General features: G+C 42.6%; 21 protein-coding genes and 2 pseudogenes across 58 annotated transcripts; 12 read left to right on the top strand and 11 right to left on the bottom strand.

The window, feature by feature from the left end:
- Nucleotides 1-1441: 1441 nt before the first annotated feature.
- On the bottom strand, nucleotides 1442-23926 carry GTF3C2 (general transcription factor IIIC subunit 2). 6 transcript variants are annotated; one of them, XM_069494383.1, is made up of 19 exons: nucleotides 23852-23926; nucleotides 14121-14391; nucleotides 13636-13957; nucleotides 12736-13024; nucleotides 9410-9504; nucleotides 8969-9046; nucleotides 8726-8824; nucleotides 8242-8469; nucleotides 7960-8071; nucleotides 7637-7745; nucleotides 6516-6541; nucleotides 6200-6329; nucleotides 4403-4547; nucleotides 4143-4304; nucleotides 3859-3946; nucleotides 3473-3601; nucleotides 3025-3177; nucleotides 2764-2871; nucleotides 1442-2477 (listed from the first exon to the last, which is right to left on the bottom strand). In XM_069494383.1, the coding sequence occupies exons 2-19, from the start codon at nucleotides 14365-14367 to the stop codon at nucleotides 2259-2261; spliced, it is 2739 nt and encodes a 912-aa protein (XP_069350484.1). In that variant the 5' UTR covers nucleotides 14368-14391; nucleotides 23852-23926; the 3' UTR covers nucleotides 1442-2258. The 6 variants fall into 6 exon arrangements, with proteins under 6 accessions (XP_069350484.1, XP_069350485.1, XP_069350490.1 ...); XM_069494384.1 differs by having other exon boundaries at nucleotides 7960-8059; XM_069494387.1 differs by having other exon boundaries at nucleotides 1489-2360.
- A 6145-nt stretch (nucleotides 23927-30071) lies between these two features.
- On the bottom strand, nucleotides 30072-35020 carry EIF2B4 (eukaryotic translation initiation factor 2B subunit delta). 11 transcript variants are annotated; one of them, XM_069494847.1, is made up of 13 exons: nucleotides 34873-35020; nucleotides 34448-34491; nucleotides 33989-34124; nucleotides 33580-33786; nucleotides 33217-33299; nucleotides 32935-33026; nucleotides 32585-32699; nucleotides 32305-32381; nucleotides 32026-32128; nucleotides 31636-31763; nucleotides 31018-31195; nucleotides 30425-30605; nucleotides 30072-30322 (listed from the first exon to the last, which is right to left on the bottom strand). In XM_069494847.1, the coding sequence occupies exons 1-13, from the start codon at nucleotides 34901-34903 to the stop codon at nucleotides 30123-30125; spliced, it is 1575 nt and encodes a 524-aa protein (XP_069350948.1). In that variant the 5' UTR covers nucleotides 34904-35020; the 3' UTR covers nucleotides 30072-30122. The 11 variants fall into 11 exon arrangements, with proteins under 11 accessions (XP_069350948.1, XP_069350949.1, XP_069350955.1 ...); XM_069494848.1 differs by having other exon boundaries at nucleotides 33580-33783; nucleotides 34873-35019; XM_069494854.1 differs by having other exon boundaries at nucleotides 32585-32673; nucleotides 34873-34927.
- A 176-nt stretch (nucleotides 35021-35196) lies between these two features.
- Nucleotides 35197-40425, top strand: SNX17 (sorting nexin 17). Of its 4 annotated transcripts, none has more exons than XM_069494858.1 (15): nucleotides 35197-35393; nucleotides 35854-35892; nucleotides 36909-37026; nucleotides 37539-37603; nucleotides 37856-37966; nucleotides 38080-38170; nucleotides 38305-38392; nucleotides 38638-38707; nucleotides 39001-39093; nucleotides 39188-39391; nucleotides 39529-39654; nucleotides 39805-39882; nucleotides 40021-40095; nucleotides 40185-40226; nucleotides 40312-40425. In XM_069494858.1, exons 1-15 carry the CDS (start codon nucleotides 35331-35333, stop codon nucleotides 40423-40425), a joined length of 1377 nt encoding a protein of 458 aa, XP_069350959.1. In that variant the 5' UTR covers nucleotides 35197-35330. The 4 variants fall into 4 exon arrangements, with proteins under 4 accessions (XP_069350959.1, XP_069350958.1, XP_069350961.1 ...); XM_069494857.1 differs by having other exon boundaries at nucleotides 35854-35928; XM_069494860.1 differs by having other exon boundaries at nucleotides 35854-36058.
- An 811-nt stretch (nucleotides 40426-41236) lies between these two features.
- Nucleotides 41237-44427, bottom strand: ZNF513 (zinc finger protein 513). 2 transcript variants are annotated; one of them, XM_069494855.1, is made up of 4 exons: nucleotides 44165-44427; nucleotides 43786-43941; nucleotides 42168-42755; nucleotides 41237-42078 (listed from the first exon to the last, which is right to left on the bottom strand). In XM_069494855.1, the coding sequence occupies exons 1-4, from the start codon at nucleotides 44217-44219 to the stop codon at nucleotides 41252-41254; spliced, it is 1626 nt and encodes a 541-aa protein (XP_069350956.1). In that variant the 5' UTR covers nucleotides 44220-44427; the 3' UTR covers nucleotides 41237-41251. The 2 variants fall into 2 exon arrangements, with proteins under 2 accessions (XP_069350956.1, XP_069350957.1); XM_069494856.1 differs by lacking the exon at nucleotides 44165-44427 and adding an exon at nucleotides 44039-44080.
- A 513-nt stretch (nucleotides 44428-44940) lies between these two features.
- PPM1G (protein phosphatase, Mg2+/Mn2+ dependent 1G) lies at nucleotides 44941-67128 on the bottom strand. Its single transcript, XM_069493898.1, has 10 exons — nucleotides 66822-67128; nucleotides 50095-50164; nucleotides 49540-49625; nucleotides 49095-49227; nucleotides 48008-48423; nucleotides 47279-47419; nucleotides 46717-46951; nucleotides 46199-46328; nucleotides 45858-45960; nucleotides 44941-45537 (listed from the first exon to the last, which is right to left on the bottom strand). The coding sequence occupies exons 1-10, from the start codon at nucleotides 66939-66941 to the stop codon at nucleotides 45334-45336; spliced, it is 1638 nt and encodes a 545-aa protein (XP_069349999.1). The 5' UTR covers nucleotides 66942-67128; the 3' UTR covers nucleotides 44941-45333.
- A 16357-nt stretch (nucleotides 67129-83485) lies between these two features.
- NRBP1 (nuclear receptor binding protein 1) lies at nucleotides 83486-94176 on the top strand. Of its 3 annotated transcripts, XM_069494948.1 has the most exons (19): nucleotides 83486-83586; nucleotides 86345-86574; nucleotides 86762-86884; nucleotides 87077-87178; nucleotides 87555-87644; nucleotides 87798-87838; nucleotides 88209-88303; nucleotides 88764-88787; nucleotides 89782-89865; nucleotides 90245-90303; nucleotides 90464-90562; nucleotides 92023-92155; nucleotides 92334-92439; nucleotides 92576-92626; nucleotides 92725-92860; nucleotides 93065-93118; nucleotides 93206-93269; nucleotides 93487-93542; nucleotides 93626-94176. In XM_069494948.1, the coding sequence occupies exons 2-19, from the start codon at nucleotides 86365-86367 to the stop codon at nucleotides 93728-93730; spliced, it is 1632 nt and encodes a 543-aa protein (XP_069351049.1). In that variant the 5' UTR covers nucleotides 83486-83586; nucleotides 86345-86364; the 3' UTR covers nucleotides 93731-94176. The 3 variants fall into 3 exon arrangements, with proteins under 3 accessions (XP_069351049.1, XP_069351051.1, XP_069351050.1); XM_069494950.1 differs by lacking the exon at nucleotides 88764-88787; XM_069494949.1 differs by lacking the exon at nucleotides 88764-88787 and having other exon boundaries at nucleotides 83499-83586; nucleotides 86336-86574; nucleotides 93626-94165.
- A 167-nt stretch (nucleotides 94177-94343) lies between these two features.
- KRTCAP3 (keratinocyte associated protein 3) lies at nucleotides 94344-98041 on the top strand. Of its 3 annotated transcripts, XM_069494952.1 has the most exons (7): nucleotides 94344-94374; nucleotides 94502-94686; nucleotides 94764-94823; nucleotides 94997-95203; nucleotides 95311-95445; nucleotides 95546-95658; nucleotides 97856-98041. In XM_069494952.1, exons 1-6 carry the CDS (start codon nucleotides 94347-94349, stop codon nucleotides 95651-95653), a joined length of 723 nt encoding a protein of 240 aa, XP_069351053.1. In that variant the 5' UTR covers nucleotides 94344-94346; the 3' UTR covers nucleotides 95654-95658; nucleotides 97856-98041. The 3 variants fall into 3 exon arrangements, with proteins under 3 accessions (XP_069351053.1, XP_069351052.1, XP_069351054.1); XM_069494951.1 differs by lacking the exon at nucleotides 97856-98041 and having other exon boundaries at nucleotides 95546-95822; XM_069494953.1 differs by lacking the exons at nucleotides 94344-94374; nucleotides 97856-98041 and having other exon boundaries at nucleotides 95546-95822.
- On the bottom strand, nucleotides 95969-128671 carry IFT172 (intraflagellar transport 172). Of its 2 annotated transcripts, none has more exons than XM_069494945.1 (48): nucleotides 128535-128671; nucleotides 125899-126042; nucleotides 125554-125666; nucleotides 125107-125146; nucleotides 124755-124820; nucleotides 124469-124548; nucleotides 124164-124251; nucleotides 123138-123352; nucleotides 122071-122194; nucleotides 121560-121655; nucleotides 120015-120176; nucleotides 119599-119652; nucleotides 119269-119372; nucleotides 119008-119093; nucleotides 115159-115271; nucleotides 114157-114324; nucleotides 112649-112785; nucleotides 112347-112454; nucleotides 110768-110852; nucleotides 110380-110472; nucleotides 109749-109826; nucleotides 109257-109505; nucleotides 108999-109077; nucleotides 108684-108804; nucleotides 108327-108471; nucleotides 107710-107799; nucleotides 107095-107192; nucleotides 106808-106943; nucleotides 106606-106722; nucleotides 106100-106242; nucleotides 105203-105296; nucleotides 104993-105057; nucleotides 104621-104801; nucleotides 104269-104378; nucleotides 104027-104156; nucleotides 100578-100676; nucleotides 100272-100381; nucleotides 100083-100146; nucleotides 99876-99962; nucleotides 99460-99576; nucleotides 98761-98871; nucleotides 98447-98566; nucleotides 97815-97910; nucleotides 97550-97609; nucleotides 97366-97464; nucleotides 96932-97085; nucleotides 96671-96762; nucleotides 95969-96109 (listed from the first exon to the last, which is right to left on the bottom strand). In XM_069494945.1, the coding sequence occupies exons 1-48, from the start codon at nucleotides 128571-128573 to the stop codon at nucleotides 96020-96022; spliced, it is 5250 nt and encodes a 1749-aa protein (XP_069351046.1). In that variant the 5' UTR covers nucleotides 128574-128671; the 3' UTR covers nucleotides 95969-96019. The 2 variants fall into 2 exon arrangements, with proteins under 2 accessions (XP_069351046.1, XP_069351047.1); XM_069494946.1 differs by having other exon boundaries at nucleotides 114157-114258.
- A 1847-nt stretch (nucleotides 128672-130518) lies between these two features.
- Nucleotides 130519-133604, bottom strand: FNDC4 (fibronectin type III domain containing 4). Of its 2 annotated transcripts, XM_069494192.1 has the most exons (7): nucleotides 133258-133604; nucleotides 132931-133075; nucleotides 132736-132851; nucleotides 132291-132495; nucleotides 131741-131830; nucleotides 131296-131420; nucleotides 130519-131103 (listed from the first exon to the last, which is right to left on the bottom strand). In XM_069494192.1, the coding sequence occupies exons 2-7, from the start codon at nucleotides 133049-133051 to the stop codon at nucleotides 131068-131070; spliced, it is 693 nt and encodes a 230-aa protein (XP_069350293.1). In that variant the 5' UTR covers nucleotides 133052-133075; nucleotides 133258-133604; the 3' UTR covers nucleotides 130519-131067. The 2 variants fall into 2 exon arrangements, with proteins under 2 accessions (XP_069350293.1, XP_069350292.1); XM_069494191.1 differs by having other exon boundaries at nucleotides 130519-131420; nucleotides 133258-133601.
- Nucleotides 133605-135222: 1618 nt separating this feature from the next.
- On the top strand, nucleotides 135223-152762 carry GCKR (glucokinase regulator). Its single transcript, XM_069494990.1, has 19 exons — nucleotides 135223-135371; nucleotides 135675-135830; nucleotides 135995-136063; nucleotides 136702-136770; nucleotides 137168-137241; nucleotides 137586-137652; nucleotides 137832-137885; nucleotides 138816-138910; nucleotides 141212-141317; nucleotides 142495-142613; nucleotides 143264-143362; nucleotides 143569-143666; nucleotides 144006-144082; nucleotides 144443-144539; nucleotides 144722-144819; nucleotides 144914-144997; nucleotides 148764-148913; nucleotides 151776-151910; nucleotides 152382-152762. Exons 1-19 carry the CDS (start codon nucleotides 135312-135314, stop codon nucleotides 152550-152552), a joined length of 1878 nt encoding a protein of 625 aa, XP_069351091.1. The 5' UTR covers nucleotides 135223-135311; the 3' UTR covers nucleotides 152553-152762.
- A 9216-nt stretch (nucleotides 152763-161978) lies between these two features.
- SPATA31H1 (SPATA31 subfamily H member 1) lies at nucleotides 161979-186878 on the top strand. Its single transcript, XM_069493884.1, has 6 exons — nucleotides 161979-162122; nucleotides 169705-169784; nucleotides 170631-170726; nucleotides 171077-179254; nucleotides 179414-180345; nucleotides 180814-186878. The coding sequence occupies exons 1-6, from the start codon at nucleotides 161979-161981 to the stop codon at nucleotides 186876-186878; spliced, it is 15495 nt and encodes a 5164-aa protein (XP_069349985.1).
- A 539-nt stretch (nucleotides 186879-187417) lies between these two features.
- ZNF512 (zinc finger protein 512) lies at nucleotides 187418-218253 on the top strand. Of its 7 annotated transcripts, XM_069495245.1 has the most exons (15): nucleotides 187418-187516; nucleotides 187793-187900; nucleotides 188025-188083; nucleotides 198083-198270; nucleotides 199291-199386; nucleotides 199690-199773; nucleotides 200394-200518; nucleotides 201058-201144; nucleotides 201566-201664; nucleotides 202229-202396; nucleotides 205682-205876; nucleotides 210841-210942; nucleotides 212311-212373; nucleotides 213522-213620; nucleotides 216163-218253. In XM_069495245.1, the coding sequence occupies exons 4-15, from the start codon at nucleotides 198225-198227 to the stop codon at nucleotides 216466-216468; spliced, it is 1470 nt and encodes a 489-aa protein (XP_069351346.1). In that variant the 5' UTR covers nucleotides 187418-187516; nucleotides 187793-187900; nucleotides 188025-188083; nucleotides 198083-198224; the 3' UTR covers nucleotides 216469-218253. The 7 variants fall into 7 exon arrangements, with proteins under 7 accessions (XP_069351346.1, XP_069351343.1, XP_069351350.1 ...); XM_069495242.1 differs by lacking the exon at nucleotides 187793-187900; XM_069495243.1 differs by lacking the exon at nucleotides 187793-187900 and having other exon boundaries at nucleotides 187456-187516; nucleotides 198086-198270; nucleotides 216163-218095.
- Nucleotides 218254-222315: 4062 nt separating this feature from the next.
- CCDC121 (coiled-coil domain containing 121) lies at nucleotides 222316-224203 on the bottom strand. Of its 2 annotated transcripts, none has more exons than XM_069494777.1 (2): nucleotides 223746-224203; nucleotides 222316-223267 (listed from the first exon to the last, which is right to left on the bottom strand). In XM_069494777.1, the coding sequence occupies exons 1-2, from the start codon at nucleotides 224156-224158 to the stop codon at nucleotides 222316-222318; spliced, it is 1365 nt and encodes a 454-aa protein (XP_069350878.1). In that variant the 5' UTR covers nucleotides 224159-224203. The 2 variants fall into 2 exon arrangements, with proteins under 2 accessions (XP_069350878.1, XP_069350879.1); XM_069494778.1 differs by having other exon boundaries at nucleotides 223740-223962.
- Nucleotides 224204-224364: 161 nt separating this feature from the next.
- On the top strand, nucleotides 224365-244628 carry GPN1 (GPN-loop GTPase 1). Of its 2 annotated transcripts, XM_069495250.1 has the most exons (14): nucleotides 224365-224490; nucleotides 225213-225306; nucleotides 226402-226441; nucleotides 227635-227701; nucleotides 228430-228467; nucleotides 230650-230728; nucleotides 230943-231037; nucleotides 232926-232971; nucleotides 234367-234513; nucleotides 235522-235604; nucleotides 236995-237034; nucleotides 237898-237988; nucleotides 241829-241936; nucleotides 243197-244628. In XM_069495250.1, exons 1-14 carry the CDS (start codon nucleotides 224380-224382, stop codon nucleotides 243280-243282), a joined length of 1125 nt encoding a protein of 374 aa, XP_069351351.1. In that variant the 5' UTR covers nucleotides 224365-224379; the 3' UTR covers nucleotides 243283-244628. The 2 variants fall into 2 exon arrangements, with proteins under 2 accessions (XP_069351351.1, XP_069351352.1); XM_069495251.1 differs by lacking the exons at nucleotides 224365-224490; nucleotides 226402-226441; nucleotides 227635-227701 and having other exon boundaries at nucleotides 225226-225306.
- Nucleotides 244629-245798: 1170 nt separating this feature from the next.
- Nucleotides 245799-255222, bottom strand: SUPT7L (SPT7 like, STAGA complex subunit gamma). 2 transcript variants are annotated; one of them, XM_069494249.1, is made up of 6 exons: nucleotides 254986-255222; nucleotides 254117-254220; nucleotides 252841-253454; nucleotides 249110-249434; nucleotides 247782-248019; nucleotides 245799-246524 (listed from the first exon to the last, which is right to left on the bottom strand). In XM_069494249.1, exons 3-6 carry the CDS (start codon nucleotides 253251-253253, stop codon nucleotides 246262-246264), a joined length of 1239 nt encoding a protein of 412 aa, XP_069350350.1. In that variant the 5' UTR covers nucleotides 253254-253454; nucleotides 254117-254220; nucleotides 254986-255222; the 3' UTR covers nucleotides 245799-246261. The 2 variants fall into 2 exon arrangements, with proteins under 2 accessions (XP_069350350.1, XP_069350351.1); XM_069494250.1 differs by having other exon boundaries at nucleotides 252841-253245.
- A 303-nt stretch (nucleotides 255223-255525) lies between these two features.
- On the top strand, nucleotides 255526-278607 carry SLC4A1AP (solute carrier family 4 member 1 adaptor protein). Its single transcript, XM_069493837.1, has 14 exons — nucleotides 255526-256206; nucleotides 256430-256622; nucleotides 258486-258608; nucleotides 259432-259492; nucleotides 259832-259971; nucleotides 260997-261157; nucleotides 262136-262205; nucleotides 262582-262768; nucleotides 267679-267790; nucleotides 270272-270509; nucleotides 272740-272826; nucleotides 273518-273585; nucleotides 275511-275580; nucleotides 277298-278607. The coding sequence occupies exons 1-14, from the start codon at nucleotides 255544-255546 to the stop codon at nucleotides 277345-277347; spliced, it is 2223 nt and encodes a 740-aa protein (XP_069349938.1). The 5' UTR covers nucleotides 255526-255543; the 3' UTR covers nucleotides 277348-278607.
- A 60232-nt stretch (nucleotides 278608-338839) lies between these two features.
- Nucleotides 338840-346469, top strand: MRPL33 (mitochondrial ribosomal protein L33). Its single transcript, XM_069494804.1, is given in 4 exon segments — nucleotides 338840-338861; nucleotides 339746-339764; nucleotides 346180-346261; nucleotides 346263-346469. Coding segments are annotated over 4 exon segments (213 nt in total). The 3' UTR covers nucleotides 346353-346469.
- Nucleotides 346470-348069: 1600 nt separating this feature from the next.
- On the bottom strand, nucleotides 348070-432640 carry RBKS (ribokinase). Its single transcript, XM_069494510.1, has 8 exons — nucleotides 432511-432640; nucleotides 411587-411719; nucleotides 397351-397414; nucleotides 396360-396422; nucleotides 393506-393670; nucleotides 386361-386452; nucleotides 382803-382991; nucleotides 348070-348459 (listed from the first exon to the last, which is right to left on the bottom strand). The coding sequence occupies exons 1-8, from the start codon at nucleotides 432597-432599 to the stop codon at nucleotides 348286-348288; spliced, it is 969 nt and encodes a 322-aa protein (XP_069350611.1). The 5' UTR covers nucleotides 432600-432640; the 3' UTR covers nucleotides 348070-348285.
- A 341-nt stretch (nucleotides 432641-432981) lies between these two features.
- Nucleotides 432982-828129, top strand: BABAM2 (BRISC and BRCA1 A complex member 2). 3 transcript variants are annotated; one of them, XM_069494163.1, is made up of 13 exons: nucleotides 432982-433096; nucleotides 436424-436575; nucleotides 475165-475241; nucleotides 516860-516954; nucleotides 552125-552319; nucleotides 571132-571206; nucleotides 646598-646707; nucleotides 743108-743207; nucleotides 746255-746325; nucleotides 748902-748984; nucleotides 793764-793917; nucleotides 804529-804599; nucleotides 827673-828129. In XM_069494163.1, the coding sequence occupies exons 2-13, from the start codon at nucleotides 436448-436450 to the stop codon at nucleotides 827750-827752; spliced, it is 1239 nt and encodes a 412-aa protein (XP_069350264.1). In that variant the 5' UTR covers nucleotides 432982-433096; nucleotides 436424-436447; the 3' UTR covers nucleotides 827753-828129. The 3 variants fall into 3 exon arrangements, with proteins under 3 accessions (XP_069350264.1, XP_069350266.1, XP_069350265.1); XM_069494165.1 differs by lacking the exon at nucleotides 804529-804599 and having other exon boundaries at nucleotides 827701-828129; XM_069494164.1 differs by lacking the exon at nucleotides 804529-804599.
- LOC138400074 (MYG1 exonuclease-like) lies at nucleotides 437114-437927 on the bottom strand (annotated as a pseudogene).
- A 51571-nt stretch (nucleotides 828130-879700) lies between the features above and the next one.
- On the top strand, nucleotides 879701-902316 carry FOSL2 (FOS like 2, AP-1 transcription factor subunit). Its single transcript, XM_069494135.1, has 4 exons — nucleotides 879701-880600; nucleotides 890417-890668; nucleotides 894718-894825; nucleotides 897119-902316. The coding sequence occupies exons 1-4, from the start codon at nucleotides 880499-880501 to the stop codon at nucleotides 897635-897637; spliced, it is 981 nt and encodes a 326-aa protein (XP_069350236.1). The 5' UTR covers nucleotides 879701-880498; the 3' UTR covers nucleotides 897638-902316.
- A 55586-nt stretch (nucleotides 902317-957902) lies between these two features.
- PLB1 (phospholipase B1) lies at nucleotides 957903-1082795 on the top strand. 2 transcript variants are annotated; one of them, XM_069495155.1, is made up of 59 exons: nucleotides 957903-957933; nucleotides 961528-961690; nucleotides 979178-979239; nucleotides 980467-980533; nucleotides 982255-982313; nucleotides 987712-987752; nucleotides 988281-988324; nucleotides 991256-991346; nucleotides 991668-991719; nucleotides 993842-993928; nucleotides 998973-999035; nucleotides 999675-999754; nucleotides 1000654-1000729; nucleotides 1001235-1001339; nucleotides 1002468-1002524; nucleotides 1007605-1007676; nucleotides 1008606-1008680; nucleotides 1011252-1011315; nucleotides 1018798-1018856; nucleotides 1020662-1020735; nucleotides 1022256-1022299; nucleotides 1026105-1026213; nucleotides 1027346-1027397; nucleotides 1028763-1028843; nucleotides 1030490-1030555; nucleotides 1030760-1030860; nucleotides 1033368-1033449; nucleotides 1036042-1036146; nucleotides 1036270-1036365; nucleotides 1036585-1036656; nucleotides 1037732-1037770; nucleotides 1038292-1038352; nucleotides 1039251-1039309; nucleotides 1040259-1040332; nucleotides 1044771-1044814; nucleotides 1045394-1045502; nucleotides 1046863-1046914; nucleotides 1047291-1047371; nucleotides 1047943-1048008; nucleotides 1048863-1048963; nucleotides 1049978-1050059; nucleotides 1050754-1050858; nucleotides 1051970-1052065; nucleotides 1052613-1052684; nucleotides 1058577-1058642; nucleotides 1062613-1062673; nucleotides 1063210-1063268; nucleotides 1064896-1064963; nucleotides 1065233-1065276; nucleotides 1065513-1065612; nucleotides 1069046-1069097; nucleotides 1070005-1070085; nucleotides 1071828-1071893; nucleotides 1072370-1072461; nucleotides 1073612-1073690; nucleotides 1074441-1074545; nucleotides 1075078-1075173; nucleotides 1081239-1081313; nucleotides 1082349-1082795. In XM_069495155.1, the coding sequence occupies exons 1-59, from the start codon at nucleotides 957913-957915 to the stop codon at nucleotides 1082526-1082528; spliced, it is 4485 nt and encodes a 1494-aa protein (XP_069351256.1). In that variant the 5' UTR covers nucleotides 957903-957912; the 3' UTR covers nucleotides 1082529-1082795. The 2 variants fall into 2 exon arrangements, with proteins under 2 accessions (XP_069351256.1, XP_069351257.1); XM_069495156.1 differs by lacking the exons at nucleotides 1081239-1081313; nucleotides 1082349-1082795 and adding an exon at nucleotides 1077357-1077489.
- LOC138400323 (U2 spliceosomal RNA) lies at nucleotides 1044015-1044169 on the bottom strand (annotated as a pseudogene).
- Nucleotides 1082796-1083379: the final 584 nt, after the last annotated feature.

The following is a 1083379-nucleotide window of genomic DNA, read 5'->3' as shown; positions in this document are numbered from 1 at the left end:
TGGCTGTAATCCCAGCACTTTGGAAGGCCGAGGCAGAATGATCACTTGAGGTCAGGAGTTCAAGACCAGCCTGGGCTATTGCTGGTAGTGAGACCTCATCTCTACAAAAAATAAAAAAATTAGCTGGGCATGGTGGTGCATGCCTGTAGTCCCACCTACTCAGGAGTCTGAGGCAGGAGGATTGCTTGAGCCCAGGAGTTAGAGGTTGCAGTGAGCAATGATTGTGCTACTGTATTCCAGCCTGGGTGAGAAGAGTGAAACCCTGTCTCAAAAAATAAAAAATAAAAAATAAAAAAATAAAAAAAAATAGCCACCTCATAGGATTAAGTAACAGATGCAAGGTGCCTGAAATGGATCAAGTGTTTAATATTTGTTTATCCTCTTTTCCCTTCCACACCCTTGGGAACATAGGAGGAAGAATGCTCTTCACTGGTAGAAAACTAGGAAGCTCTTTGGTAAAGGTGGAATTTGAGCTGGGATCTCAAAGGGATGAATGAAACTTAGGTGAAGATGGTGGAAAAGGACATTACTGGAGAAGTGAATAGTGTGAGCAAAGGGACAAGGGTAGAGAAGTACAAGAACCAGTGGATAGTACAAAGTGGATACACTCTGAGGGAGGGTTGGAAGGGGAGTGGTCTAGGGAGAAAAAGGTTTCTGGTAGAAAAAAAGAGCCAGGTCAAGACTAAGGCTGAGACTAAGGCACCAATCTACAGCCTCAACAGTGTGGGTCCCCAGATCTTATCTTTTCTACCACCGAAAGTAGGAAAGGGAGTGCTATGTAGAATGAGCAAAGCTTCTCTGCAACAGAAGGCACTTATCAGTCAGCTCAAAAAACAAAACTGGCTCAATGTGAGCTGGATCAGAATAGGGCAGCACAACACTCGGCTCCTTTGCATGGATGTGGGTTGCAGACCCTCTGCTGATGGACCTGGGTTTCCTCCAGGTCTGTTTCCTTGTCTCTACAGGATAGGGACTGAACTTCTTGATTCTGTTCTTCTTAAAGATTTTCTGACATATTATAAAGTCCCTGCCCTAGAGAGGTAGAAAGCTATTCCTAGATATTTAGCCAGTCCAGAGAACCAAAGGGTTTTGTTCCAGGTATCTCCACTCCCTCCAATAGGAGCTGGCTGCCTATTTTCCTCTATTTCCTGAGGTCCTCTAATTATTTCCCTCCAAACCCCAGCCTGTGCTCCTACATGTTCCAAGGTGGTTTGCTTTTCTCTCACTGCTGGGGTCTGTCCTTGCTTAGGAGGCAGCATCGTCGTCACTGAGTCTGTAGCATCCCACAAGAGGACTCTAACAAGATGAGATAAAACAATACATTACTGCACTTGGGTTCTAAACACCTCCTATATTTAAATAAAGTAGCTAAACATGTTTAATAAGTCAACAATGTGACAGTATCATGAAGGATCAAAAATTATGATGTGTAAAAGAATAGTTGAAGTAACTGAAGATATTTAATCTAGTGAAGAAAGATTTGGGAAACACATGATAGCTAGTGTTAAATACTTAAAAGGGCAATCACAGGGAATAATGACTAGATTTCCTAACATCCATGAGTAAAATTTATAGAGGTATACTCTTTGACTTGATATAAAGGAAGATTTTTAAAAACATGACTGTTTAGGCATGTTCAAGTAGGGTCATATGACCAGTGACTGGGAATATTTCATAAGCAGGAGCAGGTAAGATCTGAGCCACTGTTCTATTGGCAGGGTGTCTGTGGTGTTCCTCAGTTAAAGAAGTACTATAAGCAACTTCAGTCCAATAAATTACTATCACCCCTCTTGGGCTTATGTGTTGGTTATGCTAATGAAGAAGTTTGGGAAGTTTACATCCTGAAATAGTCAGACAGGAGCTTTCCTGAAGATACCCTTTTCAATTCTCCAAACATCCACTCACAAGTGGTCTCAAAAACACCCAGTACCTTTACTTAGCTTTACCCGCTCAACAATATGCTCAATATGAGCAGTTTGACTCCCAAGCCTAGGTCAGGCCTAAGTGTTTCTTGTGAGCCACAGTCTTAGGCTGAGGAGCCTTGAGAGTTTGTGGAGGGAGAGCCCCCTTGCCCGCAGGGGTCTGTGATCACAGAAGTCTGTGGAAGGAGAGGGATCTAAGGAGTCCTGGGGAGGCAGGCCTAAAGGTCCAGGACTGGCAGCATCACTGTCCAGGAAAGCCCCAGTTCCTATGGCTCTGTGCATGGGAGCCTTTTGTTCTTGGCAGACTTCATTCCAGGGGTCCTGTGTGGACCAAGACTAGGGATTGGGCAGAAGGCGATGGCTGGTTGGAGGGAAGCCAGGCCGTCTAGTCGGGGAGGATGGCTGGAACATAGCACTGAAGTGGGCTCGGCTTTCAAGCTGCATACGGTGGCCCAGTGGGGAGGTGAGTCCACGGACAAAATGGATTCGAACCAGCCCCGACTGCCCCCCAGATACCAGCCATCCATATGAGTCCAGGTTTGGGCTGAAACGTACCTGTGAAGAGGAAACGAGAGAGATGCTCACGGTGGTGCCTTAAGGTGATTCCTAGCTATAAAAGCAAAAAGATGGGTCACAATCTGAAAGGATAGGACCACGATGGGGTGAGATAGGTAAGAATGAGAAGCCAATAAGTTATGTCTATCATGCTCAGCAGTTACCAAAGCTGTTTTCCCTACTTAGCTATTTATGTTACTTTTTCATCTCCCATTTCCATTTCATTGATTGCAGACCCAGAATTAGGGGAAAATGAGAGTGGAGGGTGGAGAAGATGAGAGACTACCTTATGAATAGCCTCGAGCTGCAGCCTGTCCAGGCAAAGTTGAGAATGCCCCTCTCCCTCCTGCATGCGCAGCATTGGTTCTCTATGGAGCAGATCTTGGAATGTACCCTGAGGAGGGGAAGTAGAATAGTAAAATAGTAGTAGAATGTGAGCATCTCCTTAGTTTTGCGTCTTTATGCTGGAACTCAGGATTCCTACTATACAAGAACTAGTTTTCTACCTTTTCTAGTGTCACACCCAATTCTGCTGGCTTCAACTTACCAAATCTGTGTCTTGAAAGAGCAAGTAGTGATGATTGACAGTTTCAGCGTAAGTTCGAGCCTTGGGAGGGTTGGGGGCCCCAGATGAAGCAGAAGAGTGGTCTTGACCTTCAGGACTGTCCTGATAGGGCATTAGATCTGCTTTATAGATGGGCTAGAAAGGAGACCATGAATTTAGGTTCTATAGTACTAAAGATAGAATAAAAGCAAAGAGAAGAAACTGGTTTTGGGCAGGAAAGACCTGAAGATGGAAGAAAGTAATATGTTTAAATATATTAAATGTATACTCAGATACAATAGGGTAGGGAAGATTATATACAACTCAGTGCCAAGACTTTCAGGGACAGTATCAGGGCTGGGAGACCTAGTACTAATTTGTACTCTACCAGAAGTTGGGAGAGCATGTGGATTAGGATCCAACAGCTGCCGTTAGATGTTCATATACGTACAAATCTTCGCTCTATAGGTCGCTTGACATTTATTGGGTTCAGTGCCATATCGGGCAATATAGCAGCAATGAGCTCCCCGGATATATCTCCTGCGGCTATTGTCCCAAGCCAGTCGGATCCTGAAAGACTCTAATCAGAAGAGACAAATTTCATTCATTCATTTGTTCATGCAGTCATTTAGTTCTATAAACTGGTAACAACTGCACAGTCTAAGAGACACACACAAACAAAAATGACTTTATCATAACCCATGTCCCTGATGATATAATTACCACACACACATCCTTTCCTTCTACCCAAAATTACTGCCTTTTCCTGACCACCACTAGTGAGTAAATGAACCATTTTCCTGTGTAATGAAGACTGCAGAAGAGAGAGGGGCTCACCCAGACAGTGCCTTTTCGGGGAGCAGTGAAGTAGGCCTTGAAACCAAGGTAACCAGCATCAATATAATGAATCCCACAGAGTCCATAACTGTTAAAGAAAGAGAAATAAAACCTTCCTTTTTCTGAGATTAGATTCATTTCTTCTCCCCAATTCCTTCCAGAATTCAAACCACCTCAGTGAACCAACTCTCAACCCTCCTCTCCCCACAACAATCTGGCATGCTTTGCACCCCAACCCTTAGGGCAAAGTCCCCAGAGCTCCTCCTATCTCCATCCTGCCGTACGAGGCGTAACAGTTGTCCTGAGCCACGGTGACACCATTGTAGGGGAGCAGCCAGGCCAGCTCTGTACTCAAGAAGCGCTTGATAGAATTTATTGGTTCATAAGGTCGTCGAAGGTCCCAGAATTTGATTTTCCGGTCACTCCCGGCAGAGACAAGGAAATGACTGTGAAAAGAAGGGAGAAGATCAAATCTGAACAAATCTGAAAGAATTAGCCTGTTCCAGTCTTCACCTTCCCACTCCACAGATCTCCTATTCTATACCTGTTAGCTTTGCACCATTGAAGGGTACGCACAGCCTGGTCATGGGCTAGGAAACACTGGAAGGGGTAGAGCTTTAAGGAGCCGTCAGAGAGCCGTATCCGCTGTAGAGGTGAGTTTGTGGGAAGGTTCCAGAAAACCACCATGCCTGCAGTAAGGACAGAATGTGTAGGGATTAAAGGCAGGTTCTTTCTTCCTGGCTCTTACTTCTTTCTCTGGGCTTCTAGGACCTTTGTCTTCTCTCAGAGCCAAACGACTATGAAAGAAAGTGGGCACCATGATTAGCTACCCAGTACTCCCTCTATGGTTTAAAGACAACCTGATACTTCAGCCCCAATTCTCATTGACAAAAAAGTAATAGCTTAGTCTGGAATCTGCAGTTGAAAGATGACAGACTGAATGCACTGCACCTAGTAGCCTCTACTCCCTACTAAATAAAAGTAAAGGCATTTTTAAAAAGTATAAATCTTCCAGAATAAGGGCTGGCAAACTATAGCCCATGGACCAAATACAGGCTGTCACCTCTTTGGTAAATACAGTTTTATTGGAACACAGACACACCCATTCTATGTCTATGGCTATTTTCACATTATAATGGCAGAGTTAAGTAGTTCCAACAATGACCAAACAGCCCACATAGCCTATAATTACTATCTAGATCATTGCAGAAGAAGTTTGCTAATTCTGCTCTAAGACAAACAGAATAGGCAAAAAGCCAAAAGCAATAAAATGCAGAGAAACAGAAAACAAATGGACAAATAGAAACCAACTCAGGTGACCCAAAACAGGCTGGCCCCTGATAAGGCCGGGCAGAGAAGGTATTCAAAAGTATAACTTTGATAAAAATAAAAGATAAAGAATAAAAAGTTTAAAAATAATACCTGGGAAAAATATTTGTAGCTAAAACTCCTTTTATACATAAACTCAGGGAATACAGCATCTGTGAACCTTTCTTGAAAAAAACTAATAGTGAATTATAGCTATGTAATATATTAATAAATAATTCAGCAATGAAGGGGGAAACTGAGATAAGTAGATGGGTAGAGACACTCAATCATTAAATAACTTTAGGAATTAGGATAGCAGAACAGCATCAAGTATCATCTACCCTGACAATGTAAGAATAATATTACCAAAAGAAAAACAAAAGATGGAGAGAGGGATGATCTAGGGAGAAATGTAAGAGTGCTAATTTACTTATCTTCCTAGCAGAAACTCTGAAAATCTGCTTATGATGTCTAAAAATGAAACTGTCATTTAAAAAAAATAACCTAATAACTCCAACTATAATGTTATTTATAATCTTTTTTTCTTTTTAATTCTAAAAGTATCTTTGAGGAACTAATATCTCTTGTGGTGAAGGAACATTTATTAGGAGCTCACCTAATGTTTCAGTTTGACTTTAGTGTTCTTTTCTTCTATAAGATTAAGGTATAATTAAATTTAATACCTTTTAATTTAGAATAGTTTATATAGTATGATCCCATTTTTATAAAATTCTCTCTTTTCTCTAATCTTCTTATCTTTATATATGCATAGAGAACAGCATGAAGTGATGTTCATCTGCTCAATTTTCTTTTTTTTAATCCACCCAAGATAGTACTTCAACTCAATTTTTTTCTGAATATAAAAATTCTAATGACTTCTTTCTTTCTTCTTTGTATTTTTTTACATTGCTTGAATATTTCTAACTATTATATAACGTCCAGCACCAAACCACAAAAGAAACAACAACCAAAAAACAAGGATACATAGAAAGTTTAAAGAGCAATAGCTCCTTGCATTTTACTTTGTTTTTACCATTATAGTATCCAGCAGCCAGGTGGTGGTGAGGGCTGGTAGGCATCCAGGCCAGGCTCAGGCACTGACCACACTCAGAGGGGTCTGAAGCCTGCATAGACCCCACCTGCAAGGTCGCCACACATTGTACCTACAGGGAAAGAAGAGATGGGACTAGGGTTAGGGGTACCTACTATTTGGAATGAAGGTTCTAATCAGTGTTTAATCCAGCAGGATGGGGTATTTTTCAGAACTAGAAGGAGACTCACTGTGGAATCAGCAAGGTGAGGCTCTAAGAAGATGGAGCCTCAGCTAAGGTAGCAGGTTCCTCACTCACCTTATAGATGGCAGGCTTCACTGCATCTGTGAGGGAAGAACAGTAACTGATGCTATGGATCCTGAGGACTGAGCTCCTCACCAGGCCTTGCTCTTAAGTCAGCACCCTGCCCCTTGGATAATGACCTTCCCTTATCCTTTGTTGAGAAGCCCTCATCTTTCCACCACCAAATTTATGAACCTACCTCTCTATCTGCCCCCATCTTCTTTCCTTCCATTATACCTGATAGTATAGTTCTTCCTATCAGAAGGGCTAACCCCTTCACTCTGCAATCTTCTCATCCTCTGGTACCCCTCCTTTCTTATGCATTATCCATTTGTTCTCCCCCTGCTGGGTAATTCCTGTATTACCCTGTAAACATGCCCTATTGTCTCCTATGCAAATAAACAGACAAAAACCTTCCTTTACTCCTATCCACCCCAGCCACCACCCTCATTTATTCATTCCCTTCACAGCCAAACTTCTTGAAAGAATCATCTCTACTTACTGTCTTCCCTTCCTCCCCTCCAATTCCCTCCTCAACCCACCAAACCACCAGACCACCAAACGCGGGACTTTCCAGGGCTCAAACCTGAGTGCCCTCTTCTTTAAACACTACATACTAAAAACAAACTAATTTAACAATGGAGCTGCCTTGCCCTGCCCCATAACTCTTCTTGCTCATCTTCAGCTCTATATTCCACCCCTCCATTCACATCAAAGACACTGTGTGTTTGTGTGTATGTGTGGTGCTCAGGGCAGGAGAGGCTGAGAATAGGATGGGGATGGGAGAGACAAGAAGAGCATGGAGGGGAGATGGGTCCCATCCGTCAGCCTCAGCCCTTAGTGGCTCTTCACACAGCCAATTAACTGGCAGCAATAAGGGGAAAGGCCTGAGAGTACAGAAGGAGAGAGCAGATGATGGAGATAAAAGGTATTATGCTGAAAGAGTGCAGTTGTAAGACTGCAAGATAGAGTCCAAGAACAAATATGTGAAGACACAGGGGGCCTTGGGGAGGTAGCTGAGTGAGGCTTCTCACTAGAGAGGCTGGGCCCAGAGGAGTCTCAGGGGGGTGGAAAGGCCCTGCGCTAAGCTCTGGCCACGGCTACAGCAGCCCCATCCTCCTTGCTGTGGTACTTACCTGGGGACTGCTGAGCCAGCAGGGCCTCAGGATGGGGTAGACTGAAGAGCAGCACCTTCCCATCTGAGCAGGCAAGAGCCAAGAGACCCAGTCGGGGGAGGAGAGGAGCCTAGAGGGTGAGAGCAGACCTGTGCTGAGGCTTGCTGCCTTCAGGCACTTCTCAGAAAACCTCTGAGGTTCTAATCCCTGAAAATACAATATGAAGTTGCTGGAAAAACTTCATCTGCCACACTCCAACTGTCCTTCCCCCAACTCTGAGAACTCCTGGGGCCTCTTTGTCCTGCCTGAGTCCTAGAGCCATCTCACAGTCAACTGGGAAATACCTTCCGTGGGGTGCCTGGAAGTTCCCATGCTCCACTGGGGCAGAACTTGAGGTCCCAGATACAGCCGTGGTCACAAGCAATCCCATAGACAAAGTGGGCCCTGTTGCCAGGACTGGAGAGAGAGAGCATGTGGGGACAGTGGGTAGGATGAAGGGCCCTAGGGCTGCCAGACTATGCTCCCTTTGTCTCAACCCAGTGCAAGCCCTTCCCCCTATCCTGCCCAGCCCCCATCCTGCTGTCCAACTCAACCACCCGCCATGGCAGTGTCCAGCCCCACCTCACCAGCTTTCTTGCTGCAAGGTCCCAAGGCCCCAGAGCTGCAGCAGCCCAGGGCCGGAATGAAGCTGGCTCAGTGGGTGTGTCTCATTCATGTCAGGGCTGGAGAAAAGGGCCACGTACTGCAAGGCTCCTGCCCCCTCTGGGACTGGGCACCAGTCCAGAGCCCAGAGTGGTCCCCCAGTGAAGAAGGACACATCCCAGCGCTCTGGATGTGCTGTGATAGAGCTAAATCTAGAGAAAAGTCAAAGAAAGATGGGATGAAAAAAAAGAATTTAAGAGAATCTCCTTAGCTTCCCTGGGTCTGGCTGGCAGTGATAAGCATTATAAATTAGAGAGGGGTGACCAGCTCTAGCCAGGACTCTTATCCTTGGAACCAACCGGACCAGCATCAAGGGAAGGACAGGACTAATCTGTCATCCCTTTCAACATTCATTTTTCCTGTTTCTGGCTCCTAAAATCAGAAAAAAGGGAAAAGGACAGTCTTCACCTGTTTATTCGGTAGAGTGTGCCATCTTCAGGTAGCCCTTCACGTTGTACAGAAAATAGTGGTGACTTCTCCTCCTGGGGCAGGTAGGGAGCAGCCTCACTGGGGGAAGGCAAAGGAACAGCCTGAATTTGGAAGACGTTCACCCATCCCAGGATTCCCATTATAGATCCAGAGTCCTCTGTCACCCTTTTGTCTCCAGTGGTGTCACCCTTCCTGGGCTTCAGAGATGTTGCTTTGACTTACAGCTCAGATAACAAGTGCCACTTCCAGGCTAAAGGAATCCACTCAGCAAACTCCCAGTAGGAATGCTTCTGTTCTCGGCTGGAGAAACAGAAGAAGCATCAGTGAAGGAGGAGAGGGATTCTAGAGCAGTGTAGTCCAATAAAACTTTCTGTGAGGATGGAAATAATCTATTATCTGTGCTGTCCAATACACTAGCCACTACCTATAAGTAGCTGGTGGGTACCTGAAATGTGGCGAGTGCAGCTGAGAAACTTTTCATTTTATTCAATTTGAATTAGAGTTTTAGAGCTCTTGCCTTTGGAGCGGTGCCTTTTAGTAATGAATGTCATCACAGTCTTCTACCCATCAGTGCTCCTCTCTTGCTCACGCCCCACTTCTAGACTCTTCTTGCACTCCTCCACCACCCCTGCATCCCCAGCCCCCACAAGCCCCAAGTCTCACAGGTCCTTGGTGAGATGGAGGCACTTCCAAACAGGAGCCATGATGTGATTTGGTAAGCCATTGGGAGCCACTCCTCGGCAGTGTGGCTTCTGTTTCTGAGGATCAAATTGAAAAAAAATGTAAGGGAGAGAACTCTATGGGCTGGAGAAAGTCCTAAGAGACAGCTCTTTCCCAGGTTTTACTTTCCTAGGCACTATTTTCTCTCCAACTACTGCCTTATCGGCATCTTAAAACATTTATGTTTCAACCGTTACAATGACATCTCCACCTTCACCTCCTACTCCTCCATCAAAACTGCAAAATTGGCCGGGCGCGGTGGCTCACGCCTGTAATCCTAGCTCTCTGGGAGGCCGAGGTGGGCGGATCGTTTGAGCTCAGGAGTTCGAGACCAGCCTGAGCAAGAGCGAGACCCCATCTCTACTAAAAATAGAAAGAAATTATATGGACAGCTAAAAATATATACAGAAAAAATTAGCCGGGCATGGTGGTGCATGCCTGTAGTCCCAGCTACTCGGGAGGCTGAGACAGGAGGATCGCTTGAGCCCAGGAGTTTGAGGTTGCTGTGAGCTAGGCTGACGCCACGGCACTCACTCTAGCCTGGGCAACAGAGTGAGACTCTGTCTCAAAAAAAAAAAAACAAAAAAAAAAACAAAAAAAACTGCAAAATCTGGTAACTATTTTCTGTTCACCTTCCTCAATATCTTCATGGTATTTTTTTGTTCTGCTTTGTTTTTGTTTTTTTGTTTTGTTTGCTTGTTTTTTGAGACAGGGTCTTACTCTGTTGCTCAGGTTGGTCTCAAGCTCCCAGGCTCAAGCAATCCTCCCGCCACAGCCTCCTGAGTGGCTCGGGCTACAGTATACCACCATGCCTGGCTCTCCATGGCATTTCATTCAGAGGACTCCCATAAGCTTCTTGAAACTCCTGCCCTATGATCCCATAGGATTGTCTCCCTTACTCTTCCCACCTCTCTAATATTCCTTTGCAGGCTCTCCTCCCTCTGATAGGTCTGGACAGTGATGGAATTCCCCACTGCTATCTTCTAGCCTTTCTGTACATGCTCTCCTAGTAATCTCATCCCATGTCCCATGGCTTTGACTACTATCTATTTTTTTATTTTAAGAGATGGGGTCTCACTATGTTGCCCAGGCTGGACTCAAACTCCCAGGTTCAAACAATCCTCCCATCTCACCCTCCCTCCTGAGCAGCTGGGACTACAGGCACGTGCCACCACACCTGGCTTGACTACCATCTTCCTCTTCTTTTTTTTTTTTTTTTTTTTTTGAGACAGGGTCTCTGTCACCCAGGCCAGAGTGCAGTGGTGTCATAACAGCTTACTAAAGTCTCAAACTCCTGGGCTCAAGTGATCCTCCTGACTCAACCTCCTGAGTAGCTGGGACTACAGGTGCACACCACCATGCCGGGCTAATTTTTCTATTGTTTATAGAGATGGGGTCTCTCTATGTTGCTCAGGCTGATCTCGAATTCCTGGCCTAAAGCGATCCTCCCACCTCAGCTTCCCAAAGTTGCTAGGATTACAGGCTTGAGCCACTGTGCCCAGCCCTTGACTACCATCTTTATGCCTGATTATCAAGTTTACACCCCAGTAAATGTAAACTTGATTCAGTCTCAATTTTTCTACAAGTTCCAGACACATACAGTGTCCATAATGGAGCCCGAAGCAAAAGGAAAAGCTCAGTAATTAGTTTTTTAAAAAAGCAGTAAAGTTCTTGTCTTTATTTAAAATTTTGATATTTTGTTTATCATAGATTTGTTATTTTAATTTTTTTAAATGTTGCATCTAACTATCATTTATGTTGATTACTGAGGGTTTTGGTCCTCTCTTAAATGTTGCACTTGAAGCAAGTAAGGCACTGGTCCCACATACACAACTGGTGACCAGACATCTCCAGCAGGATGGCCCAAGGCCCACAGGCACCTCCAACTCAACATGCAGAAAGTAACGCATCATCTCCCCTGCCCACCTTCACCCCCTCTCACATCCGCCATGCTTTTCATGTTCCTAAGCTCAGTTCATGATGTCACCATCTAAGCTGGAAACTCCTATTCAACTTCTTCATTTCCTTTAATTCACAAGTCCTGTTAATTCTCCTACATATCTCTTGAATCTGCCCCCTCCCCCACTTGTCTTCCATCACTGCTTGATCAGAACCTCACTATCTCTCACCTGGATAACTGAAGCTGTCTTCTAATTGACAACTGCAGTTTCACTTACTTTCCTAACCTATCATGTTATTTTTCTATTTAAAAACCTTTTTTGTACAGAGTTTCTGTTTGGGATGAGGAAAAAGTTCTGGAAATGAATAATGGTCATGGGTTGCACAGCATTGTGAATACACTTAATGACAGTGCATTTTCAATGGTTAAAATGGTAAATTATATGTTATATATATTTTACAATTAAAAAACAAACAAAAACAACCTTTGTTGGCTCCTACCAATCTTTGTTCTTTCATCTTCTCTTTTAATTTTAATTTAATTTTTTCTTTTAGAGACAGAATCTTGCTCTGTGGCCTAGGCTGGAGTGCAGTGCCATGATCACAGCTCACTGCAGCCTGGAACTTCTGGGCTCAAGTGATCCTCCCACCTCAGCCTCCCGAGTAGCTGGGACCACAGGTACATACCACCACAGCTGGCTAATTTTTTATTTTTTGTAGAAACTGGCTCTCCCTATGTTGCCCAGAATGGTCTCAAACTCCTAGCCTCAAGCAATCATCCTGCCTCAGCCTCTCGAAGTGCTGGGATTACAGGCATGAGCCACCGTTACCAGCCTTCTTCTCTAGTTTAATCTCCCCTATGTGCAGAAGACAGTATTTGTGAGGAAAAATAGTAATAATCATCATCTCCCCTATGACCTTACTCCACGTCCTATACTCCATCCATAATCAATTTCTGGGAAAAACCATCCTCTTTGGCAAAATTCTATTCACCCTTCAAGACTCAACTCAGCTATCATTCCTCTGTGAAGCCTAAGCAGTTAATCACCCTTCTTCTACATGCCTAAAGCACTGGGTTTGCTCCTAGTGTAATACTTACTACACTGTGAACTTCGTAAGGCAGAATGCTATCTTATTCATGTTTGTGTTTCCTAACAGAGAATACTCAATAAATGAACGAATAATCTCGTTTACTATACCCCTCCCCCTCAATCTCCCTAGTATCTCAACTGTTTCTGAAATTGTCCTTTTCTTCTTTTACCTGTTTTGCCTGTCATAGTTACCAGGCCAAAGCTATCCTTCTGGGCACCTTGCTGACCCTCTAAAAATCCTACCATTTTCCCATTCACTTTGTCATTCATTTAGGTTACCCCTGAAGTGGATCCTCGTGGGATGCTTCGGGGCACTGCAGGCTCAGGGTCAGATGAGCTCTCACTTGGAGCCTCACTTTCTTCTCCATCTTCAGCCTCAACCTGAAGAACAAAGTCTTCATCCCGTGCAGCATCATCCTCCTCTGCTCCACCCTGACAGGACGTCGTTTGCTGCCGGCTCTTCTTCGGTTTGGTGGGGCTGCTCACCTTGGGGCTCTCAGGATGGGATACAGGAGCAGGCAGGGCTGTTGAGAGCTCTTCAGCCAGTTCCTGAAGATACAGAAGTGCCCTGTGGGAAAGGGCAAAGTCATAACCTTACTCACAAACATTTCACTGTGAACCCACTTTTCTAGATTTGGTTGATTCTTATCTCAATGGATCCTCCCAGTAATCCCATGATTAACCAATTAACCCTATTAATTTTCCCTTCTCCTTTGATAGATGAAGAAACAGAAATCCAGGAAAGTTAAGTGACTTGGCAGAGATGATTCAGATAACAAATGTGCAATCTGAATCCAGGTTTCCAACCCCAAGTCCCGTGTACTTTTCACTCTACCACAGTCAAAAAACATAGAGGGCAAGGGGAAAGAATGGAAGGGCACATATATCTATATTGATATATACTAGGCAGTAAAACAGCAGTGAAGACCTGGGGAAAGTTTGTGAAAAATGTGATAAGGTACAAGGCACAGAAAGAAACACTTAGATAAACAAAGTTGGCAATAGATTCCATAAAAGTTGCTGTGGTAAAAGCTAAAGGATTGCTCAAGTTCCCAACATCCAGACACCACCCCTGCTTACCTGATACCTCATCATAATCTTCTCATGTCTCCAATATCTGCCCCACCCCAACCCCTTCACCCAGCCCCCCTCCACCGAGCTGTGCCCCATAATCCTTACACTTGGGCAGCCCTTCGGCGGGGTCGTTCCCCAGGAGGGGTCTCAAAGTCCTCAGGGGGCCTCTTTGGAGGTGGAGACTCTGGCTGATCTAGGTCTTTTGACAACTTCAGCAGTAGCAGCTCTGCCTTGGACTTTCGACCTCGTTTCTTAGGCATGGGGGTAGATAGAGGGTTGGATTGATCTAAGAGACCAGGAACCAGAGGGGCTGATGGAGGATTAGGTTGTTGGGGCCTTTTGGGGCCTTTTCGTGTCCTACCACCTCTCTTCCGGCCAGGCTTTGAGGCCCTAGGCTTTGAGACCTTTGACATCTCTGAAGAAAGATCTGTAGAGAAGAATATGGGTCTGTGAGATGGGACCAGAGCTGAAACCTCTTTGGAACAGATTACACTCTACCCAGGTTTGTAAAATCCTCTGAGCTCAACCTGCTCTCTTTCAACTTAAGCTATGCATGGGGAGATAAAAATATAAAAGGACAAGGTACATACCTTGCTGTTCCAGTCTGGAGAGGCTTTCCTGATCTGGAGGGAGCCTCATCGTATCAGGAGAATCCTCAAATCCAGGCAAAGGGGTAGGTAATGACATCTCTATGGAAGCCTCCGCACTGGTCATTTCTGAAGAGGCCTTGACATCAAGCTGGTTTAGCACCTCTTGTCCGGGAGAGTCTACCACAGTCATGTTCCCCACGGGGCCGGCCTCCCCCAAGGCAACATAGCCGACCCCGTAGGTATCCATCAGCACCCCCCAAAATGGCTGCCCCTGCATACAGAGACATACAAATGAGTAGAAGAATGAGTAGAAGTACAGAATGAGTATCTATACTGGCTCAGATTTTTCTGTTTCCCCATCTTTCTTCCCCTCACTCTCACAACCAGAAACCCAAGTTCCCTGATCATTCACTCATTCAGCAATAATCACTAAGCACCTGCTACGTGTCAGGCTCTGTACTAGAAAATGGTGACGTGACAATAAGCAAGACAGACAAGGAACTTACCTTCTGGTGGCACAAACAATAAACAAGTAAACAAATAATAATAAAGCTACCATCTATTAAATAATAATAAAGCTACCATCTATTAAATACTTACTATGTGCCAAGCACTATACTAAGTGCTTTATATCATTATTTAATTTAAAGCTCATATGTTTCTTTGTAAGGATATAGCAGTGAATGCACAATTATTTAAGTCCTCTCCCTGAAGACCAGTGAAATAAAACACACATGCACAGACACACACACTCAAAAAAAGAAAGAAAGAAAAGTATCATCTATTATGAATCTAGGGAAGGGCCACAACTTCCTAAAATAAACTATAAAAAATAGCTGCCAGCCGGGCGCAATGGCTCATGCCTGTAATCCTAGCACTTTGGGAGGCTGAGCCGGGCAGATCATTTGAGCTCAGGAGTTCAAAACCAGCCTGAGCAAGAACGAGACCCAGTCTCTACTAAAAAGTAGAAAGAAATTAGCTGGACAACTAAAAATATACAGAAAAAATTAGCCAGGCATGGTGGCGCATGCCTGTAGTCCCAGCTACTTGGGCTGAGGCAGAAGGATTGCTTGAGCCCAGGAGTTTGAGATTGCTGTGAGTTAGGCTGATGCCACGGCACTCTAGCCAGGGTGACAGAGCAGGACCCTGCCTCAAAAAAAAAAAAAAAAAAAGAATAGCTGCCAGATACTGTAAAATTTAAACCAAACCAAAGGAGGAGCTAGTCAAGGAACAGGTTTATTTAAGAAGTAAAAGAGTTCTCTGGTGCCTCACCATCAGTGTTTCAACTGGACGGGGGCAGTAGGTAGGCTATGAGACAATTAGGGAACATCCTATTTCATTAAGAGACCTTCCCACATTGAAGAATGGACTAAATTGTCATGAATCTTCACTTTCATCAAATCCAGAAGATCATCTGTGCAACCATGGACCAAAGTAAACTGAGATAAAATACTGATCACCAAACCAAAAACCTAAGCAACATAGAACTCTGCAAGGGCCCAGTTTGGGGTGAGAATAACCTGCTTGTCCGTGACAAAGGGGAAGAAATGGTTCAAATCCCAGGAGGAAACACCCCATAGGTCTATATATGCCTTAAAGTTAAAGAATTCATCTGCCTCAGTGGAAAGTATGTTAATACAAATCCCATAAAAAATACACAAGTAGGCCAGGCTAAGTGGCTCATGCCCATAATCCAACACTCTGAGGACTAAGCAGAAGGATCACTTCTAGACCAGCCTGCACAACAGCGAGACCCCCATCTCTATAAAAAAATAGAAGAATTAGTCAGGTGTGGTGGCACATGCCTGTAGTCATAGCTACTCATGAGGCTGAGGCAGGAGGATCGCTTGACCCAGGAGTTTGAGGTTGCAGTGAGCTATGATGGTGCCACTGCACTCTAGCCCGGGCAATAGAGACCCTATCTCAAAAATATGTATATCATTATATATATACACAAATAAAAGTTTCCAACTCTCTCCCTTGAAGAAGCTACAGTCTAAACAGATTATAAACTGTATTATATAAATTATTACAATAGACAACCCTCTAACTCAGGTGTTGAGGATACAATATAACATTACATGCTAAAGATACATTATAACGGTATGAAGGTAAATAGAGATCAGTGAAAATCTACCTGTACTATTCTTTAAGATCCAATATGGGACCTATGCATGGATACCACAGAAAGAATAAAAAGGACACAGAGATGAAAATATTCTTTTCAAGAACTGATCCAGAAAACAGAAGCAAATTTTCAACAAAAAAATTCTATACTTTCCAGAAAAACAGAGACTATGAAATCCAAGTGCTATGGTTTGAATGTTTGTCCCCTCCAGAACTCACGCTGAAATTTATTTGCCACTGTAACAGTATTAAGGGGCCAGAGAAGATTAGGTCATGAGGGCTCCACCTTCCTGGGTGGGACTGGTGCCCTTATTAAAGGGTGAGTTTGTCCCCATCTTGCTCTCTTGCCCTTCTGCCATGGGATGATGCAGCTAGAAGGCCCTTAAGAGATGTTGGCCCCTTGATCTTAAGACTTTCCGGGGCGGGGGCAGGGGCAGAAAAAAAAAAAGACTTTCCAGCCTCCAAAACTGTGAGAAATAAATTTCTGTTCCTTACAAATTACCCAGTCTCAGGTACTCTGTTATAGCAGCACAAAATAAACTAAGACACTAAGAAACAAGAGATCAGAGGAGAGTTAAAACAATGGCAAGGTGAAAACTGAGCTGGCAGTCATAATGAAAAAGCTGAGCAAAATAGGCCGGGTGCAGAGGCTCAGGTCAGTAATCTCAGCATTTTTGGAGGCCGAGGCCGAGGCCGATTCAAGGCCAAGGCCAAGGCCAAGGAGGATCACTTGAGCTCAGGAATTCAAGACTAGCCTGGGTGACAGAGACCCTGTCTCTAAAAACAAAACAGTAATAACAAAAAAACCTGAAATTAAGGAAGACCTCAGGTTTACTGTATAAAATGAAAACAAAATCAATAAGCAATCAAGACCAAGAAATATCTGAGTGAAGATAATAAATTTCAAAAGATAATAACACCTATGAGCATCTCAGCAGAAGAAACATGGCTGTTACAAAGAAAAAAAAATCAGGCTAGCCTCAGAATTCTCAGAACACTTGATGCCAAAAGATAAGGGAATACTTAGAGAGGGTCAGAGAATTCTCTAACTGAGATGTCATTCATGTAAAAGCAACAGGATGACATTCTGAATATGCAAAGTTTCTAGGAATTATAACATCTGTGCACCCTTACTGAATGCAAAAAATCTAGTGGAAGACCTAATTTACGCAAATGAAAGGTAAATCAATATAAAGAATTTTCTAATGGAGAACTTGTGGTATGAAGAGATTGGCAGTGAGCATTTAACCCAATGAAATATCAAATTGAGTTTCATTACCTATGGTAACTATGTGGTAACTAGAGTCTATAAAACAGACTCTAATTAAAAAATTTTAAAGGCTCCGCAATGTAAAAATTCCAATATTTTTATTGTAGTAGACTAAGACATAAAGGAGTATCTTAATTTTGCTTCTAAGGTTAAATTAGAAAATATAGGTTTATTAATGCCATTTAGATATTGAATAGAACTAAAAACAGTATACTAATTCCAAAATACCTAGTAGGCCACAGGAACCAGAATGAAAATTTCTTTTAAAGACTACACAATAAAAGACTGAAAATAAATAAAACACAAGGGGTGGGGGGAATAAAGAAGAAAAAAACCAAAGATAACAGAACCAAGATTTTAAAAAATGCATCAAAACAGTAAACATATATCAGATAAACTCATCCATTAAAAGAAAAAATAAAGATTCAGTTTGATTTAAAAAGCCAAATAAAAACTATATGCTTTTTAAGAGATATCTATAACAAAGGAATTCAGAAAGCTAAAAGTAAAAAGATGAATTAAAATATACAGGGCAAGTCTGGGCATGGTGGCTCATGCCTGTAATCCTAGCACTCTGGGAGGCCAAGGCAGGAGGATCGAGAGTTTGAGACCAGCCTAAGCAAGAGTGAGACCCTGTCTCTACTAAAAATTGAAAAAATTAGCAGGACATGTTGGTACGCGCCTGTAGTCCCAGCTACCCAGGAGGCTGAGGCAGGATTGCTTGAACCCAGGAGTTTGAGGTTGCTGTGAGCTATGATGACACCACTGTACTCATGGCGGGTTGGCAGAGCAAGACCCCATCTCAAAAATAAAAAAGGGAAAAAATATATATATACAGAACAAATATAAGCAAAAAGAAAGTAGGAGTCTAGATGACCATAGCAAAGTTGAATTCAAGGGAAAAATATTAAAAAGGAGTACTTTATAACAAATAAAACTTCAAATCATATAAAAGACAAATGACAAGAACCTTTAGACATCAAATAACAGCATCAAAATATGTGAAGCAAAATCTTCATGAAATATAAGAACAACTTCTTCCAATCATTGACAAATCAAGTAGATAAGGACAGAGAATAAAATAATTATTAACCTCTATACTGGTCAAGGTTTAGCTGCATAGAATAGAATCCTCTCTAGCTAGTTCAAGCAGAAAGGAATTCATTACAGTGTTAAATGGTTCACATCAGTAGTCTTCAAAAGTATGGTCCCAGGAACAGCAACATCAGTATCACCTGCAAATTTGTTAAAATGCAAATTTCCAGCCTACCACAAACTGGGGTAGGAATCAGAAACTCTAGAGGGGGCCATCACTTTGCGTTTTAACAAGCTGTTCAGGTGATTCTGATAACACTCAAGTTGAAAACCACTTGCATACAGGATCACTGAAAAGGCTGGGGGAAAAACAGTTTAGAAGTAAGTGCTTGGCCGGGCACGGAGGCTCACGCCTGTAATCCTAGCACTCTGGGAGGCCGAGGCGGGAGGATTGCTCGAGGTCAGGAGTTCGAGACCAGCCTGAGCAAGAGCAAGACACCCCCCCCCCACCCCCGTCTCTACTAAAATATAGAAAGAAATGATTTGGACAGCTAAAAATATGTATAGAAAAAATTAGCCAGGCCTGGTGGCGCATGCCTGTAGTCCCAGCTACTCGGGAGGCTGAGGCAGTAGGATAGCTTGAGCCCAGGAGTTTGAGGTTGCTGTGAGCTGGCTGACACCACAGCACTCTAGCCCAGGCAACAGAGTGAGACTCTGTCTCCAAAAAAAAAAAAAAAAAGTGCTTGTCAGATTGGGAAGTTGGTCTTACAGCTGCTAGTTCAAGAACCATATGCCATAATGGGAAGCCACCTGCTGAATCAACAGGCCCCTGCCACAGCTGATGGCTCCAATAACAAATTGCCTCTGCAATAATCAGAAAGTGACCTAACTAAATGGAGAAGTAGCTTCTCTGGTTCCTGATCCAGAACTGTATCACTGCCACAGTCTGCACCAGCAAAATGCATGCCTCCTGGCCTGCCTCTCTCCTCTCTCAGGTTTCAATTCACTTGATATACAAAACCTAAATCATCTTTAGAATCTTGGATGCAAAAAATTACAGAAAATGAAATTTCTCATTTTCCAGGCTCTCAAGTAGAGGTTGCTCACTTACATCCCACTTCTGTCTCCTTTCGATTCTTCTCCAATGCCACTTCTAGACCAATTAGAAGAAAATAAGAGAGACTATATTTATATTTAGTCCCCCCTGCCCCTTATAAAAACCTTGCTCCTTTGAAGCTCAGAAAATTCAGCTAAACCACTGCTATTCACTCTGCTGTCACTCCCTAGACCTTATCATCACCCCAAACCTCTTAATCTCCAAAATCACTAAGACATTCCACTTTCTGATCCCCACCATTATAGCTAGACTGTTCAACTACTATCACTATTACCTATTCTTCAAGCCATTATCCCTTGATCACTCCAATTTCTCCCCATGTCAGCCACATCCTGTCTAGCCTAGATTCCTTCATTTCAATCAGATTCTTGGTGATATTCTGAACTTCCTTTCTTTTTATCTTTTTGTTCTGTAGGCCTAGCAAAGCTCAAGCTCTGGATGAGTCCAACCATCCATCTTCTCCACATGTGCACCTAAGTTGCAGCACACTGACAATCAAACTTTCTCTCTAGTCAGCCCCCAAATGCTCTCTCCTCCAATCTCTGACCCCTGGGTTCTCTGCAGATGACTTCATTTTTGATTTCTGAAATAAAAATCAAAGCCATTAGATTTATTTCAAGTAAGCTAACACTCCCTGCCTCTCAACCCCTCATCCACTTTCTAAGACCAAATTTTCTACTTGCATTCTAGCCCCATTCCCCCACCTCGTAAGGGAACTTGAATTCCCTTCCACTATCCTTTTGCTTCCCATTGGCTCCTTCCAAACAGCATTTAAATATGTTTATGAGTCTCATCTTCACAAACAACTATCCTTCAGCTCATATTCCTCCTCCAACTAATCTCCTCCTCGTCCCTCTCATAGTCAAACTTCTGAAAGAGTTGTCTGCCCTTGACATTTTAACTTCTCTGCTTTAACCTAACTAGTATATTGTCCACCAACTCATCAACTACTTAAAGAGTTGTCTGCCCTTGACATTTTAAATTCTCTTCTTCGTCCTAACTAGTATATTGTCCACCAACTCATCACTGAAGCTAAAATCATCAATAATCACTGTGTCATTAATCCAAAGGACACTTCTCAGCCTTGTTTACCGTGACCTCTCAGCAGTGTCAACACCACTTACTACTTTCTTGAAACATATTTTTCTTGAGAAGCAATACAATAGCAGTAACCTTCCAGAGTTTTACAAATGTTCCTCAATCTTTTACAGTTGCCTCACTCACACCTATCTGGCAGCTTTTTTTGTTTGCAAGGTCACCTCTTTTGTCTTTCCAAAGCATTCAACCTAGTTTGCTTTCTTTTCTTTTTTAAAATTGTTTTTACGAAACTTTTACTTGATACAAAATACTTATAAATATGTGTAGAAATACAAAGAATAGCAACAAAACACCTATGTATCTATGTTTCAATTTAGTTTTAATATAAACAACTCTTTCATACTAATATTTATTTAAAATTTAAATATATACTAAACATTTATATAAAGACAAATCAATTGACATAAAGTGTGGGACTCAATACAATGACTCTTGGCAAGAATTCAACTCCACTACTGGGAGCAGAGTGACCAGGCCTATAGGAGAAAAGCCTACAAGCTTCAAGCTATGAGGAAATGGGGAATGTCAATTAATATAGGGAGTTAGTTAAATGGAAATCAGTTAAGAGAACGTCTATGTGTCTTAAAGATTTTCTTTATCAGTACACATACATGTATCTCATTCCTCTTAACTGCTGTATGGAGTTCCATAGAATTTGTTTGTTTAGACATTCCCTACTTAATGCACAACTGAATTACAATACTATTGCAAACAGTACTGCAATAAATATTCTAGTACAAATCTCTTCATTAATAAGAAATTATTTTTTCTAGAATCATCTGGAATTACTGTACTAGACTGAAAAGTACGCACGTTTCAAAAGTTAATAGATACTATCAAATAGCTCACCAAAATTAAAATCTATTTACACTCCTACCAACTGTATATCAGTAGCCATTTTATCATACCCTTGCCAATCTTTTTGCTTATCCAACGGATGAAAGAATTCTTTCCTACTGTATTTATTTGCATTGTCCTAATAATAATTGAGGTTAGCAACTTCTTTCTACATGTTAGATATCTATGTCTTTTGTGAATTGCCTGTACATATAACTTGCCTGTATTTCTACAGGGTTGTCTTTTCCTTATTGATCTGTGAGAGTTGTGTTACTTATGCAGCAAATAGTTCCTCTATTTTTCTTTTAACTTTATGTTTCTTGCTTAACTGAAGTTTTTATGAGTTAAATTTCTCAATCTTCTCCTTTAGTACATCTTTTAGTTTTTTCATCTTAAGAAGGCATCTCCTAGCCCAGATATAAATATGGTCTCTCTTATTTTCTTCTAATAATTTTTCTAGTTTTGGATGTTACATGTGGCTCTCTAGTTCATCTGGAATTTTCATATGTAGGCGATATGGGTATTTGCTTGTTTAGTATTTATCTTCCCTGAAAGTTTCATAAGATAGGGATCTTGCCTGTCTGATTCACTATTTGATCCAGACCTGGTACATGGTAAGTGCAACAATTAACCTTTAACCTTTGTTGAATAACTGACTCCTCAAGATACAAAAATCCCTTTAAGGATTCACTTCTCATGGAAGGCAGCAGGATGTGGTGGTAAATTTCCATTTATGATTTTATAATACAAATTTTGGACACAGTAAAGGAAGGGATGTTTAGTAAATTCATACTAGAGTTTATAAAATCTTACATTTGCACCCCAACCTGTAAGGTTCCCTTGCTGCACCAGGTTGCCAGCCTGACCTCCCGAGCCAAGGAAAAATAATGAGACAACGCTGCACCTCAAGTATGCGATTACTTTAAACACACTGCTTGGTTCAATACATTGTTTCCTTAAGTGTTCCTATGATACAACTGGTGGTATACAACATGATTTTAAGGATACAAAAATGAACATTTTGAACTAATTGTGCTTTTATTTCAACTTGCATAAACAACTATAACTAGTTCATGAAACCATAAAATATGGTTTTATCCATATTACTTAGATCTACACTAATGCATTTAAACTTTAAAAATAAATCAGTTTAGGCGGCTCAGGCCTGTAATCCTAGCACTCTGAGTGGCAGAAGAGGGAGGATCGCTTGAAGTCAGGAATTCGAGGTCAGGAGTTGGAGACCAGCCTGAGCCAAGAGCCAAACCCTGTCTCTACTAAAAATAGAAAAAATTAGCCGGGTGTGGTGGGTGTGGTGGCACGCGCCTGTAATCCCAGCTATTTGTGAGGCTGAGGCAGGAGGATTGCTGGAGCCCAGGAATTTGAGGTTGCTGTGAGGTACGCTGACACCACGGCACTCTAGCCAGGGCAACAGAGCAAGACTTTGTATTAAAAAAAAAAAAGTTAATTTAAAGAAAACTACTTTGAATATAATAGTACAGCTGATGAGACATGATGGCAAAAATAGTGACAATGGTACAGGATTGACTTAATTTGCGTAACGATAAGCTTCTGGGGCCAAGAGGTTTGGCTATATCCTACATCCCTCCAACAAAGTGAGTTACCTCCCGTGGAGTTGAAGTCGCCGCCTCTGCCTTCCCCAACAGACAGCCAACTTGTTGCGGGGACAAAAGGACTAGATAGGGAAACATAACTGGCCCTTGGCTGCGCCAATGGGGTTGCAGCGCGCGGGGCACAACCCCAGAGTTAGGCTAGCCTCCCCGAGGATAGAGGTTAAGACAGAGCAGAAATTGAAGATTGACCCACTACCACTCCATGGGCCACCGCTTTCTCTTCCTCAGTCCTGAACGTGGGGGCAGCTCTCGCCACTAGCCTGTACGGGAGGGGAGCCCTAATTTTTCTAAGAATGAGGACTATTGTAGGTTTGCCGAGTCTGAGGGACGCCATGTAAGCAGCGCCGAGGCTGGGACACAGGCTGCCGCGTTACGGACACCACGTGAGGGAAAGAGGACAAGACTCGTGGCTTGCACAGACGGGGAATACACGGTGGCCACAGTGGGGAAGGTGGGGAGCATGACGGTGTTCCGTAGGAGCGCAGAGGCTGAAGGCGGGCTGCTGTGGCAGGAAGAAGACCGCAGCCGGGAGTTTGTTCCCAATATCCTAGCGCTACAGCAAAAGAAGGAGGAGTAATCGTGGGGCCCCCCGCACACCCCGCTGCGGTACACTCACCCTCGCCAAAGTCCTTCCGGAAGTCCAAGTTCGAAGATGGCGCCGCCTGTCTGGTCGCGGTTTTATGACGAAACGTTGTAGCTGCTCCTCTTTGACGCCCCCACCCCCAGTGCACAAGGTAAACACGTGAGCTTGGTCGGGATTTCGTACCGGGCTAGGTTTGCTATTAGACTCTGTATTCCATAATGCAGCGCGGCGAGAGTCCCCTAGCCCTCCGGAGCTGGCGGAGCGCTAGGACGTCTTCGGCCGCTGCAGGGCCTCATGGGAGTGGCGGTGTCTGGGAGAGATTGACGCCTGCGCGGCCCGAGGGTTCCCACACGCCCTCGACCGACCGGAGCTCAGGGATGAGGGGCCCGGCGCGCAGAATCTTGTCTTTCCTGCTAGACTGTCGGGCCTGTGGCGGGCAGAAGCAGGCTGGACCCGAGAGTCTGCGCCTGCAACCCGGGCCCCAGTCCGAGCCCAAGACAGAGACTGAGAGACAAAGAAATCCTCGCTGCCGGCCTTCCCAGAATGACTTCTTCGGCTGTTGCCACCAGCGAAGTCAAGGATAGACCCGCTTGGCCTGGGGCAGGGACGCTGGTACCCTGAGAGTGAGCCAGGGCCTTGATCCCCGACCTTAATTAGAGGCTTTGCCTCGTTCCGTCACTGGGAGGTGAGATGCGGTAGAGAAGGAACTAGTGCAACAAGTTCCTGTCCTTTCCTGAGGCATTTAAAGCCATATAAATTTTGCAGGTCTCCCCATACCCAGAGAGTGTGGGATTTATAAATATGGACAGTAAGGGGTGGAGTAAGCCACCTTTCTCTTCTCAAGTAATCTTACCCATTAAATTCTCTTGGTTGCACAAAACATTTAAGTATAGGAGGAGCTAGGAAGACCTAATAAGAAGGAGAAAAGGGACAACCTATTCCACTGTCATCCCATCCCCCTTAGTAGCCATAAGACAAGCTAAGGATGTGCTGTCTTTTAGCCACTGGAGGGATGGAGGTGGGATGGGAGTGGAATTGGATATACACCCTCCCTCTTTTAGGTCTTAGCTGTTTCTTAATGCTTGTATGATGGCCAGCTCTCTGTTTCAAACATTTACTTATATAATGAATAAATCTGTCTCTTCATTCCTCATTAGGCTATCTTTGGCTTAAACTATTGCAAAATCTTTTTAAAATAACTTTTTAACTTTATACCCTACACAGTGTTAAAAATCTTTTTTAGATGAATAATTGTATTTCTTTTTGAAATAAGACATTCACATGGCTTGAAATTCAGAAGCTACAAAGACCCAGTGCAGAGACTCATGCCTGTAATCCTAGCACTTTGGGAGGCTGAGGCAGGATGATCTATTTAGGTCAGGAGTTGGAGATCAGCCTGAGCATCACATGGCGAGTAGAAAAATTAGAGTAGAAAGAGTAGGAAAATTAGCAGGGCATGGTGGCACAGGTCTGTAGGCCCAGCTACTTGGGAGGCTGAGGCAGGAGTGCTTAAGCCCAGGAGTTTGAGGTTGCAGTGAGCTCTTATGATGGCACTGCACTCACTCTACCCTGGGCAACAGAGTAAGACCAGCTCAGAAGAGAAGGATACAAACGATACAAAGGATATAAAGTGAAGACTCCCATCTCTGTCTCTAGCCACTCAGCCACCCAAGCAAGCAATCAGTTTCTTGGTTTCAGTTTAAGACATTTTATGTACTGATACTCATATGCAAATACAATTGTCCCTTGGTACCCATGGGGATTGGTAAACTTGTGCATACCAAAATCCTCAGATGCTCAAGGCCCTTCTATAAAATGGCATAGTATTTGCATAAAACCTATGCACATCCTTGAAATCATCTCTAGGCTACTTTTAACACCTGATACAGTGTAAATGCTATGTAAATACTTGTTACACTGTATCATTTAGGGAATAATGACAAGGAAAAAAAGTCGGTATGTATTAAGTACAGATGAATGTTTTTTTCTGAGTATTTTCGATTTGTGGTTGGTTAAATCCATCGATGCAGGCCGGGCACAGTGGCTCACGCCTGTAATCCTAGCACTCTGGGAGGCCGAGGCGGGCGGATCCTTTGAGCTCAGGAGTTCTAGACCAGCCTGAGCAAGAGCGAGACCCTGTCTCTACTAAAAAAATGGAAAGAAATTGGCTGGAAAACTAAAAATATATAGAAAAAATTAGCCAGACATGGTGTTGCATGCCTGTAGTCCCAGCTACTTGGGAGGCTGAGGCAGTAGGATCACTTGAGCCCAGGAGTTTGAGGTTGCTGTGAGCTAGGCTGACGCCACGGCACTTTAGCCTGGGCAACAGAGTGAGACTGTCTCAAAAAAAAAAAAAAAAAAAAAGTAAAAATAAAATAAAATAAAATAAATCCATCCATGCAGAGGGCCACTGTACATGTATCTTTCCCCTTTTTTAATTCAAACAGTAACTACACACAGTCTTGTACCTAGCTTCTTTTAACTGAGTGTACCTTCAGAAAGATTGTACCATTTCTGTACATAAAAACCATCCTACCTCTTTGATATGACTGTTTACTATTTAATTATATGATGTGATATAATTTGATTAGTGCTTTATTGACATTGATGGGCATTTAGGTGGTTTCCAGTCTTTTGTTATTACAAACAATGCTACTATAAATAACCTTGTATCTAAGTTATCTCATGTGGGTAGGATAAATTCCTAGAAGTGGAATTGTGGACCAAAGTTTAGATACATTTGTAATTTTGACTGATAAGCAATTTTTTAACTTATCTGTTTCTGTACATCTAATCTCCAGCAGTTATCTTTCTAAAGCATAAAGCTGACCTTGTTGATCCTCTGCTTAATTTTGGTTATTGAGTGGTATACCCATATATAAAAATCCATGAGTTCATAATGATTTTTTCTTTTTAAGAAGTAGGGTCTCATTCTGCAGCTGGAGCTAGAGTGGTATGATCATAGCTCACTGTAACCCCAGACTGCTGGGTTGAAGTGACCCTCCTGCCTCAGCCTCCCAAGTAGCTGGGACTATAGGCACACACCACCACTCCTGGCTAATTTTTCTATTTTTTTGTAGAGACGGGTTCTTGCTATGTTGCCCAGGCTGATCTCGAACTCCTGGCCTCAAGTGACCCTCCTACCTTGGCCTCCCAAAGTGCTGGGATTACAAGCATAAGCCACTGTGCCCCACCATAATGATTTTTTAAAAAAGAGAAAGCCTGCTCAAAGGAAGTCAAGTCAGTAAGTAACTAAGTAGATAAATAAATAAAATAAAAATATAAAGAGAAAGCCAAAATATCAACTACTCATACACCAATGGAAGTAACTAGCTACTGATTCTTGAAAATTGGCCAATAAAGGAAAGAATTAAGCATTTATCTTGCCTTTCCAGTAAGTAGTTCAGAATAATTAATAGACGAGAGAGAGTTCTTTATAGATTATCAGCTAGTAAATGTGGAAAGAATGATAGAATTAGAAAAATACTGGCCAGGCGTGGTGACTAACGCCTGTAATCCTAGCACTCTGGGAGGCCAAGGCGGGAGGATTACTTGAGGTCAGGAGTTTGAGACCAGCCTGAGCAAGGAGACTCCAGCTCTACTAAAAATAGAAAAATTAGCTGGGCATGGTGGCGCACACCTGTAGTCTTAGCTACTTGGGAGGCTGAGGCAGGAGGATCACTTGAGCCCAGGAGTTTGAAGTTGCTATGAGTTAGGCTGACGCCACAGCACTCTAGCCCAGGCAACAGAGTGAGACTCTCTCTCTCTCAAAAAAAAAAAAAAAAAAAAAAAAAAAAATACAACCAAAGGAAAAAAATCACCATTTTGCCACTCCTAATGAAATAATTCAGGCAACAATTACCAGTGAATGAAATCACTAGATGAAAGGTATTTAGGAAGGTTTAAAATGCCTGGACCCCACTCATCACTGAAAATGAAACAACCAGTCATTGTTTGCCTCCTGATGTGAGGCAATATGCACATAGAATCACTTCTTAAGTATTCTTGCCCAAAATGTTGAATAGAAATACAGATATCAGAGGAAAGAGTTAAATGACACCATAAGAAAGCAAATAGTCAAATCTAGAATGTGGAACATTTTATATAACAACCTGGTTTCCACAAGCCAATGTCATAAGTAGGGAAACTGCTTTTTAAGAGATATAACCAAATGTGTGGATTTGTTTGGATGTTGAATCAAACAAACCAACTGTAAAAAGCCATTTTTGAAACAATTAAGAAAATTTGAATGTGGATTGAATACTAAAAGTATTATTTAATAAGCATGATATGGTAAATTTCTATTTTTAAAAATTGTATTAATATTTATTTTTTGAGATGGGGTTTTGCTGTCACCCAGGCTGGAGTGCAGTGGCATGATCATAGTTCACTGTAGCTTCAACCTCCTGGACTCAAGGGATCCTTCTGCCTCAAACTCCCCAGTGGTTGGGACTACAGGAATGAGCCATCACTCAGCCTCCATTCCATATTTTTAGAGACACATATTGACGTTTATAGGAGTAAAATGATATAATACCTGCAATTTGCTCTAAAGTAACTTTGGTAAGGAAAAGCAAAATAGAAAAAGAAAGAAAATGTGGCAAATCTTTTTTTTTTTTTTTTTGACTCTCAATCCAACTGGGAAATTTTTTTTTTTTTTACTTTAAGAGAATGGGTCTCGCTCTGTCACCCAAGCTGGAGTGCAGTGGCGATCATAGCTTACTGCAGTCTTGAACTCCTGGACTCAAGTGATCCTCCTGCCTCAGCCTCTAGTGTCACTGGGGTTACAGGCATAAGCGACTACACCTGGCACTCTAATTGGCACATTTTGGTAACTGTTGCATTGTGATGGGAATTCTTTGTAAAGTTCACTCTACTTTTGTGCTGCTTGAAAAACTGCAATAAAGGCTGGGCATGGTGGCTCATGCCTGTAATCCTAACACTTTGAGAGGCTGAGACAGGAGGATCGCTTGAGGCTTGAGGCCAGGAGTTCAAGACCAGCCTGAACAAGAGTAAGACCCCATCTCTACAAAAAATAGAAACATTATTAATAGCTGGGTGTGGTGGCTTGTACCTGTAGTGGTGGCTCTGAACTACTCAGGAGGCTGAGGCAGGAGGATCCCTTGAGCCCAGGAGTTTGAAGTTGCAGTGAGCTATGAAGACACCCCTGCACTCTAGCCCAAGTGACAGACAAAGACCCTGTCTCAAAAAAAAAACAAAACAAAACAAAAAAAAAAAAACACACAAAACCAACCAAACAAACAAAAAACTACAATAAAACACACACACACATATGCATACAAAATGGATGAAGCTAACCAGTGGTTAGACTCACAGTCTGGCCTCAACCTACCTTTGCAGCTTTATCACTCAACATTAAGCCTCAGTTCTAACCTCACTACACTACTTGACACTTTGAAATCAGCCACTCGTTTTAAGGCCTATTCTATCTTTGTGTTTGAGCTATTTCCTCTGCTGATCTGCCTTACCATTTTTTTTTTCCCAACTGGGAAACTACTTATCTTTCAAGGACTAGGTCAGATCTTACCTGTGAAGTTTTCACCAACCTTGCAAGACCCAGTGGCATCACCTTTGGTTGTTTCCAAGGCATTTGTTCATACTACTAGTAGAGTTTATCTCATACTGTAGATATTGTCTATCTTCCTACACCATTAAGTACTCCTTAAGGGCATACAGCATAAAAGTTAAGGGCACAATCTCTGGATCCAGACTGCCTGAGAGCACAACCTGATTTAGCTACTAATTAGCTGTGTTGCCTTGGGCAAGTGACTTAACCTTTCTGTGCCTTAGCCATGTTACTCTGGGCAAGTAACTAAAGTCTAAACCTTTCTGTACCTGTTTTCTCATCTATAAAATCTCATTTACTTCATAGAGTTGTATTAATCCTCCTAAATGAGTAAGAAAAGGTTCAGGACAATTTCTGACATACAATAAGTACTCAATAAATGCTAACTTATTACTAAAGTTAGGACTCTTATTTGTCATCTTATTCCTCCTCATACCTAGCTCTGTGTCTGGCATGTAGATGCTCAATAAATGACTGATGATTTGGACAGTTTTTGGTCTCCATACTGACCTTCACCTTGGCCGCAAAGCATTGGCATTGGAGCTAGTCACCCAAGAGGGTCTCTACAAAGGTCTGAGGTTAGCTGCAGGTGATAAGAGGGGTTGGGGAGTCTAGGCTCCTAACTTAAGTGGTGGAGATGCTAAAAGAGATACAAAGGCAGCAAAGTTGCTGAGGGTAGGGAGTATGTTATTTATTCACCCTGTGTTTATTCCCCCCTCACTGGTCACTGCTCTTGACTCGTAGGACAACAGGTACAGAACTGCAAGGGATCATCCCCAGCTCTGTGATCACCAGATCCACGAGCTCTGGCGGAGTCACATCATAGACCAGATTCAACAACCGTAGGGATGGGTGGTTCTGCCAGTTAGCCAGGGCTACGTGTTCTCCCCGTTCACACTGCAGATCATCAGGATCATCTGCAATGGAAGGGGTACACATTGTCATAGTTGTAGTTTGACCTCCCCACTCCCTCTCAAGTCTTCACAAGTCCCTGGAAACTTCTCTTCTGCCCTCCTTACCTAGCTCATTAGAGACAAAGGCGTCAGTCTGCACACGCTCACAGAACTTGTATGTTTCACAGCAGACCAGTACTGGCACATTATGGGCTCGAGCCACCAGGGCCAGCTGTGCTGTCCCTACCCGTGACATCACGGACCCATTGGCCAGGAGTGCATGCGCTCCCAATAGCACCTTGGAAACCTGTTTGTTTTGGAGAATGAGGAAGGGGAAAGAAAGAAATGTCATTGTATCAATGCAGAATAAGGTCCCCTACTTCTGCCCAGGACAGCAATATTAAGATAAGTAACAAATCTTAATACTGGCTCCTCTTCCTGGAAAATACTTAACTACTGACTCACCAAATCACCTATAGGAAAACTAAACTTTGAAGTTACTTTTGTCCTGTTTCCTCTTGGTGGCTGCTAGTCTAATATAATGTTCTTGCAATAGCTAGACTATGCTATAGCATACTGTAGGTGTTTTTCCTGTTAAATATAAGTAGGGCTATATGATTCTAATATTTCTAAATAATTGTAACCTTGGGAAGACGGGATATGTCTGTATTACTACACCCTTTACCTCCAACTTTGGAGTCCCTCTCCTCTGCCCTCACCTCTGGGAGCACATAGGAAGCTGCAGGAATCAGCAAGTAGGAGGCAGGGACCCCAGCACGGACCAGAGAACGTAGCGTGTGTCTTCCTTCCAGCCGTGGCCGGCTGTCCACTACTACTACCCGAAACCGCCGGCCTCCTGTCCAAGCCTCCTGAAGAATTCGTGATACCAGCGATGAACTAGAGTGAATGGAGAGGAAGATTCAGTTATAAATGTCACTAACTGATGACTAGCTCATTCCCAAAGGCAAGGGGTAATCCCTTCTTTTTTTTTGAGACAGGGCCTTGCTCTGTTGCCTAGGCTGGAGTGCAGGGATACAATTATAGCTCACTGCAGCCTCAAATTCCTGGGCTCAAGTGATCCTCCCACCTCAGCCTCCCAAGCAGCTAGGATTATAGGTGTATACCACCATGCCAGGCTAATTTTTTTTTTAATTCTTTGTAGAGATGGAGTCTCACTATGTTGCCCAGGCTGGTCTCAAGCTCCTAGCCTCAAGCAGTCTTCCTGCCTCAGCCTCCCAGGGTGCTGGGATTATAGGCATGAGCCACCACGCCCAGCCAGTCCTTCCTTCAGATCATTCCACGCCCCAATTTTGTTAGTCATAGGGTCTGGACCATACCATCCATATACCAGGATCACATCTCCGTCACTGATCTTCTTGTAAGCAAAGCGTGAAATTGCCTGAGCTGCAAGCACAATCTTCTCTTGCACATACCGATCAATGGCTATTCGAAGTTCTGACTTGGCCTAAATGGAATAAGATGCTTAGGGAACAAGAATGGACAGATTTCTCCCTCTAACTATCATGCCAGATGCTTGGATACATATATAATGATAGGCCCAAAGGGGAACGAGGGGAGCCCAGAGGTGGCACAAGTCAGAATGCACAACCACTTCCTTAACCCTTGACTAGGTCAAAATGGCTTGTGTTGGCCTTCCTGGGAGTTGTGAACATGTTTCTTAACTCTACCCACAGGTGCATGCCTTCCTCATTCCTCACACTCATCACCTCCTCTTCCCGCTTGGAGCTGCTCACACCGGTGATTTCCTTGTTAAGGAACTTGATAGCATTGTACATGCTCGCTGACAGGGGACGGCACTGAGTCAGGAAGCTATAACAACACATTTGTGCAACTCTTTACAACTTACAAAGCTTTCACATTTAAAAAAAATTCTTTAAAAAGAAAACAGACAACAGAAAAATGAAAATAGAGGTAGAAGAGCAGGAAAAAGAGTACAAGAAAAGGATTGGGTAAGGTGGGAGTAGACTTGTAGTGGTTGTCCCTACCTGATGTAAGGTTTTAGTTTATTCACTAGATCCCTTGAGAGTTCTTCATTGAGAGGTGTTGTGTAATCCTGAATCACCTATAGAGTATACAAATTGATCTGCAAAATGTCTCCTAATAAAGGTCTCTGCAAGGGAGGTGGGGGTAAGCTTCACTGAGAAAAGTGTTCTGAGGGTGGGAGTCATTTCCTCTTTCCCCCAGAAATGACCTTGGGTGAGAGAAGCCAGGGTAGTGTTAGGGAATGTGGGGTTGGGTCATAAGAGAGAACAGGATGGGGCATACCTGCTGCAAGGCACGAAGCAGGGCAATACACCGGGCATTGGAGCCACTGACCAGGCCCTGGGAGTACTGCAGGCCGAGTCGCACCATGGCTGGGTGGATCACAGAGGATGGGATGCTGATGGGATGGTGGTGTCACATATTTTGCAAGGGAGCTTGAGCACCTACTGCCCACCTGCCCCTGATAAAAATGAACTTCCTTCACTAGCACAGACTTCCCCATTCCCTCTAGAGTTTTGCCTTGAGTACATACTTCTTCCCAGAGATCCCCTCTCAAATTTCCAGTCACTTTCAATACTGAGTTACTAAAACTTCTCAGACTTAAAAATCACAACAATTTCATAGGATCCTACCTCATATACTGGGTCAAAGAGTTTTGTCTGCTGTACTGTGGTAGGTGAGAGAAGAGACTGACTTTGGATCCATAATCCTTTCGTGTAGGAACCTTAACAAAACAGGAGAATAGGACCAATGGCCTAGAGTTTAAAACTTATGGGATGAAGCTGGAAAAGAAATAAACAGTAAGACTAGTTTGATCCAAATATCCATCCTTCTCCAGGGTCTCATTTGCCCCAAGCACCTCTCCTCCCTCCAGTCCATCTCCCTAGGCTCTTCCTGGCCACCCCACTTCCTACCTCTTGTCGTTCTGGTTTTTTAACAAGTTTTCTCAAAAGTGTGGGGTCCTCGACCTGAGTGTACTCAGGAAGACGCTTCACTCCTAAAAGATAATGATCATGTTTTCAAGACACTGTAGGTCTTGAAATGGGTAATTTGCTCTTAGGGCATAAAGGGCATCAAGAAAAACAGAACGGGGTCAGAGGAAGCAGAGGAGGAGAGGATAGAAGGAGAAATAGGGATAGGATGATGGGGTTCAGGAAAGAATTTTGAGCTCTGGATCCCAAGGTGAAAATGGGAGGGGAGAGCTATTTTGCAATGGGGAAGCCTGAGCTGGCGTGAGAATTAGTAGTAACAGAGGTCTTAAAATGAAGGGAATATACCTGAGGGGGTTTCTCCAGCTGTGCTGGGGCAAGCCTGAGGAGGTGGCCCTCCTTGTTCCCCTTTTCTTGCCTGTTTCAGGGCCCGCTCGGCCTCCTGTTTGGCTCGCCGCTCAGCACGAAGTTCAGCCTTACTCCTGCCAGCCGGAATTTTCTCCCCAGGAGTGCCCAACTGATTGCCAGGTCCTGGCAGTTCTCTGGTTTGACCTACTAAAGGTATAAGTAAGAGGTGCCCAAGCCACAGGCAGGTGATATCCATGCCCCAGCCAAAGCTAGCTTCTCCATCCTCATTTATCCAAACCTCTTCATTTTTCACTTGCTCAGACCAACTTTGTCATGTCTCCCCCTCCTCTCTCCCACCACGTCCCTCTACCAGCCCCACACCCCAACCCTTTAAAAAAGACCTCCGCACCTTGACACTGGGCTGCAGATACAGCAGAGCTAGTTTCTGGTTCTGCTCCCTTTTCCTCCTTCCGTTTCTTCTTCTGCTGTTTCTTTTCTTTCCGAAGCTGCAGCTTCTCTTCTTGGGTCATCTCCCTACCTCCTACCTGAGACACAGACATAGGACACTGCTCTTCCCCCAAAATTCCAAAAGTAAATAAACACTACTGGATGCTTACAAGACTCCCACATGGTTAACTCCCTAATCCTAACTGCCACAAACTACGTGTCACAAGTTTACAACCCACAGAGATTGAAACTTCTCCTCCAGGGTCAGAATCATATATTGTTGAGGTTGAAAGAACTCTGTAAATTCTCCTGGCTTTTCTGAGAAATACGCTGAAACGAGATGGGAGCTGGGGTAGAATGAAGCTGGCACAGCTCCCTGCGTAGCGCTTGGCAGGCGGTTTGGAAAGGCACCCTCACTTACCCCAGGCCGAGGAGAAAGCTCCGCCTTCATCCCGGATCCCGAGTCTGCATCAGAAAACAAGGCACAAAGTGAGCCGGAGAGGCTCCGGGAGAGCTTAGGGGGACTCGTGCTCGGCGCAGCTGGCTGCTGGGCTGGCATGACCACGGCTCCGCCGCCAGGCGCAAGGCGAGCCAGGGATCCGCGTGGGGACGCACTGCGCGGCGGGATCAAAGGAAAAGGCAGGAGATCGAGAAAGAAGGGGTCATCCAACCTTCTCACAGGAACCAGCCGGTACGCGGCGCGGGGCTGCGCTGGAGACTGTGTAGACCAGAATCCAGCGTGGCGCCAGAACTGAACGACAGGGTCCTAAGGGGCTCAGGGCCCAGCACTAGCCGTCCGACCTCGTCGGCTCGCGTACCTGTAGCCAGGCCCGGCCCTTCACTCACCCTCGCGAACAGCCACAGCCACAGCAGCCATCACCCTCGGTCCTCGGCTCCGCCCGCTGCGGTCACCGAGCGCCCCAGTGCCTTGCTCCGCGGTCACTGGGTCTACAGCGCCACCTGGGCGGGAGGCTGAGCCGCCAGCGCACGCCGCGCACAGCCCCAAGCCGACTGCAATCTCCCCCGCGCACTGAGGCCCGCCCGGACTACGGGTAGTGATGCGGGCCAATTCCACTTTGGGCTCCCAGTCCCAACCGGCTCCTCTTGCCCCTTAGACTACAGTTCCCAGCATGCCAGGGTCACTGCGCTCCAGAGCCGACGTCGTACCGCCTACCCACCGCCAATCTCAGGCCCCCCAAAATGGCGAGTGAGGCTGCGGGGACTCACTGAGCAGAGGAAGCGAGCGTGCAGAGCCGCTGCGGCCCTCACAGCCCGGAGCCCGGCCGGGCCCTGCCGTAGGGAACATGCACTTTTCCATTCCTGAGACTGAATCCCGCAGCGGGGACAGCGGCGGCTCCGCCTACGTGGTGAGGAGCGGCCGGAGCCGGGTCCGGCAGGGGCGGGGACAACGGGCCCGAACCCTCTCATAGCGGCCTCCGAGGCCTGACCGCCACTCTTCGGGCCTGATCCTGGGCCGCCGACTCCCGACGGCCTTTCTAGGAGCTTATGTCATGCCTCAGATTCGTATTGAGGTCGCCCCAGCTCCTGTAGGTCCTTCGTTCAGTTGGGTCGCTTCCCCCGGCTAGGCCGCGGCTGCTGTGGTGGGCGTCATTGGCCTCTTGGGGAGGAAGAGTGCAACAGAAGCGCCCGAGTTTCCCCCGGACTGGCCCGTCTGCTTTGGGACCTGGACTTTGGGCAAACAGGCAAACTAACCCTCGGGAGATCTCGGCGCGTTACTCAGACGGAGTTTCCAACTTCCGGCTAGGGTTCTCAAAGAGGTAGCCCAGACCGCGATCCTAAAGTGCTTATCTGTTTTTGTGTTCTCAGGCCTATAACATTCACGTGAATGGAGTCCTGCACTGTCGGGTGCGCTACAGCCAGCTCCTGGGGCTGCACGAGCAGGTGGGACTAGCACCCCTGCCTTGACGCAGTTCCAAGCCCTTTCCTACACGTGGGCATCAGTACCTTCATTTGCCCCCTTTTCACATTCCCGTAGGCTGTATTTCCCCTTTAATCACTACCACTGGGGAGGGTTCTGCTTTATCTTATTGTCTGACATTTCCCCAAACTTCTTAAGCTTAACGTCCGTGCAATAACTGTTCCTCCCTGTACTCACATCCTTCCAGCTTCTGTTCGGTATTACTACTCTTCAGACTTTGCCCCTGCATAGAAAAACCAAACCCCCTCGGTTGCCAGAGCACATTCCTTCCGTCATCTGAGCTACAACTTGAAATTCTTTTTCCTGTTTATACAAACCATTCGCCAATTTCCTTGTCTGTTCTCTGGCTTATTTCGGTTTGTGTAGGTGTTCCAGTTATCATTATGTATTTGTGATGCAATGTTTCTTTGTCTTCCTCACCAGATTGTGAGCTCTATTTAACATAGTAGAGTCCAGGTTCTATTGAGAATTAGTTTTGCAATCCTGAGCAAGTTACCTAATTTCTTTAGGCCTCGGTTTCTACAACTGAAAAATGATTCCGTGATCTGCAAAGTCCTTTTAAGTCCTAAGACACTCTGTGAACGTACTTAGCTATTACTTAACTATTTGTGCACAATATCAATCCCTTTGCTTCCTGTCAGGGTTCAGTGAACACTCTTGCTAGGTAATCAAGGGACTTCCTGTAGTTCCTGGCCCCATAGGAACCCTCCCCACACTACGGAGGGCCTGACTTGTACATAGTAAGATAGAAAACAACTTATATCTAGGACAACTCCCTTGAGAGGCTACCTCTGCCAAAGGAATTGTTTTCCAGATGACCAGGGTAGATAGGGGAGCAGCAACTGAGGGAAGGGAAGGGCTTCGAAGAGAACATGATGAGTCTAGGTTGCCTCGTTTCATTTTCTATGTTTATGTGAAGCATTGTATCTCTTTCTCTAAATAGCTTCGGAAGGAGTATGGGGCCAATGTGCTTCCTGCATTCCCCCCAAAGAAGCTTTTCTCTCTGACACCTGCTGAGGTAGAACAGAGGAGGGAGCAGTTAGAGAAGTACATGCAAGCTGGTGAGTGGTTGGAGGAAACTTTAGGCTTTGTTGAGGATGGTGGGGAGAGATGTAAAAACAGCTGTTTGGGTAGACGGTCCTAATTAATTTCTAGATCTGGTAAGTCTCTTGTTTGTCATTTAATTAGCAAAGTAAATAGCCTATGAGGATATGTAACTCTGTATACTAGCAAAGCAATTTGGGCACTAACATCTGTGAGAAATACTAGTATAACACTATATACTCTTAAAGCAATTTACATCAGTAGGGAGAACTTAATTTGTATCTGATGTGCTTTAGATTAACATCATTGTTATTTCCCTAGTTCTGTAGACTGGACTCACCTAGATGGCAACCAAGGGTGGGGCAGGTGAAGAATTTATGCAAACAGTGAGTGAGGTGAGGCCAGCTGGGGGATGTGGCAGGCCACCATCAGCCCAGGAAATGGGGTCGGGGGGGACCTACTAAGAAGAGGATGGGGGAGCCAAGAGTGAGCCCTAAGTTCCTGTAACATCATTCTCTTGTCCCCACAGTTCGGCAAGACCCATTGCTTGGGAGCAGTGAGACCTTCAATAGTTTCCTGCGTCGGGCACAACAGGTAAGGCTTTGGTTGGGACCAGGATTTAAGGAAAGGAGCTTGCTGGAAGACCATGTCATTTTAATGATGTGGCTACAGAGGAGACATCCTGGCACCTTTTTTTATGGAATGGAACCTGCTGTACCAAGGAAATCCAGCCTGTATTTAAACAACTGAGAATAAAGACACTACAGGGACCTAGAAATAGAGAGTTGTGGATGGGCCATGTGTTACAAAGGCAGTGCCTCCCATCCCCATGTGTGCTCACAACAGGAGACACAACAGGTCCCCACAGAGGAGGTCTCCTTGGAAGTGCTGCTCAGCAACGGGCAGAAAGTTCTGGTCAACGTGCTAACTTCAGACCAGACTGAGGATGTCCTGGAGGTGAGGTGCTTGTTTGGCACTGCCCATCCTCCCCCCGCATCCCAGGGTCCTGGGTTAGGGGATGATTGGAACCAGCCAGTATGATGAGCTGTACTTCCTATCCCTACCCCCAGGCTGTGGCTGCAAAGCTGGATCTTCCAGATGACTTGATCGGATATTTTAGTCTCTTCCTAGTTCGAGAAAAAGAGGATGGAGCCTTTTCTTGTGAGTTTCTCTGGGTTTTACTACCTCATTGTGCTTGCAGTAGTGAGTTTGCCTTCCCATCTCCCTCAAAATGGAGCATTTCCTCAAGGTGCTTCTTTCTTGATTTTCCTTTTTTTTTTTTTTTTAACCCATAGTTGTACGGAAGTTGCAAGAGTTTGAGCTGCCTTATGTATCTGTTACCAGTCTTCGGAGTCAAGAGTACAAAATTGTGCTAAGGAAGAGGTCAGGGCTGGCCCTGGAGGAGGGGGAAGGTGCTGGATTACATTGGGCCACATGTGGAGACAGAATAATCTGGACAAGGGGGTATAGTGCTGGGTGTTTCTACCAGACCTCCCCAGCTTCTTCCCACTATGCCACCATTAGCCCCGGATAGTTCTAGATTGCTCCTGTTTTGCCCATTTTCCATTCTACCTCTTGGTTTACCCCAGCTTAGCCCCATTACCCCTTTCCACCCCTTGGCCTCACAGTTATTGGGACTCTGCCTATGATGACGATGTCATGGAGAACCGGGTTGGCCTGAACCTGCTTTATGCTCAGGTGAGCTTGGAGCTGCCTCAGAACCCTTCCCCTGGAAATGACTCTGATGTCCCATTCTCCCAAGAAAACTCCTTTCATGTCTCTGTTGCCAGTTCATGGGGAAGTTCCTAGAATACTATCAGGGCTCCTGGACACAACCTCTGCTCTCATTTATAAAGCTAAGATCAACGACTCACTGCAAAGAAGTCGCTCAGTGTGGGGCTAGGGGTCAGACTGGACAGAGGTAACTGTGGACACCTTCCGGGAACTGCTGACTGGGAGCCCTCATCCCTCACCCCTTGTGTCCACTATAGACGGTGTCAGATATTGAGCGTGGGTGGATCTTGGTCACCAAGGAGCAACATCGGCAACTTAAGTCTCTGCAAGAGAAGGTCTCCAAGAAGGAGGTGAGCCCTGCCTCTCTGTCTCTCCAAGGGATTGCTTTCTCTGAGCTGCCCTGTTCCCCTTCCTAACCCACCCTATATGATGACCATTTTTCAGTTCCTGCGGCTGGCCCAGACGCTGCGGCACTACGGCTACCTGCGCTTTGATGCCTGTGTGGCTGACTTCCCGGAGAAGGACTGTCCCGTGGTAGTGAGTGCAGGCAACAGTGAGCTCAGCCTCCAGCTCCGCCTGCCTGGCCAGCAACTCCGTGAAGGTTCCTTCCGGGTCACCCGCATGCGATGCTGGCGGGTTACTTCCTCTGTGAGTCAGGGAAGGAAGGGGAGGGCTTCTGGGATGGGGGATTGGCAAGCCTTGAGCTTCAGGAATGGGCGGCAGTTGATCAGGAAGGGAGGCAGTCTAGTCAGAATGAGCTCAGCCTAATTCCTCTTCTCTTCCAGGTGCCATTGCCCAGTGGAGGCACGAGCAGCCCAGGCCGGGGCCGGGGTGAGGTGCGCCTGGAACTAGCTTTTGAATACCTCATGAGCAAGGACCGGCTACAGTGGGTCACCATCACCAGCCCCCAGGTGTGAGCCCACCCTCAGGCCTCCTCTGGAGCCCCTTAGATACCCAAGTCTAGGGCTTCCAGGACTCCATGTGAGTGGGAGCGCTTGTCTTTGTGGTGTTGGGCTCAGGATTACCACTCTGGTCAGGCTGAGCACTCTTCTTGCCCTCAGGCCATCATGATGAGCATCTGCTTACAGTCCATGGTAGATGAACTGATGGTAAAGAAATCCGGCGGCAGTATCAGGAAGGTAGGCAGCGGTGTGGGCTAAGCATGGGCTAAGCACCTGAGCAGTTGTGCTCCCCCTGCCTTTTGTCCTAGGTGTGAAACTTCTCTTGAGGGAGAGGAAGTGATCCTGCCCTCACCAGCACTTTTTGTCTGTCTATAGATGCTGCGCCGGCGGGTGGGAGGCACCCTGAGACGCTCAGACAGCCAGCAAGCAGTGAAGTCCCCACCACTACTTGTAAGTATTGCCTCCTGGTCAGGACCCTGGCTCCCAACCTTGCCTCACCTCCCCCAGTGAGTCTGACACCTCTGCCTCTTCTTCCCCAGGAGTCACCTGATGCCAGCCGGGAGTCTGTGGTCAAACTCTCAGTGAGTTACAGGGTTGGCGAGGTTGGTGTTTGCAGGGGATCTCGCAGGCTCAAGCCCTCTGACCCCCACCCTGCCTTTGTTACAGAGTAAGCTGAGTGCTGTGAGCTTGCGGGGAATTGGCAGTCCCAGCACAGATGCCAGTGCCAGTGATGTCCACGGCAATTTCGCCTTTGAGGGCATTGGAGATGAGGATCTGTAATCTCCACTGCTTGGATGTCTGCCCTCTACCCCAGAGGGATTTACAGAAACTTGCCCTGTGCCTGTGTCCCCCAAGCTGGGGGGTCTTTTCCTTCCTCCTTCCTACCTTCCCCTTTGCTCCTTTTGGCCAGGGGCCTTCTAACACATCTTCCCTTCCCCCGCCCTGGGCTGGCTGCACAAAGGATTGCTCCCTCTCTTTTCAGAGCTGGCCCTCGATGCCAAATTAGCATTTAGTATTTTGCACAAAGTCCGAGGGACCATGGCTACCTGCCTTGGGGGAGGAACCACAGCTCCCCCTAGGCTGCTTCTAGCTTTTTGGGGCCATGGGCCAAGGGCCAAGGGGATGGGCAGAGGTCTGTGTATGGTCTGGCCCAGCTCCCCCATCATTAAACTCAGCCTGATTGCTGCCTACCTCTGTTTCCCTCTCACTGCCCCTGCTTCCCGATCACAGCATGGACTTCTATGCTAAGGGTAAGGCCAAACTGTGCTTGCCATTGCCAATTCAGCATAGACATGGCTTTGTTAGTGTTTCCTTTATTATAAAGCACTGAAATAAGTTAAATAAACAGGTGGGAGGCTGGGTAGTCCCCCAGCCAGTTCATCCACAGCCCCTGGGAGCAATGGAGGCAAATACAGGGCCCTTCTCACTGAGCTCATGAAGTGCATCAGTCAAGGCAAGGCCCCTTGGTCCATATGGGCCCCCTGCCATGGGGTTTGGCTGGTCTTTAGAGCGCCTAGGTTAGTCTGTGTGGAGCCCCTGGCCAGCGGGGGACAAAGGAGAAGGTGACTTCTGGTCCATCTGTATAAAACATGGGGAAGGACCTAGTTCAGGGTGAGTCTGTATGGAGAGCCCGGCTACCAGCTGCACCCAGGGCTGGTGGACCCCGAGAGCTCAAAACAGAAGGTGGGCTATGAGGTGGGGCCCAGCCCTCAGAGGCAGAGAGGCCAGGCCCTCCTGCCCCACCATGACCATGCACCTTCTGGTGGCGCTTGTAGTTGTCCCAGTGGCCCGTGGTATAGGCGCAAGTGGCACAGCGAAAGGGCTTCTCGCCTGTGTGCCGCAGCATATGGCGTTTGAGGTTCATGCTCTGGTTGCAGCTGTAGTTGCAAAGGCTACACCGAAAAGGTTTGTCACCAGAGTGGATGCGACCATGACGCTTGAGGTTGGCCAGGTTGCCACAGGCATAGGGGCAGAGGGGGCACTTGTAGGGCTTCTCTCCTGTGTGGACACGTTGGTGCCGCTTCAGGTTATCCAGATGAGCAGAAGCATAAGGACAGCGAGCGCAGCGGAAGGGCTTCTCACCGCTATGTGTCTTCATGTGCCGGGCCAGGTGGTTAGGATAGTGAGTGGCAAAGGGGCAGAGGCTACAGGCAAAGCCTTTGTCACTGGGGCCCTGGAGTCCCCCACTGGCACCCCCTCCAGCCTCTCCTCGCATGCAGCGCCCACACATGGCAGCTCCCAGCCGACTACCCTCACCCTCCTCCAGCTCTTGTCCACAGCCCCGGCAGGTCCAAGGGAACAGCAGCTCTGGCAGTGGTTCTGATCCAGTTCCACAGAGGCCCTCCCCTTCACCCCGCAGCTGCCCACAGTCTGGCAGGAAACTGGCACCACCTGGTGGCACATGAAGGCTCAAATCTGGAAGAAGCAGAGCATCTGTAGGGAAAAAGAGACCTGGGTTATGAATCCAATTATCCTAGGGCCACCCACCCATCTCCCAGGATCTTTGGTTCCTGGCCTTTTACCTTCAGGTCGCCGAGGCACTGCCCCCTCCTGCTCTGTGGGACTGGGAGGCCGGGTTGGTCGTGGAGCACAGCAGCGGAAGCCACAGGTCGGGCAGGGAGGAGTGGGGGGCCCTGTGTGGGTACGCTGATGCCGCCTCAGGTTGCCCAGGCTGCTGCAGGCAAAGGGGCAGTGGGGACAGCGGTAGGGCTTCTCGCCAGTATGGGTGCGGGTATGTCGTGTCAGGTTGACGAGCTGGGCTGAGGCGTAGGGGCAGCGGCCACAGCGGAACGGCTTCTCCCCGCTGTGTGTCTGCATGTGCCGCTTCAGGTGGCTCGAGTAGTGGGACACGAAGGTGCAGAGGCGGCATGAGTACAGTAGCCGTGGGGGCAGCGGGGGCCCCCCACCCGGCCCTCCTGCCCCACAACACGGCCCCTCACCTGTCGGCCCCCCACACAGCTGGCAGGCTGGGCCTGGCCTCTCACCCCTGGCCTCCCCTGGACCCCTGGCTGGCTCCTCAACTTCACTCTCAGCACTTAGTGCCCGGCCGCCCCCAGACTCGTCGTCACTCAGCCCATAGGGAAGCCCAGGCCTGGTCCCCAGAGAGTCTCCTGCAGAGACAGACATGAGAAAAAACATCAGCATGGGGTAGGATCAGGCTCCAATCTCCCCTTTTCACTTATGGTCTCCCCACTTGCTTGGCCCTTCTGTTCTCTTCCTTAGCTTTGATGATCCCTTTAGTTCCCTAAAATTCAACATGAACTGTCTACCTCTAAGCCTGGACTAACCTAGTGATGGCAGAATTGAGCTGTATCTACTTTTGCTGAATGGAAAAGGATCAAGGGCTCATGGTGGACCACAGACTGAAATGAATCAATAACGTAATACTTGGGATAAGAAAATAACACTACAAAAGGCAGATAGGCCTGAGACCTTTTTCTAAGCTCTATATTGGTGTAAAGCCCCTTTTAGTATGGAGCTGATTATAAAGTAAAACCTATCTCTGAGACAAAATTTGGAGGGAAGTGGAAACAATGAAAGTAACGCATGTAATACCACTTACATGTTTAAAGGACAGATTCATGTTTACGTGGATTCCCTCAATGACTTTCAAAAAAATCCTTCATAAATGGCTTAAGTGGCTAGGTACTGCAGCAAATTGGGGTAGGGTGATCCTGAGATCACAGGGAAGAGCAATGTGGAAGGATATTTAAAGACAAACTAAAACCTCTCAATACAAAGGAGCTTACATTGCAGGTGAAAAGTTTAGATTAAAGTACTGACTTGAATGATTTACTGACGGGCTGCTTCCCTAAACCTCTTAAAAGTAAACACACAAGTAAGGAATGGGCTGGGGAGGGTGTCAAGGGCATTTACATTTAACCAGTTGCTCCATGTGATTCACCCACCCTCCTTCCTATTCACACAACCTTTGATCATGCCCCAGAACTTCACCTCAACAAAGTGATGGAACTGACTGGACCATTAAACAAATGAAGTAATCTAGCACAAACGTAAACTAAACCAGCCTTAAGTTGTGACAGGAAATGATGTTTTGCTCACTGACACTAAACCCTAACCTGCCTCTTGAAGGGCCATCACCAGCGGTCACAAATCCTTAACCAAGTCCCCCAAGCCCACCTTCAGAGTCTCTCTCGAAGCCCATGAGCTGGTCACTGTTGCGGTCACCTTCCTCCTCTTCCTCTTCCTCCTCAAACTCCAGATCCTGGCCTAGTAGCAAATCACTCTCCAATACCAGGGCCCCGGGTCCTTCGTCGAGGGAATCTTCAGTATCCACTGAAGAGGGGAGGGGGGTTGTGGATTTTCCCTCAGGAGCCAGGCCTCGTGGACCACACTTCCCGTATTCGCTGACCCTTTCGGGTTCCCTTAGTACCTCGGTAGTAAGCTAGGAGCCCAGATGGCCCACCCCATCCCTCCGGAGTCCCCCTCCACCCCGACCTGAACCCACTCCATTGACCCCACCCCTGCTCCTCCCCCATCAAGGCCCCTGACCCCTGACCTTTGACCCCCTCGCATTTCACGGGCTGCGGGTGGCTTTGCTTCCTTCGGGGCATCGTGACCGGCTCCAGCCCGACGCGACTCCGGCCTGCGGCCGCCCGGCCCCGCCCCTCCCAACTCGGCCCGCCCGTCCGCCCTTCCTCTCAGGGCCCGCGGGCCACCCCCATGCAGCGGCGCGGGTCCTGGGCAGCCCCCAGCCCTGGCCCCGGCGCCCAACTCAGGCCGCTCCCGCCGCCGCCGCCGCTTCCATTCATGGAGCCCCCTACCCCCCTACGGAGACCAGCTGGTACCTCCGTACTCGCTTCCGCTTCCGCTGCCGTAGAGCCGCACGGGACGTGTAGTCCCCGGGAAGTAGCAGCGGGGAGGGCCCCTGCGGCGTGACCAGGAAGTGATTGTGACGAGAGCCGGCGGGCGAGCCAGTCAGCGGCCGTGGGGAAACCGGGGCGGCTAGCCGGGCAGCAGGAGCCGGGCCCTCAGGCCCTCCGGCGTCTGACTTCGGCCCGCCAGACCGCTCCTGACCCCTCCCTGGAGGAACTAGGAACTCATTCCCGACTCCAGGACAAGGTGAGGGGGAGCCGCGAGGTCAGGCCGGCCAGCCAGCAGCTCGCTGGGGAGAGTTACAGTGCCCGGCCCCCTCGCCTCTACACACACGGTGTGTATACACACACACACTCACACTCGTGCACACGGAGGGGCTCGCTAGATGCTACCGATGGGGCCGCATCTGGGGCCACGGCAGCAGAGAAAAAAGGACACCATGGGCACAATTAGGTTTTGGCCTTTAGTCTGAAAAAGTGTTGACTGAAAGTGTACAACAGAGAGCGGGTGCAAGCGGCTGGGGGCCATGGAGCCGCCAATAAAAAAGAATGTCCTTAAATAAAGTGTTCACAGAGTAAAAACCAGAACCGCCAGTCCTTCCCTCCAACACAACAGAGCACAGGCACAGAACCGGTGATGAGCCCAAGGAGCATGTAGGCGGTTGGGGAGGACAGCAGAGGCTCCCAGGCTGCTGTGTGGAGGGAGAGCCCTCTTTGGAATGGGCTGAGTAAAGCCACCCAGCTCCCCCTGCACACCTCATACCCACTGCTAAGGCTAAAGGAAAAAGACAAAACTCAGTCTCAGGTCCGGAGGGCTCAGAACAGTCTAGGTGGGCAGGGGTCTGGATGACTGCTAGTCCCGCTTGGCCTTCTTCTTGTCGCTGTTACCATTTTCTTCAGCCCCTTCAGTAGAGAGCACTTCCTCTAGTTTCCGCTTGCCACTCTCTGGCTGGAGCTCTGCTGTGTTTCGGGGCTTGAAGCAAATGATGATGCAGGTCATGTTGTCACACCCTGTACCATCCCCAGAAGTGTCTGGTGCCAGGCATTGATCCAGCAGCTACAAAAGGGATGGGGTAGTTCAGCCACAGGGTTTGAACACCTTCCTGGGAACCTAGAGTCCCACAAGAGGGTTGGCCTTGCTGAGACAGGGTGGTAGAAAGAGAGGAATGGGCAATAGGTATCATCACAAAACAGCCCACTTGCTAGTGCCTGAGGCATAAGGGTAAGTCAGGGAAATGATGGAAGGTGGTACTTTTAGTCAGGGTTTGGCATCCATCAGTTATTAATGGTACTCCCAGGCTCTGGCCGTAAGCCCAGGTGGAGAGAGTAAACCTTGGCTGTGCAGACCACACACCCTCTCTTCACCCTGGGACTCACCTCTTCCACAATGGATGACAATAACCGAAGCTCCCCATTTTCATCACGCTGGCTGATCTTTGATTGAATAAAGTCTACAACTTCCTGGCTGCTCATCACATTCCTGGGGTCAAAAACAATAGTCAGAATCTTCTTTAGTCTCATCAAGGCAGAGTAGAGGAGTGTAGCTAGAAGTGGTGACCCAGACCAACCTACAGAAATCTTCCTTAGCTCTGCCTTAGGCTTGGTGGTCTTGACTCACCAAGAGGTCTGCCTAGGCTCTAACCTTAGAGGAGCTCCATGCCCTATAAGAGAAGTAATGCCGCAGAAAGGGGATTTTAGGGCATTCTGCCAGTGCTCACCAGATGCCATCACAAGCAATGACCATGAATTCATGGTCGTCAGTGAGAGTCAGCACCTTGATGTCAGGAAGGGCTGAAATCATCTGTTCCTCGGGTGGCAGGTTCTTGTTTCTCTTATAAAAGTGGTCTCCTGAAGTAAAAGAATGGTTGTTTGATGAGTAGTTTGAATACTTAACCACAGACTTGTTTGAGGCAGGTCAAACTTTGCCATTCATTTCCCTTCTTTACAAAGTTCTATCATCTAGTGGAATGGAAGACTGAGTTCTAGCTTTTCTAGTTTCAGTCCTGCCATCAGGTTGCTGAACCTGAAATAAGTCTGGTCTTTTTCATCAGCTAAAAGGCACTAAAGACAATGATCCCCAGCTTCGTTATTTCACAGAGATGTTTAAGGATAGAGGTAGCAGAAATTAAAATATTTTGAAAGGTACAAAGGCTAAGAAGATTAAAGTTTGCTACTGGGTAGTCTGGAACAGAAAGTAAGACCCCAGAAGTCTTTCCCATAGTTTCTTGGCCCTTACCAATGGCTCTGGAGAGGTTGAGGCCCCCGTTGACTCGCCCATCCATGGTGACCTTGCCACCAGCATTCTTGATGCGTGCTAGCTCTACTTCATCCTCTGGTTTATGATCATAGGACATATCTAAAGCTTTACCAGCCTCAGATACCACACAGCGAGAGTCTCCTGCATTGGCTACAATCAACTGTTTTCCTCGTATCAGAGCCACCACTGCTGTTGTACCACTGTCAGAGCCAGGCTTAGGAGGAAGAAAGGAGCACAAACATCGACATGAGGGTGTAAGTTCCTCATTGATGCACACCTAACTATTCACCCATGCTTTCTCCTTTCACTGGGAACCCCAGAGCACAGACTTCATCTTTCCAGAGACAGTATACACTCCCTTCCCATGCTTTAGGTAACTGTGCCCAAAAGGCTTACCACCTAGTTCCCCTTGCAAAATAAATCCACGTGACCACAACTTTTGTACTAAAATATGAAGGGATCCCTGTCTCAAAATCAGAATCAGGGGATTCACAACTGCCTGTTGGCTTTTCTAGACTCGCTGCTCCCCTTCCCCACACACCTCCTCTTTGCCTTCCATCCCAGGCACCATCATCTCTTCTTCTTCTTCTTCATCCTCCTCTTCGGCCTCCTCAGTGTCATCCTCATCTTCCTCATTTTCTGCCTCCTCACTGCTGTAGCCATCCTCTTCTTCACTGCATTCCTGCCAGAGGGAGGATCCCAGACTGCTGAGACTGGGATGACCCCCTGCCCCCCTCCCCCCAACTCACACTCAGAACCAAGAGGCCCTGACTATACACAGGTCCTCCAAACACTGAAAGATACAACTATATGAGCAGGAAAATCTCAGGGAGGAGAAAGGGCTAGGATGAGTACGATAGACATCCTGAACTGGGCTTAGCAGTCAGTGGCAAGAAGCCCTGGCAAAAGCCAGGGCTGCCAGCCAAAAGTAGCTTCCAGGCTATGTGGTCAGAAATAAATTGTCCAGAGAAGGAAACACCCAAATATCCAAGATAGCAACAACTATCTTCTTGTTCTCTCTCTAAGAGACAAACTCTAAAACGCCAGAACTAGACCTATTTGTTATAGTATCGACAATGAGGCAAGAAGGAAAATGGCACCTGTGATGGTAGAGATCAATGAATTTTAGAAGGCTAAAGCTTAGAACACAGTGGATCTTGGGGAATGATGTCAAACCAGGAGAAAGAAAAGAGAGTTGAAAGCTATAGATGGCAACCAAACAGGCCCTTCTCTGTGACTTCAGCATCTGCCTGCCCTCACAGGCCCTTACCTCACTGTCTTCCTCTTCCTCCTCCGCCTCATCTGACTCATCCTCACTGTCCTCAAAGAACTTGGACTTAGCAACTCGAGGCAGCTTGTTGGAGGCTGAAGAGCAGGAAGGCCCAGCCTCACCAGTGGGAGTACCAGGCTCACCAGCTTGGCCTGCCTCAGTCCCACGTTCCGAGCTGGAGGAAAGGCCTGTGTGGGCCTTGGCTGTGGGGCCATTTTCCTGTGAAGGAGTTTCCCTAGATGGGTCCTCAGGTCCTGCCTCCCCATTGAGGTCCTGGGACCCTGGTTCCTCGCCTGTCCCAGCTCCAGATTTGCTGTGGGGAGGGCCCTTGTGACAGTTCTGCCCGTAGCGTGTCAGCAGCTCTTCAATAGTCATGGTAGCCTCTTCATGCAGCAGTGCAGTCTCCTCATTGTCCACTGCAGGGAAGAGGCTAAATCAGAGCCCCCATGCCAGACTCCTCAGGGGACCAGTCCCTCTTGCTACCGACAGCCCTTGCAGCCTGAGCTCAAGCTTCCCACGACCTCCCACTCCTAAGGCTCCTCTGACTTATCAAGTCTCAGAAGAATATCCCCTAGCTTCTTTCTCCACAGATATTTTTTGACTTTGTGTTTCACCCCCTTCTTAGTCAAAGGAATACTACCAGTTACTATATTTCCCCTCTCATTTCTCATTTGTTATTGTTAAGTTGGAAACCTTATTCTGGCTGAGGACCCAGGAAGCCTACAGTGCTAGTCTAGGCCAATGGTAAAGGCTTAATGAATAGCTACTGGGGCTAATGACTGCTCCAGTGTTGAAAAAAAGGCACATAAATACAAACAGGAACTAGGAAGACCCCATCACAATGACAAAAGATTATGTATATAAAAATGCTTATAACTAAGACACTGGCCACTCAACAAAGGTTAATTCTCCCCTTCCTTTTCCTATCCACATGTAGTGCAGGAGAACACCATAGGGTTCTTTAATGTGAGGACTCCTCGGATCCTTAGAAAGCCATTCTCTGTTAGAATTGATAAATAAATATATATACTAAAGAATACTTTTTTAAAATGCTGATTTCCCCTCAAACGTAGGATGCCATACTCACCATCATCTTCATCAGCTACTTTTTCTTTTTCATCTTCATCCTCAGTGTGTCGCCCTGCAATCTGTGCCAGCTCTTTAATGACTTCCTCAGTGGTCAGTTTGGCATCAATAGCTAAGAAGGCATCTTCTAAAGCCTGGAGATAAGCAAAATAGTATAAGACAAGTATCGGAAAAAGTACAGTGGATACAAAATGAAATACCTATATATTCAATCCTGGGCACAAGGATGGGATACAAATTAGAATGTGATCCATCATGCTAGGTGACACTCACAGAGAAGTAAAACCGATGAGACCTGGGAATAATAAAACAGGTCAAAAAAGGCCCAATAAGCTCATTTTAGGCACGGAATACTTTAAGAAGAAATGCGGTAAATCAGCAGCTGCTAGGGGGCACAGAAGGGAAAACCTATATAAGCGGAGAACATACAGTGTGGGGAGACAGACCTTCTGCAGCTTGCCTTCCTTGTAAGCCTTCTGATCTTTGATGATATCAGGGAGGTATTTGGCACAGTACAAGGCAACTTCCTCCCCTAGAAGAAAGGTAAGGAATGTCACCTGAAGCACTGCTTCTCACACGTAGAAAGTGATATAATATCTACATGTCATACTGGAGTGAACCCCTAGGGTTGAGGGGATAAATATCTTAGGACATTTGGGAAGTTCTAACCCAGAAAATGGATTTCATCATAACCTCTCTCAGGGTATATTAATATATCCCTTGTCTTTTCTCACCTGTATATTTAGTTCTTCAGTGAAAAAAGATAAATGCTAAGATAATAAGAGGTTTTTTTGGATTAAAACAAGGCCTGGTAAGATTATAAACCAATACAATACTCTATTGGGAAAAAGGAATGGCAGAATAGAGAAAAATAGCACCAGGCAGGGAATGCTATCTGAGGACTAGACCCTGGAAAATGAAAGAACAATGGACCTGTTCTTGCCCTGTATAGTGTGGAATTGGGGTCCTAGAATGTGACCAATGTGATCTGCTAAAGTTACCTCCATGTCCGTCGTAGACAGAAAACATGGCTGTTTCACTGTCCAGCTCAGGAATACAGTTGTGTGCATCCTAGGAAAAAAGCATAGTCAGCACGTCTCAAAGTCAAAGGATATTCCTCCCTGGGCACCTCAGGTCATAAGGATCACCTTCATACCTTAATCTCACTAACCCTTCCCTGGCTGGCCTAGAAATAAGAAAGGAAGATAGGGCTAGGCTCACGCCTGTAATCCTAGCACTCTGGGAGGCTGAGGCAGGAGGATCGCTCGAGGTCAGGAGTTCGAGACCAGCCTGAGCAAGAGCGAGACCCCGTCTCTACTAAAAATAGGAAGAAATGATCTGGACGGCTGAAGATATATAGAAAAAATTAGCCGGGCATGGTGGCACATGCCCGTAGTCCCAGCTACTCGGGAGGCTGAGGCAGAAGGATTGCTTGAGCCCAAGAGTTTGAGGTTGCTGTGGGCTAGGCTGACGCCACGGCACTCTAGCCTGGGCAACAGAGTGAGACTGTCTCAAAAAAAAAAGGAAGATAGGATGATAAAGTAAGAAAAATACAGGGGAAGGGGAGGGGGAGGGAGGCAAGGAAGGGGGAAAGGAAGGGAGGATCTGAGGTTATTACCTCTGTAATCTAGTAGCCTCAACCTAGGAGATCTCAGTCCAGATGGCAGAATATTTGGCTGTTGGAAATAGACCTGACCTGATCCCCAAAGGATTTGTGGGAACTATGGGGATAACCAGAATAAAAGATCAAAGTCATTTTCAGACCCATTCTTTGAATCTATGAACTACAAGGAAGAAAATGTTACGAAAGATATCAAAAAGAGACTTGAGGGCCTTACCAAACTGAGAAGTTTCTAGGAGAATCCTAAAATAGGAAATTGTTAAGCTGCACACATACACTAATATAAAGGGAAAAAAAGCACCATCAAAATGAATTCTTCCCCTCTTTTCTCAAAGCTTAACTCACTCAAGAAGTTACCCTCAGGCTAGGCAGAGGATATATTTACAAAAGAATATCTTCCAGGCCGGGCGCGGTGGCTCAGTGGCTCACGCCTGTAATCCTAGCACTCTGGGAGGCCGAGGTGGGCGGATCGTTTGAGCTCAGGAGTTCGAGACCAGCCTGAGCAAGAGCGAGACCCCACCTCTACTAAAAATAGAAAGAAATTATATGGACAGCTAAAAATATATATATAGAAAAAATTAGCCGGGCATGGTGGCACATGCCTGTAGTCCCAGCTACTCGGGAGGCTGAGACAGAAGGATCGCTTGAGCTCAGGAGTTTGAGGTTGCTGTGAGCTAGGCTGATGCCACGGCACTCACTCTAGCCTGGGCAACAGAGTGAGACTCTGTCTCAAAAAAAAAAAAAAAAAAATCTTCCAACAAATAATCCCATAAAACTAGGCTGTGTTTAGTGCTTGTTAACTGGAATTTACAACACCCCATATAGTCAGCCTTCCTGCTTCCTACTCCCAGGCAGAACTGAGACATAATTCAAATCTAATGGCATAGCACACCTGAAGAGAAGTTTGCAATGGCCTTGCCATAGAAACATTTCGGTTGGAAGGCTGAGCTTTAATCAAATTCTTCTAATAACAAAATTCTGCCACCCCAAACTAATGCTCCAGGGTAAGCCAATTCAGCCAAGACTGTCAGACTTAGGTAAAAATGTGCTGTGGCTTACTCTGCCCCATCCTGCAAAACAATCCAACCCTCCTTCAGGTGCTCTCTACAAACAAAAAGGATACATATTAATCAGCTATTTACTTTGGCTAGTTATCCCTGCATAAATTAATTCCAATCATAGTTCTCCTTCCTCTTTCAGGCATTAGCATTTTAAAATTTCTAATTATATTAATAGTGAAAAAATCTGAGTGCAGTGGTTCCTCTATTGTACTTGAAATAAGACTATGCCTTACTTGTACAAGTCTAAATGATAGGCTGGGCGTGGTGGCTCATGTCTATAATCCTAGCACTCTGGGAGGCTGAGGAGGAAGGATCACTTGAGGTCAGGAGTTTGAGGGCAGCTTCAGCAAGAGCGAGACCCTGTCTCTACTAAAAATAGAAATAAATTAGCTGGCCAGCTAAAAATAGAAAAAAATTAGCCGGGTGTGGTGGCACATGCCGGTAGTCCCAGCTACTCGGGAGGCTGAGGCAGGAGGATGGCTTGAGCCCAGGAGTTTGAGGTTGCTGTGAGCTAAGCTGACGCCATGGCACTCTAGCCTGGGCAACAGAGTGAGACTCTGTCTCAAGAAAAAAAAAGGTCTAAATAATAAAACTTAGTTATTTTAAGGTGGAGAAGGAAAGTATCCAAAAAGGGGCTAGTTTTGTACTTCCTTCTGACTGTCTCCAGGAGAAAGTGGCGAGAAGCTAAGAGACTGTCACAAATGGCATTTGATGGCACATAGCTAAGGTCAACATCAACAGCACTGCCTCTTAGCCTCATTCCCAGAACCTAGAGAGCACCACAGACCAAAGGTCATCTTCTCCCTTGTCCAACCACTCCACTGCCCACCACACTAGCTGCCTCCCTTCCCTCTAATCCAGGGTTTATCTTCCTGGGCCTTTGTTTCTTCTCACCACCATGTCAGCACCTTCACACGCGCACTTATGATTGTCTAGTGCCCCAGCATCCTCTACCAGTGGTTCGCAAACCTGAATGTACCTAAGAATTCATTTGTTCATTCACTTACTCATCAAATATTTGAGTACCCATTACGTGACAGGATGTATTCCGGGTGCTTGGAATATATCAGCAAACAAAATAAAGACCCATGCTGCATTAAAAAAAAAAACAAAAAAAACTTACATTCTAGTGGGAGATATACACAATAAATAGGAAATGTTATGGGAAAAGGAAAAAGTAGAATAAAGTTAAGGAGTACTGGGTTGGATTTCAGAAAAGCAGTGGTAGACTTGAATCAGCATGAGATACAGTGTAGGTACAGGCATGCTAAACTCCATAAGAACCTTTACCTCAGAGGTCACTACCTAAGTCATGCTGTGAGTGTCTAATTAGTTTCAGCAAAAACAATTGCATCACTTTAATGTTGATTTTAATCCTGTTGATTTTGTAGTTTGGTTTGCTGGCATGGAATTTGTGTCCAGTTCTATGTACACATTTAAGATTCAGTTAAAATCATTTTAGTGAGTACTGTAGTTCCACCATAAGACAGAAACAAAACCAAAAAACCATGAAAGAAGTCCAAGATATTCTGTTAAATAAAGAAAGCAAAGTGCAAAACGATGTATACAGTAAGCTGCTTTTTGTGTAAGAAAGGGAAACAGGAATAGATTTGTCTTTTCATCTACAAGGATACATTAAAAAAACCAATAAAAGTGGTTAAGGGAGGGCATAAGGGTGCAGACAATGGGAACAAGAACCAGGGGAATGTTTAACTTTTTCAAAAGAAAATTAAATGTTTTTTAAAGGACTCAATTTATTACTAACATGTGAGAAGCTGACCCAACTAATTCCACTTTTTTGGTAGGCGAGGAAGAAACAATCTTCCTGTCCACTCCTTCCAGTGGAACAAGAGGATCAAATGGTCTTTCCCTGTCCTGCAATGCCACTCTAGATCACAGCTGTACTCTCTCTTTTGTACCCACACCCTCTATTCAAACCATCTTTTTTACTTCCTCATTTGCTCCTCACAAGAGTGTGCAATTTTGAAGCAGAAAGCTCTAGTCCCAGTGAGCATATGAAAAAATATATAACCTCAGTAATCAAAAATGAACATTAAAACAGAAATATCCTTTTGTGTAAAATCACACTGATGAAAAATATTAATAATATCCAATGGCAGTAAGAGTGAAGGTAAGGTTGGTCTGAGTGCAGTGGTATTTACAACTAATTGATCACAACCAGTTACAGATTCCTTTGTTCCTTCTCCACTCCCACTGCTTCATTTGACCAGCCTTAAAAAAAAAAAAAAAGGTGAAAGTAAAAACACATTCTTATTGATTGATAGGAATATAAAGTAGTATAGCTTTCCTGGAGGGCAATTTGGTAACATGTGTCAAAATTTCTAATGTGCATGCCCTTTGATCTAATAATTCGACTTCTAAAAGCTTATTTTATGGAGGCAATTAGAGAAGGGTACAAACTTAGGTGTAAGAATTATACATAATAAAAAGCATTATTTATAATAAAAAAAATTGTAACCATCTAAATTTCCAGGATCATCCTTTCAATGGAATACATGCAGCTGTTAGAAGCAAATATGTGTTAATTTGGAAATGAGTTCACAATATATTAAGAGATAAAAAGGAAAAAGTATCTCTATGTATATGTCAGAATCTGGAAGATCACATATCAAACTTAACAATGGAGGGTGAGATTTGGGTAATAATTATTTTTACTTTTCAATACTTACTTTCATTTTTGTATAATAAGCCATATTATTCTATTCTGAATAATGACAACAACCAAACCTATAAATTGGCTTTGAGTTGCTGCTCTACCATATACTGCATGATCTCTGGCCAGCTACCTTGTGGTGTGCCTCAACGTTATCCTCCATAGTATGGAATAACAATATCTACCTCTCATCCACATCAACACAGGACTGTTTCAGTTTCCCCCCTTTACATCTTTGCTCATAACCTTTACCCTTCCCTTTCTTTCTATCCCTTTCGGAGCCAGAGCCAAGTATTTCAACACAGTCTCTTAGCAATCTAGAAAAACTCATCCAACCTTGTATAACCCCACCAACTGCTTTCTTCACCCCTGAATCAGAACCATTAAGTATTGCTAGTCATAAAATGTTATGAGATCATACTGACCGTGGTTACTACTTCCATTAAGCAATTTTCTCCTGTATCCTATATTGACTTCTAAACACACACAGCCAGCTACAAACCTTTCCCATACTATTCAAGTTCTCAATGCTACTCTCCTTTTACCCTTAGTAAGCTCATCTCTTACTTACATAAGGTCTTATTTTAAAAACTACCTTATCTTCCTTGTTCTACCTCAAAATTTCTCCGTAGCTTTATTTAATCTCTCTTTTACTTACTGCCTCAAACATAGTATTTCTCCTCTGTTCCTAGATTAACATTTCCTCTTAAATTCCTGATCTCAAATACATCTCCTGTTAAAGACTTTACAGAGAAGATCATAACCTTAACTGCAATCCAAGTAGTCATTTGGCTGGATGTGATGGCTCACATCTGTAACTCCAGCATTTTGGGAGGCCGAGGCAAGAGGATCACTTGAGGCTAAGAGTTCTAGACCAGCCTGGGCAATACACACCATCTCTACAAAAAAAAATTTTTACAAAGAAAGGAAAAAAAAATAGCCATTTTTCAGGCTTCATTCTCCCCAACCACTGTGTAGGATTAAATAGTATAAACCATGTCACCTTTCTTAAAAGTTCTCTTGAATTCTGTGAAGAACTGTAGTTCTATATCTCCTACTGCCTATTTCTACAGGATGTCCGTCCCTTCTCTACCTCAAACTTAACATATGTAGTAAACAGGAATTCACCAGTCTCCCAAAAAATCAGAGCCTCCTCTACAGGTCTTATTTGTCAATGGAATCTTAACTATCCCAGGCAACACCTAATACCAAAGTCACCCTTAACTTCCTGGCTGTCTTCAGCATCCATCACTGAGTTCTGCTGTGTTTTCCTAGGTAGCTTTTATCACGTTTCTGGATTACTTTGCTATTTAAGGCACTCAATCATCAGTTCTACCCATCTCCATAACCTAATCTCTTAACTCCCATACCATTCCCCAGTAGAAACTAATCTTTTTTTTTGATACAGGGTCTCAATTTGTTGCCCAGGCTGGAGCGCAGTGACACGAACCTCTTGTCTCAGCCTCCCGAGTAGCTGGGACTATAGGCACACACCACCACACCCAGTTAATTCTTAATTATTTTCTTAGAGACAGAAGGGGTCTTGCTATGTTGTCGGGCTGGTCTCAAACTCCCAGCCTCAAGAGATCCTCCTACCTTGGCCTCCTAAAGTGCTGGGATTATGGGCATGTACCACTGTGCATAGCCTCTATTCTTAACATTGACACCCTCCTCCCCCCAAGCAAAACAGTAAGCATGTCTGTCTCACAGTCTTTCCTTCTATCCCTCTTGCTAATACTTTTCCTTCCCTCAATTTCCTTCTCCCCATTTATCTGTTATACTCTTTCCTTAAGGTCCAGTTAAAGTCTCACTACCTCCAGGAGACTTTTTCCAACCAAACCAATACTCTAAACTCTCAGAATTTCTTGCCTCTACTATAATTTGGCACTCAACATATGCTACCTTGTATTGTTATCAAACATTCCATGGGGGACAGGGAGTTCTAGGTCCAAAACTGGATTTTAAATCATCATGACAGCAAAGACTGTCTTAAATCTCTTTATAGCTTTGGGCCTAACAGTATGTTCTGCACTATGGCAGGCCCTCCTTGTTTGCTTATGATAGTGAGTTCCCAGCTGCCTCAGAACAACTACCTTAAGGATACCTCCTCCTTCATTTCCTACCCTAAACCCAGAGATGTATCATAACACAATAACCACTGAAATAGTCTGAAGGAGATGACTCAGAATACACACAGGTCACCTGAGTCAAGGCTATTAGCCCTTGCCTTACTAAATCATGTATCATACAGCTCTTCTTACCTTCTAGACAACCAGTGCTTCTAGATTAATAAATGGTTGCTTATCCTTCCTGATGCCAATCTCCTGAGGTTATATTAATAAATACATCCACAGATCCTGTGTCCCAGGATCAACCATTTAGATTTATAATATATAAACTTATCTAAATCCTTACAAATCAAGATAAAAGATCTAAAAGTAGTTGGGAAGTGAACTGTGTTTTTGGTTTTAAAAAGTCATGTAATATTATCTGACTTTTAAAATTATATACGTGTTATTGCTTTGATAAAAAATTAGAATCAATAATGCTAATAACCAATCAGTATCCTGGGAATGGAGAAGAATCTTTTCCTTATTTTATCCACCTAAGGAATTCTTTCACTCTAGTTTGGGGAAAGAAAATTAAAGTTTGGGGTGTACAAAAAATAGTCATATTTAAGTTTAATAATAAAAATAAATTCTTCCTTTCTGGAGTAGCAATTTTTTGAAAAATGATTACTATATCATCTTCCTATATATGCTTACATCTCCAGGAAACACATTACTATGGCATTAAGCACTTTCTTAGTTCATAACTGATGGCTCAGAAACATATGAATTATCTTCCTTGACTTTCACTACCTGGCTTAGTGCCTGCATAGGCTGAATCATTTCTGATCACTCACATGCTCAAGGATCTTCTTGCGATTGGAATGATATTTTATTTTCCAGGAGTTTCACATCATTTAGGAGATTTTTTCTGTACACAGCGGCCACCCCTCTTCCAATTATCATTCATAGAAATGCAAACCACCACCTCATACCCAGTAGGATGACTACTATTAAAAATGACAGATAATAAAAACTGTTGGTGAGAATGTGGAGAAATTGGAACCCTTGTGCACTGTTGGTGGGAATACAAATGGTACAGTCACTGTGGAAAACAGTATGGTGGCTCCTCAAGAAGTTAAAGGTAGGTGGGGTGCGGTGGCTCCCGCCTATAATCCCAGCACTCTGGGAGGCCGAGGTGGGAGGATCGCTTGATGTCAGGAGTTTGAGGTTGTTGTGATCTAGGCTAACGCCATGGCACTCTAGCCTGGGCAACAGAGTGAGACTCTGTCTCAAAAAAAAAAAAATTTAAAGGTAGAATGAACATATGATGCAGCGATTCTACTTCAATTCTACTTCTGGGTATATACCCAAAAGAATTGAAAAAAGGGTCTCAAAGAGATACACCCATGTACACCCATGTTCATAGCAGCATTATTCGCAATATCTGAAACATGAAAGCAACCCAAGCGTCTATCGACAGATGAACTGGATGGCAAAATGTGGTATACATATACAATGGAGTATCATTTAGCCTTTAAAAAGGAAGGAAATTCTGACACATGCTACAACATGGATGAACCTTGAGGACGTTATCCTACACAAAATAAGGCTGTCACAAAAAGAAAAATACTGTATGATTGCATTTATATAAGGTAGACAGTGTGTGTACAGAGTTTCAGTTTTAAAAGATGAAAAGAACTATGGAGATGGATAGTAGTGATGGCAGCAAAACATTATGAATGTACTTAATATCACTGAACTGTACACTTGCAAATGGTTAAGATGGTAAATTTTATGTTATGCATATTTTACCACAATAACAATAATTTTTTAAAAACACACAAACAAGACTGAATCTAGAATGAATCCCCATAAAAGCCCATTCTATTTATTTACACTTCACCTAGAAGTACCTATTGACTTCTGCTTTCAGTATATAAATCATACCCAATCAAACTACACACTCCCAATCTCAATGGAACTTAACTTTTTAAAAAGTTGCTAATCTAGCCAGGTGTGGTGGCTCATGCCTGTAATCCTAGCTCTCTGAGAGGCCGAGGTGGGTGGATCGTTTGAGCTCAGGAGTTCGAGACCAGCCTGTGCAAGAGTGAGACCCCGTTGCTACTAAAAAAAAAATATGAAGAAATTAGCTGGACAACTAAAAATATATATATATAAAATTAGCCAGGCATAGTAGCGCATGCTACTCGGGAGCCTGAGGCAGTGGGATTGCTTGAGCCCAGGAGTTTGAGTGAGGTTGCTGTAAACTAGGCTGATGCCACAGCACTCTAGCCAGGGCAACAGAGTGAGACTCTGTCTCAAAAAAAAAAAAAAAAGTTGCCTGACAAACCTGTAGGTCTCACCGTAGTACCCTTTGCATGAAAAAGGCAATTTATAATTGGGAATTTATAAGTTTTCTGGTATACAGAATATAAAGAAAGGTAACACGTTTCAATCAATTTATTTTCTGTAGCATCTTCAACACTTTAAGATATATACCACTAATTTGTTGAATAGATTTAAGACCTCTTATACATCGATTTCAGAAGATTCTTTGAGAATATCTTAATGCAGAGTCATCTTAATATAAACAAAATTATACCCTTTTATAAGCCCTCTCATTTTAAAAAAATAAATTTTAAAGCATATCTTTAAAGTATATGTCATTTCTTTAAAGGTGACCAGAAACAAGTAAGGAAATTTAATTAAACTTTTAAACTTTTCACAAAAAATAAAATTAACATATCATACAGCAATTCCACTTTTGGGTATATAAACCAAAGAATTGAAAACATGATCTCAAAGAGATATTTGTACACCCATATTCATAGCTTCAGTCACAACAGCCAAAAGATAAAAGCAGCCCAAGTGTTTATCACAAGATGAATGGGAAAACATTAATGGGTTAATCCATTATTTAACCCAGATGAATGGGTTAAATGTGGCATACACATACACAATGGAGTATCATTCAGCCTTAAAAAGGAAGGAAATTCTAACACATGCTACAACATGGTTGAACCTTAAGGACATGCTTTGTTAAATAAGCCAGTCACAAAAGACAAATCTGTATGATTTCACTTATACAAGGTATCCAGAAAACTGGCAACATAGCAAGACCCCATTTCTACAAAAATTTTTAAAAATTAATTAAAAATAAAATAAATTGAACTGGATGCAGTAGCTCACGCCTGTAATCCTACCACTTTGGGAGGAGGTGGGAGGATCACTTGAGACCAGGTGTTTGAGACCAGCCTGGGCAACATAGCAAGATCTTGTCTCTACAAAAAATTTAAAAATTAGCCAGGTGTGGTGCTGTGCGCCTGTAGTCCCGTCCCACTACTTGGGAGGGTGAGGCAGGAGTATCATTTGAGCTCAGGAGTTTGAAATTGTAGTGAGACATGATGACACCAATGCACTCTAGCCCAGGCAACAGACTGAGACCCTGTCTCCAAAAATAATAATTTTTAAAATAATTTTTTTAAAAAATGAAGTACTGATTGATTCATGATACAACATCAATGACCCTTAAAAATATTACGCTTATGCACAACTATTATATATCAATTTAAAAATGCCCCTAAAATTAACAATAATTAAAACTGAACTCCTGCAGAAAAAAAGAGGTAATTTGGAGATGAAAGAAAATTCAAGAATTGTTAAGTCATTAATTTGAGACAGAGTACTGGGTCTTTTGCTTTCCTCTAACAACTATATAAGGAAGGTTCCAGCAGAAGCAATTGTAGCAACTGGAAGTGCCTGAAAGAAGAAAGACTAGCATCTCTTTCCTGGTTGCATCAGCAATGGATTTGGTGATCTCTATTGCCTATCTGAGCAGAGGGAGAGAACTGAAAAACAGTGCCCACTGGAGCCTGAACCATCTTGCTGGTACCCATCAAGGCAGTGCAGCAGTACGAGGTCAGGATATACAGCAAGTGGTAAAAGCCAAAGGAAGTTTAAAAACCAAAAGTGAGGGAGATCAAGTCCCTCCAGCCCAGGCGTGGCTGTTGCTGGAAACAAAGACGTGATGAGTGATAACTGGATGTGATACTAGAGTTTTAAACAGAATTCTGACTCCCTTTACCTCTGTAAGAATAACAGAAACCTGCAAGGCAAGAATCTAGAAGGAAGCAAAAGAAGGCTTTGAGTCAGCAAAATAGTTATTCTTAAATCTATTGCAAAATAAAGTATGTATGGTTTATTAAAAAAAAAATATTATGCTTATGAGTGAAGCTGAGGGTAGAAGGAGTACTGGGGGTGGGGAGTAGTTTGTCCCTTCAGGGGCTGACAGAGTTTGACATAAATTATTTTTTTTTAAATTATGCTTATTAAAAGCATCCAGATATAAAAGATAACATTTATTATTCTATTTATGTAAAATGTTCAGAATAGGTAAATTCATAAAGATAGAATGTAAATTAGTAGTTGCCAGGGATAAATGGAGGGGAGATAGGGAATTACTGGCAAAAGGAACAGAGTTTCTTTTTAGGGTGTTGAAAATGTTCTGAAATTGATTGTGATGATGGCTGTACAACTGTGCGTATATATTAAAACCACTGAATTGTACCCTTTAAATGGGCGAACTGTATGGAATGTGAATTATATTTCAATAAATTGCTTAAAAATGGACCTGTATGTACATTTTCAAATACTATGTATGATTAAAAGTTGATATACTCCATCTTTGAACTAGATCTAGAGAGAAACAGAAAACTCCACTGAAATCAGTACTCAGTCTATAGAATACCATTAATCAGTGATGCTGATGCTTTAAGTTCAGTTCTAAACATTTTTATTTCCAGATAGCATAATTGTTAAGAGCAGCTTACAAAATGGCAAGAACTGTTCAGATCCATCTAAATTTCTATGCTCAGCTGAAGCGTGGTAGCTCACACCCCGCAATCCTAGCACTCTGGCAGGCTGAAGCCAGAGGATCCCTTGAGCTCAGGAGTTAGAGATCTGCCTGAGCAAGAGCAAGACCCCATCTCTACTAAAAATAAAAAAAATTAGCGGGGCATGGTGGCGCATGCCTGTTGTCCCAGCTACTGGGGAGGCTGATGCAGAAGGATTGCTTGAGCCAAGGAGTTTGAGGTTGCTGTGAACTAGACTGATGCCACGGCACTGTAGTGCAACAGAGCGAGACTCTGCCTCAAAAAAAAATAATAATAGTGAAATAAAAAATAAATAAATAAACAATGTCTATGCTCAAATTCAAGTCCTTACCTCTCAAAATACAATTCCAAGATGATACCCAATAGAGGATCAGGGGTGGAAAAGTAGTAATAATAACTGCTAAGAGACCAGGTAATAGAAATGTACGTAAAACATTCTTGAAATCTTGAGGAATACATTCTGATATATCTTCCAGTTGCTTGAGAACATACTAAAGAATGGTAGAAAATAATTTCTCCACATTCATGGGCATACATTTGATATAATTTTATACTAGCTTTGAATTGTGAATAGGTACTGAAGGCTGAGCAAATGGAAAGAATGCCCTTTTATAAAAGTTGCTTGGCCGGGCGTGGTGGCTCACGCCTGTAATCCTAGGACTCTGGGAGGCCGAGGTGGGCGGATCGTTTGAGCTCAGGAGTTCGAGACCAGCCTGAGCAAGAGCGAGACCCCATCTCTACTAAAAATAGAAAGAAATTATATGGACAGCTAAAAATATATATAGAAAAAATTAGCCGGGCATGGTGGTGCATGCCTGTAGTCCCAGCTACTTGGGAGGCTGAGACAGGAGGATCACTTGAGCTCAGGAGTTTGAGGTTGCTGTGAGCTAGGCTGACGCCACGGCACTCACTCTAGCCTGGGCAACAGAGTGAGACTCTGTCTCAAAAAAAAAAAAAAAAAAAGTTGCTTAACCGCATCCTAGACAAAGGAATTCTCATCTGGTTCGGTAAGTAAAAGTGCTTTAAGCTACAGATATGAGATACTGATCTGAGGATTAGCCTCCAATGCCCTAAAGTGGAAGCCCACAGCATGCTTGTTATATCCCATTTTATATTTTTCCCCATTAATATATTTTGAATGAAACTGTCATGCAGGTATCTTAAGATTTCTCTACTCAATATTATCTCTATATTCAATTACAGATGATTATGAGCATTAATAAGCCAGCTTCTACATGGCAGTAAACATCTTGCCTACTCAAAATTATACTGTAGGTATTGACCCTGCTTTTTTTTTTTTTCTTTGAGAAAAGGTCTTGCTCTGTCGCCCCAGGTAGAATGCAGTGGCATCATCACAGCTCACTGAAACCTCAAACTCCTGGGCTTAAGCGATCCTCCTGCCTCAGCCTCGTGAGTAGTTAGAACTACAGGCGCACGCCATGATGCCCAGCTAATTTTTCTATTTTTAGTAGATATGCGGTCTCGTTCTTGTTCAGGCTGGTCTTGAACTCCTGATCTCAAGTAACCTTGCTGCCTTAGCATCCCAAAGTGCTAGGATTACAGGCGAGAGCCACTGCACCAGGCCTAATCTGCCTTTAATAAAGGTAGAATATAATTTATAGAATTAAAAGAACTCAACTTTTCATAAAGCAGTTTTGTCACTTTCAGGAACCTCACAACCAAAAATTAAAAGTACTTACACTCTGGGAGGCCGAGGTGGGAGAATCGCTCAAGGTCAGGAGTTCGAGACCAGCCTGAGCAGGAGCGAGACTCCATCTCTATTAAAAAATAGAAAGAAATTAACCGGACAACTAAAAATATATAGAAAAAGTTAGCCGGGCATGGTGGCATATGCCTGCAGTCCCAGCTACTCGGGAGGCTGAGGCATGAGGCAGTAGGATCGCTTGAGCCCAGGAGTTTGAGGTTGCTGTGAGCTAGGCTGATGCCAAGGCACTCTAGCCCGGGCAACAGAGCGAGACTCTGTCTCAAAAAATAAAAAAAATAAAAGTACTTAAAATCCCTTTAAGACCACGTCAACTAAGTTTGTTTTCAGATTTGACTTCTCATTAGGCACCAAAAACTCAGAGCTTTTCTTTATATATTTCCCAGGCACCCCTCCAGAATCTACTTCTTAACCCCAAGTACACACCTCAACCAGCTTGAAGATGCCTCCAAACTATGAAGAAGGAAGAAAGGAGTGGAACATCAACTGTGATATTTTGATTATCCCTCCTCAAAACACCCTGAGGTTCCACAGCAAGAGGTGCTGGAGAGAGGCAGAAAGTATAGAATGCCAGCTATTCCTAGTTGCCATCCTTGTCTCAAGAAAAGGGGTCAAACCGTCCTCTCTAAGGCTGAATTTATGCATCAATCAGGATTTCAACAACTTTTATAAGGTGTATTGGTATGATAACCTTAACACAAATGAATCATTAGGACCAAGCAAATACGGTAAACAGGCTTTATTAGTTGGTGGAATTAAACCCTAAAGATTGCTGGGCACAGAGGCTCACGCCTGAAATCCTAGAACTCTGGGAGGCTGAGGTGAGAGGATTGCTTGAGCTCAGGAGTTTGAGACCAGCCTTAGCAAGAGCGAGAGCGAGACCCTGCCTCTGCTAAAAGTAGAAAAATTAGCCAGGCATTGTGGTGCACACCTGTAGTCCCAGCTACTCAGGAGGCTGATGCAGGAGGATTGCTTGAGCCCAGGAGTTTGAGGTTGCAGTGAGGTGAGACTCTGTCTCAAGGGGGGGAAAAAAAAAAAAAAGGTCCGACACGGTAGCTCACGCCTGTAATCCTAGCGCTCTGGGAAGCTGAGGCGGGAGGATCGCTTGAGTTCAGGAGTTGGAGACCAGCCTGAGCAAGAGCAAGACCCTGTCTCTACTAAAAATAGAAAAAATTAGCTGGGTGTGGAGGCGCGTGCCTGTAGTCCCAGCTACTCCAGAGCCTGAGGCAGGAGGATTGCTCTAGCCCAAGAGGCTAGACCTCATAGTTATTTTCTTGCAATAGCAAAGAAACTATGTTACACTTTGAGGAGAGAGAAAACAAAGCCAGAAGGAAAAATATCAATGAAGCAGAACAGGATCTCAAACAGTACTTCAAGAGGATTTTATTAGGCATATTTAACTATTCAAACAAGGATAACTTCAGAAGCAGCATATTAAGATTTTAACATCCTAAGTAGTTATCCCTCAGGAGGAAGATTAGGATGTAAGGAATAGTCCAGCAAGATCTCTACACACCAAACTTCCCTGGACCAAAAAAAAAGTCATTTTCTTTTTTTTTTTTTTTTTTTTTTTTTTTTTTTTTTTGAGACAGAGTCTCACTCTGTTGCCCAGGCTAGAGTGAGTGCCGTGGCGTCAGCCTAGCTCACAGCAACCTCAAACTCCTGAGCTCAAGCGATCCTCCTGTCTCAGCCTCCCAAGTAGCTGGGACTACAGGCATGCACCACCATGCCCGGCTAATTTTTTCTATATATATTTTTAGCTGTCCATATAATTTCTTTCTATTTTTAGTAGAGATGGGGTCTCGCTCTTGCTCAGGCTGGTCTCGAACTCCTGAGCTCAAACGATCCGCCCACCTCGGCCTCCCAGAGTGCTAGGATTACAGGCGTGAGCCACCGCGCCCGGCCAAAAAAAGTCATTTTCTAATTGCCAGAGGAAAAACCAAAAATAAAGGGAGATGCCCTGCAGAGAAACAGCAAATAGCACAGAATCACCGGGCAAACCAACATGGAAAATTGAATACCCAAGCAATTCAATTAATAAAGAAAACTAGAAAGAAGAGTACTAAAGAAATGAAAAAAACCACAGAAGAAAAGGAAGTGGAAAATATGGAATGAGAAACTTGAAGTCAACACCATACTGTGAGATGGGATATTCATCTCAAATCTCACAACATTAACAGAAAATGCCATAAAAATGGAACACCCAGACTACTTAACTCACCCTAACTGCAACTTTACATAAAGACTTTCCTTTTGAAGCTATATCCAGATATTTCTAACAGACAATTACATTTACCAAATACTCAGTTATACTGTGTACCACAGTGAAATATGAATGCTGTATTTAAGTCTGACACATATGATAACAGTATCTAGTGTCTTGAATAATTTGATCCAACAGATTCTTTCCACCAAGGCAGTGTCCTAACCTTTCTGGGCCTCAATTTCCTAGCTGTAAGATGTGGGAGCCAAACCAGATTAGATGAACTATAGGATCCCCTCCATACTTAAAATCTTATACCTAATGATAGAACCATTATTAAAGTCAGGTATGGGTATAAAATTTGAGTCTGAAAACAAACCATTTAAGTTTATACTGTCATTCCAGAGCTAACCACAGGGAGGAGCGAGGGATTTGAAAGAATTCCCTAGGGAGACTTGTTACCTGAAGCCCACCTAGTTAGCCGATAAACCTCCAATCCCTAGCATAGAGCATTTCCTTGGCCCCTCTGTCTAGACCTCACATTACTCTTCACAAAGGCACGTCCAACTCATCTTTCTCCCTTTCCTTCCTCCCAGTTTTCCCTGTTCTCCTTTGTAGTTTCACATCCACTTTGCCCGATACTACTTTTCCCCCCCAGATTTTCCCTTTTTCCCCTTTTATCCAGAGTGAAATTTTCTAAAAAATTAAGTTCTTTGTAGGTTGTGATGAAAAAAATTGATGAAATGACTGAAAATCAAGGAAATTATAAACTACAACAAGCACAGGCAAATGACAATTACTGAGTTAAGTTTTAAGGAAATCCTGAGGAAAAAAATGTCAAGGAAAATAAGAAAGAAATTCTAGTGATTGATACAATTCAAGTTTTCCAAAGTTAGTAAAAGGCCCTGAAAAGAGAGTAAAACGAGTGACAACTCTTGGAGGTCAGATCCAGCCTCTGAAATTAACATGCAGAGCCCAAGGCCAGGCAACCAGGTGTTTAGAATGTGAAACAGACTATTTGCCCCGGCTTCCTTTCACTGTCAAACTCCTCGCCCAAAGAGACATCCCATATCACATATTTTACATAAAAATAAAAATACAGTTATTCACATCTATTCACCTCTTCCTCAAAAAATAAATGAATACACAGTCCCTCTTTCCGTCTTTACTCCCATACTAAACCTCATACCGTTGATGAGCCTGGAGGGCTGGGTTGGCACGAGAGGATGGCGCGAAGGCACAGGGAGAGGGCGGTCAGTGGGTGGAAGGTGCCTCTCCCCACATGGTCGAGCCCTCACCGCCACTGGCCACCAGCATACGGTCCCCAAACACCGGCACCTACCTCAAGCCCCGATCCCATGCTCGCTGTCGCCCCCCAAACTGTCACTGCGGACACAAGCTCCCGATTGGGACCCTTCCCTAGGAAGGACCCCATCCCCCGCTCTCTTTCTCCGTCAGGTTCCCGCCCTGCAGCGGCCAGCCTATAGGCCCCTTCCGCCTCACCTCCATGGAGACGCGCCAGCCTTGCATGGCGGAGAAGCCGTAGGGCAGCGGCAGGCGCGAGGCGCCGACTCCGTCCCCGGAGCACTTCACCGTGTTGGGCTGGGAAAGGTAGGCACCCATGGCGGCGGCTGGCCGGCAGCCTCAGGGGAAGGAGAGCGGGGCGCGACCCGTGCCGGCGCCGGAGCCGGAGCCCCGGGGGCGCGCGTGACAGGAGCAGGCCGGGCTGCGCGGCCGATACAAGGTGCCGGTGAAAAGCGCGAGGCCAGCCAGGAGGCGGTAACGGGACCGGAGTAGAGAGGGAGCGGAAGCGGAAACGGCGCCGCTCTAGACCCCGCCCGGCCGGCGCGGCGCGGCGCGGCGCTGCGGACAGTCATTTCCTTAGCAACTCGCCCCGCCCACGGGAACAACGGCCCGCCCAACCGCCGCTCCCGCGAGACTGGTGCGGTCACGCCCACCAACGGTTGTGTTCTTCTTTCGGCTGCCTCTCCAGGCGGCGGGTGGCCCCTAACTGTAGTCTCGCTGCGCCCCCGCTTTCGTCCCCTCTCCCTGGCCTCTTGGGGTTTTGTCTGAAGCCTCTTTTGTGAGGGACTCGGCGCACCCGGTCCGTCCTCCAGTGTTTTCAGCCCGCTCTCTCCACCGTGCCCTCAGACTCCGCAAACCCCGCCCCATTCGGTTCAATTAAAGTTAACTAGTATTTGTTATGAGCTTACAAATTACTTGACCAGGCCCTGTGGGGCCTACACTAGAAGAATGTGAGAGTGTCTTCTCTGACAAAGGAAAACGAAGACGTCGAACTGTGACATAATTCGAGTTAATACAATGTAGAAATGTTTGGTACAGACTATGCTGGGCGAGAAGAGACCAAAGGATGGGAGGACGCGAGCTGTGGCTTGGAGGATTGAAAGGAGTTACACCCTCAGGATTGCATTATGCCAGGGGAAAGGGAATAATGTTTCAAGGTTTGGAGGAGTTTAAGAAAATATAAAGTGCCTTTAGGAAGATTTCTGAGGAAGCTGACTGGCCTTAGAGAATGATTCTAAGTAGTAATATTAGATAGGTAGGATAGAGATGACCGTATGCGCAAAGATGGGTGATTTGGACTTCTCTGTCAGCCTGGTGTAGCATTTTAGGGTCTTTGGTCTAGTCTTTGTATCCCATGTACGTTGGAGGGGAAGAGTCTGGGACGTGTTAACTGGCTAGAGGGCTCTTGATCTAAGCATGAAATGAGAAGGGCTGGGACCACACTGAGGGCAGCAGGTGGCAGTGGGGATAGAGATAAAAGGGCAAATTAGACAATAACAAATCCAACAGCTTTGGTAATAGATTGGATTCAAGGGTTGGAAGGGAAGGGAGAAATTCTCCAAACTATGACAAGATTGATTCTTTTATTTATTTATTTTGTGGAGACAGAGTCTCGCTCTGTTGCCGGGGCTAGAGTGCCGTGGTGTCAGCCTAGTTCACAACAACCTCAAACTCCAGGGCTCAAGCGATCCTCCAGCCTCAGCCTCCCGAGTAGCTGGGACTACGGGCATGCGCCACCACGCCCGGCTAATTTTTTCTATATATTTTTAGCTGTCCAGATCATTTTCTATTTTTAGTAGAGACGGAGTCTCACTCTTGCTCAGGTTAATCTCGAACTCCTGACCTTGAGCGGATACTCCCTCCTCGGCCTCCCAGAGTGCTCGGATTACAGGCGCAAGCTACCATACCTAGCCAAGATTGATTCTTTTAAAACACAAAACTAATCACGGCTTCCTCTCGCATTTCAGATAGTCCAAATTCCTTAACGTAGTTTACAAGACCCTTGATGCTTGAAAAGATGGATTCTAGTATGTTCCTCCCACTTACTTTCCATTTCTCCTGCAATGCACAGCAATATGTCTTCCAAAGCCAATGCTTTCTCTTCCTGTGCTTTCACCCATGGAACATGCCTTTCCAGCCACCCACTTGACCGTCACTTTCTCCAGCAAATCCTCTCTAATATCCCCACGCTAGTTTGGGTTCCCACTTGTTTTTCTGTCTTTCTTGGTGGACTGTAAGCCTTTATGAAGGCAGAAACTCCATTGAACTTACCATTGTGTGCCCCAGCACAGTTGATGTAAGTGTTTCAATAATATTTAAATGTTTGGACAAAATGTGAAAAATTGTTTAATTAAAATAAATTTTTAATATTTGTTGCATGAATGAAAAACACCAAGGTTTTGGCCCTGAATGACACATTTTGGTGGAGCCATTAACAGAAAATTGTGTGGTTTTGCCGGGGAGAGGGTGTGCAAGTTTGGGGAGAAAAGAGTGGGTTCATTTTAAGGTGATAACTAGATACACAAACATTGAAAATATTGAATTGGAGTCAGGTCAGGAGGGTGGAAGATGATACTAATTAGGCTTGCAGGCTATCATGAACCTGGCTAACATCTCTGACCAAGGCAGTGTAGAGGGCACATGATATCACTCAGCCACTTATTTTTTAGATATGGGGTCTTGCTATGTCACCCAAGCTGGTCTCAAATTCCTGCACTTCAGCCTGCTGGGTAGCTGGGGACTACAGGCATCAGCAACTACACCTGGCTAAATGCTCTTTAGAGTATAATGTGATATCAGTTCAACTGCAAATTTAAACATCAACTCGAGATTACTGAAAAATGAAAAGTGTTAATCCAGATTGTCTGGAATATGCTGATATGCTTATATTTATATTTAAATAATATGTTTATATTATCCTTATATTTATATTATAAAAATTAACACATAAGGTTTTAAAATTTTCATAGAGGATTCAAAGTGCCCTGGAAATACAAGACCTCCAGAGGGCAACAGACCACAGATTGAGAAACACTACCTGCCTATGGAAAGTGTTAACTGAGGAGAGAATGAGAAAAGGGTGAGAAACTGGGAAATAAGTCTTCCCAAGCTTTTTCTCCCAGCACTTCTTGGGGTTCCTAATTCTGTTTTTGAACCTTTCTTCATATACTTCCTTCATATACATCTGATGACACTATTCATAAATTACCTTTGGAAACTCAGCAGTTTTGATAGTATAATTCCTTCCTTCCTAGGTAGGATTAAAGGTCAAAGATTGATCCAGGGAGAAAAGAAAAATCCCAGGGATAAGATTTAGGGCTAAGAAAGAAGCAATACAAATATTTTTAAGTTACTTAGAAGGGGTTGGGAGAAGAGTCCATTTCTAAGGTTTTGGGCTGGTCCAGATCCCCCTTTGTACACGCTAATTTTAAAGGGTGCTGTGTTGTATATTTTTTTTATTTTCTGTATATTATGATGTTTTTGACATCTTAAAAAACTCTTTCCAGTTGTGAGAGACTGTCTTTCCCAGAAATAGCCAATTCTTAGAGATAACAAAGGACTCAGCCAGGAGCATGCCTTTGATATATAAACTGACCAATCCAGAGTCATTCCTCCTCTATCTGGCCTGTACACCCCAATAGGCAATATTCTTTTGCTGTAGTCATCCCAGGCAAGAGAGACCACCCCAAAAGCTTAGAGCCTGCAGGAGTTATTCAAACTAGCCAATCCTAAACTCTTTTCCCTGCCTTGCCTTTCCCTTGGAAACCCCAGTAAAGGCATTGGCCCATACTTTCTCCTTGCTACTGTCTTCTGCCACCTGACCAAAACTTGGTACTTCCCCTGTGACTATCTGTGGCATGCAGTGACCCCCTCTCTATGACCTGTGAGTTTAATACTTTGTTTTCTTGTGCCTCTCCTATGTCTCCTCTTGTGGCTACATTTGACTGATCATCACCTAAAAGAACACAGAACAAGTGCCCAATAAATGAAACTGTTATTTATTTATTTATTTATTTTTGACACAGAGTCTCACTCTGTTACCTGGGCTAGAGTGCCGTGGCATCAGCCTAGCTCACAGCAACCTCAAACTCCTGGGCTCAAGCAATCCTCCTGCCTCAGCCTCCCGAGTAGCTGGGACTACAGGCATGTGCCACCATGCCCGGCTAATTTTTTCTGTATATTTTTAGTTGTCCATATAATTTCTTTCTATTTTTAGTAGAGATGGGGGTCTCACTCTTGCTCAGGCTGGTCTCGAACTCCTGAGCTCAAATGATCCACCTGCCTTGGCCTCCCAGAATGCTAGGATTACAGGCGTGAGCCACGAAGCCCGGCCTGAAACTGTTTTTAACTGTTTTTAAACAGACAACTTTTCTGTTAATGGCTCCACCAAATTTTGTCATCCAGGGTCAAAACCTTGGTGTTATTAATTCATTCAACAAACACTTAAATATTATATGTTGTATTTAAAGTGTTATATTTTACAGTTGTACTTTTATATTACCAGGAGGCAAGGCATCAATCTGGAAGCAGTCTGCATTTACCCAGGAAAATCACTAAAATGGGCTCTCTACACACATATAAGAGAAATACCCACCTTTATCCTAAAGAAATCATGAAATGACCATTAACCAAAATTCAGATGTTTCAGACAGATACATTGGAGTTTATCTACTTATTAGTAATATAAATTGAGTCTTTAGCAGGATTGTGCCCTGCTAAAGAGAGAGATCATCTTTTTCTTCTAAATAAGTACATAGACTGAACTGTCTCTTAAAATCCTTATTTGTTCTTAGGAGACCTATATATGTTTTTTGCCAAGTATTTGCTCACAGTAGATCACAAAACTGGAGCCACCCAAGAAGTGTGCCAACTTGATCTCCACATTTCATGTAGGAAGGCACACTGGTCTGAACCCCTGGTATCTCACAAGTGGCCTTATGTAAAACTAGGTTATCCAACTCTGGAAAGTATCGGTGACTCCTGGGATTGCACATCAGACCAAGGTGGAGGTGAGTGTTTCCTCCTAAGAAAAAGAATAGTCCCTCTGTCGGACATTCTAGAAGGGAAATAAGCAGGCCCTGGACTGAAAAAGAAGGGATCTTTTTGGCTCCCTGCCTGGCACTGGCATTAGGATTCAAAGGTGTGACACAGTCTGGAGCCTCCTCGTTGGGGAAAGGGACAGAGTGAGCCAGTTCTGTATTATCAACAATCTAAAAGAGTAGCCACTTCTAGTGGCATTTGTGGGCTACCCTTTGTTTTTAACGTCTGTGGCCTCTGCGTTTTGTTAACTGGACGGCCTGGACTGGGCTGAGCTTTGGGGAGTAACTTGAGAAGATCTGTGTCCATTGGGGTGAGACCATGTGTAAAGCCTAAAAGAGGTTGTGGCAAAACTCAGGAGTGGCAGTGGTTTAGAGCAAGGACAGCTGGCAAAGTGAGAATAATTTCCAGGGAGGATCTGTGGTGCACTAAACCATTCCTTAGGGATTTCCCAAAATCCTTGAGTAAGAGAATTCCTTTGCCTTATAGACTGATTAGAACTGAGGACACGTAGGTTGAGTCTATCAGATTGGGCCAAGAGAACCATAGTGTGTTACTTAGAAAAGTCCTGCTGATTGTTTTTCTAGGGAAAAAGTTCTTAAAACTGAGGCTCACAGTCAAAGTAACAAATGATCCTCACAAACCAGTAGCAATAGCTTGGCTCTACAATTTGCCAGGGACTAAATAACAGCAGCAGGCCAATCATGGTGGCTCACGTCTATAACCCTAGAACTCTGGGAGGCCAAGGCGAGAGAGTCACTTGAGCTCAGGAGTTAAAGATCAGCCTGAGCAAGAGTGACACCCCACCTCTACTAAAAATAGAAAACATTAGCTGGGCGTCATGGTGTGCATCTGTAGTCCCAGCTACTTGGGAAGCTGAGGCAAGAGATTCGCTTGAACCCAGGAGTTTGAGGTTGCAGAGAGCTACAATGATGCCACTGCACTCTACCCAGGGTAACAGAGCAAGACTGTGTCTCAAAAAAAAAACTCAGCAAATTTGGAATACCTAGTGAACACCCTCAGTCTTGTTATGATTATCTAAAGTTGCATTTTGAAGTTATAATTTCAACATTTTTTATTGTGGTAAAATATACATAACATTTATCACTTTAACCATTTTTAAGTATACATTAAGTACATTCACATTTGGTGTGCAGCTGTCACCACTATCCATCATCAGAACTTTTTCATCATCCCAAACTGAAACTGTGTATCCATTACACAATAACTCTTCATCTCCCATCCCCCACTGCCATGGGCAACTTCTATACTTGCAGTGTCTATGAATTTAACTACTCTAGGTACCTCATGTAAGTGGAATCATACAATGCTCATCCTTTTGCATCTGGCAAAATTCACTTAGTGTATGTCTTCAAGGTTCATCCATGTTGCAGGATATTTCAGAATTTCTTTCCTTTTTAAGGCTGTGTGTATATCCTTATACACACACATTTTGTTTATCCATTTTATATATACCACGTTTTGTTTATTCATTCGTTGATGGATAATTTGGGTTGTTTCTACCTTTTAACCATAGTGAATAATGCTTCTGTGAACACTGGCTTACAAACATCTGGAGTCTCTGCTTTCAATTCTTTTGGGTATATATCCAGAGTGGAATTGCTACATCATATGGTAATTCTATGTTTAATTTTTTGAGAAACTCTACTTATTTTTAACACAAACAATTAGTTCTCAGTTTTATAATCTACACTTACACTTACTAACATATCTTATCACTCTCTGTACTCACAGTTAATTTCTTTTATCTTACATCTTCCCTCACACTTCCTTGCCTGGTAATTTTTTTTTTTTTTTTGAGACAGAGTCTCACTCTGTTGCCCAACCTAGAGTGCCATGGTGTCAAGCTCACAGCAACCTCAAACTCCTGGGCTTAAGCGATCCTACTGCCTCAGCCTCCTGAGTAGCTGGGACTATAGGTATGCGCCACCATGCCCGGTTAATTTTTCTATATATATATTTTTAGCTGTCCATATAATTTCTTTCTATTTTTAGTAGAGACGGGGTCTCGCTCTTGCTCAGGCTGGTCTCGAACTCCTGACCTCGAGCGATCCTCTCACCTTGGCCTCCCAGAGTGCTATTGCCTGGTAATTTTTGATGGAATAACAGAAATTGTGAATTTTACATTGTTGAGTGCTAGTTTTTTTGTATTCATTTAAATATCCTTGGACTTCTTTTCTGAAATACAGCTAAGTTATCTGGAAACTTACCTTAATTTTAAATTTTGTTAGGATTGATCCAGAACAGATTTTAGTCTGGAAAAATTTAAGTCCACTACATGGGCAGTACCCCTCTGAGGAGTGTATCTGATGCTTTGTGCATTGGAGGCCTTTCCTTTCTGACTGGTGGGAACACAAATTATTCTCAGGCCTTTATGCTTTCTGGAAGATTATTCTGTTTATTCCTTTCAAATGGTTCTTTCCTCAGCCTTGGTAGTTTCCTCACCTGTATGTCTAGCTCAGTACTCAGCCAAAAATTTGAGGGGATTCTTATGCAAATCTTCATAGTTCTATCTCCGTGTAGTTCTGTCCTCTCTGATACTCTGCCCTAAAAGTTTTGGCCACCTTGGCCTCCCTGACTCCAAACTCTGTCTTCTCAACACAGCAAGATCATCAGGCTCTTTTAGGGTTTCCTGTCTCTACACAGTGACCTGAACATCCTCTGTAGACAGTAAGCTGGGGTAGTCGTAAGTTTCACTTCATTTGTTTCCCTTATCTCGGGATTTGCTGTCCTGAGCTGCCTATTATCCAATGTCTGAAACCATTGCTTCATATATTTTTTCCAGGTGTTTAAGACAGGAGAGTAAATCTGGTCCAAGTTATACCATAGTGGCCACAAGTGGAAGTTTTCTCAGTTTTATAAATTGTTATTTATAAATGTTTTTCAGTGAGATTGTATAATATGTGGTTTTTTTTAATCCCTTAGTTGTTTCTAGTATATCTAAATGTATTTTGCCTTCACTCATGGATGATAGTTTGGGTAGGGATAAAGTCCTAGGTTGGCAGAGAAGCCTTTTATCAGTGTTACTGTAATTTCATAGGCAATCTGTTTTTTTTTCCCCATCTCTGGTAGCTTTTACAATTTTCTTTTTATTGTTGAGGTGCAAATACCCTATGGTGTACTTCAGTGTGTGTTTTTTAGTACTAAAAGCTACTTTTAAAATCCAAAGACTAATGTCTTTTGCCAATCCTTAAGAATTCTTATCTATTATGTTCTCAAACATTTACTTTGCCATCATTCTCTTTATTTTCTTCTATAACTGTCCTGATAGATGTTGGGGCTCTCAATCTAGCCTCCCTCTCTCTTAGCTATATATCCTCTGTTTTTGTGTGGCATTCTGGGTGAATTAATTTATTCTCTCATTAGTTATACCCAATGTAGAGCTCTTATTGACTTTTTGTTTTTACTATTTTGTTTCTCTTAGTCCCAAAAAAATCAGGCAAGGAGTTCCTGTATTAGTTTTTGTCCAGATCTTTGCACTGTCTCCCCAAGCTCATTCCAATAATAAACTAGCATCAGAGATCATATTCTTTCTCTAGTTTTCTCATTTACTTTCGTAAGAATGTTCTCCTGGAGAGTCTCCTCTCTTCGCTCCAAGACGCAGGAAACTATGTGAAAACAAAGATTAAATTTCCTACTAAGGTGAGGCAAAGGGAAGAAAACTAACACCCATGTTGGAAATCTTCAGCTGTTACTGCTAAGAAGTCAGAGATCTTCACAAAACTTGAGAGTGGAAACCCAGAGGTTTTATGGCCCAAGTTCCTCTCTTCTGATCCTGGAGAGTGAGAGAAAAGGAGAGTTGAATCTTCCTTTGACTGTTCTTCCCTTTCTAAACTGCTTGTTGAATTCCTGTTCATCCTTGAAAATCCAGGTTGGACAGGTCAACCTTGTCCTCTGGTAAATCTTATGCATTAGTTTCCTATGGCTGCTGAAATGAATTACTACAAACTTGGTGGCTTCAAACACCACAAATTCATTCTTTTACAGTTCAGGAGGCCAGATGTTTCACTGGTCTAAAGTTAAGGTATTGGCAGTGCTAGTTGCTGTGGCGGCTGTAAGGGAGAATCCATTTCCTTGCCTTTTCTAGCTTCTGGAGGCTGCTGCATTCCTTGGCATCACTCCCACCTCTTGCTTCAAGTGGTCATATTTCCTTCTCTTCTGTAATCATATCTCCCTCTGCCTTCCTCTTACGTGGACACTTGTGATTACATTTAGAGCCCACCCTGATAATCGAGGTTAATCTCCCCCATCTCAGAATCCTTCATTTAAACATGAACAAAATCCCTTTTGCCATGTAAGGTAACATTTACGAATTCCAGGGATTAGGACATGGAAGGCCGCCAAAGGCCTTTCTTAAAGTCTGAATCAGTTTTTTGAGGAAACAGTTTTAGATTGAGGAAAATTGTCTTTGTTACTACGACAAAGGTAAATTAGGTACATGAACACAAACAAAAAAGTTTAAATAAGGGTTCTTAGCCCAGAAAGACTGTGGAATGACCTGATAATTATTTTAACCTTACGACATCCCTGTGAGATGACAGGCATTACCTTTATGCCAATAAAATATAGAGCAAAATAAGTAATACATGAATTTTATTTGAATATAATTGAGCACAATGATGGAAATCAATTGCTCTCAGGTGAATTCTTAATTTTGTTGGGCTATGTTTGTTTTCTTAATCTCCAGTGCCTCTATTTATGTATTATGTTTATCTTAGAAGTTGACTCAGTTCCTCATGATGTGACTTACAGGTATAGAGCTAAATAATGTTTCCATTTAATAATTAAAAAATGAAGCTCAGAGGCCTAAAGTGTGAGTCAGTGCCCCAAGGGATCATTCCTAGACAGTGATAAGATGTGGGCTAGGGTGATGGTTACCACTCGTCAGCCTAATGACAGGCTACCTGTATTAGAATCCCCGGGAAAGATGCTTAGATACGCAGAAACCCAAGTCTCCCCACCCCCTACCCCTGAGATTCCCATTCAATTGATCCAGGGAGGATCTTAGGAACAGGTATGTTTTATTTATTTATTTAATTTTTGTTTTAGAGATGAGGTCTTGCTCTGTTGCCCAGGCTGGCGTGCAATGTTGCTATCATAGCTCACTGCAGCCTCAAATTCCTGGGCTCAAGTGATCCTCCTACCTCAGCCTCCTGAGTAGCTAGAACTACAGGTATGTGCCACCACACCCGACTAAGTATGCGAAAACAAACAGAAAAGTTTAAATTAGGGTTCTTAGTCCATCTTTTTTTTTTTTTTTTTTGAGACAGTGTCTCACTCTTGTCACTCAGGCTGGAGTGTAGTAGCGTCATGATAACTCACCGCAACCACAAATGCCTGGGCTCAAGCACTTCTCTTGCATCAGCCTCCCAAGTAGCTGAGACTATAGATGCTTGCCACCATGCCTGGCTAATTTTTTCTATTTTTTGTAGAGACAGAGTCTCTTGCTCTTGCTCAGGCTGGTCTTGAACTCCTGAGCTCAAGTGATCCTCCAGCCTCGGCCTCCCAGAGTGCTAGGATTACAGGCATGAGCCACTGCACCTAACCTAATTTTTAAATTTTTTGTAGGGATAGGATCTCACTATGTTGCCCAGGCTGGTCTCAAACTTGCAGGTTCAAGCAATCCTCCCACCACAGCCTCTTGAGTAGCTAGGACTAGGTGTGTGCCACCGTGCCCAGCTAATCGTTTATTTTTTGTAGGGATGGGATCTCGTTATGTTGCCCAGGCTAGTCTCCAGCTTCCAGACTCAAGCGATCCTCCCACTTTAGCCTCCCAAAGTGGTGAGATTACAGATGTGAGTCACCGTGCCTGGCCAGGAATGTGTATGTTTTAGAGCACCTCAGATAATTCACAGTTATCAAGAGATCTAGGCTTCTATTAGTTTGCGGTCCTGCAGAAATGTAAATGCCAAGCTTGAGGCAAAGGATCATTTTGATTATGTCTTAAGTTTGAAAAGAGGCTCCTCTGGAAGAAAGGACCCACACCATTCCCAGGAGGAAAGATTAGATTGGAGGCATGACTTATGACATCTCACACTGAGAAAGAAAATCTTAGTGCAGAAACTCAATAGGTTTTCCAACTGCCTTGATCTATGGAAACCAAGACCTTGAAAGATTCTGGACTGTTTTACTGGGATATAATTTTCACACCATGACATTCACTAAATGTGAATTTAATGATTTTCAGTAAACTTACAGAATTGTGCAACTGGCTTGTCACAAAGCAAGCTTTAGTCCACTTGGGAGATCAGACCCTGCAAAGCTTAGAACACATGGAAATGAGTAGTCTCAAAAATAGACAAGTGGGATTGCATCAAAATAAAAAGCTTCTGCACAACAGAGAAAATTATCAACAGAGTAAAGAGACAACTTTCAGAATTGGAGAATATATTTGCAAACCATACATCTGTTAAGGAGTTAATGTTAATATCCAAAATACGTGGCCAGGCATGGTGGCTCACACCTGTAATCCCAGCACTTTGGGAGGCCGTGGGAGGATTATTTGAGGCCAGGAGTTTGAGACCAGCCTGGGCAACATGACAGAGGACCCCCCCCCTACAAAAAAAAAAAATTAGCTAGGTGTGGTAGTCTGCACCTGTAGTTCTCCCTACTGGGTAGGCTGAGGTGGGAGGATTGCTTGAGCCCAGGAGTTGGAGGTTACAGTGATCTATGATTGCACCGCTGCACTCCAGCCTGGATGACAGAGCAAGACCCTGTCTCAAAAAACAAAACAAAAAACAAAATACATAAGGAACTCACACAACTCAATAGCAAGAAACAAGTGATCCAATTTGAAAATGGGCAAAGGACCTAAACAGACATTTTTCAAGAGAAGACATGCAAAGGGATAACAAGTATATGGAAAAAAATGCTAACCATCACTAATCATCAGGGAAATGCAAATCAAAACCACAATGATATATCACTGCACACATGTTTATTTGTTTTGGTTCTTTTTTTTTTTTTTTTTTTTGAGACAGAGTCTCACTCTGTTGCCCAGGCTAGAGTGAGTGCCATGGCGTCAGCCTAGCTCACAGCAACCTCAAACTCCTGAGCTCAAGGGATCCTCCTGTCTCAGCCTCCCGAGTAGCTGGGACTACAGGCATGCACCACCATGCCCGGCTAATTTTTTCTATATATATATTTTTAGCTGTCCATATAATTTCTTTCTATTTTTAGTAGAGATGGGGTCTCGCTCTTGCTCAGGCTGGTCTCGAACTCCTGAGCTCAAACGATCCACCCACCTCGGCCTCCCAGAGTGCTAGGATTACAGGCGTGAGCCACCGTGCCCGGCCTGCACACATGTTTAAATGGCTGTTATCAAAAAAGACAAAAGATGAGTGTTGTTAAGGATGTGAAGAAGGAACCCTTGTACACTATTGGTGAGAATGTAAATTGGACTGCCATTATGGACAAACAGTATGGAGAATCCCCCCAAAATTGAAAATAGAACTACCATATGATCCAGCAATCTCACTTCTGAGTGTATATCCAAAGGAAACAAAATCTGGATCTCAAAAAAATATCTGTATTCCCATGCTCATTTTAGCAGCATTCAAAATAGCCAAGATATGGAATCAACCTTAGTGTACGTTGACAGAAGAATGGATTAACAAAATGTGAGATACATATGTATGTGTGTGTATATACATAAATGGAATATTAATCAGCTTTAAAAAAGAAGAACATTGTCATTTGTGACAACATGGATGAACCTGGAGGACATTATGCTAAGTGAAATAAACCAGGCACAGAAAGACAAATACTGCATGATTTCACTTACATGTGGAATCTAAAAAACTTGAACTCATAGAAGCAGAGAGTAGAATGGTGGTTGCTAGGGGGTAGGGGATGGGGAAAAGGGTGAAATGTTGGTCAAAGGGTGCAAAGCCTTAGTCATGCAGCATGAATAAGTTTGGAGATCAAATGTACAGTGTGGTGACTATTGTTAATAATACTGTATTGTATACTTAAAATTTCCCAAGAGTATCTTTAGTGTTCACACACACACACACACACACACACACAAAGGTAACCATGTGAGGTGATGGATATGTCAAATAGTTTGTAGTAATCATTTCACAATGTATATGTATATCTAAACATCATGTTGTATACCTAAATATATGCATTTTTCTTTTTACGTAAAGAGATTTTTGCACCAAAGCCTGACTAATGCAACTTTATTTGTCAATTATATTAATATCTCAATAAAGCTGGGAGGGAAATGGGTAGTCTCAAAGTATTGCCTTTTGTAATTCTATAATCATTTAATAAATTTCTTCTTTGTTGCTGGGCCTTGTGGTGAGGGCCTGTAGTCCTAGCTACTTGAGAAGCTGAGGCTGGAGGATTGCTTGAGCCCAGGAGCTTGAGGCTATAATGTTATGATCACACCTGTTAACAGCCACTGCATTCTACTCTGGGCAACACAGTGAGACTCTGTCTTGTAAAAAACATGTTTCTTTGTTAAATATTGTCTCTTTTTTTGGATAAAAATGTATAAATGGCACAAAGTTCAAAAAGCATAAATGAGTATATAATAAACTCCCTCCCACTCTGTCACCAAGCCATATAGCTTCCATTCCCAATTGATTCTGGAGGTGGATTTCTGACTTGCAATGAAAATCTTTAGGCAAATTAAATTTGAGGTGATAGTGGAGCATCCAATATTATCTTGGCACTTGGGGAATCGGTAAGTGCTAAAGATAAATATAAATATCATTCAGGTGACATATTAGCAGCTCATCAGTAGACATATTTTCTAAAGGATGGTAGAGAGAACAACGGATATAACTTTAGGTACATTAACAGGAAGAGGAATAGAAAGTAATGATAGAGGAGAAAAATTAGGATAAGAAATCAAGAGAGAAATGAAATAAATAAGCATTATGGAAATGAAGGGAGGAGAGAGTTTTAAGAAAGAGCTGTTCAGCAATACCAAATGCTGGAGAAGTCATGGAGAATAAAGAATGAGAAAGGGCTTTGGTGTAGAAATTTATAATGAAATCAGAGTAACGTTTCAGTAGAGATAGGATGAAATTCACATTGTAGGAGATTGGGAAGACAGTAGGATTTTCCAAATATACGAAGATCTCTTATAAGCCAGTAAGAAAATATACAAAGAACTTGCACAGGCAAGAAATTGAAGAGGAAATACAATTGGGCAATAAACATATGAAAAGATGTTTAGGCCGGGCGCGGTGGCTCACGCCTGTAATCCTAGCACTCTGGGAGGCCGAGGTGGGTGGATCGTTTGAGCTCAGGAGTTCGAGACCAGCCTGAGCAAGAGCGAGACCCCACCTCTACTAAAAATAGAAAGAAATTATATGGACAGCTAAATATATATATAGAAAAAATTAGCTGGGCATGGTGGCGCATGCCTGTAGTCCCAGCTACTCGGGAGGCTGAGGCAGGAGGATCACTTGAGCCCAGGAGTTTGAGGTTGCTGTGAGCTAGGCTGACACCACGGCACTCACGCTAGCCTGGGCAACAGAGTGAGACTCTGTCTAAAAAAAAAAAAAAAAAAGAGTTCAAGGCCAGCCTGGGCAAGAGTGAGACCCTGTCTCTACCCAAAATAGAAAAATTAGCTGGGCATGGTGGCCCACACCTGTAGTCGCAGCTACTCAGGAGGCCCAGGCAGGAGGATAGCTTGAGCCTAGGATTTCAAGGTTACAGTGAGCTATGATAGTGCCCTGCACTCCAGTCTGGGTGACGGAGCAAGACCGTTGCAAAAAAAAAAAAAAAAAAAGAAAGAAAACTGCCCAAGCAGCTGTACCATTTTGCTGTAATCCTAGCACTTTGGGAGACTGAGGTGGGAGGACTGCTTGAGCCCGGGAGGTTGAGTTGCAATGAGCTATGATGATGCCACTGCATTCTACCTGGGGCAACAGAGTAATAATCTGTTTCAAAAAAAAAGTTAGAAACTACCCCAATGTCCACTGGCAGTTATTAACTAAATGTTGGCACATTTGGAAATGGAATACTCTACTGGTTAAAAAGTTAACCAGTAAAGTAAAACAAAAAAAGTAGTGGTTAAAAAATTAAAATAGTGCTATGTGCACCGCTATGGAAAAAAGAGAAGAGAGTAAATTGAAAGGTCATGTAATATAAGCTTGTTTTTATTTTAAATTATGTACACATATATCAATATATACTTAGAAAAAGGAATATGCAGAAATATACATCGAAATCTTAATTATTTGGGGGAAGTAGGATTATAAGAGATTTCACTTTGTATAGTAATTATCAATATTCACATGATAGTTGTGAGGATCAAATGAGTTAATATTTCACAAGGCAATTAAAACAGTGCCTAACACATAGAAACTACTACACATATTATGTTATACCAAAATATTTTAAGATATTTTGATTTTTTGCAATAAGCATGTATTATTTTTATAAGCAAGAAAAAAATAAATAAATGAGGTGATGAAAATGAAGAAAAATCAGACAAGAGCTTGAGGATACCAAAGAGTCCTCTAGGCATACTTGAAAGAAGGAGCTACTTGAAAGGGAAGAGTTGATAATGCTAAGGTCCCAGACCAGGTGTTCCAATTGCTTTGGAACCCACAGGGAGAAAAAGTTAATCTGAAGGGTAGGAACATCCTTTCTTTTGAGATTAGAACAGATTCTTAACCTCAATTTCCTGAAACTGTATGCTAAATTTGGTGGGTAAATGCAATTTTTTTTTTACCCAAAAGAATGTTCATAAATTGCTTTGGGTTTCTAAAAATAGTGTTTGAGCCCTATCTTTCAAAGATAAAAGAATTGAGGAAGGATTAAAGATTAGTTTTTTTTTAAAGATTAGTTTTAAAAATAAATATTTTGAGATGTAGAGATGAGAAAATGACAGGGCTTCTACCAGATGTCCTTTCTCCAGGGAAGAAGGATTAGAGATTCCCTTTAAGGATAGTGAAATTTACTGATTATGACATTCCCAAATGCAGATGATTGATTCATCCTCCTCCCTCCATGATACAGGTCAAATGGCAGAGTGAACTTCCTTTCATCCTTCAGGTTCTGCGTTTCTTTCTCGCAGATCAATGGCTCATCCAGAATTTACCATTCTTTCTTTCCACCTCCTCGCAGCCAAACTGAATTCTTTCCAAACATCTTTTCAAGGTAGTCTTCTTTTCCAAAATTTACTGTTTCGGATTGTAGATTTGACTCTTATCAACTCAGCTTTCGGTAAATAGCTTAATGCCTCTGATTCAGTTTTTTGCATGTGTCAACTACCACTGAATAATAATTTCAATGAGTTCGTTCTTATGAGAAATCGATGAGGTAAAACCTGTGAAAACCTCTTGCAAAGTCTCAGCAAATACCGGTGCTGTGCAATCACAAAGCGTTAGCTATTAATCTTCGGTGTTAAGTCATTTTTAAAAGTTTTCAAGAATTGGTGTCCTGCGCAGTCTCGTCCCAAAATAATAACAGTGGGCGGGCGCCCCTCTCGGATTGCGGGTACGTCTTTCGCTCCTTTTGTCTTTTCGTGGGATTAGAACTGTCATGGCGCCTTCAAGAAGAGGGAGGCGGCTTCCCCTTCGTCCAGCAGAATCATCGGGGGCACCTGGACTGGGCGCTGGGGCGGACAGAGAGACAAGCTCCAGTTGGGACCGAAAAGACAGAACGCTGGGAGAGGTCTGGCCGACAGGCTCCAGGGGAGGAGAACCGTGAAGACTCTCCCTGCGAGCGCCCGGCCAGCCGGCACCGCCCACCCAGCCGCCTGTCCAATGGAAACCTGACGGCAGTGCGGCACCGCCCATCTGTTGGTCCGGACGCCGCGAGGGCGGGGCCCGCAGTTCGGTTGCGCTGCGGAGCGCAGCTGTGAGGGAGTCGCTGTGATCCGGGGCCCCGGAACCCGAGCTGGACCTGAAGCGCAGGCTGCTGGGCGCGGAGTCAGGAGGTAAGTGCTCAGGGGAGTGAGGCCCGGGGGAGGGACGGGCTCGCGAGAAGATGGAAAGATCGGCCTCCGAGGCCCGGGACAGCGGGACCTGGCGGGCGGGTGCTGAAGGCGGCCCTGCTTACTCGGCAGTCCGGGCCCGGTGGGGCCCGACCCGCCGGAACCGAGGAGCCGCTTCGGCCCCGCAGCCCCTGCCCGGCCCTCCCCGGCGTGGCGGTGGCGGCCCAGAATTCTGCGGGCGCGGGTCGAGAGGCCCTGGCGTTCGCTTGGAACTCCGGCTGCGAGAGGCGGGGCTCGGCGGGCGGGGGCGGGGGCGGCGGTCGCGGCCCGGCGGCCTGCGGAAGCGCGGTAGCTCAGCCGGGCCTGCTCGCGGGGCGGCGCGCCGACTGCGCGGGGGCGTGGCCTGCGCCCTGACGGCGCCGCGGGGCCGGCCTTTGATGAGGTGGCCGCCGCTCGCTCCCCGGGCCTCGCCAGACAGGCCGGCTGGGCTCCCGCGCAGGCCGCCGCTCCCTGCCAGACGCCGGGCAGCGCGACCTGTTGGAGTGAGAAATTCAAGGGCCTTCCTCCTCCCCTGAGTTTGCTTTAGTTCCGACTGGGCGGCCCTGCGGGTCTCACAGGCCCTCTTTGGTCCGCTCAGGGTGAGGACAGCCGAGAGGCCTGTGGCCTGCGAGCTGTTGCGGAGGAGTTGACGCGCGGAGGGGCTGCAGTCCAATAAATGACAGTCTTGGAGAAAAACTTTGCAGGACTACTCAGCATTGCTCCGAAGTGAACATACTACACTTCTCAGGGTGGCTGGAGGCGGCAAGGAGATTCCCTTTGTGGACGTAAATGGGCTTTTCTATATGTGATCTTTTAAACCTCTCAGAAACTCTGAGGCAAATCCAGTGTTGCATAGGTTTCTTCATCAGTAGGAGTGCTGGAGGATCTTGGGCCCTGCCCTCATTTTGCCTACGCGGAAAAGACTGGGGAAGCAGGGGACAAGCACATTCCAAGGGCTCTATCTCTGTGACTGACGAAAGTTTGGCTTTTCCTGTGATGCCCTACTGTGGATTAGTTGTCTGCGCCCAGGGTCCAGAAGTTTCGTTAGAGCCCATTGGCTACAGCCTTTCTGTGTTAGAATTCCACTGGTATTTCCTATTGTAGTTTAGCTGGGAGTTTTACTTAGCTGTACAGATAGATTGTAGACGCATTCCGTGAATATAGGAAGTAACTGATGTGGACTTTCTTACCATCTTCTTAAGCTACTTTTCAGGAGAAGAAAAAGGAAAATGATCTCTAACTCATTTTCTGGTAATTTACTAAAACATACAAGTAGTAGTTTTTCCTGGTTGGCTGAGTTAATCTCTAGGATAGGCAAAGACCTAGAAAATAACAGGAAAGAGTATCTTGCCAGATTTTCTCTATGGTGCCTTATTGCTCTTGGTATTTACTAGAATGTCGTGTAATAAAAATCTCCTGACTTGAGTTGAACAATGGAGATTGGGGACAGAAATGGGCAGTATTAGCATTAGAGAGTTCTAAAAAGAAATGTGTGCTTTTCAGAAGATTGGTGTTGATTGGAGGTGTCTGGCATTCTGAATTGAATTAGAGGAGCAAATTTACTTTCCAGGATATCACTTTCATACTGGAGAGTACTCCCTTCAGCCTAGCACACACAGGTTCCAATCCCTTTACAGCCTTTGTTCTGAGAGATACGGAGTGACATTCATTGGTTGTCTTGTGACTTTTTGCACGAATTAATGATACTTACCTTTTGAGAATTCTTTTTCTTCAAGTAGCCATGCCTCTGAAAACAAATGTTATACTGTGTAATACTTTTTCCTATAAAAGCTGTATCTTGAGTTATTTGTACTTGAAAGAAATACCTATGTCAGATCTAGTGGCCCAGAAAATGGAAACTTCAGAGCCTTTGAGCAATGTGAATGAAATGAAAACTGGAAGCTTAAAGTCTCAGATTTGTGGCTCCTTGAGTGTGGGCCTCTCATTTATTTTGTTCACTGTTGTATCTCAAGCACCTAGCTCAAGGCTTGGCCCTCAATAAGTGCTTAAAACATTTGTTGAATGAATGAATAAAAAAAATGTTGCTAACCAATACCCATTTGCCATACTCACATCACAGAGAAGATGAGGTCATCAGGAATGAAGTCACTAACCACTGCCAGTCACTGCACCCAAGGGTAGCCTCAACAGTGGACTAGCAGGCTCATTCTGTGTACAGGATGGATGGATAGTGAATGTCAAGGTTCTAGCTGTATAAATCAGCCAAGGGTTTCAGCTAGATAAGTTGGCTGAGGGTGCTACGGGTCTAGCCTTAGGGCTCAGTGGAACATTTTGTAGTCTGGAGTCATCTGTTCTGAATAGCACCCACAGGGCTTAATTCTTGAACACAGTGCAAATAGGGGTACTTGGGGATTCAAAGGGAAGCCTATTGGATGAGTATTTGCGATGAAGGACTGGGCATCTGATTTTGCTATTCATTTGGACCTTAATAAGTAGGGTTATATTGCCAAAAATCTTATGTTTGCTACTCCTGGGTGAGTCATCTTCAACTAAGATGGCTCTTATTCTCTAGAGTTAGGAGAGTATTAATGTTTCAGTATTTAGATAGGACTAATTCTGGTTTTGGATTTGAAGGAAACAAAAGGGGTGTTTTATTTTCTTTTGAACCCACAGATGAGTTTATTAGGATTATTAAATCTTTATAGATCTATCCTGACCCTCTCCTGCACTTGTCCCTCTGTTCTCGCACCAGCCATCGCAGGCCTGAGCGTTCATTCCAGCATGTCGGAGGGGGAGTCCCAGACAGTACTCAGCAGTGGCTCAGACCCAAAGGTAGAATCCTCATCTTCAGCTCCTGGCCTGACATCAGTGTCACCTCCTGTGACCTCCACAACCTCAGCTGCTTCCCCAGAGGAAGAAGAAGAAAGTGAAGATGAGTCAGAGATTTTGGAAGAGTCACCCTGTGGGCGCTGGCAGAAGAGGCGAGAAGAGGTAAGTTGATGGTACTGGTAGTCTTGGGAGAGTGAATTCTAAGAGGTGAAAACTGGAGGAGCCAAGTCTCACAGGGGCAGACCAAACTTCCAATAGGTTGGGGGCTAGGAGAAGATGAACATATAGAGTATTAAATGGAGGGCTCGTGAGGTAACTTTAATTCCCTTTCATTTGAATTTCTTCTCAGGTGAATCAGCGGAATGTTCCAGGTATTGACAGTGCATACCTTGCCATGGATACAGAGGAAGGTGTAGAGGTTGTGTGGAATGAGGTACAGTTCTCTGAGCGCAAGAACTACAAGCTGCAGGAGGTAGGTAATGGTGAAAGGATGCAGCCTGGGGTCATTAGAACACTAGTGTTAAAGAGGAATTGGTGTTGAGAAGCTGACTACAAGAAGAGTATATTGGGGTTAGATCATTTTGGAGGAGGGATAGGGAATGGTTTCTCAGGATTATTACGGTGATTGTGAACTCTGTTATTTCATCGTCTCTCTTGCTCGCAGGAAAAGGTCCGTGCTGTGTTTGATAATCTGATTCAGTTGGAACATCTCAACATTGTTAAGTTTCACAAATATTGGGCTGACATTAAAGAGAACAAGGCTAGGGTAAGAATTTTTTCCTGTTATTTCCTGAGCTTGCTTACAAAGAAATTAGCTACATTTATTATTCCTTTTCTACTTCAAAGATTAAAACAAGATAGTTTTGAAACAACTGGAATCAGCTGCTTTGGTGATATGAAAGTAGGGCTTCAACTACACCTATGCCTTTTGTCTGGTTGTAGATGGGGCAGAAATCAGTGAACTTTTGCTTCCTTCTTTACATAGCTTTTATTGTTCAGCAGTTTTCATTGCCTTATTTAGTCTAAGGGCGTGATGCTAAGAACAAAAGGAGAAAAACAAAAACCTTTCAATATTATCTGGGTTATAAGGTAAGGGATCATTTCTACTATAAGGCCTTTTAGTAAGTGTTTTGCCTCCCCAGGTCATTTTTATCACAGAATACATGTCATCTGGGAGTCTGAAGCAATTTCTGAAGAAGACCAAAAAGAACCACAAGACTATGAATGAAAAGGTATGGAGGGAGAGCAGACAACGTTCTAGGCTGGTTTTGGGGGTTTTATAGAAGTATGTTGATTTACGAAGCTGATCAGGAAGGGATAAGGGAAATAGTGGGTGAGTTAAGAGAGGGAATTACTGCTGACGCTCGGACCAAACTCTGTTCCAGGCGTGGAAGCGCTGGTGTACACAAATCCTCTCTGCCCTAAGGTAAGTAGTATCTGGTTAGTTTCTTTCCCGTATTTCCTGATTTAGTTCCTCCAGACAGATTTCAGGGCACTACTCTGCTGTTTTATTCTGCCTCTGCCCACTTTCTCTGAGTCATATACTGTGAAAGATTAGGCCCCCTGCAGGTGTTTTAAAGGGTTCATCGTAATGCCCTAACCATGACACTATCTCCTACCTCTTTCTCCTAGTGCTTATCCAGCTATTTAAGTCATCAGGCATAATGGAGATTCAGAGTGTGGGGATTATCTTTATGGTGACCAGCAGGAGACCTGGCCCTTGCTCCTCTTAACCCTTGGGTTCCCCCTGCCCTTAATTTCCCAGTGGCCCCTCTAACAGCCCAGTGCCCCCACAGCTACCTGCACTCCTGTGACCCCCCCATCATCCATGGGAACCTGACCTGTGACACCATCTTCATCCAGCACAACGGACTCATCAAGATTGGCTCTGGTGAGGGGAGGGAGAGGTTCTGGGCAGGGGAGCCTCGGGAATTTGGGAACCATGGGGGTAAGATGAAAGGAATGGGGGAGACACAGCAGAATTCTGAGGTGTGGGCTGGTGATAAGAGAAAGGACCTTGCTAGGGGTAATTCATAGGGAGATGCCACTCAATTAGCAGAGAGGGGGCAGGGGGGTTAATATAGAGATATTGATAGGAGGCTGGGAAAGGGCAAGAGATGGGTGTGAGGTCTGATTTGAGCCCCTGAGGCCAGACCTTGCTAGAGGAAGTTCTAGGCTGTGCCTGCTGTGAGTGCTTTCATTTGCTGTGTATTTGTGTGCAGTGTACATTTCTGTGTGCTGTGTCTGTGTGTTGTTTGTGTGTCCATTTGTCTGGGGCTTGGCTGCTCCATCGCTCACAACTTTTCTCTGTTTTCCTCCCTCCCGCTTACGGGCTGCTCTGTTCCCAACAGTCTTTCATAGGATTTTTGCTAATGGTGAGAGCTCCCTCTGCCCCACTTGGGCCTCTGTTTGTGCTCCCTCTGCTCCTTTGGCGGCTGCCCAGTGCATGCAGTCGTGGGAGCAAGTCCTATTCCCCTATCTCTCCTGCCTAATTATGCCTGCTTAGCTTCTGCCCTGCCAGCCCTCCACCTGCTTGCTCCTTCATAACCTGCTTGTTTCCTGTGGACTCTGCCTGGCTGGCCACTTACCTCCTGGATTCATATTCCCCTCATCATCAGGCTGGTTTCCCAAATCATATTGTGCTCCTAGATTCTCTGTGACTTGTAGTCATTGTTTATGATTTGAGTGAGTCCGGATTTGTCCTGACCCTGGTTCCTCATTCAGCCTTGTGGCAGGCAGTGTTAAGGAATAGGGGGTAGAACAGGGTCTAAAAAGTTTCAGTGGATTAAAAGTGAAACTGATTCAAGGGTTTTGGCTCAATTCTGAGCTATTTCTGAGTTTCACTCAGCAAAGGTGGGTAAGAAGGAGGCTTTCTCCTTGATTGTATATTAATGCTTCTTATCCTTCTTTATCCAAGTTCCTGAGGTCTCCACTTGTTGCCACTAGGGAGGGTTGTTGTGTTTTTATGTTCCATGCAGGGTGGATGGAAAAACTAAAACCAAATATTTTCATGTGATCAGGGATTAGAAGTACCTGGGATTGGGGAAGGTGAACAGGTCATAAGTGAAAGTTTTTCCTTAGATTGTGTTGTTTCTTGACCAGCCCAAAGCCCCCATGTATCTGTTAGTGTGGTGCCTTTGTTGCTACTGAGTTAGGGACCTTAGGTGAGAAGCCGTAGGGCTAAGAAAGGGGAGGTAGGTGGTGTCCATGTGTGATCTGTAGTTCAGGATGGGAAAGGGGACAGGTTTGTGCCTGTTGAGAGTTAGAAGGAGACTTCAGGAGAGAATTTGGCTTTTGGGGACTTCTCTCTGGAGTGAGACTCTGCTTTGTTGATGGTGGTCAGATTGTGGATATCTCCCCTATTCCCAGTGGCTCCTGACACTATCAACAATCATGTGAAGACTTGTCGGGAAGAGCAGAAGAATCTACACTTCTTTGCACCTGAGTATGGAGGTGAGGCTTCTGGTTTCTCTGCTCTGTCCTCATCCTCCTGGTTTAGTACCTTGTGACCTGAGGTACACTGGTAGTATAACTGAAACTTCTGGGCCCTCTCTACTAGCATACCAAATGCTAGTTTGTCTTGTCTTGTCTTTTTCCTTTCCTTTCCCCTCCCCTTCCCTCCCCTCTCCTTCTTTTCTTTTCTTTTCTTTTCTTTCTATCCTTTTTCTTTCTTTTCTTTTCTTTCTTTCTTTCTTTCTTTCCTTTCTTTCTTTTTTTCTTTTTTTGCTTCTATTTCTTTATTTTCTTTTCTTTCTTTTCTCTCTTTCTTACATTTACACCAACACCAACCCCCAATCCTCTGATTAACCAAAGCCTTCTCTGTTTTTCCTAGAAGTCACTAATGTGACAACAGCAGTGGACATCTACTCCTTTGGCATGTGTGCACTGGAGGTGAGGAGACCAGAAGGGAAGGGGGATAAAAGAGGCAAATTAGAAGATGGAAGGGAAATGGGAGGGAAGGACCAGTTAAGGTTCTGGTCTTGAGGGAGGGATTGTGGGAACACTGAGGTTCTTAGGTTTCTACTTTCCTTTTTATTCCTCCCCCCTGCAGATGGCAGTGCTGGAGATTCAGGGCAATGGAGAGTCCTCATATGTGCCACAGGAAGCCATCAGCAGTGCCATCCAGCTTCTAGAAGACCCATTACAGAGGGTAAGGATCATCAGGACCACTGCTTCCTTAACTGACTTTGAAATGTCTTCAGGTTTTTTCTTCCTTTCTGTCTACTGGGAATATGCTATCTTGTAAGAGCAAGAGAACATAAAGCAGAAAGGACAGACAAAACCTGTAAACATTTGTCAGGAAGTGCCTACTATTAGCTTAAGATGGATAATACTGGAGTTAAACAGGTTGTGTGTTGGCTGAGCACAGTGGCTCACGCTCCCAGTACTTTTGGAGGCCGAAGCAAGAGGATTGCCTGAGGCCAGGAGTTGGAGACTCGCCTGGGCAATAGTGAGACCCTGTCTCTACAAAAAAATTTAGAAATTAGCTGGGTGTGGTGGCACACACCGGTAGTCCCAGCTACTTGGGAGGGTGAGGCAGGACGATTGCTTGAGCCCGGGAGTTTGAGGTTTAGTGAACTATGATCACTCCACTGCATTCCAGCTTGGGCAATGGAATCAGACTCTGCCTAAAAGAAAAAAAAAATGTGTGATAATTTAAGTGTGTCTACATGGGAGGCAAACTAATTTGATGGTTACCTCAGGCAACTGCTATACACTCTCAGACAACCATCTTGTGTTTTTAAGCAAGTCAACCAGTTTGAATTAAATCAGCTACTTGGGATTTTATGTTTATATAGTTAGGAAGGTCCCCTGAAGTAATGAGCTAAGATTTAAAGGATATAAGGTTATGAATCAGTAGACAGACTACAGTAAGTAGAGGCTAGACAGGAAGGTCTAAACAAGAATAGTTTGTAACTCATTAGAGAATTATAACAGGAAATAGAAGAGAAAAGAAGGAAGACTAGTGGGAAGTCCTGAGGGTAGTGTGGAATTAGTTTCTAGTTTAGCATTAGGGTGGGGTATTCAAATGAAAGATTAGGTATGTGACCTTGTTGGCCTTTAAGACAAAGTAGGTAAGCAGGTGATTGTTATGGGACCTACAGGAGGTAGAAAAGGAGGCAAAATGGTTGGAGGAAGCATGGGAAATCCAGTTACTTCAGTGATTGTAATGGAAAAGGAAATTGTGATTCTAGGCTTGTGAAATAAAAAAGACTGTGATTATTATTGATCGCAATGAGTAAGTTCAGGAAGAGAGAAGCTAAATTTGGCAAAGGTTGGAGAAGGTAGGCAGTGAGTAGGCTAATGAGCAAAGAGGTAGAATAGAAGGAGAAAGAAATAGTAAGTGAACATTAAAGAAAAAAGAAAGGTGGTGGTTGGAAAGCAGAAAAATGATTAAAACCAGAGACAGTGAATGATATTTTTTATATAATACCTTAAAGTTTTCAAAGCCATTTCAGGGCTTGGAAACATTAATCAATATGTTTCCTCAACAAGTGCTGAGCCCCTAGTATGTTTAGAGCCTTGTGCTAAGTAGAATGAGAACTATAAAGATGAATACAGTGGGGGACTTGCCAGATGCCTGCTCTAGTTCTTTGTTCTCTTTTCTAGGAGTTTATTCAGAAGTGCCTGCAGTCTGAGCCTGCTCGCAGACCAACAGCCAGAGAACTTCTGTTTCACCCAGCACTATTTGAAGTGCCCTCACTCAAACTCCTTGCTGCCCACTGCATTGTGGGACACCAGCGTAAGTCCCCTTGGCCCTGCTAAGAATTTTCTTCCAATCTGGAGAGTTACAAAACTCTCACTGGCATGCTCTTTCCTCTTCTACTTCCAAAGGGATCCTTTACCCCTTTGCCTCTGTGCCTTCTATGACATTGATCTGACTATCCCTCCATAACATCCCACTCCATCATGCCCTCTAGATATGATCCCAGAGAATGCTCTAGAGGAGATCACCAAAAACATGGATACCAGTGCTGTCCTGGCTGAAATCCCTGCAGGACCAGGAAGAGAACCAGTTCAGACTTTGTGAGTAAACTGAGAGGGTCTGAAAGGGACAGATTGGTCACTACCACCCTGAGGCTCTGTAAACTCTGGGAATGGTTGAATCTGCTATTTTGCTTGTTTCCTTTCTTCCATCTTCTTTTTCTCTTTTCTCCTCCAGGTACTCTCAGTCACCAGCTCTGGAATTAGATAAATTCCTGGAAGATGTCAGGTAAGAGTGGAATGAGGAGCAGGCTTCCTTGAAGAAGCAGGGGTGGGTGTCCTAAGGCATTCATAGAGCCCATGTGACCTGTCTTCATCTCCCTCCAGGAACGGTATCTACCCTCTGACTGCCTTTGGGCTACCTCGGCCCCAGCAGCCACAGCAGGAGGAGGTCACATCACCTGTTGTGCCCCCCTCTGTCAAGACTCCAACACCTGAACCAGCTGAGGTGGAGACCCGCAAGGTGGGGCTATGGTGGTGTGGATGTCTCTGTAGCCATGGTGGAAGGGGGAGAAGACATCTCAAATAAGGCTCTGTTCTTTAGAGAAAAGAATGCATTTTCTGCTTTGTGACAACCATGTCCTGTGAGCTGGAAAGGCTTCCAGGTATTGGGTTTTTCTACTGACTGGTCTCTACTCTAGTGACCCTTTCTGACCTCTCTCCCTAGGTGGTGCTGATGCAGTGCAACATTGAGTCAGTGGAGGAGGGAGTCAAACACCATGTAAGGTTTGGGGCCAGGGCTGCATGGGGCTGGGTGGCCAGAAGGTGGGGAAGAGGAGCCTTATTTTCTGACTGTCCTATTCTCCAGCTGACGCTTCTGCTGAAGCTGGAGGACAAACTGAACCGGCACCTGAGCTGTGACCTGATGCCAAGTGAGTCTCTCCTTTCCCTTAGAGGATGGAGAGTCTGAGTCTTATCTGTGAGGGACATATTTAGGGGTGGGGAAGGTGACAAGGCAGTAACACAGTGACTCACATAGAATGACTGTTAGCCCTTAAAACTGGTGGGTGTTGCCGGACTGGTGCTATTGGAAGGGCTCTGTGTCCTTCACTCCCATACCATACTCATTCCCTCCCTTTTCTTTGTCAGATGAGAACATCCCCGAGTTGGCCGCTGAGCTGGTGCAGTTGGGCTTCATTAGCGAGGTGAGGTTGCTGCCTTCACGTGCCCTGGCTGCCTCCGCGCTGCCCCTTCTCTCAGCCCGTCTCACTGAGCTCTTCTCCCCCAGGCTGACCAGAGCCGGCTGACTTCTCTGCTAGAGGAGACCCTGAACAAGTTCAATTTTGCCAGGAACAGTACCCTCAACTCAGCCGCTGTCACCGTCTCCTCTTAGAGCTCACTTGGGCCAGGCCCCTATCTGAGCTGTGGCTGTCCCTGGACATGCTGCAGCCCTCCTGTCCCTTCCCCCCAGTCAGTATTACCCTGTGAAGCCCCTTCTCTCCTTTATTATTCAGGAGGGCTTGGGGGCTCCCTGGTTCTGAGCATCATCCTCCCCCTCCCCTTTCTCTTCCTCCCCTCTGCACTTTGTTTACTTGTTTTGCACAGACGTGGGCCTGGGCCTTCTCAGCAGCCGCCTTCTAGCTGGAGGCTAGTAGCTGATCTGCCGGCTCCCGCCCAGCCTGTGTGGAAAGGAGGCCCACGGGCACTGGGGGGGCTGAGTTCTACAATCCCGCTGGGCGGCCGGGGCGGGAGAGAAAGGTGGTGCTGCAGTGGTGGCCCTAGGGGGCCATTCGATTCGCCTCAGTTGCTGCTGTAATAAAAGTCTACTTTTTGCTAAAAGCGTCGTGTGTGTGTATGCGCGCCTTCTCCGCTAGGGGGCGCGGGGATGGGCGCCTGCGGCGGGGCGGGGTGGGAGGGAGCCAGGTGGTGCTGGGGCTGGACTGCCGCCGGCGCGGGGCGGGGCCGGGCCCAGGTGCGGCTGCCGGGCGGCGGCGGCGCAGCGGGAAGCGATGAGGTGCCGCGGACTCTGCGTATTCGGTAACTTCCGGCCCCGTAGGTCTCGTAGTCTTCCCCCTCAGGCCGTAGTCGACCACCCTCAGGCCATGCCGCCCCTCGGCCTCCCTCCCGACCGGGCTCAGGCTTGCCCCTTCCCCGTGCTTTGCAGACGCTGCGCGGGGGCCCCGGCGCTTGATGCGCGTGGGCCTCGCGCTGATCCTGGTGGGCCACGTGAACCTGCTGCTGGGGGCCGTGCTGCACGGCACCGTTTTGCGGCACGTGGCCAATCCCCGAGGCGCCGTCACACCGGAGTACATCACAGCGAATGTCATCTCCGTCGCCTCTGGGCTCCTGGTGAGCGCGGGGGCGGGGGCGGGGCTGGGGCCCAACGCGCAGAGCCCAGCGGGCCAAAGGCCTTGTGTTTTCCGCAGAGCGTTTCCTTGGGACTCGTGGCCCTCTTGGCATCCAGGAATCTTCTTCGCCCACCACTGGTGAGAAGGGACTTCTGGAGCTTGCAAGGAGGCGATCTGGAGTCAGGGAAATGGGGTCTGACTGAACTTGGTCAATGGATGGGAGGAGCCTCAAATAGAGAAACGGGGGCGTCTAGTCATTGGGAGAGTTAGCCAGGCCCAGGCTGCTCACCCGGATCTTCTGTTCCTGCCAGCACTGGGCCCTGCTGGCACTAGCTCTGGCGAACCTGCTCTTGTCCGCTGCCTGCTCTCTGGGCCTCCTCCTTGCTGTGTCGCTCACTGTGGCCAACCGTGGCCGCCGTCTTATCGCTGACTGCCATCCAGGACTGCTGGATCCTTTGATACCACTGGATCAGGGGCCTGGACACACTGACTGCCCCTTTGACCCCACAAGAATCTATGTAAGCATATTCTCTTCCTTCTTCCGGTCCACAAAGCCCTTTCACTTTCTCCTATTTGCTGCTCCTGCCCCACTCCCTCTCAGTCCCCGTCCTTCGTTGCTTTTCAGGAAACAGCCTTGGCTCTTTGGATCCCTTCTTTGCTCATGTCTGCAGGGGAGGCTGCTCTATCTGGTTACTGTTGCGTGGCTGCACTCACCCTACGTGGAGTGGGGCCCTGCAGGAAGGAAGGGCTTCAGGGGCAGGTGAGGAAGATGAACAAGAAATGGCCCATAGAGCACAGGTTGGCTGTGTTGAAAAGATGTATCATTCAGGGCCAGGGTGTCTGACTCCCTTCTTCTATAGCTAGAAGAATTGACAGAGCTTGAACCTCCTAAATGTAAAAAGCAGGAAAATGAGCAGCTACTGGATCAAAATCGAGGAATCCAGGCATCACGGAGAAGTTGGGTTTAAGCCAGGTAATGGGCCAGGAGGGTGGTGGCCCAGGTAAGAGTAGGGGCAGGGAAGTGCTCTTAGAACTGGGCCTAGGTCTGCTATGCTGTTCCCTTTCTGACCCTGGCTGGTTCTCCCCTCTGTCAAGCAGGTGCTGTTCCAAGGCTTAGTCCACAAGGGTTTGCCTCGAAGCAAGGGGCCCTGACCTCAGGATGATATAAACGATTGTAATAAAAGAACTTCTTTTTGTCTACTTGATTATGATTCCTTTGGAGGGGGGAAAGGGCACTAAGCTGGTGTGGAGGTGACTGTAATAAAAAAATACAGTGATCTCAATTACTTATAAAATTTTAATGAGAGGTCCTAACTCCTCCTCAGCTCTACCAGTTACTGAAAGGAAAAGCTGGTGCTGGGGAGGCCTCCACACCACTGACTGATGAATTTCAGCACGTCCTGGCACACTGGGCTGTGGGAAGTCTGTGAGCAAATGGAAGGAACAGAAGAGGAACTCATTAGTGCTGGGAACACATTCCTGATACAAAGAAAATCAGCTCCATGGCAGTGTCGCAGGGAGCAGGGTTCAGGGTCTGCAATGTCTTCTTGATAATCCCACCCACACTTCTAGTCTTTTTTTCTTTAATTTTTAAATTTTTTTTTTTTTTTTGAGGCAGAGTCCTGCTCTGTCACCCTGGCTAGAGTGCCGTGGCGTCAGCCTAGCTCACAGCAACCTCAAATTCCTGGGCTCAAGCAATCCTCCTGCCTCAGCCTCCCGAGTAGCTGGGACTACAGGCATGCACCACCATGCCCGGCTAATTTTTTCTATATATTTTTAGTTGTCCAGCTAATTTCTTTTTATTTTTTAGTAGAGACGGGGTCTCACCCTTGCTCAGGCTGGTTTCGAACTCCTGAATTCAAACGATCCGCCCGCCTCGGCCTCCCAGAGTGCTAGGATTACAGGCGTGAGCTACCACGCCCGGCCTAGTTTTTTTTTTCAGTGCTGCTCTCTCCACCCTCTTCCTTCAAGCTCCCCTTTCTAACCTTGATGGCCATAAGGAATTTATTCCAGTTGTCCTTGTTAGCAGCCTTCCCTGGCCGCTTAAATTCAATTTTGTTCCTCAGAATGGGGTAGCCTGTTGGGGGAAGAAAAAGATGAACTGGGGTTTGAGAGAGATTGAGGAGGGAAAAAATAAAGAGAAACCTGGGGTTAGAAAGTAGCATGGTCCCGTCTTTTGCATGGGAGTCAGAATAAAGTTTCTTGATCCTACTTCTTTCTACCCGCCACAGGATATGGGGTCATACCTGTAATGAGGCAGGGCAGGGCCCGAACTCCAGTGCTCGCTGCCACCAGGGAGGCCTCGTAGACACCACGTTCATCCCGAGGCAGAACCTGCTCCAGCCGCTGGTCCATTGAGACTGTGAGCACCCAGTCTCGAACCTCTTCTCTCTGAGTCTCCTGGGAAGGACAGAGGGAGCAGCAGTTTCACACAAGGCAGGGGAAGTGGAGGTGGCAGGGAGATTTGCTAAGCCCTCATTCTGCATACCAGCTGTCAGCCATAAATGATCCTCCTTGGATTGGGGGCTACAGTCACAGCCTTATCTTTCTACTCTGCTTCTGCTTTCACTGAAGGAATAGTGAGGGCTGAGGTCCTTCCAAAGATGGCAGCACAAAGATGTCCTCCCTCCATGCGCTCACACTGGTGAGGCCATCCTGTTTTCCAGCCCTGTGCCCTTACCGGTACATGCTGCTTGGCTGGCAGTGGCACCTCAAAGGGAATGTCTGTGTCCTGAAAATCAGAGTGATCAAGGGCATCCAGAGTCCCTTCTTCAATTGCCTGCAGTAGAGTGGGTGACCCTGAGTCAGGCACAGCTTGTGACAGGCAAAACCTCCCAACCTCTGGGTACAGCTTTCCTACTCACATCAGTCAGATCCAAAAAGCGATTGAGGAAGATGAATGCCATGTTTTCCCAGCCAACTGCCTGCAGTAGAGAAAAGTTGCAAATGGGAGTGAACAGGCTGGGCTTGGATGCGACTTCTCTGGCATACACGGAGAAAAAGCCAGCAAGATGTAGGAGGACATCAGCCCCACACCCAGCTTTCCTCTTCCTGAGCAGAGGGGATATTCTCAGTATTCCAACCTTTGATTTCCCCTCCTCAGCCGCACCGTTCTTTGTCCCAGCTTACCTTGGCAGCAATGCCTGCTTCATAGAAGGCCTTGTCTGCAGGTAGTAGTTGGGTGTGACGCAAGAGTGAAACAGAAAGCCTGGCAGCCACGGTTTCCTGTGGATTAAAGTCAAAGCATTATCATCACGGTACTATAGTGACTGAGCTGCCAGACCAATGATCCTCTAAGTAAGGCAGCTATAGAACTAGAAAACCAATAATCAATATCAAACTGCTCTGGATCTCAAGCCGTTCTGGGTCTTAGTTTTTTTTCATCTGCACAAGTGTTCAGAGCCTAGATTCTTTCTAAGGTTCTTTCCACCTCTAGAATTCTACCATCCAAGTATATGAAATAAATATCCAGTAAACAATCACATATAAGCCAAAAGTATGTGTATAAGAGGTGAATAAAGAAACCATGGGATCGGAATGTTTAAAGATAATGAGGCTGGAGCTGTATGGGCACAGAGCCCTAAGACGGTCAAAGCAGTATAAGAAGAAAACTATCTGAGATGGGTTAAAGATTTAGACAGAAGAGAAGCGGGGAGGTTCAAGAGCCCAAGCCTGAGAATCCAGAACTTGAATGCATCCCGCTTCATGCATGCAATGAGTCCCCTGGGTGCTGGGTGCTCCTCCACCCCTCCGCATCTCACCAGCTGTTTGATGCTCTGGGCTGCGGAGCGAGTGGCGTAGTAGTGAGCAATCAGCAGCATAGTCTCGAACTCCTCATGGGCTGGAGAGTTTGCCTCACTGGACTTCACCAGGTTTTCACACTAGAGAAGGGAGACAGCACAGCCTGGCTCAGGTGTGAGAGGAGTGCCATGGCCACAGGTGGTCACTGATGGCCACCTGCACAGAGGAAGGTAAAATACATCTGAAGATAAAGGTTTAGGTGTGTGAAAGAACAGACTAGGACAGAGACAGGTGGAGTAGCCCCTTCACTCTCTTATTGACCCAACTTCCTCACCAGGTTGAAGAGGACATCTCGAAGATCAGCCCAGCTGTGATAGGCCTCAGCGCTGTTGGTCCCCGGGGAGTTCACCATGTCAGTGAAGATCCTTTTGTAGATATTGAAGTTCTAGGGTAGAGGAGAGAAGGGCACCCGAGCAACAAGGGCATAACTAGAAGACAAAGTCAGAAGTGGGGCCAAAGGGAGGAGACCAGGCTATGAATGGGTGTGTGTGAGTAGGAGCTGGGGGGCGGTGATGGAGAAAGTGCTGTTTTTAGGGAAGAGAAAGAGGAGAAGACAACAATTACTTCTTATTAGCTGATGCTCTGTGAGTGTGGGCAAGCATACACATGTGAATGCAGAGTCATAATGTTAATGCGCTAATATTTCAGAGAGCTGTGATTCTCAGGTAGGGCAGCAGTGTTTATTCTCTGGCGGAAGTCGATAAAGGCCCCAGTGGTATGTGCAGGATTCACTGCTGAAAGACGGGTCCCTGTGTATTGACTAAGAGGATGGGGAGCTCCTTGGATGTTTCTTTCAAAGGGTGAATCCTCCAGAGAGGCTATACATTTCTGAAAAGGCTGAATGGGGACTCTGGGGATGATGTCCTCTAAGGATAGAATCTTTTGAGAATATAGTTCCTGAGGGGAAGGATGGTTCTAGAAGAGAAAGAAAATTTCCTTGTGGAAACATTTACCCCAAAAAGAAGACTGATACCTGTGGGTTAGCAGGGGCTCCATGTTGCACGTACAGGGCCAGGGCCTGGGCAAAGCCTCCCTCCCGGATAAGGTGAGTTGCATACAAAGCCACGTACTTGTGCAGAATCTTGTAGTTCTGTCCGAGGGTGGGGGAAGCATGGGTAAGGCTGGGATCAGCAAGACCAAGCAGTGAGGGCAGGGTGGTGACTTGAGGCCACGGATTTGTTTAGGAGGCAAAGGGCATATGCAAACCTCTGACCTCAATTTTGGAGTGTGGAAGGCTGAGCTCTCTGATGCCCATTAGGGATCTTTGAGGTTTGGGCTTTGGGCTTTGGCAGAGGTAAGACAGATGCAGCTCTGAGGTGGAGGGGGTGGTGGCGGGACTCAGGGGAAAACTTTGCAAAGAAGAGCTGGGAGTGGAAAGAAGAGCAGTACCTGCTTGGTAGCAGTTTCAATGCACTTGTCCCACTGGCCCTGCTCCACATACAGGTCCAAAGCAGCTACCACATCCACACCCACCAGCTGTGGGTCAATGGAAAAGACAAAGTTACAAGAGGACAGAGATGATATGAGGGGAGAAGAGGGAGAGAATATCCTGGGCCTCTCCCTGCATTCTGCCCCCTGCTAAGTCGCAAGTCTCACCGAGTCCACTTTGCCCTGGTTCTTGAGGAACTCTTTATAATGCTGGTCCACATAGTCTTCATACCTGTGAGGACGTAGAGATCTCTACCTTCATGGTCCCAGGATGCCACACCCTCCCCATAAGAACTTTCTCAGTCTTTACAAAATTAAGTAAAAGCATTTCCCAGTGAGAAGGGATCATGAATTTACCGGGGATCTAACTCCTTGGCCACACGCTTGGCCTTGTTCCACTCCTCATCCTCAATGAAAGCATCAATTGCTTCCTTGACAAGGTCCAGGTTCAGATAGAGCTCTGCAGCCTGCAGGATGGGAAATCAGAGTGGAGAACATCTTTCCCCTTGGCTCCTGGTCTCCCCTCTGTGAGCCCCCATTTCCCCAGAACTGCATGCCATGCCTGCCAGGAGCCCCACCTCACACACCTTCCTGGGTGTAGATGTCACAACCGCACCCACCTCTGTGGAATCTATTTCTGTTCAATCCTGGCACCCTACTTACTGCACTGTGCTTTCCAATTCCAATCAGCTGGGGTCCTACGGCCCGAACTACTTCCAAACTCCGCTGGGGAGGCAGAAACTTGATAGAGAGTTCAGCTGCCTGCAGGGTTGAACAGAAGATGGAAATGGGTAGGAGAGACAAACACTGCTAAGCGTTCTCAGCCTGATCCATTTCACACATTTTCCCCTCCAGACACCAACTTTCTTGTGCTCTCCTTTATGTTCCACCCTCCTGGGCAAGGCCTGTTTCATGGTTCATAAACCTTTAACTGACCATCAGTGGACCTATCTATTCCCCTGAGCTCACTGTAACTCTTCCAGACACCTTCTTTGCTGTCTTAGGTCACTGAATTTGGTCCTGCCACCTTTGACAAACTTGTCCCTCAAGTTCTTTGTCACAATAGAATCTTGGTAGCATAGTATAGAAAAGGAACTCCTAGGCTGGGCGTGGTGGCTGACACCTGTAATCCTAGCACTCTGGGAGACTGAGGTGGGAAGATTGCTTGAGGTCAGGAGTTGGAGACCAGCCTGAGCAAGAGCAAGACCCTATCTCTACTAAAAAATAGGAAAAAAAAAAAAAATTAGCCAGGCAACTAAAAATAGACAAAATTAGCTGGGTGTGGTGGCTCGCACCTGTAGTCCCAGCTACTTGGGAGGCTGAGGCAGGAGGATTGCTTGAGCCCAGGAGTTTGAGGTTGCTGTGAGCTAGGCTGATGCCACTGCACTCTAGTCCGGGCAACAGAGTGACACTCTGTCTCAAAAAAAAAGAAAAAAGAAAAAGAACTCCTAAAATGAAAAGTCCAGGACATTCTGCAACTATTTGTGTTGGGCTCTTATGAGCCCCGTTTCTTCATGCATACACACTGGATTTTGAAGACTTAGTATGAAAAAAAGAATGGAAAATATCTCAATAATGTATATATGTACATCTAGAAATAATATTTTAGACATACTAAATAAATAAAATAAATTACAATTATTTTAATCTGTTTCTTTTAACCATGTTAAACATGGTTACTAGAAAATTTAAATTCCATGTGTGGCTTACATTTGTAGCTTGCACTATATTTCTAGTGGACAGTGCCAGTCTAGATGGTCTTGACGGTATCTTTCAACCCTTAAAACTCAGAAATTCTGCAAACCCAAGAATTCTAGAAGATCACTCTGTTTCTACTGAGATGCTGACATCCTCACCAGATTTTTATTTCCGCACAATCCAATTTAGCTATAGTCCATGCTAATCCCCCTGGGCTTTCCCTCACCTATTCTTGCCTCCCTTTCTTTACCTGCCAAACCCTTCAAAGCTTAAAGCCTCCTCCTTCCATCCAGGAAGCCATCCTCTGACTGATCTGTAGAAGGTACAGTCACGCATGGACCCCAGTAAACACTGCTCCAGAGTTATGCACATCAGATGCTTAATAAATACTGCTGATTAAAATCTGCTAGATTGACTCACCATTCAAGGGAAAGTAAAAAGTAAAATAAAATAAAATCTGCTAGAATCTCATAACCGATCATCGGCCCCTCTTTCTACTTTCTTCCCTCTAACTTCTAGGGGCTATTCAATGATAAGACCTCAGAAACCTAAGGGAAATTTTGCAGGGGCACCATCACATCACCATTCCATTTAGAGGGCCAGTCAATGCCGTCCACCTCATGACTCCCAAGACCCTATTTCACTGTATCTAAGGTGCATCATTTAATCTATACACACATCGTGATTTCAAAGATATTAAAATGTGATTTAATATATATTAATATATATATTAATATATATTAATTTTATATGTCAATTTGATTGGCCTATTGGCCTTGGTCTCTAGATATTTGGTCAAACATTATTCTGGGTGTTTCTGTAAGTGCTTTTGGATGAGATTAACACTGAAATTGGTAGATTGAGTAAGGCAGACTGCCCTCTCTAATGTGGATGGGCCTCACCCAATCAGTTGAAGGCCTGAATAGAATAAAAAGGCTGACCCTTCCCTGAGTAAGAGAGAATTCTTCCTGCCTGACTGCCTTCAAACTAGAATATTGGCTTTTTCCTGCCTTCAGACTGGAATTGAAACATCAGATCTTCCTGGGTCTTGAGCCTGCTGGCCTTTAGACAGGAACTACACACCATCGGTTCTTCTGGGTTTCAAAGTTTGCTAACTCACCCTGCAGATCTTGGAACTTGCCTGTCTCCATAATTGCATGAGCCAATTCCTTTTAATAAATCTCTTTGTATATATACATACACATATAGATATGTGTCACTTGACGATGAGGGTATGTTCTGAGAAATGCGTTGTTAGGCAATTTTGTTATTGTGTGATCATAGAGTACACTTACACAAACCTAGATAGTATAACCTACTGCATACCTAGGCTATATGGTATAGCCTATTGCTCCTAGGCTATAAACCTGTACAGTAGGTCACTATACTAAATACTGTAGGCAACTGTAACACAAGTATTTGTGTATCTAAACCTAGAAAAGGTACAGTAAAAACAATGGTATTATAATCTTATGGGACCACTGTCATATATACAGTCACTGACAAAAACATCATTATGTGGTGTGTGACTGTATATATCCTGTTGGTTTTGTTTCTCTAATACAGTATGTCAGAATTAGTGAAACAGGCTGAGCTTGGTGGCTCATGCCTGTAATCTCAGTACTTTGGGAGGCCAAGGCAGGAGGACCAGTTGAGGCCAGGAGTTCAGGACCAGCCTGGGCAACATAGTGTGACCTTGTCTTTACAAAAATTTAAAAAATTAGTCGGGCATGTTGGTGCGCACCTGTATTCTCAGCTACTTGGGAGGTTGGGGTGGGAGGATTCCTTGAGCCTAGGCATTTGAGACTGCAGGGAGCTATGATCAAGCCACTGCACTCCAGCCTGGGTGACAAAGTAAGATCCTAGCTCTAAAAAATATATACATAAATAAATAAATAATAAAAAATTAGCAAAACATACTGGCCTGGCTTCATCTGCCGAAGGCTTCTTTTTAGGAGCTGCTGGGTGGAGGAGGAGGAGCCCATGCTTTTTTCATGGCCCCCATCTGGCCAGTTCCTGGGTTTGGAGTTGCCCTTCCAGCTCCTGTCCAAGTCCTCTCTCCTCCTTCACAGAGCCTTCCTGACCCCTCTAGCCCACAGAGATCTCACTACTTTCTGAACTCTACTTTAAATCATGTACTTTGGTCTTTACTCAGATATAATATTAATTAATTGAGCCATGTGTCAGTCCAACTTCCCCTAACCTCTGGCTGTCAGGGCTCTGTCTTAAATTCCCTTTTACAGCCTTCATGGATTCTGGCTCTAGCATCCAGCAGGCACTCAACAGATACCTGCTACCTGATTGAAAACAAAAAGACACAGGAGGAGAAGGCTGCATGTTTGAGAAGGAAAACTGGGTGTGAACGGAGGCCTGGGGAGAAGGAGGGCCAGAAAGGGTCTGGCCACCACCCTCACCTTCATCCAACACTTCTCCACTAGGCTGCTGTTTCCGGAGTCCCACACTTTGAGGTAGCAGTCGACTGCACGGCTGTACTCTCCAGACTGCTCCCATTGTCGAGCTTGTTCCACAAGTCCCTCCACACCCCTGTGGATATGACAGTGCCCATGACCAGGAACGGGGAAGCGTGGCCTATCCTGTGCATATCTCATGACACCCCCAAGCCCTGCCCATATTGCCTAGACCTCCGGCTTCATACCTGCCCCCCTTCTTGGTAGCTTCCCGCTCATACTCTTCTTGCAGAGCCTCCAGTTGGCCGGGTACATACTCCTTGCAGATCCGCAGAGCATCACTCCATAGTCCAGCCTCCTGCTCAGATTTCAAGGTCATCAAGAGAGCAGAGGCAGGCATGACAGCTTCCCACTGCCACACAGGTGCTCTGGCCCATGGATTCCTGGGTCCTTGGACTTCTCTCCTTCCTCTTTCTTGTCCTTCCCCCTCCCCAGTGCTAATCTCCCTGATCTTTCTCAGTACCAGGGGTCAAGTGTGGCTTTCTGTGGGCTCTCATACCCACTCAACCTCCCCTCATATCCCTGAATCCAGTGCCCTACCTTATAATAATTGAGGGCCAGGCCTGGTTTCTGGGCACGAAGCAGCAATCCTTCTGCTTTCTGAAAGTCCTTCTCCTCCAAGGCTTCCCGGGCCTGTCCCACAAGCACCTCAGCAACACTGTCAGGGTTGTGGGCCTCAGCCACACGCTGAGCTGCCTCCCAATCCTGGTTATGGACAAACCTGCTCCCAGACAGGGAAACAGGAGAGGCTGAGTATAGGGCTGAGGCTTCAACAGTGGGAGACAAACAGCCATGTCACTGAGGGGCGTAAGAGTTATTGGCACTAGGTTTGAAAGAAGATAAAGATGATCATGTAAGAGCCTGGGGCTGTGACTGGGAGGACAGGATTAAGGAATTTATGGGGTAACTCACATGAGGACTGCTTCCTTGGGTTTACCGGCTCTAATGAATTCAGCTTCAGCTTCTTCAAATTTACCCTGTATATAGAGAAAGGCAGCCATGCATGGTGAGAATTAGACCAGCACCATAGGCAGCCATGTGACAAGAGGCTGAACACTGGGCAGCAGTGCTAGGGGATGGAACAGGAGGGCTCTGTGGTCAGGGTCCAAATCACATCCATACCTCATCCTCCAGGTACATGGCATATCTGAGATGAATCTCAGGGGTTTTGTGCTTGAGGGCCAGCCGAGAGAGTTCAAAAGCAAATTCAAAGGAACTGAAACAGAAGGTGGAGGTAAAGTTTGTCTACTTAATACTTCCTTTTATAAAAGAAAAAGAGAAACAGAAGGCCTGAGAAAACAGGGAAAGGGCAAGGATTGAGGGGTGAAAATGGGAAAGATTTAAACGTAACAGATAGGAAGTGACAGAAAAGCACAGAGAGATGCAGAGGAAGACCGGCAGGCGTCCCCGTGATGATCGTGTCCCTGCCACCGAACATCAAGAGTTACCTGGAAAAGCCTATGCTTTCCCTGAGCAGCTGGTCACAAGGAAGGAGGATGGGTACAGCAAAGGAAAAAGGAAGGGGGAGCCTCACAGCCCTGAGCTGACAAGGCAAAGAGGGCTCCTGGTGCTCCCACCACCTCCTCTAAGCCCCAGGCACATGAACAGAAAAAGTCTCTCCAGAAAATGAGCAAGACTACCCACAGCAATCTGACTCTACTACTGGTGTTTGTAACACTTGCTTTAAAAAAGCTCATTTTGCATTTAACAGAATCACACTTCCATTACTCAGAAGTTACTGGCTTAGTGCAGTCCTAGCTTTAGAAATTGTTCACTCTCCGCCTTTCTCCTTAGAGTAGCCAAAGATTAAACACTGTTCTGAGTCCCTAGGGAACAGGGGCAGAGTTGGTAATTTATTCTTGCCATTCTATTGTGTCCTTCAAAGGATCTCTCCTTAGCTCATTTCTTTATTCTTGTCTCAGCTTTTGGAAACATTTTTTACTTATACATCAATTTTATTTCTCTATATAGGGTCTCTGGCTGGGATGGGGCCAGCAGAGAGAAGGCTTTGGGCCTTACCAGTTGTCAGCAGCGTGGTCAATAGCAGCTTCCAGGAGTCCCAGCTTGTTAAGTAGTCTAACTGCAGCCTCTCCTCCCAGGCTCTTGGCCCACAAACAGGCCACATGTTTGTGGGCATTAGCTCCTCCATGAGCCTTAGCCACCTGTAAAGCAAAGTCACTCAACAGTCCTCCAATGAAGAGTTGCTCCTTCTAATCTCTGACCTCCTAACATCAGCTTTGACGAGGATCAGGTAAATGTTCTAAATTAACAGAAAGAGGGCTAAATTTCAGTGTATCTTAACTTAGGTTGAAGTGCTTAGGGTCCAAGGATGGGCTTAAGGTGATCCAAAAACCCTTAAAATTAATAAGTGAAATTTTGTGTATACTGATGTTGACAGGTTTCTGGCAAAAGAGACTCTGGTCTTCATTACCTTTTCAAAGATGCTATGGCCAGTTTAGAATCAGTCCCTTGAAAGTGGGAAAGAGAGACAGATGTATCCCTCTAGCATGGCCTGGATTCCTTACCCGGTAGGCGTCTTCCCAAAGCCCACTGGAACAGTACATGTTCACTGTTGCCTTCCATTCCTGGGCCTCCAGGTAGTGATACTCAGCTTCCTGGAGTCGGCCTTCAGCCTCCAGCTCCTGCAGGAAGGTGGGTTGGGATGGAGAGACTGGGAGAAGGAGCCTGCTTGGGTAAGATATGGGCAGGGTCAGGAAAGGGGCTCACCTTGCCCAGATGTAGATGTGTGTCACTGAGTAGATCTGGGTGGTGCTTTCCTACCAGGCGGATCATATCATCATACAACTTGTGCTTTTTGAACATGGTGATGGCAAGGTCAGGCTCTTCCACTGTCACATATAGCCTGGGGATAGGACATATACCTGGGGCCTTCTAGACCCAGATCCCTGCTGTCACTGCCTTCTAGGCAGAGGGCGTACATCCTCAGACCCCACCCCTCCTTCCAGCCCTGAAGCCACCTCTCCTTCCACACCTCCACTGAGGCCACAGCTCACCTTTCAGCCTCGCGGTACTTGCCCTGCTTCTCCATTTCCTGGGCCTGGGTAATGTACAGCACTGACACATCTTCTGGTCGCATGCACTTCATTGCCAGCTATGCAAACACACAGGGTCAGGGTAGCCTCAGGAGACAATTCCCAAGGGAGGCAGGGCTTCAAGGGAACCTGTTTGCTCAGAAACTCTGAACTCTCCCAGCAATCACAGGATTTTAGTGCTGCCACTCTACTATTCTGTTTTGGGAATTCCAATTCCATAAGGAGTAAGGCAGGAGGGTCTATGATGCCTTGTGCCGGGGGCATGTGTTCCCATTACCATACTCCCACTGTACCCACTGGGCTCTGGAGTGCAGGAGTGAGAACACAGTTATAAATGTGACCAGAGGCTTCAGAAGCAGCAGTTCCGATTCCCCAGCTCCCAAGCCCATCTGGTCCTTCAGAATTATAGGTTTGGGAACAAGGGCCTCTCTTCATCCCTTCCTTTTCCTGAGGCTACGGATCAAAGTTGCCCAGCCTGTATTTTGGTACTGTTGTCAGCTTTCAGGGAACCGAGTGACAGGGGGAGATCAGAGACCAAGGAACAAGGCAATACCAACACAAGGCAGTGTTCTCTACCTTGTGGGCTTGCTCCCAGCGGCCAGCCTGGGTGTACATGTCTATAGCGTCTTTTGTCCGGTCTCCCTTTGTATAAAGCTCCTCAGCAATCTGCAGTGGATGAGAGGTAGATGCAAAAGGTCAGAACAACAGACCTAAAGCAGCTTGTAGGAGGAAAGAACAAACCTCAGATGGCAGAGAGCTTGGGATATTACCTCATAATAATAGAGAAGAAAAGATGAGTATGGGTGTCTCATAGTTTCTACTGCTTAAAAAGAAAGACCAGCTGCAAACAGTATGAGGACAATACAATGGAATTCAAAAGGGCCTCCCATTTCTGCAATGCAAGGCAATTCTATACTGTAACTATGTTGGAGTTACTCATGAAGAATCCCTCATGCTGGCTCAGGAAGAGAGCTAGAGACTCACTTTATATGCCAGGGGGTTGGTGGGGAAGGGTGTTGTGTGGCATGCTGGAATGAAATTGGGAAAGTAAATTGCTTTCCCATTCAGCGTGGTGATGCTGTTTGAGCCCCAGAAAGAAGGATGTGGTGAGCCGGCCTCCATTTCCTGTTTTGGGTTCTCCTTGTTATCCTATACTGCATTGCCTCATGCTGCAGAAAGGGATTCTTCTTCACCTCGTACTCCTGCAGGGACGCATAGTGTTGGGCCACACGAGGATAGTATTTGGACGCAGTGTTCCGGTCCTGTAGATCTAATATATAAATTGCCTTCTTCCACTGGCGGGCACCCAGGGCAGCCTCAATTGCCTTAATGGAGCACCTGGCAAAGTTGCGAAAAGGATATATATATATCTTCTTCTTTCTATATATATAGAAAGAGAAAGATGGATAGATGGATGGAGGCAAAGAGACCCCTTGAGCACACTCCAACCTATATTTTGAGATCTCTTCTTTTGGGCCTTGGTGTCCTTACTTGTCCCACTACCTCTCACTTCACACCCAAATCGCCTCCATACCCCCATGCCACCATACCTGGCTTCAATGTAGTGATTAATGGCTGCATCAAGCTGCTTCTGCTGTACCAGGTAGTCCCCCCATGCCTCCTCTAGTCTCACCACCTCCACTGGGAAGGCCAGTCGAGCCAGCTCTATAGCTGCCAGGGAGAGAGAAGGTGCTCAGCTCAGACTTCCAGGGATGGGACTCAGGAAAAGGGAAACGAAGCATGGGTAATAGGTGAGAAGGGGAGGAATGGAGGAGAAATGAAGCCAGATGCACCAAAAGAGGTGTTGGGGGACTGGATGGGCAAGAGTCCACAATAGTAAAGGATGGCCTGTAGGCGGCTGGTACCTTTCATGAATGCGTTGCCTTTGCAGTAGCACTCAAGGGCCCGCTGTGGATTGCGAATCTTCTCAAAGAGATCACCTGCCTGTTAACAAATACCATATTACTACAATGATACCCCTACAACACAAAGAATTAATTATCAGCCCCCAAAAGAAGGGAATGCCAGTAGTCAGGGAGGGTTATGCACTCTGCAACTCCTCTAGGTGGGAAAGGGGTCCTGAGCCCTGGAGGTAAGGACTAGGAAAAGGAAGTCAGCCGTACCCTTTCGTAGAGTTCTCCCTTGATAAGGGCTGCGGTGATGTGTTCTACCAGCTCTGTGTTGGCTAGCAGTTCCTCTCGGGTCAGCACCAGCCGAGCAGCTTTGGCAGGGAGCCCAGCTTTGAGGTAGAGGCTGATGGCTGCCAGCCCATCCCCTTGGCTCTCCTGTAGTTCACCTGCTCGCTCCTCTTGCTGTGTGTCCATCAGCCACTGGTAGTAACCCCGGCGTAGCTTCTCTAGGGCTGGGTGCCCCTGTACACATACAGAGTAGTACTAGGAGTCACATCCCTCCTTCCTGCCCTTCTGCTTCCCATGCTTCTCCAATCCCTCTGTGACAAGGGAAACCCTCCCAGGTCACCAATATCCTGACTCCTCACCATAGCAGGTCCTAGCCCCAGGCCTGTTCTGGTTCATATGGCCTCTTTGACAAAAGGAAGTTTCTGAATTTGGTGGAACCAAATCCGGAACAACTGGTGGAGAAGAAAAAATGGGTACCTTTGCCTCAGCCACAGCAATACACTCGTCCCAACGGTGTAGCTCCTGGTACATGTCCATGGCCTCCTCAATAGCATTCTAGGGGAACAGTGCAGAGGAAAGAGAGACAGCAGGAAGATGTGAGGATCAGAAAACTGTAAGCCCTCCTCAGCCTGGCTAAGAGGAAGATGCCAGCCCACGAGGACCAAAAACCTCACCCTTTATTTACTGCACCAGCAGAGGGGTGTTTATTGGGAAACTAAAAGAAGCTTAAGCTTCAGGACTCCTTATCTGCACAGACCTCTTCCAAGGTAATTGTTCTTAAAGAAGGCTCCTCAAGTTGTATAAGTTTCAGGCCCCACAAAACCTGGATCTACCCCTATACACGAGAACTGCAAAGACAGGCTCTGGACTACAGGGGAGATAGTAGACTGTTTATGAAAGAAAGAAGTAATTGAAGGCCAAAGGAGGAAGTTTGTCTAAAGAAGGACTAACACCAGAGGAGGAACTTAAGGGAAAGAGTGAAATGAACTATCTAAACCTCTCTGAAAGTCCTTCCCAAACCTCTGGAGGCCTAGCTGACCAGCACACTTTCCTCCCTTGAGTTTGTCTCCCCGTTTTTCCCCTCAGGTTCCCTCTTCCATCCTATTACCTGTTCCAAAAAGATCATTTCAGCCAGTTTGTAGTTTTTCTCCAGCATGGCTAGACGTGCTCGGACCTGATAAAAGTCTGTTCCTTCTCCACCCTGTGGGGAAAAAGGAGGTTCTGGTCATTCTGTCGGTGCTGCAGGAGCCATTCTGTCTGCGTAGGCTGAGACAGGGCGGCCAGAAGGATGTAGAAGCTAAAAGACTTAAGCGAAAAAACTTCATGGAGTTGAGAAGCTTGAGGTTTAGCAAGCAATTCTAAAATGGTCTGACTTGCGAGTAGAGGTGGGGTGGGCAGGGTACAGGAAACTAGGGATGACTGGAAAGCTGGGAATCATGAATACTAAAGGAAATCTCAGCTTGGGAGACTGAACGAATCAGGAGCATAATACTTGCATATTCCCGGGACACTTGATCTGCAATCTCATTTGTCTCATGCAGGAATCGAGCTTTTGCTACATGGCCCAATGCAGAAAAGCACCTACAGTATGTAAGCAATAACATTAATAGTAATATTATTAGAGGATCATCACTAATTCATTGGTTCAGCAAATATATATTGAGTGTCTATTATGTGCCAGGCGCTGTTCTTGTCACTAGAGACACAGCAGAATGAGGAAGAGGAGGGCTTTGCTCTTAAGAAACTTCCATTCTAGTGGAAAAAAAGTTAGTAAACAAATAAAGATAATTTGAGATACTGAAAAATAACATAGTGTGATATTATAGATAGTGACTGAGGTGACTATTTAAGATGGTAGTTGGAAAAAGCCTCTGAGGAGCTGACATTTGAGCTGAGATCTGGTACATGGGCCGGGGGCAGAGGGGGAGAGGTGGACAAAGAGGGAGAGAGAGAGAGAGAGAGAGAGAGTCAGTCTTGAGCTGAGATGTGAATACGAGACAGAGCAGTCATGGCAAGACAGGGAAAAGTCATTCCCGGCAGAGGGAATAGCTAATGTACAGGCCCCACAGCAGGAATGGGCTTGCTGTGCTCAAAGAGCCAAAGGATGCCAGTATAGCAGGAAACTAATGGGCAAGTAGGGACTGGCATGAGAAGGAAGCAGAGGTCAAATAACTGCACGGCCTCAGGCCATGGCAAGGGATTTGGGTTTTATACTAAATATAACATTAAGCTGTTGAAAGGTGCTGATCATGAAAATGACACAATCTAATTTATGTTTTAAATAAATTACCTTAGCAACTGTGCGATGAATGGATGATGGGGTACAAGAACAGTATCAGGGAGACTAACTAATAAGCTCTGCAATACTGCAGGTGGGAGATGGCAGTCTGCACTAGGGTGGAGACAGCACAGTCAAACCAAATATCAGATTCAGGATAAGTTTTGAAGACCGTCCTCAGGACTTGCTGATGGTCTACATGTGGGACGCATGGGAAAAACCACGATTCCTAGCCAAAACAGCAGCAGGTGACCCAATATCGTATGCTCTGTGCACAGATTCTCTCGTTCATTCTTCACTACCACCACCATTACCATTCTTCTTTACCATCCCATGGGTAAATACTATTATTATCCCCATTGTACATAGAGAAAACTGAGAAACCAAGGCTTGGAAAGGTTAAATAACCTCACTAAGATTACACAGGGTGGTAACTGGAACCAAGATTTGAACTCAAGGAGTGTGGAGTCCCAAGTTTGTCCTATTATTAGTAACTACACTCCTATACCAAACCTGGAATTTATGAATCAATACAGGGGTTGAAAGGTATGAATGTTAAAAAATTTGAAATGCTACATAGTTATAACAAGGGGAAGCAAAAATAATAAAAGATATACTCTTATGATCTAGGATGGGAAGGTGTTTCCAATGACAACCGTGGAAGGCCTCTATGCTATTTTTGGCAGTGGGAAGGGATGGAATGCCTTAACCTTGGGGAGGAGCAGCCCACAGGGAAGATACTCATGTGGTTGTCCCTCCTAGCTGCCTGGCACCTCAGTGCTACACGTCTACCTCACCTCTCAGCAATGTGTAGCTGCCTTGCCTCCAGCGCCAGTTTACTCAAGGTTTTCCACATTGCCTCTGTTTCTGGGGTCATTTCCAGAGTCTCCAAGAAGGCTGTTGCCCTGAAGAGGGAAGGAAGCAAAGCATAAGGAATGAGGGCAGGGAGAGGGAGACAGAGAGGAATACTGGTACTGAGGCAGGGGGAGAGGAGGTTGCCCTTTTTTCCTAATCTCCTTCCTGGATCACTAGGTCCTTATGAGATATGGCCCAGGTCCTCCTCTTCCACCACCTCACTGGTTATCAGCCAACCTCTTACCGGGAGTAGTTGCCGTCATCAATGGCTGTGCCAAATTCAATAAGGCCTTCATCCAGCGTGTAGGCAACCGTAGTCACACCTTCTGTAACCATCACCTCTGTCTTTCCTCCACCCCGCTCCAGACCTGCAACATCACCCTGTAAAAGTTCATTCCCCAACCCCACCCAAATTCCAGGTTAGTGTTTCCACTGTATCAATTGCAGAACAGACCCACCGTCATCCAATCCTAGTGCTCAACACTGAGGGAATCACAGTAGCCCTTGCTTTCCTAACATTTTAGCTTCTGTCAAGCAGATAAACACTTTATTTATAGCAATAGGCTTGGGTCAAATTGTACTCATAGCTATGACAGCACCAATGCCTGGAGGTCAACTGAGAAAGTGTGGATCCACTCTTGCTTCCAGCAGTACTACAGATTAGGCATTCTTAAGGTCCTCCAGTTAAAATACAACTTGAACCTGGTTTTATTAATTTTTCTGTATTGTTTTTCTATTTTCTATTTATTTCTGCTCTAATCTTCATTATTTACTTCCTTCTGCTTGCTTTGAGTTTAGTTTGTTCTTCCCTTTCTGGTTTCCTAAGACAGTTAGGTTATTGATTTGAAATAAAGACACTGGTACCATGATAGTGTATCTAAATGAATTCTGTCTATATAAAATAATCATGCCTAACTTTGGGGACAAAAAAAAGATCAGAACTAAAATACTGGACAATGGCAAAGAGGAGGTAATCAAAATTAAAGCTTTTTAAGGCCCTTGTAATAACGGCAGGGGAGAGGAGGATTAGATGCTCATTAACTTTAGACTTTATTAATTTAAGTACATGTTAAACTTTCAAGGGTAACCCTCTACAGAAATAGGATATATAACCTCTAAAGCAAAAAAGTGAAAAAAAATTGTGTTTAAGAAAAGGATAAAACAAATTTTAGACCTCAGTCAGTCTAAAATGAGGCAAGAAAGGGGAAAAAGAAAGAGGTATGGAAAAAGGACAATAAGAAAACATCAAGTGTTCTTTCTGTCCACATCCACACCACTCATCCTACGCTAGCACAGGGTCTGCCTCTCCTCTGCTTTCATAAGCTTCTTCCAGTTCTGGAAGATCACTGGGTGTGTGTGATGTTGTGGCAGGATAAGACAGAGGGTCTGATTTGCAATTTGAGAGAAAATGAACTCTGTATGGCTTATAACAGAGAAATGACACTCAAGGACATGGTATTAGAACCACCCCTCCTATCAGGGATCTCCCAACCTCGAGGGTACTCCACATTATGACTTGGTGAATTCCCAGGGCCACTGTAATGGACCCATGTTCCATTGGTCTAATATAATGTCAGGAATATGAACAAGGATGGTTCCAGGGGTTGGTCCATAAGTCTAAGCTTCACTTGCCAACTTCATCGCAGAGATTATGAATGGTGGGCAGAGAAAACCAGATAACCTTCAGAGTCTCCTCATGGGTCTAACCAATCAGCTTGACACCACGCCTGAAGGCCCCTACTGTTAACATACCCTAATAGAGGAGATGGTGACCCTCTCAGGTGCCTCAATGTTGTACCACACACACAGGTTGCTTCGGTTCTGAGCTACTAGCACATCACTTCCTGGAACCCACTGCACGTAGGAGCAGAAGTTGAGGATCATTGTCTTAGAGCAGCTTTCAATATCATACAGATGCAACTGAAGAAGGAAGAGGCAGGTAACACAATTAATAGGGCACGTGGGATTGTCTCCTGATTTGACCATTTCCTAATGGTGAAATGTGGTGAGCTAAACCACCAGTTAGGTACACGGTGCATTTCAAAGCTCACTGACCTGTAACCTTTGAAGTTTATGCTCAGTTGGGATGTCCTGACTCTGGTCAAATAAGATATGACCAAAAGAGCAAAGATCTACATCCTAGGTATTTAAGTTAGGTGAAGGTCAGACTTTCATACTTGGAATAACTCTGGGCAGTTACCAGCTTGGATTACAAAAGTAAGACCAGTAGACAAATTAAATGATCTAGAAACTTATGATGTGGCTTTCACCAAAATGAAAAAATCACCAGGTTGTCTCTTTAACCTTGAGGTTGAACTCTTGGGTGCTACCATATTGGGATGAGAATCAAGGAGGGACTAGTAGGACACTGTCCTCCCATCAGCTTGGATGCTGTCAGATCAGCGTGGCTAAAGAGAACTGGAGCAGCAGGACGGGGTAAAGATGATCTGGGCATGCAGGGCTAAGAACATTTCACCAGGGCATGGAATTGTGAATAGCAAGAGAGAAACCAACTCCCCAAGTCCTCTCTTGACTTTGTTGTCATCATAATACAATCTCCTCAAGGGTAATATATGATGGGTTGGGTTACTGGCAGAAAATGTTGATTCTCTGCGTGCCTTTTGCTATGCTAATGGTATGGCAAAGAAATTATATGTCATGCTCCCCCACCCCCCACCCCCAATCCCTGGTAGCAGCTTGTCTCACACCCTCCATGGGCCAGCCAATGCCTAAGGCCCTAGTAACCCTTCTCACTCGAAGTTTCCGGTCCCTGAAGAGGAGCTTGTGTCCTGTCTCATTTAGTTCCAGCCAATCCACACGGCTCTCATGGCTGATGGTGCCAATGTTGTAGCCACCAATCAGATCCACTATAGAACAAAGAAGATAGGGTTAAGAAGAGAGATTCCACATACTCATTTACATAGTCTGGAAAATCTGCTCTTACAATCGTATGCTGGGCTTTAAGAATATTGCATTAGTCTAGGGTATGTCACTGGGAAATGCGACATATAAAATTATGGCTAATACACATAATTTTGCTAGGATGCCTAAGAAACTTGGTCTCTTTTAGAATTGTAGAGGTTTTGTTTAACTCTGTAGTTAACTCAAAAGGTCCAGACCTGACTCGAATGCAGTTGCCTCAGAGCAGATCAGAACTACTTACAAAATCCTCTAGAGGGCAGCACTGAGCACATTAAGGATGCACCTGGTACCACACACCAGTGAGGGAAACTAATGAATGAAATGACCTTGATGATCACATTTGCTCTAGGGAGTTACCTGCACATTTGAGTGTAATGGTATAAGACCACTGAAGGGTGAATAGTGGGGAAGGCACACGGACAAAACAGAGGAAACCTCTGACTAAAGTCAGGCTGGTCAGTGCAGAGGATGAATATTTTAGTTTGGTCTCAATCTTACAGACAATATAAGAAACTATCACTTTCAGAGCAGACCCCACAGCGTTGGCTGAGATGCTTTTGGGGAGTTTCTTGATCAAAGCCCATTTATAACTCTTACTAATACAATATTAATAAGCAATGTGCCTGCCGTTGTTATATATGCTTAAGCTAAAGATCAAATGCCAGCTAAAGTCCACAATTGGAAAGACCAATTTTGAAATGAATTTTCTTTCAACTAAAAAGTAAAATGATAAAGCCATGTTCTAATGCCAAAATTATAAGTAGAATCATAGAATTCTAGAGGTGCAAGGACCCTACTCTACTCCTGTGAACCCTGAAAATATATAAAATTATGTTTGTGCAGTATATATTTTTCTGGGAGTGAGTCTATGATTTTCATTAGATACTCAAAGGGGTTGATAACCCAGAAAGATTAAAAGAAGAACTGTCATTTTACATACACTGAAACTGAGACATACAGAGTGAATTGGCTTGTCCAAAGTCTCACAGCTCATTATTGCCACTTGAATCTTAGGCCTTTTGGTCTACATTATTATAGATACCTACATTTCTGAGCTCAGTAACCTGATATGAAATGTAATATTCATGAAATGCAAAAACTGGCCGGGCATGGTAGCTCATGCCTGTAATCCTAGCACTCTAGGAGGCCAAGGCAGGTGGATCGTTTGACCTCAGGAGTTCGAGACCAGCCTGAGCAAGAGCGAGACCCCATCTCTACTAAAAATAGGAGAAATTATATGGACAGCTAAAAATATATATATATAAAAAATTAGCTGGGCATGGTGGCGCATGCCTGTAATCCCAGCTACATGGGAGGCTGAGTCAGGAGGATCGCTTGAGCCCAGGAGTTTGAGGTTGCTGTGAGCGAGGCTGACGCCACGGCACTCTAGCCCCGGCAACAGAGTGAGACTATGTTTCCAAAAAAAAAAAAAGGAAATGCAAAAACTATCTTATGAATAGACCCCTATGTATATGGAAACTTGATTTATGACAGAGGTGGCATTATAAATTAGTGAAAAATGGGTGAAGAACGGACTTTCTATAAATGGTTAAATATATGGAAAAAAATAAAATTAGATTACTACCCACATTATACCATAAAAATAAATTCCATGTGAAAATCAAAATTTAAAAATGTTAAAATATAGGAGGGAATAGAGAAGGATTTCTTGAATAAATAAGACCTCAAGAATCACAAACTATTTTTTTGATGATAAAATGAACTATATTGAAATTAAAATGTCTGAGCACTAAAAGACGCCCAAAAGGAGAGAAAAAACAAACCACAGGATGAGCCAAAAGATCTGCAATCTAAATAACTATTAAAGGCTATATAAGCACATGTAAAAGAACTCTTTCAAATCAATAAAGAAGAGACAACCTGATTTTAAAAATGGGTAGGGTATAGGAATTGGCAAATCACAGAAGAAGAAATACAAATGGTCAATAAATAACTGAAATTAACACAATGAGATATCATTGCACATACATCAGTTTGAACCAAATTATGAAGTCAGGAAATTTCAAGTGTTAGAGAAGACATTGAACAATGGGAACTCTAACTGCTGGTAGGAATGTAAATTGGTACAACCTCTTTGGAGAGCAATTTGGAAATTTTTAGCAAAGTTGAAGATACACCTCCTCTATGATTCAGCAATTCCATTCTAGGTGTAGAACTTAGAGAACTAAATTACTATAATAGTGAAAAATCAGCAACTTAAATTTCCATCAATAAGAGATGAAAGATTCAAGGTGAATATAACAAAATATTAGGATTTGACAGAACAGGATATGGGTAAGCAAGTAATAATGATGTCGTTGTTATTAACAGCTAACATTTATTAAGTGCTTATTATGTACCAGGCATAAGTGTATTTCATATGAGGTAGTATTTGTATCCCCATTTTGTTTATGAGAAAATTGAAATACAGAAAGGTTAAATAACTTACCTAAGATCACACAGGAAGTAGAAAAGTGGGATGGTTTGACTCCAGAGCCCCATTCTTTTTTTTTTGGAGACAGGGTCTCACTCTGTTGCCTGGGCTAGAGTGTAGGTGGCACAATCATAGCTCCTTGCAACCTAAACTCCTGGGCTCAAAAGATCCTCCTTCCTGCCTTAGCCTCCCGAGTAGCTGGGACTATAGGTTCATGCCATCTCACTTCGCTGATTTTTAAAAAATTTTTTGTAGAGATGGGGTCTTGCTATATTTCCCAGGCTAGTCTTGAACTCCTGGCCTCAAGTGATCCCCCTGCCTTGGCCTCCTAAAGTGCTGGGATTACAGGCATGAGCCACCAAGCCTGGCCCAGAGCCCCATTCTTAATAGCTACACCACATACATATGTTATTCTCTACATTCTTTAGAGACTACTACGCTACTCTCTGTATTTTTTTATGCTGAAACATTTCATGATTAAAAAATACTGATATATAAAACAAGATTTATAAGGTGAACATTTTTGAAATGCAAATAAAGTTTCTATCTTACTAGTTACTAATAATAAACTGTACAAAAAATAAGGCCTCTTTCAATTCTAAGAGTCTATGATTCTATGTAGTCTAAACAGGAAAATTCATAAATTTGCTAATGGTTCTTCTCTACTATTCACAACTTGCCAGCCCTAAGATATATGTCTAGAGAAAATGAATAATTATATGGACAGGGCTATATAATATGTACCTATGTATTTATATCTAGACATTTAGGTATAGACACACACACGTAGACTTAAACATCTCATATATCCATTTTAAGAGTGGTGTTACATGTTTATCTGGTGCGTCTCAGATTCCTGGATTTCTCACTGAACATAATCCTGTGATATGGAAGTGCAATATAAACATCTTTTTTTTTTTTTTTAAGAGACAGGTTCTCTTTCTGTCACCCAGCCTGGAGTACATGGAGTATAGTGGCACAATCATAGCTCACTGCAACCTTGAACTCCTGGGCTCAAGCCATCCTTCTGCCTCAGCCTCCTGAATAGCTGGGACTACAGATACCTGCCACCATACTCAGCTATTTTTTGTAGAGACAGGGTCTTGCTATGTTGCCCAGGCTGGTCTTAAACCCCTGGCCTCAAGCAGTCCTCCTGCCCCACCCTCCCAAAGTGCAGGGATTATAGGCATGAGCCACCATGCCCGGCAACATCTATTCGCTATTAAAATTATGAGTGTCTTACTCACCTATAGCAATAGTCTTAATATCAACAAGATAAGCCAATTTCTTATTATCTTCCATTCCTCGCTGACGCCTCTCATTAATACGGATGCTAAAACATAAAGGGTGAGATAAGGAAAAATGGGCTTAGGTAGTTGGGTTGTTTATCAAGGGCTCTGAAGTACCATATGGGATGAAGTTTTTAGATTAACCTTAGGACACAGAATTTAGAATTCAAAAAGGAATTCTTTTGTGTTTCAAGGATTTAGAGAATCTTTTGAGGTTACCTGATAAGGTGAGGGTTCATGAATTCAGTACGTACAGAACCCAAGGTATCATTACTCCCATATTCCACCAGGGTTAGCTCTCCAGCATTGAAGATCATGCATACCTGGGAAAGAGTGGGGCTGTTATATGGTGGGCAGGTTGCATGAAGAAAGAGAAAAATAGCAGAGGGAGGTGTACTGTCAGTTCTAGGTGACTCCCATGTTTCTCCTTATTCTATTCCCCTGCCTATTTCATCCTCTCCCTTTTTTTATCTGCCATCTACCCATCTCTTCCCACTTGCCATCCTTCTGACACAGAAAGATGGTGATGGTGAATGAAGCTCTACTCACATTTTCATTTTCAAAGAAATACTTCTCATTGCCACCAGATCCTTGCCAGGCTACCTATAAAGAGGGGAGAAGACATAAGACGCAACATGGATAATTATTTAAGGTAACACTGAAAGAATGACAGGATGGGAGGCAGATAATCATGGTTAGGGAGGCTTTGGTACTTTACAAAAGAGGTGCTATGTCAGAATCTGCCCTAGTCCCTAAGTGTCTAAGAGATGGCATAAAAATAGCCCAACGATGGTGATTTAGACTCCAGGATTCTGAACCTCCTGGGTCTCCTTCCCTGAAACCAGGCCCCTTGCATCAGAATGTTAGAACTTTCCATGGAGATTTTACCCCTAGGGACTACTGATCCCCAGAATTAGCAAGTCAAGACACCCCTTTGCCCCCCTCACACCATTTTTGGCTCCTACCTCACTAAGGCGATTAGTGTTCAGGTCTCCCAGCAGCAGCGTGTCTGATGTGTGGGCCACCAAGTAACGTTCCTTTCCCAGGATTTTTACCTCTTCCACCTCATAGCCATAGTGTGACTTCAGCACCACTCGGGTCCCCGATGATAGGTTCTTCACAATCACCTTGGTAAGGGGACAAGTCTGAGCCCCTTTGGTTTCCCCAGCCCAAAAGAGGGGTGAACATTTTGTGTCCTTTGGCCATCTTCATAGCGCTAAACAAAGCTAATATCTTGTTTCCTCACGTGGCCTAGGATATCATTGATAATAATGATATACATACATGGGGCTTGCTATTTATGAAATGCTTTCATACATTATCTCTTTTGATGCTCATAGTACATATAATTCTGGAAGTTCCACTGGGTAAAACCAATCACTCTGCATTCCCACAGTTCTTTGTACAAACCTGTATACCATTTATCACAGTGTTAGTTATTACTTCATTCATTCATTCATTCATTCATTTATTTATCTCTTTAGCGATGAGGTCTCACTATGTTGCCCAGTCTGGTTTCCAACTTCTGGACTCAAGCAATCCTCCCACCTTGGCCTCCCCAAGTAGCTGGGACTACAAGAGCATGCTATGGTTAACATTATTATTATTTTCTTTGCTGCTGACTTGAAGCTCATTTTTTTTCTTTTTTTAATACCTACCTCTCAGGTTATTGAAGCTCATTTTTTGGTATGTTTGTGTCCTCTCCTATAATGATCTCCTTGACCAAGGGACAATGTCTTACATAATCATTTTTGTATTCTCAATGCCTAACAATGCTGACACATAGGAGAGAATAGATAAATGCTTCTGGAGAAAATAAAAGAATTCCATAGTACCAGCTCCTCAGGAGGCTGAGGCAGGAGGATCACTTGAGCCCAGGGGTTTGAGGTTGCAGCGAGCTATGATGATGCCACTGTATTCTAGCCTGGGCAACAGAGTGAGACCCTGTCTCAACACCCTGCCCCCCTAAAAAAACCCAAAAAGCAAAAACCAAACAAACAAAAAGAATGAAGAAACCAATGAATAATAAATGGAAGCAAAAAAGGATAGAGGTAGAGAAAAGAGAAAAGTGGGCTCAAGAACTGAGAAATGTGCTTGTAACATCATACACAGTGAGCTCAGAGGCCCTAAAACAACAGAGTTCACTTTTGTAATCCTATTTACCAAATTCCTCAGTTGACAGTGTATAGGAAATAAAGTCTTAAACCGGGAAGGTCTAAGTGGCAATCTCTGTACCCCTTAAGCCTGGTACTTAAAAGTTTACTTGACTAGCCAAAAAAAAAAAAAAAAAAAAAAAACCCAACAAACAAACAAAAATGCTTTTCTTACAATACGTTGGAAGAACTGCAACAGGAAAGTTGCCAGGGAGTTGCCCTGACACACTCTGAACAGCTCTACCAGAGGCATGAAGGTTAGAATTGACACTGTGGCTGCAGCCAGAAGGCAGGGAAGTGTTACAAGGATGAGTGGGCCACGGAAGATCCCAGTGCAGTCGGCTATCAGTTGCTTACCTGGCTAGGTCCCACATATGTCAGCTCAAACTTGTTCTTGTAAATGCTCCTTCGGAGGCAGCAGTCAAACTGTTCCACGCCACCACAGAGTGTGCCCTAGAAGGGAAAGTGATGGCATGAAAGGTAACACACATGGTACACTGGCATGAGGAAGATACCTGGAGACATCCTCAAAATGTAGGCTCTAGAATCTATAGAAGAGTTGGCAGTGAAAGGGCTGGCAGTTTTTGAAAGTACCAGAAAGAGACAGGTTGCAATCACAGGACTCAAGAGTACCACACACTGATGGGCTAATAAGGGAGAAATCAGCCCTGCCATACAACTTTGTTCCTTTCAGCATCCAATAAAGTATGAATTTTTCTTTCCTGCCTTTAACGCTCGATTTTTAAGTTGGGGTCAAAAGGAAATAGGAGATTCTCTAGGGTCTGGGGAGGGTGCTTTAGGATAAGGCAGGATTGTTTTCTAGTTTGGAGAAAGTCAGCAAACCAGAAAGGGATTACTAGTAACACACCGCACAGAGTCGTGAGCCATCTCGCTTCCAGGCCAAGGCAGTGATGGTATATAAGTTGGCAATTTCCTTGGGCTTTGCCTCTTCCCAGATGCTTTTTCGAGGGCTCCAGTTGAGCACCCGAAGTCTGAAATAAAGTATATGGCTTTTAGAAAAGATAGAGGCAGAGCAAAAGAGTGAAAATAGGCTGGTAACTGAAGAAAATTAGTTTTGCTGTATCAGAGAAGAAAGGAAATAAAAGAGAACAGACAAGCTAGGTTGTCTAGCAGGAGAGGACAAAAAGGTGCAAAGGAAATAAGTTGGGAAAATCAAGGCAAAAGTAAAATGCATGAAGAGTGATGGGATCTATTAGTTTTAGCTGGAAAAAAAAGTGATGGGAGCAGAGAAAACAAAAGATCAGGACAAGTGATAAAAATGAGCTGTTAGGAGTAGAGAAATATGGCAAAAGAAAAAAGAAATGGTAGGCATCAGAGAAGAAAGGAAGAAATATGACAAGACACATAAGATTGAAAGGGATAGAAAGACAGACTGACAAAATTGGAGTTAAACATTCTCCAAAGAAGTGACAGGACCTGGACCTGGACCCTGGCTGTCTATCTGCTGTACCATCATTCATTCATTCATTTGCTAAACATTTGAGCATAAATTATGTACTAGATGCTAATCTAGGCACTGGAGATATAAAGAAGAATAATAAGTCCACTTCTCAAGGACTCTTCAATTTAGCCAGATAGATACAAACAACAAACTGTAACATAATGGGATAAACTCTAAGCCAGTGGTCTAAAACGGGCAAGGGGAACACAAAGAAAGTGGAGAGGAATTCTGCTGTGGAAGCCCAGGGAGAGGCACGGAGACAAAACATGAGCACAGGACATTCTGGAACTGCCAGACCACCAATGGATGGTGGAAGCAGGAAGAAGAAAGTGCATGAATTACAATCTGAGAATCTCTTTCAACATACATCTGATTCTGGTCCAGTCTCCCACTCTGGTTCAAAATAATTTGGCTAAAGCAGAGGGTGTTCCTAGGGAAAGTAGGCAGAAGATGCAACTGGAAAGGGGACTCACCTGTCATAACTTCCCAGCACAACAGACTGGCCCCCAGGACTTGCTGCAGCTGTGGTGAACTCCCGCTCCTGAGGATCGCGACTATAATCGAAAGTTTGTAGCACCTGGCCTTCCTTTCCATAGGCTACAATCCTCCGATCACAGCCTGCAGCCACAATGCTGGTGGTTGCCCAAGCCAAGGCATATGGCGGGCACGGGTGGTTAACCAACTTCCCCTAAGATAGAAGTCGAGGGTTCAATCACCCGCTGAGGACTTTACCCCAGAAATTCCTCCATTCCCAGCACCTGAGACACTCACTCTGACCATCCTACTATGCAGAAATCTTTCTCCCAACATTTTCCCATCCCAACACATATCCTAATCCTGAAGACTTTACAGATTATCTTTCTGCCTCATACTCACACACACAACACATACACACATTGACCTTGCGCTCTAGAAAAACCTCAAAATACTGTGTGTTGGAGACCTTTAACAGGCACCTAGTAAGGCTCCCCAAAGGGAGATGTCCTACACATTAACCAATACTGTCTAGGCCCACAGAGAGCATATGGCTCCTTTCTTTTTAGGAGGACTAAATTTAATTAATTATTATACAAATAATTCTTAATGTAAATGATGCAAACAATACAGAATTATATAGAGTAAAACATGAAAGTTTCCTTTTATCCCCCACCTTTTCCCTTTCCCCACACCAAAGTAAATTTTTTCCTATGAATTTATATACATAAATATATTATTTTACATAAATGGGAATAATTTTCACTTTTCATTCCCCTCGGAGTCTTTATTTCCCTTTGTCTCAAGGTCCCTTCCACCTGAGTCACCCCTTCCTATATTTAGTGAGCTCCAGCGTCCCAAACACAAGTCCTCTCTGGGGTTGCTTCCATCTGTCTCTCTCCCTGGGGTCTCACTCCTCTGGCCTCCTCCCCTAGTGCCTCAATATAAGGCCTAGATGTCTAGTCTCCTGCAGGAGGCCTACTAGAAGTTCCTTATCCCCATCCCACAGCCTCCCTCACTCATACCTGTGACTCTCCAGAGCCTTCATCATCAAAGAAATACCTAACGATGGTACCATCCGCATGACCAGAGAGAATTCCTTTCCCAGAGCAACTAAAAAAGGGGAAAAGGAGGAAAGGAGAGAAATACAGGAAGAGATAAGAGTATTCTACATCACCAAGAAAATCCCGTCTCTGTCAAACACAGCCCCACTGGTGGTTCTTGCTACAAGTCCTCTCCATCTTTCATACTATGGTCTCCCAGTCCAGGCTTTCCCACAGCTTTTTCCTAATATTTCCAAGCTCTTGTGATACTACTCTTCCTTACTCACTTTGTTGTCAGTGACACTACGTAAGAATCTGTCCCATAGATGGTAGATGATTTATTAGTTTTGGTGTTTGCTAAACGAACCTGAAAATGGGAGAATGGATATAAGTCTGGTTAGGCTATTTTAAATTTCACTAGGTACAAAGAAAAAAAACCCCCACAAAACTGGTCCCTATGCATCCTCCCCCAGTACACAACTTGACCCTAAAGGAGAAGATGAATCATATTCCTCTCTTCAGAACCATTATCCCCACCCTGCACCTCTCCTGTGTTTCCCGTCCCTCTTTTACCTTGCCTTCAGCCAGCCCAAAGACAATGATGTACTCTGCCGGCCACTGCAGGCAAGTAACAGCACTCTGTATAAAAGAAATGATGAAAAGGATAACCCCATCTGTGTCGGTTAGCACGTTTATAACAACCTGAACACCCCACCACCCCGATCTCCTATAGGGAAGGAGAGGAGGGGATACAACTGGGCTCTAAGGATGAAAGATGACAATGAGCAGCCAGACAGCACCATCCTTGCAGTGGGAAAGGTCAGATTTGGATGTTAGAATATACAACTCCTAGTTGCATTTATAAGCAGAAATACTGATACATGTTTGCTCATCCTAAGCTCCCAGGGACTGGTCTGAACTTTACCGTCTGGATGAACTTGTTACAGATGACTTTCTTGTCACCCCTGCCAAATAAAATGAGGGAAAGCATATTAAAAACCACTTATATAAAAACTTGCCACAAATGATGCTGAGGGAAGGGAAGAAAGTGCAGACATCTTCCCTGGCCCACCAGTGTTTCCTCCCACCCTGCAGGAGCCCTGAAAGAAGGCTTATACAAGGAAGCCTGAGCAGCTTTGGAACAAAGCAAAGATGCAACATCACTCTGGTCCTCTTATTGACCTTAGACCAATTCCTCCAGGACAGGCTTGCAAAACATGGAGGATGGGCAAAGGTAGAGAAGTAACAGCAGTCTGCCTTCCATGCACAAGCTTGGTTCCTCCTCCTCTCTATTTCCCCTCCCCAGTGAGGCATGTCCCTTGCCTTCCCACTTCCTTTATAGGCCATCCCATCTCCCAATCTCTATCCTCACCAATCTTCTCCAATCTTGTAGACATAGATGATGTTGTCAGTCTGTCCTATGGCAATTTTAGTGGAATCAGGGGAAAAAGCCATGCCCTTCACCATATAGCTCTTCCTGCCATACTAAGTTAAAAAAAAAAAAAAAAAAAAGAGAGAAGAAAAACAAGTAATGAGTGCACATGAAAGAGAAAAGGGAAGAAAAGGTACATGTGTGCTCTAATGGGCTTGAGGGATTATACTGAGAAAAGGTGGGGTACACCATTTCCTATGTTTATGGCTAGGAGGCAGGCTAAGTTTCCCAAGTTCATACGGCCCCATATCAACAAGTTAAGGAACACAGGAATACTCTCTTCACCTTCATGTCAGCTGGTTTGGTGGAGAATTTATCTCTCCGTTCTCCATGTTCATCATACAGCAGTACCACTCGGTCTACTGTGCAGACAGCAAATTTGGCATTGTTCTGGGACCAAGCCATGCAGGTCACCTTTGCAGCTCCATCCTGCAGGGGCAAAGGGGTAAAAATAAACCCAGGTGCTGGTCCAGAATGCCAAAAGCATTTCTAGGTCCGTTACTTTTAGTGTGACTTTGGTCAATTTTCTTCCTGCCACAGTCTTATCCTCAAAACAAGGAGATGCCTGTGGCCATCAGATCCTGTACTGTGAGTTGTGAGAATAATGTGCTTTTAGAGACTCATAATGCAAATGCACTAAGAGGCAATGTGCTAAATCCCTGCAATGGCCCCTTTGTTCCCTTATATCCCAGGTCTGCTACTGAAATAAATTCAATTGGTCTGATAAGTTTTGGTCTTTAGCCCTTTATTCAATTAATATTTGTTGAGCACCTTACTGAGAAAGGCACTTGGCTAGGGGCTAAAAGAGAAACAAAGAGCAAAACATAGACGCTACCTCCAGATCTAATAAGATGGTGCAAAGTAGGAAAAGAAAAGTATGTAAAAAGTGCTGTGATAGTTTGGGGAAACCTGAGATAATTTTATGCTAAAGTGATCAAAATTAAGGTTTGAAGAATAGATGCAGTTGAGTGGGAAATTACAGAGATAGAAGGAATGGCATGAGAAAGGGGAAGTTTTGGTCAAGAAACAGTAATTTAGTTTAGCTGAAACTACCTTGAAAATAGAATAGAATGAAGGAGGTAAGGCAGGAATGACAGACTGGAGCCAGCTCAGGAAGGGTCTCTGATGTGAAGCTAAGGAGTTTGGGCTTATTTGGCAGGAAAGGAAGAGAAAGTGAGAGTTCTGGAATGGGGAGTAAAATAATTAGAGTTGAGACTTAGGATAAACAATGCTATTTTTTTTCTTCTTAACTACCCACTCCACAGAAGTCTAAGTTAGAAGTTATCATCTCCTGGTGAATTATTCTTACCACATCTGTCCCTTCCTAGCTCTGGGCCTAGCTCTGGTCCTCTAAGGTTTTGCTACTAAGGGTTTCATTCCTTGAAATAAAAAAATTTTAGCTTCTGCTCTAATTAATTACTAATTAATTACTTAGGCTCTAGAGCTCTGGCTTTAAACATTGTCACTTTTCACTCCTAACCCATCCACCTCCAAAGTCAGAAGTAAAAAGTCTCTTTTCCCCCAAATCCTCAAACCAGAGCCAGAAAATGGCCACACTACCACCATTATCATTGTCCAACTCTTCATTACACTAGGTTAGAAGGGCTGAGGGCTCCTCATCACCCTTTGCTGATCATCCTGCTTCATCGCTTTGCCCCATCCTGGGCATTCAGCCCCACCTGCATCATGACATCATCTTATTTTAAGATTGAAGGAGGATTTCATTTCCAATTTTTCCATTAGGGCAAAGGAATTTTAAATTACAGATTCAGGGGTTAGATTACTGAGCAAGGAGCACAACTCTCTTTTGTTCTAATTTCCTTCTGTTCTCCAAATGCCACATCCTCTAAGCCTTCCTGACTCCTATAATCAATTATTTCTCTTTCTCAACAATATGTACCACACTGGATTGTTGTGAGGATTACATGAAGTAGGGAATAGAATAGTAACAGCTAGCCTTTAACAAGTACTTACCATAGACTAGGCATTTTGGTAAGTGGTTGGCAAGCATTATCTCATTTCACCTCATAACACTGAAGTAGATGCTATTATTATCCCGTTTTCAAATGGGGAAACTGAAGCACGAAAAGGTTAAGTTAAGCGATTTGCTCAAGTTTACACACACAGTTTGTTAGCGGCAAAACCAAGATTTAACTCCATGTGTATGTACTCAGTTATGGAACATATTATCCTTGTTAGTTTTGTATTATTCTGTCCTTTGAATTTTGAATGTCCTTCCCTCTTGTCTATCAGTTTTCACACTGCTCTTCAGTTTACAATGTTCTTTTGTGTATATTACTACATTTAACTCTTCCCCAAATTCCCTAAAATTGCCATTAGTACTCCCACTTTCCAAATGAAGAGGCTGGTGAAAGCTCAGAGAGATAGTGTGACAAGGACTAAAGCCAGAGATATCGTCATTTGTTTAAAGTATTGGTGGAGCTAGGACTTGAATTCTGGTCTCCTAACTCCAAATCCCACCCTTTCTTCACCATGTTTCAAAGCTCCTCCCCTAGAGCCCAGCCTTTCCTGAACCTGAGGAGATACATCTTCACCATCAGAACAAATGGTTCCGTCTTCAGGGCTTGCACCTAATGCGCTTATTGAATTCTGCTGTGTTCGTTGTTTACATGTGCGCCTTTCCCTCTTGAAGGCTAGGGCAATAAGTCGGGTGGTTTTCATCCCCTAGAGCCCCAGCACGGGGCCTGGCACAAAACTGATGTTAATAAAATGAAAGCTACAGTCCTTAGCGATCCTTTCGCCTACTGAACACCATATCGACTGAGCAGAGTCGGGATCATCGCTATACCCGTTGCAGTCTTCTGCACACAGTAGGAACTCAACACTGTTAAGCTTCAGTTTTCCCACTTTTCTTGGTACCTAAGGCGGGAGGGGGAGGGAAGAGGCAGGCAACTCCTCACCTGAGGGCTCAGCAGGGTCCTCAGGTGCTTCAACTGCATGACGCACACCTGTCTCTCAGATGCTATCAGACAACTCCCGTGGTTACCCGGACAACCCGCCACGCAGCCGCAGCCGCAGCTACAGCTGCCGACGCTTATGCGACCGGAGCGCAATAAGCGTCGCAAGGTCACCACGTAGCTTTGCGGCTAAGCCAACAGAACGTGCGCAAGCGCGGTGAGATGTGAGGCAGGACCTTGAGAGGGCTTGACGAACCCTCTCCTCGACCAATCCCGTCGCTGCATGCAAATCAAAGCCCAAGCCCCACCCACAAGCGTTCGTCCAACTCTGGGGTCCTGCGTAATCATAGTCGAAGTCTTTCTCGCTCTTTGATGTTGTAAGCGTTGCTGAGTGCGCTCTTGATATTCATAACCCTGGAGGAAAGCAGGGCAGTTGCTATGATAGGCCTTTTGGAGTTGACGGAATTGAACTCAAATAGCTTACATGACTTGCACGGAATCAGAAGGCTAATAATGATAGCTAACAGCGGATGCTCAGTATGTGTCTGCCAGGTACTGTGCAAAATGTTATACGTGCATTATACCATGTAATCTCAAAACCACATTTTGAAGGGGATAGCGTTACTATTTGTCTCCTTTTACATAACAGGAGGCTCAGCATTAAAGAGGTCACTTGCCCATGCTAACACAGCCAGTAAGGGATGGAACTGGGATTTAACCCAGAGTTGATAAACTTAAACACCTTTTATATTTCTTCTCACCTCCTTCATGCTACCATACCCTGTGACACTTCCATTCCAAGAAATGATGTTCCCAGAGTCTGAGACATAAGTGTTTTGGAACCAGCAGCCAGGAAAAGGTAAGGTACCCTACTTCCAAATTGGGTAATGGTGGGTTAGAGATTGCTGCTTAGATAGGAATGCTTTTACAGTTCAGGGTGGAAGGCAGACCAGAGCTTGGCTCACCGGATAGGTTAAGTTTTGTGAAATCTGGGATTGGAGCTTGGTTAAGTAGAAAAGATATTGACTTTTTGATCTTTGTTTGGATTGGGGTTCCTTTCAGGATTTTTGGTCTGATTTCTTGTCACATATCAGTGAGACTGAAATGCAGAAAAGGGGTTGTTTGTAAGCCTCTTCTGGAATGATCCAAAGTTGGGAAGCACTGTAACCCTCCAGAAATTTAGCATATGCTCTCTAGGCAGATTCTGGGTCCAGAGGCTTCCCCCACAATGGTTGCAAATGTCAACAGATATTTGTCTCATGGCCACCAACCCCAACCTTGGAAATTAGGAAAGAACAGCCCCTATTTTCACAGGAAACAAGTAGGCCCCAGAGCCCAAATTATAATTCTTTTGACAGGGGAGTTCCAACTCCTCAGTTTTATTTTCAGAATCCTCCTCTGGATATGGTGGCAGAGCATGAACATAAACTCATTTATGCTTTACAATTATTATTGAGTTTGACTAACTGAACAGAGAGCGAGACAGAGATGAAAGGGAAAGCAAAGGAGGGAAGAATAGACACAGGAACAGATAGTATAGGAGCACATGCCACTGAAGGATCCATTAGTGTAGCTGCTCTTTTGTTAATCCCCAAGTCACTGCTCAGTCCTTTTCTGACCATTCACCCAGGGTTGATGGAGGAGTCAGAAGAATAAACGATGAGGAGCTGGGCTGTCGTTGTGAGCAGTGACAATAAAAAGGCTATTGGCCCTCTCACATGACATACTTAGTTTCCACTGCAGGAAGAACTTATGTCTTCCTCCTCTCTTTTACCTGCTTCTTACCCAACAAAGCAAAAGAAACTAGGGCTCTAGTTTTCTACACCCCTTCTTCCTGGTCCCTCTCCACCTATTCCAGGCTGGAGAATCCAAGCAAACACTTTACAGTGACAGTCTGCTCCTATCAAGTTGGCGGTGGTGTGAGGGGCCTTGGAGAGTCAGGAGAGAAATGTCTTCAGCATACCATACAGTATACCATACAGTCAGCTCCAGTTTGTCCAAGAATCTTTATTGGAAAAATGTCCAAGGGGTGAGATCACCAGCAGCTGAAGGGGCTGCCAGGTGAGGGGGAGCACCTGAGGCTCCATGGAAGACATTGGAGTAGTGCAGTGCAGCATCTGCCTCTAGGCCCAGAAGATTCCTTTTATTTGGCTGTGGGAAGGGAAGTACCCACAGAAACACCCCAGAGGCAAGATGTGGGGGCAGCTAGGGATGCCGAGAGTCCTGATACAGGTGAAATGGGGCCCCCATTTGGGACCTGATGGGATAGGGTAGAGCAAGTGAATCTCCCCTGGACCTGGGGGATGGGAGGAGATATCCTATCTGATATCCACTCCCCAGGTCTAGGAGCGCAGACTCTAACAGACCTACCTTCTGGCTCTGCTCACAGTGGAAAGAGGATGGGTACCAGGCCCGAGATTGTGGGAGTGTCATTACCCTCTGCAAGTCTCAGGCAGATCACCATCTTAGGCTCTCCCTGACCCCATCCCCATCCCCAGGTTGTTAGTGCATCTCCCTTCTGGTTCTGTTTCTTCACTCAAACGTCGATGGTGTTGATGGATGGTGACTTTTTCTGTGAAAGAAAATGGCCTGAGTCTCTAACTTTAGGAAAGCAGTAGGAGCCACTTTTCCTCTCCAGCATCCTCCACCCCAGGCCTTCCATTCTCCATCTTTTCCTGCCCCTCTTTGGCCTTCTTCCTTTCTTTGGCTGTTCCTCAGGGGCAGAATCACCCCTCCCGCCCTCACTGGCCGGCCCCCACATCACCTGTCTCGTCCCCACCGGCCTTCCCTGAGGACTGTGTTCCGGCCCCTTCCCCTTCTCCTTGGGGTTGTTGTTGGAGTCGTTGTCCTTGATGATGTCATACTGACGGCAGAACAGCCCAATTACAGCTGAAACACAACAATACAATCTGAGCCTTCATCGTGACCTCCCCACTCACAGCCTTGAAGGGAGTGAGATATCCACACAGCTTCTAGAAAAATCCAAGAAGAAAATCCTTGAATTCCTGGTGCCTATGAAATCTTCCTCTCTTGGCTCCGAACAGCCTCCTCTTCCTCTTTTCAAACTTCTCCTGATCATTCCCCTTCAACTAAGCATCTCCCCTCTCCATTTCTCTCACTCCCTTTTCTCCTGACAACCTTTGCCACCTCCCACCTTCACTGAGTCCCACCACCTAAGTCCCTGGTCCCCCATCAAGCTGCTTACTCACCAGCCCACATGAGCAACACCACGACAATGATGACCACTTCCCCGGTCTGCAGTGGTCGCTCTCCATCCAGACCCTCCACTGTGATGTCACCTGAGAAGGGAGAAGCCAGACTCTGGGTTACTGGGGAACAGCTATATCTATGCAGATGTATGCACGATGGAGATGCTGGGGATTAGAGTCAGAGTAGACCCATCATAGTAGACCCTCGAGTTATACGGTAGCCCCTCTCTGGGGGGAAGCCATTGGTGGACAAGTGGTTAAAGACCAAAAAGCAGGACGGCTGCAGGTCAGGTACTCACTTGTGCAGGCTGCAGCTGATGTGAAATGAGGTTGGGTAAAAGGAAGCTTAAAAGCCCTTCCCCCATACAATTCAATATCAGCCTGTCTGTACCCAGTCTCCTGCCCACCTGCTTTTCCTTCCTTTCCTGGCAGTACAATGAATTAAATCACTCTTCTATTCATCTAAGCTAGACTGTTGCTTGGCTTAGGGAAGTAAATAAGAGGCTAAAAGCCAGGGAAGAAGCCAGATAATCTGTGCTCAGACCCTCACCTGGGCTTGAGCTGTTTGAGGGTAACCGGTCAGAACCCTTGAGAGTTCGGAAGTGCACCCGGGGCCCTGGGGGGCTCTCTCCCCGAAGGCCGATGCTCCTGACCTGCACCGTGTAGTCGCTGTCTTCAGCCAGGCCCCAGAGGGCACAGGCCCGAGTGGTGGTGTTCACCTCCCGGATCACACGCTGCCCGGGGCCATTCTGCCGCTGCAGGGAGATGATGGGAGAGGAGGACAGCCTCGCCCCAGTGCCAGACCGCAAGGCTCAACCCCGGACTTTTGAACATCCAAACACTCCAAGGGTATAGGGTGAAAAGAGCAGCTTGAGCCAGGAAACATCAGCTCCCAGATTCCCCCACCTCTGGGAGAGCAGTTTGGGGGGAGGTAGCTGAAGGAATGTCCAGAGATCCAAGGACACAGGTTGGGGGAGCAGAAGGGTGATTCATACTTGCTGGGAAATGGAGTAGCCAATGACGATGTTGCCTTCTGGGACGTCCCAGGACACAGTGGCCGAGTTGGCTCTGAGGTGAGTGACCGTCACATTCACAGGAGAGGGAGGCCGGTCTGTGGGTGCCAGGGTGTTAACAGGTTTCACCCACAGACTAGCTCCGGTTGACCCCCACCAGCATCCCTCTTTACTCACCTGCTCGCACAAAGCCCAGGTCACAGCTGACCAGCAGGAGGACCGTGGGGCTTAGATATGGGGAGAGGGGCATCAACGAAGCCATGGTCCCCACCGAGTCTGCTGGGGGGAACTGGGGCATCCGCTTGACATCCAGGCGGGGCTCCTGGAGGTGGCAGGAGTTGTTGGGGGGGGGGGGGGTCGAGGACTGCCCAGAACGTACGGCGGGCAGCAGCTCCCTCGGGCTCCCCCACGGCCCACAAAGACCCATCTTCCCCCCGCCCCGCCTTCCCCGCCCCCGCAGTACCCGGGCGCCCCCAGTGCGCGGTCTGCCCTGCCCACACCCACCTCCGCCTGTCCTCGCGGTCGGTCAGGCCTCGGGGGGCTGCTCGGTGCCCAGAGGGCGGCCCATCGCCCGGCTCTGTGGCGCTGCCCCTACCCCATCCCGGCGCGGGCTGGGCGAGGCAGGCAGCGCGGGGCCCAGCTGCGGGGCAGAGGCGGAGCGGGCGCCGACCGCGGGTCTGCGGAGCCCCCAGAGCTCGGACGGGCCGCGTAGTCTGTCTCGGAGCAGGGGGCGTTGCCGGCGCGGCCTGGCGGCTGGCCTGGGTCCCCGGTGCGGGAGGCAGTGCGGCTGCCTTCTCCGGCCCCTGCAGCGGGATGTGACCGTCCCGGCCAGCCAGCCGCCGCCTTCTGCAGAGCTGGCCCCGCTCTCTCCGCCGCAGCCCGGCCGGGACGTGCGGGCCTGCCCCGCCCCGCCGGGGTTCTAGCCACCGTCATCCCCCCTCCCCCCCTTGTGCTCCCGGGGCTCCTCCCACGACCCTCCCTATGGCGGCCTCCCGAGCCCCCATCCCTTCTCTCCCCCGTCTCAAGCAGGGGAACCCGCGAGGCGCAGGTGCGAGGGTCCTGGGCGTCTGGGAGGTCCCCTCCCTCCTCAGATGGAATTAGCCAAGTTAGGAGGAGGAATTCCACCTCTGGTGCGGGAGGGGCTAAGAGGAGAGGGGACAGAGTGATCGAGATGATAATTGTTTTAACAATCTCTTACTTGTAGATTGCGTCAGCTTTTAAGTCTTTCCCATTCATAATCTGATTTAATTCCGTTCGCTTTCTCATTCATTCTTTCATTTATTCAGCAAATATTTATTGGGTATCTCCTATGTGTCTGGCATTATGTTAAAAAGCTGGAGATACGATTGTTAAAGTGCTGGGCTTATGGGGGAATTAGGGGGAATTAAAGAGCAAAAACTTATGACCTTTTTTTTTTTTTTTTTTTGGTAAGCTCTGCCACTTACTGTATGGTTTTGGAAAAACTGATTAATCTGCACCTCAGGTTTTCCACCTGTAAAGCAGAACATAATGAAACTTCACAGGTCTGTTGTGAGTTCAAAAGAAATAATGTTGGGGAAAGATCTTTATAAATCTTACAACACTATGTGAATGAGTGATTATTATTAATTTGCATCAATTTGTTACTTTGTTCAGTCAGTAAACATGTAAGTCTTTAAATTATTTAATGCTTTGGTGAAGCATGAAATCTGGAGCGAGAACCTGGGTGTGACTCCCGATTTGGCCAGCTGTGTGATCTTAAGCAACCAATTCAATTTCTCTGAACCTCAGTTTCATCGTCTGAAAAATCATCAGTATCGACTTCTTCATGTTATTGTATCCAATGAGATACTGTATGTGAAAAGCACTTTGTTCAGTGTAAATAAACGTTGACTAACATTGTATTTAGGGCAGATTTTTTGGTTTCTAATTTTCAGTGCAGTATTTCTATTTCTGTGGCATTTTTCCCCCTGTAATATCCAGGTCAATGTGTGCACACCTGCGGTTCAGAAGCTTCTGTTGCTTTCCTTTCTGAGAGGACAGGGAAAAATAGGACCAGTGGGACAGGAGGGGACTGTGTGTGCTGAGCATGTGATCAAGTCATGAGCCAGGTCCTCTAACTTCTGCTGACCTGAGGACCCTGATCTCTGGCCTCCTGAGGCATCCTGGTCCCAGAGTACTCTTGCCCAGGGATTCTTGCTGCCCTGGGTGTCGTCTTGCACTCCCAGGCTCTAGGTCCTCCAGAGAAGAGGTCCTTGTGTCTAAAGGGCAAGAATAATGAACCTCAGGTCTTCCTCCTCTTCAGGGGCCAAAGCAGAGGCTGGCAAGTGAGAGTGCATGCGAAGTGGAACCCCACGAGCTTCCCTGGGGTTACCAGAGGCCTGGAGTCCTGGTGACCAGCAAAGGGTGGTGCAGGCAGAGGTGCAGGGGGTGGTGCTCAGAGAGGCTAGGGTTCTTGGGTTAATAATCATCACTGTGGCTCAGATAAGGCCCTGCCAGCTGGAAGCAAAGTCATTGTGACCAGAGGGGTTTGTGTGGCTAAAGAGGCAGGCAGGACAGTGTGTCCATAGTGCAGGACCATGCCGGGCACAAAGCGGTTTCAACATGTGATTGAGACCCCGGAGCCTGGCAAGTGGGAGGTGAGACCCTTTCTCCATGTTGGCTTTCTGCACTGATTCCTGGAATCATGTTTCATCTGGATTTCCCTCCACCCTGGGTTTCTGCTCACCTCTGCTTCTTTCCTATCTTCATTCCTAATCTCCTTTCCTTAATAGGCACAGAGTGCCAAGTGCAGGCTGGGTTTCTGGTGTGGGGCATGTGTGTGTGTGTGTGTGTGTGTGTGTATGTGAGTCCAAATGCTGTGACCTGCTGCCACTCCCCCCCAGCAGGCATGAATGAGGCTTTGACTTCCTGCCTCCATCCTTGTCCTGTCTTCCCTCTAGTTGTCTGGATATGAGGCAGCTGTGCCAATCACAGAGAAGTCAAACCCACTCACCCAGGACCTGGACAAAGCGGATGCTGAAAAAATTGTTCACTTACTGGGGCAATGTGATGCTGAGATCTTCCAGGAGGAGGTGCAAGGCATGCCCACATACCAGGTGACCCACATCCATCCCCTGGACACAGCAAATAAAGATGCCACCTCAACCTCTGCCCTCCCAGACCAGGGCTCCTGTTTTGGAAACCCTGTGATTCCCCCCCTCCACACCTGAATCCATTGTCCTTCTTTTCTTGGCTTCTGATTCCTGCCTGTTCCCTACAGCGACTCTACAGTGAATCAATTCTGACCACCATGGTACAAGTGGCTGGGAAAGTTCAGGAAGTACTGAAGGTACTGACCCTCCATCTGCTTCCTGCCTAAACTTTTCTGTTTCCCTCTAACTTTCGCTGATTTTGGTCTCTATTTCTCACTTTTATAGATCTCAGGTCTCCTTTCCCCTCGTCTTCCATTTTGGATCCTTATTGTCATCTTATTGTTAATAATCAATAATAGTGATAGCTACTATCTGCTTGATACTTTAAAATTGACAGTGTATTTTCACACCCATTACCCTCACAAAAACCTGTGAAGTTGGTGTTATCCTCTGTTTTTTTTTTCCAGATGAGAAAACAAAGACTTAGAAAGGATAATCACTGTAGCTTGCTCAAATACAGCTGGCTAATCATTGCTCGATAAGGCTACTTTTATTATTTGTTTAGGTGACAAAGCTGCTTTCAGTCCTTCCTGGAATAAGTAAGGATTTGAGTAAGTAAGAGAACTAAGCCAGAGATGGGAGTCAAATTGAAGTTTCTTTCTCCAATCCAGTGTTCTTTTTGCTACACCACGCTGCCTATGTTTTGTTCAATTCTGTGATGAGAAGATGCTTAAGGATTCTCTCCAATTCCCCTTCCATTACTAACAAAGAAAAGAATGTGCTTCCCCCAACCTGAGCTGGGCCCTGGTGACCTAGGCATTTTTCCTTCCTCCAGGAGCCCGATGGGGGCCTGGTAGTCCTGAGTGGAGGGGGCACCTCGGGCCGGATGGCATTCCTCATGTCAGTGAGTACCCTGTTCCCCAGTTGTCCTTCCTCTTCCTTCTGGGAGTTACCTTCAGGACCATAAAGTTCATCATAGCTAAGCTCCCAGGTGGATCCATCATTAGACCTGGGCTCCAGGCCTGGCTTTCTCTCTCCTCCAGGAGCTGGGTCTCACCATGGAGTTCCATTCCTTCTGAGCCTGTCTGAGCTCCACCAGTCTATTGCCAATGTCTCTATATCCATGTACCCCCAATTAATCATCTGCAAGTACCATCTTTAAGTACCAGCTTCCATGTGGGACCGGGTTAAGCACTGGTCTAAGAGAATCATTATATGGCCTCTGCCCTCTAGGAGCTGAAAATCCAAGATAATTGTTCCTTCACTATCATTACCTCTTCACATCCTCTCCTCTTTGACAGGTCTCCTTTAACCAGTTGATGAAAGGCCTTAAACAGAAACCTCTTTACACCTACCTCATTGCAGGGGGTGACAGGTAAGCCAAGCTGGCCTAGGAATATTTGGTTTGGTCTGAATAGTGATTTTTAGAAACCAGATTTGAATGCCTTCAGACAGAGATTATATCTAGTTTTCCTTGGTCCCCACCATTCCATATTGCCTTATGCTTGGCCCACTTCACATTACTTATGTTGTCTGACTGGCGCTTGTAGGTGTTTGGGTTCTTCAGCTCTATGGAGTGTCCCATGGTGCCCCCAAAACAGTGGGTGTTCACTCAATGACAGTTTTCTCTTTATTCCCTTCTCTTAACATAGCCTGCCCTGATAAACCATAGGCTTCTGCTTCCCAACCATGTCACTGACTTTGAGTTTGTCCTCTTAGGTCTGTGGTGGCCTCTAGGGAGGGAACAGAAGATAGTGCCCTGCATGGGATTGAAGAACTAAAGAAGGTCTGTGCTTTCCACTGATACTCAACCAGAGGCCTCTACCTGTTCTTTCTCATGGGGACATAAAAGCTCCAACCTTCAGCCAAAGCCTATCCCCTTGTCCTGGCCCTGGTATCCTCACACAATAGGTTTACACCCTGGGGTCCTCCCAGTTGACTACCTTGCCCATCCCCTTCACCTAGGTGGCTGCTGGGAAGAAGAAGGTGATCGTCATTGGCATTTCGGTGGGACTCTCTGTGAGTGGGTCAATTTTATAGGGAGGAAGTGGGTGGGGATGGAGTATCATGGAAGATAGGTCAACAAGGTGGGTGCTAGAACATAGAAAGTTTGCTCAAGAATTCTGGTTTTAGTTTCATTAATTTGGATCTAGATGTATGAATGTGGGCAGAGGGGAAGTGATTCTATCTCGGAGTAACTGTGTATCGATCTATCAGAAACCAAGATAGGTTGGTTGTTGATGTCCAGGGGTCAGCAAACTACACTGGCAGGCCAATCTAGCCAGCTGCCTATTTTTATAAATAAAATTTTATTGAAACATAGCCATTTGTGTTTACATATGGTCTGTAGCCTCTTTCATGCTATAACCATAGGGTTAAGTAGTTGGACAGAGATCATAGAGCCCACAAAGCCTAAAGTATTTATTCTCTGGCCCTTTATAGAAAAATCTGGCCTTTCACCTAATCCCTTGCTACTTAAAGTATGGTCCCTGCACCAGCAACATCAGCATCATCCGGGACTTGTTAAAAATGTAAAATCTCAGCGCCTGCCACTTCCCACCACCAAGATTTCCAGAGAGTTTGTTTGAGAAGCACTGAGCTATGTGACGCCAAGTTTCCTCTCAACTCTGCAGCTCTCTGGTTCTAAATATTCACTGAGCAGAAACTAGATCCCAGCAGTGTTAGACGTGGAAGGAGGCACACAAGGAGAACAGGATATTGACTTCAAGGAGCTTACAATTTAGTTCAATAGTTTTCAGATTTTGCAGAAGATTTCCTTGGGGTACTTGTTAAAAATGTGGGCCCTCTTTTTCAAAATTGGATCCAGGAGTGTACAAGTGAGCCTAGGAAGCTGCATTTGGAACAAGCATTCTGGAGGATTCTGATGCACGTGGGCATTGGGCACCGCTCAGAGAACCTCATCATGCCCTTCTCTCTCCCTACCACCAGGCTCCCTTTGTGGCAGGCCAGATGGACTACTGCATGGATAACACAGCTGTCTTCCTGCCAGTCCTGGTTGGTTTCAATCCAGTGAGCATGGCCAGGTGAGCCTTCAGTAATGACTGGCCAGCCCTGGGGCAGGCTGGAAGGGAACATGTCAAAGTCTATAGTACGATCACAAGGGAGAGGATAGGTGAGTATAGTCACCTAATCTCAGAATATTAAAGGAAATATGAGGTGCCCCTAAGTTTATGAGGTTTTTTTGTTTTGTTTTATTGCTTAGTTTATTTAATTATTCTTATTTCAGAAAGGATTAAAGGCAACTTATAAAGGATATATAAAATATAAGATAGCAGACATTCAAAACAGGGATTGAAGAGGCCAGGAAGATATGGCCTGGCAGATAAAATGGGGTCAGAAAAATGCATACCACAAAGATCTGTGCTTTCATTTGGGGAGAGCCCCAAGCATCTTTTCAAAGTCATGGTAGTGGGTGCCAAGTGGCCGCCTCTTTTTCCAGCACTGTTATTTTAGCGCCCATTCTCTCTCATCATTCCAGGCCCCCCTTTACCCGCTCTGGCTACTCCTACCTGTTCCCTTCCCTAAGAGCCCTTCCTCACCAAATCACCTCCCTCTTATTCTCTAAGTGGCCACCTTGTCTGATCTCAGAGAAAGTCAACATGAAACCAATAGTGCTCAGGTGTGTTTCTGTGCATAAGCTGCCTGGGGAGTGTTAAAAAAAAATAAGGAAGAAAGGAGATTCCTAGCCCCTTGTGTAAGAGGTCTGATTTTGTAGGAGGAAGGCCCTGAAATATCTATTTTTTGAAAGCATCTGTGGAGATTCTGGTGCACAGCCAGGTTTGGGGAGCTCTGCTAAAGAAACCATTGGAATGGGCCACCTGATGAAGCCGAGGGCTTCCTGTCACTGGAGGGGTCCTAGCAAAGGCTTATTGATTCTTTCAGAGCAGCTTTTTGTATTTAGTGGTGGTCTGGGGAGGGAGCTGGGTTCTTTCTGAGGTGCTTTTCCAACTCCCAGGCTTGTAGTATAATTCATGCACAGGCGTAAATGAGTCTGAAATACTCCTAACCCTGATCCTTTTCATGGAGGACTCTCCTTAGCCAAAAATGTATCTGCTGCAGTGGATGCTAATTTCAGGCCCTGTGACTAAGTGAAATGAAGAATTTCAAACAATGTAGGCGTGGAGATCTTCCAGTTGTTCCTTAAGTCAGTGGCTCCCAAACTTGGCTGATTTTCAGAGTCATCTGGGAAGCTTTTTAAAAATACAGGTTTTTGGGCTCCACTCCAGAACTACTGAATCTGAATCTCAAGGTGGACGTGGTACCCACAAATGGGTAGTTATTAAAAAAACAAAACTTCTCAGGTGATTTTGATGCCCATCCAAGTTTGGGAATCTCGGTTTTAAACCATGCAATATGGACACTGTCTCCTCTCTCTGCTTAAGCCTCCTCTGTCTTAGGTCTCTAGGAGGTTTTAGAACTGAGGACAGATGATAGGAGACACTTTATACAATGTGTATGAAACTTGTCTGCTCTAGAAGTAATACAGAAGAAAAAATACAAAAATAGTTCAAGAAGGGATGGAACCTTTGCAGGGATGGGACACGAAGGGGAAGTTAAGGGATGCCATACACAGAGGTAACTCTCTGTGGTCCTGCCACCATGGGGGATTCGCAAATGATCCCCCAGCAAAACCATCGGAGATCAATTAAAGAAGATCCTCATTCTTTTGAGATTCCGTGATTTGTGACTAAGCAGATAACATGCCTGTAGCTCTCTTGTCTCATTAACACATTGATTTCTTCCTGATTAATTCACTCAAGGAATGTTAGCCAACTGTTGGGTGCTGTACTTCAAACCTGGCAGCTTGGTTCCCTCGCTAGGGACTGTTATCCCTCCCTCAGGTAGTGAGGGCTTACTCTTTGGAAAGATTTCCAGAATATATTTTCAGGGATCAGAAGAGCTTCTCATGGATCCTAAAATGGAAAATAAGGTGGCAATTTTTACATTTGGATTTCAGGCATTTCTCCAGGGGCCTACAGAAGATGAGGTTAGTGTGGCCATGGCAGTGAGGCTTAGGCAAGGACCAAGATACAAGAAGGTTCTTGTTCGCAGGCTGTACAAGAAGGTTCTTGTTCGCAGGCTGGAACTTTAAACTTGAGTGTTGGCTTTGCTCTGGGCTTAAGTTGCTGAATGTTTGATTAACCTCTGTCCTTAGGGTTCAGGGACATACACGGCCCCTCCCTGCTCCAAAGCGTATCTCTCTATGAAGTTACTGACCTCTGACCCCATTCCCAATGTGTTCTTTGATCCTGATTCCCAGCTGAGCCCCTTCCTTTAGATCCTCACAGACAATCTCCCGATCTTTGTGTCTCTCTGGAGCCCAGAAATGACCCCATTGAAGACTGGAGTTCAACATTCCGACAAGTAGCAGAGCGGATGCAGAAAATGCAAGAGAAACAGAAAGCTTTTGTTCTCAATCCTGCAGTTGGGGTAGGGCGTCTGTCTCCTTTTTCTACACCCTCCTCCAAGCATCTGGAAATTGCCTGCTACTTCCTTGGGGCCTCTGATTTTAGGTTCTGTTACATCTTGTTTAAATTCCTCAGACATTGTGTATCAACTAAAACGTTATAAATCAAATCCTATTTTCTCAATTAATTTTTTACCTTATGATATTTCATCTTCATTCTGACCTTGTTTATCAAGTCAATAATCATTAAAATACCTCGGTGACCTACGGCAGTTTCTGTTTAAAGGAGCTCTTTTCCATCTGTGTATAGACAGCATTGAGCAGCCATTGCTAGGTCTCATTCTGTCTCTTTTATATATTTAAATTTGAAATATGGGCTTTAAAAAAAATGGGATGCAGTTTCATTCTCTGTCTTTCTAAATCCTTTCCAAAACCAGGTGGAGAGGATTGGCCTGCGGTGCTCCTCTTCCTTTTTCCTCCTTGGGCTGTGGATGCATTTCACTAGCACCATCTATGCTTACTCGGGCCTCAGCCAAGACCCTGCCTGTGCCTCTCTCTACCAGGGGCGGTACATCTGTGACATTCTCCTTTATCTGCCTTTGCTGAGATAGGAAGGTAAAATTCCATATTACACGAGAGTTCCATATTTTCACCTCCCAGATGCTCATCTCTTTCTTCTTCTTTGCAATTGTTGACTTTCAGTCTTCTTTTCTCATTGTTTCTGTCATTCTCTTCGCTGTATCTCCTTGTCTATTTGGTGTGCTGTGTTCCACATCTGTACCAGTGCAGTGGCTGCTTCATTGATCTGTCCAAAGCATATGAAATGTGGTACTTGGATTGACAAACTATTAATACCACAAACAAGGTGGTCGGTGGAGGTAGGGAGAGAAAGGTCTCAGAAAGAAAGGCACTCTCTGAAAAATCCTTGGCCCAGCTGACAAGGGATCCCAGTGACTGTGACTTATTCCCCTCAGAGTTCTGAGGGTGCCACAGGCATGAGCGGAGGAGGCCCTTTCCTTCTCTCTTTTCCTGCTCTCAATCAAGCCCAGCCCTCCTTGTCACAGCACACCACGGGCCACCACTACTATCAAATGCAGGCCCAGGGGTCACTCACCAGGGTGCATGCTCAGGGGTCACTAACCTGTGGTCTCCAAGTCTTCCTTCCTCTCCCAATTCCTCCCCCATGTCATTGCTTCTCAGCCTGAGGGTCTCAGCGGCTCCTCCCGGATGAAAGGTGGAAGTGCCACCAAGATCCTGCTGGAAACCCTGTTATTAGCAGCCCATAAGACTGTGGATCGGGGCATTGAAGCCTCTCAAAGGTAGGGAGGATCTGGACAATAGAGAGGTCAGAGTCAGGCAGGGGTGGGGTGGTGTGGATGGGGGAGTGGCAGGCCCAGATCGGGAGGCTGGGTGGTGGCAGCAAGACTGAGGCCCCACCGCTTCCCCCTGGGGAAGGGAGCTGGCAAGTGCATGCTGTTCCTCCCACCAAACAACCACAGAGTCTGGACTGTTTCCGATGGATCCTGGGTTCCTCAAATCCAGACATAATCCCTAATTCTGCCTGGGGCCTCCAAAGCTAGCCTAGCTCCCGAGGGTTCCTTTGTTTCGGAGGATGGTCCTGGTTGGTCACAAGGGCAGGGCTCCTCCTGCTATGGCCTTCTTCCCTGACCTGATTCTCTAGGCTTCCCTGCAGACTGCTCACTTTCCCCTCCTCTGCGCTCAGACCCTCTTGCCCCAGGGCTCTCTAGATGTCCCGTCCCTCCTTCTGCTCCCTTCTTTTCTTCCCACTGAAGCGCTCGCTGCCCCTCCTGGATACAGTCTGGCTCCTCTCTGAGCCTCCACCAGGGACCAGCAGAATTTAGTTTTGAGAGAATTGTGCCTCCTGCCTACCACTGGGGTCGGGTGGGTGTACACAGCCTCTCTGAGGGGGCACAGAGCCCTCCCTGGGAGCTGGTGGCTTTTCTCCCAGATGCCTCCTGGAAATCTTGCGGACATTTGAGCGGGCCCATCAGGTGACCTACAGCCAAAGCCCCAGGATTGCCACCCTGATGAAGCAAGTCAGCACCAGGTGTGTGGACATGTGTTTGGAGGGGAAACACCCCGAGAGCAGGGAGGCAGTGAGACATGTCAACATGGTGAGGGCGGTGGGATTGCATGGTGGTGAGTCATGGTTGGCTTCTTTTTTTGTTTACTCCCGTGCTCTTCTGTGTACCTCTCTGGTGTCTTTTCACTGTGATCTCTCTGCTCATGTCCTGACCCTTGGCCCACCCTTAGCCTGGAGAGGAAAGGCCGAGCGTACCTGGTGGGCTGGCAGACCCTCGGCATCATCGCCATCATGGACGGAGTCGAGTGCATCCACACTTTTGGCACCGGTGGGACCCCATGTGGACAGCCTTCCTCATTCCTCCCGATCCCAATTTGTCTGCCCTTCAGATGCTCTCCTGCTCCAAACCCAAGGGTGTTCCTCAGTGTCCATCCTGCCCTGTCTAAATAGGCATTTCTGTCAAGTGCTTCTTCCTTTGGATCCCAGCTCAATCCTCAATCCCTCAGCTCCCAGCCCCAAGCTTGGCCATGGCCTCCTATGTGGGTTACTCCTCACCCCACACCCCACCTGCCACTCTGCCCCCAGCCCATCGACATTCCCCGAAGCCTAGAACCTTCCTTTTCTATAAAGCCCATCACACCTCTCTTCTTGTCCTTAAACTTCCCAGATTTCCGAGATATCCGTGGCTTTCTCATTGGTGATCACAGTGACATGTTTAACCAGAAGGCTGAGCTCACCAACCAGGTTGGAGGAGAATAGGACTCGGGGAGGGTGTGAAGGTCATTGGTGTGCAGAGGGTAGAGGACAAGGGGAAGGTGGGAAGCATGATGGGATAGATGGTCTAGAGAGGGAATATGGGTTAGAGGTCGTGAGGCTTTGGGCAGCACAGGCAGTGTGGAAAACTCTGGATTCACCCCCCAAATCTGGCTGTAGTCCACTGATTTGCTACATCATCTTGGGCAAAACACCTTACCTTTTTGAACCTCAGCTTTTTCATCTGTGGACAAAAGGGCTGTTAGATGCCCTCCATGTCCTCTTTAGTCCTCAAGCCTATGCTCTAGTGTGTTTTCATGCGAGGGACTCTCCCATCTGCTTCTGCCCCAGGGTCCCCAGTTCTCCTTCTCCCAGGAGGACTTCTTGACTTCCATCCTGCCAACCCTCACGGAAATTGACACTGTGGTCTTCATTTTCACCCTGGATGGTGAGAGGGATGATGGGATTGGTGGAAGGAGGGGATGGAAGCAGTAGAGTGACTCAGAGGAGCTGTCATTTTTCTGGGTTTTTAGGGTACCTACTCAGAGGGAGGGACAGGGGTGAATGTCCTGATTGGAAGAATAGCTGCATAGCCATCCTTTTGACTCTGATGCCCTCCTCCTCTCCTAGACAACCTCACAGAGGTGCAGACACTGGTGGAGCAGGTGAAAGAGAAGACCACCAACATCCAGGCCCTGACACACAGCACTGTGGGGCAGTCCTTGCCGGTGAGGGTTCAGCCTTGACAAGGGGACCCTGGGAGGCAGTTTCAGCCAGGTCTTCCTGGAAATGCCTGTCCTGCTCCTCTGTCTTTCTCTTCAGACCCCTCTGAAGAAGCTCTTTCCTTCTATCATCAGCATCACGTGGCCACTGCTGTTCTTTGAATATGAAGGGAACTTCATCCAGGTATGGGGAACGAGGACGTAATATCTACAGTGAAGGGCTCAGAGGGGGAGGGATTCCAGAAATCAGAAAACCCAAGGCTGGAGGGTAGAAAGCATGAAGAATTGTTGTCCTCCACAAAGCCAGTGGGGCAAGTTCTTGGGTTACCAAGTCACTGGTCAGACTTTCCAAGGCAACGGGCTACTGGGTTTAGCTCTCTGAAGGAATATGCAAAAAGTACAGAATGGGCCACCAATCACCTGACACATGTTCATTTACCATTTGGGACAGGTCAGTTGTTGATACTGTAGTCATTATCGTTATCCAAAAGCCTTTAAGGCACATTTTTTTTTTTTGCCAGTTATACTATGCTGAATTCCCTGTAGATAATATTGTGCTGATATAGTCTCTGCTTGCTAATTAAATTATAATCCAGTGCAAGTACTGATAATAAGCATAGAAATAATAATCAGTTTGTGTGCGCTTTGCAATTTAGAGTTTGGAGTGGGTATCAGGAGCTCTGGGTGCTAGTCCAGGTCTACAGTGTGGCCCAAGAAAGAAAGCAATTTTACGTATCTGGTCTTCAGTTTTCTACCTACCCTCCAAGGGGTAGAACCAGGGCCCTGAATGGTTGCCCTGGACAAATGTGGTCTCTCATCCATTATTCAAACCACCTCCTTCAGGAAGCTTCCTGACTTGCTCATACACAGCTGGCATGCTGACTTCCCTGGACTGAGAACTTTTATGGAAAATTCTCTCCCCTGAGCAGGGGATCCACTCTCCTTCCAAAGTGTGTCTTTGTCTTCCCTTCCAAACCATGTTCATTTGTCACGTCCCTGCTTCCTGGCATGCTTTCCACATTCATGGTCTCCTTTGAGATCTCTTATCTTCTTAGATGTCTTCTCTAACCTCACACCACCTTGATCCGTCCTTTATATATAACACTCTACACACCTATAGGTTCCGTTATACAGTCATAATACCTAATATATGTATAGCCCTTTGTGCTTTTACAGAGTATCTCAAATATATTATCTCAGTACTCATAGCAGTCTCTGAAGGAATGTATGCTTGATGTCACCATTTCAGACGAGGAAGCTGAAACTAAGAGATTAAGGGATTGTGATCATGGCCACATAGCTAAGGCAGGAGTCAGGACTTGAACCCAAGTCTTGTGACTCTAAGTCCACGGTCTTATTTTGAAGAAATTCAAACCTATAGAAAAATTGCAAGAATGGTACAATGAACATCCGTATGCTTTTCCCTAGATTCACACCAGTCATTAACATTTTGTTACATTTCTTCATCTCTCTCTTTTCCCCAATTCATTTGAAAGATAATTGGAGATACCATGACACATCATACTAACTACTTTGTCATGTGTCCCCTAGGAACAAGGTCATTGGCCTATGTAAGTACAATATAATTATCCACCCAGGAAAATGATAATTAATACAATACTATTATCTAACATCCAGACCATATTCAAATTTCCCCAATTATCCCTGTGTTGTTTTTATTTCTCAGATCCAGGATCCAATCAAGGATAGTGCATTACATTTAGTTATCATGTCTCTTTGGTTTCCTTTATTCTAGATGAATTCTTCAGGCTTTTTTGTTTTGTTTTTTCTCTTTCATGACATTGATAACTTAGAATTCTGGGCCAATTGTTTTCCCAAATGTGCCTTACTTTGGATTTGCTTGTTTCTTTCTAATATTCAGGTTAAATTTTTGGCAGGAGTGCTGCATAGGGCAGGCTGTGCCCTTGTTGGTGTGTCACATAAAGAGGCACCTGCTATCAGTTTGGCCTTTACTGGTGATGCTACGTTTGATCGTTTTATTATGACTATGTCTGTTAGATTTCTCCAAATCCTTTTTCTCAGCAATCTTTCATCCACTGATTCTTAGCTGAATCAATTACTACTATGGTGGTTTTAAAATGGTGATTTTCTATTTCTATCCCCTTTATATTTATTCATTGGCATTCTTCTGTAAAGAACTTTCTCTTCTTTCTTATGTAAAGCATACCTTTCGCATCTTGCATGTTTTGCTAAACTAGATATTCTGACAATCACTTCAGTGCAGTTTACAGATCTCTTCCTCATTATTATTTACATTTGTGTGTGTGTACACATACAATAGTTTGCTCAGTCAACCTCCTATGCAGCAACACAAAAACATTGTCCCAGGCTCACCTGTACTTTCTCTGGTCCAGGCCTGGAATCAGTCATTTTTCCAAGGAGCTATGGTTCTTGTTAGTGGGTTCTGGTATTTAGAAACCTATGTGCTAAGTATGTTCACTGCTACTGGTGTGTCTTTGCCTTTAAGCCCTATCAGTAGAAAGAACAAGAGTATGTGTGTATGTATGTGTATATATGTATATATATACACACACACAACATATATGTGTATATATTTGTGTATATTTACAAACATACGTATATGTATATATTATATATTCTCACTCTCTTTCCCCTTTTACCTTAGCAATAATGTTGATTTCCAGCATCATAAATATATTAATATTTACTCAGTCCCATTCCCTTCCATCCCATTTCCATTCATACCTGTAGATAACCAATTTCATTAGTTACTGGTTTATCCTCCTGTGTTTCTTTTTGCAAAAAAAAGGTGTGTATATATACTTCGCACTTCTTTCTTATACAGAAGGCATCATATTATACTCTTTTGTGCTTTAACAAGATATTCTGAAAATCACTCCATTTTTGTTTATAGGGCTTTTTCCCATTATCTATTACTTTTCTGTTTCCACATGTACAATAGTTTACTGAGGCAATCTCCTATGCAGGGCATTGAGGTTGTTTCCAGTGTTTTGCTATTATTAATAATGAAACAATGAATGTGCATGTATTTTTATAATGTCACAAGAATATCTTTGGGGCACATTCTTAGAAGTGTTAGAGCTGGGTCAAAGGGTAAATACACATGTCATTTTGTTAGATGTTGCATAATTTCCCTCTATAGGGATTGTACCTTTTTGCTTTTCACACCAGCAGTATACAAGAATGCTGCTTCCCTATAGCTTCTCTGAGGGTGTTGTCAAACTTTTGGATTTTTGCCAATCTGATACATGAGAAAAGCCATTTCTGTGGAGATTTCATTTGTATTTCTCTTATTCGTGAAGCATCTTTCACATGCTTAAGGGTCTTTAGTAAATCTTTTCTTTTTTCCTTTGTGAAATGTGTGTTCATGTATTTGACTCCTTTATCTAATGGGCTTTTGGTCTTTTTGTTTCTTCGATTTTGAGTTCATTATAAATTAAAGACATTAGCCTTTTATTTCTGATATATATCCTAAATATTTTCTCGCTTTTTTTTCTTCTCTGGGTTTTAACCATGCAAAAAAAAGAAAAATTAGCTGTGCCGTGGTGGTACATGCCTGTAGTCCCAGCTACTCAGCAGGTGAGGCAGGAGGATCACTTGAGCCCAGGAGTTTGAGGTTGCTGTGAGCTATGATGATGCCTCTGTACTCCAGCCCAGGCAACAGAGCAAGACCCTGTCTCAAAAAAAAAAAAAAAAGAAAGAAAGAACAGAAAAGATAAAACAAAACAAACTACATATAGGGGAAGCCACCAGGTTTGCCTGGGACAATCCTGGGTCACACCTACTGTCCTAACATTTAAACCCTGGGTTGCCCAAACAAATTATGTGTGCATTTTCGTCCCTGGTTTTCAACTGTTGGTTTTCTGTCTGATAACAGGACCCTGTCTGTCCGCTCTGCTCCTCTCCCATCCTCTAATTTTCCATACCCACATGTCTGCCCTCTTTAGAAGTTCCAGCGTGAGCTAAGCACCAAGTGGGTGTTGAATACGGTGAGTACAGGGGCTCACGTTCTTCTCGGGAAGATTCTACAAAACCATATGTTGGACCTCCGCATTAGCAACTCCAAACTCTTCTGGCGGGCTCTGGCCATGCTGCAGGTAGGGACACAACGGGGTGGCGCTGGGCGGGGCCTGGCCTCAGTGCCTGGGCTGCCATAGGAGGGCATTTTGCTGAGATTTGGAGATGTTGTAGGGACACGGGCTGCTTTCTCTCCTGTGTGCCCATCTCCCCTCTGAGGGGTGTGTGTGTTCATAAATGGGTACATTTTGTGAAACTGTAACTATTAGGTAAGAATCTTTCAGTTATCAACATGTGACAGCCGGGCCCAGTGGCTCATGCCTGTAATCCCAGCATGTTGGGAGGCTGAGGCAAGAGGATCATTTGAGGCCAGGAGTTCGAGGCTGCAGTGAGCTGTGATCGTGCCACACTGCACTCCAGCCTGGGAGACAGAGTGAGACCTTGTCTCTAAAAAATAAATAAATAAAATTAAACAAACGTGACAGAAACCCAGTTCATACTAAGCTAAACAAGACAAATTACAGCTCATATAACTGAACAGTCCTAGGGTAGCTGGATCCAGATACTCTAACAGTGTGCTCCAGAACCTTCTGCCCTCAGCTCTGCTTTCCTCCGTGTTGCTCTCATTCTCAGGCAGGTTTTCTCCATTAGGTGGCAAATTGGCCACCAATGGTGCCAGCCTCACACCCTACTAACTTAGCAACCCTAGCGGCAAAAGAGCTTATCTGTCTCTGTGATTTCTTCTTCTTCTTCTTTTTTTCTCTCTTTTTACTTTAGCTAAGATTTGTCCAGAAAGGTCCCTGTGATTTTTGCAAATGCCTGGGGAGGGCTTTGATTGGCTTGGCTTGGGTCACATGTGTGTCCCTGAACCAATTACTGTTCTCTCAGGGAAGGGGCGCTCTGCCCAGCCTGGTGTGTTTGCCTTCCCTTCAAGATGATGGAGGAGGAGGGGGCGGGAGGTGAGCCTCAGTGAAACCTCGTGGCCTGAGCATGAGGGAGCAGTTGTTCCCCTAAGAAAAATCAAGGTGCTGGTACCAGGAGGAGGAGGAATGGATGCTGAGCAGATAGCACAACAGATGGTCATGGAAGTGAGATTGCCAGATTTAGCAAATAAAAATACAGGACATCCAGTTAAATTTGAATTTCAGATAAATAATAAAAAAATTCGTATATGTCCCAAATATTGCATGGGACATACTTTACTAAAAAATTATTCCATATATATCTGAAATTCAGATTTAGGCTGAGCGTGGTGGCTCATGTGCCTGTAATCCCAGCACTTTGGGAGGCGGAAGTGGGAGGATCGCTTGAGGCAAGTAGTTCGAGACCAGCATGGACAGTAAATCCAGACCCCCATCTCTAAAAAAAAAAGTTTACTGGGTATCTTGTATTTTTATTATTTGCTAAATCTGGCAACCCTATGTGAAAGGAATTAATCAATAAACACTTAATGAGCACCTACTAAGTCCCTAAAACAACCTATGGTCCTTACTGGAGTCCAGTATAAAGAAGGTGGGACCAGTTTGCACTATATCAAAACAGAAAGCTTCATGGAAGAGGTGATATTTGAGCTGGGCCTGGTGGTATGGCTTGAATAGATGAAGGAGGAAAGGCATTCCTGTTAGAAAAGCATTAGCCAGCACACAGAAGGGAGACTAGGTATGATATGTGAGGGACACAGGTCTGACCATAGTTTAGTAGTGAGTCAGTTTACAGATCAATGAAAGATTATGAGGGGACAGAAAGGGGAGAGTGTGGAAGGTTAAAGCCAGACAGGGATTTGGACTTGCCAATGTAGCTACACCTGTGCTGTCCAAAACAATGGTCACCTGCTACATGTGGCTATCGAGCACTTGAAATGTGGCTAGTGTGACTGAGGCATTGAATTTTTCATTGTATTTAAAAACTGATATTGGCTGGGCATGGTGGCTCATGCCTGCAATCCTAGCACTCTGGGAGGCTGAGGCAGGAGGACTCTTGAAGCCAGGAGTTCAAGACCAGCCTGAGCAAGAGCGAGACCCCATCTCTACTAAAAATAGAAAAATTAGCCAGGCACTGTGGCATGTTGAGATATTTTGGATTTATTGGATAAAATAAAATATATTATTAAAATTGATTTCACCTGTTTCTTTTTTTTTTTTTTTTTTTTTACTTTGTTTTTTAGAGACAAGATCGCACTCTGTCACTCAGGCTGGAATGCAGTGGCACGATCACAGCTCACTGCAGCCTTGAACTCCTGGGCTCAGGTGATCCTCCAGCCTCAGCCTCCCAAGTAGCTGGGACTACAGGCACACACCACCGAGTCTGGCTAATTTTTTATTTTTTAAAATTTTTGTAGAGATGGGGTCTTGCTACATTGCCCAGACTGGTCTCAAACTCCTGGCCCGAGTGATCCTCCCACCTTGGCTTCCCAAAGTGCTGGGATTATAGGTGTGAACCACCAGGCCCAGCCTTCACCTGTTTCTTTTTTAATGCCGCTACCAGAAAACTTGAAATTATATATGTGACTTGCATAATAATTCTACTGGACAGTGCTGAGCAGAGAGGAGGGTAGTAACAAAATGGAGACAGTGTTTGCAGATGGACAGTCTTAACAGCAGTGTGCAGAATAGATTTTGTTAGGGAGGAAACTGGAGGGAGAGAGTCCCCAGTGTAAGATTACCAACCTATGGGGTTGGTGGGACACAGCTGAAAATTTGACCAATTTGCCATTAATTTAACCCAGCCAATCAAGGTCCACCATCAACTCCTTCAACCCAATTTTTCTCTAAACCTGGGGATTATAAGTTTGGGGTTGCCTATAGGACGAATTCTCTACAGCCTCTGTAGCCAGGCTTCATGATCCCAGCCTCCCAGTCTCCTTGTTCTTTCTTCTCCCTTGACCCCGTTCTCAGTTCCCCTGGCCGTCTAGCCTGACACTGGCCTTACTGTTTCTTCCACAGAGGTTCTCTGGACAGTCCAAAGCTCGATGCATCGAGAGCCTCCTCCAGGCGATCCACTTTCCTCAGCCACTGTCAGATGATATTCGGGCTGCTCCCATTTCCTGCCATGTGCGGCTTGCACATGAGAAGGATCAGGTATCCTGCCCACTGCTGGCCATTCAACAAACACTTACTATTTTCAATGTGTCAGGAACTTTGCTTGGCATTGGGTTTACAAAGCTCAGTGACATTCTTCCCATAATGAATTCTCCATTCACGGGGAAGACATGACTGTGACAAGTGGTCACAATGGTGTGAAAAGGTACTACAGTCACACAGGAAAGGGGTCTTCTGTTCTGCCTAGGAGGGGAGTCAGGAAAAAGAGGGAGAAGGGGTCTTTGGACTGGGTTTTGAAGGATGAATAGGAGTTTTCTTAGTTGGGGTGAAGGGTTCTCTCTGCCCTTGACCTACTTCATTACTACTCTCTATTCTTGATAATGTCCTTCTATTCTTGCATCTAATGTGATGGCTCCTGATTCCCACATCAGAATGCTTTAGCGCTTCCGGGTTCTTCCTCAGATGGCTGCATTTACTCAGGCTTCAGTTCGCCCTGTCTTTTCCCCACAGGTGATCCCTGTAGCCTTGCTGAGCCTCCTATTCCGGTGCTCCATCCCTGAGGCTAAGGCACACCTGGCTGCGGCTCCTTCTATCTGTGAGGCTGTCAGGAGCGCCCTCGCCAGGCCAGGTCAGAAGCGCAGTGCGGACCCTCTCAAGACCCTGGAGCCTGCTGTGCAGTGAACCAGTTTTTCTGGGTGTGTGAAAGGGGCCCAGCCCAGCCCCAGGGGACTTGTAACAGCACCACAAGTTGTGGGAGAAAGAGGCCCAGTTTCCAGGGGCGCCAGCAGCCCAGGGTGGGGAGAATTCTTATTCTTGACCCAGTGGTTTCTACTTTCATTGGCTTATTTTCATTTCAAAAATAAAACTAAATGTCTTGTGTTGGAAAGTTAACCTTCCACAATCAGTAAATCAAACTCAGTAGATCAGAGGTGGCACAGGATGGGTGGTGTGGGTTGGTCCCGACAGCAGATTTGTTTCTTTAATTCTCCCCCCCACCGCATTTCGTTGGCCTCTGACACAAACCTTATTTCAGGATCCCTATGCTCCATCTCCAACACACAGGCACGCAGGCACATGTACACACACACAAACGAGGAGAGGCGGGAACTTTCAGAAAATTCCAGGGAACAGGGAATAAGTTGTGTCCCTAACATAGGACACCCAGAAAAAGGCAATCCCCATGAGACATGACAAGATCCTTATCACTAGACCAATGCCACATCCACACATCAGACCATGAAGCGAGAGTTGTATGCCCTCCCCATGTTTGTAAGATGAACAGAAGGCGCTCTGGGGGTGCTGAACACCCTTCGGTGGTGGAACCCAACAGACACTAGAAAGCCCAGTCTGTATATTTTAGACCTCAGCTGTCCCATCTTCACCCCAGATCCATGCCAGCTCTTTAGGGCCTGTGACATACGGCTCTGCCAGTGGAGAGCTGCTTCCCCCTTGTGCCTGAGAAACACCCAGGAACGCTCTTGTGGGGGTAAAACTCTCTGAAAATAATGTCACTGGAACCTTTAGGCAGAAGGGTGACTGCTAAGGAGCCAGATTTTGGTTTTATGAGGATAATCAACCTTTTTAGGGCAGCCGTAAGGCCCCTCTCTGCATCTATGGGTCTCAGATAGAGATCCGAGTTCTGTTTTTCTGTTCTCCGTTTTTACATTGGTGCCTTGGATCTTTAGCCAACGTCCCTTTCCCCGAACACCACTCTCACAGTGCCTTCTGAGTGTCACCTCTTTCATCCTCCACAAACACCTCTACAACTCAAGATGACTGAAGTTAGGAAAGTATCCTGCAAAGCCCCTCTGCCTCTCTTTACCCACAACTCTCTCCCATGTGCTTTCATTGGGTCGATTCATCTCTCGGCTTGGTACAATGAACAGTGTCAAGTCCAAGAAGATACCTGGCTTTCTAGGGCCTGAAAGGACAGAGCACCCCTTGATCCTGTTGATGATGCCTCCATGGCACAAGGTTAGGTTTCTCCAAGGCTGGATGCAGGAGAACTCTAGAAGCCCAGAGTCCTTTTCCTTGCCAAATACTTGGATAGTAGCAAGACGTCAAGTGAATTCAATGTAGTTGGACACAATATTCAGGTGTTGTGAACAAGGTGCAGTACTGCTCAGCCTTGGGGGACATTAGAGGCTAAACATGCTCTGGCATTGCAGAAGAGACAAAGATGACTAAGATCTGATCCCTACCCCCTAGAAATTTACAAGTACATATGAGCAATTCTAACACAAGACAGACAGAATGGAAGTAGATTGGAACAGCAGGGTAAGTACAGAGAGGTGCCAGAAACAGCTCCCTGTTTTTAGAGATTACAGGGTAGGCCAAGAATCAAGGGAAATTTTGGAAGAAAAGAGGTTGGAGTTGGGTAAAGGAGCAGCCAAAAAAATCCTGAGACTTGCACTGGTTTGTGGATCTGATATCAGAGAGTCAGGCCATTGTCAGTGGAATCTGTGCTCTAAGGAAGTTCAAAGATTTTTTTAGAACTTCACAAAGACAAATGGTAGTGTGATAACTTTTTACCATTTTTTTGGAGAAAGTAAAGATCTTAGGGCAAAAACAGCTAGAGAGTAATCCATTATCAACACAAGGTAGTAATTTTGCTGAAATGACTAAAGGGCCTAGCCCAGAAGACTAGGCTGGATTGTGGAAGGTGAAGGAAACAATTTCCTGGTATACCTATTTACTAGATCAAAAGCAAGAGGGAGGTGGGCACATTTGTAGCCCCAGCTACTTGGGAAGCTGAGGTGGGAGGATCATTTGAGCCAGGACTCAGGAGTTTGAGACCAGCCTGGGCAACATAGCCAGACCCCATCTTAAAAAAAAAAAGAGGGGATGGAGGGCATGGGGCAGAAGATATATGAACATTGCACATACTTTAAGCTTAGTAGATAAAAAATGGAACTCATGATTTCTCGTCCCAATCAGCTAACTATTCTTTTTATAATTAGGTGGTCTTGAATGTTAGACAGACTAGGGGCCAGATCTCGAATATCAGATAGGCTGTAAGGTTGAAGGAAGATGCTGATGTAGGAATCAGGTAGAAAGTGGAGGAGTCTCAACCTGGCTCCAGGGATGGGCTCTATAAACACAGCAAAATGCCTATGGTCCAAGCAAAACTCATGCACATTTTGGATAGGTGGGTCAAATCCTAGGGCTGAGAATACAAGCACTGCAGCTAGGTGGTGCAAAATGCTTCCATCCTGGGAGAGACAAGAATTGGGTCATTTTAAAGCTAGTGACTGGGGTGCTATGGAGTGGGAAAAAGAGAAGGAAGAGGAGCCCTGGAGCATCTTCTAGTGCCAGAAAGTAAGGAATTGCTCAAAAACTCCACAATGATGGGGAATATGTCAATGAGACACAGGAGCCAACGTGAAAGGGCTCCTAATGTCTAAAGTTGGAACAATTTGACCAACAAAATATATAATGTAGTATTGGACTGTAACACAAAATGCAAAACAAATACACATGAATTCATACCAATATAAATCAATGATTGAATAAACAAAGCAGGGAGGAAAGACAAATCTTCCCTATACAATAATTCTAAATAATATATGTATATATACCCCCTCCAGGAAATGGACTTTCATCACCCCACAATCCCCCATACCTCCAATGTGATTTAGGGGTTCACTTGCAAGACATGGAGTATGGAAAGAGGAAAATAGTTGACTTCACAGTGGAGAAACCACCCTAAGCAAGTAATCAAGATTAAGCATCACCAGTTGATATCATATACCCCCTGAATGATGTAATGAGAAGGGCATGTCACCTCTGTGGTATTCTTCCCCCAAACACTTAACCTCAGTCTAAGCATAAGGAAAACATCACAGAAACCCAAATTTAGGGACATCTTGCAAAATACCTGCCCAATACTCCTTAAAATTGTCAATGTCATGGAAAACACAGAAAGACTGGGAAACTGTCACAGACCAGAGGAGGCTCAGAAGGCATGACTAAATGCAATGTGGTACCCTTGGTGGGAGCCTGGAGAGAAAAAGGCAGTAGTGGGAAAACTGATGAAATCCAAATGAAGTCTGGAGTTGAGTTAATAGTAAATGTACCAATGTTAATCTCATATTTGACAAATGTACCAAAGTTATGTAAGATGTTAGGTGAAAATAAGTGAAGGGGATATGGGAACTTGCTGTAATATCTTTGCAAGTTTTCTGTAAATCTAAAATTATTCAAAAATAAAAGGTTTTATTTAAAAAATAAAATTAAAATTCCTAACGACAATAACATATATTTGGTAAGGAGTAAGGGGTAAATGGAATTAAAATATTCTAAGGGCCTTGATTTATCTATAAAGAGGATAAAGGTTTTAATTAATTAAAGACTTTGATAAGGTAAGTGTACATATCACATTTTAAAAGGTATCCACTGAAAATGGGGTTGGCAACCTTTTTCTGTAAAGGAATAGATAGTAAATATTGTAGTCTTTGCAGGCCCTGTGGTCTTGGTCATAACTACTCTGCTGTTATAGGATGAAAGCAGCCAGAGACAGTATGTAAAATGAGTGTAGCTGTGTTCCAGTAAATCTTTATTCGCAATAACAGGCAGCAGGATAGATTTGGCCTGAAGGCCATAGTTTGTCAACCCCTGCACTAAAAGAACAAAAAGAGAAAGTATAACTTCCAATTAGTAAAGGGGAAAATGGAATAATTAAAAAAATACTTAGTCATCTAATTAAAAGGCAAGAAAGGAGAGAAAAAGAAACATAAAACAGGACAAAATAGGAAGTACAAAGAAAGGGTAGATTTTGACCCGAATACTTTGTTAATTACATTAAATGTAAATGGAATACATGCCACAATTAACATCTTTTTTGTTTTAGATGCATCACTTGCAAACAGCACATATATGGATTTTGTTTATTTTGTATCCAGTATTAAAACAAAAGGATATAGAAATGTTGAAAATAGAAGAATGGAAATGATATACTGTACAAATACCAACCGATAGAAAATTGCTATGACAGTATTAATGTCAGACAAAATAACTTAGGGGAAAAGTATTACTAGAGATAAAGAAGATCTTCATAGTGATAAAATGTTTAATTTGTCAGGAATGGTTGATTTTAAATAACATCTAAGAATATATAAAGCAAAAATTCACAGACCTCAAAGGAGATATAAACAAGTCCACAATCATAGTGGGAGATTTTATATGCTTATCTTAATAAGTGATGGGAAAATCAGACAAAAGTTTAGGAGTAATATAGATTTGAACATTAAGATTAACAGAATTGACCATATTGACATATGGAGACACTAGTTCCATCACATGCAGAATACATCTTGTTTTTAAGCACACACATAATTTTTTTAATTGACCATAAACTGGGAATAAAGTCTCAAACATTTCAAGGAACTGAAATCATTTAAAGTATATATTCTGATCACAATGCCACTTTGTTAGATAACTAGACAATACCCATGTATCTCAAAATTTAAAAATTAATTTCTAAATAATTTATGGATCAAAGAAGAGATCATTATGGAAATTAGAAAATAGTTGGAAATGAATGATAAAAATTCTACATATCACAACTTTTGGAATGCAGTGAAAGAAATACTTAGGAGGAAACTTGCATCCTCAAGTGCATATATTAGGGGAAAAGGGCTGAAAATGAATGATCTAGGCTTTCATCTTCAAGAAGTTATAGCAGCAAAATAAATCCAAAGAAAGTAGAAGTATGGAAATAATAAAGACAAAGGCAGAAATTATTGAAATAGAAAACAAACATAGAAAAAGTTAGTTCCTTGAAAGCGTTTATAAAATTGACAAATCTCTAGCAAGAGAGATCAAGAAAAAGGAAAAAACCCCACAAATAACCAATACCATTAAAAGCAAAGGAGACATTACTACATTTGAATAACTTTGTCAATATATTTGAAAATGTAGATTAAATGGAAAAATTACTGAAAAACATACCTTCCAAAGCTGACTCAAAAAAACCTCCTATAGATCCTCAATAGTATTATAAACTTCAAATAAATGGAATCTGTAGTAAAAAATCCTCACTTAAATAAAACTCCAGGTTTGTATGGCTTTGCTGACGAGTTCTACCAAACATTGAAGGATCAAAGAGTTCCAATATTAGGTCATTAAATACGAAATGTCCAATTCCAAATCAAAAGTTTAGTTTATTATATCTCAGACAAGAAGTAGTACAATTAATCAAAGCATGCGCCTAAACTATTGACACAGTTTTGTCATCTTAATGGTAGCTTGTTTATGCCAGCAGTGAAGAAGCCTGGAGAGCGAGTGGCAATGAAATCGCTAAAGGCATTTTTCACACCCTGTTGAAAATTGAATATTTTTCCTTGCAAGAAGTGATCCAAAGCCTGGAAGAAGTGGTAGTCAGTTGTACAATGTCTGTTGAATACAGTGGATGACAGAGTTTCCAAGTCCAGCCTCTGTAATTTGAGTAGTGCTGTTTGTGCGACACGTGGTCAAGTGTTGTCTTGCAAGAGGATTGGCCTGTCTCTATTGATTTATTTCAGGTGTTTAACTGCAAGCGTCCCTATCATTTCATCCAATTGGTTGCAGTAGACATTTGCTGTAATCCATTGACTAGGTTTCATGAAACTGTAGTGGATAATACCAGCACTGGACCACCAAACAGATACCATTAGATTTGTTTTTATTTTTTTTTTTATTTCAGTATATTACAGAGGTACAAATGTTTAGGTTACATATATTGCCTTTGCCCCACCTGAGTCAGAGCTTCAAGTGTGTCCATTCTCAGGAGACTCGGTACCGGAAACAAACAAACAAACAAAAACCCAAAAAACAAACAAACAAACAAACAGTGTGTCCATCCCCCAGACGGTACGCACCACACCCACTAGGTATGTATATACCCATCCCCTCTTCCCCCTCCCATCTGCCCGACACCCAATGAATGTTATTACCATGTGTGCACTGAGGTATTGATCAGTTAATACCAATTTGATGGAGAGCTACAACTAGAACTACCATTTGATCCAGCAATCCCATTACTGGGCACCACCCAAAAGAATAAAAGACATTCTATAAAAAAGACATCTGCACTAGAATATTTATAGCAGCACAATTCACAATTGCAAAGATGTGGAAACAACCCAAGTGCCCATCAATACATGAGTGGATTAATAAAAATGTGTCATATGTATACCATGGAGTTCTACTCAGCCACAAAAAACAATGGTGGTCTAGTACCTCTTGTATTATCCTGGATAGAGCTGGAACCCATTCTACTAAGTGAATTATCACAGGAATGGAAAAACAAGCACCATTAGCTTTTTTTGATAAAAATTCGATTTTGGGCGTGTTTCGGTACTTCATCTTTATCCAACCATTGTGCTGAACGGTTGCGATTGTCAAAAAGAATCCATTTTTCATCCCACATAATAATACGGTGTAGAAATGGTTCACCTTTATGTTGTGACAGCAAAGAAAGGTGAGCTTTGAGACAATTTCTCTTCTGATGTTTGTTTAATTCATGCAGTACCCATCTACCCAGCTTCTTTACCTTGCCCATTTGTTTCAAATGGTCCAATATTGTTGGAATAATAACGTCAAACCTTGCTGCTAATTCACATGTAGGTTGAGATGGATTCACTTCCACTACAGCTTTCAGTTCATCATTATCCACCTTAGTCTCAGGTTGCTCATGTGGCTCATTTTCAAGATTAAAATCACGAGAACAGAACTTCTCAAACCATCAACGTACTGTGATGATATCAACACTTCGTTGATATTTCAAACTGTCTGCGCAGCATTGGTTCCATGACGGAACTCATATTTGAAAAAAACACAAATTTTTGATTTATCCATGGTTTCACAAAAATTGCTCTAAAAAAAATTGAAAGATAATCACAAGCCAAACTATGCGTTTGAAAGACTGAGGATGTACTTTCACAATAAAAATAAAACAAGAATTGTCAACATGAAATGTCACAGATACCAACTGTCAAGTTTAGCACTTAAGGAAATCGGACATTTCATGCTTAATAACCCAATACAAACTTTTTTAGAGCATTAAAAAAAGAGGAAGAATTCCCTAACTCCTGAATCTAGCATAACCTTGATACCAAAAACCTGACAAGAACAGAATAAGAGAGGAAAATTGCAGGCTTGCCTTGATCATGAAAATAGATGCAAAAGTCCTGAAAAAATATTAATAATTTGCTAACTGGTCAATTAACTTATGAAAATGTGTTCTGTATTTAGTGGTCAGAGAAATTCAAGTTAAAACCACAATGAAATACCACTACCACACACACCAAATTGGCTAAAATTAAATAGCCTGACAATACCACATGTTGACAGGAAAATAGAGCAAGAAGTGTCATTTGCTACTGGTGGAAGTATACACATAAACTTTGAAAGACAGCTTGGCACTATTTACTAAGGTTTGTTACATGTACCATATAACTTGGCAATTCCATTCCTAGGTAGACACCCTAGTGCAGCGATTCTCAAAGTGTGATCCCTACACCCTAGGTTGGATAAAGATGAAGTGCCAAAACACAGTCCAAAACCAAATATTCATCAAAAAAAGCTAATGGTGTCTGTTTGGTGGTCCAGCGCTGGCATTATCCCTGCACCAACAGCATCAGCATCACCTGGGAACTTGGAAATACGAAATTCTTGGGCTCCACCTCAAACCTACTCACTCAACCAGCAACTACCGGGTAACACCCAGCAATCTGGGTTTTAACAAACCCTCCATGTGATTCTGATGCATGCTAAAGTTTGAGAACTACTGCTATAGAGAGAGAGGAATGTATGTCCACAAAAATACATGGACAAGGATGTTTTCAACAGCATTTTAATACTAGCCAACACTGAAAACAAGCCAAATGTTCATCAATATCATAATGGATAAATTTGGTATGGAATAGTTATATAGTACAATAAAATAATAAAAATGAATGAACCACAGCTATACAAAATAGCATAGATTACTTTCTCAAACATAATGGTGTGTAAATATTTAACACACAAAGAATATATTTTTATATACAAATGGAGAAATGTTCTTGTCAAATTGTACATAAATGTTTTAAGAACCCAAAACTGTATCTTCAGGCCTAATCTTTTCTTAGGGCTCCAGGCTGGCATATAACTAGTAACTGTCACACAATATGTACAGTTTATATAACATGTCTCATTCTTTATAATCTTTATAGTGATGACAGAGTATTTCATAATATGGGTATACCATATTTCTTTCACCACTTCCTTCTTGATGGGCTTTTCTAGAACATTATTTAGGCTGCCTCTATACACTGAAAATTCTATGAGGTGTGAGACTGTGTCTGTCTTCTAAGACAGGGCCTGCTATTCAATAATTCATTGAATTGCATTTCCAGATTAACTTTCCTGTAAGAAAAAATAATGCCCTGCCCAGTTTCATTAATCTTTGTAATAGCAATAATTGATTCTTTATAAATTTTTTGTTCACTGTGAATCAACCCTAGAGAATGCAGTCAACTCTGGATGTAATGACAGAATAAATATTCTAGACATGAGAAATGAGACTATAGATTCTGGGGTAGAGTGATCCTCTAAGATCATTTAATCTCCCTCTGTGACATCTCATCTCTGTCTTGATGCACCAGCAGCTAGGAAATGTGTCAAGCCTTGGACTTCGGAAACCATATCTCTCAAATTCTCTGAGAATACCTACTTAAAATATCCTTGTGTTCCTGAATTTGCTTGACCTTGTATTCTAATTTGTGGTTTGGAACATATGACAGCGTACTTGGACCTCTAGGGAGTGAGGCTCCAGAGAAAATGCTTGTAGGGCAGAACAGGCCACTTAGGAAGCCTGCCCCTTGGAAACCTTGTCTCCATACTCCCTACTTAATGACAAGCTGTCCAGCCCAGTCCTAGCAGAGACATAAAGGAGCTCTTCCCTGAGCTTTGGCTGTCAGCGCAGAGCCCATGAGCAGCTAGGGGCAGCAGAGAAGAGACTTAAGCAGCATGCACATTGGCTGGATCCTGTCTGGTTTACCTTGGAATGCCCATTGTGATGTCATACGGAGTCACAGCCTTGAGGCAGAAAACTCTTTGGCTGAGAGAGAGGCATGGGTTTGAGGGATGGCACCAACTTGGGGGCTGGCCATCCCATCGCCATCGCATGTCAGCCTTCTACTACTATTTGGTTCCCTTGTTTGGGGGTTTTGGGTGTTGTTTTCTGGAATATGGGGCTGGAAGCAAGTGGCAGCCAAGAGAGACTCAGAGGTACGTGATGCAACCCTCCCTTGAAGCTCACTGCCCCTTGTCCCTGAGGCCACAGAAACTCCTACCCTTTGGGCCATGGGAGGAATAGGATTGGTGGAGCGGGGAGGCGGAAGGAGTGTTGAGACAGTGCCTATGGGTGTCTTCCTATAGGTCACTTTAAATGCTTTTTCCTTCAATTTATTTCAACAAACCTTGAGCAGAGTACTAGACATTGAGGAAGAATGAAACACTATCCCCACTCTCCAAGGGCTCGCAGTGAAGTTGGGGAGTTAGATATATACCTAACTTCAAGGAAAGAGAATGTGATGAGTTCATAGAAGTACAAATGTTGCTAAAGACATGGGAGGTAGGCCAGGAGCGGTGGCTCACGCCTGTAATCCTAGCACTCCAGGAGGCTGAGGCGGGTGGATCGTTTGAGCTCAGGAGTTTGAGACCAGCCTGAGCAAGAGTGAGATCCCATCTCTACTAAAATTAGAAAGAAATTAGCTGGACAATTAAAAATATATAGAAAAAATTAGCTGGGTGTGGTGACACATGCCTGTAGTCCCAGCTACTCGGGAGGCTGAGGCAGGAGGATCGCTTGAGCCTGGGAGTTTGAGGTTGCTGTGAGCTAGGCTGATGCCACGGCACTCACTCTAGCCAGGGCAACAGAGTGAGACTCTGTCTCAAAAAAAAAAAAAAAAAAAAAAAAAAAAAAAAAAAAATGACATGGGAGGTAGAGAGAGTATTTTGAACTAGGGAGATCTATCAGATGCCTTGTGTGAGAGCTCAGGTTTGAGTTGTGCTTCAGAGGAAGGGCAGGATCTTGAACGTGGATGGGTTGGATGGAAGAGAGTGGTGGAAGACTTTCTAAAAAGAGAGAATAGATTGGGAAAGAGCATGGGAAGGAGAAGAGTACTGGATGTGTCTGAGGGGAGGTGAGGACACCAATCTAGATGGAGTGTAGAAGTGCAGGGAACTCAGTGAGAGAAGATGTTGGAAAGTTGACAGAGGTCACATTGTAGAAAATTTTGAATACCAGGCTGAATGCTTTGTATAAATGTGATTCTATGCGCAATGCAAAGACAAAGATTTTAAAGCCAGGTGAAAATGTGCTTAGATTTGTGCTTTAAAGCAGTGCTTCTCAAACTTTAATGTGCACATGAATGACCTGAAGATCTTGTTAAAAAGCAGATTCTGATTTAGTAAGTCTGGGATAGGGGCTGAGATTTTGCATTTCTAACAAGCTCCTGGGTAATGCTGCTGCCGTTCAATGGAGGACCAGACTTTGAGCGAGGCTTTAAACAACTCTAGTAAATTTCTATGGTAATTCTCTGGCCTAGCTAAACTATGTTAATGGCTTGGTGGGAAGGAGGGAGGAAATAAAAGAATCAGAGCTGTAAGATGGAAAAGAGAACATGGATTCATTCCCCAAATGTTTATCACCTACCATCACCTCCATATGCACTTCTCTGTGCACTATGGATACAGCAGTAAATAGAAGAGACAAAGATCTCTGCTCTCTGGGATGTGAAAGGGGTGTACTGGGGTGAAAGTTGGGATGTGGGAGGTGATGCAGCCCTACCTTACAAAGGAAGGGGAAGGGACTGAGTCTATTTTTCCTGATGCAAAGAGTTAATTATAAATGTTACCATCATTTCCTCTGAGGACTACATTCATCTTTCTATCCCCAGTGCCTAGTAAACTGCCTGGCATAGAGTAAGTGCTCCGTATATGTCTGTGAAATGAATAAATGACTTCTCAGTTTTAACCCTGAATGACTGACAAGATCATGGTGTTTTAAACAACATAGGGAACATTAGGAAAAGCAGTGAGTGTGCCGGGAGGCAGAAAATGAATATTGCATTGGAAGTGCTTGTAAATTTTATGTGGAGATATTCATCAAGCAGTTAATTAATGGCCTAGACCTGTGATATCCAATCTGGTATCCACTAACCACATGTGGCCATTTAAATATAAACTAATTAAAATTAAATAAAATTTAAAATTCAGTTCTCTCGCACTAGCTACATTTCAAGTGCTCATCTGTGGCTAAAGGCAGGACAAATATAGAATATTTCCATCAACACAAAAAAATCTATTGGACAGTGCCAGCCTAGACTCCAGGTCTTGAAGATAGATATACTATTGATATATTGGGCCACAAAGTCTTTCCAATTTTTTTCTCAGGAGCATCTCTCAACTTCAGCAATCTAGAGCCAATGTTATTGTCTAAACTAGAACTTCATCTCTTGAACTGTTTATAGTCTCCTAACCGGTCTACAAACTTTTTCCAGCCTGGAACATAGACAGTGCCTCTACAAAACAAAAAGACAACACACACAAAACCCCCAAAGCTAATTGTGTCACTCTGCTAACAGTAACCAAACAAAATCTCCCAGTACCCTACTGACTGCAGCAGCATTTCCCCAACATTTTTGGCTCTCAAACTTTTCTCACTGTCATAATCTGTCAACCTCCATAGGAATTTAAAAAATCATTTTGTCCAGTTTTTGTAACATGTAAGTTATTTCAGATAAATAATATTTTAAAATAGTATGTTTTTTAAAATTACAAAGTTTATTTTAATATAATCTTTAAGAGAAAAGACAAATGTCTACTTTTCTTATGTAAACAAGGGATACATGATATTTAATTGACTTTATAATTGGTATGAAAATTTTCACACTTGGGTATGAGAAGTGGCAAATATATTTCTTTGTCTGCATCAAATATAATCTGGCTTACGCCACCCATAACCTAGGTTGGTAAAAGTCCAATATCAGTTTTTCCTCCCTAACCTTTGTGTTGTTTAAGAATTCCAGACTTTGTGCAGTTTATCCAGAATAGCAGAGGGTTAGGCTTTAGGGGATAGCTGTGGCTTTACTTTGCCATCTGAAGGTAAAAACTGTGGTTCAACACTTTCGTGCCAACCTTAGTCACAGAGACCTCTGCTAACTCCCTCAAACTGCTGCACCTGAACTCTCAACACTAGGAGGGCTAAATTCATCAGGCTCAGTTTCCGTGTTGTTTCCCAGTTCCAGGGAGCCAGCTTCCCTCCCCTTTCAACTCCTGAAGCACTAAACACTAAAGCTCTGGCACACTGCAGCTTTAAATCCTCCACAGATCTAGACTTATATTAGGATTGTCTTTTAGGCTCCTGCCAATTTTCTGCAGCCCTGAAAAACTAATTCCCTGCTGTGTATTAGAAGAACCAAGACCCTGAGAACAAAGCCCCAGCTACCTTGTTTGGGGAAGGGAAACGTGAATCTATTAATAGTTTCTTTCTCAGAAGGATGCAGCAATAAAAACACAGTATGGTGTAAATTACTCAGTAGGTCACTCTGCTACATAAAACAATTAATAAAATTTCTTACGGCATGTTTATGTAAGAAAAACCTTTTTTTTGTCAACAAATACATTTTTAGTGAGGTATAACTATATACAATAAAATGTACAGATCTTAAGTGCACAATATGATGAGTATTGGTGGCATGCACCTATAGTCTCAGCTACTCAGGAGGCTGAGGGAGGAGGATCGCTTGAGCCCAGGAGTTTGAGGTTGCTGTGAGCTAGGCTGATGCCATGGCACTCTAGCCTGGGCAATAGAGTAAGACTATCTCAAAAAAAAAAAAAAAAAAAAAAAAAAAAACAACTATGATGAGTTTGGTTAAATTTATAGACCCATGTCTCAGGCTGGTCTAAACTCCTGAGCTCAAGCAATCCTCCAGCCTTGGCCTCCCAGAGTGCTAGGATTACAGGTGTGAGCCACCATGCTTGGGCCATAACAAATTTTAAAGTGACATTATCTCATGTTTGTTAGTTTGGGGACCCAATGTATATTGAAATGTAGAATGAAATTTAACTACCTACTGTGGCATAAAAAAAATAGACGAAAAAATGCTTTCATGACCCAATGTCTGGAATTCTTGCACATTACATTTCAAAAATCAATTGTTTATTTTTTATAATTAAAAAAAATTATACCTTCCTTTCCTCCTTTATTCAGAAAAGAAAAAAAAAGAGAAAAGAAAAAAATAAAAATAATTTTTAAAAAGGTTATACCTATAAGACAAGATAAGGAAGGTTTCAGGATGTTAATTGCAAGTGACACATTGTTGGTGGAATCTTTATTTCTAATAGAAGAGGAATTAGTTGGCCATATGGTATGTATGTCTAATTTTAGTAGATGATGCCAGTTTTCTAAAGTGATTATACCAATTCATACTCCCATGAATAGAGGATGAGAGCTCTAGTTGCTCTGCATTCTTTTTTTTTTTTTTTTTTTGAGACAGAGTCTCACTCTGTTGCCCAGGCTAGAGTGAGTGCCATGGCGTCAGCCTAGCTCACAGCAACCTCAAACTCCTGGACTTAAGTGATCCTACTGCCTCAGCCTCCCGAGTAGCTGGGACTACAGGCATGCACCACCATGCCCAGCTAATTTTTTGTATATATATATTTTAGTTGTCCATATAATTCCTTTCTATTTTTAGTAGAGATGGGGTCTCGCTCTTGCTCAGGCTGGTCTTGAACTCCTGACCTCCAGCGATCCACCCGCCTCGGCGTCCCAGAGTGCTAGGATTACAGGCGTGAGCCACCGCGCCCGGCCTGCTCTGCATTCTTGCCAACACTTGGCATTGTCTGTCTTTGTCATTTTAGTCACTCTGGCATTGTGGTTTTAATGTACATTTCCCTGACGACTAATGATATGGTACAACTTCTCATGTTTTTTGGAAATTCTCTTTGTCAACTGCCTGTTCAAATATTTAGAGCATTTTTAAGGACTGGGCTGTCAATCTTTTACTTACTGATTTATAGGAATTCTTTAAATATTACGGACATGAGTTGTTCACCAGAGATAGGTACTTAAAATAAATTCTCTCACTTTGTGGCTTACCTTTTCACTTGCAATGGTGTTTTAATGAACAGAAGTTCTTAATTTTAATGAATTCCAGTTTATCAGTTTTTGCTTTTATGATTAGTGCTTTTTTTCCCCCCACAAGTATAAGAAATCTTTGTCCTCATGCCATAAAGATACTGTTCTATATTTCTTCAAGAAACCTTATGGTTTTCTTTTCACATTTAGATCTATGACCTACCTCAAATTACTTTTGTGTATAGTGTAAAGTAGGGGTTATAGTCCCCCATGCCCCTCATATAGATATCTAATTCCTCCAGTAGGGCAGGGATTAGGGTCAGATGAGTGAGACACTCATTTCAGGCACAAAGTTTAAGGGGCACAAAAAACTTACTAATCAAGATATTTAACTCAATATTATTAAAAATCAAAATTAATGCAAAAAATACATGATGAACAAAGTGTCAAAATTTTAAATCTGATCCTCCACTTGTACAATCTTTCCTTACCACTGCACCCTAATCCCTGTCCTTTCCTCCAGCACCATTTATTGAAAAGATCATCCTTTTCTGATTGAATTTCATTGGTGACCCTGTCATAAATCAGGTAAATGTGTATATGTGGGTCTATTTCAGAGCTCTCTGTTTTGTTACATTGGTCTATTTGTCTATCCTTGCACCAATACCTCACTGTCTTAAATAATGTAGCTTTGTAGTGTCCTGAAATTTGGTAGGGTAAGTCTTCCAACTTTGGTCTTCTTCAAAATTGTCTTAATTATTCTAGGTCATTGGCATTTTCATATCAATTTTTTAATCATCCTGTTAATTGTCACACAAAAAACATACAGGGTTTTGGTTGGGATTGTATTGGATTTATAGTTCAGATTGGAGATAATTGACATCCTAAAAATATGAATAATATTTAGTTTTCAATATAGTGGGTGAAGCTATATTAAATTTTTTTTATAGACAGTCTCACTATTGCCCAGGCTATAGTGCAGTAGCATTATCATAGTTCACTGCAGCCTCAAACTCCTGGGCTTAAGTGATCCTTCTGCTTTGGCCCCCCAAAAGTAGTAGGGTTACAGGCATGAGCCACCAAGCCTGGCCTTTTTCCCCATTTTTTTTTTTTTTTGAGACAGAGTCTCACTTTCTTGCCTGGGCTAGAGTGCTGTGGCGTCAGCCTAGCTCACAGCAACCGCAAACTCCTGGGATCAAGCGATCCTCTTGCCTCAGCCTCCCGGATAGCTGGGACTACAGGCATGTGCCACCATGTCCGGCTAATTTTTTCTATTTTTAGTTGTTTGGCTAATTTCTTCCTATTTTTAGTAGAGATGGAGTCTCGCTCTTGCTCAGGCTGATCTCGAACTCCTGAGCTCAAGCAATCCTCCCGCCTCGGCCTCCCAGAGTGCTAGGATTACAGGCGTAAGCCACTGTGCCCGGCCTTCCCCCATTTTTTTAAAGAAAATTTTCAAACAAATTGAAAGCACACAGAAGTGTATAAGGTATTGTCATGGATCCATCACCCAGCTACGACTCTCTTACCACATTATTTTGAAGCAAATCTCAGATAATATAATTTCATTTGTAAATAGTTTAGTAGATACATCTAAAAGATAAGAACTCTACTAAAAAATAGAAAGAAATTAACTAGACAACTAAAAATATATATAGAAAAAAAATTAGCCAGGCATGGTGGCGCATGCCTGTAGTCCCAGCTACTTGGGAGGCTGAGGCAGTAGGATCGCTTGAGCCTAAGAGTTTGAGGTTGCTGTGAGCTAGGCTGATGCCACAGCACTCTAGCTCGGGCAACAGAGTTAGGATTCCAGCTACCTTTTCTGCCTAGCATCTCCCACTACTTAGCAAAAGTGCACCTGACAATCATGATGTGGTGATCTCAGTGATGTTCCTACTTGCCTGGAATACTCTTTCTTCACCTAAAAATCTTCTACTGATTCTTCAAACTCCAGTGCAAAATATGCAACTTCTTGAGTAATTCTTTCCTTCTCTCCTATGAAGTTAATATATTACATATAGAGGCAGCCCTCTATATTCCCTAAAATTTATGTATCTGTTACAGCATTTACTTCATGGCACTTTATGTTTAGAGAGCTGTTTTCCCTACTAGTGTAAGTTCCTAGAATACAGGGATCATGTTTATCTTTGTAGTCCCAGCACCCTACACAATACCTAGAACTTAGTATGTACTCAATAAATGATTCATGAATAAATGAATGAGGTGATAATTAATGATGTGGTTATGGATGCCAACTGTATCAATATCTGATCCATAAGATGTATTAATATCTGATTTCTTTTTTTTTTTTTTTTTAGACAGAATCTCACTCTGTTGCCCAGGCTAGAGTGAGTGCCGTGGCGTCAGCCTAGCTCACAGCAACCTCAAACTCCTGGGCTCAAGCGATCCTCCTGTCTCAGCCTCCCGAGTAGCTGGGACTACAGGCATGCACCACCATGCCCGGCTAATTTTTTTCTGTATATATTTTTAGCTGTCCATATAATTTCTTTCTATTTTTAGTAGAGATGGGGTCTCGCTCTTGCTCAGGCTGGTCTCGAACTCCTGAGCTCAAACGATCCGCCCACCTCGGCCTCCCAGAGAGCTAGGATTACAGGCGTGAGCCACCGCGCCCGGCCAATATCTGATTTCTATAAGATGAGATGTGCCATCAATAAAGACTTTAACCTAGAACATAATCTGATTTTCTTTTTTCTTTGTGTACTTCTCTAGGCTTCGAAGCAGCATAAATTGAAAAAGATCCAGAAGGACACAGGTCAGAAAGACCCTATCCTTTACTCTTCACATCAGTTGTGGGTCTGCTCTAAGACTTTATCCTTAAGTAGCAGGTGGAGGGATGTTGAAAAAGAGGATATAAATGGAAGAAGAAAAAGTATGCCTATTCTTTCTAGCACTTCCACTTCCAAAGAGATGTACACAGCTCCATAATTCTTTCCATGGTTCCTTTCCACATCTCCTTTTGTGCAAAGGCCAAAGTATTGGGAAAGAAACTTGGTGAAATTGGAGCAGGAACAAAGGGTAACTACCAAAAGTTTGATGAGAGAAGTTTCCATATCCTTATTTCCCCACCGTAGATTCTAGATAAACTCCTTTGGAGGAAAAGATAAATATCATGACCTCTGTTTTCCCTACTCCAACTGCTTATTACCATGGATTATTCCTGCTCTTCCCAACGTATGTGTAGCTTACATCTACTGCATGATGAAGGCAGCATAGTATAGCTTTTTGAAAAAACTTGAGACCTAGCTTAAGTCTGAGCTCTACCACTAGTTAGCTTTATGATCTTGGGCAAATCTTCATCTTTGTTTCCTTATTTGCAAAATGAGGGGGTTGGACTAAATGATGCCAATAGTCATGATGCTAATGGATTCTTACCCCTACATCCAGCTCCACAGTGGGAAGATAACCTCAGGATGGGTTGCATTGGGTGAGTAAAGCCTGTCTTCAGCCAACTCTTTCTTTCTTCTGCCTATCCCACTGATAAAATTCTGTAAAAGTTAGAAGTAAACTATATGGTTGTTTTACTTCCCTCACCATGACCGTTTTCTTCTTTCTAAGTTAAATCTCTCTTCTTACTGGTTTCCTTACTGGTACTTTAATATCACTTCAATTACACTGACATACTCTCTTGCATCCAGTGTTTCAGGACTCCCTGTGGGCTGGACCCAGGAGTATATACTCTGGTCAATGGACAGGAGCCTTCAACAGATCTTCCGACACCTGGAAAGTGCAAGGTCAGGGAATATAGTTTCTGGGTGGGAGATTGAAGGTGGTAGAGCTTTTAGGAGGGAGGAAAGAAGGGGTTAAAGGAGAGAGGGAGGGAGAGAAAGTGGGAGAAGAGTTAGTTTTGTCAGTGGGGTAAGTTCTGGGTTCAACTTGTCTGAGGATCATTTCTGAGTGAAGTGAGAGCTGTTGCCTCCCTTTGTCCTGGTGGAAGAATTTTTTCCATAAGTAATTGATGTTGGGGAAAGCAACTGTTTTCCCCAACTCTCTCTCAGGCCAAAAATATTTTGTATTTGAAATGGCCACTCTCTTTCCTTTTCCTACTTCAAAGAAAATGGAACCTTTTCTCTTTATTTCTTAGATCGAGTCTTCTGGCAATGGGTTTGCCTGAATCACAGGATATAATTTCTTCCTCTACCTCCTCTGTTCTTGTGGCTCAGAAGGCTATTCTACCCTGTTGTGACTGTAAGAAGGAAAAACATTCTATTAACCATACCATCTCCTCTGGATCATCATGTAATAATTCCAGCCTGTCTCACCTTCCTGTCTTTTCTGAAGGAACAACCTGGCAATTCCGAAGCCATAGTTTACCTGTTTCCCCCAAAAAGCAACGATCTGTGTTCAGGAACCAAGGCACCTCCCTGCCTCCTTTTCAGCTGTCAGAGCCTGAAAAATCAAAACTTTTCCAGAATTTGATAGATCATTCACCCTTTCAACCTCAAAGCTCTTTTAGCAACTCTATTTTTGGACCCCTAAATATCTACAAACAAGAGAAAACAAAAGGTGAGAGAAGGAGCAAGAGGCATTTGATATCAAATCATGGGCCAAATTCTGTTTCCAAGGAAAGACCACGACTCCCAAGGTCGGCTCCAATCCAGCTCTCTCCTTTGGCTAGAGGGGAGCTAGAAGGACATATGTCTTGGAAGGTTTGTACTTTGCGGAAACAAAAGGTGCCTCTGCCTGTGAGGGAATCATGGGCAATGCTGAATTATTTAATCGAAGTACAAGGAGGAGTTCCTGAACCAGAGAAACCCCAAAGTCAGTTATCTATGCCCATTTATCAAAGCACTGAACAAAATATCAACGATAAATCCCCAGACCTTCCATCATTTCAGCTCCATGTGAACATTGGGGTGGAATCTGGATTAAATAGGACAGAAACAGAATTTTCACAGTCACTTACCTCAGATAAGCAGTTACAACCTGTGGATGGCCCCCAAATCCTTGGATCCAAGCCTTTAGTTACATCAATGGACACTCCAGCTCCCAGAAGTTTAGGAGTTAACATAATTCAAGAGAAAACCACTTTACTGAAGAAAGACCCAAAACATGTGCTAGAGCTTGGTATAGAGCCGAGGGTCATAGGTCTTCCAGAAAAAAGGATACAACAGCAAAAGACACAAACAACTAATGTGGAGTTGACTCCAACGTTACCATATCAAGTCACAGATAGTATAAAGGTAACTCCATTGGCATTACTTCAGGTCATGGATTCAATGGGGATGATCCCAGAATCACATTCAAAAGTGATAGAATCTGTGGGTTTGTTCCCACAGCCACCAAATCAAGTTGTGGAACCAGTGGATGCCATGGAAACAGGGAGGGTAATGCCAAAATCACCAAATCAAGTCATTGAATCAGTGGAGGTCACCCCAAGGCCTCAGCACCAAGTTATGGAACCAAAGAGGATGGCCTCAGGACTACTGAATCAAGTCACAGATAATGTGAAGGTAACTCCTGTAGCACTTCTTCAAGTCATAGATTCTATGGGAATGAATAACAAATCACATCCACATATAGAATCAATGAGAATGACCCCAACATCACAATATCAAGTCATGGAGTCAGTGAAGATGAACACATTGTTGGACCATGAAGCCATAAGACCAGAAAAGATGAGTCAAAGGCCACAACATGCAGTCATGCGAACTGTGGAAACTACCCCGGGACTGCAGCATAAAGTCATAGAACAGGTGAAGATTACTCCAGGGCCAAAACATCAAAACAAAAAATCATTAGAAATGATCTCAGCACCATTGCATCAAGTTATGGATATCATAAAAGTAACTCCAGTAGCACTATTACAAGCCATGGATTTCATGGGGATAATTCCACCAGCACAGCCATGTGTTATAGAACATGGGTGTTTAACCCCAGGTTCACAGTTGCAAGATATGGAATCTGTTCGTTTGGCCCTACAACCAGAGTTTCAAGATTTAAACACTGTGGATTTGACCTCAAGACCACTAATGGAAGATACAATGTCTATGGAGTTGGCCCCAAGGCCATGGTCACAAGATACCAGATCTAAGAAGATAGCCCCAGTACTGTTGCTTGAAGATGTAAAAACTCCTCAAATGGTAGCATGTAGGAGGTTAATTCCTGAGACACAGGTGCAAAGTATGAAAAAATATGGGGAGTTGATCAAACAGACACAACTTCAAGTAATAAATTCTGCAGAGATGAACTGTAAACCAGATCATCAAGCCACAGAGCCTGAAAGATTGACCCCATGGCATCAGTCCTCAGAATTTTTAGGGATGATCTCAGGGCCAGGATATCAAGGAACAGAAGCAAAGTTGACCTCTGACACTTGTCACCAAGTGGAAGAATCTATTGCGTTGAAGCAGTCATCTTTAGGAATTATTCCAGGGCCATTGAGCCAAACTTCAGAATCTATGGAGATGAGCTCAAAGTCTTTCCAAGGCACTCCTGAGACAATACACCATCTTGTAAAAGCAATGGGGGAAACTCCAGTGTCACAACATACAATAAAAGAATCTCTGGATTTTAAACAAGGATCAGAGATGCAAAGGGTGAAATCAGAGATGTTGACCCCAGTGCCACTATCATATTCAGAAACAGGATCTTTGGAGTTGACTCTAGGACCAGAGATACAACATGAGAAATCAGAGCCACTACTGCAACATTTGAAATCTATAGAGTTAACCGGTGAGGCATCCCCATTAATGGTAGGATCTAAAAAGTTAATTACAGGACCAAAACCACGTATTATGGACTTGACCCCAGGGCCACAGTTGCAAAGTGTCAAATTTTCAAAATTATCTCTAGGGCCACTTCTTCAAGGAGAAAAACCTGTAGATTTAATCTCAGGACCCCCACATTGTGGTGTGAAATCTGATGAATTAACCTCAGATTCCCCAATGCAGGAAATCAAATTGTCACATTTTACTCCAGAGCCAAAGCATCCAAGTGTCAAATCTGTACAGTTGACTCCAGAACCACAACCTCAAAGTGTGAAACTTGTGGAACTAAACCCAAGACCAGGCTTGCAAGATGTCAAAATTTCTGATTTGATCCCAGAGCCAAAGCTTCAAGATTTCAAACATGTGCAGTTGATTCCAGGAGTTCAGCTTGAAGATATAAATTCTCTAGAGTTTGTGCCAGAGTCATCTTTGCAGTTAAGTCAAGGGCCATGTGTAGAAGTTATGAAATCTGTTCTATCCACTGAAAGATCACAGTTTCACAGCAAGAAATCTATGAATTTGACCTCAGAACTACAATTTCAAGACATGAAATCTGAGGAAGTGAACCCAGGGCTATGGCAGCAAGGTGGTAACTTTTCTGAATTGACTTCAAAGCCAAAGCTTCAAGGTGTCAAATTTGGGGAGCCAACCCCAGGATCAATGTTTCATGGTGTGAAGTCTGTGGAGGTGGCTCCAGAGTTAGGGCTGCAAGATTCCAAATTAGAAAATATATTTCCAGAGCTTCAAGGTATGAATCAGGTAGGGCTTAACCTACAGCCATGGCTACAAGATATCAAAATTTTTGATTTGACACCAGGAACTCAACCTCAAGGTATGAAATCTTCAGAGTTAAATTCAGGGCCTCAGCTACAATATGTAAAATATTCTGAGTTGATCCCAAGGCCAAAGATACAAGCAGTAACATCTACGGAGATAGCCCCAGAGCCAGAGGGGAAAGGGGTTAAGCCTGAGTTATTAGTACCAGAGCCACTGTTTCAAGATGTAAAATATGTAGCAGGGAACCAGGTGCCAATGTTAGAAGTTGAAATTTCTTGTAAATTAGTCTCAGAGCCACAGATACCAGATGCAGAATCTATGGAGTTGACTCCTGGGCCACAATTGCCAAGTGTAAACCATTCTGAGTTGACCAGAAAACCACAGTTGCAAAGTGTGAAATCTGAATTGATCCAAGGATCACAGTTGCAAGATGTAAATCTGGTGGAGTGGACCCCAGGCTTAAAGCGTCAAGGTTTAAAATCTGAGATGCTGATCCAAGAGCCACAGCTAGAAGATATGAAAGCTGTGGAGTTAACTCCAGTGTCACATTTGGGAGGTATGAAGTCTATGCAGTTAACACCAAAGCTAGAATTGGGAGATGTCAAATCTCTGGGATTAATCCCAGAACCACAGGCAGAAGGTGTGAAACTTGGGGAGCTAACTCCAGACTCAAAGCCTCAAAGTTTAAAATCTGAGTTGCTGACCTCAGGATCACAGTTGGAAGATATGAAATCTGTGGCCTTAACTCTAGGATCATGTCTGGAAGGTACGAAATATGTGGCGATAACCCCAAGTCCACAGCTGGAAAGTGGGAAATCTGTGCAGAAAACCTTGGGTTCACAGATAGAAGATGTCAAATCTGTGGAATTTACCCCTGATTCCAAGCTTAAAAGTGCAAAATCTATGGAGCTGACTCCAGGTTTAAGAATTCAAGATTTAAAAACTGGGCAGTTCATACCAGGTACACGGCTGCACGATCTGAAAGCTGTGGAATTAAAACTTGGGCTAAAGATGCAAGGTGTGAAGTCTATGGCTTTTGCACCAGGTCCACTGCTTCAAGGTGTTAAATCTATGGAAGTGCTTCAAGGACCTAATCTACAAGATGTGAAACCTGGGAAAACAACTTCAGAGCCACAAATGCAAGATATGAAATTTGTGGAGATTATCCCATATTTAAAGCTTCAAAATTTAAAATCTGTAGAAGAGACTCCAGATCCACAGCTGCAATGTGTAAAATCTGTGAAGATGATCCCAAGGCTAAAGAGGTCAGTACTAAAATCTGTGAATGGACCCAGAAGACAAGAGTTTGAAGGTGCAGTATCTGTGGATTTAGCCCCAAAGCAACAGTTTCAAGGGAGGACACCTGTGGATTTATCTCCTGGGCCTGAACAGGATGGTCAGATATCTGAAAACACACTAGAGCAGCAATGTGTGAATTTATGGCAATTGAAGAGAGGGTCTGAGCCAGAAGATGTAATGTCTTTGGAGTTAATTCCAGAGTCGAAATCTGAAGATGTAAAATCTATAGACCTCAACTCTGAGCTACAGTTGAAAGGTATGAAATCATTTGAATTGACTCCAGAACCAAATATGCAAGATGTAAAAGCTAAAGAGTTTGAATGTAAATCACAGTTGCAAAGTATGGAATCTCCTAAGTTGACCCCAGGACCACAGTTGCACCAAGTGAAATCCTTGGGATCAGCCTCAAAGCCACAGTGTCAACGTACGAAAACCGTGGAGTTAAACCAAGAGTCACAGCTTGGAAGTAGGAAATCTCTTCAGTGGATACCGGGACCTGGGTTCCAAGGTGTGAAATCTGTAGGATTAAATCTTGGGTCACACTCTCGAGGCTTCAAACCTGCAGAGTTGAAACCTTCAGTGCAGTTTGGAGGTGTGAAGTCATTTGAATTGACTCTAGGGCCAAAACTTCGAGGTGCAAAATCTACGGAGTTTAACCGTGGGCCACAGTTGCAGTGTGTGAAAACATCTGAGTTGTCCCCAGGAGCACAGCTGCAAAGAGGGAAAATACTGGTGTCAACCTTAGAGCCACAGCTTCAAGGTGTGAAAACTATGGAGTTAAACCAAGAGCCACAGCTTGGAAGTACAAAATCTGTGCAGTGGATGCCAAGATCTGAGTTCCAAGGTATGAAATCTATAGGGTTAAATCTTGGGTCACAGTCTCAAAGCTTCAAACCTGCAGAATTGAAAACTTCAACACAGTTTGGAGGTGTGAAGTCATTTGAACTGACTCTAGGGCCAAAACTTCAAGGTGTAAAATCTATGGAGTTTAACCGTGGGCCACAGTTGCAGTGTGTGAAAATGCCTGAATTGTCCCCAGGACCACAGTTGCAAAGAGGGAAAATACTGGTGTCAACCTCAGAGCCACAGCTTCAAGGTGTAAAAACCGTGGAGTTAAACCAAGAGTCACAGCTTGGAAGTAGGAAATCTCTTCAGTGGATACCGGGACCTGGGTTCCAAGGTGTGAAATCTATAGGGTTAAATCTTGGGTCACACTCTCGAGGCTTCAAACCTGCAGAGTTGAAACCTTCAGTGCAGTTTGGAGGTGCGAAGTCATTTGAATTGACTCTAGGGCCAAAACTTCGAGGTGCAAAATCTACGGAGTTTAACCGTGGGCCACAGTTGCAGTGTGTGAAAACATCTGAGTTGTCCCCAGGAGCACAGCTGCAAAGAGGGAAAATACTGGTGTCAACCTTAGAGCCACAGCTTCAAGGCATGAAAACTGTGGAGTTAAACCAAGAGCCACAGCTTGGAAGTATGAAATCTGTTCAGTGGGTGCCGAAATCAGAGTGCCAAGGTATGAAATCTGTGCTAAATCTTGGTTCACAATCTCGAGGTGTGACAACTGTAGAATCGAAATCCTCTATAATACAATTAAAAGATGTGAAATCATTTGAGTTGACTCCAAGGTCAAGGCTCCAAGGTGTACAACCTTTGGCATCACTCCGGGAGCATCAGCTTCAAGGGTTCAAACCTATTGATTTGAAACCTGGGCTACAGTTGAGAAGTATGAAATCATGTGACCCAATTTCAAGGACAAAGCTCTGTGATATAAAATCTGTGGCATTCAAATCTGGGCTTCATTTACAAGGTGTAAAATCTTCTGAGATGACCCCAGGACCAGAGTCGCAAAAAGTGAAACCCTTAGAGTTATCCCCAGGAACAAAGCTTCAAAGTGTGAATTCTCTAGTATTTACACAAGAGCCACAGATTTCAGGGGTAAAATCTGGGGTATTAAGCCAAAGGCAACAATTACAAAGTGATAAAACTGTAGAGTTGAACTTCCTACTGCACTTGAAAAGTATGAAATCATCTGCGTTGGCTCCTCAGACAGAGCTTGAAGGTATGAAATCTGAGTTCAACTCTGGGCCACAGAGGCAAAATGTCAGATCTTCTAAGTTGATACCTAAGACAGAGTCCCAAGATATGAAATTTATTGCGTTAAACCCCAGCTCACAATTGAAAGAGATACCATTTACTGACTTGACCAAGAGGACCAAGATTCGAGATGTGAAATCTACAGGCTTCAAATCTTGGTCACAGTTGCTAGGTGTGAAATCTTCTGAGTCCATACCGAGGACGAATCTTCAAGAAGTGAAATTTAAACCTAGTCCAAAGTTACAAGGTGAAAAGTGTGATTTGACTCTTGGGAGGAAGTTTCCAGGTGTGAAATCTGTAGAGCAGGACTCAGGCCCACAGTTACAAGATATAAAATCTTCTGATTTGCTCATGGGTATAAAACTTCAAGATGTAAAATCCAAGAAGTTCAGTTCCGGACCATACTTTCAAGGTAAATCATCTGAGGTGATCTCAGGCACAAAGCTTCAAGGTGTGAAATTAACAGACTTCGATTCTGGACCAGAGATACAAAGTGAAAAATCTTCTGAGTTGATTCTAGGAACAAAACTTCAAGATGTAAAATCTGTAGAGTTCAACCACTGTCCAAAGTTAGAAGGTGTAACATCATCTGAGTTAAGACAAGAGACAAAGCTTCAAGATGGGGAATCTGTAGAGTTCAACTCAGGTCCACAGTTGCAAGATGTGACATATTCTAAATTGATCTTGGGAACAAAGCTTCAGGACGTAAAATCTATGGAGTTCAAGTATGGATCACACTTGCAGGATATGAAATCTTCTGAAGTGATCCCAAGGACAAAGCTTCAAAAAATGAAATCTGTGGAGTTTATACCTGGGCCAATGTGGCAAGATGCGAAATCTTTTGAATCTACTCTAGGAACAAAGGTACAGGATAGAACATCTTTGGGTTTCAACTCATCCCCACAGTTACAAGATAGGAAATTATCTATGTTGACACCAGCAATAAGCCTTCAAGATGTGAAATCTATGGAATTCAACCCTGGGGCAAAGTTGCAAGGTGTGAAATCTGAGTTGATAAAGCTACAAACAATGAACTCTACAGACATCAACCCTGACCCAGAATTGCAGGTTGCAAAACTCTCTGAGTTGGCCTTGGAATCAAAGATTCACAGTGTGGTACCTTCTGAGATCAATGCTGGAAAGCAGCAGCAAGATGAGAAATCTCATAAATTTAATCCATGGCCAGAGCTTCAAAGTGTACAATTTTTGATGTTCAGTCCTGGGCCACATTTGCAACATAGAAAATCTTCAAAATTATGCACAGGGACAAAGCTGCAAGAAGATGCAAAATCTATGGAATTCAATTCTGAGCAACAGTTGCACGATGTGAAATCTGAGTTATGCCTGGAAACAAGGTTTCAAGATACGCAATCTTTAGAGTTCTACGCTGGGCCACAGTTGCAAGAAATAAAATCTTCTCAATTGTGCACAGAGACAAAGCTTCCAGATGAGCAATCACTAGAATTCAAGCATGAGCCTAAATTGCACAGTGGGAAATCCTCTGAACTGAATCCAGGGCCACAGATTCAGTGTAAAAGTTTTACAACATTAAACAGGGGGCCACAGTTACAAGGTATAAAACCTTCTGAGTTGAATCCTGGGCCAGAGCTTCAAGATATAAATTCTAAAGTGTTCTGCCTTGGATCACATTTGCAAGGCATGAATTCTTCTGCACCCATTCCTGGGCCACAACTTCAGTGTGTAAATTCTCTCAGGTGCAACTCTGAGCGACATTCACAAGGTGTGAATTGTTCTGCATCCATTCCAGGGCCACACCTTCAGTGTGTAAATTCTACTGGGTGCAACCCTGGGCTGCATTTACAAGGTGTGGATTCTGCATCTGTTCCAGGGCCACAACTTCACTGTGTAAATTCTCTTGGGTGCCACCCTAGGCCACATTCACAAAGTGTGAATTCTTCTGCATCCATTCCAGGGCCACAAGTTCAATGTGTAAATTCTACTGGGTGCAACCCTGGGCCACATTTGCAAAGTATGAATTCTGCATCCATTCCGGGGCCACAGCTTCAGTGTGCAAATTCTACTGGGTGCAACCCTGGGCTGCATTCACAAGGTGTAAATTCTTCTGCACCCATTCCAGGGCCACAACTTCAGTGTGCAAATTCTACTGGGTACAACTCTGGGCCACATTTGCAAAGTGTAAATTCTTCTGCACCCATTCCAGGGCCGCAACTTCAGTGTGTAAATTCTATTGGATACAACCCTGGGCCACATTTGCAAGGTGTAAAATCTTTTGAATTGACTTCAGGGACAAAATTTCAAGGTATGAGATCTTCTGAGTTGCATCCAAGGCCAGAACTTCAGGATATCAAATCTGTGCAACATTCCCAAGATGTAAAATGTGAATTGACTCCAGGAACAAAGTTTCAAGGCATAATGCCAATGGAGTTCAACTCTGGCCCACAGATGCAAAGTATAAATTCTTCTGAGTTAAATTCAGAGTCAAAACCTCAATGGAAAAATTCTATAAAGTTTAATTCAGGGCCACAGATACTAGGCATGAAACCATCTGAACTGAATCCTGGGTCAGAATCTCAAGGTACAAAATCTATTCTGTTCAACCCTGGACCACACTTGCAAGGTGTGCCATCTTCTGAGTTAACCCCAAGGACACAGTTTCAAGGACTCCAATTTTGGGAGAACCACCTTGGGTCACAGCAGCAAGTTATACAACCTGTGTTTGCTTTGGGTCCTCAGTTAAATGGTGTAAAATCTGTAGCATTTTTACCAGAGCCACAATTTAAAGATGTAAAGTCTGTGGAGGTGAACAGACCGCCATTGCTTTGTGGTACAAATTCTGTGAAATTGATTTCAGGCTCTGAGCAGTGGGACTTAAAATGTGAAGCATTTACATTGGAGCCATGTTTTCAAAAAGTGAAATCTGTGGAGTTAAATCCAGAACCACCTCCTCAATATATGAATTCTGAGGGATCTGTGGTGTTTGTATCAGAGCCATGTTCTCAAGATGTGAAATCTGTGAAGTTGAACCCATGGCCACAACTTCAAAGCATGAATTCTTTAGGGCTGACATCCTGCCTTGGGTCACAATGTGTTGAATCTGTGGTCTTTCCACCCAAATCATGTTTTCAAGATATAAAGCCTGTGGCACTAACACGAGAGTCCCAACAGCAAGGCATGAATTGCCAAGAATTGACTTTTGGATGGGAAGGTGTGAAATCAACAGTGTTGGCATCAGAGCCAGCTAGGAAGTTCCTACCTGGACCAATGTTGACTAGTGTCAAATTTTCAAATTTGTCTCCAGAATCACAGCAACAAGGTGTGAAATCTTTGGGGTTTACTTCAGAGCCAAAGTTGCAAAGTATAAAACATGTGAAATTGTCTTCAGTGTCTCTGCAGCAAACTATAAAATCTGTGGAGTTAGCACCAGGGTCATTGTTTCAAAGAGTGAAATTTGGGGAGCAAAATCCAAGAACAAGTTATCAAATCATGGAATCCTCTGAAATAATCCCTAGATCAGGGCATCCATTTGTAAAATACTCTGAGATGTTCCCAAAGCCAAGACATCAAGTCCCTGAATCTGTGAATTTGATTTCAGTACCAATTTATCAAGCCACAGAATCTATAGAAATGGCACAAGGGTTGGCACATAAAGGCCCAGAAACTGTAGAGAAATCTGTGGGGTTGACCCCAAAGCTACTAGGGACAACCCCTGGCTGCATTTGTAAAGTTATGGAATCTTTAGGGTTGCCTCTGAAGCTAGATCTTCAAGTCCCAAAATTTGTTGATCTGATTCCAGTGCTAAGGGATCAAGGTTCAAAATCCTTAGAATTAACTCCAGAGAAAAGCTACCAAACCCCAGAAACCCTGGAATTTGTCTCTCAGTCATGGCCTCAAGTTAAGGATTTGGGGCAGTTATATACAAGGCCACTGCAAAAAATTGTGGAATCTGAAGGGATTACCCTGGAGCTCAAGCACCACATTACAGAAGCTCTGGAGCTGACCTCTGAGGCAAGGCTGCAAGGGAAGGAATTCCTTGGAATAACACCAAAGGCAATAAGTGAAGCTACTGTATTTGCAGAGAGATCTCCAAGGCCCTATCCTCAAGATTTAGAATCTATGGAAGTGATCTCTGAGAAAAGACTGCAAAGGGAAGAATCTGTAGTATTGATTCCACAGTCATTATATCATATCCCAGATTCTACTTCAGGGATGACACCAGGGCTAGGACATCAAGTTCCTAAATCTGTGGAGTTGACTTCTAAGATGGGGCTACAAATGGAGAAACCTATGGAATTGACCCCAAAACCACAACATCATGTGAGATCTTCAGGGATAACACTAGGGTTAAGACACCAAGTCCCAGAATCTGTAAGTTCAGCCTCTGAGCAAATGGAGGACTCTTTAGAGTTATCCCCAAAGCAAACAAGTCATGTTGTGGGACATGCAGAATCAGTAGAGCCTACCTCTAAGACATGGCAGCAAAAGGAGGTATCAATGGGGCCAATACAGTCAAAGAATCAAAGTATGAAATATTCAGAGATGGCACCAGGACCACTGGGTCAAATTATAGAATTTAGGAGGATTAGTCCAAAGCCACTAGATCAAGTCACAGAATCTGCAAGGACACAGCTTCAAGTTGCTCATTCAGTAGGGGTACCCCCAGTAGATCCCCCAAAAGTTGTTGAATCTGTGAAAATGACCCCTGGGTCACCACTTAAAGTTGTGAAGTCTGTGACGACACCAGGACCAACCCCTCAAATGGTAGAATATGTTGAACTGTCTCCACAACTGCAAGATGTGAGACCTTCAGAGTTTACCTCAAGGCTATGGTTGCAAAATGTAAAATCTAAGAAATTAATCACAGAGCCAACACACCAGATTTTGGAAACAATGGAGTTGAAAGGGTTTCAAATTGTAAAGACTATGTTAATCCCAGGGCCATCCTTTCAAATCGTAAAATCTGAGGAATTAGCACCGGGACCAATCCCTCAGGTTGTAGAACCGCTAGGAGTAGCCTTAGGATCAAGAATTGAAGTAATGGATTGTTTGGATTTACTTCCAAGGCCACATCTTCAAGAACTAGTGGAACCTGTAGAATTAACTCCCAGGCCAAACATTCAAGTTAAATTTGAAGAATTAACCTCACAGCAAACATCTTCATTTGAGGAACCTACAGTATTGACTCATAAACAAGGGCTTCAGGCTGGGAAATCTATAGCGATAAAAACAGAGCTTTCCAAAGTCATGAAATCTGAGGATTTGAATCTAGGACAAGTGTGTCAGAATAGGGAATCTGAGGAGTTAATATCAGAAGAGTTACACGCAGGGACTAACTTCTCTAGGTTCCCACACAGCTCTTCAACCCCATTCATTTCAAGCTCTGTCAAAACAACATCTGAATCAGGGGGCCTTTGGAATTCTGGCATGCCAGAAGTATCAAGAGTTTTGGATAGAAAAAACCTTGGGACAGATATTTTTCAGCCCAAAGACCCTATTATGATACAGTCTTCAATTCTTCCCTTGGGCCTTCATAATCAACCCTCTGATAAGATAGCTAATACTGTGAAAATCCCACATCCTGAGATCCCAGGAGTGGATGTCATATCTAAGGAGAAGACTAAGAGGAAGCAGATGGAGGAGCTAGAGAACTCACTCCAGAGTCATCCACCACAAAGCTGGAGATCACCACCTAGGACATCCCAGGCAGACTCAGGGACTCGAAGAGGCCTTATCAGGTCTTTCCTGGGCAGACAACAGAATGTCTGGGAGAGTCGTGCCTGGAGGCAGCGATTACCTAGAAAATATCTCTCCACTATGCTAATGCTGGGGAATGTCTTGGGGACCACTATGGAAAGGAAGCTTTGTTCTCAAACTTCTTTAACAGAAAGAACTACTGCAGATACCTGTCAATCTATTCAGCATTTATTTGGGGTTCCAGCTGAACTGATGAAATTTTCCCAGAGCCTGCTACAGAAAGGCCCATATACTATTTCTCAGTCTTCAGTGATCAAAAACTACATTCAAAGACATACTTTATGGCATGGTCATGAGAAAAGAATGGCCTTAAGGATGTGGACACGTGGCTCCACATCTTCCATAATACAGCAATACTCTGGGACTAAAGTGAGAATAAGGAAAGCAAACTCCATGCTCAGTGATGTATCTCAGAAAGTCATTCAGCACATGCCTATCTCATGTGCAGGGGGCCAGCTTCCTGCCCCAGTAAAGTCAGAGTCTTCCCTCAGGATACTTTACAGTAGGGAAGATCCTGTTCTAGTGGAAGAGTATGAGAACTCACAGAGTGATTCACAGACAAGGATTTTTGAGTCCCAATGCTCCCTCAAGCCAAGTTATCTTTCTCAGGCGAAGACTGACTTCTCAGAACAGTTCCAGTTGCTACAAGATCTGCAGCTAAAACTAGCAGCAAAACTCTTAAAGAGTCAAATGCCCCCCAATGTGCCTCCACCTCTAGCTTCAGGTCTGGTCCTAAAATACCCTATCTGCCTACAATGTGGCCGATGTTCAGGATTTAATTGCTGTCACAAATTACAGGCCACTTTTGGGCCTTATCTTCTTATCTATCCACAGCTCCACCTTGTAAGCACTCCCGAAGGCCATGGCGAGATTCGGTTGCATCTTGGCTTTAGGTTACGAACTGGGAAAAGACCCCAAATCACAAAGTATCATGGAAGAGACAGACCCATTATACCAAGGAGCCCTGTATCACTATCACAAAGGAAAGCTAAAACCTATACTCAAGCTTTCAAGAGTCCTACTTCCACAAAAGATTTTCAGTCTGGGTCTTCCCGGTCTCCTGCTCCTGTCCAAGTTCATATCAGGCGAAGGCAATATGCCAGCTCTGACTTAGTAGAAAAGACAGACATTAGAGAGCCTGGGCACTATGAATTCACTCAAGTTCACACTCTACCAGATAGTGACTCTGAAAGCAATCAGAATGAAAAATGGGCTAAAGTGAGAACCAAAAAGACCTCTGATTCAAAATATCCAATGAAGAGAATCACCAAGGGACTTAGAAAACAAAACACAAAATTCTACAAAAACAGTAGAACCACAATAGAGAGTTCCTGTCAGGAATTGCCATCTCCTTTAACAAGGAAGAGTGTTGGAGCATCTCAGACAAGTACTGCCTCTTTAAAAAGACCACCTAAGAAATCCTCGCAACCCAAGCTCATGCAACTGCTTTTTCAGGGCCTAAAGCAGGCATTCCAAACGGCACACAGAGTTATAGCTTTTGTTGGGCAGAAGCCTGAGGACAGGGGAAGGCCAGACAATTTGTCAAGCAAAAACTACCATCCAAAACAAAAAGCCACGGACTATTGCTCACCAGGAGATATCAAAAGAGACAGGATGCCAGTTGCCAAGCTAAGGCCAACAGGCTCAACCACTAAGCATGAGGACATATTGTGGGGAGGAATAGACCAATGTAGATCAGCTCAACAGCAAAAAAGAGAGAGCTCTTCCCAACCCAGACCTCTCCAACTGCCCAATCCCACAGGTTCTCAAACTAGCTCAGTTGGGCAGCCTTTGGGCATAGTTCAAAAGGATAGTAGCCACAGAGCAAAGGAAAACTTTTACACAAATGAAATCTCCAGCAAGAAGTCTAAGAACTTGTCCAAACCAGGAACCAGAGTTCAGACCCGAGGGAGAATCCTACCCAGTTCCCCTATGAAGAGAACCAGGTACAGTCATCATAAAGAAAAACTCACACACAAGGGGCAAAACCACCACAGCTTGCATTGGGAAAGAACCCCACGTAATCCCTCTGAGAGAACCCTTCACAGTCCCTCTGAGAGGAATCCTCGCAGTCCCTCTGGGAGAAACCATCTCAGCCCCTCTGAGAGAACCATTCATACTCTCTTTGAGAGGAGTCCTCGAAGTCCCTCTGAGAGAAAGCCTCGCAGCCCCTCTCAGAGAACCATTCACAGTCTCTCTGAGAGGAGTCCTCGGAGTCCCTCTGGGAGAAAGCTTCGCAGCCCCTCTCAGAGAACCATTCACAGTCTCTCTGAGAGGAGTCTTCGCAGTTCCTCTGAGAGAACCCCTCGCAGCCCCTCTGGGAGAACCCCTGGCAGTCCCGCTGTGAGAACCTCTCGCAGTCCCTCTGTGAGAACCCTTCCCAGTCTCTCTGAGAGGAGCCCTCGCAGTCCCTCTGGGAGAACCCCTCGCAGTCCCTCTGGGAGAACCCCTCGCAGTCCCTCTGGGAGAACCTCTCGCAGTCCCTCTGTGAGAACCCTTCTTAGTCTCTCTGAGAGGAGCCCTCGCAGTCCCTCTGGGAGAACCCCTCCCAGTCTCTCTGAGAGGAGGCCTCGCAGTCCCTCTGTGAGAACCTCTCGCAGTCCCTCTGTGAGAACCCTTCCCAGTCTCTCTGAGAGGAGCTCTCGCAGTCCCTCTGGGAGAACCCCTCCCAGTCTCTTTGAGAGGAGCCCTCGCAGTCCCTCTGGGAGAACCCCTCGCAGTCCCTCTGGGAGAACCCTTCCCAGTCTCTCTGAGAGGAGCCCTCGCAGTCCCTCTGGGAGGAGACATGACAGACCCTTGGAGAGGAGCTTCCACAGTCGCTCTGAGGGGAGTCATCACAGTCTCTCTGAAAAGAGACGTCACAGATCCTCTGAGAGAAGTCAAAGACCCTTGGAGGGGAGCCGACGCAGCCCCTCTGAGAGGAGCCGACACATTTATTCCGAGAGGAGGCCACTTAGTCCCACTGAGAGGAGCCATCGCAGTTCCTCTGAGAGGAGCCGACGCAGTCATTCTGAGAGGAGCCATCGCAGTCCCTCTGAGAGGAGCCGACGCAGTCACTCTGAGAGAACCCATGACAGTCCCACTAAGAGAACCCTTCACAGTCCCTCTGAAAGGAGCCGACGCAGTCCCCCTAAGGAGAGACTCAAGCACAGTTCCCCTAGGGAGAGGCCCCGGCATATTTTATCTCAAGATTTCAAGAGTTACTACTCAAACATGTCTTCTACGGACCACACAAAAAAATCCAAAAGCAGGGCAAGTTTGGAGGCCTGAAGCTAGCAGATGAGGAGAGATGGGCCCCCGTTATTGTCTCCCTCAAGTCTTCACCTAGCTGCCCTTTCCTGGATACTCCCTGACCAGCCACTGCCTCCAATTACTGTGCCCTCAGCAATGAAACGGCTTCTACATCTCTCTACCTGGGGTGGAGGGGTGGGGCAAGAGTGGGTCTGTAATTTCTCTACGATCAATAAAGGGGCAATAACTGATCTCCATGTGCATCTAGAAAGACCACTGGCCGGGTGGGTGCAGAACGGATGGTGGAGGGACACAAGGTGTGGTGCAAAGAGCTGGAACAGGAGGCAGGGGTTTCAAGGCCGGGGAAAGGCTCCAAACTCCGCCCCTTCTCTCCAGAGCCCACCCGCGGCTCCCAGGTCCCACACTGCCACGGGGGAGGCGGGGGGCGGGTCTCAGAGGAATCGGAGGGTGGCCCGTCACGTGATTCCCTCCGGCCGCAGCCCCCTCGGAAGCCGCTAGGCGGAAGTAGACGTTCAGAAGAGGGCTAGGCGGGGCCGAGCGCACATCCGGGAGAGGCAAGGAGAGCGGAAGTGGCGTTGATCTGGCCGGAGCCCTTGGGTGAAATTGTTAGGCGTGGAGAGGGAGTGATGTCTTCCAGACTCGGTGCAGTACCCGCTGTGAGTTTCTTGGTTTGACCGTTATGCTTTAGAGGTAGCGCTGTCGAGCCCGGAACACGCGGTCCCTCGCTTTTGTCCCTTGCTCAGAGTTGGTTTTATCAGAGCCCATCGTAGGCCCCACCCTTCTAGATCAGATCACCTGTCCCCTTTTTCTTTCCCCACTTTCTGCTGCCTGTTCCCCACCTCCTTGGACTTAGCTCCTCGCCAGATTGCCATTAATTTCTATTCCTTCTACATCGCCAATGCCGTTGTCTTTTCTTTTCACCTTCCCTTTAGACCCTCTATCTGGTACAGGGCTTTGGAGAATGGGGGAAGATGAAGGCTCTTGTATTGTTACCCGCTTTTGCAGTATAGGAAGATAGGACGGCACGCCTTTACTAAAAAGTATTGCCTTCTTGCGTTTGAGGTAGTGGCCCCGGCAGAGCTTCATTTCTTCTGGGCACAGGGGGAATTCGTCTTTTTGTGGTCGAGGTTCCTAGCACTCACTTGTGTGCTTGTGATTTGCTAGACTCCGGGACCCACATCCTTTAAGCAGCAGAGGAGCTCGAGGATCGTGGGAGCTAAGAAGTAAGTGAGGTTTTTCTGAAGTCCTTTTATAATTGTGTCGCCAGCGCTGTCCAGTAGGACTTCCCGTGATGATGAAAATGTTCTGTGGATACACCGAACAGTGTCCAGTGTCATGACCACTAGCCCCCTATGATTTTTGAGCACTTGAAATGTGGCTAGTGCGACTGAGGAACTGATATTTAAATTTTAGTTTTAACTAACTTTAAATAGCCACCTGTAGCTAGTGACTACTGGATCGGACAGGACAGGTCTAAATCTAGCGTGGGGAAGAAAAACCTAGCTTGCAAAAAAAAAAAAGTGCAAGTTATAATAAAAATGGAACATATGACTCAGTAGTAGTCCTGCATTTCTCTGGACATCAAATTTGTGCTGATAAATATATTGATGAACTTGTGAAGGACAATAAAAATGGCTGTAAGAAATCCTGGTATTTTCAAATTACTTGGTTGCAAGACAGGTTTATTATTCTGGGCACTGAACTTGCTAAGTTTTTCCATGGTTGATACAAAAGAGAAGATTCTTGTTGACTAGAAACTGCCATTACATGGATTCATTTATTCAGATGACATTTACTGATGACATTTACATAAATGTCTGCTATGTGCCAGCTGTGTAGTAGGTTATACAGACATGAAAAACAGAACTAGCAGTCTCAAAGAGGAGATAGGCAAGTGGATCAACACAATACAGTGTAATAAGTAAATATTTTAAAATGGGAATTTAATATAGCCTTTGGGGAAAAGGAGTGACAGTTTAAAAGGGAAGGGTTACCAGAAAAGATCACTCCTAAGCAGAGACTTGAAAATTGAGGACTAATGCAGTTAACTGGGAGGAGAAAGTGTTTTTGAGGAGAGAGAAAAGCATGCGAACATGTAAAAGAAGTTAATGGGATAGCAAGTAGTTTTATATAACTGGCATGGAGGATGGGGAATTGCAGGGAGATTGTTTAGAGAGGTTAGCAGGGGCCAGATCATGAAGGACCTTTTGTGACATGCTAAGGTGTTTGGATTTTATCCTAGAAGAGTTTTAAATGAGGGAACGACATAGCCAGGTATTGGTCTTAGGTCACTCTGGCAGCATTATGAAGGATAGATTTGGAAGGGTACTGGAAAAATGGTTCAGAGGTTATTACGGTAACCTAAGAGACGAATGAAGAATGGCCTGTGGTGGTAACAATATTTTGGGAATATACAAGTTGTGATGATGAGAGGTGAGTAAGAGGAAGGAAGATAGAGTCTCTGTCTTTGGCAACCAAGTGGCTAGTGGAGTCATTCACTGAACTAGGAATTTCTGGATGAGGAGCAACATTAGGAACAAACTTAAGTGGGTTTGGACCTAAGCTGAAGAGCTGGTCTGAACTATAGAAATAAGAATCATTGGCTATAAAGGGAATTTGGAAACAACATATTTTCTTCCACAAAATCAGAGTATTCATGAGATAATGAGGGAGAGTTTCTCAATGTGTACCTTGGTCACTTAGGGATAATTGTCTAAAAACATAAAGATTAATGGGCCCCATCTGTTAATCAGAATCATTGGGGTTAGGATGTGGGAATCCTTATTTTTAACCAGTTTCCTAGAAAATTGTGAATTTTGAGAACTGATGATGAAAAGTGAAACTAGAAAAAAGGAGAGGAGGAAACCATGGAGAACCCCAGCTTTTAAAGATTAGATAGAATTAAATAAGTCTGCAAAGGATAACGAGATGAACTAAAATAGTTTTCTAATGAAACCTAAATATTTTCACCTAGAAGAGTGAACTAGGGGCTCTTAAAAATTCTTGGTAGGTCAGAAAGGAGTTGAAAATAGGCTAAACTTTTTATCACTGTCATGAAATACTGAGACTTGCCACTCTAGTGACAACAAATTATAAAGTCACTACAATTAAGATAGTCATTGTATCATAACAAAGCTTTTTCTTTTTGTATTTATGGAAAGGGAAGTTTGAGATTAGTCTGGTTTTTAACAAATAGTCAAATGCCCTGGGTTGATAGGTAGGTGGTGTAAAATGCTTGAGGATTATTTTTATTGATTTAAGAATTTAAGAATTTTAAGAATTCATTTAAGAGTAAAAGACAGAGACCTGGAGGGGATTCCCTAACCATCTAGACTTAATCTCCAAGATGTTAATCATACTGATCATATGAACTGTTGCTTTTTTAGTATGCTTATGCTTATTGATGAGAGGGTATATGGGTAGTGTATTTCTGAATCCTACACTGTGATAGAAAAGAAAAACCTATGTGGAGAGTTTCCTAAGAGTCATCCCATGGGACTTGGCTCTTATTGGCCTGTTGATACTACCAAGTCTTTCTACCATAGTTTGGGAGATGGGTTTTGGCCCTAGAAAACTGCTAATTCCCATTAAAGTTTTTTATACCTTTATTAAAGTACAATAGACTGCACATACTTAAAGAATATACCATGAACAGCTTTGACACGTGTGCATCTGTGAAACCATCACCACAATCAAAGTAAACATTTTCATCTTTCCCAAAAGTTTTTTCATGTCCCTTTGCAATACATTTCTCCCTCCACTCTTGTCTGCAGGTACTACTGACCTGTATTCTGTCACTGTTCAGTGGTTTGCATATTTTAGGATTTTATATAAATGAAACCACATAGTGTGTTCTTATTTTTTGCATGATTTCTTTCACCCAGAATGATTTTGAGATGAAGAATAGTTTTTATTGCTGAGTAGAATTCTATTATGAATATACCATAATTTGTTTAGCCATTTACCTTGATGGACATTTGGGTTATTTTCAATTTTGGGGTGTTATAATAAGGCTGCTGTGAATATTGATATACAAGTCATATGGACAAATATTTTTCATTTCTCTTCATAAATACCTGAGATGGTATTTACCATCATAGCTTTGTTGATTCATATGGCAGGAATATGTTTAACTTTTAAAGGAACTGACTGTTTTCCAGAGTGGTTTCATTTTACATTCATACCAGCAATGTATGAGAGTAGGACTTTTTAATTTTAGGCAATTTAATGGATATGTAAGTGGTGTCTCATTATGGGTTTTTTTTTATCATTTATGAATAATGATGTTGAGCATCTGTTCAAGTGCTTATGTAGGCATTCATCTGTCTTCTTTTGTAAAGTGTCTGTTTACATCTTTTGCCCATTTAAAAAAATTAAGTTGCCTTATTATTGAGTTGTAGTATTTTTTAAAAAATATATTCTAAATAAAGTTTCTTTTTCTGATATATGTGTCTAGAATATTTCCTCCTAGTCTGTGGTTTGCTTTTCATTTTCTTAGTGGTGTTTTTTGGAGAGCAAAAGTTTTTAATTTATCATTTTCTTTTGTTTCATGCTTTTGGTATCCTATTTAAGAAAACTTTGCCTCCCCTAATTGCAAAGATTTCTGTCTTCTAGAAGTTGTATAGGTTTTACATTTAGGTCTATGACTCATTTACAGTTAACTTTTGTGAATGGGCTGGGCGAGGTGGCTCTCACCTGTAATCCTAGCACTCTGGGAGGCCAAGGCAGGCAGATTGCTTGAGCTCAGAAGATGGAGACCAGCTTGAGCAAAAGTGAGTCACCATCTCAACTAAAAATAGAAAAATTAGCCAGACATGGTGTTGTGCACCTGTAGTCCCAGCTTCTTGGGAGACTGAGGCAGGAAAGTCACTGGAACCCAGAAGTTTGAAGTTACTGAGAGCTAGGCTGATGACATGGCACTCTAGCCCAGGTGACAGAACGAGACTCTGTCTCAAAAAAAAAAAAAAAAAAAAATTGTGAATGGCATGTGGTAAGCATCAATGTTAATTTCTTTCTATTTGTATATGCATTTGTTGAAAAGACTCTCCTTTCCCTATCGAGTTGCCTTGGCACCTTTGTCAAAAGCTAGTTGAACATAGAGGACTCACCTTATTCTGTTTCATTGATTAAGTTTAAAGTATTGAAATCAGATAGGTTAAGTCCTCTAACTTTGTTGTTCTTTTTTAGGATAATCGTGGCTATTTTAGGTTCTTTTCATTTATGTATAAATTCTAGAATTGTGTTGCCAATATCTATAAAAAGCATGCTTAGTATTCATGGGTATAGTATTGCATGTATAGATCCATTTGGGGAAAATTGTTATTTTAATCCTATTGCATTTTCTGATTTATTAACATGCTATATTTGTCCATTTATTTAGGTCTTCTTGATTTCTCTCAGCATTGTATTGTAGTTTTCACTGTAAAAGTCTTGACTGTCTTTTGTTAGGTTTGTTCCTATGTATTTTATGTTACTTTGACGTTATTGTAAATGATATTATTTTTGTGTCATTTTCTAGTTGCTTCTTGCTAGTATATAAGAATACAGTTGACTTTTGTATGTTAACCTTGTATCCTGCCACTTTGCTAAGTTCATTTATTAGTTCTAGTGATTGTTTTGTATATTCCTTGGGATTTTCTTTGTAAGCAATCATATAATTTGCAAGTAGGGAGAGTTTTACTTTTTTCCTTTTGATTTTTTTTCCTTTTTTAAAACCTTATTGCCATGGCATTCAACAGTGAAACTATCTGGGCCTGGAGTTTTATTTTGGGGAAGGATTTGGTAAATTCAATTTCTTTAATAGATACAGAGCTATTTAGATATCCAGTTTATTCTTGTATCAGTTTTGGTAAGTTGTATTGTTAAAGACATTTGCTCATCTTAATTTATCAATTTATTGGCATGAAGTTATTCAAAGTATTCTTATTAATTTAATATCTGTATGATCTGTGATAATTCCTCCTTCATTTCTGATATTGGTTATTTGTGGTATCTTTTCTCTCGATCAGTCTTGCTACTGGGTTGTTGATTTTGTGATCATTTCAAAGAACCACAGTTCCTCTAGCCTGTTTTCTGGTTCATGGATTTCTCCTCTTACCTTTCCTTCTTTGGTTTACTTTGCTCTTCCTTTTAAGGTATTTTATGATAAAAATCTTAAGTCATTGATTTTAGATCTTTTCTGATATAAGCATTTTGAGCTTTAAATTTGTTTCTAAGTACTGTTTTAGTTGCGTTCTTCAAATTTTGATAGGTATATTTTTGTTGTTACTCAGTTCAAATTATTTTCAAATTTCCTTTGTGACATCATTTTTGACCCAGGAATTATGTAGAAGTAGATTATTTAATTTGTAGATATTTGGGTTTTGTCTGTGTTTTGATTTTAGATTTCTTACTATTGTTGATTTCTAGTTTGATTCTGATATGGTCAGAGAGTATACTGTGAGATTTTCATCCTTTCAATAAAAGTTTAAAGTTTATGGTCCAGTGGATGATCTTTCTTAGTAAATGCACAATGTGCACTTGAAAAGAATGTATATCTTGCAGTTGTTGGTGGTAGTATTCAATAAATGTTAACTAAAGCAAGGGGGCTCATAGTGTAGTTCAGATTGTTTATGTCTTTACTGAATTTTTGTCTAGTTGTTTTATCAATTGTTGAGAGAGGGAGGTCTTAAAATTTTCTAAGTTTGTGAAATTGTTTTCCCCTTTAATTCTGTCAGGTTTTGCTTTTGAGTCTCTATTATTGGTACATACAACGGGTAATAATGTCTTCCTGATGATTTGACACTGTTATCATTATTAAGTGTCTCTTTTTATCTCTGGCAATACTCTTTGTCTTGAAGTCTCTTGTATCTGATATTAAAATGGTCACTCCAGCCTTTTTACGTTTTCTGATTGCATCATCCATTTACTTACAGTCTGTATCTGTCTTTATGTTTAGAATGTGCCTCTTGTAGGTAGCATATAGTAGGGTATTGCTTTTTAAATTCACTTTGTCAATCTCTGACTTTTAACTGTAGCGTTTAGACCATAAATATTTAGATTAACTATTGATATGGTTGGATTTAGGTCTACCCTTTTATTATTTGTTCTCTGTTTATCCTGTTTTTTGTTTCTCCTTTTGGATTATTTGAATGCTTAGTGTTCCATTTTAATTTGTATATTTGGGTTTGGGATATATCTCTTTGTATTTTTTTTTTTTTTAGTGGTTCCTCTAGGAATTACATTATGTATACCTATCCTTTCATAGTCTACTTAGAATTAATATTTTACCACTTTGCTTAAATGTAGAACCTTGCAGCCATATTAACCTCTTGTCCTCTGACCATTATGTTATAGTTGTCATATGTATTACATTACATATGCTGAAAATTCTACCCAGATAATGTTAAAATTTTACTTTAAGTGTTTTTTTAAAATGTATTTACCTAGCTATTTACCATATCTGTTGCTCTTTTTTCATTCTTAAAAATCCAGGTTTCTCTCTGGTGCCATTTTTCTTTAGCTGGAATAGTTTCCTTTAGCATTTCTTATAGAGCAGATCTGCTGACAATAAATTCTCTTTAGTTTTTCTTCATCTGAAGAAATATTACTGAGTATATTTTCATTGAATATAGAATTCTGAAATGATGAATCTTTTCACTCAGGATTTTAAAGATACTGTTGTATTGTCTTCTAGCCTCCGTTTCTGTTGAGAAATCCATGATCATTTAAATCATTATTTCTTATAATGTAATATGTCACTTTTCTGAAGCTTTCTATATTAAAAAAAAAATCCTTGGCTTTGAATAGTTTCATTAAGATGCATCGAGGTGTGTTTTTCTTTGAGTTATCCTATTTAGTGTTTGTTGAGCTCCTTGAATCTGTAAATTTATGTCTTTCTCCAAATTTGGGAAATTCTCCTCCATTATTTTTTTCAAATGTATTTTTCTGCCTCGGTATTTTTCTCTTCTCCCTCTGGGATTATAAATACACTAAGATAGAACTTTTGATATTAACCCACAGGTTATTGGGGCTCTGTTGACTGTTTTTCAATCTTTTTTTCCTCTTTGTTCTTCAGATTGAATCATTTCTGTTGATCTACGTTCACAAACTCTTTCCTCTGTCGTCTCCATTCTATTACTGAATTCATCCAATAAGTTTTTATTTCAGATATTGTATTTTTCAGTTCTTAAGGTTTCATTTATTTTTTTTTATGGTTTCTGTTTCTCTGTAGATAATTCCTATCTTTTCCTTCATTTCATGTGTGTTTTCCTTTATAAGAAAGTATTTCCTTTATGTATTGAAAGTGTTTGATAGTTGCAACATCTGGGTCATCTTGGAGTTGATCTTCTTTTAATGATATGTTCTTTGAGAATTGCTCACATTTTCCTGGTTCTTTGTGTGGTTGCATAATTTTTGGATTTATCCTCAACATTGTGAATATTATTTGTATAGGTTTTGGGTCCTATTATAATCTTCTGGGGAATGTTGCTGTTTTTGTTTTAGCAGGTAACCTTGCTTCAGGTTTAGACTATAAGTTCCGTCTTATCTTATGGGGGCGTTTGTTAAAATCTCAGTTTTGTTCTATATGTCTTTGCTATGATGATTTGGGTTGTTCCATACATGAATAGCTCAGGGGCTAGTCTGAGACTTTTGCAGGTGTTTCAAATCTTATTTCAGTTCCTTAAGATTTCGCTACATTGGTTTGGGTCACATTAGTTCAAATCTCATTTTAGTTTTCAGAGTTTTTGTGAGGCTGGTTTGGGTATGTGCCACATATACATAGCTCAAATTAAGCTGTGACTTGTGTGAATTCATGCACTGAATTATGGGATCCCTTTCTTTGCTTATCTCCTCTCTAGGATTTCTCCATACTCTGGCCCACAGAGACCCCTTTTCCTGATTTCTTTGGCCAGAAAGAGGGAATTTCTGTTGGAATTTAAGCCACGCATGCTGCTCTGCCAGTGGGGCTCACCTTTGTTGCAAAGCCACATGTGAGAAGGAAAAACATAGCTGGGAAACTCACCCCATGTGGGGTCACTTCTCCCAGTTTTGACTTCTCTGCATAATCCACCTGCTTTTGTTTACAGAGTCCAGAGTTTTTAAGTTATAATCAGCAGGAAGGGATGGGCTATAGTGGCAATTATGCCACCACATCAGAACCAGGACTTCTCTATATTAAATTTATAATATTGGACCTCATGTGCCAAGAGCTGAAAATCATCTTTCTCTGACCATCAGACTCTCTTATGTTTACCTATCCCCATTTCCCTCCCTCTCAGAGGAAACCATATTAACATGTGTGATGTGTATCCTTAAATATATATAAATCCTTCAGCTTAAAAAGAAATGAATCAATGTCTTTTGCAGCAATTTGGATGGAACTGGAGACCATTACTACAAAGTGAAGTATCTCAAGAATGGAGAAACAATCACCACATGTACTCTCTAATAATTTGGAATTAATTGATGGGCACACATGAGCACAGAAAGAAGTAAAAGTCATTGGAAATCAAGAAGGGAGGAGGGGGGAGAAGGGGAGGGATAAAAACCCACCTAGCAGGTACACTGAATACTATTTGGGTGATGGACACACTTATAGCCCTAACTTAAGCATTATAAAAGCTATCCATATAACAAAAACATTTGTACCCCCTTAATATTTTGAAATGAAAAACTATATATATGAATCCTTTTAAAATAAGTAAAATAAGCTGCTTTACATGTGTATTTTTTTTTTTTTGAGGCAGAGTCTCGTTCTGTTTCCTGGGCTAGAGTGCCGTGGCATCAAGCTCACAGCAACCTCAAACTCCTGGGCTTAAGCAATCCTTCTGCCTCAGCCTCCCGAGTAGCTGGGACTACAGACATGTGCCACCATGCCTGGCTAATTTTTTTCCATATATATTTTTAGCTGTCCAGAAAATTTCTATTTTTAGTAGAGATGGGGTCTCGCTCTTGCTCTGGCCGGTCTCGAACTCCTGACATGAGCGATCCTCCCGCCTTGGCCTTCCAGAGTGCTAGGATTACAGGCGTGAGCCAACGCGCCCGGCCTGTATTTGTTTTTAATTTACTGAAATGACATTGTACTAGAGATCCTGTTCTGTTTTTTTTTCATTCAACAGTATGCTTTTTAGTTATGTTCATGTCTATATGTGAAATTGGTTCATTGCTTCTACAACTACATAGTATTTCATACATAGACATCTGACATTTTACTTATATATTTTCTAGGGGTGGTCACCTGTGTTACTTCTCTCTGCTGTCAACAAACAAACCTCTATATGTAATTCTTATCAGCTCTACCTCTAAAATGTTATCTTGAATCTGCCAACTCATCATCTCTGCAATAAAACCTTACTTCAAGCCAGCATCATTTTTATCCATACTATTGCAACAAGCTAACTCTTCTCTTTTTGTTTACTCTTTCTCCCATGGGCCATCATCTATACAGCAGCCAGAGTGATCTTTCTAAACTGTAAATCTAAAGTAAGCCTCATAGAGATATTAATATTTAGTTGGAAAAGGGAGGTCCTAGAAGTCCTTTGACCACACTTTGAGAATTGCTGCTCTGCTGCATCTTGAGCCACCTAGAAGAATGTCTGATCCTCAGTAATGTTTATTAACTGACATACTAACTGGTATTAGATTTTGGAATCTGGATTCAACTGTATACCAGAATTCTTTGGCCAGTTTAGTTCAGACAAGATAGCATCCTTCCTTTAGCTATAAAAGCTAAGTATCATGTTGCCTAAGTAAGATAGGGCAGCCCTGACTTCAAGGTTTAAGGAGAAGGAAGATGGATCAGATTAGAGCCTACACACTATTCTTCTCCTTTCTATTCACAGAGATACCCTTTAGTTAGTGTCCCTCTGTCAGAGAAATAGGGAGGCTTGGACATACCTGGTTACCAATCCAGGGGATCTTCTGAAGGGTCATAGAACACCCTATTACTTTGCCTACTTTTCTTAAATAAATCTAGGAAGTGATGCCTGCTTGGGCTGCAAAGTGATCATTTATATGGACTGCTTCCTCTTTCTGATTACAGTGAAGTATAATAATTGTACATGTTGTTAGATCAACCATTATAATTATTAGGAAACTACAAGCTACATTCTGTTTTTATATCAAGCTTCTTAGTTTTTTGCACAAGTAACCAACTTGGTTATCTTGTTATGATATAAAAGAATTAACAGGAATTTTGCTGCAGACTCTCCTTTGTGGTACGTGTCTTTGTGTTGTATTAGTAGCAGGACCCAGTGCTCCATAAAGGATAATAGTTTCCAGTACACTATCCCTCACGATGACTCCTTAAGTGGCTCATCATCTGCCTCATCATGTGAACCAGTGAGTGATTTTCCAGCATCCTTCCGAAAATCTACCTACTGGATGAAGATGAGAAGGATCAAGCCAGCTGCTACTTCTCGTGTTGAAGGTATCAGTATCGGCGTCTTATTTCAAAGACAGAGCACTCTCTAAAGTTATATTTTGAGGTAGTGTTATAAATGGCTATTAGAGTATTAAATGCCACATATGTGTTTCTCATTAGTGATTAAAAAACTTTCAGGTGTTAGGCTATTGCATACTGTTAGCTTCACTGTCTAATAGAGTGAAATTCTGCTGATCTTACTCCTCTAGGTTATATTCAGCCTCAGCCTTTCCTTTTCATAGGATATGAACATCTTTCCCCTGGTTCTAGTTCAATCCTCTGTTGAGGATTTAGGTGTAAGGGTTATTCAGGGTAGAATATTCTAGATGGTCATAGTGTCAAGAGTTCTTGGTAGCCCTTTATCTTGAGCAATTCTTCCGCATCAGTGTTAGCCTCAAATCCTGATTAAGCAAAACACATTGCCTGAAGGCACTATTTATGGGGAGCAATTGATGATTCAGGATGGAGAACAATACTAAAGGAAAAGGGAAGATTGGGTCAGTTAATGAGAAGTTACACCAACTTCCCTAAAAATGTCAGGAACACTTCTGTGAGGCCTCTTTCATTGATGGTCTTTCCCTTTGATGGTCTTGTGAATGATGTTTGGTTTTTTTTTTTATTTTGAGACAGAGTCTTGCTTTGTTGCCCGGGCTAGAGTGAGTGCCGTGGCGTCAGCCTCGCTCACAGCAACCTCAAATTCCTGGGCTTAAGCGATCCTCCTGGCCTCAGCCTCCCGAGTAGCTGGGACTACAGGCATGCGCTACCATGCCCGGCTAATTTTTTCTATATATATTTTTAGTTGGCCAGATAATTTCTTTCTATTTTTAGTAGAGATGGGGTCTCGCTCTTGCTCAGGCTGGTCTTGAACTCCTGAGCTCCAGCGATCCACCCGCCTCGGCCTCCCAGAGTGCTAGGATTACAGGCGTGAGCCACCGCGCCCGGCTGTGAATGATGTTTTGAAGGCAAGCCTGATATTCATTTACAGACTGTACTCAGTTTTTGTTCTGTTTTTGTATGGTATTTCAGGGTCAGGTGGAGTATCAACCAAAGGAAAAAGGAAACCCAGGCAGGAAGAAGATGAAGACTACCGAGAATTTCCTCAGAAGAAGCACAAGCTTTATGGTAAGGCAGTAACTTTGCTATTTCTTTTTTCCTTGGGTGACTGGCCTTTATTCTATGAGGGTAAATAGGAAAGAGACCGTAGTTTTGGGCCTTGAATGTCTTTTGAGCCCTTGGAAATTTTTGGGAGGGAATGGCCTCCATCTTTACTTATATTACCCTTTCATTCTGTTATGACTTAAGAGAGTCAGTTGGTTAAGGGAGCGGGGCATAGGGTGTTGAAGAGAAGGGGAGGGAAGAGATTTTGGTCTAGAGATGGGTTAGCAAAGGTGATATGCTGGGCTTCAAGTTTCTGTCTTGCGTCAGGGAGGAAGCAACGGCCTAAAACTCAGCCCAATCCCAAATCCCAGGCTCGTCGTATTCGGAAGGAACCACCAGTTTATGCAGCAGGTATGCTTTCTGTTGGAAGCTTTGTGGGATATAGTTCTCACATTGATTTTTTTGTTGTTGTTTGTGTAGGAATGATGGACTAAAGCATTTTTTCAAAGAGACAGTTATTAAGGTCCTAGGTTTTGAGGTCAGGCAGACCTTCGCGCAAGTTTTGGCTCATTACCTTTCTGACCTATCTCAATTTATTTAATGTTCTCAAGCCTCAGTTTCCTGTCTATAAATAGGGATAATAAAGTCAGTCAGAATTGTTGTGAAAATTAAATGGGATAAAAACATTTAGTTTCAGGCACATAAGAAACACTCAGCAAATTGGCTATTACATATCTCAGTATCCCATTTTTATATCCTGCTATGAAAAATGTTGCTTAGTTCTTTAAGCCACTGGGCTTTGGAGTGGTTCTAAGATGGTTTTTGTCATAAGGAAATGAGTAGGCGTTTCAGAAACTCCTCACTGTCTTAAAAACAATTACTTTCAGAAATTATACCCAGCAAGAGTCTCTTCATTATTGTCTACCAGGAAAGGGAAATACAATTTTATTATACTTTTCCCAAATTGTGGGATTATGCTTTTTGTTTCTGGAGATTACAGATTACAAAGTGTTCCTTTCTCTCCTTTGTAGGCAGTTTGGAGGAGCAGTGGTACTTAGAAATCGTGGATAAAGGCAGTGTCTCCTGCCCTACCTGCCAGGCAGTGGGGAGGAAGACCATAGAGGGTTTAAAGAAACACATGGAAAACTGCAAACAGGTTAGATATTTTATGGCATTTTGTAATTGTTAGGATTTTTTACCCAAACTTTAAACCTCTGGTACTGTGTCTGATATGCTGATTATAGTGGATAACAGGCAACATGTGTAATAGAGGAAACGTAGGCTTTGGATCTGATAGACTTGGATTTGAATCCTCTCTTGGCTACATACTAGCGTGGCATTTAGCCTTTTGTGTTTGCACCTGGGTTTCCTCATTTGTAAAATGGAGAAAAAATAATAAATACCTTGTGTAGTCCATGAGAGGATAAGAAAGAAGTAACACATGCTAAGTGCTTAGCCCATTACTTATCAAATGTTGGGATTCAGTAAATGGTAATTATTATTATTTTAAAAATGAGTTGCCTTTACCTCCTTGCCCTTGAGGACATGACACTGAGCTTGTGGGATTTTGAGAATCATTGACTATTGAGTTTGGGAAATAAAGGAAACATAGATGAGAGCACTTGAGTAGGACTTTGTGACATTCTGTTTCTTTGTTGAACAGGCTAGCACTGAGCAGTATTTTTTTCCTTTTAGGAAATGTTTACTTGTCATCATTGTGGGAAACAACTTCGTTCACTGGCAGGGATGAAGTATCATGTCATGGCAAATCATAATAGTTTGGTAAGTGCCTTCTGTCCTTTGTGATCCTATATGGTGTTTGGATGTCTTTTACTTAGATGAGTGTAGATATATCAGTGCAGATGGCTCTGGGACTTTATAAGGGTGTAAGAAGACCCTTTTGATAGAAGAATTATGCATAATGAAACCTTTGTAGTAGATCCATAGGTATTTGTGTGTTTAGGTTAGCCCCAAAGGTTCATATCGTGGGATGTAGAGGCTAAGAACTCTTATTTCCATTATATTCACTTCCTTTGCCCAGGAGAAGATGGAGAAAGCCAGGAGTCAAATAACTTGGACTTCATGGGCATCATGAAGTTTGGATTGCCATTTGCTAGTCTCATCCTTAATTCTCCTATGATTTTTTTTCCTGTATCTGTCTTTTCCATGAATCATCTGCTTGTTTCCTTCTCTTGGTTTCTAGCCCATTCTGAAAGCTGGAGATGAAATAGATGAGCCAAGTGAGAGGGAACGGCTCCGAACAGTTCTAAAGAGACTGGGAAAGCTCAGGTGCATGCGTGAGGTAAGAATCCAAGGACAGCAACTCCTCCTGCAGTCTCAGATCAATGTCTTCCTGTTCTTCTTTTCCATTTCTCCTCCTCCTCCCTTGTTGATCTCCTAGTTCTATGCCATCTTATGGCATATGGGTGGTTCCTGCCTTTCCAGGTCTCTTGAACTCATTAATAGTTCTTTATTTTTCTTTCCCATCTCCCAAAAGTTATTTTTCTCTCCTTTCCGTTTGTTGAAAGAGGGTTCTTTACCATTCTTTTCTTCAGTGTGATGAAGAGAATCCCAGTAACCTCACTGTGATGAACTTTGATATTTGCTGGATATTTGATACTGGAATAGAGTTGGGTCACAGACCAACGAGGAATCTCTGGCAAAGACTAGATGCACACTTACAGTTTATCAAATGCCATCTAAACTCATTAAAATATCATGCTTGGTTATACTAGGATGACCAGGGTCTTGTGATATCAGGGTCTGTTTGTATTTTGTGGTGGTGAGTGCTTTGTGGCTGTTTAGAAATTTAGGGATCGTGTCAAACGACATAAGATTATAGTTTGGGCCTCTCTCCTGTGTTCAGAGTTGCTCCAGTAGCTTTACCAGCATCATGGGCTATCTGTACCATGTCAGAAAATGTGGCAAAGGTGCTGCAGAGCTGGAGAAGATGACTCTGAAATGTCACCACTGTGGAAAACCATATAGATCAAAGGCTGGACTTGCGTATCACCTGAGGTCAGAACATGGGCCTGTGAGTACTGATTCCTTTCTAGACCCTGTTTGGAGATGTATTTTGTGGAGAGTGCTTACCATACATCTTCCCGTATAGTCTTGATTCCTCATTTGTATTGCCTTTTAATCTTTGAATGCTTTTGTTCTCTCTTCATTGTTCTTTCTTTTTTCCTCCCTTATTTCTACCTTTTGAACCTTATTAGGTTAGAGAAATCAAAAGTATATTCAAAGTATAGTCCAGGCAGAAGTAAACTGTATTATATTTTTAAATCTAAAAGCATTTCCCCCTTAGCTAGAAATTTTGTGAGAATCTGACCTGCTGATTCCTCTATTCCCATTATTTTGGTCTTTACTTTTTAATTTATTTTTAAGTTATTTTTTATTTTTATTGTTTATTTTTTGTAGAGACAGGGTCCAGGGTCTCTCTGTGTTGCCAGGCTGGTCTCAAACTCCTGCCTTCAAGTGATCCTCCTAGCTCAGCCTCCCAAAGTGCTGGATTACAGGTGTGAGCCACCAGGCTTGGCCAACTTTTGTATTTTTTTTAATTAAAAAATTTTTTTTTCCTTCACTTTTTTCTAATTACATTCCTAAGCTTTTCTTCCCTGTTTTTTAAGAGTTGTTTAAGATACAGTTTACATGTGGTAGTATTTACCATTTTAGTGCACAGTTATAAGAGTTTTTGACGCATACATCTATAGTCATGTAACCATCACCACAATCAAGACATAGAACAGGCCGGGCGCAGTGGCTCACGCCTGTAATCCTAGCACTCTGGGAGGCCGAGGTGGGTGGATTGTTTGAGCTCAGGAGTTCAAGACCAGCCTGAGCAAGAGCGAGACCCCGTCTCTACTAAAAATAGAAAGAAATTATATGGACAACTAAAAATATATACAGAAAAAATTAGCCGGGCATGGTGGCGCATACCTGTAGTCCCAGCTACTCGGGAGGCTGAGGCCAGGAGGATCGCTTGAGCCCAGGAGTCTGAGGTTGCTGTGAGCGAGGCTGATGCCACGGCACTCTAGCCCGGGCAACAGAGTGAGACGCTGTCTCAAAAAAATAAATAAATAAATAAATAAATAACTTGATAAAAAAAAACATAGAACAATTCTGTCACCTCCCCAGATTGCCTTGTGTCCCCTTGTAGTCAGCTTTCCCTGCCACCTGCAGCCCCTGGTAACTTCTGACCTATTTGCTGTCCATATAGTTTTCCCTTTTTCAGAATGTCATATAAATGGAATCATACAATGTGTAGCCTTTTGAATCTGTTTTCTTTCATTTAGCATAATGCATTTGAACTTTATCCATGTGTTACATGTATCTTAATTTATTCCTTTTTATTTCTGACTAGGATTCCATTGTATGGATGTTTCAAGTTTGGTGTTTATCCGTTCACCAGTTGAACATTTGGGTTGTTTTTAGTTTTGGGCAATTATGAGTAAAGCTGCTATAAACATTCACATAGGCCAGGTCTGGTGGCTCATGCCTGTAGTCCCAGCCCTTGGCTGAGGTGGGAGGATTGCTTGAGGCCAGGAGTTTGAGGTTGCAGTGAGCTATGATCATGCCACTGCACTCCAGCCTGGGTGACAGACAGTGAGATCTATCTCAAAAAAAACAACCCCCAAACAAAAAAAAACATTCACATAAAGGTTTTTGTGTAAAAATAAGTTTTTTAAGTTTTAATTTCTCTTGGGTAAATACTTAGGAATGGAATTGCTGGGTCATACAATAAATGTATGTTTAACTTTATAAGAAACTGACAAAGTGGCTGTGCCATTTTGCATTCCCACCAGCAAAGTATGAGTATTCCAGTTGCTTTGCATGTTTGTAAGTTACATTTTTTTAACCCATTCTAATAGGTATGTAGTAGTATTTTACTGTGGTTTAAATTTGTATTTCCCTAATAACAAATGATGACTAATGTTGTTGACCATCTTTGTATGTGCTTATTGGCAATTTGTCTTCTTTAGTGAAGTGTCTGTTCAAATCCTTTGTTCATTTCTTGGGGTGGTTTTTGGGGATCTTTAAATATTGAATATATTCTGAGTTTTTTATTATTCCAGATACAAATTCTTTACCGGAAATACCATTTTTTATAGTGTTTTTTGAAGAACAGAGTTTTAAATTTTGATAAAGTTCAATTTAAATATTTTTTATTTTATGGATAATGCTTTTGTTTTACTTAAGAACTATTTGGTTAACCCAATGTATAATTTGTAATTGCTACTGTAAATCACCACAGACTTAAATGGCTTAAAACAACACAAATTTATTATCTCACAGTTCTAGGTCAGAAGTCCAGATACAGCATGGCTCAGCTGATTCCACTGCTTAGAGTCTCACCAGGCTGGAATCAAAGCATCGGTAGGGCTGTTCCTTTTTGGAGGATCTGAAGGAGAATCCATTTCCAGAGTCATTCAGATTGTTCAAGAATTTAGTTGCAGGCCGGGCGCGGTGGCTCACGCCTGTAATCCTAGCACTCTGGGAGGCCGAGGCGGGAGGATCACTTGAGGTCGGGAGTTCAAGACCAGCCTGAGCAAGAGTGAGACCCCGTCTCTACTAAAAGTAGAAAAATTAGCCAGGCGTGGTAGTGTGCACCTGTAGTCCCAGCTCCTTGGGAAACTGAGGCAGGAGGATTGCTTGAGCCCAGGAGCTTGAGGTTGCAGTGAGCTATGATGATGCCACTGCATTCTAGCTAGGGCGACAGAGCGAGACTCTATCTCCAAAAAAAAAAAAAAAAAGCAGTTCCATGCAGTTGTAGAAGCTCCTTTCCTTATTTGCTGTAGGCTGGGAGTCATTCTTAGTTTTTAAAGGCCACTTGTATTCCCTGGCTCATGACCTCCTTCATCTTCAAGTCAGAGACAGCTTGAAGATGTCTCTCATGCTTTGAATCTCTCCTGTGATTAACTGATGACTGTAGCCTAGCCAGGTTGACACATCAATCACAAAAATTTCTCTCTTGGTTTCTTCTAGAAGTATTATAGTTTTATATTTTACATTTAGGGCTATGGTCCATTTTGAGTTAATTTTTATATATAGTATGAAGTATGTGTTGAGGTTCATTTCTTGGCATATGAATGTCTTGACTTTTAACCACTTTTAGTCATTACAACAGAACAGATTTTATCCTGCTAGGAAGCTGTTTTACCAGTAAAATGTGCATTAATATGGTAGGGCTTGATGCTAGTGGTCAGCAAGCTACTAAATAGCTCTTTTGATAGTTAGAGCAGGAAGGACAGCCTTTATTCACTGCCTCTGATGGATGTCACTTATCAGGCCTGTGTTTTGCTGTGTCTCATTCTTGCAGATCTCCTTCTTTCCAGAGTCAGGACAGCCAGAGTGCTTAAAGGAGATGAGCCTGGAGTCAAGGAGTGGGGGCCGAGTTCAGAGACGTTCTGCCAAGATAGCTGTATACCACCTGCAGGAGCTGGCCTCTGCTGAACTGGCCAAGGAATGGCCTAAGCGGAAGGTGCTTCAGGATCTGGTACCTGATGATCGGAAGGTAAGGTAGAAACTTGTATTAATTTTGGAACCATTACGTCTAAATAAAAAGTAAATGTACTAGAATGAATATATGATATTTTGCTTATTTATCCTTGGAGATAAAGTACATCTGATACAGCTTCAGTGTTTGAATTTAGATAGGTCCTAGAGTAACAGTCTGTTTCATAAGTTCCTTAAAGGAGCCCTCTTACCTACTTCCAGAGGAAACCTCAATTCCCAGATTAGATTTTTTGCTTAGTCTTTGTCCAGTGGGTTTCCATTTTGTTAGTTCATATGTATTATGGTAGTTCATATTTAGTTTAGATAAGTGGTTTCAATTTATTTTGTAGCAACAACTCTCTTCCCCCTTTTTTCAAAATAAAAGCTTATACAAAACATCAAAACAGATTTGCTCTGAATAATTGGGGGTAGGGAGCCTTGTCTACTTGGCCTTCTCCTTGATATTTTTATCATCCCCCTATATGGCCCCAAGCATGCTTCTGAAGGGTGCAGAACCTATTTGGAAACCACTGGATTAGAATAAATCATCCAGGGAGAATCCTTATTTAGCCAAAAGGAGACAGGGAGTATTTGACTACAGGCTGGTCTTGGAAACAGGTTGAGAGGATATATAAAAAGAAGTAAGATCAGAACTAAGGACCTATTTACTCTCCAGGGTATTGCGAAGAATAGTTTAGATTTGGCATATGGCTTTGACCCATATGAGAGGAATGCTGTCTTAAAATAAAGTCAAATCCTAGTTTTCAACACTTATTTTTTTTTTTTGGTATAAAAATCAGTCTTACTGGTGTCCAAGGAGTTGGATCATGTTTTTGTGTATAAGAGCATCTTTCTTTTTTCAGACTTATTTCTACATTTTTTTTTTCTGGTATGGGCTAAAGTACATGGCTATCTAAATGCAGTTTAATGAGGATTTGGCACAGTGATACGTATCGTGATATTTCAGTCAAGTTTCACTGTGTGTAGAATGTGGTAGAGAATTTGAAATAAATATTTGTTAACTCACTGGTAAAGATTGGTAGTCTTTTCTAGCAGATACTTTCCTAAAATCATCAGTTATATATTTTTGATAGTATATGGGTAAAAGGGATTATTATTTCTTAAGCATAAAAAGTTAATTTTTTGAAGAGATAATATATTCTTGTGGTTCACAAGTCAAAGTGATGATAAACATTGAGACATCCCATTCCCACCCTGTCCTGTTCTATCCTGTTCCCATGCTTAACCATTCTTACTAGTTTCTTGTGCATCTTCCCAGTGTTTCTTGATGTACACATAAGCAATATATATATCTATTTAAACTTTCAATTCTGAAATAATTTTAGATTAACAGAACAGTTGCGAAATTAGTACAGTTTCCCTATGGTCTTCAACCAGTTGCCCGTTTGCCAGCATCTTACATAACTATACCACAGGGTCCCATCAGGATCCGTGTTTTACTGTGTCTCCCTGGTCTCTTCCAATCTGTCATAGTTCCCCTGGCTTTGTCTTTTGTGTGCTTGATGCTTTTGAAGAGGACTGGTTGGCTGTTTTGTAAAATGTTCTCCAATATGGATATGTGTGGTGTTTTCTCAAGATTAGTTTACGGGGTTATATGTTTTTGGCAAGAATACGACCAAAGCATTGTTGGCCTTTTTCAGTGCATTGTGTCAGAGATAGTGAAAGGAAAAAAAAGGAAATGATGTTGATGCCCTTTTTTTTCTGGTCATAACTTTGATCAGTTGGTCAGGGTGTGTCTTCTAGGTATCTCCATGGTAAGATTACAATCTTCCCCTTTGTAAACGAGTGAATATTTTGTGGGGAGATTGAGACTATGCACATATCCTGTTTCTTATCATACTTCTGCCCATTTACATTAGCATCCATTGATGTTTCTTGCCTGCAAGAATTACTGCTGTGGTACTAATTTTCTGTTTCCATCATTTTTTCTACACTTATTAATCTGTCCTTGTCCTTTATTATTTATATCGGTATAGACCCATAGATATATTTTATTCTGTGGGTTATAATCCAGTGCTATTCTTATTTTGCTGCTCAAAATGGCCTAGATTTGGTCATTGAGAGCTCTTGCAAGTGGGCTCCTGTGTCTTTTTGACATGCCCCTATCATTTTTTGAGCATGTCCTTACTTTCTGGCACCATAAGATAATAGGCTCATCTTGCAACTTCCCTGCCTCAGGCCTGGAATCAACCATTTCTCTAAGCAACCCTGGCTCCTTTTATTGGAGAATATATTTAGAAGTGAAGATTTGAGTGCTAGGTGTGCTCATTGCTACTGGGGTGTCATTGCTTCTGTGCCTTCTTGGTGGATAGAGGTAGGATGTACATGTATGTATATTCATGTACGCACACATACACATTCATATTTCTTTCTATGTCTATCTGTATGTATATTAAAAGCCGTGATATCTTCTTTTCCAATCTAACACCACAAGTGTCATTCTAGCCTTCCTTTTTCATTATTTGTAACTCCTTTCTCCAATGGTGAGAAACCTGGCTCTTGTTATCCACAATGTATTTACTTATTTTCTCAATTCCAGTACCACATAAAGTAGTTTCAGAATTACTATCTCATTCCCCTCTAAAAAAATTTAAGGCTGGGCACGGTGCCTCACGCCTGTAATCCTAGCACTCTGGGAGGCTGAGGTGAGAGGATTACATGAGCTCAGGAGTTTGAGGTTGCAGTGAGCTATGATGACACCACTGCACTCTAGCCCCGGTGATAGAGCGAGACTCTGTCTCAAATAAATAAATAAATAAATAATAAAAAGATTAAAAACAAATTTACTAACTACAGAATAATATTTGTATATAGTTCTTTTCATCTTAAGCCTTATAGTATCTAGTCAAAATAATATTTTCCAAAGTTGCTTAGGTTAGTTTTTTCTTTCCTGCCCCCTTCATTGTGTCACTCATTGGTAATAGGTTCATATGTTACTTTTATTAAGTTTTGGGTTCCCCTTGCATCCTATTTAATTTAAACTATTCATTTATTTTGGAGATTTGTGAAACATTACCATGGTTCTAAATCAGACCTATATGAAAAGGTATAATTAGAGAAGAGTCACTATCCCTCATCCCAACTATTATATTCCATTCCCATTCCTCTTTTCTATTTTATTCCTATCCACCCCCAAAGATAACCAATTAGTTTCTGGTTTGTCCTATTTGTATTTTTATGGGATGGATGATCAGATACATGAATATTCTCATATATCTTCTTCTTTTTTTAATATAGGTACATTTTGCACTCTGCTTTATTTCACTTAACAGTTATCCCTTGATATACACAAGAGATTAGGTCTAGGACCTCTGTGTATACCAAAATCCATGCATATTCAAGTCCCACAGTTGGCTCTGCCAAACTTGCATTTATGAAAAGTTGGTTCTCTGTATATGTGGATTTTGCATACTGAGAATACTGTATTTTTTATTTGTGTTTGGTTGAAAAAAACCCGTAGACCTGTGCAGTTCAAACTTGTGGTGTTCAAGGGTGAACTATATATCTTGGAAATCACTCTAAATGTGTTCAGAGAGATTATCCTCATTCTTTTCCTCTTTTTTCTTTTTGGTGAGATAGGGTCTCACTCTGTCACCCAGACTGGAGTTCAGTGGTGTGATCACAGCTCACCACAACCTCCAACTCCCAGGCTCAAGCGATCCTCCTGCTTCAGCCCCTCAAGTAGCTGGGACTAGAGGAGCGTACCATCACATCCAGCAAATTTTAAAATTTTTTGTAGAGATGGGTCTTGGCATGTTGCCTGTGCTGGTCTTGAACTTGTGGGCTCAAGTGATTCTTCTACCTCAGCCTCCCAAATGCTGGCATTACAGCCATGAGCTACCATGCCTGGCCTTCATTCTTCTTTTATAGCTGCATAGTATACAGTTTATATAAATACAGTTTGTTATATAAAAATAATAGTTTATACAGATATTCCCCTATCATCATTAAAGGATTTTAGATGGAGTCATTCACACTAGCTTTAGGGAAGAGTGAATGCTTATAAGTAAAACCAGCTCCATACTCTGAGATCTTTCATAAGTTTACCAGAGGTTCTTTGGGCTGCCTTCCTTCCTTCCCCATTGTCTCTATGGACTTTGGTTTGTTTTCTATCTCAGAGAATCAGCTTCTTTTCAGACACTTCCACTGGTGAAGCAAGAAGATTGTTTACTCACCAGAAGTACAGGTATTACCCTTGGTGGACTTTGCAGAACTGTCTCTGCAGGTGTTGTCTCTTCTCTGGAAATTCCACTTTTAGTTGTAAGGAGAGAGACTTAACTCATGTCAAAGCATATGAAAGGAAGTGCTAAGAATAATTCTACTTTTGCAGTATAAGCAAAGATTATATGGTCTGTTTCCTGATCTCTCTCCCATCCCTGTTTTGGGTTGAACTTTAATATTTTTTGTTTTATTTTTTTATCCCCCCCTGTAATTTTTTTGCTTTAGAATTAAAAAAATATATCAGAAATTGGCATGTTATCATTGAAGAAAAATTGGAAATTCAGATAAGCAGTAAAAAAATATTAAAACTAATAAAAATTCTACCACCCAAATAATACTACCATTAACAGTTTGTTTATAGCCTCCTAACCTTTTAGCCATCTACATATATTTCTGTTGAATTTGCATATGAATGCATATGTGTATCTACTCTTTTTTTAGTAAATATTTTAACTCTGTAATGCTCTATAGCTTTTTTTCTTTTTTAACTGTAGATGAAGTGCTATATCTGCAAGTCTCTTGTCCTCTGTTAAAAATCAAATTTTTCTACAACTAAACAATAGACAATTATACTTACTAGTTTCAGGAGCTTTAGATGTTCTCATATCTTTACAGTTATTTTGCGTATAGAAATATACTTGTGGACTCCAGAATTATATAACCTGAAGAGTTGGTTTGAAATTTTTGAGGTATTTTGGTTGGGAGTTTGATTCCTGTAATAAAATATTTCTTGTCTTACAGTTAAAATATACTCGCCCTGGACTACCTACCTTCAGCCAGGAAGTACTACACAAATGGAAATCAGATATCAAGAAGTATCATCGCATTCAGTGTCCTAACCAGGTGGTTCTTTCTCATTCATTTATTCAGTAAATGTTTATCAAGCATCTGCTGTTGTTTCTGTTGTTTATTACTTAGAGACAAAGCATCTGAACCTTAGTGGCTTAAAACAATAATTATTTTATTTGTTCATAATTCTGTAGATCAATAATAATTTTGTTAGGGCTCAGCAGGGCAGTTCTCCTGCTGTACATGGAATCAACTGGGATCACTCATGAGGTGTATTCAGCTCGAAGCTCAGATGCAGCTGGAATGTTCCAGATGGCTTCTATGCAGCTGCATTCAGCTGGAACCTTGGCTCTCCATATGGCCTCTCCCTCTAGCCAGGGTAGTTGGCCTGCAAGCAGGGTGCATAGCACCTGACTACTCAGAGAGTATTCTAAGAACATAAAAGCAGAAATTGCAGATCTCGGCTGGGCGTGGTGGCTCACGCCTGTAATCCTAACACTCTGGGAGGCTGAGGCGGGAGGATCGCTCGAGGTCAGGAGTTCAAGACCAGCCTGAACAAGAGCAAGACCCCATCTCTACTAAAAAAAAATAGAAAGAAATTATCTGGACAACTAAAATATATATATACATTATATATATATACATATATATATATATATATACATACACACATATATATATATATAAAATCAGCCAGGCATGGTGGCGCATGCCTGTAGTCTCAGCTACTTGGGAGGCTGAGGCAGGAGGATTGCTTGAGCCCAGGAGTTTGAGGTTGCTGTGAGCTAGGCTGATGCCACGACACTCTAGCTCGGGCAACAGAGTGAGACTCTGTCTGACAAAAAAAAAAAAAAAAAAAAGAAAGAAAAAAAAGAAATTGCAGATCTCTGAAGGCCTAGCTTCAGAATTTCCATAGCATCACTTTCATGGCATTCTATCAATCAAAGGAGTCACAGGGCTAACCTGGATTCAAAGGAAGGTAAATAGATTCCACTTCTTGATGAGAAGAGTGGCAGCAAATTTACAGCCATCTTTAAACTACCACAGCTATAGTGGATGCTGTATTTTGAGGAGGAGTAAATATAAAAGAAGTGGGAGATGCATTTGTGCTAAATAAAGTAGATTAAAAAAATCTTACCATGCAATTTTCTGTGTTTCTCTTCAATGTCAGAGAAAGTACCAGGGAAGAGAATGGCTTACGATTTTGTAAACATCTTAGTCACCTTCTGTTTCCTTCTTTTACCTTTCCTTGATTTTCCTTGCTTTTGTGGCTTGCATGTGAATTATTTTTTTGTTTGGTTTGTGGCACTATTTATTGGTAATCTTCCTTCCAAATGTAGAGTTGATCAGTGTAAATGGCCAGATTACTAAGAGAAGGGAGCTCTTTGGCATAGTCTTCACATTATTTCTTCTCTTTTTCAGGGTTGTGAGGCTGTCTACAGTAGTGTTTCTGGCCTCAAAGCTCACCTGGGCTCTTGTACATTGGTTTGTAACCTTTTGAACTTAATGTCTTAATGTGTCCTCTAAACTAGTCTGACATGGAAGAGAATTCAGTATAGGTGAACAGCTGGTTGTCCTGTTTGCTGTTATATTCAGAGGCTGCTTTATTTTTTTATGTCCCAAAGATTCTTGGTCTGTTATTGGATGGGATGCCAGGATATGTCCAAGACTCAGATAAGACCAACATAGTTGTAAGTCATATCAATTAAATGAATTTGGAGAAAAATATATTAGTTCTGAGTTCCTACTAGAGATTTAGCTTCTTCCACCTGAACCTCTCCCACACTGGGCCTGTCCTGTTTCATTGGGCCTTACAGACTTTCTAGAATCAGCTTACATGTGCTTATCTGGACAAGTGAAGATCGTCTAAACCCATGTGAACTTACTGGCCTCTGGGGATGGGAGGTGGAATAGGTTGTCAGGCTAATAGCCATTCACCTCACTGAATCTTTTCCATGTTGACCCAGGTGTCCTACAACCTACCAGCCATGGGAATTGCTGCCACTTTCCAATTCCATTCAGAAGTATCTCCTCACACAAAATGAGCACCATGGAAACCTGAAGCTTCAGGAGGGGAGAGAAGTCTCAGTTCAAGGCAACAAGGGAGTTGTAGGCATCTAAACCAGATCTGTCCAGGAATGCTTAGGAGTTTGTCATCTTGATCCTAGTTTCTGAGTCCTTAAACTAGGTATTACGGATGGTACTCTTCTAATTCTGGATTTCCAAGGCGCTCTTTGCAACAGTGGATCATAGGGGGAAGAACTGCACATTGTGCCTCTAGTGAACTTTGGGAGTTTGATCATTTTGGGGGAGGAACCAAGAGAATCTGAAAGTGAAGTGAAAGGAACATGGGAAGGTAGAAAACTGTAGCATGGAATATAATAAGAGTAGGAGAATGTCAAGTTGTGTTGAAGGTGGGGTGGGTGTTTGGTACAGAATCGCATTAGGATAGACAGATCCTGGTGATAGTCCAAGCTGGTTTTCCTAAATCTATTGCTGTTTTGGCTCTTCTTCCTTCTTATCTTCACTGAAGTAGAATTCCCTCTTTTCATCCCTAACAATCCCCACACATGGCCCAGATACGTGTTCCTGAATTTACCAATAATTCTCTTTTGTTTCTCTCTTGGAAATAGGGAAACTTTGTGGCTGGAAAATACAAGTGTCTTCTATGTCAGAAAGAATTTGTGTCAGAGAGTGGTGTCAAGTATCACATCAACTCTGTCCATGCTGAGGTGAGGTCTCCCCCTTCCCATAGTATCTTTGTAATCCTGTGGGCCTGATATGTACACCACAAGAGAGGTGGCCTTTGTCCTTGTTTTTGTGGGCTAGGACTGTCAAGGAAAGTAACTATAAAGTGGTTACCAGAGACATTGGAGTCAAAATACTCTCTAAAATTAGCTGTATAATTATATTTTTCTGTGAAAGCATTTGAAATCACTGTGGCTGTAAGCATCCTTGAGCTCTTCTAATTCTCTTAAATCTAATTAAATCAGGCATTTGGGAAGAAGGTTGAGTTTACATGTTTGAAATGCTTATTTCACAGTGATCTCTATATTGCTATGCTTTCTAGTATTCTAATGTCTTCCAGGAACCTTTTTTTAACGTTCTTTAGAATACTGCATCAGACAACTATAAGGGATATTATTGAGACAATTGGGAAAATTTGAATATTGACTATATTAAATTATAATGTTGTATCCATGCTAACATTCCCAAATGTGATAATTGTATTGTAGTTATGCAGGAGAATGCCCTTGTTCTTAGGTATATACATGCTGAAGTATTTAGGGATGAAGTATAATGATGTCTGCAACTAACTTGCAAATGGTTCAGCAAGAGAAAGAAGGAAGGAAGAAAAGAAGAAAGAAAGGAAAAGAGATTAACAATGGTAAATCTAGGTGTTCATTGAACTATTGTAACTTTTCTGAAGGTTTGTAATTTTTCAAAATTAAAAAGTAAGAAAAAACTGTATATAAAAATGCTTTAAAGTTCAGAAGGTTGAGTTTTCTCTTGGGGAAAGTTTTTTCATGGTACAGGTGAACAGGGAAGTTGTTTCTTATATAATTAAATGCCATATCTGCAAAAGCTTAAGGAGTAGAATATGCATTCTCTTGGAATCTCTTACTGCATAAACTATTACTGCCTGATGAAAAAAAAATACAGGGAGCACCTTCAGCTGTTCTCTCCCCTCAAATTAATAGCTTTTAACAATGTAGGCTTTAATTAATTTCATCAAATGTTGGTCCTGTTGCTTTACTGGTTAAGCTTTGGGAATCCCTAACCAAAATCTGAGATTTCTTCTGGAAGGCAGTCATATCTTTTTTATAATAATGGTATATCTTTTTATGCTTCAGGAAGTATTTAGAAGGTAATTATCTCCTGACAAAATCTGGCCTTTATATATAGATAACTGGTTTCTCTGGTTTCTTCCTAAAAAGTTGGAACCAACAAATTTTGCTTAGTTTGGGACTAGCTCCAGGCATTTGTTCATTGATTAATGTGTATATTTATGAATTTTATGGGTGTTAAAACATGTTTACCCTGTTACTTCCTCCCTACCTCACATTTTCTTACACTACTTTTTTTTAATGGAAAATTTCAAAGACATGAAAATAGAGACAGTAGTGTAATGAACCCAGTATACTGTCGGCCAACTTCAATAATCACCATTGTATGGCCAAACTCATTTCTTTTATAACCTCATTCACTCCTCTTCGTCCTTAAAGGCTTATTTTAAAGGAAATTATTTCACCTGTAAATCTTTCGATGTATATCTCTAAGAGATAAGGACTTTTGAAAGCATATAACCACAACATCATTACACCTAAAAAAATTAACAATGATTATTGAATATTATTATATATTCAGTCATTATTTAAATTACCCTGATAGACTCATAATTTGTTTTTTAGGGTTGGTTTGTTCAAATCAGGATCAGAAAAGGTCCATATATTGTGTTTATCTGTTTTAATTTAGAGCAAGTTTATCCAATAGAAATATAATGTGAGCCATGTATGTAATTTAAAATTTACCAGTGGCCACATTTTTAAAAGTATAAAGAAAACAGGTGAAAGAATTTGATAATTTAACCCAATATATGAAACATATTAACATGTTAATAAATTATTAACGAAATATTTTATATTTTTCCATGCCAAATTTTTGAAATTTGGTATGTATTTTACACTGAAAGCATATCTCAATTTGGACTAGCCACATTTAAGTAGCTCATTTACGACATGGGACCAGTGGCTATGTTATTTGGTACCGGTCTAGAAGCTTCCCCTTCCTTTTTTTTTTAACTTGTCATTTGTTGAAGAAACCAGGTTGTCAAATACATTAACCCACATTCTGGATTTTGTTGATTGCATCCTGTGGTAGTATTCCTCTATCCTGGCTATTTCCTATAAATTCATAGATCTAGAAGATTGATCAGAGCACTTGATTAGATTCAAGATTTTTTTTTGAGGGGGGTGGGGCAAGAACACTTAATAATTGGGTTTGATGTCCCCCACCCCTTAATTTTTTAAAGTGAGGCTCAGAGAGGTTTAAAGTACCCAGAGTTATGCCTTACTAATATATGCTTCTAATAACTGCTCTGTATTGGATTTCTCCAGTTTAAAATATGGAATTCTAAGGTATGGTCCCATATCTGTTTCCTTCTTATTGTGTTCTGCCCTAATCATGCCCCCTTCTGATCATTCTTCCTACACCCCTTCTTTATGCTCATCACTATGTTTTTGACTGGATGACATTTATATTTTGCCTCTCTAGGATTGGTTTGTTGTAAACCCAACAACAACCAAAAGCTTTGAAAAGCTGATGAAGATAAAGCAGCGGCAGCAAGAAGAAGAAAAGCGGAGGCAGCAGCACAGGAGCAGAAGGTCTCTAAGAAGGCGGCAGCAGCCTGGCATTGAGCTTCCTGAGACAGAGCTGAGTCTTAGAGTAGGGAAGGATCAGAGGAGGAATAATGAGGAACTGGTAGTGTCCTCCTGTAAGGAACCAGAGCAGGAGCCAGTGCCAGCACAGTTCCAGAAAGTAAAGCCCCCAAAGACTAATCATAAACGAGGAAGGAAATAGGCAGTCAGTGTGAAAGCACTCCTAGGAGAGCGGATATGATGCTGTTGTCACGGGGACGTGTGCTGGGAGGACTGAGTCATGGGGCTGAGTGAAGATTCTTTCAGCTGTTTGTGTAAGGCTGGGACTTTCTCAGTTCCTTCCTCCCGTGTAAATTTCACTGTCTTCCCTACTTAATTCACTTTCATTCCCCTGTCCCCTTTCAGTAGGTTTTCCTGCTATTCCTCATTGGAGTCCTCTTATTTTTCCTCTTATCTTGCCCAAAGAGTTCCCTCTTAAGGCCAACTGTAGGCCCTTCTTGCCCTGTATAAGACTAAGAAAACTGTTTGGTTGTCTTTCCTTCCTGGTGTATAGAATGTTCTTGGAAGATCCATTGATTTAGTAGCCACTCTATCATCTAGCTTATAAAACCATTCCAAACTAATTTTTTAAAACCATAACTGATTTATCATTTTGAATTTGTGATATAACAAGCCTAGAAGCTAGAACTGTTGTCATTCATGTAATATGGTTCCCATGTCTCCTTGGGAAACAAACTTTATGGAGGCTGTTTGTCTTCTCAATATGGTTTTAGGATTGAAAGTAAGAAAATGGACATAAGATGAAAAAACCAGAACCTCTCTACACTGGTTATACTGAGAAATGCTTTGTTTGTACCAAGTAGCAGTGACTAGACCCACAGACATGAAAAGCAGCCTTAGGAGTAATATGTCCCATTAAAATCACTGGAAAGAAAAAGTAGAAGCAGCAATAAATACTGCCCCAGCTTTCCTGAGGCCTCATCCATTACCATGATCAGTACCCTCCTGAAGCTTACTTTTGCTCCCTTGGTTTTAAGGATTGAGAAATAATCACATTGCCCATGATGCTTTGACATGGTCTGCTAGTGCTCCTGGTAATGCCACTAAGATTGGAAACCTAGGTGCACATTCCTTCCCCCTTGGACTTTACCTCACTTGTTAGTCTGCACCCCAGTAAGTCCTCATCCACCCCTTTAGCCAACCTCTGTCTCTTTGAATTTTCTGAGAATGTTGTCCTTCTATCCTCTTTTATATATGGAGTCTATCCTCTTTATATCCTGAGACTTTGACACCAGATGTAGATATTTATCTGGAGCTGGAAAGAAAAATTCTTTTTCTGTACCTCATGCCCACCTGGTAATGTTTAATGGGCTATTTCTCTTTGAGGGTACCTTTCTCTGGAGCATTGGTTAGAGCAGCTTTGTTGTCGTGTTTCTGGATTCTCTTCTCCCTTTTGCATAAATATTGGTCTTATATATTCTTGCCTATCTTGTGGCATATGCCATACAAAAAAATTAACTCTGATAAGGACAAGTACTACCTTTTCAAATTCTGAAAGGCTATTATGACCCTTTAATTCTCTTTTCTCTGTGCTCCTCCAAATAGCTTTAAAATGCGGGCTTTTGTGAAGACCACTTTCAAACAAGGGAGCACTGAAACCTGATTTGGATACTGCCAGGATAGGTAGCAAAGGACATGGCATATCCACTCTACATTTTCATTGGCAGTGCACCCTTAAAGCCCTTTCAGTAGATGAGGGTTGTCAGGGAGGAGAAATGAAGAAGCTATGTTAATTTCTGGTGAGTAAGAACTGGGGAATGTTTGGCAATGACAAAAGAAATAAATGACTCTCAGTTAGAATGATGTTTCCAGTTGTTCTTTGACTCCAACCTGCTACATGATTCCTTGCTGACACTGGATGGGGGTAAAAAGATGGCTGGAGCTGGGAATGAGTTTGATATAAGCTCCAAATGCAGCTGTCTCAGTAGTTCTTTAGCTCCTGAAATCTGCTGGTTGAAATGATTAATCGGAGTTTAAAATGAATTGGTATAGGAAACTTGTCCAGTCTCATTCAGGGGCCTTGTAGGCACTCCTTTTCTTTTTCTTTACTGAGGCCAAGGATCAGCAGGACTCAGTATAGACTGTCTTGATCACACTGTTGATTTTTAAGTTTTTTAAAAAAAAATTCATTAGAATAACAAACTAAGTTTGACAATATCGGGTATATCTAGATTGTAGAGCAATGTGAAGTTTCATACATGGTTTGTAATGTAAGTTGGTACAATCACTTTGAAAATGAGTTGGCAATATCTATAATAGTAAAATTGAAGACATATACCTTAAGACTCAGCAGTTTCACTCCTAGGTATATACAGAGAAACTCCCTTTGCCTAGGTATACAAAGAAACATAAAGAAGAGTGATTATCACAGTACAGTTTACAACAGTTTACAATAGATAACTGGAAATGTGTATGAGAGACTAGTAGCTGTCCACCAGAATCTGCTTTCACCTTCGAAAGTTACAGGACTGTAGGGCAAATGGTTAGACTACATTTCCCGGTTGTCCTTGTTCTGTTCCCTGCCTCCCCCCGCCCACCAATCTCCATAGTGAAGAGGTAGAAGCTAACTTCTCTCCTGTGGAATGTGAGTAGAAGTGATGTGTGTCACTTCCAGGCTAGAACTTTTAAGGGAGTGAGTATACCTCCATGCTTGCTTTCTCCTTTTTCTGGCTAGATACACATGATGATGGGGCCCTAGGGACTGGGAGAACACAAAATGGAAGATAGTTGATTCCCTGAAACACCCGGTGATGGAGAGCCACTTGCCAACCAGGAACGTCTATCTGAAACTTATGTGAGCAAGCAACAAATGTCTGTTATTTAAGACATTATGCATTCTTGGGTCTCTTCGTTAGCTTACTCTGATACACAACCTAATTGTCCATCTTTAGGAGAATGGAAAAATATGTGATATAGTCATATAGAATACTGTATAAGCTATAAAATTAAACTAGGGCTTGTATCATCATCATGAATATATCTCAAAAATAATGTCTGGGAAAAGCAAGTGAGAGAATACATCAAATGTACTATTTATTTAAGGTGTAAAAACAATGCTCTCTGTGGATATATGTTTATGTATTTACCTATATTTATATAAATATCACGAATACACACACAGGATGATAAACACCAAATTTAGGATAATGCCTGTGATATTCAGAGGGATTTCAACTGAATTTGTAATTTCTTAAAGTGGATTTGTTGTAGGTTCCTACATTTTTTGTATGTCTGAAATATTTTTTAAAAAGTTACACAGAAAAGAAAAATACATTCTGCTCACCTCCTTCTTAAAAGGGAACACTAGAAATTTTACTTCTGCTTCATCTTACCCTTTGGTTGTCCCTCACTCATCCTATAGTTACTTCCCCACTTGAGCAGATGGTACTGCTGTGCATCCAGATGCTTGGGCCAAAAATGTATTAATAGTTTTTGTTGATTCTTTCTTCTCATAGCAAATCCATTAGCAAGTCTTGTCTACTACCAAATAAATTTCTAATCTATTCACTGTACTGCCACCCCAATCCGAGCCATCATCACCTCTTGCCTAGACTACAACAAAAGCTTCCTAATTGATTTACTTTTTTCTGGCTTGGCTACACTCCACATAACAGCTGTAGTGAGTTTTTAAAATTGTAAGTCATTCACCTTCTAAAAGCCCATGGCCTACAAGGCCTCTGTGCTCATACTCATGCCAACCTTACTAGCCTCATCTTCTTCACCCATGTTGTCTCACCACTCCCCGAATGCACTTTAGCCACATGCCCCTTTCTGTTCTTTGAACCTACCAAGCTTATTCCCATCTAAGGGGCTTTGCATTCTTTGTTGCCATTGCCTGGAATGGTTTCTTCCCCAGTTTTTGTACAGTAGGCTTTATCTTATCATTCAGGTGTTAACTTTCACCTCAGAGCTCTTTTCCATTTAACCTCACCTCACTTTTTGTAACAACCCTGCTTAATTTTCTTCATAGCAAAGCAGACAAAAAGTAGATTGATATCTTAGTTGGCCAACCTACTGCTCACTTAGGGGTGTGGATGATTTCAAAGTACCTTATCACATATGATTCATCCTTTAATGTCTTGAAGCCCTAACTCTGAAACGGACAGCCGTAAGCAGTGTACACCACATCCATTATCTAGGATGATAGCAAGTAAAAATAAACTGAGATCAGATGGAAGTTACCCATGCCTAAATTAGAGAAGACAGCAATGGCAGGAGGGGAATTAACAGCTGAAGAATAACAGTCCAAGATCCTTCCTACCTTCTGACTCTATCAGCCTTACGCATATATTTTCCTAGAGAAAATACATAAAGAGGGCATCTATAGAGAACAGGGCTTTAATCTGTCTTGAATACCATGTTTCCAAGTTCACTCTTTCTGTGTTTTCAGCTCATGAATTTAAGTATTTAGGTTAAAGTAACTGCATGCTATCTAAAGTCCTAATTTCTGCATTAAAACTTCAGTTTTATTATTTGCACACTACTATAAGACATACATGAGTGGTAATAAGAGAGAAGAGTGATGAAGTAGAAAATTCATTACATTGGAACAGTGATAAGATCAATGGGTAAATCATGTTTTTATTATTTTTTTATTTTTTCAGTCCAGAGAACTACTTGAATGTTTTTATTTTTAATAACAAAACTCAGTAACAAAGTAACTACATAAAAATATTTAACACAAAAATTGTTAAAGCTAGAAGGTAAAGGCATATTGAAAGAGAATCTTCTTTTAACCCAATTTTAAATGAATTCACTTTACATACAGAGTTGAAAATTCAGGAAAATTATTTTGAAGTTCTTCATCACTAATAATTTCTGAAAACGTAGTTAATTATATTTTCCCATAGAGGAGCAATTAAAATATGGGATTATATTCTTATAGTAGGATTCAGCATTCAAGTAAATCACTGATCTAAACTCAATGTCATAAATGCAAAAAAATACAACTACCCTAAAAATCAGTATAAGTTAAAATACTACCTTAGTTCTATTAAGTGGGCATAAATATATGGAACACATTAATTATAAAAGGAACTTCATGTGCTATAAAGTACACATCTAAGAAAACGTAATAAATGACCTAAAACTAAAGTACTTACTACAATAAACGGAAAGTAATTTTAGTTGCCATCTTAGAATTTAGAATGCTGCTAGGGAAATGGATGGCACAAGACTCTCAAAAAGAGTTGCCCAAATATTTTAAAATTTTCTTTTGATACATTTTCCTGAAATGAGCAGGGGCATTCAATCATCTCATTAATGCTAGAGGTGTTTCTTCAAAGAAAACATTTTCAAAAATAAGAGTTGACCTAATATTTGTCCCCTTTATCTTTGCTTACCTTTCTAATAGATTCAAAGCTAAAACTGTAGGGCTTAGGATCAGATGAAGGGTCATTCCACCTAGCACTTACTGGACTTGCTGTTTGTTACGAGTACTTTCTCACTCATGAGAAAACTATAGAAGGAGCTATCTGGTCACTGGCACAAACTTTAAAAACAGCTTATAAACATTTGCTGAGTTGATCAAAAGGAATGAGGATAAACTGATACCAGCTATTTACTGAGCAGAAAAAGCACTATTCAAAGTCATTCTGAAATGTTATCCATAAAGGTACATTCTCTATAGAGAAATCTAACCAAATAAATCACACAACTATTTTCACTTCAAGTTGGTTTTCTTGAGCTAGCTTGATGTATGGGTGTTTGGGAAATGGCTAGGTATTAGGGTCATGTATTAGGTTAACTGGAGATTTGTGGAACATCTTGTTTAATAACACAGGCTAAGTAAAGAAAAAGCTAGTTAAGGGACCCTGGTTACACGAATACCTAGTAGGACTGCTGGAAAAAAGCACCTAGTCCTTCACATGAACTCACCATGATGGATATTTTACAGTAGGAATCTGAAATCCAAAAGCCTTCCTAACCAGATTAATGCAGTACCTAAGAGTACTTACTCCAGTTCTTATTTAATCTGTTATTTTAAAAATTACTTTGGATTAATTCTTGATTTGGTGCCTAGGGGAGGGCTGGATGTGGTCTTCGGAGCATCATGTTCTTTTAGGCACCAATTATACCTTCCTTGCAGTCGTTGCCTCCCCCGGATTAAGCACTCCACATACCACTGTTCCTGCTGCAGCTGCTGCTTCCAATTTTTTAACTGGCTTTGAGTAGCCTCCAACTTCTGGGATTGCTGAGTTAGCTGCAGCAATTTCTTCTGTAACTGCTGGTTCCCTCTGATGATGCCAAGGGTAAACTCAAAAATAGACTGCTTTGCTGCCAACTCCAAGGCCTGGGCATTCCTCTTGTGCTCCCTTCTTTTTCTCTTTTCCAACTGCCTTATGTCTGGCTCACTCAGTTGTTTCTCCAGGAATGCTTTTTCTTGGAGGAACTGGACCTGTACTTTCTGTTTCTTTGCAGCTGCCTCAGCTTGCAATTTTTTCTCCTCCTCCTGTAATGTGTGTATTTCTAGTTCCTGTGTCTCTCTTAATATAGAAATGTCCCTCATTGCCTGCAATTGCTGCTTCAAATTGGATTGAATCTTTTCCTTCTGCAAGAGCTCTATTTTAAGCAGTGAAGTTTGTTGTTCATATTTGGAGGCTGATTCTCGTCGTCTTTGTTCTATCTCGCCACACTTTTGTACGTAGCTGTTCCACACCTTCTCAGGTTGCCTTCTATATTCCTCAGTTTTGTTAGTCAGGTATTCCAGGAAGAATTTGTTCTCAGCCTGGACAAGTAACTTTTCTGTGTGTAGCTGCCTGTTGTCCTTCAGCAGCGGTTCCTGTTGGATTCGAGCTTGTTTTATTTGCTTGTTCAGTTCCCTCATTTCCACCAGTGTTTTTTCTTTAAGGTTTCTCTCCGCCTTTCTTAGATTCTCTGGCTTGAAAAAATTATTTATTACACTAAGATATGATGGAGGGGACTTGAGGCCCTCAGCAAACCTGAAGAAAGAACAAATGAGACAGTCCTCTATCACTTCTTAATAAAAATTTAGGAAATAAAAAATACACAATTGTCCTTTATTCATACAAGAAAATATTTTTGAGCACCCATTATATTCCAGACACCTGGCCAATGGGGTATGGGGGATACAGCTGGTGGTAAAGATGAGGTATATAGTTTACAATTTATGAGTTCACTACAACACCGCGAGGAACTTACCTCAATTTTAAAAAGGAGAAGACAGGTTCAGAGAGTTAAGTGACTTGCTTATGACTTACACCGCTAGCAAGTGGCAGAGCCTGACTATGAAACCCAGATTTTAGGACTTACTCGAACACTGTAGCAGCTACAAAGGGCCACAGAAACAGACAGGGTGATGGAGAGTAAGAATAGTTTTCTCGACTCTTTCATCATCTTTCTTTAGTTTTTGAGGGTCTTTCAGTGAGATGGAAGGTCCCCTTCAGTACCTACTTGCACGTGGAATCCAAATGTTCATCCCCAACGTCATGGCCACTGTCTAGTTCACTGGGGGTGATTGCCAAGGAGCGAGCACTAGCGTCAAGGGCCTGCGACTCGCGGGAACGGCGTTCAAGCGTAGACAGTTCTCGTAGTTTCTCTGGCCGGCGCGTAAAGGGTCTTGGCATTGCCCAGCAACCCTGGGGGTCGCACCCTGCCCTAGTCGCGGCCCTGGGCGCCTCGGCTATTGAATGAGCCCTAGAAACCGGTTCTCCAGCGGCTCCGCTCCCGGCTCTTTGCGAGGTGAAAGTGGCAGACACATTCCTCGTTTTCTTAGTGTGTGAGCCCTGCCCTTGGGATCTCATCTCCTCCCGCCCTCCTGGAGACCAGGGTTTGCCCTTCCCAGGCACTACCGTACGGCGGTCAGAGCCCATCTCCTTGATCCCTCCAGCCTTCCCCTCGCTTGCCTAGCACCCCCACGCCCCCGCCACCGTCACTAGTCGATCCCCTAACCGGGCGGGACACTAAGGAGACGCTCGGGCGTCTCTGCCCTCCGCCCGCGGATGGTTCTATTTTCATTCGCAGCCCCGAGCGTTGCGGAAGTTTGTCTAGCCACGCGGCGTCTCCATGGTAGGTGGGCGGGCCTAGGTGAAAGATGGCGGCGCCCGCAACTGAACCTGAGCCACAGGCTTCTGGGGGCCCTCGGCCCCCAGTGTGTCTCTTGGTGTTGGGAATGGCAGGATCCGGGAAGACCACCTTTGTGCAGGTGATTTACACAGCGCGGGCGTAGTAGGGGCGCGTGAGAAGTTGTCTGTGGTGGCCAGGGAGAAACGGAGGGAGGTCTCTTTTGGGAGTTGGAGGGTACTGACGCGTGGGTTTCATGGACTTCCATCAACTCCGGTTCGGTTCTCTCCCCGGCGAAGCCTTCTAGGACTCTCGCCAGGTTAATTAAGGCTCTCTTCTGCACACCCTCAGTGCATGCTTGGTACAGCTTAAACACGTTGTTCAGGAATTGTCTTGGCAATAAAGTGCCAGCTTCTTGGAGGAAGGGGTTTTCAAGTAACTCTAGAGACGAATGCAGTGCTAGCATACAGGTTTTCGATGAAGATTTGCCTAAGAATTATTTCTTGACCGCCTACCATGCTCCAGGCACTGGGGATACAGCAAAAATGAGGTTAACTAGATTCTCGCATTTATGGAGCTAAATATTTAGTGGAGGAGATAGAAAAAGCTCACCACATACGAACATACAAAACAAGTAAACAAGTAATCAGGAGTAGGGGAGGCTCTGTTAGATGGGTGATAAAGAAAGGTAGCGTTTGAACTGAGAATTGAATGTTGGAGGAGGACATAAGGGGTGGATATTTCAGGTAGAAGGAAATCTAAGTGCTAAGTCTTTAGATGCTCGATAAAGGAATGGAAGTTCTCTTTTGTCCCCTTATTGTCCCCTCTTTGACTCCTTCCCACTTTCTCCCCTTATCTCTGCAGAGGGTCACGGGACACCTGCATAGCCAAGGCTCTCCACCTTATGTGATCAACTTGGACCCAGCTGTACATGAAGTTCCCTTTCCTGCCAATATTGGTAAGTAAACCATACCATAACTTGTGTGAAGTGCTTCAAAGAGAATGGAAAGCCTCCAGCCTGCTAGTCTTCAGTGCTTTCGTTTTGCATTTTTTTTTTTTTTTTGAAATAGTGTCTCACTCTTGTTGCCCCGGCTAAAGTACAGTGGCATCATCATAGCTCACTGCAACCTAAAACTCCTGAGCTGAAGCGATCCTCCTGCCTCAGCCTCCCAGAATGCTAGGATTATAGGCATGAGCCACCATGCCCAGCTGCATTTTTTTTCTTAACTATACTTTCATTTCCCTTGGATTTGCTTGAGTCCCTAAATAGGCATCTCTCTTATTCACATTTTCTCTCTGTTTACTCCTTCCTCTTTCCTAAATTTCTCTGTTTCTTTTCCATTCACTTTTATCTCTCCCCTCTTTCTGACCCTAGTGTGTCAGGTTATTGTTATTTGGGAAAGTGAAGTGACAGAAAGTCAGTCCTCTCACTTCTAGGCCATAAACTCTTCAGCAAACTCTGATACATAAATTTTTTTCATTTAATTTCTTTTCTCAAAGTTTAGTCAGAGTATAAGGGTTCTTGTGCAATAGTTCACTCATTGATACGTAGGAATGTTACTTCCACACCCAGGTACATGAGAAAATGTGTATATAATGCATATATGCAATGTTCTGATGAGCTGTTCCCAGTTTTCATCACTCTTTTAAGAAGAGTCTGTGACTACAAAAAAGATTAAGAATGGATGTGATCCATGCTGTGATTCTTGATAGGATCTAGGCTTCCTGATTTCGAGGCTGTCACTACCTCTTTGTCTCTTCTTAATCCCAATAAGTTTCTTGTACCCTAAACATGCTAACTAAAGGAACATCTATTAAGAAGCAAGGATCATTTGGGGAAGAGTTTGGAAAAAATTTCTCATCTTTTCACTTAAAGGATGGAATTTTAACAGTTGATGGGGGAAGTCTACAGATTGGTAGATAGGTTTAGATCAATATTACTGGACAGATTAATTCCTTTTTAAAAATCATTCTACATTGCCTTTGTCATCAGCAGGCAATTAAAGGTGTATGTATTAAATTTCAGTTAATTCTCTTTTTTGTCTCCCTTCAGATATTCGTGACACTGTGAAGTATAAAGAAGTCATGAAACAGTATCCTTTTCCACATCTACTTTGGTGTTGACTCATTCCTAGCTAGTTGTTGTCTGTATATTTTATGGCTTTGAAAGAGTGTTTTTGCCCTTTCCTTATGAAATATACAAGCAAAAACATTGATTGCTTTAAAGTAATTTTATTAGAAGGATGGAAGATGAATATGGGAGAGGTATTATAGGTGATCAGAAATACTATTTCAGCTTGTGATTTCAGTTTTATTACCATCTCCCCAGACTGCAGGCTGTTGTAATTAGAGAACAGAGAGAATGAGAGGAAAACTGACACTTGCCTGGGTCCCCCAAGGTAGTATTGCCTTGGAGGATCATCCGTTCGTTGGTCACTACTTCTTTAAACAGGGAAACTCAGAAATGCATGTGTTTAGCTGGATTAATTAATTCTTAGTACATTGCTGTGTGAAGTGTGTACTTTCCCTGTGGGTAAATCTTGGTAGGAGGACTAATTGTAATCAGCAGGTTGCTTGATTGATGAGTGAGGATCAGAGCAAGGAGTGTTATATAGGTAATCTTTTTTTTTTAAATTTTATTTTCCCACTAAGTCTTTCATAGGCATTATAGGTAATCTTAATGGCTAAAGCCACCAGGCTGTCACTGCCTGATGTATCTGTCTATTACATTTTGTTCACTTTGCTTTCTTTTTATTTATTTTTAATTTTTGAAATTTTTTTATTTTTTAAGAGACAGTATCTCACTGCTGAGTGCGGTGACACAGTCATAGCTTGCTGCAGCCTCAAACTCCCGGGCTCAAGCAGTCCTCCTGCCTCAGCCTCCCTAGTGGCTAGGACTGTAGGTGGATGCCACCGTGTCCGGTTAATTTTTCTTTTTTCATAGAAACAGTTTCTCACTATGTTTCCAGGCTGGTCTTGAATTCTTGGCCTCAAGTGATCCTCCTACTTTGGCCTCCCGAAGTGCTAGGATTATAGGCTTGAGCCACTGTGTCTGACCAACTTTGTTTCCTTATTTTGCCTGGCCATCCCTAAAATGATAAATAAGTGAACAAGACCTTGATAGTATTTCCCTGTGTTGGTTAAGGTTGCATGGTAGTCAAGATTAGGTGGCCAGTATCCATTAATAGAACACCAATGTCATAATGCTATTTGTGTGAGTGATACCCTAGGTATGGACTTTATAATCTACTCTATAAACAATTTAAGTCCTCAACTAAGTGTCTAGATATGGACTTGGGCCCAATGGTGGCATAGTGACCTCACTCAATCTTTTTGCTACCAGGTTTGATCAGGTACGTTTGTCTTTACGTATGTCAACACAGTTGTGTAAAAATCTGTGACTCTTAAATGTCTTAGCTTGATTACATTGGTAAGAAGAGCAGCAAACCTGAATATAAATATAGAAAATAAGTAGGCATTTTGGTAAACAGAAAAGTAGCCTAGGAGAAGATGATTAGTGTTTTGAGACACTATACGTTTAATAATTGTAACAGCCAATAAAACAAAAATCCAAGAGACCTGGCTTCTTTTCTTGACCCATTGCTTGCTTATGGTGCTACCCTGAGGATGGGATAGGGTGACAGGGGAGTGGGTTGGACTAGCGGGCATGGAATGGAGAGATAATGGGGCATTTTACTTGTCACAAATATTTGTTGGCCTTTAGATTTTCTGTGTCACCTGCTTCCGTAAGAGTGTTTTATAATCATTGGTTTTTTTACTCTGATATCACACTGGGAGACAGGCTATTGACATTTTTCCAAAGCACCAAGAGATATGACTCGATGGTGATGAGTCGGGTCTTCAGCTTCTCAGGTCCTTGTGCTGTGCCCCAGTATGTGGTGGCAATGCTGTGATGTGGCAGTGCTTCTTCAGTTCAGTGAGCTTATTCACTGGTGTCCTAAGACTGAGAACATAGAGGTTCAGTAGGTGACGGTGCCTATGAGGCATGCCACCCTGGAGAGAGCCCTGTGATTTTGTTTTGAAATAATATCTTGGTGTTATTGGCTTCCTTTTCTTTTAGGTGATGAAATTTATTGAGAAGGCCCAAAGCCTGTCTAAGTAAGTGATTTCATTTTAACATTTATTACCCTGTAGTTGACACATTTCTAGGCTTTTGGGATGGTCTGGGATACCATCAACCTCTGAAATGGTATAGATTAAGATGAAACCATTAGAAGTAAAAGAAAGCGGGCAAGAAGATCATTAAGATGCTGTGGAGTACAGAGATAAACTTAATATTATCTCACCCCCCCCCAGTTACTTTGGCCTCCAATTTACGTGACTTCTTAGGAGTTATTTTGAGACTTTATCCAAATTCAGTTGTCTGCCTGTCTTCTCTTGGGAAATCATGCTTGCTGGCATTAAAGCCTCTGAAGTACCTTTCTACATGACTCAGAAAATTTTTCAATTTTAAAACTATCAAAATATAAAATATTTTTATTACCTGCAATTAACTATTGTTAAATTTTTAATAGGTTTTCTTTTTTAAAAAAGAAAGATAATTTATTGTTTTATAAAAAAGGACATATGCTCATTATAAAGAATTCAAACAGGCCGGGCGTGGTGGCTCACACCTGTAATCCAAGCACTCTGGGAGGCCGAGGCAGGAGGATTGCGGCTTGAGCTCAGGAGTTTAAAACCAGCCTGAGCGAGAGTGAGACCCGTCTCTACCAAAAATAGAAAAAAATTAGCTGGGGGTGGTGGTGCACGCCTGTAGTCCCAGCTACTTGGGAGGCTGGGGCAGGAGGATCGCCTAAGCCTAGGAGTTTGAGGTTGCAGTGAGCTATGATGACACTGCACTCTAGTCCTGGCAACCTTACGAGACTCTCTCAAAAAAAAAAAAAAAAAAAAAAATTCAAACAGTACATGATATTTAAAAGATGAAGCTATCGCCCTGATTCCCACTAACAATAACTATCATTAGTCAATGACTAGCATTCCACCTGTTTCTATGCATATATACATAGAAGGATAAATGGATAAAAGTGTTTATATAAAAATGGGATTATACTAGAGGTAATTTTTAGAACAGCTTTATTGAAATATAATAACTCCCATACCATAAAGTTCATTCTTTTAAATATATAATTGTTTTAATATGTTCACACAGTTGTGCATTGATAACCAGTATCTAATTTCAGAACATTTTCATCATCCTAAAAAGAAACCCTGTACTCACTCTCAGTCACTCCTTATTTTCCTTTCCCCTCAGCCCCTAGTGGCTACTCTATTTTACATTCTCACTGGCAATGATCTCTCCACAACTTTGCCAGCACTTGTTATTGTCCTTGTTTTTGATTATAACCATTCTAGTTATAGAATGTGTGAAATGGTATCTCACTGTGGTTTTGATTTGTATTTCCTTAATGACTAATGATGTCAAGCATCTTTTCACCTACTTGTTGGCCATTAGTATATATTTGGAGAAATGTCTATTAAAATTCTTTGCCAATTTTTTTCTCTCTCTCTTTTTTCTTCTCTGCTCTTTTCACATCTTTGCCCCCCTTTTTTTGGCAACGCATCTTTGCCCATTTTTAAAAATAGCTTTATTGAGATACTTCACATACCATACAACTCATCCATTTAAAGTATATAATTTAGAGTAACTTTTAGTATATTCATAGAATTATGCAGTTTCATCACTTTAAAGAAGAAAACCCATATTCTTTTTTTTTTTTTTTTTTTTGAGACAGGCTCTTGCTTTGTCACCTGGGCTAAAGTGCAGTGGTGTCATTGTAGCTCACTGCAACCTCAAACTCCTGGGCTCAAGCAATCCTCCTGCCTCAGCCTCCCGGATATCTGGGACTACAGGCGTGTGTGCCACCATGGCCAGCTAATTTTTCTATTTTTTTGTAGAGATGGGGTCTTGCTGTGTTGCCCAGGCTGGTCTGGAACTCCTGATCCTCTCGCCTTGGCCTCCCAAAGTGCTAGAATTACAGGCCACTGTGCCCTGCCCATATCTCTCATTTTTAATGCAGTATGTTTCTATAACTATCATAGTTTCCCCTGTGATCATTTGCCACATTTCATGATCCCTTTCTTCTGCCCATTAGCATGAATATTGGGCATTGAACAAAGTCTGGGGGAATATGGTATGCAGTTTAAGGGTAATGGGAGGAAGTTAGATTTAGTAGTGTGCAGAGGTTATTCTAATCTTGGATAATCAGATGTTTAGTGTTTTATATGGTGGAATGTCTTTTAGTATTGTATAACACTTTTTTAATGATCTTTCTTGGCACAGATATGTCCTGATTGACACACCTGGACAGATTGAGGTATTCACCTGGTCAGCTTCTGGAACAATCATTACTGAGGCCCTGGTGAGTATTCTAGGACTTATTATTCAAGAGTAGCTAGAGGGCTGGACTGGATTCAGCATCTTTTTTATTGCTTCGGACTTTATATGGGAGGGAGTTGTAGAAGCTCTGCTCATCCTGTGTAAATTGGTTTTCCCTTGCTAAGGATGGTGGGAAAAGAGATTTGGGACAGGTCATGAGCCCTCTGACCAAGGCTTTGATTATTTTGTGGCTCTAGGCATCCTCATTTCCAACAGTTGTCATCTATGTAATGGATACATCTCGAAGTACCAACCCAGTGACCTTTATGTCCAACATGCTCTACGCCTGCAGGTAATTGGTTATTGGTGGGCATGGTGTTCCATCAAGGTATAAGGCCTTCTTCTCTTCTCCTCTTCTCCCTCTTGGCTTTTGAGTCGTGGTTGCTTATCCCTAGATTTGTGCTTATTCAGATTTGCTACTCAGGTGAGTGGTTGTGAGTTGAGGGAAGGTTAGAGGAGAAAAGAGGCACAAGTGCTGTTGGCATTCTCTTAGCATCTTCCGATCTTCCTCCCCTGCTTGTCGCAGAAATAGGTGGTATGTGAATATGAATTTTCTGGCAGTTGTTCCCAGTTGAATGAAACCCATGTCTAAATAGAATAGAGTCCTCTGGTCTAAATTCTGCTTTTTTGGGTTATGATGGATAGAGTGAAATTGTTACATGAAAAGATGCTATGAATAAAACATTTGTCTGTGATTCTAAAATGCACAGGTTTGCCCCAAATATGCTACCATTGGAAGAGGTAGGACATGCCTCACTCAACTATGGTAGTACATTAAGACTGAGGAGCAAGGTAGAACATTATTAAAGCTGAGGGAATTTAATTTTGAGGGTACACAGAAACCATCACCAACATTTGTATCTTCTAACATGACGAAGGATGTCCCTTCTTGTTGAACACAAGAAACCTTGAGCCAAACAGAAATCTGATGATTGACAGCATTATTTCATTATCCTGTTAATTGTTTAAAAGACAGTTATTGGCTTGATTCTAGTAATTTTATAATGTATACATACAGTTGACCCTTGAACAATGTGGGGGGTTGGGGTGCCAATCTTGCAGTCAAAAACCTGCAATATCACTTTTGACTCCCCAAAGACTTAACTACTACTGGCCTACTGTTGACAGAAACCTTAATGATAACAAAAATAGTTGATTAACACACATTTTGTATGTAATATGTATTATATACTTTAAAATAAAGTAAACTAAAGAAAAGAATATGTTATTAGGAAAATCATAAAGAAGGGAAGATACCTTTGCTATTCATGAAATGGAAGTAGATCATTGTAAAGGTCCTCATTATCTTCATGTTGAGTAGGCTGAGGAAGAGGAAGGGGTTGGTCTTGCTGTCTCAGGGATGGCAGAGGTGAAAGAAAATCTGTGTGTAGGTGGACCGTGCAGATGTCAACTGTATATCAAAACACCATGTTGTACACCTTAAATATATACAGAATTTATTTGTCAATTATACATTACTATAAAGCTGGGAAAAATGATTTTTAAAAGGTTTTCAATCTATAAAATAACGTTTAAAAAAATTTTCCCCCTAATTTTATAGAGGTGTAATTGACAAATGAAAATTGTATACATTTACATGGCATTTGTAAGGAACAAAGGAGATAATACATATAGAAATGCTCAGCACGATGCCAAAAATCTGAAATCCGAAATGGTCCAAAATCTGAAACTTATTGAACACTGACATGATGCTCAAAGGAAATGCTCATTAGATCATTTTGGATTTTTGGATTTGGGATGCTCAACCAGTAAGTATTTGCAAATGTTCCAAACTCTGAAAAAAAAAATCTGAAATCCAAAACGCTTCTGGTCCCAAGTGTTTCAGATAAGGGATACTCAACCCGTAATAGGTATTCAGTAAATGTTTATTTCCTTCTCTGAGAAAAAGACAATTATTTAGTAAAAACAAAATAAAAACCAGTATCAATATCAAAGCATTATTACTCTAAGTTAGGGTGAGTGTGTGTGTTATTTGCTCGGTGGTGGTGGTCCTTTTCTTCTTGGGAGAGGGGAATATGTGAGTGCCATGTGAAAATGGGTACCTGTCTTGTAGATTCTGAGCTCATTCTCCCTCTCTTTACTTAGTCCCAACAGACTGACACTGGGCGAGCAAGAGCTTAAGTGCTTTTACTAATAATGTCTCAATGTTTGATTTTCAGCATCTTGTACAAAACCAAGCTGCCTTTCATTGTGGTCATGAATAAAGTAAGTGGATCCTTTCTGTTGTGATTCAGCATTTTTCAGCAGAACCTTGTGGTTCTTGGAAGGTTTGGGTGAGTGAGAAGGATTATTTCAGATGCTAGAGAGCAAATTCAGGCTTTCCTCAAACAAGGTCATAGGCATTTCTAAGAAATGAATTCAATCAAATTGAACGAATATTTGTCACTGACTCTTATCCAAAATCATTTTAGGCCAGATAGAGTAGCTCCTTGATCATGGTGTATAGGTTATTCCCTAGAATCAGGACTGTGTAAATAGAAGAGGGACATCTAGTCTATTGGAAGTGACAATTTTTTAATTTTTATTTTTAGTTTTTTGTTTTTCAGCTCATTTTGGGGGTACAAAAGTTCAGGCTACATATATTGCCCATGCCTCCCCATCCCCCTGAGTCTGAGCTTCAATTGTGTCCATTCCCCAGACAGTGCACATCGCACTCATCATGTAGGTGTGCACCCATCCCCTCCCCCCTCCATCCCCCCCAGTCAGAACTTCAAGCGTGTCCATTCCCCAGGCAGTGCGCATCGCACTCATCAATAGGTATACACCCATCCCTTCCACCCAGCCCTGACCTCTGTTTGATACCCAATTGGTGTTATTCCCAAATGTGCACTCAGGGAAACCAGTTTGCTGGTGAGTACATGAGTGCTTATTTTTCCATTCTTGGGATACTTCACTTAATAGAATGGGTTCCAGCTCTCTCCAGGAGAACCAAAGAGATGCCATATCGCCATTATGACAGGTACACTCATACACTGCTGGTGGGACTGTAAACTAGTGCAACCCCTGTGGAAAGCAATGTGGAGATACCGTAAACAGATTCAAGTAGACCTACCATTCGATCCAGCAATCCCATTATTGGGCATCTACCCAGAAGAACAGAAGTCATTCTATAAAAAAGACACCTGCACCCGAATGTTTATAGCAGCACAATTCACAATTGCAAAGATGTGGAAACAACCCAGATGCCCATCAGTTCATGAATGGATTAGCAAAATGTGGTACATGTATACCATGGAAGTGACAATTAAAAAAGAACAAAACTTCCTTGCTGTTGGTTGATGTCTAGGATGCAAGAGACTGCTTGACTGCAGAGCCTGGGATATGCTGGCATCCACTGTGGTCCTGGTTATTGGTAGTGGATAGTGAAGGGTCTGCTTTGACCAAGAGAACACATCTTCTTCATTTAATTACATACACTACACAGCAGTCTTGCTTCTTTGTGACTTGTTGCAATGGAGTAGGAAATGAGGGAAGCAGAGAAAGAAAATGTATGGGTGATATGCTCTTTGCCTTCACCACTTAATTGAAAAATAAATTTTGCCATTGTTTAGTGTCTAACCTCATGTCTGGTTGCTGATAGTTGACTTCTCTCTGGTACAGACTGACATCATTGATCACAGCTTTGCAGTGGAATGGATGCAGGATTTTGAGGCTTTCCAAGATGCCTTGAATCAAGAGACTACATATGTCAGTAACCTGACCCGTTCTATGAGCCTCGTGTTAGATGAATTTTACAGCTCACTCAGGGTAAATTTTCTCTCCTGTTTACACTGACAACTTTTCCAGATAACCTCTTAACCCATAAGACTGGTTTTGAACCTAGCTTAGAAAGGAAGTTTGTTACATTCTGAAAAGTACTTTTAAAGCATTGCTTATTAAAAACTGTGGTGGCTGGGCACAGTGGCTCATGCCTGTAAGCCAAGGTAGGAGGATCACTTGAGCCAAGAAGTTTGAGACCAGCCTAGGAAACATAGCAAGATCCTTGTCTCAACAAAAAAATTAAAAAAAAATTAGCCAGGCATGTGCTTCTGTCCTGGCTACTGGGGGGAGCCTGAGGTGGGAGGAGCCCAGGAGTTCTAGGCTGCAGTGAGCTATGATTGCTCCACTGCACTCCAGCCTGGGAGACATAGTGAGACCCTTTCTCTAAATAAAAATAAAAATAAGAAAAAGCAAAAAACCCCCCAAAACCTGTGGAGTTTATAAGATGAATAAAATAGGGACCCTACCTTCAGAGAGTTTATGGTCTAGTTAGGAGAGGAGGCTATACATAGAATAGAAACATGATATCTTGTGGTAAGTACCTTAAGAAAGACTGGAAGTTGGGCCTGGTGGTTGTAAGGGGGACAGATCATAATGAGGAATTTCGGTGGGTATACTGTTAGAGGTATGCTTTGAAGGAAGGGTAAGATTTATGTAAGCCATAGCTTACAGGTTGCAGGGATTATGTTAATTGTCCAGGCAAATGCAACAAGAACAGAAAGTGATTAGTTTGGTATGTTAGGGAATAGATAATAAGTCCTGTACTTGTTTGGCCCTAATTATATCTTTAAAGTCTTTATTTTCCATAGGCTTATTTCCATGACTTTTGACTAGGTGTTCTGTTTTGTTCTGTTGTAGCTTAGCTTTTTGCCAGAGACTTCTTAAAGTTTCCAAACCTCTTTTTATGAAGATTTTATGGGATTTGAACAAAATAATGTACATCATTTAAAAATATACAATAGTTTTTTTAGAGTCATTTATGATGCTTTTTGGCAGGTAGTAGGTGTCTCTGCTGTTCTGGGTACCGGCTTAGATGAACTCTTTGTGCAAGTCACCAGTGCTGCAGAAGAATATGAAAGGTGAGGATAAAGGAAGATTCTATTGATGACATTATTAGCAACCCACAATTCTGATGAGATAGCACTTTTTCCAGGTAAAGCGTTTAGGTTTTCATCATATATTTGCCTTGCATACATGTACTGGATCTGATCACATTTAGGGGTAACAAGTCTCCGTTAACTTTAAAAAATAAAGGTGTAAATCTTCACTGTATTGAGTGATTAAGAGCAGAGGTCTCCAGACGTTTCTGTAAAGAGCCAGGTAGTAAATATTTTAAGCCTTGTGGGCCAATTCAATCTCTGTTGCAACTATTTACAACTATTTTGTCCCTTTTAGGACAAAAGCATCTACAGACCATTTGTAAATGAATGGGCACAGCTGTATTCCAGTAAAAATTGGTGTTAAGGTCACTGTGAGGATTATTTGAGAAAATATGTGTAAAGCACAGCACAATTGCTGACACATACTAATAGTAAGCACATTTTATAATAAATGATGTTATAACTATTATCATTGTTCATACTGGAATTCCATTTGGCTAAACAAAAGTGGAGTCAGAGCACCTGTACACTTTCCTTAGGCCCATGGCCTCATAGGCTGCTAATTAACATGCTTCTTTGGCTTCATATTTTGCAAGATCCTAACAACCACATTTGGGTTTTCAGACACATTATTTTGATTTTAATTCATCAGATAAGGGTGTTACCAAAGCCTCAGGATAGACCAGGCACAGTGGCTCACACCTGTAATCCTAGCACTCTGGGAGGCCAAGGTGGGAGGATCACTTGGGCTCAGGAGTTTGAGACCAGCCTGAGCAAGAGTGAGACCCCATCTCTGTACAAAATAGAAAAATTAGCTGGGTGTGGTGACACATGGCTATAATCTCAGCTAGTCAGGAGGCTGAGGCAGGAGGATCACTTGAGCCCAGGAGTTGGAGGTTGCAGTGAGCTATGATGACGCCACTAAACATTAGCCAGGGCAACAGAGTGAGGCCCTGTCTCAAAAAAATTTTTAAAAAGACTCAGGATAGACTCTTCTCTGTATCCTTTCTCTGTTGTTGCTCAGGTAAAGCACATCATTATATATTGGACTTCCTGAGCTCCACAGGCTTATCTGCTTCTCCTTATCACAGTTGTTTATCTCAAATGAATGATGAGTTCGTTAGTCTCAGTCTTTCCAGTCAGATTTTGTCTCTTTCCTGGTTTCGGGGGTGGGGACAGTCACCTTGGCTTTTAATTCCATGGGGGTAGACTCTCAGTCACTGTCGAAGACTTGTTATATCTGATGTTCAGTAAAGTAAGATGTTTTATTATATTACTGTCAGAGTCTTTTGACAATATAAATCATAGGGGTGGGGAGTGGGCAAAGGATTATTAAGCAAAAGACTTTAGAAAGTATTTCTCTTTTCAGAGAATATCGTCCTGAATATGAACGTCTGAAGAAATCGTTGGTAAGAAAGGAGGCTGTTTGTGTATTTTAGGGCTGTTGAAAAAAACAACCTTGCCAGTGCACCCGGAGTCCCAGCTGCTTGGACTGCTGAGGCAAGAGCATGGCTTGAGCCCAGTAGTTTGAGGCTACAGTGAGCTATGATGGAGCCACTACACTCTAGCCGGAGCGACTGCATAAGACCCTGTCTCTATTTAAAACAAAAACAATGAAAACCAACTTCAATCCTGATGACATATATATTTTTGTTTTGGCTATCAGTGTATCTTATTTTATTTAATTTAAAAAAATGTTTCCAGCTTTATTGCAGTATAATTGACTAATCAAATTTCAGTGTATACTTTAAATTCTTCTTAATTTAACTTTGTAAGTTTATATGTATGTTGTCTGGATGCAGAAAGTCCCCTTATATATTTTTTCTCTTTGTATTTGAATTTTTAAAAAATCAGTTTTCTTGTTACATATGCTGAGTCCTTCTTGTGCCCCTTCTCCACCCCAACTCCAAGGTCAATTTAAAGACTAGTTGTAGAATTTTAAGACTAGGTGGTTCACAACTCTTATCCTACATAATCAAATGTCCTCCTCCCACTGGGTTCTTCATTACTGAGCCTTCCTGCTATGTCTACCTGAGGGTTCTTTTGATATGTTTGTGTGTCCAATTTCTGAGTCTTCTAATTCAGGCTGAGCTTCTGCTATATAACCTGGGCCCACACTACTCGAGAGTTTCTGTCCCCATGTCAGCTGTCTCTTATCTGCCTCAGTGTTTAAGTAGCTAGTATCTGTATAATTCCTCGTGTCCCTTGAGAAGTGTGGCATGTAATTTGGGCTCCTTTTTGAATATGATGACATTTTGCTCTCTATATACAGGCTAATGCACAGAGCCAACAGCAGAAAGAACAACTGGAACGACTTCGGAAAGATATGGGCTCTGTAGCCTTGGACACAGGCAATGCCAAAGGTATCGGAGGGTCTCTGGTGTTAGGAACTAAAAAGAGGTTACACTTATTTCTACTCAGCAGGGGTATATTTATATGTGAGAGAGAGGAAGAGAAAAGGATAAATAAAATGTGGTTTTATATATAATATTTGTGTGTGTATATATACGTATATATACACACACACATATAAAAATAATTTGGAATGGCAAACAATTGAAAATTGTATACAACTGTACCACTTTGGGATCTTCCTTCAGGAAGTTTTTGCTTTACTTTGGCAAGATACTTGATGTCTGCTCTGTTATTATTTTTTTTAATACTTTTAAACTACTCCCTCCCACCCCCACTTTTTACAGTTTGACCTAACTTCAGATTTACAGAAAAGTTGCATGAATAATACAAAGAATTGCCATAACTCTTCAATCAGATTCCTAAAATGTTAACATTTTACACATTTACTTTATTTTCTTCTCTCTGTATATATGACTTTATATATTACATAAATATATTTCTTTTTCCTGAATCATTTAAGAGTAAGTTACAGAAATGATGCTCCTTTGCTTTGAATACTTGAATGTCTATTTCCTAAGACTAAGGATATTGTTTTATATAACCTCAGTGTAGTTATCAAGAATTAGAAAATTAACATTGACACAGTACTGTTACCTAATGTAGAGACCTTATTTAGATGGAGCCATTTGCCCTTTGTAGCAGCAGAAAATCCTGGACGTGCATTGCATTTAATTCTTACGTGTCTTAGTTTCGGGCTAGAATGGTTCCTTAGTCTTTGTGTTTTATGACATTGATATTTTTTAAGCATATAAGGACAGTTATTTTATAGAACAGTCTTCAATTTAGGTTTGTCTGAGTTTCTTCATGATTTGATTCAGGTGACTCATGTTTGGCAGAACTTTACAGAAGTTGTATTTTTTCAGTGCATCACATCAGGAGGCACATGTTGACTCGTCCCATTACTGGTGATGTTAACTTTGATTATTTGTGTAAAGTGATATCTGTCAGGTTTTCTCATCATAAAGAATTAACATTTTTCTTTTTCATAGTGCTAGCCTTCAGTAAATCTGATGGAATTGATATTTTTAAAAGTTATTTTTTTCCCTTCATAATAAGGATTTTTGGGGGTGGTGCCTTGAGACTATTAACTGTCCTTTTAGTTTTCAAATGTTTTACCCATTAGTTTTAATATGTATTGATATGGTAGGCATATTATCCATTTTTCTGGGATATATGTTGCAAATATTTTTCTCCCTGTTTGTCATTTGTTCTTTAGCTTTGTTCATTGTGTTATTTTGACATGCAAAAGTTTTTATTTTGTTTTGATGTAGTCATATTTATTTATCTTCTCTTTTATTGCATATGGCTTTTAAATCATTGTTAGCCTTTACCTATATCTATGTTAAAAAGGAATTCACTTATGTTTTATTGTAGTATTTGTATGGTTTTAGTTTCTAAATTTAGGTCACTGATACATTTGGAGTTTATTCCTGGGTATGGTATGAGTTATGGGCCTTTGTTATCTTTTTCATAAATAGTTGTGTCTGCACTATTTATTAAAAGGTAACCTTCACCTCAAAGATGATTTTTGTAAGGGTTTTTTTTTTTTTTTTAGACAGAGTCTTGCTGTGTTGCCCAGGCTGGCCTTGAACTCCTGGGCTCAAGCAATCCTGCCTCAGCCTCTTGAATAGCTGGGATTATAGGCACATGCCACTGTGCTCAGCTTGCCTTGGTGATTTGAGATGCTACCACTATAATATACTAAAATTCCATGTGTACTTAGCTCTATTTCTGGACTTTCCATTTTATTTCACTGGACTATATACTTTTATGCCTGTATCATGTTGTTTTAATTGTGTAATTATGTTTCAATATATGGTAGGGCTAGTCCCGCTCATACTTTTCATTTTAGTGTTTCCCTGGCTCTTCCTGCATTTTTTTCCATGTGAACTTTAGTATAAACTTACCTAGCTTATTAAAAGAGCATTTTAGTATTTTTGTTGGCATTACGTTATATTCATAATTAATTTAGGAAGAACTGATATCTCTATGATATTGAGTCTTCCTATCCAAGACCAAGGAATATCTTTATATTTGTCAGGTTTACTTGTGTCTTTAAGAAGTGTTTAGAGTGTACCTTATATAGGTTTTGCTTATTCTTTGTTAAATTTATTCTAAATATTTTATCTTTATTACTGTTGAAAGTGGGATTTTCTGAACCATTAGATTAATATCTTCTAGCTGGTTTATGGTTGTGTGTATGAAGTCTTTTGATTTCTGTATATTAGTCTTTTCATCCTGCTGCTGAATTTTTTTTATTCTTTGAGGTTTTTAAAAAAATTCCATTTATTTATTTTTAGTAGAGATGGGGTCTTGCTATGTTACCCAGGCTGATTTCTAACTCCTGGGCTCAAGTGATCCTCCCAATGTGCTGGGATTACAGGCATGAGCCACTACACCTGATGAGTTAGTTTTATCATTGACTATCCATGGGTGTTTAGGTTAGTGCCCATATTTAAATATACATAATAAAAATATACCCCTGACCACCTATGCATACACATATTGATGGATTGCCTTCAAGATGAGTTGGTGCAAATCTGTTGCAGCTCAGTGGGATCCTGCAACCAGGTTGGATTTTTTTTAATAATATGCTCCATTAATTTATTTATTATAATAAATTAGACATATTTTTATTATTTCTTATCAGCAACATAAGCATTTTTTTTTTCTGGGACATCTTAAAGGAATGACATTTCTGTCCATGAAAGCTATTGCTGTGTCTAGTAGAGGACAGCTAACTTGGAAGCTGCCTGGACTTACCAGTTAAGTGAACTTAACTTGTGCCATCTTTGTTGCATACCTCAGCAATATAAATTTCTATGTGCCATGGTCCTTTATGGTCATGAATATGTGAAATGGCAAATGTAAAACGTACTGCTGCAAAGGGTCTACTGTACTCAGATAACCTATTCAAGGCTGTGAGGGTTTCAGTAATCATTTGAGGAAAATTACAAGTATAGTTGCATAATTCTTAGTAGGGCTCGGAATGAAGCATTTACTGCAGCACATCCTGTCATTATCCTTTCTCAGGGCCACAGGCCCCTTGAGATTTGTGTGCCTTGATGTTGCTGCCTTTGACCACCCTTATCCCCACCTGAGCTCTTGCAGGCCTCATAGGCTCCTGAAGAGAGAGTGGCCGTGTCCTCCCATGGCTTTAGGGTACCTGGCATAGTTTTAGGTTTCTCACAGAGACTAACCTTCCCCGACACCAGGCTGAATCCCCTGCCAGTAATTATTTGATTAGACTTTCTTCTTATTACTGGAGCTCCACCCTTGTTAGTTTCCCTGAGTGAGGAATTTTACTTCTGTTAGTATATTTGATTTTCCATTTTTTCCCCGACTCTGGCTCCTCTACTCTACATCATTTCACCCTGTATTTTCTGCAGACCCTCTCTGAACTTATATTGCCACCATGAAGCTTCTTTAGCACTCCACACTTTGACTCACCAGCACACTAGGTCTGCTCAGATGTCTTTAGCTTTCTTAGGAAAAACCATAACCTTCCTAGCTATGAGCTAGTAACAAAGAACAATGCTGCTACTAAGACAAGCTTCAGCTTAAAAAAATATGGGACTTCTTGGGCTACTGGGCTCATGAAAACACTTTGTGAACTAAACTACTGTAGACATGGTAAGTGGTATTAGCAATGCATTTAGAAGAGGTAACATCCTGCATTTATGTTTATCATGAACACTTTGATCCTGCCAAATTATAATCATAGTTACTTATTGACTTAAAATCCCTTTTTGAGGAGGCATATGTACTGATAGGTGTTTTCATTGTAGACAGCTTATCTCCTGGGCTGGACCCTTCTGATTTGATCCTGACTCGAGGAACCTTGGATGAAGAGGATGAGGAAGCAGACAGTGATACTGATGACATTGACCACAGAGGTGAGAGGTAGCTGAGGTGGCTCGTGAGAACAGAACAGCTGCTTGTCCTCACGTTGTTTGTTTAGGAGTTTCTTACTGTTGAACATGCAGCCAGTAATAGGGGAGAGGGGAGATGGGGAAGGATACAAAAGTGTTACCTAAATTGAGAGAGTTCCTGACCTCCCTACTGATTGGCTAATATTAAGCTGATTACAGGCATTCTGTGGTCTTGTGTCTTCTCATCCTTACATCCAAACTCAGTTTGGGGAATCCAGGATTTTTGCTGTTGTTATTGTTAGTGTTTTAAGAATACATAAGGAGGTTACTTAGCAAAGACCTAAACCAGTTAGAAAGAACTGTAACAGTGAGGATAGGATGGCTCTGGAAACGTAAATTCTGCTTGGTATAGTTTTATGGACAGTGAACACAATCTAATTCTTGAAACAACCCCAGGATTTATGCTTAGGTATGACCGAGAGCAAAACTCTTTTTACTTTTTGGCAGAGTGCTAATGTATAAATTACCTCATTTAATCAGATTTATGGAGATGTAATTTACAAACAGTAAAGCTCACCCTTTTCAAGCATATAGTTTGATGAGTTTTAGCAAATATATACAGTCTTGTAACCACTATTAGAATCAAGATGTAGAACACTTCCATCACCCCTAAAAGGTTCATGTCCCTTTTTATTCAGTCCCCTTCCTGAACACCTAGTTTTTGGCAACCACTGACTGATTCTGTTCCTGTACTTTTACCTTTTCCAGAATGCTATATAAATGGAATCAGTATTTAGCCTTATACGTTTGACTTTTTTCACTCAATATAAGACTTTGTAATCTATCCACATGGTTGCATTTATCAGTAGTGTTTTTTCTTATTGTTATGTGATATTCCATTATGTGGATGCATCATAATTTATTTATTCCCCAACTGATTGACATTTAGGTTGATTTTGGCTGTTACGAATAAAGTCACTATAAATATTTGCAAATAGGTCTTTGTGTGGACATATGTTTTCATTTCTCTTGGTTAAAAATACCTAGGAGTGGGACCTCATTTTAACTACTTTGTGAGGGAGTTATTCTCCCCACTTATAAAGACATACATTTTGGACAACATGATAAATAGAGCATACTTCTGGGAGACATTTCCTTATTGGAAGGAGTACTTAGTTTCTTAGAAATAAAGTACTGTTTCTGATGGATGGGTGCCAAGAGCTCTAATCTGCTTTGCTAATGAGAGAGAGTTTTAAAAGAATTGCCCTTCTTTTTTCCTTGCAGTTACAGAGGAAAGCCAGGAAGAGCCAGCATTCCAGAATTTTATGCAAGAATCAATGGCACAGTATTGGAAGAGAAACAACAAATAGGAGACTTTAGGACACTTATTCTAAGAAGTCCAAACTTTTGGAACACCATACAAAGGAGCTACTATCCTTACCTCTGATTGGGGGCTACTTTATAAAGGACAATTTTCTTCAGAATGGCAGTTTGTCTTATTAGAGACATCTCATGACTAAGATGAAGTCAGGGATAGAAGACCCTTGGACGTGGCAGGTAGATGCTGATTCTTCTTTGGCCTTTCCCTTGTATTTATGCAGGGATGGATATCTTGACTGTTCTTGGAAGCTGATATCCCTTCAAGCCTAAGACTAAGTTTTATTATTTGAACTCGAGTACTTTTGCTGCTGATGGACGGAATAGAGAGAGAGAACTTAGTCTCCTGGTGACCTCTTCAGATCTCTTGTTGGGCTAGATCTATAGCCTCTACTTCCCAGCATCTTGCCCTCAACTCTATAGTGTGAGTTGCCTGTTTAGCACAAAGGGAAAGGGGAAACATGCACTCGTTCAGAGTGGCAGTGATGTCTCCGTGGCAACCAGTCAATGTTGGTATGAAGTCTGCCTCATACTGGATAGCTTGTTATAGGACACTGGGTTTGCTGAAGAAAGTGGGCAAAACATGATTAATGAATAAGAATCTTGTTTCATTGGTGATTTGGATAAAGAGTTTTTAATTTTAACTTTGTTGTAAGCCTGCCTATCATGATTTCAAATTAGAAAATTATATAATCACAGATAGATTCACTTTTGTTCAACAGAGAGGCTTAAAGCCAGATGTCTAAATTTGTTTCAATAAGAAAGTGATGTTTACTGAAGTTTCCCATGTACACATACCTAGTGACCAAGTACAGAGCCAGGCCCTGTTTGTACTGTACTTTGAACTTAATGCAAAGCCTCCTTGGTGATTTATTCAGAGGCCATGGATTTGGGTCTGGTGCACATTCCATACATAACAGCCATTATAAGGGTTTGCTCTGCCTCCACAATCTTTACAGTATCTTAAAACATAGTACATTTCTCTCAAGGAATTTTATCCCTGCCTAGTCTATATGCCAACTTAGTGATTCTGAGTGTTGTCTCTGGACCGGAAACATCACCATCACCTGGAAACTTGTTAAATGTACCTCTCAAAACCTACTGAATCAGAAACTCTGGGGGTAAGCCCAGCAATCCGTTTCAGTAAGCCCTTCATGTGATTTTGGGGCATACTAGTTTGAGAACCACTGCTTCAACTCAGACAGCTTATGTTGTAATTCTGTTGTAATTCAAGTGAATCTCGGGTACCAGTACTCGCATGACTTGCCCTATCAAAGTACCCTTATCTTGACCATCTGGTGCCTGTTCTCAAATTTAACATTCTAAAGCAATAAAATTACTTTACCGTGAAATATTAATTTCAATATTCTATACTTAGTGGGAACCACTGGTCTAAAAATTTGAGCCTATTCTTTAAGAGGAAACCATCTACAAAGCAAAACTCTGAACATACTTGGTATTTTTCTGTAGTGCCTTTGAACACTTTATCTTCTTTAAAGAATAACTTGTCTTCACTATGCTGTAAGCGCCATGAGGGTAAGGACTAAGTCTTAATCATCTTTGTATACCTTGCACAGGACCTAGAAAATAATAGATACTTAATAAGTGTTTGCTAAATGAATGAATTAAATACCCAGATGGCCACTTTCATTAATAAACAAGGAAAGTGAAGCTAAGACTGGAACAGGGTTTAGGTAAGTGTGCTAAGGATTTATAATTATAAATTATCTGTTAACAGTTAATAACCTCATTTTATTGCTATCATATTCATCTTTATTCTCAATGCCTGGGACACTTAAGGCACTCAATAATGTACCAATTAAAGCTGTGCCATATCTTTGGTTTCTATTAAGGGAATATTCTAAATTTTATAAGACTTGTATTCTGCATCAGAAAACCAAATTTTAGCAGTTTAACATACTGGCATCCATTACCAAGCCATGAAGTACACATCTGCTAATTACTCCTAATCACTGTAGTGCTACATCATTTACTTAATTAAATACTGATCGAAACTATCAGATGCCAAGCAAGGTGGTAATGGGATGGATGAATAACAACAGTACTGTTGTTCAGGACATGACGTAAAGTCAAAAGGAATGGACTGCTGTCCTCTGATGACCAAACAGATGCAACAAGTGAAATAAGCACAAGCCTGTCTTTGGGCAGGACCTGTTTGCTTTATTCCTAAAGGAGAAAATGGAAGAAACAATTGAAAAACTGTACATGGTGAAAAACATTTAAAAGTCTGAGTCAGCAGAAATAACAAAAGCAAAAGGGCTGAGGATACGTGGAATACGCCTAGAGAAGAAAGAAAAAATATGTGGATGAGATAGGAGAGGGCTGTCTGAATAAGCATAGAGGCTGTGGTCACCACCGACCTCTGATTTTATGAGACTGCAGAAGCAGCCAAGAGAGTTTAAAAAGGTGACTGACAGATAAGCTGGGTTGTGTTTAGCTATTTCCTGTTAGGTATTAATACTGAATTCCCAATGACTTGAACCAAAAATGAATCAAGCTAAATGAAAAAAACTGACATGTGATATCAGCATATATTTACTTATAAGTCTATTCAAACACAGTTTTGAAGTTTAGCAAACATCTCAATCTTCACATCTCTGCAAGGTTGGTCAAAGAGGTATGATTCTCAGTTGTACAAGAGAAATGGCTGTAGAGAAGCTAAGTAACGTGTCTAGTCACAGAAAAGACAGTAGTCGGGGATAGTGCTTTGGTCTCCTGATTACCATGCCAGCATCATGTTTCATCTGTGAACAGTGGCTTGGTTGTTGTGGAAAACTGTAAAAACTGGATGCAAAAGTAAAATGCAACCTTGTTTGGTTAAGTCCAGTTCCTCTGAAATTAGGAAAGCCCACTGTATTTAAGAATAAGAAATCACTGTTTATGGAAACAAATTTTAATATATCAAGGTTTTCTATAGTAGATCTAGACAAAAAATCTCCTTTTTTTTCTTTTTATATCTTCCTCATCCTCTTCTTGCAGCGCTGGTTGAAAACAGGGGAGGACCCCATGAGGCTATCAGTGGAGTGGGAACCATAGCTGCTGTCTGAGTCATCAGGGCTCTGAGGGATCCCGGCCTCACTCATCCCTGACATGGGCTCCTCGAAGACATCGCTGCCCAGCACACCATGCCCAGAGACATTGCCTTCTTCGCTCTCTTGAGGCTCCATTTTCACATGGGCCAGATTCCAAAGAGGAGAAGCATTTACCTCTGCACCTAGAAATAGAGGAAAGAACGTACACCTGGTAGTAAGCTAAGTGTAGGACAGTGTAGAGTAAATATACCACCCAGGCCTGACTAGTGTGCTTTAAACTCAGTTTTCACTGAGTTTATACTTGGCTGGAGAATATGGTGGTTATTCTTTGCTTCAAAAAGTTAACATCAAAAAATTACCAACTCTGAACATCTTCCCTTCCAATTCTTCCACCTTTCCTCTGCCTCACTCACCCCCATTTTCCTAAACCAGGGAAGTAAAACTGTGCAAGTGGAAAAGTCCCTGTCTCACAGCCCAGAAGCAGGCACAACCTGGGTCTTGTTCAGTTGTTTAGTTTGCCTGTGCTTCCTTCCTTCTTTGGGGCTGTCTTGTTTTCCTGCCTTTTGTTTGGATCTCTGGTCCTCTCTCATGAAAGTTAATGAATACTACATAATGCTGATAGCAGTTCCTTGTGTGATCTCCACTGAAAAGTCTGCAACAATTTCTCTTTGGCCCTCCCATCTCTAAGTATTCTAGTAATGCTGTTCTGCTGTTCCATGGTGAAAGGCTTCCTGCCCAACACTTAAAAGTATGGCCTAATTCCATTTAGACCACATTTTATGATTTGCTATTTGAGTTATCTGTGCATTGATGAAATGACAATTTATATTGGTAAACAACTAAGTGCTTAGACTAATTTGCAACCTAACTGACATCAATGACATCAAGTAATGAGTCAGCTGTCTGGTTCCTAAGGTAATCACAGAGTCTATCTGGAAGAAGATGCCAGCTGCCTCTAACTCGGAAGCCTTATTTCAATCTCTTTCATCTCTGATTTGTTGGAGTACTCTAGCAAGGAAGTCCAACTATTCAAATATCCTTGAGCAATTAACACTGCTCCATCTATCTGGCCAGCTGTCTTATCCAATTAAGTAAAAACATCAGGAAGGACCAATACAGAATACTAAATGAAGAGAGGGATATCTGCCCAACCAGCTGGGTCAGCTGAAATCAACCTTGGTAATCAACAGGACAACATATATTGCATCTGTATCTTAACAAGGGATTATTTTAAAGAAGGCCTGTAAAGCTGTGCTAGTCCTCTCTTAGAAAGAGAAGAATGCTGGTATCTCTAGATCAGTGAAACCATATTTGTTTTAGGACTTCCCATTCTGCCCACTTCCACTTTTGTTCTCCTACCACCAGAGTTTGATTCCAAAAAGGAGAAAGTATGGAGATCAGCAGATCTCCCAGAATCAAAGTAAGTTTATTTCTCTTACTTGAAGCCTGTGGCGAAGCTTCAACCTCCAGGTTAGATGGGAAGCGCTCACTCTGAGCCCCAAGGACTCCCATGGGCAGTGACTGGTCTCCAGAAGCAAGGTCGGCCTCCAGTTCCTCACTGACAGGGAAGGTGATGTCGCTTACAGGTTCCTCCTTGATCTTCACAGGTTTAGTGTCCTCTGTGGCCTTCTCAGGATTGACAATCCTTTCATATTCTTCAGAGAGTTGCTTACTAATCTGTTGGCAAGCAAGAGTCAATTTTCCACGGATGTATTAAAAGGTGGATAGTCAGCTTGCACTATCCCATGGGAAAGCCAACAGAATATGAGTAACAGACAAGTTTTAATACATTCACTACCTATGAAAGGGATTGGTTTAAGGTATTGAGTTTGCATTTATGAGTGATAGAGACATAATGTGTTTGGCAGAGAATGTGTGTGTCATTAATTAAAAGTTATAGAAAGGTAAAAAATCAAGTTAGATTGTGTTAAAGATAGAACTGGGACAAAAGATTACATATTTGGGTAAAATAATAATTGACATATGTACCCCAGGTGGATAATGAATGGTGTGGGAGAAATCTGGATGTTAAAAAATTCCTAACATTCTAGATTTGGGGAAACTGAAACATGAACAAATAACTTGGTTAAGGCCACAAGGGTTGAAGAGATTAGATATTTCTCCTTTAACCAAAAATGGTGTCCCACCCACAATCCTCCAGGCAATATCACCTAACTCTGTTTTGGTTTTCATAGCACTTAACACTATCTGAAATTGGTGTGTTTGTTTGTTTTTTAGAGACAGGGTCTTGCCATGTTGCCCAGGCCAGCCTTGAACTCCTGGGCTCAAGCAATCCTCCTGCCTCAGTCTCTCAAGTAGCAGGGTTTATAGGCACATGCACCACTGTACCAGCTCCTGAAATTGTTTTGATCATTATTTGTTTACTTGTTTTTGTTTCTCCCCAACAAGAATGCAAGCTCAAGGAACCTGTCATGTTAACTGCTGTATTCCACAATGCCTGACTCACAATAGGCACTTAATAAATACCTGTCGAATAAAAGCATACTAGCTGCATCTCTCAGATTCCATATACCTGTGTATAATTTCTTCCAGAGGAATTATTAATGAATGGGGCTGTTCACTGACTAAAGGAGGTCTTTTGTGTCTGGCCAGAAACACAGCTAGGGCCATGAGAAAAGGATGTTAAGTTCGTTCACCTGGTTCCAAGACTCCGTGCTTTGCACTCTAGAGCAAGTGTTGGGGATTCTGATGAACACCCCTAGATTGGATAGATACCTATTCCCACTTCTCCACAGGATCATCTCACCTGTAGCATGTAACTGTGATAGTCCTTGATGCGGTGCTGCCAGAACTTCTGGAGGGAGAGCACACTGCCAATACCCACTTCATGGAATACCTGCTCCATGACATCAGGGAAAGGAGTCTGTCCCAGCCGGGCCTCCCGATCCACAGCAAAGCGCAGCAACTTGGTGAACTTAAGGCAATACTCATGTGCCACATCAGTTAGGGTCTCCAGGACACTTTCATTAGCACACTCAAAGCCTGCGTGGGCCAGGATTGTGGCTACTGCCTGGTAGAGGAGCTGTCGACAGGAGTGCCAGCTGAGTTCAGTCACAGGTTCCCCTTTCCCACTGAAAGTGGAGACATATTAGTGTCATTAGTGCTCTTTCAAAGGGGTGACCAACTGTTCTGTCTCCCAAGGAGTTTTACAGTCCAGTCAAACCACTGGCCCTGCTTTCCAGGGAAATTCTATCCAGGTTAGATAGCTCAGTTTCATCTTGCTGCTATCAGGGCATGTCTCAGCAACTCCCAGTGTTTGCACAGGCGATACATATCTATAATAAGCAGTACAAAGGATAGCTAGTGAAAAGGTTTCCTTCTAGCAAATGCTCAGTTTTGATCACTTTTAGGATTAAGTTTAACAGTATAGCTCAGACACTGCTCAATGACGCCCTAGTTATTTCACCACAACATAGTTTCCACACATGCTGGGCGATATCTGGACTTCCAAAAATTACAGTTCCATTCAGGAGATTCTTATATACCTACAAAGGACCATTTTTAAAACTGGGAAGGCAACTCAATTTTATGAAAGCAATTTAAAACATATATAGCTTACAAAGCATTTTCATCCTATCCTATGCTATAAAATGGGTAGCGTTAATATTAATATTCCTGTTTTCCAGGAGAGGAAATTGAAGTTCAGAGGGGCTGACTTGCCAAAAGTTGTGTAGCTATTATTAGTAAGCAGTGGAACTTCTGACTCAGCATCCTATATTTTTCATAATACACCATTTTTTTGGCTCCTAAATCACTACTGCAAAAATCTTCATCTTTCCAAGAAAAAACTTTAAAAAGCTGTCTGAGCTCCTAAAATAACTTTCAACAAGCTTTTAATAATTTATTTGTCTCCTGAAATTTCCTATCTGGCTTCTGCCTCACCCAGACAAAGGAATTTATTTTATAAATAAAAATAAAACAGAGCACAGAAAATCACTTTTCCTTGGTTCATATTTGGCATGTGTCACCGTGTACTGTACAAAAGTGCCTGAGGGGCTATCTGCTCACTTAACTATCATCTGTTCAGTAGCTATTATTACAAATCATATAATAGTTTCAAAATAAGACAACCAATTGCTAAATAACTTTTCATTTAATATTTTTATCATTTCCATGGTCAGTCTCTCTGGGCCAAAGGATAAAGGCCTTAGAAATGCCTAATTAACAGAGACAGCTAAACCAATATCACTTTACTAGAGTAATATTTGGACCTCTTTCAAAGGAAAATAATTTTTTGGAACCCCCATAGCTGATGCAAATTACTTTTGTTACACAGTTAATTAAATATGTATAAAACAAAACTAGGCATAAATTTTTGATGATTACAGCTCTTGCTAACAATAGAAATTTGACTGAAAACTATAAAATTATAAATAGCATCAATTTAATATGGTGGACAATATTATTTTCTTGAAAACTAAATTTCCCTCAAAATGTGAATATGGTATGGATTGATACAGAGCAAGTTTTTTGAGTAAGGCGTATCCATACCGGCACGTGCCATACATGTGATAACATAGTTACCCTCCCCTTTTCACTGTTCCAATGATTTCAGAACCTTCAATTATATAATGCACCTTGAAATCACCTGGCCATCATCTGGCCCAACTGCAACCCTTACATATTTAGTCTATTTCTGTTCCTTTCTCATTAGTTGAGGACCAGTAGGGAGATATAAATGATGTATAATATTACTTCTGTAGTATTCTTGCCAAACATATTTTTTTATTTTTGTTATTATTTTTTTAGAGACAGGGTCTTGCTCTGTCACCCAGGCTGGAGTGCTGAGGTGCGATCATAGCTCACTGTAACCTCCAACTCCTGGGCTCAAGCAATCCTCCTGCCTCAGCCTTCTGAGTAGCTGGGACTACAGTTGCATGCCACCATGCTTGGTTAATTTTTAATTTTTTGTAAACATGAGGTCTTGCTATGTTGCCCAGGCTGGTCTCCAACTCTTGGCCTCGAGCAATCCTCCTATCTCAGGTTCCCAAAGCACTGGAGTTATAGGCATGAGTCACTGCATCCAGCCCTGAACATATTTAATCTGACTCTAATCTTGAGGAAATAATAAGCAAATTCAGTAAGTGAGACATTCTTTAATACAAGTGACCTGAACTTGTAAAGACACGAAAGAGGCAGAACAACCAGATGCAATGAATGCATGAATCTCTGTTAGATCCTAGATGGAGGAAAATATATTTATAAAAGATATTTTGGGGACAATTAGAGGAATATGAATATGGACTTATTAAGTGACATTTAGTATTCATTTACTGTGGCATGATAATGGTATTGTGATTATGTAGGCTAATTTCCTTATTCTTAGGATATACATGCTGAGGAATTTAGGGGTGAAATAGTGTGATGTCTGCCACTTACTTTAAATTATTTGGCCAAAAAAGGTGTGTGTATATATGTATTATATATATGTTTGTATATTCATGTGTATATGTGTGTATATACACACATACATATGTGATAAAGCAAATGTGACAAAATATTAATCATTGGTGAGTACAGGTGAAGGGTATTTGGAGGTTCATTATATGATTATTTAAACTTTTCTGTAGGTTTGACAAATTTCAAAATGAAAAGGAAAAAAGTTATTATTTGGCATTAAATACAATAGTAGCACTAGGTTATAAGGCAGTCAGTCATTCAGAGGATCTGGAGCAAGGCTTCTGAAACTTAAATTCACTTATGAATCCCCTAGAGGTCTTATTAAAACGCAAATTCTGATTCAGCAGGTCTGGGTGAGGCCTGAGATTCTGCATTTCTAACAAGCTTCCAGGTGATGTTGATGCTGTTGGTCTTGGATCAGATATTGAGTAGCAAAGAGCAAGAACATTTTTGTATTTCTTAAACTGTTACCAAAATGAAAATACACAATTTAAAAATTTTGGTATAGACTTGTGGATTCCTAATAATACCAGAATAAGCCCATGAATTCCAATTTGAAGACACTGAACTAAACCCATAGTATAAATTTTACATTAAAGACAAAGACAAGACTCTAAGATCTATGAGGCCATGCCCTTTTTAACATGCCAATGTATTTCCTTGCTCCTAGTAAAGTGCTTACCACATAATATGCACTCAATAAATATGGGTTGCATCAGAAAATTTAAAAATACACACTCTGGGCCAGGCGCAGTGGCTCGTAAAAGTCATCCCAGCACTTTGGGAGGCTGAGGCGGAAGGATCACTTGACACTTGAGGTCAAGAGTTCGAGACCAGCCTGTGCAACATAGTGAGACTGTCTCAACAAAAAATTAAAAAATTAAAATACAGACTCTGGATTCTGAAGATTGGGGTTCAAAACTTAGACTTCCCACTAATTACCTGTGAAACCCTGGCCAAATCAATTACTCTTATCCTCAGTTCTCTCATGTGGATATGGAAATGCTATTATAGTCTTAACAGGGTTGTTGGGAAGATTACTTGAGAAAAGTAAGATATAGCAAAGCCTTGTCTTACCGATAAAAGTCACTCTCTGGGTCACTGTGCCGGATCTGGAACAGTGCATTAGGATTCTTACAATCTAAAGGTAGGAGGTCATCAGGGAGAGGAGGTGACCCAGGGCAGGAAGGAAGAGGTTCACTCTCTTCAGTCTTTACACCTTCTGTCTGCTGCTGATTCTGGGCCTGAGCTGTGGCAATAAGGCTGCGAAGACGTCGGTTGTGTTGAATCAACTGAATGGTATGGATGGTGAGGCTGCACGGCTCTGAGGGGATGTCTAGCATGGTAGGGGGCTTGGGCTTGTTGGCTGAGGGTTGGTGCAGGGGTGGGTCATGGACTTCCACCAGACGGAACTCCCGTGGAAGCAAATCAAAGGAACTTCTGTTGGTCTGGCTTGATGATATTGGTATCTCTCCCCAGTATCTCAACATTTTGGAACAAGAAGAGGTCTCAGGTTAAATGTAGATGATATCCTAAAAGTAATGTGTTTAAATATCTGGCAACTGTAGGTTATAGGCTTCTGCAGTGAAAAATAGGAAGTCTAGCCAGTTGTTTAAGTAAAAAGCAGGCTATTCAAAACCACTTAGAAAAATATCAGTGTTGGCAAAACTGTAGGACCAAAGATGTTCTCCCTAAAGAAATTAAGAGAAATATAACTGTTAGATGATTTTCATTGTCACACAACGATTCTTACTTGACTGAACCACAAAGTAGAATTTGGGTAGACTAATAGCTGCAATAGTATCTGGGGCTCTAGTATCTGTGTTTTCCATCTCACTTCACTAACTCATTACCAAACTACCATCACACCCTATCCTGAACAATTTTCAAGGCATGACGTAAATATGAGGTGTGAGTATTTCTCAGAGTATCTTGACATATCTGTGCTGGATCAATACTAGAAAGGGGAATAGAGTTAGATAGTAGGAGGTAGTTCATATTCTCTATCTTAGGCTTAGTCCTGATAGAAAAATTTATGAACCACTAATCTAAATGGTCTTATGCTTTAAACTTCTGACATACATATAGAAGAATCAGAGATTTCTGCCACTTTCTAATCGGTATTCCCTTCCTCCCGTCTCTCTTTGTATCCAATCTATTCTCCATACTGCTGCTAGACTTACTCTTTGTTTTTGAAATTTTTAATTTTATTTCATTTTTAATTTTTTTGCCCTGCTTCCTGGAGCTTATTCTTTTTAAAACTCAAATCTAATGGCTTCACGTGGCCTTTTGGAAAAAATCAGAATTCTTTGGCTTACCATTCAACAAAATGCACAATCTGGCTTCAACTCACCTGTGCAGATTCATTGCCCTTATGTCTCTTCAAGTTCAGCAAACATTTGTTAAATGCCAGGCATTATGTGAAGAGACAAAGACCAATAATGCAAGATCCCTGTCCTGAGGTGAGGGAGAGAAACAGAAACAGAATATTTCAACATGAAAGTGTGTGGTAAGTGCCATTCTAGAGGCATATACAACTAGTTCAGTGGAAGCACAAAGGAGGAGCTTTCTGGCAGAAATGACCACCTTAGTTCTAACAATATCATACTACTCAGTTTCTTGAGAACAACATGCATTTCCACAGGTGACCCTTTAGGCTGTGATCTCTGCCAGAAATGCCCTGTCAACCCCCACATCCCTGACAGTCTGATATTCATTCTTCAGTACAGCTTAAGTCACCACCCTCCATCACTTCCCCAGTACATCCCCCTTTCTATATTCTCACAGCACTTAGCACATCTCTGTTACAGCATTTATCCTTGGATTTTAACTAGCACTTATCTTAATCAATTTTATTCTCCCATTTACTCGTTATGGTCATCATCTTGGCACACAGTATTATCTGGCATTTTATTGAATGCTTACTCTACGCCAGGCTTCACTTTTATTGTTTAATTCAATTCTCCTAACAACCCTACGAAGCAGATAGATACTATTACTATCCCCATTTTTCACATGTGAGAGCTGAAGCCCAGTGTCTTGCCCAATGTCACAAACGATGAGGGTGAAAATCAACACAAGCTCCAGGGTCTGCACTCTTAAGCACTAAACTATGCTGCCTCAATAATTTGTCTTGGAACGCATAAGCGAATGAGCTAAATAACAGAAAAATCATCCTCTTCCTAATTTCACTGAAAGGCACACGCAGGACAAGCACCGAACCTAAGGAATGTCCAAATTCCCTGGGGAGGGGTCCTCGGTCACGGTCAGCAGGCGCAGGCGCCAATCACAGGGTCCTGAGGTTGCCTGATGTCCAGGGCAGCCGGAAGATGGGGAGGTCTGGACCAGAATCGACGCAATGTGGTGCCACTATGCACTGCTGCGTCGCAGAAGCGGGCTGGGCAGCTGTCGGACCCCCAGAGGCCTGAGGCAGGGGTCGCGTTAGGCCCGGAAGGCTGTTTGGTGGTTAGTGGTCCAAGACTCCCGGAAGCGCTTCTTCTCAATCAGGCTATGCCACAGGAAGTCATTACAATCCTGTTGCAACCTCTAAAGATGTCCCTATTCTGCGCAGCAGCCCGACAGCCTTTTTCTGTTTTTCTCTTACTATGACTTTCCCGTGTTACGCACCACTTCACAGCGCTCTGGGTCGTGAAGGAGCAACTCCACCATTGCTACCCAGAGGAGTCACTGAGAGTTTGGGAGAGGGAAACGTGGAGAGGAACGCAGAGACCGAAGGGTGAGGTTTCTAGGAACAGATTTCGAGGCTGCACCGGGTTTAGGATGGCTGATAGTCCTCCTCGGTCGGAGCCAGCGACACCGCAAGAAGTCGGTGGCGACTTCAAGAAGCCAGCTTTGCTGGTGCCCCGGGCGGTGCGGGATAAAGACCCGGCTACCAATCCCTCAGACCCTGAGGAGGTGAAGAAAGAAAGGCCCACGGCGCTGCGGGACCCCGATTCTGGGGAGCCCGACGTCCCGCCACCTCTGCTGGACAGCGGGGACACCAGGAGTCCACAGGAGGAGCAGCCACGTCCCCCCACAGCATCTTCTTCCCCTGGCGGTTCGGCCCGGGCTCCCCCCTACCAAGAGCCGCCATGGGGTGGCCCAACCACGGCCCCCTACGGCCTAGAGACCCTGAAGGGCGGCACCATCCTTGGCACCCGTAGCTTGAAAGGGACGAGTTACTGCCTTTTCGGGAGGCTGTCTAGCTGCGACGTGTGTCTGGAGCACCCTTCTGTGTCTCGTTACCATGCTGTGCTGCAGCACAGGGCGTCCGGCCCAGACAGAGAATGCGAGGGCCACAGGCCGGGCTTCTACCTCTACGACCTGGGAAGCACGCATGGCACTTTTCTCAACAAAACTCGCATCCCACCCCGCACCTATTGTCGGGTCCACGTCGGGCATGTTCTTCGCTTTGGAGGCAGCACCCGGCTCTTCATCCTGCAGGTAAGTAGAAAAATCTAGACTTGGAATCTCAGGAGCTCACCGGGCTGCGCTCCTGAGCTTCTTAAGCTTTTGTTGAGGAAGGAAATTCTCCCGGTCAGCGATTACAAAAGTGGAGGGATCAGTCTGGCCCCTCATCTCCAGACCTCTGTACACATTGCTGTATTTCTGAAAGTAACTTCCAGATTTCTGAACTCTGAAAGAACTTTTTTGCTTGGTTCATAAGGGACCAGAGGAAGACCGAGAGGCAGAATCCGAGTTAACGGTGACGCAGTTGAAGGAATTGCGCAAGCAGCAACAAATGTTGGAGAAGAAGATGCTAGGAGAAGACTCAGATGAAGAGGAGGAAATGGATACCACTGAAAGAAACAGAAATACTAGTAGCCAAGATGATGAGATGGGTTGCACCTGGGGAATGGGTAAGAAATTAAAATTGCTGGCATAGCTTAATATTTTGAATTCATTACTAGTAGTGCCCTTGAATGCTTTTTTTCACACAATTTTTCATGACTTTGAGATAGGGAAAACATAATTTTCACTTTACTGATGTAAAAAAATTGAATATGGTCACTATGGAGTTCTTTTAACTTGTTCTTAATGCACTCTGTTGTTCAAAACTCGTCCTCAGCATGCAATTAACTTTTTTTTTTTTTACCATTTAATGGCAAAAATATTTATTAAATACTGGCCTTGTGCTATATGATTATCACTGGAGGGGGTGGAACTACATTCAATCAAATAAATGGGATATTAATATAAGATATTATCTTGATTTTTCATGCTTTGTAAAAATATCTTTGTAAAAATCAAGATATTATCTTGATTTTTCATGCTTTGTAAAAAATGTAGAAATTTGTAATATCTAATCAGAGAAAGCTGGTCCCTTAGCAAAAAGGATACATTGAATTTTCTATAACACCAGACATTTTGAAGGATGGATATTCAGGAGATAGGACTATAAAAAGATAGAAGATGTAGTTGGGAAGACAAGATAAATATTATGAAATTACTTGAAGTACCAAACAAAAACTAGAAACCATACATATACTAGAGTAAAGGTTCAGAGAAGGGAGCAATCACTGAGGACTTAGCCTTGTGCTATCTAATATGGTAGCCACTAGCCACATGTGGTTACTGAGCGCCTGCAGTGTGGCTAGTCCAAATTGACATGTGCTGTAAGTGCAAAATACACACTGAATTTCGAATATTTAGTCTGAAAAAAGAATGTAAAATATCTCATTTATTTTATATATATATATATTTTCTTTCTTTCTTTCTTTCTTTCTCTTTTCTTTTCTCTCTCTATCGCCCTCTCTCTTTCTTTCTTTTCTTTCTTCTTTTTTTAGACAGGGTTTTGTGCTGTCACCTGGGCTAGAGTGCAGTGGCATCATCATAGCTCACTAGAACCTTGAACTCCTGAGCTCAAGTGATCCTCCTGCCTCAGCCTCTCACGTAGCTGGGACTACAGGCGTGCACTATCATGCCTGGCTAATTTTTTGTATTTTTTTTGTAGAGTTGGAGTCTCACTGTGTTGCTCAGGCTGGTCTCCAACTCCTGGCCTCAAGCGATCCTCCTGCCTTGGCCTCCCAAAGTGCTAGGATTACAGGCGTGAGCCACCGTGCCTGGCCCAATATATTTATATTGATTACCTGTTAAAGTGGCAATAATTTTGTCTCTTATCATTTTTTAATGTGGCTAACAGAAAATTTAAGATTACATATATATGTGTTTCATTATATTTCCATTGGACAGCACTGACTTAGGTCTTTGTGAAACTTTATAAGGAGAAGAGTTTTGAGCTGGAACTTGAAGGAGAGGAAAAGCTGTCATGAAGTTGAGCATTGAGATTAGTATTCAGGATAGCAATTGATGATTTTAAAGGAGTAATGAGTAGACCATTCTACCCGGCAGATATAAAAAGTATTGGGAAATTATATTGGAAACAAAGTATTAAACCTGAGTGTGAGAGGAGAAGAATGCCAGGCTGAGCACCTCAGATTTTTTCCCACAATGTGGTAGGTAATTTTGCTTTTAAAATATAGTGATGGAGGAAAAAAAATTAAGATGCCACAACAAGTTTTGACGTTTCATACAGTTTAGAAAACCTGAAGATGCTCATACTGGTGATTTTGTGGCTGTTTCACCCCCTGCCCCCCAAATACGTATTTTTCTTTTCATTCCAGATAACTGTACCTTTATGCAGCCTGAAAGGATAGTGGGTGTCATTCACATAGTCTCTTCTCATGTCTGATTATCTTTCCTTTCTTTCCCATATCCTGTAGGAGAAGATGCTGTAGAGGAAGAGGCTGAAGAGAACCCCATTGTTTTAGAGTTTCAGCAAGAAAGGGAGGCCTTTTATATAAAGGATCCAAAAAAGGCTCTCCAAGGTTTTTTTGACCGAGAAGGTATGTAAACAGATTCTGACCCTACCAGTAAAATGTATCCTTGTTTTCTAGAGCTTCAGGTAGAGCATTATACTTAGAAATGCTATATTTTATCTGCTGTCCTCCTTGTTCAGTTCTTGCATTTGTGGTTGGTTGCTTCAGGTTTATATTAAAATCATTCCTTATTATTTTAGTGGTAGAAAAAAAGAAAATCACAAAAATCTTTTTACTCTTTCTTCTCATCTTGTAAAAAAGGAACTATTTTTTCCTGACTCATCTCATTCTTAAAAGATCCTGGGCTTTGGTGGTGGGAAAATTGAGCCAACTTCATGTAATTCGTTATTCCTAATTCATCTGATTTTTTGTAATTCCTAACATGGATTTTGACTTTATATGATTTTAAAAAAATGTTTCTACAGAGAATTGTTTCAGTAGAAATACTTTGCGAGGACATTTATGTGTATATATATGTGTATATTTTATATATGTGAATAATATATGAACTGGCTGCTTTCTATACTTAATACTTATGCTTCTAAAAACTAGGCAACTGTTATAAAATAACCACTTAAGTCTGTAACTTGTAAAAAGTGTGAAAGCTACTATACAGTGTACAAAGCTATGTTGGAGAGTTGACTGTTTTGATCTCAGTTTGCTTTTTTCTTTGCTTCAAACTCATTCTAATTTTATTATCAGATTATAATCTCCAGGAATGATATGAAATGCATTGAGATTTATTATTCAGTGTGGTTTGGGAACTTATTTAACCTTTGTTCTCATTTCTCGTATCAACTAGTAATTTTCAGATCCTATTGACATTGTTTTGTGTTTTTTTCTCCCACAGGAGAAGAATTAGAATATGAATTTGATGAACAGGGACATAGCACTTGGCTCTGCAGGGTGAGGTATGTTATTTTCTTATTAAAGCCCATTTCTGGAAAGTGCCCAATTTCAGGTTTAATTTATGGTTATAGACAACAACTCAAAGAGTAACTTAAGTCTTAATTTTAGGCTCTTCCTAAATTTGGGCTTTGATAGCTTAGTAACACTTGTGTTATTGGGGAGTCAGGTGGGATGGGTGAGAGGTGGAAGGTAAAGATTTGAAGTCCAGCCTTGGCAAGACAGAACAAGATGAACTGAGAGACTGAAAAACCATCTAAAAAACTCACAGCTATTAGCATATTAGTTGTTTTCATGAGGAATGGAGCTTAGTGCTATGTACAATTCCCACCAAACCAATGCAGATTACCTGTGGATGATTCGACTGGAAAACAACTGGTGGCTGAGGCCATTCACTCAGGAAAGAAAAAAGAGGCAATGATCCAGTGCTCACTGGAAGCTTGTCGGATCCTTGATACTTTGGGATTGCTGCGGCAGGAAGCAGGTCAGTATATAGGAGCCCTTTCTTCTTAAAAAGAAAAAAAAAGAAAAAAAAAAGGAAAATTTAACACAAAAGGTAGTAAAACCTCTTTATAGGGGAAAAGGTAAATGTACAGAATATTTTGAAATGAAAAGAAAAAGAATCCTGATCTTAATACCCTAAAGTAGCCATTGTTTATATTCTCCCAGACATTTTCTATGCATATATAAATGTGTGTTTGGAAATAGATCTTTTAACAAAAAGCAAACACTGATACACAAATATAGTCACATTACTTACACTCTTTTGTGACTCACTCTTTTAACATAAGGATGTATCATGGATATTATCCATATCAATATGTTAGATTTACCTTGTTTTTTTAAAGAAGTCTGGCTATAGCAACACTTATTAATAGGCTTATATTTTTATTTATTCTAAAATTAATTTTTATTATTGCAAAGGAACTTATGTCTGGTCTAAAACTACGAAAAGGCTTATAACAAAATATATACCCGTTCCTTGCCCTAATGCTCCTCAGTCCTCTTCTGTAGCACCTTTAAACTCAGTTATTTCTTCTGGCATTTAAAAATACCTCTATTTCTGAGAAACAAGAATATCCTGATATATTTTGAATCTTTTATTTTATTTTATTCATTTACTTTTTTTAAGAGATGGGGACTTGCAATATTGCCCAGGCTGGTCTCAAGCTCCTGGCCTCAAGCAATCCTCCCATCTTGGCCTCCCAAAGTGCTGGGCTTACAGGTGTAAGCCACTGCGCCCACCCTGTCTCTATGAATTTAACTACTTTAGGTAGCTCATATAAGTGGAATCATGTGATATGTCCTTTTATATCTGGCTTATTTCATTTAGCATAATGTTTTCAAGGTTTGGCCCTTTCTTTTTATGTATAGTTTCAAAGCTTATAGAATCCTCTTTCAATAGTTGATGGTGATTTTTTAAGGTGCTTGTCTACTTGCCTTCTTTCTTTCTTTTTTTTTTTTCTTAAACTTATTTTATTTATTATCAATTATTTTTTCCATCTCTAGTATCTCGGAAAAGGAAAGCCAAGAACTGGGAGGATGAAGACTTTTATGACAGTGATGATGACACATTTCTTGATCGAACTGGCCTGGTTGAGAAGAAGCGTCTGAACCGAATGAAGAAGGCTGGCAAGATTGATGAGAAGCCAGAGACCTTTGAATCATTGGCAAGTTTTATTTATAGAAGTGGCTGTGGTAGTTTAATTTTTAAATAAAATAGTGTATTATTTAAATATGTTTTATGATAATTACAATTTTTAAAGTAGTAGCATTGAAATGTGGCACTGAAGTATAACTTTTGTGATCTTTAAATCTAATAGTAACAAACAACTAGTCTTATCCAAGTTGTTGGGAAAAAAAATTTGGCTTGCTGCTAGAGATTTTCCTCCATGATGATATTGATCCATTAATGAACATTCTTTGGATATGATAACACCCCCAAAAAAGAAAGGAAAAACTTCCAAGTTAGGGCAATCTAAGGTGAAATTGACTTTAGGCTTCTGGCAGCTAAGAGGAGTCAAAGGAATTTTGAGGAGCATAGTGTGGTAATATATAGTCATAAGGTGGCATTAGTTAATATGTAGGTTAATTACTTACCTATTACCCAATAGGTAGGTAATAGTCTACCTATTTGACTAGAAAAAGCATAAAAAGATTAATATTGCAGAGTTTGAGAAGAGAATGAGGAAATGGACTCTCAAACATTTGGTGGGAATGTACAATACAATCTTTTTTATGGTCAGTCCTGTAACATCTTAACATTAAAAATGCATTGACCCAGCAATTTCATTTTTAGGAATTTATCTTATAGATAATTCATTTATAGTAGTCTTCAGAGCTTAAAACATTACCCATCATCGATCCTTTTGTTTAATCAATGAAAACAGAGACCTTGAGCTCTTTCTTCTGAGTAAAGTCTGAGTTATTCATTCTGTTTAATTCTGAGTTCTTTAATTCAGAAATTAATTCAATTAGAATTAGATAATCAAATGAAAAATGTTAACTCCATAAGAAGCAGATTTAAATGGACTTCTAAATTATCTTCTTAAAATTTATAGTAACAATAGTGAAAATAAGAGGAAGATCATAAGGAAACATAGTTCAAAAGAAGAAAAACTAACCCTGTTGATTTGGGTGTGTTACAGGTTGCGAAGTTAAATGATGCTGAAAGGGAACTCACTGAAATTTCTGAGAGGCTGAAAGCCTCAAGCAAAGGTAAGTCATTTATCAAATATTTATGGATATATTAATACCATATATAGTGCACTATGCTAGGTACTGGGGCTACATTGGTTAGTAAGATATGTCCTACAGAACATGAAGCCTTTCTAAGGGGCAATAAAGCATTTTAGAATGAGAGAGAGCATTATAAATAATTTGCTTTTACATCTTTATTTAATAGTTGAGGTGAATGAAGCCCATTGAGATAAAATGACTTCTCAGTGTCTTACAGCTACAACGTGTTTTCTTATTCCTAATATCAGTGATGTCTTCTGTACAGCTTTTGTTAGTGACTTTTCTATGGAACCTCTGAATTTAAAAATATTAGAGACCATCTTTTCTAAACATGTGTTATCCCTTTCTTGGACAGCTCTATCAGAATCACCATCTCAGGATTCTTTAGATGCATTCATGTCAGAAATGAAATCAGGGAGTGCATTAGATGGTGTGTCCCGGAAGAAACTTCACCTGAGAACTTTTGAACTGAGGAAAGAACAACAGAGACTTAAAGGGTTAATAAAAATTGTAAAGCCAGCAGAGATTCCAGAACTGAAAAAGTAAGTAAGTCTTAGTTATGTTTGGAATTTTAAATAAGCAGGGCAGTGTAGATAACATTTTGAATTTTCCCTTTATCTTCTTAGGTAATCATTATATAGTAGAAACATTATACAGGGAACCTTTGAAGCACAGAAAGTTGTGGTTTCACAGAGTAACTAAAAACCTGTTTGATTTGTGAAATATAGACTGCTAGAGGAATTTTAGCAAAAACTATATTGATTTCTGGTTCATTAGAAGGCTCTGAAGGGTTTTACTTAAGTCTTTTAGTGCAGAATAAACTTCTTTAAAAAGCAACAAGCACAAAAGACTAATTTCTTTAATATATAAAGATCTATGAATGGTAAGTAGACAGCCAACCACCTTAGAGAAAAATAAGCAAATGATGTCAACTTACAGGGCACAGAAAAAGAAATGCAAATATCTCTTAACTATATACAAAGATGCTCAACTTTGCTCATAAGAGAAATACAAATACTATAATGTAACACCATTATTTATTTGTGGATTTGATAAAGGTTCGTTAAGTATGATGATACACTGTGCTGATGAAGCTATGTTGAAAAGGCACTTTCTTATATTGCTCATTGAAGAGCAAATTAGTGCATTCTTTATACAGGACAAATTGGCAGTATCTATCCTACTTACAAATGCACATACCCTTTGGTCTAACTATTTTATTTCTAGGAATTTGTCCCTTACATACATAGAAAATGATGACTATATATTGCAGCATTGTTTATAATGGTAAAAGATTAGAAATCCCATAATGTTTGTCAAAAGGGATGGGTTAAATAAATTATAATATAGATGTACAATAGAATACCGTATAGCTATAAAAAATGAGGAAACTATGTAAGATATGGAAACACTATCAAGATATATTAGGTAACAAAAGCAAGGTACAAAGTATGTAACAGGTACTATCTGTATAAAAAATGATGATAGGGGAAGAATAAATAGGTAAGTAGGCCATTGCTTATGTAGGCATAAGGTCTGTTGAGGTCAGGTTCCCTAAAAATAGACTCTGAGATGGGGATTTGTCTGCAAGTGATTTATTAAGAGAGTGCTCTCAGGAGAAATCTGTATGGGCGTGAGGTAGGCCAGTGCAGGGGAAGAAGCTGGGCAAAGATGTGATTTCAGGAGAGCCTGAATGGTGCCACAGATGCCATGGAGGGAAGGGGCTTGGGCTTATACCCTCCTCAACCCTTCAGTGGCCATAACGGGTGGGGGATTGGGGTGTAGCAGTTCTGAGAAGGTTGTAGGCATGAGCTTTTAGCAGACAATGTCTGCAGTAGCTGGTTGGCCTGGTAAAGGGAATCTGGGAGGAGTACCAACAGCACCTGCTACTGGATCTCTGGAAAGATTTATAAAAACTGATAACATTGATTGCCAATGAGGAGGGGAACTGGGTGGCTGGGGGACAGCAATGGGAGGAGAGAACTTTTCCCAGTATATATCCTTTATACCGTATGAGTTTTGAACATATGAATATAATTTCTATTCAAATATACTGAATTTCTTAAAAAGAAAGTCCCGTATGAAATAGCTATACTGTTTTAGTCCTAAATTTACAATAATGTGATTACAGTTCTAGTTTTGAATGCCAGATAGCTGGAAAAAGTAAATTATATTAATAATTTTGTTCCAATAAAAAATATTTGTTAATAAAAGTAAATCTCTGCTTTGAAAAAAAAAAAAACACCTCTCAGAGCCTGGGTATGTGAAAGTTAATATCGTATACATTAAGCAAGAGGAGGAAGTGGGGATTTAGAGACCTTTCTTACTAGGAAAGCTCCAGTTCCCACAAGGAAGGTGGAGAGAGGAGAAGAGGGAGATCCCTGAGAGGAAAGGCTCTGACTTACATTTTCCTTCATAAACAAGTGGCTGGAAGTTGTGAAGTAGGGCCTAGCGTGAAGCAGGGTTTAGCTTGCCGTCTTTCTCTTTCTTTTTCTTCTGGTCATAAACCTGGGGTTAAAGAAGTGGAGCTAGATTAGAGCACACTAGATTAGCTTTGACAAGAGCTTGGCACAGCCACATTTCAAAATCAGGAATGACAATCTTGAATAGTAGGGTTTCTCATTGTTTCACATTAAATCTACACCTAGTCATTTTTTAATCTCTTTTCTCAGGAATGATAAATCTTAGATGATTTTAAAACCACAGATGAAAAGATGAGCACAGATTGTCCTTTAATGCCTGTATCTGTCGTTCCTAAGAACCAGTTGACAACAACTTAGTGTATTTAAATACTTTTTTTTTTTTTAAGTATGATTTCTTCTTTTGAAAGTGGTGAAAGCATAATCTCCTGGAAGTTAATTTTCTTGTTAACTTTGATTTTGGGGAAATTATTGGAACAGATGAATCTAAATCCATTCACAAACATCTAAAAGATTATTGAGTGATTTGTAAACAAGATTTTGGTAATAATTCTTCCTACACTTGGCTGATATTTTGAGTGTGTGTGTGTATGAGAGAGGGAGAAAGATCCAATCTTTCAACCTAACAGTATTTTAAAATTTTGTTATATGTGGTCTCATCAACAAATTTCAAAAATGTAGAGTAGGTTATTGTAGAAATAAGCAACCCTCATGAGCACAATCCAGGTGGGCATCTCAAAAAGTGACACTGGCTAGCCCAGGAGTTCAAGGTTACAGTGAGCTATGATGGCACCACTGCACTCCAGCTTGGGCAACAGAGTAAGACCCTGTCTCTAAAAAAAAAGAAAAAATTGATACTAGCTAGATGATTCACCCACTTATGAAGTTTAGAAAATTTCTTATTTTCTTTATTCCTGTGCTGTCCAGCATAGCACCCAGTAGCCTTGTGTGCTATTAAAATTGAAATTTTAAAAAATTAAGTAAAATTAAAAATTCAGATATTCATTCACACTAGCCTCATTTCAAGTGATTGACAGCTGCATGTGGCTGGCTAGTGGCTACTGTATAGAACCTTTCCATCATTGCAGAAAATTCTGTTGGACAGTGGTTGCTTTAGATTGTCAGTAAGCATTTATTAAGTCCCTCACCCCTGTGTATAAAACCTACAACTTGATGCTAGGAGCATTACATAGAAGAGTATCTAGATATTGAAAGCTACCTCCTTTTACATAGATGTAGAAGTAAAATGTTTCTGGAGCCCTTTCTCATCTGTACAGAAAATTCATCCCCAAATTACTAGCAGGTTTATTCAAAGATTTATATATAGTTTGGATATTTAATACAGTGATTCCTAGATCAGTCCACAAAAATCCATTTGACTCATGTGATATTTGAGTTACCTTATTGATAGTGAGGGGACAGGTTAGTAGTAGAATTACACTTCTTGGGTTTAGATCTCAGCTCTATCAATTACTTTTTAGGCATTTTGGGGTAAGTTATATAACTTCTTTGATCCTCACTTTCCTCATCTGTAAATTGGAGGTAATTATGGTACAAAACTTAAATGAATAAAGTGCTTAAAGTACCTAAAGTGCTGGCATATATATTACCATCATCATTTGTAACGTTGGTTTTGAAGAGAAAAGGTAAAAACTCTGGAGGCATATCTGGGGTAAACAAACTATCAGTGAGTTTTAATTCCAATTCTATAATCCTTTAATTTGATAAGTCAGCCCTTGCAGGGGTTCTGGGCCAGAAGACATAACATCAGCTTCTTCCAGAGCCTCCTCTCCTGCTGTCAGTCTGTGTGTTTGCTTGGCTTTCCTCCCTTTCCTACTTTTGTACTGGCCTGGATGCTGTGTATCTTCCCCCTCCTCTTCTTACTTGAGGATTGAACTTCCACACTTTCTGCCTGCCACACTCATCTCCCAAGCAACTCTTGATGGTGATTCCCATCTTCTGCTTTTTCATCTCTACTGGGCCAGTCTTTGCACAGGCCAGCTCAGCTATTTGATGTAACTGAAAAAACACCTCTGTTGCTGTTGGTTTTATCTTTCTATGCCAGAGCCTTCCTGAGGCCTTTGAGGAAGGGTGTGAAAGGTAATGATTTGGAAAAGGGTCTTTTGGGCCAGGCAGGCAAGATTCTTCTGGCGGCCTTAGCAAGGGAATGGATTTTATCTCTGGTAGGGAGAAAGAGGGTAGGGCTGGGCTCAAGAGGGCCGCTGAGGGGATTAGACTTAGGTAAAAAAAGGTAGAAGTGGCAAGTGGGGCTTCAAGGTGGGCCAGGGTAGCCAGTGTCTGGTATGGGTCACTATGAGTTAGAAGTGCCAGTACTGTCCTTATACTCCAGTTTGCAGGGCTGTCCCATGGTCAATGTGAAGAAAGTGTAGGGCTTTCTTCCCTAGTCTAGTATGGTTATTCTAAGCTTTCCTCTGTCTCCTCATGCCATCTTCTCATTGCCACCTTTGTCTACTCTCTGAGTGTCTTGTCAACTGAACTGCCATACCTTTTGTTTTTACTCTGTTTTCTCCTTCCCGTTTCTAATTTCAACTTTTCTCTTCCTCAGCTTTGGCCTAGTGGACTTAGCTTTTATGACTATTTTTAGCCAATGAGAATGTTGACAAGCTCACCAGTTGCACTGTCTCTCACTATGCCTTTGTCAGTATTACAAGGGTGTACTCCCTAAGGCACTCTTTAGAGGTTGGCGGGAACAGGGCTTTATACCATGGATCCATCCAAGTAAAGACATGGTCATAATTATACATTGCCCTTTGCCAGTGACCTTTGTACTGTAGTCATTTCAGAGATTTGAAGTCATATAGCATGTTGCAAATTGCTAGACTAAGAGAGCAGCCTCATCTTGCCCTTAATAGCTCTGTGTCTTTGACAGTCAGCATTACTGTTGTTCATTAAAACTCTGCTGTCCTGAATACCTCTTTCTGTTGTTGCATGCTTAGATATTCATTTTGTGATAATTTTTGTTTTGCCAAAACTAACTGGAATAAATATGTATAATTATTCTTTCTTCCTAGGACTGAAAGTCAGACTACAGATGGAGAAAACAAAGCTAAAAAACTCTCATTGCCTCTCTTTGGTGCCATGAAAGGAGGAAGCAAATTCAAATTAAAAACTGGAACAGTAGGGGTAAGTTGTGAGTCAGGGTGTTAAACTTTTAGCCCTTGAGTTATTCCTGAGTTAGTTTTTCTTTCTTTCTCTTTTTGTTTTTGAAAATGCAAATGACTCATTCCCTAGTAATGTGAGAAAAGGCTATGGGCTTGTTCTGATCACATCTTTTCCAGAACTTTGTTCTTGGATCTTTCTCTTCAGCTTAGGGTTATTAAGAATTGGTGAATTGATTCATGCCAGTCAATTTGCAAGTAAATGATTTATAAATTAGAATACCAGTTTATTAATTTCTGATGACTGTTGCATTTAGGAATGGATCTGGGGCCAAGCACAGTGGCTCATGCCTGTAATCCCAGTGCTTTGGAAGGCTGAGGTGGGAGATTGCTCAAGGCCAGGAGTTTGAGACCTGCCTGTGCAACATAGCAAGACCCTGTATCTACAAAAAGTAAAAAAAGAAAATTAGCCAGACGTGGTGGTGTGTACCTGTAGTTCCAGCTACTCAGAAGGCTAAGGCAGGAGGAACACTTGAGCCCAGGAGTTTGAGCCTACAGTGAGCTATGATTATGCCACTGCACTCCAGCCTGGGTAATGGTGAAGCCCTGTCTCTTAAAAAAAAAGAAGAAAAGAGGGTTTCCTGTGTTAGATGCTTTTTCCCTGGTGGATAGATGTAATATTTAGACTATATTGTTAATAACATAGTGTGTCAGCTGGGCGAGGTGGCTCATGCCTGTAATCTTAGCACTCTGGGAGGCTGAGGTAGGAGGATCACTTGAGGTCAGGAGTTCGAACCAGCCTGAGCAAGAGCAAGACCCTGTCTCTACTAAAAATAGAAAAAAAAAAATTAGCTGGGCAACTAAAAATAAATAAATAATAATAAATAAATAAAAATAATAAAATAAATAAAAAAATTAACCAGGTGTGGTGGCGAGCACCTGGAGTCCCAGCTACTCAGGAGGCTGAGGCAGGAGGATCACTTGAGCCCAGGAGTTTGAGGTTGTCGTGAGCTAGGCTGATGCCATGGCACTCTAGCCCCTGCAACAGAGTGAGACTCTGTCTCAAAAAACAAAAACAAAAACCTGGTGTGTGCACCTGTCTCTGCCATATTATTTTCCTTACTTCATTTAATCCTTCTAACACCTTATGACATGTAGGAATGTTTATCTCTTACTGATGAGGAAAGAGAGAGGTTAAATACCAGATCATACTAGCATTATGTAACTAAGCTGGCAATTAGATCGCGTCTTTTGTCCCTTGAGTTTTATGATCTTTCTACTATCTGTAACATCTCACTGGCATATATTTTTGCTTTGTGTATATTCCTATTCATAGATTCAGCTTTTAGAAGGTTTTCATCACGCCAAGGAGCTGAACTTTGAGTGTTAGCTTTCTAGAGCAGCCATAATAAATGGCTTAAGCAACAGAAATTTATTTTCTCACAGTTGTGGAGATTGAAAGTCCAAGATCAAGATGCCAACAGGGTTGGTTTCCTCTGAGGCCTCTCTCCTTGGCTTGCAAGTGGCTCTCCCCTGGTGCCTCTTCACATGGTTGTCTCTCTGTGTACTTGCACCCCTTGTGTCTCTTTCTCCTTTTACAAAGACACCAGCATTATTGGATTAGGACTCCACCCTAACAGCGTCATTTTAACTTAATCACCTTTACTTAATCACCTTTAAAGACTGTATATCCAAATACAGTCATGTTCTGATGTGTTCTGCAAGTTGGGACTTCAAACTTAAATTTTGGGGATGGGGCGGGGAACACAATTTCAGCCCCAAACACCTTGAATTAGGGTATACTGCCCTCTGGTGGCAGAGGCTTGAAGTCCCAGCTCTATATTCTGAATGAGTACGATTTACCCATAATGGAGGCTTTTTACTAAAAAGCCCTCCTTAGAGGATTACTGCACTAAATCATATTTTAAAAGATGATATAAACAAGATAAACTTTGGTGCCTTCTCTCTATTCTATAACTGTGACCAACTTTTTCTAATAAGTGCTTTTATTGAATGGTCTTGAGTGAATATTTGGCCTTATTCTTTAAGAAATATTTCTTCACGATCTGTTTTACTGATTGTCTTGTCTTATTTCCTTGAAATTATGCTAAATCTAAAATGAAAAAGTAGTACATATGATTTATTTCTTAGGAATGTGCATTTGATTTATTCCTTAGAAGATTTTGTAATAAGATATTTTAATATCATAAGATAACAGGACAGAATGCCTGTAGCTGCTACTCACCTGGAATAAATGTTTTAGTTCCCTACAAGCTGTTTTCAAGTGTTTGTATTTAATAATCTTTGACCTAGAAACTATAAAGATACTTGTTTAGGGTCCTAAGATGAATAAAATTTCATGTGAAAGTCCTTCCAGCAGACTTCTCTGGTACATCAACCTAGAGAGGCTAGACATTCTACACATTTAGCTTAACCTTCTTGAAGAGATTTTTCTCGTATTATCATTAGGTAGAAGTACTTGTTCATGGTTTTGTTTCCCTCATAGAAGTTACCCCCCAAGCGTCCAGAACTCCCTCCAACTCTATTGAGAATGAAGGATGAGCCTGAAGTAGAAGAAGAGGAGGAAGAGGAAGAGGAGGAAGAGAAAGAAAAGGAGGAGCATGAAAAGAAAAAAGTAGAGGATGGAAGCAGTAGGCCACAGGGAGAGATAGAGCCAGAAACAGCAGCACAGGAAACGAGGCCTCCCACGGATCTCACACATTCTAAAGAAACCCAAACCCACGGTAATACTTTCTTCTTGTATTGTTCTGTGGGCAATTGCATTGATTGTGGATAGGTTTTAAAAAGCAAGGCCAGTTCTTTTTTTTTTTAATTTTAAAATTTTTAAATAGACAATATTTTCTTTACTCAATTTTTTTAGTTTCTCTTATTTCAAGTGGAACAGGCTGTAAGCAAGGCCAGTTCTTTTGTGCATTTTGACTTTGTATATGTGATACACTGTCTCTATAGTAAGGAAATAAACTTTCTTGGTTTCCCTTTGACTGCCAATCATTATTTACCCCCTTTGAAAATTAAGGGCGGATATTTCCAGTCTGTTCCAGAATTACAGAAAATTGAAAGCTGTGGAATCTAAGGCCACAGCTGCTGTGGAACAATTCTGACCTGCTGCCACTGTATGAGGTGGACGACAGTGGAGTAGGGTGGATGATAGGGCCTGATTACGTGGCCTTAGGAGAAGTCACCCCTTACTCATTTTTCCCCATCCCTAAAGCAGAAGCTAAGCATGATTGTACCTGTTGGAGTAAAGTTCTTAAGAAGGATCATGCCTCATTTATCTTTTTGTCTATAGAACCTAGCAGAAAATCTGGATTTTATAGTATCCACTCACTTTAGCAAATATTAATATTTGATGAAAAATATTGAAAGAGGGAATTGATGGATTTTTCAAAGTATTTTTTTCTGATTATAAAAGGAATATATGTTCATTTTAGAAATTATAGATCATTCATAAAAGTCCAAAGAAGAAAAGAGAAATCTCCCACAACCCCAGCCATAGAGATCATTGTTTATCCTTTTAGTACTCTTTCATTCCTTGTCAACTGCAGGAGTTATTTTTCTGCAAATTGGTCAAACTGCTTAGGGAGGTAGAGATCTCACAGAAAATAAGGAGCATGAGGAGAAACATAAAAACTAGAAGTAAATGTGTGTGGGAATGCATGCATGTCTACTTCCAAAACAAACTAGGCTTGTCTGCATAAACATACCAGGCCTAGTATGTAACCTTTCTCTTGAATCACCTTCAGTTGTCTGAGAAACAGAAAAGTTACTGTTTCCTCATCTGTAAGAGATAAATCTTTTGTATTTATATTCTACTTTGTTTAGTTATTGGCAAAATGCCTGGCCTTCTCAAAAAGATACTTACATACTTTCTTCTGAGTCTGGTCTTTGGTCCATACATTGTGAGGGTGGATATAGCATGTCAGTAGGAAGGGGAGCAATATGTGTTATATTTTTTTGTTAAAGGGACCAAAGTAAATATGTGTATAAAAATAGCACAGATTTTAAAACTTGGTTTATGTGATTAAATAATTAGTAAATCTACAGATCCACAGCTGATGAGGGATTACCCCAGGCCTTTTTTTTTTTTTTGGAGACAGAGTCTTACTCTGTCTCCTGGGCTAGAGTACAGTGGTGTCATTATAGCTCACTTCAACCTCAAATTCCTGGGCTCAGGTGGTCCTCTTGCCTCAGCCTCCTGAGTAGCTGGGACTACAGGTGCGTGCTACTGCACCTGGCAATTTTTTTTTCTATTTTTTTGTAGAGATGGGGTCTTGCTGTGTTGCTCAGGCTGGTCTGGAACTCCTGGGCTCAAGTGATCCTCCTGCTACAGCCTCATAGGATGCTAGGATTATAGGCATGAGCCACCGTGGCTGGCCAAGGCCTTTTTTTAATCGGTGTTTTTTTATTAATTTTTTACAACATTGGGATTATATTATACATTCTATTTTATAACTTGTTTTTTCTTCTCTTAAACTATTCTTTTTAAAATGTGGTTTTTAATAAGGGACATAGTGGTCCATCACATGCATGTACCATAATTTATTTAGTTAATTTTTAATTGTTAAATATGTAGGTTATTTCTTAATTTTTGCTATTATTAATACAAACATGCTTATATATATAATAATAAATCTTTGTGCTCATCTATGATTTTTTTTTTTTTAACATTTTCCTGGAAGTAGGGTTTCTAAGCCAAATTTCTAGCCTTTTTAAGACTTTTGGTAAGTATTGCCAAAAAATTTTCCATGAAGTTGGCAAGTTTTTTAAGTGGAAAATTGGTAGTTCTCTATTATACATCTGGAGGCACATTTATTGAAAACCTTATTAAGATTAGCTGAAGCTGATGATAGTAAAACTGGATGATTATATATGTATTTAGCTTTTCCTTTTGTTTTCTTGGCTTTCCACCATGAATTAAATAATAACAATATGCTTTGGTACTGCTTTTTATAGAAAACATGACTCAACTCAGCCAGGTGGAACAGAATAAAGATTATCAAGAGATTAGCAGAACAGCTTCATCACTTGAGGAACCCTCAGGCAAGTAGTACAGGAGACTCCATTGTTGCTCTGCACACAGGCGGCTGACTGGTTTTATAGAGGAGGGGCTGGCAGCTGACGTGGAGGCAGCACAGAGAATGGCCTTACTGATGTTGGGTAGATGCTGCCGCTAGGCCCCTGGACAAAATTGGAATGTATGAGAGGTTTGTGTTTGATGCCATGCCAGTAGCCTTTCTTGTACTCCTCTTCTACCTCCTGAAGTTCCTTCTCCCTGCCCCACAAAGCACCTGCTACCTCAGTGCTTCTCTGGCTGTGCGAAGCCCTCCACAGTTTTACATCTCCCAGAGCCGAGTATGTAACTATAATGGGAGTGGTTCCAAAACTATTAAAAGACATTGGCTGAAAGTTTGGCTGAGTAAAAGAACTACTTTCTCTCATTTTACCTATGATGGTTAAACGGTGGACTAGTAAAATCAACCTTATTTCCTTCCATGATGTGGTTATATTCCAGCTTGTAGAATAGCCTTAGGATTTAAAAACTAGAGTTATTAGTGAAGGAAGAATTCTGTCTTCTTAATATAGTTTTTATAGCAGTAGAGGAATTTTTGAGAACTGGATTGTCCTGGGCATCTTTTCTTCAGTAATTATAATGCTCTCTTAGGAATAATTTTCTTCCTATTTTACTTACACTGAAAATAGCTATTGCCATTTTTTTTCTTTCTTATATTAGCATCAAAGAATGAATATGAGAAAAGCAGAGATGAATTGAAGAAAAAAAAAGCTTCTGGTCCAGGCAAAGTAAGTATTTCACTTCTCTGGGAGTAAAAATGAACCCCCTTGTCATGGGCCACATCCAGGAGAGTAAATCTTACTTTGGAGATTGACTTAACAGAGTCCCCAGTAGCCTTATCCCTGCCCCTTAGAAATCTGGGTTCTCTTCTATTTATATTTTTGAATTCTCTATTGTCTTCATTCACCCTGTTCCCTATGACCACTCACATACGAGTTACCTCTTTTATTAGTTTATGAATCTTTGTTTTGCCATACAAAGACATTGTAATAACATGCTTTTATATTCCTCCTTTTACTACACAAAAGGTAGAGTATAATATACTCTATTCTACATCTTAATTTTTTTAACTTATTATGGAAATCATCCTATATTAGTATATTGAGAACTTCCTACTATATGGCTATACTTTATGTAGCCAGTTCTCAATAGATGGACACTTGGATTGTTTCCAGTTTTTCATTACAACAGTGCTATAATGAATAATCTTGTGTATACATAATTTTATGTGGATGTGGTAAGCTCCCAGAGATAGGATTGCTGGGTTGTGTCAGGAGGTCCCTAAGACCACTGGCAGGTTAGGTAATTCACAAGAGGACTCAGCATATGGTTATACTTGCAGCTATGATTTACTACAGAGAAAGAATACCAGGCAAAATCAGCAAAGGGAAAAGGTTCCTGGAGTGAAATATGGAGGAAACCAGGCACAAGCTTCCAAGGGTCCTCTTCTAGTCAAGTCACACAGGATATACTTAATTCCCTAAGCCATGAGTTGTGACAACATATGTGAAATATTGCTAACTAGGAAAGCTCATAAGAAACTCAATGCCCAGGATTTTTATTGGAGACTTATCACCTAGGCATTCCCTGCCTATCATGTACCTAAATTCCAGATTTTCAGAAGGAAAGCAGGTATTCAGGATAAAACATATTGTTTGTACAGTTTAGGCACAGTGAGCCACTCTTGTCAGTTAGAGTAGTAGTAACCCTCCCGAAATCCAGGTTCCCAGGTGCCAGACAAGGGCCAACCTTACAAACAGGCTTTCAAAGGCTAGCAGTGAGCCTTACTCTGTTAACTCTTTTCTGCATGTTGATCAAAAGGCAAATGCCAAATTTCCCTTTCTGGGGGTTATACCATTTAGCACTCATACTTGCAGTATATTAACTACCCCTTTTAAAGAGGTTCACATCACTTTTCACTGGCTGAAAACCAGCCTGTTGCGGCTTTGTGGAAAAAAATCTAGGTTCAGAGAGAATGCTCTCACAAATAGATTACTTATGTCAAGATCAGCAATGGAAACTGTTCTTTCCTAGTTTTTGTTTGCTGACAGGCATAGGGACAGTAATTCTTGGAATTAAAATTCTTTTGAATAAAAGAAGCCATTTTTGCTAACATTTTTGGCACATACCTGTAATCCCAACTACTCAGGTGACTTAAGACAAGGAGAATCACTTGAGCCTAGGAATTTGAGGCTGTAGTGAGCTGTGACCACACCACTGTATTCCATCCTGGGTGACAGAGCAAGATCCAGCCTCAAAAAAAAAAAAAAATCAGGCACGGTGGCTCATGCCTGTAATCCTAGCACTCTGGGAGGCCAAGGCGGGCGGATTGTTTGAGCTCAGGAGTTTGAGACCAGCCTGAGCAAGAGCAAGACCCCGTCTCTACTGAAAACATACAAAGAAATTAGCTGGACAACTAAAAAATATATATATATATAAAAATTATCCAGGCATGGTGGTGCATGCCTGTAGTCCCAGCTACTCGGGAGGCTGAGGCAGTAGGATCGCTTGAGCTCAGAAGTTTGAGGTTGCTGTGAGCTAGGCTGACGCCTCAGCACTCTAGCCTGGGCAACAGAGTAAGACTCTGTCTCAAAAAAAAAAAAAAAACAAACCCATAAAAAATGTATGAAATAGTCCATTTTTTTCTTTGCAGCTTCCAGCAACACTTTCTTCCAAGTATCCTGACGATGACCCGGACTACTGTGTATGGGTCCCACCTGAAGGTAAATTATTTTTACTTTTCTTTTTCTCTAGGATTTATTTATTTATATTTTTGAATAGGTAATATATATTTAAGGTTGAAAATAAGTTAAATTACAAGAGAATGTAGTGAAAAGTCTCCCTTCTGATGGAACAGGTAGATCTAAAGAGATGTATCAAGCAATATAATTTGTTTACCCTGTTTGGCTCCTTATTCAAACAAACAACTGTTAAAAAAAAATTGGCCAGTCAGATTAATTTTGAACACTGGATATTTGATGATACTAACAAATTATTGTTAATTTTTTAAAGTTTGAATGATGTTGAGTTATGTTTTTTGGAAAAAGTCCTTAAAAGTGTTCACAGACAGCTGGGCGCGGTGGCTCATGCCCGTAATCCTAGCACTCTGGGAGGCTGAGGCGGGAGGATCACTTGAGGTCAGGAGTTTGAGATCAGCCTGAACAAGAGCAAGACCCCGTCTCTACTAAAAATAGAAAGAAATTATCTGGGCAACTAAAAATATATAGAAAAAATTAGCCAGGCATGGTGGCACATGCTTGTAGTCCCAGCTACTCGGGAGGGTGAGGCAGTAGGATTGCTTGAGCCCAGGAGTTTGAGGTTGCTGAGAGCAAGGCTGATGCCACGGCACTCTAGCCCGGGCAACAGAGTGAGACTCTGTCTCCAGAAAAAAGAAAAAAAAAAAAGTGTTCACAGATAGAATGACATCTGGGATTTACCTTAAAATAATCCAGTAGTGGAGGATGAGGGAAGATAGGGGAAGGGCAATAATAGATAAAGCAGGATTGACCACAGTGATAATTATTAAAGCTGAGTGATGAGTACATGGTGTTCATTATATTTTTCTATTTACTTTTGCATGTGTTTTAAATTTTCTTTATTAAGTTAAAAGAAAGAAAAAAAATTCTGGTTATGCCTCAGCTACTCAGTTTTTTCCCTCAAAAAACAATCAGATATTATCAGTTTCTTATGAATTTTTATACATATATATTATAAAATGCTTATATAAGTGATAAAATACATAGTATTTCACCACTTTTTTACACAAATGGAAACATATTCTACATGTTGCTATTAGCATTATGTGGAGATCCTTTCATAGCTATTCTATAGATTTCTTTTTTTTTTTTTTATGGCAGCATCATTCTTTTTTATGGTATGGCTGTACTTATTTAAACAGTTCCCTCAAGGGTATCTGCTATGTTTTTAGTCTTTTGCCATTACAAACAACTCTGCAATAAGTACCTCTAATGTATGTAATTTTATAATATGTATAATATATAAAGTATAGAGGTACATCTATAGAAAAATTTGTGAAAGTTAACCTGCAAAGGTAGGAACATTTTTAAGATATTATAAGTTGCATTCTATAGAGATTGTACTGGTTTATGTTCCTACACACGCTGGTAAGGCAGTGTATGAGATGGTTATTTCCCTATATGCTCATCACAGTTTGCTTTTTCTATGGATGCAGTTTCTAATATACTAGTAATTAACAGAAATTTAATTACTAGAAATGTTTGCTTTTTATATGCTAATAAATAGTAGGGTAGAAGTGAAAAGAGAACATATTTTGAAATTGTAAATAAAAAGTAAAATTTTTATCACAGAAGAAACCTCTTTATCTGTTTTCTTTTTGTCCTACTGATGTCTGGATATCTTGTCCCTCCTGACACTGGAAGAGTGAATGTATTTATTTCTTTTTTTAATGCTCTGATCTAGGCCAAAGTGGAGATGGCAGAACCCACCTTAATGACAAATACGGCTATTGATTGCTTCAGAATCCCAAAGGAAGACCTTGTGGACCATGCAAATTGGGGTATTTGGGATAATATATGAAATTGAATGGCCAGAAGTGAAGATGATCATTTGGAAAATCTGGTGACTGGCCTTTTCTTCTGTCCTCTTGGCTTCCTAAATCTATCTGTCCATCTGATTCTTCTGAATTTGATATTTATGTTTAAAAGTGTTTGTGTATGTATGTAAAAAGGGAACCATATATTTTGAGAATTAGTAAAGTGAGGGACATGACTCCATAAAAATGAGAAGGTGACAATGTTTCTAATGTTGATTAAAGGTCACAGCCTCTTTCACTAAGATTTAATGCTTTTCTTGGGGAATAAGGTGCTTCTGGTGGTTAGGTTGTAGGATTCACTGATATTGCCTCCTCAAATAACTGTTGAAATATGGGGTTATGCTATGGGTGTGACTCTCAGTTCCTGTCATTCTTGAAACTAAAAATAGATTCACAGGGCTTCCCACTGCCTCCAACTGCAATCCTCCTGCCAGGTGTGAGAACAGACCCTGACTAATCAGGACATAGTTAGCCATTGCACCACCTCATGCATGCAGGCACTAGTCCTGATAAACATGGAGCCGGATGAATGTCCAGGACTTGACCAATCAATCAGTTAGTCATTTCTTTTGTGGAAAGATGCAAATAAGTCATGGAATGAACAGCTGGATGTGTTCTGCCCAGTGTGGGGCTTCTCACCTCTGTGGAGAGGGGAATAAAAGTTCCTTCCTCTTTGGAAACAGGAAGAAATGCTAGAAGATGTCTTATTCTTTCCCCTCACCCTCCCCGTCATGAATGCCTCACTTCCATAGAAAGGAAAGCCTAAGAGGGGCGAAGTGGAGAGCATTTGGGTTTGGCTGAGGCAGACTAATCAGCAGGCAGGAGAAGTGCTGTGGCCCAGCTAGAGAGTGGATGAGGCGAACACGTTCCTAAAATGGATTACACATATGCACGGAGGTAGGCAGGAAGCAGTAATGAGCAACTTCAGTTATCCTGACAGATGTGGGAAGTCTGGTCTGCTAAAAGTGATAAATCCTTCATCTCTCAAAAAGGAATGTTGGTATTATGAGACTCTATAATGGTGGACTTCATTTAAACCAACAGGGAAGAACTGGTTGATGATATAAGAAGTGACAGGAATTTGGGTAGGGAGTGACCATGCTATCTTGCATTAAAACAGTGGACAAAGGTCTGAGCCAGATCAGTGGGCTTCAAAGATGAAAATCTACCAGGGGTGGGGAACCTCCAGCCTTCTATTTTAATAACATCCTTTTATTTTTATTAATGCATTTTTGTTCATCTTTCATATTTTTATTTTATTTTGAAAACAAATCTAGGATTTGTTCTGTAAAATTTGGCTTCAGTCAAAAGGCTTAAAGATCTAGAAGGCCACATGTGGCCTTAAGGCTGCAGGTTCCCCAATTGTATGTGGGACCCTAATACTTGATCAGGTAAAAGTATGCCTGCTGTGGTTGAAATGAAGGCAAAGGGCTTGGAGCTCTACACACACCCCCCTCTCTTCCTCACTGTACCCTCACAGTTCTCACAATGACCCTGAGGAATCCTGGGGGCTCCACAGAACATAGTCTGCTAATAGGAAGGCCAAACGTTCCTACCAAATGTTCTGGGGACACTAGGTATGGTCCCATGTCTAGAGATGCTGAAAGCACATAATACTCCTTATGCTGAAATAAAATCTAAATATGTAGCCTGTACAGTTAACATCAATGGTCGGTGGACTTGTTTTAAAAGATCTGCACATGAATCTTAGCTCCCTTTTATTAAATAGGAGATTGGGCACATGAGTTAAATTCCCCGAGTCTCAGTTCTGTTGTCTGTGAAGCAGGGACAGCAGTGCTTCCTGCTCTTGGAAACTCAGATTTGTTCTGAGGATCAGATGAAACAATGTAGGTGAATGTACTTTACAGGGCTTTATAGATGTTAATAGTTGTTATTACAAAAAATGAATAGATCATAACATCTGGGCCTGATTTCCCTCATCTGTGAAAAAAAGAGATGGGATTAGATCAGTGATTCTCAACTGTGGCTGCATATTAGAATCACCTAGAGAAATTTAAAAAAATTTTAATTCCAATACTTGGATCCCAGTTCAGTCCAGTGTAATCAGAATCTCTGAGGTTTCACATGCATTCCAGGTAATTCCAATGTGCACCTCATGGTGGAAAACCTCTTGAGCACTTTTTTCTTTAGTAAACTTTTTCTGTTAAAGGCCAGATATTTTAGGCTTTGCAAGCTGTCCAGTCTCTGTCAAAACTACTCAGTTCTGCTGTTGTAGCGCAAATGGTGTTGACAATATACAAACGAATGAGTGTAACTATGTTCCTATAAGTATATATAAAAACAAGTGGCAGGCCAAATTTGGCCCACAGGCTATAGTTGGCCAACCCCTTCTCTACAGTAATTCATCTTCAAGGTCTTATCTGGCTCAAGATGATCTTTATAACATCTTTAAAAAATAACATGTATCCCACTTCATGTATATATGAAAATTTTTTTTAATTTCAGGATATTATGGGAGTATAAACATTTTGATTACATGTTATGACTTTGCCACACCCAAACCATGATTTGAGATGTGCCCTTTCCTCCCTACAATGCTCACCACGTCTATCAGTTGTGAGTTTACCCATCCCCAACCCCCAAAGAATATTACTACCGTGTGAGCACCTTTTCTATTCAAAAAGCTAATTATCCTCTCCTGCAACTATATGGGTTGCAGTTTTATGGTTACCAGAAATCAAGGTAGTCCAGTCTCCTTTTCTCAGAAACAAAAGTAAGCTTCTTAGTTGTCAAAAAAATTCTGTTACTGCAGGAATACAATCTGATAACTGGTCCGCCTTCCTGGCCTTTGCAGGAGTTCTGTATATATCTGCCTGTATATTTAAAGAGCAATAGGAAGCCGTGCGGGTGTTAGTGATGATGAAATGATCAGGTTTGGGTTTTTGTTTGTTTTTGGAGATAGGGTTTGCTTTGTTACCCAGGCATGAGCTATGTGGCATCAACACATAGTTCACTGCAACCTCAACTCCCAGGCTCAAGTGATCTCCTGCCTCAGCCACCTGAGTAGCTGAGACTACAGGGATGTGCCACCATGCTTGTCTAAGTTTTCTATTTTCTGTAGAGACAGGGTCTCACTATGTTGCTCAGGCTGGTCTTGAACTCTTGACCTCAAGGAATTCTCCTGCCTTGGCCTCCCAAATTGCCAGGATTACAGGCGTGAGCCACCACGCCCAGCCTAGGTGTGGGTTTTTAAAAGAATGCTCAAGCTACAGTGTAGAGGAAGGATGGAAAAGGGCAAGAAGATGCAGGAAGACCACTTAGTAGTCTACAGCAGGAGTCTAGGTGAGAGATTATGGCTGCTTGAATTAAGTGCAGGTTGAGATGGAAAGGGGTAGATGGAGTCCAGCAATATTTTTAAAAGTAGAATGGCTAAGAATGGGTGATGGGTTTGTCTGGGGGTGAAGGGCAAGGAATCTAACAGGATTCCTAGATTGCTGCCTTGTACATCTGAATGGGTAATGGGTCATCCACTGAGGTAAGGGAAGCACTGGAAGAGGATGCAGGTAGAGGTGGAGGTAAGTTGAATTTTGGACAAGTTGAGCTTGATGTCCGTTTGAGACACCTAAGTAAAGATGTCAGGAAAGCAGTTTGGATATATAGGTCTGGATCTTGGAAGAGAGGGCTGGAAAACAGTTGCTGGGGGGCGGGGCCTCGGGTGGAGGCAGGCAGTGTTTCTTGGTACCAGTAGGTGAGGTTAAAGACCAAGTGACAGGAATTTTGCAGGCAGACCCCAGTCTTGGATAGCTGATCTCCCTATCTTTGGAACAGGGAACAAAAATTTTCCTGGTTATGGGTACTGAAATATTGGAGGAAAAAGAGTAAAATATATGTACCATAGTGAGGAACATTTTGGAGAGAAAAAGGAATATGTATTTAACATTAAAATAAGTCTTTTTGTTCACTTTAGGGATTTTCTAGGGGACTAAAACTTATCTAGAAAGACAAAACTTTCTTAACTACTTTTTATTAAAAGTTTCCATAATAATAGTAGCTACGATTTATTTAGTGCCAGGCATTCTGCTAACTGCTTTGTGTGGATTCACACTTAATCTTCAGAATAGCTCAGTGAGGTAGGTACTATAATTTCCTTATACATTTGAGGAAACTGAGGCAGTGGAGGTTAAAACTCTTGTTTAAGGCCATTCAATAGCCTATGAATTAGACTGGAGCAAAAGCAGTCTCACTTATGAGTCTATCTCTTAACTCCCCAGTATATTGCTTTAATTTTTTAATAGACTTTATTTTTTAAAACAGTTTGAGCAGTTTTAGGTTCACAGCCAAATTGAGCAGAAAGTACAACTGGTGTTAGTGGGAAATGTGTTACACCAACTTCTCCCACTATCAAAGTCCCACCAGAGAGAGTTACAGTCAAACCTACATTGACACATTGTCACCTAAACTCCAGTTTATATTAGGATTCACTCTTGCTGCTGTACATATGGGTTTTGCCAAATGTTTAATGACATGTATTCACCATTACAGTAGCATACAGAATAGTTTCACTGCCCTAAAGTTCTGTGTGCTCTGCCTCTTCGTCCTTCTTTCCCATTCAGCCCCCAGCAGACATTGATCTTTTCACTATCTCCGTAGTTTTGCTTTTTCTAAAATGTCATGTAGTTGGATACTGCCTTAATTTTTAAGAATTCCCTGCATAATTAAACAGACTTCACAGAACATTCTTTTACCTTTCATTATTAAAAATATCTTTTATTTCTAAAATTAAGGATATTTTGAGAAGAAAATATTAAAAGCAGTACAGTCATCTTAAGGATATTGACAGAAAAAGAAGGAATGAAGCATGGGCAAAAAAATTTAAATGCATAAAAATCTTAGTATCACCATAACACAACCACTGTTAGGATTCTGTTCATTTCAGCGTTGCACTGGAACTTCATTTTGGAAATGCACCAGCTAAAGTTGGATGTCCATTATCGTTATCATTAAGTACAGACTTTGTCATTGTATTGTAAAGGAAAAAACACTGGCCCCAAATTCAGAGACCTGTATCATGTGGCTCTTGCGCTTAGTAGCCTCTTAACCCTGAGCAAGTCATGAGAATAGGCTGGATGACTGGAGGGGACCTTTAGGATCACTCAGTCTAACCCCCTTGGTCTAAAGGTGAAGAAACCAAGACCCTGAGAAGTTGTGGCCCACCCAATTCCAGTCACCACTGACTGTGGAGCCTCAGTACAGTTAGTGCTAGCACACAGTTAGGCTTTCCTAACTCCTCCTCAAGGACACCTGAGAAGACCAAATAATGTATACAAAGACACTTTGATAACCATAATTTGCTACACTATTATTAACATATTGTCTATTTCCTTTGTTACTTTTTTCCTTGTCTTTATGCCTTTTCCTGAGGGTTGAGGTGACTTTCCCAGCGCCTTCTCCAGCCTCTCTCCTCCAGGTGTGGAGTCAGGGTTGCTACAAGCATCCCAGAGGCCTCCCCTAGAGTTGCAGCATATAGCTTGGCTCCTGATCAGACTATGTTTTCAAAGTTTTTTTTAGAGATAGAAGGTGTACTTTTTACATGGCATTCTTTTGGGACATATTCAAATATATATTCCCTAAGAAAAATCACTATTTTATGTAGTTGTTTTTTTTTTTTTTATGGCTAAATTTTGTTTTGTTTTCTTGGACACAGAACTCACCAGGTGGAGTAGCTTTGGGTGACTCCAGGGCTATGGTATCTAATGGCAAAACAATTAACAGCAACAAGCCAATGCAATGGACAGGCATCACCAAAACTTCCCGAAGGAAAAACGAGAGTAAAGAGATACTAAATCAAGACTCTTATCTCCTTCCCTTCCTAGAATCAAAACTCCTTGAGAACAGGGACTGTTCTTTCTAGGATTTTGCACAATGCTTGGCACATTCAATTAATGTTTGTTGAGTGCCTGGTGTAAATATTTTCGTTGGAATTGTCCCAATCCAGGATAGGAAATATGAAACCCAGCTATCTCTTTAAGTTCAAGCCCTTACCCATTACTGCTTCACTGGCACTGGATAGAGCTAGCCCTTTTGGGAAATATGACACAATTCCCAACAAACTTTGAAGCTGGTAGCCACAGCCTGAGGATCTGTTGCTTTACCATTGAAATGCTGCCACCTCCCGGATAGGGTGTGACAAGTGGCCAGCAGCTGTGGATGGCTTCCTGAAAGAATGGGAGCCAGAAGGAAGCCTGCCAGCCCTGTGACAATCAAAAGCAGGAATCAAAGGCTCCAGCGGGGACGGGTTGTTGAGTTCCCATACGGGGTTTGGTCCAACCGGACTGCTCGGAAATGACATAAAACTTTCCTTGACCTTTAAGGAGTAGGTCCCAGCATCCAACTGATATAGTCTCTTCTTGTGACAGGCCACTCTTTGATCCTGAGACTCCTCACTTGATGTGGGCATTGAAGACAGTTTTCAAGATTTCTTCTCTGGTCTCTGAGCAGACCCTGCCCTGCTTTGGTGTTAGAGGTTTGGCACACCATGGTCCAGGGTGGAACCGAGACTTCTATTCAGTAGGAGACTGGAAGTCTTCCTCCCCTCCCCAGCGGGACCTGACACTGATGAGGTGGGTTGGAGGACTCAGCATATGAGGGGGCAGATGTTCCCATCAAGAGTAGCTCTGGCTTCTTCAGTCCCCAATATTTTAATTTCTCCATGTAGAGGTTTTAGGATCTGTCCCTTTGCATTGCCCACTGCCCCTGCCACTGCATGACTCCTCACAGGGCCCCCTTCCTCTTATCTGCTGTAGCAACCCTCCTCCACACATGTCTAATATATCCCTCAGCAGAACCCCTTGCCTTGAAATCTCAGAAGGTTCTCCAGTATCCACAAGGTGAGGTCTAAGTTCCTTTGAGCCTTTAAAATCCTTATCACAGCGTTCCCGTACTTTTCAATCAAGATGACCTCATGCATGCCCTTGTCCCTCCCTTTCTGCCACCTGATGAGGAATACTTGTTACCCTATAATAACAGATTATTTGTCCCAAACATACCTTTTGCTTTTTCTTCTCCTTATCTTTTCTATCAAGCCTTGCTGTGTAGGCCTTAAGCCTCAGTTTCCTTGTCTATTAAATAGAGAAAATAATACCTGTCCCATAGTATTGTTGTGGAAATTAAATAACTGCAATATCTATAAAATCTTTGGCCATGCTCAACACATAATTGAACCCCCAAAATATAGCTATTAATATCACTGTGGTCTTCCTTATGTTTGCTAGGTAAGGTCCTACTCTCTCTTTCTCTCCTTTTTTTTTTTTTTTTTTTTGAGACAGAGTCTTGCTTTGTTGCCCAGGCTAGAGTGAGTGCTGTGGTGTCAGCCTAGCTCACAGCAACCTCAGACTCCTGGGCTCAAGCGATCCTACTGCCTCAGCCTCCTGAGTAGCTGGGACTACAGGCATGCACCACCATGCCCGGCTAATTTTTTTTGTATATATATATATTTTAGTTGGCCAGATAATTTCTTTCTATTTTTAGTAGAGACGGGGTCTCACTCTTGCTCAGGCTGGTCTCGAACTCCTGACCTCGAGCGATCCACCCGCCTCGGCCTCCCAGAGTGCTAGGATTACAGGCGTGAGCCACCGTGCCCGGCCTCTCTCTCTTTTTTAATAGACTTTTTTTAGAGCACTTTTAGGTTCACATGAAAATTGAGTGGAAGGTACAGAGATTTTCCATTGTCCCCTGCCCCCACACATGTGTGGCCTGCCCCATTATCAGCATCCCCCACCACTGACACATCACTACCACCCAAAGCCCGTAGTTTACATTAGTGCTTGCTCTTGGTGGTGTGCATCCTATGGGTTTGGACAAATGTATAATGCCATGTACCCACCATTGTAGTATTGTGCAGGTAAAGATAGTTTCACTACCCTAAAAATCCTGTGCTCCATCTATTCATCCCTTCTTTCCCCCAGGTCCTACTCATTTTTAAGACATTCGGCTTGCATCTCACTACTTTCAGGAAGCCTCCCTGACCCCTGTGGTTGTCACTAATTCCTCTTTCCCCACCAGTCCTGTAGCACTTTATTTCAACTTCTATTATAGCCCTTAATCCTGTGGCCTGATACCATTAACATATATGTGCTTGGCTTATTTATGTTTGTAAATTTTAAGAATTCTTGAGGACAGGAACTACATACCTTGTTTGTGGCCCACCCATGGCTCCTACCAGTTCACAAAATAGGTGCTCAGTTAACTGCTGGTTTCAGTGTAAAGAGGATTGGAGGACAGGTTCTAGTTCCAGCTCTTCCCACCCCTGGGTTTTCCTGTCAGAGAAGCGACACTGCACAGCTGCCTTCAATTCCAGGACCTTATTCACAAGCTGGACAGTGTAGGAACTGGCCATTTTAGCAAGGCTAACCTAGAGAGAGGCCTGAACTCTTATCCTAATTGGGGCAAAACCAGGCAAGAACTACCCCTTCCCACCAAGGAGCTCTGTATTCCAGCAGCTGGCTTTAATTTGGTGTTAAGTTCTGTGCTGGCCCTGGAAAATCCTGATCTTGAGGATTGGCTCTGGTTTCCGCAGATCCGTCTGCCTTTGTCACGCACACCCATGGGAAGTCAGTGCAACCATGGCAGGGAGTGACCACAAGGGGGCAGTAAAAACCCATTACTATACAGTCAACTTGCACTCGGGCTAAAAGAAAAGTTCTCACCGCAGAAGAAAGAGAAAGCATCGAGGGAAAAAAGCAGCATCGTGAAAGAGTTAAGAGCAGCAAGTTGGTTTAGCTCACCAACATTCGGGGCCCCAGACCCGGAAGCAGCAAGTGAGCAGGGACACCGGTAAGGCACCAATGATGCTCCCTAACTCTTTCCCCAACCTGTCACCTCCAGTGCTTAGTTTCACCTTCAGAAAGTCATTCTCCAGTTATCATGCAGATGGTCTATGGAGGAATTTGGGCATTGCCTGTCTATTACTTCCATACTATATTACATCTTTAGAGTTTACAGAGGACTTTTCACTCCCATTTTTTTTTTTTATCTGAATCTCCTGTCAATCTTAAAAGGTAAAAAGAGGAGATATTACCATTTCTGTTTAAGGAAACCAAGGCTGGAAACATGAAGTGCCTTGTTCAAAGGCACACTGTGGTGGAACCAAGACTATTTCTGAGTTTCTTTGATTCCAGAGCTTTTGTTTATTCCTTACAGTTCGGTTGTTTATGTTTGTAAGCTTAGTGAGTTTTTAAGTGTAAGGACTACATCTGATTCAACTTTATATCCCCAAATGGTAGCCCTTATCGTTAGGACTATGGCTGGGTGTGTTATATAAGATCCTGTCCCTTAGGAGTTGAATTCCATGATCTATCTCTTATCCTCCATGATTCATTCATTCTGTGAACTTGAGGCACAGCCCTAACAAAGACAGTAGTAGCTGTGACTGATCCTACTGGCTGAACATTTCAACAAGATGAAGATGCATCCTTAGTAATTCAGGGAGGTGTAAGACCGTTTTCCAAAGTGTGCACTAGTATCCCTGGTGTTGTGAGAGTTGACTTTCAGGGATGAGGATGAAAATGTTTAAGTAGCTACCATTATATGTACTAAAATATATACACATACATACACACATGTATTGTTGCTTAAAATGAGGTCACCTTTAAAGTGAGTTTAAGAAAAACATTAAGTAAATAATAGTATGGTGGTGTACAACAGGCAAAAAGCATAAAGCAGGTGTACCAATGACAAGTTCAACTGAGGTGGGAAGATGTAACAAAACCAGTGTCAAGTCTGGCTCTGTCACATTTAAGCCATGTAACCCTGATTAAGCTGCTCATCTTAAATGAGCCTGTTTCCTCATCTGTGAAGTCAGAAAAGAATTCTTGCCCTCCTTAACTCAAATTAGAATATGTGAAAGCATGTTGAAGCCTGGAACACACTGTGCAAATGTCTGGTGGTGCTAATATCCCAACTCCCTCTTTTACCAAGGTCTATCCAGAACCTCCTCTTTACCACCACAGAGAATGCCTCCCATCCAGCCTCTGTTTCCCAGGATCCCAAGGACTGAATCTGGTTCAGTTTGTTGTCTACACCTGGGCCTGCCATTCTGAGGGTGGGGAGGCGGGAGGGGCTGGAGAAACGCTGGAATCAGTCTGGGAACAAGTCCCAACACATGTCACTGTTTGCTTTGTCATCCTAATTCAATGACCTCATACAAGGAAGGGAGGGAGCAGAAGGGGCTGTTCTCTTCCAGATACCTAAGGAGGCTTCTGACATCTACTGTTTTCCTTGGCACGAGAAGAACAGGCACTGGGCTGTGATTTTTAAGGTCTGAGCTAATCTTGGAAATGAAGGAGAACAGCACCTCCCACAGCTGGCCAGACTTTGCTTCTTGAGGAGCTGCCTTAAGCAAAGGGACAGAGGGGGGCTGGAATGGGCACCAGGATCCAGGCTGCTGCCCCTGCTCCTTGGAGGGGCTCTGGGACACACGGCCCTATCCCCAAGATCTTACCAATCTTAGTGCTAAGAATGCTAAAAATGGGCATGTTACCCAGTTAGGGAGAAAAAGTTTGAGGCTAGGACAACTCCTGTATTAGTTCTTAGCCTGGTTCTCATGGGACATCCAACTGGGATTGACAGAGGCTTCGACGACCCCAGGGGCCAGAGAACATCCTCATCCTCAAACACACATTCAATGAATACTGTCTGAGCACCTACTGTGTACCAGGCCTTTTGGGGAAATGAGGCAGCTATGTGTATCAAAGGCCAGATAAGACCTTAGAGTCACCTTTTTTGACCACCAGGAGTCCTTCTGTTATCATTATCCCACTCCCTCTACCATCCTGGACTTAATTAAGGTTTAAATAAATTATTTTGTTGGCCAAAAATATTGAATTTATTAAGTATTCATTTCCAAGTTTTTGGTAATCAAATATTTATATAACTGCAAATAAGTACTTCTGATCAACACAAGATAATAACTAACATTACTACACTGAGTTAATATCCAGTCAGATGAAAGCAAAGAAATTCAGCATTTTGGCTATCCTGTTTATCCCAGTTGGGCTTTTTAAAATTTAAAAAGTAACTAGTAGACTATCTGGGGAGTCAGTTCAAGGTTTTAGAGGTGGTGACATAACAGCTGGGTTTTGAAGGATACGTAAGAGTTCACAAGCAGAGAGAAAGAATGAGGCAGGCCGAGGGGACAGAATGATCCAGGTGCTGGTCCCAATGCCTCCATCCCCAGCCTGATCAATTGGATCAGGCTGTGGCTTGAACTCAGTAGGTAGAAGCCAGGGTTTGGAATTGAACTAATGAGGGTAGAGATAAGAACCAGAAATTGTGTGGTTGAATGTTCCAGCCTTTCCATATCATAGTCCTGGAGAAATGGAGGCAGGAAATCCCACTTAAGTCCCTTTGGTTCCCAAGGGCAGGAGGAGAAAAGAACACAGCAAAGGATAAGCCAAAATTCTGCGCCCCAAAGCTGGCCTGAAACCTGTCTCCCACCCTGGCTGCCCCACCCCTTAGCTCCAAGAGCAAACCATTTATTTTCTATGATTTAAAAAAATTGGCTCATCTCATAAATGTTCCAGAGTCGGAACAAGCTGTGCCATGGCTGAAACAAACCTGCTGAACAAATAAACAAGGCAGGCTGTGGGGCTGGGGAAAGCACTAGACATGGGCCCCCAACCAGGGCCATGGGTTTCAGCAAGTCTGTCCTGAGTCTGGGCCTCTGCTTCTTCCTCTCTAACAGGAGGGTTGAGGACATAGAATTTTTGGGGTCGCTTCCAATTCTGTGATCTAAGCAAGTTGCACACAGGGGAGAAAACTCCAGAGCTCCAGTTCAGAAGCCTCCTTCCTTTCCACTACATGATGAGGCAAAGGGCTGGGAACGAGGACACCTCCTGATGGGAAAACATTCAAACCAGAGGTGAGCCATTTGCTTGTCCACTCATCATCCACTACGTGTCCAGTCCGTACTGGGTGCTGCACTGCCTCTTCCCTCAAGGAGCATACAAGGAGCTATAAGGTGGTCTAGCAGAGGAGAGAGTGCAACAGTTCCTTGCATACACCAAGCTCTTGCTTTCCCCAGGCCCTTTGTTTCTGCTGTTCCTACCACCTAGATCGCCAACCCTCACCCTCCTTGTTCTTCAGTCTCCGTTTAAGTGTCATTTCCTCAGGGAGGCTTTTCCTGACCACCCTATATATGGTAGGGTCCTCCTCCCCCATCTCTCCCCATCTCTACTGCCACATTCCATGACCCTCAGAGGATTTACAGCTGTTTTTAATTATATGTCTGTCTGTTTAGTCATCTATTTTCCATTTTTCTGACTGTAGAATATAAGCTATGTGAGAGCAAGAATTCTGTTTGGAGTTATCACTTCTGGGCCATTTGCAGCATATACTTGTAGAGTATGTGAATAATTTTTTCACAGATGCCAGGTTTTTTACATAGACTACCACTTTTACTCCTCTTAACAACCCTAAGAGAGACACATTATACTATTTACACTTTGGGGTGAGGGGACAGAAGCCTAGGGATATAAGTGTCTTGTAGTTGGGAGCTTGGGTTTGAACCCCATCTCCAAGTCAGGGCTCTTTCTACTTTACCACGCTGCAGGGCAGAAGACAGGAGGCTCTGAGCATGGCACTCCAGCTCTGACTCTTTTTTTTCTTTTTTACTTTTTATTTTGAAATAATTTTAACTTACTGAAAAGCTGCAAGACTAATACAAAGAACTCCTGCGTACTCTTCACTCAGGTTCACTAAATGTGACCTTTGCTACATTTTAATATTCTTTCTTTCTGTGTTTATGCGTGTTTATATTCATTATTTTCTTTTTCAGAACAATTTGAGAGTAAGATGCAGACATTATACCTTTTCACCCTTAAATGTAAATTTCTCAAGAATATGGACATTCTTTTATATAAATCAGGGAATTTAATATTGATATAGTACTATTATTTAATATGTAATCCATATTAAAATGTATACAATTCTAATGTCCTTAATAGAGATTTTTTTTCCCTGGTCCAGGATCCAATCCAGATCATATATTCTATTTAGTTGTCATATTTCTGTAGCTTTTAATTTAGAACAGTTCTTTGGCTTTTCTTTGTCTTTCATGACATTGATATTTTTCAAGAGTACAGGCCAGATGTTTTGTAGAACGTTCCTCAGTTTGGGTTAGTCCAATGTGTGTTCGAAGTTAGAGTCAGGTTAGGCATTTGCTGGCAGGAATCTCACAGAAGTGATGCTGTGTCCTCAGTGAATTGTATCAGGAGCCACATGACGTCCACTTGTCCCAGAACTAGTGTTGTTAACTTTGATCACTTGGTTAAGGAGGTATCTGCCAGGTTTCTCTGCTGAAAAGTTACTGTTTGTTCCCTTTGTAGTTAATAAGTAATCTGGAGGGGGTGGGAATATTTTAAGCCTGTGAATATTCTGTCCTCATCAAACTTTTGCATCCATTGATGATTCTTGACGGAATCAATTATTACTATGACTGCTGCAAAATCGAGATCTCGGCTCTGATTTTAAGGCTGTTCTCTCTATTCCAGGATGATAACGTGGAATGGAAGGGAGCAGGAGCTCTAATTCTGCAAACAGTTGGTTTTTCAAATGTCTATCAAGGTGGAAGGTGACTAGTATTGACTTTCTAACCTTACTAAGTAAAATGTTGGAGAATATCAGATGGGATTTTACACAATAGAAGATGTTAAGTCCTAGTGGAATAATGATTTCCATTTACCCAGCACTTACTAAATCCCAGCCTTTTAGCACACATTATTTTACTTAGCCTTCATACCAACTTTGTGAGAGGATACCATTGTCTCCAATTTATAGGTGAGGAAACTAAGACTCAGAAAGGCTAAGGCACATGCCTAGAGTCATACAGCGAGGGGGTGCAGCCAAAGCTCTTGATCTTTTCAGTGGGAAAGAGCTCTGGGTTGTGTCATGGCAGTCGGCCTTGATATACATTCCAGGCAGTGTGAGTTTTCAACTATTTCCCAGCGTAGCATGTTGAACCTGGCAGTCTGAGTCCTGCAAAGAGGCTGGTGAGGTGCTCAGTACAGTTATGTTATGGCACCAGCCAGGTGGTCCTTGACTTGTAGATTACACTGCTCTGTGAGTGTAATCCCAGTGTAATCCCAGCCCCACTGGGAGCCCCCTTCAGCCCAGGTGGCAGAGCCATCACCAGACTTTGACTTATCAGTTCCCCTTGCCCAGTATTGCTGCATCTCCTGTGCTTAGAAAGGCAGGAAACTGAACTCTGATATTTTAGAAAGTCTTTCAACAATAATCTTGATTAAAAGGGGATTTTCCAGTTAACCCTGGAGAATTTCAGTTAACTAAAGGCTTATTGTATTCTAAGTCTTTGAAATGTGGTAATCCACGTACAGTGTGTATTTATGGTAATTCTCATTCACCAGACAATTCAATTAAACAGGATTTCCCCACCATTTGGAATAAGCCATAGAATCACAGAATTACCAAGTTAAAAAGGCCTTGGGGATCATTTAATAGGATCCTTCATTGTACAGAGGAGGAAACTGAGGCTGAGAGAGGGCATGTAACTTACTCAAGGTTACATTGTTCATTACTGGCATAACCAGAACTAGACACTTCCAGTCTGAAGTGCTTTCTGCCATATCAAGAGTTATTACAAAACAGGAAACCTGTCCAGGGTTACCTGCAAGCTGAACTTAGCCTGCAGCCATGTTTTGTTTGGCTTGCAATAATATTTTAAAAGTTGGGAAATTTCATCTAAAATTCAAATTTGGTGCTTCTTTTGAAAAACTGGAAAATCTGGCCAAGCCCAGGGCTGATGGCCATGAAGGGAGGCTGAGTAGCAGCAACCCCTCTAGACTGGACGCCTGGAATCTAGATGCCACGTCCCACCACTCCTTGTCATCGTACACCTGGCCTGCCTCACCCATTTCATGACTTGCCTGGCCCTTATAGGTACTGGAATTTGGGCTTTCTGCTTTCTGGTAAAAGGTGCTCCTTGGTTCATAAAAAGAGGGCTGAAGTGAGCCAGATTGACAAATAGGGGAGACAATGAGGAACCAGAAGCACTTGTGTTAACAACACTGTTGCACACCAGGGGCCCCAGTTGGCCCTGGGCAAGCTCAGATCAGGGGTTGGGAAAGAGCTCTAGGAGTTTCCCATTTAGATGAAAAATGTGAAAAGTTATATAACAATAGCAGAGAGGTCACTTGGCAAGACTGGATGAATTGGCAGGGGAATGGAACAGGCAAGAAGTGCTACTGCAGTTCAAATGGCCTATATTCAAAGAAGTCTATAATTGAGGTGGGCCCTGGCTCAGAAGTTAACCCATTTTAAAGGATGGAGACACTATGGGCAGAAAAATCAGCAGAGGAGCTATTGTAGCCATCAGAGTCGCAGGGTTGGGTGGATAGAGGCGGGGAAGGGAGAAGAGTCAAAGTTGATGGAATCTTAGTTCTTGTGTGACCAGGAGAATGGTCATGTCCCAAACAGAAAAGGGAAGCCAGGGGGAAGCTGGTTTGGGGGAAGATGAGAAAATCATGTTTAGATATGTTGGGTTTGAGATGACAACAGGCCTTACATTTAAAGTTGTCCAATGAGCAGCTAAAATTGAGACTGGAAGTCAAGAGAAGTTAGAGCTGATAACCTACAGGAGATAGCTGGAACCACCAAGAGTGATGAGGTCCCTCTCCCAAAGGGTAGAAGGCTGAGAACAGGAAACAGGGCAGCATGATGAATGTTGGGTAATAGCCACCCTTAAAAAACGAGCAGAAGAGGAAGAGGCCATAACAATAGAGACGGAGCCATCAGAAGAGCAGGAAGAGAACCAGGTTGGAATATCACTGCAAGAGACACCTCATGAGGCAGGAGAAAGAACTAGGACGCTAACCAGATAGAGCCTTAAAGAAAATGGAAGATCTTATAAGGATGGGAGGAAGGCAAGTTTGTAGGTGGTAGGGAAGGAGTCAATGGAGTGGAAAAGATTGAGGACTCTTTGTAACACCTGTAGGAAAGGGGGGGATCTTGAATAAAGAAGAGCCAGACTTCAAAGGCTGACTGTCATGTTAGCTGCCCTGTCTTTGGGGATTAGCTTTTAACTTCTCATTCATTATTCTGGAGATCTCATCTCACATCACTTTCTTATTTTGGACTCAGTTTACCTATCTTTAGTAAGAAAACAACAACAGCAACAAAACTTTATGGGATGCTGCCCACTCTGAGGGGCAACAGACAAGGTGTGAGTTATTCAAATGAAGTAAGGCAAACCCCTCCTTGATGGAGAAGCACATTTGAAAGGTACCTCCCTTTGCACATCTCATTTAGTCATGTGAGGGAAGCGTTTTTAGAGTTCCCGTTGTACAAACCAAGTGGAGGCTCAGGGAGGTCAAGATAACAAAGCTAAGTGTGGAATTTGAACCCGCCTCTTGAAATCCAAATGCAGGGTCCTTTCCACTGCCAGATGCCAGCAGGACCCAGGTAATGAAGCAGAATGGAGACCTAAGGGGCATGCCACCTACCTCAGTAAGCAGTTTCCAATAGAACCTCCATCTGCCCAGTTGGAGGTGAAATCCTTACACACATAAGGACATTTTTAAAAACACACATGGGTTAAATATAATGAGGTGATCACAGAAGAGAGGAGGAGAGGAAGTAGGGAGTACTGAGTCTGGTTGGGATGAAACTGACAAGAGGAGGCAGATCTCCACTGTACCGAGGACCTTGGAGCTGGGGCTTTAGGCCTGAGGTCTTTGGTCCCCTAGGGTCCGTGGTCCAGCGACAGGAGATGCACCAACCTGAAACCACAGGCAGAACTGCAGTGCCCGTGTGGGCCTGCAGGCTTGCTGCGCCACAGGGTGCAAGGCCTTCATCAGATTCTCAAAGGGGCCCTTGTCCAAAAAAACAGTTGAAAACCACGATATGGGAGCATCTGCAGTCCCCTGCCTGGATCTGGGACACAATGGTACAACTCATACCCGGTCCCCGTCATTTTTTTCTAAATCCTTGCCTAGAATCTATTCCAGCTAGACTCTTTCACCCTGCACGGGGAGGGGAAGCCCTGCTCCTCAAAGCGTATTTTTAGGCAGGCCTGGCCCGGCGACTCCCCGAGGTGGCGGGAGCGCGGCGCGGGGCCGCGGGGGGCGGCGCAGGGAGCACAGCGCCGCTGCGGGGCGGGAGGGGCTGCGGGCGCGCGGCGGATGTCACGGCTTACCTCAGAGCCCGAATTAGAAGGCTGAAAAAATCACAGCAGGAAATAATGTGGTGCCTAAAATAGAAGCATCAACTGGGAGAGAGGCCGGGGAGTAGGTGGCATTTGAGGCTCCTGCCGCGTCCTCCCCAGCGGCTGCCTGACGCGTCGTCGGAGGCGTGTGGCAGTAACCCGGCCGGAAAAGGCCAGAAAGGCCGCGGCTGCGCTTCTGCGGCGAGAGCGGTGGGGGCCGTCAGCAGTCACACTCCAGTCTCCCCGCCGCCCCCACACTTCCTCCTCCCTCGCCCCCGTCCCCCCTGCTCTCCTCTTGCCCCCTCCCCTCGCCCACTGTGCCCCTCACCATCCCCTCACCTTCCTCCTCCCTCTCCCTCCCCCGCTGCTCCTCTCCCTTCTCCCCTCCGCCTTCACCCCCACCCCTCCCTGCCGTCTCCCACCTCCCCTAAGGCCTCCAGCCTCCCTCACAGCCCCCTACCTTGCCCACTGCCCTCCCTCCTCCCCCGGCCCTCTGCTTTCCCCCATGCCAGCCTCTCTGCTGGAGTCGGCCCCCACACCGTGAGCTGCCCGGAGGCCCTCGGTGCCTTCCTAGGCGACCCAACCAAAGGTCATTCTAGCAGCAGCAGCCCCCAAGGTCAGCCTCCCTCTACCTGTAGTAACCCTCTGTCACTGTCACCAATGACGCCCTGCCGCCCTGCCCCCCTTCCCCACCTCTGCCTGTGTCTGAGGAAAGGCCAGGAGGACCCGGATTCCTCTCCCTGGGACCCTGAGAGGAAGAAGAAGCTTTGCCTGAAAACCTGGGCTGGTCCTCCCCGTGGCCACATCCACAGGGAGAACCCTCAAAAGGGTCCCCTGACTGGTCAAGCTGGGGCGCCCGGCTACACCTGCTGGCCAAGGGCAAAGGGCCGGCACTTACCCAGCATTTATATGTGCATCTTAACTCGGCTCAGTCCTCACAACCCCATCAGCCGGGGACTTCTATTATCCCCATGTTACAGATGACAAAACTGAGACACAAAAAGGTGAACTAACTTGGCCTTGTTCACAGAGCCGGTCTGTGGAAAAGCCAGAGTCAGGCCCAGGCAGTCTGGCTGCAGCACCTGACGCTGACTGGCCCTTAAACAGGCCATTGTCTCTCAGCTTAGTGCTCTTCTACTCAGCTTTTCTTTTTAAAGAGTGAGTTTTGTCTTTGTTTTGTTTTTCTGAAAATAAGCAAAAAGCATTACAGGTGCTTGGAAATTTCAGTTTTTAAAAAATCTGATATTCTTATTTTTACTTCTTTGGGTGTTTCCCCCACCAGCTGTTGCTCTGTTGAAAACAAGCTCTCTCATTTTTGCCAATTTCAAACGCTATGTGTCCTCATTGCCATCTGGAATGGGACAGGCGTTCGTTCATGCTCGGGTGCACTGCCCACACACATGTGTGCGCCACTTGTTCCCTCATGCTTCTCTCCTTTGTGTCGCAGGGTTAATGGCTTATGATTTGCCAACAAGAACCATAAGGAGAGGTATGTGGCTGATGTGGCATCACGCGGACTTTGTTCCCTGGAGGCTGGATGTTGTTGGGATAAGAGGTAAGAAATAGTGAGTAGGGGAGTACAAGACTCCACAGACTAAAAGAAATGTCAGAAAAAAAAGTAATATAGCTAGCATTCATTGATACTTACTAAATGCAAGGCTTTGTGCTAAGTATTTTCCAGGAATTATTTCATTTAAGTGACACAATAACCCTATGACATTAGTATCACCGCCATTTGACAGAAAACTCAAGGTCACGTAAGGTTTAGAGCTGAGATTCTGATGCACTTAACCAGCATGCTAACTGCAGATGAAAATGGGGTGCTGGTTTCTGCAAGATTTTTTCCTCCCAAATGGAAATATCTTTGTCATTTTTGCAAATTATAAAAGTAATATGTGTTCACTGTGAAGAATTTAAACAACACAGAAGTATATAAAGTAAAATATAGAAGTCTTTTCCCATAAACCCCCTCTTCACGGACTTTAGTACACATAACATTTTAAGCTACCTGGTATCACACCACTGTACTCTTCAGTGGCTATGCTGGCACTTGTCAAGGCACATCCAATGGTTATTTCCATAATTCTAGCAGTGGAATTGGTGGGTCAGAAGGTATAAACATTTACATTTGGTCACATGTTTAAATTGACAAGTTATTATCTTATGACTTTGGGCATAACCTAAATGTCCTTCAATAAGGGAATGGTTAAATAAATTATGAAAAAAATAAAGAACATCTCCTTGCTGGAATATTATATAATCATTAAAAATGATGGTTATGAGGACTCTAATAATGTGGTGGAAATGCTTAGAATATAAAGTCAAATAAAAAAGTAACATAAAATTATATATATTGTATGATTAAAATTGTGTGAAAAGAAATTGTAAAGAAATAGTAACAAAATGATATCAATGGTTATATTTGTATGTTGAGATTAATGTGGGTTTTCTTTTGCATTCTCTAATGTGGTTTATTTTTGTAGTAAAAATTATATTTATTTAAAGACCGGAAAATAGATGGAAATTATCAAAATATTCTGCTTCCTTTTTCCTCTTTGGATTTGAGTTTCTACTTCTGTAAAATGAAGCGGTGAGAGTAGAATTAGATGACTCCTAAGTAATCCCATTTCTGATAGTGTATGTTTTCTTGTACAATCAGGTGGCTTGTTCTATTATTAATTCAAAGCCAAACTTTAGTCTTCACACTGAAAACAGATCAGATAGAACCTCTTCTGTGACCATCAGCTTAGGCTATTTTCACATGTGTCAAAATATCCACATTAATTTGAGGAAGGAAACAGAATGTTGTCTGAATCTGCCTAGATGCAACCATTGGGCTTGGTGTTCCCACTGAGAAGTAGAGGGTCTCAGGCTTGGAAGTGCTGGGACCAAATGTTTGGAGCAGTGACTTCTTCATTCACCCCAACTTTGATGGGCTGTGTCCTAGCCAGGCTTCCTCATTCCCCGTCTATCAGGCAGGATACTGATGGTTTGTGAGGCTCTTCCATGGCCATACCTTGCTCACTCCTCTGCCGTGACAAGCGTGGATGGAGAATGTATTACCTCTGCTGGGTGGAGAGCTCTTTGAAGGCAAGGACTGGGTTTTTATCCCAGTACCTTGACAGTGAATGAATGAATGAATGAATGAGTGACTGAGTGTGAGAGTGAAGAAAGCCTGTTACATGGGAGACCCAGTAGGATTTCACTGAACCTGTGAAATAAGTGAGGCTAGCAGTCAGGCAAAGCATGTTGTGAAGTCGTTGATCTAGAGGAGAGTGTGTGTGTGTGTGTGTGTGTGTGTGTGTGTTTAGGGAAGGGGCAAGGCTGGAAGAATGCCGCTCTGCTGGCACAGCTTTCGTCAGAGCCCTGAAAGGGGCTGAGTGGGCTCTGACTCAGCTCTATGACTCACTCACTGTATTGCTGTCTCCATCCTCTGGGCACATCCTCTAAACCATTTCAGCTCAGCCTCAAGTGGAGGAGGTGAGATTTGGTCCAGCACCTCCGGATGACTCACCTGGCTGAGCTGAAAGGAAGAGGCCAAAGCCCCACAATCCTGCACCCCCACACCAACCCCCTTTGTCCTAGGGGTTCTCATGCAGACCCAGACCTCATGAGAAGGATATGGCTGCTCCAGTAATGACACCCCCCCTCCCCCCGCTCAAGGCATTACCCACCCATCCACACTTCCCTGCTCAGTGCCATAAGTTCCCTGGTCCCTTCACGTGGTTGTCTCCTGTGCTGCCTGTGGGCATCTGAGGTCAGTTTATAGAGGCTTATAAGACTCTCCCAGATCACTTGTCATTCTTTTCTTCACTTCCCACAAAAGTTTTTCAATTTACAAAATGGTTTTACATCCCTTTTCTCATTTGATTCTCTCTGAGGCCCTAGGAAGCCTGGCAGGGCAGAGAATAACACCATTCTACGGGGATGGACATGGAAGCTGGGCCCCTCAGTGCAAGCTCTGGCTAAGCAGGGAAGTGTGACGGGTGGGTAATGCTTGGGCAGGGGATGTCGTTACTGGAGCAGCCATAACTTTCTCACGAGGTCTGGGTCTGCATGAGAATCCCTGGGAGACAGTGGAAGGGTGTGATGAGGGGGTGCAGGATTGTGGGGCTTTGGACCCTTTGGCCTCTTCACCCGGGAAGAGGTGAAGGAAGTAGTAAAGAGATTAGTGAAGGGTATCGAGGGGCCAAGGCATGCCTCAGAAGGGCAGAGCTGGTCAGGGGAACTGCAAGGCATTTGGTTGGCCAGTGGGATAGGGAAGGGGGATGGTGCTGGCCAGTTTGTAGTATGACAAGAAATAGGGCTATATGGGAGCAGAAGATAGATGAGGTGTTTTGACTTTATCCCAAGACCAAGGGGAAGCCATTGAGGGATCTTAAGCAGGGGAGCACCATAGTCAGATTTGGGTTTTATTGATTGATTGATTGAGACAGGGTCTCACTCTGTTGCCCAGGCTGTAATGCAGTGGTGTGGTCACAGCTCACTGCCACCTTGAACGCCTGGACTCAAGTGATCCTCCCTCCTTGGCCTTCTGAGTAGCTGGGACTACAAGTGCATGCCACCATCCCAGGCTAATTTTTAAATTTTATTTTTTAGAGATGGGGATCTCACTATGTTGCCTAGGCTGGTCGCAAACGCCCAGGCTGGTCTTGAACTTCTGGCCTCAAGTGATCCTTCCATCTCAGCCTCCCAAAGAGCTAGGATTATAGGTGTAAGCCAACATGCCCGGCTCAGATTTGGGTTTTAGAAACTTGTCCGTGGGTGTGGTGTGGGCAGGGAACTGGAGCAGGGCAAGTGGGGGTTGGGGGTGGAGGGGTCTCCATTGTCCAGATAAGAGCTGTTGGGATCTGCCTGTGGGCAATGGCTGATGGGGCAGGACAGGGGCAGGAAGGCTCCTGGGGTGGTATCCAGTAGGCACATGAAAATAGAGATCTGAGACTGTTTCCCCTGAATAAATTGTACATATTTATTCCACTGTAAAGGGGGCTGGAGTGCTAGTAGGGTGGAAACTTACTAGGTGCTCATGGCATGGGGGAGAAAGATTTCTCACATAGTAATTAGGATATACAGAAATAAAAGTTTATTTATTTTCCTGAGAAAGAAAGAGAGATGAGGGGGGCGGGGGGAGAGAGAGAGAAGCCACAGCACTGAAGAGAAGGTAGAGGGTAGTCCCAGACAGCTTAGGGAAAGTTGCTTCGTGCTTTTAAAGGGTAAAAAGGGCTTTTTTTTCTTTGCTGCTTCAACAGACTGATAACAGAAGTGGTGGCGAAGTTGTTGCAGATGCTTTTTGTTTTTTTTCTCTGTGAGGCTGACTTTAAGTCTTTGGAATCCGGTGCTGGTGAGAACTGAAGTAGGGAGCTCCCACCCCAACTGTCCACTTAGGGCTCTTAAACGAAGCTCTTAGAGATAATGAGTTAGGCCACAGGTATTTTAATTAAAACAAAGGGCAGCTGTACTGAGTTTTTTTCTTCAAAGGGGCAATTATGTGCTGCGAGTTTATTCTCTTACTTTCTGTTAGTTTATTTTCCTCTGTTAGATAGGTCATTAGTAAGACCACGTTTCAAGTACTAAGTGGGATACGATCCACATGTAGATGTGATGGAGCCGGGCAGCAGGTAAAATGACTCTGGGAAGAGGGAGGGTGACGAGGGATGCCAACCCTTAAGAGCTGAGCAACAAGGCCCCTCACAGGAGGAGGGCATTTGTAATGTCAAAGCACCTGCTTACACATTCCCTCCTCTGAGGTGGACAGGGCCCTGTGACTGAGACAGGTGACTCTCACCTCACAGAGGCTCATGAAATGATCTGAGGGGACCCCTGGTTCTTCCCTCTGTCGTGTTCACTCTCCTCCTTCCACCCAATGCTGGGCTGCTAGGGTCACCACCCAGGAACTGAGGACACAGCCTTGGCAGGCAGCCAGCAAGCAGCCTCTCGGGAGAGTTCCTGGAACCTCTGGTGGGGTGTGGCTGCGGGATCTGGGAAGGGGCTGGGCCCCCTGAGCCCTTTTAGCCCTGGAGGGTTGTACAGGGCATAGGGTTTCCAGATAAAATATGGAATGCCCAGTTAAATTTGAATTTCAGATAAACAACAAATAATTTTTAGTATAAATGTGTTCCAAATATTCTATGGGACATACTTATATTTCAAAACTATTTGATGCTTGTCTGAAATTCAAATCTAACTGGATGTCTGTTCTGTATTTTTATTTGCTAAATTTGGCAACTCATAGGGAGTGCCTCACTACCCTGCATACCAGGGCCTTGGGGATTTTCCTTTGTCTGAGACCACAGTAAGAACCAGCCTCTGCACCCACACCTGCCCTGGGACCTCATGTGGGGCTCAGGACTGCGTGGGAGACAAGCCCTGTCCCTGGTGGCCTTCTAGCTTCTGGCTGAGCCCAGCAGGCATCTAACCCAAGCTCCTGTGGCCTTCCACATGCCAATGGCTCCCCACCTGGATGGATGGATAGCTGCTGCCTCTGATCATGTGACTTAACAAAGGAGGGGACCAGGACTCTCCTCCTGTGGCCAGTGGTATCTGCCAGGGTGTCACATCCAGGCCCTTTAGGTAGCCCAGGAGCCTGAAGAGCTTGCACTGAGGGTTCTGGGCTGGAGGGCTGTGGAGGAAAAGGGAGACCTGAGCTCTCCTTCGGGTCTAGGCAATGAAGGTAGTGGAGTGTTTGCTGTTTGCTCATTTGTTCAGAGGCCTACTGTTAGGAAGGAGCAGTGCCATAGCTTTCCAGAGTCACTGTACCATTGTCAGGTGAGCAGGGATGGGTATTTTCAGCTCTTTCCCCACCCGGTTTATGATGAATGAACTGAGGCTGGGAGAGGTCAAGTCTTTGCCCATAGTCACATATCCTAAGCCCTGTGGGAGTCGAGGCTTCATTCCTAACTCAGAGAAAAGTGGTAAAGGATGTTGTAACTCCAAGGAGCCAGGGAGTCGGTGCTCTGGGTGAAGTTCCTCCACTTCCCCAGCAGGGGGCAGGCCTGAAGCCTTGCTTTAAGAACCAGGCTGAAAAGTCCACAGCCCTGCCCAGGCCACAGGCGGAAGACATAGGCTGGCACCTGTGCCTGGTGGGGCAAAGAGAGCTGCTTCCTCAGGATGCATCTTATCTCTACCCCGCCCCAGATGTGGAGTGGGCAGTGGAATCTTGATGAGGACCTGCAGGGGGCAGCAGGAAGGGGAACTGTGAGTGCTGGGGCTGGGGAGGGAACATGCAGTAGCCAAGAGCAAGGCTCCAAAAGCCTAGGGACCTCCCAGCTCCCTAGGGGAGCCAAGGCTTTTAGTGCTGGGCACCAGAGTGGGTCAGCTACGGCACAATCTCTGTGAACATTAAGCCAGACTTTGAAGAAGGGAGACACAGAGGTGTGTGTGGCAGAAATTGCATATGTAAAGAGTTGTGTATGTTTATTCCACAAATATTTTCTGAGCATCTACTACATGCCAGACACTATTCTAGGTACAGGGATACAGCAGTGAAGAAAACAAATATGCACATGCAGATGTCTCCTGGACAACACTCTTGTTTGTGAGTTGACTATTTTGACCCCAGCCAATGTAATTCAGCCCCTTTAACAGCTTCCAAGAAAAAGTCCTTTCCCACCAATCACAGAACAGAGGGTTAATTTTACTGAAGATGCCCCGGGTCATAACCAGAGGCTGCAGTTGCCCTCGCAAGCCTCTGGTCCTGTGAATCCCAGTGTACTGTGAATCCCAGTGTACGTGACACTTCTCTCATGTCTGCTGGAGAAAGGCTGGCTGTGCAGCCCTCTTGGGGCTCCGTGCCCTCCCTCCACCTCCTGTCCCCAAGCTCCCAGCCTGGCCAGCCTTTCTCCTGCAGTTTTCTCACAGATATCCAGTCTTGGGAGGGAAGGCTTTTGTCTCATTCCTCTCTCACTGTTTGGCCTCTTTCTCCAGAAAGGAAGGAATGGGGATGTTGTCCCTATCCCATTTCTACTTCTCAGAATTATGCCAGGGTGAAATGAGCTCACATCTGAAAGGGTTATACTCAGAACTCTCTAGCACCATGGGTAATATCAACCAGAGATGTCATTTGATAGCCTCTTGCTCTGTTTTACAAATGGGGGAGATGATGTCACTATGGGAGTGAATATTGAACTGGTCCCCTTTTATTTTGGATTGACTACAATTTAGCACCCTGTTCTCACTCTTTTGTTAATAAAATGAAACAATAAACACATACTACCATCAAGAGAACACTGACAGCCTGTGTTTATGTGTTTGTGTTGTGTCTGTCTCTAAGAAGCTGCAACTGCTATGTAGATTTTTAACAAAATGAGTTTTCACTCAGTGTTGGGGGGGATGATAATTAAAAACAAAAAGGGAGGGCAGATTCTTCCACCGTGTCTTTTCTTTCTTGCTCTCTTCCTCTTCCTTTTCCTTTCTTTTTTCTTTTTCCTTTCTTAAAAGAGAGGCATTGGCCTGTCTGAGGCCATCTCTGACAAGGCCAAGGCAGAGAAACTGGGCTCTAAGCATGTCTGTGTTCACTCTGGAAAGATCCCACCAGGGAGTCAGGTAGATGCTCTTTCCATCCCTGTTCCCAAGGGCTTTGTTCCCTGCTCTGTCCTTCCCTCCTTGAGAAGGACCTCATGGGTGAACCAAACCCCATGAATACTGTGTCTGGGGCAAGGAATGTGTGAATGAGGAGAGTAAGGAAGGTGGAGAGGAGAGGAGAGGAGAGAAGAGGAGAAATGGAACAAGGAGAAAGAACGGAGGATCCACATAGACTTTGTGAACTAAGGGCCAAGGATGATAGAAACAATGGTCATTTACTCTTCGATCATGAGTTCAGTCTTTTGGCTGAAAGTAACAGAAACCCAACTTTATTTAGCTGGGCCCCAAAGGTGAAGGGGTTGGCTCACATAAGCAGACTGTGGAGATAGCAGGGGTAAAAGACCTGGGTTCGGCCAGGTGTGGTGGCTCACGCCTGTAATCCTAGCACTCTGGGAGGCCGAGGCAGAAGGATCACTTGAGCCCAGGAGTTTGACCGCCTCCGCATGGGCAAGATGGCAAGACTCTGTCTCAAAAAAAAAAAAACAAAAAAAAAAGAGCTGGGTTCAAGGAGTTGGCCACCAGCTCTCAAGGCAGTGAGGCTCTGAGAACTCCCATCTTCATAGCCCCATGGGCAGAAAGGAGTGAACTCTTCCTCACCAGCTCCGGGGGACTCCAGCAAACTGAAACATACCATTGTTCAATCATTAGGTTTCAAAATGCTAAACTTTGTTCCTCTGGATTATTGGTGAAGGAATGGGAAAATGGAGACCCTGATGCTCTGATACACTACTGGAGGGAAAATAAATCGTCCCAACCACTTTGGCAGTGTCTGTTGTAATTTTAAATGTGATTGCTATTGATCTGATGATGCCACTTCTCAAAATCCAGACCAACACATGTACATAATGAAACATATACAAAGATGTTATTTGGAGTATTATTTGTAGTGCAAAATTAGGAATAACCTAAATGTTTATCTTTAAACTATAGTATAGTTTATACTCTGAAATGTGAAAACCCCTTAGACTGCAGTCCCCAACCCTCAGGCCGCAGACTGGTACCAGTCTGTGGCCTGTTAGGAACTGGACTGCACAGCAGGAGGTGAGCAATGGGCTAGGGAGCAAAGCTTCATCTGTATTTATAGCCACTCTCCATCGCTCGTATCACTGCATAAGCTCCACCTCCTGTCAGATCAGCAGTAACATTAGATTCTCCTAGGAGCGAACCCTACTGTAAACCGCACATGTGAGGGATCTAGGTTATGTGCTCCTTATGAGACTCTAATGCCTGATGATCTGAGGGGGAGCTGAGGTGGTGATGCTAGCACTGGGGAGCAGCTGCAAATATAGATTATCATTAGCAGAGAGGTTTGACTGCACAATAAATGTAATGTGCTTGAATCATCCTAAAACCATCCCCCCAACCCCAACCCCGGGTCCATGGAAAAATTGTCTTCCATGAAACCAGTCTCTGGTGCCAAAAATGTTGGGGACCACTGCCATAAGACACCTTGGTAACTGAAAAAAGTAATTGCAGAATGAAACATATAATATGGTATCACTCAAACATAAACAAAAAACAAAACAAAACCTCAAAAATAGTAATAGATATTTCTAAATGTATGCAAACACATAGAAAAAGGTCTGGATTCACATTAAATTACCTTGGTTACCTCTGATGAGGCTAAGATTAGGGATTGAGATTGAAGGAGACTGTCAGTTTTGAATTGTCTTCAATGATAACATACTCATGTGTGTATTTAAAATTAATTTTAAAAATTTAAATGGAAAAAACTATGGAAGCATTCTGATTGGTTCAACTTGGGTCATATGACTTCCTAGACCAATCACGGTGGCCAATGGGCCCCTATTTTTCTATGACTGACCCAACCTAGGTTACATGCTCACTCCTGTGAACACTGGATCAATACACATACTTGGCAGCTCCTTCATAATGACATGCTCGTGTGGTGAAGGAACAGTCCCCCCAAAGAACGGAGGTGCTGTTTTGGGCAGACAAAACAGTAAGTCTCCTCTACAGTGAAAGCCTTTGGGCTTCATTGTCTTCATGGTTTTAATAATGTGTCATCCAAGGCTGAAACACTTTGTTCAATGTATTTCTATTACAATATGGCGTAAGGATTCATTCTGCTCACTGCTATATCCCTAGGACCCAGGAAAGTTCTGGATATATAGTAGGAACTCAGCTTAACAGATATTGGTTAAATGGAGACAGCACTGCTAGAGTCCATGATTATTTTAATAATATTCTGCAAATGGAAAGGGCTGACAAAGGCAACTCCTCTCTCAGTGCTCTCAACAGAGGCGGAGGAGAGAAAGGAAGAGGATGTCAAATGGCCAGCTTGAGACTCCTCCCAAGGCCAGTGCTCAAGTCAGGTCAGGGAATGGCCATGACACATGCCTGGGACAGCTTGATGATGACCTGGGGTTGGGCAGGAGGAGTGTCTTTGGCCCACTTGCTCATGATTTATGATTCCTTTTGCAGTGTTGTAGCAGCGCAGATCAGCTATGGGAGATGGGGCCACAATGGAAGAGAAGGGGGTAAAAAGGGTGGGTTACCTAGGGTGGGCGACCCTTGGGTGAGTCACCTAACTCATCTGAATCATTTCCTCATCTGCAAAGTGAGGATGATATTAATAAAAAAAATCTATCCCTTACCCAGTGGTGACCATGTCTCTCTACTATCCATTATTTCATGGACATAGAAGTATCAGTCCAAACCCTGAGAGGGCTAATTTTTCTGAGGGAGCCCACCATAGAGAAAGCAGAGCAGCATCCCAGGGCCTGAGCATTGAGGGGTTCCCACGGCAGGGAAGGAAGATTTGTAAAGGGCACGGTGAAGGAAGAAGAGGGAAAATAGAATGCTCTTAGTCAGAGCCAACATTAAAATATGTTTATGTATATATATTTCTGTTTTATATTTTCGGGGTTGTGACTGTACTATAGATAAACAATTTTGTGTGTGTGTGTGTGTGTGTGTGTGTGTAGTTTTGCCTAATCGCCAAATCACAAGCATTTTCCCAGGTCATAAAAAACTTATGAAAGCATTTTAAGGACAAGAGAGAACAGTGTAGAAACTCACGGGTATTGGTCAGCAAAGGAGAAGTGTGGATGAAGAGGGGGAGCTCAAAGATACTAGAGGATGGCAGAGTGCAGCCAGGAGTCCAAGGGGGCCAGTGCTGGAAGGGAGGCTTAGGGGGGCAGTTAGCGCTGGAGGCTTCCTGCACCGGGAGGCAGACTAGCTCCCTGCTTTTCCTCCCACTCCTGTGCTAGCTCCAGTGACCCCCAGAGCCCAGGCCACATTCTTCAGGTTTGATAGATTTTCTGGTTGGAGAACCTTGAGAATTTTAATTGCAGCAACCAAACTGATTTAGTTGCTGAATCTTGGTCTGGGTTTTGCTTGGCTGAGTCTTCCATAAGGAACCAAGGGGAGCCAGAGGTGTGCGTGCCTGGTCCAAACTAGAAACCCAAGCCAGACAGTCCCATGCAGATCCCAGCATGTCGTCTCAGCCCTTCCTTTACTCCCAACTGCCTTGACCCCTCACTAGCCCTGTTATCACCAGCCCACTTCACTTCCACAGCCGACACCCTGCACCAACATCCTCCTCCACTTCTTGTGTCAGTACTCAGCATTTGATGAGTGTCAATCATTTATTTAACAAATATTTATTGAGTATCTCTTGTGTGCGAGATACTATGCCGTGCTGATGCTAAAGATATCTCCTTGTCCTTGAGAAGCTTCCACCTGCCCAGCACCCAGATCAAGGGACCACAGAGATCACCTAAACTTTTGTCTGGGTAATAGATCCCTCTGTGACCTGATAACAGCTTTGCATACCTTGCCAGAAAAATACATACATGCACAGAACTTTGCATACAAATGAGGGGCAGCATCAATCCTCTGAAGTCCATTTATTTTATTTTTATTTTTATCATTATTTTTTGAGACAGAGTCTTGCTCTGTTGCCTGCATTAGAGTATAGTGGCCCCATCATAGTTCGCTGCAACCTTCAACTCCTGGGATCAGGTGAGCCTCCTGCCTCAGCCTCCTGAGTAGCTGGGTCTACAGGCAGGTGCCATCACACCTAACTAATTTTTTCTATTTTTAGTAGAGACTGGGTCTCGCTCTTGCTCAGGTCTTGAACTCCTGAGCTCAATCAATCCTCCCGTCTCAGCCTCCCAGGTGCTAGGATTACAAGCGTGAGCCAACATACCCAGACTGAAGTCCATTTATGATGTAACAGTGTCTGTACCCCAAGTTGTAAACACTTGATTTAGTTTAAATCTCATTTTACAGATCAGGAAACTCAGACCTAGACAGGGAAATGACTTGTCCAAGGTCATGCTGTGAATTAGGGGCTTAGCTAGCCCTAGAAGCCAGGACTCTTGGCTCTCCAGATGCTGCTCCACCAGGCCTCCCCCTTCCCTTGTCGCCTGGGAGAACCTGGCTGGGGGACTGTGTGCCCTGGGCCAGTTCCCTTTTCAGCTGTCAAGCCTGGGGCTGCCAAGCCTATAGCCTCCCTTCTCTACCACCCCTCGGGCTCCTCAGGGATTGGGGCCGGTGGTGAGGAGCTCCCTGAAGAGTTGCTCTGACCCTGACCACCCCAGCTGGATGCCCCAGACATCACGGAAAATGTTCTGGAGGAAACAGGATGTGTTTCCCTGCAAAATCATTTGTTTCATAAGATAATTTGCATACTGGTGAGGACACAAATGTCATTCCCTGCCCATTTCCTCCCTAGAGAAAAGGGTTCCCATCATAGCTTTCTCCTCAAGAGAGAAGGCAGCTGTGTGGGCTCAGCCTCAGCCCTGGGGGATGCCTTCCTGACAGTGAGGAGTGGGGACCAGACGCTAGTGGAGTGGTCAGAAGGAGGCTCCTTTCCTGACCTCTCCCCACTCTCGAGGTTTGGCTGGAAGGGGCTTCTACTCAGCTCTGGCAAACAGTCCCCTCCTGTGAACTCCAGGGCCTTGGACATCCCACCTGGCTCTTTATTACACTTTCACAGGGTTAAATTACTGAAGATTCAGCTGCTAGAAGAGAGGGTTGAGGTGATGGTAGGTGAAACATAATAAATAATTAGTGCTTCCTGTGTGCCAGACACTGCTCTAAGGCATGTTACGTGTGCTGTAAATTCATTTAATCTTCATAAATCCAGACAGATTGGTTCTATTATTTTTTCCATTGTTCATATGAGAAATCAAGATTCAGAGAGGTTAAGTAACTTGCCCAAGGTCACACAGCTGGTAAGTAACACAGGCAGGGTTTGAACTCAGCCAATCTGGCTCCAAGGTCTGGGACTCTAAATACTATGTTATAAGAGGGAGATTTAGAAGGTTGGAGGTCTGTTCTAACCCTTGAAAGCTGTGCTGTGCTCTGGAAACACTGGGGTGGCATTTAAGGCCCTTTATGATCTGGTCCCAGCCACACTGCTCTTCCACCCCACCTCCTACCATGATCCACCTACTGAAACAGTCCACAAACATGCCCCAGTTGGTCTGCACGTACTTTCTTCTGACCAGACAGCACTTGTCCATTTCTCTATCTGAAATGTGTCTTTACTCACTGACAACTTCTGAAAACCTCTTTCAACATCTCTAGGCTGAGTTGGGCAGGCCTCTGTCTTGTTTTCAATGTGGATTTCATCAAATTGTCCCCTCTGATTATTGGCTAATACATCTCTCCCACTTCTAGAGTTCACTTGCTCCCAAGGGCTGAGTGTCTGTCTTGCGCATGTCAGAATCCTTACCACTAAGCCCAGCATCTGATAAGTAGTAAATACTCAGTAGACGTCTGTTATGTACAGTGAACAAAGCATGTTACAAAAGAATATGTATAGTATGCTAAATATTGTATTATGTATACTGTATTCCATATCCTGTAAATAGATCACAGCCCAGAAGGATATATCCCAAAATGTTAACAATACTGGCGGGGGGGAGGGGTGATTTTTATTTCCTTGTTTGTAAATCTGCGTTTTCTAAAATTTCCATAATGAACATGTATTACTTTTGTAATAAGAAAGGAAACAACAAATGATTTTATTTTATTTTTCCTTTGTATTTTGTTGAATTGTATCTAGGAAAAATTATTTTAAAATTGTTTTTGAATGAATAATAATAGCTAACATTTACTAGCACTTACCACATAAAAAATTAAGAGCTTGATGTGTCTCTAATCCTCATGAAAGTTCTCTTTGTTAAATACTATTGGCATCTATACCATTTTACAGATGAGGAAACTGAGGCCCAGAGAGATTAAGTAATTCACTCAAGGTGACACTCTTAGTAAACAGTGGAGTTGAGTGTGGAGCCCAGCTTGTCAGATTCCAGAGCCTGTACTGCAACCTCTCCGTAACCAACCTCTAGAAGGAAGATGGGCAGATGGGCAAATTTCTCTCTTTCTCAGAAATCAACTTTTTAATTTTGAAGTGATTTCAAACTCAGGACAAACACAAGCATAGTACAACAAATTTCTGAATATCCTTCTTCCAGGTTCAACAGTAACTCACATTTTGCCACATTTGCTTTGTCACTCATTTCCCTTTTGCTCTCTCTACATATATGCAGGTTATTTTTATTGTTTTTATAATAGTTTTATTGAGGTATAAGTCACATACCATACAATTCTCCCATTTAAAGTACAATTCAGTGGTTTTTAGTATATTCACAGATATGTGCAACCATGACCACATTGAATTTTAGAACATTCCCATCACCTCTCAAAGAAAAGAGACCCAGTATTTTTAGCTATCACTTCCCTATACCCTATTCACCTGAGCCCTAAGCAACCACTAATCTACTCTCTGTAGATTATACATTAATAGATTTGTCTATTCTGGACATTGGACATCGCATATAATCTGTAGTCTTTTGTGGCTTACTTTTTTCACTTAGCATAATGTTTTCAAGATTCATCCATATTGCAGCATGTATCGGTACTTCATTCCTTTTTATGTTTGAATAACAGTCCAGTATATGGATATCACATTTTAGTTATCCATTCATCAGTTGATGGACAGCTGGGTTGTTTCTATATTTTGGCTATTATGAATAATACTGCTGTAAACATTCACGTACAGGTTTTTGTGTGGACATATGTTTCATTTCTCTTGGGCATACACCTAGGAGTAGAATTGCTGGTTCATGCAATAACTGTATGCTTAACCATTTGAGGAATAATAATGTATAAATTATTAATATTTCAGAACCCTTTTGAGAGTAAGTTGCAGACATGTCCCTTTATCCCTAAATACTTCAGAGAAACCAAACCAAGGTAATTCTTTTTCGTTTTGACCATCAAATTCAGGAAATTTAACATCGATGCAATTATTACTATTAAATAGTTCATATTCAAATTTTGCCAATTATGTCCTTAACAGCAATTCCACCCCCCCCCCCACCCAAGATGCAATCTGGGATCAGGCACGGCATTTAGTTGTCATGTCTCTTCAGTCCCCTCCAGTCCCATACTGTTCGTCAGCCTTTCTTCATCTTTCTGTAGCTTTGTGAAACGTCTCTCCGTTCAGGTTTATCCGATGTTTGGATGAATGAGTTTCCAGGCTTGTCCACTTGGTGGGCACTGAGGTCAAGTCGTGCAGCTGCCCATGCAGAGGAAGAGACGTGGCTGGGCAGGAGCCTGGACCCCTTCCGATGCCAGGAGGGGCTGGACCCAGGGAGGGGGCAGGGCCGTGGAAAATTCCTCCCCCTGGGAGATTTCCTGGGAAATGCCAGGAGAAAGAAAGAGGTTGTGTGTAGGTTTCTTCCACGCCACTTCCCAGGATCAGCTAAGTGGCCTGCTGAGCGCGAGCGAGTCCCGGGGCTGGGCGCAGTAGGCAAGCGTTTCCCGTCTTTTCAGTGGGGACTCGCGGGACGCAGCGGCCTGGGAAAGGATGAGAGTCGTCGGGATGTCCGGGAAGGGCGGGCGGGGAGGTCGGCAGGCCCGGTGCTGGGAAGGCGCTGCCCCTTCTGGGAAGGGCTTTGCTGCAAGAGCCTACCCCCGCCCCCACGCCCTGCACCCCTGCTTCCGGCAGCCCCAGCCTGGCCCTCGGGAAGGCGCGGGCGGGGGTGGGGGTGGGAGTGGTCGCCCTGATTCTAATCAGAGGCACGAGATGGAGATGGGGAGCCGGAAGGTGGCTGGCTTCGCTGAGCCAGTTGGCTGGGCCGGGACTCCCAAAGGCTCCCCCCACAACCTCTGCCAGGGGACTTCTGGGCGCTCCCTCAAGGCTATTAAGAGGAGCCCGAGGGAATCTCACATCCTGCCCAACAGCTGCTGTTTGCTCTTTGGTTCGTTCGTTCATTCATTCATTCATTCATTTTGTAGGGGTAGGTCTCTGCTCCTCACTTTTCCCTCTCCCTCTTGGGGAAGAGGCTCAGTAGGACTTCCAGGTGGCACTCCTGTACCTAACTTGCTTCTGCTGAGAGCATCTGCCCTCAGAGTAGCAGTAGGACCTGCCCTCCCTCAGCCCCAGGGCCTGGGATTCTGGCAGCCCCTGGGGCTGAGCTGGCTCCTGGCCGCTTTCTAATGAGGGTGACAGATACTACCAGGGGAAGGGGAGGGCCTGAAGAGCCAGCCAGGAAGATGTAGAATGGGGAGAGGAGCACGGAAACTAATACTGCACAAGCGGTGTGCTGAGAGACCTGCAGCAACGTCACAGTCATCGAGTTTGCACCCTGGCAATCTGCGGACATGCTTTGTTCTGTCCTCACAGGTTTTTGAATTGAACATTGGAAAAGTTCACATAAGAATCCAGATATCCGATTTTTCTTAAAAAATAAAAAGATCTGGGAACACTGAGCTTGCGTTCCTCCTGGCAGCCATGGCTGGGTCAGGAGCCTCCCTGGACCTAGCAATGGCTGTAGTTCCACATGCCCCTCCTTGTTGTTTAAACTCTGCACGAGCTCCATTACCTGCCTCTTCCCCTAGGGCACTGTGAACTCATTCAATCCTTACCACCACCCTGTGAGGCTGGGAACCCCTTTTTATACAGGAAGAAAGCAAGGGGAGAGGTCCTCCACCTAGCTTGAGGTCACAGCCAAGAGAGGAAGGGCTGGGATTCTTTCCCAGATGATCTGCCTCTGTGGTCCACGCTCTTTGCATGGCTCTCTCCTCTGCTGTTTCTTGTCTGAGATCTGTCCCTAACAGTAGTTGGGTGGATTGCAAAAGTAAACAGCAAATGAAAAGCCATTGGCCATCAAAGTCTGGCGCCTTCTAGGCCACTGCAGAGTCCTGAGCTGGGCTAACAGCTCTTGGCTGAGGCTCTGGAGTGGCACTTTACCATAGCCTGGAGCAGGAAGGGTTGGTCAACGGCCTCACAGCAAACTCAGGCAGGCAAGAGGACCCAGCACCTCTACATGGGGGCGCTGACCTCTAGTCAGTTGGGAGGTGTTCTGCCTACCCTGCTACCTCTGCCACTGTCGTGCTTTATATGGTCTTCCTGCTCCACATGGTGGAAACTGCTGGAGAACAGCGCCAACACCTTCTTAGTCTGTAAATCACAGTACAGTACAGTTAGGCTTCCTTGAGCAAAGCTGACTTTCTGGACAGTTGTGCATTCTCCTCCTGGGAAGGCTTACTAACCCTTTTCCTGGATGGCCTCGTCCAATACTTCCTAGCAATTTCTAGAAATGAATTGAAGGACAGCACGGTAGGGGGTTGGAGGAAGCTGGGGTAACTGCTTTCTAATAGCTCAGCACTCTACAGTTTAAAAAACTTTTCACATGCATGTGTATTATTTGGTTCTCACAACTTTATAAGCTGGACAGAGGAGCAATTTGCAAACTTACCTTGAACAAATTCACTTCATCTTTGCTTTGCTTTTATTTTCTCATTGATTAAAAAAAAGAGGAGTGCTGTTCACATTGAATAGCATGAGACAGGTTCCCTTGGAATTATGCATTGGGCGGAACTCCTCATACGCATGTTGTCAGGATTGAATGACATAATTTATGTACTAGCACAAGGTCTAGGAGATAATAGGTGATTAACAAATGTTTATCAAGTGAGTGAACTCACTCAATCACGATGGATTCTGGGGAAAGCTTAGGAAGAAGGAAGTAGTACTGGCTCCCTGTGGCTGGTGGTGCCTTTCCTCCCGATTCTTCTGTGTCTCTTGCCAAGTTGCCCTTTGTCCTTAGGCCTCTGGGCTCCCAGCCGGCTGAAGGCCCAGAGTTATCTGTGGGGCCTGGAGTGCTGGGCCTGGGCTGTGTAATGACCAGCCTTCCGCTCGCTTGAAGTTTCCGTTGGGGGGCTGGAAGCCACAGCATCCAGATGGCTAATTGCTTTGTGCCTGTTTCTGCAAATCACAGTGATTCACTGTCCCTGCTGAAAACACGCTCTCTTTTCAAAGATTTAATGGTTTCCAAAATTAATTTAGCCTCATCTGTTATCCCCCTTCTGCACTGTCCTCTCTCCCCAGCACCCTCTTTCCTCCCCCCACCCCGTGGAGCTTTCTGCTCCACAAAGCTGCCTTTCACTCCACAGGGCACCATAAGGAGGGATGGGGAGCACAGACCCCTTTCCACGGTCACCTGAGCACAAGCTGAGTGTGGAGCATCAGGTGGAAGCCCAGGAGGGAAGGGCTGGAACCAGTGGCACAGTTATCCCCCACCATCCCACCTGCTCTGGCCACCCTGCCCAGGACAGCTGACCCCCCCAGGTGAAGAACTCCAAGCAGCTCCCCATTTGTATTGTTTTGCTTAGATAACTCCCAAAGCCCATCTGTTTTTTACATGTGAGGGACGTGGTCATTTTGTTTGTTTTTGACAGCTCATTATGGGTCCATGAGACCTTGAGGCCAGAGTCCTTCTGGCTCAAAGGCCAGAAGTTTAGGGAGTCTATCTCCATCTGATGCTAACTAGTTTCTTGAACATCTTTGGGCTTCTGTTTTTTCCCAGTAACATAAATAATTCCTACCTCTGCCACCTGTTCATTTATTTAATAAACATTTATTGAGCCTCTCTGTGTGCCAGGCATGTGCTAGGCACTGGGGGTCCAGTGGTAAAAAAACAAACAAACACCACAATCCTGGCCTTTCAGGAACTCAGTCTAGTGGGAGAAAGAAAAGGCCCAACGGCATCAGGCCTCTCTCTGTAACCATAGGATTTTGCTTCATCTATTTCAAGGCTGTGTTAACTATATTGTTAACTACATTGAAATTCCCAGTTATTTTATCTTCTTAGTGAATTGTTGCTCTTATCTGTATGAAATATCCTACTTTGACTCTTATAGTGCTTTTTACCTTAAATTCTATTGTATTTTGCCCATCAACAAGGGACTGGCTGACCCAGTTATGGTATGTGCTCACACTGGAGTACTATGCAGTTGTGAAAAAGAATGAAGGCCATCTCTATGTGCTGCGGTGGAGTGATTTCCAGCATATATCGTTAAGATGAAAAGGCAGGATGGAGAAAATATGTATTGTATGCTCCTGTTTACCTGAGAAAAGAGAAGTATTCATCCCTGTATGTGTGTATATTTGCTTATATAACAAAAAGCAGAAGACTAAATCATAGCATCAAAAGTAAATAAATTAATAAAATGCGGGAATGGTGGAAATGGGGAAATGTTGATCAAAGGATGCAAACTTTTAGTTATAAGATGAGTAAGTTTTGGAGATCTGATATCCAGAGGGCTTATTATAGTTAATAATACTGTATTATATACTGGAAATTTGCTAAGATAGTAGACCTTTTCAGTACTCTCACCACACATACACAAAATTATAACTACGTGAGGTGAAAGATTTGTTAATTTATTTGATTGTGGTAATCATTTCCCAATGTGTACATTTATCAAATAATCACATTGTATAACTTAAATATATGTAATTTTTATTTGTTAATTATACCTCAAATATAGTTTTGGGGGGGAAAAGAAAAGAGAAAAGGAAAAATTCTCATAAAAAATAAAATAAAGTAAAATAAATAAGTAAGTACATAAAAAGATTCCTTCTGAGAAAGGGAGAAACTGAACAGAGAGGTCAGGAATGGAAGCTAGACTTCTCTGAACAATTTTATAGATTTGACTTTAGAACTAATAAGTGTTATATACAATTATAAAACAAAATTAAAATAGAAAAAGCAATTCTTAAAAAGAAGACAAATAATAATAATTATGTATCAAGGTGGTGGCACAACTCGTGGAATTATTTCTAGAGACTCTAAAACACAGTAATTAGGCAGTATGACTGTTGAGGAACATACCCTGCAGAGCATCAACAAAACACCTTGCAATAATAAGCTCTCTTTGGTAAACATATTGTTAGTAATATTACTGATATTATTATTCTTAAACTATTATATATAGGTAGGATGAAGCAAATAAGCAATTATGTTAGCATTAGGATCCAAGATTTGCAGTATAAGGGAAGTAATAAAAATATAAAAATCAAATAAGTTAAGCAAAAATCCTAAATTTGAATAGGAAATATAAATATGAACTTATGATCAATTTAAAATAATCTATCTTCTAGGGGAGTCAACTAAAAAGGCCTAGAAATAATAATCAATCCAGTAATAATGAGCACCTCTGGACTTCAGATTGTGATTTCTAAATCCCATGCCTCACTGAAAGAACCAGGGCTCATTGGGGAAATTTCCCCATGCTTATCTTGTATATTATCCTATCTTCTGTGTTACAGGATACAAATCTGAAAAAATTGTCAAGCTGGATAGAAGGAACTTGTCAGAGACTATCAGGGTCTTATCAAAAGAACTGCAGCATCAACTTGAAGAGGCTGCCACCGGCCAAATGTGGGATAATTCAGCATCAATAAAGTGATAATTAATTGCAGCATTATTCACAATAGCCAAGATATGGAATGAACCTAAGTGTCCATCTATCCCTCCCTCCCTACTTGCAGTCTCCCTTCCAAGAGTAGTTACTTCAACTCTTTTAGCTGTTTTCTTTTTCCCCCCGATTATTTCTCCTTGTTTCTAAGTGATATGCTTATACTGATATGTCTTAATAGTGGTGGGGCACAGCTCTGCCACTGCGCCTGGTGACCTTGCATATATCCAAATAGGTCCCAAAGGCAAAGGGTTGAAGCACAGCTCATGTGAGTCTTGGCGGAATGCCTCGTGACCCTCCCAGCACACGAGAGTATGGGAGACTTGCAAGGAGCTGCTAAAAAAGCATTTTCAACCCACATCCATATCGCCCCTGGAAGGCTGTCATGAGAGAATTTCTTATGGCCTTCTGGGTTCTGAGCAGATACAGGGCTTTCTGTCCTGCTCCCTCCCCCCCTTAGGTAACCGGTTCTTTTTCTTTCTTGGTTTTAAGAATTTTAAATTTATTCTTAGTATTCTTTAGTTTCACTATAATGTTTTTATATTTCTTCATTTCTGGAAAATTTTCAACTATTATCTCTTTGAAAAAAATGGCTTTTTGTCATCGTCTCCACTGTCTCTCAGAATTCTTACCGTAGGAATCGACACTTTGCTTTTATCCCATCTCTTTTATCTTGCTGGCTACGACCTAGGAGACTTCCTCGCTTCAGTTTTTCAGATCACCAAAGCCCCACACCTCAGAACAGAGCTGAAGAATATGAAACTGCTTGGCTGCAGTCTCAAATTAGCTCCTCAGCAATGGGTATCCCACGGCTCGTGTTTCAGTCATCTGCCCTTTTTGTTTCAGTGTCGTCCTTCTTGATGTGTGAGAAAAGGATCACAGGGAGCTGGCGTTTTTGGCTTATTCTTATTTTTGGTGTCTATATAAGTAATAAACTGTCTAAAGTAAAAGTGGCTCATCTTTGTTGGTTCAATCGGTGAGGCCTTGGCCTTGCCTTGTCTTGTGTGTATGGGCTTGGCAGCAGCTATCTATTGATTTCCTGTGTGATAATTGAGGTTTTATTAATAGTTTTCTGCCCTCAATTTCCCATATAACTGTAGTATGGTTTCTTAAATTGAATGAGTAGTCGATGTTTATATTATTACTATTCTGTAAGTATGGTTCACTACTGAGCAACCGTACTGCATAATGACATTCCTTCCAACTTTGTGTTTTTCCAGTAGTTAACAGTTGCCATAGTTTTTTTGCTTAGTTTTATTTAAAAATAGCTAGTTCTAATATTTTCTAAATGCTCTATGTATATCTGTTAAATACCTAGCAATGTTTTTTCTGAAATGTTCAAATATACCAAATAATCTGTCATCACCCCCTCCCCCGCCTGCCAGAGGCTTCCCTTCTATGCCTTCTTCATCTTGCTCCAATTTGGATGGATTACTTTCTCCATCTGGGGCTCAGGTGACATCTTAGGAACTTCTGATCACCAGTGTCCTTTGCCTTGCTCCTCTGTTTTCTAGAGTTCCTTTGTTCCTTGTTCTTGGCTTAGTCTTTCATTTTGCTGAATCATATCCTTCAATATCTTCCTAAGAAAAGATGTGTGGGAGGTAAAAATTTTGAGTTCTTACATATCTGGAAATATCTTTATTCTGCACTTATCCTTTATTTGACTAAGTATAGAATTCTAGGATAAAAATAATTTTCACTCAGAACTTTGGGTGCCCAACAGTACTCTCCTCCAGCATCCTGTGCTGCTGGTGAGATGTCCAATGCCTCACAGATTCTTGCTCCTTCATACATGACATGATTTTCTCTCTAGGAGTTATTAGGTTATTCCCATCTTCCTAGAATTCTGAAATTCAAAATTATTGCCTTGGTATTTCCCCCCATTCTATTGGACATTTAGGGGGCACTTTCAATTTGGAGATTTATGTTCTTCACTTCTGGAAAATTTTCTCTCTCTCTCTCTGTCTCTCTATCTATCCAACCAACCTGTTTTCTCTGTTTTCTGAAGCTGAATACAGATGTTGGAACTCTTTGAATAATCTTCTAACACTCTTTTCTCTCCTAGTTTTCATTTCTTTATCTTTTTATTCTACTTTCTGGGAGATTTCTTTAACTTTATTTTCCTACTCTCTGGTCACATATTGTTTTTAGCTATCGTATTTTTAATGTGAGGTTTCAGAGCTCTTTATCATCCTCTGATCATTCCTTTTTCACACCATCCTATTCTTTTTCGTGGATGTGTATCTTCTTTTAGATCTCCAGAGGCTATTAGTTAAAAGTATATATAAAATTTAAAAAATATTTTCTTCTTACATCATCTCTGTTTCCTTTGAGTTCATTTTTCTCTCTTTGTTTTCATCTCTCTCTTTCATGTGGGATACTTTTTGCAAATTCCTGGTGATGCTGGCCTATCCAGTCTTATGTAACAGTGAGGCATCAAAATGATTGGCAACTCTGTGCGTGTGGGCAGGGAGTTGAGTGGCGGGCCTCACACTGGGGCTATTTCATAGGGAGACTATGAAAACTGTAGGGGACTTTTCTCTGGGAATAGTAAATTTTTTCCAGTGAACAATCCTCCAGTCTTCTACCCAGGGGACATACACCAGATAGTCCCTTTCTGGGGATGGGGTAAGGGGAGAAGCCTGGCAGAGGGCCCTACGATTAATATTAACATGTGGATTTATATGTAATCCTCTTGTTTTCAGCTAGACACTTGCCCTCTACTGTTGCTGGGATCCCTGAACTTGGGGGTGCTCTGGTTCAATTTCTCTAGAGAAAATCCTGAGGAGGAGGAGATATGGAGTTGTAATTTCTTCATATATCTCTTTCAGCTGGATCTGTAGGGTTTAGCCCATGCTTCAAACTCACTTCCTGCAGAACCTGCTGCCTCTGAGTCCTCAGCCTCTTGGGGTTCCATGCAGAGAATCTGATTGGTCCTCACCATCTGTGCCCTCTCCGGGCCCTTTTGAGTCTTTGTTTGCTCCACTCTACTAATTCAGTTGCCACTCTGGCAGCCACTTTCAATCATCCAAAAATTTGCTGAATTCTTTTTATCCACTGATGTCCTCACTACCATTTTCTGTATTCTCATGGGACTATACTTTGAAAACATTTTTCTGGGGTCTTTGGCAGGAAAGGAGATAAAGGCATATGATCAATTTGTCATCTGTAATCATTCAATTTTGATATACATGGATTGTCTATCACCCACTTTTTTTCTTTTTTTTTTTTGAGACAGAGTCTCACTTTGTTGCCCAGGCTAGAGTGAGTGCCATGGCGATAGCCTATCTCACAGCAACCTCAAACTCCTGAGCTCAAGGGATCCTCCTGTCTCAGCCTCCCGAGTAGTTGGGACTACAGGCATGCACCACCATGCCCGGCTAATTTTTTCTATATATATTTTTAGCTGTCCATATAATTTCTTTCTATTTTTAGTAGAGATGGGGTCTCGCTCTTGCTCAGGCTGGTCTCGAACTCCTGAGCTCAAACGATCCGCCCACCTCGGCCTCCCAGAGTGCTAGGATTACAGGCGTGAGCCACCTCGCCCAGCCTATCACCCACTTTTAAAAGTAGAATTTATTTATTTACTTTTTAATTTAAATTTTGATTTTTAATTGGTAAATAAATATATGTATTTAAAGGATACCAAGTGGTGTTTTGATGTATGGATACATTGTGGAATGATTATATCAAGCTAATTAACATAGCCATCACCTCACACACTTACCATTTTTTTTTTTTTTTTTTTTTGAGACAGAGTCTCACTCTGTTGCCCAGGCTAGAGTGAGTGCCGTGGCGTCAGCCTAGCTCACAGCAACCTCAAACTCCTGAGCTCAAGGGATCCTCTTGTCTCAGCCTCCCGAGTAGCTGGGACTACAGGCATGCACCACCATGCCCGGCTAATTTTTTCTATATATATTTTTAGCTGTCCATATAATTTCTTTCTATTTTTAGTAGAGATGGGGTCTCGCTCTTGCTCAGGCTGGTCTCGAACTCCTGAGCTCAAACGATCCGCCCACCTCGGCCTCCCAGAGTGCTAGGATTACAGGCGTGAGCCACCGCGCCCGGCCGCACTTACCATTTTTTTTTGTAGGGAGAACATTAAAATCTATTCTTTTTTTTATTTTTATTTTTTTTGAGACAAGGTCTTGCTCTGTCTAGAGGGCTAGAGTGCAGTGGCACCATCATAGCTTACTACAACCTCAAACTCCTGGGCTCAAGCGATCCTCCTGCCTCAGCCTCCTGAGTAGCTGGGACTACAGGTGTGTGCCACCATGCCCAGCTAATTTTTCTATTTTTTTGTGGAGATGGGGTCTCGCTCTTGCTCAGGCTAGTTTCAAACTCCTGGCCTCAAGCAATCCTCCGACCTCGGCCTCCCAAAGTGCTACGATTACAGGTGTGAGCCACCGTGCCTAGCCTAAAATCTATTCTTTGAGCAATTTTGAAATATACACCGCATTATTACTAACTATGGTCACCACGTAGTACAATAGATTTGGAAAATTTATTTCCCCTGTCTAACTGAAACTTTGTGCCCTTTTTTCAACATCTCCCCATTCCTTACCCTGTCAGCCTCCGATGACCACGATTCTACTCTCTAAAATAGGAATTTAATTGTTCCCAAAACACTTATTTCAGGTGTCCAAGAGTCCATAAAAAACGTTGTCACTCTCTCCTTACAGGCCATGATCTATTTCTGCTTCAATTTGCTAAACTAAAAAGTCAATTCTCATATCAATGTCCCCTCCAGACTTTGGGGTTATCTTGGCTGTTTTTCTCTGGCCTATCTCCAGTTGTCCTTCTGAAGGTCCACTGACAAGAAATGCATCCACCCCAGACACTCCCTGAGTAACAAAGTCCTATTCTACAAATATCTGTGCCCTAATGGCTGACCACCAGTGTAAAAGGCAGGGCTCACTTTTGGTAGAAGAGAAGAGGGTGTTCACGATCTTCCTCACTGTGGACAACGTTCTCAGAAGCTACTTTGGCTGCAGTGAGAGATAGAAGTATCCCTTAAATGGTGTGTTCCCACATCACCAGGCACCACATTGCCCAAGGGAACACTGCTATAATTAGCACTCCATCTCCTCACCAGTCACCACACTCTAGTAAACCCAGATGAGAGGGAGACTTGGTGGGAAGAGGAGAAGGCAGAAAAACAGATAAAACAAGAAGAGGAGGGAAAGAAGGATGATGGGGAAAGAGTGGTGATAATATTAATAATAAGGTTTATAATTAATGATTATAATAACTATTTACATTTGCAAAGAATTTCCACATGCATTATCTCATTCATTAAGTATAACAACTCAAAAAAGTATACTTTTAGTTTCTTTAAACCATCTATGGGTTCAGTGGGCTTTTGTAGCTTCTAGAACTTTATTATCTGTGACTTTTTGTTTGGAGAAACTTGCTCCAAGTTTCAGACAACTTTTTTTTTTTTTTTGAGACAGAGTCTCACTCTGTTGCCCTGGGTAGAGTGCAGTGGCATCATCACAGCTCGCTGCAACCTCAAATTCCTGGGCTCAAGTTATCCTCCTGCCTCAGCCTCCTGAGTAACTGGGGCTCCAGATACTCGCTACAATGTCCAGCTAATTTTTCTGGCTAATTTTTCTATTTTTAGTAGAGATGGGGTCTCACTATTGGTCAGGCTGGTCTTGAACTCCTGAATATATTTATTTATTTATTTGCTTATTTGTTTACATGCATAGAGTAAGATCTGAAAGAAGTATCCCAAAATATTGACATGAATTAATTTTGGGTGGTAGGATAATTGATGATATTTATGGTTTTTACACATTTACATATTATTTACATTTCTATAAGCTTCTTTATTAAATTTATATTAGGATAGATTTTGCTCTTATAAATTGTTTTAAAATATTTTGTAATTATGTTATAAAATAATATATGTATTATATTTATAATTTATTGTTATTATTAGTACTTTTTGAGACAGGGTCCTGCTCTGTCACCCAGGCTGCAGTGCAGTGATATGATCATAGCTCACTGCAGCCTCAAACTCCTGGGCTCAAGAGATCTCCCTACTTCAGCCTCCCGAGTAGCTGGGACTACATGGTATCCACCACTGTGCCCAGCTAATTATTCTATTTTTAGTAGAGATGGGGTCTCACTCTTGCTCAGGTTGGTCTTGAACTCCTGAGCTCAAGCAATCCTCCAACCTTGGCCTCCCAGAGTGCTAGGATTACACATGTGAGCCACTGAGCCTGGCCCATAACAACGTTTCCAAAATACAAAAGGAAGTATTTTACTTTTGCAAAGTCAAATATTTAGGAAAAAGAAATATTTCAAAGTAAAATATTTAAGAACTAAGAGGTTGTGCTGTTGTGCACATCCCATCAGATTTTAGGCCTCCTTAACGCACAGACAGTGGAAAAGTGAGATCTGCTCTCATGGATCAGCTCTTACTCCGGGTGGGCTGTGGCAGGGGGCCCAGTGGTAACTGTTGGGTGGCTTTTGGGTGCCCCCCAAATCAGTTTTACCTGATTTTGTAGTCCTCCTCAGAAAGAGCTCAGTGGGTTCATGACTGCCCTTGGTAGCCCCACCAGAGAGAAGAATAGGGCATGACCCCCACCCACCTGTCACCAGCCTTCACAGTCACTGTTCCTTCAGTTAAAACAGGAGTCACCCCAGCTGGCCCCTTCCTGGGTTCCCTCTCCCAGTGTTTGCCAGGACTCCCCACCAGTCACCAGCTCAATCTGCTGCTCCCCTGTGGAAACAAGCCCCTCCCTTAGCCTCCCAAAGCACACTTTTCCAGAACTCCCCACAAACCCTGCAGAGTTGCCATTCTCTCAAAGAAAACCACCTTTTACAAGGACTACCCAGAGTGCAGCCCATAGCCTCCATTGTCCTGCACCTTCCCAGAAGATGTTCATGTTTTATCCTTGTATAACCCATAAGCCTATTATATATAATATTTTCCTAAAAACAAATGTGATTATGCCCACAAGAGCAAGTTGCTTCCATCTCCACAGGAGACAAAGGAATTGGAATAAAACCCCCAAACCCATGTGGTTTAGAATAGCAGTTTGTAGTCTTTTCTCACCATTGCTTTTTCAAAAATAGCAAAAGCCATGTTTTGCACACCCCATTATATACCTATTTGGAAACAAAAGACTTGGTCTGAAAGAGGGTCAGGGACAGTGCTGGGAGGGGGAGATTGCAGGATAGACTCAGGAGGAGCCAGTGAGGTTGATGGCCGCAGAAATAGTTTTCCCAAGACTGGGACTGCCCGTCTTGGAGTCAGATATGGGGAGAGAGGACCAGGTGTCAGCTAGCTGTGGGATCACGGGCAAGTCATGGAGGCACCTGGAATAGATGACTTCTCAGGCCTCTTCCAGCCTCAAAACTCTACCTACTTATGTGAGGCGCAGGGTTTGCGCCCCAGGTGTAGGCTTCCACCTGCTTCTTCCTGGATTGCATCAGCGCAGCTCAGGACTCATTCCCCAACCCCCACAGGTGCCCACGCCTCCCTCCCCCTCCCATAACTTATTAGTTCTAGATAACATCCCTTTGTTTTCCCTGCAACTCCACACCCACAGGGGTGGAGGGGGGTGGGGGGAGTGGGCGGAGGGGGAATGAGGAAACCTACCGGGAAGGTGCCCGTATCTGATGAAGGTAAGAGGTACCTTCCAGGGGAGCTTTTTCCCAAGGGCCACCGCCCAGTTCAGGAGGAGTTTCTGGGCTTGGCTTCCTGGTAGGGGAAGCTCTCAGGCACTGGGGTGGCTGAGGGTATGTGGTGAAGGCTCTTGGCTCATAAATCTTCATCTTGGGAATTCATTAGGGATTTTTTCCAGGGAATCCTCCAGCGAGGTGTTGGGTATCTTCCAGTGGCTTCCCACCAGATCCTAGTTAGGCCCAAACTTCTTAGCATGGCATCCCAGGATTCTGCAGGATCTTGCACCAGCCTTCCTTGCCAATTAGAGCTAACTACCTACTATTTCCCTGAATTTATATGCATTTTCATGCCTCTGTGACAACTTTGCACATGCTGTTTCCTCTGTCTGGAGTACCACCTGCCACTTCTCTTCTTAAAGAACTCCTATTCATCCTTCAAGACCCTACTTAAAAGTCAAGTGCTTCTTCAAAGCCTCGCTTGACTCCCCAGACAGGGCTGGCCGCTCTGTGCTCCAAGGCACAGTGTTCCTTCCTGGGCTCATCACGGAGGGGACAATTACTAGGATTTGCATGTTTATCTTCCTCCTCATTGCTCCTCCAGGGCAGGGACTGTGTCATTCTCCTTTTCAAACCTGGTGTATAGCACAATGCCAGGCCCTAACAATTCCTCAGGTGATATTTGTGGAAGGATAAACACTATTTCTTCTGGATTTGTGGTATTTTTGAGTAGTGTCAAGAGAATGCTCTGTTACCATGGATGTTGCCTGTCCCACATTCCCTGGTCTGGGGAATGCCATCTCTCCACACAAGGGTCATGTATTTGTGAGTCTGTAGGTTCACACAGCATCAGTATGGCACTCCTCAGACCATTTTACATCTGATTTATTTATTTTACACATTAACACTATGGGTAGTTGTTATCATTACCATTACAAAATAAGGAGATTAAGATGCCAAGAGATTAAACATCATGTTTGAGGTAATAGCACTCAGATGAGAAAGCTGGGACTTGAACCCAGGTATTCTGGCTGCAAGATCAGTGCCTGTTTGCCTACACCAGAGATTCTCAGTAAGCAGTCTTTGAATTAGTAGATCAGCATCACCTGGAAACTTGTTAGAAATGCAAATTCTTGAGTCCCACCTCAGACCTACCAAATTGAAAACTCCAAGGTGGGGCCAGGCAATCTGTGTTTTAATCAGCCCTGCAGGTGAATCTTGGCCTACAGCACAGCTGCTCCAGTGGCTGCCCAGAGCCATGGGAGGGCGCTCCAAGGCCGATTTTTCACCCCTAGAAACCTGTCAGGCACGGTAGAAGGCGAGATGCATGGACTGAGAATTAGGAGACAGCCTTCTAGCCCCACCAGTTCTGCAATTATTGGTTGAATGATTTGAAGCACATTATTTAATGTTTAACCACACCGGGCCTCAATTTTCTCATCTGTAGAATGAGGATGTTGACTAAGTAGTCTCACCTCTAATTTCCCTTTAGATTCTGGGGTTATTTGGCTCTCCTGCTTTGGACCGTGTTGTTTGTGATAAGAATGGAATGAAGACTGAGTATGACGACTCGTTTTTGCTGGATTTTCCCCATACTTGGCAATGGATAGCCCCAAAGTCCAAGTCCTCAGACCAGCTCTCTTCCACCTTCTTCCTTAGGGGCAGAAAGTGAAAGCACCAAACATTCGAGGTGACTCATGAAACTTTATCAGGCAAAAACTAGAAAATCATTTGATGATATTGGTTGGACTCTGCTCCACTGCCTGGAGTCCCTCACTGACCCCTCTCCCACTACTGTGCCTCCTCACTGTGACTCTGCCAGACCCTCTTGCTCACGGGCTCCTCTCCCCGTTCCCTCTATGAACCTGATTGAGTACTTTCCCTGCATCTCTACATGGGGTTGCACAATTCAGATGCTCTTGTTTATTCACCATTCTTCTGAGGAAGAGTGGAGGAATGTCGGGGTGACTTACTAGGTTTGACAGCAGCTTAGTGGCCTAATGGGGAATTCCTTAGACACACAGAATCCCTGTCCTACTGGCTTCATGTGGACCTGAAGGCTCTCCCTGGAGCCCACCCCACTGAGGGTGGGACTGGGCACTGGTGGGACCCCACATTCAGCTGGAAAATGGCAGGTCTTCATTGGGCTAAAAGCAAGGAAGGATGTTTCTTGCTCTTTTGAGATGATTATAAAAACTCAAAGAAGCAGTTGCATTGTAAAAGTAGAGCCCTGAATCAGAAAGGTGGTTAGAAGAATTGTAATCACCTGGGAACTCAGCATCAGCATGAGAAACGGATGAGTTCCCAAGTCCGAGGACTAGGAGAATGCATAGAGTTTCAGCAGTCGGTCAAAAAACATGTTGCCTTCAGCAAAACTCCAAGTGCTGGGCAGCCTGAGTGTCTGTCAAATCTGTAATCACGCTTAGAGAGACTTTCAGCACAAGGTTTCCAGAATCCAGGAAAAGCCAAAATATATAGGCTATCAGGTGTCACCAGCAGCCCTTGGGTTAAAAGCCAAAGAAGGTGGTTCCCAAATAAGGGCACCAGGAAGAACAGGAGCCGATGTTGACTTATCATTTGAAGCTGCATTTTTTTCTCAGCTACAAGTGACCCAGGGAAGCTGGTCACACCTTAGATTATCAGTGGAACTACACCTTAATAAAGAATATGTGTGTAAATTTGTGTGCAGTTACAGCTTCTAATATACCCTTTGAATCAATACTCATTGTCAGTAGTTATTGATCTCAACCTAGTCCTGTGGAGTCCCACGTTAGCACCTTCTGTTGATGGCTGCTTTCTTTGCCCATTCTGAGTACCCCAGAGTGGGCCTGTAGTTGAGTTCAACCTGGAACCTGTCCGCCTGCCTGAGCAATCTTGGAACTTCCCAGGATCCTGGGGGCTTGGAGGTCTGGGGAGGACCCAGGCCTAGGTTAGGCTTCCTGTATTGCTCCAGAATGTGTCCCTCTCCACCCCCACAATCTGCTCCTGTCTCATTGCATCCTGAAATTGGCCTGCTTTTCTCCAAGACTTGGATTGCAGGATTCTTCTGCATATGTTCAAAATGTATTTCAATCGCACTCCATAGAATCTCCTAAGTATCCTACTGCCCAGCCTATATGACTCCGCAGATCACTGAGTACTCATCTCTGGTGCTGTCTTCCATCCAAAGATTGGCCAAGTCTGAACACGCCGGTTGGTCCTTTAGCTGTTCGTTGTGCAGGAGAGAGGAGATGTGGGCTGTAGTTTCAGCATGCTGATACAGTCTAGCTGTGGGCCCTTTACTTCTTTGGGCCTCAGTTTTATCATCTGTAAAATTGGAATGTTGCTTTAGATGCCCTCTGAGATCTTCCAACTCTAATACTCTGAGACCGTGGGGGCCACCCTGGCCAAAACAGAAGGCTCAGAGGTGCTGTCCATCACCCCACACCCAGGTGGAAGTAGGAGAGAGTACCTGCAGTGTCAGGACAGTGGGGAGGACTCTGAGGCAGAGGAGTACTTTTCTTTCATGGGCTTGGATTTGAGGAAAGCCTATGGGGTGGGGCCTGGCCGGAAGGAGTGTGGTAGCTTCCCTCAGACTGCCCCCTGTCTCAGTGGTTGCCTCACAGGCTGTTACTTAACCCTCCTCACCATTTCCCAGGTTTGGGAGGGGAAGGGCAGATGCAAGCTTGTTTTCTTCAAAGACAAAGCCAAGGTTAGCAGGGCTACGCCAACCCGGGGTGCGGCTGCAAGGCTATGCTCTTTGCAGTTTCAGCTTCCTCTTTTCTCCTTGACTCTTTCTCCTTATAACTTAAATGGGTTTTATTCTCTGAGCATCAGAGCCAATGGTTGACACTTATATTTATCTATTTATTTATTTATTTATTGAGACAGGATCCCACTCTGTCGCCCAGACTGTAGTGCAGTGGCACGATCATAGCTCACTGCAACCTTGAACTCCTGGGGCTTGAGCGATCCTCCTGTCTCAGCCTCCTAAGTAGCTAGGACTTGACAAAAGGAAAATTGCTAAATGTGGTAGTCAAGCTAGCTTAATAATGAGCAACTATATCTTCATAAATTGCAAAGAACTTTAAAGGCCTTACTAAATCCGTACATGAAGACTGCATATTCCCTGCAGAGGGCTCAAGAAGAAGAGTCCAAGTACAGTTAGGCCCCACATCACTCATAGTCATCACAATTTTCTGAACATTTATTATGTGCCAGGCTTTTTGCTAAGTGATTTACATGAATTATCGTATTACATCCTCACAAAAATCCTATGAGACAGAGTCTATTATTATCCCCATTTTACAGATGCAGAAACTGAGGCACAGAGGTTTAAGTAACTTGACCAAGGACATAGAGCTAGTAAGTGGTAGAGTCAAGGTACTGACCTGGTTCCCCTGACTTCAAAGCCTATAATCATAATCATCTGAAACACCCACATAAACAAATAGAGAAGTTAAGTGTGGTAGAACCCTTCAAATTACAAAAGGAGTCACCAGAATGTTCTCTAAATCCCAAATTCCCCTGTAACTTCAGTAAAACAAAAAACAGAAATAAAAAAAAATCCCATACTTTTATTTCCTGAAGTTTGTTTTATGTCTCAATTTTAAGGAACATAATTTTTGAATATGACACAGATTTTTGCTCCATGGGAAGGCTTACTCCTAAACCTTTCACTGACTCAGTTAACTCAGATATGATTAATTCTGTTAATAATTAATTAGTGATTGACTTATTTTCTTATTGACGTTGAATAACTAAGTTTCAAAAGGAGCCCTGGGCAAACTAGTTTATAATTTCAGTATGAATCTTATAATTATTATTCATTTGTTCATATATATTCAGGCAAAATCAAATTTAGTTAAATGGACAGCCTCAAAGAGCGAGATTATAGTGTTAGCGTGGTAAAGCAGGAGTTGGGGGCATTCTTCTTGCATCAGCCGTCAATTTGATTTATAGATGTTTTATCTCATTAACCTTTAAGTTGTAGAGCTAATTAGTGACTCTGGGAACTGCAAAACACACTTGAAAAAATCACGTAGCTCTTTAACTTCACTGTGCACCAAATTAAACTGGACCCAATTATTCTGAATCATAGAAGATATCTCTCGAAATAATTTTCCCCCTTCATTTCAAATGGCTCACTGGGTAGAGACTCAAACTGGAAGTGGACCCTGATTTTCTCTTCTGGCTGCCTGCCATTTTGCATCAAAACCATTTGAATGCTTCAAAAGCTCTTGCTTCACAGACAGACGCACAAATGCAGATTGTTGTGATTATCCCCATTTGGGTAAAGTTGTCCCAGGACTATGAGGAGGGTGTCACCCTAAGGATAGGACTCCCTGCCTTCCAACTACAGCTGGGGATCAGGAGAGCCGGACTGTTCAGGAGGCTGCCATCTTGAGGATGGAGCCAGTCCCTTAGGCACTAACAGAGCTGTAGGCATCCTTTTGTTTCCCTTTCTCTGTTCTTACTTCTGTGACACAAGCCCTCATAAAACTGTGATAGGGACCAAGACCCTGAAGCATAAGTAGATACAGCCAGCCTTCTATGGGAGGATTTTGAGCTGCTTGGATCCCCATTTCTTGTGGCTGAATTAAGATGATGGCTATGATAGAATGATGAGAGAAATCTAACAGGCTAAATTAATTTACCTAAGAAAGGGCATGAAGCTACTCTCTGGATTGAGGATGGGCTGGGTACAGCTGCTGAGTGGGACTTTGGGTACGACAAAATGGCCACCTCTTCAAGACACTTAGTAAGACCTACATTATTTTTCGGATACTTGGAGTTAAATTCATGTTTCATTTGAATAGGACACCACATGAAGATGAACCTTCATAAGGCAGGAATAAGGCTCAGCCTTATTCCGTTTACATTTCATATAATTTTCCAAGAGAGGAAGTTGATTTGGGTAGAAAACCCTAAGATGATGACTTACAGTGGGGTTTTCTGATTCCTTATGGTCTTAGAACAGGACTGTGAAGTGTAGGAAGTAGAAAGCAGAGGGCTGTGGGATGCAGTAGTATCAAATGGGGGCCCTTCACCTCCCCTATAGTTTGGATGAAGCTGTGGCTTCTTTTGGTGTGATTTCTCATGAAGAACAAATCCTAATGCTGCAGTCAGGGGATACCAAACTTCAATTTCTTTCCTGGGTTTAGTCTGAAAAAGGACTAGATTATTAACATACAAAAGAATTTTTGTGTGGGTTCTTGCTCCTTAAATGCCAAACTAATGTTCTAATGCCTTTTGACATGGCTCCTGGCTGAGTGACTCAGCCCTGGCCTCATGGACCCTCCACAGGCTCTCCCTCCCTCAGAGCTGCAGGTGTGTCCCCACCTCAACTGGGGGCCAGGAAACTAACCACAATCTCCTGGCTATGAGACCAGGCTCCTGCCTTGGAGGCAAAACAGAGTAAAATACAGGCAGGCAGGATCCCAAACCACAGAAGCTCAAGTTAGGTCATTTTTGTGAACATGACAACTCACTGTCTCTCTAGGTCAACAACAAGAAAAAAACCAGACCCATATGAAAATGGTTTTAAAAGACTGAGAATATGCCTGACTATGGTGACTGCCCATTGAATGCTATTCCAAAGCAACTGAGAAAGTTAGTCATTCCTTTCACAAGCCAACAGAGGTGTTGGAGGACATTTACACCCATCTATAGCAAGAAAGTCGAGTACAAGGAGTTTGAATCACTTGTCCAACAACCAGTGAGTACAATGTTGGATTCTTTTTCCCTATTCACATGTACCTGGCAACCTGGAGGAACTGCACACTGGGCAGGAACCATCTTTCAAAGCCCCTGGAGAAGTTGCAGAGACACCGGCAGGACAGTCCCTCTGTGGGACCAGGCACTCTGGGACAGTTAGAAATGAGCTTGAGGATCAGGTCAGTGGTGAAGAAAGAGTAATGGAAAATTATCATTCCTTTGAAAATAGTTATTCTTGGGAACTTTGCCATGGCTGGTGTGGCCCTTAATGTGGTCATATCATTTTACCTTAAACATGGGATCCAGCCTGAGGCAGAGGGAGATGAATCCCTGGGAATGCACGATTCCTATTCACTCGGTTCACTGTGAAAATCAAGCAAATGAAATTGCCTGATGAGAAAAAAAATGCTGCTTTAAAAAGCATTCTCTCATTTCACAGTATATTTAAAATAATCATTAGGAAAAAGGGCCTGGCATTTTGAAGAATCTGTCAGAAATCTGCAGCCCAATTTTTTCCTAGTACATGATGAAATGGATATATTTAGGCTGAAATCCTGACTTCTACTTCTACGCAGAAAGTCTGAATAATGCTACATAGAGGAAAAACAAACAGAAATGTTTTCCTTTCTAGACCAGCACCCCTGAGGCCTGCGAATAATGATCACTTCAAATACAAGTTATTGATCCATTCCTCTAAGGCTAGTTAATAACAAACACTGTTTGTTCTTTGTAGGATTTAACATTTGCCAACCTGTGTATATCACATGGAATTTGGACTGAAGCCACAAGAGCCATACTGGTTGCCTTTGACCCTGGGATATGTCTTACTGACATTTATTTTGAGTGGAGGAAAGAGTGGACTACTAGAATTGATGCTGAGTGTATTAAATTCTACCCATTATAGACATGTCTGAGGCAGCTTCATGGAATCACTCCTATAGACCAGATGAGTTATTTCTGGGCCTCAGTCTTTTCTGGCCACCCACCTCCCCACTGATTGGCTCAGTCCCTGTTCCTTATAGCAGACCCACCTGAGAAGGCCAGTGTATCTGGTTGCATTTCCACATAGGCTTTTAATCTTCACAGATAAAACAACTTGATGCACTGCTTGCTCCTCAGGGGCACGAGTTCTGTTCTGGGTAGTGACCTGACCTGGACAAGGGGCTAGAAAGACCTTTGTCCTAATAATTAGCATCAAGTCATGGTTGTTGCTGGCTCCAGAAACTGGACTCTTACCTTGTCCATTCATTTGACAAATATTTATTGAGCACCTATTATATGCCAGACATTGTACTGGGCCCACAAATATAGCAGTAACTAAAACAGATGACGATCTCTGCCCTTCTTTAATATCTACTCCATTTTAAGGAACTCAATCTTGTTCTCCCATTCCCAAGTTTCAATCTTTGTTCCCTGATCAGTAAGTCACTTCTTGCAGAACTATATTTCTCAAACTTTCATGTGCATACAAATCATCTGGGGATCTGGTTAAAATGCAGGTTCTGATTCAGTAGATGTGGGGTGAAACCTGAAATTCTGCATTTCTGACAATCTGTCAAATAATACTAATGTTGCTGCTACTGATGCTGCCTGGATTGCACTTTAGTAGTAAGGGTGTACAGCCAGCAGCAGCAGCAGTGAGCTTGTCAAAAATATAGAATTTCAGGCCTCACTTCAGACCCAGTGGCTCAGAATCTGCCCTTTAACACGATCCCCAGGTGTTTACAAACACTAATCTAGAACAGAGATTCCCAAAGCACATGCAACATCAGGAGCTCTGGGTGAGCATTATGAAGTGCCCCTGGGCTCTCCATTCTCCACCCACTGATTCATGGTATCTGGTCATGACATGAGAAGCACCCCAGGTGATTCTTATGGGTACCAGGTTTGAAAACATCAGAGAGCATTTTAGGAGGACACTTTCCTAGGTTCATGGGACTTTACAAAGATGATCATCATCTGATGATCATCATCTGTGATGGTGGGCTCATCTGAAGTTATCATCACACAAGACCCAGAAAAGAAACTAAGGGCCAGGGGCTTGCCCAGGGTCACGTGGCTAGCAAACGGTGGCGTCAGGCCTCCAGCGCACGCGCAGTTCTCCCCATGCAGCTGCCCCGCCTCCCACCCACTGCAGGAATGCCTGTTCTTGACCAAGACCCAAAGCTTTTCCTCCTTCAGCCAAGAATTTCAGCCCATTACCTCTAAGGCTCCACACCCTCACAGGTGCTTTAATTTGGCACCCACAGATGCCATCCTCTCCCTACCCACGTCACGGACCCATTAAGCAGCACATTTAATTGGCTGACTTTCCCCGAAGACTGATCCTGTCAGTCTCTCTTTGCTTACAGCTTCAAGACTTCCTCATTCTTTCAAATTGGCGGCTTTCTCCCCTCCCCTCCTTTACCACGCCAAGTGAGCTAAATGGACACACCTGGAACTTAGGGTGGACGACTGGGGTTGACTGGGGTCTTAAGCTGGAGTCCATGCATCCCTGGCCCAGTATTTTTCAATCTTGGTGTCCAGTACAACCTTCTGGGGAGTTTAGAAAATCCGATGTCCAGACTGTACCCAGATAAATTAAATCAGAAACTTGGGGTGGGGGGCAGTGGGAAGCAGGCATGGATGTTTATAAAGTTCCCCAGGTGATCCCATTGTACAGCCAAGGTTGGGGACCACTGGAAAGACAGGAAAAATTGCTTGTGGATGGGCATATGTGCATTTTTCTGGAAACACTAAGCCATCGCTTTTAGGAGAGTCTCAAAGGGGTCTACGACACCGTCCTCCTTCCCTCTGTCCCCCTCAAAAAAGGCTCAGTGACTGGTTTAAGATAATAAATAAGCACAAAGAACTTGCCAATTGTTAAGGAAATACCAAATAAATGTGTCAACTAAATAGGCATTAACATGCAGACCAGGGAAAGTGTCTATTGTTCCCAAGGAGAACTTTGGGGGTCTTTGGGTGGGATGGGAGAGTCATGACCTTTTCCCCAGTTAGCTGGAAACATGGCATGATTTCAAGATGCTACAGCTACAGAGAAATCTGGTCACATCACTTAAGTCTTGAGGCTTCCTGCCCACAGAACTAAGCCTAACTCCCAACTATAACATCCTGGTTCTTCGTTGCCCAGCCCTAGTCATCCTTTCCAGCTCACTTGCTCACTTGGTCCCACACCCTAGCCCCAGGAGGATGCTCCCTGTCCATTTTTTAAATACCTCTGCATATTTGCATCTACCCTTCCCGCAGTTCCTTCCACTCTGCATGTCTCAGGTGGACCTGGGAGGGGAGGTAGGATTGAAGAGACAGAGAAGGACTCGAGGCAGAGTCCCTGAGCATAGAAGGAGCTCGGTCCAGACTTGTTAAAAATGTGAGTGGGACAGCAACTTTGTGTTAGGAGTTCCTGCTCTGGGGAGGAGGGAGTGATATACAGAGTTTCCGAAGCCCTGGCCCTCAAGGGATTTAGACCCAGAAGGGGAGGCAGACCAGTGACCTGAGGCGTGCTGGGAAGCCTAATGGGTGCTTTGAGAGGGATCTGTGGAGGGGAGGATGGGGGGGGAGATGGGTTAAAAAGCAGGATTTTCTCCTCCCTTCAGCACCCCCACCTCCCAAAGATGGTGCCCCTTCTCTGAGGACTATACCTTTTGCATTTGGGCTGCCAGGGTGCTTTAATTGCCTTGCACTTTAATAAGGCACAGAGGGCTCATTATGTACATTCAGGTGAACAAAACCCTCCAAATCATGTATTATATCTGTAATAAACATTTTAATTAACACTTACTGACTGCCAACAATGTGTTAGGTATAAATAACAGGTGGATACAGCATGAACTAAAGAAGACTGGAAAGTCATTGCTTCCATTCTACTCCATTCAAGATTTCGAGAAACAGTTCATAAACTATCTCTTTTTAAAAACAATTTCATACATTCTCCTGGATCCTAAAACTATGGAAAATACATGGATACTTATTTTTTTGCCATTTAAATGTAAACATTAACAATGGTGCCTCCCACCTCAGATTCATTCACTCATCCATTCAACAGATATTTCATAGATGTGGCAGGCATTGTTCTAGGAACCAGGGATACAGCAGTGAGTGAATAAGACAAAGTTCCTGATCTTAAGAGGTTACATTCTGGTGAACAAAGACAGTAGGGAAATCAACAAGTACACAAGTCATGTTAAATGACAATAAGTACTATAGGAAGATGTAAAGCAGAGTAAGTCGAATAGGGAGTTGAAGGCGTATGTGGAGTTCAAGAAGTTCAAGAAGTGCTATTTTACACTGATGAGGTGACATTTGAATGACAGGATTTACCTATGGGTATGAAAGAGGCAGCAAGTTGGCTCTGAGGTTTTTGACTTGAGCAACTAGAAAAATAGAATTGCCACATACTGAGATGGGAGAAGCCTGGGGGTGGAGAGAGCAGAGCAAGTTTGGGAAATTGATTGTGGACACGCAATGTTGAATACAGTTAAATACACAAACCTGGAGTACAAAGGAGAGGTTGAGACTGGGGATAATAAATGCGGAAGTGCCACCTGTAGCCTTTTTATCTTTTTTTTTTAAAATTTATTTTATTGTCTTTATGCCTGCTAAACCTGTAGACTTTTTAAAACCAGGAGCCCAGGTGTGATCACTGAGGGAATGAATGTGGACTGAGAAGAAAGGAGGTCCAAGGCTGAGTCCCGGGTGTGCCTCCACAGAAAGGTGGGTGAGGGAAGCTAGAGAAAGAACTGTTGGTGAGGTAGGGGGAGAGCCAAGAGAGTGGATGCCTGGACACCAAGTGAAGAGAGTGTTTCAAAGAGGAGAGTGAGCAACTGTATAACATGATGCTGATGGATGCCAAGTAAACTGAGGCCTGAGAATTGACCATCAGATTTGACAGGGTAGAGGCCACTGGGAGTCCTCATAAGAGTGGTTTCTATGGAGAGGAGGAGGCAAAATCTTGAGGACAGATGGTGGGGGGGGACACCCCGACTCTCTATAACCTTGGTCCTGAATTATTTCTGAAGTCCTGTTTCCTGTCTCTGAAGCAGCCCAGGTCCTGAGTGGTCTTCTGCTCTAGGCTGTTCCTGCTGCTGCTAAAGTAGTGACTACAGGGCTCTCTCCTGCCTAGGCTGGTCCTCTGCATGGTCAGGCAGTGTGGGTAGGAAGCTGCCTATAGTGGAAAGTATGGCAGGGGCTCCAAGGCCTTGTGGGTAGGGTTTGAAACCTTTAACTAGAATCCAGAGCCATGGGGCTGGAAGGGAATGTGGCCATTCTATAGTTAAGAGCTTCTGTGACCCCCTAGAGTCCAGGGTTCTGAAGACGTCTCTCAAGAAGTATGACTTTATTTTACATTGCAAACTTCTGAGACATATTTCATTTGAACAAAGATTCCATGGTTTAAAATAAAGCTTAAAATCCACTAATCTAATCCAGTGGCCATGCATCAGATTGTGGCTTCTACATATCACCCCCCACAAAAAGGCACCAGAGCACCTTGGAGAAATAGCTGATCCCAAGTTTGGACCAGGGAAAATACAAGGTTAACCTGAGAAAGCTTATGACAGAAAGCAAGGAGGGGAATGTGACAAAAGAACGTTGGATCAGCTTGAGGGGCCCCCAGTGGCCAAATTTGGGGAAATCTGAGCATCAAGAATAATAATGACTATAGATAATTATAAAGCAATGAGTAAAAATCCATTACAGTGACACTTTAAAAAATAAAGAAAATTAAAGAAAGGGGAAAACCCTCTTGGCCATCATTGGAAATGACTCATGTCAATTTCTTACTCTGATTATTGGTAATTAAAGAGAAAAAAATTAACATTTACGCTGTCTTCTTAGGAGGAACTATAATTCAGCCTCAGTTGATGATAGAAAGCTCTTCTCTACAGAAGATATCTAGCTAATAAATGAAGAAGGAGTGACAGAAATTAGAAAATCATCATTGTGCACCCTCAAATGTAAATGGATGCCAAAACCATGAGGTGAAAATTTGTTTTGGAACAGGATAGTCTCATATACCAAAGTATCACTCCATGGAAATGCAGAGAAAAAAATATATACCTTTATGATGGAGAGATCTAGAGACCATCCAACTTAGCACTAGCAATGGGATAACTCGACATTCTGGACCTCCAGATATGGTGCAATAGGAAATTGAGAGCATCACCTATGAAGTCCTCTTGTCAAAGATGTTTTAAGTGGAATCTACTTGAGCCTTTAAATCTACCTTCCATTTGATTAAAAGATTAAAAAATCTACCTTCTGATTTACATGAAAATACAGGAGATAGAAGGACAAATAAAGCAATACCATAAGAAAATAATCAGACAAATCCAGAATATGGAGCACTCCAGATGAAACTAGGTCAGTCTTTGAAAATTTAGTGTCATGAAGAAAAATAAGTGAGGACCTTTGTTTTAGATTGGAAAGAGATTAAAGATTTATGACAACTAAAGGTAATATAGGAGCCTTGTTTGGATATTGTTTTGAAGAAACCAGATATAAAAGACAATTTGAATATGGACTAGATATTAGGAAAGTACCATTAATTTTTTAAGGAATGAACATAGTATTGTAGGCCAGGTGTGGTGGCTCACGTTTGTAATCCCTGGATTTTGGGCTGCCAAGGTGGAAGGATCGCTTGAGCCCAGGAGCTTGAGACTAGTCTGAGCAACACGGCAAGACCCCATCTCTACAAAAAATAGAAAAAATTAGCCGGCATGGTGGTGTGTGCCTGTAGTCCCAGATACACGGGAGGCTGAGGCAGGAGGATCACTTGAACCCAGGAGTTTGAGGCTGCAGTGAGCTATCATGATGCCACTGCATTCCAGTCTGGGCAACAGACCAAGACCCTGTCTCAGAAAAACTAAAAAACAAGCAAACAAACAGAAAATAGTATTGCAGTTATTGTATAATGATCTTAATTCTTGAGAAGTATATGCTAATGTATTTAGGGTTAAAGGGTCGCAATGTCTGTAATTTACTCTCACACAGCTCATTATGTATATGTATGTATATTATATAGACATACAAACACGTGTACACACACATCAATATACACGGATAGCAAAATAACATTTGCTAAATTGGGTATATGGTTTGTTTATTGCACTATCCTTTCAACTTGTTTGAAATGTTTCTTTATAGAAAATTGGGGAGAAAAATACTGTACAGACTCTGGGCCTCACCCCTGGCGTTTAGGTCTTTTAAAAGATCACAGGTGACTCTGATGCAGAGTCAGGGATGAGAGTCATTAGGTGAAAGTTTGTTGATCCAGTGCCCATTGAGCATGAAATTGAGGCCTGAAAAGTTAAAGTGACTTTCTAAGGAACAGAACAAGGACTAAAATTCACATTCCTTGACTTTCAGTCCTGTATTCTTTTCTTACAAATTCTGTAAAGGAATTTCCCAGATAAGGAAACTTACCCTCTTGAACACCTGAAGTTTTTTTTTTTTTGCCAGTAGCTGAACTGCTTAAAGAAGGGTTTGAGTGCTGGAAGGTGCTCAGTTGTTGGAGTCAGGTTATGGGAAGGTGAATATCAAGAATTATTAATATTGGGGGGGAAAAACTATTATAGGTACTAAGGGCAAGGACAGTCCTAATTTTAAAAATTGAATTGTATCAAACAGCTGAATTTTCTTTTAAATAATTTTATTACTTTTGGTGAGGATAATCCATGAGATTGAATCTTATTTCTCATGTCTGTAAGAGTTAATACACAGATGAAAATCACAGATTAGAAAAAAATTCAAAAGTCTTGATCATTAGCTGGGAAATGAGGATACCAATGAGGTCCCTGGTATTGGAGGAGCCCAGTTTCCTCTCAGAGACATGAATTAACGATGGCAAGTGGTAGGTCTCAGTGTCTAGAGGGAAAGGCACGAGTCTTTGGAGTCAGGCAAAATCTGGGTTTAAATTCTGACTCTGTCACTTCCTAGTTTTGTGATACTAGGCAAGTTATGTGAGTGCTCCAAATCCCAGTTATTCGGCTCCTTTTATCAGGCACTGTGCTAGCTGTTTGGATACAGAAGTTAACGAGATTAACAGGGTCCTGCCCTCCTAGAAACACAACAGATAATTAAGGAATGGGGGAAACTCAGGTGGGGTTCCTAACTACCAAGAGACTGACAGTCGGCCTTAACCTGGCGGAGATGGAGTTGGGTCCGCGGAGGCAACATTTTAAGGCACTGTGTTGGGGGCCTGATAGGCTGGAGCGGCTCTAGTACAACATATAGTTCCTGAGACTATAATGCCGGTGGTTACAAAAGATTACTTAGTGAAACAAGTATGGAAGGTACCTCATGCTGATCCAGAAACAGGAGACACAGAGCCTGGAGCAGAAAGTGAATGTTAGCAGTCCCTTCCCCGAGGGAAGGGAACTTCAACCTTCACTACGACTAAAGCCAAACACACTCAGCGTAAGGAAGAGAAGAGAGCTAGACGATTTGCTGGTTGCAGGCAGAGGGCGTGGCTTCGGGCAACACCCGGATGTCCTCCTCCGGAACCGGTCCGTGCCCCGGAAGTAGTTGTTTGTTGGGGTACTTTGGGGCTGCTCACGGAGGTTGTTCAGAGGCGGTCGCCATGTTCCTCACTGCGGTCTTCTGTAAGTGGTGCTAAAGGTGGCGGCAGGGGCCACGGCGCGGGCGGGGAGCCGTGACAGGCAGGCCCTGGCATGATGGCGGGGCAGGGTTTGCGAACCGGCCGGGAAGCTGTAGCTGCGGACTTCTCAGGCCTTTGGGACTACAGTGTCCGTCATGCCCCGCGGCGCACCTCACCGCTTCTGTGGGCTTCTGTGGGCCTGCGGTGTTTGGCTTCTGTTGCGGATCTCACAGACTGTTTGGTCTGGTCGGGAGTAGTGGGGCGCTTTCTTCCAGCCCGTCATAGGGTGTGTAAGCAGAATCACTGGAAGTCCGAGCGGGGAAGGAGCTCAGGATTTCTAGTCCACCCATTTCTAACTCTAAAGATGAGGAAACCGCTCCCGAGAGGGGCAGTGAATTGCCAGAGATACTACAGCTGGGCAGTGAAAGAAGCCCTCTGGCTCCTGAGTCAGTGCTCTTCATTGCATCTGGCGGACTTCCCGGTTAGATTTAGTTTCCTTTATCCACCTGAAGCGATGGTTGTTGCAGTTTGGAAAGATTAACTTGTCAAACAAGAGGTTTGTTCTAGTGCAAATATTTGCACCTTAGAAGAGGAAAAAACGGAGCATGTATTTATGAACGTGTAGAATGGTTTAAAAGGTAGCCAGTCCAAGTGAAATGAGATTGGGCAAGTTATTACATTCAGAATTGTCTTGGTCTGATTGGATCTTTTTATCTTATAAAATTCTAACGGACACCCTAATATGGAGGGAATAATTACTTGACAACTCATGGCATACTTCATGAGTTAAATATTTTTGGATATTATTGACATTTATATGAGGTTTGCATAAGAAAGATAATAAATTTATATTTTTATTTTCTCTTCCTTTCCTGTCTACAAAAAAAGTTGCCAAGAGCAAGTCAAAGTAAGTATTTTTCTTTTTTAAAATTTGTTTATGTTAGATTTCTTAGACTGTTCCCAATACATACATCCTTATATTAATAACTGTTGGCTTCGGTTTCCTAAAAGTTGGTTTGAAGATGACTTCGTTGATTATTTTGTCTCTATGAACTCTTTCAAAAAATATTTTCCCTCCTACCCAACTGAGCTACCTCAGTGAGCATCCAAATACTTTGCTTAAAGGAGCCTTTGCTGTCTTTTCTTGTCCAAGGATTTTTGAGCTTACTGTCTTGTTCCTAAACCAGCCATTGGGCTGTGCTCTATTTGGACTACCACCATATTTCTGTTTCCTCAAATTGAGGACCAGGGGCCATTTGTCTGGAGCTCACTGCAGGAATCCAGCAGAACAAGCTGTGATGTGATTAAATCATAGAGGCTGTTTTAATGAGTTTTGTAATCCTTTGCATTCATGGTATAAGCATTTCAAAAATAGCAAAGATTAAAGATTCCTTGCTATATCAGAGACTAGAAACACCAAATTGGCATTTCAAAATAAATTTTGTAGACAATAATTGAAGATTTTCAGTGTTAAAAATAGGAAAATTTTAAAGCAGCCTTTGCTTACAACCGAAAGGCATCAAAAAACCCTTTAAAACTAGAGTTTTTGGATTAAAATTAATGAAAAATATGTATGTTAGTGCTTTCTTCTCCCAATATCTTTTAGCCATTCATGTAGCTTTTCCCACAATCCAGTTATTTATGTCAGAATTTCCCACCCCCAGGTTCTGTAGGAATCCCATGCCTTTGGTTTCTGTTGGTTTCTGTAGAGGTATTCCCTGCCTCTCAGCCTCTCATGTGCTTTGTGACATTTGTCATACATGTCTTGCCTTACAGACCTCACATATAACTCACCTTCTGAACTACTGTATGCTGTTAGCTCCTAGAGGACACAGACACAGCCTTATAGTTTTGTATTTCCCGTGGTGCTTTCCACAGAGTAAGCACTTAATAGATATTTGTCGAATCTTTGTTGAATGAATAATTATTGCCTATCTTAATTGACAAATATTTTATACCTCTTGTGAGGCACTGTGTTGAACATTGAAATTAATGCAATGATGTGTAATATAGTTGCTTCAAATTTGTTTTGGAATTACATGAGGAATAAATAACATGGTCTCCATGGGGGAGACAGGACACATGAAAAAGGAACAAACAGTAAATGTATTCAAAGGTCCAGTGAGGCAAACATGGATTTTATACTTTGGATGACTGTAACTTAAATGAAATGTGAAGGGGCACAAGGTTTTGCACATTCGCAATCTGAAAGTTTCAGTTCCTTTATATTTTCCCTTCCTGATTGTACCCTTATCACTCCATGCCCTGGAAGAGAGGGCTTTTCTGAGACAGCCATCTTTACAATTTACTGACTAGCTAGCTGTGGTTACCAGTACTTTTGTATTTTCTCCCTTCTAACTTCTGCTCTTCATGAGAGGTGGGTGTCTGAGGTTAGTCCCACAGCGTGGCTTGATTGTTTGGGTTATGTCATGACCAAGCAACTCTGTGTAACAGAACAAACACTTGAGATTCAAAAGCATTAAAATTGTGTTTTATGGAAAATGTGGGTTGTCTTAGAACTGAGCCTTCTTAGGGCCAAGTGATGTCCCACAACTGATACTAACTACTCTACAAAGTTCTCAAAGTGTGCCATCCCCCCATGAATGATTTTAGTCTATTTCTTCAGCTGTAACAGCTTGCCTTTCTTTTTTTTTTTTTTTTGAGATAGGGGTTTCATTCTGTTACCCAGGCTGTAGTACAGTGGTGCTAAAGTAGCTCACTGCAATCTCAAGCACCTGGGCTCAAGCTATTCTCTTGTCTCAGCCTCGTGAGTAGCTGGGACTATAGGCATGTGCCACCATGCCCAGCTAATTTTTTTTTTTTTTTAATTTTTTGTAGAGACAGGGTCTTGCTATGTTGCCCAGGCTAACAGCTCTCTTTTTAATCTTAGAAACATTCTGGTGAGGATGGTAAGCCAAGCTGGAACACATTTTGCCTTCAATACCAAGAGAAGCCGCTTACGGGAGAAATTGACTCTTTTGCATTATGATCCAATTGGTAAGATTTAGAGGATTTACTCCCTGATCAATTCAAATGCTTTGAAGGCCCCTTGCTCCCTTTCCAGCCTGAACATCTGAACATCTCTGGCAGTTCTGTAGCCTCTTTGACACTGTAGCATTCAGCAAATATGTGTTGAATATTTATTATGATGCTGTTTACTATCCTAGTATGGCATACACTAGGACACAGGTTAAGTTCCTGTGCTCTTGGCACTTACAGTTTGGTTTGAGAGAGAGAAAAAATAACAAATTATGATAAGTGCTGTGAGAGAAACAGGATGCTGATATGTAGGATGAAGTTGGGGAAGGGGTGGGAGAGTTACTTCAGATATGATAAATTAGGGAAGGTCTCTCTAGGAGAGGATAGTTAATCAAAGACCCGAAGGTGAGAAACCAGTCAATAGGTTGTAGGGTTCTGGAAACAGAAGTGTCTTGAGATGGGGAGAGTATGGTCTCCTAGGATCATCTGTCCTGACAGTGGCAAGTCAGTGAGTGAAAGGAGTATGGTGTCTGTCTATTAGTGCAAGAGGGTAGGAAATTTGATGTGTCATTTTGTGCCATCCACCAAAATGCTATAATAAATGCTAACTTTAAATGGTTTCAGTAGTTAGAAGTATTTGTCTAAAAGAGGCAAGTGTTTCCAAGGATAGATTGTCTGCTCACCCACAAAAAAAAAGAGTTAGCACCTGATTGCTGTTGGTAGAAGCCTATCCTATTACTGGATTTTTTTTTTGTTACCTAGTCCTGAATCCAGATGTTTTTGGATTTTATGTGCAAATTTAAGCAAAAAGAAACTAGCAAACAAATTTTTTATTTTAGAGCTCTGGCTGTTCATTTAGCTTTTGTGCTGTTTGTATATTAATTTATATTAATTGCTTCTTTAATAAGATAAGGGCTGCCAGGCACAGTGGCTCACACCTGTAATCCCAGCTATTCAGGAGTTAAGGCAGGACAATTGCTTGAGCCCAGGAGTTTGAGGATGCAATGGGCTATGGTGATGCCATTACACTCTAGCCTGGGTGACAGAGTGAGACCCTGTCTTGCAAAACAAACAAACAAACAAACAAAAAAGTAAAAAAAATAAAGGTCTGTAATAACGTGAGAAGGCGTTTTTAAAAGGCTCTGAGAAGCACCGCTGTCAGCTTAAAATTTCTTGAGTTCCATTCTTTAACAAATAAAATTCTCTGCTGTTTTTATGTTGTTCAAATTTCTGGTTATTCGTTATCATAATGAAAAGGTAATTCGGGGTTTGTGCCTGATGATTAGAAGGCTGAATTTCAGGTGACTCCTCATATGGTGGAAAAATTATTATGTTTGATATTGGAATGATAAGGTATTGGATTGGTGTGTTTTTTTTTTTTCCTGTGATTTCTTTGCGTCAGCTGGTGAAAACTCAGATGAACTTTACAATAAAGTAATTGTTTTTTTTTAACTCTTTTAGAGTTTATTTTTAGAAATTTGTACAACACTAATAAATGTTGATTGTGCAACCTAGGATATTTTAAGTATGAAAATGTACTAGAAATTTCATCCTTAGTATGGGGAGGTATTGGGAACCTAATACGTCAGTTTGATTTTAAGTTTTGAGATTAGGAAAGGATACATGCATAAACAGTTCTGATCATAAATTCAGAGTGGCAGAAAAGGTTCATATATAAATTTCAGACAGAGGAATGGTCTGAGCTTTCAGAGCACAACTTTGTCATTTCTGAAGAAGGGAATGTTCTGGGATAGCAGACAGTGTGGCTTTCTGCCCACCTACTGAATGCCTTGCAGGCTTTCATGATGAATATGTTTGTCTTGGGGCCTACCCCCCATTGCCCAGGGTACCAAATAGCTTGGCGGTTCTCCCACCATATTTTATTGCAGCGAGTAAATTGTTGTTTGAGGACAGTGTTTTGTGGGTCTGCTTTATGAAGGAAATCAGGTAAGGAAACATGGAAAAACTCCCTCTTATTTGAGCATTTCATAGTACAGTTTATGGCAAGAATCAGTCTCTTATGCCTGTGTCTTTTCAAACTCCTTTTCCTCATGTAAAACTTGATGCTAATTTCCAAGGAGGAAGGATTAAAGGCTAAGGCATAAGCTTATTAAACTTTGTTAAACATATAAAGGTTTATCATAAAGAGAATGAAAACTTGTCAGTTTTAATTCCTTGGATGACTAAATAAGACAATATATACTTTAATTGAAGCAGAATAGATTTTGGTTAGATGTAGGGAAAGAACTTGACAGATTCATTCTTCTATGAATTAAACAGCAAATATTTTGACATAAAATTAATTTATGTTTTTGATTGTGGGTAGCAGTGTGTCATTTCAGCTCAGCTAACATGTACTGAGTGCTCACTGTGTGTCTGGCAACAACCCTGGGAAGGAGATGGAGTTCTTTCTCTCACAGGAAAGGAAACTGAGGGTGGAGTATTTTGAGAAATTTGCCCAGAGACACTGCTGATAGATGGTGGAGTTAAGGTTTGAACCCAACCTTTCTCGCTCCAAGTCCCAGTTCTTTCTATTACATGGAGCCAACTTAATCTTCCTAAAACTTTTTTTTTTTTTTTTTAATCAGGGCCTGTCCCTGTGGTCAGCCTAGCATTCAAGGCCATGGATACCCACTGTCATTCCTACTTCCTACCACCATTCCTCTACACGAGATGCCAAATGCTGCTCCTTCGTCAGGGGCCAAACTTTTTACCCTGTCTATGAGATCTTCTATCACCATTCCTGTCCCCTTTGATCTTTAGGTTCCTATGGGGTTTTACTGGACATTCTTATGGACACCTCATGATGTACTGATGGGTTAAATTAGGGACTCTCCTTACACTTTTGTCAACTGCACATTGCCTAGCACAGTTCTGTGGACTTAAATATTCTTTGAATTAAATGAATGAATGCAGTGAATCAAAGAATTTTCCTGAATAAGGCCTTGCTCTACAAATTTTAATCAGTTACTCCTGGTTGGGGTCATTTAAATAGACTCCTGATTGCTTATCAGTGAGACAGGTTTCCTTTTTTGTTAATACCTAGTTTTTCATTCTATGTGGAAAACCATGGGGGAAATATTTCTTGTAATTAATAACATTGATAGGAAACTATTTTGGTTCTTTACTACCATCTTGTAATGCATTGTCTGCCTTGGAATCTTAGGAGGATCAATGCTACTTATTTTTTAGATGATTTGAAGTGTGTTAAAAGTATCCCTTATGTATGATGTAGTATATATATTTTATTTTTACTAATATTGTAGGCAAAATTCTGCTGAGTGGTTAATGGTTCTTAAAGCTGCCCATCAGAATTGTTTGAGGAGTTTAAAAAAATTTACACTTCCAGCCCAACTCTAGCTCTGTTAAACCAAGATTAGGGTAGGGGTGGAGGTGAGAATTAGCTTATTTATAATAGTTTTTAAATAAGCTAATTCTTAATCATACAGAGCTTGGGAATCTGAGTATCTATATTGATTGTAGAAGAAGAAAAAACAAAGCTAACATCTCTTTATATGTCTTTGTATGGTAGGGACCAGTGAGGAGTTACGTCATAGTACTTTGAGTTCCTGGATCTTCCTTGGGGGTGTGTGTGTGTGTGTGTGTGTGTGTGTGTTTTAACAAAGAGGAATTAGGTGGGGTGGGTGTGTGTGAGAGAGAGAGGTTGGAAGTTAATGGACTGCTATAGGGTATCATAGGACCTATGAAGGCCTTATTACCCAGCATCTAGTCTCCAGTCGTTCATCCAGGCAGATAGTACTTTTGTTCTGGTTTTGTTTCAGAGAGCTGCACTCTGTAATATTTACAACAGTGAGATTTTGGTTGTAATATTCTATAACCAAACTAGTATATTTAAGTGTATTAAACCATCTCTGGAAAGTAGGGGTTTAATGTGTATTTATTTACTCTTTCAGCCAAGCTGCCTTTTCTTATGTGGTCTGCTCAGTTCTTGCCACTCTTTTTCTGGAATCCAGCTCCTACCTAGTCTGTCCTTGCTTACCTCCTATGAGTGCACATTAACTGGGTGAAGACATTGAGTGTTTTCCATTTTTGTCCTCAATTTTGTTTTTTAATGTGAATATTTCACATTGCTTGAAATTTGACCTTGTGGAGTGCTAAGGATGCCATTGATTGGCTGGTGGCCCTTACCATTTTCTCCAGTCTTCTCTGGCCTCTGGGATGGAGAAACTGAGTTTGCAAATAAGCTACATCGTCATGTCAAAGGAAAAGTATAAATAAACTAAGAGAAAGGAAAGGGCTCATGGTCTGATATGTATTTTTTAATAAAAATGGTGATGATATGTTAAAATTTTCTGCTACAATTCTTTTTTCTCCCCCTATAGTAAAACAAAGAGTGCTCTTCGTGGAACAGAAAAAAATACGCTCCCTTTAAACAATGGATTGAAAATGAATTTGATTTATAAATGAGAAGACTAAGGGCGGGGATACTGATTCAAAAATCTTGCAGTGTGTAATAAAAGAAGAGGAAATGGCACGGAATCACTGCCTCCTGTGATTTGAAGGCCATTGTGAAGGAAAACAATGCAGTGAAAGAAAGTTCTTCATATTAGGACAGATATCATTGCATCACATTTATTTATCTTTCTGGATATTTTTTTAGCCCTTAATAAAAAATTTAAAATAGCCTATGCTATTGTCTCTTAATGATGTTTTTACCCACTGTTTGAATTTTTAAAAATCAACCACATTACTAAAAAAATAATCATTGTTTCATGTACTAAAAGAAAATTTTCCATAACGACACTTATGCAAGAGTTTCCAGCCTACTCCTCTTTGTACTTCATAGAAAAAGGCAGAGTAACACTTCAGAGTGATCTTGAAGAAACTCCTGTGTAATAACAGAGATGGCAGATGTCAGCAGGAATGATAACAGGTAAGCCTCATAGCAAAAGAAACCAGTAGAACTTCTATTTCTGATTTGTGCTTATATAATTAGGGAAAATGCTATATTGGTCCATATTCTCAAACTCAGGTCACCAAAGCAGTATCTAGGATTTTCTAGGGCAGCCAAAGCAGACCCCAGGGCCCCATCCACTTCCTAGTCCTCAGATTGAGGTGGGCTCCAGGCTGAGATGCCCTCTTCTGTGGGCAGAGTGGAGGCCTAGCCATGGAAAGGCTGTTGCCAGGGATGTTGCCATCTGTGCCCACACCCCCTAGATTTTTCTTTTTTTCTTCTTTTTTTTTTTTTAAAATAAGAGGAACTATAGTGTATTTCCACGAAGGCACTGCCACAGAGGCACAGTGGTACTACATAACTAACTGGCTTGGAAATTCCATGGATAATCCCTAGTGTTCAGATAAGGACCTCCTCCTTACCCATATTCATATACTTTCTCACTCAGGCTTTTGTTTCCTACAAGTTTTCAAAATTGTCCAGTTTTGTCCTTTATATGTCACATTTCTGGTTGAAAGTAAGAAGGATCACTTACATTTTAACCAGCTCTGCGGGTTCACTTCCTACCCTATTTAAAGCATCTGGGTAGGAGAATGATAAAGAGTGGCCACAAGCATTAAGAAACCAGTGCTGTCCCAAAATATTAAATACTAGGTGTTCCTTCCCCATGGCCCAGTCTATGTCTCTGGAAGAAACATAAGAGTCAGCTTGCTGGCAATGGAATTAGATATGGATGGTTGTTCAGTCTTAGGGGCTTTTGTGGCATTATAGTCAATCAGCTATTTTATGGCATCTTGTTAAAGCTCCGTTTCAAAGCAGTAATAGGTGAGATCTTGGCTATTTTTAGGCTGAAATGGTAACCAGTGGTCTTGGGTTACAAGAAAAATATTTCACCTGATCCTAGCTAAGCCAGTGTAAAGGATCTGTGACATACATGGGTTGCCTTTTTTTTTTTTTTAATCTGGTTTAACAAATGACTTGGCTCTTCAGCCCATGGGCTGAATGTGGCCCACAGGTGGTGTTAACCTTTTTCCTTTTTAAAAAATCAGTTGCTGACACATAACATTGAAAGATTTCAATAAATATCCAAACTTCTGGCTTCATTTGCAAAACCAAAAGTTTTGACAACACTAAGCTAAAGCTGAATATCAGCTGCCCCTCAGAAAGTGCTTGAAACGTCCAATTCCTATGTCCCCTTCCCTTATTTAATATTCTCTGCTCTGGCTCTAGACACTGTTGTCTACAGTTCTGCTCTGTGGTACACATAGTGCATTATCAATTTATTGGCAATTGAGTTTGCTGGTACCTGGTAGTGGTAGTGTTTGTACAAATCTTGGTTGTGGAATCTTTAATTGGCTCTTGCAAATGCATGAAAAGCAAAGGGATCATCATCATAAATCAATGAAAGCATGAGGATGACTTTCAGTAAATGAACATAAAATTTGCAAAGAAAGGAGAAGAGGACATTTTCTAGTAAGTGTTAGGAGTGGCCACTCCCAAGTACCAGGTATATTTATTTTGGGGTTAATAGCAATCAAAATAGACTAAGTGGAAGGTCTTTTTTGTATGGATAAGATGACTGTGTTCCTGCAGCCTGGACACTGACTGCTGCGATGAAATTGGATCTCTTGAGCATTTCTTCCAAGGGCAAATTTGGGTAATAAGCCAGGTAGAAGGCCAAAGCTCCCACGAAACTGTCACCAGCACCCTATAATTAAAAACAGTGTGGAAATATGTAGTCAATCTGTTGCCCAAACTTTATATTTTAAAAATATTTAAACTTCTTATTTTAGGATAGTTTTAGATTTACAGAAAAGGTACAAGAATAGTACATAGTTTCCATATATCCCATGCCCAATTTTGTTAGTATCTTACTGTGGTACATTTATCACAACTAATGAAATTATATTGATATATTATTAACTGAACTCCATACATTATCGGATTTTACTAGTTTTTGCTTAATGTCCTTTTTCTATTCCAGTGTCCTATCTAGGATACCATATTACATTTAGTTGTCATGTTTCCTTAGACTCCTGCAGGCTATGACAGTTTTTTTAGACATACTTTGATTTTGATCACTTTGATAGTTCTGAGGAGGACTGGTAAGGTATTTTGTACCATGTACCTCAATTGGAATTTCTCTCTTTTTCTAATGGTTAGACTGTGGTTATGGTTTTTGGGAGGAAGACCACAGAAGTGAGGTGTCATTCTCATCAAGGGTACATACTATCAACTTGACTTATCACTGATGACGTCAGCCTTGATCGCCTGGCTAAAGGAGTCTTTGCCAGGTTTCTCCTCTGTAAAGTTACTTTGCTCCCTCTTTTCATATTGTACTCTTTAGAAGCAAGTCACTAAGTGTATTCTGCTCTTAAGGGATGGGGAATTATGCTCTGAAGTTATGCTCTATCTCCTTGAGGGTGGAGTATCTACATAAATTATTTGCAATTCCTCTGTATAGATTTGTCTCTTCTCCCCCATTTATTCAATCACTTACGTAAGTACGAACTCATGGATATTTATTCTTTGGGCCACAATCCAACACTATCTTATGTTGTTGCTCAAATTGTTCCAGCTTTGGCCATAGGGAGCTTTTCCAGTTGGCTCTGTGTCCCTTTGATATATCCCCACTGCTTTGTTTTGGAGAACTTTCTGGCATTACAAGATGCTCCAGGCTCATCTTGTGTATTCCCTGCCCTAGCCCTAGAATTAGCAATTTCTCATTAAAAATGCATGCAGAAAGAGGTGGCAGCCAGATGTTATTTTCAAACTAAACACAAGGACATACCGGGTTTCTTTCCATCTCTGAAGTTCCAAAGGTCCAAGTTGGTGAAGACCAATGGAAGGACCACGGAAATAGAAAGCACCGTAAGAAAATCTGTGGACCTCTGCCTTCGGACAGGGTGATACCTATTCGTGCATTTGTCTAACAAATGTGTTCAAAACAATTTAAATGTGATTATACAGTCTCACTTGAAAAATCATTCTGATATTCAACAGCTTTCAGGGTCATCTTCCAGTTTTTCCCAGTTTGCTGGTTCCTTAGACCCAAGAGCTTTCAAAACAAATCTTGAAGCTATACCTGAGCCTTTACAAAGAGCCTTGGCATGCAAGACTTTTGCAGTTGCAGTTGATGTATGTAATGGGCTACGTGCCTAGCACAGTGATGGGTGCGAGAAAAGGACTAAAATCCATTGTGGATTAAGTGCTAAATAGTGTGGCAGAGTTTATAAATGCTTTTGGATTTTGAGAAAGAGTTTGAAGAAAGCCTCCCTGAAGGAGGGAGTCCTTATAGAATGAGCCAGCTTTATGGAGAGAAGACAGGCCTCAAAGAACAAAGACACAGGAGCAGGAAGGACAGTGAGCTCATGATACAGTGAATGGCTTTGAGGAGAATGAAGTTTCCCCCTGTTTACACAGATAAAGCCATCAAGCCATCAGTATTAAATTTGCCAAGGAGTCAGAGTAATTCAGGTGTTAATTCAACACTTTCTTCTTCCCATAAATGTTTTCTGAGTGCCTAAAATGTGTCAGGTACTATGCTAGATGCTTTGCAATGTTCATCTGTCTTTCCTGGAGGATGCAGTGGAAAAAGAGACAGACCTGGCTCCTTCCCTCCCTCAGTTTACAGCATGGCAGTGTGACATTAGAAAGGTCTGAAACAGGGGAGTTAATGAGCTCGGTGGATGGTGTATTATGACAATATGGAAAATGCCACAAGATAGGAAGAGTTATGGCAAGGTCAATATAAAAAAATCAATTGTATTTCTATATACTAGCAATGAATGATAACTCAAAATGATCAAAACAATGCCATTTACAATAGCATAAAATATGAACTATTTAGGGTAAATTTAACTGAATGTGGGCAAGATTTGTATATCCTTGCTATGTGAAAGAGAGAGAAATTAAAGAAAACATAAATAAATGGTAAGAGATTCATGGATTGGAAAACTCAATATTGTTAAGATGTCAATTGTCCCCAAACTGATCTATAGATTAATGCAATTCCAATAAAAATCCCAGCTGGCAATTGTTAAAAATTAGCAAATTAAAGTCACAATGACATACCACCCTAACCCTGTCAGAATGGCCATTTTTAAAAAGTCAAAAAACAATAGATGTTGGCATGTATGCAGTGAAAGGGAATGCTTGTTCACTGTTGGTGGGAATGTAATTAGTATGACATCTATGGATAACAGTATGGAGATTCCTTGAAGAACTAAAAGTAGACCTATTCGATCCAGCAATCACACTACTGGAGATCTACCCAAAGGAAAAGAAGTCATTATATCAAAAAGACACATGCACTGGAATGTTTATCATAGCACAATTCACAATTGCAAAAATATGGAATCAACCTAAGCCCAACAACTGATAAGAAAATGTGTGTGTGTGTGTGTGTGTGTGTGTGTGTATACACACACACATACATACATATATACCATGGAATACTACTCAGGCAAAAAAAAGAAGAATGAAATAATGTCTTTCACAGCAACTTGAATGGAACTGGAAGCCATAATCCTAAGTGAAGTATCCAGGAACGGAAAAACAAATACTGCATGTGATCACTTATAAGTGGGAGCTGACCAATGGGTATACATGGTCACACAGAGTGGTATAAGGGACACTGGAGACTCAAAAGGGAGGAGAGTGGAAAGAGGGGGAATGGTCAAAGACTACCTGTCAGGTATAATGTATACTACTTGGGTGATGGGTACGCTAAAAGTCCTGACTTCATCACTATACAATTCATCCATGTAGCAAAAAACCACTTGCACTCCCTAATCCATTGAAATAAAAAATAAAATAAAATTTTAAACAAAATACCAAGTGGAAGTTTCTTATAATGTTAAACACATACTTATATAACTCAGCTGTTTTATTCCTAGGTATTATCCAAAAGAAATGAAAATACATATCCACATAAAGACTTATATGTGAATGTTTACAGCAGCATTATTTATAATCACTCAAACCTGAAAACGATCCAAATGTCCTTGAACTGATGAATGGATGAACAAACTGTGGTACATCCAAATAAGGCAATGCTACTTGGCAATAAAAAGCGTTAAAAGGAAGGAACTTATGATACAACATGGATGAATCTCGAAAGCATTATGGTAAGTGAAAGAAACCAGGCACAAAAGACAACATATACTATATGATTTCTGTGGTGGTTAATTTTATGTGTTAGTGTGACTGGGTTGAAGGATGCCCACATAACTGGTGAAACATTATTTCTGGGTATGTCTGTGAGGGTGTTTCTGGAAGAGATTGATATTTGAATCAGTAGACTGACTAAGGGAGATCTGGCCTCACCAGTGTGTGTGGACATCATTCAATCTGTTGAAGGCCTGGATAGAACAAAAAGGTTGGGGAAGGGCAAAGTCTCTCTCTCTCTGTCTCTTTCCTTGAGCTGGGATATCTATATTCTCCCCTGTCCCCTTCCCCCACCAACTGGTTCTCAGGCCTTTGGCCTTGGACTAAACTGTACCACTGGCCTTGCTGGTTCTCCAGCTTACAGACAACATACCGTGGGCCTTCTTGGCCTCCATGATGGCATGTGCTACTTCCCATAATTAATCTCCTCTTATATATATCCTGTTGGTTCTGTTTCTCTGGCGAACCCTGAATAATACAATTTAATTTATGTGATATTCTAGAAAAAGCAAAAATACAGCAGCAGAAAGCAGGCCAGGGGCTAGAGAATATTGACTGCAAAGGGGCCACATACAGAACTTTCTGGGGTGACAGAAATATTCTATATTATGATTATAGTGGTGGTTGAATGACTGTATACATTTGTCAAAGCTTATTGAATCATATACTTAAAATGGGTAAAATCTTACTGTATAAAATTATATCTCAATACAGCTGATATTTTTAAAAAGTGGGTGGGGTGGAGGATAATGTATATTGAGTTATACGGGCAGGTCAGGTTCCTTGACAGCTATTTCCTAGGCTTACTATTGATTTACTCCAAAATGCATGGTTGAGATAATTATTGAGACTGTGGGCCAGTCATGATGTCTGCAACTTACTCTCAAATGTTTCATCCAAAAGAGTATATCTATGTATTTTGAGAGATAGCAAAGAAACATATTTGCAAATATGGCAAAATGCTAATATTGGTTAAACTAGGTGAAGAACATATGGGAATACTGCAACTTTTCTGTAAGTTTTACTTTTTTTTTTGAGACAGAGACTCACTCTGGTGCCCGAGCTAGAGTGCCATGGTGTCAGCCTAGCTCATAGCAAACAAACTCCTGGGCTCAAGCAATCCTTCTGCCTCAGCCTCCCGAGTAGCTGGGACTACAGGCATGTGCCACCATGCCTGGCTAATTTTTTCTATATATTTTTAGTTGGCCAGATAATTTCTTTCTATTTTTTCAGTAGAGATGGGGTATTGCTCTTGCTCAGGCTGGTCTCGAACTCCTGAGCTCTAACGATCCGCCTGCCTCGGCCTCCCAGAGTGCTAGGATTACAGGCGTGAGCCATCACGCCCGGCCTGAGTTTTACTTTTTTAAAATAAAAAATAAAAAAATTTTATTAAAGAAGTTTTTAAAATCAACATCAGTCACTCTGTGAATTTGCAAATGTGCCAATTTCTGCCTCTGAATGATTTCTCTGTTCTTTTTAATTAAGTGGACATCTGCTACAAGTTGGGGTGAACTGAATTGAGAGAAGCTCCTCCCTACATTTTGGGAATACCCTATCTCATCGAGGCTTGGTGGCGCAAGGCTGTAGTCCTACCCAGGACTAGGCAGTGATACCCCTGAAAGTTGAGGAGACTGGGAGGAACTCACTTCCTGACTGTGGTGGTGACTGCAGAACACTGAGGCCTAGGATGTTAGTGGCAGCGCTGCTGTGATGGCATCCAGTGCCCCCATGCCAGGGCCACAGCTGGTTTCTTTTGTTTTCAACCAGGAACCTTAACTGAGGTAGTCCCCACGTGTCACACTCTTAGGAGAAGTCAGAAATTTTATCTATGTCTTTCCCTGGTGACTTCCCAGTTACACAATCCCTTAGAAGTAGCATGTGCTCCGTTAATACTTGTTGATAGACCAACTCTCATTGCCCTTGTCCCTACCTTCTCACCAGAGGATTCCATGTTTTTCTTCACAAAGGGTAGCAGTTGGGCCACTGAGTCCAAAAACACAAAGAAGCAAGGCAGCCCCTGGCTGACAGGGGCCAGGAGGTCAAAGACATGAGGGCCAGTCTGAAAGTCACATTGCATCCAACAGTGGAAAAGCTCTTTGAAATTTAAGCATGAAAGGAGTGGAAAAGCTGAACACTTTGTGTATAGGGACAATCTGAAAACTTTTCAGGGCAGAGACCAGTTCTCTGTTCCCTCTGTCTCTCCCACTGCCTCGCCCCAAACTTTGAGTTGATCTGACCTATTGGTCCTAGTTCTATCATGTCCTTCCTCTCCTGTGATCTCTTCCAAGGTGGCCAGATGGCCCTTGCTGAACTACATGTGACTTTCTTTTGTGCTAGTGAAAATGGAGGTTAGGTTGCCGCGGCCCAGAGTTACTTGATATTCTTTCTCATTGTTGAATCTATTTATACCACAAAGCTTTCAAGTGCCAATAAATTACTTGGGTGTTGATTCACATCTTCAGTATAACTATTTTTATACACTGGTATGATTTTTTTTTTTAATGGAAAGTGCTTTAAAAGTGGAAGCTGTATTGTATCACTGTGATTTTCCTGTAAGTAAAGTACTTTCCAATCAATCATTCTTGGAATAATGGAATAGTTCTCATTGATACAACATGATGGTTTTAACCTTTTACTGAAAATTATTTTTGTGCCAAAAGGGGTGATGGCATAATTCATCTTCCTTCAATAATATACCCATGTGGCTACTATTCATTGCCTTCTCACAGTGATTTCCTCTTAAGGAAGAGCAGCTCTTACAGAACGGATGTGGCATTCTGAAACCCCTGCCTTCCTGAGGGCCTTTACACTCCTGGGTTCTGAGAAGTTCTGGGCTGTGGTACTCATGGAGGCTGCTGGAGAACCAGTGAAGTGAAAAGACAGCGACAGATGCCCATGGAACACCTGAGCCTTCCAGTGGGGTAGGAGGTGGGGTCGAGGACTCAGCTGGTGGGGTGGGGATGGCACTCATGACCCCAAGGGGAGAGTCTGAGAGGCGGAGCTCCTAAGGACAGCACCCCAGAGCTGGGGTGTGGGTTGGGGTGGGCAGCTTCTGCTGCCAGGACCTGAGGCAGTGCTGCCACAGCGCGATGTTTTCTCATGTCCCTTCCAGACCATCCTCTCTGTCCAACTGCCCCCCTCCCCTTTCCTTCTCATTGCCCCTTGCTTGCCTGGGGCCCTTGACTGTGACCATGGGTCTGCTTCCTCACTAAACTCACTCAGCTCGTGTCCCAGTCTCGGGGCTCTGCTCTCCGGTGAGAGATAGGAGCACACTGATAAACCCTGTAGGAGCTGGTGGTAAACGCTTGAAAATGGCAGAAGGTGTCACCTCAGCAGAGCACAGCTACGTGTTTGTCTCAGTCCAAGTCATCTGCATTAGCTCTTGCTCCTGAGGGTCTGCTCAGAGTTGGGCTTTCTGCTGGATGCTTTGTGATAGTCTTTATTTGTCACAGAACCATGTGGAGGTAGGCACAGTTGGGGCTGGTATGGTTAGGCAAAGTGGCACTGCACAGGAGGACCTGGCTGGGGGGCCAGTGTGTGCCTTTGGGCCGTGCTGAGCGCCCAGGCTGTGCGCCTGCCCAGAGGGTGCCTTCTTCTAGTTTGCACAAAGTGTCACAGAGGTCAGCAGCAACTCTGGGTGATCCCTAACTTACGAGGAGGACATTGGGATTCAAGGAGGTTAAATAACTTGGCCAATGTACTGAAAAGGTGGTAAATGGCAGTTAAGACTTGTACCAAGGTCATCTGTATGGGAACCCAGCAGCAGAGCAGGTGGAGAAGCTGTTTTAGTGGAAAGAGACTGGGCTTTTGGCTACTGCTCAAATTTTCTCAGGGAAATGTAGTGATGAAGGACGACAGGGGGAGAGAGCAAAGAGCACGAATCTCCAGTGATGTTCCTTTGTGTGGGGTCCCACTCTCCTCTGTGTGGTTGGGCAGGAGCAAAGAGAATGGGAAGTAAAGTTGTCCTGGGCAGGTGATGGTGGAAGAATAAGGGTACAGAGGAATCAAAGGTTTCAGGAAGGAAAGAAAGAACATTTCAGATGAACAACCAGAGAGTCGAACCTAGGTAAGGCAGAGAGGTCGGGAAGGGGTCAGCAGGCCAGGAGAAAATGTAGGGAACTAAGTGAAGTGAGAACAGTGTAGGAGAAGAGGTGAGAGGGCTCTGTGGTCAGAGAGTAGGATGGAGGTTTATGACCACAGAACTTAACAATGTCCTGGAAGTCGTCATGGGAGTGGAGAGCAGTGGAGTGGAGGTGAAGAGTCACCAGAGTTGAGGGCATTTAGGACTAGGAGACTTGGTAATGGTTCATCCTCATGACACTGAAATCATCTATGTGATGGCAGCATTGAGGTGGAGAGAAAAATGGGAAGACTGAAACAGGATCCGCACCTTCACCTCTCACAAAAGTCAACTCATGGTAGATGACAGACTTAAACCTAAGGCATGAAACTATAAGAAGTCTATTTTGTTGAAGAAACTCTTAACAGACATTGGCCTAGGCAAAGAATTTATGAATAAGACCCCAAAGGCAATTACAGCAACAACAAAAATAAATAAATGGGACCTAATCAAATTAAAAAGCTTCTGCACAGCCAAGGAAACTCACGAGAGCAAACAGACAACCTACAGAATGGGAGAAAATATCTGAATGCTACACATCCGATAAAGGGCTAAAAACCAGAAACTACAAAGAACTCAAGCAAATCAGCAAGAAAAATCAAACAACCCTATCAAAAAGTGGGCAAAGGACACGGACATATGAAAAAATTCTCAACATCTCTAATCATCAGGGAAAGGCAAATCAAAACCACAATGAGATAGATATCACTTATCTCCAGGGAGAATGGCCTTTATCAAAAAGTCCCGAAACAATAAATGTTGGTGTGGATGTGGTGAGATAGGAACAGTCATACACTGCTGGTGGGACTGCAAACTAGTACAACCTCTGTGGAAAGTAATATGGAGATACCTCAGAGAGCTATAAGTAGAACTACCATTTTTTTTTTTTTTTGAGACAGAGTCTCACTTTGTTGCCCAGGCTAGAGTGAGTGCCGTGGCGTCAGCCTAGCTCACAGCAACCTCAAACTCCTGAGCTCAAGGGGATCCTCCTGTCTTAGCCTCCCGAGTAGCTGGGATTACAGGCATATGCCACCATGCCCGGCTAATTTTTTCTATATATATTTTTAGCTGTCCATATAATTTCTTTCTATTTTTAGTAGAGATGGGGTCTCGCTCTTGCTCAGGCTGGTCTCGAACTCCTGAGCTCAAACGATCTGCCCACCTCGGCCTCCCAGAGTGCTAGGATTACAGGCGTGAGCCACCGCGCCCGGCCTAGAACTACCATTTGATCCAGCAATCCCATTACTGGGCATCTACCCAAAAGAACAAAAGACATTCTGTAAAAAAGACATATCCACTAGCATGTTTATAGCAGCACAATTCACAAATTGCAAAGATGTGTAAACAACCCAAGTGCCCATCAATACATGAGTGGATTAATAAAATGTTGCATATGTATACCCTGGTGTTCTACTCAGCCACAAAAAACAATGGTGATCTAGCACCTCTTGCATTATCCTGGATAGAGCTGGAAACCATTCTACTAAGTGAAGTATCACGAGAATGGAAAAATAGGCACCACATGTACTCACCATCAAATTGGTATTAACTGATCAACACTTAAGTGTACAAATAGTAATAACATTCATTGGGTGTCGGCCAGATGGGATGGGGGAGGTGGGGTACAGTGGGTACCTAATGGGTACAGTGTGCATCGTTTGGGGGATGGACACGGTTGAAGCTCTGATTTGGGTGGGGCAAAGGCAATATACATAACCTAAACATTTGTACCCCCGTAATATGCTGAAATAAAAAAATAAAAAAACCTCCAAACCAAACAAAGTCTTAGATAAACAGCCAGTGATCAGGAAAGGAGGTTGAGGTGCTATAATTGAATTACATGGGCCTCAAAGATGCAGGAAACTTTACAGGAGGGTAGAGGAGGGATGGCTGGAAGCTGCAATGAATAGGCTTTAGGATCAGGAGGAGCTTTCACCTGTGAAGGCTGTGTGGGGCATTAAGGATGTAAAAGAGCTTGATTAGGAGGAACAGAACAGCCAGGGGGCTTAGGCAGAAGGTTTAGGAGGGAGAGAAGCACAGAGCAGGAAGGGACTTTCCTGGGTCCCTTGTACCTGACTCTTCTCTGTCATGGGTCCCTTTTGCTCCTCTCACACCCAATGGTCTTCCCTTGGGTTCTGTCCTAAGCCCATTGTCCTTCTCATTCCCCATAATTTCCTGGGTGTCTCAACTACTGATATAGTTTCAACTGCTGTAAATATAATGAGTCCTGAATCAATACCTTTAGACTCTCCTGTCTTTGGATTTGTATATCTGCTACCTGTGAGCCTGGTTGAGCCAGCAACTCCAACTCAACACAACCAAATTGAACTCGTCACTCTGCCTGAACATGGGCTTCTTCTTACCTTTGCAATTTGTGGCACTTCCACACTGAACAGCTGGGGGTCTCCTGGCTATCTCCCACCCATATAATTAATTGATCACTAGTTGCCAAGTTTAGATCCTTAATATTTCTCAAATCTGTCCTTTTGTCTCCTCCCCTTCTCCCACTGCCCACTTCACGTTCACACAACGTCTAAAGGACCACATCAACTGCCTCTGCTCTGGACCCTTCCAGGCGGCCATTCTCTACACTGCTGCAAACCTGGCCACCTCACTTCCGTGCCTAAAGCCCTTTAAATGTCTCTTTTCTTTCTTAGGATAAAATTTTAGCACCTTAACATGGCACATGGGGCTCTCTAAACCACTTTTCCAGTTTCATCTCTCACTTCCTCCTGTTCAGTTAAGGAACTTACTTCTTCCTATTCACTTATGGGTCTTCATACATAGAGACATCTGGGCTTGGACTCTTCCCTAGACTAGCTCCTATACTCATTTTCTAAGACTCAACTCAGGTATTAACTTAGTCATCACATACTTATTGCCTGGCACTATGTCCAAAGCACTGTGCTTTCTTTCCCTGATGCCACCAGTGTAGGTTAGGTACCCTGCTAGGTGCTCCCTGCACTCCCCTCGAGGGCAGGAAGATAGTCTTCATCAGCTCATATCCTGAGGCCTAGAGCAGTGCCCGGCCATGGCTGGAGTGAGTGCCGCCTGCATCAAGAACTGTCAGGAGGACGTGTACTGAGTAATCAGGCCAGGAGCACACGCTGTCCCAAGAATGCCCTGTAGGAGGGACGACAATGAAACACACTTGTGAAAGCCTTAGTTTGCCAAATTCCAGCTGACAGAGAAGTGGGTGAGTTGGAAGGAATGATGAGTATTAAGTGTAGTTGGGAAACGATCCCATGTGATGAAAACCCCCAAGGTAAGAACTTGTTAGGTGGCCACAACAGAACTCAGACAATCTTGCAAGAATGATGTCATCCCCAAGGCTTCATTGCTTAGGAATCTGTACCCAGGCTGGATGATTCATTATCCAAACTGCCGAGGGACCCTAAGAGTTAAAAGCCCTTGCATTCCTCCTCGATGTCTTAACGCATTCCATCTGGCAAGTAGATACCACTGTCTTTTCTTTTCAAAACCTCTCCCTACACAAAGCTCTTCAGAGCGTACACTGTGGATGCGAATTCCTCAGCCATGATTGTGGTTTTAGAAGCCAGGGAAAAGCAAATGGGATAAAACATGACGAAGTCATAAGTCAGTGCATTGTTTCTTCTTCTTAAAAAAGAATGTTGCAAGGGGTTCAAAAAAAGGGAGAGAGAGTAAATGTAAACCACTAGGGTTCCTGCTACCTCCTACCACCATGCTGGGGCCACCAGATTCCACCTAGAGGGTCAGCCTCACTGGCTGTACCGTGTTTAGGTCAGAATTTCTTCCGGGGAGCATGGTTCAAGGAGGGCTGCAGCAATTGCTGAGATGGCTCACCCTTGGGCTGGCCTGGGGGGCCAGTCCTGTTCTGCCTTGCTTCCAAGAATGGGGCTTCTGCCTTGTTCCTGTCTGCAGGAGCCAGAGGCACACCAGGCCTGAGAATGTAAAAGCCATTCTTTCTCCTCCAAGGGTTAATCGCTGCCAGGCAAGAGATGTGGGTGTCATGAACCCTGGGGAAGGGGCACAGAAGGAGCAAACAAACCTGATGTTAAATTCTGGCCCCACCCTTTTTGTTAGCTCTGTCTTCTAAGAATGGTACATTATTTGCCTTTTCACCAGCAGGGAAGCCCCTCTGTCATTTTTATTTCTATTCACACAACTGGATAAAGTATTTCTCTCAACTGGGACAATGTAGTAAAGAGTCTGGGGTCAGACAGATGTGGGTGTAACTCCTGATTTCACCACTTGCTAGCTGTGTGACCTCTGGCAAATTACTCAACTTTTCTGTCTGTTTATCTATCTGTACAATGGGAACCTACGTCATGGAGCTATTGCAAAGGCCGAATTAAATAATGTATGTGAGAAGGCTTGGCACGGCGCCTGGCACAGAGCAGGTGTTCAACAAGGGTGAGGCAGACAAAGGTGCAGGAGATAGTATCGCAGAGGGCCCTTACTTTGCTCGTTTTTGGAAGTGAAAGCCCACGACGTAGGTCAGAAAGGGCCAGACAAGGGTTCTAACAAGAAAAGAAGGTCACCATCCTAGGGCATGATCCACAGGATTGTAGGCCCAGGGGTTTATGCTGTGACTGGCTTTATGCACCCAGCTGAGAGTGGCCAGGAAGACGTGGATGCCAGTGTCCTGTGGCCCTCGCTTATAAAGCGGCCAGGCTCCAGAGAGTTCTACAAGTGGTTGTCAGTGTGTGCTGTGGTCTCTGAAATCCACTCCCCTGTGGGGGAATGGCAGATACTTTAGGAGACCTTGAAAGAAGTTGTGAGTGGGAGCAATGTAAAAGTATAAAGATCCCTCTAGTCAGTGCAAGACTGGGGAAGTCTGGTAAATCTCATGCTTTCATTTGGGGAGAAGGCACAGAGGGAGAACAAAGAGAGAGGCTTCTGGGCAGAGGCCCAGAGGTAGGGTGGGCAGGGCGGGAGGACAGGATAGGAGGGAGATCACCTGCTGGCAGGGACAGCCCCACACCTCCACTGCCCTGCTGCATTGATGGAGCGCTCTGTTATCCACCACAGCGAGCTGGCCACAGGACAGACGCTGCTGCCCAGGGAGAGGAGGTGGTGGCAGAGGCAGGAGGCCAGCAGGCAGGCTGAACAGATGGTGTGGGAACAACGTGGTTTTGGAGGACATTCCTCTAGCAGTGCAGTGTAGCAATCTGAGGCCAGGGCCTGTCCTGGTTAGTGATGGATATTGGGCCACCTGATACACCTTGTCCATAGGACCGACTTCACTACTCGCTCAAAGAGTGAGTAGAAGGGCCCTGCCTAGAGCCTTGGTTTATCCAGGGTGGACATTCTCAACTGGGGTGATATATCAACTATATCACCCCCAAGGGGGCAAAAATCCATTCTTGGTAGCGTTGTGAAAAAAATCTTAGATATTACAATGGTCTGTGGTTCTCCAAAGGGCCACAGTACACAAACATATACAAGTTGTATATCTATAGACGGTCCCCGACTGATGATAGTTTGACATGATTTTTCGACCTGATGATGGTGTGAAAGCCATATGCATTTAGTGTAAACTGTAAGATGATGTTTGGTAGGTTAAGTGTACTAAATGCATTTTTGACTTAGAATATTTTCTTTTTTTTTTTTTTTTTTTTTTGAGACAGAGTCTCACTCTGTTGCCCAGGCTAGAGTGAGTGCCGTGGCGTCAGCCTAGCTCACAGCAACCTCAAACTCCTGAGCTCAAGCGATCCCCTGTCTCAGCCTCCCGAGTAGCTGGGACTACAGGCATGTGCCACCATGCCCGGCTAATTTTTTCTCTATATATTTTTAGCTGTCCATATAATTTCTTTCTATTTTTAGTAGAGGTGGGGTCTCGCTCTTGCTCAGGCTGGTCTCGAACTCCTGAGCTCAAAGGATCCGCCCACCTCGGCCTCCCAGAGTGCTAGGATTACAGGCGTGAGCCACCGCGCCCGGCCTAAGAATATTTTCAATTTATGGTTGGCTTATAGGGATGTCACCCCATTGTAAGTCGAGGAGCTTCTCTGTGCATGTGTGTGTATATATGGTCTATCTGTGGTATTAAAATTTCACAAGGGGAAGAGGGAGGGTGACTAGGAAAAAAAGTCTTAAAAGTTTCTTTGGGGTGGGAGTGGGGTGATAATGCAAAAAGGTTGAGAAACACGGAAGCAGGCAGGGCCTCTCATCCTAAAGAACTGCCAGTGGCCCAGGCAGGGTCTTCTGGTGCGTCAAGCCCTAACCAGCAAACTCTACATTGCAAGGCATGCTAGGCCAGAGCTGGGAGCTCCTTGCTCTGTTCCCACTGAGCATGAAATTCCTCCATCTCCCAGCCAGCTGCTCTCCTGTTCAGCTCCATCTACGTCTCCACAGCCAACAGGGAGTCCTGGGCAAGCCCAAGCCCTAGAGTGAGGAATTTAACAAGATGAGAACCAGCATGGCCTGGCCTCTCTTCCCAAAGTGGGAAAGTGCAAAGGTTCTCTCTGATGCAGACAGGACTGAAGGGTCTGTCTGGTAAACATACCATGAGGTACGATGCTGCTCACACAAGAGCCCAGTTCCACAGCTCAAATCTGAATTTTTTGATCTTCTTTAATCAGTGCCTATTTCTATGATAAGGATGAGATCACATCCTTTCCCCAACCCCAGCCTTCCAGCCTTCCCTAACTAGATAAGTCTATGAGCATTATGACAGACAGAGAGAATCAGTTTTCTTATCACTATTGTCTATTGCTGCTGATTTTTATCCTAAATAAATCGGTAGGGAACATGACAAATTGTTATGTAGCAAATGTCCATGACTTTGCCTTCTACTGTCAGCCATCTTGATTTATGACATGTAGATTTCACTTAGGCTGAGATAGGCCACTTTTAAAATACTCTATGATTAAAAGAAAGAGCAAATATTTTCTGGCTTAATATGGTATTTCAAATGATCACTATTTCATATTAATCAAGTATGAAATGGTATGCAACAAAGTTTTGATACTACTTTTATTTCTGTCTTTTAAATAGGCACAATTTCTTTTCTTGGTTATACAATTTATTAGCTATGTGACCAAAAAAACCCAGTTTTGAGATATGATTCACATACCATACAATACCCCCATTTAAAGTATACAATTCAATGTTCTTTAGTATCATCGCAGGGTTGAGCAACCATCACCACAATCTAATTTTAGAAATTTTCATCCCTCCTAAAAGAAAAGTCAAACTCATTAACAGTCACCCCCATTCTTCCCTGCTACCCCAGGCCTAGGAACCACTAATCTACTTTGTCTCTAGAGATTTTTAAAACAGGCACACATTTTTGAGCAAAATCATTTTATATTCTAATCCTATAATTAACCAAAAGCTTATTATTCCATAGTTAACCAATAACTTAACCATAATTAACCAATCATATTCCTAATCTTGATTTTAGCTGGCACTTTGTGTGAAAAGTGGTGTGGCCTGGTGGGGACTGCTCTGTGTTACTAAAACTTCATTCCCAATAAGCACTGAGGCAACAGGTTTAACTTCCTTCCTGCCCAGAAATGTTCACTAAAGAGTCTCTAAAATTTTCAAATTAAATTATAAATGCACTGGGAGGTTGCAGTTTAAGAATTCCGATGGTGAAGTTGTTTGTAAAGGCTAATCTCTAAGGCAAAAATCCACTCACATTCTTCTTGAACACCGACACATGAACTGGTTTGGTTTGTAAATCTTGGTTTCTATAGGTTTGGTTTGCTTGAGGGCTTTTCTTTTTGGTCTCTCTGCACTGATTAATGTGTGGCAATGGACTCTTAGCTTCCTCCTTGAAGGTCCAGACTCCCTTGCACAGGGATGAAATAATGGGTTCAGGAGAGACCCTTGCACTGCTGGCATGTGCCAGGTTTGGGCACAAGAGCTTCAGTATCCACACAACACAGTCTGCCACGATGGCTCATCACAGAGCTTGCCTGGGACCCCACGGGGAACAGCATGTCTGAAAATGGATATATTTTCTAGTCTCTTGCAGCTACTAAGATGGTTTTCCTCTTTTAACACCAAATGAATTGGTGTGCTGAAATAGCAGAATCTGAGAGACATCCACTAAGGTCATTATATAGACAGAAAGATGGATCTGGCCAGGGAAATGCTAAATACAGGCCTTTCCCCACACATTTCCCTGACATAATGCTGGGACTACCAGAATCCTGCCTGCAAAGTGACATGACTTTCACTTTTTCACAGCACTTTCTGGTTTACAGAGCATGTCTGCAGATGTGATTCAATCTGAATTTCATTGCAATCCTGGTAGGTAGGTAGAGAGGGTCTTTCATTTTCCAGATGAGAAACTAAGTGTAAGAACTTGCTCAAGGTCAAATGGCTAGGTGGCAGAACTAGGACGCCTCAATTGAAGCCCAGTCTACCTTAAAGCAATCCTCTGGGGAAGCCCTACAGGTGTTCCAACTTTGTTCAAAACTATTTTGAAACTTCTCTTTCAGAACACCTTTAAGATCTGTAGCACATTTTTGAATATCCTCAATGGAAGCACAATTTTATCTAAGCCAGTGGTTCTCAAACTTGAATGAGCATGAGAATTGCCTGTAAAACGTGGATTGCTGGGCTCCACCCCTAAAGTTTCTGATCTATTAAATCTGAAGTGGGCCCAGGATTTGCATTTTGCAGTAAGTTCCCAGGTGATGTCAATACTGTTGGTTCTGGGCCACACATTGGGAACCACTATTCTAAGGAATTTATTTCTGGGAAGAGTGAATCATTTAAAATCAAGACTACTAATTAAGGTGGGGTATCAAACTAGGGAACTCCACCATTGGCCAAAAGCCACGGGCAATTGTAAAGAACAACACTAGCTCTAGCTCTGGGGGAAACTGAAATAAAGAGGTTCTGAACAATGGCAGCTTGATTGGACTAAATGTGAAGTTTCCCAAAATGTCTGCTTTACAGGGGAGAACGCTCTTCTTGGATGTGTGCTAAAGAATTCTCATGAGTATGTATAGGAACACCTCGCACATTTCATTGTGAGTTGTTCATTATCAACCTTTTATTTTCCAGTAAAAAAAAAGAAACCATGGAGATGACACCCACGTTAGAAAGAATCAGTACTGTGTTAAGGAAGAATTAATTAATAGTTATTTACAACAGCTGAAACTAGTCACACTGGCGTGGCAGAGGTCCTCTCTATGCTGCAAACATGAAGGGTGCAGAAGATGAGCGGAAAACTGACTCTTCCTACCCTGATTTTTCTGTTGTGAATGGAATGGAAAGGGTGAAAAGATATAATTTTGGATGCCAGAGATAAACATGCAGCATTTTGTTGGGGGGGCGGGGGGGGGGGGACGGAAATCCCAGCAGAAAAGAAAAAAATGAACTACATTAGGTACTTAAGCTGAGAGAAAGTCAATCCTTCATGTCACAGCAGGGAAAAAAGAGGCGGAGGACTGCCTAAATATTGGTTCTATTTTAATTTCAATTCTACATTACATTAAACTCTCCTTGTACTCCTCTTTAATTTACAGCAGATGCTGACACAAATTGGTGTGCCTTCTCTTCTTTGACATCAGTATTTCTTGTGAATTATGTATTTCTTCTGGAATGAGGTTTATAAGGCTAAAGCGCCTTCTTTCATTTAGACAGATGAGAACATGGAAGGATCAATGGGAGGTTGAGGGTAAAATCAAAGGAAGGTGGGGCTGAGATGTTCAGGGCAGCATTTCCCTGCCCAAAGAGACATCTACAAAGTGGTATTAAAAATGACACTGGTCTTTCAATTTTTATATATTGATTAAACTTCAACTACTACAGAACAAGAAAAACTTCATCCCAGAACTGCCAGATTCTTCATTTAAATACTACAAGTATTTAGTAACCACTTATAAGAGTACAGATTCATTACTTAGATTCCATCTAAGACTGAGTTAAAGAAGAAAGCAAGCCCCTGCCTGATGCAGGGTGTTTTGGTCATCTCAACCCTCACACATGATGGACTTGGTTGTGATGCTCAGGCTACCTCACAAGTTGGTGCCACAGACAGATCTGGCTCCATTACTGGTGACAAATGACTCCTGGTCCAAGTCAGCCAGTGGTTCATATTGACAGAGGCCATTTGCTGGCTCCTTCTGGGGCCTGACCACGCCTTAAGTCCATTCTCGGCTTCATCGGTTTGTAATGGGCTCTGGGCTGGCCAGCTATACCAGGACTGAAGTGGAGCATTTTGATGAAGCTGTTCTGAGATAACATTTGCATCAAAATGACCATGCAAAAAATGTAGACATGCTGTCTCATAATACCAGCTAACCTATAGAACAGACATCCTGATCCCCCCTTTTCTGAACCTTGTTCCACCCTCAGCCCAAGCCTGGGCCTCACCCCATAAGCCATGCTCAGCCATCACTGAAAACCCTTCTTCGGATAATTTAAAAAAGAAGAGAATTTCATATTTTACTTATAACTTAATGTAAACATTGTCCCTGAGTCAATATGGCCACATTAAAGCAGCTCAATTATAATGTTCTTTGGCTGAAACTGGCTGTGCCCAGCAGACATGTCATGATGTCACTTACCCACTGGCACACCCCGCATTTGGCCAGTGGTTGCCAGCCTGAAGAACATGTGAGGTACACTGTCAACCCGGAAGTGGGCCACGGGCCAGGAGACCAGGGGGGCTGCTCCAGCCTCTCTCCAGGTTCAGGGGCAGGCGCTGCTCCCAGCCACGACCCTCGCTGCTCTGCTGTCTGGTGAGCTGCACAGGAGAATGGCTTGTGGAGACTGAAAACTGGCTAAAAATCCCATTCTGGCCAAGATGTCTGTGTTGGATTAATTTATTCTATAATTTAAAGAATTCCACATTAATGAAAGAGAAGTGGAATCCTGAGTGCAAGCTAAAAATGAAATTTAAAAGGGCCCATTCTTCAGGCAATATTAATGAAAGCTTTGTATATATGTTAGTGAATAAATGGCACTTAAAACTAAAATGTCTGTTAGTGATTCACTGGGTTCTAAAGACTGGCCTTGCCTTCTGTGGTCAGCAATCTTTTTTCTTTGTGACTCCACTATTCTAGACAGAAAACAGTTAATCCAATATGATTTAGTATCTCACAAAAGATTCACTAAAACATTCTCTGCCAAATGTTCATCTTTTAACAGCTGCTTTTTTATTTCAGTGAGAGGTACTTGAAATAAAATCATTGTTCTCCATGAAAAATGCATGCTAAATAATATAAAACTACCAGATTATTAAACAGCAAAGGCATTTGATAATATTAGCACCAACCACAGGTTCCACTTCTGCTGATGCACAAAGTTTTGAGTCATTAGTCATTGCACAATATTGTATTTATATTCTTTTTTGCTCGAACTGTTAGGCCACAAAATCAGCAGGCAGTTGCTGTTATAAAAGGTTCTCTTGGTTATTTATAATGTTTCTGCTTCCTTACAGTTGCTGCCTCACTCTTGGGTCTTGAGCCAGGTCTACACTGTGACAATGAAAGAAAGAACTGAGCAACTGAACTGTACTGAAGGCTGGTGTGCATGATTCCCAACACACTGTATGCCTTAGCTGGTGCACCTGGTATTTTTGTCTACACAACCCATATTCATCATATACTGGCTGATTTGTCACTTTGCCGGGGAAGGATGCATAGTTATGTGAAGGCTGTGCTTCTGCCAGGAATAAGCTAGTGTCTAAGGCACAGGTGGTAGAGCAAGATATTTGAACTAGCATCATGTTGCAAAAGAGTTTCCTCCAACCGTCATTTACTTTAAATGAAGGATATAATTCTGCTCCAAATGCTTATCCATCGCACAGATCAGTGAGTCCCTAAAATGAGGGTGGTAGGCAGGTAGGCATGCTCAATGGAAAGGCACGTAGGAATCACCTGAGATTTTTATTTTTTGTAAATTATATAGGTGCCTTTCTGTGCTATCTGCAGAGACTCACTGATGACATGAACTCTTTCTAATCGGAGTAGGTTTTAGCCCTTAGGTGAGTCAGGAGTTAACAAAATGCTGAAAACCACTAAGACCGACAGAATGATCTGTTTGTTTTGACCATAAAATAACCATCTTACTTGGTTTTCTCCCTTTTTTTTTTTTTTTAAATGAACTACGTCCTCTGAATTCTTAGGAGCTCTCAAACCCACTTCTCAACATCCCCATTAGCACCTCCCTAGTCCAAGCTGCCATCATCCCTCCCCCAGAGATCAATACTATAGTCTCTGGACTGTTCTCCCTGTCTCCAGTCTTGTCCGCCACATTCATCTTTTTATAAAGTATGAATCAAATCTATCCCCTGCTTCAATTCTTCAATGGCTCCCCGTTGCCCTCAGAAGAAAGTGCAAATTCCCAAATGTGGCAAATGAAGCCCTTCACAACCCATTCCTGGGTGGGGAACCTGCGGCCTCAAGGCCACATGCTCCAGATCTGCAAGTGCGGTCCCTCTCATGCCAGTGTATGCCCACTGCATGGTATGCAGAACATTCAAAGTGTGCTAGACAGATGGATGTACAGTAGGGTGCTCCTCACCCCATTTTGTCATACTTTCCTACAGGGGCCTTTTCCATTTCTTAAAGAACTGTTTTCAGTTCTAAAGGCCACTTTTGTTTCATTCATCTTGGAACTACCCGGATGTGCTGAGAATAAGATGCAAGGCAGCCTGAGGATCCTGACTGTGATCACTGACTGTGAAGAAACTCTTTAGGCTTCTATTTGTAGCAATGTTGTGGCCTAGAGATCTGAAAGCCCTCCTTCTACAAGATACTTAGAACTTCGGGATACAACAAAAACCCTATTACTGTAAGTGTATCTAAAAAAATAGAAAGAGGATTTTCCCAGAGTCCAAAATCACAGAGGGAACTAAAAACCAGAGTGATAAGTGTATAAAGTAGGGCCATCCAAGAGTTTTGCTGGTCTTGATAATCTTGGGGCTTGGGTTTTAATGCCTATGTCTGGATAAAAGGTGGGATTCAAGCAAAGTGGGGTGCTAGAACTAAGTCTCCTACAGAAAGGATGGACTGGAGGCGGGGGGCGTGGGGGGGAATGAGCCACCAGCTAGGGAAGCAGCAAGGAATCCTGTCTCCAATGAGACTTTGTAACCCTGATCTTGTTCTTATGCAGTTTAGGTTTTGAAATTTATGCTAGCTGTGTGATCTGAAATTCACAAGCCAAGAGATCAAAATAAAAGTATTCCTCAGCTAGGGATACTCCTGGGGCAGCTGGCAAAAGCAAAGGTAAAAGTTCTCTGGTAAGAGACACCTTCAACCTAGATCATGTAGGACTCTCGTAGAGAAAGGATCACTGAAGATAAGCTCATGGCCCAAAATTACAAAACATGTGACAAAACAATGTACCATGAAAGAGAGTAAGCAGTTAGAAATACTAGAATTAGTCCCTCACAATTTCAGATGATAGAGTCATCTAAAAGAAAGTATAGATATATGTTTAAAATGATTAAAGATAAAACAAGGAATTTAAAAAGAAGAAAAGAATATGCCATATGAAAAATGAATGGGCAGGTGTGAGATAGAACCAAATAGAATGTTTAGAAATGAAAAATATGGTTACTAAACTAGAAAATGGGTTAAACAAATTAGACATGGCTAAGAGAATTAATGAATTGGGTAAGAGACCTGAAGAAATATTTCAGAACATAGCATAGAGAGAACAGAATATAGAAATTACAGAAGAAGAGTTTAAATTTTAAAAGACATAAAGAATAGAAATAGAAGGTCTAACATATATCTAATAGGTCTAACATATATCTAACATTTATCTAATCCCATAGAAAATAGAGGAGAGGCAATAACAAAATAGAAAAATGCTTGAGAATTTTTCAGAATTGATGAAAAACACAAATACTGAGATTCAGGAAGAATAAAGAGTCATGAGCAGTATAAATAAAAATAAATTCAAATTTGGACTCATTGTCATGAAACTGTAGAATGGCAAAGAACAAGAGGCATTCTTACAAAGCAATACTATTATTCTCTTCAAATGTGCACCTAAAAGCTAAGTTCTGCTGTAGGCTGAATCTTAAGCAAAGAAGTCACATTATGTTTGTAATATTTTGTTTCTTAAAATCAATCTGAAGCAAACACAGGAAAATGTTAAGAATTACTAAAGCTGGGTGGTGGGTCAATGGGTGTTCATATTATTTTCTATACTTTTCAGTATAATTGAAATATTTCATAATTTTAAGGAAGGAAGGAAAAAACAAATGAAGAAATAAAGAAAGAAGAGAGGCAACCTGATTCACCTTGGGACTGCTGTGGGAAGTATTAATCGTAAATGTATGGATTTGATACAAATTACAGTCACACTTGCAACTTGATCTAAACAATTAGATTCCTACATGCTAGAACTAAAAGTTAAAGAGAAGACTTTGCTTGACATTCTATGCTGGAAAAAAAAAAAAAAAAAAAAGAAAGAAAAGAAAAAAAGAAAAAAAAAAGAAGACTAAGTGGAGAAAAAGGATTTTCTAATTGGGAACAGGACCACCATGGGGAAGACACCTAGCAGATGAAACTATGATCTCTTTTCCCAATTTTGCTTTGTTTTGACCAAGGAAAGAAAAAGATTTAAAACTTTCAGTTTTAAGAGAGTTTCTCAGGAGAGATGTACTTTGCTTAACCTCTGGACTCCTTCTATCTCCAATTCGCATAGCTTTTTCAGGGGTTGTACTATACTATAGAGCACTTTTGTATTTTGTTAAAGGAATGGAAGTAGGAAGAGGAAAGCAAGAGTGGCTTGCTTTAAAGAGTTGCCCCTTTAAACCCTGTTGCACTAAAGTACATTTTGTTCACATACACATGCACACAAAACACATGGCATTCATGCCACTAATAGTTTCTTCACAAAGAGTACATGCCATCAACATAGATAACACACAAAATATACACACCACTAACCTACAACACATACACACACACACACACTTTCATACAAAGGGCAGACAGATGTTCAGAAAGCTATGAATCACACACCTCTTTTTCCTTTTCCTTGCCCACCTCCATCAGCAGCAATGGGCATTAAGGGCAGTGGGCATGACTCCAACTCTCTGGGCTCTATAATTTGGCTCCAGATGGTTTTTTCACCTCGTAATTTCAGGTCTACCCAAGAAATACTGCCACTTAAAGGTAGCCACTGAGAAGACCTACAGTACAGCACTGGCAGGTCTGCTCCCAAGAACAGCACTCTAGCACCTTAGGAAAACGGACAAGGAGCAGACCACTGGCTACTACCATGTTATCACACCAATGTTGAAGACGCTTAAGGAGTGGGGCTTAAGGAGTGGGGCTTAGGTGTAGGAAGCTAAGAGGAAATGAAGTTCTAATTGTAGATGGGTAAGAAAGCTCCCCAAACCATATACCATCCCTTCTTACTGGGCAGAGGGACTACTTCCTGTCCAGGCCCACAGAACATTCTAAATCTAGATTTAGATTTCTCTCTCTTGACTTCTGCTAAGACTGGAACAATTGTTTCTTCTCTACACTCAACCTCTACCTCCTTGCCCCTCTTCTCCACTGCCATATTCTTCCTTCAGTCTCTGGCCATATTTGAGTTCTGAAGCAGGGCCAGGGACCCAGGTCCCCTCAGGGGTATCAGGCACTAGCACAGGTACATGCACATCCAGTCCTGGCTATGGGACAGTATCTTGGGAAAACAGAAAAAACAGCCTTGCATTTGGCCCTGGTTCAGTTCCTCAAAGTGAAGATGACATTTCTGGTAAGCAGTTACAATTAGATTTTTAGAGCCCTGGGTTTTCAACTGATAACATACAGGATTAAGAAAGATAATTTAAAATATTGAATTCTGCCTGATTAGCTAATAAACGAGGTGATCTGTTGGTGTGGAAGTAATGTAATAGAGCTAAGAGGGCCCCCTGGGCGTGAGGTGTCTTGTGCTGTATCTATCAGTCGCTCCAGCAATTACCTTGTCCTCTCTCCTTTCTTTACAGTCAGTGAACTTCTGCATCTTTTTTGGCCGGCGGAGTTGGCAGAGTTTACACAGAGTTTTACTGATATCATTCCTAACGATAAGAGGGCCATTTCAGAACCTCATTTGGGTTTTTTTTTTTTTTAATTCTATGATGCCAGTTTCAGAGATGGCATTAGCTCTCTGTAACTTATTTTTTTTTGGCCTGGCCTTTGTATGACTGTAGGTAAAACAAATCTAAGGGTATGTTTAAAGTAGAAAACTGGGTAATTATTTTGTTTTCAAATCATTTACAAAGAGCATTTTTATCTAAGATTTGTTCTTTCTCTAGGCATCTTAAATGTAGAATTTAAGAATATAAGGAATCCTATAGATCCTCTAGTCCTCTGGGAAAACTGAAGCTCAGGAGGCTAAGTGACTCTTACATTCAAACTAGTTACTGTCCCAGAAGGAAGTACAATAGAACTCTTTCACTATTTACAGAGGGCCTGTTATTATTAATATATGCCAAGCATTGTATTAAGCATAGGAATTGCCCAAAGAGAACTCTGAGCTGGACCCTGAGGATAAATAGGAGTTTGCTAGCCAGGGAAGGAGGAGTGTTTTTCCTCCTCAACTAGAAAGCTAGTTTGGAAATGTCAAAAAAGAGGAATCATGCTTTCACTACTAGCCTTTAGAGTTTAGCAGTCTAGGCTCCTATTTAAAGAAGTTTAATGAAAAGATGGTTTGGTTATAGTCTCTAAGAGTGGTGCACCTCTTCCAGGTTTGATCATTCAAGGATGAGAATGAATGGACATCAGTTGTGCCAGAACCTTTGCTATCTGGAATGGGCACGATCCTGCCACAGCACTGTCTGTGTAGTCCAGCTCCCTGCCCTTACAGAAAGCAGCTGGAGTTGCATGGCAGTGGGACCTGGGTCCTCTCTAGGAATGTACAGAGCCAAGGTAATATCTGTTCCACTTAACAGTAAGTGATGTAAGCTCTTGGTACATGCTATCTCGCACCCCTAAATGATCCACAAAGTGGTAAAGTGAACAATTAGATATATAGGGATGCACTAACAAGAGCTAACACTGAGCGCTTACCTGTGCCAGGCACTGTTCTCAAGGTATACACGGATTATTTCATTTAATTAAAGCTGCAGTGTACTGTACAAAGCCAGCAAGGCCTTTTTAAGCTTCTGAAGATCTAGAGAAAAGGAGCAATTATAGAAGCCTGTATCATGACAAGTGACAAGGAAAGTCAGTGCTAGAATGTCAAATAGGAGAGAGAGTAAAGGCTAGGCAGACTGTCACCAAATGAAGAGGCAGCGTGGTGAGGTAGAAAGTACATGGGTGTTGGAGACAGACAGACGGGCAGACCAAGTGACTGACCAACCTAGAATCATCCTGGCTCTTTCAACTTACCAGCTGTGTGCCCCTGGGCAGGTCACATAACCTTTGGGAGCCACAGTTTCCTTCTTTCTCAGGCAAAAACCCACCTTGCAGGGTTGCTGTGAGCATGTGCGGTAATGTGCAGAGCCCAGCAGGCTACTGGCACAGTGTAGTGACCAGCTTTTATTATTAGCCCAAAGAATCCTCATGTTCCCAAGAATCTAATTTCAGAGGCCAAGTAATCAAGAAATTTCAGGGGTCAAAGGTGCCTCAGAGATCATCTATTCTAGACATGTCATGTTTGGATATACACATGAGCCCCAAACATAATAAATCATTTGCCCAAATCAGCACAGCCAGCTAATGGCTAAATTAAGATTAGAACTCAGGACATCACTTGCACGGGGGCTGATGATTGCAGCTGAGCCATATGTAAAACCCTTGAGGTAATTCACAAAAAAGGTGATTTAAGCTGATTCTGATAGTTTGCTTCTGATTATTTTCTCCTTACAGAACAGCCAATTTTTCCAGCATTCACTTTCGGTCACTTCTGAGGCATGTTCTCTTGCTTGCTTGTATGTAATAGTCTGCTAGGGCTGCCATATTAAAACACCACGGACTGGGTAGCTTAAACAACAGAAATTTATTTCTCACAGATCTGGAGGCTGGGAAGGCCACGATCATTGCTGGCAATGTAGGTTTCTTTCTGAAGCCTCTTCTCTTGGCTTGTAGGTGGCCACCATCTCATTGTGTGCTCATATGACTTCTTTGTGTGCATATGGAGAGCGTGCTAGCTCTCTGGTGTTTCTTCTTATAAAGAGACTAATCTTATCGGATCAGAGCTCTATCCTTATGACCTCATGTAACCCTAATTACCTCTTTATAGGCCCTATCTCCAAATACAGTCACATTGGGGGTTAGGGCTTCAACAAATGAATTTTGGCAGGGACACAATTCAGTCCATAGCCCTGTGCTACGTGTTCCTCTATCTCTCATGAGCAATTCCATTCAGGACTGTTTCAAATAGGAGGTACATGAACAATGAAGTACATGAGCTATTAAATTCCTAAACATGAGGCATTACCTATTCCTTGATCCTTTTTATAAATTCTTCAGGTAATCCATTAGCCAAAGACCGAGAAGTGTGGCAAAAGCCAAAGTTAAGGTCAAAGTTGATTGTGAGAATGAGGGTTGAAGAGTTAAATTGAGATATACAAGCAGATTCATTCAGAAGGAAAATCCGAACATGAGGAAAGTGTCTCTGAAGATCTGCTGTACATTTGAATGACAAATAGAAGCAGTGAAGCTTTGACATTTATTCTGATATTTCCAACAGGAACTGTATAAAATAACATATTTTTGAGGAAAATTCTTTCTTTAGAAAGATTAAAGAAAAAAAATACTTGTCAAAGTATGTAGTAAAATATCCAAACTTAAGGAGCCGCAAGTGCCCTGAATGTGAAGGTGATGTAGATCTATTTCTTTGGTACCAGGAGTCTATCCATTTACAATTTATCCTAAGTCAAGGGGCTACTCAGCCCAGTTACAAAGAGATTTTGGGATGCTTGAGAGGTTTTTTGTGAGACAAAGAATGAACTGTGACCAATTACTGGCTCCTTTGTTAAGATAACGCCCAGTACAGAATAGGAGAAATGATACCACCTATCTTACTAGCTAGATGTGGCTCCAAATAGCTTTTGGCCATGTCCCAAAGTCATATGTAATCCAAATTGCAAGGTAATACATGAAAAATACAGGCTGATGGAAAAACTCAATTCAGAAGAATATGGAGCAGAAAGTAGAGGTCCCCTTTATAACACCTTCCCCCTTCCTATTCTCCTTCCCATGAATAATGAGCATAACAGTTGAGCAAGTTTTTTCTAGATTTGAAAATATGCATGTACTTATAGATAGCTAGAAAGTTACTTTTAAGTAAATGGCGCTACACTATTATTATTTAACTTTCTCCTACTGATGATTATGTAGATCTGTCTTCTCAATTTTTGGTTATTGTAAACAAAGTTGAAATAAATATTCTTGTATAAATATTTGTATATGTGAGCATTTCTGTAGGATAGTCTTTTCATTTATTTATTTATTTTTTGAGACAGGGTCTTGCTTTGTCACCCAGGCTGGAGTACAGTGGCCTGATCATAGCTCACCGTAGCCTCGAACTCCTGGGCTCAAGTGATCTTCCTGCCTTGGCCTCCCAAAGTGCTGGGATTATAGGCATGAGACACTGTGCCTGGGCAGGATAGACTCTTAGAAGGAGATTTACTAGGTCAAAGGGAAAGTATATTTTAAAAATTAGTATTGTCAAATTGCCCTCTGGAAACATTGTTCAAATTTATGTTCCCACCAGAATTATTTAAAAGTATGTGTTTTTCAATCTATTTGGACTTTGATATCATCTTTAATTTTTGCCAACCTTATGGAAAATCAAGGGGATCTCACTGTTATTTTAATTTATACACATTCCTGATTTCTAATGAGGTTAAGCATTATTTCATTTCTTTATTTTTTTTGTATTTCTTCTTCAGTGAATTTCCTATTTACATTATTCTAGAGAAATATTTCATTTTCTTTTGAGTTGTAGAGGCTTCTCATAATTACGTATCCTCTAATGTTGCAAATATTCAAATTTGCTGTTAGTAGATATTTAAAAGTATATGAATATACACAGAAAAAAATCTGGAAGGATTTACACCAACAAGTTAATAGTTACTTCTAAGGGGGGAGGATCACGGATACTTGATTTCTCCTTTATACCTTTCTATGTTGTCTGCTCTCTTTCTCCTCTTGAACAGTAAGCATGTATTAATTTCATAAATAGAAAAAACCCAGTAAAGTGATTAGTGGGATAAAGGTGATGATGAGGGCTGTCAAGGCAAATCTAAAAGAGGATTTCCAAAGGTGTTTTGCATAGTGGCAGTATCAACAGAGTAAGGTCAAAACTTTAAGGAAACAAGTCAATTATTAGATAAAAAATTGATATGGACTGGGCCTGGTGGCTCACACCTGTAATCCCAGCACTTCGGGAGGTGGAGGTGAGAGGATCACTTGAGGCCAGGAGTTCGAGACTAGCCTGGGCAACACAGCAAGACTCTGCCTCAACAAAAAATTAGCCAGGCATGGTGGTGCACTCCTGTAGTCCCAGCTACTTGGGAGGCTGAGGCAGGAGCATTGCTTGATCCCAAGAGTTTGAGGTTGCAGTGAGCTATGATGATGCCACTGCACTCTAGCCTGGACAACACAGTGAGACTCTGTCTCTAAAAAAAAAAAAAAAAAAAAAAGAATAGGGAAGATGAGTCCCCATGTTCCCGGCTTTTGTTTATTCTCAGCTTACCTATGTGCCCTGAATTATGATACATTATTATAAAGCGAGTGATTCTTGACAAGACAGATTTAGCCTATGGGCTGAATTCTTGAAACAAATGTTATTGTAGATTCTAGGACTTAACTATTTACATAAAGAAAAGTAATTTATATATCAAGAATTTTACAGAATTCATAAGCCAGGGATAACTAATGTTACAATATATTATATCACACTAGCACAATAATCCTAAAATATACCATGCTTAAGTGTGTGCTTGTGACCATGGAGTGCTTATTCAGTGCAATTCTGAACACAAGCAGGCAAAGCCCCTAACCTGCAGGCTGAAAGGAACAGAGGGAGGACGTGCATGCCCTGTCATTTTGAGGCTGAGATTCGGATAACATATAGAGATGGGAAAAGAGACACATCTGTCACGTCTTCCAAACTGAGCTGAGGACATCTGCAGCTATTGCCATCATCTCACTCTAGTACGACGGGGAAAACAGATGTAAAAATAGAAGTGATATATTCAACTATTATCAGTGAGGCAAAACTGAATATAGCAGTTGGAAGAAGCACTGACGTAGAACGGGAAATGGCTTCTCCTCGAGCAGGCTGTCTGTCTCAAGTGGACAACATGCCAACTAACTCAGGATGTTTCCACCATCCATGTCATCCCTGACTTCTTAATAAAAGGTTAGGAGAAAAGCGAGAAGGTTACAAACCGACGGAGAGCAAGTAATACTCTCCTGACAGAAAGGTGAAGGAGCCCATTTGTTCAGAAGAAAATGCCTCCCTGGGAGTTCCTCGCCTCACCCTGTGAATTATCTCCTTGTTATTAGACTTATGAAGAGGCTGAACAGTTGTGTGCAGAACAGCGAAGAATTTTAATAATAAGAGTGCTGGATGAAAGGACAAAGATAGTATAAAAAAGATGAAGGAGATTCTAGGCCCAGAAAATAACTACCCTGGTTTCCTGTCAGTGTCACCTCTGCTCTACTGGGGGAACGCGGAGAGCCCGTTCAGGATATTCAGCAGAGCAATTCAGTGGAATAGTCTTTATCACAAGAATATCTGTTCTTCACTGAAGGGCCTTGATGGCTTTGTCGTTGTTTGAGATATAATTCACATATAAAATTCACTCTTCAAAGGTATCCACTGTAGTGGTTATTGGTATATCCAAAAGGTTGTTCAACCATCACCACTAACTCCAGAGCATTTTCATCACCCCCAAAAGGAACCCCATACCTGTTATCAGTCACTCCCCATCCCGCCCACCCCAGCAACCATCAGTTTACTTTCTGTCTCTATGGATTTGCCTATTCTGGATATTTCATACAAATGAAATCATAAGATTGTGGTCTTTTATGTATGGCTTATTCCACTTAGTAGGTTTTCAAGGTTCATCCATGTCATGGCATCAATCAGTACTTAATTCCTTTAAAAATTTATTATTTAATAATTTAACCATTTTAAAGTACACAATTCAGTGGCATTTGGTATACTCGCAATGTTGTGCAACCACTGCCTCTGTCTAGTTTCAAAGCATTTCCACCACGCCAAAGTAAAACCCCTTGCTCATTAAGCAGTTTCTCCCCATTCCCCTTCCCCCAGCCCCTGGCAACCACCAATCTATGTTCTGCATCTATGGATTTATCTATTCTGGATATTTCATATAAATGGAATCATATATTACATGACCTTTTGTGTCTAGCTTCTTTCACTTAGCATAATGTTTTCGAGGTTCACTCACATTGTAGCATGTATCAGTATGCCTGTTTTTTTTTTTCTTTGAGACAGAGTCTTGCTCTGTGGCCCTGGGTAGAGTGTAGTGATGTCATCATAGCTCACTACAACCTCAAAATCCTGGGTTCAAGGGATCCTCCTACCTCGGCCTCCCTAGTAGCTGGAACTACAGGTGCAAGCCACCATGCCAGGCTAATTTATTTTTTCTATTTTTGGTAGAGACACGGTCTTGCTCTTGCTGAGGCTGGTTGTGAACTCCTGACCTCAAGCAATCCTCCCACTTTAGCCTCCCAGAGTTCTAGGATTATAGGCGTGAGCTACCATGCCAGGCTGGTATTCCTTTTAATGGCCAAATAATATTCCATTGCATGGATATACCACAATTTCTTTATCCATTCATCTGCTGATGAACATTGGATTCTTTTTAATTTTTGGCTATTAGGAATGACGCTGCTATGAACATTCATGTATACATTTTTAAGTTGACAGGTGTTTTTATTTCTCTTGGGTATATAAAATTGCTGGATCATATGGTAACTTTATATTTAACTTTCTGAGGCACTTCCAGACTGTTTTCCAAAGTGGCTGCACCATCTTACATTCCTACCAGCAATATGTGAGTTCTAATTTCTATACATGCTTGATGACACTTATTATCTGTTTTTTTTTTGTTGTTTGTTTTTTTTTTTTTTTTGAGACAGAGTGTCGCTTTGTTGCCCTGGCTAGAGTGAGTGCCCTGGCATCAGCCTAGCTCACAGCAACCTCAAACTCCTGGGCTTAAGCAATCCTACTGCCTCAGCCTCCCGAGTAGCTGGGACTACAGGCATGTGCCACCATGCCCGGCTAATTTTTTCTATATACATATTTTAGTTGGCCAGATAATTTCTTTCTATTTTTTTTTTTTTTTAGTAGAGATGGGGTCTCGCTCTTGCTCATGCTGGTCTCGAACTCCTGACCTTGAGCGATCCACCCGCCTTGGCCTCCCAGAGTGCTAGGATTACAGGCGTGAGCCACCGCGCCCGGCCCTGTTTTTGATTATAGCCTATTCCTGGTGGGTGTGTTATTATTCTTTATTTTAAAATTGAAGCCAACCATAAACATAGTTTAAAAAGACAAGGCTTAAAGTGTCAATGCCTGATCCCTCTCCATTCCCATTTCCGAAATAAGGCAAATACTTTAAATTCCTCTAGTGCTTTCTTCTAATTTATCTTATATTTCGGGTAATATGTTTATACCCCCTTTAAAAAAATCAGTTTTAGATGTTATTTCTTAACTTCCAGGTATGGAAGATGAGCATTTAGTTCTCTTCTGTCCTCTGATGTGCACACAAATACACACTCACTTTGTCCTTCCGTCTTCACAATATGATTATAATCTCCATTTCTGGGTAAATCAAGAATTGGCATTTATATTGTTATGACTATGCATTTATAGCCATGTGATATACAAAGATTATATTTACTTAATCATACTTTTTCCCCCTTAGATTTGAGATGACAAAAATCTGCTTCATTTAAAAAATTTCCTCAGTTTTGTATGTAGCAATTAATAATTCATCTTTGAATTCCACAAGAAAACTAAAAATCTTTAGATACATTAAAAAACACACTGGATATTATACTATTTCTTTCTTTCTTTTCTTTTGTTTGGCATGTAATCAGAATTCAATTAGGGGTGGGGAACCTGTGGCCTTGGGGCCACATGTGGCCCTGCAGATCCCTGAGTGCAGCCCCTCAACTGAATCCAAACTTCACAGGACAAATCCTTTATTAAAAGGCTTTGTTCTGTAAAATTTGGATTCAGTAAAAGGCTGCACTGAAGGATCCAGAAGGCCACATGTGGGTCCAAGGCCGCAGGTTCCCCAACCTACTTCCTCCCCACCATACCCCTTGCTGGTTCACAGTATTAATGTAATGAGTTCATTTTACAGATCAGGTATTATAAGCGCTGTGAAGTTACCCAACTTGCCAAAGTGACAGCAAATTTTCAGGAAAAGCATGGACTACACCTCCAGTCTCTTGAGTGTCAGAGACCCTCCACTCTGTCAGGTTGCTTCCACAGAAAAACAAAGGGGATGTAGACTTTAGATCTTTTATCCGCCAAACGTATTTACTTTCCTGAAACCTAAAAATTAACTGCAAGCGCTAAGAATCCAAGTGAAAGGGCACAAAATAGTATCATCAAAATACGAAAACTTTCTTACGTACATTGCTATATTTAATATTCTCAAAGTTGTGATCAGTCAGGATCTATGAAATCCAACCCTTCCACATGAAATTACTCTGAGGATCATTACTACTAATTTCAATTTGAACATTTCCAAGGCTAGTTTCTTCCTAATTTAATTCCATGCCCAAGCAGTGCGTTTCCACGTGACTGTTCTGTGGTAGGCACCAGTTGTTTTTGTCTGACCAGTGTCCACTTGTGCATCCTCTGATAAGAGTTCTTTGATTTTTATTTGACACCAGGGCTGGGGACATGTCATGGGGCACAGTGTGGGACAGGGGACTGCCCGGGACCACCGCCTAGAGAGGACCTGCCTGAGTTCATTAGCTCACTATAAGGAGAGCAGAGCTGACACAGAGAGACTGAGATAGCAAGTCTCAATGGCACGGTTTAGCCTTTGCATTCTGCTGTATCTTCAAACTTTCCAATTATGTGCACCAAATAAATCCCCTTTCCTGTGTAAGCCTGTTTGAGCTGTGTTTCTGGTGCTTACAACCAAAAGGAGTAGTGACTAACAGACACTGAAGGTAGAGGCTGAGCCATCTCTGTGTACGCATGTACGTCTGACATCTTTGAGAACCCCTCATTTCACTTTTAGCAAGAGAAAAATAAGGACTTAGAGTAGTTTTAGTCTAATAGAGGGTTGATTTGAGAACTAACAAAGAACGTCTCAAAAATTCATGTTCCTGTCCTTCTTGATAAAATAGAAGAAAAGCCCCTAATCGTTTCAGAAATGACTAAAAATGAACAAAATAACAACACTGAGCACAATTTATCAAATACCCAATAAAGCACACTTTGAAAGGCAACCAGGATGTTAATTTCATGTTGCATAAGCATTTCTTGCACTTACGTAGTTTTCAAAGCATATTCATACTCATAACTTCATCAGATCCTCTCAGGCTTCTTTTTTGATAAATAACCCACATCTTTAAGTCATGTCTCAGCATAAAACCCAACCAAAATATATTTTATAAATAATTATTCATCAGTTTCTTATAAATAAAAACTCTAAAATTTTTATTTTTCTCAACTCTAGTTTCTTGTCCCTGAAGTTTATTTACTTTGCTAGTTAGCTCCTCTAAATTCTTTTTTTTTGTTTGTTTTTGAGACAGGGTCTCTCTCCCAGGCTGGTGTGCAGCAGTGTCATCACAGCTCACTGCAACTTCAAACTTCTGGGCTCAAGAGATCCTCCTGCCTCAGCTTCCTAAGTAGCTGGGACTACAGGCATGTACCACCACACCCGGCTAATTTTTCTGTTTTTTGGAGAGATGGGGTCTCAGTATGTTGTACAGGCTGGTCTTAAACCCCTGGTCTCTAGCAATCCTCCTGCCTTGGCCTCCCAAAGTGCTAGGATTACGGGCATGAACCACCTCACCTGACCACCTCTTCTGAGTTGTAACAATAAACAGATAATTTTTGTTTCCTGAGGTTTAGCGGAAATATGATTCTTTTTTCTAACCTGTTTCCTTTTCATTCCTACTCTGTACCATGACTTGTCTACTTAATGCACTTGTCTCTAACACAGTGCCTTACACAAAAATGTCTGTGTGGAGTCCACAGGCCTCGTTTTGAACCCCCAGCTCTGTTACTGGCAAGGTGATCCTGAGCAAGTTTCTTCTTCTGTAAAATGAGGATAATAATAGTACCTGCCTCATATAACTGTTGTAAAGATTAAATGAGATATATGCAAAAGAGACGTAGCAAGCATGCAGTAAATGTTAGCTGTTACTATTTGTTGGCTAAAAGAATAAACTCTGCTAACCAATGTTCCTTGCCATTCATTGCATATGAGAGGCTTGTAAGACATGACTACTTGTTTACTGTCTCGAATCTAAGCCCCATGAGAGCAGAGACTTTGCCTTGTTCATCACTGTATTCTAGCACCTCGCATATGACTGGCACATAACAGGTATTCAATAAATACCTACTTATTAAAAAGATGAATAAACATAAGTAATACAGGCATAATTTTACTGATATTCTGATTTCATAGATGAGGAAACTGAGGCTCAAAGAAGTTAAATTACTTGTATATACAAGTCCCACAGTGAGTTAGAGAAGGATTAAGATACAGTTTTCCCGCCTGATTGTTCTCTTCTAACATATCCCCTCCTAGGCCTTTATCTTGTTATCCAAAAATTCAGGTGCAGTATCTAATTAGCAACTAAATAGTGATTTTCAAGGGTCAAAAATGATTCTTAAATTTTAAAACCTACCGTGGTATCCACAGCCTTGACTTTCTCTGTGGGAATGTGCTTTGGGACAGGTTCTCTCTGTGACAGCATCACGCATCCTTCTGCCCCCAAGGTGATGACGACGACCTGGCAGCCCCTTTCCAGGAGCACTAACGCAGCCTCCCCAGCATCCGCAGCGCTGCCCACCGTGAGGCCGGTTAAAATCTCAGCCTGGAACACACAACAGTGGAAAGAAACAGTGGTGAAAATAAGTACCCTGGATATACTTCCAGATTATTATTTTTTTTTCTCCCTTGTTTTTCATAAGAACCAATGCAATGAGAACCTTGAAGGATACTGGCACAGCAAAATAAATAAAATGCAACAATAACAATAACAATGACAACAAAAACTAGCTATAAAAGCATTCTTGGGACAACTGGGGAAATCTGAATATGGCGTGGATATCAGATGATAGTATGGAATTACTGATAATCTTCTTAGGTGTGATAGTGGTATTGTGGTTACTCTAAGAAGATGCATCCTGAAGTATTTAGGGGTGAGGTATCATGTCTGCAATTTACTCTTAACAAACACAAAATATATTTGCTTTTACTTTTCAACAAAACCAAAAAGAAATACATACAAGGAAGGGGAGAAGCAAATAATAGCAAAAAGTTAACAGCTGATTAGGTGGAAGGTAGAGAGTGTTCGTTGTATTGCTTTTTCAGCTTTCCTGCACAGATGTTAATTTTCATAATGAAGAGTTAGGGGGAACAAAGAGAATTCTACATAAGAAAGAAAGGAAGTTTAGGGGGAGGAAGGAACGGGCCACTGCCAATGATTTTGGTATAAATTGCACCAGTAAATTTCAGCACTTACTTCTTCCAGGCCTCTCTTGGGCTATACTACCTTTTCCATATTACTAGTAGTAGCTTTCCATGTTTGCAGACTAATCATTTCCTTTGTTTTTGCCAGAGCAGACAGAAGCAGAGTAGGATAGGCATTGATATGTAGCAGAAAAAGCAATGCCCTGGCATTCAGGAGACCTCTACTACTCCCTAATTCTGTGCCTTCTGGCTCATCCCTGCCTTTCCAATGGTTTTGTAGTTACATCCACCAGGCACACAAGGGTCTCAGAGCCAGGTTATATTGGCAATATGGCGTTCCTGTTCTGCTATTATTGGAGATCTTGCCAATCCTGTCACTAAGCAGCAGTTGGCTTGGTTTACTTCTTGGTTAGAGGCAGTGTCTCCATCCTCCCACCTCCTCAGGTTGGGAGCCTCAGGCAGCAGAGGTAGCAACTTCCTCCACCTGTTGCCGTTAGCAGGGGAGCTCCAGCCCAGCTTGTATGGCTTCTCACAGTGGCATGCTCCAGTCTCCTGTGAGTGGCACACTTCTAGGGCCCATGACCCAGAGGAGGCGAATGAATTTCCTACCACCTCTGCCCACTTCTAGGGCTGGCGAACAGCATACACTGTGAGGCTGTTCCATTTCCGGTCTGTGAAGTTATTTATCTTGTTTTTGAGCTTGTGAATATATTTTCCTTGTCTCATTTTATATTTATTTGTCAAAGGTTTGTGTTTGGAACAGAGAGAGTATCATAAACATAAATTTACACTATCATGATTATAATTCATCCATAAGAACATTAAGCTTTTAATGTTTTTCTTTTTTCTTTAATGTTTTTCTGTTTTTCTTAGGTTTTTGAGACCAATCTCCTTAAAGACCAGAGTTCATCCACTTGGTCATTCATTCATTATTTAATAAACGGGTGGGAACTATGTATAGGTACAATGTAGCAGATGTTATTTTCCAAAGGTAACTGTATTAATATATATCATATTGTACATGTTGTTTTTACACTGTGACGATGACAATCTTTTATTGAGAGGTAGGGTACCAGGGTGGACCTTCCTGCTTCAACCAATAGAATGGGGCAGAAGTGATGCTCTGTGACTTCTGAAGCTAAGTCATAAAACCCAACATGGCTTCTGCCTGGTGTTCGCTCTCTTGGGATGCTGGATCTTGGAACCCAGCTACCACGTTGTGATGAAGCGCAGGTCACCGGTAGAGGCTGTGTGTAAGTGTTCTGGCCAACAGACCCATTATGCCCCAAGCCAACAGCCAGTATCAGCTGTCAAGCATGTGAGTGAAGAAGACTTCAGATGATTCTAATCCTCAGCCCTTGAGCCTTCCTACTGAGGCTCCAGGCATTGTGGAGCAGAGTCAAGCCTTGCTGTGCCCTGTCTGAATTCCTGACGCACAGAAACCACAAGTAACGGTAAATAATTATTGTTGTTGTAAGCCATTAAATTTTGGGGTAATTTATTGTGCAGCAATAGATAACTATATACACAGGGATAGCCAATGGGGATAGAATAGTAAATAAGACAGATGTCTCTCTCCTCGTGGAACTTGTAATTTAATGGAGCAGACAGAAGAAATGAATAAGTAATTTGAGCTGTGATGAGTGTTTGAGGAATAGAGTGCTCTTTAAGTATCTAGCAGGGAAATTTAATCCATTTTGGCAGTTGAGGGTAATCTAACCTCTTATTGTGAAATGGTCACTATTTCCCACAATTCCTTTTTCCTAGCATGGTGGTTGCTCAAAAATATTGCATAACTTATTGTGGTTTGTTAAAGTTAGTTTCCTTGTAGCAGTCTTCTTTCTTGTTTCCTCTATGTTCTGAGAGATGAAATTATCAAGAAAGCAGGTCAAAAAATCCTAGAAACCTTCATTCAGCACTCAAACCAAATGGAAAATGAACTATTATAGTTCATTCATTACTTTCCTCTCTGCATGTTACATTCACCAATATGTATACCTGTGCCCAGTTATGGGAGAGAGCTCTGGCCCAATGCTGTCTGGGTTATACAAAGAGAGAAATATTGACATTTTCTTCCCCAAAATACTTAAGAGTGGTACAATATCAATATGTTGATGGATATTTTGTGCAGATGTTTACATTATGATACTCAGACGGGCTGAGAGGTTGTGCCTCTAATGGAGTGGCCGCCAAGGTCTTTTCCATGGCATCAATGGAGAGCCTACATCAGTCCATCAGTGCTGTCATAGGGCCTTCACTACAGGAGGTAGCAAATGCTCCAGGGGTTGTATAGTAATTAGGGTTACCAAATAAAAAACAGGAAGCTTAAATTTGGACTTCAGATAAACAATAAATAATTTTACAGTACAAATATGTTGGTATATTATTCATGGTCTACCTGAAATTCAAATTTAGCTGGGCATCCTATGTTTTTATTTGCTAAACCTGGCAACTCTACTATTAATTAGTCCACAGAATATGGAATAATTAGAAAAGAAAAGAAAATACCAATAGTGTGAGCGCAGGGAGGGGACTAAAATAACTGAGGTTTGATAAGTACCAGATTATGGGGGTGACTCAGAGAATCCTTTTGTGGCCTAGGACTAATTTCCTTTTCTCCACACCCCAGTAAACTGAAAAATCTGTTCTCACTGGGCCTAAGAATTCACATGTCATCAGATTGATGTGGTTAGTTCTGCCTCTTTGCTTTATCCACTTGCATAAAAGTCCTTTGGTTTCTCATAGAATAACCAAAATGATTCAGCCTTACCTCACTTTCATTGCAACAGAACACATCTGAGAGGGCGTAGAACTGGGGATCCAGGTCAGCAATGGCAGGAGCTGGATTGAACAATGTTTTCACTATGAAGGAATGGGAAAGGGGCTCAGTGATTATCATTTTTAACATGGTGCATTTCCAGACATTCAGTAGGGGAAATCCCCAAGTGCAACCATTTTTGTTCTCATTGGATTAAATATTCACTTAGTTATAAGTGTAGAAAAGTCTGAAATCTCAATCTCCATGAAAGACTAATACCAATTCCTTCTTACTTCCATTTTCTCTACTTTTCACTTTACAACATTTCAGCTTCAAGGGCAAGCATCAATATTTACAACCTAGGTGGTTACTTTAAGTGCTTAGTTGCAAGGCTAGTTCATAAATCCACTTTCCAGGGACGAAAAAAAAGATGATAGAAAAGAAACAATGAAGACTTCAAAAATTTCCAGGTAGGAATAGTTAAGTAGGAAGCTCATGTAAATATGCATATTTTATACACCTTTATATGACTCCCAAATATTAATTACTCCTGCAAACATACACTTACATAAAAGCTTACATTCTTGGCTTCTGTGAGCAATCTGGGAACATAAAAAAAGTAGATTGAGAAGGGAGAAGAAATTCCATCAGAGGCTGAGTGCTAGCTCAGACTAAAAGGATACGAGAGAAGGATGGAAGGGGATAGCAGGAATAGAGAAATGAGAATGTCACAGCCATTTTTCAGAAGGAGGAAAGTGAGGCTGAGAGAAATGAGGTCATATGTCTAAGGTAATACACTGGGATGTAGTTGAGCTGGGCCCCCACCCAGGGTCCTCTGGCTTTGAGTTCAGGATTTGGTCCTCTCTAAAAGAGTGACCTCTCCAGGCCAAGACTCTGTCCATAGCAACACATGCTCCCAATCCCAATTCAGAATATTACAAAACAGCTTTTGGTGTGGAACTTTGTAAATATGTGTGTGTGTGTATGTATTTAAAATCTTTAAAAATTACATTCAGAGGAAGCTCCCTCTTTGTCAAAACACTTATTCACCAGAGCACTCGATTAGATTGGTTGGTCTTTATCTCAACCCAGGTACACTGACTTGCGTGTTAGGTAGTCCCACTTGACTGGAGATCCATACAGTAAAATTCTTTAGCTGCAGTTCTCAGAGACTTCCAGAACAGTGGTTTACAAACTTGGTTGCACATCAGGAGAGCTTGTTAAAATTCCCAGTTTCTGGGCTGTACTTCAAACCCACTGAATCAGAATCTCTGGGGGCTCAGATCAGGGAATCTGCACATTCACAAGTTTTCCAGGTGGCTCTGATGGAGCTAGCTTGGCACGGATCCATTCCACATTCTTGGGGAGATGCTAATCAGCATGTGGCTAATGGAAACTGTCCACTCTTTCAACCTGGTGAGGCCATCTAGTCTACTTCTGTTCCTTCCTTGATCTCACTTAACACTTTGGCCCAGTCTGACTGGGTCTTGTCCAGTATAGGCTAACATTATTCCCACATTTTTGTTATTTCAGAATCCAGAATGTCCACCCACAGAAATTCTATGGTATATTTTTGGCTGCTCAGATTTTTGTACAGGGTTATTGTGCAGTTTAAATTAGAAAACGGATGTAAAAACCCAGTGTAAACTGTAAAGTGTTGTACAAATGTGAAGGATTATTACTGTTATTATATTGTCCTTTACACGCAGCCCGACACCCCCGCCTGTCCACCCATCTCTTCTGCCTTCCGCTGGAGTTTGTAGCCTGGCAACAGTCTTCTCATTGGTTCTCCCACTTCTGCAAGGTCTCAGAGATGTCACTGACACATAAAGGCCCTCATTGCCCGGCACTCTAACACACCCACTTACTTTTTAGGTTTTCAGAACAATATATTGTTCCTGAGTTTCATTAAGAATTAAACTGAAACACCACTGCTCACCTAGTGTGATCCTCAAATCTGCGTTCATCAGCATTTGAGCACAGGGTAGAGCAAGCTACCAGTATGGAACACCAGAGTACAGCCATTCTGATAAAAGTTCCATTTTTTTCCTCAAAAGATTCCTGATTCTGCAATTCCTTTTCTAAACCTATGCTACAGAAATCTACAAGCATGCAAAGATGATATACAATGATTTTCATGCAGCTCTGTTTGTAACAGAAAAAACAAAAAGAAATCTACAAATCTATTAACGGGGATTGATTAAAGAAAATCACACATGTCTGATATAACACTCTGTAGCTGTTAAAAAGAATGAAGTAGATTTGTGTTTTGTTAGAGAAAGATTTCTGTAATTTATTTATAAGTGAAAAAGGCAGTTTTGTATACTCTCCCTTTTTAATAAGAACACACACAACTATATGTGTATGTACATTTATATGCTTACATAGAAGAAAAAAAGTTTGTGAAGTTACTCACTAAACTAATAAAGGATTAGTTATAAGAGGCTGATGGACTACATTTGACTATAGATTAAGTACTATACATCATGCAAAGATATTCTTAAAACATGTATAGTATCACCTCAAAAAATTGGTATACTACTAATGAAACAAGATAATATCTGGGTTTTACTTCAATATAATCAAGGTTGCAGTGGGGGCTAGGGAGCCAAGAGTTGGGCACTGAGGAAACAAGAGTGGCCAAGTGTTGATAATTGTTGAAGCTAAATGATAGCATATATGCGCTTACCATGCTATTCTCTGTCCATATATATTTGAAATTTTACACAATAAAAACAAATTTTAAAGAAACAATTACATTAAATTTTAAGTATCAATTGCTAGAATAGGAATTCTGTAATTTAATTTTACCATAAATATTGTATAAAAGTCAACTGAATCTTATTTGCCTGTACTTTACTGAGGGACAGCATTCTTACCCATAGTAAGAATAGGCTTAGAGTCTGACTAGTAACTAAATTTAGGGGAAAAGTGAAAATGCCATAAAGAAAGGACTCTTCTTGGCCAGTGCTACCACAAATAGGCATAAATAGTTTACCATGATGAAGGAAACGAAGAATTAGCAGATGTAGTTAATCAAAGAAGAATGCAAATTTGTAATAGATGAGATGGAAAAGATGATGTCATCCTAGGACCAGGCACAACTAGAGAACACACAATGTACCATGGAGTAACTTGGAGTTGCAGAGTTGACTGAGAGTACCCACAGTAATTATTATTAATTACAGTGTAAGATGGACTAAACTCCTGGTTATCTTGACTACATGTCAGTAGCTGGCACAACTGTATCAATGAGCAACTGGTGAGGCCTAGGGAGTAGTAGCTGTATAGGCTGAAATACAGGAAAATGAGGCAGAATCTCTTACTAGAATAACTAGCTCAGGGACACTGGGGAAGAAAATCACCCTAAACAAAGAAACCATGAAAAGGTTGGGATACTCAAAACACTGGCTTGGCTGTTTCTTAATCCAGAGGCTCTTTTCTGTGACTTGGGCAGCAGAAACACAAAAACCGTGAGCTACGTGCTGGGCAATGTTATTGTGAAGGTCTAGGTGGCCAGCCAATAAGTTCTGTTTGCCAAATGGAAAAGGACTAAAGTGGCATTAAAAGACACTTTGTATCATACCTAGAATTTAATCTTGGCAATTTTACAATCTCAATTATTTATAATTGACCCTGTAATGTTCTCTTTGTTTTGAAATGGATATAAAGTACCAAGCAGCTGCAGCCTCAGCTCTGCAGTGGGCCTACTTCACGGCATAGTGACCTAGCTAGGACAAGGACTATACCGATTTTGGTGTTGTAGGTGCTGTCTCTTTAAAACCAATGCTTTCCTTTTGGTAAAGACAGGAAGAGAGTTTTGAAACAGTATATTTAAAGATGGAGGAATCTTTTCCTTTTGATTTTAATAATTGATACATAATCTAGTTATATAATATGTTTAATTCAACTTTCACTACTTGTAAGCAGTAAAGATAAGGGAACTGTGATAATAAACCCACAGATGATGATGACTTTACCATCTTTCTTGAAGATGGAATAATGCTGGTCAGAACATATGCAGCTTCATGGAGCAGTGGGCAGGATGCTTAGTGCTCAACAGATCATTAAGCTTTGCCCACTCTGCTCTGTGATTAGTCCAAACTGACATTAAAGAACTGTGAGAGCTCTCAGCCCAATTCTCTTGTTTCACAAAAGAAGACACTGAGGCCCCGAGGAAGGAAATGACTAACTTGACTGAGGTCCCCCATTTGCTGATTGATTCTGAACTCAAAGCCATACTTCATGGTTCCCAAACCAGTGCTCTCCTTTTGTTGTACCACTCTTTTTTCACGGGAGAATGACGATCCATCAAATACACACACCCCCGCCCCCGTGGTACAGAATCTGTGTCTGGCTAGTGTCTACCAAATATGGACCAGTTGACTTGGCCAGAGAAGTTGCCAGACTGGAGGAATTCTGGGCAAAGGAGTGTGAGAGTGTGTGTGTGTGTGTGTGTGTGTGCGTGTGTATGTGTGTTTTGCATTGGTGGGGGACGGGGACATATCCCCATTTAGTGTTGCTGAAAACACTCTAGGGCCTCTTCTTTGTTTTTTGAGAAGCAAAAAATGCTCAAAGCTTAGGCCCCATGCTGGGCAGTGTTAAAATTAATGGTTACTTTTCCAGAGATCAGTGGGATATGGCAATTTTTTTCCTTCTCTCTCTCTCTCTCTCTTTAGAGACAGGGTCTTGCTGTGTCACTCAGGCTGGAGTGTAGTAGCTCTATCATAGATCACTGTAACCTTGAATACCTGGGCTCAAGCGATCCCCCTGCCTCAGCCTTCTGAGTAGCTGGGACTACAAGCGCATACCACCATGACTGGCTGATACAAATTTTTTAAAGTTTTTGTAGAGACAGGGTCTTGATATTTTGTCCAGGCTGGTCTTGGCACCTATCCTCAAGCAATCCTCCCACCTGGGCCTCCCAAAGTGCTGGGATTATAGGCGTGAGAGCTACTATGCCCAGCCATGGCAATTTCTTATTAAAGTGTGGTCCAAGAGACAGAAATTGGGTCTGGGAGTCTGAATTCCTGGTTCCCACAACTTACTTAAAGTGTGACGCTGGGTGAGCACTTTGCTTAACCTCTCCAAGTCTCAGTCTTCTCACCTTCAATCTGAGGGAACAATGCCTGCTATATCTTTGTCATGAGGTTTTTCTGAGGATCAGATGTGTAAGAAAGTACTTTATAAGCTGTAAATTTCACATAAATGCAAGGTATTATTATTTCTAATATTATTACGTAAGAAAGAAAGAAAGATCATGTAGAAGTAATACTTAGGCATGCTGGCTCTTAGTAAAAATATGAAATAGGACAGGTGGTCTGTGGCCTCTCATCACCTACCTACCCCCCTCTTCCCAATGCCCTAGGTCCTTCAGCTCCTCAACTGGAAGAGCTGCATGGCAGGTGATAGAGGAAGCATTTCTGGACTCCACCCAAATGACAGCCTGAGGATAGGCTGCCTGCCCATCCGGATTACTCTGGCCTCATCTGTGAAAGGCTAGATCCTCAACTGTGGTTGCTGTACCTTTCTCTCCTCCACAAGCTGGGTAGGTAACAGGTAGCTAGATTAGGACAGAGGAAACAGGGATCTCTGAGAAGCAAGGGATAGTAGGAAAAAAGAGAAGTTACACGAGACTCTGCTTTGACCTATACAAAGGAAGACAGGAGCAGGAGTGGAGTGGCACGGTGTGTGCGCATCACTTGACAGAGACGAGTGAGGTGCAGAGAACACTTAACCATAAGCATTAGACTTTACTGTGACACTCCGAGAAAATGTAACCAAATGGGTTTTGGCTTAGATTTCTTTCTGATAGCTTTGAGTGCATTAAAAATACATTACATGTCAGTGAAAATTTGCCATGGCATGTTGTTTTGCCAAGAGGAAAATTTGTTAAATCAGGACATACACTTAAAAATTTTCCACAAATCATTTCAGTGACTTATTTTCCATTTATTGGTATGTAGAACACTGCACACTTTGAGGGAAATAACTTATATAAACACACTCACACACACATACTTACTGTTCTTTTTCTTCTTTTTTTTATTTTGTATGTTGATGAGAAAGTTTTATCTGGAAAAGCCAATGTGGTTCTCCACTTTCTCCTTAATATAAATCACAGAGCTATTGCCACAATATTAAGAAGAAGCCATTGTCTTAGAGTGTGAGTTTTTGAAACAAATGGTGCTAGATCAGGATATTATCCTAATTTTAATTTAAAGAGAGAAGTGGATGGAAAAGAAGAAAATTGGGATTTACTGACATGTACTACACCATGCTTGGCATCATATTTTATTTCATCTGTTCTTGGAACAATTCTGTAGGAAGGGTATTTCTATAGGCATTTTATAGACAAGGTTCAGAAAGATCAGATAATTCTGCTAAAACCACAAAGCTAACAAGGACCAGAAATGGGATTCTAACTCAGAAGATGCTTTTCCCATTAGTCAATGATGAAAAAGAAGCAAACAGAAAGAAACGGTCCAGATTTTTAAAGTCTGTTATTTGCTGGCGTTGAGAGAGGGGGAGTAGAGGGGAGAACAGATGAATCAAGATTAGCCACAGGTTGATAACTGTTGAAGCTGGGTGATGGGTTTCATTATAGAATTCTGCCTGCTTTTGTACATTTGAAAATTTCCAAAATCAAAGGTGAAACAAAAGAGCCACTTAATGGACAATGACAACATAAAAATATTACATATAAATAATCTTTTTATACTTATTGAAAAGATGATAAAGTTTTACAAAAAGGAGAAAGAACTAATCTTCAATTCCTAGAGATGTTTATCAAAACGTAACTGGGCAGTGATTAACGATGACATGTAGCTTAACCTCTGCTTCTCAGACCTTTCACTACCTAGAGTGTACTTTGGACAATAGGCTGCTTTGGACATTCTAATCACTATTTGTGTAATTTCTACTAACTAGATTGAAGATTTATATTGAGGGATATCAGAAATGCTACTCAGGTCATTTTTACTCTATCTGTAAGGTTTTCTAACAATCTCAAGAACCATAAGGCAGTGAATCTCACAGATGGATGAAAGAATATTTTACTACAGAAAAAATATTGCTTTGCTTAACTTACAAGGCTAACTTTAATTAAGACAGTGATAAAAGCTTTTACAGAGAGAATGACAAATACGTAAAATTACCTCCATTGCTGCGGGCCATTGTCAGAGCTTCCAAAGAAGTTGCTGGAGTTATTTCTAGCTGACAGATCATTACTTTGGCTCCACTAATGACCTTGGCTGCTTCCCTCAGGTCTTCAGTATTCAAAAGTAAATTTGCTCCCGCCACTATGACGATGATATTCTGGCCTATTAAGAAATTCCACTTATTTATATTAAAACCGAACAAAGCCAAGCAATGATATTCTGCAATGTATAATCACCCTCGTAAAGTCATTATACAAAATGTGTTGTAAGTATTGATTTCTAAGCTATTCAGGTTAAATTCTGTGTCCTAAATGTATCTTTTGCAATAGCTCTATAAGATTCATATTATTCTTATCATTTTGAGCAAAATCTTAAAATATTTCCCTTATCAATATTCTTATATACAAAGAACATTAGTTGAGAAATGATATATATTTTTAAAATTTCTTTTATGGAAAACAGCCGGTATATGTATATGGTAAAGATTCTGATCCTAAATGACAGATGCCATATAGATGAGTATAAACAGGAATAAATTTGTATAACGTGCAAAAGCAATGCTCTGTAGTATGCAAGCAGTTCAGGTGTGTACCCTATGGTATTCTAAAAACCGATTCTGTCAACCAAAACATATTTTATAATATCTAACAGATGGAAAATTGTACCAGATAACGTGACAAGAGGGATATTTGGCCTATACTGTACCAGATCAAACGAAAAGAAACAGAACTAAAGAATCTGATGTATTCTCATCACTTGTCTTAGACCCACTCTCTATAATCCCACCTAAATGAGGAAGTAGTACATTTTATCTGTTAGGTGAACTCTTAAGACCTGTGCTGTTCAATAGGGTAGCCTTGAGCATAAGCTGCACGTAGCTATTGAACACTTGAAATGAGGCTAGCCTGAATTGAGATGTGCTTTAAGTGTAAAATACACGGTGGATTCAAAGACAGTAAAAAGAAGGTAAAACATCTCAGTAATTTTTAAATACATTTAAAAAATTAAAAATATTTTTAAATAAAAATTTTATTACATGTTGAAATGATAATATTTTGGATATACTGAGTTTAATAAATACATTATCAAAACTAAATTTACCTGTTCCTTTTTACTTTTTAAAATGTGGCTACTGGACAATTTAACGTTCTGCATGTGGCTTGCATTTTATTTCTGTTGGACAACACTGAGGACAGATAGAGGAATGAGTTGCAGCAGGCATTTTTGTGCTTCTGGCTGCTCACACTGGTCTTGTATAGACATGACCTAAAATTACCTCTCAACGCAGAACAAATTCTAGCTATCATCCTACCACCGATGTGTTTGTTGGCCATCAGGAAGACTTAATAAAGTAGGGATGGTTCAGCATAAACCCAGCCTCAGTCATGGAAAAATTTCAAAGTACCCATTTGCTGAAAGACAGTGTCTCTCCTTCCTTGTCTCTTTCAGCAAACTCATTTTCTCTGTGGCAGTCAACCGCTGCTTTCGTGTTGCTGACTCCCAGATCCACACTTCTGGTCTGGCCTTGGCTGCTGAGCAACAAGCCTAACACTATGGCTGTCTGCTGGATGATGCCATATTGGCTAGCTCATTCATGCCTCAAATTTAACTTGCGAAAACTAAACTCATTACTTTATCTTGCATATTCACTCCTTTGTTTAAAGGAGCTGATTTTCCCATCTCTGTTTATTTGTCTTACTTCTTCTATTACAATCTATAATCTTGAGGGCATTACCATACACTATAAACCAGGCAGTCTACCATAATAGGCACTCAATACATTAAATTATATCTTTGCATAGAAAATGCAGATTTTGTTTTATAGATAAGGAAGAAAGAGAACTTGAAGATATCCCCAGAACAACAACAAAAAAGAGTTTTAAGACAAGAAATGAGCTGCTGTTGGCCACAATAATTACTTAGGGTATAGCCTGAAGTAACGAACATAGACTTTCTGTTGTTAGAATGAAAAATTTTATTTACTGTCTTTAAGTGGAATATATCTTTTTATTATTGAAACTTTGGGATCACTAAAGTTGAGTTAAAAATACCATATCTTCTATGAAAAATGATCTTACAACACTGCATTATAAATAAAAGGCATAATTGTGACAAATCCTAATTTAACACAATATACACTGTCCAAAATGCACTAGGTCCTGTCCTAGCTGCCCCATGAAATGCTTGGTCCTTCTGAATGTTAATTTTGATTTTAAAAATATTATGTAGGTGTTTTTATACTTAAAACAGTGGGTGGAAATTATGAAAACTTAACTTGAAGGTAGTTACTATTTTTAAAGATAAATATTTCACCTACGGCAAAGCCTTGTGGCAGACTGAGTTGTATATGTAGACTTCTGAGATTTGACTGCTGTTTAAAGAGCAGACAAAATTGAACACCATTATAAGTTAAAAGTAATTAGTTGCTACCATTTGCTCAGGAAATATTCTATAAATATGATTCATCAAACTTTTCTTTGCACCTATTTACATTTATTTACCTTGTGTAACTAAAATGACAGATGAATACCTGACTGTTTTTAGAGACAAGTGTCAATTCTGAGTTCACATGAAGGGTAATGGGGACATTATTATAGGATGTAAATGTTATTTTTAGGCAACTTCATATATATCAGAGGGACAATTGTACATTTGAATGATCAATGTGGGAAATATAGATAAAGGGAAACACATTTATATTTGGATTGGAAAGAAAACTACACTTTAGGCCTTGGAATGGTGGGTATGGTAAGATGTCCATAGGATTAGGGTAAAAATGATACTTCTGGTCTAGTTCTGGAAATCAACTGTCTGTTTTATGAAATGACACTCCAATATGTGAAACACTTACCTTCATTATCGACAATTATAGAAGCAGTTCCTGTAGCAGCATTTTTAGTCTGATATGTAAATTCTAAAAGAAAAAAGAAAATTATAATTATGTACATAGAGCCTAGCATGGATAATTTATTTTTAACAATTTCATGCAACACTAATCCTTGGAAAAACTTTTTAACCTTTAACCATATGGAATGATGAAAAAAAAAGTAATTAGTGCTAATTTATACCCATCACCTATACAATGAGGAAAATAGACAGCTTTACATTTAGTTGCACCTTTTCTCTGCATTAGTAACAACCCACCAAACCACTCCTCTTCCAATTCCTTCAAATTATTCACAATTACATATATATGCATTTTCCAGACCAACACATTTATTTTCTTCACTGAAAGAAATGACAGACTTGAGATAAAAAACAAAAGGTTGAACCTATAAAATGAAATTGTTTGATTTTTTTCATTCTCATAAGCTTGGCATTTCATGAAGAATCATGGTCTGGCACGCAAACAGAAATGCTGATCAGGCAGCCTTTGGTAGCAGCAAAGGGCCCCGAACTGGAGCAGAAGACCTGCATTCTAGTCCTGGCTCAAGTTCTCACCAACTGTATGCTCTTAGGAAAAATCACAGAACATCTCTGGCCTTTGGTTTTCCCTTCTGTGAAACAATGGTATCAGCCTTAATGGTTTCTATGATCATTTCCAGCTATAACATTCAATAACTTTTCTTAAAATATCTTTTGTGAATGCAGCACCTGTTTTTCCTTGTCACTTGTCACATATCATGAAGGTTGTAACCTTCTATCATTTTATTTCCATCTGGAGGAATGTACATGAAAGAATCAACCAAAAAACATGTTAGCAAGAGTAGACAAAGTTGTGCATAAAAATTCTCTGGCCACCAGGGGAAGATCTAATAATTCTGTTCTATATTCAATTTTTCTTGTAACAAGATCATAGCAGAAAGTTATAAACATTCAGTTTAAAAAAGATGAAATTTTACCTGTAGAAATATCATTCTGTTTTAAGTTTTCTATATAGTCATTGCCAAAAGAATCTTTGCCAACCTGTACCAAAGAAATGATGAACATTAGATCTTTTACATTTAGTAAAATGCTTCTATGTAGTTTTTAGAATACTTAGCATTTTTAAAGGGCATATCTGCACAGTACTTTACAAACATTAACTAATTAATCTTCTTAATATAAGATGCTAGACTTGATTGAAACCCAAAGAATTGTTATGTATTAATGTTTCATTATATCCTACCCAAAATGTGAAGCATTTGACGACTGCCACAAGTTCTACAGCTTCACTCTCATTTTGATCTGTTCATGTGATAATTTCCACTGAGACAGAGCTGTCTACCATCTTCAATTCTCAATATTTATGAAGAATCTCAGCTGTTTGTACTTCACGATAAATGAGGGCATCTTTGTAATGACCTGCCTGATATCTAGAATCTTATCTTCTCTGCTGACCTTGGCATGGAGGGCAAAGCAGAGGGAAATTTAAAAGCCCTAGCTAACTTGGGTTATGTGGTATAGTCAAATTCTGTTATTTTTGCATCCTAGTACACATTCTGTTAATGGTACTTCAAATTTTCCTTTGGACACCCATTCCTCTTCCATTTATAGACCACATGGTTAGGTTGGCCAAGGAACCCAAGTCTGATTAAAAAGCTTGTTCCACCACCCTGGTCACAGAGATGGGTTCAGGAATAGCCGTGCGACTTAAATCAGTCCAATAACATTCAATCCTGAGAATGTCACTGAAACTACTGGGGAAGACAAGTTCTCTTCCCAGTGAGATAGATAGCTGTAAGATAATGTTAGTCTAGAGCTATTGGGGGTCACCATGTAGAAAGAGCCTGAATGAAAACACAGAAACATAAAAGAAAGCAGGAGGGTGACAGAGGCAGAAAGACAGACTTCTAATAATAGCCTAATGTACACCTAAGCTGTCTGTGGCCAGTTCCACCATTGGGCTTTTCAGTTACACGATCCAGCACATTTCTTTTGTGTGTGTGTGTGTGTGTGTGTGTGTGGCGGGGGTTCTTTTTGGTTAAGCTATTTGGAATTGGGTATCTGTTATCTCTGACTCACAAAGTCCTGAACTACCCTCAAAAAATAGTTAGCCTAGAGATATAGATCTCCATAAGCAAAAAAGCAAGTTAGTCTACTCTGACCCTGAACCATAATTTAATTAGTTGTGTTTGTGCCTGGATCCTGAGACCAAGTTCCTGCTTTGTGGTCCACTTTGGTCACTGGCTCTTTCTCTGTTTCTGTCAGAATGAGTCTGCATCCTAATCATCTGGTTAGTTCTCTAGCTCTTTCAGAACAGGGACTCTTCTCTGCCTGGCCAGCCATCTGTAGGGGCCAGGGCTTTAGGTCTGTGACTCAAAGCCAGAAGGTCATTATTGCAAGGCCTTTGATACAAACTGCTGGCATAATCACCTACATCTCCTACTGCCCATTCTGGCCTTTCTGGTACTGTGATCACTGTGTTAGGACACCCCTGGTATCTTCTGCCATACCTCTCTGATGCTAACCATTTGTCTGACTGCCACCTTGGCTGGACCTGAGATTGTAAATTGGTGGGTTGAGAGTCAAATCTGACTCCTGGATGTGCTTCATTTGCCCTACTGTTTATTTTCCTAAAAAAATACTTTATTTTTAAAAGCAGTTTGAGGTTCTCAGCATAAGTGAGTGGAAAGTACAGAGTTCCTTTATACCCACTGTCCCTCCCCACCCAGCATCCCCCCACTACCAACATCCTGCACCAGAGCAGAGCATTTGTTATCATCCATGAACCTACATTGACACATCATTATCAGTCTAACTCCATAGTTTACATTAGGGTTCACTCTTGGTGTTGTAAATTCTATGGGCTTTGACAAATGTATAATGGCATGTCTCCCCCATTATAATAGCATACAAAATAATTTCACTGCCCTAAAAACTCTCTGTGCTCTGCCTATTTACTTGCCTTTTCCAGAGTATCATACAGGTGGAATCATATAGTGTACAGCGTTTTCAGGTTGGCTTTTTTCACTTAGTAATGTGCACCTAAGGTTCCTCCCTGCGTTTCTGTACCTTGATAGCTCATTTCTTTTTAGTGCTAAATAATATTCCACTGTCTGGATGTACCACAGTTTATTTATCCATTCACCTACTGAAGGATATCTTGGTTGCTTCCAAGTTTTGGCAATTAGGAATAAAGCTGTTATGAATATCCATGTGCAGGTTTTTTTTGCCCTGCTATTTTTATGTTTAATTTTAATCAGCTCTCAATATTTAAATATTTGGAGACTTAACAAAAACAAACAGATTTCCAGGAGGTCCTGAAAATTTAGAGGTTGTGGTAACACTGGGTCCACATTCCTGCCAGGCAACGCAGCTGGAAATGAGAGGTGAGGTCCTTGAAGTGAGCACAGGCTCTCTGAAACATTATTTACAAAAATAGGCTGTAGGTAGGATTTGCCCTAAGGCCCACAGTTTGCTAATCCCTGATTTAAATGCTATATCTGGTACCTGCTTCCTCAAAGACTACTTTTCCCTTTGCTCCTCTTCTGGCTAAAATGCTGATTAGGCAGTAATCTTGAACAAAGTGTAATAATTTCTAGTACCAGAATTTCTATCTCTACAACGAAGAGTATCCAACATAAAGCATTGTGGTGGGGAGAGTTTCTCGTTGGAAGGAGCTCATCTACCAAAGGTTTCCCTCAAGGATGGCTGGCCATTTATCTGCTAGGTAAGTGCCAATATCTTAGGTTGAAGATTCATACAGAAACAAATTCTTTGTTCTCAATTTTCTTTTATATTATTTAACTCTCTCCCATGGACAGTCAAGGTGTTATCTAGTTGGGAAAGTATCATTATAAGAATATTGTAGAGATTAAGAAAAGGCCATCCCCAGACGTAGGAGGCCTGATACAAATTAGGGGATAGAAACTTCTCTTCCTTTTCTTAACAGTTTTATGCAGGCAAATCTGTTAAAAGGTGAACATCAAGGGCAGCCCTGACAAATGGAGGTGATGATATAAACATTAGGGAGTGCAGGGAGGAAGAATTGTTGCAGGGGAGGAGGAAATCTAAAACCATGTAGCTTTGCCTTCAAGAAACTAATAATATCAGGGGATAATAAGACATACAGAGACAACTATAATGCCAGGTGGAATATCATGTGCATCAAAGGCATAATTAGGAAGGGATTTCATGCTCAGGGTAATTGCATTTTTAGGCTTGCTGCAGTTGTATTTTAGAGCCTACAATAGCTACCTTCCTTCTTGCTCAGGGAATTACCTGATTTGCTACATCCCTTGGTGACAGTTATGGTTCCAGATTTATTCCAATAGGGAGTTCCTGACAAATCTGTTGGCTGGCCTTCTAAACGGTATGTGAGAGGTGGAACAAAATACCTTGCTTTTGCCTCCTTTGATAGTCTCTTGTTAAAAATAAAAATCTGGTAACTAAAAACAAAATGAAAAAGTAAGGACACTGCTGAGGATTAAGAGACGTCAACTCTTCAGCTACATCAATTCTGTATCTAAGTCATGGTGATATATTACAAAGTAAAAGAAGAATAAAAAGCCCAAGAATAGGAAGACAATGTTTTCATTTGTATTATGGAAGTCAGAAGCCCCTTCCCACTAGCTCTGTGATTTTGGGCAAGCCACTTTAACTCTCCGTAGTTCTCAGTTTCCTTGTCTGGAAAGTCATAGAAAGTTTGCTGTGAAGATAAAATAAAATAATATACATGAAAGCACATTTAAAACTGTAGGAATTAAGGCTTTGGTGCGCTCATCATCATCATCATCGTCATCGCAGCAGCAACACTGTGACTCTGGCTGCCTCTCCTTTGCAGAAAGGGCCAGGGCTACTGTTGCTTGGATTCAATCTCACAAACTACTTTCTTGCCGATCTGGTTCCAGTTCCTCCTGTTGTTCCTTATTTCTAAACAAAAGAGCACTTGATCATGAAAGCAAACATGTGGGTAAAGTATTTTTGAGATTGTATTACTGATAGTATTCTAATGAAAACCCAATTATCTCTATTAATGATTTGGTGTAACTAATAACTGAACACAATGCAATCATTTAACTGATTTCTTTTGTGAGACTAAATTACCAACTGGGAGTTTATTTGTGTATTGGTTTGGGGGAATAATCTTTATATTTTAAGTGAATCTAACTCACATATCAAATGTGGACAAAGAGCAGTGGAGATCTGAGTCCTGGTTAAAATGTCTTCTTTTTCATTCTGTGTTATAGAGCTGCACAGATAACACATGTAATATTATACTATTAATAAAAGAATGCCATCTTCCCTATTTCCCCACCCTCAAAACCTCTTACATTCACTAAAATACTTCTGGATTTACTTTTTAAAAAGTTGGGAGAAGTAAACACCTCTCAATCCCCTTTGCCTACGTCTGACTCATTTAAGCTTCTTTCCCAGTTATTGGAAATTGATAACCAGAATTTAGAGTAGAATTCAAGCAAAGGTATTTTTTTTTTATTTCCTGCCATTGAGAGCTAAGTGAAAGTACCTTGAAAAACACAGTGAACAATACAAATGGAAGATCCTTGCAATCATAAGGACTGTGATAAAGGAACCTTCATAGGTATCTTTGGAGGCTTTCCTGTTTTCCTGGTCACATTTTGGCTATCAAATTGAAAAGAAAACTAAATGTGAGCATCTTGGGACAAATGGTGCATATGAAGTCAGGAATCTTAGAATCTAATTTCAGTTTTGCCATTATCAAGCTAATTAAAATTCCTTACATTTTGCCTCAAATTGTTCCATCTGAGCCAGGATATAGGGTAGGACTGGTGTGAGTCCTCTCTGACAGGCACGAAACCAATGGTTCTCAATCTGGGCTGTATATTAGCATCTCCTGGGGAGCTTATAAAAGCCTAGAAGCACTGCTTATACCCCTGACCAACTAAATCAAACTCTCTGCAGGTGGGACTGTGGCAGGCTTCCCAGGTGATTGCAATGGCCCAGATTGAGGAGCACTGGATTGCAGGATTAAGAACCGGGAGAGTATCTGTAAAGCCTTCATGTTTGGAAGAAATGAAGGTGGTGAAGGACAGTCCTGGTTGGTGCTACGCTGGTAAGTCAATCAAACGGGAGAGGGAGAAGCATGTCCTGCAGAATCTGCTGGGGGCGAGGGGGCCCACAGGGCTCCAACACTGGAATCAAGAGATCATAAAGCCAGAAACATTTCCTTGGCTTGTGTTTGCTGAACCCATTCTCACTTCAAAGTGGCCCAGGCTTACTTTCCCTAGCTTCTGTCTTTGTAAAACTCATACTTGGCAAAAATGACTAGATTTCTCTGTTTTTCAGAGTGGTCAGGAGAATTAATTTGATCTTATTATTAATACTTGACTGAATAGAATGTTCATGTCTATTTCCTTGCCTTCACTTTTGAGGACTTAGAAGTCCTATCCCCTCTGCTCCACCTAATCAAAGCTCACCTATTTTTCAGGCATCAGTTTAAGGTACAACTCCCTTATTCTGGTCCTTGTTTATCTTCTCATCTCCAAAACTCCTACGGCATTCCTAATGGATACCATAATTCAGAATTATCTTATATTGTTTGCAATTTCATATTTGTTAGTCTAGTCTTCTTAACAGCTTAGTAGGCACTGTAGCTTGGAATATATTTATCCCTTCCCCAGCCCTGGACATTAAAGGTGTTCCATTAGGAGGATTTGATCATCTTAGTTGCTCCTCTTTCTGTTCATTTTTCTTGGAAGGAACATGACTACAAGCATCCAAACTATTCTAGTTGTGGCTGCAGAATGGTTCTATACAAGGTTTTGTTTCTAGAAGCTTTCTTGAAGGGACTTTCACATTCTTCTGGCTGCAGCAGTGAAACACTTTTGGCAGAAAGATTCTTGGAAACCCACATAGTCCAAGGTAGGCTGTTGGTGTGAGCCTGTTCTAGGTGAAAGAAGTCAGATCAGGAGCAGTGATGGACAACCACTTGCACTTAAGCCAGAGCAACTCACAGAACCCAAGATGCCCTTAAGGAAATCCCAGGCTCAGCTCTGCCCTGAATATTGTAGAGTAGTGCCATCCAACCGAACTTTCTGCAATGATGAAATGTTCTCTTTCTGTGTTGTCTAACACAGAAAATGTTCCCTGCCTGTGCTGCCCAATACAGACATGTGAAGTGCAGCCTATGTGATTAAGGAATTCAATGCATCTGTATTCATAAGGGATACTGGTCTCTGGTTTTCTTTTTTGGTTGTGCCCTTACCTGGGTTTGGTATCCAGGTGGTACTGGCTTTGTTGAATGGGTTGGGGAGGATTCCCTCCTTCTCAATGTTATGGAATAATTTCTGCAGTATGGATATCTTCTTTGTAGGTCTGGTAGAATTTGGCTGTGGATCCATCTGGTCTGGGGCTTTTTTGTTGTTGGAAAGCTTTTTATTACTGCTTTCATCTCACTGCTTGTTATTGGTTTGTTCAGTTGTATTTCTTCCTGATTGAGGTTGTGTTGTACCAGGAATTTGTGCATTTCCTCTATATTTTCTAGTTTATGTGTATAGAGATTTTCATAGTATTCATGGATAATGTTTTGTATTTCTGTGCTATCAGTTGTAATATCTCCTTTTTCATTTCTGATTGAGCTTATTCAGGTCCTTTGTCTTCTATTCCTGGTTAATCTAGCAAGAGGACTATTAATCTCATTTATCTTTTCAAATAACCAACTTTTTGTCTCACTGACCTTTTGTATTATTTTTTTGTTTTCTATTTAATTTAGTTCTGCTCTGACCTCTGTCATTTGTTTTCTTCTGCTGGCTTTGGATTTGGTTTGCTCTTCCTTTTCTAGTTCCTTGAGATAGGATATTAGGTTGTTAATTTGTGATCTTTCTGACCTTTGGATGTGGGCATTTAAAACTATGAATTTTCCCCTTCGGTATGCTTTTTCTGAGTCCCATAGATTTTGATAGCTTGTGTCTCCTTTGCTGGTCAGTTCAAGGAATCCTTTGATTTCCATCTTAATTTCATTATTGACCCAATAATCATTTCAGTAGCAGGTTAATTTCAATGACTTTGTGTACAGTTAAGTGTTACTCTTAGAATTGATTTCCAGTTTTAATCCACTATGGTCTGAGAAGATACATGTTATGATTACTAGTTTTTTAAACTTGTTGAGACAAGTTTTGTGGCCTAAGAAGTGATCAATCTTGGAGCATATCCCATGTGCTGATGAGAAGAATGTATATTCAGTAGTTTTTGGGTAGAATGTTCTGTAAATATGTTAGGTACATTTGTTCTAGGGTCCTATTTAAGTCCAGTGTTTCTTTGTTTATTTTCTGCTTTGATGATCTGTCCAGTTCTGATAGGGGGGCATTGAAGTCCCTGGTAATAATGATGCTATTGTTTATTTCCTTGCTTAGATCAAGTAGAATTTGTTTTATGTATCTGGGAGCTCGTGTGGTAGGTGCATATATATTTAGGATTGTCATGTCTTTTTGTTAAATTGCTCCCTTTACCATTATATAATGACCATCTTTGTTTTTCATTACCATTGTGGATTTAAAGTCAATTTTGTCTGACATGAACATGGCTATACCTGCTCTCTTTTGGTTTCCATTGTGTGGAATATTTTTTTCCTTCTTTTCACTTTGAGCCTGTTTTCGTCCTTGTGTTTTAGATGTGTCTCCAGGAGGCAGCAGCTACTTAGGTTGTGTTTTTTCATCTATTCAGCCAGCCTATGTCTTTTGAGTGGTGCATTTAAGCCATTAACTTTAAGAGATAGAACTGATATGTGGGAGGGTGTTCTATTCATCATATTGAGTAGTACATTATTGCTTTTTCTTTCTTGTGCTATTGTTTTATAGGAGTTATGAGCTTTAGCTATTTTGGGTGATTTTATACTGGTGGGTATATATTGTGCTGATTTGGGTATAATGCACTTCTGAGTATTTCCTACTGGGCAGGTCTGGTCATGACAAATTCCTTCAGTGTTTGCTTGTCTGAAAAAGACTTAATTTCTCCATCAGTTGTGAAACTTCATTGTGTAGGACACAAAATTCTAGGCTGGAAGGTGTTCTGTTTAAGAAGATTGAAGATGGGGCCCCACTCCCTCCTGGCTTGCAAGGTTTCTGCTCAGAAGTCTGTTGTTAGCCTGATGGTTTTCCCCATGTAGGTCAGTTGTTCCTTTCACCTAGCTGCTTGTAGAATTTTCTCTTTCATGTTGACTTTAGCCAGGCTGATCACTATGTGTCTTGGAGATGTCCTATTTTCTATGTATCTTTCCAGTGTTTGATGACCATCTTGTATCTGGATGTCTGGATCTCTGTTGATACCAGGGAAGTTTCCCTCAATTCCCTCGAATAGATTTTCCATGCTGTTAGCTCTTTCTTCTCCTCCCTCAGGGATACTTATAATTTATATGTTAGTTTGCTTCATAGAGTCCCATATTTCTCTGAACAATTGTTCAGTCTTTTTTATTCTCTTTTTGCATGCTTGGATGACTGGGTTAGTTTGAGAGCCTTGTCTTCAAGATCTGAGATTCTTTCTTTTCCTTAGTTTCATCTGTTGCTGAAGCTTTCTGCTGTGATTTGAAATTCCCTAAATGACTCTTTCATTTATTTAAGTTCTAGTATATTCTCCCTTATGTTGTCTAGCTCTTTACTGACTTTTTAATTAATTTCCTCAAATATTTTTTGGCTTCTATTTGTTGGTTTTCAACTTTCCCTTCAATCTCAATCATCTTATTTGCCATCCATATTCTGAATTCCATTGTGTCATTTCAACAATTTCCTTGTAGTTGGAGTCCACTACTGTAGCTCTATTGTGATCCCTTGGGGGTGTCAATCTGTTTTGATTTTTCACTTTGTCAGGGTTCTTTTGCTGGTTTCTTCTCATCTGCAACCTCTTTTCTCAACTCAGGGCTAATAGGTTTGCAGGGCACCTGTTCTTTGCTGGGGCTTTCCTGCTTGATATAAAGAAGGGGAGGTCCGTGGATGGCACTTTTTCCCCAGCTACTCTAGACCGTTGATGTGGCAGAGGGGGAGTGTGCACTAGAAGCCTGCAACGCAGCTGTTCTGCTTTGGTCTGTGTGCCTGTGATTGCCTTCGTTTAAGCCTGTGCTGGATGCTGCTATTTGTGCTGGGTGTTGGGTTGTTCACCAGATAGTTGTAGGATGTTCAAGTTGGGACCTCAGTGAGACCCTCTTCACCAAGGGGACTGCTCTTTCCAGGGTCTTTCTGCGGAGGTGACAGTAGCAGCTGGGTGAGGCTATCTAGGCAGTGGTCATGGGTTCCTAGGCTGTGGGCATTTGCTTGAACCAGGTTGTGGAGTACTGGTGGCTTGAGGCTGGGGTGGGGGAGTGGTCTCTGGTGGGGTGTTGGACTTTGGAGAGTTTCTCTGGCCCTGTGGTGGGGGTAGAGGCTCCGGAGTGGCATTTTGGGGACCAGGTGCAGTGCTGGAGTCTTGGGGGCAGTGTCCTGGGCCTGGCAAGAACTCTTGAGGATCAAAGGCAGAGCCTAGGGCTCCAGCAGGAGAGCCTCAGAGCTGGGACTGGGGAGGAGCCCAAAGCAGGGCTTCTGAGCAGGGCCTCAGAGCTAGAAGCAGGGCCATGCAGGAGGTGGGGCTGATCCGGCCTGGAGGGCAGGGTCAGGGATGAGCAGGCAGGAGGCAGCTGGGGCCTGGAGGGCAGAGTCGGGGCTGAGCAAGTGGCAGGCTGTTCCACTGGCTTGGGACCATGTGGCTGACAAGTCACATGGGCAGAGGTTGGCTCTGGTGGCCCAGGGACCATGGAGTTCTCACCGCCACTCCCAAGACCTGCCGAAGCAGTCACCCGAAACCTCCCAGGTTGGAGCCTGCGGTACCCCAGTCAATTCCAGTGCTCAGATCCTGTTGTACTATAGGGGAGGGGCACATGGCTTCCAGTCACAGGGAATGGCTCAGGGGAGCCTCTAGTTGTCTGCTCCCTCCCCAGCCAGGTTCCAACCTGGCGCCATTCGCCAGAGGGCTCAGAATGGCTTTAGCGGCTGCCCGATCCCCACTGCACCTGTTGTCTGGTGCAATGACTCCGCACAGACTCCAGGCAGGTCGCTGGTCCGACCAGGCAGAGGTCTGTGGCGGTGAAGGGAGTCCTCTCATAATTCGCAGTGCCTGTGGGGTGTGCAAGGTGCCCCCGTGCTCTATACTCCTATTCTTCCTCACATGTACTTTGATCTTGTCAAATATATCACCCTGTCACCTTTTTTTGCCCACACTGAGTGTCCCACGTTACTTCTGTGATTTCACAGTGTTCCTTCAGAGAAGAGCAATCTGTACGTAGGCAGCTGCCTGCAATTTTCACTTTTTTCCTTGAGAGCGTTGAGCTGGCAGGCTGCTTCTAGTCCACCATTTTTTGGAGGGTTATTATTACTATTGTATTTAACAGCTATAAATTTATTCTGTCAAATTGCTGTAAGTGATTCTAATTGCTTAATCGCAATTCCTGTACTATCTGGACTAGTGACAGATTGCAGCCTGGCACTGGCCTGAGGACTGCACTTTGGGTAGCACTGCCCTCAAGTAACTGCCTCTGTCACAGAACTTTATGCCCCACTGCTACAAAGGGAAAACAGATGGCTACCTGTATTAAAGAGTTGTTTAGATAGTTTCAAATATGTTTGAAGGAAACCAGACCATGTAATTTCTTGAAGCTCCTCCCAGTTTGCTGATTCCTGCCTTGGGCCCTTTGTGTCCATGCCTGCTGGTGGCTTTTGGGCTCATACCGGGGCACTCACTGCACATTGCAATCCTTACCCTAACACGGTCCTCCTGAACTACCAATTTCTGATGTGTAGAAATAACTTCCTCCTCTCTTTAAACATTTGGCTTCAATGGAATAGAGGAGGAAACACTTAAATCGGGTGAAGTCCTATGAAAGATGTCCTAATAGGCTCTTTGCCCTGGGAAGATGACTTTAATTTCCTACAAAATCTGCTTGATTTTCAATCTCAAAATACCATCTCCCATTATTATTGGATTGTAGCCTTGACCAATGACTCAGTTAAACACTGACTATGTAACTGTTAACTACTTGAAGTGGTTCATTATACCTGTATCACTCTACAAATACTGATAAAACTCTAGCTTTATATTTTTTGCCACAGTATCTTCACAAACATTTCTCTCTAGCTTCATATGTTTTCCCTGTGTCATCAAGCAATCTAATTTCATAAGAGTTTGAATTCTAGTTTGTTGTGGGGCAGTAGTAGGTAAATGAATGTTGCTAAGAAAACCATAGGAAATTTTCTACCTATTTTTCTTTTGCTCCATCTGTTCATTTTTATCGTGATTAATTTCATGATTTTGGTTTCTACTTGGAACTTGTCATCTTTAAAAAACTACTACATAGCAAGTTTGGCTAATATGCTTAATAAAAGTATATTTCATAATGGAAAAAATATAAATGGGTAGATCATAATAACTTCTATTATGAAAAGATACATTATTTTTCTTCTGAAGAAGTCTAAGAATATTATGCAATTTGTTTAGGCTTTTAAGTGAATCTATATCTAAAGGTCCCAGGTTATGTGAGCAAAGTTACCTGGATAGGTTTTAGCTGAAGTCATGTTTTCTCATTCTCTACTGTACAGACACCAGGCTAAATTCCACTGTGAGACTAAACATTAGATGACTAACTCAGGGCACAGTAGATGTGTAGAACTTTCAAAATTGTACAGATGCTAACATAAACCATCACACACAGACCAGAATAAAAGAAATAGCACTTTTGCTTTAATCAATCTCCTAACTGGAACATTTCCCAAAGTACAGCCCCCTGCCTTCTATTCCTCTCACATACACTGGTATGGTTTCATGATTCATTTCCCAAGTTCAGTTCCATAATTCATATATTTCTATTCTGCATTTCTCTCTGTCTCAAATTCAGCAGACCTAAAATAAAACCAATCTCAAAATCTTAGGGTTGGATAAGATCCAAGGGACACCCAATCTTGACTTTAATGGCTATGTGAATAGCCTCTACAATGCTTCAAAGAGGGAGGGGTTTGCTAATTTCTCCTTTAACATCTCCAGCTCTAGGGAACTCCCCTCTTCCCAGGGCAACCATTTTGGGAACCTAGCTTCCAACTCCAATTCTACCTCCAGGTTTTTCCAGCCAGAAAGTTATATTATCCTCTTTCCAGTTCCCAGGTCCCCTTAAGTCAGCACCATCTGATTACTCTCCAAACCCTTCATATCTAATCAAGCATGGGACGGGTCAGGCCTAAAATTTTTAATCAGCCCCCTTTCACAGACCCATAATTCCTGGAATATAATTTCTCATATTTTCCTTATCCTCTACTGTGTAGACCCAACCTAGCTTTCCCTAAAGAGACACCCCTAAAGCCCATAATCTATCTTTCTCATTATACTAGTACTGTAATGCTAGCACCTTAAAATTTCATGAAAAGTGCAAAATATAATTAATTGCTGATTAGTTACATTGATATTTTAAATCTATCAAGAGCTCAACTTCAGAAATGAGGGTTTTTTACTTTGAATCTTGTGTTTCATGTGATGTTTTTGACCAGATAGCCATGAGAATTATATCATGTTAATCATAAGTTAGAAATAAAGCTACAGTTCATTAGCAGATGAAGTGATGATTATATAGTTTATACGTCATTTAAAGACTCCTATGGAGAGAAAAGTGCTAAATGCAATGAAACATGACATTTCAAAGAAATTTTGGTAAAATCTATATAGTTCACAGGAGAGAGCTCATTTTTCTAAGTTTCTCGTATTTTCCTTATCCTCTACTGTGTAGACCCAACCTAGCTTTCCCTAAAGAGACATCCCTAAAGCCCATAATCTATCTTTCTCATTATACTAGTACTGTAATGCTAGCACCTTAAAATTTCATGAAAAGTGCCAAATTTGAACCTTTAGCAGCCAATTTTATTTATTGTATTTTCAACTTATTTTAGTAGGATGGATAAAAATAGGGCTACAGTACATTACATATCATTTCTCTACATATCTGAAAACAGAACTATGCCAAAAGATCAGTTATGTGTGTTCATTAAGTCCCAGTGTCCCTTCTGATCTAAAATATAGCATTAGAAGAAAATGACTTAGAGGTAAATCACCAGCTACTAAGTTTCCAAAAGCTGTATTGCTGCAGTGAAACCTGCTAAAAACAGGATGACTCATGCTATTGTTTAGAAGATGGACTTTAGAAACCCACTGGAGTAGGCTAATTCCCCTCACTTCTCACACTCTCGTTACAAATTCATTACCTTGAGGGAATGCAGCATTAAGTTATTTGAGGAGTGCTACTTCCCAGAGGATTTAATGAAGTAGAAATTAATATAAAGGACAAGGAAGATAACTCTCTCCTAAATTTAGATCTTTAAAAACAATGAATTTCCACAAGAATTGAAAATAAGTACTCAAACAAGTACACGTACATGCATGTTCACAGCAGCACTATTCACAACAGCCAAAAGGTGCAAACTGCCCAAGTGTCCTCAGTCCATTCATGAATAGATAAACAAATTGTGGTATATGCATACAATGGAATATTATTCAGCCATAAAAAGGAATGAAATACTGATATATGTTACATGGTGGAACAACCTTAAAACAGTATACTAAGTAAAAGAAGCCAGACACACAATGTCACATAATATATGCTCCACTTATATGAAATGTCCAGAATAGATAAATCCAGACAGACAGGTGGTTGTTAGGGCTTGGGGTGGAGGAAGGAATGGGGAGGAACTGCTTAAAGGGTAGGGGGTTTTACATTGGAATGATGGTAAGGTTCTGGAACTGGATAGAAGTGATGGTTTCACAACACTGTGAATGTATGAAATGCCATTGAATTGTTTATTTTAAAATGGTTTAAAAAAATAAAAACAATGAACTCAAGTCTTGCTCTGTTGCGTGGACTATAGCACAGTGGTGTGATCATGACTCACTGCAGCCTCAAAGTCCTGGGCTCAAGTGATCCTCCTGCCTCAGCCTCCTAAGTAGCTGGGACTACAGGCATGCACCACCACACCTGGCTAATTGGTTTTTTTTTTTTTTGGAGAGAAAGGGTCTCACTACATTGGTCAAACAGGTCTTGAACTGGCCTCAAGTGATCCTCCTGCCTTGGCCTCCCAAAGTGCTAGGATTACAGATGTGAGCCATGATGCCTGGTCTGAATTCTAGTCTCAAAACCAGATTCTTGCCTCTCAAATCCTCTCCAGTATACTTTACACTTACCTTGCACACCATGGATGTCTTTGCTCCAAGCCTAGCAGCTTGGACACACTGGTTGGCACCTTTCCCTCCAAAGCCAATAAAAAACTTATGTCCATGGATGGTTTCTCCAGTTTTTGGCAAACGAGAAGTAACACTATTATAATTTAAAAAGAGAAGAGAAAAAGCACATTGGTAACTGTAATCAATTTAAGTTCTTTAGAAGAGAGAAAAGGTTGTATGATGGCCTAATTTGTCCTAACCATTAGAACTATGAATAGAAGCAGGGAAGATTACCTTTTCCTTTAAGATGATGTTCAGTAGTTTTCATCATTATCAAGAGTACATCTTATTGACAGAATCCTTCTCTCTCCCCTACAGCTCACTATTATAGTTCTACTTCAGATGTGGGTTCCTAGTGTTTGTACTTCATCAGGGTTATTTATGGGTAACTGTGTTTCATATTCTTCTTCCCAATGTCCAGCACAGAGCTTTATTCACAGTGGGATTTAATAAATGGGATGAAGTTAATGTATGTTTCTGTACAGGTTTCTCAGGTCACTGTAATGACAAGCAGGAAGTATACTAGGATTATGATACTCCAGTACAGGACCTAAGGAGAAGAGGGAAGTTGCAGTTCCAGGTACTAAAGAATCTTATTTATTTACCTGGGTGTGGGTGGGGGTGTGGTATTTAGAGGACAGGATCAGGTTTTAGTCCTAGTCCATCCTGCATACTACATCATGTGCTGACTCAAAAAGAATATTGACTTTAAAAAATGGATCCTAAAGAGCTAAGTTTAGTTTGTAATTTTTATTATGAAAAATATCAAACATAAAAGTAGAGAAAGTAGTATATTGACTTCCCTTACCCCCATTCACCCATCACCCAGATTCAATAATTATCAATTCATAACTGCTTTTGTTCCAGTCTATACCATCATTGACTTCTCTAAGAACTAAGGATTTTTATTGTAATGTTATTGCCTAATGATTGATAGTATTAAATGAGGCAAAAAGTATAAAAGGTTTGTTCTAGGATATGAATTTAATATTATTAAAAATGAAAGATATGAAGAAACAAAATCTTTGAAGGGTGGAAGCAAATGACTGACTTTAAAGTGGAAGAGGAGTTCTTGGCATAGGGGCAAGTGAAGAAAATGGGCCCAAGTGGCACTGGCTGATTGGCCACAAGGAAGTGGAAGGACCGGAGGGAGCAGATGGAGACAGGGTAGGTGTGACCAGAAAGGTTAATTAGCTTTAGATAGGAAAGGCAGGCCAAGAGATAAAGTTCCACTGAGAACCTAAACTGCTTTAGTAGATTAGGGTTTTATATTAATTTCTCACATAGACTGTCATCTATCTGAAACCATTATCTTACTATATTAGAGTGACTGAAAGATGTCAATTCTGATAGGTCACTAATAGCCTGTTTGCAATGGGATGACATATAACTGATGCCAAGAACACATGACTGTTTCAATAAAGATCAAGCTTAACCTGTGAACCTCCTTTATGTAGTTCTCAAAGTGTCAATAAATTGGGCTGAACTACTCCATCCCCTAGCAGTGCACTGTCAAATATGGTTGAGATTCAAAAGAGACTCATCAATAATTTGAAAACATCCCACTCCTCCCCTTTTAAATTCTATTTTTATCTTGGATTTTAAATGCATTTATAGTACTGATGAAAAAAATATACATGTAGAAGGTTCACTTCTGAAAAAGGTACTCAATCAAGAGAAAAATGGTTTTAATGTAATGTTATTATCCTGTCATTTAATTTAGCAATGACAGTGATGATGAGATTTTGATTTGCATCAGAAATCTTAAACATTTTAGGATTCTGTTATGAACAGGCAATGATGAGTAATCTGTGTGATTGAGTAACTATGTGAATTCTTGGCTTATTGATGCTGCTACAAACAACACTCAAAACAACCTTAAAAAGAAAAAATATCCAGTGTAGCTAAAAACAGGCCAAATAACTTAATTAGTAAGACTGTCACTGAAGAAACTTATAACTTCCACTATATCTATACTTAGATCTGGGTCACAATCCACTAGCTTGAATCAAGTGTATTTTTTATTAACTGTGGGAAATCATAAAAAATGTATCACCAGATTGTTATTGGGATGTATATGTATGTGGGGGAGGGTGAAATCGGGGGGCCAGTGTGTGTGTGAGATGTGGAAGCAGATGGCTGCGGTTTAAACTCATTTCTAAACAACTTACATTAACACAAGCACTGTATTAATTCAGTGATCACTGAAATTCTTCACTCCTTTGGTATTTTACTATTTTTGTTTTCTCTTCCTTCTGTATCTTTCCCTTACTCTTGTCTCTTTCTTTCCTTAATTGTAGACTTTCCCTGCATGAGGACAGGGACCAAGTCTGTCATGTTCTGCATTTTATACAAAGTGCCTGTCACTTAGTGTGAGGTTAACAGACATTTGCTGACTGCAGGAATCTTTGTAAGAGTCTCCATTTGTCTCTCTTCCATGTCTCCCCTGTGTAGCATCCATTTTTGCTTCTGAATTGAGGATATGGAGGTGCTGGTTAGGGAAGGAGGAGGAGATTGGCAGGGGAGACTGGGCAATTGTCTGGCAATAACAACTCCATGTTTTACCAGATCTTGCCCACTGTACTCCTAATATTAGCAACATTCTTCTTCCACAAGCAAGAACTGTAGCTGTAAGTCAGATCATCATTCCTTTATTCACGCATTAATTCAATAAATGTTAACTCAGTGGTTCCTGATGTACTTCCCATAGGGCAAAATCAACTTGCTGCCAATGGCATATCTAACCTTGATGCAAAAAACAAAACAAAACAAAAACCCAACAACAACATATCACAGACAAGGAGATTAGTATGATTTGATTAATGTTTTTTAAAAGGAAAAAGATATGTGTTCTCACATGACATGTATATGCATGGAAAGTGAAATGTTAAATGACAGGTATCCACAGAGAGGGGTGGGGAGTAAAAATTTATGTTTTACTTTACATACTTGTGCACATAAGTATATGCAACAAGAATATCTTAGCGTATCATGGGGTATCACTTATTACTACTTCAGAGTCATCTGGCTTCCCTCTCTCATTTTCTAGCCACAAGTTCTTCATGGGCGTTTCTTATAGGGGCAACCTAATGCAGCCTTGCCCAGTGCTGCTCTCTTCCCACTCCAGGTTTCCTTGTTTCTTTGCTGTGGCTCCTCAGGCTGTCCTGAAGGACTGAGCAGCCAGTTGCCTGTAGAAGTGGCCAACACAAAAACATTAAGTATCTTTGTATAGGCTCTTCCTTCTTCCCTGTCCCTTGCTCTTGCTTCCTGGGTTATAGTGCTGAATAGAGTGTAGTGCTTAATAGAGTATTGAGCCTTTATCTCATGCTCTGCTTTCTGTAAAAGACTGAGATAGTTTATTGCTTATTTTTTAAAAAAGTATATGAACTGAAGCGTGGAGAATGGAGTAGAGAGAGAAACTAGAAAGTTGGCAGCAGCATTTCTGAATTGTAAATCCTAATTTACTTTGAATTAGACTTTCCTACTTTTTTTCTTATTTAAATCATGACATTGTATTGAGGTTCAAGAAGGAACCTGCACAAAGCAGCATGCCCTGGATGAAAGCAATGCTATGATTCACCCTAATTCAAACATGAGTTTTAGCAGAATGCCGAAGACAGACAATTAAAGTGCTCAAAGAAAAAAAAAAATCAGGAGGCAGTACTAGTAGAAATACACTGTTGCTACCATTTCAAAGTTAAAAGGGCATAAATTTCTAAATGAGGGAGAAAACCCAAACAGAAAAATCCATGCATAAGAAGTATATTTGAAGTTAAAACAAATTCATAGCTTTAAAAATGTCACAACATTTTTAAGTTGGACAGAAGGGAAGAGTGATAAATGTTCATGGATGGCCCCAGTCTTCCCTGCCATGAGAGGCCACGTGGTTAGAGCCTGGGTGTGCCAGGCAGGAGGCCCCAGCCACTTACTGATGGTATTATCTTTGACAGCTTTCCCCTCTTTGAACCAGCTTCTTCTCTTGCAAAACAGGTTTAATAATACTTGTCAACTCCTTAAATGCCTGGGTTTTGTGCTCAGAGTTAATTCACTGACAGGTGTTACCAGAACAACTTATCAATTGCTTTTAACATCTTGACAATGATGTGGTTTTTATGGATTCTCAGAGATTATTCAAACCAAAGGAACGAATGACCTGGTGATATGGGGATGAGAAGTCTTTCAACCAAAGAGGTCATACTAGTACTGGCTTCAGCCAAAAGTCAAGGAATATGTTGCTTTTTGATTTTTGCATCAATCCTTTCTTCTTCTGACTGCAAGCTTCTGACAACAGAAGCCTCTGTAACAGAAGATTGTACTATTAGTTATTACCCAATTAAAATTCATTACGCTAATTTATCACTTATTGCCTGTATTCTTCAACCATATCTGTTCTTTTCAGCATTTGTGTATGTCACATTTAAAAGGCTGAGAGTAATTTTAAAATCAAGTTAGTGACATCTATTTCTACCTTTGTAAAAACCTCCCAATTAAAAATTCATTCTATGGTCCCTAACTCTAAATTTGCAGACATATATGTGATTTATTTAAGGCAATGAAACATAAATTATGCTTTAAACAGTTCTTAGCTGATTTTGATTTCTAACCCATATCTTTTCCTAGCTAAAAAGTCTGTGGCTAAAATGTCATCTTGTTTGAAGATGCAGCTACTCTTGAATTTATAGAGCAGACAAATAACACTCTAGCCAGAAGTGGCCAGCCTTTCAGGTGTCAGATCCTTGATCTCTACTTATTTAAAATTTACTTATGTGTGAAAAAGTGTACTAGGCAATGGGGCAGACAATAAAGCCGACTAAGTTATGGTCTTCTCCCCTGTTACTTCAACCACATCTCTGATCATGTTACCTTCTCAGAGGACTTCCCAGGCCACCTCACAGGAGACACCTCATTCCTGAGGTAATTTTTGTTATGTATTCACTCATTCATTCTGACAACAAACACCATGTTTCTGGATCAGAGGCAGCATCTGAACACTTATAATCACTTTTGTTCTCCATGTCCCAATCCGCCATGGGGTGGCACGATGAGAGGAACCCCCAAGTAATGAATTCTTGTGCTTATATAAGACAGCTGACATAGCTGCTGCTCCTCATCCCTTCTGGGGTAGGGGGAAGAAAGAGGAGGCGGGCGCCACATACTCAGGACCTATTGACCTTTGCTTTGTAAACAAATCCTCTCAGAGAGAAAGAGAGAAAGGAGGACGGTTTCCAGGTTTACAATCCCTGGAAGGAAAACAAATTATCCTGGGGAGAAGTCTCTAAATCTCTCCACAGGTCTTTTACTTCCAAAGCTTGTTTGCCATTTGCACATTCTTTAATCCAGATGCCAGGAACCTTTGCTCAGAAAGTGCTGATCATGCAGAGACATGAAAATATTCATGAACCATTGCTGCCCAACAATTTTCTTCATAGCAGTATCACTACCTGACATTACAATACCCATATCTTTCCTCATTCCTCCCTTTTTGGGGATTAACTGTATTCCATTTTATCTTCTCTATTTTTGTGTTATAACTTTACCTTTTCCTCCATGATAAAAAAATGATGGATCTAGGGTTTAAATATGTCTTTTTATCACAGTTTATTTTCAAACATTACTATACCACTTTACATAAAAATGTAAATTTACTTAAAATAGTACACATTCTTCCATTTCTCCCTTTCTGACCTTTGTGCTATTATTGTCATACATTCTACTTCTACATGATATAAAACTTACAATACTGTGTTATTACTTTTTAATTTAAACTATCAATTGCCTTTTGAAGAAATAAAGAAATGAAGAAAAAGTCTTTGTATTTACCCATAAATGTACCATTTCTGGAGCTCTTCGTTCCTTTGGAAGGATCTGAGTTTCCGTCTTGTATCATTTTGGTTTCACCTAAAGAACTTCCTTCAAGACTTATTATAGTGTGAGTTTTCTGGTAATAAATTCTCTCGACTTTTGTTTTCCTAAAAAAGTCTTCATTTCTCTTTATATTTGAAGGATATAGAACTCTATGTTGACAGTTTATTTTTTAAGCACTTTAATGATTTCATTTCATTTTCTTCTGGCTTGCATTGTTTCTGACAAGAAGTAAGCAATCAAATCTTTGTTCCCCTATATGTAATATATGTTTTTCCCCCTTTGGATTCTTTTAAGAGTTTCTAACTGATTTGCAGGAATTTGATTATAGTGTGCTTTGATGTGGTTTACATTATGTTTATCTTGCCTGAGTTTCATTGAAATTCTTAGATTCATGTGTTTATAGTTTGCATCAAATTTGAAAGATTTTCAGCCATTATTTATTCAAATATTTTTTGTCTCTCTCTTCCTCTCTCTCCTTGTCTTCTTAGACTCCAGTTACACATATAGCAGACCATTTGTTCCACAGGTCACAGAAGCTCTGTGTATTTTTTTCTCTGTGCTTCAATTTAGATTACTTTTATTACTATTAATATGACTTTGAGTTCACTTATCCTTTCTTCTGTAATGTACACTCTGCTGGTTAGGTCCATCCAGTGAATTTTTCATTCAGATATTGCATTTTTCATTTCTTAGACCTCTAATTTGGTTCTTTTTATATACCTCCCATTTTTCTCATGTTCGTGTTTTTTTTTTTTTTTAATCCCTGAGCATATTTATAATGGCTCTTTTAAAGTTCCTTTATGCTAATTCCACCACCCCTGTTTTTCTTTGTCTATTTTGACTGTTTCTTTTTCTTCTTGGTTATAGATCACATTTTCTTGATTCTTTGCATGTCTAGTGATCTTTAATTGGAGCCTGAACATTGCAAATGTTACATTGTTGAATGTCTTAATTTTGTGTTTTTTCAAAAGGTTTTACTCTTTGTTTTCCCATGCAGTAAAATTAATATGGATTAGCTTGATCCCTTTTAAGGACTTTTTGAGATTTGTTAGGGTGGATATAGAGTAGCCTTTACTATAGGGCAAGTTTATCCTTTCTATTAAGTTGCAGTCCTTCTGGGATCTCTATAGAATGCTCCAGAGGTTCAACAATGTCTCTGGCTAAATGGTACTCGACACCTCCCGTTCCTATATAATTTCTGGAAAATATTCTGCTTATAGGTCTCCAGGAGTTGCTTTGTGGAGTTTCTGTGTATGGCCATTTAGTACTTAGCAATAGACTCAAGGGGACTCCTGTGCAGATTTCTGGAGCTTTCCGATTAGCTCCTTCTTCTCCAGTACACTTTCCCACAAATTCTAGCCTCCTTAGCCTCCCTAAGCTATAAACTCTGTTTTCTCAACTCATTGATAATGCTTTCTGTGAGTTCCTCTTCTCTGTGCCAGGGTCAGGAATATGCTTTATTTCCTTTCTCTTCTGGATAATTCTCCTGTGCTACCTGTTGTCCAATATCTGAAATGGCTGTTGCATATATTTTGTCTCATTTTCTAGTTATTTCTGATGGGAAGGTAAGTCTGGTACTAGTTACTACAACATGATCAGAAGTAAATATTTTTGAATGAATATTTTACACCTTAAAAGACACTTACATAGAAAGTTGAGACGAAAGATGCCTAGGTATATAATAAACAACACAATGGGTGACAGCCAGGCAAAAGTGCTGTGCATGACTATAGCCCAAGGGGAAAAGTAAACTAGATGTTAACTTTCCAAACTGGAACAGTGATTATGTGATGGGAGCCCTTATAATCATAATCCAGGAATATGGTTAGAATACTGGGGACTAAAAGGAGCACATTCTATTCTTCCAATGTGGCATGGAGGACTGAGTATACAAGGTGCTGGGAGAGGAATATAGCTCAAAATATTGAAAATATAGTTCAAAATAAAAATGCCATCTAATATTAACAAATATTTTTGGATATTTATAGATATATAAAATCATGTATAAAATTATATATAAATGTATATCTATACCTCCCTTAGTCCCAGTTGAGAACAGTCCTGGAGAAAGAATAGAGGTTGGATAGGGAGGTAGGGAATGAGCTAATTTTGGAACTAGAAGACGCAAGAAGAGAGGGCAGGCAAAAGGTATGTATGGGGTTTTAGGAAGTGGGGATTGGACAACTATAGGATGGCAAAAGGTATGTGTAAGGGAACTGGAAAGTGGGAAAATCAGGATGCAGAAAAGTAGAGCAGAAAGGGAACTGGTAAGACAAAGGCATTTGTCAGACTTCCTGATGAATAACTTTTAAATTTACCGAAGAAGACAAAAGTATGAATTTATAAAACAATAAAAATAATGGTGATAAATAACAACAAAACCAATATTTTATTTTCTGTTTTGCCAATTAATTATAGTAAATTTTTAATTCCAAATGACTTCTGTCACCACATTATAATTATCTGGGCTACATCTTCCTGCCATCTGCTGGTATAGTTTAAAGAAATAAAAACAGATTTTAATTTTATCCTAAACAAAATATAATTAGAAGGATAAATCAGCATAACAAAAATTACGTATTCTAGAATCAATTATTAACTTTTAATTTATCTACTATTTTTGGGTTTTGTGATCATGTTCCTTTCGTACTCCTATCATGAATAATCAAAAACTGATTATATTATATTTGAACATAACAACAGATATTTGAGATGGGTTAGTGGAGGCATTATCATCATCTCTGTTTTAGGGAGAAAGTGAAAATTCCAAAAAGTATTGGCTTATCAAAAATACATAGTTGTTAGGGGGTTGGGACTGAATTTTAATTCAGGTCTTCTGACTCCATTGCTATAGTCTTTTAACTACACTATGCTACTTTCTTTGACAATCAACATTCTTAATATTTTGGTTGTAATACTGGATATTAAGTAGATAAAGCAGACAAATGTTTAACAATCATTTATATAAGAGCATAAAAAACAAATTCTATACTAAAAAAGACCTATAGTTCATCCCTTTTCAGCACTTCTTTTGACTATGGAATTTGTGAAATTATAGAGGAAAGAGTGGTGGCTTCTCCTACAGTCTCATAATAGTGCTCATTCTTAAAATCTCATTTGTATTTCAAATATCTTTGCATATCCTATTCTCTGTGCCTGAAAGTTCTTTCACTTGCTTCTCAGCTGAGCTAATCCATTCGCATCCTTTAAAATTGGATAATCACTTCCTCTAGGAGTCCTAATGTAACAAATCCAATGAGGTTAAGTTCACTGCCTCTGCTCTTTGGCACTGTTTCTCTCATAGCATGTAGCACATTCACTTTTATATCACTATGGCCTAAAACTGTGCCCATATACACCATCTACCCAGTAAACATGTATTGGAATAATTAATACATTATTAGTGAGAGAACCATTTCTTGAGTGTTAATCATATGATAAATACTGCAATAAGCATTTTATGACCATCAATTCACTTAATCATTACATTAAGCCCATGAGAAAGTTATTTTCATCCCATTTCACAGATAAGGAGAGTGAGAATCAGAGAGATTAAAAAACATATCCATGTTCACCCAGAGCCAGGATTTAAAGCAAGGTTGGTTTGATTTCAAAACTCATTATAAAATATTATCCACAAATGTACCTAAAGCCCCTTGTACATATTTATATTTCAGGTTTTTGTGATTTCTTGTATAATTTCTAGTAGTTATGCTTCTGCAAACTGAACCAAGAAGCCAGGATGGAAAGGCCAAATAATGGTGCTCCTTTTCTGCAGTTCAGAAGGAACTTCGTATTATCACAGCTGAGAGACTATATGACCAGGTATGGTGTCATTTATACAGTGATGTGTTCCTTTTTGCCAGTCATGATTCCTCATGGCCAAGAATAACATTTATTCACCCAACTCAGGAGCACCCAGATACATAAAGCAAACCCTGTCTGATTTAAACAGTATGATAAACAATAATACCATAGTAGCCGGGGATTTCAACACCCCACTGAATGAACTGGACAGATCTTCCAAACAGAAAATAAGCAAAGAAATAATGGACTTAAACAGAGCTCTAGAACAAAAGAGTCTACCAGACATCTACAGAACATTCCACCCAAATAAAGCTGAATATACATTCTTCTCATCAGCTCATGGAACTTTCTCCAAAATTGATCACATACTAGGCCACAAATCAGACCTCAACAAATTAAAAAAAAAAACAACAGAAATTATACCATGTATCTTCTCAGATCTCACAGTGGTATAAAATTAGAGTTCAATTCCAACAGAAATACTTACCACTTCACAAAGTCATGGAAATTAAACAATCTATTGTTGAATAACTATTGGGTCAAGAAGGAAATACAGAGGGAAATCAAAAGATTCTTCAAACTAAATGATAACGGGGACACAAGTTATCAAAATCTGTGGGATACAGCAAAAGCATTCCTGAGAGGAAAACTAATAGCATTAAACGCTCACATCTAAAAAACAGAAAGCTCAAAAATCTATCCACGTACTTTTAAATGATAATTTCTCCAAATTGCCACGGTATTTTACCACATTCATACTATTTCATAGTTTCTGCTTTTTCTGATAAATCACATCTCTACCCTTGGGGAACATTAAAATTTATGGCAGAATTTAAAAAACAAAAATTGATGCCTGGACCCAATCCTCAGAGAGTCTGGTTTAACTGATTCTAAATGGCAACCGGAGTTCAGAATCTCTGTCTTCCTTGCTTCCACAGTATTATATGCTAGTTGGAGTCTTAAAACTCTCCCCTCACTCTTACAGTATTAGTCCCTTTGCTGCAGGGTCTCACTCTGTTTCTCTGGGTAGAGTGCAGTGGTGTCATCATAGCTCACTGTGACCTCAAGCTCTTAGGCTCAAGTGATCCTCCCAAGTGGTTGGGACTACAGGCATATGACAACACACCTGGCTAATTTTTCTATTTTTTGTAGAGACGGAGTCTTGCTAAGTTGCTCAGGCTGGTCTTGAACTCCTGGCCTCAAGTGATCCTCCCACCTCAGCCTCCTAAAGTGCTAGGATTATAGGCATGAGCCACTGTGGCTGGCCAGAACTCTATTTTAAAACCAGCCTCTTCACAATTTGTTTTTTCTCTTAACAGTCTCATTTAAAATCTTATGGGGTGGCCAACAGAAAAATGGACAAAGGACCCATGAATAGGCAATTCACAAAAGAAATACAAACAACTAACAAACATCTGAAAAACATTCAACATCTCTTGTAATCAAACATAAGATAACATTCATCACCTCTCAACTAACAATGTGTTGGTTAGGAATCCATCAAATAGGCCTTCTCATACCCTGCTCGTAGGAGTGCATATTTCAATAATTTTTATGAAGGCAAATAAAAGTTAAAAATGTTATTTCATCTCACCTAGAAATTCCATCTCTAGGAATTTACCTAAGGAAACAGACAAGAGTCCAAAAGATAAGTGTTCTAAGAAGTTCATCATGGCAAATGGAAACAACTTAAAGGTATATATTTAGGGCACTGAATCAATAAATTTTAGTATCTCCAAGTAATAGAGTATTAGGTAGCCACAACAATGCTGCTGCTGAGATTGGGGCTGGTGGACAAGGTATGAGGTTTATTGAGTTCCTGGCCTGCATAGACTTTCTCCCTCTCGCAAAAACGTACACTTAGCCACAACACATATGCATGCATGTGGGGATGCACAATTGCATAAGGGGACATAAAAGAGGGACTACAAACGGGAACTAAGAAAAAGAGACAAAATAAAAAACTCAAGGATAAACTGAAGTAGGTGAGAAATGTTTAAGTGGGTATGAAGAGTAGACACTTCAAAAATAAGATACAAGAAAATGATGGAAAAGTGGTGCAGCTGCTATGAAAAACAATATGCCGATTCCTCAAAAAATTAAACAGAATTGCCACATGATCCAGCAATTCCACTTCCGGGTATATATCCGAAAGAACTGAAAACAGGGGCTCAAACAGATGTCTGCACATTCACATTAACAGCAGCATTATTCAGAACAGCCCAAAGGTAGAAGCAAGCTAGTGTCCATTGATAGATAAGTAGATAAATAAAATGTGGTAGATACATATAATGGAATATTATTTAGCTTTAAAAAGGTCATTCTGACACATGCTACAACATAGATAAACCTTGAAGACATTATGCTAAGTGAAATAAGCCACTCACAATGATTCCACTTATGTGAAGTACTTAGACTCCAATTACATATATGGTAGACACTTTGTTCCACAGGTCACAGAGGCTCTGTGCATTCTTTTCTCTGTGCTTCAATTTAGATAATCTCTATTACTATGTCTTTAAGTTCACTTATCCTTTCTTGAGGACATTATGCTAAGTTAAATAAGTCAGTCACAAATCGACAAATACTGCATGATTCCACTTATATGATATACTTAAAGTAGTCAAATTCACAGAGATAGAAAGTAGAATGGTGGTTGCCAGGGGCTGGGGGGAGGAGGGAGTAGGGAGTTATTATTTAACGGCACCCAGTTTCAGTTTGGGAAGATGAAAAAGTTCTGGGGATGGATGGTGGTGATGTTTGTACAACAATCTGAATGTACTTATGGCACTGAACTGTAAATTAAAAGTGGTAACTTACATTATGCATATTTTACCACAATAAAAAAAAGTAGATCTGAAAAATTCTCAAGGACAATATGAAGTTCTCTGATATAGATAATTGCACTATTAGCTTTTGTTTTTCAAGGAAACCAGTCCTTAGTAGCACTTTTGAACACCTTATCTCATACAAATATAGTAGTACATGCCAAACTTCTGAATTGCTACTCAAAACTTCACAATGTTTTACTATTTGAGAGTAGAGGTATGTAAATTTTAATCCTGGCTCCAACCTTAACTAGGAATTGGCCGAGAAGAAAATCAATCAATTCTTCCCAGACTTGTGTTTCTTATATCTAAAATGAGCAGGGTACAATACAAAAATGAACTCAAGATTCTTTCCTACTCTAATACTCTCTAGTCTCACATATTTAAGTTCCCCAACAACACATTTACTGCATTATAAATATCTTTATTGTATGGATGATTAAAATTTGTGTAGTTTTTTTTCTTTTTTTAATCAATAAGATCAGACAATGGTTTTTTTTTTTTTTAAAGAGTACAGTATTGGTATATGGAAGCTTCTGTTTTGTATTTCAACATTCTATTTTATGTTTATATCTTCTTACTGTAATCTCATTTCTCAAATAATAAATAGTTGTTAACTTTTTGAGCTACAGTTATCATTACTTTCTCCATTATAATTATAAAAGCATATCAATAATTTGTCTTAAATCTCAAAACCAAATTTAGGATTTTTCCCCTTTAGAGAAGTTTGATATCTCTTAATTATTTGATACCATTTATTTGTTTTTATTTCTGAGGAATATAACCTTTTTTTCCCCTAAAAAGCATTAAGCCTAGACTTCTTTGTTTCATAAGATGTGATTCTTTCTAAGGACTCCATTCTCTAGGTCTTGTCAATATGGGAACACTAACTGTTCAACATCAGAGTTTGCTTATGAAAGACCAGAGAGTGAATGCTTGATTCATGCCCATTTTACTAAACAGATGTTTCCAACTATTTTACCTCCTAAATATTTCTTTAAGATCAACTCCTATGAGGACTATTGCTTTATCTTTCAAATGGGTCTTCCTGTCTTCAAGGAGAATGCCTTTGGTGCCTTCAAAATATTGGTTTTTTAAATATCTACTTTTGGTACCAAGTGAGCTATGTGAAATACAAATCTGTCATTCTTGTACTTTGAGCCCTTCAGTAGCTCCCAGGACCTAGAGAATAAAACCCAAGCACCTTGGTATGGCTGATGAAGCCTTTCATTGCCACCTTACATCTGATGCTATGGTTGCTATCAGTAGTTGCTATCCTGGGCACCTCCATCACCACCTCTGAGATCTATGACTTTGCTCCTTCATGTTATCCCAGCTGGTGGAATGTCCTCCTTCCCCTTTATTGCTGGGTTAGCACCTGCTTATTTTTATTTAAAAATTTTTTTAGAGACAAGAGTCTCACTATGTTGCCCAAGCTGGCCTTGAATTCCTGGGCTCAAGCGATCCTTCCGCTTCAGCCTCTCGAGTAGCTGGGACCACAGGCATGAGCCACTGCACCTGGCTACTTGCTGATTTTTGAAGACTTGGCTCAGGAGGCATTTCCTCCAGGAAGTTTTCCCTGTGCTCCCATAGAACCTGCAGGTACTTACTACATCATGCTATAATGATTTCTTTTTGAGTCTGCATTCTTCCGTGGACTCCAAATACCTCCAAAGCAGTACTATGGTGGTTTGAATGTTTGTCCCTTCCCAAACTAATGTTGAAATTTAATTGCCAATGTAACAGCATTGGGAGGTGGGACTTTTAAGAGGAGTTTAGGTCATGGCATTATCGCTTCAGTGAGTTCATTATTCTTAGAGTGAGTTCCTAATAAAAGGATAAATTTGGCCCCTTTTTTGTTCCCTTCTCTCTCAGCCTTTCCACCATGGGATGATGCAGCAAGAAGGCCCTCACCAATTGCCCTTGATCTTAGAGCTCCCAGCCTCCAGAACAGTAAGACAAAAAAGTTTATGTTCATTATAAATTACCCACTTTCAGGTATTCTGTTATAGCAGCATAAAATGGATTAAGACAAGCAGTGATGATGTTTTACTAATTGCAATATCCCTAGTGATTTGCAGTATCCCTAGTGTTTAGCACATTTCCAGTATTCCAATATTACATATAAGTTATCAAAATACTAGAGCAAAGCGGGGTGCAGTGGCTCATGTCTGTAGTCTCAGGTACTCAGGAAGCTGAGGCAGGGGGATTGCTTGAGCCCAGGAGGCCAGCTTGGGCAACACAGCGAGACTCCATCTCTAAAGAAAAATAGTAGTGCAAAATTTTTCACAAAGTCCACCTTACTTTGTTTTCCTTAGAATAGAGACACAAAGAGCCTAGGGAACAGAAAGCTGGCAAAGGAATGGATTGCTATGTAATGGCACACAGTAGGTGTTCTTTCTTTGTCATACATAATTTACTTTTTTAATATATTTTCATTAAAGGGACAAAGGAGATTCCCCATGAATGATTTTTTTTGATATTAGGGAATACAGTTGAGAGAAACGTGTTTAACAAACTATTAATTTAAAAAGTGATTGGTAATTAATAAGCAACTTTCAAAACCAATTTAAGGAGCAGAAAGAGTAATAAAGAATGACGTATTTCTCTAGTATTGGGAAAGCATGATACTTTTCGGATCAACATTCGTTTGGCTTTTAGTTTGCTAAAAATGTGACTATTAGAGATTTTTCCATTCTAAATATGACAAGTCAAGAAGCTTCTTGTGGGACACAGGTTAGAGGGTAGTGTAATATGTCAAACACATGTAACTTTTTCTAGGTATAGTATAAAATTGTTTTTTTAAAAAGTAATCTAAGTCCAATGCTTCATCCATTTTGGATCTACAGGCTTCTAAATTCACTTATTCCACTATCCAATTAAAATCTTTTGAGAATTGAGCAATCATTTCCTCATTTGCCAGGATTAAATTTAGATGCTTGGGTGAACATGAGCCTTATCTCTCAAGCCATCACTTTTAATTGGCAGCATGTAAAAGGATAACATAGGGTTTTAGTTGACATTATAGTCTATTGCCATGGAAATATAAACAAAGGTTTGTATTAAGCTTGTCTCAAAGCAAGTTTTAGGGGTGCTGAGAGACTGGAAGGGTGACAGGGAATAAATTATGTGGAAAATACATCATCTAAATGTTGGAGTGCCCTAGGAGCTCAGAGCCTCAGTGATCTCATGGTGTCTCATGGCTTCGAATACCATATATACACTGATGATTCTCAAGTTTATATCTTCAGGCTGGACCTCTCCCCTGAACTCCAAACTCATATCTGTCTTCTTGACCTTGTCAATTGGCTGTTTAATAGGTACCTCACATGTCCACCCTGAGCTCCTAATACAGCCCTTTCCCATCCAGTTTTCTCTGCTCACAATCTTCTGCATTTCAGCAAGGGTCCATTCCCCTTCCAGTTGCAGAGACCATAGAACTTGGGGTAATCTTTGACCTCTCTCTTACTCCTCAGCAAATCCTGTCAGCTCTACCCTCAAAATATATCAAAAGATACTCATTTCTCCCCACTTGCACTGCTTTCAAGCTACCATCATTTCTTGCCTGGATTATTGTGATCAACTCTAAACTTGTCTCCCTGCTTTTGCACTTGCCTGCCTTCATTCTATTCTCGTATAGCCCCCAGAGAGATCCTATTTCAATCTAAGTCAGGTTATGTCACTCCTCTGCTCAAATACTCCAGTGGCTTTTCATCTTATCCAGAGTATGACCCAATGTCCTTTAATCACTGATTGCCCTCCCGCAGCCCTTTTTTCTTCTTCAGCTATACTGGACTCCATGTTGTTCTTTGAATAGGGCCTTTGCATATGCTATTCCCTCTGCCTAGAATGCTCTTCCCCCAGGTTATGACTTGTTTCCTTTCCTCCTTTAGTTCTTTACTCTAAATCACCTTCTCAGTGAAGCTTTCTGTGGCCAGTGATCTAAACTTACTACTCCCATCCCCCTTTCATGCTTTGTTTTTCTCCTTAGCTTTTTATCTAACATACTATGTATTTCACTTATTTCTACTGATACTGCCTCTCCTACAAGGATGTCAAGTTCATGAGGCAGTGAGTTTTGTCTGTGTTTTCACTGCTGTATTCTTTGCACCAGGGAAGTGTGTGGCACATAGTATAAACTCAATAAATATTTGTTGAATAATTAAAATATCAGTGATACATGTCATAAAAATAAGGATTATTAATGAAAGCATAATTAACCAATGTCTGTGAGCCTAACATCTAGAGATGCTCTTGTGTTGTTGAATTTTTATGGATATCTGTCTCTGGAGGAACTTTGACTTTATTTCCCACAAGACCAGGCTTGATTTCTCATATCTTTGCAATGTGTAACTTTAGAGATGAGTGTTCAAGAAGGAAGAGGATAATAATAAAAATAAAGGTGATTGTTAAGTAATGTCCATTGTTTGCCATGATGGATGAGCTAATGATTTTTAAAAATTATTACTACATAGACCTTACTATTCATAGCTGAATTAGAAATGAAAAAAAAAGTTGCTCACTGAATTAGCAGTGTCTGGCATACAGTAATGTAATATATAAAGTTGGGCTTGGATGCCATCCAAAAGGGCTTAGTTATGGAAGTAGTTTTATTTCTAAAGTGATACTAAAGAATAGGCATGGGTGTCTGGGCTGGTTACAGTTGCACATAGGAATAAAATTAGGAACAATAATGAAGATACTATCTTTAGACCTAAAAATTACAAATCCTTAGCTACTATTCCTTATCAGCTTATAAAGTACACAACAAACGTACAGACTATTACACAAGCTTTCAAATGAACTATAGATGAAAAGGGCAATAAATATCAGCCAGGGTTAGAGGTAGAATGATATAATGGGAAGATAAGGGTTGGGAGACCTGGGTTCAGCCTTCACTATGTCACTAACTGGCTGTGTGACTTGGGGTGAGTCGTTTACATTCTCTTAGTTACCTCAACAGTAAAATGTGAGGATGGACTGATAGGCTTCAAAGGTCCTCTCAAATATCATAAGATTTTTTTACTATAAGCTTAATCATTGTGGTAGGAAGAATAATGTGCCCCATACCCCAAAACATGTCCATATCCTAATCCCCACAACCTGTGAATATGTTGTTACATGGCAAGGGGAAATTAAGGCTGGTAATAAGCTACTACAAAATAAGATTAGCCTGAATGTAAAAGAGGCAGGAAGAAGACAGAGAGTGATGTGATACGAGAAAAACTTGACCAACCATTGCTGGCTTTGAAGATGGAGGAAGGGATCATGATGAGCCAAGGAATGTGGGCAGCCTCTAGAAGCTGGAAAGAAAAACAAATTCTCTCTTAGAGCTTCTGGAAAGTGTTGCTTAACCATTAAGTTTGTGGTAATTTGTTAAAGCAGCGGTAGGAAACTAATACGGTCATGCTATGTACTAGCAGAGTTGTACCTAAGTTTATCACGGATGCAGGATTTTAAGTAAAAATCCTACATTCAGGTGTTCTGTAAAGATCATCAGAGCCATAAGTAATCAGAGACCATGAAAAGTTTGTTAAAAAGCTGTGGGAATGAGTAGAGAGAGTCTATAGGGGAATAAAATTTTTACTAGTGATTCATGTGAAGAGTGGAAACTTGGATGTTTATTTAATAAAGAAAAGAAAATGGCAAGAGAAGAGAAATTAGAAAGGTTATACACAGTGTAGGAATTTGTTTCTTCTCTAGGTCTCAGTTTACTCATGTATAAACTGAAGTGCTGGGATAAATAATCTGTAAATTTCTCTAGCTCTGAAATAAGATTTTAAAATACTGACATGCTAAAATGGGCCTTTGACATCACTCCTCCACCTTCTCCCACCACACAGTTTTAAAAGTAATCATGTTAGAAAGTACTAGAGCTATCTTTAGTTATCTGATGGTCAAGCTTCACAGAAAGCTCTCAGTTTGCTAACAAGGAAGTGGCTCTGAATTTTAACCCTGACATTTTTATTGAGGGTAGGGTGCGTGGGAAAATTGTTTAACTTTCTTAGTGTTGGGCCCCTTCACATATAAAAGTACAGTAAACATTTAGCAAGATGGATTTCCCAAGGAATGAACTATTTTAGATGAAGGTTTATTGAAGATTTATTCCTTTATGTAATTAATCTTTATATATTTTTGATGAAACTATTTCTAAAGTGAAACACGTGCTCTACTTTTATATAAAATTTAACAAGTACCCTATTACCTTTTCTTGAAAAGAGTCATCACCAGTAAAATCAATTACTATTGTGGGCTGTAATATGGTGATGTTCTAGACAGGGGTCTCCAAACTATGACCTGCAGCTGTTCTTGTAAGGCTTGGGAGATAAGAATGGTTTTTATATTTTTAAAAGGTTGTTTAAAAAAATGTGACCTAGACCATATATGGTCTGCAAAGCCTAAACTATTTACTACCTAGCCCCTTACAGAAAGGTTTATTGACTCTTGTTCTAGAAAAAGATATATAGGCCTCTTCACCAAATACCTGCAATAGATTGAACTTTATGCTTTGCCACTAAAGGAAGTATATCTATCTTGGCACAGCATTTGACAAAGTAGCAGCTCAAATATTTGTGGCAAAATAAGGCTAAAGGTGTTTAAAATTTTTTGTTGATTCTTGTTACACACTCTCCTACTCACCCACAGGTTTTCTTCAATCACTATGCCTGCCCCTAGCAGTCTCTTCTCCCTTCTACTCTCCACCTTTCTAATCTTGGTTTGGAAATTCAGTAACACAATTTATAAACATTTTAAGCAAGGTAAGATTAAATTGTTTACCTGCAGACCCTGGAACTATTTTCTGAGTCGAATACAGGTGGTTTGGTGCAGGGATTTGGTGACTTACTTTGATGGCCCAAAGGCCTTTTTATTTATTTCCCGGTTCTCTGCTATCCTTTTGAAAAGCAATGTTTTAGAAAAGATGAGATCTTACTGTAATATAATTGATTTTTTTTTTTTAAGAGCTAGGGTCTCTCTGTTGCCCAGGCTGGAGTGCAGGGGCATGATCATAGCTCACTGCCGCCTCCAACTCCTGGCAATCCTCCTGCCTCAGCTTCTTGAGTAGCTAGTACTATAAGTGTGCACCACTGCACCTGGCTGATATTTATGTTGTTTTTTGTAGAGATGAGGTCTCTGTGTTGCCCAGCCTGGGTCGAACTCCTGGCCTCAAGCGATCCTCCCGACTCAGCCTTCCTAAGTGCTGGGATTACAGGCGTAAACCACTGTGCCTGGTCCATTTTTTATTTTTATAATATAAAAATAGCATTATAAGCTAGTCACCAAAATATTAAACTGAAGCAATCTGAGTGGTAGGATTTCCTTGGAATATCTGAATTTATTATTATTTTTTTTTCCAATGTACATACTTTTTTTTTTTTCTTAAGAGACAGGTCTCCCTTCTGTTGCCCAGGCTGGAATGGCATGATCATAGCTTACTGCAGCCTTAAACTCCTGGGCTCAAGAGATCCTCCTGCCTCAGCCTCCAGAGTAGCAGGGACTTTAGGCCTGTGTCTGGACAGGCTAATTTTTTTTTTTTTTTTAATAGAGAGATAGGTCTTGTTATATCCCCCTCAGGCTGGTCTCCAACTCCTGGCCTCAAGCAATCATCCCACCTCAGCCTTCCCAGTAGCAGGGACTATAGGCATGAGCCACTGCCCCCAGCTTACTTTTATAATCACATAAGTTATTTTCATTAAAAAAAGATAATAAATTGAAAGGATCTGTCCACCCATCTCACTAACTCAAGCTATTTTCATTTAGCATATTTTCTATCATTACTTGATCACAGTTTTTTACTGACTGTAAATACTGTGTTTGTTTTCATTTTGACTCATACTTGGGTTGCCATAAGTATTTTATTACGGAAAAATAAGCTGTAAATATAGAATACTGCAGGAATGCATATGGTGAAAGGTGACTAATTGTCTCTTTGACCTCTACTCATTATTATACAAGCTTAAACGAATAAAATCCAATTTGGATAGTGTTATGGTTGACAAAACACTTTACTTCATTTAGTCCTCACAACAACCCAGCGAGGTAGGCACATTCTCGGAGGTAAAATTACTTGGCCAAAGTCGCCAGGCTTGTCTAGGGGTAAGGCTCAGCCGTCTGACCAAGGAAACAGGAACAGGTCTTTGCAGGCGCTTCTAGTATTATTCGAGCTTTCACTAAACCGTGGCCTCCTATGACGCACACCTGACATTTATCTTTACAAACTCAAATTCTTCCACGCCAGGAAGTCAGGCTGCAGCCTGGGGAAACCTGGATGTAGCTCACACCAAAAGCTACCACCGTCCATCCCCAAAGACCCAGTGCCAAGGCAGTGCAGAAAGAACAGTCCTCTTCCTCCACCAGCCCCACACTGCGTACTGGCCCCGGACTAACCTGACCAGGTCTGTCATGCAGGAGCCCACCACTACCACCGCCGCCACCTCCTCCTGCCACTGCCTCCTGGGTTCCCCAGACGCCGCCATTGCTCAAAGCTCGTGCTGCCCACTAGGATGCTGACCTTTGCCTTTTGCCCGACCCCGTAACCAGAGACGCCGCTTCTACCCTCCCTAACGACGCGGGCCTTTCAGACGCCTACGCGGGTCGCCCACCTGAATGCCCGAAATCACCCGCCCATCAGCTGCCCCCTGTTCTTCCAGGAATAGTCTCCCTGTACAGCCTCACACTGCAGAGCACTCCTGACATTGCCAGACTCCGCGCTCCTCGCCACTCACGAGGCAGACGCCGAGGGAGGAACTGTCAGGCACTGCGGGGACGCCTTTCCGAGCGCCTTTACTTGGCGTGGCGCGGGGGCGCGCACGCCGCCCAGCTCCTGGGCCGCTGAGGGGGCGGGGCGGGACGTCCTAGGAGCGCGCACGCATCCGGCCCGCGGCGCGCGCGCAGGTGGGTGCGTCGGTCGGGGGCGCGCTCGGGTAACCTGTACCCCGCGTAGTCGCCGGTTACCGATCGGACTAAGTTCCAGGTACCTGGACTGGGGCTGGTGCGGGGAGGTTGGATCCCGAGTCGCACAGGTGGCGCTAAAAACCGTGGTTTAAATATGGGCAGAGGGGTCGCCTCCTCTTCCTATAGAGAAGGCCCCCGTTCCAAAGATGCCCTTCTCACCCCCCTCACGCTGATCTCCTCAACAACGAGCCCCCGAGCCTTCTCTTTCTGCATATCTGGCCCATCCGCTGGTCCCTGATTAAACCCAGAGGGTTAATCAACCCTCCTTGTCGCTTGATGAGGGGATCATACAATTTAGGAGAGGGAAGAATGCCCCGTTTTAGATGTTCCCTGGAGTGGGGTGGTCATTCTTTGGATCTGAGCTGACTTGTTTTTCTTGAACGTTGCCCCTTGGAGAAATTGCTTCTCCAGTGTAACTTCCCTCGTGCGCTGTATGAGGTAGACATGACGCAGAAGGATGCCATCCCTTTCCGTTCCATGACGTCAGCAGGACACATGTTTCCTCTGTGTTTGTCATCTGATTTTAATTGCAAGAACCTGGACAGTCCGTTAGACGTCTTTCTATTCCCCAGGCTTCCCATCAAAGGACCTTATGTGACCCTATTTTGGGACAGCAGACTCTTGTAAAAATTGTAATTTTGCATTTTCCTTCTGCAGTACGTCAAAATCAGGAAGTACACATTGCAGAAGTAGCATTTGCGTATCTGGGATCTATTGTAGTGCTGCCATATGTAAAAGTTACTACTGGGGGGTGACCCCCGTCCACGTACCCGGCTCAGTGCACCAAAGGACCATTATCTTTGGCCATTCAGTGACTTATAATTTTGGAGTCAGTATATTTCTTCCTTTTTCTTAGAGAAGTCACACCTCCTCCTGGTTGAAACAATTTATAATGCTGCAGGAAATCTTGCACAGTCAAAAAATAGTATTTATGGTTGTTTTGGAAATAAAGACAAATTCATTCCCTCAGGTGTCATCCTGAAGTCGTTACAGTTGCTGCTAAGTGGGAATGGGTCGTTGTCACCTTTAGTATGGTTTGGCTTCTGGAGCAGGTTGGCTCTCTTTAACATTTGACCAGGGAATCACTCAGGCCAGCTTCTGCAGTAGGACAGCAGTAGTCTAGGTGTTTCTAATTGCAAAGCAATTATTCCTTTAAACTCATGACTTTTTGTCTGTTCAAATTTTGCAAGATGTATGCTTTCAAAAAATCACCTTGATGCTTTTCTCTTTAGTGATCGAATTTATCAATGTTTATTTGAGATGAAGATGGGTATAGTAGATTTTGGGAACGATCTCAATTTGAATTCTGATCCTTCTGCTTGTTAGGTTTATGACTTTGAACAAGTGACTTTGATTTGCTGAGCTTTAGTTTTCTTATCCATAAAATGGGAACAATTACTGTTCTCGGGGAACAATTGGGGGGAAGTAAATGAAATTACAGATAGAGGTTAGTAATACAGTGCCTAATAGTGAGTAGATGTTTAGAATGGGTTGGTTCTGTTTCCCTTTGTTGTAGAAATGAGAAGTAAAATAATAGTATGCACTGTGGGGAAAAAAACACAGAATAATAATTTTGTAATGTACGTTAGACTCTTTTGCTTTTTTCTAAGATGAGTATTTCTGTGTTTTGCGTATGATCTAGATAAGCATCCTTTCAAGAACTGTGACATCAGTGGATAGAAATAAAGGTGGAAATGTTGTAGAAAAGGAAAAAAAATAGGTTTCAAAATGATGATGCAGATTAGTATACTGTTGAGAGTCAAATTATAGTAGTTATCCATATCATCTGAAAATGGGAATTAAAACACTTTCCTTGCTATCCTGGCTGGTGAAGATTAGCTGTAATAATGTATAGGAAGCCCCTTATTAGTGATAAAGTGTTATAAAAATGTGCATTTTTATGATTGGTGGTACTGTGTGTTAGATGTTTATTTTTACTTTGTAATGACAGAATAATGGGGGAGATCATCTGTTAAGTGGTCAGAAGAGGATCTTGTTTTATATTTGCAGAAAGGATGATTTTGGAATTGAAGTATAAAGTATAAAGGTTTCATCATCTTAAAGGTGCTTCTGGTGTCATCATTATATAGGGTCACAGCATTATTTGTTTTGAAGATCACTACAGTCTTTTCCTTTCTTACCAACTGAAATAATAAAACAGGTGCTACTTTTCAACATTTATTTTAGCGGAGACTTGTAAGTTTTCATGTGGTATGATGTATGAAAACTAGAATCAGAATGTAATTTGCTTGTAACTTGCTGGAAATTAATTTGCTTTTGATGTGGGATTCTTTAAGATTGAGGAAGACAATGCTGATTTGAATTGACTTACATCTGAAAGTAGAAACTTTCATTTAGAAATCTATTAAGATTTCCCTTCCCCAGCCCCGTGAGTTTCCAAGTAATTTAGATATGATTTATTAGTTCCACTTTTGTATTTTCAAGTGTAAGGACTTCTTAGTGCCTTAAAGTCAAAGAGTTTAGGATCTGTCTTAGTCTGTGTTGCTTAGTATCTGGATAAGTGTATGTTTTCATGATTTAATTGTTCAAGTGGATTTTTGCTATATCTATTCCTCAGATTTTGCTGCATCTATTCCCCTATCAAATTTTTTGAGGACATATTATCTTATCTCCATACCAAAATATTACTCTAGCTCTTGTCCTCTTATTCATTTATTTATTAAAAAATAGTTTTTGAGTGCTTACTGTATGCCAGGTACTTATGTTAAACCCTAGGGATTTAAGACACAGTCCTTACTGGGGAGAGATCACATAAGCGGTAGTTATAATACACGGTGGAGGGTTATATATAAGAGAGGTATATCAGCAATAAATAATTTCTAGTAAGTAACAATTGCAAGCAAGGTATGCCTGTTCTAGAGTTTTATATGGTATTATCAATCAAGTTCTTACTCTTTGTGGGGACACAGGAGAGATTCTTAACCCAATGGTGTGTGTGTTTTGTGTCTTGGTGATGGGGAGAGGGTTGTTAGCAAAGGCTCCTTGGCCTCAACTAAAGTAAAACAAGCCAGTTGTAAGATAGAGTAGGACAGCTTTAAGTAGAGTGTGGTAGTGTAGAAATCAGCTTTGGGAAGGAGGAGGACATTGTATTTCAAGAGTTCCTTCTGTTCCTGAAAAGTAGTGGTGTATTCCATGTCCTGAGTAGCAGAGCAACAGGGAGGTAATTTCTTCTTGGGGATCTTTGGAAATGATTGCTCTGAAGACGGGAAATGAGGTATTTTATTCATGCAAGAGAAACTCTTGTTTGCTGTGCCCGTTTTCAGGAAGGTTGTTGTATCTAGTTCCTTTGTAAACTCTCATCACCTTTCTTTCCTTCTGCTTTCAGTGGTGATTTACAAATCAAGTTAAAATGTCCCCAGAAGTGGCCTTGAACCGAATTTCTCCAATGCTCTCCCCGTTTATATCTAGCGTGGTACGGAATGGAAAAGTGGGACTGGATGCTACAAACTGTTTGAGGATAACTGACTTGAAATCTGGGTATGTACCAGAACGAATTCAATGAATGTACCAGAACCAATTCAACCTTTACCTAATAATAAACATTCCTTACCAGACTCATAAAAAGAGAACAGCACAGAAGTTCATAAAGTCATGATATCACATGTTGATTCAGTTGGTTTTGTACAATTCTTGACATTTTATGTTTCAAGTTATTTTATTTGTGTTGTGGGCCATTGCTTTATGACCAGAATGTTCATGTCTTTTTTCTGGTTTATCTCTTTGTGAACAGTGTGCCATGGGGATTTTTAGCAAGTGTGTTTTTCATTCACTGGCTTGTTTTCTTGTGTTTGCTACAATCCAGCAACAAATATATTCTGAATCTTACATCATTTGGTAATCTCTCTTAATATGAAAATTATAATAATTAGCCAAAATGAGTCATTCCTCACAGTGGGGTTGAAACTGTAAGGTCTCACACCTAGAAATGTCGCATTAAAAAAACCATTTTATTTTGAAATAAACTTAGATTTACAGAAGAGTTATAAAAATACAGGAGATCAATGTTGTTACAGTATTAATTGTTCAACGGTCTTACTTGATTTTTGACACTTTTTCCATTAATGTCCTTGGGCACACATTATACCCACCACTGCATAGCCTGGTAAGTGTAGATAACAAAGGTGATGGCTGGAGTGCAGGCAGCCCAGATTCCAGGTGGTAGAGCTACTCCTTCCAGGGACATCCACCTTTTGCCAGTTCTATTTCTCCACCTGCGTGGCCCTGGAATCACTGGGCCAGTGCCTCTTCCACCAAGGCCCCAGGCTGAGCAACCTGGGCACTCAGGGTCATGGTCAGTGGATATTGAGGCTCCCCTTCCTCCCACTGTTAGATCCCATTGTCCACTGCGTCTGCCTCCTCCCTGAAGTTCTCGTACATCTTGTCATAGAGGATGCCCACTGTGCTGTCCTCTTCATTAGTGCCCAGCAACTGGGCCAGCAGCTTGTGTGTGAAGTACAGATAGGTGAGTCCCATACTGCTCACCTTGGTCTGCCACGGCTTCCCAGGGGACAGGGAACTCATGGTCTCTGTGAAAGACGTCTGATGATGAGCTAGTCGATGTCTCTGAGGGTCATATGTGCGATACATGTCCACCACAATGTCATACGTTGTCACATGAAGCCACTTTTTTGGGGTCCTGCGTCCACACCATCTCTGCATCCTAGTACTCTGACAGGAGGCAAAGCAATGTGCATGCCAGCACCTTGTTGCAGTGGAAGGTGCCCTTGTGTGTCCCCATTTGAGGTGGTGTGGTTGTTTAGAGGGTGGAAGGGACTCTGGGCCAAGCATGTGGTGTGGGTTTAGAGGGGTGGCGGCGGTAGCAATAGCATTGGTTAGAGCAGAAATGTTGTATTCTTGATTCTCTTTTAGCTGTCCTTGTAAGACTCTTTTGACTTTTACAAATCTTGCTGTTTTTTGACTAAGCTAAAGACTTGAATATAAGGATATAGACTTATGGTCTTTAGTGGTAATATAAAGAAGACTAAGTTGGACACTTGTTTGGAATGATAGGATGCTTTTTAAAAGATCTGGTATTATCTTCAACTTATTAATCAAATACTTACTGATCATTTACTATTTGGTAGTCGTTTTCCTAATGTTAGGCACATATAGCTCCTTTTTATTGTTGAGGAAAAAGAATGTGATAGAAAGAACTCTGGTGGAGTTGATAGGAAGAAGGTTTTAATGTTCTTTGCCACTTTGAATCTAAAAGTTAACTATACATATTAGAGGATTTATAAATAAATTGTCATCCTGAGAGTGGTCAGGGATTAGAAATTGACTTTTTAAATTTCTCTTACTGGTTTAGAATTTTGTACCATTTAGACAAGCAGCAGGCCAGGTGCTTAGACAGGCTTCCTCAGCTTGTAAATGATGACAGGAAGTGGGGATTGTGAAATGGAGATTGAGTGTAAGATTCATTTGGTCTGAATTCAGCCCCCAATTATAATAGACAAGTTAGATACAGATCGGGGTCTCCTAAATTACAAAATATTTTCTTTAAATAGACTTCATCTCTGATTGAAGTCATCAGGATCAGATCTCAAGAGGGTATTTTCCAGTTGCTGTTACAGTAATTTTTTCACCCGCATAAAGCAGAGTGATACACTTCCTTTACTATGCTCATTTCTTGTCACTTGGTTGCTTTGATTTTGATCTCATCTTTCTGGGACCTTTAAATCATTTAATTTTCTTCTAGGTCTGATAATAAAGAGATTTTCAAATGGACCACAGGGTATTTCAGAGTAACTCTTCAGGTTTTGCCGCACTGTCGTATTTCTTTCCATCTCTGACTTTTAGAAAAAATCTTTGTCTGAACTGTGTTCATTTCTCTTTTTCTATGTGTTTTTGAAGGCTTAAAACTCCTGGTCTTTTCTTAAGTTCCTTTAGCTCAACATGATTATACCTAATCCTACTTATTTTCTCTTCTTTTCCACCCCAGGTCTTCTCCTGGCCCCAGCCTATCTTTCATTTTACTGCTAGGATCACACAAATTAAGGATTTTCTTCTTTTCTAGGAAAGGGTGAGATTGGAGGAAAGAAGACATTTCAGGTGTGCATTGAATGGCTTAAGTATGTGTAACCAGGGGCAGTTTCCATTTTCTCACTGGTTCTCAATTTCTTTGCTCATAAAAAGAACAATCAGATTAGATGACTAAGATTTCTACAGGTGAAAAATCCTGTGAAAACAACCCAAATGTCCATCAATTGATGAATGGATAAACAAATGTGGTATATCTACAAATAGAATATTATTCAACCATTACAAGTAATGAAGTACTGATTCATGCTACAACATGGATGAACATTGAAAGCATTATGCTAAGTGAAAGAAGCTCATCACAACAGGTCACATATTATATGATTGTATTTATATAAAATGTCCAGAATAGGTCAATCGATAGAGACAGAATGTAAATTAGTGGGTGCCAGGGGCCGAGGGAATTAAAAAGTGACTACTTGGATGTGGGCTTTCTTTTTGGGATGACAACAATATTGTAAACTTAGATAGTGGTGAAGGTTATACAACTTTGTGAATAAACTAAAAATGACTAAATTGTGCACTTTAGGGTGAATTTTATGGTATGCGAATTATATCTCAGTTAAGCTGCCATTAAAAAAAACCAGAGTCCAAGCCAGTAGCATGTGCATATAATCCCAGCTACTCGGGAGGCTTGCTTGAGCCCAGGAGTTCAAGAACAGCATGGGCAACACAGTGAGACCCCTGTCTCTAAACAAACAAATAAATGATAAACCAACCCATGAACCAGGGATGTTCATTGGCCAGAATGGATAGAACATAGAAATAAGTTTTTCTTCTTTAGCATATCACAAATATTCTTTTCAGAGGTATTGAAGACCTGACAGTGGACTGGTGACCAGTGGACTGGTGACTGGTTTATGTAAGATGGTATTAACCTGAACTTCTTACTCCTTGCATCGGTATCCTGAAAGACCAGTTGGGTTCATTAACATGAAGTCACATTGCTTCTCTCCTGCAGATTCCCTTTTGGGTGCTCCCAAATTCCTGAGTGTTTAGTTGAGTATTTACGTACAAATAGTGGATCTGATGAATTTGAAATGAATCCACTAGTCCTGGCTCTGTCTGGTCTAACTATGCCTGAAAAATATTTGAAATGGTATTTAATGACATTTAGTATTTATAGAATTTACTTTCTTAAGCTTTTAAAAAGGAATTAAAATACCTCTACCTTAACAAAGTTACTCTGCATAAAATGATGTGAAAAGACTTGTTATTCCAGAGCATTACTGATACCTTTTATGTAGTACTTGTCTGAAAGATTCATGAAAGTTCTTTAGAAATTCATTAACAGTTCTTTCTTCAATCCATCAGTCAACCAAAGTGTGAATTCCTCAGGTTTCTATAGCAAAAGTGTGGCAGAGTTAGATAAAAGAATGACTTCTTCTTGGTATGTCACTTTTGGCATTTCCCTTTCTTTTAGATCTGCAGCAGTCACAGTTGTGAATCTTTACTAATTTCTAATTTCTGTTAACTCAGAGAGGTATTAGGACATAGTATTCATAAAAAGTATAAAACGAGGAGATTGAGTTTTAGAGGTCACAAGAACCAATCTTGTTATTATATATAGGCAGTTGCCCTTGAAGAGATGAGGTCTATATATCTATATTCTAGTTCTGGCTCATAAGGGGAAGAGATGGGTGAGAACTTACAGCAAGATTTTTTTTGAAAAGTAGCAATTCATTTTTATTTTTATTAGGGTACCTAGATTTTTGTACCTTACTTAAGACTATGTATATTTCTAAACTCCATTGCGAGGTTTCAGTATCTTAAGGACAGAGCTCTTGTTTATTTTTATGCCTTCTTAAGGTCTGTCATGGGCTGGGTGCAGTAGCTCATGCCTATTATCCTAGCACTTTGGGAGGCTGAGACAGGAGAATTGCTTGAGGCCAGGCTGGGAATTCAAGACCAGCCTGAGCAACATAAGGAGATCCCATCTCTACACAAATAAAATTAGCTAGGTCTGGTGGTGTGTGCCTATAGTCCCAGCTACTTGGGAGGCTGAGGTGGGAAGATGGCTTGAGCCCAGGAGTTTGAGGTTGCAGTGGGCTATGATAATGCCACTGCACTCCAGCCTGGGCAACAGACTGAGACCCTGTCTCCAAAAAGGAAAAAAAAAAGGTCTATCATTGTACCTTTCACATATAATGTAGTAAGTAGGGGTTGGATGAGTTAGGTATCTTCCTAGAGAGGTTGCTTGGTTTGGGGATCAGAGTGGTGTGTTCTTGTGGCTTGGAAGGATGTTGATTGGCCTGGTAGTGTATTGCTTAAAAATTGTTACGCATAATTCTTTTTAATGACATTCCCTGACAATTGAGTTGACGTTTTTGAAATTATAGTAAAATGTTATAGTAGTGGGTTTACTCTTCTAGGTAAAATATAGACTGGGATCTGGAGGGGCCAAATTATTAATTTTAGGGAATTATTTCATGAGCTTATTGAATGTTTATTAGTTCTCTGCTCTGTGTTAATTTGATCACAAGCATGTGCTATGTGTAAGATGCCATATTTTGCCATTTTTAGTGATTTTTCTAATCTTGAAGATGTCTAAATGTCTGTTCAGCATTCTGGAATGATGCCTGGCAAATATAACAGGGAGCAAAGCGGAGAGTGCTTACTGCAACCTGTGGCAGCTGAGCCTTAATATCTTTTTTCAGCTTATTGTGGTGACTCAACCTTACTGGCACATGGCTGTGTTTGGGGCATCTGCTGTGACATCTCATCCGCCTACAACTACCTATTGCATTTTTTGTCCATGTTCTGAATTTCATTACTTAGTTAAAAATAGATACTCAGTGTAAGTACTTGATTACTAAATAGGCAGAACAATTTTAAAAGATGAGTGCTGTAAGCTTTGAAGACTGATCTCAGTTGGCTGCGTGAGTTTCTCTAGCTGGCAGGCAGAACCTTTCTTTATTAGCCTTGTGTCTGGAAGGAAGTTGCTGTCCTTGGAGGCAGCAGTTTAATTTTGAAGATGGGCAATTTTTAATAATTTATTATCTAGTTATTCACTTGGCTTTTCAGGTTCACTTTCTTTTCTGTACTCTTCCCTGATCTCATTTTCCTTTCTTCCTGTGTGTGTCTTCATACTTTATATATTTATTATAATTTGTATCCCTAAGCAACATATAGTATTATTTTGCATGTTTTAGAAGTTTATACAAATAATAGACTATCTATATATTCACCGGCAACTGCTTATTTTGCTTAGTATTAAGGTAATGAGGTTTATCTGTGTTGATACTTACAGAGCCGGTTTTCTCATTTGTACTACTATATTGTATTTCATTGTATGACTATGCCCCCGATTTTTAATTCATTCTTCTACTGATAACTTTTATGTTGTTTAAGATATATATATTTTTGGGAAAGAGTGCCATAATGAACATTCTCTCACATACGCACAAGAAGATATATGAGAATATTTTCTGGGGCAAAAATTTTTGAACTGGGTCTGTTTACCCATTAGTGGTTGTAAAATCAATTGAGTGAGTCATCCCAACATTTAAAAAATGAATGAGAACAAAATGGAAACTCTCAGAATGTGTCACACATAGTAAAAATAAGCACTGTTTTGTGAATTTTCATTTTAGTTAAGTAAGTATGTGTGTACTGGGTCATAATGAAAAATATGTGTGTGATGATCAAAAAATTTTGAAAGTTACCCCTCAAGGGTATATTCCTAGAAATAGAATTGCTGGCTCTTAGGGTATATACATCTTTCATTTTATTAGATGTTGCCAGATTGTATTAATATCAATTTCCTTCCACCAGAAACGAGAGTTCCCATTATTCTGTAGCCTTACTGATGCTTAGTATTATTGTCAGACTTAAATTTTTGCCAAGATGAGGAGGTATGAAATGGTATCTCATTATGGTTTTAACTTATATTTCTCTGATTGCTAGTGTGGTGAAGAGTCTTTTCACATGCTTACTGGCAATTCAGATTTCTTCTTTTGGGGATATCATTTAAGTGGATTGCATATTTCTGTAGATCTTTAAAGCATTCTTCATGTATTTTGGATACTGATCTTTTGGCAGTTACATGTATTACAAATGTCTGCTCACAGTCTGTGGCTTATATTCTTATTTTGGTACTACTGATGTCCAGAGTTTTAATTTTAATGAAGTCAAACTCATCAGTATTTTTGTTTTTAGATTTGTGTACACATGCGTGGGAGAAAGAGAGAGAAAGGCAGAGTTTTAAGAAATTCTGGCTTATCTAGAAGTCATGTATCTTCCTTTAAGAATTTTAAAGTTTTCCTTTCTTTTTTCTTTTTTTGGTTGGTCTTTAAATAGAAATTTATTTTTCTATAAAATATGGGGTGAGATAGCAATAAAGTTTCTTTTCCCCCCATATGGGTAATTGGTTGAGCCAGCATCATTTGTTGAGAAGGCCATCCTTTGCTCACGGATCTGCAATGCTACCTCTGTCTTTATGTCAAGTTTATATCACACGTGGACCTGTTTCTAGGCTTTCTGTTCTGGTTGATCAGCCTCGTTGTCTGTGTGCCAACTCCACACTGTCTTAATTATTACAGCTTTGTGGAATGTCATGATAGCTAGTAAGACAAGTTTTCCCCATCCATGTTGTTCTATTTTTTAAAAATTGTCTTGCTTAACCACATGTTCTAAATACTTTTTAATAATCTCCTTTAAGTAGCTATATACTGTTCCATCAGGAAATAAAACATTAATAATTCAGTCAAAGAGAAGCCCTTTTAATTTATTGGAAAAATGAAATAAAGGGAAACTGGCCTGATGAGGTGCTAATTGAGAAGTGATGGTCAGGAAAGCTCTCTCTGAGGAAATGACATTTAAGTTGAATCATAAATGATGAGAATGCAGTAGTCACCCCTTATCCTTGAGGGATACATCCCAAAACCCTCAGCAAGACCCTCAGCACTTGCTCAAAACTGCAGATAGTACCGATCATGATTGCTGTTGATAGGAACATGTGTTTGTTCCAGTCTTCTATCCACAAATTTAATGCCTTTTCCATTTTAACTAAGCACTTATCACTGTGACCATAATTTTTGCAGTTTGAGGTGTGACAGCAAAACTATCACAGATTTTGTTTTTCTTCTTCACAATTTCATGGATAGAAGATTCATTCTTACCATAGTTCTTAGCAACCTTAACATATGAATTTCTTCTTTCCTTATGAAGTCAAGAACTTTTACCTTTTCACTTAAAGGAAACACCCATGGCTTTTTCGCATATCTGAATTGCCAGCATCATTATTCTTGTACTTTGGGGCTATTGTTAAGTAAAATAAGAGTTATTTGAACTCAAACACTGACATACTGTGACAGAGGATCTGATCACCAAGATGGCTACTAAGTGACTAACAGGTAGACAGTGTAGACAGCTACACTGAACAAAGGGGATGTTTCATGTTCCAGGCAGGACAGAGCAAGATGGTGTGCAATTTCATCGTGCTGCTCAGAATGGTGTGCAATTTAAAATTTATGAATTGTTTCTGGAATTTTCCATTTAATATTTTTGGATTACAGTTGACCCAGGGTAACTGAAACCATGGAAAGTAAAACTGTAGATAAATGGGGACTACTGCAGTTCAATGTGAACAGCTAGGGGATTTGATGTAAAAAGGAAATAAATACCATGTGTGTAAGCAGGAGAAAGTTTCACATGTTCATGGATCTGCAACACTACTGTGCTTGGAATGTGGTAAGAGAGTGTAAGAAGGAAATGCAGTGAGATTCTAGAGGTGGTCAAGGGTCAGATTATGCAGAGCCTGGTGGACTATATTTGGAAGCTTGTGTTTTATTCTGGGTGGATTGAAAAGCTATTCAAGAATTTTAAGTAGCAGAGTGACATGATCTTATTTATACTTAAAAATAAAATCACTGGTTGTTATATGGAAAATGGCTTGTGCAGAGTAAGGTGTACTAGTTAACCATCCATTGCAGTGGACCAGGTGAGAGATGATGAAGTCTTAGAACATGGTGGTGGCAATGGAGATGGAAAGAAATGAATAGATTAATAAACTATTTAGAAGGTAAAATCATGACGATGTTGCATTTGGGGTTTGAGAATGAATCAAGAATGACTTCCTGTTTTTTAGTTTAAGTGGGCAGATAGTCAGTTGTGCCATTTGCTGAGATGGGGAAGCTTGGTGGATGGACTGTTTTAATTGGATTGCTTGCTCTATAGGTCTGCCATACAGCTATCATTTTAGGCCTTCCTTTGCCTCTTCCTATATTGAATCTCTTGTGTTCTTGTTTTGCTTTCTTGCTTTGTTGGAGCATATACTCCAATAGTGTCTTAAGAAAGGGAGTAAAAGAGAAACTTTTTGAGTTCTTGAACATCAGAAAATGTCTTTATTCTAGTTTTATATTTGATTGATAATTTGAGCAGGTACAGAAGTCTAGGTTGCCAGTTATCTTCCCTTTGAATTTTGGAGGCCTTGATCTGTAATCTTGGAGACCCCCAATATACATATTGTTACAGTTTCATGGATACAGTATCTTCTCTTAATTCTGTAGGGATGTTAGTAGCTATAAAAATTGTTCTGTACTTCACATTCTGTTTTGCTCTCTATCTTTTATGTTAATGACTTTCTTCAAACTGGTGATTCTTGGCTGTCCATGTCTTTTAAAGACTGAGGCTCAAAAATGTGAATTTGAAGTCCTTCGTGCATGAATAGGATTGTCAACTGCTGAGCTTCATTGTAGTGTGATCAGGCAGCAACCTGGCTTTTTTATTGGGTGATTGCCAGATTCATCATCTGGAGGTCTTTCTCTGGGGCTATAAAATAAATGTGCCCATATGGATGCATATATTCCTGTGTATCAGCAAAATTCCAATTATTGAGCCAAAGAGTATGTAAATTTTAAAACTTTTGATGTATTTAATATATTAGTATATTATATATTTATATGTAAGGATATATAAATATACATATAATTATATATTTTTTTCGGAAATATGTTATTAATTTACACTCCTGCTAGCAGTATATGAGGATGCCAATTCCTCTACAATCTTGATAATATCATGTCAGTATTATAAATTTTGTAAGATTACTTGCTAATTCAATAGATGAAAATGGCATTTAATTGCTCTTTTATTTTGCCTCACTGGTGTGTGTGTGTGTGTGTGTGTGTGTGTGTATGTATTACCAATTCATGCCATGTGTCCATTTTTCTGGTGAGGTATTTGTCTTTTTCTTATTGATTTATAAAGCTCTTTATATATTATGAAGGTTAACCCTTTGTCATAATGTATTGCAGATGTTTTTTCCCTAGGTTTTCAATGTCGTTCAATTAAATCAATTTGTTTAGTATGCAGAAGCTCTTAAATATTTTTCATTTTTGAAGCAGTAATAAATGTACAGCATTTAAAAAAAATATATGAAGGAGTGAGAAGCAGACAGTAAGTATCCTGCCTACTCCTTTCCCTAATTTTCCTTTCTGAGGCAACTATTATTACCAGTTTCTTTTATTCCTTCTAGAGGTTTTCTTTGTATATGTAAGCCATCTTTTTTCATTTATATATAAGCAGTAGCCATGGTAGATTGTTAAAATAATGGCTCCTGATATATCATGCCCCCGCTTTATTTATTCTCCTTTGAATATAAGTTTGTCGTTCATATGATCAAGAGGTAGAATCCATTTCCTCACTCCTTGAATCAGGATTGGCATTGTGACTTGATTTTACCAATAGGATGTGGTGAAAGTTATGTGTAACTTCCAAGCCTAGGCCTTTAGAGGCCTTGAAGTTCCATTTTCATTCACTTGGAATACCAACATAACCATGTTCAGGGGTTTCCTGGTCTAGTCTCATTGAGAGTGAATGGCCCATACAGCCCATCTACCCTCAGCCCCAGAGCCAGCCTGTCATCTGAATGCAGCTGCTTGAGTGAGCCAAGGGGAGATCAGCAGAAATGACCAACCAACTTACAGATTGATGAGAAATGATAAATTTTCCTGAGCCACTGTGTTTTGGGGTAGTTTGTTGTCCAGAAATAGACAATTGCTGTAGTAGCATATTATATATTTATGTTAACAGTTTATTTTGAGGATTGTCCACATTAATATGTATAGAGTAGTTTCCTCTATTTTCATGACTGTATAATATTCCAGTATATGAATATACTATAATCAGTTATTGATAGACATTTAATTTGTACCCTACCTTTTGCTATAAGATGGGGTTGTAAAGAATCTCCTTTTACTTATTAAGTTATTTATTTGGGACAGGATCTCACTCTGTTGCCCAGGCTGGAGTGCAGTGGGGTGATCATAGCTCACTGCAGCCTCAAAATTCCTGGGCCTCAAACTTCTGCCTCAGCCTCCCAAGTAGCTAGGACTACAAGCATGCACCACCACACCTGGCTAATTTTTAAATTTTTTATAGAGATGGGGTCTCACTTTGTTGCCCAGGCTGGTCTTGAACTCCTGTCCTCAAGTGATCCTCTTGCTTTGGCCTCCAAAAGTGCTGGAATTACAGATGTGAGCCACTGTGCCCAGCCCTACATTTATTTTTAATATGCAAAAAAAATTTTACTTTTTATGTTGTCATGTCTATTTCCTTCATGTATTCTTTTAATATTTTGCATAATTAATGACTTTCCCACTTTGAGACCACCTGTATTTTCTTCTGTTATTGTTTCATTTTTACCTGAAAGTAATTAATGAGAATTTATTTTGGTATGTAATATGATATGGAAGTGGGGTTTCGTTATTTTTCTAAATAATTATATAGTTGTCCCTGCACCATTTATAATATAAATCCTTTACTTATTCCCTTTCTTGGAATGCCATCTTACATTCTAAATTCTTATATTTATTTTCAACTTTCTTTTTAGTGATCTGTATATATTTGCCTTGTGCAATTACACAGCATTTTAGTTATTGTAGCTTTATAATATGTTTGAATATTTGTGGTCTCACCTGCTAGGAGTTTGATTGGCATTGGATAAAACTTTTATATTTATTTGGAGAGAATGGACATCTTTACAATAGGGGTCAGCAAACTTTCTGTAAAGGGTCAGATAGTAAATATTTTAGGCATTACAATATGTTGCAACTACTCAGTTCTGTCATGGTAGCAAGAAATATATGACAATACACAAATAAATGATTGTGGCTGTGTCCCAGCAAAACTGTACAAAAACATATGATTGGCCTGTGGGTTGTAGTTTCATAATAATTGAACATACTGTGTAATGTAGAGTACACCTCTTTAGGAATATGGTCAATCTCTACTATTTATGTCCACAGTTATGAATGTGAATAAAGATTTGTCTTTATTTTGTTCCTACACGTTTACTATTAAGCTTTTTACTGGGTGTTTTGTGTTTTGGCTGCTATTGTGTAGAAATTCTGAGTTGTTTATTGGCAAATATAAAAGCCAATGCAGATGTCAGATTGAAATAGAATCAGAAGATAAGTTGGAAAATTTAATAATTCAGTAGTTCAAACAGTCTTTTATCAGGATACTTAAGAATACTTTACATGAGTTTGGAGAAAGGAAAAAATAGCCGGCACCAGAAGAGCTACAGGAAGAGTTGGGGGAGGGTCACGGGTGTATAAGCTGGAAGTCAAGTTAGACAGGGACAGAGCACAGTGAGCCATCTTTAGAGATGTTGTGTGGCAGCATGATGTAGTGGTAAGCATGTGGGCTCATCAGTCAGTGAGGTCTGAGTTTGAATCCCAATTCTACCATGTAATAGCTTAATGACCTTGGATAAGTTACGTAACCTTTCTGTGCTTCATTTTTCTCTTAAATGGGGATGATATTAAAGACCTTTATTGAGTAGCTGTAGGGATGAATTGAGGTAACTCATATAAAGCACTTAGAATAATAGTGCTTAGTGATAGTGCTCAAAAATGGTAGCTGCTATTATTATTATATATAATATGTGATATTATGTATATCATTATTATTTTACCATATTGTTGTTGTTAAGCAGTTGGTAGAATCACATTGTTATTTCAGAATCAGGGACTCTGTCAAGAGTGAGTGTCCATGCAAACAGTGTAACAGTGGCTGTCGAATAAGACTCAGGCAAGCAGAGCAAAATAGGAGCTCATGCATACATAACACAAGCCAGAAAAATCATGTAGAGAAATGCATAGGAAATTCAGAGATTTTTGTTTCTGGGATAACTTTCTATCCTCGTTCATTGCCTTTTGGAGATCCGTGGAAGCAGGAAAAAATACCAGTGTGGCTAACTTAGATCCTGCAGGTGGATATATTATAGAATATTTGATTCGGTTGAAGAATCGGAATGGAAATGCCAACTTTTTTAGCAGACAGAACCCAACAGTTTCTAACAGTCATGAGATACTGAACACTTGTTTTGAGTAGATACATGCGACAATTCTTAACAGAGGATTAAAGAAGCCTCTTAAAATAGTACGCAGATGAGAGTAAGGAGTTCTGTCTGAAGATGAAGGGCACAGTGGCTGTTGAGCTCTGCTAGGGTGGGCAGTGGGTGGGGTCATAGATAGTACAAGGCAGAATTTTGGCTGGAGCTCAGGGTGCTTATCTAGGTACCAGAGCGTCTGGAAGCTCAGTGAATCATGCATGGTGTTGATATTTTGAGTATTTTACTAAGTGCAAGTTGTCTCTCAGGATATTCCTTGGGCTTTTTTAACGAGAAGAAACATAGGTTCTCCTTACTACTTATGTTTCAGCCCATACTCTTTTCTTCCCTGTATCTTTACTCTGGGTAACTGCCTCTCTAGGCTTCTTCTGATTATAATAGTATAACACAGTCATATAAATAATTTTAATTAAACAGTTTATAGGCCTTTTAACATTTCAAAGTGCCATTACATATGATCTTTTATTTTATATTTTGTACTTAGGATTTTAAGTGGTAGTATTGACCTTGACCCAGTGAACTCTGAAATCACTTTAGGAACTTTTTTTTTTTTAGGATTCCAGAGTCTGTGGTCTGTGCCAGGATGAATCTGGGTCTATTTTAGGTGGTTCTGAATCTTGGGCTTTTCATGCCCTACAGTGTCTTCATTTCAGGGTGACTTCATTTGATATAGAGGCTGGGGTAGGGGAAGAGGTGAAGGGAAGTAGCCAGTCTCATGTGCAAAGGAAAAGGGGTAGAAGAATCATTTATTGTATTCCTGGCTCTACTTCACATTGTTCAAGGGAGTCAAAAAAAATCACTACTACTAGTTGTCTTTTGTCCCCTCTATTGTACACAAGGAGGGGTACAAAATTTCAAGGTAGTAATTTTGGGCTCGTTTTTGTTTCAGTAGGATGACAAATTTGCAAAGTTCCTTGACTTTAGAAGATAGATGAGGTTTTTTTAGTACATGTTAATACACACATAAATTTGTTTTAGGGCTCCAAATTAATTATTGTTATGGTATCACTTATATGTTAGAAGGCTCCCTATGCTCATGTAAAAATGTAAAACAGTCCCCTTTTTAGCTTCCATGTTGCTTGAGAAATAATTTTGTAACCTTCCTTCTCAGGGCCACATTTCCTGAGTAATTTATTTATCTTTCTAATGGCATGTTATGAAAGTTAAGTTTATCCCACTGACCTTGCTTCTCTTGACTTTTTGAAAAATATATCTTTTTGTTTTCTGAAAGGTTTTTATCTCAACCTTTGCTCTTACTAATTTATTGATAACAAATCTTGACTCAAGTGGAAGTTTTGGAGAACATTTTGATGTTCCACTTTTAAGTAAGTGGATAGTTTTTTTCAGCTATGGACTCCTAAGACTTTTTCATTTAAAAAGCATTATTTTTTAATTTTTGTGGTTCAGTCATTTATTAACATGTATGTTCAATTTTGGTCTTAGCACATACTTTTTTTAATGTGGTAGAATATACATGCCATAAAATTTACCATTTTAACCATTTATAAGTGAACAGTTCTCTGGCATTAAGTACATTCACAAATGTGCCATTTAGAGTACCAACCTAGAGTAGCATTGATCAGGACTGAATGGCAAGAAGGTAGAGTCAGCCTATAGAATAACAGGTATGGACTGATTGTATTCACGTAAAAAAGTCCTCTTTTATATACGTATATGTATATCTATATGTACAGAGAAAGAATTGGAAGCATCTTTAACAAATTCATTACAGCAGTTAACTCAGAAGAAGGGAAAACTATGAATATTGAAGGGGTAGTTTATACTTTCATTTCTGTAATATTAGTATTTTTTTTTCAGTGAAAAATTTTGTTTGTGTAATTGGGGGAAAAAAGTGAATATGTTTTAAAACCAGTTTCTGCTATAGGACCCCAAAGACAGAAGGGGAAATTTGTATTGGTATTAGGATAAAAGACCTTGGGATAGAAGATACAAGAAGTGGACTGAAGGAAGAATGAAATTCAAAAGAAAACATCTTTGTCACTTCTTTATTCTCTTTCCAGTACAAGGTTTATCATCAGGACTTTGTGTGTGCGTGTATGATTTATATTATAAAAATGATAAAACTGTTAATAACATTCCTGGAAAGAATATAAAATTGATTTTACTGTGAATTGAGTAGTGAATACTGACCAAGGCAAGCAGTGGATTCAGAGCTCTAAATAGACTTAATGACTATTATGTATATGTATATTTTTTATAAATAAATGAGCAATAAATGAATTTAGCATTTGTGAACAGTATAAATCTCTTTTTCACAGGCTCTCTTTGCCCTCAGTAAATCTGAGGAAAGTTTCTATAATCCCTTCTTTTAAAAAAAAATTTAAATATATAAGTCCTAGGGAAATTATGCAACTCATTCAGGGTTACTTAGCTGATAAGTGGTAGAAGCCTGGACTGGATCCCAGGTCTTCTCTATCAAATGTCATTTTTTTTTTCCAAGAAAGCATTAGCCAGGAAAAGACAGTAATTGCTTATTAATATAGCACACTGTAGAATGGGTTTCCCAGCCATCTATATTTGTGAAACATATTTGGATATGAACACTTAAAAAAAACCCAATTACTGGATAGAATTCAGATAAAAATTTGTTAGGAGATTGAGACTAAATCTTAAAAATAAAGAATAACTCAGTATTACAAGTGATTCAGAAAAAGCAGCTATCTAAAATAGCAGTATTTTCTAGGCCATAATTTACCACAAATGGGCTAGATCTCAGAACAATAGATAATTTGACAAGAGTTTGTAGATGTCTACAAATTAAAGAGTATGGGGAGGGGGATACAATTTCATTGTTGGAACTGGAGCAGAAATTAAATGCATGTAGTTATTTTAAGTCTGTCACTGATTCACTTTTTGACCTAAATTCTCAGACTCTTTTATTCTTTTTTTCCCATTATTCAAGTTATTGAAGAGTTAGAAGTTTGAATGATGTTACAGATCTTAACTAAAAGTAACATTGTGATTATTGACATTGTGGAATAATTTCTTACAGCACAATGTTTTTATTTAATTTTTTAGAATAATATTCATCATTTTTGTGTAATAAAAAAGTCTTTTGGAATTGTCATTGGCAGGTTTTTATAAACATTTATTATATACATCTTTGTATCATAATTTAAGCAAGAAATGAAAAGAATGTGTAAGTCAGAAAACGATTCTGGGAACCAATATAGTTCAAGTGGAAGACTGGAAATATTGGCAGAATTGAAGAGAGTTCATGAATTCAGTATGCAACAGGTTATCACTTTAGATACAGAGGCCTGGGGTTTAAAACTGAGCTGTTCTACCTTTAGAATGTCCTCAAAATTATGAACCATTGCCATGGATATGTCAGCAGGTATGTTGCAAGATTGGGAGATGCCTCCAAAATAGGTCATCAAATTAATATCTTCTTAAAAAGAATATGTTGGAGCTACATTAGGATGAAAATGAAGTAGTGTTAGAGATACTGGGTAGTCAGATAATTTGATGATAAATTTTAGACAGTGAACTATATTGATATTGCTGTCAACTTAGTAGAGATATCAAAAGAACACTTGGAAAGAAATAAATTCATAGTGTTTGTTACTGTTTGGGGAAAACCAAAATGAATAGGGAGATTGGAGAACATCAAAGTAAAGCAGTTTATCTTCATATCCAAGGACGTTCAGCATCTAAAAAAAAAATCTTCAGAGAAGTGTTTTTCAAACTTTGATGAGAGACCTGAGTTTTAAAAAATTTCCAGTTAGCCACCAACTAATAATTTTGTAAAATATAATAAAATTGAATTGCTAGAAAAGTGAAACAAAAGGCATGAAATAATAAGGCTTGATTTTCTTATTTTCATTGACTTAAAATTACATTTACAATTTGCTATAAAAGTTTTAAAATTCTTACTCTCAATTTCTATACATTTCTCATTACACGTTAGTAATGGTTTATAGACCAAAACTGGTTCATGAACCAGTCCTTTTTGAGTAGCACTGTTCTAGAAAGATTTCTGCATTGTAAGTCTAGTAGTTGGCCTTTATTAGAAGTCTGTCTCAGAGGGGAGTCAATAGTACATTGTTGATAAGTAATTCCTAACTACATATTGGGTAATCTGAGATACTATTTTTTTAAACAAATATGGTAGAAAAAAATATAGTAGATGGTTATAAAAATACTTTTCTCAAAATTACTAAAATTTTCATTTTTGAACCTACTAACTGAAAAGTGGATCAAAACTCAGAAAGAACATTGTTATCTTTGTCTACCTATTTTCATGGCTTTTAAGTAAGGAGGGAATATTTATAATACAGTCTTTTGTAAACACTCTTATTTCTGTACATTTTAAAGATTGAGTATTTTTGCTATTTGCTTATTAAAGCTATATATGGATTAACATTTTCTAAGGTGAGTTGGGTGATATTTCAGTTTTTTCCTAATTATAACTTACTAAGTTTTTTTAATGACTGTGCTAGGCACATTGCCAATTTTTGTCCCATTGTTTTTGTTAAAAGAAAATAGCATTTTCCATTTCAGCTTTGTTTTATGTGGTTCTTGGTAGAATTCATTTCAAAACTTAATTGGGAACTAGTGTTGGCTTTAGAAGTCGTATTAAAGTACAATATTGTCTTACTCTACTCTAGAATTATAGAATTTCGAGATTGGAAGGCATTACACTCTAATGGCCACCATGTGATGTATGAGCCCCTTCTAATGCCTCTCTGCTAAGGGACTGTCCAGGCTGTGCTTAAGTATCTCCAGTCACAGGGAAGCTCCATGAGTCCCAAGGCAGCCCACTGGCCAGCTCATACTGTTAGACAGTGCTTTCCTATGTTGACCTGAAACCCTTTTCCTTGCCACTTCTACCTCTTGTGCAATATAGAGGCTTAATTGATCTTTTCCATGTGACAACACTTATAATAAATGAAGATAGCTATCATGTGTGCTATTTCTTTTCTGTAGGCTAGCACTGCTGTCCCCAATCCCGGGCAGCACCAGTCCGCAGCCTGCCAGGAACTCGGCTGCACAGCAGGAGGCTAGCGGCGGGAGAGCAGCAAAACCCCCACCCGCACCCACAGCCGGTCCCCATTGCTCGCATCACTGCTGTGCGTCTCCCTCTCCCCGCCCCACACCCGTGAGATCCTCAGCAGCATCAGACCCTCATAGGAGCGTGATCCCCACTGCCAACTGTGCATGCGAGGGCTGCAGGTTGCGCTCCTGCTGAGCATCCAATATCTGATGAGCTGAGGTGGCCGCGCCCCACTCCCTCCCCGTCAGTGGAAAAACTCTTCCACTCTTCCACGAAACCGGTCCCTGGTGTCAAAAAGGTTGGGGACTGCTTATATCATGTGATTTGTGTCTGTCTTTTTTTTTTTTTTTTTTTTTTTTTTTTGACAGAGTCGTCTTATATGTTGCCCTAGGTAGGGGGGCAGTGGCATCAGCGTAGCTCACAGCAATCCCAAACTCCAGGGCTCAAGCGATCTTCCCACCTCAGCCTCCCAGAGTGCTAGGATTACAGGCGTGAGCCACCCGTCTGGCCAATTTGTGTCTTTTTTACCATCTTTGTTGGCTTCTTCTGAATGTGATCCAGTGTAACACCTAGAACTGAATGAATTATTCCAGAAATGGCTTTGAACAGTGTGGGGTAGAATACTGCTTGTCTTCGTTTTCTTGGAAGCTACATTCTGTGAGGTTGTATTGGACAGAGCTGTGAGTTGCAAACCATTGGTAGTTTGTGACTCACTGGTGTGTTATGAAATAATTTTAGTGGGTCCTGATTTGTATTTTAAAAAATTAAATAGAATGAAATTGAGTAAAAGTATGAGTGCATTTCATGTAATAAAGCTAAGTATTGCATAAAAATTTTGTTTTAATTTATATATGCATATATACACATATACATGTACATATGTGTATATCCATACTACTCAGTACTTATATCTCTAATGAAATTGATATAAACTAGTGATTTAAAAGTTTATTACTGGCTGGGCACGGTGGCTCACACCTGTAATCCTAGCACTCTGGGAGGCCGAGGCAGGAGGATGGCTCGAGGTCAGGAGTTCGAGACCAGCCTGAGCAAGAGCGAGACCCCGTCTCTACTAAAAATAGAAAGAAATTAGCTGGACAACTAAAAATATATAGGAAAAAATTAGCCGGGCATGGTGGCGCATGCCTGTAGTCCCAGCTACTCAGGAGGCTGAGGCAGAAAGGTCCCTTAAACGTAGGAGTTGGAGGTTGCTGTGAGCGAGGCTGACGCCATGGCACTCTAGCCTGGGCAACAGAGTGAGACTCTGTCTCCAAAAAAAAAAAAAAAAAAAAAAAAGTTTATTGCTATGTGTCAAAAAAGTTTGAAAGCCTCTGGTCTAGACTAGACACTTTCCTTATTTGTTTCTCTGACAGCTCTTTCTAGTCTTTTCTTATTCTGTTGACCACTTAAATATCCTATCTTGATACTCTTCTCTTTGTTCCCCTGTGGATCTCCTGCTGTGTAACATGAGGGACATTATGGGCTCCATTAGATTTGCTTTAGGACATTGAAAAGTTGTTTTTCTGCTCTTATTCAGTCTTTTCATGGTTGGACCCTCTCGGAGACTTTTTGTCTATGGAATGAAGAAAGGAAGTAGCCCAGTGAAGAGGCAAGAAGGTCAACTAAGTATTTTTAATTCTGAAAATTATTGCCCAAGTGAAATAAAGGGTTGATGAAAATAGTATCAAAGATAGACTCTCTTTCTTCTAATTTTGTGGTTTTGCAATTTGTACTTTTTTCTTTTCTTTTCTTTTTTTTTTTTTGAGACAGAGTCTTGCTTTGTTGCCTGGGCTAGAGTGAGTGCCGTGGCGTCAGCCTAGCTCACAGCAACCTCAAACTCCTGGGCTTAAGTGATTCTACTGCCTCAGCCTCCTGAGTAGCTGGGACTACAGGCATGTGCCACCATGCCTGGCTAATTTTTTTTTTTCCTATATATATTTTAGTTGGCCAGATAATTTCTTTCTATTTTTAGTAGAAACGGGGTCTTGCTCTTGCTCAGGCTGGTCTCGAACTCCTGACCTCGAGCGATCCACCCGCCTCGGCCTCCCAGAGTGCTAGGATTACAGGCATGAGCCACCGCACCTGGTCATGCAATTTGTGCTTTTGAATACTCATGACAGTAAGTACTCGTTATGTGCCAGGCACTGTTGTAAATACTTTATATGTACCAAGTCAGTGGATCTTCATAGAAGCTCCATAGAGCATTATTATCTCCATTTTACAAATGAGGAAACCAGGGAAGAGAGTGATTATTTAACTTGCACAAGGTTTTAGAATTCATAGTGTGTAATAGTAGTATCTCAGGCAGCAATCTAAGAAACAAAAATCCTTCAAAACGACCTAACAACCAAAAACACGTGGATGGCACACTTATCTCATTACCCTGTAGTTCCAGAGGTGCTCATATAGCAGGTGCTAAGTCTTTTTCTCATCATTTAAGTATAAGAATTCGAAGACTTAAAAACCTTTTTTCTTCCATTTTTAGAAAGCACTTTTCACTAACAGGAAAGGGAATCCTTTAATGACATTTCAGAATCTTTTTTTTTTTTGTTTTTTTTTTTTGAGAGTCTTGCTGTATCACCTGGCAAGAGTGCAGTGGCATCGTCATAGCTCACTGCAATCTCAAACTCCTGGGATCAAGTGATCCTCCTGCCTAAGCCTCCCAAATAGCTGGGACTACAGGTGCATGCCTCCACACCCAGCTAATTTTTCTATTTTTTGTAGAGATGGGGTCTCAGCTCTAGCTCAGGCTGGTTTCAAACTCCTGGCCTGCAGTCCTCCCACCTTGGCCTCCCAAAGTGCTAGGATTACAGGCATGAACCACCATTCCCAGCCTGGAATGTATTAATTCTTCCCCTTCCTTTCTTCCCCACTCTTCCATTCTCTCTCATTCTCTATTTTTACCTCCACCTTGTTATCTGTTTCTCACTAATTCTCTTTCCATGTTTTTCTTATTTTTTTTTCTTATCCCTGTCTTTCTACCCCCCATCCCTGATGATTTTCTATCTATTCTTTTATTTGCTCTGCCATTGTACTGTCCATATTCATTCAAATATATTTTTTATAAGAAACACATATATTGAGCACCCAGTAAGTGTGAGGCACTGTGGAGATATAAAGCATGTAGCATGAAAGCTAATCAGTGAAAGAGATCAAAGCTCTACTAGTAATTTGCTTGAGAATCTAAGCTACTACTAGAGCATATGAAGGTAAATACTCTCCAGTCCTTCCCTGTATGGAGCAGGAATTGTGATGGAGTTTAGGTAAATAGTATGCAAATCATATTAAATATAAAGCCCTCAGAGTTCAGAGAATAGGGTATATATCTGTTTAGGACATGTTTTGATTCAAGGGATAACAATGATGGCCTAAAAATGTTATAGGAACATTTTTATTGAAAAAATTAATAATGTTTAGTATAAAAATTACTTTTTATAAAATTACATTGTACATTTAATGTATAAAAATGGTATGTAAGTTGGTCTTGTCCCTGTGGGTTTCTTATAACATTTATTAATGTAATTATTACTAGCATTCCCACAGTTGGAATCACAATCAGTCTGGGACATTTATGTAATTTGTTTGACTTTGACATGACCTTGGAGTGTGCATGTCCCAGTTCCACCTTGTTCACCTGCCCTATGTATGAAATATTAATAGTTATCAAGTGCTTCCTGTGCCCCAGCAGGCATGCTGCTAGACACTAAGGCATCCGGGACTTAATGCACTCTAGTTTTTAGAGCTTTGAATCTAGCAGTGTGTCTGTCTCCTAAGTTTTGCCCTTACTTAAACACAGTTAGAGATTAATATTTCTCCTTCCCCTTGCTTGACCAGATCCGCCTCATTCTTAGAGGCCAGTGATATTGAAGTGAACCTTCCTTGATTACCCAAGCTATTATAAAAGTGGTTTCTCTGCTCTCTCAACTCCTATTGTGCTTTTTTACTTTAACCGCTAATTTGGCAATTAATCATGTTAATTACTTTGTGTCTTGTATCTATTGTTGTCTTGAATTGTTATTTAAATTGTGTCTTGTTTGATTTTCCACAGTTTGATTTTTGTCTTCTGATTACAGTGCAAGGTCTTGAGAATAGATACTCCTTCCTACAACTCTTATAGCAGTGATCTCCAAACTTTTTTTTATTAGGCACTCTGTCTTAGTCTGTTTGGGCTGCTGTAACAAAATACCTTAGATAGGGTAATTTATAAACAACAGAAATTTATTGCTTACAGTCTGGAGGCTGAAAAGTTTAAGATTGTAGCTCCAGCAGATTCAGTGTCTGGTGAGGGCCTGTTCCTCATAGATGGTGCCTTCTGTGTGTCCTCACATGGCAGAAGGGCAAAGGAACCAACAAGCTCCCTCAGGCCATTTTTATAAGGCCACTAGTCTGATTCACAGGGCTCTGCCCTCATGACCTAGTGAGCTCCCAAAGGCCCCACCTCATAATACCAGCACATTGGGGATTAGATTTCAAAATATGAATTTTGGAGGGACAAAAACATTCAGACTATGGCATACTCCAAATCATTTTGATTATGAACCTCTAATACATGCATATTTATTTAATTATAAAAATGCAATTGTATATTATAAAACATACATAAGATTTAAAATGATAAAGATGTAATAAACAGTACTATAAAAATGCTTATATTACTTATAATATTTTCTCCTATCATACCTGAAAAAGAAATCTGAAAAAAATCTATAGATACTAATGGAAGAAATGCAAGATTGACTGCTTACCCTATGCCATGAGACTAGTTTTCAGTCCCACCCACTAATTATGTGAAAGATATTTTTGAAAATTTGCTTGGGCTTCCATTATTGGTATTATTTTCTCTTTTTTCTTTCTTTCTTTCTTTTTTTTTTTTTTTTGAGACAGTCTCTCTCTGTCATCTGGGCTAGAGTGCAGTGGCATGATCATATCTTACTACAACCTCAAACTCCTGGGCTCCAGCTATCTTGCTGCCTTAGCCTCCCAAAGTGCTGGGATTATAGGTGTAAACCATCATGCCTGGCTACTGGTATTATTTTATAGCCACAGATTCTTTGCAAGAATCAGTTTACCCCTGTTGTCTATTTCTCCAGCGTTTTGGTATAGTTAAAACTAGAGGATGGATTCCATCCATAAAGTATATCAGAGTATGCTGAAGGCAACTGAATAATCGAAAGTGCTACCCTCAACCCCTTGGGGTTGTGGAACTCCCGCTCTTCTCTCAGGGCAATTGAACAACTGTGTGGGAACTAGCTGAGGGCGCCAGGGTCAGTCTATATGTTATATATTGGTAAAGATTAATTTCCTTCTCTCATATGTGTGTGTGTATATATATATATTTTATATCTCCCGTGATATTTTTTTCTGTACCCCAGTGGATTGTCTTACATGCTTACTTGATAGACCACTGACCTGTGGTATGTAGCACTTTCTGTACCCATCACAGTAATGTTCAACAAATATTTGTAAATTTGATTTGAGGAAAACTGTGTATCCCCAATCACAATTTCTAGAAAACTTTCTAGCTCACTAGTGTTATAAAGAATTCTATTAAAGAAAAAATGAAGAGTATGAAAACAAGGTGTTTCAAAATGATTCACTGTCATTGGAAAGAAAAATACAAATTTGCCCATGTAGGAGGCTGTGCTGATCCAATAACAATAGAAAATCCAGCTCAAATTACTATGATCGTAACTAAGCCCAGACATAGTATACATCTAGAGCAGTGGTTCTCAAACTTGAGTGTGCATCAGAATCACCTGCAAGGCTTGTTAAAAAACATAGCTAGCCGGGCGCGGTGGCTCACGCCTGTAATCCTAGCACTCTGGGAGGCTGAGTGGGAAGATCGTTTGAGCTCAGGAGTTCGAGACCAGCCTGAGCAAGAGCGAGACCTCGTCTCTACTAAAAATGGAAATTAGCTGGACAACTAAAAATATATAGAAAAAATTAGCCGGGCATGGTGGCACATCCCTGTAGTCCCAGCTACTCAGGAGGCTGAGGCAGAAGGATTGCTTGAGCCCAGGAGTTTGAGGTTGCTGTGAGCTAGGCTGACGCCACAGCACTCACTCTAGCCTGGGCAACAGAGCAAGACTCTGTCTCAAAAAAAACAAAAAACAAAAAACAAAAAAACAAAAAACAAAAACATAGATAGTGTAGAACATACATTTATATCTTAATAAATACTAAAACATAAGCATCTATGTCACCCCCACCCAGGTCAAGAAATAAAATGTTGGAAACACCCCAGGAACTCCCCACCATATGCCTCTTTCCAGTCACCATTGATTTCTTCCCTGGTAGGTAAACCATTATTCTGACATTTATAGTAAGCACTTTCTTGCTTCTCTATAATACTTTTATCACTTAGTACACAAAACACTATAGTGGTTTTTTTTTTTTTTTTTCTGGTTTTGAAACCAGATAGAATGGAATGGGGAATGGAATATATTCTTTCATTTAATAATATATTTGTGAGATTCACCCATGTTGTTACATGTAGGTATAGTTTATTTCATTGCTGTGTAATATTTCATTTTATAATTACATCATAATTTATTTCCCTGAATGGCTGATGGGCATTTGAGTGTTCACTTTGTCATTACATTTTAATTGTTCAATTTGGGGCTATTTCAAAGAATGCTGCTGCTATGTCATTTTTGTACCTATCTTTGGTGAGCATATGTGCGCATATCAATTGGGGTCATTTTAGGAGTAAAATTGCTAGATCAGAGGTATGCACGCATATATTCAGCTTTAATAAATACTGCCCAATAGTTTTCTATAATGGTTATACCAATTTATACGTCTATCAATAGCATATAAATAAGAATTTCCCATCCTCTATATCCTTATCAATACTTGGTATTATCAGCTTAATTTTAACCATCTTGGTAGGTATGTTGTGGTACCTAATTGTAGATTTAAATTGCATTTCCCTAGTGACTCATTAGATTAAGTACTTTTTCATATGTTTATTGGCCACTTGGATCTCCTTTTATGAAGTGTTTTTTCTGGTCTATTAACTTAGTTGTCTTTTTCTTACTGATTTCTAGAAGTTCTTTGTATTTAATATATTCTGGATACAGGGCCTTTATCTTTTTTTTTTTTTTTTTTGAAACAGAGTCTCACTCTGTTGCCCAGGCTAGAGTGAGTGCCGTGGCGTCAGCCTAGCTCACAGCAACCTCAAACTCCTGGGCTTAAGTGATTCTACTGCCTCAGCCTCCTGAGTAGCTGGGACTACAGGCATGCACTGCCATGCCTGGCTAATTTTTTCTATATATATTTTTAGTTGTCCATATAATTTCTTTCTATTTTTAGTAGAGATGGGGTCTCGCTCTTGTTCAGGCTGGTCTCAAACTCCTGAGCTCAAACAATCCACCCGCCTCGGCCTCCCAGAGTGCTAGGATTACAGGCGGGAGCCACTGTGCATGGCCCTGCCCTTTATCAATTTTATGTGTTGCAAATATCTTCTTCTAATCTGTGGCTTATCTTTTCGCTCTTTTTTTTTTTTTTGAGACAGAGTCTCACTTTGTTTCCCAGGCTAGAGTGAGTGCCATGGCGTCAGCCTAGCTCACAGCAACCTCAAACTCCTGAGCTCAAGGGATCCTCCTGTCTCAGCCTCCCGAGTAGCTGGGACTACAGGCATGCACCACCATGCCCGGCTAATTTTTTCTATATATATTTTTAGCTGTCCATATAATTTCTTTCTATTTTTAATAGAGATGGGGTCTCGCTCTTGCTCAGACTGGTCTCAAACTCCTGAGCTCAAACGATCCGCCCACCTCGGCCTCCCAGAGTGCTAGGATTACAGGTGTGAGCCACCGCGCCCGGCCTTTTCGCTCTTTTAATGGTGTTTTTTGGTGAACAGAAGTTCTAATAGTGATATAACCCAATTTACCCATCTTTTCCTTTTATGGTTCTTTTAGGGAATTTTTGTACATTCCAAGTTCTTGAAGATATTCTATTTACCGTCTTCCCACCCCAGTTAATATTTCTCTTTCACTTTTCACATTCAGAGCTTCAATCTACATGAACTTGATTTTTGTGGATGGCATGGAGTATAAGGGTCAAATGTCATATTTTTCCTTATGTGGATGTCCAATTAACCCAACACCATTTATTGAAAACAATTTCCTTTCCTTACTGCTGTGCAGAGCTTCTTTTGTCTTAAATCAAGTGTCTGGATATGTGAGGATCTGTCTCTATATTCTTTATTCTGTTCCACTGGTTTATTTGTCTATCTTTGTACCAATATCAATATTTTAATTACTCATATTTATAATAATTTTTGATATTCAGTAGAGCAAATTCTCCTACCAAGTTTTTATTGTGGTAAAATATACCTAACACAAAATTTACTATTTTAACCATTTTTAAGCGTGCAGTTCTGTGGCATTAAGTATATACATACTGTTGTGCAATCATTACCATCATCCATCTCTAAAACTCTTTTTTGTTTTTGCTAACTGAAACTCTGTGCCCCATTAAACAATAACTCCCTATTTCCTCCTCCCCTCAACCTCTCATAACCACCATCTACTTTTTGTCTCTATGAATTTGACTACTCTAGGTACCTTATATTAATATTAGTAGAATCATACAGTATTTGCCCTTTTGTGACTGTTGTTTTTCACTAAGCATAATGTCCTCAAGGTTTATGCATATTGTGGCATGTCAAAATTTCCTTCCTTTTAAAGACTGAATAATATTCCATTGTGTGTATACACAGTACCACATTTTGTTTGTCCATTCATCTATATATGGACAGTTGGGTTGACTCCACCTTTTGGTTATAGTGAGTAATCTTACCAAGTTTTTCTTATTCAAGAGAATCTGATCTCTTCTTGGTTCTTGGCATGCCATTTACATTTTAGACTCTGCCTTCCAGATTCCAGATCAATTTAGGGAGAATTGACATCTTTTCATTACGAGTCTTTTAACCCATGAACATGTTATCTCTATTCATTTCTTTATTTTCTTCTTAATAATAGCTTTCTGCATAGAGATCTTGCCTGTCTTTTGTGACATTTATTTCGTGTATTTCATCATTTGATGTTATTTTAGATGGCATCTTTCTGAAAGTTTTATTTTCTAACTGATTTTTGATAGTACATAGAAATATAGTTGACTTGTGTGTGTGCTTTGTCCAGCAACTTTGCTAAACTCACATATTAATTCCAATAATGCATATGAACATTTAATAAATTTTCTATATGCCCAGTCATATTTTCTTTCCTTTCCAATCTTTTCTTTTTTTGAGACAGGGTTTTGTTCTGTGGCCTGGGCTAGACTGCAGCGGTGTCACCATCATAGCTCACAGCAACCTCAAACTCCTGGGCTCAAGCTATTCTCCTGACACAGCCTCCTGAGTAGCTGGGACTACAGATGTGCCAAACTCTGCCCGGCTAATTTTTCTAATTTTTGGAGAGATAAGGTCTTGCTCTTGCTCAGGCTGTTCTTGAACTCCTGGTCTCAAGCAGTTCTTCTGCCTTAGCCCCCTGAGAGTGCTAGTTACAGCGTGAGCCACTATGCCTGGCCTCCTTTCCAATCTTTATACCCTTTATTTCTCCATGTTCCTCTGTCCTGACTAGGACCTCTAGTACAGTGTTGAATCAAAGTGATGAGAGTAGATATTCTTGTCTTGTTCTCTATCTCAAAGGGAAAAATTTAACATTTTGTCATTAAATATGATGTAGGTTTTTTGTAGATAGTCTTTATCAGATTAAGGAAGTTCCTTTTTATCCTAGCTTACAGAGAGTTTTTAAAATTTTATTGAGATAATCCTATTCATTTTCTCTTTTATTCTGTTAACAGAGTGAATTAAATGTACATACTAGAAAAGAATAAAGGTTGAAAATGAACGAGCTAAGTATCTCTCTGAAAAAGTTAAAGGATTTTTTCCCCTTCCTCGTTAGCTGTTAAAAATAATGTTTGAGCCCATCATTCCTACTGAAACCATATTGTAATTTAAATCACATTTTTGTTATGGGGACACCTACCAAATTTAAAAATATTCCCTACTTTAAAGTAGAGTTGAAGTTTATCCTTTATAAATGGAGATATGGCACAGAAGCTGAGAATAACAGTTGATGCCACATGAACTGGCAAACACATTTTCTTGAATAATTTAATTTTGTAATTTTTAAAACATTCTGGGCTGAGTCACTTATTTTGGTAATGGCATTTTGAAATCCTATGATAAGAATTAAATCTATCATTTTCTAGTAGGGTAGTAGAAATAGTTTTTAGGCTTTAGGGATAGAGGATATACTTGGTATATCAGGAATATCACGTCATTGGATAGATAGTCCCATTTCCTTGGAGAACAGTGTAAAAAATCTACCTCAGTGCAATTTGGCTGCCTTCTTTATCAATTTTAATTTATGTGTTTCCTTGAAAGGCCTAAGATTTGACCTTGTGGGTTTGATTTAGTCATTTAGACAGCCCATATTTGTTTCCAAGGCTGAGTATGTAAGAATCTGTGAATCGGAAGTTTGAATGCTTTTGTAGATAAAATACCCATTTTGTAGATTATTTGGATAGCTGTTAAGATACCCTACATCAGTCTTCTAGCTTCTTTACTGCTGCATTCAGTCTAGAAACCATGATATTTTTTGAAACTGATTTAGTCTGAGTGCAGTTATTGAATAAATAAATTAATTCTCTAACATGAAAATTTGAATATCAGCTAACAGCAATTTCCTGTAATATGTGAGTTAATAGTTATTTAAAAGGGAATTATTGGTCTTTGAACCTATTTTATTTCACAATCACCTGTTATTTTAGGTTGCCAAAGCCGAAGACTTCCTTCTCAGGTGATGCTAAATATTGTTGGTTAAGCACAAACGTCACTATCAAGAAAACAGGAAGCTATGCAGGAGAACATGCCAAATGGTAAATTAATAGTCAGGGTAAAGGAAACTGACGTAGACTCAGGGAAGGAACCCTGAACTACTTTGTTCTTTTTAGATGGCTTGAAGAATAGAAATGGTCTAAGTCATTATTTTTTCCAGACAGTATATCAAATAGTAAGGTTAGTGTTAAGCCAGAAGGAATATATTTTCTTATATTTTGCATTATTTTAAAAATGCTCATGTTTTAAAGGTTGTGGATTATCTTCATATAGTTTTGTTAATCCAGATCAGTTCTTGGCTGTCACTAAAATCCCACAAAGTGCAGTAAAATTGCCAGCTTTTCCTTTTTATAGTGAAACCTTAATAATTTAAGTCGTATCTTAGTAACTAGGAACAAGCAATAATTTAAAGAGGTGTCAAATCTAAATTTTGGAGTTTATTTATTTAAACAGTTTGCTAAATCAGTCAATAGTATCAACATGGCAGAGCCTATGTAACTAAATTATAAGAGCCCTGTCCCTCTTTTGCATCATTGATTTACATGTATATAGTTGTTATATTTATTATTATTATTTTTTTAGAGACAGAGTCTCGCTCTTTTGCCCTGGCTAGAGTGCCATGGTATCAGCCTAGCTCATAGCAACCTCTCAGACTCCTGAGCTTAAGCAATCCTTCTGTCCCAGCCTCCCGAGTAGCTGGGACTACAGGCATGTGCCACCATGCCTGGCTAATTTTTTCTATATATATTTTTAGTTGTCCAGATAATTTCTTTCTATTTTTAGTAGAGATGGGGTCTTGCTCTTGCTCAGGCTGGTCTCGAACTCCTGACCTCGAGCGATCCTCCCACCTGGGCCTCCCAAGTGCTAGGATTATAGGCGTGAGCCACCACGCCTGGCCTATATTTATTATTGATAAACAATTTTCTGTTCTTTAAAGCAAATATAGTAGAACCTCTTTTTGGCAATTTTTGTCAGCCTATTACTTTTCATTATTGTAGGTACTTTAATAAAATATCATTTGTTGAAAAAATTTATAATTTATATTTTTCACTAATTTTGATGGTTTCCTCTTTAATTACTAAGAGATGGTTTAGTATAGTGATTAAGAAAATGGTCCCTGCAGCCCGACATCCTGGATTTAGATCCCAGCTCTGTCACTTACTAGCAAGTTACTTATCACCTATGTGCCTCAGTTCCCTCATCTGTAAAATGGAGGTAATAATAGAACTTATCTTAGAAGTTTGCTGTGAGTTTAAATTGTCTAATATAATTAAAGAACTTAGAATAGTGGCTGCCGCGTATTAAATGCACAACAAATGTTAGCCATGTTATTATTTATTGTGAAAATAGAATAATTTTAGGTAATGACTTAAAGTTTAAATTCTGGGTTGTAGGTACAGCTCTTTAAAGGGAGGACCTTCACAAATAATCACACTTTTACCTTTTTTTATTTTTTATTTCAGCTCATTATGGGGGTATAAAAGTTCAGGTTATATATATTGCCCATGCCCCCCCATCCCTGAGTCTGAGCTTCAAGCGTGTCCATTCCCTAGACAGTGCACATCACACTCATCATATAGGTATGCACCCATCCCCTCCCCCCCACCCCCATCCCCCCCAGTCAGAACTTCAAGCGTGTCCATTCCCCAGGCAGTGTGCATCGCACTCATCAAGTAGGTATACACCCATCCCTTCCCCCCAGCCCCCACCTCTGTCTGGTACCCAATTGGTGTTATTCCCAAATGTGCACTTGGGTGATGATCAGGGAAACCAGTTTGCTGGTGAGTACATGTGGTGCTTATTTTTCCATTCTTGGGATACTTCACTTAATATAATGGGTTCCAGCTCTCTCCAGGAGAACCAAAGAGATGCCATATCACCATTATTTCTTATAGCTGAGTAATATTCCATGGTATACATATGCCACATTTTGCTAATCCATTCATGAATTGATGGGCATACTACACATCAGATAAAGGACTGATAACAAGAATCTATTTAGAACTCAGGAAAATCAGTAAGAAAAAAATCGAACAACCCTATCAAAAAGTGGGCAAAGGACATGAATAGAAATTTTTCAAAAGAAGATATAAAAATGGCTAACAAACATATGAAAAAATGTTCAACATCTCTAATCATCAGGGAAATGCAAATCAAAACCACAATGAGATATCACTTAACTCCAGTGAGAATGGCCTTTATCAAAAAGTACCAAAATAATACACGTTAGCGTTGATGCGGAGAGACAGGAACACTCATACACTGCTGGTGGGACTGTAAACTAGTGCAACCCCTGTGGAAAACAATGTGGAGATACCTTAAACAGATTCAAGTAGACCTACCATTCGATCCAGCAATCCCATTATTGGGCATCTACCCAGAAGAACAAAAGTCATTCTATAAAAAAGACACCTGCACCCGAATGTTTATAGCAGCACAATTCACAATTGCAAAGAGGTGGACACTTTTACCTTTCTTAGAGGTAAAGATGACAGCATCATCCCAATTCTAGTTAAATCAGCATTTTTTAAAATCATTTCAAAAGTTTTATTAAAAGCATTTGCAAAATCAAAACACACATGATAAAATCTCAAAACAATACATTATTCAAAAGTATGCATCTCAACATAATAAAGGCCATACATAAAGGACCTGGGATACCATTGTATTCAACAGTGAAAGACTTGAAGTTTTTTCTCTAGTATTAGGAGAAAGACAAGGAAGCCCAATGGATCACTTCTGATCGGCATAATACTGGAAGACTCAGCCAGAGAAATTAGACAAGGAAAAAAGAAGGCAGTCAAATCAGAAATGGAGAAGTAAAATTCTCTCTGCTTACACATGAGGCAATCTTATATATAAAAAACTCCAAAGACTATAGCAAAAAAAAAAAAAAAGTTAGAACCAATAAGTCCAGCCAGTAAAGTTGCAGATCAGAAAATCAACATGCAAAAATCATTTGCATTTCTATACACTAACAATAAACTGTCTGAGAAAAAAGTTAAGGAATTAATATCATTTATAAAAGTACCAAAAAGTTTATAGTTCTTATGACTCAATTTGACAAAGAGGTGAAAAAATCTGTTCAGTAAAATCCATAACTTTTTTTTTTAAATTTCAGAATATTATGGGGGTACAAATGTTTCAGTTACATGAATTATTTTTGTACAGTTTGAGTCAAAGTTGTAAGTGTGTCCATCACTCAGATAAATGTGCATTGTACCTGTTAGGTGTGAATTTACCCATCCCTTTTTCCCCCTTCCCACCTACTTGATTTCCATTGAGTTTTACTACTATACGTGCACATGAGTGTTGATCAGTTAGTTCTAATTTAATAGTGAGTACATGTGGTGTTTGTATTTCCATTTTTGCAATACTTCACTCAGAAGAATGGTCTCCAATTCCATCCAGGTTGTTACAAAAAGTATTAGTGCACCATTTTTTCTGGCTGAGTAGTACTCCATGGTGTGTATATATCATATTTTCTTAATCCACTCATGTATTGATGGGCCCTTGGGTTGATTCCACATCTTTGTGATTGTAAATTGTGCTGTAATAAACATTTGAGTGCAAGTGTCTTTTTGATAAAATGACTTTTTTTCCTTTGGATAAATGCCCAATAATGGGATTGCTAGATGAAATGGTAGGTCTGCTTTTAGTTCTTTGAGGTATCTCCATACTACTTTCTATAGAGGTTGTACTAGTTTGCAGTCCTACCAACAATGTATATTCCTTTGTCTCTGCATACATGCCAGCATCTGTTGTTTTGGGATCTTTGATAAAAGCCATTCTCACTGGAGTTAGATGATATCTCATTGTGGTTTTGATTTGCATTTCTCTGATGATTAGAGATGTTGAGCATTTTTTCTTGTGTTTATTGGCCATTTAGTCTATCTTCTTTTGAAAAGCTTCTGTTCATGTCTTTTGCCCACTTTTTAATGGGGTTGTTTGATTTTTTTCTTGCTGATTTGCTTGAGTTCTTTGTAGTTTCTGGTTTTTAGCCCTTTTTGGGGTGTATAGCATGCAAATATTTTCTCCCATTCTGTACGTTGTCTATTTGCTGTATTGACTGTTTCCTTGGCTATGCAGAAGCTTTTTGATTTGAACAGGTCCCATTTATTTATTTTTGTTGTTGCTGTGATTGCCTTTAAATTGGCAGCTTTTTTTTATTCATAAAAAGAGCATAAGACTAGGAGTCAAGGTTTGTGCATTCATACAGCAAACCTTTATCCCCATACATAGTTGTTGGAGTGTTTGTCTCCTAAACATCAGTTGTAGATACTGGAGATTTAAAGATGCATAGGCCAAGGGGATGTGGCCGGACTGCCCTGGAAGTGGTTTCTAATCCCAGTGCTCTCACTGAATGCTCGTGAGACCCCTTTGGCTTCAATGTCATCATCTGTTGAATGACATCTTTTGAGAGTAGTTTATGATTATTACTATATGCTATGATTTATCGGTGCTGGATGCTTAGCACTATGCTAGGTGCTGTACTAGAACATTTGTTTTAGAAGTATAAAACAGTTCCTGATATGAGAATCTTGATGTGGTTGGGAAAACAAACCACAATTAGAAAATAGATAAAGAATAATACTGGGAGTCATGTGATTAAATGTGAAATAAGAGACTATAGGGATGAGAGTATGTGAAGGTTACTATGCTTAACATGTAATAAACTATTAGAGTAAACTACCTCCTCTGATGCTGTCAAGGGTTCCCACTTGATAATTTCCATTTGCATAACCTGTAGAATGTGAGTTTAACTCCCTTTGTTCTGCTGCATGTTAAACTTTATAATAGTGCATTCCTAGCATATTGAGGTAATTTGAAATTGGTAAAAGATACATTTTTACAGCATCATTTTTCATTCAAAAACCCTTTTTATACTCTAATGCCAAGATGCGTTTTTTGTTCTTGTCACTGCTGTCTCCCCAGCACTTAGCCGGGTGCTGGACATCTACTGAGCACTGATGAAATAGAGCTGAGGGACAAATTTGAAATTAAACTGTAACCGTCAGCAATTTTTAAATCATTTAAAAATAAATTTTGATTAATATTTATTTAGTTTGGAATATTGGCTTTTTAAACCTTGGATCTAACTATGTGTGAGGACAAGTTGCCATTATACAAATATAATTTTAATGAAGACAGTAGCTTTTTCTGTAGTAGTTTTCCATACTTGTGTAAGGAAATAGCTTTCTAGATGAATGAATTGCCCTGCTGTATTAGTTGTCTGTTACTGATTTCTGACTGCAACTTCAGGGCACCTTAAAGACAGAACTGCCCCGCCAAGGCATTCCAAAAATTCTGAACTAAAGAAACTATGAAAGATAATAATGTTAGAACTGTGAAGTTTTGTGATAACACCATATAAAGAAAGACCTTCATATACTTTACTCGAAGACTGTTCATCAGTATATAACCCTGCATTCTTTCCTTCTGAAAAGTAGTGAAGTATTTTAGAAGAAAAAGATAAATTAGGCCATCATAACCAACTTTCCTTAGTCAAATATAAAAGAATGTGTTTAGCCTTAAAATATTTTTATAACTGTAAAATAGTTAATGTTCATTATTAAAAAACAATGCAGAAAGGTAATCAGAAGAAAGGTGTAAAAATCACCCTAAATCTTGCTACGTTTTGGTGACTCTCCTTCTGAAATCTGTTTATATGCATAGGCAATATCATACCCAGATGTCTTTTTTCCCACAAGTGAAATCATACTTGTTTCATACAAGTTTTTCAATCTTTTAAAACCCATGCTCTTTTTTACTTAACAGAAAAAACCAATGCCTTCCTTGGGTGCAGTTTGAATTTTCATAGTAAATCAAATAACGTGACCAAAATCATTTTTAGAGGTAATTTAAGAAGAGGAAACATTTTAGTTTAATCTTCACAGAAGCTTTAGGTACATGGCATTGGCATATTTACCATAAATCTATTTATCCTAGATAATAGGGAAGATAGAGCATAACAGATATTTTGAATAATTTGCTCAACAGATCATTGGAGGAGAAGCTGAATTCTGCTTAGGACAAAGAGAAAGAAATCTACTGATAGCAGCTTTCCTCTGTTGCTTTGACCAGTTCAGCTCTTAGCCTCCAGTTTGTATATTCTTCTCAGCAAAGCAGAAGCCCTGCAGCTCACTGGAGATTATCCATTTTGACTTGAGTGTGCTTTTGGGGAGTATTACTCCCCTCTGTCCCCGTGCCCACTTCAAGGAAGCAATCTGTCCAACATTATATAGTACTCTCTCCAAGGTGACTTTTGGTAAAAAATTTTTCTTTTTATGTTTTCTGTGAACTTTTAATGGCTCTTGTGGAGTGGCTAGTCCACTGATGAACCTGACTCTGTTTCCATAGAAGATTTGGCTATCATATCACATCTCACACTCTTGATTTCCCTTCTCCCTAAGCTTGCTCCTCTCCTAGTCATCCCTGTTCAATAAATCCATTTGTCTCCATCTACTCTGCTACTACCTTAGCCCAAGGATCCATCACCTTTCTTGCCTGAAGTCCTCTCCTATCTGGTCTACCTGTTTCCCTTTTACTTCTTACAGTCTCTTTTTCTATACAGTAGAGAAAGTGGTCTTTAAAAACAGAATCAGCTGGTATTACTCTTCTGCTCAAAACCCCTCTTTCCGCTTGGCATAAAAACTGAATTAATTGCCACTGCCTACAAATTCCCATGTGATCTGTCCCTTGCTTATCCCTTGTCCTAATCTTTTGCTCTTCTCTCCCTCATTCATTCTGCTCCAGCTGCACTGCCCAGATATATCAAGATTTCTTTCCCAGATACATCAAGCTTGTTCCTGCTTTCAGGAGCCTTTGCACCAGCTGTTTCCTCTGCCTGCAATGCTCTTTCCCAGAACTTTGCATGGTTAGCCCCTTTGTGTTACTCAGTTTTCAGATTTCACCTCCTCCAGAGGTCTTTCCTGATCTTCCAGTGTAAAGTAGCTCCTGTTTTCTTGCAGTACTCCGTTTTATTTTCTTCATAGTATTTAGCAATCTTAAACCATCTTATGTATTTGTCTCTTATTTATCATTTCTTCTTCCCTCTCTAGAATTTAAGTACCATGAGACTGTAGCTCTTGTCTGTCTTGTCCATCCTGCATTCCTGACACTAGAACAATGCTCAGTAAATTTTAGCTAAATACAAAAAAATCAGTGAATGAATCACTCAGTTGCAGATACATACTTTTTAACATCCTGAAGTTGCTAGAACCAGCCGTTGATGTGGTAAGGGAGCAAGGTGAAGTGGCAGGGCACAAAATCACTTTCCCAGTCCTGGGTAAAGCATAAAGTAAATAGCTGGTTGCTGTGGCACATGCCTGTAGTCTCAGTTACTCAGGAGGCTGGACAGGAGGTTTGCTTGAGCCATCTCACTTGGAATAGCCACTAAAAATTTTTTTAGCACATTGACTGCCACAAAAGAAAACGAATTTTTTTCCTTGGGGTCATGGTGTTTTATTATGAAAATAGAATAAAAACTTTGAAAACAAAATGATCCTTTATAATTTAATGAAAAATTTGTTGTTTTTTATTGTTTTCTGTGCATGAGTTATATGCAATTAAATTGTGAATATTGTAGCAATAAGAACATCAACAAGTAAGATTTTCGCCAACCAACTGCAGGGTTTTGCCCAGGGGGCCACCCATCACGTAACATGTATGCTACGGCATGGCAGCGTGAGTTGACTCCACACCACGAGGCTCCCAAGGTGAAGAGACATGTGAGTTACATATGCTTCATGAGGCCCCAGGCTCAAAACTGGCGTTACTTAAATATAACTCAAATGGCAGTTAATGTGTTTAAAGATAAATAATATAAAGTGTAGCCCAACAGTGAATGTAAACATTCAGAAAAAAACAATTGCACATTGAAGAAGTGAGTTATTCAAACAAACTAGAATCAAATTACTCCTGACGATTTCCTGTACTAACTTCAGTCTTTAAGCTGTGTAGATAGATAATTTGATCTCCAAGTCCCCAAAAGATACTTGATTATGAATGCTATTTTTCATCATTTTAAAGTATTGAAGATTGAATATAATGGAAGAGAAAAAATTCTTAATATTGCTTATAGGATCATTACTGTCATTAGATTAAACCTTATAATTTATAATGGCAGAATTTATGTGTTTTCTGCAAGTATTTTTATCTTTTAATTTTCATTTATTTGTTTATTTATTTATTCTGGGACAGAGTCTTGCTCTGTCACCCAGACTGGAGTGCTGTAGTGCCATCATAGGTCACTGCAGCCTTGAACTCCTGGGCTCCAGCGATCTTCTTTACTCAGTCTCCTAGCACTACAGGCATGTGCCACCATACCTGGCTAATTTTTAAATTTTTTATAGCGATCAGTTTCACTGTGTTGCCCAGCCACTGTGTGGTCTTGAACTCCTGGCCCCAAGCTATCCTCCTGCCTTGGCCTCCCAAAGTGCTGGGATTATACGCATGAGCTACTGTACCCAATCTTTAAAAATAACTACTGTGCTGTGGGCCAGAAAAGATTATACTGTAAGGGAAATATTTTAGTATCTTTTTTAAAATGTGCCGAAAGGATTTTTCATATTGAAAGGCAAAGGTGGATGTATTCTTAAAACTTGTACAAAAATAAAATTACTATTCAATTGGTAGTGCAACTTTGTTGTTTAGTTTATAAGCTGGTATTTTTATTGGCCCCTAAAAATAAAGAGGAATAATCAACCGAGTGATTTATATTAAATACATCTGAGTTTAAGTTTCTATCTGGTTATTTTTCACATTCATAAAGTTTTGGGAAAAAGTAATTTTATTTTCAAATAAATTTTGAAATTTTTTTCAAATTTTATTTTCATTTTATTTTCAAATGACTGTAGCCCTTCAGAGTGGCCATCTAGGGAAGTTGTACATTTATTTCAACTATGCTTCCATCGTTAAGCTACTTTTGTAGGTTCTTTTTCAGAATTGCTTCAGAGCCAGTTTTAGAAGTATGAAAGAAATTTAGCCTCCTTAACTTTACTTTATAAACCAAAAACCGAATTTTTTAAAAAACTAAATAAAGACAAGTTATTTTCTCAGTTGACTTCGTATTAGTATTTTATTAACTTATGAAGCCAATACTGCTGTTATGCAGTTGAAGTTATGACTTGTAAGTTCATAATTTATCTCATACAATAAATCTGTGTCAAGAGCAAAGAATGTTGCATAAACTTTGTGAAGTAATAGATTTAAACAAACCAAACTGTTGAGACATGACTTAACAAAGACTTTTAAATTTGCATTTTATCTGAACTTGAGTGCAATGCATTGTGCTCTTCTGCAGGTGAAAGTTATGGTATACCAGTTCTAGAGGAAACACTCTACCTTTGTGAAGGAAAGAAAACCATCTGGTATCAGAAAAAGGCCAAAAGTGGGCTCTTTTTTGTAAATAACAGAGTGAAAGCTAAGAGTCCATATTTAAAATATGATCATAAAACTACTCTTTTACAGTTCTTGCCACAAGACTAGAGACCTGTTTTGGATGACATACCTACTTTTAAAAGTCACGATACACTTCTTTGAGAGAAGTAATTGAAGCACTGTTGGTGTTTGTTGTTAGCTGGCATATAAGTTTTATTGTGAGGTAAATGAATTATTTGTTTTAGGGAAAGTCTTACTGTCTTGCCTCCATGACCATTGAAGACTTTTATTTTGTTCTATAAGACAGTGTTTTATCTATACGGATAGGTTTTTATTTACCTTATTAAATATTATAAATTTTTGGGTTTTTTAAAGTTGGTTTTTAAAAAATCTTTTCTCTCCTCTCCTTCTGTTTTTTTAAAGCTGCACATCGTTGACTCCTGGACCCAATTGTGACCGATTTAAACTGCACATACCATATGCTGGAGAGACATTAAAATGTAAGTAAATGATGATAATTTGACTCAAAATATAGATTACAGTGTTAGTTATTAGACTTTGTACTTTAGTTTTTATTTCTGGCTCTTAGTTGTTATCTCCTAAGATATTGATCACTAGCATTTACCACTTTTCTTATCTGCTATTAAATCCTAGTTCTATTAAAAGTAAGGCAATTGGCAGGGAATAAGTGGTGGTCAAAGAGGCATGCATAGAAATTCTTAATCTTTAGGCATATACAGTAATTCTTATATATTTTTTCTTCATAGGCAGCTCTTATGTGATACTCCAATAAAGAGAATTCACTGCTTTAGAATACGTGGCTATTTAGAAACGAGTTTTAGGTAGGAATGACTGCTGTCCACTGCTACTGCTAAGTAAGCCCATTTTGGAACCACTGTTGCTGAGAACCATTGTCATTGGTGTATTTCCCGTTGCTACCTCAGTGTGATAGTCCTACCTCAAAGACTCTTGGCATGAAGTGTCAACATGTTATCTTCTTTATAGCAAGGGGCAGAAATGCAAATGTCCTACAAGGGCCAGACTGGTAACATAAATGAGGGAAGCATGCTAGTTGTGACAAATTGGGATACACCATCTGAGTATCTGCCTCTACTGATTTATGGAGAGAAGGTGGAGGTTTGAATTTTTATATGATTCAGTTTTAGATGTTGGCTGCTTTTTCAAAATTAAAAACATAGTGTTGGCAACCATTATGCAGGCTAAACGACATGTGTCTATGGGCTGGCTGGAACTCCTGGATCACAGGTTTGTGACTTCAGATGGATAGCAATGCGAGGTCTACCATTGACCTTAGCCCACCATCTATAGCAGCTGTCTAGGCTGCATCAGCCTTTTTCTGCCACAATTACCAGTACTGAAGCTCTAGCCTAAGTGTGCAAATAACAATAGCTTAGATTGGTTAGTATTGGTAATCTCACCAGGAATTTCCTCTCTTGAACCTGTACTTGTGGTGAATAGGGTATTAAAGTCTCTCTGTTCTTAAAAAGAGGAATAAAGAACATGGTTATTAAAGATGGGACAGGTGGGTAAATAGTGCCTTTTGGAGTATGGAATGTGTGTTTTACCATGGACTGTGTGTTTTTACCATTACACGCCAGGAGAGGCCCCAATTCAGGACAGTAGTCTGAGTTCTCAGTACTGCATTCTGTAGAATCACTTTATATTAATTTATCAAATACAACATTAAATGAGATATTTAGGGTATGCTGACTTGTCAACCTTGCATTATGAGACCATTTTCTGGAAACCATTAAAATATAAAAGAATTGCACCTGTCTGAGGCAGTAGAACAGATTAGATTGTTACTTTAAAAAAAATTAACTAAATTTAAAAGAAGTGATCAAAATAAATCATTCACATGGTTAAAAATGTAATTAATACTGAAATTTTTTAATATATGAAAACAGTAGTCTTCTGTCCCATTTCTCCCTTTTGCTAGTCCTATTTCATCAGGGAATTGCTTACAAATTTTAATTGTTTCAGTTTAATTCTTCTGGGGATGATCTCCGTATCTCTAAATAATATGCTTTTGTCTGTTTCTTGACTTATCAGTTTTAGACATTGTTATCTTTTGACTTCCTGCTCTGATACATGAGGCATTAGGCTATTTTCACTATACGCCTTTTCTCTCTTTCTTCTTCCTCTTTAATATAATTATATCACCATTATTGGTTCCTATGTTGGTTACCATGTCACTCAAAAAAATTTACTTTTTCTTTTTTTAAGGATCACTTTAAGCATTGTATTATACAGTTAAATGAACAGCTCCTAAAAATTCTTAGTAATAGCAAGAATTAGAACTCTTATTATTTAAGGATGCTCTTTTTACAGTCATAATGAACACTTAGTATGGTATACTTTTATTTAGTTTCCCATTAACTGTAGATAGTGTCTTTTGGCTCTGCACTTTCTAAGGTGAAGATATTAGCCCTTGCCCTTCCTTCCGTTCCTCTTCCTTCACCTCCCAACTTTTATCTTCTGTTATTTTCCTTTTGCATTTTCAAGATTAAAATCTTGAAATCTATCTGTTCTAAATCTATATTTGTCTCCTGTGCTTTGTCTATAAATTGCTTGAATGATTGATCTGTGGGCCTGTTCCTACATAATTATCACAGTGGGATTTACCTTTGTTATTCTCTTGGATTTGACCTTGTTTTATAGAATCAGTGTATTGTAGAGTCTATGTTTTATAGAATTATTTCTTGATACACACGTTATCCCTACTTATCTTGCTGGAATCTGATCTCAAATAACTAGCTTAGATTCTGTTCCTTTCTCCACCCTTCTGCCTTTCCTATATCCTTCCTGATATTTTTCTTTATTATCATGGTCAGAATTTGGTATCTGAATTTTCCTTGCTCCCTCTTCCAACTTAGTTGATAAAGCAGCCAGCAGGGTTTGAGAGGATTGACTCCAGTTTTGAAAGAAAATTCTACTGTGGACAAAATGCCATCAAACAGCATCTCATGCTATGAAAAAATCTTTCCTGCAGCAATCAATGCAGCAAACTTCATTGTGGTCTTATTTTAAGAAATTTCCACAGCCACCCCAGCCTTCAGCAACCACCACCCTGATCAGTCAGCAGCATCAACATCAAGTGAAGACCCTCCACCAGCAAAGACTTTACAACTCTCTGAAGGCTCAGATGATTGTTAGCATTTTTTAGCAATAAGGCATTTTTAATTAAGGTATATACATTGTTATTTTTAGACATAATGTTATTGTACACTGAATAGATTACATTATAGTGTAAACATAACTTTTATATGCATTGGGAAAACAGAAACTCATGTGACTTGCTTTGTTGTGATATTCGCTTTACTGCAGTGATCTGGAACTAATCCTGCAATATCTCTGACATGTACCTGTACTTTAAATCATATCTAGGTTCTTATAATACCTAGTACAATGTAAATGCTATGTAAATAGTTGTTATTAATATATCATATTGTTTAGGGAATAATGATAACAAAGTCTGTGCATACTCAGTACAGATGCAATTTTTTTTGAATATTTTCAGTCAGTGGGTGGTTAAATCTCAGATGCTAAACCCATGGATATGGAGGGCCAATTGTAGCCATTCTTTTTTTTTTTTCTCAATTAATTTTTTTTCTTTTTTTAAAATTTCAGAATATTATGGGGGAACAAACATTTTGGTTATCAAATAACCCCATTAAAAAGTGGGCAAACGATGTGAACAGAAACTTTGCAAAAGAAGACGGAATAATGGCCAGCCATTCTTTTTTAAAATTTTTTATTTATTAATTTTTTTTCCAATTGTAGCCATTCTAACTGGAATGATAGCTCCTTGTGGTTTTGATTTCCCTGATCATTAATGATGTTGAACATTTTTTCATATACCTGTAGGCCATTTGTATGTCTTCTTTTGAGAGGAAGACAGGTCTGTTCAAGTCTTTTGTCCATTTTTAAATCAGATTATTTTTTTTCTATTGATTTATTTGAGTTCTTTATATATTCTGGGTATTAACCTCTTGGCAGATACATAGTTTGCAAATATTTTCTCCTACTCTGTAGGTTTTTTCTTCACTCGGTTGATTGTTTCCTTTGCTATGCAGAAACTTTTTAGTTTGATGTAATCTCATTTGCCTCTTTTTGCTTTTGTTGCCTATGCTTTTGAGAGCTTACCCAAAAAATTCTTGCCCAGACCAATGTCATGAATTGTTTTCCCTGTTTTCTTCTAGTAGTTTCATAGTTTCTGGACTTACATTTAAGTCTTCAATCCATTTTGACTTGATTTTCATATATGTTGAGAGCTAGGGGTTTCGTGTTATTCCTCTGCATGTGAATATCTAGTTTTCCCAGCACCATTTATTTATTTATGTATTGTTTTCAATTTTTTAAATTTATTATGTTATTTTTTATTATTATTTCAATAGATTTAGGGAGTACAAGTATTTTTTGTTATATATATGAATCGGATAGTGGTGAAGTCAGGGCTTTTACTGTACCTTCATCAGAATAGTGTACATTGTACCCAGCAGGTAATTTTTAATCCCTCACCCCCCTTCTACCCTCCTCTTTTATTAGTTTTCCATGTCTGTTATTCCACTTTATGTCCATTATACCCATCATTTAGCTCCCACTTGTAAGTGAAAACATATGGTATTTATTTTTCCATTCCTGAATTCCTGAGATACTACAGTTAGGATAATGGTCTCCAGTTCTATCCAAGTTGCTACAAAAGGCATTATTTCATCCCTTCTATGGCTGAGTAGTATTCCATGGGTGGTGTGTGTGTGTGTGTGTGTGTGCGCGTGTGTGTGCATGTGTGTATGTTTGTGTGTATATAGATATATTTTTATATATATACACATATAAATATCCACATATAAACATTTTCTTTATTCACTCATTGGCTTATGGACACTTAGGTTGATTCCATATCTTTGCAGTTGTGAATTGTGTTGTGATAAACATTCAGGTGATGGTTTCTTTTTGATATAATGACTTCTTTTCCTTTAGATAGGTACCTAGTAGTGGGATTGCCAGATTGAATGGTAGGTCTAATTTTAGTTCTTTCAGGAATCTCTCTACTGTTTTTCATAGAGGTTGTACCAATTTACATTCCCACCAACAGTGTATAAGTGTTCTGTTTTCACTACATATGTGCAACATTTATTGGTTTTTGACTTATTAATAATGGCCATTCTGACAGGGTTAGGTGGTATCTCATTGTGGTTGTAATTTGGATTTTGCTGATGATTAGTGATGTTGTACATTTTTTTCACATATTTCTTGGCCATTTGTATGTCTTTTGAAAAACATCTGCTCATGTCTTTTGCCCACTTATTGATGGGGTTATTTGGTTTTTTTTCTTGCTGATTTGTTTGAGTTTTTTGTAGCTTCTGGATATTACTCCATTGTCAGATGCATAGTTTGCAAATATTTCCTCCCATTCTGTAGGTTGTCTGTTTACTCTGTTGATTATTTCCTTTGCTATGCAGAAACTTTTAAATTAATAATTAAGAACTTAATAATAAATAAATAAAAATAATTTTTTGTTGTTGCTATATTTGCTTTTGGGGTCTTAGTCATAAATTCTTTGCCTAGGGCAGGTCCAGAAGATTTTTTTCCAGTGTTTTCTTCTCAAATTTGTATGGTTTCAGGTCTCACATTTAAGTCTTTAATCCATCTTGAGTTATGGATTTTTGTATATGGTGAGAGATAGGGATCCAGTTTCATTCTTCTGCATGCGGCTTTCCAATTTTCCCAGCACTATTTATTGAATAGGGTGTCCTTTTCCTAGTGTATGTATTTGTCTGCTTTGTCAAAAATCAATTGGTCATAACTATATTGTTTTATTTCTGAGTTCTCTTTTCTGTTCCATTGATCTATGTGTTTACCATTATACCAGTACCATGCTATTTTGGTTAGTTCAGCCTTGTAGTTTAATTTGATGTCCAGCAATGTATTGATGCCTCCAGATTTGTTCTTTTTGCTTAGGATTGGTTTGTCTATTTCAGTTCCTTTTTGCTTCTATACGGAATTTAGGATTGCTTTTTCTAGTTCTGTGAAAAATGACATTGGTATTTTGGTGGGAGTTGCATTGAATCTGTAAATCACTTTGGATAGTATATACATTTTAACAATATTGATTCTTCTAATCTATGAGCATGGAATGTTTTCCATTTGTTTGTGTCATCTATGATTTCTAATATCAGTGTTTTGTATTTCTCCTTGTAGAGATCTTTCACTTCTTACATTAAGTATATTCCTAGGTATTTTATTTTCTTTGCAGCTATTGTAAATGGCCTCAAGTTCTTGATTTGACTGAGTTTGACTTTTATTAGTGTATAGAAATGCTATTGATTTAGAGGAGTCCTTAGGGTTTTCAAGGTACAAGATCATATCATTGGCAGTCAGGGATAGTTTTACTTCCTCTTTTCTAATTTGGATGTCCTTTATTTTTTTCTCTTGTCTGATTGCTCTGACTCGTACTTCCAATAGTATGTTGAACAGAAATGGTGACAGTGGGCATTCTTGTCTTGTTCCAGTTTTCAGGGGGAAATGCTTTCAATTTTTCCCCATTCAGTATGATGTTAGCCATGGGTTTGTCATATATGGCTTTATTATTTTGAGGTATGCTCCTTCTGTGCCTAATTTGTTGAGGATTTTCATCATGAAGGGGTGCTAGATTTTATCAAATGCTTTTTCTGCATCTTTTGAGATGATCGTATGGTTTTTGTTTTTAATTCTGTTTATGTGGTAAATCACATTTATTCCTTTGTGTATGTTGAACTATCCTTCCAACCCTGGGATGAAATCTACTTGATTGTGGTGAATTATCTTTTTGATGTACTGTTGGATTCGATGGGCTAGTACTTTGTTGAGGATTTTTGCATCTATATTTATGAGGGATATTGGTCTGTAGTTTCCTTTTTTTATTGTGTTCTTTCCTGGTTTTGGTATCAGGGTGATACTGGCTTTGTAGAATGAGTTGGGAAGGATTCCCTCCTTCTTGATTTTATAAAACAGTTTCAGTAGGATAGGTCCCAGTTCTTCCTGGTGGGTCTGGTAGTATTCGGCTGTGAATCTGTCTGGTCCTGGGCTTTGTTGTTGTTATTGTTGTTGGGAGATTTTTTTTTACTGTTTCAATCTCACTACTTATTGGTCTGTTCAGGATTTCTCTTTCTTCCTGATTCAAGCTTGGGAGGTTGTGTGTTTCCAAAATTTATCCATTTCCTTTAGATTTTCTGGTTTGTGTGTGTACAAGTTTTCATAGTAGTCTCAGATGGTATTTTGTATTTCTGTGGTATCTGTTGTAATGTCTCCTTTTTCATTTCTGATTGAGCTTATTTGAATTCTTTTGCTTCTGTTCCTTGTTAATCTAGCTAGTGGTCTGTTGATTTATCTTTTCAAAGAACTAACTTTTCATTTCATTGATCCTTTGTATTTTTTTATTTTTTTATTTCCATTTTGTTTAGCTCATTGTTATTTTTCTTCTGCTAGCTTTGGGTTTGGTTTGTTCTTCTTTTTCTAGTTCGTTGAGGTGTCACCTGAGGTTGGATTTGTGATCTTTCTGTCTTTTTGATGTAGACATTTAGTGCTATAAACTTCCCTCTTAGCACTGCTTTTGCTATATCCCAAAGATTTTGGTAGCTTGTGTCGCTTTTGTCATTCAATTTGAAAAGTTTTTTTGATTTGCATCTTGATTTTGCCATTGTTCTAAAGATTGTTCAGCAGCAGGTTATTTTATTTCCATGCATTTGTGTGGTTTTGAGAGTTTCTCTTTGAATTGAGTTCTAGTTTTATTCCATTGTGGTCTGAGAAGGTACATGGTGTGATTTCAATTCTTTAAAATTTGCTGAGACTTGTTTTGTGGCCTAACATATGATCTATCTTGGAAAATATTCCATGTGCCAATGAGAAGAATGTATATTCTGTAGTTTTTGGATAAAATGTTCCATAAATGTCTATTAAGTCCATTGTTCTAGAGTCCCATTTAAGTCTAGTGTTTCTTTGTTGATTTTCTGACTCGATGATCTGTCTGACTGTGTCAGAGTGTTGAATGAAGTCCTCGGCTATTAATCATGTTCCAGCACCATTTCTTGAAGAGTCTGTCCTTTCTGTTTATTTGGCACCTTTGCTAAAGATCATTTGGGTGTGGGTGTGTGAATTTATTTTTGGGCTCTCCATCAATTTTTATAACCTTAAATATATCCAAGATCAGTAAGGTCATAGTTAAGTATCATAATATTTATGATTGAATTCAGCCTCTCATACAACCAAAATAATATTCATCTTTAGATGAACATATACAATTCTCAACGATAAATGTTTTAACAAATGTAGTTTTCTAAAACAAACTACTTAATTGCAGGGTTATATACTTTAACAGCCCTTGGAAGATACTATCACAGCAAACAGAAAAGCTCTTTGCCTTTTTAAAGAAACAGAATTTAGAGTTAAACCTAATTTTATGGCTAGAAGAAAATAAGTATAGATTGAAATTGTATTCTATGGTAAATAGTAGATAGATATTCTCTAACTTTCTCCTTTTTCTCTCTAAGCAAAGGGTAATGACTAACTCAGTGCTTTGCAATCTTAAAACTTTTATGTAACCAACTTCTTTATCTAAAATTTTTCATTAAATCCTGTTGGAAATTTGTGGTGTGTTGTTTAAACTAAAATTTTAACCAAGGCTGAATCAAAGTATTTTAAATTTACAGTAATTTTATTTTATAACTTTAAACTCAGTGAAGTTAGAGATGGAGACTGTTTTGTTCATGAAATTAAATCTTCAGTCCCTAGCACAGTAAAGAGATTCAATTAAATATTTGTTGAAGGAATGGAATGAATGCATGCATGCATGAATTAATGAATCTTAGTGTTCAGATTTTTGTTGGTTGAAGTATAGTGTTGTAAAGAACGTGGCATTCATTACTTCTATCAGTCTTTGCCAACAGAAATCAGTCTTTACAAGTTATTTATTATACAAGGAATTTGTAATTGGAACATTGCTCTTAACAATTCAGAAAACAGGAAGAACGTACAGTACTGTGCAGATTTGGAGTCTGAATTAATTTTGTCTTTATGTATTTTATTCTGCCCTCTGAAAGCAGACTAATGAAAATAGCATGTAACTAAAATTTATATATTAAAATGCTTTTTTATTAGAAAACAGTACTTTTATAAATCTGTTTCATCTATGAATAAAGGATACTTTGTGCAGTTAATGAGAATGACCCTGAAAGACAAACGATAGGGCATATTTCTACCTGTGAATTCATGAATTGATGCCTACAGAATTACCCACATTCAGATTTAAATAATTGAAAGAAAAAAGACCAGAAGATTACAGTACATTAGGAATGATGCTGCTGTTTCCTCAACTCTTTTAATGTGAGGAGACAACTGTTGGCCAATGAAGGAGTTGCCAGTTCGTGTAATATACTATTGAAAAATGTCAAAAGATGTTGTAAGTAAAGAGAAATCCTTGAATTTCGCAACTGCAGAAGATAGTAACTTGTACTTACTTAAACAGGGTTGGAAATATGAATCTTTAGTGATCAAGATTGACTTGAATAAAATATATGTTAAGGTCTAGGATGGTGCCACTGAAGTGAAAATTTACTAGTGATAGCAAAATTCACACAGGAAGAGGCATGAGTCTTATATAAACACATATTTGTAAAAATAGCCACCCTAGTAACTCTCTATAGTACTTTTTTTTTTTTTTGAGACAGAGTCTCTGTTGCCTGGGCTAGTGTGCTGTGGCATCAGCTAGCTCACAGCAACCTCAAACTCCTGAGTTCAAGGAATCTTCCTGCCTTAGTCTCCCTAGTAGCTGAGACTACAGGCGCTCGCCACCACGCCTGGTTAAATTTTTTTTGTTTCTATTTTTAGTTGCCTCATTAATTTTTTTTCTACTTTTATAGAGACGAGGGTCTCACTACTGTTGCTCAGCATGATCTTGAACTCCTGACCTCAAGCAATCCTCCCTTCTTAGCCTCCCAGAGTGCTAGGATTACAGGTGTGGGCCACTGTGCCTGGCCTCCATAGAACCTTTAACTCTAGAAGAAATTACTGTGTTTGTCTTTTTTTGTGCACCCTATTTAAATAGGGTAGAGAGTGAGGCTATTTTGTGCATATTTTCTTTCCAGTCTCTAGCTCAGTGCCTGGCATTTAGAGAGGCTTAATAAGTGTGGGATGAATTAACCATGTTCATTCTTTGGATCTGGCAATGATGAGGTTTGATGAAGAGGTGACAGAACATCATTCTGTAAATTCTTTGAATAACACTGTATATGCAACTATGATCAGAGATTACTGAAATACTATAAGTTATATTGAACATGTTTGTGGCCAGCAAATCAGTTTTCTAACATTAGTTTGAAATTTGAAATTATCTTTTGTTTAAAAATTTTATGTTTCATACTAACAATTTATTTGAATGAGGGACTATTTGGTTATAAGAAACCCATTGGAACTGACACAAATTAAAGAGTTTGTTTATTTGCCTTTATAAGGAATCAAGTAAATTCCATGATGCTCAAGAGCAGGAAGGATAGCCAGGCTTTGTAGGGTTTGGAACCAGAGACTAGAACCCTGGTAAATGCCATAGTACCCATTCAGCATCTGTGTTTGTGTTTTTCTGTGTCTCTCTCCTGCAGCATATTCTAGTGTCACTTTATTCTTTTCCTCCCAGATTTCTGTTTTTTTTTCCGCATTGGGTAGAAGTGACTTCCTAAGTCTCCTACATGGTGACTTAATTCAAGGCTACCAGAGAGGAAGTCACTGAATCTAAATTCCTGGGAGAAAGGGTATTTTTGGCAGCTTGGACCAAGTGTTCATTTGTGATCCATATGACCAGGAGTCTTGGGTCATGTATTAATATTATCAGCCTGGGCCGGGCATGGTGGCTCACGCCTGTAATTCTAGCGCTCTGGGAGGCCGAGGCGGGAGAATCGCTCAAGGTCAGGAGTTCGAGACCAGCCTGAGCAAGAATGAGACCCCCGGCTCTACTAAAAATGTAGAAAGAAATGAGCCAGACAACTAAAAATATATAGAAAAAATTAGCCAGGCATGGTGGCACATGCCTGTAGCCCCAGCTACTTGGGAGGCTGAGGCAGAAGTATTGCTTGAGCCCAGGAGTTTGAGGTTGCTGTGAGCTAGGTTGACGCCATGGCACTCTAGCCCGGGTGACAGAGCGAGACTCTGTCTCAAAAAAAAAAAAAAAGCTTAAAAAAAAAATATTATCAGCCTGGTTATTAGAGGCCAGTTTTAACAAAAGGTAAACATGGGCTGGGCAGGTACCCAGGATGTGTCTGTTACTCTGTTTCAGGAATTCTTTCTAAAGAGCTTCCAAATGAAACTGTAGACACCTTCCCTTTGTCTTTAACAATAGAGGAATGCAGTTGTTTATCATCTGAGGGGAATGATGACTATTTCAAAGCCATTTGCAACTGAGTGGACAGGTCATGCCAAGAGAAATTATCTCTGAAGGTTTTGAGGTTGAAATACTTTATTTTCAGAGGAAAAAGTCTGACAAAAATAGATTATGATTTAGATAATACATTCTCTCCCATGTCCTCAGAGGAGCAGTGTAAAATTACTGTTCATTTCCAAGGATTCAATAATACATCACTAAATTTAAATATATATATATTTTGGAGAATGATTACAACAAAATGAAACCAATCTTAGAACTGCTATTTAAATGGAAGGCACTATTTGATTAAATAGTGGCCAAACATATGCAAAGATTTTTACAGACACATTGTAAATAGCATTCCGGAACTACTGAATGTACTTGAAATTCAACTTCATTTTTGAGCCATATTTCCTTGAGTGGTTTGGCTGCTGTTTGTGTGTGCGTGTGTATGTGGTTGTGTGTGGTTGTGTGTGCACGCACGCGCTCACGTGTGTGTATGTGTGTTTCAATACAAAGCTTCTCCATTGCAGATCTATTACATATTAATTTGTTCTAACCAATCAGTGTAGTAAGCTCAGAATCCTCTTTTTTTCTGCTCATTGTCCTCTAAAAACTTATGCAGCACAGTGTAGAGACACTGAGGGGCTTGGCACTGATGGCTCTGAAACAGAACTGATGAACAAACTAAGGGCACCTGTAGGATCCAGTGGTGTGACGTTGTGGCATCTGCTGAAAGATGTATTGAGACTCTATTGATTGAATCTCATCTGCAAGAATTTTTTACTTTACTTGCTTTGTTACCGTACCTTACATTTTGAGCCTTGGCCAATAGTTCTAAAAGCTGTTGGCATTTTTGTTGGGATGGCAATGTTATTTTATGAAAAATTTCTTGTACTATTTCAAATAAATAATCTGTTTGGGCAATGTTAACTGAGTAATCTTGCTGCTTTAATCCCTCCCAGCCCCACCTTCAGCATTTTGCTAGACTGAATCCCTTAGCTTAGCATTTAAGTCCAGTCATAGTCTGACATTCCAGCTTCCCAGTTCTCCCCAGTTGGAGTTCAGCTAACAACAATCTGTGTCAAAAGTAGCCTGGCACAACTGATTCGTTCATTGTACTTCCTGAATACCCTGCCTTTCCTCTTCTGCTTTTGCTCACACTGTTTTGGCTTTAGCAGGACAAACCAAGGAAATAATAAAATAGCCTGCCTTGAGACATATTTGGTTTTTCATTTGCATTCACAAATCTGCCACTTTAATGGATGTGCTCTCTATTTAGGAGGCTCCTTAGACCAGCTCTCTTCTAGTCTCGAAGATCACTTGCAAGCAGTGTAGGAGTTAACCATTTTTACTATAACTTGCAATAGTTGAGCTAAGTAAAAATTTGGATGCTGTCTAGGGACTTAGTATTTTGTATCATGCTGAAAGACATTATAATTTCCCTTGGTAGCATTGTCCATTTTACTTTTATTTTTATCTTTTAAAAAGATTCATTTAATTAAAGATTATCATCATCTAGCATTCAAGGTATTTTTAGAGGCTAATTAAGAAGGCAGGTCACCTTTGATTTAGTGTATGTTCTGAAAAGTGCTCATTGAAAGGCAAGTAAGAAGTGCTAATTTTGTGGATTAGGCATTATCTTTCCCTTAGATTTTTAGGATTCCTTTGTCTTGGTGTTTCAGAATATTTTATTTTCGTGGAATTCATGGGATATTAGAAATACCTTAAGGATAGCAACTTATACTAATTTAAATGTGTAAGGTCAGTTTAATTATACCTAACAGTGTAAGATCTGTCTTTGGTGCTGTTTATAGTTTATTAAAAAATGCCTGATATATAATTACTAAACTTATTGAGCATTTATTTATAGTTATGTTTATGTATAATATTTCATTTTATCAACACAATAACTCTGAGGTAGGAATTTATATCCCATTCTTTTGTATATCAACTTTACATATAAGATGTATCCACTTAAAATGTACAGTTCCATGTGTTTTGGCAGTTGCAGACATTTGTAACCATATCACAGGCAGTCAAGATGCAGAACATTTCCTTCCCCACGCAAGTTATTCCTCTCCACTACTGTCCTCTCAACCCTTGAGCCTTCTATTTTCCCTGAAACTGTGAAGCAGTTTTGTTTGTCTTAGAATTTCATATAAATGGAGACATATGATGTAGTTTTTGGTTCTTTTATTCAGTGTAATGTTTTTGAGATTCATCCATATTGTTGCTTGTATCAGTACTTTGTTCCTCTTATTGCTGAATGGTGTAACATATGGATATATTAAAGTTTTGTATTCATTCATCTATTGAAGGACATGTGTATTGCTTCCTGTTTTTGGCTATTATTAATAAACTTGCCATTACATTTTTATACATATCTTTTGTGGAGATATGTTTTTATTTTTCTAGTTTATTAAGGTTTGAGATCTTTCTTTTTTTTCTAATATTGGGCTTTAATGCTATAAATTTCCATCTAAATGCTGCTTTAGCTATAACCTATAAATTTTGCTATGTTGTATTTTTATTTTCATTCTTCATACTTTGCAAATTTCCTTTAGATTTTGTTTTTTCGACCTATGGTTCATTTAGAAATGTGTCGTTTAATTTCCCAACTAGATTTTTCTGGATTTTTCACATGTCTTTCTTTTATTGATTTTGAATTTAATTTTATTGTGGCCAGAGAACATACTTTGTATTACTTAAATCCTTCTAAATTTTTTTTTCTTTTTTGAGGCAGAGTCTCACTCTGTTGCCCGGGCTAGAGTGAATGCTGTGGCGTCAGCCTAGCTCACAGCAACCTCAAACTCCTGAGCTCAAGCGATCCTACTGCCTCAGCCTCCTGAGTAGCTGGGACTACAGGCAGGTGCCACCATGCCCGGCTAATTTTTTCTATATACATATTTTAGTTGGCCAGATAATTTCTTTCTATTTTTAGTAGAGACGGGGTCTTGCTCTTGCTCAGGCTGGTCTCGAACTCCTGAACTCGAGCAATCCACCTGCCTCGACCTCCCAGAGTGCTAGGATTACAGGCGTGAGCCACAGTGCCCGGCCTAAATCCTTCTTAATTTATTGAGACTTGTTTTATGGCCCAGGATATAGCCCATCTGAGTACATGTTCCATGTGCACTGAAAAGAATGTGTTTTCTTTTGTTTTTATGTAGAGTGTTGTATGAATAACAATAAGGTGAGTTAGGTAAGTAGAGTTACCTAACTCAATTAGGTAAATAGAGTTGTTTAAATGTAATATATGATTACTGACTTTTGTTTTGTTTTGTTTTCTTCTTTTTCTTCTCTTCTCCTCTCTTTTCTTTTTCTTTCTTTTTTTTTTTTTTTTAGACAGTCTCGCTCTGTCGCCCGGGTAGAGTGCAGTGGCATCATCACAGTTCACTGCACCTCAAACTCCTGGGCTCAAGTGATCCTCTTGCCTCAGCCTCCTGAGTAGCTGGAACTACAGGCACATGCCATAATGCCCAGCTATTTTTTTCTGTTGTGTTTTTTTTTTTTTTAGTAGAGATGGGTCTCACTTAGGCTGCTCTCGAATTCCTGAGCTCAAGCAATTTTCCCACCTCGGCCTCCCAGAGTGCTTGGATTACAGGTGTCAGTCATTGCACCCGGCCTCTTTTCTTGAGACAGTCCTTCTCTGTTACCTGGCTTAGAGTTCTGTGGCATCATCATAGTCCACTGCAACCTCAAACTCTTGGGCTCACATGGTCCCCCTGCCTCAGGCTCCTGAGTAGCTGGGACTATAGATGTGTACCAAGATTCTTGGATAATTGTTTTCTTATTTTTTGTAGAGATAGAGTCTTGTGGTGTTGCTCAGACTGGTTGTGAACTCCTGGGCCTCAAATGATCCTCCTGCTTTGCCTCCCAAAGTGCTAGGATTACAGATGTGAGCCACCATGCCTGGCCTTATTACTGATTTTCTGTTTACTTATTATTTTAGTTATTTAAAGATAGATACTGAATTCTCTAACTATAATTGTGGGTTTGTGTTGTTTAAGTGTATACTATATCTTTATTGAGTTTCAGCCTCATTGTTTTATCAATTATTGAGAGAGAGTGATGTGGAAATTGCAGACTATAATTGTGGATTTGTCTACTTGTTCTTGCTGTTCTATGTTATTGAATACATAAACATTTAGGCTTGTTATACCCTCTTCAATTGATACTCTTTGTCCTTGGAAACATTATTTCCTTTGAAATCAACTTTGACTGATACCAATATAACATGGTACATCTTTTTCCATTCTTTTATTTTTAACCTATTTGTGTCTTTATATTTAAAGTGGGTTTCTTTTGGGCAGCATATAATTGGATCTTTTAAATCTGACAGTCTTTGCCTCTTAATTGAGATGTTTAGACCATTTACATTTAATGTAATTATTGATATATCAGGTTGATCAGTAAATGAGTATATATAGAGCATCTTGGGAGGGTACATAGTTAGTGTCAACAAATGCTTACATTTCTGTTAAGTATCTTTGTGTTTCAGGGTGATTCCCTTTTTTGCAAGTTTATGGCACCGACAGTAGTATCTCCATATCAGAAGAGAGGCTCCTGATATACTTTTTCAGAGTAGGTAAAGCAGAGATTTTAAAATTCTGGTCTGACTTCAGAATAAAGAGTGTTTAGGAAACTAGGCCCTTAATGGAAGCATCCAGTGAGCCCCAATATACTTCTGTTTATTTTGAACTAGTCCTTTATTATTCTGGCCCTTAAGGACATTGAACTGTTCTCACCTCTGAGATATTTCAGACAGAAGTTGGCGTAGGACCTTTTGGGACATTTCATGGCCACTCTAGGTCACAGAGGTGCTCCAGATCAGTTCAGGGTATGTGGCAGGCTTTATGTGGCAATATCTGATTGCTAATCTCCTTTGATTTTCAGATTAGTCTGTCTTGGGGGAAATAATTGAGATTTCATGCTTTCATTCTCCCACAAGATATGTCAGATATGACTCTTCTATATATTGAAATTTAAAAAGTGTAACTTTTGTCTGATATAAACAGCCTAATTCTTCATAGAATAGTTCTTTTAATACTGTTCCTAGGCTGTTGCCAAACCTCCAGTATATTGAAATCCTTCTTCACATTCTGTAGTACAACCATCTTTTGATTCTTCAGCCAGTTCTCTATTGGCACATGAAAACCAGTAATGTATTTACCCTTCACATTTCTCTTTTTATACCCTTCACATTAATATCATTAGTAACAATTTCACCCAAAACCAAAAAAATCCTTGGTTTTTTTTTTTTCTGTCTTTGGCTACAGGGCTAGCTTGTAAAAAGAAGGGAACAAAATGTTTTGGGTGGGATCATGTTTTTAGTGATGGAGAATTAAAACCACTAAAAAAAAATAAACAACGTAGCAAAAAATATGGCAAAATAGGAAAGTGGATGCTAGAAGATTTAGTAAGTTCTAGGGAGTTTTGTAGATGTGGGATTTCAGATGAAGACTAGATATATCTAATTTGTGAGAGGAGTAAAAGGACATGGAAGAGAGATGGGTGGGAATAGAGCTAGCCTGAAGAAAAAGAGAGAGGGATTTAAAAATTTTTTTTTATCCAGTCTGAATAAAATTTCTGTTTCCCCCCTCCTTCAGTCTTAGACATCAGAATCTTTCCATTATTGTTTTCGTATATAGAAAGCTCTGTTTGATAGTGGTGCAGAAATGTAGGCACATACACCTAAGTTTGTGTGGTTGCATTCAGCATATAGAAAAGTTACAACTCGTTTCTAGTTAGTTCTTCCTTTGTACTTATGCCTAAACCTCTCCATCTGGAGAAATGCCAGCTTGCCACTAAATTTAAATAAATAAGAACATGTCTCATCAATAGGGGCGGCAAATTTAGCCCCTCTTTAGAGCACTGAGCAATTTATGACCATATGTTAAATACCATAAAACAGCTTTAAAGATTTGGTCGCTGGCCATTGCCAGATTGCACCGTAGGAGTGCAGCAGCACTGCGAGGGACTGGGAATGCTTCCTCCGGCCCTTGGAGGCCTCAGCAACTCACTGATGTCACAGCCAAACAGGCCTGTTTTCAAACATTCCCTTTATAAAGGTGAAATACTAAAAGATTCCATTTTGGCATTTGGGTGCAAAGAAGGCAAGACTTCTCTTTGATTCTTAAGGGTCAAAATTAGTATGGAAAGTGCTGTGTGGGAGAATGAGTAACTTGGCAGCAGCGAGTACAGAAGGCAAGTCTAGGAATAGGTAGTAGATATCCTACTCATTCTTTTTCTTGGAGCATGAACTGGACTTTTATATGGCATAAGCCAACCAAATATCATGTTTCTCAATCATTTTCTTTTTGCCAACTTTCATGGAATTAATATTAATGTTAAAAACAATTTTTAAAATTTCATACCAAAGGGCTGCCAATTGTAAGGATTTCTTTTCTTCCAGGAGTATGACTCACTATTTGGTGAACTCCAAATATTAGTTTTTCTTTTTACCACCATGACAGCCTGTGAATCATTTATGGGATTCAATGAGCTCGTGGGTAAGAGAACGAAGGTGTGTGCCAATAAACATGTGATTTTTGGTCCAGTCGTGCTAGGACCTTTGATGAGCCTTTAACACATGTGAAGAAACCACTCGTTCAGGCAGGGGGCAGTGTTATTAAATAGGAATGACACCAAAAAGCTTTGTACAAGATTTTTCTGACTGCTCTCTCAGAAGGATAACTCTTCCTGCAATGGAAGATGATGAAATTTGGCTGTCAAAGGTCCAGGATTCCTAGCCTTCTTGAATATGTAGTTGCCAGCCCAGGGGCCCATTTCCTGTTAGTTTCTGTGTGGTTTGCACTACATCCTTTTTGCAACAGGTCAGTATTTTAGGTCATCCATCATAACTGCTCTCCTGTAAATTCTTGGCAATTTGATCTCAGTTTGCAGAAGGCAGCTGGCATACTTCACTAGGAAGTGCAGCTGGAGAGCTCCTATCTCATTCTTCCTAAGGCCAGGAAGCACACTATTGTTACTCATTGCTCCTTTCTTCCTTTGAAAGAACAAAAAACCTCAAACTTTGGCAAATTCTAAAGATACTCAGTAGCAGTTTGAAATTACCCTGACCATTTTGTTGGTCTAGGGCAAAAACTTAAGTGATCTTTTAATATCATTTGCAAATCTTCTTGTCTTGTTTTTTCATAAAACAGTTAGGTACCTTAGTGGAAGTTTCACCCCAATTGCAAATCACGTCGTGCTTAAGTCTTCAGAGTCACAACAGGATTTTTTGTTTTGTTTTGTTCTGTTCTAGGCTTTGATTGTCAAGGGCAGTAATGGCCTAATCTCTTCTCTCTGTTTCATTCCCTCAACAGTGGGATTTTTCCCAACATCCATTAAGACTATTCACCTTGGATATGACTTGAGTATTTGCATTGGATTTTAAAACTGAATGGAATACAGAGATATTTAAAGCACATTTCTTCACAATTTAATGTTAAAAGTGTCATTTTAGTTGTTGTGATTTACATTCCATAGTGGGTGAACCATAGTATAAATTTAAAAAAGTGAGCAATTTTCCTCCATTCTTAGGACTTAGAGGTCACATTTTTGCAACTTGATTTTCTTTCTGTAGAATGGGAATTATCTTTAGCCCATTTCGTTTAAAAGATGAACCTGTTTATGAAGAGGATACAGACTCATGCATGTGTTGTTTTACATGGCACACTTAATCTCTGAGGGCACAAGTCTTTTATACTTCTGATTCTTCTTTTTGTCTTCTATCTTCTGTAGTGTTAAATAGCATCATTAGTGTAGCTCCTTTTGTTCTTTTCTTTTATATTCTTGTGTCTAATATGAATGAAGGGAAAGGAAAGATAAGTTATACTGCTTTGTAGGAAAAAAGGGAACTTTTTGAAGATTAATTTTCTGTCAGATTTATGGTCATTAGGCAATAGCATCATAGAAATGGCCCTAGTAATGAAGTAAGAATGGCATGAAGGAAGAAATTTGGATTTGAGACATGGGAGAATTTGGTATCTAGATTATTTCTATCAAACCACATCTCTAGTCCCTAAAATAAAATATTGTTAAATTCTAGGGGCAAGAATCCCCTGTGATCTCAAAGGTCTATTGCATTACATGACCCACAGAGTAGACAATCAGAATATATATATATATATATATATAATAAATGAGTGAAACAGGGCACTAAAAGATGATATCTTACGTGGAAAGTCTTAATTGAACTAAGTAGAACCAAGTAATTTTGGGGACCTTTTAGTGGGACCCAATGAGGTATCTAAAGATTTGAAAAGGGACAGCATAGTTTTGGGATTAAAGAAAGGGAAAGAGAATTACGAAGGTTATATAGATCTACCAGCTTGACTTGCATATTTAGAAAGAACTCAGAAAAAAAATCACAAAAGTAGTTTGCCAGCATTTGGGCTAGAATAGGACTAACAAATTTTATTTTGTAAAGAACAATTTTTAATAGATTAATCTCTGATTGCAGAGTGATGAATATCCCAAGTATAGCAGGGCTTTTGATGCTGTCCCTGGGATGGATCTGAAAAGCAGATCATGAAATGATTATTTGGACATAAAATGTGTTGCTTGACAGTATGCCTAAAGTATGTCATGACTAAAGAATGAATGCTACTTAGTGTCAAAATAAGACCATTTGGTCATCTTAATGTAGAGCAAATTGCAAAATTGTTTCTTCTCCAGCTCTTTTTTTTTTTTTCTTATCTGCCTATTTCTCCTTTTTCTGCTTTTTTAGTGTAATCTTACCACACTTGGGTAAAACAATTCCAGGCAATTGCAAGGGTCACCATCTCCTATAGAAGAGAAAGAAAAGAATCCACAAATCTCCAAGCACTTTAATTCCTTCATCTCTCTATCCACTCAGTCATTGAGAACGTTCTCAGTCCAAATTTTGAAGCACACTATTTGGTAGCCTCCATCATTTGGCACCATCATAACCTTTCCAGTACTCTCTTTTCTCTCTATACCATTTTCCACTAAACCAGATTACTTTGACAGTCTTTCCCTAACCTTTCTTTTCAACTCTGTCTGCTGCTCTCCCTTCTGAACACTTTGTTCTTGCCATTGTTGTCTACTCATCATTCCTTGGGCACATAACCTGCTTTCTGTCCTCTAAGTTTGCTAAGTCTTTCACCCTTGCCTATAATTACATTCTCATTACTTGTTTATCTAAGCCTACTATGGACAGCACTAAAAGTAGATATTTTAAAAAAGAATTGAGTAGACTGAGCATGATTTTAGACTGAAAGGAAGTAGTCAGTGAAGTAGGAGACTATGGCAGATTATATTTTCCAAAGATGGCCATGGCAGTATCTCCTGTTCCACGTGCTCTTCTCTACTGTGACCTTGCCACTCCTCCTTGAAGGGCTGGAGTATAATTTCCCTCCTCTTGAATCTAGGTGGGCTTATGACTGTTTTGACTAATAGAGTATGTTGCAAATGATGCTGCATGACTTCCGAGGCTGGGTCATACAGGCAATGTAGCTTTCATCTTGCTAGCAGAAACTCTTTTGCTTGGAGGCCTGTACCACTACATAAGAAGTCTGACTACTTTGAGGTTGCCATGCTGTCAGGTGGCCAAGCCACATGTAGATGCTGCACTTGGCAGTTCTTGTCTTGGAGTTATCCCAGTCCAGGCACCAGACATGTGAGTGAAATTGTGTTGATCCCTTCAAACTAACTGAATTCTACCAGCTGAATACCATTGAGTGATCTTAGTCAGTGCTGTGAGGAGCAAAAGAATCACCTATCTGCATTCTGGGAGGAATTCTAACCCACAGGATCTGTGAGCATAATAAAATGGTGGGGGTTTTAAGCTTCTGAGTTTTGAGGTAGTTTTCTAGGTATTAATAGTAAATGGAACATAGACACTGAAGAAAAAGAGTGAAACAAGCACCTTTAGAAAGGTAAAAGAGATGGGAATAGGAGCAGAGAGAGAGGTTAATTCTCTTGAGGGGGGAGGAAAAGACAAAAGGATTAGGGACGAAATGGGTGAATTTTGAGGAGAAAGGGTGGGGAATTCATATCTGATGATCAGATAAATATATATATATATATATTTGTTAAATATATATATTTATTTGAGTGAAGTTGGAGTTGAGGTCACCTACCAACAGGTGGAGGGTCTACAAAGGGCCTGGCTACTTAGTGGAGAGTATTTAAGACAGTACAGATTACTGGCCTTTAGCTCCTTGACTTTAACAAATACTCTTGTGAGGAAAGATAGACAGAGGCTTGGTATTTTGTCATTATGTGTGATGTGGTCTGCCTTCCTCAGGAGAATTTTGTGCACAGTATATACTATCAGTGTAGAGTACTTTGAGCCCTTCAGAAGAAGTAGAGGTGGTTCTTTCCAGAGGAATGCCTTGCGTCCACTGTGACTCTGTGTTTATAAGTACTGAACCTCAAGGTGACTCTTGAGGAATCTGAATAACCCAGAGCCACTTGTGGTTTTGTGACATGGAAGGATCCCACCTTTAGAATGGGGACTTTGATTTTAAATAGCAGCTTTTTTTTGAGAGGAGAGGGGAACAAATCTACAGTTTGAGTTATGAAGCTTCAGAGGGCTTTTGTCCAAATTGAGGGCTCAGTGACTGTTGCTAATTGAATGGCAGAATTGCTTCTATAAAAGTAAGAATTGTTTTCTGTAGCATCCAGCAAGCTGGTCACCAGCCACATGCAAATCAATTTACTGTTTCTGTGAAGGATTACATGCCCCATGTCTAAATGTAGTCCTAATAGCCTAGGAATCCTGCAAGTTGTAGACCATTTTCCATTTAGTGAAATGAGATATCTAATTTATTGTTAAAACCATTTAGTTAATGTTTTATAAAGAGAGATGCTGGAGAGCCTTATTAAAATACTATTACTGGGTAAAGGAATGGTATTTTCATGACAGAATAACCATGATATAGCAAATCTTTACTTGATGTATTCTAGTCAGAAGGTAGAATTTGCCCCTGGGTTATAAGGGGAGTCTTCTTAACTGTATTTCACTTTTGATCTCTGTCAGATGCTTCCATTTTACCATTTCTTAATGTTAAAATTATGGTACCTGGAGATAACTTGCTCTTACAGATTCTGCTTGATTTTTCTGTTTGACTTGCATAATTTTCCTGGCAGAGGCGGGACTGTCTTTGTCCTTTGTTGTCATCAACTTAAATTTAAGTTATCAGAATAATTGCCATTGTGATGCCGTTGCTTTTTAAGAACTGCTCATTTTCTTTTGCTTGATTTTCTTTTCTTTTTTTTTTTTTTGTTGATACTGTCACTGAATGTTGGCTACAGATTGTATGCCTTTAACTGTTTTTACTCCGGTTGTAGTTTTAGTTTTAATTTTTAATTTTTTCATTTGTTTCTGAAAAGCATTTTCTTATATCTACTTTTGGAGAATATTAATTTATTCATCCTTATTTTTTAGCATCTTAATTTTTCCTTCATTTCAATAGATTTTATTCCCCACTTCAGCTTCTGTGGAGTACTGGACTTGCTTTTGTTCATTGTTATTACTGTTTAGATCTGTCGTGTGTGAACTCAAAGGATCCTTCATACCATTTTTTTTCGTCTTTCTTGATCCAGTTGCAAGGCATTTCAGAGTTACTTGACAGTTAAGTACTATTCAGTATTTTTTTCATGAATTCCACAGGCTGATGCTTGATTTTCACAAATTTTACGAAAGCGGGTAGATTTTTGCATGATCTTCCAAGCACTGTTTTGTGGGAGCTAAAGTACAAGGCCCAGTCTAAGATTGTCCTTTGTGTGCAAGCTTAATTCTGCTGCTGGTGCCCTGGTTTGTGCCTGTGCATGCAGTCAGCAAAAGACTCATTGTTAAACAATGAACTCAGAATTGAAAGAAAGATTGGTGTGGTTTTTTTCTCCCCAGCTAGCATTCTGTGGTTATTTCTTTTGATTTTTTGGCAAGTGTTACTTGTCTGTGTCAAGCTATGCCACATCAGCCTTAAATTTCTGCTTTGTATAATTCAGCTAAAGAAGTATTTACAGTTTATAGCATTCCATATTTTCCAAAGTAGTTTTACTTAAATGATCTCATTCAAATCTCCCAGCAACATTCTTGCGTTACATTTAAGAGAGGGCTCACAGGGCCTAAGTGACTAGCCTGAGGTCGCATAACTGGGAAGTCAGGGACCTGGAACTCAAATCCAGGACTTCTGAGTCCAAAGCCCAGTGTTTTTTCACTGTTACAAGTTAGGAAATACCATCTTTATTACCATAAAATAACAATCTACTTCTCAATAGAAGTAGATAAGAGCAAATCAACATGATAGTTGGCTGCTCACAGTGAGAAAATTATGCAGGAAATAAGCACAAGCAATGGCATTGCTAAATAGGAAGTAAACTCGACATCAAATGCTAGTGCCTTTAGCCATACATCATCTGGGGAAAGTGGTGGTCGTGGCTAATATATGATTGGGAAGTTAACTGAAAAACTTCCATTATTGTGTGGACATCTCTTATAGACACTTGATGAGTAACAACTTGTAGTTGGTTGTTTTTGTTTTGTCTATTTCTGAGGACAGAAATCACAAGCAGAATTTGGTGCAATAGATTGAGAAGTTATTTAGGTTTATGAGAGATAAAAGCTCAGTTTCAACTTTGAGATGTAGAGAATAGTCTTAAATGCTGTATTTTACTACATGCATTTTGAAGACAAGATACAGTCCCCAATTTACGATGGTTCAATTTAGGATTTTTTGACTTTATGATGGTGTGAGAAAGTGCTACTCATTCAAGTAGAAAGCATACTTTGAGTTCCCATACAATCATTTTATTTTTCACTTTTAGTATTCAGTAAATTACATGAGATATTCAACATTTGATTATAAAATAGACTTTGTGTTAGATGATTTTGCCCAACTGTAGGCTAATGTAAGTGTTCTGAGCACGTTTAAGGTAAGCCAACCTATGATGTTCATTCAGTAGGTTATGTGTATTAAATGCACTTTGACTTACAATATTTTCAACTTATGGTGGATTTATTGGGACGTAATCCCATTGTACTTCGAGGAGCATCTGTAGTTATCATATGATCTTAGTTTCTAGGCCCTGACCCAGTAATATGGATTTATGATTCAGGAATATTATCTGACCTGATTTATCTTTAATTGTCTTAATTATATCTGTTTGATTCATAAATTAAACAACAGTTTTGAACTACAGTACTTTCTAAAATCATTTGAATGGTTTTTCTTTAATGTGAGAAACATGAGGGAAGAAAAAAAACTTAAAGGTTAAGATAACTTAAAGGTCAAGATAATAAGATGGATCAGATATGTATAGCTGAACTCATTGAGCATTTGTGAGTGAAAAAATTGGGTTTTCATTTTAAAACGTACTTAAAATTTATTTAGAAATGAAATCATCAAAAGGTTTTAATGTTAGCATATGCTTTAAGTACCCAGTTTTATTTTATGGAATAAGAGATCTGAAAGAAATCAGATATGATTGAAAGCAAATTTAATTAAAATAGAGTATTCTCCCCTCAACCTAATAGTTTTGCTACAATACCTCTTAAGAGACGTGGATTTGTCAGAACTTATGTCATCCTGATAATTAACTAAAGTGAAAGAATTATATATATATTTAGAGCTAAAGACTCTTTGATGTCATCCAATCTACTAACTATTGTAGCAATTTCTTTAGGAGTGTCCTTGGTAAGTGCATATATAGCTGCTATCATTAAAAGGAATCTTATCCATGAGACAACATTCCAATGCTCATCCAAAAAATATTTTTTATCTTAGGGACAAAACAACTTTATTTCCTCATGTGCATGACAGTTTCATGGTACTTTAAGGAGTTCTCGCAGAATTCTTGTTTGAATTAATCAGGCATACCAAAATTCCTTTTATAGTGGTGATCTTTTTGACAAATGGAATTACTAGAATTACCACAGTAATCATCTGGGTGAAGAAATTGTGGATAATGACAGCAGACTATAGATGAAGCAAATTATAGTCCCAATATTTAAAGAAAGGCAGGAGGGATATAGTCTTAAAATTACTGTTTAGTTTTTATATTGATATTGGGTAATATTTAAGAATTGATTATTAAATTGTATGGGAGAATTTAAAACATGTTATGTCTTTAGTAGCCAACAGCTAACCTTATTCTTTTTAAATGGTAGATCAGCTGACATAGCAAATCATTTCAGCAGAAAATTTAACAATATCCCTTTGGTGTCTTTCTGGATGTAATATGTTACTGTACCAAAAAATGGTTAAGTAGATTTGCAGTGAATTGAACAGTCATTGGAAAGTCTCTGATGAAATATACTGGGGTCCTATTTTTGACTGTGTTTTGCTCAACATTTTTATGAATAATAATGAACATACTTTTAACTTATGGATTCATGTTTAAGGAGATAGCTACTATAGTATATGACAAACAAAATTTAAGTCTGTCTCAGTAGGTAAGTATGTTGGATCAGGTACAACAGAATGCATTGCTATGGTTTGAATATGGTTTGTCTCCACCAAAACTCATGTTGAGGCTTTCTCCCCAATCTGGCAGTGTTGGGAGGTGGTACCTTTAAGAGGTGATTAGGTCATTAAGATAGATTAACACGTTTCTCTGGAGGCTGGATTAGATCTCTTGGGAATGGATTAGTTCTCCAGAGAGGGTTGTTATAAAGTGAGGCTGCCTCTTGTGTTTTCCATTTTCCCCTATGCATCTGGTTCCCCTCCCGTTTCTCTGGCATGTTTTGACACAGCACGAAGCCCTCACCAGAAGCCGCCAGATGCAGTCAACCCAATCTTGAACTGCCTAGCCTGCAGATGTGTAAGCTAAATAAACCTCTTTTCTTTATAAGTTACCCGGTCTCATGTATCTATAACACAAAACGGATTAAGACATTTACTATTTAGTTTTCAAAAATGAGTTGTATAGGTACAGGAAACAGTTACATACAAAAAGATCTGGGATATAGAGTATGAACCAATAATATGTTGTCACTGTGAAAAAACTACACAAACTTGTGCTGAATTAACAGAAACGTTGGGTCCACAGCATGGAATGAAGTTGTGCTGTGCCTGTGACATAATAGACCATGCCTGAGTGTTGTATTGACATTTGGGCATCGCAGTGTAGGAACAACATTGTTACATTAGTGTGTGCTTGACAGAAATCATGACACATTAGGCAGTGCTTTAAGAAACTTGAGTGCTAGTTTTTAAAAGTAGAAAGGACTGGAAATGGAGGCTCAGAGAGGATAAATTGGCCAATATTTCATCACTTTAATGTTATAGATCCAGTTCTCTACTCTTAGTTCAGGGTTCTTTCTAATCATTACATTTGTTTTTTTCCAGAAAGTAAAACCAATCCTATCCGGTAGAAGTTATGAAGAAGCAGATTTTGACTGTGTACAAGAGATTTTCATAATTGATGTCCTCTAATATAAGGAACTGCTTTGGGAAATATTAAGAGGTCTTTGTTATTAGAGAAATTGAAATAAATACCATATAACTTCTTTATTGGAGATATTGCATGTTGTAAGGGATAATTCTGAGTTATGTCAGAAACTGAGCTGATTAACATATGTGAAGGGCAATTATTTAACCATAGCTCTCATTATATATCTTATCCTGGTTGAGTATTAATGCCTTCTTTCTAACTCTGGGTATCCCTTTTTGTATGATAAATTATATGATTGCCTTTGTTATAAGTTCTCTTCCAACTCCGTAAGTATGCTGAGTGAAAATTATTTCAACATAAATTATATTGGTTTATCATCTGAGATCAAGTCTTGGTGGTAATATGTGGAGTCTTCAAGAAAATCACTTAAAAATATTTTTTAAATGGAAAATTTCAATACTTACAAAAGTAAAGAGAATAGTATAATGAACTCCTATGTACCTATCACCCAGATTCACAGTTATCACCTCATGGTCAATCATGTTACATGTATGCTCCATCAACATTTTCCTAGATAAATTTTGAAGCAAATTCCAAGTGTCATATTAATATCATTCATAAATATTCAGTATGTATCTTTACAAGATAAGGACTCTCTTTTTATTTTATTTTTCTAATTAATTTTTTTTTTTTTTTTGAGACAGAGTCTCACTCTGTTGTCCAGGCTAAAGTGCCATGACGTCAGCCTAGCTCACAGCAACCTCAAACTCTTGGGTTCAAGCAATCCTCCTGCCTCAGCCTTCTGAGTAGCTGGGACGACAGGCATGTGCCACCGTGTCTGGCTAATGTTTTCTATATTTTTAGTTGTCTGGTTAATTTCTTTCTATTTTTTAGTAGAGACGGGGTCTCACTCTTGCTCAGGCTGGTCTCAAACTCCTGACGTTGAGTGATCTTCCCGCCTCGGCCTCCCAGAGTGCTAGGATTACAGGTGTGAGCCACCGTGCCTGGCCAAGGACTCTCTTTTTAAACATAACTTTTAACATCATTGACATGCTTTAAAAAAATCAATGTTAATTCTTAAATATTTCATCACTACTCAGTATTCAAAGTTTTCTGCTTGATATATATGCACAGACACGTATACACATACATGCGTATACACACATACGTGTGTGAAATATTTGTGTGTGTTTTACAATTTGTTTGGATACTGATAGTGTATACATTACAATAGGTTGATAAGTCATTTAGGTATCTTACTTACAGTCACCTTGTCTCCCTTTTCCCCTGTTTTCTTTTTCTTTTTTCCTTTTCCTGCTCCTTTTTCTTTTCTTCCCGTTTTTCTTCATATTCTTCTTCCTCCTGTTCCCTTTTCTTCTCCTCCTCTTCATTCTTTTTTCTCTCTTCTTTTTCTAAAATTTATTTGTGAAGAAACTGGGCCATTTGTCCTACAGTTTTCTACTGTCTGAATTTTGATGATTTCACCCCTGTCGTGTCATTTAACATATTTCTTTGCTTCTGTATATCCTGTATGAATTGGTAGTTTGATCTAGAGGCTTACTCATATTCATGTTTATTTTTTTGGCAAGAATATTTTATAGGGTAACATATTCTTTCATTAGGAGGCCTATAATATCTGGTTATTTTTTTGATGTAGCAGCCTTTAATGGTCTTTGCTTAGATCCATTAATTTGTTAAGAGTTGCAAAAGGGTGATGTTCTATCATTTCTTCTTCTTCATTTATTCTGGAAGTTTTTCATGATCAACTATTTGATAATCCTGAGTACATTTCCTTTAGGAATAAGATAGATTATTTTCTTTTATTTTCTGGTTTTTGAAAGAATGTGTAGATTCCTTTGCATCTTCTGAAGATAACTATTGATTTTTAAAAGTATCATTAATTCATGGGTGTAAAATCATTTGATGTGATTCATTCTATTACACTTATTAATGCTTAAATTGACACATCTTTAGCTAGTGGAAGCCTCTTCATGATGGCTTCCCAAAGCCTTTGATAGCTTTCTTGCTATCTGGCATAACAAGATGTTTCAAGCTTGTCTTGTACTTTTTTAACTCTGGGCCTCAGGCCAGTCCTTTTACTCTTTCTACCCTCTCACTCCACCAGCTTTAACTCTTGTAAGAAATTGCTGCATTTTGCAAAAATGGCTGCCTGTCTGTAGTGAGTTGCTGAGCCAGACCCTCCCAGGGCTCATGCTGTGCCTTTGGTTGATCAAGTTGGCACATCAGGCAACTTTAATAGTTTGAACCATTCTCCTCTATTTTAAGTAGCATTGTTTGTTTGTTCAGTGTTTTCTTCCTTTATTTGCCTTTTGGAGACAGGTAATGCTGCCTTCCTTTATTAGTTATTGGTTAGAAGTAGAAGTACTGAAGCCCTGTCTCATGGCACTGATCTTTAGAAGCCCAGACTAAATGCTGCCTTCTTGTAGGGTCATCATTGAACAAAAAGGATGAGGATTGTACTAAAAATGTACAATATAGGGAAAATTGACATCTTAACTATATTGAATCTTCCAATCCATGAATACGATATATCTCTCCACTTACTGAGGTCTTCTTCAATTCCTTTCATCTACACATAGATCCTAAACATATCTTATTGGATTTATAACTATTTTTTCTTTTTTGGAGTGGAGGTATTATAATTGGTACTATTTTTAGCTTTCTGTGTCCAGTGGTTCCTTGCTAGTATAAAGAAATATGATTGATTTTATGTTGACTTTGTATCCTGTAACTTTGATAAACTCACTTATTAGTTCTAGTATTGGAAATTTCTTGGGATTTTTTACATACGCAATCATGTTATATGTGAATAGAGACAGTTTTTATCTCTTCCTTTCCAATCTGTGTGCCTTTTATTTCTTTTTCTTATCTTCCTACAACTTCCAGTTCACTGTTATATAGGAATTGTGAAAGTGAACATCCTTGCCTTGCTGTCAGTCTTAGAAAGGAAAGCATTCACCATGTGTGATGTTAGCTGTAGGTTTTCTATAGATGTCGTTTATCAGGTTTAGGTTGAGGAAATACCCTTCCATTCCTAGTCTGCTAAGAGTTTTTCTCATGAACAGATTATAAATTCAATAATGTTCAATGTTTTTTTCTGTATCTATTGATATGATCATATGATTTATCTTGTATTAGTCTGTTAATATGGAGAGTTATAATGATTGATTTTCAAATGTGGAACTTTCATTCACAAGATAAAACCCACTTGATCATAATGCATTATTATGTTGTTGGATTTGATTTGCTAATTTTTTCTAAGAGTTTTGCTTCTTTCTTCAAATGAGGGATATTGGTCTATTGTTCATATGTTTGTTTGTTTATTTCTTTTCTTGTATTTTCTATGACTGGTTTTGATATCAGGACAATGCTGGCCTCATAAAATAAGCTGGAAACTATTATGTCCTCTTCAATTTCTGGAAGAGATTGCATAGAACTGGTGGTATTTCTTCCTTAAATGTTTGGTAGACTTTACCTGAGACAATCTGAGTCTGAAGTTTTATTTTTGAAAGATTGTTTATTGTTTTTAATGGTAAATTCAGTTGCTTTAACAGATGTAGGACTATTGAAACTTACCTCCATCTGGGTCAATCTTTGAGTTTTTAATTCTTCTTAGTTATGTCTATTAATTACTTTTTAGAGTCCTCAGACAATTGCTATATGTATTCTTTATAGTTAAAAACAATCTTTAGGTTTTTAATTATAATCAGTGAGAGAGGAAGGAGTATTTACTCCTTCTTACCAGGAACTGATAATTAATCTTAATAATTAAATTAATAATTAATAAATTAATTGACCTTAATAATTATTTTATTTAGCCCATATATACAAAATAGTACCATTTCGACATGTAATCAACATAAAAGTTATTAGTGAGATAATTTACATTCTTTTCAATACTAACATTTCAAAATCTGATGTGTATTTTCACACTTAGAGCATATCTCAATTCATACTAACATTTCAAAGACTCCACTGCAACATATGGCTAGTAGTGACTATATTGGACAGCACAGATCTAGAGGAACCACTGATGAGGAAAGAAGAAAACAGAGAATGAAGGGAAAGTAAGAAAGAAAAGTCATCAACTTTCCATGACCACCTCCATGTAAAATATCCTTACTACCTCATTAGGCAGCTATGGTGTTATGATATATATATTGGTTTTCACCCATGGTTCAGGCCCAGACTTCCGACTGGTGTCTCAAAGCAAGGGAGCAGTTTGGGGGACTGGGCACTCTCTCTGTAGGATCTGACACTATCTCCAGGTAGATGGTGCAGAATTGAATTAGAGGATGCACAGTGGGTGTCCATTGCTCGATGTGTGGGGGGGTGCGGGGGGGACCCTACATTTGGTCGTAGAAGTCATTTTCTGTCTTGATGATTGTTGTCGTGTGAGAGTGGAAGGAAAAATATGGTTTGAATGTTCTTACTAAGTAGCAGCACATTCTGTTGCTGGGCAGTTATCAGTTGCTGGAAAAATTCTTATATTGAAAAAGAAAATATACCTATGAATCACTTTTATCCACTAACACTATGTCTACTTTAAGCATTTTTCTACATGACAGTCCCCAAATCATCCACAGATGACTATTTTAATCTCTTCTCCAGGTTAAACATGCCTAGTTCTTTCAATCATTTATAAAAAGGTAGTTTTCAGAAAATTAAGCTACATGATTCTTATATATTTGAGGAAATCTGCTATGTTGCGGATTCTTAGAAACTTACACCAATTAAGAAAGGGGTATAATGTCCCATCTTTAGATGTTTTAAAAGAACTTTTAACCTTGTATTTTTGTGTATTTATTTTAGTGCATACAATAACAGTATTTTAAGCCAAATGCTATAAATTAGCATTGCTTTATTGAGCAATAAATATTCTACTGCAGAAAATTTTAGTCTTAATAATCTTCTAATGCATATTCACAAACTGTTTCATTAGTGCAACTTATTATCAATTTGTTTTTAATGGCCACAGTGCATCTGACACCATAAAAAGAAAGTAAACTTTCTCAACCTTTCCATGATTACTGTTGTAGTTTTAAAAAGTAGTTAGAAATTAAATATAATTTTAAAACAAATCAGTAATGATTGCTGTCATGAAATAGTAAAAAACTGGAAAAACAAAACAAAGGAAAATTTGGTAAATAAGCTTGATTTTTATACAAACATGCACACACTCTTGATTTAGGTATAGCCTATAGAGTACTGTGTATTTACATTTCATATTCTATAAACTAAATATCATAGTGAGATGGATAAAAAAGTTGTTTTAAATATACAGAGTAAGTAGCTTTGCATGTACAGAGAAGAAAAAGAAATGTGAAACAATAGAAAAAAGTGATCAATTATTCTATACTGGAAGAAGCTTAAGAAAAAAAGCATGTGAATGTAAAGATTTGGGTAAAACTGGAAGGTTAAAAGATGCTTTCTCATTTTCTAAAGATAAAATTTTCATTTATTAATTCACTCTTTTTTTTTTTTTTTTTTTTTTTTTTTGAGACAGAGTCTCACTCTGTTGCCCAGGCTAGAGTGAGTGCCGTGGCGTCAGCCTAGCTCACAGCAACCTCAAACTCCTGAGCTCAAGCGATCCTCCTGTCTCAGCCTCCCAAGTAGCTGGGACTACAGGCATGCGCCACCATGCCCGGCTAATTTTTTTCTATATATATTTTTAGCTGTCCATATAATTTCTTTCTATTTTTAGTAGAGGTGGGGTCTCGCTCTTGCTCAGGCTGGTCTCGAACTCCTGAGCTCAAACGATCCGCCCACCTCGGCCTCCCAGAGTGCTAGGTTAATTCACTCTTAACAGACTAATACAAGATAAACCATATGATCATATCAGTAGATACAGAGAAAAACATTGAACAAAACTTATAATCTGTTCCTCAGAAAAACTCTAAGCAGACTAGGAATGGAAGGGTATTTCCTCAACCTGAACCTGATAAAGGACATCTATAGAAAACCTACAGCTAACATCACACATGGTGAATGCTTTCCTTTCTAAGACTGACAGCAAGGCAAGGATGTTCACTTTCACAATTCCTATATAATAGTGAACTGGAAGTTGTAGGAAGATAAGAAAAAGAAATAAAAGGCACACAGATTGGAAAGGAAGAGATAAAAACTGTCCCTATTCACATATAACATGATTGTGTATATAGAAAATCCCAAGAAATTTCCAAAAAATACTACAACTAGTAAGTGAGTTTTTGAAGATTGAAGGATACAAACAAGGTCAACATAAAATCAATCACATTTCTTTTATACTAGCAAGGAACCACTGGACACAGAAAGTTAAAAATAGTACCAATTATAATACCTGCCCTCCAAAAAAAAATAGTTATAAATCCAATAATATGTTCAGGATCTATGTGTAGATGAAAGGAATTGAAGACCTCAGTAAGTGGAGAGAGACATTATATTCATGGATTGGAAGATTCAGTATAGTTAAGACATCAATTTTTCCTATATTGTACATTTTTAGTATGGTCCTCATAAAAATTCCAGCAAGATTTGGGAGATGTTGATAACATGATTTTAAAATTTATCTGGAAAGTCAAAGGAATTAGAATAGCCAAAATAATTTTGAAAAAGAACAACAGTGGAGGAGTCAGACTACTCAACTTTTGAGATTTCGTATCAAGGCAGTGTGGTATTGGCAAAGGAATAGACACAGATCAATAGAACAAAATAGAAAGTCCAATAACAGAACCATATAAATATGGTCAATGATTTTTTTCTCAAAAATGCAAAGACATTTCAATGGAAAAAGTACTCTTCTCCACAAATGGACATCCATATGCAAAAAAAGGACCTGGACCTACATATTAAAGTATGTACAAAAATTAATTCAAATGAATCACATTCTTCAATGGAAAATTTCAAACTATAAAACTATGAGAAGAAAACATAGGAGTAAATCTGTATAACTTAGGCTGGGCAATTAGTTCTTGGATCCAACGTCAGAAACACAATTCATAAAAAAAAAGTTGATAAATTGGATTTCACCAAAATTAAAAACTTTTGCTCTGCTAAAGACACTGTTAAGAGAATGAGAGGACAAGGCACAGTGGAAGAAAATATTTGCAAATCATCTATTTGACAGGGACAAATCCCAAGAATATATAAAGAGCTCTTAAAAGTCAAAAAGGAGAAAATGAACAATTAAAAAAAGGGGAAGAAATTTGAACATACACTCCACCAAAGAAGATATACAGATAGCAAGTAAGCACATCAAAAGATGCTCACCTTCATTAGTCATTAGGGAAATGCAAATCAAAATTATTGTGAGATCCCATGACACACCTATTAAAATGACTGAAAATAAGAACAGTAATATATCCAGTACAGATGAGAGTGGGTAGAAATTAGAACTTTCATGCATTGTTGGTATGAATGCCAAATGGAATATCCATTTAGGAAAAAAGTTTGGCAGTTTGTTTTATGGTTAAAGATACTTTTTCTTATGACCTAGAAATCCACTCCTAAGTGTTTACCTAGAAATGATAATCATTTCTCTAGAACTGAAAAATTTACATTCATACAAAAACCTGTACATAGATGTTTGCAGTAACAGTATTCACAGTCATCAAAAACTGGAAATAACCCAGATGTCTTTCATTGAGTAGGTGGATAAACAAACTGTGGTACATCCATACAATGGAATACTACACTAGTCAGCTATAAAAAGGAGCAAGCTATTGGTACATGCAGCAATTTGCCTGAATCTCAAATGCCTTGTGCTAAGTGAAAGAAGCTAGTTCATAAAGTTATACTCTATGATTCCATTTGTATGACATTCTGGAAAATGCAAAACTGAAGGGACAGAGAACAGATCAGAGGTTGCCTGAGATGAGGGATGGTGGGAAAGTTTAAATATAAAGGGGCTGTGTGAGGAAATTTTGGAGGGTGATGACATTATTTTGTATCCTAATTTTGGTGGTATTTACCCAAAAATGTGCATACAGTACAACTTATATAACTGTACACAAAAGGATGAATTTTACTGTAAATTTAATTTCACCATTTTCCTTTTTACTATTTGAATGTGGCTACTAATAAGTTTAAAATTATGTATGTGGCTTGCATTATTATTTTTATTGCACAGCACTGCCTCAGATATCTGAAATGCAAAGAAGGATTACATGTTGTCTGAAGTCTAGAGAGAGGGATAATAGTAGAAGGAAGTCTTATAGGGAGAGGAGGCAAACTTAAATGACCTAAGTACCACCTTTCACTTCCTTCCTTTCTTCTAGAGATATTTTTTGAGAGCCTAATTCATGCAAATTATAATATGCCAACTCTCAGACATAATAATTCCTTGGAGTCTTTTTTCCTTGATGTTGGAAAAGAAATCTACCTCTCAGGATAAAAAATATGCTGTGCAATGAAATCATTAAGAGTATCATTGAATTTGTAGGCAAAACAGAGTGCATCATTGAGGCAATTGACAAGTTCCTTGACAAACTTGTGGTGAATGTTCAGGTTCATATTATTATTGGGTAGATATTATTGTTTAAATGAATGCACCCTGATTAATTGAACTTTGGCAGCCATAGAGGGTAGTTTTGGGGAGCATGCCTAGCCAATTTGTTTATGACTTGAAGTTAGAAGTGCCCCCCCCAAATTGGAATAGACTCTAAGAATATTACCCTGGGCTTTAAATAGGGAAATCTAACAAGGTTGAAATGTTATTAAGTTAAAAATCCCAAAATTGATTTTGAAATTGAGTTGCCCTGATTAAGAATGAGGGATATGTAGCTTAGCAGTAGTATATATTAATATATAAAAGTCTTGGGTTTTCTTAGTTGATAGGAGGCCTAATAGGAGTCACTGGTGATGAAGCCGCAAAAAACAATTTCAATTTGCATTTTCATATTTATCAATAGAAGTTTAATATCTAAAATGAAGACATGGATTTTCTTATTTGTTTCTGTGCTCTTTAGAGGACACCTGGAATCTTCTCTTTAGTCTTGGGTATTATCCTCTAAGAGGGCAATGGACAAACTGGTACATATTCAGAGAGGAGAGAGCCAAATGATAAAGGAAATTGAGACCAAGTCAGATGAAGAATAATGAAGGAACCTGGGACAGGTAGCCTGGCCAAGATGTGACTTACGGTGAAGTTGAAAGAGAGGTCACAAGGACTCCTTTAAATAATTGAAGGGCTATGATATTAAAGAGAAATTAAACTTGTTCCATAAGGTCCTAAGAACCAGTGAATGGATTTTTCAGAGAGAGAGATTAAATTTCAGTGTAAGGAAGCACTATCTAAGGGTTAGAGCGGACTCTTAAAAATGAGTCACCTCTGCAAAGTCTTTTATAAAACTCTGTTGCTTGAAGTGTACCTTTTGTTGAGCATTTCCTTCAAACTGACATTTCCACAAGGTTCTGGCTCTCACTTCCTGTACTTGAGTTTCAGTAAGTAATCATTTAAGGCACCAGATGATAAGACCAATTCTATCATTCTTAAAACTCTAACTGCTTAACATTTGAATTGTTTCAAACTGTGTTTTCCTGGCAGTTATTGAAACTGATAGACAAAATAGCATAATATTTCATTAAAGAAGGAGGAAAGGAGCCTGTGGACAGGGTATGTTTCTTCTGTAGTTGCGGAGTAGGACATATGGTCCACTGTGCAGATCTGGTGACTGGGCCTTCCTGAGATGGTGCTGATATCTTCTAAAGATTGTCAACTGCCAAGGCACAAGCATGTAAATGGAAACTGTCTTGCACCTTGAATTTCTTTGATTTCATGTATGTGTCTTATTATGAAGCATGGTAGATGGGCATTTTGAAAGGAAGGAAATTCTGTCCCCATTGGTCCCACTATTGTAGCCTGTCAATTTTCAGGGAGTAATGAAAAATAATACTTGAAACTATCATTTTGTTGTTAGGTGGTCATGACACTTCTAGGCATCCTAGGTGTGTTGTTTCTTTCCTTTCTTTCTTTTTTTAAAACTTTACCTTATATCACCTTTGATCCTATTTTTATTTCTTTGTTCTCCTGCCTACTTTTCTTTTTTAATGAAAAGTTGAAGTAAGCAGTATCCAAGTAATCTGTACTGTGTTCACATCATCTTCTCTGGAGTGAAATAAAGGAAATGTGATGTTATTGCTCTTCTGTATGATTTATGTTGGTCTTTTCTCCACCATGTCTGCCCTGAGGTCAGGTACTATGTTTCCACTTCCTATATAACTCCCCAGGTATCCAATATGTGCATCTGTACATGGTGAGTTTTTAATAAATGTTCTTGACTGATTTACTGACTATTATCTATAGCAAGAAAACAATGCTACAGTTTATTTCAAAGAGGCTGTAGAGTATTGAGGCAAAGTGTTTCAGAGTTTTTTGAGGCGTAAGGGAGGAATTTGAGAAATTCTGAAAGGTAAGGGTGTGAGATTCTGAAAGAATTTCTTTGTTTTGAAAAATATTCGTATAATATTTTTACTATGTGTAATATAGTAAACTCTCTCCTACCTTTCTCTTGAAAGATCTTTTTGGTATACATCATTTTCTTTTTTTAAAAAAACTTCATGTATATTCAAATACTTTTGGCTTCCTTAAATTTTTTTGAAAAATCAACTATAGAGGCAATGAGATATCTAGTGTTTGGTAGCACAATAGGGTGACTATAGTTAACAATAATTTATTGTATATTTCAAAATAACTAAGAGTAGAATTGGAATGTACTGGACATAGAGAAATGGTAAAAGCTTGTGGTGATAGATGTCCCAATTACCCTGATTCAATCATTACACATTGTATGCTTGTAGCAAAATATCACATGTACTCCATAAATAAATACAACTATTATGTATCCATAATAATTAAAAGTAAAAAATTAAAAAAATCTTTAACATTACCCAGTACTATTCTTTTAAAAGGGCATATTTGGGAAACTGCCTAAAAAATAAAGATCTTTGCAAGTATTTGTCTTATAAAAATATTCTTTACTTTTAAAAAAGGCTCATTGCAGAATTCTTTTAAATGGAGAACTCTCCAAATTGCATTTTCAATAGGATTTTATTTATAAAAAATAAACTTACTGACAACCATTCAGTAAACACTTTGTAATTTATTTGTATTTAAGATCAGATTTCTTTAAAGTGGGACAAATTTTAGCATTAGACTAAAAAAACCCAGCTTTATTGAGATATAATTATACACTATGTAATTCACCCCTTAAAATGTACAATTCAGTGGTTTTTTTAGTAAAGCCACAAAGTTGTGCAACCATCAACGCTAATTCTAGAACATTTTTGTTACCACAAAAAGAAACCTTGTACCAGTTAGCAGTCATTTCCCATTCCCTCTCTTTGGCATCTCCTGGCAACTGTTAACCTACTTTCTGTCTCTATGGATTAGCATATTCTAGACATTTCATATAAATAGAATCATACAATGATAATACAATAAATAACCTTTTGTGTCTGACTTTTTTTCACTTAGCATGATGTTTTCAAGGTTCACACACATTGTAGCATTGTATCAATACTTTCTTTTTTATAGCTGAATAGTATTCCATTATATGTGTATATCGCATTTTATTTATCCATTCATCAATTGATGGAAATTAGTTGTTTCCACTCTTTGGCTATTGTGAATAATGCTGCTACAAACATTAATGTGCAAGGGTTTTTTTTGTGTGTGTGCTTTATGTGGATGTATGTTTTCAATTCTCTTGGGTATATACCTATTAATAGAAGTGGAATATCAGGTTCAAATGGTAATTTTATGTAACTTTTTGAGGAATTGCCAGGCTGTTTTCAAAATTGACTACACCATATTACATCTCCACTTGCAGTATATAAGTGTTTCAATTTCTCCACATTGTTACCAACGCTTGTTATGCCTTTTTGATTATAGCCATCCTAGTGGGGGTATTAAGTGGTTTTTCATTGTGATTTTGATTGCACTTCCCTGATGGCTAATGATGTTGAGCATCTTTTCATGTGCTCATTGGCAATTTGTATATCTTCTTTGAAGAAATATCTATTCAGACCCTTTGCCCATTTTTAAATTGGGCGATTGTCCTGTATATTGTTGAGTTATAAGAGTTCTTTATATATTCTGGGTACAAGTCCTTTATTACCTATATGGTTTGCCAGATTTCCTAAGCAGTATTGTAGAGTCTTTAGTGTGCAAGTCTTACACATCTTTTGTTAAGTTTATTCATAAGTATTTTGTTCTTTTTGATGCTAGTGTAAATGGATTTTTTTAAATTTCATTTTTGAGTTCACTACTATTGCATAGAAATGTGATTGGTTTTTGTGCATTTATCTTGTGTCTTACAGCCTTGCTGAAGCTGCTTTTTAGTTCTCATGCTAGTTTTATTGATTCATTAGAACTTTCTATATGCAAGATCATGTCATCTGTGGATAGAGATAGTTTTATTCTCTCTTTCTAATCTAGATGCATTTTATCTCTTTTTCTTGTCTAATTGCCCTGGCTAGAGCCTTCAGTACAGCTTTCAGTACAATGAATTGGCAAGAGTGGATATTTTTGAATCAGATTTTTAATGTTTACTGGTTTGGAAATATTTATTACTAACAATGCTCCTTTGAAAATTTGAAAATCCAGCTTCTTATCCTCCTATAGTGACAAAAGTAATAAAATTTCTTGTATAGGAATTAAGCATGTTACTGATTTTTTGAACACCGAGGCACAATAGATTCCAGCTTGGCATTTTTCAAGACTTTGAGGCCTGTGCTTTATTAACTTCATGAATTTTTTTCCTAAAAGTAACTAAAGTAAGCCAACCATAGGACTTTTAAAAACACATTTCTAAAGTATATACCCTTCTAAAGAATCCTGCTTGCTCAGTATATTTGAATGGAATGAATAATCAGAACATTCACATTGTCTCTATTAGTGCTTCTTGGCCATGTAATGGATATAGTTGATAATCTTGAGGTGATGATAGTGGGTAAGGCAAAGGAGAGGTGGTGACTGTGCTACTTTTGATAATTTAATTCTATACCCAACTTCTGAAGGGTGTATTTTCTTGCTTAAACTTACTCCCTACAGAAAGCTGTAGGAGTAACTTTGCTATGCTTTATTCTTTACTGAACATTTTCTCAGTACTTAGGTATTTAATTCAGAGAATAGTATTTCTTTCATTTATTGAGCATTTCTCGAATATATTCTGTTTGTGTTGCACTTTGCCCTGTTAGAGACATGAAATAAGTATAAAAACATGTCTATTCTGTGGATGCTTATAATATATTTAAGAAGATCAAATATATGCATTTACCTTGTACTGCTGTGTATTTGTGGTGGTGTGTGTATGTTTTGTCTTTATCACTAAGCATAAACTCCTTGAAGATAAATATCTTTGTATTGGCATTGTGTGTATCACAGTGCCTCACATGTAGGTTGTGTTTATTATGATTTTTTAAAGTGTATAGAGCAGTAAAACAACATAAAACTATTTCTAATTAAATACTCAAGTGAATGGTGTAACCAGTTATTATTGTTGAATTTTAGAAGTAACAACAATCAGTGTGTACCATATTTTTAGGCTTCATGCAGGAGAAAGTAATTTAGTGGGCTCATAAGGGATGGTAAAAACTGAGCAAGGAGAGAGAACATTTTAACTGGGTAGAACAGTATTTGGAGGGCATTGAGGAGATCACATTGACTGGAATGAAAGGTAGGTATTGGCTTGTAGATAAAGAGAAGGGTGGGTAAATAGGTGGGAGCATCATATTTTGGAGATCTTAAGTACCAGTTTGGAAAGTTTGCCATTACTCCATTTCATATTAGAGAATTATTGAAGTCTGTTGAAATAGGAAATTTTGGGGCAAAAATTTTAGAAGATTTACTTGGTGATAATATGTATTATGGCTGGAGGGCAACTAGTATTAGGAGACCGTTTAAGAGAGTATGATAATAATTGAGTTCCCATAGTCTGTCAGCTCTTTGATAGAAGGCGTTTTTGTTTGATCTTTAGTACCTAGCATAGAGCTCTAAGCAGAGTTCGAATATTTATTCAGTGAAGGCATGAATGTATGGACCAGGTGATCTGGGCCTGGATAGGGCTGTTAGCAGTAGGAAAAATCCATATGAGTGACATTTTGGAGGAAATATTGAAATCTCTTGTTTTCTAAGAGTATAAAGAGTATGTGTAAGGTCAAAGATGATAGTAAAGTTTCAGCACAGGTTATTAAGGAATAGGAGTGCTGTCTCTAGACATAGGGAAGTCGGCTAGGGAACGAGGGAGTAAGACAAAGGACAGTTATGATCACATTTTTTAGACTTGCTGAGTTTGACATTGAAATGCTTCATACGTAGAGATTTAAGGGCTCAAATGAGAACTGAAGTCTGAATGTTTAAATATGGATATCATTATATAGATACTATTATTTGATCAGTAAAAATGATTGTACTGATAAAACTGTATTGTATGGGTGTGTGCAGAGTGTGTACACAAGTATACACAGTCTTATATGCTATAACCCAGTATGTGTATTAGATTGTCAGTAAATGAATCTGCTTTTTAATATAAGCAAATGATGAGGTCTGATTCTTAGAGTGAGCAGAGGAAAAAAGGGAGCTACAGGAGTCAGAAAATAAGTGAAAAGGTAGAATTTACAACATAAATTTGCTCATGAGACTTTGTAATTTGTCTGTTTTAGAATGCTACTACTAATACCAACAGTAGTATTCCTATATCACTTGCTGAGTGTTTATTGCATACCAGATGCTGTGCTAGGCACGCTCTCTTTTTATCCTTACAACAGATCTGTGATGTCAATTCTAGTGTATCTCCCTTTTACTGTGATGAAGAAACTGAAGGCTAAAGAAGTTAAAATTTGCCCAAATTTACTTGAGCTAATAAATAATTAAGAGACCTTGTGAATATAAATCTAACTTTTTTGACTCCAAGCCAAATGTTCTTTCCATTATACCAAACTTAGGTATGTTTAATTTCTGCAAGGCAAGGACTATATCCATACAGAATCAGTCCTCAGTAAAAGCTTATTAATTAGCAGGCAGTGACTGGACAGTAATATTTCCTATAAAAATAATCAGCACATACTTTGGATGTGGCTGCTTCTACTTTTCTACTTTGATATTTACATTCATAATATATTAAGAGGTAAAACTTTTTTGATTGCTTGTTGTGGATGTTAATTTAAAAGAGGATATCAGTTCTTTTATTGGAAGAATTAACCATTCAGAAAGTACTTTTTAGTATTTTTTTCTTAAACTAATATAAAGTTCTTTTAGAAGTTTTTCTGATACATTCTTCAGAACATGTATACATTAGCAAGGAAATAAGAAGAGCCTACCATTTTCTATTTTTCCAGGGGATATCATTTTCAATGCCCAATACCCAGAGCTGCCCCCCGACTTTATATTTGGAGAGGATGCTGAATTCCTGCCAGACCCCGCGGCTCTGCAGGTGAGTACTACAGGCTCGCTCACATTGATCTGTATTTGTTGTAAGGAAAACAAAATTGGCTCTTGACAGTTGCTAAACAGATTTGTCAAACGTGGGTTTTATTCTACCCCTCTTTTCTCTGTGCTGTGAAATAAGTACAACTCTTTATGTGCCAAAATAGTTAAATAAGAGATTTTTTTTTTCATTGCAATTTTACTTTCAGGCTACTTTGAATTAATGAAAGTCTCCAGCATATTGGTTGAAATATTTTTACTTTAGTTTAAAGAGACATGTTGAAAACGTTTTCTTTGTTTCAACTTAATATTTCATGCCTGCAATCAATTTTCTAATGTTTACTAACACTTCATCGCAGGACTTGTTAGGAGAGTGTTTCTTGGCTCTTCAAGAGGCCTTTTTTGTATAGAAGTGAAAGTGGCAAATTTAGACTTGTATCCACATTATCTCAGTAGTATTATCAGAAGGGTAAAGACCAGATTAAGTGTTCTTTATTAAGCAAGACCAAAAACTTTGTAGTTGAAATAAATGTTTCTGGAATTAAAGCAAGAATTTTCACCACTGGGGAAAAGGGTGATGGTTCTTGTCAGAGCACATGTGGTTTAGTAAAAGTTGTGTGTTATGCATGGCTGATAGAGAAAAACATGTACCATTTTGTTTAAATGGTTCTGACAAGACAAACTATCTCTTTCTTTTCCTTCTCAACTTTGAGTTTGGTATGATACCTATACTATAAGAGGTTTATTTTTGTTCAAAACTGTATTCTTAGTTTTGTTTTCTGGCAATCTTTTGTCTTGTTAAAGTTTTATAATTAAAAGTTTTCATGATTTACTTTGAAATCTTGTCCTTCCTTTTAAAGAGGAAGTATTAAACAGGAAGTATTAATCAAAACCTAAAGAATTATTTTAAACTTTAGAATACAGCTATAAATACTGTTGGCAAGAGTAGGATAGATTTGTTATAAAATTTTTAACAATTGCAATATGCTCTTATTTTATTTGATTAAAATTTTTTAAAGTTAAATATGACCCCTTTAGATGCTTTTTATTACATATTCACTCCGTATTGAAGCTCAGGGGCTTAACTGGAAAAAGTCAGGCAGAGGTTTCACTTACAGACTTCTGTATCAAATCTGCCCAGTGTAGGGTAGCATTTGTCAGATGCCACATTACAGGCTAAGTGCCTCAGGAGTTTACAGGAGGTCAGAAAATGCTTTGTAGTGAAGGTAAGACTTGTACTCATTCTTGAAGAATGGAACAAAAGTGGGAAGTATGGCAGAGAATATTTCAGGTGGGGAAATGACATAAACAAATTTGAAGAAGCTATGATTTATATAATATATTGCTAAAGAAGGTACTGATAGTTTTACTGATGTATAAGTTACTATAAGGAAGGGCTAGAAAAGGTTAATAAGATAAATTGTAGAATGCATTGAATGCTGGGCTAAGAGCCATTGAAGGAAATGATGAAGGGAGAATCATCTAAAAGCAATGTGATCAATATAATGGATTAAGGAGAAATTGAAGACCAGCATTGAGGATGGTTGTAAAAATTTAGTGGAAGAAAAGGGGCTTTGATCCAGGATGACACAAGTGGGAATAGTATGATGGAAAGAATAAGAAAGATGTGTTTACAACTTCTTTTTTTGAAATTGCATTTAAAATTTGTAGTGCATATCTGCAATATTGGCAAGAATTATGAGAGTATAGATTTTAAAAGCTAAAAAAGACCTTAAGATCCATCTTATTCTACTCTTCTATTTTAGTGCTGAGGAAATTGACCTAGATTTGTATAAGTCTGTGTCAGAGCTGATATTATAATGTCACTCTTTTGATGTTTAGTCCGAGTAAAGTTATCACAAATATTTTTGAGAAATTAGCTGAAAAAGGGCAACCAAAAAATCAAAGCATTAGATCTAAGAGAAAGATTGCAAATCTAGGGACATACCTTCTTTTTAATGTTGGTTAATCTAAGGCCTCAGGTAGACTACCCAGGGCTTCTTCATGGACCCAAGGGCTGGGTAAACCCAGATAAACAACCAGAGTACACTCTCTACTAGCTGGTTGATGTCCAAATAGCCTTGGAAGTTGCACTTGATGTTCATTGTTGCTTGGTTAAAACATTAGTACAGAATAAAGTACAAGGCCTTATCCCCAGCAGACATTGCCCTGAGCACAGCTTGCCTCTGAAGGACTTTTCACTCAATTGTTAACAGATTATGGTTTAGTTCTTGGATTCAGTTCAGACTATTTCCCCCCTTCTTTAAGTGCTCAGAGCACAGTCACTAATAATCTGACTAGTCTACATATGGTTCTGAATGAAGGGGGATTACATATTTCATCACCCATGGAGTAGAAAACAGAATGCCTAGATTTCTCGGATTTTTCCCCTAAAGTACTTACTAGTTGCAGAAGGGGGTGAATTATGTACCCTTAGAATCTGGGAGTGCAGTATAAAATAGTTCCTGTGGCAAATATGGAATTTCTTTGAAGTTTTTGTGTTTTATCTTAAACATTTATGAAAATTTTGCGTTTGTTTCTTTAATGTACCTGTATTTTTAATATAAAAATGTTATAAATATTTGAGAAAAAGTTGGACTCTCCAGTGCGTTCCAATTTGAGAATTATAGTTTTAGAGACTATATGTAATCTTTTATTTATTCAATTTATTTAAACCTGCTGCTTTCCAAAAAAAGATTTTAGGTAGCCTACGTAAAGGACATATATAAAGTTAATAGAAATATGTGGGCTGCTTTAATTGATCAGATGAAGCCATCTCTTTCTGTATCCAGATTCTTCGGTCAGGGGGTGAGTTCCATTAAGGACCTTGAGATTTTCAGATGAGTGTAAAATACTGGATAAATACCAGATCTAAAGATAGATATCTCATAGATACTAGAGAATCATAAAAATCATTGAGTTTTAGGACCTTAGTGGTCCAGTGGTTCCAATTCTGGATATACATAAAAATAATCTGGGAAGCTTATTAAAAATACAAATTCTTCTGTTGATTATTTCCTTTGCTGTACAGAAGCTTTTTAATTTAACCAAGTCCCATTTATTTGTTTTTCTTGTTGCTGTATTTGCCTTTGGGGCCTTAGTCATAAATTCTTTGCCTAGGCTGATGTCTAAAAGAGTTTTTCATACATTTTCTTCTCCTTTGTTTCATGGCTTACATTTAAGTCTTTTATCCATCTTGAATTAATTTTTGAATATGGCGAGAGATAGGAGTTCTGTTTTGTTCTTCTGCATGTGGCCATCCTGTTTTCCCAGCACTATTTATTGAATAGGACTTCCTTTCCCCAGTGTATGTTGTTGTCTGCTTTGTCAAAGATTAGTTGGTTGTAGATACATGGTTTTATTTCTGAGTTCTCTATTGTGTTCCATTCATCCGTGTCTCTGCTTTTGTACCAGTACCATGCTGTTTTGGTTACTATAGCCTTGTAGTATAATTTGACATTAGGTAATGTGATGCCTCCAGATTTGTTCTTTTTGCTTAAGATTGCTTTGGCTATTCAGGCTCTCTTTTGGTTCCAAATGAAGTGTAGAATTATTTTTTCTAGATTTGTAAAATATGACGTTGGTATTTTGATGGGATTGTGTTGAATCTCTAAATCATTTTGGGCAGTATGGACATTTTAACAATGTAAATAATCAACAGAGTATATAGACAACCTACAGAATGGGAGAAAATATTCATAAACTATACATCTGATAAAGGGCTAATATGCAGACTCTATAAAAAACTCAAACAAATCATCAGTAAAAAAACAAACCTATTAAAAAGTGGGCAAAAGACATGAACAGAAGTTTTTAAAAGAAGATAAATAAATTTCCAAGAAACATATGAAGAAATGCTCAACATCACTAATCGTCAGGGAAATGCAAATTAAAACCACGATGAGATATACTACTTTACCACTGTCAGAATGGCCATTATTAAAAAGTCAAAAAGCAATAGATGCTGACATGGAGGCAGAGAGAAAGGAACACTTAAACACTGTTGGTGGGACTGAAAATTAGTACAACCTCTATGGAAAACAGTTGGGAGATTCCTCAAAGAAATAAATGTAGTCTTACTGTTCAACTCAGCAATCCCACTACTGGATATCTACTCAAAGGAAAAGAAATCATTTCATTGAAAAGACACCTATACTTGAATGTTTTATTGCAACACAATTCATAATCGCAAAGATGTGAAATCAACCTAAGTGCTCATCAATTCATGAATGAATGAAGAAAATATATATGTACACCATGGAGTACTACTTAGCCATAAAAAGGAAAGAAATAGTGTATTTTGCAGCAATTTAGATGGAACTGGAGACCATTATCCTAAGCGAAGTATCTCAGGAATGGAAAAACAACCACCACATGCTCTCTAAGAATTGGTAACTAATGAATAGGCACAAAGACACCAAGAAAGGAGGAAGATGGGAGGGAGTAAGTGGTAAAAACTTACCTATTGGGTACAGTGAACACTATTCAGGTGATGGGCAAACTAAAAGCCGTGACTAAAGCATTATAAAAGGTATCCATGTTACACAAACATTTGTAGCCCCTTAATATTTTGGAAAAAAATAGATTCCTGGACCCCACTGGACCTACTGGATTAGATGCTTTGGGAAGCCTAAGAGCTTTTAAATTCTCTGGGCTGTTTTTATGTGTTAGTCTGTGAACTATTAATGGGAAGCGCTGATTGAATCCATTGTTTAGAGTAATGTCTCCAACAAAGGCCATTTGCCTTTGTTTAACATTATATCTAGTGAGGTATCACTTTCCATTTTGGGGACAGCTCAAATTTTTTTTTATATATAACAGTTTTATTGAGACAATTTATATGCTAGACAGTTCACCCATTTAAAGTGTGTAATTCAATGGTTTTTATTATAATACATTCACAGAATTGTGCAACTATCACTACAAATTTTGAACATTGTTGTCACCCCAAAAATGAAACCCTAGACTTGTTAGCACTTTCCTATGCTCCTATCCCTACCACCCGCTCCCACCCAAGGCAGCAACTAATTTGCATTCTGTCTCTATGGATTTGCCTATTCTGGACATTTCATATAAATGGAATCATATAATATGTCGTCCTTTGTGATTGACTTATTTCACTTAGCATAGTGTTTTTTGTGTACCATGTATCACTATTTCATTTTTTATCACCAAATATTTCTTTGTATGCACATCATATACTACATTTTATTTATCCATTAGTCAGTTGATGGACATTTGGGTTGTTTCCATGTTTTGCCTATTATAACTATTGTTGTGTCGACATATTTTTATTTCGCTTGGATAAATCCCTAGGAGTGGAATTGCAGGGTCAAATGGTAATGCTGTGTAGTTTTTTGAGGAAATACCAGACTGTTTTCAAAAGTGGGTGCATCATTTTATATTCCTACTCTCCGTGTATAAGTGTTCCAATTTCTCCACATACTCAGCAACACTTGTTATTGTATGTCTTTTTGATTGTAGTCATCCCAGTAGGTATTAAATGGTATCTCATTATGGTTTTGATATTGTTGAATTGTAAGAATTCTTTATATATTGTGGGTAAAGTCCTTCATCGGCTATTTGATTTGCCAAATTTTCTCCCATTCTGTGGGTTATCTTTTCACTTTCTACTTAGAAAGTGTCTTCTGGAGGATGAAAGTTTTAAATTTTGATGAAGTCCAATTTATCTATTTTTTTTCTTTTGTTGCTTGTGCTTTTGGTTTTATATCTAAGAAACCATTGCCTAATCCAAGGTTATGAAAAGTTACTCTTTGTCAAAGAATTTATAATTCTTAATGGTATGTTGAGGTCTTTGATCCATTTTGAGTTAATTTTTATATATGGCTTAGGTCGAGACCCCACTTTGTTTTGTAAGTGGACTTATAGATGTCTTAGCACAATTTATTGGAAAGACTTTTTTCCTCATTGAATTTTCTTGGTATTCTTGTCAAAACTCAATTGATTATAAATGTGAAGGTTTATTTATGGATTCTCAGTTTTATTCCATTGATGCATATGTCCATCCTTATACCAGTACCACATTGTCTTGGCTGCTGTGACTTTGTAACAAATTTTGAAATTGGGAAGTGTGAGTTTTCCAACTTTGCTTTTTGTTTATAAGATTGTTTTGATTCTTATGGGTCTCTTGCATTTCCTTATGAATTTTAAGATCAGGTTAGCAATTTCTGTCAAGTATCCAGCTGGGATTTTGATAGGGATTGTGTTGACTCTGTAGATCAATATAGAGATTATTGCCATTTTAGCAATATTAAGTCTTCCAGACCAGGACATGAGCTGACTTTCGATTCAGTTAGGCCTTCTTTAATTTCTTTCAACAATGTTTTATAATTTTCAGAGTATAAGTTTTGTATTTCTTTTATCACATTTATTCCTATGTTATGTTTTTATGCTATTACTATACATGGAATTTTTTTTAAATCTCATTTTCAGTTTTACATTGCTGCTGTGTAGAAATACAATTGATTTTTGTATTTTATCCTGTCACCTTACAGCTCTAACTTTAAATATAAAGTTTTTCTTTCTATTGAATAAAAATATCTTTACAGATGTATGTTCTTTGTCCTTTTCTGCTTTTTTGAGGTAAATCAATTTGTTGAGAAAGGTGAATTATTATATATTTTAATATTGAGATGTGAGTATAAAATAGTGACATTGTTTTTCCTTTGAATTTATGAACTGAGCTTAAAGCATTTCCTCAGACAGAAATAGAAGCAACATTATAATAAACTCATAGTATTTCTGGGAGCTACTTTTAAGGTCAACACTTATAAATTCTTATAGAGTTGTTAAAAATCAGATTCACTGCTTTCTATTCTATATGCTAATAATTCATTCATCAAACTATTTAATTCAACAATAATTCAGTATTATGATCTAGGGCCCTAGGCAATAGAGCTTTGCTCTGCATGTGTTTCTGAGATAAGGCTCTGCTGTAGATGCGGCCAGTAGGAAGACAGACACACAGCTTTACTTAATAGATGGTATAAGGACATGATGTAAATACCTCTCTTTTACTGTATTCTTTTATACCTGTTTGTCATACTGTTTCATGTGTCATATTCTGAATAAGATGTTGACCTACTGATGGTACTGATGGTACCCCCTTTACTAATACAAAAGCATAAAAATCAACAAAAGACAAATGGAAGAAAATCCTATTTGTTAGTATTTATTGATTGCATATTGTGTCCAACACTGTGCAATATGGAACTTGACCTTAAGGAGGCTAAATTTTAGGGGAGGTAAGACATAGATATATGAAAACAAATAGACATAGGTAATATATAAATGTTGGAATAATTGAAACAAATAGTGCCATGGGGTAGTTAAATAGTGTTTTTCACATACATTATATAATGTAAGAAGAGACGATGATGAATGAATTAAGACAGGACCCATTATAAAGAAAAAGGAAATTATTGTCGGTTGGAATTATGGGATTAAAATCATCACCAAAATGATGGAACTTGTGCTGGACTCTAAGTGATGGACACTCTCACCTTAGGACCTTTTCATTTACTGTTCACCATTTTCATTCACTTTGTCTGGAACTCTTCCTTCACTTATCCGAATGGCTTGTCCCGTCTCTTCTCCAAATGTCATTATATAGAGAGACCTTCCGTGACATTCCTATACAAAATAGTAACACTCTCCTCAGCACTCTCTTATCTTCATCATGCTCTATTTTCTTCATAGCACTTACCACCATTTGGTGATTTGGGTTGCTTATTTGTTTGGTGTCTGTCTCTGCCAGTGTGACCAGCTTTCCTGATTTGCCCAGGACTGAAGAGTTTTCCAGAATGTGGGGCATTCAGTATTAAAACAAGACAATCCCAGGAAAACTGGGACAACGGGTCAGCCTTGTCTCTTCACTGGAAGAGAGAACAGCACTTTGGGAGAGAATGGAATTGGTTTTGTTTGCTGCTGTATCCTAGTAACTAGAAGAGTGCCTGGTACATAGAGGTGGACAATACATGTTTGTTAGATGAGCCGGTTTCCTTTAAGGTTCTGTATTCCTTAAGGGACTTGCTAGTTTCCAAGACTAGAGAATATGCTTTAGATTAAAATTTCAAAATAGCTGAAAAAATTTAGTTTTAGAGAAATTTGTGGGGATAAATTGGTTAACAGAACCTCTGAAGCAGTGATTTTCTGCTTCTGTTTTGCAACACCCTGTGGTATGTTCAGCTACCTCAAAGGGTATTGTGAAATTCTTTTCCCCAAAAGTAATAATGATAATCCTCTTTAGTTTAAAATAAAGTTGCATAAAGGAGGAAGGGTGGATCATAAATTTACATGAGAGCATGTTGCAATCATAGTGAGATTGGAAAACACTGCTGTCTGACTTCCTGATTTGAGGAAGGTGAGGGTGACTTAGTGTTTGGGACAAGCATCTTAAGAGTGGTGAACCTAATGCTACTGCAGGTACTACCCACTTCTTGTTTGAGTCCTTCATTGACTGTTCTGCTTGCATGGGCCCTTGTCACTTTTCTTCCTCTTTACTGTGCTTCCTACAGAAAGACATCTTTTGATTGTGTCCCTGCAAAATAGTTCCTGTCCCCTGTGTACATGAAATACATGCTAAGAATGCACTGAGCTAAAATGGACTGTGTGTTAAACTATTGAGAAATTCCATCCAGATGTGTGGTGCTCCTGTTCCTAGCACTTCTGAGTTCTTTGGCCTATAACATATTTTAAAATAGAATGCTCTCTCATTTTCAAATCTCTGTTTATTGCCTTATTTGAGACCTATGAAACACTCATCTTAAGCCCTCAAGCTGGACATAGTGCTCAAGGCAGATAACTAATCAGAGTTGCAGCATAGGGCTACACTTAAAGTATAGATTTAGAGAGGTATGCACAGGGTACTGTGGGAACATAGGCAGGAGTACTTATCAGATCCATGTATGCAGGGTAAGTGTCAGGGATTTAAAAACATATTATTTGTTTTTAAATTTAATATATATTTTTATATAACTATTGTTGTCAAATAACATACATCTAGAAGAGTGTACAAATCATAAGGTATAGCATGGTGAATTTCCAAGTGAGCACAACCATGTAACTGGCACCCTGGATCAAGAAACAGAACATTTCCAGAAGCCCCACTCATATCCTCTTCCATCACTATGACCACCTTGCCTAGAGTAAACACTGCTGATTCATGTTGCCATTATTATTTTTGCCTCTTTTTGATCTTTATACAAATAGAGTCAACCAGTATATACTGGTATGTCTGGCTTCTTTCATTCAGCATTTATTTGTGAACTTTGCCTATGTATTTTGGTGGTTGTTCATGCTCACTGTATTCCATTGTATGAGCATACCATAGTTTATCCATTCTACTATTGATTGATGTGAGTTATTTTCAGTCTTGTGCTGTGGTGAATAGTGTTACTATGAGCATTCTTTTACGTGTCTTGGTGAATATTTGTATGCATTCCTGATGTGTATATATTGAAGGGTGGACTTGCTAGGACATGTGGTATAGAGGATAGGTCAGTTTGAGGTCTCTCAACTTTACTAGTTTATCAGTCAGAGTCCAGTTAGGAGATAGAGACCATAACAGTAATTTGAATAAGAAAAATGTTGATATAAAGAATTATTTACTTAAAGGAGTAAAAGAGAACTCTAAAGAATGCAACTCTAGCAGTTGTAGAAAGCAGCTATTCTAGGGCTAAGGGGGAGTACTCAAGAAGGAACAAACTTGGAAGACCCTTCCTCCTTTTCTCCATCGTGTCCCCCACAGCTGAGATTCCCACCTCCTTGTTGGAGAGGGTGTGGCTGTAGTCCACTGGAAGCTGGAGACCTTCACTGAGGATCCTGCCGGCCAGAACTGGTGCTGGTGGCCTGGTGCTGGTGCTGGGTGCTGGTAGACTGCGGCTGGCTAGTAGAAATGGGCTGGGTCCAGCGAAGCAGGCTGGGCGTTGGGCACTACTAGGTTTCCTGCAGGCCTCTGGCAGCCGAACCGTAGGAGCAGGAAGAACAGTACACCAGAATCAGGGTAAGAAGTTCCTCCCTCTGCTGTACCTTGCACTGTCCCTCCGTTTCTGTGCTGACAAGCTGAACATGGTAGCCACTGGCAAAGGAAAAACATTTATAGGGTCTAGCCCTAGTTTCATAAACAGGGTAAAGAAGAGTGGATTTGGGAGATGAGAGACAATAAATGAATAAGTACATTGTCTACAAGTAGACAATGCCAAATTTACCTTCCAGTTTGTTATTTTTTTTGCTGTTAAACCCATCTAATGAGTTTTTAATTTTAGGTAATATATTCTTCAATTCTGTAATTCTATTTGATTCTTTTCTGTAAATTCCAATTCTCTGGTGAATTTCTTTATTTTTTCATCTATTTTCTACTTAGTTTTCTTCATTTTCTTGCACACATTAATCATATTTATTTTGAACTCCATCTCAACTAACTATAACATCTGGATTATCCTTGGGTCTGTTTGTTTTGCCCACTTTTTTCCTTGGTTATTAATAACATGGTTCTGTATTTGGTGTTTCCAGTAGTTTTAAGTGGATGTCAGACATTTCAGTTAAAAACCTATAGAGGCTCCAGATGATTCCATCTTTTTCCAGAGAGAGAGAGGGTTATTATCCCCTCTGATAGGCAGATAGGCTGATCTGATAGGCTAATCACTTTAATCTATTCAAGAACTTTGCTGAGTTGAGGCTGGTTTATGGCTTTGGTAAGAGTCTGTTTACCTCTGGTTCACTCCTGTTCTTGAGGTAGAGCTTTTCAGAATTTACCTGGCAAGCTGGAGTGGCCAATGTTCGTAAACAATTCCAAGTGCCTTGACCCATAACATATTTTAAAATAGAATGTTCTGTCATCTGTCAAATACTTAAGCACACAGGCAGTGTGGATCTTTGCCCTAATGAATCCGAAATTCTAAATGTTATCATGCAAGACTGCTGATAACTCTGCTATGCTTTTCAGAGGCATTTTCTTAACTTTTGACTTCTAGACCCGGGCTTCCTCAGAATTCTTCAGAGTCCTGAGAGGAACTGGCTGCATGTTTCAGATCTCTCAACATCCTGCCAAAAGTTCTGATGGTTTTTAAGCCTCAGCAGCAGTATAGTCTGGAGTCTCAGCTTCCCTGCTGTGCCCTGAATTTGCATATGTCCCTAGAGTGAAAGCAGCTGCAGAAGAAGTAAGCTCCTCTCCCTGGGTTCTCTCCTCCCTGAGGTTCTCAGCCCCTCCAGTTCTCCTCACTTCCGTGGATAGTGAATACCTCCAAATAGATACGTATATTTTATCTAACTTTCTAGTAGTTCTTATTGAGAGTGCTGGTCTGTACAAAGCTTACTCCATCCCACCTGGAAGTACAAACCAGTGGTATAATATTTTGAGAACATATAATTTTATCTTTTATTTTCAAAGCAAAAGTGCAGAAAACTTGAGTAGACCATAAAATACTATATACCTTATTGGTAAAAATACAGAATTAATAAAAATTAATTATTAATAATTAAGTAAAATGATGTTAAAAGTTCAATAACATTAATAATTAATAAAATATTTGATAAACTTGTACTTCTTCCTTTTTTATGAAAACCTAGATTTTAAGTTTCAATAGATAATACTAAGGTAGAAATAAGAACATTATTTAGGATGCTATCTCTGGTTCTTTGGTGTTAAATGCAGCTTGTAATCAAAGCATGTATCAATAAATGACCTAAGTGAATATGGGAAAATTACTAGAAATTTTGATGGAAAACTGGCTTATGTGCTGATGTACTAGGATCTCTCTTGTACTTTTGTCATTATCTATTTTAACTTATCAGTCATGAAAACATTTTATGAGGTAGGAAGAAAGTTGATGTTCTTTTTTTTTTAAATGTATTTCCTAAGGGGAGACAGTGGAAGGCCCCTGGATTAAAAATTATAGTTTATAAATTTATCTATTTTTTCCAAAAGTGTTGCTATTATAGCCAATGATGGATTAAGAGGAGGAGTATTAACATATACACATTATGTATACACATAATTTTGAAAGCATGTGTTATAAACAAGGCTTTAAAAGCATAGTTGTAGAAAAACAGAATGTCTTGAAAGTACAAACAAGGTACATTTAAAATGTTCACTCTCATAAGACAAATGAAAAAAAGGCAAACCAAGTTATTTTTTGAAATCCGATGGTAAATATAACATTTAGCAGATGTTGCTAGTTTTGATTTACTCAATTGAATTTGTAAAAATGCTTCTGGGAAAATGAGGTACTGAGCTGAGTATAAACCATTGCAGTTCAAGAATGTGCTTATTCAGAGGAGTTATTTAATGGTCAGTTTTGAAGATAACCCATTGTCTTTGGTTGATCATCTCTCTTTGTTATCCTTTCTCTTTATCATCTCCTATTCTCTCTACCACTCCCCTCAAGGAATTGGATGTTTAAATTATAATAATGTGTTTTTATTAATAATAGCACATGAAATATAGATAAGTACCAAGAAATCCAGTCCATAATCCCACATAAGTTAGAGAAGAGTATTCACATTTTAGTGGAGTTTTACTTTCAGTGTTTTTGTGTGTCTGTGCCACATGCATATATGCCTTCCATATTTTTCAATTTTTTTTACTTTATATATTATCGTAAGCATTTCTCCTGTGACATTAGAAATTCATCTGAAGCATCTTTTAAAATTGGCTTCTATTCTTTTGACCTATTCTTGATTGTTAGTACCTCCCCAGAAAAATAAAAGATTTATCTCAAACCAGTCCTTTTTCTTTATTTTTAAATTTGTTACTCATAGAAAAGGAGTTCTACTTAAGGCTAAAGGAAATTGTGATTACTTGTGAATTCTTAACCCTCTTTTCCCTTACCATGAATAACCAATAGTTGGTTATAGTTAATAACTTAAAAAAATCTCTTTATCATTTTAAGTCTAGTGTCTATGAACGGGGATTCTGATTATGTTTCTCTTAAGAAGATAGAGGAGAAATGAAGGTTTTAGTAAACCAACATCAAAATTGTTTTTGGCTAACACATGTAGAGCTTTGAGTAGGAGATAAAGGACCTACCTTTTAAGATACACACTAAGGTTTTAAAATTTAACTTATTTTTTTAATTTTAATGAATAAATATGCTGAGTATCACATTAAATAGTACTGGAATTCTGATAAAGTAGTGATTATGGAACCTAAGGTGATCTGAGACTTTATGGAAGAAGAAGGGTTTTAGCTGGGTCTTCAAGCAGGGTTTGGATGTAGAAGATGAAGAGAGGAGAGGGTGGCACTGTAGATAGGTATGAGAAGCATCACATACCAAGGATGGCCTATTGGAAGCACTGAGCAAATCAGTTTGCTTGGAGTAGAGTTTGCATAGGCAAATAGCAAAAAATACAGTTATAGAGGTAGGTTGAGGCACAATTATAAGGGGTTTAGAATGCAAAGCTAAGAATTATTAATTGCTAGTTTATGCTGTGATTTTTAAAAACTACCACAGCCTTAGGTTTGTTTTTGTTTTTCCTTCATAATATGATTTACCAAGACATTGAAACTTTTTGTGAGATGCTCACGAATTGAGGATAATATTTTTTCCCTTCTGGTTTTGAGGATTCCAGAAATTTCTGATGCTTTTACTTTTTAGTCACCTGCTGTTAAGTATAATTCTGGAAATAGTTATGAACTTCATGAATATACATTAGTTTTTCAGAGGAGTCAGATTTTTATTATACATTTTTAAAGAAAAATGTGCAGTTGATTGTTGATTATATTCCCTTGTAGTCTCTAAATTAATTATTTCATATTCTTCACTTGTTTCAAAGGCTGATCTTACAACAGGCTTGCTTTGTGTGCTTTTGGCATGCAGGGTCTTATGAGGGAAGGGCTACTTAATTTTTAGTAAACTTTTAGGACTTTAGTTTTATATTTATAAAATCATTACAGTGATAGTTCCATGTACTCCACATTCAATTTCCTCTGTTGCTACCACCTTACATTATTATGGTACATTTGTGACAATTGGTGAACCAATATTGATATATTATTATAAAGTTCATACTTTATTCGGAATTTAAAAAATTTTTTTCGTAATGTCCTTTTTCTGCTCCAAGATCTCGTCTGGGATACCACATTACATTTAGTTCTTATGTCTGTTTGGGCTCCTCTTGATTGTGACAGCTTCTTATATTTTCCTTGTTTTTGGTGACCTTGATGGTTTTGAGGAGTAACTGGTCAGGTATTTTTTAGAATGTCCCTCAACTGGGATTTGTCTGACGTTTTTCTCATGGTTAGGCTGTGGTTATGGGCTTTTGGTAGGAAGACCTCAGAGGTACAAAGCCATTTTCATCACATCAAATCAAGGGTACATACTATCAATATAACTTTCCACTTTTGTTATTAGCCTTAATCACTTGGTTTGAGGGAGTGTTTGCTTCACTGTAAAGTTACATAAATTTTTCCTCCCCCTTTTTGTACTGTACTCTTTGGAAGGGACTCATTGTGTGCAACCGCAGAAGTGGGGAGTTATGCTCTACCTCTTTGAGGGCAGAGTATCTACATAAATTATTTGGAATTTGTCTGCATGAGAGACTTTTCTATTCTTCTCCATTTATTATGTATTCAATCATTTATTTCAGTGTGGACTTACAGACATTTATTTTATACTTTGGGTTATAATCAATACTGTGTTATTTATTTTGGTACTCAAATTGTTCTAACTTTGGCCAGGGGAAGTTTTTTGACAGGCCGCCATCATTGTAGTTGTTTTTGTTTGTTTGTTTCTTGGAGCACTTTCCTACTTTCTGGCACTATGAGATGCTCCTAGGCTCATCTTGTAAATTCCCTGCTGCAGTTCTAGAGTCAGCCATTTCTCCAAGGAGCTCGATTCTTTTTAATTAGAGAAAGATATTAGAAACCAAGATATGAGTGCTAGGTGTGCTTGTTGCTACTGGGGTGTTGTTGCTTTTAGGTACTCAGATAACAAACCAAGGAAATACACATATCTATAAGTATTTGTATATGTAACTACTAGTATCTATATTAAGGTTTCATACATCATTTCATACTTATGTCTCCAACTCTTATCCACTACCACATGGATCATTCTAATCACTGGGAAGGATTATTTTAATATCCCATTTGTATATATACTGATCTCTGCTTTTTTGTGATATTATTTCCGTCTTCTTATTAGTTAATTCCTTCTGCAAACATGTGTTGAGCCTGTACTATATTTAAGCCTTGTGCTAGGTGCTAAGGATATAAAGATGAATGACACATTGCTGTAGTCACAGTTTCTTCAATACCTGTTTATTGAATCTATCATATATTTTTTATTTTATTTTTTTTTTCAACATTTTATGGGGGTACAAAAGTTTAGGTTATGTATATTGCCCATGCCCTGCCACCCCACCGAGTCAGAGCTTCAAGTGTGTCCATTCCTCAGATGGTGCACATCACACTCATTATGTAGGTATACACCCATCCCCTCCCCCCCATCTGCCCGACACCCAGTTGGTGTTATTCCCAAATGTGCACTTAGGTGATGATCAGGGAAACCAATTTGCTGGTGAGTACATGTGGTGCTTATTTTTCCATTCTTGGGATACTTCACTTAGTAGAATGGGTTCCAGCTCTATCCAGGAGAACATAAGAGATTCTATATCACCGTTATTTCTTATAGCTGAGTAATACTCCATGGTATACATATACCACATTTTACTAATCCACTCATGTATTGATGAATCCATCATATTGTAGGCTCTGTGCTCCATGCTCACAGTTCAGTAATAGAGAAAATATGGCTACAGATAGTTATAAGGCAGAATGTAACTGTGGTATAACATAGAAAAGAAAGGTAATAATAAAGTTCAGATGGAGGGGAAATTACTTCAGGAAGGGCAATCACATAATGAATTATAGCAGTTAGAACTTGGTAGGATGCTAGTGACAGAAAATGTGATCAAACTGTCATAAGTAAAAAAAGAATTTATTGGTTCACGTAACAAAAAAGACCAGGGGTAGAACTAGTTTGGAGAGTGACTAGTTTTAGGGCTTAAACAATGTCATTAGGGCTTCTCTTTGCCCTCTGCCCATGGTGACATTGTTCTTAGGCTCTTTATAGCATCTCCCAGTACCTCTAGGTGTGCGGTCCCTAACCCCTGGGCCATGTGGACTAGTATTGTCCTTGGCCTGTTAGGAAATAGGCTGCACAACATGAGGTGAGCAGTGGGTGAGTGAGTGAAGCTTCATCTGTATTTACAGCCACTCCCCATTGCTAGCACAACCACCTGAGCTCTGCCTCCTATCAGATCAGCGGTGGCATTGGATTCTGCATTATGGTGAGTTGTATAATTATTTCATTGTATATTACAATGTAATAATAATAGAAATAAAGTGCACAATAAACATAATGCACTTGAATCATCCCAATACCACTCCCCTCCCGTCTGTGGAAAAATTGTCTTCCGTGAAATGAAACCAGTCCCTGGTGCCAAAAAGGTTGGGGACCGCTGCTATAGGCCATCATCACAACACCAAATTCTGAAGAAGAAAAAGCCTGATATCACAAATGAAAGTCTTAGAATTGAGACTTGTTTGTCTTGATTCTCCTCACTGAGTCATTGAGTCATTGTATCCATGAACATTGTTACTCTGGTGGATGGAATGAGCTGATGACCTTAGCATTGTACACATGCTCCATCCTATTCATGAGGTGTTGGTTTTGTGATTATTAATTGAAGTATTCATTTTTGTTCTGTGAACTTGTCTTTATATTTGTTATATTTTACAATAAAAAGTTTTTTTTAAAGAACTGAGTATATTCATACAAAAATTAATCAATGTAATTCTTCAGATTCAGGAAGTCTAGTTAATCCTAAATAGGCTACTTACGAAGGAATTTGTTCCTAGACACATCATGGCAAAATTACAGAAAATCAAAGATATTGAGTAGAATCTAAAAACACCCAGGGAAACAAAAGACAACCCATTCCACTGTTAGCTGATGTATTAACAGCAACAAAGGAAGATAGAAGACAGTTAACTGATGTCTTTAATGTGGTAAAAGAAAACAACTAGTACCATTTAGAATTCTGTATCTAGTAAAAATATCCTTCAATGATTTAAGTGAAATAAATACATTTTCAAGTAAACAAAAACAGAGAGTTCGTCTCAGGAAACCTTTACTAGTTCTTCAGTTGGAAGAAAAAAATCTTAGTTGGAAGGCTGGAGATGCAGAAGAAATGAAGAGTAACAAAATATAATTGTATTTTGTTGTATCCTTTTAAGATAGCAGTTAAAGAGGGTATAAAATTGTAAATCATCTAAAAGTTATTTTAGCTAGAATTATTTTATACATTTTGGTGGGTGTTAGGATTTATGTTCCCAATATATTTCATGTAGGTAAATATTAAAATTAAGTTACTTTTTCTTGGTGTTTACTGATTTGGGAGTGGGGAAGTGGGTAACTGTAAGGTAAAAAAAAGGAAATGACATGAAAGTTTGGCTTTGCAAGTAGATAATTTAATATTGATCATGTCTGCCATCCTACTTTCTACTCTCCTTTTTTTTTTTTTTTTTTTTTAAGAGACAGAGTCTTGCTCTGTTGCTGGAGTACAGTGGCACCATCACAGCTCACTGCAGGCTCGAATTCCTGGATTTAAGTGACCCTTCTGTCTCAGCCTCCCAAATAGTTGGGACTGCAGGCATGTGCCACCATGCCCGACTAATTTTTAATATTTTGTAGAAACAGGGTCTTGCTGTATTACTCAGGCTGGTCTTGAATTCTTGGCTCCAAGTGACCTTCCCACTTCAGCCTCCAAAAGCACTAGGATACTCTTCTTGTATTGTTGTGTAGAGTGCTGTGATTATTTCATGGGGATATCTGGAATATATCGATGGATAAATTCTGTCTCCCAAGATTTGAATTCAGATATTTATTCTTGGATGGAGCCTGGCTATCAGTGGTTTTAGAAAGGCAGTTCTAGTGTTATACCCAGAGTTGAAAACTATAGGTAGCAAAAATGAATTTGACTGAGGCAGAGCAGATAGGAATTCTAGACTCAGGTCTGTTGATTACTAGGTGGACTATGCTGGCCAAGATACTTAGCATCCATGCATTTATTTATTGATAAAACTGATAATATTAGTACCTATCTCACAAGGCCCTTGTGAGGAATAAAGTAACATTTGAATGTAAAAATTGAAACAAAAACCACAGGTGCTGAGGCCAAAATGACCAATATAATTATAATCAGAGAAAGCTTACCAAATGACTGCATTTTCAAAGAAGTTCTATAGTTTTTCTTTATAATTGAAACAGTGTATTTTGATTTTTGATCTTACACTTAAATTTGTATAGAATTGAGGTTTTGTACTTATTGAAAGTCTTTAGGTTTGTGATTATTATATTAGGGTTATCCTTAGGGATGGGCAAATTAAAAAGGAAGAATCTCATCAATTTTGAACCTTGTTCTAATGTATGTTTTCTCCAACATTGTTAAAAAGAAAAAAAAAACATAGCCATTAAAAAACATTTTTCAGAGAAATTATCTGTATCCGGCTGAGAATTTTATGCCAAACTGCAGCCCCCACACAAGCTTTGGAGAGCCAAGATATTTAAACCTGCGAAGTAAAGTGCCAGCTCAACCCTTACACTGGTCTGATGTAATCCTTTAACCACATAACGGTTTCTAGCCTTGAATTGGCAATGACTCAGTAGACCTTGTGTGCATTTAAAAAATGTTTTTAACTTGTTGGGATTATGAAAATAGAAGTACAATATTATTATAAACAAAACATTCAACACATTTAATGCGGTTTCTTGAATATGTTTCAAGAACATTTATGAAGAAGCCAGATTGAAAAGTAAAGTCTGGATTATTATAGAATTTTTAAAAGAAGGACAGCTAATTACTTATAGTATCTAAAATTGTCTACCAGAGATCATCAGTGACTCTTTTACATCGGAGGGGTCCTTTAGGAGATTAAAAAAATTAATTTGCAAGAACACTAATTGATAATTATATGTAATTTGTGTGTTTAAAGATACATTTCTAAAAGTCTTATTTATTTTATTAATTTGGAGATGTTTGCACGGTTAACATGAACTTTAGCTTAGTCAGCCACTATGGGAATTATTTTTAAAAAGCAAAATTTGTCTCAAGGAGATTTGATTTGAATTTAAAACTAATTTATTATAAGTTAACCACTTATTTTACTTCAACTCCTACCTAAGTACTACTCCTAAACACAAATTCACTAAATCCATTCAGATAAAATTAAAAACATTTTAGAGTCAGGAAAAGGTGAAGTAACTATTTTAGACATTTGAGTTTGTATGTTTGTACTGATATATGAATAGAACTGAATAGAAATAATTTTGGAATTAGCTATAGATTTACATTATATATTTATGTTATATATTTATATTATCTTTTCTAGTTGATAGTGAATGCATCAGAGGCAATCTTAATAATTTTACTGAATCAGAAAATCTGTAATAATAATTTTTAAACTTTTAATACTAAAAAATAAACAGTGGAAATACTGTCTATTAACCTTATGACTTTGATTTCCTGAAGAGAGCCTATGGGTCATTTCTTGTTTTTTGTTCATATTTTTGAACCTTTTTGTTTATAACTACTAACTTTGAGATCAAAACTTTTTGTGTTATTTTACAACATGACCTGTGAAAATTAGTTTCTAAGAAACTAAATACACTATAAAATGTTTATAACATTTAGAATAAAGGATTAATGAAATTTTTGAAAATTGAGAAATTCTTTAGCCAGATTAAAGAATTAAGATTAGTTTAATGACCTTCTTTAACTTTTAACATCATGTCATGATGCTAAATCCTATAAATTTTTACATTTAAATTTATAACTAGCCATTTTTAGAAATAAATCATAATTCTTAGATATAAATTTTAGAAATCAAATAAGTTTTAGAAATCAAAACAAAACAAAATGAATTATAGCTATAGAATTTCTTCATTTGAAAAATTTTCTATTATAGGGATTTCAAACATATAAAAAAGTAGAAAGTACTGTATAATGAATCCCTATGAATCTATCACCAGGTTTCAATAATTACCGGGTCATAATCTTGTTTCATCTATACTTCTATCCACTTATGCTTAGCATATTATTTTGAAGTAAATCCCGTATATTATGCTATGCCATTTCTTCTGTAAATATTTCAGTGTATTACTCAAAAAGATAAGGAATCTTTTAAAAAGCATAACCAAAATACCATCATCTTGTCTGAAAAAATTAACAGTAATTCCCTAACATCATCAAATAACTAGTCATTGTTCAAGTTCCTAATTGTTTGAATTAAGTTCTACACACTGTGATTACATTGCGATTAATCATTATGCCTTTTAAGTCTCTTTTAACTTACTGGTTTATTTTTTCTTTTTGCAATTTATGTTTTCAGAAGCAGGGCCATTTGTTCTATAAAATTACCACAGACTTGATTTTGCTGATTGTGTCTCCATGGCATAGTTTAACATGTTCCTTTGTTCCTCTGCATTCCATATAAATTCCTAGGTGTATGTATGTCCCAAATTTCTTGCACTGTCATTCACCTGCTACATAGTCACAAACCAAAAATAATCCCTGCCATCCACCCAGAAAAGAGAGGTTGTGAATTATGTGAAATAGCTGTCATAAGGACCATGCACTTTATTTTATACACACATCAGTTTTTATGTAGGTAATTATATATAACTGAAAATTAGAATTTGCAGTGACATTATAGCAAAATGAGACAAATATGTGTATGGGAAGTAGAAAAGAACTATCAAAAGCAACAGAAAGATTCTAAATGTACAGTATCCTGAAGTCATTTATTTTAAGGACAGATAGCTCTATTCAATTAACCCCCCCATTAATATCAGTATTTTTAAAAAGCGTCAGTATACTATGTTCTCATTTGATGACCTTGATTCATTGGGAAAGGTGAATTATAGTAAGTATGGTGTTTTTTAAACAATAACATCAACAACTAGAGAGTTAGAAGTTTAGCATTTGAAGTATCGAAGAATTACATATCATAGTTGAAAAATGTGGTGTGGTTAATCTGTAAATCCCTGTTTATAATATATTTAATGTATACATTTTAAAGATGGGAATCATATGTAAAAATTATGAAAAGTCTTCATCAAGAATAACTGGGAAATGAGGTATACTGATTAATCAAATATTAAGAGTCATAAAAATTTACTGTATAAGCTATATATGGATCACCAATTCTTTTAAAATAATTGGATTTCAATAAAATACTCTTTACACTAAAAATAGAACACAATTTGATCTTTGATGATTCAGAAGCATTTAAGAGATGGTTTATAACATCAGAATTATTATTATTAACCTTAATTATCATTGTATTATAGCTGTGTAGCAGAGTTGATTAATGCAGAATTCCAAAGTAATGTTCATTACCAGAGAATTTACACTGGATTAAGAGAGCCTGAATGGTAATCACAGAGAATCACAGACAGAGACTTACAGAAACCAGTATGAATGTGTATATATGTGCAGCTTCATACATAAACCTATATTTACTCATGTGCACAGGTGTACATATTACTGTTAAATTTATAATGTATATTGTTAAACATATATACATATAAATCAACTTGTGACATGTGCAGCCACTACCAGTACTGAGGAAGCTGCAAATGGAAGGAATTTGATCAAAATTTACCAAAAGGAAATTGGCTCCAAGACATAATGATTTTGGCTGGAGAAGATAGTGATCCTGGCACAGTATACTCTCTGTTTCCTTGTGAGAGCTCCAAGATTAAAAGAATTAGCTACATAGAGGCAGATGCTTGGTAGCTTTCTGGAAGCACAATTATAAGGTTTATGAAAAACAGGAAGATCAACATCTCATGCAGGTTTTATGAACTGGAAACTGATTTAATGTGCTATTTTGTACCCCTTAGACCTTGTCTTTTGAGCCCTGGTAATTTAATTTTGTTTTTATAACTTTTTTAATATTCTTTTTTTAAAGTGTGCTGGCCTTTGGAAATAAATTATATCTTAGAATGCTTTTAAGATACTATTTTTCATATTGTTCAAACTTTTTTAATGACTGATGACTATAATTAGTCATATGGCAATATTATATTTTCAGAATTGCTGTCCTGTTTTCTTTTGTCATCTTCTGCTCATAACCACGGATTAACGTGACTCCTTGTAGCCAGTATCTATATTGACCCTGGAGAATTTTTTGGATCCTTTAATATACCTAATTTAGTTTATAATGAATTGAATAGTGGTACTCATTCACTTGAAAAATAATTTGAGTGCCCATGTTGAATAGTCCATAATTTTTAACACAGCACTTGCACAAAGATGAATAAGATACTGTGCCGGTTTGGATAGTTTACAGTCTCACAGAGGAAGGTGATATGGAGTAACTATATAACCCAGACAGTTAGTCATTCCTAAGGAACATTGGTCATTTCATTGAATAGGAGAGTTTTCTTTTATTTTTAATTTTCAATGACTGAGGAATTTAGCTATTCTATCTGCTGCATTTTGCTTACATGACACCAATAAACACCTGATACATCTACCATAAATGAAGGATCCATGGAAGGAACTAAACAGTCTCTTTAGAAAATGCCCTAAAATCTTAATTCAGGGGTTACAAATTCAGATGTCTGAAGGAGCCAGTCAAGTAACACAAATGAGTGAAAAAGGCAGGTATAAAACAGTTGGAATTGATGAGGATTGTGACCTACTGAAGTGTGTATGCTTTGTCTAAAGATTTTCAAATAAAAAATTTGTGTAGGTCAAAGAAAGCATGTCTGCAGGCTGAGGCTTCCAATTTGCAAATGCTCTATAATTCCTTAATCTTAATGGAACCATTACAAAAACATCTGAGAGAAAAGATGATGATTTAAAATTAAATGCAAATAAATATGTCCAATTTAAGAATGATCACACCATTTAGTAAGCTATTTGGTGCTTTTGTTTCCTGGGGCTTAGGTGACATTAAATCAGGGGTGATGGGATCCCAGGAGGAGCCTGGATAATATTATAGATCTAGGCAGATGAAGGGGTCAAGTTTAGTAAAATTCACTACTGTAGGAGAAACAGAACTTAGCAAGAGTGATGTTGGCTGTCCATTGAAGATTTTTTTCCCCAGAGTGTGGGTAGCTCTGAATTCCAGGTGTTAATCTTTGTTAGAAGTAGATCAGAGGTCTGGAGACACAATCTGTAACTTCCTGGAAATGTGTGGGACAACTAGTGGAAAGCTCTAGTGGGTGGAGCTTTTAGCCATCATTTAGTCACATGAATCTTATGTGATGGTCTGATGAGTTTATGTGAAATGATTTGGGCCTTTAATCACAATGAGACAATTTGTCAGAAAGATGATTAAATGTTCTGGGTTTGTGTCTTGCTATCTGAATGCTTGAATGTGACTTCAAAGTTGCAAAACAGATTTTCTGGGGCCAAGGAGTAGGTCTTACCCTAGGCTTACTGCATCATTGCATCAGAGGGTAGGGCCTGAAAATCTGTCTTTTTAAGATGCTTCCACAATTATTCTGAGGATAGCCAGTCTGGGAACCAGGGCTGTGGGCAGAAAAGTTTCATGTGCTTACAGGAAAAGATCAGGCCTTCTTGGTCAATGAAGATTGCGTATTGACAGCCTTCTATTATGGGATTTTCTAAAAATAAAGTGCTGCTTATTGATATATATGTGTATAGAGATATGTATATCTCCCTATTCTGTTTGATGATAATGAGTTCATGGCAGTAGAAATTAGTAGCTTGGGCTTTGTTAAGCTTCATGAAGCACTTCGTTGGAGAGAGCATGTCTTCATGATTATTTACCCTGAGACCACCCAGAAAGGCTGTTTGGATGGTACCATTTGAAACAGATGCTTTACTTTAGTTGACTATGAGAGGCATCACAGTTTTGAAGGAATTGGTGAGCAATGGGTTTGGGGGCGAGGGAGGGATGATGATTTTAAGGAAGTGAAAGTTGATAAAAAATAGTCACTGTGTATTGCTAAGTTAATAAATGGATCAAAGGCAGTCACCATGGCTGCTTTGTGGGGGCTCATTTTAAATCTCTGTGGAGAGAGACCATGGGGAAAAGATGTAAAAGTTTACTGGTCAGAGGCACACATTTCTAGTTTGGCATGGAGCCAGCATTCATATGATACCACAGGACAGTTTGTACATGCTGAATATGTTCTAGTCACATAGAGGAAAGGTAAAAATATCTTCTGTTTAAGGGACCATGAAGCCAGTGAAGACCTCTGTCTAAGCTCAGTGCTAATCAAGGGCCGGGTGCTGCTTGTTGTATACGTATCAGTAATCAAAGACACATGTCAGTAATCAAAGTGTCCTTATCTAGTCTGGAACAGTGATTCATTTTTCTCCTTTACATTTCTCAGTGGGACTCTTACCTTCTTCAGAATCAAATACTCACTGAATCAAATAAATACTTTATTGGTGTTTGAAAAGCTCTGGAATGGGGAACATCTCAGAGACCTATTTCAGATCCATTTTCATTTAAATTCATTGAATGAGTTGTAATATACAAAAGTATAGCTTTCCATTTTTCTTCCTTCCTTATTATTTACTTTTTCCTTAAGAGAAATGATTATTATCATTGTTAGGTTAGTAGAAATAGATTAATCCTCTATGTAGATTTTCCTGAAGATTAATGTAAGAAGCTATTCAACTTTTGTCACTGGCAGAAAACCTAAGTACCCAAACTAAATCTATACTTTTGATTAAAGCACCCTTGAATAGATATATGGCCCTAGGGGAAGTAGAATGTTATATGGTGTTGTAACATATCAGTACTCTTTTATTTTCTTCTTCTTCTTCCTTTTTTTTTTTTTTTTAAAGTGACAGGAACCTGATTCCAACTGGCTTAAACAATAAAGAGAATTCTTTGGCTTACAGAACTTAAAAGTCCTGCGTTGAGCTTCAGTTAAGGCTTGGTCCAGTGACTGCAATAATGTCATTTAAGGACCTGCTTGTGTCTTTTCTTCTCTGCTCTGCCTCCCATTGTGTTGATTTTTAGTCTCCATATCTACGCAGCTGCTCAAGTCTCTTCCCTTACGAATACAAAACTGTCACTCCAGTTCAGACTTTATATTCTCCTAACCATGGGAAGAAAGGCTTTATTTCTCAGCAGTCCCAGCTGATGTCTTCATTTATCTCATTTGGTTTGATTAGGTGTGTGTCTATGGCTTAATTAATCATTGAGGCTAGGTGCATAGGAAATGTTGAGATGGGGTCAGGCAGTCAGGCCCTGTGGAGCTTTAACTGGAAGTTCTTACTCAAATGAGAGAGAATGAGGAGGGGTGGTTTCCCAAAGGAAATTTGGGTTGATGTTGTCAGAAGGAGGGAGAATGGATGTTGGACATCAAACACTTGGTGTGTACTAACTGTAGGTTTACACCAAGGATATTAAATGGACCTGGGGCTAGGAAGTAAAATTTTCAGAGAGAAGGATAAAGACATTGAAATCTGTTACTATCCGTGTATTATACTTTGTGGGTATCTTTTCCTTTAGTTGATTGTCTACTTTGTATTGCTTTTTCTTTCTTGCTCATAGCTGCATGTGGGTGTTGTAACAGGAAGAGCCTGGGGTAGCCTCTTTTTCAGTTGGAGTGTCACCTGCCCATTTACACATAAAGTGTATTACTAGGACATTGGTAGCATTAAGGCCACTGACCAGGAAGGCCCGTAACTGGGATTTTGACTGTGAGGAGGGTCTGGCAACTACTGCGTTCTGGAATTAAGTCCAAGGAGCTCAGCTAAGGTGAGGAGAAATAGTTATATAATATAAATCATTGTAGTCCAGGGGCTCAGTCTAGCTAGGGAGGTCATCTAGATAGGGCAGGGGTCAGAAACCAGGTGTCAGAGCCTGTGGATGTTTTTCTAGTTATAAGTAACAACTTGGTTAAAGCTGCTATTCTTTATCTTGTTCAATATTGCCCATTCCTGTGGGTCTCTTTGTGATTATCATAGTCAGAGGAAATGAGAATCTACCATGGGGTCTGGTCCTGACTGAGGCAGGAAAAGAGTTATTATCTTGATAAGGGAGAATGGATAGGAGCCCCGTGATGTTCTGACTCACCAATGGCTATAAAATGCTCAATGCCAGCAAAGGATCACTAAGCTTGAATGATATTTCATTGTGATTTTAATAATTTGCTCCAAGTTTGAAATCTATGGGCAGAAATTGGGATTCTTAACTTTGTAAGTTTGAAAGACTCCTGAAGACATTTTCTAAGGAAAAGTATAACACTGACAAAGTGTTTGCTTTAACTAAATGATTGCAGTTAATTTCTTGTAAAGAAACACAGAAGCACACATTATCTTAAAATAAGCTCACACTGTTGTTTCTTGTAGTACAGCCAGGAAAAACAGTAACAAGCTGTCTCCTTCAAAATCACATCCCTGGATGATATTCGAGCAACCTGGAAAATTTAAATACATCCCCAGGAAAAACAATTTGAATTAAGTTAGAAATCATATTGCTAATTTCCTTTCCGCCATCACAATGTTGCCTTCTATTCTCAGGATCTGAGTAGCATTGATTGAAAAGGTATGCGGCATCAGTGGGTCAGGTAAATTGTGAAATTCATTTCAGAGCCATGGCCAATGTGGGGCTGCAAAAAGATTTGTAATGTTTAGGGTTCATTAATCAAATTTTAGTCTACAGTGGCATTTTGTCCTAAATTTAACTTAATAATGATAATATTCATATTTTTTTGAGAAATAGCAGATATAAAACTCATATTTTGGTCCCCAAATAGATTTGGTTTTATATTTAAAAGATATCACCTTAAAATTGTGTGGATAAAGACAACACTTACAGAAGAAATAGAGTAGATTTAGTTCTTATTCAGTCGAGTGCTCCCCAAGTGCTTATATGCAATAATTTTAGTGTTCCTACTTTAGTTATCTTATATGTTGTGGAAAAGATAATGTTTTTATTCTCTAAGTGGTTATAATGTGAAGAGAAGAATGGCTAATAAAGAAAGGTTCTTTTCCTTTGGAGGGTACTCCTTTCTTTCTTTTTATTCTTGTCTCATTGAGGGAGTTTCCAAGATAGAAAGGAATCTATTTACTTTCTTCTTCTTAATAAACAAGGAAGGTTGTATCAAGAGATGTGATTTGAGACTTCTTCCCTCCCCTCTTCTCTCCCACTCTGTTTCCTCCCACTTGTGCACCCCCAATTCTAAAGAAAGAACTACAACTTGGAAATGAGCTGGGTGATCCTAGAGGTCCATGTGAAGTGGGAAGTCAACAGGGAGTGGGGCTGCATGCTGGTTGCCTTCTTTCAGAGGACCTAAAAGGTATTCCATACAGCAAATTGTGCTGGGCAAGAAGGGACATTACAGGCTTTTGAATTTTCTAAATGGAGCCCAGGTTTAATTTTGGGATACTTTTACATATTTTAGGTTTAAAGCATGCTTGCCTATGGAAGAAACTAAACAAGTATGCCAGCTCCAACGATTCTGACACCCCAGCACAAAATTGGGATGACAGAGAAATTCTGGTATAATGCACCAGTAGGTCGTCTCCTGGTAGATACTTGAATATACCCTAGAATTCCTCTGTCAGTTAGAAGTTTTGCTTACCTAGCAACTGGGTGAGACTGCCTACTGAATGGCATCTGGAAGAGTTCAGACTTAGAATTTATTATTTTGCTTTTTTGCTATTATGAGTCTTGTCAGTACAATCACAAAATCATGTGGGAAAGTGATTTTTTAACTAGTAAGGTATTTGTGTATTTTGCCCAAGACATTACCTATGGATACCTAGGATATATCGCTGTCATGTTTTGTATTGACGTGAGAGTCAGGATCACATTATAGCACTAGTAGCCAGAAGATTTTATTTATTTATTTATTTTTTGAGACAGAGTGTCGCTTTGTTGCCCTGGCTAGAGCGAGTGCCGTGCCATCAGCCTAGCTCACAGCAACCTCAAACTCCTGGGCTTAAGCAATCCTACTGCCTCAGCCTCCCGAGTAGCTGGGACTACAGGCATGCGCCACCATGCCCGGCTAATTTTTTCTATATATATTTTAGTTGGCCAGATAATTTCTTTCTATTTTTAGTAGAGATGGGGTCTCGCTCTTGCTCAGGCTGGTCTCAAACTCCTGACCTTGAGCGATCCACCCACCTCGGCCTCCCAGAGTGCTAGGATTACAGGCGTGAGCCACCGCGTCCGGCCCAGAAGATTTTATTGATTGTAAATCAGGGAATGGACTGATCGATTTTATCCTGCAAGCATATTTTAAAAAGCCCTTTTAGAAGGAGCCTAGGACATGGACACACACACACACACACACACACACTCACACCCACATCCAGGGAAGTTGCTTGTTAGTTGAGGGGCAGGTCAGAACCTTGGAGAGCTCTAGATAAAGCAGGGGCAGAACCACAGCTTCCATGGTTGGCCCCAAACAGAAGAGTTTTGGAGTGTTTTTTTTCCCATTTTGTTTGTTTGTTTTTTTTAGCAGATGCCAGCTCCACTTGGCGAGATATGTAGAATTTAAGGAGACAAATCCCTTTTACTCCAAGCATGAGCTGCATATTTGTTGACTAATTTGGTGATTTGTGGCTAAAGTCTTAAAAACTAGGGGAGATGGCTTTTCTTCAGCGTACCTTCTTGAAGATCCTGTGCCATTCCTCCACGCCATTTTATGACTCTGGATTCCTCTTAGCAAGGCTTCTGGTATGGAGATGAAGATGGTCAAAATAGAAAGGGTGGGAGCAGCATAAGATCGCACTAAGTATTCACTACCTATTAGACTAGGTTCATTTTTCCAAAAAAATATTTTTCCAAATAACATCTTAGGTAAAACTTCAACGAAAACAAATAAAAAGAAGAATAGCAGAGGTGTTCTGGTTGAAGCGAGGTTTAGAAAATCTGTAGTGCCTTCTGCTCAGACTAACGCTGGCTCCAGGATCACAAACTATCATATTTTATCAGTGTACATTCGATTTACTTGTTGGACACAGTTCCTAATTAGGTATGAAAACGTAACCTAACTGTATTTTTAAGAATACTTTTACTTGCCCATATTAATCCCAGAAATGGCCTTATATTGGTGTCTACTTAGCTATTCATTTGAACGTCAGACATTTGCATTTCTTTCTAATTAGCTTCTGTGCTTCCAGGTTTTTAAAGACTATAATTAACAACAACTTCAAACATCATAGCAACCATCTCAGATCTCAGACTCAGTAGCCTCTGCTTACAAGGGTGAAGAGAATTATTAGAATATTTGAAAGCAAAGCCACTGAGGATCACAAAACTACCCAGTTTAATTTTTTTGCCTTACCAATGTTTATTTCTATGAGCGCTCTACACTGTGTAGTGGAGAAAAGTACAACTATGATGTTCTCTCCTCTCTATCCCCTCCATTTTGTTCTTAATAGTTGAATCTTCTTAAGAATAAAATCCTAAAACATTAATGATAAGTTAAAACTGTAACCATAAGGGATATGATCAGGAGTGCTGTATTATCTTTTTTGTTAGCCACATGAGTATAAATATTTGAAGGCTAGTCATATGGAAGAAGGAGTAGACTTGCTATATGTAGTCCCAAAGTTAGTTTTTCTTAATCTAATTCTTTTTCACTCATCCTCAAATTCATGTTATGTCAACTCTAAAAAATTAGGAAGTTGCTAAAAATGAAGAAATTATGAAAAAAATATTTAAAATAATTTCATTTAAATTACTTTAGGTGATATATTGGAGAAGTTATACATATATAATTCTGTACTAACATCCTATGTAGATGTTCATTGCTGATAATACTTGGTCCTCTTACAAATAGGTCAATAGCAAGTTCTTTTTAGTTGTTATCTTTTATACTCTCTGGATGGAGTGACATTTAAAAAAAAATCATTCTTGTTAAGTTACAGTTCTGTTAGAAATATAAAATATCATTGGTCATTTCCTAAGACTGCCCATTTAGATGAGTGTAACACAAGAATGTTGGTTGAGGGAAGCATAATAAATTAACTATAATTGTGACCACTACATTTTAGTGTATTGCATTAGCTTTCTGGAAATATTCTGTGAGGCTTGGAATTTAAGAAATAGTAAGTTCAAGATTACTTGAAGCATGCATATTTAGGGTTAACTGATGCAAGATTTGTTTACCAGAAGGCTATGGAACTGGCTAACTTTTTTAGTTGTTTAGAAGAGACAATTGAAGTCTGACCTCATAAAATGTATAAATGACAAGTGGCGTTTCTTAAAATTTGGAATTGAAAAACAGTTTGAAATGAAATATGTTCTATTTTTAGAAAATTATATTTTTCCATTATGAAAGTATGTGCATGCCTTCTATAGGTACACATTCACACATATAAATACACATTTATAAATATATACTCAGAAAATTTGGAAAATATGGAAAAATAGGAAGGAAAAAAACTCTTTTAAATAGCTTCCAACTATAGACATTAGTTATTAACATTTCTCCCAGTAATTTTTCTGTGCATAGATAGTGTTTGCTGTGGAAGGTTGGGAGAGGAGGGGGTAACCAAACTTGTGATCATACTGTATTATTAATATAGATACAGATTTATGTCTGTCTTCATTTAATACTTTAACAAAAGTATTTTCTATGCTATTACAATATATTTATACATAGAAATATACTGGTTGCGTATTATTTCTTTGAATGGCTTTAACAGTTTTTTAAACCATTTCTTACTATCAGGCATTTAGATTATTTGCAGCTTTATGATATTATAGATGGTTCTATTTACATATTTGTCTATAAAGCTTTCTCCCCACTTAATTTTAGATTTTACTAGCTAGATTGCTAGAAATGGTATTTCTAGTGGTATTGAGAATAAAGATTTCTAAGATTTTTATATATATACACACACACATATACATATACACACGTGTACATACACATGGACACATACACACATACATAAACTTCTGGTACCAATTTATACTCTCATGTGTAAAAGTGTCCATTAAATTACATCCTCACCAATATTAACTATTTGCTGAAAAAAAGAACTTGGCTAACTTAAGATATAAACTTTGTTTCTCATAATTTTTGCCTAACTTTCTTCTCTTCTGGGAATGCTGGGTGAAGGGCAGGCCAAATCAATGAGTCCTATGGGGGCAAGAAACAATTTGTGGAGCTGAAGCCCTGTCTTGGAGGAAAAGTCAGGCTGTTGAGTTCAAAGTAAGACTCTGATCGAAGGGGGCCTAATTGAACCATGGGAGCAGAGTATGGGAGAAGAAGCATAGAGTGGGCAAAGCCATGGATGACCTGTAGGAATACTCAAGAAGGGTCAGACATTGGTGTCATGTGCAGTCCCTGTACTGGTAAGAGTAGTCTTCTCTGGGGAGAGGGTCTGGTATTACAGGCTGGGAGAGAGAATTAGTATTGTTCTTTACACTCTTTTATGCTATTTGAAAAAAGATTCTCTTACTATATGCATTTATTACTTTTTCAATGAAAAATTACTTTATGAAAAGGAAAAGTGAGAATTACATCTCTTTATTAATAAAATTGTATACTTTTCATATATTGGTAATCAATTTTGATTTCCTTTTATTTTATTGATATCATAGACAGTTGTGCAAATTTTTTTAGTAAGAAGTTTTAGATAATTTTTTTGTTATATTTCTAATTTATTCCTGTACTTTATCTGTTTATTTATGAAAAATGTTTATCATGAGATTATTTTTATAAAAGAAATTTTTTGTCCCTTAGAAGATTCTTTTCCCCCTCCGTTATTAGGCAGTGATTTGAGGTCTCATTTGTTCATTTGCTTATTTTGTTCCTTTATCTCCCCAAAGACATGCACCTACTACATTATTTCCCAATTTTTTCCATTTACTGATGTCCTTGTACGTGTCTAAATTTGCTTCAGTGTGGCTAAAAAATTATGGTTGTACATAAGTGAGACCTAAATTGAGGGTGAGCTAGGCCTCTGAAAACATTATCCCTAACTATCTTTCTGACATAAGGAAGCTTCTATAAGGAGCTGAGTATTGGTTGGGCTTGTTCAAGTCTACAGGGCCAATGATTTGGGAGTATAAGGTACGTGGCGGAATGTATTTATGAGAGAGAAATGTGAGAAGAAGGTTGAGAGTCACATGAGCTGGGAGCATTCCTCGTGTCAGGCAGCCTGGACAGGGAGCCAAGGTAAGGAATCTAGAATTACCTCTTCACACGAGATGTGTCATGACCACATGGAAGCACGTGCCAATTCTTTGGTTAGAAGCTGATATTTTCGTGAACTGAATGGAGGGAGGGCTGAAAGATTTACATTCTACACTGTCTCAGTTGTTGTTTACACTTGAATAACACCAAAGTTCTTCAGTCTCTCAAGTTAACCAGTTTTTGAAAAGACCTGGCATGACACCTTCCCTGAACTGCTTCACAGGTGTTTTAGTGAGAATGAATGAAGTTTCCATTATAAGATGGTAGTTAATTCTTTTGCTTTTGTCTGTTTTCTTTCACTATATCTTATCACTTTCTCCTAATGCATTTTTCTTTCCTGATTTTTGGAATCCTACTTCTCTTCTCTTTTCTTTGTTGTTATATTATGTGCCCTGTGCCTTCTCTCTCTTTGTGGCCATCTTCATTTCAGATTCCTTGCTTCATGCATTACCAAAAATAAGTAGAATAAGAACTTTATGAATAGAAAGAGAAACACTTATTTTTCTCTTCTTTGTAAAGAAGCCAGCTAATTTATGCCTCCTCCCCCTCTTTCCCTGAAGGAACTTTGGGCATTTTTCTTTATCTCCTATTCAAGAGAATAGAAAACTACAATGTCTTATTTTGCTAGACCTGTTTTCAAAATACTAGTCTTAGGGAGTGACTAAAACCTTGTATATCTTCGGTGTTCTTCCCTTCTAGGCAAAGTGGTTCAAACCACAAATTACCTAACGAGTAAAAGTGGTCATGTAGCAATAGTAGAGGAATTTTTATCTTGTTTAGTATAGCTAAACCTCCCTTGATGGGGATGTTTTCCAGCAAAATATGCCTTGAATGGCCAAGGAGGTCAAACATATTTCTATGTATTAGAAAATTACATTTTAACAGAAAGGGATTGGTTGGCATGTCTTTACCGTATATTTAACAATTAGGTTGAATCACTTGAAATGAGGTCAAATTAGTAAGAGATGTTTGCCAACTTATATGTCTTCATATTTTTTTTTGTTGTTGTTGTATGGCTATAGGCTTATACTTGACTAGCAACTAAAGAGAAATAATAGAATTTTAAAAACATACATTGAGTCCAGGCACAGTGGCTTATGCCTATAATCCTAGCACTCTCAGAAGCCCTAGTTTGAGACCAGCCTGGGCAACATAGTGAGACCTGTCTCCAGAAAAAATAAGAAAAATTAGCTGGGTACAGTGGTGTGTGCCTATAGTCCCAGCTACTTGAGAGGCTAAGGCAGGAGGATTGCTTGAGCCCAGGAGTTCTAGGCTGTAGTAAGCTATGATAGCACTACTGCAATTCAGCCTGGGCAACAGAGTGAGATCCTATCTCTAAGAAAAAAAAAAGTAAGAGTGTGTGTGTGTGTGTGTGTGTGTGTGTAAATTGAGGCATCTAAAGCTTTTCTTTTTCCCTCTAGTATAGTATTGGAGCAAGGACTAAAAAGGAATATTGGGCATTTTTCTTATTTATAAATGTTTAATGATCTCTAAAAGAAATGCATAACAAGCTATATAATGATCATATTAAGTCATATACTATGTTGTTGTATCCTATTGATACTTTAAATGTGGTCTTGAGTAGCTCAAGAGGAATTTCAGGCTATTGAGGTCAAAAGGTTTGCCAGGGAGGACTTTGTACTATTCTTATCAAATCACTTTCATATCAGTGTACCTGTTTTATTCAATGTATGCTGCTGAAGCTCTTACCTTTCCCTCTGAACATCCCTTAAGACATATTTTTTTCTTTAAATAAAAGATCAAGTAGTGATTTCCCCCATTGCCATTTATTCCCTATAAATAACACTACTCAGTAGAGCAGATTCATTACTATCCTTCTAAATGATGTATTCCTTTACCTTTTCTTTGTTTTCTTTTGATAGAATCTGTGTTTGGTTTGTCCATAAAGCAATATAAAGTAATGTTGATGGTTCTCCAAGTGTGGTCTGCAGACCCCTGTGGATCCCTGAGACCTTTTCAGGGGCCTGCAAATTCAAAACTATTTCATAATCATATTAAGATATTATTTCCCTTTTTTATGGTGTTGATGTTTGTGCTTACACTGCAGAAGCAGTGGTGAATAAAACTGAGGCTTTAGCGTTTACCAAGGCAGGCATCAAACTGTACTTGTATCCTTCATTGCCACACGTTCTCACTTAAAAAAAAATGCCAGTTCACTTAAGAATACCCTTGATGAAATAATAAAAAATTATGAATTGTATTAAGTCCCAAGCATTAAGTACACATCTTTTCAGTATTCTGTGTGACAGAATGAGAAATACATGGGGATGACTTCTGCATTCCAAAGTATTGATGTTGCCTCAAGGAAAATCATTAGTGTGATTGAATTGCAAACTGAACTAGCTGCTTTTTTCTTGGAACCTTTCTTTATTACTTGGAAGAATGACTGATGGTTGAACTGTGGTTATTCAGACTTGGGTGTTTGGCAGACATTTTCCCTTGTCTCTACTTTGTTCCTATCTTTTTCAGACTGAACCATCACCATTGTGCTTATATTTTTGTGAGGCTCTGATGTTTACAGAGCATTTATTTATATCTGGTATTATAGATACAGATGTTCTGTGGATCTGAGTTGAATGACTTTAACATATAATGCTGAATTTAGGTAGAGATAGAAAAAAATAAAATTATACAAGAATAAGAAACAAATTAAGTCTTCCAGGGCTATGATTATGGTCTTCTAGGATATTTAGGTCTCTTGTTTTGTTATTACCCTGCCTTACACTTTACTGTTTCTGCCTGTTAATGGCAGAATCCCTCCTTGATTTTTCTGCAGGGATTTTTAGAGGGCAGGAGAAACCATCAAGATCAGAAGATCCTTCTAACTTCGTCTTTGGTTTTATTGCTAATTAAGAGTAGTCTGTTCCTCTTAGATTTTTATTATTATTTTTTTTTGTATGTTGATGTATGAATGTGATACTGGATTTAATGAAAATTCATTTTTAAGTGGTCTTTTATTTGTGGCTTCTACAGAATCTTGCCTCCTGGAATCCTTCAAATCCTGAATGTCTCTTACTTGTGGTGAAGGAACTTGTGCAACAATATCATCAATTTCAATGTAGCCGCCTCCGTGAGAGCTCCCGCCTCATGTTTGAATACCAGACATTACTGGAAGAGCCGCAATATGGAGAGAACATGGAAATTTATGCTGGGAAAAAAAACAACTGGGTAAGGATTTTCGAGAATGGGAAAAAAGGTCCCTTCATCTTTAATAAAATAAAATAATCAATTCAGATGTCCATTTATAGTAAATCTTAGGCATTCCTTTAGATAAACATGGTTTAGGTAGTCTATATACTTTCTCATAATTTAGAGTTTGAAGGGACCTTAATGTTTATCTGGTTCATTGTGTTTTTCAAAGATGTCACCTCGAAAGTTTGAAAAATTCAAAGTCTCATCCCTGGCGCCAGATATTCAGAAGTCAGGGCTGGAGCCTGAGGACCTGAGTGTGTTACAAGCCTCCATGTAGGTTTTGATGCAGATGATTTACAGGCCATATTTTGAGACACTAACAAGTTTCCCCTTCTTTTTAATGGGGGACTTATCCAGTATCCCAGTCAGATAAGAGAGGTCAGTAACTCTGGAGGCAGAGTTTAAGTGTACAATTCCATGACTTTCAGTAAATTTGCTGATTTTAGCAACCACCAACCACCATGGTCTAGTTTTAGAATGGTTCCATCACCCTGATAAAGTCCCTCATGTCTACTGACAATTAATCCTGTTTCCACCTCCAACCTCAGAAAACCACTAAACTACTTTCTGTCTCTATAGATTTTCTTTCCTGAACATGTCTTATAATGGAATCATGCAGTGTATGGCCTTTTGTGACTGATTTCTTTCACCTAGCGTAATATTTTTGAGGTTCATCCATGTTGTGGCATGTGTCAGTTCTTCAGTTCTCTTTATGGCTGAATAATATTCCATTGGAGAGACATACCACATTGTTTGTTTTCCCATTTACCAATTGATGGACATTTGGACTGTTTTCACTTTCTGACTTTTATGAATAATGCTGCTATAAACATTCCTGCGTAAGTCTTTGTAATTCCCCTTTTTAAAATTGTGACTTGTACCTGCACCCTCCCCCCAATCTTTACTTTGCTCCACATTTTTTTTGACATCTCCTTTTAACATACCGTGTAATTAATGGATTAATCACATGTTGCTATGTAAAATAATCGTTCCAACACTTAGTGGTTTAAAACATTTATTATCATAGCTTTTGATTGTCAGGAATCTGTGTAGACCCTCTGCTTCTGAGTTCTCTCACAGGCTGGCCAGGGCAGCAGTCATCTCAAGGCTCAACTGGGGAGGGATTTGTTATAAATTCATTCATGTGTTGTTGGCACGATTCAGTTCCTTGTGGGCTGTTGAACTGAAGGCCTTGGTTCAGTGCTGACCATTGCCGAGAGGCTGCCTTCAGCTCCTTGCCTCTCTTCAGGGCAGCTCCTAAGATGGCAGCAGGCTTCACTAGAGCAAGCAAGCAGGAGAGCACAAGAGAGAGAGTGTGAGCAAGACATAAGTCACAGCCTTTTATACCCTAATCTCGAAAGTGACATCCCATCACTTTTGCTATATTCTATTTGTTAGGTCCAGCCTTCCGCCATGTTCAGCACACCCAGAAACACGCACATGCACACACTCGCACACACACACACACACACACACACCACACACACACACAGGAGAAATTACATGGAGTATGAATACCAGGGACCATTGGGAGTCACTTAAAGGGAGCCTACCATGCTTATTTATTATGTTTATTGTAATTGGAATATAAAATTTCATGAGGGCAGGAATCTTTGTTTTGTTTACTAGTATATCTCAAACACCTAGAACAGTGCCTGCCACATCATTGGCATTCCATAAACATTTGTTGAATGAATGAATTAATAAGCTCTAGTTAGACACAGAGTAAGTTTAGGTGCCCTTTTCTGTGCTAATTTTTTTAGGTTTCACTTAGTCTTCCTTCTTAAGCTAGATATGCTCCCCCTTTTATTTTTCAGCTTTTTTGAACAAAAAGGATATGATTTTGAAGATCTTATACCTGATTAGTCAGCATAAGAAAAATTTATTCTTATTACAAATCATCTTGTTTGTTCAGTTCAAGGGTTTTTAAATAAATTTATTTATACTGCAGTAAAAGACACATAGCACTAAGTTTGCCATCTTTACTATTTTTAAGTGCATAGTTCAATAGTATTAAGTATATACCTATTGTTGTGCACCAGATCTCTAGATCTTTTCTGTCTTGCAAAACTGAAACCGTATACCCATGAAATACTAATACCACCTCCCTATAGCCCTTGACAATCAGTTTTTTACTTTCTTTTTTGTGATTTTGACTCCTTTAGATACTTCATGTGAGTAGAATCATATAGTAGTATTTGTCTTTTTGTGACTGGCTTATTTGACTTAGCATAATGTCTTTGAGGTTCATCCATGTTGTAGCATGTGACATGATTTCCTTCCTTTTTAAGGCTGCATAGTATTCCGTTGTATGTATACACCACATTTTATTTATTCATTTATCCATTAATAAACATTGACTTGCTTCCACCTCTTGGCTACTGTGAATAAGGCTGCAATGAACATAGGTGCAAATACCTCTTCAAGATCCTGCTTTGAGTTCTTTTGGATATATACCTAAAAGTAAGACTGCTAGATCATATGCTAATTCTGTTTTTAATTTTTTGAGGAGCCTCTAATACTGTTTTCTTTAATGGGTCCACCATTTTACATTCCCACTAACAGTACACAGTTCAAGGTTTTAAACTATTAATTATTTTGAAACTTTAATCTGTTCACATGGCTAGTAAGGACAACTTTGTTCAACTTAGTTTATCCTCTGTCCCCAGGATTCCCTTATTAAATAAGCAACTTAATTGTCCTCTAAAAATAGGATGTTAGGTTAATTTGGTATGACTTCTTCTGGTGAACCTGTGTTGTCTTTAGTGCCGATAGGCTCATTTGAAAACAGGAATCACTATCAAACTAACTGTTCTTTAATTTTTAGGATTTGCCTTTCTACCTCATTTCCTCTTTTAATATTAAAGCTGAACTTAAATTTAATCCAGTTTTATGACACCTTTTGTTACCTAAGGATTTTCAAAATCTTATTCAGTGGCTCAGCTGATACTTCAGTTGTGGTTTATCTGGGTGCAGAAATTTAAATTTATTTCAAGCAGAAAGACAGTTTGTGTTTATAGTATGTTTAAAACTTTATGGTTAATGTTACTGATCTTCCTTTCTTTACTTAACAAAATCTACTACCTCTATACTTACCCCAGTTTATTTTCATTTGATATTAAGTAATTTGTGAATATTAGGGCAATGGTTATGGATTTAGGGAAAGTAAAGAAACTGAGAATCCCATAACAAGGCAAAATAGACAATTAGAGGTTTTAGCTTATAGCAGACCAGGCCTAGGGAGGCCCTAGTAGAATTGGGAGCTGAGAAGTAAAAATATAGGAGTAAAAATATGAGTTAGAAGCAGGGAGTAGGTCAAGAAACAGGATGTAAATGTGAGTCTTGGATGAACAAATTAGACCTTGGCATGAGGGTTCAGGAATATGTTAAAGGACAGCCTGCTAATGGAATCAAAATCTAGACTGAGAATCTGGAGATAAACACAAGACCTTGGCAGAAAGACAGGAGCTTGATTTTGAGCCAAGATTTTTTGAATTAGTTGCCTATTGCTGCTGTAAAAATTACCATATACTTGGTGGCTTAAGACAACATAGATTTATTATCTTATAGTTTTGGAGGTCAGAATTGTGGAATGGGTCTCCCTGAGCTAAAATCTAGGTGCTGGCAAGGCTGTGTGCCTTCTGCAGGCTCCAGTGGAGACTATTTCAAGTATGGAGAAACCTGCAGATGTGCTCTCAGAGACATTATCTTTGAGAAATTTTAAGGAAACAGATCTTAGAAGACTATAGTAAGTAAAAACATTTCTGAAGATTTTAAAAGAAATTAAGCTCAGATCTTTACGAAGACAATTTGCAAACATTTAAATAAGAATGTGATAGTCAGTTATAACAACAGTTGGATAACCAAGAAACTGTCATGAAAAACTTATTTTACTCTTTTAAGGAAGGTAAATATCATAGACTTAGATGATTTCATTTTCAGTAAAGCATTTGCTCATTTTCCTTTAGTATTCTACTGACAATGCTCCTTTCTTAGTTGTTTGGATCTGTGGAAGAGCTACACCTAAAAGGTTGGGTATAACTCTCGTCAGTTCTCAGGTGTCTTGTGGAATGTCACAGGACTTTTCCTTTGACCTTGTCCTTTTCAATGTGTTTTTAGGGGTTTGAAGGTAGTCATACAAGGCACGCGTTTCAATTTTTCTGATAGCACAGAGCTTGAAAAGATAGTTATTATGAAAGATGAAAAAAATCAATATTTAACATTATTTTTGTGTACTGGAATGTGACACCAAATCAACAAGAAGCACTTTAATGGGGCTAAGCCAATCAATGTAGGACTAATGTACATTTATGAAAAGTCTACTGTGCTAGGTTTTGGGTAAGTAAAGAAGTATATCAGACATAGCTTTTGCTCCTAAGGGTATTAAAATCCAGTTGAGAGAGCTCAATATATATTTGTAAAAAAATGAAATAATACTGGATAAATTACATTTCAAATGGAATATACATACTGTAGAAGCATTCAGCAGAAGAGCCAATCACTGAGGAATGGAGTGACTGAGGAAAGCCTTCACTGAATTGGAACTGACTTAGGCCCTGAAGGAAGGTGAACATAGACAGCATCTATCGGTAGAGGAGGTCAGTGGGTTATGTGGTTCGGGAAAACTTAGGGGCATGGCATATGTGGGGAACAAGAATTATAGGCACATATTCAATTGGTTCACTGATCGGTAAATCAAATCTCTTCTGTCCTAGTGGCATATTGAAACATGAGGACATTTTTATATGAAATGAACGGGTATTTATTAATTAAAACATGAAAATAATATACTCTCTAAATAAAACATTATAATAATGAATATATTCTTACTAGCCTGAATGTAAATCCATATATTTTGATTTTTCTGATTTGAGTTGTCCATTTGATACATATTTTCTATCATGAATCTAAGATGTGCATAATTATTTAATATTTTTGCACTACACAATTCCGTATCTGTTAGAGAGGATGGTCTTCACAGTTGTCATCACTGAATTTTTCTGTCTACCACACATGTTTATACTCTGCACCTTCTATTTCTGCCTAATAGTACAAGGTGCTTAAAAACCTGATATGTCTCTTCCTTTTACTATCAGCTGGCACAAAGAAAATTTTAAATCCATGTAGAAGACGAAAAGGGCTCTGATCTATTGTCAGCCTTCTGAGAAGCCTGTGAATTTGAAATACAGTGTTCTCCCCATTCTCTGCAAAGATACTCTATTTTTTCTACCCAAACTTCCATTTAGAAGGTTGTAGCAAATACATATTTGAAAGTAAACATTTCAAAAAATAACATCATTCTTTATTGTTCAATTCTGTGTCTTTGTCTTTTTATTAAGTCATTTCTCCTTGTTGCTTTGCCTTTATCTCCTTTATGATTTTTGAACATTTTATTCCTTGTCTATGCTGATTTTATAATTTTTGGTAAACACTAAGTTTTTTTAAACAGGTGAAAACAGGTAATCCATTGGGATGCAAGCTTATAGGTTCAGAATGAAGAGCACTTATATGCCTGCATGATCAGAGTTATTTTTTTAAGTGCATTTATTTTTTTATTTTGCAAAACCTTTTTATTTTGAAATAATTATAGATTCACAGGAAGTGGCAAAGTAGTACAGAGAGATCCTGGGTATCCTTCATTCAGTTTTCCCCAGTGGTTGCATTTTATATAACTATAATAAAATATGGAAACCAGGAAATTGACATTAGTACAATGTATGTGTATAGTTCTGTGGTATTTCATCACATAAGTAATTTCCTGTAACCACCATTGCAATCAAGATGCAGATATTCCATTACCACAAATATCTCCCTCCTGCTATCCTTTTGAGCAGAGTTATTTTTAAGATGAGAATTTTTTAAAAGTGATGAATCCCTATAATGTAAGCAACTGCAATTAAAACCATGTATCCTGTTTTGATATAAAATATCAAAATAAAGATGCATTATACGTTTCTCAATGGGTAAATCCTGAGGTCTCATATTATGTATGTCAATTGCCTTATTAACATATTGGCATGGGTATATTACATCTGAAGAACCAGTATGTCCTATTCTATTTTCTCTTGCTTATAACAGAATACCTAAAACTGGTTATTTATAAAGAAAAGGAATTTATTCCTTATAGTTCTGAAGGCTGAGAAGTCCAAGGTGGAGGGGCCCTATCTTGTGAGAGCCTTCTTGCTGTTGGGGACTCTTTGCAGAGTCCGGAGGCGGCATAGGGCATCACACGGCAAGAGGGCTGAACATGTCACTGTGCTCGCTCAGGTCCCTCTTCCTCTTCTTATAAAGCCACCGGTTCCTCTCCCATGATAACCTGTTAATCCATTAATTCATAAATGATTAATCCACTCATGAGGTCAAAGCCCTTATGATCCAGTAACCCCTTAAAGGCCCCACCTCTCAATACAGACACAGTGTGATAAAATTTCAACATGAGCTTTAAGGAGACAAATATTCAAATCATAGCACAATATTTATTAATTGTAACAAAGTATAGTAAGGAAATTTGTGAATTTTTATTTTGCTTTTGTTTTGATTCCCAGAACTTAAAAGTTGGCCCATCATACCTAATGTTTTGATCAGAGGTATTATTTTTCTTGATATGTAAGTTTTGAGATATTCCAAAACCACATATTTTACATGTTAAAGATCATCAGTGGGTGATCTGTGAGCTAAAGCAGGCTTTTAAGCAACGTGTTCTTTCCTTTTGTGGACATTTTCCTAATAGTGATTTATGCTTATGTAATGGAATGTGAGGCAATGACCGTTTTTGTTGTATTTGACCCAAATCCTAGATCTATGGCTTATACATTAAGCTCTGGCAACATCTAAAAGTACTGTACAGAAAGGAAAAGAGCCTTTTCATGATAGCCTCTCACTTGGGTTAATGTCTTATGCTTCTGTCATCTCATCTGGCTGTGTTATTACGTGGAAAGGGAAAGTATCCGGGCAATATTAGAGTGTGAGTGCTTCTAGGGCAGAGGCCATTCCAAGATGTATTGGAGAAAGAGAGTGATCTGGGAGGAAGGAGCATTGGATTCTAATTCTGTCACTAGTTCTTTCTGTGTGACTCTAGGTTTTCCATGTGTCACTTTCATGGAGATAACTATACTGTCACCCCAATCTGGACACAAAGATTAAACTAGGTCTTATGTGTGGGAAACAAACATAGAGTTAAGTAAACATGGAGTTAAGTAGTACAAAATATTATTGTTATTATTAGCTCTCTTTTGTATATCCTTGAAGTAAATTATTATAATAGGTGTTCAGTAAATTCCAGCTCAATGATTATTCCTGTATTATCTCTCAGAATGCTGTTAAGCGTAAAGTTATTAATACCATATGTGGACCAGTAGAAGTTGTTATCACCACGGTACAGATAAAGTATAAAAACAAAGTAAAAGTGAAAGTTATTTTTTAAGAATGAGATTGTTGCTTATCTTTCCAGGAGCAGTTTGATGGACTTCTGAGGATGGAAGACAGATTTCAGAGTATTAGGAAGGGTGGTAGAGAAGAGGGAGTAAAGGCAGTAGGTTTAGACAGTATTTGGAGGAAGAAGAAAGAAGACATATTGGTTGGAAGAGGCAGTTAAATCCCATTAACCTGGTGACATTTATCAATCTGCTGGTCAGGAATGTTTCAGGTTCATGGTATTTGGTAGCTTAAGTAGGTCTTCAGTTATTTGTGGCAGGGAGTGTCTACCTTAATGCAGGGATTAATGTTAATGGAAAAATGTCTAGAACTGTGCTATGCAATACAGGAGCCGCTAGCCATGCATGTGACTATCGAGCACTTGAAATGTGGCTAGTCTGAACTGAGATGTATGTACATGGACACACCGGAGTTTGAGGAATGAGTAAAAAAAAAAACTCATTAATAATTTTTATGGGCTGGGCGTGGTGGCTCACGCCTGTAATCCTAGCACTTTGGGAGGCCGAGGCAGGCGGAGGCGTTTGAGCTCAGGAATTCGAGAGCAGCCTGAGCAAGAGCAAGATCGTGTCTCTACTAAAAAAAAATAGAAAGAAATTAGCTGGACAACTAAAAACATATAGAAAAAATTAGCTGGGCATGGTGGTGCATGCCTGTAGTCCCAGCTACTCAGGAGGCTGAGGCAGAAGGATTGCTTGAGCCCCGGAATTTGAGGTTGCTGTGAGCTAGGCTGACACCACGGCACTCTAGCCCAGGCAACAGAGTGAGACTCTGTTTAAAAAAAAAAAAAAAAATTTTTTTCTGTTGGTTATATGTGGAAATGCTAATATTGTAGATATATTGGGATATATTATTAACACAGTATTATATTTATTTAACGTATTTCTTTTTAACTTTTTAAATGTGATTATTAGAAAATGTTAAATAATCTTAAATTACATATGTAGCTTCCATTTGTGCTTTGTATTATTTTTCTCTTGGAGAGCACTGGTCTAGCATGATGGGAAGGGAGAGTGAGAATTGCTAAGAGAAGGATCAAAATACTGGAAGGTTTGGAAGTGGATGGCCTTTCCTCTGCTAGCCGGAGGATGCAGTTAGTAGGTGCTGTGGTCACGCCAGTCAGCCATATGTAGCGGGGCACGCACAGGCTTTCTCTCATAATCTCCCTTTAATTTATGCTGCTAGGAGTTGTGCCCTGATGGCATTTGACTTGGGGATAAACACATGTGGTTGCTCCTTTGAAAAGGGTGTAGTTTGGTGGTCAGATATGCTGTAGCACACTCCTAGGAAATGACCATATTTGTTTTTGTTTTTAACCACATGGAACTATTGGGAGTTGCACATTATTTGAAATAACTTAACCCATGACAGAGGCTCCTTTTTAAACTCGTTTTTATAATGGAATGTGTTATACTGAATTTTGACCTGTGTATCAGTGGGAGGGAGTACTTGGGATCTTGTTCACTATCTTGAGGTAGTTTGTTTATATCTCAGGTTTTTACCTTATTCATAAAAAGTAGTGTGTGTCTACTTAAATTACTTTATGCCTCAAGACATTATAGGTGAAGATGATAACTTTTTCAACTTTGCTGATATGTAAAAGGGACTTTATTATTATTGTTTTTTTAAATAACAGAGGTATTAGTAGAAATTTCAAGTTTCTTTCAGCAGCAGGATGCATCAAGTGGGAAAGACCTTGTTTTACGGAAGCTTCTGAAACACAAAGGAAATTCTTCCAATTTCCTTTGCCTATACTTACAGAACAGCATGTGAGGGAGGACTAGAGTTGTGCCACTTGTATTTATGAGGCCAGTTGTTTGTTCTGAAATCTTGGGTGCTTTTCCCCATTTCCCCAATGATCATTTAGATGTAGGGTACATTCTGCACAATATTCTCAGCATCAAGGGAATAGTGTTCTCAAAGGACCAGCTGAATAGGGTTTGAAAAGTCTTTTCTCCATATACTAAAAGGCAGAAGACAAAGAATCCTATATTTGATGTGTTCTGTAAGAAAATCCTTCAGAATTTTTTTTTTGTTTATTGTTTTTGGAAATGTACCAATGATTTACTCTGATTCCATCCTAAAAAAAAAAAAAAGAGTTTCTTAGTTTTTCAATTATTTTCAATGAATTTATGGTGCCACTAACTTATTTACTGCAAAGAACTGTGGAAACAGTGTTGATTAGATCAGGGAGGCACATAAGCCAGCCAGAACTTTTCCCTGGGAATTTGGAGGTCGTACTAAGGGAACAAGATTGGGCTCTTTATGAGAAACTGGTCTGTAATGTGTCAATCTGGGAGCTTTTTCTCATATCATCTAGTCAAAAGAATCAGAAACTGACAAATAGAAATAAAATCAAGTACAGAGACAGTGGAAATAAGAGACAAAGAGAAAATTCTAAGAGTATTAAAATCCTTGGGACTGAGGCTGGATTATATTTTTACCCTTAGGTTCCATGAGATTCCTCATATTCTTTTGATAAATTCTGGCTCACCCCTGTAATCCTAGCACTTTGGGAGGCCGAGACAGGAGGATTGTTTGAGGTCAGGAGTAAAATAAAATAATAACAAATTCTCTTTTATTTGCTCAAGTTAGTTTGATTTAGAATTTTGTCACCTGAAACTAAGAGTCCTAAGTAAATTACTTCTGGAGCATCATGTGAATATATCTGTCAAAGCGCTACAACGTTGTGATCTTTTAATTATCTGTTTATTCAAATGGACTTTAAACTTCTTAATGACACAGACTGTTTTGTATGTCTTAAAATCACCTGTATGTAGCCTAGTGCTTGGCATAGTCTTTGCTCAGTAAATGTTTATTGAATGAATGAATGAATGAGTGAATGCATGAATTGTGAGCATTTTTTAATTTTAATTTTTAAATTCCTTTAAAATTTTTTGAATGGATAATATATTCATATTCAGAAATCAAAATCTATGAAAAGTTGTATAGTAGAAAGTCTCCCTGCCATCATTGTCCTGTGCCCACTCAAATCATACCACTTTTATTTTCCTCTCCCACCCCAGGTAAGTAACCACTAATATAGCTTTTTTCTAGTATAATTTTTCAGACTTTCTTTATGCATATATAAACAAATATAAATATATACCCCAGTTTTTATGCAAATGATAATATATACTCTGTTTTGGGCCTTGCTTTTGACTGAATATAGTTCAGAGGTTTTTTTCATGTAAGCACATAGAGAACATCCTCATTCTTTTTTACAATTGTATATTATTACATTGTATAATTGAACCATAATTTATTAAATCTGAACTCTATTTTTGGACATTGTTTATTTCTAATCTTTGTTTTCTAATCTTTTCCAGTATTACAAATAAAACTGTAATAAATAATCTTGTATATATGTCATTTTGCATGTGTTCAAGTATGTGTATAAGATAAATAACTAGAAGTGGAATTGCTGGGTTGAAGATTATGTTTATAATTTTATCACCAAAATGTCCTTCATGAAGTTCATACAGGTTTATGAACCCACCAGAAATATATGAAAGTGGTTGTTTCTCCACAGTAGTGTCAACAGTCTATTAACATATTCGTAGATTTCTGTCAAGTTGCACGTCTCATAGTGGCTAAGTAACTCCTGTCAACCTAACCCTTCCACATATAATAGCTAAGAGCTCGGTACAAAATATAAAGCCATTTTCTTGAAAGCACTGGAGACTGATCAGAGCAAGCAGTTACTGGATGTGCATTGATACTTGGAAGAACGGAAAGCAGAGCCTTGATATTATGGGACAATATCAAAACATTTAATATATAAAAAACTGGAGTTCTATAAGGACAGGAGAGGAGAAAATGAAAGAGCAGGAAAATATTTGATGAAATAACACCCATATATTTCCAAATATGATGAAAGACATAAATTTACAGATTCAAGAAGCTCAACAAACCCCAACGGGGGAAAATGCAAGGAAAAAATAAACAAGGCACATCATACTCAAAATACTGAAAACCAAACATAAAGAGAAAATCTTAAATGACCAGAGAAAAGTGATGTTTTATATATAAACAATTATTTGAGTCACCACTGACTTCTCATCAAGAAGACAGCACAACAATACCTTTAAAGTGTGTTCTGCCAGCTATTTGGTGAAAAATGGTATTTCAGTTTAGTTTTAATTTGCATTCCTTTTATCACAGATCAGGTTAAGCATTTTTTCATATATTTAAAAGTCGTTTGTATTTCTTTTTTGTATATCCTTTGGGTGTTTTTCTCTTAGACTTTTCAGCTTTTCTCATTAAGGACATTCACTCTCTGTGATAGAGTTGTAAAACATTTTTCTGTTTGTCAATTGTCTTTTGACTTTGCTAATGTTTTTTTTTTCTTTTTGCCATCCAGGAATTTTTTTTTTTTTTTTTTTTGAGACAGAGTCTTGCTCTGCTGCCTGGGCTAGAGTGCGGTGATATTAGCCTAGCTCACAGCAACCTCAAACTCCTGGGCTTAAGCAATCCTTCAGCCTGAGCCTCCCAAGTAGCTGGGACTACAGGCATGTACCACCACGCCCAGCTAATTTTTTCTATTTTTTAGTTGTTTGGCTAATTTCTTTATATTTTTAGTAGAGATGGGGGTCTCACTCTTGCTCAGGCTGGTCTCAAATTCCTAACCTTGAGCCATCCTCCTGCCTTAGCCTCCCAGAGTGCTAGGATTACAGGTGTGAGCCACCTCACCCGGCCATCCAGGAAATTTTTACGTTCAGGTAGTCAAGTTAATGAGTCTTTTCCTTTATGGCTTCAGAATTTGGAGCTATATTAGAAAGGCATTCCCTACTGCTAGGTTATAAAGACATTTATTAGTGTTTTCTTCTCTATAGTTTCAGTTTTTATACTGAAATCCTCAATCCATTTGGACTTTATCCTGATATGTGATGTTAAATTGAATCTAAGTTTTTTTTATTTCTAGATGGCTGCCTAGTTGAGTCAACATCATCAATCATACACTAAATATTTTTGGGCTTATTTCTGGACTGACTTTGTTCCATGAATCCGTGGATTTAATAACAGTACCGTCATGCTATAATTACTGTGGTTTATGATAATACTTTACTGTCTGGTGTAGATAGTCCTCTCTCATTCCTTTTTTTCTTGAGACTTTTCCTGGCTAGTATTGATTATTTCCCCATATGATCTTTTGACTTAGCTTTTTAAAGATTCCCTCAAAGTAATGAGCCCCAGATCCTAGAAGGATTGTGTCTTCCTAAAATTTGCTCTCAGGACACTCTGTTTTTTGATAACATTTATCACAGGTTGTAATTTATAGTAGTGCTTATTTTGATTAATATCTGACTCACCCACTAGACTATAAACTCCACAGGGGCAGTTGTCCTGTCTCTTTTACTCATAATGTTTGTAGTGCCTTGCATAGTACCTGACACATTTTAGGTTCTTAATACATAGCCATAATGGATGAATACATCTTGACTGTTGAGGTTGAATATTGTGTACTCAAGGACCATAGGCAAGTTTCTCGACTGTTCTAGGCCTCAGTTTTTCTCATTTCTAAAGTAAGTATAAATAAATAGCATCTACTAAACAGAGTTTTGAGGATAATTCAATAATATAGCTTAACATTTTGTAAAGTATAAAATTCTCATTGGACTAGTTTTGGCTTTCCTTTTCATATTAGTATATATTTAATATTTATAAGTGTGGTAAGAAACAATCTCCAGATTTAGGCTTATTGGTTGTTAGAGTTCATTTGAACAATCAGCCTTATCAGATTGTCACCCAGCTAAGGTTATAATCACTCTTGAGTGTTTCTTAGCTTTTAGCTCTCTAAAGAGCAATCATATTCAGATTAAAGCTTATTTGTTGACAAGAGAAGTGTCTCTGAGAAAGCAAGTAAAATTTTCCCTTACAGAGCAACCTGACTTTGGAGTCTGTTCTACACAAGATGTCTACCTGTCACTTCCAAAAGGAGAGGAAAACTGTGACACAGCTGCTATTACCAGAAGAAAAGCTTAGACCTAAGAAATTGCCAAAACTTGGAGTCTTGTTACTTGAAGTTAGTTGCCAAGGTACTATAACTTGAAAGAAGGAAGGATGCATGTATTTATTCCTAATGCTGGGGAAATTGCCATTAAGGCAGTTGGCAGAAAGGCTGACATTTTAACAGTAATAGGTTAGATAATTTTCTACATCTATCCAAGAGAAGATTTGACCAAGGACTGACAAAAAAATCAAATTATTCTGTTCACTTGGCTGCATCTAAATGTCTCATTTTCAGCTTACAGGAAAGAATGCCGTGGAAGCAATCTTTGACATTACAACAGAGTGACCGTAAATTGCTTGAATTAACTGTTGGAACTTCAAATATAAAAACACATGAAAAGTCATTGTCTGAAGTAGAACAAGGATTTTCATTTGCATTTTATACTTTGTATAATATTTATAACTTAAGTTTTACATTATGATATGGTTTAAATTATCATTTACTCAGTTTCACAGAGGAAGATTGGCTAACAGAGCACTAAGAAAATCAACGGCAGAACTAAAAACTGAATTCTTGAATCTTATTTTTCAACATTTCCAGTGCTATCAGAAAGAAATGCTAAGTTTTCTTTGTTTTTCAATGCCAAAACAAAGAATAAATGGTAGGCTTGAAAGTTGGAGATCATAAAGTGCTTTTTATGGTTTCCAATAGAACAAATTCCTCTCATAGTCTTAAGCTTCTTTTATTATGAATTTAGTTGTGTAAATCAGCCTGTTGCTGATAAACACAAATTTATTTTAGTCCTGGGATCAGCATGTCTTTTATTATGACTTTAGTTGTATAAATCAGACTGTTGCCAATAAACACAAATTTATATTAATTCTAAGATCAACATTTTGAGAAGGGATAAAGTCGGGATCATCTGAGAGTTTTTAAAAGAATGTTTGTCCAAAATAGCTTGTAGAATAAAAATATATTGTACAAACTAAAATAGGGCAAAAGAGCTAAAATGCAGTGCATGGTCTAAAATAAGCAGTTCAAATGAGTCCAAGTGCAAAATATGTAATTATCTTTCCTATTACCTTATATGTACACAAGTTCTTTTAATTTTTAAAATCCTACATTTCATTCCTTTTGTTGTTTTAAAATACACATATATATATGCATTGAATTTAACAAACTAAAAGTTTTGAAATTACCATTTTAACCTACAGATTGACATTTTATGCTAGTAGGTAGTAATGGCTATTTATTTATTGGTAGGTGATTGGCCTCTATAAATTAAAAATGAAGAAGGAATGAATGAGTTTGATTTATCATCGTCTCTCTAACTCTCTTTCCCAAACTCTTTGAATCCCATGGTTCTTTTTAAAGACCTATCTTCACATCCTCAGGAATGGCTTAACGAATGTTCCACATACATGCAGTGGCCATTTTAGTGTTCATTAATTTTATGAATGATTGTTGCACATCCTCCAGGGGTTTAGAAATTGCTCCCACCATGGAGAAAAGAGTTTCTGGGTGACCACTGATCAGTATTAGCATTTATTTGCTCCAGCAACACTGATTTTCTTGCTGTTCCCTGAACATGTAGACACACTCCTCCATCAACTCTTTTTATACTTACTGTTCTCTTTGCATGAGGTGTTTTTCCTCCAGATCCACATGGTTTCCTCACCTTTTTCCATCTTTGCTCAGCTGTTACTTTGTCTTATAACTCTATAAAGGAGCTAAATCCCCACCATTTGAAGGTTTTGAGCAAATGAGGATCATAATCTAACTGATGTGTTAAAAAGATCACCCTGCCTGTTGTGATGAGGAGAAACTGAGGGTAAACAAGGGCTGAAGCGGGGGCAATTGCAATTGTCCAGCGAGAGATAATGGTGGTTCAGACCAGGTGGGTGTGGAGGTGGTGAAAAGTGGTGGGACTCAGGATGTATTTTGAAGGTAGATTCAATAGGATTTGCTGTCACTTCGAACATGGAGTGAGAGAAAAAGATAGGGATCAAAGATGCTTCTGAGGTTTTTGGCCTGAGAGACTGAAAGAATAGAATTAGTGTTTACTGCAACAAGGAATAAATATTGAGAGAAGAGTACAAAATCAGGAATTTGATTTTGTTTATGGTAGTTGAATAAATGAAATTTGACCTAGGAAAAGGTCTGGGATGGAGTTACAAAATTTGAGCGTCACTAGCTTATAAATATTATTTAAAGTCCTGAGCCTGAATGAGATCACCTGGGGAGTGTAGATAAAGCAAAGGGGCTTAGAGTTAAGCCTGGGTGTGCTCCAGTGTTCAGAAATTGAGGCGACCAGAGGGAGGCCCAGTGAAGTAGAAAAGACCCTGGAAACTGGGACTATGGAAACCAAGTAAAGAATTCCAGGAAAGAAGTGATCAGCTGCGTCAGAATGCTGTTGACAGAACACTAGGGTGGAGACTGAGAAATGACCATTGGATTTGGCAATGGAGAGGTCACTGGTGATCTTGATGAGCTGTTTTAGTGGAGTGGTGGGGAGGAAAGGCTGACTGGAGAGGGTTTAAGAGAGAATAATAAAAGAGGAAATGTGAACCTCAAATAGAGACTAATTCTTTATAGGAGATTATTTTGTAAAGTAGAACAGGAAAATGAGATGGGAGCTGAAGAAGGTTATGAAGTCAATGAAGACTTTTTAAAAATGATGTCTATATGCTGATGGGAGTGATCGACTACGGAGAAAGAAAATGGGGACATTTTTTGGGAACATGTATTTTTTTTTTTTTTTAAGAGACAGAGTCTCATTATGTTGCCCAGGTTGGACTCGACTCCTGACTCAAGTGATCCTCCCGCCTGAACCTCCTGAGTCACTGGGACTACAGATGTGAGCCACTGCCCCTGGCTTAGGAACATATCTTCTTGGATGAGTGTTTCTTCTTCTATAGTATTGTACACAGCACTAAAGGAAGACTTTTGTGTGTTTCCTTCCACACCCTCAAGCTGTCACTGGGCTACGTGCCCTCTTAGAAGCTCCCACTTAACTCTGTACTGTTATGTGTTGCCTCTATACTTACCACTTTCAAAGTATGATCCCTTGTACTTAGGTCCAGCTGTGTCTGATCTAAAGAACAACACTTAACAGGCCATGTTAGTTTTAGAGTCCTCTGGGAGCTTAACATAATACCCAAACCACACCTTTTTGGTAATCTTGGGCTATAACAGAAGGCAAGAATTATATTAGGATCTCACAAACCTCCTACCCACCATGATGAGCTATTTGTAGATCCTTAGTGGCTCTTAAATATTCTCCCAGGTGTTGGGTTGTGAGTAGCTGGCACATAATGGCATTCAGTCCTGAAGTGCTGTTAAGCTCTGAGCATCAGTACTGTTTCTCACCATTGGCATTCCTGGTGGCACAGTGGCTTCTCTGACTCTATCTGGCTTGCCTCAGCTTCGATTCTGTCCTTTAAATTCTCATTTCTGCTTTTTCTATCACAGGATTAGGCTTGTGGTGATGAAGAAATGCTCTGTCCTTAGCCAGAGGTTGATGAAAGTTTAAAGATGTTGTAAGCAGTAAAACAAACAACAAACAACTAGGCAGATGTTAGCTATCATTGTTGTCTGCTGAGCTCAAGGTTTATATTTCTGCATTTTCTAGGTTTTAAGTCAGAGTTTTAAAATCAGGGCCAGAACGTTGAAGCCAGTTGCTAGAGTGTTTACCAAAGGAACGAAAGTCATTCTATGACAAAGTCACCTGTACCTGAATGTTTATAGCAGCACAATTCACAACTGCAAAGATGTGGAAACAACCCAAATGCCCATCAATTCATGAATGGATTAGTAAATTGTGGTATATGTATACCATGGAATATTACTCAGCTATAAGAAATAACGGTGATATAGAATCCCTTTTGTTCTCCTGGAGAGAGTTGGAACCCATTCTATTAAGTGAAGTATCCCAAGAATGGAAAAACTAGCACCACATGTACTCACCAGCAAATTGGTTTCCCTGATCATCACCTAAATGCACATTTGGGAATGACACCAATTGGGTATCAGACTAAGGTGGGGGGTGGGGGGAGGGGATGGGGTATAACTACATGATGAGTGCAGTACGCACTGTCTGGGGAATGGACACGCTTGAAGCTCTGACTCGGGATGGACGGTACACGGGCAATATATATAACCTGAACTTTTGTACCCCCATAGTAAGTTGAAATAAAAAAAAAAAAAGAAAGGAGAGGTGACTTGTGGAATCATCTGTAAGAGGTGTGCATGCATGCTTATGTACATTCATTCACCTATCCATAAAAAATATTTGTAAATACTTGCTATATGTATAGATGTGTTTTGGGGCGTTTCTGCTGCTCATATTTTAAAGGAGGGAAGACAGTGAAGAGATTGGGAGCTCTTTAGTACTCACAATATGAAAAGATAGAGATCCACTCTTTAGAGTACTTCTAGAGACCATCCCTGGAGTTCTTTGTTCAAACATGTCTAAGTAAAACCTACTGTGTAAAATCCCAAGCTGAGCTGTACGCTTGCAATGAGACAGAATGGGAGATCCAGGATTCTCCCAGCTTAGCATACGTCTTTGTTGCCTTTGCAGAGGTTCCCTGGAACCCCTAGGTCTCTGCATAGCCCAGTTGGAAAGCCTCTCCTCTAGACTATAATAAAGTTTTTAAAAATGTTATTCCTTAGCCTTTCCCATCATAAAAATTGAGGGGGAAACTTTTTTCTTTTACATGAGTTTTCTCTCTTAAAAAAACTAGAAGGTGTTATTTATAGCTTAGATAAATGTTTTAAAACTCCAAATCTCTAAGCATCTTTCCTATGGAGATTAGTTCATAGAAGAAATTACTGAAAACTATTAGTTGATGATAATGATGTTAATGGACTGTCGGGAGATAGGAAAATTATTTGTGGTACCCACAGATATACTCCTTTACATGGGTAGAAGTTTGACCTTTATATATACTTCAGGAACATTATAGTATAAAGGATGGTGATATATGTCATTGGCCTTCTGGGTTATAAATATTAGTGAAGTGGTCTGATTGCTTGAGTAGAAACAAGTGAATCAAAGGGGTAGGTCTGTATTTTGGGTTTTTTAAAAAAACAATAATCATATATTCATGTATTATTTTCATACTTCTAAGAAACAAAAAGGTAATACTACTGCAGTATAATTTTATTACACATTTAAAATGCAGATTTTTAAAATTAAAATTGTGCTTTTTAGTAACTAATAATTTAAGAATTCTTTTTGATCCTCCCCTACTTTCCAACCTTCTTTTCTTGCCTGATGGTAGGAAACCCAAATTGAAGATGCCTGCATTTTGAACAGGTTGAACTTATGGCCTTGGCTATAATTGTCATTTCACAATCTATTTTTGATTTTAATCTTATTATTATACCTTTCTTTCTACAGACTGGTGAATTTTCAGCTCGTTTCCTTTTGAAGTTGCCAGTGGATTTCAGCAATATTCCCACATACCTTCTCAAGGTAAAAGTATATGATTATCAGTATGAAAATATAAATGAGCTTTTAAAATAATTATTGTACTCAATATTTATATAATTGGTTTGTCAGCATTTTGTTCAGGTGATGAATTCTACTAAACATATTTATTGCTTCAAGATCCACTGGGTTATTTTTTAGGCCGGGCACAGTGGTTCACACCTGTAATCCTAGCACTTTGGGAGGCTGAAGCAGGAGGATCGCTTGAGGCCAGGAGTTCAAGACCAGCCTGGGCAACATAGTGAGACTCCATCTCTACAAAAAATAAAAAATTAGCTGGGCTTGGTGGCGTGTGCCTGTAGTCCCAGCTACTTGGGAGGCTGAGGCAGGAGGATTGCTTGAGCCCAGGAGTTTAAGGTTACAGTGACCTATGATTGCACCACTGCACTCCAGCCTGGGCAATGGAGTGAGACCCTATCTCTAAAACAACAACAACAAAACATATCCATTGAGTTATTTTGTTACCTGAAACCTAAAATGGTAGCTTTACCAGTCATTTAGAACTGAGTTTTTTGTATAAGAAAAAATTAGTATAAGTAAATTAAACTTTGGAAAAAATCACTTTTATTTAATAATCATATTGGGATGAAAGATTTTCATAGAAATTATCTAATGTGCATTCTGTCTTTAAGTAGGATTTCATATTAACTGTGCTGTGCTAAAGGACATTTCATTTTCTTTATTTATGTCAGCAGTTGAACTCAGGCACCTTTAAACTTAGGCTGTCCTGAAGAAACCCAGAATCCAGTTAGACCTGTGTATATGACATTCTTTAAAATATATGGCAAAGTGTGGCCTGGGGTACAGCTACTTTGGGAAGGGTTCTGTAAATGCTTTGCAGAAAAGAGGTAGAATCTAAGTGATTAGGCTGTGGTTAGTGTGAGAGAAACTAAAGGTGCTAGGAGCAAGTTCTAAGAAGGAAGCTTTAAGACAAAGGCCTACATTCACCATAGATGAGGGTTTGGGGTGTGATTTAAGGTTTGACTGGCTTCCCTCTGCCTCATATTTCAACCTGTGGTGATTTAATTTCAATCTAATGTAAGAAAATTTTTTCTTTCCTAATTTGATGCTAGTATTTATAACTGTCTAAAGAGAAGATAGAATCCTTATACAGGTTTCCCTGCATATTTCAGTAATCAATAAATAATATTAGATATTAATATTGATAATGATTGGGAATATGACTTGATAGAACATACACTATTGACCATATATTTTTATTCTGAAAATGAAGTCTGACTTCAGAGTCTGAATTTTACTTTTGGTTGAGGTATATCAAAGGGTTAGATAAATCATTGGCATAAAAACTTGATCAGCAGAAAAATATTTCTGTATTTGGTAGGGTTCTTTATTTGCACAAACTCATATAAACCAAACGGGAAATGTACAAATCCTCTGCTTCTGTAGTCCACATAGCAGGAAGCAGAATCCACGTTGAATAGTCTGTAGATCAGGCATAGACCAATTTTCCCATGTCTGTTCCACTTGAGTTCAGTTGTGTACCCCTGAACCTCTCAATTGCTGTGTTTGTGGGGAGAAATAGTGGTCTCCAGAATAAAGGGGAGATTACAGAAGCGATAAAAGTGTAAGTATTCGCTTCAGTTAGTAAACCAAAGAAAGATTGTCTAATAATTGTATACTTTCTCTTAAGCAAGGGCTAGTTATTAGAATTTGCTGCTTTTAATTTTCTTAGGGTATAGTGAATACTGACTTATGTACATTTCTGTCTTTATTTTTGTCCTGAGAATTATTGAACCTAATAGTATGATGCTAAGAAAGCATTGGGTTTTGTTTTTGTTTTTGTTTTTGAAAACCGTGCTCCATAGTGAGATAGCTAAAGAAAAGGTTCAAATTGTCTGCTAAAAACTTTGTCCTCTGAACAAGAAGCACTCAGAAGCTAAGAATAATAGAAGCTTACTTGTAAACATGATGTTAGTTTGAATTAGCCTCTTAAAATAATGAGCCCGTTTTATAAAGAATATAGGGAAGTTAAAATCCTAGAGCTAGGAACCTTTTAGTAGTATACAGAAATATGTAGGAAAGTTGATGGATTCTGCTGAACTGGAAGGTTAAATAGCAATTATTTTCTGCTGACAGTGGCTATTGCAAAGAAAATCAATGTTAACTTTTCTTTGTTGGATAAGAAAAGACCACATCGTTTGCATCGTCTAAATAGTTGTTGGAGTGTCTCTAAACTAGATAGCACTAAGCCCTAGCCCAAGCCAGAAGCAGGGTTATAACCAATATACTATGACTAAAGTACATGGACTTTTACTGGCATCACTTAACATCACACAGCCCATGCATCCTGATAAAATTTAGTTCCACTATGGAGCCTGAATCATGACACTATATGGAAGTGAAGTGAGGGTGAAAAGGCTAAAATCGGTCATCTGTATCGGGAGATGAAGCTCTCATCCTTCTTCTGAAGCCACTGCGGCTGTACTGATCAGTCAGGACACAATCAGTGCATAACACAGATCACTCTGCCAAGCAGAGGCAGAGAGTAGGAATTAAGTTCAGGATATCAAGACTTGTTCAGGAGCCTACGACGGGCACAGAGTTGTAGTGAGTATCTAGGTTGTAACTATATGATGGTCTAAGCAGGTCACTGACATGGGAGAGAGCATCTAAGTGTCCTTGTGTGGTGAGAATATTCAGTGTAGGAGGTATCTCCTCGGCCTGGCATTGGCTAGCCTAAGTAGGTTACCTACTTAGAATCAATCTGCTTTCTAATCAAACCTAGGTAGCAACTGCCCGTGTTCACATGACCAGGCAGTACTGAAAAGGAGTGAATCTGACTTGATACAATATAGTAGGAAATGGCAAGAACTGTAATGAACTAGCACATATGTGCTTCATCTAAAGGCAGCAGCTGTTATACAGCTACAGAATTGTTTTCCATGTGAGAGTTTGGGCCTAGTGTTGCCAGATATGCAGATATTATTAAAAAGAGCTGAGAGACTCAGGGTTTTCTTTGATATGAAAAACAACTGCCTTTTAAGTAATAGCAGTGATAAATATTTTTAAGAAATACTGTGCAGGCTAAACAGAACACCTCTGTGTGTTGGCCATGGCCTGTGAGTTCATTTGTGACCCTTGCTCTAAAATCTAAGAGTCTTATAACCAGGTAGGCAGCAGAAGACTCTTATTCCTGTTCATTGATTGACTATGCAGTGTGATGATAAGGGAGATCTTGCTAACCCACTGGTTGACAGAAGGAGAGCCTTGAACTGGAATCCCACCCAGTATTCTAAGCCTCACCCACTATCCTGAGCTGCTTACCACAACTTCGACAGAGTGGCCAGGATGGGCTTGGCTTGTTTTTTGAGTGTAGTACACTGAAGAACATCTAAATATTGATTTGACTTAAAATGACACTAGGATTAGACAAACAACACAAAAGAAATTGTGTACAGTTGAATTGTGTATTGAGCATAATCACTGTACTCAAATACCTTATAATATAGTTGATAAGACAAAGTTAACAAGCATTAATTGAAAAATAGGCTGGGTGTGGTGGCTCATGCCTGTAGTCCCAGCTTTTCGGGAGGCTGAGGAAGGATTGCTTGAGCCCAAGAGTTGGAGGTTGCAGTGAGCTATGATGATGCCACTGCACACTAGCTGGGGCAACAGAGTGAGACTCTGTCTCAAAAAAAAAAAAAGAAGAAGAAGAAAGGAAAGGAAAAAAGAGAAATAGTTAAATGCTGATTTGTATGCTACATGTACAGTAGGCTTTAAAAAAAAAACTAAAGATTGTTATGAATTGGAATGATTAGAGAAACCTTTATGACCAAGTTTGACATTAATTAGACCTCTAAGGAGGTGGAGCTTTTCAAGGCTAGAAGGGAAGGAGGAACAGATCAGGTATGCATGATCACACAATCAATGGTAGGACTGTGTGGACATACTTATTTGGAGAGGAGGTAGTAATCCACGCTGCAAGAGATATTTCTTGTGAGAGACTAATGAGAGATAAAACAGGAAAGATAAGTGGAAAAGATCTTGAATGCTAGGAAGTTGATTTTAGATTTCATTAAGCAGGTAGTCTTAATCCCCTTGTAATTGGGTTATCATAGTAATAGCTTCCTATTTTATTTCCTTGTCCTTATTTCCTCCATGCCCAATCTTTCTGCAGTATTACTACTAGAGTAGTCTGCTTTAATCTTCTCTTGAAACCAGTAATAGTTTCTTACAGGATGCTGTTTACAGAGCCTACCCTCCCAGGCAGTGTCATTTTATACTGCTCCCTAACATGTGCTTTTAATCTGAAGCAGGCAGCCCTTCCTGCTGTCCTGCCAGTGCTGTGAGATTTCTCAATGCTGTCACTTTGCTTGTGCTCTTTCTTCTAGCTCTGAAGTCCCTACTCTTTTATTCTCTGGAGAATTCACTTAGTTGACATAAGAATAAAGAGAAGTCCAGAGAAATTCAAGTTACATGACCAAGACCAAATGTTTATTTGGAGTGGTTGACAAAATATCTAGTCTTGATTATTGACAGCTGGGGTAAGAGAGGTGCTAAGAGGTCAAGGTGGAGAGGCAGCGGAATAATGAAACCAAAGTGAGCCTTTTGAAGGAGGAAGTTTATCATGCAACTATGGGAAAGCCTGAATTTAGAAGATCTAATGGAAGAGAATTGCCATGTAGATACAAGAACAACAGGAGCTCAAAGTGGTATAAACCAAAGGTTTTTAAATGTTCATGAAGAAGGGAATGTTCAAATGCCATTGAAGGACTTAGAACCGATAAAAGACATTTGATTTGGCTATGAGGATAGAGATGGTGACAGCGGGGAGAACTCTTTAGAATGGATAGAGGCTAGATTGTTGGTGTTAATGAAGATATAAGTGATTTGGAAATTTACTCGGTGGGTATTTGACAAAATGAATTGTGGAAATGGGATGGAAACTTGAAGAACTGAAGTGATCAAGTGACATTATTAAGAAGAAAAAACTGAAATGACAGCATACTAATCAAAATAAACATAAAGAAGGTTTTTTATGAAATTGTTTTAATTCATGATATACTTGAATGTGGATAATTGTACTGATGCTCTCTCTTTGAAAAGTTTAAAGGAAATGTTGCTGGGAAAAACCCATTTCAAGTGGTGGTATTATTCTTTCATATAGTTAGGAGAAGTAGGTAGTGGCATGAGTGTTTAAAAAACGTGTGTGCTGTACTATAGTCACATTTTGTGATTTGTCATCAAAGATTGAGTAAATTTGCAGAATTTTGAAATTTGTCTTCTCACCTTCCCTTAGGAACAGGGGAGGATTTTGCATTCTCTGCACCCAGAAGAAGAGAATTAGGCTGATTAATGTCCCTAGAATTGTTTTCTGGATGAATTCTTGTATTGTCTTTTATTATTTGGAATTGTTGGAAAGTCCATTTAGTTTTACATGTTTACTAGAAAGGAAACTGGTAATTTCCCCCAAATGATCTCATTATTTAAAATCCAGCAAGCTTGTTAAGGTGGTGTACATTGATTATAATTTTTTCTCACCAGGCGTAAGACAGCAAACACTAAAAAACTCTCTGATCATTGTAAGTGAGTATAAATTCAAAGGCTGACCTTACAAAAGTTTTTCTCGAAACCACAGATTAAATGATGCCTCAGAATTTGAGACTTTCTAGTTTAGGGAATTTTTTGGATCCAATAAAGTCACACTTAATAATCAGCTTTTAAAATGAAACACTGTGTTAACCTGCTCTTGTGAAATCTGCCTTTAAAGCAAAATAACTGTCTGGTGTTTGAAAGACCATAAAGAATTCACAGGGAACCTTCATCTTCTTATCTTAAAGGAAATAGTTTCTGTCTAATCAAATAGGAGTGGGCATACTTAAAAGTAGGAATGTGTACCTGGAAGAAAGTACTGTAAAAGTAGGGTGCTGTTTATTTCTGTAATAAGTCTGATTTATCATTGCTAAATTTGAGCCAAAATTTGCATTTGAGACTTAATCACAAAGAAAGCAGTGAGATGGTCTGAACTCCACAGGGAACTACCGCCTCTTTCTTTATTAGGTAGGGGACCCATGACTGCTTTCAGTTTATTGTCCTTGTTCCATGTCCCTTCTCGAGAGAGAAGCAGGACTTAGACAAAAATATACATACTCTGGTTCAGGGGCCAGCAAACTTCTCTAAAGGGCAAGATAGTAAAATTTTAGGCTTGTGTGCCATATGGTCTCTGTCACAACTACTCAACTCTGCTGTCATAGCATGAAAGCAGCTACAGACAATATGTAAATGAATGCGTGTGGCTGGGTTCCAATAAAGCTTTATTTTCATGTTTGAGATGATGGGTATGCTAATTACCCTGATCTGATCACTATACATTATATGTATTGAAACATCACTATGTACCCCATGAATATGTACAGTTATTATTTGTCATTAAAAATATGAATTTATAAAAACAAAACAAAAAACTCTGTATTTTAGAAAATAGGCATTGGGCTGGATTTGGCCTTTGGGCAGTAGTTTCCTGATCTCTTTTCTAGGTTATGGAGGGGAGTTTTTCTTCACAAAGGCATCTGGTATATCAGAGATAGATTAGTAAAGAGATTTGGCTCAGTGAGCATGAGTGGTTTTAATACCATAGTCTCTTTGTATTTTATTACCACCTTCAACTCTGTTCATCTCCCTTTCTTCCTCCCTTCTTTCCTTCCTTTTCTGCCTTTCTTCTTTTATTCTATCTTCTCTCTTATTTATAAGTAATTTATTAATAACATATAACTTACTGAATTCTCTTACAAAGTCTTAGTTTCTCCAACTGTTAAAAAGAGGTCAGCTATTGCTATGATCTGAAAGTTTGTGTCTCTCCTCAAATTCATATGTTGAAATCCTAACCCCCAAAGTGATGGTGTTAGGGTGGGGTCTTCAGGGAGGTGATTAAGTCATGAGGGTGGAGCCCTCATGAATAAGGTTAGTACGCTTATAACAGAGACCCCAGAGAGCTAACTAGCCTAAGAACACAGTGAGAAGGCACCATCTGTGAACCAGGAAATAGGCTCTTACCAGGCACCAAATCTGTTGGTGCCTTGATCATGGACTTCCTAGCCTCCAGAACTATAAGAAGTAATTTTCAGTTTTTTGTAAGCTACCCAGTTGATAGTGTTTTTTTATGGCAATCTGAACTAAGATAGTTATGCACACCACACAGGATTGTTGGGAATATTAATGAGATAATAAATATGATGGTTCTTAAAATACTTCTGAGCTTAGACTAGGTGCAGAAAAGAAATGGTTTTGATTTTATTTAGTCATTTTAATTTGTATTTCAAATTATTGAATTTATTGTGGACTAGGAAGAAAGAATTTCTTTGAAATTAAGATAGAATTATGTTTATTACTTTACTTTTCTTCTTTCCTGATTTCCCTTACCTAGAATTTAAAACTCAAATTTTGACTTGCCCAAAATTTCCAAATATGATTTATGGTAATTCTGACAATAGTATATTTTCCTACTGAAAATGAAGAGCAGTCATACGTAGCTTCTTAGAATATAATTGGTGTAGCCATTATGGAAAAATCTATGGGAGTTTCTAAAGAAATTAAAAATAGAACCACTATATAATCCAGCAATCCCTCTTCTGGGCATATATCCAAAGGAAATGAAATCACCATCTCATAAAGATATCTACACTCCCATGTTCATTGCAGTTTTAGTCACGCTAGCCAAGAAATGGAAACAGTCTAAGTGTCCATTGATGGATGAATAGATAAAGAAACTGTGGTACATATATATGTTGGAATACTATTCATTCCTGAAAAAGATGAGATCTTGCCATTTGCTACAACATGGTTGAGAGTGAAGGACATTATGCTAAATGAAATTAGCCAGACACAGAAAGACAAATATTGTGTGATCTCACTTATATATAGAATCTTAAAAAGCAAATTCAAATCTGTGCAGAGAACAAAACAGTGGTTACCAGAGATGGGGGATGGGTGGAGGAGTGGAGGACAGAGGATGTAAAGTAGCAGATATGTTGTATGAACAAGTCTAGAGAGCTCATGTGTAACATGAAGACTGTAGGTAATAAAATTGTACTGTATCTGGAATTCATGCTAAACGAGTAGATTTTAGCTGCTTTTGCCATAAAACAAAAAAAAATTGAGTAACTATTTGAGATGATGGATATGTTAACTTGCTTCACTCTAATAACTTTTGTCTTATCTATGTGTATCTCATAACATCAGGCTATATACCTTAAATATATATTATAAAATTTATTTGAAAAAACTTTTCCTCTTTTGGTTTTCATTTATGGTTTTACAGTTTATTTTGCTTTTACTTTTTATAATGAGTTTCTGTTTTATTTTTTTCAAAATTACAATTTTAAAATGTAGGTGTATCTCAAATGATTATCGGTTGACCTACTTTGCTACCCCATCCCCATATATGGTGATAGTTCTTCAAGTACAGTCTTTCCTGCTACAGAGCATGCTTTAGTAACATGAATTAGTTTGTACACAATTGATGAATAGTAGAAGCATGTCAGTATAATCCAAAAGTTGCCATGGTTTATAGTAGATTTTTTTTAGCACATTAATATTTTGACCACTAAATAACCACAGCTAAATGCAAAGTACACTAATACAGATGAACATAGCAAGCTATGGCGGCATTTGTATTACATTATTTATTATATTATTTATTATTAGGAATATTGCATGTCATTTTAAATACATTAATATTTTTACTGGAATTCCTTTGGTTTTTATCAGTGTGTGCTTACAAAGTTGCACAGACCTTAAATGGTCTGCCCTTAACCATATTTTCCTCATAATCTTCTTATTTTTAGTGTGTAATTTACTAGAATGCAGTTTTTTTAAGTAATACACATATATATTATATTACAGCAGTGACACTTGGATTTTAAAATTTATAAGCTAGGCACCTTTAATCCTTTACACTTTCCATATATGCTGTAGGTTTTGAAATCCTCCATTCTCGTACTTTGCTTCAGGAAGTATTCCAGATTGGAGCACTACTCAGCATCTCTCTTAAACTGTGGTGCCCAGAAATAAGCACAAAACTCCAGGAAGGATTGATCAGGCCAGTATTCATTAGAACTCTGAGCTTCAACATTAATTAGTACTTACTGAGTTTGTAAAAAACCATACCTCTTCATCTTACTAATCTTGTTTTATGCAGTTGGTTTTTTAAGCCAAAGAGTAGACTAATCCCTTCATATCCACTTTTTGGAGTTGCCCTATTTTTTTCAGCCTGTTTATGGGAGAAGTATTGCAACCCATAATCCAGAAAGGAAAGTGAGGGTAGTAGCACAGTGAGAGTAACAGGAATTATGGGATGTGATCATTACAGTTGACCATTTTTTATCTGGAGCTGCTTTCCTCTATGGTGGCATTTTCTTTACTCACATCTTAAAGGTACCACCCGGCACCTGATAAAGGTTGTTCTAGTTTACTTCTGTCATTTGTTCTCATTAAACCATTTTCATCAATCAGCAGATTTCCAACTCAAATAAAAGTAAAATCTAGTTAGGGGCATAAGGTGACTGTGCAGATAATAGTGTAATGCAAATCAGAATAATTTAAGTACCATAAGGAAAGTACACAGTTCTTTAGTATGTTGGTGAGAGATTATATATGGCTGGAAAAAAGCTTTATAAAGTAGGTGACATTTGGAATGGGCCCTTTAAAGACCTAGTTTTGAAAAAGAGAAGCTAAAGAGAAAGAATGAACACTATTTCAGGTGGCAACAGTGGCACATTTGGAGAACAGTAGAATGGTCAATTTGGGCTGAATCGTAGAATATGTGTACAAATAGTAGGAGGTAAGAAAGGAAAGGCATTTTTAAAACATAATGATATAGGTTTTAAATACTCGACTCAAGGTTTCAGTGATTGTTTTTGGGTAGGGTGGTACTATTATTGGGATTGTATTAGGAAGAGAAAAATCTGCCAAAAACAATATATAAAATGATTGGAGAGGTAGAAGAAGGAAATGAGGCTTGAGTCCAAATCCGGATCTATTATGATAGTCAGGGCTCAGAGTGATGTAAAACTTAATATTAAGGCTTCAGGTGATCCATGTTTTAGATTTGCTGAAGTTTCTCTCCCTCTCTCTCTCTCTCTTTCTCTCTCATATACACACACACGTAAATACAATATATATGTACATTATATAATTATATATATCAGCTGGGGTGCTTGATTATCTAACTCAGTGATTAACCTGGAAAAATGAGGGCGAGGAAAGGATGCAGCCAGAACCTGTGGCCAGTGCTACCCAAAGCATATCTGTTTTGGTTGACAATGAGGTAAGTGCAGAATTGAGAGTGTTTAGAAACATTTAGGCAATTGACAGAATAATATGTCTGCTAAATCTACTGATAAAAATGTTGAGTTTGTATTTTCTATGTTCAGAAAAATTTTTCTTTTTTTAGTAATTCATTTTTAATGTACTTTACAAATCCATCAGTTGGTGATGGACTTGAGAGAAAAAACAACAAACAACAATTGCTCCTTCATGAACAAATGGGGTTTATTCCAGGGATGCAAGGTAGGCAAACTATTAAAAAATCAATAGTATAACTAATCATATTAACAAACTAAAAATAAAAATCCTGATCATCTCAATAGACACAGAAAAAGCATTTGACAAGATTGAACATCCATTCCTGCTAAAAATGTTTGGGAATTTAGGAATAGAAACTTCCTCAACCTGATAAAGTGCATCTGTGAAAATCCTATAGTTAATATCATACTTAATGGTGAAAGATCAAATGCTTTTTCCCTAAGATTAACAAGGCAAAGATGTTTACTGTTACCAATTCTATTTAATAGTGGAAGGCCTAGCCAGTGCAGTAAGTCAAGAAAAAGGAATAAAAGAGATTCAGCATAGAAAAGAAAAACAAAACTCTTTGCACAGATGGTAAGATTGTCTATGTCAAAAAGCCTAAGGAATCTACAAAAAAGCTTCTAGAACTAATAAGTGAATTTTGCAATGTTGCAGGATATAAGACAATATAGAAAAATCAATTTTATTTCTATATGCTAACAATAAGTAATTAGAAATTGAAATTAAAAAAATACCATTTATAATAACATATAAAATATTTAGGGATAAATCCAATAAAATATATGAAAGACCTTTATATCGAAAGCTACAAAATGTTGCTGAAACTAAAGATGATATAAACAAAAATATATCATGTTCATATGTTAGAAGACTCATTATTGTAAGATATAAGATTGTAAAATGTAAGACTCATTATCGTAAGACTGTAAGATATCAGTTCTTCCTAAATTAGTATATAGATCTGACACAATTCTAGCAAGTCAAAATCTCATCAGAAATTATAGAAATTGGCAATCTGATTCTAAAATTTTGAAATACCAAAGACCTAGAATAGCCAAAAACAGCTCTGAAAAAGAAGAACAAGATTGGAGGGCTCATGCTTCTTAACTTCAAAGACCTATTATAAAGCTATAGTAATCAAGACAGTGTGGTGATGGTCTAAAGAAGAAAATATATATCAATATAGATCAATGGAACAGAGTTCAGTATTCAGAAATAGACCCACACATACATGGACAATTGATTTTTTTTTTTTTTTTTTTTGAGACAAAGTCTCACTCTGTTGCTTGGACTAGAGTGCCATGGCGTCAGCCTAGCTCACAGCAACCTCAAACTCCTGGGCTCAGGTGATCCTCCTGCCTCAGCCTCCCAGGTAGCTGGGACTAAAGGCACATGCCACCATGCCTGGCTAATTTTTTCTGTTTTTAGTTGTTTGGCTAATTTCTTTCTATTTTTAGTAGAGACGGGGTCTCGCTCTTGCTCAGGCTGGTCTCGAACTCCTAAGCTCAAGCAATCCTCCTGCCTCGGCCTCCCAGAGTGCTAGGATTACAGGCGTGAGCCATTGCACCTGGCCTGGACAATTGATTTTTTAACAAAAGTACAAAGCCAATTCAGAGGAGAAAGGATAATCTTTTCAACAAATGGTGCTGGGACAATTGAATATATGTATATTAGAAAAAGAAACAAAGAAGCTTCAATCCATGCCTTGACTCAAGTAAAATTAAAGGCAAAACGGATTCTAGACCTCAAAGTAAAACCTAAAACTACCAGACTTCTAGAAGAAAACATTTGGTAAAATCTCAGTAAAGTTGTTATTTTTTTAAAATCTGAGTTCTAATTTCACATACACTAAATATTAACAGAAGTAACACACATAAACAGGAGCTCTTTGGGGTTCTCAAGACTTGTAAAAAAGAGTCCTGAACAGTTTGAGAACTGGTACTTGTAGACTTTGTGGCCAATTGTATTTCATAGTGGATTCAGAGCAATATATATACATTTCCAGGATTGTTACCTGCTTAATAAAACTTCTCCTGCATTATCAGTAATGATCCTTGTGTTGAAAAGGTATTGTCAGCTCATACCAATGTAGAGTAAAGCTGAAATCTTCAGAAAAATTAATCCTACTCATAAGCTGCCCTCCTTTAGGGTTTAGGAAATGTATCATCAGTTTAGATACATTTGATGAAGATTGGAGTAGAGAAATCTGAAGTGCTTGTCCCTTGGGTTTCTTATGTCTGCCATTCTGTGTTATGACTCACAGCCACCTACATATTGAAGGCCTGTGTGGTTTAATGTCACCACTAGCATTTAGAGAGGGACTTTGGTCCGAATCTTGCCATTGTTAGAGACGGCAGTGCTGCATGTTTACATTCAATCCTCACAGCCACTCTATAAGGTGGCACAGTGGATGTTTGTTGTTTTTGTCTGCCTAGCATCTCCCTTTATCTTTTTCTTGTAATAGTATCTCATGCCCATGTTCTTTTCCCCACTTCATCCGTGTGATTCTGGTAGGGCTGTTCATCACAGTTCCCCTATCGCCTGGCAGGGATTAAGTTAGTCTGAGAACTGGATGTGTGATCCAAGCTTGCTCAGTCACAGTCCTTCCTAGGACATTGAAAAACTGATGCAGAAAGGGAAAGATCTTTTTTCTTTGCTGAAATGTTTATAAGCTGGATGAATTGACTCCAGGACTATCACGCAGGAAAAGCCTCTAGATAGCACTGTCCAGTAGAAATATAATGTAAGCCACATATGTAATTTAATATTTTCTAGTAGCCATATTAAAAATAACTGAAATTAATTTTAATAATGTTTCATTTAACCTATTATACTCAAAATATTATTTTAACATGTAATAAAAATTATTAATGACATATGTATATATGTATTTGTACTAAGTCTTTGAAATCTGGTGTGTATTTTACTCATTACCACCTCTCAATTCATTCAGACTAATCACATTCCAAATGCTTAATAGCCACACTTGGTTAGTGGCTACCATATTGAACAGTTCGGCTCTGTACAGTGGGAGTAAAGGAAGCCAACACAGAAAAAGAAGCAAAGATGAGAGATAAAGATTTGGAGAGAGAGAGAGTACTGTCAGTGGTAAGGCTTTTGGTTTCAGTCCTTGAGGTTTGAGGAACTATTTTGGCTTAAGCTCCTATAACCATCTGTTCTTTGGAGTCTCTGAGCCCCTCTCATAGTTTTCTAATAAGTAACCTTTTTTATATGAGTATGATTTGGGGTTTTTGTCAATAATGAGAAAAATCTTTACTCATACACTAAGGCATTATTGTCCTCATTTTTTTAAGATGAAGAAATTTAAGCTGAGAAAAGGTAAATGGGTTGGCCAGAGTTATCCTAACTATATATGGCAGGGCCTAAATTTTAGTCCCAATCTGTCTCACTCAAAAGCCCACACTCTTTCTACCACAGGGGATTGCCATGGAAGCTACCTGTAGAACAGGCCCTTGTTGCTGCATGAAGGGATGGAATTTCAATGCCTAGCATAGTTCTTTCTAGCCTCTGATACAAAGGAATTGTGAAAATACTTATTTTTTTTATAGGAACTTTTTGGTAGGGACCCATAGTAGTTCTGTCAACATATTTTACCTCCTGCCATTTCTAAAAAAACGACTTCAGCAAGTCACTTGCTGAAGTCACTTAGTTCAGTACTGCATATCTTGTGGGCACCTGCATGCTGTCTTGTAGGCTGGTAGAGTAATCTAATCTTGTTTCATTTGAAATATATTGGCATGTCCAGGAAACTTTATTAGCACCTCTAAACAATTACGTCATTAAAGAGCTAGACTTAGAAGGCTTGTTAAGGCTGTGTGAGATCTGTTTTCCAAACCGAATAAAGTTAAGCATGTTCCATGATAATTTTAGAACAATTCAGTCTTTTCTAGTTGCTGTAACTGAAGTTGCAAATAACTGGAAATCAACATGAGGCTATTCTTTTTGTTTCTCAGAATCATCCTTTTGAATGATTCCTGTACTTTAGTGTTCAATGGATAACTGATCCATTTTAGAAAACTGTCATAAACCCATATACTTGAGAATTAACATGAATGACGCTGAAGTTTTATGCTAGGGCACCCAGGCAATCCATAATTGCAGTAAAAAAATGTATACTTGATGACACACAGCTAAAAGTTCAACTTCATTTATTTACCTCATTAGCACACTATCAGAAGTTTCATTATTAGACAATAATATAACAAATCAAAGTAGTTTAACTTTAGTAGCCAGTGTAACAGAAAGCTACCCCAAATTAAAAGCTACAAAGAAGGAATGCTGACTTGTTTATAAGTGTGAGGTCTGAACCTGCTACCACTGTCACCTTTTCTTACTTGAAAATTCCATTCATGCCTCTTTTATGCCATGTATTAAAATTTTTTTAAAAAAGATACCAGGTTTACATTGAGAATCTTCTCATTCATGGTCTTGTCAGAGTGTTCTTCTCGCTCACAGGTGCTATGACTGGCAGCCAATTCTCAACACCATAGGAACTCTGCTCATGAGGTCCTGGCCATGACAGGAGCCACCCCTCGGGTCTGGTTCTCTAATCTCATCTCTATTTTTCTAAACCTCGATAGGCTGGTTCTTTCCTTTCTTAGATGAAGAAAAGGAAACAACATCCATACATACACCCAGCTTGGAAGGGTTTCTGGAGTAGCTGACAAAGTGCTGTTTCTTGACCTGGGTTATTCTTTCAAGGGTGTCTGTCTTTTAGCAATTCACTAAGATGTATATGTAGTTTTCAGTATTTATGTTTTATTTTGCAAATGTAAAATAATTTTAAAAAGCAATATATTGAATGTAAAAAGGAATTATATTTTCTATTTGCCCTGCCTAGTTTTGCCTTTCACTAAGAAACACAGGGCCATGAAATCTATAATATTTAAGAAAATCTCCTTCAAAGCCATCCTTGTAAAAGATCTATCCATCTATTCAATAATTTTTATTGAATTGTTACTTTGAGTCGGGCATTGTACTTGATGCTGAGGATATATATAGTGGTAAATATAATAAATGTGGTCTGTGTCCTCACTGTACTTGTTAGTCGTATCAGTAAAACCACAGGTTAAAAGGCTATTTACTCTTTAGTATACTGTTTGGGAGTATTATCAAGGAATTTAAGTTTATATCCTGAATTCATTAACATTCTTCTTGGTAGACATTTATCAATAGATATTATATTAGTTATCTATTGCTGCATAATACATTATTTAAAACTTAGTGGCTTAAAACGGTAAATATTCATTACCTCACAATTTTTCTGGGTTAGGAATTTGGGAGTGAGTTAGCTGATAGACTCCAACTTAATGTCTCTGAGGTGGTTGCAGTCAGAATGTTGGCAGTGACTGTAGTCATCTGAAGGGTCAGCTGGGCCTGGAGGGCCTACTTTCCAGATGGCTCACTCACATGGCTGTTGTTAGGAGGGCTCAATTCCTCATCTCACGGGCCTCTCCGTAGACTGCTTGAGTGTCTTCACCACGTGGCACCTGTCTTCCTCCAGAGCAAGCAATCCAAGAAAGAGTGAGGAAGGAGGAAGCCACAGTGCTTTTTATGACTTAGCGTCTGAAGTCATACAATGTCACTTCCTTTTATTTACTTCATTAAAAGTTATCTAAGTCCAGCCCACACTTAATGGAAAGAGAATTAATGTTCACCTCTTGAAGGTAGGAATATCAAGGAATTTGTGGACATATTGTAAAACCACCACAGGTATTAAGTAGATAGGTAGAGAGAGAGAAAGATAGATGGGTAGATACTATTAAATAGTATCCAAAAGCTCACGAGTGTTATATTGTCCCTGTAGCTCTCTACTTACATCAGTTTTATACTCTAGTCATACTAAATAGTTAACCTGAACACATCTTATACTTTCTTCATTTCTTGTATTTCTCAATTTCAAATACTCTACATTACAATTTCTACCTGTTGAAATCTTACTCATCAGATGGAGCCTTATACAACTGTCACCTCTAGGAAGAATGAAAGTTTGAGCAAAGGCCTAGAGATTGATAAATTTGAATTCTGTTCAAGGAAAAGCAAGATTGTTAAGTGTGGAATGTCAGATTGAAGGGTTTGGACTTCATTAGTACATGCCAGAAAGTCATGTAAAGTTTTAAAACGGAAGCAAGGTGCAGAGTGGTACCTTAAGATTTCACTGGAGAAGGCACATGGAGGGAAGGAGCACAGGGTAAAGGAGACTACAAAAGACTAAAAATGAAGCGACCCACAGATAGCAGCACAAATAGGAAGGGAGGGCTGATGTTTATAGGAGGTTAAGCTCCTTATGGCAGAATTGGTGTAATTCACCTTTGTATTTCCTTATGTTCAGGCACAGTGACCTGAACACAGTATTAGCATATACTCAGTAAGAATTTTATTTTAAGGAAAATAAATAGATAAATATGTGTGTATGTGATTTCATGATAATGTAGATGAGTTCTTATATCATTTGAGTGGACCCTACTTTTTCTGGTTTTTTTTTTTAAAGAAACATTATGATCCATAATTACAGCAATTAAAATCTTAAATCTTAAAGGAAACATAATTCTAGAACTCATTCTATTTTTATTCAGTACATATATTTTACTCAGTATGATGAGACTAGCATAATAAAGAATAGAAACAGACTTCTGATTATGTAATAGCCTGCAATTATTTTTATGGCCATTTCATTCCAATCTTCTTATGCAATATTTACAATGTACATGTGTAGCAAGGGCACAAAATGCAAGTTCTAACAATCTTAACCATAAATCAGAATCAAGTCACGCAATGTAATATTTGTGAACTGCCTTGGCTGATGCAGACAACCTTTGTTAAGAATACATAAAATACTGTGGTAGATTTCAGATTTTAAATTCTAAAACTTAATTATCCACACCCCGTAATTAAGAATTCCACCAAGACAATTTTATATTAGTTTAATTGTGAAGATGGTAAAAAACTCTTGTGTTATAATTTGAAAAAAACAAAATGTTTTAATATTGTATGAGTGTGATGAGAATTTCAGCAGATTATGACTACAAAAGATTATGATTCAGCCTGAAAACATAACCTATGGAAAATCATCAACTATGCAGAATGAGCTCTTCCAGATGACAGATCTTACTAAGAAAACCTGCCAATGAAAGATAGAGAATGCTAGAAGAAAAAGAATCCCGTTGACTTTCAACATATGGCCCCGACACTGACATATCTTATAGTTTTTAGTGAATAGCAACCCAAAATAACTGGGTTGATAAAAACTAAAAAAATGAGTGCATGAATTTAAAAACTTCTGCTCTGATTTTTTTCCCACTTTTATTTCAAAGGACATTTTAATGGAAAGTAAGTGTATTTGCATGTGTGTATGAGAGTAATGAAGGGGGAGTACATCTTAATTACATTTTCCCCTTTCGGGGTAATAGAGACCCCTAGCACACTGAAAATAAAGACAGCTATCCATGTAAATTTACACATTAGTGAGAAAAGTTCCTTCATCATCTATTATCCTCATTATAGGTTCTCTCAGCTACATACTTCCTGCATTTGTTCTTCTCGTCCTTTCTGTTCTCTCCAAGTATCTTTCTTTTTATTCCCTTCTTTAGTTCACTCCTTTCAATAACTGCTTAAAAAGAAAGGGGACACTGAAGATTATCTGGTGTACTTCTTGGTATTAGGTAGATTATATAATATGTCTGAATGTTCTGACCCTCTCTCATACTGATTTTCACTTTCATTCAAGTAGTGGATAAATGCAGACACACAATAATGTCAATATTCCAGCTCTGCCACTTAACTATTTTTGTGCCTTCGTTTCCTCATCTGAAAAAAAAATGAGGCTATAACTACCTTCTTCCAAGAGTGGCTGTAAGATTGAGTTAATACATGTAACTGGTTATGTCAGTGACTACCACAGAGCTCTTGTCAAATGTTATCTTATTATTCCTGTGACTATGATTGTTATAAAAATTAATTCTTAAAATAACAGGACAAATATTTACTAATTACTATGATTTACACAACAAATTCAAGCTCAGGTGTTACATGGAATAAACTTAAAAGATTTAGATCTACTCTTAGGCACAGTTTCAAATAGCTTCATTAAACCTAGCTATAATCAAATAACTTTTTCACTCTAGTTTTCCTTTTTGCTCTGAGAGAATCTTTTAGTTTGCCCAATAGCTTAATAGTGTCTGTTTCTGCCTGCTCTGGGGTGCTGTGAAAGTGATCCCCTTTGTTAGCTAACCTGACAAATTTTTATCCATGAGAGCTCCTCCTCCAATGTCCATGCATGTCTCTTTTTCCATGGAGACAAGCTACTTTGTAATCTCTCACCTCCAATGGCCATACCTTGGCTCTCTTCAGAAATCCCCAGGAAAGTTTTTATTTTGTTCAGTAGGCAAAGAAGCATCGTTCCTGACTCTCCTATCCCCAGCTCCAGCAAAAGCTCTCTTACTACTGCAGTCTTAGAAATACCTTCCTTATCAATCTTAACTTGTCAACAACTTGGCTTTGCACTGAAAGATATTTTCTTAAAGAGGTTATGCATTCCTCTCTTTATATGGACATTTAAAACCATGAGAACAAAACAGTGTTTCATTTGTAAAGTTCATTGAACTTTACTCTCAAGTAAAGTTACACTCATGATTTGTGCTATTTAGGTTTTGTAAGCCATACCTTAAAAAAAAAAAAAAAAGATGTTAAAGTTAAGTCCTGAGCAAAAGCTCAATTTCTTAGGTTATAGCAGCAGCACACCTACTATCACTTACTATGTAACTTTGACAAGTTGTTCAACCTCCCTTAAGCCTTCCTTAATTATAAATGAAAATAAGATTTGTCCCAAATGTTACATTACTAGAGGGTTCTCCCTTCTCTCCATGTGCCCCATCCCAATTACAACTTTCTTTCTCCCTCCAAAAATAATCACTGCCTTGACTGTTAGGAAGAAACCCTTGAAATTTTTAATGTTTTTATTACCCAAGTATGTATCCCTCAACTGCAGTTGAGTCTTACCAATTGTTCTAAATTTGATATATCTGTTAAGTCTCTCTTCATCTACAGGTTCTTCCTCTATTCCTTTCTTTTTCTAATAGTTTTTTAATGAAGAACCCAGGTCATTTACTTATAGTTTCCCACGGTCTAGAGTTTGCTGACTGCAGACTCATTGTGCAGTTCAGCATGTTTCTATGTATTTCCTGCAAATTGGCAGCTGGATTGAAAGGCTTAATCAGATCTGGGTTCAATTCCTTTGGTAAGATTACGAGGGGTACTGTGTTTTTTTATCCAGAGGTACATAGCGTGTGGTTGTCATTCTTTTTGTGATGTTAGCAACTATTGCTACTTAATACCTAGATCCATTAATTGATCAGAAGTTGCAAAATGGTGATACCATAATTTTATCATTCTTTTTTCATCTATTTGCTGGAATAATTTTATAAGGAGATGCTTCCCCCTTATCTATTATTTGGTTATCTAGTACAATTCATATCAGAAAGACAAGATAAATGTGTAATTCTTTTTATTTGCTCAGTTTTCAAGATAAAGAATTGATCTGTCATCCTTCGAATTTGACTGATTAGTTATATATTTAAATTCATTTTGAACTCATGATTTTAAATATATTTGATACATTTCAATTTATTGCAGTTATTACCCTTATTGAAATTCAGATGGTCCAATCTTTGGCCGTAGTCTCTTCGAGTTAGCTCCTGAGTCCTTTTGACATAACCCAAGTAGTCTTTATCTGGTATGTCAAGATGTTTGAAATTCTTCTTGTGTATTTCTTCACCCAAATGTGAAGCCAACAATTTTTCCAAAAAGCCCTGGGTTTCTTTAATGGAAAATGTTTAACTGTCACAATCCTAGGCTTTTGGGATGCTCATTGTCACTGGGTTTTTGTTTCTAGGTCTTTTCATGGTACAGAGTTAGAAAATATATATTCAACATGTTAAAGGAACTTTTTATTATAGAAAATTTTGAACATATTCAGAGGTAGAGAGAATACTATACTGTACCATCATGTAGCCCATTACCTAATTTTAATAATTATCACAATGCTAATCTATTTTAACTCTATCCTCTTCCTTTCCTACCCCCCAAACTGGATTATTTTGAAGAAAATTCCATACATCATGTAACTTCATCTGTAAATACTTTAGCTTATATTCAGTTTTTAATGCCACCCTCTGTCATCTCTTCTCCTCCCTTCTGAGGTTGAGTCCTCTGGTATTGACCTGGCTCTGCCACTTAGCAGGTATAACTTAAATGTTCTAATCCTCCATCTTCCCATTTCTCAAGGGAGGGACTCTTCTAGGTGATCTCCAAGTTTCTTACACCCTTAACAACTGTTCTTTTTCTTTTTTTTAAATAGAAATGTTTACTTTTTTTGTTTTTTTTTTTTAAATAAATACATGCTTATTGTAAAAAATGTAATGAGTTTAAATGTCTGTAAAATAGAAAGGGAAAAACCCATAAAAATACCATCCCCTAGAATTGACTATTATTAATAATATATTCATCAATTCAGACTCTCTTGGTAATTTTCATAATTGGCTTCTTTGAGTTAACCATATATTGTGGACTCACATCATTCTTAGAAAAAAAGTCTATAGGATTCAGGACTCCATTAAATGAACGTGTCATAATTTAACTAATAGATTCCAGTGCTAGATATTAAGATTGTTTTTAATATTTTGGTGGGGATAGGGACTGTTGTAAAGAGTGCTGCAGTAAACATCCATGAACACACATGCATATATCTAATTTAGGATAAAGTCTTAGAAGTGGTATTGCTGGGTCAAAGAATATCCAAGAGTTTATGTATATAAATGTAAATATGCTTATATTTTTTTTATATATTTACATTTTTTTTTTTACTCCCAGAAGATTCTATCAGTTTACACTTACTCTAATTTTTATTATTAGTGCTGTAAGGAAATTGCTGGGACCATTAGGAATTGGGATAGGGGACAGTTCATACAGAATAGATACGGATTTCTTTGTGATAGATTGCCATTCCCTTACCCAGGGTTTTTTTAACCTCAGCAGTATTGACATTTTTGCCTAGACAATTCTTTGTCTGGGGCTGTCATGTGCATTGTAGGATGTTTAACAGCATTCCTGGCCTCTACCCATTAGATGCTAGTAGAACTACCCCCTGGCCCCAGTCATCACAACCAAAAATATCTGCAGACTTTGCCAAATGTCCCCTATAGGGCAAAATTTCCCCTGGTTGAAAAACATTGAATATTTCTTCATTGAAAAGATATAGAGAGTTCTTTAATTCTGAGAAAAGGGGATCTAGAACCAGGACTTATGGAGCAAAATCTAAATTTGTGTGTGTGTTTGTGAATAAAACAGGATTTTTATTTCCCTAACCCCTACCTAAGAAATAGTGCCATGTTATACTATTGATAAATCTTCAGTAGACTGATTTTCCTTTCTGGGTACTCTTTTAGTCTCTTTTTTCTTTTCTGACCTCCATAGCATTAGTAGGGGTAAGGGAAGATGAAAAGTGTGAAATACTTATGGAAGGGAATGGTCACTCAAGCAGACAAAGACCAGTGGAAGGTGCCTGATCACCCCCAGAGACTCTCCATTAATTTAGGTGAATTTGGATTTTCAGGCTTTTGTTTGAGGTGTAAATTTTCCTTGGCAATAGTAAGCTTTATGTATGCTTTTAATGTACATTTAACTAAAGCGATATTTAATTAAAGAAGTCTATACTTCCATCAAGGTTTTTTGGGACTGGGGGGTTTAATAAAGACCAGGAAAAAGAAGGACAATTTTTGAAGGACATGCCCAGGGTTATCACAGATTTGTTGAGCTCAAGGACCCTTGGGAACATACCTGCTCTGAACCCTGAAGGTTTTCTATCCTACAAAGTCTTAGTAAGCCAGCTGTTGCCCTTGCCTTCCTCCATTTTTGATACAAAGTGCATCCAATATAGCTAACACAAGTTCTAACAAGCAAGCCTTTTTCCTTGATCTCAATGGAAACTGGATCTAGCAGAGTATGCAGGGACACATGTTGTCTGGATTGGACCGCACCTCTTTGTAAAAGCTGAGAAAGCTGTTTTGTAAAAGGTAAAAGATTTATATTATCCGAAGAGAAACCAGAATATTAAGTGAACTGTTTTGTTTTGAGGTCCCCCGCAGCCCCCCCGCCGTTGGTTTTTTGTTTGTTTGTTTTAAATGCAGATTTAACTGAGCCTTTAGGCTCCTAACAAGTTAGTAATGGAACTGTATTAACTTTGGGGCCCTACCTTTGTAGTAAACAGTAGCTCCCCAGTACATAATGCCACTCCTTTCCATGCAAGGAAAATTTGTATTTAGGTAGGAAAGGATCAAAGTAAGGTTAAATTTCAAATTATAGCTACTATAAAAACAAAGACTTATGCACTGACGTGTGCGTGTGTGTGTGTGTGTGTGTGTGCGTGCATGCATGCATGTAGTGTATCTTTTTAGGGACCATCACCTGCTTTTGCTTATTGTACAAGTTTCATGTGTTACAGTTTTTGATAGATATGGAAAATCATTTTAACTAATTGTTCAATGCATTATGTAGCATTTGCTACTTGTATGTCAGAAGTCACTGTGAGTAGGCAGCTAATTCAAATTGAGTGTTTTTTAGATTCCTAAAACTATAATAGAATTATTATTTCACTTCATTTGAATAAACCTCTATACTTCCATATTGTCTCATGTATTTTTCCTCTTTTCTGTATAGTTTATTTTATATTGTATATGTTGGGTCTTATGGATTATTAGATTTAATTAAAATCTTTTGAGGTAGAAAATTTTATCCCTGTTTTTGTAAAATTTTAGATTAAAAATTTTTGTGGTACTATCTCCTGTTTCAGTAATTTAATATACAGTGTATTTGAGATCATTTAAATCCTAGGTGACCACTTAATATTTTTTTTTTTTTTCATTAATAACAATTTAATTTTACAGAATCAAAGAGTCTAACAGTATATCTTGTTAGATACAGTATGTCCTCATAATGTATACATTATTTCTTGTACAATGATATGAAATAATATGGGAAATATTCATGATAAATTATTAAGTGAACAATGCAAGTTAAAAACAACAGTTTCATATTTTGTTTCCCCACCCCCCCTTTCCCGAGTCAGCACCTTCAAGTGTTACCATTCCCTAAACGGTGCGCAATGCACTCATTGTGTAGGCATACCCCCATCCCCTCCCCCACCCCCCACCTCAGTCTGATGTCCAATTGGTGTTGTTCCCAGATTTGTATTTAGGTGATTATCAGGGAAACCAATTTTCTGGTGAGTACATGTGTTGCTTGTTTTTCCATTCTTGGGATACTTCACTTAATATAATGGGTTCCAACTCTCTCCAGGAGAACCATAGAGATGTCGTATCTTCATCATTCCTTATAGCTGAGTAATATTCCATGGTATACATATACCACAGTTTACTAATCCAATCATGTATTGATGGGCATTTGGGTTGTTTCCACATCTTTGCTATTGTGAATTGTGCTGCTATAAACATTCGGGTACATGTGTCTTTGTTACAGAATGACCTTTTTTCCTTTGGGTATATGCCCAGTAATGGGATTGCTGGGTCAAATGGCAGGTCTACTTGAATCTGTTTAAGATACCTCCATAATGCTTTCCACAGGGGTTGCACTAGTTTGCAGTCCCACCAGCAGTGTATGAGTGTTCCTGTCTCTCCACACCCACGCCAACATGTGTTGTTTTGGGTTTTTTTGATAAAGGCCATTCTCACTGGGGTTAAGTAATATCTCATTGTGGTTTTGATTTGCATTTCCCTGATGATTAGAGATGTTGAACACTTTTTCTTATGTTTGTTAGCCATTTTTATATCTTCTTTTGAAAAATTTCTATTCATGTCCTTTGCCCACTTTTTGATAGGATTGCTTGATTTTTTCTTGCTGATTTTCCTGAGTTCTAAATAGATTCTTGTTATCAGTCCTTTATCTGATGTGTAGTATGCAAAAATTTTTTCCCATTCTGTAGGTGGTCTGTTTATTCTCTGGACTGTTTCTTTGGCTGTGCAGAAGCTTTTTAATTTAATCATGTCCCATTCATTTATTTTTGTTGCTGCTGTGATTGCATTGGGAGTCTTCTTCATAAATTCTTTGCCTAGGCCAATGTCTGTAAGAGTCTTTCCTACATTTTCTTCTAGAATTCTGATTGTATCACGCCTAAGGTTTAAGTCTGTTATCCACCGTGATTTGATTTTTGTGAGAGGTGAAAGCTGTGGGTCCTGTTTCAGTCTTCTACAAGTGGCTAACCAATTCTCCCAGCACCATTTATTGAATAGGGATTCTTGTCCCCAGAGTATATTCTTTTCCGCTTTGTCAAAAATTAGGTGACTATATGAGGATGGTTCTATATTTGGATTTTCTGTTGTGTTCCACTGGTCTGTGTCCCTGCACTTGTGCCAATACCAGGCTGTTTTAAGAACCACGGCCTTGTAGTATTGTTTGAGGTCTGGCAAATTAATACCTCCCATTTTGTTTTTGTTGCTTAAAATTGCTTTTGCTATACGGGGTCTTCTTTGATTCCATACAAAGTGTATAATTATTTTCTCTACGTCTGTAAGGAATGATGTTGGTAATCTAATAGGGATTGCATTGAATCTGTAGATCACTTTGGGTAGTATAGACATTTTAATAATGTTGATTCTTCCGATCCACGAGCATGGTATATTTTTCCATCTATTTGCAAGTTCTGCTATTTCTTTTCTCAGTGTTTCATAGTTTTCCTTATAGAGGTCCTTTACCTCTTTAGTTAGATATATACCTAGATATTTTATTTTCTTTGTTGCTATTTTGAAGGGTATTGAGTCTTTAATTTGGTTTTCCAATTGACTGTTATTGGCATATATAAATGCCTCTGATTTGTGTATATTAATTTTGTAGCCTGAGACTTTGCTGTATTCGCTAATCAATTCCAGGAGTCTCATGGTTGAATCCTGGGGGTTTTCCAGATATAACATCATATCATCAGCAAAAAGTGAGAGTTTGATCTCTTCCTTCCCTATTTGGACTCCCTTGATTCTGCTCTCTTGCTGATAGCTCTCGCAAGGACTTCCAATACTATGTTGAAAAGTAATGGAGACAATGGGCAGCCCTGTCTGGTTCCAGTTCTAAGTGGGAGTGCTTTCAGTTTTTCCCCATTCACTATGATGTTGGCTGTGGGTTTGTCATATATGGCTTGTATCAATTTTAGGTAGGTTCCATCAATGCCTATTTTGTTAAGCGTTTTTATCATAAAAGGGTGTTGAATTTTGTCAAATGCTTTTTCTGCATCTAATGAGAGTATCATGTGGTTTTTGTTTTTGCTTCTATTTATGTGGTGAATTACATTTATAGATTTACGTATGTTGAACCACCCCTGCATCTCAGGGATGAAGCCCACTTGGTCGTGGTGGATTACTTTTTTGATAAGTACTTGGATTCGATTTGCTAGTATTTTATTGAAAATTTTTGCATCTATATTCATGAGGGAAATTGGTCTGTAGTTCTCTATTTTTGTTGTGTCCTTTCCAGGTTTTGGTATCAATGTTATATTGGCTTGGTAGAACGTGTTGGGGAGAATTCCATCCTTCTCAATATTGGAGAATAGTTTATGTAGGATGGGCACCAGTTCTTCTTTGTATGTATGGTAAAATTCAGGTGTGAACCCATCTGGACCAGGGCTTTTCTTTTTGGGAAGGTTTTTTATTGCTGTTTCGATTTCAGTTCTTGATATTGGTCTGTTCAGGTACTCTATTTCTTCCTGGTTGAGCCTGGGAAGACTATGTGTTTCTAAAAATTTGTCCATTTCCTCCACGTTCTCCAGTTTGTGTGCATAAAGATTTTTGTAGAATTCATAGATGATATCTTGTATCTCTGTAGCGTCGGTTGTGATTTCTCCTTTCATGTTCCTAATGGAGGTTATTAGAGATTTTAGTTTTGTGCTCTTGGTTAGTCTAGCCAGGGGTGTGTCTATTTTGTTTATCTTTTCAAAGAACCAACTTTTTGTTTTATTAATTTCCCTTATAGTTTCTTTGTTGTCCTTTTCATTTAGTTCTGATTTGATCTTAGTAATTTCTCGCCTTCTGCTGGGTTTGGGATCATTCTGTTCTTCTTTCTCCAGCTCTTTGAGTCTATTCGTTAGGTTGTCTATTTGCATGTTTTCTGTCTTTTTGATATAGGCATTTATGGATATGAATTTTCCTCTCAGGACTGCTTTAGCTGCATCCCATAGATTTTGATAAGTTGTATCTCCATTGTCATTTAATTCAAAGAAATTTTTGATTTCCATCTTGATTTCTTCTTTTATAGAATAATTATTCAGGAGAAGGTTATTTAGCTTCCATGACTTTGAGTAAGAGTGAGGGTTTCTGTTTGTGATCATTGTTACTTTTATTCCACTGTGATCTGAGAAGATGCATGGTATAATTTCTATTTTTTTGAATTTTTTAAGACATGATTTATGTCCTAGGACATGGTCAATCTTAGAGAATGTCCCGTGAGCTGATGAGAAGAATGTATATTCTGTGGACTTTGGGTAGAATGTCCTATAGATGTCAGCCATGCCCATTTGTTCTAGCATTCTATTTAGGTCCATTATGTCTTTGTTTATTTTCTGTTTAGAGGATCTGTCCTGTACTGTCAGTGGGGTGTTAAAGTCTCCAGCTATTACAGTATTGTTATCTATCATTTGGTTGAGATCTAGTAGGGTTTGCTTTATGAATCTGGGTGCACCTAGGTTGGGTGCATATATATTGAGTATAGTCATGGCTTCTTGATGAATTGTGCCTTTAATCAGTATGTAGTAGCCATCTTTGTCTTTTATTATTTTTGTTGGTTTGAAAGCTAAGTTATTGGAAATTAAGATTGCCACACCAGCTTTCTTTTGGTTACCATTTGCTTGAAATATCGATTTCCATCCTTTTATTTTCAGTCTAAATGCATCTTTGCAGGTTAGGTGAGTTTCTTGAAGACAGCAGATACTTGGATTGTGTTTTTTTATCCATTGGGCCAGTCTATGTCTCTTGAGCGGGGAGTTCAAGCCATTCACATTTATTGAGAAAACTGATAAGTGAGACAGTTTTTTGTTCAGCTTGTTGGGTAGAACTTCATTGTGATGTTTTCTCTCCTGGGCCATTGTGGTATCTGGAATTTGATCTTTAGCTCTTGAGTAGTTTTACATTCGTGGATCTTTCTTGTGCTGATCCGTGTGTAATTCTCTTTTGAGTACTTCTTGGAGGGCTGGTCTTGTCTTGGTGAATTCCCGCAACCTTTGTTTATCTGAGAATGTCTTGATTTCTCCTTCGTATAGAAAACTTAGCTTAGCTGGGTACAAGATTCTAGGCTGGGCATTATTCTGTTTCAGAAGCGTGAAAATGGGGCCCCAACCTCTTCTTGCTTGTAAGGTTTCAGCTGAGAAATCTGGCGTAATTCTGATGGGTTTTCCTTTGTAAGTTACTTGTTTCTTTCTCCTTACAGCTCGGAGAAGTGACTCTTTAGTGGATATTTTGGTCAGCCTGATGACTACGTGGCGTGGTGTTTTCCTATTTGCTATGAATCTCCCAGGGGTCCTTTGAGCTTCTTGAATCTGTATGTCTAGAGTATTGGCAAGGCCTGGAAAATTTTCCTCGATTATGTCTTCAAATAGCTTGTCCAACCCTTGCTTATTATCTTCTTCACCCTCAGGAATGCCAATAACTCTCAAGTTAGGTTTCTTCACGTAATCCCACATTTTTTGAAGACTCAGATCATTTCTCTTACTTTTTCGATCTATCTCTGTGACTGACTTATTTAGTTGGAAGGAGTTATCTTCAATTTCTGAGATTCTTTCCTCTGTTTGATCTACCCTGCTCTTGAGACTTTCCACAGTGTTTTGTAGCTCTCTGAGTGAATTCTTCACTTCTAGGAGTTCAGTTTGGTTTTTCTTCAATATTTCAATTTCTTTAGTGAATTTTTCCTCCAAATCCTGTATTTTTTGTGTGTTTTCCTTGTGTTGTTTATCCATTGATTCTTGTATATTATTCAGCTTGTTTATAATCCATAATTGGAATTCTTCCTGTGACATGTTGGTGTTTTGAGTCTGGTTTGTGTCAAATGGTTGGGAGCTGGTATTTCTCTTTGGGGATGAGCTTTCCATTTGATTCTTTGTGCTCTCCGTGTTTTTTCGCTGGGCCCTTCCCATCTAGATTTATCGTTGGATTTTTACTTATAGATTTAGTCTGGTTAACAGGAGTCTTTGTGCTCTATTCTTAGGCTGTGAAACAGTCTAGGTATGTTGCTTCTTTTGGCAAGAGGGGGAGACTGTTGTGTGTTGTTTAGAGATTTTTCTGTTTCCGTTGGGGGACTGCTTCCGATGGGTCCAATCCTAGAGGATTGGAGTGATCCAAGACCGCTTTGGCGAGTTAGGACACTGTGTTGTGGTCTTTCAGAAGGCAGGCAGGGTCCAGACTAATAGTAGACCGAAATTCTCTTTGTTTGTTTGTTTGTTTGTTTCCCTTTGGTTCTTCCTCTATAGGGGAGGTTTCTGACTCTATCTGCAGGCAAGATACTAGCTATGGGGAGAGGACGGTGACCTCGCTTGCTCAGCGCCCCAGTTGCTGTAGCTCCCACGGGCAAAAGTCTGTCTTGGCCCAATGTCCCCAGGGATCAGGTTCCACACTCTCGCTTCTGGAGAAGTATTCAGTGTTTACACTTGGGCGGGGACCCTATATAAGGTCCGTGGACCAGGGGAGAGGGCCGTCCAGGGAGCCTCTTGGTACCCTATTGCTCCGCAGTGACTTGGCTGTGGGCCCTAGAATGGCGATTGCGTGCCCGCAGATCGCTGGCCCTGGGGGTGACTGCTAAGTATCCGGTATGTACCAGAGCCAGGGACCTGGCCCGTTCCAAAGCTCACCGTGGGTCCCCAGTTAGAAGGTGAAAAGAGAGGAGAAAGGGGAAAAAAAAAAAAAAAAGAAAAGAAAAAAGAAAAGGAAAGAAAGAAAAGAAAGAGGAGAAAACGAAAGAGAAAAGAAGAAAAAGAAAGAAAAAAAAAAAAAAAAGGAAAAGAAACGCAAAAAGCCAAACCAAAAAACACCAAAAACGCCAACAAAAATGAACAAAAACAAACTACATAGCACCTCACCACACTGCAAGGCAGAAAGATACACAAATCTGAAGTATATAATTCAGCGACTCACTGTTTTTTTGTTTGTTTGTTTTATGCCTTAGCACAGCTCCGCCCCTTCACTTCCGCTGGGCTGGGTCCAGAGCGGCCGTTAAATGTTTTTGTTTTTACGCCTTAGCGCAGCTCCGCCCCTTCACGCCCGCCCGGCTGGGTCCCGGGCGGTTTCGCAGTGGATTTCAAGATGGTGTCTGCACGCCCGCACAGCTCCGAGGGTGGTGGGGATCCAACCTCCGCGCTCAAAAAGGCGCGGCAGCCAGAGGCCCAGAGGGCAAAGGTGCCCGCCGAGGCTGTCCGGCTCGTGAGCAGCCGGGAAAAAAAAAAAAAAACACCAAAAAAAACAAAAACAAACACAAACAAACAAAACCCAGAAGAAATTTACCAAGAATAAAATATACAGTTCGGCGAGCCTATTCTTCTTGTTTGTTTTTTTTTTTTTTGCCTTAGCGCAGCTCTGTCCCTTCACCCCGAGCGCGGCCCCGGCATATCCCGTACTCCTGGCGTTGGTTCAGAGACCAGCGGAGGGCGCCGGGCAGAGAGAGCCGCTCGGCACTTTATGGCTCCCAAGCGGTTTCGCCCTCGCCTTCAAGATGGCGCCTGCAGAGCTCTGGGGCTGGAGGGGACCGGCTCCCCGGCAGGCAGAGACCGCCACTGCCCGGGGGCTGGTGAGCAAGGACGCGCACCATGGGGTCACCGGCTGGAGAACCGCCGAAAAAGGCAGCACGGGCAGAAAGAGCCGCTGGGCACTTTTTGGCTCCCAAGCGGTTTTGCCTTCGCTTTCAAGATGGCGCCTGCCGAGCTCCGGGGCTGGAGGGGACCGGCTCCCCGGCAGGCGGAGACCGCCACTGCCCAGGGGCTGGCCAGCAAGGACACGCACCGGGGGTGACCGGCTGGAGAACTGCCGAAAAAGGCAGCACGGGGTACAACGCTATTTGCTGTCCGGGAGTCTTTTGTGTTTTTCCGCCCTGGTGCAGATCCGTCCCTCCTCGCCAAGGGCTGTCTCAGCTGAGATCCCCCAGGTTCTAAGGTAATTTCACAAAAAAGCCTCCTGTCTGCAATGCGCCACGTATCCCTCAGTGATTCTGCGCTCGCCTGGGTCAGAGCTCTATTCAATTGGGAGCGGAGGGCTAGCCGCTTTCCCGAGAGGCTGCACCCACCCCGGCTGGGGGCGGGTGTATCCCACCCGCGCTCCGCTGGCTAGTGTCTGTCCCGCGTTCCCAATTTTCGTTCACCTTAGACCTCACTCGCTCTGTTTGTCCCACGCTGATTCTCCCTGGATTCACACCGCTGTTCCTGTGTGGGAGCGGTCCTCTAGCGTTGTGGCAGGTCCGGATCGATGCCTTCCTCCCCGGGAGCGCAGATTCAGGCCGTCACCGCCACTCCGCCATCTTTGATCTCCCCGGTAAACACTACTTTTAATGACCTCTCTCATCTGACGTTAGGCGCTCTGGTTCCAGGCGCAGCAGCAGCACCATGCAACCGCCGCGTTGGCGTCCCTCGGCCGGCAATCCTGCTCACGCAATGCTGCTGCCCGCCAGCCACCACTTAATATTTTTGATAAAAATTTTTATCCTCTTAATTTTTTCTTTTTACCTTGTACAAAGGTATTTCTGTACCATGCACTCTTAAAGGACAGACTGCATGGCCTCTTATCCATCTTTGTATCATTACCTAATTTAAGTGATCAGCAAGGTTTTGTCAACTTGACACATTCTTTTATTAATTGGAAATTGGCAATAGGAGTAAATTGCTTATAAAATATGTAAATATTCCCTCAAATGCTATTGTCTTTCATTTTAAGAGGCAGAGCAGACTTTTCAGTCTTTATGTCTTGGACACAAACACTAAAATTACCCAGAACTTTGCTTATTTACAGACAATAGAATTAAATATAATTAATAATAGAGAGACTAGTTAGTTATAAAAGTACATAAATGTTTGTAACAATAAAGCACAACCTGACCTGCTATATTTGAATATCTTCTTACAGCATATTTAAGTAAAGTTTCTCCTCGTTAAGGACTAAAGTTTTAAAAGAGGACTGCTGTTTTGTGTTCCTATATGTTTTATGGTTTTAAAATATTTTTATAGAGTGTATAAGATGCTATTAAAATTGTATCAGCTTTTGGCTTTTATTTTGTAGTATAATTATGCTTGATTACAGACTTCAGAAGAGGTAGTGTACGAAGGAGCTATTTATTTCACAAAACTTCACATCAGATTTTAGAACTTACATTCCAAGTATAAAGGCTGTTCTTTTTGAGTTTTTGGGTTTAATTGAAACCCAAATAAATGTTATTTCAGAGAAAGATTAAAGTGAGTGTTTTGGATTTTTTTTGTTGTTGTTTGTTTTTAAGGGACAACTATCTTTGGTTTAGAAGGATAGATATTCTTAAGCATGGGTTGTTGTGAACACCCAGAATGTCTAGCAATACTTTATTTGATCATATTTCTTCATTTTCTCTAATAATTTACATTCTAAATTTAATATAGAATTTTCTTTCTTTTAAAGAAAATTCTCAGGAAATACAACAAAAGTGCAATTTCATGCTATCAGACTTCATTTCCTTAGTTCTTTAGAGTACCAACATCTTGGGAAGGTAGGAAATATTAAATGTAGTTTTCATAAAATCCATTATTATGTCAAGAAAATTAAATACTGACAGAGAGGAATCAAGGATGACCACAAGGTTTCTGGCTTAAGTAACTGGGGAGATGGTGGTGCCATTTGAAGTAGTCCCCTTTATCCACTGTTCCACTTTCCATGGTTCCAATTACCTGGGTCAACTGTGATATGAAATATTATTAAGTGGAAAATTCCAGAAATAATTCATAAATCTTAAATTGCAAGCCACTCTGAGTAGCATGAAGAAATCTCGTGACATCTCACAGTATCCCACCTGGGATGTGAATCATCTTTTGTCCGGCATTGCTACACTGTATATGCCACCCACCCATTACTCACTTAGTGGCTATCTTGGTTATCAGCCTGATTGTCACAGTGTTGCAGTACTAGAGTTCGAGTAACCCTTATTTTACTTAATAATGTCCCCAAAGCACAAGATTAGTGATGTTGACAGTTCAGATATACCAGAGAGAAGCTGTAAAGTGCTTCCTCTAAGTGAAAAGGTGAAAGTTCTTGACTTAATAATGAAAGAAGAAAAATTGCATGCTGAGGTTGTTAATCTTAATGGTAAGAATGAATCTTCTTTCCATGAAATTGTGAAGAAGGAAAAAGAAAGGATAGGGTTCGTTACTATCCACAGGTTTAGGCATCCACTGGGAGTCTTGGAATGTATGTCCCGTGGATAAGTGGGGACTACTGTACTTAGATGGGAGGTGGGGTGGGGTACAGGTTTGGGTTGGGGTGAACAGGTTGAGGAGTTGTACTGTACTTAGGTGGGAGTGGGGAAGGGTACAGGTTTGGGTTGGGGTAAGCATGTTGGGGGGTTGATCAAGAATTCTAGTTTGGAAATGTTTATTTGTAACTGCCTTTTAGACATCTAGGTGGAGATGTTCAGTAGATAGTATGCAAGACTGGCATTTACAAGAGAAATTGAGGTGGAAATATAAACTTGGAAGTGTTTAGCATGAATACATTACTTATAGCCATTGGAATGCCTGAGGTCACCTGAGAGAAACTACATAGAGAGAAGAGCCCCATATCCTGAGGAATATGTAGAGGTCAAATAGAGAAGAAGCCAAGAGAGGAGATTGACAAGGTTGATTGGTGAGATGGTAGAAAAACCAGGAGAAGGAACATCCCTTCTCTTGCAGAAGCCAAGAGAAGGTATGTTCCCAAAGAGAGCTTGGTCAGCTGTGTCTAATGCTGCTGAGCACTAACTGAAAGAAAAACAAAGTGTTAAAAAACATGGTGGCTATGCTGGGTGCATTGATGCATGCCTGTAGTCCCAGTTACTCAGGAGACTGAGGTGGGAGGATGACTTGAACCCAGGAGTTTGAGTCAAGCCTTGGCAACATAGTGACATCCCATCTCTAAATGAATGAATGAATGAATTTATTGTGTGTGTGTATGTGTGTATGTGCTTGCCCGCTTCTACCTCTTGCTGTGCTCTGCCCCCATTTTTCCATGGATGGGTGGAGGAGGAGAGGTCTGTGGCCCAAGGTTAGGGACTGCAGTGTACATTCATTTGTTTATTCATTTTAGTTAATTATTAAACAAGTGGTTCTCAATTACATTTATCTTATAGTTATTCATATTTGCAGCATGAAATAATTTTTCATCTCTTATTTTTATGTCAATTGAACACACAAATTAACATATATCCTAAAATAAATTTGGGAATATTGATCTTAAATTCTCTGGCAACTTACATTCTAAGTTTAATATAGAGAAATTTGCAGAAAGGAAAAAATGGCAATAAAATCATTTCTCAAAAGGCTATCGAGTGTGCCAGAGTTTCCTCAAAACAGAAATCTGAGGATGGTTAATACTTGAGAAGGGTAATAGGGAAGGCTGTGTGAGGGGGTAGGGCCTATAGAGGCACTTCCTTTGTATTTAATGTTATGTTTATCTGCATAGTGGGTAGATTGGTATTCATTGTATCAGTGTCTGGACTATTTCATCTAAGGAAAAAAACTAAACTCTTGTACATATTTCTAGAGAAAGTCTTCAGAATTTAACATCTTGGATGACAGTGTTTATTCATTTTTTTTCCTCGTAGTACAAGTAAGGCAGGAATTAGAAAGAAGTAAAATAAGAGGGCTTTGCTTCTTTTATTAGGAAATGTAGCTTACTAAAGAAAAGTTTTATGATTAATTATATAGTTGCATTATTTTATTCATGTAAACTATTTTATATAGTAAATAAGCACATTATTTGATTGTTGATAAAGTATGTATACTTTTTAAAAATAAAACTGAGCTTTCAGCCTTTGGTCAGGTATTCTTCATTCATAGTTCTTTTCATGGGAAATTCAAAGTATAATTACATTGTCTGGATTTATAGTGCTTATTAAGGAATGTAATTCTCTGTAAATGTAAGCATTACCTTTAATTTGAAGTAAAGGTGGGTGGATTTTATTTAATTGATTGAAACAGAGTCATAGACATTAGAAAGTAAATTGTTCAACATTTATGTTTTCACATAGACCCTTTTTGAGGAAGCCAGAATTATCTTAATGTTTTATTGATAGTGGCATTAATAATAAAAGTGATACCATTTTACAAATATGTTACCTAAAAAAAACTAATCATGATTCTAGGCTCATAGTTAACTTTTTACAACATATATATTTCTACAGATTTAGTATACATTATTTTGCATAGTGAATTCTTAAAAAGAAACTATAGAAGTTCATTATTTAAGAAACCCTTCAGCCAGTCCTTCTAGAGAATGAACAATCTTTTGTAAATTCAGATTTTTAAAATCTGAATAGTTAAATTGGGTACCCTTTATCATATTTGTCTTTAATTAATGGTGTGACTCTGGGGAAGTTAAGAAACCTCTCTGAGCTTCAGTCTTCATCTCTCTAGTTTCAGGATTGGACTACATAATCTCCGAGGTTCACCCTTAAAATTCTGTGATGCTCATTTTTAAAATAAGCGTGTAAACCAGGTGTGGTGGTATGTGCCTAGAGTCCCAGCTATTTGGGAGGCTGGGGCAGAAGGATCTTTTGAGTCCAGGAGTTCAAGGCTAGCCTTCAACTGGGCAACATAACAAGACTGCCATCTCAAAAACAAACAAAAAAACTGTACCATCCAGTATTTTAGAAAAAGTGTTAAGGACTTGTGCATCCTTAAATGGAAACAGTAATCAGAGCATTGAAAAGGGGGAGGGGGTTGATCTCAGTACCTAAATTTGTCTATTGAGCAGACAACTTGGATGAGGCAGAAGAATCTATAGACCATCTGCCTCAACCTAAGGGGAAAAAAATCTCCAAAAATACTGGGAGAGATGGTAGGTACTGCTTTAGATGAGATACCAGTCAGATGATGGCTTTTTGTGATAATGGTTATGGAATAACATGTAAGTAAAACAAGTAATCATGTTATAGGAGACCAGTTTGTAACAAGTAATCATGTTACTAAGAGACCAGTCTGTGCCCTTAGTTTGTCAGCACCCTATAGACCACGTTGTTAAGAGCACGATCAAATATGTGAAAGATAAAAGCAAATTTCTTTGAAAACCAATTAAAATTACCTTGACATTTTCCTTTTAAGTAGCCATCTGCAAGCATATTAATTTCATTACTTCAGTGAACTCTCCATTTGATTAATCAGTGACCTGATTTAGTAAACATTTGTCAGGACATGTCTTCCCTGGAGATATATTAAGCTTGGAGCATGTAAGGCATCTTTTCCTATTCAAACAGTGTTAAGTTAGGAAAGTGTGGTAATACTGTGAAGGCAATTGTCTAAGAACATTAAGAACCTTCATCTGGATCTTTTGTAACCATAAAAGGCAATGTGTCATGCTTTCCTGTTTTGCATGGATGCGAATGGAGTAAAAAACACCAAAAGAATTTTTATTGCATAGAAATATTTCCTTCCTAGCAGTTGGTGAAGCAATAATGAGCTTACAAAACAATCTTCCTATAGTGGGGTGGGGGAGGTTGGGGCGGGGGAATGCACTGCAGCCACATAGACTCGCAGGCTGATCACGGAGCTCCTGCTTCCAGCTGGGCTCCCTTCTATTAATACATATCTGCACAGCGCTCAACCCGGGGCAGAGTGCCTGCATATACTTCTTTGCACAGCCTTCCAAGCTAAGCAGAGCAGGTAGTAACTTCCTTTCTTCTGAAAGAGGAACTGGTCGAAGTCTATGGTGCAGATAACTGATGCAGGCAAGCTAGATCCACACTTGTCTGATTTCCAGTCTATGGCTGACCGGACAGATACCCATTGTGTTGAGAAGATGCTTTCTGCCAGGCAAATTACTCAGTACAGAAAATGTTGCTCTTAGTGTATCCAGTGGCAACTTTAACACTGTCGACCATCACTGCTAAATAAGATTTGTGATCCTGGACTGTGGATTTGAGAACAGGTAAAAGGTTGTCACAATTCAACATATCTTATGAGCCCACATTTCCATCAGCCTAATGTACATTGGGCCCCTCTCACATTTCTTAATGCTATGTTGCTCCCACTTCTTTTCCTACTGTTTCCCTCATTTCAGCCCTGAGAGAATTTAGGTTGATGAACAGAAATAATCATAAATCCCTTTTTAAGCTAACGTAGAAGAGACCCATGATTTCTTTAGTTTGTTTCAGACCCATTGCCTTTCAGAAAACCAAATGTGGCTTCATTTTCTGGGAGTGGAAATGATACAGATACCTAAAAGGCACAGGAATATGTTTTGTCAGATGATGTTTTTTACAGATAATTAATTTTTTTAAACAATTGTGTACTATGTATAAGAATTAAGATAATACATAATACATTTGGGGCTTTTTAGTAATAAATTGATAGTAACAAAGTGGAGACAACCTAGAGTTGTTTATTTTCTTTGGAGATGAGAAAGCATATTGAAACTAAACAATAGTAGCTGCCTGAGATTTCATGATGTGACCATAGCATGTTGCTGTGGGGGAAAAAATATACAAAAGCCCTAAACCATTCACCCTGATATGAGTAATTTGAAAGTCAAGGGCAGTTGTTTTTTAGCATAATACATTTTTTCGGTTTTGGCTTAGAAGTGTTGCATTCCCAGGAAGATGCTATAGTGCATTCCCGATGTAATGCAAATAGGTATGTGGCATTAATTCTCTGATGTGGTTGAGAATTGGTATTGCATAGCTTTAAAGGAAATATTTTAAAGATAAAAGAATGAAAGGCATCCAATAGGATGAGAGAACACTTTATGTTATCAGAATTCTGTTAGTCCTTAAGAACAGCAAGGCCTTGAGTTCCTGTCCCTCCTTTGTCACTGACTCTGACCTTAGGCAAGTTATTTATTTATGCCTTTGTATCTTCTTCTCTAAAATGAACATAATACCTATCTCATAGTCTAGCTGTAAGAATGAAATGAAATGATGCAAGTAAAGCACTTCTCATAGTACTCAGCATATAATATGTCCTCAGATAATGATAATAGTTGAGGTATTTGATGGTTGTTATTTTTGTGATATCTTAGTTTAAAGATTTTTGGAGTATTTTGCCAGTAGACTCTGTGCTTGATTAATCTAGTCAACATAACAGTAACTAGAAATGATGTTCTTTCACTTGGAGATATACTCCCTCATTCTTATTTTTCTGCTGCTTTATGTAGATGCACCCTCTTGTTCTAAGTGAAAATTGATTCTATCTGCTTCCATGGAGGTTTTCTCACTTCTGATTCATTGTGAGAGTACTAAACATAATCATTTGTCTACCTGCGCCACTCTTAAGTGATCATTGCTGACTCTGTTAACCACAGGACTCATTCCTACTTCACTAGATAACCTCAGTACCTGGTTCGTATCTTCTGTCCATCCTCTGCCATCACCATCACCAGTTTTGGCATTAAGATGTGATTTCATTATTTCCATTTCGTTATTCCGTTGCCTGCTAGGTTCTTTCCACTTCTATCTCTGCTCCCCACCATCTCATTTTTGCTGCACCTTGTACTTCATCATCACTGCTTGGTTTCTAAGATCTCAGTGCTCTCTTTCTCTCTTTCTCACAGTCCTGAACTGCTGCCTCTTCCACTCCTCCATGTCTGTGGAGCTGGATCTGTGCCTTCAGTCACTTTTAGACACTGCTGGTTCCCTGCACAGCCTCATCTCAAAGACCTGCTGCTTCAGTACCACCTCCTTAGCTCTCTTAACCACGTTCTTTGTCCTCTGTGATAGTCACTGAAAGGTTTTCCCCTTTTTGCAATCTGATGGTAAAACATTTTAGAAGAAATCCCCAGAACCATACTGGTTTAGCCTGCTACAAATTTGTGATTCTAATTTTATGTTGGGCCCTTATTATGGCTAACAGTAGTTTCTTATCAATTCTTTAGCACAGGCTGGGCATGGCGGCTCACGCCTATAATCCTAGCACCCTGAGAGGCTGAAGGGGAAGGATTGCTTGAGTTCAGGAGTTCAAGACCAGCCTGAGCAACAGCAAGACCCCATCTCTACTAAAAATAGAAAAATTAGCTGGGCATGATGGCATGCGCCTGTAGTTCCAGCTACTCAGGAGGCTGAGGCAAGAGGATTGCTTGAGCCCAGGAGTTTGAGGTTGCAGTGAACTATGATGATGCCATAGCATTCTAGCCAGGGCAAAAGAGCAAGACTCTGTCTCAAAAATAAATAAATAAATAAATAAAATAAAATAAATTCTGTAGCACATTTGCTTCAATGACTATTAAATATTTTCTATTCTTCCTATGTTTCTAGTCCTAACTAGCCCTCCCTTCCTCTTGGTGGATAGTTTTGCCTCTTACTTTTACTGAAATGATTGATGCTATTGCTGCTGTGCACATACTCTCATTGTCCCTGGGAGATTCATGAACAAAATGTTACACAGCAGCATTGTATCCAGGAGGTCTGATTCAGCCTTTAACCAGGTATCTAATTCTTGTCTTTGTCCTAGCAAGTGGCCATCTTTGAAGTAGATGATGTTACTTCACTTGTATGTATATATGTGGTCATTCAGTGATCTGTATTTATTGAGTACAGTAACATGTATTAGTTAAGGAAAATTAGAGAATAAAACACATGCCCACCCTTCATTTCTGTGCATTGACAACAACGGAGACAAACCTACCTAATTTAAGGAAAACTTCTTTATTATATACTTGGTTCTAACCATGAATTTGTTTACTTTAAATGTGTCCTGCCCTTTCTTATGATACAGAATAGGGTAAGATGCCATTGACAGATAGATAGAATGGCTGCATTTCCCCCTCACTGTAGGGTTATGACAGCTGTTGTTATACACATGGGTGATAGAGACACAGCAGCAACCACGCAGGACTTTTACACTTGAAGTAAAGACTTGGAGAGGGTCTAAAGGCAGAAAAATAGTAGGAACTACCAGGTTGATTAGAATAATGGGCCTGGAAAGGCCTCCAAAGAGTATGTTAAGAGGGAAATCAGAGACAGACTTAGAAAAGAGGGGTGTCACTTGGTGGGGTACTGCAAAGGACATCTCAGGGTGTAAGGGTGAGTAGTGATCCTGGCTGGAACAGACTGAGAGCAGGCTCTGATGTGAGATGAGGGCAGATAGGGCTTTTCCATAGAGGAAAGAAAATGTAAGTGTTAACCATTGTATAAGCTTATAGATAGAATTTGCCCATCACTTTTTGTGTGTGTTGAGTTGAATTTGAAAGTAGAACTTGGATGGGATCTATAGCTCAATTGCTTTCCTCCTTTGTATAGTTGTGGGTATTGAGGGAGCCAAGGGGTATGTGGAAGAAAAAATGTTTATCATGCAATATTCTTGGTGTCTTCATTTTGGGTAGTTTCCTGAAGAGTGTTAATGCCTTATACATGTGCTATTAGTATTGTAGTCTGTTGCTGGAGAGAGTAATACTGGAGGTTTGATCCTTTGAAGGAATCCAGGGAGCCAAATTATAGATCTGACACATTAGTTTAGGGCGGTGGGCCATGAAAATTTGGCTTACGGAGCCCTTCTGCCTCCTCATAGTCTGTTAGGAAACCATGATAAAGAGAGAAGCTTAAGGTAACCTTACATGTCCCCATTTTTGACACTTTCTCGGTCCTGTGTAATTTATTTTAAAAGACAGAATATATTTTCAGGAACTCCCAGTGTCATTTTACTTAGTAAAGTATCAGACGCAAATGAAACTAATTTCATCTTTATTTGGGCTTTTAAAAAATGAAAAGAAGCTCTTACAGAATGAGGGGTAACAATACTAGAAACAATAAAAGGAAAACGTCACCAATCCAATTTTACAATGTTACACTTTTCAGTCTATTTTATGCATTTTCTAACTTGAATACTACTTTAAAATGCCATTTTTAGACACACCATAGGAAATGTTTTAAATACCAAATTTCAGTTTGGGATGAATAGGACATTACTTATATTATGTTAACAAATACATAAATGTAAATTGTTTTAAGGTGCATATTAAGCTTTATTGCACAAAGAGATAAATATTTTGTCTCTGTTAATGTTTAACTCAAGTAACAGTAAATCTTTTAAGTCTACCGAAACGTGAAGTCATTGCACAATGAACGGTACATTATAAATGTATTCTCCAGAAGTGATTTATGCATCTGGCTTTTATGGCACTGAATTTCAAAACCTCATAAAGAAGTCATTTTAGAGAAATGTCACGCTGACCTGTGTTGAGGGAGAGGTAAAATTTGCCTATGTAGTCAACTTCATACTAACTGGAGTTTCAGAGTTACAGATATATTTGAATACTTATATACTGTGGATACTCAGTAAATGCTTATTAAATGAATGAATGTTCAATATATTACTTGATTTATATAACAATGACCTCTCCAAAATTCAAGGTTTTTAGCTACACATGACTCAGTTTATTTCTTGTGTCATGTTATTGATCCTTCCTATTGTGCTACCAATAAAAACCTTAGTGTTTCTAGGATATTGCCTCAGGATCATCACAAACTACTTATATTTATTTTAAAAATTCATATCAAAGCATTTTTAATATATGGCAGTGTTAATATTTTGGCATCTCCTACACATTGACTTATCAGAGAAGATTATATCTTTATTTTACTTTAAATGAAGTACTGTTTTCAAAGATGATTTCCTTAAATCCATCTGCACTGAAAAAATGTAATTAATCTGACATTTTGTAAAGGTTTCATTGAATTATATTCTTGTCTTATGCTGTACAGGGATAAGCACTTACACATTTTCAGCTAAGATTAGCTTTAGGATGTGTTAAGGAAAAAAGATAACAGTACATATTTTATGATCAATATATTTTAATTAGTCAATTTTCAAATGAACTTGTCCGTCTGTAATTTGTAGACAGGATATGCCCAAGTGTAGAAAAAATAGAATTTAGAGCTTAGACAAATAAGAAAGAATTTTGAATATATTTGTGAAAAGCTCATAACCAAGAATATGCTGGCTTGTATATGACCCAGTGTACTAATACATTTATGCAGTCCCCAAGTACAGGGAAAACTTAACTTGGGCTTTAAAAAAGAAATAATACCCTCTTGAGTTCATAAAACGGTCTTTTTTCTTCCTAATTAAATTAATTTTTATTTTATTGTTTGTGTTTTAACCACAATGAATTACTTTAGACCCCGAAGTAAACACGCCTCCACCTTGGGAGAATTTATAGTTTTCACTTTATAGATGGACAAGCTTATGTCTGAAAACGCGTTCAGTTCATATGAACACCTGTTTCAGGGTTAAAATGTTTTAATTCTAACACAGCAGATAGTTACTTTTGTGGGCTAATTGAGCTATTCTTTTGCCTGAAGGAAGGAGAATGTTGAAATATGTTTTCAAGGCCTTTATCTATTTTTCTAGTCCCGTGATTCTATTATTTAACTACTGTAAAACTTCACTTAGACAAAAATAACAATATATGAACTTAAGATGCACTTTCTCCTCCCTTCAAGTTAATAATCTCCCAAGTTCTTAATATATGAAAATGCTCTTATAAATCTCCAGTGCATCTTCCTGATTCTAATTTAGTTTTTTTGAAATGTTTCTCAGAGCTTTACATATCTTCAAAATATCTGTATAGTCATCTTTTAATCACCTACTTTCTAACTTAGGAAAAAAGAAACATTTATCTTGTTATGGTTTTTTTTTCTTTTCTTTTTTTTTTTTTTTTTTGAGACAGTCTCACTCTGTTGCCCAGGCTAGAGTGCCATGGCGTCAGCCTGGCTCACAGCAACCTCAAACTCCTGGGCTCAAGCAATCCTCCTGCCTCAGCCTCCCGAGTAGCTGGGACTACAGGCATGTGCCACCATGCTCGACTAATTTTTTCTATATATTTTTAGTTGTCCAGCTAATTTCTTTCTATTTTTAGTAGAGACGGGGTCTCGCTCTTGCTCAGGCTGATCTCGATCTCCTGAGCTCAAACGATCCATCTGCCTCGGCCACCCAGAGTGCTAGGATTACAGGCGTAAGCCACTGCGCCCGGCCTTGTTGTGGTTTTCATCTGATATGCCACCATACTTCAGCAACCTCCTGATATATTTTTGTTCCAAGAATGCAAAATTAATTTTAATATCAGTTTAAGCAGATCTTAATTAGCAGAGAAGCATCCTTGTTAATTGAGGGCTCAGCTATGAGAAGACCAGGTAGTGAGCTATTTTCTTCATTGGGAGATCCTCAAATGCCAGCATCAGTAGGTCTTTTCTGGAGGAAAATAAATTTTTGGTCTCATGCCTTGGGATGAAGGTGGGTGTAAGATCATGTAGGACTGGCTGCTGGCATCCTAGGAATGAATTTCTGGTGTCAGCTCCGTGATATGAAGAGCTGGAATGACATAAATCCCATCCTTATCCCAAGAAAAAAGCTGGACAGATTTTCGTGAACCCATCAAAAAAATAAGGTCACAGAACAAACGGTCATCCCAAAATGTGGACAGAGACAGGGGCATTAAGTGAGACCCAGGACATAAGCATTTGCTTACCTGAGGCAGAAGCCACTGGATGCTAGTAGGAAGATTAAACTAGCAATTTTGATGAATTGCTAGAGACTGAGGCTGATGAGAACATGAAGCTTTTGGGGCCTACAGTCCTAGGAGGGGTGCTCACCATTTAGCAAGCTTTTCCAGACTGTAAATCAATACCCCTCTCTAACAGCAACTTCCACAGAATCTCCTACCTCTATTTTGCCTTCTGGGGCTTTCTCAATGTGATGTTTTGCTTGTCATTATTAATAATGTTTTCCATAGTTTTGTATGTCCTCTTAACCAGAAGTCTCCATTACAATATATTATTAGCTGAAAATAGCCTATTATAAAAAGGAATATAAAGTGTATAAATCTCTAAATTTTGTTTATACATACACGCAGGAAGAAAGTATGACTTATGTACATATAAACCATAGATTATGGGCGATATTTTTCCTCTATTCGCATTTTCTTATTTTTCTACAACACTATGAGTAAAAAGTGTTTAAGAGAATTCTCAGAAAACAGAAATATGTACCTGTAACTAGGTACTAGCACTTAAAAGATTTTCTTTGTTTGCTTTCTTCCAGTTTGGTCTCATCTAGATGTTTAGAATTCTAAATAACTAGTGTTCTTTTGACACTTGCCATTTGGGTGCATAAGGTGGTGACTGCCAGAGTTCTTCACAGCAAGACTCCAGTGATTGCCTTAAAACTCACTCTTGGGATCCTCTGCCTAACCTCAGGGCTTAAAGTTGAACTGCTCTGGAGCTGCAGGTGTAGATGAAGATGGTGCTTGCGCTTCTGTGGTTATACTGTTCTCCTAAGTGAGGAGACTTTTGTAGGACAGGGTGATTATTTAACCTCCAGGAAATTCTGAGCTGCTGTAAGCCAGTGGTGCTCAACCTTGGCCATACCTGGGAAGCTTTAAAAACTCCCAATCTAGGCTGCATCTCAGACTAATTAAATTAGAATCTCTAGAGAGGAGACCCAGGCATCTTTAGTTTTTAAAGCTCTCCAGTGATTTCAATGTACTGCTAAGGTTGCAAGCCACTGCTCTAAAGGAAACAAATTGTTTTAGTTCCTAAGAATTCCTTTGGATCTTCAAGGTCAACCTGGAAAAGTGATCTCAATACTTAGGGAGATTCTGCAGCCACTAACTGGACATGTTCGTGTGTGTGCGGGGGGGGGGGGGGGGGGGGGCGCTATATGTGTCTAAGTCTTTGGCACTATGAGGAAAGACAATCTCTCTTGTTTACCATTATATCCCAAGTGTACAGAACAGTGCCTGGCCTAATAAGTTATCAAAAAACATTGTAAAATTAGTGCATTTAGTTTTTTCCTTTTTCTTTTTATTGAAAAGGGACAAAGACTGTTAACTGGTCAAAACATTCCATATTCCTTGATTTTTTAAGAACTCTGCCAGCCCCAAGTATCTGTGATTCATTGAGGAGAGACCTTTCCTTCATTGCTGTGACCCATATGTTGAGTACCCATTGTTTGCACAGGGCTAGGATGGCTATGATCAAACTAATATCCCCAGGCATTGTACCTAAAGAGCAATAAAGGTTGGAGGGCCAAACCTAAGTAGAAATAACAAACATCCCAATACAAACTTGAAAATCCCTATGAACCAGCTTCATTTTACCATTTAACAAGTGTGTCTCGGCCACCTCTCTCTGCCAGCCACTGGTCTAGATACTGGAGGTCCTAGGGTCAGTTTAACAAATTCTCTGATATTGCTAAGTGATTTTTAAAATATAACTTTAGGGCATGATTTTAATTCTTTTCTTCACAGTCAAATTTTAGGCCAGAACCCAAATCATAGATTTCTATGTATTGTAATAGGTGATGAAGTCCATAAAAACTTTGGAAGTTATGATAAACAATCTGATGAAAAAAAATGGATATTTTTATTGTCTTCATTTTACAGATGAAGAAACACATCTAATGCACTTTAAGTAACTTACCCAGGCTCATAAACCAGTAGTAGCTCAGCTGGGACTTCAATCAAGGTCCTGTGACTTCAAATCTTATCAATAAGAAGGCTTAATTAATATTCCACTAGTTGCATAATTCTTATTACGTAATGGCAGAATGAGTCTGATTTTGTATTTAGTGCAGTAAAGTTAAATACTGTTTAAAAAATTTAGTCACAATAAATTACCTTCAATGCTATTAATGTTTGTTTTGAAATTACCTTGCAGTTATCATTATTAAACTCTTTCATGTTTTTTTTCTCTGTGTGCATGGTGTGTTTTATGAGTTAGCATTATTTTATGGAAAAATTTAGGGATTTGAAATGATATTCCAATAGTCTTTTTGTGTCCTCAGATGAGTTAGCAGAGCCACAGATATAATACATTAGGTAGGATTTTTCAGTCTCCAGTGTTCAGGTAATCTTAGAATAATTTTTACCTGTCTTTGTTACCAGGAATTATACTTATAACTTCTTAACTCCTAATACATGAGTAAAAGGTAGTAATCAAGAGATGGCCAAATGATAGAGTGCTTATATCTGGCACAAAGAACTTAGGGCCTTGAGAAAGTTAATTACCTCTTGTAGTTTCTATTCTAGCTGTTGTTTTCGTGTCCTTATTGTCTTTCCTGTAGATCACCTATCAGAATATTTAATTTTGGACTTGAAATAAATAGGTATGCTTCTAGCTCGTTTCACTCCAAGGGGGTTATACTTCTTTAAGATCTCTATTTTTTAAGGTAGATATCTGCTGGTTTATCTCTGGACATATTTATGTGTAAGTTTTACATGTAGCCAACCAAAGGGCTCCTGGCTGAGTAGAATGATTTTGTTCTCTGGACAAGGGTTCAAGACTCAGATTTGCCATTTGCTGTTGGTGTAAACTTGAGCAAGTTACTTAACTTTTTGAACCATTTGTCACAATGAAAATTAGGATACTATTTTTATCTTCCTATTTTCTGAGTTTTGGAAGAATCAAAGATCTATGAAAAACAATTTCTTAACTGCTGAGTGCTATATAAATATTGGATGTCAGTGTCTTTTCATCTGTCATGATAATTTTATTTTCCTAATTCCTGAGCCTTAATAACACATTTTTCCCTTATTATACTAACCCTTATAAATTGAATTTTTAATGTCAGATTTTATATAAAGATAGGAAAATAAGTTTGTTTTCATATTAGCTTTAGTATACTTGAAGCCTCTTATTAATTAGTCCTAAAACAATTTAAATGGGGAATTATACTAATCAGGACCCTGCCTTAATATGATATGAAAAACATACTAGCGCCTTTAATAGAAAGTCTTTTAATCAAATAGATAGGTGATACATAGGTATTATCAGCTCAGGGTTTTCTGTGTCTTTTCTGTTGCACTTTCATAGGGAATATCAGGAAAAGGGGAATTGGGTGGGAGAGTAGAGTGTTGGTGTTATAGGGGGTTGGGAAAGAGTAGAGATGCCAGTTCCATCTCTACCTGTGGTGCTAATGAGCTGGATGACATTGGACAAGTCATTTCTCATCTCTGGACCTATTCACCCATCTAAAATATTGAAGATGCTAAAATTATAGATCTCCAAAGCTCTTTCAAGCTTTATAGACTTTGGCAAATCTGTGATTGAATATCAAGGGAATATGGTAGAATTATAATTGAATTGAAAATAATAATAAACTTGGAGCAGTTTTCTTTCAAAAAGTCAGAGAAGTATAAAGATATAAAAGGTAAACAAATACAAACCTTTCTTCTTTGTCTTTGAGGGTTTAAGTAATTAGAACTAGGGACTCTGGAGGTAAAGTGAAATATGAGAGGACTTCAAAAAGTTTGTCAAAAATGGAATTAAAAGATAAATATAAAAAATATAAACTATTTTCTCAACATAAGCTTCATCAAGTCCAAGACACTTTTGTAAGCAATGATACCAGCCATTCCTTAAAGAACTGAGGGTCCTGGGAATTTAACCATGTCAGTGCCATCTTTTTTACATTATTAGCTGACGAAAAATGGGTGCCTTTCAAAAATTTTTTAAGATTAGGAAACAAAAATAAATCAAAAAGAGCCAAATCAGTACCGTAAGGTGGATGCCTAATGATTTCCCATCAAAACTCTTGCAAAATTACCCTTGTTTGATGAGGAGACTGGTGCTGAGCTCTCACAGTGCTCACAGTTAGTGGTGGGAACAGATAAGAAATCAATTGTTATGATAATTAAGACGAAAGTACAGACTGCCTTGTGAAATGTTTGGACCAAATATAAGAATCAAACATTAATATTGCTGAGAGAGCTGGGGAGCGCAAATAATATATAGGAAACCAGGGAGGTCAGGGGACTAATTTTTGAAGTAATAACCAAATTTTTATCATCCTGAATTAGGTTGAAGAACACATTGAAATAGGTAGGAGGGTTTTCTAGCCTATTCAAGGTACGTCCAGGTTGAATTAGCAGAACAGTGGGCTGGCCTCTACCCAAATTTAATTTAAAACATTTAAATCAAATGAGAAAATTTTCTATAAAAAATTAATAAAATAGTAAAAGCAACACAAATATCTATATGTAGGAAGAGGTGATTATGTTTAAATTCAATATTAATATTTCTAATAAGCATGATTTATGGCCACTACAATAAATGCTTTATTAATTCAGAGACTTTTTGGTCTTGTTCGTGGCTATCTGGCCCAGAGTAAATACGCAATAAATCTTTATTGAATTCCAATAAATTTTAGTGGGATTAAAAAAATTAAATACAGATACATGGCAATGATTGAGTTAGCCACCGAATACGGTGTTTTGAGATACTCATGTTGCTCGGACCTCAGTATCCCATTTTTAAAAATTGTAAACTTTAGCATCCTTTCAAATAAACAAAGAATCTGATAAATATTTGACTATATTACTACAAGTTAAATGTGGAGTAAGCTATAGAATGTTTAAAAGAGCTTTACAGATTATCTAGTCCAACCTTAAAATTAATATATACATATATATATGTAGGTAATATGTTTACATGACTCAAAAATATACGAAAAGGTAGACATTTTAAAAAATCCCATTTCTATCCCATCTGCATCTACTCTATTTTTCTTGTACTCTTATATAGGTAATCACTTTTATTAGTTTCTTACGTATCCTTCCAGGAGTTCTTTATGCAAATGCAAATGTATATTCTCATTTATTCTCTTCCTTCCACAGAAGGTGGCATACTGTATACCCTACTCTGCTTCTTGGGGTTTTTTTTTTTTTTTTTTACTTAACATTGTATCTTGGCAATCTTTTCATCTACTATGTAGCTCCCTCTTTCCTTTCTGTTTTTTTCACAGATGCCTACTAGTCTATTATGTGTCTGTATCATAGCTTCTTTAATCATCCTATAGATACTTGAATTGTTTCCGATTTTTTGCTATTATAAACAAAGCAGCCCAAGAGGAATAACCTTGTGTATGCATTTCTTCCTATGTATGCTGGTGTATTTGTTGGACAAATTCCAAGTAGTGGGACTGCCAGGTCAAAGAGTAAATACATTTGTAATTGATGGCAAGTTTCCTCCCCAGCAGTCCCCTCATTTTATAGGGGAGGAAACTGAGGCCTTGGGAGTTAAGTCAACTATCAGGAGTGGCAAAGCCAGGACATGCTTCCAGGAGGCCTTTCCAGACCAAGTCTGGGGCAACTGCCTTTGCCCCATGCTCCCACAGTAGCCTATACTGCCCCTAACAGAGCCTCATCATGTGTATTGTAACTTGTTTTACTTACCTGTCTTCCTGCTGAACTGTAACGTCTCTGATTGAGAGTGGGGACCATGTGTGCATACTCACCGTTATATCTCTAACACCTAGCACAGGGCCTAGCGCAGAACTGGTGCTCAGTAAGTCTTTGTTGAATGAATGAATGGAGACAAGTTAGTCCTGTTTAATAATAGTCCAGTGTTCGTTACATTCCATTTCACACCTTTACACTCAATGTAAAAAAAAAAAACCACATTAGCCATGTAAATAAATGCAGGGTGTGGGGAGATGTGTATTTTGAGCTGTTCCTGTGAAAAAGACAGGGTATTTAGGGTTCATGAAAAGATTTGGGATTCAGCCGTCCAAATCTCGTGTCATACAAGGCTTCATTAAAGGAAGTGCTGTTTCTAGAACAAAGGAGGTGATAGTTCTGACAGCTGTCTGTGAGGTTTTAAGTAGCATAATCCTGGGTGCTGCATCCTAAAAGGCATGTAGGTGAAGAAAAGGACTAACAATGGGGGGTGATGAGGCTACTGAGCGATCTGAATTTCTAGCAAGTACAGTTAAAGAACCAGGGCTGTTTATGTAGGGAAAAAGGCAACTTAAAGAATACATTCTATTTTTAGATGATGGAGGGCTCATACAGAATAGAGGATTATTCTCTGTCATTGCAGAGGGGAGAACTGGAACTATTAAATCAGATTTACAGATGTGCAGATTTTAACTCAATGTAATTGAATCCAATAGTGAATACACTGCCTTGTGAACTGCCATAGACAATTTGGCCTTTTGGTTCTCCTCATAAGCAGGACAAAGCAAGTCAAGACCTGTGAAGAGTGGGAGAGCTAGCCCAGCCAACGCATGGCCTGTGCCCTTCCAGAGGGAGGACTTTTTTCCAGGAAAGACCACTAGAAGCACACTGGTGTTTATTTCCATGGGATCCATTCCAAGGGGTTGCAGTGTCAGAAAGGACTTTCTGAGGAAATTCATAAGATGTTGGAAATGGGATCTAGTCCTGTGAGTGAGGAATTCAGCACCCGAGTCAAGTGACCTAGGTTCAGAACTGGACTTTAGTTCCAGGAAATAACTAGCAAGAGAACTTGTCATGCACTTGGCCACATGTGCTAAAGGCTGCACAAGGTTAGTGCAGTCTTCTGCTCATGCAGAGAGTTTAAGGGCTCATTCTATATTGAATACTACTAAATAGATACTAATAAGAAGAGCAGTAACTAAGAAATAATATTACTTATTGAGCACTTACTGTGTATCAGGCATTTAATGCTCCCAATTAGGCCAAAGCAGTAGATATTAGTGTCTTTTTTTATAGATGAAAAATCTGAGGATCAGGGAACTTAGATAATTTCTTAGAGTCATACATTATTAAGTAGTGGAGTTTAGATTCAAACCGAAATTGGATTCAAACCAGTCTGCCCTTTTACTCCCTGTACTCATTGCCTTTTTCTCCATTGTTCACAAATGAGAAAGAGACTCCTATATGCCAAGCAAGGCTCCTACTGGTTCAGGGAGTGGATGGGTTTGACTCTAGCGGTAAGTCCTCACAGCTGGATAAGCAGGGATAGATGGGGCCTAACAGGAAAGTCTTCAGGCAAAGCAAAAATTGAATGGCTAATATCTGTCAAAAATGCCATTGTTTTAAAAAGTGAACTGTGCATGAGTTGTGCAAAGCTTGGAAGCCTATTCGAGGTACATTTAGACACATTTAGAAACAGGGAAGTTACAACAATTTGAGATATTGTTAATCTGAAAAAAAAACCATTAAGCTATGGTAGAAAAAATAAAGGACAACTTTCTGTCCTTGGTGGGAGTGGGGTTGGGGGAAGGTACAGAAAGAATACTAGGTATTCTAGGCTTTAGAGTGGGCATGTGTGTTGAAACAAATAATTACCAAGTCCTTTTACCCCTAATACCACTAAACCATCTCCCCAGGGCGCTTCATAACCATTTCTATATATGTATGGCTTACATAGTTGCCATTTTTCAGTAGTATAGAACAATCCATTATGTTAATATTTTATAGTTTTATCAGCTATTCATATACCATTAGATACTTAAATTCTCCTTCCTCTTACTCCTTTCTTTTCCTTATTTCCTTCTTTCCATTCTTCTTTCCTTCCTTCCTTCCTTCCTTCCTTCCATCCATCTTTCCTACCTTCCCCCATCCTCCCTTCCTCTTTCTTCTTATTTCTAATAGTGCTGCTGTGAACATTTTGTACTAATTTCTGTTGTTTTCCTTTGGATTATTTCCTTGGACTAGTTCCCCAAAGTAGAATTATTGGGTCAAAGGATAAGGACAGCTTGTTACATTATTTCGAGTTGCATTCAGGAAAGATTAGACCAACTTATAGTATTCCAACAATATGGAAATGTTATCTCCATGCTTAATCAAGACACTGTTTTCTGTGCTATGGGACAGGCCAAAAACTCTGCCTTGGAAAATAAACTGATCCATTACATAGGATGGTCACTCTAGGAAGGTAACAGTACCAGATAATGGCAAGGGGTTCAAGCTGGCAGAAAGAGAGATGGGTTACAGTAACTGACTAAGACCATGGGTAAGAGCCAGATGGGCCATAATTGTAGGGGAACTATGATGCCTGGCAGCAGAGGACCTGGGGACAGGAAAATAAAACTTGGATTCATTTACTGGAATGTGTAGAAAGTGAGTTCTTGACTGTAAGTAACCAGGCAAGACCCAGGAAATATAACCAGTACCAAACTCAGACTTGCTGGGAGATGAGTGGGGATCTAGGGCTAGGAAGCAAACTGTGGACTCTAACCCTGTCCTAATTGGGCTCCTGTCATTTTTATTTATTTTTACTAAGTCAATAATTGTATAGCGATACCATAAAATGATCTTTCATTGCCTTGTCAAATTGCAGATATTTCCAGGTTCATATCTTTGGACCATTTTTTCAAGCAAATCTGGTTATTGACTTTTTAATTATATGCCATGGATAGTAACCTTATATCATTTATATTTGCCACATTTAACTATTCTACACTCTCTGTCCTTTTGATAGTTAGTATTATATTTTATATATTTTGGAGTATAGAAATTTTCTTTTTTTATATTTGAAAATGTCTGTGATAATATTCTAGGTTTTTTTTGGCAGTTATAAAGTTATCTCTCTTCCACAGTTGGAGTGAATATGCTATTCTGTTTTCTTCTACATATATTTTCACTCTTTAGCATGCACGTATGGTGTGAGTTTAAAGGCTCTAACTTACTCGTTGTCTTACTGTTTATTCTCCAGTTGCTCACTAGCACTTTTCCCTCTGTAATAGGATTGCTTCTGGCTTGTCATATCGTACCCTTCATATTTATTTCTGAATTCTATTTTGAGTTTTTTCTATTTTGACTAATACCATATCTTTTTTAAAAAAATAATTTTTCTTCTGTAACATTTTACAATTTCAGTTTGAAACCACTATCATAACTTCAGTGTTTTTCCTTTGGTATTTTTGCCTACTTTTCCAATGCATGTGTTTTAGTACCAATATCAAGTTCTGTAAAATCAGTATTTTATTAAATCTACATAATAATTTAGGGAATGTTGTCATCGTTACTATATTTAGTTTTCCCAGCATGGAGCAAATCATATTTTTTCATTTATCCATCCTTCTTTAATTTTACTGTCAGACTTTGTCATGTTTGAATAAGCCTCTAATTTTCTGATTTAAATTAATATCCACTTATTGAATTTTTGGTCAGTATCACAAATGGGTCTCTTCCACTGCATTTTCTAGTTGTGGCCCATATAGTATGTAGGCTGTAGTAGTTTTAAGTGGATTTTTATCCTGCAATTTTGTTGAAACCATTTAGTTAACACTAGTTATTTTAAGTTGATTTTATTGATTCTATAATCATATAACTTTATAACTTGATAATGTAGAACTATGTCATATGTAAAATATTTTTTCTTTCCTATTTTATACTTTTTAATTCTTTTTCCTTTCTAATACCTAACTGCCTATTTAGTCAAGTAACTACCCTTGCTTCCCTAAGAACTGGAAAATAAAGGAACCCTATAAAAGTTGCAGCCATCACATAAATGGATTAAGGTATAAACATGTGATATTCTCTTTGGGAGATGAAATGGATCCCAGGTGAGCAATATTAGACTTGTTGGAATGTGTTCATGTATCTGAAGAAAGAACGTATCAAACCAAAGCTAGGGAAAGAACAGGAAAAAAGAATGCCATAGAATTTGGCAGAAACTATTCTAGCATTTTCTAAAATAAAGTATGGTTTTGCCAGTGAATTTTGAATAATCTGAAAGTGGAGATGAATGCAGGAGAATGTAGATCACAGACTTTAAGCACTCTTGGTATTCCCTTTGGTCGCACTGATAAGGCTATCCCTAGAGTGAGATGGATGTATCAGGCTCTGTTAAAATGCAGTTCCTCCAACTCCCTTTGTTCTGATCTCTTGCTCTCTTAGAAACCCACATGAGTCTTCCTCATAGAAGACAATATACTCATGTTAGGGGCTTGGAGTATTCCATTCCTTGTGACTGAGATTTATCATTGCAAAGTAATAAATTGACTATGTTATGTGGAAATAATGCACTAACCATATGAACTTAAAGTATTTTAGTGCTTAATTAATTTTCCATAGTAAACTACTGAGTTAGTGGTCTGGTTGTAGAATGTCACCTACTCTTGAGCCATGGCTCTGCAATTGGTGTGCAGACAGATTTGAGTTTCGGGGCCCAAAAGGCTCAGGCCAAACTCTTAAGTCCACCAAGAACAGAAACTGCATCCCCTGAGGCCTCTTGGAGAGAGCCTGACAAACTTGGTTTTAGTATGTTTGCATTGCCAAAAGGCTCAGAATGGGTGTTTTTGTTTTCTATGAGCACTTATTGCATAATGATATGATTCCTATACTTTCCATGTTGATCTGATGAATTATATCATTTTCCTTGTATCATCATGCAGTCCAAGAATAAACACTGCTTTTTCATAGGAAAATTATTTTAATGTGATCTTTTATTGTACTTACTAAGGTTTTTATTTAGTAGTTGGAGCCATACTTACAAAAAACCATTGTGCATATCTTGTCTATTTTTGGAAAATAAAACTATACTTGCCTTATGAAGCACATTTAAAAGCATAATGTTCTTATCTGTTTTGGGGAAGTTTAGGCTCACTGGTTGTAGACATCTTTTAAAACAGTAATTCCTAATAACATTCTTTGTGTTGTTGTAAGTTGTCCATTCAGGTTTGCTATTTTCTGATACTTCTCTTTTATCTTCTTACAATTTTAAATTTTTATCTATTTCCATTTACTAAATTTACTAGCATATAACCAAGATTTATAATGCCTTAATTTAAGAAAAATATATATTTTCTAACTTACAGTCTTGATTTAATGTGAATTTTTTCTCTTTTGTATTGATGCATGTACTTAGCATGTTTTTTTTTCTACTCTTAGTTTTATTTTTTGTCTTTTTAATTTTAGTTTGATACTGATTCTTTGCTCTTTTTCTAAATTACTTTAGATAGATTCCTAATTATTTTTACTTCTTTCCTTAATAATACAGACAGTTGGAAAAATTTTTCTTTAGGAGGCCTGACTTTTCTTAAAATGGCTGCCTTTTAGAAGTCTTCTAGTTGAAATACTCTTCTTATGGGTATATATGTATACCCATTCTTGTAGTTGTGAGTAGATCCTTTTAAGTAGTTCCTTCTGATCTCCACACTCAATAAATAATTTCATTACATGTAACTATTTGAGTAACAACAACAGAAAGCACAAACAAGAGACGCTGGAAAAGAGACCATGACTAGAAGAAAGATTACCTGTTGAGATTTTGTGCCTGCAGGGAGATAACAGCTAGGGAGTTATTTACCAAGTCAGGGTTGGCTCATGTGGTGTATCACTGAATTCAAAGTCAAGGGGATGCATATAGGACTGGCCAGTAGGGAGCGGCTTCTAAGGAGGCAGCAGTTGTGGTGCTATTTATTTATCATGGTCAGGAGGAAGAAATTGATATTGTACAGACAGGCCAGGATTTGACAACAGAGTTCACATGCACAGAAGAGAGCAGACAGGTATCATTTCCAGGGAAACAGGCCAGGCTCAGTGTCCACAGAGAGCAGGGAACAGGTGCATCAGATAGTCCAAGATGATCTAGAATAACAGTGACAATGATGGTAAGCATAGCGGTGACTACTGTTACTTATACAACAGTTTTATAACTCTTCTCATTTTACAGTTGAGGAAATAGACTCATCCAGGTTTTAAATAACTTATCTGGCCATCTTGACATAGCAAGTAAGCAATGAAGCCTTGATTCTCACTAGCCTAACTCCAGAGTCTTGATTTTTGTACTCTGCCACACTGCCTGGGATCTAACATTCATAGACTCATTCACACATGATTCAGACAAGACACATCAGGGTTATGGCTGCTGAACCTAGGACAGAGGTTGTCTTATTTTCAGGTCTGGCTTTTTCATACTTTATTTAGTACGTGTTAACAAGAACTGGCTGGTATATGCTGGCATGTAGAATGAGATAGGACCTTCCAAATTCCTGTCACTGAGATGATTATAATGCTTCTCTGTCTAGTTCTCTGTACCTGTACGAGAAATAATAATTTGTAAGTTTATAGAGCAGAGAGAGGGCTAAGATAGAGTCTTTTTTCCAAGCTGTGAATCACAGGGCCTCCCCTATGGTCATCCTATTCCCTGGTCCATATGTGGAACCTGCGGACCTCTTTGCACGTCCCACGTAGTAAGCTACAGTCTGTGTAGTCAAGCCACCCAGCTGTGGGGAAAAATATTTATTTTTATCTCACTCTCTTAGAATTTCTACTGTTTGTGTATCTTTTATGATGTTCATGATGTGTTAGTACAGACATTCATACTAATACATCTGTACTAATACTAGTACAGATATCCATACTAATACTATTTATATAGCTTATAAATAAATACACATAAACATTGATGTGAAGCTCAACCATTTTTTGCTGATATAATTTTAAATGTTTGGAGGTCAGTGCTCTAGGGCAGTAGACCCCAAAACTGTCTAGGAAGTTCAATTCCCTTGTAAACTAAAAAAAAAGTTCATATTTCCTTGACTTACCCTTACTTACTGAATCATAATCTCCAGGGATAGGGTCCAGGAATGTGTATTTTTTAACAAGTGCCAGAATTTGAACCACTGTGCTAAGGTGTGGTCTCTAAAACCTATCTTACTATAGTACTTTGTAGTTGCTAGAAAAAAAAAAAATATATATATATATATTTTGAGACAGAGTCTCACTCTGTTGCCCAGGCTAGAGTGCCGTGGCATCAGCCTAGCTCACAGCAACCTCTAACTCCTGGGCTCAAGCAATCCTTCTGCCTCAGTCTCCCGAGTAGCTGGGATTACAGGCATGTGCCACCATGCCTGGCTAATTTTTTATGTATATAATTTTAGTTGTCCATATAATTTCTTTCTATTTTTAGTAGAGACAGGGTCTCACTCTTGCTCAGGAGGCTGGTCTCAAACTCCTGAGCTGAAACAATCCACCCGCCTCGGCCTCCCAGAGTGCTAGGATTACAGGCGTGAGCCACCGCGGCCGGCCTGCTAGAAAAAATCTTGATATCAGTTGTTGCAAATAGACCATTGGAAACAAGACAGCATCTCCTATAGTGTTTTGAATGCAGTTTATGAATTGGCTTACTTGTTTATTGTTTGTTCCCTCTGCTGAAAGGTAGGCTCCAAGAGGGTGGGGTAGGGGGCCTGACACATAGAATTGCTCAGTACATATTTGTTGAGTGAGTGAATGAATAATGAATCCCTTTTCTCGCTGTGCTTGGGTAATACATGTCTCTTTTTTCCTCAATACCAAAGAAAGAATTGGTTTCAGCTCTGCTGCTGTAAATTTGAATGATCTGATGAAGTCCTTGGTTATTCCACTGAACTGATTGCAATTTTTTAATGTCAAAAAATTATATTAATTCTCATATTTTATTGCATTTTTAATGCCATTAAAGAAAGTAGTGGAAATTGGAAGGTGATGTAGAGATCTGCTTTTATCTTATGTCTCGTTTCAAGTCCCTGTGTCTTTAAGGAAAGGGCTAAGCTGCAACTTGGTCATTCTCCAGATCCAAGAGGAAATGGATTGGAGCAGTTGTGCCTTTGTAGAGCAGATGTTTTGGTTGGAAAGGCTATCAGCCATCTGACTCATAATAAATCCTCAATTCCAGTAAATTCCCAGTTTTCAGTTACAGTAGGTAGGATGCAGGAAAACAGTGTCTTCCACTTTGGGATCTTTGAACTTGTTTCACATGTTACCACTGTTCCCTGCGCATTACAGTGTGTGAAAGGATGAAATACTAGGGGAGGTTAGAGCAATTCCAGGAATAGACACAGTCAGTTGGTGTTTTTGAGAGAGATCATTGGAGGTAAACCAAAGCCACTGCCCTCCCTGACATGGTACTAACAACAAGAAACATAACTTCATCAAGTTTTTCTATAAATTCCTATGTTAAAATCATTCCTAAATTATGTTAATTTGAATAATCTATACATGGCCTATACTTTTTAATTTTGTTTTATCGGGAGGGTTTTCTTTTTCCTTTTCCATAAAACTTTGCAAGTAATTATATGGTTCTTATATTAATATGATATCTTCCATTTTAGAATATTTGTTTTTGTGGGGAAATCTATGCAATACATATAATAAGCGTCTCAGGATTCTCACAAGTCCTTATATCCAGAGTTCTGGATGGATAAATCAGAATCACAGAAGTGATATTAAATGTGGTCTATTTCATATTGTGAGCTTGGCTGAAAGAATTCATTATTGACTCAGTAAAGTGGCATCTTATTTTCCTTCCTCTACTTTTATATAGCAGTTTCTTTTTCAATCATCAGTGAAGCGAGGGTAACATCATAATCTCCACAGAGATGAAGAATTCAGGTACCTTTGCTTCTCCAGAGAGCAACGGTCCCATTTCTTCTAGTCAGGAGCCTGGCTCTGATTTGTGAGAGCTTCTTAGGTGATCTCTCCTACTGGTGAAACATTAGAAGTTTGGGACTCAGCAGTTTATTTGTCCAGAACTCCTAATATTTCCTGAGTTGGTCTTTGGCTTTTCATATCCAACATCAAATTATTCACAAGTTGTACTGTTTATCTTTATACTTCTTCTATGTCATTGGTTCTTTGCATTTTAGCTGATTAAGTGGTCATTATAAACTCAAAGACTCATTTAATACAGTACATTAAGAAAGCATTTTATGTCAGGCATGGTGGCTCATGCCTGTAATCCTGGCACTTTGGGAGGCTGATGTGGGAGGATCGCTTGAGGCCAGGAGTTCAACACCAGCCTGGGTAATAGCAAGACCCCATCTCTACAAAAAATTAAAAAGCTAGCTGAGTGTGGTGGCACATGCCTGTAGTCCCAGCTACTTGGGAGGCTGAGGCAGGAGGATTCCTCTTGAGCCCAGGAGTTTGGTATACTGCAGTGAGCTATGATGATGCCCCTGCACTATAGCCTGGGTAACAGAACAAGACCCTGTCTCAAAAAAGAAAAAACAAACAAACCAACCAACCATTTTTTACCTTTCTATTCTGAGACACGTTTGTAAAGCTTCAGAATTGCTGTAGCATCTCTTCCTGATGCTCTGTTAACTGTTAATTAGTTGAAGACTCTGAACATTTTGCTTAATCCCTTTGAGAAAATTTTAAATCTGCAAAATAGAGATAATAATAGTATTTATCTTAAAGCGTTGTTGGTGATGTAGGTTACAGTGTGAAGCATAGTACTAAGACGGAAATAAGCCTTATTAAGCAATTTCTGTAAGAGGCACTGCTGACCTAGGTTCGACTACTTTGGGCCTTAAGTCTTGAATCCTGGATCAGGTGGTGACCAGCCATGCCAGGTAGGCTGCTTTGACCAAACCTGGTGAGATTTCCTCAATTTGTTGAAAACAACAATATTTGGGGGAATTACTAAACCCATGATCTGAGAATTGTACATATTTTATTGTGTAAGTAACTATAAATATGTACCATAAAACTTTAAAGCATGTGTGATGGGTTTCTGATTTAAAATTCCAGTTTCCTTCTTTCCTTTTAGTCCTCTTTTAATTCTTTTTAAAAAATTTTGAAACAATCTCAAATTTACCATAGAAATGTAAGAATAGTAAAAGCACTTTTCTTTTTTTAACTATTTGAGAGTAAGTTGCTAATGTGAGGCCCTCACCTCCAAATACTTTAGTGTGTATTTCTTACAAATAAGGACATTCTCCTTGATAATTACAATATAATCATAAAAATAAGGAAACTAACATTGATATATTACTACCATCCACTTCTAAGACCCCATTCAAATTTCACCAATTGTCCCAATGATTTCTTTGTAGCAGAATTCAGTTTAGAATCATGTGTTACATTCAGTTATGTCTCTTCAATGTGTGATAGTTCCTCAGTTTTTCCTTGATATTCACAACATTTTTGAAGATTATAGGCCACTTATTTTGTAAAATGTCACTCAATTTGTCTGATATTTTGGCATGATTGGATTCTGTTTATGCATCTGTGGCAGGAATATCACAGAGCTAATGTATTTTTCTCATGCCTCTCTCAAGTGGCACACCATATCTGTTTGAATCACTATTGACGATATTTTCACATTGATCACTTGTTTAAGATGGTGTCTATTAGGGACTCCATTGCAAAGTTACTTTTTTTCCCTTTGTTATTGGTAAGTATTTTGTGGGAAGGTCCTTTGAAACCACATAAATATCCCATTTTTCATTAAACTTACATTTTGTTTAGAATTGACTCATGATTTTCTAATTTATTTAATGGTGTACAGTCAGTTACTATCATTATTTTGATGCTCTATATTACTTCTATGTCTTGCTGAATATGTTGAACAACCATTTTCATGCCAATACCTCCAATTCCAGTTTAGCACATGGGGTTCATTCTATTTTTCTCTTTATATTTATTTATATTAAGAACGTCCTTCTCTGAAACCGATAAATCTGGTTCACATTATCCTTAATAATTATTATAAGATACAGGCTATACATATATATTATATCCATCCATCTCTGTGTAACCAGTCTCCCATTATTGCTGCCACCACCTCTCCTGTGTGGGTACGCTCCTCACTCTGCTTGGACTCTGACACCCTGCACCAAGTTGCTTTTCTGTGCAGACATCCTTCTTACTTTGCTCTAGACCACCGTAGAGCTCCCTCCTCCACCCTGCATTCAGCCTTACCCTGCTTCAATCCAGCCTTCCAAAGCTCCTAGGATACTGTTAAACATCTGATTATGTCACTACCCACTTTGTAATCCCTTTTCACATTGCCTTTAAAGTAAAACAACGTTGTTTATGATCTGGCTCTTAAATTTATCCAGCTTTGTCTTTCATCATCTATCACTAGTATCCAGTATTGCAGTCCTCTTAACAGTCCTTTGAATGTGCCCCGTGCCTTTCCACTTGCGTCTTTCCATGTCCTGTTCTTTCTTCCTCTCCACTCACTTATACTTCTTATTTCCTTAGTTCACTTGGATTCCTTCTACTTAGGAACATTACCGCCTCCTGGAAAAGCCTTATGTGACCCCCAGTTTTGCCCTGTCCTTAGTACCCCTCCTTTGTTCTGCCATACGTGCACACCTCTCTTATAGCATACCTTTATTATAACCGTTAACCTAATGATTAGTTTACTTGTTTATTTTTGCCACTAGACTGTGAAGATTTTGAGAGAGTTTTTCCCCAGTGCCTCCTAGGTGTTGCCCAACAAATGTGGAGCATTAGTACATGTTTGTATAATTAATAAATGAATTCCACATTAATGAATCTTGAGGCCAACCCCAAAGGAATACTCAGTATAGTAGGAGAATGGACAGAAGAAAAGAAGAATCTGCAAACATATGTTACGTAGGCTGCATGGGCGATAGTGGGTCCAGCCATGGTTTATTCAGTGGGGAGGAAAGACCAGTTTTTTTTATTGAGGCATTGGGAAGTTTTTTTTTTTTTTTTTTTTACTCTTTTGTTGTTGTTTTTTTAACATAGTTTGTGAAACCTGGTTTGGATTGTTATACAGATTTTCTTGTATACTTACCAACATTTGATTTAGTAATAAGAACCGAGAAACCTAGCTTAAGGGCCCAACCTACTCTGCTATCTTAATTGCATTCTTTCGTAACGATTTAGTATAGAATTTTTTCAGTAAGTTGAATCCATATTCCAATGTGAACTAGAAATGTTAAGCTGTTAATAGCGTCCTTGGAGAATTATAACTTGCTAGGATGCCTTGATACTTTCATCATTTATGCATCGTGAAATGTCACAATTTCTGTTCATAAGCACAAAACTGCAAATGTTCGTTAATTGGTCTATCTTAAACCTGTTATTAGTTTAGAAATTAAAGAAATATTCTTTACTACCCCAAGCCAGTGATAAATTCTAACTCAATTTATAGTTCTTCTAAATGTAGTCATCAGCACTTCCATAATTAGCAAAGTTCTAACAAAGCCACCTACTCAATAGTTATGCTAAGTCCAATGTCTATTTTTTTCATTTATGGAGCTATTAATATAATATGTTTTCCCATTTATGAATATTTCTACTCTTCATAACTCCCTGTAGAGACACTTTTGATCTTTTCTTCCTCTTTGGGATCTTAGATTTCCTTTTTTATCCACACAGACCTCATTTAGTAAGTGACAGAGTTTTCAAAGCAAATTTGGAGATAGCGGAATTATATAGTGAAGAAAAGCATTGATGCAGGAATCATCAGTCATGGGTTTTGGTTTCCTCTCTGTGACTAATTAGCTCTACACATTGGACAGATCACTTCCCTTATCTCAGTTTCTCCATCTGTAAATCTGGTAAGTGTGGGTGTTGGAATCAATGATTATACACTTTAATTTTTAATATACTAGAAACATTTCACAAGTGAAATCTTTCTTCCAGCACCCATTATATAAAACAGAAAGAATAGTAGCCTCTCCAGGTGAAGTGGGAACCAAGGGCCTAGAGGCCTGCCCATTTGGTTTTCCCTCGGCTGCTCTTAAGACACATACCTTTTTAAAAATATTTTTGGAGACAGGGTCTCACTCTGTTGCCGGGGCTAGAATTGACTGGCCTCATCATAGGTCCCTGCAACCTCAAACACCCCGGGCTCGAGTGATCCTCCTGCCTCAGCTTCCTGAGTAGCTGGGACTACAGGCATGTACCACCACACCCAGCTAATTTTTCTATTTTTTGTGGAGACGGGGTCTCGCTCAGGCTGGTCTGAAACTCCTGGCCTCAAGTGATCCTCCTGCCTTGGCCTTCCAGAGTGCTAGGATTACAGGTGTGAGCCACCAAGCCCAGCCAAGACACATACTCTTGTTGTACATATGATCCCTAGTTCTCAGAACACAGGGTATCAACCACTGGACCAGATCTCTAAGGTCCTTTTTAGCTTTAACATTTTCTGATTTTCTTTACTCCTGATCCTTGTCATTATACCAGTGGCACAGTTTACTGATATCATTGACCCAAAGTGGATAGTCTCACAAGTGCCATCTCTTTCCACCTGGCCCCTTTCTCTGGCTCTTACAGAGCATATGAATGTGACCAGTAAGAAGAATATTTGGGAAGTATCTTATTGTACTTTCAGTTTCCACTATGATTCCTCTTCCATTTTATCTGAGTCTGTGTAATATGCCATAGATACTTATTATCTTTTCTTCTTTTTATTGTAGCAAAATATGCGCAACATAAAAACTTATAACCATTTTTAAGTGTGCAGTTAAGTGGTATTAAGTACTTTCATAATGTTGTACAACCATCATCACCATCCGTAACTTTTTTCATTTTGCAAAACTGAAACTTTATAGCCATTCTCCTCTCCGCCTGTCAACCGCCATTCTACTTCCTGTCACTGTGATTTTTGACTACTCTAAGCACCTCATATAAGTGGAATCATATAGTACTGTAGTTGTGACTGACTTTTTTACTTAGCATAATGTCCTCAAGGTTCATCCATGTTGTAGCATGTCAGAATTTTCTTCCTGTTTAAGACTGGATAATATTCCATTGTTTGTATATACCACATTTTGCATATCTAGTCATCTGTTGCTTCTACTTTTTAACTAATGTAAATAATGCTGCTATAAACATAGGTGTGCAAATATCTCTTTGAGACCTTGCTTTCAATTCTTTTGAGTATATACCCAGAATTGGTATTGCTAGATCATATGGTAATTCTATTTTTAATTTTTTGAGGAACTGCCATGCTGTTTTCCATAGCAGCTGTACCATTTTACACTCCCACCAACAGTGCACAAGTGTTCCAATTTCTCTACATCCTGGCCAACACTTGCTATTTTTTGTTTTTTTGATAGTAGCCATCCTAATGGGTTTGGGGTGATATCTCATTATAGTTTTGATTAATGTTGATCATCTTTTCATGTGCTTCTTGGCCATTTGTATATCTTCTTTGGAGAAATGTCTATTGAAGTCCTTTGCTCATTTTTTGATCAGTTTGGTTTCTTTATGTCGCTGAGTTTTAGAAGTTCTTTATATATTCTGGATATTAATCCCTTATCAGATATATTATCTGCAAATATTTTCTCCTATTCTGTGGTTTGCGTTTCTATTGTGTCTTTTTATGCATAAAATTTTTAAATTTTCATGAAGTTCTATTTGTCTACTTTTTGTCTGTTTTTTCTTTTGTTGCCTGTATACTTATTGTTAAATTGTAAACTTTGCCTAAGATACCTTCCACTCTCCTAGACCAGTGAAACATCACAGTTTGTCTGTGTTCTGCTGTTTAATCATGGGATGATATCTCAGTCCATTGCTTTTCAGTTCTTTATCTTTGCACTCATTTTCTTTTCCTTAATTGCCAGTCCTCTAAGACAGTGCTTCTTAAACTTTAATATGTGTACAAGTCACCTAGGACTTGTAAAATATCCCCCAAGTGCAGCTGATGCTGTTTGAGTAGCAAGGCTCTAAGTTGTGTATTTATTTATATAGGCTTCAGCTGCCTGCTGTTCACAAGTATTATGTCACACCCTCATTTCAGGGCTGGTGCTGGACCAATCTCCAAGCATTTTGAACTAGATAGCTTAAAATATGGAAAAGGTAGAACGATCTTCATTGGAAAATATCCAAAGCTTACTATTTGATATTATGCAGTCTGAGAAAGCCAAAGTCTCTGTTCTCACCTCTTACCACTTTTAGAAGTTTTGCGTTTTGGTTCTTAGGATACTTTTTCTTTACCTCGCTCTCGTAAAAGCCTAATGGCAGAAAAAAGTTTGATGGATTGATTCTCAATACATAGAAAAAACTAATAATTTCTTTGGCATTTCATCATAGGTCTTTTGATAATTAATCATGTACTATCTTGTAGGATCTCTTACTACAGAAGAAGAAAAAAATTTTTCTCATCTTCATGTGTTTATATCTAACTCTTTGAGGGGGAAGACTGATTCTTGCAATTCTTTTTCTTTCAATGTCTTGCACATGATTAGCAAATCATAAGTGAGGGTTGATTTAGTGATACCACATAATGTGTTGCTAGCTTTAGTTTTAAGAGATTGGATTATGGTTAGAAATGGCAAAAAGATTTCTCTTGTCTTTCTCTATGCAAGGGTTTGTTTACATCATTCAGTTAAATATACAAACCCACATTTTCCTCTTATTCCAGGAGATGCTCTGAACCTGGGGGAAATGGCTTATTCTGCCCAAACTTATACCAAATGATTTATATTGGAAAGTCAAGTTAATAATTTACATAGATCTCTGCTGTTTCTTGTAAGAAAGACTACTTGTGAAACCCATTTTGGAAGAGTAGTTTACTGGCAAGCATATGTAGTCATTCATACACACATTTATGCATTTGTTTATCAAATATTTATCGGGTGCCTATTTTTGTGATAGGCACCATACTAGGCACTGAGAATATGAAAATGAATGAAGCAGTCACTGCTCTTAAGGAATTCAACCAGATAAATGATAAGAACACATGTAAATAACATTAAAACACAAAAGAGATAATGAAATATTACTATATAAAGGGTACAGCTAAAGACCTATAGGATTTCAGAGGAGGAACTATTACATCAGATGATAGGATCAAGGAAGTCTCATGAGAGGATATGGTATCTGAATTGAACTTTAAAGAATAGGTCCAATTTGGAGATTTGGGACTGGGGGATGCAGGCATGGGAGAAGGCATTCAGGATTGAGTGGCAGAGCAGAGACCTGATGGAATGACAGTATGGAGTATGGCAACATGCTGCAGTTAGGCTGTGTCATCAGGGGTAGTGGAAAGGTAACTTAGAGGAGCTTGAATGCCGGGCCACTATAAGATGGTGGAGGGCTTTGGGGACTGAGAGAAAGGTACAGTATTTACATTACCCCTCAGAGCTTATTTTCTACACAGGACCTTTTCCTGTAGCCAGTTCCAGATGGATATGGTCTAAGCCTCTTTTTCAGTGCTCCAAGCTGCCCTTTAGGTTCTGAAGATAACAACAATATGCAAATCAAAAGAGCTATGATCTCTTCAAGGAGAGAGTCTCTAGTAGGCTTCATTCTCTTTTAACATCTGTGGTTTCTGTTGGTCTCCAGTTAATGAGGGTGTGGTGCCAGGTGGCTGAAAGAACTGGAAATAACCAATTGCCTAGTTGCCATGGACACCAGACAGTGTGAGCCAAGTGACCTATTCTGTGGATGGGTGGGTATAGAGGTGCTATTAGTTTCTAGGGTGCCTTTCCTTCCTGTCTTCACACACAGAACCACCTGGAAAGAATCCCTAAACCCCAGAACTCAAAGCAATTTGGAGAGAAGAGGACAGAATGTATCTTTAATAGTAGGAAGAATAGCATGTTATTGGAAAGGACATCAGACCAAGAATCTGGAAGAAGTAAGACATGTGAAACTAACATTAATTGAGCACCTTCTTTATGCTTGGCTCTTGCTCGGCACTTCCACATATATTTAAAAAAGCTGTGCAGACCTTTTGCTTCCCAAAATGCAGATAGTTATTATATCATATGGGGAAAAAAAAGCATGTAATCTCTTTGAAAAACAATTTTTTTCTATATCTAAAGTTGCATGGCAAACTTGCAAAACATTTTTTGTATTCAAATGTCGTGCTGGTATGGATTTTCTGTCTTTAGCATTGGCATCTCTGATACCTTTTCATTCATTGGTAGAGGAAGAGCAGGGAGTACAGGGTATTCTAAGGCCTGGAATAAGTTTCAAGTCCACCAAAATGAGAAGCAGCAGGTCCAGAGAAATAGCCTAGCTACAGCTAGAACCTGGTGCTTCAGACAGATTGCTCTAGCAAAGCTTTCCTCTGGCATGTTTGGAGGAAAGCAGCTTGTCTTTGTCCTCAGAGTCTTTTGAGGTTCTGATTAGGGCCCAGCATTCCATAGTAGGTAATAAATATTCAAATAACTCAAGGATGAAAGCCCTTTTTAGCACTTACTTCTGTAGATTTTGATTTGCCATGATATCACCTATATTAGTTTAATAATTTTCAAAAGAAAGTATTGGTTTTAAGTGATGGAAAACCACTTCAAAACAGCTAAGGCATATAGGGCAATTTATTAGCTTTCCAAAGCCAGGAGCAAATTGAACAGCCAAACCACAGTAAGAACAGAGACACAGCTGGACCAAGACCCATGGGAACTAAGGGTGTGGATGCTTCCAGGACTCTCCTCTTTCCCCTCCACTTCCCACAACGGGTAGACTTTATTCTCGCCCGCTATAGCCTGGCCTCTTCCATGTAGGGGAAATATGGCTGCTGACAGTTTCTTCTGCCTCTGCAGAGAAACTGGGCTACACTTAGTCACAAATCTTCAAGAAAGGACCAGCCTTTTCCTAGACTCATCAGCTGTTCACAAGGGTTAGGAAAAGGCAACTCTTTCAGGAGCTATAAGAATTGGAGCCGGGGGTGTCTATAAGTGAGAGAGTCAGGCAAGCAATACCACAGGACGTCCGCTATATCAACTGCCATTTCTTTTTTTCAGAGACAGGATCTTGCTCTTTTGTTGAGGTTGAGAAGAGTGCAGTGGTGTGATCATAGCTCACTGCAACCTCGAACTCCTGGGCTCAAGCTGTCCTCTTGCATCAGCCTCCTGAGTAGCCGGAACTACAGGCTTGTGCCACTATGCCCAGCTAATTTTTTATTTTTTGTAGAGATGGGGTCTCTCTGTGTTGCCCAGAACGGTATTGAACTACTGGGCTCAAGCTATCCTCCTGCCTCGGTCTACCAAAGTGCTGGAATTACAGGCGTGAGCCACCATGCCCAGCCTCAACTGCCACTTTAAATATTTTGATCGCTTGTAAAGAGCTATATAAACGATTTAGGTAAAAATTTTACCTACCTTTTTTGTAAGTTATGGAGACCTATCAAAGATATGTTAAATGGTGTTCATGTCTGTTCCGTATGTACTTAAATAAAAACTCACTATTGTTTGAACTTGTTTTGTTGGGCTCCTGGATAAAAGTCTGGCATAAGGTTTTTATCAGTAGGTATACATAAAAATCACAACTCAGAGGTGTCTGAAGATGTACTTCAATATGATTTGTAAAACGGTTGCAAAAATTGATACTTGCAAGGAGCCCTCTAAAATAAAAGAAAAAGAAAAAAAGAAAAAGAAGCAGCCCAGAGGAAGCTTCTTATCTAACTCATTAAGAACACAATTGTTAGGGTGATAGGGGAAACCCCACATGCCGGATTCTTTCTCTAAAAACTTTAGTGATTAGAGAAGTTGGCAGAAGCAAGGAGACATCATTGGCTTCCAGTGAGGACCCGGTAGTACTGCAGGGGCTTTCCCTTACCCAGCTGCTTCAGCCTCCATTCCACACCTTCTAGAAAAATGCTGTGACTATTCAGAGAAAGTTGGTGGTTCTCAAGGCTATATAGCGTCTGTTAGGTATTATAACTGTTGGGACAGTATTTAGCCAACAAGATCTTGATCATGATTATTTTAAAAGAGCCAGGATGTTTCCACTCAAAGTTTATTTGTATTATAATACAACATGTGATTTAATTTAGCTTTATAAACAGCAGCTATAACCAACATATTAAGGGTAAGTACAGCTTCACAAGCAGATTCCTGCATAAATGAGAGCAGTGAAATGGTCTTTGTTTATGAAAATAATAAGCAAAATATAAATTTGTTAAAAAACCTAACCCTATAGTGTATCATGACATCTAGTAGTAATGAACTCAAGATGTCACTTTTGGAATACACGGGCAGGTGGCAACAGCTCTGTCTTGGTGTCCTGGGCTCACCCTGTAAGAGCTGGCTATTTCGAGAACATTGCAGTTATCCTTTCCTGACCTGACAATCAGCGCTTCTTATTTTTACTGAGTATAGTTAGTTAGTCATAGAATGTGCCTAACTGTACATTATTGAAGGAAGGTTGATATTACGGCCTTAGAACTCCCTGGTCCTCGTCGATGTCCTTAGAGAAGCCATCCTCCTTTCTTAACTGAGTCTGTATAAAGGTGTTAGATGAGTACATTTTATTTGGCATGGTGACCCCTATAGCCTTTAGTCTGTATACCTTTATGAACTGTGATTTCTTGCTCCATAGTTTCTGAAAGTAAACATGAAAACACATAAAGTATATACTTCTCTGTTTTGAATACCCACTGCATGCCTGGTGCAAGCAGGATAGTCTATTCTGGGTAACAAAGGAATAACAAATGATTTCTTCCGTTGCTCTTTTGATAATATAGATAATATAACTTCCTCTGGGCTCTTTTTTTTTTTTTTTTTAATTTCTGAGGGCTTCTTGAAAGTATCAATTTTTGCAACTGTTTTACAAATCATATTGAACTACATCTTCATCTTTTGAAGCATACAGGATTTAGACACTAAATGGAGAGCAAGTAAATGTATAGTGAACATTTGATAGCTTTCCTGCATATGGGCTTACGTTCTTTTTATACCTTTCTTTGCACATTGATACTGAGTCACTTCTCTGTGCACAGTAGTGTGCTAGATGGTAGAGCGTTATGATTAAGAGTCCAGATTCGGATTGAGCATACGTGGTTCAAAACTCATCTTCACCATTTATCTCTGTGAGCCTCAGTTTATTCATCTGCAAGTGAGAAGAATAATCATTCCTACCTTATGAGTGTGTTATGAAGATTATGAGATAATACGTATAAAGTCACTAAGCAAAGTGACTATTGACAATGTTAGCTGTTATTAGGCCTGGTAGGAAAGAGGATATTCCTACCCTGCTCTCAAGAAATTCATAATCTATTTGGATTATAAAATATATGTTGCTCAAACAGCATGGGGAATTCATAAAGCAGCATGGTGAAGACTACCCAGGAAGGACATAGATTAGTTTGCAGTTGAAAGGAATCTTAATGGAGCAAATAAATTTATAATCAGTTAAAGAAATAAAAAACCACACCAATTAAGAAAAGGAGAGAAAGAGCTTTTTCATCAGGGAAACGGCAATTGCAAAGGTGTTAGTCAAGAACTAGTAAAATATATGAAGAGTGGCCCAAATTATCTGCACTAGGTAGGGAGAATGTTTTCTCTCTCATTTCCATTTGGAGAAACCAAATCAGAAGTAACTCTTGTAAATACTACTTTCATAAGGAATATCAAAATATCAAAAGAATTTTTAACCAAGAACTCAGCATATGATGGAGATAGGCTATGACTAGACTTTCTGAACCCCTTACCCAGTACTGCAACACCCTGCTTCATGGGAAGAAAACTCAGGGTTGAGCGTTGCACCAATAGTAGAAGAGCCGGCCACAGGGGACTCATTTATTGCTCCTCATCTGTTTGGGTCAACTTTATTCCCTTACCTTTGGATTTGCTTTGCTTTCTGACTACTGCTTTCCATGGCACTTGTACATTTCCTAGCACTTTTATGAAAAAGATTTCTAAAATGACCAGTTATTATGGGACAGAGACCCCTTAGCAGTGAGACCGAGGTCTCATATACATCATTTTCCTTTTTCTTAAATATTTCTTCTGCTTAGATTTAATTCCATTCCTACCATTTTTACTATTGTGTCTTAATGCCAGTAGAACCCACGTTCAAATTTTGATTGGGGCTACTTATGTTGATATATCATACCAGGAGTCAAGAGGACTTTTTTAATGCTAAATCTCTGAAGTAATAAAAGACCAATGCTGATTCTCTGTAAAGCCATCTTTCACCACCTTTTTAAAACTTTCATTTCCTCCTCATTTCTTACCTGCTTTCTCTGCTTTAATTTTTCTCCATAACATTTGTATATAATATACATTTGTATCTCCATAACATTTGTATATATATAACATTTATATATAATAAATATATATTATTTATTTTGTTAAATGCATAAATGGTAGCACCATAAGAGAGTCTTATTCTCTTCCACTTGAAAACACTGATTTGAAAAATACGTAATTTGATGGTGATGAATCTATGTTATCAAAATACTGGAGCTTCTAAAATATGATATAAACTTCACTTAGTATTTAAAACAGGATTCTGTTTTGAAAATTTCATATTTGCATATAGCTTGTTGAAAACTCATAGCTTTTGTATAATGGGATGCTTACCCAGACCTAGCTTTTGATCATTCTAAGAATCACAGTTAATCCTGAGTCTAGCTTAATACCATTTTAAATGTAACTTAAAATAGTGCTTACTTTATTTGCAACATACTGTATTATTATATATTAATAGCTTCTGTATAGTGATTTATACCCACAGACTAGTTTCGCTAGTAATGGTTATAGTTTTGTTGTAAGCCTTTTTGAATTGAGAAATACAACGTCTTCTTATGTGACCTGTGATTTGTAATATTTATGGTTCAGCTAATGTCTATCAGCAATTAGTTAACTGGCAGTTTGTATCTATATTGACACTAATGTTCTCAATGTATAGGGACTTGTTTAATGGCTGCTATCTTTACTTGGAATAATTAGCATATCAAAGGAATACAGCATAATGGTAAATTGTACTTGTGTTTACTTTCATTTCCAAGGCTAATTGTTGTTTTTCTTCCTACACCCTTTTGATATTTGCAAAGAGCCCCAATTGAATAGTTATATAAATGAACCATAATGATCTAACCGGAAATGTTGACTTTTATTAGTAGGTGTCTCCTTGGCTGATACATGGTTCAGATTTGAGTTTTCTTTACTAAAATATTAAGAAGTCATAGACTTAGGAATTAAAGAAATAAATATTGAAAATCTTCCTAATTGAAAGCATTTTCTATTTAATTCTATCAGTTTTATACTATGAATCCTGAAACCCAAATATTCGTCCATTTAGAAAAGCTAGTTCAGTGGTTTATTTCATTCATTTAATCATTCTTTCAGTCATTCTGCATTAATTCAGGTTTTTTTCCCCAGCTAATTTGCTACATATTTACTATGTTCCAGACACTGAGGGTGCAAAAATGAACAGGAAAAGCTCCCAGCCAGCAAGGAACTCAACTGTGGTGAACATTCACTATAAACTATAGGAACCCTTTTATGCTGTAGTCAAATGCTGAGCCAGATCTACAGTTAAATCTCAACAAAATATCCTGACTATTACTGCCTCACCATATGTATGGCAGTGCCTGGTGCACTTTTATAAAGGTAGGAGGCAATATTTTTCTTTAGCTTTAGCAGATTCGGCATCTTTTCCCTCAATTTAGCCTCTTGCAGTTTCAAATGGTACAGATAGAGAGCCCTGAAAATGTATACTTGTACATTTTTAAATGTCCCCTGCTATGCTCTAACCACCCCCTGTTTTCCAAATGCTGCCATTAGTGGTTACAATAATCATCTGTAATGTTAGCTTCTAAGAACCCTGGTACAAGAGTTTCTTTTCTAATTTCCCAGATGGGAGGGAACACATGTACAAGCCTGTTAGAGTTGCAGAAACTGGAAACGACACTGTGTGAATTTGTATTTTTGGAACTCTTCGGACTTACTTAAGCACTCAAAATCAAACTTAGGTATCCATTAGGAATCAAATACCGATTCAGGGAAAACTCAATGTGCCATGCTAAGAGGAATAAAACATACTAAAGTAGTTCATAAAATGAACTCCTGGAAATAACTAGTTTCGTATTCAGACTAATGTTTCGTGTACTTTTTGCAGGATGCCAGATGATAAATGTTGATTATATAAACCAGGGTCATTCCTTTTGTTTGGAGGATTGTCTCTGATGTTATTTATTGAAATAGTAGTGAAATGGAAATTAAAAAGTAGGAAAGGGAAATAATTATAAATTATCCATAGGTATGTGGAGTGAAGCATCTAATTAAAAAGGATTTCAGTGGGCCCCTAGGTTTTTGCAATGTGTTTTTACAGGGTTATGTGATTTGTGATCGTAGCCTTCAGCCTTGACCTTACATAAGAAAACTCAGTCACTGGGGGGAGGTATCTGAAAGTCATTATTTCTTTTTTTACTGTCTTTCTTAAGTTGACCAATCTAACTATAAAGAGAACTTCTTCTACACTTAGATTATAAAATGGATTTTTTCCTATGGATGTGATTTCAAGCTCAGCTTCAACCTTAGTTTTAGATATGAGTTTTTAAAGTATTTTTTAAAATTTCCATCCTCATTTTACAGAAGGGGAAATTCAAGATTGAATACTTTATCATCTGTAAAAGAGCAAGAAGTGATAAGTAAGCTCAGACTCCCAGGCTGGGCTCTCCTTTTAAAGCCACTGGTTCTAGAGAACTTGGTGCAGTGAAAAGTCAGCACTTAATTTCCAGGCATCATTGGTGACAACAACTTTTGTAAAATAGGTTACTGAGAAATCACTAGATGTAAAGAATAAAGGTTAGGAATTAACATGAATTTGTTCACTGATTTATTCATTCAGCAAATGTTGAGTGGTGTCTGTGTGCCTTTTGCAATCCTCCTCTTACCCATTCTCCCTCCTCTCCCATAGTTTGGAAAAAACAAAAAAATCCATACTTATATCATGCCACTTAAAAATATATTCCAGAGGTATTATAAATCTACATGTAAATATTAAAATGATAACAATGTTAGATGAAAAACTAGAGAAATATATAACCTCAGAGACTAAATTTAACTCTGTAAAAATCTAAATTTTCTGTGTTGCCCAAAGAGTTCCCAGAGTAAAAAGTCAAAAGCTAGACTTACAGAAAATATTTGCAATGCATGTGTTAGAAAAAAGTTAAGAAACCTAATAAACAATAACAAAAAAGACAAAGAACCTTAAAGCAAAATGGGTAATGGATTTGATCAAGAAATTTGCAAGAGAAATGTAGATGACCAATAAATAAGTGAAAAGTTGCTCAGCCTCATTCTTGAACCTGAATGGAGATACCATTTTCCAGCTATCAGATTGTCAACATTAACTTAAAAAGAGTGATAACAGCCAGTGCTATCCAGTTATTCAGAATGAAGGGAAACAAACAGGCTTATACTGATGCAAATTCATGGGTCCAAATGTTAATTGCTGTAAAATTTTAAGAAAATAATTTATTAAATTCCATTGAAATGTAAGATGTTCATAACTTTTGACCCAGTAAGCTCAGTTGTAGTGTCATCTCTTAAGAAATATAAGTCCCACTACTAAAAGAGATGTATATATATGTATATTTGCAAAAATATTTATTGCAGCACTATCAAGTGACAAAGAATTGCAAACAACCTGAAGGTCTGTTGCTAGGCAAATGGTTTAATAAAAAATAAATTCATGCCATGGAATATTATGTGGCTATTTAAAAAGCAATTGATAGAGTGATATGATTCCATAAGGGAAAACAAAACTGAAGGTTAAAGAGCTGTTTGTATGCAAGTGTGTGTATATTTTTATGAGCATGGAAAAAGCTGTTTGAGGCTACACATGCATTTAATATTGGCTACCTTGAAAAGTTAGGGAGAGGAAAGGGTGGAAGAACTTTTTCTTTATAAAATTCTATATAGTTTGACTTGTTGAAGGAAGTCTAAATTTTGTAATCTAAAAACCAAAAAGAAAAAATTAAGCAGTTAAAAAAATAAAGAATGATAATGGAAGGGGAAGTGGACAAAGAGACAGAAGAGCCAGGAGAGTGTAATTTCCTAGAAGCAAGAAAAGGGAGCGTTTCCAGAGACAAGTGATCATCCACATCGAATAATGTCTAAATAATAAGGAAGAAAAGGACAGAGAAGCATTTGCTGTGTTTAGTGGGTGCCTTGGTGGGAGCAATCTTGATGAACTAGTAGGGTCAGCAGGCTGTTGTAGTGGGCAAAGGGATGAGTGGGATGGAAGGGAGTAGATAGAGACAGAGTATGAAGGGGAGGAGGGAGATGAGAGAGAATCCAGGGGACACTGTACAGTCCACCAAGATTCTTTTCTTTCCTTTTAAAATATTTACTTTCTAGAATGAGAGAGACTTATATTCCTTGTCCCTGTGTATACATGTCACACTTGTGCATCTCAAGGCACAATGGAAGTTAGAGCCAGGAGACTGAAGATGTTAGGGCTGAGCAGGGTGAGTGTGATGACCAGCTTGATGACCATAGTTTCAGACAGATGAAGGACATCCGTACTTAAGGTTCTCAATGCTCACGGAAGTCTTAAAGTCTAAGGTTGGGACCCCACCCTGGTATGTCCGCTGAGTCCTCTAGATGACCTGTGAACTGATCCAGAAATATAGGTTGGTTCTTACCAATCCCTATGGGTGAAAGATGTTAAGTGTTCAAAAATTATTAAGTGTTTAAAATTTTTATATTTTATTCAGAGCTACAACCAACCAAAAACAAATTGAGTTACTAAAATTTGGTAGTCACAAATGAAAATAACCATTCTACTAGATTTATTTTAATTCATTATTTAATTCAGAAGTCTGGCAGACACTTGGTGCTTGGCAGTAATCGTAAAACACGTGCACATAGTTGTAAATTCCACAATTTTGATTCAGGACACTTCAGCAGAGTATCGTCAGTGTTGGCTTGAGTTGGTTGTGATATTCAATTGCTGTTATTCTTTTTAATTATAAATTACAATAACTTTAGCTTTATCATTATTGGTTTAGTTTATTATGGACTGTTTGGCTAACCTCACAATGTTTATTGGTACATACTTGGATCAACAATGTTTTTGTCTTATAATGTTCTTATAACTAGACTTTTGAGATATGTATGTCTTGTGGGTCACATGTGGATCATCCATAATCCTTTTGCTAAAGTAGTAGTTGAATATCTAACCCCCCCTGCCATTTGCTTGTATGGTGACAGACTTCATGGTGTGTTTACTGGGAAATTTTGCTATTTACATAAGGTACAGCATACTGTCAAGGTAGGTGTAATAACCTTACTGGGTATTTTAATGTTTTGCTGGTGTTTTAGGATATACATCATGTTTATAGCAAGCTTTTTACTGCAGTTGGTTAATTATGTTTTTGTCTAATACTTTATGTTACCACCAGATGCACAAATACCCTCGCCTGGAACGTGGGAACAATTGAGACAGGTGGGGCCTTTTGCCTCGTCTTGCGGGGCTTTGTGCAGAAAGTTTGAAAGCCATCGCTAGAAGAGTGTTAGGTGTGTGGCAAAGGACGCTGAGCTGCTAAGTTGGAATAGGGTAACTCACGGCCATGGCTTCAATGCTAGTGGACTGTTAGCTTGTCACTAATAAGGCGTTATGAGAGCAGGTGCTGATGACGTTGTTTTTTTCACTTCCTGCTTAAGGATGTAAATGAAGACCCTGGAGAAGATGTGGCCCTCCTTTCTGTCAGTTTTGAGGACACTGAAGCTACCCAAGTGTATCCAAAGCTGTACTTATCACCCCGAATTGAGCAGTAAGTGTCAATGTCATTAACGTTATGCAGCCTGATGCCTCTTCTTGCTAATCAACGTGTCCCACTTTTTTTTCTTTGCCTCTCTTGAACTCTTAAAATTATTTCTCTTTATTGACTTTCATTTCCTTAAAAAAAAATTCATTGGGAGTTTAGATTTCAGAGTAAATGAAATATTTGCCACTGTAATCTTTTGGTGAGTATTAGTCGTGCAATTTGTGATGTGAATACTGTACCTTTGTAGAAAGAGAAGAGTAGGCATACTGAGTCCAAAATTATGACTCCCGCCAGATGTTCCCTGAGGTATGAATGTTTGTAATCTAAAGAGGACTACTGAACAGCATCTGGCCCAATTTCTTATATATTTATAACTATTAGAGGTATTGGTAAAAAATGTAAGTAGTCTCCTTAAAATATTAAGCAAAAAACTTAATCAGAAGTTGGTAAAGGTAATATTAAAAGTAGACAACTTAAAAAGATAACATGTTTGAATTATTTTTTTGCATCTAAATAGCCATATGTAATTGTACACAGCATGTAGGCTACATGGTAGAAGTAGTTTGATATCACATTTGTGTTCTAACCAAATAACTTTACTCATCGGTAATGAATTTTGTAAGGACTGACTTCACAGTGTGCTTATTGTTGACTAAATGCTTTGGAAGCTTATTCTACTTCAAAGGAAGCTGAGGTTCATTGAAAATGGATTATAAGCAGATTTGGTTGGGAACTTCTGACAAGACAGATTTTTCATCAGCAGAGAGAGTTTTTACAGACTCTGATTGAAATGTATTATTAAAATTCTCTGTGAGTCATTTAGTCAGGGTTGGCTGATTTCTGTCTGTAAGGAGATGTGGTCACCATCCAGCATTCATCCGCTAAGCTGTGTTAACCCCCTCTGACCTTGGTTGCTCTGATTTATGAATTGTGGACACAACATCTTATAAACTTTATGACATAGCTGTTTATACCCCCAACTATGGGAGATTATGAGCATCAACAATCTGTAAGCATGCTTTTGTTTGTTTATATGTCTCTGACAGCACCTAGAAAGAACTTTATAGTAGCAGGCACTCAATGAATGTTTTATATTTGAATTGAAAATACTGAGGCTATCAGTAAGAGGTCAAAGGGTGTGAGAGGCAGTACAGGAATTCTGGAGTCAAGCAGATCTGGTTTTAAGGTGGGCACAGCCACTTACCAGATGGCAAAAATATTTAACATCTCTGAGCTTGTTTCCTCAGTCATAAAATAGAGATAATAGTACCTATTTCATAGTGTTGTTTCGAGGATTATATTAGATACTGTTAATAAAGCATTAATTGCAGTGCCTGGCACTATAGCACTCAGCAAGCAGTAGCTATTAATGTTATTAGTATTGATATAGTTCACAGGAGAAGAATGAGTAAGTGGTTAGCAAGGGCAAGCTGGGGCATAATAGGAGAAGAAGAGTAAATAAGTGAGCAAATACCAATTCTAGAGTAGCCACTCAGTGTGTACCTAATGAGTTAAATTACAAAGGCGTTTTGGTGATGAGGGGACAATCACAAGATGTGGGTAATATGAATATATTAGTTGCGCTGCTGGCAAGAATTTCCAGCTCAGAAAAAAATTATTTCCAGCAGCCAGGTTATTTTTCTTTGAAATTACTACACCTAGTTTGCAAATAAACTTGCCAATCAAATATTCTCGTCCTAAAAATCTAAGATATAATGTAAAAAATGATTAGGGAAGGGTGTATTTTAAAAGTCATTTTTCCTATTTCTAAAATCTAGCTTTCTGCATGTGTCCCCTCTTTTTTATATTAAGAACTGGCCATGCTGTACCTTTCCAAATCAGTTTTTTCTTACTTCCTCTCCAATAGCCTGTCTTTCAGCTGGACCCAGTCACAAAGTTTTCTTAATTCACCTGCTCTCTTGCCTCGATGCCTGTGCTAAAGCTGTTCCTTACCGTGTACAATGCCTTCCTCTAGTTCCCTCTTCCTGTTGAAATATTATGTAATACATTCTCTAAGGCCTCATTCAGATGCCATCTTTCCAACCATTTTCTCCAAGTACTATTAGTCTAGCCTTCCCTGGAGCTCTTCACAATACTGAATTTGTAGTAATCTTACAATCCGTATTAATATTATAGTCTACCCTTCATAGCTTTAGTTGGTTAAATGCATTTTTTTTTTATCTTTTGCTGAATTGTGAGCTGATCAAGGATAAGGAGCAAGTCTTTTCATTTCATGAATGCCTCGTACAAATGCATTGCGTAGTTACCAGTGGCCTAATTGGCAGTCTTCTAAGTTTGTAAGTAATTCTCACCAAAAATCTGGAAAATGCTGCCCTGAAAGCTCTTATACTTTTCCTGGTTGATACGGATTTACTTGGTAGAACTTTATTTGAAATACCAGAGTAAACTACCAGAAGTTCTTATATCCTTAAGTGGAAGTTTTCAAAATGAAGTTGTAGAGAAAGGTTAACATGGAAAGTAGTAAACTTGAGGTATGACTTTGTAAGGGCTTACGTATTTGCTAAAGTTATTGATACCTTTGGTTAATTCTTGCAAAGTTCACATACAACAAAAGTAATGCCATTTCAAGAAGGCATGGTTATGGGATAGGTCAGGAGCAGGGAACCTGTGGCCTTAAGGCCACATGTGGCATTCTAGGTCTTTCAGTGCAGCCTTTTGACTAAATCCAAATTTTACAGAGCAAATCTTTTTATTTTTATTAATACATTTTTATTCATCTTTTATATTTTTATTTTATTTTTAAAATGAACATATTTAAAATACCAAAGAATAAAATAAGTTTCAATGAAATAATCCTTCCAGATTGACTAGCACAAGTAGAACATTAGTAAGCCACAAGGGCTAAACTGATGGCTGCTTCACTCGTGATTTAGTTCTAACTTCCCCCACCTGACTGATGCCACTACTACATGAGGCTGGTTAGTGAGAGTTTATGGGGATCTAAGATGCCAGTCTGTTATCAGCTTTTGACAATGATGCACTGTTTCTGTCCGAAGTGGAATTTGTAAATAGTTACACAGCTCAACAGTATTTTTTAATTCTGTCTGCCTAACACTCCATCATGTCAAAGAAGACCAAGAGAATGCTGAAGTAAGAAAACAGATTTTTTTTTAGTGAGGATTGGGAATTTCAGTATTATCTTGTTTCTGCTAAAAGTAAGATGATTTGCGTGCGTTGTGATACTGCAGTATCAACATTAAAGAAAGTCAATGCTCATCAGCATTATAACACTCATAAGGACCACAAATATTTTAACTTAGAGGCAGAGGCACAAAAAGTTATACTGCAGAAATGAAAAGATGAAAAGCAAAAGCAAAGACAAATCTTTCAAGCAGCAATAAGACCTGGAAATAATGCAACTGAAGCAACTTATAAAGTAGCTTATATACTTGAGAAAAAAGAGAAGCCATTCACTGATGTAGAAAATTGTGAAAGAATTTATTGTTGAAGTTGTAGGATGCTTAGACCCCGATAATGTTTTGAAGTACAAACAGCTGCCTCTTTCAAGGGGAACCATAACTGATCAGCAGCATGAATTAGCCTTCAACTTAACAGAAAAACTTCATGCAATACTTCAAAAGGAAAATATATATTATTCAATCGCTTTGGATGAATCAGCTGATACTACTGACTTGGCGCAAGTTTTGTACTATTCAGGTCATAACAGAATATTTTCTCTGCTATGAAGAGTTAACTTGCTTTGGGCACTCTTGTGAACAGAACATGGGAAATAGATATCTTCAACAACTCTCAAGATAAATGTTATGAAGTTGGACTGAATTTGGTAAATTTACTGAGTGTATGTACAGATGGTATACCTTCCATGACAGGAAAATATGAAGGGTTTATTGTGTAGATAAAAAAGTATTAACAGATCCAGATGCTCTCATTTATTTTCATTATATCTTGCATCAGCAAAATCTCTGTGCTAAAGCTGCTATTTTAAGTGACACTTTTCAACAAGTTATAAGTATTGTTAACTATTATTTGTGCAAATGCAACATGGCATAGTCAGTTTCATAACACGCTAAAGTTGAATGATGAGGTATTCAGTGTGGATTTGCCCTATCATTCTAAAGTGCTTTGTCTATGTCAGGGACAGGTATTGGTCAAAATTTTATCTCTGTGAGAAAAGATAGTTAAATTTTATGAAGAACAGAATCAGTAATGTGAATTATTGAAAGAAGCATTCTATAGGAATACAGCATTTCTGTGTGATATCTTATCATATCAAAATGATTTGATTATTTCTTTACAAGGTAAAACTAAGTCTATATATGATATGTGACAAAAAATGTAAGCATTTTGAAAAAAGCTATCTTTTTTCAAAACACTTCTTCAAAAGGAATTTTGGGTGAACATTTTCCCCAGTTAGCAAAGGTCATTGATGAGCAGAATGATATATGTGAAGCATTTCAAGAATACACAACTGTTATAGATCTATTAATTGGAGAATACAATGAAAGGTTCACTGACTCTGAGAATCATGACATCACACTCAAATTAGCATTTCAGCCTCACCTAGTTCATATCACCAAGGCACCTAAAGAACTACAGATGGAATTGATTGAGTTCCCAGTAGATGACTTTTTAAAGTCATTGTTTGAGGCTAAGAAAGATCCAATTGAAATATGAGAAAATGCATGCATTCAGCAACATGCCCGAAAAATGCTTTCTTGCTTTTCAACCGCTTATTGCTGCAAATCTACATTTTCCTACCTAACCTAAATCAAGATGCCATTAAGGTCCCAAATGACTGATACCCATCTAGAGGATCAGCTGAAACTGGGGACCTCCATGCTGAAACCAAATATTCAAATGTTGTCCAACAAAAAGCAGGCACAACAAAGTCACTAAAAGGTTAGTTAACTTTAAAATTAATAAATAGTTTTCATTTTTTGAAATTATTAAATGTATAGTAGTTAGATTTTTACAAAATACTGTACATTTTTAAGTATATCTAATTGAAGTTTCTTGAATGCAGCCTTATCTGATTACAGCTAAATTAATGTGGCCTTCCAACATGAAAAGGTTTCCTACCCCTGGAATAGATTCTAAGAAATGACCGAAGAGGGTTGGTACTATCTTTGGTATTGTGTTAAGCTCTCATTTGTTTTCTGTGTTTTATATACTATCCTGTCAACTCTCAGCTATCCAAGCATTGATTGTAGACTCAGACTTGGAGAGTTCTTTCAGGAATCAGGGGAAAAGCATCCCATGTGGACCCACCCAAAGCTGATGCCAGACTGTTGCCCTAGCTGAGGCTTATACTCTTTTTGTCTTCTGTTGTGGCTCTTTCTAGAAAGTTCCAAGCCCTATGCAGTGCATTTGATAGGCAGAGGCCTGGGGGAGACCAATAGCCCAATCCACATTGAGTAAAAATTATCAAGAGAAAGCTTGCATTTCCACCATCTCTGTCTATGAGCACAGAAAGATATCTTGAGCCTAGGAGAAATCTGGGTCTAGTCTGGCTATTATCTCTCCACCCAACTTGTCCATGCAGCAAGCAAGGATATTACACTCACATCAACTAATCCCAGAAACAGGAAAAGAAAAAAATTACTTTTGGGTCTTGTCATCACATGTAGGAAAAGAGATCAATTTGTTGTACCCTAAAAATTTCTAAAGACATTTGGGGTTTTCTGCCAGATGTCCCCAAATTAGGTAATACCAACAAAAGGGAATACCTGTCAGATACATTGGTAGAAAACTCTCGTGTGCATTATAATTTGATGAAGCTCTGAAATGTGATCCCACTTCTGAAGTCTGTCTGTTCACCTAGAGTTCTGGAATAGTTGTCTGGTGTCTCTGGCCACCCTGTTGCATATGGCTGCATGCCCTTAGGGTGTTTAGATGCCTACTGTTTCCAGGTCTCCCACTGCACATATATATGGCTTTCAAAGTCAATGCTTTTGAGAAGAATTTTGTGTTTTTCTTATAGTAGGGACATTTATGAAATAAACATATTTCAGGCCCTGTATATTTGTTTTCCAAGGAACCAAAACTAATCAGTTGAATTAGACACTAAGTTCTGTTCATTGAAAAAAAAAAAGTGGTGAGTTATGCAAAAAAAAAAAAAAAAAAAAAAAAAGCTAGTAGTTAGTGATGCAAGTTAGACTTTGGTTGAATATTAGGAAAGGAAAAAAAATAGTTTCTAAAACAGTTGCTTTTTTTTTTTTTTTTTTGCTGGCAGAAAAGCTATGAATTTTAAGGTTACATCATCAAAGCTGGCGCTAAACATGCTCTACCTTTCCCTCCTTCCCAGACTGTTGGCAGTTCCAGCAGTGAAACCACAGGTTAAATGGGCATCACAGGCTGCATAGTTCTCTTCCCCGAAAGGTGTGGGCCCTTTTCTTGGTCTGAGCCCATTTGTGGGAGTGGTTTGAAGAAAACTGGCTTCGTCACTCCCTGTGCTGTTCCCACTCTGTGCATAAAAAGAGGACTTCAGCCCTGAGGCAGACCAGGTGGCATCTTTCACAAGTACAGAATTTGTTTTTAGAACTTTTGTTGTTAAGTTACAGTCCACTTTGGAAATAAGTACTCAAAGCCTACCAGCCCACAAACATTCGCTGTTAGTAAGGCCTGTATACCTTCACATATGCATGTTCATCCTTTCAGGCAATAAAAACCCAGTAAGAATTGACTGAGTGTGAAGCCCTTTGCGAGGTGCTTCAGAGGCTGTCAAGATAAATGAGATATGGCCCATGCTCTTAATTTGCTTGTATTATAGAAAGGGGGATAAGAACAAATGTGGCAGGTTGCAACTTGCGGTTTAGTAGAAAAGACACATTAATACTTGGCATCAGATGCCCTCTGTTCCTTTACTTATTGGCTGGCATTCTTGGCTCGAGTTACTTAACCTTTTTGTGCTTCATTTCATCTTCTGTAAAGAGGGGTAAATCTAAATTTCAGTTTCTTCTACTCCAAGGTGGGGGATATATATGAAAGAGCCTACTGTAGTGATTGGCCCATGGTTGTTGCTTAGTTAGTGCTTCTTGTAGAAATACCTAAGAAAATACTTATTAAGTGCTGTGACAGTTCAATAGAGGAGGAGATCACATATCTATTTGATTTGGTGGAGGGGGAGCTTTGGAAGATTTTAGAAAGCCTGAGTCTTCCAATGTAATGTGCCTTTTCTAGAGATTAACTATGTAATACTGTAACAACAAGGAAAGATATTTGTTTAGTTCTTTAAAAATGTTCAAACTGCTTTTCACTTTACCACCCCATCTGATCCTCATGAAAGTATTCCTAGCATGTGTTTTATAATATAGCTTTTTTCTTCAACAACCTGGCATTCTTAGACCCTTCCTGGTCTCCTTCACTGCCTTTTCTTCCTTTTTTCAGCATATTAAATTATGCTAAATTGTGTTTCCTGTAATTACATCCCTGGACCACTTTGGTGGCCTTACCTCTTTGTGAATGACCTCCAAATCCCCGTTTCTAATCCCACCTCATCTCCCTGCCTACAGATGTGCTTTTCTAGCCACTGGATAGACATGTCTGTCTGTGTGTTCAGTTGACACCTCAAATTCAAAGTGTCTGAAACCAAACTCATCATTACCCTAATACGCTAGTGCTTCTATTTTACAATCCTATTTTTATTCATGACGCTCTTGTTTTCTTGGTGCCTGGGTACTATGTCGCAAAGGCATTGACCACACCTCCTGCCCCTATTAGCCAGCCAGTTATTTTGTACTAGAAATTTGCTCTCCACAATGTCACTCATTTTTGTCATTCCTACTGTCATTACCTTGTCCAGTCCTTCAATTGCCATGTCTCCTGATGGCCTTTTGACTTATGATTCTTCCCATTTCAGTCTATCCATCCGTGTAATGTCCTTGCTCAAAACCATCAATGCCTCTTGATTGCAAACTGAACTAAGTACACAGCTCTCAACCTGGCATTCAGAGATTTTGTGTTATGGTCCCAGCTCACCTTTCCACCCAGTCTGGGCTCTACCTGTACCCAGCCAAATTTGGATTTTTGTGATTTCTTGAACACACCTTATATTTTTCTGTACTTCTATACCTAAGGCTGCTCCTTATACCAGAATATTGAAATTGTTTCCTTCTTCTGTAGGGTCTGTTAAAGTTCTGTCCATCCTCTTAGAATCGTCTCAATCACCACTTCCTCCATGGAACTTTATGTGACACTGTCGCCTGCCTCCCCAACAAGACTACGGTTTTCCCCTGCTGGGTTTGTGCCTCTGTTGTCATATTGTCTCTCTGGACTGTAAAGTCCTTAAGGGCTGGGCCTCTGTTTCCATCAGTTGAGGGCTGGGGAGCCACAGCCCATCTCCTGCCAAGCTGGCCCTACCCACGTCCCTGCTCAGTCCCAGTCTCCAATGATCAGACTCGCTGGAGAGGCAGAAAGCTGTGACACTTGGATCCATGTGCATGTAAAGGCATGTGGTCTCCATAGTCATTTCTTACTGCTGTGCCTTGTGGCTAGCCAGCATGCTAGTTTCCTTTATGGTCCCTTGGTCATGTTTCTGAGAGGCAGAGCTTTATTTCCTAGGAGTGGTTTATCAGCTGAATCCTACAGGTGGCGAATATGATTTTGATCTCATGCACCCTCTTATCTACTGTTGTGACCTCTCCAGCCTCCCTTCCACTGCCTTCCCCCAGCAGTGGGCCTGCAACAGACAAGGTCTCTTTGTAATCCACAAAGGCTGGGATAAACTGAACCTTGACTAAAAGGCCTAGGGAAAAGGTAAGGAGAGCTGAAAATTAAAATAATACTATTTAGAATTATAGGTTAGTGAGGATATTAAATTCAGATAAATCAGATACAGTAAGTTTGTTTTTTAAAATAAGCAAGTTCAGTGTATTACGATTTTTTTTTTTTAAATACTGAATTCAACATCTTAACAGAATGAAAAATTTTCATTTTAGAGGCTCAAAAGATTTTTGGAATAATTAAAAAATTGTATAACTAAGCACAGATAGATTTGAAAGACAAAATAATTCTTGCCTTTTTTTTAAAGTTCTGTATCAGTGGTCTCTAAAAGGAGACCCCCAAAGCTCTTGTGGTGATTTTGTATCAGGATTTAAGTAATAGAACATTATAGTAGTAAACATGGTTTAATTTAGCCTTATTCATGTTTACTTGAGTCACTGAGCTAATCCTTTAATAAATACTGTGCTCCTGGAGAGGTTTTTTTTTTTCCTTTGGTAAATATATGATCCTGTGTATGCTAAGACAACCAGCTGTCAGGAGAAGATGTGTATTTGGTATTGGTGGAGAGAGCTGTCTTAGCCTCTAGAGACTTGAAATGTTCGTTTTACTAGTCTGGGAACAGGGCCAAAAGGGTTCTTCGTGACTTAGAATGGAATTCTGAAAAGTAAGTTCAGCAAGTTTTCATTAGTGAGTTTGGCCCTTTATCTTGCCTGTGCCTTCCAAAAGATCAAGAGCTCAGCCTTTGCTTTTAAACATTGCAAAAAAGAACCAGAACAGAATTTACTTGGGGGAGAAAATCAATCAGTTCCCAAATAACATATTTTTGGAAACATTCTGATATAGAACTTTATCCTCCCCAGCCGTTTAAGTTAGTGATATCTCAGTGTTTTTCTCTAGCTTCTTTTTTGGGCAGAAAATACACATTTAGAAGATGTATATAAATCTGTGATAACTCAAATCTCACTGGTACATGTTTCTTAAACTTGCTTGACCCTTAAGTTCTGTCTTAAATTTATTTTATGTCTTAGGGCAGCTCTGTGTCTTATTTCTCTTAAATGCTACTCTCTTCTCTACAGCATAATGATTAGTCTAAAACTGTAAGATACACTATGTCTTCATTTAAAAAATCAGACCTTGCACCTTTCTGCTAAACATTTCAAGGGTTTTGAGCAGAGTGTTTTCTGCAACGAAGATGAGAAATTCGTGATTTCCAGTTTAACACTACATCTTAACAGCAAAGCTCTGAACGCTGATCATTACTGTTTTATGCAGTCACTGTTCATTTGTGTTCATTCACAAGTAGGGAAATATTTCTCCGTGGAAGATCTGAGATGCAATGTGGCAGTTAACAAAAACATTGAGCCATGCGATAGGTAGGAGCAAAGAGATCAGAAAGGGCAGAGAAATGCCCTGATGTCCCAGAACTGATAGAAGATACCACCCTTCAGAATGAGAAAGTGCAGTGAATCTCAAACAGGCTGAATAAAAAGAAATTGACACCTAGACACTACAGAATGAAACTGCAGAACACCACAAGATTAAAAGTATCCAAAGTTGACACATTATGTTTAAAGGAATAGCAGATTGACAGAGACTTCTGTGAAAATCTGATGAGAGCCATGGACTTTACCCTGGAAAAATATATAGACACAGAAAGTTTAAATACAGTTTTGAGAGTAACACATTCTCTCCTAAAGTTAATTCATAAACTTCATTTAAGCATCTTTATTCTAGATTTCAATTCTCTATTTTAAATGTCTTCTGTACTGTCTCATGCCAGAATCATCACTGTATCTTCAGATCTAATATCTAACCTGTAAATTATCATCTAACACTGCCCACCTTCCCCCCGCAAATCTACAATTCTCAGATGTTGTTTGTTTTCATGAATGGCTTATCCTTCTGGAGACCCCAGGCATCCTATTGTGACCTTCTTGCCATTGCTTCCCCATAACTACTCAACTGCCAGTTGGTTTTGCTTCCACATCGTCTCTCACAGTCACCTCCTTGCCCTTTTCCCATCCCTGTTTCAAGCCTCTATGTATCTCACTCTTTGCCAGATTAATCTTTCTAAAGCAGAGCTTGATCCATGTCACTCCCTTCCTTCAACAGCCTTTGCGCCTCTTTACAGGACAGGCCATGCAGGAAAGCCGCATGCTGCGTTGTCCTGCCTGAGGAGCTTCAGTGCCCACCACACTCAGCCCCCTGGGCACCATGTGTCCCAGACACCTGAACCATAGGTGGTAACACCATGGATAGATGCTCTTGGGGATCCTCCTTAATTTGAAGCGAGTGCAACTATATTTGTATAAAATTTTTATCCAACATTTCTTGGTATTTTGTAGCAGGAGGATTCTAGGTTATCTAGTTGACTGTATTGCTAGATGTCTTTCTGCATTGTGTCTTGATTGTTCCAGTTTTCCACAAAGACTGGGAACACAGATGTGCTTTGAATGACATTCTAGCTGTGTAGCTGTTGAAACTCTTTCCTGTTCTTCTTTACTTCTTCTGGTTTTATATTAAACCTCTATCCTCTGTGATAACTTATCTGAGCTGCTGAGATCTCTCAACTGGACTATTGACTGGTCTCCCTGCATCGACACTTTTCCTCACTTCAGTCTAGTTGCCACACTGCATGCGGAGCGGTTTGTTTATTTATTTATTTTCCCCATCAATACATACTTTTTTTTATTATTTCAGCATATTATGTGGGTACAAATGTTTAGGTTACATATATTGCCTTTGCCCAACCCAAGTAGCATTCTACTAAGTGAAGTATCACAAGAATGGAAAAACAAGCACCACATGTACTCACCATCAAATTGGTATTAACTGATCAACACTTATGTGCAAATATAGTAGTAACATTCATCTGGTGTTGGGCAGGTGGGAGGGGGGAGGAGGGGATGGGTATATTCACACCTAACAGGTGTGGTGCACACCGTCTGGGGGATGGACACACCAGAGTGGTTTTATTGAAACCCAAATCTGATCTCATCATTTCTTCACTTCAAAACAGGGTTCATTACCTTTCCTCGTAAATCGTCACTCACCAGTTTTATCCAACTCAATGATTTTCCTGTGTCTCCCAGGCATAGTTCATTTTTCCCCTATCTGTATCTAGACTGTCATCAAGTTCTAGCACTTTTTTTTCTTTGTACTGTCTTGAAGTCTGAACTCCTCTAAGTGTTAATTCCTCCTATCCTGTTGTTGCAGTGACCTTCCCCTTTAATCCTTTACGTCAAACACTCGATGGAAATAGAAACCAATGTATAAAAAAGGTGGATTAAGATTACGAAACAGGTGGTCATCAGCACTGTGTGGCAGTTATTTCAGTCCCTTCTGAGTGTGAGGACCTGTTTTAATGTCAGAACCTTTTCCATGAGGTGGGTGGAGGGCTTGACTACTGGGAAGCAGCACAAGGCAGCTTTATAGAGTGTTCTGTATGTTCTGTATCAGGATTGCCGTGGTGACTTTACAACCCTGCGCATTTGTCAAAACCCGTAGAAGCCATGACACAAAGAGTAAATTTTACTGTGGGTAAAAAATAAATTTAAAAAAATGTTTCACAAACCCCTAGAGATAGAAGTAATATTAAATACTTTTAGCATTTCATGTTAATAAATGATGAAGTCACAATGCCTTTTGAATATACTTGTGTTTTATTAATCACAACAATGTGTGTATGTATTTGAAAAACAGATACATGTATGTATATGTTTGTATATGCAAATGTATGTGTGCTGTATGTATGCAGATATATAGAAGCATAATGCATTTGTATGTATACATGATATATGTAGCTATGTATATATGTATGCATATATGTATATACATATACATTATCTTAGCTATGGCTGCCAGAACAAAATACCATAGACTGGGTGGCGTCAACAACAGAAATTTATTTCTCACAGTGTAGTAACTGGAAAGTTCAAGAACAAGGTGCCAGCAGATTTGGTGTCTAGTGATGACCCTTTTCCTGGCTTGCTGTATCCTCACATGGCAGAGAGAGAGAAAGCCCTGGTATCTCTTCCTCTTCTTATAAGGATACTAATCTCATTACGGGGACTCCATCCTCACAACCTTATCTAAACCTAATCATCTCCCAAAGGCTACATCACATTGGGGGCTAGGGCTTCAACTTATGGATTTTGGGGAGATACAAATATTCAGTCCATAACACACACATACATGTATATGCGTGTATCTCTGTCTCTCTCTTTCTCTCTCTCTCTCTCACACACACACACACACACACACACACACACTGGTCTTCAGAGAATGCTTGGTGTGCAGTATATTAGTAAACCTGTTTTGTCAACTCTAAGATCCCACAGTGTCATGAAGCCCACAGATTGGGAACATTTATTATAAGGGATATATAATCAATGATCATTTTCCCCCAATAATTCTATTGTTCATATTTATTGGTGTTTGCTTAAATAAGAGCACACTTTAACTTCTTTCTTGCTCTCACAATAGCTAATGTAATTACTATGTTAGTAAGTAGTTCTTACCCCTATTGTTTCGTCTCATAGTGGAATGACAGATTCATGACGAGCCCTGGCACTCTCACACTCCCTGCCCAACACAAGCATCTAGGTTTCCCAATTTAGTTCATAGCGGGGACAGAAGAACTCCAGAAGGAGCAAGGCTCCAGGGTATTGAAATCTGCACTTTGGAACTTTCCTCTTGTGTTTGACCTTGACCTCCGTGAAGTTCATATGGTTCACAGCACTTTTCCTTCTAGAGCCCCTGGCTCTCAAGTGTTCCACTGTTTTCTCACATCATTATGTTTCTGTCTATACAATAATCTGTGAATTGGTCTATTATAATAACAAAGTACTCAATTTTCAGGGCAGAGTATGGATGTGGATAGGGGATATGTCAGTTGAGTTAAAAAATAAAGTTGATCTACCTCATCTTTTTTCTTAAAGGTAGATGGTATATTATGTCCACAGCATGGTTTCAAAGGGTAATTATTTAGTACCTAAAGTAATAGCATGGTTCTTGATTACAAGTTTTTGGTATAATTAGGTAATGACTAAGGCTCTTAATGTGTAAAATTCATATATAAAATGGAACTCCTTACACTGTTGTTATTGGAGGGAAGGTCTAACATCAATGTTGTCAGATTTTACTGTGTGAAGTTTTATTGAAGAGCATGTAATTTGACCCTGGTATGTCTGATTTTGATTCCTATAATAAAGGGCTAATGATTATATTGGAGTTTTTCTGTACTTGTTAAAATTCAGACACGCTGTCTTTCACTAGCAGCACTAATGACTTAATGAATGGAGAAGCCTTTAGTTTAAAACAAAACAAATAATGAGTTAACATAATATTGTAAATAGGATCATAACAGGGAATGAATGTCCTGTCTGTGAACATTATCTTTTATGGACAGCTGCAACAAAATAGAGGTCATTCTTGAAAAAGACTAAAATCTACTGTACTACCTTGCCAAATTTCAGCTAAACCAAACCATTAATTCAAAGAAGTTACATACATCAGTGGAAAATTTACTTTACTGACAACTTTTTTTTTCCTGCATGCAAAGACCTTTCCCTCCCACTTTTTAATCCCTCCCCTCCCTACTCCACCCCAATCTTAAAAACTATGATGTAAGATCGGGTTGCTTTGTGCCAAGTTTTCATCCTGGAACAGATTTTTATAGCCATGTTTCTCTGAGAAAAGGAGTTTATGACCAAATGGTGATAACACTTCCATGTTTTCATTTCCTCCTCTGACCTAGTACTTTTTTCCTAACTTGAACCTTGTCAGAGTTTAGAATGACAAATTTAATGTGTTTTTAAAGCTAAAGAAAATTATTTTGAAAGCTTTTAAGGATTCACTAAATATTAATATATCATCATATGTGAGTCCTTGAAAAAAAAAGATCATAGAGCATGATATTTTAAAATTTTAGATTTTTCTATTCATACAATAGGAAAACCTTTCAGAATATTTGTGTGTAGACATTAGATATTTTGGTGATTGGTCTTTATTATTTCCACTGTTATTCACCAGTCCGCCGCCATGGAAACAAATGAAAATGGTCACCAGTAGGGAAACAACCTAATTGTCCCTTGACAGATGAATGGATAAAGAAATTGTGGTCTATGTGTGTGTATTTGTGTATATATGTACGCATGTGTATATGTGTGTGGGGGGTATATATGTGTACATATGTATATGTGTGTGTGCATATGGAATATTATTCAGCCTTTAAAAAGGAAATGCTGCCATTTGCAACAACATGGATGAACCTGGAAGACACTACGCTAAGTGAAATAAGCCATACGTAGAAAGAAAAATACTGCATGATCTCATTTATATGTGGAATCTTAAAAAATGTCATAGAAACTGAGAATACAACAGTGGCTACCAGGGTTGAGGAGAGGGAGGAAATGGGGAGAAGATGGTGAAAAGGTATAAACTTACATTTATATAGAATGAATAAATCTAGAGATCTAATGTATAGCATGATCATAGTTAATATAATAATATTATAGGAAGTTTGCTAAGAGTAGATTTTAGGTGCTATTAACACATGCACACAGAAGTAACTAAGGAAGGTGATTAATGTTAATTTGCTTGACTGTAGTAATTATTAATATTTCACTATGTGTATGTATATCAAAAACATCATGTTGTATACCTTAAATATGTACAATTTAAAAAAAAGAGAAAGAACCTAAACATCAAAACCATAGTATATATTTCTACAGAGAAATGTGTGTGGATGTGAGTGTGGATGCAAGAGGGTCAGAAACTTGCCAGAGTCACATGCCTAGCGAGTGGTGGTACCCCTGTTTGAATCTAGGCAGTTTTACTCTACCAGGATTGACAGTAGAGATCAAAGGGAACTTTAGCCTTTTTGGTAATGTTTTAATTTTTTTCAGTGTGACCCTAGGCGTTTTAATTATGAGATTAAAAGAGCCAACTTGCTCTGAGAGTCTCTTCAATTTGATGTCTACCTCCTATCCTCTTTTAATCTCCGGAAGGAAGGCCACAGCTCTCTACTCTGCACCATATTTAAAGTGTGTTTCTCCATTTGTATTTTTTGATCTTCTTACTGCTTTACATACTATAGACAAATATTTCCTACTCAGTTCTCAGTTTCTTCACAGACTTTGTTGATCAGAGCAATTATGTCTGTTTACATTTTGGGGCTGCTTTTTATAGCCCTATTGGAAGAGTCCCCCCAACATTTTAGTTCCAAAGACTAACATCTTGAAGACCAACAGGGCACAAAGCCTAATTCTGCTTTTTGCCCAAATTCTCAATCCTTAGGAGATAAATGTAGTTCAGCCAGAAGCAGAATCTTCATCTCTACCCTTAACAGACACTTTACCCTCTGCTTGGCCCACCCACCCCTCCCATCATGATTAAGTCTTTAAATGAAACGCAAAGACACACACTGGTTGAAAGCACTGTTTTACAATAAGATAGATTTGGGTTTGAGCCCTGAAAGCCATTTTGTAGTTGTGTGAACTAGTGTAAGTTACTTAACTTCTCTATGACTCACTTTCTTCATCTGTAACCCTCACAGAGTCATTGTCAGGATTAAATGAGAGAATGTGTGTAATGTGTTTAGCATAGTCCTTGGCACATTGTAAACTTAATGTATGGTAAGTTACTAGTTTTCTTGTTATTACTATCATCATCATCAGTATCACCATCTTCTTCCTCCCTCTCTTGAAATGTGCAAGGGACCCCAAATTTTGAAATTCCCTCCAGATGCTATGCACTAGGACCTCAGGTAATATCAGTCATGTGAATTCATTTAGGATAAGCTAGTGGAGAAAATGGAAAACAGACATCTGAAATGAGGGACTAAAGATTTCTATTAGGGAGCAGCTCTTTACTTTTTTGGTCACAACCCCACTCCAAACTTGAGAATCTCATGACAGCTGTGACCACCCACAGCTCCCTGTGCCCCAGATAATTTTGCATATTATTCACAAGATTCACAGACTTCCTGATATACAAGCCCAGACCCTTTAGGGATCCACTAACTCTGAATTAAGAACGCTTCTCTAACTTTTTTTTTTTATTGAGATACTAGTGAGATGTTCATTGGCCACTGCAGTGGATAAGCTGACCAAGGACAAGAATCACAGACAAGCACAATCCAGAAGCTACGATTGTGACAGACACTATGCTGAACATGTTGCAAATGTTATTTTATTCAATCTGCACGATAAACCCGTGCTACAGAAATTACTGGCTCTTGATTACACGTGGGGATATTAAGGCACACAGGTGTCCAGTATCTGCACAAGGTCAACAATGAGTATGTGGCAGCCAACAGGATACACAGATCTGTTAGCTTCCAAAGCCTTTGGTCATACATGCTACAGACTACTTCCCTGGAGGGGGCTGCGGACCATGGCAGCCACAGACCAGTGCTGTGCTTCACAGAGTGTGATCCTTAGAGCACCCACATTAGCATGAGGTTGTAATTTGGTTAACATTGGATTCCTAGGGCTACCCAGATTCTGAATCTAAAGTCCTAGGTGTGGGTTCAGGAACCTGTGCTTTTAGCAAGTACTCCTAACGTTTGAGAATCACTGTTCTTTCTAATGTGATGTGGCTGATATAGAACTGAAACAAAGGAGAATGACAAAGGGAAGACAGAGTAAGCTAGGAGTATGCCCTGCATGTGCTCATGTCCTTACATGCATACCCATTTCCTTCATCTCAACCCTTGCCATTTTAATCCAGACCCTTACATTTTTTCAACTAATTTGCTCCAACTTCCCTCCTGCCAGAATCCTGGCTTTCTGTACTATCTCTCTTTTCCTGACTTTCACTGCCTTTTACAAGTTGTGTTTTCTGCTTGTTTTTAGTAACACCTACCCCTCCTAAGGCCCAAAGGAAAATATACTACGGCTGGAACCTGAAATTGTTAGCTGGTGTTTAAAGCAGTCTGTCATTCTTTTCCTTTCTTTTACTACTTTGCCTCAGCCTGCTCTTTTATTTATTATTTTAATAATAGTTTTGTTGAGATGTAATTCACATACAATTCACCTATTTAAACTGTACAATTCAGTGGTTTTCAGTATATTCACAGAGTTGTGCAACCATCACCACAATTAATTTTAGAACATTTTCATCACCCCAAAAGGAAATCCCACACCCATTAGCAGTTACTCCCCATTTCCCCCAACCCTCCCAGCCCTTGGCAACCACTAATCTACTTTCTGTGTCTATGGATTTGCCTATTCTGTACATTTCATATAAATGGAATCGTGTGTGATCTTTTGTCACTGACTTCTTTCTTTTAGCATGATGTTTTCAAGGTTCATCCATGTTTTAGCATGTATCAGTACTTCCTTCTTTTTATTGTGGACTAATATTTTAGTATATGTGTATACCACATTCTGTTTATCTATTGATCAACTAATAGATGTTTAGGTTGTTTCCACTTTTTGTCTGTTGTGAATATTGCTGCTATGAACATTCATGTTACAAGTTTTTAGTAGATATGTTTTCAAATCCCTTAGGAGGAATACCTATTCACATCTTTTGCCCAGTTTCGTATTGCTTTATTTTTATTTTTATTATTGAGCTGTAAGAGTTATTTATATGCTCTGGAAACTGGACTTTTATTAGATACATGATGGCAAATATTTTCTCCCATCCTCTATCTTGTCTTTCATTTTCTTGATGATGTCCTTTGAATTTAGTGGACTGTTCTTTAGCTCACTTGTTGAAATTACTTTTGGCTAGTATTTTTGTCTACTTCCCATTATGTTTATATTTTAAAGTTTTCCCTTATGTATATCCAGCATTTCATACATTATATCATTTATGTCCCTGATTGAACATCCAAATTGCCATTTCTTAGTCTCACAACATTTAAAAATACAAATTATAAACTTAAAATAACTGATACAGGATTGACATCCAGAATCAAGAACGCCATAAAATTAAGAATGGAGGCCAAGTGCAGTGGCTCATGCCTATAGTCCTAGCACTTTGGGAGGCCGATGTGGAAGGATTGCTTGAGGTCGGGAGTTTGAGACCAGCATGAGCAAGAGTGAGACCCCATCTCTACAAAAAATAGAAGAATTAGCCAGGCGTGGTGGTGCATGCCTGTGGTCCCAGCTGCTTGGGAGGCTGAGGCAGGAGAATCGCTTGAGCCAGGAGTTTGAGGCTGCAGTGAACTATGATGGCGCCACTGCTGTCTAGCCAGGGCTACAGAGCGAGACCCTGTCTCAAACGTAAGTCAGTAAGTAAATAAATAAATAAAAATTAAGAATGGAAAAGAATCTGAGAGAAAAATAGGCCAAAAACAATGAATTGGTTTCACAGACAAGGAAACATGAGTCACCAATAAAATATGAAAAGACACACCATCAGTGGGGCCACCTTAGAATGTTGCATCGCAGGAACTATTGAGTGACTATGGATACTGCTCAGTCTCTGGGATCTTAAGGCCAAACCAGGCTTGTGATCAGAACTAGAAGGTGTAGGAAGTCTTTAGCCTCCCAGTGAATCCATTCTGATCCTGCCTTAGATCTCAATCTTCAGAACTCTTACATACATAAAATTTTCAGCATTTCTAGGAATTTTAAGAAAAGCTAATATGGGACTTCTCAATTTGATGTAAAGGTCTCCGTGTGAATGTCATACTTATTTTGTGGGAATGTCCTGTGCAGTGCAGGACATTTGGCATCCGTGGCCCTTGCCTGCTCGATGAATAACCCTTCAGTAATTAAGACCACTTAATATGTCTCCAAGCATTTCCATATGCCCCCTGAGGAGGTATTATCACCCCAATTGAGAAAGAAGATAATAACTTTATTTTCTTTGAGTTCCAGATTGTAAACTGAGCACCTTGTTATAGGTTATTTGAGAATCTTATTTCTGTTCTCAGAAGAGATTTCTAGCTATCCCCCAGAAATACTTTACTTTTATTCTGTGATTGTCTGGCCCATTCCTTTCCGATTAAGATCTCGTCTCTTGGAATATTGCATACCACAGAAACAGTGTCACATAGCTCAGTCTGGCACATTTTGGATCTGGCTCTCCCATTCGCTGGCCTCTTCCCTGGTACTGTGCCCCTTGAATGGGCTCCACAAAGGCTGTTTTGGTGCCACAATAAGGTTACTAGGACTGTTTTTTAAGCTTACTAATTTTTTTCAAGTGTGGGCAGCCCCCCACTAATAAGTTACATTCCAAATTGTATGTGTAGGTTGGTTATTTGGACTCTGGAACATGTTTTGCCATGGAAACCATTTAGTACGTAGTTAGGTTACCAAGGAAACTAGATGTACTGAAGGAGTCCATCAAGCCATAGTGCCTGCCACGTATATAACCACATTTTGAGGGACAGAACCCAATCCTTTTTCTTTCTCTTTGGTGGCTGTCAGTGGATGGCTCACCTTTGTGGGAATGGGACAGGGGCCAGCAATGATCCAGCCACAGTAGATTAGACCTGCTCAGTTCACCCAGTCGAAGTCCATATTGCGGAGGCTCCAAAAACCCAGGCAGATCTTTTCTCGGTGAAGTAGCAGGGCAAGGCAAACAACAGCTGTGCTGTCACTCAATTCTGGACTGGTACCTGGAACAGTGCTAAGCGACTTAACCTTATTGCTTATGAAACCCAGTCCACATCCCAGAGCCAGGAGAACTGGAGCCAGGGTGGGCACAGTGTAGATGAAGTGCTCTCCTTTCTCCCTCATGCTTTTCAGTGCTCTTGTAATAAATGATCATCTCTCTAAGTAGTCTGTGTGGATCCAAAATCACCCAGAGAAAGCTGACCAGCTGCAACAGGACTGGGGGCCCGTCCACAAAAGCTTATCACCCCATGATCTAGGTTATTGAATATTACTAGCAAGGCATTTTTCCCTGTTATATGTCACTCATCATGGTAAAGACAGGAATTGAGAGAATGCTAGGCCCATTGTACTGTTCTAAGGACAAGAAATGGTAGCAGCATTGTTATTGTAATGGTTTTATTGAGTCTTTTTTATAATAAATTAAGCTTAAGCTAACATAAATGTTTATCATTTCCATTTGTAACCAGAGCCTGCCCTGTTCCCTTAGCATGGTGGGTTATAGTCGACATACTGAATACTGGGTACATAGTACTCAGCTCTTTGGTATAACTGCCTTGGAACTGTCAGTTGGTGTCCTCCTAGTCAGAGTGATGGCTTCCATCCTTCTATGTTGTCATCGCCCTTGGGGCTTCGTTATTTTAGACTTTTTCTCCCTATCTTTATATGCTCGCTTAGTATCAATAATTTACATTTATATTGTGCTTCCTACTTTGCAAGGTGCATTCTCAACTATAATCTTTGCAAGCTAGATAGGGAGGGAAGGGATCGTCATCTCCCTTTGCCAGAGTTAAAATTACTACTCAGATACTTAAGGGACTTGCTGACCTCTCACATCCACTCCTGGCAGATCTGGGCTGGAACACAGGGCTTCCAGAGCTCAGTGTTCTCGTGCTCTTTCCACTGTATCATGCTGCACACCTGTACCGTTGCCGCTTCCTTTAGTTCTGTTTGTTCCTTGATGGGTGGTGGTTAGTTCTCTTCAGTGCTGAATATCTCTGGGAGAGAACTAGCCTTCCCTCTCTGGCTGTTTTAGTCAGTGTTCTTGGCACTTTGGCAATACCATATCAACAAATTGGCACCTTAGGACAAGCTCCTGCCATAGCATATTTATTAGTGAATTAGTCCTTTTGCATATTTTATAAATGCCTGTAGGTATTCATCTTGATGGTTAATAATCATATTTTGTTTTATATATGTCTTTTCATCAGAAGCATATATTATCTTCCATTATATGGAGGAGGCTAACTGGTTAAATTACTTAATATCTTAACAATAAAATCTTAACAATAACAGCAGAAGAATGGAGTAGGGAACTAATTTCTTTGAAGGGTTCATGTTAACCAGACACTGTACTAGGTGCTTTACGTATGTGATCTCATTTCATTCTTGCACAAACCCTATGAAGTAGGTGATGTTTTATATCTTACAAGTGAAGAAAATATAGTTCAGACAAGCTAGGTGACTTATGCTGCAAGTGAAAAGTAGAGGGGATGTTAAAAATCTAGCTGCCTCTGATTCCAAGGCTGGTATTCTACCTACTGTCCGACATGGCTTCCTCTTGCCCTCTGCAGGGTATCTTATAGTAACAAATGAAAGAACACCATGGACACATGGCGATACAGTGGGGAAGGGGGAAGTTGGAGTACTGCCGTTTCTTTTTCCTGACAAGAGCCAGAAAGAAGTGAACTTACTCCTTTCTCTTTCCTCTAAAGATCATGGAACTATTGACAAGTGTTCTGATATAAGTTTGAATTTGTAACGAAGTTGAACTAAGGTAAACTAACTGAGAGCACTCTGTAAGTGTTCTAGTGGCTGTTAAAGGAGAGCTGGTTAATAGACATCACTCACGGCCAAGCAGTTAGGATGGAGCTGTGCTTCTCTCTTGCTAAGGCAGTGAGACCTGGGGAAAGAGCACCAGCTCTCACTCTAGCCAGGTGACCATAGGTTGGTAAGTCACCTTCACCTATAAAACGTGTGACTTGAACTGGATTGACCATCCCAGCAACTACAGTTTCATTCGTTATCTTTAAACAATGTATTTAAATTAAAAAAAATCTTTTAAAAACAAAATGAGAATGATGAAAAACCTCTCACTTCTCAATGTCCTTGCCAGTGACAGTTTTTGGTAGGGATCCTAGAGTTAACAGCTCCCAGAGGTCTGACTCATTTAAGGAAAATAGGGGGCCAGAAGGCAGTGTTCTCTAATCAAATTTGTGTGTGAGATGGTTATTGATAGTAGTTAATGATTGGTGAAGAGTGTTGAGGGCCTTTAATGAGGCCTATGATTTTTGGCTTTACTCCGTGCGTTTTAATGTAAACATACATGAGGTTTTAAGGTTTCTCTGGGACACTGCATCTGTAGCTCTTTTTGGTGACTCAGGATGACACGTGGTGCCTTGCTTATGCCTGCATGCTCCAGCCAGATTGGCTGCTCTTGAGGCATCAAGTAGCTGGGGAAAAAAGGATAGTGGCATCTTTTTTCACTCTACAGTCAAGTTTTTTCTCCAATAATTCTTAAATAGTAACCTAAAAGTAGTAACTAATTACTGATATTTATATAACAAACATGAGAACAACTATAAATTAGAGCAAGATAGCTAGAAACACTTTGATAAAATTTGGTCCATTTCTTAATAAAAATTTTTAGCATGTGCTACCTAAACTACCTCTGGATTTCCCTAAATAGAAAACTCAGTTCAAATCTTTTCTTGTAGAGGAGAGTTTCCAGGTCTTTCTTGGGACATCAGACCCCTTTTGGTATTTGGTAGTCTTCACACACAGATTTTCCCACCTTTCACGAGGACTGACACCTCCCCAGAGAATGGGCAAGTTTGCATGGTGCGATGATCAGATTATTAACATGGCACTATGAGTAAGTGATAAACGTAATCCTGCCAGGGGCTGTTTTCACTTTAAAAGAATGATTTTAAAAGGAGTAATCCAAATTTGTCATGCTAGAATATATAAGAGCAAACTTTCTTAGTAGGGATGCTTTCCTGAGGCCTTTAAACTGTAACAGCCTTATCTACAGCACCACTATTCTGTGCTCAAAAGAGCCACACTTGAAGTTTAGCAACCCACCTTTTAAAGTTTCAGACTCTTGTTTTAAACAATTTAGAATGAAGAGCCATGTACCTGTGAGGGCTTTGACCACAGCCCCTCTGCCCTGGTTCTCCTGAAACTGCCATGCCACATGCAACAGCACTTTGGAACTTCCTTGCCACTTTTAAAATGCTTCCTCGAGTGGAGCTTTCAGGACCACTGCTGTATTCTTGGGCAGCTTTCTCAGCTCTGGCCAGTGGCCTCAACACCAGCTTTCATTGCTCTCTAGGCCAACCGTTCCCCAGGGACTAGGTCCCTCAACTCCAAGGGATCCTTCCCCTCCCCCAGGTCTAGCTTCAGTCTTTTTTTGATTTTGGTGTAGGGAGGGGAAATTGCAGGAGCTGATGGTAAGAAGGAGCTGGGAGGCTTCACAGGCTTTACTGTGAAAGTGTCCGGGGTGAGGGCCTGGGAAGACAGGAATAGGCGCAGGGGAAGAATTGGAGAGAGCCAAGGATGAGTGAAGCTGCTCACTCACTCTGAAGTCATGCTATTACACCAACAGAAATATTGGTATTTTGGTTTGTAAAAATAGTATGATACCAGAATGCCAAAACCAGTAGTCACTAGTAAATTTCTCTTGCTGAGCTAAGGAAGGAAAGGCTTCACAGAAGAGGTATGATTTGAGCTGAGTCTTAAGGGACAGTCATCAGCTACTAGGCATCAAGCCTTAAACACAGATCCAGTTCATTTGGCTGGTGATTATATCAGGAGTTTTACCTAAAGTTTACGTGGTATTCCTTGCCAATAGTTCAGTCTTTAATTTAGTTGGGGGTCAGGGGATGGGTGGATAGTTCTGTTCTGCAAAGCCATTGTCTGTTCTGTTCAGCTCCATCTCTTGTATCCCTGTTTGTCTTTGTAATAAAACCTTGCAGTAATCACTTGAGCAGTTTTGTGTGTTATTCTTAGTGGGTAACACTTTGATACATTAACACCTCTTAACATTTCACTTGGAGTTGTTTTTCTTTTCCTCCACCATGACTTTAGCATTTAAGCATGCAAAGACACATTGGGATTTGGGATCCTGGTCCCTGAGTGCTCCTCCTTACAGAGGCTTATTCATAAGTGGATTTTTTTTTTTTTTTTTTTTTTTTTTTGCTAATCTGTTTTCTTTAATAGGCATTAAATTGGTTCATTGTTTGCCACATCTGTTTTCTGAGCTGCTAGTTGGTGTATTTGAAAATATAAAATGTATAACAACCACTTTTGCTTTTCTTCTGCCTTATTCTGTTCATATAAATGTGGATTTCTTGACATTGCATTTTGAAGCAGTTTCTTAATTCATCTTGTTTTTGGTCAAGACTTTGGAATCAGTTGTCCAAATCTTAACCTCTTAAGTTGCTATTTAATTGAAACTGTATTAAAAAAGTAATACACTTAACTTGGTATTGCTGTCTTTGAGACCTCTAAATCTTTGTTGAACACATTGAATCAGAATTTTGCTGTTATATTAGGTGGTTTTCTGGAACCTCAAAGCAGTGTTTCTCAAAAGTGTAGTCGGTAGACCACCTACCTGTGTTAGCCTCGGGAACTTGTTAATCGTATAGATTCCTTGAACCCGTCCCAGACCTACCAAATCAGAATTTTGGGGGCTTAGAAATCTGCATTTTTCACAAGCTTCATAGGTAGTTGAGTGCACACTGAACTTTAATAACTCTGCCATGAAGTTGCCTTAGTACTTATTTGGGAGTTAGTACCACATAGTTTTCTCCAGGCCATACATGATTGAGCTTTGGCCTTTCTACAGTCTATCTTTGATTTGAATTCTGTAAACAATATTCCTAGGAAAGGGTAGGGTCGTATTTTTCCTGATATTCATCATAGTTACAGAGAAATACTCCAGCAATATTATCAAAGCCCAAGTCACGGTGTCTTCTGTCTATTATGTGTGGCTCTTTGGAGTTATACCAAGGCAACTGACCTACACATGATGCTTGGAAATCACCTTCCTGGGTCATAAATCACTATTTAGTACATTAGACATTAGCATATAGCTCATCTAAACTCTGGAGCCTTATAATAATAGTAACTAACATAATGATACTTTGTACTCCTTAAGTGTCTTTAAACTGAAGGCCTTAAAGTGCAATATTAAATAAAGTATGCAACACCGTGGCAAGAGAGGTCAATGTCAAGTTCCTCATTTTATAGATTCAAAACCTGAAGCTGAATACAAAAGTTTAGCTTAGCCACTTCTCTTGGATAATGACACATTCAACTTGGAGAAATAGGAATATTTCAAAAGAACCATTTATGATTTTGGTGGTAGTAGGGTGGTAGCTATTTTGGCATTGCAGGGTATATCCTGAGTGAAAATAGCCATATTTGGTTACTTTAATTAATGGCTTTAATAACTAGAGGTATTTGGCTGGAAAACACCATCATTTTTCTTACTAGCATTTCTGTGTATTAAATTCCATATTCCTTCTGGCTCTTTCATTTGCCTTTCCTTTCCTTGGTCTTCTTTATCTGTTTTTAATTTACAGACTCAGAGAATGTTCAAAATAACAGCAATGACAAATTTATAGCTACATAAGGCACCTTAAAAATCATATAATCAGGCCCCTTCCTTTCATACAACAAGATACTTGAAACTAGAAAAGGTTAAATAAAAGATTTACTCAAAATGGCCCGGAAAGTATGGTGTGAGAGATATGCCGACAGTGAAACTATTAGAGTTCTTATAAGTGTGTGCTTTATGTCTTTTCTTCCCCCCCCCCATGCCTTTTCTTAAACAAGTTTATATTAAATGCAATTTAGAGTTGAGAATCAGTTGAGGTCTTTCACAGGTCCTGTTTTAGTTATCACCATTTTTTCTTCCAATTTTTCTTTCTTTTTTTAACTTTTGACTCTATATTATTTCCTTGTTATTCCTACTTTTTAAATTTCCTTCCATTCACTTTATCTGTATTGTTCCTATCATCTCCCTTCTCTCTCTTTTGCCTTTATAAACTGATATTGTTGCAACCTAAGTAATTAAGCATTCCAGGAAAATAAAACTGAAGAAGTTTTTTAAAATCATGAAGGTTAACACGTTAGAAAAAGCAGGCTAAATTAAAAGATAAAGAAAGACGTACTTGGCAACTTCTGGAATATTTGAGGGTTTTTTTTTTTTTTTTTACCATGTCAACAGCTGTAAAAGTAGATAGTTCTTTATTATCACAATCTTTACCCTCCATTTGCTCAGCTGCAAGTATATGTTTAACTAGAATAGCTCTTATGGATGATTTTTGGTGGCTTTTGCCTTACAAATAAAATGAACAGATAACAGATTAAGAACTGGAAGAGAAAGGGATAGGAAATTTATTCAGCAAATAATTGATCGATACAGAGGATCATCTCCTTGTAGAGTACACTGTATTTTCATGCAAGCAGATGAGAATCCTGGGGATTTATGCAGTATTGTTCCTCATCTTCATAGTAAGATGACTGAGCTAAAGGTGCTGAGATAATAAATGTCAAAGTGCTTGGGGAAAATGGAAAGGGCCATACAAAAGCCTTGTGTTAATGATTTCTTACTCAAAACAGCTCAGCTCTGTGAATATTTATTGGAAATCTTAAAATAAATATTTGTGCACTAAGGGCCAGGTGCTAGAAATACTGAGCTGTAAGAAGAGAAGTATAGACAGTGAGAAAAAAATGGCCTATTCCTTCTTTACTCCTGGGAAGAAAAAAAATAGAGGGGCAAAAACGCTACTATACTACAAAGTTCCCCATACTCACCACCAGATGGGGCTGTCAGCCATAGGCAGCTCAGTGGCTGTTCCAGTCAGCTTCCCATTTGATTGGAGGAGGGGGAAATCAATATAAAGTGTGAAATTAGTTGTGTATATGAATAATTCATAACACAGAGTACCTGTATTTTAGGAAAAATATTTATCTCTATTACTAGGTCACCTCACTATTTTAGACTTACCCCCCTCTATGTGAGAAGAAAATTAGAGTAAATTAATTAGATATGTTAAAATAATGCTAGTTATTAGTAATACTTCCTTTTCTGATGCTTGCAGATTATTTTTGGGGTGAATACAGATATGTTTTTCTGAACATGTGTACCTAGAGTTAAGAGATTTAGGGTGAGAAAGATTATTTTGTATTTTCTCTGCCTGTAATCTTGTATTCCTAGTTAATTTCTACTCTTCCTTCGAAATTGATCTCAAATGTCACCTCCTCTCTGAAGTATTTCTTAGTACCCTTCTACCAGATTAAGTTAATAATTCCCTTTTTTGTACTCCTACATGGCTGCCTATGCTAAATAATGATTTTTACAATATTGAATTAGAATTATTTTTCTACCTCTATATCTATCTCTACCACTGACTGGAAGATTCTTGAGACCATGTATTATTTATATATTTTTTATATTTCTGTATCCACCATTGACTATAAAACCTGGCAGATATTAGTCACAGAGTAAACAAGTTATAAATATTTGTGAATTATAGTTTTTTTTATAGACTACTTAAAGAATACTAAGTTATTAATAGTTCCTGAGCAGTCTCCTCCCAGCATTATAAATAAGCTATCAGGAGTTGTCCAAGGGAAAGGATTATAGGATTAATTGCAAGGACCATACAAGGCTTACCTTACTATAGGTCTGCTGTCAATGCAGCAGAATTTAAGACTTATTTGGAATTTCAATGTTGTGACTTATTTGAAATACATTTTTTGTTGTTTGAATTGAACAAATAGACCTTTTCCTTAAATGAGTGTAAGTAGTCTAGGGACATCTTTGAGCAATAGGCCAAATTTGATTCTATGTTACACATTTGTAAGTGGAACTTAATGGGAAAATATGATTCACCCCATTAAATTCAATTGATAGAAATCCGTTTCATAGCCAACTTTTCTTTAAATGAATTAGGTATTTCTTTTTAGAAAACAAATGTATTTATTAGTCTATAATTTTTAGACTTCTGTGAGAATGAAAATAGTATGCTCTTTTACTTAAAGAAAACTGTAAGAATTTTTTTCCTTATTAAAGTAATATCCCAGTTATTTCCCTGTGTGTGGAAAATTTTCATCTCTCTAATCTGACTGGAAAAATTTTTCCTGGGCAATTTAGAAAACTAAAGAAAAATGCTTCATCATCTTCAGCAAACATTTATCAAGTGCCTACTATGGGACAGTCAGATTTCCAGCCCTTTGGAAAAACCCACTTATCTAGAGGGGAGACTCCTGACAACCCCCTGGAAAAGAGCCTTGTTCCCAACACTCAGAGAAAGGAAGTCTGGATAGCTGAAGACCGTATTCTAAAAATGCAGTTGGCTATTTTGTTTTATACTGCTCGGCAAACTTGGTTAGCTTGTTTTTACACCTCTAGCATGTACGAAACAATAGATTAAAGGCAGGCGGGCTGCTCTGGGTAGACATGCTTTGACAGCAGCACAAAAACGACAGCCACAACAAAACCAAAGATAGAATATATGAACTGATAATCCCCAATGATGGTCCCATATCATCAATTAAGTTTGTAGCCAAATTCATTAATTCTGTTTGGCAAATTATTTAAGGATATGAGCTATGGGGTCAGACAAACTTGGATTCTAATCCCTGATATGCCACTTACTAAAGATGTGATCATGATTAATTAATCTATCCATTCAAGCTGAGCTTTTGTGTGTCAGAAATAACATGATAACAATTTTTAAAAACTAGAAAGATATCTATCACAAATATAACTTAAAGTTAGCATCCTTTCTGTATAAATTGATCAGAAGAACACTTAAAATCCCAATAGGTAAAAGAACAAAGAATAATGTCATTTAGTTTACAAAAGAAGAAATAAAACAACAAATGAACATGGAACAATGTTCACCCTCACCTAATGATCAAAAAATTCAAAATAAAATAACAAAATACTTAGGTTTAAATCAGCAAGATGGTAAACTATATAAATAAACTTTAAATGAAGAGAGTAACATAGGGAGAAAAGACAGAGATTCTAAGGAAAAACAAAAATGACTGTCTAACATTCACTGTAACAGGAAAGTTAAAAAGCACTGATATATATACTGTTCTCTTAATAAGGCAGCTCCCCACTTTATGCCTCCCAGTGGCCTAAAACTACCAGCAGCAAAGATGGCTTTAGAGTGGGACTGTCTGTCGCCTTTCTGGGTCTCTGTACTTTGTTCCCAGTGTATGGGTTCCTAGGAATGTTCATCTCATAGGATTGGCAACATCCATGCTTAAATTTGTAGTCTCCATTTCTTGGACCATTCTGCTTTCTGTCTCCTTCATTATTTGGAAGTCAAATTCTTAGTCTTTCAGTGTTATAAAAAGACAGTGTAATATAGCCTGAGACTTCTACTCGACTTAATGATCCTACTTGCCTAACGTAGCTTTCGCCTACATTATTATTTATTATTGCATGATTTACATTTGGAATTTTTACATAGGATTGTGGGAGGTTTTTTAAATCAGGAAAAGATTTTAAGTTGGCAGAGTAGGAAATTTTTGTTCATTCTCATTAATGCCTTTGTCCTTTCTTTCTCTGTTTGAAGTTATCGCCAGCGGTTTAAGCTGTCTGGCGGCCTCAATTTTGCTTTAGTTCATGCCTGGAAATTTTACTAGTATGGAAAGCATTTTTGGGAGATTTAACGTCATCAAAAAAATTCTATTTTGACTTGAATGGCTAAAGAAAAGAACATTTGATCTCAAATGCCTACATTCTGAGGGAATTCATCTATGTCAAGGCATTTCAGGAGTCTTTGTTTGTTTTTAAGCAAACAGTGTAAAGTATGACTATACATTCAGTCAACCAACATTTATTGAGTATCTATCACATACCAAGCACTCTGCTAGCACTGTTTGGGCCAGAGTGGGAAGTTATGGAATACAGGTAAAGATGTCCAGTCCTCAAAAAGAGTGAGTCTACTGGCAGAGACAAGCATGGAAGTAACTAACTAGGACGGTGTGATGAATTCTGTAATGGAGGTGTGCCCACACAACCACAGGAGCCCAGCAGAGAGAGCCGCAAGCTCTGTCTGCTAGGGGGTCCAAGAAGGACTCATAAGAAAGGGTGGCATCTGAATAGGACCTTGAAGGAAGACTATAAGTTTTCCTGGAGGTGAGGGAGGGGGTGGGCTTTCCAGGCAGAAGGAACATGTGAACTAGGCAAGGGGGCAAGAGTGTGCTGGCATTTTCAGGGCACTGTGAGTAGACCAAAGTGGCTGTTTAATCATGTGTGATCCTGATTGTCACTCAATTATCAGAATTTAGTTAGTAGAAGGTAATAATATAGAATGATTTTACATACTTACAGAAACCCAGGAAATGATTGGTGTTTAGTATGTTCTTTTGTGCTGGACTTACCATATGTCTAGGTGATAGCTGACACCCCTCTGGATCCTTTAGACACCTATCCAGCTGTATTAATGTCTCTTGTCACACATTGTGTTGAAAGCATTTTCTCCTGTTCTTTCAGCCATGGTGTTGGGCTACAGAGGCAATAATTAAAGGGAGCCCACATGTGTACCTGTGCATAATCGTCATCCACACATTCTCCTACTTGTGCCACGCACACAGTCACAGAAATATGCTTTTTTTGTATTCCCTTCCATTATTTCTAATAAAAAGTTGAACCTGTGGAAGGTACCGTCTAAATATTTGGTAGTGCTTTTCTGGGGGCGAAAGCACTAGCATCTAGCATGTGCAGATATTACATACACGTTTATCCAGAACTGAATTAGGTGAACATGGAAAGGGGACACATAAGTTCTTTTTCAAAAAAACAAGAGTAAGTAGGTGGGACTTAGTAACAAAATAGTGAATGTGAGCAAATTAGTAATGGATGTGATTTGGTGGGTGTTAGAAAGAGATAATGGATGAATGGGAGAGTTTGGAAAGTACAGAAACTTGTGGTCTGTTTAAGGGTTGTCAGAATCTTTCTAGTACATGAAAGATTTATACTATCTATGCTTTTAAAAATTATATATATATATATATATATATATGGCATCATTTAGTCAAATTTCTGGAGACTACTGCAAAGTTAAACTATAAGGTAAGGTTCTCTGTAAATTTATTAATGATTAATTGTGATGGTCCCAGGTTTTCCGATTGTGCAGGGCCAGCTTTCCAACAGATTCCCATTACGGGAAAGATGCATAACTGAGAAATTGTTTAAACCAGCCAGACATCTTTAGGGAATTACGGGTAGGCAGTTTTCTTTTTAAGTGGCTTATAAAGCATTTGAAGAATGCCATTGTGGAGCAGAGAGCACATGCCCAACCATTGCCCATTTGGGGGGAGTTGGCACATTCTTGTTTTGAGTTGCCTGAACTTCAGGGCTGCTCTGTGGCATCGGGAGTTCTGGTGGGGAGGGTCATGGGTTCTAGTTCAGGAGAAAGCCAATGTTTCACTCAGGGATTGAGCCAATTTCCAGTCCAAATGACTCCAGAGCTTGGGAGTGGGGATAGGGGCAAGAGTTGAACTGGGAGTAGGTGGAAAGCAGAAATTAAAGGTAGGCCGTCAAAGAAATTTTAGTTTATTTTTCCCACTTCCAGAGTCTCTTGTTTGGTCCAACCACAAAGGTCCTTCTTTCTTTTATTCTGGAACATCTTAGAACACAAACTGTCCTTCCACTTTTCAAGCAAGGGTTATCCAGAGCTCCCTGGCAGACCTGTCCAGGATCTTACCCTGAACCCCCTTGAGCAATGTCGAGGCCCCACATTCCTAGTACAAAAGGGAGCACAAGCGAGTGGGTGTGTCTTTTTTTGGCACTTGTCCCCCTCCAGTTTGCTCTTCTGCAATCAGAGTCTTGCACAGCAGTTAGCAAACACCAAGCTGGCACAGCTGCAGCTGATTTAACCACTCATCTGTTGAGTGAGGCACTGTTTCCATTTTGCAATTGGGGTAAACTGAGGAATGAGATCTTTAATTATTTGATGTAGTGCCAGAGATGGACTCTGATAGATCTGGGACTAAACATTTGGACATCCTTTTATATGCTTTCAATTTCAAACATAATTCACTATTTTATACTGTTCCCTATACCCTCTAAATATATTAGTGTAAATTAAAATTTTAGCTACTGCAACCATCTCTTCAATCACTAATTTCTAGAATGAATACCAGTTATTTCTAGTGAAACCTTTTGAATTTATGGTCAGGTGACTAAGAGTTGTAATTGTTTCAATAGAAATTATTCAAAAACTTGAAATGTCATAGTTTGGCTTTTTTCATGCTCCGTCCGGTGGGTGTTTAGTTAGGCCCAGGTGCAGAGAGTACCATCTTTGGGCTCTGAAGTGCATGCCTCACACCTGGGCAGTAAAAATAAAGAAATGTACTCAGCTTTCTGTATAAGGATGCTTGTGAGAAACCAGAACTTGCATAATGGTTAAAGTAGAGACTCCAAAGTCAGGTAGACCTGGGTTTGAATTCTACCTCCAATACTTAGAAGCTACATATTCCTGTGCAAGTTCCTTAACCTCTCGTAGCCTCAGTTTTGTCACCTGTAAACCGAGCATGAGGATAGTACCTACTTCATAGTTGTGAGGATTAATTGAGTTAAAACATGCCCAGCTTAAAATAGTATCTGGCATACACTACTGTGCAGAGTTAGACCCAATGAATGAAAGCTCTTCCTAGCTCGGCCAACTCTGTCCCAGGCTTCTCACTAAGTGCTGTTGTGCATATTACCTCCTTTCATTTTACCTACCAGCCAGCCAGGTAATCCTTTTCCTTGCACAGCTAGAACACTGTTAGTTGAACATTTGAATTTTTAAGCATCTTGACTGAATATGACACTGCATTGGTGACATTTTGATAGCTGTCATTGCATGGTTTAGTTCCAGCATCTTTCAGCACATTCAGAAGCATCAACCTTTACATGTTGGGGCTTCTCCAACAGCAATTATAGCCACAAGTGAAGAAAAGCTATACATGTTCCCATAAAATATCATCGAGATTTGTGTCATAGGCCTCTGGTGACAAAGACATGTTTAACTGCTAGATGTCAGCTTTTTTTTCCCTTCAGATAAAATTAAACTGTGGAGCAACCATTCAATCCATAAGTGTAAGAATAAATTGGTTTTTCAGTCACAATTCTGTAGAAAGTCAAAACTGGTACCAAATATCTTTATTTATAAACATTTTTTCTTGCTGATTTGCTTGAGTTCTTTGTAGATTCTGGTTATTAGCTCCTTATCAGATGTATAGCTTGTGAATATTTTCTCCCATTCTGTAGGTTGTCTATGTGCTCTGTTGATTATTTCCTTAGCTTTGCACAAGCTTTTTAATTTAATCAAGATCCATTTATTTTTGTTGTTGCTGTAGTTGCCAGACAACCCTATTAAAAAGTGGGCAACAGAGTGAGACTCTGTCTCAAAAAAAAAAAAAAAAAGTGGGCAAAAGACATGAACAGAAGCTTTTCAAAAGAAGATAGACAAATGGCCAATAAACATATGAAAAAAATGCTCAATGTCCTTAATCATCAGGGAAATGGAAATTAAAACCACAATGAGATATCACCTTACCCCTGTTAGAATGGCTCCTATTAAAAAGTCCAAAAACAATAGATGCTGGCATGGGTGCAGAGAGAAAGGAATGCTTATACATTGTTGGTGGGACTTCAGATTAGTACAACCTCTGTGGAAAACAGTATAGAGATTCCTGAAAGAACTAAAAGTAGACCTACCATTCAATCCAGCAATCCCACTGTTGGGTATCTATCCAAAGGATAAGAATTCATTTTATCAAAAAGACATGCATACTTGAACATTTATTGGAGCACAATTCACAATTGCAAAGATGTGGAATCAACCCAAGTGCCCATCACCTCATGAGTAGATTAACAAAGTGTGGTGTATATATACCATGGAGTACTACTTAGCCATAAAAGGATGAATTAATGCCTTTTGCAACAATTTGGATGGAACTGGAGACCATTATCCTAAGTGGAGTATCTAAAAAATGGAAGAAAAACCCACTACATGTACTCTCTGTGAAATTGGAACTAATGGATGAGCATACATGTGCACAGAGGGAAGTAAAACTCAGTGGAAATCAACCAGGGGGGAGGGGGAAGAGGGATGGGTGAAAACCTACCTAGTGGGTACAATGAACACTATTTGGGTGATGGGCACACTTATAGCCGTGACTTAAGCATTACAAAAGCAATCCATGTAGCCAGAAACATTTGTACCCCATAATATTTTGAAATAAAGAAATTAATTAGAATAGTTTTAAAAAAAAACCATTTTTTTTTTAATCGTGGATATATGGACAGATAGAGTGGGGTGTCCCAAAGAAAAGACACGGGAATTGTCTTTTTTGGCAGGCTGTTGAAGTCCTTGCTCTCCCCAGATGCCTCCCCAGCCTGCAGCTACACTGCTTTCTCCACGGCCGCCTTCTGAGTGTGAGGCTCCCGAGTGCTGGTGCTTCTAGTAGCCAGCTCAGCAGGTGGGCCAAGATAAGTTAGAATTGGTTTTCTTCACAGCCCCGACTGGCTACTCTCAAAATAATTGTGTTAAATGTGGCCGCCTGTGTTCTGTGGAGTAAGTCAGTAGCTGGCTATCCAGGAGGCTTTAGAGACTCAGAAAGCTGCATGCCTATGGGGGAAAGGGAGCATTTTTTTTGGACTTGAGGCAAGTCATGGAAAATGTATGTCTGAAAAAAATCACATATGACTTAAATAACCAGGGCACCACAGGCATCATAAAGCTTAAACTGCTTGTTGGAGATCACATGGTACTGGGGACAAAGGTCTAGGAAAGAAGCATAAGACAGGCAGCCTTAATAAAATGCCAAAGGTAGACATGACTTCCATAAGGATAATGAAAAACTGAGCGCTCTGGGCCTTAGAAAGAAAAAAGGGAGGTAAATTGGATGGTGTTATAGAGCAATAGAAGTTATGAACCCAGCCAGAAGGAAAGGTAAGGGGAAGGCAAAGTCTGTCCCCATCTTGACACTATGTACTCCTAAGAATGAGGCTTGTGTAAGATGGGTTGGGCTGAGGGAGCTAGGTCAGAGGCCTCAGAATTGGACTCATGTGGCCCATGGCTCATGTGACATGGGAATTGAGTTTACCCACACCTTGGGGGTGTTTCCTCCAGAGCACTGCCCAATAAAAATTGCTAGATCATTTCCATCCAGCTTCATCACTAGGCCCACATCTACACACCTCTACCCAGTTGGAAAGATAGAAACTAACAAGTGATTCTGGAAATGGAAACCAATTTACCCATAGAGATCTCTTTTTAACAAAAACTCCTGGACTCAGTGATCGCAAGGGGTATATCAGGCACAAGAATACAGACTCCTTGAACTTGTTGAACTTAATATTTTGATACCAAGGATCATAGGGATGGAAACCAAATGCTAATCCTTCTAAATGTGTAATGTCTGGTCACTTCCACGCAAGCGGCAAAATACAGTATTGGTGGAAACCTGTACAAATAGAGCAAGGCAGTTCCGTTCGTGCAGCTGGTCTTTGCTCATCCCTTCAGTGTGATTTTTGTTGTGTCAAACACAACTGAGTGAGAGTTGCCCCTACACTCCCAGCTAGAGTTAGTGGTGTGCATGATGGCCTGGAATAGGCCTCTTTCTGGGCCACTTTCTGGGCTGTCTGAGCGGTGGAAGCACAAGTATAAAGCTCGGGCACGTAAGGACGCACACGGGCCGCAGAGCCTGTCAAGGGCTCTGTCATGTTCCGAATGAACAGATGTTTATCCCACAACATTTTTTTTATTCTTGGAGGTTATCCAATGCATTTAAGAAAAAAACTAAACTGTTTACACTAATTATTCCCTTTTGCTGCCTTTGCTTGTTTTGTTTTGCTCTCTTCTTTTTCCCATACATTAAAAACTATTCATGTGAGGAAATTCTGCCCAGCTGCTTTCTGGAACAGACACTTCCATAGCTTAAACCAGGAACCCTTTGTTCTTGGATCTGAGTAGAGCTCATATTGCCTTGTCACATGTATCTTGGCGCTTCTTCCCTAAAGTTTATAGGCCTTTTAAAACCATTTCCTTTTTACCACAAAGATAATCAGCTTCCATAACTTTTCTTAAAGTAAATAACTCCAGATCCCTTCATTGTTTCAGGTTTACCATATGGTTCAGTCAGTAATTTACTCATCAATCATTTATTAAGCACATAGTTAAGTTTGGTAAGTACCATACCACTGAACTAGGTCTCGAAAGAGAAGTTAAACCCTTTCTTCTTTCATTAGTTTGTTCATGTTTTCACTTACTTTTTCATTTCCTTCATTGAAGAAGTATTTTTTTAGCTCCTACTGTGCACCAGGTACTGCCCTGGGTGCAGAGGAATCAGTGATAAGCAAAAACAGATGCAGGCTTTGCCTTCAAGGAAGTCCCAGTAAACTCAGGGAGAAAGACATGTAAAGAATTAATTGCGATTCAGGGTGATACATGCTATAATAGCAGGGTGTTCAAGGTTCTTTGAGGAACGGGAGGGGTGTAATTGGCTCTGCCTCAGGCATCAAAAATAACTTCACAGTGTACTTGACATGTGAGAGTATTCCAGACAGAGAGAACAGCATATGCAGAGACAAGGAGGCATGAAAGAATATGTTTGCAAAATGGTAACTGGTTCAGTGGGGTCAGTCTCTAGGGTTGCAAAAACAGGAGATTTAGGAGATGAAATGGATAAAGTAAGTTGGGCAGCCAGGTTGTTAAGGTTGCATGCCAGGTTTAAAAATCTGGAGTATGTCTCATAGACGTCTTATAGAAAATGGGGGCCACTGAAGGCTTTTAAGCAGAAAAAAATACATACTTAGTGTCATGGGCCGAAATGGGTTAGCTCAAGATTCATATGTTGAAGTACTAACTTCCAGTACCTCAAAATGTGACTTTATTGGGAGATCAGGCCTTTAAGAGGTAATTAAGTTAGAATGAGGTCATTAGGGTGGCCCTAATCCAATATGACTTGTATCCTTATAAGAAGAGGAAATTAGGACACAGCTACACACGGGAGACTGTGAAGACAAAAGGACAAGACAGCCACCTACAAGCCCAGGAATTCTCAAGAGAAGCCAACTCTGCCAATACCTTGATTTTAGACTTCTAGCCTCCAGAATTGTGAGAAAGTAAATTTCTGTTGGTCAAGCCACCCAGTCTGTGGTCCTTTGTTATGGCAGCCCTAGCAAACTAATACACTTAGATTTAAATTAAATTAAATTAAATTTTTGTTTTATTTTTTTGAGACAGGGTCTCGTTCTGTTGCCCAGGCTGGCACATAGTGGTGCAGTCATAGCTTACTGCAACCTTGAACTCCTAGGCTCAAAGATCCTCCTACCTCAGACTCCCTAGTAGCTAGGACTACAGGTGCACATCACCATGCCCAGCTAATTTTTAAATTTTTTTTATAGAAATGAGGTCTCACTACATTGCTCAGACTGGTCCCAAACTCCTGGTCTCAAGCGATCCTCCTGCCTTAGCCTCCCAAAGTGCTGGGATTACAGGTGTCAGCCACTGTGCCTGGCCTCAGATTTCAATTTTATAACGGTAGCTGGGGTACGTGGAGGGTGCTGGCTTGGAGAGGAGTAACCTGAGGTAGGAGGAGCAGTAATAGGAAGCTGTTGCAGAGATCTAGGTAATGATGGAAGGGTTAAGCCACCAAAGGCTACTCTTGTGAGTTATCCTATTAACCAAAGTAGTGAATACCATAGGAAGGGCATATTTTGGGGAATAGAGGTGAGGGGTAGGTGCCAAAATAGTAAATTTGATTTTGGACCACTTCACTTTATTTGTAACCCTGGATGGCTGATCTATATTAGCTGCAACAAAATGAACTTGCTTGCCTTCTAGCCTTTGGTTGGGTTCAACAGCAGGAGATTAGAGTGTGCAAGGAGGGTAAGGAGGGATATTTTTTCCCCTGGCTTCCTCCCTGCTATGCGCTTGTGTGGCCATGGTTGCATTCTTCTACCTAGGGCACAGCTCCATTGGAAGACTCTCTCCCGCAGCTATAGTTCTCTCTGGTTCAAGACCAGTAACAAATGTCTTTCGGTTGTTGCTAGCCTGGGGTGCTTGTCTAGCCTTTTTTGGTTTCTCTTATTCTGTTTACAACTTCATAACGAATGCCGTCATAAGACTCTCTTCAGTCTTCCCTTTGAGCATGCCATCTGTTTCTTACCATGACCCTGATCTGTATAGAAGTGATGAATTTGAAGTGCCTATTGGACATCCAAGTGGAGATATCTAAGAGAAAGTTGGAAATTCAGGATTAGGGAATTGGAAAGATGTTGAGACTGGATATAGATTTAGTATTAATATGTTGGTGGGAGTGGAAGCTGTGAGTTGCCAATATTATAGTGTAAAAAGAGAAGAGTTCTTTGTTGAAATGCTGGAGAAAATCAGCTTTTAGGGAATTGACCATTTTTTTGTAGCAAATAGAATCTCATTTTTGCAGATCTTCTTTATTCTGATTGTGTGAATATTTCCAAATGAACAATTCAGACTGAATATTTGCAGTAGTCACTAGTTATATAGATACTAAAGTTTGCCTTTGTCTTCAAGAAGTAACTTGATAGCTAATGAATAGTGAAACAATTTCAGAGAGAGTATTTAAGTAGCATAACCAAGGAAAACATTTTTAATCATCCTTAAGTATTTGTTGGCTGAGATTTAGTTACTCTATTCTAAAGTAACTAACCTATATTGCCTATAAAATTGAGAGAATAATAATGTTGAGATGCTATTTTCTTGTGTAATGTCTCATTTAATCTGCATTTCTACTCAATGAAGTGGGCACCATTAATATTCAATAATAAATAGGTACCTCGTTACTGATGGCAAAACAAGTTCAGAGAAGTTAATAATTTTCTCAAGACCACACAGCTAATAAACTTCAGAGCCAAATTCTTCTATTTATCCAAATAAGTGAAGGTTTTCACTAATACTGGGAAAGACTTTCTTGGACCCCATCCAAGGCTTTTTTGTTACAGAAGAACTCAGGGAACCCAGTGGAGAGCACTTGCACTGAAAGGTGTTCCTGTGGTCTAGACTTAGAAGATACCTTTAAAGACGGTCCAGCACACAGTTGAACCATTTTATTACAAAGGGCCAGAATTGCCTATTTAGGATGCATAAAATACATCCTTTCTATTCTTTGGCTAGTATAAAACTTGTATCCTTTGAGCAAATTAAATAATTTAGCTAGAATCTATTTTCTTGGAAGGCTGTCTCTCATGGGCTCTTGTAGTGTAATTAGAGTACATTTGGTACTTTTATTAGCCATGGCCTACTCTTTCTGGAAGTCTGCATGCAGCTTGGTGTGGTATCATGGGAATTTGCCCAAGTCTGCTTTGTATGGACAGTGATCACTCCTTGTGACTATGAATTTTTTTCCTTTCATTTATTCCAAATTCTCCTTCCTTTTGAGGTTTTGAAAGGTGAGGGGCATGCAAAACGGAAATGGTTTAGGGTCCAAGGTTCTTACTACCTTTTTTGCCCAATGCATTGTTAGCAGTTTATTTATCATTTCTAGAGAACAAGAAGCTTAGTTCTGGTCAAGTTTCTAATCTCTGAAACTTGTGCTTTAAATGGATTTGAAAGACCTGCCTCGGAGTTCAAAGATTTCAAATCAACCCTGAAAAAGTCAGGCAGATATTAGTATCCTCACATTTTTTTTTCCTCTTTGGGTCCCATCTGGGGACAGAACTAGTAACTTCCCCCAAGGCCAGGATAGTCTCACCTCTGATCCCGGTATCAGTTAATTCACCCAACCTTCAGAGAGACAGCAACACGATAGGTAAGGGGTCAGTCTTATTAGTCAGTCACTCCTTGGCTGGCTACCTATAGCCTCGTTTTTCCTTCTGTAGTAGAGCTTCTGAGCAATCCGATGAAAGATGTAGCTTAGCTCCAACATGTGGGCTTCCTATTTATCTTGCTACTCACATTGAAGTCCTGGCTAACTGTATTTTGTTATGAGGTTATTTAAAACTTCTTTCAAATTCCGGTAAGGATTGTAGGACATTTTTTAAAGAGCTCTTCTGAACCACATAATGGGAATTTATTTAAAGCTGTAGTAATAAAGTAAGCCTGAAACATATTACTTTAATTATTATTGTGGGTGTCCTTGGTTAAGAGGAACAAAATCACTTTTATTTTTGAAGACATTTTTATGTTACTTTAAGTTTAGCCTTATTGATGGTATTGTTCCTTATTTAGCCATTTTGGAAAATAGTTTGATAATATGTATTAAAAACTTTTTAAAAGTATATATCTGTTGTTCCAGAATTTCAGTATATTAATACAGTTCTAACTTCTGAAGTGTTTTTACCTGACAAACATTTATTCACCTATTTTTATATTCTTTATGATCTCTTAAAAGAAACAATCTCAATATCCAGTAATAAGGGGTTAGATAAGTAGATTACACTATAGCAGCATAACAGAATCTTATCAGTTATTTAAAAAAAAAAAACCAGTGGCCTGGGAACATGTTTATAATATTATAATACATGGCATTCCAAAGTCTCAGTGCAGTTTTAAGCTTTAATAACTGCAGAAGTATAAATGCTTTAATTTTTTTTAAGAAACCACATTATTTGAAAGTTTATTTTAATTTCTTTAGTGCTTATTTCATTTTGCAAATTTTGGGTAATAATTTTTAATATTTTTCCATTAACCATTTTTCAGAGAGACAAACAAAAAGTTAAAAATACATGTTTGGGCTGGGTGCGGTGGTTCATGCCTTGTAATCCTAGCACTCTGGGAGGCTGAGGTGGGAGTATCGCTTGAGGTCAGGAGTTCGAGACCAGCCTGAGTAAGAGTGAGACCCTGTCTCTACTAAAATGAGAAAAAATTAGCTGGACATGGTAGCATGTGCCTGTAGTCTCAGCTACATGGGAGGCTGAGGCAGGAGGATTGCTCAAGTCCAGGTGTTTGAGGTTGTGAGCTATGATGCCCCTGTATTCTAGCCAGAATGACAGAGTGAGACCCAGTCTCAAAAAAAAAAAAAAATTTGAAATTTTATAAATTATATATATTTTATAATCTTAAACACAAAATTTATAAAACAAAAGATAAGTGGGGTGACAATTTATTAAAGCAGACTTTTCAAACAGTATGCATAGCTTGATTCCAATTATGTAAATAATATATACATGCATGCATTGGAAATTAAAAAGGAAGGCTATACATCAAAATTAATAGTGGTTTTCTCTGGGGTGGTGGGATTATAAATTGTTTTAATTTTCCTCTTTGCTTTTCTCTATTTTTCAAATTTTCTACAATGAACATGTACTACTTTTTAGTCAGAAAAATGTTATTTAAATACTTTAAGGAATAGAGCCAATATTTTGACTTACGCTGATACCCAAAGTATCACAATTAGTGTGTATAAAAAGCTAGGAATCTTAACTCCATCTACCAATTGCCATTAAAGTAATTAATTTAGCTCTTAATGCCAAAAATAAAGAACAATTAAAATATAAGAAATATTTCTCCCTAAAATAGCTAAAAGCTATGCTCCATTTCTCTGTGTTTGATTGATAGTATCACATTTTTTAAAAGTTATTTTTAGATGTTTATGAACTACAACAGAATTCATCTTAAGTGAATAGCTGTAAAGGGGAATTAGAGGGCTTTTTGTTATTGTTTTGTACTTTATCATTCTAAGAGATTAAACAAAGATTCATGAATAGAAGCTATAGTGGAAAAGAATTTAACTTTGCAAGAAATTTATTTATCCCTTACATCTTAAAATATTTTTTAAGTAAAGAAAAATCTAATAGTATAAAAAGATATCCAGATTTTTAAAAAAATATTTTTCAGTAAAAGAACACGGTCTAAAAAGATATACAATGCAAAGTACATTTTCTTTAACCCCAAACACCTGCTCTTCCAATTTCGTTTCACAAAGACAGCCAGTTACATGCCTGTGTGTCCTTTCACAAATATACATGTATTCTTTCTGTCACTTATAAGGTAACAATGCTTTTTTTTTTAAGCTTAACAATATACTTTGGAGATAGTACCATATCAATTCACGTAGATTGGATGGTTATAACATATTTTATTTAACCAGATCCTTTTTGATGGACATATGGGTTCTCTTTCAGTCTTACTACAACTAACAATGAATATCTTTATACATACAATGAGGACTATTCTAACAGTCACACCTGTCAAGTGATGAGAGATGATGATAGGATTCTTACATTCTGATTGTACTTGATAGCTTTCAAAGCGCCTTCCCATATATTACTTTATTTGACTCATTCGTTTTGGAATGGTCTGCCTTCGGAAATGGTTAGTTGTCCACTGTGGGAGGTGGTCAGCCATTGCATGCATTTACGAGGTTGCTATGAAGAGAGGATCAATCCCTGAATAGTTTTGGGGGGTACCTTTTGGCTAGGGAGTGGAGGGGTGAGGCTGTCTTTTCCTGCTTTCCTGTCCAATAGATCTTCCCATAATAAAGGCATTTTTTGAGCAGTTGGTTTTCTTACTAATACTATCTGAAGACAGAGGAAATGAGGGAAATCTCATTATGTTCTAATGTTTTTCACATTTAGTGCCTTATGCCTGTTTTTAATCAGACTGTTGTGGTAAAGATTTTCATTTACCCCTTGCTTGGAGTATCTCCTAATTCTATATTCATTATTAATAATAAATTATGTCATTTTTATGTGGGTTGGCTCTCCTAGATATATGTAGCACCTGGAATGTTTTATTGGTTTTTAAGATATGTCAATGAATGTTATAGATTGGAACCTTCCTTTCTTCAGATTTTAAAATCAATTTCATTGTCTTCTCTTCAGCTAACTTAGAAACAATGGCTACTCAATTTGTGTGTATAATTTTAGAACAAGGGACCTTCTTAACATGTTATATGCTATTCAGAGTTTAGTTCAGGGATGTGATTAAAAGGGAGTAGAAGCCAGAGGAACTCAGGAAATGTAACCCTGCTAAATGTTACCTACCTCTTCTGCGTTTTGTTTTATTTTGTCTTTCTTTTTTTTAAGGGGTGTGTGTGTATGTTTATATTATCCAGTATACTGCCCTTAGTAGAATTGATCATTCTTTTTTTTTTTTTTTTCCTGGATCTATAGTGTGATCAGATGAATACATTTATTTGGGGCTTTGAAGAACAATATCTGCAATAATATACATGGTTTGTTCTACCTATTTTTAATTGTTTCATATTCACTGTGTTAATTTTTCTCATCAAAAAGAGCAAGAACGGTTTCTTAGAGCAGTTTGGAGGATCTCCTCTGAAGGGTTACGGAGCAGGGAGTATGCCTGTGTGTTTCCTGGCTCCCCGCCCACACACATGTAGCCCCAGCATACCCACCCTGCGTGTGTCTGCTTCCCCGTTCTGCTTGTGTGGCTCCTCACGCAAGAAGGGCACTGCGTCTTGACTGGGCCAGAGTCCGAGGCTGTGGGACTCTGCTCAGGCATGTGTGTTTTCCTCAGGGTATCCTGGAACTGCCCTTTCTATCACCTTATACTTCCTTGCAAAGAAAACCATGTCTCGGCAAGGTGTAGCTGTTGTAAGAATGCTGTGTATGTGTGCATGTGTGTGTAATGGGGACAGACAGATGTTCCTGTCCCGCTTATGGAGTAAAGAAAATAAAAATCAAAAAGTCAAGTTAAAAGTATCATCAACAGAGCATTCCAAGTATGCTTTCTGGGACTTGACAATTTAGAGCAACTTTAAAAATCTAGAACCTCGTATATTGTCTTGGGCTGCCATAACAAGGTACAGTAGACTGAGTGGTTTAACACATTAACTACCATGTAAGTTGTAGTTAATTCATGCTAGTTTTTTTTAATAAATTAAATATTTTGTTATTATGGGATGGGCTAAAAGACTTCTGGCACGACAACCCAAAGCAATATTATAAAGCCATTTTAAAAAATGGTAATAAACACTACCTAGCAAATTTACTGCATGCACATGGTAATCCTATGCATATGAAGAAAAGCCCATAAATGTGATAGTGTGAGGATAGTGGTTTTTCCTATTACACAGATGAAGAAACTGAGGCTCACAGTGGCTAAGAAACTCATTTAGGTCACATAGCTGCTAGGGCTCAGAGTGATAAATTAAATCCAAGCAGTCTGACACCAAAACCTGTGCTCTTAATCCCAGCTTTACACTACCTGCAAAACTTTAGTAAAAGAAAAATAGCAATCTTCTCCACAACCTTTCATCCTTGAAGAGGCAACCTCTTTCAATTACTTGGATTGTTCTTCTGGGTACTTACCTTTTTATTCTAAATAATATTATTTATTTTTCAATTTTAGATATTATATATTATGTTTCAACTACGGAAGATGATGTCACCATCACTACCCCATCTAACAGATTCTTCACTTGTTTAATTTATATTTAAAGTAACTATAAAATTTGGGGGGAATTGGGCTTGGGAAAAAGAATTTGTGCTAGAGACAGAAAATTAAGAGAATGATTAAATAAGGGACTAATTAACTCTAGCTAGCATAAATAGCCATGCACTAAAAGGAAATGTAGTCAGTGAGCAATATTTATGTAGTTGTAGTAATAACAATGAGTAGTTATTTTTGCCACCTGTGATATATCATGCTAGTTTTGAGCCCGGGGCCTCAAGAAGCACGTGTTACTCACACATCTGTTTACCTTGGGAGCTGCGTGGTGCGCAGGCAACTCATGCTGCCATGCTGTAGCATACGTGTTACTTGACGGGTGGTCCCCTGGGCAAAACCCTGCAGTTGGTTCATGAAGATCTTACTTCTTGATGTTCTTATTGTTACAATTAATATTGACAATTTAATTGCATGTAACTCATGCACAGAAAACAATAAAAAATAAATTTTTCATTAGTTAGAAATGGTCATTTTGTTTTTGAAGTTTTTATTCTATTTTCATAATAAAACACCATCGCCCTGAGGAAAAGTTTTTTTTTTTTCCCCAAGTATGGCAGTCAATGTATTAAACAGCAGAAATTTATTTCACATAGTTCTGGAGGCTGGGAAGTCCAAGATCAAAGTGCCAGCCTGGTTGGTTTCTGTTGAAGTCTCCCTTCCTGGCTTATACAGACTGCCACCTTCTCACTATGTCCTCTCATGGCAGAGGGAGAATGAGGGAGCTCCCTTGTATCTCTTCTTATGATGACACTAATCCTATTGGATGAGGGCCTCACTATCATGACCTCATCTAACCCTAATTACCTCCCAAAGGCCCCATCTCCAAATATCATCACATTGAGGATTAGGACTTCAACATTTGAATTTGGTGGGGGTGGGGGGACCACATATTCATTTTATAACACCTACCTTGAGTTAGTCTCCTGGGGGTTGTCCTGTTAGAGGTTATTTACTTTTGATAAGACTCTGAGCAAAAACTGACTAATGATGTATAAATAAGTGACCCTATTTACCTTTCCCCGCTTTGGCACATACAATTCACTGTGTAGTCAAAGGCTTTAGGCCTCATAAGACTTGAGCTCAGCATCAAGTAGGTTGCCAGATCCCAAGATCCAAACAGCACTGGGAGGGAGAAGGAAGTGATTTTTTTTTTTTTTTAAATTAGGTACCTGGGGTATGTTAGGGTTCAGAGCACGGGAAGGTATACTTACAGTCATTAAAAGCAACTGCAGTGACCCAGCAAAGCGCCAGTGATCTGGCTCCCAGGCCTTTGAGTGCAGTAGGGAGCATGACTTCTGGATCACACTGCGTGTGGTTTTAATATGCACAGACTGAGTTCATGCTGGGACCACAGCATCCCTGATCTTTCTTTGCTGTTTTTAGACTTTTAATTCAGCCTAGGTCTAGATGTTAGATTGACGTGCTACTGTCCTTTCTGTTTGATTTATCAGTGCATGATTTGACAACATACTGCCAAGAAATCAATGACAGCTCTGTGTTGCCAATGAAAATATCTGACAGCTTAAAGCATTCTATAGTACAGGTTGGTACATGACCTTTGGGTTTGTAAGCCTTGGTTATAATTCAGATGGAAACAAAAAATGAAGACAAGATTGAGAAATAGAATTTCTAAAGGTTAAGGGCATTAGGAGGATGAAGTGAAAGATAAAGATTAACCATAAATACCCTAGGTATACAGGTATCCAAGTGAAAAACCAAAAAATTATTGAGGGGCAGAATCCTCTGCTTTAGACTAGAATGGTACCTTCCAGCAAATTTGAACTGATTTGTCTGTGAAACACATTTCTCTAGGGAGTTTTGATTTTCCCGTTAGTCTTCATAATAAAATCAGAAATGTGATTTTCTATAGAACTGTGTTTTAAACCTTTGGGAAGGCCATTCATTCACTCATTAAACAAAGAGGATACAGCAGCAAACAGAACAGACAAAAACTCCTGTCCTCATGGAGATTCTATTCTAGCTCGTGGACAGAGACAATAAAATAAACAAGAAATAGGGAGAAGAATAAAGCAGGGAAGAGGAGTACGGAGTGGGGTGGGGTGCAGGTTGCTATTTTGGATAGGGTGGTCAAGGAAAAGCTTCACTGAGAAAGTGACATTTGAGTAGAAGGAAGTGCCAGAGTAAGTCATGAGGATTTCTGGGGGAGTTGGTCTCCAGGGAAGGGAATCAGTAATCGCAAAGGCCTTGATGGGGCGGTTGTTGAAAGTGATCGCAGATCAGCAAGGATCCAGTGTGTTTGGAGCAGAACATGTAGAAGGGTGGGGGTAGGGGAGAAGGTGAAGCAGCAGTACGGCTGATCATGGAGGGCCTTACCAGCCATTCTAATGACACGGGCTTCTTCTCTGATGGTTATGGGAGTCATTGGAGTATCTTAAGCAGAGGAGTGATGTGACTTGAGCCAGCACTCTGGCTGCTGTCATGAGAATAGATGAGAGGGGCAAGTGTGGAAGCCAGGAGACCTGTTAGGAGGCTCCTACCAGAATCCAGGGGAGAGGTGGTGGTAGCTTTGTGCAGGGTGATGGCAAAATGAAAGAAGTGATAATGAATGTCTGAGCCAGGGGTCAGCAAACTTTTTCTGTAAAGGGGGTCATATAGTAAATAATTTATGCTTTGTGGGCCAGCTATTCAGCCCTGCCAGTGTAGTGTAAAAGCAATCAGAGATGACATAGAAATTAATGAATATGGCTGTGTCCAATAAAAATTTACAAAAACGGGGAGAAGACCAGATTTGGTCCATGGACCATAATTTGTCAACCCTTGGTACATCCCGGGACTTGTCTTTATGCCAGGACCTTTTCTTCTTCTTTCTTTCTGAGACTGTAGGACTTTCATTCCATGAGTCCCTTTTGTTTCTATAGCCACAGTATGCAATAGAGACAGGCTATAATGTTATACTTTACTACTAGGTTGGTTTGGCCAGAAAAGTTCTAAATTTCAAGATTTAAGTTCTATGGCTTATTATTTTTTAATTCACTTGTGTGAAGAGAATTACATAAAAATTACTGCAGATGTGAAGATGTATAATCAATAGAGGTTAGAGAAAAAGAGGAAATTTGCAACAGGAGAGATTTAGATTGCATATAAGTAATGATTTTTTTTTCCTTTTTTTTTTATTTTTTATTTTTTATTCTTTTTTTTTTTTATTTCATCTTGTTATGGGGGATACAGAATTGCAGGTTACATACGTTGCTCCTGTACCGCCTTTCCCCCCAAGTCAGAGCTCCAGGGCATGACTGTTCCCCAAGTCGTGCGCATTGCACCCAGTAATGATTTTTTGATGGTAAAGATTGTTAAATAATTCACCCAAGATAGTTCATGGGATAACTGTATTAAAATATATTAATTTTCTTTTGGTTTTGTTTTTAAAGATTATATAATTTGGGAGTAATTTATTCGCATTTTATAGTCTAAGGACAAAGGCATAAAGATAGCACTGAGTTTTCTTTTGACCATTGATTATAATTATCTGTTGATGGGTCTTTTTTGTTGGTTGGGTTAAGGGGCAGGATTAGTAGCGTAATTCCAAAGACTTGTCACTGATATACAGAAGGTCCTTATGACTGTCTGAAAAACGTGGAGTGATAGTTTCAGATGGGGAGTAGTAAAAGTTTACTTAAGGCAAATTTAAAAATCGAGATTTTTATCCTTCAGAAAAAGAGTCTATTTATGCTGCGTTGTCTCATGTCATTTGTGAGAAATTAATCTTTTAAGATCTGCAGTCCTCAACCTCCAGGCCGCAACCCGGTACCAATCCGTGGCCTGTTAGGAAACAGACAGTGCATCACCACCTGAACTCCGCGTCACATCCCCATCAACCCACAGAACCCCCACCCCCACCCCCGATCCATGTAAAAATTGTCTTCCATAAAATCAGTCCCTGATGCCAAAAAGGTTGGGGACCGCTGTTTAAGATGACTCTAATATAATTGAGCTTATTACTATGTATTGTCTAGGCAATTGAATATCTATCAGTTGATAGAGTCTAGATATACTGATACCAATAATAAAGTTCTCAATGACTATGAAGACTAACTATGTTGATCTGGGCTTCTACTTGTGGCCTTGTTATTTTAGAGACCATAAAGGATTCAGTGATGTTTGGAACCTTAGACCCTATTCTGTACTTCTGGAGAAAGAACCATTGTAAACTTGCTTTGGATTACACATTAAGCTCCCTTTTTCCTCTATTCAGCTCCCCCCAACCCCCACCACCCCACAGCTATAGTTTTTCTGGAAAAAACCAAGTATGAGTATTCCCAGATGTTATCTCAGGCTCAAGGAGATTGTCCTCAGGAATCTCTCTATTTGGGGGGAGGATGGGATGTGTCAGAGCTGATGACTTCCCACTCAGGGACAAGTGTTCTCCTTCTGCAAGAGGACATTGCATGGTCTGTGTAGAAACATTTCCAGGGCACTCAGAAGAGTTGGGCGATTGTATTGCATTTTAGTAGGGCTGCTCTCCTGGGGATCTCAAGGTTTCTGCTAAAATGACACAACAGAATCATAGCTTCAAGGTGCTATGATGAAACATCGCTAGGGAACCTCCAACCCCCATATAGGTAGGAAACTGTGGAACAGAGGTATCCTCCTTGTGTTCAGAGTCACATGGCTTAGTAAATGGAGTTGGTAGCACTAGAATTATGGAGAGTCAGTGCCAGAAAGGATTTAGAGAGTCTGTGGTTCACGGTTCTCAGCCTTTGCATAGAAGACCTGCTACAGAGTTATTGCAGAGTCTACAAATTCATATGTGCACCAACTGTTGTTTGTAGACTAAATAATGTTTAACATCTGTGTACCATTACTTTAAAAATGAATGTTGACTCCACTGAGATTAATAAATTGGAATTTTTTTTCAACTGTCACTGCATCCAAAGTATCTTTTTGTCATTATCCTTTCTCATTACACAGATTCTTAAAGTATATCTGCTGTTATTTGATTAGTCTAAGAGAGGTTTTGCTGTGTTAAACTGTCCCTCACGCTTAGAAAGATTGGGAAGTGCAGATCTAGTCCAACCCTCCCACTTACTTTACAGTCTAGGAGACTAAAGTCCAGAGGAGTTCCCTTTTCTCTCACCACCTTAGGGTTGTAAAGGTGGGGAGGGTGGTGGGGCGGGGGATAAACCCACAACTAATGAAAGTGGAGCACACTGTATGGGGAAAGGACATGCTTGTAGCCCTGGCTTGGGCAAGGCAAACGCATTACATGTAACCAGAATGTTTGTACCCCCATAATATCCTGAATTAAAAAAAAAATGATTGTAAAATAAAGTAGGGACTAGATCCTGATTCTTTTGGATCCAGAAGTGAGTAGTTTTCTCTTTCTTTTTTTTTTTTTTTAAGCATGTCGTATTACTGATTCTCATTAATCCAAAACATCCCTATGAATTAGGAAAATTCACAAAATATATTTCTTCACTCAATATAAGTGAAGGTTATATAATAATGCAGCATGAAGTAAGCAAGCAATAGCTGCGCTATGTGACAAATGATGGTGCCTGGGTTTACTTTACAGAAGGCTGAACATTTTTCCAGCCCAGCGGCCACCTTATCATAGAGCCAATCACTGGTTCACACGGACAGCATCTAAACAGGCTTGACAGGTGCTCATCCCGTTATAATTCATACGCAGATTTTGCAGACACACTGTCAAACCAGCCACACAGAATTTCATGTCACTTTTGGATAGAAGATGCTACACAAAAATAAAGTACTTTGATTTGTTTGTGAGGGCTGAGGGCAGACACCAACATCTGTTAACCAAATGGTGGTGGTGTGCAAAATGCATCTCCTGTTTATGTTTGTGTGTGTATGTTTTCCTTTTCAGCATTTTTTTGTGTTTCCTTTGGGAAGGCCTGATATTAGGAAGTCACAACGTAATTGTTGCTCACAGAGACACACACAGAGTTTTCCTTCATGCTGTTATTCACACAAAATTAACTCCTAGTTTGTTGAGCAAGAAGAGCTTGCATCTGGGCATAGGATATAAGGGTACACTTGCTCGGTTGGATCAGTAACACCTTTGCTATTGTTACCCTTCTTTTGTAAATCAAATAAATCTCTGGCTTACTGTGAAAACTTTGACCAAATATCCAGGCCATTGTGGCATTAGGAACCAGGATTGCCTTCTATTCAATTTTCCAGGTGTGTCTATCTGTAAGTTTCTCTCTGTCTCTCTCTCTCTCACTTTCACTCTCTCCTTTTCCCCAAATAGTTCTAAAGCTCATGAAATGATTAGTGTGTAGCACTTCACACGTAGGAACTATTTAATGTTAAATATGAATCATTGGATGAAGTACACATATTACTTTGTGAGATGGCTTTAATTAAGTCATTTATTTTCTTAAGACTACCTTGATAATTTTTTTCTTGGTTCATAACAAAATGAAAAAGATCTGTGCCTCTACAGTCCTGAGACTTTTATGCTACTCTCCTATGTTTGTTGAGGCTGAAAAGAATAAATAAGGGTATTTAAATTATGGGTGACTGTGACCCATTTATATTGAGAATAAGTCTTTGAAGAGGTTAAAAATAGCATAAAGGCAAGTGTATAAGATGCTTGTCAGCTAAAAAGACCCACCCAGTTTAGAGTAATGTTAATATATTAAAACCCTATTTCTTATCAGAGCATATTTATATCAGCACAAAACTCCAGCCATGAATTCATCTGCCTGCAGACAGCCATACACCTGAACCCCAGGTGGATGTTTGTGTTTGGGTCTGTTTCTAGGTGGAATGATCTCATGGTCTCCCTTACCGCAGAATTGTGCAACACTGACACACACCTGTGTTTTGATCTTTAAAATCTGTCGTGGTAACATACCAAGTAATTTTTAAATAGCTTCATGGATGTTCCAGAATGCACGTCTGCCAAAAAACATCGCTAAGCACAGTTTTGAAGCTGACTTGGATTCCTGTGATAAACTTTAGTCATACTGAAAATATATCGGGTCTCAGGTTCTAGTCTTTTACCTGAGACTTTTATCTGAATGCATTTTGGTGTAGAAGTAATCCCCTGGGCAAGAGTCAATGCCTGAAGTCTTCCTAGTTATTATTTAAGTAGAGTGGGATGAACTACTTAGAAAATAAAGCAAATTACCTGCATCACCACATTTATTTTATTGCACAAATATTTGAAGTATTGCTTCAAATATGTTTTGCCCATTTAAAAACACTTTTTTCATAAAAATTATTTTAAAATATGACAGTTCAAAGTGCTTGCTTAAAAGAGTTGGTCTTACGTGTAATATCACTGATTGCTTTCTTTAAAAGCTGGTAAATTCCCAACTTGTAAAGTATCGCAGTAGGCTTTAGTCTGGGAGAGGGTAAAGAGGACTGAAAGAGAGTTGAAGACGTGGCTCCTTTATTTTAAAAGACAGTGACACATGAATGCAAATTAGTGCTTTTCTGTCGTGCTTGCAAATTCATGGTTAATTCTTACCACCGTATTTTCAGGGTAAAATGTTGATGTAGTAAGTTTTTTTCTAATGTATTTATTTTAACTTTTCTTTTTTTTTTTATTTCAGCTTATTATGGGGGTACTATTTTAACTTTTCTATGGGTAATTTTTAAAAAACATATAAAAGTAGATTAGTGTAATGAACCTCAGGTACTCATCACCCCACTTCTTTTATCTGTGGTCAGTCTCGTGCCCTACTCACTTCCCAGACCCAGTCCCCTCTATTGGATTATTTTGAAGCAAATCCAAAAATATGTGGTAAGAACGTTTGTCTTTCTGGGGATATTTCAGAGGATATTACTGTCACACACATAGACAGCCTAAGAGAGATGAGAACTACATCCTAAAGAAGGAGACAATGGAGGGGAAGAGAAGCAAGGCAAGGCAAACTGAAACCACACCGAGGAAGAGTGTGGCCTATGCCAGTATCCTGTGCTATCCACTGTAACTTCATGGACCACAAGGATTTCAACTTTCAGTAATGGGGGGTAGGTTTCTGACTGCGCATGTCACTGCAGCTGTGGTGTAAGCCCTGATTGATGTTTTCTGTCACATCTGCTATTCACCAATCTCTCACGAGCACCTCTGCAACTCAGGCTGAATCTTCCCTGTGACGGTGGCAGGGGGGTAGGTAGTAAGCACCTAGGAAACTGTAGAGAATATCTGCGGGACCGAGCATCTTGAGGGCAGGAGCCAGGTCTGTTCTGGGTGGCACTTACCTGCCGAATGAGTGGATTCCTTTGTCTGTAGAACTCTCCCTTTAGTAAGTGGAGGAGGGGTTGTAGAGCTCTTTTCACAAATCCCCACCAGAGTGCTTTAAAGACAAAGCAGAGTCACAGGAACAGTTCTTGGGATGCTTTGTGCTTTGAGTCTTTTGGTGTAAAATTTATCTATCTATCTATCTATCTAAAATCTTTAAAAAACTATTTGGTAATGGCCTATTGCTTTTACCAACAGAATTGAAGCACACTCACACAATATAGACATGACCATTCTTCCATTAATATACCAGAACGTTTTGGATTATTTTTTAAAGATGCTTCTCTACTACTTTTGTAATTTAAAAGGACATGACTTTTTTTTTTTTTTTGTCCTAGCCCAGGCAGTAGTTATGTATGAATTCTTCAGGGTGTAACTTAAGTTTGAAGTTTTAATGTCTGAACTGGGTAGACTCTGAGACGTGTGCCACTGCATAATCCATGCCACATCGCCTGCCTCAGAGGTTTGTTCCTGATGCCTCCACACTGTCATTTCTGGGCATGTATCATTTTCTCCATTCTACCTACACATTCATCTTTATGACTGTGGCATAATGTCGCAACCTTCTAACTGGCTCACCACTTAAAAAACACTGTTGATGGCTCCTTAAACTGTCTTATATTCTTTGTGATGAGTATGTTTGAAACTGATTTACTATGGGGAAAATAAAAACTACATTTTAAGGGCTTGAAAACAAGTTGGTTACGTTCTTAAACTATACTGAGAAGTGGATAGGGCCAGAATCCAATAATGATGGACTTGAAATTACTGAAAATAATTCTTGGATATCGAAGGGTAGAATTTGGCCTGTGTCTTGTAAATAGCTGCCTGTATCTTGTAAACATAGTCAATCAGATGCTAAGAGATATTTGTCAGAATTGCACATGCCAGAGACTAATATGGAAAGTGGATATAAGCCATTTTGGAACTAGGCTTCCCCACCAACAGGCCCTGGGGCCCTTTGGGCTCTGCCATCTATATACATAGGAGAGGGTTTCTTCAGTGCTTTCCTTCCTTGTGAGCTCCCGAGGGACAGCGAAGCCAATCCACAGTTCCTTAAAACCCTCTGGTCCCTAGGCTACAGTTAAACACAACAGACACGTATGTAATATTTATTTTTTATCTGCTTAATTGTAAGTTAGTATTGAACACGGACTAGTTTCACAAAAAGTTTTGTTTGCTGAACTTTATGAGTCCCTTCATTAAAAAAGGATTTATCTTGTTTGCCTATCAATATTCCAAGCATAATAGATTTACAGATAAGTATAAATTAGAGTTTTTACTCCCACAAAGCTTACAGTTTAGTTGAGCAGGTAAGGAATGTACAAGAAAGAAAGAATCCAGCAGCATATACAACATATATAACCAAGTGGTGTTTTGTTTTGTTTTGTTTTGTTTTGTTTTTTTGAGACAGAGTCTCTCTCTGTTGCCCGGGCTAGAGTGCCATGGTGTCAGCCTATCTCACAGCAACCTCAAACTCCTGGGCTCAAGTGATCTTTTTGTCTCAGCCTCCCAAGTAGCTGGGACTACAGGTGCTTGCCACCATGCCTGGCTAATTTTTTTTTTCCATTTTTAGTTGCCCCGCTAATTTTTTCTATTTTTTTTTAGTAGAATCGGGGTCTCTCTCTTGCTCAGGCTGGTCTCAAACTCCTGAGTTCAAGCGATCCTCCCACCTCTGCCTCCCACAGTGCTAGGATTATAGGTGTGAGCCACCTCGCCCAGCCTAAAAAGTATTTAAGTTGTGTGATGCCATTGGAGTAAATGGTACTGATTAAGTAATACTGGCAGTGAGAGCAAACTGGAAGACATCAGCATGGGCTGGAATCTTCAGATCCTGGCACGTGGTCATTGCACAGAAAATATTTGTTGAACAGAAGATGGGAGATTACAGATAGAATAGAAGGAAAAGTTTATATACTTCCTTTGAAAAAGGATTGTTTTTGTTAAATTAAACACCACTTACAATAGCATCAAAAATATGAAGTAGGGATAAATTTGACAAATAACATACAAAGTCTATATGCTAAAAACTATAAAAGAGAATCAAAGAAGATCTAAATAAATAGAGAAATATATTGTCCATGGACCAGAAAGCTCAATATTAAGACATTGATTCTTCTCAAATTAATCACTGATCTATAGATTCAAGTAGTCAAAAATCTCAGCAGACTTTCCTGTATGAATTAACAAGCTAATTGTAAAACGTATATATAAATGCCAAGGACGAAGATTAGCCAAAACAGTTTTTAAAAACAAGAGCGAAGTTGGAGGAAGGACTTAAACTACCTGATTTCAAGACTTACTGTAAAGCTACAGTAATCAAAGAAGTATGGTATTGGCTCAAAGAGAGAAAAAAAGACAAACAGAATAGTGACTCCAGAAATAAACCCACACATATATGGACAATTGATTTTTGACAAAGGTACCAAAGTAGTTCAGTAGAGAAAGGATAATCATTTCAACACATGATACTGGAACAATTGAGTAGCTATAACCAAAAAGTTGAGCCTCAAACCTTTCCCCATACCATATACAGCATTAATTCAAAATGGAATTATAGACCTAAACGTAAGAGCTAAAATTATAGAACATTTTCTTTGTCCATTTGGACTGTTACAACAAAATCCATAGACTGGGAAGCTTCTGGAACAATAGAAATTTATTTCCTACCATTATGGAGACTGGGAAGTCCAAGATCAAGCACCAGCAGATTGGGTATCTGATAAGGGCCTACTTCCTTCATAAATGAACATCTCAGTGTTCACATGGCGGAGGGGGGTAGCTCTTTGTGGTCTCTTTCAAAAGAGCACTAATCCCACAAGGGTAGAGTCCTCATGATCTAATCACCTGTCAAAGGCCTCACTTTGTGGGTTAGGACTTCAACATATAAATTTTCGGAGACACAAATATTCAAACCATAACAAATATCTAGAAGAAAATATAGGGAAATAATCCTGTTGACTTTGGGCTTAGCAAAGATTTCTTAAGTATGATACACAAAAGAACATGAAATACAAAAGAAAAGTCAATAAATTGAACTTCATCAAAATAAAAATGTTTGCTTTTCAAAGGCCCTATTATGAAAGCAAAACAGCAAGCCAATAGACTGGAGAGAAAAAATTGCAAAACATATATATATCTTACAAAAAACTTTTATCCACAGTATACAAAGAATTCTTACAACTTATGAATAAGAAGACAAATGGCTCAATAAAATTTAGGCAAAAGATTTGAATAGATACATAATCATTAGGGAAATGCAAATTAAAGCTACACAGATAATATTATACACCCACTAGAATGGCTAAAATTAAAAAAACTGACCAAAACAGGTGTTGGAAAGGATATATTAATAGAAGAACTGGAACTTTTATGAGAATATAAAATGGTCCATCTACCTTGAAAAATAGTGTCCTACAAAGTTAAGCTTACACCTGCCATGTGACCCAGCCATTCTATCCCAGGTACTTAGTCAAGAGAAATGAAAGCATTTGTCCACACAAAGACTTGAATATGAATGCTCATAACAGCTTTATCTATAATAGCCAAAAGGTGTAAACAACCCAAATGTCCATCAACAAGGAGTGGATAAACAAATTGTGGCATATCCATACAGTGGACTACTACTCCACAGTAAAAATGAATATACACACAACAAAATGGATGAATCTGAAAATAATTATGCTGAGTAAAAGAAACTAGACAAAGAAGAATGCATGCTGCATGATGCTGCACGATGCCATTTATATAAAATTATAGAGAATGCAAACTAATCTGTAATGACAGAAAAGCAGATCAGTGGTTGCCTGGGGACAGGGGCTGTGTAGTTGTGGGAGGGAGAGACTATAAAGAGTAAGAGGAATCTTCTGGAGATGCTGGATATGTTCATTATCCTAATTGTGGTGATGGTTTCTTGGGTGTATACATATGTCAAAAGTCATTAAAATTGTTTGTTTGAAAATGTGCAGTCTACTGTACATCAGTTATTCCCCAAAGCTATAAAAAAAGAAAAAAATAACTGATTGCCTAAATGGTAATTTTCATTTGCATGATGACAGAAATCAAACAGCCCTTTTCAATGCGAATTCAGTGTCCCATTGATGCTGGCCAGGTAGAGAAGCTAAAACAGTGACAACTTGTGGGTCTTTGTTAATTTGACTGGGTTTATAGCTCCTGTTTTTATCCTAAGTTGGCATTTGTAGAAGAAAACTGCCCTTGAGCAATAGCTCTGTTTATGGTACCTATGGAGAATAAGTTGGGCACATTATAAAATTATTAATATAGAGATTTACTCTTAAGTCCCTGTTCCTCAGGTAGCAGGCAAGGTACTGTGCTAAGTGGGCCCAACTCAGCTCTCACCAAGAGGTCTGAAAGCCTGGTCTAGGGCTCTTAACAAACATGTGACCTTGGCAAGTCATATGCCAATGAGCCTCACTTTCCTCATATGTAAAATGAGAGTAATAATAGTAATACGTGTCTTGCCTGCCTCCCAGAATTGATACAAGAGTCATATAACTGCTCTTTGAAAACTATAAAGCCATAAAAACACAAGGAGTTGTTATTTCTGTTGTTATCCTGCCTGGGATCTCAGAGTTTGCTTATGTATTGCTCAGGAAAACCAAAGGTACATAATCTTTGCGATTTACAAGAAGGAATAGAAGGCTATGTCATGCTATAACTTCTGTGTAGAAACAGATGATGTCACTAAAACTTACATTATTGCCATGAACACACACCATTCTGCTCCTTCAAAAGCAGTTTTCTCTCCCTCCTCTCCTTTCTCGTCCCTCCTTTGCTTTCTTATTTTGCTTCATTCGTTTAGTCAATAGGTATTTGCGAAGCACCTGCCAGGTGTCAGGTCCTGTAAGCAATAGAAGTAAAACAAGACAGATGAGTCACTGCCTCTGAGAAGCTGACATTCCACTGGGGGTTGTGGTGCAGTTTGACAAGTGCTAAGAGAGGAAAAGTATGAGAGTCTCTGGAGCACCTCTGATGACCCCTGACCTAGATTTGGAGAGTTGGGGAAGGACATCTGAGGATATATAAGGGTCAGCCATCCAGAGAATGGGCAAGAGTGTTCCAGTCAAAGAGAACCTAATGTGCAAAAGGAATGGAAGAGAGCTAGTGTGGCTGGAGACAGGAGTGTGAAGGCAGGTCGGTGGGAGAAGAGTGGGGAGGTTTTCTAGGGACAGATGGTGCTGGGGCCTTGTAGGCCACGGTAAGAGCAGCAGGGAGCCATGTGGGGGTCCTAAGCAGGAAACAGACATGATTAACTTGCCAATTCACTGTTTCTGCAGCAAGGACTCCTGCTCACAGCTCCTAAAGTTCCTCATGAAGCCCTGTTGGTGGTCTTCAAAATTAAGAAGGTTGCTGACCTCTTTCTAGGTGATTTTCTTAGATAGAAGTTAGCTTATAGTGACTAAACTGACTTTGTTTACATTGTTTTCTGCCAAGAAAACAGAAACCTCTCCAAATAAACAATGACTGTTACTTGTACTGGTTAGTGAAACCATAATTTTCAGTGTTTCCTTCACGATTTGTTGTACGGTTGCAACATAGACCTTTTAAATGGGAATCCCATGCCAGAGAGAAAACTGTGCTCTAGCAAAGACCAGAAAGACCTGAATACAGGGAAAACTCTCTGAGGTCAAATGCAATGAAATTTTTTTTAACAGTAGGATAATTAATTTCTATTTTCATTTTTCCAAATGCTACATTAAAAAAAAGAATTTGGGGAAGGTGTACTAACTTTTTCAGGCCACAAAAATACTGTTAAGAATGTATCTGCACCTTTTGCTTGTTTGTGCTTGTGTAGGTCGTTCCTTTATCTTTCTATTTTACGGCTTTAAGTTTCTTTGGAAAGGGTCTCTTACTGTACTTTTCAGATTCCTTGGTCTCTTATGGATAATAATAATGTAAAGTCTTTACAGAATTTTCCCCAGGTGTAAGTATATTTTATTGTTGGATTGCTTTTATATTCAGTTTTCTATCTGAGAGAAAAATGCGTGTGACATGGGAGTTCTAAGGGGCAAAGGATGTGAGCCCAGTGTATCAAACTCACAGATTCATACTGAGAGAACACACAGTTTCCATCCTTTTGGGTGCAGGAGTCTATCAAGAGAGCCAGGGTCTTCAGGTGCACCAGGGAATCATTGCTGAACAAAATATTGGTGTCTGTTCTGATATATGTATATTACCATTCAGACACGAACAGCCTGTCTGTGTAAAGGTGATTGTCATTGGACAGTAAGTGCATTTGGCACAAGCCATCAGTCAGTCTATCAGCAGAAATAAGAATGCCAGGTTGAACATAGCACAGTTGCTCTGTAAAATAGTGAAAAATGCAAGTCTGCCTAATCTGGAAGTAGCTTTTGGCAAGACTAATGCACACATAAAATATTAATTCAAACAAAACACACCATCCTGTGCAGTATCCCAAAGACGTGGTTGATACTATCACTACTACGTAATAGGTCGAAGATGGTACGCTGACTGTCATACTGTATACGGTAGCATCAGTTTCCACCATGATGAGCGTCTTGTGTTTCTTATGATAGTGTGTAACTTATTAAATATAAAGGACAGGAGCCAAATCCAAGGCTTTGTCTAAGGCAGGGAGTCCAACAAGTTCATGTAAAATTGGGACCCCCTAAATTACAATAGCCTCCATGAAAGAATAAATTAGAAAGGAATCTGTACTATGACAGAAGTGGACTGCGATGAAACATGCTTACTTTGACCTTGGCTTTGAGTAGAAGGGAGAAAAAGGTCTCTCCTGAGAATTCACTACGACAAGGCAGCTTTAAAGCAAGTTTGCAGCCTGCATTTATGCTGTTAGAGTGGTCTGAAAACCTTCAACCAAAGAATTTTCTTTAACATAGTCTTGAAGTGCTGGTACCAGGGGTGCTTTCCTGCTTCACATCCAAAGTACCTTCCCCTGCTTCCCCTCCTTGCGTTTAGCTCCAGTGACTAGATACCAGGGAAGCCTGAGACTGGATCTCCATTGACCTTCAGATATTAGATTTTATAGTTGGCTGAAATATTTTTCAAATATCAGTTTTATCTCAGCCCTTTAAGTAAGCAGAGACTCACTGTGGCATCAACAATCTTTGGTCTTGACCTGAAGGATACAGGTGGGAGGGGAAAAAAAGAGAGAGAGAGAAAAGAAGAGAGCTTTTTAATGCCCTACCTATATTCAGAATACATTGTAATGATAACACCATGACACACGCACACACACACACACACACACACACCCCTAAAACAGGCCCCCACTATGGACTTTAGGGAAGGAGGCCACGTGGTATGGATTAAGTGTATGGTAATTTTGGCAGCAGGATGGAGAGGGGAGCATTCTGACCAGGGCACTGTGACCCCTAGGATAGCCAGAAGAGAAATGGGCCTTAGAGGTCCTCACAGGGCCACTCTCACTTAATAGCCCTGGAAATGCAGGCTCAGGAATGCTCACTGTTTATGTAAGACTATTAAAATGTAGAATTTTTGGTTTGTTGGTTTCAATGTGTGTTGTACCTGTTACCATGGTTCTATCTCAGCGTATCTTTAAATGCCTTGTTTTTGCACTTCTTGGAGTCCTTTTTATAATGCAGTGCTAATCCCTTTGCTGGGTCAGCACTAAGGGCATACAATTGATTTTAGAAGCACTGTGCCAGTTGGTGTAATCCCAGAAGCAAGGTGACATGTGTTACATTACATGCTGAGTTGACGTCTTGGCCAACACACATCCTTTGCTCTTTCATTACGTGCTTGTAGTGAGTTGCATATTTTGCGTGTGTATTCTTGGCTTGACTAGCACAGGTAAGTGTCACCCAGCTCTTCCTGTTCCCAGCCTGAATTTGCTGTTTGGATGGCTGTGGGTTTTTCTATCAGATGACAGTCTTTTTTCTAAATCTGAAAAATTCACAAATGACTTTGTTCATTACTATACACCCAATCCTAGAATTGTGCTTGGCAAATACTAAGCACTCGGTACATTATTTGAACAAATTATTATGTTGTATGGACTGTAGTTAGATCCCAGGAAGATGTCACTGAGACTAGATATTAGCCTAAGAAGATAAGGTTGGCTAGGCATTAGCATCCCAAGCTAAGGTTGAAAAAGAGTTCAGGAGTTGTGTTTTCCCTTCAGTTGGCAGTAAAGCAAGTGAAGAACAAAAAACCAACTCATATGGTGGGCCAGTGCCAACAGATTGGGTTCTAGGAAGGCAGCAGTGGGCAGCAGTTGGGAGTTTGAACAGCCTGCAGACTGGTAAGTTTCTGGCTAAAATTTGGGAGCCATTGTCAGCAGGTATGGAACAAAATACCCTGCACCAAAAGACCTAAATAAGTGTTCTTTGTCTAGGATTAACACGAAGGCAGAGTATGGGTGGAGCTGGACAGTTCTTAACACCCTATTATTTTGTAAAGTAAATATTAGGAAACCCTTATTCATTTTGTATGTGTTAATAAAAGTGAACTGCTAATCATATCTTTTGTATCTTTTCTACTAAAATGTGTGAAATATGCCTTTTAGGAAAATACAGCACACATTTTTATTCTTGTTTACCTTCTTTATATGTAGTTGATTCAGAATGGACTTCCCAAAACAACCTTTGCCATCTCCTAGGCGATTGACAGTGAACAACACTAAAGGGAGAAGGCAGCACAGGGCATTGGATCTTTCCATTAAATTCCTTTCCGTCTTCAGCCATGGCTGAGTCTGCTGTATTCATTTTTCATGGATCATCATTCACCATTCGCATCTCACTGAGTCCAAGTGTCTCTCCATGTATGTTTGTCCCTTATTCCTTCTACTAATGGACAGCTAAAAAGGCTAATGTGTTAGAGAATTGAATGAAATATAATGTTATCTATAGATACTGTCTTCTTCACTTCTGTTAATAGAAGCGGTTTATCACTTCAAAGGGAAGAAAAGACTGGGAGCACTCCATTTGTAATCATACTGTGCACACACTCAATTAGCCACAGGGGTAAAGTGCATATTAGTAGACAGCCTGGGAGTTTTCTGGAGCAATTAATCGGCTTCATCATCTATAAATAATAGTTTAAATAACTTCCTCGTATTGCTCACTTGACTGAAATAGCCAATCAAATCCAAACAATAGATAGCATCATTGACCTTTCTAAAAATAGGTTTAATACTACAGTGTTTGTCTTTTACTAAAGTGTTTGTCTGTTACTAAAAACTCTAGGCTATTTATAAGTTTTCCACAATTTTGTGGGTTTCTTTAATGGGGAGAGAGAGGGGGAAGAAATTTCAGTAATAACCAAGAAGCTGTGACCTGTTTCATTCCAAAACAGTAGTATGCTATTGTTTTGTATTAAAGTGTCTTTTTTTGAAAAAATTAGGATTTAACTATAAGAAATTCTAGTATGCAACATGATAGCGGAAATAAATTGTCAGATTTTGGAGATGAATATGAATTTCATGTTCTTTGGTCCTAATATCACATAATGATTGTTTTTACACAAAAATACCATATGGCTAATGTGGACCCAATCTCCTCAACATTTGTTTGCTGCCTTATGCACACATTTTCATTTATATTTCTTTTTTTATATACAGAGCTTCAAGTGGGATGCCAATAGAATTGATTATATTTTTGAGGAAGTCAGTGCCCACTCAGAGAGGATATCAAGCTGGCCTAGGTGTTAATGGTGCTCTAAAACTCTGTATGCGTAAGGAGAAGCCTTTTGTTTGTGGCCTGAGTTGTCACCAAGAGACCATTGTTAATTTTGCTTAAAAGCTCTTCTGTTGTGTTTAGGTGGATTTTCAATATAAAGAGAAGAAAAACAAGTCAAGAACAAGTTTGGCCAAACTCTTAATGTTTGGCTCTATCAGGAGTTTCATCTCCATTTTGTAGCCTCAACTAATCCTCCCCAGCTTCTTGCCAGAGATTTCTTAAGTCTTGAGACTTAGGAAGATGCTGGCAAGAAACTGCCGTGCATCAGCAGGAACAGGTTGCAAAATGAAGACAAAGCCTCTGGCAAGACAGGAGAGGATTAATAGAGACCAGGTCATAAAATGGAGATGAAGCCCCAGTGGTGAAAGATCACTGTGGTCACAGTACAGATGCAGATACAAGGTGTTCCTCCATTCCGGGAGTCATGTGGGGTGAGCCATTGGGCCCAGTTGGCCAGGGGAGCAATTGGGAACAGCAGGCCGGGGCCATCCTTTGCCAGGGCAAGTTAAAAGCTTTTAGAACTGGGAGTGCTCAGAACAATCTCTGGATGCAGTTCACACCTCCACTCTGATAAGGAGTGTGAGACCAGATGGAAAAGCACTACTGAGTCAGAGAATGAAAATAAATCCTAGACAAGATACCAGAAAGATTTGGTTAAGTACCACTTAGTGGCATAATATCTGTGACCGGGAATACTAACTCTGTTCCTAATATTGGAGTATTTTAGTTTTGCACCATTAGTTGCCCTTGCCTCTCTCCCTTCCTGTCTCCTCCCACATCCCACCAGGTCCTCCTTTACTGCTGCCTCCCCCTCCTCCTTCCTGCTTCTGCCCTGTCCCATCTCCTTTCTCCTCCTCCCATTTAAAATGTAACTCGGCGGGATGTGGTGGCTCACGCCTGTAATCCTACCACTCTGGGAGGCTGAGGCAGGTAGATTGTTTGAGCTCAGGAGTTCGAGACCAGCCTGAGCAAGAGTGAGACTTCATCTCTACTAAAAATAGAAATAAATTATAAGGACAACTAAAAATATATATAGAAAAAATTAGCCGGGCATGGTAGTGCATACTGTAGTCCCAGCTACTCGGGAGGCTGAGGCAGAAGGATCACTTGAGCCCAGGAGTTTGAGGTTGCTGTAAGCTAGGCTGACACCACGGCGCTCTAGCCTGGGCAATTGAATGAGACTCTGTCTCAAAAAAAATAAAAAAATAAAATGTAACTCCCAATAGCTTTATCAAGGGCTACTTATATCCTTATAATGTTGAGTAAGAAGCTCTCTCCACAAAGAATAGAAAAAATCTACTTTAATTCCAGCATTTAGTTGCTTCAGAAACAGCTGGGTAAATTGGATTTACCAAAGCTTGACTTAGTAATGTTGCTCTTGTTTATGTGGTAGGAACATTTTAGCTGGGGCATTGGTTAATTCATTACATGTAGCTAGGGGAGGAAATGGCATTATTATTTAAACTCGTCCATAATGTATCTTTAAATATGAAAAAAAATTGAACCTATGAATACAAATAATCAGAACTCTCATCCTTTCTTTAGAGTTATGAAAAAAAATGAAAAAGAAAGAAAAAAAGAGACTTAAGGATAATAATCTTCAACAGATAATACTATATAAAGCCTGTAAAACATGGCCACCACACAAATACATGCCATGAGTGCTTCAGTCACGGGAAAAGATTCCTCCCATGTTTGCTGCAGTTGATTATGGCAAAGCACCAGCATGTATTTTGTACCTTAACCTCACCTGTGTCCTTACACACCCCCACAGAAAGAATGCCTTCTTAGTAATGTATCATTGTGGGACACATCCTGTCTCCTATATAGGGTAATGGTGTGCCAAAATTGACATGCACTAGGATTAAGAAAACCAAAATGAAGTGTCAGGGAGCTAAGGTGATGGATTATACCTCAACCTTTATAATGAATTCACTTAATTTACTTTTTTTAAGTTTCTGTGAATATGTTCTGCTAGGGTTGCCTTATATTTTAGGATCTGGGTTTCTTATTTCAAAACATTTATCAATTAATTCCATAAGAAAAGGGCCCCCCACTTGTAAAGATTACTGAGAAATAGTTTTGATCTTCTCTAGCAGTTAAAAAACTCAATTCAGATCACCATCATCCAATAGCCTATTTTATTCCATTTATCTACATATATCAATCAGCAATTTTAGGAAGAACTTCATGGTTGAGTGTGAACTAATTCCTGCAAATGACTTGCTACTTTTTGGTGTGGGTGTGGGTGTCCCTGGCACCTTGGGTAGAGAGTTGAATTCATCATACTGGTTAGTTGATAGCAATCATCATCACTACAGGGCCCTGCTTTTGTTTCTGTCTTTTTACTTCTTTGTCCATCTCCACTCTCCATTCCCATTAATTATGTTCTTAGTTACTCATATGCCCTTTAAAATATAGTGTGTTGTTTTGTGGACTTTATATAAGAGATAGTTTCTGTTTACATGGGTGATATGCTAAGGTTCTTATTCTGTTTCTTACATTTACTTGACTTTATGCTTTTAAGATCTTTCATATTTGGGTGTTGAATCTGATTGCCATGTGGGGTTCCATAGCGGGCATCCACCACATTTGTCTTTTCATTCCCATGGTGATAAACAGCTAAAATGTCTTAGCTTCCTATGGTGAACATCCTTACAGCACTCCAGATTGCCCTTCTGGAAAGGCTATGCCAGTTTAGAATCCCACCAGCAGTGCTTGAGGGTGCTCGTTTGCCTACATCCTTGCCAGTACTTTATAACTTTTGGCCATCATTATGGTATCTTTTTTTTAATTTGAGACAGAGTCTCACTCTGTCACCCCAGGTAGAGTGCAGTAGCATCATCACAGCTCACTGCAACCACAAACTCCTGGGCTCAAGCGATCCTCCCGCCTCAGCTTCCCGAGTAGCTGGGACTACGGCATGCAACTCAACTGCACCCGGCTAATTTTTAAATTTTTTTTTAGAGATAGGGTCTCTCTATGTTGCCCAGGCTGGTCTCAAACTTCTGGCCTCAAGCAATCCTCCTGTTCGGCCTCCCAAAGTGCTGGAATTACAGGCGTGAGCTGCCTTGCCAATCAGTATCTTGCTTTAATTTATATTTCTCTGATTACTAGTAGGCTGATCATCACTTTATTTGCTTTTATTTGTGTGTCTCCCCTTCTATGAATTAATTGCCTATTCATGTTTTTTACGTATTTTTACATTTGTTTCTTGTCTTACTTGCTGGAATTCCTTATATGTTCTGATAGCAATCGTTTGAGTCTTTGCCATTATCTTCTCCCTGTAAGTTACTTACCTGTTCATTTTGTCTGTTATGTCCATCTTTGAACAGAAATCCTTATTCTTTATCCTACTTAATTTTTTGTAGCTTTCTGGAAAAAAATTAATTTTGTATTTGAATTGAGCTAGAGGCTGGCAGTAGATGATACGAAAATGTGATGTTTAGGCCAAACCCTTACAGAATTCCAGAACCGTCCTGATCTCTGAAACAGAAGCGGTTTGCAGAGTGCATTTCCTAAGAACTTTCAGGGGAAGGGTCAGCATGGGGGGCTCAGTGGTTACCCCCAGAATGCACTAGGGCTGGAGTCATTTCTTTGGAATATATTTTTCACCCACACTTAGGAAACGGGTCATTTCAAATACTCAGATAAGTGCAGCTAGATCAGTCATTAAATTCTCAGTCTGAAATTTCACTCAGTGGGAAATTTTTTAATATAAATATTTCATGTTACCATATAACAAAAATAATGACTGTATTTTATAGTTTTAGCAAACCTTCAATTGAGTGTTTACTGTGTATCAAACATGTTCTTAGAGCTGTACATTTATTTCATTCAGTCTGTGCATCAACATGATGAGGTAGGTATGTATGACAATAGTGTTTCAAATTCACCAAATCCCATATTCCTCCATTCTGGGCACACAGAAAAGTAAACCTCCTATCCTCTGTAGTTGGCCGGACTATGCCTATAACTAGTTCTTTCTTTTCTTACTTTTTTTTTTTTTTTTTTTTGAGACAGAGTCTTACTCTGTTGCCCAGGCTAGAGTGCAGTGGTGCCATCATAGCTCACAGCAACCTCAAACTCCTGGGCTCAAGGTATCCTCCTGCCTCAACCTCCCAAGTAGCAGGGACTACAGGTACACACCATGACACCCAGCTAATTTTTCTCTTCTTGGTAGAGGAAGGGTCACACTCTTGCTCAGGCTGGTCTTGAACTCCTGAGCTCAAGCAATCCTCCTGCCTCGGCCTCCCAGAGTGCTAAGGTTATAGCCGTGAGCCACCGTGCCTGGCCCGTATGTAACTAGTTCTTGTCAGTGATGCATGAGCAGAGTTGACGGTGTCATTTCAGGTTGGGCTGGTAAAAAGCCTCTTTTTAAAACCAGCTTCTCCTGACACTCTTTTATTTTTAGGCAACCTGGATCACTGGGTTGTTGAAGACAGCTGCCCAGGATAGTCATGCATACATGCATGCAGCAGACTTTCCATGAGCTTTTGCTGTACTAAGACACTGATATTGGGAGAGGGGAGCATTTGTTACTGCAGCATTGCCTAACCTATCCTAACTAATAAAGTAGGTACTATTATTACCCTACTTTACAGATGAAGAAGGGGCAGAGAGATTAATTTGCCCAAGTTCCCCACAATGTAAGTCTGATACCAGAGCCCATCATCTTAGTTTCCATGCACTTCTTCCTGTGTAATTAATGTGTTGTTAAATTTAAGCTGGGTTAGGTCCCAAACCTTTTATAGAGTATGGAGTGAAGCTGAGTAACTTTGTTTTAATTAAATAAACATTAGCAATTGATGATGTTTATATGTATCTGACTTACAGTGATAATAGATGAATATAAATTTATTCCTCCTAAAGGGCGCTAGAATAATTTGGCTAGTTATAGAGGAATAAATATTTTTGCCAACACTTCAACTTTTAAAATGTTAAAAATTCTGTTGCTGAGTTTCTTTTCAGCCTGGGTAGTTTGTTCAGATTGTTCCATGGAAAAATCAAGTAGGACTCAGGAAAGCCTTCATGTAGGATAGACATTGAAGGAATGATAAAAATTTGAAGGCTGGAGGGGTTTCCAGGTAAAAGGGCCTACAGTGAGCAACTGCACTTATTTTCTAGTAGTTGTTGAGCTCCCACCGTATACCAGTCACTATTCTGGGTGCTTGGGATACGTGTTTGAACAATACAGACAAAAATATCTCTTCTCATGGTGCTTATATTCTAGCAGAGGTAGAAAAGGACAGGGCAGTTATTTGCAAAGCTGCCAATTTGCGATAGAGGAAGTAAAGCTCAAAGGTAAATAGGTACCCTCAGGAAGCTCGAATGCCAGCCTGAAGAATCTGTGTGCAATTCAGCAGGAAGTAGAAAGCCAGGAGACTCCTTAAGAGGGAGGTGACATGATTAGAGCTAGGGACCAAGACTCTCCACTGGAATTCCAAATGGCATTCAGGAATACTAAAATAATCAGGAGTGGGGGGGTTAAATATTGACCATAATTGTCCTCACCTTTTCTGAGCCTTGGTTTTTCTTCTGGGTTCTTGATGATGATGATGATGATGCTGCTGATGCTGATGATACTGACTGATAAGGTGGTGAGTGAGGGCTGAAACCCCACCTGTACTCCACTTGCCCAGTTACTTTTCTTGCCAAGCCAGGTGTCCTTCCTTTGGCACATTCCTCAATCCAGAGGAAGGCGCATCTGCTTGTCACTCATCTTCTAGAGATGGCATATTTTTGTAATTTGTATATAGATTCCTTGTGTGCCTGCAGCAGCTCTGATTAAGTGGCAGTGCTAGGATTTGACTCCAGTCCTACCTAATTACAAACCCTGTGAGATTTTGCCTCTATTTACTACTCTTACAACACGATTTGCCACTACTCTTATAATACTTTTTGTCACTGTTTACTATTATTACTACAACTCCCACTACTACTGCTACTACCATTAATACTATGAAGGAGGAGAGGGAAAGAATAGCATTGTACAGTATTGTGATTTACATGCATTATTTCTTCTAATCTTCACAATCTCCCTATGAGGTAAGGTACAGTTATACTATCTCACTAAATGGCAGAATAAGGATTGAAGCAAATCTGAGCACTTAACTATACTAGCATCTCTCTGAAACTTAAGGATGAAACATCTTAGGAAACAAAACTGCTGCACCATTAGAAGGCAAATGAAACAACAACAACAAAAAATGGTTTAAAGCAGCAATCATGAGCAAGGGATAGCATTAGTCTAATACCCTGTCACGGTAGATGCTTGATAAATGTTAACTTGATTTGTATATATAAGCATTTTGAATTCTGGAACTTGAGGGAAAGAAAAATAAGGTTAAATCAGAGGACATTGTTAAAGTAAATAGAGATTTTTGTGAAAATTCTCATTGGTATTTCTGGATACTTCCAAGGGATTTTAAATTTGATGGCCTAGGTTGACCGTTAACCAGGTCTAATTTCACTTCTTTTTCCTCAGTACAAGTATGTCTAGTTCACTGCTAATTACTGGTGTGCTGTTCTGTGATTTAGGACTCTGGTTTCTGCTGTTAACTGTTTGCATGTCTGTTGTGTTTTGTTTCTTCCTTCACAAATAGAACAAAAAGACGGAATCCATTTTTCCTGAGCATGTCATCATTTCATTAAGAATTGTGAGGGGGGAGGAGGGGCGTTGCAAAAATAAAAAAAGAATTGTGAGGGAGAAGGTGGGAAAGACGATGTGTGTGCGTGTGTGTACACATACCTGTGAGAATGAGGTTGATCACCTGCGGCAGATTTCACTGCGCTGTAATAGGAAGATGTTATACTTTTGGGCAGGTACTTAGCTTCTGGAACTGCTCTCTAGAGTTAAGGCTGGTCCAGAACAGCCTGGCTGCCCCCACAGCAGACCTGGGGTAGGGCAGAGGGATCCTAGCTCAAGATATTGTGTCAATAATAGGCCATTTATGTTTATGAAACACTTCCTAACTGGAAGTGCTATGAAATTTTTAAAAAGCTAGATTGAGTTTAATTTTTAATTTTTAACAACTGTAGGACAGTGGTTTTGAGGTGTCAAAACCTTTAAAGACTTTTTTAACTAGCACAAAGTTTCTAAGCCCGATTTGCACGACTTAGAATCAGAACCCAGCCTGGTGGGACTGCCTGCTTACCCAGTCTGTCCCATGCCCAGACGGGGCCCCTTGAGGCACTGCCTTCTAGGCAAATTTTTCCTTTATTATACATTTCCTACAATTTTTGTTTCTTTTTTTATCTCTTTTTCTTGCCTACCTGAGAAAGTTCTCACTCTTCTCCTGTTCTCCAGACCATTATGTAAGTTCCTAAATAGTTGTATCCTACTAACAGTTTTAGCCTCTAAGTGTATGCATTGGGTTTGGCCAGTCTACCCAGGTGAGCAGGGGCAGGGATGATGGGATGGCAACTTAACATAGTGCATCTAGTTGCATCAGCTCCTGATGAGCTGACTGTAGGTTTCACCCCTCCTTCTTCTTTGCTCCTTGGTACCCTTTCTCTAGGGAAACTGGAAGCATGAGTAAGTCGTTCTAGTCACAACTTTGCCTTCACGGGCTCTGTGTTCTCAGGCAAGTCTTTCATTGTGTTTGGGCCTCAGTTGCCTGAAATGTACAGTAAGGCTAAGTTAGGTCTGAGGGTTCCTAAATTATTTGCAACAGTAAGTTTTGATGTTCATGACCAGCTTGCTCGTTGACAGTTGCTACCACTCCCCATTCCCGCAACTCAGAGATCCTTTACTGGCTCCACGTGGGCAAGCTGGGTGTGTGTGTCCAAAGCAGAAGTCAACATCTCTCTCAGCCTCCTGATTCTTCCTTAGAGTGGAGGTGGAGTCGGGGCGATGACTACTTTGTTTATCTCTGAGGTAGTGTTGTTTTCTATAGGAGCTGCACTGGGTGGAGACGGCTGTGATTACCTGCTAGCAATCTGCAGGGATCGGCATCCCACAAATTGGAGGTGGGGACTTTGACAATAACAGAGACTTTGGACTTTAGCCTGATCTTCAGATTCCCTGTGGAAGGTGTGCCTGTGTTCCTCGATAAGAAACAGTAATAATTTAATTGAATTCTAGACACTGAAGTAAAGCATTGCCAGCTGAGAGAAAGGAAGGCCTGCCAGATTAACAGACTATGATGTTATATGTGGTAATTGTACTGTTGCTGCCATGTTACTCACTCATTCAACATGCACTCACTGAACACCCATGTGTCACTTATCCAGCCACTGAGGGTTCTTTATTCCTCAGGGCCAGTACTGAGCATTATTTGTTTTTTTTATTAGACATTTGGCTTGCAGTTAGGGTTTCCTGCCATTGGGAGGCTGTGATTTTGTTGATCATGCTACATAATCTATCCCTAGGGATTGAGATATAGACAGCTTTTACCTAGGACAGAGATTCTAGTATGTTTTTCCTTTTTGGAAATAAAGCTATGTAATAAAATAATTTCTAAGGCTGGATATCTATATTTTAAAGTAATCAATATAGAGAGAAATCTAAAGGAAAGCAAAGGTCTAGGTATAATTAGGTACCTTACTCATGTACCCTTAACTGTTGTCATTGTTAACCTGTGGTTCCATTTTCATAGTGTCTAAGATAGGAGCTCTTCATTCTTTTTGCAGTTCTTTCCTTAAATGTGGAAATCCCTGGGCTTGTATGTGGCTCACTGACACTGTGGCTTCCCTTAAGTCCTTCCATCTCTTCAACACTTATCCTCTTGGAAAGAACAGCCGGCAAGGGGAACCTGGTTAGGGGAGAGCCTCTCCTCCCTGCTCTTCTGCCTTTTATTGATTTACAAGGTATTCAGTACCTGTTACATGCCCAGGAATGAGCCTGATCCTGTAGCTACAAAGAAAGACATGTTTCTACCCTTGAGCTGCTCACAGTCTAGGGAGGGAGAACATATGAAATAGTAAATTATGCTACACTGTTGAAAGTGCTGTGTTTGAGTTACGAATGCAGTGAGTGCTAGTAACTTCCTGAAAGGCAAGGAAGTGGGGGTGTCACAGAGGTATGGTGGTGGTTGAGATAGATATTAAAGAAGGGCTTAGAGTCTGCCCGGTGGCAGAGATGGTAGCAGGGGACAGTATTTCATCTTCGCAACTCAAGAAAAGAGAAAGATGCTAAAATCATGTGCTCTAATGACTTTGGGCGGGTGGGGGGCATGCTTATCCATTTATTTTTTCTTCCTTGTTTCCTTTCTTTCTTTCTTTTTCTTTTTCTTTTCCTTGGAGGAGGGCCTATAGTATATTAAAACAAATCACAGACATTGTCATTTCACTTTAAATGTATCTTTAAAACATAAAGGAAAAATTTTATATAACAGTACCATTATTACACATAACAAAGTGACCAATAATTCTTTAATGCCATTTAAACTCAATCTATATTTAGATTTCCCCATTTGTCTCAAATGTTTTTTTATAGTAGTTGGTTTATTCAAACAAGAATTTAAACAGTCTACAACATTTGATTTTATTTTCCTCATAAGTCTCTTAATCTAGAACAGTCCTCACTCTGTTATTACTTTTTCCCCATAAAATTGACTTGTTGAAGAAACCAGGTCAATTGTCCTGTGAAATGTCCCATATTTTAGATGTGCCTGCTAGCTTCCTCATGGTGGTATTTAACTTACTCCTCTTTCCCCTGTATTTCTTATAAATCAGAATAGCTTGAGATCTTTGAAAATCATTTTACCTGTTTTTTTATGAAATGTAAAAATTTCACAAATTGAATTTCAGCTGGGTACCATGGCACCCTCCTGTAGTCCCAGCTACTCAGGAGGTTGAGGTATGAGGATCGCTTGAGCCCAGGAGTTTGAGCCTGCAGTGAGCTATGATCATGCCGCTGCACTCCCGTTTGGCAACATTGTGAGAGCCTGTCTCTTTAAAAAAAAAAAATTAATTTAGGCCACGTGATTTCTTTTGTATTCATTTATTCAACAAACATATTGAGTGCCTCCTTTGTCAGGCACTGTTCTAGGTGCCAGTTTGTTGAGTTATGCTTTGTTTTCCTAGGACTTCTTTTGTACTAGTAAAATTGAATGTTTATTTTTTAACTTAAATTTCTGAGTACATAATACATTCTCATGGTTCAAAACTAAAAAATTATAAAAAAGAAATAATGAAGTCTCTATTTCACCCTTGTCCCTGCCAGGTCAAATCCCAAATAACTATATTTTTAGTTTGTTGTATCCTTTGGAAATGCATTTCTACATTTATAAGAAAATATGACTATGGGTTCTAAAAATATAATAATTCTAGTTTATCTTTAGCTCAAACTAAAAGTAATTTTTAAGGCTAGAGTCAATTGATACGTACATATACTTTTTACCTTTGAAACTAAGACTTCCTTATCTACCCTCTTTTTTGACAAGTGATGATAGTTTAATTTTTAAAGATAAAATAGTTAATAGAGATTTTTTTTTTTTTTGAGACAGAGTCTCGCTCTGTTGCCCAGGCTAGAGTGCCGTGGCGTCAGCCTAGCTCACAGCAACCTCAAACTCCTGGGCTCAAGCCATACTTCTGCCTCAGCCTCCCTAGTAGCTGGGACTACAGGCATGCACCACCATGCCCGGCTAATTTTTTTCTATATATATTTTTGGCTGTCCAGATCATTTCTTTCTATTTTTAGTAGAGACGGGTCTCCTTGCTCAGGCTGGTCTCGAACTCCTGACCTCGAGCAATCCTCCCACCTTGGCCTCCCAGAGTGCTAGGATTACAGGCGTGAGAGATTTTTTTATCATAGAATACATATCCAATACAGTCCAATATCAGATGACACTTAACAATGTTATTGACAATACTACAACCTTAAAATTAGCAGTATTATAACAGTGTTTGTGAAATCATAAATTACAGAGGATTGTAATTCCTTATCACTTTTAATTTGAGTTGCAGCCCAACAGGCCTACCAAAAGGTGCTAGGCAGCCTTAAGCTTTTATATGGAGATATCTGTTTTGGAACCTAGGAAGAAACTGCACACTAAAAGAAGCTACTTGCTTGAAGTGATAGATTTGATTAGTATACATTTTATGCCTGTATCAAAATATCACACGTACCCTATAAATATATATAACTATAATGTACCCATAATAATTAAATATAAAAAAAAAAATTTTAAAGAGGCTACTAAGCACCTGTAGTCCTAGCTTCTCGGGAGCCTGAGGCAGGACGATCACTTGAGCCGAGGAGTTCAAAGCCAGCCTGGGCAACATAGTGAGACCTCATCTCTAAAACAACAACAAAAAAAGAAGCTACTAAGAACTCAGTGGATACTGAGGTGTTTTTCTTGATCTGCAAAAGTAGTTTGCGTAAGAAATAGAGGTATTTACCTATGATTTTTGAGAAATACATGCAAATTATCAGAAAAAAATGGAATTTCAGTAACTTGATATATTAATAATATAGAACATTTAATGAGATCAAGAAAAAAGCTGTATGTGTTGAGAATGGGGGGAGTATATAATATTAGTAAAGAATGTAACTAATTTCTTGCCAAATCAGACCTAATTAACTTCTATTAATTTAATTTTTTTACTTTATTGAAATATGTGAAATATGTTTATAGCCTATCTCTTTCCAAAAAAGTATTTGAAGTGACTTAAATAAGATACATATTATAGGATTAAGAAAAATAGAAATAGACAAGGGACATCAGAATTAAAATATGTTTTTGAGTTATTTGCATTTCTAACATAAGTGCTTTATAAAGTTTTTGTTATTTTTGTTTCTTTCTTCCTTTATGAGAATCCATGCTTGGTTCTACCATTGATTGCTTGAGTATAGAGTCTCTTTCTTTATCTGTAAAGGGAAACAGGGAGAGGAGATTTACTTAGTTTACAATATTCTTTAAAAATACTCTAGAAATGGAGAATATCCATTATTAGAACTTTAACTTGCTTTAAAAAACCCACTTTTTATTTTGAAATAAAAACTCACAGGCAGTTAGCAAAAATAGTGCAGAGAGTCCCAAGCATCCTTCACCTGGCTTCCCTCGATAGTGACATCTTACGTAGGTGTAGTACAATAATCAGAATCAGGAAATTGGCATTGGTACATTACTGATAACTAAACTCCAGACTTTATTCAGTTTTCATTATCTTTTTAACCTGCTTTCATTTGTGTGTATGTGAGTGCATGTATGTGTGTAGCTCTGTGCAATTGTATCCAATATATAGATTCATGTAAACACCACCACAATCAAACCATCTTCTGTGGTCTGTCACCACAAAAGAACTCTCTTGTGCTACCTCTTTGTGTTTGTATCATGTTTAGGTATTTCTTTCTTTTTTGTTTTTTTGGAGAGCAATTAAAAATAGTATTGTATTGTTTATATTGGTTTCCATGTATTTATTGCTAGTATGTAGTAATACAGTTAATTTTTGTGTTGATCTTGTACCCTACAACCTTGCTGAATTCACGTTCATGAGAATAGTTCTATGGGTTGTTTTTTTTTTTTTTTTTTTTTATAGATTCCTGGGGATTTTCTACATGGACAGTCATATTATACACAAATAAGGACAGTTTTATTTTTTCTTTTCTGATCTGTGTTCCTTTTTTCTTGCTTTATTGCATTGGTTAGGCCTTCCAGTACTGTGTTGAATAAGAATGGTGAGAGTAGACAGTCTTGCCTTGTTCTTGATCCTAAGTGAGAAAGCATTCAGTCTTTTGACATTAAGTATGATGTTTGCTGTAAGATTTTTGCCAATGTTCTTAATCAAGTTGAGGAAGTTCCCCTCTATTCCTAGTTTGCTGAGATTTTTTTTTTTTTTATCATGAATGGTTGTTGGATTTTACAAAATGCATTTTCTGCATCTATTGATAATCCTCATGTGATTTGGCAAGTACAATCTATCCTGTAATTGTTTCCTTCCCCAAGTACTCTAGCCTCATATTGCTGGTACTTGAACATGGTAAAAAGAGGAAGATTCCAGAGAAAGCAATTTGGGATATGAATTCATGTTATTGTTAATTCTACATTGATGAATGTCAAGAGAACTTGATTAGATGCTTGTTGAAGATTTAGCTTTTGCAGTTCTTCCCTTTCTTAACATTTCTATAATATTTACTAAAGTACATATAGAGTGAGGGTGTAGAAGCCTGCACTTTGGAATCAGAACAAAGTCTAATGTGGCCTTCATAATTTACTAGCTGTATAGGACCTTAAGCAAACTCTTTAACTTATCTAAGCCTCAGTTTCCCTACCTGAAAGTGGGGCTAGTAACTGTCTCATGTTGTGAGGATTAAATGAGATACTGTATATAAAATGCTTTATGCATAATGGGCATTTAATGTGTGTTAGCTGTTGTTAATGTAGCATTCATATATTTAAAAATAATTTATTAAACTCACTTATATTCAAAGAACTATGCTGGGCATTTGGAATGACACAGAGTTATACGAAGTATAGATTCAGTCTTAGAAGAAGAATGTGCCATTTAATTTTCAAATATCTCACATGTCTGAATAAATGAATGACAACTTTCTTCTCCTACACCCATCTAAGACCAGTCTTTGGTCCTTACCCTGCCACCCCTTCCTTTTGTCCTTTATCTTCTCTTTCTCTCCATCCCCCTTTCCCTCTCTCCTTACTTCCTGTTTTCTGTGCAATGATCAAGCTGTCCTAGACGAACCAGTTTCTACCTCTCTACTCTTGCCTACTCTAGTGGGAATTTCCTCTTTCTCTTTCTCCCTCATTTTACGTTTTCAATTTTTCATAGTTACCCTAATAATATTTTAGGCTGGCCTTCTCTTTAATCTTTTCAATTTCCTTAAGGAACCTTAGGACGCCCCTTCTCATGTTTTATTCTCCTGTTTCTGAGCCAAAAATAATCAAAATTATGACTAAGCTATCTGAGAGACACCTGAACCCAAAGTAATAATAAAAAAATTAGTGACATTAACCTCTAAAAGCCTAGATGGTGCCCAGAATTTTTTAATAGAATCTCCACTAAATTTTCCACTTCTGTCCTAATTTTCTTCTAATTAAACTTTCTTTTCTTCAAATAACAGGTTCAAGATAAATTAAAAGCTCTGACTTAATTTTTGTTTAATTGCTACATTTCAAAAGAATTCATTTCTGTTATTTTCTCAATGCAAATGTACAGTATTTCTGCCACTTTATGAATTTTTAAAAAGCTTTTGTGGTAGTCCTGAGAGTCTGATCTTCTTTACATCATTATTTTTAAAGGAAAATGCATTTTCCAAACTCCTCGCGAACAAGCTAACTTTATGGACCCACTTTGTTGGTAAACTGGGCACTCCGTGTACTAAATGTTCCAGCCTGTAAAGGATTGCAATCCTTGCAGGTATTCTAGAGAACCAAACCAGCCTGTAAATACAGTATTTGGTTCATCTTCCTTGGAAAGAAAACCGTCTAATTAGAGTTGCCATGACAACTCTGTTTTCATGCAGTATAACAGACCTGTTGATCTGAAGTTAAGGTTAGTGGAGCACATGTATATGTTAGTGACAGAAGCCATCACCCAGTATCTTAGGGAGTATCAGCTCCATTTCTCTTCTGGCTTCTTTTCTAATGTATGCACCTCACAAGCATTTATTAAGCACCTGTTATATGGAGAGCTCATATAAACCCATGAAATATCCACCGAAAGAAGAAAGAAAAAAGAAACAATACAAAACCCTCTCATGGACATAGAATAAAATCCAGACACCTTACCCTCACCTTCATAATCTGACTTCTGCCTGCACAGTTGACCGTTTCTCCTCCCACCTCCCCCGTACCCTCCATTTTGGCCACATTGGCCTCTTTCTGAGCTTCAAACACTCCAGGCTCATTACCACCTCAGGGCTTTTGTACTTAGTAGTGCCTCTGCCAGAGGGTCTTTTTGGCTCTACTTTATCATTAGGGTCTCCGTTTAAATTTGTTTCTTCAGAGAAGCTTTAGGGCAGTTGCCTACCACCTTCCCATGTACATCGTCAATGCTCTTGAACATGATGATGTTTTGTTTCCTTCTGATCTTATTGTTTTGTTATTGCATTGTCTCTTAGTATGATAGAATGTAATTTCTATGAATGCCAGATATGGCAGTGTCTTATTAACTGCTGTAGCTGTTAATATTTGTTGAATGAATGAACAAGGAGTAGAATGATCGAATATCACAATGGCACTTATTTACGTGTTTTGGAAAAAATGATGGATGTGGTTAGGCAAAAATAATAGCCAGAAGGCATTTTATTTGTGAGGAATAATCTATACTAATAAGTGCTATGTGGAGGTCAGTTTGTTCAACAAGAACATTTTTGAGTGTCCCTCTGAACTGCAGGGAGGGACCACTTGGAGAGTGAGCAAGAAAGATGCTGGGTAGGTGGAATTCAGAATGTTAAAGACACAGTTCAAGTTTGACCAGAGAAATACAGAAAGCCATCATAGACTGAAGAAAGTAAACAGTGGGCCTAAAGCAGAAGAAGCAGAAAGTCTAACATTTGTAAGCAATTTTCTATGTGAAGAAACATGTCTAAAGTTGTTGAGTCTTAGGGTGGCGGGGGCCGGGGTATAGCAGGCAGGGTGTGTGGTAAGGGGTTGCCAGTGAGACCAGTGACCTAGAAAATTTTAAAAGAACCTTTTAATTTCAGTTTCCTCCAGGGCAAGTTGGCTTTTAAAGTTGATTAAAAGTGTGATTTTTCAAGCATTTGGCAGTAGTTCCCCACAAAATAATTTTATTTTTTAATTTGGTTTGAATGTTGGTTCTCTTTCTTATAAAAGAAACAGACAAGTACAGAAGTATTAAAACTCAATGATAATAATAAATAACTTTAAAAAGTATGTATGAGGCACTTGGTTAATACCTTACATCATTAATTTTCATGGTAGCCCTTTGAGCCTTATTATTATCCCCGTTTCACAGATTAGCAAATTGAGGCTCAGGGAAGTTTTAAACAACTTGCTCCAAGGTCAATATACTAAGTGATGCATTGGATTTCAAATCCACATGGCCTGTGTGATTTCAAAGCAAGGGTTCTGAACTGTCTCGTTTTTCTGGCTCATTCATAGTTGAAGTTAATTTTTTGAAAGTTTTTATTCATATTATGTTATATATCTTCACACTTTCATTTAGGTTGCTGACTTCCCTATTATAAGTAAATTGCTTGATGTTCAGTCTACAGATATTTATTGCTTTCCTTCTATGTGCTAGGTATTATAGCATATTAACAATATTAATTAAAAAATCACCTTATGTATTAGAGAAAATTAAGCTCATTGAACTCATATTTTCTTTCCCTAAAATTCTCTATATGTGTCATATAATAGTAGATCTAATATAAACATAAGAATTGAAGGGATAATTTACAGAGTTTTGGGGGTAACTTTTCATATTGATATTTAAACTTAAGAGAAAAAGTTGCAAGAATAGAAAGAACTGCTATGTATACCTTTTACCTAGAGTCACCAAGTGTTTACATTTTGCCCCATTTGCCTTATCATTCTCCCATGTATTTATATTTAGATATATGCTTATTCTTTTTTTCTGAACTATTTGAGAGTAAGTTGGGGACACAGTGCACTTCATCCCTAAATGTTTCAGAATGTATTTCCTAAGAACATAGTCATTCTCTTATATAACCACAGTGCAGTTATTAAATCAGGAAATGTATCATTGACACTATACTATTATCCAGTCCACAATCCGTATTCTAATTCTGTCAATTGTTCCAATAATATCCCTTGCAGCTATTTTTTACCCCTTTCCAGGATCCAATCCAGGATCACACATTGCCATTAGTTGTCACGTCTCTTTACTTTTTAAATCTGGAACAGTTTCTTAGGCTTTATGTTTCTTGACCTTGGCATTTTTGAAAAGTACAGATTAGTTATTTTGTTCCTCGATTTGGGTTCATTTGATGCTTCCTCATGATTAAATTTATGCTGGGAATTTGTGGCAGCAATCCCACAAACAAGTTGTTGTGTCCTTGAGTATACTATAACAATAGGCATGTGATGTCAGTTTATCCTAGGATTTGTGATGTTAACTTGGATCCCTTGGTTAAAGTGGTGGCCCTGAGGTTCCTTCACTCTAATGTTACTAATTTTCTCTTTGTAATTAATAAGACAGTTGTGGGGTGATGCATTGAGACTATGTAAATATGCCTATCAGACTTTCCCTCACTAGTTTTAATAGCCATTGGGGATTCTCTCGCTTCATCTTTCATTCTACATGTACTAGTTGGCTTTCTACTCTAAAGAAGAGCTTTCCTCATTTATTTATTTACCATTTACATGTGTATATCAGAAAGGACTTATTGATTCTGTTTTGGTCAATGGGACATACACCATATTTCTATCACTATTTATTTTGCTGTGTAAAGAAAACTTCACCTCATGATGTTTCCTTTAAAACACAGTTGTATTTTGAACGCTGTATTAGATTTCTATTGCTGCTGTAACAAATTACCACAAATTTAGAAGCATAAAACAACCCAAATTGATTATCTTACAGTTCTGTAGGTCAGATGTCAAGTGCAGATCTCAGTGAGCTACAATCAAGGTGTTAGTGGGCTGCTTTCTGGAGGCCCTAGTGAAGAATCTGTTCCCCTTGCTCATTCAGGTTTTTGGAAGAATTTAAGTCTCCTGCAGTCATAGGTCCTTCATAGAGATCAGCTGAGCTTCTAGAGGCTGCCCACCTTCCTTGACTTGTGGCCCCTTCCTCCTCTTTCACAGCCAACAATGGCGGGTCTAGTCCCTCTCATACCTGAGCTCTCTCCTGCCTCACTCACTCTTCTGTTTTCTTCTTCCATTTTTAGCGACTTGTGTCTAGATTGAACCCAGCCAGGTAATCTAGGATAATCTCCTCATGTGAAGGTCCTTAACCTTTATCACGTCTCACTAAAGTCCCTTTTGCCTTGTAAGGTATCATATTCATAGGTTCCAGAGATTAGAGCTTGGACAGCTTTGGAGAGCCATTATTCTGCTTACCACAGACGCCTGCCTGTGTTCAAGGCTTGTGCTAGGAACTTACTATTTTCCATTTAATCAGAGAAAATGTCAAGCAAAGGATTAGAGGCAAAGAAACTGTTAAGTGAGAGATTGTTTTGTGTTTAGTTAAAAGCAGTAGGCTTGTAGTCAAGAGTGGGGGCTGAGAAGAATCTGTAGTAGTAGTAATAGAGCCTCAAAAACAGAAAGCTGGGCAAACCATTGCAGAGCCAAGAAAGCACAGAGGACTTAATGTTCAGGTGTCCCTGTTGCAAAATGAAACTGTGGTGACACTGTCTGTGGGGACTTCAGTGTGAAAAATCAGGGTTTGTGAGAAAAAAAATCATACCAGACGAGTTGTGGCTTAGTGCACCTGAGACCTGAATTTAGTCCCTCACTTGTCACAGCCTCTGGACCTGCATCTGACAATGTGTTTTCACCAACCTCTTCATTTTGTGCCAGGAAGCTTTGTACATTAAGATTGGATCTTTCATTGTTATAAAATTTCTTTTTCAGCTTTCTTTAATAAGACATACTCTTAGCTTTCTGCCTCCAAATATCTACCTGCCTATCCATACCACTACATTAGACCAGCATAGAATGATAGAATTGAAGAGATTCGAGAGTTAGTTGGTCCCATCCTCATTGTGCAGATGAGAAAACTGGACACCAGAAAAGCTAAGTGATTGTTACATCCCAGCTGGTCTGTGGTGGGAGGCAGTGTGGGGGCAGCGGTGGAATGTGTGGGTACAGGCATTGGAGGGCCTGGTTCAGTCCGGTGGCCATCATTTACCGCATTAGTTCTGTTGAGTCAGTTAGCGTGCCAAGCCTTACTGCTATCTGTAAAACGTATCAACCATACAAGGCTTTCCAAGGATTAAATAAAGATAATAAATAAAAAGTATTAATACAGTGCCTGGCTCATGTAAAGTGCTCAATGTATGTTTGCTGTTCTTCTAAAGAGTAGATTTCAGATCAATAATACTGAGTTCTATGGTCCATGGGAATAAAAAACTCAATGCTAGAACCAAACTGTGTTTTTATACCTTCATGTGTCTGTCTGTCTGTCTCTCCCTCCCTCCTTTCCTCTCCCCCTCTACCTCCTCTTCCCCCTCTCCCTCTTTTAAAGGAATATTACAAAGGTAATACGTGCCAGTTGTGTCTTTCCAATATCACGAAAGAACAAGCATATAAGGCAAAATGTGATCATGTGTCCTACTCTAGCTCTCCTTTACTCTGTAGCTTACTCTGCAAGACGGGAGTAAGTTCCTCCGTTCCCAAGTGGGAAGTAGAATAAAAACCCATCTGCATTTGGATTTCTTTCAACTAACCCAGAGCTTCTGTCCCTCTCCCTCTCCCTCTCCCCTCTCCGTCTCCCCCTCTCCCTCCCCTCCTCCTCCCTCTCCCCTGTGGCCTTTACTTCCTGTCTGGAGACTTGCTCATCCAGACTTGCCCATCCATTGTGTCCTCCTCCTTCCCCATGCTGGTGCTTCTCCGACTTGGGGGTGCCGTCCTACTCCGGACAACAAGCCTCAGTGAAAAGGCAGAGGGAAAGCATGGTTTACTGACAAATGCGAAGTACACAGATTTAATGTTTTATAACTGTTTAACCAGTTTGGGGTATTTATTTATTTTTGTTATTGCTTTAATTGAGCCACAAAAATAAATGTATGATATATTACATATTATCCTGCAATTTGCTTTTTTCCTTTAAAAATATATCATGGCCATTTTTCTAAATCAGGACCTGAAGGTCACTCTCATTCTTTCTGGTACTACATGGTACTTCACTAGAAGGTGTCACTACAATGTGTTCAGCTCCTCAATCCACAGATGCTTAAGTTGTTTGAAATTTGTTGTTTACATTTGTGATTTGGTCCCACCCATATGAACTTGTCATTTATTCTCTCCAGCGTTTGGCTTCAGTCCTCCCCCTTCGCAGGAGGAACAAGTCACTCAGAATATGCCCAATCTGCATGTTGAGTCTAGACGGCAGTTGTGTTTGCTGCTCAGGCGATGAGCACGCCTGCAGCTTGATGGTTTGAGGATGTGATGTGAATGCGCTTGCTCCCCTTACTCTAGAGTGACCCCGATCCCAAGTTAGTTCCTAGTGTGATGAAGAAACATCCAGAAAAGTGAGTTGTCCTGAGTTAGCCCCAGCCTGTATTGAGAAGCAGTCTAGATCTGATTGAGAAAGGGGGGTACTGATGTGAGCTTGGGGCCCTCCTGCATGGCTGGGAGCTCTGTGGTAGACTCTGCAGACTGTATGCTCAGGGGTTGCCAGGTGGTCCAGAGGTTGTGGATCCCTTCCTGCCTTTCTCTTGTAAGACTGTAAGTGCCTACACAGAGTTCTACAGGAGTGTTAGTTTTGGAGAGTACCAGGCCTCTTGAGAGTTAAGAGCATCTTGAACAGAATCCTTCCACAGGACGTCCATTCAACATATTCTTCTATGCAAATCTGGGTGAAGCTACTTCAGGCCCATCGGTGTCACTGATGCAATATTGATCCATTCACTTGCTGCAGAGGCAGAATATAGTAACAACAGGACAGTTATATACCTTTTTAATAAGTCGTGTTTACATTCCCATTTGCTATTAATATCGCTCTATTAGTACATATTTAGTGTTTTGCTTTTGAAGACTTAAGAAAACAGTAATCAAAATTCTCAAGCAACCAAGAAAGTGGTTTCCAAAACAGTTATTAGGCCAACCTAAATTATATTTGGCCAATTAAATTGGCATTGTCCTTGTCTACATTTACCAGAACCCATTTCCTTCCTGGCGAAACCTTTCCTCTTCTATTGCATCTGGGGCCACTGGTTGAAAGAAAGCAAACACATCCACCTTCTGGAGTTTTCAGGGTCCCACAAACACAGGTTCCCCTGAGCTCTAAGCGGCCCCACTGCTTCCCCCAGGCCTGCCCTGCCCTCTGTCTGGGAAAGTGCGGGCTCTTGTTTACTGTTGTGGCTGTTTGGAATCATCTGTTTTAGAGAATTTAGATAAAAATAGCATTTAAACTGATGGATATTTTTTAAGAGAAAAGATATAGGTAAATGAATTATGATCTTGAGAAATAGTCTCCCAGTTTTGACAGATGGATATTAACAGAACTGAACTCCCACTTTCTCCATTAGTAAGTAAACAATTTATTTAGTAAGATAAAATGTTTTTCAAATGACAGGAATCTACTGAATACATCTTATTTTTGTTAAAATACCGACTACACTTTTGTAGCCTCCTCAATCCCTCACCTCTCCAAATTCCCAGATGTCCCTTTTCATCATCTTTTCCCTCAATCCCTTCTTCCTAGTCTGTTCTAAAAAGTGGCTCCTCCTGCTTTCCAAGTGGTTTTTGGAGCACACTGCAGAGGGGAACAGCACCCCCATCCCGTATCTGTGTCCTGCTGTGGCTGCACAATGACTTCCTGTGCTCACATTTGTGAACCTTTCCTGGGGCAGTAGCTGGCACCAGGGCCAGATACCTGGGCCTGGCACCTCAGCCTCGCTGCAGAATGTGGAGGAGAGGGGTCCTTCTAAGCCAGCACTGGCCTGTGGTCCTTACCCTGACTCTGCCCTTCTTCCCTGCTTTATCTGCCGCCTTGACTGTATCATACTCTGTTGGGCAGCCGTGGTGTGTGTGTGGGTCAGAGTGCGGGATTGAGGAAAGGATAGGAAGATCAGTGGGCAACTGGAATGATGGGTGATTTGGCTCTTGGGAGGTGGACGGGGACTAGGCTGAATGTTGCCAAAATTGGAAGAGAAGCAATTTCACCTTAATTAGCTGAGAAGGTCTTAAACTACTTAAGATAGAAGACTCCTCCTTCTGTATATTTGACACAGTGTTTCTCTTGCTGGGGTGGGGGTGGTTGGAAAACCTGTCCTATTAGTTCGTATCAGAACCAGCTTTAGGGTTTTGTTTTTTTTTTTCCTTTCAAATAACACATTTCTTCACCCTGAGATCCTAATATGCTCCACCATAACAGGGGTAGAAGAGATATTTTTCCTCTCACCCCTTCCCCTCTCCCCAAGAGTATCTCTGGAGGGAGATCACATTACTTGGGTGTGTGAGGGCAGATACAGCTCTGTCGACTCTTATATGCGCTACAGGTGATGTTCAGGAACAAGCTAATTACAACATTAACCTAAATGGCGTGTGACTACCCCATATAAACCAAACCAAAACAACAAAAATGCTTACCTTCCTGTCACGAAGAGTTTAATTTACTAAGTTAATCACAAACGATAAAATCATTAAATCAAAAGTGCTCCACCTCTAACTGGTGTTTTCATTGATGATGAATATTAGCCAACTGTTGTTAACCATTAACTGTTACACGTGTATCCTGAGAACATAGAATAATGACTTACAAACATTTGGATTTAGAATTGTGGCATCATATTGTTGTCCCTACATGGTTTATCTGTTGGACACATGTTTTTAATGTAAAAACAAAAAAACAAACAGTCACTTTAACTTTACACAAGCCCTGTAGTGATAACTGCAGATATGAGTGTCACAGAGCCAGACCCCAGAATGCTGCCAATAAGATGACTGTGTCTTTAAAATTTTTGCAAGCAAATGCAGTCTACACTCTTCTCTGGCTGGCTAAATTTTGGGATGCTTCATGCTTCAGTTTGTGGTGCTTGGAGTGAATGTCCTTCTTGCTTTAGAAGTGTGCCTAAATAATGCTCAAGATCCTGCTGTAGGCCTCTGCTTACAACCCGAGCTCTTGCAAAACTTCGAAGGTTTGGCCCATTTACCATAAAGAAGCAAACATTTCTATCCTAACGATAGGCCTAGCCTAAGGTTGACAGTAAGAGCAACATTTTGTTGCTTCATTTTCCTATTAAGCTCTGGGTTGCTGATTGAAGCAGAATTCCAATGTTTTGACACACCACCACATTGTTAACACGATAGGGAGGATTTGATTATGGAAGAACAAGTCCAAAAACGGTAAATTGACAAAAAAAAAAAAAAAAATCTGGGGCTTTGCTTCTCAAGGCAGCTTTTGCGGTTGCATTCCTCTATTTGATGTGGTTGCTCCTTCTCCTGTGCCAAATGGTGCAATGTGGAAAAATGATAAAGTTGCAAAAAAGGGGGGGTGGTGGATAGGGAGTGAACTGTTTAGTAACAAGAGAAAGAAAACAGAGCTTAGGGATCAAAGACAAAAATACCTGTTTCTCCAAGCAAGAAAAAGAAAGTTAACACGGGAGTCCTTTCTCCGTGCCGCCTCTGGGGCCAACCCAGAGGCCGCACAGTAGAGACAGGAAGTCCACAAGCTGCCTGTAGGTGAGAAGAACAATGACTTAAGAAAGGGCAAGGCTCGGCGCTGTGGCTTACCAAGCGCAGTATGGTTAGCACGGGTGGGCTGCAAGGAAGAGGGGTGCAGAGCAAAGCTGCCTGCCAGCATCAAACTGAACACGGTTAAACACCAGCCAGGCTGGGAGGCAGGTCCTAAAGAAGCTTGGGAATCCAAATGAGGAAAAAGGTTTTCACACAGGAACAGGATCTTATTTATTTACAATTTTAAGGCTGGATAGCTTTTCTATTGTGTGGTTTGTGACATTTTCTGAGTTTTAAAATTATCTCTTTTTGCACTGTGAAAAGAGCATATATGATTCATCTTAATATTTCTGAGGATCAGTCACCAACTAACAGCTAGTATTTTGGGTGGGAGGAAGGCTTTTGTAGGCAGCTTTTTCACCTAACATAGAAGTAAAAAGCACCAGAATATGCCTCAAGCTTCGTTCAGAATCATATAAATAGCTCTCTCTTGCACAGTTACAATCCCGTATCATTGTGAGAACTCCCACGGTCCACGAGCTGCCTAATGTTCACCCCTCCCTTGCCTGAAACAGGCTAAAGCTTGTGGTCTACCTGCTGATCAAATATAGTTGCTGGGAGGTTTGACCAAAGGACTTCTTTTCATTTTTGCTAATAACCTGGTCTAGGTCTTTTTGCCTATATTTCTTCCCTGGGTATTTTTCCTACTATCAGCATCTATAGAACTGTCAAATCATCCTATAATTCTAAATCAACAGTCAACAAACAAAGGCCCACTGGCCGAATTCAGCTCATACCCTGTTTTGTGTGGCGCTCAAGCTACAAATGATTTTTCATTTTTTAAATGGTTAGAAAAACATTTGAAGAATAATGTTTTGTTACCCATAAAAATTATATGAAATTCAAATTTCAGTATCCGTAAACAAAACTTTATTGGAACACAGGCGTGCTCATTTTTCTTTACATGTTGTCTGTGGCTTCTTTGGTGCCACGGCAGCAGAGCTAAGTATTATAAAAGAGACATTCTGGCTGCAAAGCGGACAATATTTACCACGTGGCTTTTACTGTAAAAGTTTGGTGCTCCCTGTCCGAGACCCTAACACCTTCCTTTCCACAATGACTATTTCAGAAAAGATAGATACATTTATTGGCTTTTAGTATCAGTTTGGAAATTTGATTTCCATATTTTTTCCTATATTCATTGGACTTTAATACTATAAATATTTATTGAATGCATAATATGTTGGACATTATTCTTGCCAAGAATAGTGAGATCTTAAAAGTGAACAAAAGAGTCTAAGTTCCTCATTCTGGAGGAGGTTATGTTCTAGTGAGGAGTTGTAGGGGGAGATGATAAACGAACACAGTACGTAGAATACTGGACTGGGTACCAGACATGGAAAATGGTTATGTTAAATAGCTTGTTCAGGAAGCCTCACCGAGAAGGTGACATTTGAATAAGGCCTGAAGCAGATGAGGGAACCAGCCCCACCGATGGCTGGAAAGAGAGTTCCATTCAGAGGGAATAGCAGAAGAACTGGCCAGTGGCCGGAAGTGTAACCTCTCGTCTGAGTAATCCAGATGAGAGGTTAGGGTCGGTTGACCAGGGGTGTGAGAGAAAGGAGTCAAGGATGACTGAGGTTTTGGTCTGGGAACCAAGAGGTAGAAGCTGCCATTTGCTGAGATGGGATAAATATGGGAACGCAGGTTTTATGGGCAGGTTTGCTCATGAGCAGGTTAAGTTGGAGGTGTGTTTCAAACATCCAGCAGGTGGTGTTGAGCAGGCAGTTGGCTATACAAGTCCTGAGTTCAGGAAAGGTCTGAGCCAGAGATGTAAATTTGGAAGTTGTCAGTATAAAGGAGAAGTTTTAAGCAGTGAGACTGGCTGAGGTTCAATTTCAAAGCCCAGACTTTTTTTTATCTCCAGGACATCTCTCACTCGATGACTAAACAGAATTTTTTTTAACCTCAGATTTTCTTTTCTTTTCAGTTCACCATTGGCATAGCTTCAGGATCTCCCACTGGTCTTCTTGCTCCCTCGCTGGGCAGATGCCCTCTCACCAGTAGGCATCCTGGGCAGCATGAAATGTGCCTTTCCCAATGGGGCAGACGTGCTCAGCGTGGTCTAGGACCCGTGCTCTGCAGTCCACACTGAGGTCCTGGCCTTTGAGCCACAGCCCTGCCTTGTTAAGCAGTGGCTGTGTCCTCCTTACTTCCGGCCCTGGTCTCGATTGGACTGTTCCCTTTCCCTCCCTTCTGTTTACTTGAATGTTACCACACTTCATTTTGCCCATATGTACACTTAGCCAAAATAACCTTCTTTCTAGTTGTTTCCATAAATGTCTTACCTCCTATACTAGACTTTAAAAGCATGTCTATGTTTTCTTTACCTTCCTGTTGTCCACAGTACTTTTCACATTGTCAGTGACTGATGCCTCAGGGATGGGAGTCAGATATGCATTTACCACACCCCCCATTCCCCTTCTCGGTTGTATGTCGTCAGAGTGAGGTATAGAGCAGTAGTTCTTCAAGATGTGTTGTGAGGACCACCTGCCTCTGCATCCAGTAGGGAATGGGTTAACATGAAGATGCCCTGGTCCCATCTCGGACCTGCCGAACCTAATAAATTACCATCTCTGAGGTAGGGCCTGGATATCTGAGTTTTTAACAAGCTCTGCAGAATATTCTTAAGCAAACATGAAAACTCTTGGTGTAGAGAAAGGTTACAATCCCAGTTTCTCTGTTTCCCATTTGGACAAGTCATCCACCTCAGGCCTCAGTTTTCTTTTACCTCTCTGCAATGAGTATATTAACACTTGCTACCTACTTTGTATGGCTGTTGTAGAAAGTGAAGCAATTGTGAAGAAAACTTCACAAAAGAACAATTTGTGAAGTTCTATGTAGCAGTACCCTGTCTAATATTATCTTGTAGTATCTTTTTGTTTTTGTGCATAAGCCAAGCTCCAGCTACCTACAGATTAGCTCTTTGAGCATGGAGACCAAGTGATGTGTGCATGAAGTTACCTCATCCTGTTTATGTACCTAAGCCTCTAGTAAATACCAGTTAACAGGAATCCGGTGGATACCCTTCCTATGCCCTGGTGCGGCAGAAGGATTTTCTTCTTATTCTCTGATTCTTCCTTTGACCGTCATTAAAACCTATTTGCAATGACTAAAAGCCCTGACTTCAGCACTATACAGTTCATCCATGTAACAAGAACACTTGTACCCACTAATATTTTGAAATAATTTTTTTTTTTTTTTTAAGTTGCCCGGGCTAGAGTGCCGTGGCATCAGCCTAGCTCACAGCAACCTCAAACTCCTGGGCTCAAGTGATCCTTCTGTCTCAGCCTCCCAAGTAGCTGGGACTACAGGCATGCACCACCATGCCCAGCCAATTTTTTCTATATATATTTTTAATTGTCCAGATAATTTCTTTCTATTTTTAGTAGAGATGGGATCTCGCTCTTGCTCAGGCTGATCTCGAACTCCTGACCTCAAGCAACCCTCCCACCTCGGCCTCCCAGAGTGCTAGGATTACAGGTGTGAGCCACCGCACCCGGCCTGAAATAAAAATTATTTTTAAAAAACTGTATGCAATGAGAGGGAGGGAGTTAGAAAAATGTTTTTAATTTTACTCTAGGGTAACTATTGTATGCATTGATTTTTTTTTTTTTTTTTTTTGGCCAGTAAAAATCTTTTAAAGGTAATTCCTAAGAAAAGTAACCTGTACCTGTATGATAGCAGAGCAGTAAAGCCATTCATTGGAGTTTCAAAGTTGTAAATTTGTAACAAGATCAGAGTAAATTCACTCATTCCTGAACACTGATTATTTGAAAATAGTTTCAAGTTGTTAGAGAAACTATGAGGGCGTCAACTGTAGGTAATAGGCCTGGGATTAAGTTGCCACAAGAGAAAAAAAGCTTTTCTCTCTCCTAGCCTGTTCGTGTCTTGAGTAACTGGGTATCGTTATAAATAGTTCATACCAAATCTTAGTAGAAAAACATCTGCTAAGTCCATTATTGTTTTGGGGGGCTTAGTTAAAATGCTTTCCTACACGGTAACAAAATCCTTATGGTAGACATCTGTTAAGATTACTGCCCCTTAAAGGTTTTTTTGAGATGTTAACAAACTTAAACACATTTCTGAACAAAGACTTGGTTAGTGTTCATGTCATTAGACATTCTGTTTGCAATTATACATAGTCCTATCTTTTGCATTTCTTTAAACGTAAAGTTTTCTTGCTTGCACTCCACCTTCTTTCTATCAGGTCCTCTGGCCCTCAGAGTTCATCCAAGTTTCCAGGAGTTGCTTTTCCTAGAATGAAAAAGGCCCTAATCACTTTAGTTCAGGTACCTAAATAAGTTTAATAAATGTTCCTGGAAACAGCCTAAGGGCTTGTTTAGCCCAGGCATGGGCTGAAACACCCAAGCCATGTGTGGAACCAGATGTCAGGTTGACAAGTAAGGACTTAGAAGTCACAAAAGTGATAACTAAAGACCCAGAGTGGGGTAGATTTATGTCAGAAAGACCTGGAGTTAGATGCCTCTTTGCCATGCACCACCTATATGACCTTAGAGAGGTTAGTTAGCTTTTTTAAAGCTCCAGTGCTCTCATCTATAAGATGGGACAACAGTAACACCTCTCTCGTAGGTTGGTGTGAACAAGAGGTATCGTAGGGGAAAAGCACTTGTTATAGTGCCTGATGCATACTTAGTGCTTGTAAATGGAGTTACTATTCACTACTCTGTTATGTAGAGAATTCATTTACCAAGCAAATCCCTTTTATTGTCTTTTAAACTCTTTTTGTTTATACTGTACCTAAGCAGAGAACAGCTGATCGAAATTATCCAGTATAGCGGTATACCTTCATATTTTTTAATTACTCTATTTAATGATTCCATAATCTTCTAAGTAATTTAACTTAGCAATTTCAACTTGTTTAGACTTTTCTCTAAGGGGGAAGTTTTTCTGAGTGGTTAATCATAGTGTCATTGTCTCAGAACATTTCTATTTTTATTTGTCCCTCTAAAAATGGGAAACAAGAAATGGAATCCAGTACTCTAACAGAGCCTTATGCTGTGCAGTGTGTTTAGTGGAAATACTAGATTAGTCATAATGTAATATGGCCAGGCTGCTTCCATGCGTCAGTGAGCCTCTCACTCTGTGAGACTCCCCAGATTTTCTTCTACCTGTGTACTTAAGTCATCATTCTGATCTCATATCTTTTATGTTCTTGTCCTGCTGAACTCATTGAGACTCTGCCATATTGAATTACACCCTGATTTTGTTTAACTGAAGGATTGAGAAACTCTTGAGATGGGTCAAAGTTGAATCTGTAACATAAGATGAGGGCTAAAAACAGGTCTAGAAAATGCTTTACTAGGAAAAAAATTCTAGTTAGAAAACAACAGAACCAGAGCCTCTCCTTAATTTAGTATTTATGTTCTTCTGGATTTTCAGAATCTATAAATGATCCTACCAGGTTAACTTGTGACACGTGATATCTTAAGATGAGAAAAAGTGAGATGGCAATGTGATAAATTTTACAGATAAAAGCTTTGAGGACAATTTGAATCACTTATACCACTGTTTCAGTATATAGGTAGTGATTAGACTTTTAAAAATTTTACACTATCTTCCTATGAGAGAATTCCTAATGAAAAAGGACATAGGCTTTGGAACCAGAAAGACCTGGGTTCAAGCTCATCTCTGTAAATTACTTGCTGGGTTATCTTGGACAAGATACTTTTACTCATAGACCCTTAGTTTTCTCATCTATAAATCGGGCTAATTAGGTCTACATGGCAGGGTTATTGTGAGGCTTAGAGATCATGAAGTGCCCAGGAGAGTACCTGGCAAAAGTGGGTACTCAATAAATAACAGTGACTTGTTTTATTGTAATGGCTTTCCTGGCAGGCCACCAGGAAGCATAATCTGGCTCCAGATTCTTGAGGTCCCTGGCATTCCTCTACCTTGAAGGGACTTATCAGTGGTGCTCCAATCACACATTCAGAATGGGAAAGTCAAGTCCTTAAACATAGTTAGGCACACTGGTGCTTGTTGAATTGGATCGATGGCGGTATACCTTTTCTTAGGATTTCTCTTAGCTTGAAGGCTGAAGGCAGCTTGTCTCCATCTGTTATCCTAGAAGTTCCCCATTTCCATGCTTCAGCCTCCAGTACTCCCCTGAATCATACTGTGGAGGAGGCAGCCAGGTCAACTTCCTCTGCCTCAGAACCCGGTTCAAGGGCAAAGAGCAGCAGGACACTAAGGCTGACCCAAGTGTCTCTGACAGTTCCCTGTCATGACCCTTGAACAGAGAACACTCGAACTAGAGTGAAGTCCCTCTCGGAATGCTTGGTGCTGTTTTAAGGTCAGTGTGACTCTACTTAGTAGTCTAACCCTTTTAATGCTCTAAGAGAGATGGGTCTTTTTGAGAGTAGTGTTATCCCCACTGCACTGATGAGGAAGTTGGGTAGAACCAAAGAGAAAAAAATTGAGAGAAGCAAGAATTATGATTGAGAATCACTGGCCCTTCTGGTTTTTTCCAGTGCTAAATTATGTTTTGTTCATTTTACTTGGCCACTAAGGTAAAATTCCACATGGGGGGAATTGGAGTTACTATTCCACAATGGGTCAAAATCAGAAACCCATTGTCCCAAGTCAAGCTTTCAGGTAGGCTAACTGCCTGCATTTTTCCATGTCAAAACACTCAAAAATAATTTCTTCATGCTGTCATGCTACAGCCAAGTTAAATCTTCAATTAAGTCATGCATTGCTCAACTACAGAGACCCCTTCTGAGAAATGTGTCGTTAGGCAATTTCATTGTTGTGCGAACGTCATAGAGTGTACTTACGCAAACCTAGATGGCAGAACCTACTATGCACCTAGGCTATGTGGTGTAGCCTACTGCTCCTAGGCCACAAACCTGTACAGCATGTACCTGTATGCGATAACATAGGCATTTGTAACACAATGGTAAGTATTTGTGTATCTATGTATATCTAAACATAGAAAAGGTGTAATAAAAATATGATACTATAATCTTATGGAACCACCATTGACCAAAACATGGTATGTGGCACATGACTGTATTAGAGACATGACTGTATTGGAGTCTGGATATTTGCAGACAGAGCAAAGTTCACAAAGGGCTCTATTAGTTTCATTTGCAGGGAAAAGAATAGTATTAATACATTCAGTATAGACAGCTCTTACATTTGACTTTTAGAGCCAACAAGACAGACCTGGAAATGTTCTTCTGGTTACCATTTGGTCTATTTAATTATCCCCATTGTTGGAAAGGTTTTTCAAACTCTGGCCTTGTCCTTCTAATTTATATTCACAGATTCAGTTTCAATTCTAAGAATTATCAACTAATTTCATATTTCATTTTAGTCCATGAAGAAGTAGAAGGTACTTTTTCGTCAGAACAATCATTTTCACCCTTTCCTCTTCCCAAGTTCAGCCTGAGCCCCTGCCACAGTGATTCACTTTTCCTCGCCTTTTTGCCCCTGCTTCCTCACTGCATTGCTCTAGAGATCAGAAGAATCAGCATCAAGGAGTCCCTTTCGTCTCCTTCTCACTCTGTCCTCAGCCATTTAGTGGGTTAGTCAGGCCCTGCCTTCTCTCCAGCCAGCCCTGTGTTCCTGGGAATATCTGGGTGAACCCTGGAATCTCTGCACAGTGTGAGTTTGCTGCTGTACATGCTCAGCCCGATATTTTTTGATTCATGAATATTAAATAAATAGAGATCACAAGACTTTAACTTCCATCATGCACCCTTTAAAAACATAATAGCTCTTTTATTTCTTGGCACTTGACTTTGTGTATTCAGCATGATCAGGGCAGTGTTTAGGCTATAGCAAGCCTGTTAAATATTTACCCATGAGGCAGATCTTTATACAGGAATCAGCAGCACTTATCAGTGTGTGACTCTGGATGTTGGGTTTTGTACCCTTACAAGCTAAGAAACTACTGAGTGAAATAAAGGGTGAAATAAGCATCTTTTAAAAAATAAACACTTAGTTAAACTACCCTTTGTAGTACCTGAAGTACTTCACACATGGGGGCTCGTCCTGCACAGGCAACTTAGGTATTTAGAATTAGACATGCCCGAGTAGGTGGTTCGTCACATTCGAGATCACGTGAATCTGACTGTTTGATGGTTGGAGTGGGGGAGTACTGAGGTATGAACAAAATTAAGAGGAATGTTTGCCTTGTTGCTGTGTGGAAAATTGCAGAGGGGGAGGAGCTGTCCACCACAGTGTCTGCCTCAGTGGTGGTCTGAGTGTCTCCAGGGGCCTTTCGTCATCACTGGGATCCCCACCCAGCTAACTTGTAGCCAGACCTGCTGTTTCTTCCTATCCATGTAGTCATCATGACTAGAATGCCCCTCGGCTCAGGGAGTCAACATGTTTCAGCAGAAACAGCCTGGACTCTGGTGACAGGCAGACCTGCGTTCAGATCTGGGTTTACCTCTGTCTCATGTGAACCTGAGGCAGTTTTTTCTCTCTGAGCCTCAGTTTCTTCACCTGTAAAATTGCAATGATAATTCCCACCTTGTTGAATTGTTGGGAGGATTAAATTACATAATGTGATAAAGCACCTAGCAACAAGTATTCTTGATAATGACAGAAGCAGGGTACAAAACATGGGCCTGGCAGCAGAACAGCTGGCCTTGGGATTTTTTCACATCTCTGCTTCATTCTATTGTTACAGGTAATTTTTGTTTAATGGCTGTATTTCAGAATGACACAATTAAAGCAGAGAAAGTTTCAAGTTTAGAGGATTATACACGAACTATTTTCCTTCCTTGTATGCAATTTAGTGAATGATTAAGAACTTATCCTGTAATATTTTATATAAGTCAAATATTTTATATTTTATATTTTATATAAGTTTATATTTTACAATCAATTCCAGGGAACTATCAAAATAATTTTCTTTTTTGTTTTGGTATTTTATCATGCCAAGGATTATTCCTCTAAGTAAGTTATGAGTAGCTTGGATCTTGGCATTCTTTATGTTATACAGATACTTGACCAATAAGGATATAAATATTAGATTTGTTTTTCTTGTACTATAGAATTTTCATCTTAATCAGTTTTCCATCCTAATGGAATCATTAGAATCTTCTTGTTAGATGTATGCCTTCTGTGTAATTTGTACATACAAAAGAGAACACAAAAAGCCTTCCTCCAGTTCACAGGAAGTCATAGAAATTTTCCTAGCCTTCTTCAGAATTTAGGCCAAGTCTAATCCAATGTCTACGCTTAAGAGTAGCAAAAGGCAATGATGGTCTTGCTGATTCTGTGCACTTGCAGAGTACAGGTGACTCACGAATGTCATGCCTAGTCAAATGCTGTCTTATGATTTTCTCAGTTGTCAGAGTTGTGCTTTTAGGTATTATCTGAGTAGAAAAAGTCAATATTGAATATTTCCACTCCACATTGACTTCCTCACATGACCTGGGATTTTGTTCATAGAGATTTTTCATTCCTATAAACAAATAAACATAAAATTTATTTTTATCAGAAAAATTAATTTCCAAAATCTATAGTCGATAGAGAGACAGGATGGGTCTGAAGTCCTTTTAGTAGTGATATATGTTCCCTGTATCACAAACCCTAGACTGAGTCAGTCTGCCCTAAACTCTTTAGGAATGATTTTCCAGGCAGTTATTGTGTTACCTTTTTCTTCCACTTGCAACCTTGTAACTGGTGACTTGGATAATGAATAACCACCATATTAAGGGATTTTAGGGTTTTTTAAAAAAAATATCCTATCATATTACAGAGAGGGTTTAAGGGGGTTATAGAAACATCCACATTAAAATAAAATTAGAATAAAGAAAACAAACTAGGACAAAAGGAAAGTGAGAATAGGAAATAAGATGTAGTCAAGATTAAGAGTGATAAATGAACACATGCTGTGAAGTTCTGAACAATTTCTTTTAATGATTGTATGCTGGTCAATTTAAACTAAAAAGGGAATCTGTGAAAGTTCCGAAAACTATTTCTAAATCAACACTGGATTAATGCTTAGATCAATTATTGACCATACCTCTTGTTAAGACTGTACTTCTTCTTGTGTACCTTTTAGAATTCAAGGTTAACAGAGCTAAGATGTAATATTGTCTGTTACAATGTTTTATTAATTCATTTAAGTTCAGGTGTTTAATGAATAAGTTGTCTTTGCCCAGCAATGACTTGAGCATAATGAAGAGTATAAAAGTGTATGTTTTGATAATACATACAGCCCACTAATATTGGTAAGACATTACCCAAACACATCAAAATTTGTTAATGTGTACTGTTGTGTGATAAGATCCTTAGTTGTTATCAATGATGTATAAGGCTAATTTAACAAATTGTATTGGAATACAGAAATTTAATCAGAAAGTGAAGCCCATATACCCATCATCATTAATCCAGGCAGTTGCTGGCCAGACTTTGATGAGAGAAGCCAAGTCTGTTTGGGGGTATCACTTCTTAAGTTGCTTGAGCCCTAAGAGAAGTGTCCATTTTACTCTTGTCCTTTCAGTGCACTTGGCGGCTCCTCAGCTCTTCATATCCCAGCTTTTCCAGGAGGAGGATGTCTCATTGATTATGTTCCTCAAGTGTGCCACCTGCTCACCAATAAGGTAAAGCGAGTCCTCTTACTCCGTCTTGTGAGACGCCCTCATATGGTCCACTACATACCAGAACCTTCATGTATGTACCATCCTCCTCAGACCATCTTCTTGGTTTCAGCCTCCAGCTGGCATCTGCATTTCCTACTTTGAATTACAATTCATCTGTTTCTCTTCCTATTTCTTTGCCCTCTTTCCTTTTCTGAGCTTTCTGACCTCCTGTTCCAGTCTTATCTTCATCTCTTAACTTTATATCTGCAGATTTAAGTCACCTTTTTCTTGAATTTCCTTTATCCCCTAAGTTTTTGCTAGATCTTGCACCTTCTTAACAGTTTTAAATTTTTGAATCCTTTTGCTTCCCAATTGTCTAGTGTGTGTGTGTGCATATGTTTGCCACTAGTTGATATCAGGGTATTTCTTTAAAACTACCTTCATCTCTTTCTGCTTGTCTGTACTTCACTTTTTAATAGTCAGCTTTTGATTCTTCCTGTCATGTCTGGAGCATTTTGCTAGAGTCCTGCTCCTAGAGGCAAGATTTCCAAGTCAGCTGGTCTTATACTAAGGCGTATCAGATTATCTAAAGCTTACTCTTAGCTACAGTAAGGAGCCATTACATTGGCAAGTAGCTGAGTTTACTCTAATGGCTGGTGTCAGATATTTCCAAAAAGTGTAAGAATATACTTGTTAATGTCCAGCCAGTGTATTTATTTAGCTGAAAACTAGAGATATTAATGCACGAGCAACACTGACTCTCTTTCCTCTCCCACATGGAGTATGACTCAGTTTGCTTAATTGCCAAAGTACAGTTTTCTTCACTCCTTTTGACTTGTTCATATTGGCTTGGAAAATAGATCTTTTGTTTGTCTCTTTCATTGAAAAGATAGCTCATCTCTATATAGAAAATATTTTAAAAGTACAATAATATTTCAAAGGCTTCTGTATTATTTTTCAAATGTCAGAGAAACTAAAATCTGGCAACTCTGCAGTCTATGGGCCTGGCACAGATTCCAGGGCATTTAACTCTCACAGAATGGTTATTTCTCATCAGACCAAATTCCCCCAGCCTCTGCCCTCCTACAAAACTGATCGGAGGACAGAATTCTTATTTACATTCTGGGGCTTTGCACTGCCTTCAAATCTGTGTCCCAGAATTATGGAGAAAAATGCAAATTTGGTCTTCCAGAACTGAGAAGAAAAGCCTTTTTAAAGCTCTCCAATTGAGATTAATTTCAGGCATACATTTTCCTCAAAAAAATTATAATACCGTTTTCCCAGAAATATAAGAATCAGTCAATTTTTCTTATCTGTTTCCCTTTCATTAATTTTACTTGTCTTTTAAAATTGGTGTTCTTCTGTTTGCTACAAATGAGGACAGTATGGGCTGCTTTTAGAAACAATCTCTTCAAATGAATTTCCATAATTACATTGGAATCTATCTTTATAGCCAGTTTTGTTGTGGGTTTCTGTTAAAATGGTTTTCTGTTTTTAAAATCAAGTATACAGAACTGTTTTCATCCCCTTTTTAAACAAAGCCACTTAAGCAAACTTATCATCTGTTTTTCTTTTCCCAAAATAACATTTCTGATCCTGCATTCAGCCTGCAAAGTAAGCACTGTTTTTATAAATTGACATAAACCCCTATTACATAAATAGAATTGTTTTACATTTAAAGGGTACAACATGACTATCAGTACCAATTGTGTCAAGGTTATTTCAAGCACTTTATCTTGAGCTTTTATTAGCCATGGAAACTTAGTATGGCTGTAGCCAATATAAACAATTTTGGGGGTCTCTCCTTCCCACTGTTTCTTTCAACCATTATGAGGACATTATAAGGAATGTGTTTTCATGTTAGAAGTTGACGGGTAAATGACTAACTTTCAGATGCCTAGCTTAATGAGTTCATAATTTTTTTTTTTTATAGAAACTGTCATTTGGGTAACAAGGAAACATAAAAAGGCACAGCAAAGTAAAATCTCCTATTGTAACACTCCTTATTCTGAATATTAGGATTTTAAAAAGAAAGAATTAAGCATTGTTCTGCCTTTTTAATAGGAGTTCAAGATAACCAAATAACCCCATTTGATGAGAGAAAGCTTTTCTTTATAGAGAATGAGAGCTGATAAATACAAAAGGAATGATAGAATTCAGAAATCACCATTTTGCATTCACTAATGAAATAATGGATTCAGACAAGGATCTCCAACAAATACTAAAACCATTAGTTGAAAGGTTGATGAGGAACCAGGTTTTCACATGCTTCAAGAGGTACATCCATAGATTACTCACTGTGGCAAAGGGAAACGTCCCTTTACACTGGAGTGGACTGGCTGTTGTCACCTTCAACAAGTGATCAAGGCTGATATCACCTATGAAGTTTTCTTGCCAAAAATGTTTAACTTGGGCCCAATCATACCTTTAGCTCTAACTTCCAATTTATAGGAAATATGGAGAGTAAAGGAAACAATCAGAGGCTTGAGACATTCTGTAAGACAACTAGCCCAATTTCTTTGAGAAGTCAATACATGCATGTGCAGGGACACACACGTATACACACATATACACTAAAGGAGGTGCTATTATTCTAGATTAAGAGACTTAAAAGGCATAAAAAGAAAGATGCGTGATCCTTAATTGTATACTGCTTTTTAAATACATTTTGGGGACAATTGGGAAATTTTGAAAATGGACAGCGTACTAGAATTCAGAGACTGATCACTGGATTTGTTGGGTATGGTAATGGTATTGTGGTTGTGTAAGATAATGTCATATTTTTTAGAGTTGCATACTGAAGCATTTAGGGGTGAAATGTCATGATGTCTCTAGTCTCCTTTGGAATGTTGATGGATAGAATGAGAGGTAGGTAGATGGATGGAGGTTAGATAGATGCTGGAGGAAGCAATGAAGGAAAGTAGTCACAGTCAGTGAGTATAGGTGGTGGGAATATGGTGTTCATTTTTATTAATCTTTCCACCTCTTGGAATCTTTGAAATTTTTTTTTATAAAAAGGCATTTAAAAATTTCCTACTCCACTTATCAGCTCTGTGTTCCTATTCCAGGTGCAGTATGTGATTCAGGGATATCACAAAAGAAGAGAGTATATTGCTGCTTTCCTCAGCCACTTTGGCACGTAAGTTCTGCTCTGTTTAAACTCTGCACCAACCATGCCCTCACTTGCTGACAACCCTAACATGGGGGCTTGATTAAGAAAATAGCTCTTGGTTCTTACATACGGTACCTTTTCAATGCCACTTTCTTTTTGGTATGCTGTTTATATGAAAGCTCCCAGGAAGACTTTTTTTAGAATTCTTTGGCAAATAATAGAATCCAATCTGGAGCAGTGGCATGGCTAGCCCGAACACAGCAGTAATAATGGCAATAATACCTGCTCGTTGTAGAGCTCTTTGCAGTTTGCGAAGCACCTTCACTTCCCTCACCTCACAGTAGCCACGAGGTGAACCAGGTGGGCATTGGGACACATTTTATTGAAGAAAACCCTGAAACTGTGGTAAGCTCAGTAACCCAGTGGTAGTCACCCACCTAGAAGTGGTGGAGCCAGAACAGGAACCCCATTTCTCCAGGACTCAGGTCTCCCGACAAGACTCCACTGACTACAGTGCCACACAGATTTGGGAAGGAAATCTAACATTAGATGCAAAAGCGGTGACTCACACTTGAAATTAGGAGTTGGAAGATGGCACCAAGAGAGGACAGGGAAGCGTGTGACTGTAGTCACTGAGTGGGCATCTCCTCCTGCTCTGTCCCTGTGCATTTCCCCTTTCCTTCTGGCCGGTGGCTGGGCTGCTCTGCAGCCTGTTTCCTTAAATGACGTCAGACAAGAGACCTTATTAAGCTCCTCCTGGGGTTAGCTCCAGGGAGGGCATTTTCCTCATGCTCCTTAAGGAGGTGGCAGCCTTCTACCCATGGGGGAAACTAGGCACTCAGGGTTTTAGCGGTCTGGTTGTAGCCCACCTTATGCCAGAAAAGGTTTATAAATATATAATCATGTATGCAGTAACACAAAATTAAAATTTTAAATAAGTAAATGAAGAAATTAGGACAAAAGGAAATGGGAAGTAGGAAACAGAAAATGAAACCAAGAATAAGGTTGGCCATTCTCTAGGATATAATTTTCAAAGTGTGGCACAGTCAGCAAAATCTATCACTCCTCAAAACAATTTTAAGAAATTTCCTCAATACCCATAGTAGAATTTTTCATTCCTCCAAAATAGAAGTGTCAATATCCAAGCAGTAGGACTACCTCTCACATGAGTCTTTACTACTTAAAATTGTTTTCAGTTTTGTTTATGAACATTTTTAAAAGTACTTTTGATACAGTGGTTAATCAATGACACCATTGGTCTTCTGATCTTCAAGTGAGATTATCTTTAGTATATATAATTGAAAATGAGGAAGCTAGCACAGTGACCTCCAAAGTGCAGTGCACACACCCCAGAGGTTACACAACTCACCCCATTGGAATACACGAAAAATATGAAATTTATATTTATTTTTGTTTTTAAATCTCATTCTTTTTAAATGTACATTTTTGAGTTTGTTATTATATATATAATACAGTAATATAGTATACTTATTACTGTACTATATGCATACTAAAAAGGATTATGTGCTTATTTTTACCTATAGGATACAGAATCTGAAAAATTTAAATATGAGTGTTATAACATTGTGTTAATTATAAGTTCATAGAGAGAAATATGAATTGGTGAGTAAATTGGTGACTTGAAATCTGAATGATATACCAACCATCTGTGAGCAGATGCCTTAGCCTTTAGTATCTTAGTTCCTTTGCCTCTACAAGGAGGGCAGCTGTTCCTCCCTACTTAAACTGGGCGGTCATCAAATTCAATGACCTGGTTCAGCCAGGGAGAAGACATACATAATCATCACATAAGACCTCCTTGCATGAATGAGAGAGAAAATCATTTCTGTCCTCAGTGTGTGGTTGGTATTGTCACATCTTGGCAGCATTCCCCCAGGCACTCAGCTCTTGAGGGAGATGAGTGAGATGACCCTACCAGAACCCTACCCAGCCCCAACAGTGGTCAGGGGCTGTTCTCCCTTGATACATGAGCTGTGCGTCTCGCATCTGAGCCCAGCGTCCACACATCTCATGTTGCTACTTTGTGTTGAGCCCAGTGGGGAGAACAAGGGGACACAAGTGAAAGGATTCCATGTACTTTGGAAGAAAAGTAATACATAATCCTGAATTTAATAATACTGTCATTGCTCATTACTGTTCAGTGCCCAGTGAAGGTGGGGCTTAACGATCACTGTACGGATAGTATGCTGCTGTTTGACATTATAGTGTCATTGCCGATCTGATTTCTTAATTTGTCCTTTTACTCACAATTAGTAGCTAACATTTGTGTAGCATTTTATGGTTTATCTTATTTGTTTTTTACAACCCTGTAATGAAGTTTGCAGATGAGGAAACTGAGGCTGCAAAGGTTAAGTGATTTGCATGAGTCCATAATAGATAGTAACTGGCAAAGCTGGGACTTGACCCTACTTGCCCTCATTCCAAATCCCCGGCCCTTCCCACAGTAATCCTCACTTGCCTTAAATGCATCTGAGATTCCATAACCCTGACTTCGTGAATATATTCTTTACTTGGTGTCATCCCTTTTATACCTTATTTTTATGAGGGTTTTTTGTTTGTGTGTGTATGTTTTTGTTACTTAGAGGTGTCGTGGAATATGATGCAGAAGGCTTTACAAAACTCACTCTGCTGCTGATGTGGAAAGATTTTTGTTTTCTTGTACACAGTGAGTATACTTTTGCTATCAGCATGTCAGCATACATTTAAAAATGTTTGGAACCACATGTAATTATCCATCCAAGAACCTTTAGTGACCTGACTTGTTTCCTTTTACTTTAGTATATGTATATTTATTGTGTGATCTCGAAGAGAAAAGTATCTCTAGACCAGTGGTTCTCAATCACCAGAGTGATTTTGCCCCTTAGGTGAGGTTTGGCAATGTCTGGAGACATTTTTGGTTGTCACAGTTGGCAGCGGGGGTGAGGGATGGCTACTTGCATCTGGTGGGTAGAGGTCAACGATGCAGCTAAACATCCTACAATGCACAAGACAGCCCCTCACAAAAATATTATTGAGTCCAAAATGTCAGTATTGCCAGGCTGAAGACACCCTACCCCAAACAGATTTCTGTTTCAAAGTGTCTTTCCAGTATCAAGCCTCAAAACTTGCAGAATTACTCAAAACATACCTGCTGTGATCATTTAGTTATCATTCTTATTAAGTGAAAAGTCTACGGCTTTGATAATAAGCAGTACATAACTTAAGGTGGGGCAGTGTCTCGATGCGTCCATAACATCCCTTCCCAGGGTTCTCCCACAGAGTAGGCTACTTAAATGGTGGCTGTGTTATACCATTCAATCAGTCAGTAAACATTGGCCCAGCTTTTTCTTGGTGGATAATTTAGTGTCTCTTTTGTTTATTTCCTGGTTATATAAGAACCAGTGACCGATGGTGTCAGGTTTCAGTTGCAAGTCAACTGAGACCTTCATTCTGTAGTAATTTGGTATGCAAAATGCGTAGTCTTCAAGCCAAAGGCAAAGGAGTTCTAGCTTTCTCAGCTCGAATTAGAGAAAAGCAGTGGGTTTGAGTTGGCTTCACTCAGTATGTAGAACTTACCCTATGCCTTAATAAACTATTTCGGAAAGAAAAACTTCAGCCCTATTTAGCCAAGGCATCCGACAGTATGAAGATACTGACTTTGGGGAATTTTTCTTCCCCAGCAGATTTACCTTCTTGGTTGTGATTTGGCTAGGTTAAAATAGTTTTCAATTTCTTTTTTTTTTTTTTTGCCTAATCTCACACCAATAGTTAATAAGGGAGGAAACCAAAAATGTCCATAGTGGCAGAAGGAGGAAAGCCTCTAAGTAAAACGTTATCACGGTATAATCCATGTAGAGATAATTGAGAACTGGCTATGTGTGGAAGGAGTTGGGCCTCTCTGCTCTTTAGGTGTTGCACAACAATCACCACCTTGTCAAGGTGTCATGTACCATGTCACCACCGTAACCTGCACTATGGGGCAGGTGGAGGAGGGAAGCCTCACAGTCAAGGCCTCCTGGCAGCCTCCTCTTTGCCTCCTGTCTTCTTGATCTATGCCAAACACTGGTGCTTCCAACCACCACTTTTGATTCTGACCTTATGTGTCCTTGCTTTGGTTTTGCATTCTGAGTCTTAATTCCTTTGTGAGACCTCACTTCCTATTTGCCATGTTCACTTTGGCACACTGCTTTGGTCCCAGTATTCTTTTTCTAACCTGGTAACCCAGCCTGATCCAGACTACATCCTTGATTTATCTTTTTGACTCAGGACAGTTGCCTGGTGCGATTCCCCTAGCTCAGCTCAAACAAGAGGGGTCTGTAACCTGCTTCAGAGGATGGTGGTGAGGGGCAGATGCCTCCAGAGTGGCCATGGACAACCTCATCACACTGGGACAATTACAAATATTATGTCAGATGAATGCCTCAGCCAGTTCCTTTATCCCAAAGTGCCATGACAGGCCAAGTGTTTTTACCGAAACTTGCCTTCTTCTCCTAGCCATGGTTCTACTTTCAGTTGATGTCTGATCATATCAGACATAAGAAAAAGAATACATTCATGACATTGCTCAGTTTAACCATGTTTTCCACATGTAACTTAAAGAGGACTATTCTGGTGGTGGCTAGCAAGAGGAAATTGTTACTTACAGTGATGTTCAGGGATAAAAAAGCATTCCCCTCTCACCACCTGCTGACTCTTTGGTCAGTTCATTCAGCATTACAACAATTGCTGTAGCTTTTGAAAGTCTATTCCCCGCAGGATATTTTCTCCTTAGTACCATGTGTCCAGTATTTCTTACAGCTCCTGCTCCACCTTACTGTCTCAGCTTTTCCAAATCAGACATGCAAAATTGAGTGCTGAAGTTAAATTTTCACTTCATCTTGAATTACCTTCTTCAGAAACATAGAACCCCCAGGCACTCCTTAGAACAGCTATAAAGGACCTTGGGATTTGTTTAATTTACTTTTTCCGAAGTATTTCCTCAGGCTCATATTCTTCCTCAGGCTGTTTGCTCCTTATCTCGGTATCACTGCCCACACTCTTGTTCTTCTGGCAGATAAGACCTTGTCTGTGAATCAAGGGACTTTGATGGCATTTCCTGCTCCGTCACTAACTCACAGCCTGTCTTTAAATAATTTCCACCCTTTTGCTTCTTTCTTATCTAAAATGTAGGACTTGCTACATCGGAATGAAGCTTGGTTAGATAATGTGTTTTACTTAGTCATGCAGTTAAGCATCTGACACTTACCTTCCTTTGGAAGCATCTGCTTGCTTGCTTACAACGCCCAAGAGACCACTTGCTCCTTTTTTTCCTTCCATGAAGTGGGGAGGTGAATATGGGGTTGCAGAAACTTAACAAAGAACATTGCAGTGAATTATTCTGAGATCTCAAGTCATGAAAAAGGAGGAAGGAAGTGCCTGGAGATAGATCCAGTCCCCTGTGGCTGGCTCCACTACTTCATGGAGGTTGAAGACCTGGCAGAATGAGAAATAACGTATCTGCTCTCCCCTCTCTCTATTCTTCCAGGCCCAGGAATAGGAAGACAGCTATCAATAGGGCAGGTGCTGGCAATAACGCTGAGCGTGTTGGATGTAGAGGAAAGAGACACTCATCTCTTGAGGCAGACAGCTCTGACCTTAGAGTTGGGCCAGAGTGTAAGGAAGCAAGAATGCCTTAGGGGACAGCATTGCGCATATTCTGAGATCTCTCAGGAGATACTACAACATCCTGGCATTCTGGCAGTTCCAGGGGTGGAGACTATGGCCATAATTTTGGCCATGGAGCTTTTTCATCCATTTATTCCTTCCTGCCATCATTCGTTATCAACATGTCTCAAGACTTGGAACTGCAGCAGGATCAGAAACTTGCTCCCATCCAGAAACTGTTTTCAGGAATGTTTCCTGGCCATCATCTAAGAATTATTCATACCAGTTGTGTAGGTAATTCCATATTTGCCAAATTGTTCTTCCTCTGGAGGTAGATGTTTCTTTAAGCCAGCAGCTTTTCAGAACGCTGGATGGCAATAGAACTGGTTAGCAAGGCACAGTAGCACAGAACAAAAGCAACCACTGGGGGAAAGATGTGCTCTTATTTCCTGGGCCCCAGTCAGCTGCACTGTAAGTAGACATGAGAGGAAGCAGCTGCCTGCGGTAGCAGAGTTGCTGCTTGGAAGAGGAGAGTATTGAGATCTGTGATTTCCAAGGCAATATCAGGGAATCTGTGACTGTATGAGAAGCTGTCTTCTCATTAAATCCTTGGTAAGTGACCCCTTGAGTCACCCAGCCTGGATCCTAAGCATTGTCTCCCTGGTAGAATGCCTATTAGACTGAATCTGACCATTTTTTCTCTTCTCCGCCTCCACCCCTAATTAATTTAACTCAATTTAACTGAGAGCTGAGTTTACTGAGAACCTACTATATGCTCAGTACTGTGCTAGGTATTAGCAAATGTAAGTAAATAACTCAGGCTTGACCTTAAGACACTTTTAGTGGTATAGCACAGAAGTTGGAAAACTACAGCCTATGGGCCAAATCTCACCCTCAGCCTGTTTTTATATGGCCCTCAAGCTAAGAATAGTTTTTATATTTTTAAAGGTTGTTAGAAAAAAAAACAAAGAAGCAAAAGAATATGCAACAGAGACAGTATATGGCTTACAAAGCCTAAAATATTTACTATTTGACTCTTCACAGAAAGTTTGTCAACCTCTGGTCTAGTTGATGAGAAAAAAGGTCAGGTGATATTTTGTGACTTGCTTACTATACGCAAGGCATGAAGTGATGTTTAAGAGAATAGGGTGAGACCCTCATATATTAAATATATGAGAGAGAGAGAGAGAGAGAGAGAGAGAAACCCTCCCTCTTGGAGTCTAATGAGAGAGACAGACAATAAAGAAGTAAACTAAATGTATAAATTTCAAATAGTGACAACAACCATGATGGAACAAAGCAGATGGCTGTGATAGACTAAGAGGAGGTTGTTGTAGTGTGGTTAGGGGAGACCTCTTGTAGAAGATGACATTTCAGCTGAGACCTTAATGAGCCATTCAGAGAGCCAAGGGAGGAGATTCCAAGGAAAGCAGTGAGCTTGTGCAAAAGCCTTAAGGCAGCAAAGAGCTTTGCCTGAGCCAGTGTGAGTGGAGCACAGTGAGCAAGGGGAGAGTCATTTGTTCATTTTTTTTTTTTTAGCTCCTTATTTTGAGTTACTTTCTTAGTCACTTGCTCTAGAGATTACAATAGGCATCTTTAACTTAACACAATCTACTGAAGGTTAATAGCGACTTAATTCTAGTGAAATATAACAACTTTGCTCCTTTTCCTTCCCTTGTTTGTGCTATTGCCACATATGTTACATCTTTATATGTTATAATGTAAACACAACAATATCATTTTTCTATTATTACTATAAACAGTCATATTTTTCAAAGAAAAAGAGAGAAAAAATTCTCTTTGTATTTTGTTCTTTCCATTATTTCCAATGTATTACTCCATTTCATAGTTGTTATGGTGTTGTTCATTTATTAGTTTTAAGTTTACATTAAGTGCAAAAACAGCTATTTTGTTTTTCAGAGAGCTCAGTTTCTGGTAAGACTTTGTTTTTTGTTAAAGCCAGAGGAAACTGACAACTTCAGACTAATTCTGGTAGTCATTTAAATAATTTTTTCCTTAGAGAATTGTAATCAAGGCCAATAATTAAAAATCAGGACAGCTTTTGAAATTTTAAGTAAAAATCGGAAGCTTCTGTTTATTGCTACAAATGCTCCTTCTAAGCTCTGATTTCTGCAGGCTGTATAATTCCTAGTATAACCAAGGAAATTATTTGCATTAATACTGCACTGTTGCCTCACCACTAAAAGGCAAAGCTATCATAGTAGCAGCCATTTGGTTCCTGAGCAAAATGGTGTAGACTTTTATCTCCCTGCCACAGAAACCATGTTTTGTTGTAGACCACTTAGCAGGCAACAAACAAGATGACTACTAGATAATTTAGCAATAGAATTATAAAACCAAAACAGTGCTATTTCTCAAATCTTGCTTACGTTTTTATGTAAATGAATATATTTGAAGAGCAAATCAGAATTGATAAAAAGTGATTAAAATTAGAAATTACAATAGAATGTATTAGAACTTGTTTCAAGCCAAATCTATAAAAAGTATAATATTATTTTAGAATTACCAAGTTTACCTCATATCAGGCATATATAAAGATTCTTAGTTTTATTTTACCATTTCTAGTCTTAATTAACTGTCAAAGCAACAGGGACTAAAATTGATTATAAACAAAAAGTGAAACCAGTCAGTTCTCTATATTGTTCAATATGATAAAAAATGTGGAAAAAGATAAAATCTTTGTAAATGTCTTTTTGTTTTAATAATGAGAACTATTGGGTCCTTTAGATACTTTAAACATTTTGGCTAATTTTTATCCTGAGACTTCTTTGAAAGTGGTTGGCTCTGCTAGGCAAAGTGGTTTTCATCTTTTGATTACTCACACAAGCACGCCCTACTCACACTTTACGACTCTGAGAGCCCTGGTCCTTTAGCAACCACCCTCACTATTTTGATTCAAATGGAAACTTTCATCTTTAGAGTTTACTTCCAGAAAGTCTGTTTTGTAATTTCTGACACTACTTTGAGAATTTAATCCTCATTGAGAATATTTTCTTCATTGTAATACCTTGGATTTATATGACCACCCTTTAATGACCTTAAACGATTTCTTGTAAGGAAGGAGGTTGTAAATCAGATGCACAATCATGCAATGATTTTTTTCCCCTATACCCTGTTATATATGTTGTATGATTCTTTTCAGTTAAAATTATTGGATTAAGTAATTGCTAAAGTGACTTTTTCTAATTAAAGAAAAGTCTTGAAAACTCTTTCAGGCCAGGCACAGTGGCTCACACCTGTAATCTTAAAACTTTGGAAGGCTGAGGCAGTAGGATTGCTTGAGGTCAGGAGTTAGAGACCAGCCTGAACCATGTAGCGAGATCCCATCTCTACAAAAAAATTTAAAAAATTAGCTTGATCTGGTGGCACATGCCTCTAGTGCCAGCTATGCGGGAGGCTGAGGCAGAAGGATCACTTGAGCCCAGGCTTTTGAGGTTGCAGTGAGCTAGGATCACACCACCGCACTCCAGCCTGGGCAACAAAGCGAGATCCTGTCTCTAGGGGAAAAAAGGAAGAAAGAAAAGAAAACTCAGTGATTTTGACTTTTCAGTTTTTTTTGACTTGCTTTCAAATTAACAAGTTATAACCCAGAAGTAGTCTTACCCAATGAAAGAAAGGAAACTGGTTTACAAAGAGTAAATCTTATGTTATTGTTCTAGTTCAGTATAACTTTTTCTTAGAATTAATATTAAAGTACTGTTGACATTGGTGGAGCATGGGCATTATTTCATGCAGAACTTCTGCTGTTGTTGAAGATAATGGTAATGATAATTAACAGGTATTGAGTGTATACCATACTCTAGACACAGTTCTCAGTACTTGCTGTATATTTGTTATTTAATCCTAACAACATCCTTCTGGGGGTAATTACCAGTATTACCCCAATTGTGGCACAGCAAAACTAAGTGACAGAGCTAGGATTTAAATCCAGGAACTGATTCTAGATCCTGTGTGCTAAATTGTATTACTCTACTGCTTCACATGATCTGTTGGCAGTATCCCCAAGTATGCACGATGAATTTTGAAAGCTTCTAGAGCACCACAGAGAACCTATAAGCCCCAGGAACAGGAGCAGAGGGTCAGTGTCCAACTATACACAAGTTGGAGAGAGGTGGAGACTGTCTCATTTCTCAGTAATGTGAGTGGACATCTCACCAAAGACAACTTCACTTATCTGAAGGTAGTGAGGCTGAAGTTAGCGTTGTTCCTCAGAGGAGGTGACAGGTTGTCCAGCTGTAATCCTCTATCCAGTGGCACAGATATACCCGGTTCAAGGCAAGGATTTGCTCTGTGGCCATTGAAAGAGCAAAACTAAGTGGCTTAATTAAGGAATTAACCAGCTCCTAATTACCAAAACCCCAATTTAACCTGTTTAGACATAGTGAATGTGATCAATTAGAATGGTTTGAATGGTTTGTCCCGCAAACCTACAAGGTCAAATGCCTCCAGAGCCAAAAGGATGATGTAGCTGTGGGAATAGCCCCTCTTCCAAGGCCGGTGGCCAGGCAGGACCTATAGCAAACTGCACACTCCTTTACACACTCTTGGTTGGTTTTTTTTTCTTAACCAAGTACAATCCAAACATTTGGATCTATCCTGAGTGCCTATTAGACTTTTTTTAAAATACTTTTTCTAATATGAATTTTAAACAAACATCAAAGTAGAGAGGAAAAATACAATGAGCTCCCATGTGCTTATCACCCATATTGCAGTATTGTCACCTTTATTTCTTTGATCCCACCTCCTTTTTAATTTAATTTCATTTTTTAATTTTCTGGAATATGTACAAATGTGAAAGCCAATGTGAAACATCATATTATTTTACCTATAAGTACGTCATTAGGTATCTCTGACAGATAAGTATTTTTCAAAAACATATATTCACAATAATATTCTTACATCTAATTCTTTAGTATCATCTCAAACCTAGTCTGTGTTCAGATTTCCCAGTTTGTCTCAAACACATTTTTTTTTTACAGTTGGTTTATTCAAATCAGGTTCCAAACAAGTCAGGATCCATGAATCATGAAGCCTTTCTTCAGAAAAAAAGAGATGTGGTCCCAAATAATGGATGTTGCTACCCATTTTCCTTCCCCATAGTTTAGTTGAGAAACTGTTAAAAACATTTGTATATCATCTTATAGTTTCAAGGTGCTTTCAATTATTTCATTTAAAATATGAGCCCTTCATTTTTTATGCCAGTTTTTAATAGAATTCTTAAGTATTAGAATGTGTCAGAGACCCCTTTGCTGAATCCTATGGATCAATTCTTTAGAACAGTATTTTTGAATGTATAAAATGAAATATATCATACTACAAAGGAAATCAACTATGCCAAAATACTGTTATCAAATCTTTAAAAAGTTGTGACATAGAGATATATTTCTTCTTAGTGAACAGATATATAGCTTTTTTGTTAACACATTAAAAATATCCAGTGGAAAATCTAATAACAACTATAATTTTGAAATAGTAAAGAGTATAAATAATATTTTGAGATATGGGCACCATTTACAATGTGATATAAAAATATCTATGGTTTCTATTGGTAACAAAGTCAAGGTACTGCTAATACTACTACAGATTGTTGCCTATATTCATAATTTGAAGAAATGCTAAATTTCAATTAAATGTTAGTGAAAATAAAGGTACACATTTTCCCGTCCATACTCCTGGAAGCCCTGAATCCAAGCACCCTTGCAAGGGTGATAAGGAAAGATGCACGGACCTCAGATTGTGTTTGTGGAAGAATAGGACTAAAAACTGGGCTTCTTAAAATCCAGTTAAGTATTTTCTATGTTTGAATGGCTCAGTTCTAAGATTCTAAGCCAGGTAGGTACTTTTATAATAATATGTGTTCGGTATTGTACTACTGACGTCTCAATACTGGCCTGAAGTACTAATGTTCAGCATAAGGAAAATACCAGAAATAATGCTCAGATTTAAAGTTTAATGACTTTTCCATTTGTATATTGTATTTTTCCTAACTGCACAAATTCAACTTTCATGAGTCCATGGGGCACATTTTTCCCATCTTTTTTGAGGTATAATTTACATAGAGTAAAATTTACCCATTTTAAGCGAACACCTTAATGAATTTTGGCAATCACAGACAGTCATAGAACCAGTACCACAATCAAGACAAAAAACCTTTTCATTACCTTAAAAAGTATCCTCCTGTGGCTTTGTAGTTCATCTCCTTCCCTGACTTCCAGCCCTAGATAACCACTACCACTTCCTGTTACTATAGTTTATTCTGTTTTAGAATTTATAGAATTTGTTAAAGATAGAATCATACAGTATTTAGTCTTTTGCACCGGACTTCTTTTACTTAGTATAATGTTTTTGAGATCTAGCCATGTTGCTGTGTGTGTCAATGTTTCATTCTTATTTATTGCTAAGTAGTATTCCATTTTTCCATTCCATTATTTATCCATTTATTAGATGATGAATATTTTGTTTGTTTCCAGTTTGGGGCTATTAAGAATAATGCTCTTTGAATATAATTCAAGTGCAAGTCTTTGTGTGGACATATGTTTTTATTTCTCTCGGGTAAGAACCTGGGAGAGGGAATGCTGGGTCATGTGGTAGACATAGGTGTAATTAGGTAATATGCTGCCAAACTGTTTTCCGAAGGGCTGTCACTTTTTACATTCTTATTAACTTTGAGTTCCACAGCTAATAAGAGTTCCAGTTCTTCCATATCCTTTCTATTAATAACTGTTGCTATTGTCAGTCTTTTTAATTTTAGCCATTATAGGGTATATATTAGAATCTCATTTTAATTTACAGTTCCCTAATACTTACTTGCCATTCAAGTACGTTAATTTGTGAAGTGTCTGTTCACATCTTTTCCCTATTTTTAATTGAGTTATCTTCCTATTTTTTAGTTAACAGTACTTTATACATTTGGATACAAGCCCTTTGTCAGTTGTGTGTTCTATAGATATTTGCAGAGCTTTTTCATTTTCTTAACTGTGTCTTTCAAAAAGCCAAAAATTTTCATTTCCATAAAGTCCATTTTATCACTTTTTAATTTTATGGGCCATACTTTTTGTGTCCTGCTTAAGAAATTCTTGCCTAATCAAGTTCACAAATAATTTCTAAATTGTTTTCTTTTAGAAGGTTTATAGTTTTAGCTCTTAAATGTAGGTCTCTGTTTCATTTCAAGATAATTTTTATGTATGGTGTGAGGTAAAAGACACGATTCCTTTTTTTTTTTTTTTGTTTTCATACTAATATTTAATTGTTCCAACACTGTTTGTTGAAAAAACTATCCTTTCCCCATTGAATTACCTTGAAACTTTTGTCAAAAATTAATCAACCCTGTAAGTATAGATCTATTTCTATACTCTCTATTCTGTTGCATTGATCTATTAATATATGTCTGTGCTTTCGCTTTATAGCAAGTCTTGAAAATCAGGTATTATAAACTCTTTAACTTTGGTTTTTTTTTGTTTTTGAGACAGGGTCTTACTCTGTTGTTCAGGCTGCAGCGCAGTGGTGTCATTATAGCTCACAGCAACTCCAAACTCCTGGATTCAAGTGGTCCTCCTTCCTCAGCCTCCAGAGTAGCTGGAACTACAGGCGTGTGCCACCAAGCCTGGCTCATTTTTCTATTTTTGGTAGGGACAGGGTCCCACTATGTTGCTCAGGCTGGTCTCGAACTCCTGGCCTCAAGTGATCTTTCTACCTTGCTCTCCTAAAGTGCTGGGATCACAGGCATGAGTTGCCGCATCCAGCCTAACTTTGTATTTCTATGCTCAAAATTATTTAGGCTATTTATTTATTTTGCCTTTTCATATACCTTTTAGAATCAGCTTATCAGTTTCTTCACAAAAAGCATGCCTGGGATTGTGGTGAATCCAGGGAGAATTACTATCTTAGAAATACTTTGAGTTTCCAATCCATGAACATAGTATATGTTTCCATTTATTTTGCTCTTCTTTAATTTCCCATAGTAATGTTTTATAGTTTTCAGTATATGGGTCTTGCACGTCTTTTGTTAAATTAATTCCAAAATATATTTTTATACTATTATGAATGGAGTTTTCTTTAAATTTTCAATTTCTAATTGCTCGTGTTAATATATAGAAATACAAATTGATTTTTATATATTGACCTTTAGTAGATTTCTCAGAATTTTTATGTGCATGATCATGTCATCTGCAAATAATGACAGTTTTACTTCTTCCCTTCCAATGTACATGTTGTCCTTCCTTCCTTCTTTCCTCCCTCCCTCCCTTTCTTCCTTCTTTCCCGTGGCCTCCAGACCTGACCTATGCGATAGTTTATCCATTTGTGTGTTGATTTATTCCTTCATTCACCATGTATTGAGTACCTGCTCTGGTTCAGGCACTATCAAGACTCAAGGAGACCACCAGGATGAGTGATACCTGCTCTGAAATGGCTGACTGTCTAGTGTGGAAGATATAAATACAGAAATGAAACATTATTTATAAAGTGCAATGCTCAGCATACACCAGATGTTATGGGAACACAGAGAAAAGACACCCAACTCAGCAGGGCAGGAGGGCTACAAGAGCACTCCAGACAGAGGAGCTAGCGTAAACAAAGGCATCAAGGGAAGCAGTCGTAGCGTGTATGTGAGGAACTGTAAGTGGTTTAGGATTTCTCAAGTGTTTGGTGGATCCCAGGGAGTGGTGAGAGATTAAGCTAAAGAGGCGGCCAGAGGCCTCAACACAGATAGCATTGCATAGCAAGCTGACCAATTTGATTATGCTGAAGATAGCAAGGAGTTTTTGCAGAGTGCTCAGTAGAGAAGCGACATATATTGTCTTTTTAAAAATAGATTATCTGATATTATGTGAAAGATGATTTGGAATTGGGACCAGGAGACCTGAAACAATAGTCCAGACCAAAGATGATTAGATCTGAACTAGAGCAGTCATAATATTGAAGAAATATTTTAGAAGTAAAACTGGCAAAATTTAGTGATTGGTCCCAAGTAGAAGACAAGGGACTAAGAAGGATTAGGATGATTCCAGGTTTCTTCTTTAGGCATCTAGGTAGCTGATGATGCCATCAGCTGAAGCAAGGATTGTATTAGGAGGAGCAGACTTAGAGATGTTGAGCCCAGTTTGGGATACGTTGAATTTCAAGAGCCTATGGACATCCAGGTAAAGAATGAATAAGTGAACATTCACATAGGACAGATCTGTGGTGGAGGCTGTCACCAGCTTCACCTAGAGTCCATTCCAACCTAGAAACCCCTGGGCATCTCCAGTCCAGATGATTCTGAACTACAATATTTGGCCTGAGTGAACCCTTTTGTCCAGTCATGCTTCACACTGGACAGGATCTGGTTTGGAACTCGAAACCTTCCAAAGGGGTGGTCCATATTCTTAAGATGGCCTGACCTAGGATGTACTGAAAGACGCTTTTGGGAGTGACTTCCAAACTAAGAATGAGCTTGGGCTAAACTAAAACCCTTGCCCTCCAGTAGGGGAAGGGTAAAAGGGATGTCAGAACACAATTCATCTCACAAAAAGGACAAACGCTCTAGATTGCACTTATATGAGGTAACTAGAGTTGTCAAATTCATAGGGATAGAAAGTAGAATGGTGGTAGTCGCGGCTAGTGGGGAGGGAGAATGGGAAGTTGTGTTTAATGGATACAGCTTTTCAGTTTGGGGCGATGAAAAAGTTCTGGAGGTGGATAGTGGTGATGGTTGCACAATGATATGTATGTTCTTAATGCCACTGTACTGTGCACTTTGAAATGGTTAAAATGATAAATTTTATATTACCTATTTTACCACAATTTAAAAATGAAAAAGTAAAAAGCATACTTCATTGGTAGGCAGGCATCATAATGGCAAGATTTCTTCAGTCTCAGTCAACCTGATGTTTTTTCTTCATCTAATCCATTCTCAACCAGAGGTTGCTGAGATAAGAGGTGACCTCTAATATATGTAATAATACTAATACCATTGTTATCTATAAAAAAATGTAATTTATTGAGTGGTCACTATATGCAAAGTACTGTGCTAAGTACTTTACATTCATAATTCCATATAATTAACAGCTCTATGAGGTCAGGCTACTTACTATCCTCATTTTACAGAAGAGGAAACAAAAGCACCTAGAGATAAAGTAACTTGCCAGAAGTCTCATAGCCAGTAGATGAAGGACTCAACATTTGAACCAAGACCTTCTGATTTCAGATCTCTGTCAGTTTACTAAAGCTTCCGAGTCCGTGTGCTGGGGCACGCTGCTGGACTAGGACTAGGCTATGGGTAGGCTTCTGACCTCCTCAGTCCTCGGGGGAGCTGGAGCCCACAGTCAGTAACTCTGCCAGCCTCACCCATTTTTCCCAGAGTGCCATAAAAATAGTACCATTTTCCAGGTAAGTGGGATGATTTGAAAGGGGCTGGAGAACACAGTACAACTATACTACCTTTTCTGTAACAGAGGACCCTAGCTATGTTTATGGCCAGGAGAATTCCAACCTCAGTGCACATGGTGGGCAGGGATTCGAATTTCTAGTTCCTTTTCACAAATGAGATGCTACAGGCTTCCCCAGTGATGTTCCCAGCTGTGAAGCTCTTTGTACTGTGAGTCTTTTGAACTCTCCCTAGTGTTGAAAAGGTGGATTAAGGATTCCCCGTCTCCAGGGAAACCATACTACCTACCAGTAATTGGCAAACTTTGCATACAGGTGAGCCTAGTGAAGATAATTGCAAAAAGGAATCTATCAGTGTGATTGAGGCCAGGGAACTAGCAATTGCATTCACACTGTAAATGCCAACCACCCGGCAATCTGACCTAAACCATTGTGTTTGCTCAGCTTTGTTTCCCAGTAAAGATACAAGTTTAGTTCCATGCATCTTTCCAGATAGTCTTCCAGGTTAGACATGGAATCTTACTTAGCCTTACAGGCCTTAATATTTTTAGAGATGGAGCTTATCTTTTTTGTTTTCCCGGGTGAGAAGTGAATTTAAGCATATTCTTTATGCCAGGTACCATACTGAATACTAAAGATTTAGGGCTCAATGGGGCACTTTTTCTAGAGGATTTCACAAGGTTTATATACTCAGATTCCTTGAGGCTTTTCCCAATAAACATTATCTTTTATTTTTTTAACCTCATTGACTAAGTTAATACTTCTCATTTTTTATTTGGCTGTATGCTTGGAAACCTCATATGTATTGTAAACTGTCTCCTATGTCAGACAAATTAAAATAATTTGCAAAGTTTATCCTTAAGCTCTTGTTTGATTGAGACCTCAGAAATGAAATGTGGTCTCAACAAAACCATCTCCAAATGGCAGAGCCTTTGTTTTATGCTGGAAGAATGGAGTGGCCCAAAACCCTCAGTTCAAACTGTTCCACCACAACCAGTCAATGAGAAGGTAGAACCCATTCCAATGGGATGTTGCTTGAACACTGTATTTACAAGAAGATGAAAACATGCTCAGTTGGCCCCTAACCAAGGGGACAGAATACTTCAAAAGACCCATTCTTCTGGGAGGTGAACAGCCCAAGATCACAGACTCAGTGGACTCCACAGAGTAAACAAAAAGACTCTAACGTTCAAAGGCAGTTTACTCCAACATTGTTCATTGTTTCCATTATTCTAGAGATCATGGGGGCTACAGAAAAGCAATACAATCCGAAAGAATTACCTCTTAATTTCAGTGTTTCAGGTTTGATTCTTTTAACAACTAGAAAGTCCTTTGAAACAACCCAGATTTAACTTTGGTACTTAGAGAGATAGCGTTAGTTTTTAAAGCCACATGTGACTCAAGGATGTACTGACAAATGGGTATAGCGAAGAGTGGGACCTCAGCTTCTATTTCTGATCTCATTTTGTCCTGTAAAGTACGTTAGACCAGCCTCAGTTTCCCCGTATAAGGTAATAATAAAGTTAAATCAATCGGTGTTCTTAAAAAGTGACCTGAGGGGCAGAAAACTGAAAAGCAAGGGTAGCTGCTGCAGTGGTCTCCTCTTCGTGGCTCCTGGGCATTTCCAGCTTTAGGGGACAGGAAGGAAGTAGGGATTGGCCAGAATTCTCTGGCATGTGCAGGCGTGTGCAGGCTTGTTCATACACATGCAGACATACACGCACGTGTGCATACACCCTAGTGACAGCGCTCAGCCATCTTCACAATCCTGGAACTAAGGCTTTGAGTAAAAGAAAAAGTAGCTTCCCATCCCCAACCCACACACAAAATATAGGGCCCTCCCTAAGAATGCACCTTTTAAAATTTTTTTATTTTATTATGTGAATAGGTAATATATTTACCTAATTTTTAAAAATTTGCAAGATGAAAAGTCCCACCCTCACCCCTACTCAATCCACCCTGTTCTTCTTCTTGTCACTTTTGTTAGTTTTCTAAACTCAGCCTTTCCGAGTTTCTTTATGTAAATAAAGTAAATACAAGTATATATTCTTAATTTTCTTCTTTCTTACATGAAAAGTAGCATATTACACACCCTGTCTGAACCAGGAGCAAGTACTTTCGAAGTCTTGTTACCACAGATGTGCAATTCCTAGCCGCCCCTCAGTCTTGCCACTGAGTTTGTACAAAGGCTCGGCTCCTGCAGCTTGGCAGCTCTTCACTAGTAAATTTAAGTGGGATTTTTATTATGCTTCTGTCATTCCCAGTTATTATTACAATTGTGTCTTCTATTTCAAAGTACTTTCCCAGTTATCATCTCATTTAATTTGATCCTCCCAAACCCAATGAGGTTGGTGGTAGGGCAATAATTGTCCTTGTTTTAAGATGAGGAAACCAAGGGTAAAGGGTTGATACTGAGTAACACATCTGGGTCTAAGAGCTGTCTGTCCTCTGTACCTGATTACACTTCATTTCTCTGTTTTCCAAAAACACGGGACAAACTGCCTTCCATGGTTTTGTTAATACTTCTCCATACTTACCATACAGTCTTTCATGGTTTTTAAAAACTTTTTATTTTGAAATGATTGTAGATTCACATGTAGGTATAAGAAGTAATACACCTAGCACTCTGGGAGGCCGAGGCGGGAGGATCGCTCGAGGTCAGGAGTTCGAGACCAGCCTGAGCAAGAGCGAGACCCCACCTCTACTAAAAATAGAAATTAGCTGGGCATGATGGCACATACCTGTAGTCCCAGCTACTCGGGAGGCTGAGGCAGAAGGATCGCTTGAGCCCAGGAGTTTGAGGTTGCTGTGAGCTAGGCTGACGCCACAGCACTCTAGCCCAGGCAACAGAGTGAGACTCTGTCTGAAAAAAAAAAAAAAAAAGAAGTAATACAGAGAGATCCTGTGTAGCCCTTACCTCCTTTCCCCCAGTGGTAACACCTTGAACAACTATAGTACAGTATCAACAACCAGGGTACAACATTGCCGCAGTCAAAAAGCAGAACAACTCCATCACTACGAGGATCCCTCGTGGTGCCATTTTATCACCACAACTTCCTCACCACCCTCATAAATGTGGGAGGCAGAGGCTTTCCCCATCCCAGCCCTGACCCCATCTTATGCACACACACACATACACACACATACACTCTGATGTATTTTGAAGTAGAGTTTATATTAATGAGGAAAGCCTAACAGCTATAGCAGGCAACCCCCACTCTCTGCAGCTAATACAGTCAAGGTCTGTTTCTGGTGATCCCAGTCCAGTGGTGTTGATGAGGGGTGAGGGAGGACTGTGCCTCATGCTGGCATTCTGGGACCGGCTGCTTCTGTCTAGTGGCTCCACTGTTCCCTGTGGCCTCAGCATCCTCCACTGCCCTCTCTGCTGCAGCATGTCAGGTGCTGTGAGGGTCAGGTCAGGAAGTGGCATTTATCCCTCCCACACACAGTCCACTGGCCAGAATTCAGGCATTTGGCTCTACTTCACTGCAGGAAGGCTGGGAAGTGTGTTTGGCTCTGCCAAGGAGGAAAAGGAAGAAATGTTGATGAACACATGTGTAAGAATAGTCATGGTGGCATGGTAAGTTGTGGCAAAAACTAGAAGAAACTGAAAAACCCAAATGTTCATTGATAGGAGAATGGATAGTGTTAAATTCACATTATTATACAACTGTGAAAATGATAAACCATATCTACACACAATAAAGATGAAATCTAATGTTGACTGAAAAAAGAAAAGTTATAGAAGACATACAATATGGTAGAATTTTTATATAAAAAGCTCAAAACCAAGCAAAACCAGACAATTTATTATTTAGAGATACAGAAGTCTGGTTTAGGGCTGTGTTTCTAAAAAAGTGGAGTAATAAGCAGGCATTTCAGGACAGTGGTTATCTCTGAGAGAAGTAGGGGGATTATGGAGAGAGGGAGCTCAAGGTCGCTTCATCCTGTGGCTTGTGTCTGTTCTGAGAGGGAGTGTAAATTCAGGCATGTTCTGTGTCTTCACTATGTTTCAGAACGTAAGTGTGTGTTACAAGTATTCTTTGGTACGTATCAAACATTGCATAATTTTTAAAAGAATGAACTGAAACATTAAAATTAATGGTAATAAAAATGAATCTTTATTAGTTATAAGACTGTCACAAGGAACAGACCCATCGCTAGCAAAGGTAATTCTTATTAATTGGTTTTCCTAACGCTGTGGGTGTGACCCACTTTGGGGCTACGTCTATCTAAGATCACAAATATTGGCCCTTATTGTTTGGATCAACCCAGTGCCCTGGCCATAATTTTTTCTGCTTCTCCTGCAATTGCCTTAAGTTTCTCCGCAGTTTCTGTAAGTCAGTTACACTCATCTATTGACTCAATCGTCTTCAGAATCTTAGGGTGCAGTATGTCCTGATGTCTACTGTAGAGATTATTTCCTACAGAGAAATCCTGCAAAGCTATATTGTGATCCTTGCTCATGAAAGGCAATTTTTACATCTTTTAAATCTACTAAATACCATCCCTTTAAGAGTACCTACAAAGATGTAACCAAATCCAACATTTCAGCAAACAAAACCTGAGACTTGTAACAAACAGAAATAATTGCCATGCATTTATCACCAGAGGTACATACCCAACTTCCAGGGTAACCCATTACTTAATAAACTTGTCAAATCTCTTTTATCTTAAAATGAAAGACCAAAACTTATCTCCACAGTAAGAGTTGCCAGCCCAGTGATCCATCCTTTATCTGTTGCTGGCAAACTGTCTGTAAATAATCAATCAGGTGGTTCTTTGCTCTTAGTCTATCCCTTCCCCCTTCTCTTCTCCATCTTGGAAGTTTTAGCCTTTGCAGTCTATGCCTTCTGTAGGGGATTCTGTGCTCTCTGCACCCAGCATGAGTCAGCATACGGCTGCATACCCATATTTCCAGGGAAATGGACTGAGGTTATCAAAAAACACAATCTATCCAACCAGAGATAAAATCAAGGCATTTTATTGCAATGCAGATAGCTTAGCAGCCACATTCTAGAACATACAGTACAACTCCTTTGGGAAATACCTAGCCGGGGAGTGACTTTTGGTCTCCTGGGTAAAATGGTCACTTCTCAGACAGCAAACCCTTTGTAAAAGGGAAACAGACTCTGTCAAAACTGGGTGGTGACGAGATAAAGGCAGGCCACTCCTGTTTAAATGTTTGTCATTTTGGTGGGGATTTTGTTTAACAAGGTTCCTGCCTTATCTGTCTTCTTTCAGATTTATAGCTCCAGAGCCCATAAAAGGGAGGCCACAGATGTGAACATGGGCTGTGGAAAGATTAAAAACAAACCTAGGCTATTCAGTAAAAATAATCTTGAGATATTTTGGATTTTTCTTATTGTTATATTTTTTACACTGAAGATCACATCAGGGGCTCTAATAATATTTGACTAATAGTACTTAGTAGTACTTGGCTAACAATACATATTATGAAAATGCTGGAAGGGTTATTGCCTTGGTGTTATTTATAGCGTGTGTGCTATTTTCCATTACTCTATGCTGGGAAACAGTGTTAAGTCCACTATTAGAATTTAATTAGAAATTCTTTTATTGAAACTGTCTTAGGCCAGGTACTGTATCAAGTACATGAATCAGATATGATCCCTCCCTCTTAAAATCAGAAAAATCATCATATCTCACCATATAAGAAAATATTAGTAATATCCAAATTATCTCTTTAAAAAGGACCAGATGTAGGAACAAGCTCTTTAAGTGGTGGTATCTGGCACCTATATGCACACTCTGTGTGGTCTTTATGCTTTGAAGAGAGTTATGGCCACTGCTGCTATTGGTCATGTATTTGATTCCTCCTAAACCAGTTACCAACCTTGTCTTTCCTAAATCAAGAGTCAACCTGCTGTTCACCCAGATGGCATGACTATTCCTTCAGTCTGTTGATATCTTCTGCTGTTTCTACAGAAGAAAGAGTCTAAGCCCTCAATCCAAATCACACTAATAGCTGTCGTTTGTGAAACACTTCAAGATAAAAATAATGACTGCCACTCCGCAACTGGAAAGGTAGAAAGCAGAGAAGTTTAGTAACTTGTCTAAGATCCCACAGGTGCTAAATGCAAAACTAAATTTAAACTAAGTCTCAAATGTCTACATTCAAACTCAGCTCTTTCTGTTCTGCCTTGCTTTATCTTTCTCACACAATGATGTAATGCTATTATTTCTCAATCGTTACAGCGATAAGATCTTGCTCTCTCTGGGATTGGGGAGACAGGTCTGCAGGGGATATAGACACATTGAGTTGACATGTACAGATTCTGTTCCAGAGCCTTGGGGGCAAAAGAGTATATGGAGTATCTTAGTTGGTCTTTTCCCAGTTTTCAAGATGGCTATCCGTAAACACACAGCTGGAGCTCAGTGGAATGCTTAACTTGTCTGACACTATTTAAGATAAAGGGAGGCAGCTGCTTCACATCCATGGACTTCTTCAGAAGAACACTGGCTTAAGATCTTAGGATTGTCACCCATCATCCCAAATAGAGGTTTTTGTAAGTGCAAGGTGGTTTGATTAGGCCTCAAACTGGACCAGAGCCACCACCTGCCACCAGGCAACTTCCTGCTGCCTCAGGGATTGTTCCTTCAAGGTCTCCCCACGCAGGCAGTGACCCAGCGTGATCTCCTGTCCTCATGACCTGGGCCCTTACAGGGACAGCTGTGCCTCCAACCACAGTGACGTGACTCGGTCACAGTCTTCAAATAATTTCTAGTTTTCTTTCTCAAAGAAAGAAATTTTGGGAGATCAAATTGTCAACACATCGTGAAGGAAACAAGCCTCTTAAATATCCATGTTCTTTATGGTGAGTATTCCCTTGACACATCAAACCAGAAGCAATCCTATGGTTTTGAAAAGGCATGTATCACCCCAAATCCATCTTTTATGGAGTCATTTGTTAGAAGGGAAAGGGCCAACCAGGCAGGTTTACTGTAAGATATAATATTGGAAGACTGCATATTAATTTCAAAATGGTAGGTTTAAAATAGATTCTCAAGTTTCATTGTATGTATGTATTTATGCTCACGCTTGGTAATTACCCTGAGCTTGTGGCATTTATATTACTTAGTATTGTTTAATTATCCCAGATGATCCCTCAGTCAGTGCTAGGCACATGGTGGAATTCAGAGGTGGATCCTACTTTGAAGGGCGTTACCTTTCAGTTGTTATATACGTAGAGAGGAAGAGCGTACAGATAGGATAGATACAAATACATTTTGACAAGGAAGGGAAAGGAATAGTTATGTTGGCTGATAGAGAATTGGGACAAGTCTTTTGAAAAAGCATCCAAGAGGAGATGGTTTTAAGATTCCACTTTGAAGGTGGGATATGGTATGATGAACAGGAGACAAGAGATTCTATTAATAGTATTTAGACCAGTTTACTGTTCACAGTAAACTCAACTGAACTGTTGAGAACTGAAATTCAAAAGACTGATAGAATTTAAATACTTATCCATGATAAAGTTGTAAAAGTTAAATGAAATATCAAGTTTTTTGTTTTAGGTTTAGAAATGTATCAGCTGGGTTTAGTAATTTGTATATTTCATGGGAAAATGGTCATTAAGGCAAAATCCTTTAAAACTTGTAGCTTTGGGGAGGAAAATACAGTAGGGGGTGGAATCCCATGTAATAAAAGGGGCGACCTACTGCTTAGGCAAAGGCTCAAAGATAAGAAGAAGGCAAACTTGGGTTAACTCAAGGATTTAGACTTACAGTCAAATGAGGGTATGGTTTGGCAGACGTTTGCATTTGCTTCAGAGGGCGGCAGGAATGTAGCAAAAAGTCGAGACTTGGACAGAGACTTTTTCAGTTTGACTGCAGACTCGGGAGCTCCACACAGAGTAAACAAATAGTTATTGAGCCTTTCCCGTGTCAGAGGTACAGGATGATGCAAGACGGTGCCTGCTCTCAAGTTGCTCATTGTCTGGCGGGGAAGTCTGTGAGACCAACAAGCCCGGGGTAGGATGGGGACATCCAGGGTTTGTGGGAATCAGAAGGGAGCACTTCGCCCTGGCTGAGAGGGTGGGGGAAGGCTTCACGGAGACCCCACTGAACTGGGGGCTGGCATGGCTGGGGCGTCAGGTGGAGAGACGAAGCTGCGGGAGATGCCCAGCGGCACCTGTCCTCACTTGGAGCTGGCGGAGCTCGGGGAGTTGTCCATGGCCACACTGCGCACAGCCAGTCTTCTGGAATGCCAGGGAACTTTTCTACTCTGGCTGTTTTTTTTTTTTTTTGAGACAGAGTCTCACTCTGTTGCCCAGGCTAGAGTGAGTGCCGTGGCGTCAGCCTAGCTCACAGCAACCTCAAACTCCTGAGCTCAAGCGATCCTCCTGTCTCAGCCTCCCGAGTAGCTGGGACTACAGGCATGCACCACCATGCCCGGCTAATTTTTTCTATATATATTTTTAGCTGTCCATATAATTTCTTTCTATTTTTAGTAGAGGTGGGGTCTCGCTCTTGCTCAGGCTGGTCTCGAACTCCTGAGCTCAAACGATCCGCCCACCTCGGCCTCCCAGAGTGCTAGGATTACAGGCGTGAGCCACCGCGCCCGGCCTACTCTGGCTGTTAAGGATAAAAGATAAGAGCTAACACGGGCACGTGGAGCTGATACAACATCCTGCTTAGCAGACAGTTCTTACCCAATTCGCTGGACTGAACAGCTTCTGCTCCATGGAGCTTTTAGTGGCAGGACCAGGCCCCAAACCTTGGAACAGTGTGTCATTTCTCCTCTTTTCTGCTCTTGCCCACTTAGGCACCACGTTGTACAGTGCAGTGTGGTGCAGTGGTTCCTGCCCTGACTACACACCCGAAGCCCCCAGAGCCTTGACAAACTCTCATGCCCGAGCGCCTCCCATCTTTCTCCTCTCCCCACCACCCCCTCCACTGTTGAACCAAAAAGGGGTGGGGGCAGGGGTGGTTGCTCAACTCCTGTGTTTTAAAAACAGCTTCAGTGACAAAGCAAGACTCTGTCTCAAAAAAAAAAAAAAAAAAAACAGCTTCATAGTGAAGTCTGATGATGCACAGCTAGTGTGGAGCACTACACAGTGAGTCGCAAGAGCGTTCGTCTCCCAGTCAGAAAACCCGGGTTAGTGTCTCAGCCTTCCCGCGTACTGGCTCTGAGACTTGGCTTCCTCATCTGTGCAATGGGAAGCGCTCTGCTATAGAAATGCAAGGTGTTCATTGTTCCTGGGTCGGCCACTCCCCCTGCCTCCACCCTCACTTGCAACCTGTCACCTCACCCCAGGACTACGTCACGGCCCGCTGGCTTGTCTCTGGCTCCTGTGCCCTTCCTCCACATCAATCATTTCGAGACACTGCTTTTATCCAGTGGCCTCTCTCAGCAGACAGGCTCGCCTTGCCTGTCCGGCTGTCTCCCAGTCAGCCTTGGCCTCTTCTTGGCCTTCCTTGTTGTCTCCTCGACCTCTTCATCTTTCTTGCACCATTTCTTCAAACCTGTCTGCAGTTCTTCTTGGCCTTCCTTGCTGTCTCCTCGACCTCCTCATCTTTCTTGCACCATTTCTTCAAACCTGTCTGCAGTTCTATTTGCTCTCTAAGCTGAGCACTCCCACGCCTGTAACGCTTGATCTGAATAATGAATTATGATACTGTAACATATGTTATTAATATCTTCTTTAATTGCCACGTGTATTTACTTCATTATTCTGGTTAATTTGTTTACCACAGTCCAAGACTAAGTCTACCCTATGTTTTAATTTTGTTGGTTTTTTTTTCTTTTTAGAGAGACAGGGTCTTGCTCTGTCGCCCAGGCTGGAGTACAGTGGTGGGATCATAGCTCACTGTAACCTCGAACTCCTGGGCTTAAGGTATCTTTGCACTTCAGCCTCCTGAGTAGCTAGGACTACAGGTGTGCACCACCACACCTGGCTAACTTTTAAATTTTTTTTTTTTTTTTTGTAGAGATGGCGTCTAGCTATGTTAACCAGGCTGGTCTCAACCTCCTGGGGTCAAGCGATCCTCCCACCTTGACTTCCCAAAATTCTGGGATTACAGGCATCAGCCAACCATGCCTGGCCCATGTTTTAAATGATTTTGTGCAGTGCATTGTGTAATTAATGTTGGGCACTCGGCAGGGCTCAGCAAGCAGTTGCTGGAGTGGGAGAGCTGGGTGTTCAGAGCACCTTGCAGTCTGTATAACACTTGCATTTCATAGAATTTCTTTTCATCATCACAACCCTGAGAGGTAGATAGTGTTATTTTCCCCATTTTGCACATGACAAAAGAGAAGCTTAGAGAGGTTACATAATGTCCATCTTGTGGGAATGAAACGGTGACAAGGGAGCTGTGTGTCCCAGAGGGGAGCCAGAGTGTGGCAGAGCCTGCAGTGGAGTGAGTTAGTGGGCACCTCACAGAAGAGACCACACTCAGCGTGCTGCTGCAGTAGGCGCCACTGTAGGGGGTGGGTGCCCATGAGGATGAAAAGCAGAATTCAGGTGACTCCAGCTGACCCACATGGTAGAAGTCAAGTGAATAGGAGTCAGAAGGGATTTAGGTGACTCAGCCTCTGCCCCTGGTTGGAGCCAGGAAGTAGGCTTTGCAGCCCATTTCCCGGGGAATTTTCAGATGGGCCAATGATTTCATCCTTTTCTTCTCAAGCACCTCCATGCACTGGGAGAGATTGTTCACATGGCCATCTGGATGAAGCCAAAGAATCTGATCTTTTAAAGGAGAAGCGGAAACAGCAGTGGAAACTTTCTAGGCCTAGTGGTATCGGCAACTCCATTCCTGGCCAAACACGGATGAGAAATCCTTCTGGTCTTCTCTCACCAAAGCCAGAGTGTAGATTAACAGTGCTTTGACATTTCACTCTTGCTGCCTAATTTACGAAGGTATAAGCCCCATGCAGGTAACCTGCTCTTCTTTCCAGTTGAGTTCATTGTACTTACTGCCTAACTAGGACAGGCCTGGGGTGGGGCTGTTGAGAGCTGGCAATGCCAGGCCCAGAAAGGCAAGCTAAAGACCAGAGGGCAGGCCTGAGGTTTGGAAAGCTACATGGTAAATGGGTGGAGTACCAAAGCTTAGCTCTGTGTCTAGAGAATTCAGGGCGTGGTGAATGATCAGCTCCCGGGAGAGCAAAGATTAATATTTAATACATATGCCTTTATTAGTATGGCCTGGTATTTTGTCTAAAAATGTCATAAATTCACAGTTCAGGATTTTAAAGTAAATAGAATTCTTGATACTTCTCTTTCAACAACCATAAGCACCCCTCACTAAAGAAAAGTGCAGAGTCTTTGATTAATCTTTAGCCTGAAATATTAAAATTCTAGTTTTCATAAACTGTTAGAAATAGCTTTCAAAGAATTCCTTCCTCCACCCACATCCCAACCCCTGTCCGTGTCAAAGGTTAGGAGTAATCCATATTTTCTTTAAAACGTCAGATGAAATTCTCTTCCCAGGTCTACCAAATCTTGATCTCAAAAAAGAGAGGGTGCTAATATGACAACAAGATTTGTACCTTCGCAAGTAAATATTACAATTTAGCTGGGTAACTTGTGGAAGCTTGTTAGGTCGAAGTGACTCACTGGCGTAGATGAAGTTATTTTTAGAGATGTAATTTGTACTGTTTAGAAAAGAATAAAGAGATGGTAAAAGGCTAGATCGCTCATTATAGTTTACAGAGCTCATGAACCCAGCATCCATGCAAAAGATGACTAAGCAAGGGTCGGTTGGTACTTTCTCTCAGAATTTTACAGATGTGAGTCATCCTCTTTAGTCTGCACTCACAGCATCGAGGTACCTGTGACTCAGCTCCCATTTAGAAAGAGCACTAGAATTCAATTCTGGTATACTTTTGCACTTAAGTAGTGAGGAAATTACATACCAAAGCAAAATGTGCCTTTGTACAACGCAGCTATCGGATGTTTTTAGCAAAAATTGAATTATCTTCATCTCTGGCCTTTGCAAGACTCTGTTTGTGGCTGTGCTGGGTCACACACCCATTCAGTCTGCTGGCACACGTTGCAGTGCCACCTTTTCATGTTTGGCTCATGACCCAAGTGCTCCATTGTCCTCAGTAGAAATCTCAGCCTCCCCGTTTCTATACTAACATGTCCAGCATTAAGGCCCACTTCCTTTAACCAAATACATGTGCATATATGTGTTTGTATGTATGAAAATCTTCAGCCTAAAATATTAAAATTCTAGTTTACATAAGCTGGTAGAAATAGCTTTCACAGGCTTCCTCCCTTTCACACTTTACCTGTGTCAGGGGTTAGAAGTAGTAAAATCATATTTTCTTATGTTTTTTAGAAAACCATACACACAAACACACAGATGATAAGAATTACCTGTGTACATAAGCAGACTTGGCAGAGCAAATGCATCTTCTCTGTGTAGGGCTGTTGCTTTGTTCTAAGCACAGAGCTCTGCTAGCTAAGTGACCCTCTCCATGCAGCCTCACGCTAGGATCTCTCCCTCGTCATTGGCACACACGAATCACACAGCCTTTGCACAGTGAAGCTCTTGGAACGTAACCTGTCCTTTCAAATATACAGAAAGTGGTGCCTTGTAGTCCGCAGGCATACCAATCGATTACTTACAACCAACAAAGAATTTTACTTATTATATTTATCAAAACAACAGGAAGATAGTTACAAAAGCAAATACTCCATGAAGACATAATGAAAAGCGCGAGTACCCTGCCCTACACCTGCTCATTGACAGCCACTGTTAACCACTTCTGTTGCTTGGTGGTTGCCTCTGTAACCAGCTGCTTGTTTCATTCCTCACCTGCTATGTCTGTAGCACTATTACTAAGAACATTAGGGCATGCAGAGGTTAAAGTTCGGTCCTGCTGTTAAGGAGAAAAGCAAACATTTGAGTATCTGCTATGGACCAAGCCCTGTGTCAGGCCCTGTGGTCACAGCAATGGATAGGTACACTGGGGAGTTTGCACTCAGGTATGGGGGTGCAAATACTGTGTGGAAAATGCCCTTCTGAGGGTTTCTACAGAAATGTCCTAGAGCTCAGTCTTTCAAATGCAAACAAATTTTCTAGGTAGATAAAGAGGAAAGAATGCCGCAGGCAGAAAGAACAGTATACCTGTGGGCTGATGTAATGCATTCTGAAGATTGGGAACAATTTATAAAATTGAATTTTTAGAATTTGTGAGTTAAGGGAGTAATGGGGAGATGAGGCAGGGAAGAAGCGTGCCTGGTTATGAAGAGCCTTGTATGTACAGTGTTCAAAATATACCCATTACTGATGGAGAGGCTGGGAAGTATTTTGAACAGGGACATGGCATTTTCTCAGTTATACTATAAGGATGACAGAGGGGAGGATGAATGCAAGTGGGAAGAAGCTGGGGGTAGATAAACCACTTGGGGAAACTGGTTCAGGCAAGAGAATATGAGGTACTAAAGCAGTGGGAGTAGAGAGGGAGAGGAAAGGACATATTCCAGAAATACTTCAGAGTAGAATCAAAAGGACTTTGTGAACACTCAGGTTTTGGGAGTGAGGGAGAGGGAGGAATTGCAGATTACTGTGTAATTCTTAGCTAGGGTATCTAAGGAGAGAGTGGAAATTGAAGAAGAGTAGCAGAATTTAGAGGAAAGTAAATGAGTAGGAACGTATTGAGTTTGAGGTGTTTACGTGATAAACAGGTGGAGATAGTAAGTAGCCAAAATTGTGAAACTGAAGCTTCATGACCCATGTGGTGGTGGCATTTGAAGCCACAGAGCTAGTAGAATTCCCACAGGATGGGTCTGTGATATGAGGGGACTGAAAACTTCTCTGGGGAAGGCGGACAGCTGGTGGTGGGCAGGAGAAGATTCCTGATGGAGACTAAGAAGCAGCAGAGGGGTAAGATGGGAACTGGGAGAGGGCACTAGGAAGGCAGGAGAGGACAGGACCTGAGGAGGCACAAATGGCAGGGAGAGGAGAGTGAAAAAAAAGCATTTGCTTGGGTGATTGTCGTGATGCTCATTGATGGAGTAATAAAGGAAACACCCATGCATCAGAGTAGGCGGAAGCCTGGTTACAGAATTAATTGATGGTGAAGATGTTGAATGATCCTCTTTCAAGAGTCTGGGGAATTAAAGAAAGAGGGAATGGGCAGTTGATAGCAGGGTGATGGTGACGAGGGATGCTCTTTGGGGTGAGAGAATCTCCGGCATGATGAGAAGGAACCCGTGGAGGACAGGTTGAAATTTCTTGGCACAGAGTTCAGCTCCTCCTGAGCAAAGAACCTAGAAGAGAGTGAACCTGTAGCTGGTGCCACTACTTGCTGTGCCCTGAGCTGCCCCTCAGAGCTCCTGAGGAGTTTGCGTTTTGCTTTCTCTGCCACAGTCAGGTGAATAGGCAGCTTGGAAGGCGAAGAGTTCTCCCTGGAGGTGAGGTTTAGTCAGCTGGAAACCTCAGGTAGTTCAGCACTGATTGCACGTCAGCAGAGCAAGGCCATCAATTCACTGTCTAATTTATTATCTCCACTTTGTTTTTTTGTTTTTTTTTTTGAGACAGAGTCTCACTCTGTTGCCCAGGCTAGAGTGAGTGCCGTGGCGTCAGCCTAGCTCACAGCAACCTCAAACTCCTGAGCTCAAGCGATCCTCCTGTCTCAGCCTCCTGAGTAGCTGGGACTACAGGCATGTGCCACCATGCCCGGCTAATTTTTTCTATATATATTTTTAGCTGTCCATATAATTTCTTTCTATTTTTAGTAGAGGTGGGGTCTCGCTCTTGCTCAGGCTGGTCTCGAACTCCTGAGCTCAAATGATCCGCCCACCTCGGCCTCCCAGAGTGCTAGGATTACAGGCGTGAGCCACCTCGCCCGGCCTATTATCTCCACTTTGATTAGCTACTAAATAAAGATGGCACACTGTGAAACAAAAGACAGGAAAACCAAGCCTGAGTAGTAGCTAGTCTCTTCCTCTGAACCCCAGCAGCATTTAATGCAGCCTTCTGCTTTAGTCCTTCTCGCACTCTACTGAGATTATTTTGTTTACTCACTTTCCCCAGTGATGAGCCCTTCAAGACAGGGTTCATTTTTGCTTCATCACGAAGTGCTCTACCCTACCCTTAGCACAAGGGTCAGTACAGACAGGGCAACACAAAGGCTTTTTAAATGAATGCACAAACTCACATAGTTTTGTCTTATTGGACTTGTAATAACACATTTGGCCCTACTCTCATACCAAATCATAACTGATTTTTAAGCAGTTAAAATCGCCTGGGTCATTCTTTGCTATGCTAAAAGTTGCTTTAACTGTCACTGGTCAAGAGTCCTGTGGTCAAGAATGCTCATGGATACCTCCTTTGAATTTCAGTCAAACAACTCTCTCTTTTTGTGCAAGTCTTAAACTGCTCTGCCCCTTAAACCAAATAAACACGCACACACATATATATTTGGATACAGATGTGTGTGCATATAAAAGTGTGGCACCCTTTAATAGAGTCCCTCTGGCCCCAGGGTTCATACACCTCTCCTCCTGATCCATGCTCTTGCCTGCTCAGGCACTACTTTGCAGATTTCAGTTTAATTTTTCTGTGAGCTAAGGCTGAGTGATGACTTAGCATGTTGAACATTTAAAGAACCAAACCTGTTTTTCCATGGAACCAATTAATAATATATCTAGAATGAACCATTTGGCCTCTGAAAACAAAGAGATTTCCATCACAGAGAGTATTGGTAAGGGGTGGCAAGCAAGCTAGGGCGGTGAGAATGGCTACTTTGCTGTAAGAGCAGCAGGCAGGCTGCGTGAGGAGTTAGCTGTTGAATCCACATTAGGCTCTGCTGAGGTGTGACCAGAGTTAAGGTACTTTATTTTAAAGCCCTTTGGAACTTGCCTCTCTTTTTTATTTCTAATCTGATCCTTTTCATCTGTCCTTAAATGTTGTGTGTATATGAACTTCAACTTCTGTATTCAAGCCTTAGTCTTTTAACCTGAGCTTGACGGGCTGTCCCACGCCATCTTTAGAGGCAGAGCTAGCTAGGCCTCCCCGGAGCTGTCCCCACCAGCATTCAAGGATTGTATTTGTATCCGGGAGATCTTGGCTAGTCCCTGTTGGACTAGAACAAGGGATAGAACTTAGGTAATTAAGCTGGCCTCAGTGTGTAGGACAGATAGAAATTTCCTGGAGGCAAAGAAAACTTACTGAATTACTTCAGGTACAAACCGATTAGTATTTGGAACTGACCTAAAATGGTGGGTGTGGGAGGCCTTACCGGTTGTGCTCTGGTTTAACCAAAAGTATATTCAGCTGCATGAAGTAGGTGAATATTTTTAAAAACATAGAGTCCCACTTCTGTTTATCCGTGGTGGAAGTAAATGTGACCCGCAGCCGCACCAGTTCACTCCCAGCAGGACGGTGCCCTGTGGGTGTCCCCGCTGGGACGTGAGCCTTCACAGAAATGGAAACAGCAGAATGAAGAGCGTCCAAGGTGACTCACAGGACTTGCACTTGGCAGAACATTAGGCCCAATCTGACGTGTGGTGAATGGGGAGCAGGCTATAGCTTTTATTTCAAACGAAGCATGATTCTTCCTCATTTGACAGGGGAATATTCAAGTGGCTTCAGAACCACTGGATTTAGAATCTGAAGACCTGAATTCAAGGCCAGCTCTGTCACATAACTAATTCTAAACAAGCTACTTTGTGTTCCTAAGTTTCAGTGTTTTTATCTGTAAATAGGGTGGTATGCCCACCTTGAAGTTTACAAATGAGACAAGATATGTGAAAACATACTTAAGCCATAATGTTTGTGTTATAACATTCACCAGGCCTCTAAAGCTGCCAGACAGGAGCACAGGTGAGCAGTCAGGGCAGGATGTGGGGAGTTTGAAGTCATCAGAGGGTGTTGACAGATAGGACTTTCTGAAGGAAGAAAGCTGAATGGCCACACCTTCAGGGTGAAGAAGTCCCTCAGCTGAGCTTTGGGAGTGAGGGGATGTTAAGCAGATGGAGAAAAGGAGGCAGTAAAAATTGTAAAAGGAAGGGAAGTAGCAGATCAATACAGTGTTATGGAAACCACGGGAAAAGAACAGAAGTGAGCGGCAGTGTCAAATGCCGTTGAAACCCCATAGATATGGCCATAAAATGTTTTGCCAATCAAAAGAACAAAAACAAGGAAATTGAAACATCAAAAATAAAAATTCTTAAAAGTCTGAGATCATTGTACCCTTGAGCTTAATTTGGTCTGAAAGACAAACACATCCTATCCCTGCTCCCTGTCTGTTACGACTGTGTGTGTCAGTCTCTCACACTTTTGTGCTTCCTTCATCAACGGCCAGAGAATTTGCTTGCCTGTAGCAACTGCTGGTTGAGATGGTAAATGAGCCAAAATGCCCAAATAGAAGCTCCTTCCAGAATGTCAGAAACAAGCAGTTAATCAAATTTGTAGCACTTGTGTAGAGAGAGCATGGGCTCTGGTAAGTTCTCTGGCTTGCCCCAGGGACAGGCACTCTCCCTGGTAGAAATGAGGGGGAGAGAATCCTATGGCAGAAAGCACCCGGCACATTGTAGGTATTCAGTAAATGTTGATTTTCTTCCTTTTCCTTAGCATTTTAAAAAAAAATTTTTTTGTTAGAATGAAAAACAAAACAAAACAAAAAAAAACCCATCATGCCTAACTATTGCTTCTACTGAGATTTTTCAGATGTGGGTTAATGAGAAACATACAGCTGTTGTGGTGGTGGTCATTTTGTTCCTCTAAAGAGATTTACTGTGTTGTACATAAGTGGCCTGGTATAATGTAGCTCCCTGCACTTGGGTCAGGACCCTGGGGTTCTAGAACTCTGCAGCTGCTGAAGCAGTTGAGGCAGTTCACCACTCTGTGCCACAATCTCATTTGTCAAATGGAGAGATGATTTCCAAGGCCCCTTGCTGAACCGTGGTTTAGCGAGTGTATCCTCTGTTGTGATGAGACATGGAGATTTTAAGCAAATGTCTCACCTCTACAGTGCACCTCAGCTCTGTAAGCACACCTGTCCAAAGGCAACTGGGAGGAAATGGACTCAAGAGTGTCACAAAGTCTATGCGTTGTCCTCACAGGGAGCCCTCCAGGCCTTTCTCTTACGCCTTCTAATAAGCTTGGTGCACTAGTTCCCAAGTCCCTTGGAACATTTTGTGTTTTGTTTGCTTCAAGTCCCTCGCAGTTTAACCACCCAGAGGAGGCCTGTGGTACGTAGCTATACTAACCATTGTGAGAATTCAGGGAGGATAACCTAATAGCCTGGGCTCAGGAGGGTAGGGATGGAGGGAGCCAAGAAACTACAGACAGTAGCTGCTAGACAGACACTCAGTTTAGGATGGCCCTTGATGTCATGACTGTGTGGCCCACTGTAAGAACTGATATGTCTAATTCTGACTTGGGGTCATTTAGAAAAGGATTAAGGGAAAAGCAAATGTGAAGTCTGTTTTATAAAGGTTTTTGTCCAAAACGGTAAAAAAGAAAAGAGTTTCAGAGCTTTCATGAATAAACCGTCAGTTATCTGGAAAGTACAAACTTCAGGAATGGTTTACTGAGGAGTATGAATAAGGTTTTCTTAGGATAACATTGAGTCAGTGCTTTCAATTGAAAATTATCTTATTCCTTTAAATTTGGATGTGTAAGTCAGGCAACTCATTTAAGTCAAATGTTTGCCTCAACATGATCACCTTATGTTTTACATAGTTTATTCTTTTCAATTTGAGTTAGTTAAGAGGTGAGAATAATATGCCAGTTTAAAAACATTGTTTTAGGCAGCAATCATGCCTTTGTCTCAAATGAAATTTTCAGTTGAAATGGCTATAAAGAAGAACATTAATTAATTTCCATTCCCCTGTGAACCGCCCCCCCCAGCCATTCTTATAGAAGAAATAATGACCCAGGAGCTGGCCAAAAACTAATAACCCCAAAACAAACCGAAAGCCTGGGTAGTTCACAGGCCACGTAGGTCATCCGTAATATACAAAGATTGATAATATTGCTGGTCTTTTTTTAAAGAACAAAACCACTCACAAATAAGTAGTTTAGCAAACAAAGAAAAATCCTTTACCTTAAAGGTAGTACCTATGAGAATGGGGAAAATACTGCATTACCAAAGCACAAAAGAAAACCGTCTGACCAGCTTCTCATCGGGCTTCCTTCACAGCTTTTCTGGTTTGTGGTCAGCTTTTGCTGCAGGGCCCCATTTAGCCATGGAGTCTCTCAGCTATGCTTTTTATTTGAAGGAAGAAGATTGTAGAATTAAAAAGACTTCCTAAGGACTCCTGAATTTGTCTCAAATAAAAAGGCAAACAAAACTAAGTTGAAAGCTTAACTGAAAGAACATGGCTACTTTTGATCTATGGGTTGTATTTTCTCAGCTGGAAGTCAAGTTGGAAAAAGAAATTATATAGACTCAGGTTTGTTTGTTTGTTTTAATTGCTTCTAAGAGAAAAGTGAATAATAATAGGTATCATTTATGAATACCTGCTATGTGCCAAGTGTTCTACACATGTATTCATTATGTCGTGTAAACCATCCAACAGCCTTGCAAGGTAGGTATTATCCCATTTTAAAGATGAGAAAACCTAGACTCAGAGAGTTTAGTAAATTGCTTGAGGTCACCCAGGTAGCAACTGGCAGAGTAGGAATCAAGCCCGGACCTGTCAGATTCCGAAAGCCATACTCTTTCCAGTATACCATCCTATTCCGACATCCCTTAGGTTGCAGCCTTTACCAAGCACATCGTGTATGTGAGACACTGCACGGCATGTTTTACATGGCTCGTTTTCAACCCTGAGGTTAGAGTTTTTCCAGTTTTAGGAATGGGAAAAGAGGTGCAGGGAGATCAGTTAACCAGCCAGAGCTCGCCCCTCCAGAGCACCTGGGTAAGCTGCTCCCCATACAGCTCACAGACTGAACTGAACCTCAAGCAACCAAAAAATTGGAGTGGCTTGTCTTTGAACATTTCTAGGGAAAGTATTCCACACCACCTGTTCTAGTGGGTCAGACATTTTCCTATAATTTTAATACCCCAGCACAGTATAAATCCAGAATGGAGAGTGCGTGGAAAGGACAATGCACAACCTAAAAACAGGCTAGGGAAGGTTTCTGCATAGGGGAATGACATGCGGAGCAGGGCTTCTGACCCTGTCTTGTGAGGAAACGTGTAATCATCTGCCAGATATGTGACTCAGACTATGTCCCCCAAGTCTTACACCCAATCCCAAACCTCAAGCCTGGCTGTATGGACTGCTGACGTAGGAAGTCAGAGTTGTTGGCGAGAAAATGGAGGACTCATAGAAACCGTTCACAGCCCCTTTTTCCACTCAGAGCCTCCCCTAAACATAAGGAACACGCAAGTCGGTGTTAAGAGATGTTTTGCAAAGAGGAGCTGGTTCCTATTCTGAGAAGTAAATGAGTGTGCCCATCTACTAATAAATAATAACTTATTTTTTATTTGTGCGTTATGCTTTCCAAAGCATTCTCCAGTCTGGCGGATATATTCTGTGCTCGGGGCATTTAAATCATAGGAAAAAGTCTGACGCACCGGAATGAGTGGTACAGGATATTTTCCCTAGAAATGTTGAAGGGTCACACTGCTTATAGAGAAATGTCCACATTCCTTTGCTTTGTGTTCAGAACACTCAACAGTGGAACGTCTTCTGCACCAGCACGCTATCCTCCTACCCGTATTCCATCTACCCTGCTCACCTCGCACTCCCTCGCTCTTCCTCTGCTGTGACTGCTCAGTACTGTTCCCTCTGCCTGGATCCGCTTGCCTTTCTTCCTCCTTCACCTGTCCTAATCCTCCCACTGCAACTGCTTGGCTCAATCTCAGTTGTCTTTCAAGGCTCTGCTCAAAGCCATCTCATCTAATAAGTCTCCTAGAGGCCCTTAGGTGGAATATCTTCCCACCCATACCCCGTGGTGGTAAACACCTCCACTATAACCCTCACCACCATCTCCCTTCCTGAGAACAGTGAAGGTTAAGCGTGTGTTAGTGCTGGAAGAACCTGGCCTTAGTCAGTGTGGCTTCCCCAGAGCTGGCATGTGGTAGATGCTCAGGGAATGTTCGTCAGATCGGATACCTGTTGTTTTCTCTAGAATATAAAGGTCATAACCAGTTCCTTTAAAAAAAACTAGATTAGTGTGAGGAATTTTTCTTTCTTCATAAAGCCACATTAGTCATCCTTCACATTGGAGTAGTCACGGTATTTGCAAATTTGTATCTAGCTGGTTTGTTCTACTTTTTCAAGATTAGGATTTAAACTGACCAATATCAATCCTGCTGCTTTAACCAAAGATGCTGCATTTGTCCTTTTCCTTCTACTCATCTGCATTCGGTATGTTGTCCATAAATTTTTTGAAATTAAAAACTTATGACTTTTTAAAGACTTTGCCCAGTTTATAAGTGCCAAAGATTTTGCATTTGAATAGGTTTTAATTTATTTAAGGATTCTTTTAATCAAACTCTTCCCTAATTTAGCCAGATTTCTTTTTACATCCTCCCAGGCCAGTTTATTTATTATGACTAAATTCTTTTAAAAATAGAAATTAAAACAGTTCTAAGTGCTATTAATGGTGTTCTTTCTTGCTAGATTTCTTTCTGCATCTCATAAAAGTATGTTTCTTCTTAAAATGTCTAGCACAGTCACCATTTCCTCCCTTTTATAATCTGTGCCAGTCAATCACTAAATATGCATCAGCTCCCTACTGTGTGTACAGCCCAGTGGTACACATGTGGAGGACAGAACATAAAGATAAGTACACTGAAATTGTTAGCAATCCAGCTGAAGAGTGGATTACATGGACACAGAGGATGGAGAAATCATTGAGTGACGGAGCACGCAAGGGAGGCTTCCGGGAAGAGACTGGGGCCTGGACTGCATCACAGAGTTGGAGAGTGAAGGGACTGGACAAGGAGCCAGGCCTGAGGAAATGAGAGTGTCAGGGAAGCAAGGGGCCAGGAGCCACTCAGGACGCACATCCAGAAGATGCAGAACCCAGATGGCATAGATGGCCGGAGATGCAGAGACAGTCCATCTCCAGAAAGTGTGGCCCCTCAGTTCTAGTGTGGGGCCTGGAACAGAGAATATGCCCCCTAAATGTGTGATGCATGAGGGAATGAGCAAAGCAAAGGGACAGAGAAGCACTTGGGGGCAAGGAAGGCTTCCCATGCTGAGAGCCCCTAGGTCCCAGCCTCAGCCAGTGATGTCCTCCTTTCATCCTCGTGAGGGCCAGCCCTGAGCCAGCTCCGCGTGGGAGCACAAGCTGGAAACATGCAGGGTTCTAGGACAGGCATTTCCTGACAAACTGAGCCTTGATGAGAGCAAACCCAGAAAAGCAAGAAGGGCCCTCCAGGTAGGGAGGGCAACTTGGCCTGTGAGCTTCCTGAGGCCAGCAGCAGCTGCTTTCATCTTTGTGTCCCCCATGTCTCTTCACATACGCAAAGATCAGTAGAGTGGTGGAAAGGAAAACAAGATTGGTAAAATTAGGGCAGATTGTGGCTTTCTCTGCATTGACTATATATGATACCAAAGAGCCAAATAAAAAGTGGAAAATTGTTATGTCTACACAGTATCACATTCCCTTTTTATGGAATATTCCCCAGACTCCAGTTCTAATTCAACTTTTAACCTTACAAAACCAACTCAAAGTCTGTCTCCTCTGCAAAGCTTTAACCTCAGGCAGGGCTCCCTTTTCCTTTGCACATACACCATGTGTGTGCCTCAGCCGTCACCTTAGTGTACCTGACTGTAGTCGCTCCTTCACCTTTCCGGGTCTCTTCTTGAGATCGTGTCCAAGGGCATGGATACCTTTATTCTTCCTGTCATTCTACCACTTTTTTTTCCTGAATACCATTCAGTTTTCCTGACCCTCTTAGTTTTATAAATGCTCCCATTTTTTAAATTAATATTTATTTGAATACACACACACACACACACACACACACACACAAAGATCACATAAAACATACCCACATATTTTAAAGACTAATAAAACACCACCCAACTTAAGAAATAGGAATAGTGCCAGTATCTTAGAAACTCTGAGTGTCTCTCCCAGAAGTAACCACTACCCTGAACTTTATATTAACCACCCCGTTGACTTTCTTGATAGCTTTTACCACCTACTGTTTATCCATAAACAATATATCACTTATTTTTTTCTATTTTTGAACTTTATATAAATGGAATCATACTGATTGTTTTCTGCTTCTGTGAATATTAATGTCCTTGCTTTTTAAAACTTTTTAAAATTATGACTAAAGCTTACACAGTGTACAGAGAGTACAAAAACAAATACTCATGTACCCACCTTAATCAAATCTTAGTGCTTTGCAGTAATTGCTTCTGAGTTTTTTATTTTTTTATTTTTTAGGCAAGCACAAAAATGAGGTTTATTAAGGAGAGAAAGATAGGATGGTAGGACAACAGCAAGATACAGATTTACAGAGCATTTTACACACACCACAGATGACGACCAGACCCGTTATTGCAGCAAAGGGAGAGCAAAAGGAAGGGCAAAAAAGACCTGAGTTTTTTTTTTTTTTTATATATATGTATATATATTTACACTGTGTCTCTTTACTAGTGTTCTTTTTTTTGTTTGTTTGTTTGTTTTTCAGCTCATTAAGGGGGTACAAAAGATCAGGCTATATACATTGCCCATGCCTCCCCATCCCCCCCGAGTCTGAGCTTTAGTTGTGTGCATTCCCTAGACAGTGCACATCACTCTCATCATGTAGGTGTGCACTCCTCCCCTCCCCCCACCCCATCCCCCCCAGTCAGAACTTCAATCGTGTCCATTCCCCAGGCAGGAAAATCAGTAAGAAAAAAATCGAACAACCCTATCAAAAAGTGGGCAAAGGACATGAATAGAAATTTTTCAAAAGAAGATATAAAAATGGCTAACAAACATATGAAAAAGTGTTCAACATCTCTAATCATCAGGGAAATGCAAATGAAAACCACAATGAGATATCACTTAACTCCAGTGAGAACAGCCTTTATCAAAAAGTCCCAAAACTATACATGTTGGCGTGGGTGTGGAGAGATAGGTACACTCATACACTGCTGGTGGGACTATAAACTAGTGCAGCCCCTGTGGAAAGCAATGTGGAGATACCTTAAACAGATTCAAGTAGACCTACCATTCGATCCAGCAATCCCATTACTGGGCATCTACCCAGAAGAACAAAAGTCATTCTATAAAAAAGACACCTGCACCCGAATGTTTATAGCAGCACAATTCACAATCACAAAGATGTGGAAACAACCCAAATGCCCATCGATTCATGAAATACCTGAGTTTTTTAAAGAAAGAGAGCACACTAGCAATTCAGTCCAAGCCTTCCGAGTGTCCCTCACTGATATATTCCCATCCTTCTCTCCTTCTCCCCAACCTGCAGAGGTAACCACTAGCCTTATCTTGGTATGTATCTTTCCCACACGTGTCTGTATACTTTCGGTACGCAGATATTCATAAATAATATGTAATAATATATGCATGGTTTTGACCTTCATATATTGAACAGTGTTCACCTGTAACTTGCTTTTTTCACTGAACATTATGTCCTTGAGATTCATGTATGTTGGTACATGTAGCCCTTGTTCATTCATTTGAATGGCTGTAAGGTATTTTCATTGAAAAAATATGCCACGATGTAGTTATCCAATCTCCTGCTGATGGACATGTAAGATGTTTCTAATTTTTGTTATCATAAACAATGCTACAACAATCCTATTACCATCTTCTTATGCACCTGTGGCAGTTTCTTAGGCGTGGAATTGCTGAGTCATGGAATATGTGCCTCTTCACTCTTACTGTGCAAGAGGTTATAGCGATTTACCTTCTCATCATCAGGTAATGGGAATTCCCAGTGTTCCAAAGCCTTGACAACACTGGGTATTGTCTGGTTTTTAAATTTTTGTCAATCTAACAGGTATGAAATGGAATCTCATTGAGGTTTTAATTCATATTTCCCTTAAACATTCCTTTCCTACAGTTCAACAAGCATTTATATTCAGCGTCTCTCATGTGTCATGCACTGTGCTAAGTACTGGAATACTGAAATAACTAATTCACAGCCCCTGCACTTCAGGAGCTCACAGTTCTCTGCAGTAATTCCTGCTTGGGAGGCACATCAAAATCACTCGAGGTGCATTTTCAGAAATCAGAGGTTTGGAGAATGTGGACTCTTAAGTAAGAGGCATTTGTGAAATAGCAAGCTAAGTCTTCCTTAACACTTGAGGCCTTCATGTATAATGATTTTTAATGTGTCTTCTGTCATCAAGAAAAGGCAAATTTATTTTCAGTATGTCCTATTTGCTGAGATGTGAAGGTATGTACAAAGTTTAGAAAGATTTTCATCAAAATAGTTAAAATTTAAGCACCTGAAGCCTTGTAGGTACCAGAAATTTTACATTTTATATGGAGCAGTGTATAAAGCTAGATGGAAAAAACAACTAAGAAAAAAGGGGAGTAGGGGAAAGGAATGAACATTTATTAAGTACCAGCTCAGTTTTTGTTTAACCCTTTCAACAAATGCTGTGATATAGGAATTATTATCCTCATTTTGCAGATGAGAAAATCAGATTCCAAGAATGAAATATTTTGCCTGTGATGTCACCACTAATTAATGGTGGGGCCAGGATTTGAACCCATTTGTATCTGACTCCAAGGGCATAACATGCTGTCTCCTTCCATAATTGGATTTTTTAGCATACATAGTAAAATTCAAGAAACTTCAGGCTTCAGTTTGATAATAATAAAATCCCAAAGGTAACCTGTTGACATGATCAGATCACACAAAAGATAGTGAAAATGTGACACCAGTTTAAACCAGTGAAAAGCGAAACCAGTTTAACAAAATCTGGTCAATATTTAGTCTCCTCTGTCACTTAAATGAAAGGCAGTGTTGACAAAAGGAGATACCATTTGATTTTTAATGCCTTAAATAGGGATACTTCTGAACTAGAACACATTACTTTTGTATTTCTTGTAGGTGAGTATTTTGGATATGCATTATTAATTTTCCAGGAGTTGGAATCCATGTGTCTCAAAGGTTTAGTGTCTAGTTAGTAACTTGTGGGGTGGTCAGTAAATAAATGGCAGTCTTTTCGCATTGGTTGTGGGGTAGCCTGGGAAGGAGATTCCCAAACTGCTCTTGGGAATAATCAACCTCAAATGGAATCATCATTGGAGGGTGAGTTTAAAACTGTTCCATAATGAGGCTTTGAGGAACTAGAGAGGCCTAAGAAGACTGGAAATGGGGGTTTCACCATAACCACCACAGAGTGAATCCATGAGTAGCTTCCCTGCTAACCCACGAGCACAAGGGGAGAAGCACAGAAATATATAGCTTGGAAGGTTTGAAGAAATGAAATAATGGCCGACTTGTGAATAAGGATGAAAATATTTGATGATGTGACTCCTAGGGAAGCAGTTATGGTTAGCCCCTCATTTGTTTGGTATTTTCAAGGCTTGAACTGTCCCACAAAACTGAATTTTCCAGACAAAACTTTCCTATTTATGTGCTTTGAATGTTTTTTAACCATGCTTAGTGGAAATATTTCTGAAATAGATTATACAGTTATCCTGCCTTCTTGAACACAAGCTTCAAGAAATATTACTAACATTTCCTTAGATGCCTTTGGCTGCAGGTATGAAAAGAGGTTTAAATAGTAAAGACTTGTAATTAGCAGAGAATTGTAATCGTCTTGCATTACAAGAAAACCAGAGCTGGGCAGCTCCAGGGATGATCAGTGCAGCTCGGTGATGCCAGGCTGGCCTCCCCTCCTGGTCACAAGATGGGTGCCACCACTGCAAGCCTCGAGACCTCACACGATAAAGATCTAAGGCAAGAATGAAGTGGGGGCTTCTCCTGACACGTGTCTTTAATCAGACAGGAAAATATTTCTCAGAAGACCCCTAGCCGACTTCCTCTCAGGTCCCCTTGGCAGGACTGAGTCACATTTCCATGTCTTGGTTTTATGGAAGGCTAAGAGAGTAAATACCAGCACCTTCAGACTCCGGAGTGGGAGGAGGGCTGTGCCCATAGTAAAGAACGGAGGAGAATGGCTGCTGGGTTGGCAACCGAGTGTCTGCCGCCGCAGGCAAGATTGGAGGGGAATGTCACTTACAGTATGGTGACAGCTTGAGGGATGATTCGGATGGGTAGAGTGTTTTGTTCCCACGCTTAATGGCCCCAGACTGGGATTCTTTCAGCCCTCCTGATTCTGCTTTTATTTATTATATTGTCCCCTTCCTTTGTGCCAGACTGCTAGTTATCACTGCTTGCTGTTAATGTGCCTTGTACTCATCTTGCTGTAATTATTAATAGATATGTTTTGTTTTTTCTGGAAAAGTCATATAATCTAAGTTGTTAGAACTCTGCCCGAAGTGTTCTGTCTGATAAGCTGTCCTGTGAATCCCATGTACAGTGTGGCATTTCTTTTGGCTGTTTCAATGTCATTTTTTCATTGTTGAGGTTTTTGGGAGAAGTAAGGCATTTTTAGAGTCTTGTGAACTTAGATACTACTTTACTGGAGTCTTGTGGTGAAAGGTGAGCATTTAAGGGCAGGTAAGCTTGTTTGCTAGGAAGAGTAAAACTGCAGCCATCCACTGGAAGGAACCTCATCGTGGATCGGAGGGAGGCAGCATGGTTCAGCGTTCAGCTTCCTCCCAAAGCCGCTTGGTTGGCTATTGCCTGGAGAGCAGCACTGGCTCTGGGACTGTGCCCACTAGAACTCGTCACTGCAATGACTGTCCAGAATGAGGCAAACTGGTGTGCAACTTAATGATTCCTGCCTTCTCCCACAAGTTCAGAGCCCTGTGAATGAGTCCTGTGAACTGCCTGGTTTTTGCAGAATTAGAAGTGTTTGATTTAACTTGTTTCAACAAGTTTGTTTTTTTTGGTTTTCTTTTAAGAGACAGGGTCTTGCTCTGTCACCCAGGCTGGAGTGCAGTGGTGTCACCATAGCTCACTGCAGCCTCAAACTCTTGGACTCAAGTAATCCTCCCACCTCAGCTTCCTGAGTACCTGGGACTACAGGTGCATGCCACCACACCTGGCTAATTTTTTTAAATTTTTTTGTAGAGATAGGATCTTGCTATGTTGCCCAGGCAGGTCTCAAACTACTGGCCTTAAGCAATCCTCCTGCCTTAGCCTCCCAAAGTGCTAGGATTACAGGCGTGAGCTACCGTGCCTGGCCTCAACAAGTTCTTGAAGAAAGTAATGCTTCAGACATGGTTATTGAAGTTCTACTAAATAAGTGAGGACCATCCCTTTTGTGGATAGAGAGCCAACCAAAATTCAGTCTCTGTATACAGGAAGAAGGAAATAAGAAGCAGTTGTCAAAACAATGCTGACAGTACGTAACTGAACCAAATGGAATGGTTTTACTCCAGGAATCAATCCTGAGCCAGTAAGTTCTAAGAAAACAAATGGTTAAAGTGTTCAATTTTGATATAGCTGAAATTATGAGCCTAAATTGCTTAGAACCCAAGAGGTTCCTTCAGAGCAAGTTCGCTGTCTGAAGGCTAAAAGTAATTATTTTACCATGCATCAGAAAATCATGAGTTAACCTGTAGGCAAAAGTTAAGTGACAGTAACATTTGGAGATAAGGAAAACAAGTTTTTGTTTTTTTAAATCTTGACTAGCTTGTACCATTCAAATCATTCTTATAAGAAAAATGCAAAGTATTTCTTATAAATATTTTAGTTATTAATTCATTCTTATGCAGAGAACATTTTTAAAGAAGCCATCCTTTTATCAAACTATTAACTGATAAAGACAGAATACAACTTAGTTAAGTTGAACAAGAGGTTTGTATTTTTTTAAATTTTACTTGCTCATATATGAATTAACATGTGAATTACCTATTTTATCTCTTCAGTATTCTGACTATTCCTGTTCCCCTAATAATCCAGTTATTGTGTACATAGAGAAAGTATTCAAAGTTTAATATTGGCTTCAGTTTCACTTTGTTAGACAAATCTCTGTGGATAAATAATCATGTAATCAATGCTTTTGGGGGACCATGGTATATCAGCATGTAGCTTGCTGCCTTTTTCTTTTTAATTAGAACAACTCACTTGCCTAAGTAAATAAATTACATTCACATTTTGAGTTGTTTCTCACGTTAATTGGGCATTTAGGGGGTCAAAGAAGACAGTTCAAAAATAGGAGAGAAAATCATTTTTCAGCATATCAAAATACTAATACCAGCAACTCATTTTCTACAAAACTAAATAACAAGAACAAAAAATATAATGCATTCCAAAGCCCAAAAAAACCCAGTAGCTTGAGAATCACATAGCCTGTGCTATTATCTGCATGCCTTTTGATACTAAGCAATGACTGTATTTACTTTACATTTATAAATTATTGCCATTGGATTTTATTATTTAAGATTGTTGTTTTTTTATAGGGAAGCTCACATGTTAAATACTTTTCTGCTGGTAATGATCGTTTGGAGGTTAATCTGAATGTTGTTTTATATTTGGAAATTTGTACATAATATGAAAAGAATTGAAGTCACATTAAAGTATATGTGAATAGGCATTTTTTTTCTAAAATCAATCAGAGGAAATGAAATGAGTAATCAGAAAAGATATAAACTTAATTTTAGAAAGCAATATTTGTTGAAAGTGACTAAAGATACTACAGATCATGCGGTTTGTAATATGAATGAATTCAAAAGGGTTTTCTGAATTGAAGTATTTATAATTTGAATTAGTCTTTTTCATATTTTTGATTGTTCCTGTATGTTATGAAATTTCTGCTTTGGCATAAATAGACATGTATTGAGGCTGCCTTATTGTGGTGCTTGAGATATATGACTAAAGAGTGGACATTCAAAATCGTGCCCTTTTCTTTGGTTGTAGTGTGATTCATCTGTAAAATCCCCCTGCAGCACTGAGTCAGACATCATCAGAGTCAAGTGTACTCAGTGGTCTAAGAGGCCCTACCAACTGGACAGGTTTTCGTTTCTTGGGGGTTTTTTGTTGGTTTTTCTTTTTTATAGTTTGCTAGGAACCTAACTTTTCCTTCAAGAAATCATATTGGGTGCTTAGAGGTCCTAGTCCAAGTTGAATGTCACCCCAGACCAGCATGGTGATAGATATATAATTATCTAGTATGTATATTTTTAATATACCCGCCTCATTTAGCCAAAGAAATGAACTTTGTACATGCTTCACAATGGAAACTTTAGCTTACTAAATTGTAATTATGACCTAGTGAGTGAGTTCTAAGCAGGTTATGCCAGTGAACATTAAAGCAGGAGGAGGCAATGTGGCAGAGTAGGAGCCCAGCATCTGAGTCATGGGACTAGATTTGAGTCTTGACCCTGCCTATCTGTGGCATGAGCAAGTTGTTAATCTCTTGGAGTCTCTGCTTCGCTCATCTGTTAAATGCAAATGTTAAAAAGTAATGTCTCTTTCATGGAGTTATAACTAACAAATTAGATAAAGTATGTAAAAGTTATTCTGTAAAGCTAGAAAATTCTGTACACGTTTTTCTTGTTATTTTTGATGATGTTCCTGTTCTTTGTCCTAGAAGTGGGTAACATTCACACAAACACACATTATATACCTTTAAGAATGTGCTATTGAAACAATCTGTGTTTTTAACACAGATTTAGCAAGTCATTTTATGTTTTAAAATTGAGTTTAAAAAAAAAAACAAAATGAAAAGAGAAAACACGTAATACACATTAACAGCAAGGATTAGAGTCAGCCTATACTATCACACCAGACATATTTGGTGCTCAGATTAGTCTCTGTTGCATTCCATTAAGGAACTCCCACTGATTTAGGAGATATAAATATATGTGGTAATGCATATGGAAAAAATTGAAACTGCTGAGTATCAAAATTCACTGCTTGATTGGAAGTAGAGCAATAACTTTATTTTTTCTGGCAGTCCAGTTGCCATATTCTATAAAAGTAGAAAGATAATCACCTGCCCTCTTTATTCTTTTTCCAAATCCATTCTTGAAAACAGCCTCCTTCCAACTTCCTCTGTAGTATTAGAGTAGAGGAAGACACTGCCCAACCCTTGAAGAGTTTAAATAATATAATAGAGACTTAAAACAGATATAACAACTAACTCTGCTATGGAACATTGGACAAAGTAGGTGCCAGAGGAGAAGGTCAGATGGCTGCCATGTCCAGTCACACTCTGCCCTAAGTTTTTGTGACTATTTCATAGACTTCATCCAGCACCTATATATCATGCCTCATATTGATTACCTTTTCTCTCACTTGTGATTTGCCTCTCTGACTAGATTATAAACTCCCTGAAGGCAGGGAAGACACCTTGTATTTCTTGGTCTTTCTCTCCACACTATACCTTTATTCCAAGCCTCAACCAGTCTTTGTGGTTTTGTACCCAACATTCTGATTTAGCCAAAAAAGTGTCTTAAGATGTGTTTACACACTAACTTTGTTTTCCTTTCTTCTGTCTTTACAGTTGACCTGCCCCTGTTTTTTCCTCGAGACCAGCCAACTCTCACATTTCAGTCTGTCTATCACTTTACCAACAGCGGACAACTTTACTCCCAGGCCCAAAAAAATTACCCATACAGCCCCAGATGGGATGGAAATGAAATGGCCAAAAGAGCAAAGTAAGTGAATCCATTGTTGTTTCCTACAGATAGGAACATTGGGTTTATCTAGTTCAGGGGTTGGCAAGCTACTATCTACAGGCTAAATCCTGCCTTGTGCCTATTTTTGTAAATAAAGTTTTATTGAAACAAAGCAATACCCATTTCCTTACTTATTTATGGATGCTTTCACACTTCAATAACAGAGTGTGTAGTTGCAACAGAGACCATATGGGCTTCAAAACCAAAAATATTTACTATTTGGGCCTTTGTAGCCTAATCAGGAAGAAGCTGACCTATATTTGAAAGTGTTTCCTTTTCCTACTATTTCTGTTGGTCTCTAAAATTAGCCATGACTGCTTACTGATTTTTTTTAAAAAATAGAATGTAGGATTTATCAGAAATCCACATCTCTATTTAGATTAGAGAAGAAGTACTAAACAGGAGTTCAAGTTGTGGATAAATGGTATCAAATGTGGGCAACTACTTTTATATTTTTTTTTAAATGACAAATTTCAGGTGACAGTAAACAAATAGAATTTTTGCTTAGTAGTCAATACTTGGATCCAGTAGCTACTGTCTCATATGGAATTGAATCTCTTTGAATTATATACCTCATTGTATCTTCCCAGTATATACCACAGCCATTCCCCAAAGTAGAACTTGTGTGTTCCTTGATTAAATAAATGGCTATGCAAATAGCTTAGAGCAATTAAAATTATTATGGAAATAGGCTGGGGATTTCTTAGAGGTTGAAGTTAGCTAGAATTTGGAATTTAGAGGTACAATTATTGCTCACAAACCTCTCATTCTTGATTAGCTAGAATTTGGAGTTTAGGGGTACAACTATTGTTCACAGACCTCTCAGTGTGGAAAGCTCTTACCACAGTCATACGGGATAGGTAAATTCAGAAATACGCTAAGTGTTTTTTATACGTAAGACTTTAGTGTCTGGAACATCAGTCTTTATGAACCATGGGACTCCTAGATTGAAGTAGCAGTGGATCAAAATCATAGTTTCCAAAAATAAATTACAGAGTGGCATGTGGTTATTACTTTATGACTTGGGACAGCCATATGCTTCACACCTGTGATCCCAGCTGAAGGATGATCAGACTCAGGGAATCACACGAATGAAGACTATTAAGCATCCTCTTCATTTGCTCATCCAATATTTAGTAAGCATCTACCACGTTCCAGGCATCGTGCTCTATGCTAGGGATATAGTGATGAATAAATTGGAAAGTATCCATGTCTTCACGGGATTTGTAGCCCAGTGGGGGAGATAAAGCTTTTATCATATCAAACTTCTGACAGTTTTAAAGTACTCATTAACAAAGCCTGGCCTTCTAGACCTGGAATGTTCTTGATTAGTAGGACTTCTTGCTCTTGCCTCTGCCTCCTCCAAGACCCCTTTCCTGCCCAGGGGCCCTCCTGGCCTCTCTTATACTTTTCTGTAGTAAAAGACCTTCACTTATAGAAGGGTCGGGACTCTTTTAAATAATGACAGAGTGGCTTTTTCTGGAAATGCAGACCGCACCAGATTGATATGTGGAACCCAGAGTTGTTATCTGAAACTTCAGGGTGCCATGTATTTTCCCTTTTTATCCATGACACCTGAGTCTGAAATTCTATTTAAGGAAGAAACAAACGTATGCAAATATAACTGGTAACAATGATTAAGACTTACATATTATCTTGAAATACAACTGAAAAAAAAAGGATTTATAAAGTAAGTTTTATGTTTGAAGTATTGTAGTTGTTTAATTTTCTGGGCTTTCCGTGTGTATATACCAGATCTGCTCTTAGAAGATGGGCCGTTATTTGTGGTATGTGTTATGGAGTCTGAACCAGACATGTCTTTGAGGTTTCCATGGCAAAGTTATCTTGGTATGTGTGTATGTGTGTGTGTGTGCGTTTTTCTTAAGTAGACATTTTAGCATGTATCAATTGAGTCTTTAAGAAGTTGCAGACCACAAGCCCATGATTTCAGTGTAGGAATATCGTAAGTGAAGCCTGTTTATCTTAACAGATTGGTTCAGAGCTTGAAGAGACATTTGCTTTATGTTAACACCAGTCTAAAGAAAACATCTGAAGTAACGTTAAAAAATCTGCTTTCTACTGTAGCGAAGAGGGATCCATTTTAAATGTAATAAAAGAGAAAGCCAGCAGCTCATGCTAGCAAGAAGAAATAGTTTAAAGGTTCCATTCTTAAATGGAACTGAGTACTCTGGGCTGTGTCAGAAGGCCAGGTAATGGATAAACACAACCAAAAAAGAAAAAAAAAAAACAAAAAACAAAAAAACCTGTACTACACTGTATAGGCGTGAGATTGGTGGAAAAGTTTGGAGAGAAAGATGGAAAGAGAGAAAGGTCAACTGTAGCATTCCTTACACGCCCTGTTTCTTTGTTCTGTGAAAATGCTGTATGTACACAGTGTGTAAAAGGCTATAATTCACTTGGGGAGCTCTGCCCCTGACATAAACACTCTCACGGTTTATGAACAGCAGTAGAGCCCTTTGAGTAGAATCAGCTGTTTATTCCCTCCTGTGGAGCAAAATTCTAAACATGTGAACCCAGAAAGGACACTTCCTGGCACTAACCAGGGCTTTTCCTACCACATGTGCTTCTTGCTCACAGCTGTCTAGCAAATTCTGTCTCTTCTAAGTGAAATACCCTTTAGTGGGTGAGCATAAGCTTTGGGTTCACGCATGCCCCAATTCCTATGGCAAAGTCTAATCCTGTAAGCTCTGTAGCCTTGGGCAGAGCTCTTAGCCTCTCTGAACTTCACTCTGTAAAACAGGATTGTACTCCTCCCTGTTGGATGGACTTGCTGTGAAGATTTAACATAAAGAAGACCCCAGGGTTTAGCTTCAGCCTCCTTCCATATGGGGTTTCCCATTCACTCTAACTCACCGGCAGGTGTTTCCCCTCTTCTCAGTCTCGTTCGACTGTGGTCACATACTGCTTTAGAATCTCTTTTGTATTATTTTTTTGGTTTTTCACATCTTCATTTATGTCTTGTTTCCTTAACTATTATAAGTTCTCTGAAGGCAAGGGCTTTGCATATATATTTTTTGTTATTGCTGTGTAATTTACATACAATGGAGTGGACAGATTTTAAGTATACCTTTTGAAAAGTTTTGACAAAGTTACCTTATACCCCTTTCCAAGTAAGTCTGTTCATCCCCCAAGACAAAGCTGTTCTGATTTCTATCATTGTTTCTTAGTTTTTCCTCTTTTAGATACTTCTTATCTTTTTGTGTCCTGCTTTCATTCGACGTAATTTTTAAAAATTCATCTGATATAGCATTCCTTTCTTACTACTAATATTCCATTATATGATTATAGTATAATTTATTAATCCATTTACCTGTATATGGATATTTGGGTTGTTTTTGGAAATTTTATGAAAAGAACGGCTCTGACCAAGCCTTTTTGTAGACATGTGTTTTCCTTTCTTTGGGTAAATACCTGGGAGTGGAGTGTGTATATGATTAACTTTCTAAGAAACTAACAGACTTTCCCCAAAGTAGTTGTATGGGTTTATGCTCCGCCCAGCAATATGCTGGGTTGTTCCACATCCTCACCACCACGTGGTATTGTCAGTCTTTGTAATTTTAGCCGTTCTAGAGGGGATGAAGTGATATCCCACGTTCTTAATTTGCATTTCCTGATGACTAATGATGTTGAGCACCTTTTCATGTAGTTATTGGTTTATCTTCTTTTGTGAAGTGTATGTTCAAATCTTGCCTATTTTTAATTTGGTTTTTAGTCTTTTTATTAATGAGTTTTATATATGAGCTTTTTATATATTTGTCAGATATATGTGTCATGAGTATTGTCTCCCAGTCTGTGGCTTGCCTTTTCATTTTCTTAATAGTGTCTTTGATGAGCAGAAAGTTTTTATTTCTTATGAAATCTATTTTCCTAATATCAATGTTCTCTTTTTAAGTTAATGCTTTTTGTATCCTCAGAATTATTTGCCTACCACAAGGTCATGAAGAAATTATTCTATGTTTTCTTCTAGAAGCTTTAGTTTTGCTTTGACATTTAGGGTCTATGATCCATCTCAAATTAGTTTTTGTATGGTACGAGGTAGAGGCTGATGTTATTTTTAGGTATATATCCAGATATTCCGGCATCATTTGTTGAAAAGACTTTTCTTTCCCCATTGAATTACTTTCACACCTTTGTCAAAAATCAGTTGATCACATATGAGTGGGTCTATTTCTGGATACTCTATTCTATTTCATTGATCTGTTTGTCTATTTGTACACCAATAGCAACATTTCTTGAAATCAGGAAGGGTAATTCTCCAACTTTTTTCTTTTTAAAGATTGTTTTAGTTATTTTAGGTTATTTGTATTTCCATATATTTTTAGAATCAGTTTGCCAATTCCAACTTCATCCCACTCCTCCAAAAAAAGCCTACTGGGATTTTGATTGGGGTGGCATTGAATCTGTTGATCAACAAAGGAAGAACTGACATTTTTATAATATTATACCTTCTAATCAGTGAACATGGTTTTATTTAGGTCTTTAATTTCTCTCAGAAATTTTTTAAAGATTTTAGTATAGAAGTCTTAAATATTTTTTAATGTTTTTGTTTTTATTGTAAATTATATTTGTTAAATTTTACCTTCCAGTTGTTTATTGCTAGTGTATAGGAATACAAATGATTTTTCTATATTGATACAGTGTCCTGCAACATTGCTAAATTCATTTATTACTACTTAGGTCTAGTAGCTTTTTTAAAATAGATTTCTTATAATTTTTTTTTTACGTAAACAGTCATGTCATATGCTAACAGCTTTACTTCTTTCCAATCATTATGTTTTTTCTTTCTTTTTCCTACCTACTTGCACCGACTAGGACCTCCAGTGCAATGTTGTACACAAGTGGTGAGAGCAGACATCTAGTCGAGTATTTCTCCTTTAAGGTTGATGTTAGCAGTAGGTTTTACATAGATGTCTCTATCAGATTGAAGAAATTTCTTTATATTCCTACTTGCTAAGTGTTCTTATGAATGGATGTGAATTCTGTAGATTGTTTTTTTGCATCTTTTGACAAGATCATATAGTTTTTCCTTACTCTGTTAATGTGGTAAATTACCTTAGTTCTTGAATGTTGAACCAACCTTGCATTTCAAAGATAAATCATTCTCAATCATGATGTTTATTCTTTTTTATATTATTAGATTTGCTTTGCAAAAATTTTGTTAAGATTTTTTACATCTGTGTTCACGAGTGATACTGGTCTGAAATTTTTCTCGTGTTGCCCTTATTAGATTTTTGGTATCAGCACTATGCTGGCTTCATAAAATGAACTAGGAAGTATTCCTTCCTCCTTGGTTTTCTGAAAGAGTTTGTGTAGGTTTGGTATTATTTCTTTCAAATGTTTGATAGAGTTTTCCTTGTGGTAAGAAATTCAGTATCTTTACTAAATATAGGGATATTCAGATTTTTAAAATTTCTTCTTGTGTTAGTTTTAGCAAGTTTGTTTTTTAATAAGGAATTTATCCGTCATGTCTAAGTTGTCAAAGTGACGATGGATATCCTAAATACACTGACTTGATCATTACACATTCTATACATGTAACAAAATATCACATGTACCCCATAAAGATATATAAATATTATGTATCAATAAAAAATTGTTCAAAAAGTAATTGACATAAGATTATTTATAATATTTCCTCATTTTTCTTTTAATATCTATAGGATCTGTAGCAATATACCCTCTTTCATTCCTTACATTGATAATTTATATATTTTTTTCTCTCCCTCTTTTGAAAGCAGTCTAGCCTAGGGGGTTATTGATTTTACCAATCTCTGCAAAGAAGCACTTTTTGGCCTTGTTGATTTTATCCATGGTTTGTTTTCTATTTTAATAATTTATTCTTTTTATTATTTTCTTCTATCTACTTATTTTCAGCTTAATTTTTCTTCCTTTTCAGGCTTCTTAGAGTGGAAGCCTAGGTCATTGATTTTAATCCTTTCTTCTTTTTTAGTCTAATAGTATTCTCTAAGGATTGATTTAGCTGTATCCTGCAAATTTTTATATGTTGTTTTTCATTATCATTTTGTTGGAAATATTTTCTAATTTCCCTTGTGATTTCTTTTTTAACCATGGGTTATTTATAATTGTACTGCTTGAATTTCAAGTGTTTGGGGATTTTTCTAGATATCTTTCTTATTGTTACTGATTTCTGGTTTAATTCTGTTTTGGTCAGAGATCATAATTTGTATGATTTCAAGCCTTTAAAATTTGTTGAGGCTTGTTTTATAGATCAGAATGTGGTCTATCACGGTAAATATTCCATGTGAACCTGAAAAGAATGTGTGTCCTGCAGTTTGGGGGTACAGTATTCTACATGTACATTAACTAAGTCAAATTACTTATTAGTATTATTTAAATCTTCTATCTCTTTATTGTTCTTTTTTGTGTTTATTTATTATATCAGTTACTGAAAGGATATATTAAAATCTCCACCTAGAATTTTGGACTGTCTATTGCTCCCTTTAGTTCTGTAAATTTTTGCTTTTTGTATCTTGAAGTTTTGTTTTTTTAGATATATTCCTATTTCAAATTGTGTCTTCTTGATAGGCCGTTCTATCATTATGATATGACTCTCTCTACTTCTGGTAATATTCTTTCACATGAGTGCTTTGGTATTAAAATAGTTGCAACAGCTTTCCTCTGTATATTATTTGCATGGTATATTTTTTTCACCCTTTTTATGCCATCCTATCTATGTCTTTATATTTCAAGGAAACCTTATATAGGTCTTGGGTTTTTTTCTAATCTAGCCTGATAATCTCTGAGATTTTTAATAATCTCAGTTAAAAATTAGAGTGCTTGGTTTATTTCCATTTAATATAATTAACAATCTCACTGGTAAGTCGTATAGTCTTGTTGGGGTTTTCTTTGTTCTTTTTCTCTTTTCTTTCTATGTTCTTCCAATTTATTCAAGTATTTTTAGGATAGTGTTCTATCTCTTCTATTGGCTTTTTAGCTATATCTCTGTATCATTTTTAATTATTTACATACTAAAAATACACACTTAACTTATACATACTACCATGAATTAATATTATAATGTTTTACATATAATGTAAAAGCCCAAAATGTTGTAATTCTCTTATAATCTTCTATTAGCCTTTGTGCTATTATATTCGTATGTTTTTCCTTTGCTTTTAACAGTCAACTGACTTTTAAAGAATTACGAAAAGAAAGAATAAATGCATTCCATCTTATTCTATAGTTTCCAAATAAAGATGATAAGGAATCATTTTCTCTCAGAAAATAAAAAACCTTATGTTTAAATGTCTTCCTCAAAACAAGCCATCAGGGAGATCATATCCAACCTATATGCAGACAACACTGAGACTCACAGTCATCAAAAAAGGAAAACTACACCTCCATGACATCCGGCACCTCTGCCTGCCCTGTGGACTTCATTTACAGTGCACATTCACGCCTTCATGGGATCATTACCACAGCCCTGTGAGGGATGCAATGCAGAAATTCTTACTGCCCTTCATACAGATTTAAAAAAAAAAACAAAACAACTGAGGCTCAGGGGGCTTAACTGAGTTTCCCAAGTGCACACAGCTGGCTTCTAGCAGAGTCAGGACTCAGCATAGGTGCTCTGACCTTTCTGCACATCCACACCCAGGCAAACAGACAGTTCCCCACTCTCTTTACCATTTGTCTAAGGCTGCCTTGCTGGCACTTGAGTAATATCCGTAGAAAGGAAATGCATGTGGCAATTAAGAGCGCTGACCCTGAAGTCAAGACATAACTGGATTTGAACGTGTCTCTGCCACCCAGTAGCTTATGTGACTTTGGGCAAATTTATAATCTGAGTCTTTGTCTCCTTGTCTATAAAATGGTGAAACCTACTTTAGAGGGTTATTATGAGTATCACATGGGGGGTAAGATTTGTTTGTGTTGCTGATTAACAAATTACCATAAATTTACCATTTTAAAACACCATAAATTATTAATCTCACAGTTTGGGGGGGCTAGCAGTCCCACACAATGTGCCTGGGTCTCTCTTCAGTGTCCCAGGCAACGAAAATTAAAGCCTTGGCTGGAGCTATACTCTCACCTGAGGCTCAGGCTCCTCTTCCAAGCCCATTTAGGATGTTGACACAGTTCAGCCCCTTGTGGTTGTAGGACTGAGATCTCTGTTTCCTTACTGGTTGTCCACTGGAGAACGCTCTTAGCAACTAGGGGCCGCCCACATTCCCTGACACGTGGGCCCCTCCATTTTCAAGCCAGCATCGAATCCTTCTATTTCAAATCTCTGATTTCCGTGTTTCTGACGTTTAGACCCAGATTTAAAGCATCCATTTGATAAAGTCAGTTAATTTCCGTTTCTTAAAATCATCTGTGCCGTGTAACAAAACCTGCTTACCAGAGTGAAATCCATCATATTCACAATCCTGGGGATTATACAATGGGTAGAAAGTCTTGAGAGTAACTTTTGAATTCTACATGGGGTGATGTAGGTGAATTTTCCAGCATAGGGTCTGGCATGTGGTGAGCATTCAATAAATGTTAATTACCAACGTCATCATCCCTGGAGGAAAAAAGGATATTTTTAATTAAAAGGTAGCAGAATCAACATTGATACCTTACACATACCCTAGAAAACAGTCCCCCAGCAACCTCAGTGACTTGGCCAGAGATTGTATAGTTCAAGGCTGTCCCATTAATGGGCTGCCATCACTTGTACTTATATCTTCTTTGTACCAACACAATCAGTTTGAAAAGTGGAAAAATGCCATCCTTCAGTTGCTTAATCTACATAAAACTCTCACGTTTTTTTAACCCACTGGTTACCTTGGCTATCTTGCACATAGCTTTAGACACGTCCAGAAGAACTGAACAGATGACTTTTTGTAATCTTTTCTAGTCTAAGAAATCTTTAACTAGATGGAGTGACTTTTTCATGAATTTCATTGTATAAAGCATCAGGTTGATCCTAAAGACCTGAGTAGGATCTTAGATTAGAATTTAACCCCAAAACCACCTACTACAGTGGCTTGTCACACATTAAATCCATTATATAAATGGAATCACTAAAGAATATTTCAAAAAATAGTTTCTCAGTCAACACATGGGAATAATTCATCACGAGCCTCCCAAAACCATTTGTTGTTTCCCCTCTTGCCTCAAGGTCAGAAAGAGATGTTATTTTCTTATTTAGAAACCTATCCAAACCCAAAGCAGTCCATGATTTCCCATATGTTCCCCTTCACCATGCATACTTTTCTTATTCGTCATCCAGTTGTCTTTGCAAAATAACTTTCTTTTTCAATAATTTTTTAAAAAATTGTATATTCTGGGCAAGTTCAATTATTTTTCATTGTTAATATCCTAGTATTCCCAAAGACACTGTTTTCTTCAAACTAGCTGCCAAATGTTTCAATCCAATCTCATGCATTACTCCCCTAAAGAAAACAGATAAAAATAGTTCTCCTCCCCTCCATCCAAGAGAAGGAGGTAGATGTCCCCACCCAATTTGCTTCCCATCTCCACCCCCTACTGTGACCTCTGAGGATCCTCTGGCCCCCGGAACCCCATGGAAATCCCAGTTCTAACAGTGTGCCTCACAGCACAGTCTGTTCTTCGGGGACAAGACAGGGCTGGGGGAGGGATGTTCATAAAGTGTAAGTGCTTATTAATGGGAACCCATTTATGTGTTTGTTTCTCTATGAATTAATCACTTGCTTCTTTGCTCCCTGTTGGTAGCTCCTTGGGGCAGCTTACGGGATGCTTTGTTTCTGTTGAGATTTCATTGGAGAGTCAGGCGTCTCTCTGCAGTCCCTGTACTTCATGAGCTGGCCGAGGGAGCCTGGGTGGCACCAGTTTGGAATCCCGGTACACTGCACTTCCCATCCTCCTCATCCAGACACTGCTCACTGTTAGGGAGAAACCTTTTCAACTCTCTGTCTCTCCCTGGATCACTCTTCACCCTAACCTGTCCCTCCACTTCATGTCTGTATTCCTGGGATGACCAGCAAGCTGCAAATGCTCACTGCCCACAGCCACTCTGTAGCCGGAGGAGCTATAGACCTGAGCCGCTCTGGGGCAGGAAGGGTGATTGGCAGAAGGCAGATCACTGGGGTAGGTGAGCACCAGGCACCCAGGGGCCCCTCTAGGAGCAGACCTGTAAGCCCAACTGTTGCTATGATTCATGGGTTTTCTTTTTTCTTCTGTTTTGCTCTAAGTTTCCTAGGAATAGTTCCCTTTAAAAAATCCCAATCTCATAGCTGAACTCCCCTCGGGAGGGAAGAGGGAATTTTCCAGGCCCTGGCCAGCATAACTTGGGCAGTCTGAGTCCCCCGAGAAGACAATAAAGGAACCAGTGCTGGTGAGCAGACAGCGGACTTGGGGATGGCTGAGGCGGCCAAGGCCTGCCTTTGCCACACGTGCTGGGTTCCTGTATGAGCAAACTCACCTGTCCCTTTGGGTTTTCCCTCATGGGGTTTGGAAATATAGAAGCTGTGCAGAGAAAAGTAAACCAAATAAATAACACGGAATTATTAGATCTTGAACTCTCAAAGAGAATCATTCTGAAAACTATCTCCCAGGGATTTGGTTTGTTTTTTCTTTGAGAAGAGAGAGCAATGGAGATGGGGGCGATCCAGACCTGCCTGACGTCCAGGCACCCTCTCCAAATCACACCGGTCCGAGAGAACGTGTTATGTGTTAGAACCTGACATCTGTTGCTGTCAAATGATAAGCTCCATTGAAAAGCCTGGCCGGCAGTGACTGCCAACACAGCCCCCACCCCAGAGCAAGCGCTCAGCATCCCTTCCGCCCGCACAGACCAGGCTGCGCCAGGCACGGGCGTTTACAGCCCAGCTCAGCCTCCTCACCCCTGGGGGGACGCGCAGGGAAATCCCTTCCTCATGTCCCTGCAGGCCATCTGTGTTCCTTTGTTTACCCCCATGGCTTCTCTGAGGACAGTTTTAGGGGCTGAAGCCCCTGATCATCCTGCTTTCTCAGTGGGAAACAGGGGTAGGGCTCACGTTCTGGCCTCAGTCACACAGTCGGAAGAAGCTGTGCTGAACTTGGCTTATCAGGAGAGTCACATGGAAAGGATAGCTGGAAGGTCAGCACATCTTTGTCAGGGAAATTGACTTAGTTGTGCCCTTAGGAGAACTACTGAGTGCTTAGGTTCCAATTACCCTGCCAGCCAGCCAGCCATTGGGAAAATGTTCATGATCACCAGGTACAGCTATTTCCTTGTTTGTGAGTTATGGTCACATATTCTCCTTCCTGGAAAAATATACAGATGACTTGTAGAGTCAGAAAGGAAAGGTAGAGGAGCTGGTTTTAGATTTTTAGAAAATGCCAAAGTAGGAACATATGCTTATTAATGGAATTAGAGTTTCCTTTGAACTGTTAGAGGAAGAAACATACAGTAAATGAAAAAAATGCAAGAAATAATAGCCTGGGAGTTAGGTGATCTGGGTCTCATCGAGGCACCATGATTAATTTCCTGTATGATCGTGGGAAAGACACGTCATCTTCTGGGCTTCAGTACCCTCATCTGAAAGTGCCAGGCTGGAACCTACCTGATGATCACTAAGTTCTAATATATTTTTGGAATTGTAAATGAAAATTATGTTTAAGGTAGCTTAGCATAGCTTTTTATTTGTGTTAAGAAACTTCCATCTCCGTTGCCAGAGGTCAGACACAAATTGAAAACATTACTAAAGAAATTAAGTACACCGTGTACGTGATGCTTTTTTGTACAGCCTGTATCTGATATTTATAGAACACTTCAGTTGCAGAACATGCACACATATGCCCTGAACACACACCCAGCAAAATAATTCTAGATGCAATACATTTTCAGATGTCAAGTTAAAACAGCTTCTTGGGAATTAGGCTTGACTGTTCAGATGTGCGTGTTAGTTTCTGACAGGTGCCGCCAGGGCTGCTCAGGGCTGTCATGTGTGATGTGGAGTCCAGCCAAGGCAGGAGGGCTGAGCCGCTTGTTTCTATCACTTCTTATTAAGGCATGAATTCTGGAAAAAAGGGAAGCATCAAAGCACAATCAGGACTGTCCATTCAGTGCATATCACAATGACAAACAGAGGCCTTGCTTTTGCAGAAACGAGATTCTGTCTTGTCTTTTGTCAGATCATTCAGCACAGGGGCCACCTGTGCAAATGAACTAGATTCATGCCCTATTAAGGTAGAAGATTTATAGAGCTGAGCAAAAATGGGAAGCAGGTATTGGGCAGTTACCTCTAGTCCAGTGACCTGCAAAATCCACAGCCAACAGCAGAGCTAAGTTGGGTGACCAAGCAGGAATGCATCCTAGGAAGTAAGCGTGACACTGGGGGCCAATCTCAGAACATGGAACATGGAAGGAACTTTAGAGAGCATCTAGTACAGCCAGGTATAAGTATAGTAAGCATGAACCATCATGGTAAAAATTAAATGAAATACTTGCTATAAAACCCTTAGCACAGTGATTGACATAGAGTTGACTTTGAATTCATCATTTTCATTTCCTGGAAGAAGTTGTTCAAGGCATACAGTACCAAGCTGAGAACGCTGTGCCCCTGATTATCGGTCCAGAGCCCAGCCGAAGCCACCTCTGACCTCCTGCCTTTCCCACGCCTCTTTCCTGCTGCCTTGCTTACACAAGCAGCACGGTGGAGTCAAGGGCTGGAGGTTAGCGTGCCAGCATCATGTACCCCTCTACCCACCCATGGAGTGGCCTGACAGGGGAACCTTCTTTCTAGTAGCTCACTCAGAAGGCTGAAGGCCTCTTTGCCCGGGGGGCGGGGGAAGCCCAGGGTGTTCTTAAGCAGAAATAGCTCTTTTGAGAGTCTAAAGATGTGGCGCTGAGTACCTTTAAGAGAAGGTAAAATGTTCCTGTAATCAAACTTATTACTAGGGTCTATGGGCAAAGAGGAGGAAGAGAATTATAATGGAGCAGGTCAAAGGAAAGACAGTGTTTTACAGCTGCCTTCAAACCAGAAGGAAGATAGAAAATTCCAGTGACTCCTATCTTCCCAGACAGATGTACCCTCTGACACTTAGTCATGCCTAATGGAAAATAGAAGCCAAGAAAGCAGAAGTGAGGTGGGGTCATCTAGTTAGTCCTCAATCCAAAGTCATTTCTGAGGAAAAAAGAGTAGTTTGCCCCTTGTGTGCCATGAGTGGTCAGGGCTGAACTGCCAGGCCGTGGCCATCAGAACAGGCTTTAGAGCAGCCTTGATTGTAAGACTCAGGGCAGAACAGTGGTTTCCTAAAGTTCATCCAGAAAGCATCCGGTATGCCTACACTGTGTGTAGCTGCAGTTAAGTTACCGCTAAATCATTCAGCAAACACAAAAGAGCTGACTATGTGCAAAGTCTGTGCAAAACACTGGGGACTATAACATGCGCACATACACAGTTGCTCTGCCGGTGCTGAAACTCATCCACCCGTATTTTGAAGAGCCCCATCTACAAAGCTTGCTGATTGATTTCTGGAATGCTCCATCACTGCTTGAGATTCTATTACGACATTGGGGCCGTCTAGACTGAGTAACAAGTTCGAATTGCAAAGCAAGAAGCTACGTACTTTTTCTAAAAATCAAAATCAAAATTTAGAAAATCAGAATTTTCCATTATTGATCATTTGAGGGATGGGATAACCCTTAAATTGTCATTATTTCAGTTGTCCAGAAAAGTGAAATTTACAGGAACATACATGTAAAGGCAAGACTACACAGTTTTTCTCAAAATAAATGATAATGAGTTACCCAGTCCTTCCTGATCATCTTATAGATGATAGTAATAATAAATGTGTATGAAGTACTTACGATGCACCAACACAGCCCTTAAATGCTTTACATATTTTAACATCTGTATTCTCATAGTAACCCTATTTACACCCATTTTACAGATTATGAAGTTGAGGCTCTGCAAAGTGGAAACTTGTTTAAGGTCACTTAGCTTAGGAACTGAGGATAAACTTGTGGTTTCCCAACTTTGAGACTGGCACTCTGCTCTTACACTGCACTGCCGCTTCCTCAGATTGACGGCCACAGTTTTCCCAAGTCCACCAGGCAGCTGAGCTCAGTGCTCTGTTTAGAGCCACAGAGTCTCTAGGCTGTCTGCTTTGGTTGACAGTCAGATTTGGCGTGCCCTGGTGTATATTTGTAGTGACGAACATTTTGCTTAGATTTTGTCCAGATCATCAGCACTTTTTCCATTCATTCTTCATTCATTCATTCAGCATATGTTTATTGAATTCAATCTAGGTGTTAGGCACAATGTTAAGTGATATGTAGGATACAGTCCCTGCCTTTGATGAGCTAGGAGAGGGATAAAAATTTGCCATAGATAACTCTGTTTAAGGTGGCAGCACTTGCAAAATGCAAGTAAAGTGCAGTGGGAGTCCTGAGGAAAGGAGAGTATGTCTGTTTCCAGAGATCTAGGAAGCTGACGTTGGAGGACGGGTAGGATTTGGGTGCAGAGACGGAGGGAGGATGCTCAGGCCAGCGAGGACAGGGTAGTACCCAGGGGCCCAGAGGAAGGGAAGCTCGGGGGTTCTAGGTAGGCCAGTGTCCATTGAAGAGGGGAGCAGTAGATAAGGCAGGAAAGGAAGGGAGGCAGGAAAGAAGGGAAGGAGGAAAGGAGGCGGGGCAGAGTTCTACAGGGTGGAGAGAACATGTGCTCTGGAATCAGACCAACTAGAATTCAAATCCTTGTTCTACCACTTTCTAGTGTTTTGTTTGTTTGTTTTTACCTCCCTGGGCCTTGATTTTCTCATCTGTACATGAGGGTAATAATCCTCTCTCACAGGGGATTGTGAGTGTTAAATGTGGAAGTGATTGTAAAAATGCCCAGCACGTTGTTGATGTTCAATTAATGACAGCTGTTATTAGTGACGGTCATGCTAAGACGTTTGATCTTTTTTTCTGTAGGAAGTAAGGTTTTTCTTTAGATAACAGATTACATATTGGTACAATGTTCTGCCTTGGTGTCTATGTAAATCGTAATGTATCCTTCTTGACCTCCGAAATATTAATAAAGGCAGTGAAAACTAAGGGTCACACTCATGGAACACTGTAAAGGAATGTTTGTCTTGGGTCCTTTCACCCCTTCTTTGCCACCTCAATGCCCAGGGCTTTCAGAGACTCTCTTTAGTTCTCCCGAGTTAGGATTGCCAGACTTAGTAATTAAAAATGCAAGACACCCAAGAAAATTTAAATTTCAGATAAATAACAAATAATTTAGCACAAGCATGTCCCATGCAGTATTTAGGACATACTTCTACTAAAAAGTCATTCGTGGTTTACCTGAAATTTAAACTTGGCTGAGCATCCTTTGCTGAAGGGCAGGCTAGAAATCAGCCAGAACAGTCTGTGCATATTTGGGGAAGGGGCTCACCCATCTTCTAGTCTTTTCTCTCAGGTATTCTCTCTGTTGGGTAATGAAGGCTCCACACAGCAGGCTTTGGGCAGTGCCTTCAAATCACTTGCTGGGTGGAGACATCAAATGCTGATGGGCCCACTGTGTATGTTGGGGTGGAAGTGGGAGTGAAGCAGGGAAGAATGTCTTTATCAGCCTTCACAGGTCCCCATCGCTCCCTGCCCCTGGGCACGAACACACATCAGCCCTTACTTCCTCCAACTTAAAGGTCCCATGGAGGATTTTCTGTTCTTTCTTCAGAACATTCTTGCAGACAGTTGGCAGAATGAAGACAGCCTTTGTGGTCTGATAACTTGTCTCATAGGATAAGAGCAAGCCTCAGGGTGCTGTGCCCTCTTCCAGGGTTTCTTCCAGGAACACTGCCAACCGTGGGAACTTTCATTGTCCCTGTGGAGAGATGCGTGGTGTGAGTGACTTGAGATGAGACAGCCGTCCAGGCACGATGGTGAGGGGCTAAACACACTGTGCTCCAGTCATCTGTGGACCATGGTATCGGAGCTGGAAGGACAATACAGCTGCCTCACTTCAGAAGTGAAACAAAGGAGACCCCAGGAGGGACGTGCTCCAATATAATGTAAAGAAAAAAACAACATATCGCTCAATTAAGAGAGAATTTGAATGCATATATCTACTTTTGTTCTAGCCTGAAAATCCACTATAGTGACTATAAAGACAAATCATTTATTTAAAAAAAAAAAAAAAGGGGCATGCTCTGCCCAAGGTCACATAGCTCTTCAGAATTTGAGTCCGAACTTAAGTCCAGGTCTTCTGTCTACTACCTTGGGTTCTTCAGTACTAGGTTAGGGGATCTGAGAATTCTTGGCATGCTTGTTTGGTTGGTGTCTGGATATTTTCTCTGGATTACTTGATAAATAGCCCCACGGACCTCCGCTTGGGTGTGTGTCCTTTGGCACTGCCACACTCACCTTTGTGCGTTGACTCCTCTCTGCAGGCGGAGTCTGCTAAGCTCTTAAGAGCAAGGCCACTGCTGTGGAGAGCCAAGGGCACTTTCTACGACCAGCCTGGTCTTGGCCCTCCCATTGGTGCCTCCTTACTCCTTTCTTTGCCCCCCGCCCCACCTCCCCGACCAAGCATTCTGTGGTTGAGATGGAACAATCCACCTCAGAGCAGATAGCTTTTAACCTCAGTTTCAAGGGAATAATTTGTCGATGTAACATGAGGTGAAAATCAAAACAAAGCAGGGCGTAGTTGAGCAGAAGAGCACCCTTGGGCTTAAGAGTGACTTTGACCTATTCCTCCCAGACTAGAATAATTATCCGGCTGCCAGAGAGTTCTTAGAGGAATCCCTTCATTAAATGGTGTCACTGGCAAAGTGGTATTAACCCTAAGACCAGCTTTATCTGCACACTGAAAGCAAACCTGACCGTGCAGGCAGGGCCAGCCCACTTGGAAGCCCAGAGCAGCGATCATGGGATCTTCCACTCTTTTTATTTTCTTATTCTTGCCACAACCTGTCATGAGACCAAGAAAACTTGTTTTGAAAATGCTTGACAGCCAAAACAACCTGTTCTCAGCCCTGGACGAGAGGGTTCATCCTCTCTGACCACTTGTGTCCTGTTAGACGTTTCACTAGCTGCTGACTGGAAAAAATGAACTGGCTGTTTTCTTCTCATATTGTTCACAGACAAGCTTTCCGGCTCCGTTTCCCTTTTTCCCAGCCTTTCCTTCACCAGAGACATTTTAAGATTGTGCTTGAGTCTGACTGATGAATGAACATTAGCAACATATACTTATGAGGATGTAACCGACAGTTACATCTCTGCAAACCCAGCTTGATATGCAGGCTGTCTTGCCCAGCCCCATTAGGTTTTAACCTTAGATTTAATCTGTAGATGGATTTTAACTTGTGGTTTTCCACTTGCTTTTTGGTCCTCTCTGGTGAAGTTAAAAGTGTTAGTTAAAATCTCCAGTTATCCAGGTGGCCATTGTGGCCTCTGGATTGGTGGCCTTCGGGCCACAGCAGGATCTCTGTTCCACCAAGCCATGCGAGTCAGGCCATGGCCTTGGGTAGACAGCCAGTGGTCCTGTGACTGTGAGGGAGTCACTTTGCCTCTCCCACTCTGCAGGAGGAAGGGTGGGACTAGATAAGGAATAGGCAAACAACAGCCCAAGGGCAAAGCTGGTTAGGTTGTGTTTATAAATAAAGTTTTATTGGAATACAGCCGAACTCATTCGTTTACATATCATCTGTGGCTGCTATCACTAGAAGAGCAGAGGTGAATTGTTGCAACAGAGTATCTGGCCTGCAAAGCTGAAAATATTTATTATTTGGCCCTTTACAGAAAAAGTTTGCTGATGCCTAGACTAGATGATCTCTACGGTTTTCAAAGCCAGCATTCTTTTGCAAGAGCTCCTAAAGTAACTAACAAGGGGCTAAGTAGAAAGGGCCTTTTTCTGCCCTGGAGAGGTTAGCATTTCAAAGCATGCTTTGAGATTGTTGAACTCTAAAAAGGGTAGGAGCTTATTTTGCTGTATTTTTGCACAGTTTATTTTGCTGTGTGTCTGTGTTTGTTTATTGGTCTGATGGCTCTGGCACCCTCGGTGTCTACCAGTTTTGGAAAAAAGATACCCCAGCCATATAGGTCTGACTATATTCAGTGGCATGGGTCAAAGTGGGACAACCCATTTGTACCCACTTGTTAGAGAATACTGATTCATCTGCTTGATAAACATGGCAGGAAAGGGAGCCAAGCGCTGCCCTCCAGAACCTGTATGGCTGCCCAAAGCCCGCCCCACCCCTGGTGTGTCTGAGCAGTGGGATGGGGATAGCCACATGTGGCAGGGCAGTTCACTGGGCTGTGGGTAAGAAAAACAGGAATGGGTTCTGAAGATGCCTTTACAAATGCAGACCAGGAAGGAAGTACTCTTTCTCACTTTCTTCTCCAAAGCCAATTCAAATAAGGTTCTAATTTACAGAATTTACATCCCAACGAAGTTCCTCATACGCATGTTAGTGCATCAGATGCATAATAGGGAACCCAAAACACAGAATCAATGGTTCTCTTACCAGGGCCACCTTGGCCTACAAAGAACCTTTGTGCAAACTAGAAAAAGGTCCCTCCTTTGGGTTGGTGCAGAGTTTGACTAATAGCTTTGGGTAAAGAAAAAGCCGTTCCTTTCTCTGGGCATGTGTCCCTGGGCAGGCACACAGTTTAGCAAGGCAAGCCCTGGCTAGATTGCAGCCTGGCTAGATTGCAGTCCCTTGACCTGAGGCCTTTGTGCAGGACAGAAGCTGCACTCCCGCTGCAGAGCCCCTCCTTATACCTGGGGTGTTAGACGTTTTGGGGTCCTCTCACAGGGGCCGGCTGGCCAGCAGCCAGTTAACTCTGCTTGCCCTTGGTCTTTGAGACCACAGCAGGTTGCGCTGGTCCCCAACACACCCTGTTATACCTGTCCCCTTCAGCAGTGCCACAGGGCCAGTGTGGCTCCAGTCTCAGGGCTAGAGGATGGGCACCCCATGCTGGAAGCAGAGACTTGATCCTCCTGCAGGCTCTGTAGGCCCTGCTCTCGTTCAGGTGCTTACTTTGAAGAGCTCTGGCCCTGACTCTTCCTTGCCAACTTCTGACCTAAAACTGGCTCAACTTAAGGAATGCACGTGATTTTCCACATAGTTAAATCTCACAGGCAGTCCACTAGCAGAACAAAGAAATGTGCTCAGAGGTCCAGAATAGACAGACTCGTGGTGGGGAAACTGACCTCACTCTGAAGGCATTGGGTTACATGCTGCGCAGTGTGTACGGTGACGACATTCCTCCAGGACACCCATCCTGGTCAGAGTGTGTTGTCAGAGTGGTTTTGAGAAGGCTGTGATGACTCTCTGTGGGTGAAACAGTGTTGTGGTCAGCTGTGACTTCCACCCCACAATTCATGCTGGAAATTGTACTTGGGCCAGTCATGTGAGCAAATTTTGAAAGATTCCTGTCCTACCTGCTTCATTCTGCATCTCTCAGCGCTTCCCAGCAGCTCAGAGGCTAGAGGAGTGGGAAGAAAGAGGCTGCAGCCCACAGCGGTAGAGGACTTAATATCTGCTTCCAGTCCCGTTTTCTTGGTTCTAAAAGACCGCTGGGAGCAGGAGGGAATGCAGTCCTTCACTGTTTGGAGCCCCTACATGTGCTCCGTGCTCAGGAATGGTGAGAGTCCTGTGGCCACAGCACTTCCCTCTCTGTGACCTAGAAAGATGCAATCAGGAAGTTAAAGGGCGGCACGTGTGTCAGTGCTGTCGCACACTATGGGAAGGGTGGTGGCAGCTCATGAAGTCGACCCAGGGACAGCTGGGTACATCAGCACGGGACGTGGTGCCGCCCCACACATTGAGCTGCCGCATCTATGCCAGACATGGGCTCGGGAGCCTCGCTCAGCAGAGCCCTTCTAGTGGAACTCGGGTGCACCCAGAAAGGGCCTCTTTCTCTCCTGTAGTCAGTATTAATACAAAGCATATGTTGAGATTGTTGAATTCTACAAAGAATGGGGGCTTGCTTTGCTGTATTTTTACAGTTTATTTTGCTGCTCGAGCCTGAGCCCTCGGTGCCCACAGAAGGCACAGAAGACCCTCCAGGGCTGGCAGTGTGCTGTTGGCAGGGCACTGGCCTGTATCCACACCCCACTCTGCCTTTACCACGTGCCTGACCTGGGGCAAGTTACTCCCTCTCTCCAAGCCTGTTGCTTCATGTATACAGGGGGAAGAGACTAATGGGATCTATTTCATACATATTATTGTTGTTTGGGTTAAAATAAAGCTAATTTAAAAGCATATTATAAACTGTAAAACGCCAAGTATCAAGTTAGTTCATTCACTTATTCAGCAAATACTGGATACCATTATTGCCAGCCACCAGACAGTGACCCCAGGTGGTCCAGGCCCTGGTAAATAGAAGCTATTCAATCAGTGTTTGTCGAGTTAAAATGCAACAGAGTTGCTCAGTGTATGTTTATGTGGCTCTATGATGGCAGTGGAGCGGTGGAAAGAAAGGACACTACCATGGCTCGAGTTCTTACCACGTGCCTGGCACTGTTGTCCCAGAACAACCACTGTGGCCCCACTGGAGAGAAATAAACAGAGACTCAAAGACTTTTCCAGACGCACAGCTAATAAGTGATAGGTCCATATTTGAATTCAGTTCTCTCTGACTCCAAAATCCATGTTCTTTTCTCTTAATCAGGTAGGGAATGATCACCAGGTGTTCTCCTCGCCCCAGAATGACAGCAGAACATTCCATCTCTAACCCAGTTTTCTTTTCTCAAGCATCCTCTAAATCAATGACACAGGCTAAATCCCAGCCAAAAATGATCAGCCCCAATTCTAGGCCAGAGAATAGGAATCGTGCGAAATCAAAGCAGAGGCTGTATCATCACAAGCCAAACCTCATGTTCATACGGTGCAGGTTTTAGGAAAACAACAGCCTTTAATGAATGTTCAAAATTCCTTACATGGTAAGCCACTGTGAGAAAAATCTCACCCAAACAATGTGCTCTTGGCAGAGAGAGGGCGGGTATCTTTTCAGGCATAAAGCAAACCAGCAGGGACCCAGAAATCACTCTAGGGAGTTGTTGGTTCCACCAGAAGGTCTAGCTTTTGAAAATAAACTTAACAAAGGATTTCATTTGCCCCTCCGCCCCCCCGCCCCACCCCCCCCTCACCTCCCCACGCAGGTCTGGATGCCTCCCTGGCCTCTAACTCCTTGGGGAGGGGATGGTCATGGAGTTCCTTGTCCTTGTGTCAGTTCCCAGCTCAGTATTGATGCATCCTTTTCTCAAGTTTAGCACCAGGTATTTATTCTGATAAAGTAGGGTTAAAAAAATAAATAAAAAACCAAAAAAACTAGATAGATTATTATCTGGCTTAGTCTCCAAAAAACAGTCCCTACAATTGACAGTTGTTGCATAAACTTAAGAATAGATGCTTAGGAAGGAAGGATATTCATTTATTCAGTCAGTCAATCAATCACTCAACAGAAAATTAGCATGTTTCTGTGTCACTGAGATGTAGGCCTAATAAATGAACTACAACGTTTACACCCCAGGGATGGGAGGGGGTGGGGTGGTCTAAAGAGCTGCATTTAAAGCTGGCAGACCCAGGGCACCAGAGCCAGCAACACTCAGGGAACTCTTGCTTCCAGTGCTCAGGAAGGCAGCCTGGCCTTGGGGCACAGAGCAAATGGTGGAGCCTCTGGCTGCCCCCACCACGAAGTTCACAAGGCCACCCTGGACCTCAGTGAGGTATGAGCCACCAAGCTCCACCTGGGGGTAACCACAGAAGTAGAAAACTTGAATACTAGAGACATCAACTGGCAATCCCAGTTGATGTAGGAGTGCTTTGTTCCAGAAAGCAGAAATAGGACCCATGGGTGGGCGTCGTAAGGGGACAGATTTCAGTTTAGGAGAAGGAAGAACATTCCAACTCCTAGAGATGCTTTAAGCAATGGGTATTCAGGCAGTGTACAGCTGCCAGAGAATCACCCCTCAGAAGCGCTGTTAGGGCAAGCCCTGCCTTGGACAGGACCCTAAGGTCTCCTCCACCTGTGAGTGTCGCTGATTAGCACCAAATGAGTGGCTCGACAATTTGTGTTATGGAGATTCAGAGGCAGGACAAATGGCTGTGGGCTGGGCTTGGCGGCAGCAGGCTCTTTGCCTGAGGCATAGACTAGGCACTGAGGATGGGTAGGTTTGGGGTAGGTGGGGAGGCCTCCAGCATGCTGCATGGCCCAGGAAAGTACCCTTTACCTGCAAAGTAAAGGGGCTCCTACTTAGTTGGCTCCCAGACTCACAAAGGGGAATTAATTATTGTTTGTGATGCACTTTAAGATCCCCCGATGAAAGGCCTTGTATAAATGTAAATTGTTATTATTGTCATTAAAGGGGCTAGACGTCTGGCCTGCTGGTTAATGCCCCTGCATAGCTCTAAGCAGAAAAGAAAGGAAACTTGAGGCAGAAAATTTGCTCCGGTTGTTCCAAAACAAGAGCAGTAAGGAGTTGGCCCATGGCTGTGAAAGCAAAGCTCCCCAGCTCCCACCCAGGGTTAGCATGCAGCTCTCTGCTCTGGGAGTCGAGTGTCTTTGTGTCCCCTCAGGCCAGGGCCCTGCTCAGATGCATTCCTTCACCCCTGCAGGAACCAGCCCATTGCTAACACAGGAGCCATCCATGAACGTGTAGATGTTTCGTTGTCTGCTGGTTTGAAGAATAGAAGGACCATGTCCCAGATGGATACTGGCCATCATTCTTAGGCCCCTAAGTCAGATCTGGAGACAAAGGGGAGATACATAGAAACCTCAGACATGTGCAATATGTCTGATGATGCTTATTAAGGCTCTTCAGAGAACCCCTCTAGCAAAGCACAGGGAGAGGTCATTTATTAAATTACTGCTTCCACTTAAACTGTCTCTGGCTAAAGTGGTTGGATTGATACCAAAGCAATAATAATAATAATGGATAATAGTATATTAGACCCAGCAGTGACCTCAGAAACCATCCCTTCACTTTACAGATGAGGCATCTGGGGCACAGAGAGGTGAAGTGGCTTATCCAAGGTGGCATCACAAGGGAGAAACAGGCTGGAGTCGCAGCTCAAGCTTCCCATCCTGAGTCCACAGTTTGACTCTGTCAGGATGATAATACCTCCCATTTCATAGCATTTTACAGAGGTATCACTTTTCAACAACCCTAGGGAATTTTAAGATGCCAGATGACCTTTACATTAAAGGAACTTTCTGAGTACCCTTTGCTCTTCTGAGACTCATTGTTTAGAGAACATTCATGGTGCTTCCCATGCCTCCTGGTGGACTACATGTGCCCTTCCTACATTCCTTTTCCTTCCCCCAGGTACTCAGGGTAGCCATCATTCTTCCTTAGGGTGTCCTAGTACCTCAAGGAGCCACATGGGCAAGCGAGAAGGAAGTCAAGTTCATCCCTTTTGTCTCTTGTCACCGCAGTCATAATTCTACTGAAAAGCTACCCAATGCAGGTCCCTGCATGAGGGCTACTGGTACCAGTCAACATCTCTAGACACACAAACCTACCAGAGGGAGGGCCATTTGGGGATTTTGTAAGAACAGATTTAAGGGTAATGGGGTTGGCAGTAAGTAGCTGGGATGTTGGCATTTCCAGGAAAAGTTTAGTGAAGGAAACTAAACTACAGCGGTTTGGGAGGTGGAAGACCACCATATCAAAAAATTTTAGAAATTATCTATCTTACTCCCTCATCTTGTAGGTGAGGAAACAGAGGAGTGATTCAGTGTCACATGGCAGAGCCAGAGATGGAGCCCAAATCTCCCAAATCAGTTGCCATCACTCTTTTCACCGGCAGCGTGGAAAGAATTGCTCTTTGGAGTCAAGCAGCTTTGGATTCATAAATAGCATTGCCACCTATTAGCTGTGTGATCTTAGAAAAGGTACTTGGCATCTCCAAATCACAGATTTCTCTTTGGCAAAAATAGAGTATCTTACCTGGTAGTAGGCCCGTGAGGAGGAGTAAATGCAAGGTAATACAGAGGAAAACAAACAGCATCATGGCCAGCATGTAGCAGGCACTTCCCTTCCCTTGTACTCATGGCTTCCAGACCTTTTCTTTATTATTATTTTACCACAATCCACAGCAAGATATTTATTTTACATCCTAATCCAGTGTATATAACTGAAACAAAAATGCCACAGGTGATGTGCTCTGATTTTATTTTACTTTATTTTAATGCTGGTCGGGACCCACTAAATGGATTTTACAACCCACTAATGGATTGCAGCCCAATGTTTGAACAAGCCTGCTGTGCACCATGTATGGATGTCATTTGTCCATGCTGTGTGTGTGCCCTTCCTTTCCTTTCCTCCCTCCCTCTCTGTGACTGGCACCTGGGGCTACAGAACTACCTGCTGACAGTATATGCATGACCCTGAGCTGGTGCAGAGTGGGGTGAGCCCTGCGGACTGCAGAGCAGGTGGATCTTCCTCCTGCATTTCCTCCCCATCTTCTCTGGTGCGTGATTCGAGAGAACCCATAAGGCTCTCCCCCTGCCAGGGTTCAGCCCCCTGCCAGCCCGCATGGAACTTCCTCACACCCCTGCCCCTGCGGAGCCCACCTGACGTTCCCATTGTGGGGATTCCTTTCTTCACTAAAGGCCATTGTCTGCAGAAGGCCATTGCACCCCAGCAGCGAGGGTGGAACTTGGGCATCCTCTCCCATTGAGTTGTGTCTCCCTTGAGAAGTGCTGCTTTTCTGTCTGAAGCCCAGGGAGCCTGGTGTCTGGGGCGTTCTTTCAGCTGCGAGGGGACTGGGGTAAAAGGAGGAGGGACCATGGCCATTTTGCTGCCCCTCCCTCAAGATTTCCAAGAGCTGCCTGTGAATAGCCAGGAGGAGCTGCGGCAACCAAAAGCAATGCCCAAAAGCCAGCAGGCAGGGCCCGAAGAGCAGCCTCTAGATGCTGAGATCTAGAGGGAGAAACCTAATTTACAACCAGACGGACAACAGTTCAAAGCCCTAAAGAGACTCTTGATTATTTTATGTCCCCAAAGAGTTGATTTTCTAAGTGTTCCCTCAGTCCTCTGGGGGTCTGGCACATCTGGAGGCTGACGCCTGGCAGTGCTGAGTGGAAATCCTGAGGCACTGTTGCAGCTAGGTGTGACGTGGGGCCTGGGCCCACATTCCCCAGGGTCAGCTCTGCTGGGACCCTGAGCACTTCCTCTTGGAGGGCCATCCTTTGGTTTTTCCCCTTTTGCTGACTAAGAGATGGACGGTAATTTGTGATTTTGGTGGTGACTCACTGCCATCAGACAGGCCACCCGCTTCTCCCCAGCAGGTAAGGTGCAGGAGTCACCCTCTTCCTGGCCAGGACTATGGCAAGACCCCCACACCCTGTGCACATCCACGTGGCCATTGTCACATCATGGTCTGTGCTGAGCTCCTGCTGGTGCGGCCCTGGGCAGCGTGAGCCGAGGACTTGCCCTCCGAGCACACCTGGCAGGCACAGGTGGGAAGACGAGGTGAACACAGGTCTGGGGCTCTGCTCTGGTTCCCAGGCCCCAGGCAGCACCACATTGCTTAGCCCCCCAACCCATTAGCTGGCCTCAGCCCCAGCCCAGCCAGGTGCACCCCATCATCCAGCCTTTCTCAGTGGCCACATGACCACGCTGTCACCTTCAGCTCTCATCAAGCAGGTTATGAAGGAAACAGCATCAGCCTGAGAGGAAGGAGATTGGGGGTGGAGAGACTGGCTTGTACTCTACCTGTTAGCTCTAGGGTCTTGGATCAGCCTCTTGGGGCAGGCATTGATTTATTTATGCACAAAATTGGCTTGTGTGTCAGAGGGACCGTCTTAATTTCTCAGACCCTCAGTTTTCTCTCTCTTGTAATAATTGGACTGTATGACCTCTGAGGTTTCCTTCTGTTAGAAAATTCTATCGATGTAAAGTTCATCTTTAAATAAGCCAAACGTTTACATTTGCTTAAGGGATATTTGTTGAGCCGCTGTGTGTTGGGCACTGTACTCAAGGCTGGGGTTGCAAGGATGGATGAATATGGCCAATGGGCCTTGTGCTCAGGGACCTTACAGCGTGTGTAGGAGAACAGTTGGTACCTAGGATGGAAGCCCAGAGGAGGAAGCCAGCCCTGTGGCAGAGGGGGCTCAGGAGCCCACTGGGACTACCCTGTCCCTCCCTCTCATTCGGCCAGCTGGCCCTCTCCTCTCCCCCGCTCCCTTCTCACGTGCTGCTCCAGGGGATGCCAAGGGAGCAGAGACGCCTGCAGTTGCAGAAACTGGCTGCAAACTGCTCCAGCCCCACAGCAACTGGCCACGCTCCAGAGGGCCTCCTCAGAGGGCTTCAGAAGGAGAGAGAACTGCTCCATAATTTTGATCACTTTAGTAAGTATTTAAAAATACCCTATAATTTAGCAGGAACCAGATTTTATGCCAATACTCTGATGTCTAGAAATGGATCTCAGTCAGTTGTTGTTGAAGTCCTCCTAAAACGGCATGCAATGTAATTCAACACACACTGAGACCACAGTCTCCGCCTTCTCACAGGTGAGGAGGCAGGGCTGTATAAGACACAGTCTAGACACCAACCTACACATCTCAAACACAAGGCAGACCATAGCTGGGCCTGAGGACGGAGGCGCGGCATGCTGTGGAATTGAACAGAGAGAAGACCAATTCCAGCTGGGGGTAAAGGCCTCTGCCCGAGCTGTGAGCATGTGATATTATGTTCTCGGTGTGATATCAAGCCTTTACATCTCAAGTCTGTTAATTTCCTTGTTTTGCAAGCTTGAACCCCCTGAAAACAAACCGGGCCCGCTCAAGGGTTGGCACGTTTAGAAGACTGTATATGTGAACCAGTCACAACCACTTGTTTGTTCCCAAAGCCCACACCCGAGAGCCAGGCTGCCATCGCCTGGGGCAGAAATACAAAACAAGCTCGCTCGTGCTAGTCACTTGCCCACCGAGGCACCCACAGTTGGCCGATGGGGCCTTTGGGGGGCTTGGGGTAAAGGGCATTGAAATAGGACCAGGGCTTTTTGTGGAGAGCCTGTTGTAAGGATGACCCTTTGACATGAGGAGAGTAACCCCAAGTGAGTCAGTATTTACAGTGGCGGTTCAGGACAATGAGGGCAAGGCAAGACCACGAGGCATGATTAGCGGGACTTGTCTTACACTATTTACAGGACTGCTTTGATTTGCAGACCACAATCGGTTTTCATATGACTGATTAAAAACATGTGCCAGTTGAAGTCACAGCTGCAGAAGAAAACTGGAAAAAGCAATGAGCCTTAGATGTTTGGAACTTGCCTCTATTTGCAAAAATGACCTCTGACTTGATTTATGTCCTTGATTTCCTGACAGTTAGGGTCGTGTCCCTGAATCACTTCTCCCGCCCTGATCCACCCCACCGCCACATCGGCCTGAGTCTGGCAAATATCATAAGGCTTGTCTTACAATTGTCCAAAGAAAGGATTTTTGAATCCCAGAATTCAAATTCTGTTTTGGAAGAAGATGATTGTTAGGCTCTTGCAAAATAAAAAGCCCCAAGTAAAGGAGGCTAAAGACAGCAAGACCACAGGATCTCGCCCACATGATGGGGCTCCGGTGGCACCAGCGTTGGAGTGACATTGGGCAGGTAACTTAAGCTTCTGTTTTCTCTCCTGCAAAATGGGGGGCACCATCGCTGCCACACTGTATGGTATGGCAAGTGTCAACTTTGCAAAGCTTAACCTGCTGTAGGTGGTTCCCTCCCTTTGGCCGGAGTCCCCAACCTCTTTGTGCTGTATGTTCAGTTTTTGTTTTCAAGGTTTCACAGCTATATTGATTCAGATTGTCAGATGTCAATCTTATGGATTTTTATTCTTAGAAAAGATCTATTCAACAAATTCCAGTAGAGAAAAATGCTTTTGATGAGACCTGTTGACTCCTCCCAGCCTCCAGCCCAGGGCGGGAGCGTTTGCCCTGCGGCTCCCTGCCTCAGCTGTCTGCAGCCTCCAAGAGCCCCGGCCCTGGAATCCATTGGTTACATCATTCTCCAGGCACTGTTGCCCCTGACGTCTTGTTATGAGCTCTCCAGCTCCCAGGCCCTGGGACAGAGGGCAGAGGGATGGCCGAGAGGAACAGGACTTCCTTTCCTCCCCAGAACGGTCCTCTGCTTGGAGTTCCACAGTGTTCGCTAACCCTGCCCCGTTTGTGAAAATCTTCCCAGGTGATAACAGCCACTGCCACCAGCTTTATAGCACCACGACCAGCTACCGACACCTGGATGTGGTGGTCCCTGGGCTCGGGACTCATACACGCTTCTGTGCTCCTCGCAGCCTCCCTGAAAACAGGTGCTGGTGTCTGAATCTAACAGATGAAGAATCAGGACACAAACGTGTTAAATGGCTTGCTCAAGGTCACATGGTTGATGTCCTAGACCATAAGTAGGTGACACTCAAAGATCATCAAGTATAAATCTTCCTGTTACAGGTGAAGGAACTGAGTCCCAGTTCTGGATGACATAACGAGCCGGGACCTGGCCTAGAGCCATGACTCCCCTGCCTCTCGGTTCAGCGCTCTTCCCACTCCCCCACTGCTTCCCCTTTCCCACACGCCTTGTCCTGGGCAGAGGGATCTGTCTGAGAACCGGGCCAGCTAACACCCTTGTCGTGGCAGGCGCAGCCATGTGATTCTTAAACACCCCTCTGGTCGACAGCTGCGACCTCATTCCTGCTGAAGCCTTTGACCAAAACTGCACACAAGGAGCACACGGGCAGGTTTGGGCAGAAGACGAGCAAGCGCCTGGAGGTGCCTCTGGCTGCAGAGCTCACCCTTCAGTACCACCGTGCGCCACAGGCAGCCCTGGACCTAACCGCAGAAGATGCAGAGTGTCCTCAAGACTTTGGCTGAGTGTTCAAGGCTGGCAGTGGCCATATCTGTGCCTCCAGCTGCCAGTTCAATATGATAATTGAGAAGGGAGGCCCGATCCAGGAAGCCACAGGGAGAAGGATGAGCTGAGGGCAAGGACCTAAGGACCTCTCTTTGCACAGGATGTTTCTCTTCTGCAGTCACACGTGCTTCTGGCTGTTTCCACAGACTCAGAGTCTCTCCTGCTTAGGCCCACCTTGGTGTACCCATGGTAACAGTTGACAACCATTGATCATCTCCTGTGCCAGGTGCCGTGTCACATGCTTACTTGGACCATCTCATTTAATCCTCACAAGAACCCTTTAAGGTAGGCACAATTATTCCCACTTCATAGATGAAGAAATGAAAGCTGAAGTCACTTCAATCCAGCTGGAAAGGAGCACGGCTAGGCCGAGAGCCCCGGCTGGCTCCAGAGCCTGTGCTACGCCACCCGCCCCGCACACGCCGAGCCGCAGCCTTGGGTCACAGGCTCGGCCCCCTGCTTCGTAGGTGAAGGAACCGAAGCCCAGAGAGGGGAAGAGATTCACCCCTGGCCCAAAGCCCAGCAAAGTAGACCCACTGTGCTCTTCGGTTCCCTGACCCCTGGTCCAAGGGCCGCCTGCAGCCCTCCCCCTGCCGCGCCTGCGAGCTGAGACCCGGGCCGGACTCCACTCTTGTTCTGAATTCATGGAAAACCTACTCAGTCTTTAAGTTTTATTCTCCTGAGACTCTTGGATTGGACTGAGGTGTGATTTTATGAACCCCTGAGCAAAGGGACTGAGATCAGTGAAGAGGGTCAGAACTTTACTTTGTCCTAAGGCATGCTGAGCTCCAATTTGCTCTAAAAATAAATTGCCTTCCAGTGCAAGTGCAACGAGGAGCTTGACTGCGGGCCCCACTTGGCCAGCTAATGGGGAGGTGAGGAGACCCCACTACCCCCACAACACACACTTTTAAAACTTACCACGTACTTTGTCTTTGGGTCAAAGATTTTTTAAAAGATGATAGATATCTTGTGCCATTAGCAATCTGTACTCTGGGCAGCTCTCCATTTTCTCTGATAAAAAGTGAAATAAATGAAAACAGTGCTTTAAAAAAATCTATCGATGGGTGGGAGCCAGTTGTCATTTTCCCCTTCCTCCCGCTCCTCTTCCCCCTCCCTTCACTGACTTAATGAGGAGCCAAGTTGAGAAGCACTTGCTGAAAACAGCTGGTAGCATCATGCCTTTAAATAGCCCTCTCCGCGCTTCCCCTTGGCGGCACGCAGTTTGCCCTGGCAGGGAAAGCCCAGGACAGAACAGGAAACTTTAGAACTTTCTGAAAAGAAAAGAGCTTGCCTCTAAAGCATGCTCCCTCTCACCAAGACTTTTTTGTGCAAGGAGCTTGCGGTATTGCAACCCCTTCCCCTAGAAGTTTCCGAGGAAAAACTGAGCTGATGAGATTTGCTTCAGGACCCAGTGTGACTGTGGGCCTGGGGGCCGGCGGGGGGCGGGGGCCATGGAGAGCTCCCCTGGACCGATCCCAGCCCCGCGCCAGGCCAGTGCCCAGGGCCGGCTGCGGCAGCAGCAACACCACGTGCCCATCAGGCACCCGTGGGTGCCCACAGTGTGCACATGAACTGCAGCCTCTCCCCTTGGTATCCTCACCTGTAACTTGGGGACATGGGCACCACTCTGCCCTCCTCCAAGGTGGTGCTGGCCAGGTCACGCTCCGCCGTGCACGTCATGCAGTAGGGCCTGTGTGGCGGAGGCCGGCGGCAGCCCACCTATCTCTGACCCTCTGAAGCACCTCCGTGCTGCTGGGGAGAGAGCAGTGAAATATATGTGAGGAATGAACGGCTCTCACATCTGGGTGGCAGCTGACAGTTGACAGTGTCCCTTCCCATCATTGTCCCATGCAAGCCTCACATCAGGGTGGGCTTATCACCCCTGCTCACCACAGGGGAACAGAACCCAAGGCTTCCCTTGCCCTGCCTGGCCTCACCTGGGTCCAGGGCTCTTTCTACCATGTCACAGTCCCCCTTTGTGTATTAAAGACAATTGTGGCGTGGTGCCATCCATGGGTAAGGGCTTTCAGGTGGTGAGTACCAGAGAAGGGGACAGTTTGGTTCGCTCAGGGCTGTGTTGATCAGGAGTGCGTGCAGGAGGTGCTTATCTTTCTTTCTCACTAATCATTGGCATAGTTTGAAATTTGAGATAAAGCTAAAGCTTTTTCGTCAGTACCTAAACATCACACTTGTCAGCTGTCTGGGGTTGCTCTCTCTCCCGCCTTAAGCAGTGTATAATGGACATGCTGTAACTGCGTCTTGCAAACTGGTTACTTTGATTAAAGCCACAACTGCTCGCTGAGTGCTTTCTGTGGACACAAGCCGGCTGGGGTCACTGAGAGCAGGATGTGCTCCCGCTTTCCAGGGGCCAGCAGCGTGGCCCAGTAGGCAAGACACGTGCACATGGAGCCAGTGTCCCAGGAGAAGCACAAAGAGTGTCTGTGTGCAGGGAGAGAACCTTCTGGTGACCAGGGGAGACTTGATGGGAGGGCGGGCATTTGTCCAGAACATGAGTAAGTCCCAGAAGGGAAACGGCACGTGTGAGAAGGAGCAGGTGGTCAGACTGGGAGGGGCAGGTAGACCCTGGACCATGGATGGGCTCAAGGGTCTGTGACGTCCCCTGGTTGCATGTGACTTGTGCAGTGGGGGGATCTTACCTGTAGTTTTTCTGGGAAGAGGATCCTTTGCTTTCTTAGCTTCTTGCAGATACTGAGAGTCATCGAGTGCCAGGCTGAGAGTTTGGGGAACACAAAGGTCTTGGTCAGGGTGGGGACAGAGACCCGCACCCTAAGAATCAGTGTGGCTGCAACAGAAGGGCACGGTTGGCCTTGTGTCCAGGGAAGAGCAGGCTTCTGCAGCAGTGTTGTCGGAAGATAACAGGACGGGAAGCCAGGAGGTGTCACTGAGGATGGAGGGACGTGGAGAAGGGGAGAGAACCCAGAGGATGAATTCACCGCAGGGGTTTAGGGAGAAGTGGAAACTGGTTGAGAAGGAAACTGAGGGTTCTCTTACAGAAATACCAATTGGCCGGAGCACTTTCAAACACCTAATAGTGATGAAAACAGCCAGTTGGAACACACTGGTTTGAACTACAGAGTGACACCCAGGTCAGATTGTCCCGCAGGTGGTTGGAAATGCGGGACTGGAAGTTTGGGAGGGAAAGGGGGGCTGGAGACCCCGACTGGGCAGTGCTCTGCTAAGGGTAGTGCTGCTGGCCTGAGCATAACCGTGACCTTGCTCTGCTTGAGGGGAGTGGAGAGCAGGGAGGGACGAGCCCAAGGAAGATGGCACCTGGGAGTGGGGATGGATGGAGAAGGAGAGGAAGAGAGGAGTCGGACACCTCTATGACTAGTCGTGTCACAGAAGTTATGGGGAAAGAGCTTCCGGAGAGAGGAGCCAACATTTAAATGCTGCAGAGAGGCTGCAGTAGATGCTAGAACTGAGAAAGAGCCAGAGCCTTCGAAGTGGCCAAATTGGAAAGAGGGTGACAGTTGACTTGGTCGGTACAAGGACAGTTCAGTGTCATCAGTCACTGCCTTTGCTCTGACCCGAGATGACTCCAGGGCCTGCTGAGTTATGTGGGGCTCTGTGCCCTGCACTGCAGGGTCCCTAGTTGCGTTGTCATGACCCCTGCGCTCGCTGGCGGGTTCTGTGCTGCTGCTCCCACTGATGTGGCAAGTCCTTCTCCTGCCTCTGAGTTCGCCCCTCCACTCCTCGTGTGCTGCTGTTAATCTACTGGAGCCTGGAGAGCCAGGCTCATTGGAACCGTATTCTAAACAAAGTAGGCTGGGAGGCTCCCCTTGGATGAGGTATGTGAGGCCCTTGTAGTGCTGAAGGGGACAAGTCTTCTTGGTGGCCCATCCTGGTTCTGGTCCCTGTTCTGGGAAGGTGAGATTGCGGAATACATAGGGTGTGACTGTGATTGCTTGAGAGTGGGGCGTGGGTAGCAGGCAGGCCTGGTGACCAGGGCACACAGGTGCCTCCGCTGCCTGACAGCCCTCCCTGCCCCCACTTTCTACCCCACCTTTATGCTCCAGCCGGGCTTTGGTTCCCAACTCACAACAAGCCTCTGCCCCTGCTGCGTCCTCTGCCTGTGATGCCCACGGTACCTCCACAGATGCCCTCACCACCTGACTCGGTGTCACTTACGCATCTGTCTCCTCCTCTACACTGTGATCTGCTGTGGCAGGTCCCACGTCTGGGTCACCTCACCACCCCTGGCACACGCCAGGCACAGTGTGAGCTCAGCACGTGCACGTCTCCTGGTGAAAAATGTGGCCCTGTTTCTACAGATTAGAAACCTGGGTACAGGAAAGGCCAAATGGTCTTCCGCAGATCCTGCCCCTAGTCTTCAAGTGACCAGGGAAGGCTCTCTCCATACCTAGCCTGGCGTTCTTTCCAGGAGGCTGGACCGCATATGTGTTTGGAAATAAGTGGAGACCATGGATCATTTAGAAATCCTTATTAGACCCTCTTTGTCTATATGACGTCAAAGGTCCAACTGAGTGGAAAATGCAACCCTCCTGACATTTCAGTTCACTAGGACAACCAGGTGGTTGACTTGGCCGCTCTCTGCCTTGTAGCTTGGATCAGCCCTTGTCTTTGTCCTGGAAAAGGGCAGCGGGACCTGAGCACTGATGTCTTAATAGGAAGTGGCAGCCAGGAAGGGCTGCGTACAGGCCCTTTAAATACCCGCGAGAGATACCACAGCAGTGAACTGCATGTACCTCCCTTGGAAAAATCCAGAGGGCTTTGCATCAGCAGAGAAGGCAGATCCAACCCAAGATACATGAACAATAAATAACAACTGTTCTGAGTTAGGTTGAAAGCTCTGAGTTGCACTTTTTTTCAAGTTGTTTGTGCTAACCACAATTTTTTCTCCCCCCTCTTTCCCACCAGGGCTTATTTCAAAACCTTTGTCCCTCAGTTCCAGGAGGCAGCGTTTGCCAATGGAAAGCTCTAGGAAACACCAGTCTTGAGCGGTGGCCAGCCAGACTGCTCTGTCCACATGGTGTCAGCACATATGGCCGCTTCCTGGAAGCCACTTGGAATGTCTTCATGGCAGCGCTCTGCTCACACCGCAGCTCCAAACAGCCAGACAGCCTGATTCCGCCAGACCCCGACTTGAGCTGGCTGGCAGCACCTGAGTCCTAGCGCCCCTCACTTTTCAGGTTGTTCCCTCTTTCTTTCCTTTATTATATTTCCTAGTTGAAAGAAATAAACTCATAAATCACGATGCAGTAATTTTCCAGGGAAAGTAAGACGTCAGAAATGCACACACCCTTCTTCCAAAGCCTTTGTCTCTGAGACTCCAAGTTTTAAGATTAAACATCCCTTGGCTTTTTTCCCCCTGAAACTAGTATATTACGTGTGTGTGTGTGTGTGTGTGTGTGTTTTATGCCCCAGCATTTCCCATCTGGGGCGGTCCACCATTGGAAAAAGGAGTTTCCTGAATGAATCTGACCAGTCTGCAGGGCTTCAGCCACTTACCCAGCCTGGCCCAAGGCTGGGGCTCAGGAGCAAATGGGTTCTAGCACCACCACCACCACCCACCCCACCCCTTCACCACCACTACCACCACCCACCCCTACCCCTGTACCACTACCACCACCACCCACCCCTACCCCTGCACCACCACCATCCACCTACCACCCACCCCTTCACCACCACCACCCACCCCACCCCTGCACCACCACTACCACCACCCACCCAACCCCGTCACCACCACCACCACCTACCACCCCACCCCTACCCCTTCACCACCGCCATCCACCACCCCTCCCCCTGCACCACCACCCCCACCACCACCCACCACCCTACCCCTTCAGCTCCCATATGGGCACCATGTGTCCATTGGATCTTTACCCAGTAGGCAGTCATTAAAGTTTGGTGAACACACCAGTGGCTCTGTCCTTCCCTCTCTCCCTGCCCCCACTCCCTAGGCTGACAGGAGAGCTCTTTGGGCTTTTGCAGCACTGTGTGAATTATGCCTGAAGGACAAAGCGTGGGTGTCATGAGCTATCACTGGTATGCATCTGCTGTCTGGGCTCAGGCCTGGCAGCTCTGTAGCCAGCCAGGAACAGAGCTGGGCAAGATACCCTGAGCAAGCTCCATCTTTTCTAGACTTAAAGATTATTGGAGCCAGAAGGGACCTCAGAATTTATCTTATTTCCACCCCACCCCCATCCTCCCTTCAGTGCACCGAGGAGAGAACTAAGACCCAAGAGCTAAAGAAGCTCTCAAATTATGAGCAAATCTGGGAATTGGAGCCAGCGCTCTTTGTACCATCACACAGCTCCCCTTAGCTTAAACACAAGTTGGCTGCAGTCAGCTTGACCACTTTACAAGATTTACAGTTGGGTTTAGCGTGGTGCCGTCCTGAAGGCTTTCAACACAGGGAAGTAAGACCCGCAGGTGAGAGAAGCCAGAACCAACCTGAGTGCTGCTGGCCCTGTCACCAGCCGGCCTTCCCATTTCGAGGGCTTCTCCTCGGCCCCTCCTGCAGGGCACACACAGGATGTAACTGGGCCTCTCACTTGTTGCCTTAGTTCCCCTTGTGGCTCTTGGATCCAATTTTACCAGGTGAGCCTGCAAGGTCTCTGGGCACCAATAAAGACACCTCTCCTTCCTGTGTCCCCAGCACCCAGGAGTGTCCTCAGGAGGCTGGGAACAGCTTGGCCAGACCCCCCCACTTGCCTACCAGCTGGAGGGCTGCCCAATTCTGGTTCTTTCACAGGACGGGTACTTTGCCCCTGCCCTGAGACCTTGGGAATTCCCAGGGCAGAGAACAGGCCGGTGCCTGTGTCCACATCCCAGCTCTGCCGTTAGCCAGCTGTGCGACCTCGAGTCAGTCCTTTCCTCTCTGTAATACTCAGGGGGGCTGGACTGGATCATGGACTGGGCTCATCAAAGTCACCCAGGGAGCTGTTTTTAGGAACTACTGCTCTGGTCCCCACTGCGGGTCTGTTGAATCAGAATCTCACTAGCTGGGGCTTAGCCATCTGGATTTTGATAAAACTCCCCAAGGTGATTTTTTTGAGCAAGAGATCATGACCCACTAAGTCAGCCGACCACTCTGGAGTCCCTTCTGACCCTGACCAGCTGACTGTCCCCAGGAAGGTGCCCCTGGACTCAGGGCCCTGTGTGCCGTGCTCCAGCCCTCTCCCCTGGTGCTCCCCCTAAGGCTCCATGGCACAGTCACTTAGGATTGTCGGCCACCCTCCCCCATAGCAGGGCACGGACCGGGCTTTGCTGCCGGCAGTGCCGGGAGCTGACTGAGCCCAGGCTTGCTTTAGACCCAGGAGCGGTTTCCAGCGCCAGTCCCAGCAGAGGGTGGTTGGCATTGTCAGGTGGGGTGAGGTCACATGGACTGGACCCTCGGCATTTCAAATGGCCATTCAGCTGTGATGACAGCCAGCAGTGGGCAGTGTGACCTGGGAGTGCTGCCCTCCTGCCCCTGCTGGCCTGTAGGGGTCCCCCGGTGCTCAGGCTGGACCGATAATCAGTGAAGCCCCTGCACGTCAGCGAAGCAGACACAGTCTCACTCAGACGTGCTGTCACACCTTTACAGCAGACTGTGACGTAAGCAGGTGGGTAAGGTTGCTCCTGCCCCACAGATGAGGAAACAGACGACAAGGGACTGAGTTATCCACGATCACCAGCCAGTCAGTGCTGGAGTCAGGACTCAAGCCAGGCTCCTGGCCCCAGATCCAGTACTGCTTCTCATGTGTATCCACAATCTAGTAAACAAATCGAGACTTATTTTTCCTTTCCCAGCGAAGGATGATGTACTAAGTATAGGTTTGTGAGGATGGAGATTATATGATTTTTTTAAAAGGCTTTCAGCTCCCTTGCCACGTGGTAGGGGGGATTTGGGTTGATGTTCTTAGGAAGAACTCAACAGCACAAGGTAACAATAACTACTTCATATTTCAAGCTCCAGGGATTCAAACACCAGAGTTTGTGTGATTTTATCTCTTAACCCCCTGACAGCAACAGAAGCAAGTGGCACTTGTAAATGGTGAAGGTCACCTGTATATTTTTAAATACTTCTTGCTAGTTCAGCCCATCACCGAGCATTGTACCAGCACAGAGCGCAGCCCAGGAATAATTAGCAAATGGCTACAAAATGCTTTGAAGATGAAAAGTGCCGTATATGAGGGCACATTATTATTACCTCATAAATCCTGTCTCCAGATTACTCAGCCCTTGTAATTTCAGTTGATTCTTTAGCACTGACAAGGAAGAGGACTCAAATGTGTTTACTTGTGATACTTGGATATGACCAGGCATCTCCTGTGGGGCCCCAGGGAGGAGGGACAAGGGAACCGGGTCTGCGAGTGGAGTGTTCTGCTGCTTCTAGCAGCCCCGCTTCCCGAGGACCCACCGCCTGCAGCCAGATGACTCTCCGGTAAAACCCATTTTCTGCTGGAGACGTGAACTGGGAAGAGTGTGAGCTTGAGGACGAGAGAGACTTGTATTTGAGTCCTGGTGCTGCCCACTTAGTAGCTGAAATATTTAACAACCAGGTCCCCTGTGAATAAAAAAAAAAAAAAAACAGAGGGGGACCCTGAGTTGTACTTTTTGCCAATTTCCATGGTGTAAAGACTCTCGCCATGACCAATTCCAAGCCAGCAGATGAGGTCGCTGAACGCAGCGTTGGGACGAGGGGGGAGGGTCATTGTGGGAGCTTCTGCTGGGGTGAGCCAGCTGCGATATACATCTTAATCTAAGTTTTGCTGTCCTCATCTGTAAAATGGGAATAAATACGTGCTTCCCAGGATTGTGAGAAATAAATAAGAAAAGTGCATAAAGCACCAAGTACGGTGCTTGGCACACAGTAACATTTGGTAAATCGTGACTGTTATTATCGCAGACCAGAAAAAGGACTTTCTGATGTTGACTTTGGCCTTTTTCTAAAAAGTCAGAATGCCCCTGTTAAAAAGTCCTGCCAATAATGTGGCCTTTGGAAGAGTGACCCTGTCTGGATTACCAGGAAGACAAAATGATTAGTCATCCTGAATTTGAACGAAAGAGAGATGAGATGTGTTTGTGGGAGTTCCCACCCCCGGCACTGGTCTTGCTTCAGCTGCCGGCAGGACACTGGCTCAGGCAGCGCCGGAGAAGAAACAGCCCGGTGACCTGTTTCTCCGCCCTGGCCCTGCATTCCCACAGGCACGGAAATCAGAGCAGCAAGTTCACTTTTGCCTTTGACTCAGTTTCAGTTCCTGACCGCTACAGACTCTTGTTTGGGAGTCAGCTTTGCCAGAGAAACGACCTCATTCGGTTTGCCTCTTGCTGGGGTCTATAAATAAAACTAGCCCCAGAACCTGCCCCAGTTCATGGGGACCGGCCTGTCCCACGGTTCTTAACGTGAGTGTTAAGAACATCGTAGAATGGCAATAAGACATCTAATGCTATTAATAGCACCATAATTGATTCACTGGTGCTTTTAAAAATGAAAACAAGAAACACCTTTAGGCTGTGCACGTCTAGTGCGTACGTGCAGTGCCCGTGGAGTCCAGTTAGGAGAGTCGACCAGATGCCGGCTAGAAATAGTGCTGGGTGTGTGCGTTGTCTTGTCTAATCCTCACGACTAAACGAGGTAGGTTGTCATTGTCTTCATGTCACAGAAACACTGAGCCTCACAGACGTTAAATAACGTACCCAAGGATGGGAAGCTGGGATGTTTCCATACTCATTCACCCATCCTACCTTCTCTCCCTTCCACTGTTCCTTCCTTCCTTCTCTCCCTTCCTCCTTGTCTCCCTTCCTCCTTCTCTGTTTTTTGTCTCACGAGGCAGTGAAGCAGGTGCCTTTGTTTTTTTCCATTTCTGTTATCCAGCTTCCCCAGAGGAGAGGGATTTATTGAGCATCTACTATGTACAAGGCTTTGGGTAGGACATTTATACACTTGTTTTTGCGGCTTTCCCCATGAGGAGAGGGGCTTGGAGGGGCTGGGCCTGGCCAGAGCACGTGGGGAGGGAGTCGGCACCCATCCTCGGGGTCCAAGGCCAGTCCTGCCACAGGCAATTCTGCATCCAGAGGCACCCACCTGAAAGATACTTAGCAGTGGTCATTGTACGTGTGGACAGGTGTATTGATATGGCTACATAAATATATATAAATAACTTATTTTCAGATGGTTGAGCCAGGGCCAGCCCACAGTTAGAAAAAAAAGTCTGACTTCATAGTCTCAGGTTAGAGTCCAAAACACACTTGGTTGAAATAACAGCCTAGTATCTGAGGAAAACAAGATGAAAATAGTTGTTACAATTAAGGAAAATTACCAAGGTATTACCAAAGACAGCAGGGTCCACGAACTGATTCTAGGTTAAATATGAAAGAACTCCAAGGGGCCTAAAGGAGTGTTTTCCTTCTACAGCGTTCTGGAATTTACTCCTGCACTGTTCTCTGATCCTTTCAGAAGAACCACACTTTACAAGTCTGAGAGGTCATGCTTGGGGTCATGACAAATCATGGCTAATCATGGCAATAAAATAGCCCCACAGGCAACCCGGGAATGACTGGAATGACCCTCCCCTCTCTGGACCAGCTGCCTTCACACCACCTTGGGAGGAGCCCAGTGGCGTGGGGACGGTGTGGCAGACACTTGTGTTCCTCCAAAACAGCCCACCGCCCCCTTCTTCAATGTCCCCAGGGAGCAGGGTCCCTCCACAGAAGTCTCTTCGTTCCAAAGAGGAGCCAGCTTAGCAGCCACCCAAGAAAATTGGTCCCTTTCAACTCCATGATCTCACTTTTGCCCCAAAACAGAACTCCCCAGCTCCCGGCCACCTTTGCACAGGTGCCAAGAGGGTGGAAGTTAGGAGGGTGCCGGGTGCCATCTAGAAATGACAGCTGCCCTCTCCCCTCTTGGGTGCCATATGTGATGGTTCACACATGTCACCTTCTTGGTCCTTGGACCCTTCAGGGAACGAGGACAGGCTACTCCTGCAGAGAGCCAAAGGAAGGCATCAGGGCAGTTCCTGGCAAGGCCAAAACTTGTTTGAGTAAGGCAATGTCTGCCCAGTGACAGTGCCGATAACCCAGCCTCAGCTTTGACAGGGTCAGCAAGGGTACAGAAGTTCAAGTAGGCGTGTGGAGGGATTCGACTTGGACTCATTTCACAGCCCAGCTGTGCGCTGATGTCATGCCTGAGGACACGAGGTCTGGGGCAAGGGTCAGCCTCACACTGCCAGGTTGCCCTGGGGGAGACTCCACAAGAGCTGGGTCCTTTGCCGCACACATACACACACAGTCAGGGCGTCACATGACTCTGATCCCCACATCCTGCCTCAATGCCCGACCCGGGACTCCAGCACATGCCAGGTGGGAGGAGGAGCACTCATCCCGACTCCGCCGGGGGCTTTCGATGTATGGGGGCTGCAGGTTGCACAGCCCCGACGGCTGCCTCTGCCTGTCTCTCTCACCACTCTGCCAGCCCCGGGACACCCCACCTTTCTCTGAGGTGCCTCCTCTGCCCCGCCTGCTCCTGCCCCAGCCACCCGAGCCCAGTGGCCCCCAACCTCACCCATGCCCACCGCCAGCAGCCAGCAGGGTTGGAGCCCTGCTTCAGTGAAACCAAGCCCTTGGCTAATTGGCTTGTTGTCGGAGTCGAGCTCCATGGGCTCTGGAGCCAGCAGCCCGAGTCAAATCCTTGCTCACCACTTCCTAGTGTGTGAACCTGAGCAAGCCACTTCATCTCAGTGTCCTCCTCTGCCAAATGGGACGCCTACAACCTCCTGGGGCCGGCAGAAGGGCTCGGAGAGTGAGGGCACCGTGTTACAAACACTGCAGCGCGTACACCAGTGCCTGACACGTGTAGTGTGTGTCGGAAAAGCCTACCTTTATGACTATTGCCTTTTATTCATAGGTTTTGCCCAAGTTGACCCTTTTTCACTCCTGCTTTTCCTTTCCACATCCATGCCCTTCAGTGTCAACTGACCGAAAAAAAAAAAATCCCTTTTTGCCTCTCCCACATTCTAGTCCTCTTGTCGGTGCCATCCCGCCTCGAGTGTCTCCGATGCCTGCTGCCGCTGTCGTACCTCTGGCCCCACCAGGCTGCCCAAGGCTGTCCACTTACACACCCCACTCCTCTCCTCCTGGGCAGCTTGACCTGGGGTCCCCAACACCCAACTTCTGTCAAGTTCCCAGGACCCCTTGTTTCAGAAGATTTTGTTTATTAAGCCACATTTATTAAATAATCATTAATTTTCCCCTTTTAACCAATGACTCCTATGCCTGCCAAGGAGGGATTCCAATGAGCACTGGGGCCCCTCGGGGACCCCACGGAGCGGGCACGTCTCCTGTCAAATCTAGGACACGTTATAGCCAGGGTGTTCCTTCCTCTGGTAAACACAGTAAACACCAGGCTTCTTTAACATCGGACTGTCAGTCATGGGCCCCTTTGCTGCTTCTGTACTGATCCCTGCTCTATCTGGAGAGGCAGCGTGAGCACCAGCGTGACCACCCGCGGCTGGGAGCATGCGCAGCCGCCTCTCCAGCACCCTCTTGCCCCGGGGCAGGGCCCACTCGCTCACATGTGAGCTCCCGGCAGGCAGCCCAGAGTGAGAAGCAGGTTTCCAGGGCTGGAGAGGGCAGTGTCTTCTGTGGTCCGGGGACCTTGCGGAGTGTCCCACACCCGTGGAAAGGCAGCCCGGCCTGCAGAGGCTGTAGGAAGGGGAGTCGGGCATCCTGGAGACAGAAGGCCTTGACCGAGGTGGGCCTAGTGTGAGCAGGACACAGGGGAGCCCCCAAGGCTGGGCTCTGACAGGTCAGGAAGGACAGAGCGGAGGTACAAAGTAGAGCAGCAGACCAGAGCTGAGCCAGGCGGCCATCCCGCTGTCCCACACACGTTTACAAAGCCCTTGCTAAGTGCTGGTATGGGAGCTGCTTCCAGGAACAGCAGGGAATCGAATCTCATTTATGCCCTCGACACACATCTGTCAAGCACCCAACTCTGCTCCTGGCACAGGGGCTGTGTGGATGATAAACCCAGCCCTGTCTCCAAAGTGCCAGGAAGATAGGGTGAGTACATGGCCCTGCTACAGACAGGGGAGCCAGCATATAAACCACCTGGGAGAGCAGCAGATATGACTGCTTGCTTCCAGCTGAAGCAAATTCTGGAGGGCTTCTTGGAGGTGAAGCCAGCTGGGGATAGTTTTAGCCTCTTGGCCCCTTTGCTTCATTGCAGTGGTTCAGCTTCCTGGTGACCTCTCCTACAGGGCTGTGGAGCACATGGGGCCCAGTTCTTATGCATCCAGTGATTCATTGAGCACCTACTCTGTGCCAGGCATTGTTCTTGACACTGGAGATAGAGCAGAAAATAAATTGTAGCAATTGCTGCTCCCGCAGGGCTTCCATTCCTGTCGGGGGAGAGCGCACGAGCAAGATACACGGTGCACTGGACCGTATGTTAGGAGGGAAGAGTAGGGAGGAAGAGCAAAGCAGGAGGGGTGGGGGGCACACATGCAGCCAGGGTGGGCAGGGAAGGCCTGGCGGAGGAGGTGGCATCTGAGCCAAGACTTGAAGGAGGCAAGTGAAAGGGAGGCACACGGTGCTCCTCCTTCCCTCTCTCCCTAAACCTGCCTCCTCCCCAGGCCCGTGTGGACTTACCTGGGCCCCTCTGGAACCCACCCAGCAGAGTCTGTCCCTGAGTCCAGAGTGTGCAGAGGTGGCAGGGACAGAGCAGGGAAGCAAGGAGATCTGGCCGGCCACCCTCTAGGCGCACACAGGAACTTCTCTGACCCTCAGGCTCCTCATCTATGAAATGCTGAGCCCACCTCCCCAGCTGTGCTGAAGATAAGGCAAGACAAGGTTTGGGGATACACTGGGGACCACAAAAGGTCACAGCCATGCAGAAACATAAGAAGTTTGCCATTGCCACCACTTAATGCAGAGTCCCGCTGCTGCCAGGCCAGGGGAGCGCCCTGGTGGAGGTGCCCTGAGGACGTGATGAAAATACCACAAACTACAAAGGAAATGGGTGCTGACGCCCATCCTGCCTGCCCTCCCCAGCCTCAGCCAGCCCTGGGAGATGGAGGGGAGAACAGGGGGTGATGCGCCCACGCCCGGCCATCTTCCCCTCCCACTCAGCTCCCAGGACGGAGCTGCCTGAGGCGGGCGAGCAGGGCCCCCGGGGTGCCCGAGAAAGCCCACAGTGAGCCCTGCCTGAAAGCTTTGCCGCCCGGGCGCTGGGGCAGCGGAGGTGGGCACCAGGGAGGTGGGCTCCTAGCCGGTGTCACAGCCAGCTGCAGGCCTCCAACCTGCCCACGTCACTTCCAGTAAAACAGTCAGTCCTGGGGTCTTTCCCCTCATGAAAGGGGCAGAGCAGGATGCCCCCCCTTCCCCCCGCCAGACGGTGTGTGTGGGTGTTTCACAGCGTTTGGCAAATACTTTGCACCTTTTCTGTGGCAGGAAATGATATCCCCGCTGAAATCTGAGGAATAAAGGGGTTTCCTTCCAGTCTTTTTCCTATTCATTTTTAACGTGTTTGAAAACAATATAAAACCATTCTGGATCCTGTATTGTTTTTCACCTAAGTTCATTTCCTAAGTGTTTGCCACCTTGCTACAGTCTTCACACCCGCCTTTGGGGCATCTTCCTGGTATTTCTGCAGGTAGTTCCCACGCCACCTCCTTTGGCTATGCCTATTATTTCTTTATTTTCCCTATTATAAAAATATCCCACAAATAATTATTTACCACTTTCTGTAGGAAGGGCACTCGGGCCAGACTAAAGATAAGGTGATCAGTTAGCAAACAACAGGGAGAAACCAGGGTGGCCATGGATGTCAGTTCATGCCTCAAAGACAGCAGAGCAGGGGAAAATGAGAGAACATGCTGGAATATTCTCTGGAGGGAGCGCTGAGGTAGGTGGCGGCAGTGAGGAGGGCTTTGAGCCTGAAGGCTGAGCGGAGGGTGGGCATGAGGAGAAGGGGGGCCGTCAGCTGAAGCGGTTGTCACGTGAGGCGGCCGTCTGCTGCAGGGGGAAATAGGGAGCCCCTGCAGGCTCATGAGCAGGGAGGGCAGGGTAACCGTGATATTTAAGGAAGGTTCATCAGGGTGGTGGTTGGAGGGGCCGACAGCAGAGGGTAGAGGGAGCCTTGGCCGGCAACTTCTGAAGGAATCTCGCCTTGGGAAGGGGGCGGTGCACCGGGAAGGAGCGAATGGGAAGAGATGGAAACAAGAAACATCTGGAAACAGCCTCTCGTGCTTAAGAGCAGTGGGCACCGAGCGCCTGCAGGGGCCGAGGAAGCCGCGGTACGGAGGACACGCAGGATGCCGGGAGCCCTGGAGCTTCACCACCTGCTCCAAGCCCTGGGGACAGAAGCGGCCTGGGGCCTTGGCACGGGGGCGCCTGGGTGGGGGCCCAGGGAGTGCCTGGAAACCCGGGTCAGGTCAGATGCGGGTGAGGGTGGGAGCTCCCGTCAGTGTCGGAGCCCCAGGGAAGGGGGATGCCCGCCCCGCCGGCCCCTTGCCTGCCAGGGCGGCCTGGGGGCTTGTCCTGAGCACAGCCCGGACCCCCAGGCCGGAGGGGGGGCAGCAAACCGTTGGGGTTGTGGGCCCAGGTCACAGCCTGAGAGAAAAAATCCTCACCAAGCCACTTGGCTACCTGACCCTGGCCTCCGTGAACCCAGTTTGTCTCTAAATCGGGAATGATAACGACCCCTCCCTAACAGGCCGCTGTGCTGGGGGATGGTGGCTGCTCCCTGCCGGGATGTGTGATAACAAGCACCTGTGGGCAGGATGGGAGCGCACGGTACTGTTCCCACTGCCATTAAGGGGCCCCAAACTCTAGCCCAGCCGCACCTGGCCAGCCCAGGAGGCTGCGGGCAGCCCAAGCCTCAGTGACCAGCCCGGCTCACTCAGGGCCCAGGCACCGGCGAAGGGCCCAGTATGTCACTGAGGTGTCTCTGAGCTTCCCTGGGAAGGCCCCAACCCCTGGCCCAGCTGCCTTGCACGGGGCCAAGTGGGGTTCCACAATGTCTTCTAGAACTCCTGCTGTGTGCCCGCCCCTGTGCTGGGTGCTGAGAAACCGCCCCTAAGAGGCATCAGACCTGCCCCTCAGGGGCCCACATAGAGAAGCAACTAAGCTGCTGGAAAGTTCTGGAAGAAGGAAAGCCTATGGCAGAGTGAAAAGGGCTCTCGAGAAGATCCCAGTTAGGGGATCAGAGCTCGCACTTGGGAAAAGTGACATCTGTCTGTCTCCAAGGACCGGCAGAATCGGGGAGAGAATGAGCCCAGTGGGGGGCGCTGCAGGGGGTCAGGAGGGGGCTGGGCCCAGCGGTCTGACGACGACGATGATGATGATGATGATAATGACGATGAAGACGACGACGATGATGATGATGATGATAATGACGATGAAGACGACGACGCTAATGATGATGATGATAATGACGATGAAGATGACGACGCTGACGACCGTTTGTTGAGTGTCCCCTCTGTGCCCCTGCGGGGTCAAGACTCTTATCCACATCATCACTTGCCCTCACGACCACCCTAAAAGGTAAACATTTTTATCCTCATTTTACAGACAAGGAAATGGAGGCTCGAGAGCGACCCTGGTTCTGACAGGCCAGGATGGGAGTGTGTTGGAGTAGGGCCCAGTGGATGAGAAGGGGCCACACCCACACGAGCCAGGGCTGTTGTCCTTTCTGAGGCATCTCGCTGGGACCCGGGCGGCCCAGGCCATGGGGAAGGGATAGAGCCCAGCCTTTCCTGCGCCCGCGCCCTCAGCACCGTCTCTGCCTCCCTCCTGGCTTGGCTCCGTCCCTGGAGCTCTGCTTCTGCCTCCCTGGGGAAAGGCAGGTGGGGGCCTTCCCGGGCGGTGGGCCACCTCCTTGCTGGCACAATGACCGAGCCAATCCTCACCCAATGATGGAGCACCCAGGTCCATCAAGACCACATGGTCCAATGCTAACACTGCTACATAAACTGAGGCCCAGGGAGGCTCAGGGACCCAGAACTGAGACTGAAACCCAATCTGACTCCTCATTCAGGGCTTTCCCACCCCCCTGGTGACCTCAGCGAGGCAGGGCCCAAGCAGGATGGCTCCCCTCGTGGGGCAGGGGGGCAGGGGGACAGGGTTAGGGGGAAGGCAGGAGGGTCCTGGACCTGGAGGGGAACTTCCCGATCAGGGCCACCCTGTACAGCGAGGAAGGTGAGCCGTACACAGGCACCCTTGTATGTGGGCAGGAGGGTGTAAAAACGCAGCCGCCCATCAGCTCAGCCAGCCTGGGCCTGGGGCGGCAGCTGCCAATTTGCCCACAAGCCTGTAGAGGTCACCTGCTGGCCTGACTTGCACTCGCTACCTCATCCTGGAAAGGAGCCCCGGCTGGCTGGGGGATGGCTGCAGCTTGGACGGTTCTAGAGCCGCTCTAGCCTGAGGGGGAGCAGGAGGGCGTGGGGGGCTGGCTTCCTCTCCTCCCACAGGCCTGGGAGCTGCTGAGATCCTGCTTCAGTTTCCAGAGACTAGCCCAGCTCCCGGGGGTCTTTGCTCACACGGTACTTGTTCCCATAACGGCCACTTGCTCCTGCTCTTGCCCCCAGCCCTGGCCCCGTTGGGCCCACTGAGACTGCCCTCACTCCGCGTGGGGTCTCCCCATGCTCCAGCGCTCGGCTCCCCAGGGCACCTGGCCCGGCTCTGAGTCCTGGCAGGTCTGGCAGCCTCCCCGCCATGCTGTGTCCCCGAGGCCAGCAAGGCCCCACACGCACGGCCAGAGCCCCAGTCTGTCCTGTGTGCTGTGTGACCTGGGGCAAGACCTTCCACCTGAGCCCCATGCTGGCATCCAGCCCAACTTCCTCACTGATGCCGTGAGCTGTGGACATGTCGCGGTGACTGTCTTCTGCCCATGCCAAGGTCTGACTGAGGACAGGCCTTGAGGAGGACCCACCTGCCTCCAGAGACATGCCACCCCCTGCACCACCTCAGCCAGCTCCGAGAGCCCTGGAGGGACAGGAATGTTTTTCTGAGAGGCTCAGGCCGGGGGCAGGTTTCCCTGCCAGCCTCCCCGGTCTGCGCAGGCCCAGGCCACCAGACGGTCATCCATGGCCAATCCTAACACCATTCTGGGCCTGAGCTGCTTCCTCCTCCTCCTCCTCCTCCTCCTCCTCCTCTTCCTCCAGCACCAGGCTCTGGCCTGACTGGGAGCTGGGGAATGAGGCTGTGTGTTGGGTGTCTCCTTTCTCCCAGGGGCTCAAAGCACTTTATAAGCATTAATCTCCTTCATCCACCCCGGCTGTTTGCTTGTTTGCTCTTTGTGTTTTGTTACGAGCTGGGTGTTGCACCTAATCCAGGGGCACCCTATGGGGGAATTCCCCCAGCCAGACGAGGAGGAGGCAGAGGACGCAGTCACCACCAGCGCTGGGACCCAAGAGCCAGGGGCCACCCAGGCCTGTGGACCTTCTCATTTTCTCTGGACCTGCCTTTGCGCCCTTAGCAGCCAGCAGGGAAGGTGTCCCCGGGGGGCCACCAAGGAGATGTGGTTGACCCAGAGCAGAAAGGTGCAGGGAGGAGGGCACTAAACAGAGAGGCTGGGCCCTGCCGAGAGCGGCTGTGTGACCCCAGGCACGTCGCCTGTCTCTGAGCTCTGCTTTTACGAAAACAGAGGATGAGAGTGAAAATGAAATCAGAGTCCATGGAAGTGCTTTGTGAATGCTAAAGCTCTGCACTAATGTCCGGAGCCCTGCACCCCCCTCTACGGGATGAGGGGAGGACAAGATGACCCCGTGGGGACGTCCAGCCCAGACTCTTCACTCTGATTCTCATTCTGAGATGAAAGGAGCTCATTCCCTCCTCCCCACACACCCTGAGCCTGAGCTCCTCCGCCCAAGTGACCAGAGTGGAGGACAGGGGAGGGAGACGGGTCAGAAATCACGGCCCAGGGCGCTGCTCAGCCTCAGGTGTCTCTGGGTAGGTGGCCTGGCCTGAGGGAGCTCCTTCCAGAGCTCCACGCCCTGGACAAGCTACATCCTCGTGACCCTTCAGACGCAGGCGGACCCTCAGGGTGTCCACGTGGGGTAAGGGGGATGCCAGCCCACCAGTGTCGGCCCTCAGGGCCACCCTGTTAGGCTGTGTGGCTCGCTGGTGCGCCGCTGATGCCTTTTTCTGCACCCGAGGTTGCTGTCTGCTGGCCAAGCCTTACCCCCATGGGTGCTGAGCCTTGCAGGGAGGGGCCACCCGTCTCCCCGGTGGGCTTGCCCTGCCCCCTCTGGCAGGAGGGACCACCCATCCTTCCTAAACACATAATTATGATAACAATACATGTCCCCAAACCCTTGCCCACAATTCCAAACTCCCCAAAGCTCTGAAAATCCAAAGGTTTTTTTTTCATAACTTATTTAGCAAAACTTGGACTAATCAGACATGAGGCTACCTACAATCTATTTTTCCCACTTAGGGTGAATATTCACATGTTTTCAATGAGGAAATAGTAATGTGTTTGACCATGGGGTGCCGCCCCAGACCTCACTGGCTTATGTATGGTATTAGGATGTGTGTGATATTAACTTCCCAAAACTCCAGAGGCCTATAAATTCTGAAACCCGTATGACCTGGGGTTTCCAAGAAGAAATTATGGATCAGTGATCACCAGCCCTGCGTGCAGGCTGTGCCGTGCCCCAGACACTGTGCTAAGCACTTCACAGGTGTCAGTTCATGTAACGCCAACAACCCGACTTGTTTGTGTTACAGAGGAAGGAACTGAAGTGCTGTAGGTTAAGTAACCTTGCTGAAGTCACACACTTAACTGGGGCGGGGGGGGGGGGGGGTGCCAGATTTGAACCCAGGCAGTTTGGCTCCCTGCAGTTAACCCCTGACTGTATAGACAAGAGACTGAGGCCCAGAAAGAAGGGGTTCACTTATCATCTGACAAGTCCCAGGTGCAGCTGGGCCAGGTCCCGGAGCCCCCACTGCGCCTGCTCCTGCCTGCTGGGGGGCGGCTAGTGCACAAGCTGCAGCCCAGGAACTCGCAGCCTCCTCAGGCTGAGTGTGTCTGGCCCATCAGGGAGGAGCTTAAAATAGAAGAAGTTCCCATGGAAAGTTTTAAGATTTCTCTGGATTGAAACCAGATGACCCTATGCAAACAGACCCCACCAGCAGGCGCAGGGTCTGGGCGTGAGCTGTGCTCCCCACGTCTGTTCCCAGCCTGCCCCAGGGCGGGAAGCTGTCCTGGGGAGGGGAGGGAGCCCCGGACAGGGACACCAGGGCCGGCCTCTGCTGATAGGAAGCAGCGGGAGACACCTTCCCTGCAGCAGAAAAGTGTCCCCAAGACTTTCACTGGCTCCATCTGCTTTCCAGTTTCTGAAGAGGAGCAGAGAGCTTTGGGAGAGGACTCGCTTGTGCTCGCATCTTTCCAGTCATTTCTCTGTTCGGCCACTTACGTGTGGAAGAGCAACCTCTCCTTTATTTGCACACCACCCACAGCAAGCACACGCTCCACGCGGAGGGCTGCACGTGAGTCACCAGGGACACGAGGCGAAGCAGACACAGTCCTGCCCTTTGGAAACTCCAGACACACCGAACACTCGTCACGGCAGCACAAGGGTGGGGGGACATGGGGGGCACAGACACACATGACCCTGGCTAGTGGGGTGGGGGCTGCACAGACAAGGTTTTGAGCAGGGGCCAGGAGGGAGGGAGAGGAAGGGGTGTGCCAGGCCCGCGGCCAGGCCCGGTCACTCCAGCTGGCTGGAATAGGGGGCATGGAGGGGGCAAAGCGTGAGAGAGGGGCTGTAAGGAAGCTGGGGAGGCGGGAGAGGGTTGTGTGTCTTCCTGGCCCCGGGCTGGTCAGAGCAGACTCCTCCCCTCGCAGTGGCCAGTGGCAGTGGCCTGAGCAGTTCCACGTGGGTCTCCTCTGGGTCCCCTCTGGGGCAGGGCCCGTCCCATCCCCTATCCAGCCCAGCCTCCTGCATGGGGTCCAGCCCTGCGGGAAGAGATTGCTGAGCTGAACTGACTTGAGGGCTCCACTGGGACCCACCATGACAATCTCCCCTGGCCTAGAAATCAAGTCCCTGCTGCTCCTAGAAGAATGTGACCACCAGGGAAATTGGAGCCTGAACTGGGTTTTATATGGTATTAAGAAATCATTGTTAACTTCATGAATAATTGGTAAGACTTGGCATTGTTATTATGTTTTTTTAAAAAACCCTCATTCTATTGGAGATAAAAACTAAAGTATTTATGGATAAAATAGTAAGATGTCTGGGACTGTTTTAAAATACCAGAAAGACAGTGGGATAAGTGGTGGAAAAGATCAGACAATGTTGATGCGCCTTGGCGCTGAGTGCTGGGCTCACAGGATCCCAGTCCTCCCTCTTCCCCCTCCTGGGTGTGCTTAAACTTCTGCATGATTTTAGTTCCAGGCAGAGGCAGGAGCGTGTGAGTTTCTAGAGCACCGATGCCCTGGAGTTGGGAGGTTTCAGGCCTCTGGCTCAGGCTGTGGCACCCCAGGTTGACCCAGAGAGAACACCCCACTCCCTCCAGTCAGTCCCCATCAGTCCTCCTTGCACGGCCCACTCTGCTTTCGTCCATCCGGGGCCCTCACTTAGCAGTCGGGGACACTTGGAAATGGACACCCGGCTGGCTATAGGCTTGACACTCGGGAGGCTGATGAGGGGAACAGACCAGGCCCCAGCCCCTGGTCTTCCTGCTTGGGTCACTAAGGCAGAGAGCTGTGCCCAGGGAGGAGTCCTCCCTGGGTGCAGGGCTCGGCTGCATGGCCCAGAGAAGTCAAGGCTGGGTACTGGTGGCTGACCCTCACCATCCTGGCCACTGGAGTGGTCATTGTGGCCACAGCTGCCACTGCAGATAAGGTTGCCTGGGGGCTGTGGTGGTCCCATCTCTGGCCCCTGTGTCACCCAAGCTTGGTCTGTGAGTGGGCCCAGAGCAGGCCTGCCCCAGCTCACTGCAGAGATGGCAACAGTGTCCTGGGGCCTCAGTTGCCCTAGGGTTCCAGTGCCAGGATAGTAGCTGGACAGCTGGATGGATGGCAGGGAAAATGCCACCCTCCCCCCTCCAGGGCATCCCAAATGAATCACCATGGCAGTAGGGACAGCAAGGAGAATTCTGAAGGACTGAGGCGGCAACCTGCTTGCCCTGGAGCCCAGCTCTGGCCCAGTCTGCGTCACGGGGAAGGCATTCCTGTTGCCTCCCTCAGTCTCCGCCCAGATGCTAGAAGAAGAAAATGGCTTTTCCGTGCCTCCCAAGCAGCCACACACAGCCTGGCCCGCCCCGCAGCGCGTGGAGGCCCAGCAGCTTGATTTTCCCAGGCCCCTCCCACCCGGAGCAGGACCCAGGAGGCAACTTCTCAGTCACGAATCTCGGCCTGTGCGGCCTGGGCCTCCTGCCAGGGGCACGAGGAAGGGGGAGCCAGGCTCAGATGCGTCCCAGCGCCTCTGGCTCTGGGCTCGCGCCTTTGGCTCTGCTTCTCCTCCACCTCCAAGTCACCTTCGGGCCTGGCAGTCCAGCTCCCGGCCCTGCCTGCCACCACCCTGCAGCCCTGGAGAGCCCTGTAGCCGAGGCCCAACTCCTGATGCTGGAGGACAGGCTGATGAGAGGAGAGGGCGCCCGGGGACACCGAGAGCTGCCTGGGGCTCTGTGCAGGCAGCTGTGGCCACCTTGGAGTGACGCCTGATGACGAGTGATGACTTGGGGACAGTGTCTGGGAGGCCCGGGGGTCCTGCAGCCAGCCCAGCCCACAGCATAGATGCGCCTGCTCCAGCTGAGCTTGGAAGCCCAGGCCAAGGACAGAGCCAGCCCTGCCTGGTTCCCTCCCAGCCCTCCCAGAGACCACCCACGCAGGCTCTATCAGCCTGGATTATTCTCCAGACTCCAGCTCAGCCCTCAAACCTGCTGTCCCCGAGCTGCTCAGGCCTTCCTCCCTGGGACTGCTAAGCCCCAACAGCTGACCCTGGCGGTATCTGGGCCTGAGGGAGAAATGCAGAAGCGAGGCTTGGCGTGGAGGAAGGTGGCACCATCCTGGGGCAGCGCCCACCTGCACTGGCCTTTGACCCTTGAGGACACAGGCCTCTGAGAGAAGCCCAGGCCTGAATAGGGGAGGAAGGATGGGGGACTGTCACCCAGCACCCACCTTGCCCTGGTCTGGCCTTGATCTCCTCCCAGGCCCCGGGCTGTGACCCCATGGAACCATTTGCTGCCCACATACAGGCACTGTGATTCCTTCCCCTGAACCTTGGCTCAGGCTGGTCCCCTCTCCCGGGCGTGCCCTGCGCCTCCTCCCTGCCAGCCTAAATCCTGCCACCCTCAAGGCCCAGGCTCTTCATCAGGCCCTGGCACCCAGCATCCCATCCTGTGCACACACAGCACATCTTTCTGGAACGTGCATCCGAGTCGCTGGCACATGGTGGACACGGGTCCTGCAGCCTGACTGTCCCAGATTCCAGTCCCAGCTCCGCCACTTCCTAGCTGGGTGATCTTGGTCAAGAAACTGAAGCTCAGTTGCCTCATCTATAAAATGGGAATCACAATGGCCACTTCACAGGTTGTTTTTTAACAAGGATTAAATGAGACGTGTGTGACATGCTGTCTGGGGCTTGACACTCACAATGCTTAGTAAATGCAGTGATTACTCAACACTGTGGTGGCAGCGGCGGTGGCAGTGGTCATCGGCCCCAGCATTACCCCTGAAAAGAGCGTAGGTTCCCTGAGGACAGGAATGTGTCTTTTGTCTCTGTATTCTCTGGCCTCCCACCCCACCCCTGTGCCCCCTTGTCCCCTGCAGAGTGCGCAGGCCCAGCACAGCCAGAGGCCCCATCAGAAGTTGGTTCAAGTAGAAGGAAAGGGGCCTCTGCAGGGAGGGCGGGAGGGCCGCCACTTTCCCCAGCAGTGGGCACCCCTGTATTGAGATGACTCTGTTGCTTTGGCCACCCCGGACCCCAACCTGACGTCCAGGCTCCTGAGGGCAGCCTCAGGAAGGAGGCCTGGCTCAGCCAGGGGCCCACGGTTGCTGCGGGCCCAGTTAGAATGAAATCGTCTTGTGAGCCCTGGAGACTCTTGTTCGCCTCTCGGAGGAAAGGTAGCATCTTGCTTCCTCTCTAGGAAACAGACATTCCTGAACACCTATGGCATGCCAGGCCCATTGCTAACTGCAACCTTGGGCAAGTCCCAAACCTCTCTGAGCCTTGGGCCTGTCATCTGAAAACTGAGCACTCCATAAAAAGCCTACTTCAAAGGGCTGCTGAACAGTAAAGGAGATAATAAAACCAGAGCCTGGGAGGAGGCGGGTACCTAGCAGACGTGCCGCCCTAGCCCACGCCTGCCATCCCCATCCCTCACCTGGTGGCAGCAAAGGAGACTTAGGAGGGGGACCTGCTCTGGGGAAGGGGTGGTCTCCCCAGGATGGGCTGCTGCTGTCTTCCTACCCTGTGTAGGTGGTGGTTTGGGGCCTGGTGTTCTGCCACCGAAGCCCAAAAGGTCCACCTTTGCTGGTGGTGGGGGTGGCAGTTGGGGAGCTCAGAACAGGGCTCTGGCTGCTCTAACTCCCTGCCCTTCCAGCCCTTGACTTGTGCCCAATTCCGACATCCAGCAAGCCTTGAGTCTATGCTAACAAAGCAGGGACCAGAAAGCCCCCTCCAGCCACCCCAGGTCACCCTGGCCTCAGCTCAGCCTGCGGATCTCTTCTCCGGCCGGCCTGGCCGGCTGCCCTCCCTGAACCTTCCAGCAGTCAGTGCAGGCACGAGTTACCCCGGCACCAGCTGAAACTCTGAGCAGTAAAGCTGCTTCTGGTTTATCTGGAGGAAGGAAAATGACGTCATGAGGTAAACCACACAGCCTGAAACCACGAGGCCGGGTGCCCCAGTGATGTTTGCCTTTCAACAAGAGTCACTCGTGCACAAAGGGACAGGCAGCCCGGGCCATTCTGGTCACAGGGTGGCGGGAAAGATGCAGGAAGATTTTTAACATGGAACCACAGGGAGGAGAGGCCCCTGGAGAGGACAGACGTCACGGCCGGGCAGGGTGGCTTCCTGGGGCACCGAGGGAGCCTGTGTGGAACGTCACCTGCTGGGCAGGGCAGTACTGCTGCTGCTCCCGCAGTCTCAGGCTTGGCACCTGGGCACCTGGGGACTCACGATCACATTTACTGTGGCAGCCACGGTAACGGTGCCGGGAATACCAGTGTGGGTAATACGCTCTGTCCGTGTATCCCTGTTACCTGTCACCTCCTCAGCACGACCCTGTGGGATAGGACCCTGCGAGGCAGGCACGATCCCCACATACAGGAGAGAGAGGAGGCCGGGGGGCCTCTGGCCTGGGCTTCAACCTCCAAACTACAGAGCTATGTCCCCAGCACGCTAGGTGTCTGCCTGTCTGGCCCGAGGCCTGTGTGAGCGGCTCCCTGTTTCAAGCACCAGCTCCCACCTACTCACTGTGACACTGGGGAAGGCCCTGCCCTCTGTCAGCCTCAGTTTCTCCATCAGCCAGATGCCCTGCCTCAAAACAAAGGTAGGAGCTTTCACACAATGAACCTTACTCTTCCACATAACTTCATGACTCTTGTTAATGCTTCAAGCAGGTTCCCTTGGAGACATTGGCTCCAAAGAGGAGGCCCGGACACTGGTGCTGACAGGCTGGCCGGGGTGCGAGCTGGGAGTGAGTGGGAGTGGGGGCAGCCTCTGTGTGGGGGGGCCGTGGGCAGCTTGGTTGGAGGCAGACGGAGCTGTCTGGGAGACCAGGTAGGGCCTCACTTTCCTCAGGAATCTCGGGGTTTCCACACCCCCACTCCAGAGCTGCATGAACTGGGGTGGCAGTTCCTACAGGAAGTTCTACCCGTGTCTGGGTGTGTCTGGATGGGAGCGTAGGGGCAGGTGTGCCCACAGGGGATCCTGTAGCCAGGACTGTCCACGTGCCCTCACCGGCCCCAGGCCTCTGCCTCGGGGCGGGGGCTCAGCTCTGACCCCCCTGAGGGCCTGCAGGGACTGCTGTCCCAGGTAGGGGACCAGAGGACTCAACGCAGGGGGCTGCCTGACCAAAACATCCCAGGCCTGTCTCCTCCTCTCATGGGCCTCCCGACACCCAGCATTTCCTCACTGGAGTCACTGCTTTCGGGCTGAGGCTCACCCTTTATGGTTCTTCTCCTTTATGGTGCAAAGACCACCTGGCAGGGTCAGCCCATCACAACCCTCCAACACTAGAGCACAGAGGGACAACGAGACACGAGGCACAGGCCCTGGCTTTACAGAAGAGAAAGCTGGAAGCAGAAAGGACTTGTCCAAGACCACGGTCAGTGGCAGTGCGGGAGCTAGCACCCTGGTCTCTGCCCCGGTGTGGGGTTTCCTCCCCTGTCACGCTGTTATTGTCCTAACACGAGGTACGGCAAGCCTGGGGCTGAGGAGCACTTACGGGGGAGGGGTGGTGCTGGCGGAGGGGCCAGGGGCCAGGGGCCAGGGGTGGCTGCCAGAAAGAGACAGCCACTTCTGCCACTCTCCCAGGGCCAACTCAGCACCTTCTGTGTGAGGATTAGTCATAAGCAACTGCTTGACCCCAAAAGCAGTTCATTGGGTCGGTGTCCCAGTGATCCTTTTCTGACTCGTGGCCCAGGATGACACAAAGCCCTGAGGGACCGGCCGGAGATCCTGCTGGGCCAGCCAGATGCTGCAAGGCTCCTCTTGCCTGCAGCCCAGAATTGGCCCCCCTTGTGCCCGGTTGCTGTGGCGTTCAGAGAAGAGCAGGGGGCAGTGGGAAGGGCTGCGGAGGGGCAGGGCTACTCCTGGGACACTGGGAGCCTCTCTTCCCTTCCCTGAGCCTCAGTGTCCTTGTCTGTACAATGGAAGGTCAGGTCAGATGGTCTCTGGGTCCCTTCCCAGCTCTGAACCAGGTTCTGGCCCAGGTGTCCCGGGGGAGGACAGGGTGGTTTGGGCTGGGCATGGGCTTGAGGCCTGTGCCCCCCACCCAGCTCCAAGAACTCCTGAGCTTGGGGTCTCCCTGGGGCCTGGCTGCCTGGCCCCCAGGGCCCACCCTCTGTTTTTTGCCTCACCAGAAACAAGAGTTGTTGGTGTCTAAGCTGCAAGGCCTCCCAAATCCCGGAATCCCAGTAACCATCTCCCAAGTGAGCAGAGTGAGGCCAAGACGGGCAAGAGGGCCAGGGGCGGTGGCTCACGCCTGTAATCCTAGCACTCTGGGAGGCTCAGGCCAGAGGATCACTTGAGCTCAGGAGTTCAATACCAGCCTGAGCAAGGGTGAGACCCTGTCTCTACTAAAAATAGAAAAAACTAGCTGGGCAATTAAAGTAGAAACAAAAAATTAGCTGGGTGTGGTGGCGAGCCCCTGTAGTCCCAGCTACTCGGGAGGCTGAGGCAGGAGGATCGCTTGAGCCCAGGAGTTTGAGGTGGCTGTGAGCCAGGCTGACGTTACAGCACTCACTCTAGCCCGGGCAACAGAGCGAGAATCTGTCTCAAAGAAATAAATAAATAAATAATAGATGGGCAAGGGGCCCATCCAAGGCCACGGATCACGCCAGGGACAGGACCATTCCTGCCGTGTCACTGCCACATGTCTACCCCTGAAGGAACCCTCTCTTGGGAGAGCTGGACTCCTCACCGGCCCCATCACCATCGCCCTGGCTGCTGTCACTGCCTACACAACTCCCACCCTCCAGTGCCAGCACCATGTCACCACCCCTGCCCCTTATCCATCCTCCTCCTCTGTGCATTTCTCATTCATTCATTCTCCACGGTATAGGCTGGCCAGTAGGAGGGAGGATGTGGGAGCCAGACTGCCCGGCTCCACCACTTAGCAGCTGCGTGACCTTGAGCAAGCTTTTATTCTTGCTCTGCTCTAGTTCCTTGGCCATAAAATGGGGACACTAAGATCTTCCCCATAAGGTTGTTGGGAGGCTTAAATAAGCCAATACTGTAAAGCGTTTATAGCAGGGCCTGCCACATAGCAAGTACTCAGCAAATGCTATCTATCATTCATTCATTCCCTCATCCATTCATTGACTCTATCCTGCCTGTTTCCAAAAAGATTTGAGATGACTCATGACTCATGGTGGAAACACAAAATAATAGGCATTTAAAGTACGCAAGCCCAGGATGGAAGGGGAGAGAACTGTCCCAGAACCTTGGGCCGAGCAAGCTTTTGCACCTGAACACAACTTCCTGGCAGTCTACTCCAGACAGTCCGGGCTGCTGGCATCCAGTTCTTCTTTTCTGACTAAAGGAAGCACCCCAGCTTTTCAGGAGAATAGATTTTTCTGGTTCAAACTTCATGAATGACATTAAACAATGGGCAGAGCCTCCCCCTCACCTCACCCTCTCTGCATTTTTTAATCAGCTCCTGAGAGGCAAGGTCTCCTCTTCATCCTGTTCCACCCTTCATCTCTAGACCCTGAGGGAACCTGGGGTGCTGGAATGCCCGAGAACTGCTGCCCACCGAGCAAAAGCTTCAGCTGTCCCAGCAGAAGGACGCTCAGAGGAGCCAGAGCGGCAGCGGCAGCACCAGTGGGAACGGCCAAGCCACTGAGACAGGAGGGCCTTCCCTCTGATGCGGAGCGAGCCCCTCGGGGCACTTCCCAGCAGCTAGGGCAGCAAGTGCCCCGGGGTGGGGGGGGCGCTGGGAGTGGTCCCCGAGAAATCCCAGCTGCCTACACACTTCCCCTCAGGCTTCCCCTTCTCTCAGCTGCAGTGGGCACCAGGAAAGGTGAGCAAGGCCGCCACTCTGAGTCACTTGAAAGGTTAGGGGACCCAAGGGGAAGGGTCTCATTCCATCTGCTCCGGGGCCCCTGGGGAGTAGCATGGCTCTAGGTGTGGCCTGAGACCATCTGCACAGACAGAGGTGACACCAGAGAATGGAGCCTTCAAAGTCCTCCCCGACAGCGTATGTGTACTCGCACACACACTCACTTCCAAGGGCACCCCAGTGGGGACCTCCTTCGTGTCCCATGAAGCTCTGACTCATCTGCCAGAAACCCACGAAGCCCCCAATTCTCCAACCTGCACTTTGACGGGAGCCCCCGCCAGACCCTAATCCGGGCTCCCAGCTTGTCCCCCCAAGCCCGTGGGCTTCCATCCTAGCAGTGGGCCTTCTGGTGAGTGGAGCCACCTGCTGTCACCATCCACTGCGACCCTGGGGCACAACTATGCCCTTCAACCCCCCTTCCCCAGTCCCTGAGTCTGCTCAGGTGGTGGAGGAGCAGCCTAGGTCTTCCTCTTGGTCCGGGAAATGCCCGTCGATGGGGCAGGCGGCAGAACATGAGCCCCTGGGACGTGGTGATTCGCTGCACAGGCTGGTTCACGACTGGTCACGAGAGCAGTGTGCTGAGAGGGGTTTTTGAAGGGCAATACTAGATGTGGGAGGGAAGCCCCAGCCGGCCTTGGACCTGTCCTATAAAGTGCCACCACTGGGGTGGGGGCGGGGCTTAATTGGGTGGGTGTGGGGGGAGCTGCCAGTGCCCTGCTCTCCTGCCCCACTCAGGCCCCATCACCTCTCACCTGGCTGTGGCAACAGCGTCCCCGCCCCATCCATCCACCACACCTGCTGTGCTGCTGCCTGCAGGACCACTTAGACCGCCCTGAGCTCATCAGTGGCAGGGTCTCTCCCTGGCTCATAAACCCTCAATGACTCCCCACCGCCCACAGGACACGGAAGGCACCCAGGGTCCTGCACAGCCAACCTCACTCTCACCACTCCCCCAAGAGAACCCTCTGCTCAAGCCAAAGGCCTGGTGCCCTGGGGGCTCTGGGCCTCTCTCTCCTTCCAGGGTGGTCCTCCCTGTCCCCTCCCTCAAGGCACAGCCAAGTCCAATCTCTCCAAGAGGGACAACATTCTCTGAACTCTTGTTGAGAAGAGAGCCCAGTTTTGGAGCCAGATAGGCCTGGGTTAGAGCCTCAGCTCAGTTCTAATCCCGTTAACTAGTTGCAAGTCACTCAGCTTTTCTGAGCTTCAGTAAATGGAAATGAGGCCCACCCTGCAGGGTGCCTGAGGGTGCTGAAGGCTGATTGGTATTGGTTACTTCGGCCTTCCCATTGTCCGTTCCCCTTTCTTTTGGTGATATCACCTGGATTTTCTGTTGGCTATGTGTTCCAGGTGGGGTTGTCCTCACTTCCTGGTTCCAGAATGAGCACATGACCCAGGCCTGGCCAATGAGAATATTCTATTTCCCTGGCCACAGAGATAGGTTCCTAGAGATGGTCATTCGGCTCAAATCAGGCCAGTGGGAGCATTAGCTGGAGTCACTAGGCTGATGGAAAGAAAACTGGAGCCTTTAGCCACTGTTGTGGCTTGAATAGTGTCCCCCAGAAAGATATGTTCAAGTGCTAACCCCTAGTTCCTTTGAATGTGACCTTATTTGGAAAAATGGTCTTTGCAGTTGTAGGCAAGTTCAGATGAAGCCATCCCTAATCCAATGCCTGCTGTCTTTATAAGAAGAGAGAGATTTAGACACAGACACGCAGGGAAAAGGCCGTGACAGAGGCAGAGAGTGGAGCAATGTATCTCCAAGTCATTGAACGCTAAAGGTTGCCGACAACAACCAGAAGCTGGGAGAACAGCATGGGACGGTTCCTTCCTCAGAGGCTCCACAAGGAGCCCACGCTGCCCACACCCTGACTCCAGACTTCAGCCCCAACAAACACGAGAGAACAACTTGCTGTTGTGTTCAGCCACCCAGGTTTGTGCTCTGTCATAGGAAACCAATGCAGCCACCAAATGGAGAGACTGTCTGAGACTGTCTGAAGCCAGCACTGTCAGCCGCCAGGTGGGAGACATGGATTCTTGACACTGTGACAATGCTTGGATCCCTCAGCTGCTGAAGCAAGAGGGCTACTGGGTGTTTCAGCTACCTGAACCCATTATTCTCTATTTTACTTAAGCCGTTTCAGCTGAGTTTCTGTCTCTTTCAGCTGAGAGCAGCCTGACTGTGGCAGAGATAATGGACGTGATGGGCTGCCCAGTGCCTGGCGGTGGGAAGCCCTCTGTAAATGGCAGTGTCTCTTCTGTGCGTCCCAGGCTGGGCTCCTCCAAAGGTGGGCTCTGAGAGGAACGAGGCTCCCGGGACAAGGGGGCAAGGAAGCAGGACGGAGCAGAGGGAAGCCGAGCTGGGACGTGGGCCCAGTGGCAGCCCCAGCCTGTCCCCATGGTAGTTGTGGAGCCAGAGCTGCTCTGCAGAGTCCTCCCACGTCGCGCCAAGGCATCAGGGCTCTCTGCTGTCACATCCTTCCGTCACTGAACCTGGCTGCCCTGAGAAGAGGTGAGCTCCTGGGAGAGGCGACTCCCTGCCCCCGAGGCCACTCCCGAGGGAGCAGACACCTGGACAGCCACAGACCCGGCAGCTGGGGCAACAGGTCCTTCACCAAAGGGTGACCTGGGAGGGGCATCATAGTGCCCACCACACACAATGCGTAACTCATGGCCTGGAACCCGGGAAATACACATTGTGGAAAGCATTCATTCATTCGTTCATTCAAAACCCAAGGTTGAAGGCGGCAAAGTCAGGAGGCCCAGGTGGTCTGAGTCAACAGACCCCTTCAGGGCTGGTGTCCTGGGAGAGGCTGGGGGCAGAATCTGAGCATGTGGGAAATGCCATGATGAGGCTGGAGGGGATGTGGCCAGGGTGGGTGTGATCAGGTTGGTGGCGTGGCCTTGCCCTGTGACTGGCTCTGAGGTCCAAGGGGGTGTTTGCTAAATGAACTGGGGCTGCCAACCAGGGTACTGTGGGCAATTTCAATGGCTTCTCCCCTTCAGGCCTGGGGCCAGTTCTCTTCCTTCCCTGGGATGATTGCTGTGTGGGGGGTGGAGTCTGGAGTCTGGCCTGCCCTTCCAAGCGTCCTTTGTGAGTCTTTTCTGCCTTCCCAGGCAGTTCCTCCCCCAGCTATGGTGCCTCCACCTCCCAGCCCCAAATAGGGACCTCCTGTCGGTGCCCACAGACCCAGGCCCCAGGGATCTGTGCTGGCCCTCACCCTGGCCAGCCCAGCCCTACCCTGCTCCTTATCAGATGAGAAACCAAGACCCAGAGAGGAAGCTGGCTGTCGGAGTAACAGTCAGTGGTTGAGCCAGGAAGCCAGACCCACTTCTCCCTCCTTGGCCCACCTTGTGCGCAGTGTGAACCCACAGCTCTGCCATGCTCCTCTGTCTGATGAGGGTCCCAGCCGCTCTGCCTGCAGCTGGGTGCCCCTAACAGCATCCCAAGGGCAGGGGTGGCCACCAGCTGCAAGGGTTAGGGCAGTGACTTGGCTGAGGGTGAAGTGGGGCTTGTCTCCCCTCCTAGGGCTTCTGCAGGAAGTAAAGGAGGCAGCCAGAAGGGCCCTTGGAGGCCACTGGCCCTGTCCCATCCCCCTTCCCCATATCACAGATGAATGGAAAGTCGAGGTCCCCAGGTAAGGAGGTCACATAGTGAGTTGTCAATGGGAGGAGAACCCAGGTTGGTTGTCCTGTTTTCTCTGAAGTTGCTCCCACCTCTGAGTTTACATAGAGCTCCACAGAGCTATTTTATTTTCTTATCTCCAAATGGTCTTAGAGCACAAGAATTGCTTTTGGTACATTGACTAGACCATAAACTTCTTAAGGGCAGGTTGCCCTTGAGGAAGGATGCTGGTGACAGCAAGGCAGATCACTCCACTGTGCCCTCCCCTCTCTGTTTGTTATAGGCAGGACTGCCATCTAAGGAGGTGGCTTCCATGACGGCCACTCTGCTCTGTGAGCACCTGATGGGGTCGGGTGTGCAGAAATGAGTCTGAAGTTGCCGGCAGGAGGAGACGGGAGGCCCAGTGGGCTGCCCCACATCGGGAGAAGAATCTGGTAAGGACGTGACAGCCTGCTGGGTGAGGAGGGAGAGGGTGGCACTTTGGGACTGTCTGTGCAGGGGTGGCAGATGCAGAGTCCCCAACAGTGAAGGGACTGAAGGGCATCTGGAGGAGCTGCATGTGCTGTGTTCAAGCAGAAGCCATTTGCCCCTGTCTTCCCCAGTGACTCTGCAGTAAGGGCCTCCACTGCTCCCACCTCCAGGAGTGGGGACAGAGAAAGGGCCATGCCTGGGTTATCACACAGTGGCACAGAGAGAGAAATGCAGAAGCAGGGCCCAGAGGCTGAGGAGTCCCCAGACCCTGAGCCCCAACCTCACCCCTACTCTGGGGAACCTGCAGAAATCCCAGGGAGGGCCTTGGATGCCTCTGCCACTGGCGTGGGGGTTCACACTGATCTTTCCTAGACCCCAGGGGGCTGGGAGGCCCCAGCTGACATCTGGGTTACCCCTACATTTTCTGATTGACCCCTTTCCACATCTCTCTGCGGGAACTAGTATTAACCCCGTTTTCCACCTGAGGCACCTGGGCCAGAGAGGTTAAGTAACTTGCATGAGGCCCCTGACAGTTCGTGGTCCCATCTGTGACCCCCAAATCCAGCCTCTTTGCACTGTGCCTTGGACCCTGTGTCTCTGTCTGGCCCCATCCCAACCCTAGCAGAGAGCTGGGCTCACCTCAGACACTCACTAAATGTTTGTGCACTGCATGTGGAGGCGACAAAAACCCAGGCACTGGGGCTCCCTAGATTTGGGTTTGCATCTGCTGTGACACTCACCAACTCGGTTGCTTTAGGAAAGTTAAACTCTTGGAGCTTTGCTTTCCTCATCTGTAAAATGAGGATTGACAGAGGCTGAATGAATGCTACTGTCACTGTCACTATTACTTGTCAACCAGAGCCCAGGGACAGAAGCCCTCCTTGGGGGAGCTCGTCATGCTGAGGAGCTCTCGCCCTTCCTGCCCTGCTTTTCTGTCCCTCCCCAGCTCTGCGATAAGGTGTTTTCAGGACAGCCTCCAAGTTCACCCTGGCTTTTCCTGTAGGACCTGTCCCTTGAGGAGTGAGGGTTCTACCCAGGGGAGGGGGAACCCTGGGAAGGGCCAGTGACCACACAGAGCCCCGAGAGGGGCCTGTGGGACCAGGACCATGGCCGGAAACAGGCCGGATGGAGGCCTGTGGTGGTGGCTAGTTGCTTAGTTCCCAGTCGAAATGGGGAACTGCAGAGACCACTCACCTAACCAGAGGTGAAGGAACATAGACTTTCTGTGTTCCTCAGCCTTGGACTGGCCGGTGTCTGGATTGCAGTCCTGGATCTGAAGGCAGGAGGAATTGGCTGAAAAACCCTCTCCCACCTCCTTTCCTTCCTGCTCCTCAATTGGGGCCACAGGAGTCCAGTCCCTCTCCCCTTTCTGCCCCTGGGATCTGCTCAGCCTCTGGGTGGCGACCACCAACGCTGTGACCTGGGGTGGTCCTGGGTCAGGGTGCTGGCAGAATTCAGGGGGCCCATGGTCATAGCACTGATGCCCTTTTCCAACTCCAGGGAGGTGGTGGTACCCATTTTACAGATGGGCCCAGGTTTGCCAAGTCCACGTGGTTTGTCACTGGGGCCACTGAGATCTGAGCCAGGGCCTGGCTGACACCAAAGGCTGCAGAAGGAAGGATCCAGAAATGAAATAGGGAGAGAGAAGAAGGGGAAATAGACAACCTGTTCTGCCTGAAAGCAGGACATGTGGATCTCGTTTCTTAGGCAGTGTCTGGAACTGCCTTCCAGCATCATTTGAAAAACATTTAATTACTTCGTGTGAATAATACCAACAATAGTAGTGCTTGTACTGGACTTGCTTGTGCTAGGCACCAAGTGCTTTATGTCTGTGAACTCGTTCAATTGAATGGTCCCAAGGTTGGGGTTGGGACAGCCTCCCCTCCCTCAGCGGCAGTTCCCGCCCTGTCACTTCATTGTCCCCAACCCCTGGCCTCCAGGAGCAGAGCCTTCAGCTTCCCCAGCTTTTGTGCCCTCATCTGAGCTGAGGAGAGGACAGGCGTTTCTCCCCCAGCCCCATGTGGGTCTGCATCAGGCTATTTCACCCTCAGTAGAAAGAAAACAAGCTGCCTCCCCCTTTGGGGTCTTCTCAGCGAGTTGGGCCACTTTCTCCTTTCCAAGTTGCAACTCCCCCATGGCCTCCAGGGCATGGCCCTGGCCTCGGCACTGGCTCAGCCAGCTTCTTGGCCTTCACCTGGGGAAATTTCCACACCCAGGTGGGTGGCCCACCCAGCACCTTGCATACGGTTTCTTGACCTCCACAGTCCCGTGGACCTGTAGCTTTCCATCAGCAAGCCACTCCCCTTGCCGAGCTCTGAGCCTCTACCCCACCTGGAAGGGCTCCATTCTTAAAATCCCACTTCAGACCGCACCCCCTGCGCAGTCCCCTTACAGGTACCCCCTCCTGTCCCCCACTTTCCTCCTTCCCTCCCTCCACGGCCCCAGGGCCCCTCACTTCTGTTGCACACTGCATTGTTTCCATCCCACCTACCATGCCAGCATCTGACTATGACAGTCCAAAAGGGAATGCCAGGTTCTTTTCACTTAGGAGTGTTGGTGCACAACTTAGAAATGAAATATTAGCACATTGAATCAAACATTATATCATAAAAAATACATCCTGCTCAGAGTTTATTCAGGAAAAGCAAATATGGCTTAACACTGTTGAACTTTGTACCATAAATCACATTAATAGGTCAAAACAGGAAAAACAAATTTGACTGTTTAGGTAGATGCCAAAAAAATGTATTTTATAAAATCCAACTTATAGTCCTTCTTTAAAAAAAAAACTCTTAGTAAAATTGAAATAGAAGGATGCTTCTTAATTGTGATTAGAAAATATCTATGTCAAACCTAACCCCAATAGGCAGCACCATGTTTAATGCTGAAACACCACAGGTGTTGCTGTTAAAGTCAGGCACAAGAAAAGGATGCCAGGAATTGTCACTGTTGTTTAATATTATTCTGGAATGGACAATCAATGCTATTGATTAGAGTCAATTACCTAGAGGCAATGATACTCCATTAGCAGTAAACTACCAAGTCTCCGGACCCTAATTTTTAAATGCCATTCTCCACTGAAAGGAACCAGAGCTCCTTGGAGAAAGGACTGATCCCAGGACTGGAGCAGAGAAAATACAAGATGAGACTGAAACATCATTTTGTGCCAGAAAGTCAGGAAATGCTCAAAGAATAATGGGGACATGTCAAAATGACACAGGAGTCTGCCTGAAGGGGCTCCTGCTGGCTAAAGCTGGGACAATTTGAACATCAAAATAAATGATTATTATAACAGATCACAACCCTTTGACTAAAACAGGAAGAATCCATAAATCCATATTGATATAAATGAATACATGAATAAATAAATGAGGAAAGGAAAGCTCCTCCTTGCAGTAGAACGCCCGCTAATAAATGTGAAATGAGTGATGGAAATAGCCACTGTTTGGCAAGCATCACAGGGGCGGCTGATCAAGGCTGGAGTCATCAGAGGAGCTGAGGCTGCTGGGCGGAGAGCTGATGAGAAACAGGCCACTGGTGTAGTCTTGGAGCATCTGCGCGACACATACTTACCCGATAGAAAGGGAAAGATGGGGAGTGTGTGGTGGGGAAACCTGGCAGGTACCACCTTGATCAGATATCAAGATTAACATCACTAATAGTGGGACAGGTCAGAATCATATGCCCGATGTGATGCCCTGAGAGAAGCATAGCACCTTTTCTGTGGCACCCTTGCCAAGAGCGCGCAGCCCGAGAGTGGCGGTCCACAGACCCAGTTGGGGCACATCCTGCTGAATGAACGGCCTCTACTGTTTAAAACTGTCAGGGTCATGAAAGACAGGAAAAGACTGAAGATCTGTTCCAGATTCAAGGAAACTAATGAGGCATGACAATTACAGGCAGCGCAGAATCCTGACTTTAATCCCAGACCAGAAAGAAAAGCAAATGAGGCATTGTCGGGACAGCGGAGAAATTTGGATGGAGTCTAGGGATTGGATGACGGTGTTAAATTAACTTTGATTTCCTAATCTGTAGGGTTTAATAGTCGTACTAACAAGGAGAGGATGTTGTGTTGAGGAAATATAAATTGGAGTATTTAGGGGTCATGGGGCACTAAGACTATCACTTATTCTCAAATTCTCAAACGGTTTAGAAAACAAAGATATATCTATATATACATATATGTAGAAAGAGAGAGTGACACACACACACACACAGAGAGATGGCACAAACGTGGCAAAATGTTAACAATCAGAGAAGCTGGGTGAAGGGGATATAGAAGTTCTTTGTACTATTCTTGAAATGTTTCTAGAAGTTTGAAGTTATTTCAAAATAAATTATTAGTGAATAAACCTAACACTCCAGGTTACTCTGCAAATGGCTTTTGCACAGCCCTGCCAACAGGCGCCATGGCACATGTGTGGTGCCCAATGTTCAGGAGTCTTTTTATGTCTGCTCAACTGCCCCTTTCCTTCCTGAGACAGAATTTCCAAACTTTGACCTGTGTCCTTAGGCCCCCATCTGTCTATCTCTTCCTCCCTTTTGTCAGATGACCTGCCCCCTATTTTTCAGAAAAAATATATTAATAGGTTGTCATGAAGAGTCTCCATGAATTTCCCTAGCTTGCCTCTCCCTTAGCATTTATTCTCAACACTCTACAATATGGATCCTCTAACCCCAACCTTCCGATGGAGTGTAAAACTCCTCTCCATGTGGCTCATCGGGTGATGGGTCTGGTCCGGGACTTTTCCCCCCTCGAGACATTCAGCTTGGACATTCGGCCTTTGGCTTCAGTCTGGATAGGTTGGTCGTTCTCTGGCTGCTACACAGCTGTCATCTGAGACTTCTTTTCATCCCTCACCTGTTTAGATTCCTGGTTTCTTAGATCTTCCTCTTTCTTTCCTGTTTTGGGGAAGTATATCAAATAATAGCTTCCAGTGAAAGAGTCAAGAGGAAGTCAACTTTTTTGGAGATTTTTGTGTGTGAAGATTTTGTATATATATTTCTACCCTCGCTAAGTTATTAGTTTGACTGAGTATAAGTTAAAGATCATTTTTTGTCATAATTTTAAAAACATGGCTCCATTGTCTTGCTTTCAACATTGCTGTTGGGAAATCTGATTTCATTCTAATTCCTGATACTTTGCGTGCGGCCTGTTTTCTATCTACTTTGGAAGTTCTTAGGTTCTTCTCTCCCTCCCATTCTGAAATTCCACAGAGATGTTCCTCTGTGTATTTTTTCACATATTGTATTAGCACTTACTTGGCAATTGTAATATTGAAAGTCACTTAGTGAGTCCTTTCATATCAGTCACCCACGTTAAGTTATCAGTCCCAGGAAATTTTTCTTGTATTACTTATTATTTCCTTAATTAATTTCCCCCTTCCAATTTCTCCATTCTCTTTTTCCGGAATTGTTAGTACATAGTCAGATGCTGGACCTCTTGGATTAATTCTCTAATTTTCTTTTGATTTTTCCTCTTTTCTAATTTTTTGCCTCTTTATTCCATTTTCTGGGAAATTGTTTCAACTTTATCTTCCAGCTTTTCTATTAGATTTTTTTAAAGTTTTTTTTTATCATATTAATTTCAAAGAGCTCATCTTTATTTTCCAATGCCCCCACCCCACTTTTTTTCATTTTTAGTTTTTGTAGGGATGGGGTCTTGCTATGTTGCCCAGGCTGGTCTCAAACTCCTAGCCTCGAGCGATCCTTCTGCCTTGGTGGCCCCTTTTTTGACATCATCTTGTTTTTATTTCATGAATACAATAGCTTCTCTTATTTTTTTGAATAGTTGGTCATTTTTTAAAGTTTTCTTGTGCTCTCTTGATAGTCTGTTTTCACTCTTATTAGTCAGAGGCAGAAGCAGGCCCAGAGTGCTGTGCTGCTGGCTCCCAGGCAGAGCCTCTGTCCTGAGGCCTTGAGCTTTGACCGGCTACCTGTGCCCCTTCTATTCCCTTCCCTTCATCAAGACAAACCCATTTTACATTTTACACCCATTTCATTAACCACCTGCCTGAAGAGGGCCGACTGTCAAAGTTTCAGGGAGCTGGAGAGCTGGCTGATGTCATATTGGTAGCTTGAAATCAGCCGGTGGAAGTATTTACACCATGGAAACTGGCAGATGCTACATTAGGTGGTTGTTGTTTTGTGGGGTTTTTGTTTGTTTGTTTTTGGTTTTGGTTTTCTTGTTGTCTTAAGAGCTGGTTATTAAACATTTACCAGCACACCACTGAATGTCAGTGTCCCTTAACCAGTGCTCTGGCTCCTAGGGACTGGGGTCGAGCAGCAGGACAAATACTATGGCAGCTCTGGTGGAGATTGATGCTTGGAGGCTGGGTTAGCTGTTGAATACCTCTGCAGCTTGCTGTGTTAAAGATTTGATTTTCCTTTATGTGTTGGAATTGTGGCTTGTTATGCAAACAAGTGCAACCTATCGTCAAATTACTAGCTCTGGAACACTTTTTTTTTTTTTTTAATAGTCACAGTATCCACATGGCAAAGCACATGGAATCAACCAGAAGCACCAGGGGCTGCTGATTGTCTCCAGGGAGCAAATGGACCTCCTCCAAAAAAGTGGGGACTTTCTTGTCCACTGAGCCCTCAGTGTGGCTGGCAGCCTGTTGGCCTCTTTGTCAGGTTTATAGCCTCGTGTGTTTCCCCCTCTGGGTTCCCCCTGTAAAGAGAGCTTGGAAGGCTGGGCTGGTCTTGCTTTATCCAAGCAGCAATGTGATCCCACACACAAGGTGACCAGAAGAGTTTTGGGAGTGAAGAGAAAAAGGGAGAGTCTATGCTCAGAGCCCGAGAGCAATGGGGTCGCCCTAGGTCTTGACTGTCTGTGTCCCTTCATGCCCTGTGCTTCCACTGCCTGTGGCTACCCTCCTTCCAGTGCCCTGGGTGCCGGCTTCTGCCGCTCAGCCAGACTGGAAATGGGCCGCCCCATGCACACTCCCTGGGGGCAGCGCAGTGGGGAGGGAGAACTAGGTAATCAGGTGGTGAGAGTCTGCTCCGAGCCTCTCACTAGATCCTGTGGACCCTGACTGGTCCAAAGAAAGATGCCCTGCGTGTACCCTGGGGTTGGGAGTGCAGGGTCTGGGCAGCAGTAAATTCTAGGAATACTGGGTTAGCACTTGCCTCTTCTGCCCTGTTCTGACTTCTCTCTGCGCCTTGGTTTTCCCATATGTGCAATGGAACTAGTCACCCTCAAAACATCCCTGCAAGGTACTAATTACTGTCTGCAAGAGGCTTTGAGATCTTTGGATGGAATATAACAGTACTAATAATGGATAATAACACTCTGTCCTTCTCCCGGGCCTTTCATCCATGGATCTCAAAGCTTTTTACAAACCTTAATTAATTCTCACAACACCCCAGTGCAGGAGGCTGATGGTCATTAGCCCTATTTTACTGGTAGGGAAACTGAGAGAAGCCAGGAGACTGGCTTGAGGCCACACAATAAGTTGGCAGCCCCATGAGGGTTAGAACTCACAGCCCCCGGCCCCTGGGAAGGACCCAGACAACATGGGCTTCCGCCCCGCCCAGCAGCTGGCAAGGGGGCTGATGGGCAGTGGCAGTGCCTCCCAGCCTGCCAGGGCCCTGGAGTAGCCGCCGGGGGGAGTCTGGGCCGCTGAGCTCTGGGGAGACTGGGAAATAGCAGGAGGCCCGTAAGCATGGCTTTGCTGGCCTGGCCTGCAATCCAGGAAGAGAATTAGCATTGATAGGGTTGTTCCTGGTTGTCTTCAGGAAACAAATGGGCCTGCTCCAGAAAAAGTAGACCAGGGACTCCCTTGTCCACCGAGCTGTCAATGGCGCCAGCAGCCTGGCACCCTGCGGCCCCATCTCATATGATGGGCTCTGTCGCTAAGAGGGCTAATGACCTTCAGCCTCCAATGTGTGCTGGATCCCATAAGAGGCACTTTGTGTTACTTGGTCTCATCCGACCTGTGAGGAAGGGCATGTTGTTCTCATCTTGCAGACGAGGAAACTGGCTTGCTGAAGAAGTCACCATTTGTTCTCACCTAGTTTGGGCCAAGCAACTTGCTTTTGCCTTCATTGTCACTAATACCAAAAGCCCTCTAGGTGGCCTTAGGTGCCATTAACCATCATTTCAGAGATGGGGAAACTGAGATACACAGAGGCAAACTCACATGCTCCAGGTGTGACTGTGGACAAGTCACTATTCTTCAATGACCTCACCCTTCCCCCAGCCCCTGACTCCCGCCCAACCCTGAGTGGGCAGGTGAGGCCGAATGAGATCATGTCAAGGAGGGCTTTGAAGTGCTTGGAGGCAACAGCCCCAGGTCCTCCCAGGGGAAGATGAAAAGCCTGATGTCCCGGGCTCAGTGTCATCCCACAGCGAAGTGCTCAGAAGAATGGAAACAGCAGGGTCACCTGAGCTGACTAGGGATCACTTGGGGACAGTGGCCCTGTGGGCAGCCTCCCATGTTCTGCTTGTGGGCTGCTCTGGGGAGCAACATGCTTCCTGGGACAGAGGGGTGAGTGATGTCCCCCCATCTCTGTCGTGGGCAGGGAGGGTCTGAGGCCAGAGCTTGTGACTGGGTAGCTATTCCCCCTCTCCTGGGCCCAGTCTTCCAAGGGGGTTGACCTAGGAGACCTCTGAGGTCCCTCCCAGCTCTGACAGTCCCCAATTCTACCTTAGAGCCACACTCTCCAGAACATTGTCTGTTTTTAACGACTGTTCCTATGTGAGCTTAAAAGAATGTTACAAAGCAGATTCATCCCAGGGACAATGGCAGCACCTTGGGGACAGAGCAAAGTGTCTGGGGACCTGACTCCAGCCCCTGGCCATCTCACAAACGTGTTGTGTGATCTGGACAAGGGCCTTCCTGCTTCTTGCCTCAGTTTCCCTGTTCATAAAAACAGCAGTGGGGCACACCAATAGAGTAACTCCTGAGGGGGCTTTGGAAGCCCCAGGACAGAAATGCAGGGGTGGCAAGATCAGCCTCTCTTGGCCCCAGGGAGCGTGTGCGGAGGACGCTGATTGCAGAACAACACGGGCCAGTGCAGGGACGGGTGCGCACGTTTGGGGAAGATGCTAAAAGCTCCATGAGCAGTTTTGCTCACAGCCTGCCCAGTCTTGATCAAAACCATATCTAATATGTGTGTGGCTTTTTACCCAAGTTAGCAAAATGCTTTCTCTCCCATGTTCTCTCTTTCAATCCCCCCACACCTGGCAGAGAGGTATATATAGTACCCACAATTTACAGACAAGGAAACTGAGGCTCAGAAAGGTGAAATAATCTGCTGGAGGACACATAGGTAGTAAGGGGCAACCCAGGCCTCCAAGCTGGGTCTCCCTCCAAGATATGCTTCTCTAGAAAGTTCTGCACCAGAGTCCTTCCTGGGACTAGCACGAGATAGGTCCATCCTAGCTAGGAGTTGGGAGTGTGGTCCCCACATGCCCAGGTTGAGGTCTGGATCACAGCCCACTTGCTGGGCCCTTTTCCTTCTCTCGAGGGCCCCAGGAGGAGCGCGAGGTCGCTTGGGGTGGGGCCTGGCCCTGCAGGAGGACTCGGGGTGGTGAGGCCAGGGTGTGGCCAGCAGTGGGCGGGAGGTGCAGGAGGCTGCTGGCAGGGCAGGGCGGGGCAGGCACTGGGAAGAGGGTGACCTGGACAGGGTGACCTGCAATAACTGAATGTGGCATGCAGTGGTGGCAGCGGAGGGAAGGAGGTCCCTGTGCCTGGTGGACCCTCACCAAGATGGGGGTGGCCTCCGCGCCTCTCCCCTGCTGGCTCCCCTTCTGCCACTGCTCACAGCTTCCAGCTGCGATGTTCTTTCTCTCCCAGCAGGTCCTCACCTGGAGCCTGCTCAGACCTGCCCTCCCCACAAAGCGCAGTAGCAACTCCCTGGGGCAGAAAGTGTCTCTTCTGAAAGCAAGACAAGAGTTTAATTAAGCCCTAAATGCGCACAGTTGAGCCTGAAATTAGGGTGGTGAAGGGAGGGGGAGGAGGCAGTTGAGGACAGGGGGGCTTCAGCCCAGCCCAGCCCTGCCCCAGCTGAGCAAAACAACCCTGCAAGCAAACATTGACAGAGCCCGAGGGCTTGGTTACAAAACATTTCTGACCTAGAAAGAGGAGAATGCCAGGTTCCCTTCCCCCCTAAACTCATGCTTTGGGACCGGTGTTGGGGTTTGTGAAGAATTGAAGTGGAAAGAGGGAAGCCAGGAGGTAAAGAGAGGCCACCTCTGAAGGTGGATGCCCAGGTCTCAGGGCGGGGGTGGCTGGTATGGGTCCCTGCTGGGACGGAAGCTGGGCAGGTGGGAACCCCCCCCACCCGGAGAGGGAGGGAAGGAGGAGCACACCAAGGGCACTGGGCTCCCGGCGAGCCAGTCAGACGGCACACACAGAGGTGCCAGAGCTGGGACTCCTGCCCAGGACACCCAGCTTGGCTCTCCCAGGTAGGCAAAGCTCGTTCTGCTCCCCAGGGAGGAAGGCAGCAGCCAGTCCTGATCAACACAGCTAGCTGGGCTCCTGGCTTTAGGGACAAAGCAACTGAGACTTGCTGGACCCAGGCTGCAGGCATCCGGGCAGCCAGCAGCTCTGAGGGGCACTGGCCTCGGCCCCCCGCCTCCTCCTGTGTGTTTCCTGTGGCTGCGGTGCCTGCTGCTGAGACATTCAAACCACAGCCTCCTCCTTTACCTGGTAATTGATCTTCCTCTGCCCTGCAACTTGGGTTTGGTCTTAATTTGCCAGGGACTGAAGGCAAGAAGAGACGGGCAGGCAGGCATGTTATCGCTTGTCTCCGGGCAGAGAGGCTGTTGCGACAGAGCCCTTGAGTGCGTGTAAAAGTGCACGCGCGTCGAGCAAGGGAACAGGGAACAGGCTGTACGTGCGGTGGTGGGGGTGTGGTGGGAGTTGCCCAGCCCTCCTCCCCTGCGTGTGTGTGTGTGTGTGTGTGTGTGTGTGTGTGTGTGTGTTTGCGAGGGGGTGGGGATCACTGGGTTGATTTCTGGGGCACTGAGGCAGGGAACCCCCGGACAGAGAGCAGCCCTAGCAAGGCTTCTGCAGCTGCAGCCGCTGCGCGGAGCTGGCAGCATCCTCATGTTGGCTGGCACGGAAGCTGCTCTCACTGCCCGCTCCCAAGCCCTCAGCCAGTATCGATGGCCATCAGCCCACTGATCACTCAGTGACATGTTCTGACCCCCTGGGGGCTGGAGCTGGTTGGAGGGTCTTTGATTTTGAAGAAGGCCTCTTCTAAAGAGGCCAAGGTGGGCACCTTTGCTGGTGGCCATGGCACAGCCTCGGGAAATGGAAGACAGAGTCTGACCACTTTGCTTTTCCTTACTTGAGTCTGGTACCCACATGGCTTCTCGTCCCCAGGACAGACGGGAAATCCTGGCACAGTTTTCCCACTACTGAGTCAGAGGTGTCATCGAGAGGTGATGACCAAGGGGCAGAGGGTTGGGAGAGGCCCTAGAGATCCTTCAGCGCAGTCCCTGTCCCCTCCTATGTGTATCTCCCTTCCCCAGCACCCCGCTCCATTAGTTTCCTGTGGCTGCCGTAACAAATGATCACAAACTCGGTGGCTTAAAACCACAGAAACGTATTCTTTCACAGTTCTGGAGACCAGAAGTCTGAGATCAAGGTGTCTGCAGGGCCACGTTCCCTCGGGAGTCTCTAGAGGGCCCGCTCCTTGCCTACTCCTGCTCCTGGGTGGCGGGTGGCATCCTTGAGCTTGTGGCTGCACCTGTCTCTGCTCAGTCTTCACGTCGCCTTCTGCTCTGTGTGTGCAAGCTCCCGCCGCCTCACGCTTCTCAGGACACTTGCCCCTGAATTTCAGGCCCATCCGGATAATCCAAGATGATCTCCTCGTCTCAAGATCCTTAACTTCATTACATTTGCAAAGACCCTTTTTCTAAATAAGATCACATTTATAGGTTCCGGGGATTTGAATGTAGACATATCTATTCAACCTGCGACACCACCATGTGGTCAGCTAGCTGTGGCTTGCACCCCTCCAGTGCTGGGAAGCTCACTACCTCATGAGCTGGCTCCATCCACATCCAAACAGGTCTAATTATTTTAAAGTTCTTGTTTGGGTGGAGTTGAAATTCTACTCAACAGGAATCTTTACCCATTGGCCCTGGTCCTGGCCTTCAGAGCACATAAAATACATCTAAATAAGCAAATCTTCCAATCCCACTACCTCTGCCCTGATTAGTTTCCTATGGCTGCCGTAGCTGCGAAAAACAAAATCAGAAAAAGAACGAACTGGCTTAATTTTGGTGTCAGGGAGAGTACACAGAGCCTGGTCTCCTGGTGTCTCTGTCCCTAGAACCTGTGCCTCGGTCTCCTCACCATAATGCCCCCGGGCAGTTGAATCAGTTTCATAGGATGCTTTTGGGAAATGCATTTTGGAGATTCATAATTTGCACCCATCTATTAAAGGCTCTGAGAAGTCCTGAGTAAACAAACCCATGTGACCCAGTATTTTCCAAACTTATTTGAAAATAAAGTTCTTTTTATGGACTACCATCTCCTTTTTTCACCTTGCAAAGCTTCCTCACTATTTTGGGAAATGATTCTCTCAGTGATGCCTGGGGGTCTTTTCCAGCTTCCACGGTCTTTTTAGGTCACACCAAATAGCTGAGTTTGTTGTCTTAGGTCCCCATCCCCAGCACTGTTGCTAAGCATTTTGCTGAAGGTTACAAACTATCCATCAGAAAATGAGATTCAAGAATCCAGAAAATCGTGAGGCCGAGGCAGGAGGATGGATTGAGGCCCGAGTTTGAGACCAGCCTGAGCATGAGTGAGACCCCAACTCTACCAAAAAATAGAAAAATTAGCCAGGCATGGTGGCAAGAGCCTGTAGTCCCAGCTGCTCGGGAGGCTGAGGCAGGAGACTTGCTGGAGCCTAGGAGTTTGAGATTGCTGTGAGCTATGATGATGCCACTGCACTTTAGTAGCCCAGGCAACAGAGTGAAAAAAAAATCTAGAAAATTAGTAGCCCTTCCACCAAACCGCAGACAGCCGGGGCGAGGTTGTAGGTAATGCCCTCCTCCTAGGGGCCCTGGCCCTCTCTGGCCCCTGCCTGGCACCGAAGAGCCCCAGGGGCCCTGCAGGAGGAAGCCAGGGGAGGACCTAGCATTTCCGCCACCTGGTGAGAGCCAGCCCTCACCTCAACCTCAGACCCAACCCTGCCAAGCCTTTCATCATTAGGTAACACTGCCTTGGAATCAGAGTCTTCCAGAAGCGTCTTTTTTTTTTTTTTTTTTTTTTTTTTTTGACGCTCTCAACTAAATCCTCTTGCCTTTGCTGGGGGAAAAAAAGAATCTCAAAGGAGTTGCAGCTTGTGAAATAGGAGCAAGAATAATACCTGGACCTCCCGAGGGAAAGACAGTGCTGGTGGGGGAGGAGAAGGGCCCGAATGGCACGTGCTAAGGGAAGAAGGGGCCAGACTGAGGCTACTCACGATGAGATGGGTGGGGGTGGGGGCTCCGAGAGAGACGGAAACATTGACATGAAAGCCAAACTAGGAGGACAGAGTGCCCTGAAAAGCCCACCCCAATTTCTTCCTCTGTCCCTGAGTGAGATTATGCCTGGGCTATTACCCTCTCTTGTCTTTAAGACTCGCAGAAGGGGCCGTGTAACCTCAGATCAACCTTTACAGAGCACCCGTTATCCAGCAGTTTCATCTGCACAAGCAAAGTTGCTAGCTGCTTTCACACGTATAGTATGTAATCCCCGCAACTCTAAAGTTTTACAGGTGAAGACACCAGGGCTCAGGAAGGTTTGTGATCTTGCCAACAGTCAAGAGGTGCAGTAAGGAATGAGCCAGGTCGCACATCACAGCTTTTGACGTTATTTAGTATTAACAACACAGCGTCTGCATCCTGATGGGGTGGGAAGTTCTCCCTGGGTCTGACCTGAATGTCTCCCAGCCTATCGGGGTTGGACCTGATGGAGGACCATGGAAGTAGCTGGATCTGCTCCCAACCCAGTCTCGACAGGCATCACCTGTCCTCTGGTACAGGTAGCAGCCTTTCAGTTACTGGGGTGGGGAATGTTTGCTTTCTGTTAATGAAAAGAAATAAATATGATAATAAATAAATGCCCAACCCAGTGCAGTAATCGGTGTTCCCAACAATAAGGCTCTGTGTTTGCTCTTGGCTGTGGGTTACATTTATTGACTAAAGTCACTGCACAGGAGCCCCTGGGCACATCAAACAGGGTGGGGCCCCAGGCACACGTAGCGGGGAGGGGCCTCAGCCTTTCTGTCTGAAGCTCCCAGGATTCATCCTGGAAAATGAAGTTCCTGCAGAGTCGCTTCCGGGGGCCCCAGACCAGAGTGAGGGAGGCGCCCCAGGCTCCTGGACTCCTGGGGCAGTGGAAATGGTGCCCTTCACTTGCCATCAGGAAACTGGAGTCCGGTCCCAGCTCTGCTTCTGCCGCCCTGGGTGACCTGGGGCAAGCCTGTTTCCCTCTCTGAGCCTCAGTTTCCACTTTGTATACTGGTGGGGGCTTGCACAAACAAGCTCTCGGTTCCCTTCTAGCTCTGACATTACAGGCCCCTATGGACACAGCTGCTCCCACGGTTGCTTTATGCTCCTGGTGCCACAGCGTAGGGGCCCCTAGCTGGTGGGTGGAAGAACTCAGAGCTCCAAGAACCCCGCCTCTTTCTCTGTGAGGTGCTGGACATCCCTCCTGCCTCAACTTCCCCCAAGACCCTTCCTTTCTCTCCCATTTTCATGTGTATGGAATGTCCCAGTTTGTGAGACATTTTCAGAAACATTATCCCATTCGAGGATAGTGGGATAGGCAGAGAGAGGAATGCAACGCTGTGAGTATCAGCCATGTACCAGGCCCTTCCGGGGCTGTCTGGAAATCTTCCCATAGCCATAGACATCCTTTTGGGAATAAGGCAGGGTACAATCAGGTGGTAGACGGGCATTTAGATGAATACATGAATGCATACTCCTCACCCTGGCCCTGTGATCTGGCGTTAACTACCTAGGGTCCCTCGGCTATCAGGCAGCAAAACCAGGGTTTGAACCCAGGCCCCTGTGGGCTAAGCTCATGGCCCTTCTGCTGCTCTGAGCTAAGGACAGAATCAGCATCCTTTGCTCCACTCTGCAAATGAGTGGCTCGGGTGTATAGAGATGAGGTGACTTTGTCAAGGTTATGCAGCTCCAAGTGGCAGAACCAGGAATCAAACCCTCATTTTTTGCCTATAAACCTAGGGCTGTTTCTGGAAACATCACAGCTGCCTCAAAAGAAGAACCAGTGGAGTCCCTTCCTTCCTTCCTCCCTCCCTCCCTCGCTTCCTTCTTTCCAGGAACGTTCTCTCCCCTTTCAAGTGCTCACGTGCTCTGGGCAGGAAATCACATGATGTGCTCATTGGTGCAGATAACAGGGCCACCGCTCCCCAGGCTCTGTGTGTCTTTAGAGGCGTAGCGGGTGTGGGCCCCATGTGGCAGCACATGTGCCCAGTGACCAACAGCAGCTGATCCATGGGGTGCAGGGTGGGATATGCTGACACCCAGGGGGCCACTCAGTAGGATTCTGACAGCACCTGGCCCCACTCTGTGTGTTGTACTTGGGGTGTCTGGCTGAGTCTGTGCAGGTCTGCCCCATCCATCTGAGCATACCCAGACAGTTGGAGTGGTGGGACCTGCCCAGGTAGGGCAGTGAACTTGGACTTTTCTCTGAAGTGTACCTGCCTTCCCATCACGTGGCCCCACTGCAGTCCCTCCCCACCTCTCTCCTGAACTGTGGTAGCAGCCTCAACCTCTCAGTCTCCTCTCTGGGCTCTTCCTCTTTCCTTCTGGTCTCTACCCTGCCACCAGGATGATCAGCTTAAAGCTAGATTTTCCAACTTCAGGCTACTATATATACAGCCCATTTATATACGTCCCTTGGGTGATGAGGAAAAAAAAAAGCTCACCGCAGAAAGTAGCACTCAAAATTGTTTGGAAAACTCACGCTTAAAGCACAGCCCAGATCATGTCTTCTCCCCTCTTCTCAAGAAAGTATCAATGGGGGAGTCCTACGTGGTTCAGATTTCTCCTTTCTATATGTGTGTGTCTGTGTGTGTAGCGGAGTGGCATTTGGGGGTAAATTTATTGAAGTATAAAACATACATAAGATGCACAAATCATGTGCACAGCTTGATGAGGTTTCATGAAGTGAGCACGCACGTGCAAGCACTACTCAGTTAAGAAATGGAACTTGGCCAGCACCAGAGCCCTCAGACCCCTCCAGTCTCTGCCAGACCCCGACCCTACAAGGCTTGACTTCTAACATCACAGATTCGTTTTCTCTTCTTAAAAAAATGTACAGAAAGGAACAACATGTATTATTTTATGTCTGACTTCTTTTGCTTAACATTCTATTTGCTAACCAGCTATATATATCCGTGTAGCATACATACATATCCACATACCTATATACACACATGTATGTGTATATGCATATATGTGAGTGTATACAATTTGGCCCGCTTTTTTGCCTAAACATTTTAAATCAAAAACCTGAACATTGTGTCATTTCATCCTATGTTCTCTGATATGCATCTCTAAACAATATGGATAATATTTTACATAGCACATTGAATGTCATTATTCCGCCTAACAAAATTAAAAACAATTCCTGGCCCTCATCTGATATCCAATCTATATTAACAATTCCCAAATTGTATATTTGTAAAAGAAATGCACGATAATGGTGCAGCTCTGAACAGCCGCCACTGCTCCTGCCTCCTTTCCTCACGCCCCAAGTTGGTGTGTATTAGCATTGCCTTTGGAATTCAGTCCAACCCTCCAAGGAGCTTCCTGAGTCTGGCACACAGCTCCAAGAATTGTAAGGGTCAGCTGACTCAGACTCCCATCTGGCTCCTGAATCCCCTTCACAGCACCCACCACACAGCCCCAGCCTTTTTTTGACCATCTGCCCCAAACTTTCTGCGACATTTTCAGGCAGTGCCGTCTTCCTTACACTGAGGTCAGATCTATTTCCCTAACACTAGCATCCATTCTTAGTCCTAGCCTTGTCCTCTGGGGTCATTCCAAATAAGCCCAGCTCTTTTTCTACAGGGTATATCTCCAGATATTTGGAGGCACCTCAGACCCATTCCCCTCCCCAGCCCAGCCTCAGTCTGTGAATGATAGACCATTCTTTTGGTCTCAGTCAACCCCGTCAATTACTCTTGCTCCTGCGTGCCCAACTTCCCTGAACCTGGACGCTTCCTAATGCTGTCTGCCCTGTGACCTCCCCTCCTTCACCTGTCAACAACCTGAGGCCAATTTCACTGCCACCACCTTCCTGAGCACTTTTCCATCTGACATGTTCTCACCCTCTACATTAACCAGAGAACCCTGGTAGCTGCCTTGTGTCGTCGATTGTGTTCTGACTTGTTCTAAAGTTATTTGAGAATCTTTCTCATCCCTCATCAGATTCCAAATTCTTTGAAGACCGACACTTTCTTACTCATCTGTGTTTTTCTGGAAATATCTAGCAAACAATAGGTGCTCATGGTGGGTGCTCTTTATGTGTTCCCTGGTACATTAGTCAGGACTCTTTTAGTTGCAAGTGACAGATACCCAACTCAAGTTGGCTTACACAGAAAAGGGAATTTGTTGCCGTGTAACTGGGAAGTCCAGGAGGGCAACAACTGGAGGCACAACGGGGTTCAGGTGACCAAATGATGTCATCAGCAACTTATTCTCTATTGCTTGGCTCTGCTTCCCTCTGGGCTGGCTTTATTCCTATTAGCCTGTCCCCAAGGAGTGGTAAATTGTACAGTCTCCCAGTTGAAAAGACAGTGCCTCTTTCCAAAGCCTCAAGTCTGACTCTCATAAGCCAGTCTTGGGACATCTGTACAATCCTGATCAGATCTGTAACTGTAGCCAATGAAGTGAGATGCTCTGGTTGGCCAGGACAGGATCACGTGTCCAAGTGTTCACTCCTGGAGCTCAAGGGTAGGATCGACCCATGGCACTGGAATGGGGAAGTGGAGGTTCCCCAAAGAAAAAGCAGGGTGCTCTCAGCAGAAGCAGCATACATGAACACCATTGTACTAACACTCTGCAGCCAGAACGCCTGCATTGAAATCCCAGCTCTGTTGCTTTTTAGCTCTGGAAACTTGGGCGAGTTCACCTCTTCGGACTTAAGTTTTCCTCATTGTTGAATGGGGGTAATAATTGTAACTACCTCATAGAGTTGTTGTGAATATTGACTGAGTTAATAGAGTACATATGACCCAATTAAAATAATGTCTGGTACTAGGTAAGCCCTATAAAAGGTTTTTATAGGTGTCACCATTGTTACTGCCTCCTGCCCGCCACCCCCCACCCCCAGCCTAGTTTGTGCTACTCTTTATGATCCTCAGCTAGATTGTAAGCTGCCTGCGGGCAGGGCCCATCCAGGCTTTGGCTTCTCTTATGCTCCCCTTCCCTAGTAGGTGCTCAGGAAATCCCTGGGGCCAGGCTGATAGCAGCTGTAAGACCCTGGCAGGGTCCTGGCCTGACCACATTAGGAGATAGAGTCTGCCTGAGCCTCTGGCCTGGGCCTCAGCAGGAGAGGGACATTTTGAATAGCCCCTTTCTCCTGATTTTTCAGTTCCTCAGAACAGGTGTGTGGCTGCTTCGATGTGTTTCCAAGTGGGACTTTTCCAGATGGAGGAGCAGGGGGGAAAAGCTTTGCTTCCTAAGGACTTCTGTGCCCGCTTGCCTTACAACAGACCCTAACATTCGGTCCAGCTTCCTGATGGCAGATGAGGAAGCAGAGATCTGGAGATGTCAAGGGGCTTGGTCCAGGTCACACAGCCAGCCACAGCAGGGTGTCCTTGGAGCTCCCTTTCCCAGTTTGAAGCCAAACCCTGCACTGCCTCTCCTTGTGCAGTCTCAGGACCAGAGAAGAAGCCAGGGCAAGTTGTCCTGTTTCTCCTCTCTGGACTTCCTACCAGGGCTGACTTCTGTTCTGAGTCATAAAGATATTTCTGAATAATAGCACCGGTCACTTTATCTCTGGTACGTATCCGGCTTTAAAAAAACAAAAAACAAGAAAACTGGTGTCGGGGAAGTACCCTCTTCCTGTCTTCCAGGGCAGTGATTCCACGGAGTCTCCCAGGGCCGTGTGGGCGTGGCCACAAAGGCCTCATTTGCATATGCTTTCGCAAAAGTCTTGCACAAACTTTACTATAACTCTAAATGTGGTCTAAGGCAACAAAAAGATTTTATTGTTGTTTGCTTCGGTTTTTTTTTTTTTTTTTTTTTGTCGTCGTTGTTGTTAAATTGAGGGTAACATACATAGAGTGAATAAAATGCTGTAATCTTAACAGTCAGAGCTTGTGCGGACATGTGTAACCCCACCCAGACAGGGAACATTCAGTTTTAATATTGCTATTATGATTGCTTCTAGAGTGGATTGCTTCTTGACTTCCTTGTTTTCATTTCTTCTCCATTGGTGTGTATCCCGTACGTGAAGTTGGAATCAGGCTGGGTGAAGGTTCATGTGCCACATCTCAAAATACTTAAGCTGGGAAGGTCCCTCTTAAAATTTCAAGGAGGTCATGTAAGGCACAGGAGAGAAAGTCATCTTTGCTCATTTCAGCTCTTTCCCGCTTTTGGTCAGCAGTTCCTAGCCTTTCTTCTGACCCCACAGCTGAGGGTTACAACAAATTCCTTCAGCCTTCGAGGCTCAGTGTATCAGTGAAGTTTAAAGGGGGCAGTGTGGTTTGAAAAAGCTGTGCAAGTTATTTAAATGTTCGTCCCAACTCTGGGAGAGGAGTGACACTCATTGATTTGCTGTATTTCCCCATTCTGAAATGCCAGTCGTGGCTAGATACCTCACAGGGTCGATAACATCTATGCTGGTCACTCTTCATTTGTGGGGTGCCCCTCTCCCACCCTCTGACCAGACCCACTCTTTACCCTTCCTTGCCCTTCTCCGTGCCCTGGCAGGCCAACCTCAGTGGACTGCATTGATCAGGCCCCCTGTCTTTTGGTCAGAGATGGGGGCAGGAGGTGGGAGAGACGGGTCTGGTATTTCTCCCCTCACCCCCGCACCCTCTATTTTAGCACCATCTCTGGCAGTGGCTGCTTCTTTCTACCTGCTGGACAGCCTCTCTTTCATGGTCCTAGGGCTTATTAGATCCTAATAGCACTATTTCCTCTCCTTTTCAACCTTAGGGGTGGTCACAATTTCCTGCTGTTACTAGGTTCTAGGTGCTTCAAGTTCCCTTGCTGTTCTCTTAACCCTGCCCACACCTCTGTAAGGAGCTTGTCCATTAAAGCCTCATCCCTTGAACCATCGGGGTTGACTGATGGATCCCTGACTGATTCATGGGTCTTTAGACAAGCAGAAACACTTCCATATTCAATAGTCATCAATTATAAGATGCAGCTGGCCTTCAGAAATGTTAAAACATCATCAAAATGTATGGTTTACTATAAAGAAATGATGGCAGATTCGTTTGGGCATGATGGATAGAGGACAGTTTATCATTGGAAACAGGGTTTTTACTCCTAACCTCTGAAGGTTGGAAGCACAGGAAATGGCAGAGCACTGGGTTTAAAGTCAGGTGAGATGGTTTTGAGGTCAGGCTCTGACACCCGCAGGCTGCTCTGCCATTCTGTTCTTTGGCCTCCTCCTTGGCGATCTGGATTCACCCTGATTCCGGTTCACATCTCTTGCAGGGATGTGTGTAAGGACAAATGAGGCCATGTGTGTGAAAGGGCTTCAGTGTAGTCATTCTGGGATTCAAACCACCTCACAGGGGCCAAACCCTGGGCAAGAGGGACAGACAAGGAAACTGGCAAAGGTGGAGCAGAGAGGTCCCAGAGACCCAGAGAGGCCCTGAGAAGACAGCCCTCCTACCCTTTTCTCCCCACCCCCACACATCTCTTTGCCTTCCCTTCCCTCACTTGACATGGCCTCTTCCCTAAACTGAGTGATGCTGCTGGAGGCTGCTGGATGATACAGCAGAGAATTAAGGAGCACCTCTAAGTGCAGGATAAAGCCATGCACCAGATGAAGTCCAAGCTTTCCCGAGACCAGGAAGAGAAACAAAGACCTTCCAGTAGGAGGCAGGTAACGCCAATGCCGTGTCCTGGGTAAGAGGAAGAACCTGGTATCAGAAAACCTCAGCTGTACTCCCAACTGGTCACTAACTCACTAACAAATTCCCCTGGACAAGTTACTTAATCTCACCTTCTACATCTGCAACCAGGGAATATAATACTCACCTCAAACGTTTGTTGTGAGGATAATGTGAGACAACCCATGTATTCCGCGTGGTGCCTGACTTTGGTTTAGGGCTCAATCAAGGTTCGCCTCTATTCGTAGCATTTTAAAGAGCCAGAGGACACTTTCTCACTGGGTGACCTTGCAATGATTTCCCACGGAGGGGCACTGAACTAGACTTGGAGGCTGAATTCTCGGTTTGGCCAACACTGTTCAGCCGAGGCACTAGCTGAACCAGGGGAGGTCAGTCCCGTGGCAACACCAGGACGCAGCTGTGTCTGGAGCTGGGAGGACTGAAAGGTGTGGCAGGCTGCGGAACGCAGGCCTCCCGGCGGGCAGAGGGAGCCAACACAAGTTCTGGAGCAGGGGAAGGCCGGGATCAAAGCGCTCTGAGACAGGCCAGGGCGCACCAAAGGGAGGCTAGTGAGTTGCATCAGCACAGATTCCGTGATGCTCTGCAGACGTCTCGGGGCTGCTGGGCTTTACGGGAACCCACAAGAAAGGAAAGGACCAGGGGAGCGGGCAGGGCGGGGGCGGGCGAGGGCGCGAGGGTGCGCTCGCCCGCCCGCGCGCTCCCGGCGGCGCCTGCCCGGGGTTGGGCACGCCCGGGACAGCGGAGGCAGCTCCCGCTCCCCTTCCCCCTCCTCCTTTCCCCCTGCGTTACTGGAAGGACTGTGTGGGAGAGACCCAGAAGCACCCGGATTTTCGAGCGCAGGGTGGGGGAGGGCCGGGCAGCTTCTGGTGCTCAAAGGAAAACCAAAAGTGCGTCTGCTCTTCTGCTCGCGCTGCTCCGACACGCGGTTTCTACTGGGAGGGCCCCCGGCGCCCCGGCCGCGCCTCCCTTTGCAGCCCCCCAAGACTTAGCTAGGGCGGCCTAAGGCCCGCGTGGCGCGGGGAGGGGCTAGGAGGCGAGTGAGAAAGTGTCACGATTTCTTCTTCTGTGCCACCCTCCCCGTCCCCATCCCCACCCCCGGTTTTCTGGGTTTTGCTGCTGCCTCTGGGGAAGAGCTGATTCGTTTTGCGTCAAAGGACTGCATTTACTCAGTCCTGCTGGGAGAGGTGCGTAAACACCCAGGCAGGCCAGGACGCAGGAATGAGGAGAAAAAAGCCAAGCACCCATGGCTGGTGTGCGCGTTAGCCCGCCCCACACCCCTCCTCTGGGGCCGCTGAGTTGGGGACTTTGCCGGGCGGGCAGCAGCGGAGGTGTGAGAAGTCTGGCCGGCTTCGCCTGGCCGCGCGCGCGCGTACGCGCGCGTCCTTGGGGATGAAGCTCAGGACAGAATGTGTTTTATAACTGTAAACAATGACCCCGAGTATTGTTTGGGATTACCGTATCTTGGGGCCCTTGGGGCGGCCAGATGCCGCCAGCCGTTCCGGAAACGCCAGCGCTTTATATAGAGCCCCAGGAAAGCTTAGAGTTCCCGGCTCTATTTTTCTTTCCTAGCAACACCCCCACTTTATAGATAAGGAAACTGAGGACTGGAACTGTGATGTGTTACGCTGCACATCGATTCACAGTCCGCAATAGCCTCTCAACAACACATCTTCTCATTCGGTCCTATGGGGTACAGATAGCGCTACTTAACAGTTGGGTAAACTGAGGCTAAGGCAGACCCCCCCCCCCACATCATCTCTGCGGAGCTCCAGAGCAGAAAAGGGCCTTAGGTCATCTGCCCAACCCTTTCATATTATAGGAGGAAACTGAGGCCCAAATTGGTTAAGGGAGTCACCAAGATCTCACAGTTCCTAAGTAGCATAGCCTGGCGTTCCCACTCCAAGGTCTGTGCTCTCTACCCTGCGCCGCGCCCCGCCGCGCCCCACCCAGAGAGGCGGGAAGACCCAAGAGTCCAGCTACCCGCGCCCTGAACTTCGCTCCAAAACAGCTGAAGACAACGTTGGGGCACACCCTCTCGCTGGCCGCCCTCTTTTTTTTTTTTCATTCGTAATAATCGAGTTTGCCTATAACGCCCGACTACTTCTATTAGATGCGTCCTAGTTGCCCAGCATAGAGAGCGGTTGGAATGTCTTGACTGGTTAATTCCATCTTCAAGGCTACTCCTAACAAATTAATTGTAGGACTGAAAAAACAAAAAGGGAAGTAGTAGGCAGACAGCCACGGAGGGAAAAATAGGCAGGCCAGCCCAGCCCGGCGGCGCCGTGCCCCGCCAAGGCCCCGCCACAGGACGGCGCGGGTACCCTGCGCGCCCAGGGCGTCCGCTGCACCCGGCGGCGCCGTGGAAGGCGCCGACAACCGCGCACGGCCGCGCCCTCCCTGCGAGCGGTTCTACGCGCCCGGCTCCCGGCCTCGCGGTGGCGCCGCACTGAACCGCCCGTCTCGTCTCCAGGACTGTGATTATTTTCGAAAATCCGGAGCCGAGACCCGCGCGGTCGCTCTCGGGGCCCCGCCCCGCGCCCCTTCCCGGGGCGGGGGAGAGGCCGCGGCGCGCTCGGGAGCGGGCGAGGGAATCCCTCTCCCTCCACGTCACCCGAAAGCGAGGAAACCCGCACTCGCGTCCTCTAACGCAAATGACCATCTTTGGCAACGTGCGCCAATGGAGCAGACCAAGGGCGCTGGGCGCGGGGGAGAGAGGGGCTAGGGGAGGGCCAGGGCTGCCTTAGCTGCCCCAGACCCCGCGAGCCGCGCGCTCCCACCGGGGCCACCGCCTGCCTTCCTTGCGCGAGGTGTGCGGCTGGCGTCAGCGCGGCCGGCAGCCGGGGCAGGGAGGGGAGCGCTGCGTCGGCCTCCTCCCCTCCCGCGCCTCTTCCTCCTCCTCCCCCCGCCCCCTCGTGCGCTCCTCCCTGCAAGGTGGAGTCTGGGGTTGACGTGAGTGAATCCACATGGTACAGGGGCTGGAGAATAAAGAGTGTGGAGTTGAACTCGTGCCATTGTAGTGACTCATCTCGGGCAGAGCGCAGGGGCTCCCGAGCAATCCAGCGAGCGAGCGAGCGAGCGGCGCTCGGCGGGGACAGAGAGGGCGAGGTGCGGACGGGCGAGGCGGGCCCGTCCGGGAGCGGGCGCCGGGGAAGGGGTGCAGGTCCGGGCGCTGGAGCGACCGCGCAGGGAGCGGGGCCGCGTCCCCCTCAGAGCCGGCTCAGCGTGAACCCGACGGGCCGCTGTCCCGCTGGCGCGCTCGGGGCCGCGGCACAGGCGCACGCTGCCTCCTTCTCCTAGTCAAGTGTCCGAGCCGCTCCGAAACTCCGGCGGCGAGTCGGCCACAGGAAGTTTACTCTCGGGCTCCTTTTCTAAAAGGAGGAAATAGAAGTTTCTCCAAGCGGGCAGCTTTTCTTTTCTCCTTTTTGGCCCTGTCTGAAATCGGGGTGCCTAGAGCTGGCAAGCGAGTCTCGCCCGGCTCCTATTCTTTTTTAATTTCCAAATTTTTGATTGGGCCGTGGGTCCCCGGCTGGGCTCCGGCTGCGCGCGGGGGCGGGAGGGTGCGCGCAGGGGAGGGACCGAGGGACGCGCCGACTTTTAGAGGGAGGGACTGGGTGGACAACTGGTCCCGCGGCGCTCGCAGAGCAGGAAAGAAGTGCCGTGCGAGGCGCTCGGGGGACACTGTTCCCGGAGTGTCGCCGCCTCCCAGTCCTCGCCCGCTGCGGTGGAGCAGAAACCCGGGAGTGAAGACTAGAGCCCGCGGCGCGGCCGGCGGACGAGCAAGCGCGCAGCAGCCGGTGCGCGGCCGCGGCGAGGGCGGGGGAAGAAAAACACCCTGTTTCCTCTCCGGCCCCCACCGCGGATCATGTACCAGGATTATCCCGGGAACTTTGACACCTCGTCCCGGGGCAGCAGCGGCTCTCCTGCGCACGCCGAGTCCTACTCCAGCGGCGGCGGCGGCCAGCAGGTAGGTGCGGGTCCCCGGTGCACCTGGCGGCGCGGGCAGACCCCGCCCTCTTACCGCAGCTGTCTCTTTTGCTTTCTTTTCCCTTTCTTGACTTGGCGAGAAAATATGTACGGGCCACCGTTGTAAGTTACGGATTTTCGTCCTGTCCTGCCCCCCCCCCTTTTAAACTGGAGGGAGGGGGAGTGGGCTTGAAGAGCCAACATATCCCTTTCTTCACACTACATCTTATCCAGACAAGCTCCAGGAATTGCAGGACCCCCTACCAGGAGCCTGTTACACTCGCCTCCTCCTCTCCCTTCCCCACCTCCCACCCCGCCCCCGTGGTGGACAGACAAGAAAATCTTTGCACCCACCGGCCCCTCCCGACGCCCTGGGACCCCATTCCTGCAGGAGGGCACTCTCCCTTGCCCCCCCCCTCTTCTCCATCAGTCTTTGCTCATTTCTGAAAGAGGTTGGGGACTCAGAAAAATGGGTAGGCTCCTTCAAGTAATCCGGAGTGAGGGCGAGGGTTGCCGCTCTGGGAATCAGGTGCGAAGGTCAGGAAGAAAGAGACCATCTTTGATTGGCTCCTGCCAACGCCTGTGTGCCCCATGCCCCGCTCCTTAAGGGTTGGGGGGCAGGAGCCTGTACTGCTCCCGAAGAGGGAAGGAGCACCCTGAGGATCTGGGGGTACCTGGGGCAAGGAGGCCGGCAGACAGAAGTGGGGGAAGAGACATCACTTAGGCTCCCGGGTGGTTCTGGAAGCAGAAAACAACTTGTTTCCAAAGCAGCCAGACTGGTTTGCACTGGAGGGATTCTGTGTGGGACGATCTGTGTGTTTATAAATACCAGAAAGGTGCTGGTGGGGTGCCTGCCCTCTGCAGCAGGCCCCCCACCCCCTGTCTTGTGAGAGAGCTGGGTTAACACAGAAGGCCTGTTACAACGTGAAGCCCACCTTGGTCAGCATCTGTAGTCTCTAGCAAAGTTGGCTGCAGCAAGAGATGCTCTATAAAGCAGTGGCCTTGACCTGTAGCAAGGGCTGGGGAGGGGGGGGCTTCCAGGGAGGAGTGGACCAAGCTGCAAAATATAATGGAAACATGGCTCTCCTTTGAGTTTCTTTTGGAAAAAACAAAACAAGAGAAATACTTCGTTCCAAGGCGATTCCCTATACCTGGTGAGTCTCCACAATGTTTTTTCTGTGTTTTCCCTCTACCTCTCCTGGTGCCCCCATAAGCACTCACTGTGGAGAGCCTCGTCTGTTCATTGAGGGTGCATTCAGTACACCCTTCATAATGAGCAACAAGGTGATGAGTTTAAAATCTTACCCGAAGAGTTGTTGATTATGTTTGCTTCCCAGCCCCATTGGTGGTTTGTATTAAATCCAAACATCATTAGGCAATGGGCTAGAGTGGTTAATAGCCAATCCCTCACTCTCCAATTCAACAAACTCTAAAATGCCTGTTTCTTCCTCCCTGGGTCAGGAAGGGATCTTTTGATTTCTTCTCTGTTCCTTTTGCTAATGTGTCCGTGGCAGTGATCACTGAACTATTACAGTCTCACTGCCTGGCTTCGCTTAGACCCGGGGCCTGGATGGGAAGTCAGACCGGACATCAGTGCCCCAACTGAATAATCTGTGTCACTAGGGCTTTGAGCCCAGGATGTGAGCGGAGGCGATTCCCTGTTTTGGAAGAAAATCAGACAGGAAACCAGTGCTAGGAAGAAGGAAGAGAACTCAGTCCAGCAGAGTGTAGTGGGGCCTCATTACCGAAGCAAAAAGCAGCTGTTGGCTAATTCCTAGCGTGCTGTAACACATGAGGATTTTGCAATTAGCAATAACCAATGCACAGGGTTCTCGCATATGCTCCTGCCCGTTCAGCCGGACCGTGTGAGTGAGGCACCTTTCAAACCAGAGGGACTGGCAAGGTACTGCCACTTTAGACAAGTTTCTCAGTCTGCCTGCTCCTTTGTTGTAGTGACCAAGGTGGGTGGGGGGCAAGGAGGAGCGGGGAGGGTTTTTCCCTCATTGCTCCAACTTTGAGCAAAACTGTTCTGTGGTCCTAAGGACTGACCTCAGAGGTTTTTGTTACTTTACAAGTCTGTGCTATGACCCCGCCCTATCTCAGGCTCAAGGTAACTTTATTACATACCAGATAAAACCTATAATCACTTTATTTCTCTCAGCTTCCTTTACTGGGAGACTTTCTGGCAGTTAGTGGATCGGCCTTCCTGCTTTATGGCATCTCAAGGAACCAATCAGTGTAAGATAGGGTTCTCTGGTTTTTCCTTGGGCAAGTAAATAGGATTTTTTTCCAGGTCTCTCTGAGGGGGTCCAATATTCCCAAAAAGTTAGTCGTTGGTTATTCAACCCTGAGCTTTCCTTTGGTCTTAACACATGGCCGTGAGTTCCAATGACGTTTGGGGGTGGGGGCAGCAGACAACTCTTTGTTAAAGGCTCTGTTCTTATATATGGCAGGAACTTGAAGCATGAAAAATATTTCCTGTTCCAGTTATAGTTTTAATCTCAAAGATTGGTCATTGGTGATTTTGTTTTGTCAGTAATAGTGGCACGCATCTCCCCCTCCTGGATTTTTCTTTTTGTTGTTGTTCATGTTTTCTCTCTCCTAACTTTTCCTAGGAAAATACCTCCCAGATATATGCCCTGCCTGGCTGCTTGACTATTCCGGTTTCAGAGCCTGAGCATTACGCAATCCAGCCAGTTACACAAACATAGGTCATTTCATAACTTGTTTTCATCAGCTGGGCCCCCTTTTAATGAAAAAACAAAACAAAAACAAGACCTAGAACTTTTCCAAGGCTGCTATTTGTCTGTTTCTCAGATAACTTGTGAAAATAAATCAAGGGGGGTATTTCCTTTTGGAATCAAGGAATACCAGACTAGCTTTCTTCTTCCTCAACCACCCTTTCCCAAGACAAACACACACACACAAACACATACACACACACACACACGCACGCACAAAATTCCCCAGAGTGAACTTTTGCCAACTGTACCAGACTGGGACATTCCTCACATCAAAGAACTTTTACCAGAAATGACTGTGATTCCCAAGTCAGCCTCAATCATACCTCGTTAGTGCCCCCTACAGGACATTTTTAGAAAAACTTTCTTGGGAATGTATTTTTCCAGTCGTTCAGAGTGTTAACTTCGTTCGTTTTCTGAATTCTTAGAATTTCTTTCTTTTTAATTAGGGACAAATAAACGCCATATATTTAACAGTGGTTAGTTAGGAGCTGCTTGACTTCAAAATGAGTTTCTTTTTAAAATTTTGTTCTAAATAAAACGTGGTTGAAAAAGGAGTGCTTTTTTTTCTTTCCCTATTTTGATGTCTGTCTGTACATTAGGATGCCCTCATGGTGTTTTCAAATTCCCAGGACTTGTTTTCTTGATGTGTTTGTATTAGGAGGGGGAGGGTCGTTCAGAATTGGTGGGAATGTGGGCGGCATATATTAAGGGTCTGGGTGCTTTTTTTTTTTTTTTTTTTGCCTTGATCTTACAGATGTTATAGATTAGGATCAAACAAAATGTTATCCCAAGAATTTGTCTGTTCCGCTGATTCTTGATGGTGGAAGTCAGCTTCACTTTTTCATCAAAGTGAGTGGGGTGAAATAGCAGTCATGTATTGTCTGAGTGGCGCTGAATTTTCCTATCCAAAACCCTGAGTGCGTTTCCAGTACTTGATTTCCACCTGTTTTATTATTCAAGGTGAGAGTAAAATTAGGAGACTTGTTCTCCTCTTTTCTATCTTGATACAAACACACCAGAACATATACATCCAAATCACTGCTGTCCCTTTCATTGTTTTTTCCTTGAGGGGACTAAAAATTTATTGGAATGCCGTAGCAACTGCACCGCCCCTCTTTTGGAACTGCTTTCAGCACATTCTTTTGAAAATCCCCCCTGCTAACAAATCTTTGTCCTTTGAAGGGTGAATTTGATATTTGAAAATTACCAAAAGATCTTTGGAACCAAGTCCGACTCATGAAGTCTGGGTGATCAGACTGACTCCAAAGCGGAGCGTGACCCCATGTCCCGTTGATGTCAGGAGGCTGCCAGGGAGAGCGCTCCCCGTGAGCGACGCACACCAAAGTAGGCACCTTCAGTGAGAGCACCTTTGCCATCAATATCTTGGATTTTTCCCTCTGTTAAATAGGAATAAAGATACTGGTTTTGAGAATTAAGGAAACTAACGTTTTCCGGTCTATTCATTGAAAGAGAGGGAAACAAAAAATAGCATCATCAGTTGGTGGATATGTCTCATCCATGTTGTATGTGGTATCTGTTGATGGCCACAACGTTTCAAAATAATGGCAGCTGCCCTGATTGAGGCAAATATATCTGTACCAAACCCCATTTGGTAACTCTACCCCTCCTAGCTCCCTGGGCTGGAGAGCGAAGGTTAAGATTTCTCTTGGCCCACCCCTGCCTCTCAGCCCTGTCATGCGGCGCTGAGACCAGCAGGCTCACCCGCCAGTGGTTCTGAGGGAAGATGAGACGACGGGTCCTTCCCGTCAAAGGCAGAGCTGCCGAGGACTGGTGGGAGTACCAACGGGGCGCAGACCAGCGGCGTGAATTCCCAGGGCTTTGGAGTGGGACTTTTGGTCCAAAGGGCCCTAGAGGGAAGAAACTGGGGACCCTGGGGGAGATGTGTCTTTTCCTCACAAAACTTTTCTTCCCTGCTTCTCTTCACCCTGGCACTGAGGGGAAGGAGGTGGAGTGGTTCTTTCATGTGAACCTGGGAAGGAGTGGAGGGTGACGGGACGCCGGTCACCTGAGATGGCATTTGTACACTGTCACACAGTGGGAATTCATGAGTTATTAGCAACAGTTTCCATTGTGACATACGTGGCATTTCCTCAGAGAGCAGTGAAAGGTCAGGGGTCAAAGAGATGTTCAATGCAGAGCCTGTGAAGACTGGTTCGACTCCATACAGAAGGCCTTGGAGAACATCCCAAGTTCGGTAAAAATACAGCACATTTGCACTCAACCGAACCTCAGCAGGGATATTATGGGAAGTATGAGGCAGCATTTGTCCTTAGCTTTTCCTCTTCTCCTGAGCCAATTTTCTGGGCTGTTGGAATTTTCCTTTTCCCATCTTGGGAATCTAAGAAAGAGGATCTTAAGAGGAAGAACCGAGTGCCTTCCTAGACACACACAATCATACCTGCTCACCTGATGGACCGGGTCAGAGCCCACAGGGGTGCACGGCTTGAACGCTTGGAAGCCCAGAGGAGAATCAGTCTGATGGAGGGGATGGGCCAAGCAAGACACCAGCCCCGCCCCACTCAGGAGTCTCTGGGATAGGCCCTCTCCCCGATCCAGGCCTGTAGGAAACGGGGCCCAAACCCTACTTCCGAAAAGGCGTAACCCTCATTTCTGAATCAAAGGCAGTTTTCCCAAATCAGCAGCTGCTGGGCTGAGGGACTTCTCTGACCTGCTGAAGCTGGGCGGCCCTAGAGGCCTGGTGTTCTCAGCTGTCTTTCTCATTGGCAGTGGGAGGGGCGCGCGTGTACTTAAACTAAGCAGCCCCGGGGGCCCTAGGCACAGGGTGCTGCAGGGTAATGGGGGTTCCTATGCTCAAAGACCCACAAGAAGGCTTGTAAGGGCTTGGACTTCTGCTCAGGGTCTAGAGATTCAAGCCAATGAGGGAGAGGCTGTCCCCTTGGCTCCCAGGGTTAGAGGAATGTCTCAGTTCTGATTTGGTTTCTTTTTTCTTCTCTTTACTCTTTTCCCTCCAACCTGAGCATGGGAGATGAGAATGATCCTCTAGGATGGGGATTGACAAACTATGGCCCAAGTATTTTTGTAAATAAAGTTGAAAGGAGTGCAGGCGTGCCTGTTTGTTTACACTTTGTCTCTGGCTGCTTTCACGCTAGAATGGCAGCGTTGAGTTTTGACAGAGACCTTATGGCCCACAAAGCCTAAAATATTTGCTATTTGGCCCTTTACAGCAAAAGTTTGCCAAACTCTGCTCTAGGATGTTGATGGAGACCACTTTGTCCTTTTATAGGCATTCTTGCCCACCCAGAGGTCACAGTTAAATAAAATATTCGGAGGCTCTGCCAGGCTAGAATGCCGTATGGCCATCCTGCATCTTCAATCCTGTCCCAGAGGAGCAGTGTCCTGGGGGCTACAGAGCCCCAGGGGAGCCAAGTTAGGTCCTGAGTTACCTCTCCCCAACCCCTCACTGCCAACACACACCTGGTACTGCAACAGGACAAGTGCCCTAAGGCTGGCAGCTGGGAAACTCCATCTTGGTTTCTGTTTAATGTTAACTTATTCGTAGAGAACCATGATTTATTCCCAGTGTGGCATTTGGCTGATTCTTGGGTCTGTTGGCATAGAAGAGTGCCAGGCTAACTTCTGGGACCACAAACTCCTAACCTCACCTCTTCTCTCCTATCCCAGTGTCGCTTTTTGAATAACACGTTCAGAGTTGAGACAGGACCCATCTCCCAGATCTAATTAAAACTTTTGTGTCTCCCAGAGAGGCTCCTCTTCGAGACAAAAGCCTTCTTTATCAGAGCCCCAGGCCCCTCTGGGGATGGGACATTGTTTTCCTTGCAGTTTGGAGCCAGTGTATTATCCAGATGGCTTTACCTCCTGTCTGAAACAAGGTGTACATGCATTTCAGAGGCAGTCATTACCTCCTGCCTGGTTTTTATTGCTGTCTTGTTTTGTCTAGAACAAGCCATTGCTGCAAGGAATGTGGCTGATGTATACCAGGGAGCACATTCTGCAGACCTGCCTTCCACAGCGGTGCTCTGGAAGTGCCCGAGAAGGGCTGAAAGTCATCCACTTATTCCAAAGGATCTTAGTTTTCTAAGCCTTTTTTCTTTTTTTTCTATTATTCCACAGGCATTAAGTCTCTAAGCTTTGATTTAGGTTTTTTGCTTGCTTCCCCAAGCCTAACGTGGAGCACTTTGTGGATTGAGGTGTGACTTTCCTAGGTGCTTTCCTGAAAGGATAGCTAACGGCTCCCCCATGGAGACGAGGGTCACATTAAGCTTTTGTACTGGGTGCCTGGGGTGCATGTCAAACCCAGAATGTGACTTGGGGAGAGAAACAGAGTTAAAAAGTTGGGTGCTTCCCAGGAGTGGGAGGCTGGCAGTTCTCCCCGCAGCCTGCTGTGCAGAGTACACAGGCACTAACGATGGCGGTGCCGCCGATGATGGCAGTGCTGCTGACGACGACCATAGCACCTTGCATTTGTTTTGCAGCAGTGTTTCTCAACCCTGGCTGCACCTTAGAATCTCCTTGGGAGTTTTTGAAAAATACGTTTATCAGAGCCCCACCCAAAACAATTATTTTAGAGCTCTAATGGTGAGGCTCCGGCATTGGTGTTTTTTCCAAGCTCCTCAGCTTGCAGAAAATATTCTAATGTGCAGCCAGAGTTGAGAAGCACTGGCGTGCTGTGATTACAAGTAGCTATTTATTTAATCCACATGACAGTTTAGGGTTTGGTTAGGGTTCCCCTTTACATCCATGGGATTGAGTCCTCAGTGCTTTGCCCAGGGCAGAGCACTTAGTGGCTAAGCCAGGCCCCCGCCTAAGCCTCCTGACCCCAGGTGCAGTGCCGACTCCCTGCCCATCCCGTCCAGCAGCCTAGGAGAAAAATAGCTGCCTGGGTCTTGGTGCTTCTGCACACTCTCAGCCATGCCTGCTGTACTCACGCACTCTGCCTCCACACAGCCCCGCCCTGGCTGTCCGCTTTTTCTTGAAGATCGTTATCTACTTGGATCCTTCCCTGTTGGCTGCACCCTTCCCTCCTTCACACGCACACACCCATACACATGTGCTTCTTTTTTCAGTTAGCTCCTGATGAAAAGCCCAGTTGTCTTTGGCTTTGGAGGTGCAACTCAGAATCTATTGCTCTGGGCAGCTTTCCCCCAGAATCCCAGAATCCATTGCACTGGGTAGCATTCCTTGCAGAATCCCAGAATCTGGGCAACTCTCCTCCGGAGTTTCAGGATTGATTGCACTGGGTAACTTTCCTTACAGAAGCCCGGAATCCCTTGTGCTGGGCAGTTCTGTTCACCGAGTGCCAGTGGCCTGGAACAGTCTGGGAGGAGGGAAAGCCACATTCCACCGCCGAGGCTGGGGTCAGGTGGGAGGCAGGGGTGAGCGAGGAAGGGTCTCCAGCCCTGTCGGCTACAGTGAGGTACTCTAAGCTTCACTTTATTTGCACAGCAGGAACCCAGCTGTTGTCACAGGGCAAATACAGTGGTGGTGCAGCTCCCATTGCTGCTAATGCTTCTAATCCTGATTGGTGGGGATTGGACCAGAATAGCGAGGATACTGCAGCATCCATGCTGATGACAGTGGCATTTCATCTGGGGCCAAAAAGACCTGTGGGACCTGTGTGGAGAGAGGGAAGTTCTGTAGGATCCCTTGGCAGGGATGACCTGATGCTCCGTCTGAGGGCGGTGGGGGTGGATACCAGCACTTAGGGCTGGATTTTGGAAAGAAAGAAGCAGTGCTAGAGAAGCTTGTGTAATGCCATGTTTGAGAGCTCTGGCCTCTTTGTCAGGCTGAACTGGGTTTGAGTCCTAACCACTGCCTATTAGCAGTGTGGCCTTGGGTAAGTTACTTAATCCCACTAAGCGTAAATTTGTGCCTCTGAAATGGAGATAATGGTCATTCTTACCTCAGAGGGAGAATGAATGAGCTAATCTAGGTAAGACATTAACATGGTGCCTGTCGATTAGTAAGCACTCAGTAAGCATTAGCTGTTATTATTATTGTCGTCATTTCACCTACTGGCTTAGAGAAGAAACTGGAGAACTTTTTGTGAATACAGTAGTCACCTGAGGAGGAGAGTTCACCTGGGTTCTGTTAGGGGGGCTTTCCCCTAAAAAGCTGGAAGTCGGGGGCTCTTCCCTCCTCCCCCTTCTCTCATTTTCCAGTAGCTGACTTGGGAAAGGTCACGGCCAACTGGTGAGGAGCACAGCCCATTTTAGTTTTTGTACTCTGTCATCATATTCTAAATAGGATGCTTCCTGCAGCATGTCCCAGGGAGCTCAGCAACATGGCACGGGCATAAATCAAGAGATGGGGAGAAAACTGAATTAGTAGCACCTGAGTTTCCCGTAGATGCACCTGTGAACACAGACAGATATGTAGGACAGACATGGCAGGTCTGGCCTCAAGCAAGGTGCCGATGAACAGAAAGGAGGAGAGACGAGGGGAGCAAGAGGAAGTCTGGCAAATGCCACCACTTTTTAGTCTCATGGATTGAAGGACGCCTTCTCATGGACCTGACCTTGCCCTGGTAGGGTCATAGCCCTAGGCTGAACCTCTTTGGGAAGTGACAAAAGCAGACACGATGTGCTTCTTGGTGATCATTGTTGCTCCAAAGCTGCTGGTGTGCAAATCTCTTCAAGGTGTCCTGAGCCAGTACCGTGGGGAATGATTGGCAGGTGACAGGCTCAGGAGGCCCAGATGCCACATCCTGCAGATGTGCATCCTGGAGGGCTACAGAGACGGCCTGCTGAGTGTGAGTGGGTAGGGACCACATCTGTCCTAGAAATCATTTGGGATATGACAGCATCGTCTCTCAGCCACCTGGGGATGGAGTCCCCAAGACCCCAGTCAGGGAGCAGGTCTGACATGAGGCCCCAGGAACAGTTAAGGCCCCCTTGATTCCTGGATGTATGAGACTTGCCCAGGGAAGCCCACCTGGGGTCCTGACCTTGCCTTCCATGCACTGACCCTGCTCTCTGCTGGTATTGACCTCTGCTCTGTTCAGTATTTATTTGTTCAGTATCATGTTCTACTCAGTATTTATTGGCTCCATTGTATTTTTCTCCCCATTTCAGAAATTCCGGGTAGATATGCCTGGCTCAGGCAGTGCCTTCATCCCCACCATCAACGCCATCACGACCAGCCAGGACCTGCAGTGGATGGTGCAGCCCACAGTGATCACCTCCATGTCTAACCCGTACCCGCGCTCACACCCCTACAGCCCCCTGCCGGGCCTGGCCTCTGTCCCAGGACACATGGCTCTCCCGAGACCCGGCGTGATCAAGACCATTGGCACTACCGTGGGCCGCAGGAGGAGAGATGAACAGGTATAGCTTGGGTCAGTGGCAAGGAGCCCCATTAGTGGCTTTCAGGGCCTGAGAAACATGGAGTATTCTGGAAGGTTGTAAGGGGCAGGGTTAATGTTCTGGGAGCACTGAGGAGACAAGGGAGGGGGACAAGAAACATCCTCCTCATCACTGGAGGCAGAGCTGGAGAACTGAGAGCCAGGGCTGGCTCTGTCTTCTCACTCATGTCTCTTGGAATCTCTGAGTCTTAGTTTCTTCAGCCACAAAATGGGGATTGTGCTTCCGACTAGCCAGGACTTGCTGCTCGGGTGAGGTCAGGTGTGGGGGCACATGTTGCAAGTGGTAAAGTGTCAACACATGGGAAGGACTATTGTGACTGGCCGGCAGCAGTATCCTTCTCTGGTCCTTGGCAGAGGGGCCCCAGGACAAGCCGCCAGTGAGCCCTGGCTATGAGCTGTTGTGGATTAGCCCCAAGCTGTCTCCCAGCGTGTGGTGCAGACCAGACACCCAGCAGACTGAAAGGGTCAGGCTCTCGGTACTGCCCCTGTGACTTTCCATTTCTCCTCAGTGTCCCAGGCCTCCAACTCAAAGCAGGAGCCCATTTCAAGGGCCTGGAACGCATGTTCCAGAAATACAGTGACTCTGGGGCCTCAGGAATCTGTCCAGTTGTACTAGCTGACGGGGCGGGGGGGGGTTTGAGTGGGGGCGGCCAGACATCAGCCTTTCTTCAAGGGGCTCAGCTTTGTGAGGGGGTTGACCTGGCTGGGAGGGAAGCCAGAAACTGGTGAGGCCTCTGCTATTTCGGCAAGACTCAAAGGCTCATCACCTGTATTGACGGCGAGCCAGGGCAGCGCTCAGTCTCCTGGTTCCAGAAGGAGAAATCAGAATCATGCATAATCCCAGAAAGAAGGGAATGAGGCCTCCAAAGAGCACCATCTGTCCCTCTGCACAGGTGATACAGCAAAGGCCCAGACACACCTGCCTGGGGTCACCTGGCAAGTGAGTGGGGAAGTCTGGACTAGGTCCCCGTTCCCTGGACTCCCTACGCAGTGCTCATTCTAGAAGGATATGCCACGATGAGCCCAGGGAAGGGAAAATGTGTTAGCAGTGGAATCCCTTTTTCAAATGAGATGTTAACCTGGTGAACTACTCCAGCGACAGCATTGGAACCCTTTCCCATTTCAACCATGCCCTGTCCCCACTCTCGGATTCCCAGGGGCCACAGTGTTCCAATCTAAGGACCTTTCAGACCTGGTTCCCAGTGGATAAAGGTGGATCCAGTGCCGGTGTCCCCAGGATACTGAGAATTATGGGGATCGCCGCTCCGAGGAACTCAGGGGCCCTGCTCCTCTGAGAACAAAGCTGGTCACATGCGCTATGCGTTGCTTTGTTCTGTTGCTGGTGGGACCACAGTGCAGGGCCACTTGGGAAGGTACGTCTGATTGGCACTGTGATAGAGCTCACGGTGGCAGGTCAAGCTTCTGCTGCTGGGGGAAGTGGCCAGTATCCCCCTCATAGTTGCTTTCCATAATCGCAGTTGTAAATATCACAGGAGCAGTGACCATGATGTCCTTTATAAATACGCTTCCCCCAGGCAGTCCAAGGTGCAGAGCTTTATAGTCACCGAGGAGCTGGATTCTCCCAGGACATAAGCAAGCCCTGAGTGAGAGCCAGGCTTTTGAAGGGCCCTTTCAGGTACCAGGACAACAAAGCAAGATTTGCTGAACACTTTTCACTCTCTTCTCGGCCTACCTCACACCGAATTTAGAAGTTTATATCCAGAAGGGACTTTGGAGATCATCTTTTCTAATTTTCCTCTACCCATTTTATAGATAAGGAAACCGAGGTCCAGAAAGGTGAGGGGGCCCGCCCAGAGTCACACAGTGAGTTAGTAGCACGGCCAGGGCTGGAGTCTACCTCTTTTGACCTTTGGCCCTGTGGTTTTCCCACCACACCACCCAGGCGTGCCCAAAGACAATCTGTCTGGAGAATTTCCTTCCTTTTTTGAGAGGGAGGGAGAGAACAAGGAGCACTTTATCCCACATCATTTGGGAATTCCGATGATCATCTGGCAGCTTTGAGGAAGCCTGGCAGTAGCACCCTAAAACCTTGGCTGTCCGGATTCCGGCCCTGGGGTCTTTGCTCCAGCTCACTTCTCCCCTCCACCCTCCCCCTGGGGGAGGAGCCTGTTGCCAGGAGCGTCCTCGCCCTTCTCTGGAGCCTGCCCGGGAGGCTCCCTCCGTGCCCAGTGGCACGACTCTGAGGAGGCAGGGAGGGGAGGGTGTGTGTGGCTTGTGGGTGTGTACATGGTGGTGGCGCCGACACACTCAAGCTGTAACCATGCTGATCTTGCCGCCCCGAACACTTCCTATGTCGACAGCTCCCACAGTTGCCTCACACCTGAACAGATAGGGAAGAGACTTCTAGGCCAACCAGGAGGCCAAAAGTTGTCTAGAAGCAGCCAAGGGGGAGGGAAGGCTTGAAGTGGACCATGGCCAGCCTCCTCCTTTTCTGCCCCTCATCAGTAAGGGCCCTGGGGGGCTTCCTAGACCTAAAGGACCCCTGGTGGCTCTTTCAGTGGTGATCAGCTGCTGGGGCTGAGCATCCTCCTCACAGTGCAGCAGGGCCGTAGGCTCTCTTGGTAACTCAGTTGGGCTCAGGTCGAGACAGGTTTAAGAGCAGCAAGTATTCAGAGCCTTGGCCAAGTGGCCTCATGACCTCAGCCTGGCTGCGGGGTCACCTCAGCGTAGACAGCCATAGGATTGTCCTCTCTGATGCCGTGCCCTGATTTGCTGTTTAGAACGTCACAGCAATAGACCTCCAGGGCTACAGGAAGCATCCTGGGACTCTGAGCTGGCTTCAGCCAGGACAGTGACACTTTCCGTCACGGGGTGGCCAGCAGTCAAGGCAGCATCCCTCCATGGGACAGCTTCTCTCCCCTCCCCCCAAAGTGGCTTCAGCTTTTTCCCCATGTGTCCCTTGAGGGTGGACCCAGGTCTTATGCCCCCTGGAATCTTCTAAGCCCACAATCTAGCACTGGGCACATAGTAGGTGTGCAGTCAGTGTCTGATAAATGAATGCGATGGTGTCTGCATTGCTTTCTGCTTTGACCCATAGCATCTCCTTGTATCACTTCTGTCTGAGAGGAGCATCGGGTCTCAGCTCTGGAAGGGCTCTATGTAACCAGAGCATTGGCCCTGCTTAGTACAGCAGAGTTCCTGCCCTCTGGTGTGAGTGACACGTCCCTAACCATCTTCACTGAAGGAGCTAGATTCTGAGCTCTTTGCAAGGGATTGTTCTTTGTTCACAGATAAATCCCTAGAACAGCATCTGGCACGTAGAAGTAGGTGCTCATTTGTTGAATGAATGAATACGGTGGGCAGTGGGATTTATCATCCTGGGGGCTCCTCCTCCTCTTGCTTGTCCTGTCCAGCCTAGTACTGTGGCACACCGGGGAGTCCTCGGGGTTGAACTGTGAGCAGCTGGCACTCCAGGGTAGGCAGAGGAAGTCGGGAGTAGAGTGGCACCCTTGGCCCTCCCACTGGTAACAACAGAACAATCCCCCCTGGGTGTGAGGACTTCGGGCCCAGCTACTTAACCAAATGGGGCTAATGAGGCTTACAGAGCAGGCAGAGCTGTGGGAGGAGTAATTAGCCGGGTTTTGGAAGAGGCTGCTTAAGTGGGTGGGGCCAGGCCTGGCTGGCAGGCGAGAGGACTCTCGTGGGGAAACATCCGCAGCTCCCAGCTCCGTCTCTCTGGCTTGGGCGCTGAATCAGGGCTCACGTGACAAATGCTGCCATCATGCCTGGCCAGTGAGTCCTTGACCCATTGCTGCCCTGCTGTCCCTTTAAACGTGGACATCACCTTCAGGGGCAGAGTCAGCACTCCCAGGTGGCTGAACACCAGTGAGCTGCACGTGCTGGGACCTCTGAGCCCAGCCACACTCTTCTTGGCCTCCTTCCTCCACTCCCGGTTCCAGAAGGGCCTTTTGCCTTATTTAAAACACTTTTTAAAAAATGCTGTTAACTGTTTATCCCATTCTAATCATGATACTTGACCTTGGTCTTTAGCTGTCCCCTGAAGAGGAGGAGAAGCGTCGAATCCGGAGGGAGAGGAACAAACTGGCTGCAGCCAAGTGCCGGAACCGCCGCCGGGAGCTGACGGAGAAGCTGCAGGCGGTGAGGAGCTCTGCGTGGGGTGGGAGCACTTCTGGGTGGGCGCAGCGAGAGCCCCCGGGCTCCTGGCCCCCCCCAGCCTTCTCCTTGCCCACAAGTGCCATACAGTCGAGTCAGCGGAGACAGAACACTCCTTCCCTTGAGCACATGGGTCAGCACTGCGCTGATTAAAAAAAGAGAGGGGCCTGGGGCTGACCTTCGGCACTAGCAGGGCCTAGAGAGAAGAAATGGACAAGCTTCTAGCACCATTTTTTACTCTGTTCCTGAGTGTTCTCTGCTCTCAGACCTGCTGGGGCTCCTGGGTGAGGGATGGCAGAGGGTATTGGTATCACCGGTCCCTGGGAGCCAGGGCAGGTCCAACCTGCCCCCTTCAGGGCTACTTCCCCAAGGTTCCAGCCTCCCTTGCACCTACCGCCAGCAGGAGTGGCCCAGCCTGGCTTAAGCATGCTGGCTGGGGTGAGGGTGGGGAGGCTGTCATGGCGGAGACGGGTCATGTGCCAGCTGAGTTGTATTTCCTTGGGGTTTTCTCATGTCTTTCCTGGGCTGGAGGGTTCCCCTTCATGTGGCCTTGGGACCTCACTGTGCCCTTGTGAGTCACTCCCCCATGCTGCCTAATTGCCCAGACCCGGGGCCCGTGGCCCTCCCATAAGCTTGACCTGACCGTCACGTCACTCCCACCCGAGCCCAGCCGCACAGGAAGGGCCGTGCGCCACATGGGGGAGCCCAGAGCTGGGGCCGACTCTCCCAGGTGGAATGTTTTCAGAGTGAGGAGATGAGAGAGACTCTGTCGGTGTTCCTCACAATGACCGGCCCAGAGGGGGCTTTGGAAACATTCCATCACTTTCTGTAACCCTCCCAGGTACTGTCTACCTGCTTAAGCTTCCCTCTGTCTGTCCTGTGTCCCTCACTGCATGAATTCCGTGGTGCCCTCAGTAGTGTCCCGGGGAGTGTGAGCGGGAGCTCTGGTCAGGTGGGGCGCCCTGAGTGAGTCACACTCCACCCGAGCTCGCTCAGCAGCGCCGTCCCCAGCGCTCACCTTACCCAGTGGGCACTTCAGGGAGCCCCAGAATAGCCTGGCCCCTGCGGCCCCTCTGCTTTCTTCCTCTCCTCCCAGGAGCCTCACCCAACTCCCCCACCTCCCCCGCCCCCTGACCCAGCCGCCCTGAGCCACATCCTCTACAGGAAGCCTCTCAGAAGCTCATGACGTTCATCAGACCCTTGAGACAGATGGAAACTTTTTTTCACTCCGGAATATGCTGTGCTCTGCTTAATGAGGCTCTTGCCCGTATCTCCTCGTTTGTGAACAGGAATCTGTGTTAGGGAAAAAGTGGGCAGGAGGCTGGTGACACACACCTTTTCCTCTCCCACAGCGGCGCCCTCCTTGGGCATTTGCTCTTCTGCTTCTCTGGCTTTGTGTGAAAGGTAGGGGCTGAGGTCCTCTCGGGGTGAGCCTGGCATCCTCCCAAGCCCTCTCAGGCCATCGGGTTCCTCTTCTGTCAAGCACAGTGGCTGAACTGAATGTTCTTTGAGGGTTTGGGGAGTCCAGAAACATGTTCTTCAGAAATTAGAGCAAAAAGGGGGGAGGGGCTGTGATGGTCCCACCGGGATTGGCTGAGCCCCTATTACAAGCCGGGCACTGTGCTAGGTGCTACAGTCTCCATTCTGTTGCAGCTTAGGCCTTAGCGTTTGTGCATCCACAGGTGAGCTGGCTTAGGGTTGAGGAGGTAGAGAAGGAGAGAGGGGGGTGGGGCTGCACTCTCCATGCAAGTCTATTACCCACCCCTCACGGGTCCCAGGGGGCAGTCAGGGCACCAAGGCAGTACAGCATAGTAGCACATGGGCTCTGGAGACAGACACATTAGGCATCAAATCTGGGCTACCCTACCTGCCAGCTCTGTGACTTTGGGCAAATTACAAAACTTCTCTGAACTTGGGTTTTCTCATCTGCAAAATGGGTTGATAATAACATGTGTTTCCAAAAACTGCTGGAGGATTGAATGGGATGATCTATGAAATGCTTAACACAATGTCTGGCACAAAGTAGGTGCTCAATTATGGCAGCTACAATTGTTGTTTTGCCCCTCCTCTAAGCCTACTTTCCTTCTTTTGAATTAAAAGGAATCTTGAGCCTGCAAGTGACTCCGAACCAGCTGGGTCGGTGGCCAGGTGTGTGAGCTGGTTGCTCACAGTTGTCTGAGGACATTGCTTGTTTTCCCTTTCCTGCCTGGATTGGAACCACCCCTCGGCAGGTCCCTGGCAGGTTGCTGTCCCTCACATCCCTCTCTTTCCCCTGCAGGAGACGGAGGAGCTGGAGGAGGAGAAGTCAGGCCTGCAGAAAGAGATCGCCGAGCTGCAGAAGGAGAAGGAGAAGCTGGAGTTCATGTTGGTGGCCCACGGCCCTGTTTGCAAGATCAGCCCCGAGGAGCGCCGATCACCCGCAGCCCCAGGGCTGCAGCCCATGCGCAGTGGTGGTGGTGCAGTAGGCGCTGTGGTGGTGAAACAGGAGCCCCTGGAAGAGGACAGTCCCTCATCCTCATCGGCAGGGCTGGACAAGGCCCAGCACTCCGTCATCAAGCCCATCAGCATCGCTGGGGGCTTCTACGGGGAGGAGCCGCTGCACACCCCCATCGTGGTGACCTCCACGCCTGCTGTCACTCCGGGCACCTCAAACCTTGTCTTCACCTACCCCAGCGTTCTGGAGCAGGAGTCGCCCGCGTCACCCTCTGAGTCCTGCTCCAAGGCTCACCGCAGAAGCAGTAGCAGCGGGGACCAGTCATCAGACTCCTTGAACTCCCCCACTCTGCTGGCTCTGTAACCCAGCGCACCTCTCTTCCCCAGCTCCGGAGGGGGTCCTTGTCACTGCCTCCTTCCCAGGGACCAGCACCTTCAAGCACTCCAGGGCTGTGAGGGCAAGAGGGGGACCTACCAGGGAGCTTCCTGGCTCTGGGGGACCCAGGTGGGACTTGGCAGTGAGGCACTAGAGGACTTGGGTTGATCTCTTGGAAGCCATGGGACCTCCTCCCTCATTCATCTTGCAAGCAAATCCTGTTTCTTGAAAAGCCTTGGAGAACTTGGTTTGGTGGACTTAGACATCTCTCTGGCTTCTGAAGAGCCTGAAGCTGGCCTGGACCGTTCCTGTCCCTTTGTTACCATATTGTCTCTGGAGTGATGGTGTCCTTCCCTGCCCCACCAAGCATGCTCAGTGCCTTTTGGTTTCACCTTCCCTCAACTTGCCCCTTCCCTCCCCCAGTGTCAATCTCACTCCCTCTTGGTTTTTATGAAATTTGCCATGACATTTCATCTGGGTGGTCTGAATATTAAAGCTCTTCATTTCTGGAGATGGGCAGCAGGTGACTCTTCTGCTGGGGCTGACTTGTCCGGAAGGGACAAAGTGCAATACAGAACCTTCCCTACCCCAGTGCTTCCCAGTGCGCCAGCATCTCCAGAACTACCAGCGGGGCTCGCTGAGCTCCCAAGGAGATGCCACCATCACTGGGAGGCTCAGAGGACCCTTCCTCCTCACCCTCGGAGACGGCTTTTGGAGGAGCGGCTTGGCCAGAAGACAGGGTGTGAGTGAGACGGCAGGGCACTGGTTGGGTTTGCCAAACACCTAATTACCAGGCCAGGAATAGTGCCAACAAAGCCACACGGGTGTCCTAACCAGCTTCCCCTCACCCGGTGTCTTGAGCAGGGCGTCTCCTGTAATTACTGCCTTGCTGTTCTGCCCCTGGACCCTTCTCTCCAGACCAGGGAGGCATCCCTCCCTAGGAACCACACTTCGCTCCAAGGCCCTGCCAGGCTCCGCCCTTCCCCCACCCTGGCTTTCAGGGTGACGCCACCCACAGAGATTTAATGAGCGTGGGCCTGGACCCTCCCCAGATTGCTGCCAGGCGCCCCTCCCCAAGCCTCGAAGGAGCATTTGCGCAGGCTGGGAAGGCAGGGCAGGGAGGAGGGCTGCAGCCATCGGAGGGTGGAGGGTGGAGTGGTGTTCACAGCGGCAGCAGCCCCAGCGCCGGCTTGGCTTGTCCTGGCTGCTGGCCTCTCAGTGAGGTCTGAGCCTTTTCTGCCCTCTGTGGTCATCTGCCACCTGATGGATCAAGTGCTTTCTCTTTTACACTCCCCTGCCCCCACCCCAGTGTGCTCTTCTGGCCCAGTCAGCAAGCTGTGAACAGCTGGCCTGAGCTGTCGCTGTGGCTTATGGCTTACGTGCCATTCCTGGTTGTGTGTTGAATCTTTCCGGCTGCTGAAATTGGAGATAGAGTGTGTTGCTTCCCACTGCAGGAGAGCTGCCCCCTTCCTAGGCTGTGGGTGGGGAAGGGGTGGCCCTGGCTTCCAGCAAGAGCCTGGTCCCTGCTTCCCACCGCTCTGAGCTCTGAGCCTTTCCTCTCCGGGGCGTGGCTCCCACTGAGCTTCCTGTCTCACAGGGTCTTGATGCATGTCCTGGGAGCAGCTCCAGGCCAGTGCTCTGAGGTAGACTCTGCTGCTGAGATCATCCTATGCTCGCTTGAGAGATCAGTCTCCAAGTTCGACTCTGGAGACAGCGGTGACATGTGCACACAGCTGTTCCCTGACACACCGAGGCCACACGTGCTGGTCTTTATTTAATGTCCATTTCCCACTTTCATGCACTAGACACGCAGAGTGGAACAGCCGTGTGCTTAAAATATACGGCCCGGTAGGACTGGAAGGGATGTGTGCAAGGGTTAGGCCACTCAGAGAGAGGAGATGAAAAGAAAAAGGATTTTGTTCAAAATACTTTGAAAATGTTATTTCCCGCATTCCTTGGCTGTGATGCTGCCCTCCCAGTTCCCCAGCGGCTCTGGGAGGGGCTCTCCTAGGAAGATCGGGCAATTGGGTTTCTGGCTTCAGATGAATCAAAGAAGCAGATTTAGCCAGGAATAGCAAGAGATGGGCAAAGAAAACCGGGGTGCACTCAGCTTGAAAGGCTTAATCATCTCAAGTGGTATTTGTAGCCAGGTGGGAGCTATTTGGTTTTTGTATATATAGATATTTCTTAAATGAAGCTGCTTTCTGGTCTTTTATTTCTAAAAGCCCCTTCTTACTCCGCATTGTGCAGCATGGATCCCAACACAGGTCACAGTCGGGGACTTAGGGCCAGCCTGGGCATTCCTGAGACAGAGCTTGGCTTCAGTTTAGGTTTCAAGCTGTGTTGGCATTGGGACCAGTGGAAGGCAAAAATCCAGCCAATCCACAGGATTCTAAGAGGCCTCTAAGCTGTGTTCCCTTTTAAGACCCTCTGGCTTTGTCCTAGGAGGTTGTTTGGGGAAGGCTGAATATTCACACTTAAGTCAGGAGCATATGCTCAGTTTCCTTCCTTTTGGCCTGCTCGCCAAGTTCTCTCTCTCTCTCTCTCTCTCTCTCTCACACACACACACACACACACACACCCTTGTTCCAGAATCACCAGACACCTGGCCAGCTGTTTTCTCCTCCATGGCTCCTGCTAAGGGAGCAGCTGTAGTGGGATGCCTTTGTGCTTGGGTTAGGACCTGCTGTGCTTCCCCGTGTCCCCAGCCATGAGGCAGCTGGTGTGGACTCTGGCTGGGCTGCAGGCAGCTCTGGGACAGCATAGGGCAGGCACTCCTCGATCAGCTGGTGTAAAACACACAGTCCTCTCAGCCACCTGGCTGGCCTGTCTGGGAACAGTCCTCTCCCAGGCCGGGTGTATGGGGACAGCTGCTGACACAGGAAAGAGAGGAGATCTCAGGTGAAGCCTAGGGAATTGCTACAGCCAACTCCAAGCAGAGAATTCACTGGGGAGGTTTTTAGAAAGCGTCAAACATTGTTCTGCCTGTGTTAGCGGCCAGGTGTGTCCACTGTGGCCAGTCGCACAAGCATCTCAAAGCCAAGAGCCATCAGGGCTGCTGCTTCTCTTTCTCAGGCTTTGGGGAAGGGAGGTTTCCTCTGTTCCCACTTGACTCCAAGTATAAGGGTGAGTTGAACAGCCTGGAGCATTGGGACTGTTTTCTCCGTTTTCCTCAATGATGGACCAACAGTGCTCCTTGCAATCTAACCATGTAAGTTTCAGGTTGATTTCCTTCCCTGATCAGACATCTTTGTGGCCCCTTTAGGAAGAAAAAGAAGAAGAAGCAGCACCTACTATGTGCCAGGTACTGTGTTAAGGCACTTTTATATATATCCTCTTTAGGATGACACTAAGGGATGAGGGCATCCCTTTATAAAAGGTCCCCAAGTAATGGATAAACAAAAACACTTGGAGGTGAGGTCTTTCTTCAAAGACCCAAGGTAAGACTGCCTTCAGTCTAATGTTTGTTCTCAAAGCCCCAGCCCCTGCAATATCCTCTCACCTCCAAACTTCTCCTTGTACCCTGCCACATGCTCCTGTGCACTCCTCTAATGGCTGGAAGGGTTAACCTGAGTCCTTACAGAATTTGTACACCAATAGGATATGTGGTGTGTATAACTTTCTTTTAAAAACTTAAGGAAAGGGATCTTGTTCTGCTTGTTGAGTCTTTTTGGCATTCATCTTAAAAGCCAGCATCTATTTATTGACAGGTTTGTGTGTGTGTGTGTGTGTGTGTGTGTTTGTTCATGTGCATGCGCACATGTATGTATACATTTTCAGGTGTGCCGTGTCCTGTAGCTTTTTAGAGGAAACCTAGTCATTCTGCTACTAATTTGGCATCTTCTCATGCTTCCAGTGCTTGGGCCATACATCAACAAAGGGTTTTAATTTCCCGATGCTGACAACATGTTCAGGAGGGGCTGGATCAAATTTTGAGGGGGGTATAGGAAAGGGAGAGGGAGAAGAAATTGACATTTATTTTATTATTTATTTTAAATGTTTACATCTTCTTTGTGTTGTATCAAGCCTGAATAGAAACAGATAGCATTAAAATACTCAGTTCCCCTCTCTCGCTTCCTTTTTTTTTCAAATTTAGGATAATGATGCTTTTTTTGTTGTTGTTGTTTCTAAAGTGATTTGTGACTTGTGCTGTATAAACTGTATTAAAGGTTTTGTTTCTAAAAATGGATTGTCATTCCTCTAGGGACAGTGGTCGCCAAGAAATCTACATTGTAACAGAACAGAACAAAAGATCCTGCCCTGTTTCTCAAAAATTATTTTCTCTGTATGATTAAAAGTTTATTCCATTTATTTCAGTTTGTGTTTACTTGATTTTGAGGAAGAAAATATTTGACTTTGTACAAAGAATAGGTATCAGGGTGTCTTTTCTGAAGTGGGAGATGTATATATAGTATTTTGGTGTATAGTGGAAAACCATAAGCTTTGTGCATCTGTATTTGAGATATGTCAATGATGTGGAGTGAAGTCTGCTATAAGGTTCTGGAGGCAAACGAGTTGTACAAGGTTCCTATAGCTCTTTGGGGAATTTAATTATCTTTCTGGGCACCTTTTTTTCTGTTTTTTAAGTAATGGTAAAATGATCCCATTGGAGAGTCTCCTGCATAGATCTCTCCAGGCAGAACCATGAGCTCAAAATCTTTGTATAATTTTGAAAATTGAGGAGTAGCTCTGTTCTGAAGCATCTCTGGTGGTGTTTCTTGTTGTCGTTGTTTTGTTCTGTTGTTTTACTGTATGTAATACAAGCCTACAGTATTTGCACTAAAGAAAGCTTGTTAGAAAAAGCTTGCTGCTATGGAAGAAAGAACATATTAAGACTTTTTTTCCCTTGCGGTTTTGTTGTTGTTGTTGTTAGCTTTTCCACTTTCAGTTGAGTAGCATTTTGTAGAATAAAATGAATTAAGATTGAAGAGCCTCTGATGATTGGTTTATTCCACCTTTTCTTCCCATCTCTCCTGTCACTTCTCTTTTTCTTCTTTTCCTCTCTACCTTTGGCCTTCGTGGGTGAAGCTGGTCTCTGCTGGTGGCCGGGAGGGTGGCGGCAGGGGAGAAGCAGGGAAGGGCTCATTAGGACCTTTCTGCGAGACTGTGAGGTGGGCTTCTGGGAGGGCAGCAGAGCAACTCCACCCCTTCCCCTTTCATTCTTCTTCCCTCTTTTGACTCCAAATCCTGTTTCCTGAGAAGTATCTCAGGGCCTAATTCTCAGCCAGTTGCCAACTAGTACCAAGGTGTAAGCCAATAAAAGTGTAAGGTGCTATCCCTTCCCTGGGGTATTTTGTTTGAACAGGTTGACTCTGGAAACCCAGAAATGTTCAAAGAACCAATTAAATGTGCGGCTACGATTTTCATGGTGGTCAGATGAGATCATGTGCAGGAAAGGGCTCGGAAAACAACCGAGGTGTGCAAATAAGTGGGATGATCACATTTCTAGACTTCCTTTTTGAAAAGTCACAGGTGGTTAGGTATGGAGCACTTAAAAGCATCAGCCCAGGCCCCATTGTCCTGTAGACTAGGAAAACCGGGATGACTGGGAAACATCTGTTCTGGGGTGCTCTTTCCTTGTAGCATACATGGTAGGGAGGCAAAATTGTCATTAGTTCATGCCCATAGAGAGGGGCAGCTGGCTGAGACTTAGCAAATGACACCACTTGCTCCGATATGCTTTAGACAGGCTCAGGGTACAGGCCTCATTCTCTGGAGGAACCAAGACAGTGAACTGGGAGTCGGGGGCCAAGATCCTAGGACCGGCGCCACTGCTCATTGGCTGTTGAGGTTTGGAGAAAGCCCTTTAACTTCTCAGAGCCTTAGTTTTCTCATCTGTAAAGGGGCAGAGTAATGATAGCATTATGGGAGCACCCCATTTAGGAGGATAACAACTTCCCTTACTTTTCTTTTTAAGTGAGGCTGGGGTATTAGGGAACAAGGCCACGTAGGAGTCTCAGCCTCATCATGTCCTCTTCTGCCAGAGTGGACAAGCAAACGCGGAATCTGGGGCGTTTCAGTGGAACCCGGACTTTCTTGAGCAACTACTGGGTTTCCTTGTGGTGTAAACGTCAAGGAGGTAGATGCGCAGAATGTTTGCACCCAGCGTCTCTAGGCTTTTGGGATTACGGTGTCTAGAGAGAAGCGTGTGCTCACATTTTATGCTTGCCTCTCCTGCCTAGGCGCTTCCATAACATTTTTCATCTTCCAGTAACACTGCAAAATCCATGTTGTTTGTTTAAATTTCTACCTCTTCCCCCAGATGGCAATTAGGGAGGTTGATGATTGCCAGACACTTATTAGATGGAGTCATCAGCTTCTCTGTGCAGCTGTAAATGCCTTAACAGCATCCAGGCAGCTTTTCAGTCTTTGACTGAGAAAAACAATAAGAGGAAACCTCCACTGGGTTCTTGAACCTAAGAGGGTGTATTGGGGAAATTTTGCAGCCACCTATAATTAATTCTACGCTGTCTTTGTCCAAACCCGTTAGGGGCCTGGGTTGATGATTAACTGTATTGATTACATTTCCAACACATCTGCAATTTCAAGGATGAAGCAGAGTTCTCTTCCTCAGGAAAGATTTCTTGGTGAGGAATTCCTGGGCCAATTCCCTTTTGCTGGACCTAGAGTTCCCCAAGTGAACACAACTTTGACTCCTGGCTTCCTTTGTGCATTAGGCCCACCACTATGTAAGGGAAAAGGAATTTCTCCTGGAGCTGACATTTTCCAACATGTTGGGCAACAAGACCATGTACGTGAAGGCATATGGGAAAGTATGAAGTGCAGAAGTCAGGAGGAAACTTAAGTAGTTAAAACCCATAGACCTTGGTTATAAAGTTGACTGACGCAACTTGATTATAGTACAGCCATTGGACCTTGGACTCCAGTGCCATGCATGACATGAAGGGTGTGATTTTCCTTTTGGCCTTGTGTGTTTAAAGGATGGATGAGACACATGCATATGAGCAGCCCAGCCCCCTCTGGCCACAGGGCCCAGCCAGGCCCCCAGGCAGGAGTCCTAAGCTTGGAAGAGGCCTGATGTCCTTCCGGGACAGCCGTGCACCTGATCCAGGACGCTGCCCTTGCACCTGCCCTTGCTCTCGCTGACAGAGATTCTGTTCCTCCCTGAGGAGACAACAAAAGGACTGTTTCCTGAGAAGCCATGAGCTGTTAGGACAAGTCCACCCAATCTTCTCAGAAGTCAACTTCTGCCCTTGCCAAGCCTGCCTGGGGTGGAGAGAAACTGTACACCACGACTCCAGCCATTGAGCAGATCCTCTTCCTTCCTCTTCATTAGGCCCCTGGTAGACAGACGCCGCAACAAAGCAAATCCATAGTCTGTCCACAGTCTGTGAGTTGTCCCTAGAAAGTTCCGCTCATTTAAAGGAAAAATAAAACCTGCTTCAGGCTCCACCTCCAGAACTAGGAAATCCGTAATCAAACTAAACACCTTAACAAGTCCTTATGTAAGCCAAGGAAAAAATAAACCAAAATGCACATACTTAGCGATGGCCTTGTTTGTCATGGTGTTCGGATGAGTGTCTCTGAGGACACTGTGAGGGAAATGGCCCTGCTTAGACACAGGGACCCCTCTCCTACTCCAAAGGCAGAGTACAGGCTGCTGTGGGACCTTTAGGTCTGCTGCGGTTCTAGAATATAGCACTGCCTTGTTCTTTGGGACATTTATAAAGTATTCAGTATTATTTAGGTAATATGTATTTTTTTATCATAGTGTAATTAATATTCCATACAAGTAACCATTCTAAAGCGAATGATTCAGTGGCATTTAGTACCCTTACAATGTTGTACAACTACCACCTCTGTCAAGCTCCAAAACATTTTCATCCCCACGAAAGGAAACCCCAGGCTTACTAAGCAAATCTCCCCAATCCCCCCTCTCCCGGGTCCCTGGCAACCACCAACCTGCTTTCTGTCTCTATGGATTTATATTTATGTAGTAGTTTTTTTTTTTTTTTTTTTTTTTTTTTTGAGACAGAGTCTCGCTTTGTTGCCCGGGCTAGAGTGAGTGCCGTGGCGTCAGTCTAGCTCACAGCAACCTCAAACTCCTGGGCTTAAGTGATCCTACTGCCTCAGCCTCCCGAGTAGCTGGGACTACAGGCATGCGCCACCATGCCCGGCTAATTTTTTGTATATATATATTTTAGTTGTCCATATAATTTCTTTCTATTTTTAGTAGAGACGGGGTCTCGCTCTTGCTCAGGCTGGTCTCGAACTCCTGACCTCGAGCGATCCACCCGCCTCGGCCTCCCAGAGTGCTAGGATTACAGGCGTGAGCCACCGCGCCTGGCCTTATGTAGTATTTTTGAGAATACCAATGCTTCTAGTTTTTGAATTAAAAAACAACCACGAAACAGTAGCATGGAAAATAAACTAATAGCTATTGGTGGTATGGTTTCCTCCTTACGTTAGTGCCGCACACCTTCTCATATGCCTTCACATACGTGGTCCTGATCAGTAGCCCCAGAGACAAGTGTTGCTGAATGTGTTGGAAAATATCAGCTCCAGGAGAAATTCCTTTTCCCTTACGCAGTGGTGTGTCTGGTACACTGGCGAATACAGTCACTACCTTGATCGGGTGCGTGAGGCACAAGGCAGGCATTCGCTTCTCAAGTAAAGATGGAACAGGCCTAAAAAGACAGACTTCGTTTGCTGATGAAATCACCTTTTTCATGTTGTAAACATAAGAGAACCACATGTGAAAAATGAGTGTGCAGATGGAGACTGTCACCATCATATTCTTGCAGGCATGAGGGAGGAAATACACAGTCAAAAATAGTTTTGTGTCCCTACTAAGTGCATGACACTGCCAAAGCACTCTTGGAAACACGGTTATGTAAGACAGGGTGTGTGCAAGTGTTGGATATAAGGTGTCTGTTGGTTCCACAGTTAAATGTTTTCATTGGAAATATCAATTAGCTACAAACTAGAAGCTGCTCTCAAAGAGGTTACAATCTGGTCAGAGTGGAAGGACATGGAACACAGACATTTGGGCCGGTGGCCAGTGGCCGGTGGGGGGATTTCAGAGATGATTCAGAGAGGAAAGGGCGCTGAATTGAGAGATGTGGGGAAGAACGTGTGGGACGGTTTTGGGGGGTCGAGGAGGAGGCTGAATGTCCCGAGCACGGGCTGATTTGGGGATGGTAGAAATTTAAGCTGCCGTCTTGAGGGCCTCGAATGACAGGCTTGAATCTTTCTGTAGTCGGTCAGTCAACATGTGTTGAGTGCCTGTTTGTGCCAGGCACTGTCCGCGGCGCTGAGGAGACAGAGAGGATAAGGAGCCCTAGTGCCCCACGCCCACTTGGGCCGTCATCTCACGGGGGAGGATGAGGAATTACACGTTCACAAAGTGTCTCCGAGAGATGAGGTGTGTTGTGGGTGTAGGTACCAATGGGACTTCCCCTAATCTGGGGGGGTGGTAGGGAGGGCTTCCCAGAACCAGTGGCATTTAAACTGAGACCCCTAAAGTAAGCAGAAATGACAGCTTCATTTCTAGGTATTAGGAGCTGCAAAGGGAACAGCTGAATGTGGGGGGGAGGTGACACAGCCACAGTCACACTCTAGAGAAATCAATGGGCAGGACAGGTGGGGCAGGGGAGGAAGGAGGCCCTATGACAGCCCGCAGGGAGTTGGCGCTGGCAGTAGAGTTGGGGTGGCAAGAAGGTGTTCCCAGGGAGCCAAGTCCAGATGTCTGGTTGCAGGAGGAGCTGGGTGGGGTGCGGGGAGGCCCAGGTCCTGAGTTCAAGTCCTGGGTTCCGTTTGGGCATGTTACCATGAGGAACTTGGGGATTTGCTGGGGAACAAGCTGGGCTGTGGTGCAAAGGCCGCCTGCAGGGAGCTCGGGGCAGGAGACCCAGACTGGGAGTTTCATTCTGGAGCAAATCTCACAAGCTTGTGTATTGGTACCACCATCCATTCATGTTTCCCCCTGCCCTGGGCCTCAGCCCATGTGTTTTCCCGGTCAGTTCTTTCCCTTTTTCCTCAGAAGGGCTCCTCAGACTACCTCCTGTCTTCTCAGACCTTCCCCAGCCCCCTCACTTTCCACAGATGATGTCACCTCCCATTGCTGGGAAAGCAGAGGCCGTGAGAGGGGATCTCCTCCTGCTCCCATCACTCAGTCCACGAGCCTGTCTCCCGCCCTCCCTCCTTCCCCCGCCGTGACAGAGGAGGCCCCCTGCTGCCCGGGTCTCCCTCCTCCACCAGGCTTGGGCCCCGCCATGCTCCCTCTCCTCAGGGACCCCTTCAACCGGCTCCCTCCTTGTCTTGTCTTGTCGCTGACCCCCTACCTCTCCAAGGGCCCTTCCCTTCCACACTGAACTCTCACCCATCTGGAAAATGAAAAACCCTCCCTTAGCCCCACCCTCTGTCAGCTGCATGGCCAAGAGTCCCGAAAGAGTTATCTTCACTTGCTGTGCCCACTTCCTCACCTCCCACTCTTCTCTCAACCCACTGAAGTCTGCCTTCCGCCCCCACTGCCCGAGACTCTGCATTTTCTTGTGACAAAACCCTACAGACGCGTCTCAGCCTTTCTCATCTCTGACCCCTGCACGGCCATCGGCACAGCGAGCTGCTCCTGTGAAATGCCATTCTCTTTGGCTTCCCTCTTCCTGTCCTTGACTGGCATCTCCCCTCAGTCCCCATGGCAGTGCACCCCACCACCAAGTCCTGCCTGTTTCCAGCTCGAATGTCACGTCCAGCCCCACTGCCACCCTCCTGGTACAAGCCCATCACCTCTTACATGGACAACTGCCGTCAACTGCAGTCGTCCCCAGTCCCCACACTGCAGCCGCAGCATCAAACTGATGACGAGCGCTCACAGCCTGTTTCCTGCCGCTGCAGGCTCTGGGCCCTGAAGCCGAGCTGACTATGTAAGACTCCTGCTCCCGGCCTCTCAGAGAGGTACATCAGTTAGGATTGCGTTCATCTGCCTGCAACAGGAAACCCAAATAAACGGAACCTTGAACCTCCAAGGTTTTGTTCTGTCACGTAAAAGTCTAAAGCGAGAGGTTGAGGGCAGCTCCTCTTTTGCTCTCTGGGAAGAATTCTTTTGTTCATTGTGTCCCTGAGCTCTTCCTTCTGGGAGCTTCTTCCTGGTTCACCATCGCCCATGGCCATCCTTGAAGTGGACACTGGTGAGTCGGCTCCTCGGGGGCCTTCGGAGAGTTCACAGCCTACTTCCTGCTGCCGCAGGTTCTGGGGCCCAGGGATTGTTTTAGGATTTAACTGTTAAGACTATGATAGACCATTGCCATTGCCTTTTAAAACTTTGCAGTATGTTTTCCTTAAAAGTTTGGTAGGCTTTCAATCTATCAGCTTCTAGTCAGTTTCTTAAGCAAAAGCCACAGCTGAAGATCTAGTGGAGATACCATTTTAACACCACATGGGAGAGAACCCGGGGCGGCTTGAAGAGGTTAAATTCAAACACTCTCTGTGCCTAATCACACCAAACCACCAAGTGCACTTTGATGTGAAGTACCTCAGATAGGTATCGAGGAAATCTCTTGCCAGGTCGCTAAAAGGGCCACCCTTCCCCTCTCGTGTAACGTGCACCTTTGCTCTCTGGGGCTGCAGATGGGAGGCGGAAGATTAGGATGCACACCTGACTCCTTCCTCCCCTGTTTTCTCTCTGGCCTCCCCCTCACCAGCCTCCAGGCTACGAGGTCTGTCCGGAAAGTATCCAGCCACGTAATATGAAAAATACGCATTAACAGTGGCTGGATACTTTCAGGACACACCTGAGAAACATCAGGGCTTTCTCGTCTTTGGATGAAGCTCAATTCTGGCAGGCCTGCTTCTCGACATCTTAAAGAGGGAATTGAAAACATCCAGAACATCCTTTGTCTTAACAAAGACTATCTTTCCAGACTATTGTCTGGCTGAAAAATCTTATTTCGGATGTCGGAAGCCAAATATTCCTTATCTCTTTCTCTGCATTTTTTTCTCTGATAATCCTGATTCTACTCCCCGGGCAGGCGTTTGTTTGAGCTGACCAGGAAGAAGGTCACGTGCTGCCCGCAGAAATGTAAACGAGAAATGCAATTAATCCTATTTTTCAAAATAGGATCCTGTTTACACCATTAAGGACTTCCCATTTTGCTTAGGGTAAGTCCAAAATGTGTAAGAGGGTCTTTCTGGGTCTGAGCCCTGTTTATCTCTCCAGCCTCATGCCCTTCACGACAACCACGCCACGCCGGGCTTTTCTCAGTTCCTGCAGCACGTGTTGCTCAGGGGCTTCCTAAAAGCTTGGGTGTAGTCTGGAAAGCGCTTTGCCTCTGTCTTTCATCGACCAGCTCCTGTTCATTCCTCTGGTTTTGATCTAAAGGTCGCTCATTGTCTCGGGGAGGATTTCCCTGGCCCATCGCATCCCTCAGGGCACCCTGCACACTTGTGATTAGTTAATTGATTATTTTTAATGATGTATTGGGTACTTCTGCTCCCCATGGGAACGTCAGCTGCTGGAGGGCAAGAACTGTGTCTGGTCTGTCTGCCTGGTGCCTCCTTAGGTCATCATAATCTCTAATCTGGATTAGAAAGATGAGTTTCTAAAATGCAAGTCTGCTTAAACCCCTTTTCACTCAGGTTGAAGTCAAGCTCCTTTATGTAGCGCCCAAGCCCTTGCGTGATCTGACCCCATCTCCTCTCCCGTCTCCCCCTTTCCTTCAACGTTCATCTAGACTGAAACATTTCTCAGGCCCTGTCCACTCAAATACCTCCTAGAAGCAATTAAAGGGGCTGAACCTCTTGCCGACAAGCCCCCAGATATGCTACCCCCATTTTCCAGGAGACGCAACTCTTGTCCACCCTTCGGCTCTTAGCTGAGAGAGGGATTGCTCGCTTGCCTAATTGACTTGTCCACTCATCCCTGCTCCAGGCGCCAGGAGCTATGCCGAGTGCTCCAGAAACAGAGCAGGCATGACAGACCCAGCCCCCAGACTCCTGCATGTTATCTTCCCTGAGGATCCTCACCCGAGGCTGATTAGGTGTCTCTCCTCTGGGTCCCCTGGCTCTCTGTAAAACCCCTAGCATTGCCGTGTCACAGTTTTAATGACTGTTTACCTGTCTCTCCCTGCTAGCCTGTGAGCTGTTTGTTGATGCCTCTATGAACCTGCAAAGTACTCTGCTAGGGTAGATAAGGAAATAGGAAATGGCATAGAATGGGGGAGCTGGGCCTCAGGCTTGTGGGTGAGGGCATGGGCAAGGCGGACAAGGGATGGGGAGACAAAGACAGAAGAGACCCCTCCTCCTCCTTCCTCAGGGAGTTATGTAAAGAAACTTGGAGCCAGACACAAAAGGTCATGTATTGTACGCCTCCATTTACTTCCTTACCGGGCTAGGAAAACCCAAAGAGACAGAATGTATATCGATGGTTGTCACGGGCTAGGAAGTGGGGGAAGGGAGAGTGACCGATTAATGGGTATGAGGTTTTCTTTCGAGGTGATGAAAATATTTTAGAACTAAGAGGTAGTGGTTACACAACATTGTGAATGTACAAAATGCCACTGAATTGTCTACTTTAAATGGTTAATTTTATGTTATATAAATTTCACATCAGAAAGAAAGAAAAAAGGAAAGAAAGAAGGAAGGGAGGGAGGGAGGGAGAGAGAGAGAAAGAACGAACTTGGAGCTGGAGAGAGGGGAAGGCTGGGAGGGCTTTTTCCTCTACCTCTACCTCTGTCCCTTGGTGACATCCCAGTGACTCCTCTGACTCTGGGGCTGGGCGGGTCTGCTCTGACAGGAGAAAGCCTCCCCCCTCCACCCCCAGAGCCACCTCTTCTTCTCTGGGTACAAGTAAGCTTGAACACCTGGACGCTGGCCCCTGTACATGCCAGAGCACTGTGCAGGAGCATCACAAGCTTCTCAGACACGGGGACTAGATGGGCCTTCCTGCGTGGGGCAGAGGAGGGATGCCTGGGGAAGCTTCTGTGCCAAGAATCAGGTCTCAAAAGCAATGGTGAGTTAAGTATGAGTGTGTTTATAAGGGCATGAGATTCGCTTGTCTTGCTGAGCGGGCAGTGTGGTCAAATAGAAATCATCCAAAGGACGGAAGCAGAAGGGTGGCTTTACCAACTAGCTGTGTAATTGTAAGTAAGTCACTTTTCATCTCTGATTAAAAATGAAAGTCTCTTCAGAGGTAGTCGTAGAAAAAATAAAGTCTCATTCATTGCTGGTGGTAATGCAAAATGGTACAACCAGTTTGAAAGACAGTTTGGTGGTTTCTTATAAAACCAAACATACTTTTGCTATACAATCCAGCAATCACACTCCTTAATATTTACCCAAAGAAGTTGAAAATTTATGTCTATACAAAAACCTGCACACCAATTTTATAGCCGTTTTAGTGACAATTGCCAAAACTTAGACACAACCAAGATGTACTTCAGTAGGTGAATGAATAAATAAACTGTGGTACATCCAGACAATGGAATATTACTCAGCACTAAAAAGAAATGAGCTATCTTCAGATCAGAACCTTGGCTGGAGTTTAAAAAAAAAAAAAAAGAAAGAAATGAGCTATCAAGCCATGAAAAGACATAGAGGAAACTTAAATGTATATTACTAGGTGAAAGAAGCCAACCTGCTACATATTGCATGATTCCAACTATATGATGTTCTGGAAAAGGCAAAACTATAGCGACAATAAAAAGATCAGTGGTTGCCAGAGGTTGGAGGGGAGGGAGGATGAATGGGCGGAGCACACGGGATTTCCAGGGCAGCGAGTCCATTCCGCGTGCTACTGCAATGCTGCATACGTGCCGTCTGTACATACGTCAAAACCCAGCGGATGCACAACTCCGAGAGTGAACCCTAATGTAAACAAACTATGGACTTCAGGTGATGTTATGAGTCGAGGTCGGTTCTTTGCTTGTAAGAAATGTACCGCTCTGGTTGGGGATGTTGACAGTGGGGGACTCTACGCATGTGTGGGAGCTGGCAGTATATGGCAATGCTCTGTACTTTGTGCCCAATTTTGCTGTGAACCTAAAATTCCTCTAAAAAATGAAGTCTATTAAAAAAATTGGACCTGAAAAAAAATGAAAAAAAAAAAAAAAAGCTATGGTTTTTTTGAGTGCTTACTCTGCACGAGTTAGTGCTAAGCATTACATTGCATATCCACTCTGTGTTTAGTCCTCCCAATTCTCACCAGGCTATAGAGGGAAAAAACTCAGGCTCTGACAGATGGGTGACTTGTCCAAGGCCACCCAGCTGGTCATCAAGGAGCCACCCGTGACTCTGCAGCACCTGTTCTTGGTCACATTTCTGCTGTAGTTGACCATCAAAATGATGATAATTATTATATCCCCCCTGGGTGGTTGTGTGCATTAAATGAGCCCTTGGCGACAAGGTCCTTTGTAGAGGTTTTCATAGAAGTTACTGTTTTATTAAATGGAAGATTAGAAGGTTGCTGCATAAAGGATTTATGTACTAAGGCCCTTGCAAAGAAGGATTCAGTTTGAACTAAAGGCAGCGTACTATGGCTGGGATGTGAGAAAAATATGACCATCTGCAGTCTTTCCCAGCCAAGTCGAGGCCGTCTGGGGGCCTGCAGGAGCAGGAGCCGTGTGGGCTGTGGGGATGGCAGGGCTCCTACCTCTCCGCATGCCGCAGCAAGCTGAGAGCACGGCCCACAGACAGCAGCGAGATGGAGCACAGAGGAGCCCAGGCGGCTGCTCCTGTTTTCATGCTGGCACTTTGGAATTGGCTGTTCAAGGGTTTAAACCCCCTACATGGCCACTCATTGGCTGAGTGACCTTTAGCAAGTTACTTAACCTCCCTGAACTTCCATTTTCTCATCTGCAAAACGAGGATTATAATATCAACTTCATAGGGTTGTCTGAAGGATTACGTGAGATAATGTGCTTAAAGTGACTCAAATATGGTAAGCGCTGCCTAATGACTAATGCTGTCATTATTTAGCCGTCCTTTCTTATTGTAACATGAAGGAGGTGGGACTTGTTGAAGCAACTTGTCCAAGGCCACACGGCAAACTTGAGGCAGGCCTGGGCTTCCTCTGGGGCCAGATTCCCACCTCTTCCTCCTTCGGGGCTTTTCTGAGAATCCCTGACAGATTAGAGGAATCGCTAGCCTGCATCTCACACCCTCATCTGCTGCCCTCAGCCCCACCCCATTTGGCAATGGCATTCGAAAACCACAGGCTGCTACTGTTTCCCAGCTCGGCCACTAACTTGCCAGGCAAACTGGGAGGGTTTTGTGGGGCTGCCCTGCACGGAGCCCCAGCCCCCTTCCTGGGAGAGGGGCCTCCCCGTGGTGGTAGCTGTGCTCCTGGCCAGGTCACCACGGCTCTCTCTTTCCATGTGCCATCTAAGGATTTCAACGCCTCTGGCCTACAGGTCCTGCAGCCAGATCAGTATCCAACCCCCCCACCCCAACCACTGCCTGCCCCTTCGGAGCAGAACCAGAGCCATGGGAATTTCTCCAACTCTGTGACACCTATGCCCCCCTTCTCAAAGGGGCTGCCTGGTACACAGGTCTTTTCACGATAGCCCCCGAGATAATGGCAGATGCCTTGATATTGTGACACAGAGCACACACAAGGCTGTCTCTGATGCCCTACACGGGCATTTAATGACCCACAGGTGTGCCCAGCTGTCTCAGCCCTCAGAAGAACTCCCTGCTGGTTTCTCTGCTACTCTGGAACCCCTGCTTCTCCCTGTCCCCTCCTCCCATACCAGGGGCCATGGCTACTGTCACTTCAGAGCCCTCAGCCCATAACCACCACCCTGCAGCCACCACTGCTTCCCTTCCCTGTGCTACAGGCCACGTGGGCTCCAGGAGCAAGTGTGAGCATGTGGCTGGTGGACAGTGGTAATAGGGTGACATGGAGACCCCGAGGGGGCCCTTTGCCTGCCAGGCCCAGCTGGGAGATCCCTGGAAGGGGCCACCGGGAATGGTCACCTTGATGTTCTACACACTTAACACACAGTAGCCTATGAGGCAGACACTGTCATTAACCCACTTTAGAGATAGAGAAATTGAAGCAGAGAGGCTAGGTAGCTTGTCCAAGGCCACCCAGCTGGAAACTGGCAGAACAGAGATTTGAGCCCATCGTGTGGGCCAGCGTGCCATTGGGTCTGGCACGCCTAATCCAATCCCGCTCACCCTGCCGCCTCTCCCTGCTGCCACGGACAGGTGCCTTCTGTTACATCTGCAGCTGCATCCTCAAGACACAGCTGTGTTCTCTCTGCAAGTCAGGACAGGCACATGAGCTGGATGGCCAGAGGTTGAAGTCCCTCTGCCTGCTTTCCCCACCCGCAGGCCCAGCCCTACCCGGGTTTGGGTACCCTTCAAGGGTTTCGTGCAGAGTCACCTTGCTGCCGGGATGACCTGGGCCAAGTTGTGGCCAGTTGTCTTGGGCACCACTTGGACACCACTGGTCGGCCCAGAGGCACCAAGTCCAGGGTCAGGCCACCTGGGAAGCTCCCTTGGCCCTAAGCCCCAGCAGGCAGCTGCCTGAGTCCTTCCTGGAATTTGGACCTGTAGTGGGGCTGCATTGGTAGATCGGGTCATAAGAAGCCCAGAAGTGTCTGGGAAGGGCTTGGATGGGGGCGTGCTGCCTCTAGCTCTGGCCCCACCTGCTCACTTTACCACCCCTCCTTGTCTGCATCCGCTGCTCTAGGGGCAGATCCTTCCCCAAGCCCCTGACCCCTTCTCTTGTGCCCTTTCTCACCCATGCCAGGCCTTATCTCTTCCTGTGAAAACACACAGCCTCAGTTTCCTTTCATCTAACAAGGAAATGCCTGGAAAACCGATCCGCGCAGGGCCTGGCAGGTAGCAACAGCTTAACAGGCGTGAGCCATTGTCTCTCCACGTGGCTGACCACAGTCACATGGCAGATTCCTGCCTCCAGCCTCCACTGCGTGTCACTACACTGCCAGATGAAGGGCAGACTCCTTTTGGGCCGTGGTCATCTGTAATCCTCTTCTCCCTCCTCTCTGCCTGGAAAACTCCTCCTTCTCCTTAAGAACTCAGCAGAGATGTCACCTCCTTCAAAGCCATCCAGGGTTCCCCAGGCAGTGAGGGGCTCCCACCCCAGTGGCCACAGTGTTCTGCACACACTTCTTACAACACCTACTGAGAGATTTTGTCATTGCTGTCTCGTGGCCTCTTCACATAGTCGTCCCTCTGTGCATGCGTATCCTTGGTGCCTCTGTGTGTGTCCTCACAGGGTCTTTTCTCTGTGCATGTGCATCCCTGGCGTCTCTTCCTCTTCTTTGATAAAAACACCAGTCAGACTGCATCAGGGCCCACCCTGATGGCTTCATTTTAACTTAATCACCTTTGTAAAGATCCCGTCTCCAAATACCATCATTCTGAGGTACTGGGGGTTAGGATTTCAACATATGAATTTTGGAGGACACAATTCAGCCCATACCATGAGGATTATCTCATTCAATCTCCACAATAACCCAGTGGAATAGAATAGATAAGGAAAGGGAGGCACAAGTGGTTAAGTTCCTTGCTTAAATTTACATAGCAAGTAGGTGGTCGAGCCAGGTCTGGCTGTTGCCTGCTTATATCCTTTGCCCGTTTTTCTATGACAAAGTTGTCTGTTCTTTTTCGTTTACAGGTCCATCTATGGGTCAGCGTTTATTAAAGAAGGAGTGAGTGTCAACAGCTCCTACTCTTAGAAGAACATGGGCCAGGCTAGGTCACGCCTGGAGCCCAGTCATATCCCCCTCCAGTCAGGCTGCTGGTGAAAGTTTCCAGAGGAAAACCTAAAACCAAGCAGGAGGTGTGGGGAGTAGAGGAGTTTGGGGGAAAGACACCATGGGAGGCTTTCTGGAGGAGGCGGATGTTCTGTTCCATTTTCTCCTAACCCTCTGGGAATTGTGGCTGACAGTTTTATAGCTCAGGGTGTCCCAAAGATTTTGCTGGGATGCTACTGTCAAATCCTTCTACCTGAAATTCTACATTCCAGATCCCAGGTACTCGGAGGTCCCAAGAGAACGTCTCCCAGTATGAAAGATCTGTCCAAGTTAGCTGCAAAGGCAGGACAGCCAGTGGCTTAGCCCACTGTCTCCTGGATATAGGTGGAGCTTGCCTCTACCCAGCCTGGCAGCTCATTTTGGTCACTGTGGCAAAGGGGACAGCTGTCCATGGGGCCCAGGCAGGTGTCTGGCTGGCCGCCCAAATCAACGAAATGCCCCAGTTATCTTTCAGGGAGGGCAGAGAGTGACAGCCTCAAAACACTGAGCCCTCAGAGCATGGTGCTCCAGATCTCCCTTCCTGTGTCAGACCTTCAGCTTGTTGTGGCCCAGGTACTGCCCCCGACCCTCCCACCACATACACACACACCATGCTACCCCTTTCCCCCAACTCCATCACGGTCTGTGACAGTGGGAGGTAGACACACTCAGTGACAATTCTATCTGGATCCAACATGGCACCCATAGAGGGGGAGCAAGGGTTGGAGTAGAAGTTCCCATTTTAGATCGTAGGCTCTTGGTATGAGGAAGTGTGAATATCATGCATCCCATTCTTCCCACTCAGCTCTCCAGTGGTGGAATTTCCTCTATAACATTCCCAGGGCAGAATGGTTACCCAGTCTGCTTGAACTCCTCCAGGGATGGGGAGCTTACCACCCTCCAAAGCAGCCTGTAGTGCTCCTGGCTGGAGAGTTCATCCTTATGCTGTCCCATCTGCTTCCTGCTTGGTCCCCACAGAAGAGGACAATTCCTTGCTCCTCATGGCTTTTCAAATATTTGAAGGCAGCTAACAACGCTCTTTCTCTAAGAGGGAACATTGTGGGGTTTAGCAGGAAGAAAGAAATCCAGCCATTTCCAACCTCAGGGAAGGTCTGTCCTGAGTGTCAGGCCCATAGAGAGAGGCCATCCTTCTCTGTGCGCCCACACGTGGGCCAGGACAACAGTGCAGGGGGTCTCTGTGCCCTTCTGACTGCAGACCACACAGCCTTGCTAGCTGGGTGGGGACTCGGCCCACTGTTTGGGTCTCGGTGGAGCCTTTCTGGGTCACTAGGGCCTGGAGAGAGGGACGCAGAATCCTGAGGAGATGCTGTACTTGGAAGTTGGCCCCCAGGGCTGCCAGGCCAAGTTTGTCCACTCCCAAGTTAGGATCCCTTAAGCAAGTTGCTTAAACTCTCTGAGCTTTAGTTTTCTTGTCCATGAAATAGGGAAATATCCATTGTGTTGTTATGAGGATCAGATGACATCACATATGGGAAAATACTTTGTAAACCAGAACACGCTCTACAAATGATTAACCAGTTCAAATGGTAAGTAAAGAAGCTTGTGGAGCTTGGAGTGTCTTTGTCCCGAGCCTTGGTGGTGGGGGAACGTCTGGAGCAGAGTTGGTTTTAAGAGGTCCTTTGATTCTTCCTAAAGCCCTGTGGCTGGCCCCTGGACCCTGAGCCTCCCCAAGGCAAGGCTCACAGTCCCCCATCCTGCATGGCCCCCTGCACCCAAAGGGCCTCTCTGCCCCCCATCATCAGGAGAGGACTCTGGGCCAAAGTGCCTTGGCCCTAGCTTCGGAGACCAAGGAGAATGGGTGAACCTCATGAGATCAGGTTTGGGGTGGGGGCCAGGAGTAGGTGCAAGGCAGGGCCTCCTGGCTGTGGCTGGTTCTCCGCAGAGGCCCCAGGGCTGCCCGCCCAGAGCACAGCCACTGCTCATCGCAGCCACTGTCACTCCTGCCCAGCCTTTAATTTAGGCAGAGGTTAGTTCTAATCCCCCAATTAGAATGCATTTTAATGAGAGAAGCAAAGGAGGACAGGGAGTTGGGGATCCGGCCTAATGACAGTGGAGGAATTATGAAGTGAGAGGGTCTCATTTAAGGCAACTCCTCATTGGACAGATGAGGCCTGGCTGGGGAAGACTGGCCCAGCTGGCAGGGGCTGGGCTGCGTCCCCACCACACTGGCGTCTCCTGTCTCAGCCAGGGCTCTTTCCTGGCCGCCTGTGCCTCTCCTTGGCTCTCTGTGCAGACTTTGTGCCTTCAAGCATGTGGCCTGTGACTTCATGGTGGCTCTCTGGACAGGCCTGAGTCCTGTGACAGCGCAGACATGGCTGCTGCCCTCACCTCCTGGTGTCACGGGAGCAGAGAGGCCAGGAGCCTCCAGAAATAGCAGCATGTTGCCACCTGCCTAACCCCAATCCGGTTTATCCTGAGTTAGCAGAAGCACTCGTGAGATGTGAGATGTACTTCCTAGGTGGGGCTGGGCCAGGCAGCCCGTCCTTCCTCATGCCACACGGTGTCCTGAGGGTGGCAGCGCTGCAAACAAGGGGACCCTGCCCAAGGGGCCTTAGGGAGGCAGGTGGTATGGTGGCCCTTCAGGGGGACGGGGAGTGAGTCTGCATTTTCTGGGGGGTGTGAGCCGAGGTGGGGGGCGGGCAGCCTGTTTCAGTCGGGGCATATTCCCACCCCGAGGTGGCAGCGCCGATCCTGGGAGCGCAGCAGTGCGGGCCAGCAGGGGCGTTTACCCAGGTGCAGGGCAGGTGTGGGCTGTGCCTCGCAGCCTCCTCACTCCATCTGCCCTATCCTCTCTGCTTGGGCTCCCCAGCTGTAAGGCAGGAACAAGTCCCATCCCTTATCTGCCTGAGGGGACATTGAGCAGGAGTGAGATAATGTCTGCCTCTGCTCAGCAGTCTCTAAACAGTCTGTTTATACTGCCTGGAGCTCAGCTGGTCCCCCCATCTCCTTTTCCTCCCCCCCCCCCCCACCGCAAGCCCCACTGCCCCCCGGCCCCCACGGAGACACAGAGCCTGGCTCTTCTGCAGGACCCACAGCCCTGTCCTTGGCATGGCTGAGCGAGAATCCCAAGGGCCAGCTCTGAGCTCTCTGGGGCCTGAGGCCCTGGGCCTGGATTCATTCCTAGCCCATTGTTCAGGGTTCAAGGAGCCACCCTCCTGCTCCTGGCATTCTGGTTAAACCAGGAGTCTGGGCGGCCAGGCGTGCCCAGGGCCTAATGAGCAGGGTGTGCCTGGAGGAGTTGTTAGGAGCAGGGTGACAGCTGTGGGCAGGTCCCCACCCACTCGGGTGGGCGGGTGGCTTGCACAACAGTCACCTGTGCGCTAAGGCCCCACACGGCATTCTTGCCATGTGTTTATTTTTAAAAAAACAAATGCTCAACTTTGGTGGTAGTGGTGGCTATATTCCTAAATATTTAAAAGACATTGTACTAGCACTTTTCAACCCCCAAATCTATTGTATTAGGAAAGCTGATGCAAGTCTGTAGGATTTCCATCAATTGCAAAGAAGGCAGGATGCCAAAAACGTCGCAGCCTTCTTGTTTCCCTCAACTAACCCCTTCCCCACGACTTTCAAAAGGAAGGAACTTCTGCAGTCGCTTGGGGACTGTGGGCAGGTGGGCCTCTCAGCCAGGCCATGCTTCATGCCTGGCCTCTGTTGAGGATGAGTTCCCTACTGTCAGGTTCTCTGAGGGCAGACGTGACTGCAGCGAGGCTGTGGGTTTCTTTCCTGGGCTTGTTGGCAGAAGGGCAGAATTCTGGGCCTGCGTGGTCTCCACGCACGGGGTTGTCAGCTAGGATCTCTGGCAGCTCATGGAGTTTTGGACCAAGTCAGCCCTCCAAGTCACGATCAAGTGAGCTCAAGGCACTGTCTGTGCACGCTTGTGTGTCCTGGGTGGAACCTTTCCCTATCGGAGAGAAGCTGGTCTCATGCCTTGCAGCAGAGCTTGGTTTGGTCGCTACTGTTGCCGAAATACCTGCGGGTGCCCCTGGAGACCTGCATTCTGGGTCCTGCTGTCAATGAGGAGGTTTCCAGCTTAGAAACACTGGACTGGGCTCATCCGGGGCCTCAGGGGGAAAGCTGTGGACGAGACAAGGGCAGGTGAGCCCGTGATAGGCTCTAATCTCAGATGCGTGTGCTGAGGCCCAACAACACAGAGCGAGGATCTGTAAACACCAGACCTTAGAGCCGAGTGAGACCCGGAGTGGAGCTTGTTCCTCTAGAATCTCAGATATCTTAACCACCCAGGCCACAGCAAGGGCCTGTGCTGAAATCAGTCAGTCATTTCCTCCACGGGGCAGCTTTGCAGTTCACTGTGGTAGGCTCTGGGGACACAGAAAGGTCAAGCCGTCTTTGGGAGGGCACTTGTCAACACCACATCCCATCTAGCTCTACCCCAGATCTCTCTGGTGAGCCCCCAACTGTCGAGCTGCCCACCTGACGTCACTAATGCCGCGGGGGCAGCAGGTGGTCACCATCTCCTGGCTGAAAAGGGAAATCGCCCCAGGAATGAAATGCAAACCTCGTCCCTGGCCCGCTCAGCCGCAGTGAGACGATGACATGCTGTGGTGAAGGGACTAAATAATTTGGTGTGAGACCTTGGGCAAGTCCACCCCCCATTCTGAGCCTCAATTTCCCCACCTACAAAATGGGAAGGATGAATCCCACCTGCCGGAGGCTTGTGAAGACCCCGTGATATAACTCTCATGAAAGCTTTGAATGTGGACCTAACATGTAGGAGGTGCTTCAGAAACGTGAGCTGGCCTTTCCTCCTGCACAAGGCGCAGTCATTCGAGGCCAGGAGAGTCCGTAAGTGCCCCCAAAGTGTTGACACTCTTGGGACTGACGAGGAGAGAGAGGGCCTAAGCAGCAGGGCTGATGGGGACCATGAAGACTGGGGGTTAACAAATTGCCCAGCATTGGTGGCCGTCACACTTGTTTCTTAATTAGCCTGAGTTAATGAATGTCGTGACTTGTGATTCGCTGCTTCGCAAGGATACACCCCTTTCCGTTTGCCTTCCTCCCACTGGGGCCATCCACCATCCACATCCTCCCCTGACTGCTGGGGGTCAGCTCTCCTCAGCCCCAGGGCCCCAGCCCTGCCCCAGCCTGGGTTCCTGGATGGCAGAGCCAGAGGGGACATCAGAGAGTCCCAGCCAGTGCTGAAGGACTCTGTAGAAAGCCCCAAGCTAGTCCCTCCCCCGAAACCCTGCTTTACTGTAACAGAGGGTGGGCTTGGCAAAGGCCACACGGAGTGTTAGTGACAGAGTCCAGGCTAGCGGGCCGAGGCCTCCCGGTGCAGGGGCCGGGGAGTCCATTCCACAACGTTTCCCTCACCTATTTCCTCCCCTCTCCCCCTCACCTGAGACAACACACACCTGAGGCAGCTGGGGAGGGCTTTCCTCTTCGTCCATACAAACCTCTAGGGGACTTGCTGGGCTTGTGTGGGGCCAGGTTCTCAGAAGGCGGGTTCATGGGTGAGGTCTCTTGAAACTTCCAGCTCCCTCTGGGGAGCCAAGGTGGGCAGAGACTGTTTAAGGTTCAAAAGGGCTCACGGCGTTCCTGGGTCTGAGAGCCGGGCCGTCCCCTGGAGAGGCCTGGGCCCTGTGTCACATCCACATCGGCACTCACTCACTTCTCCACCTCCACCAATGCCATCTTTCATCCCCACTGTTTAATACGCCACCGTGACGCTGGCCCAGGGGTGCCGTGGAGTGGCGCAGGTGTAGGCCGAATGCACAGGGGCAGCTGAGATAGAGACCAAGTTCAGCCCCTGGAGAATCCACGTCCCTCCCCTCAGTCCCTTCCTCCAATTCCACTTTCTCCTGAGTGGTCTGCAAAGAGAGCAGGATGTCGGGCACTGTAGCCAGAAGGACCCTGTCCTCTGCCTGGGACACACCAGACCCAGCATCAATGTCAGGGAGACCCTGGCAAACAGGACGGAGCAGCCTCAGGGCCCAGCGTCCCCTCAGGCTGGTCCTTCACTGAGCTGGGCCTGTGCCATGTGGAGGGGCACAGTCACCTGGGAAAGCACTTGTTGTCCACATACGGTGATGTCTGGGCCCTAGGAGTGGGGCGGGGGGAAGGGGAGAGGGCAAGGGTGAAAAAAATCCAATATGGAGACACCAGAAACCAGGCTGTTCCGGACAAAATTCATCAGGAAGTAGTTCTGGAACTTCTTACTCCCAGTAAGCAGCACAAACCACGCAGGCTTTTGAGAACCTTTCTCCTCCCAAACCCATCGTGGTGCCACACATGGGAGATGCTAACTGCCACTGGCCCCGAGACTGGCCTGTTTTACTTTTTACTTTATTTTATTTTATTGTTGTAAAATATACGTAAGATTTATCTTGCCTCTTTTATTTTAAGAAACTACATAAATCTTGTATTAAGAAATCAAGTTGTTTGTGTTTTGAACCCTCATGAATAAGGTTTGTCAGGTTTTATGTTTTATGCTGGCATATTTTGGTTTTTATTGTTATTTTTAAAAATTGTGGTAAAATGCACATAACATAAAATGTGCCACCTTAACCATTTTGAGTGTACAGTTCGGTAGCATTGAGTCTATTCGCATCGTGTGAAACCAATTTCCTGAACTTTTTCATCTGAGAAAACTGAAACCCTGTACCCATTAGACAACAACTCCCCATTTCCCCCACTCTCCAGCCCCTGGCAACTGTTTTTGCTTTTGTTTTTGTTTTTGTTTTTTTGGAGGTATACTCTAAATACAGTGAGAAGTGTCCTAAGATCCGAGTAGCATTCCATTGTATGGAGAAACCACAGTGCATTTATTTATTTACTCACCTGCTCAGGGACATTATTTGGGTTGTTTCTAGTTTTTGCTATTATAGGAATAAAACTGCTATGAACACTTTCAGACACGTTTTTCGGTGAAAATATGTTTTCATTTCTCTTGGGTAAATACTTGGGAGTGGAATCAGTGAATCATAGGGTAGGTATATGTTTAACTTTATAAGAAACTGCCAAATAGTTTTCCAACATGGTTGTATTATTCTAGGTCCCCATCAACAATGTACGAGTTACAGTTGCTCCATGTCCTCACCAACATTTGGTATTGTTGGCCTTTTTAAGTTTAGCCATTCTAGTGGGTGTGAAATGTTATTGCACCGTGGTTTTAATTTGCGTCTTCTGATTAACACCATGATGTTGAGCAATTTTCATTTATCGGCTATTTGTAATCTTCTTTTGTGACATGTCTATTCAAGTCCCTTTTATTTATTGAGGATTTTTTTGAGTTGTTTTTAAATTATTGATTTGTGGATATTCATGTATTCTAGATACCTGAATTTTGTCAGATAAACGTTTTGTGTGAAAAAAATATATATATGCACACACATTCATTTTGCAGATTGGATTGCCTATTTTCTTAACAATGTCTATTGATTTAAAAAAAGTTGATAAAGTCCAATATATAAATCCTTTTATTCTTTAATGGTTTGTGGGCTTTAGGGTTTTTTTGTTTGTTTGGTGACCTGTTTAAGAAAAGTCATGAACATTCTCTCTGTTCTCTTTTGAAGCTTTGTAATTTTAGGTTTTTTTAGGTCTATAATCCATCTCCATTTCTGAGCATGATGTGTGATAAGGGTCAATGTTCACTTTTAAATATCCAGTCGTTCTAGCACCATTCAAAATGAAAAAGACTTTCCTTCCCCACTGAATCACACAGGTGCCTTATCAGTTGGGCACATGCGTGTGGGTCTGCTTCTAGACTTTCTATTCTGTTTCCTTGATCTCATTGTCTATTCTTATGCCAATACCATATTGTCCCAATTATAATAGCTTTACAGCGAGTTCTAAAGTAGGTGGTGCAAATTCTTCGTGGGGTAGCATAGTTTTGACATATCACCCCATTCCTCCCAGTATTTCTTCTTTGCCCCTTTCCCCACTCAGGCAGTTCCGTGCTGATCACCAAGGCGAGGTGGGCGTAAGAGAATGCAGGGCAGAAAGAAGGGGTCCCTTCCTGGCTTTGGTTTTCAAAGCCCAAGTCCTAAGAGGAACAAAGACACAAAGTTTGGAGAAAACACTGTGGTAGAGAGCAGCGCCCCCTCCCACTTCTAAACAACCAACCTTCTGAGACTAGAGAAAAATCCCCTAGTCTGGGAGGAAAGAGGAGAACTGGAGGGAATTAGAGAGAAGCCACGTACCCCAATACCTTGGGTAGGGACTCAGGAGCCAGCCAGGCCCCAGGGAGGGATGGAGCAGCCTCGCATCCCGGGGCTCTGGATGGCTGAGAGCAGCAGAACAAACCTAGGCCCCCTCCATGGCCCAGAGACAGCTTCCCCTGAACGGTCTGTGAGGCTGGAATAGCGGCCATCCCAGCAGGGGCCCACATGGACAGATGGCCCTGAGGAAGGTCACCCCAATGTTTTGGCTCTCCGTGAACCTCCTAGAAAGTCAGTCCCAACACTAAGAAAAGGGGTGAAGGATCCTGAATTGACTGGTTGATTTTCTGTCACTCTGGTGGCAGAAAATCTCAGCTGAGTTATAGGAAGGGTAAGAAAGTAATAGCTCTTGAGCACCTGAGTTTGTTGTTTAAGGCTTGTTCTCGCTTATATAGAACTACTAACAAACTACATTTCTGGGACTGCGCCTAATGTTAACAAAGAGTGGTGATGGGGCAGGGGACACACCCGTTGTGACGGGGGAGGACCTGGAGGGGAGGGAGCGGGAGCCCTGGCCAGTTGGTTGGCCTGCCTCCCTTCTGTTCCAGCCCCTGTGTTTGGGAAAGCAGACTGCTAGCAAACAATTCCACCCCATAATATGTTCTTCTGGTTGTATTTCCTCTGCCCTGCAAGGCTTTAATCAGGTCCTTCCATTTAATGTGTTGACCTCATCTCGAGCAACTCGGAGGACATTCAGTGGGTCCCAAGCAACAGCCCTCAAGATCCGCAGGGAGCGAAGTTTGGAGGTGAGTCCATCTCCCACACGGCAGTGACTGTTTGGGAAGCTGAGGTTCCCAGTGAGAACATCGTCCTGTGCCGGCTGCAGAGGACATTGAGGTGGGGCTACCTCGTGCTTCACGGTCCTGGCATTATTTTCCATGCCATCCCTGTCCTGACTACACCCATTTTAGGTATGGAAAACTGATGCTTCAGCCCTATTTATTAAGTGCCAGGAAAGTCTAGCCTGCATGTTGTTTTGTTATATTAGCGTGTTCAGCCTGCACCGTAACTCCAAGAATGTAAAAGAGTCATTCCAAAATGCATTGAATTAATACATTCCTTTGCTGTGATGCCATGTCCACCAAATGTTCCTAAATGAGACTCATGGAAAACGGAAAATAGACCAAAAATATTTGCCTGACTGACACTGTGGATTAGGGTGTCCACAAGAGTATAAACACACACACCCACTGCACACATACACCCTGCAGGGTGGGCCCAGGGATTAGGGCTCTTGCAAAGCAGCCAAGGCTGGGCTGCCAATTTCAGGGCTGTCCCTGGGCTGGCTATGCTGGGGTGAAGCTAGGCCCTGGGTTCGAGGAATCTAGTCACTTGGAGCTCAGGGAGAGCCCTTTTGCGCCCACTGCCTGGGCAGCCCAGAGAGGTGTTGGGGCTGTCACTCCAGGCTGAGAAGGCCTTCACCATTCAGGGGCTTGGAAGAAAGGAGAATGAGTCAGGACTTCTAGTTCATTGCTAAATGCAGCCTAGCTCTGCTCTGGGGTCCTGTAGCCTGGACTCTTGGTGCAGGTCTGCGTGGCCCTGCTCAAGGGAGCACTGAACTCATTCACCCTTCCAGCAGTCAAGCCGTGACGCGCAAAGGCCTCTTACTCATCCTGAAGTCATCAGTCATGTTTCCAAGAGTGTGAGTAATTTGGGGAAGGAGGGGGAGAGGCTCTAGGGTGGGGGTGGGATGATGTAGAAGAGGCCATGTGGCCCAGGAGGAGCCCTCATCCTTCTTACTCCAAAGCTGGAAATGCTACTCTTTTTGCGAAGAGATGCATCCTTAATCTGCTCTAAAGCGGGGTGTGTGTGTGTGTGTGTGTGTGTGCGCGCGCGCGCACACGCGCAGAATGCTGGCAGCTGAAAGAAACTGGAAACCAAAGCAACAGGACTTCTCCCTCCATTCCTAGGCAGCTGAGAAAGTGCGCTAGCCCAGAGGAGGGATGTCTACTGGGCACTTTTTTGATTTATTAATAAAACATGAACTCACATTTGTCTAGTACTTTATTCCATCTGACCCTTGAGGGGAGCAGAGCAGAGATGGTTTTCTCCATTTTACAGCCAGGGAACAGAAGCCCAGAGCAGTCACATGAGTTGCTAGCATCTCGTTGCTAGGAAACGTCAGCACTGGGGCTAGAACCCAGGTACCTAGATAACTAGTCCAGCACAGCACCTCTGGACTGTGAGGGCTTCCTCTAAGCAGAGGGCTCTGCCAGCCTTTGGACTTCTTTCTCCATGACCATCTTTCCACAGCCAGGCTCAGCCTGGATGCACCGGTTGTCCCACCCTTTCCTGGCCCACACTGTCACAGAGGTCCTGGCAGTGGGTACTCTGGGTGAGGTTCAGGTCCAGATCACTTTCCCCTCCTCCTACCCCAGGCTTGACCAGGAGACTTGGCTGCCTTCAGAGTAGAGCCTTTTCCAAGGATGGAACAGGTGAAGAGCCAGGAACCCACAAGTAGGATGAAGAGTTGGTGAGTGGGTCTGGCCAGACTATGGGGGGTGACCCAGCATCCTGCGGCCCAAGCCTGAGGAGGTAAGTAATGGTGATGAGTTAGGCATTTCAGCTGTGGCCTGGCCGAGGGACATGGCATCAACCCTGTGCCTCCCTTTCTTAGGTTTCACAGCCCACTGTTTCCCGGACAACCATTAGAATGCGACCTTAGATCCCTGGGGAAGGAAGCTCCCCAGGAAACACACCTGGGAAAAGAGCTCCCATTTTGAGGCAGACGTTATTATCCCCATCGTGCTGATGAGGAAACTCAGGCTTCAGAAGTCGTGTCACTTGGGCCACGTCACCCAGCTAGTCAGGGAAGGGGGCAGGATGGGAGTCCAGATCTGACAGCCTGGTGGCTGCTCCACTGCATCATCCCACCCTAGAAAGTCTACGACAGCCCAGAAAAAGCACCTGCTCCTCCCTACCCCAGACGCTAACCCAGACGGTGACCAGAGAGAAAACCTGGCCTAGGAAAACGACTTCTTGAGATCAGAGGCCGTAATGGGCTGCACGGTGCCCCTCCCCCCCCAAATTCCCATGCTGAAGCTCTAACGCCCAATATGAGAATGTGATCCTATTCGGAGACAGGGCCTTTGAAGAGGTGATTAAATCAACCTGAGGTCATTAGGGTGGGTCCTAGGTCAATGTGACCTGTGTCCTTACAAGAGGAGCTTAGGGCAGACAGACAGAGGGAAGACCACGTGCCCACAGTGAGGTGGCCGGCACCCCCAAGCCAGGAACAGAGGCCTGAGAAGAAATAAACCCTGCTGACACCTCTCCGACTTCCAGCCTCCAGCATTGTGAGAAAATAAATTTCTGTTGTTTAGGCCCCTCCAGGGTGTGGCATTTTGTGATGGCAGTCCTAGCAGGCTAGTACAGAGCCCCTTTAAAAAGTCATCTGTGTCCCCAGTTCCTGCACACAGTGGGCACCTAATCCACCTTTGCCGACTGGTTGAAGGAAGTGCCACCAGCACTGGGCTCTTGAATGGGCAGAGACGACTCAAAGTTTGATGTTTGCAACCAGCCTCCTTCCTCTTGTTGAAACTTCCTGTTTCTGAGGAACAGAGATTTTACAGATCCCAGAGGGCATCCAGTAAACCCGGCAGCTATTACCAAATAATTCTGGTTTTGATGAGCTCAGCGGGTATGAATCAGAAGCAGGCAGACTCGCATTTCTCTTGAAATATACCGAAGGTTAAACGTTAGAAGGAGAAGCAAAAAATGTATTTGCACATTTATTGCCAGCAAGGAAATATGAGCAACGTTGGTGCCCAAGGCCGGGTGAAATGGTCTTTCCTTCCTTCTGCGCAGGCCGTGACTGCTGAGGGCCCCACGCTGCTGCCGCTCATGCAGAAGCAATCTCGTCACACACACGGCTCTCACCTGGATCTCTTTCGGACAGAATGACAGGGGTGAGGGTCCTTCTTGGACCCCTCACCATACTGGTAATGGCTGTGGCACACAGGAGCCCTGGTGGCTTCCCCAGCAGCATGCCAGTTTGGGACAGGGAAAGCCTACGGGGTCCGCACAGCTAGAAGCCAGGGCCCTGGTCCTGCCACGGGATCACACAGGGCATGGGTGACAGGGTGGAGGCTGGGCCGGCGTCAGGTCACAGTAAAGCCCGGCTGGTTTTAAGGGCATTCGCCGAAACTGGCAGTGTTGGAGCAGAAGCTACAACACCGTGGAAGGTGGAGTTCAGGCAGGACGTCCCAGGGAGGCCTCGTGGTGGTCAAGGGCTTGGACGGCCCTGGCTTCTGCCTCTGGCTCTGCCACCTGTTGGCAGAGGGGCCTGGCAAGCTCTGTTCTCTGCTGAGCCTCAGACTTTCCCCCGTCAGCTGGGGACATTGGGCCACCTCTGAGGATCAACACAGGGGGCGGTGGTGTGGGGTGATGTGCCACAAAACCTCCAGCACAGGCCAGACCCTGGTAAGGGCTGAACCAGTCCTGCCTCCTAGGTGAGCCGGGCATGGGTGTGTCAGTCACAGCTCGCACCCCCCCTCCCAAGCAGGGACTCCTCTCCGAAAAACGGGAAATGTGACCACACGCTTCCTTTAGGATCTGGCTGTCCTGCCCACTTCAGTCTCATTTCTTGTCACCTCCCCCTTCACCATCTCAGGAAGAACTTACACTTCCCCAAACCTCCCCGCACCCCCACCTCGGAGCCTTGCTGCAGATGCTCTTCCCGCCTGAAACTCCCTTCCCCTCCCCTGTCTGGCTCCTGCCTACTCCTCCTACACCACTTATCCCAGACGGCCCCTCCCCAGCCCTGCCTCCCCCACAGGGAGTCTTTCCTGGCCACGCCCTCTCAATGAGCCTGTCCGTCTATCAGTCTGTCGGCCACGCCCCTGGCCTCCTGCCACGCCCCCCCACCCTGCACACCCACACCCTGCAGTGGGACTACCTGTCCCCTCTGGGCCACGAGCTCCCAGGCCCTGGCCGTGATCTCTCCCTCACAGGGGCCTAGTCCAGGGTCTGAGACTTAATAACAGCTCAATAAATGAGTGTCGAGACAATGACTGGCTTAGTGAGTGACTTCTCTTGGATACAGGGCCCGGTTCTATAGATGAGTCACTAGTCAGAGCCACCGTGCCTTGCACCCACCCTCTGACCCCAGTGAAACCCTCCCCTGGATGACATCATCATTACCCTCAATTCTCAGAATCACCCATGTCTTCTTTCTTCTGCTTTTGCCCCAATCTGCTTCTCACCTCCCTCCTCCTCCTTCCTTCTCTCCCTCCTCTGGGGGCAGCACATCTAAATAAGGCCATGTTCCTCCAGTGCCTGCATTGACAGGATTTCCTCCAGTGACTCGGGAAATTATGAGATAGAACCAGGAAATCGATCCCCAGACGAGAAGGTGGGACAGATAAGGTTGCCGTGGGACACCTAGGGTGGGACAAGGAGACTCTGCCAACTGGACCCTGGCGCTCTTGAGTTAGCTAAGTAGGCAACTGGGGGGCCCCGGTGGGGCAGAGGGAGGCCTGCGCCGAGGAGACTGGGCATGGGGTGGGGACCGTGGGTGCTGGGACCTTTACTGCCTGCGCGTCCCAAGGCAGCCCTGGTTCTGGCACGGGGGAGGGGCGCGGCCCCTCCCATCCACTCTCTGTGGCCGCCCACCGTCCTTTAGTGGGGCAGTGTCCTCCCCAGCCCCCTCAGAGGATCAGGCCGGAGTCCCAGCCAACCCGGGGACATCACTGCCTCTTTCACCTCGGTCCCTCTCCTTTGACTCTTCCTGTCTTTCCCGTAAGTGTCACGGAGGTGTTTCTGGCGTAAGCTGTGAGGAGCTGGCCATGCGGAGTGTGTCCCTAGCCCACTGCCATCTTCGTGTCATGCCCTTTTCCGTGACAATGGATAAATAAATTAGAACCTTGCTTCTGGAAAACTGGTGTTTACAAGATCCTGAAGGGAGCAGATGGGATATTTGTGATTCTTGAAAAAGTACCACAAATATCTGAATAAAAAGCAACTTCTGAGGCTGGAGGAAAAAAATTATAATGAATACAAGGACTGCTACTTCCTGTATCGGGAGGGAAATGTATGGCATTAATTAACCCAAAAAGTCATTTTGTAAATTAGTAAAAGTAAATAAACCCAGGGAGGGTAGACGGATCAAAGGATGTTCCTTGGCAGGTTCTTGAGGGGCAGAGGGCGCCGCCTGCCCCCCGCAGCGCATCAGCCCTGCCCTCCCTCGCTGCCTTGCCCTCGTCCCTCTGTCGGCCTCCCCACTGGACGGGGAGCCCCGGAGGGCAGGGCGGTGCCTGTACCTCCCTCTCAGTCCCAGGGCCCAGCACAGGACCTGGCACACAGTAGGTGCTCAGTAGCGAGGGTGCCTGTATAATTTATTACCCAAACTGGGACACTTCAAGAGTGAAGGGAGGCCATTGATAATTATATCAGGACAACAGTGATCTGGGACTACCTGGACAAAGAGGTGTCTGTTGAATTAAATGAATGAATGAATGATCTTTAACAGGCTGGGGCTGCTGGCACCAAGGCAACCATAGATAGCTTCCTACATCTGTTGGTGCCACTGTCAAGCAGAAAATCCATCCATGTGTACCATGTATACCATGCTGGGTTTTAAAGTCTGTCTTTGTTCTTACCTCGAAGACGAGGACTCGCACTGCAGAGAGAGGCTGGGCTGAGCTGGCAGGGCCCGCGGGCGCCGCTCAGAACATCCTCCTCCGTGACAGCTGCTCACCTGGGTGCCAGGAACTCAGCTGTGCGCTTTATGTTCTTTATTGCATTTAATCCTCGCACCAGCTTTGCGAAGCAGATACTCTCGTTACCTTTTACAGGTGAGTCAACTGAGGCTTAGAGAAGTTAAATAACGTGCTCAAAGTCACACAGCTACCAACATCAGAGCTGCAATCCACACCCAAGTCTGTAAGACACTAACATGTGTGCCTTTAGTACCCCATAACCCTGCCTTTTGCACGGCCTTCTCTTAGGGACAGGACTTAGAACAGAGGCTCGGGGGGGCCAGTTGCTGGCAGCAGGCAGGGCTTCGTGTGCCCTGGTAATCTCTGGTCCATTGGCTGGAGAGCAGTCAGCAGCAGCTGGGACCAAAGCATTGTCGGGGAGGGGAGAGTTGCCTCCTGGAGGCCCACCCTGCATGTGATTGCTGGGCGGAGTCTTGGATGGGGCAGCCATACACGATACACTTGGAACCTCTGACCGGGGCAGGATGGTTAGAAGTGAGCTCTTTGGGGGTCACAAGCCCTCCAGCCACGGGAGCAGGGAGGGCAGGGGCCTGGTCAGCCTTACTTCACAGGTAAGGACGCTGGGACCCGAGCATGGTAACTGAGCCCCTACATGAGGTGGGTTAAGGAGGAGAAAGTCGAACTCCCGAGTCCTGACCAAGGGCTCTGCCTGTCCTTCCACCTCCTGCCTCCTGCACTCCCCACCCCAGCCCTTGGAGGGCCATGGACTTTCCTTGCTACCTGGCCTGGCTGTTCTTCCAGAACTTGGCTGATGTGCAGCCCAGTCCCAGCCCAGGAGAGCAGCCTGGAAGTCGGAGGTCTCCAGCCTGGAGAGAGGCTGGCAGGGTGGGCCTGGCTGACGTGGAGCTGAGGGAAGGCTGGGACCAGAACCCCCTTTCCCTCTCACATTCCCGGACCATCAGGGCCTGTCTGCTGGGCACATGGGAAGGTAAGAGGAGGTGGGCCAGGGGTGGGGCGAGGCCAGGACGGGGCTCAGCCAGGGCTCTGTGAAGCGGCAGGTTGGGCCCTCCCTGGCTCATCGCCCCGGCCCATCTCCCCCTGTCCTCTCGCCTCCTGTTCTCTCGCGCAGCCTTGCTGCCTTCTGGAGTCTGGGCCGCTGAGCGCAGCTCCCTGGTGCCCTCTAGTGTCTGCCCCGCCCAGGGACAGGCTGCGTCACGCACCGCTCTCCAGGAGCCAGGACCGGGCCAGTCTCCCAACCCTAGCATTTACCTTCCAAACCTGGACGCTTCTAAGTATGAGAGGAGCTCTGTTGATAACAATGCTGGGACAAGAGACATAAAATGAGACTGTGCCAGGGATCTTGTCACCCCACCCAGTTCCGAAGTGCCCCCTCCCCAGTGTGGCCCCACACCCACCTCTGGGAGCCTCCCCACTGCACAGCGGGACAACGCATGTAAAGTGCTTCGCGGGAGCAGCGGAGCCAGTGGCTGTGTGGCCAGTAAACGACTGTTAGCGCCACTTGGTAGAGCAACCGTCTGTTTGCTCTGGCTCTGGGGACCCATTTCCAGGCGCGGGGAGGGAGAAGCTGCATCCAAGGCTGAAGAAGCAGGAGTGAGCCCCCCAGTCCGAGTCTGGCACAGCAGGAGGGCGGTTCGTGTGGCTCTGCACGTGTTGGCTGTAAGAGCGAACCCAAAACATCGGCCTGTGATTAGTAAAGACGTCCCTCCTCTTGTAATTTGGGGTCTTGCTGGGGAGTCTGGAAGAGAAACTGCCTCTCCTGCAAGAGGATGCTTGAACACCATGCTTTTCCCACTGGCTTGCAGACGGGCTCCCTCTCCCCACCCGACCCCCGAGCACCAGCATCAGGGGTGACCTCTGGTCCACTGGGCGCCCTCAATGACTAAGTGTGTGGGCTGCCACCTGCCCCGGCCTCCACCCACCCTCACCCCTCCATTTCCTCATCACTGCCCTTGTGACTTCTGGGGGAAAGGCCAGAGACAGGTTTGCTAAACTACTGATCCCCCAGGGCTCCCTGACAGGGGTTGATGCAAGGTGGTTGGCATGTGTGACCCCCACCCGAGGTGGGCCCCAGCACAGGGACGCGAACCCCACCCCCAGGGAGCTGGCAGTGCAGGGGGAGCAGCCGCACATGCAGATAAATCTAGGGTAGAGCCCGTGGCCAGGTCCGGGGCAGAGGGATCCAGGGAGGCTGTGGAGTGCAGAGAGGGAAGGTGCCTGAGGACCAGAGAGCAGAGAGAATGTGCAGGATGGGTCCAAAGATTGCCACAGGCGGAGGCGGAGGTGAGGGCATGACAGGGTTCAGCTTGGGGGCTCCCAGGGGAAGAGACTGGTGTGGCTGGGGCACCCTGTGTGCATGTGTGTGCGTGTGTATGTGTGCAGGTACGATTCAGGGAGACACATAAGTGACTTTGTCAAAGGCAGGGGGATTCGAGGGCTGTGCAGTGTAGGGGTGACAGGGCAGGTCTGGTGCCTTGTCCAGGAAAGGGAAGCAAGGTTCGAGGTGGTTTTTGTGTTCCTCAAACCAGTTTGTCCACATCCTTGGCAACTGTACCCTGTGAAGGACCTGCTTGGAGCCATGCATGCCTAAGCCTGCGGTGGCAGTGCCTACGTGAGGCCCTGTGGTCTGTCCAGGACAGGGTGGGGAACCTTTTCATGTTGGAAGGCCACATTAATTTAGCAGTAATCAACTAAGGTCACATTCAAGAAACTTCAATTAGATATGCTTAAAAATGTACATTATTTTGTAAAAAAAAATCTAACTAATATGTACTTAATAATTTCAAAAAATGAAAATTATTTGTTACTTTTAAAGTTAACTAACCTTTTAATGACTTTGTTGTGTCTGCTTTTTGTTGGAAAGCATTCGAATATCCGGTTGCAGCATGGAGGTCGCCACTTTCAGTTGATCCTCTAGATCTGTGGTCCCCAACCCCTGGACCACGGACTGGTTCCCTGGCATGTTAGGAACCCACCTTGCAGCAGGAGGTGAGTGGTGGTGAGCAAACAGGCGAAGCCTTATCTCTACTCCCCATCGCTCGCATCACCGCCTGAGCTCCACCTCCCATCAGATCAGCGGCAGCGCTAGATTCTGCCTTATGGTGAGTTGTATAACTATTTCATTATATATTATAATGTAATAATAATAGATATTAAATACACAATAAATGTAATGTGCTTGAATAATGCCGAAACCATCCCCCACCCCCCTGCCCCATCTGTGGAAAATTTGTCTTCTATGAAACTGGTCCCTGGTGCCAAAAATGTTGGGGACTGCTGCTCTAGATGGGTATCAGTCATTTGTGACCTTAAGAGTGTCTTGATTTGGGTTAGGAAAGAGAATGTAGATTTGCAGCAGTAAATGGTCAAAAAGCAACAAAGCACTTTTCAGGCATGTTGCCAAAGGAGTGGGTATTCTGCATTTTTCTATATTTCAATTGGATCTTTCTTAGCATCAAACAATGACTTTAAAATGGCATCTACTGAGAGCTCAATCAATTCCATCTGTAGTTGTTTAGGTGTCTTGGTGATATCAACTAGGGGAGGGTGAAATGCTAATTTGAGTGCAATGTCATGATTCTGAAAGTCAGTGAATCTTTCATTGTATTCTCCAATTAATAGGTCTATAGGTCTATAATAGCTGTGTATTCTTCAAATGACATATATCATCCTGCTTATCAATGACCTTTGCTAACTAAGGAAAATGTTCATCTTAAATTTCCTTTTGAAGAAGTGTTTTGAAAAGAGATAGTTTTTTTTTTTTAATGTTTGGATTTTTTGCCACATATGTAGACTTAGTTTTATTTGCAAAGAAATATTCAGGTACTTTTGATTTGACAAGATATCACACAGAAATGCTGCATTCCTATAGAAATCTTGTTTCAATAATTACATTGCTGATTCTGTTCTTCATAAAATTTAACTATCTGTTCTCACAGAGATAAAATTTTGGCTAACACCTGTCCCTGTGATAGCCAATGCACTTTAGAATAATATGGCCAATCCACACTGAGTAACCTCATCATTCAACTTTAGCATGTTATGAAACTGACAATGCTGTGTTGCATTTGCAGGAATATAGTAATAGTTAACAATACTTATAACTTATTGCAAAGTGTCACTTAAAATAGTAGCTTTAGCACAGAGATTTTGCTGATGCAAGATACAATGAAAAGAAATGAGAGCATCTGGATCTGTTAATACTTTTTTTTATCTGTGCAATAAACTCTGCACGTTTTCCTGTCATGGAAGGTGCACCATCTGTACATACACTCACTAAATTTACCAAATTCAGTCTAACTTCACAATATTTATCTAAAAAGTTGTTGAAGATATCTGTTCCCCTTGTTCTGTTTACAAGAGTGCGCAAAGGGAGTAACTCTTTGTAGCAAAGAAAATCTTCTGTTATGACCTGAATGAAGTAGAAAACCTGCACCAAGTCAGTGGTATCAGTTGATTCATCCAAAGTGATTGAATAATATATACTTTCCTTTTGAAGTATTGCGTGATGTTGTTTTGTTAAGTTGAAGGCTAATTCATACTGCTGATCAGTTATGGTTCTCCTTGAAAGAGGCAGTTGTTCATACTTTGAAACATTATCAAGGTCTAAGCATCCTACAACTTCAACAATGCATTTTTTCACAATCTCTACATCACCCTTTTTTCTTGAATATATAATCTACTTTATAAGTTGCTTCAGTGGCATTATTTACAGGTCTTATTGCTGCTTGAAAGAATTGTCTTTGCTATTCATCTTTTAATTTCTGCAATACAACCTTTCGTGCCTCTCCCTCTGATTTAAAATATTTGTGGTCCTTATGAGTGTTATAATGCTGATGAGCATTGAATTTCTTTAATGTTGATACTGCAGTATCACAAAGCAAGTAAATCATTTATCTTTAGGAGAACAAAAATAATATTGCAATTCCGAATCCTCATTAAAACATCTGTTTTCTTCCTTCAGTGTTCTCTCTTGACATCATGTTAAGCAGACAGAATTAAAAAATACTGTCGAGCTGTGCTGCAACTATTCAGAAATTCCACTTCAGTAAGAAATACAGTGCACCACTGTCAAAAGCTGTTAACAGACTGGCATACTTGACCTCCATAAACTCTCATCAACCAGCCTTGTGCGGTAGAGGTGCCAGTCAGGCCGGGGAAGTTAGAACTAAAACCTGAGCGTAGCAGCCGTCAATTTAGCCCTTGTGGCTTACTAATGTTCTAATTATGCTGGTCAATCTGGGAGGATTATTTTGTTGAAACTTATTTTATTCTTTGGTATTTTAAACATGTTCATTTTAAAAATAAAATAATATAAATGACAAACAAAAATGTATCAATAAAAATAAAAGGATTTGTTCTGTAAAATTTGGATTCAGTCAAAAGGCCACACTTAAGGAAGGACCTAGAAGGCCACATGTGGCCTTAAGGCCGAGGGTTCCCCACCCCTGCTCCAGGTGCTACGCCAGCAGGGTCAGCCAGCCACTCTTGGAGGAGGGGGGCCTGGTCACTCTTCCCTGCTTCTCCTCACCCAGCCCCCACTGCCAAGAGCTCCGGCAGTGCCAATCTGCATGTGCAGGCCTGGGCTCAGCCTCACCCAGGCTCCATCGTGGGTAGCTCTTCTCTCTCCTTCTCCTTTTCTCTCCTCAGGGCCCTGATTCTCACATGAGGCTCTTGTTCCTGCTCACACTCAGAGCTTTGCACACACAGACACACACAGGCATTGGCTCTAGAGGAGAAAATCCTGGGTTTGAGAGCAGGCTCTGTCATTTACCAGCTATGTGGCCTTGGGCAGGTCGAACTCTTAGAGCCTCAGTTATCTCATCTTTAAATTGGGGATAATGACACTTAATGGTACTTATCTCATGGGGTTGTCATGAGGATCAAATGAGATGATGCAAGTGCAAACACTTCGCAGATAGTTCCACCAATGCAAAGGGTCATTATTGCTGTTTTCATACACACAACACTTACCCAAGAAGGGAAACACATGTACCAAGTGCCTGGCGCTGCTCCTTTACTCACTCAAGAACTATTTACTGACCCTCCTCTGGCCCAGGCACTGTTCTAGACCTGTGGGCCATAAAAATCAATAAAACACAGAATCCCTGCCTTCCTGGGGCTGACATTCTAGGGGAGGAACGCTCACATACCCCAATCTACTCAGCATACATTCCCACCTCTCTCCTGCACCTGCAAACCCAGGCCCAAAAGGTTAAGCAGCATCAGGCTGCCATGAATTCTCTTCCTAAGCACTTCGCCGTCATCCAGGTGGCCTCGCAGAGCCCTTGAGTGGAAAAACAAGATCATTTTGATACAACACTCAGAGCATGTTAGCAAAAAAACAGCATAATGATTAAGTCTAATTGTCCATTTTACAGATGAGGAAATTGAGGCCCAGAAAAGTTTAACTGCCTTGCCCTAGGTTATGCAGCTGATCAGTAACAAAAGTATTCAGTCAACAAATATTCATTGAGCTCCTCTTCTGTGCCACCCACCATCTGGGCACGAGAGACAACGTCTCTGCCTTGGTGGAGCTTTCGTTCTAATATGTAAACACATAAGCTCATTTCAGAGAATGATGACTACTGGCAGAAAGTCATACAAGGCTGATGGAGGGAGAGCCACCAGGGGTGCGGAGGTCAGGGACAGCCTCGCAGGGAAGGGACATTGAGCAACCAAGCAGAGGACGCTTTCTGCGAAAGTTACCCTAAATGGTGACCCAGATAAGAGGCCTGAAGGACTCCCTACAGACCACTGGAAAGGCAAAGGAGAAAATGGGGCTGTGAGCCCAGCACTGAGCGACTGTGCCCGAGGAGCCAGGTGGCCCTCCTTGTAACACAGAGCTCAGGGCGTCTGGGGCTCCTTCTGTTTGTTTTTTTAATAGACTTTATTTTTTAGAGCAGTTTTAGGGGCACAGCAAAGTTGAGCACAAAGTACAGAGAGCTCCCATACGCCCCAGCCCCACATATGTGGAACGTGTGTTAAATCAGTGAACCTACTTTGACACATCATTATCACCCAAAGTCTGCCGTTTACAGTAGGGTTCACTCTTGCTGTATGTCCTGTGTGTTTGAACCAAAGTATAATGTCTTGCGTCCACGGTTACAGGGTTTTACTGGGTAGTTTCACTTGCCCCCCAACCCCTGGTCTTTTTACTGTTTCCATAGCTTTGCCTTTTCCAGATTGTCCTATAGTCGGGATCATACAGTATGTGGCCTTTTCAGACTGGCGCCTTTCACTTAGGTCCTCCATGTCTTGACATTGCCTCACAGCACATTTCTTTTTACTGTTGCATAAAATTCTGTTTTCTGGATGTAGGGGCTGCTTTTTATTTGTTGGCTTGTTTGTTGGCATTCCTCTAGCTTCTTCTGCAGTGATTGCAACCTGTAAACCTTTCACTCCCCAGGGATGGGGTGGCGCAGGGACGTGCTGTCCTGTGGAGGTGTGGGCTGCCCTGGCTGAGAAAGAGAAGGCCTTTCCTGGCCCCGAAGCTGCACCACCCCTGGTGACCAACAGGTGGCCACACCACCCTGTTCTGCTTTAGCAGGCAATGACTGCATGGGGGCAGGTGTTCTTGGAGGATTGGGTGGGACCCAGGGCATTTTTGCCATTCCAAGGAAAAAGGAGTTCCAATGTCTCGCCTTCACACCTATCGTCTTCTAGAAGACTAGACACTTCCAGGAAGCTGGTCTTCACACTAGGAGCTGATTCAAGTAGGAGCTTCCCTGTGCAAATAGCCTCCGGGATAAGGAGAAACGATGCTGGTGTGTTTTGCCTCTGGGGCTGGCAGCCTAAAGGGAAAAACATTTCTGGTGAAGGAGGCTGCTGCCTTTTGTCAGCGAGATTGAACTACAGCAACAGATAAATGGATAAACAAAATGTGTCATAGCTTTACAATGAAATATTTTTCCGTCTTAAAAAGGAAGGAAATTCTGACACCTGTTTCAACATAGATGAAACTTGAGGACATTCTGCTCAGTGAAATAAGCCAGACACAAAAAGACAAATATTGAATGATTTGACTTACATGAGTAGTCAAATTCACACAGACAGAAAGTAGAATGGTGGTTTGCCAGGAGCTGGCGGGAGGGGGGGTGGGGAGTTCGTGTCTAACAGGTGCAGGGTTTTTAGTTTGGGATGAAGATAAGAGTTCTAGAGAGGGATGGTGGGATGGTTGTGTCACACTGCAAATGTACTTACTGCCACTGAATTGCACACTTAAAATGGATAAAATGCTAAATTTTATGTCATGGATATGTCAACCTAAAGAGAGAAACTGAGGCAAAATTAATATAGAGAGTTTATCTGGGCCAAGGTTGAGGTCTGCAGCCTGGGACACACTTCCGAGTTGCCTTGGGGAGTGCTTTGCTACAAGCAGGTTTTTAAAGGCCAAAAGGGACAAGGACTGGGCTGATACAAAGTTGACTGACAGTAATTCTCACTGGTTTCCAGAAATAACATCGATCAGTGATTGGCTGTCCATTGTTGAACTACAGGGCATGAGTTATGGTGCCCAGTATATGCCATTTTATGGCTACTTGGCATTCATTAGTCTAGAGCCTACCTAGCAAATGGCTTCAAGAGGTAATCATTTAGCTCAAGGGGAGAGTGACATGTGACTGTTGTCACACGCTGTCACATTTCAATGCTTCTCTGGGCCTGATAATTAAAGGGGGCTCACATTGCTCAGGTAAGAAGTTTCCTTTCTTTCTCATATGTTTTACTACAATAAAACAATTTTTTTAAAAAAGAGATTGAGCCAGGATCATGAAGTCCACAGAGCCTATCCTATCGTTTCATCATTGTTCACACGACCCCCTCTACAACAATCTGACTCGGAGTCCGGCTCGCACTGAGCCCTTCACGGATGGAGATCTCACTACCTGGAGAGAGCACTGAATCCCAAGTGGGAAGACCTGTGTTGGCACCGACTAGCCGAGCCTCGGCTTCCTCTTACATCAAGTTGGGGAGGTAACACTTGCCCTGTCCTACCTCACAGAGCTGTCGTGCAGGTCAGTGAGGTAACATGTGAGAAGGCACTTTGGAAGCCCTAAAGCACTCCATACAGATAAGGAGTCATTAGCGTTATCATTCTTATTGCCTACCTAAGTCACTGGCTCCGTCTGGGAGTTGTTCTAATTGTTGGAAAGTTCTAGCAGAATTGTGAAGTAGCAAAGGTTGCTCTTGGTGTCACCTCACTTCTTACATATATCTTGGTATGTCCCTTTTCTTTTAGTAACTTCATACTCCATTCCAACCCCCTGTTATCTTGAGCAGTGCCTATATCTTATCCTCCTGTCTCTATATTATCCCTTGAGAACTAAGATGCCGCCTCCTCCAGAAAGCCTTCCCAGACATTTCCTTCCTCTCCCCTCACCGAGCCAGATGAAGTCTTGGGAGCTGTGTGATGCAATGAATATATCATGAAATCCTAGAGACCTAGGTGTGAATTCTGCTGCCATCATTTACTATTCGTGTGATCTTGGCAAAACACTTCATCTTATTGGACCTTAACATCTTCCTATAAACTAATGGCAATAAACTACTTAACAGGATGGTAGTGAAGATGAAACATAACCAACAGGGTTAGAACATGGTGGATGCTTAATAAATAATAGTGTCTTTCCTTTGAACTCTCATAGCCGTTTATCTGAACTTTGTCTTGCATTATAGATATTAGTGTCATTTGATCATTTATTCAACAAAGGTTTAATTGAATATGAAGGCAGTTAAGTGTTAAGAAGAAAAGTAAAGCAAGAGAGGGAATGTGTGCTGTGTTGCTATTTTATTTAGGGTGGTTGGGAAACGATTCATTGATAAGGCATCATTTGCACACAGATCTGAGAGGGAGTCAGCCCTGTAGTTATCAGAGAAGACATCAGGACACATGCAAAGTCCCTGAGGTAGAAACATGGTGTGTTTGAGGAACAGCAAGGAAGCCAAGGTGACCAGATCAGAGTGAGCAAGAGAAGGAGGAAGTGGTTTAACCACATTACTTGGGGCTTTTGTAGACTGGGGTAAGGACTTTTTTTTCTTTCCTGGTGAGGTGGGAAGCCAACGGAGTATTGGGCAGAAGAGTGAAAGAACTGACATAGATTTTAAAAGGTTCCCTTTGGCTGCTGTGTGGAAAGTCAACTGCATAGTAGCTGGAGTGGAAATAGATCGATTCTTAGGCTGTTGCAGCAATCTGGGCAAGAGGTAATAATAGTGGCTTGGACCGGGAAGGCAAAGAGAGGTGGAAAGAATAGTCAGATATTTTGATTTGAAGATAGAGCCAAGAATCCTTGCTGGGGTGTAAGAGAAAGACCTAATGCCAAGGTTTTTGCCTGGGGAACTGTTAAGATGGTATTTGCATCACTGAGGTAGGCAGATCCATGGGAGAAGCAGGTTTGGGTGGGGCAGGGTGGGAATCGGGAGTTTGGTTTTATATTGACCTAGCTATTTCCTGTCTCTCAGGATCTTCCTTTGTATCTAATGACCCAAATCTCTGTCGTATTATTTTCCTTCAGCCTGAGAACTCTCTTTAGCATTTCTTGTAGGGAAGGTCTGCTAATGGTGATTTATTTTTTATTTTTTTCTGAAAATTTTACCTTTATTTTTGAAGGATGCTTTTGCTGAATATAGAATTCTGGGTTGGAGGATTTTGCTTTCATTACTTTAAAGATGTTGGTTTACTGGCTTTTGGCCTCCATGTTTCTGATGAGAAGTTGGCTGTAATTTGAATTGTTTTTGCCGCTGGATGTAATGTGTCTTTTCTCTCTGGCTGCTTTCAAGATTTCCTCTTTATCTTTGGTTTTTAGCAGTTTGACTATGGTGTTCCTAAGGGAGGTTTTCTCTGTATTTATCCTGCCTGAGTTATGCTGGGCTTCTTGAATGTGTAAATGCATGTCTTTCACCAAACTAGGGGAAATTTTGGCCATTGTTTCTTCAAATACATTTTTTTCTTCTGTCCTGCACTCACTACCCTTTCCTTTGGGATTTTAATTATACAAGTTAGAGATTTTGATATTGTTTTTCAGGCCTCTGAGGCTATGTGCCCTTCCTCAGCCCCTCCCACTAATCTTTTTTCTCTTTGTTCTTACTGATCTAACTTCAAGATCATTAACTCTTTCCCCTGTTATCTCCATTCTGTTGTTAAGACAATTAATTTGGTGAATTTTTAAAATTTCAAATATTCTCTTTTTCAGTTCTAGAATTTCCATTTAGTTTTCTGTTAAATTGCGTTTATTTCTCTGTTGAGGTTTCCCTTTTATTTGTTGTAAACATGTGATTCCCTCACCTTACAAAGCATAGTTATAACAACAGCTTTAAAATTATGATCTTGCATCACATACCACTGAGATGTGTAAAAATAAATAATAATAAAAATAAGATAAAATTATGATCTGCTAATTCCAACAACTAGGCCATCTCAGGATCAGTCTCTGTTCCTTGTCTTTTCTCTTAAGAAAGGGTCACATTTTCCATTTTCTTCTTATGTTGAATAATTTGGGCATTCTGGACATTTTGATTGCTAAGTTGTGGAGTCTCTGGATTCTGTTTTACAGTTCCCCCTAAATGCTGACTTTTGGGGTTTTTGTTTTAGCAAAACAGAACTAACTTGGTTGGATCAAACTGTAAACTGTCTCTCGAGCAACAGTTCAAATCTCAGTTCAGTTTGTGTATTCTTATCTGGGCTGCTTGAGCCCACCTCATGCATGCATAGATTAGGCATTGGCCAGACATTTGGACAGAGTTTATATGCAGAATTTGTGATTCTTTCTCTCTGGTCTCTCTTTTCATGGATTCAGCCCCCTCACTTTCCAATGGCTGTGATTGCTTCAAACTCTGTCCTTTGATTCTTCAGGCCAGAAGGACTGCATATTTTCTATCATCATTTTATCTGCCTTTGTGACTCCACTGTGGCCTGCCTGCCTTTAGGCTAAAACCCATAAAAAATAGGAAATTCATCCTATGCATTCTTTTTTCCCCAAGTATTAACTCCTCTTCAGAAACTGCCTGCTTTTGTTCACTCTTGAGGGCCTTCAGGTAGTTGTTTTTCATATTTTGTTCAGAGTTTATAGTTGTCATCAATAGGGGTCTGTATAGGAGGAGCTTACTAAGCTACCCTGGAAATAGAATTGCCAGATTTGTTTTGGACACGTCAAGTTTGAGATGTCCATTAGACATCCAAGTGGAGATGTTCATTAGCCAGTTAAATATATGCATCTGGAGTTCTGGAGAGAAATCATTGAACATTTGAGAGGGTAGATGGTATATAAAGTCACGCGAGTGGGTAAAATCATCTAGGGTGTGAGTGCAGATCTATAAGAGAAATAGGCCCAGAACCAAGACCAGCTCCAGTGCTTACACATCAGCGAGATGAGAAAGAATTGGCAATGCAGACTGAGAAAGAGTGAGCGATGAGGGTGGAGGAAAACCATGACAGTGTTGTCTTGATGTCCAATTGAAGAAAGTATTTTTAAAAAGAGTGATCAACTGTTTGAAATGCTGCTAATAGCTCAAGTAAGATGATTAAAAACTCTGCAAGTTAGCAACACGGAAGGGCCTTGGTGAACATGGGAACTGTTATGTTCAAGTGGAGGAGGCAGAACTCACTGAAATGAAGAATTGAGTCCAGGAGTATGGAGAAATATTTTAAGGAATACTAACACCAAAGAAAACAGAAAGATGAGGTTAAAGCTAGAGAGGGGGATAGGAGGTAAAGAGAAGTTTTGTTTTGATTTTTGATGTTGGGAAAAATTATATCCTGCTGGTCTGCCAAAGGAGGGAGTCACTGAGCGGGAATCACTGATTTGTCAAGAGAGCAAGAAGACAGGATCCTGTGCACGAACAGAGTCAGCCTCAGGTGGGCTCGGGGGCAGCTCATTCCTAGCAACTGCCGAAGGCCACGCCATCATTTTTGTCAGTTCCTTCAGTCTGCAGATTATGCAAAACAAACCTATTCAACAGGTTACGTTATTCAGGAATCTGGAGAGAAGGAATGTGGACTATGCCGCTAATTCATTGCCATAACTCAGCACTCAGGTGATCTTAGGGGAGAGGCGCCAAGGGGCTGAGATGGAAGGATGGAGGAAACAGACCTGGCCATGGGCAGACCTCAGAGGCACGAGGGGTGCAGAAGCTTCTGGCTTCATCCTGGGATGGGTGGGGGAGGAGTGTGGTCAATGTGAAGTGTGAAGACGGTGGCTGTCATCATGGGGAGGTATTTCCACAAGCGGCAGGACACACAGATCTCCTTCGAGAAGACCAATAGCTTCTTCTCAAGGCAAGTCTGGGGTCTGCCCATGGGTTCTGCCCCTGCCTGTCAGAGGTTGGGCCCAGGCCTGATGGTTACCCAGCTCCAATCAGGATGGCGCTTGGTTGCCATGTCGCTCCAAGCCTGACCAGGTAACTCTGGCTTTAATCTAGTGGCTTTCAAACCAATTTGACATCATAATGCGGGGTGCACACACAGTTGTGATACATAGACTCACATGATACTGAAACAAAACTTTAATGAAACAATTTATACTTTGATTACTTGTAACGTGATCTGATATTTTCTTCTCTTTTTTCCTTTTTTTGATGCTAGTGACAACCAACCAAACTGATTTCATAACTCACTAATGGGTTCTAACCTGTAATTTAGAAAGTACCACCCTAACCACAGAAGCTACTCATCCTGGTCTGTCGAATTCTCACAGAGTGGTGAACGGCACAAGGACCCCAAGAAGCCTCGCATACGATTGATTCCCTTAGCGTATCTATCTCTTCCCACAGATTAGCAAATATGAACTTTAGAGCACATTTATGTAAATGAACAGTTTTTCCCCCTTGACCTCAGACAGCCTCACTTTTCTGCACACTGAGAGCGGCAGCGCTGAGCTCACTTCATTCTGTTTCTCCTCCCTCCTCTCTCCTCTCTCCAGTCCTGCACCCCCCACTCGCCATCTTCCCCCACTCAGCCCCAGAGGAGGCCCCCAAATTAAACTCTTTGAAGAGTACAACGTCAGGGGTGAAAGAGACCTGAAGAATCATTTGATGTAATCATCCTTTGATGTGTCTCCGTGGTCTCCAGTCTCTGTTTGCATTCCTTCAGTGACAGAGAGCTCACTGCTTACCAAGGCAGTCTCTTCCATCTTTGGACAATAATGATTTGGCAAAATCTGTATTCCTATGTCTTCCGTTTCTTAATTTTTGTATCAAAATTAGTAAGTCAATATGTGTGCTTGGAACATTGCCAGGCACATAGTAAGCACTAGATAAGTACCTACTATTAGCATTATTGTGACTAGTTATATTAGTGCTATTAACAGTAGTGACTAATCTAATCCTCTTCTCACATGACTGCCCATCATATGTTTAAAGGAAGGAATCATGTTGGCTGGGTCTTGTCTTTCCTACACTAAACTCCCCCAGGTCTGTCAATCTTTCCTCATGTCACGCAGTTTCCTGTCCCTTCACATCCAGGTCACTGTCCTCCTGATGCAGTTGATGCTTCTCTGAAAATGCTGGCCTTCAGAACTAGACAGCAGACTCCCCATGCAGGGAACCAGGGCAGAGAGAGAACAAAGATATTCTCTCCTCCTATGACCTGGGCGCTTGGAGGCTAATAATGCTGCCCAAGATTATAATGGCCCACATCGGAGCAGATAGAAGCACGCAAGCACCAGTAACAGAGGACTGGAAGGGCTAGCACGCTTCCCTCCAGAGCACACTCACCAGCTGGCGTTTGGAAGGAATCAGGCCTGCAGGAGTATGAATAGCCCATCCAGGAAGAGCTGAATGTCCAGTGGCTGCTCCAGGGAGTCTCAGACTCATATACCTACAGGGGCCCAGCAAGATATTATCTGGAAACTGATCCTTAACATCTCTTTTAGGAAGACAAGAGGGGGTGGTGGGGACCATCTGAGGAAGGAGCATTTACTCTGCCCAAGCCAATTATTGTCAAGCAGAAATGTGGGCCCTGATGTTTCTAGATCATCCACATTTTTAAAAGAAGCCAGAAACCTGCATTTTTAAATACAGAATCATCTCATTTTTAAAATGTCAAGTAATTCAAAATTTTTTCAAAATCTTGTGTGAGCCAACAGTGTTCAGGCTCCACAAAAACACTGTGACACTCAGATCTCCCTTCATAGCTCTGTTCTGTACCTGCAGAGCTGGGGGTCTGGGACTGGGTGCAGGCTGGTAACTAGCCCACCCAGCTTTTACGCAGATCTCTCCAGACAGTTCCTAAGTCCCTGCGGTAGCCAGGGCCAGATTCGGGAAAACTTACACATTATCTGAAGAGCTAGAGGGAGCTTGCCTGAGTCTCTTACACTAGTGTTTACTTGGAAGCGGAGAGAGCAAGGATCCTGGAATACTGTGACAAGGGAGGCTATGGATGGAATCCAATCCCCCACGCCGGCCAGAGTACTAACCTGCTTGGACAAGGAGGAAGCTTCAGTGTTTTCTTAGCCTTTGGCTTCCTGAGTGACCTCAAACTCTCCTTCCCAAGGACTCTGTTTATCTATTTGCCAAGTAGTCAATATAAAAATGTTCTTGTGTTATTTCAGATATAAGCCATACAACAGGGTAGAAATGTAGTTGCTTATCACATTTTAAAATTATCATGCAATCCACAGAATCAAATTATGCAAATTATAGATTTGCATAAAATATAAAATATTTATAATCTTTAAAGATTTTTTTATTTCAAAAATATTTAAAAGCCTCAATTTATAGGCAACACATAAAATAATATGAGTACCCCAAAATTTTAAAAATTCTTCACAAATTGCGTGATTTTAAACCTGGCAGGCCAATTGACCACAAACTGTTTATGCTACTGCCACATGCAGATACAGCTTCAGCTGGCAAACAGAAACTGCTATCAGACATCCTCAGGGCTGGTCTTAAGTTATGTAAGCTTTAAAATGTGCAGGTTTTCAAAATGCATCTTTCACATAAAACGAGGTTTTGTTATCCTCTGGATTGGATGACACCTGTTCTGGCGTGAGCATTCCTGGTGACCAACGTGGGAGACTCCACTGGCTGCCCTCCCCACGGCCATTCCCCCTTTCTTCCTTGTTAGCAGAATCCCAATTTTGTGTAGATATTGATCAACAACGCGCTCAGGGAAGGTGGTACGGGCATGAGTCGTGCTGGGGCCGGCCTATCATGGCAACCCCACCCCCTTCCCAGTGACTGGTTGTGGAGCTGCCGTGTAACCAGTTCTGCCCAGTGTGGCTGGAGACCCCTGGGAAAGTTTCCTCTCTGATGGAAAGAGAAAGACACACAGCCGTGCCCCACACAACAACGCTTTGGTCAATGATGGGCCACATATACGACGGCAGTCCCATAAGATTATAATGGAGCAGAAAAATTCCTCTCGCCTAGTGATGTCTTAATGATCCTGACCCTAGGTAGGCCTAAACTAATTCTTAGTTTTTAATTAAGAAGTTTAAAAAGTAATATATAAATAAATAAACAAACTTATACAATAAGTTTATAAAGAAAGAAAATATTTTTGTACAACTGTACAGCGTGTTTGTGTTTTAAGCTAAGTGTTATTACAAAAGAGTCAAAAGGGTAAAAAAATTTAAAAGTTTATAAAGTAAAAAAGTTACGGCAAGCTAAAATTTATTATTGAAGAGAGAAAAAAATTTTTTTATAAATGTAGTGTAGCCTAAGTGTGCAGAGTCTACAGTTGTGCACGGTAGTGTCCTAGGCCTTCACACTCACGCACCACTCACTCCCTGACTCATCCAGAGCAGCTGCCAGTCCTGCAACTCCACTCATGGTAAGTCCCCTATACAGGGGTACAGGCATTTTTTATCTTTTATATCATATTTTCACTGGACTTTTCCTATGTTTAGATATACAAATACTTACCACTGTGTTACAGCTGCCTACAGCATTCAGTACAGTAGCATGGTGTACCGGTTTGTAGCATAGGAGCAATAGGCTGTACCATATAGCGAAGGTGTGTAGTGGCTGTGCCATCTAGGTTTGTGTAAGCACACTCTATGATGTTTGCACAATGACAAAATCACCTAAGGAGGCATTTCATATTAAGAGACACGTGACTCAACATGAAAAAAAAAGCTGCATTTTCTTCCTGCCTTTGGACACTGTTATCACTATTACGTGAAAATGGGATGCTTAGTGGGCGTGGTGGCTCACACCTATAATCCTGGCACTCTGGGAGGCCAAGGTGGGAGGATCACTTGAGCTCAGGAGTTTGAGACCAGCCTGAGCAAGAGTGAGACCCCGTCTGTACTAAAAATAGAAAAATTAGCCAGGTGTGGTGGTGCATGCCTGTAGTCCCAGCTACTCAGGAGGCTGAGGCAGGAGGATTGCTTGAGCCCAGGACTTTGAGGTTGTAGTGAGCTATGATGATGCCATTGCACTCTAGCCCAGGACAACAGAGCAAGACTCTGTCTCAAAAAAAAAAAAAAAAAGAAAGAGAAAGAAAATGGGATGCTTGGAGATGTGGCAGCCATTTTGTAACCATGAGGGAAAGCAGAGAGACTCATAGAGAACACCTGCATAGGCCAGGCTGAAATGTGTTTTATGATAACAATAAAAGGACAAAGAAGAAGAAAATACATAGGCACAGAAAGGTGAGGCATATATAGCCAAACCTCCCAGTGAGTCAGGACCAAATTTGGAATGGTATTAAATTCCCACTCTCAGCCCCGGAGCTCTTTCTTCTACACTAGGAATGTGAAAGAAACGTGTGTAACTGGAGTGGGAGCAGTGGGCACCCAGAAGGTGTGGGGGATGTAGAGGGCCCCGTGCACACTGGATGGGGCATGTGAGTTCCTGAAAAGTGGAGTTAAAACAGGAAAATCTAAAAAAAAAAGAAGAGGAGGGCATCCTTTTTCAAAGTCTTTGTTCTGTGCGTTCAAAATACAGATATCATTTGGTTTTGACTGGTTTTGTTTTGCTTTTCTTTATAAAAAGAAACAAATCTTTCTATACAGACTATTCTAAATCTTGTTTTAAAGGAAAAAGATCACAGTAATGCCGTCTTGGGCCTGTTACCATGTCAGTACGTGTGAATTCCCCTTCGCGGTCTTTGGGCACCGTCAGGTTGCACAGCACAGGGAACCGGGCCGTGGGCAGTGTCCACGCTGGCGGGGCAGGGTCTGTCTGTCACATGAGGCACAACTTCTTCTTTGGCCATTTTTGGGGGTCATCTCTGCTCAGCCAGGCCCTTCCTGGCCTGCCAGCATGAGGTCATTGGTGCCCGAGGGACAGGAGGAACTGGGAAGAGGCCAGGGGACCTAACACCCGGGTGAGGGGTGAGACAGGGCCAGAGGGCAGGTGCTGGCAGCGTGGCCTTTGTTGGCTTTGAGGCACCTCCAGCCACAAGGAAGTGTTTGTTCTTTTCAGGACAGGTCGATCCTTGTTCCCATTAAAAAATTACATTTTGTGTAAGACGCAAAGGGGTACAGAGAAGAGTTCTAATGTCAGAGAGACCTAACATGTTCTGGAGCTTCGAAGGAGGGCGAGAGCACAGTGGCGAGAGAAGCCCCAGGGGACAGTGGTGCTGAGGTCAGCCCACGGGCCTGGCGCTGTGCTCGTAGGTCTCACACGTTTCATTCCCTCCTTGTCTCTCTGAGGTGGGGATCCTGCCCCCTTTAACCAGCCCAGAAAGTTTATTGTTAATCAATAGGCCCGGGGCTCAGCGCTGGGGAGCGGCCAAGCAGGGATGAAGGGCGGAGGTCCCCAACTCTGACTCGGAGGTGCACACTCATGTGCAGTGAGGTTCGAGGTGAGAACGAGGTGAGCACGGGCGGGAGGAAGGCATTCCGGGCTGAAGGTGCAGCTGGAAGGAAGAGGAGAGGCCGTTTTGTTTTGAGAAGTTTGAGAAGGAGGAAGGAGAGGCCTGCGGGAAAGGGGAGCCCACTTTGGGCCTTTTCACAAGGTGGGTGGCCCTGATGTTCTCTTTAAATCACTGCCACACATTTGGGACTCAGTCATGTCCTTTTTTTTAAGACGCCTGCTTGCTGGGACAATTACAGGGAGCCTTGGAGCCTTTTAGCAGGTGGGATTTCACCAGCAAAAGAAGCTGACAGGAGTCCAAGGACAGAAGGCTCCTCCCTGGGGCTGTGTGCAGCGTGGCTGGGGCAGGGGCTCTGAGCCCTCAAGGGACAGCCAGGTGTTGCTACTTCAGAAGCCCTTGGGCTGGTGGGGCCGGGTCTGGTACCTGGAAGATTATGGGCTCTGGTAAAGAGCTTTTGTGACACCTGGGTTCTCAAATCTTCAAATGGGGCAAGAGAACGTTTCAGATCAGACAAGCTGGGCTGCAGCATGAAACCAAAAGAGAAGCCCCAGGCTGAACACCCACTGAAGGCTCAACTCTGTCTGCGGAAGCACAGCACACTGACCCAGGGGGGTGGTGAAACACGGAACCGTGTCCCTAGACAGGCTGGACACATGGCACAAGGCACCATATTGTCTCTCGCCAGCAGACCCTTCCCTGATCCAGTCTTGCCTGCGGGGAAACCCAGGCAGCTCTCATTGCTTTTCTGGTTAGTCTTATGTGATAAAATATCTAGCCCTGCGTGATGTCAAAACCCAAGCTCCGTTCTACTGACGATGTCTCCCCACACTCCTTTCAGGCTGGGGAAGCTATGGGGGCAGAGGAGAACCGTCAGCATCTCTCACTTCTCTCTTTATCTCCTCTCCCCTCGTGGGGGATTTGGGCTCTTCCAGCGGTGGAGGGGCAGAGAAAAAGGAGAGGGAGATGGGGAAAGGGCTCGCTTGACTTTTTGTGGCTATAGCTGGCACCAGTGGCTCGGGGTATGGCAGATTGCAGAGCTGGGTTCTGCTCCGGGGAGTCCATGGTTGCTCTAGAGCCTCCCCTGGCTGAGGTCCTTTGATGCCTTCTCAGCCTGGCCACATAGGGTCCCTCCAGCTCCTGCCCGTGCTCACCTTCGCCCTTTGGGGTCTGCTTCTGCAGGGTCGGCATCTGGCCCCACACCCATCCCCTCTCCACCAAACCCAGGCTCTGCTAAGACAGCCCCTCTCGCCCAGCCACTCCCTCTCACACGGGGCCTTGCAGGGGTCAGTCAGACAGTTCTTGTGCTTCTCGAATTCTGGGGGACGCCTGACAAATTCTTTGAGATCCTCTATAGCCCATTGATAACTTCTATTCAGAGACATCCTCACGATGTGCCTCTTCGGTCTCCTGCAGAAGTGGAGGTGGGTGAAGGACTGAGGGTGGCACGATCGACTGCACAGACCGTACAAGCAGCGTGGTGGTCCAGCACCCTGGCTTAGCAGACAGCAGTGTACGGCGCCTACTGAACCGGGGGCTCTGCCCAAATGCAAAGACAGCAGGAAGAGCGACCTTTATCCTCCTATATCACAAACATCATAAAAGTCCAGGATGTGTAAAACAGGGCAGGAGAGGAAGGCAAGGACAGAAGCAAGTTCAGGGCACGAGAGCAGTAAATAGAAGCTGAGAAGGAAGAGGAGCTGATGGAAGCGTGGAGAGGACACTAAGCTGGTATTTACATGGTGCTCTGGCCCTGCAAAAGGCCTCGGGCCATCTTAGTGAGAAGAGCAGCAACGCTGGGGGAGGACATTATGCCCAATTTAAAGATAAGAAAGCCGAAGCTCCCCAAGGCCAACAATTCATAGTATGAGCAGCAGAATTTGGGCGCCAGCCAAGGTAGTCTGTGTATCACCTCTTACCCGGAAGCTTCCAATTGTTCTCTTTCCTCCTTAAAAAAAATGCCTACTTATATGAGTAATACTAGAATACATCCTCAAAGGAAAAAAATATATATAAAACTTTAATAAGGCTAAAGGCCCCTTTGACCACCAAGCTCCAAGCAGTGGTAATCTGGTAATCATTGGTATGTCTTTTTGACATCCTTAGAAGCCTTCTCCTCTATATTTATGTGTTTTGTATTTTTTTTTTTTTTGAGACAGGATCTCACTCTGTTGCCCGGACTAGAGTGCCATGGCGTCATATCATAGCTCCCTGCAACCTCCAACTAATGGGCTGGAGTGATCCTCCGTCTCGGCCTCCAGAGTAGCTGGGACTACAGGTGTGCACCACCACACCCAACTAGTTTTTCCATTTTTTGTAGAGACAGGGGTCTCACTGTGTTGCTCAGGCTGGTCTTGAATTCCTGTTCTTGAGTGATCTTCCTGCCTTGGCCTCCCAAAGGGCTAGTACAATAGACGTGAGCCACCATGCCCAGCCTCTATATTTATTACACACACACCCCCAAGTAGTTCCCCATAGGAAAAATATACTGTTTTATTGGTGGGGTTTTTTTTGTTTTTATTTTTGGGACAGAGTCTTGCTCTGTTGCATGGGGTAGTAAAGTGCGGTGGCGTCAGTCTAGCTCACAGCAACCTCAAACTCCTGGGCTCAAGCAATCCTCCTGCCTCAGCCTCCCAAGTAGCTGGGACTACAGGTATGTGCCACCATGCCTGGCTGATTTTTTTCTATATATTTTTAGTTGTCCAGCTAATTTCTTTCTATTTTTTAGTAGAGACGGGGTCTTGCTCTTGCTCAGGCTGGTCTCGAACTCCTGAGCTCAAACGATCCTCCCGCCTCGGCCTTCCAGAGTGCTAGGATTACAGGCGTGAGCCACCGCACCCAGCCTAGTGGTTGGTTTTTGGTTTGTTTTCTTATTCTTTTTACCAAAAATGATATCTTATCACACATACTTATCAGCTTCTTAGTTTCTCTTTTTTTTGGGTGGGGAGGGATTGGTGCTGTCCCAAGCTTCTTAGTTTCTTCACTCAACATCATACCCTGAAAAGTTTTGTTAGTCATGTGGCCCGACCTCCCTCTTTTTCACTGTAGTTTCCACAGCGTGGCTGTACCACGCTTATTTAGCCCCTCCCCCGATGATGGACAATGACATAGTTCCCGACATTTCAAACAACAGGTGTATCGTTTAAAAGAACTGCAATGTTGCAGGTTTCTATGTTGGTGAGTCATTGTTTAAGAGGGGCTCAGATGAGACTCCCTGATGGTGAGAAGGGACTACAGTCGGGGCAATGGGACAAGCTCGACGCCAGCAGTCCAGAGGGAGCCCTGGTTTGAGTGCAGTTGTGCTGAAGTTGAGCCACTTCCCCCCTCTGAACCTTAGTTTCCCTTTCTTTAAAACAAAAGTGTGGTGATGCCAGTGGTTCTCAACTCGGGCTGCTCATCTGAGTCATCTGGGGAACTCTAAATAAACTAAAAATAATCAGCACAAAAAGAACACCCCCCCCCCCCCCCCCCCCCCGGGGTTCTGATTCCACTAGTCTAGGACAGGGCTCTTTCATCAGTAAGTTCTGACAGCGCTCCGGGCAATTCTAACCTGCAGTGAGGTTTGGCAGTCACTGTTCTAGGCCAGGGCTTCTCAACTTTAATGTGCACACAAAACTCCTGGGGACCTGCTTAAATTTTTAGGTAGAATGTTCCTGAGAATTTTTAGGTAGAGTGTGCACTCGGGCATAAGACAGGATGGCTTCCCAGCGTGGTGCCGGGCAGCTGGGTGGCACGGTGGCTTAGCCCCAGCCATGGTGCAGCAAGCCCAGAAGGTAGCAGCAGAGGGTTGGCAGTGCTGGTGAGGCCCAGCCTCCGAGGTGGGTGCTACTGTCTCAGTCATGATTTAGGCAGCCGTTGGCCCACGGGTTTCCAAGAGGAGATGGCAGGTTCCAGTCAGGCCCTCTGAGCCAAGCTGCAGCGGGGTCAAGAGTAGGCAGCTGTCCCGTGGGAAGAGGTCAGCCTCCAGGCAGCTGCAATACACAGCAGGGAGGGAGCTTCCCCCAACAAAGGTGGCATAAGCCCAGTCTTTTTTCCCAGTATCCCTTCTGTTCACAACATTTATGGCATTTTAATAACCGGGCATCAATTAGAATTAGGACCACCCCATTGTTTTATAGGTAAAGTCATATATCTATCTTGAGTTTTAGATCAACATAAATATTCCACAGTCCTGTCAAAGTGTTCAGGTAGATGTCGCAGCTCAGACAGGGAGGCTGTCCCCTAGTCTCCTTGAAAGTCACAGTCAGCTGAAGGTGCTTGCACAACTCCGTGTCTTGGGCCCCTGACCTAATGGTCAGCCACCTGTGACCTCAGACCCTACAGTTAGTCCCCAGCAGGCAGAGTATGTCAGAGGGAGTGTTCTCTCTGGATCCAAAGCAAGCTCTCAGGACAAGTGGCCAAGGAGGAAGGATAATCTCATCTGGTTTTCTTGGTAACCCGCAGAAAAGGGGTTCTCAGAGGATGCTGGTCTGGAGAGAACTGCACTCTCCCGTCTGTGAGGCCACTTCAAACAGCCAAATTATAGGAAGTGCGCTTCCCTTCTGCCCTGGGTTCTTCCTCCTCAGGAGTAAATAACACTTAAGGACACAGGCAAAACAAAGGGACAGGTGGAAGCAAATAACCAAGGGTGCAGCTCCAAAGGGAAATGTTAACCAAATATGAATACTTGGATTTGACAAGTAAACAAAACTGCTGAGGAATTCAACACAAAGAGAATGGAGTTGAGGCCCAGGGCAGAGTCACTAGTCCACATGCGGCTCAAGGGCCCTTGGTGGGCTCCGCACTGAATAAGAGTCCAAGGTCCACAGCGACAAGCAGGTCAGGCTGGGTCCAAGCCACGGCACCAAGATGGCAGTCAAAAATAAAAACAAACCCAAGACAAAATTAGCAAAGGCTGTTTATTTATAAATTTGCAGCCACAAAAGAACCATCTGCTGTCACTTTTGTTTCAGCAGGGGTTCAAAGGTGTCTGAAAGGAGAGTCAGTTTTATAGAGAAAAATCGAGGAGATAGCAGGGCAGTCTCTGGCTGGCACATATTCTGTTAGGGTGGGATTTTTGAAAGTGGGGGAGACTTTAGCAGACCTTTAAGAACGTTTGGCAAGTCCTTGACTGGTTCACTATCCATACTTTACACGACTGGGAAATTTTCAGGTTTTCCTGGTTTTTAGGAGGACTATTTTAAGAGATTTATTAACAGCAGAGGAGGGGGTGCGATGGGGGGAATTTGGGCCAGGCAGAGGCCAAACCGGGCCCCCTTCCTTTGTGTAGCAATGTATTGTTCTCAGTCCCAAGAGTGCAGTTCTGGGGACATGGTGTGCAAAGCCACTATATCAGGGACTATGCAGTGGTTACAAAGATGCATGAGACATAGACTACACCCTTTCCAGCAGAGGAATCAGCCCCCGTTGGCCAATTTTCCGATCCCCTGACAAGGGGAAGCAAGTGATGTGCTGAAGTGTGAGCAAACCCTGGAGAGGGCAGGAGTAGTTAAGCCACTCTGAGTAGAAGCTGATTTGGTTCACCAGGACCCTGGAGGAGTGACTGGCGTGAGTCTGGATTTTGTTCATTCATGCAGCAATTATTGAGCACTTACTGATGTCAGGTGCTGTGCTAAGTGCTGAGGACACAGCCGGGAACCGCATGGGCCTTGAGCTTACCGTCAGACACGCAGGATAGACTTTGAGTCTTGATTGGGCCTCTTGACTGGGCCAGAGAAGGCCCACGGGAGAGAGAAATATTTCAACTGTGACCTGAAGGAGACGTGGGGAGGGGACTGGCACAGCCTGAGAGTTCCAGGCAGAGGGAACAGCACGTGTTAAGGCTCTGAGGGGACAAAAAATTATGGCCTGTTCAAGGACGTGAAGAAGCCCCATGAGCCTGGGGTGCGAGGAGACAGGGTGAGTGGGGCCTTAGGCTAAAGGGGAGGAGGGAACAGGGCTGTAAGCTGTGCTGGGATGGCTGGATTTGGTACAAAGGACTTTGGGAAGCTGTTGAAGGGTTTTACACAAGGATGTGACCTCAGGTTTGCCCTTTGACAAGATCATTCAGGTTGCTGTGCGGAATTTTGAAAAAATTGGAACAAGCTAGGGAAGACATGGAGCAGCTGGGGCAGCCACTTGGGAGCCGTGAGGGCGGCTTGGGTCCCCCAGGGGCAGTGGCGATGGAGAATGGTGAGAGGTTTTACGAGGTGATTTAGAATATAAAATCCATGGGGTTCAGCAGTTGATGATCCGCAGGGGCTGAGAGGAGGGAGTTTTCAAGGCTCATTCCTGGGTCTGTCTATAGCCACTGTTGCCATTTCCTGTAAGGGTGCCAATGAGTGGGGGAAGATCATGTGCTCAGCTCTTAACTCCTTGAGTTTGGGGTGCCTGTGAAACATCAAAGAGAGACTGAGCCAATGAATCAGTTTATGGGGTTTGAAGCCTAGAAGAGGGGTCTGGCTGGAGACGGCAATGTGGGAGTGATCGACACGTAGATTTTTAATGAAGCCATGGGGTGCATGTGATCACCTTGAGAGACAGGTAGAGAGAAGACTGTCCAGGCCCGTCCAGCTGCAGGGGAAGGGTTGGCAAAGGAGGCACAGAAGGACCCACTGGAGGGAAGAAACCAAGGAAACTGGAAGCTTGGAGGCCAAGGGCAGAGTGATCCAAGAATAGGGGTAGAGGTCAGCTGTCGAGTGCTGCTGAGATATCAAGTAAGGTGAGGTCTGAGGACCTTGTCTTTTGGATTGAATAAATTGTTGACCTTGGAGCAATTCTGGTAGAGTGGTGGGAGCAGACGCCACACTGAAGGGTAGGGATACGTGAGCGGAAGGTGTTTTAGAAAGGTCACCCTGGTGACAGGTGGAGGATGGATCGGGGTGGTGAGCCTGCAGGGGTTGTTGCAGGAGTCCAGGTAACACAGGTGAGGGTGCTAGAGCCAGGAGCCTCATGATGATTTAAAACATCACAGACCTCAATGTCAGCAGAGGGGAACAACTGGAAACTTGGTTGGCTCTGTCCTAGAGGGAAAGAAGAAAGTGAACAGGAGGTAGAAGGAGCCATCCGGGATTCCCATAGACCGTGCTGAGATTCCAGCCACTCTCTGGGGAGCCGTGTCCCTGCATGTTCCTCCTCCCACGTGCTCCTCGAAGGCCTCTGAGGCTCATTTAAGGAACAAACCCAAATAAACAAGAGTGAGAAAGTGTTGTGTCTTGGGCCTTTGGTGCAGAGAAACCAGGATTAAAAATCTGGCTTTACCACCTGCTCCTTGAGTGGCAAGTCTCTAAACATTTCTGTGAATTACAAGACAGTCTGTTTTCAGAAATGTTATAGTATGAAAATATGCATGGGTTAAAATGGAGAAAATGTGCAATTTAAAAATTCCATTTCCTCAAGTTTTCTCCTCTGGGTGTTAACCTTCTGGGTATAAATCCATGAAGGAAGAAGGGAGCACGAGGCTGCCAATGTCAGCCAGCTGCGCCTGCAGGCAGAGGTACCAGGCAGTCCCTCAGGATGGAGCTGGGTGGGAACCTCAGGTGACAAAGTTCTCGGTGCTGTGCCCAGTCCAGCAGGATGTTCCAGTGGCTAGAGCTCAGTGCAAGTTTGTCTGCCCAGCCAGGCCTGGTGGCCACTGTGCCTCAGGGCCCTGGGGACAGAGGCCAACCCTACCCTCTCCCAGCCTACTCTCACACCACAGCCCTCTCCCCAAGTGGCACCATCAAAGGTAAACAGTGGGCCTGCGAGGAGCTGGGAAGGCAAACAAGCTTGCGCATCACTGCTAAAGCTATTAACGCCCACGTGCCTGTTGGTGGTGTTGACAGCCCAGCCCTGGTGACAAGCCAGTGATGCCATGCCACAACAACCTTCTGCCCCACAGCCAAAGTCCAGAGGCCTCATTCCGGAGCAGAGCAGCAGTGCAGTGTGGATGCAGGGACGTCCCCAGCTGGTAAGCTGCCCTGACTGTGGCTAGACAGGCTCTCTCCCTCCCTGGACCCCTTGTTCAGAAGTTTTCCCGGGCAGGTGCTTTGTGTGGGGTCAGTCCATGAGGCTTGGGGGTATGGGGGCCAGGAGCCTCCCAGTGTGGTCTGAAGCATATGAGATTCCCAGGGAGGGACTGGGAGTCTTTGGTTATTCCCTTTGGATTTGAAGTATGGATCATAGCTCCCACAGACAGGATGCAAAGGGAACTGGTGAGGGGACGATTAGCCACATAGCAGGAGTTCCTGCAGGATCGGCCGGGGTGGACAGAACATCAAATGTCACACCACTTCTCTCCCCCAGCTCTCCCCTGGCCCTGCCACATGGGACCAGGAGGCAGGGATCTCAGTTCTAGGAGATAAGGGAAGAGCTCCTGCCAAGTGCCAGGCCCACAGCCATACCAGCCTGTCTCTCTGGGACAGAATGGAGACGGGGCGGGGGCGGGCTTTATGTTGGTCTCTGCTAGCACAGAGTCTGTGTTGAGTCCCCAGAGCTTGAACTTGGCCACCCCTGGGCTGTGGTGGGCAGGCAAGAGCTCTGGGCTCTGGCCTGAGTAGCTGAGCATCCTTAGCCAAGTCACTAGTCCTCTCTAGGTTTTAAGTTTCTTAACTGTAAAGCTGAGTAAAAATACCATTGCTGCAAGTGGTCATGGGGACCCAGCCCTCCATGATGGGTGGGACAGAGCTCTGCCCTTGAATCCAGAAGTCCAAAGCCAATGCAGGCCTCCTTTGCCTCAGTTTCCCCCTCAGAATGGTGGGGGTTGAGGAGGACCGGACTGGGTGGCTGTTAGGGTTCAGGTGCTCCCTGACCCCTGACCCCTGACCCAGTCCCTCTTGCTTTCCTGCCACCAGGTGGGATTCTCCCCCAAAAAGGGAGGGGGGCGCAGTTGGGCATCCACCCAGCTGGGATGGGTCGGGGAATTCTGTTTAATTTCTCCAGTCCTTCTGAGATGATACCAAGGTATTCTTTCATTTTTTAAAATGGCCCAATCATTCACTAAATTAAATTAACAGGATAATAATGGGTTGTAACTCCCCAGTTTGAAAAATACTCTACTAAGGCCCCCACTGCTTTGATCCACATGGGCCCTGTGCCTGAGGCTTGGTCTAGCACCCCTTTGTGGACTCCTGGACAACTGCAAAATCTCAGCTTTTTCAGTCACCAAGAAGCCGCCTGTGAGCAAGGTATGCACTGCCATTCCTAAAAGATGTGAATTCACCGGCCTGTGCCTTTCCCAAAAAGAACACTTGTAGCTCTGCAGATTGTTGCTAAAATCTGAAATGAAGCATCTTCCCTCCTTCAGGACATGTCCCCTTAGGGCATTTTATAGTAAAAATCAGAGAACAAAGGCTTATAGCCAAGCGATTGGGCCTGTCTCTGGCTTTAGATGGCTGCTTCCCCCTTTTGGCACAGCTGTCACTGGACCACATGGACAGCAGGTGCCCGTGCAGCAGCCCTGTGTGCGAGGGCAGCCCAGGCCTGGGACGAGAGCCCAGGAGGTGTCGCTTCCCCCATGGCCTCACAGTTGTTGAGAATTCCCTGATGCAATGATGGAACTCAAAGATTTCTTCTATCTAGAAGGAAATTCAGTCTTTCCTATGCCAAAATGCCTCATGGAGATTAAAAATGTTTTTAAGACATGTCTCAATTTTCCTAAACGTGAAAGAGGTTGGAGGATGGTAACCCAGCTGGGCTGTGGTAGTCATGGACAGGAGCAGCAAGAGATAGAGCGAGTCCCTGGAGTGTGCAGCCAAGTCATTTCTGTCACTGTCCCATGTCCTACCATGCTTCCCGCCCCAGCTCATGTGGTCCAAGCAAGTTCAGGGATGCTCCTCAAAGCTCCCGGTGGCACAGAGCCGTGTGGACTTCTGACATCCTTAGGAGTAGGACAGAAGCTCTGGGTCTCTCATTGAACTTGTGGGCAGTTTGACAAGTGTCTAGATCTATGCTCAGTTGGCCCCTGTAGACCTTGGCCTTGGGTGTCTTTTCCTCCTTTTCTGTGTGTGCCGCCTTCTTCCAGGCTCTGGGACTAGCTGCCGGCCAGCAGGACCAGGTACATCAGTGCCCACACACTTCTGCTGTGGCCCAAGAGGCCCTGCAGTCCTGAGGCTGAGGCTAAGCCTTTGGCATGGCTAAATCAGTGGCCATCATCAGTCACATTTTTCTGAGCAGTTGAGAAAGGAAGACAACATCCTAAAATCAGGGATCCAGGAACAAAGGGCCACCCACTTAGTCACTTTACACTCAAGACAATAGAGCTATAACTGTGATTTTAAAATATGAGCAAAGTGGCCAGGTCAGCCAAGAGATCAAGATCTGAGGTTGGGTAATGAGAACCAGCCTCAGAGTCCTAGGAATATCTCAGAAGTCAGGCTCCCAGCCCCTTTAGAAGGCCAGAATGTAAGCACAGATTTAAATATATTTGTTCACATCAACCAAGGCAATTGTTTCTTGATATTTATGCAAAACATTTACATTTTACCCTCAAGGGTATTTTGTCACTCAGGCCTTAAATTCCAGCTCTGGGCTGGATGTGGTGGTTCATGCCTGTAATCCTAGCACTTTGGGAGGCTGAGGCAGGAGGATTGCTTGAAGCCAGAAGTTTAAGACCAGCCCGGGCAACACAGCAAGATCCCTGTCTCTATAAAAAATACAAAAGTTAGTCAGATATGGTGGCGTGTGCCCATAGTCCCAGCTACTCGGGAGACTGAGGCAGGAGGATCACCTGAGCCCAGGAGTTTGAGGTTGCAGTGAGCTATGATGACACTACTGTACTCTAGCTGGGGCAACAGAACAAGGCCCTGTCTCAAAAATATATAAATGAATAAATAAATAGATAAATAAATTCCAGCTCTGTCTGACCAGTTTAGACCCACCTCAGCATTCTCAACTTGGTTTGCCCAAAGGGAACTGCTGATTCTGTCAAACTCAGTTCCACGGCTCACCTCTCTGGCTTGTGTCTCTCAATTCAACATGCAGACTAGAAACATGTGGTGTGCACGTTGGCCCAACGCTTCTGGCCACCGGTTTGGGGGTGGGTGGGGGGACAGAAACAAACCTCTCTGTATCATGCAAACTAGGGAAGCCAGCCGTGCTCCAGAGACATGGTGGGAACATGTTTCAGACCAAGAAGAGAACTCACATTTGGAGGTGGCTTTATGGTTTGCAGCTGTTACAAAGTTCTTTTATCCCCTACGTCTTTATTCTTTTATCCCCTACGTCTTTTGTCTCCTGACTTACAGCTGAGAAAGCTGAGGCCAAGTGAAGGGAGGTGCCCACAGCTGTGGCTGATTTGGAATTCCAGCCCAGCACCTGGGATCCCCGGGCTGGGCTCTTTTCTGTAGACCATCCCTTGGCGCCAACAATTTCTGGGCACCCACGATCGTGGAAGGCCATATGAAGGCAGCTGTGTGGTCCTGGTCTGTTAGTGTCTGTGACTAGAACATGCTATCCATCACTGACTCATCTGCCTCAAGAGCTCTTCTGCCTAAATGTTAATATTTATCATTTATAGCCTGCCATTACCCCCTTTCAAAGGTGAACACAGTAAAATTTATGACAGGTGCGCTATCGGAACACAGAGGCGGATAAAAGCCGAAGGCAGCTCCCTAGCCCGTCTGTCTGCTGGAGCAATTCTTCCGGAGGCCTGGGACACCTGGAGCGTGCTGGCATGGGGCCGCGGCCGGGCGTCCTCCTCCTGGAGCTGCTGCTGCTTCTGGGGCAAGGTAAGTGTGCCTTTTGTTCAGAGGACAACCCCTGGCTCAGCCCTGTTGGTGTCCCATATTGCTTAGGCGAGGAGTGTGGGAGACGAATATGGGCTTTTGATGAGATAAAGCACAAAATGTCCAGTTCAAACACAAGAGGACTGGTTTGCTTCTTGTTGAATGGGGTGCAGGGGACGCCTACAGAGCTAAGCCCCACAAAGGAGGTCGGGGTGAGGCAGGTCTTGGGATGTGTGAGCGGCAGACAGGCAGAGCACCACAGTGGGGGGAAAGCCATGGGCGTGCAGTGACCAAGGCCTGGACTCTAGCTCTTTGTGCTGTGTGGCCTTGGGCAAGGTATTCTACCTCCCTGGACCTTGATTTTCCTCATCCTTAAAATGGAAATACTACTACTACTAAGATCATTTTGTTCATTACTATTTATGAGCTTTGTTTTTTTTTTTTAATTTTTCTTTCTTTCTTTTCTTTTTTTTTTTTTTTTTTTTTTTTTGCTAAAGGGATAGAGGAAGTCAGATTTCTGGATGATAAATTCTAAAGATTGCCCACATTCTTTATTTCCACCAAATAGCCTATTGATCCTTGATTGAACCGAGCCGGCCACCGGCCAGGGCTCTGCTTCCTTCCTGACGCCAATGATTGTGAGCAGATTGTGCCTCTGCCACGATCTCTCTCCACCCCTTTTCTCCCCATCCCTGGCTCTCCCTCTATTTAGGAAGGCAGAATCTTTTAAACTGAAAAGGCCTTAAAGATGATCTTTCACCCTCTCCAGATGAGAGACCTGGGCCCAGAGCCAGAAGCACTTGCCCTTGAGCCCCAGAGGGAAAGGAGGAGGCATGGGACAGAGGCCTGGGCCTGCGCGGGGGTCCCAGCCCCAGTCCCGAGGCTCACCTGGGACAAGTCGGTTACCTCTCTGAGCTTCAGGGGAGCTGGGCTGGGGAGAATGATGATGCCAGCTGTGCCTCCTGCACAGGGTGATTGCATTTTCCCGATTACCAACGAGGCCGAGGGGTCTTTTGAGCACTGTTTATTGATCATTTGGATTCCTCTTTTGTGAAGCGCCCATTCAAGTCTTCTCCCCATTTTTCTACAGGTTTGTCTTTTTCCACTGACTTTTAGGAGTTCCCCGTATGTGCTGTGCACTAGCTCTTTGGTGGTTCTATGTATGGCAGATGTCTTCTCTCACTCTGAAGCTTGTCTTTCGACTCTTTTTATGGAGACTTTGGATGAACAAAACTCTTAATTTTGTGAAAATTGATGAAGACCACCCAAATGAGAACAAACAAAGACGATTTATTGAGAGCTTGCTATAGCAAACCATACCTGCGTTTGGCTAAGATTCAAAGGCAGATGGGGGAGTGGGAAAAATTTACAGTGGAAAAAAGGAAGGCTTTAGGCCCGCTCTGATAGGAGGCTGTTGGCTTGGAGACAGGCAGGGCATGTGCGGTGACTTGTTGGGAGCGTACTTGGCTTTCTCTGGTTGGTCCCATTGGATGTAGGGGCAAAAAATAGAGACAGTGGCTGTTGTTAACCAAGTCCTGACTATTCTGGGCTGATTTCCGCACAGGTTATGGTTTGGCTTCCTGGGCTTCCTGGGCTGGTTGCTGCAGATTTTGGGTCAGAATTCTATCATGATATATGGGCTGGCCATTGTCCATTTGTATATTGTGTCTCTATTCTTAAGTACCATGACTTTTTAATCTTTTCCTTTACGATTTGTGTGCTCTTTGTGTCTTAAGAACACCTCTCCTACCTTGAGGTCAGAAAGATATCCCAAATTTCCTTCTACAAGCTTTATAAATTTGGTTTTATTATGTAAGTCAATCCCAATACATGTGGGATTGATTTTGTGTGTGTATGTGTGAATAGTGTATGAGAGAACTCAATGTTGTATATTTTTCATGCAGAAATCCAGTTGTCTCAGCAGTATTTATTGAAAAGCCAATTGTTTCCCCACTGTTCTGAAGCGCCACCTCTGTTCATACCTGCTTCAACCCATCTCAGACCTTTCTTTTGCTCAATTAGTCCATTTGTCTATCTCTAGGCCAATATTACATTGTTTTAATTCTGTAGCTTTGTGGTAAGTTTCATTATTTGATAAAAGAAGTCTTCATATTTTTTCTTCTTTAGAAATATCTTGGCTTTGAATTTCTGTACAAATTTTACTATCAGCTTGTCAATTTTCACCAAAGAAAACCTGTTGGGATTTTGATAGCCATTGCATTGAATTCTATGACTCAAGTTGGGGATAAGACATCTTTACAATATTGAGTTTTTTCAAACCATGACCATGTATTTAGATCTTCTTTAATGCCTATCAAAGTTTTCTCTGTTCTGGTCTTGCACATAGTTTGTTAAAGTTATTCCTAGGTATGTGATACTTTTATATGGCAAATGAATTTTTTAAATTTTATTATGTTTGTTATTGGTGAATAGATGTTATTTTTGTGTTGATTTTGAACCCAACTAAACTCTTATGAATTTTAAGAATTTATCCGTATTTTTATTTTTTTGGATTTTCTATACATACAATCCTGTCAATGATGATTTTGTCGCTTCCCTTTCAATCTGTATACATTTTATTTCTTTTTTCTTACTATACTGTGCTGGCTGATACCTGCACTGCAATTTTTCATACAAGTGATGGTTGGAAGCATTCTTATTCCCAAATTGAAATGAAAAATGTTTAATTTTCATCAATAAGTATGGTGTTTGCTAAAGGCTCTTTTGTAGATATTCTGTATGAGATTAAGAAAGCTCTATTTTATTCCTAATTTGCTAAGAGCATTTCTAAAAATGAGTGGATGTTGAAATTTAATACTTTTTCTGTACTTTTTGAGATGATTGTATGATTTACTCCTTTAATCTGCTAATGTAGTGAAGTAAATTGACTTTTTATTACTTTGTGCCTTTTTTCAGTTGCTTACTAGATTTATCAAAGACCATACATTGCATTTGTCTTGTCTCTTTAATCTCTTTTTAACCTAGAATAGTTCTTCAGCATTTTTGTTTGTCACTTTCTTTTGTGTTACTGAGAATTTTAGGCTGATTTTTCTGTGTGTGCATTCCTCAGTTTGGATTTGTCCAAATTGTTTCTTTACTGCTAGAATCAGATTATTCTCTTTTGGCAGAAATACAATATAGATCATGTTGTGTCCTTGACCTAGCACATTAGGGGACACAAGTGATGTTGATAAATCCCCTCATTGGTGATGTTAAATTTGATAACTTGGTTAAGGTAGTGCCTGCCTAATTTTTTCCCTTGTGGGGACTTAGTACTGTTAGCTGGGATATCTTGGAGTTCCTCTACACGGCCTTTCTTTCTATATGGGCAGCCTGGACTTCTTCACATGGTGCCTCAAGGACCCAAAAGAGCACAAATAGAAGCCACAAGACCTTCTGATGTCTAGGCCCATAAGTCATTTCAGCTCCTTCTATGGGTCGATGCAAGTTTCAGAGCTAGCCTGCATTTAAGGGGAAGGGAATAGACTTCACCTCTTGTTGTTGTTTGGTTTTTTTGAGATAAGGTCTCACTCTATTGCCAGGCTATAGTGCAGTGGTGTTATCATAGCTCACTGAAGCCTCAAACTTCTGGGTTCCAGTGATGCTCCTGCCTCAGCCTCCCAAAGTGCTAGGATTACAGGCGTGAGCCACCGTGCCCAGCCTAGATATCACCTCTTGTTGGGAGAAATGGCAAAAGTCACATTGCGAAAGGCCATGTAGAATGGGAGGAAATGCCATGGCTGTCTTTGGAAAAATGTATCACAGTGTGTATTGTATATTTCTGTTCCCCTAGTTCATTAATTTATGCAAATGTATCTTGCTTGGCATTTTGAGTGTATCCTGAATCCGTGGTTTGATAGCTTTCATCGGTTTTGAAAAAGTCTCAGCCAGTATCTCTTGAAATACTGCCTCTACTCTGTATCGCTGTCTTCCCCTTCTGGAATGCCAGTGAAATGTTTGCTTGGCTTTCTCACTTCACATATTGTGTCTCTTAACCTCTCTCCCAACCTTAACATCTGTTTGTCTTTCTATACTGCATTCTAAGTAATTTATTATGACGCATCTTCTAGTTTCTTCACTCTTTCGGTTGTGTCTAATTTGCTATTAAACCCAATCATTGAAGATTTTTAAAATTGGTGATGTTATTTTTCACATTCAATTTATACTCTGTTCTTCACCAAATTTCTAATTTAAAAAATATCACTGGGTTCCAAAAACATTCATTTGTCTTATTTTTTAAATCATAGTAATTTTACAATTTTTGCCCAATAATTTCAATATACAAAGTCTTTATGATTCTGCTCAATTTTTTTCTGCTAATTCTTCTCACAGGTACCTTGCTTCTTCATGTACTGTGTTTGGTTATATTTTTATTGGATGCTGCTCAGACTCCTTGAAAATTAGGAGATTCTTAAAGGCCTAGGATAAGAGTGAGTGTCTTCAGAGAAGATGTAAGTGTTCATTTTGTCAGGCACTGGGGACATTACTATTTGAGCATCACTCCAAACTAAATTCATGGTGTGAGGTTCCCTGGAAGAGCCAAACCCCATGCTAAGCACTATACACATATAACAGCATTCCTTTAAGATGGCCTGTGCTATTATTCTCATTTTACAGATGAGAAACTAAGTAACTTGCCCAAAATTATTCAGCTAGTAAGTCCTAAGCCTGAGTCCAGAGCTAGTGTCTTTTGCTACTATCCTGCATGACAATAGAGCCCAAGGGAGGAAACAACCAAAGTTAGACTTTTTGTTTGTTTGTTTGTTTTGGTGAGACAGAGTCTCAGTCTGTCACCCTGGCTAGAGTGCAGTGGCATCATCATAGCTCACTGCAACCTCAAACTCCTGGGCTCAAGCGATCTTCCTGCTTCAGCCTTCCAAGTAGCTGGGACTAGAGGTGTGTGCCATCACGCCCAGCTAATTTTTTCCTATTTTTAGTAGAGATGGAGTCTTGCTCTCTTGCTCAGGCTGGTCTCCAACTCCTGACCTCAAGTGATCCTCACTCCTGGGCCTCCTGGAGTGCTAGGATTACAGGTGTGAGCCACAGTGCCTGACCAAAATTGGACTTTTATTTAAACTTTAAATGCATCCAAACAACACACATGAAAACAGATTCTTGCTTTGCAAGTTTTGGCTTATAAAACTGAAACAATTACCTCAAAACTGCAATTGGCAAGAAATCACTGTATCTAATAAAATTCAATTTTTGCTAGAATTTTATTTTCCTCAAATGGGTCAGAAGTTCCCCAGGAGATTGTCATGCCTGTGGGGGAAAAACCCTTGTTGCCTTGGTAACGTGCCCTTGACAGGTCTGTCAAAGCAAAGCCGAAGACGAGAGCTGGGTGAACTCATTGTGTGAGGAAAGGAATACCTCATCATTACTAAAACAAGTAAAGCCAGTCAACATTTGTTTTGCAAGAGCCCAGTGTCCTTCCTGGAGATTGGCTTCCTTTCCTTTCCTGGAGGTAGTTTTTCCCAGCCTTCCAGGAATATTATCTTTCCAAAGATGAGTGGAAAGGGATATTAGAGAACTTCTGGTGGTCAAAGTCTTTCAAATTATTGATGTGAGGGGAGAGAACTGTTCAGGTCACACATCCCAGGAAGTGTGACTCTCTACACCCCATTGCCTCGATTCCCATCCCCCACCCCAGCTCCAACTCTCACGATTACCTCCCAGCGCCTGCTCTGAGCAGCAAACACAGGTAGGGATTCTCTCTGGGGGCTCAGAAGTTCTCCTTTTCTGGGATGTCATCTGTGCCTTGTAGATTTTTTTAGAACTTTATTGTCAATCATCATTTTCATCCAGTTGCATTTTTGCTACTGTCAATTAACTGTCTGAGCTCTCTTCTAACAACCCAAGTTGGACTGAGTCTGGCTGGTAGATACTGAACCAAATGTAAGGAACCCTCTGGGGAGGAGAATGGATTTGCATAAAATCATTGGGGAAGAATTAAGCACCAAAATAGGTGCACGCAGCTGTAATAAAAGCAACAGAACTCAGAACTGAGAGAGGAACGTGGGCTGGAGAAGTCACACGTGGGAGGTGAATGAAGCTCCATTGCACACTTAAGGGTGAGTGGGACTAAGACAAATACAATGGCAGAGAGGGCATCTAGGGGAGGGGACCGCATGCCCAGAGGCAAAGTGGGCTCAGCGAGATGGGTTAGCAGAGAGGGCTGGCTGGATCTGAGCGCAGGGCTGGTGTTAGGGGAGGTGAAGGGTTGGATAAAGTGGGATGATTAAATCCCAGTGCCAGGAGAGAACAATAGAGATTATCAGGGTGCATTTTGATTCAGAGAGACTTCTAAAATGATCCAGATCTTTTATTTTACATTTACCAAAATCGAACCATTCAAGTGAATGGTTCGATTTTGGTAAATCGAACCAAGGTCATACAGCAAGCCTAGAATTTGGACTTGCTGTGATGGGAAGTGGGGAGCTACAAAAGGTTCTTCAGCAGGGGAGTGGTGTGACGTGAGTGGTGTTTCGAGCAGGATGAGTCTCACAGCCTCAAACACAAAAGGTCATGAGTCAAAAGAGGCAGCACGCAGGTGAGCAGAGCCCTGGCTCCTAGGGAGAGGCCTGGCGGGGAGTTTCCTGGGCTCTGGGAGTGTTGCGTGTTTTTCTCCTGCCCTCTGCCACTGTTAGATCCGGTTCCCCTTGGCCCCAGGAACAGAGAGGCAGAGTCATTGAGGCTGCAAAAAGGCAAAGGAGTTTATTGGCTAGCTCAAGCTAGGGTCCAAGTCCCAGAGCACCAATGCAGTGGCCTCTCCACGAACTAGGACCCCGCCCTGAGGTAAAGGTTAAGCTTTTATACTTTTCTGTATGCTAGTTTTCACACGACATGTTAGTCTGCACACGACACACTAGTCTGCACATGACACACTAGTCTGCTCTTCATCCCCCTTTAGTTTATTTGTTCCTTTTTTTAGAAGTGGCTGATCGCGTTGGCTCCTGGTTTGTTGACTCTGAGCTTCGGGCTTTTCGCACTGGTGCCAGTTGTAGTTAACGTCATCAAGGGGAAGAGGAGGGTCTCCGACGGGGGAGGGGGGCTGTTGTTGCATACCTTCTAGTTTTTGGTTACAAGCAATACTGGGAACACACGCCCTGCACAAGCCGTTCATGCGCTGATCATGTCTTGCCCTTCTTATCTGCTTAGTTGGTTGGAGGGCCCCTGGACTCTCCAGCCCTTTATCAGGAAGTAACTTGCGGTTACCTCCCCGGGGCTTTGTTTTCCTTTACTTTAGTGAAGCCTGCCATGGCTCCACTTACGCTAAGCACCAAGCCAGCAAGCCATATATACAGAAGCAGAACTAGGCTTCTCACATCCAGGAAGCCTAGCCTATCATGGAATTACCTTTGCTCTTATCCCTGTTTTTCATTCTGATTAACTATATTTATCAAACAAATAAAAGCAAGCATAGTCACAGAAGCGACTAGCATCAGTTAGAATCAAAGAGAGCACACATTTTCCTACTATCAATTCCTGTTCTTCACCACTATTTCCTCCTGCATTCTTGCATCTTGGTGAGAAACAGGGGTCCTGAGCCTCCCTTCCTCGCACCTCGAGCTCCCAGTTGTCTCTGGGAGGAAAGGTTCCTGATGGGGGACCTGCGGCCTCCCTGAGATTCCCTCCTGTAGGAGCCCACTGATTGTCACACCTGCCCCCATGTGGCCTTGGGGCATCCCTGGCCCCCTTTGAAGTTCTGGCCCCCCGGGGTGGCTGAGGAAAGCTGGAGCTGCAGGGGATGGTGGGGGATGTTAGTATAGGAGGAGTCGGGGCTCTGGAACCTGCCCCTGGCAAGGAACCACACGTCATCTGCACCAGGTGGGCTCTGCGTGCCCCTGTCTCTGTTTTGTGCTGCTATTACAATGCCACAGACTGGGTAATTTAGAATGAGCAGAAATGTATCAGCTCACGGTTCTGGAGGCTGGAAAGTCCAAGGTTGAGGGGCCGGCATCCAGTGAGGGCCTTCTTGCTGTGTCATCCCATGGTGGAAGGCAGACGGGCAAGTGAGGGTGAGAGAGAGACAGAGTGGGCAAAACTCTTCCTTTTATAATGAACCCCCTCCCACAATAATGGCCTTAATCCAATCCTGAGGGCAGAGTCCTCGTGACCTAGACACCTCTTACAGGTCCTGCCTTCAATACCTCCACACTGGGGATGGAGTTCCCAACACGTGAACTTTGGGGGGCACACCTAAACCACAGCAATCCCCATGAGAAAATTGAGGAAAATGTGATCTAGAAATAAAGCATTCCCTTGTCCAAGGCCAAAGGCAAAACTGCAAGTCAACTTTGAATGTTTTCTCTCCTGTTAAGACTGCATCCCTGTCTTGAGGTGCAGGGTATATGATAGTGGATATCGCTGGGCGTTAGGAGGGCTCATGGGTCTCTGCCTGGAATGGGGTCGGAGCAGATAGTGGGGTCTCCCTGGGACCATTGGCACGGGACACTGAGGAGAGAATCGTGGTTTGGGACTTTGCAAACCATCTCTAATGGTTTTTATAACCTCATCGGACTGGAGGTTGTGTCTACCCACAGGTTGTGACACTGTTAATCCTAAATCATTCTTTGGCCAGCCTGAGGGTAGAGCTAGGTCGGCTGGTTGTGAGAGGGCAGCTGAAAACAGTGGTCCACAATCATGCCAAGAGAATCGCGTTTCCATATGCTGGGAACTTGGGGTAGGAGATAACACATGTAATAACTCTTTCTATACACTTTGGTCTCAAGAAAAGCGCACCAGACAAGCTCAAGGAGAATCGAGTTCTATACATGGCCCTGTTAGTAATTTGCTGATAGGTCTTGGGAGAGTTTGCTAACCTCTCTGATCTCAATGATCCGCCCACCACAGCTGTGCTAGAACTCCGAGACAAACATTCAGAGAACAACTTGGCTACCTTAGAAAGGTTCTCTGGTCCTTGGTGTCACCTTCACTGACTGTGGCATGTGACTGCCCAAGCACCCCACTGACAGGACGCTGTGCTGACATCCTGAGCTCCTCAGAGCACCTGGAATTCCGATGCTGGAGCAGCCAGCCAGGCGGGACCGTGGTGTCCCGACTCAGTACCCTCAGCTACTCACGCAGCACCTGTTCACGGGTCCGCGGGGGCATCCTACAGGCCCTGTGTGTGGAGGAAAACTATGTGTGCCCAGGGTGACGACTTAGTCACCTGTGCAGCACATAGCCCCCAAGAGGACGTGCTTATGGTCCAAAACAGTGCAGGGGGTGACACTGGCTGACTCGGGCCTCCCCCTCCCAGCTCAACAGCCCTGCTCTGTGCTTCGTGGATGGCGGTGCTGGCTTGAGGCCTGCCCTCCTTGCTGGTGTGGTCTGTGTGTGCCTGTGGCCTCTCCAAGCTATAAAAATGCCAGGAGGGTCATAAACCCTGTGTCTACTTAGGGTTGCTCTGAGGACATTACACTTTTCAAAGAGCCCAAGAATTTAACGTGCTCTGAAGAATGACCTCATTTCCACGTGTGCTGGCCTTAACAGCCCTCCCTGCTGCCCAGGAGAAGCACCTTTGTTTCATCCAGGGGGACAAGTCACCTCTCACACACGTACAGCCCTCCCCTACTTACACTGCCCTTTCCTGTTCTCTGATCCTCACGATGGCCCTGTGAAAAGGCAAGGAAGCAAGTCTCGTTCCCATTTTATGGATGAGGAAGTCAAGGTTTGGAGATATTAAGTGTTTGATCAAAGTCCCAGCATGGCTGTCTTCCTTCAGTGAAGGGACAGGGGCTGGAAAACTGTGCTCTGGACACATAAGTAGACAAACGGTAAGGACATCTGTAAATTGAGAGAGGATGCACCACTTTAATTTTGCTTTTGAAATCCCTCCACTCACGTCTGGCCAGCTGTTGGACTACCACACGTTGGGTTTCCTTGCAGAGGAAGCCTCGAGGCTCTTGACCTTGGAAGCACATGAACATTACCCGAGGGACTTCTAAAAACTGCTGCTGCCCAACATGGCCAGGCCCCACCCCAGGCCAGTCAAATCTGAGTCTCTGTGTTGGGGGCTGGGCGGCAGGTGATGGGTTGGGACCTCTGCTTGAGAGGGTGCTTCCCTAAAGGAGATGTGTGTATGACTTTAGCCAAAGCCTGCTGCTCTAACAGCCCCTTTTCGGTTCCAGACCCCAGTGGTCACAGATCTGTCCAACTTGGGTGACTGATCTCAGCCAAACCTGTTTCTCAGAGCATGCACGGATGTTTTTCTCTTTCATTCCCATCAGGGTGGAAAAATACTTCCTGACCTTACTGACGTGGGAGTATTTCAGAGAGGCCAAAGCCCTTCATAGATCCATGAGCTTAATGTTAAAATAAGCTTCCAAAAGAGAAAAGTTCTCTTGGGGTTCCATGATTGGGGTTCAGTGATGCCGTAAGTACTTTGACAATTTCTTCCACAACACCTTGGGGCGCTGGGTGAATAGACGAGAGTTTTTCTTCCCATGTACCTGGTAGCCAGCCAAGCATGGGCGGGAGGGCCCAAGTCACTCCAAGAGTCAGTGGAGACAGGACTGAGTGGTTTCTGTCTGGGTCTTCAGATCTGGACACTTAATGTCTAGATTCTAGGCACAGCCTCCTTGCGACACTCCAGAGCAGTTATCATGGATGAGTCACATCACTACATTGAAAACACGAACTCCTGGGCACATAGTTACATGAAGAAATTCCAGAATAGTGAGGCTGGAAGGAGCTGACTGATGGCCTATGCCAACCACCTCTCTGATGCTGAAATTATGATAATTATAACTACCAACTATTGCATCCTCACCATGAGTCAGACACTATGCTGCGTGTTTACATGCACTTAATCGTTACAGCAGCTCCACGAGGCAGGTGTTGTCAACCTCACCTGATAGGTAAGGAAACTGAGGCTTGAAGAGTTTGAGCAGACTAAGGTTTCCAAGCTCTGAACCTCTGCTTGGTGTATGCGCCAGGTGTTCCCCACGATCCCCAGCCTCTGCTTAGACCAGGGCCCTGGGCAGCCCATTCTTGTCTGGGTAGCTCTAGCTCTTTTACCAAGCGACAGCCTGTCTCCACTGGTCCAGTCCTGGTTTGGGGGCCACATGGAACAACACCTGCCCCCTTGGCATCCAGCCCTTCAGTTACTGAAGGACGTTCTCATACACCCGCCTCGGTTTCTCTTTTCTGGTCTTTCCAGCTGTGTTTAAGTACAACATCTGGCTATTTATGTTTCAACGTGCCCTACCTGTTCTGTGTTCTTTTCCCCTCCTCCTTGCCTCCTTTTAGGTGGTTTCACTGTTGTTTTTTTTTTTTATTTTTTTTTTGAGACAGAGTCTCACTCTGTTGCCCAGGCTAGAGTGAGTGCCGTGGCGTCAGCCTAGCTCACAGCAACCTCAAACTCCTGAGCTCAAGCGATCCTCCTGTCTCAGCCTCCCGAGTAGCTGGGACTACAGGCATGCGCCACCATGCCCGGCTAATTTTTTCTATATATATTTTTAGCTGTCCCTATAATTTCTTTCTATTTTTAGTAGAGATGGGGTCTCGCTCTTGTTCAGGCTGGTCTCGAACTCCTGAGCTCAAACGATCCGCCCACCTCGGCCTCCCAGAGTGCTAGGATTACAGGCGTGAGCTACCGCGCCCGGCCGGTTTCACTGTTTCAGTTCCACTACCCCACACTGCCCAACAATAGCTTGCTGGTTATACAATTTTTATTATTGGTTTTTAAGATTACAACATGTACCCTTGACTTACTAAATTCTAATATAATTCAGTATTTTTATCACTTCCAAGTTAAGGGGGAAATCTTATAACAGTTTATCCAAATCTGCTCACATAGCAGTTTCATATACCTTAGATCTACAACATATTTTTATTTATATTTTGGATTAGCAACCTTTTGTGAAAAGGGCAAGATGGTAAGTATTTGAGGATTTGTGGGTCATACATATTCTCTCTTTGTGTTTTTTTAATAACCCTTTTAAAATGTAAAACTCTTCTTATCTAAGGGGCCATATAAAAATAGGCTGTGGGCAGATTTGACCTGTGAGCCATAGTTTGCTAATCTCTGTTTCATACAATAAATGTCATTTTGTTTACGTATATATCTATTCTTTCTGTACTTCATTCCTTTTTATATTACCCTGGGATCATTTTCCTTCTAGCTTTCTGAATATGTCATCATGCTGGCCTTTGCCTGCATCATTTCTGATAGGAAGTCAGCCATTAACCGTGATGCTGGTCTCCTGTATATGAAGAGCTGTCACTCTCCTGCTTTCAAATGTTTTTGTTTTAGAACTACACCTAGGCATAGACTATTATAGTTGATATAGCTAAGTAAAATTGTTTTTGTGTTTATCCTACTTAAAGTTTTTTCAGCTTCTTTGATCTGGGGTTTAATATTTTTCCCCACATGTGAGAAGTTTTCAACCATTATCTCTTCAAATCTTTTTCTGGTCCTCCCCACTTCCTCTGGGACTCATATAACATATGTTTATAGGCTTGACATTGTCTACAAATCTCTGTGGCTCTGTTCATTTTTCCTTAATTTTTTTCCTCTGTATTATTTTAGACATGTACTTTCTATTGATCTGTCTTTAAGTTGACTAATTCTTCCTTCTGCCCTCGCAAGCCTGCTGCTGAGCTAGTGAATCTTTCATTTCAGTTATTGTACTTTCCAACTCTGGGATTTCCATTTTGTATAGCTTCTATTTGATGTCATTGTCTTCATGTTTTTCTTTAATTCATTAAACATGTATAATAGCTGCTTTAAAGACTTTGCCTGCAAAAGCCAACATCTAGGCCAACTCAGAGTCAGTTTGCATTGATTGCTTTTTCCCTGAGCACGGGACTCACTTTTCAATTTTATGGTATGCCTAGTAACTTTTGTTTGAAAATTGAACATGCTTAATGAAATGTAGCAATTCTGGATTCTATTATATTTTTCTGAGGGTTGTATGTTTGTTTTTTAGTAACTTGCCTGGACTTAAACTGTGAAATCTGTCTCCCACGTGGTATGCGGCTACTGATGTCTTTGCTCCATTTGTTGTTTCCGATTTTTGGGTTTTAGCCTAGCATTCCTAGGATCCACACCAGGGTCTGTGTAGTTTAGTGGTCAGTCAATAATTTGAACAGAGGTTGTACTCAACCACCTTGGGCTTGTAAGCTTCTGTTGCTTGGTATGTGTGTCTTCCCAGTACACACAAAGACTTCCAGTCATTCGGGCACATGTGAAGAGCATATCTCAGTCTTTCTCATTTGCTGGACTGCCCCATCGCATTTCTGATTGGTCTGCCTCTTGCCCCAACTGGGAACAAAACATGGAGCTAGCAAAGTTGTGGATTTCTCCCATTTATTCCCATAGTAGTCCACCATTTTCCACTGATATGCTGTCTGTCATGTTTTTAAAATTTTCTCTTGGTTTAATTAGTGGTATCTCCTGGTTTAAAAAAAAAAAAAAATGAAAGCCAGGCATTATATGTAAAAAATGAAAAAGATAATTTCATGCCCTGGTAGTATTTTCCTCCATAAAGGCTTTACTTTTTTTCTTGGCAGGCAGTTAATAGGTGCACTTCCCCATAATCTAACCAGAAATCAAACTGATTCAAGTCTAGACTTTGGTCTTTTTGCAGGTTGATCTATTTCCAGTTTATCCCTACTCCAAGGATCTAGCTCTTTTAAGTTCCAACTGAAATCCTGGGATATTTACCAGGGTCCTTCCATCTTGATGGATGCTGGACTCCAGTGTTTCCCCCAGTTTCATGAAACTGTCTGGAGCTCTGCATAGCATCTCAGCCTTGCCGCTGCTGATTTCTGTTGTCCATGTTTTGAAAAATGCTTCAAGGCTAAAAATAGTATCCAATGTTAGGCTTACTCTCTGTACTTCCCTTCTCTCTGGGGTCTTGACTCCTCAAGTTTTTGCTGCCTTTATGACTCTCAACAGATATGCATACATGCACGGACAATGTGGGAATGCATAATGGGATGTCTGCAGTATAAAAAAATATCAGATTTTGTAACAGTTGCAGGAAAGATGTGGAGAGCCACCTGTTGTCTTCAAAAACAGTCTTCTTTTGAGCTCCATTAAAACCTTTTAAATCTAGATTCAGCAGATAGCTCTCACCCAGCCTAAACTCTCTAAACAAAATTTTAACTTTTGCTGCTATAAAATTATACTAATAATATCTATCTCTCTGGATTGTTTTGATAATGAAACAATAGTACTTTTCATTACAATTAATATATTTTAACATATACTTTGCACAGGCACTGGGTTAGCTTTTCTGCTTATTTTATTCAATTGTTAAAACTTTATAGCGTGCCAAGTACATTAGCTGTCATAAAAATCTTTTTTACAAAACTACTTAAAGAAAATATCCAGCCAGGTGTGGTGGCTCATGCCTGTAATCCCAGCAGCTTGGTAAGCTGAGGCAGGATGATTGCTTGAGGTCAGCAGTTGGAGGTTACAATGAGCTATGATTGCACCACTGCACTCCAGCCTGAGTGACAGAGTAAGACCCTATCTCTTAAATAAAAAATAAAAAATAAAAAATCCAACAACTTTCTTTGGGGAGTAACTTTTTTATTTCTCCCAGCCTTGAAGCCTGGAGTACTACAGGATGTACTGAATGAGACATTTCTCAAAGATCAGGGGAGATTTGGTATCTAGCAGCTATGTTCTTCTACCTGTGATGGTCCCAGCAAAGCCCAGGGAGGAGTTGCAGCAGCAGCACCCAGCCTGGTAACCTAGAGGTAGAGCCCAGGCTCCCATGTGGGAGCCCTGAGGCTAACGTCTATTGCTAATCACCAGAGATGCCATCCTCCCATTTCACCTTGATAACCTCTTTTCAGTGCCAGTCTAGATCAGGGGTCATTTGGCAAACTAAGGTCTGTGGGCCACATCCACTCTGCTGCCCAATTTGGTATGACCCATGAGCTAAGAATGGTTTTTACATTTTTAGATTCTTTTTTGGGGGAGAGGAATGTGGCTGGCCCAATGTTCTGGCACCATTTGTTGACAAGACTATCTTTTCTCCATCGTATTGCTTTTGCTCCTTTGTCAAAGATCAGCTGACTATTTGTGTGGGTCTATTTCTGGGCTCTCTGTTCTGTTCTGATAATCTAATGTTTTATTCTTTTGCTAATACTGCAGTGTCTTGATTGTTGTACATTTTATAATAAATCTTGAAGTTGGGTAGTGTCAGTCCTCCAACTCTGTTCTTCAATATTGTGTTGGCTATTCTGAGTCTCTTGCCTCTTAATGTAAACTTTAGTATCAGTTTGTTGATATCTGTGAAGGTTTCTACATATTTTAATGCTTGGAAAAAAAGTAAAAAGTATTTCATAATGCATGAAAATTATATGGAATTCAAATTTCAGTCTCACTAAATAAAGTTAATATGTTTACGTATTATCTATGCCTGCTTTCACACTCTAGCAGCAGAGTTGAGTAGTTGTGCCAGAGACCATATGGTCTGCAAAACCTAAAATATTAACTATCTGGCCCTTTGCAGAAAAAGTTTGCCAGCCGTGGTCTAGATTGTTGGGCAGGTGGCTTATTTAGCTTATTGGTTATACTCGTGGCCCATGGAGCCTGATGAGCCAGGCTGCCCACTTTCAAATCCTGCCATCACTATCAGCTACTTGTGTCACCTTTAAAAGATGCCACTTAACCTTTCTGAGCCTCAGTTTCCTATCTGTAAAGTGGGTATGAGGGTAATATCTTGGAGTAGCTGTGAGGATTAAATGAATTATTTCATGTAAGTGCTTAGAACAGTCCCCAGAACATAGAAGCTGTATATAAGTGTTGGCTACCATTTATATTTTTGTCCTGGCTTAGAAAGAATATCACCAAAATAGTCTCAAATCTCTGCCTGCTGACTCCTCTGTCTCACTATTCCTGGAATGATGATCATCTTAAAATACACCTTAACATCAGCTCTTCAAAGATTGGCCACAGCTCCCTGTTGCTCACAGACTAGCCTGGCATTTGTGGCTCCCCCGCCCAGCTGCTCATGCCTGTGCAACCTCATCTTCCCTGCCCCCCTTCCCTGCCCTCCAGTCCTAAACCCTGTGCTGCTGCTTTTCCCAGCCCGCCGTGCTGTCCACACCTTCCCAATCACGTGGCTCTCTCTGCCCAGAAAGCTTGCTTCTGGAAATTACGAAAGGGTAGCTGAGGTCTGGAGGCAGGTTACAGCCGTCATTCTGTGCACAATCTTCAATCAGTGCCTGATCTCACAGCAGGCATGAAATGGAAATGTACTGTTGCTCCTCATGAAACTCTAGATAAATTATTTTCAGGGTCAAAAAGTAAAGCTGGGGTAGGAAAGAAGCCAAGCCCCTCCTGCAAGTCAGGCTTCTCTTTGGTGTAGTCTGATGTCATTTTCAGGTTCTGGCGTGGGATGCTCTTCCAAGAAGTGTACACCCTGGGCAGAGACTGGGTGGAGAGAAGTCAGAGGAGGCAAGGGACCTAGATCTCTGATTAAATATCAGTATCATAAGCGTGCCCTGTAGCTGTTGAAATAAGTATCAAAATTATGTAACAACATGAAAATGCTCATGATACATTAAGGGAAACAAAATAGCATGCATTGATCACAACTGATTGAGAAGTATACTTGATTGTGGTCACAAGAATGTGAACAGATGAAATCACTTTTGAGTGTCAGTAGTGGCATTGTGGGTGACTTTTTTCGTTTTTTTAAATTTAGAGTGCTGTTAATTTTTAAATACAATTTGTGTAATTTAAAAACGTGTTATGTGAAAACTCATTGACTTGTGCACTTAAAATGAGTTGTATAATTTACATACAATAAATTCTTTTTTGGAAGAAGATTTTTAATTTCAAAATTTTACAGGAGTACAAATGTTTAGGTTACATATATTGCCAATTATACTTTTTTTTAAAAAAAGTAAAACAATGTAAATGTTTTTAAAGACTGGCCCAAAGTAAGCTGGGGCAAGGAAAGTCTTTGCCACATCCCTACCTGCCTTTCTCATTTGCCTCACATTCGGCAAGACCCCTTGCCACTGCCCCGTCTAGGTACCCACTGCAGTCAGTCGTGGCTGCCAGGAATCCCATGATTAGCTCTTCTCCTAAGATCGCGTCACCCTTCAGACTATTCTGGAATGTCCTTTGCCTTCCCTGCTTTGTTCTAGATCCCTAAACAACAACACAATTTGTCCAACATTACCTTTTGGGGGTTCTGCCCTTTGCCAAGGAACCAATAAAGCAATCCGTGCTGATACGCCTGTTCGTAAGATAGTGTGATTGCTGACCGCTCCCAGATGACACTTCTGCTTTTCAACCTGAGGATTCTGCCCTAACAGATTACATTAACAGAATCACAGCGTGCCAAGCAACGGAAGTAATAGTTGGAAAATGAAATCTGGGCTTTCCTAACACAAGCGACGTTTACTGAGCTGGGCACATAGATAATAGGGCTGGGAGGAAGGGCACGAAAGCTATGAATTTGGGTGGGAGTTTATTCGAGCTAAATAATCTGAACTATTTTTGCTTTCTTTTAGAGACCACCCAGATCCATACCTCTCTTGGAAAAAATACATTGGAAGGACAGCCAGGACCAGAGGTGAGGACTTTGCCCTGGTGGAAGGTGTGTGTGTGGAGGGGAGAGGGGGGATCTCCCTTGAATGGGTAAATCCAAGTTTTGCTGCAAGTTGGCCGGCCCCTCCCTGAGGCCTTGAGGGAATGGGCTGGGTGAGCCGCTGCTTCCAGGGACAGCGGAGCTTGCCCGGCAGAGTGTGACCATGTCTCCTGGAATTTGGGACTCGTTGTCCCTGCAGCCTGAGCGGGTGGTTCCCAGAAGTGTCCAGAAAGGGTTATAAATGGGCTTATTATCTCTGTGGACCTTGAAGCAGATGTTGTGAGTTATCTGAAGGAATCTGGGTGGGGTCTTCCCAGAACATCCACAAGATAAGAGTTGAGAGTAAATGCCGTATCTCTTACTGTAATCAGTGATTTAAGAGAAATTGTGTCTTCTTGTGCTCGTGAGATATAGTCAGACCCCTCATTTACTGCACATTTTTCCCTATGAGAGAATTTTCCCTTCTACTGTCAATTTTGGGGAGAAAATATGCAATTTCCCTTCCCCTAAGCCTTCCATGTTGTTCATGGAAGCAGAAGCTGCTCTGGACTCTGAGGAGGCCCAAGTGGTCTTGAGGTTCTGAGGACCTCTCTGCTCTGAGCAGACTCCTGGGCTCAGGACTCTGGTCTGAGTCTCCTGGTCTCAAGTTTACCCAGTTTTTACCAGCAAACAAACATAATGCCTCATATACTTGCTTTTGTGTAAGTAATCAAATTAAAAGAGGGAAAGTAGGTAAAACAAATAAATATAGCATAGAATTGATTTTTTTTTCTTAGTCTAGGTATACTATGTCTCTTCTTTCTTTTTATTGTGATAAAATATACATAAGTTGCCATTTTAACCATCTTTGGGTGTATAATACAATGGCATTAAATATAGTCACATTGCTGTGCAACCATCACCACTAGCCATTTCCAGAACTTTTTCCTCACCACAAGAATTGATTTTTATTCATCTGTCCTCCCTCTCCACCCCGCTGTTCTGAGACAACCTTACGTGCCACCTGCTAAAATTATTGCCAATGGGCACATGTCCCCTTTTACTAGTTGAACTGGGTATAGGGTTAGGAGAACATGACTGTGGACAACTGTTGCTTCTGGATTTCGAGCCTAGATAAGACAAGTATATGATCATTTCTACACCGAGTGTTCAGGACCTGCAATATTTCCATACAAGACAGTTGCTGTTTCTAATGTTTGGTTTCCGTTGTAGATCCTGAAGAATCTGCCATTCCTGGGCAACCCGAAGGAGTTGGGATTGAATGTGCCATCCAAGTCAGGTATGTGACCCTGTCAGGTTTTAGTCTGAAATGTTGGTTCTTAGTGCGCTCATGGCCCAAGAATGACCAGACACAGCAAAGTAAGGCAAGCCCGAAAATGAAGTTTATTGAGGAGAGAAAGGTATGATTATAGGGCAAGAGCAAGATCTAGGTTTACAGAGCACAGTACGTATGCCACAGATGATGCTGGACCCATTGTCGCAGCAGGAAGAGAGAGTTTGGTTATGGTCTGAGACTTGTTCTATAGTGCCTGGATTGGGACCTCTCTAGTGGCTCAGATGTCACCATGGAACCACTTCATTGGACAGTTGGGAGTTGTGTTACTAGGTGTGTGGGTTGTTCTAGGTCAATTTCTGGACTCTATGGTACCCATGCTGCTTGGCCTGTGGACTAGAGGGTCCTCTGCATTCTTTTTCAGGTGGAGCTAAGTTATTTATGATTGGCAGATTTGTAGGGTATTTCTTCCTCCCCGACTTTTGTCCCTAGGAGACCTGGAATCCCTCACTATCTACCTAACAGCCCCAGCCATGAGCCATAAAAGCCCAGCGTCTTCTCTCTGATATGGCCAGCAGTGGCTCCAGCCCTATTCCTCTTGTACTTATTGACCATTCAAATCCCCCCTCCCTCATTCTCAGTCCCTCACACCACCCTTATTTCCCCTTCAGTCACTTCTATGGAGGGACATAGCCTGCCACACCACTCAGGGATAAAACCAGCAAGGCTCCACAGTGGCTCACCTGCATGAGGGAGATCTCTGGATCTTGCTTCCCAGCTGCTGGATGGTGTCATGGGAGCTGTGGGTTGGAGCCTGGTCACTCATGTGGCCAGGCTGTCCATTCCTGTAATGTAGCCGCAATGGCAGCTCTAAACATTTTTCCCTCTAGCAGCCTAGGTTTGTCTAACAACCTGCATGCTATGACTCCTGCTGGTCTTCTTCCCTGGCCTTTATCATACTGAGCGGCTTCTTGACATACTGTGTTTAACAGTTTTATGTTTACACCATACTGACTTGATTGGGGTTTCCAGTTAAGCATGTTATTTTTACTATTCTGTTATATAAGGACTTTAGGCCAAAAAATAAATTGTACTTTTTAGGAAATGGCTTCTTTAGGAGATTTACATTTAAATGTCCCCACACCTCAATCAGGGAGTATGGTCAGTGGTTTCTAGGGAGACTAAATTTCTAAAAATGCTGGTGACCCAAGTGGGTCCAGGAGACTTCTATGCATTTTATCTGCTTACAGCTTGCATCTGGTGTTTATGTGCACGCACAGGCTATGAGGGCTAGTGTCTGGCAACCTTCAAGCTAAAGTGATCCTTTTGGTTCCCAGGTGGTTTTAATTTTAATTTGTTGCCCTCTTTCTTATATTAATAGTAGCCCAGAAATGCAGGGCCGTGGGATAGAGGGATGTGAAAGGCAAAAAGAGGGCCAGGGGAGAGGGAAAATGAGATGGCCTTCCATGCAACACCTGTTTGGAGAGCCCAAGTCCAGTTACCAGTGTGGCCTCCAGAGGGGAGTCAGCCTCTTTCAAGCGGTATATCTAGGGCTCCCAGTGACTGCATGGTCCGAGTGCAGCTGTCCACTCCCACAGCCAACATGCCTGACCTAGCAGCTGTCCAAGGGCTGGGGGATATTTGTCTGCCCCTCCCATATGACATTCTTGGCCTACATTTTGGGGAACATAGATCTGATCTTCCTACCTGGGTTCTTATCTTCACAGTTCACTCTCTGAAGCCCTCTGATATTAAATTTGTGGCAGCCATTGGCAGTCTGGAAGCTGTGAGTACTTAAAGCAGCTTGGGGTGGGAGACAGGGTTTGGTACTGGTGACCCTCTGAATGAGCTTCTGGTAACTAGGCACCATGTTTCATTTTGGGAGAGAACATTATATGAATTGGAGAAATCCTCAAATCCAGGAGGTTGAGCCTTTTTTTCTTTTTCTTTTTTTATCAAATGAATTCCTCCCTTTATATCACGGTGAGGAAACTTTTGGAGTTTCTCATTAATAAATTAAATCTATTGATAAATTAAATGAAAGTTCACACAGAGGCTGGGCACGGTGGTTCACGCCTGTAATCCTAGCACTTTGGGAGACCAAGGTGGGAGGATTGCTTGAGGCCAGGAGTTCAAGACTAGCCTAAACTACATAGAGACATTTTTTCCATATAAAAAAATGGGGAAAAAAATTAGTGGTGCATGGTGTGCCTATAGTCCCAGATATTTTATTTGGGAGGCTGAAACAGAAGGATCACTTGAGCCCAGGAGTTTGAGGCTGCAGTGATGAGCTATGATCAGTTGACTGAACTCCAACCCAGGCAACAGAGTGAGACTGTCTAAAAAAAAAAAAAAAAACCACAGAATTTTAAAAGTAATCCTTAAAACTTTCTATTTATAAATTAAAGAAATTTCCTTACTTGATTTGTAAGTTTGAAAAAAACGACAATATTAGTAAATTTAAATTTTATTTTTAATTGTGATAAACACACATAACAAAATTTACCGTCTTAGCCATTTTTAAGTGTACAGTTCATGGGTATTAAGTATTTTCACATTGTTGTGCAACCAATCTCCAGGACATTTTCATCTTGCAAAACTGAAACTCTCTGCCTGTTAAATAACATTTCATAGCAGGACGGTGGCCATGGAAGTCGGAATCCACTAAGGAGCGTGTAACAACTCACCTGCCGAATCAACTAGCCTAAAAAGAATAAAAAAAAAAAAATAATAATAACATTTCATTCTCCCCTTCCCGCAGCCCCTGGAAACCGCCATTCTACTTTCTGCCTGTATGATTCTGGCTACCCTAGGTGCCTCATATAAGTGAAACCATACAATATTTGTCCTTTTGTGACTGGATTATTTTACTCAGCATAATGTCCTCAAAGTTCATCCATGTTGCAGTATGTGTCAGAATTCCCTTCCTCTTTAAGGATGAATAATATTCCATTGTACATGCCACAGTTTGTTTATTCACTCATCTGTCAGTGGACACTTGGCTTGCTTCTACATTTTGGCTATTGAAAATAATGCTGCTATGAACATGGCTGTACGAATATCTGTTCAAGTCCCTGCTTGCATTTCTTTTGGCTATATACCCAGAAGTGGTATTGCTAGATCATATGGTAATTCTATTTTTAATTTTTTTGAGGACCTGCCGTACTGTTTTCCACAGTGGCTGCACTATTTTACATTTCCGCCAATAGCACAAAAGGGTTCCAATTTCTCCACATCCTTGCCAACACTTATTTTCTGGCGTGTTTTGTTTTTCATAGTAGCCATCCTAATGGGTATGAAGTGACATCTCATTCTGGTTTTGATTTGATTTCCCTTACGGTTAATGGTGCTGAATATTTTTTCATATGCTTGTTGAGAATAGATTCTAAGTGGTATATTTTATATGGCCAAGTAAGGGAGAAATAAAAGCAATAAAAAAAGAGAAGAAAGAAAGGGATGAGCAGGGAAAGGAGGCACCTGGAGAGACGGGGTGGAGAGCAGAGAAGGTCAGCATTTCCCTAGGAGCCCTCGTTCCCCTTGTCCCACCTGCCCCCAGGCTCCGCAGGCAGCCTGTTGCCCCTCAACCCCAGTAGCTGCAGACGCAGCCAGACAGAGCACTTCCTTACCTGGTCTCTGCTCTGCCTTGGAGCCCTGCTGTGCCTCCCACACCTGAACCAGGACATTCTCCTCTCTCCCCCAGGGTCTCCCTCCAAGCTCCACCTCCCACCCATGTTTGCTTCCCAGCATCCCCCCATCCCCACTGCAGCCTGCACCCCTACAGCCTCAGCCCCTTCCCCTGGTTGCTACAAGCCCCAACCTGATACTCCACGCACAGTGCTGCCCAACCCAATGCCCCCAGAGACCCTGGGCCTGTCCCTCCACCTTCTCCTCTTCTCAAATAACCAACTGCCACCTCTTTGGAACTTGTCTGGGACACTCTGACCAGACAGTGCTGGCCCTGCCATGTCTATGAATGCCGCTCTGCTGGAACACTGAGTGAAGCTCCCCAGACCCACAACCTTATCCTTGATCACAATTGTGATCGGCCTGTATGGAGGAGGTGGGTGCAGCAGGAAGAAGGGTGAGGAGGTGCTGGTGTGTGTATGTAGAGACAGAGTCTTAGGAAACTGACCATGGCCCAGAGAAAACTGACAGGCAGAGCTTCCCCACCTGTGTTCTCTTCTACCTGTGCTGGTGGTTTTAAAATTGTATGTGTGACTATTTGTGTGTGTTGATGGGGGTGAAGATGAGGGTTTCCACTGGATAAAGGGATAAAAGGGGAGATGGAAATAAGTGAGAAAAGAGGTTCCGAGTCCTGGATAGCAGAATGACTTTGCTAAGTCTGTGGGTCTGTGCAGGGTGATATTTACATTCCAGAGCCTGGGACGTGGGACATGCTCCCTGCGGGACTCTTGGATTCTTCCACCTCTGGCAGGGAAACCTCCACCCAGAGTCAGATTTCTAATGTTAAAACTCACAGTGACGTCCACACTTTGGTCCCATCTCCGAAAGAGCTCTCAGGCCCCTGAGTTAGTCAGGGCTGACAGCTCCTGCTGTCACTCAGCTCCCTCCTCGGGAACAGCTCAGCCAGGATGATCTGCAGCCCCAGGGTTCTGTTGGTACACTGACAGGCACCTTGACCTTTAGGATGAAACCTGAAAGCATGATTCCCTGCAGGCCATCTTCCTCCATCTGTCCTGAGAGACACATGGCCATCGTGAACTTAGCTAAGGTGTGTGTTTAAAAAAACAGATCAAGGAAAAACAACAGAAGACAGTGAATTTAAAAAGAAAACAGTCCATAATGCTGACACTTTTGCTTTGGGTTCCTGGAGCTTTCTGTAAGCAAGGCCCAATCACTTATTTGGGACTATAATTAGCACTTGTTTAATTGCTATAGACCCATTTTTCCTCATAGAACTTTAAAAATCAGTTATATAAATGTTTGTAAAAGTTATTTTCAAATGGCACTTGTGATACACGTTCAATATAAGAAAAAAGGTTGTATACAGCATAAATAAGCCACCCCATTCACATCTGTTATTCCTGTGCCTTACTACGTGCGCGCACACACACACACACACACACACACACACTCTCTCTCTCCCCTTTTCCGTCTCCCCCCCCCCAATATACAGCAATACTCAGGGACACAGGAATATATAAAATCAGATATGATTGCACTGCAATATCCTATATGTGATTGGGTTTTTTACTTAACTAAGTGTCATAGACATTTCCCGTGCCAAGGCGGTTACAATCCACTGTATCGAATTCCCAGAAGATAGAGCTGCGGCTTATTTAGCTTCGTGTCTCCAGGGTCACAGTACCTGCCATGAGGCAGGCACTCGGGGCGCAGAGAGGAAATGGTTGGCTGACAAAATGGAGAAGTCGGGGTTCGCTGGGTTTGCCTCAGACTTCCCTTTCTGTGAGTCCCCCCGCCCCCACTCCTGGCCTGGTTCCTGTAGTCCCCTCCCCTGCCACCTCCTCACCCCCCCCACCCCCAGCCAAGCTTACTCTGGGGAAAAGACCCGCTATCAGTCAACTAATTAAAAGAAGCAGTAAGCTGGTGGTCCTAAGTCACGCTTTGTCTTAATTTTATTTTATTTTATTTTTATTTTTTTTTTTTGCGACAGAGTCTCACTCTGTTGCCCAGGCTAGAGTGCCGTGGCGTCAGCCTAGCTCAAAGCAACCTCAAACTCCTGAGCTCAAAGGATCCTCCTGTGTCAGCCTCCCCAGTAGCTGGGACTACAGGCATGTGCCACCATGCCCGGCTAATTTTTTCTATATATATTTTTAGCTGTCTATATAATTTCTTTTATTTTTAGTAGAGATGGGATCTTGCTCTTGCTCAGGCTGGTCTCGAACTCCTGAGCTCAAACGATCTGCCCACCTCGGCCTCCCAGAGTGCTAGGATTACAGGCGTGAGCCACCGCGCCCGGCCCGCTTTGTCTTTAATTGAATCAGTAGCCAACATTGAAACCAAGAGATGTCGAATAAATGTTTTCATTTCCTCTCTTGAAAAATCATGCTGGCAGCCATGGGCCCATGTTCCCCTGACAACCACCAGGTCAAGCCGGCGGGTGGCGCCCCCTTTGGTTGGGCACAGGCTGTGCAGTTGGCTGCAGCCGGCGGCCTTCTCCCTTGGTTACCTAACCTGTCTGGCATTTATTTTACAATCCCTGACTTGCATCTTCGTGTGATTTTTATTTAACTTGTCACTTCCTCCTGGAAGATTTACCTTTCAAAGTTCCTGTTGTTGAGGAACAAAGGCCGCTGTCCCCTGTTGAAGGGATTTGACAGTCAGCCTGCCCTACCTGGAGAGCTCCAGAGGTGCCCGCAGGTGCACAGGCGGGCTGTGGTTTGGGCTGGGTGCTTAGGTGGGGGCTCCTTACAGGAATCAGCAGCAGGCTGGGGTGGGTGTGTGGGAAGAGCTGCCTGCCTGTCACCACCACACTGGGGATACTGTCTTCTAGGAATCTTGAGAGACAATTTGGGTCAGAAACCGTGAAAAATAATACTACTAATGAGAGCTAATATTTGCTGAGCATTTTCTGCATCCTACGATTCCAAGCATCCTTAGGAGCTTGCAAAGGACGTGATTTTCAGGGGGGTCACCATGGTCTCACCTCTAGCCCTATGCTTAGGGAACTTGTCCAACAGAGAGAGTCCTGTGTTGCCCAGCCTTCTGCCCAGGTGGGGGGTGGGGCGGGATGAGAATTGGAAACTTGTTTATTCCAAAGTGCTTATTCAACAAATATTTATGTTCTAGGTCCAAAGAATATAGTCAAGTATGAAACAGAAAAAAAATTCCTGACTTCATGGCTCTTACGTTCTAGTTGGGAGAAAAACAAACAAAATAAATTCTAGATTTTAGAGGGTCACAATAAAACAGTCCTTTGTTTCTATGTAGAAAGCTAACATGACCTTGTGAGACAGTCAGGTCTAAGCACTGAAGAAAACGTCTACACCTTCTGTGGCGCTGAGGTCTGACCAGCACGCCACTGAGGAAGCCTGCGGTTTTTCCCTCCCTGTGACGCAAACACGAGGGACTCGAGCCTTCTCTGGATCCCTGGTTCCCCCCTCGTGGGTGGGAGGGTGTTCTGACGGGCAGCTGGACGTCTCACCAGGACAGGTACTGCCGTCTTTCCTGCCTGCCTTGTTAACACTGAGTGTCTTTTCTAGTCCCCGGACCCAGAGTTGGTTGACCTGGAGGAGCAAAAATGGTAACTATCCTGCAATCACAGACGGAGCAGAAAGGAGGCTCTGATCTCATGTCCTTGCTTTATTGATGGGGAAGACCGAGGGCTGGGGAGATTAGGTGCCTTGCCTGAGCCTACCCTCGGAGCAGGTGGCAGAGCAGACACCGGAACCCAGCCTCCTGCCTGCTGGCCCAACCTCCCAGTGTCTGGGAGTCCCTGTAGCCCCTCAGGGGGTGAGGAGGAGAAGTGGGAAAGGCCGAGAGATGGAGCTCTTGTTTCTCACCACCAGGCCGCCTCCCTCGTTCCACACTGGGGTCATCCCCTCCCAGCTGTGGGCCAGACTGGGGGTGGGGGGGGAAGGAAGGGAGGAGGGTCCAAAGGGAGCTGTTTGCCCCATTTGGGCTACTTTGGTGCCTCTGACTCCAGAAAGGGTATTTCCAGAACAGAGCAAGGCTGGGCCAAAGCTCATTATGAAATAGACCACAGCCAAGGGGAAGGCTGTGGCAGGTGACAAATGCAATCTGACACTCGCACGCTTGCTTCTACTTGCAGGACTGAAAAAAGGCCACAGCAGGCGTGCATGGAAGTGATGACAGGTGAGTTCTGGTTTTCACAGCATACTCCACATTGTCCACACCCCTCCCGACACGGCAGCGTCCTCATTAATAAGGAGAATGGACTCTGCTGGCCACTTTGTCACCAGAGCCAAGGAGAAAGGGGAAGGCGTTCTGAGAGGACAGACAAGGGAGGGCCAGGGTACAAATAGTCACGTACGCTGAATGGAGACCATGAGAAACGTATCCAAGGCAAAGAGAAGCCAGGAAGCACTGGCTTAAGATTAGGGGGGCACAGGAGAGGATTAGGGGCCATCTGGGGTGGCTGGGCCTGAGGTTCTTGCTCCCCTGGACCCTAGGGCTGGACTTGTAGCACTTTTCCTGGGAAAAATATCTGTGGTTCACTCCCCCATCCAAGGAGAGGACTCAGATCTAATTTTCAGTCTATTTCATTTTGTAATATCTCCCTGACTTGTAAAATAGATACATTAATTGGATTCAGGAAAATGCAATGTAAAAGAGTAAGTCAGCTGTAACTGCACTATTCAGAGATAATTATTGTCAACATTTTGGCCTTTTGATATTGGAATGTGCTTATCAATATACTATCTGTAACCTTTTTTTCCCCATTTAATAGCAGAGGCACCTTATGATTCCATGAAGTCAACTGAAACCCCTAAGTCCTTAGGCAGCTGAACCAGCCTAGCAGGATGTTAGTCTCCTATGCTTGGTGCTCGTGAATCAAGAACAAGGGAAACCACCAGGCACCCCGTAATTAGAGCGAGAAGACACCCCCCAGTGCAAGTGCCCTGCTGAGCTGGAGGGACAAACAAGCGAGGTAGCCGATGCCCTGGCAATCCAGCCAGTGGGTTTACACGAAAGGCCTGGTGAATCGTTAGGCCTCCTGGCAAGGACAGAGATGAACAGGATATACTGGCCCTGCCTGCAGAACTCGTGATCCGGCAGGGAAGGTTGAGCCCACCAGGATCTGATTGACAGCCGAGGGGATATTGGCGGCCAAAGTGGTAGATAGGAGGGTCCCCTTGGAAAAGGTCAAAGGGTTCTGAAAGAGGAGGCCTGTCGCTGACTTAATGGCTATCATGGCTGTGCCTAGGCCTGGCCCTATTTACCTTTAAACAATCAGAAAAAAGAAATGAAGTGGTGTATTTGGAGGTGTCTGGGAAGACACCTTGGGATGTAGTTTAGGGTCTAAACTTTAGGGTCTAAACTACATGGGATGTAGTTTAGACCCTAAAGCCACAGATGCAGTTGCTGCTTTGCCTGACTTCCCAATCTGTCTCCTTTTTCCGTCCTCACCCACCCTGTAATAGGTTTGACAGCCCCCCTTTAAGCACAGAGTGGCCAGGAATCCCACCCGGCCAGAGGGGCAGCAGAAGACAGACGTGCAGGCAGATCTTGCCTCTGAGGCCCTCGAAGGCAGGACTTGGCTGCAGCTGCCCTAGCTCATGCGTACCTGGTGGGGGGAAAGAGAGAGGGTGCCGTAATGCCACAGGTGGAAGCTCAGCTGGGCGGGCTGAGCCAGCAGGAGTGACTGGTCTTCCTAGGAGAGTGTGCTCTAGGGGCACCCAGGCCTATACAGAGTGGGATGGGGCTGGCCTGGCTCAGCCCACCTGTCCTTCACTCCCATGTTAGTGCTCTCCAGGACCTCAGAATCTCCAAATCTGCCTGTGGCCTTGCCCATCATAGCCATTTTGCAGATGGGAAGACTGAGTGTCAGGAGGTACACGGACTTTCCCAAGGTTACATGTCAATAAGTGGCAGAATCCCTGTGACTCCAGGCATCCAACCCCACAGCCTGTACCCTTTGTTCACCGCTGTCAGGGAACCCAGAGGGAGGCAGTGAGGACAGCCCAGGTACACAGCAGACGTGGAACAAAATGGCAAATTTATGTGAAAAGATCTAAGGTCATATTTTATCACAAAGAAGCAATAGAATATTAATACCTTAAATCTGGAAAGCAGTCTCTTTCAGACCTGTCTCCAGATATTTGTGTTTTGTCATCGGTCCTTACAGATTCTCTTCACGTGAAGGGGCGAGTGTCCCCGTGCACGCAAGCATGCTGTCCCTGTAATCCTGAATGGGGCTCAGGACTTCCTGCTCTCTCACCTCCGGTGGGAACGGGCTCCTCTGCTTAGAGCGAAGCTCCCCAGTCTGGGTTAAGGACGGGGAAAACCGAGTCACACACAAGTTAGGTGGCCGCCCAAGATTGCAAAGTGACCCATCTCCTGACTTCAGGCCAGCTCTCCCACCCCACCCTACTGGCTGCCTGCTTAGCCTCAGGAGCCACTTTAAAGCTGCCTGCTGGATCGGGTGCCGAGAAGCCCCCAGGCACTTCACGGGGGCAAGGAGAGAGGGGGACTGGGAACGGGTAGAGGCGTCTCACTCCCATGTCACTCTCCCTGCTCTGCCCTCTCCTCTCTCGGAGCAAGACACAACTTAACTGCTCCTGACAGCACTATTTTTAGCGGTCCTCTGGCTGTCAGCTCTGGGACATGTTCTCTGTGTGTTCCCTGGAGCTTTCCCGCCCTGCTGTCACTCTCGGGAGGAGGGAGGGGGGGCTGGAAGGCAGTCTGAGCCCCTGTCCCAGCGTCACTTTCTCTAACTAGGAAGTAGCACATAACAATTAAATGTGTCCTAGAACTCTGGATCAAATCCCGGCAACCTCAGTTAGTGGTGAGGCTTTGGGCAGCTGCCTCAGTCTCAGTTTCCCCTTTCCTAACTTAGGAATGGTATTGTCACAGGTTCGTTACTGAGGATTGAGTGAGGCAACACATGAAAAGTGCTTAGCGCTGGGCCTGGCCTAGCACTTGACAAATGTTTGTTTAGCTCCTTCCCTTCCGGGGGCCTGCTACAGGGTTGACCCCACAGCCCAAGGCAGGGTGTGAGGGGTCAGTCTTCAGAGGTGACCTCCAGCTGTGAAGGACAAAGCCTCAATCCAGGTCTCTCTTTAGTCCTTTCAGATATCGTTGGACATTTCAATCCTGCTGTCCTGATGCCCACGTGCCCTCCCGGGGAGAGGGTTACATCTCACGATGGTGCTGAGTGAGTTCCCTTTCTGTCTCTGTGGTTATGCCTTCCTGCTGGCCTTGGGCAAGTAGGCGGGAGGATCTGGAGGTGGCAAAGTCAAAGAGGCTTAAAAATAGAGGTCTGTATTAGGTCAAAGCCAAAATGCCTCTCCCATGCTGACTTCAGTCTGCCTGATGGGCCTAATTTTAAAAAGCAGGTCAATGTCTGCCCTTCAGAAGGCAGGGGGTGGGCCAGGCTCAGAGACTGGCACCTGGGCTGGGGCAAGGGGCACGCTTTCAGCCCTCAACTAAATGACATTGAACTGACTTTTCTCTCTGCTTCCCTTCCTCTGCACAGAGACTTGTGGATTCAGGCTCAAGAACTGGTGAGAAGCATGAAAGAGAACCTGGTAAGGATCCATCTGACTCTGGCTTGGTTGGGCTGCCCATGTTGGCTGCGAACCAATCAGATCAAATCGATGACAGCACCGGTTCCATTTTACCGTGAATTTGGCAACCAGCGTGGCCCGAGTTCTTCAAAAATGTCCTTTCCATGGTGATTCTCTGGAGGTCGTTAAAGAAAAGGACTGATTCTTATGTTCAGAATGGTTTTCTGTGTGGTCTTGTTGAAAGTCAGCAGACGGACTAAATGACGTTTCACATAGGGAGGTGGCAGAGAGCCTGGGGTCCGGGGTGAGATTAGTTTGAGTTTGAATTCTCCACCTATTAGCTGTGTGATGTTAGGTAAGGCACTTAACCTCCCTAAGCCTTGGTTTTCCTATTTATGAAGTAAGATAGTAAAAGAGCCTGCAGCATAGGGTTTAGAGTGGATTAAATGAGGTATTGAATGTGCCTGGCACACAGTGTACACTCAGTAAATGTCTGTAGCTGTCATTGTAGCAGTGATTGCTGTTATTAATAATGAGCACATTAATTTTAGTTCTTAGGGTGGAGGCCTCTGTAACATACATGCTGAGTGCCTTGTTACCCACTCTCCTAACAGTTCAGATACTCTTTAGTCAATAACCTATATAAGTTTGTAATAAGCATCCTTTGATCTGTGTGCTGTCCTTATGGGCAAATATCAAAGCAAGGCAAACATTGCTAGCAAGCTAGCTCTTATCAGGCACTGAGCTTGGACTGCTAGAACCAAGGGAAGCTGTTGTCTCAGCCAGCTATACATACGTTAAAAAATTCATGAGTGGGCGGGCGTAGTGGTTCATGACTGCAATCCTAGCATTCTGGGAGGCCAAGGCAGGAGGATCACTCGAGGTCAGGAGTTCGAGACCAGCCTGAGCAAGAGCAAGACCCCGTCTCTACTAAAAATAGAAACAAATTAGCTGGACAACTAAAAATATATAGAAAATATTAGCCGGGCATGGTGGCGCATGCCTGTGGTCCCAGCTACTCGGGAGGCTGAGGCGGGAGGATCACTTGAGCCCAGGAGTTTGAGGTTGCTGTGAGCTAAGCTGACACCACGGCACTCATTCTAGCCTGGGCAACAAAGCGAGACTCTGTTTTAAAAAAAAAAAAAAAAAAGAAAGAAAGAATTCATGAGTTAAAGTGAAAGTCATTCTAAGTCATGCCAGCACTGTGACCAGTGCAAGAGCTACACCATAAAGAGTTTGTTTCCCACTAACAGGAGAATTCCAGAATTTCAGAAATAGTAATATAATTATTCTACAAAATAGCTGGGAGTCCTGAATCCAACCCTGTAATTTTTCAGATGAGGAAACTGAAGTTCCAAGAAGTCATGTGACCTGTTCAAATCCACACAGCTAGTTAGAGCTAAAATCTAATGTGCCTAATTTACAGTCCAATGTTCCTTAACTATAACAAGCTGCCTCTTAAAAAACAAGTTTTTGTTGTATGAGTAATGCACGTATATTACAGAAAGATGAGAAAACACAGATAAGAATATTAAAACCATCCTTAAACCTAATATGCAAAGATGATTACTGTTATTAATAATAATTTGGTGTACATTCCCTTCCATATTTTTCTAAGCACATCTGTATATATTATAAAACAGATGTTACCGGTTGTATATACTTTTTGTAACATGCATTTCTCAAAATATTATTTCCTATGACAATAATTACATTTTCCAGCATCATTTTAATAGCTACCTAGTGTCTCATTTTATGAGTGCCCTACAGTTTACACAGCAATCCCCTATTTTAGACATTTGTGATGTTTCCAGTTTTTTATTCTTATGAAAAGGCTTCATCACTGTAGCCAATTCTTTCATGTATCCTGTTTCTTTAAAATACATTTTGGGAAATAGAATTACTAGATCAAAAAGTATGCCCTTTAATAAAAAAGATTTTCTATATATTTTGTCAAATTGCCTTCTGGAGCAGTTATCATCACTTTAGACTCCTACCATATACTTTTTATTTTGAAAAAAATCTATAAGTGTGATTTTTAAGGTGGTGGGTGTAGGAAATTGAAAGACATGAAAAGAAAGAGGTTCTTTTGATTCAAATTCTTACCACTATCTCCTTTTCTTGCTATTGCTCTTTTCTTCAGCAACTTGACTTTCAACTTGACTGGAAGCTCATCAGTGTGTTCTTCAGTAACGCAAGCCAGTGTTACCTGTGTCCCTTTGCCCAACAGGTAAACCGCAGGCTGGGAGGCTGAGGGATTGCAAATGCTGGGGTGGGGAGAGTCGACTACACCTGCCTGATCCCCACTTGCCCTTCTATTTCAGAGTCAGGGCTGGTGGTGGGTGGGTGGATGGATAAGTGGATGCTCAAGGAAACATGCGTGGACATGTGTTTTTTCCTTCAACTTTTTATTGTGTTAAAATACATACATTAGGCTAGGCACAGTGGCTCACGCCTGTAATCCTAGCACTCTGGGAGGCCGAGGCGGGTGGATCGTTTGAGCTCAGGAGTTCAAGACCAGCCTGAGCAAGAGAGCAAGACCCCTGTCTCTACTAAAAAAAATAGAAAGAAATTAGCTAGACAAATAAAAATATATATAGAAAAAATTAGCCAGGCATGGTGGTGCATGCCTGTAGTCCCAGCTACTCGGGAGGCTGAGGCAGGAGGATCGCTTGAGCCCAGGAGTTTGAGGTTGCTGTGACCTAGGCTGATGCCACTGCACTCTAGCCTGGGCAACAGAGTGAGACTCTGTCTCAAAAAAAAAAAAAAACATACATTATAAAAATTGACCATTTTAACCATCATTAAGTGTGCAGTTCAGCGGTATTAAGTACATTCATCATGTTGTACGTAATGTTGTGCATTCAAAACCATCGCAAGGAGCAGGTGTTCTTTATTTACATGCCTCCTGTCAGGAAAAGGAAATTGAGGTGTAGATAAGCTGAGTCAACAGTCATTCTGCAACTGAGGAAAATTATCTTCCTAGTTGGTTAAAAATTATTTTGCATCTTTTAATTTTGAGTTCATGTAAGTGCTAAATTTCAGAAATAAAGCAGGATTCGCACTGTCATCACCCCCCAGCCATGAGTGCTAGTCGTGATGCTAAGGCCGCTGTTTATCTGGGTACACAGTTGTGTCTTCCAGGCTCTTTGGCTCATCCTGGGAACAGGATCTAAGATGTGGGGCTTGGCTGGGCGCGGTGGCTCATGTCTGTAATGTTAGCATTCTGGGAGGCTGAGACAGGAGGATTACTTGAGGTCAGGAGTTCGAGACCAGCCTAAGCAAAAGCGAGACCCCATTTCTACTAAACATAGAAAGAAATTAGCTGGACAACTACAAATATATAGGAAAAATTAGCCAGACATGGTGGCACATGCCTGTAGTCCCAGCTACTCGGGAGGCTGAGGCAGGAGGATCACTTGAGCCCAGGAGTTTGAGCTTGCTGTGAGCTAGGCTGATGCCACGGCACTCTAGCCCGGGCAACAGAGTGAGACTCTGTCTCAAAAAAAAAAAAAAAGAAAAGATGTGGGGCTTCATTTATTATTTATGTAGGTGGTAATTTATGACTTAAGGCTTATTAAAGATTATCCAGATTAGGATGAGCTGAAAGTGTAAGGAGCATCTTAGAAACCTAGGCCACAGTGACATAAATGGTACATGGGTTCTTCTTCAGGAGCCTGAAGTCCTGTTGCCGCTAAGCTGGCCCTGTCGTTTATGGCAGCCCAGCTGCCTGCCCCGGTCCTCTCAGCTAGCCTCCCAGGGCCTCTGCCAGGCACAGGCATGGGTAGAGTTTCTTGAGGTACTGTTCTCCTCTTCTCTGTGCCCCTGTTCTGCGACAGATACACTCGCCTTTCTCCAAATGCTCCATGTTCCTGCTGATCCTGGCCCATATCAAAGCTCCCCTTCCTTTAGTGATGGGCCCTGGGAGATGAATCCTTGCAGAAACCTGCCTTCAGGACTAGCTCTTGTTGACTGACACTCCTGCAGAGCTCCTGGGTGTGTAGCATACAGATAACAATGGTTTATTGTTTCACTCACCCTCTGATTTCTCCAATGCCAAGTGAAATTTATGTGCCCTGTTCATTCTCTGCCCCACCCCCCTTGTTGGTCTTTATACACACTAACATGAATACTTGAACATGTGTGACTATCTTCCTAGATACAGTGATTTTTCAAGTTGTGGAGTAAAGCACAATAGTGGCTCAAAAAATCAGTTTAAAGGATTACAACCAAAATTGTAAAAAATAGAAATAGAGTAGAATAAACTAAAATACGCAAGTTCATTGCATGTATAAATAGTAAAGTAAGTGTTGGTTCTTGAGATTTTTGCTCCATTTCTATTCGGAGAGTGATGTGAAATACATCTCATACTGTGAGATGCGGTCACAACAGTCTGAAGAAAAGTGCCTAGAGTCAGCTCCTAAACATAGGATCGCAGGTCCCCAGGTATGTACGCTTCGAATTTTAGTAGGCTCTGCCTAATTGCCCTCCAAAGTGGCCAAACTCGTTTATAGTCCCACCAGTGCCTGAGAGCACCTGTTCTCTACAACCTTTCCAACATTGGTTCTCAAACTTAATGATTTTTGTCACGTGTGAAATTTCCTCAAGATCTAGTCATTTGATACGTGTGGGTTGAGTTTATTCACACTTAGCTCACACTCTTAATAAGCACAAACATAAGACACAAGTCATCGTGCCTCACTCCTAGTTTCTAAACAGCTGTCAACCAATAGCTCCATAAATTTAGCTCACTGTAGCAACACTTGCTAGCATCCACTCCAATTCCCTCTTCGTTCCACTTTTTCTTCCGTCTTGATTTTCTGTTCACACAAAGACCACCAAGGCCTTGGAGCCCAGAATAAATGCCGCCTCCACACCATTTCCCCCAGAAGCCCTCGTGGCTACTGGGTCTGGCTTCCTGTGTCACCTGGGCCTGCTGGCTCCTCCCCCACGAAGCCCAGGGCCACGGCTCCCATTGTCATCTTCCTGGTAGTGACTCTGGCCATGTCTGCCTCTTTCTGCTAATCCTGGGGTATAGCTCAGCACCCCCATTTGAGAAGTTCTACACGGCATCCTTATGCTCCTCAAAGTACATCTCGGGTCTGATCTCTCCCTCAGTGCTCATGAAAATGTGCTCTGTAGAGTCCTGGGGCCACTGGAGGTGCCACTGAGGGCAAAGGCTAAGCAGATGGGCGCCTGGCCGCCACTCGCCTTCAGAGCAGCCCCGCCTTTACCTGTGTCGTGTCAAGGGCTTCCTGAAAGTTCGTATGAGAAAAAGGTGCTTCACCATTAAGAGGAAACGCTAAACTGTCCTGCCCTACCTTAGACCCTGGAATTCTCCTCCTCTGAGGAGCCCCGTGGGCCCCTTCAGTGGGGAGTAGACAAGGACCTGTGTCACTTGTTCTTTAGGGCTTTCTTAAGACCAAAGTCAGGGAGAGGAAAGTCAGGAACCATCCACCAGGCATGGCAATGCCTCTTCAGGGCCTCTATGGCAGGCCAGCTATTCTAGGAAGGTACTTCAGAGGTAAAAGGTAGCCGAGCTCATAGCAGTGACATGAGGATCCTTTTAGGGTCTGGACACTCATTTACTGCTCTCTAGTTAAAGTCTAGTTTTATTAATGAGTAAGATTTTTAAAAATCAGAAGGAAAAAATGGAAAACAAAAGCTGATGACGGCAAGAAAACAGACACGTTATTCATTGAAAATGCCTTTAGAAACAGGTGGCAGCCTCTTGGAGGGTGCGCTGGCAGCGTGAGTCAAGAAACCTAAAAGCGTCCCTGTCTTTTGACTGAATAATCCTATTCCTTGGAATAAGTCCCAAGGACATAATTTATTAGAAAGAGTTAAGTCTGGTCTCAGGCACATGTTTGATAACAGACATTCTTCTGAAGCTGAGGCAAATGATAGGAAGGTACAAGTTCATTTGGAGAAATAAGCTTTTTCTTGACTTTGGGCTCAAGGAGGAGTTTATTATGTGTGACCTTACAGATGACGGACATTTTATAGGAGCATAATGTCTTCCATTAAGAAACGGGGACAATTGGTGCCCTAAGAGACGTCTGTTCAGTGCCGGGAGTGGCCGGGTGGGCCCGGGTCCCCTCTGCGGCTGTGAGCAGGAGCCTTGACTGAGGATCCGCGCTCAGGGAAGCAGCAGCTGGGGCTTCCCCAGCCTCCCCGGGGACGATGAACATCCCGAATGTGGTGCAGATGGGCGGTGAGGATGTTTCTAGAAATCTCAAGGCACTTTGGGAGGGAAAGTGTGACGCTCGGGGAGAGACTCACTTAGAAGAAAACCGGACAGAAGGCTTTGTGGTCGGCTGTCACAACAGACCCAGCTGCACCGGCCTCCCTGCCACCAGCCCCACACCAAAGCGGGACGGAAGGTGGCAGGACAGGGACGTTGACTTTCCCCTGCCTTGGGGGCGGCTGCCCTCCCCGCAATCCCAGCTGGTGATTGGCAGCTGTCCCCAGAGTCAGTGCCTGTGTCCCCCAGGAAACGGCTCCTTGGCCTTCCTCGTCCTCCTGTCTGAGCCAAGTCGCCTCGGGGGACAGTCGGTCTGCAGGCAGCTCGGGAGTTTGCCTTGTAAACTTTATTTATTTTTCACATCGAAAAGGCAAATCAGCGTGGGTTTTTGAGGTGCTCTCATTTATTATTTTCCTTACCTGCAGGAAGGGGAGGGGGGTGTATGTTGGGTGGGTAGGAGACGTGTTTAAATACTCAGGGGACAGGCCCACTCATGCGCTTTGTCTGGGAACCCTTCTCTTCAGGCAAATGTGGCAGGAAGAAGGCTGATGAAATGGACCGCGTGGAAGTTCCGAGACCCACCTGGGGCCTTAGATCCAGTTAGTTGTGTTCCCCCTTCAGACCTGGTTTTCTGCAGGCAAAAAGCGGTTCCCTCTGCCCTTGGGAACAAGTCTCCCGTCCCTCAGTGTGAGCTTCAGAATCACGCCAGGCATTTCTTACCTCCCTCTAACCTTGAGTTTGCCCTTTCTTGATATGGAACTTCTCACCTGGAGGAAGTTTTGTCTTTTCCCTGGTGGATGATGGGTTGGGGGAACCAGAGAATGGATAAACAAAGCAAAAACAAATCTAGGAAGTTCTGGGAACGCCACGCGTGTTTGTGGAAAGCCGGGCGTAGACGGGGCCGGTACCCATCGTATGCCTGTCGTCTTGCCCGGCGGGGTGCAGGGGCCAGGCCTGTGGTGGGTCTGGGCATCCTTGCCTCGTGGCCCTCCTGTGGCCACCCTCACTCAGCACGGTTCTCCTCTCGCAGAAAAGGCACGTGGCGGGCGTCATGGCCGAGCTGACCGGGGTGCTGGACTACCTGCAGCAGGAGGTGAGGCCGCGGCTTCCCACAGCGTGGGTGGGGCAGGCTCTGGTTCACCCTCAAGTGGCCGCCACCAGGGTGGGGAAATGGACTCCCCTGAGGGAGGTCAAGGCCCTCAGGAAGGGAAAGCCTGGGAGGACCCAGTCTCCTCACCCTGCGAAAGGAAAACACGGGTCAGGGTAGAGCAGCCCACTCTTGCAAAGGATGTTTCTGAGGGAGACTCGGTTTCTCATTGGGGACTCCGGCCCTGCTCTTCCCCAAGGCCACTCTCTGACCAAGTCTGGGGCAATGATGGGCTGGAGGGGGCTTGAGAACCGTCAAGACCCCTCTTTCTAGAGTGACTGTGATGATACTGCAGGTTCTGAGGGCCCGAGGGGACTGCTGGCTCTCACCTCCCCCTTCCCGGCCGGGGTGGCAGCTCTGCTGTCGGAGAGGCTCTGCAGGCCCCTTGGCACTGTGGCCCTGCTACCCTGTTGGCACTGTGAGGGGAGGCGTCCTGCCCACCATGAGGGACGGTGAGACGTGTTTCTGGGATGGCACAGCTGGCAGCTTTGGACCCCCAACAGGGCCTAGACCAGGGGTCCAGACAGCTCCTGGCAGCCAGGCGTCTTGGCAAACGTCCACCTTCTTCTCCCTGTGTCCTCCTAGGTCCCCAAAGCATTTATAAACCTGGTGGATCTCTCCGAGGTGGCAAACGTCTCTCCCTGGCTGCAGGGGACTCAGCTCAGGTAAAAAAGGGAAGTGGAACGGGACCTGCATTGTCGTGTGGCTGCCACGTGCCAGGCCTGAGTGGGGCGCCTCATGTGCCCCAATCCCATGGGGGGGACCCAGAGAACCGAGGCCGAGGGGGTGAAGTGACTCATGCGAGCTCACACGCGAGTGAGTGGCAGAGTCCGAGTATTGTTTTGGGGACCGAATCAAGGAAAACACGCGGTCTGGTTGACATAGTGTCAGAGGCCCTACCCCTGCCACAGTGATCTGAGAGTTGCGTTTGGCAAAACATCTATGAACCAAGAAGTGTTACTTCTGGAAATTAGATAGAAAAACATGTAGCCTAAATGTAGTTTAACTTCACAGAACTTGATTCTGTTACATTTCTGAAAATTTTCATAGACTTTAAATGTTTTGGAGCCAGGTTCTAAGAATTCTGGCTTTGAACACAGAAAAGAAGTTCATGTGGAAAAAGTCAAGGCAAGGGCGGCTGGAGAAAGGAGGGTGACAGGAAGGGGGGGAGGAGGGTGTCCGGGCAAGGAGGCTTCTGAGGAGGCAGCCAGATGAGGGGAGCACGGAGTTGGGGGAGGAGGGTGGGGGTGGCTCCCAGTGCTGGGAGCAACAGGGGAGGGGAAGTCTCTCTTCACACGCATCCCCCAGGAAGGGCCACCACCCCATTTTCCCCAACACTTGGTTCCTCCCTTCTGTACCCGCTAAGGCTCCAGCTTCTCCTTCCCCACTCTGAAAGTGACCCCCGGGCCCCACCAGCCCCCTTCTTCCTGCCAGAGGGAGCCTGGATGCACCGTACCCCCCACCCCCTGCCACGCTCTCTCATGCTCTCATGCTCTAACTCTCTCTCTCACACACACACGCTCAGCCTCCAGCTCTCTCATTCCCGGTGTGTTCTAACCCACAGCCCCACAGCAGAGCCCTGCAGTTGCCCGGAGGAGACCTCCAAGCTGGCCAAGGTCCTAAAGCAGTGGTCCTACCAGGTGAGCCCACTCCAGGAGCCCGCGCTGCTGGCTCAAGGGGGCTTGGGTGGTTGCGGAGGAGAACGGGGTTGGCAGGAACCATTAATTGGGTTTGCTAAGGTAGGATTTGTATTTGAAGTTGTGTGGCACTCCTCTTCCTCTGGAAGTGACATTTTTTGAGTGGTTAGCGGCACATGCCTCTACAGAACTTAGGCCTCAAAGAGCACATGGGGCCTCAGCTACATGCCAGGCTGGCTTGTACTTCTTGAGCTTCCAGAGGATGTACTTCAGGTCTGTGTCTGGCATTACCTGATGCCGGGGCTGTAGGAGCGAATGGAGACTCAGCTTGGCTCATCCAAGAGCCCTGAAGAGTGAGACAAGAGGGAACTCTCCCGAATAGCACTTAAGTGAGCACAGTGCGAGATGGGCGATTCTGACCAGCGGCTGCAGAGAACTTTCCGGTCGGGGCTGGGCAGCTCTGCTTGCTCACGCTCCTGGGTGTGAACCTCTCTGCTCTGTCCTTCAGGAAGCCTGGGAAAGCCTCCTGGCCTCCAGCAAGTACAGCGAGCAGGAGTCCTTCACTGTGGTTTTCCAGCCTTTCTTCTTTGAGACCACCCTGTCGCCGCCCTTGGTGAGTGGGGCCTGCCCGTCCCAACAAGGGTGCAGGTGGGGAGGAGGCCTGCGCCTCAAATCTGCCCTGCTCTACCTCGCCCCAGCCCGGTAGGCAGCCTCGGGGGATGCAGCAATGTCGCCCCAGCCCAGTAGGCAGCCTCAGGGGGATGCTGCAATGTTGCCCCAGCCCAGTAGGCAGCCTCAGGGGGATGCAGCAATGTGCTCACACCGTCTCACGCAGCATCCCCACGGCTGCACAACGCCATGAGGCAGGCTCTTAGAGGCGGGGCAGCCCAGAGATGAAGGGCACAGACTCAGGACAGACGGCTCTGGGATGGGCCAGCTGTGTGACCTTGGGCAAGTTGTGAACTCTCTGTGCCTCAGTTCCTCCTCTGTAAAACTGTTCAGGAACATTTCCTCCCTCCAGGGTGGGCATGAGGATGGTGTGAGTTAATACACTGGAAGCAGCAGTCAGCCCCTCTTAACTAGTGTGATTGTTCAGGAGAGGGTTTTGGAGACACCAGCTCTCCTCGTACGTCCATCCCTGGGGGCAGGAGTTTGAGTTGCTGCCTCCCCCAGGTCTCTGGGCAGGGGGTCACCCCGATGATGTTGCCCCGTGGGTGGGTCCGTACTTGCCCACCAAGGGCTCTGGGGCCTCTGAGGCCTCAGTGCTGTGTCTGGGCACAGTTCCTCCCTCCAGGCTCCTGGCTCCGGCCTGTGTTTGTCCCCGTGCCACCTCCAGGCCTCAAGGGATATTCAAAGGTGATGGTTCAGGAGGAGGAGGAGGAGGAGGAACATTAGCTTCCCGTCTCCTTCATCCTCCTGCTCAGACCACACCCGACTTGCTTCCCTGTCACCTACTCCTTTGCTCCTTTGGCTGGTCTGTTCAGTGCAGTTTCGGAGAGCCCCGAGACAACTCGGAGCAGCCAGATGTTTGACCTGCTCCTGTAGGCCAAGGCCCCGAGCCCTGGCCCCAGATAGCGGCCCTGTACGTGCCCGCCATTACTGAGGGAGGGAGGGCTGAGGGAAAGGCCCGACGGGTCAGGGCCACCCCAGCTCCCCTCCAGGGAGAGGTTCACAGTGTGCAGCAGGCCTGTTGCATTCTTGGGGAGATAAAGGGCTCCTCTCCTATCTGGTTCTCTTTCAGGAGGAGCCTCTGCTCCAGGACCCTACTGCACTCGCCTGGAGTCTCTGGAACAGGATGGTGAGTGGGTGGAGATGGGGGCCTGGGGTGCCACCGGGGAAGGAGGCAGGGTCGCCACCACCACGCCTGCTGTGCCCACTGCTCTGAAGAGGGGCTGCAGGGTGCCAGAGAGACTCCAGGACAATGGTTCTGGGCCACCAGGGATACTTCTGACACCTGGTGACAGCCCAGCTCTGACCACCTGGGAGTTTGCCCACCTCATCCGAAGGGCTGGGCCATTTCCTCAGAGTCTGTGGAAGATGCCACTTTGAGTGGGGTCCCGGGGAATGGGCTCCCCTCGCCGTTCCCGGCCAGCTGTCCTGCACCCTCGGGGGGCATCGTACAGTTTTAAAGGCCCAGGGTGGTGCCTGGGTTGAGTGCAGACTTCACTGTGATGAAGACCTGGGTTCAGTCTTAATTCTGCCCCTCACAAGCTGTGCACACTCAGGGTCTCATCCCTTTCTGTGACCCCCGGCCCAGCGTGTTGAACGTGCCGCGCCCGCCTGGCCTTACTGAGTACTCGGCATGTGCCGGCCTTCCCACCGTAAACACGACAGGCTTCCCCGGATTCCAAAGGCCCCCAGGGATATCTGGGATTAGTCAGTGGATGGGCTGTGACGTCAAGGCTTTGAGCCTTTCCAGGGCACCAGGCAGACCTGATTTTGCCATTTATTTTTTCCCCATCTAAGCTGCCCTATTTTTAGAATTGTAGTGACAGAAATTTGTTTTTCTTCTTCCTTGGATTAGAAAAACTTCTCTCCCTCTCTCAACTGCCGTGCTGTGTTGAGTACCGCGAGCAGCTTCATTTTGGTGCACGTCAGCCAGTGTAAGAGAGTAGGGAGGGAGGAGGGACAGCCCTGACAGCCCTTATCAGGGGAGACACTGTCCCTGGAAGAAAGCATTTGGTTTCTTTGAACAGGGACACCTGTTGAAGGGCATGAGCATTGGGTGGGACATTCCCCCAGAAACACACCTGGCTGCTGATCTCCCATGGGGCAGAGAAAGGCATCGTGGCCCCTCCCGCGGGGCTGCCCTCCCAACACCCTCTCTGGGGGGAGAAGGGCTGATGACTCCAGCTCAGCCAAATCGCTGTCCTCCTCCTGCCATGTCACCTCGCTCTCAGCCAACAAAAGGGCGGCTACCACGTGCCCTGCCCTGTGCAGGGTGCCCAGGAGGATCCAAGGAATCCAGCAAACATGGCCTCTGATCCCACGGAGCTTCACGTGTGGGTGGAGATGGTCAAGCAGCAGAGAGGGACAAGATGAACAGGGACTCAGCCAGCAGTGCCAGGCTGGCGCCAGAGGCAGTATGGACAGTGAGGCCAGGAGAGCCCATGAAGAGGGGCTTCAGTTGGCTTTGTGGGACGTGTTGGCGGGAGGTCAGGGAGGGCATTCCCAGGTAAGAGGGCCTTTGTGAGCAAAGAGCATGGAGAAGAGAATGGGCCAAGTGCAGCAGCAAGGGCCAGGAAGGAGGCTGGCCCGGTCAGAGAGGACGTGTGGGGACAAGAAGGCCCAGGGAGTAGTGGGGCAGGCCCAGGCAGAGAAGCTAGGAGCAGGTCCAGGGGAAGGGCTGGGCCTTTCTCCCTGTTTCCTTTCATCTTGCTATTGTCCTTGGTGCTGGTGGCTGCAGTGATAATACCCACCTACTGACCCATGTCCCCGTGCATACAGATAGGCCCTGCACACGTGCAGCCTCATAGCTACTGGAGGGGCAGGACGGGAAAGCGCACAGAGGGGATAGAGGGTCTCACACTCAAGGCCAGTGGCCTGGGGCACAGAAGGTGTCACCAGGCTCGGGGGAGGAGGCGGTGGCTTGCCTACTCAGGCAGTTACCCCATTCTCTCCAGGCCTGTCCAACTACCCACAAGTCCAGTTTCCCAGGACAAGCCCTCGAGGTCCCTATCGCCCAGGCCAGTGGGGATGCAGGAGGAAGAGAGAGAGGGGGGAAGGGGTTTCATTAAACGTGCCTGTTCCCTAGTGTCCTCACAAGCAAGATGCTAGACCACCCACAGCTCCCAGAGCAAGCACAGCTGCTAGAACACAGCAAGAGCTCCTGCAGACCTGAATTCATCTGTGAGAAACTAGGACTGTGACAGGCTGGGGCACAGGGCACTGGACGAGAGTCGGAAAACCTGGTTCTAGTCCCACTTTTGGTGGTTTCTTGAATCATGTGGTATTTCTGGGCTACCATTTTCTCTACCTGCCAACAGAGCCTAAGCAGAGGGCCCATGAGAGCACGGAGCGACTGGGCTCCTTCCCAGCCTTGGGATCACGCATTGTGTCCTCCTCGGGTGCAAGTTAGGGCAGAAGTCTCTGCCTCCATGTTCTCTGCTGTGTTGGGCAGAACTGGGACCATCGAGGTAAAGGCCAGGAGTGCCGACTCTATGCCGGCTCTCACAGACACACACGGCCCGAGGGAGGGCTGCCTGCCTGGTGGGGAACGGGGGGTCAGCAGAATGCAGTCAGCATAGGGGGCCGGGTCTACCACTTCCGTCCTCTTCCACTCCCAGGACACAACTGGGACGGGGGTGGCTCTGCAGCCACAGAGCCGTGTGCACGGGCCACGTCAGCATTCGCCCTCCTTGACCAACTTGAGCACAGGTGTAAGCTCTGAGGACCAGTGAAGGAAAAGCTCCACATGCCAGCGTGTGGCAGTGTGAGTGGCCCCATTTGAAACACACCTGGAACTGTCCCAGCTGAGCGAGGCCCCCAGGCTGAAGTTTGCACTCCTGGTACCAAGCTCAGGAGGATTTTGTGTCCAGGACATAACTCATTCCCTCTTTCTGCTTCTGCCTCACTAACTTCTGGTAATTCTTGTGCAGGGTAGTGCACAAGTCCCAGATTCTTCCAGCAATCACTGACACCCACCCCCCCCCCCCATTTTATTCCAAGCCCTGCACGAGGTGCTGGAGCCACAGGGCAGGGTCAGGAACTCGGGAGTTACTCACAGTCGAGGCAGAATCCTCATCAAAGAGGATTTTTAACGTCATCCCCTCATCATTCCCACACTCCGGTTAATTCTATGATGGCAGGGAAGCAGTGCTGATGAGATGCAAGTGATTAAAGGACCAAAGGTGGAGTAAAAGCCCAGACTGACACCAGTTGTCCCTGGAGTAAAACATGGTATGCATCTGTGTGCAGCGCAGGGTGGCAGGAGAAAGAGGGCCACGTGAGGCACTACATCATTCTCATCCTCTGGGGACATAGGAGGAGAGAGGTCACAGCCATGAGAAGGGGATTTGTGGAAGGAGGAGGATGTGGGTGACTCATAAAGAGACATTTAGGATGAAGTTCTTAATGGAAGTGGGTTTATTGGGAAAACCTATGAATTTTCCTTGTCTGAAGTCCTTACAAAAAGAGGCTTTGCTGTATCCATGTCACCAGAATCCTTTAGGTGTGGCTCTCTCAAGGTTTCTTCCAGATTCTATTGATTAGATTCTTTTTTTTTTTTTTTTTTTTTTTTTGAGACAGAGTCTCACTCTGTTGCCCCGGCCAGAGTGCTGTGGCATCAACCTAACTCACAGCAACCTCAAACTCCTGGGCTCAAGTGATCCTTCTGCCTCAGCCTCCCGAGTAGCTGGGACTACAGGCATGTGCCACCATGCCCAGCTAATTTATGTGTGTGTGTATATATATATATATATATGTTTTAGCTGTCCATATAATTTCTTTCTATTTTTAGTAGAGACGGGGTCTTGCTCTTGCTCAGGCTGGTCTCGAACTCCTGAGCTCAAACAATCCGCCCGCCTCAGCGTCCCAGAGTGCTGGGATTACAGGCGTGAGCCACTGTGCCCGGTCTATTGATTAGATTCTTGAAAGATTGGAGGAAGGAAGGCCGCAAGATGACCACCTGGCCTGGCCTCTGCCCCAGGCTAAATCCCTCTGAGAGCAGCCCTGAATGTTCCGGGAGGGACCTTCCCTCTCTAGGAATGGCCACCGTCAGAACAAAACTGAAAGGAGCACAGTCCGGGTTCCCCCAGCCCGTGAGCTGGAGTTGCCACTCCTCTTCCAAATGCTAAATAAGCTAGTTATACCTCCTTATTGGGATCTCCTATGGTCTGTGTTAGGAGCCCGTCCTGAGAAGGACACAGTTCTTTCCTTGCTGCTTGTTTCCTGGAGCCCAGATGCCGGGGTAAGATATTGCTGGCGTGGAGGGTGGCAGAATCTGTGGCCAGTGGCCTCCTGCACCCTCTGTCAGAGCCATTGGAAGGGGAGGTGGGGGGACCAAGGTGCCAGGGGAGCCCAGCCCCTGTGGGCAGACCTGCTGACAGCGAAACAAGAGGTTCCCAGGCCGCGAGAAATAGCACACACAAGAGAAAATCGGTGATTCCCGCAAAACCATTGCATTTTTCTTTTTAAGTGCTGATATCTGTATAATGAACATTTTGAAATAACAAAAAGAACTTCCAAAAAAAGTTCCTCATCTAATTCTTCAACTGCCTTCCTTTCCCTCGCTTTGCTTCCCCCTGAGTTGATCACCTGCTGGTTTTCCCTGATGCTACACCATGACCATTGGCTATGTTGTTATCTAAGTAGCTGCCCGTTTCAGAGTTGATACCACAGCCCTCGCTCCTGAATCACTAGATAGTCTGGTTGTTTGTGAGCGTGGGGTGTGCCGTGTTCCATGTCACTGTATCTCTGTGTCCTCATTAAAGACACGGGCATGACCCAGGCCCCGTCTGGTTGGATCCAGGACACCGATGTCCTAGTCCGAGGTCTGCCCTGGCTAACGGGGTCCCACCGTAACCTTTCTGGTGGTGTTTCTCCTGCTGTGATATCAGAAGGAGTGAATTGGGAAGTCCTTCCTTCCAAGGTCAAAAATCCAATGATTCCTCGTGTGTGGTGGTTCTCAAACTCGAGTGTGCATCAGAATGACCTGGAGAGGGGCTTGTTAAGACACGGACGGCTGCACCCCACCCCCAGAGTTTCTGAGTCAGTAGAGCTGGGACGGGAGCTGGAAATCTGCGTTTCTAATGAGTTCCCAGGTTGGACCAGAAGTCAGACTCTGAGAAACGCGGGTCTCACGAGTCCTTCTCAGTGGTGCCGTGGAAAGCTGCTACCTGCACAGGACTTCTGTGTTCTAAGACCACCTTCTTTTCTAGATGGAGCCGGCAGGACAGAAAGCCGAGCCGCTCAGTACAACAGAGTGGCAGCCAGTGAAATGTCCCTCTCAGGTAGGAGGCACTGGGCAAGGGAGGGTGTATCTTGCTGAATTGAGGGGACAGATGGGGCAGCTAAGTGGGCTTTACTGTGAAGTGGGGGTCTTACCCAACAGAGACGTTAGTTCCATGAGAGTCTTGGCTCTGTTCTTCTGGGCCTGGGGCACAGCTTTGCATACACAGCTGCCCAAAGGCTTACACCATGGGCCATGAAAGCAGTTTTAGCAAAACTGAGGTTCCTTCCATGCTTGTGGAAGGCACAGGGACAAAGTCACAGCTCACCTGGCCTCAATGCTGCTCCCACCCGTCTTCTCTGGGGCCCCAGCCTGGGCCCCCTAGATGCCGTTTCTAGAGCTTCCTCTATCTCAGGTGGAGAAGGAGGTAGGGATGATGAGTGCTGGAGTAGTCTTGACAGTGGGTCATTTGGCTTTGTCTCAAATGTGCATCTAATAGGTAGTTGGCATATAATTGACATTGCCAAATAAACAGATGAACAAATAACTGAACATAAATGGATTCCTTCTATCATTTAAGGCTAGGCAAAGTTTTGGCTTTCTTGAAGAATTGGTAAGTTTTTCATTACCAGGCAATAAGAAGCAAATGACTTACTCTGTTTTCCTTTTCACTTTGGCTGCTGAGAAGCTTAAAATTAGGTTCTATTCTCGTTGAAATACATGTCCTTGGCCTGGTAGCAAGAATCTCCAGGGCAGAGAGCAAGAGCACCGCTCTTCCCATTGTGAGTGGGAAATTCACAGCATTAATGGGCCCCTTCAGGCACCTGATGGGCAGCAGGGAGAGGAAAAGCCAGAGGATGGTTTGGTCCTTATCAAAAGGATGATACGAATGCTCCAAGTTGGCCAAGAGCATTGCTGGATGATAAAGCCTGTTAACTAAGGGATGCAGATCTCTGGATCATGGTTATAACATGCTACATTTCTCTGCAGGAGAGCCCCTACCTGTACACCTATAGGAATAGCGACTACCTGACCAGATTGTCAAAACCCCAAGGGAAGCTGGAGGTAAGGAAAGGTTTTCTGTGATCGACAAACATGCAAATGAACCAGGGGCCACACCCTTGCTGAATCTTTGGAGCCTTCCACATGGTTCTTTATGTCCTGGAATTCCATCTGCCACTGAGCAGGCTGAGGGCTGCAGAGGTGACAGAAGCTGCCACAGACATTGGAGATTCAGTCCAGGCAGGCTGGGGGAGGGTGGAGGATCGAGTGTGTCCCTGGAAGCAGAGTTCCCTGTGGTTCCAGAACCTCCTCAGCACCCAGCGCTGTGGCTTCACAGGGTATCGGGGCTGCCAGGCGCCTCCTGTGCCCAGTCTGTTGGGACACAAGACAAATTCCTCAGGCCCTTCCCAAATCTCTGACAAGTTCTTCTAAACTCATTTGAGGCCTTAATCTGAATAGAAAATTCAGAAAAGGCAGAGAAATGTGATTAAGTCTGAATCCAGGGAGCATAAAGACCAAAGGCCTTCAAAGTCAGTCCACGCCTTGGTGAAGCCCCCAGGCTCATATCTTGCTGTTGTTTATCTCAGGGGTCCTTTGTGATACTTCCTGTTGAGATTAGGTAGGGCACCCTGCACTCCTCTGCTGAACCAAGAAACACTTGAAGATCCATGTTCTCTTTCTCTGAGAACCAGGGGCCGAGATGGCTTGAGAGAAAGTTGGTCCTAGTGATATCTTTGCCTCCTTGTTTTATGAAAGAGGGTGAGATTTACCCCAAGTGGTGGAGGCAGAGTTGATGGCCTGGGCCTCCGCCCTGAGAGAGATAGTGTGAAAGATTCTTATCCATTTGTCCCACACTTTCTAACTAATATCATAGCAGTGAGGATACACCCGAGAGGCAGCACAGCACAGTGAAGCAAGGTAACTGGCTCTGGGTTCAAATCCAGACTCTTTTGCCTACTGGCTCTGCATCAATGAGCAAGATACTTAACCTCTCTGTGCCTTGGCTCGTTAATTTGGGAAATAGTTACAGCAGTAGTCCTACCTCATAAAGCTATTACATTGCAATAAGTTAGTAAGTATAAAGCACTTGTAATAGTATCTGGCATATCATGAGTTCTATGTAAGTATTGCTGTTATTATCATCTGATAAGAGGCAGTGATACACTCCTTCAGGATAGATTGAATATCTGCTGTGTACCACTAGAATGCAAGCTCACTGAGGCTGGTCACAGTAGATACCCAATAATTATTTGTTCAATGAATGGTTAGATGGATAACCAGGCATGAGAGAGAAAAACAAATACATTGCTTGTCCCAAGGAACTCAGTCTGGTAGAGAAACAGATAAGTCAGCAGGCAATTGTAAGACAATGTAATCAGTGCTGTCATTAAAGTTTTCCTGGGGTATTCTGGGAACACAGAGTGAAAGAAACTAACCCAGACAGGAGAAAGTTGAGAATGGCTTTCCAACATATACCCATGACCTTAGCCTTGAAGGATGACTCAGGTTGGGCCACGTGGATGGGAGGTGAGAAAATGGAAGGAAAGGGGAGAGAGAAGGAGAGCAGAGGTAAGTGCTTAGGCAGAGGCTTGGATGCCTGGGAGAGTTTGGAGACTTTGGCCAAGGGCTGGTAGTGCAGAGTGTTTGGAGGCCTCTTAGGCCATGCTAAGGAAAATGGCCTTTATGCTGAAGTCAATACAGAGTAAGAATTTATTTATTGTTGAGCATCTATGCCAGGCACTATTCTAGGCTCTGGGGACACAATAATAAACAACATGTTAAAAATCCTTGCCTTCCAGCACAATTCACTATCGCAAGGATGTGGAAACAACCCAAGTGCCCGTCAATTCATGAGTGTCTTATTAAAATTTGGTATATGTATACAATGGAATATTACTCAATTATAAGAAATGACAGTGATCTAGCACCTCTTATATTTTCCTGGATTGAGCTTGAGCCCATTATCCGCAGTGAGGTATCACAAGATTGGAGGAATAGCCTCCACATGTACTCGCCATCAAATTGGCACTAACTGATCAACACTATGGCACTCACACGATAGTAATATTCTCCAGGGATTAGGGGGTTGAGGGGGGTAAACTCACAACTAATGGACGTGGTGAGCATTGTAGAGAGGAAAGGCATGCCTCTAATCCGAGGGGGGTGAGGCAAGGACATAAAGTGTAACCAAAACGTTTGTACCCTCATAATATCCTAAAATAAAATAAAATGAAAAAAATCCCTGCCTTCACTGAGAATTTGGGCAGAGGAGCGGCACATCCCAACACGCTGAGAAAGACCACCCTAGGTGGATCCAAAGGCAGAGGAGTTCGCCCACAGGGCTGCCGGCGGTGATGCCGGTGAATGCTGCAACATTCCAGGCAAGAAACAGCAAGGGCCTGGGCTTAGGGGGAGGTCGAGGCACTAGAGAGGAGGGGACAGACTTGGGAGCACTTGGAAGGATGTTGTGGACGACTGGATATGAGTGTTGAGGGAGAGGGAGAAATCCCAAAGTCATCAAGATTTTTATTTTCTCTTAAATGATTATTTTCTAAAATAGAAACTCCACTTTCCACCCAACTTCCAATTTAGCAAGATCCATTTCTTCTTATTTCTCTGTGTGTCTCATTTCAGGTAAGAGAAGGATCGGAAATCAGATGTCCTGACAAGGACCCCTCCGATACGATTCCCACCTCAGGTACACAGCTTGAGTCTAGTGATTTTAAAGAATTCATTTGAGGCCTGAAATTATGCAAGTAAGAGCAACCTTGCAATGGCAAGCGCTTGCCACACAATCTGAAATACTCCTGAGTGGTTTTCCAAGGACAATAGAAATAGCTCCTTCTGTAAATAAGGTCATGCCTGTGTTTGAATATGATAACACCATTATCAGAAAGCATTTATTGAGCATTAACCCTGTGCCACACCATGTTCTGCAAAGAGCCCAGTGTTGGTGGAGTGAATTGTCATTGTCCCTGCCTAGAAGTCTTGATGGGTGAATTTGTTCTCCAAAAGAGCACAAGTACATTTAAGCAGAAAGCAAAAATAGCCAGTCCACAATCCCTGCCTGAGTCACATGCCAAATGCACTCGAACGCCGCACAGAACAGGAAAACACACCATCCTATGACTGTGCCATTTCCACTGCCTCTCAGTAATTCTACAGTGTCGGCTGCTGGGCCATGAAAATGAAACTCATGGAATATTCTAGGCAGTTGTCAGCAACCATCCCAAAGATGGTCTGTCTAAGGGCTGCTCCTTTTCATCCAGGCAAGGCAGCCTGGGAGAGACGGCTGTGTGAATGTGACCTTGGGAAGTCATAGGAGGGCCGTATGGTAACCTGAGTGACTCAAAACATCAGCCCAGGAGCATCTGCACCTGTGCCGTAGGTTCCCACGCTTGGTCCTGGAGGGTGGCTTATTTGTTCATTTGTTTGTTCACCTGTTCATTCATGTATAGAGAATTGTTGAGTGCCTGTGTGCCTTTAGGAGTTTACATTCTAGTTGATCTCTTGCTGCTTGTGCCTTAGGATTATCAAAAAAGATAGAAAATTAAGTTTGGAGATGTCACAGTGCCTAGCAGGAATCTCCCAGGGATGCCAATCTGTGTAGTCAGATTGTCTCCTTGTCCTGAGTGATAGCCAAGCAAATAAATACCATGGCTCCACATCTTCAGATTAATTAGGCCAGAAGACTGGCAGGGAAATTATCAGCTTCATATGTAGGCCTTCCGATTGTAAAAATCTTTTCTCAAATATATATAGGTATAGGTATACATAGATATGGATAGAGTGATGTATTATATATAGATATATGCATATATAGAAAGTATCAGTTGGAATGTTTTAATAGCCATACTCTTTACAGCCAAATACTATCCATTCTCTTTTTAATCTTGTCACTCTGAAAGGCTGACCTATAAAGCACTTTGCAATCTGTCTAGATTATGTTTCTGTAATGACAGTGATAACCAATCCATTAGAGCATATTTCAACATCTAAACGCCAGATAAAATGTAAACCTTTTCTTCATTTCCCAACCCTGGAGATTATCATGTTTATCAGCACTTGGGGATATAAGAGCAAGAAATCTCCAGACCTTTAGATCTGAGATACTATGGTGAGAGGAGCTGTTTATATAAACAGATGGGTAGATTTAGGCTCTCCCATCTAAGCAAGGTGGGGATGGGACCCAAACACTCACTCTCTCCACCTGGGTGGCAGCACTCATAGATAGGTGTTGGGTCTGCCCTTCCGAGTCCCACCTGGAAAGTGCCACTCAGACAAATGGCCACCACTAAATAGCCAGTAATGAAAACACACTTTATTATTGTACTCTTGATCTATGATTGAACATTCTGACCTTCCTTGTGACTGAATGGATAGGCAAAAGGACTTAGCACAGGGCCACATTATTATTTTCCTCTGATAAGTAAATTTCTGGCGAGGTCATTCACTCTTGTAGGGATCATGTTGCAATTTATAATCGAAATGAAGGCATCTGATACACACATCTTATGAAAGTGAATCATCTTTATACTTCTAATGACTCAGCATATGGTAGGAGCCCAATAACTGTTGAACTAATCTGAACTGCTGAGTATTTCTAACTCATCAAATCTATAATGCTCAGGATTGAAAAAATCTTAAACATGAACTAGACCAAAGTGACTTCCATTGAAACAATTTTTCACTAAGACCTTCTTTGTAGTCCCTTTTTTAGTGTTTCTCTCAAATCAACCTATAGATATATGGATCTAAACATCACCAAAAGTGATGTTTCACAGTAACGCACTGCCTGTCACCGACAGGCCATGACCCCTGGCAGCCTGGGTGTCTCATTCTCTCTACACTTCAGAGCTCATGGGTCATGAACCTCCCCTGATCTATGGGGCCTTGGGATGAGATTATAGAGTTGATGTAACCAATTGGCATTTGACAGCCAATAAAAAAAAAAATCTTACAATTTTTTCCTCCTAGACTGTGCACATGTGCAATTTGCCAAGTGTTATCGTCTATGGGCTTAAAAACTTTGTAAATGCATCATTTTATGTTACTAGATGGCCCTCTCCCTACATAGTTAGCATAACTGAGAAAAATGAATTGGGCCTACTAGCTGATTTAAGGTTTTCCCAGGGAGGGGAAAAAAATAGCTTTTCACAAATAAAGGAGTAGCAATAAGGAGTCAGAGGGACATGGCTTATTAGCTTTCTATTGAAATTGGCTATCTTAAAGTCAATGTTCTAATTCCATGAAGAGGAAAATTTCATAGCTTCTAAAAATAGGGAGCTACAAAATTAATTATATGCTGCTGTTACCAACAGCATAAACCAGAATAGTTCATTCATTTATTTTAAGCCATTAATTCCTTTCTAAGCCCCTGATATCATTTATTTGACCCATTTGACTAAAACGAGCTCTTCAAAAGCCAGTATGAAAAATGCCCAGGTTATGGCACTGTGTGGTCATTCATTAGAGGTTTCACCTCATTGTGAGCCAGGAGTATGTTGTTTAGTGTAGGTCCTGAAGCTGTTTCCTTGGTTACCACCTGCCCATGGGTCCTGTGCCTTGGCCCACCCTGCCATCTGGAAGGAATGATGCCTCCCAATGAGTAACAGCCTGCTTGTCCCTAGGCACGACCAGACTACTGAGCAAGTTCAAACTCGCCCTCAAGACGCTTGGATGAATAAGTGTTTCCCTGCCTCATAGCTTCATCATTTAAAGCTTTGAGAGCTATGAAGTCCCTGTCATGAGCCACTTAGCCTTTAATTCAAGTTAGCACATTTCTTGAGCACACACTGATTAATATAAACTCATACAGATGACCCCAGAGGCAGAAACAAGGTTCCAGTCTTGTGCTAGCAGCTTTCACCATTGTGGAAGTCCTTACATAAGTCCCTAAAATCAGACAGCAAGTAGCTTGGGCAATCCCAGCTGCCAATTGAGAGAAAGTTGGTTTTTACAGATTATGGCTCCAGGTAGTTAAATTGTTGGGTGATACGAGACAAAACACCAGTGTGCCAAACCTTCTCCTGAGTATAACTTTTCAAGTATGGTGAACAGTTTCCTTGCTATTCATGATCCTTCATCATAGCTTGGATGGCCTTCTGATAAAAGGCCCCCTCTGTGGAAATCTTGATGTGTTAATGATGTGCTTATCGATTTATTTCAAGGTGGTGGACAGTTTGTACCAGATAATGTTTAGCTAATCAGCCCACATAAATTTAATCTTATCTCTAAATAGTTCTTTTTCCAAGGAGAGCAATTGCTAAAGTGCTTTGCTGTACTCTAGGCTGTGTCTTTGTCATGTGTGATGACGTTAACAAACCTCAAACCAAGGTCTACAGAATGTTAAACCAATGACATGCCTTGGGCTCTATCTCAACAATAAAATCTCAGCTAAATCAACTCCTCCCACCCAGGCTTGCTTCACTTGGTTTATTATTGTATCTCTTGCTGAGAATTCTTCAGAATAACCAACTAAAAAACCGTTCCCCCCACCAAATCAATCTATCTGCATACATGCACACACACATAGACATAAACATAGATGTGTGTGTGTGTGTGTGTGTGTGTCCTTTCTGTATGCTACAATTTAGGAGATAGGAATGATCAGTTTTAGCTGCCTCTTTAGCAAACTATAATAATAATGCTTTTGAAGCAAATCTTTTCATCTCTTCCACATTTTACCAGCCCCAAAGATTTCCCCTAACCTTCGCACTCTAGCTAGAGCTCACAGAATTAACTATATTACGCATTATGGCATTAAGAATATAGTGATTGACTATCATCACCAGGAACTAAAATAAACCACTCCAGAATTGAAGGGAGGGGGTCTTATTTTCCATTTTGTTGCCTTTTTTACCCATAGCTTGATTTCTTTGAGAAGAGATCATTTTAAAGTTCTCGTGCTTAGCCCTGTGGACGTGTGCTATGCAGCTGGCTTTGTGATTTGATATTGTTCCTCTAACCACATGCTGTAGCTGTGGGTGTTTGGGAAGGGCCAAGCAGGCTGTAATCATGTGGAAGGGGGTGTGTTGTGTGTACGCATGTGTAAGGGGCGATTCAAGGCATGATGCGAGGGGAGGAGGAAGAGCTCTGAAGAAAGCCACTCAGCGGCTCTTGAATCTAAGAGGCAGAGCTGCAAACCTGCCATCAGACTTTGCGATGGCAGCTTCAGTTGTGTGAGCCAAGGGACAATTTATACATATAGGAAGAAGTGATTCTGGTCTTTATAGCTACAAGTGCAGAAACTGACCACCACCAACATCTTCAAAAATAAAAAAGTGTCTGTATCAGTGGTTCTCAAAATGTGGCACCCAGACTGGACTGGCAGCATCAGCATTAATTACTGGGCACTTGCTAGAAATGCAAATCCTGCTGGGTGTGGTGGCACATGCCTGCAATCCCAGCCACGACTTGGGGAGGCTGAGGCAGGAGGATTGCTGAGGCCAGGAGTTTAACATAATAAGACCCTGGTCTCTTAAAAAAAAAAAAAAATTAGTTGGGCATGGCACGCACCTGTAGTCCCAGCACCGTGGGAGGCTGAGGCAGGTGGATCCCTTGAGCCCAGAAGTTTGAAACTGCAGTGAGCTATGATTGCACCACTGCACTTCAGCCTGGGTAACAGAGTGAGACCCATCTCTTGGGGAGGGTGGGGGGAAGAAAAAAGCAAACTCTTGGGCCCACCCCAGATCTACTGAATCAGGAACTCTGAGGGTGGGGCCCAGCCATCTGTATTCTAACAGGCCCTCCAGGTGATTCTGATGCACACTCAAATTTGAGGACTGCTAATCTATATCTTTTGCATATATATATATATATATATGCACAATTATGCAGGTGTTTGTATCTTCATGGGAAGAGGCAGGGACTGTTTACTTTTCCAATGAGAGCAAATCCTCAGTGGGAGGGGCAGTTCCCATCTGCAGGCAGCATGGAAGTAGGTAGACAAGATGTCTCCACAGAAGGAGGCAAGACCCAGGGATCCGTCTGGGCACCTTTTCCACTGTGTGCTCATATAGCTTCCTGCATGGGTATAATTCCACAACCAGGATTTGGATGTCGGTGGGTGCTGTGGGCTATCTGTGGTCCAGCTGTGTTGAAATCGTCTTGTCCTCTGTGTTTCACTGCAGGTTTTATAGGTTTGCTCCTGCAGACAACTTTCAGTCCATCTTAAGCAATGGCCCACTGAAATGATGGGCTCCTTCCGCTGGGGTGGGCCACTCCCTAGTACACTCTCTGTGTTATGCTGCTTCCAAGGCATGAAAGCTATTTTAACAGCTTAGCGCAGCACTGCACCACCAGAGGTGACGGAAGGCACACCTGACAGCGAAGGTGGAGCTCTGGCAAAGTCAGGGAGACCTTGGGAGTAAGGTAACTGGGAGAGTGGGATGTGAGCTTGTGACTTGAGGGACCAAGCTGTACATGGCAGAAGCCATTGTAGGTGTGGTCCCGAAGCTGCACTTGGATTCATGTTCGTATGTGCCTAAGGTAAAGGGGTAGGTGGATATAGGATGGTATATGTGTGTAATTTCATATATAGCAACATTTATGTTAATCTCCTAACTTGTTAGCCAGGCATAAAAGGCCTGTGGCCCCACCTGCCTTTCTGAAGTTATTTTCTGTTAGTCTGTTTCATATGCCCTTCACTTAAGCCAAACTATGCGACCAGCTGTGCTTTATAGACGTCACACACTTTACCATACCACATCTGTCCTTTAAACTTTTCCCCCCATCACCCCATCCCTCTCTCCCTCATCCTTGTCTCAGTATTTTCTGAGGCTTAATTGAACTGCTACCTTCCCCATGAAGCCTGCTGTGACCCCTCTTCATGCCCCCAGCAAGAGATCATCCCTCCAGCTCTCGAACTTCATATCACTTTACACCTCTCTTAGCATTTATCAGGCTATGCATGGTTCCAACTGTGGATGTTTCTCATTTTCTCCTCAGCCGGTGAGCTTCTTAGGGCTTTCTTCATTTCTTCATTTCTGATCACCCCAGAGTATCCTGCCACTGCTTGGTGTTTAATATGCTTGTCCTATGAGCTAATAGCTGCCACGTTGCAGTATGTGCTTAAACTCAAGAGATTTTTTAAAAAATGGAGTCAGGCTGTTTGTTGGAAACAGTGTGATGGATCCTCAGAAAGCTAACATAGGATTACCGTATGACCCACCAATCCCACTCTCAGGTATACATCCCAAATAATTAAAACCAGCATTCAAACAAACACTTGTACCAAAGATTTACAGCAGTGCTATTCATAATAGCCAAAAAATGGACACAACCCAAATGCCTATCAACAGATGAATGGATAAACAAAGTGGTATATGCATGCAGTAGAATGTTACTCAGCTATAGAAAGGAATGAAGTATTGACATGTGCTATAACATAGTTGAACCTTGCAAACATTATGCAAAGTAGAAGCCAGATACAAAAAGTCACAAATCGTATGATGCTATTTATATAAAATATCCAGAATGGGTAAATCTGTAGAGACAGAAAGCAGATTATTTGTTGCCAGGCACCAGGGGAAGGGAAAAATGGGTAGCAACTGCTTAAGGGGTATGGGGCCTCCTTTGGGGGTAAGGAAAATGTTTTGGAGCCAGGCAGAGCTGATGGCTGCACAACGTTGTGAATGTACTAAATACCACTGAATTGTTCACTTTGAAATGGTTAATTTTGTTATGTGAATGTCACGTCAATTTAAAAAATAGTGGTATGAAAGTGTTTCCCTTTTCACATAAGATAAACTGAGCTGATGTTTTTATAGGATGATATAATATTTTTATCCCAAATATCATCAGATTCTAGAATAGATAAAGTATTGGTTATGTTTCCACCACAGTTCCTTCCCTACTCCCAAATCACCTTGCCAGTGGCTGCCACTGCTCACCTGTAGCATCAGGTCTCAGCAAACACAAGCAGACAGTTCCCCTCTTAAAGCCCTGACCCCTGTGTCCAGGTGCCGCGGAGAAGAGACGAGCAGTCAGGCTCCATGGCTGGCACTGCTGAGCCTGTTGACAAGGGTGGCCTTTTCCTATCTTTTGTCCAAAGTGTATAGCTGTTAAAAACTGACTTTCTCTCCATTTCCCTGGAAGATGTTCTTTTGTTTTCGGAGGAGACAGGTCCAGTGCTTCCCTAGAACCCCCATTTTCCATTCACTCCTGCTTGTTTTCTCAGTTCATAGGCTGAAGCCGGCTGACATCAAAGTAATTGGAGCCCTGGGTGACTCTCTCACGGTAAGTGACCCTGATGGTAGAAGGAAGGGGCAGGAGAGGAAAAGATCTCGATTGATATGAGAACCTGGAGAGAGAAGGTCTCACTCCTAGCTCTTAAATGTTGCCATTCTGGGTCCCGATCTCCAGTTCCTCTCTGTTCCCACAACCCACCCTGGCATTTGACAGCATTCCCTGCCCACCATGGTTTCCCACCTGCATTCTAGCCTCATCTTCTTCCCCTGGTGCTGGAATGAAGGAGATAGCAGGAGTGGAGGGACCCCAGAGGGAGCATGAGTGACAGGAGTGAGCCACTCCAAGCCACACAGCCTGTTAGTGGTGGGGCAGGATTGGACCAGGTCTCCCGACCGTGGTGTAGAACTCTGTCAAGAATCTAGTGCTTTGTTTTGCCCATGTCGGAAAGCCAGGGGAAGGTACAAAGGAGAGGGGCGAAGAGATGACAAGATGGGAACAAGTGCTAACAGTGGCAGAGAGGGTGAGAAGACGAGAGTCAGTGGAGGAGGCAGAGGTGCCAGAGATGACCCAAGCCCACTGCAGCTGCTCCACAGGGACACCCCAGCCCCTGCAAAGAGCTGTCTATCCATGAAAGCAGAATAAGGCCTTTTGAGAACCTGGGGGCGGGGGCACACAGAGGTTCCCAGACACCAGCTTCCATTCGATGGCCACTCATTATAGAGTCCAGCTGCTGTTCCCTGGGTCAATAGGATGCAGGGTCTCCAGCCGAATCCTCCCTAAGGACCAGCTGGCACCTTTCATGTCTGTGGCCTGTTCACATGATATTATCTCACTCAATGTCCTCATAACAAAAATCCTGTGAAGTATGACTTTCCTTAGATTCAACCAATAAAGAAAGTGCAGCTGGGCAGGGTGGAGTGGGTGCCCATGGCCACGCAGCCTGCAAGTGCTGGAGCCAGGATCAGGACTCAATCCCTGTACTGTAGCAGCCTCCTCCATGGCCCTGCAGTGACTCTTCCCCCAAAGGCCCAGCTGTACATAACCTCTCCAGAAGGACTAGTGGGCTGGTCCTTAGCACCTCCACATCCTGCTTAATCCCAACCGCTTTCTGCCCCCAACCCTCTGGTCTCCTTGAAGATAGTCTCAGGATAGGGAGTCATCAAGACTGAGCACAGCTGCTCAGGGCTTCCTGGGAGGCAGCACTCTGAGTGTGACCTACCTGGGAGGTAGCAAAGGAATTGGGCACCAGAGAGTAGGGATCATAACCGGGGTTGGGTGGTGGGGGGACCTCTGGTAGAGGTCAGGCCTTTGGAACAGCTCTGCTCACAAACAAGCTTTAGGCAAGGGACAGGCACCTGTAAAGTGTGCCCATATCGTGCTTTTCAGCTGAGTGGCAGGTATATAGGACTTCATTTTATTACTACTTTTTAAACTGTACATATGTGAGATATATTGGTATAGAAGGATCATGAAATGTTTCCTTTTACAACATATTTCAAACCTTTAAAAAATGAGAAAAACAAGACCCTGAAATGTGTCCTTTTGAAAAATGTACATGGCAGTCTAGTTTCCAGCGCACTTTTGTTAGGCTGGTTTCACTTGGTCTTGGTCCAGGCAGGGTTTCTTAGAATGAGGCAGGGCTGTGGACGGCGCCAGGCATTCCCGGTGGGAGCTCTCGCTCATCTCTGCAGAGGCAGAGGATGCACATCGAGCTGTGGTGCCATCTAGACCCTAGATTCTAGAGGCCACCCAGGTGGTCCTGGGCGGGATGAGAACACGGACCTTCCGGCAGGCAGCCAGAGGTGGGCCATGGGAAACGCAGGGAAACTCACCCCCTTGTTTTTCCCTCTCAGGCAGGCAATGGGGCCGGGTCCACACCTGGAAACATCTTGGACGTGTTGACTCAGTACCGAGGCCTATCCTGGAGGTGAGTTGAGGGTGTGGCAAGGCCCCAAGACCCTTTCGTTACAGAGCAAAGGAAGATCCCTGAGCATGCTAGAAAACAGTGCCTCAAGCAGAAAAATGGGCCACCTGGTTCTTTGTCATGGTAAACTTTCAGGTTTAATTTGAAGAAGGTAATTTGAGCAGCTTCCCCAACCTGTTACATTCCCAAAAACAGGAGCTAAGACCTGAAGCAGAAGGAGTTTGGGGGAGAAACTACATAGATGCCTGGGTTGCAAATTCTTCTGTGTCTTCCATTTCCCCGTCTGTGATGTAATCTCAGAAGAAGGCAGTGGCCTGAGTGATGAACAGATCATTGCCTTTGGAGCCAGAGCTGTACATGAGCCCCAGCTGCCCAGATCTATGTGACCGGGGGCAAGCCTAACCTCTCCGAGATTGTCTCCTCATCTTTGATTCAGGGATGCTACTGCTACCAAGCACTGCTTGAAGATTAGAGAGAATCAAAGTGCCCAGGATAGTGCCTGACACAAAGCAGATAGAAATGGTAGTTGGTATCCTTACTAAAGGGCCTTCATTTTACAGATGAGGAAACAAGGCTCAGAGAGGGCAAGTAACCTGTCCAATATCACACAGCCAGATGGTAAGAAAACAAGAGGCAGAGCCCCTAATCCAGTGTATGCCCCCATCATGAATTGCTTTGGGCAGGCTTGTTCCCTCTCTGCCTGTGATCAAACCTCTGCCATGACCTGCAGCGAGCAGGACTTGTGCTTTACCTCTGTGCTTTGAAAGGCCATCTGGGGCAGGTTAGGTGTTTCCTCACCCTGGAGTCTGGCATCTCCACCTGACACCAGCTTTCACCTGAGTGCCGAATCTCTGGCATTCCCCCGTCATGTTGCTCCACAGAGTTAAACTCCAAACATTTGGGGAACCTTTTAGATGTCCCCAGACATGCTTGACACAGAGAGAGGGAGTATGGAAAAGCAAGAAATCCAATAAAATTGGGAATGCTGCGTATTTTTATGCCTAGAATCCCATCTAACTTAGACCACCTTGAAATTCTAGAATTGGCTTAGAAGATCCCTTACTCTCTAGAAGGCACCCTTTTAAAAATGACTTTTCCAAGCCCAAGAGGAAAAGAAAGAACAGGGCAAACTTTCTTTCTTTTTCTTTTTTTTTTTTTTTTTTAACTGTTGTTACTAATAACGCTAACGCGCAGCTGCAGCGGCTAGTTGAGATGGGGCTGGCCAAAGAGGGGCCGCTTTCCCTTTGGTGGGCCCGGCTGCCAGGGAGCGACTTGGTTCCCTTGGCCCAACATCAGAGATCAGTTTAAATGTGGTTTTTGTTTGCATGCTCCTGTGTGCGGGCAGAAGAGAGAGAAGCTGTGTTCCGGTTTGCTTTTCGGTTTTTCTACCGAAATGATGGGGCAAGGGCAAGCTGCAAGCCCCTGGGTGTTTCTCAGGAGAAAGGTAGTGCTAAGTGTCTGGGGCGTTTCGGCACGGCTGGCATTTTAAACCTTCATTTTCTCTCTTGGTTCCCACGAAACAGCGTCGGCGGCGACCAGAACATCAGCACGGTCACCACCCTGGCGAGTGAGTGCGCGCGCGGGCGGCCGCTCCCCCTGGAGGCGGGAATGCGCGGGAGGCGGCGGCGCGGGCCGCGGGGCCGGCTGCGTCCAGCAGGGGGCGCTGCTGCCCCGAGGCTGCCGGGGGCTCAGCTCCCGGAGCGTGATGGGAGCCTTGGGGTTTGGGGGGCGGGGGGGGGGGGGGGGTTAAGAAAGAAATAGTCATATTTACCTGGCCGGGGAGATACCAAGATCATAAAAAAAGAAGTGGTCTTTGTCCAAGGAAGGAAGAGAGTGAGGAAAAGAGACCAAATCTTAGTGCGAGTCATAAAAAGGACTCAAGGAAGAAGAGACCCGCGCGTGCTGAGCCTCTCGTTGGAGCACAGCGCCCCCGGGGAGGCGTCCATGCAGCACAGCGCCCCCGGGGAGGCGTCCATGCAGCACAGCGCCCCCGGGGAGGCGTCCATGCAGGCGTTGCTCAGGCGCCGCTGGGCGCAAACACGCTCGATTCCCGTGTTGCTTTGTGAGCGAGGCTGTTGCCGCAGGAGGAGGTGAAGTTCCCTTGTTCAGGCTGTGCAAACACGGCCATATTTGGGGCTCAACCTTTTCCGTAATTTACTTCACCAACAACCTACTCAGAATGATTTTTTAAAGCCTGACTACGTTCTCTGAAGGGTCTGGTCCTATCCATCTCTTGATTCTCCTTAGTGCAGACACATCACAGCGCTTGTTCTTGAAGTACATATGCGGTAAATGCTTACATTGAATTCATTCCCCTTAAAACCTTGCTAATTATTTTGCCAGAGAGAAATTTAATTGGTCCCATTTTCACTTACTCTTCTGGTACATATCCTTTTGGAACATATCTTTAGAAGCTAAGAAATTATTTGAACTTTAAGCCACCAAAACTTTGATGACAGAGGCAGAGTTGATCAGACGTGGCATTCGTTATCTGTTTTGGTTATTTGCAAATCCTGTTGGAATTTAAGTAGGCACGGTTCTGTGCCGCAAGTACTCCCCGTTTTCTTTATTTCTTGGTCTACATGCAAGAGCTATGTAAGTAAGCCCCCCTACTGCCAGGAGAGGGTTCGGGATGTCTCTGGAAGTATGATGAACTTGGCTGTGAGATGGCCCAGCATAAGCCACAGCTTGCTGGGCTCTCTAACTCCCATGCCATCATCATGGACAAGATGATTGGGAATCATTTGTGTCAAGGTCTTCCACCAAACTGATTTACCAAGGATTGAGACAATGTCACCCCTCAAGTGGACTCCCCTGACACATTTAGCCCCAAAACGGAACATTGGCTGTTCAGATTCTTCCTTGCTAGAGATATGAAGACAATTTGATTGTAGGGGCTGGATAATCCAGGGGGAAATAACTGTATGAACTATGTTAGAAAACTCATAAGAATGTAAGGTCAAAACAGAATTCTGTTCAACCCCCCTATTTGATTTAGTCTAGCTGACACTCCAGTGCTGGGTGCTTGGGAAATAGGAGAATGCCCTGATGGCATCACCAAGGTCTGTTCTGGGGCATGTCTTCCTAAAGACAGACACATGAACCAATAATCATAGCCATGTGCAAAGTTTAGGGGAAAATAAATACGAAGGCTGCTAACCCTGTCTTCTGAAAAATAGCTTCAAGAACTAGAATTCACCAGGTAAGGAAAGGGGATGGAATGTTCCTGGCAAAGATAACTGCATGTACCAGCAAGTTCTTGCCCTGCCCAATGTGCAGTTCCTCTCTCTGACATTCCTGGCAAGTCCTAATAGCTAGGTAGCCTGTGATGGATTCCTCTGGTAACAGGGAATCCACCACCTCCCAGGACAAAGCATTTCATTTTCAGATAGCTCTGGTGACCTCACAGTTCTTCCTTCCACTAAGTAGAAATCAGAGTAATTTCCATACAGTGTCCCCAAAGGCACAGGAATGAATCCATCTGTGTTGAGTAGAAGCTGCAGCGGTGCTTGATTCTAGAGAGCACTCTGCTGGATGGCACGGGGCCCTGAAGTCCTGGCTGCCACCCAGCCAGTTTCTTTCCCACATCCTGGTAGATTGTGAGACAAGGATAAGGGCCCTGTGTTGGAGCTGTGAGACCAGGGTTCTAGCCTGGGATTCCATTCTCAGTAGCTATATGACTTTGAACAATTCTCCTAGCCTGTCTGAACTTTGTTCTATTTCTAATTCAGTACATAAACATTTATTGAGCCTTATGTGAGGCCCTGGGGTATCTACAGACCCTGCTCTCAGCAGTTCTGAGCCAAGTTGGGGAGATGAAGAAGTGAAAAGTCATGTAGAGATACAGTGTGGCAAAAGCATTAGAATTCATGAGATTGAAAATTACAACAAAACTAACAAGTCTGTAACTAGACTGACCAAGGGGGTGGTGAAAATCAAGAAAGAAAGAGGAGATATTATCAACCTTACAGAAATAAAAAGAATTGTAAGAGAAAGGGAATGCTATAAACAGTTGTATGTCAATAAATTAGATAATTTAGATAAAATGGACCAATTCCTAGAAAGATACAACTGAAACTGACTTAATAAGAAATAGAAAATGTGAATAGACTTATAACAAGAAAAGAGGTTAAATTAGTACTAATTACCAATTCTTGTGCTTCAAAGGGTAGCATCAAAAAAGTGAAGGCAAACCAGAGTGGAGACAATATTTGCCAGTCATATGTCTAATAAGAAACTTGTATCTGGAAAATATAAAGAACTCTTATAATTCAATAATAAAAAGACAACCCAATTTAAAATGGGCAAAGGATCTGAATAGACATTTCTCCAAAGAAGATATAGAAATGGCCAATAAGCACATGAAAAGATGCTCAATAACATTAATTAGTGGGGAAATGCATAGCAAAACCACAATGAGATACCACTTCACATCTAGTAGCATGGTTATAATAAAAACGTATAATAACAAGTGTTGGTGGGGATGTGGAAAAATTGGAGCCCTCATACACTGCTTGTGGGAATGTAAAATAGCACAGCCGCTTTGGGAAAAGGCCTGGCAGTTCCTCGAAAGGCTAAACAGGGTTACTATGTGATCCAGCAGTTCCACTCCTGCGTGTATATCCAAAAGAAATCCACACAAAAACGTGTACACAAATGTCCATAGTGGCATTAGTCATAATAGCCAAAATGTGGAAGGCAACCCCAGTACCCCTGAACTGAAGAATGGATAAATAAAATGTAGTATATCTATACCATGGAATATTATGCCATTAAAAGGAATGAAGTACGGATACCCGCTACAGCATGAGTGAATGTTGAAAATATTATGGGAAGTGAAAGAAGCCAGCCACAAAAGACATTGCATTGTATGATTTCATTTATATGAAATGTCCAGAGTAGCAAATCTGTAGAGACAGAAAGTAGATTAGTGATTGCCGCAGGGTTGGAGGTAATGGGGAGTGACTGCTAATGGGTACAGGATTTCTTTTTGGGGGGATGAAAATGTTTTAATGTTGATTATAGTGATGGTTGCATAACTGTATGAGTATACTAAAAGTTACAACGTATACTTTAAATTGGTATGCAAGTTATCAAGTATTTAGGAAAAAAAGAAAATTGCACAAGGAAAGCACCAACTGAGACTCACACCGATCAACAATAATTGAGCAAGCACCTACTGTGTGCTGTCCTGTGACCAAGTGTCAGCCCGCTGATCGTTCTCTTTCTGTGCTGGGTGAACCGTATGGGTGATAGTAAGGGCTGTGGGGTGGGGACTCTGCTTTGTCCCCAGCATCCACTGGTGCTTATCAAAGGAACTTGAAGATTGCTTTGAGGTGGTTACTATGCATGTCTTTTCCCTATATTTCCAGACATCCTCCGGGAATTCAACCCTTCCCTGAAGGGCTTCTCTCTTGGCACCGGGAATGAAAACAGTGCTGGAGCCTTCTTAAACCAGGCTGTGTCAGGAAACCGAGCTAAGTGAGCAGGGGTGCCAAGGGGGATGGACAGCCCAGGTCCTCTGGGGACCTAGGCCGGGTGCTTGGGCCTAGACTGGGGCTTATGGCTGAAGGTTGGGGGGCTTGGTCAGTGAAGGGGGTCTAAGGGTCAAAGGCTGAATGAGGCTCTCTTGGGGGTGTCCCTTACTGTCAGACACAGAAATCTGCTAGTTTATCCCCAATCCCTCTCTGCACCCAGGTTACCCGATACCTAGTGTACCATGACCAGGATCGGGTTAGTAGGCTAATAGTTAAGAGGGGAAGAGGATGACAACTAATGCTTCCTGCTAGGCACAGGGCCAGGGACTTTTTGATGATGGTAGAATTAATTCAACGGATGCTTGCCACGTGCCAAGCACTGTTCCAAAGTTCTTTATATGGCGTCTCATTTAACTCCCCTGACAACTCTGTGAAGAAGGTTTGCTTACCGTCCCCATGTTACAGAGAGAAACTGAGGCTTGCAAGGTGAGGTGCTCTGCCAAGGTCTCAGAGCTGTCTGGTGGAACCAGGATTCAAACCTAGGCTGCCTGGCACCAGTAGTGGCCTTTGCCCCCACGGGGCTGCTTTGCCCACCTCATCTACCATTCCCGATGACCCTCTAATATGGGTGGATTTATCTCCATTTTGCAGTCTTTTAAAACTGAGAATTGAAGTCACTTTCCCATAGTAAGAAGCAAGTAAATGTCCAACCCAGGTCTGTCTGACTTGACCATGTCACCTTGAGCGTGGGAATGCTAAAGTCATGGCACCTGCCAAAATGGGCACCTGCTGAGCTGTAGATGACATGAAATACTCACATGCAGACCGTCTGTTTGCCCAGAACAAGCCTGGCTTGGAAGAGAAAGAAAAGTAGGTCATTAAATATGCCTATCAGAAACTAGCCACACTAAGAGTCACCGCCTCGTATGTGCAGTGCTCTTGCCTTCCCGAGCACGGTCACCACCCCCACCCCCGGTGGAGCCTGGATGGGGAGGGGGCTCTGTGGCCTCCAGTCGGTTTTCCTGCAGGAGGCAAACTTTCACCCTCCCGTGCTAGATGTTTGGTTACTGCTCTCTCTGCTCAGTTCTCCTCCCGGCCCTGTCTCTCACACCACTTCCTCCCGCGTGTGCCAACAGGGACTTACCTGCCCAGGCCAGGAGGCTGGTGGACCTGATGAAGAATGACACGGTGAGTCTGGGGGTCTGGGTGGGACCCCCTGGAATGGGAAGTGGGCAGGAGAAATCCGTGGACACAGAAGGTCAGCTCTGGGGTGAGGGGGGGTGGGAGCAAGGCTGGGCTTCCAGCAGACACATCTGAAGCCTGAGACGTGGCTCCTATGAAAAGACGAAGCCCATTCATTTGTCCAGCTGCTCAGTCAGCTATTCAAATTAAACGTTTGTCATGAGTCAGCACTGGGCTGGGCTGGAGATGCACAGGAGAACACAGCACAGCACCGTCCTGTCCTCAAGGCGCTGACAAGGGGAGACCAACGTGACAAATCAAAATTATAAAACAGTTGACATGCACCACATCAGGAGGGCTCTGTGGGTGCAGAGGAAGGGGAGGCCCCTACGCAGGGGAGGAGACGTTTGACCTGGGTTCTGAACGATGACAGGAGGTCCTTCCTCAAGCGAAAGCAGGGTTGTCAATTCAGATTTTTTTGAAGCTGTTCCCAGGAAGATAAAATAATTAAAGAGGGGGATTGGGCTTAGCTATGTTGTATATAATATTTAATGTACCTCAAAGTCTATTATCAGGAGGTTTTCAGGATCTTTCTACCTGTAATGTCAAACTTCCCTGAATTTTGTCTTCATCTTTCTCTTCCCACCCTCTTTTGGAAGAGAAGCAAAGCTATGTAGGCCTGGGACAATGTACGAGGCCTTGAGGGCCACAGCTGTCCTGGGGCCACAGTTTCTAGAATGTGTGTGGCTGCCCACCTTCCATCCAGCCCTGTGACTTCAAATGTTAATACTTCTCCACATCCCTCTTGGAGGAGACAGATCCCAAAGGTGGCACAATCTTTTCAGAGCACGTGCTGAGAGCGGCCACCTTGCTCTAACTGCCCCTCCAGCTTGCTTTGTTCACGGGGAGCCTTAACTGTGTAAATGATCTGAATTTGGAGAGCTCCCTCTTCGTGAAAGACAAAGACGGTCCTTTCTCCCTTAAGGCAAAGTTAGAATTCAGGGCTTCCGGAGATCGGAGATCGTAGAACCAACATTCCTTTCCCATGGCCAGAACCTCCCCCCCAGGTCCCCCGCTTCCTTGCTGTGCCAGAGACTGAGGAACGACCTCAGAGGGCAGGACGTCTGCAGCCACTCCCAGCAGGACAGCTGGGAACTGTGACCTTTTTGTGCCAGTGTGATTCTACCTATAGTAAATGAACCATGTAGGACCTGTGACCGCAGGACCCCAAAACCAAAGAACGGAAAATAGGAAAGTCCACTAAACGCCCTACTGTGCGCGACCCATCCTCTCTAGTGTTCAGCACTTTGTATTTTCCTGAACTTGACTCTGGGACAAGGCACTTACTTGTTTGTTTCCTATTCATTTCAGAGGATACATTTTGAGGAGGACTGGAAGATAATAACCCTGTTTATAGGCAGCAATGACCTCTGTGATTTCTGCAATGACCCGGTACGTCTCCAGGCCCTTCACCCGGGACTCGGCCCCAGAGGAGGATTTCCGTGGCCCAGTCGCCTGCTCCTGGAGCAGGGCAGCTGCTGGACTCGGGTCCAGCCTGGGGTTAACCCTGAGACCAAGAGGGCCTCCACCCCCGGGAAGAGATTCAACTGGACAAGCAGGATCGGTTACAAGATTGATCCTGATTAAGTTTCCTGTCAAGGGAGCCTGATCATATCATTCTAGAAACCAAGATGTCATTCCAATGACCTCGAAGAATCTTGCCTCTCTTCAAGGTAGTCATAAGTTAGCCCCTTTCTCCAGGCCTCAGTGGCCTTGCCGTCTCCACCTGTGTGCCGTCCCGAGTGTGGGAAAGCTGATTTCCTACAAGGGCACTTAGGGAGGGTCAGAGCCAAGTCATTCTGGGCTGATGGGAAACCCAAGATCAAGGCTGCTGCTCTATGGTTGCTGTGTCTCTTTCTGGAACCCCAGCCTCTGGGCTGAGAGAAACCCCACAGGCCACACTGACTATTCTCCCACCTGCGCCTAGGCCTGGTGCTCTGCTAGGAGCTAAGCGGTGGCAGATGAAACAGAGGCTCTGTCCTCAAGGAACTTATACTGCCAGGGGAGGGAGACAGAGACAATTCATCATGACACAAGGAAGCCATCATGATGTGGTTCTAGCGATGCACACAGAAGAGAGGTCTGAAATCAAAGTTACCGTGGGAACTCGGTGTGCGTGGGGGACGGGGCTGTCGGGAGGTTTACACCAAGCAGGAGGCTTTGGAACTGGGACTTTTGAAGATGAGTAGGTTTGTCAGGCAGAAAGGGAACCGGTACAGTGGTATTTGGGAAGTGGTGATCTTGCTATAGCCTGTGAGCATCTGCCCAGAGGGGCAGCCCTGTCCCCCAGACCCATCACAGCCCACTTTCCTGGCACTAAAGTCGCCAGGAGTCAGAGGTGTCAAGCTGTGATCTGCCGGACCCACAGCGAGGGCTGCGGGTGGGGAGGTGGGAGGCCCCTCCCCTGTTCCCCCTGGGGGGCACAGCTTTGCCAGGGGCTGTAGAGCAGGGCTGTCGGTTAGATTTTAATCGGAGAAAGAGTTGTACTGCTTTAAAAAATATCTTAAAAATCATAAATATCAAGATCAGGAGAAATAAGTTAAAATGTGTTTAGGCTTGGAGTGGGGTTGTTCCACAAGACCCGCTTCCTTTCCTGTCATCTCCTGAAGTGATGTGTTTGGGGTGTGGCTCCCCAGACACGTGAGGCTCCAAGCAGAGGAGATGCAGCCACAGGACCAGAGACTGCTCAGGCTGCAGGAGATCTTACCGTCATCCGCTCCAACACCCATATTTTAGAGGGGCCCAGGGATGGATGTGCCTGAGCTGAGGCTCTACCTCTAGTTGCTGTGAAGTAGATCCAGAGCTTTCCATGGCTCCATGCAAAAGAGAGGGCATTTCCCGGAGAGTCACAGCCACGACGAGTCCCAGCACCATGGGGCTGGCGTCAAGACTGGGGCACCCAAATACAAACCCTACATTTCAGCGTTGTCCCCTCTGACTGATATATAGGAAGAAGGGGACCCAAGAGAGAAAGTCTCCCTAGTCTGTAGAGAGATGGGAGACAAATGGTGCTCAAGAGACACTTCCTCTTCCTGCAGGCCCAGTATTCCCCCCAGAACTTCACTGACAACATCGGGAAGGCTCTGGACATCCTCCACGCTGAGGTATGGAGTCTGGGCCGCCCGGCCTCTGGGCAGCGCCTGCGTGCAGAGGTGTCCATGGGGCACAGAGGGGGTGAAGGGAGGGGGTGGGGCGGACGGAAGTCCCTAGGTCTGACACTCCAGCAGGAGGAGTGGGCCCCAGACCCAAGTAAGAGGCTGCAGCTGCCCAGCCTCACCCTCTCGGCGACTGCCTTTGCCTTTCCGCAGGTTCCTCGGGCGTTCGTGAACCTGGTGGAGGTGCTCGAGATCACCACCCTGCGAGAGCTGTACCAGGAGACCAAAGTCTACTGCCCGAGGCTGATCCTCAGGTCAGATGACAACTCCCGCTGCTCTCCACGGGGCTGTGGGACCGTTAGCCGATTTGCTAGAAAACCTAATGGCAGAAACGTGAGGAGTGCTGAGACACCCCTCCCCACCATTTTCTAACCTGAAAAGGTCCAGTGGGGGAACATCCCAGGGTTTTCTGACCCCAGCATAGGCCTCAGCTCCCTGCCTCAGCTGTGCATGTAGAACCCACCTTTGCCTCTGTTGCCACGGCAGCCACCAGGCACCTTCTGGTCCTCCAGGAGGGGAGAGTAGAGGGACAGAAATGGACTCAGGCTGTGTGGAAAAGGCTCAGGGAGCGCTCAGGCTCTGCTAAGACCAACTTCCAAGTGTGTCCAGAGCTTCTCCGACCCCTCCTGGAGGCCCATCTCCAGGACAGGAAGTGCCTCTGGTTGGCGTGGGTGCTCCAGGCTGGGCATTCACAGATACAGGGCCACTGCCACTTGCTAGAGGAGGAGGTGATCAAATCACAATCCAGAATCCAGAGAACAGTCTTTCCCAGAAAATAGAAAGCCCTGTTCCTGGGAAGGACACTGAGAGGATGTCTTCATCCCTCAGCCTCCAGAGCCAAACACAAATGCCTTTTCCCTCTAGCACAGGTTGAGCATCCCTAATCTGAAAATCTGAAATCCAAAATTCCCCAAAATTTGAAACTTCTTTAGTGCCAGTGCAATGCCACAAGTGGAAAATTCCACACTGACCTCATGTAATGGGATCAGTCAAAAGCAGAGATGCATACAACACATAGTTATTCAGCATCCCCGAGGGGAAAAGGCCCTCCCAACCCGCTTCAGCCATGGTCTGGTATCTCTTCACGCATGTCGGCAAAGGGTAACAAGATGGCGCCAGTGCAGGCTGGACACGCCAATGGCAGGTTCCCCATGTGGGGCCTAGACCTACATGTATTACTCACTGTGTGGGTTGGTTGGTTGGTTGGTTGGTGTTTTGCTTATTCTCTGTGCTGTGGTACAAAGATATTATTGAAAATGTCAAAAAGGCCTGCATGATGCCCATAGGGTAATGCAAACATTCCCAAATCAGAAATCTGAGATGCTTCTGGTCCTGAGCATTTTAGATAAGGGAGACCCAACCCATATTGCATGTCTCTATGGCCCTCAGGAATGAGATGCTCTTCTAACCAAAGCATGAGCATTTCCCACGCATTCCTCCTGCAAGGCCTCCAAGGCCTCCTCTGGCTAGTGTCTGTGCTTCCCCACTCCTGCCCCTCCCCCACCACAGCCCTGAGCACATCTCATGGTATTCATGTGCCTCCCTCCCTCCCCCGCAGCCTGTGAACTCCGTCTGAGTCACTGCTAGGACAGCAGAGGGGCTCACTGCTGTTTGCTGAATGACTGAATGAATAATTCACAAGGGCCAGATTTGCTCTTGGAAATTAAGGGGTATCTTGGCTGCTCCCCTATAGATCCATGCCAAACCATACCTAGGGGCCCAGGTCCCCTGGAGAAGGCTACGAGCAGAGACAGGATGGCCGCTGGGTGACACGTGCCTATTAGCACAGCTGGCATCATGCATGCTGTTTTCAGCTGCTGACTCATCCCCGGGCTCCCACTTTCTCTAACGGCTGGGCTGGGCCACACAGGGGGTTCAGTGTGTTCATTTCAGAGCAGCTTACAGAAAAGCTCTTGCTACCCATCACTGCAGGGCTTTTTAGATCATTAAAACTAAAGGTTCAGAGTAGGCATTTGCCAGGTTATTTGCAGATCTGAAATGGCCAAGTCACTGAATGTCAGTGTTGGATGGACTCGGGGTCACCTTGTCCTGCCACCTCTTTGCTGTTCCGCCTGAGTGGCTGTCCTTTCCTTGGTGCTGCTGAGTCTACGCTAAGCCATCCACACTATTGTTACCTCATCCCCCGGCCCAAAGGCCCAGATTTGCCAGATGTCCAGCCAGGCCAGAGCTGCAGACTGGACAGAAGCAGCTCAGTAGAGAGATCAAGAGCGCAGGTTCAGAGCCAGGCAGACTGGAGCTCAAGTCCTGGCTCCCCACACTCAGCAACCCTGTGACCTTGAGAAAGTTACTCAACTACTCTGAGCCTCAGTTTTCTCATCTATACAATGGGGATAATGATACTACAACTTCTAAAATGGCTGGGAGGATTAAGCATGTTAATACTGATAAAGTTCTTACCAGTACTTGGTGCAGTAGCATGCAATGTACATTAGCTATTATTGTCACTATTATTTGGAAGGGGGTGTGCCTCATCTGCACAACACTCAGACAGCCATGAGGCGACTCAGCTCCATAAAAGTCGCACCTGCAGATGTCAGAAGAAGTAACTATTTCATCCTAAAGAGCAAATCCAGGCCTGGGAAAGGTACAGTCAACAGGTTAGCCAGCCAGACCCTTCCTTAGCACAGAGTTCAGATGCCTCCAAGTTAAAAGAAGTATGTTGAGTCCCCAGCCAAGGTTTCTGCATCATTTATTCAAGATGGTGATCTTGGTGGGGTGGGGACATCTCTTTGGTCTGCAGGTCTCTGTGTCCCTGTGTCCTGAAGTTTGATGATAACTCAACAGAACTTGCCTCTCTCATCGAAGTGAACAGGAAGTATCAGGTAAGCCAGGAAGGGGCTCTGTTTAGAGAATGAATCAGTGCTTAGGTAATTTTGACCCTGGCTGGGTGGGCGATGACCAATGACTAGTTTGCTGATTTAAAGACACCCTGGGGGCGTTAGGGCCTGTGCTTCAGTGTATTTGAATTAAGCCACAGAGTAACTGAACACACTTTGCTGAATTTCCCTTCCTGGGCTTTACATGGAAACAAATGTTTCCAGTTGTCCAGGACAGATGTGTATCGTGGTTTCAGAGTGGGTCTGTCCAGATCCAAACCCGACTCTGCTCGCTAGTTGTATGACCTTAGACAAGTGCGTGATGAAACTTCTCTGAGCTTCCAAGGAAACGGAGGCTGAGACACCTGCCTCCCCAGCGGGTCTGGAGCATTCAGTGAAACGACATGCACCCCCTGCTCTCTCCTCCTGTGGGAACAGATGCTGTTAGTACAAGGAGAAGGAAAGTTGGTGGATGGTCTCCATCTTGTGGGTGGTTCATTTTTGTTCTTTCTCCACCAAATCTTTGACCGGAACAGCTGACTCCCTTGCCCATGATGAGTTTCCGCCCAAACAATTGTCCAGTCACACAAAGAGGACAGTGGTAGACTGCCTTCCAGAGTAGGCGGCAAACAGCTTCCAGACCTGATTCATCCTTCAAGGTGTCTGTGGACTCCTTGAAGTAGAACCACTTCCCTGCAGACTCCTTTGGGTGTATCAGGGGCTCAAAGAGATAAGCCTTCATCATCCTCTGTCACCAGCACCCAGCCCTCTGGGGGACTCCCCACCTGTATTCCTCCTGCCGTGCGCAGGCCCCTGACTCTGGGAGGAAGGCCACGGCCCACACCAGGTGAGGGAAGGCAGCTGAGGTTATGGCCACGAGAGCAGCCCTGTTTCAGTTAAGGTTCTTAGGTGTAAGCAACAAAAGCTTATGCAGGTTCTATTAATTTAAGCACATTTACTATTTAAGCAGAATCTCTGGCAGAGCTAGAGAGCTGGGGTCAGAGGCCAAGCCACCAGGAATCACAGACTCATGGGATTCTAGGGTCCAAGCCTTGAGGATCAAAATCAGGTCACAGACGCAGTCTAGTGAAGACATTGTGGACTCCACCGTCTAGGAACGGAACACAGCTGCTGCTCCTGGCAAAATGGGTGCTTTGCTGTCCCAGAGACGGACAGTGATTGGTGATGCCTCAGCCCCATGCCCATGCACTGGCTGCAGGGACGTCAGGAAGGCGAGCGTTCGTCTCCTTCAGCCTCCGCAGTGGGTGGCAGGCTGCTCTTCACGCAGTGGGGGGTCTTCAGACATACAGGTGGTTTCAGATGCTGAGCAGCCAAAGAGGAGCGGTACCCACCAACATTGTCCCCCGGCCTCGGCAGGTAGGCCAGCTGTTCCCAGCTCTGACCCTAGTCACCACCGAGACCCCAACATGGCGCTCTGGAGACGCTCGCACGTCAGCCACGTGAGGCCATCATGCCCTCTAAGAATCAGCTCACTCCCTACTTCCAGCAAACGCTGTGGTTCTCATCACTCTCATGATCATTGCTGCTAATAACCATGGTCATTTTCTTAGCGCTTATCACGTGGCAGGGACTCGACACACTGTTTCTTTCCACTGTCCAAAGGTGTGTGGTTCCTCTGTCAGCCATCATGGCTGATCCCGGAGCAACTAGGAGCCTTGGAAGGGGCTTAAGAGATGGTCCAGGACCCAACATCCTCTCTTTACTGATGAGGAAGCAGAGGCCCAGAGAGGGAAGCAGCTTGCTGAAAGCCACACAGCTAGTCCCCAGTATCGCACCTCCCACCCTCCTTGCGAGAAGCCACCTGCTTTCCTTCCCTCATGCCTTGATCAAGGCAGAGACTGGCCTGGGAGGTCAGCACGAGGGGTCCCTAAACGGAGCTCTCCTCCTGGCTTGACCCCAGGAAAAGACAATTCGTGGGATTTTCTGAAGTGAGCACATTACATTCCCGGGTTCCTAAGCCTGACTTCCCTCTGCAGCTGGAGTCCTAGTCCCAAACAATAGCAACCCTGGTGAGCAGTGGAATGGCAGAGTCCCACCAGACTAGGAGCCAGAACTGGAGTAACTGGTTTCCTAGAAGTGACCCCAAGCAGAAGCTGTGATGGTTACAGCTCTGTTACTCTCCTAAACAGGTCTGAGAGTCTCAAAGCAACACACACACAGCATGTACAAGCGGTATAAATACTCGTTTATTTATATTGTTGATTCACTTTTGCTCTTTCTGAACAAATGTAGGATAGAAATAACTTATTAGGATTATCCAAAATGTCATTTAATCAAATAATGCCACGCTCAAATCTTTAATCACGATAGCTTTAAAAGCGGGTCAAGCTGACAGACTTAGGTTTTTTTTCTTACCTTCCCTGTCTCACAGCCTAGGTCAAGTATATGCACTTGCAGCAGAGCTCGGGTTGACCTCAAAAGGAACTAGCTGGCTTCACCTCAGTTGAGACTTTGCTGCAGGTCAATTTTTCTCCACAGTCAAGTTCTGTTTAATTCTGTGTTGGAGAAAGAGACCTGCCAAGGACTGAGTGGACGCAGAGAGGACCGCCTGACCCCTGTCCCCTTTTCCTCCTGCAGGAGGGGACTCACCAGCTGGTTGAGAGTGGACGCTACGACACGAGGGAAGACTTTACAGTGGTTGTGCAGCCATTCTTCGAAAAAGTGGACATGCCAAAGACCTCGGTAAAGAAAGCAAGCGTCGTAGACAAACCGAATCCACAGATAGTGTGTGGCTGTTTCATTTATGTCATCCAATATCTCTATAACTGTGTCTGTCTGTCTCTCTCTCTCTCACCTGCTAACCAGGAGGGACTGCCTGACAGCTCTTTCTTCGCTCCTGACTGTTTCCATTTCAGCAGCAAGGCTCATGGCCGTGCAGCCTCTGCCCTCTGGAGAAATATGGTAAGATGGCCGAGGCAGGAAAACTCACCCGCCCTCTGATAAGGAAAAGACTCCGGGAAGCCTTTGGAGGACCTCAGAGGCCCGTCACTTAGGCTGTGTGATTCCTGCACAGCAATGATGAAAAGTCCTATTTCCTCTGTCCCCCGTGCCCACCCCGACCCGAGCTGTCCATCCTGGCCGCCTCTTTCTCACTCCCCATCTTCCTGTTTCTTGGTGTAGCTGGAACCTGTTGGCCAGAAGACAACACAGCATAATTTTGAAAATGAGATCACTATCACGTGTCCGAGCCAGGTAGAGTGAAAAGTGTGTCCTTCCACCGCCTCCGACTGAAGCCACTTCTCCAGGTCCCAGCTCCCGTCAGCCTTCTCGGTTCATCGCATTCTAGGCCCTCACCCCCGCTCCACCTGTGTCCACCTGCCCACCCCATTTTACACTCCAGGCTAACGGCCCCAAATGCCCCATGTGGTTGGGCTAAGAGGGACAGTGGCCCCAGAGCACTCCTTGGTCTCTGCACGGCTAGGGGCCCTAGCACATGTCTGGGCTGGACACAGCCTTCCAGGCAGTCATGAGACACATGGCACGTCCAGCTCTCATGCTGAAGGCTGGGACAGGGGAGAACTTCAAGCACAGTTGGGACAGAAGGATCCTCTGTCTTCGTGTAGCCACTGCCTCTGTGAGCACGTGGGCAGAGCGAGGAACCGAGGAACCGAGACCTGGAATGCTGTATGGCTGGGCTGGGGGCGGGGGCGGTAAATTGGCAGCTGGAGCTAGCAAAGCAGATGTGAACGAGGAAGGACACGCAGAACAAGCCCCCATTTTCACAAAAGTTGTCAGGAAGGTTCTTAGAGCTCTGCAGCTGTCATCTTCACCTTGTAAATCCCTCTGAGGGGTCCTGGGCCAGGCTGATGTGAGGCAGGCCCCAAAGCATCTGACTTTCCTGACCTGGGCAGGAAGGGCCCAGGCCGCTGCACGGTGGGGCAGGTGTGGGGTGGTGAGGGATCCTGGGGAGTGGAGACGTGGGCTTTTACCAGCAAAAAGAGAGGCAGTGTTGGGGGTGCTGGGTGGAGAAAGGGAGGTCACACAGCCATCCCAGCTAGCAGGGTGGGAGCGGGAAGGGCAGGCATGCACAGTACTGGGAGCTGCTGAAGGGTTTATGCACATTCTCAGTGTGGGTCAGATTGCAGAGAAGGCCCCCCCACCCACCTTCATCCTGGTGGGCATCAGCCTGGCAAGGAGAGGCTGGGCTCGGGAGCACAGAGCAGGGCGGCTGGAGGTGTTATGCCAGGCACAGGCGTGTCGAGGGTCGGCAGGCAGGGAAGCCGCCGAACTTGCTGCTGTTGCTCATTGTTCCTCCCCCACCCGTCAGGTCTGGCCGTTTCTGAGCACCTACAAGAACAGCGTGCAGGTACCTGCCTTTTGCTTCCTTTTGGCTTGCCAGGCAATGCGGTGGGCAGTCCCTGAGCTGGGACTGGCCCAACAGGGCGGAGTGGGAAAGTGGGCAGGAGTTCTGGATGGGCACGAAGACCATCCACAAGCCCACACCTGCAGACAGGGGGAGGGCAGAGTTCACGCCACTGATGACAGCTTGGGGGGGCATCCAGCCAGTCATATCCCAGCTTGCTCAGGATATCAGTGAGGATGACCATCCTCCATACAGCTGGTGCAGAGGCAGGGGTGGTGGGGGTCGGGGTCCTTGTGTTGATGCCCCAATTCTTGCATTGGCTGATGGGGGTCTGAACTAGGTTAGCAGATCTCAACCTGGCTGATGTTCCAAATCACCTAGGGAACCTCATCACAGGCCCTTTAGAGGCCCCTCCTGAGGAATAGGACCCAGGAATCTGTATTTTTAGGGCTCTCTGGGTGAGTCAGAGAGCCTCTCTGGTCCCTTTCAACACTGAGATTTTGGAATTCATTCTGTGCCCACAGGGTCATGGGACTTGGCTGCCGTGCAGGGACAGGGCCCCTTCTGCCTCGACCCCCACCTCAGGTAAGCCCCTTATGACGCACCAGGACCCAGGGCCCCTCCCCAAGGACTTACACATAGTGGGTTCACTGACGAGAGTTCTCATGCACTGGCTAAGTGGCAGTATTGACCAGTACTTGCTAGGATGAGTCCCTGCATTGCCCTGCTCTGGCCTGTGGTGGCATCATGCCCAGCGGACACCAATGTGTCTGGGGCCAGGAGCTGTGCCCTTCTGCTTCAGCCTCTCAGACGGAGCACAAGCAGAAGAGCCACGTGAGCTCACCCCTTGGGTGGCTCAGCCCTGTGGCATGGAGAAGCTCAGAGCTGGGGGCTGGGCTGGAGAGGCCCAAGAAGACACTAGCTCTGGAGGTCATCTGTGTGGCCCCAGGCTCTGTAGCCTGTAGCAGGGCCTGATAGGTTCCCTGGGCTCTTCAGAAGAGACCTGGGAGGAGGGAAAGGCCTGCCATGATTATTCATCAGATGCTTGGTGGAAATTTAGAACCCAACTGTAAACGCGCTGCACCTCACGCCCTACGCCTCATCTCAGGGGGTCTGGTGCCCATCTGGTTTGTGCTCAGGCATGGCTGGCATCTCATGTGACCACTGGCACTAACGTGGTGGGCTCCTACTCTGCCCTCCCTTCCTTCCTTCCTTCCTTCCTTCTTTCTGTCTCTCCACCTTCTCTCTCCCTCCCTCCCTCTCTGTACCTCTCTCTCCCTGTAGGCCTAGGATTGGTTTATTGTGTCTCTTATGGGGAAAGTGTCTCATCTAACCTCTGTCTCCATGACACTATGCGTGCCCAGTCCTGAATGGCCCAAATGCACATGCAGATCGTGTTTCTGCTCTTGCTTTGAAGCAAGAAGCACTAGACTGACTGCACCTTCCCTCCTGCAGACTCAAGTGTGTCCACTTGTCTTTCCAGTGCACGCCCTGAGACCTGCAGATATCCAAGTTGTGGCTGCTCTGGGGGATTCTCTGACCGTAAGGACGCTTGGTCCCTGGGTGGATTGGGGGTGGCTGGGCCAGTTCCAGGTCCCAGTCCTCCTAACAGGCCTGCACTGCTGTCCTCTGCATTATCTTGCCCCCTCTCCTGGCTCTGTCAATCCAAGAGCATGGCAATGATTTGATTTTGCAGCCACCTTCTCAAGCAGGTGTCCAGGGGAAATCTTTTTCAGGAGTGAACTGAATTGTCTCAGATGGGGGGTGGAGGTTGAACACCTAATAATTTTTAACGTACAAAAAAATATGTCATTTTGCCTCAAAATTCTTCTAGACCTGCCTGTGTGGGTGCTCTTTTCCATTCGGGTTCTGCACTATGCTCAGCTCGGACCCTCGCCTCTGTCTCCTCTTTGCCTCTGCACGGAAAGCAGCAAAGATGCCTTGGTTGTGGATAAGGCTCTGCTCCTAACTTCCGAGAATCAGGGCTGTTCTACTATCCCAGATCACCACTTCCCAGCAGCACTTCTAAGGCCTTGAGAATACCTTACAGAATGCTCTGGAGGGAAAGAGGAGAAATGTGAAATTTATGAGAAATCTGTCCGCTGCGGTTGCTCGAGTCAGTGAGCTTATAAAGAACTCGGGAGGATAACGCCGGGGAGGGTATTAACAGTCTCTCACATTTGTAAAGCACTTGAGAGTTGTCAAAGCAGTTTTTACAGCTTTGATCTGATTTCCTCCCCAAAACACCCCTGTGGGATGAGCTAGGCAAGTTCTTAGCTCAGGGAGGAGGCAGCCGAGAGTGGGGCAAGGCACACAGCTGGGAAGGAGCATCGAAGACGGAGAGCCCAGGGCTCCTGGCTCCCCGGTCTGGGGCTCTGCTCCTGCCACCGTGAGCGCATTTGGAACCAGCTCGTTGGAAGCCCTGCACGTTCACAGCCTCCTTTTTCTCTGACTTGCTGATTGTCCTGTGCACTTTGCTATGTTTTCTAAGGCTGGCAATGGAATTGGATCGAAACCAGGCGACCTCCTCGATGTCACCACACAGTATCGGGGACTGTCGTTTAGGTAATGTTAATCTTTGACCTTCCCCAGGGTTCACCCCCAGAGACTGGGTGTGGGGAGAAGGGAGGGTTGTCTTCTATAAATGCATAAATTGCAAAGATCAAAGACTTGGTCTGGAAGGGGCTTTCGGAAGGAAAACTTATATGTTTCTGTAAAACGTGAACATTTGGTGGGTCAAAAGGATATTTTACTGTTGATAATCTTTTTTTTTTAATTGTGCAGAGGGTTCTTATCAAACTCCTGTGTCAGCAAATCCAACATGAAATGCACGTGACAAGCACCAAATCCCTGACTCTTCACTTGTCTGCGTGTGTGTGTGTGCCCGTGTAGATGCCCCCGCGTCTCTGTTTACTGTCGTGTGTATTTATTCACGTCGTCCTGTGCTCGCACCTCTGCCTTTACGTGTCCGTACACATCTGCACAGAAAACCTCCAAAACCCAACGCACACTTTAGGAGGACACAACTGAGACAAAAGTCACAATCAACAGGCGTCCCTGAGCCCCTCCCGTGCGCGGGCACAGTGCGAGGAGTTGAGGGGGTGGGTGAGGGAGAGACAGCAAAGCATATGCTCAATGGGCAAGTGCCAGGTAAAAACAGAACTACCTGAGTACCACTGGAGTGTGGAAGAGGAGTACCCAACCCGCCGCGAGGGCTGGGAAGCTTCCCAGAGAAGGTGGTGCCCAGCTGTGTTGAAAGATTAGCAGTTAGACAAGAGTTAAGGGGGAAAGCGCATCCCCGATGCAGGACTGGAAAAGCCGGGCTGTGGCAGGCGAGCAGTGGCGTGTGGGTGTTCTCAAGTTTCTTTCCTAATAAAGTTTGTGTTTATGGAGGCTTCAAAGTAACTGGTGAGTAGCTCAGAATTTGTTACCTGGGAAAACGACTAGAACAAAGCCGGCCTGGAGAGGGCAGAGTGCTAACGAGCGGTCGGGCGCCAGGAGAACACCTTTGCCGCCTCCGTCCTCCTCAGTGTGACTTCATTGGAAGTATCTGCCCTAAGAAAGTGAGAGGGAGCAGAGTAGGGGTGGTCAGGACTGTGACAGCTCTCTGGCCAGACCTGAGGAGAGTCCAGGTGCCATCATCACTAGCCTGTAGCCACCCACAGCGAGGACCCAGGGCGTCCGTAGCATGAGGACATCGCCCCCACCCTGAGAGCTGAGCAGATGCCTTCCCGCCCTGAGGTCCCCACGTTTCCACCTGTCCGTGACCAGGAAGGTGGTCTTTACCGGGCTGCCACATAACAAAATAGAGCTTCCCTTGCCACCCTGCCCCTGATGTTACTGAGCCTACAGGAAAAAGAAAGACGGGGGCGGCGGGGAGAGAAAGAAAGCAGAGCTCATTACAATCAAGAAAAACATGAGGTTGTGGCAGCTGCGCTTAGTCTTAGCTAAAGAGGGCAATGACCTCACCCCACAGTGTGGGAAAATAAAGTAGACAAACCACACAGCAGGTGACAGAGAAAGCTGTACCTGGTGGGAACAACCTGGGGAAGGGAGGTGATCTGCCCAAGTTTACCCCAGTTCAGCTAGTGGTTGCTGTTACTCAGATTCAAACAGGCAATCTTATGCTTCTCTCTGCAGCAACGGGAAAATTCAGCCATTGTTCTGTTTCTTCCTACAAGGGAAGTCCGTTAAGGCCTGATGTCTGAATCTTCCAGCACTAACGCAAGGCCTCAGGTTCAGTGGCTGCTGTCACTTTGAAGCCTTAATCTATCCTAAATGTTTCAAACATCTGCCCAAAATGTTAAAGCTGGAAGCTGTAGGGCAGAGTCTGACAGATAGTTTGACACTTGGTAGAATATGTAGACTAGTGTTTTCTCAAAGTATGTTCCGTGAAACATTAGTTTCATACAGGTTCCTGAAGAAGGGAAAATCTTTCGTATTTCTTGGGAAGCATTACTTACTGTATCCTTCCTCTGGGGAAGTCACATGCATATTAGCATATTAAAGGCTCTGAGAAGCCCTGCAATGAAGAAATCCGTTTAAATTTTATCTGTTTAATCCAGTGTTTTCCTTAATTCCAGAACTTTCTTTGTTCATAATACCTATTAACATTCCCTGGGAAATGTCCATGTAGTAGTCTCATCTGAGAAAAGCAATTTCTAAAGCCATTAAAGCTTCTAGATTAGAAAAAATCAGGCAATTAGTAAGAACACAGGGCAGCGCAGTGGCTCACGCCTGTAGTCCTAGCACTCTGGGAGGCCGAGGTGGGAGGATCGTCTAAGGCCAGGAGTTCGAGACCAGCCTGAGCAAGATTGAGACCCCGTCTCTACTAAAAATAGAAAGTAGTGGTGGCGTGCGCCTCTAGTCCCAGCTACTCAGGAGGCTGAGGCAGGAGGATTGCTTGAGCCCAGGAGTTTGAGCTTGCGATGATCTACTATGATGATCCTACTGCACTCTACCCAGGGCAACAGAGTGAGACTCTGTCTCAAATAAATAAATATATATATGTGTATATATATATGTAATTTGAGCCTCTTTCCCCAGAGAAACAAAGTGGAAAGGGCGCACCTTGTGGAGTTAGACAGGGAAAAGTGGATCCAGGATTCTCAGGGGGCGGGTGGCTGTGAGCAGGACCTGCAGAAGAGGTTTGGCTGTGAATATTCCAAGGTCTCTTGATCGGTGAGACTATACTAGTGCCAGTTTCTAGCTTTAGCGAGCTAAACGATGTGGCAGGCCCTGGGTCTTTGAAGCGTTGCCTTTCCTTCCATTGAAATATTTGCTTGTTTGGGATCATTCAAAGGACCAAAATAAAATTTACTTATCAAAAAATGTATTTCTCTGTTTTATTAATTAGGAGTTTGATCTCGCATTATTGAAACTCCTTCAACAAATGTTATTGAGCGTCTACTCCATTTTTCTGTACACTGCAGGTAACAACAGATAAAGCTCAGCCGTTGAGCTCATGGTGTTATACAAGTTATACTCATCTGAAGGATCTGACATAGACTACCTGTTTTATGTGGGTCTGTTTCATGTTTCACATAGTTCTGATTTTAAAAATGAAGGTTTAAATATTTTTGCTCTTTCCTATTTGTATAATCCTCTTTTTTCTCCTAGAAATTTTCACTCTAAAATGAAGTCAGGGAGACATTTTCATAGCCTGTTCATCTTGACCAGCCACCACATTTGTTTTAAAACAAAGACACCTTTAAGCAAGAAATGACAATAGGAAGTACTTGATGTGTGTGTTTACGTATGTCTCTGTGTTTATGTTTATATTTTTATTGAAGGAGAAAAGGAGGCAGAGTTAGAACCCAGTGATTGGAGGAGAGGTACAGATTTATAGTTTCTTTTCAAATGTAAAATGTTCTGATTTGGTGCCTTTAGTCCAGAAAAAGAAGGATGAGGAAGCAGCTAAAGCAGCAGCTTTATGCGGAGTTGGACAAGAACCAGAAGCTCAAACAAATGCCCAACCCCTGGGCACGTTAGGTTCAGACATGTGATGGGAAGTGGGCAGGACTTGCTCCAGCTGCTTCCTCTCCCCCACCTGGGCTGCTTGCTGAGTCTCTGACTCAAGCCCTGGCCCACGCTGGCAGGGAGCTGTCAACTGCATTCCAAGCATTCCACGAACAAAGAATGACTAGGACTGATTCATGGCCTGTCCTTTAGAAGTCTCCACTGGGGGACTGGATGCTAAGGCTGTGTTCTTAAAATCTATTGGCCTGGAATAATCTGGGATTGAGGAGAGAGGTACAGAAGCAAAATAACAGTAAATACTATATATGTAAACATCAGATTTTGTTAAATAGAAATACTTCTTCCTTCCTCTGTGTTGTACTCAATTTAAACTGATAGGAACAGATACTACACATGATCTTAGCCAGGAAGCTGAGAAGCCATATGTTGTACTCAATTTAAAGTCATGAAAGGAAACAAAATCTTTAGAGTGTGTGCCTTGAGGTTAGATTAGATGAAAATTAGATGGGGCATTGCAAGGCAGTGTGAGGCCACCCCCTGCCCAGAACATTCCATCAGCATTTGCCCAACTGCTGAACAGAGAAGATCTTATCTGTTTTCTAAAGGTTTCCAGCTCAAGCTGGGCTTTAGTTACTTTTAGCAAGTTAATTAACCTCTGTGTACCTCAGTTTCTTACTCTGTAAAGTAGAGATAGTCACATCAATGTCATGGGCTTGTTGAGATATAACTAATATAGAGAATCTAGTCCATGGCTGGGCGCATGGCATATACTCAGCTGAGTGTTCTCCCTCTTGATCTGATGAAGAAAAGAAACAGCTCTCTTGCCTTCAAATGCTGGATTTGAGGGAAACCAATCTGTCGGGGAATTCAAAATTTTCTCAGGATTCCTCAAACACAAAGAGACGGGTCTCGCACACCAAGAAGGTGCTGCCAGCCACTGAGAAAGGTGGCGGCTGCTCTTTTGTAAAGCTTGTGTATTAATTCAGTCCATCTCTCTCACTCTCTGCTTGCTCACTCCCTACAGTGCAGGAGGGGACGGCTCCCTGGAGAACGTGACCACCTTACCTAGTGAGTAGCCACCAGGGGCTTGAGTCTGTCTATTCATTCCGTCTGACCCCCAGGCCTCCTGAGAGGGCCTCCCAGCTAAGGAGCAAATGTCACCTCCCTACGGACCTCTGTTGAAGTAGGAGGGGGCAGGCTGTGGACAGACAGCCAAAGGGGATGGAATAAATACTGGACTTGGAGCCTGGAGGCCTGGTTCAAGCCCTGGCCCTCTATGTGCTGGTCAGGTGACCCAGAGCAAGTTACCAAACATTCTGAGCCTCAGGTTCTTCCAGTTGGCCCAGGGAGTGCTGAGAAATTAGATAGTAACCCTTCACTGCACTGTGGATTATATAAAAATATATTTATCTTTTACATGCAAGTAAAAGGCTTTTATTGCCTTAGCCCACCCTGTCAACAGGTGATGTCAACTCAGAGAGGCCCCACCTTCTGTCGGGCACACACACTGCCTCCCTGCCCCTCCCCGGGAAGCTTGAGGACGATAACACAGCCCACTCTGGGGACCTTAGACCCACGGTACCAGAAAAGACATCCTGGACTTCTGTCCTGAGCTCTTTGTGTCTCGTTTACCCCCTCCTCTTCCAGATATCCTTCGAGAGTTTAACAGAAACCTCACAGGCTACGCAGTGGGCACGGGCGATGCCAATGACACGAATGCATTCTTCAATCAAGCCGTTTCCGGAGCGAAGGCAGAGTATGCGGTGGGAGACACACAGTTCCCCCTTAAGATCACAAAACCGACCTCTATGTGCAAAGGGGACCTTATCCATTTGCAGCAATGATTTGAGAGACTCAGGCCACCCCTCCTTCCTGCCGCCCCTGTGACTAAGGTCATCATGGGGAGGCTAGAGAGGCTGTGGCCTTGGAAAGGTGTGTTGCCCCTACAGCTTCAACTCCTGGCCTTGCTTTCACGTGCAGCATGATCTAATAATTGGACTAACCGACTAACTTTATCCAATTCTTAAAACTTACCACAGCACAACCGTGCTAGAGAGATCCACCCTCCCAAGAACCTCACAAGTGGCAACTCCCCTCCCCCCACCCCAAAATCAGGGAGGGACCAAACAAACGGACAGGCAAGTTTTTGGCTTTAGAGGCCTCTGCAGCAACAAGTCGTGTCCTCTCCCTGGCCCCGTTATGGCACTAACAAGAGAGGGAAGTGGGGAGCCCAGCATCGTGGGGTGGTCTCCTTATTCCACGAAGCAGCTGGCTCAGCCACTTGAGCTTTTGTCACATTGTCATCTTCTTGTTCAGGCCACACCCTTCTGGATGATGGGTATGGTCCCCAGACCTGCTCACTCAGCCTGGGAAGACTCTTCCTGGTAATAGAAACAGCTTGGGACAGATGGCCCCACCACCATGTCCTAAGAGAGCACTGTGCTGTGGATCTATCTGACCTAGGCTTATAACAGGGGCCTGAACAAGTGGGGAGCTCAGATGCCTGACACCTATTCCTGCCATGCATTATAAACCCAGGCATGTGCAGAGAATATATTTATTCCCTACCTCTTTCTGAAAGCATCTAAATAAATTTACCAAAAATAACATAAATAACAGGTATATAAGAGAAAAATCACAGCCATTGGGGGAAACAACTACGTCAATATGAACAATTTCATGGTTATTATGTTTGGTATCAAACCCTCAGCTTCCTGGCAGCCAGGGCAAAAAGAGGAAGCACGTTAAATTTCATGTTAATTTCAAGTCTAATTTCAGGATCTAGACTAGTCTTCCAAAAGAGATCAATGATTTCTTACCCTGGAACCCTAAAAGATCTTTTGGATGTGGAGTTCTAGAAGGAGACCATGAGCAACAGATATAGTTGGCAGTTACCTTCAACTATAGCCTTAGGACAGACACATGATTGGCTTTTTGAATGATTATTTGTTGTAATATCTCTCCAGAAGAGGCAAGTAGCTTCTGCTCTCTGAGCCTCAGGGTCTCTGCCAGCTTGTGCAGTGGATATGATGCCATAGAAGCCTCTAGTTCAGGCTCTTTAGGAGAAAAACTATAGACACTACTCCTCAACAGACTGTTTTTTTTCTTTTTCTCAGGGATCTCACGAGGCAAGTCCAGACTGTGGTGCAGAAGATGAAAGATGACCACGTGAGTCAGACTGATGGTTATTTCTAAACATTTTTTATCCCACTAAAGTCCCAAATGGAATAGTCCATGATGAAAAGCAGTGAGCCCCTTGTCATTAGAGGCATTCAAGCAGGGGTAGGGCAGCCCCTGTCAGAGGTCCTCTGGAGGAGATGATGTCAATGGGGAGAGGTTTGTTGCTGGTCCTAGTGACCTTGCGAGTCCCTCCTAAAGCAAAGATTCTGTGGTCTGTAAATAAACCTCTAAAATTCCTTCAGCTCTAAGATTCTGTTATTTCAAGTGGGCAAGGAAGTCCTGGAGGGTTGAATGGATTCCCTAGAGCCGTGGTGTTTTCATGTGTTTGTTGGAAATTACCAAGCGTTTTCTTCTGTCCATGTAGAGAGTAAATTTTTATGAAGACTGGAAGGTCATCACCGTGCTGATCGGAGCCAATGATTTATGTGACTTCTGCACAGATTCGGTAATGGGGGCGGGTCCCGGCCTGCTCATTGTTCCTGACTTTGACTGGTCAGGAACAATGGGCCCGTTCCTGAGAACAGGAAGATCCTCTCTCAGAACAGTTCCTAGAACCAACCCCAGGATTATCCAACTGCACCTATGTCTACACACATACGCACACACCTCTCACACACGCACACTTACCCCACTACCCTCAGGTCCTTGGCACCATCTCCACGTCGCAGGTGGTAAGGTAGCAGGTGACAGGTATAGGGTGCCTCTACTGTCTTACACTCCTGAGAACTGTGAAAGAGAAGAAACTGTAGAGCTGAAGCAGCTGGAAGGAGGGCTCTCCACTCTCTGCTCCTGAACTAAAGCTCTGGATGAAGGTTCCATTCTTCTGTGTGGCCCACCTTTGACAACAGCGGTAGTCAACTGGCCCTCTCAGATTCTGACACGATGAACTGGCCGCAGGTGGAGGCCAGAGGGAGAACGAGTCCTTGGGATCAGAGCCAGAAGCGATGCCTATAACTGCCCCATTGCCCTCTCACCCTAACCAGTTCCTCTTCTCCCTCCCTCCTGTCTCCTTCCAGAATCTGTATTCTGCAGCCAACTTTTTTGACCATCTCCGTAATGCCTTGGACATCCTACATAGAGAGGTGGGCGGGGGCTCCCCCAGCTGGTAACAGCTCAACCGTGGTGAGGGTGAAGGTGGGTGGGGGAGAGAATGGTGGAAGTTCCCCCTCCCCTCAAGGAGAGAGCCAAGGATAGGGCTCCTTCCCTTTCCAAAGGTTGGGGTCTACCCCCAGGGAAGCCTCATTCCATTCAGAATCAGCCCAGAAGGATCTCGGGTCTGAAGAAGAGGAGGCAGTTTATTGTCTAATCGTACCCCCTCCACTACCTGGGACATTCCTTGGTGGCGGCAGCCAGGTGACCCCAGCTGGACACTGCATTGTGAGCCACAGGGTGTGTCAAGAGCAAACCTCTGTCTGGTCTTGCACCCAGCAATGTGTCCAACTGCCGCCACCGCCATCCCTGGTGAGGATAAGCTGCACTGCTGCCCAGGAGGGCGCACATTGACCACCAGTGCTCTGCGGCATGGCTGAGTCTCCACACCTGCTCAGCAGAGATAGGTCAGGGTGGTCTGGAAGGAACTGGTCAAGGGCTAATGGCCTGGCTAGCAGGTCACCTTCTCACCAAATTTAAAGCTAATGTATTTGGGCTCACCAAATGATGGCTTAATAGAGCTGACCTCTTAGCATTAACTGTCCCACTCCAGGAGGTGCCTTTCCCACTGCAGCCCATGTGGGTGGCACCCAGTGGGGTTGTGTGATGCACGGCCTGCAGGGCCCCACGCGGTAGCCCTGTACAGACTCCTGCCCAGAACTCAACTCAGACCGACTGAGCTGGGGCTCTAAAGGGGCCCTCTGGCCAGTACCCACTTCTCGGGGCCCTAAGGCAGCCTGAGGAAGAAGCCCCTGGATCCCTCTCTCATCTGTAGCCTTGCCCTTAGGTACCCAGAGCCCTGGTCAACCTCGTGGACTTCATGGACCCCAGCGTCATCCGTCAGGTGTTCCTGGGAAACCCAGACAGATGCCCAGTGCAGCAGGCCAGGTAGGCTGGTTCCGGCTCGCCCCAGGCTGGATGCCCTCACCTCACCTCCTGGTCCGGCCCACGTGCAGCAGTGACTCCCCAGGGTCTGGGTGACTTGGTGTGTCCACGTGTCCAAGTCTGTAAAGGAGGACTTGAGCCAGAACCATGCCCTTTTGGGAGGTTGGAGCTGCGATTCCCCCCTTGACTCCCCCTCATGCGACCTCAAGGTGCCAGGCAGGATCTTCTGTGACACAGGGGAGCCATGGAGGGGAGAGGTTGAGGCTGGGACAAGGCTGGTCACCTGGACCATGAGCAGGGGCCACATATGGGGTTGTACACACATGTGGCTAGACTGCACCAGAAAGCGAGGAGAGGAGGAGACACAGGGTTTGGTTACCTTTATGGGGGAAGAAGAGAATTGGGAGGGACACAAGTAACTGCAAACTGGGAACATTTTGTTTCTTCAACTGAGTGTTAGGTACGTGGGTATGTATTTTATTATTTATACCTTAACATGCACCTGTTTATTTAACAAACCTTACAGAACTTACTGTGTACCAGGCACTGTTTTAAGTGCTTTAGAGATAATCTCTCTTTTAACAATAAGTGCATTTTATGACTGTGAAATAACTCACGATAACAGGGGACACAGTAGGGCACTAGTGTGAACGGAGGAGGGATCCGAGGGCGTGAGCATCAGAGGCCCCAAAATGCCAGCTCCAATACCAGAGGGTGAATTTCATATTATTTTTTAACTGGACATTGAACTTTCACTGCCTGAATTCATCTGCTCAGCATAGCCTGTTGCAGGCCAGCGCCTGCCAACCGATGCCTGTCTGTGTTAATATGAGAGGGTCTCACTCACACCAGGTCCCTCCCCTGGGACTTTCCCCAGTACCCATGTCAGGGCACATGTGCTCCCAAACCAGGGCTCAAGGGGGAGCCGCTCCTCCCCCACCCCACCCCCGGCAGCCAAGACCAGCCCCTGACCAGAGATTCGGCTCTAGGTGCCCCTGCCTCCCTCTCTTTGTGCAGCGTTTTGTGTAACTGCGTTCTGACCCCGCGGGAGAACTCCCAAGAGCTGGCCAGGTTGGAGGCCTTCAGCAGAGCCTACAAGGTGAGACCCAGAAGGGCGCCATTCTGTGTCCTCTCCTCCCCAATTCTCCCTCGTACACATGGCCCAAAATCCCTCTGGGGGGTACACAGAGAAGGAAAAGCTATTCAGGGCTTGTGGGGAGACATCGCCCACCCTGGGTCCCTTCCTCTGCCCCACCTGGTTGAGGGGCCTCAGGTGCCCTGGTTGGAGTCATCCCAGTGGGACCCAGGTGGCAAAGGCCTTGTTCCTGAGCTACCCTGGGAGGCTTCACCCCAGCTCCTGGCCAGTAGCCCCGGATGCCCCGTGAGACCACCTTGCCTTACCCTGCTCCCGGAGGCCCAGCTGCCCCCTTTACCCCGACCGCCACATTCCCGTCTGCCTCCGAAGGCAGGCCACAGAGGGGAATTTGCAGGTCTGGAGGCTGGGGGCCTCTGGGGACTCTCCCCAGGTTTTTATTCCTTGTGGGACTTCCTGTCTAGCCCTCAGAGATTGCAATCCACTTAAAACCAAAACAAAAAGGTGGCTCAACCTGTTTCTCAATTCTCTGGAAAGGGATTCGTCATCAGGTGTGTTTGTGTTCTCCAGGGATGAGCTGAGGTGGCCCCGTGTCCAGGGGATATGGGGGCTGGGGCACTGCCCACCATCCCTGCCCTTGCCCCCCTGGGCACACAGCCCACCCAGGGTCTGTGCTGACAGTCCCCGTGCGTGTCCTCAGAGCAGCACGCGTGAGCTGGTGGAGTCGGGCCGCTACGACACGCGGGAGGACTTCTCTGTGGTGCTGCAGCCTTTCTTCCACGACGTCCTGGTCCCCGTCCTGGCGGTACGTCCTCTACCCTCGCCCGTGGGCTGCTGGAGGGGAGAGCCTGTCGTGGGGCCTCAGAGGAGGAAACTCAAGGCAGAAATACCAAGTGCTTCCGCGTGTGAATAAAACGGGAAGACGGAGCTCTCCAGACGCTGTTTTGGCGAGTGCAGGCTCCTTGAATGCCCGAGCTGTGTTCCCAGAGGCAGCCAGGTGTGGGGCGCCCCATTACTCCTGATAGCAGCCCCACCGTAGCGTGCACCTGTTTCATGCCAGGCAATGGGCTTCCCATAGACAAAACCATCCCAACTACCTTTGGAGGTATTAATATTATCACCTGCATGGAATAGAGGTGCAGAGATGTGAAGTATACTTCCTAAGATCGTAGGGGAAATAACAGGACAGCCCGTAGTTGAACACGTCCAACTCCAGTTTATTAACTTACTGCCACACATGGTCTTTCCTGCATGTGACACTGCAGTTATAAGGGAGGGTTCTCGCCATCCTCTGCTCTGTCTGGTCATGCCCTCTGCCTGGCACTTCCACTCTGAGCAGAAGGTCCATGAGTGAACCAGGTGAGGACTGGGGTCTGTCCCCCCAGGGCCTCCATCCCACGGGCCTCACCGACCTGGAGGGACAGCAGCTTTGTGTGCCCCCAAGTGCCTCAAGAGGGAAGAGGATGGAGAACAGGGCACCCTGCCCGGGTTTCAGCCCTGCCCAGCCCTGCCCCGAGGCTTGGCTGCGTTCTCCCCACCGGGACCAGCAGGCTGAGGAGAAGCTTTTCCCTGCTGGCTGGCCAAGGCTCTCTCATGGACGAGTGTCTCTCTCTGTCATCCATGGCATGGGCATTATGTGGAATGTGCCTAAAAATAAATATAGCATATTTTTTTTTATTAAATAAGGGAGAATTGGGGGTCAGATAGGAGGGCAGGGAGTTGGGGTCACCCAAAGCTACTCACTTGGGAGATGGCTCTGATCTCCCTCTTAAGGTGATTGGGCCCTGGAGGGGCCAGTGACCTGGAGCACTCCTGGGGAGGAGGGCGTGTTGTGGGCAGTCCCGGGGGCCGGGATACTTGGCTGTGGCTCCCTCTGGACCAATAGGATCCTGGAGAAATATATTTGTGTCTTTCAGGATGGGCGCCCGGATACATCCTTCTTCGCCCCAGACTGCATCCACCCGAGTCAGCAATTCCACTCCCAGCTCTCCAGGGCCCTTTGGGTCAATATGGTAAAATAAGTGTGGCATCCCTGGCTCCCTGGGGTTCTAGTCTAGAGTGAAGCACCAGTCGCTATGGATTGTAGCCTTTCTCTTGGCTTCCCTTTGCAGCAAGGCTGAGAGAGCAGTGGCTGGCGCATCTGTAGAAGGCCATAGAATAGGAAATACAGAGTCCTTAAGAGTGTGCTCAGCCTGAGTTCCACAGCACCCTCTCCTCGGTGCTTTGAACCACGAGGAGGGACTCTCCACAGAAAAATGCAAGGCAGAAACCCCGCATGCATTCACTATTTCCTATGCTGGGCAGTTTAAGCCACGTTATCTCCATTAAAGCCTCTCTACAGCCCTGCTAGGGATGGACTATGAGTTTCTGAGGAAGGTGACTCCCAGAGAAGCTAAGTGACTGGCCCCATAGCCCACAGCTGGCAGTGGCCAGAGCCAGGGGTGGACACAAACCCCCTGAAATCGAGTTCCGAGCTTTCCCCACGGGACGCAGCCAGGGGATGTTCACTTCAGCAGAAACAGATTAGCACGCCCATGGCTCTCTTTTCTTCCTGATCAGCTGGAACCACTCGGAAGCAAAGCGGACACCCTGGACCTGACAGCAGAGATCCCCCTGACCTGCCCCACGCAGGTGAGAGGTTCCTCCCCAGAAACCTGGGCTCAGAGCTCGGCCTCCTCCTTTGTCCTCCCCCACAGCTTCCTGTGCCCACCTCCACCCTGTACTGAGCCGTGAGGATGGACTTTGGAGGACGCGGGGCTGGGGAAGGGCAGAGAGTGCAGCAGCTGTTGTTTCTCTGGGGATGAGGGAGGGGCCTGAGCCTCTGCCAAGGGAGAGGGTCCCGGGGAGACAGGCAGGTTCATGACGGTGGCACCCAAGCAGCCAGAAGCCTGGCAGGAAGGCTCGCTTTCGCGGCCGAGTTTGGGGCCGATGGAAAAGCCCCACTGCAGGCTGGAGGCCTAGCAAGGCACCAGGCAGGCTCAGAAGCTGGGATTAGAGGTGGTAGAGCCCACATTGGGGAGATTCCATGAGGAGAGGGTCACAGAGGGGAGCAGCAAAGGGCACAGCCCAGAGCATGTGGAGGAGGGACCCAGAGGACGGGCCTTTGAGGACACAGCAGCTCAGGGCTCCTTTTAAGGAGGAATATGTGAGTGTTGTTAAGCTTGATTTCAGGCATCAGGGTGGGGGCAGGTTCATGTTCCCATTGCCTCCAGCTCCTGTTTTTTGGTCCTGCCTTATGGCTTTTTACCCAAATAAGGCCTAAGGCCAGAGAGCCCTCTGCGGCAATAAAAGCAGAGGGCCTGACCCGATCTGGGAGGCTGGGTTTCCCTCTAGGATGGGCTGTGTCACCCTTTCCCACCCTGCTGGCTGGGGAATGGACCTGCAGCTCCCCCCTGTGACTGCTGGGGCTCCTGAGAGAGAGGGCACACCCACCCACCCCCTGCTCCCTGCCTGCTGCCCTCCCCACCCCAGTCTCAGGCCCAGGCTGTCTTGTGCACCACCAACCTCATCAGGAGAGCAAGATGGCAGGAAGAGGGATGGGGACGGGAAGATAGTGGTCACAGAGGGCTCAGTTTCTGGGTCAAGCACTTGGAGCAAAGGAGATAGATTACGTGACAACAGCACAACATGGATGCCTCTAGGCATGATGGTCAGATGCTGGCCAAGAGGTTGGGGTGAGGCCCTAGGGCCCCTAGTGTGCCAGGTGTAAACCCTGTATCTGCCATATCCTGAGATGCCCAGGGAGTTCCAGGGGAGGAGCCAGGGCAACTTGGGTAGTGGGGGCATTTGGGAACTCAAGGCAGTGACTACAAACCATAGTGCAGACATTTCGATATTTTAACAACCTGTATGGCCACACTGAGTATCAGTCATAGAGGGCCCTCTCTACACTGCCCGCTCCCCTTCTGTTATATCATAAAAGTAATAACCCCGACCAGCAGCCATCGTTTGTGCTTTCTCCCATCAAGCACGTATTAAGAACCAAGTTGGAGCCTGGGCACTGGGTCAGGGAGAGCCCAGTAACCATCAAGGCAGCCTCTGCCACTCCCTGCCCCCCACCCGGCAGGGAGCCCCAAATGGGTGGTGCTCCACCCAGCACAGCCAGCCACAGTGGGCTCAGCTCCTCCCTTCTGCACAGAGCCCGCTGTAGCCACTGTGAGTAGAGGAGAGCAAACCCAGCCTCCTGGAACCCCAGAGCCCAGCCCAGGAGAAGCTGTTGCTAAGCAACCCTGGAGCCATTCTAAAAGGGTCCATCTGCTGGCCAGCCCCACTTCACTGCATTCTGAGCATCCTGCGTTCCTCAGGCCCCATCTGCTCCCTCCCATGTGCCTTGGAGTGATATAAAAGTCCACCAGCATCTCGGTGTGAGCAGACAGGGGCCAGGCAGCACATATTTTTGTCTTAGATGCGTCTAAACATAGAGGCAACAGGCGACAGGCAGGATGCAGGGGGGAAGGGACCATGAGCTGGAGCTTTCTCAGCCGCCTCCCTTCTCCCCCTCACCCCCAAACTGCCAGCACCTTCTGCGTGCCAGGTAGGGCAACCTAACCCGACTCTGTGGATTTCTGTTGTACTTGCAGTTTGGACAAATTATTTTACAGCCAGAGTTTTATTATTTTGATTTATATAGTTTATCGCTGCTCTGTGGACTGGTCTGTTCTCCCTCCCCTGCCTTAATCGGCTCTCTGCCCACTCCTTCCCTGACCCCAGGGCAGCTGGTTGAACCAACGTCTGCAAGACCACCTGGTCATTTTTCAGCTTTTTGTCTTCCTGACCTCTCGGAGTGTTTGTCCAAGCTAATCTCCTCCTCCTCGAAACTCATTCCTCCCTGGCTTTGTGGTCACAAAGCCACCTGGACCCTTCTAGTCTCTTTTAATGAGCCTGCTTCCTTCTCTCAGGTTTGAGAATGTGGCCATTCTGGAACCTTCATCTTTCAGTCCTGTTCTCCCTCCCCACACCCCTCACCCTGAGTTGTATCCATTTCCAGGATCTCTTGTGGAATCTCTTTGCACTGGAGTCCGCAGTCTCTCAATCTATGTCTTCATTTCTCCTTTCCCCAACTCCAATCCTGTATTTCCAACTCTTAAAATACATCTCCCCATGGAAGCTCTGTGTGGTGTGAGGGTACCCCAAAGGCAGATTGGCTGTAGGGTTGGGGATGCCAGAGAAAGAGGCGGGTGGCTGCATCCTGCCTTTTCTCATGAGAAAAAGCAGATGTTTGTTGAGTTCCCTTAAACTTACTTTATTTTTGAACAGCATTTCTATGTTGAATTACATACAGGAGACATTATTATCTTTTTAATGCTCAGAGCTTCTAAATCTAATCCTGCCCTGACCCCATCACTGCCTCAAACTCAACATTCATTTGAAAAATAAATTTTTGAGCAAGGAATGTCTCAATAGGAACTAAATACTTGTCTTCCCAAACTTGTTGCTCCTAAGGACTTCCCTATTTCTGTCAACTTATCATGGTTTTCGAGTTCTATGGGCAAGACAAGTCAGGCACCCTAGCTGATAGGATTCTCCCCTGTGCCCCTCCTACCTGTCCTCTTCCCGGTCCCACTGCCGCCACCGGGGCTCAGATCCCGGTCTCCGTGTGTGTTAAAGGTTAACTAGTCCCACCTTCCTATCCTAACACAACAGAGAATTATATAACCTTAGGATCTCAGTGGGGAGGGCCTCAGACCTCTATGTGTGCAGTTTCTCATGTAATAGTGGAATCTTCTACCACGTCCCACCCCAGACATGCCTGCAGCCTCTGCTTAAATGTCTATGCTCTCTTAAGGGAGCTTTTCAAACTGCCAAGTGGCTACCCACTAACAGGTTGAGAAATCAACGTAGGGGAAGAACCAGCACTGTTTGAATGGAATGGGATAGAATATACCACGAAGCCTCACGAAATACCACTGCCGCTACTGTGAGTCCTCTCGGCCGCTTATGCAGACCTGACTGCCATCCCCGTCTCACGTGGGTGTTTCTGCTCCGAATGTGGCCCCCTTTACGTTGGTGACCGTACACCCAGTTGGATCCAACCAGCACAGCACAGGAGCAAATCCCCCCTCCTTCCCTCTCGAGCATTTCACCTAGTAATGCAGCCAGGATGCTTGTGACTTTGTCCCATGGCCACTGACTCACATCAGGTAGCTGTCTGGGCTCTGCCTCCCCAGACAGTCCCCACCATCTTTGCACAGCTGGAACTACCAGAACGGTTCCTTGTATTGGCACTCGGTTGGCTTCGCTTTCTGCTCGCTGGTGTTCCAAACCTAACCATCAAGAGCCAGTCAGACTAAACTGAATCCCTCTTGCATGTCATCTGCTTGACTCCGGGCCTTTAAACCGTCTGACTCATGCCTGCACCGAGTGATTATGGTCAATAAACCTGGCTGAAAACAAGCCCCCGATCACCCCAGCCCGCCTGTCTGCAGCAACCCTAGACGGTTCTTATTGTTCCTGCCCTCGCCTCTCTCCCCTCTGCATTCCAGGGTCTCCTTGACCTTTGACCCTCATAGCTTGTCTCTACTTTCCAACGCATGGATCCTATGATCAAATAATTGGATGAAATAGACCATCCAGATTCACTCTCAGCACCCCCAAAAGGGCAGGCTTTGTCTCTGCCCTCTGGTTCTTCCCATGGCGGTCACTCTGGGACTAGCGCTAGCCCCTAGACCCTAAGCCCCATCGGGACTCCTTTGAAGCAGGGGAAGGATAATAACGAGCATCTCCCCGCCACCCCAGTCTTGTCTCTGAGGACCACACATCTCCAGGTCTTGCTGCAGTTCCTCAGCAACATCTGTACTTACTGGACACCCTATTCTCAGGTGCTTCTCCCAGCTCCCCCACACCTGACCGGGGAGAGACCTCTTTGCATCCTCCCTCATCCTGGCACTAGGACAGTGTTCAGGTATCTACAGAATGTCCCAGATTGCCCCATCTGAGGGCGAATGCTCAGGGGATGCTGAACATTAACCTGAGATGAGCCCGGTTAGCCACATAGATGTGCTGTCGTGAGCCCACTCCCCTCTTACGCTGCCATAGACTGCCTACGGCTCACTTCCTGCTCTTGGGGCTGGGTGCTGCTCCGTGAAAGATGTCCCATTTCAGAAAGGAATGCTGAGGCTCAGAGGAAAGGGCAGACTTGCTGGGGGCTGAGAGCTTTGTGCATGTGGACTTTGTCCTCCCAGTGACTGCTGAGTCCCCTCTTTCTCTCCCTCTTTGACCAACAGGGTCTCTGTTGGCCTGAGTCCAGTGTGAGGAACGGACCCAGGCAAGAGGCCAGTCAGGTCTGGCCCCAGCTCTGCACTCACCACTTGCTCCCTAACCTGGCACAGGGCCCTTCCCCACCTGGGGCCTCAGTTCTTCCTCATCTGTAAAGCGAGGGCATTTGGGTGTTGCAAAGTCTATAGTGCAGGCAGGAACATGACTGTGTGCATGGGGTCAGGCAGGAGACAAGAGGAAGTGGTATGGCCAGAACTGGAGAGAGCACACCCCTTCTGAGAGCATCAGGAGATCCTCCCCCTCCTCCCCCTTCTCTCCCTCCTCCCCCTTCTCTCCCTCCTCCCCCTTCTCTCTCTCCTCCCCCTTCTCTCCCTCCTCCCTGTTCTCCTCCACCATGTGGGCCAAAATAAAGTAAAACAAAACATCTCTTTGCTGTGTTCAGCCCATGGACAATTGGTTTTTAACCCTTGGAATTGATCTCTAAAGAGTCTTCCTACAAAATTCTGGTTTTCTCTTCTTATTTCCACTTTATTTCCAAATTTTCAGACTCTGGCCTTTCTCCTCCACTGAGACGTTGTGTGAGAGTGTTCACAGCCCTGGGCCTGCTTCCTGATCTCAGGCTTATCGCCGTGATCTTGCTTCACAATCATCTGCCCATTTCTCGTTAGCTCGCTTTCTCCCTGCTTCTCCTTTGTCTACTTCGTTCTTCGATTAACCCGTCACCTGCAACTGGGTGAACGTGGATTCTTGACTGGGCTTGTGTGAAAACTGTGAAATAGACAGATGAATAGGGAACAAAGAGGGTGTTTCACAAGGGGGAAAAAAGACGAAAATATAAGAAGACAACCTAAAGGGGAGAAGACACAGTTCAAAGGAGGCAGGAAAAAAAAAACAGACACACAATACATTTTTATCAACAAAAATATATTGATAATCGTAACATTTCCTGGAAGAGGGAAAAAAAATGCTGAAATGTGAACCCCTTGCCAGAGAAATTACAAAGGAAAGAAAATAGAAAAGTTTGAGGATTAGGGATGTGTTCAAAATTGCCAGGATGAAAGCGAAATCACAGAGCCCAGACTAGAATACGGATGGAACCTTTCAAAACCTTTACTGTACGTCCCTTGCCAAAGCTGTTATGTAAAACCCTCTGGGGGAATGAATGAAATTATGTTTGTACAGTTCTTTCTATTTAAGTGCTGAAGAATCATGTTAAATAAGTCGAGAGGGCAGAATTGTTAGTTCTTAACTTTCCTAAGTAAACTTCAATGCTGTCAGATAACTTCCCCTTGTGGTTTCTTTTCTTAGAATGAGCCCTTCCTGAGAACCTCCTGGAACAGTAACTACACATACCCCACCAAGCCAGCCATTGAGGTAACCCCTGACTTACATCTGCCTCTCTCGGACACAGACCATTGCCACCTGCCAGGACGTGGGTGTGGTGCAGGGTTCAGAGCGTTAGCTGAAGCAGAAATGTACCCTTCTTACGTACCAGGGACTGGAATGTACAGAAAGCCCCAGGATTGTCCTAACATGTTCTCAAGTTGCTTACCTGACGTCAGCAGCCAGCCAAAGGAAGTGCCTATGGATCGGTTTTCTTTGACCTTTGCATCCTTTGCTCGCAGGCAAGGTTTCAGATCGGATAGCTCAGCCCTTCAAGGAGAGAGCAGGGGGAGGAGGGGGCTGATGTTCTGTCGACTCCCTGGAAGGTGGAAGCTGAGTGGGAGGGAATCTCACTTCCAGGGGCTGGGCCCGAAAGGAAGCTGAGGCATATTCACGTGGGCCCACAGGCCTTGTTTGGTTCAAATTAATCATTCTAGCTCTGGGGATGCAGGGCCGTGGCTTTAGGGACCGCTACTCCAAAGATGGCCTGGAGGGTCTTAGACTCCACCAAGCCTCTCAGGCAGGCCTGGTCTCAGGTCTGCTGGCCACAGGACAGGGGCTCAGCCACCAGTTTCATTTTCACACCTGAGACTTATATTCCAGTCTTGTGCTCAGGGCTGGAGGGAATTCAGAGAATTATCAGACGTGGTCTTGACCCGGGGAAGTGAGAGCCTAATACAGTTCCACAACTACCGAGCATCTACTGTGTGCCAGAAACTATCCCAGGGCGATAGAGCAGAAAACCAGACAGATGGGTCCCAGCCCTCATGAAGCTTCCACTCTACGAGGGAGGCATCCAGTAGACAGTCTAAACATGATCACTTCAGTTGCGACGGCAGCTCTGAGGAGGTGATGTGAGAAAGGGTGCTGGGGCCGAGGGAAGTTGGCCACTCGGATGCGCTGTGCAAGCCAGGCCTCTGAGGGAGATTTGAACTGAGATATGCACAAGAAAAGACACAGCTGCATAGAGAGCAGAAACAAGACCAGGGAGCACAAAGGCTCAGAAGTGGGGCTGAACTGGGTATATATATATATATATATATATATATATATTTATTTTATTTTTTTTTTTTTGAGACAGAGTCTTACTCTGTTGCCTGGGCTAGAGTGCCATGGCATCAGCCTAGCTCACAGCAACCTCAAACTCCTGGGCTCAGGTGATCCTCCTGCCTCAGCCTCCCAAGTAGCTGGGGACTACAGGCATGTGCCACCATGCCCGGCTAATTTTTTTCTGTTTTTAGTTGTTTGGCTAATTTCTTTCTATTTTTAGTAGAGACGAGGTCTCTCTCTTGCTCAGGCTGGTCTCAAACTCCTGAGCTCAAGCGATCCTCCCGCCTTGGCCTCCCAGAGTGCTAGGATTACAGGCGTGAGCCACTGCACCCGGCCTGAGCTGGATATATTTGAGGAAGAAAAAGCAGGTCAGAGTGGCTGGGGACGTGGAGAGCGGGGAGCTGAGACCAGAGGGGTGCCCAGGGGCCAGGTCACACAGAGCCTGAACCCCTGCGTAACAGGCTAGATTCAGGTGCAGGGAGGCAAGAAGCCACTGGACTGTTGAGGAGAGACAGACATGATCTGGTTCACGTCTCTGTGAAAGATCTCCCTGACTGCTGTGTGGAGGACACTTTGGAGGTCAGCAGGAGTGACTGGGGAAAGACCTCTTGGAAGCCAGCTGACGAGACTGACCTGTATGAAATGATCAAAGAACTGGCAGATGCCAGGCTCTGGGCTACGAGCAGTAACAGCTTCCTGGCTGGGGTTATGCCATCTATAGCCTCTCTGGAGTCTCTCGGGCTCACACTAGCACCATGGAGGCTTGTCCTCATTGAACCAGTGACCAAATGCCATTGTAATTGAAATGTCAGCTGCATCTTGTCAATCAGGCATTTATTTATTTAGTCAACATTTACCGATTGGCTGCCTAAATGGAGCAGGCGCAGGGTAGACAGTGGGGGGCAGAGCGGGTCTGGACCTGCCCTCCTGGCTCTGCAGTCCCATGTGAGACAGAAGAAGTAACAATAATGTATTCCATTGGAAGAGGTTAAAAACCCGGGCCTAGAAGGGCATGTGTTTGTTTTAATAGCTTGCTACTTAAAGTGCCACAGTAATGAAATCTTGTCATCCTCAGCAACATGATGAGCCTGAAGGACATTATGTTAAGTGACCTAAGTCAGGCACAGAGATAAGTACCGAGTGTTCTCGCTCACATGTGGGAGCTAAAAAAGTTGATCTCACAGAAGTAGAGGGTAGAATAGTGGTCACCAGAGGCTGGGAAGGGTTGAGGAGGAAGGAGGATAGCCAGGGGTTGGGTAATGGGTACAAAATTACAGCTAAATACGAGGAACAAATTCTAGTGTTCTATAGCACAGTCGTGTGCCTATAGTTAAACAACAATTTATCATATATTTTCAAATAGTTAGAAGAGCAAATTTTGGATGTTCCCAACACAAAGAAATGATAAATGGTTGCAGTGATATGCTAATTACCCTGATTTGATCATTATGCATTATAAACATGTATCAAAGTATCACACTGTGCCCCACAAATATGTACACTTATGATGTCTCAATTAAAAAGAACAAAAGCAAAAATAATAATAAAGTAGCCACTGAGAGGCAACATCAACATTACCCAGGGGCTTGTTAGAAATGCAGAGTCCCAGACACCACCCCAGACCTACCGAATCAGAATTTGCAATTTAATACGATCCCAAGGGCCGGGGATGCACTGGTTTAGGATGCGGCATGTGGTTCTTCCCATGATAGGCAAGCATGCGCAAGTTCTAACCTATGCCGGCTCATCCACATGGAACGTGCTTGTCTCGGGAGGCATTTCTAATGTGCTGATGGCTCTATAACTTTTTTTTAAATTGCACATCCCCCAAGTATTTGTCATCTGCATGCAAGTATGTTCTTGATTTCAGTAAAACCTCCGAACAGTTTTACTTCTTCTTGGAAGAAGAAATCCATCAGTGTGATGAATTAAGCAATGCCTTAGAATAAACTAAATTCCACTGGACTAAGCAAATAATATTTAAAAGTAGTTTCATTTTTGCCCCTCATGATAGGGATACCTTAACAAAGCTTGTCTTCGTCATTATCTGACTGAACAGATGAGACGAACTTTTAAAGCCTCCGGCACTCAGATACCTGGAGATTTGGTCGACCTGTTGGTAGAGCCCCACTGTGTAGTCGGCACTGAGATATTTGGGACTTTGGGAAGAGATTCACTTCTCCCTCAGCTTCCTGGTACTAGTCATTTCTGTGCCCTCTGGGGCACCTGGAAAATATGCTGTGCATTACAGAGATGAGGAAAGTTGACTGAAAGTATTCAGGGTTGCTTACATTAATGTAATACACATATGAGGAATTGGTGGCTTTTAAGTTAAATATGCCAAAAGATATACAGGTTTACAGAAAAGATATATAGAAACCAGGAGCTTTGCAATTGTAAAAAGTTTGTGTTACTTTTCTAAAAATATTTTAACTAATTATTGTTTAGGTCCTTGCATTGTAATTAGTGTCAATTGGCTTGGTGCTAAACAATACCACCAAAACACACCTATAATCTCTTGTATTAGGCATCCAAGTCTTGTGTTCCTTTGGGAAACTGACTACCTGTTGTATGACTTCACTGTTTTCTCCCCTGCTTTGGGGCAGCTACTGGCTCCATTCAAGATGTAGATAGACTGGGAGGGGGAAGGCTCTGTGGGGGTGCATGTGTTGGGGTACACGCATGGTGCATGCAGTATGTGTTGTGCCTAGGATTAGGTAGACACCCATTTCTCCCCCTCTCATTTCCCTCTTATCCCCCCTACAACTAACAGTTCTTACCCTCACATGATCCCTACAGTGCTGTATTTCTAGCTTCCACCAAAAATTCCTTAGCTGGTTCTTCTTGGGCTGAAACTCACCTCCCTGCACGGTGAGTGTTGGGTGCTGTGTCTTTTCTCCTATTGATTTAGAACTGGGGCAGCGACTTCCTGTGTGTGGAGTTGAATCTTTCCAGTAGCATCCCAACCTCTGGTGAGTGAAAACATCACCCCTTCAATTAAGGGCCTTGCTGAGCATCAGGTTGGGTGGGAGACCCCATACCCTGGAGCTTTAAGGTGGTCTTGCTAATTGCCATGCAATGCAGACCAGATCCTGGGAGGCCCAGGGGAAGCTGGCCTGCAGCCACAGCCGGGCTCCCATGTGGAGGTGCACAGGACTTTCTACCAAATCCTACTTCTTATCTCTTTATGGTCCCAGTGGTAGCCCTGCAGTCCTCCCTGCCCAGTCAGGGACTGTCCTGTGCTATATGACCCCTGTGGCTGGAACTTCCCTGGACCACCCCACTGTGATCTGGCTCCTGTGGGGATGGACGATAGCCATTCAGGGCCTCAGTTGCTCCAAATGAATGGAAGAGGCAAAATTGCTAAAGCCTTAGGCTGGAAATGAGTGCAGTAGGGACCTGTGGGGCCAGGGCAGAGTTACAGCCTTGGGGTAAAGTTTATATTTTAAAAGGTAGACAGTCCCCTGCCTCCACCACAACCATCTCTCTTCTTGCCTGTCTCTCCTAGTCCATGAGCTCCGACCTGCAGACATCAAAGTAGTGGCCGCCCTGGGTGACTGGCTGACTGTGAGTACTGAGCCGTGAACCAGGGTGGGCACCTCAGAGCCAGCCAGGCCCTGTGCAGAATTGGCTCTTCCTCGGTGTGGGCTGTGCATCCAGCATGGAGCCCGCATGACTGAGGACCTGCCTGTGTCAGGCACTGAAGCACAGCCAGGATGTCCTGTCCCTCTACCTCTCCAGTCCTGCTCAAACCTCACTTCCACAGGGCCTCCCCTCAATCCCCAGGGAGAAGCAACACCCCTCCCCCTACTCCAGGCGTTCCATCCTTGCGTGATGGCCCTTGCCCAGGCCTGCCTGCCATTCTCAGGGGCCTCATCTCCATCTACCCAGACTCAAAGGGTGGCAAATCTTACCACACACTGGCCAACACCCCCCACCCTACTTAAGGGCATGTTCTTTGGGTTAGAGGAAACCCAATTACTGACACATGGCACAGTCCCACTAAGTGAAAATTGCATTAGCAACTGTTTAGCCACTGCTGTGTGTATAACCCTCTATTAGCAATTCCGAGTGGGAAAAAAGAAAGTATGAGACACAGCCATAGCCCCCCAGAAACTTGTCTAGCTAGAAAAACAAGAACTTTATGTGGAAGGAGATACATAATCATATAGATGACATACAGGACTTTCAAATAGGGTATTCATTTCTATAGAACAAACGCCAGCCCCACATGGGTGTGAATGTGTTTCCATGTTGGCATGGACATGGAGAAGCTGTGGAAAGGCACACAGCAGGCTGCTAACCGTTCACTAGCTCGGGTGGTGGGGAGGTGGGGTGGGCGTGAGGGGTGAGGAGGGCGTGTGGGATCGGTGGCAGGGGGCAGGATTCCTAAGGTGGGGGTAGATTATTCACTTTTTAAAAATCTTTGTATCATTTCACTGGTTATGGTCAACATATGTTACTTTTGTAAATTTAAAAAAAAATTGTTTTAAGACAGGGCACTTAGAGAAAGCTTTATTAGAGGCGGTGGGTCTAAGACCCCTGCTGAGGGTCTTAGAGAATGACTAGCGATTTAAGGGGCTAGAAAGCAGAAAGTCCAGCATTCCAGGAAGGGATGGGGAGTGGGTGGTAACAGGGCAGATCGGCCCAAGGCCTCATGTTTTAGAAACGGTGACAGGTCAGTTTGCTTAGGCCTGCAGGTGGTGTGGACAGGGAGGGAGGGGCACACAAGGATAGGAAAGGGGAAGCCAGATTATGGCCAGTTGGGAACATGGTGGAGGGTTTAGCGTTGACCCTGAAGGAAAGGGAGATACTGAAGGGTCAGAGCCAGGGTGGGGCATGAGGAAAGGAGTGCACAGGAGGGAACAATGACCCGAGGCCAGAGGGTGATCCGTAGCAAGGAGGTGAGAGTCTCAGGAACGTGGCAAAGGAAGCAAAGAAAGGGATGGGTGCTCAGAGGTTGGGAAGGAAAAATTGACAGGACTGGTTACTGGTCGTAGGCAGGGGACTGGGGAGAAGAATGTGTCAAGACAACTCAGAGTTTAGGGTGGGCTGGAGAAAAGCCACTCCTGTTTTTAGAAATAGCAAATCCAGGTCCTGGCTGCTACCCTGGGGCCAGAGCGGCCTCATGCCCCAGCCTAGCACAGGCTTGGAATCTTTTTTTTTTTTTTATTGTTTATTTTGCTTTTCATAGACAGCAGTGGGAGCTCGACCAGACAACTTCAGTGACCCACCCACGTCCTGGAGGGGACTGTCTTGGAGGTGAGGGTGTTCTTGACACATTCCTTCCTGACGATACGCCCCCAAAGGGGCCCAAGTGTTGTGTTTCCCTGCTCAGCCCTGAGACAAGGGTGGGTTCCCATAGGTGGCCCAGCACTGAGACACAGGGAGACTCCACAAGGCTTGTGTTAGCCCTGTGGGTGAGGGGAACGATGCCCAGGGGCAGAATCTCTGGTTTTGATGCATACGTGTGACAACACATGGAGTGGCAGGTTGGGGGGATGTTAACAAATACGCTTTCTCTTCCCCAGCATTGGAGGGGACGGAGTCTTGGAGACCCACACCACACTGCCCAGTAAGTAGCAGCACAGAGCAGCACCGTCACTACGGCAACCCCTCACCAAGGCAGGTGTTCCCAGGGAAGAGGGCAGGAGCAGGTTATCTGGAAGGGGGATGTCAGCCAGCCCTGAGAAGCCCCAGAGCCCTCCTGCCCCACACCTGTGCCCTGACACTGCAGGCCCATCCATCTCAGTTCCCGTGGGGCTCCTGCTGCCTCTCACCTGCGTTCCTCCACCTCTTCTTCCTTTAAAGACATTCTGAAGAAGTTCAACCCTTACCTCCTTGGGTTCTCTACTGGCACCTGCGAGGAGACCATGGGACTGAACGTAGCAGTGGAAGGGGCCAGAGCTCGGTGAGTAGATGCAGGTACGGAAGGGAGAGTCAGGGCAAGGCTGAGAGATCAGGCCGGGCAACGGGAAGACAGGAGGGTGGCGTGTGGGAGCCTGACCCCAAAGGGGCGATAACAGCTGCGCACAGGGCACTTCCTGCATGGTGGCCCCGTGTAGAAACTCCCATGTGGATTAACTCGTGTAATCCCAACACTCTTGGACAGTGCACTATTATAAGGACACTGAGGCTTGTAAAATTTCCTAAACAGCCAAGATTACCCAGCAAGTTATCAGAGGAGCCAGGATCAGACCTAGCCTAAATCCAGAGCCTTCACTCTGACCTCTCCAGGGCAGCAGCAGTGCATCTGCCCGGGCTCAGGGCGCTGCCTTTGCTCGCTCTGCTCTACTGCCTGCCCGGCAGAGGCACAGGTTGAGCGTATGGGGGACTCTCAGCACCCCAAGAACTCAGGGTATGGCCCGTGGATGTCTGCCTTTCCTCTCTTCCCCTTTCACTGCAGTCTTATTTTGACAAGGGAGTTAGATGTCAGAGCCCCCAAGGCAGCATGGTGGCTGTCTGTTTTCACTGGGATTTCTGTTGTTGACAACAACCCAGATAATTAAAGCCAAAATGCCTGAGCGGGTTCATTGATTTTCTGCATGGAGCATGCTGGGTGCACGCTTTGTGGCAGGATCGCTATGCTCCGATCACCAGGGAAACGACACAGGTTTGACTCACTCTGTTTACAGGGAACGTTCCTTTCAGAAGCGGTAATGTGGGCCCCACGCTCAGTTTGAGTCTCTGAGCCACAGGAAGCGATGTCAGTTCCTCAACGTCATAAGCAGGAAAAACTTATTTTTCTGCAAAAACTGGGCTTCATAGGGTCCTGATAACAACATCTAATTACTGTTATGATTACTATTATCATCATCATCATCTTATTATACAGCCCAGTCTTCATTACCCAGGGGCTGATTCCTCACCGTGTTGACATTGAAGCTCTTCTCCCTTTCTCGCTTCACTTCCCCTGTAGCCTTTTCTATGTTACCGCTGCTCAGCGCCTCTTCCAGAACAGTCAGTGGCAGGGGACGTAGTGGAGACATGCAGCTTCTTGTGAGCATCTCTGATGTCCACTGTTAGGGGAAAGGAGAGTAATCTGTTGACTTAAGTAAGGTTGGAGAATTACGCTATGACTTTCCTTCATCTCCACCCTGTTTATTAGCATGGATGAGGATGAGTTCACCTAAACAGAAAGAAATGCCATAGCAGAGCACCTAAGACCACGACGTCTGGATTCAGACCATTTGGGTCCACATTCCAGCTCCAACACTTGCTCGTTGTGTGACTTTGGGCAAATTGTTTGGCATCTCTGAGTCTTAGTTTCTTCATCTATAAATGGAAATAATCATGGTACCTACCTCTCAGGGTAGTCATAAGGATTAAATGAGATAAATAATCCATGGAAAGAATTTAGTACAGTACATAAATACAGATGCACACAACTGTTTGCCATTATTAGGATCCTGAGTTTCAGAGTTTTATTCAACATCTAATTTCTCTTCCATCAATCAGTAAGAATTCATTCAACATCTGGAAAGGACTGAGCCCCAAGGTAGTTACTGAAAGATATAAAAGAATCAAAAGGTGAGCTTTTTGTCCACAAAGAGCTTGCAGTCTAGATAAGGAAACTAAACAAACTGGGAAATATTTCTTAGAAAAAGATGATGTCATGTATGGCAACGTTGCGGACTGAAATAACTTGCCACTTAGTCATGGAGTACAGTCGAGAGAACAAGAGAGTGTGAAATGTTAACTGAGCCATCTACAGGCAGATGTGGACCCAGAAAGGACCGCTGAAATCATCTGGTCTAACCTCTCATTTAAAAGATAGAAAATTCAACCCTAGCAGGATTCAGGAACTTGTGCAGGTCCACACAGCAAGATGGTGGCAGAGCTGAAAGTAGAACACCTGGTAGTGGAAAGGGAAGTGTAGGGGAAGTGGATACATGAGCTCAGAGAGAGGTTCCTGGGGAACAGAACTTGGTCTGACCTGAGGGTGGGAGGAAGTGGGCATTCCTGACTTCCCCTCTTACCCGCAAGGGCTTATTGCCCATGAATTCTCTTGGTCATGTCTTAAACCTATTAAAAGGTTATAGGCACTTCTGTGGTCACCTTTAACCAAGAAAGGCTTTCTTTATAGCTTTCTGATGTCCCCATCAATAGCAATAGTGCATGGGATATGATCCTAGGTATGTAAATTCTCCTCAACGAGAAACAAGGGCAGGGATGTGTGTGGTTGACCACGTGCCCAGCTTATCGTGGACACCCAAAGATTGGCAATGGCCATCTGGGCCAGTTACTGCTTTTATGACTGTTCCCATGGAGGCTTCCATTGGCTGTATCCCCTTTGCCGACCTAATTTCTCACATATCTTTTTTAAAATACAGCTTTATTGAGGTACCATTGACACGCAATAAAATGCACATATAAAGATATACGATTTAATCAGTGTTGACATATGTATATATAGTACCTGTGAAACCATCTCCACGCTCAATAAACACCTCCCGCAGAAGTTTCCTTATGTCCCTTGGTAATCTCTCCCTCCCATTCCTGTCTCTACCGCAATTCCCCAGGCCACAATCGATCTGCTTTCTTTTGCTAGAGGTTAGTTTGAATTTTTTCAGAATTTCCTATAAGTGAATCAGAGTGTATACTCTTTTGTCTGACTTCTTTATCAAAATTATTTCAAGATCCATCATGTTGTTTGGTGTATCGATAGTTCATTTCTTTTTATTGCTGAATAGTATTCCATTGGCACACATATCACTTATACAAATCTCCAAATGGCATGATTTTAAAATATTTATGGCAGACATCTGGGGAATGGAAGGAGAACCAATCCTATCCATATTGTCTCCCCGTCCCATTTTGTTGAGGGTGGCAGAAGAAAAGAGATGGGAGATGATGTAGAAACCTAAGTAACTACAGAGAAGAAACAAAAGGATTAAGGGAGCAGAGAGTGGGGCTTCGAAGCAAAGGTTAAAGGAGTCATTATGCCTGGAAAGGAGAAAGCTGAGGCATAATTTAGAGCTGTGACTTTTTCAAATATACAAAAGGATATTTTTAAAACAGGCAGCTAAGAAACAAACAGGCTCAGCTTGCAGAGAAAGAGCTTGAGGGAATATAAGGGAAAAGCCCTGCTGGGAAGGTCGACCAGATCCACCCCGGCCCTGCTGAAGGAGGTGGCAGGATGCAGATTATGGGGTGGCAGGGCCTGGATCCAAGTGGCCGCCAGGCCCACGGCAGCTCTTTGATTATTACAAGGCTGCGATTTTGGGAGAATGGAAAGCCTTTCAATGTATTCTGAAGGAATGAACTTTGTACCATATAACATTATTCTTCCTGAAGCTGCTCTTTCCTAAGCCAGCCCTACCATCTCTCTCCCCTCTGCCCAGGGACATGCCAGCCCAGGCCCGGGACCTGGTGCAGCGAATGAAAAGCAGCCCTGTGAGTACAGTCCCCCGCCGGCCCTGAGGGTGCTGTCTCAGCTGGCTGGGGAAGAGACAGCCTGCTCCACAGCAACTCCTGCTCTGGGATTGCCTTTGAGAGGGGCCAGAGGCGCCCCAAGAAGCAGGCTTCTGCTTTGCACGTCTCGGGTCCAGGAGGGCAAGGTGGAGCAGGGAGTTGGCTGAGATCGTGGCCTTGGCCTCTGGCAGTTTCCTGCTTTCCCCCAGAGTTGGCTTCCCAGAGCCCTATTCTGTAAACGCAAGCGTCTAAAAATAGCCTTCTAGTTCCACTCCAATCCTTCCTCCTTCCCGCTCACTCAGCCCCCTGCAGCTTCTCACTAGCACTTTTTTCTGCTGTTCTGTGTGTGCGCCTCGGAGTTCAGCTCTGGCAGGACTCCTGTTATGGGGGTGGCTGAGTGGAAAGCTGGCCCCGCTCAGGACACCCACCCAGCCCACCTCTCGGTGCATGCCGGGCGCTTCCTACAGCTCCCCTTCCCCTCAGACCCTAAGAACTCCTCCAAGGAGCAGCTCAGGGCTCTGGCGAGCTGCATCTCTTGCCCTTGGCTCCTACGAAGGCCTTCGGGTCACATTTCACCTGCCTTCAGTGGGCTCAGGGACATATGGAACACATCCATGCACTGAGGCTTTCTGATGAGGATTTTGAAGGGAAAACAGCCTTTGTCCCCTGTGTGAGCAGACACACACACACACACACACACATGCACACTCAGTCCTTTCTGTGGCCTTGCTCTCCCCGGCGCCAATGCGAGGGTTGGGGAGGCCCCGCTTTGCATCTTCTGTTTTGATACAAAGAGGATGAAAGTTACCTCGGGGTTTGTCTAGCCGGCCCTGTGAGCACCTCTGCACGTGCCCCCACCAAGGCCTAAACTCATCTTCTGTCCCTGCAGGAAATCAACCTGGAGGAAGACTGGAAGCTGGTCACACTCTTCATTGGTAGCAACGACTTGTGTCATTACTGCGAGAATATGGTAGGCCCCTGACCAACCCCAGTGGGTAGCGGACAGGTCACCGGCTCTGGCATCACCCTTGCCAGGCCCTGCCCCTCCCCTCCCTCATGGTCTCCCAGGCACCCCTGGTTCACACACGCCGGGTGAGGCCTGGCCTCTTCTACTACCCAAGCGGCCCCTAGAAAAGCAGCTTCGTTGGTTTCCTGACTTCAGAAGAAAGGTCTAGACCCACTCTGGGCACTGCCGAGGCAGCAGCCTCTCTTATCCACATAAATATTGCTCTCTGGTGCCCAGCAATTCCCACCCCTTGTCTGCCAGGAGTCCCCACCCTGTTTTGGGGGGAGGCGAAACAATGTTGTGAGTGGGGTTGGGTAGAATTGAACATTCTGGATAGTGTGGCTTGCTGTCCTCTGGGGACATCCTAGGTTAACCAACCTCAGCCCACCGGCCTAGAAACCCAACCCCGTTTCTGACGTCATTTCTATAAGGAAATGCGTCCAGACTTACAGACTTTTGGAATACATGTTGTTCTAAGTTGGGGACATTCTATTTGGCCAGAAAAAGGCAGCTGCCCTGCCTCAGAGGTTGCAGTCGAAGGTATGACAGTCACAGGCGGGGGGTGGGGGGAGATGGCATTTGTCGCTCCTCACGGCTCACAGAGGCCAACTGCTGACGGCTCCATGAGCGTCACCTCCCGCGCGCAGGGGTGGCTTTTCCCTCCGTTCCCCACTCACTGCCCAACCTCACGGGATGTAAACATTGCTGTGTCCCAGACTCCAGGGGGACCTGGAAACCAGAAGTGACCCAGAGCTGCCTGTGGACACTTGGGGTAGGGAAACGCCCTCTACTAGCCCCATAGTACCTGTCCCTCGTGGGAACAGTCGGGTTTATACTCCTGAGAGCATTGTTTTGTGGAAAGGGGACGCCACCGCCAGGATTAACTAACTCAGGCTAAGTTTCAGGAAAGGGGGCGGGGCAGGAACTCTTGGCACCCAAGATCCCCTCTCCTCCTGTTAACTCTTTAGCTCTAGCTCGGACTGTCGTTTTGTTCCCAACACCCCTTCTGGTAGCTGTGGGCGGGGGCTCATCTGGGGGGGGGCACTTCCTCTGTGCCCGGCAGTGTGCTTGCTGGAACTGAGCGCACAGCACCTCACCCGGCCTCGGCATCTGGTGCTGCTTCCCGGGCGCCTCAGTCAATGCTTCCGTCAGCAAGTGTTTCCTGAGCACCTACTATGTACCCCATATGCAGCACCCAGGACATGATGGGGCACCTCTAAATCAGCCTCCAGTTGGGGCTATGGGTCAGAGGAGGAGATCCTTGGGCCGAATCACAAGGAAAAGAATTTAGGTGGATGCAGGAGAGCAAAGGGTTCCAGGCAGCGGGACCAGCATGGGCCAAAGCCCAGAGGAAAGAGACAGCGTGGTCATCGGGGCACTGTACATGTCTGGAGAAGGCTGAGGTCAGGTGACAAAAGGGACTGCTGAGGGAAGAGGCCAAGATGTGTCTGTGCTGCCTTTGGGTTTGAGGTAATGTGGAGCAGGGTAGGAGTCGGGATTGTCCATGGTGTCTAGTAGGGGACAAGGGATGATTTCTAAAAGAGTCCCGGTCAACTAGCAACAAGGACTGGGCTTCCCAGCCTGGCCAGGAGCACCGAAGCCCCTCTGTAGCACTCTGCTGCCAGCCCAGGCCCCGGGCCCTCCTGTGCTCCTGTCCTCCTGAGTGGAGCCCAGGGGCCCAAGAGAGCCCCCTTTTCCCTTCACAGGAGGCCCAGGCAGCCCAGGAGTACGTGCAGCACATCCAGCAGGCCCTGGACGTCCTCTACGAGGAGGTAGGGAAGGGTGGCTGCAGGTCGTGGGTCCTGTCTGCTGCCTCACTGGGGCGTCCCCTCCCGGGGTGCCCTAGGCAGACTGTGTTCAGTGAGATAGATACACACGGCGGAGACCCACCGTGAGTGGGCCCCTGGATGGTATGGGAGGGGCCGCTGCGCTGCAGAAGAAATTCCAACTGGATCGGAGACTGGATCGCGTTGCAGCGAAGAGCTTACCTCTGGAGCACTGTGACCAGAGAAGGGACTTCTCTGTGTCTCAGCTTCCCAATCTATGAAGTGGGGGCACTAAGAAGATCCCCTGAGATAATATAAGTCACACCTCTTTTCTGGGCCTCAGTTTCCTCATTGGTAAAATTGGGGAGGGGGGAGTTGAGACTACAGATGATACCCCAGGCTCCTTCCAGCCGTAGCCAGCGCCCTTCCCCCCCCCCCCCACTGCCGGGGCCCAGCAATGACCTCCCCTCTACTCCCCGCAGCTTCCGAGGACTTTCGTCAACGTGGTAGAGGTCATGGAGCTGGCCAGCCTGTACCAGGGCCAAGGCGGGACGTGTGCCACGCTGGCAGCGCAGTAAGTGGACGGGTCACATTCCCAGGGCGAGGGCAACTGGGGCAAGGAGGGCATGCGGGCAGCCAGCCAGGCCTGCCAGGGGTGGACGTGAGCCGTTAGCCAGGGGCTTAGGCAGTCATCTGGAGTGCCGCTACATGAGTGAATGCCTACTGTACGCAAGTCCCTTCATTTCTCTGGACCCCATTTTGCTTTCTGTGCAGCAGGAGACACCAAATGATCCTGAAGGCTCCCTATCACCATCTAGGACTGCAAAGTCCAACCTTGGCAAGTTGCTCCCTGCTCAGAGGCAGCTTAGGGTGATGAGCTTTCAAAGCAGCTACATCTGGCCTCAAATCCCAGCTCTGCCATTTAGGAGCTATGGATGGGACCGTGAACAAACCACCTAGCCTCTTTGAGCCTCTTACTCCTCACCTGTAAAGTGGGGATAAAATACCTTCCTTGTGAGGTAGACATGAGGTACCTGGCCCGCCTGGGGCAGGATCTTGGGAAACAGTTGCTTTTATTGCATCCTTGAAAGCTGGGCTTGGAGGTGAGGCACTGTGGGCAAGACAAGGATTCCGGTTGGGGGCTGGAATTCATTAAAGCTCTGTGGACCCTGGCAGGAAGTTGCCATCTCCTGAGGCCAAAGGTGTCACTGGAGCTTGTGTGACTAGTGCCATGAAGGTCCTATCTGGGGTCAAATGGATTTGCTGTGAAGGTGACCAGCTGGCTCCCTTTCTTGCTGGGAACCCTGCCCTCAGGCAGAAGGGCTCCCCCAGAGGCTTCTATAAGTGAATCAGAGTGAATCAGGCTTCACACTGGCTAGCCCTCTCCAGCTGGAGCCCTGAGCAAGAGGCCCAGGAACATGAAGAGGGATTTCCTACCAAAAGACAGAGCTCTCGGGGCAGTCTTCCCAAAACCCCAGCCCCCTCTCTACCCTGCCCTTCTCTGGAGAAACCCTAGGGGCCGTGGGCTTGGGGAGGAGTAGGCAAGGAGCGGGAAAGGGGCATCCTGTTCCCAGGGAGCCCCAGGCATCAGGTGCGGACTCTTCCACCTCCTGGACCTCATGCCCCGAGTTAGGGCTCTGTCACCTGGGTCTACGAGCCAGCCTCCCAGGCAAGCAGAGCCGGACTGCCCCAGGGGCCTCCACACAAGGTTTCTTGTCTCACAGGAGCAATTGCACTTGCCTCAGATACACTCAAAACTCCCTGGAGATGCAAGAACTGAAGACAATGAACTGGAACTTCCAAGTGAGCCCTGCAGCCCTCCTCTTCCTGCCCCAGCTGGGAGCACCTCCCCCTTCCCCACCTCCCTGAGCAAGGACTTGGAAATCAGGCATTCGGCAGGGTTTGGCTGAGCACAAGCTAGTCCCTAAAAGGCAGATCATAGCCCCTGGGATATTTATCCAGGCAAATTGAACACCAAGGCCAGGGAGAGGAGGGGAATGAGAAATCCCAAGTGGAAGCTCGGGGAAGCCCTGCCTCCCAGAGTGGACTCCCGCTCCTGTCTGCTCCCCTAACCCACGCCTGCTCCCATCTGTCCCCTCTCCGGACATGCCCACCCAGAGCCTTTCTGCAAACTGACCCGTCTTCATTCACAAGGCAAGTCTGCTTCCCCCCTCTGAGAAGCTCCCCTAGATTAAACTTCACCCTCAGATACCTCCCCAAATCAAATGCAGTCTGCACTTGATGGCCCCTAAGGCCCCAGGTGGCTCTTATTTTTATACCTTGGCTCATTTTCCCAGATGAATAAACTCCTTAAGGATAAGTACATCTGGTCTATTCGTTTTACATACTATGTTTCGGTACTTAATAAATCCAACACAGGGCCCCGAAATGCAGGTGCTCTTTAGTGGGTGCAGAGTGAGTGCACATGTCACCCCAGCATAGCCCCTTTAGTCACCTTTGTCTAGGGAGAGTTGACTCTTGTCCCAACAGCAGGAATTGACCTGTCTGTCCAGCCTTGCCAGGAAGGCTGAGCAGCATCTCTCCCCGCCCCAGAATGGCATCTCCAGGTTCTCCTACTGGCAGCAGTACAGGCAGCGCGAGGACTTTGCAGTCGTGGTACAGCCTTTCTTCCAGAACACTCTCATCCCACTGAATGAGGTAAGCTGCAGGCATTTCTGGGAGGCTCGTGTGCGCAGGCCTCATCTGGGGCAATAGACGTATTTCCTTCTCTACGTGGTCTTGTTCCTTTTTAATCATTCGCAGCACACTCCTCCCAAGGGTTGATGTTTCTGCTTTACCTTTTTTTTTTTTTTTTGTATGGTTGGAACTTAGACGTACTTGGGAAGAAAGAGAGAAAATCAATAGTGACCGAGCTCCCCAGGCATAGCCCTGGTATTTGCTGGATTAGGATAGAATAAAAAGCTTCCTAAAAATATTATTGCTTTTCAACTATTAGGGCAGGGGTGCTGAAAGTAAAAGGATGGACTGTGGGTGGCTCCAATTCATGTTTGCTTAAATAGAAAATTCCAAAATCTGGGGCTTTTTCCATTGATGTCTGAGCCAGTTGGCAACAGAGTGGAAAGGATGAAAGTGGAAATGCCTAGGGGACAGGGATGGGGGCAGGGGAGGGGGCGGGGGCAGGTGGTGGCACCTTTCCCAGGATGGTAATCCCATTGGCCTTTGGTCACAGAGAGGGGACCCTGACCTCACCTTCTTCTCCGAGGACTGTTTCCACTTCTCAGAACGTGCTCATGCTGAGATGGCCATCGCACTCTGGAACAACATGGTAAGCGACTGAGGGCCTGGTGGGCTGTGACAAAGGGGACAATCCAAGGACCTCGACTCTAAGTCCCACAATGACACACCTACTGGCTGACATGGCTCCTTTCTCCCCCAAGCTCAGAACAGTGGCACACCTTAGTGGTCCTGACAGATTACTTTCCATGGACCTGTGTATATACGTATACACACACCCTGTGAAGATATATACACACACACCCCTTGTTCTTTCAGCAATGCCGGGGTCCTGTGAGGGGATAACTCTGTAATCAGACTGTGTGACCTTAGGCAAATGAGCTCTTGGGCCATCTATATCAATGTCTATGAAACAGTGAAAATGACACAGACCTCAGAAAGTAAATTGAGGTCATGTGCCACGGCACCCAGCACAGTGGTCAGCCTTCCCGCGCTCAACATATTCCCAGCTCTTGTTTCTTTAAATATCAAAAAGTGAAAATCCACACAGCCTGTTTTCTCAGGCTGCCACCTATTCCAGTCCTTTCTAATGGGGCAGAAGGGGACTTTATGAAATGAACACACCATCCAGGGGCCCCGGAGACACCTGGCCTGTACTTGCTTCTGCCCTTTGCAGCTGGCCACCGACTACTGAACAGTCCAGCTGTGTTTGCACACAGCCAGTGGAAGGCCCTCCCAATCCAATGGCTTCTTTCATCTAGACTCAGTGGGTAACATAAGCCCCAGCCCGACCTGCACGTCCCCCCTTTGTCCCATGGCAACTGCACTCCTGGCTCCTTTTATTGCAGTTTCAGGCCCACGGTGTCCCTGCCAAACACCACCATGCAAACATTCCCACACCTGCCAGCCCGTCCAATATGCCCCGCATCTCCCTTGGCTGACTCACAATATTGACTCTCTCCTTAGCTACACCTCCTCCTCTCTAGCAGCCTCTTCTTTTCAGAACAGCATGTAAACTGGTTTTATCCTTGGCCTATTTAATTACAGACTCAGCTTTTCTCTACTTTTGTTGCCCTGGGATTTTTCTCCTGTTGACATCACATATCTGCCCACTCCTAAAACTTCCATCATCCTCTCTCAGCCCAGGACTCTGAATTACAGCCAAAATATTTCTGAGTTCCCATCCAGCCCCCACAATCATTTTTAAAAATCAAAGTTTGCACAATGGTAATTCCTAAGAGTAGTTTTATTTCTTTTGTGGATCTGGTTTTTGAAGGCTAGTTGTCCTTTCAGTGGCTGAGTCATGTGACTTTATTCTAAAAAAAAAAAAAAAAAAAAAAAATCCCCCCGAAGCAGTATCTATTTCCTGAGATCTCAACCGACTCCAACAGACAGGGTCCACTGGTCTCTTCCAGCGTGAATTAACAATGCAGTTCTGGCCTCTTCCAAAGCAGTTCAATAGTTCTTCCCACTCACCCAGGTGAGAGGCTTTTTTATTTCATAAAAACAAGTGGGAGGAGCTTAGGTATGAAAACAGAAGGCAAACACTGCCTGGAGCTGTAGTGGGAAGACGAGATTGCCCACGGTTTCCCAGCCATTATTATCTCAGACCTACCCTGAATTTAAAAATAACAAAAACAAAGCAAAACTAAAGTCATCCAAGAGTTTGTTATCCTGTGCTATATCATTTGGGGAAATAATTACAAAGTCCAATGTTTTCATCCAAAGCCATCTTAGACATAAAGCTATAGCATCATGCCAACTTTTCAGATCATCTTTTTACTTGAATTTCACCCCCAGAGAGACATAAAATAAAATAAATGGACTGTTAGAGCTGGAACAGATCAGAGAGGTCAGCTAGCCAGAATATTCTTTAACTAAAGTACGGAGATATGAAGCCATTTGCCAAGCGTCATACAGCCGGTAAGTGACACAGGGGGATTAGAAGTCCAGGTTTCCCAAGGCCTCCCTAGTGTCCTGGTCACACCACCACCCTCCCCTGCTCCCAACCTGATAAGCACATATGTAACTGGTGAATTCATGTCTCATAATTAGAGTCCTATGACATAGTGTCTGCAGGCTTTGGCTGAAGTTCCCAGGGTACACTACTGGGGCAACAGACACACTTTAAACTATTTCTTCTCTTGCCCCTCCTCCTCCAGAGATCTTTGCAAAGACTGAATCCAGAAATACCAGCAGCAGCAGGGAATGTTTTCCTCTTCCTTTACCTTCTTTTGCCTTCTTATAAAAAGTTTTTTCTGTTTCTTTTCTAAGGCCTATGCCTCCACTGCTTCCTGCTCCCTGTTCTGTGGAAATCCTACTCTGAGCTAGTAGCTGCATCTCCCCAGGTGCTGGGTGACAACTCCAGCCTCCTAATTGGCATCCCTGTCTCCTCCAGACTTACAGCCCTTAGGACAGCACTTCTCAGTGCCAGTTGCATATAAGGATTATCTGGGGACTTTTAAAAACAATTAGTGCCTATAGCCACTTTGGAAAACTCTTTGATATATCTAAGGACACTGAACACATGTATCTCCTGTGACCTAACAATTCCACTCCTAGGTATATCCCCAACAGATGCACCAAAAGCGTGTCCACCAAAAGGTACATATAAGAATCTTCGTAGCAGCACTGTTCTCGTAACAGCCCCAAACTGGAAACTCCCCAAATGTCCACCGACAGGATGGCCAAATAAACCATGGTACATTCACACAATGAATGCTGAAGTGTGTTTATTCTCATTGCTGTAATTTATTTTATGGTGATAGAAGTCAGCACAATGGTCTCTTTGTTTTTCCTTCAGTCTATTAGTATTAGATCATGGGGATGGTCTCTCTCATTGGGGGTGGAGTACTGGAGGAAGGTGGGAAGGGGGTTCTGAGTACTGGTAATATTCTGTTTTTTTTGATTTGGATGCTGGCATGCTCACTTTATCAAAATGTCTCTGCTGCTCACTTTTGACTGGTGTAGGTTAGCTTCAAGAAAAAATTTACTTAAAAAAAATACCAATGCCCAACTAGGCTTGTCCCCAGAGATTTCCACTTAATTGGTCTGGAGTGGAAGCTGGGGTTTAATGCTTTTTGAAAGCTCCCCAGATGATTTTAATGTGCAGGGTTTATGAACCACTGCCTTAAATCGCTCTCCACCAGGCAATCAAGTCATCTGCTTAAAAGAAAACCTAACCAGATCACTCCCCAGCTTTCAAACATCCGAGGCCTGACCAACCTCTCCGGCGGCTGCTGCTGCAGTCCTCACCTCTGTGTGTTTGCTCTTGCTCTCCGCCTCATCCCAGACTGCCCTGCTCACCTCCACACTCAAGTCAGGTGCCAGCTCCTGCAGGAAGCCGCCTCTGAATGCCCAGAGTGGGCCAGGGGCCCACCCAGCTCCACTGCACCCTGCCCAGCCCTGTCATTTGCTACATGGTCATAATCCACAGTGCCCACCTTAGGAAAGGTTGGCTCTACGAGAAACAACTCCATTTCCTGTGGCCAACTCCAGGCTGCCCCCTCTGCTCCCAGCTTCTCCACTCAGGTCTTCAGGACTTCAATTCATCCAGCCCTTCATTCATTCAGCAACTACTGACTGAGCATTGCTAGGTACTATTCCAGGTGCTGGAGATTCAGCAGTGAAAAAGACAAGAATATCTTTGCTCTCGTGGAGTGTACAGTCTAGTGGGGAAAAGTAGACAATTTAACAAGGTCATTTCTGATGGTAATGGTCAGAGAGGAGGAGGCCTCAATGAAGAGGTGACAGGTGAGCTGAGAACTGAATGTCAAGAGGCTGCCAGGCAGCGGTCCGGGGCCAGAGTGTTCCAGGCAGAAGAAATAGAACCCACATGGGCCCGGAGTCAGGAATGCGCTTGAAGTGTCAGAGGAACTTAAAGGCCAGTGTGGCTGGAGGGATGTGAACAAGGTCAAAGAGGCGGGCAGGGGCCAGGTCCTCCGATAACCCTGAGCAGGGGGGGCAAGGTGCTCTGGGGCTCACCCTCCACCGCGCGTAGAGATGGGCTGGGGGGAAGCAAGGCTGGACCTGGAATGACCGTCAGGAGGCTGTAGGTGTCCCGTGAGGGAGGCAGGGGGCTAGGATGGGGCTGATGGCAATGGAGGAATTAGGATGTGTTTAGACTGGCTGGTGGATGAGGGAAAGAACAAAGGATGGCTTCTTGGTTTGAAGTCTAAGAAATTGGGTGAGTGGTTGAGCTGGTAGAGAGAAATAGGCTTGGGAGGGAAAAAGAAGTGTTCTATTTTGGACACGGGAAGTGTGATAAGCTGTTAAATACAGATGTGTAGAGTTCAGAGAAGGTCAAAGCTGGAGATTACAAAAAAAAAATGCGGGGTTATTAGCACAGAGGTGGTATTCACCACGATAGGACCGACTGAGAGCTCCTAAAGAAAAAATAGGTAGAAAAAAGTGTAGGGCCAATTACCTGGCCGTGGGCAGTCATTCCAACTTTTGATGCCAGCAAGAGATGAGAAGGGGGAGGCGGGTACAAGGGGAATGAGAAGAACATGGTATCCAGGAAGTCAAGAGAAGTGAGTGTTTCAAGGAGGAGGTGTCCACTTTAACGAATGCTGCTGAGAAGCGAAGCAAGATGAAGACAAAAAGTGACCATTGGCTCTGACCACACGGAGGTCATTGGTGACCTTGACCAGAGCTTCCGTCCAGTGATGGACACTGTAGACTGACTAGAATGAGCGGCAGAGAGGATGGGAGGTTGGGAAGTGCAGCCAGTGACTGAGACGGCTCTTTCGGGAAGTTGTGAGAAGTACCAGCCATGGGGGCTGGAGGGGGCGTAGGATTGAGGTGATGTGATCAAGACCTTCCTCTGTGCCAGTTAGTTCCTGGGTTCCTGGAATATCACTGGGACTAAGCTGGCCCTTAGCATTCATTCTGTCCCTGGCTTGTTCTGTTACCATAGGCTTGAGTTTTCCCAGCTCTAAGAAAGTGGCAATAGTGCGATCCTACCTAGGTAAGCCACCCCCGATCACATGTGCTTTCATGTCCTCTTCTCATCTGATGCTCACAATGCAACATGTCAGGACAGGATGTCAGTGCTCACCCCTGCCCTCGGGGGAGTTAAGTAGCCTGCCCAGCGCTGTGCAGCTCATTATCCACAGAGCCAGGACCCCGCGATCTGCCTGTTGTGCTCCATCTAGTCACCTTGCACCTCTCCCAGGACCAGAGCTGCCCTTCCTCCTCCAACTGTGTTACTAAGGAATAGATATAAAAGACAATAAAAGGCTTAAAGACAACAGAAAGTGAGCTCATGGGCCAGGTGTGGCCCCTAGCCCAGACGCCGTTCTTTCACTTCCCTCACTGGCTGCGCCTGGTGGTCAGGGACAGGCGGGAAGCCGACTGGACAATGGGTGGAGGCTGGACCATCAGGACAGAGTCTGCCAGTAGGTGATGGAGCCGGGGGCTGTGAGGCACTGGCCACCTGCCGGGCAGGCTGCTGCCTAGTGACGCTGGGGAGGTGGGAGCAGCAGCTTTCAGCTCATTCTCTCTCAGAGGGTCCTGGGATCAAAAGTGTTGGGCAGAACTCACTGAACCACAGTTACTCCCAGGGATATTTCAAGGAAATCTTTTCATCTATGTGGAAAACATACAAAGGGGCTCGAGTGAGAAACTCCAGTTTCCTAAGATTGACAAGCTAAGTGTGGTAGTGATGCCATGGTAACCAATACGTTTTCAAAGTTTTCCTGAAATTGACCTGCCCCACATGCTTTAAGAAGCTGGTAAATATGATTACCATCGTTTTATAAAACTGGAAATACAGTGTCTGCAATCACAGCCACCCACAAGGAAAGCCAGAGATGGACATTCTGGTCCCAGCCCTGCCACAAACTCTCTCTGGATTCTGGACTGGTCAGTCTCTCCTGGGCCTCAGCGTCCTCCCTGGCAAACCTAGGAGCATAGATAGCTTTAAGGTCCTGCCCTGCTCCGACAGACTCTGATTCATCCCTTTGTAAGTCAGATGTCAGCTCCATCCCTGCGTCCCGGTGCCCCTGGGCTGCTGGTCTCTGCCCTGGGTCTTGCCGCTTTGCTGGGTTCAACCCACCCTCGCAAAGAGAGGGCGTCTGGTGTGAGCCATCTCCTCCGACAGGGAAGTCTCTCTCAGCTTTGGAGAGAATCAAGGTGTCCTTTTTCTCTCTTTAGCTGGAACCAGTGGGCCATAAGACAACCTCCAACAACTTCACCCACAGCCGAGCCAAGCTCAAGTGCCCCTCTCCTGTGAGTAAGCGTCCTGCCACCTGGAGGCACAAAGCTGTCCCAGGGCAGGCTCTACACCCCCCACTCACTGCCATGTTCTCGGATCTCACCTCTCCTCACTGCCACTGAAACTCACAGCTCCTCAGGGCCTGGGCAGCCGGGGAGTGAGGGGAGGGAGCACTCAGAAGCTGCAGCTGAAGGGAGGAGTCTCAGTCCGGGAGGCAGCCTAGGAGCCCTGGCCAGGTGTCCTGAGTCATCATTACTTCTGAGGGCTCTGATGCATCCAGGGGCTCTCGTGTGCCAGGCACCGTACCAGGAGCAGAAGACCAGGGGGCAAAGATAAATAAGGCACAGTGTCTGTTCCCGGAGCCTATAGTCCTCTTCTGACCTCACCACACCTTCTATCCTCACCTGGGCTCCTGACAAAGCCCCGACTCATCTCCCCAGCTCCCCTCTCCCCTTCCTGTCCACCCTACACTTGCTACCACACACAGATCGGCCTTCCTGGAAAGTAACTTGTCTTGTCAGGGCTGCTTGAAATCCTTGCCTGGTCCCCACTGCCTGCTGACCAGAGTCCGGGGGGCAGGGATTCACCTCCCTCCATTATACACTCTATGCTCCTGGCAGAAGAATCCTCTTCCCAGACAAGCACCATGACTGCCCACGTCTGCGCTTTCACTCTGCCGTCCGCTTCTCCTAGGGCTCATCTCCCGCCTGCCCAGGAGAATGCTCCCCTCTCCAGGCCCTCGGGGCTGTGGCCCCACTCTGTCTCTGCCTTCTGTTCCCACCTCCAGACACACACGTGTGGGTCTCCCTTTTCTCTTTGTACCTTCCCTGGACACTGACCCTTTCTCCTTTATGACGTGACTGTTTCCGCACACCTCTCATCTCCCTACTGGGCCATGGGAGGAGATATCACATCTTAACTCTAGGTACTCATCGTAGCTCCCAGCATGGGTTTGACCCAGCAGGCTCTCAATTAAGGGTCACAGAGAGAAAGGCAGACGATGGTTGACAGAGGCCCTTCACCTCTGACCCTCCCCTTCTCCTCCACAGGACAGCCCTTACCTCTACACCCTGCGGAACAGCCGGCTACTCCCAGACCAGGCTGCAGAAGCCGCCGATGTGTCCTACTGGGCCGTGCCAGTGGCGGCAGGAGTCGGCTTTGTGTTGGGCGTGGTCGGGACAGTGGTCTGGAAGGGTGTGAGAGGCCGCCGGAGGCACCGTCCTCAGTGAGCCCGTGTGTGGGTCCTCAGCCTACGCTCCCCAGCCGCGCTCCTCCCCAGCCCGCCCGCCTCAGCCACTCTTGGCCAAGACAGACTCACTTCAACACCTGGCTGTCATAGGAAGCCAAAGAGACAGTCACGACTTACTAGTTCCTGGGCTTCTTCCAGGCCTGTGCTCCTGGAATGGGCAAATCTAAATAAAATCCAAAGCCATTTCATTCTCGGGTTAGCCTGCCTGAAGCACTCGCCTTCCGTCTGCGGGTGGCACGGGTGTGGGAGCCGGAGCTTTCGCCGCCTGCCCCCCGTAGAGCTGCCCGGGCCATGGCAGACCAGAGCCCAGACCGGCCCATCAGGCTCCATCTCACACCACCACGGGCATGTCCTCAGTCACCAAACCCACTGTTTCAAAGGCAGGGAACATTCTATTCTGGTCACCACCAGGTGCTGGCTGGAATTGTGGAGCTGGCTGGCCACCACTCGGGCAATCCAGCACATACCTGCTCAGCACCTGCTTTGTACCCAGGACCATGCAGGGCACTGTGGGGCCTCCAAGGCTGTGCACGTCACAGCCTGGCCAAGGAGACAAATGCCTTCAATAAACAAGAAGCCACATGACAGCGTGTCATTAGGCACTGGGGCGTCAGTAGGTAAATGTGTCTGCTTGCTTTAGGGAATAGGAGAGCTTCCTTGGGGAAAGTCTCCTGGAAGAGAGCAATTTTGACATGTCATTTAGAAAAAAAAAAAAGATTGGAACATAAATACCTCTTTTATCCTCAACCCGATTTTCTTGAGGGGCTACATCCAGGAAAGAATTCCCATTTCTACATTGCCAGGTTTCTGAGAGAAAGCTAGAGAGAATGT

This window comes from Eulemur rufifrons, chromosome 19, assembly GCF_041146395.1.
Source record: "Eulemur rufifrons isolate Redbay chromosome 19, OSU_ERuf_1, whole genome shotgun sequence".
Lineage (NCBI taxonomy): Eukaryota > Metazoa > Chordata > Mammalia > Primates > Lemuridae > Eulemur > Eulemur rufifrons.
Note: the sequence above shows the minus strand (reverse complement) of the source record. Positions and strands in the feature narration are given on the sequence as shown.

Coding starts and splice junctions, on each gene's coding strand:
- GTF3C2 (XM_069494383.1), bottom strand. CDS start 14,367: ATGGATACCTACGGGGTCGGCTATGTTGCCTTGGGGGAGGCCGGCCCC. Junction 3,947..4,142: donor CAGGACAACTGTTACGCCTC/GTACGGCAGGAT, acceptor TTTCTTTAACAG/TTATGGACTCTGTGGGATTC. Junction 3,602..3,858: donor CCCGAAAAGGCACTGTCTGG/GTGAGCCCCTCT, acceptor TCTTCTGATTAG/AGTCTTTCAGGATCCGACTG.
- EIF2B4 (XM_069494843.1), bottom strand. CDS start 34,585: ATGCCAGCCCAGCAGCCAGCTGCGCCGAGCACGAGTCCCCCTAAGCTC. Junction 32,382..32,584: donor TGCTTCGTGCCTTGCAGCAG/GTATGCCCCATC, acceptor TATACTCTATAG/GTGATTCAGGATTACACAAC. Junction 30,606..31,017: donor CTTCCTATGTGCTCCCAGAG/GTGAGGGCAGAG, acceptor CAAAACAAACAG/GTTTCCAAGGTGCTATTGGG.
- SNX17 (XM_069494857.1), top strand. CDS start 35,331: ATGCACTTTTCCATTCCTGAGACTGAATCCCGCAGCGGGGACAGCGGC. Junction 37,967..38,079: donor AGACTGAGGATGTCCTGGAG/GTGAGGTGCTTG, acceptor CCCTACCCCCAG/GCTGTGGCTGCAAAGCTGGA. Junction 38,171..38,304: donor AGAGGATGGAGCCTTTTCTT/GTGAGTTTCTCT, acceptor TTTAACCCATAG/TTGTACGGAAGTTGCAAGAG.
- ZNF513 (XM_069494855.1), bottom strand. CDS start 44,219: ATGCCCCGAAGGAAGCAAAGCCACCCGCAGCCCGTGAAATGCGAGGGG. Junction 43,942..44,164: donor GAAATGCGAGGGGGTCAAAG/GTCAGGGGTCAG, acceptor TCCCCTCTTCAG/TGGATACTGAAGATTCCCTC. Junction 42,756..43,785: donor CTTCGAGAGAGACTCTGAAG/GTGGGCTTGGGG, acceptor CTGTCTCTGCAG/GAGACTCTCTGGGGACCAGG.
- PPM1G (XM_069493898.1), bottom strand. CDS start 66,941: ATGGGTGCCTACCTTTCCCAGCCCAACACGGTGAAGTGCTCCGGGGAC. Junction 48,424..49,094: donor AGTAGCTGATGAAGATGATG/GTGAGTATGGCA, acceptor TCTTCCCTGCAG/TGGACAATGAGGAGACTGCA. Junction 45,538..45,857: donor TGTCATCCATTGTGGAAGAG/GTGAGTCCCAGG, acceptor TCCCTTTTGTAG/CTGCTGGATCAATGCCTGGC.
- NRBP1 (XM_069494948.1), top strand. CDS start 86,365: ATGTCGGAGGGGGAGTCCCAGACAGTACTCAGCAGTGGCTCAGACCCA. Junction 89,866..90,244: donor CTTTGCACCTGAGTATGGAG/GTGAGGCTTCTG, acceptor TGTTTTTCCTAG/AAGTCACTAATGTGACAACA. Junction 92,861..93,064: donor CTGAGGTGGAGACCCGCAAG/GTGGGGCTATGG, acceptor CTCTCTCCCTAG/GTGGTGCTGATGCAGTGCAA.
- KRTCAP3 (XM_069494952.1), top strand. CDS start 94,347: ATGAGGTGCCGCGGACTCTGCGTATTCG. Junction 94,375..94,501: donor CCGCGGACTCTGCGTATTCG/GTAACTTCCGGC, acceptor CGTGCTTTGCAG/ACGCTGCGCGGGGGCCCCGG. Junction 94,687..94,763: donor CCGTCGCCTCTGGGCTCCTG/GTGAGCGCGGGG, acceptor TGTTTTCCGCAG/AGCGTTTCCTTGGGACTCGT.
- IFT172 (XM_069494945.1), bottom strand. CDS start 128,573: ATGCAGTTGAAGCACCTGAGGACCCTGCTGAGCCCTCAG. Junction 99,963..100,082: donor ACCAGGGCAAAGTGGACTCG/GTGAGACTTGCG, acceptor ATTGACCCACAG/CTGGTGGGTGTGGATGTGGT. Junction 97,610..97,814: donor AAGCAGGCATTGCTGCCAAG/GTAAGCTGGGAC, acceptor TCTCTACTGCAG/GCAGTTGGCTGGGAAAACAT.
- FNDC4 (XM_069494191.1), bottom strand. CDS start 133,051: ATGCCCCAGTTCCCCCCAGCAGACTCGGTGGGGACCATGGCTTCGTTG. Junction 132,852..132,930: donor CCTGGGCTTTGTGCGAGCAG/GTGAGTAAAGAG, acceptor TGGCACCCACAG/ACCGGCCTCCCTCTCCTGTG. Junction 132,496..132,735: donor GCTACTCCATTTCCCAGCAA/GTATGAATCACC, acceptor ATCTCCCTGCAG/CGGCAGAATGGCCCCGGGCA.
- GCKR (XM_069494990.1), top strand. CDS start 135,312: ATGCCGGGCACAAAGCGGTTTCAACATGTGATTGAGACCCCGGAGCCT. Junction 142,614..143,263: donor GGCATTGAAGCCTCTCAAAG/GTAGGGAGGATC, acceptor CTTTTCTCCCAG/ATGCCTCCTGGAAATCTTGC. Junction 143,363..143,568: donor ATGAAGCAAGTCAGCACCAG/GTGTGTGGACAT, acceptor GCCCACCCTTAG/CCTGGAGAGGAAAGGCCGAG.
- SPATA31H1 (XM_069493884.1), top strand. CDS start 161,979: ATGGCACCAACTTGGGGGCTGGCCATCCCATCGCCATCGCATGTCAGC. Junction 162,123..169,704: donor CAGCCAAGAGAGACTCAGAG/GTACGTGATGCA, acceptor GTACTTCTCTAG/GCTTCGAAGCAGCATAAATT. Junction 170,727..171,076: donor CGACACCTGGAAAGTGCAAG/GTCAGGGAATAT, acceptor TTTATTTCTTAG/ATCGAGTCTTCTGGCAATGG.
- ZNF512 (XM_069495242.1), top strand. CDS start 187,487: ATGTCTTCCAGACTCGGTGCAGTACCCGCT. Junction 199,387..199,689: donor GAAGAAGCACAAGCTTTATG/GTAAGGCAGTAA, acceptor GTCTTGCGTCAG/GGAGGAAGCAACGGCCTAAA. Junction 200,519..201,057: donor ACATGGAAAACTGCAAACAG/GTTAGATATTTT, acceptor TTTTCCTTTTAG/GAAATGTTTACTTGTCATCA.
- CCDC121 (XM_069494777.1), bottom strand. CDS start 224,158: ATGGGCTCTGACCGCCGTACGGTAGTGCCTGGGAAGGGCAAACCCTGG. Junction 223,268..223,745: donor GATGAACATTTGGATTCCAC/GTGCAAGTAGGT, acceptor TTCTTTCTTCAG/GTTTGCTGAGGGCCTCAAGT.
- GPN1 (XM_069495250.1), top strand. CDS start 224,380: ATGGCGGCGCCCGCAACTGAACCTGAGCCACAGGCTTCTGGGGGCCCT. Junction 226,442..227,634: donor TATAAAGAAGTCATGAAACA/GTATCCTTTTCC, acceptor CTAAGTGTCTAG/ATATGGACTTGGGCCCAATG. Junction 232,972..234,366: donor TCATTGTGGTCATGAATAAA/GTAAGTGGATCC, acceptor TCTCTGGTACAG/ACTGACATCATTGATCACAG.
- SUPT7L (XM_069494250.1), bottom strand. Junction 249,435..252,840: donor CCAGAGAGTGACTTTTATCG/GTAAGACAAGGC, acceptor CTCCACTTTCAG/TGGGAAAGGGGAACCTGTGA. Junction 248,020..249,109: donor ATCACAGTTACATGCTACAG/GTGAGATGATCC, acceptor GCTTGCCAACAG/ATTAGTAAGCAACTCTCTGA.
- SLC4A1AP (XM_069493837.1), top strand. CDS start 255,544: ATGGCTGATAGTCCTCCTCGGTCGGAGCCAGCGACACCGCAAGAAGTC. Junction 262,206..262,581: donor GCTGAAAGCCTCAAGCAAAG/GTAAGTCATTTA, acceptor TTTCTTGGACAG/CTCTATCAGAATCACCATCT. Junction 275,581..277,297: donor TGTATGGGTCCCACCTGAAG/GTAAATTATTTT, acceptor GCTCTGATCTAG/GCCAAAGTGGAGATGGCAGA.
- RBKS (XM_069494510.1), bottom strand. CDS start 432,599: ATGGCGGCGTCTGGGGAACCCAGGAGGCAGTGGCAGGAGGAGGTGGCG. Junction 396,423..397,350: donor ACAGAATGATATTTCTACAG/GTAAAATTTCAT, acceptor TTTTTCTTTTAG/AATTTACATATCAGACTAAA. Junction 393,671..396,359: donor TATAATTGTCGATAATGAAG/GTAAGTGTTTCA, acceptor ATTTCTTAATAG/GCCAGAATATCATCGTCATA.
- BABAM2 (XM_069494163.1), top strand. CDS start 436,448: ATGTCCCCAGAAGTGGCCTTGAACCGAATTTCTCCAATGCTCTCCCCG. Junction 436,576..475,164: donor ATAACTGACTTGAAATCTGG/GTATGTACCAGA, acceptor GTTTTTTTAAAG/CTGCACATCGTTGACTCCTG. Junction 743,208..746,254: donor GCCACCTGCTCACCAATAAG/GTAAAGCGAGTC, acceptor TTCCTATTCCAG/GTGCAGTATGTGATTCAGGG.
- FOSL2 (XM_069494135.1), top strand. CDS start 880,499: ATGTACCAGGATTATCCCGGGAACTTTGACACCTCGTCCCGGGGCAGC. Junction 880,601..890,416: donor GCGGCGGCGGCGGCCAGCAG/GTAGGTGCGGGT, acceptor TCCCCATTTCAG/AAATTCCGGGTAGATATGCC. Junction 894,826..897,118: donor TGACGGAGAAGCTGCAGGCG/GTGAGGAGCTCT, acceptor TTTCCCCTGCAG/GAGACGGAGGAGCTGGAGGA.
- PLB1 (XM_069495155.1), top strand. CDS start 957,913: ATGCAGGGACGTCCCCAGCTG. Junction 1,050,859..1,051,969: donor TCCTGGTCCCCGTCCTGGCG/GTACGTCCTCTA, acceptor TGTGTCTTTCAG/GATGGGCGCCCGGATACATC. Junction 1,065,277..1,065,512: donor GACCCACACCACACTGCCCA/GTAAGTAGCAGC, acceptor CTTCCTTTAAAG/ACATTCTGAAGAAGTTCAAC.